The sequence below is a fragment of the Molossus molossus genome, unplaced genomic scaffold (genome assembly GCF_014108415.1).
Source record: "Molossus molossus isolate mMolMol1 unplaced genomic scaffold, mMolMol1.p scaffold_m16_p_5, whole genome shotgun sequence".
Lineage (NCBI taxonomy): Eukaryota > Metazoa > Chordata > Mammalia > Chiroptera > Molossidae > Molossus > Molossus molossus.
In genome coordinates, this window is record NW_023425388.1 from 69,210,414 (window position 1) to 70,363,846 (window position 1,153,433).

General features: G+C 38.3%; 2 protein-coding genes and 3 pseudogenes across 3 annotated transcripts; 3 read left to right on the forward strand and 2 right to left on the reverse strand.

The window, feature by feature from the left end:
• Positions 1-177,803: 177,803 nt before the first annotated feature.
• LOC118616964 lies at positions 177,804-178,328 on the reverse strand (annotated as a pseudogene).
• A 49,225-nt stretch (positions 178,329-227,553) lies between these two features.
• LOC118616867 (limbic system associated membrane protein) lies at positions 227,554-890,435 on the forward strand. Of its 2 annotated transcripts, XM_036242369.1 has the most exons (9): positions 227,563-228,157; positions 555,804-556,036; positions 631,868-631,993; positions 846,236-846,370; positions 856,930-857,050; positions 857,548-857,696; positions 865,170-865,205; positions 882,950-882,982; positions 888,310-890,435. In XM_036242369.1, the coding sequence occupies exons 1-9, from the start codon at positions 228,003-228,005 to the stop codon at positions 888,405-888,407; spliced, it is 1,086 nt and encodes a 361-aa protein (XP_036098262.1). In that variant the 5' UTR covers positions 227,563-228,002; the 3' UTR covers positions 888,408-890,435. The 2 variants fall into 2 exon arrangements, with proteins under 2 accessions (XP_036098263.1, XP_036098262.1); XM_036242370.1 differs by lacking the exons at positions 865,170-865,205; positions 882,950-882,982 and having other exon boundaries at positions 227,554-228,157; positions 888,310-888,421.
• LOC118617563 lies at positions 692,881-693,327 on the forward strand (annotated as a pseudogene).
• Positions 890,436-902,779: 12,344 nt separating the features above from the next.
• Positions 902,780-902,873, forward strand: LOC118617975 (annotated as a pseudogene).
• A 48,297-nt stretch (positions 902,874-951,170) lies between these two features.
• GAP43 (growth associated protein 43) lies at positions 951,171-1,049,960 on the reverse strand. Its single transcript, XM_036243327.1, has 3 exons — positions 1,049,755-1,049,960; positions 996,590-997,196; positions 951,171-951,865 (listed from the first exon to the last, which is right to left on the reverse strand). The coding sequence occupies exons 1-3, from the start codon at positions 1,049,782-1,049,784 to the stop codon at positions 951,777-951,779; spliced, it is 726 nt and encodes a 241-aa protein (XP_036099220.1). The 5' UTR covers positions 1,049,785-1,049,960; the 3' UTR covers positions 951,171-951,776.
• Positions 1,049,961-1,153,433: the final 103,473 nt, after the last annotated feature.

Below are 1,153,433 nucleotides of genomic sequence, written 5' to 3' on the forward strand. Positions count from 1 at the left end.
TACTATTCATTCTAAAACCCTCCCATACATGCCTGTCATTGGCACCTGCTGTCACCAAGGGGATGGAATAGAACACAGAAAACAGGTGCCACAGCACTGCATCGCTTCTTTCAGAATCCTGGGTCCTGAATTGTGAGAATGCTGTCTGTTCCCCAGTATCTCCTTTCTCTGTCCTCTCCTCTTCATTGCTAATCATACCTTCTCGAAGCCACCCGATGGCTAAACCAGGCTAAATTATTTCTCAAACATGTGGCATTATACTCTACATTCCCATAGTGTGATAGTAGAACTCGAGGACTAACTTTCCATTGCAATTTCAGGCTGCAGTGGAAACGAAGGATGTGTAGAGGATGGGGAGGTAATTTCAGGGACTCTCAGCTCCCTGAGGAGCCCATATCCTGCAGATGAGGGAAACAAACATTAATGGACTTCACAGGTGTCAGGTCCCAACACAATGCCTGGCATGTAGTAGGAGTTTAACAAATGGTAAATATTCTTTTTCTTCATCTGCAAGTCAATTTTGCATATTACATAATTTACTCATGTCCCTGAAAGGCTGGTCCTCTTTTAAAATCCCTTTGAAGTCTTAAAAACCTGGGACAATGATTAACTTAATGTATTGGAACCATCTTTCTCTTGCACTTTTTTGTTTGTTAATCCTCACCCAAGGATATTTTTCTATTGACTTTGAGAAACATTGATGTGAGAGAGACACATCAATTGGTTGCCTCCTGCATGGCCCTGTCAGGATCCAACCTGCAACCCAGGTACATGCCCCTGACTGGGAATCGAACCCGAGACCCTTTGATCCACAGGCAGATGCTCTTACTGCTGAGCCAAACCAGGCAGGGCTCTCTTGCACTTTCTTTTATCTTCCTCTGGCTCATGCTAATCCCTTATTTTAGTCTTCATTTTTGTATTTTCTCTTATTTTTTCTTTTGAATTTGTACTTTTACATCTACAGAATGGCCATTCCCTAATATTTATATTCTTGTGGCCATAGGATAAGATATATTCTCTGGCTCTGGAGAAAGTCTAGCAATGTACAGAAATGCCTTACCTGAGGCCAGGGGAGAATTTAACACATTTTCTAATCTCTCCTCCCCTGTCCCTCCTTGCATCCAAGTACTGAGAGGGAGACAATCTTTCTGTCCCTGGTTTCTTTTCTCTTACTTTGTGTTACGTTGTTTTGCATTCTGTCAGCTTGTGGGAGTCTGAGAGCCAGGGATATAAGATGAGAGAGTCTGACCCTATGAGAGCAGAGAATAGCGCGGGGCCTGCCGCCAAGTCCGTGTGGACCACGTGCGGACAACCAGCATTCTCTCCACTAAGTGAATGGATTTACTCCCTTTTCTTTAAAAGTGAACTCAGCTGCCTGTGGTTTTATTGTCTTTTTTTCCCGGGTGTTGGCCTTTCTTATGCCCAATTCTTATTTCCCCCTTTACTTTTTCTTACATTCTTTCTCTTTTCCTAGATAACTGTTCTCCCTCTCTCTGATATTTCTTTCTAGGACAGCATAAATCCTCTTCATTTCCTAAAAGATAGGCTAATTATCAATAACAAAAAAACCCAGAAAATGTGTATGTCTTCTCTAAGTGAGAAGTGAGGTTAATTTTTTTTTTCTATCCTCATCGGAGGATATTTTTCTATTTATATTCAGATAGAGTGGGAAGGAGGGAGAGAGAGAGAAACATCAGTGTGAGAGGGAAACATCAACTAGTTGCCTCCCGCACGACCCTGTCCAGGGCCAGGGATGAACCACAACTAAGGTACATGCCCTTGACTGGAATTGAACTCGCAACTCATTGGTCTGCGGGCTGACACTCCAACCACTGAGCAAAACCGGCCAGGGCCTGAGTGAGATTATTTTTATTTTCACATTTTATCTAACTTTTGAAATAACCCTGAAAAGTACATATTGCTGTTGTTCCCATTTTACAGGTGAAGTAACCAGGCCTAGGCCCCCTGTATTCTTATTCCTGTTAATATGACCTTGCACAAAATGTTACTGTCTTTTCATTTTACCCTATAGTGATCTTTGCCTTTTCTGCTTTATTTTGGTACTTATACATGACTGCGTAATTTAATATTTAATATATACTGTCTAGGACTATTATAGGATGACTTCATAAATCACTATATACATATTCGTTCATTCTGTCTAACAGGGTTTTAGGCCACACAAAAATGGGCATTTTCTCTTATGCTGTTTTGTTTCTAGAGTTCCTGACTTAGTACCAGAGTCATATATGCTTAATAGATATTTTGATTGAGTAAAAAAAAAAAGATTTGCCCTGTTTTAACAAGTTTTGTATCTCCTTAAAAGTCTAAAAGAATGGATAGGTGGTAGTGGGAATGATGGTGGAGATAATACTTTGCTTGTCCTTCATAAACTCCATCATCTTAATTCCTACCTTAGAGCTATGCATGCTTGTCCTGGTAGGATTCCCATTTCACAGATACTGCCCATGAAGCAGACAGTGGCAAGACCACTTCTGCCTGTGCTGTCCTCATCACAGTTAGTGAAGACTGTCACCCTTTAGAATGCTTGTCATACTCTATTTTGTAAGGGTGGATCTGTCCTGCAAGCCACAGCAACATTAACCCAAGAACAAATAAGATTTTGCTGACCAAAGTCAAATGTTCAGTACATCCCTTTACAAGTCTAGGTAAGCTGAATTCTATTGTGTTATAATACACTTGCCTTCTGTGAAATATGATATTTACTTAATCCCTTTACTTTTTTTTTTTTCCCCCTGGTATAAACGGCATAAGGGGAAAGTAAAGAGCTGGCTTGGGAGTTTCTCTTGTAGCTGGAGGAGTACCTCTTAAAGGAGCAAACAGTTGCAGACATGCCTCTTCTCTTTCTTACTCATACCCTATCCTTATTTTCCTCCTGTCTTCCCAGTTGGCAACAGAGTCTGGCTTTTATGCATAAGATCTGCAGGAAATGTTTCTTCCTCAGCTCAAGAAAGATTTGGACAGCAGCAGAGACAGACATGAATCCCCCCCCCCCCCCCCACGGCAGACCTGGTCTGTTTCAGCCTTTCACATGACAGAACTAAAGGATGAGGGGTTTTTTGAAAAGTTTTGAATTATTTTTAATAATCACAGCCCTCTCTTCCTTGGAGGCTGGCAGTCTTTGTTTCCTCTTCACTAGCTTGAGTGTTGTAGAATTCTGTCACCTTCTCTTCCTTTTCTCTTTTTCAAGGGCAGTAAGAAGCCCCACTCTGGGTTATCACACAGGTGTCTTTTAAAGGAGGAAGCGGTGAAAAAATGCAAAGCCTGCTTCCTAGTCTAACTGGGAATCAGTGGCAACGAGACTATGCTTTGGGGACAGTGAATTTATTCTTTTTCCAACAACCAGGTTAGCATGTAATGGAGCATACATTATAAGGGACTTTAAAAAAAAAAAACATAAATAAAATATATTAGAAAAAAACAAGACTATATACTATAAAGGAGAATAAACAATAAATGGGGGTGGGGGGGCACATATGTGATGAAGACGTTATTTTGGAGATTCAAGTTTTCTTGGATCCAGAAAATTGCAACTCCTTGTATTTGGAAGTGGGTTTCTGGGATCAGCAGCATCTCCCTGGAGTGTGTTAGAAATGTAGACCCTTCAGCCTTGCTTCGGATCTACAGAATCAGAACCTACATGTGACAACAATGCCAGGTGACCCTTGGGCACCACTAGAGGCTTTTATGGATGCTTTTCTTCCATTCTGGTTGTTTCTGCCTTTTTGTGACTGGCCCCTTTGCCTCTACTGCTCCTTCATTTCAGTATCTCCTTTCTGAGGATTCTCATCTGACTTCTTGGCTGCTGGATCAAGCAGCCTGTTGGTAATAAATTGTATAACGCTGTAGAGGGGATCCGTATTTAGCTACCAGAACAAAATTCTGATGTTAGCTTAAGTCTCTCTGGGGGTGCTGCTTGTGTATGCTGCTGGGTGCTCCGTGGTTAGTACATAATTTCACTCTTGAAAGGCAGAAACTAGATCAATGCTTCTTCATTTCCTTCGGTTGGGGAGTAACACACGCCAGGATTAATAGGTCTCAATTTTTTTTCCAGAATATTAAAATTTGTTCTATGTTGTTAGAACAATAAATCATTGACTCTGAGTCCTTCATGCTCAAGGAATACTGAAGTAATTACTGATTCTGGTCACAAGATTAAACCTTTGAAACGATATTTGCTGATACATTCTTCACCAGGAAATATCATCATTTTCTTTGCCAGTTACTGAGCGTTAATAATGAATTTCTACAACCTGAGCTATTGTTTGTTATTGCTTTATGCCCAGGAAACACAATGAAGTCATCTAGAATATTCTCACCAGCTGTTCTCCCCAAGTACAATGCCACCAAGTTTGTTCTATACAGCACCGTGCAGTGAAGACTCATACCTGTGTTGGTCCCTGAGTGTGTTGCTGTGACACTGAGGTCTTTCTAGCATATTATTCTCAGTATTCAGTTACAGGGGCTTGTTTGTGAAGGTCTCACTCCCATTTGGTACTGCAATAGAAAAAAAATTAGAATGTTTTTTTCTTCCACATTTGACTACAGAGTTAAAGTATATTAACTAGTGAATTGGGGTATTGTCTGATTCAAATTAAAATACAAATCCACTTGGGCTGAGTAGAATCACCTCTGGGGGAATGAAATTTTTCTCTACTCTGTCAACTCTACCTCTGTGACTGAATTGGCTATGGTGTCCCTAATTTAGTATTTTTAACTTTTAGTTATTCATTGTACGGCAGAGAATTTGATCAGCTTTGCAGAAATTTGAATTGTTTTTTAATAGCAAAAAATACCCCTCTTTTTGTGTAGGGGAACTTTATGAACACAGTAGGTGATCAAAAATACTTATTTTATTTCTTAGATTATCAATAAAGATATTGAAATTTTGCCCTGTACAGTAGTTATGCCTAAAATCAAAGAAACAGAATACAAGGGGAAATTGCTTCTTTTTCTTAATATTGAAGATAATGCATCATGCTAGAAGAAAAATTCTAACATCAATAGTTCTTTAATCCATTTCTAAGAGATATGCCTTTGCCTACAGCTATGTTGATTGACCTTCAGGGTAATTTCAAACCCCAGGTTTCACATATGAACTGAAATAAAAACACCCCTTTCTTGCGGAGTACAATATTCTTTCCAACTCAGCAAGAATTTATCATGCACCCAGCATTATGGTAGGTAAGGGAAATAGTAAAGGTAGAAAATGTGGTTCCTTCTCTTTCTGCAACATATATATTATTTCATGAAATAATTAGAATCTCAAAGAATATATAAAATGAACGCTCTGGATATAGAGACTAAATTGTTATCTTTTTGCACCAAGCTGGTTCTCTTCCTGCAGGCCCCTCTTGAAGTGCAGCACACCTGCTACCCAAGTCTCAATGGCGAATTTCATCTAAAACTGCTCCCTTTCTCTTCCCATTGTATCCCACCAATCACCAAGTTCAGTTGATTCTACTATCCTCATATTTCTTGATTCAGTAATACTCTCTTCATCTGATATGCTGCTGCTTTGGTGGGTCCGCTTTACCTTTGGCTCAGACAATTGCAATACCCTTACAACTTTTTATCTGCTTTCTGACTTTGGCTTTTAGCCTAAGCAGCTTCATAGAACATAGATCTCAAATGGATGCTTCTCTTATTAATGTTCTCCATCACTCACAAGCTCAAGTCCAGACCTCTATTCTAAACTTAGGCCTCCAGTTTTGTCTCCATCAGCATAGAGACTACATTCCTACCAGAACATATCCAGCTCTTTCAGCATCTGGAGTTTTGTTTTGTTTTATTCTACTCTCTGCCTAGAATGATCTTTCTTCTCATCTTTTCTTCACGTGACAACCGAAACAAACAAACAAAACTGTTCATTTAAGAACATACTTTTCCATCATTTTCCTAAGCATAACTGATCTTCCTGTGCTTTGGGTCCACCCTGTGGACTGGGCACACCTCTATCCTTATTTCTACTCTATCTACTCTCATCTGATTGTGTGCTCCTAACGACAGGGTTCAGATATTTGTCTCATCAGCTCCTAAAAGAGTGAGTAGAATCCGGTGAGAAAATGAATGACAAATGAGTGCTAAGGAAATGAATGGCCAAACTGTGGTACTCCTGTGGGAAAATATCTGTGAAGAGGTTCACCCAGTGTATTAGTGTCCTGTTGCTGCTGTAACAAATTACTACAGACTTGTAACTTAAAAACCACATGAATGAATTAACATACATTTCTGGAGGTCAAGTGTAAAATGACTGCACCCTTTCTGGAGGCTCTGGAGGAGATTTTGTTCCTTGCCTTCCCAGGTTCTGGAGACAGCCTGCTCTCACTGGCCTGTGGATCCACATCACGCTGACCACCACTTCTGTTGTCCCATCTCCTTTTCTGACACTTGTACCATCCTCTTCCATTTTCTACGGGTCTTGAGGTTATATTGGGACCACCAATGTAACTCATAATAATCTCCTCTTCTGAAGGTCCTTGGTTAATCACACTTACAAAAGTCTTATTGTCATGTAACATAGTTACAGATTCAAGGAAATAAGGCATCATGGGGTGGGGGCATTTTTCTGTCCACTTTACCCAGGATTAAGCCATTTCTTGAATATTACAAATACTGCTCAGACCCTTTGCATTGAAAGGAAGAGGAAATGTAACCTTGCAAAGAGAAGATGGCTGATACTAAAGAAATTATAAAGAATAAAACAAACAAACAAAAAACAAACAAAAAAAAACACAGACCACCTGAGATTCACAGGCAAGTTTAAAGGTTGATACACATGCTCACATCAGCATGTAAAATATTTCTAATCTATCTCCAGGTTAAGGCCTTCTGTTATGGTCCTTGGACTCCACACTGTCCTTGAGCTTTTTTCTTAAAGTATTTTTTTTCTAAAGATTAACCTTAGCTTGATTCCAGGTATGATGGTGCCCGATTCAAGGTGATTTGCCTCAGCTGCCTCCCACCTAAAAGGGCCCAAGTGGGTGACGATTCTTTTTCATTAAGCCCACTTCAGTCTTCTTGAGATGGCAAAGGACTTTCAGATCTGTTCTGTTCAAAAGCACCTTCAGAAATTGGTGGGACACTTAAGGTAAGAATGTGAATATCTTTGGTTGGAGATGATTGTGGTTTTCTAAAGAGTTGCTTGCTTTGTTATTTCCTTGACAAGCCTCAGGAAAGCCGTCGGATTGAGTCCAAGCATCCTCATGGCCTGAAATTTAATTTGCATAGTGATATATGTCCACCTTTAAGATTCTTCATTTCTCCTCTCAGGTCACAAATTGTTGGGCTTAGTTTTAAATGCAGTTTTTGTTTGTGCGTGATTGGAAACTCCTTCAAAGATATTGCATACCTTCATCTCCTTGGCTGAGAGACGAGTCAGTCAGATACTGGTTTAAGTTCTCGGTTTCTTTCCCCTTGAGACCTGATGGTCTTTCTTGTCCCTATTCATCAGCCCTTTCTATATCTTTATTGTAAATTCTCTACAGGTGTTTGTGCACACTTACGTGTGTATGTGTGTGTGTATTGGTATACCGAGAGTCAATGCCTGTTCTTTCTCCATGTAGTAACTAGATTCAGAATGTAATGAAATATCAGCACTCATCCTCTTGCCCCGAAGGGAATGGTGTTTGAAGCCTTGAAAGTCCTTTATCAGACTAAACTTTTCCTCTATAATTAGGAACCACCTTGTATCATGAATACTTGTCATGCATCTTCAACTGACAAGATAATGCTTATAAATCATGAAATTTCCAAGTTATGAAAACATCTCTTTCTATTCTGTTTGTATTGTCATTTTTGCACGGTGAGAGAGAGAGAGAGAGACATAGAAGAGATCATCTTACCAGGTCACTTCCCACGTATACTTGAAACATAAAAGATATGTTTCTCGCTTGTTTTAAGAAACAGATTGCTACTCATACAAATTCAGTTCATAGTAATTAGACACTCTGTTACGGGACATCGGGTGAAGGAGGCAAAAGGGACATGAGCTAACTTTCTGGCAAACTCAAGTTCTGAAGAGTTGACTGAATATGACTTTTGTAGAAGGGCTAACAGCCCGAGGCATTTTCCAGAGCTGCCAGTTACATATCAAGGAGTTCTCTGAATTTGGCCAAGCTTATTAGGGATAGCATTGCCATTTATAAGAAAATCCCAAGAGGTTTTTTAAGTGCATGAAGTCCTCGAGCAATAGGAAAAACACACACAGTCAGCTATGAGATAGGCAGTGCTCAGTCTCAGGAGAATGACAGGTTGTCTTGACCCAGGTTGGATTTGAAGCTTAGGCTGGAGATTTGTAGGGCTAAGTTTTAGATCACTAAGTAATCCCCTCTGGCTCATCTTCTCTGCTTAGTCTGTGTCAATTTTTTCTTTAAGTACCTGAATTACATTTTTATGTTACTCTATAAATAAAGTGATTGTGACATTTTTAATACATTTACAGTTTCTGTAAGTCACTGTTCCTTTCACTTAATTGAAAGGTGGGTTGGATTGTTCATATTTTGTAATGTGGTATCAAATGGAGTTCAAATCCAACGCAGACATAAACAAGCTCTTTCAAATTTAAGTAAAATGTCGCAATAGGGCTGTTCAAATCTTTACTCAACACCATCTTATTTAAGGAATCTGAATTATTATATAAACTATTAGAAAAATCCACAACCAAATATAAAATGAACTCTTTGAAGGTAGTCACCCATTTTATTTTTCTTTGTTATTTGGGAGCTCACCCGATAGTCTGGTATGCATTTAATTATTCATTCAGCAAACATTAATGTATGCCTGTTCTATACCAGAAGTATTTGAGAGCCTATAGATACGGGGGGGGGGGGGGATCATAGTTTCCTCCCTTAAAAAGAGAGTGTAGAAAGAGTGTGGGACAGTGTAGGACAGGCACTTTGCCTATTGTGGAGAATGACATAAGATTTCCTAGAAGAGATAACTCCTGACCTGAACTTTGAAAGGCAGGAGGAGGTAGGCAAATAGGTGGTGGGATAGAGGGTGCCATTCTGGGAGGTGGAAAAGCCAGACTGGAATGTAGTGTTCAGTGTGTGGAATGGGAATAGCCAGAGAGAGTTAGTGTTTAAGAGAGAGCAGCAAGGGGACCATCATGAAAATCCTGGTATAACATACTGGTAGTTTGGATTCTAACCTAAAATTCATGGATAGATGTTGGAGAATTTTTAGCGGTAGCAAACTATAATGTGATTTGGGTTTTAGAAAGTTGACTCTGACAACACTGTGGAAAATAGATGGGTGTTGAGGAATAAATAGTGCAAGCCAGGGAGGGTGGAGACCAATAAGGGATGTTTTGGAGTCCGGAAGGTGGCTGGCTGTCTAATCTAGAGAAGGACAGGTGGGAATGTGAGATGCAAAATAAAAGGAGAAACCAAGGATAACTCCTCTCTTTTGATTGAGCATCAGGGTGGATGGCAATAGTGTTTGCCAAGATAGGGCACAGTGGATAGGAAGTAGTCCTTGGAGGAGGAAAAGAAGTAAGAGAAGAATGACATTGAGGTTAGGTAGATGGCACACAATAATAACATGATAAATAAAATATTCTTGAATAACATTGCGTCACTTTTTTTTTTTTTAGCAGCCCATAACTTTTAATTCTTTCTAAATGAAATATGCTTTGACTATACCATATTAACATTACCAACCTCCAGGGCCTTTTCTTTCTGTTATATCTCATTCTGGTCAATTTCTTATCACATTTTCCCCCTTCTGTGTAATGTTTATACTTTTACTTTTCTTTCTGGTGTAACTTTAACATACCACTTACCTCTCATGTCTTAGTATCCCTGTCTATGTTACAAGGATAAATTTTAGCATTAGAAATTCATATACAGCCTCTTCCAAACTCAATCTAATTCCATAAGTCTTGGGTTTTTAAGGCAGCTTACCCATATCAGACCTTCTCTTTGTGAGTGATTTGATAAGCCTTGGTCAGTATCAATTTGACTATAGGAAGGATCCTACATGGGATTATGTAAACCTAAACAAATTGCCCAAAGCTAATAACTAACCTCCAATTCTGCCTATTTCCTTTAAAAAGATTTAAAAATGGAATTGAATGAACCTTGAGACAGAAAGAGCAGTCAGTGTTTAGACTCACCATCTGTTTCTGGATTGTGAGAAATCCGAGCATGTTGAATTATGCTACAAAACATGGTTTTCTAATAATTATGCAACAACCCCTTGATGACTATACTGTGGAACCAATCCTGTGACAGATCTATCCAAAAATTTACATTTCTTTGCTATAAATAAAAATAAGTAATAGAGTTAAAATAAGGAAGGGTAAATTATCCAGAAACAAAAGAGGAAAACTACAAATCTGAGAAGAGAGGGTAAACTTCCAAAGTACAACTTAGGCTCGTTTTAATGCTTATTTTGCCCCTCAGTCAAAGCGCCCTGTCATCAGTAACGTAGTATGCACAATGTACTTGTGGAGTGCACCTATGAAGTCAAAGATGGGGCATGGGACCTGGGGCTCTTCTCCAGATATCCCATTGATTTCTTCCTTTTACCTGCAGTGTTTACTTAGATAAAACCTTCCTAGTGAGGTCTTCTTGGCCACTTTATTTAAAATGGCTCTATTACCCCATTCAGCCCTGCCTTTTTCTCTCCTTGCTTCATTTTAATCCATAACCCTTACATCCCCATTTAACAAACTACGTTTTTAACTTTTTGAATTTTGTCTCATGTCCATCTTTACCTGCCCAAATGGAATATAGTCCCTCTGAGGCACGAGTATGTGTCTCTTGTGTTCAGTGCTGTATCTGCAGCCTCTAGGATAGCACTTGACATATCTCAGACACCCAATAAACATTTGCTGAGTGAGCAGTGAATTGTTTAAGAAATATTCGCATCTTGACCTTTTTTTCTACGACATTTATTTTCGCTATTTTTTTCTTACATTAAAAAAAAGTACTTAAATTATTTTATAACCATAAAATTGTGAACAGAAAGGCTATTGTAAGAAAGATGAGAAATATCTGAAGTAGTTGATCCTAAAGAATCTCCATTGATATCTTTCTTAAAGAAAGAAATCTGTTTCAAACAGGATATAGTTAAGGTAACTTATGATTCTTGGCTTTAGACAAATGGGTTTTCAACAGGATTCTTTAGTTTTTTTTATGAAGTGTGTTCTGGAAACATGCATATAATGGCCTCAAGGTGGGGATCTTGTGAATATTTTGCTTCTGTTTTTGGAAGCTTTTTATTCTTATTTGAATTGTTCAGGTAATAGTATCACAGTTGTCCCCCCACTGGCTCTTAGCTTTAGAGCTTTTGGTGGAGGCCTGGGTGGGGGCGGGGGCTAATGACTAGGTAGAGTGTTAACTGGTTGCATATATAAGCAGAACAATGTCAACTTATTAATTTCTTGTTCATGCCAGTGTTTTAAGGGGATGGAGAGTAAAAGCACGCTGTGACCAGGATGGGCTGGTTAAGTAGGTAGAGCAGCTCTGTGACCTCCCCAGTCCAGCCCTACTGTGTCTAATTCAACCTGAGAATTCATGCAGACTTTATTCAATCATGAACTGCAAAACCGTAAGACTGAATGAAGGGAGAAGAGAAAGGACGGAGAAGAATAAATTTACCCTTTAGTCAAAGACTACCTTTGACTTTCTCACCAATCTAAAAATGTTTAGACATACTTTTACCTTTAATATGTTCTTGTGTTCATTTATTCAATAAATATGTGTTTGATTGCTGACTCTGTAATCGGTATTGTGCTCTATCTAGGTAATATAGGGATTCATTTATTTTTTAAAATATATGTTTTGAGCCCCTACTAGTACCAGGCCTCATTTCAAGCACTAGTGATGGAGAATTAAATACATCAAAGTCTCTGCTTCTACTGAGCTCCCATAACATGAACTGAGAATGGCAACAAGCAAGTGAACTAAAACAAAAACACAAATAAAATCAGGAGCTGACAAGTAGCACAGTAGGAAATAAAGTCAGGTAAGTGGAAGGAAGCAAGGCATGAGGGTGCGAAGATGAGTCGGAGATGAAACAATAGCAGTATTATTTTTAGGGGTGATTTTGTGCTTGAGAAAGGTGGCTCCGGTGACCACTGTGAGTGCCAGTTTGGACGGCGACGAGATGGGGTTGCTGTTTAGGTATCATTGTAATTGCACAGGGCACACATGGCAATAGCTGTGCAAAGGGTGTGGCAGTGAGGTAGAGGAGGGTGTAAGTAGAAAGGAGATCTATATATGTGTATTTATTTATCTATCATGTATTTATATACATCAGTATATCTTCTATATTGAGAAAGACAGACAGAAAAAGAGAGGTATAGAGAAGGTATAAGCCATGTTAAAAATTAAACTAGACAGGATTCAGTCATTTCTTACATTTTTGAGCAGCTGCCTAATTCAGGCAATGTGGTAGACACTCAGACACACAGTGTATGTGTGTGTGTCGGTGCACAGTATTTTACACAGGAAGGTCTGTTATATAGGAAACAGCGTAGACTATGTCTGCCGCAGAAAATATTTAGCAAATTCATGAATTGTGCTGTCACATTTTATGTGTCTTATCAACAAAGATAATTACTTTCTAGAGTGTATTAGTAAAGAAAAATGCATTTTCATTTTAGAGTCATGTTTATATTATATAAGCTAGTCTTTTCCCTTCAGGACATAGAGCCTGGTCAGCTCTACTTTTCTAAGGTGGTAATAAATCCATCAGACTTTCAGTAAGGACATGATTACCTGGAGGATGAGGAATTGTTAGCTTACATGTAACACAGCAATTTACTGGTTGTTTCCCACTCGTTCTACTCCTTGAAGAATTTAGTATCAATTTCTTATACATATGCGCGCGTGCACACACACACGCACACACACCCCCCCATATGAAGTAATTTTCAAAAAGGGTTTTGTAGTAGAAAACACTTTCTCTTCCTATTAGATTAGATTACTGAGCCGGAGAGTGGAGAGTTTGTCCGTTACTGACCAGGACACTGATGAGCCTCATGAATTAAAATTTATATCTTCTGATGTCACTGATGTGTACCTGGCTCTTTTGAGTTATCACAGCCACTAAATGAATTTTATAGTCCATTGAGGGCTGTCCATGCTTGTTAGGGTGATATTTCCATCTCTGGCATAGCATGGAATCTCATCTCCTCCTTGGTAAATAATCATAGTACTGAATCCCCATCCTTTATCTTTTGCTACTTGAAATGGTCTCTGTGTCATCGAAAGTCAGTCAAAAGTTGACATTATGATCAAACCCTAATTGCCCTATTGATTATCTCTATCGTGTATCATTTTGCCACAACTAGTTTTTAAACATATATTCCTTAGTTGGGTTTGTTCTATTTCCATCCAATTTTCCCCATTTCTATTCTTCTTTTACTAGTTTCTATTATTTTCGACCTCTCTTTTTCCCTATTTTATTAAAATCACTCTGCTGGGAGATTTACTTATATTATGGCATTTAATTCCTTCGAAACGTTCTAAGTAGCTATTTTTATTTCTGCATAATAGATACAAAGAGGTTGCCCAAGGTCATGCAGGTAATGGGGGAAAAGGCCAGAATTCAACTTGTGCTTATAGGATTCCAAAGGCTGTGCGTTTTAATATCCAATACTGCTTCTTGAAAAAGCCATTTCCCCTCACTCCTGACTCTAGCATTCTCAGCGTCTTACAGCAGCCTCTCCTGGGGGAAGAGAACAGACTATAATATTCACTTCAGTGCTTTCCAGCAGCTTTCTTCGAAGTCATGAAAAGAATATGAGAAGATAAAGAACATAACATTTGGACGTAGGAAATAGGATTTCGAGTGTAGTCCTGGTACCAGCTAGTCAGGTGATCTGGGCAAATTCCTCTCAAGTATAAAATGACATAACGATATCCGTTAAGATCTTGGGGTTGTGGAAAGATAAAATCAGACTCCTAAGAGGTGTCCATGGCTATCTGATTAACCCAAAGGTACAAAAATTGCTGAAGATCAAAGACTTGGCTAAGAGACCCCAGTGAGATCTCCCGGAGATTCTGTAAATCGGATTCTGGAGAAGGCCAGGGTCCCGCCATGTTTGTGCAAACCACTCAACATATTGTTTTAAAGTTGTTTCATTTTCCAAAAGTGTACCCAAGTCAAGTTTTGCTGTTTACAACACAGGAAATCTGACGAGTACCATATCCAATTTATAACTCCCCAGGAACTTGATTCCCATGGAATCCAAGTGGGACAAGATTCAAGGTAGATGCTACTCTGAGGCCAAAATGGCTAAATTCAGTAGATTCGACTAGTTTGTTCATGAGACCATATGGTTGTCTCATTTATGTAGGAGTTGAGTCCTGGGGGTATTATCATATTCTGTCCCCTCGTTTGGCCTGACATTCCTATGTGGGCCCTACAGCTGCATCCTCACTGGAAGGTATCCCGGGGCCAAGGTAACTCAGACCTGAAGTGGATTCTGAGGAACGGCTTGAAATGATAAGGATCCCCTGAGCTCTCCTGGCTCCACAGATGCCTGCACTCGGGGACCCTGCAATGACACAAGTTCTGAGATGGATTGCTACCGAAAACAACTTTGATTTTCAGCAGGGCTGCCTCTGTTGATGAAGATAAATAGAGGCACATGTTCTCACTATTAGGTGTGAGGCTAGGCTGTGCTGGCAGAAGTCAAGTATGCCTCATTGCAATGTCAGAGTTAATGCAGACTTTTTACTAAAGCCTCTAAGTCTCTACCCTTGAAGATCATCAAGCTCTGGCCACTGGATAAAACAGGAAAGAAGTACTTTCTCCTAGGGAGTTAGTTCTTCTGTCACAGTTTGCCACATGAGAAATTCTTTAGAACACTTACAGTGAATATTATTTTCTTAAGGTAAACTTCACAATTTGGATTGGTTTGTTTTTTGGAAAAAAAGAAGATGGGGTGTGTATGTGTAAGGGTGTGTGTGTGTGTGTGTGTGTGTGTGTGTGTGTGTGTGATGCTTTGGTCCTGATTTGTACTTACAATAAATTGAAGTCTTTTGAATTTTGTTGGTAGATGACTAGAGATATCTTATTTTCCAGCAGTCAGTACCATTGCTAAACTGTTCTCTGAATGAACCTCTTCTTTTATTGTTTACCCAGCATAAGCAATACACTTGAGACTGTACCATTGTGAAGAAATGAATATTCCCTTCATTTACAGGGATATTTGGTTTACTAAGGGTGAAATGATTTTTGGGTAATATGTAAAGTCAAGATTCAGAAGGCTTACCAGTACTAAAGATCTATTTTAGGCACATAACTTTTAGGTCTTAACTCATAGCCCCTTAGCTAAATCCAAATGCAAGTTAATTATTGTGTTTCTCTAAATTCTCTCAATCAATTTTACTAGAATATAGTGCTCTTCCCTGATGCTGGGTGGTGGTTCGGTTGCTGCTATTAAACATCTCCTAGGGCCTATCTGAGGGGTGAGCTAATGGATCCTAACCCTTACTCACTTACATTATCAGTTGTATAAGACTTGGATAATTTGTACTTAGAAAAAAATAATAAGATGAAAGATATGTAAGTCCCTTAGTTTAAAGATGGTATAGCCCTGGCAGGTTTGGCTCAGCAGTTAGAGCATTGGTCTGTGGTCCAGAGATCCCAGGATCGGTTCCCACTAAGGGCACGTACTTCTGTTGCAGCTTGTCCCTGGCCCCGGTTGGGGTCGTGTGGGTGGCAACCACTCGATGTGTCTCTCTCACATCAATGTTTCTCTCTCTCTCTCTTCCTCCCTCTCTCCCTCTTGTTCTATCTGAAGATAAAAATGCCAAAAAAAAAAAAAAATGGTATAAAATTCTAGCATTTCTTAGTTTCCATGAAGAAAAGTGTTCAGCCTTGACATAAGAAAGAAGTTAAAGGGTGAACAGGTAGAGTGGGGATGTATTCATGTAGGTCCATTGACCATATGGCTCTCATCCCTGGCTACACATTAGAATCACCTATGGTACTTAAAAAAATACTAATATCCCGGTGAGAACCTAGACCATGTAAATGAGAATATCTGGAGGTGAGGCCTGAGAATTGATATTTTGAAATAGCTTTTTATGATACTAGTCCATAGTCAGGACTCAGTACACTCATAGAATTCCCATCTCAGGTGACATAAAGATGAGTATCACTATCTATTTACCTCCAATTTTACAGTATTAGCCTTAGACAAAACAAAATAATACCTTAGAAGATAACATATGCCTTAAATTGAGCCTGCAAAGTGTGCTATTAAACCAAACCACAAAATTCATAACCATGCAACCATGCTGTTTCCTCCAAGACATCCTTACCTTTTTTTTTCATATATACAGTAATCAATGCCCTTCCTTCCTTCCTTCCTTCCTTCCTTCCTTCCTTCCTTCCTTCCTTCCTTCCTTCCTTCCTTCCCTTCCTTCCTCCCTCCCTCCCTCCCTCCCTCTCTCTCTCTCTCTCTCTCTCTCTCTCTCTCTCTCTCTCTCTCTCTCTTTCTTTCTTTCTTTCTTTCTTTCTTTCTTTCTTTCTTTCTTTCTTTCTTTCTTTCTTTCTTTCTTTCTTTCTTTCTTTCTTTTGTACTTGCCTCTAGCGGGAACCAAACCTGCACTCTCTGGTCCGCAAGTCAACGCTCCAGTTGCTGAGCTAAACCAACCAGGGCTCAGTGCTGTTTCTTAGGGTGTTTTTATGCTGCATTTCCTTTCTCTTGTAAGAACTACTATAATTCCCAGCTATTTTGGAATATTTTTTTTTATTATTTTTTTTATGAATTTTTATTTATTTTTTTGTTACAGATATTTTACCTTTTTACCCCATTGGCACCCCCCACCCCACCCCCTCCACCCTGTCCCCGGCTTAGTTGTCCATGTCCATTGGTCATGCATACATGCATATAAGTTCTGTGGTTTATCTCTTCCCACCCCCCCACCCCCCATCCCCTCTTCTGAGGGATGTCAGTCTGTGCCCTACTTCCATGTGTCTGGGTCTACTGAATTCCTCAGACTGTTATGTTCATTATATTCCGTATATAAGTGAGATCATGTGGTATTTCTCTTTTTCTGCTTGGCTTCTTTCACTTAGGAAAATACTTTCAGGTCCCTCCATGTCGTCTCAAAGGATAAGAGATCTTTCTTTCTTACCGCTGCATAGTACTCCATTGTGTATATGTACCACAGCTTTTTTATCCATTCGTCTACTGGTGGACACTTGGGCTGTTTCCAGATCTTAGCTATTGTAAATAGTGCTGCTATGAACATGGGGGTACATATATTCTTCCTGATTGGTGTTTCAGGCTTCTTAGGGTATATTCCCAGCAGTGGGATCACTGGGTCAAATGGAAGTTCAATTTTTAATTTTTTGAGGTAACACCATATTGTTTTCCATAGCGGCTGCACCAGTCTGCATTCACACCAGCAGTGTATTAGAGTCCCCTTTTCTCCACACCCTCGCCAACACTTGTTGTTTGATGATTTGTTGATGGCGGCCATTCTGACAGGTGTGAGGTGATACCTCATTGTTGTTTTAATTTGCATCTCTCTGATGATTAGTGATGTTGAGCATTTCTTCATATGTCTCTTGACCATTTGTATGTCCTGTTTGGAGAGGTGTCTATTCATCTCCTCTGCCCATTTTTTAATTGGGTCCTTTGTCTTCCTTTTGTGGAGTTGTATGAGCACTCTATATATATTGGAAATTAACCCCTTATCTGATACATCATTGGCAATGATGTTCTCCCATACAGTGGCTTGCCTTTCCATTTTGATGATTGCTTCTTTTGCTGTGCAGAAGCTTTTGAGTTTGATGTAGTCCCATGTGTTCATTTTCTCCTTTATTTCTGTTGCCTTAGGTGATGTATCAGTGAAAATTCTGCTCCGTATGATGTCCAAAATTTTGTTGCCTACATTTTCTTCTAGAATTTTTATGGATTCACGGGTCACATTTAAGTCTTTTATCCATTTTGAGTTTATTTTTGTGTATGGTGTAAGTTGATGGTCTAGTTTCATTTTTTTGCATGTAGCTGTCCAATTTTCCCAACACCATTTATTAAAGAGGCTGTCTATACTCCACTGTATGCTCTTGCCACCTTTGTCAAATATTAATTGAGCGTATTGCCTTGGGTCCATTTCTGGGTTTTCAGTTCTGTTCCACTGGTCTATATGCCTGTTCTTGTGCCAGTACCAGGCTGTTTTGGTTACAGTGGCTTTGTAGTATAACCTGATATCTGGTATTGTGATCCCACCTACTTTGTTTTTCTTTTTCAAGATTGCTGTTGCTATTCGGGGTCTTTTTTGGTTCCATATGAACTTTTGAAGTATTTGTTCAAGTTCTATGAAATATGTTGTTGGTATTTTGATGGGGATTGCATTGAATCTATAGATTGCTTTGGGTAGTATGGACATTTTAATGATGTTAATTCTTCCAATCCATGAACAGGGTATGTGCTTCCACTTTTTTATATCTTCCTCTATTTCTTTTTTCAGTGACCTGTAGTTTTCTGCAAATAGGTCCTTTACTTCTTTGGTTAAGTTTATTCCTAGGTATCGTAATTTTTTTGGAGCAATGGTAAATGGGATTGTTTTTTCAGTTTCTCTTTCTGTGAGTTCATCATTGATGTACAAGAATGCCGTCGATTTCTTGACGTTAATTTTGTATCCTGCTACTTTGCCAAATTCATTTATTAAGTCTAATAGATTTTTGATGGAGTCTTTAGGGTTTTCTATGTACAATATCATGTCATCTGCAAATAATGACAGTTTCACTTCCTCCTTTCCAATTTGGATCCCTTTTATTTTTTCTTCATGTCTGATTGCTGTGGCTAAGACTTCCAGTACAATGTTGAATAAGAGTGGCGAAAGTGGACATCCCTGTCTTGTTCCTGTTCTTAATGGAAATGTTTTTAGTTTCTGTCCATTGAGTATGATGTTGGCTGGAGGTCTTTCATATATAGCCTTTATTATGTCGAGATATGATCCCTCTATTCCTACATTGCTGAGCGTTTTTATCAGAAATGGATGCTGGATTTTGTCGAATGCTTTTTCAGCATCTATTGATATGATCATGTGGTTTTTATTCTTCATTTTGTTTATGTGGTGTATCACGTTTATTGATTTGCGAATATTGTACCAGCCTTGCATCCCTGGAATGAATCCCACTTGGTCATGGTGAACAATTTTTTTGATGTATTTCTGGATCCAATTTGCTAATATTTTGTTCAGGATTTTGGCGTCTATGTTCATCAGGGATATTGGCCTGTAGTTTTCTTTCTTCGTAGTGTCTTTTTCTGGTTTTGGAATTAGAATTATGCTGGCCTCATAGAACGTGTTTGGAAGTCTTCCTTCTTCTTGAATTTTTTGAAATAGTTTGAGGAGAATGGGTGTTAGTTCTTTTTTGAATGTTCGGTAAAACTCCCCCGTGAAACCATCTGGGCCTGGGCTTTTGTTTGCTGGGAGAGTCTTGATTACCTCTTCAATTTCCTTAGTTGTTATTGGTCTGTTCAAGTTTTCTATCTCTTCCGGGAATAGTTTTGGGAGACTGTGTGTTTCTTGAAATTTGTCCATTTCGCTTAGGTTGTCGAATTTGTTGCCATATAGTTGTTCATAGTAGTTGTTAACGATCTTTTGTATTTCCGTGGTGTTGGTTGTTACTTCTCCTCTTTCATTTCTGATTTTGTGTATTTGGGTTCTCTCTCTTTGTTTCTTGGTGAGTCTAGCTAAGGGTCCATCAATCTTGTTTATCTTTTAGAAAAACCAGCTCTTTGTTTCACTGATCCTTTGAATTGTTTTTTTGGTCTCTATGTCATTTATTTCTGCTCTGATCTTTACTATTTCCTTCCTTCTACTTGATCTGGGGTTTTCTTTTTGTTTGCTTTCTAATTCTTTAAGTTGTGAGGTTAGACAGTCAATTAGAAATTTTTCTTGTTTTTTGAGGTAGGCCTGTAGTGCTATGAACTTCCCTCTCAGAACTGCTTTCGCTGCATCCCATAGATTTTGTGTTGTTATGTGTTCATTTTCATTGGTTTCCAGGAAGTTTTTATTTCTTCCTTGATCTCTTCGGTGACCCATTCATTGTTTAATAACATGCTATTTAGCCTCCAGGTGTTGAAATGTCTGCATGTTCTTGTTGCAATTGATTTCTAGTTTCATGCCATTGTGATCTGAGAAGATACTTGATATGATTTCAATCTTCTTGAACTTGTAGAGATTTAGTTTGTGTCCTATCATGTGGTCTATCTTTGAGAATGTCCCATGTGCACTTGAGAAGAATGTGTATTCTGTAGTTTTGGGGTGTAATTCTCTGTAGATATCTATTAAATCCATTTGGTCTAGTGTTTCATTTAGAGTCTCTGTTTCCTTGCTAATTTTTTGCCTAGAGGATCTATCCAGTGCTGTCAAGGGGGTGTTGAAGTCCCCTGCTATGATTGTATTGTTGTCGATTTCTCCTTGGAAGTCCTCCAGAAGATTTTTAATATATTTTGGTGCTCCTATATTGGGTGCATATATGTTTATCAAGGTTATATCTTCCTGTTGGATAGATCCTTTCAATATTATGTAGTGGCCGTCTTTGTCTCTAGTTATGGTCTTCATTTTGAAATCTATTTTATCAGATATGAGAATTGCTACCCCAGCTTTTTTTTTGCTTTCCATTTGCTTGGAAAATTTTTTTCCATCCCTTCACTTTCAACCTATGTGAGTCTTTTGTTGAGAGGTTCCCAGCTATTTTGTATCTTGTCATAGCAGTTAACCCTACTTTAGGTTCTTTCAGATGACTACACAGCCCCATGGAAAGAAAACAACAACATATTAATTGATGAGACAAATCAGAATTCCAAATGTCTCTTCATTTAGGAGCTTCTGAAGACTTTAAAAAAGAACAACTGTATTTGAAATTTTCCACTGAAATTAATATTAGGGAACTCATGCAGGCCAACTTTGGCAGCCACATCTATACCTTACTGAGCTAGCCCCTCCTTGTTTGATCCTCACTGTAACTCTGTGATGCAGGATGAAATGGGAATTATTATACCCATTTCACTGATGATGAGACTGAACCTTAAAACTAGTAAACGGCTTTCCAAGTATAATTTTACTGCATTGGTATCTGCAACACAATGTTTCTCCAAATGAGACTTTTTTCCTCCTTTATTATTATTATTATTTAAATATGCTTTTCTTTTTATTGATTTTAGAGAGAGAAGAATAGAGGGGAGAGAGAGATAGACACATTGATGAGACAGAACATCGATTGGCCGCCTCCTACATCCTCCCACTGGGGATCGGGCCCACAACCTAGGCATGTGCCCTGAATGGGAATCAAACCGGCGACTTCTTGGTGCATGGGTTGATGCTCAAACACTGAGCCACACCAGCCGGGTTCTCCTTTAAATTTATACTGCAATTTGCTTGCATGTAGAAAAGCTATTGGTTTTTATATGTTAACTTTGCATTCAGACTTCTGTTAAACTTCCTTTACTGGTTCAATGCTTTTTCAGTTTTTTTTCCCTCTGGTTTTGCTGGCACATGAACATAGTATCTCTAAATAATGACAACATTGCTTTTACTTTGCTATTAGCACACATCTTATTTCTTTTTCTTATTGTGGAAAAGAGGGAGGAGATGCACACACACACACACACACACACACACACATATATATATATGTTTGTTTATTATTGAAAGTATTAACAGATGTCTTCGTTTTTCTCCCATCGACACCCCTCATTCCTGCTTTCAGCCCCACCCCCCACCTTCCCCAGCCTAGTGTCTGTGTTGATTGGTCATGCATGTATGCATATAAGTTTTTTGCTTTATCTCTTCCCACCCTTCTCTCTGAGGTTTGTCAGTCTGTGACCTACTTCCATGATTCTTGATCTCTTTTTGTCAACAGCTTATTTTGTTCATTATGTTCCACAAATAAGTGAGATCATGTGATACTTGTCTTTCTGTGACTGGCTTATTTCACTTAGCATAATACTCTCCAGGTCCCTTCATGTGGTCTCAAAGGGTAAGAGATCTCTCTTACTTACAGCTACATAGTATTCCATTGTGTAAATGTACCACAGCTTTTTTATTCATTCATCTCACTTGGGCTGTTTCCAGACCTTAGCTATTGTAAATAGCACAGCTATGAACATAGGGGTGCATATATTCTTCCTGATTGGTGTTTCAGGTTTCTTAGGATATATTTCAAGAAGTGGAATCACTGGCTCAAATAGCAGTTTTATTTTTAATTTTTTGAGGAAACACTATATTGTTTTCCATAGCGGCTGCACCAGTCTGCATTCCCACCAGCATGTGCTAGAGTCCCCTTTTCTCCACAACCTTGCCAGCATTTGTTGTTTCAGGATTTGTTGATGGCAGCCATTCTAGCAGGTGTGAGGTGATATCTAATAGTCATTTTAATTTGCATCTCTCTGATAATTAGAGATGATGAGCATTTTTTTTTTCATATGTGTCCTGGCCTTTTGTATGTCCTGTTTGAGAAGTGTCTATTCAGGTCTTCTGACCATTTTTATTTTATTTTTTTTATTTATTTATATTTTTATTGATTAATTTTTGTTACAGAAGTTTCTCCTTTTTTCCCCCACTGACTCCCCCCTCCCCCTCACTCCCTGCCCCTTCCCCAGATTGTTGTCCATGTCCACTGTTCATGCATACATGCGTATAAGTTCTGTGATTCATCCCTCCCCCACCTCCCCACTTTTTAGGGGATTGTCAGTCTGTACCCCGCTTCCGCATCTCTGGGACTACCCCATTCCTCAAACTGTTATGTTCATTATATTCCACAAATAAGTGAGATCATATGAAATTTGGCTTTCTCTGTTTGGCTTGTTTCACTTAGGATGATACTTTCAAGGTCCCTCCATGCAGACTCAAAGGATAAGAGATCTTTCTTTCTTACCGCTGCGTAGTACTCCATTGTGTATATGTACCACTGCTTTTTTATCCATTCGTCTACTGATGGACATTTGGGCTGTTTCCAGATCTCAGCTATTTTAAACAGTGCTGCTACAAACATGGGGGTACATATATTTTTTCTGATTGGTGTTTCAGGCTTCTATTTTTTTTTTTTTTTATTGATTAATTTTTGTTACAAATGATTCTCCTTTTTTCCCCCAGTGGTTCCCCCCTCCCCCTTCCCTCCCTGCCCCTTCCCCCGATTGTTGTCCATGTCCACTGTTCATGCCTATATGCATATAAATTCTGTTGTTCATCCCTCTCTCAGCTCCCCACTCCTTAGGGGATTGTCCTCAAACTGTTATGTTCATTATATTCCAGAAATCAGTGAGATGATATGAAATTTGTCTTTCTCTGCTTGGCTTGTTTCACTTAGGATGATACTTTCCAGGTCCCTCCATGTAGTCTCAAAGGATAAGAGATCTTTCTTTCTTACCGCTGCGTAGTACTCCATTGTGTATATGTACCACAGCTTTTTAATCCATTCGTCTACTGATGGGCACTTGGGCTGTTTCCAGATCTTAGCGATTGTAAATAGTGCTGCTACAAAGATGGGGGTACATATATTCTTTCTGATTGGTGTTTCAGGCTTCTTAGGGTATATTCCTAGAAGTGGGATCACTGGGTCAAATGCTTCTGCCCATTTTTAATTGGATTGTTTGTCTTCCTTTTGTTGAGTTGTATGAGTGCTCTATATATTTTGAATATTAACCCTGTATCTGATGTATCATTGGCAATTACGTTCTTCCAGAGAGTGGGTTCCCTTTTCATTTTGATGCTGGGTTTTTTTTGCCATGCTGAAGCTTTTAAGGCTGATCTCACACCTTATCTCTTTGTCTATTCATAGTGATCTATGCTTACAGAATAATGTTAAGTATTTTTTATACTAGATATTCTTGTCTTGGTGTTAACTTTATAGGGAATACATCAAAATGTTTCACACCTAAATGTGATACTGGTTTTAGTTTGAAAGAAAGAAATCTGTGTGTGTGTGTGTGTGTATTATATGTGAGCTTATAAGATATGTGCATATATAAAATACAATATTAACAAAATCTAAAACTGACAACTAAACTTATAATCCAACTTACAACAAAAGCAACAATTAAAAGGCAAACCACCCAATTAAAAAAACTGACCAGAGAATTGACTAGGCATTTCTCCAAAGAAGATACACAATGGCCAACATGCACATGAAAAGATGCCCAACATTATTTGTCATTAGGGAAATGCATTCTGAACCACGATGAGATAATATTTTATAAACACTAGGATGGCTATACTTTTTTAATGGAAAATGAGAATGCCAGTGAGGATATAAAGAAAATAGAACCCTCATACATTGCTGGTGGGAATATAAAATGCTGCAGCCACTGTGGAAAACAGTTTGGTAGTTCCCAGAAATGTTAAATATAGAATTACCATATGCCCCAGCAATTTTACTTCTTGGTATATACCTCAGTGTAAAGATGTTATGGACCAAATTACGTATCTCTTCCCACCACCCCAATTCATATGTTCTAACCCCAGTGTGACTGTTTGGAGATAAAGACTTTAAAGAGTTAATTAAGCTTAAATAAGGTTATAAGGGTTTGGCCCTAATTCAATATGTCTGGTGTCTCCTTAAGAAGAGAGAGAGAGACAAGGGTCATATGCCCACATAGTAAGGCATGTGAGGATGCAATGGTAAGACAACCATCTGCAAAACAAAGAGAGAGACCTCAGGATAAACAAACACTACTGGCACTTTGATCTTGGTCTTCCAGCCCCCAGAACTGTGAGAAAACAAATTTCTTAGAAGGCTAATACGGATATTTAAACAAAAATCTGTACATGGTATTTATACCAACTGTACTTACAATAGCCAAAAGGTTGAAACAACACAAATGTTCACCAACTGATAAATAGATAAATAAAATGTTGTATCTCCATACAATGGAATAGTATTCAGCCATAAAGAGGAATGAAATACAAATACCTACTATAACATGGATGAATCTGAAAACATTATGCTAAATGAAAGAATTCAGACACAAAAGATCTGATATTGTATGATTCCACTTATATACAAAATCCAGAACAGGCAAACCCATAAATACAGACAGCAGATTAGTAGTTACCAGAGACCAGGGTAGTAAAATAAGAAGTGACTGGTTAATGGGTACAGTATTTCCTTTGCATTGATTAAAATATTTTAGAACTAGATAGAGGTGATCATTCATTGCAAAACATTGTTAACGTAGCAAATGCCACTGAACTATACATTTCAAATGCATAAAATTGTGAATTCTGTGAATTTTACCTTAATAAAAAGAAGAAAAGCACTGGAAGGAAGCACACATGATCTCAACTAATAAAAAGTTTTTAAAAATTATCCATGTATTTTTATGTATTTTATTCAGATTTTTTCCTAGTGAGAAAGACATGTCTATTTTTAATATATGCTTAACATTTTCCAATATATTTTTATACTTGACCTCTTAATATGGTGAGCTGTATTAGTAGATTTGCTCATTTGAAACGCCATTGCTATGAACCTCAGTTTATGTTCTGCTAGATGCTATTGGGTAACATTCTATTTGGTATTTTGCATCTATATCAATAAAATGTATCTACGGTTTCTGTTTTTCTTCCCACTTGTTTAACAGGTTTTAATATCAATGTTTAGTTAACTTTGTAAGAAGAACTTGAAAGTTCTATCTCATTTATGCTAAAAAGCATAGCATAAGATTTCCCCTAAGTAGCCAAGATGGAAGTGTTTTGGGGGTTTTGTTTGTTTGTTTGTGTTTAGCAGTGGTAATGGGGGGTGGTTCATGAGAAGGAGTTGGTATTTTTTGGACAACTTTTTCTATTTTTCTCTATACTAAACAGCTTGTTAGCTTCTCCAGCTCTTCTGGGATGATTTTTTTTTTTTTTACTTTAAGCTATCACTCAATGAGTTTTCAATGAACATAACTTTGTAAATGGCATACAGATAAATATACAGAATTTTCCAGCATTCTAGAAGTCCATTAGCACCCATTCCAGTTGCTACCATGTTCCCAAGGGAAATCTCTAGTGTTACTTTTATCACCATATATTTATTCTATTTTTGTACTTTATATAGATGGAATTACACACTAAGTACTCTTTGTATGTAAGTTTTTTCTCTCAACATTATAATTGTGAGATTCATTCATATTATTCTGTTGTTTATCTATTCCCATTGCTGCGTAGTTATCCACTATGTGAAGTTGTGAAAATATCACAATATATCTATTCTTTTGTTAAACATTTTGGGTAGTTTTCAGTTAGAGGCTATTGTGAATATCTCTATTCCTTACATTCTAGTATTTGTTTTTACTTTATATTAGAAAATCATTCAGTTGAATACACACCTAGAAGTACAATTGCTGAGTGCTAGAGTATGCTTATTCGGGTATAGAAGATACTGTGAAAGTTTTCCAAATAACTATACAGATTTATATTTCTGTCATAGTGTATGAGACTTCCAGTTGCTATAATTCTTTACTAACCTCCGATAATTTCTCTTTTTAATTTTAGACATTTTGTTATCTGAATATTGCTAGGTATTGTGGTTTAATTTGCATTTTTGGAATGACTAATGAAATTGAACACCTTTTATTTATTTATTTATTTAATTTATTTATTTTTGTTATAGATGTTTCTCTCCCCCCCCATTGACATCCACCTCCCAATGCTGCCCCTGCCAGCATTATCGTCTATGTCGTTCTTTACACATGCATGCCTAAATATTCTGCGGTTTATCTCTTTCTTCCCCCCACATCCGCCTCTTCTGAGGTTTGTCACTCTGCACCCCACTTCCATGTCTCTGGGTCTATTTTGTTCCTCAGCTTGTTTTGTTCACTATATTCCACAAATAAGTGAGATCATGTGATATTTGTCTTTCTCTGACTGGCTTGTTTTGCTTAGGATAATGCTCTCCAGGTCCTTCCATGTTGTCTCAAAGGATAAGAGATTTTCTTTCTTATGGCTGCATAAAATTCAGTTGTGTAAATGTACCACAGCTTTTTTATCCACTCATCTATTGATGGACACTTGGGTTGTTTCCAGAGCTTAGCAATTGTAAATAGTGTTGCTATGAACATAGGGATACATATATTCTTTATTGACTTTTTTTAGAGAGAAAGGAAGGGAGAGGGAAAGAGAGATAGAAACATTGATGAGAGAGAACATTGATTGGCTGCCTAAATATTGATGAGAGAGAACATCGATTGGCTGCCTCCTGCATGCTCCCCATTGGGGATCAGGCCCACAACTTGGGCATGTGCCCTGACCAGGAATTGAACTGGTGACCTCTTGGTGCATGGGTGGACGTGCAACCGCTGAGCCACACCAGCGGAGCTGAAATTGAACACCTTTTAATATATTTATTGGCCATGTAGTTTTTTCTACAAAGTTTTGTTGAATCATTTAACCAAATTCTCTATTGGATTGTGTTTTTCTTATTGATTTTATAAATTATTTATTTATTATGATTGTGATTTCTGAACCCTTCCTTATAAAGTTATTAAAATAGCTTCTCCTAGACTGTAGGTTGCCATTTTTTCCCCGTTTTGGTAACATCATATGTAATTTTTTCTTTATGTTACTGTTTTTATTCTGGGTCAGTTTTGCATTATATTCAAGTTTTGCCAGTATTAGTATATATTTAAGATGGTCTCTTATGTTTCTTATACATTTTTCAGTGTCTTATATATCTGCAAACAATTTCCCACACTTATCTCTAATTTGAGTTCTTATATATTTTTTTCTGTTATTTTACTGGCAAGCTAACTAGTATTGTATCAGTGATTTTTTTTTCTCTTCAAAAAAGTAGTCTTCAGATGTATTTACTATTTTTGTAGCTTTTAATGTATTAATTTGTATGGCTTTTAACTTTATTAATACATTTTTATTTCCATTTATTGTAATTTGTTGTTCTAACTTTTAGAATTGAATAATTAGTCTATGTATTTTTATTCTCTCTTTTAAAAAATGTAAAGATTTAATTATATAAACGTTCTTTCAATCACATTTTGCTTCATATCCCTTGGATAGGATACATAATGTTTTTGTAATTATTATTTTTGAAGTAACTATTTGTTTACTTCAAACAAAGGGGGGCAGATTAATTTCGAAAAACAAAACCTTCAATTTAGGTAAGTTTTCTCAGAAGTGTTTCCTCATCAAATTCAACATGTTCCTGTCACTGTGACATGTCCTTCTTCTTGGTCTGTCTTCTTGGCCAGCAGGAGCTGCACGTACTCCCAATTCTCTTGGCAAATGCACAGCATGCTGTGTGGTTCAGCATTTACCCACTTGTTTGTTTCCTGCCTCTCATCCAGCTCTTCTCTGCCCACATTCCACACTGAAACTCTCTTCCTGCCTCTGGAAGAGATGGAATACATCAACCACCTGAGTGGTGTCTGCCTGCTTTACAGTTTCCTTCTCTCCAAAGGAAGGGGCTCCAGTGTGCTCCTGAGCCCACAGGTGAGGACTTCCAGGGAGAGATTGCTTTTGATCTATTGATGTATGCGCCTATGAAACATTCTTCACAAGTTTTGGGTTGAAGCTGTTGCTATTTCCTAGTTTCACAGAAAATGGGATTTTCTTCTTCACTTTTCAATGGTCTTTCGGGTTTCAGTTGGTTCTGTGGAGAGTAGAAAATAATTCCTATGCTATCATCTTCACTCAGACTTCGGTAGTATATTGCTTTTGTTTTGTTTTGCTTTCTTTGTTAATCTTCACCTGAGGATATTTTTCCATTGATTTTTAGATAGGGAGGAAGGAAAAAAGAGGAAGAGAGAAACATTGATGTGACAGAGATACATTGATTGGTTGCCTCTCACATGACCCCAACCAGGGCGGGGATTCAACCCAAACCCAGGTACATACCCTTGACCAGGAATCGTATCTATAACACTTAGGTCTGTGGGCCAATGCTCTAACTGCCAAGCCAAACCAGCCAGGGCATGTAGTATATTGCTTTTAACAGAAAACACAACCTGATTATTTTAAATGAGTGTTTTTAAAAGGTGTTTGTGTTTCTTTATATTATTATTCAATGAGGTGATCTCTTTCTCTCACTCTCTCTCACTGCACCTCCTAGTAAAGCAAAAGAAAACAGTACAATATATGTGCTTTTGTGAATACTTTTAATGAGGTAATAAAAGAGCATTTAATTAGACAAATTATATATATTGAGAACATCCGACTCTAAGTTAACCCCATTAATTTAATTTTTTTCCAAATTACCTAATACAAGCCTGGGTCTTATACCAAGTTCAATACCCTCTCACTAAGACTCACTAAGATATATGTAAATATATAGCCCACAGTTCCTAATGGCTTTATTAATTTGTTGCAATGCATTTATAAACCTAGATTTTTTTTAGTGTAGATGTTTTTGGTGGTTTTTGGAACAAAATGTTGACAGGTAATATATTTCTCTTTAATTCATAAATTTATTCAGGCTTATTTATTGAAAACATTACTTTTTTGATATAAAATAAGTATATTAATAATAGCTAATATTGTATATTACATATATTTAATAGTAAGAGTTTGTTGTAATAATGTGAGGTTTATGGAATTCTTTTACATGTGTTTTAATCTTCATTTACTCTTTAAAATGACATTGTCTTTCAATTTACAAAAATTGAATCTCAGCAATGTTAATTGGAAACTATAATGTTAAATTATTAGTCTACAAATTTTATGCTGTGAAATAGATAACACTAAGATAGTTACTGATCATGGTAAGTAACCAATGAGAAAACTGATGTTCAGAAATGCCTGGTACATTTCTAAAGGTCACATACATAGCAAGGGGCAAAACCAGGGCTCATCTCTAAACCTCATTTCCCCCAGCTTTATAGAGATATAATTTACAGATAATACTCTTTCAAGTTTAAGGTGAATAACCTGTTGACTTGATACATTTATATGTTTCAAAATGATTACTACCATACCTTTAGCTGACACCTGTGTCATAAGAAATAATTATAATTTCTTTTTTTGTAGTGAGATCTTTTAGGATTTATTCTCTTAGTAAATTTCAAGTATGTAATACAGTACTATTAACTCTAATCACTATTTTATATTTTGGATCCCCAGAACCTATTCATCTTGTAAGGAGAAGACATCTCCCCTTTTACTCCTTGACAGACATCTCTCCTTTCCCTTCACCTGGTAACCACCATTATAGTCTCTGTTTCTATGAGCTTGGCTTTTTTTTTTTTTTCCAAAATAGGCAATACCATGCAATATTTATTTTTCTCTGCCTGACTTATTTCACTTAGCATAATGCCTTTGAGTTCCATCTATGTTGTCACAAATGGCAGGATATTCTTCTTTCTCATGGCTGAATAAATAATATTCCATTGTGTGTACATACCACAACTTCTCTATCCATTTATCAATTGACAAACACTTAAGGTGTTTCCATGCTTGGGTATTGGGATTAATACTGCAATGAACATGATAGTGCAGACACTTCTTTAGGATTCTATTTTCATTTTCTTTAAATATATAGCCCAAAGTGAGATCACTGGGTCAAATGATAGATCTATTTTGAATTTTTTGAGGAACCTCTATACTCTTTTCTATAATGGTTACAGCAATTTATATTCCTACCAACAGTCCAGTTTTTTCTTCATGTTCACCAACATTAGTTATCTGGTCTCTTTGATGATAGCCATTCTAGAAAGTGTGAGGTAATAGCATCGTACTGTGGTTTTGATTTGCATTTCCCTAAAGATTAGTGATGTTGAGCCCCTTTTCATGTACCTGTTGGCCATTTGTGTATCTTCTTTGGATAAACCTCATCATTTTGAATGCTACATTAATATTTAGATGCTGAGAGGGAAAAAAATGTTCCAAGGAAAAAGAGAGAGATTATTTGTTGTTTTTGAGGATATACAGTGCATGTATTATTGCTTGAGTGTGTGGTTAGTGAGAGAGAAATTACAGATGGGGCTGGAGAAGTGAGCAGGATAGTAGCACACACACGTGTGTGTGCGTGCATGTGTGTGCGCAAGGAGATTGGACTATGTTTGAAATAATATAAAGAGACATAAAGGTGAATGCCAGGTAAAAATATGGTTTTCAAATACTGCTCTGTCTACAAAGTAGAAAATAGATTTAAGGAGAGTAACATCAGTGATAAGGAGACCAATCAGGAGGGTTTTTTAGAGTTCTGGGAGAAACATGAAGTTGTCTTAAATGACAGTGGTGACAGTAACAACAGAGAAAAGTCAAAAGATGTGAGAGATTAATGGGCTAGATTCCATGGGACTCTCTTATTGATTGGATTGAAGGGATGACAGAGTGATTGGAGCCAAGGATAACAACTAAATATCAGACTTGAACAATTACTGGGATCGTGATAGGCAGAAGTAAACTTGTTGGGGTAGAGAATTTTAGCTTCTTCATGCTGATTTCCAGAAGAGCCTGTATGTAAGCACTTAATTAGGCAGTTGAATATTCATGCCTGGAGCTCAGGAGATACCTGGTATGTGTGTGTGCTAGTCATCTGCATATATTTGGCAACTGATGCTATGTGAGACTAGAAAGAACTGTCCTGTGAAGTTTCAAAGAGTGAGAAAAATAGAAGAACAAAAGCAGGCACCAATATTAAAAGGTAAATACAGGAAACAGAGCATGAACAGGGGATTAAGAAAGAGCAGCCAGAAAAGGTGATGCCCTGGGAGCCAGGACTTCAGAGTTCAAGCTAAGACATGGAGCCAGACAAGAATTCAAGTAACATTGGATTTGGATGTTGAAAATATTCTTTCTTTTCTTTTCTTTTTTTTTCCCCATTGAGACAAAGAGCATCTATACTGTCTTCTCAGATCACCCTTTTCACCAAAATACGTTTTCATATTTTCCTTGGTCATTTGTTTTTATCCCCAGTTCTGCCAATGGGGGGCTCACTTCATCCAAGAAAACACAAGAAAGTCTTTGGGGTCCTAAGGTTGTCCTGGAGGGAGTATCGAAGCTTTATTGTTCACTTTTGGTAGATCTTTCTGAAAGATCAAATCCTCAGATCAGTTCATCTGTGGAGAAAGACACTTTTCTCTTGATAATATTTGTCAACTCACATTGCATTATTTTGGCAAGTTATTATGTGAAGAAAAAAAAAAAGCCTGGTTCCTACTGTGTCTTACCAAAGACACCTTAAAGAGTGAAGAGGGATGGGCAGAAGGAAATGAAAAGAAAATTCAGTCTTATTATTCTGAACATATATGGAGAATCTATAGAGGATGGGCATTGTGGTTAGAAGTGCTCATGCTACTGGTTATTTTATAGATGATGGAGCTCACAGATGTTATCACACCCCCATCTGATTCACATTGCATTTCCAAGCACCTACTTGACATTATACTTTTAAAGAAATATTGTCTGTTATATTTTAAATGAAAGGAATATAGTATTATTATCATTGTTATTATTCACATCGGATGTTTTTTATCCCAAAAGGCAGATTGAAGCCAGTTCTATGTAATTTTCTAACCTCTAGTTTAACTTATAGGCATTCCAGTTTCACAAACATTTTGCACAATGAGGACTTCAACTTAAGAAATGGAACTGTTGATATTGTTCTCCCATGTCAAATCTATACACTGCTCCCCTTAAATCTTCCTTTTTTGCTTTATCTGACCTAATGTCCTTGGCCCTTCGGACAGTGTGTGTGTCTGCAGGAGGCGGAGGTGAGGCTACTGCTACTTCTTCCTTCTCTGGGTCCTGATCATTTTCCATTTAACTCTCTGCCTTTATTGCCATGTTTTCCCTCCTCCTACTCAGTTTCAAAAAAGAGGAAAGCTTTTTAATATGCTTTAAAAAAAAAAAACAACTTTTTGAAATGATATCGTTTCTGTCACTTCACTCTCACTTTTTAAATTATAAACTAAAATAAAAATTGGCATATTGATAACAGCTTCCAAGGCTGCTGCCTGCTGCTTTCTGGTGATTAGGTAGGAGAAGGTGGCCTTTCTCAAGTCAGATAAAAAATATGTAAATTATGATATTTAAACGAAAATGACAGTGTAGTAGAAGAGGGAAGGGCACCATTATGTCCTTTTCTTCCCCACCCTTTCCTTTCTGTATGGCTACGTAGGCAACCATTGAAAACTTTGTTGAGGAGTTAAAGGTTGAGGAAAAGTTCGCACACAACTGCATACCAGTTCTCCACATTGGAAAGAACATGTTCCTGACCTGGCTCAAATATTCTAAATTGTCCCTTCTTTATTCAGACAGTGCCTTAGGCTTGAGACTTCTCTACATGGACAGGAATTGGACATATTTTTAGCATTCGTTATGGGCCAACCTTTATGCTGAGCTTTTAAATGTAACTTCATTTACTCCCTACATAATCCTCTAAAGTAGGCTTCATCATCCTTATTTTCTCAGTGAAGAAACTACAACATGCTGATACCACACATTCAACATTAACATAGCCAAGATCACTCAGCAGAAAGTGAGAGATGAGGACTGGGTCTGTTTGACTTTAAATTAACTACTATTTTCACCACACAAGAAATGAGATAGATAAGCCCAGGGTGGAATCTAATGAATGGCCAATGTCTCTGTGCATGAGCTTGTGTCTGAGCACAGCTGAAGACTAAAATCAATTGTCTTGTCTATTTCAACGACTCCCAATAAATAATATGGATGTAATCCAGAAAACGATGCAAATATTGCCCCAAGACTGGAGGGAACATGGATATAACTTCTCACTGGTATACACAGAGACTGTGGCTGCTCTGTAGAATCTGAATCTGGGCTTTGAAGGTCTGTCATCTACTCTGGCATATTTATAGTCACAGTCAATTTAATATGTCACCCAACAAATGGATGCCATCATAAGTTACAACATGTATCCAGGCTAGGAATTGTGGTTTTCTAGTGTAAACATGAATCTAGGAATTGTGACTTCAGAAATGTTTAAAAACTTAATGGGTAAATGAATAGAGTGTGAATATAGTTTACCACAGACCTTGGCTAGCCATGATGTGTGAATATGTATGCATGTATTCAGATGTGTGTTTTTATGCACACAGATGGAAAAACCAAAAACAAAACAGGCTGAATGAAGGACTGGAAAAGTGGAATAGGTGAACATTTTCAAACAATAGCTAGATGTGTTGAGTGAAAGGCAACCAGGCTGCTCAGATTCTCAATTTCCATTTTTAGGATACATTAAGCCTTAAAGTGACGCTAACTGGGATTCTAAGAACAGTTCAGCCTTCAAGATACAATCCCTGTGAAGCACTGGAGTCCCTCGCGGTTCCTGCTGGATCTGGAAGCAGCCACGGGGACTCATTTGCTCACAATGAAAGTTAATACTAACTGACTTAGGGCTGAATTTTCTCAAGGTCCTGATATCACCTAAAGATTAAATATTTCACTGAAACTTTAGGGAAAGGGAGGAAGAAAGAGCATGGTGTCACCTAAAGATCTGGTATGTGTTCCTTTGGGCAAATGACTCACAGACTCTAGCATGGGTACTTCTGATGATGTTTAAAGGGCCACATGCCCCATTCATATTTCATGGCCTCATTATTCAGCAGCTTCTAGCAAAACTGTCTTTTTGTCATTTCTTTTCCACAAAGTCCAGTCCTTCAAATGGAGGGAGGTAGCCATTTATCTCTGTAGTTTAAAAGAAAATATTTGAATAGAATTGGACATCCTGCCTTTCATGTCAGCCCCGTGGAAGAGACCAAACAAGGAGGAGACGGAGACACAGATAGCTGTGCTTTGCCTATTGTGAGGACCATGGGAACCCCAGCAGCCTTCTCTAGAGACAACATGTCTCTTTATTCTTTTATCAAAGAGAATTCATCATGTTGAAAGTCTAAACTCCTTTAGTGAGAGAGAGACCTAATGCTGCTTTTTTGGTCTCTCATCACTCACTGCTGTTTATACAAGCCTTTTGAGAGGTAGGTAGCAGGAGACCAGGAACCTGATACCATCCCCACCTCTCCGCCCCTTCTTCTTCCTCTTCCTTTACCCGAGTGCTATGGGCAGAATGCGAGTGAACCCTTGTGAATTTGGCATATGATTCAGCAAGTTTTATATGAGAGAGAAAATGGAAGTAGTCATCAGGTATCAAGGATAGCTTCATGTTACAGGCCTTAACAGTATGGGAGATACAAAGAACGTGCTATATTGGACAAGATTGCCCCAGAATCTGCTTAACATATTTCTAATGCTTGTATTAACAACAAGTAGTCTTTCTGAGGACTCTAAGTGAGACAAGGATACAAGGCTGCCATGGTAATCTTTTTCCTTGAAATTCACTTAAGGTAGAAAAACCACCGAATTTATTAGTAGTTGTGCCTTTAACCCAAACTTCTCAGGATTTACCAGCCTTGTATCAGCCCTGCCTTCCTTGTGGCCCCTGTGCCACAAGTCAAAAGAAGAATGTGTTTCCCCTTCCTTTGTCATTAGTTATCTGATCTTGTACAAACAAATACTATTGATTCCGACAACAACGGGTATATTACAGTTCAATTCTGTCACGAAACACTCAGACTTAGGGTCAGACTCCACGAGTTTAAGGTTTTGGTCTCCAACAAAACTGTCCTGAATTCAGATGCCAGCTACAACTGGGGTGTTTCCAAACCATTTACTCTCTGACTGCCTGGCTACAAATGCAGAACCCCTATGGTTCAGTAATGTGCTATGATAACACACAGAATTCAGGAAAGTGCTATACTTATATTGGGAGTTTTATTATAAGGGATATAAATCGGGACCAGCCAAATAAAGAGACACCTGAGGCAAGGTTTGGGAGGGTCTAAAACAACATCTGGGCTGTCTCCTGAAGTCAGGGGGTGTCATCCCTCCTGGCACACGAATGTGCACACTGACCAGGAAGCTCCTTTGAGCCTGTGTCTAGAGGCTAAATTAGGGTTCCTTTACATGGGCACAATTGACTGAATTGTTGGCCACATGATTAAACTCAATCTCCAGCCTCCTGCCCCTCCCCCAGAGGAAAGGTTAGCTCTGTATAGTCATGAGATTGTCTTTCTGGTGACCAAACTCCATTCTACAGCAATCTGGGGGCCCACTGTGAGGCTCATTAATGTAGCCTCAGGTATGATGCTGAGGGCTCATAAATAACAAAGACACTTCTATCCCTGGGAGAATTCCCAGGGTTTTATTAGCACTGTACTAGGACCTGGGACAAAAACTGCACACATTTTTTTAAAAATATCAAACAATGGCCCTGGCCAGTTTGGCTCAGTGGTAGAGCGTCGACCTGCAGACCAAAGATTCGCGGGTTCAATTCTGGTCAAGGGCATGTACCTTGGTTGCGGTTCAGTTCCTGGTCCTTGTCGGGGTTGTGCGGGAGGCAGCCAGTCAATGTACGTCAATGTTTCTCTCTCTCTCTCTCTCTCTCTCTCTCTCTCTCTCTCTCTCTCTCTCCCTCTCTCCCACTCTATCTGGAGATACATGGGAAAATGTTCTCAGGTGAGGAGTAAAAAAAAACAATGTTAGCCCCACCAGTGTGGCTCAGTATATTGAGTATTGTCCATGGACTGAGAGGTCCTGGTTCGATTCCCAGTCAGGGCACATCCCTAGGTTGTGGGTTGAATCCCCAGTAGGGGGCATGCAGGAGGCAGCCGATCAATGTTTCTCTCTCACATCAATGTTGCTATTTCTCTTTCCCTTCCTCTCTTTCTAAAAAGTCAAAAAAAAAAAAAATATATATATATATATATATATATATATATATATATATATTTTTTTTTTTTTTTCAATCCTCACCAGAGGACATTTTTGCATTTATCTTCAGATACAGTGGGAAGGAAAGAGGAAGGAAGAGAGAGAGAAACATCAATGTGAGAGAAACAAATTGACTGGTTACCACCCACATGACCCCAACAGGGGCCGGGGACAAACTACAACCAAGGTATGTGCCCCTAGTGGGAAAACCAAACCCAGGACTCTCTGGTTCACAGGTGACGCTCCAACCACAGAGCCAAACCGGCCAGGGCAACAAAAATATATTTAAAAATAAATAAATAAATAAATAAAATGTTAGATCTAGATGAATCTTAAATATGATGCAGTTAAGAGAGTGTTAGCTCACCCTTGATCACAGAACCTGTGTGGAAGAAATAGAATGAGTACTACAACCTAGGCCCTGTGGCTGCCTATACGTCCTATGCTCCCATGCTCTCATTTCATTAGCTCACAGTGAAATGCTCTCCTAAACTTGTCTCATATGTAATTGAAATGTCTCACTTGAAATTAAACACAAATCCAACATGGGATGGACTTTCTCTTTTCCTCTCTCCCTTCCTATTTAACATCCAGAAGCCCCTTTACTTCATCAAAATGGAGAGATGGCTTCTTAAAGGTAAACATTTTGAGGGGAGTAGAGCTATTGAAGCATATTTAGAGCATGTTTTTTTTTGGAAAAGAGTAGCCCAACTTTCAATTGAGGAAAGTTACATTTTTGAATGAATGACCCTTGAGACTTCCTGCCATTTGCCTTGCCTTGCTGTTCTTATTCAAACCAGCAATTCCTGTATACAAGCCTATATAACAGTTTGGTTTTCAAGGGGATCCAGAGAAAATGGCTTGTTCTTGATGGTGCACTGTCAGAGGTATTTCATCGTTCCCTTCATTCTTCCAGGGAGAAAGACTAACACTTTCCTTTTTCTGAGAACCCGTCAATCTATTTCAAATGACTAGATGAAAATGGTACTTAACTTTCCCATTCTGGATTTATGTCTCTTGTCCTAAATGAGAAAAAATTATTGCTCTCTGTGCTGATTCAACTACAGGAGACACTGATGAGCCAGCTTGTTATTGGTTTCATGGACACATGTGGCCATAGTTACACATTAGCAGAATTATGAGGTTCCTGGTGATTTCTTGTGCTTGAAGATAATTGTGGCTTACTTTTAAGGCCAATTTTAGCTTGATTTTAATAGTTTCTACCTGCCCTCATTCAGATGCTAGGCCTTCTTATTTCTCTTCATCACCCATTGTTTTTTTGTCTTATTTGTTTTTACTTTCCATCATCGCAGATATTTAACATATAGTGAGATATTTTTAGCTTTTAATATTATTAAAACATTAAAGTTGTTGCCTGGCTGGTGTGGGTCAGTGGTTAAGCATTGACTCATGCACCAAGAGGTTGCCGATTTGATTCCCGGTCAGGGCACATGCCCAGGTTGTGGGCCCGATCTCCAATGGGGGGCATGCAGGAGGCAGCCAATCGATGTTCTCTCTCATCGATGTTTCTATCTCTCTCTCCCTTTCCCTCACTCTCTCTCTAAATCAATAAAGAAAATATATTTTTAAAAAAGCTTTGAAATTGTCACTCTTATCCTACATAATATTGCTACTTATTTTTTTTCATAAACATCACCAATCATGTCGTTTGTTCTAAAAAATATTTTATGATCTCCTATTACCCTTCATTAACTTTTAAATTAAGTACAAATTTAACCTAGTATTCAAAGTCTTTCATAACAAAATTTATCTGTAGACTTATTTTATATTATTCCATCCTTGTATACTTGACCTGCTTCCCAGCTGGTCTATAAAGTGTGTCCTGGATCCCTATTAATGTTTTCCATTGCTTTTGTGATTTCCACTATCTAAAATAATGCCTTCTCAACTGATAAAATTTTATCTTTCAAGATCCAGCTCTAAAGCTATGCCTGCCAGAGAAGCATTTATTCTGTCCATCTGGACTTCTTTTCTTCTTTCCATGGGCAATACATGTTTATTGATGAACCGCTGTTAGTCGGGCACAGCATGAGTTGCTGGAAATACAATGATGAATAATTTAGCAACAGGAATTTTGTGCCTTTAGGATTTTTAAGCTCAGGAAGAGGTGAATGAGTAGCACAAAAATGTGCAAAAGGTGCTGTAATGGAGAAACCACAAGGTTCTATGGGGGCACATAGAAAGAGAACTTAGCCCAGTCAAGCAATGGAAGGACTCTCAGAAAATGTGACATCGAAACACAGGCTGAAATAAGAATTCAGCACATGTCAGGATGATGAATAAGGAAGAGGGAAAAAGTTTCCATGCAGATGGAAAACATGTGTCAAAGCCCACAGGTGAGAAAAGGCACAGAATATTTGTGGAGTACACAGAATTTCCAAATAATCTTAGCATAGGACAAATCAAAGAAATGATGAAAGCTGACTCTGAGAGGCAAGTAGAGGTTTATAATAGTGTTATTTAATTATAATATAAAAGTGTATCCAGTAAGAAAATAGACTGACAGAAAAAGAAAGGAGTGAGATGTAGTTTGAAAATACAGATTTGAGAATCTTCAGTGTACTGATGGTCACTGACTAAAAACGGAGTGTGCTTTCACACAAGATGAATATGCAGAAATGAGAACCTAAAGTGTAAGCCAGAAGAATACCAATATTTTAAAAACGGTCAAGTAGTTTAAGCAGAATAGCCAGAGAAGTGGGAGAAAACCCAGAAGAGTGAGATAGCACATCAGCCAGCAGAAAATAAGGCAAATCCGATCAATAGAGTTGAATGAGCCTAAGAGGCTGTGTAAGGTGAGGAATGAGAAGTGTCCATTGAATGTAGCCCATAGGAACTCATTGGGAGCTCTGGCAAACACATCTTCAAAGGACTCATGGGGGTGGATCAAGAACTGCCTGAGGTTGCAATGTGAGTGGGAGGGGAAATTGTGGAACCACCACTGAGACCTGCTACAAGAAAGTAGGCTGTGAAGGAGTAAGAGGAAGGACATTGGTAGCTGAAGGTAAATATGGGCTGAAGAAAGGATGTTTTAAATTATGAAAGAGATAATATGTGTATATAACACAGAGAAAGGACCTGTAGAAAGGTCAAAATTAAAAATACAGAACAGAGAGAAAACTTGTTAAGTAAGTCCCTGAGAAGAAGACAAGGTACAGGAAAGCATTTGCCTTAGACAGGAAGCTAACTGAGTGTTTGTAGCAACATGAAACAGACGGTTAGATGCATAGTCCCAGTATGTGATGTACAGGTTTGGGGACAGAGAGTTGGGGAAGCTTCCTGCATGATGACTTATACTCTCCAAATTTTCATAATATTTCACTTCTGACCTCTTGCAGCACTTGTCACCTTGTCTCATAGGTTTACTTATTCTATGTCAACCAGATTATAGGTCAGTGTTGTCCGATGAAAATATAATGTGAGATACATATGTAATTTAAATTTTCTAGTGGTCACATTAAGAAATGTTTTAAAAGAGGAAGTTAAATAATATGTTTTATTAAGTCTAATGTATCTAAAATATTATAATTTAACTTATATAAAAAGTAATGCCATGTCTTAGCTACTTAAATAGTGCTGCTATGAACATAGGGTTGCATATATTCTTTCTGATTGGTGTTTCAGGATTCTTAGGATGTATTCCAAGAGGTGGAATCACTGGACCAAATGGCAAGTCCATCAGTAGATGAGTGGATATAAAAGCTGTGGTACATTTACACAATGGAATACTATGCAGCCGTAAGAAAGAAAGATCTCTTATCCTTTGAGACAACATGGAGGGACTTGGAGAGTATTATGCTGAGCAAAATAAGCCAGTCAGAGAAAGACACATACCACATGATCTCACTTATTTATGGAATATCATGAACAAAATAAGCTGTCAACCAAAATAGATTCAGAGTCATGGAAGTAGGGAACAGACTGACAAACCTCAGAGGAATGGGGCATGGGAGGGGTGGGAGGAGATAAACTAAAGAACTTATATGCATATATGCACAACCAGTGGACACAGACATTAGGTTTGGGAAAGGAGGGTGGTAGGAGCAGGGAAGAGGGTATCAAAGGGGGAGAAAGAGGGACATCTGTAATAGTTTCAACAATAAAAAATAAATACAATAAAAAATAAAATATATTAAAAGAAAAAAATAAGTAATGCCATGTTTTTTCACATTCTATTTTTTGTACTAAATCTTTGAAACCTGATGTATACTTAACATTATATTAAATCATAATACAGAGCAGCCACATTTCAAGTGCTCAGTAGCCACATTTGGCTAGTGACTATTGTATTAGACAGTGCAGACACAGATGGTAAGTGCCATGAAAGAAGATACTATTACTCCCCTCTACTTCAAATCGCTTGTTCACTCCATGGTTTTTTAATGAGAACTGTTTAAAATAAAAATGTCTATTAAAGTAGTCGTAGGACATTCAAGAATTTCCTAAAGAATATATATATATATATATATATATATATATATATATATATATCTTTATTGTTGAAAGTATAATAGACATCCCTCCTTTTTTTCCCCTCATTGACATCCTCCTCCTTATTCCCCCCAGCCCTGTCTTCACCACCTCCCAAAAAATCAGCAATGCCTCTGTAGTCTTTGTCAGATTTGCTGCTGGAAAAGTCATGTTTTTCTCTTCAAAGGCGTTTGGGACACTGAGCTAATCTTTATAAAGGGAAATGATTCTATTTTAATTGGAGCTATTTAGATGGGATTAGGCAGCCTTGTGCCCATTTCAGATAAGTTGCTGTCCTGCTTTCTCAGAAGAGACTCCAATTCAATGAGTATAGATTAATACAGAATTCTCCTGATTTGGTATTAGAGCAGTAAATTCTACCATCTCCCAGGTAGTTGGTGTTGGTCTGGATTAGTGAAGGGACTAAGAAATTGCAGGCCCCTCACTGTTACCTAACCACACTCAGAAAGCAAATACGCATCGAAGGGTCTCTCCTCTACCAAGTCCTTGTGCAGATGGAAGTCTGCTTTTTCTTAGAGATGTAGCTCCTGGTAGTGCCAAGTGTGCTACACAAATCAGTGAGTCATAGAATCACAGAATGCTGGAGTTGGAAGGGACCTTAAAAACCATCCTATTCTCACTTCTACATCCTCCTCTCTCAAGTTCGTATTTTACAAGTGAGGAACTAGTCATAAAAGTGCATGTCTTCTGTTCCTAAAAGCAAAATTGAGCCCTTGCATTAAGATTTTCACTAGAGGCACTAGAAGATGACTATCTGTGAACTAGGAGGCAGGCTATCACTGAACACCAGACCCTCTGGTGCCTTAATCATGAACTTCCCAGCATCCAGAACTGTGAGAAGTAAATTTTTACTGTTTACACCAAAAACCAAAAAAGAAATTTTTTTTCTCCCTAGAAACACATTTGCTTTAAAAATGTGGTCAGATGTTCAGACCAGACTTAATGCATGCTATACCCTACAAAATAATTCTTGAACATGTGGCTTTTGTATTGATCCCTGATAAAAAATAAAATAAAATAAAATAAAAAATCACTCCGTACAGATTCACTTACTCTAAATAGTTAGGTTTTATGTATTCTTGAAGCGTAGAATGTGTTCCTTTAAATGGATTCTCCCATTTATTTTAAATTTCCAAAAATAAGAAAGATTCCCACTCTGTATGGACTTCTTTGTCAGTTCCTGCCACTGTACTCCCAGCTGGGACTGCTGAAGAGCTCCCAACAGATTGCTCAGCTTTGCCTAATTCCTGAATCATTAAGATTCAGGCCTGGTGGTGTATTAGAAACTAATTCTCTACCAGCAGGAATAAGAAAATTAGTCTTTAGCCCTATGCCAGGTGTGCCTTTCTCCCAAGGATTGCATCAGTAGCAAGCTGAGCTTTCTTTCTCTTCCTCCTCCCTTTTCTCTGCATTTCCATTCCATTCTACTGAGTCACCTGCCCCTCGGGTCCCTTGCAACAAACCTAAGCCTAAACCCAGTTGTCTAGGGCCCTGAGCTTCCTGCTAGCTCCTGCAGATCTCATCATCCTCCAGGGTAATTCCTGTTCCCAGCATCCTGAGTCACTGACTGCTTCCCTGCTTAACTCCCAGGGGAACTCCATGACATCACGGCTCAGTTCTCTCACCTGCTTCCAGGTATCAAGCTAATCCCTCCTAGAGCCTCCCTTTTTTCTCTTCATTTAAATCAGACCTTTTGGAAACCTGGCCCAAACATAGACAATGCCCTGTGTTACTCTGGATCTAGCAATGCGGACTTCACAACTCTCCTAGGCTTATTCCTCTAAGCCTAGATTTCTTTGTTTCCCGATAGCTTCCTCCTCCTCACTCCTCTGGCGAAAGATACAGTGTGCTTCAGGCTAAAGTTATGTAGACTATCAGAATCCGGCCAATTTTCAGAAACAGAATAGTAAATATTGTTTGTGTTATACTATCTTGTTTCAGTGGGTACCAGGAGTGCTTCTGCAGGGTTATTATACTTTAGTGTCTTTGATGGCTGTCTTACTAAGAAAAATTAATCATCTATCAATTTTAAACATCTAATTTAAAAGTCACTGTCAAAACTTTGGCTATGTTATAGGGTCTCATAAAGATGAGAAAAGAGATTCTAATGCTGTGAGTTCTGTTTATGTGGAAAACTGCAGATACTCAGGTTGGTTGAGTAAGAATGCAAACATGTCATATAGTACTGTTGACTGTTTCTTTTGCTTTTACATTTTTTTCTGCTTTTGAGATATGAAGCAGTCTACTGTATAAAGTCAAGACAGAATTTGTAAGTATGGAAATCTCTATTATCAGGACTACACACTAGATATATTAGCCTGTGGAGACTTCATCATATATTAGTTTGCAGGAAAAAAAAAATGTTTATATAGCCATCTTGAAAATTATCAGACAATATATCACTTGAAGGCTGTCATATAAAATAAAACATTAAGAAGAATATCTATGGGGTTTTGTGCTGTCCTAGCATTACAACTTCAATAAATCATTCTGCAGCATGTACCCCTCCCTCTTTTCTTTCTGTCTTTGTAAAAGTTGTGCAGCTTAATAGTTGGTTAGAACTTGGAAAGTCACAGGCCTGATAAAATCCTGAGTTGGACAGTGGTGATTAAAGTGTCATCCTGCAGGATGCTGCTCCCTGGCCTGTGAGCACCAAAGTATACTTTGCACACTCCTTGCATAAAATCAAAACTTGTTTGTTATAGGAAAATGGCTGCATAATATTAAAAAAATTTTAATTCCCAAATAGCACTAGAAAACTGCAAATAAAAAGATATCAACCACCTGGCCGATGTGCCTCAGTGGTTGAGCATCGATCCATGGACCCAGAGGTTGCCGGTTGGATTCCCAGTCAGGACACACGCCCAGTTCCAGTCATTATGACAATGCACTGACACTGAGCAGTTAGAGACATCACACACGCAGTGGGTGTATGAAGCGCTGTTAGGTTAGTAAAGAGTTTATCCGATAGCAGCTGTGAAAGCTCTCTTGATCTTCCTGGGCTTTCCAGGTCTGTGTTGGTGGCTGAGACAAGCTTCACCCTGCCCTCAGTGAGCAGTAAGATGTCTGAGTAAAAGTCAGCAACTTTTATTCTGTAGGCACCACATTTAAGAGGAAAATGAAATAGTGAATAATCTTTCCAGATGCGGTTTCTAACATTGCACCCATGTGGGCAATGTTGTTGACTTAGCATTCAAAAGCACTTTTTTTTAGGTTGTAATTTTTGCTTTGGATATACTATGAGGTTGCTATTGGAACTCAGTCAGCCAGAGAGGCTAAAATATTCACAATTTAGAAGGAAATGGACTTGGATTTTGAGAGCCATTAATATTGAGACCAGAGCTTGCACAGTGGGACCTCTGGCCGACATAACAGGCAGATGCAGGGCAGCTAGGAATTCAGGAGGGAAGGGTACTGTCCAGCTCCCCATCATTGTTTGTGTTTTGTCTCTGTACACTAAGCTTTGAAAAAGAAAATAATTATAAGTGCCCCCAGGCTTTCATTTTCTTATTCTTCTTCCATATGCAGTTGTTCATCTGTGCAGAGATGAGAATGGATGTCCTTCTCTTGTTTGAGTCTCATCTCTTCTCATCAAAGTTGCTAAAATAGCAAGTAAAAGTACAAAAATGCCCCCACAAGACTAAAATAAGCAGATTAGCACCATATGTAAAAGGCAGCTCAATGTGACACAAATATTAATTTCTTATATCTTACTCTATCGTATAAGACACATAAATAGTATTTTTCTATAATGTTGTGAATGAACACTGTAAAAATCCAAGCTACAAATTTTCAATGAAGGCATATTATAACTAATCTATGTACTGAGCATGATCTGTATTGTCAGGACCCTGCATAAAAATTGTGTATGATTTCTAATTGCTAATTAATATGCTTACTTCCTCAGGTAAAACACATTTTTTGGATTTCATGTTTTCTCTAATTAAAGATTACTCTTTTAAAAAAATATGTCTTGTATTTCAAATCAACTTTCTTTGATCAAATTGCAAATTTAGGTACATGAATAGTAATATCAAATTTATCAATATTTATCTTAATAAATAAATGGTCAAACAAAATTTCATATCCAATGTAAAACTGTTAAAATAATATGAGTTTACCTGCATTTATGTAACTTAGTGGCTTCCAACCTAGGAGCCGGATTTGTGATGTCAGAGAAGTTCTTTTTATTTTTTTCAGTTTGCATGTATGTATAAAAAACTGATAAGACAATACTTTTACTCCCAAATAACTATAGAAAATTCTGCAAAGAACTTGACTAAATTACTGTGTCATAATAGTATTATCCTCATAAGTCTGTGAAGGCAAAGGCAGTGGCTTTATATTTCCTAAACCTAATGTAGTGATTGGCATGTAGTAGACACTTAAGGATTTTGGAATTAATGAATTAAAGCTCTTCAGCTTTGGAGTTATACAGACCTAAGATCAAAAAACAGGTTATGCCATGTATGATCTGTGCAAGTTACTCAAATTAATTGTTTTGGTTTTAGTATCTGGAAAAAAAAAAAAATACAGCTACTTCTTAGGGTACTTTTGAACTTTAAATTTTTTTATTTTATTTTTTTATCCTCACCTGAGGACATTTTCCCATCTTTTTGTTCAGGTAGAGTGGGAGGGAGAGAGAGGAACAGAGAGAGAGAGAGAAACATCGATGTGAAAGGGACACATCGAGTGGCTACCACCCGCACGACCAACCAGGGCCGGGGACAAACTACAACCGACGTACGCACCCTTAGTGGGAACCGAACCCGGGTCTCTCAGGACCGCAGGTCGACACTCTAACCGCTGAGCCAAACCGGCCAGGGCTTGAACTTTAAATTTAAAAAATGTTGTATTAAAAGAGCAGGCACATCATCAGGACTCAATCATGTAACTTCTTTCTCCCCTCCCACCATCTACATTGATATGGTAGTAATTGGAGTTCAAGTCTAAGTAAGAGAAACTTGCTAAAACATAGCTCTCCAATTTTTCCAGCAATGTCTTTCTTTCTTTGGATGTAAAGGTGTCAAGAGAATTCATGTGGGGTCAGGAAAAGTGAGTAGGCTCAGAAGGAAGAATGAAGAGGAAAGAAAAGGAAAAATATTGACTTGGCCTTTGGGGATGTGATGGATTGTGGGAGATGCGTGTTTTCATGCCAACACGATGCACTGAGGATATCAGGCAAAGCTGGGAAGCAGGTGGTATGTTTTCCTGCAATACTTTGCTTCTTCATGGTTGAATCATTTTTTAAATTCAGGTATAATTGACATACAGCATAATGATTTGATATGTGTAGCTAAAGCAAAATAATCACCACATATGGTTTCAAGTTTAAAATACATGTTTTTTTCTTCATGGTTGTAACTTAACAGTGGTTGTTGTAGCTGTTTTGGGCCTAGCTATCTGGGCCTTTGAGGTGCTAAAAACTATAAAGAGGTACTCTTTCTCACTGAAAATGGAAATAGATGTGTTCACATTTTCTGGTCATCAAAGCAATCTATACGCATGTTGTACCAGTATGGATTATATACAGAAAAAAAAATTATCTTACAAGATCTTTATCCAACTCTTGCATTTGGATTATATATAGTTTTAATATTTTTCTTTGCTAATATAGTGAAAACTGGATTATATGATATAACATAGTTTACTCTCTCCTTTTTCAGTAAGTATATTATGGAGAAATTTCTATATAAACAAAGACAGACCTACATAACAACCTTTTTAATGGCTGCATAGAATTCTACTCTATGTTAGTATCATTATTTTTTATCACTTCATTATTAATGAGAATTTTGATTATGTCAAATTTTACATTCTTGTAAACAACATGCATTGGCTTTTTGAAAATACAACCTTAATATTAATCTGATTAAACCCCAATTATACTTTTAGAGGAATCATCGAGTCTAAGAATGCATATTTAGAATTATGATTTATTTTTCCAGATCACTTTATGTTTGAACCAATTTTTGTTTCCACTAGAGGAATACTTAATGGATCCAGGAGCTGACATATATACAGGGTAATAATGAAACATACTTTGGTGTTTGTAAAATGCTTTCACACTCATTGAGTCATTTGGCTCTTACCCTGTAAAGGAGGCAGGGCAGTTATAATACAGTTGAGGCAAGGTGGTACACATACTTCCTTGATGGTCCAAGGAGTGCTACTTGCAGTTTGCCTTTTATTATCATCTTTTTGTGGAGTTAAGATGATGGTTTAGTATACATATAGTTCAGATCTACTCAAACCTCTGTGATCTCTGATAAAAGAAAATAGCAGGTGGCATCTGGCCTTTCATTTGCATATTGTTTGCATCTAGTTATTAGATAACATTGCGTACAGAAATCCTCTTAGTCCTTATTCAAGAAATGGCACCTTTTAGGGTTAAAGTAACACTCAGATCTATAGTTTGGTACTGTTGGGATACTTTATCATTGGGGAAGAAGAGCTTGACCACACAATGCCACTTTACCTCTAAGGGCCAGCGCCCCATGGATTCCCTTACTAATAATATGGTCATTCAAAAATGTCCATACACTTGACTTTTCTTTTAATACCCAGGTCATAGTCTGAATAAATAACTCTGCATTTAATACCAATACCTCTGCTGAGTCAAGTCTGAACTATTTAAGCAATACACTATTAAAGGAAAATCAGTAGAGGACACATGTCTTGTCATTCAGGTCCTGCTATAGACATTGGTGAATCTAATGTAAATCATGGTTTCTCTTACTGATTAAACTACATATAAACAATAAAACATTTGTATATTAAATAATGAAAGTCATGAATTCTCTAGAGTCTATACTTGGGCCAAAAATAATAACCTTAGAATTTCTACTGGAGATAATCTGATTTGAAAAACCATATTTTACTTTCTTGGGTTACTGCTGATTTCTTCAGAAATAATCTCTTGTTTCTGGAATCTTTCTTTATCTTAGTAGCCAGCAGCTGACAATACATTATACACCTAGACTCTCTAAAGTACAGAGAGTGGCCAATACATATTATTAATTAAATTTAGCCACCCCTCCAACAGTGGCTGTTTCTTCCCTGACCTCACCTATCGGGCAATGCCCTAGTTCTACACAGATGCCAGAAGCAGAGCCCTGTTTCTGTATAACACAGCCATCATCACACACATAGAGCAAAGAGGGACAAACCCACACCGAACTTGAGTGGGGAAGACCTCCCTCCCTACTCTTGTTTACTGTTTCCTTCGACCTCTTTTTAGTGTTTTATATAGTTTCCTTTGTGTTTGCTGAAAGAAATTTAAAAATTCTATATTATTTTGTGTTCTAAGGGACTCTGTGACTTAAAAAAAACAACCCTTTCTCTCTGTATCTTAAACAGTTGCTAGGAGACACTTTCCAAACAATGGTAAATCAATAAACCTGTGGTCTTATGTTCCCTGGAAGTAGAGGGATAACATGTCCGTGTGCAGCAGAGAATATACTAGAGAGAGCTGAGCAAACTATTCACAGATGAGATCTTCTAGTCCTTCACAGAGGTTGAGAGAGAACAGAATAACAAAGATGATTTTCTGAAGCAGGAAATTCTGAGATGAGATAAAAAACTGGGATTTGATGCAGAACTCAAGATGAGAGTTGGTATTAAAACAAAAAAAAAGAATGGCTTCATACAAAGCCATGTGAAAGTTATGTAAGTGAGGCTTTCTGTATAGGGCATCTTAACAAGATGTTTTACATCCAAAGCATGATGCTATGAAGGAAGGAATGCCTCTGGCCCATACGGTAATTTAGTAGAGTAGCTTTCCTTAATTTTCCTATTTTTAAGTCTAATGAAGGTATATTCATCTTCCACTCCACAAAAAATAAACCAGTTGTTCACTGGGGCTTAGAGTATGGGTTCGCTTTTTAGTGCTCCATAGTTTTAGTACTAAGTAGAGTTTTATCGTTATTGTGTGATTTGCGGAGCAGTAAAAGGACTATGCTGCTCCTCTTTTTGTGTGTGTTCACTCATTGTCTGGATAACTAAATTTCCGCAATTAGAGATTCATTCCTTTTTCTATAAAAAAGACTGTGACATGTTAAGCATACACTATTGGGAGGAAGGAAGGAAGGAAGGAAGGAAGGAAGGAAGGAAGGGAAGGAAGGAAGGAAGGAAAGGAGGGAGGGAGGGAGGGAGAGAGAAAGGACCTAGGTAAAAGGTAATGCTTCTGTTTTTTGTTGTTTTTTTTTCAGCAAATACCTTAGAGAAATCAGTTGCTACAGTCTGAGCAGGGACTTCAGCAACATGGATGTTTGGATGAGGGTTGAGAGTCTGAGTGGAGAAATAGGTTACTCACTTCAGCAATTTTGCCAGAGGTCAATCAGGCCAGACTCTAAGGGTCAAAGAAGCTCTGAGAGGCCAAATAAGAAATTAAAATATCCAGCTTAGGAGGCCAATTTTGGCTGATCACTTATTCTGGTTCAAAATTAGTGTTCTGTAGCTCTCGTCTCTATAGGCACATTCTACCTTAGTGGCTCCAAGTTACTAATGTTTTTTAAACTTTATGGTTTTTGAGTAGTTATAGGCTCTTGAATAGCATCTATTCCAAAACCACTCCACAGAGGACCCCCTTGCCATGCAAATAGTAATGACCAGGGCATTTTTCAGTCATGTGACACAAAGGATAACCACTTAGTCTTCCGTGCCCTTTCAATGTCAGTTCATAAAAGCTTGTCTGGGCTGTTGACTTCCATTGACCTCAGCACCAGGACTTACTTGACCTTCAGCTCCAGGAAATCTGCATGTTGTACTCCAGGGTTAGGTAGCAGAATATAGTGTGAAAGGATATAGCCTTGAGGGAGAGCTGGATTTTAGCTGTGATGTACTATCTAACCTTTTACTTTGGCAGGTCACTCCCTATTATCCCCATCCGAAACTAAGTTTCTGCATTTGTACAAGGAGGATTCACTGGTTTGTATCAGGAAGTAGCTCACTAAGAACCTACCTGTGTTAGACTCTGTGAGTCTATATAGTCCTCCACTCTCATTATGATCCAGAATCCTCAAACACTGATTTTAGGTCATGGCAGGGCTCATCACTGAGTCCATTTTGCCACTGATGATCATGATATCATCGCTGATTCCAGTCAAATGATTCCTTGTTTCTCAATGAGTATTAAAGGTTCTTCATCTAACTCTCTCAAAGACTGGATTTTTCTCCCCGTCCCGATCATAACTACCGTGCCCCTACCTGCAAACCCCTGCCTACAAGCTGCTATTGAAAAACTCTTCCCTTGCTGTCCTGTTTCTGCTTAAAAAGACACTTTGGCCTCTGTCCCAGTGTTCTTGAGATTTTCATCCTGCTTTCTCTGTAGGTTGGTCTGAGTCTTGATCTCTGAATGATCCACCCAGCCTTACTACTTCCATGCCACAGATAGGCTCCACTGGGTCCATTTGCTGCTGGTTTTCCCTCAACAGAATGATTCTGCAACATTGTAATCCCAGTTTTGACAGAACTCTGATTAAATACACCGACCACAAAATAGAAAATGCTTATGGCAAATCTTCTAGCATATACAGCCTACTTGGGTTGGTTTGTTTTTGCTGCTCATTGAAATAGAAATGCCAAACAGCAAGAACTTTGTATTCTAGCTGGTAACAAACCAAAAGGGAACTAAGTGCCACATTTCTGTTGTCTCATCATCTGCTTTTCTCTGTTTTTTTTTTTTTTTTTTTTTGATTGTGTCAAATATCTATCTGTGCATAGCCGCCTGCTTGCCTCCTAAGCATTGGCTCTCATTAGAGCTCTGGTTTTAGAAACATGCACACATATATATGCAATTAAATGCAGGCTTTGACTTTTCGCCTGGGAAACAGGAAGGATAAGGTGAGCTAAGCTTTTAATTACAAGTACCCATTCTGGGAGGCAGGGAGTTTGAGCTTCCAACAGCAACCACTGCTCAGCCTAATCCCTTCTTTCAAGAAATAAAAAGAAAAGCCCACATGTATCTATCTACAAAAATGTTGACTTAATACATTCGACATATTTTAAAATATACTTGCTAATGTAAACTCTGCTTGAAAACCAGAGAAAAAATATTATTGTTGTAGTTAAGGTGAAGGCTTAATGTATGAATGATTCTTTGAATCCTTTTAGATTTTTGCATTGTTGTGTTTTGTTTAAGATTGTCTCAAGATGTACAGAAATGCAAGTATTCTGCACTTTTATAACAAACAGCTTTCATCCAGAATCCAGAATCTCTTTACAAATACTAATTATTGTGATCTAATGTCACTGGAAATCGTTAAATATGCTCCAAAGAGGTTAAACACTTTAAATTCCGATATACAAACTAAAAACTAGAACTTGGAAAAGCTAAGCTGCGCTGAGGATTTTGAAAGGATTTTGGTTGAAACAACTGGAAATGACAGCTGTCAAACCAATGCCCAGTCCTTGGACTCATTTGACATCTTCCAGTTCTTGAATAATATTATACATGCAGGAAGATGGGTTGCCATTGTGAATTCAGGCACCAAAGCTCTCTTTTCCTCCAAATAGTATATAACACCTCAAACTACTACTGCAGAGTGGTGGCAGCTTTCCAGGTCAGACTTTAAAATAGTTCTTTCTCATGGAAGTCATTAGAAAAACAAAACGAAACAAACCAAAAACAGGCATTGTAATCAGTGAAATTATTTCTTCCTTCTTTAGCAATTTCTAGATATCTATCAACTGGATTGTTTTGTAAGTTGAAAAAAATAGAGATGCATGTACACATATATTAATATAGGTATGTATATATGTATAAGTATGTATATATATTTGCATATATCATATGTATACATATATAGCATATAAATATGTACACATATAAAATACGATACAAAAATTACTCCTATTTAAGAACTTGATGTGAGGAGCAAGCAAATGAGAGTCTCTCATATTTTTATAACCATGTGTCTATATTTCTAGAACTTTCTTTTTATTATTTTTTTCATAGAACAATTTTTCTTTATTGCTTTTAGAGAGAGAGGAAGGGAGAGGGTAAGAGAGAGAGAGACATTGATGAGAGAACATTGATTGGCTGCCTCCTGCATGCCCCCCCACTGGGGATCGGGCCCACAAGCTGGGCATGTGCCCTGACTGGGAATCGAACTGGTGACCACTTGTTGCATGGGGTCGATGTTCTACCACTGAGCCACACTGGCTGGGCCTGCCTTCTTATTTCTAAGAGCTTGTCTGGGTTAAGTTTTGGTGAAGCAGGAGAACATAACATCTGTACACGAGTTAATAGTCTAACTTCAGCTCAGTTTTACCTTCACATATTTTTATCTCAAAGACTATTGAGCAAGAGGTGCTTTGGAGGCCAAACTGTAAGTAGGTGTACACAGTCCAGAAAGTGTGTCTAATGTGTGTCTGATCATAGAATAGATTATAGATGGAAATCATTTTATTAGTACTGTCTTAGGCATAAAGTAAATAAATGTGGCATTAGGAGCTAGAGTAGATATTTGGAGAATGAGAGAAAGAATGAAAACACGTTCTATTGTGTATAGAGGGGGACATTAAAAGAATGCCATTGGCACATTGAAACCTGCTAATGCTACTAGCAACTGTTACTTCATTTCCTCCTGAGCTGTATTCTAGAGTATTAGATCATTTGTGTCTGAATCCAAGGAACACATTTTTCTACCTGGATGCAAATCAGCATATTTTTAGATGGCTCTATTGGAAGTGGATGACATAGGTAATGGAAGAAATATTTGTTGGTGACTGGGCGAGAGGCTAATAAAACATTTCATTTAGTTGTCAGAACACTTTTGTGCCAGTTAAATAATTGAAACAATTTATGTCCTTTTCACAAACACCCATTTATTAGAATACTTCTATTAAATATAAGTACTTCCAAGGACACATAAAGGGATGATTGTAACCTAATATTTCCCTACCAAAAATTTCTCTCAAAATGTACTTTTGGTTGAAAGACAGTCTTGGGTTTTGTGGTCTCAAATTCTACGTGAGATATACCACTCTCTACATCGAACTAATTGCTGCCTTGGTGCAATGTCAGGGAAATCCTTAAGGGTCTGCTACAATGCTAAGCTAGCTTTGGGTACATGATTACAGGCATGAATATCCCCAAACCCAAAATCTGTGGACTCTTGGATTCAGGTTTCCTAGATTTTATCTGATGACTGGATAATGATTATATAACACAGATAATATGTGAGAATTAATGTGACTTTGATCTATGTATGGTTTATATCTATAATTATATATCCACATCTGTATACATTTATCTTTATTATATGAGTTCACTGATGTAAATCATGTGAAAAAGTTTCTTGCCCTTGTTTCAAAAACTCTGAGCTGCCACAGCTGTTGTTACTATTGTTTCATTTGTCATTTTTTGGGAGTTGTTATATGACATAGTAGCCTTCCCGTGGAAGGGTGAACCATGATTTGAAGGGAACCACCATGATTAGCAACTCTTAGATTGGCACGTCACACAACAGACATCCTAACTAACTCTCCCTCAGACAGAGTACTTCACCTCACTTCAAGGGCTGGTATTTTCCACTCTAAAAGGTTCCACTGTGATTGACACTCTATATCTGATGCTATCTCCTGGGAAGGAGTTGCAGGACCTTCAGAATGTTGGTCAATATGTATGACCTTCTAGTGACCTTTAAATAAGCATTACTCTCCATGGAGGATGTTTTTAGTGTGGCCTGGTGTTAGCAAGATATAGAGAGCAGGCTACTAGGAGATGTCCTGGTGATGCTCACTTGGGGATTTTCCTTTGGCCTAATGAAGCCCAAAGGAATCTCACAAACTGGCCCTGGAGGTTCTGGAACTGGTCTCATAGCTGCAGATCCACATGAGACTGGGCTCGTGTCTCGAGTTAACCACGGTTCTGATTGGTGTATAGAGAAAGTGAAGTCACATCTGCTTTAGAACTGAGCTTTGTACTGGAATGAACTCTGAGTCATATTCCATAAGCCCAGGGTTATTATCTATTATCACACATGGGAAGAACCTCTCCATCTTGCCACTGCCTATGCAACATCTTCTATAATTTTCTCATCCCTGCCGTTCATCTCCCCAGTTTCCAGGCGAGGCAATGTATTCTGCCTGCCCCCATCATCATCTATCCTAAGAGTGTGTCTTGTTAACAGTCAGATTACATCTGCCAAGTTCCTCAAATCTCCACAAATTAATAGTATCACATAGCTGTTTAAATCACAGACTTTGGAATCCGTCCAACTTGACTTTATATTCCTTCTCTAACTGGCTGGTTGTTTGACCCTGGGCAGGCTATTTAACCTCTATGAGTCTTCCTTTTATTGCTCATAAAATGGTGATATCAATAACTACAATTGACAGAGTTTCTGTGAGGACTGAAAACAATGGTATATATAAAGTGCTTGGTACTAGCCAGCAATTGTTTAATTAAGTGAGATGAATATGCAAAATGCTTAATACAATATTTTGAGATAAATGAGCACTCAGTATGTCTTGGCTATTACTAGTATTAGCCTTCCTGCTTCTATCAGTTCCTTCTTCAACCTCTTCCTCCCTCTTCTAGGCTCTTCGGGATAGAACAATAGAGTAATGGATCATTTCCGTCCTCCAGCTACTGAGGGTGGGACAGTGACAAGGATAGATAGAAGAGATGTACAAGCAAATTATTATGGGGATTCTGAGTAGGGAGAAAGTGATCCCAACTAAAGAGGAAGGTGTTAAAGAAGGCTTCACATAGCAGGAAACATCTGAGCTTACAACGGAAGGAATGGCACTGATTATTCCTTAATGATAAAGAATGAAGGAAGGGGAGAAAGACAGGAAATGTGACCACAGTCAGATGTTTTTGTTCTGCCATAACTTGCCAGGTAGTAAGAGTGAGGTCAGCAAATGGCAGCTGTGTGCTGAGAGTCTGGGTAGAAGAGAAACACCTGTTCAGAACAGTTTGATTAAATATTCATTTACTGTTTCTTGGCTCTGGGAGAGACTTCAAAGTGAACAAGCAGAAGGCTAACAGTTAAATTCTTATTTTTGTCGTTATTTTAAGGCCTTTGTAAAATCTGTAATAAAATAGATTTTCCTCTCAAGAAGCACATTTTTCTGAGTCAGAGATAAGATGGTTTGCAGTCTTATTCTGAAGGCACCCGCCCCAATCCCCCAGCACACAAACAAATCTATCCACATCCAATTCAGTTGTTGAATCATAAATAAAAATAACAATGAAAGCATAAACAGTTCTCTTTCCAAATATTAATCATGACTAACCAAAACTTGTTTTGTTTTTCTAAAGAGATAAGAAAAAACGCCTCCCCGGCAATACAATGGCTTGTGCTCGCACACATATCATTTCAAAGAGCACTGCAGTTGGTGTGAGACTTAGAGGAGAGATTAGCTGGGCTCCGCTCTTGGAGAATCATCATAGCGATCACTTGTCACTTGTCATTACATTTAAATCCTATTGGTCTTCTTGCCTAGGTTTCAGCTTGGATTTAACTTGCACTTGAGAAATCGCTCTCTATCTTCTTCTCCTTTTCTGGAAATCACTTTATTCATCTGACTGGCTGCCTATTTACCCTGACTATCTCTTCACCCTCCTTTGGGCTCTCTTTCTCTAAAGCCAAAAGAAATAATATGTTTATATGTATAGAAAACATAGCCCATATGTTGTTGTGTTAAATGGGATGCCCATGTGATGCAAACCAAGAAGAGATACTCGAGACGGCCCAGAGTGAGTAAAGTGTCATTGAATCGCTCCTAACAATGTTTGTATTGAGAGATTATTTAGAAATTCTCTAATCAATCTTGGTGAAATACAGCCTCCCCAAAATTTGTGTTTGTATTTTGGAATAATAACTCTAATCCTGATATTCTCTTAGGAAACAGATGTTGTCCTTTTCCTTTTTCAAGATTTTCTTACTCCATTCCGTTATATGTTTAAAAATCTGAAAAAGGTTTTGATACTCTATGAATGATTCTGTTCTTTGCTATCATTTACTGATTCATCTCCCATGTGACTAAATATAACTACCCCAACCCCTGCATACATTCATTCCTTTTGGTATTTGGCCTTTAACATAGCTCTAGAAGAAAAATCTCAAATGTAGCACCAAGCTCAGTGTTGGACATAACATGAGCTCTCAATGTCAATTTGATGAATAAATGAATGAATGAATAAAAATTAATCACCAGGCCCTGGCTGGTTTTGCTTAGTGGTTAGAGCATTGGCCCATAGTCCAGAGAGACCTGGGTTCAGTTCCTGCTAAGGGCATGTACCTCAGTTGCAGTTTGGCCCTGGCCCTGGTTGGGTCATGCGGGAGGCAGCCACTCGTTGTGTCCCTTTCACGTCTATGTTTTTCTCTCTTTCTCTTCCTCTCTCTCCCTCCCACTCTATCTGAACAAAAGATGGAAAAATGTTCTCGGGTGAGGACAAAAATAAAAAATTAATAACCAGAGATGCTGGGACCTATTACAAAGTAGAATTACTGTATATTCTCTACTCTCGTTACCTATGTTATATATACTCCTATATAAACTACTATATATACTACCATAATATATACTACTATATATCAATGATTTTTTGGAAGGGGGTGTGTATGTCTGTAAAGAAACTGCAGAAAATTATTTTGACAAATGCATTAGTAAGTTTGCCAGTGCAGACGTAGGAAGAACCCCTAATTTCAGGCCAAAAATGATTCCACTGCAAGTGACCATTGAGTTTACTTTCAAAATGGTTATAAAATACAACTTTACATTGGAGACACAGTTACCACTGCCTTTATCACTCTTTATTTTATTTTTTACTCCTTTGAGATGCACCCCCAGCTTTCTAGGTATCCTCTTTGAGAAAGATCACATTCTTTCATAAAGTTCTGCATCACATTTCCTGTACTGGTTTGCCAGAGAGAGCTATAATTCCATCTTTCAGTTAATGAATTCTCCCCTGATCAAAATATTAAGAGGAGTGAACCAGTTTCCATTATCAGGTCTTAACAGCTTAGCCTGGATCTTTTCATCATCACCTGAGATTTCCTTTCTACCAAAAGCAGCGGGAGACAACATTAGTGGATTGACATGTGAAATGATAGAATTAGGAGTTATGTGTGTTAGTGCAAAGAGACCAGAATGTAAGACTTGCAGGCAGCCTGGATGTGGAAATGAAAACTCAGAGTTGGTTGGAACAGGGGATGAGTGGGTTTGGAGACCTGAAGAGTGAAGGAGGTATGAAAAGTAGTTCAAACCACTTTTGGTAAATTGAATTACATTTATACTGTACATATTAATAAGATAAATATGTTATCACCTACACATGATAGCTTGTTGAAAGTGAATAATATCTTCTTCTAGGCAGTAATTTTTACTGATTTACTATTAAGACAGCATTCCTGAGTAAGCATGATTTGTATCCTACATGATGGATAATCGTTTCTTTCTGTCTCTAAGAATATACATAGCCCTCTTTACAGAGGTAGAGTCAAATAGACCAGAACTGACTTTGAGATCTTTGAGGTCTCCGTTGATATTTAATATTTCTCTAATTGGAATAAACTTTGCACTCTTTTTTGATTCAGATGATTTTTTTTTTCCTTAACAGTTTCTACCCACTGGAAATAAAGAAGAATTTTAAACTATGTTAATAAGAATAATTTTACTCTATTATAAAACTTTTGCCATAATCTAGATGTCAAATCACTAGTATTTATTGTGCATCTAATGTATACCTTCAATCTCTCTCTCTCTCTCTCTCTATATATATATATATATATATAGATAGATAGATAGATAGATAGATATAGATAGATAGATAGATAGATAGATAGATAGATAGATAGATATAGATAGATAGCTTTGAATCTACCTAAATATTTTTTAAGGTATTATAATTATTTTTCTTTGAAATCTGAGGATATTTAATGACCTACATAAGGCATATGATACGACTTTAGACTTTATATATTTCAAACATCGAGAAGAGGATCAGCACATTGTGAGCTAAATTGCATAATGAAATATGTAATGGGGAGCAATAAGTTTCATGCATTTGGGTGCTATTGTGCACAATAATTTTCCAGTAACAAATCTGACTTAGAAACTAATAGACATAGACCTTTGCCCTACATGTTTTTTCTACTTCAAAATCAAGGACAGCCACAGATAGAACTTAACGTTAGTGTAACATTGGCAGGTCAACCAGCTCTGGTCTCTTTTTGGTAAGCTTCCTTCTAATTTTAAACTGTTCAGAACTGTGTGCTTCAATCACTACTTCTTGCCTCCTGCTGTAGGTACAGAGTTTTTATCCATTCCTTACAACTTCTGGGCTAGCTTTTATTCTTAGTTATTGAATAAATTAGAAAGATGTGAAAGACTTACTTTTGCTTAAATGTTTTCACACCATTTCTATAAAGTGTTGTTTTTTTTTCCATTGATTTTTTTTTTTTTTTTTTTTTTTTTTAGAGAGAGAGAAAGAAAGGGAGAGAGAGATAGAAACATTGATGTGAGAAAAACACATCAAGCAGCTGCCTCCTGCACGCCCCCTACTGGGGATCAAACCTGCAACCCAGGCATGTGCCCTGACCAGGAATCAAACCAGGACCTCTCAGTCCATGGGATGATGCTCAATCACTGAGACACTATAAAGTGTTTTTATATTATATCTTTTCTCTAAAATTACAATCCCATGTCTTTATCTTTAATACATATCATCTTCCTAAGAACCTTTTTGTTGTTTAATCTTAGTCTCTGTTTTGCTTTGCCCAATTATCTTGCCCATGATGAAATGGAACTGTGGTGAAGGGAGCACACTGCTTGCTACACTCTAACAGTTATAACTTAATTTAGACAATTAAAATAATACATAATTATTTATAAAGTAAAGCTCTAAATAGATTTAAATGTACTTTCTATTCAGATCCAACGTGTTTTATTTCAATAAAATTAGCATTAGTATATTACTATTTTATGAACGTGAATAAATCTTGAATGGATTCAAAAATAAAATACTTTCTCTCAGTAGCCCACATACTTTACTACTTCTTAACTCCTGAGGGCACAATTAACAGGTCTTTTAAGAACATTGAATACAATCACATGCAAGGCTATGATGAAGTAATGTATTTCTCTAACCAGAACTGTTGTAAATATGCATGAGTTTAGCTTATTCACACTCTTAGCCTGTGACCACTACCTGACTCACAAACTTCTATGAAACTGTAAAACTCTAGCTGTTCCATTATTAATCCCACATTTATGTAGTTACTTATATTTTCATTATCCATTCTGGTCCTATAAAACTCTAGCTGTTCTATTATTAATTCCACATTTATGTAGTTACTTATGTTTTCATTTATCCGCTCTGTTCTTTGGCCATGCACTCGTTTTTTTTTCAGATGACATAACTTATTTAAGGTTTAAAGGACTCATTTACATTGAAGTAATATTTACTCAACAGATATTTATCAAGAGCTTACAATATGCAGCACTGTTCTAGATACCAGGAATGAAGGAATATAAATGCAAAGTCCCTGCCCTAATAAGTACTCATTCTACTTAGGGGAGGTAATTGGTAAAAACTAAGTAGGTAAGTTTTGTAGTAAGTAGGCTGGTGTTAAGTGTTGCAGAGAATAAAGTGGTTATGAGGAATGAAGATTCCTATTCCTATGGTGGTAGTGTCATGTAGGTGTGTATGTATGTGTGTGTAAAATTATTTTTAATACAATTGGAAGGAAAGATTTAATAATGATCTGACATTCAGGCAGACACTAAAGGAGGGAGTAGAACAAATTATGAATCTCTGGTGAAGGGCTTTCAAAAGAAAACAGCAGGTACAAAGAACCTAAGTGTTGACTTTGCCTGTTATGTCCAAGGCACGTCAAGAAGACCAGAGTGGCTGGAACAGAAAGAAGGAAGGCAGTGTAATAGGAGATGAGGTCTGAAAGTAACAGCGAGGGGCTGAGGGAAGGAAGATCATATTCAGACCGCTAAGGCCTTTATAAAAGGGTTCACTTTTTACAGCACTACACAATCTGCCTTGTGTGTTTTTTTTCTCTTTTATTTATTAAAGTATAATTTACAAACAATAAAATGTACTATTCTTAAATTTTTAGTTCTAAGGGTCTTGACAATTATTTGTGTATACCCATGTAGCCACCACCTAGAATAAGATACAGAACATTTATATCACACCAGAAAATTCCTAGGCATTTTTTCATTCAATTCTCCCCTTATTCTGTTCTTGAATGTTATGTAAATAGAACCATTTAGTATGCACTCTTTTGTGTCTGTTATCTATTGTTCAACAGTAATGTCTCTGTGATTCATTCTTATTGCTACATAAATTTCTTTGTATTGCTGTGTAGTATTCTAATGTTTATATACTTTATTTATCCATTTTCCTGCTAATGGATATTTGGGCTATTTCTAGTTTATGTTGTTATGAGTAAGGCTGCTATGATGTCTTTTGGAGGATGTGTTCTTATTTATTTATTTGTTTTATTATGTGTTTGGAGGATGTATTTATTTGTTTTATTTGGTTTTATTTGAGTACATACCTAGCTATGGAGCTGGGTCATGGGTTAGGTGTAATGTTCAGCTTTATAGTGAACCACCAAAGGGTTCTTCAAAGTGGTTGTATGCTTTTATACTCTTACCAACATTTTATAAGGGTTGCTCTTCACTGGTGTTGCTAATATTTTTACATTTTACTCATACAAGTGAGTGTGAAATGGTCTGTCTTTGTTCTGAGTTGCATGTCTCTGTAGGCTGATGATGATGAGCACCTTTCCTGTGCGTATTTGGACATTCCTAGATCTTCCTTTGTGAACTGCTCTTTCACATGTGTGTCTACTTTGTAAATGAGCAGCTTGGCTTTGTATTGCTGATTTGTGGAAGTTCTTTATATATTTTCCAAAAAAGTACTGTTTTCACATATATGTATTGCTAATATGTTTTCCCAGTGTGTAGTTTGCTTATTTCATTTTCTTAGTGGAAACTTTTGATAAGTATAAATTTTTACTTTTGATGAAATCCAATTAATCATTTTCGTCTTTTCAGATCATTCCTTTGTGTCCTGCTTATAATGTTTTCAAAGCTATTCTCTGTTACGTTTCTTAATACATTTTGCAAAGCTATTCTCTATTTTCTTCTCAGAGTTTTGCAATATTCATTTTTATATTTAGGTTTATGATGTATCTCAAATTAATTTTTGTATAAAAAATGAACTAGGGATTAAGTAGTTTGTTTTTTTTGTGTGTAGAGATTCGAGTGTTAGAAAGACTTTTCTTTCTCAATTGTATTGGCTTAGTGAATATCGATTGACCATATATGCCTTACATTTAAAAAAATTTTTTTCTTTATTGATTTTAGAGAGAGAGAAAGGAGAGAGAAAGAGAGATAGAAACATTGATGAGAGAGAACATTGACCACTTCCTGCATGCCTCCCACCAGGAATTGCACCCACAACCTGGGCATGTGCCCTGACCAGGAATTGAACCAGTGACCTCTTGGTGCATGGGCTGATGCGCAACCACTGAGCAACACCAGCTGGGCTTATGCCTTACATTTTAAAAAGATTACTGGTCCCTATGTTGATAATATATTATAAAAGTTGCTAGAAGGGAAGAAGCAGAGTTAACTGTTCAAAGACTATTTAAGTGATAAGCTTGGACAACACTAGCAACAGGTCTAATTTTGGACATGTTTTGATGGTAAACCAGGAAGATATTACTACACTAGATGTGGTTTGTAAGCAAAGAGAAGACATCAAGCATGGCTCCAAGTTTTCTGACTTGAATGACTAATAGAAAGATGGAAAGGTATAATTACTATTTACTAAGGTGAGAATTACTGTGAAAATAGCTTTGCATGGCACCATGTACAGGAACACATACATGCCTATTGGTCTCCAATGGAGATGCTCACAGATGGAAACAATCGTCCTTAATTTTATTTTTTCAGAAGCCATTTGTGATTTCCTCAGGGATATCTATGGAAATTTAAATCCCTATATCCAACTGCCTATTAGACATTTTTACCTGGAATGCACTCAAGACTTCTATGTTAAAAACTACACTAAACAACTCATCCTACCCTTGCTCCTTACATTTTTTTAATGGCTGGATGATGTTCAAGTTAAACAAAAACTCTGGAGTCTTTCCAAATGCTTCCCCCTCACTCACATTATATCTCAGTCGTATCATTTTTTAAGCCCCAGCAACCTACATATTAAAAATATGCACAAAAAATGACCTTTCATTTATATCATCTTAATAGGTCTTGTGTAAGCATTTTGGAGACCATATTGATAAATATTCTCACTAATTTCTACACACTTGTTTTTGCTTACTAAGAAAATCTGGCTCCACTGAAGAGTGTAGCGCATATTGGTTAGAATTTTGTTCTACCTCTTTCTAGCTATATTGCTTCAGACAAATTAGGAACCATCTCTGTAAAGTGAAGGTAACATTGGCAATAACCTCATAAGATTGGTGGGTAGGTTAACTTAGTTAAAAAGTGTAAAGTGCTTAGTTCTTGGTATAGGGCACTCACTGCATGTTAGCTGTTTAGCTCTTATTTTTATTATTTCTAATCATGAAACATCGCCCCTCCCCCACCCCCTTAGACTCAGCTACATCATCTCCCACTTGGAATACTTATTGCATTATCCTCCTAACTGGCTTCCCTGCCACCAAGTGGCAACTCTGCCAGTGCTTCATTTTCTCTAGAATGGGAACCTATTCAATTTATTCTACAACATAAAAATTCTGCAATGACTCCCAAATCGCCATGATGAATTCCAATACACAGTGTGCAGCATTTATAATATTATCTTGCTGTCCTTCTCTCTCCCCAATTCCCCTTTTATCCCTTTCTAGTCTTGACTCAAGAAAAATTTTATTCATTTTTATATATTTGTTTATGCACATATCTGTTTCTCCACTGGACTGCTCTCTCACTAGGGACAGATGAAGTATCTTTCTATCAATGGATAACAGCATGAAGTACAGTTCCTGACACATGGTAGATTGGCCATCATATTTTTTAGTAAATAAAAACTTATACAAATTGTCTGTAATTTTCAAAAGGATGAAATGCAACGCTAACAGTTATTTTCTTTCCTCTTCCAAAATCTCTCCTTTCAATCCAACTTTTTTTCATATTTTTAGGCCAAACAAACTTAGCCCATAGAAATACTTTGTCTGTGGTGACTTGGCCCAAGACCGAAATATATTTTTTAAGGCAGAGCAGAAAAATAATTTTACTTCTCTATAAAATAATTATTTTTCAGCCTGATTATTTCATGTCTAAACAATAGGAAGAGGTGGTATTTTGTGTCAAAGATGAAAGCTGTCTTCCTCAGTGATCTTTTGTAAACTTGCTAAAAATTCAAAATCTAGCAGGAAAGGTAGACATATAAACATGATCATAATACAATAAGAAGGAGGAGAGATGATGTCATTGGGTTCTCATTGTCTGAAATAGTGCCTGGTTTAGAATAGTCACTTGCTAGGTGAAGGGGCCTGATATAAGCCTGACAATAATGAAATTTAATAAATGGCCACTTTCACTTTCTCCTAATGCATAAAAATTCAGTGTGCATGAACTTTGTGTGTTTGTATATCCTTAGCACTTCTGCGGCGTCTTTCATAAAGGACCTGGCTATGTTTACTGAGGGATTAATGGATCTCCATGTTATATGTTTTGCTGAGGCTCAATATGGACTTTGGGGATGAAAGACAATAAAGAGACAGAAACTTTCTTTCATTGGTTTTGTTTCAGTATTCTCATAGGTGAACAAGATCCTCTGTCCAAACTGCACCAGCTATAATTCCCAGGCCCTATCTAAGGGGCCTCAGCTCCTCTGTTCCTTCCTCATGAAATTACTTTCCCCAGTCTTCACCTATAAAAATCTTACTTGCCTCTTACTATCCAACTCAAAAGGTCCTTCTACCATGACACCCAGTAGAGTTCTCCCTTCTCGAACATCAATAGCACCATTATTTTGATTCTACTTGTAGTACTTGATACCAGCTGTTTTACGGTCCATGGTCTGGACATGTACTCTCTCTATTCAGGTGAGGGGAACTCTCAGTAGTGCAAGGGGCATGAGCATTGAGTCATGCTGATTTGGGGCTTCAGTCTTGGTTTTTGAAAAATTACATAATTTACTTGAGAGCGGTCTTTCTCATTTTTGTCATCTGTAAAATGGAGATAATAACATACAGGACTAAATCAGTTAGTATCTATAAAAATATATTTGATGCTTAATAACCTCACTATTCCACCACAGCCTTTCATTTGACTATAACCTTCTTGGCTCTTCTTTTTTCAGTCTAGAACAGTATATAACAAAGTATGTGCACAACATTTTTTAATAAACATATTTTGAGGACAATTTTAGATTTACAGAAAAACTTGGAAGATAGTACATAAAGTTCCCATTGACCCTGCACCAAATTTCCCATTTTAGTTCCCCTATACCTTTATTACTTCCAGACTTACATAGATCATCACCTTTTCCTCACTCTCTTCAGTAAGGTTGTTTTATGCATTTATAATACAATTAGATTTGTTTTTTCACATTCTTTATTCCATCTGGGAGAATCAACCTGATGAATGATTTTTAAAATATGCATACATTAAAGTTCAATTTTGTGCTTTAAAGTTCTGTGAGTTTTAACAAATTCACAATTACAGTATTACAGAGTAGGTTCACCACCCTAACAAGAAGTCATGCTTCACCTATTCACCGCCCCTTATCCTGAATCCACTGATAGTTTTACTGTCTCTATAGTTTTTCATTTTTCAGAAATGTTATATGATTGGTATAATACAATATGTAACCTTTCAGACAAGCTTTTTACTTAGCAATATGCATTTAAGATTCATTCATGTCTTTTTATTGTTTGATCACTTACTGCTTTTCATTGCTGAATACTATCCCCTTGTGTGGCTATACTACAGTTAATTAATTTATTTATTAAAGTAGCCTCTCAGTGCTTCTAGTTTGGGCACAGTCGTTTTTGAACAATGTAAGAATGGAGTATGGCATTGAGTGAACAAAATGAGTTCTTCAGCCTTGAAGATTTAGAAAAGGCAAAGAGCTTAACCTCTTTCATTTACTTCAACCTCAGATTCTCTGATACCTCTTCCTACCTTGCCAATCTCATGCCTACTTAACTGGGAATTTATTTCCAATTGCTGTCACTGAGGAGTGTAGCTTTTGAATCAAAAAGAAGAATTTACAGAATTATTGTACATAGCCTGAAACTAATCAGAAATCCAAGAACAAAGGAGGCTACATTATCATACTCTTTGCCTTGAAGAATATATGGATAAAGACATAAAAGGGAAAAACAAGCCACACATATAGCTATTATAAATAATTGCAAAATGATTTCAACTATTATATTTTTATTTAGATGCTATAAAGTTCCCCATTTCTGTACTCTTATGGACCAGGGCTTTAAGGTATGAAAGCTGATAGGTACACAGTAGATAAAATACCTAGAGATGACAATTATATGTAAGCATTTGTCTTTAACAGCAGGTTGATGGAAACTGCATATGCTATGCTATTATTTTTTTATAGAATCTGTGCTCAGGGAGCCTCAAAACCTATCCAGATTGAAATGCAACATCCCTTACATCTTAGAAGCAGAATTTGTACTGAGGCATCATTTCTGAATCAGGAAAGAAAACACACCATCCTCACTGAAGCATGCCAATTCTAAGGCTGATTCGCATTCCAAATTGAGTTGTTTTGCCTTTCTTAGCTTTCCTTTGAATCTGTTTCCAAGCTATAATCTGTAGACAACCGTTCACCCACGTACCTGTGGTTAGGGCATTGTGAGACAGCTTTGCCTTTATTCCATATTAAATGTAAAAATTACTTTAATGCAGCACTGAGCTATAAATGCTGTAGGCACTCCAGAAAATAAAAGCCAGAAATTTCTAACTTAATACTACTGCTAAAGAAAAATCTCAGCTTCATTGTGTATCCTATGCATATCACAATGCACATTTGATATAAAGCTAAAAGATACATAAGATAAACCCTTTTCATCTTACTACTTATTATGAAAGATTTGAAAAATATATCAAGGGCAAGCCAGTTCTTCCTTTTCCCCCTGTTTTGCTCTTGTGTATCTCTCTGGGTAGGGAGTTCTTAAGTAAGATTTCAAACATGAGCACAGAAGTAGGGCAGAGAAGAAATCATGCTCTAACACACAACCTAGTTGAATATGTGCCTTTTCAGTCATAGAAACTATCCATCCAATTTTGCACCAAAATAGTTTAATATTTTTGTTTGTTTGTTTTAATTGTAGGAGGATGTTCATTTAATCATTACTTATTTCTTAAAAGTCTACTTTGGCCATGAAATGCTGATAAATTCTGAACAGACACCAGCATTTCAAGGAGATAGGTCAGATTTATTGCCTACATGGAGAAAAAGACCTAGACTCATAAGATGTGAACAATGAAACAGGATATGATTAAGAGCCTGGTAAGTGATACTGACCAGTTGCTCCCATGGAAGGCACATGTGCGGCACTGCATGAGAAAATACCAGATCTCCTGGAACTCCTGGTATAGTCAGATGCTACCAAAACTCAGAAAAAGAGAAACGAGAGAGCACCATGGAACCAGAGTATTTTAAAAAGAAATTTTAAAATAGGCAACTGAGCTAAGGTATTGATTAGCTTTTTCTGAATAACAAAGTACACCAAGACTTCATGGTTTAAAACAGTTAATTTATTACTTCATGATTTTGTGGATGCCTGGATTGTTGTCTAGGCTGGTTCTGCTCATTTCCATGAGGTTCTGGGCAGCTGTTGGTTTGGCCGATGGCTGATCATTAAGGATGGCCTCATTCCAAGTCTGGTGATTTTCCAATGTCAGCTAGAGTACTCCTCCATCATGCTAGTTTAGGGTCATTAACACAGTATTCTCAAAGTTCCACATGCAATAAGAGTGGGCAGGTTCTACTGCAAAATCACTTTTTAAAAAATTTGCCCAAAAAGCTTTTATTTTTTGTAACTTTATTTTTATTGTTGACACTATTTCAGGCATCCCCATTTTCCATATCTTTGCCCACCTCCACCCAGCCCCTGTCCCCCTACCCTCTGGTCATTGCCACATCGTTGTCTGTGTCGATGGGTTATGCATATGTTCTTTGGTTAATTCCTTCACTTTCTTTCATCCAATACCCCCGCCCCCTAACAGTTGTCATTTCATTTCATGCATCCATGCCTCTGTTTGTTCATTGTTTTGTTGTTGTTGTTGTTCGTTAGATTTCACATATAATTTAGATAATGTGGTATTTTTTTTCCTCTTACTGGCTTATTTCACTTAGCATAATAATATCCAGGCCCATCCATACTGTCGAAAAATATAAGATTTCCTTTTTTATGACTGCATAGTATTCCATTGTGTAAATGTATTACAGCTTTTTTTTATCTACTCATCTACTGATGGACACTGTTTCCAGATCTTGGCTATTGTAAATAACACTGCAATGAACATAGGGTAACATATATTCTTTCAAATTAGTGTTTTGGGATTCTTAGGATATATTCCTAGAAGTGGAATTGCTGGGTCATAAGACAGTTCCATTTTTAATGTTTTCAGGAAACTCCATACTGTTTCCATAGTGGCTGCACCAGTTTGCATTCCCACCAGCAGTGCACTAGGGTTCCCTTTTCTTTACATCCTCACCAGCACTTGTTGTTTGTTGATTCATTGATGGTAGCCATTCTGGCATGTGTGAGGATAGGTCATTGTGGTTTTAATTTGCATCTCTGATGATTAGTGTCATTGAGTATTTTTTCATGTCTCTTGGCCATCTGTATGTTCTCTTTAGAGAAGTGTTTATTCAGATCCTTTGCCCATTTTTTATTTATTTAAAAAATATTTTTTCTTTATTGATTTTAGAGAGAGAGAGAGAGAGAAAGGGAGAAGGACAGAGAGATAGAAACATTGGTGAGAGAGAACATCAATTGGCCGCTTCCTGCATGCCCCCCACTGGTGTTTGGCCCACAACCTGGGCATGTGCCCTGACTGGGAATTGAACCGGTGACTTTTTGGTTCATGGGTCGATAATCAACCACTGAGCCACACCAGTCGGGCCCCTTTGCCCATTTTTTAAAATGTGTTGTTTGTCTTCCTGGTGTTGAGTTATATAAAATCTTTACATATTTTGAAAAATTAACCCCTTATCAGATTTATCATTAGCAAATATGTTCATTTTTATTTATTTTTATTAACTTTATTGGGGTGACATTGGTTAATAAGATTATACAGCTTTCGCGTGTAGATTTTTACAATATATGATCTGTATATTGCGTTGTGTGCCCACCACTCAAAGTCAAATCATTTTCTGTCTCCATATATTGGGCTCCCACTAACCTTTTCTTCCTTCTCACCCCTACCCCCTTCCCTCTGATAACCACCATACTGTTGTCTGTGTCTATGAGTTTTTGTTTTACATCCCACGTTGAGTAAAATCATATGGTTCCTAGCTTTTTCTGACTAACTTATTTTCCTTAGCATAATTATTCTCAAGGTCCATTCATGTCACACATAGCAGTATTTTTTCTTTTCTGATGGCTGAATAGTATTCCATAGTATATATGTACCACATCTTCTTTATTCAGTTATCTATCTAAGGACACTTTGGTTGTTTCCATGTCTTGGTCCATGAGCAATGTTGCAATAAACATAGGGGTGCATATATTTTTGAGAATAAATATTTTCAAGATTTTTCAGGTAGATACCCAAAAGGATTACTGAGTCATATGGTAATTTTATTTTTAATATTTTGAGGAACTGCCATTCTATTTTCCATTGTGGCTGTACCAGTTTATATTTCTACCAAGGTGAATGAGAGTTCTTTTTTCTCCACAACCTCTCCAACACTTGTCTTGTTGATAATAGCTCTTCTAACAGGTTTGAGGTAGTATCACATTGGAGTTTAGAGTTGCATTTTCCTAATAGCTAGTGAAGTTGAGCATCTTTTCATATATCTGTTTGCCATTTGCAAAACCACTTTTAAATTCTCTGCTTGAGTCATGTTTGATATTATCTCATTGACCAAAGCTAATCACAAGACAAAGTGAAGAAATAGATGCCATATTTTGATTGGAGTATGTACAAATTTACATCACAAAGAGGTATTTATGTGAGGATTTTAAAAAGTATGGCCATTTTATGAATATATTAAAGTATATGAAGCAATCAGCAAAAATATGAAATAGAATTAATGTTAAAAAGAAATGAAAAAATATAGTCTGATGACCTCAAATGAACCACCGGAGGAATTTGGCCAGAAGAAAGAGATGACTAAATTATCATTTTATGAATAGGAATAAAAAAGTTGGGTTGAGGATAGTTAGGAAGACAAGAAAATCTAGAGAAACATTCATGTTTGTAAAAGCAGCTAGCAGTACTTGGCACCTAGCAGGTGCTTACTAAATGATTTCTAAATCTTAATCTAAATCCAGATGTGAAGTAATAAGTACATGCACTGTGGTAATGGTATGAATGCAAAGAGAGTGCCAGATGTGAGATATAATTTTGAATGAATTATTAGTATGCCTTGATTACTTGTATTTGGATCTTAGAGAAGATAAGTAGAGGAAATGAAAAAAGATAGCTTCAAGGTTTCAGTCCTCGGTGAGTGGAAGACTGGTAATACGTTAACAGATACAGGGAAGACAGGAAGAATTAACTGAAGAGAGGTTTTGTTTGGACACATTACATTTTGTGGGATGGCAGCATATCCCATTGATTATGATCTGTGGGGAGTAGATATATGGGTGTGAAGCTTGAGAAAGGGTCAGGAATATATAATTAAATAGAGATCATTGTCTATTCTCCACATAGAGACGATCCGGAAATACAGATACTGACATTAAAGGATGCTCACTAGAGGAACTAAAATAGGCAAGAAACCAGAAAAGGATTTTTTTTTAAAAAGAGCAGAGGAATGGGTAATCAAAGATTGGGGAGTGGGTGTGGGGAACAGTGTCATATAATGTCAGAGAGGCTGAAATAAGAAAGAGCTCAAAACAATTCCCCGAGTTTTTATCAGAATGCTATAAAAGAGAAATTAAATGTTATTGTTTGTAGGAAAAATAACAAACAAAAGAAGTTTGCATAAGGTTGACAGCAATTTAGAAGAGCAGTCTATAAAGACAACTGAGGCCTAGCTCCCAGCTGCAAATGCCTCCCCTGGGTAAATGGGAAAATCTACCACAAAACTTTCTGTGTTTCAGTTCGTCAGCCAGACTCACCACTTGAAACAAAGCAATTGGATATGAAGATAAAAAAGTTTTCTGACCTGGGCAGATTCATGGGCAGAGTCAATATATTCTTCATTCATTTTGTTCTTTTCATTTCTGCTTTTGAAAATGATGTCAAAGTTTGTTATTTGCCAGTGTTGGATGTGTGTTCAATGTTTGCTCAGCCACTTGTTGATGATGAGATACAAAGCTGGTAGAAACAGATACCTCACCAGAGCTCAATGTTTACTTCGTGGTCATTATTAATAGGATCCCCTAGAGTTGTGTATTATAAAATGTCTGTGAACATTTGTGACAACTTAGAATGAAAGGGAATCACCTCTGAATGATTTACACTGTCATGTGGAGGAAGACAAAGAAAAACACAACAGTTGGAAAATCCAAAAATATTTCACAGAAAGATCAGGCAGAGGAATCAGTGACCAGAGAGAGTTGTGTAGGAGATTCTGAGGTGTTTTTGTCTGGATGACAGAAATTAGACCAGATCCTCTGAAATAGAGTTCATGTTGGAGATAAGTAGATGACAATAACAGAAAACCAAATACGTGGGTCTTCAAATGTCACAATATATTGGTTGGATAATATCCATATGTTATATAAAAACTTGAGGGATAGGAACATGTTCAGAAGAATTCAGAATGAAGGGAAGCAGTTAGGGGGTGCTTTCAGGCAGAATAATGCCCTTATTTTTTCATCTTAAGAGTTATGTATATGTAAAACAGCATAAAGTCATCTGATCTCCTAGGCCAAGGTAAATATTCTGGAACAAAGAATATCTGTGTGATATGCCATTCACACTTATTTTACAATTTATTTCTAAATTCTTAGGAACATTGCAAAGTGAGTACTTTTCCCATGAATCCTGATTTTTCAATCCTTGTAATGTGAGAAAACTTAAGTACATACATTGAATCAAACTCAACAGTTACTGAAAGCGAATTTACAGTAACACTAACAATAATAAACCTGTTGTCTTAGTATATTCTTTTTCTTATTCTTCTCTTTAAATTACATGCTGTAAATTAAGACTGTCATAATCTTGTTGACTTGTTTAATTTGATAAGCAGAATTGTCATTGAATTGATATGAACAAATCAATGGCTAATTAGTTTAAAAAACAATTATTACTGAACATATTCATGGGAACTTAATTACTCTATAGTAGTGTCATGTCAAGTGTGAAAAGCATTAGAATATACTAGGATGTGTCAACAAGCAGTGTCAGAAAGTGCAATGGACTGTAAACCTAATAAACTTTTATATTTTTAAGCACTTTACATGGACAAATCATGAAATCTCAGCAATAATTTGCAAAATATGCAAATTAGTAAAATTTAATTTCCAAGCAAGCCATGACACATTCTTGACCTGTTTGTACGTTCACCATATTCAATACAATTTACCACCAGGGTCACTGTTGTTGAGTACAGATTTTAGTTTTTCAACTAAAATTCTGGTGATAATCTTAGGCAGGTGGTGAAAATTACATTGTCTCTTTAAGCAAGTCTTTCTGTATTATGCTATTTCCTTACAATATTTTTGTACTTCATAATTCACCTTATATTATTGGATAAGCATGCCTTAGAAAACAGAAACATGATGTATGAGACAATGGAAAGGCAAATATTAATGCAAAGGTTCAGAACTCTGTGGAGTTTTTAGCACGAGCAGGAAAGATCAAGTCTGAGTTAGAAGTTGAAGTGAGGGGTCTGTGAGCACTGAGGGGAAGGAGAAAGTGCCTACAAAACTGTGAGAGGAATGTAAAGAGAATCATGCATATTTCAGTGTTCTAAAATCATTTTAGAATCAGAGATCACAAACATATTGATGGTAGGAAGTGAACACTTATTAACAGATGTTTCCACAGCTGTCAATGATATCCATCTCTCTCACTATGCCTAACATACAGATACATACACCTATCAGGGAAGGCAAAAAAGAATTGATTCTACCCTTCTCGGTTCTTCTGGCTGGTTTAAGAATTAAATTGACATGAAACAGATTAACGGGAAAATTACACTTAATTTTGTACATGCGGAGGTCTCATAAATATGGAACCTAAAGAAAAGACCAAAGCAGACAGTTTTTATATTTTTTAGACAAAGGCACAGTAACTTTAGGTAGTAATTAGTTACAAATCAAAGCAGAGTTTATTCATACAGCCTTCTGGGACCTGAGTTTCCTATCCTTGGCAATAAGGATGACTCTTTACCTCCTGGTGCAATAACGATTCCTTTCACATGGGAGATTCATATCCCACTTTCAGGAAGACAGAGAGAAAGGTCAGAGTATCCTTCTTGCACAGACTATTTCTCAAGTAACTCTAATTCAAAATAATCAGTATGCCAAAGTGGTATATTTGGGGATAGCAAATTTTGCTTCCCTACAGTCCCACTTTTGAAACTTTCCTAAGACGTTTCATAGTCTTGAAGTTGATTTGGTAGATTGTTACATTTAACTGAACCAGTCTCTTAGTCCAGACAATAGGTGAAGTTCAGGTAAAAGGTTGTTTCTCATTTCAGGAATTGGTAATGCAGTTGGGTTCACAAAGGTAGACCAATGGGCAAGCAACTGGGTATAATGCATTTCTAGGAACACAAAAGAAAAGCAATGGTTGATGATTTGAGCAAATTATAAACCAGTTTTTGAATTTTGAGGGATGCCATTGGGAGAGAGTTCTAGACGTCAGGATCAAAATATCTTTTGTAATTTGTCTCTGATGATGCATCAGGTGTTCAGAAATACTCCAAGAGGCCCATACAACAATTGTCACAAGAGCATATAAACATGGAATGTTGATGTGATTTCTCTCAAGTTTATAGTAAGTCCTCTAGCTTCAGTTTGCAGGGTTTCAGGACAAAGGGCTGTTTCAGTTCTCAATGATTTCAAATCAGAAGGGTGGGGAAAACATTGGAAACATTACTTTGGAGAGTTTAATGTGCATATGCACATTCTCAAGTATGGCATTCCATTCAAAGCCTTGGCAATAAAACCAATGTTTCCAATAGGGTCCTGTTATAAGAAGAACAGACTCTCATTGAACTTATGTAAATGACTCTATTGCCATGGAAATAAGAATACCTACTAAATTCCCAAATTATGGAACTATCGGGAAGGGAGAAAAAGAGAGATAAATGTTTCTATTCTGCTTACAAAGGTATAATTTACCAAATTGTTCTAAGTATAGTCAGCTTAAGAGGAAAGGTTTCTGTATATTTGGAAATAAAAAATTAAAGAACAGCAACATTTCAAATAAAAATTCATAAAGTTATAATCATCCTAGTCAGTTCATTCAGTCCCATGGTATTAATTCTTGTTGATCTTGATCTCTTTGATGGCGTTTTTATGAATCTAGTTTTCTCTTGAGTTCTGTAAATCCTTACGCAGTTCTGTGGTATGATTTAGAAGTTACAGGAACCTGTGTTTGTCAGAAGTTTTTTTTTCTTTTAATTTCCTTGAAGATAAAGCACTTTTACAGGAACATTTTTTGAAAATCACAATTAAAACAATAAATCTTTCAATGACAAAAGACTTTAAAATGTCCATTGTTAAAGATCTGATGAGAGTTCATGATCATGCAAATTACAAAGAAATGTGGTTCTTTGGGGAATATACAACATTTTAAGAAAATAACTGGAGCCCTGGCCGGTTTGGCTCAGCGGTTAGAGCAGCGGCCTGCGGTCCTGAGAGACCCGGGTTCGGTTCCCGCTAAGGGCACGTACCTCAGTTGCAGTTTGTCCCCGGCCCTGGTTGGTCGTGAGGGTGGCAGCCACTCGATGTGTTCCTTTCGCATCGATGTTTCTCTCTCTCTCTCTGTTCCTCTCTCTCCCTCCCACTCTACCTGAACAAAAAATGGAAAAATGTCCTCGGGTGAGGATAAAAAAAAGAAAAAAGAAAATAATTGGAATTATGACTGATAATATTACATATCACATTTTTAGAAATGTTATATAGTATCTGGATCATACTTTAATAACATATATGCACACAAAATAATGTAATTATTATTTTTTGTCTGACAATGCCTCTCATTAATTTTAACATATCATATAAGCCCAATTAGTTTGATATCTCTCCTCTTATAAGGAGAGAAAACAAATCTTCGAGATACTTACGGGACATGCTGAAAAATGTTAGTTAGTTTTAGCTTAAAAAGACTATTTAGGATTTGATTTTGAGAAGGCTGTCAAAATATCAAAAGGTTTTAAAACACTTGGTCAAATAGGATCATAGGTCAAACTGAAACAATATTTAGTTATCATTTAATCATGGTGACAATTAAAAACTCCACAGGAAAATATTGAAGGTTACATAGTTATAAGCAAAACCCATCAAAGACCTGATAAAAGACAGAAAATTATTTTGGTAAAAATGCAAAATCTTTGCTTTCTAGGCAAACTACCCAAATGGCAAAGTGGAGCCTTCCTAATCTTAAGAGTAGGTAAATAGTCCAAGATTACTTTGTCCTTTAACAGAGAAAGAAAACCCAATTCTAAATCTGCAACAGCTTACTTTTAATATTGATTCATTCACTCAATTAAATTAATTTCCATCTTAGCCAAACATTAAATTTGTTCAAAGTTTCCTTTTTTACAAAACTATTACAACTGTCCTTTTTATATTCAGATTTTATCATGTTTTTCTTCCTCTTTATTCTGCCTCTTTTAAAGGTAAAATTACTTTATTTGTCCTCAGTAAAATGTATTTCTATTTTTATGTACCTTCTTGTATTGAAAACTCACATACTACCTTGCATTCAAAGTTGTTTCCCTTATTATTTCTGATAGTTTTAATCACATATATTAGTTAGAATTCTTTTTTTTTATTTTTTTATCCTCACCCAAGGATATTTTTCCATTTTTTGTACAGATAGAGTGGGAGGGAGAGAGAGGAAGGGAGAGAGAGTGAGAAATATCGACGTGAAGGGACACATCGAGTGGCTGCCACCCCCATGACCAACCAGGGCCGGGGACAAACTGCAACCGAAGTGCGTGCCCTTAGCGGGAACCGAACCCGGGTCTCTCCGGACCGCAGGCCAACGCTCTAACCGCTGAGCCAAACTGGCCAGGGCTAGTTAGAATTCTTAACCCTTAAAAACTTTCGTTTCTAGTGGAAACTAAAAAGCATGCTTTTGTAAACTGTTACACCAATGTTTTTTTTTATATTTGAAAACTTAGGAATACATATCATAACTTCTAAAGCATATACTTCCTCATAGTAAACTTTTTAAGTGTAGCACAAGACATGTTTATTAACATACCCAAATATCTTTAGTTCCTCTCTAATAAGAAGTCAAAAGTAAAGTGAGAGTTGTTTAGCAATTAGAGTTTCAGTATGTCATCTTATTTGAAAATTGTCTAGACATTTCATGAATTCCCATCATGTGATTTGACTGAGCAAGATTTTAAAGATGGAAGTTACCCAAGAGGTTTGGGAAATAGATTTTTGTTTGTTTTTTAATTCTTATTGAGGATATTTTTCTATTGATTTTTGGATAGAATGGAAGGGAAGGGGAGAGAGAGAAACATCGATGTAAGAGAGACACATCGATTGGTTGCCTCCTGCACAACCCCAACCAGGGTGGGTGATTGAACCTGCAACTCAGATACTTGCCCTTGACCAGGAAACGAACATGAGACTCTTCGGTCCACAGGCCAACGCTCTAACTGCTGAGCCACACTGGCCAGGGCAGAAAATTATTTGTAAGTGGACATATTATTACAACAATCATTACTGAAAAGTTTATCTAAAACCTGTGTGTCCCACCTACATCTATTTAATTTACTTTTTCCCAATAGCCATGTCTAGATCACCAAGAAAAAATTTATCAGACATTAGACAACACCAGCCATCATTTTCAGATACTTTTTTGACTGACAGATTTTGCAACAGAGACATCAATTTATTTGACTTATAAGCCCAGGTAGAATAAAAGTTATTTATCTGCATTATATTTCATTCTGATTACTCTGAAGACATGCCTACTTAATTCACCCAACAAACTTAAGCTATAAGTACATGGTGGGGAGGGGCACTGACCACCTTCACAGTTGAAAATCCACATATACCTTCAATTGATGCTCCACAAATGTGGATTCCCAACCATAGTTCAATGCAGCAATGCAGGGTTGAACTGTGATGCACCATTCAAGCCCACATCATTCAAGGGACATCTGTAGTGTTTAGCGAAAACGATCCTAGATAATGTGAACTTGAAAATATGTGATACATCAATGCTTATTTTTAAACCAGTTAAGCAGAGCTCTTTTGCCAATTAATTTTTGTAATACCATCTGGAGATAGAAAAATGACATATCTATGATGTATCTACATAGACATGCATACAGACACACAAAGATCTTACCACTTCTATTTTTAAACAATATAAAGCTCGCTGCTTTGTAAATCACAGTAGAAATAAGTAAAGTTTATTCAGATGGCTAAAGCTTTTTACTATTTGTTGAGAAGACTTAAGCTTTGTATTTGTCCTTGGATTAATCTGAAGGAGGCTGCTGTTTGGGCAAGACAGCCCTTTTAGCAGTTTGTATATTAAAAGGGCCTCTTTCCATTTTTTTCTTTCAGGCAATTGTGAGCTGGGGTGTTTATATTTCAAAGACATGGAAATATTTATATTTTCCTCAGCATTTGGGACATATCAGAAGTCTAGGGTAATTATTATTTAAAATTTCTTTCTTTAAGTGCAGGGCCATTTACTTCCAATGTTCTGATTTTTACAATGTCTGCAAATGTCTGCAGGCACATCGGAAGTGGTCTGAGTAGATTTTTAGTTACTCTCAGAGTCATGCTTTTATTTTTCTAAAGATTTAAGTTGCTAATCAAGAACTGTTGATTCTAACCCTTATTTTTTTCTGCGTTGCCGCCAGCTATCTTCAAAACATGGGTAGCTGCAAAGTCCATTGCATAGGAAGGCCTGAAGCTGGCAGAACCTGATTATACAGCCTAGCAAATTGAGCCTTATTGTCCGTCCCCGGTGCTTTTGCTGAATTTATTTTCTGGCTTTTAGCATTTACATGAGTAACTTTGAGCCTAGAGATTAGGCTGGAGTGCTCTGTGTAAATCTTGTAGGGAAAGAGGAGTTACAACAGACAGCTGGGTGTTGAAGGGATTTTCTAGGAGAGGTAGAGGAATTCTGGGGTTTAAGAGAATTGGTTGAGGAGATGGAGCTGGGTTTTGACAGGGGCTGGTGATCCTAAAGATCTCCTGGAGTATGAGGGACAGGCATCTGGAGATAAGGGCAGATAAAGCCACTACCCAGAATGCCCAAGAGGGAGGAGAAGGGAGATTTACATTAAATGTAAACAATTGTTTTTTGAAGTTTAATTTCTGAAAATTTAGGAGAATCCCTAAGGGACTCCCTAAAAGCTAGCTGTTACATTTCTTTGTATCCATTTTTTTAAAAGTTGGTCTTACTGTAGGTACCAATAAAACAATTGCTTAAGATGAGAAAAGATGAGAACTGTCTAAAACTTTTTTTCAGTTTAGACGTTTTTCCAATTCAAAAAATCCGTCATCTGGCCATTGATGAATAAGATCTTCTTAATAGTGACTCACACCAATAAGTCTTTGTATGGCATAACCATGATGCAAGAGACATTTCCAAAGAGGGAAAAGAAGAAACAAAAAGAGGAAAGAAAGATAAATGAATGAATCAATAAATAATAAATAAATCTGCGCTCGGAACATCCAGAAAGTTCACCCCCAAAATAATCTAAGAAAGCAAAGGCCTTCCTTGCACAGGTGAAGAGGATGGTGGCGAAAATGTAAAAACAGTGCCTCCAGTTCCTCATGGGGAAGTGTGACCCCTCCAGCCACAAGCCTGCTAATCTGTGACACTGGACAGTCAACACAGAAATGGGACATTTTCAGCACCAACGAAACAATGAAGGTTGAGACGATAAAGGCCCCTTAGGGACTGGGATCCCTGATGACAAGGTCCCCCGAGAGCTGTCACAGCTGGACAAAGAGAGCTCTGCATTACCTCGTGTCTCAAAACCCCAGACTAAGTATCGGACTGGCTCCCACGTTCCACCCCTGGAAGTACCTCTTCCAGATGGCAGAGACCAGAGAGAATATTCTCACTGGTCACAAAACCAAGATCTCAGGACACAGAACAACAGAAAAGGGAAAACTTCATCTACTTGTTATATAGGGGATGCCCAGCAAAGCTTGTCTAAAGAGAGGTCAGTCCGGTGAGAATCATTAAATCATCATGTGTGAGTCCAGCTCGAACAGCAGGCTTTTAAGGCTATGCCTGCATTCCTACTCTGGCTTTTCTCCCATGAAAAATGACACAGAAGAGAGAGAGAAAGAAAAACAGTGACTATCTCTGGGAGAAAAAAAGATCTGTAAAAACTAAGAGTACTCATTTACCAAATTCACCAGTCGCTATCCCCAAGGAACATGTTCCACAAATATTTTGTCCAGTTAATCTAAATTAAAAAGAGAATAAAAAGGACTCTTACCACTTTCACATCCTCTGGACCCACAAACGGAAACCAGGGAGGCTGATGTCATCATAATTCTTACTTTCTGCCAGCTTTTCATTTTTTTGGTCAGAAGTCCCTGGATCTCTTCATCTGCAGCAGTCACAACAGCAAACATTTTCAACCCAGAAAAGATCCAGCTGACTATATTAATTGCCAGAAGGGAAAAACATTTTTTTTTCTTCTACTTTTTTTGGTTCTTCTGGCTGGTTTAAGAATTAAATTGACATGAGACAGACAAACAGGGAAAAAAATTAAGTTTAGTTTCATATGTATGGGGGTTGCTTAGATGTGGGACATAAAGAATGACCAACGCAGCAGCTTTTCTACTTTTTAGACCAAGAAACAATAACTTTAGGTAGTAATTAGTTAAAAATCCAAGTAGAGTTTGTTCACACAGCCTTCTGGGCCCTGAATTTCCTACCCCTGGCAATAAGGATGTCTGTTTACCTCCTGGTACAGCAAGGATTCCTTTCACACGTGAGACGCATGTCCCCCTTTCAGGAAGGCAGTGAAGGGGTCAGAGTCCTTCTTGCCTGTTTCTCAAGCATCTTCAATTTAAAATAACCAATATGCCAAAGTGGAAAATTTGGGATGGCAAATGTTGCTTCCATGCACATCCCTCACACTCTGAGCATGCTCACGCCCACAGACACTCACACTCACAGATACACACACCCTCTCTTATTTCATGGGTAGAGACAATAAAATAAACATTACTGCTACCCTGACCTCTTCACTACTTTCCTGGAATGCTTCTGCTGAACTTTCATTAAAAACTTCACTCCAAAAGTCAGGTCCTCTGTTGGGGAAAAATTATTCTTCTGCTGTTAAGTGAAACTCTTTGTCTCCTGCTTTGAATCAAAGGTGAAATAGGAAATAAAAGCAATCTGGGTTTTTTTTATCCTTTTTTTTCCCCCCAACAGTCTCTGAAACTTCTTGACGAGAATACTACATCTTGAGGAGTTTTATTTTGCATCTATTTGCTATCAGTGGGGTGTCCTCTGTGTTCCCACCTGCTGCTGTTGGAAGTGGGGATAAGAATTTCCTGAGGCCCCCATGGGAGGATGAAGTATCATGGAAAACTCTATTGGTGATGTAATATTAAGGGACTTCCCCTCAAAGGTCTCATCTCCCTCTGTTCCACCATGGAAAAGTCCCATTTTGTCTTCAGCAGAGCTAACATCAAAACCACTGCCCAGGGCTTCTGCTCCATATCAAAGTCCACTCCAGTCCAGCATCTGGCTAGTGGAGTTGTGTTCCCAGCTGCAGTCTGTGGTGTGTGGGGTCTACATGGCCCATGACCACGTGGCAGGCTAGTCAGGTCATGGAGCAAGTGAGTACAAGGAAGCAGGAGGAAAGCAAGAGGAGAAAGAGTGAATGTTTCTTCATCTGGGGATATTAACTAGGAGCTTATCCAGTGAATTATTCAGGATTCCGTGTTCTTGCTGTGGCTCCACCACCTTTAGCCAATTATCTTTTTCCCAGGTTAGACTGACAGGCAAGCACCATCCCTACATCACCCCAGCTTCACTGTGTATGTATCCATCTCCCTCTTTGTTGGATCCCTGTCCCCAGTGAGCTGCAGGGATGGACAGGTGGTTCCCTGGGGAGTGTGAAGCTGCCTGGATGACGATGCTTATAATGGTTGGCCTTCTCTTTGCTTTCTTCCTATTATTACTATTAATAACTAGTTAGCTACAATGGTAACATATTCTTTCCATGGTTTCTATAAGACTTATGATATTTCTGTATTTTTAAAACAGTGCTTAGAAACTAGGAGAAGGATTGAGGGGAAAGTAAAAATAGTTCATTTTTGTCAGACAATAAATTTAAAAAGAGAGATCAAAATTTTGCAGAGGGGCAAATATCAGAATGCCGGGGGCTCGGAAAACCAGAGGAGATATATTTATTACAAAGGTATATAAACCTTGGGTAAAGATATAGGACAACTCTGATTCAGGTTTTCTGGTTTCAAGTCTTGGCTGCTCAAGAACAACTTCTTGAAGGATTGATTGCTCTGATAGTTGCACCCGGAACACAAAGCCCTTCTTTCCCAAAACTGAGCATGCTAGGACCCTGGAGATGCAAATGGCTGGGGATTCTTGGCTCAGAGTCAAAGCTAAATTCCCCTAGGCTCCTGAATAATGAAAATTCACACTATCCTATCTGTATGCCCCTCCCGCCCCCCAGAAAGGTATACAATTCTGTATCTATGTGCTCACATGCTCTATAACCTAAGAGGTTAGCTTAGCATATATTCCCTCAACACTGAAACATTTCCAGATTTAGGCATATTGTAACACTGTAGGGATGAGGATATATTTGTCAATACTACTAAATGACTTGCAAAGAAACAAAAGGAAAAACAAAAGCCATAAATCAAAAAAAGCAAACCAAAAGAAGGAGTTTGAGAGAGCAATCTCACAAGTTCGCATTCGGTGGTGTCTTGACTTTTAGAGTTATTGGACAAACATGAAAGTGATCATTTTTTGCATCTGCATAATTTTCTTACATCGAATATACGCAGTAGTATCCTTATGGCTATTGCTGAAATATATGATCAGATAAATAAAGAGAAAAGGAAATCATTATGCTAAGTTAAAAGAAACTGTGTTTGGGAGACTGGAGGGTATTATCAGTAATATTTCTTCCAATATTTTGTACATACAAAGTGAAGAACTGAAGTAGCTGGCTATTGAAAGTTATTGATAAAAAAGCTCTGAATTATCCATGCTAACTCTCTAATAAATCAGGTTCCCTAGAAAATTATTCTTTTCTTCCTTCTACTTTAGCCTAAAGATAATCTGATTCTTGTGTTTTGTCCATTTAATAAGATAAGCATCCCATCCAAGGGAAACAAGCTGACCTTAACATTTCATGCTTTTTGGAATCAATCTCCACTGAGAGGAGCTACTGCTGTCTCTCAGACCAAATGTAGAACATGAAATCCATACGGCTCATTAAAATCCTAGACTTCTCCATGCCCCATCTGTAGTGATGACAAGTAGTAATCAATGTAATTGCAATGTATACTTAATGCCTTCATATATCAACACATGCACACATGTGGCATGGTTTGGAAAGGTCGGAAATATTTCAAGACTGTTCAGATGGCTTAAGGTTTCAGACTGCATCGTGGTTTCTGTTACATGATGTAATTGAAATGGGTGATGATCTAGATAAGAGAGGGAAAGATGCTCTTAGGACTCACCCCCCCACCCCATTGTGAGCTTTTCTGCTTGCTGCAGCCCAACACTCTCACTCCCCAATGCAATACCCAAAGATATTGAATATAAGCCAGGCTACTATCTAGTGTTAACACCAGAGATGATACAACCACAATGTTTTCTTCCAGGAAACCTCTGAGGGTCCCAATTACTCTTAATCAAGAGAGAAGTCAGTCAGGCTTGAAGTAAGGGGCCTGCATTTAAAATCAGCAGAGAGGGGAGACAATGTGATGAACAGATGAAGTTTCTTGGCTTGTCAGACCTGCTGAAAACGATTATGGTCAAATCTACCACCTCTCTTCCACCCTCTCCTTCTCCCTTATGGTATTGATAGGAAATACGATCAGATCCATTTTTCTTCATCTTCCTGCAAGAGCATGAGATTCCTTATTGACATTCTCTAGTTTTAATACAATCAGTTATTTTTCAAGACAGAATTGTGGAGAAACCCCTGGATCTCTCCTCATTCAGAATTAAAATCCCAAGGGTGTTCCTCAGGGAGAAGAAAAGAAAGAATGTCTGCAGCTCCGTCTGCTGCCAAAGGAGTTAATGCCAGCTTGCAGGCACCACCTTTAACGGAGCTTCAGCTTGTTTTACACATGGGAGTCCAGTTGCCACAAGGGAGTCAGATACGGACACATTGTCCTTCATGGCTACGGAGGCCAGCATAGTGGAGAAGAGCATTATTCACGGAGATTTCCCATGCCTCCTTAGAAGGGGTTGGATGGGAGGAGTCCTTGAGCATCAAAACTCTGGAGTTGTGCTGCCAGGATGCATTTGCTAGTCAAATGCTACTCATTCTTTAAACATAGCTCCCCTAGTGGTTGTAGTAAGAAAGTGTATAAACATTCTGAGGAAAGAATTGCTTCCTTGGCTTCCAAGATCATGTTAAAGCTGTCAAGATATTTTTGGCCAAGTAGCTTTAGTGTAGATTATGCTATGTTTTTGTTTAATGTTTTTTAAAAATTAATTATGGTGAAAACACATAACATAGCATTGACCATTTTAACCATTGTTAAGTATGCAGGTTAATAGTGTTAAATACATTCACGCTGGCGTGCAACAGCTCTCCAGATCTTCTGCATCTTGCAAAACTGAAACTTCACATCTGTTGAACAACAACTCCCCTCTCTCTGGTCCCTGGCATCCACCACTCTAATTTCTGTTTCTATAAATTGGACTACTTTAGGTACCTCAAGTGTAAGTGGAGTCACACAATATTTGTCTATGTTTTGTGTTTTTATTCAAGTAGTTGATAAGTTGTTAATATTGGCTGAGCATTAATTCCACAAAAATTACTTATTCTGTTCTAGCAACTATAAGTCCTGAGAAATGTTTCCATCCTCATGAAACATGCAGTCTAGCAGAGGAAACTGATATTTGAACAGTGACTGCAGTGCAATGGCATATACACTACAACAGAGATATGTGCCTATAGTATTATTGCTTCAGTTAATAATCATGTTTCACCTTTTCCACTGTGTTTCCAGATCAGAAATTTTCTTGCATTTCTGTATTCTCACCATAGGTCTTATTCCCTGAAAACTAAGATCACATTTAAATCCTTCTATCAAAAGTTCAAGATTGCTTTTTATTTTCTACATTTTGTGCATCGAATAATAGGATCTTAAGTCATAAGTATCGTTGGTCACTTTTTATTTTTGGAAAATCACAATGAGTAGTCCCCACCCACCCACCCCTGCCTTTTTTTCCTCCTTTCTCTATCAACTCTGTGGTTCTCTATTATTTCTGATATGGTATGGATAGTATTCTTCATCCTTTCAAGGTTTTATGTCTTCTGCCAAGCAGAAGAAATGTTTCCCAAGTTTGCAAGATGCACTGTATATTTTCTAGAAATCCACCTTGTTGGTATTAATAAGCTGCTAATTAATTTTTTTCCTTTGAAATACCCAGAGTAATCTTCATTTCGACTATCTACATTAAAAAAATCTCTTCCAAAACAATTTTAAAATGTAGATAAAAATTCTACTTTTACCGATAATTGCTACTCAGGTTTTTAAAACATAGAATTGAGTATCATGAGGGTACCCTAAATATCAAGGACATCATTGCTCTCATTTTGAAAATAAGGAAAATAAATCCTGGAAATAGGAAATGACTTGTCCAAGGTCAAAGTTGCTAAATATACATTCCAGGTGTCTCTGGCTCAACCATTTGTTCTAACGTGAATTAACAGAGTGGGTAGCAAATGGATTTGATGAGTCTTGGGAGGCACAGTATCACCCCTTAGATGAGTGCTCTGGGAAAATAATAAACCTCTCACTGAGCCTTGTCAATCCACATAAAGGCACTTCTATAAGTGACTGTGCTCATATCTTCCTCCTAATGTCTGTAATAAGATGTCTTGAATTTATTAGTGCCTATAAATACTCCTTAATGTAAAATGGCTCATGGGAAGTAGCTGCTTCTTCAACTGCTATGGGAAGAGACATATAATGACTTTATTTTAGGTAATACAGTTTTTTCTCCCTATTGTCTATATCATGTCCTTACTCTAAAACACCATAAATCTCCTTTACTCATTCATTAATTTGTTCATTCATTCATTCCACAAAAGATCATTTTGCTCCTAATGCATACCAGCCATTGTATGCCCCGGGCATAAAATAGTAAGATAAACTTGGTTTCTGCCTTCATGTGTCTGCTTTCAGAACCATCTAGCAAGGCTATTATTTGTTTTTTGCACTTGTATTGTTTTTTTCTAGAAGACCTTATAAATACTTTGTTTTTAAATAAATATGATGGTAGAGGAATATTCCTCAAGTTTTTTATACTATTCCCATACATAATTCAGACATCTCATGCAAGAAAACCAATGTGATAGAGGTCCTCTAAGACACTGAAATGAAGAGTTCCCTGCCTGTTCCCTGAGACTGAACATTAAACCAAGTTGTTTGCCCTTAAAATTACCAGTGTGATTTGGAGGGTCAACTGTTTACTGTGGTTGTTTTCTTCTAGACTTGTTCACTTGTGGGGTGCTTATGAATTCAATAACCCATATATTAGTTGCACAGTTTGTAGGTGGTAATGTGTCTATGTTGTAAATACTAGGTGTCCCTAGTGCCTAAAACAGTGCTTGGCACATAATAACTATTTTTAAAATACTGTAGAATAAGTGAAAGAAAAATGAGTGCATGGGCTTTAGGACAGTACTGATTGTACATTGGCTGATCACTTTTCTTCCTCATTCCTAGAACTGCCATTAACCCGAAAAGGATTAGTAGTTAGCACTAATTTATATAGATAGATAGATATAGATTATATAGATAGAGATAGATATATAGATTAGATAGAGATAGAGAGAGAGATAGATAGAGAGAGAGAGAGAGAGAGAGAGAGAGAGAGAGATACAGCCTTGATAAGGAAAAATGGTTTTATGGAATATTTCCTACAATGTTTAGTTATGTTTTTCCTACATCCTGATGCTTCCTTTACTCAGCCTCCTGTTTGGGAGGTGGTTGCCAGCTAGAAGCCCTGACATGTGGCCCACCTGATGGAGCCCACCTGGAGGCATCTCAGCAAGGCCTGCTTTGGGAAAGGGGCAAGAATTAGCAAAATGAACTTTTCTAGTATGGCTACTCCCCACAATCTAGCACATATTTCCACTTTGTGCTTCATTTCTCTGCCTGGGTGATGAACTATTTTAGAAAAGGTATGAGTCAGTGAATAAAAATATGCATTTGATTTTTTTTTTTTTTCATTTAGTAATTACTGCACTGCAGCAAACAGAGCTGGGTCTGAGTGAATGCTGACATCTAATTTTCAGGTTTTGAATTGCTTGGAGAAAAGCAGATCTCTGTTTTCATCTACTAACTTTTCACTGTGAAGTAATTATGCATAACAGAGCATGGTGCTGGGCAATGTTTAACAAAGCAGGTCATAACTAGACAGAGCATGGACCCTTGCTTCTAGGATCGGAATAATTAAAGGCACATAATTTTGGAGGAGCAGTAGTGAAGTCATTGAACAGACACATACTTGCTGGGCATTGCATGCTTGAAAGGCATGTTTTACCATCTCAGATCATTCATAAACTGTCAACATAATTTGGAAGCAAAGCCACTTTTCTCTGATTTTTTCATCCCATTATTGGGGGTGCATTTCTATCTCTATAAGCAAAACTTTGTTTTGTTTATTTGAAAATATATGTGTATATATGTATTACAACAAGTTTTTTCTCAGGTTTCAAATGAACCAAGAAATTTGGGGAAATGAGAATCTAAGTGGGAAGTAGCATAGAATCTTGAAATTTAAATTTTAGTTATGTAAATAACTTTAAAGATCATATTTATTTCTTTTTTTATACATAGAAAAGAGTTTGAGGGAAGAGTCCTCATGATACTGACATCAATAAAGACATCAGCCATCCATTCAAGTGTCCCCAGGGTCACTCTCATTTTATGTCAGCTGGCTATAAGTTTAGGGATTCCTATGACCAGCCTGAAGTTTGATAACTTACTGGAATGACTCTCAGAACTCAGGAAAGTGTCATACTAATGTCTGTAGTTTTATTATAGCAAAATAATACAAACTAGAACCCAAAGGAAGAGATGCATAGGAATGAATCTGGGATGTTTCAAAATGTGAGCTTTTCATTGTCTTCAGGGACATGCTGTCTTCCTTGCATTAGTGCACAACAATGCATGGAGTATTACCATGCAGAGACATTCAACCAAGCTCTAGCGTTCAGTTTTTATTGAGTTTTCAAAACATAGGCATGATTAATTGAATTATCACCTATGTGGTTGAGCAGTCTTCATTCTCCCACTTTGACCCTCTGAGCACCAACATTTTAGTCACTTAGTTGGTGTTTCTGGGATGCCTAACCCTCATCTTGAGTCATCTTGTTAGCATAAATTATAAGATGTGATTGAGGGGCCCACTGCTAATAACAAAGTCACACCCATCACTCAGGCAATTCTGTGGGTTGAGAGCTTACCTCCCAAGAGCTATGACAATAGTTAGGTCTCTCTTTAGATGAGGACAAATACCTCGGTACACATACAGGCACAGCCCATATTGCTGATTCGGTTTAAGTTCAAATGTGTTACAGGAAAGAACTGGATATCAGGATAACATTTCCTGGCTCCTTGTCCAGAATTTTTTTCTTCACCAACAAAAATATTTACTAGAATATGAAACCTACTTTATAGCAGTTGTCGCAGTAAACTATCTTGAAAAATACAAAATGTATAAGGCAATGGAGGGATGATTATTGATTTTACACCTGAGGGCTTACTTTGCATATATGACCTTTTCCAAGTAAGAGTGGGAGCCTGATAAACCAGGACAAAGCTGTTGCTGAAAAGAAAGAGGTTAAGGATGGAGAGAAAGTTCTATAGAAAATAGAGGGGCTTTCTGCTTAGGGACTCAAGAGGAACAACCCAGAATTATTGTTTGGGTGGAAGTTAAAAAAAGAGCGGTGGGGGAATTAGAGAGAACCATTGCTTTAATTTAACTAGGAAGATATTATGCACATGTGGTTGACCATGAAACAAAAAAGTAAAATATAGTCTGCTTATCTAATTATTAAGAAAAGAATCCACAAATATACAAGAGTTGAGTATCTGGATAGATTTAAGAATTAAAGAATAGGTTAATAAGAACTTTCTTCATCTTGCTTTTTTATCTGTGTAATGTAGACAATAGGTACTGGCAAAAATGCTTGAATAGCAGGATATCTTTTATCTTATTCCCAAGTAGGTTACTGTAAAAACTTATATATCACAGGCTAAATGTTTGTGTAAGAAATAAAAGGAAATAAGAACATACGCATATATCTCTTTACTTTTACAAGAGAAATTAGCAGTAAACCAAATAACTAAAGAAATTGTTTCTATCTACAAGGTAGGTGCAAAAATGTAAAAGGACTAGAGGAGAGTGTGATACCTCTCTGGAGTAAAATTTTTTTGTATATTTTTGACTTTTGGAAGTTTATTAATATTCTGCAAATTCAAAAATAAAAGTTAAATTAATAAAAATAGGAAGAAAAAAGAGATAACCAGCTACCGCCAGAAACAACCTTAACCATAGTCACACTTAAAAAAAAAAAGAAAGAAAGAAATAAACAGAATATGTTAATATAAGTACATAGTTCTCAAGTTATAATTCATATTCAATAATATTCACCAGTTTTAAGTATGTATAATTATGTTTTAAACTTTGTACCTTGTGTGGGTACCCTCAATATAAAGGCAAAACTACAAACAAATATCAACCTTTTGTTCACCTTTTGTTTGTTTTCAGTAGTGGTGTGTGCATTGCAGGACTGAACAAATGCAGTCATGTTGGTGGGAGCAAGGTTTTCACTGTGATAAAAGAGGATGTGGAAAGAAGAAATGTACAAGGTTAAATTGAGTTGGAGTTACCTTTAGGAATATGTATTTCCTGCATCCATTAAAAGTGCAAGAAGTAATGACACCTCAGAAATAATGAGCATGCTTTAAACCTAGATATTGGTTTCTAAATGTCATTTCCCATTAACAGAACCAGGACTAATTGAAGATATGACTGAGTCCAGGGCTGAGCAGGGAAGATAGAGATGAGCCCTGAACATCTTACTGTTTAGGAAGTGCTCAAGGGTCAACTGTAATTAAATGAGAGAGAAAGGATGGCAAAGTAGTACAAATTGGCAAAACTGGGAAGGGGTATGCAGAAGTTCTCTACATTAATTTTGCAAACAGTTTAACATTATTTTAAAATAAAAATTTTAAAAAGAATGAAAGGGCTAACTTTTCAAGGCATTAATTCCTCTTTCCTGACTATGGCATGGTAGGCAGAGAGTTTCTTATTTCGTTGCCTCCAAGATCCCTTTTTAAATAACCCCCTCTGACATCGTTCCTTCTTACATCAGTTCAGCTGCCTTTGGTGGATGCTGTCTCTTGATTCCTTCCTTCCCTCTAGTACAGTATCCCCACGGGTAGTGGGTGTGCTTTTCACTTGCTTCCCTTGCAGTGTTATAATCCAAAAGCGAGCTCGCGTGTCGATGTATACAGACGACTCACAGGCCTGGGCAGATTCCCAGCTCATTCTTCTTCCAGCACCCTTTCCTCTTGCAGTTCTTAATCCAAGCTTTCACTCAGGGTAAGCAACCAGATGGCTCCCCCAGCCTCCAAGGGGCCCCCAGGTAACAGTACTCACTTTACATCTTGTATAGCTGTTGACGATTAACAAACCTAAACCGCAAATTACATATTGCCTCACATTTGTGATGCCTCCAGCAGCTAAGAGAACTTTAGTGACATCATTTCACTGAGAGATAGATAAAAGTGTCACCTACCCCAGCAAAAAAAGAAAAGAACTGATGCCCAGATCTTTTATGTGCCCTATTTATAAGCCTAGAAAAGCTTTCTCTTCAGTAAAAAAACATTTCACCTATTTGACAACAACGTTTTGCTCTGAAAGAGCCTTTTGAAGTTATAAGATAAAATAATAATTTGAAAGAAATAATTAAAAGTATAATTATTAAGCATTTATCTCAGGTCACTATCAATTAAATGTCCTATGGCATCTTTCAGAGTCTTTCAGAGTCTTTGCATGTCCATATGACCTCCAGGGTATGATGCGTGTGTGTGTGTGTGTGTGTGTGTGTGTGTGTGTGTTAATTGCACTGCTAATGATTTCAATGTAATTACTCTTTGAGAAAGATGATGACATAATGAAATAGATCATTTTTGCTTTGGATATTATAGGTTAGATGTTTCTAAATGCTGCATAATAGTAGAGCTGAGAGGAACTTGAGACGTTGCCGCACTGAATACATTTTATTCTAGCAGGATTCTTTTCACATGAAGATTATACTCCTCCTTATTATTCTAGAGATCTAAGAGACAGTGGAAACATAATAAAGAAGGTAGTTATCACCAATATCACTTGGTCCATTTAGTGATAACAGACTTCATTTTTTCCCAATGTACTATCTCACTATAGGTCTCAAGCATTGTTGACTCAAATGTTTTGATTCTTTGCTTTGTTCATAACTTAATAATAATGCTGATTTTCTATCTGCCCTCCTGACTTTAGTTTCTTTTTACACCTTTTCTTTAGCCCTATTCAGTAGCCACACACTGCTTTCTTCTCAAACCCTTGGCATATTCTTTGAGCCTCTGTATTTTTCTTTACATTCCTCTGTATCTGTTTTCCCTCCTTCAGACTAAAGACTAAATCTTTTGATTGGATCCTAAAGGCTAGTCTTTCTTCCTTAACCAACAGTTACTAGGTACAAGAATGCTGTGACTGTGGTGTAACTTTACAATTTTTATTTCCAAAGTTGTTAAGAATAGTTATTTTAACAGGGCTTAAATATTGTGTTCCTTAAACATTTTTGTCTGTAGGTTATGTTGTAAATTCATTTCTTACTTTGTGGCCAGGGTTTTTGCATTGAGATTTATTAAAGATGTGATTATGGTTGTTATTTGATGGTACTCAAAAGCTAATCTCCGCCCTGGCCGGTTTGGCTCAGCGGTTGGAGCGTCGGCCTGCGGTCCCGAGAGACCCGGGTTCGGTTCCCGCTGAGGGCGCAGTTTGTCCCTGGCCCTGGTCGGTTGTGCGGGTGGCAGCCACTCGATGTGTCCCTTTCACATCGATGTTTCTCTCTCTCTCTGTTCCTCTCTCTCCCCCCCCACTATACCTGAGCAAAAAGTGGAAAAATGTCCTCTGGTGAGGATAAAAAAAACTAATAAAAAAAAAAACAAAAAACTAATCTCCCTTTAATGAAACGTACTCCCGCCAATGCTGAAGTTCGGGCTCTGGGCTTTTTGTAGGCAAAAATACTGAGAAAGGTTTTGCTACAGTTTTTCATAAGTTTTTCATACTATAACATTGCACATGATTAAGCTCATACTATAGTAATTCATGGAAATTATTTATCTTTCATTGTTAGAGGTTGAAATAGTTATATCAACCGATTTGTTACTTCATTTGATAAATATATTTTGAGCACTATAGTCAGGAAAAACTGTCTTAGCTAGAAACTAGATGTGGGGTAAACAGTGGCCAATCAAAAACTGCTTTCAAGAAGCTTATATCCCATAGGAAAAGACAATACAGTGGTGAACAGACAATGAATGGGGTAGCTTCGGGTAGTATTAAACTCTATCTTAAAAAAACAAAATGCAGGGTATGTGTGGCAAAGTGAAGGGCTGAGGGGGTGCTGGGGAATCATTAGATTGGGTGTTCAAGAAAGACCTCTCAGAGAAGGAATTATTGGTATCAAGACCTGGATAATAAGGTGGCTGCCATGGAAACTACAGATATGCAGGTCCTAAAGCCAGAAAGAGCTCGTTGCATTTGGAGGACAGAAAGAAGGCCTGATTCTCCCAATGGAGCAGTGAGTGATGATGTCAGAAAGATCGACAGAGCCAGGAGGTGTTGGACATGGTAGGCTGGGATGACAACTTTCACCCTTTCTAATTCCATGTTAAATTTGCATCTATGACAAGCAGGTACATTGGAAGAGGGGAAGTCATTGTATAGAGAAAATGAGGCAAATGAATTAATCTAAGAGACTAGCTGTACCATTTAGCCTTAGGGAAATCTGATTTTTTACTGGGATCTTTTAGTTAAAACCTGTAGAGCCACTGAATGAGGAATTGTGGGAACACTTTGGGGAGGGTTGGGTTGTGACTGAAGATGCTGTGTCACTATCTCTAGCTCTAGATGACCTTCCAATAGGCTGGGATTATATAGCCTACCATACCCTCATTCCCAGGGAGTATATCCTGGTGGCCCATAGATTTCAGTGTTACAAAAAGACCAGTAGATAGATCTACTCTTCATGTCTTTATCAGACACAGAATGGGTTTCTCTGAAGCTTCTTCATATTCAAATAAGTTTATTTAAGCAAAATTCCATTCACCATGCATTTGGATGGCAACAATGATTGTGATAATCCCAAATCGCAACTAATAAATTTTTTAAATCTATTTTTGATTCTTAACTGTGTTTGACTGGTTTAGCATTATTTCATATATAGTAGCTATATCATACTAGCCAAGTTACTTGATCTCCCTAAGTCTTATTTTCCTCTTCTGTATAACTAGAGTAATCATTATACTCACTGGACAGTATTGTTGTGAGAATTATGTTAAATGTGCTTGTATAAGTAGAGCTCTCAGCACAATGCCTGTTACCTGACAGCCACTCCACACAGTTGCAGAAGCTGGCAGTAATAACCACTCACATTTGCCAGATGCTTACATTTCACAAGACACCTTCATATACATGATGCCATTGAATGATTACAGTTATTCTATGGGGCAATAATACTTGCTCAAGTTCATGCAGCTTTAAGTGATCAAAGCTGATTTCAAAATAAATCCCACCTAAAAAGTAAGCATTTATTACGAGTAAGGAGACAAGGGCAATGAAGAATAATGACCTAGAGGCCAATTAAGTGGTAAGGGGATTCAAGCAAGGATTAACATATTTTTTAATAGATAATCTATAAAATACTGTCTTATGCATGGGTAATAAAAAGGGGCAATCCATTTTGTGTATTTTCTTTTTTTTTCCTTTATTGATTTTAGAGAGAGAGGAAAGGACAGGGAGAGAGATAGAAACATCAGTGAGAGAGATCATCAATTGGCTGCCTCCTGCATGTTCTCAATTGGGGATCGAGCCCACAACCTGGGCATGTGCCCTGACCAGGAATCAAATCGGTGACTCTTGGTCCATGGATCGATGTTCAACCACTGAGCCACACTGACTGTGCCATTTTGTGTATTAATTAAAATGTCATTCATACAATACCTTACATTCCATTGGAAAAACCATGATAAAGATTCATAGCCATATTGTGTTCCAAGTTAGATTCACACACCACTCATTAAGTGATAAAGATGATCTGCTATATTCTATTTTAGCTTACTTGTCTGACATGCAGCCAGTTCTAAGAAACAACATGTGTCCACTTTCACAGACACACAACTACATAAATGCTTCACACAGGAATGGAAGAAGGATCTACTGCCCACTTCAAATGGCATGGAGATCTATGGTGATGTCAGCAGCAGAACTGTATAATGAATGTGTTTCTGTGTCATGCATGGAGTACTCTTAATAAACCCTGTAATTTGTTGAGCATTCAGACTGGGATCTGACTATTACTCTGAAATACCCCTCCTCCAGCACAACTTCTTTCTTGCTTAGCATAGGAATAAGGCAGAGTAGACCTAAAGGGACACTAAATAGATTGATAGAGAAATGTCTGCAGCAGAGATAGTTTCCTGTGTGTTGCAGCTATGTGTTCTTCATTCTCATCACTCTACCTTCAGGAATTCTCTTATTTAAGGAATATGACTCTCTAGGAGAGACACAGTCCCTGACAGCCTCCTTATGCCTTCAGGTCAATGCCAGTTGCACAAAGGTCACTGACTCACAAAGGAAAAACTGTATCTTGCTCAGCCTCAGACAAAATACAGGACTGGAATGGCTCCTTGAGCTGCCTTTGCGTTTTTCTTAACTCAAGTGAACCTTAGGCAAACTGTAAAATCGTGGAAGTCTGAAGTTGACCTTTGGTTTCTGCCTCTATCTCCTATTCCTCTTGCTGAGTCTTTTCCCTATTACTTAGGACCTACACTGTGCAAAACATTGTGAGGGAGGTTATAGAAGATACCAAGAGTTATAGGACTGTCCTTCTCCAAAGAAACTTTCGTGACTGAAATAGCTAATGGCACTATCATTTCTGGCATAAAAGTACCTAAGAATGAGGGCCAGTTTACGACAGGAGTGAGTTCTCCAAATTACATGCAGCTGAGGGCCACCGAGCCTGCCTAGGAGTGAGATGAGCACACGCTAAATAAGGAAATGGCCATAAATGCATGGCCTCTGGTGATTTGTCTTTGGAAACCACTGGGTTGACACATCATACTGACTGTCCTTAGATCATCAGTCACTGTCTCTGGGGGGAAGCACAGGTACTATAAATCAGAAATCATGACTTCAAAACCCTCTGGGCATGACAGAACTACCTCGCTTACAGCACCTGCCTGCTGCTCGCAATAATTGCTCTCTAATATCTGTTGATGATTTGGATCACAAATGCTAAAGAAATCTAACAATAATGTGCTGTGCCTCAGTTTGATTTATTTATACATTTATGTATCCTGGCTTTCTAAACTGCTTCTCTGAATTCCATAATGTAGTTAACTTCTCCAATAACAAATAATGGCCAAAAAGAAAAGAAACTGAGAAAAAGGGAGCGTATGTTTCAGTGCAAGTTATAAACGAGATGGAGAGTCAATAGTGCTTTCTGTATTGCTCCAATGAGCAAGGGTTTACACACAGAATAGGTCACACTGCTGAAAAGTAAGAACATAAAACCACCAAGATTCATAGACAGTGAACGCCCAGAGCTCTAAATTAAGAAGCTTGTCCTCCACCACTCTCACACACACACACACACACACACACACACACACACACTTGTATTCCTATCTAGGGTCCCACTCTCTTATTGTAGGCTTTCTTATGCAAAACTTACATTACCTACAGGTTTCGAGTAGGCAAAATTTCTCTGGCTAGTATTGAAGTCTGGGCTACATTCTCATCGCCTTTCCTCTTTGACCTAGGTGCAGTGTATTATGCAAAAAACAAACACACAACAAAAACAGACTTGGAATCAGAAAACTTTGCTTTAGTCTTGACTGAGCCATTTGTTAGTTGTGTCATTTAAAACATTACTTATTCTCTGCGATCCTTAGTTTCCTTTACTTAGAAGGATAAGTTAACTATAGCTTGCAAATATTAAATAAACAATCTTTAAGTTTGTTTAAGTGTACAATGCATATCAGAAAACTCCCTGAACACTACAACTGAAATGTTCATGCAGTTAGAATGGGTTTAAGTTGAATGGGATTTAGAGGTACCTAATTTCTGACAACCTTGGCTAATGCAGAAGCTTTCACCTAGTGACTGGAGACGTGAGTGGCACTCCTAAAAGGTATGATGGAAAGTTAAGTCCATGTCTCATTTTGTTGTGTTCAGCTGCAAGTAACAAAAACAAATTTTTTGTGGTGATTTTTAAAATAAGGGTTTATTTTTCTCGTAAATCAAGAAGACTAGAGGTAGGAGGCAGCAGCTCTTAGTTCAATATCTATCTCATTGTTGTCAGGGCTAAAGTATCTGCAATGTTCTTGGGCTTTTCTTTATGATTGTAGAATGATGGCCTCAATTTCAGATTTAGGGCTCTATAGAAGGCAGAAAGAAGAATGGGAATGTAACAGCTAGAAATATTCTCTTTCATCAATAAAGCAAAAGCTTTCCCAGGAACCACCAGCAAATATTCACTTCCATCTCATTGACTCGAAAGAATGTGACTACCTCTTAGTGCAAAGGGATTGAAAAGAGCAAGGTTTACCTGACCACAATGATACGCTGAACCCAATTGAGGCCTTTTAGCAAGGATGGGAGAGAGAAAGAAAATCGAACATTTGATTCACAGTATCTGCCCAAAACTAAACCTCAATGAAATCATTTAAAATTGAATTGTTTCCCCCAATCAGGCACCAATATTTTCTTTACATTGAGATTTCAATCACCAACATCCGGCATGTGTGAAACATTTCTATTTCCCCAAATATGCCACTTCTCAAATAGAATGACTGCATTTGGTGTTAAACTGAATTTTCTAATTAGTTACTCTAATTGGGGAACATTCAGCTTCTTGGAACAGAAACCATCCAAACCATGTTTTTGTCTGATATGTCTGTAACCACAGAAATAAGCAAACAGGAAGAGCCAGATCAGCAAGGCATTGACTTGTGCACACATCTAAGTTTACCAACAGTAGTTAATTAGTAGTTGTAGCTGGATGAATTATAGATGGTGGAGACATGGCACACTAGCAACAGTGACTCCCATGCAGGCAGCTGATCTTAGTTGCATCTGTAAATATGGCAAGAACCAGTATTGTGCTTCTTAGAGGTTTGAAGAGAAAGATCCCTGCTAACTGTGTACATAAAAACGTTCTGCACATGTGATGGTGGTGATAGAGTTATGCCCTTCACATGTCAGTGCATTTACCCATGAGTTTGTCAGTTTTTATTTGTATCCACAGGGGTAAATGCAGTAGCATCCACGTGGTCAGTATACATACCATGCTTCAGTGATAAAAATTCTGGTTTAGTTATATTCTTTAAAAGAATATAGCAATTTGCTGGCTGGTGTGGCTCAGTGGTTGAGCACCTACCCATGCACCAAGAGGTCGCCAGTTCGATTCCCAGTCAGGGCACATGCCCAGGTTGTGGGCCCAATCCCCAGTGGGGGGTATACAGGAGGCAGCCAATCAATGGTCTTTCTCCCTTCCTCTCTCTCTAAAATCAATTTAAAAATTTTTTTTTTAAGAATATAGTGATTTGATTTCAGAGAAGAGCTAGTATTCAAAGGAGAGCACAGCTGGGGGGTGGGAGGGGTAAAGAGACATTTGGAACAGGAAAAACCATCTATTTTTACCCAAAGATCTAGAATGTATTTCCTCAACTCCATTCTTCATAAGTCTTCTACATGAATGTAAAATGATAGAGGTAACACTGAGTGCAGCTTGAGCTTTGGAATTACAAAGTTAGACTATGATGTGCACAGCTTTAGAGATCTTGAGAGGAGCATAGAAATTTATGGCCCTACTTGCCTCAAAATATTTAGATGTCTATCTCTAAAAAAATTGAGCTCTTAGCAATTTGATTCTTAAATAGAAAAAAAAAAAAGTCAAAATTTCATCAAAGCTGAAGGCACTTAATATTAGAACAACTACGTTTTCATCAGAGTCACCAACACCAAAGCACCATCTGACTGGCTTGGTCTAATACATTAATTTGATTGAAATCATGTCCTATATTGGATACTGTGGGAAATCCTTATAGACTTCTGTGGGACATCATTAATCAGAAACCTACGGAATAACAGAATGGTTTTAGCTAGTGTTTACTCTATGCTTTTTTCCTGAATCCCAATTGTAGAAAAGTAAAAGTACCAATCCACTCTGCAAATTCACTTTAAAAAATCCAGAGACCTTTGGAAGACCTAGAAAACTCAGTTGTCCCAAGAACCTGGCCAAGGATACCTGATGGGTTTCGTTCATTTCTGTTGATGCCCAGCCTGCCTTGTCCCCATAATTAACAACGTGGAGCACAGACACAATAGACTCATTAGCATACTAGTACTCACACTGCTGTACTGCAAGCTGCAAGACACTCAGAGGACTACACTAGACACATTCCTTGGGCAGTTGGAAAACTTTTTAGCTTAGTAAAATTGTGAACAGCATTATACACCCTTGAGACTTTTCACCAGTGGGGCCTGTAGACAAAAGACCTCTTTAATAGTGTCCATGTACCATAACATGAAAACAAGGAGACTGCTTCAATGCACAATTGAAGAAAATGGAGGTTTTACACTAATCTAAAAGAAAACAGATAAAAAAGGAAAGATTTTACTTTAGATATGAAACCAGGCTGAGTGCTAGACAGTGATAAACTGATTTTCCATGGCCAGTAAAGTAAAATGTAATTTTCTTTGCCTGTCAACCATCTCTCTTTTTTGGGGGGTGGGTAATTAATCCTCACCTGAAGATAATCTTCTATTGATTTTTAGATAAAGTTGAAGGGGGGAGAAAGAGAGAGAGAGAGAGAAACATTAATGAGAGAGACACATCAGTTGGTTGCCATCACAAGACCCCAACCAGGGCCAGAAATAGAACCTGTAACCCAGGTATATGCCCTTGACCAGGAATCAAACCTATGGCCCTCTGGTCTGCAATTCAAAGCTCTAACCACTGAGCAAAATTGTCCAGGGCTCAACCATCTCTTTCTTTGAGAAATCGTCATATCCAGTTTTCTTATTAACTCTGATTAGTCATATATGCCCAGGAGAACTGACCAATTAGAACACGTCACCCCTATGCTGACCACAGTGATTGGTCAGGAGTGGTCATGTGATCTAGCCTGCTGACTCAGAGTCTCTCACCTGGCCATTTATAGACTATGGCGGTGAAACTGCTTCCTAGAGCTTCATGTAACAAATGTTCCCTCTATGTAGAAAGAAAATATGCTTGAGTATGAAACCAATGGAGAGAAAACAAAGCTGAGAGGGGGCAGGGAGAGAGAGAGACTGATTAATCATTTGAGGAGATGGACTCACCTGTAGTTCATCCTAGATCTATGGACTTTTATTGCTAAGACTTATATTTTTCTTTCTCTTAAGTTAGTTTGGGTTTGGATTCTCTCACTTAAAATTTGGAGTACACAAATACACAGAATTTAAATTACAGTGAATTCCAGAAAGTTGTTTATCCTTTAAAATATATATATATTTTTTAATACAACCCAAGTGTCATTAGCAAACCAAAATAGAAGCTAGTTTAGCTGGGGCCTGACTGTACTGTCCTGGGATATGCAACCTGGACCTGCTGATCCGGTCCCACCTAGCTCTTTAAGTGATTTCATCACTATCATTCCAAGTCAGGCCTGCATCAGTCTTTGACATCAGTAGCACCATACTCTAAGAAACTGACAGGAGAACACTTTTCTTGGTGATTTGAACTCAGAGCCCATGGTATTGTTAAAACTTTCAGGGGAATACTCAGCAGGAGTGAGCAGTATGTCTGTAGCTAGAGGTTGGAATTATTTTTGCTAGAATTACTGAGAGTTGAAGTTACTATTATAGAAAAAAATTCAATAAGCACGAATTCACAATATATGTGCTGCACTAAAATTCTTCAGTGTCTCCAGGTCTAAGGCCGGAAATGGCCCTGTTTATCTTAGGAACTTCAGTTTGGAAGAAATAGAGTTTTGCTTAGGGAGCTAAAGTATAATCTTATACCTTTGCTTCTCTACCCACAACCATTTAATCATAAGCAATACTGGGTGTAATGACTTATGTATAAACAGCATGAGATAAATGGAAATCCTAAATCGCGAATATAAAACAAAGCCTAAGGACAAACAAACTATCTACTTAGTTGAAGATAAGTTGATTAGCAGTGATTATCTGTCAACGCTTTTAACTAAAAAGCCACAGTGCAAAAAGAAAAGGGACATTGCAGACGAGAGGGTAAAATCCACTCCGGATCAGGTTCATTTTGCACCTAGCCACTTGACATACATTAGTCCACTGCTGTTGGTATTTTCCCCTTAATAAGCATGTTGTGGAGCTCATCTGGAGACCAGAGTCTTGTACAATTGGCTTTTGAACAGCTCCATGAGGGAATTGATCACAGATACTCTCTGGTTTTAACCTCAGAACAGGGGGTGGGCTTAGTTAAGTGCACTCACTGTCAATATTTCTCCCCCATACATAATGCACAGCATATGCTCCAAGTGCTAACCGGGTAATTTGGAGTTCAATACTTAGGAGAGTGAGAGAAGAAAAATCTCACATTATGCTTTATAACCGTTGTTGTTTAACACTTAGATCAAAAGCTTTACAGCAATCACACCTTTGGTGCATTTTACTTTTGCAGGAGTGGCTAGAGGTGATTTATTTCTATTACAGCATATTCCCCATGGACAAGGTACTAGATGTCAATGGTCAGTGCATTAGGAAGTGTCACACTTTGCATGGTTGTGATGATGGGGACAGAAAGTGCCTGTAGGTCTGTGGCATTCTTAGTCAAAACTGCTATAATCATTTATTCCGGTTTGGCATAAACAGATAATATCATCAGTGTTTACTATTTTAATAAGAATATATATACATATATTCCTTATATGTATAGAAAAAAGGGCTTGATAGATTTTAGACTACTTTGACAGCTATAATATGTTCAACACTGCACAGAAATCGGGGACTCAGTTAGGAGACTATAAATTGAACGGCCCTTTACCTGGAGTGAATCTCATGAGTTAGAACATCTCCTTATTGGTACCCAGTCAGTAAAGCTTTGTCTCCTTAGTTTGGGGGGTAATCTCTAAAGGAAAGCTGCTGGTGCTGCTGGTGAAGCAGCGTCATGCTTAGGATGGCTCATTCATACTCCAGGGGCCCTTGTCTCTAGGACAGCTCTCAGGAACTAGGATTCACATGCCAGCAAGGCGGTATCTCAACACAGCTCCAAGCCCCAGAGGTGTGAAGAGGACTCATCCTTTGTTTAGAATGAATTCTAATTTGACCTCTGCAGGACATATTCAAAGACTTTGTTTTGTCTAGTAATGTCAACAATTAGTTTGAAATCTGGCATTTAAAACAGCAGTTGGATAGTCCCACAGATCTGGGTGTTTTGTAAACTTTGTGAGTCAGGATTATTCTGACATATTTCAGACAATCTACTATTTTAGTTTCTCAGAAGCTTTAGTCACAATAAGCCAGGCATAAAATTGGAAATTCACTATTTAAAGCAACTGTGAGGTAAGTGAAATTTTCATTTGCTGATCTCCAACTTGTCCTTTTTGATTAGAAAAATTAAAAAAAAATTTGATTGTTAGAGAAAGAGGAAGGGGAGGCAAAGAGAGAGAAACATCAGTGTGAGAGCAACACATCCATTGGCTGCCTCTTGCACACCCCCTACTGGGGATTGAGCCCAAAACCCAAGTATGTGCCCTGACTGGGAATCGAACCAGCAACCTTTCAGTGCCCAGGCCAATACTCGACTGAGCCACACTGGCCAGGATGAACTGTCCTTCTGAAGATAGATAGTATAGAGGAAAGAGTCAGGATGTGGGGTTAGGAGCCAGAAACACTGGATTCAGTCCCTGTGAGCTCAATCACTGGGTATAATGACCCTATCTCTTAATATTCTGAGTCGTAGTTTCTCTTTCAAATGAAAAATAAGAAAAGTTTGCATTTGATCTCATACTAAGTGTCAGACACTGATGGTGAAATCTTCTGGGTTCATCTTATTTTGTCACAGCTCATGAGATAGGCATTATCATGGTTCCTACTATACTGATGAGAGGCCTGAGACACAGAGGCTGCATTTTCTGTGTGAAATCACAAAGGTAGAAAGTGGTAAAACCGGGACTTAAACCCAGAAAAATTTGACTCTGGAGACATTTTTGCTCATCATTATAATCTAGTGCTGATTCTACTAATTTCTTTACGAGGGTGGTCAAAAGCATAAAATTAAATGTGTATGTGAAAACATTTTATAAACTGGAAGGTGATCCTCCTAGCCCTCGTTTTCCTGTTTCCCAGCCTGCCTGCTCTCCTATTGCACTGACTCACTCTGGATGTTTCTGCCTGCCCATTAATCCATCCCTGTTCTCATTCTGAACTGAGTCCTGCTTCTGAAGTCTAGCAAAGTGTTTTCTATGCTCAGTATACTAAAAGTCCATGTATATTAAATGTACTATTTTTCAGGTTAATATAGTCATAGTTTTATAGTGCCTGATAATATTACCCCCATATCTTTTTTTTTTTTATCCTCACCCGAGGACATTTTTTTTTTTTTCTTCAGAGAGAGTGGGAGGGGGAGAGAGAGAGAGAAACATCGACATGAAAGGAACACATCTAATGGTCGCCACCCACATGACCCAATCAGGGCCAGGGACAAACTGCAACCAAGGTACGTGCCCTTAGCGGGAACCGAACCCGGGTCTCTCCAGACCGCAGGCCGACGCTCTAACCGCTGAGCCAAACTGGCCAGGGCAATCTTTTTAAATTATATAACATGAAAAGTCTAAGAGGGGAACTTCCCATGGAGAAGTCAACTCTGCAAATCAGGACATTTCTGGGTCTGGCCAACAGGCACTGGAATTTGAGCCCTCCAGCATGTGTGATCAAAGTTCAGACTCCCAAGCCCCACTGAGAGATGCTGATTCAATTGCTCCAACAGATCCTTAGTTGAATTGTAAGCACACTATAGACTGAGGCCCATTGCTCTGGAGTTAATTATAGACCCCATTCTTTAAAATCTTACAAATAGTTTTATATACTAGTAGGTATTTCCCAGGAGAGTGTCAGGGCCAGTATGCTCAGAAGAGTGTTGACTATCAAGGATAAGTATAACATCAACTTGAAAAAGGTTGCTTGCGATTTCCTGAAGGAGTAAACTTGTGAAACATATAAAATGATCTGTTCATTAAAAAGCATCTTTCCTGCCCAACTGGTATAGCTCAGTGGACTGAGTGTCATCCCATGGACTGAGAGGTCCCTGTTTGATTCCCAGTCAGGGCACATGATTAGGTTGTGGGCTTGGTCCCCAGTAGGGGGCATGCAGGAGGCAGCTGATCAATGTATCTCTCTTACATGATGTTTCTATATCTCTCTCTCTCTTCCTTTCTCTCTGAAAAAAATCAATAAAAACAGATTTTTTTTTTTTTTTAAAGCATCTATCCTAATCAGGGGTCAAAATGACATTTTCATGTCTTGGTTTACATAAAACCTTTCCTGGAATCAATAAGCAATGCAAACAAACCCAGCTGCTCCACTTAGCTGCAGTTTTTTTGTTTGGTTTGGTGTTTGTCGTTGATGTCTAGTTGATTTACTTGCCTCTTTGTTTCAAGTTATTTTCATTTCCTCTGAAAACATTTAATAAATATGCAGACATATTTATTTTGGAAAGTCTGCTTTTCTCTAGTCTCTCTTATGTACCAAGAGATGAAAGAAGCCTTCTTCTCGGTCTGACCAGATTTCAAACAGCCAATGAGCAGGAGGAAAGGGGTCATTGGAGCAGTATGCCCCTGACATGGTGCTGACTTGTAACAGAGGAGCTTTCCTGTGACTGAAAGGACCGGAATAAATCAACCATCCCAGGAACATTGAGGTCTACCGAACCATGTGCTCTAAGCAGCCAGAAAAATCTCAAGCCTTTCACTTCAAAGGTGTTGAAAACATTCGAGAGCAAATGCCTGAAAGCGGGGGCCCCCAGCTGAAAGAGTGGAGTGTGTTGTTTTGTTTTTATTTTCAAAGGAGACTAGTGTCTTCTGGAATCACCATGTGTCCTTCTTTTGTCGTCGTTTGTTTTTGTTTTGCGTGGGGTTAGTTTCTATTTAAGGGTCTCTGTAGCCAAGACAAAATATATAAAGTTGACTGTGACACTCGAAAGCACACTCATTCCCAAGGGGCTGTCAGTCATCATAGGCCATGCCCATGCTCTCCTAGCTGTATCAAGTGGCCCGGGGGTATGGTATTTGACACAGAAAGCTTTAGTCTCAGAATATTTCTCTCAACCCAATTTTCCTTAAAATTGGTCCGGCTATTAAGTTAGAAGGCAGAAAATATAACCTTAGTGAGGGAAATACATTCACAGGGACATCTGCCACTCAAAGCAACTGTTATTTCCACAGGCAAGTCTTTTGTCCATGAAGTACTAAAATGCCCATGTCCATAGAAGAACATATAAAAATGCAACTTTGGGTGAGTGTTTGGAAATTAGTTCATGGAATTAGCCATAGATTCCTTTGTTTGAACAACTTGGGAGCTGCTCCCTGGCGACCCCATTCATAGAATTTTAACGTTTTCACTGAGTTACAAAAGCAAAGGAAATGATCTCGTGGTTCAGTGGCTACATTAGTGAATCATTTATTTACAGAGACTTAGCTACAAAAACCCTTAGAACACATAAAATATAAATAGTGTAAAATATTTCACACCTTTTGGATATCTGTGCACAGGCTTGATCCTCTGCTAATGGGTGCACTTGGGCAGCTTCAGGTTTTAGCAGCTATCCCTCCCTCTTGTGTGTGCACACACACACACATGCACACATACACATGCATATACACACATACACACACATGCACTGGAGGAGCTGTTCTCTAGTGTGGCTGGTGGTCTGAAGTCAGAAAATCTTCAGGAACACACTGCAAATATAAATCAGTAAAACAGAACTGTCCTCCGAATTTCTGAATGAATGACCTTAGGAATTGTTCTGGAAAATACACTGTCCATGATCTGACAGAGCCCCTCGTCTAATTCAAGTTCACCACTTAATTGTGTTATTGGGATGTTTGCTATTTACTCCCCCCCCCCCCTTTGAGCTATAGAGGTATTTTAAGATTTTATTACTTTAAAATATGGCTACAATTTTTTATTGCATGGTTAGTGGTTTGTTTCCAAATTTTGTGTATGTGGAACCTAGTGTCTCTCTATCAACTATCCCTTAGTATTGGGGATAGATAGGGTTGCAGAACTCATATCTGAATGAGGCATCAGAGAGAAACTTTCCTTCAACAAAGAGTTATGGGATGTCTAATATGTGTCAAGCACATTTCTGGACCCAAATCAACAAAGCTCTTCCTCTCATGGGGCTTACATGCTAGTTGAAGGAGAAAGAAAATAAACAATTAAACTAACAAACATATAGTGTACCACATGGTGATATGGACATAAAAAGTGATGATGTGGAAGAGAGTAGGTAGGGCTATGTTACTGTATTTTATCAAACAAAATACATAAACAATTGCAACTATGTAGCTATATTTATGTAACTAAAAGGATAACAAAAGCTTCCACTTATAATAGTAAGATGCCTTCCATTGTAAGATTCCTCCAATCCTTAGTGATGTTAAACTTTTTTAAAAAGGGAATTTTGAATCAAAGCAATTGTGTGCATTGTGGCTTATTAGGAAATGATTTACTGAGAAAGTGATATTTAAGCAGAAACTGAAGGGAATAGAAGGCTGGAGGTATATGACTAGTGGAGGAAGAGCATTGAAACCCAAAACCAGCAGGTGTGCCCTGGATGGTTTGGCTCAGCGGTTAGAGTGTCGGCCTGTGGACCAGAGAGTCCTGGGTTTGGTTCCCGCTAAGGGCACGTACCTTGGTTGCAGTTTGTCCCCAGCCCCTGTTGGGATCGTGTGGGTAGCAACCACTCGATGTGTCTCTCTCACATGGATGTTTCTCTCTCTCTCTTCCTTCCTCTCTCCCTCCCACTCTATCTGAAGATAGATGCAAAAATGTCCTCAGTGAGGATAAAAACAAACAAACAAACCAGCAGGTGCAAAGTTTCTGAGGTGGGGCCATGCTTTGAATGCACATGTTTGAGCACAGCAAGCAGGCTGGTGTGACTGAAAGGGAACAGGAAAGGAGTATATCCTGTATGGCCTTCTAGGCCATGGTAAGAAATTTTGCTTTTACTCTGAGTGAGAAGGAAAGCCAGAAGACGTTTTGAACAGAGGAGAGATTCAATTCTGATTTAGGATGTCAAAGCATCCCTCTGGCTGTTCTCTACTTGCTGGAGAATAGACAGTGGGGAAGAAATGGTGAGGAAGCCATCACAGTAGGAAGCTATAAAAATCATCCATAGAAGAGCCGGTAGAGGCTTTGACTAATGAATCTCGTGCTGCAGTGAAGATAAGAAGTGGTCAGCTTCTCGGTGTATTTCAGAGTGACCGCTCTTGAGAGCAAGAAGCTGTATATAACCCAATTTTTAAAAGGCTACACTGTTCTCTAGGGATGCTAATCACATTTGTTATAAAATTGAGCTGGTATCTAAGGACATTTCTTAGATAGGAAAGAAAAAATGATGGAAAGTGTTAGGAAGGAATAGAATTTACAAACTAGAAGATGTTGATGTTCAAGACCTCTGGTGAAGGAGCTCAGAGGGATTTCCCATCTGGTCATAGGCACTAGGTTAAAAGAATGGATTAAGAAGATTTCCTCTGCAGAGTGAGACAGCCTGTGTGTCTAAGTAGTGAATGTACTGAAAAAAAAAAAAAAAATGAGACCAGTTGAAATTGGATAAAAGTACTGAGATTCTTGCCCTGACTGGTTTGGTTCAGCAGTTGGAGTGTTGGCCTGTGGACCAGAGAGTCCCGGGTTTGGTTCCCGCTAGGGGCACATACCAAAAAAAAAAAAAAAAAAAAAAATAGAGAGAGAGAGAGAGAGAGAGAGAGAGAGAGAGAGAGAGAGAGAGAAAAGTCCTGAGATTCTTTGAACTAGTATTTTTATCCAGTCAAGTTGATAATCCCAAACTACACTACTTTATGAATTCTATACTTGGCAAATTAATCTTTTTATCTCTTTTTAAGAGTTCCTTAAAAAGAGTATTGCTTAATAAAATTTCAGGGTTTTACTACTGAAAAGTAAGGAGTAATGGATAAGTGAACAAATGTAATTTTGGGGTCTGCATACCTGGGCTTGAATGTCAGGCTGCAATATCTTGTTTACCTGGACTCGGGAAGTTACTTATCTTCTTTGAACTCAGTGCCAATGTCTGAAATATTAGTCTAACAATAGTACCTTCCTCATAAAATTGTTGTGAGGATTAAGGGAGATTGCATAGTTTGGGGCATCTGGCACAAATAGTGACACATAGTAAGTTTTCAATAAATAGCTAGCATCATTATTTGTACCATAAAGGTATATGGGTACAAAGAAGAACATAATGCCCTGGAGACCATCACAGCAGCAGTCATCCTCACTGTTGGAGAACCAAAGGCAATCCGTTGATCTCCTGTAAACAGACCAATCTGACTCCAAAGGGGCGGGATGATGATGCGCTCCATTGGTAGCTCTTTTCCTGTCAGGGTTTCTTTCTCTTACAATGCAATGATTTACCTGGCAACGCCAGCTCTCCACCTAGGGTCTCCCTTGAGTTCTGCAACTTTAGGATCTCAGTGTTAGCTGGTAAGAGTCGTTGAGTTGATTAGGTAAGCAGGTGGAAACCTAGAGAAGTAATAGAATACCTGCTATGGGGGGGCCCTTTGAGGACTTCTATAGTGTTCACCTGGGGATCAACTTTTGTTATAATTGTGCACAGTTTTAGACATCTCAGAGCAGTCCTGCTGAATTAAGCTGTGGTGAATTTGTTGAAATAAAGTCTTTGAATTCAGTGGTGTCTCTCTTGTTCTGCCTTTGATTTGCTTTCTCCTTCTGTTTCCTGCCTGAATCATCATCTAGTTCCTCTCTTGTCTCTCTCCCTTTCATTTTCCATCTGTTTGTCTCTCACTTCTTCCCATACTCGTTTGTCTCTATACATTCCTATGGCATCTTTCACCAGGAGTCCTCAAAGCTCAGCATAGTTTTCCTTAGTGGGCTTTGTAGAACATCCATCATTGTTTTCCTCAAAGGACCAATTAACTCCCTGCTGCCCTTCACCAACCTGTAGCAAGCACCATGCTGTTTCTGGTTAGTTCAAGGCAGCAGGGAGCTAATTGTTCCCTTAGTCAGTGCAGTGGTAAATTCTTTTTGTGATGTTTACAGGTTCACACCCTGCTCTTGAAAGAACCTATTTTTACTAACTTCTTGGCTGATTACCACCCCGCCTGTAATCCACTCCTGTGGCAGGAAAGGTGCTGTCAAGGCAGCTCCAGGCAAAGTGGGATAATACAGAGTTTTTGACACATTCAATGTGAGCTCCGGCTTCCTTAAGTAATGGAGACAGACTGCATATTATTTTTAAGGAGAAAGATGTCACCGTGTGGCTGAGTTTGTGTTCACTAATGTGTAGATTTGGGAGGCCATCATTTTCTATTTTCCTCGCATGCATTGTCAAGAGATGGATAGAACAGAGTGGGCCCTGCCTCACATTCGATGCTACAGGGCCATGAAAAATGTAGGCATTTTACAAAGGCTGCAATTTGCAAACAGGGTGCTGGTACCCACCTAAGCTGTAGTTAAACCTCATGCATTGTGAATGAGTATTCGAAATATTCATGAGAAATGCTAAGTGCAGGCACCACATATTTCAAAAAAATCCTCTGCACTACCTGTGGGAAAAAACTGCATAGTCTTGATATTCTGGAAGCAGATATGCACAGTAAAATGTTACCTTGTTCCACAAAGTCCAATTATTGATTAGCACCCGCAGGTTCTACCAGTGCAGCATATGACCTACAACACTGCTGACAAGGGAAAGGAAAGCTTTGCCTACCAGTACCCAATATACTGTGGATGTACAGTAAATGAGCCTCTACTACCTCAGTAATTGAAAGATAAAGAAAATATTGTAGAATTGATTTACTGACACTATTTATGAGTGTGATGATTCTTTGGATGAATCGCTACATACACACACACACACACACACACAATTATTTTCCTTTTATACCTGGCTCTCCTTCTCCCCCTCCTTATTCCCCTCACCTTCCCTCTAGCTCACCTTCACCTTCTTTTTTAAAGCTGTCTTCTCCCTTGGTCTTTTAATATTTCTTTCACATTAAGTTATTTAAATAGCAACTTTGGGAGTGTCTTATGACTTCTAATCAGTTGCTTCAATCCTTTCTCCATCTCTCTCACATTCACCTCCATCTCTAATCCACAGCCCCTACTTGAGTGTAGAGGCTCATTTACTTTCATTCCTTGACCTCAGTCTCTCCTGCATACATTCATTCTTTTTTTTTTTTTTTTTATCCTCACCCGAGGACATTTTTTCCATTTTTTTTTTTTGTTCAGGTAGAGTGGGAGGGAGAGAGAGGAACAGAGAGAGAGAGAGAAACATCGATGTGAAAGGAACACATCGAGTGGCTGCCACCCGCACAACCGACCAGGGCCGGGGACAAACTGCAACCGAGGTACGCGCCCTTAGCGGGAACCGAACCCAGGTCTCTCAGGACCGCAGGCCGACGCTCTAACCGCTGAGCCAAACTGGCCAGGGCCATACATTCATTCTTTATACAGCTTCCACACAGTCTTTTCTTTCCCTTCCTACTCCAACCCTCCCACATGCTTCCTGGATGCCCAATGAGTCATTTTTTATTTCTAAGCCCAGAATTGAAGACCCTATGTCATCTGCCCACACCATTCTTTCCCAGTGGCATTACTTGGTACCCTTGCTTTTGTCCTACCCCTTTTTCTAACCTGGTCCAGTTGCCTCACACCCCTTGCAGACTGTGGACTCAGTTCCAGCAGAGTGCACAGATTGTCTTGCTGCACCCTACCAAGGCATGGGCTTCATTTCATGATGAGGGCTCAAAGCTCTCACCTTCCTGGAGGTGTTTCTGGAGATTGTCATATATCTGTATATGTGTTCTTCTACTTTGCATAATTTTACTTGATGTATCAACATTGCTGGCAGCCAGCTTTCATTTGCTGCTCCCTCACCTAGCAGTATTTCTCAAGAAGTTCCACACATGTATTTTCTTTTTTTTACTGCTAGAGTATTAACTAGAGCTTATAACTGACCTCATTTATAAAATAGTTTGCATTTTGTTATGCATGATATAGAATTATATACATAATAGGCATCAGATGAATGTTTCTTAAGCAACTCTTCTCACTTTCTAATGATATATTCCTTATGTTGCTATTTCTTTTCAAGTATGATGTAAAATATCTTCCTAGCTAGATTATAAATCTCTGAAATTATAAATCTCTGAGATTTTGCCTCTTTTGTAAAACACTACATTTAATGGATAATCAAAATCGTCTTGACATATTAACATAAAATAATAAGATTATTTTTCATGATCATTATCACTTTTTGGCTACTGCTGCTGTAATTCATCTTGCGGGACTTTCCAATATTTTAGCTATTAATATTACCTTTAGAGGAAAGTTGCAAGCTTCTTGAGGGCAGGATTAATTTCTGTGACTGTGTCTTTACAGTGCACAGCACTGGAAAAGTACTAGGTACTATGTAATCATTTGCTAATTGACCTTAAGATAGACAAGATTTATGTAAAACACTTATTAGAATAAAAGCCTGGTGTGCAATAATTGCTAAAAGGTATATGCTATTATATCTTGCCCTTAAACACTATAGTCCAGTGTGGTAGTTTTCAACTTAACTCAAATCTTTGATGACTAGGATAATCAGACTCTGCTTTGGAGCTTTTTAATGAATACATATGTAAAAATAATAGTATTAACAGTGCCTCATGCTCCCTTTTTTGTAGACTGGCATTAGTGATAGGTCCTGTTAACATAAGCAGATCCAGGAATACTAGTTTATAAAATAACAAAAATGAATAATAAGGTCAAATAAGATATTCAGAGAATACATAGAACATACACCTGCAAAATGCAGGTGTAATAAGTGTTTAAATTGTCACTGCAATATTCTGAGTTCTTAACAAAAGGGTGTGTATAAATGGACATTGGCATTTTTGAGATGATGGCTTTGGAGAGAGGTACTTTTTAAAAGTTATCTCTGGAAAATTATAATTTGAACGTATGCACTAGGTGTCTGGATCACTCATTATATATCTACCTTCAGCCCAGAATCCCTTCTTCCTCCCATAACCATCTCAAGCCTCTACCCCAGGCAAACTCTCATACATACTTTAAAACTCAACTCAGGTGCAGTGACACATTTCTTAATTTTTTGTCCATCTACCTCTACCTTCACGTTCATAAAGTTAATCAGTTCTCAAATCTCTGCCACAGTCATGTTCCTACCACTGTATTTACCATCCTGTGTTCTAAGTTATTTGTTGACATGCCTGTCTTCTTTTGGCTTTGTTACTTTGTGCTTTGGGCTTTGAGAAGCCCTCTATCCTGAATTCCAAGCCTAGTTCTATTACACTTTAATTGCCCAAAGTTTTTGTTTTGTTTTAATTTGTTTATTGATTTTTATCCCATTTTAAATTCATTTTTAAAAATGTTGTAGAGTTGTTCAGTGGGAAATTAAATAAAGAGTATCAAGAGTATAAATTCAATATTGATCACAAAACTCTAATAGTAAATTAGAAAAGAAAATGAAAACGTAAAAAGCAAAGATTCTTAAATTAAGCATGTCTCCTGGAAGAGGCATGAACAACTCTCTAGTAATGAGTGTTATCTTTGCAAAGATTTGACACAAAGTAGAAAAATCTTCAGCTGTGTTTTCTCACAGAGAACTAGAGATTTAAAAGCAGAGGTTACAGAGGGCTGAACTAGAAAAGTGTCTGGCAGGGGGCAGTGAAGAATGCGCTGTAGGATCAGGTGGACTTGGTTTCTAATTCCAGTTCAGCAATGTGTCATGTGACTTTAAGCAATGCATGTATCCTTGCTTAGCCTTAGTTTGCTTATATGGAAAATGAAGCTTCCCTGTGAGGGCTGCTATGAGGCTTAAAGATCCCAAGTTTAAATGCTTGGCCTAAGTTACTGCTGCATGAATATTAACTATCATCATCATTAGAGTAGGTAAGATCCAGGTTCATTAGTGGAAGCAATATAATAACATGACCATTATCTTAGCCGTTTAATTTAGAAACATTCTTGAGGATTAAATCCATTGAACTCTGTTAAAAAAAACTAATCACAGAGAGGTGCTACAGATATTCACATACTTACAAATTTGATATTCACATACGTCTGCAGTTCATTTACTCACTGTATGCACATTATTATTATATACAATCTTTAATTTTAAAAAGATAGTATTTTTAGATCTTATCTATTGTAAATAGAGCTGCTATGAACATGGGTGTACATATATTCTTTCTGATTGGTGTTTCAGGCTTCTTAGGGTATATTCCTAGAAGTGGGATCACTGGGTCAAATGGCAATACAATTTTTAATTTTTTGAGGTAACACCATATTGTTTTCCATAGCGGCTGCATCAGTCTGCATCCCCACCAGCAGTGTACTAGAGTCCCCTTTTCTCCACACCCTCGCCAACACTTGTTGTTTGATGATTTGTTGATGGTGGCCATTCTGACAGGTGTGAGGTGATACCTCATTGTTGTTTTAATTTGCATCTCTCTGATGATTAGTGATGTTGAGCATTTCTTTATATGTCTCTTGGCCATTTGTATGTTCTGTTTGGAGAGGTGTCTATTCAGCTCCTCTGCCCATTTTTTAATTGGGTTCTTTGTCTTCCTTTTGTGGAGTTGTATGAGCACTCTATATATTTTGGAAATTAACCCATTATCTGATGCATCATTGGTGATCATAGTCTCCCTTTCCATTTTGATGGTTGTTTCTTTTGCTGTACAGAAGCTTTTAAGTTTGATGCAGTCCCATGTGTTCATTTTTTCCTTTGATTTTCTTGCCTTAGGTGTTGTATCAGTGAAAATTCTGCTGTATATGATATCTGTCAGTGATGAGTTTTAAATAAGTATGCGATAAGCTTCTAGATTCATAGCTTATCAAATATGTTAAAAGAAAACATTAAATTTAAGCAACACCAACTTTTCATTGTCAATGGATAAGTACAGTGAACTCATTATACATGGACAGACACTTAACAAGATCTAGTTCTGTATATGTGATTAAAGGTTTGAACCCTCTGACCACTTTGAAAGCCCCCTCTTTAAGTTGATAAGATCGTTTAATGGTGACCACAACTTTAGAAAACATTAAACTTAAGATTTGTTTTCATTCTTCCCTTTCCCTAACCTGGCTCCTAGAAAATAAATAAGAATGGTGCTTTTGTGTGTTTTTTGGTTAAATTCTAAATGATTTATTGATTTTTAGAAAGAGAGGAAAGGAGAGGGAGAGTTAGAAACATCAATGAGAGAGAAACACCCATTGCCTACCTCCTGAATGCCCCCTACCAGGGATCAAGCCCACAACCTGGGCATGTGTCCTGACTGGGAATCCAACCTGCAACCTCTTGGTGTGTGGGACAATGTCCAAGCAACTGAGCTGCACTGGCCGGGCAAGAATGCTGCTTTGGGAAAGTCCGAGAGTTTTAGCATATCAGTAACATAGAATTCTCATTTTGACTTTTCATAACAAGGTTATTTTTAAGGGAAGAAAATTGAGTATTGTAACGTGGATTCATTAGCAATCTTATCAGTAAGTTCAAGGGATTGACAATTTAGCAAAAACAAATGCAAAATCCTTGCATCCTTCATCATTTTAAATTTCTGCTAGAGCAAGAAGGTTGAACAACTCTGGAGATCTGTATCTGTTATGAAGATCCTCCTCCACACACATGAGAATGGAATCTTCTTACACTGTCCTCACATTAGCTTGACAACATTATTTTTACATCAGATTATCGCTTATGTCTTTCTTCATAGCGTCACTCTGTTAAAGGTTTTACTTCCATTTTCAGGAAAATCAGAATGCGGCATTTTAGAAACTTTCCCAGATCCAAAGGGGAGCTATGGCAGGGAAAGATTCCATGGGCAGTTTCAGAAAGTGATTGATACATTGTAAGTTAGCTAAGAGGTAATTTTTTTTTTTTTTGGTCCCCTAGCGGGAACCGAATCTGGGACTCTCTGGTCCACAGGCCAACGCTCCAACTGCTGATCCAAACCGGCCAGGGCTAAGAGGTAATTTTTAAAGGGTAAAGCAAATTTGTGCTCACATGTGTAAGGATTAGGAGATATTTGGAAGATTCCCGCTTGATAATGCACTTCTTTGTGGACACATGCATTTGTATAGCCATTTATCTCTTCTCCTTCGTCCTCCCCCACTCTTTCTTTATTACAAAAAGTCTCCAAACAAAGTTTCCCCATAAAAAAATGGCCTGTGTTCCTCACACTATTCTCCTGCTTATACACACACTGCCTTAGTTTGACAGCTAAATCAATTCATCATTACCAGGCTCCTCCTGGCACTGACACAGGGACCCTTTCAGTTGGCAAAAGACAAGGAAAAGTATATAAAAAGAGGAAAAAAAAAATAAACATTTTAGTAGATTGATACTTCCTTTGCATTTACTCCTGCCTCCCCCATTTATTAATAGAATAAACTCAGATTTCCAACTAACTAAATTTTCCACTGGCATAAAACCTATAAAACTTTCTTAAAATGTTACAATGCAGTAATACTTTTTATATCTGTTTAATATTCCAAACCAACTTAATGATATAAATAATCAACATTAACTATTGCTCATCAATCCTCTTCTATATAAATCTGGGTTCTCTATGACAGTCACTAGTGGGATTTTGAAATAGAACTAGCTCCTAGGTTTCCTATTCTAGTTTTCTTAAGATCGAGGCTGCCGCACTTTAAAGCTCACCAGAGACAATTTCCGTTTCTTGAGAGCAAAAAATAAACTCTCCATTGAGAAGTTGTAAAGAACATCTGGTAAGGTTCCAACTTTCTCCAATATCTAGGTGGATCTCGAAAGCCCCAAGTAGTTATAGGTACTGGATATCTTCATGCTGAATTTAATCTGCCAGAGATGTCCCGAATTAAAAGTCATAATGATTGGCTGCCTTCTTGATAGAAGAAGTTGTGAATGGAGAGTTCTTTCAGCATGGGATTTGGATGGACCATTGCATTCAACATGGACTGCTCTCAGATCCAGCAAGTAGTAAATATTAATCTTGATATTTCCCCCCTAAACTCACATTTCACATCTGTTTCTATATTCTTAATGGACGAAAATAGATATCAGAGTTCTTATAATAGCCTGGTTCACTTTGAGGTTGTTTTCATATAGTCTTTACTTCTGAGGTAGCAGAGATTTTAGAGATGAGGAAAAAACTGGAGCACTGCTTGCCTCGTTCAACACTATTCCTAAATGTCACCACCCCTGAAGCACTTCTGATATTCTTACAGTTCAGAAGTCCTGGGACTGACAGCTTTGTATTTCTCTCCTTTGTCCTGAAGCAGAAAAAGCCATACATCTTACAACATCCAATTTAGCGTTAAAATGCCCTTTAACAAACAAAGTTTGCAATTGCATCTTTTGTAAGTGTATAAATTTTTTTTCCAAATTAGTTTAGAGGTGTCTGTAACAGAACGGAAAAGAGAGGTAGATAAAATGCAGTAGAAGATAATTTAGAAGGTTACTTTGACCTGTATTTAGAGCAGATGCTCAGTTGGATGCACTATTCAGGGTTAGTTTCTAGTTCTAACAGAATTTTTTTTTTTTTTAATGAAGAAGATAGAACATATTGCAAATATTATCTAAATCCCTGAAAACACAAAGTACAAAAAATTAGACAATCAGGCAACTTTATTTATTGAAATGTTTAGATTTTATTTTATCAGTTTAAAGTCAGAACAAGAAAAACATTGATATTTTATTATTATACTCAGAAAGTTAAGTAACACAGATTATAAAATGTAATTAAAAGAATTTAAACCATCACAACTAGTATATCAGTGGTAGCGGTTCATTGATGCTGCCGCAGAAGTGTTTAAGGTATCAGTTCTGTCTTTTATGGGAAAAAAAAAAAAGTCTCCCAAGGTACTGCAAAAGGGAAAAGTGTATTCCTAACAGGAATACCCCTGTTAGGTATTCCAATGAAGCTGAGATTGCACCTGCTTCGTCCTTAATTGCACCAGGATACTGGCTAAAGCTGTGCTCCCCACTGTGAGGCTTTTCCAACACATCTGTCTAAATTCTGCTCCTTCTCTTTCCTGGAAACCCACCTCCTGCCCTTTTTTTTTTTTTTTTTGGCTTATCAAAGAATGACTGTGGGTGAATACAAAACAAACACCTATGTAAGAACTTATGGAAGGTGGTGCATGTCCCCAGAGACTAAGCTCTTATATTCAATTTTTAATTAAAAATTTTTTTTGGTACAAATTCTTCCTTCTTAACTGCATCTCTTTCATTAGCTACAGAGCTGAAATGGATTTGAGCACAAGGGTTCTATACCTCGCTGAAGCCCGCTGCCAAAGTGTGAAAGAAGAATGGTCTCAGACACTCTCTGACCCTTCTGGACAAACTACAATCTCCCAGGAATGTCATAGTATTTTCTGAAGAATCCCCAAAAGATTTGAAAAAATAAAATCTACCACTAATGAGAGATGTTGACATTATTCTACACAGATCTGTAGAGATATAGGTGACTTGACTGAGAATTTTAGTTCACTGAAGTCATTATTTGCCCTATGTACATGTTTTATGTATTTGAGACTTAAAGGGAAAACCATCTCTCTCTCTCTCTCTCTCTCTCTCTTTTTTTTTTGCCTAAAAATTTAATCTGAAATGGTTTGTACCCTACCATTCTTCCTTTGAGTTTTTGTGCATTTCAGATATAAATATACATTTCAGAAATAAGTAGCAGAGAGTTGCTTTTGAAAACTAATTTATTTCATGTCATTAGTTTATGAAATAGTCTTGCAGTGGTGTTATCTCTTTGATGACTTGTGATTAGTTTTGTTCTACTCTATAAGAACTTCAACATATCCACAATACACTTAATAATTATTATTTAATTTGAGTTGTTTTGACTTCTTCTTTCACCCACTATGTCTAACCCACCCACAAGTGCTACCACTTCGCTGCCTATTCCATCCTTTTCAGTTCTGTCTCCATCAAGTTTGTTCTCACTGTCAGAGTGCTGAATGCTCTCAATGGCCCCTAACCCATCTCTGACACTTTCCTATGTGGTCTTCAACCTATCCTGCTTCCCACAGTTGAATGATATTCAAAAAGATATTTTAATGACAACTTATTCTTTCTTTAAGCTTTTCTGGGGACCATTTCTTTCAGTAGAATGCTTGAACCTGCTATGTAAGGCCCAAATTTATCTGACACACCTGTTTTCCAAGTCTTTCATTCTGTTATTTTCCCACATGCATCCTTCTTTCTTGATAAAGTGCTCTATGGACTGTCAACTGAACTCCATCTTCATCGTCTGCCCTTTGGATTCTGTTCATGGTGTGTTCAAGGTCTGAATTCCCTGCCTCCTTCCCTGTGGTTGTAAACACTGAACACAAACCCCTCTTCCTCTTCCATAAAGCCTGCTCTACCAGACTTCTCTATGTAATTCCATAACTCATGCCTATATCATTTACTCTGTCAGTTAATTTTATTTTCTCTCTTGTGAACCATGTAAACTAAAAATTCCTCAGCATTGCCTTTGAATTCCCAGATCACCTAGTAAAATTATGGGCAGGAGTTGGGGGTGGGTATGAAGGGAATGCATAGACAAAAATAGATTATGAGAAAAGATTTGATAATGAGCTACTGTTATTCATAATAAAACTGCATTTTAGACTAAAAAACTACATTCATTGTTTACATGTAATATATTAAAAATAGTACATCAGCACTGAAGGTAAGCATTCTAGTCTTTAAGCTAAAAATGATATTGAAAAGATGAAAAAGAAGATGGTGGTGGGCAGGACTGGAACGAGGGTGAGTGTGTGAGACTGTGAGCGAGTGTGAGAGAGAGTGTGAGTGGATGTGAGTGTGGACAAGCTCCCTTGAGCAGTGTAAAAATATGGGGCACAGTATTCTTGTGCTGTGGATGGGAAGCAGCTGGTTGCTACAGTAAGAGGCTAGTCAGGGAGCTTCTCCCTGCATGGCCAGAAGGCCCCACCATTTTGGAAGATCCTTTGGTCTTTTCTAGGAGGAGGCATCAGGAAGTGGCTAGAGCCAAGTGACCTGAGTCCACTAGAGCACCTTGCACCATTGGACCAGTGGATTGTGGGCCAGCTCACAGTAACAATACTGTCAAGGTACTGGCTGTGGAAGTTGCAACCAGCTAGGAGCTGAGCACCATGCCCCACAGCAGCAGCAGTAGCTGATTGGTAGCCCAGCACATACCCTGAGAGCAGTAGTAGCTCAGAAGTGGAGCCCCATCCCCAACAGCATCTGAGGCTCAGGAGCGGACATCCATCCCCAGGCAGCAGCAGCACACATCAACAGCTGAGACCCATCCCCAGCAGCATCAGGAGTGGTGCCCCAGCTCAAATAGCAGCAAGGCTTGGGCAGCCAAGACCTTCCCCTGACAACTGCAGCAGCAGAATTGGAGTGGAGCCATTTTCCCGGCAGCAGCTAAGTCCTGGGAGCTGAGCATCTTTAGCCCCAACAGCAGCAGCGGATTGGGAACTGAGAGCACCACCTGACAATAGCAGCAGAAGTAGCAGTGCAAACTGGGAGCTAACACTCGCTCCCAGCAGCATCAGCAGCAACTGATCAGGAGCTGAGCCTCACCAGCCAACAGTGCACCCAGTAGCATAACAACTGGACCCATGCACCCCAGCAGCACCTACCACAACAGACCAATACCGGCTACCAGTTGTCAATCCTCCAGGACACATAGCAGGGAATAGGCACAGCAGCCTCATTTGACACACACTGACCTGCCTACAAATCCCAACGTCCCTCACCAGGCCTAGAACTGCCAGACTGCTAAAATGGTGTGAGACAAATAAACAACATCAAATGAAAGAAAAAGAAGAATCACCAGAAAAGGAACTACATAAAATGGAAGCAAGCAATTTATCAGATAAAGAATTCACAGCAATGATTTTAAGAGTGCTCAAACAATTTAGTGAGAACTAAAAGCAGCTTAATGAGAATTATAAAGAGCCCAGTGGGAACTACATCAGCATAAAAAAGAGGTAGAAGCTGTGAATAAAAATCGAGTGGAAATAAAGAATGACAGAGCTGATATGAAAAATACCTCAGAAGGATTCAATAGTAGATTAGAAGAAGCTGAACACTGAATCAGTGAGTTAGAAGACAAGGTAGGAAAAAACACCCAAATAGCCCTTGCCGGTTTGGCTTAGCAGTAGAGCATCGGCCCATGGACCAATGAGTTGTGGGTTTGATTCCAGCCAAGGGCACATACTTCGGTTGTGGTTTGATCCCAAGCCCTGGTTGTGGTTGTGTGGGAGGCAGCCAGTTGAAGTGTCCTTCTTATGTCAATGTTCGTCTTCCTCTCCCCTTTTCTCCCTCTTTCTCCCTCCTACTCTATCTGAAGATAAATAGAAAAATATCTTTGAGTGAAGATTAAAAAAGAAGAAAAAGAAAAATCACCCAAATAGAGCAGCAAATAAAGTAATAATAAAAAGGAAAAAATAAAAATAAAAAGCAGGAGGTGAGTTTAAGGGAGCTTTGGGAAAATCAAAATGTAACAACATTTGCATCATAGGGGTATCAGAGGGGAAAGCATCTGAGAAAGGTATAGAAAACCTGTTTGAAAAAATAATGACAGAAAACTTTCCTAATTTGGTGAAGGAAAAAGTCACACAAATCCAGGAAACACAGAGTCCCAAGCAAGGTCAACCCCAACAGACCCACAGCCAGACACATCATAATTAAAATGGTAAATATTAAAGACAAAGAGTGAATCTTAAAGGAAGCAAGAGAGAGACAGAAATTTACCTACAAAAAAGCTCCCATTAGACTTTCAGCTGATATCTCAATAGAAACACTGCAAGCCAGAAGGGAGTGCCATAAAGTATACAAAGTAATGAAAGACAAGGGTCTAAATCCAATACTACTCTATCCAGCAAAGCTATCATTAAAAACTGAAGGTGAGCTCTGGCCAGTTTTGCTCAGCAGTTAGAGTGTTGGCCCGTGGACCATAGAGTTGTGGGTTTGATTCTGGTCAAGGGCATGTACCTCAGTTGCAGTTCATCCCCGGCCCTGGTAGGGGTTGTGTAGGAGGCAACCAGTCAATGTGTCTCTCTCACATCAATGTTTTTGTCTCCCCCCCCTTCTCTTCCTCCCTCCCACTCTGTCTGAAGATAAATAGAAAAATGTCCTCGGGTGAGGATTTAAAAAAAATACAAAACTGAAGATGAAATAAAGAGTTTCACAGACAAAATAAGCTAAAGGAATTTACTATCACCAAACCAGTACCGCAAAAAATGCTAAAGCAACTGTTGTAAGAAGAAGAAGAAGAAAGAGAGAGAGACAGAGAGAGAGAGAGAAGAACACAGGCATAAAATGAAAATGACAACTAATAAGTATCTATCAATAATAACCTTAAATGTAAATGACTTAAATGCTCCAATCAAAAGACTTAGGGTAGCTTATTGGATAGGAAAACACAACCCATATATATGCTGTTTACAAGAGTTCCACCTCACAACAAGACTCACACAGGATGAAAGTGAAGGGATGAAAAAAAATTTTCCAAGCAAACAAAAATGAAAAAAAAGCTGGTGTGCAATACTCATATTTGACAAGATAGACTTCAAAACAAGAGCCATAATAAGAGACAAAGAAGGTCACTACATAATATTAAAGGGCTCTATCCAACAAGAGGATATAATCCTGGTAAACATATATGTGCCAAATATAGGAGCAACAAAATATATTATAAAAACTTCTAAAGGACTTCAAAGGAGAGATCAATAGCAATACAATCACAGTGGGTGACTTTAACACCCCACTGACACCACTGGATAGATCTTCTAGACAAAAATTTAACAAGAAAACAGAGTCCTTAAATGATGAACTAGATCACTTGGACTTAACTGATATTTATAGAACATTTCACCCCAAAGCTGCAGAATATACATTCTTCTCAAGTGCACATGTGACATTCTCAAAGATAGACCATAAGTTATGACAGAAAGTAAGTCTCTACAAATTCAAGAAGATTGCAGTCATATCAAGCATCTTCTCAGATCACAATGGCATGAAACTAGAAATCAATTACAATAAAAATACTCAAAAACATTCAAACACATGGAGGCTAAATAGCATGTTACTAAACAATGAATGGATTACCAATGAGATCAAGAAAGAAATAAAAAACTTCCTGGAAACTAATGAAAATGAACATATAACAATACAAATCTATAAGACACAGCAAAAGCAATTTTGACAGGGAAATTCATAGCAATACAGGCCTACCTCAAGAAAGAAGAAAACTTTCTAATAAACTATCTAACCCAACAACTTAAATATTTAGAAAGAGAACAAAACAAACAAACAAACAAAAATCCCAGAGTTAATAGAACGAAGGAAATAATAAAAATCAGAGCAGAATAAATAACATAAAGACTAAAAAAAAAATACAAAATACAAAAGTCAATGAAACCAAGAACTGGTTCTTTGAAAAGATAAACAAGATTGATCAACCTTTAGCCAGACTCACCAAGAGAAAACAAATTAATAAATTCTGAAATGAAAGAGGTGAAGTAACAATGAACAGCACAGAAATACAAAGGATTGCAAGAAAATACTATGAACAATTATATTCCAACAAATTCGACAACCTAGGCAAAATGGACAAATTCTTGGAATGATATAGTATTTCAAAACTCAACTGGGAAGAGTCAGAAAACCTGAACAGACCAATAACAATTAATGAAATACCAGAAGTAATCAATAAAATCCCAGCCAACAAAAGCCCTGGTCTGGATGGCTACACAGGGGAGTTTTACCAAACATTAAAAGAAGAACTATCACTTATTCTCCTCAAACTAGTCCAAAAAAATTCAAGACAAAGCTCTTTTTTTTTTTGAGGCTAGCATAAACTTAATCCTAAAACCAGATAAAGATACTACAAAGAAAGAAAATTACAGGCCAATATCCCTGATGCACATAGATGCCAAAATCCTCAACTAAATCTTAGCAAATTGAATCCAGCAATATATTTAAGAAATTATAAACCACAAACAAGTGGGATCTATCCCAAGAATGCAAGCTGGTATAATATTCGTAAATCAATAAATGTGATACACCAAATAAACAAAATGAAAGACAAAAATTATGTGATCATATCAATAGACACTGGAAAAACATTTGACAAAATCCAGCATTCATTTTAGATAAAAACTTTCAGCTAAGTGGAACAGAAGGATCATATCTCAACATGATAAACCTACAGCCAGCATCATACTCAATGGGCAAAAACTAAAAGCATTTCCATTAAGAACAAGAACAAGACAGGGATGTCCACTTTCACTATGCTTATTTAACACAGTACTGGAAGTCTTAGCCATACCAATCAGACAAGAAAAATAAAAATAAAAAAAGGGAGGGGATCCAAATTGGAAAGGAAGAAGGAAAACTGTCATTAATCACAGATGACATTATATTGTACATAGAAAACCCTAAAGACTCCATCTAAAAACTACTAGATTTAATAAATGTATTTTTCAAAATAGCAGAATACAAAAACAACATCCAGAAATTATTGGCATTTTTGTACTATAATAATGAACACACAGAAAGAGAAACTAAAAAAAAAAAAAAAAAAAAAAAATCCATTTACCATTGCAACAAAAAAATTAAGATACCTAGGGATAAATAACTCAACCAAAGAAGTAAGGGACCTGTTCACCAAAAAAACTACAGGATATTGAACAAAGAAATAGAGGAAGATATAAAAAAAATGGAAGCACATACCTTGTGGAAGGTATGTGGACATCATTAAAATGTCCATACTACCCAGAGCAATCTATAGATTCAATGCAATCTCCATCAAAATACCAATGACATATTTCATGAAAGTAGACCAAATACTCCAAAATTTTATATGACCACAGCAATTTTGAAAAAGAAGAGCAAAGTAGGAGGGATCACAATATCAGATATCAAGCTATACTACAAAGCCATTGTAATCAAAACAGCCTGGTACTGGCACAAGAACAGGCATATAGATCAATAGAACAGAACAGAGAACCCAGAAATTGACCCAAGACATTATGCTCAACTAATATTTGACAAAGGTGGTAAGAGCATACAATGGAGTAAAAACAGCCTCTTTAATAAATGATGTTGGGAAAATTGGACAGCTACATGCAAAGGAAAAAAAAGAAAAAGAAATTAGACCACCAACTTATACCATACATAAGAATAAACTCAAAATGAATAAAAGACTTAAATGTGACTCATGAATCCATAAAAATCCTAGAAGATAATGTAGGCAACCAAATTTCAGACATCACACACAACACGATTTTCACTTAGAGCCTAAGGCACAAGAAACAAAGGACAAAATTAATACATGGGACTACAACAAACTAAAAAGTTTCTTTACAGCAAACGAACTGAGCATCAAAATGGAAAAGGAACCCACTGTATGGGAGAGCATAATTGCCAGTGATACATCAGATAAGGGGCTAGTTTCCAACAAATACAGAGTACTCATACAATTCAACAAAAGGAAGACAAAGAACTCAATTAAAAAAATGGGCAGAAGACCTAAACAGACACTTCTCCAAACAGGACACACAAATGGCTAAGAGATGTATGAAGAAATGCTCAATGTCACTAATCATCAGAAAGATGTATATTAAACTAACTATGAGGTATCACCTCATACCTGTCAGAATGGCCGCCATCAACAAATCATCAAGCAGCAATTGCTGGCGAGGGTGTGGAGGAAGGGAGACTCCAGCACACTGCTGGTGGAAATGCGGACTGGTGCAGCCACCATGGAAAACAATATGGTATTTCCTCAAAATATTAAAAATTGAACTGCCATTTGGCTCTTTGATCCCAATTCTAGCAATATACCCTAAGAACCCTGAAAGATCAATCAGAAAGAATATATGCACCTCTATGTTTATAGCAATTGTTAAGATCTGAAAACAGTCCAAGTGCCCATCCGTAGATGGGTGGATTAAAAAAGCTGTGGTACATATACACAATGGAGCACCATGCAGCTGTAAGAAAGAAAGACCTCTTATCCTTTGAGACAACATGGAGGGACCAGGAGAGTATTATGCTAAGCGAAATAAGCCAATCAAAGAAAGACAAGTTTCACATGATCTCACTTATTTGTGGAATAGATGAACAAAATAAGCCGATGAACAAAATGGACCCAGAGACGTAGAAGTAGGGTTCAGACAGACAAACCTCAGAGGAGGAGGGTGGAGGAGAGGGAAGAGATAATTCAAAGAACTTATGCATATAAGCATAACCAATGGACATAGACAATAATGCTGTGAGGAGGTGGGAATGGGAGGAGGGTGTCAATGAGGGAAAAAGGAGAAACTTCTGTTACAAAAATAAATAAATTAAGAAAATAATAAAATAAAATAATGTCCGAGATTTTGGTGTAAAAAAAAATGAAAATAAAAAATAAATAAAAGTGATATTGGTTTATATCTGTACATTTTTGTTAAATATGATAATATTTAATGTTGTGACACTATGTTTAAACCCCAATGCCATACCCCAATCACTGCTTTCCACCATTTCTTCATTTTTTTTTTCTATTTCTGTATTATTTCAAGTATAGTGGTGGTCAATTACTTTGGTCTGATTACTTTATGCCCACTCTCCACCCCCATCTTTGACTACTTTAGTCTTAATTTCCATTCGATCCTTTTACACAGCCTGTAAAGCCCTAGATCCTCTCTTGGCCTCCAAACCTAATTGAACTTTTCTATGTGAAGGTAAATATTTTTCTTGCCAGAGAAAACACCAGAATCCATGAAAGCCACTTCTTTGCTAATGTCTAGATTGGAAAGGTGAAAGGCCAGTATTTGAATCCTACCTGCACTGATATGATTAAAGACTAATTTTCCAGTTTTAAAATGGAGAGTATGGTAGGAATGTATGAATAATGGTGCCCCACAGCAGGAAAAGGTTAAACATAGAATTACACATGGCCCAATAATTCCACTCCTGGGAATATAACCAAAAGAATTGAGAGCAAGTATCCAAACAAAAACTTGTACATGAATGTTTGTAGCAGCAATACTTTCAATATCCAAAAGTTGGAAACAACCCAAATATCCATCAATGGCTGAATACGTAAAGAAGATGTCTTTTATCCATACAATGAATATTTTATCAGTCCATAAAAAAAGAATGAAGTACTGATTGAGACATGCTTCAACATAAATGAGCCTTGCAAACATTATGCTAAGTGAAAAAAGCCAGTTACAAAATAGCATGTTGTGTACTTCAATTTATGTGGAATATCAAGAATAACCAATACTGTAGAGACAGCAATTTGATTAGTGATTGTTTAATACTGGGGGTAGTGATATCTAAAGGGCGCAAGGTTTTTCTCTGTGGTTATGAAAGTGTTCTAAAATTGTGTGTGGTGAAGGTTGCACACATTTATGCATATACTAAAACCATTTAATTGTATATTTTAGCTGGATGGATTGTTTGGTATGTATTTTATGCTGTATGTATGAAAATAGTTTACAATTGAACTTAGAACAAATTATTTTCTGTCTAGATAAATGGCTATTTACAGTGAGACATTTATGCACCAATAATGCCCTTGCCTTAACTGAAATTAGGGGTTAAGTTTCTATCTAGGCCAGTACGTGCTTATATTAAGGAAGCCAAGAATCCTTAGATAGCTATCTTTTGACCACAAGTCAGAAGAAAGACAAAGTCTGTAGGTTCTAGGCATGTAGAGTAGCGTTAACATGGTCCAGGTGTGCATCTATTTGCCTCAGATTTTACTGGAGAGAAACCATCAGATTTATCCTTTCTTATAAGGATTAGCAGGGTATAGTATGATTGTTGTTGCCAGAGGACAGCACTTGCCTCTTAAACAACCTAGTCACTTGGTGGTTGATCAGATGTTTAGAGGTGCTACATGCTTAGGACTGAAGATTATGGCACCCTAAGTAAAAAACTCACAAACCCTTTAAAAACACGTAGCGTTAGTGCCTATATTCAAATTATTGCATTATTCTTTTTACTCCATTTGAAATTTTGCTAGCCAGATATATATCTAGAATTTACATCTTTTATTTCATAGAACGATCCAGTGATCACTAAGAAAGCTTCATTACACCTGGTATTTACTTAAGATAAAGCCCCAAAGTGGGCCAGTTCCAGGGCCTATTGATCAAAGCATTGATAGAGTGCCCCCACCCTTCTGGTTTCTGCCCCTGAATGATCTCATTTACCCAAAGAGCAGGATGGTGCTCTACAAGTGCATTTCACATGGTCAGGAAAGACGCCATAAATTATATCCGGAGCTGCAACTGTTGCCTGATTCTTCTTTCCTTTGATTCCATTCCCAAATATGATAAATAAGGAAATTATAAATGTAAACACCACCTGCCATCAGTGGCAAATTATTCCCTGCCACCACAAGAGACTTTCTCTGAAAACACAAATTCTCTACCTTATATTATTTTATAATTAAAGGAATTAGTAAAGGATGATATTAAAGAGCTCTAGATTCTGATTAATTTTGTTGTTTTCCCACTATAGTTTAATAAATAGGATTGTTAATATAAAGGGAAAGAAAGTTTGACTTTGATGGAACATGGCCCAATGGCTATAGTCGAATACAGCTCACAAGTGACATGATGTCCCTTCTCCTTTCACCACCCAAATTAGAGTAAAAATATTAGCGAACTGGAATAGACTTTCCAGGTAAATATAAGAATGTCAAATACTCATTCCAGTGGTAATAACTAATTTTTTTTGTCTTTTTGGTACATGCCCCTAGCGGGAACCGAGCCCGGGACTCTCTGGTTCGCAGGTCGATACTCCAGCCGCTGAGACAAACCGGCCAGGGCCATAACTAAATATTTTTAATAGTGCAGCCAAAATATGTCATGTGATTCTATATGTATACTGTATTACTTGTGACATGGATAGCATCTATAGATGTCTACATCCTCCAGATGAAAAACAGGGGCAAATATATACACAGTACAGTTGGTACCAAATACAACCTTGCTCACAAATAGTTTGTAGTAAAAACTTTTAAAAAACACATACACATGCATAGTAAAATCTTTAAAATCTCTCTCACCTCTAAGATTCCTTTTACTCTTGATATATTTTATATAATGGTAATGTACAAGAATAATTGCAAATGCTGAGTTGGCAAATGCTTGTGATTAGTCACAGTTGCTCAATCATACACCTCCTGATATGTGTATATACTATACTATGAAATATTGTGCATGTGTGTGTGTGTGTGCCTGTTTCTTGGCAGATATAGCATATGACAGTGCAAAAAGTGCTGATCTGACAAACGACTTTATATTTCTCTTGGGCAACATTAAAAATAAAAACAGATACATGCCCACATTCATGCTCCTTCTGTCTGTCTCCTTCTCCACACACCGTGCACTACTGAGTGGTGTCTTTGATTGGAGTACATGAACCAGAAAAAAATAATGGGCTCTTGCTGAAGAGAAGAAAATTTCATTGATAACTCTTGGGTTGTTTGCTCACTTACTTGGAAATGGGTCAAAGTATCTCAATATTAAAGGGAATGTTGAAATTTTTCTCTTGTGCTTCCCGAGCTAAAAGTTAGAGAACCCCAGGTTTCTGTAATCATCATAAGTAAAACTGCTGAAGTTTGCCCACACTGAGATTAAATCAGGACCCAGCATAATTATCCCTAGTCAACTCACCGAGAAATAGGCCAACAGGCTGAGTTATATTAAATCTTTTATTTTATCCTTTTCTCATTGTTAGGTTTGAAAATTTATATACCTGCTCCTTCACTGCTGACTTTTTTTAGAAGTAAATAAACTAGTCCCTTATAATGAGAGAAATGTGCTATTCATTTTATCTTATCAAAGCCCCACACCCCCAAAAATCCCTAAGGGTGAATTAATTCTTTATTTCTATTCACTCTGAAAGGCAGTGTAACATTCAGCTCTATTTTTACAAGAGAACAAAATCATTCTCTATGATGGGGACTAGCAGGGCACTGTGCATCATTTCATTCTACAAAGAGGAGTGTTCTGGGGTCAGGAAAGGCCAGAAATAGGAATAAATGTCAACACTACCAGATCGGTCAAACAAATTAAGTCTTTATCATAAATGCACAGGGTATCTTCCTAGGGGGTTATATAAATACTTGGAGTATATTTTTTTTCAAATTTCAGACCTTGAATGAGAGAGCTAAACCTAGGAAATATTGATATAAATTATACTTGATATTCATAAAAGAAATATGCATGATTTTATATTGTGAGCATTTCACCCAGCACTTCTCTTCCCCTCTGCCACACCTGCTATAAAAGTAACAAACACAATAGAATGCTTAGATATGAGTGTGCCTTCTTGGATTGCAGATATTTATGCGATGTCACTGATTCTGGGATCTAAATCCCTTTGAGGTCAGGGACATAGATGCCCACTAGGTGGCCAACTCCTTGGAGAGCAGGGAGCCGTCTTGGCCTTCCTGTCATGCAGAACACAAACAAATTAGTTTAATTTAAGTTGATTTGATTAAATTGAAGGGAATTTAAGAGTTCTTTTATTTCCTTTCTCATCCCTCCTTTTTCTCTCACCTCAGGGTGGAATTCAATTGTCATTTTGTGATGAAAATGTAATTGAATTATTATGTAAACTTTAATGGGTCACTCATCTGGGAAGATGAAGTGAGTGTCAGCCATATACACATTAGCTTACAACAGTGGGTTCTATTTCTAATAAGAAAGCCCCTAAAGAGTAAGACAAAAAAGATAATAATCTTGGGCTATTGCTGCGGTAGCTGAGGCAGCTGTCAGGCAAAGGAACTGGGGGAAGAGAAGGAAAATATGAAGGCCTTGGATGCCCATTGATATAAAGTCTGGCTGCAAAGGGCACAGGGAAAACAGATGTGACCTACTTTTTAATTATACTTTAGGCGGGCATCCTTGGAGCTTAGTTTTAGGGGATATAGAAGCTGGAATCTTTTACTTTGATTTTTTTACAGTAAATATTGGGAAAAGAACATGAGTCAGAGAAAGACTGTTTTATAGATGTATATACACACATGCATATATACAGAATATATATATGTAATATGTAGAATATATATATATGTATATATATATATAGTTGTACACACATGTATAGGTAATGAATGGTTTAAAATATTTTTGAATAGGTAAGACTTTGAAAATGAATATTAATATGAAAAGAAAAATTCTTGATTAGAGAATGAATTCCTATATAAAAGCAAAATGATGCAATCTAAATCAGCCATTTCAGGCCAAACACTCCATAAGTATAGATAAATAAGCAATTCAATCAGTTAAATATCTTTTATTCTTGGAGTTGGGGGGTCTCGATAGACATTGAGACTTTCACAGGAAACAAAATGCTAGTTTTGAGTTCTGTTGCCAGTTTTTTGGCATTCTGACTTCAGAATTAGAGTCCAAGTTTATTTTCACATGTTTTTATTAGAATCATATATGGCGATATTTCTGTTACACAAACATTTGGTGAGTGCCTTCTATGGGCAGGGCACTAAATGCTACACATGAGTAGCATACGTTTTCTTACCTTCAAAACCTCATAGTATTGGAAAGCAGATAAGTAACATAAGTAAACACATATAGAAAATTAGTAAAACAGTAAGCATGTATGCCATGCTTGCTTTATCCAGAACCTGTTCTATGTTCGATCTATCTATCTATCTATCTATCTATCTATCTATCTATCTATCTATCATCTATCTATCATCTATCTATCTATCATCTATCTATCTATTTATCAATCAATCTATCTATCTATCTATCTATCTATCTATCTATCTATCTATCATCTATTATCTATCTATCATCTTCTATCTATTTGTCCATATGTATATACTAATTTAATCCTCAGAGAAGATTGATGAGAAAGAAAAGATTATTATCCCATTTCACAGATATGAAATTTAGGCACAGAAAGATTACATTAACCTGTCCAAAGTCACACAGCTATTAAATGGTAGATCAGGACTGCACTCAGGCAGTTTAGCTCCTGAATTTGTCCTTTTAATCGCGATTCTATAATAAAAATCCACACCAGATAAAATGGAAATATAAATGAGGAACATTGTTGGGGGCCAAGAAAATGTGTCATAGAGAGAGCTTAATCTGAACTTAATATTTAGAAGTATGTACGAATGAGGGTGGGCATAAAGGATGAGAGTCAGAGATTGACTTTCCTGGTAGAGTCATTATTATTAATGATTTCTTGTTTTAATAAATAAGGCTTCTGTACAACAAATTTGGCTACTTCTATTCAATCAACTACTTTAATTAAGAATAGGAAAAAAAACTGGCTTTCCTATTATACCATGCTTAAATATATTGAATAATATAATGGAGTGAGGAAATAGATAACCTGGTTGGTCAATTTCATGAGATTGGAAGAGGTGGGATGCCACTGATTTGATGTAATATAGAAGTGATAGGAAAGCATCTACTTGATCTACATTATTTTAACTACCAGGCCACTTACGACTTGGTGTTACAGTATTTAAGACAGCCAATGTTATCTGGAAGGGATAAGCCTTTTGATGGACATTAACATGTTAACTCATATTACATTTATTAGTTTCCTAGCAGAGAGCAAAAAGACTGACTGCTAGGCAAATGAGACAGAGGACAAATAGGTTATGCCTGGTAGAACTGGGAGAGAAGAAGAAAACTAGAATGAATGGTCCATCCCTTGGAGGCTGAATCAGTCTGAGATAGGCTGTGGTGTTCAAGGCAAAAGGGGCATGGTCAAGGGCAATACTGAAATTTTAGTGGTGCAGCAAAGGTTGCCGTCAAATGCCCAGGAATGTCTACTTTGAAAACACAGTTCCAGGAAGAAAGGGGTAATCCATTTTTTCTTTCCTATAAATGGGGAGCTGGGACATTCATCTACATCCTGAAGGGGTAGATAAGGTAAAAACAAACAAATCTTTGGGCACAAATTTCTTCCTTGCCTGATTAAATGTTTAGTAGAGAAGGTAAGAAACTGTTGGAGCTTAGTGATCATCCAGTTCCCTGAATGGAAGGTTTGAAATCTAGGACTATTCTTGTCAGTCTAGTCATTTCTCCCAATGCATGGTGTAACTGGCACACTTTTGCTGTCCTTGATGCTGACATTATCCTGCAAACTCTGATAGTCTTCCCAAGAGCACAATGTACCTTGTAGGTGTCAACCATAATAAAGGAGGTAAACTGAGGAACTTTCATATTACCAGAACCAGAAGTTGAGTTTATTCTCTAATAGCAGAGGAATAGCAATTTGGGAACTGTAGGCTGTAGCGAGCTGCTGTTGAGTCCGTTGTGTGTTTGGGTGGGCTGTTTTTTGGGCAAGGAGTACAAAGAGGAAAAATCCAGCCAGAGTCCAAGTAGTAAGTTCATTGGCTTGAGGATGGGAGAGATTCTTAGTGGATGTTCACTTTCCAGGAGATGTCTTGGTGTTCTATAAATCAGGCACTTAATGAAAATCAGTCTCTTGGTTCCTAAGTTCAATTCTTCTGAGTGTGCATGCATGAGAATCTCCACTTCCCAAACTCCAGTTCCATTTTAAAAGAAAATTCTTTTGCACAGGAACATGCCGACACTGGCTAAGGTGGGTGCCTCAATATTCCCTCCTCTTTTCCATGAAGAATGACTTCCCTTTTCATTGCTTTCTCCCTCTCAAAGATAGACAGCTGGATCCAGAGGAGATCTATGGCAAGGGTTGTCAGGGTTACCAAATAAAAATAGAGTATATCCAGTCAAACTTGAATTTTATGTAATGATACACTTTTTGTTAGAAGTATATCCCATACAATACTTGGGGTATACTTATGCAAAAAAAAAAGTATTTGTTAATGATCTGAAATTGAAATTGAACTGGATGACCTACATTTTACCTGCCAACACTATATATATATAGCGGAGTGAAAGAACATATGTCCTGGTGTTTAGTAGAAGAGAAATTCAAATCCTAACTTTGCTACCTAGCAGATGGGTGCCTTTAAGTAATTTACTTGGTCCCTGAGACAGTTTCCTTCTTTTAATAAGGATAATACTAAATCTGTCACAGGGTTGGTAAGAAGATGAAATAAGCTAATATATAAACTGAGTGGTAGAATGGCTGCAAATTGAAGGGTCTCAATAAATGCTGACTCTATCTGGGGCATAGCAACATTCAGGGGGCTCTTTAAAAACTGGTAACAGTTACTAATGATGGAATTTAACTCCTCACCTTCTCACAGGGCTTTCTTTTGTCTCACTGCGTGATCTAACTTTCATGGAAATTTCAATATATTTTTAATTTCTGAAGGATTTAGAGGGTGTGCTTTTTATGTAAAATATTTCAAAAGCTAACTGAAAGCAATCAGCGCCGATGTTCCTTTGCAAATTTATCCTCTAAAAATTTGCTGTTGCGAGCCTGTTTGATTCCCAGAGCTGTACAGCCGCTGTGTCCATTACCTCTTTCTTTTTCTCTCCAGCTAGTGCATGTGAACTCTGCAATACTGCAACTTCCAGCCAGTGAGTTCTCAGGCTGTCTCTCTGTCTCTGTGACTGCATCTCCTTGCTCTGTTTATTTCTTTTTCTCTCTTTCATACACACACACTCACCTGCCTTTTCCTGGGAAATAAGAGTCCATTTGTCTCTCTCAAAGAGAATAAGGTAGGTGTTCTGGGAATTTTTAAAAAATGTATTTTCTATTTAGAGAGGAGAGAGAGAAAGGCGAAGGAAGAGAGATAACCCCCAAGAAAGTCAAACTATCTATTTATTTAGTTATGTGTTTGGGGTTGCATTTTGCATTAATCGCCACCACACACAGGAGCTCTGCAATTTATTATTGGTGATAAGTGTGGACAGTAGCTATTATTTTCTCTCCCTGTTCTAAAATGTGGCATAGTGGGGCATTTAGATTTATGAAACATGCATTATTCAAAACTCTAGGTCTGGGATGGCTCAGCTGCAAGAATCCAGCTATTTCCATAAGATTTTTTTTCAAAATTCTTCCTCACTTGCTTTCTTTGTTTCCATACCAGGGTATTAGAAATTACTCAAAACACAGAAGTGGAAGAATTCATCATGGGAATCTGTCAGTACAGTATCCTTTACAACCGAGAAGGAGTAGGGACCCCCTACTCTATGAAATCTACTGAAAAGCCCTCAAAGAACAAAGTAGACGTTCATTGAAGTAGTGAGATGAGCACCTAATTCTCTAGTAAATTCCTTAGGTGTTAAAGACCCAAAGTTGAGTGTGCTAGTAGTTAGAAATTATTTGTCATGAATCTTTTCTTTTCACTCAGCATCCTAGGGTTTCATGCATGTACAACATTCTTGAAAGGAAGAAAAACAAATTAAGAATCTGAGAAGAGTATACTATTAAATAAATAGGAGGAAAAACTATTTCAAAAATAAAGTATATGTATAATATCCTGTATATATTAACACTAATATATGTAATGTGAATAAATTTGCAAATATAAACCATTTAGAATTGTCAGAGTGCAATACTTACAATTGTTACTAATAGTAATCATCATTGTGTGTGTGTGTGTATATATATTATATATGTCATTTTATGAGAGTCTCTATATAAATGTGAATTATGTATTATTAAAAGATATTCAGCATATTGGAAATAAAAAATCTATTTGAAAATGGCTCTGGACTAATAAGAGGTATAAGCTCTCACATGAAAGGTTGGGAATCCCACCAATGGGAGAAGTCTCAAAATGACATTTGATACCATGGTAACTTACAAAAAATCCATAGAATGATATAATTCTTGGCTATAAACAATACAAAAGAGGGAGGTAATATAGAGGTGTGGTTAGTAACCTGAGCTCAAGACAGCTGCTCTATAGCACTGAGCCTGTTCGACAAGTATTCCTCTAGCTTTGAAAAAGCTAATTCTCTGCTTGACGTTCTTAAGATTTGTGAGACTATGAATTTCTTAAAGTCAGAAACTCTATATCACATTCTATAGCTCCTAAAAGCTTAATTTGTGCTATCATCCATGCTCATTTGTGTTTATGTATGACAAATAACCATTCATGGTCACCTATTATATGTCAGCCACCATGCTCACTCTATCATCTATCTATCTATCTATCTATCTATCTATCTATCTATCTATCTATCTATCTATCATCTATCTATCTATCATCTATCTATCTGTCTATCCATCCATCATCTATCTATCTTCTATTTTTCTCTTTCTTCTTTCTTTTCTTCCTCTTTCCTTCTTTCTTTCTTTTTTTTCTTTCTTTCCCCAATCTTAGTGAATTCTTATAACACCTTGACATTTTTTTCTATTAATATTCCCATTTTTACAGGTATTGAAAAGGTGAGGAAAACTTTGGTTGCTGAATTTCTAAGTGATTTCTCAATATTGAGATAAGGGTGAGGCTTTCGTCCTCTGAAATCAGCAATTACCTGAGAGTTAATGCAAGTTTTATTATAATTCTTTCTGGGCACAACCCAGCAATGAAAGTACTATTTAATGGATTCAGGCTGCATCCAAGTTCTGCCGTGTGAACTGGACCCCTTCGGGCCCACTTCTGTATAGCATAGTGGTTAAAATCTGGGAACTAGACTGTTTGGGATTGAATTTCAGTTTTGCCATTTACTAGAATATGACCTTGAGCAAGTTACTAAGGTGAAAGTAGTGATGGTATGTGTCTGTGTCATGGGTTTGCCGTGGGGATGGTGAATAACTATGTAGCACATAAAGCAGTGCCTGGTACATAGTGAGTGCCATGTGTAGCCATTTTAATTACCTGCATTCTTCTTGTATCCTGGGTGAAAATATATATTTTCCATTGGCAATAAGCAGGGACCTTTGCACAAGTGCAGAGGAGCACCCTGGGCTCTGATAAGTTGGGATGGAGAGATAAGATGTAACCTTGCCTTTACACTCCAGGTCAATTTACAATTATCTAGGGAAAACAGGGATGACAATTCAAGCCATATGAATATCTTGTGATTCTAATTGGGGAGAATGAGAACATAGTATCAGTCAGATAGAAAAAAGAATCCAAGGTGACCTCTAAAGTAGCAATCCTCTGGAAAGAGCATCTTCTAAGACTGGCACTGTTGTCCTTCCCCAGCTTATCACATTGGGGAATAGTCTTCTCACCAAGGTGAGAAATATAGCTTTAAACCTGACCCCCTTTCATTATATTCTTGTTTAATCACTTGGTGTGTGTGGTTAGGTGGTTTGGGATCAATAAAGGTTGGTACAACAAAGATATCTGGGTAAATTCACTACAATAGTCTGCCCTTATACTTAGGGGCTACCTTCCAAGACTCCTAGTGGATGCCTGAAACTGAGGATAGTAACAAACCCTATGGTTTTCCCTATATGTACATACCTGTGACAAAATTTAATTATAAATTAGGTGCAGTAAGAGATCAACGATAACTAATAATAAAATAGAACAATATAACAATACACTCTAATAATAGTTATGTAAATGTTGTCTCTCTCCATATTATTGTACTATATTTATTCTTCTTTTTGGGATGATGTGAGATGACAATGCCTACATGATGAGATGAAGTGAGGTGAATGATGAAGGCATTGTGACCTAGTGTTATGCTCCTATAAGGGTTACTATAACCCAAGCACTGCAATCCTGCAAGCGTCAATCCTATAATCAAGACAGCTACGAAGTGACCAATGGACAGGTAGCATACATGATGTGAATAAGCTGGACAGAAGTATAATTCATGTACTGGGCAGGACAGAGCTGGATTACATGAGATTTCATCATGCTACACAGAATAGCACACAATTTAAAACTTGTATTATTTTTGGAATTTTCCATTTTATATTTTCCAATGGAGTAACTGGAACTGTGGAAAGTGAAACTATGGATAAGTGGGGACTACTGTATACTTTCTCACTCAAATGTATAGTGATTGGTTTGTTGTCTCTCTTTATTTTACTTACACCCACTTCATTTCATTATTATTTGATTTTTATTATTATTTGTTAACAACCTTCAGTTAACTCACAATTATGTTGAGGCTTTACAAAAATCTATAAGAATAATTGTTACTGATTTTTATTTAATCATGTAATTATTCACCTTCTTTTGAAAACCCTAGCTAATTAATGAACACATGCTTTTAATATTTTATGATCCTACACTCAATAGATACTACATTTGGGATATGTCTTTAGTTCTCTCTCTTTTCAATTAAAACTAGAAAGGGAATTTTTTAGTTACATATATTGGGGTGACATTGGTTACTAGTATAATATAGGTTTCAGGTATAGATTTCTATGTTACAACATCTGTATATTGCACTCTGTGCCCAACACCAAAAGTCAAATAATCTTTCATCATCATATATTAGACCCTCCTACCCCCCCCCCCCCAGAAGGGGCACTTTAGAATGAAGAGTTGTAATATAACCCCTAGCAAAGAATATAATTAAAATAAATAATAATAATAACAAGTTAGCATCTATTGTAGGTTTCAAATGTGTCTAATATTAACGTGTTTTCTAATCACTTAAAAATATATTAAATTATTTAATCCTCTCAACAACCTTCACTGAAGCCCAGAAAGATTGAATATCCTGCTCTGGATTTTTCAGCTAATTAATGATACAGTCAGGATTCAGACTCAGAGAGTCTGGATTTAGAGCCTGGGTGTTTAATCATTTGCTTACCCTGGCTCTCACCTCATTTTTGTGTGGTGGAGTTGAGAATATACTCTTTATATAGATATCTTGGAGTGATATAGGATGATTTAATATTTTTTCCACTGGGGAGAAAATGAGCCACTTAATACTATTTCTAAATTTGTTGCTGGATTGTTGAATCCCAAAGAAATGTTTCTATGAGAAATTGCCAAGGGCTTTATTTATAAAGTAGTTATTATCATGTAATAGTTATAATAATATTTGCCATAACAGATGTCTGTTTGTTTTTTAAATAAATAACACACAGCAAAACTAAAACACTTGAACATTAAGATTATTTTGACTATGGTTTCTCTTGGGTCCATGTCATTATTAATCTTGGCTATTTTTTTTTACCCTAATTCGGAAATGCCTATTGGGGTCTTTGGTAAAGAGCAGGTACTCAACAATATTTTCAGGAATGAGTGAATTGCACAAGTGACAGATAAATTCTCTGTTTAAGATACAGTTTTAGAGACTTATCCTCTTTGCCCCATTAGACAACACAATGTTGTTGCAATATTAACTTTATTATGTGTATACATTTAGTTTAGCAAAATGTAAAGAAATCCTTTATAATCAGATAGATGTAGATCCAAAGCCCATAGCTGCCAAATGGGTAATAATGGATTATCAATTTCCACCAGACTCTGATTCTTCATCTCCCCTTTATGAATGGGCACAGTAGTTACTCCAAAGGTTGCTGTGAGAATTAAATATGATAATCCACGTGAAGTGCTCAATACACTACCCAAACATAGTAGGCATGACATTAATACTATGTGAACCACTCTTGGACAGTAGTAACAATAACTGCTTTAAAATGCTGTTGCTAATCTTTTCCCTCATAGTCAATTTGCTCTTGAAATATATTTTTTTTCCATTAACTAAATTTGCCTAGTGTTAACCTTAAGTATTTTTGCTGATAACAGCCTTTTGTTGGTATATACATCAGTTCATTGATCATACACTTCTTGTAAAAAATGCACTTCTGGGTACCATTAGGTTTATGATCTGTGTGTTTATTTTTGCTGATTAAAAGTAGAAAAATGGTAGAACACATATTCTATGTGAGAATATGTTTTTCTTGTTCCTGTGTTTTCCTATGACGAGTCTGTTGCCATGAGGATCTATTCCCGTTCAGCCTCATGCTGTTTTTTTTTTTCAACCCCAGCAATTCTGCCTTGCTCCACTGAGACTGAAGGGCTGTCATCAGGATTCTAATACTTGCGTAATTACACATAATGCACGTCCAATCTGCCAGTCTCAATGTGGACAGCTGACATTCTGGCATGTTCATGTGTGTATTTCATCCAGTCCTCTAAATCCTTTGGGCACCTCTCAGCACAGCTACTGGGTAATCCATGAAGAACTGTGAGTCAGAATTAGGTGGGTGAAAGAAAAAGGCGTATGGGGCAAAGGAGCAATTATGCTGGGGTCTTAGGTCTGATATTTAGACTTCAGATTTGGGAAAACTATAAGGAATGCCTGGCTAAAGTTCATGCTTTTTCAATTCCCAAAGATAATCACTAATATTTGGGTCAAAATAATCCTAAAGGTATCGAGACAGTATTTACCACAAAGATATATAAGAATGACGTGGAAACAAGAATGGGACATTTGTTGGACTCCTGCAATGATCCAGATAATCAGCAAGGCACTTGTATAAGCATTATCACATTTAAATCTCACAACAGCACTGCAAGGCAGGTAGCATTTGATCCATTTTGGATATGAGGATTCTGGCCTAAAGATGTTATTAGTTGGCCAAAGTTCATATAGTTGAAATCTAAAAAAATATATATGTTTCCAATTCTAAAACCCCAAAATTTTAATGCATAGCATGGCTTTCACAGGAATTTTGTGGCTAAGGATGTGTACCAACATTTAAGGACATAATTAAACTCTTTAGGGAAGGCCCAGTGAGAAATGATACATTTCTATAATGAAGACGGTTCTAGGATCTCAGCAGAATGAGGTTACCATTACATCCTCTGTTGCAGTCCTCAAGAAAGAGGGGTTGATCTCTGAGTCATGATGAAAGAGAAAAAATGGTTGAGCAGTAGATAGGGAAGAAATTTGGTCCACTTGACCTTGTACTGAAAGTTCTCACCTTGAAGTTGTCCCAAGTCTGCCTGAATAACGAGGGCTGTCATGAAGGAGACTGATAAAGACTGAACGTCTGACACTGACAACAATAACATTTCATCATTGGTAAAAGTGTTCTACACGGGGCTGATAATATACCCAGGGATCATGCATGACTTATTCACATAATGGCAGTGACTCCCATTCGGAATAGCTTTTGAAGACAATGGAATATGGGCTGGCAAAGCGTTTCCGCTCCATGAGCAAAGGCATCTTTGTCCAGCACAGAAGCTAATGAAATAAAACTACTTGAATCCTTTCTTTTTTGTGTGTCAAAAAGGTGGAAGGATGAAAGGTTAAGGCAAGATTTAATGGCCCCATGTACTTTTATGTGAAAAATGGAATTTAGTGGTTCTTCTATATATTGGTACATGAAATAGACTTTTTTAAAAAGCAAGAAGATAAAGGTCATTTGGTGTTCTGGAACTGATGGTACGGTGGGGATCCACTTACATCTCAGGCCATGTGTAATATCCTTTGAACATTAGCATAACCACCTGTGGATTTTGTAGAGTTCAAGTGTGCAATGAGATCGACATTTTATTAGAAGAGTTTGATTTACTTTAAACATTGTGTCAAAGGCACAAAAGAAGACATTGGATTAGCTTTATTCGGTTTCAATGTGCACCTAAACAATTATACAGTCATATGGGGAAATGGGCATTCTCTTTTACTATAGGTGGAAATGAAAAATGGTACAATCATGTTGAAAACAAGTTAAAAAATATACTTACCAAAATTTAAAATGTGGTTTAGTTGGTTCAGTTATTCTTACTATATAACATTCACATAGGAATGGTCATACAAGTACTAAATACACACACACACACACACACACACACACGCACGCATATGCATAAAGATAGTCATTCCAGCATTCATCACAATAGCAAAAAAATTGTAAACCATCTCAATAAGAGATTTGATTAGATTAATTTGGAAGATGCATACATTAAACTATTAAACGGTTGATAAAGAATAAGGTAGATCTATGCTCAGATAAAGGCAGATCTCTAATATGTATTGCTAAGCAAACTAAAAATAGGAGGTAATATTTCATCCTGTAACATTAAATTAGATTAAGAGTGTGTACATGTGTGTATACAGTATTTTACAAAGACAGAAATTGCATTAAAAATCAAAAGGTATAAAACAAATGAATTTTAGGAAAATTATAGGGGATTTAAATTTTACCAATTCTATATGTCTATATCATCATATTTTTATAATAAATAAGTACATATTTAACACAATCATGTAAACTCTAGACATATAAAAATAAAGAGGTATTTATTTTATAATTACAATATATATGTATTTATGGAAAACTACAGAGAAAACAAAGGAAACAGAGCAGAAACCCAGGCCTGGGGAAGCTTTTAAAGTTACTGGTTGTGGCAGAAGTACATGGGCAATACTGTTAGAGTCTCCAGAGTGTACTAAGGGAAACACAGTAAAACTCAAAAGCAAAGGTCAAAAATACTTAGGATTTAGAGTTCTTTGATATTTCCCAGTTCTCTCTAAATAATTCTCTGAGTGTCTTCATAGTGCTCTATTGTCTTTCTATTTTTCTTGCTGACTGGTGGTCTTAACTGGCTCTTGAATGGACAGAGGATAAGCAGAAAACCCCCCTAAACGAGTGGTTCTCAACATTCCGAATGCTGCGACCCTTTAATACAGTTCCTCATATTGTGGTGACCCCCAACCATAAAATTATTTTTGTTGCTCCTTCATAACTGTAATTTTGCTACTGTTATGTCTTAGGCAACCCCTGTAAAAAGGTCATTCGACCCCCAAGGGGGTTGTGACCCAGATGTTGAGAACCTCTACAAACAATGTCAAACTCAGTTAACAGTGGTCTGTAGCCCAGACATATCTAGATAAAGTATGATGAATCGTATTGTCAGCAATGTCTATGAGCTGATAGGTGGTCAAGGTTGCTGAAAGAAATGTTAAAGAATTTGTTAGAAGAGCCCTGGCCAGGTGGTTCAGATGTTTGGAGCGTGGTTAAGTACACCAAAAGGTGGCAGGTTTAATGCCAGGTCAGGGTACACAAATGGGTTGTGGGTTCAGCCCCTGGTCAGGGCCCATATGGGGTGGGTGGGGCAACCAACGGATGTTTGTCGCATAGATGTTTCTCTCCCTTCCTCTCTCTCTAAAATTAATAAAAAACATATCCTTGGGTGAGAATTTAAAAAAAGAAAGTGAGAAGAAATAAATATTTTGATTATATTATTTTTAAGAGACTAGTTATAAAGAATTATCTGCTTAGAAACTTGTTATTTTTTAAAATTTTCATAAAATATATTTGGTTTCAAAAATGTAAGTAATAACCAAACATTTTGGGTGAGTTTCTGCATAGATTATTTCTTGAGAGCATCGAAATTATTTTAAAAATGGTAAGAGTGTATTTTAACTTCAGAAAAAAATTAATAAAGATAATATTGATTCTGAATTGATATGGACAACTTGAGCCATAACTGATTTTTAATAAGTTGTACATATTTAAAATTCACAACATCTTGTGTTTTGGCATATGTTTACACCCACAAAACCATCACTACAATTAAGATAACTAACACTTCTATCACCCACAAAATTTTCCTCCTGCCTTTTGAAATGTAATCTTCCCCACCCTCATCGTTAAACAACCACTGATCTGCCTTCTATCACTATAGATTAATTTGTACTTTTTAGAGTGTAATCTAAATAGACTTACCCAACATGTATTCTTTTTTTGTCTAGCTTTTTCCATTAGACATAATCATTCTGAGACTTATCCATGTGTTTGTGTATATCAATAACTTCTTTCTTCTTATTGCCAAGAGGTATTACATGTACAGATACAAACTGTTATTTGGTCACCAACTGGTGAAAATTTGGGTTGATTCCAATTTTAAGCTATTACAAATATAGCTACTATGAATATTTCTGCATAAGGCTTTATGTGGACATATGTTTTTATTTCTCTTGGATAAAATACCTATGTGTAGAATGAAAGGATCATGTGGGAAGCATATGTTTAACTTTTTAAGAACTATCAAAGCATTATTCAAAATGGCTGTAGCATTGTACATTCCCACCACTGGCGTATGAAAATCCAGTTGCTCCACATCTTGAGCAATTCAGTAGTTGTGTAGTGGTATCTCATTGTGGTTTTAATTTGCATTTCTATGATTACTAATGATGTTAAACGAAAGTTTAGGGTTTTGATGGCCATGTCCAAACCTTTTATCTACTATTTAGTGTATCTATCTCATTATTGGTGAACTGTAAGATTGCTTCATGTATTCTACATACAAATTCTTTGCCCGATATTGATGTTGCAAATATTTATTCCTAATCTAGGGTTTGCATTTTCTTTCTCTTAATGGAATTTTTTGAAAGCTATAAGTTTCTAATTTCAATGAAGCCCAATTTAACAAATTTTATTTTATGTCTTATACTTATTGTGTTCCACATAGGATACGTTTACTTACTCCAAAGCCACAAAGCTTATTGCTTTTGTTTCATATAAAGGTTTTATTGTTTTAGGTCTTACATTTAGGGTTATGATCCATTTCAAGTTATTTTTTGTAGATGGTATGAAGTAAGATTTAATTTTTTTTCCATGTGGATATCCAGTTGCTTCATAATCATTTGTTGAAAAGATGTTTTGTTTTGTTTTCCTATTGAGCTGCCTTAGCATCTTTGTGGAAAATCATTTCATCATATGTGTGTGGATTTATTTCTGAACTCTATTCTATTCCACTAATATATGTGTTTATCTTTTCATAAGTATTAAATTACATTGATTACCATTAACCTTAAAATTAGTTTTGAAATCAGGTAAGACCTTCAACATAGTTCTTTTTAATAATTGTTCTGTTATTTTTCCTAGATCCATTGCATTTCCACATAAATTTTAGAATTGACTTGTTACTTTGTAAAAAAAAGTCACTGAAAATTTTATTGAGGTAGTCTTGACTCTAAAAGTAAATTTGGAGAAAACTTTCACCTTAAAAACATGGTCTTTTAATCAATGACCACGGTCTATCTCTCTACTATTTGGATCTTTAATCTTTCTAAGAAATGATTTGTCATTTTCTGTGTTGAGGAAGGGTAGTCCTTTCTGAGTATGCTAATTTTTTTGTGGTATTGTAAGTGGGATTTTAAAAGCAAATAACTTTACCATTCTCTATCCCTAATTTATAAGAATACAATTGATTTTTATATTAACTTTGAACCCTGTGATATTATTGCTAAATTCATTTATTTGTTATAGAAATAATTTTTTAGATTTCTTGGGATTTTCTCCATAAACAGTCATATCGACTACAAATAGGGATAATTATTTTCTTTTCCAATCATTCTGCTTTATACTTTACACTTAATAAGTGGATTGTTTTGGTTGATTTTTAAAAAATGTTTCCACAATTTGCATTTCTGAATAAACCTCACTTGTTCATGATACATTTTATATCATGTTTTAAGCTACAAATATATTATATATCAGTTTTAAACTATGTATATTTATATATGTATGTATATAATGTATATATAATGAGAGAGAGAGATTTAATTTGCTAATACTCTACTCAGAATTTTTATATCTATATTTATGATTGATAATGGCCTGTAGGTTTTGTTGTTGTTGTTGTTTGTTATGTCTTTGTCAGGTTTTGGTATAAAATTTATACTGGCCTCATAAAACACAGTAATAGTGTTTATTCCATCTCTATTTTCTGAAAAACATATATATATATAAGATTTTTTTTCTTCCTTGAATGTTTGACAGAATTTAGTAGTGAAACTACTGGGGTCTGGAGTTTTCTTCTAGGAAAGGTTTTGATAACAAAATATAAGTCTTTAGTAGCTGTAGGGCTAATCACATTTTGTACTTTTTCTTGCATTTATTTTTTTAATTGTATTTTTCAATACAACTGTCCTTTTCATCTAAGTTATTGAATGTGTGGTTCATAGTTACTACTATGTTGTTGCTATGAGTTTTTGTTTATGGGATTTTTGGTGATAATATCTTTTGTAGTGATTATATTGTTGATTTGTGTTATCCCTCTATTTTCTTGTTTATTCCAACTAGGAATATGTTGATTTTGATGATCTTTTCAAAGAACCAACTTTGGGCTTTTAGGTACTTCCTTATTATTGCTTTTTCTTTCACTGATTTCTACTTTTTCATTATTTCCTTTATTACTTCTACTTACCTTGGTTTAATTTACCCTTCTTTTTTGACTTCTTAATGTGAATATGTAGATAATTTATTTTAGATCATTCATTTTTTTTCTCTAAAATATTTATTTAAGGTTATAACTGTCCCTCAGTCAGGGATGGGTAACCCTTTTTCTGCCAAGGGCCATTTGGATATTTATAAGATTATTCGTGGGCCATACAAAATTAACTTAAATATTAGCCTGCTATTTTTGGTCAGGCTAATTTGGTGAGGCATGTGATGTTAGCGGGTATTGATTTTGCAGGCCTTATACAGTCTGCAGGACAGACATACCCCATCCCTGCTTGGAGCTGCCTTGAATAATTCATTGTATGTTGCATTTTATTACCAATTAGTTCAAAATATTTCCATTTTTAAAATCCTAGAAGAAAATGTAGGCAACGAAATTTCAAACATCATACGAAGCAGAATTTTCACTGATACATTACCTGAGGCAACAGAAACAAAGGAGAAAATGAACACATGAGACTACATCAAACTCAAAAGCTTCTGCACAGCAAAAGATACAATCATCAAAACGGAAAGGCTACCCACTGTATGGGAGAGCATAATTGCCAATGATATATCAGATAAGGGGTTAATCTCCAATATATATAAAGTTCTCATACAACTCAACAAAAGGAAGACAAAGAACCCAATTAAAAAATGGGCAGAGAAACTACATAGACACCTCTCCAAACAGGACATACAAATGGCTAAGACACATATGAAGAAATGCTCAACATCACTAATCACCATAGAGATGCAAATTAAAACAACAATGAGGTATCACCTCACACCTGTCAGAATGGCCGCCATCAAAATAATCATCAAACAACAAGTGTTGGTGAGGGTGTGGAGAAAAGGGACTCTAGTACATTGCTGGTGGGAATGCAGACTGGTGCAGCCACCATGGAAAACACAATGGTATTACCTTAAAAAATTAAAAATTGAACTGCCATTTGACTCAGTGATCCCACTTCTAGGAATATACCCTAAGAAGCCTGAAATACCAATCAGAAAGAATATATGTAACCCCATGTTTGTAGAATATTGTAACTATTTACAATAGCTAAGATCTGGAAACAGCCCAAGTGTCCATCAGTAAATGAGTGGATAAAAAGCTGTGGTACACATACACAATGGAGTACTATGCAGCTATAAAAAAGGAAGATATCTTATCCTTTGAGACAACATGGAAGGACCTGGAAAGTATTATGCTAAGCGAAACAAGCCAAACAGAGAAAGACACATATTATATGATCTCACTTATTTGTGGAATATAATGAACATAACAGTCTGAGGAATGGGGTAGTCCCAGACATGTGGAAGTGGGGTACAGACTGACAATCCCCAGAAGAGGGGGTGGGGGGGAGAGATAAACCACAGAACTTATATGCACGTATGCATGAACAATGGACATGGACAACAAAGCTGGGGACAGGGCAGGGAGGGAGGGGGAGGGGCGAATTAGTGGGGGGGGAGAAATATCTATAACAAATTTAAATAAATTAATTTTTAAAAATTTCCCTTTTTATCTTGTGGTTTCTTCTTTAACCCAGAATATTATTAATTTGCAGGTAGTTGTGTTTTCCTAAATATCTTTTAACTTATTTATAATTTAATTTCAAATGTAATCAGAGAATATTTTGGGTATGTGTTTTATCCTTTTAAGGTATTAATATGTGTTTTATGGTCCAGCATATAGGCTATCTTACTGAATATACCAAGCAAACTGAATATACCAAAGTTCCTATAGGCACTGTTCTATAAAGCTCACTTGGATAAAAGTGTTTGATAGTACTATTCAGATCTTTTGTGCATTTACTCATCTTTATGCATTTACTTCTATTCAGTTATTAATTTTTACTACTTATTTTTTTCAATTGCTTAGAGAGTAGTGCTAAAAATATCTTGCTATAATTGTGATATCTATTCTATTCTTCAATTCTTTTAATATTTGCTTAATTGATTTGGAGACTATCATTGGGTGTGTACATATCTAAGATTATTGTGTCTCCTAGATAAATGGCCCTTTCACAATTATGTCCCTTTTTATCTGTCATAATATTCTTTGTATTAAAATCTATCTTATCTAATATTATTGTTGCCACATAAACCTTATTTGCTAATTATTTACATTACATATATTTTTTCATCAGAGATATTGGCCTATAATTTTATTTCTTTGTAGTGTCTTTATCTGGTTTTGAAATTAAGATAATGCTGGCCTTATAAAATGAACTTGGGAGTCTTCCCTCCTCTTGAAATTTTGGAAATAATTTGAGAGTAATAGATGTTAGTTTATCTTTGAATGTTGGGTAAAATTCTTCTGTGAAGTCGTCCAGTCCCAGACGTTTGTTTATTGGAAGTTTGTTTGTTTATTTGTTTTTTTTTATTACCGCTTCAATTTCACTAATTATAATCAGTCTGTTCAGATTTTCTGTTTCTTCTTGATTCAGTTTGGAAGATTGTATCTTTCTAGAAATTTATCCATTTCTTTTAGAATGTCCAATCTGTTGGGATACAGTTTTCCATAATATGTCAGTCAGAGAAAAATGAATACCATATGATTTCATTTATATGTGGAATCTAAAGAAAAATATAAAAGAACAAACAAAACAGAAATAGACTCAGAGATACTGAGAGTGGAATGATGGTTGCCAGGGGGAAGAATTTTAGGTGACTGACTGGGTGAATAAGGTAAAGAGATTGAGAAGTGCAGATTGATAGTTACAAATAGTTATGGGGATATAAAGTACAGCATAGAAAATATAATCAATAATATTATAATACCTATGTATGGTGTCAGGTGGGTATTTGAAATATCAAGGGGAATACTTTATAAAGTATATGACTGTCCAACCACTATGAGGTATACCTGAAACTAATACAAAATAATATTGAATGAAAACTGCAATTTAAAAAGTTTACAAAATTAATAAAATAAAATTTAAACAATTTATTATATCTGTGGTTATTGGAAAGATTGTGCCCATATATATAAGATATGAGTTGTCTCTAGTTACTTTTAAGATAGTATTAGCTTTGATTTTCATTAGTTTAATTGTGATATGCCTTGACATGATTTTCTTTGATTTATCTTATGTGGGGTTAATGAGCTACCTGAACTTACAAATTCATGGCTTTCACAAGTTGAGAAAGCTTGGGCTATTATTAACTTAAAAATATTATTTTACCCCAATCTCTATGTACAGACTCTAATTACATTTTTGACCTTTTGATAGTGTTCTACAAATTTTTTAATCTCTGTTCGTTGTTTAAAGTTATTTTTCTTTCTGCCTTTATATCAGATCATGAGCTATCTCTAAGTTCACTTTCACCTCTTCTGACTGACATGCCTCTTGAGAATGTCATACTTTTGTTTTTTAGTTATTTACATGTTGAGTAATTTTTAATGTGATGTTGGGTGAACTCTGAGCCTTGTTATAATCCTCTGGAGAATGTTGAAGATTTTATTTTTGCAACAATTTGGTTAGATGAAGACTAAATTTGGTATTATTTTCAGTGGGATGTTCTCTCTGCTTTTGTTATGTTGTATAATGTTAGTGTACACACGTGCGGTTCACGGCCTACGCTAAGATTTGTAAGCGTTTCTGTACAAAATTTGAGGGTCCCTTTTTGCTGTTCTGATTCTTCCGGTATTTCCTTCTTGCTCTCCAGCTGCTCAGGTTCCCTGCTGTGGTTTCTCTTGTGCTTCTGCTTCTTTATCAGAATATTAGTTAATCATGACTCTCCCCCATAAGACCCCTTCTTTAGGCAGAGCTATGAGAGAAAAACAAAAAAGAACAGAAAGCTCATCCCCATGCCGGTGCCTTTCCAAAGTTTGTTTCCTCTTCGCCTTCTGCCTGCTTTTGTCTAGATTCAACTCTTCAGATAGTTGGGTGATTTCCTTGTTCGTTTGTTTGTGTTATCAAAAGATTTTGTAATGAGTGGGATCATGAGTACCCATGTTAAGTCTCAGTTTTACAGTTCATTCGTTTGTGATATTGGGTAAATTGTCTAAACTTTTCAAGCCTTGATTTTATCACTTGTAAAATGGAGATGACAAATTCACCCTTTATGGTGATAAAAAGAGAGTGTTTATAACTCCCTCACAGAGTTTGGCACCTCATTGTCTTATCCTTCCCTTGGAATATTAGGCCTATGAAAGGCCATTTCCTTGAGTTCAACTGAAATTCTTAATTGGATCTCCGGAGAGAGCTGTACTCCTTAGATCCCTTCCCAATTAGCCTTCACCTAAGTCAGGTCTGGCATGGACTTTCTACTGTACTTGAGGAAAACCGTTGTCTTCTGCATGAACATTTTTAATCTTGATTTTTCTATCTTGCTACAGAAAATCAGCAAGAAACAAAAAACAATTAGAGTTGGAAAGCATGTAAGGAACCACTCAGTCCAGCTTTCACAGAGGAGCTTTTTGACTCGGCCAAAGTCACACACCGACAGATCTAGAGCTTGGCTTCTCCTTACTACTCCAACTCCTGTGTCTGCTTTGAAAATGAGTATTTATATACTCACTGTGAGATTTTAAAGAGAGGCTACCATTTTTACTTCAGGTCTCAAATATTAAGAACTCTTTCTTAAAATTTTTTTCAGGGATCCCAGAAGTTGAACAAACGTGTCAAACTCAGGTTAAGTGTTCTGCTCAATGGGCATATCCAGAAATTATCCCCCAAAATTCCTGAAAGCATGCATAAAACGTATATTCTGTATTCATTTCAGAATGCATATGTAACTTCTGGAAGCACAGTAAATCCTATTTTTATGGGGAGAGCAGCACGGGCCTTTCCTAGATACCTAGAAGTGACACCAGTTAAAATGCTCTGCTATGGTTTTAGTTCTTTAGTTACCAGCCTGGGGTCCTAGCAAAGACTCTCTAAATGAATATCATGAATGTAGTTTTAGCCAAATGTGTAACAGAGAGGTTTTTCTAAGCTTTCAATATCTAAGTGTCATGTCAGAGACTTGTTAAGGAGAATGATTTGTGGTAAAGCTGAAGGGTTTGTGGTAGCTGTAAATTCATTTTTGTGCAGACAGGGTGGAGATAAGTTGTTATATGTGCACCAACCACAAAGAAGTTGAAAGGGGGTTATCCATTAGTATCCTGACAGGACCACATCATTTTGAACAGTCACAACTAGCCCAGTTCAACCACAGGTAGTACATTTTTTTTTTGCTTTAAATACTGCGTTCCCAAATTTGGGGCTGACAAAAATAACGCCTGATGCTGTATAAATAAGTGTAGGTCACATATGATTTCACTACAAATCCTAGGTCTGGCACTACTCTTGTTATTCTGCATCTTTGTTTGTCATTCTCCCAGATAGTTTGTAAGCTTCTTGAGGTTAGAAACACTGTATTGTTCACCTTCGTATCCCCAGAATATAATTTAATGCCTGGCAAAAAGTAGGCTCTCATGTTTTTGAATGAATTTTTTAAAAATCAAAAAGCTACAATTTAAAGCAAAATTAGCCAGCACTCCCTAGTGTAAGCCTGGATAGACTGTGGTTATCTCATTAATTCTTCATGTTTAAAATATCTATATAATTTTATATACCAACTGCTTACAATTATCAATAAAGAAATAAAAGTAATGAAACTTTTAGTATTCTCCATTTTGGAAGGTATTGAAAATGTTAAATAGATATCTTATAGATTTTATTTAATTAAATTATATCACTTCCTCTAGTATCTTTGGGGAAACTCAAAATAGAGTTTAATCTCAGGTAGATACCATAGGTATTTTACTAATCACTTTATGTGAGTGCCAGTAATGGTGTCTGAAAGTAGGTATTTAATATACATTGTTTGATTAATCACTGAGATTTTTTTGTTGTTGGTTTTCACCCAGTTTCATTCTAAAAATTATATGAAGAATCTTATATAAATGGATACAGGTAGAAAATAAATGTATAAAACTGGGGGAAGGGGAAAATGAGTACACATAAGTAGGCAAGGGATAAACAAGTATATAAAAATACACAAAATATAATCTTATATAGTTGTTAGAGATGGGCATCTTTTTTGATATTCTGCACTTTATAGAGAAAAACAAACCAACCAGTAACACTATAGCAGATGCTGCCAGTGCTCTAGCCATATTGCCTAAACCCTTTCGTGTGCTCCAGCCAGGATTCAGGTGACCACATCTGCCTCTGTGCATAGGACACTTTCTCCCAGAACTTTAGAAAGCAGATAGAAGCATTAAGAACGGAACACCCAGAGCAGCCTCAACCAAAGACGTGCAATAGTTGGTATGCAAATATCTCTAGTCCCCACTACTTGGGAATCATCATTCTAAGATGTGTGTTTAAAAAAAAAAAAAGTTGTGCATTTTATTTATTTTTTAATCATTTCCCAGAATCTTTCTGTGGGCATAAGCTTCAGCAGCCCACTCGGGTAGCTTTTTCATTTCCTTCCATTTTCTCTCTTACTTCATCACTTTTTGCCAGTATCCCCTGCACTTCCCCCAAAAAACTACTGATACTCTAATCTTTGTCTTTGAGAGTGTGTCTTGAAAAAAGCAGAACTATAATAGACATATAAATCAAAATTATATTCTGTATATTACAAGGATAAAATAAGCCACAGTGGCAGAAAGAGCATTTTTCTGGGAAAAAAAAAAGTCTTCATGCATATTTCTAAAGTGGACAGAGGATGATGTATAAAACAAAATCTTTGGTGACTTTAATTAGGCAATGTTTTCATGTTCTATGATCATGATGGCCTTTCCAATTGAGAAGCATTTTAGGGTGGAAAGAACAACCCTTAGTCCAGGGTAGAAAGCTGAAAGCAAAGCTCCCTCCTCCTTAATCTAGATTCTCCACAAATTAGGATTAGGATTATTCTGTCTTTGGTTGTTTAACTACCACTTCCTTTTCATCTCAATCCACCTGTACTTTCATCACTTTGGTTTTACTGATTAGAAGGATGCTGTTCATCAGCTACATGGCCTGCTACTCACTTTCCAAGTCTCTCTACATATTTGGTGTCATACATTTTTCTTGTAAATTTTTATTTTATAATAAAATTTGTTATTTATAATTCCTGTGAAGATTAGTAGCCTTTCCTTTGTTTTATCCTGGGGTAAAAGAAGAGAAATAATAAAGAAAAGGATGACCTGCTGACACAGTGGATGCTTAAGTTAGGCATGCCATTACTAAACCTGGAAGTTTTGTATCAGGAGTCTGATGGATATTTGCTAGTGCACTGTGTATTCATTGCCCTTGGACACAACTAGTTGTCATTTCTCTTAAGCCTCTGCCATACTATTCTGGCAAATAACTGTGTTTAACACTTTTTATATTACTGTTTATTGTGCCACCTCATAATTATTCAATAAAAATAGAAAAACAGCCCTGGCCGGTTTGGCTCAGCGGTTAGAGCGTCGGCCTGCAGTCCTGAGAGACCCGGGGTCGGTTCCCGCTAAGGGCATGTACCTCGGTTGCAGTTTGTCCCCGGCCCTGGTTGGTCGTGCGGGTGGCAGCCACTAGATGTGTGTCTTTCACATCGATGTTTCTCTCTCTCTCTCTGTTCCTCTCCCCCCCCCCCCCCACTACCTGAACAAAAAATGGAAAAATGTCCTCGGGTGAGGATAAAAAAAAAAAAAAATAGAAAAACAAATTTTAGAAAAGAGCTAACAAAGTAAAAGATTCAGGCCATGCTTAGACAACTGAAAATAAGCAGATTGAGCCATAGTTGGTTTAGTTATTTTCTTTGACAGGTTGTTCAGAGTATCATAGTCTCACTGTGATTAGTTGTTGGGCTATCACTTGTTAATATGACATGATTAAAAAATTAAAATAATTAATTATGCTGCTACAGATTAGGCATGTCATGTCATATAGACATACCAAAAAGTTAGATTTGTAGATTCAAAATGAAATATTTTGCTGAATAAGAGTGACTAATCAGTGAAAACCACCAGTGTGGAGAACTCGGCATTTCTCCACACCTACCACCCTCTCAGCTCTCCCTTCCCTAGCTATCCTCCTTTTCACATGTGCTATTTTTAATTATTAAAAATGTCAGTATGTTTGTGAATGATAAACACTATAGATAAATGATAATGGAGAAGCAACTGTTGCCTCTAATTTAGGTAAGGCAGTATCATTCTGGATCTTACAAAAGGGTAGATTTAAAGAACATAGTTCCCTGTTGGAAAGTAAGAGGACTATTAGAGAGAATTTTATTAATCATAAACAGTCACTGAAAATTCATTTAGTGCTAAATGCATTACTAAGCCCTCTTTATGCCATTTCTTGTTTAATCCTCACAATAATTTTGACATGAGAACTATAATTATCTATTCTTTACAAATGAGGGAATTGAGGCAGAGTGATTAGTTGCCAGAGAATAAATGCTAAACTAGGATGTTTACTCAGACACTAATTCCAGAATCAACAGGCTCAAAGAGTCCTAGTACTCAGGTAGCCAGGTGAACGTGGCTGATGGACAGCTCATTACACATTGAGAGAAGAGCAAGGACAATCCAGAATGCTTCAGTAGCTGAGTGTGAGGATAGAAAGGTGCTGGGGTAAACATTTTCAGAACTTCTAATATTACTAAACAGGAGATTTCCAAGGAACCCAAAGACCATGAATATTGGATCAGGTATGTCTTGACTCTAGGCATCAAGGTCAGATATTCAAGAAAACCTAATATACCAGCAAAGTAAAAAAATAATATCTGTTCATCCTTGGTTAGTATCGTATGAATGGAATTCTTAACTGTCATTAGCAATTTGAACAATTTATTGAGACCAGGCCTATTACTGCCCTCAACGCTGGCTTGTTTCTGAGTTGCAGACTCACTTCTAGTTTCCATTAGTGAGAAAACTAAGGAGCAGGGCCAGCCATCCAGACCCTGCTTACTGAACACAGAGCAGCAAGCCTGTTGCTTTGCATGAAGTTTTGTATTAAGTTTGCTTCAAAGATTGTTTCCATCTCAACTTTAATTTGTCCATGTTCGTAATACCAGAACAACAACAACAGAAAGTTTTCTCTTGCTGCATAAGCCAGGAAGCTGTAGAGAAAGTAAGGAAGAACATGATTTGTATTTTTAATGGAGAAGTATTGATCAATGAGAAAGATTATTTTCATAAGTCAATAGATGGGGGAAATAGGTTAATTTATGTGCTGTGACTTTTACAGATGCTTTATAGGAAAAAGAAAGGTTTGAGAAATGCTAAATTAGCTTTTTTTCTTGGACATTTGTAATGCATCTTTACATATAAAAAATTTTAAAAGTTCTTCAGTAAAGAAATCCTTCTAATTTTGTTTAACCCTCTGTTTCTCAAACATATTTGACCCGTAGAATCCTTTTTTTTTTTTTTTTTCAGAGAATACGTTTTAATATCTAATTGGTGAAACTTAGATTCATTTTGGAAAACATTTCTATGTTTAATATCATTTTAGAGATGAAGAATTCAGTGTTCTAGGTCCTTTGTAGTGACAAAGATCACTGCCCTTATAGAGGCTGGTAGATTGAATTCTCTGGCCAGTATTGGCAGAACAGAACAACTACATTGATTATCAAGTTACTTAAGTCTGACTTCCAGAGCCTTCCCAATGATTAAACTGATAGTTCAAAGTGATTAAAAACTGAAGTGAACATATGATATTTTTCAAATCCAAGACTACAGATTTAATGAAGGGTATATCAGAATGACATATGATGCAGATATCAAATTACATTCGTTGAGTCTCACACAGCCTAATAAATCACAGTCATATTTAATAAATATTTATCTTGTTTTAATCGCCATTTAATGTGTTTTAGTGGTCTCATCTCTCTAAATGTTTTACTTCAATGTTTATTAGATATGATTTCCATTTTAAAAGTAATCTATACATGTTTATTTAATTTTATAATTCAAATTTACTTTGCCCATTCTGTAAGATTTAATTAAAGTTATGTTTTGATCTCTAATTTTGAAATATACATTCCTCTATTTTCACAATTATACCATTATACACAATTTTGATATTGATATCCATTAGTGCAATAACAAATTGCAGACATGGCATTTATTATTGCTGGATTCGGAAGTTCTTAAAGATGAAGTGATTTTGTGGTAATTATGCCTCCCAATTAAAAGAATTATATAATATGATTATTTAGAAAAATATAATGAAGAGTAATATTTTCTATATGTATTTGACATAATTCTCAGATTTTAATTAGTAAATGGCAAATGAAAATACTACGCAACTTCAAGAGATGTCATCATTCTCAGAATCGAAGTAAGGAGCATATTAAAGTCTGGGTTCTCAGTCACTTTTTAATCATAATCTGGTTGTGGAGTCTATTGTTATTATTTTGTGATAAAATGTGTTGGGTTTTCATTATTTCTAGAGCACTGATTTGTGTGAGGAATATCTAGAAAATAAGTTGCCATTATGAAATGAAACCAGATTACTTCAGATCATAGCCGAGAACAAATTCTGAATCAACTTCACATTCTTCCAGAGCAAGGCATTTTGTTCAAATAAGATTTAGTAAATATTTGCTAAATAAGTTAATGAATTATTTACCAAAGAATGCATTAAAGAATCTTGGCCATCTTTAATAACATTCTCCAATCTTCCAGAATTATGAGTTTACAAAGTTCAGAATTACAAGTTTAGGATATGAAATTCATTTGTTACTTGAATTGCTTGGTGCAGAGAAAAGCAGCTAATGATTTGAGAAACACTTTGTAATAATTACAGCCCAGAAAAGAGGAATTTCCATTCCAGAGGCAATGCCTGCTAAGATCTCACAAATACCATTTCATTCATTCAAGCATTGTTCTAGGTGCCATGGATATTCCTGCCTTAAAGAGTTTATGGTCTTTAAATAAAATGCCATGTAGTAAAAAAAGTGCTATGAATAAAAATAAAGTAGGATAGCCCTGGCCAGTTTGCTCAGTGGTTAGAGCATTGGCCAGCTGTCCAGAGAGACCTGGGTTCGGTTTCCGCTAAGGGCACGTACTTTGGTTGCAGTTTGTCTCCGACTCCATTTGGGGTCATGTGGGTGGCAGAGTTGATGTGTCTCTCTCACATCGAGGTTTCTCTCTCTCTCTTTCCCCATCTCTCCCTTTAGCTCTATCTGAAGATGAATGCAAAAGTGTCTTCAGGTGAGGATAAACAAATAAATAAAAAGAAGTGGGGTAAGGAGCATAAAGGGATAAGATAGTGAAGAGGGGGCATATTTAAAATAAGATGTTCAGGAAAGAACTTTTTTATAAGTTATATGAGTTGAAATCTGAAGAAAGTAAAAAAGCAAAACATTAAAGATACCAGGGAAGAGTTTTCCAGAAAGGGAAAATAGTGGGACAAACTGCCTTGTGACAGATGGCAAAGACTAGCAAACTGCCAGTGTGTCTGGGAGATAGTAAGTGAAAGAAAATTAATAGGGGATGAGGTCAGAGAGAGGTAGCAAGAGGTGGATAATGTGGAACTTTGTCTGAAATGGGAAACCACTGGATTGTTTTAGTAGAGAAGAAGGGAGAGAGTGAGATAGAAACATCGATGAGAGAGAACTATTAATGAGCTGCCTCCTGCACACCCTATACTGGGGATCAAGCCTGCAGCCTGGGGATGTGCCCTGACTGGGAATCGAACTGGTGACCACTTGGTGCATGGGACAATGCTTAATCCACTGAGCCACACTGACCAGGCCCATTGAGTTGTTTTAAACAATTGGGTGAAAAATGTGAAGGGACTGAGATGTACATATTGGTAGTTACAAAGCAGTCACAGGGATGTAAAGTAGAACATAGGGAATATAGTCAATATTATTGTAATAACTATGTGTGGTGCCAGGTGGGTACTGGAAATATCAGGGGGAACACTTCATAAAGCATGTGATTATCTAACCAGTATGCAATACACCAGAAACTAATACAAAATCATATTGAATGCAAACTGTAATTGAATAAATAAATAGAAGAGAGAAGTAGTATAATACCAGGTGCTAGGTCATGGGGTAATTAGCACATATATAATGATGAAACTTAATTATATAAAACAATCAGAACTATAACAAAAACAATGAATGCTAGAGAAACAAAATATAAAGTTTATATTTTGAGAACCAAGAAACAATCAATCCAGTGATATAATATTTTTTCCCAAAGGAAGGCACTGGAATTAAGTATCACTGTTTTAAACTCTGTGCCAATTAGTCTATTATTTCTATTTCCTTGGAAGTTCAACCTATACAGGATCTTCCTAATTTTTTTCCTTTGTATTCCAACAAGTGTTAGAACTAAAATATCAACTCTTCTTAAGATATGGAAGGTATAGAGAACACTGGATCCAAAATTAGTTATGAGGTAGCCCTTCACACAGCCCATCAGTCACGGTTAAGATTGAGGAATATGGCTCCTGATTCTTCAGTCTCCACTTAAAGAGGTAAAAGTCTTGACTGCTACAGAGTCAAGGCTCCGTGGCATTTTCTTCATAGCATAGTGAGTGCCTTTCTTTGTGTGTTTGAAAGGGAGAAACAAGTACTTACTCTTCTCTGCTCCTGCAGGATAGGAGACTGTGAAAATCACATAGATCCCAATGTATTAGTTCTAACCATACCTTGGCTTTCCTAAGAAAGAGCACCAAAAAAATAAGCTGTCAGAATTGACGTGGTCATAAGGAAGACTGACTTGACAACAAGGTTGTTACCAAGCTGAAATACATTATTGTTTTCTAAAAATGTTAACAACTTAAAGAAGTTGTAAGCCTCCATCTTTTTTTTCCTGCAAGGCTTTCGCAATCACAAGTGATTCTATTCTAGCAGTGGGTTAGGTATAATTTGGATTGAAGGGCAGTGGCCATTTTAAATTAATATCTTCCAAGGTCTCATCTACTACATGATTCTATTATTTTGTTTCCTTGAGCAGTTTAACCTCATTTACCTTCGATGTGGCAGAAGCTTTTCCCCCTTTCATCATATTTTCCAGTTGACTGTGCAACCATTAGACAGATGCATGGTGTATAAAGAATAATAATAAGAAGAGAAAAACACAGCCAAGAAAGTATACAAGAGAATAAACCAAGCTAAACAGATTCTGTTTTATGTTATAAAAATCAAACAGCTATCTCTTTATCAAACTAGGTGAGGAGGATAGGGATCTCAGTGGAAAATTACCTGTCCCCTCATCTTCTAAATCAAGACACAATTAGCTATACTCATTTTTTTTTTTACAGTATAAAAAATAAATAAATAAAGTTACAATTGCTAAAGTACTTAGGACCCAAACTTTGCAAATGTCACAGATTAAAACCCTTGGAAGTATATTCAGAATATAGTAGAATATCTCACAGGACATTAGTGATGAGATAACAATGGTGTTCTATTTGATTATGAATCATAAAAGTATATCATAGTAAAAATCATATGTACTGTTGAGAAAGTATTTTACTATGTGAGACAGATAGTAATGGCTAAACAAGAATTGTCTTCCAGGACCTTGGATAGTTTGAATGCACCTAAAATTTGTGAAATGTATTTGCAAAAACAAAAACACTCACTGAGGCAGATTTCCATCATTGCTCACCCTTTATGTTTATGGTTCTATTAGTTAAAGAATAAGAGCTATTTTAACCCTGGGTTTTTTTTGTTTTTTTGTTTTTTTTTTCTATTTTAAAGAAGATTCTTTTTCCAGACTCTCTAAGAAGGTTTCTCTGCCCATTGCTTATTGCATCCATTTTCCCCTAAGAACTTACAAAGAACATCTAAAAAATTACTATGTTTGTTACACGTCATTCCAATTTTAGTTTTCATTCAGTGTTCTTGGTGTATTAGTGTAATCTCCGATTGCCAATGCCAACATTTTAAAATTTGTAAAATGTACCAAGGGATTCTGTGCCAGTCCTACAATTAAACATTGACATTAACTGACACAACATACTAGCCTTTATCTTCTTCTCTATGTACCTATGACACAGCCAGAAAGTATTCTGAACATACAGTGGAGCTGTTTAAAGTCTCAGTAATAGATTAGCTCTCTAGTTACATCTACCTACTCTTGCATAAGTCCTGAATGATGAAATCTTAAACAGCAGTCTCTTGGAATCAGAAGAATCATCATGTAAAGGCTGATTTTTGTACAACATTATGAGTGGATGAAGTATAGTTTCAAAATAGTTTCCCCAGCCCTGGCCGGTTTGGCTCAGCAGTTAGAGCATCAGCCTACAGACCAGAGAGTCCCAGGTTCGGTTCCTGCTAAGGGCACAGCACGTACCTCAGTTGCATTTTGTCCCCGACCCAGGTCGTGTGGGTGGCAACCACTGGATGTTTCTCTCTCACGGCGATGTTTCTCTCTCTCTCTCTTCCTTCCTCTCTCCTTCCCGCTCTATCTGAAGATAAATGCAAAAATGTCCTCAGGTGAGGATAAAAAAAAGGTTCCCTGGTCTCTTCAACCTTCTCTGGTTACTATTGTCTGTCTGTCTGTCTATCTATCTATCTATCTATCTATCTATCTATCTATCTATCTATCTATCATCTCTGTCCATCATCTATTTATATATCTAGCTGTCATCTATCTTGTGTAGTGTGTAGTATGTATGTAAGTTTTGGAACCCCCAAAATTGGCTTTATCTTTTGTACACAGTCTAAAGATAACTGAATTCCTGCAGATTCTATCATAGGTGGAGAGAGAGAGATAGGAGAAGAGACAGAGACAGGGTGGAGGGGGGAGAATGGCAGAGAAAGAGATTATTTTAGTTTTCTTCAGCATCTTTACTTTCTAGCAGGCTTCTGGGATTCCAATATCAAAAATATTTCACATAACTTTCAAATGTAAAGCTCCTTAGAAGTCATCAAGAGGCTACATCTTGCAGGTAAAGAATCTAGGGCCTGAAAAGCTTAGGTGCTACCACCCACTAATAGCAGAGCCTGCATCTTACACTCACCCTCCCCGATCTTCCGTAAGTCACAACCCTTTCCCTCCACCCTAGCTCAAAGCTAGGAGTTCTTCCTCTAGTAAGAGAAAGGCAAATCAAACAATGACTAAAAAGTGCAGAAGTATTAAAAGGGAGGAAAACTTAAGGGCAAGTTAAGTACAGTTCAAAAGTTATCAAGTTCTGGTTATTTTTTTCTATATTTAATACTCTAACTCTTGTATGAAGAACAGCAAGTTGAAAAAAGCAAGTTTGGTATAATTAATAAATTGAACTTGTTTTTTTATAGTTATAAGATATATTGCCTATCACAGTAGAATATTTTGAAAACAAGTTGAAAATTCTTTGAAAAGTAGTTGAAAAAGTCACTTAAAAAGCTAAGATTAATGCAGTAATATCTGTGACTTCATGATTCCCATCAGCGCGTGAGGTCTCAGAATAATCACAAGAAGACATGGAAATTTTCCCTTAGTATTGAATACATGTGTTTTACATTAACTTGTACCAAACAGAAAGTTTCCTGATCCCATGTAAAGAAGCCATTGTTTCCAATTTTTCACCTGCTTATGTACCTGGTAGCCAAGGTTGAAATACCTGCAGGAGTACCCAACAGAGTACCTAACATGTAGCCAATCTTAGGGTCATTACTATGGAATGACTTGACTGTTTTTTTATAAAATAGTAAGAATCTTCCTCCCCAGCTCCCAAAATGTATTAGCATAGGATCCTCTAAAGAGTCACGCCCGAACCTGCCTGTGGTTCCTTGTGGATCAGCGGAGCAAGTTCTTACACAGTATTAAGCAGACATCCCGCTTCAATGTTCCAAGGCTACTGGGAGGTACTTGTGGCACAAGCGGGCCCATCCCCAGTGAATGTAAAAGAAAAGAAACTTTCATGATGCTAGATGTAGAAAGAGACCTCCAGACAAGGTGTCTTGGTGTCCTTGACTAAGGACACCTCCAGCTTTGGAGTTCTATGATATGTTCATTCTGTAAATCCACTGAAGGTAGGAGCCTTTCCTTCCACTAATCTTGAAGTTTTAAATTGAACAATTTTTGTGATTTATTTTTTTCACAAACTAGTTCACAAAACATTATGCCTATATATGGAATCTCTCAGTCTTTGGCCTTATACAATAGCTGATGGCTAGGAAAGTCTGTTACGTCAGAAATGCACACCTTTTAGTTTACAATTTTGTTGAATCTTATAAACTAATTTTATCACTAGTTCCTGAAGAGTTAATAAAGGTAGCAAAAAGTTTGAATATCTTTATTTTAAAAAGTGTTCACCATTGCTTTGCTTGCTAAGGTTTTTTAAAGTTAGCCAACAATTTTATAACCATGGCCCACTTAAAGTGCTTTTTTTCAGATAAGCTGTAAAACTAAACACCATAACACATTTCTTTATGCAAAAAAATGTGTCTGAACTAAATTAGTTTTTTTATACATTGTGCTAAAAGGTAGAGACTTCATTTTCTTGGTTCTCTCTCTTTTTTTTTTTAAGAGAAATTGAAAATATGTGACACTGTTTTAGACAGGGCAAAACAACCTACAGCCCATGAATCAGATCTGCCCCACCACCTATTTTTGTAAATAAAGTTTTATGGGAACACAGCTATGTTTATTTTTGTACATTTTGTCCATAGCTTATTCTGTAATCCCACAGCAGAACTGAATAGTTGGGACAGAGAATTAAAGCTTGCAAAGTAAAAACTATTTATTTTCCAAACTTTTACAAAAAGTTTTCCCACCATGCTCTTAAGCTGTGATTCGGTGGAATTTAGTTTCTATAAATCCTTCAGAATTTTCTGGTCTGATATCCTGGTCAAAAAGTGTTATTCATGAAATCTCATAAATAGAGGAATCTAAAATCCTAATCTGACTTTGTAAGGTCATGATACAGAGTGAGAAGTAGTCTCTCTCTTTTTTATTGATTTTTAGAGAGAGAGGAAGAGAAAGATAGTAACATCAATGAGAAAGAACATCAATTAGCCGCCTCCTGTATGCCTGCCACTGGGGATCGGGCCCACAACCTGGGCATGTGCCCTGACCACGAATCGAACTGGCGATCTCTTGGTGCACGGGTAAAAGCGCAGCCACTGAGTCACACTGGTCACACTTCTCTCTTGAATCCAATATTATTATGCAGAGTCAGCATGTACATCTTTTTTTAAAAAATGATTTAAGCCAGCTGGTGTGGCTCAGTGGTTGAGCGTTAACCCATGCACCAAGAGGTCACTGGTTCAATTCCCAGTCAGGGCACATCCCATGTTGGGGGCCTGCTCCCAGTGGGGGCCATGCAGGAAGCAGCCAATGTTCTCTCTCATCGGTGTTTCTGTCTCTCTCTCTCTCTCTCCCTTCCTCTCTCTAAAGTCAACAAAGAATTTTTTTTTTAATTTAACAATTTTTTAATGAAGATAAAAATTTTAAATTGTATCTTCATTTCAATGAGGATATGTTATTTACCTAGTTGTTTTGTCCATCACTTTTCCTTGCTGAAAAACATTTTTCTTGATTAATTTTTAATATATTGGTATGTTCACTTATTCTGAAAACTATTTACCCTTTTTTTAACCCTGAGCAGGAAACTTTAATAGGCCACTATTCAAGATTTCACTGTTATTATTATGTGCTATCTTCTATTTTACTCCTTTCTATTTTACAGCCACTTTCTTCTTTTTAATCCTCATCTGAGGATATGTTTGTTATCGATTTTTTTTAGAGAGACAGGAAGGGGAGAAGGAGTAAGAGATAATGAAATATCAATGTGAAAGAGAAGCATTGATGGGTTGCTCTTGTATGTGCCCCAACCGGGTATTGAACCCACAACCGTTATGTGCCCTGACCGGGAATCAAACCTGCAACCTTTGGTATATGGGATGATGCTCCAACCAACTGAGCCACCTAGCCAGAGAACACAGCTACTTTATTTTTCCATGCCCCACTTGGTCTTCCCTGATACAGTGCTGTTTATCATTTGCATACTTAATTCCTTCCTTCCTCCCTTCCTCCCTTCCTCCCTTCCTTTTTTCTTCTTTCTTTCTTTCTTTCTTTCTTTCTTTCTTTCTTTCTTTCTTTCTTTCTTTCTTTCTTCCTTCCTTCCTTCCTTCCTTCCTTCCTTCCTTCCTTCCTTCCTTCCTTCCTTCCTTCTTTCTTTTCTGTTGTTGTTTTCCTTTATAACTCAAGACACTTACCAACAGAAAAACAGTGTCCTAGTAAGAAGGGTCTATTGCAGTAAGAAATCTCTGAATCCTTTTGTAATAGACAGGGTATTAGATTAATACTTCTGTATACTCAGGTATCAGAATATTGATCTGGAGTTTAAGGGAGAGCAGATGAGAATTATTGGTTCTAATCTTCTCTTTGAATGTTGATTTTTTTTTTTTTTTATCCTCACCCGAGGACATGTTTCCATTTTTTGCACAGATAGAGTGGGAGGGAGAGAGAGGAAGAGAGAGAGAGAGAGAAACATCGACGTGAAAGGGACACATCGAGTGGCTGCCACCTGCATGACCAACCAGGGCCGGGGACAAACTGCAACCGAGGTACATGCCCCTAGCAGGAACCGAACCCGGGTCTCTCCGGACTGCAGGCCGATGCTCCAACCGCTGAGCCAAACCGGCCTGGGCTGAATGTTGATTTTTTAAACTTATAGAAGTTGGATATAACTTGAAGGAGATGACTTGTGACTTTTCAGTCATAAAGATTTCCTTTTACAGAAGTTTTCCAAAATGATTATTGCTTAAAAAAAGAAAGAAAGAAAGAAGGAAGCTAGAAAGAAATACAAGTCTTAATGGAACAAAAATGAAATCATTTAGATTTGTTCATTCCTTCAAGATTTTAATGAATTGGAAGAATATAGGCCTGTGTCTCACTGGCGTATGTCAGAAAAAAAGGTCTTTTTACCTTTTTCTTAAGTTTCTGTTCCTAAAAGATACTTTATAAAAGAGAGGTAGAAGATTCCCTCCTGTGTATCTGATTTTCACTTCTTAATTCCATTTGAGTAGAAAAGATAAAATATAGCAACTTAGGTCTGTAAAGATGCTGTCCCACAGTTCTCTTGGACTTCAGAACTTTTTTTTCCTTAATTGGTCTCTAGAGTTTTAACTTTTATTAACTATTTTAAACAAAGTTTTCTTCTATTGGAAAGAGACCTAGAAACAAAGTACAATATTGGCCACTTTAATAATATTAATCATGTTAACATTAAGCCAGTTTCAACTAGACCTATCACTGGATAATCAGACACTAATGAGAAGCTAAGGAACAATGCAGGTAAATAGGGAAAAATCTCCTACATTAAATGTCTTGCTGAATCTGATATATGGCAAATGAAGTAGCAAAACCTACAGCAATAATTAGGGAAATAGACATTCAAATGTCCCGAAGGATAATAAGTTTCTTGAGGGCATTAAGCTCTTGATATTCCTTCTGATTCTCATGGTAGTGAACTAAGTTCACTTACTCAGTAAGAATGCAATAAATGCTAAGAGCTGACCGGTGGAAATCCTGTATGATTAAGTCTTTCTCTGTAGATGAACAACAAAAATTGAAATAGCTATTTCAAGTTCTATGTAAGTGTTGTTGAACAATGAATTATTCTCTTTTTCACCACTTTGATTGTCTTACCTGTTTAATTGTAAGAGGAAGTAAATAATCACTAACTTTTCTAATCTTTAATGATTTAAACTTGGGAAAATTGAACAATTTAAAATATGTCTTCTTGGAGAGAGGAAAATGGCGGCGAAGTGAATGGAGCGACACAGACAATCTCCCAAGACCAAACTGGATTTACAACGAAAATAAAGGCAAATCGTCAGGAAAGGGCAGCCGAAAGACACCTTGGAGGACCACTTAACCAGAAACACCCACTCAATCCTGGTAGGCTTGCGAGGACGCGAGAGGGAGCCGGGAGCCCACGGTGGGCAGTGGCCTGGGCAGGGGCCAGGGAACTCGGCGGGAAGTTACTGCTACCGCCTCCCTGGTGACCCTGCATGGGCCCTGGGAACTCTGTAGCCTGCTAAGCTCTTGGCTGGAGCTGCACAGACTCGCGGGCACCAGGGGACTCGGCGGGACGCTGCTACCAAGGCTGAGTCCCGCGAAATCAGCGTGCTAAGCCCTCAGCGGGTGCCGCGCAGACTCCTGGGGACCAGGGGACTGTGCTGGATGCTACTGCCTCCTCTGCAGTGTCCCGCTACTGCGGCTCAGTCCTGGGGCTTCTGCTGAATGCAACCCCCTCAGCTGGTGCCACAGCCACAGCCGCCCTTGGCTGGAAGCAGCGCCCTCTGGTTAAAAGTCCCAGGCAGCTCCAGGATGCAGAGTCCGGACAGAGGCTAAATTGGCAGCAGCCACTCACCTTAGGCTCCGGCAGAGTGAAGGCAGACTGGACTGGAACTGTGTGGGGACACTCGGGTTTTGGAGGGTGCTAAGAGCTTTTGCTGAGTGCAGCCATGCAGGACTGTGGTCATTTTACTTATTCTCAGGGACCTGGGGAGAGGCGGTGGCCCCTCCCTCAGAGATTCAACCCCACCTGGTGGCCATTGAAATGTTAATTGAGGACCATTAACAACGAACACCTGCCTCACTCTCAGGAAATCCTCCTACACTGAGCACCTGAGGGAGTTTTTCAGGCAACTCAGAAACCAAGGGTCTGCAGGTGACCTCTACTAATAGCCTCCAGGCATAAAAAGCTAGAGGATAACTACCATTTCCTGGGCATGCAACACTAACCAGAAAAGCTAAGACTTGATGATGGTGTTTAAAGTGGGTCCTCCCTGGCGCATCCAAACCCAGGAGAGGGAGCCACAAACAGCAGAACACCAACACCCACAGGGAAAATTTGGCAGACTCCAAAGCCCACTGTGATAGCCAAAATGGTGAGAAACAGAAACAAAAGCCAAATGAAAGAACAAGAGACCTCTACGGAAGATGAGATAAATGAGGTGCACTTAAGCAAGTTAACAGAACTAGAATTTAGAGCCAAGATGTTGCAGAAGCTCAACAGCATGTGTAAGGACATGAGCACCATGAGTAAAGACATAGAAATGTTGAAAATAAACCAGTTGGAAATTAAAAACCAACAGGAAGAAATGAAGAATGACATATCAGAAATGAAAAACACATTGGAATGTCTAAAAAGCAGAGTAGGGGAAGCTGAGGACCAGATCAGTAAATTAGAAGACAGGTTAGAAGAAATCAACCAATCAGAAAACAAAAAGAAAAAAACGATTAAAAAACAGGAAGACAGCTTAAGAGAACTGTGGGACAACTGGAAACGGAATAATATTCGCATCATAGGAGTCCCTGAAGAAGAAGAAAGTAAGCGAGGGCTAGAGAATATATTCAAAGAAATAGTGACAGAAAACTTCCCTAATTTGGTGAAGGAAGAAGGCATTCAAGTTCAAGAAGCTCAGAGACCCACGTAAGAAGAATCCAAACAGGCCCACACCAAGACACATAGTAATCAAACTGCCAAAAATTAAAGACAAAGAGAGAATCCTAAAAGCAACAAGAGATAAGCAACAGGTTACCTACAAAGGAATCCCCATGAGGCTCTCAGTTGACTCCTCAACAGAAACACTACAGGCCAGAAGTGAATGGCATGAAGTAATCAAGGTCATGAAAAACAAGGATCTGAATCCGTGTCTACTCTGCTCAGCAAGGCTATCATTCAAAATAGAAGGTCAAGTAAAGAGCTTTTCAGACAAAAAAAAAAAAAAAAAAAAAAGGCTAAGGGAATACATTAGCACAAAACCAGCACTGCAAGAAATGTTAAAAGGACTGCTGTAATTACCAGGAGAAATGGGAAGGAAAATAGAACCACACTAAACAAAAATGGCAATAAATAAGTACATATCAATAACCACCTTAAATGTAAATGGACTGAATGCTCCCATAAAAAGACACAGAGTAGCTGATTGGATAAGAAAGAATGACTCATCTATATGTTGTTTACAAGAGACCCACCTCACAAAAAAAGACTCACATAGATTGAAAGTGAAGGGATGGAAAAAAATATTTCAAGCAAACGGAAAAGAAAAAAAAGCTGGGGTAGCAATATTTATATCTGATAAAATAGACTTGAGAATGAAGGCCATAACTAGAGACAAAGAAGGCCACTACGTAATATTGAAAGGATCTATCCAACAGGAAGATATAACCTTGATAAACATATATGCACCCAATATAGGAGCACCAAAATATATTAAAAAACTATTGGAGGACTTCAAAGGAGAAATCGATAGCAATACAATCATAGCAGGGGACTTCAACACACCGCTGACATCACTGGATAGATCCTCTAGACAAAAAATTAGCAAGGAAACAGACTCTAAATGAAGCACTAGACCAAATGGATTTAATAGATATCTACAGAGAACTACACCCCAAAACTACAGAATTCACATTCTTCTCAAGTGCACATGGAACATTCTCAAAGATAGACCACACGTTAGGGCACAAACTAAGTCTTTACAAGTTCAAGAAGATTGAAATTATATCAAGCATCTTCTCAGACCACAATGGCATGAAACTAGAAATCAATTGCAAGAAGAACATACAAAGACATTTGAACACATGGAAGCTAAATAGCATGTTATTAAACAATGAATGGGTCACCGAGGAGATCAAGGAAGAAATCAAAAACTTCCTGGAAAACAATGAAAATTAAGACACAACCACACAAAATCTATGGGATGCAGCGAAAGCAGTTCTGAGAGGGAAGTTCATAGCACTACAGGCCTACCTCAAAAAACAAGAAAAATCTCTAATAGACTATCTAACCTCACAATTTAAAGAACTAGAGAGCAAACAAAAAGAAAACCCCAGAGCAAGTAGAAGGAAGGAGATAGTAAGGATCAGAGCAGAAATAAATGACATAGAGACCAAAAAAACAATTCAGAGGATCAATAAAACAAAGAGCTGGTTTTTCAAAAAGATAAACAAGATTGAAGGACCCTTAGCTAGACTCACCAAGAAACAAAGAGAGAGAACCCAAATACAGAAAATCAGAAATGAAAGAGGAGAGATAACAACTGACATCACAGAAATACAAAAGATCGTTAACAACTACTATGAACAATTATATGGCAACAAATTTGAAAATCTAAGCGAAATGGACAAATTTCTAGAAACACATAGTCTCCCAAAACTGAATCAGGAAGAGACAGAAAACTTGAACAGACCAATAACAACAGAAGAAATTGAAGATGTAATCAAGACTCTCCCAGCAAACAAAAGCCCAGGCCTGGATGGCTTCACGGGGGAGTTTTACTGAACATTCAAAGAAGAACTAATACCCACTCTCCTCAAACTATTTCAAAAAATTCAAGAAGAAGGAAGACTTCCAAACTCATTTTATGAAGCCAGCATAATTCTAAATCCAAAACCAGAAAAAGACACAACAAAGAAAGAAAACTACAGGCCAATATCCCTGATGAACATAGATGCCAAAATTCTAAAGAAAATACTAGCAAATTGAATCCAGCGATACACCAAAAAAATTATCCACCATGACCAAGTGGGATTTATCCCAGGGATGCAAGGCTGGTACAATATTCGCAAATCCATAAATGTGATACACCACATAAATAAAATGAAGAATAAAAACCACATGATAATATCAATAGATGCTGAAAAAGCCTTCAACAAAATCCAGCATCCATTTCTGATAAAAACGCTCAGCAGTGTCGGAATAGAGGGATCATATCTAGACATAATAAAGGCCATATATGAAAGACCTACAGCCAACATCATACTCAATGGGCAAAAACTAAAAGCATTTCCCTTAAGAACAGGAACAAGGCAAGGATGCCCACTTTCGCCACTCCTATTTAACATAGTACTGGAAGACTTAGCCACAGCAATGAGACAGGAAGAAAAAATAAAAGGGATCCAAATTGGAAAGGAGGAAGTGAAATTTTCATTATTTGCAGATGACATGATACTGTACATAGAAAACCCCAAAGACTCCATCAAAAATTTACTAGACTTAATAAATGAATTTGGCAAAGTAGCAGGATACAAAATTAATGTCAAGAAATCGATGGCATTCTTATACACCAATGACGAACTCACAGAAAGAGAAACTAAGCAAACAATCCCATTTACCATTGCGGCAAAAAAATTAAGATACCTAGGAATAAACTTACCAAAGAAATAGAGGACCTATTCGCAGAAAACTACAGGTCATTGAAAAAAGAAATAGAGCAAGATATAAAAAAGTGGAAGCACATACCCTGTTATGGATTGGGAGAATTAACATCATGAAAATGTCCATATTACCCAAAGCAATATATAGATTCAATGCAATCCCCTTCAAAATACCAACGGCATACTTCACAGAATTAGAACAATTACTTCAAAAGTTCATATGGAACCAAAAAAGGCCTCGAATAGCCACAGCAATCTTGAAAAGGAAGAACAAAGTTGGAGGTATCACAATACCAGATTTCAGGTTATACTACAAAGCCACTATAATCAAAACAGCCTGGTACTGGCACAAGAACAGGTATATAGACCAGTGGAACAGAATAGAGAACCCATAAATGGACCCAAGGCAATATGCTCAATTAATATTTGACAAACGTGGCAAAAGCATACAGTGGAGTAAGGACAGCCTCTTTAATAAATGATGCTGGGAAAATTGGACAGCTACTTGCAGAAAAATGAAACTAGACCATCAACTTACACCCTACACCAGAATAAACTCAAAATGGATATAAGACTTAAATGTAACTCTTGAATCCATAAAAATCCTAGAAGAGACTGTGGGCAACAAAATTTCAGACATCATACGCAGCAGAATTTTTACTGACACATCACCTAAGGCAATAGAAACAAAGGAGAAAATGAACACATGGGACTACATCAAACTCAAAAGCTTCTGCACAGCGAAAGATACAATCATCAAAACGGAAAGGCTACCCACTGTATGAAGAGCATAATTGCCAATGATATATCAGATAATGGGTTAATTTCCAATATATATAGAGTACTCATACAGCTCAACAAAAGGAAGACAAAGAACCCAATTACAAAATGGGCAGAGAAGCTGTATAGACACCTCTCCAACAGGACATACAAATGGCCAAGAGACATATGAAGAAATACTCAACATCACTAAGTATCAGAGAGATGCAAATTATAACAACAATGAGGTATCACCTCACACCTGTCTGAATGGCCGCCAACAACAAATCATCAAACAACAAATGTTGGCGAGGGTGTGGAGAAAAGAAGAATCTAGTGCACTGCTGGTGGGAATGCAGACTGGTGCAGCCACTATGGAAAACAATATGGTGTCACCTCAAAAAATTAAAAATTGAACTTCCATTTGACCCAGTGATCCCACTTCTAGGAATATACCCTAAGAAGCCTGAAACACCAATCAGAAAGAATATATGTACCCCCATCGTTGTAGCAGCACTATTTACAATCGCTAAGATCTGGAAACAGCCCAAGTGTCCATCAGTAGACGAATGGATCAAAAAGCTGTGGTACATATACACAATGGAGTACTACGCAGCGGTAAGAAAGAAAGATCTCTTATCCTTTGAGACTACATGGAGGGACCTTGAAAGTATCATCCTAAGTGAAACAAGCCAAACAGAGAAAGAGAAATTTCATATGATCTCACTAATTTGTGGAATATAATGAACATAACAGTTTGAGGAATGGGGTAGTCCCAGAGACGCAGACATGGGGTACAGACTGACAATACCCTAAAGATGAGGGAGGTGGGGGAGGGATGAACCACAGGACTTATATACATGTATGCATGAACAGTGGACATGGACAACAATCTGGGGAAGGGGCAGGGAGGGAGGGGGAGGGGGGAATCAGTGGGGGAAAAAGGAGAAACATCTGTAACAAAAATTAATCAATAAAAAAATAAATTAAAAAAAATAAATAAAATAAAATAAAATATGTCTTCTTATAAAATATGTCCTCTTAGGTATCAATTACAGAACAAAAATACATATACAATATAAAGGATGAGATTGTGAAATCTATTTGGAATCGTAATAACATCTACTAAAAAGTAAAAAGATCAAGTTCTATTTTTTAACCAGTCTAATCTATTTCATTGTATTGTCAGATGAGTTATATTGCATACATTTCATTAGCATCCAAAGTTAACTCACTAGAGCAACATGAGAAATAGGTGGCATGTTTTTATATAAGAGTTTTAATCTCCCCATGGAAACATTCATTTTAAGGCATCTGCTCCCGTACTTCTTACTTTCACAATTGAGAAATGAACACAGATTTTTATTTTCTGGAGAGTCTCCCACTCAGTTTACTTCCAACTTTTACATGAATTCTTAATAATTACCAGGTATCAGGCACCATGTCTTAGGCACAATTGGGAATTACGAAAATCTATTTATTCATCAATAAATATTTATTAAGTATCTCTCATGTATAATTTTCCAGGGTCAGATATGAGAAATGAAAGTCACTACTGTCAAGTAACTTGTAAATCAAGCTGAAGAAAAATAAATGCACTAAGAATTGTGGTACAAGGCAACCTGAGATAAACATTATTCAAATGCTATAATCAACAAATTAAAAAGAAAAAAACAACAACCAAAAACTGAAAGAGAAAGCAATCACCTTAAGATGAAGGGAGTCCTAAAGGAAACGGCACTTCAACTGTGTTTTAAAGAAAGTGCACACAGTTAACAGATATCGATGTGGGAAATAGAAATTGTCATTTCAGGCAAAGGTATGAGCAAAGACATGAACTTGGGGAATGCAGTGTATATTAATAGACCCAAACGTATTAAGAAAATGAGGTGAAGATAAAAGTGTATGAATGATTTAGTTTGTATGTAGGAAAATGGTGCAGGTGAGTTAAAAGATAAAACTGAGAAAAGCATAAGGTAGGGCCAGAAGACCTGGAATGGCAGGCTTATGTGTGATCTTCCAGAGGCAATGAAAGCTAATGGAAGGTTTTTAAGCAAGGGGTTTAATTTCATAGATTAATTTGGCAGCATTTGTTAGGAGAGAAAGTAAAGGGGGAAGAGATGTCATGTTAAGGACTGGTTGACGTGCTAACAGAGTAGTGAAGAACAAAGCTAAAAACATCTGGCTGGCACAGTGGAGAGACTGTAAAATTAGAGAAAATATCAAAAGAGAAGTTGGTTCTGGTAAGTGATCCTAAGAACCCTCATTTTATATTCATTTATATATGCTAGCAAGTATGAGGAGAGGTAGAGAAGAAAATGTGGCAACAGACTCCATGAGATAAGAAAAAATTTATCCAAGGAAGGCAGGAAATTTTTCACTTTGTTAAAAAATGTTTTGCCAAAAAGAAATATTTATCCTTCTTATTTTAAAAATTCTTTTTGATATAATGTTTGCAGAAGTTAATGATACCATATATGTGCATATATATACATGTATATTTTACATACATTTATACATATATACACACATGAACGTTAATGAAATGGCCTGTGCTACTACATTTTTTCTAAGTTACTGTCTTTGTCAGTTTAGGCTGCTGTGACAACAGCACAGTCTAGGTGGCATATAAAATGAGAAATTTATTTCTCACAATTCTGGAGGCTGGAGGTTCCCGATCAGGGGGCCAACATGGCTGGGTTCTGGTGAAGGCTCCTTCTGAGTTGCAGGCTGCCAACATCTCTTTGTATCTTCACATGGCAGAAAGAGGGTGAGCAAATTTTCTTGGGCTCCTTTTATAAGGGCATTAATCCCATTCATGAGGACTCCACCCTCAAAACCAAATTGCCTTCCACTACCATCACATAGAGGGTTATGATGTCAACATATCAGTTTGATGGGGATGTGAGTCTATAACAGTGTTGAGAGGATAAAAGACTTTGTTTTTTTGTAAACAACTGTGCTTAGTTCTATTGCATATTATGATAGTGGGAATTTGGTTGTCGATTTAAATAGTCATGATTGAAAATGTATAGCTAGATCTGTTACAGGAGTGTTAGACGTTTTTAAGTAGCACCTAAATCAGCTTCAATTGTTTGGCATACATTAGTTCTTTAATAAAATGGTACAGTTCTAGCTGAAGATTGACTACAAATCACCAACTTTACAGTCTTACTAACTCTCTCCACCTTGGGACTCTATCCCTTTTTGCCCCAGCTCCATAAACACAATCAGTTAATTTGTGGCACATGTTAATGCATAACGTAGAGAGAAAGTGTCAGTTTATGGTGCTCAGGTTTTAAAACTGCAGAAAAATAGGGATTGCTTCTTTTTCCTGGGGCTTTGTGCTCAGCAATGTCTTCTTTCTGCTCTGGCGTACTTTATCCCATTGACTCTTCACCCTTCTCTCGTGAGACTTCTAGTTGTCTTCAGTAAGTTTTAGAAATGTTCAGCCACCTGCCTTCCTTGATTCCTTGGGTACTCTCTGCCAAGGTTGAATGGCCCTTCCTTCTCATGGATATAACTATATCTGACTTTTGATCCCCCTATATATCCTAAGTAGGGTGGGAAAAAAGAGTTTTCTTAGTGTTAAATTACATTAAGCTTTATTTGAATATAAAAATTAGTTTAAATGTATATATATATATATATATATATATATAGAGAGAGAGAGAGAGAGAGAGAGAGAGAGAGAATTTAAAGAACAAAGATTTCAGACCTGAATGATTAGCAAAAAATAGACTTAAAATAGACTTAGCTTGGTTTGGCTAAAAATGTTGTTGATTTCCCTCATCTCAAAGATAGCAGAATTTAATGTAGAGGGATACACAGTTGACTGGGATGCTCAAGCAGCTACCCCAAGATTAATTTGGCTTAATAATAGGGATTTGGGTCTTTAGACTGTCATATAACCTACAGGCAGAGATTTTATCTACAGACAGAGATTCCAGAGTTATCCCTTTCACTACAGATTTTGTGGAAGTGTCTGCTTTGCCTGGCCCTGACCTTATTGATCTTTATTTCACTAACAAATTATCTGCTCTCCTATGGTTCTCTATACTTGGAACCCTGACTTATTGTTCTTTTTTCTTATTTGATTTATGTAGCCTAATGGTGGTAATGGTCCTACTCTATGGGCTAGCTAGGGCATTTACTTCTATTTCTTCTCCAAGAGCCCTGTGGCCTTCCATCTACCCCATGGAAGATTGAAGCAGCTTTGGAATATGACCTCAAACATACCCAGAATGCCCTTTTCTACTACTTAGAATGAAGGTTCTTTTGTCATCTTCTCGTATTTTAAATTAATCTACTTTCTTTTTTGAGGCTAAGTTGGCCTCACATCATTTTACTTTATTCTCAACCCCACTCAAGTTACTAAGTTCCTATCCAATGTAAGAATTTGACTCCTAAGAACCTTGTTTTAACATAACTCTAGGCCCTACAAAGAACCACATTCTAAAATGTCGCAAGTGGGGTCATATCTAATCTCAATATTTAAGTTGATTGATTTGATATGCCTTTGTGATGAGGTAGCAGGGGGTGAGAAAGTAGCTATTAAATCCATGTCCTGACTGCTCTTTTTTTTTTTTTATCCTCACCCGAGGATATTTTTCCATTTTTTGTACAGATAGAGCGGGAGGGAGAGAGAGGAAGGGAGAGACAGACAGAAACATCGACGTGAAGGGAAACATCGAGTGGCTGCCACCCGCACGACCAACCAGGGCCGGGGTCAAACTGCAACCGAAGTACGCGCCCTTAGCGGGAACCGAACCCGGATCTCTCCAGACCGCAGGCCGATGCTCTAACCGCTGAGCCAAACTGGCCAGGGCCTGACTGCTCTTTTTATTATTTGATTCACCCAATCTGCTGGTGTCACTGGTCCTACCCTGTGGGGTAGCCAGGGGCATTATCTCTTATTCTTCTATAAGAGCCCTGTGACCTCCGTGATGGATCAACTTCCTTTCTTCAGGTTATGTCTGCCTCACATCATCTTCCTTTATTCCCATCTCCCACTCACATTATCAAGTTTCTATCCAGTGCTAGAATTTTACTTCTAAGACTCATATACTAAAGCCACACGAATAACTAATGTCTGGTGCCTGCTCTCAAGGTGCTTACAATCTAGTAGGAGGAATCACCGTGTATTTACAGTTATTGGCTTAGTATCTTCCTGATGACCATGTTATAATGTCCTATCTGAATTGCCCCTATATCTTTCTTCATTAGCAAAGAAGAAATAATTGACATTTTTGGTCTCATTATTAGGTCTTTCTTGGCTCAGGTTACCAGCTAGCTCCTGATACTTCTCCTCATTCTCTCTGCTGAATCTGCCCCTAATTATCTCTAGAGGTATTACTGTCCAGCATCCCATAACTATATATATATATATATATATACACACACACACACACACACACATACACACACACTATCAAAATTATTTTACACTTAAACTCTAGGTCCTTGAGGAATAATGACAGTAAAAATGTTTCATGTAAAGAAAAAAAAAGATCATAAAACAAAGAATCTTGGAATTTCCTACCAAACTTTAATATGCTTATATTTTAAAATAAATACTGGTCACTTTAGAAGAGAGATAGAAAAAAAATTTAGTAACATGAAGGTCAACCAATAATAAAAAGGCACTCATATTTCTGATAGTTTTAAAATATTGTTTCTTTTCTACTATAGTAAAAACTTTCACTTATTGCCTGTCAAAGCAGCCTTAAAAATATGAAAAGTTTTATTTTTGATTTGTCATTTATAATCCAGAGGTTAAAACTTTTGTCCTATTCTTATAGGACTGCTTTTATTTTGTTTTAATCTCAATTATTAAATTTCCATTCCATACATATTATGAGAGGTCATAAGGCACAAACATCTTTTATGCAAATCAAGTAAAAATGTACAAGGCATCTGTGTGTGGTTTGGTTTTATTTTCAAAACCTGGCTCATATGTGCTCCCAGCTGCAAACAGTCTACACATGCAGGTGCTTGAAAAGTTCCTTGGCCCTGGCATCCCAACTCCAGCGGGCATTTCTGTTCTTTTAGACACTGGCAGAGGCCAGTGTCTCTATTTCTGTTTAACAATAAGTTACCACAAAGTGGCATTCTCTCAGAACACAGTATTGCTCTTACATTTTGGCACCTGCATTTTGAAGATTTTGTTATGTCTTTTGCTATATAAGGAAATCATCACCAACATTTGTTATTTTTGTCGCTTTGGACATCTTATTGAATGTTTTCACAGAAGTTCTTAGTATACAGATACTATAGCATAAATATCTGATTACTATTTAGGGTTCATTCACTGGATTTAAGAATCTATAGGTAAGCCCCTACCTATAACTAATGCTTCTCTATGCTCAAAGTATTTTAAAGGTCTGTTTTTTGTTTTTTTATTCTCACCAGAGGACATTTTTTTTTTTTTTGCATTTATCTTCAGATAAAGCGGGAGGGAGAGAAGAAAGGAGAGAGAGAGAGAGAGAGAGAGAGAGAGAGAGAGAAACAGATGTGAGAGAGACACATCAATTGGTTGCCACCCACATGACCCCAACCAGGGTCGAGGATGAACTGCAACCCAGGTATGTGCCCCTAGCGGGAACCAAATCTGGGACTCTCTGGTCTGCAGTCCAATGCTCTAACCGCTGAGCCAAACTGGCCAGGGCTAAAGGTCTTTTTTTAATCCCAATACCTAGAAAATAACTCTTAGATAATTTACCCACAGAATATACAATAAACCATGGTGGTAAAGATCATGGTTTTGGTAGTCAGACAGACAGACTGGATTATACTCACCACTCTGCCCTCTATAACACATGTGAGGCAAAGCTACTTGCCTTCTCCATATCCTTTCTGAATAGCTACCTCAAATGTTCATTATTTACATTAAATGAGATAAAATTTGCAAAACACGTAGTACAGGGCCTGGTACATGTTAGGTACTCAAAACATAATAAGTATACTTATCATTAATTATAGACAGCATCATAGTCCTATAACATGCTCCCCACAACCCTCCTTACTACCTGAAACATTTCCTTTATAATAACTCTTAGCCTTAAGACATTGCCTCTAGAAAGGCATTGAATAGTAATACAACATAACTTAATTAGTATGGTTTAATTTGTTAGAAGAGCTGATTTTACCTCACTTTTGAACATGGCCACAAAGTAATGACAAAAAAAAAGAAAAAAAAAGCGGAGACACACTTTGAAAAGATGATGGGGCTGAAAGGATGCAGAAAGTTTACAATGTGGAGTGAAAATAAAGAGAATAGAGCTTGGAGGCAGTATAGCAATTGGTTTCTGGAAACACCAAGACCAGGGTGACCTGGAGTGCAGACTTACTTTTCTTCTTATTTTCTACTCCCTCTATTTCTCCTGAAATCCAAATAGTACCGCCTAATCCAAACTACTGTCATATGAAACATAAGAGACCAGATATTTCAAATTATAGTAACCTTTCCTCAATGTGTTGACAGTAATCACTTTGAATTTTAACAATACATGGAAATGTGTAAAAATTACTATGTTAATGCTAATAGATACTATTTTTATTTTATAGATAAGTAAAGTAAGAGGATTATCTATCAAGTTACCATAAGCAGTAAAATTTGGTTAATATAGGTCCTAAAATTAGAAATACTTTACTCAAATTCTGGCTTAGCCACATACCTGCAAAATATTCCAGGGATGGGGAAACTAAGTTTCACTAGTCTTTCAATGTAAAAAGTTGACTGCATGGTTTCTCCTTTGCAGTTTTTTTTTTTTTTTAATGAAACTGTGCATATGAAAGTACAGTATAGGATTGCATGTAGAAATATATAGTGCATAACACACTCTGCTTGTTCAACAAATGCCAGTTTCCATCTGTCTGATGCTAAATGCCATGTTCTTCTTGCTATCCCATGGGAAGATGCACCATTATTGTATCATTTGTACTTCTGAGTGGAGAAAACATCCTCTTGCATCCTCACCTAAATGCTAGCCTTTCTCTCTTCTTTTCTCTGCCTATCCATTCGTCTACCCTAACCATTTATTTATTGATTAATTTGCTAGTTGCCAAACTGGATCACATTCTTCTTTCTTCAGATTTTTTTTTCAGTCAAAATACTTAGCATTTTGAAAAGTGGTTATGACCATAAAAAGATTCTGACTTTCAAAGTCTTGGGCTTCCAACCACTACCAGAATGTTTGGCTGCTACTATGTACTCCCTATACAAAGCTGGCCCTCTTAAAAATGTCAGAAGAAATACACATCCCACCAATGTATTTGTTATGCTTTCTACATTTGTTAAGTAATATAACCCTACTAAAAGGGCATATGTAATAGGTAGGGAATGTTAGACTTTAATAGCAGACACATAAATTTCAATAGTTTAACACAATAGAAATGCCTGGAGAGATATTAAGCTGAGCAGAACAATTCTACTCCGTGCGGTTCTGAAGGGACCAGGTCCTTCCATATTGTTGTTCCACTGTCCCACAGAATCATGTCATAATAAATATCCAGCCACTGAAATAGTAAAAAGCAATCATGGTAGAGACACACCCCATTTTATAATAGCCTTGGTTTGACAGTGACCCACATAACATTTGCTCATATCTTTTGGCAAGACATAGTTACAGAAACACCTAGCTACAAGGGGAGTTTCCGAGTTAAAATCCTGTTACTGGAGGAGAAAACAACAGAATTCAGTGGACAGTAAAGATCACTGACACAGTGATCTTTTCAATTGTATTTTTCTTTACTCTAAAACAGTAACATTATACTCTACTGATATTTATTCCATTTTGTTAAAGAATCCCTCAAGAAATAGTAATTTAAACTCTGTTTTCTACATGGATAACCTGTTATTTGGGAGTGTGCGTGGCATTAGTTGTAGAAAGGGGGAGGTGATCTTTCTTAATGTAATTTTAAATAACAGACCCAATTTAGTGCAGTACCAGCAAAGTAGCCAATTAAAATCACATTATTAAAATAAAAATTAATGTTCTGTTGCTGAACTGCTTGGCTGGATGCACCAATTAAAAGTTTTCTTATTTCCCGACCCCCTTTCCAATCTCTTTGGAGAAGAAAAAGGCGTACATACAAACAATTTTCACACTAAATACATTGAGCTAAAGATGAACTTTGTTCCTGAGACTAAAAACACAGCACATGAAGTGGTATATACATCTCAGTGTTCCCTCGGAGACCTAGGGCGTCCGGGAAAAATCTTTCAAAACTGCCTGGCTCAAGGCGGGAGACAAGAAGGCTCTGGGGGCATGGTGGCCTCAGGCGCAGAGTGTGAACCGCTTGCCACCTCCTGTGGCCTGGTGGGTGGGGCCGCACCAGCTCCCCAGGCTTCAAGGACCAGCAGTGACCCCAGTCCAGGGCACCCTCAGAAGCCCTGGCCCCAGTCGATCTTTTAAAGAAAGATTTCCATCAGAATGGCATACACCTGCGAGTCTGTATGGATGAAGTGCGGTGCTCCCAGAAGGTGGAATAAAGGGTAGCGTCCACCTGGCTCCTGCCACACCCTATATTAGGAACCAATTTGGAGGTGGCCGTCAGGGCTCTGAAGGTACTGGAGAGTGGCTGGCCTAGTTTGACTGGGGTGTGAAAGGGCAGCACATCCACAGGCTATTCGAAAAGCTTGCGCCCAGGTGCTCAGAGTTCCAGAGTTCCAGGTGCTCAGAAGACACGAGAGAGGCTGATATCCCACCGCCGCGCATGCTCACGTGCCGCGGAGGGAAGTCCCACGCAGGAAGGCCGGCTGCCGGCCTGTGCTGTCTGTCTGGAGGGTCATGTTCGCCGCAGCCGGCGGGTTCACCTGCTGCTTTCGCCATACCTGCTTCCCAACATCCTTGTCCTTGCGTTTCTGGGTCTTGCCCACCAGCCAGCCAGACTGAGTGCCAGGCTCTGGAAGAGATAGATGGCTTGAAGTGGATCCGCAGGTTGGCCTTGTGAGGGTCCCAGTGCTTCATGTCCTTCCCAGGGTCTCAGACCGTCACCCACACAATGTGATCCAGGAGCCCGCCGATGGGCTTGTTCCGGTAGAACACGAGCATCAACTCCACAATCAGCCTCAGGTCTAGAGACTTGAACATCTTCCCAATGAAGCCCAGCTGGGAGAAGTCCAGGATCCTCCAGGCCTCTAAAGGCTGCTGGAAATGCAAGTTCTTCCTGGAACTCGGGTATTGGCCAAAGTGTTGGCCGCCAGCTGCAGGTAATAGATGCCTTTGGGCTGCACATACATCATGAGCGAGCAGTAATCAAGGCTCCTTTGTCATTTCCTATTTAAAATTTTCCTTTCCACTCTCTTTCTCAGGATATTTCATATCTAGAGTCCCTTGAGATCACGATATAAATGTGCTCTACCGGTCCCCTTTCACCTCTTAAGAACATTATTACCGTGGGTGTGTTTTAGCGTTCACCCACCTTGAGGCAGTTTGTTTCTCCTCCAGATTACTTTGTGGATATAAGAAATATAGGAGCTTGTGTATTATGCCAAGTAAAGTAAGTCATTCAGAGAAAGACAAATGCCATATGATTTTACTCATGTGGAACCTAAACAACAAAGTTGAAGCAGCCATAGAGAACAGACTGATGGTTGCCAAAGGGGATGGGGGTTGGGAGACTGGGTGAAAAAGGTGGAGGGATTAAGAAGCATAAATTACTAGTCACAAAATAGTCATGGGGATGAAAAGTCCAGCGTAGGGAATATAGTCAATAATATTGTAATAACGATGTACAGTACCAGGTGGCACTGGAAATATCCGGACTGGGGGACCACTTTGTGAAGTATGTGATTGTCTAACCACTATGCTGTACACCCAAAATTAATGCAAAATAACATTGATGTAAACTATAATAAACAAGAAAAAGGAATACAGGATCTTGTGAAGCAACAAGTTTTTTAATTTGATCCCGCTTTCATTTCTCATCTTCCTTGAACCATGTATCTTTCAGGAAGTTAGCGTTTCATTCTAATGGAAACTTCTTCCAAGTTGATCTGTAAAGCTTTGTTTTCAGGTGAACATGGATTGTACCCCCACTCTTGCATAGCAGTGGGCATAACTATAGAATGGTAAACTAGCCCTCACATCGGTGTGCATTTGCACATGCTAATTGATACATGTTTGTCAACTGCACTTAAACTACATCTCCCTTGCTTTAAGAGAATCTAGGCCCTCCGAAACCACAAATGGCCAGAATGGTAACTGTTTGAACTGTTTTTAAAATGTGGCACGTGAAGTCATAATTAATCTCAATTTATAAATTAATCCCATTTGATTTACCTTTGTGATGGGGTAGAGGAGGTTAAGGGGTACTTACTAGTTTTTTTTTGTTTTTGTTTTTTATCCTCACCCGAGGACATTTTTCCATTTTTTGTACAGATAGAGTGGGAGGGAGAGAGAGGAAGAGAGAGAGAGGGAAACATCGATGTGAAAGGGACACATCGAGTGGCTGCCACCCTCACGACCAACCAGGGCCGGGGACAAACTGCAACCGAGGTACATGCCCTTAGCGGGAACCGAACCCAGGTCTCTCCAGACCGCAGGCGGACGCTCAAACCGCTGAGCCAAACCGGTCAGGGCTAGTTTTTGTTTTTTTTAATGGCATATGCAGACACCTATCAGGAATGGTCTTTTGTCATATCAGAGTTTAGGAAAAAAGCAGTACCCTCATAGGAAATTCTGTCTGGGAAGAGCCAATGATACTACTCATTAACACAGGTGAAGCATATACATGCATACCATGTATGCAAACCCAACAAATACACACATGAATACAAAGACCTCTACATACAAAGGCACACCAATCATTCATACACCCCAATTAAAAAGAAATTGGGAAAGAAAATTAAGTATAGGAAGAGGGATTTATGGGTAGTCTCCAGCATTATCTGAGCTACTTTATTCTTCTAAACTTTTTAAATTGTGCAGCTGTCTCTTGGATAGTGGTTTTCAGTAAAGCTACAGACTGCAGAATCTAGTCCCTCATTCTAGGAAACTTGTGAATTTGCTGCTAAGTGTGGTAAGACTGAGAGCCATAAAGACTTGCATGCAAGATACCTAATTTAGGGGAAGAATTCCTTGTCTTCAGAAACCCTGCCTAGGGTTCTATGGTTAATCACTCATCTCACGTGAAGACACACTCTCTGTCATTTCCACAAAAGTAACATGCATCCGATCCTAATGAGTCTCAATTGAAATTTTTCTGTATCTGTTTCTTGATATGCTTACCAAGAGGAGGTTCCTTGACACTTGAAGGCACTTCATGTTTAAAGTCCCCATCTAACCATTTCAAGGAGTAACATTCTTTGTCACAGGTAGCTACTAGGCCATTAGAAACCAGGGATGCTTTCTGGTCAGTCTCCTCTATCACAACCAAACACCTCTAATTCTCTAAACAAACCCATCTAGCACAGAAGAATGTCATCAATAACATTAAGTTTCTCTATTTGGCCATTTGTGAGTAGAGTTAAATGATGCCTTTCTCAGGAGGTGGCTCAATTATTTAACTTAAAATTAATCAAATTACCTTAAGCTAATGCAACTTATCCTTACTAGTTGATGAAATTTAAAAAGAAAAACTCTGTGTGAGGCTTTATTTTTTAATATGGTTTCTATTACACTGTAGATGAACAATAATTGTTTCTAAAGAAGGCTGAAATGAACAGATTGCCCTCCCAGTGGGAATGAACTCCAAATATCAGGGAGATGGATGACCTAGAATCTTGAAAAGCTAAAACATTCCCAGAAGGAGGCAGCCTCTCCGGTGTTTTTCTTCCAGTCTTTGCATAGCTTCTCATCCCTGCAAAGTGCACAGTACTGAAATAGGTCAGCATTTGGAGAGATATTAAAGAGGTGCTATCTGCCCTCTGAGTCATGTCGTTCCATGCTTTATATTCCCCTAGAAAGTGAGGAAAAGCAAGACTTCATTATAGGAAATGAGACCCAAATTTACAAGCATGTTTTGAGTCTCTTGTGATGGATTCTGCCTGGAGCTCAGATTTAGCTTGAGAGAATGGCAGACGTTGGGGCTGGGGAATGGCAAAGGGGAATCAGCATGCACCCTCTCTTTCATATTGTTTGTTTTTCACCTGTGCCTCAGATGTCTGTTTCTTCATTACACATACTAATTGGGTAAGTGTTGCCTGGGATAAAATCAAGCCTGAATTATACAGGCTTTCAAAGAGCTGACAGGAAGGTACAAGAAAGTTAATGTCCACATTTAATCTGAAAAACAATATATCTGAATTCTAGTTGTGGATATATCTGAGCTTCTGAAATTTTTCCAAGGGTTTAGTATATTGGGCACTGTGCATGGACTATATCATCTAATTCTCACAATATTCCAATATGATAACTTTATGGTTGGTTCCATTTTGCAGATGAGGAAGCTGGGGTTGATGAGCTCAAGGTTGCATACTTTCTGCGTCCATTCTCTTCAAAGTTGTGTGTGTTTTGCACACAATTGCCAGAGAAATCTTCTTAATACTGCTTTGATCTATATTTAACTCCTTATTGAAATTTTCCAGTGATGCCACTGTGTACATAATAGAGCCCGGTAATGGATTTGACATCGTAAAGTCAGAACCCCACTTTGCTACCTTATTGGCCTCTATTCTTCCCCAGGAACCTGCTGTCTTTGCCTTCTTCCCTTACCACTTATCCACATAGCTTAGACTTTTTAGGCTTTGTTGCTATTTTGTGAACTCCTTGATTTCTGGATAACACCTCCTACCATAAGGAAGAAAGGTCATTCAACATGGCTAGGTCTCTGCCATGGCACCTGCCATTTGTTTGAATTTTATACCAGGCTGTCTTTCTCCTTTGACGTCTGTACCTATACCAGGTGTCTAGAAAGCATCTTCTCAATTTGGCTGCTTATGTTACTTTGCCAGAGTTGCTCTAACAAAAGTAACACAAACTGAGTAGTTTAACAATGGAAATATATTGTCTTACAGTTCTGGAGGAAAAGAAGTCTGACATCAAGGTGTCAGCAGGGTTGGTTCCTTCTAATGGCTGGGAGGAAGAATCTGTCCCATGCCTCTCCCCCAGCTCCTGGTAGTTTGCTGCTAAATTGGGGCATTCATTGGCTTGTAGAAGCTTCACTACCAAGCTTCACATGGTGTGTGCATGTCTATTATAAATCCCCACCTTTTATGAGGACATCAGTCATTGGATTAGGGCCTACCCTAATGACTTCATCTTAATGCATTCCTTCTATAGTGAGCCTATTTACAATAAGGTCACTTTAGAGGTACTAGGATTTAGAACTTCAACATATGAATTTTAGGGATCCCATTTTCACCCATAACACCGCCCTATTATTTAAGCAGTGCTCTGCTATGGTGCCCGCACTTAGATTTACAGCCACTGAGTTCTACATTCTTATGCCTGTGTTACTGTCTGCAACATCTGGTAACCTCTGAATCATGGTAGGAATTTGGGAGAGAAAATCAGTTAGAAAAGATCTTAGGGTTAGTCAAGTCTGATAGTCCTTGCGCAAGTAACTTCTTTATAGCCCAGGGCCAAAGAAGGAGCAGGGAGAGAATTTCTAGTCATAATTATTTAGAAAGGGGTACTTTAAAATTTCACTTAAAAAAAAAATTGATGAACTTGACACATGAGGCACTATGGCTCTGTCTGCAAAGGCACCGTCTAATCATATAGGATGAAATATAGCTGAATAGTAGAGCTGGAACCAAGGAAAATGTCATTAAGTCCTTCCAAATGTCATTAAGACAGTTTTTTTTAAAAAAATCAGATGGATTAAATGTTTCCTTCTGGCATCTGGAACAAAAGTGCAAAATAAAGCTTATTAGTGTCTCTTTGAGTTACCATGTAATTCTACAAACTCATTGCTTTACCCATGTAACCCATCACAGGGCATTCACAATAACATTAGGACTTCATAGTGACTACAAATTTGGCCTGCTAAACCAATGAGATATTTTCAGCTTTTGGCAGTTGTCACTGTAACTGTGTTTAAGAATCACTCTGTCCTTTTACATTTCAAACCATTTTTAAAGGTTAAGAGAAAAGCTTATTTTTGAAACAAGGTTCAAAAAAACATTTTAAAAGATTGTTTTGAGGTTTTGTAGCTAAGTCGTACAAATTTGCTGTAATCCCTATTCCAAAAGGACATTCATTCAGTATTTACTAGTAATTAAAAAGAAAGAGAGAGAATATTTTAAAATGCCAAAAGGAATAAAAAATAGAGGAAAGAATAGGAGCTTTGTCTTCAAGGAAATTATATCAAGATTAGAAAGTAAAAGTCAGGTTTGTAGGTAATTGGTAGAGAATGAGGACTTAGACTTTTAAATTCTTTTAAAATTCTAACCTTTTCTATTTTATATCCTAGCTCTATTATTTGCTATGGAACTATGGACAATACTTAAAATTTTAGGAGAGCGGACTAAAGCCAATCCTCCATACACCTGTAGACAGTTACTAAAATTGTTGGTCAAAGTACTAAGAAAAATTAATTTGTTCTGAACATGATATGCAAAGTCAAGTCTATATTTTGAGATAACCAGTCAATACCAATTATTTGGACCCCATCAATACCATACATTCCCACAAGTTCCAGTGGTTTTACTCAGAGTTGCCTAATGCTTTATTAAATTTAGCTGAAGTTGGTCTATAGTGCAGTTTGGGAGATTTTGACATTTGCTGTCAGAGATTTAAGGTATCACTAATGACAGGGACATGAAAAGTTGGCAACACACAGAAATAAGCAGTGGCTTTTAAGCTTTTCTGTCAAAAGAAACCAGGCTAATAATATTGAAAAAATAAATAAATAATGGGTATGAGAAGAGGATTAGAAGAAAGGAGCACATAACATAAGGACACCATGGGGAAATGACAAAGGGCAGAGGGAATCTCCACAGGATGACATAGGAAAAATGATAGATAGCAATGGGAATCTTCACGGGACCACACAAGAAAGAAGTCTCAGAATGATAGTGTGGGGCTCTATGGGAAAATTGCAGAGATTGTTATAATTTTTAAACTTTGTATACATTTAATTAATAATGAAAAGTTTAGAAGACTGTATATAGTAATATGAAAGTAACTTAGTGATTCTTTAAAAAATAAAATAAAATAAATGAGTATACCATGCTGTATTTCTCCCAGGAGGCAAGGGGGCTTTTTAAAGTTTAAAATACTGTATTCAAATCTTTCTTACAGAAGACAGCAGTCATTTAAAACTTTTCAATGCAGGAGAGGAAGAAAATGAGGAGAAATTGAGAATTGGTAAAATGCAAAGAAGAGGAAGACAGGGAGATAAGAATCACCCAAAGGCATGCTTTAGTCAGAAAAGAAAGTCATGTTCTTAAACAATTCTCCATAACTTTTTACTATAACTTATTATTTAAAATTAATGTCAATTATTAAAGGTCATTTGGGGCAGGTTTTATTTCTTTTCTAACAAATTGTATTATCTTGTGTGATATGTTGTACTAAGTATTAAATAAACCAAGTTCTTTAACCTCTATTTCCCTTAAGTTTTTCATGTATAAAATGTAGGTAATACTAGTAATAAGCTCTTAGAGTAGGTAGATGGAATGAATTATTACCTTAAAGGAGCTTCAAACATAATAAATACTCACTGAGGAATATGAATAGCTGTCACTATTTGTAACAATAAAATAATCATTTCTTATATGATTTAAATAAACCAAAATGCCACCTGCTTCTAAATGGAATTATTGTGTGTTGGATTACTCATATTCATATATTTTATTTTTGAAGGATGAAGTGAAGACATTTTAAATCTGTGCTTTAAAATTTTCATACAATATCTTGTCTAAAAATGATTTTCTAACTATCATCTTTTTTGTATTTTAAAGGCTATTTTAGAATGTAGTTTATATCAAAAGTAGTTTGAAAAGGCCTCTGTAGGAATATGATACTAAGAGAAATATAAGGTATATGCACATATGTATATACCTTATTTAAACACATATGTATATACACATACACATTCACACACACACACACACACACACACACCAAATACTCTTTAGTACAATATCTCACAACAAATAATGTTTAAATATTTTTTAATCTTTATTTTTTACTTTATATTTTTATCTTCACCCAAATATATGTTTTTTATTGATTTTAGAGAGAAAGAAAGAGAGAGAGAGAGCAAGAGAAAGAGAGAAACATTGATGTGAGAGAGAAACATTGGTTGCCTCCTGTACACACCACTACCAGAGATTGAACCCACAACCTAGGGTATGTGCCCTGACCAGAATCAAACCCTCACCTTTTTGGTGTACTGCACAGTTCCCCTACTAACCAATCCACCTTGCTATGGCTTAATCTAAAATACCTATCTGAACCCTGGCTGGTGGGGTTCAGTTGGTTGAGCATCATTCCATGCACCAAAAGTTCCCTGGTTGTATTCCTGGTCAGGGCACATGCCTAAGTTACAGGTTTGATCCCTGGTCAGGAGGCAGCTTATGGATGTTTGTTTCTCTCTTACATTGATCTCTCTCTCTCTCTCTCTCCCTCCCTTCTTCTCTTTAAAATGAATAAAACATTTTTTTTTTTTAAAAACGATTTGAACAGTGTGGGGAAAATTCACTTTTTTGATTGGCAAAGTCAGTTATGTTTGTTGTGGCAAAACAACTTTGATATTATTTTTGAGTCTGAGCTCCTCCAAGGCATACTCCCTGAATCATAGTAAAACACTATACTTATGTACAAAAAAATGAATGAATCAATCAATAAATCAATAAATGAATACATGAATGGGTGAACGAAAGGCAACAAGTTAGAAATAGAACAAAAGGAATAGAACAATGACCATACTTGTCCTTCTTTTCCCACTAGGCTTTTTTGTTGTTGTTGTTGTTGTTTGTTTTTGTTTTGCTACTTAGTGAGATCATGGGGAGATGTACTTTTAGAATACTGATAAACTTTCTTAAGAATGAAACATGTTAAACTGAATACTGTAGTGGTAGCTTACAGTTTAGAGAGAAACTAGGAGTACTTTGATACCTTGACTCCAAGGGTCACTGAAAAGCAAATCTGAGCACATACTCATAGACCAAATTTAAAAAGTTGAAGGGACCTTAATAAAGAACAAACACAACTGCAATTCTTTTTTAAAATATCTTTTAGGAAGATCACACTTCACCCCTGTATCCCTAGCACCTACACAGCATCTTGCAGATATTATTTAAACTTAAATATATTTTTATGTAATGAGTCAATAAATGAATTATTAATATTGGAAAGGTGTCAAGAATGATGCAAAAGATTAAAGGGTTATGGATATAGGCTGATGGAGAAAAGGACTGATAGAAATTGAAAACTGTGCACAGAAAGAAAGGAAAGACTTTGGATGGATATGAAGGAAGAGTGAAAAGAAGAGATGACAGATTCCAAGATAAAATGAGAAGCATGGGATCTTTGTGTATAGATTTGGTAATGTTGAATTTGGGTTTATTTTTTCTAACCAAAAAGTGTTTAAGTAATTTGGGAGAAAGGCTAAATTCAAAAATCACAACAAAAGCAAGTTATGTTTCTCTGCAGACCTCATAAAAGAGCAATTTACTCTTGTATGCTCTCTAAATATTTACAAGAGAGGATGTTTTATGGGCATACAGATTTTATATTCCTTCTCTGAGTCTTAACTAATTCACATAAAAAATAAGTTTCTATGCCTGACAAACTAAGAAGGCCTTTCTACTACTGGATCTTTGTTTGTTTGTTTGTTTTCTTTATTGATTTTTAGAGAGAGAGGAAGGGAGAGGGAGAGAGAGCCAGAAACATTGATAAGGACATCAGTTGGCACCTCCTGCACGCCCTCCACTGGGGATCAGGCCTACAACCTGGGCATGTGCCCTGACCGGGAATCAGACCAGAGACTTCTTGGTGCATAGGACGACACTCAGCCACTGAGCCACACAGGCTGGGCTATATAGCTGGGTCTTTTGATTTGAAGATTTGACTTCTGTGTTGTTCACTCTATTTCAAAATTAACACAATTGAAAAAAGCTATTAAAAACACAATTAGAGTTGAAATAAAGACAAGACTAGCCAGGTCTAAGTTTATCCAAAATCCAACATCTCTGTCCAACCCTTGGCTTAACTCACAAGAATTGGCTTAGTAGAAGTACCATAAAATGGCAAGTAATGGTAGTATATTATGGCCAAGAAATTGGAGCCATCTTCTTCCATGATGAACAATTTCTCTCTAGATTTACAGCTTCATAGTAAATAGATGATATTATTCTTAATAAATGTGATATGAATAAAGATGTAGAGCTTAAAAGCATATTGCGCAGATACCTTTGTTTTGCAAATCAGGATATTAAGGATAAAAGTGTTACTCAAGGTCACAAAGCTATTTAAGGACAGACGTGAATAAACTCAGACTCCTCATATCTTATCTTGCACATTTTAAATATATTATGTACTGAGAAAAAAAGAGTTGATTATGTTGACAGTAATGAAAAGGATGTAATGAGGTCTAAGTCCTTGAATAGCCTAAAAAAGGTCATTTATTTGATATCCTAATTTTATGAGTGCAAAGTTCATCACTGTATCTCTAGTGAGTTTCACAGAATCTGGCATTTTGTAGGTGGGAGACACACAGATCTGAAATGTTTATTTTGATTAATTTTGCAATTTTACATACATGTACAGAATACAAATATTCTGTATATGTGTTCTTTTTTGAATATATGTATCCAACTTTTTCTCAGTCCATGGTTTGCCTGTTCTTTTTCTTAATGATGTTATTTACACTATCCCAGAAAATTCCCTCATGCCACTTTATGGTCAATGTTCCCTTCAGTCTGCCCACCCATGGCGGTGATCACTCTTTGATATCTGTTACAGATAGGTTAGTTTGTCTATTCCTGGAAGTTACATAAATAAAATAATTGAGTTAATGTACTTTTGTGACTGGTTCCTTTTACTCATAATGTTTCTGATAAATTTATTTATGTTGTTGCCTATATGAGTACTTTTTCCTTTTATGTTATATAGTAGCATTTTATTCCTTCACTATAACATATTTTGCTTATTCATCCTCCCATTGATGGATATTTATGTAATTATGAATATGAAAGTTGCTATAAGCATTCTTTTACAACCCTTTTAGACATTTTGAACACATTTTAATGAACTTATTGGCCATTTGTATTTTTTCTTTGTGAAATATCTGTTCAAGTTATTACCCGTTTTATAATTGTGTTATTTGCTTTTTTGTTAATGTTTTATGGGATTTCTCTATATAGTCTGGATTTGAGTTCTTTGTCAAATATATGTATTATTTTTCTCATCTGTTTTTTGCCTATTAATTTTCTTACTAATATTTCTTTTAATAAAATATAAATTTAATTTTGATGAAGTTCTATTTTTTTCATTTGGGGTGATTGATTTTTGAAATCAGTTGAAAACATCTGTTTTCAAACCTGCTTGAAAACACCTTTGCCTTTTTCTAAAGTTACAAAGGTATATATGTTTGTGTGCTTTATTAATTAAATATTTAATTAATATTTTGTTTATGGAATATAAGTGTTGAGTGACTCTAGCACCATTTGTTAAAAAGACTTTCTTTCATCTATTAAATGAAGTTGGTATCTTAACGATCAATTGACTTTACATTTCTATTGATTGATTAAATGATTGAGTGATTTGAGAGAGGAGGGGGGAGAGAGAGAGAGAGATCAATTTGTTGTTCCACTTATTTATGCATTCGTTGGTTGAATCTTGTATATGCCCTGACTGGAGATCCAACCCACAACCTTGGTGTGTTGGTACAGCACTCTAACCAACTGAGCTACCTGAGTGGAGCCAGATCAATTCATTTTATATGTGTGGGTCTATTTCTAGACTCTGTTCTTTTCCATTAATCTGTGTATTATATCTTCAAGTCAGTTATACTTTGTTGCTTACTATAGCACAGCTGTGTAGTAAATCTTGAAGTAGATAGTGTTAAATACCCTTTCTATAGCATATTTTTTTGAGTATTCTAGACACTTTTCATTTCTACCCAAATTTTAGAATCAGCTAGCCATTATCTTGAAAATGGCCTGTTAAAAATTTAATAGGTACTGTATTAAATCAGTAGATTAATTTAGAGAGAAAAATAATCCTTAAAATATTTTTTTGTTGGTGAACACAGCTGTAGCTTTCCATTTATTTGAGTCTTTCAAATTACTAAAAATGTTTACAATGTCTTTGTGTAAATCTTACATATTCTTAAGTAGATTTTTCTATATGTTTAATATTTTATGGTATTTTAAATTATGAATTTTTATTGCTGTTTCATTGTGTGTGTGTATGTGTGTGTGTGTGTGTGTGTATATATATATATATATATATATACTCTTGATTTTTGTGAATTGACTTTGAATCTTGCAATTTCACTAAGTTTACTTAGTAGTTCTAGTCTCTTTTTGTAAGATTCCATGAGGCTTTTTACATATGCAATTATTTTACTTGCAAATAACAGGTTTATGTCTTTCTTTTAGATTTTTAAGCTTTTACAAGTAAATTTTTTTTTTGTTTTTTTCTGCCTTATTTCACAACAGGGAAACTCTAGGAAAATATTAAGTAGAAATGTTGAGAAGGGTCTTCTAACATTCTCTAGGAGAGTAGGAGAAAAGTATACAACATTTTACAATGAAGGGTGATATTAGCTGTGGAATTTTTGTAGATGTCTTTTTTACTAGGTTGAAATTTTCTTTCTATTCTTAATTTGCTGAGTTTTTATTCTGAATCTATACTCAATTTTATCAAATGTAGTTTTCTACATATCATTAGATGATATGTTTTTTCTCCTATACTCTGTTAGTATGGTGAATTAAATTAATGTGGATTTTTTTTTAATGTTGAACCACTTTTGCGCACCTAAGATAAAGTCCTCTGTTTACAATGCATCAGTCTGTGTGTATGTGTGTGTGTGTAATTTGTCTCTATATTTTTAAAAGATTTTACATATGTGTTCATAACAAATGTTGATCTGTAATTTTTTTCATATAATATCTTTGCCAAGTTATTACAGTAAATTTTATAGGTTGAATAGTTTTTCTTCTTCCTTCAGTTTTTGAAAGAATTTATGTAGAATTGGTATTATTCCTTACTTAAATACTTCATAAAATTTTAGTGAAGACATCTGAGCTGGGATTATCTTTGTAGAAAATTTTTTATTATAAACTCAATTTTTTTTTTTTTTTTTTTAGTCACAGGGCTATTTAGATGGCCTATTTCTTAGTTTAAATAAGTGTATTGCTCAAGGAAATTGTCCATTTCATTTAACTTGTAGAATGTACTGACATAAAGATGTTTGTTTATCCTTTTAAGATCCATACAATCTCTAGTGATGGCCTCCTTTTTGTTCAAGATGTTGATCATTTGCATTTTCTTTTTTTAAAATAAATTTCACTAGAAATTTGTCAAGCTTATTAATCTTTGTAATGATTTTACTTTCAACATTTTGATTATCTGTTTCTTTTATATTTTGTTGATTTATGCTTATCTTGATTTTTTTCTTCTCTTTACTTTGAGCTAAAGTTAGTACATTTTGTTTACCTTTTAAAATATAAATTTGACCATATTTTAAAAAATTCTTTCTATAAATATTTGAACTATAAATGTATAGCTTTAGCTGAATCATAAAGGTTTTGTTAGACTTTTTATTATAATTTATTTTGTAATGTTGTCTAATTTTTCTTGTGATTTTTTTTTTTTTTTGATCCAAAGGTTATTTAGAAAATGTTAAATCCCAAATATTTTTGGTTTTTTCTATATATATCTTTAAAAATTAATTTCCAATTTGATGCCATTATGTTCAGAGATTATACTTTATATGATTTAAATTCTTTAATATTTTAAAACATTTTTATGGCTTATTATGTAGTCTATTTTGGTAAATAATTTAGGTGCATATGCAAAGACTGTCCAATTTTGTTGGGGTGGAATTATATATGCATAGTAGTTTGGTAAAGTGAATATGAAATCTCTGACCACACGTGGATTTGTCTACTTCTCCCTTTCGTCTGTCAAATTTTGCTTTTGAAATTCTGTTATTGGGTGAATACATATTTAGAATTATGACTTCCTGAGTTCCAACCCCTTTATAATTATGAAATGCTCTTGTATTTATCTAGTAATATTAATTACGTTTAAGTCAACCTAGTCTGATATTAAGATAGCCTGCCAATTTTCTAGTCTTAGTATTTAAATGTTATGTTTAACATAGAAAATCTTAATATTAAGATATCTTAATCTTAGTGTTTAAATGGTACTTTTTTTACACATTTACTTTCAACTTTTCTGTCTATAGAGTTGTGCCTTTTTTATACAATCTTTTATCTCTGACTTTTACATGGAATATTTAGTTTATTAACATTTAATATAATTATTGATATAGTTCTGTTTAAATGTCCTGTCTTCATATTTGGTTTTTATTTGTTATTATTTATTTATCTTTTTTTTCTTCCTTCTTTGAGGTAAATTACATATTTTTATTCAATTTTTAGTTTTATTTTTAATTTTTAGATATATGTTTTTGTTTCATTACTTTAGTAGTTTATCTAGATCACTGATTTCTAAAATAACTTTCTTCAATGATGGAAATAGTCTATATCTGTTTAATCCATTGTGGTAGTCACTAGATGTATGTAGTTATTTAGCTTTTGAAATGTGGCTAGAAACTAAAGAATTGAATTTTTTATTTTATTTCTGATTAACTTCTACCTAAATTTAAATACCAACATCTAGCTGATGACTACCCTATTGGACATATAGATTTTTTTTTTTTTTTAATCCTCACTAGAGGATATTTTTCCATTTATCTTCAGATAGAAAGGGAGGGAGGGAGGAAGGGAGGGAGGGAGGGGGGGGGAGAGTGAGAGAGAGAGAGAGAGAGAGAGAGAGAGAGAGAGACAGAGAGAGAAACATCTTTGTGAAAGAGGCACATCAACTGGTTGCCTCCCACAGAATTCCTACCAGGGCCGGGATGAACTACAACCTTGACCAGAATCAAACTGGTGACTCATTGGTCTGTGGGCCAATGCTCTAACTGCTGAGCCAAACCAGCCAGGGCTAGACAGTATAGATTTAGAGATTATAATATGAATCTTAGATTCATTACAATCTACATTCAAATAATAGTATGCTACTTCACAAACGGTATATTTTTAGTCCTCTTCCTACCCTTTAGGCATTTTATTTCTTTTTTTTTATCCTCACCTGAGGACATTTTTCCATTTCTTGTTCAGGTAGAGTGGGAGGGAGAAAGAGGAACAGAGAGAGAGAGAGAAACATCGACGTGAAAGGAACACATCGAGTGGCTGCCACCCGCACAACCGACCAGGGCCGGGGACAAACTGCAACCGAGGTACGCGCCCTTAGCGGGAACTGAACCCGGGTCTCTCAGGACCACAGGCCGATGCTCTAACCACTGAGCCAAACCGGCCAGGGTGCATTTTATTTCTTATGTTTTAGGTTTACATATGCTATAAACCCCTCAATACATACAACATATTGTTATTTTTATTTTAAATGCTCTGTAGTTTTTGAAAGAAATGGAAGGATAAATATAAATGTAGATGTAAAATAAAAGATCTATTATATTTTTCCATATATTTACTCATTTATGCCTTTTATTTATTTCTGCAGATCTGGGGTTTTATTTGGTATCAGTTCTCTTCAACCTGAAGAACTTTTAACACGTACAGGGCTTCTGGAGGCAAATTTCTGTTTTTGTTACTGACAGCCCCTGAGTCAGAAGGGGAGGTCTGTCTCCTCCTCTGTTCTTATCAATATCATAAGAAAGATTTCAGATGAGTGAGAGATAACAGCATTGTAGCAAGGCAAGCAAATATATTAAGAAGACACTTGGCACACAGCACAAGCAGGCAACCCAGCTAATCTGAGTGCCCCACATGGTAGAGGTTTAGGGGTTTTATACTTTTCTGTTTACAAATTTTAAGGTTCCTCTGCTGTATATATTGGGCAACAGACTAGATTTCAAGATTCCCCTTTTACTTTGTTCTGGCTTTACCCAGAATTTATGAGAACATCTGGCAACTTTTTCTTGGCGAGTTCCAAGACTGCTGACTTCTTTGTTTAGTGGGTGAGGTAAAACTCCGCTACCCACACTTCCCCCTTTTCTATAACATCCCCCAAGTGATATTTTTCCTTCAGTGTAGGTGGAGTCTTTGTTCTCTGTTTTCCCATGTCAGGGTGATTTAAGTTATATATTTTCTGGTCAGGGAGGAAAGGTATTAACCATTTGCTCTCAAGTGTCCTTGGTTAGGGAAGTAAGATCTTGCAGTTCACAGGCTGGTTGCAAGCTGCCTAAACTATTTGGACTTATTTAATTTCTTTGTCTCTCTCCTTCCACTTGCCCAGAAATTTTCCTAGCTTCTTACTATCCTGAAATTTTTATTCTCTGAAATGATTGTATATGCCCTTCTTTTTAAAGGTGAGATAGATAGTTAGATAAGTAAATAGATAGATAGATATTTAACACTCTTAGGTGAACTTTTTTGCACTTTATTATTGTCCAATTATTTTTAGTGGGAAATCAGCCATAATGCATATTGTTGTTCCATTGCAGATAATATGGCTATTTTTACTTGCTGTTTTTTTTTTTTAAATATGTTTTTATTGATTTTTTAGAGAGAGAGAGATAGAAACATCAATGTGAGAGAGAAACATTGATCAGCTGCCTTCTGCACACCCTCCATTGGGGATCAAGCCCACAACCCCAGGCATGTGCCCTGACTGGGAATCAAACTGGGTCTCCTCAGTCCATGGGACAACACTCAGTCCACTGAGCAACACCAGCCAGGCTTTACTGGCTGTTTTTAAATTATTTTGTTTAAATTTTGTTTTCAGATATTAGACTAGGAAGAACATAGTTGTGTTTTGCTTTGTAGTAGTCTGTGAGGGTCTATATAATATCTGGAACATGTGTGTTAATGTCTTCTAATCATTTTGAATAATTGTTTAAATTTTTAAATCATATATATAATTTTTATTTACTCAACTTTATTTATTTTTAAATTGAGATATAATTGACAGAGAACATTACATTAGTTTCAGGTATACAACATAATGATTCAGTATTTGTATACATTGCAAAGTGATCATCAAAATAAGTCTAGTTAACATCCATTACCGTACATAGTTACAATAAAATTATTTTTTCTTTTGATGAGAACTTTTAAGATCTATTCTCTTAGCAACTTTGAATATGCAATACTGTATTGTAAACCATAATTACCGTGCTGTACATGACATCCCCATGACTTACCTATTTTATAAGTGGAAATTTGTACCTTTTTCACCCATTTATTCACACCAGTATTGTCTTTTCTGTTTTTATTTGATTTCTGCTTTTATTTTCATTATTTCCTTCCTTCTGCTTACTTTGGGCTTAATTTACTCATCTTTTTCTAGTTTTTATTATTTATTATTTATTTTTTTCCTGTTCTTTTTATTTTTTAAATTCTTTTTTTATTAATTAATTTTTGTTACAGATGTTTCTCCTTTTCCCCCCACTGATTCCCCCCTCCCCCACCCTCCCTGCCCTTTCCCCATTTTGAATAATTTTATACCACATTTCTTTTTGTTTTTAAATATTTCTTTAAATATTTTTTCTATCCTATTCTCTGTCTTGTCTTTCTATACTTACAGTGGGGTTGATATTGTCCCACATATCTCCAACACTTGAATATGTTTTCTCTATTTTTTGTTTCAGTTTGTATGCCTTCTATTGACCTATCATCAAAGAAGATACTTATCTTTTTATTTTCTGGTTCCAATTTGCTGTTAAGTCTATCTAATGAACTCTGCATTTATGATATTGAATTTTTTTTCTGGAATCTTTAATAGATTTTGTTTAATATAATATTCATGCTGAAAGGTTGAAGTCAGTTGTGTGGTACGCAGGCATGCTAAATAGCAATCACAGATGGTAAATAAAGAAAAATTGGATTTATTTAAAGAAAAGGGGACTCTAGAGGATGGGGATCCAAAGGGAAGGGCTACACAGCACCGAGCCATGGAATATTGGGTTGATGATGGCAGCACCTAGGACCTGGATTTTCATCCTTGTATGTGTCCACTGGTGGGAAGCTTTTGTCGTCAGTGGGTTTTGGAGTCTTGGTTGGTGGATTTGGGCAGGGGCGATGGTTCTACAGAAATGTGGATGTGCAATCAGGTGCTTCTTAGGCAGTTTTAGTTCTTATATGGTTTGATTCCTGGTGTCTGGCATTTCTATCCAGCCAGTTGTCTTCTGGAGGGAAGTTTGGTTTTTGATCTCCTGTGGCAGAGAGGCTTGCAAAATGGGCATTAGGAATTATATTGTTGTGTAAGTCCTAACACGTTCTTCTGCTAAAATTCCCCATCTCTCCATTCATGCTGCATACTTTTTCTACTAGAACCTTTCAATATTTTATTACATGTATTTCATTTAAAGTTTCTTACTGATAATTAATTCTAACATCTGGACTATTTCTGACTGCTCCTCTTCATATGTTCTCTCTAGCCATGATTTACATTTTCGTGCTGCTTTTTCATGCAAATTTTATGGCACTACAGATATTTTGCATAAGAAAACAGTAGAAATGGATGTAAATAATATTTATTTGCAGAAAAGATCTAGAGTGAAGAGTTAAATAAATCTGATGTCTAGTTGAGATGTGTTTGGACTTCGTTGCAACATTAGTTTGACCACAGGCTTTAAATGTTTTGAAAGTGAAATTCGAATTTTCCCCCTGTAGGCTTGGAGTGTGAGCATAGTGAGATCTATAGATTTCTGTACTTCTCTGCCCAACTTTGTACTACCTTTTTTATTTTCTTCTTCTTTTTTAAAATATGTTTTTATTGATTTTAGAGAGACTAAAGGAGAGGGAGAGAGAGAAAGAGAGAAACCTCAGTTGGCTCCCTCCAGCCAGGGATTGAACCTGCAACCTAGGTACATGCTCTGACCAGCAATCTCTTAGCACAAGATGATGCCCAACCAACTGCGCCACACTGTCCAGGGCCATACTAGCTTTTTAAAACATGAAGATCTCTCTGCTTATACAGCCTGTCATCCAACTCTTGGTGTTTCTGGGGAGTTTTCTTTGTTCTCCTTTAGTCTCACTGAGGCTTTCTATGTTGAGGAAGATCTCTTTCCTCCCAGAATGCTCAGAGCACTCTCTCTCAGAACTCCTGTCTGCCGTCTACATTTAGAGGTGAAATTATCCCTCTCAGCATTCTCTCTTGCCTTAAAGCGTTTAGAAAACTGCCCCTAAACTGCTGAAAGACCCAGGCAATAGAATTGGTAAGTCAATGCAGATATACTCTGTGACTATGGGCTCAGAATTCACATCTTTCATGACAGCCTACGCCCAAGGCCTTAAAATTTTGTTCAAGATTCTGATGACTTCCTGTCTGTAGGGATATTTTTTTCTTTTCTGCTAGTCAGCCAGGGAGGAGAATAGCTTCATGCATCTTTTCTCCTATGAAGTGTTCATCACTGAGGTTTAGTTTATTTAGAGATTCTTTGCTGGGTCATAAGGCAGTTTCATTTTTAATTTTCTGAGTTAACTCCATACTGCTTTTCACAGTGGCTACATTCCTACCAACAGTGCATGAGGATTCCCTTTCTTCACATCCTGGCCAGTACTTAACTGTTTTTTGATTTATTGATGATAGCCATTCTGACTGACGTGAGGTAATATTTCACTGTGGTTTTAATTTGCATTTCTCTGATGATTAGTGACCAATGATGATCTGTTCATATGTCTATTGGCCATCTGTATATCCTCTTTGGAGAAGTGTCTAATCAGATATTTTCCCATTTCTTAATTCGATTATTTGGGTTTTGGGGTACTGCTAATTCAAAAGAATTTAGGTACTCCTATGTTCATTGCAGTGTTAATTACAAAAACCAATATTGGGAAGCAGCACAAGTGTCTATTAGTAGATCAGTGGATAAAAAAGCTGTGGTACACCCTGGCCGGTTTGGCTCAGCAGTTATAGTGTCGACCTGTGGTCCAGAGAGACCCGGGTTTGGTTCCTGCTAAGGGCATGTACCTCGGTTGCAGTTTGTTCCCGGCCCTGGTTGGGTCGTGTGGGTGGCACCCACTCAATGTGTCTCTTTCACATTGATGTTTCTCTCTCTCTCTTCCTCTATCCCCTCCCACCCCCACCCACTCAATCCGAACAAAAAATGAAAAAAATGTCCTTGGGTGAGGATTAAACAAAAAAAGCTGTGGTACATTTATGCAATGGAATACTACTTGCCCATAAAAAAAGAGGAAATCTTACCTTTTGCAACAGAATGGATAAACCTAGACAGTATTATGCTAAGTGAAGTAAGCCAGTCAGAGAAATAAAAGTGCCATATGATTTCACTTATATGTGGAATCTAATGAACAAAATAAACTGACTAACAAAGTGGAGACAGAGTCATGGATACAGAGAACAGACTGACAGCTGACAGAGGGGAGGGGGTTAGGAGCTAGGTAAAAGAAGTGAAGGAATTAAGCAAAGAAAAAAAAAAGATGCATGGACTCAGACAACATTATGGCAATTGCCAGAGGGAAGGGGATACAGGAGACAGAAAAGATAAAGAGGGAATAAGTGGTGATGGAAGGAGACTTGACTTGGGGTGGTCAACACACAATCCATTATACAGATAATGTGTTGTGAAATATTATACCTGCATAATTTTATGAATGAATGTCACCCCAATATATTTCATAAATACATTTTTTAAATAAAAAGATTCTTTGAAATGTCATTTCTCTGATGGGTTCAGGAAGACTGATTTTGTATCTCGCTTGATTTTTGCTTGTAATGAGAGCGGTACACTCTTTTGTAACTTCCTACTTCATAACTAGAGGTGGGACGATCACTACATTTGTTGATGGAGTGGAGGGATGCAGGAGGACAGTTTTTCCTGTATTTAGTTTTCAAATTTTAGGTATGTTGTAAATTTGGCCTTTGCTATAATCCCGAAAGAGATTTTTAACATCTCTGTTTCCTCAAATTTAAAAAGGGGATAATAATAATGCTTAAGGTTTAATTTTTTGTGTGAGAATTAAATAAGTTATTATATGTAAAGCACTTAGAATTGTGCCTACAACAGTTAAAATTATGAGAGCTTAGTTTTATTTCTTATATGGAATAGAGTTTTTCTTCAGAAAGCATAGAGTGTATTCAAAAATTTCAAGAAGATAAAGGGAGGATCAAAATAATTACCCCCCACATTGTGGAGAATAGAATTAAAAACCACTTTCAATTATTAAAACAAAAGGTATTTCCATAAATAGAGCAGTGTTTAATCAACTTGAATAGCTACTTTCAAGTTGCTGGTGAGTTAGGTCCTTCATCAATGGAATTAAGTACTTAGTTGAGTGAGGGAGAAAATATGCTGTTACATAAATTAAAATAATTGGAGTAATCAGCCCCACTGGCTTTGAGATATGCACCATCATTGCTGGTCTGTACCTTCCCTGGATTTGATGGAATACCCTAATACAGGGCAATGAACACCTGATACTGTTAATTTTTTTTCCCATCATCCTTTATGTATTTACTGAATGCCTTTTATGTATACTACAGGGTGGCACATACAGATTTAGAGTAAGACAGTGCCCCAATCTTAGTGAGTTTGTACTTTTAACTTTTTTTAATTTTAACTTTTGTATTGAATTTAGTCACATGGGTTAATAAAATTATATATGTTTCAGGTGTGCAATTTTATAATACATCATGTGTATATTGTATTGTGTGTTCACCACCCAAAGGCAAGTCTTCTTCCATCATTATTTATATTTTCCTTGACCCTCTTCTACCTTCCCCCATCCCCTTTTCTCTCGTAATCACCATACTGTTCTGTGTCTATAAGGATTTTTTTTTCTTGCTTAATCCCTTTGCCTTTTTCACCCAGGCCCCCAACCCCTCCCCTCTAACAACATCAATCTGTCCTTTATCTATGAGTCTCTTTCTAGTTTGTTAGTTTATTTTGTTCATTAGATTCCACATATAAATGAAATCATATGGCACTTGTCTCTAACTGTCTTATCTGTGCCACCCCACACTGGCTGACTGTGCCTGGTTCTAGGCTCCTGAGATGTTCTATAAACAAAAGAAATACCTGCAGAAGACAGATGGAACATCATTTTAGCCTTCAGTTTTTCTTTTTTCTTAGTGTCTCTCTCTCTCTCTCTCTCTTTTCCTCTCAAAAGTCTTTTCATTTCCAAAGACACTCTTTCTGTTTCTTAATACCATTGTGGCATCTTCCAAATATCTTCTCATTTTTCCTCTCCTTCCTTATGTACTTGAAGCCAAAACAAATCACTATTATTGTCAATCATCGTCATTATTAAGATAGTATTTCTTATAGATTAGAGAGATGAATGTATGATATTCTTCAATTAGCATATTTTCTTAGTAATAATTATTCAGGACTCCAAAACTGTAGAAAAATTTTAGATATTGAAAAAGGTGTTAAGAAATTAAAGAAAGCCCTGGCCGGTTTTGCTCAGTGGTTAGAGCGTCGGCCTGCGGTCCGGAGAGACCCGGGTTCGGTTCCCGCTAAGGGCATGTACCTTGGTTGCAGTTTGTCCCCGGCCCTGGTCGGTCATGTGGGTAGCAGCCACTCGATGTGTTCCTTTCATATCGATGTTTCTCTCTCTCTCTTTGTTCCTCTCTCCCCCGCCCACTCTACCTGAACAAAAAATAGAAAAATGTCCTCAGGTGAGGATTAAAAAAAAACAAACAACAAAAAAAACAGAAATTAAAGAAAAAAAAATTAACCCCAAATTTCAGTATCATCTAAATTAGGTCTAGCCTGTCAAAATTGCAATTTGGAAAAACTGTGGTTCTGATCCACAAACTCTTGCAGTCTCTGACATTCTCAGCTCTGTTTTTTTAAGGTCTTCTCAGGCTGTCTTGCATCTCTCCAGTTTTTAACAATATGATCAACAGCAAGGTTAGTGTGTTACCTATTGTTGGGAATATTGAACCACTCCATTTTTCATTTAGCCTCATTCTTCTCTAACACCCCAAAACAGCGTATGGTTTATCCATTCACCACCAGCCGCCACCCACACACACAGAGCTGAAAATAATGTAGTTCATCTATTCTGATGCATTTCCAGGTTTTGTGATTGCTAAGTACAGGGGTATTTCTAGGTAAGGGGCTCTTCCAGTATAAACAACTTATATATGTCTGGCTTTGTTCCTAATGAATTTTTCAAAAAATAAGGGTTTCAGGTACAGTATGTACATTTTCTGAAAGACAATTCAAAGTGGGGCTACCTTTACTCCCTTCCATCTGCCCCTGTGTACTTTGCTAGGCCAGGGACAGCCACTGGTCACATGGTCTGCTCCACCCACCCACTGATGGATTCTTTCCTTTTTGTCTTGTTTTCTAGGTTGATGGTCTCTGAGCCAGACAGGCAGGCAGCTGCAGAGCACAGGAGCAGAGCTCTGAAATCCTTAGATAATTGCCGAAGGCAGCTGAGTTCAGGAGCCACACCTGTTAACGAGCTGCCAATTATTTATATGCTTATAAATCACCTTTTAAACACTAACAAGCACTAATAAACCTTGGCTGCTGGTTACCATGGTAACTAGCCATGTCCCAAAGGGGAAGGTTACTGCTGACATATGGACTCTGGGTCAGTGGTCCAGTATCTCCAGGGACTGACATCTTTATTCTTGCACATGAAACTGTTCTGTCCAAGTACAACCTAAAATCACATGATAAAGGAGGCATGGGGCATGATGAAATGCCCTGCTGTAGCCCAGAGTGTGTGAAGGGAATAGAATTGTTTCCAACTCCCCACAAGCTATGGGAACAGGTTACCCTAACTTGTTAAGTGGCACTTCCTATGTACGGCCATGCAGCTGGTCTACCCATGCCACCTGCTATCAGATATTTTATTCCTCAAAGTTTCCTGGGCTTCTTGGTTCCACGAGTCTGAAGAGGTTTGCCTTAAATATTTGGTTTGCTGTTACAAATAGATAAGAAGATAAACTACTTGTGGGATGCTCAGTAATATTTAGTGAGATGCAAGGAATGGTTTCAGATGAAAAAGAACATATTTTTGCTTCCAGCAAACTGAAGGCATTTTCTCTCTCCTCTTAAAAGCACAGTGAGAAAGCAACCACCCATGACCCAAAACTCTTTTTATAGTAGAGAAAGAAAACCACCTTCTTCCTTCAACTGGTTTTCCAGACTAGATATAAGGAAGCTCTCCCCAAGTGGTATCAGGTGTGAGATGATAGCTCAAAGAAGCCGATGGTTACAGGGCAATAGTGAACATCGACCTAATCAAACAATAGAGAAATGTGATTGTAATCATTTTGTCATGACTGACCCAGAAATGGCTTTTACAATGACTTCTAAAAGATACTCGTTTTCAATAGAAAATTGAATTGCTGATACCACAAAGAGGCGTCTTACCCTTTAGCAGGTGTTCAAATTGATACCTTTAACCCCCCAACTGCCAACTATAGGGAAGAGGTGAGCTTTAGATCATGATTCATTACTATCACTATCATTTATGTGCCTCCCCTCAGGTGGAGAACCAAGGAAGTGGGTGCAGCTCTTTGAAAATCTGCAGGGTTTGATGACAATTATGATGGTGGTGGGGATATATTACACCCGCTGCTTTGTGGTGGTTTCTGGTCTCTGCATCTATTATTTTAGAAAAGGGTAGGGATTGAGAGGCTGCATCAGATTGATTTTATATATCTTATATCTGTTTCTATATCTATATTCCTATCTTTTATTTTTTAAATTATTTTTTAATCCTTACTCAAGGATATGTTTTATTTTTTAATTGATTTTTTTTAGAGAGAGAGGAAGGGGGGAGAGAGAGAGATGTTGACATGAGAGAGAAACATGGATCAGATGTCCCCTATGTGCCCCAACCAAGGATCAAACCCACAACATTTTGGTGTTTGGGATGACACTACAACCAACTGAGTCACCCTACCAGGGCTCCTATGTTTTATATATCTAACCTTGGAGTTATGCATATGCCAATGCTAGGGAATTGGCTTTTTCTTGCTAATGTTATTTTCTATAGAGAGTGCCCACTTCATGTTTGGCTTCTACGAGTCCTTGCTATCTCCTGAGAATGTTAGACTGAATAATTCAGATAGGTGTTTAGAGTCTCTACAAAAGGACAAAGATATGGTCCAGGTCTTGGGTAGTGTATTACGCAGGGTTGTTCCCAAAATGAAATATTCTGGCATGAGTAGGGTGACTGTGTGAATAAAAATCCAGTGGGAGGGAAAATGTAGGACTGATGAGAGGTCAGAATAGGATCAGTTGTGTTGAAAACATTGTCAAAATTTAAAGCCTGTTAAGAATGCCTAGGTGAAAAGGCAATCAGCCATGTGGATTATGGAGAAAGGTGTATGAAGGGGCGCATGACCTTTTGGTCTTTCTCCATCCAGTTAGTAGTGAGGTTGGCAAGGTGAAAGACTAATTTGTAAGTGTATGCATGACTGATTTAGTATGGAACTAAGTCATTAGAAATGTCAAGGGAAAGTACACTAATTTCCCATGCAGGAGAAAATTTAATACTTTCTACCACCCAGCCCTTCTCTTCATTTGTAGTGATCAAGTGGAAAGAGCAAAGCCTGAGGAATAGAACACCAGCCTGTTTGTGCTTCTAAATAGTTGGAAACCATAGCCAAGTCATTTCTCATTTCTGGGTCTTCGTTTTTATACTCACATACTGTATTTCATAAAGATATATCACTTAATATCAATATAATGTAGATGTAAATCTGTGAAAGCTGAATGTTTCTAAATAAAATATTGTCAGTGGAAGATGATAATATAATGATAATGACCCCTCATGTCTTTCGGCAGTGGACTACTATTATCAGAATTGATGAGAAAATGATATTTAATAAAATACATATAGAAAACTAAAACAAGACTACTTTAGACACAGCTATAAACTGCTGAAAGAAGAAATGAGAATGGGTAAATGTTTAAAAGAGAGTAAGTAGATGTCAACAGAATGGAAAGAGGAATTAGACAATTCGAGTGTAAAGTGGCAGCAAAGATACTTAGCAGATGAAGACTCTGGAGACCTGATTCTAATCCTGGCTCTGTCACTAGCTGAGTGATCTGAAAGAAGTTACTGAGTCTCTCTCAGACTGGAATTTCTCATCCACTAACAGAAAGATCTTTTATCAAATGAAATTGAAAATGGAAGCTCAGTGTATAAAAGCAGCTTAGTCTTGTTTCTTTTGTTGAAATCTTTGTTGACATTCTGTTTGCTCCCACTCTGCACTGTGACTTTGGGCACCTGTTTAAAATTCCCAAATTGGAGGATCATAGTTTGAGAACCAGGGAACTGGATGACATCTAATGGTTTTGTTTTGTTTTTTAACAGTATCATGCTTGCTTTTGAGATTCAAACACTTCTAGAGTTTAATTCCCTTGAGAAGGGAATTAAAATGTATGGAAAAGGTAGTTCATTGTTGACTAAGTCTGTTGTTGATTGGGCTGAAAACAAATATCTAGAAACAATATTCACCATAAAAGAAAGATGAGTTCATGGGGAAGTAATGTCCCCCAAATCAATACTATTCTAAGAAACATTTATATGAGTAAGAAAGAGGAGCCATGAAAATAATTTGGACCAGAAAACTAAACTCTACAATTCATTTATATCCAATGTAGTCTGCAACTCACAGGAGCAAAATGCCTCAACGCAATCCAGTGAAAGGTTGTCAGGGACATAATCTAGGCTAGTTTTTGTTCATTCAGACTTCTTTGTTTCATTCTTTCCCTCTTTGCCCAATAATTCAGTGAAGTTTCTATAGGGAAATGTAAAATACAGTGGCCAACTCCTAACAAGAGGCAGCTGGCAGGCCAGGTTCATTCAATCTTTTGCAACCAAGAGTAAAGGAGAGTTTGGGAAATAAGTAGGAAAGAAGCCACCCACCTTTGTAATGAAGTCATCATTCTCTACCCAAGATTTTTCCAAAATGCTAATATTAGCAGTGCTTTATACAAAAAAATTCACACAACTCTTTCCTTGGATTCAGTATAGGATAGCTAATGTTTGGGGATTTGAAGCTTTGGTAAATCCTGGACATTTTTACCTTTTCTTTAAGGCTGAAATTTTAATTTAAAGTTTAAATTCTTACAGTGGTGTGTACATGCACTGCCAGATGGGCTAGGGAGTTGAGAGAGGAAATGCAGAAATGGAGCTGTGAGTGGGAAAACACATTTATATGATAGTCCTCTGACAAGTCTCGTCTATATATTTGTTGAATGTAGTAACAAGCCCTGGAGACCTTGTGTTAAAATAAATGTTTTATCTCAAAAGGAAATTTGAATATTCTGAATTTAATGTCTGTTAATACAAGTATTTCAAGTTTCCGTAACACCCATTTTTGTTGTTTTTCAGATCAGATGTTCTCACTAAGAATTATAAATCAGATATTTGGCTAAAATCTCACTTGATCTGCCTGATGATTTTAGAAATTCAGCTTATTTAATGGCTAATAGCTGAAGGGTCAAATGATGAGTAAGAGGAAATAGTGTTCTAAAAGTTTTGATGCCTTCTTATCTAAGCAGTTGAATATTTCATTTCCAATCTCTTCCCATTTTTTCTGTCCTTTTTTTTTGGTCTTCCTTTGACTTTCCTAACTCCCTGTAAGCAAAAGTATGGGTATGTGTGTGCATGTGTTGTAAGAAGAGGTGCATGCGAAGAAAATAATAGTTCCATCCGGCCAGTGTGGCTCAGTGGTTGAGTGTCGACCCATGCACCAAGAGGTCGCAAGTTCGAGTCCCGGTCAGGGCACATGTCCAGGTTGTGTGCCCAATCCCCAGTGGGGGACATGCAGGAGGCAGCCAGTCAATGTTCTCTCTCATCAATGTTTCCATGTCTCTCTCCCTCTCCCTTCCTTTCTCTCTAAAAAGCAATAAAGAGAAAATAATTTAAAAAGAAAATAATAGTTCCTAGGCTTAGAAGTTTGGGGAGAAAATATAAGGAAGCATTTACATTATATTTTTTATTATTTCAAGTTTTTTTTTATGCCCAGAACTGAGGCAGGCCCTAAAATAAGTATTTAATTTGGACAAATATCTGATGTTATACTTTAGGAATATAGAAAAAAAATGATGTTTGTAGTGTATGTGTGTGTGGCAAGTCTATGTATAGCTGCAGAGGAAGTATGGCCCTATGATTGTATATGTATTTCTGTAGATGGCCAGCTAATAGCCTTCTTCTAGACTAACTAAACAGCTTTCTGTATCAGTTAAATACAACAATGTATGACTTCCCATTTCTTCCTTTTTATTTATTTATTTATTTATTTATTTATTTATTTATTTATTTATTTATATTTTTAGTGTTGAGATCTGTTGATAGGTGATTTTTTTTAAATTTTATTTTTGTTACAGATGTTTCTCCTTTTTAACCCCATTGACACCTTCCTCCTCATCCCCCTGCCCCATCCCCGGCTTTGTTGTCCACGTCCATTGGTTATGCATACATGCATGTAAGTTCTGTGGTTTATCTCTTCACACCTCCCATCACCCCCTCTTCTGAGGGTTGTCAGTCTGTACCCTACTTCCGTGTTTCTGGGTCTACCAGAATATTCCTCAGACTGTTATATTCATTATATTCCATATATAAGTGAGATCATGTGGTATTTGTTTTTTTCTGCTTGGCTTGTTTCACTTAGGATAATACTTTCCAGGTCCCTCCATGTCATCTCAAAGGATAAGATATCTTTCTTTCTTACAGCCGCATAGTACTCCATTGTGTCTATGTACCACAACTTTTTTATCCATTCGTCTGCTGATGGACACTTAGGCTGTTTCCAGATCTTAGCTATTGTAAATAGTGCTGCTACAAACATGGGGGTACATATATTCTTTCTGATTGGTGTTTCAGGCTTCTTAGCGTATATTCCTAGAAGTGGGATCACTGGGTCAAATGGAAGTTCAATTTTTAATTTTTTGAGGTAACATTATACTGTTTTTCATAGTGGCTGCACCAGTCTGCATTCCCACCAGCAGTGCACTAGATTCTCCTTTTCTCCACACCCTTGCCAACATTTGTTGTTTGATGATTTGTTGTTGGTGGCCATTCTGACAGGTGTGAAGTGATACCTCATTGTTGTTTTAATTTGCATCTCTCTGATGATTAGTGATGTTGAGCATTTCTTCATATGTCGCTTGGCCATTTGTATGTCCTGTTTGGAGAGGTGCCTATTCAGCTCCTCTGGCATTTTTTAATTGGGTTCTTTGTCTTCCTTTTGTTGAGCTGTATGAGTACTCTATATATATTGGAAATTAACCCATTATCTGATATATCATTGACAATTATACTCTCCCATACAGTGGGTTGCCTTTCCATTTTGGTGGTTGTTTCTTTTGCTGTGCAGAAGCTTTTGTGTTTGATGTAGTTCCATGTGTTCATTTTTTCCTTTGTTTCTGTTGCCCTAGGTGATGTATCAGTGAAAATTCTGCTGTGTATGATGTCCGATATTTTGTCGCCTACATTTTCTTCTAGAATTTTTATGGATTCACAGATCACATTTAAGTCTTTTATCCATTTTGAGTTTATTCTAGTGTAGGGTGTAAGTTGATGGTCTAGTTTCATTTTTCTGTATGTAGCTGTCCAGTTTTTCCAAAACCATTTATTAAAGAGGCTGTCTTTACTCCATTGTATGCTCTTGCCACCTTTGTCAAATATTAATTGAGCATATTGCCTTGGGTCCATTTCTGGGTTCTCTGTCCTGTTCCACTGGTCTATATGCCAGTTCTTGTGCCAGTACCAGGCTTTTTGATTGCAGTTGCTTTGTAGTATAACCTGATATCTGGTATTATGATCCCACCTACTTTGTCCTTCTTTTTCAAAATTGCCGTGGCTATTCGGGGTCTTTTTTTGTTCCATATGAACTTTTGATGTATTTGTTCTAGCTCTGTGAAATATGTCATTGGTATTTTGATGGGGATTGCATTGAATCTATAGATTGCTTTGGGTAATATGGACATTTTAATGATGTTAATTCTTCCAACCCATGAACAAGGTATGTGCTTCCACTTTTTTATATCTTTCTTTATTTCTTTTTTCAATGTCCTGTAATTTTCTGCAAATAGGTCCTTTATTTCTTTGCTTAAATTTATTCCTAGGTATCTTAATTTTTTTGCCGTGATGGTAAATGGGATTTTTTTTAGTTTCTCTTTCTGTGAGTTCAGCACTGGTGTATAAGAATGCCGTCTATTTCTTTTTTTTTTCTTTTTTATCCTCACCCGAGGACATTTTTCGATATTTTGTTCAGATAGAGTGGGAGGGAGAGAGAGAGAGAGAGAAACATCGACGTGAATGGGACACATCGAGTGGTCGCCACCCACACAACCCAACCAGGGCCGGGGACAAACTGCAACCGAGATACGTGCCCTTAGCGGGAACCAAACCCGGGTCTCTCCAGACCGCAGGCCGACGCTCTTAACCGCTGAGCCAAACCGGCCTGGGCAGTACAATGTTAAATTAGAGTGGTGAAAGTGGACATCCCTGTCTTGTTTCTGTTCTTATGGGAAATGTTTTTAGTTTCTGCCCATTGAGTATGATGTTGGCTATAGGTCTTTCATATATGGCCTTTATTATGTCGAGATATGATCCCTCTATTCCCATATTGCTGAACATTTTTATCAGAAATGGGTGCTGGATTTTGTTGAATGCTTTTTTCAGCATCTCTTGATATGATCATGTGGTTTTTATTCTTCATTTTGTTTATGTGGTGCATCACATTTATTTATTTGCTAATATGGTACCAGCCTTGCATCCCTGGGATGAATCCCACTTGGTCACAGTGAGTAAGTTTTTTGATGTATTCCTGGATCCGATTTGCTAGTATTTTCTTTAGGATTTTGGCATCTATGTTCATCAGGGATATTGGCCTGTAGTTTTCTTTCTTTGTAGTGTCTTTTTCTGGTTTTGTAATTAGAATTATGCTGGCCTCATAAAAGAAATTTGGAAGTCTTCCTTCTTTTTGAATTTCTTGAAATAATTTGAGGAGAATGGGTGTTAGTTCTTTTTTGAATGTTTGGTAAAACTCCCTTGTAAAGCCATCTGGGCCTGGGCTTTTGTTTGCTGGGAGTGTCTTGATTACATCTTCAATTTCCTTAGTGTTATTGGTCTGTTGAAGTTTTTTATCTCTTCCTGGCCAGTTTTACCAGACTGTGTGTTCCTAGAAATTTGTCCATTTCACTTAGATTGTCAAATTTGTTGCCATATAATTGTTCATAGAAGCTGTTAAAGATCTTTTGTATTTCTTTGATATCAGTTGTTATTTCTCTTTCATTTCTGATTTTGTGCATTTGGGTTTCCTCTCTTTGTTTCTTGGTGAGTCTAGCTAAGGGTCCATCAATCTTGTTTATCTTTTTGAAAAACCAGCTCTTTGTTTCATTGATCCTTTGAATTGTTTTTCTGGTCTCTATGTCACTTATTTCTGCTCTGATCTTTACTATTTCCTTCATTCTACTTGCTCTGGGGTTTTCTTTTTGTTTGCTTTCTAGTTCTTTAAGTTGTGAGGTTAGACAGTCAATTAGAAATTTTTCTTGTTTCTTGAGGTGGGCCTGTAGTGCTATGAACTTCCCTCTCAGAACTGCTTTGCCACATCCCATAGATTTTATGTTGTTGTGTGTTCATTTTCATTGGTTTCCAGGAAGTTTTTGATTTCTTCCTTGGTCTCCTTGGTAACCCATTCTTTGTTTAATAACATGCTATTTAGCCTCCGTGTGTTCAAATGTCTTTGCATGTTTTTGTTGATTTCTAGTTATATGCCATTGTGATCTGAGAAGATGCTTGATATGATTATATGCCATTGTGATCTGAGAAGATGCTTGATATGATTTCAGTCTTCTTGAACTTGTAGAGATTTAGTTTGTGACCTATCATGTGGTCTATCTTTGAGAATGTCCCATGTGCACTTGAGAAGAATGTGAATTCTGAATTTTTGGGGTGTAATTCTCTGTAGATATCGATAAATCCATTTGGTCTAGTGCTTCATTTAGAGTCTCTGTTTCCTTGCTAATTTTTAGTGTAGAGGATCTATCCAGTGATGTCAGTGGGGTGTTGAAGTCCCCTGCTATGATTGTATTGCTGTCGATTTCTCCTTTGAAGTCCTCCAGAAGATTTTTAATATATTTTGGTGCTCCTATAATGGGTGCATACATCTTTATCAAGGTTATCTATTTCTGTTGAATAGATCCTTTCAATATTATGTAGTGGTCTTCTTTGTCTCTAGTTATGGTCTTCATTTTGAAATTTATTTTATCAGATATGAGTATTGCTACCCCAGGTTTATTTTTGCTTTTTGTTTGTTTGGAAATTTTTTTTCCATCCCTTCACTTTCAACCTATGCAAGTCTTCTGTTGTGAGGTCGGTCTCTTGTAAACAACATATAGATGAGTCATGCTTTCTTATCCAATCAGCTACTCTGTCTTTTTATCAGAGCATTCAGTCCATTTACATTTAAGGTGATTATTGATATGTATTAAATAAAGCCATTTTTGTTTAGTTTGGTTATATTTTTCTTCCTATTTTTTCTACTAATTACAGCCATTCTTTTAAAATTTCTTGTATTGCTGGTTTGGTGCTAATGTATTCCCTTAGCCTTTTTTTGTCTGGGAAGCTCTTTATTTGACCTTCTATTTTGAATGACAGTCTTGCTGGGTAGAATAGTCTTGGATTCAGATCCTTGTTTTTCATGACCTTGATTACTTCATGCCATTCCCTTCTGGCCTGTAGTGTTTCTTGTAAGAAGTTAGCTGAGAGCCTTAAGGGGTTTCCTTTGTAAATAACCTGTTGCTTATCTCTTGCTGCTTTTAGGATTCTCTCTTTGTCTTTAATTTTTGTCATTTTGATTACTATGTCTCTTGGTGTGGGCCTGTTTGGGTTCTTCTTACTTGGGGCTCTCTGTGCTTCTTGAACTTGAATGCCTTCTTTCTTCACCAAATTAGGAAAGTTTTCTGTCACTCTTTCTTCAAATATATTCTCTAACCCTTGCTCATTTTCTTCTTCTTTGGGGACGCCTATGATGCGAATATTATTACATTTCCAGTTGTCCCACAGTTCTCTTAAGCTGTCTTCCTGTTTTTTAATCATTTTTTCCTTTTGGTTTTCTGATTGGTTAATTTTTTCTACCCTGTCTTCTAATTCGCTGGTCCGGTCCTCAGCTTCCTCTACTCTGCTCTTTAGGCCTTCCAATGTGTTCTTTATTTCTGATATGTCACTCTTGCTCTCTTCTTGGTGGTTTTTAATTTCCAATTGGTTTATTTTCAGCATCTCTATGTCCTTACTCATGCTGTTGAGCTTCCTCAATATCATGGCTCTGAATTCTAGCTCTGTTAACTTGCCTAACTTATCCACATTGATATCTTCTTCCATGGAGGTCTCTTGTTTCATTTGGCTTTTGTTTCTGTGTTACACCATTTTTGCTATCACTGTGGGCTTTGGAGCCTGCCAAGTTTTCACTGTGGGTATTGGTGTTCTGCTGTTTGTCGCTCCCTCTCCTGGGTTTAGATGAGCGAGGGAGGACCCACGTTAAACACCACTGTCAAGTCTTACTTTCCTGGTTAGAGTGCTAGCCCAGGAATGGTACTGTTATCCCCTAGCTTTTTGCCTGGTGGCTAGCAGTCCAGGTTACTTGAAGAGTTTTGGGTTGTCAGTTCATTGTAAAACTCCCTCAGGTGCTCAGCATAAAGGGATTTCCAGAGGGTGGGGCAGATGTTGGTTGTTAGTAAGCCTCAATTTGCATTTCAGTGGCCCACAGGGCGGGGTTGTATCTCTGAGGGCAGGGCTGCTGCCTCTCCCCAAAGCCCTGGGAAGGAGCAAGATGGCCACTGTCCTGCGTGGCTGCATCTCAGCAAAAGCTCTGAGCTCCCTCCAAATCCTGAGTGTCTTCTCACAGTTCCAGTCCAGTCTGCCCTCCCTCTGCCAGAGCCCAAGGTGAGTGGCTGTGGCTATTTTAGCCTCTGTCCCGGCTCTGCGCTGTGGAGCCGCCTGGGAGTGTAACCCGAGGGTGCTGCTCACAGCTAAGGCTGCTGTGGAGCTGCCGACCGTGGGCTCCCAGCCCATCTCATGTCTTCGCAATCCTACCAGTATTGGGTCAGTGTCCCTGGTTATATGGTCCTCTCAAGTTGCTTTTCTGTTGCGTTTTCTTGATGATTTGTCTTTATTTTAGTTGTAATTCCAGTTTGGTCCTTGGAAACGGTCTGTGTAGCCGCCATTTTAGAATCTCTTTAAATTATTATTTTTTAAAAATTAGTTCCAGCCTTTCTTTCACCAGAAAGCTTTTCTAGAATTTGCTGGCCTTCTTCAGAAACATTGAGAAAATGTAATTCATTTTACCTTTGCTCCTTCATTCTTCCTTTTGCAAATGTCTCATCCAGCATCTCAAATTCTTAGTGTGCTATTGGGTTGGTTTGGGTGATATTTCCTATTCTACTGAACTATGAGATGGTATCAGGACTGTAGCAAGCCTGAACCTCTAGAAGGGGGCTGGCAGAGGATTGGGCTGCCTGGGGCTGATTAAGTCAGTGTGAACAATGTGAAGTTGTGGTGACATTCATGGCTTAAAAGCATTAACTTTACAGAACTATTTTCCTAAGGCCTTTGGGCAGATTCTAATTTGATACAGCAACAATATCTGCTTGGCTCCAAACTGATGGGCATCTGTTAATTTGTCTAACTTGCTTTAATCATTGTGGGGGCTCTACTTTAGAATCTCTCCAAATCTCCTTCTCTCACTAATGCCTCAAGTCTTCAAAGTCTTTGCTAGTTTTAAGAAAGGTTTTGAAAGATTACCTTATGTTCTCAATTTAGTATTCCTATGTAATAGTCCATCCTTTGTCTCACTTAATTTATCAAAATGCAGAGTAGAAATTCTGGAATTTCCAGGAGTTAGTGACTTATAGGAACAAAATTTGAAATTCGATCTAAGGTCACATATAAGCAAAAAAACTAGTGTGCACGTCTGCCTCATCCACGATAGTGTGACATACTTGAGAACAGGGACTTTGTCTATTTCAAATTATTTCCCCAGCACTTAGCATAATATCTGCCACCTTTTTTTCAAAAGTAAGTATTTAGGATTATTTAACTGTTTTCATCTCAAACACTCCTAATCAAATGTGCATGGTACCTGAAAACTAAGTGGGAAATCATGAGTCGAAAAACAAACAAACAAACAAACAAACAAACAAACAAAAATGTCTTCAGGACACATATTCGATAATTTTTAAACTTTCCACTCCCTTTTTATGGTCCAGTGTAGGACATGGAGTAAAAAGTGAGGATAAAGAGAAAAAATGATATAGTCATATAAAAAAAAAGATTAAGGGATGCAAAGAAGGGACATTTTAGGAATGAAAGTAACTGAATATGTATCAGAAGACTAGGGCAGGTGGAGAAAAAGTGGAAACAGAAACAGAGGGCAAAGACAGAGATGTTACATGTTTAAATAAGGCAAACACTATGTGAATGACCCCTTCTCCACCAATCAACTTGTGTCATAGTTTAGCCTGGAAGGTCTGGTCATACAGCTTAGGTTAAATGATCTTCCACAATCTTTCATGAAAGATACAGCTGAACCTAGATGGCTGGCCCTTCTTTGTCTTGTCCTCAAAGGTCTTATTCACATATTTCGAAATTGTAGCCATCTAAACAATCTATTTTTAGTATTATAGAAATAGATGTGACACTTCATATATTCCCCAATAGCAAAATCTTCATGCGAGTGAACAGATCATTAACTGAAACATCAGCCACTTAAGGCCTGAGATTTCAGATAATCTCTGATAACTTTAACAAAATATCTGTAAATGGATGAGAAATGTCATCTTTGCACTAGAAGAGAGCAGAAGGTTCCTATAGGTCCTGAAATGTTAGGGTACTGTTTTTTCAGAATACGACTTAATGGAAAATGTAGGTGCCAGCGCTGTGTCTGTCTCCCAAGGATGTGATTCATTTCATATAGGTTATTGAATTTGTGGCCATAGACCAGTGTTGCTTCTGAAAAATAATACCCTATTTATCCCCACTATCCCACAAAGTACTTATTACAGTTAGGTTCATATTGTAAGCATTGCAGATGAATTAAAACAAAGTGCAAGATGATGCCTAGAGTAAAGGTAAAATTCCTAGACTATATTCTTTGAAGGTTAAGGATTTTGCTCAACTGTTGTAAATAAAATTGAGCCATTTCTGCAAACCCCTGTGGAGCTCTCATCAGCATCAAGCACTGCACTAGGCACCATGCACTCAAAAGCAAATAGGCTGTAGCTCCTAGCCTTAACAACTTCATGATTAGTGATAATAGTTCATCATCTATTTACTCATTGAAGTAGACAGAACTATTGGCAAAGAACTTTGTGCTACCCAAATGACTTAAGTGCTTACAAGGAGGATAAAGTAATGGGCACCGCCTGAATGGGTCAAGGAGGCAGGAAGCATGGTGTTTGAACTGGATCTTAATTAAGGAATAAGAATTTGATGCATAAAGAAAAATTGGAGGCAGGGAGTAGGGGAAGGAGGCAGGGTTATTTTCCCCAAGGAAAGTGACTAAGCAAAAGTACACACACACCTACATCTGTTCACATAATATACATACATATATATATATATGTTCCCCCTAAGCCTGTCTGTCAACGTAGTTCAGAGTTCTGAACTGAGAATAAAAAGTACTTTTTTCATCCAGGCTTTGCTAGGCTTTATTGTGTGACCTTGCGCAAGACCTTTAAAAATCTCTGGATCTCAGTTATTCCATTGATAAAATGAAAGGTTAGATTGTATGATAGCTAGTACCTCATCCAATGGAAAAAAAAGAGAGAGAGAGAGAGATACATTTAAACCTGTTTGATCTAAAATTCATGATTTAGGGAATACAAGAACAGTTTATGAGAAGTGATATAAGTTAGCATATTTTTTTATTTCATAAAGGGAACACATTTTAGACTCATTAGTAGGAAAAATACTTGCAAATTATATATTCCTTTGCTATTTGCTAACAGAATTCTTAGGATATAAATTTGATATTTTTCTTTAAAAATAAAGAACACCTTTTTAAAAAAAAATTTCAGATAAGAAAAGGCACTGCTAACAGTCAGCACACTGACATATAGTACACTGAAATAATCTGTCTGTCTCTGCCTAGGAAAGTAGAGATGATAAAGAATCAGTGTCGTACACAGCCCCAAGTTCCAAATGACAGCGAGAATTTAATGACTGGAAATATGATGGAGATGTACCAAGTCTTCCGTTCATATCTGAATATCTGTAGGATTTGCATTTGTCAAGTATGAACACTTGAGCTCACAAACTACATATAATACCAATGATAGCACCCAGTACATTATCCTTCCTTCTGCAAACATCTCTCGGAGACTTGGGGCTGACGTTTTCAATCTTCAGTTCTCTGGTGCCTCATTTGCCCCATCTAGAAGCACCACAAACAACTGAGAAGCAAACTTGAAATGTAAACTTTGCCAATTACAAAGTTAGGTTATAGTTGAATTAATGAGTTGCTGGATAAATTACTAGCTGGTTAATAATAAGTCCTAATAAGTCACCAACTGTCCAGTTGTTGGTGCATTTGTGGTAAACTCTATTTTGCACATGTGTGTCTCTATGTATTTGTATGGGGGACATGATATTCTATATCTTTTTAAACTGCATTTAAATGTTTCTTGGTTTTTAGCACTGAATAATATTCCATTGTCTGGATATATGGCAGCTTATCAATTCACCTAATGAACATTGTGGTTTGTTCTAATTTTTGATAATTATTAATAAAACTGCTATAAACATAAAAATAAATAAATATTTCTTGGGAAATGATAATTTAGTGCTGGTTATCAAAGATAATTTTTCACTTGTAAAATTCTTGCATGATATAAGAATTTTAAATCATATTTGCAGATTGGACTAACTATTGTGAAGTGGCATCTTAAGAAACAGATTTCATTTCAGTTGTTTACTAGAAAAACAAACAAACATGTATTTAAACCAGTTCCTTCATAAAGATCTATCATTTGCTTTTGCTGAAGTTAGGGCCTGTGATGTTAGAATTTCTCTTGGGAACATGGAAGTCCCATTTATACATGTAGCAATCACCTCTCTATTTATCTGTTGATGAATCTCTAGAATCATCTGTTGAATTAGTGGCAGCCTAATGGAATTTTGGGTAAGATGAAGGGGTGCGTTTGGAGAGGAGAGGAGACCATCTCCCTTTCCTCAGGGTGTTTACCATCTCATTGCATACATTAGGATGTTCTAAGGTTTGGCTACCCTGGATCCTAATTATTGTTTGATATTGATCCAAACCACTTAGTAATGAATACAGGCAGCACTCTCCTTCTATCTAAAGGTCTTGAGTATCAGTTATTGTTTTCATGTTTATTATCTTAATACTTGACGTTTATAACATCTTTCTTCCAAAGAGCTCTCTGGAGTGCAATAGGGTGTCAAGTGAAGACAAATGAATGTGAAAGCACTTTGTGTTCTACAGATAAAAGGAGATTCACACTGGACCTGCTGCTTTCCAGAAACACATCCTTGCTTCGGCTTGTTTTCTTGTTCTAACACGGCAAACCCTACCCAAAGTGCAGTTCTTAAATTCTGCTCAGTCTCTCAAACACACACACACACACACACACACACACACACACACCCTACATTTCAACTCTCACCTTGATCCCAATGACTCCACACACATTATTTAACTACTGGATCCTTTCATAAAGCCCAGGTCCATATTTATGACTATCTTGTGTACATTTCTTCTTTAATATTTAAACAAATCTAACATTCCCAACATAAAGCTTATTATTTATTTATTATTAGAAAAACTATTTTATAACTTTATTTGATATTCAAAATGCATTTTGAAATGTACAGATTTTTTTTTTTTAAATGGCCTGGCCCCAGTTAGGAATAGATTAGCATAAAGAAAGATATAAGAAGCTCAAGGGCAGAGGATTATGATGAATAATCAAATCCAGTGAGCATAGCCTGGAATATTTTGAACTCTGAGAGTTTGAGGATAAGAGCTAGTGAGAGTCAGTTAAAAACAAATCTAGGGTTATATTAAACCTAGAAATTTAGGACAATCAAACTTTAGTAAGGAAGGTCCACTTCAGCTCAGGCATAATGTGTATTGTGTTCCAAAGTGTGGATCACATTTTTAGAGAGTGGACATTAGCAAATAATTAGTGCTAATTTATTAATGAGTAATTATAAATATAAACATAAATACTGAAAGAATCATATGGTTTCTTCTTGAAATTTTAACTTCCTTAATGATGCACATCTGGGAAATTCATACAGATTGTGCTAATGCGGCCAAATCCATTAACAAACACTTCCTCCAGAAGCAGTAGCTAACCAAATGGTGAGCCTGATGCTTAGGAAGGATTAGTTCCTTCCCCTCCCATTTCCCCAAACACTCCACTCTGCTTTTTGAACTGTCTGATCTCTATTGGTGATTATCCATTCTTCAGAAACCCAGGAGGGATCACAGGGCTTTTCTAGGATGTCTTCCTTTTATCCATTTCATATATCCAGTCAACAATTCCATTTGACTCTTCCTTTATATGTCTTACATCCTTTTTCACCCTCGCTGTAAGTTCATTCCCTGTAAAGCCTGAGATACTGAGACAATATCCTAGCTCCATTTAATAAACCAAATGTCACTTTCAAGAACTTGCTTAAGAAAATAAAGCACTTCTTGTTTACTAATGCATTAAGTTCAGATCTCCCCCTTTTGGTATTTTAAGAATCTTTTCAATCCATCTCCATTATCTTTATCTAAATTAGTTTCCTACTACTCCTCAGCAGGGACCCTTGCTGATTGGAGAGGCACTTTCTTCCATGCCCCCAAGAGTTGCATCTGAAGTCAGCTTGTATCCCTCTTGTTGACATTTATGAACTTGACTTCACACTCATTTTCAACTGTTGACATCTGAGATAGCCTTAAGGACTCTATCTCCAAGTCCTACAGTGTTAGATGAATTCTCTTTTAAGACACAGCTCAGATACCATGTCCTTCAGAAAACCTTCCCTCTAGTCTGGATTAGGTGGCTTCCTTTATGTGGGCACAGTACTATGTGGGTACTTGCACAGTTCATACTCATTGTCATTGCCCAGCTATTTGTGTCTCTTTCAAGGCTGTCCACTTTTTGAGAGCAAGCATCATCCCTTGTTGCTCCTTTATGACCTCAGTGCCTAGTATCCTGACTGGCACATAGAAGGTTGAAGTCATCTCCATGTGTTTGCATTTCTCTGCTTTTAGAGCTATTTTCTCAAAATTACAGACTAATTGTATACTGGCATTGAGTCATTCACTAATTTAATGATCTTTTTTTTTCCTAAGGTTAAAATTTCTAATTACAGAGGGCTCGTTTTATAAAGACCATACTGAATGGTTCCCACAGATCTTTCAAAGTACCCCTTTCCAAAGTAGGTGATCAGTAAATTTTTCTTATTGAATTAGATTACCAAATATCATTGCTAATAATATCACACACAGAAAATAATGTAAATCAAATCGAAAAGACATGGCAAATCATCACTTTTGTCTCAAGAAAAATCATTTTGCTCAGTCACTATGTGCATTGACACGTGCCAGCATTAGACAGTCTCATGTCAGCTGATGAATAAAAATGTCCTATTTTAAAAAATAATTGATCACATTACAAGTTGCCCTATTTTTTCTTACTTTTATTCTCTTATTGCCTCTGTTGACTCACATTCCCTCTCATTCACTTAGTGCTGTCACAATGCAAATCTTTATACCTCCTTATCATTTTCTCTATCCTTCTACCTCTCACAACTGTCTAGTCCTTATATCCAAGCTAGATATTTCCTAGGTCAAGGCTCCACCTATAACCTATTTTTCCTGAAACAGTGAATAGTCCTCATATCTGCTCATTCTCATTGCTTTCAAACATCACAAAAGGCTTCTAAAGCCACTTACCAACCTGATTCTATCCTAAGATCAATACTCTGTCATGCTTTTTGTAATGGAAAAAGAGAACACCATTGAAGAAAAAGACTCTAATTTTGATTTTGCGACTGAAAAAAAGAGCTGTGTGAAAATTTTAGCTGATGATCTGTTTTTGGGAATATTTACTAAGTATATTGGGGAAGTCTATATTTTGGAACTGTCAATATTGTCTGTCTTTATGTCTGTATATATGTATTATATAATATTTCACTATATTCTTATTTTTCTCTGCCTGACCGATATATATTACCTGTATAAAAACTTTCTAAAATAGGCACAATGTGTTGAGTTGATGGTCTAAGCTGTGTTTTCTTATGTATGTGTATCCAGGGGGGAGTTATGATGTAATAGTTTAAGATCATGCAGATACTTCTTCTTACTATTTTTTTAAATTTTGTATCTCTTAAAGTACTTTCACAGTTTTTGGCCCAAAGGCCTAAGAAACAAAAGTTACCAAAGGAATCTTTCATTTAAAAATATAATTTTTACATATTTTCCCTATTAGAGAATTACTGGGTTTAGGAAACCATTCTGGCATAATGTTCGTATCCCTTCAGAAGTTGGTATCTACAAGTCATTTCCACACAAGAATACATTATTTTAATTGGTTTTATTTATTTATTTTTTTCTGCTAAGGGAGAATGGGACTCTCCATGATGAATAGAGATAACTGGAGAGTAGTATGTCAGGTGAATAGCCAGAGAGTTGTAGTAGACTGTCTATGGAGGGCATACAAGGAAGAAGAAAAGAGAGCCCCAGTCAGTCATGAGGTGAGGAATTCCACTCCAGTTCTGCTGACACACTGTATAATACTCTGGCATCCCTGAAAATCATCTCAAACCTTGCCTCTGGTTCTAGAGCTTCAGGTGGTAATAAGACCACAGGTATATTTAAAGAAGCTATTGGGGTTGGTCTTTGCTGTATTATCTTTTTGTCCAACTGATGTACATTTGTTTTCATTTATTACTTGCTTAAAAATTTAAACATAGCTATGGTTTGATTGTTTTGAGGCAATGTAGATATAGCCTTAGAGAAATAGGCATTTATTATTGGATATTTCTATTTCTAGTATTACTCTGATTTAAAAAGACCTGTGATACCTCAATGTGCAACCAGCAGAGGGAGACAAGTTCAGATTATATTTCTTCTTGAAACACAGAATCAGTTAATTGCTATCTGTACATGTTTTTTAAAAAATCAAAACATGGTTCATATTATTGAAAAATATATCACTTACTCAATGCTATGTTTACATTTTGAAGTTACAAAGAGAAATGAGAGAAGAAAACAAAAACTACGAAAGAAAAAAAAAATTTTTTTTTTAATCCTCACCTGAGGACATTTTTCCATTTTCTGTTCAGATAGAGTGGGAGGGAGAGAGAGGAAGAGAAAGAGAGAGAGAAACATCCATGTGAAAGGGACACATCGAGTGGCTGCCGCCTGCACAACCCAAGCAGGGCCGGGGACAAACTGCAACTGAGGTACGTGCCCTTAGCGGGAACCAAACCTGGTCCCTCCGAACCACAGGCTGACACTCTAACCGCTGAACCAAACTGGCCAAGGCCGAAAGAAAAATCTTGCTTCGGGGGCTTAGTTTATTACAGAATGCAGAGACAGTGTCCTATGGAGAATGTCATATTCCTGTGACAACTTTCTGAGCATGTCCATCTGGAGGTACAGACTATTTCAGTACCAATTTAGGGACCAACTCAGCATTCTAAAAGTAGAATTTCCAAATTTTCTTTGAAAGCAGTGTCTTACCTCCACTTTCCCATTGAATCAGCCTCGTCTTTGAGGGGAAAGAAATACAGAGGACTGTTTTGCCATTCCTGTTTCCTCAACTTTTATATCCAATTAATTGACAGTCCCATCAGTCGCCCTGTGAAATCCCTTTAAAAGTTTTTGCCTCTTTTCTCTTCCCACTGACATTGCCCTGTGGCCTGCTTTTGTCATCTCTTGCCTGTTCTATTTCAGAAGCATTATAACTGGTCTTCCCTGACTTTGACTTACCCCAATTCATTTCCACTCCATTGCCAGTTAGTTATCTTTTTAAAACACAGGTCTGTCACTGGCTTACTGAAAACTTTTAAAGGCTCCCTTTCGCATTCAAAATAAAACCAAATTCATTAACATGCCTGTCAAAACCCTCACAGCCCCCAACTCACAGTTTTCCATTTAACTCTTTCCCGTCTCTGCCCCCACCTGCTTTCCCACAGCTACCCTCCACTGCTAACGTAAAGTCTCTCGAAAGGAGTTCATTTCTCACCAGCATTAGAATTCAGTCGTGTATATAATCACTGATGTTTATCCCTTTCTCATCATGTCATCAACAACTTTATTAATCTTCTCTCTAGTTTCTCTACTTCACTTTTCTTCTAATCTCTAATTTTCCACTGCCATAATAATCTCCCTAAGATGTCAGTGTCTCACTTCACTACCTAAAGTAGCCTTCTCTGAGCTGATGAGGAGTGTGGTTCTTCATGCAGGACTTCAGGATTCTCAGTTATGCAGTTTCTGTCTCCAACCTGCTCTCTCTCCTCCCCATTGCTAGTCAGGTAAGTCTTTCTCCAGTTTCATTATTTCAGGCTGGTCATCATGGTTATGACGCAATCCTTTGTGTTAGTTGTTGTCTTCCTCCATTGTCCTCTTACACATCTTCCAAGGGTTACCTAAAATACCGCTGGCTCCAAGAAACCTTTTTCTTGATTACCTTTCCTGAACTACCATTATGTTTTGGTTCTGCTCCTTTATAATTTAGTCCTGCATCACTTACTGGCCCAACTTATTATCTGTTACATGCGTGTTCACCTTACACCTCCATTTGTTTGTGAGTCCCTTTGTTCCTGAGAATGAGAACTCTGAATTTTATTATTTTGTAGTGTTGGTCAGCAACAGGGAAGTTTGGGCCTATGTGTTGATAACTTTTCATTCTGCCCTATAATAGAGAGCACATTTGAAAGGCCTGCCTGATAATTGTACACAGATGAGGTTTGGCCTCCCAGGAAGACAGGCTTTGAATAACAAACTCCTCATTAGATTGCGTGAGGTTAGCGTGTCAGTTCTATGCTTTATTGTTTCCACAGAGTGTGGTACAGTGCCTGCCATATGACAGGTCTCAAAGATACTGATTATTTTAATAAATTGTTTTATACTTGGTAATATGACTGATGAAACACATCTTTTGAGTCCTCATCCCCTATGTAGGCAGTGCTCCTACATTAATTACTAAAAGCAGAGGGGGCTAAAAATAGGAAAAGGAGATAATGTTAAGCATGAAAACTTCTGGGACCCTTTGAATAATATGATGACCTAACAATAGATTTGCCCTGCAGCTCAATATTGTCAGTAAACTCTTGAGAAATATATTGGTGTTATTTACATGATTTATAGCCTCAAGATATTTAAGTAAACATTCTATTTAGATTTATCAGGGTAGTTCTTGGCCACTAAACAAATATAGATATGTAAGAAAATCTTTAGTAAAGTTTAGCAATTAAATATCATCTGCTCATCTTGTGAGGTACTTCTTAATCTATAATAAAATACTTGATTATAATAACATCTAATGAACATATAATAAACATATTAAAGGGTAAGTAAAGTTATACTTGAAGAAAAGCACCAACTGGGACACACTGTATTTTCCTGACTCTGTATTATAAATGATGGTCTAATTGGCATTCTGTCAGCTTTTACTTGATGAGTGTTGCCTTTTTGCAAGGGAACACCAGAATTGAACTAGTACAATAAGAAAGAATGCTGCTCTGGCTGGTGTGGTTCAGTTGGTTGGGCATCCTCCCATGCACCTGGGGGTTAAAGTTTCTGTTTCCCATCAGGGCACACCCTGGGTTGCTGACTCGATCCCCAGTAGGGGGCATGCAGGAGGCAGTTGATGTTATGCTCTCACATTGATGTTTCTCTCTCTCTTCCTCTCCCTTCTTCTCTCTAAAAATCAATTTAAAAAAAAGAAAGAATGCTAGTATGTGGAAAACATTGATCACTTGTGATAGAACATGGATCTTTCCATCATGAGCAAGTCCAGTTAACCCAATCGTCTCTCTGTTTCCATTGTTAACCCCCAGTCCAAGCCTGTTGCTACTGGATGACTGTTTTCTTCCATCTCTCTTCATGTTTCTACTGTTGTCCCTCTACAATATGTTCTCCATGTGATATTCAGAGCAGTCTTTCTATAGTGTGAATCAGATTATGTCAATTCCTTGTTTAAAATATTTTACATACCATTTAATCACTAGAATGAAATCTAAATTCCTCACTTTGAAATCTCTTCATTATGACTACTCCTCAATTTCTAATTTCATCTGCTTTTTCCAACTACCTCCCACAACATACACACAGATTCCATTTCAGGTGTATTGTTTTTGTTTAGATTCTTGGAGTGTGATCTACCTATTCCTGCCTTAGGGCCTTTGCACATGCCATTTCTTTCATCTGGAAAGGTCTGTTTGCAGATATTTGCATGGCTGCCTTCTTAGATTTCAGGACATATGTTTTCCTCACTATACCTCCAGGCCATTTTCTCTGTATTATACACATTTTGTCTATAGTCTTTATTTTCCAAAATCTTAATATATATATATTTACTTGTATAGTGTCTATTTGTGTCTCAAGAATGTAAGTTCTATGAAGATAGACTCTTATCTTTCTTGATTCACTACCATAGCAATAAAAGTATATTGAGTGATTAAACCTACTGGGCATGTCAGTGTATGGAATTGCATACCTGCCTCCACTCTTCCTCATTTGTCCTTAGCCTATTTTTTTTTTAAATTGTAGGAATCTAAGTCACTATGGCAACTACAAATAGAAGATATAACTGCCTGATTACTTGCTTGTATTAACATCTTGCTATAATGAGGACGCTGCTACCTCCATCTTCCCAGCTGCTACAGTGTTCTTCCCATATGTGAGGATCAAAAAGTGCAGCAGCAAGGCAGATGCAGCATTACTTAGCAATGGCCACCTCCTTGTACATGGTGGCAGAGTGGGAAGTCTAGAAAAGAGGAAGGTAACAGGGCTAATGAGTACAGGTTTGAGAAATAATAAGGTGTTTATGTGAGAATAAATCTTCTGGTGTGCTGGCACCCAAGCAGCAGCTCAGGAATCACAAAGAACTTTTGAAAACTTTGACAGATCTAAGCATTGATACCTACCAAAACTGAATGAGGAAACAAAAAAAGCAGTAGACCATTATGATAACAATGAATCACAAAGGCATAAACTAAAAACAAACCGTGAAAGAGCAATTTTAATTGTGTACAGTATATATTGAGTGTTTTACATTGCTGAGGGTTCTCTAGTAAGGATCTGAATGATATTCAACTAACTTGAAGCTGATAGATTTTGTTAGGCAGTAGGCCACATATGAATGAAGCTACCATATTCAAAGGAGCCAAATTCCAAAGAAAATTCACACGAGATAGCACCATGCTTGTGCGCATAAACTGAGATACTTCAACATTGTGAAATTATGATGAAATCATTGAGAATGTCATATTAGTAATCCTAAGGAGAAGTATTAACAATTCTACATTTCTAGTTCATATGGAAATGCTAATACCACTTATGACAGTGTAGTACAGGCATGGCATTATTATGATTAAGACTTTACAACTGTAGAGATGTGGAGTGGTATATTAATAATTATAGGCATGTTTAGCATAAAATGCAAGCAATGTAGCCTAATTAGTTGCACATTCCAGGATACATGTGGATTTTCTGAGAGCATGGTACCTTGCAAAGCTAACAAGAAAATAAACCTTCATGCTTCTTAGGGTGCTCAGACATTTGCCAGTTTTTGTTTCTTCTGCAGCATTTGTCCCTGGAGATTGCCCAAATCTTCTAAAGCCTCTTTTAGAATGGCAGTATGTTATTTTAAAGTAGTAGTTAAGATCATCTTACTTGGACGATGATGGCTGTTTCACATGGCTAACAGCCATACTTGCCTCACAAATAACCTGAAAGTATGTTCACTTTTGCCAGCCCTCTTGGAAGAATGTATATTGTAGTTTACAGAAAAATAGCTTGTATAAATTTTAGTAACTCATCTAGTTGTTTCTTTCTCTATGTTTCTTAGGAAAGCAAGCAGAGGAGTTAATATGGGTGTGGACTTAGGGGAGTGACTATTAGGATAAGATGAGATAAGTTACTCAATATATAGTAACTATTGGATTTATTAGAATTTATTAGATCTTATTGAGAGGAGAGAAAATCAGAAGGAGTCCATAAAGGACTAAAAAGAGGAAGGATTCTGAAAGAGCAAAAAGTTGAAGTGGAAGTTGATAGTACACCCACAAATAGATAAATAGATTTATTATTTTGTAAATGATGAGAAAGCCATGTCAGTAGGCGTGGGCAGTCAATTGTTTTCTTTCTCTCCATTGATGTATGTGTGTGTGTATACACACACACACACACACACACACACACACACACGTATCAATTATAAAGTGCCAACTCTGTGCCAATGGTTGGGTTAGAAAGTTGTATTTGAAGTGCCACCTGGATGTGCATGATAAATGTTAGATAATTAACTTACATAGTACACTTCATGATGTTGAGATTGTTCAGAAATCCAGTCTAAATTCTGAAATAGCCTAAATTAGATAATTTTTTAAATTCAGTCTTTTTTTGTGTCTTCCAGTGCACACAATAAGTCAATTTAGTTTAATAAAAGTTGGCAAGAAATGGACTTTATTTAATGAAAGTATACCAAAAAAACCTTTAATTATATTATATGATTTTTTTCTATACAATATGTATTTATGGTTTTATCCTCTTAGGACGGTTGGGTATGTCTATTGCAATTATGATTACAATCCTGATTAACTTAATACATCCTTTTCTCAGAATGATTCTGAAGACAAACTCCAGATCTGATTGCTTTGCTAGAAATTCTGCATTCCTACTACTTTGGTATGAATTATTTTGTACCCCAGTATATTAAACTTCCTGCTTCATCCTAGGACCAGACAAGTCTTACTGGTGACTTGAGATGACTGGGTTAGTCATTATTCAACAATCATGTGCAAACATCTCCTACAAATAATATTCGACCACTCCACCATACTTGCTCCTTGCCTCAAAAATTTTTTCTCTCTTCATTCAAAATATAGTCCACTGACACACGAGAATACTCATACTCTTGATATATCTAATACTTTCCCTCAGAGTATCTAGTTACCACTGGGGGTGGAGGGTCACACCCTTCATCTAGCATCATCAATGGAAATAGATGTTCTAATAGCCCCAGTCCTTTGTGTCTTTCTTTTCTTCCTCCTGATATTGGAGAAACACCACCTACTCAAAGAAGATACTACAGCTAAGCCTTTGTCTAAGCCAATCCTTTATCTCTAAAAGCTCCGAAGAAGCCTTCTGGGATTTTCAAACCTGTTGGCTGTGGTGGGTGCTCTTTTCCCTGCCATCTTGCAGAGAGTTATGTAATTTGCATCTCCACATGGCACTTAAAGCTTATTTTCCCTCTGACATTAGGAACCACAGGATTGTGTGTGTGTGTTTTTTAGTGCAACTTACCATTTAACCATTTTTCTGTGGCAACATGGGTTTTAAGTTTTAACCATCTGAGTTAAAATTTGTGGTGAAACATCATTGCATATTATTTGGGAAATGTTTATCATCCCCAACATAGAACAGCTTGACTTATATAAATGTAATTGTAGTATAAGGAAAAATTCACTCCATCAATCTTGATTTTTTTTAGAAATTCTGTTTGCAATCCTTCAAATTCTTAAAAAAAGTAGTAGGTCTTCCTTTTTTCCTCTCATAATCTAAACAAGTGTATCTACCTTTTAAATTGACAAAATACAATAGGTAAATTATTTTAATATTCTAGGGAGACAAGGCAGGTGTCAGCATATTAAGTGCCTCTGTACACCTGGTATTCTGAAGGGCTTGAGAAAGACTCCTTTTTTTTTTTTTTCAAATATCCTTGGCCGATCATTTGTGTAAGTGAGAATAGTGGCCTAATACCCGTGTATAGGTATTTGTGTGTAATGTATTTACTTGTATGTATGTGTGTGTGTACTTGTATGTAATTGAATATTTAGGGAAGGATGTATAAGAAATTGAAAGTATTTGTTGCTTCCAAACAGGAGAAATGGCTTGCCTAAAAAAGGGATAGAAAAAATAACAATTCATGCTATCACATTCTGTACCACTTCATTTTTGCAACATGTGGATGTCTTCACTATTTGAATAAATAAGATCTAAAACAAAACCAGAGCTGTTGGCTGGTCCACTCCCATTTTGTATCCTCAGCATCAGCGCGCAGGGAGATGACTAATAGATAGTTTGAGGCTTTCACAAGAGTGACTAATAGTGTTAGCCCCTTATGACTCTTATCACTTGGCTTTGACTCTTGGAGTAGAAGGATGAACACATAATGGTAAACTGTCATGTACTGGAGTGCTGTATGCAGCCTTAATGTCACCCTGTAAATGACAAGCTTTCTGATACAAATCTCCTTTCTTGCATATGAACATTTCGAGAAGAAAGTGCCAGTAGAAACTTGGGTAGCAACAGCAGCATGATGCTTAAACAATAACCCTTAATAAGGTTCCTCATGTGTGGGACACGGAGTGAGGGTTTCCTGGAGAGTGAGGTTGATTTAGGGACCAGGGATCAGCTGCTGAGGCTGGCACTTGGAAAAGACAAACCAAGCATTCACACCCTAGACCACTCAATACCAGCATTGTCTCTGATCCATCTTTTATAAGGGGGCTTTAAGGGGAGGGGGAAGGGGATAAGGAAAGGAGAGAAAATAAACCTTTTTAATCCTGGGGAAAAAAGCACAGGAGACAGGGGAGAGCGAACAAGATGTGAGCACAAAAAGTCATTTGCCAAGAATGTTTAGCTTTGAAATCAACTTTGGCTTTTAATTTTAGCCTCCATTGTCAAATTCATTCTCTGTATTACGTTTCTCATGCCATCTTTCAGCATAGGGTGCTCCCCCCCCCCCCATGCTCTCCTGCCTTCTCTGTTTCACTCTCTTCATCTGTCCAGGTTTGCCTTCTCTTCTTCCCATCTCCTTTTCCTTCCTTCCTCACTTTCCCTCTCCTTGCCTGGACTCTTGCTCCTGTTCTTTTATAGCTTGAGTCTCTCTCCTTCTCCCTTTCTCTTGCACAGTATGTCCAAGCTCCATTCCGTCTTCTTAAGGAAATCAGCCAGGCCTCAGATGGAGCTGTTGTCCTGACAACCTAAAGGTGCATTAGGCTTTCATTGAGGCTGGCGGCTGCTGAACAGGGCAGTTGTGCAAAGCGAGGGGCCACGCCAAGGGGAGGGCTGAGGGGATGACGTGGAGGGGCTGTTGAAATCAGTGGGGGCAGGGGGAGGTGCTGAGCAGAGAGAGGGAGGGACTGGAGAGAGAAACAGGAAAGGGAGGAGGGGGAGAGACTCTGGGCTGCTGCCGCTGCTGTGTGGGTTTCTTTACACTTCCTCCCCGCCAGCCCGCCTGGGAAAGTGGGTTACAGAGGAAAGGAGCTCAACTCAGACACTGGCAAAGGAGCATCCAGCCCCAGACAGACCGGAGAACACCCTCCTTCTGCAGCCTTCTCTTCATCTTTTCTAGAGGGTTTTATATTTGTACTCTCTCATTGGAAATTGTGTTCCTTCGACTTTTACCTCCCTTGCTTGGGTTTTATGAGTGCTTTGTTAAGTCGTAGAGGGAAAAGAGACTGAGCCAGGGAGACGAACAGAGAGAGACAAAGTGGAAAGGACCACAAACTGGCCAAGCCCGGTCTACCTTTGCTGCTGATGAAAGCCCTCCGTTTGTAAAACCCCGTCGGCTGCACCGCACAGCACGCGCACGCACACCCTGAGCACACGACCCGCACCTCCGCGTGGCCACCATGGTCGGCAGAGTTCAGCCTGATCGGAAACAGTTGCCGCTGGTCCTACTGAGATTGCTCTGCCTTCTTCCCACAGGACTGCCTGTTCGCAGCGTGGATTTTAATCGAGGCACGGACAACATCACCGTGAGGCAGGGGGACACGGCCATCCTCAGGTAGGGCTTTCGGGCAACTTTTCAGCGTTTGTGTGTGTGTGTGTGTGTGTGTGTGTGTGTGATCTCCTTGAACTCCAGCTCTTCATGCTACAGGCGTGTGTGAGTGTGTGTGTATGTGTATATGTGTGTGTGTGTATTCTCCTTGAACTCCAGTTCTTCATGCTGCAGGCATGTGTGTGTATGTGTGTGTGTGTGTGCACGCGTGCCTGTGTGTATATGTCTTTTACTGACTGGTGGAGGTATCTGCCAACACATTTCAAGGGAATTCTGGTCCCTGGCAAGGACCAGCAGGATTGGTTCAATGTTGTTTGTTTCTGAGGACCTTGTTTCCCTTACCGAGGTCCCCTAACTTCCCTGTGGTATTAGTGACTTTTGGACAGGACTCTTGCTTTCACCAGTGGCAGATGTTTTGCACTTCAGAGTTTTGTTGGGGTTCCTTGATTGAGAAAGAAGAGTTGTTGAATTATGGCGGAGTGGTACACAGTACTGCATTCTCCATGGGGTGTGTGTGTGTGTGTGTGTGTGTGTGTGTGTGAATAAGCACATCAGGGCTCCTCTCTGCCCCAGCAGTAGTTCTATAGAAGACTTGCTATAAGGATCTTCTAATTGATATCCAGGCAATAAATCAATCTTAGAACTTTGGTTAATTACTGAGCCTTTTCTGGAATGTGGATAGAAATCAACTAAAGAATGAAGAGAAGAACAAGAAGAAAATTAAGAACTTGCCAAATTGCAGATATTTAAGGAGTGTTAAACACAGAGGTTAGGGAAGAATTAACCTGGCATGAAATGGATATTTCAAATTGATTACTGACCTCAAAGTCTTATCTCTTTGCAGCTCTGCCAAACTCTGAAATATAATTTGGGATTGAAATTTGGAAAGACAGATTCCCAAGTCCTTGGCAGTTTGACCCCTTTAAGGGACAGTGAGCTAGAGGAACTCGGATGGAACCCAATGATAATGCTATTTCTAAAAAAGCTCCAAGTTTCTCTTCTTTCTAATCCCCCTAACCTACTGCATATACTCCCTGTCCTTTTTTCTAGCTTCCCTTGAATTTCCATCAGATTCTAACAAAAAATGTTAAAGAAGAAGAAGGAAAAATAAGAAAATAAAATGTTCTCCTTGGAGAGCCTTTAAAATCTCATTTCCTCCAAATAAAATGACCCCATGTCAGTTTGTTGGTCTAGCTAATATTGTTTGTTGTAGCAATAAAAGCAACAACAACAACAACAACAAAAACCCAGAAAATAAACCTCTAATCTGTGTGCAAGGAGCTGATAGTGCATAAACCCTGAGGCATCAGGGAGCAGTTCTATAGCAGAGCTGCCTACAGCAGCAAAGTTTTCTTTCTGTTTCTCAGAAATAAATTTGGTTGGCTGTCACAGTGTCCTGCTTTGGGATCTCTATCCTTGTTAGAAAGGATTGTGTGCATGTGTATGTGTGTGTCTGTGTGTGTTTGTGTTGTGCATGCTGTGTTGTGTGTATATGTTGCTGCAGATAGTAAAAACTAAGAAAATCCTAATGTGTAAGTACTCTTTTCTTCATTTCCTGAGCATTGGATGATTATAAATCCCAAAGATCCTACTATCCAAAGCAGATTTTCTCTTCCAGCTCTCCAGCTCTGTAAACCTGCCTGTATGATTTATCCACATGGAGTAATAAGATTTATAGAGTAATTTATCTGTTTGTAGAGGGATTTGGACATGATGCAGATAATGTTTTTGCAAACACATAAGCATGCTGTCTCCACTGCTAGCATTCATTAACCCTTTACCAATAAAGCAGTCTATATAAATGTATGCTACCCCTAGAAATATTTTTTCAGTGATTATAAGATTGAGTATGAGAGAAGTGAATATGCTGGATGTCTAAGTTTTTATTTAAATGTCCATGAACTTTGTAAGGTCTTTCTATGTCAGCAACACCTATATCCTAAGCTCTAGCTAGCCAATCATTAGATAAGCATCTAAATGTTGATTCAGAAGGAAAAGGGTTTTCTTATATTTCCATATACTATATGCATAGAAGTCTGTCATTACATAAATAGCTATATATAATATAGAGGATGCTTCTGTGTGTCTACAGCTAAAAAGAAACTGTGATTTTAAGCAGAATACTTTAGTACACATTACAGTGTGAAATGGGGGTAGTGAGGAAAGGAAATAAATATAAAAGCAGTATTGTCTGGAGAAGAGACTATAGACTAACAGCATGCGAAGAAGGCACCTGTGAGAGTCCATTGCCCCCCAGACCTCTCACCTTATGCGACCTCCTTTTTCTTTCCTTTGCCTTGGACAAGGTTTTATTTCTGGGTTGGTGGAGCTCGATCAGAAGTAACTATAGAGAGAGTCCCCTTTGTTTTCTTAGCTGACCTTCTTCTCAGTCTCTTTAACGGAATCCAGTAAGCTTTGTGGGTCAATTTCCTGGTAAAGAATGGTGCTCTTGCTTTCTGTTCACAAGTCCAGCCTGGGAAAGGCTTGCTTCTACTTTATTTGTGACATTTCACTGAGAGCACAAGCTTCCAGGGGAGGAGAGGAAGGAGAACTTCATTCATTGGACACCACAGTAGATGTTTGGCACTGTGAAAGTGAAGCGGCAGAGGGAATAGAATCCTCCCTCAGTGAGTCTGTGGCCCTGAATAATCTGAAATGGCATCGGGAGACAAGGGTGGTTTGTAATTCTGGTGGTCCAGTGACAGAAGTTTGGCTGACTGTCCCCCAAACATTTAGCTTTACTGCCTTACTTCCGTCAAACAAGTGTTCCTTTTGTGAATTGATGCTCATTTTTATATAATTATGATCTTTGATGTAAATATGCATCTTGCTTGGAAAGTGTACAATAGTCCTTGGGTCTTGTTCTGTACTTCCTATCTTTTGTAGGGAAAAATGACTATAGAACGAAGATGACAAAACCGGATGGAAAGAGAGATACTCTCTTGTATATAAACCTAATCCGGTTGTTTCCCAGAGAAGATTATAGATCTTTATCAGGTCCTTTATAGGATTATTTAAGAGCTGAAGGAAACCGCAAAACCATCTTTTATCTCAAAGGCAAAGAATCAAAGTGTGACCACAGACAAGTGCTGGCAGCAGGGGCACCTGGGGATACTTCCAAGATCTTTTGAACCCGAGTTCTTGTTTATATTGTGTGAGCAGTGAAGTCTGTGACACACTGCTTCACAGGACTTCATTGTGGGGAGTCTCAGGTGTTTTTTTCTGAACAAGTTCCACCTGCCTCATTGCCACCACCAACAAGTGTAGAAGTTCATCAACTACTGGATGAGCTTCTAGCATTGATCTTTCCAACCCCCTTTCTTTGCATGCATGCGCCCCTACAGATTCACATCCTGGTTAATCTTGGCAGGTTGAAGCCATGTAGCTCTCTTGATAAGTCAAAGGAGAAGTGGATGTAGATAATGTTCCAATCCAACCTTTAAAATTTAATGTTTAAGAGTCCCACTGAGTATATTTCAGTATCAGCAGCATGTCTCTAAAGATAATGATAACATACTTGATGATCCCAATGTATCTGTTCATAAGGTAACTTTGTAAAAATTGCAAATACATGCATATCTGGAGATATAACATAAAAATATATGATAAAATGCAGGCACGTCACACTATTGTGACTACATATTTTAAATTCGAGGTATTAAAATTTTATTTATTTCACAATTCTAACTCTATTTAATGTTTGTGGGAAATTATAATACTTTTTATGGTAATAACATTTTCCTTGTTTAAATGTAAATGTACTTAATAAGTGTTAGCTGTAAGAGACTTAGTATTTAAGTTTAAGATAGTTACATTGTTTTAAGTTTTCAAAAATTTAGGACTATTTTCCCACCTGTTTGTTTATACATTAAGGGACAAAAGAAGAATCAACTCGAAAGATGTGATTAACTGACTGTAAAATGTAAAAGTTGCCTGTGGATTTCAAGGGAAAAAGTGGTTTTCCTTCCATTAGGCATCTGGAATGCCCATATTCACTAAGAAAGTGTCAACACTCAAACAAACTCCTGACACAATATGTGGTTTTCTATCACTTAGAATTCACTATGTGAAAACAAAGTTTGTGGGCATGGGTCTATAGGGAGAGCTTGTAACAATTATAAGGTGTTTTGTGGATTTTTTTGGTAACTGAATAATTAAAGGTAATTAACATTTATTGGTTTACTGATACTTTAAGAGCTATCCATTATCCATAAAATTATTTATTAAATATATTTGGTAAATAATGGAGTGTAGCCTACTGTGTATTATCTAGGAATATGGCCTATACATGTGTTTAAAGAAAGTTTATAATGTTTATACTCCTGTGAATTATATCATCTATTGTCATTTATGACCTGTGGAACACAGTAGGCAAGTCTCATGTGACAAATGAACATTGTGATCATTTGTCTTTCTATAAGTATGAAACACCTAAATGTGCGTGCGTGCACACGCACACCACATATTAAAGTGATTTTTCTGTTCTATGTAATTTGACTCTGAATGAATTATTTGTAGGATTGGAGTGCAAACAAGCAAAAGTGACTGACTCAGCTAGAAAACCATTTGGTGATGTTTAAACATTTGTGTTTCTTGAAGTTGGTTCCACATAATAACAAACTCAGGCAGAAATAAGGATTAGTGCATTTTTCTGTGGTCTCTGAGAGCTCCATTTAAAAATGTCTGATAGGAGTTTGCCCAAATACATGCTGTCCCCCCCCCCCCCAACATACACACTGTCATTAGCCTTATACACACACATAAGCCTTAGAGAGCCTTCCTTTTGGGCCATTACATAGGGCTTATAGTCATCTGCCCTGTTCTTTTCTGAATGTCCTGCCTGTTAATTTGTAAGACTCAGAAGATGTGGACTCTAGTTTGTGATCTATCCTTGCATGCAATATGACTTTGGGCAAATTCCTTACATGTTTTCAGCTCCAGTTTCATATATAAAATGCCGAAACGATCTCCAGGGTTAAGAAAGCACGTAAGAGGTAAAGTAAGAAGCTTTGTTGAATTGTAAACTGCTATATAAGCATAAAGTATTAGAGGTTTTCCAGTCATATGCAGCCAGTTGTTCAGACTTTAGGCAGATCTTTTTTTTAAATAAGTGTTTCTCAATCTTGAAGGTGGATCAAAATTCTCTAGTAGGGTCTGAGATTTGCATTTCTAAGAAGTTCTCAGATGCTGCTGATGCTGTAGGACTGGGCCTCACTTTGAGAACCTCTGACCCCTCTACTATAAGTATGTTTTGCAGATGGACATCTTAAATATCTCAGAGCTACATATTGAAATTCCAAAGCTTGAAGTCTCGTCAAGACCTAGTAAATCAGAGTCTACATTTAACAAGTTCCTCAAGTGAATCATAAGCACATTAAATTTGGAGAAGTACTGCTTTAGACAGTTCACAACCATGTACATTGCAATCAGCTGGGGACCTTAAAAAATACTGAAGCCACACATTCTCTACTCTCAGAAATTCTGATTTATTAGTTTACAGTAGAGCCGGGCATAGGTATTTTTAAAAAATGATTTTGATGTGTACACATTGAGAACTACTGCTTTACTAGTCAAGGAAGCTCTTTTAAAAATAAATTTTTGGCCCTGGCAGGTTTGGCTCAGCAGTTAGAGCGTCGGCCTGAGGTCGAGAGAGACCCGGGTTCGGTTCCCGCTAAGGGCACGTACCTCGGTTGTAGTTTGTCCCCGGCCTCAGTTGGGGTTGTGCAGGAGGCAGCCAGTCGATGCGTTCCTTTCACGTCGGTGTTTCTCTCTCCCTCTCTTCCTCTCTCTCCCTCCCACTCTATCTGAACAAAAATGGAAAAATGTCCTTGGGTGAGGATAAAAAAAAATCATTTTGGGGGGCAGCATTTAATAGCTATGTAGCAAAAAATTGGAATCATGTTGTATAACTTGGGAAATAGGTCAACAGCGAAGATGTAAAAATGCATTTAAAAGAGAAAAAAAGATTGTTATAGATCCATTTCATTACCACATGATCTCCTAACTACAATGACATGCAAAATAGGATGACATTATTTTAATATGGATCTAATTTACATAATAACTATTGAAATAACATTATACTTAATTTTTTAAAGTTGATTATTTTGTGTTCTATCTTTCATTTATATTAGGAAGACACAAAATAGTTCTATTTTTTTAATGCTGTTTCTAAGAGAGAAAAGACAATATTTAGGGAAGAAAAATATCTTCAGTGTTAACTCATACAAACAGGCTTAACTGTGTGTTATTCTGTTTTTATATATACAAATATATAATTTATAAGATAATAGTTATATGTTTGTAGAATTCATCTCAACTTTTACATGGTGATTAGTCTTTCATTGAAACTTATAGACAAGTCTTTATGTTGTAAGTAAAAACTTATATCAGCGATACAGTACGTTCAGAATACTCAACAGATACACTGAAGACCAAGATTTAAATTGCTTGAAATAGTCTGATCTATTAAATGAAGATAACTAACAATTACTTGGTCTACTACATAAGCTATTTTTATGATCAAATGAGGTACTATGTATTCAAGTATTTTGTAAACTGTGAAATGGTATAAAATATAAGCCCTCAATTAGATTATCATTATATTCACAGTAGGAAATAATTAATAGAAAATTTAATAAAATGAGCTTAAAATTTTTAATTCTATGGTCAAGAGTAGTATTAGATGTTTGTATCATTTTATTTCAAGTCCTTTAAAGTCACATGTATTTTTGAACATAGCTGAATTTTTTTATAAGGAATACAGGACAAGTGAACACTATTTTGGTAGTCTCCTGTAATCAAAACATAATTTCAAGTTAATGAGTGATTAACCATAACACACACAAAAGCTGTGCTTCAGATTTTGTTAATTATTTGAGGACAACCTTGTAGACATTTAGAGTAAGGAAAGACCTTGGGTATTAGGCAGTCCACCATTTCATTTTAAAGTGATGGAATTGAGAAGAGAAACACTTAGCTGGTTGTCCAAAGAGTTGAGTGACCGTTTGAGAACTAGAATTCTTATCTTCTGGTTATTACTCTGAACTCTGAAATGATCTTCCTGGTTGTCATGTTATCCCATGATGAGCTGTTTTTTACTCCAAGTGATGCTAAAAATATCCATTCCATTCTTCTCCTTTTTGCTCTTACTTCCCATCTTACTTCTCCCCAGCATTCCCCTCCCCTCCTCTTGTCTCCTCTCCTCTCTCTTTTCCTTTTTCTCCCCTTCTCTTCCTCCTCTACTTTCTTTCTCTCTTTTCTCTCCCCCTCTCCTCTCTTATCTCTCTCATCCCTGTAAATCAAAACTGCACTTACCTGTGAAGGACCATCTAGCTAGTGCAAGTCAAGAAGGAATTTTGCAGGAAATGCTTCACTTTTCACATTCTCACTATCTGTGTTAACCCATTAGGGTTTTCTCTTCTTTTCTTCATTTGCAGCCTCCATGTTATCATATTTTCAAAGCCATTATTGTGTTTGGCAGAACCTATGCAACATAATTTTAAAATTTATTGTTGCTTCTGGTATTCTGCCTATTACTCGGATTTTTTTTAATCCGAATTCTTAGCTTTCCGCCAACGCCACCAGTACTTTACTTGGATTCCTAAATCATACTTCTTACTGTTACTTATGGCCTTCTGCCTAGTTAAGTCCCCTATTACTTGTCCTTCTTGAAGACACTGACTAGGATGGATGCGGGGCAGTCGCAGTTCTGGTCTCTGCTTTCAGTTTGTAGGCTAGCCGCTGGACAACCTCAAGGGTTACTCTACACCTTGTAGTCATTGTAGATTGTAGTAAAAATTCTTTGAGGAAGGTAGATTTTTTTTTCCTAATTCATACAAAATTTACTCTGTGCTCACAATTGTCTGATGGTGTTAAACTGGGAGAAACTGGACAGTGTTTTAGACCAGTCTCTTGGGATGGTGGCAGCACTGCATGGTGAGCCCTCCTGCAGGTGCCAGGGGCTTCTCTGCATGGTGAGCCCTCTTACAGGTGCCTGAGGTTTCTGTATGGAATGCGGAACTAGGTCTCTGAAGCTTCTTTAGCCCTTGAGTGGTGGAGCCAAGGGAGGTTCAACATGTTACACCACGAAAAGGGAAATAGCAAGTCAGCAACTCTCAGCGAGCCCCACAGGGAGGCTAGTTGTGGTGCTGTCAGATTGTGGGAGAGATAGTCACAGGCTGAGGCTCAGAGAAGAAACATATTACATGGGACAAGGCTGGCCTAACCAGGGCAGAGCCCCTGGGGATAAGGGACTTATACTCTGGTCATATTATTAAAATAGGTCACTTGGTCAAGGATCAAGTGAAGCTCTGTATCAAAACTATTGTAACCAAGGGGTGACATGGATATGAATCTCAGAGAACTGAGATCCATCTTTTAAAATTCTTGCTATGTAAGTTCAGGGTCATAAAACCTGGTCCAGCTATGTGGGGGAAAGATGGAGGCAAATGTCCAAAATGGAGTAAGAATCGGCATTACTTGCCTCCCACCTTAGATAACTGCTGGATTAACATCTTTAGTATGGAACTTCCTAGATTCCATACAGTTAGCAGAACCATGGACCTGACTATCTCAGGCTATTGTTTTCAAACAGCAATCTATAAATGGTACCAGATTATTCAAAGTCTTCTCGTCATCCACAATGTAAAATCAGAGCTCCTTGTGTTGGCTGACTCTTCATGACCTGCTACCTCATTGCGTCGAGTAATTCAGCACCACTGACAGTCTCTGCTCATGAACATCTGAATGTGTGCACAGCAGTGCTGGTTCTCTCTTTGTTCATGATGCTACCTCTGGCTGGAGCCTTCTTTCTTCCCCTCAAAACACCCCGCCCCACCATATTTCTTTGCTAGGTTACTTCGCCTGCTGTTCCTTCCAGGTTCAAGGCTAGTTGTGGTTCTATCTCATCCAGGAAATCTTTTCTAATTCTCCCAGACTGAGCTAAGTACTCTGTTTATTATTGCTGACAGTCTCTGCATATTTTCCCCCTAGCTTTATTGAGCTATAACAGACTAATAAAATTTTATATACTTAAGGTATACAGTGTGAACACTGGTGTCAGGGGGCTTGGCTTTACCCACTTTCAACATTTTCATTTCAGCTACTCCTTTCAAGCACATATTTTTAGAGAGTCAGAAAGGCAAATGGAGGGATTTTAGGGGGATCCGAAACCTTTTGTCACAGGTGCCTAAACAAAGCATGTGCCATTCTCTGATAGATTAGCTTTGGACAAGACAAGGAGTCACCCAGTGCACCTGAAGTGAGGCACCGCCAATGTCTGTGAAGAGCTCAGCATCCCAGATGGCTTTCCTTCTAGGAGCTGCAGACAGAGGCTTTCTCCCTCTAGTGGTGGCTGTGAACTTTAACCGACGAAGTTAGGGATTCTGGAGTTCTGTCAAGTGTCCAGATTGTTGTTCTACAAGTATTTTCACTTAATCTGTTCTACTTTGTTGTGAAATAAGGCAAGGCACAGATTGTTCTCACTCATTTGACTCAAAACAAGTATTTGTACTGACCAATGGTACCTACCTGGGTTTTGCGGTGTAGAGCTCATGATTCACTCCTGGAGAAATTCAAACTTGATTGTGCAGGGGACTTTGTAAAAATTTCTAATTCTTTTTTGTATGTTTTACCATAATGCACAGAGCATTATTTATATGAGGTCAGAGGAAAATCCTGTAACTGAGGAAAAATGCAACCCAGCTTCTCATATAATCATGTGTTACTACTTATTCCATTATAATTTTTGATGATGCATTTCTATATTAAATTTCCACACTTTGAAGTTATCTACAGTTAACGATATTCTTTCAAAAGTAGTGCTCTAGTCATGCTACTATTTGCCACACTGTTAGGGACACAAGATAATCAGGAACATGATGCAGTTTCACACTAAGGCGTGTATAGCCAGGTGTCCACACTGAAAACACTGAGAAAACTGATGGAGTTCCTGATTAGTAATTTGTGAACTGCTTCAGTTCCACCTCATTCCAGCACATCTGCACCATGCTTGTTTATTTTATGGGGTATGAGTCACATGTGGTTGCCATTTTGTAGCTGATCTTCATCTTGAGATAACCAACATTGCCGTAATCTTATGCATGTTCATGATGTAATTGTATGAGCATATCTTATGATCAGCATTTTGTATTGCTGAATCATTAACTTATCAGATGAATAGATTTTTCTTTGACTCTCTGACCTCTATTCTTCTATCTTTTTAGACTCTAATACATAAACTAATATCGAATTTCATCACTGTGACAAGGAACTTCCTAACGTCTCTGTGATATCACTAGAGTAGATAAGCTTGTAGACTGAACAGCAAGGGATTTAGGCATTGGTTTCGCCAAAACTATTTATGGTATAAAGCTGGGAATTGTCTTTTACTGCCTCAACTTCAAAATGAGTATAATCCTTATTTACCTCTTAAACAAAGAGATGTTAGTCTGATGGAGTGGCATATTTTTGCATATGACGTTATAAGTGAGATATGCTCTAATTGAAAAACAAAACAAAACAATCCTACATTATCTTATAAGGGTTAAGGTATAAGAAACTTTAAAAATATGTTTGCATTGATGCCTTGAACCTTGTATAACAATAAAACAGAATTCAAAAATCCAGTTCTTTAAAAAATAAGGCTGTGTTTATATAGAATCTGCTACGATATGTAAACAATTTTGGTCATGAATATACTTAATCTATGTTTTATAGATGTTTGAACACAATATTTTAAGTTTAATTTTTTTCTGCATATATTTATAATTATATATCAAAATGAAAACATCTGTGACCTTTTTATATGTACATAAAAATTACATACACAAAATATGAATAATAATATAATCATGAACCTTGGTCACAGCACACTTTATGGGAACCTAATTAATTTGATGCACCAATGATGGGGAAGTTTATTGCAGAAAAATTAATTCTCCAGGTAATTAAGGATATAAACAGATACAATATATAAGAAGCATCATACAATAGGTTTTTTCAATTTATTTTGATTAATACGTATTACTTATAATTAATCATTATTCAAGTGCTAAAACAATTCTGTAAGACAAGTCAGACAGTATTTTTTATTTCTATTACATCTTGGCTAAAAAGCAAAATAAAATCTTATATCTTTTTTTTTTTTTCTGTTGTATTTTATAATAGACACTAAGATACTATCTTAGCTAAATCAGAAATAACTTTCTTTAAAAGGAGACTACATTTTTCGTATTTGTGATCTCAATTCTAGGCTAAATTTCAATTTTCTTTCATTCTAAGTCACCATGATATCTAGTGATTGTTGACAGGCATGTTTAATCACAATGAGAGCTTGGCCACTTAAAGAGACAAATATGAATATTAATTACATTTCAATGTTTTTATCAAGTAAAGTGACCATAATTATGCTTTTATACTTTTTTAATACTAAAAACCTAAGGCATGTGGAGAAATTATTAGAGTAATATAAACAGGTTCAGCTATAAGAATTCTAACCATTATCCTCAGGATGCTGAAGCAACTTGATAGCATGATTGTAGAAATACTGTTTTAACATTTGAAACCCTGTGGAAAATAAAGGCATTTCACCATATTGGTGACACACAATATTGTCCTAGTTATAAATAAAATGAGGACACTAATAGGAAATCAACAACACCACCACAAGCCTAAGTAGGAGAAAGTTTGGAAAGTAAGCAGTGATCGCTAGGAGCCAGCATGGGTTCTCTGGGAACAAACTATAACATGGTAAATAGATTTCTTCAAAACAACCAAAATTTCAGACTGGTAGATTGGAGAAACATCATTCTTTCTGAGTATCTGTAGTTTGATGAGTTCCTCCTGATATACTTACTAATAGATTTTGGGTCCATAATGAGCTAGATTTTGTTTTTAGTTGATTGGATAATATGTCAAAGAAATACTGATTGATAGTGGTGAAGTATTCTCTAAGTCTGTGTTTGGCTGTGTTCATATTTAGATAAAAACACAGGAAGCATGATTTCTACCATAGGTATGACAGAAAAGAGGACTCTGTTAGTTTACAGAATTATAAGGTAACAATAGATGAAATCTATGAGGAAGCAAATTGTAGCTCTATATAAAAAGTAATGTTATTCATGTGTCATAATGTTACCAGACAAATGGGGTTCTCCGACACCAGTGAGAGTGGGGGGCTCTTGCGATATCTTGAGAAAATGAATTTGGTAAGACTCGCACAGGAGAATGAGATGTGGTAAAAGACTTTATTTGCATAGAGTTGCATTTCTTATGTTCCAAAGTCCTACTTCCCTTAGTCCAGTTGTCGAAGAGTGGAAGCTGGGGATTCAGCGAAGCTAAAAGTAGGGCCAGTGTCCAGAGGTTCCATTCCATGGTGAAGCTGGGTCTAAAATAGCATCAGGCATCCAGCTGGTCACAGTCCATCAGTCCATTGTGTGGATCCCACATGGTGAATGCAGGGGAGTGCGCCCCCTGCAACAGGAGAGCCAGGAGCACAGGAGAGCCAAGAATCAAAAGAGCATCATCAGAGGAAGAAAGGGAACTTTCTTTGTCTAGGAGCTTATTTATCTCAGATTTTACACCCTTGCAGTGGCCACACCTATTCTGGCCACTGACTTGTTCCCAGGTGTGACTGACAGGTAGCCACCTTCCCACGTCCTCCAGGCCTTACTAGCATGTTTCTAGACTGACTTTGTTCAGTCTCTTCCCCCATCAGTCTGCCGGGAATAGACCTGGAGAGTGTCAACTTGCAGCTTCCTGGCAAAGCTATATAAATGGCATGCCTGTGTTATCGAGTCTTTCCTTTACTCCTTTCCTGTTAATAATTAGGTTATTAACAGTATCAATCAGTACGTGTGTTTATACCACATCTTATTAAAAAGAGAGAAGAAAAAAGAGAGAAAGAAAGCAAAAGCAAAGAATATAGGGTGATTTATAATTTAAATAAGGCATAATATAAATAAGCAAATAAGACTGAATTATTTTGAATGCGAGCATTCAAATAGCTTTGTGGCATAATGTAAATAGCACAGCTTCTGAGCAAGGAGTCACAGCTCAGGGTATCACCTCTGCCAATTATCAGCTTGGTGAAAATGGGCAAATCACTTATCCCTGCTGGTGCTCAGGTCTTTTATTTACAAAATGAATATGATGATAATAATATTTACCCTCTCACCTCAGGAGGTTAGAATAAAATAAGGATCTACAATTATATATCCACACACACATATATATGTGTGTGTGTAGATGTATTTATTTTATAAATGTCATTTGCTAATCTGCCAGGTAGAATTGTTTCCTTGCAAATAAGTAGATTTTTTAGTCATTTTAGTAACCACTATTCGGAAATGTTATTTTAAAAACAGCCTTTATGTAGTAGAATACTGAAATAATTTCTCATATCTCTGCTACTACTACTAATCTATCATCCTGTGATATTCTCAATTTCCATTGTAGTTTATTTTTTGTTTTATATGTGTGTGTGTGTGTATGTGTGTATATATATATATATATATATATATATATATATAATTTTTTCTGGCACTCCATTATAACTTTGCTTATGAAGAATGTCATTCAGAAATATGTTCTTTAATTATTTTTTCAGTGAGTGTTAATATACATACCTCTAATACTTTCTTCCCACTGAAGGATCTACAAACATGTCTAGAGAGAGGGACTATGTTTCTTAAAATGGTGTGTTTAGGCCATTCATCTTTCTGTATAGAACAATATCAAGACAAATCTGGTCTCAGAAGGATACTTTTATATTCTTCAAGAAATAAATAACATTGATCAGATCAAATGGTGATTTCATCTCTTATATCTTCTAACTACCTCTATTACTTCAGCACACATGTTAAAATTTTGTCTGAAGTCCACCTTATGGTTCTATATCCCACTAATGTTCATCTCTAACTGAACATCTTGTTGCCATCTGAATTTGAAATTTATGAAAACAAGATTTCTTGTGTTAACCCTTAACTATTTGTCCTATCTCAATCTTTTTGTCAACATGGCTCAAATTGTTACCTGCTTACTGTCTGAAAAGAGTATATCATGATCATATCTCCAAACTCATGCTTTGTATTGTCTCCTTTTTACTCTGAGGCCCTAGGTATCCTAGGCCTTACACCTCTCTGGTTCTGGCTCCCTCCGAGCCCTGACGGAACTCAGTCATCTCCCCAGCTATTTAATGGAAGAACCTTCCCTCTGCTTACTCCCACAGATTCATCAGAGATGCTCTCCAGTAGTCAGTGGCCATGGACTTAATTTGTCTGTAGGTAACTCTGTATTCCTAAATTGAGGAGTGCTTTGTTTATATCACTCACTTTTTACATCTAGTGCCTTCTCCAGAAATAATGAAGCAAAATAATTTAAATGTCTGATTTTCTATTCTTACAAGTCAGGGAACCTATCCTGCCACTAATTATGAGTTTAGCCAACATATGACATCCATCAGAGTATCTAGGTAAACCATATGCCCACCTCCTGCTGAAACCAAACTCTTTCACCAACTTCAACATTTTTGCTTTCTTATTTTCATATTACTTATTGTATCTGTTTTTGTGAAATGACTTTAATTTACCTAAAAGTTCAACTGTTACAATTTGTAAAGAGCACAATTATTAGAGTATGAAACCAGTCTCTTTCCTGATGAGCTGACAGGTACTTAGCCAATTACCTTGTCATCGCCTTAGCAGTATTTACGGTAAAAGAAGCATTGAAGCACAGCTTTGTCTGTGAAACCAGGTGACTTAAATACATAATGTAGCATTTGGGGTAATAGTTTGGAAAGAGCTCAAAAAGATCAAGCAAACAAAAGTGGGTATTTAAAGACAGAGACAGATTAGGAGCAAGCAGGTGAAGAAAGGATCAGATGTCAGGATTTGAGTAAAACACAGATAGTCTCATTTCAAAGTGGGTTATCTATGTGTAAAGCTGAAAATATTCCCAAGAATGTCACAATTTCCTAATGGAAATCTGTGGATGTTAAAATTAAAATGGAACTTGCTAAAAGATAATAACAAGGGATCCTAAAAAGTATCTAACAAAGTCCTAAATATGTCAGAGTAAATTCCTTGTGGATAAAGTCTCACTTTCCTTCTGTCTTAGTCCCAAGAGAAAAGGCTTAGGCAACCAGTTCACAGGGCAGCTACAAAATTATTGCAAAGGTCCCAAACTTCCATGTACACCTTAAGCGTTATGTGTAGACATTATATATCTAACACATAAATTAATTACTCTATTTCCAATATGTGTAGAGTATTTTAATGAAAAAGTACATCATTTTTTTTCTTGAATTTATGGTAGTTTTTTAAATGTTATTTTCCCTTTTTTACTGGAGACTTCTTCAATTACAAGGAGGTAAGAAAATTTGATGATAAAAAGATTCTCTCATTTAGAAAGTCTGCAGACCATTCTAGACCAAATAAGGAAAGGTCCAATGAAAGTAGAGGTAGAAAATGGAGATAAAAAGGCTAGCAGGGTGATAGAGAGAGAGAGAGAGCCCTAAGCAAATAAGGTAGATTGTGATTGGTAATACAGATGTGGGAAAGATAGGGAACAAATACAAAAGGATATAATGAGTGAAATACAGTTTCAAAGTAAGATTAATTCTGTTGGATAAGTTGAGTTTGAGGGGCCGTCAAGTATTCCGGTAGTTGCCTATAGATGAGTGAAGCTGAGGACCTGATGTTCAGAAAAAGACCTGAGTTACTTAGGATCATCAACTGTTTTCCTATCAGGGGATAGTTTACACTCTAGTTTACATGAAATTGCCAAGGAAAAGAATGCAACATGGATAGTTGGTATGCATAACCCTGTGCTGGTTATTCTACGGGGATTAATATCAAACACAAGTAGATTTACAATGAGACTTAACTTTTGGGGCTCTTTACTTACATGAGTTACCTACTCAAAATCTTTGTTTTTGATTTTTAATTTATCATTTTGTACTTCTTTTAAAGAATAACTCCATATTGTATACATTTCAGGTGATAAAAAGATATATATATATATATATACACACACACACTTTTTTTAGATCCTCAAGGAGCTTGTACAAATGAAAAAGTAAATAACAGTAAAACCTGTGTATTCCTAATGATGGTTAAGATGGCTTTTTAAAAATTGCTGAGGGTTGATGTGTTACTATGGATATTTTTAATGAAAGAACTGAGTCTGAAGGATTGAGGTGAGACTTTAATGGGAACAGAAAGAGAAAGAAATAGAAAGGCGGACATTTCAATAAAGAATGAAGAGGGTAAAATAAATAGAGTAAACTAATATCAGGTTGTGTGCTACCAGAAAAACCCCAAGAGATCTTTGTCTGCAGCCTTCTTGGCACACTTTTTTACCTCGAGACAGATTCGTAATTACAGTTACACCCCATGGTTCTGTAGACTACTTTGACTCATCGTTCTTTACTACGAGATACAGTCCTCCTATGCTGTTGACAGCTCTATGTTGCTTCAAAGTTAGGAAATATGGTGATGACGACTCCAGAGTTCACTATGATGAGCGCAGACACAGGGCGATCACAGAAGATATATTCACATTTCAGATTTGGTTTCTCAGTTGTCCTGCAGTACTGTTACAACCGCAACAAAAGCAATAATAATGATGATGACAATTATCCTGTCTTTGGTCAGGAATGTTTCCTGATACCCCATGCACATGATTCTCTTTTTTATATCAATGTTTTATTTTCTTTCAGGATGTATGGTGTGTTGTTTTATTTCCCTTCCATCTACATAAATTTTAGTCACCTTAAGCCCTTTCTCCTGTAAGAAATTATGAATTATTACATTTTCAATGTATTATTTTTTCTTATTTAATTGTTTACTTTGAGGCTTATAGAAAATATCAAACAATTTTAGTGCTTGTCTCCTAATGGTTTTGTGTGTTTTAGCTGTGTGTCCTCAAATAGTATGCAGGCTCCCTAAATCATAGAATCAAGGAAGGTTGGAGACCACATGAGTATCTTGGTCTGGGTAACCTCTCCATCAATAATTGTACCCATACACTTACTCAAGTATATCATATTCTCTGCATTTTAAAGAAGAGGACATAAAGCTCCAGGAAAAAGAAATGACTTTCCAGTGGTCAAACAACTCGTTATTAGCAAATCCTGGTCTAGTCACTACAACTTCCACAAAGCCTTGTCTTCTGTGCCCCACATGTTGCCTGGAACAGAGCTGGACAAGTAGCACATGCTCAATAATTCCTTTTATGGGTAGGTACAGAGTAAAATCTATGGACACCCTTCAGTGGATCGTATCTGGCCAAAGGTATAGAGTGACAATAGGACATCTGTTTTCCCCTTGTCATAAGTAAATATGGGGTGGTGAAACCTGGAGGGTCAATTAAAATACCAGATGTGACCAGTTCTTTTGAAATTGTTTCATGCTGATTTGGTGTGATCATTGCATTCCCAGAGTTGATGACTTGGCCAAAGCTTTAGGACTCAGACATGTAGTGTCACCACCATATCTAAATGCCCAGCCCCGACAGTGGGCAATTTATCTGGCTTGGAAAACTCCACTCTTTTTTCGTTAGTGAGGTTGGCCTCCTAGGGATGGCATTTTCAAGAGTAATGCAAATACTTCCTTTCCTACCGATAAAGTTGTGATTTACAGTATTTAATCTAATTGAAAGGCAAGAAAAATGGAAGTCTGTATACAAGAGAAATGAAATTAGGATAAAATGGCATACTCCCCCAAGTTTTCTTAATATGTAGAGTATTAACCTGGCACCCAGCCTTATTTGCTGCATACAGAGCTCCATCAATCAGAAGAATGGAAAGTTTGGCTTTCAAAGACTCTCATAGGGCATTTGACTCACTAGGTTGTGTAGGTTTTATTGGGTAAAAACATGATATTTAATCCACAATACCTCCTGTTTTATTCTGTGTAAGATTGGGTCTCTAAGACCTAGAGATATATCTTATAATTCTTGCTCCATAATTATCCAATTTCCATTTTTTGACCCCCACTTGATTATAAAACATTCAGCTTTCATGAGTAAGAGGTTTCTCTCCTCCACCCTCCCCAGATAACTGCCCCTTGGAGAAGGTAGGGCTGTGGAAAATTAGCAGTGTTTTGTCACTAGGTTAGAAATGCTGGAATGAAATTGAAATCTTTCCCCAATGAACTATAAAGTGCTCTCTCTCGCTCAGCCTCAGAACTTTAATGTGATTTAATGTTTATTCAGCACCAACAATGTACAGCCACTTCAAAGAGCATTCTGTTTATCTAGCACTCTAATAGTTCTGAAGACATGTCACATACTTTGCCTAATTAGTTCTCACCAGACCCTGGTGCAGAAGGAAAGGAGGACATGTACATTATCCTCACCACATTCACTGGAAACAAAGCTCAGACTTTTTAACAAGATATTTGAAGTCAGTGGCCACAGGATATAGATGGAACACAGCTCCCTAATTCATTCTGAACCAAACAATAAATGACAATACTTATTTTTCTCTACTTTCTCTTTGAAATCAGCTATTTCTACTGACTGTGTTAGACCCTACTTTATTCTCATCTTAAGTTTATGAGAACACTGTTTCTCTTTTATCTTGCCATATTCTCCCCTTTTTGCAGCATTGTTATCAGTCCATTTCCCTTTCGCTTTCTTCTTTCACTCACAGTTGCATTGGAACCTGTTATTGTGGGAGACATCACAAGAGGGAAGTATGCTAGACATTAAGATGTGTTCTTTCTCTCTGTTTCTCTCTCTCTGTTCCTCCCTTCCTCCCTCCCTCTCCTCCCTCTGTCATTTCTGTTGCTGTGTTGTTGAGTGCAGGCTCTCTGTTGTCATTGAGGCTACAGCTTCTTTGCTGAATCATTGCTTTGTATTCAGCCAGGGACCATGGAGTATTCCCAGTGTATTTATTTTTTGTTCCTGAGCAGAATGCTGGGTGCTTTTTTTGTCCTGATTCCTTCTGCAAAGAAGTTCAGGAGGTGGGGGATATGGGGGAAAAAGAGGGAGGAGGGGTAGCAATGCCAATAAAGCTTTCTCTATTCCCCCAGAGGAATGTACTCAAATGTCTTTAGCATTGCTTCACTCAGTGTTCTCCTCTCTGCTGCCCTTGCTCTTAATTGGATCTAGACCCTAGAGGAAATCACTTTGTTAATGGGATGGTTAAAGAAAAAGAGAGGTGGAAGTTGGCTGTGCTCAGTTCTGGCAACTAGTCCTCTCTGGGAATAAAAGTCTCAGATGCCTGATCTGGCACAGGGATTCTGCTTTCCTGATCATGGGGAAATACCACTTCCCTTCTGTTACATTCTGTTTTCCTCTCAAAATGGAAAATTATTCTCTGGGTCTCCTAAAAACACATAAAACTAATTTTCCTAAAAAAAATGTGTCCCATTTGTTTTCTCAGCTATTTATTGATTTATCCATTTATTTATTCATTCATATGTTTGACAAATGGCTTTAAAAAATGTCTTTGTGCCAGGTACTATGCTGAACTATGAGAATAAAATGGTTAATGAGAGAAATAAAGTACCTGCCTTCATGGGGCTTTTGTTCCAATTGAGAAGAAAGACAATAAACAAGTGTTTCAATACATAAATAAGAGTTATAACTTGTGGTAGTGCTATAATTGAAAATCAACAGGATATAATGACAGAAACTACGAAGGGGGTACTTCCCTATAAGGCCCCTCCAAAGGAGTGGTACTGAGGTTGGATCATAAAAAGCTGCTTTTGCAAGTTTGTCAGCACTATTTATTTATTTTTAGCACTTATAATGAGGTTATAACATATAAAATTTACCCCTGTAAAACATCCAGTTCAAAGATTATTAGTAAATGTACAGAGTTTTGCAACCATCAATACAATGCAGTTTTAGAACATTTGCATCGCCCTGGCCGGTTTGGCTCAGTGGTTAGAGCGTCAGCCTGTGGTCCAGAGAGAACATTTGCAGCATTTCCAAACGATCCTTCATGTTCAGTTTAGTCAATTCCAATTCCTACCCCAGACTCAGCAATCATCAGTCTACTTTCTGTCTCTATCTATTTGCTTTTCCTGGACATTTCATATAAACAGAATTATTCACTGTGTGGCCTTTTACATCTGGGTCCTTACACTTAGCATAATGTTATGAGGTTTATCTATATTGTAGCATGCATCAGTAGTTTGCTCTTTTTTATGACAGATTAGTATTTCATTATATGGATATGCCATATTATATTTAACAATTCAGCAGTTATTGGGCACTTTGGGGCTATTATGAACAATGTGGCTATAAACATTTGTGAAACATTTATTGTTTTAACATGCATTTTTATTTATCTTCTGCAGATACCTGGGATTGGAATTTCTGGTTTATATGAAAAATTTGTATTTAACTTCAAAGAAATCGCCACTTCACTGTGTTTCAGTGTAGCTACATCATTTCACATTCTCACCAGCAATATATGATAGTTTTAGTTTCCCAATACCCTTGCCGACATTTATTAATGTTTGCCTTTTTGGTATAACCAAACGTCTAATACCTAATGTCAAATTTCTTTCAAGTGCTTGTCTGCCATTTGTATATCTTTTAATAACATGTTATTAATGTATTTGCCCCTATTTTTAATTGGAATATTCATCATATTATTGAATTGTAATAACTTTTTATATATTGTGGACACAAGTCCTTTAGCAGATATACTTTACAAATATTTTCTTAAAATCATCAGCTCATCTTTTTATTTCAAAGTACAAAAGTTTTACATTTTAATGAAGTTCAATTTATGAAGTTTGACTCTTATGAACTGTGCTTTTAGTTCCAGATCTAATAACTTTTTGTCTTGCCCAAAGTTGCAAGGATTGATTCCAAGTTATTTTTCTAAATTTTTTATAGCTTTAGCTCTTATATTTAGGTCTATGACTCACTTTTCATTCATTTCTATGTATGGTGTGAGGTGGATTCTAAATTCATTTTTTAAATGTGGTTATACAGTTGCTTCAGAACCATTTGTTGAAAAGACTACTTTATCCCTATAAAAGTGATTTGTCACCTTTGCCAATGTATTTATTTTAAATTGCCTTTGAAGCTGGAATCTGTTAGTTTGTTCTTAGATCAGTCATTGCCATAGGATACCTGAAGTTTGTCGTACTCTATCCCTGTTACTGCCTGGTTTTCTAAAGGATATATAAGATATAGTCATTTGAGTATCATATTTGGCACAGAGAGACACAAGGGCTTTTTTTTTTTTCCTCTCAAAAAGTTTTAATTTTTTTTTATCCTCACCCGAGGACCTTTTCCCACTTCTTGTTCAAATAGAGCAGGAGGGAGAGAGAGGAAGAGTGAGAGAAAGAGAAACATCAACATGAAAGGAACACATTGAGTGGATGCCACCCGCACTACCCAACCAGGGCTGGGAACAAACCGCAACCAAGGTACATGACCTTAGTGGGAACTGAACCTGGATCTCTCTGGATCGCAGGCCAACACTCTAACTGCTGAGCCAAATAGGCCAGGGCTCAAAAAGTTTTTAATGTAAGGATGATATATATATGCCTTAGCATACATATCAGTAAGTGTAGATACAGTGTCACTTTTATATGTTATAAAGAGCAAAATGAAACGAAGTTACAATTTTAAGTCAAAATTTGAAGCTGATACATGAGAGTTATTTTTGTAAAAGTCATTATGTTTGTTGTTTAGTAAAAGGCACTATGGTTGTTTAATTTTATATTCAGATGCTTTGCTCTAATATTTTAAATGATCAATACAAGTAGATGAGTGCTAAGAGTTTTATTTATTTCCATTTTGGACAATTCACAACTTAACTTACCCTAGTTTTTCTAGTCTAAATTGGTTTTCCTTTGTGTTGTGTGCCTCCACCTTGTTCACTTATGTACCCTTGTTTCTACTAATCTTGCTCCTATTAATGCTTGTTTTGGATTGTTTAAAGATTACTGTTTTCTTTCCAAATAACTGTTTTGAGAGCTTACTTGTCTTCATGCTTTGACTCTTGACCCCTCTGCCCCATTTGACTCCTCTACCACTGTGGTCTAGACCTAAAACCCACAGCACCAGTTTTTTAGAAAAATTTAAATACTAAAACCAGTATGACTTAAAATCTCATTGAACGATTCCCCAAACCTTCCAGAAGCATAGGAAACTATCTAATTTGTATAACCTCCAAATGAAAGCAGTAAATGATTTATGAAATAAGCATTTAGAGAATTTAGAAGGAGGAATCACTTGTATCTGGTAGGGTCAGAGAAGGTGTCAAAGGTCTGTGTCAAGTGAAACTCCTTGAAGGATGGTGAGATTAACTCCACAGAGAGGTGGGAATAGAAAAGTAAGCAACTCCAAACAGTGTAGTTTCTTTCTTTCATTCATTCATTCATTCATCACTAGATATAGCGCTAGAAAAAAAAGTATGCATAGATTGCTTTTGGAGGATATTTATGAGTCATCTACAGAGATTGGGAGACAAAGGAAAACTGCTAGAAAAATTACATCAATATTGAATATTTTACACTTAAGTACAAGTTAACTAATAATTGTCAGAAGTAAGAAGACTGTGTTTCAGCATGAGGAAATAACACATGCAATGGCATAGACACTTAAAGGTTATTGAGATTTCAGGGAATTGAGAGTGGGTTGGTATGGATGAAGCACAGCATGAATGTGAGCATGAACAAATGGGGACAACTGCGAAGCTCCAGGTGATTTTTGGAAATGGTGAATCTTTGTTGGACAGGTATAAAGATTGCAAAGAGAATCAAGATAGATATATCTGGAAATGTAGAATGGGTCAGCTGTGAATCACCTTGAAAGCAAGGTGTAGGAATCTGAATATAATTGTAATTCTTTCATGCAAGGGAAATGATTTGGTAACTTACATTGCTATATGAGCTAGTTTGAAACTGAGGAAAGGCTGGCAAAAGAGGCATCATCTAGATCAGTGGTTCTCAACCTGTGGGTCGCAACCCCTTTGGGGGTCGAACGACCCTTTCACAGGGGTCACCTAAGACATAACAGTAGCAAAATTACAGTTATACAGTAGCAACATAAATGATTTTATGGTTGGGGGTCACTAGAACATGAGGAACTGTATTAAAGGGTGGCGGCATTAGGAAGGTTGAGAACCACTGTTCTAGATGCCTTTTGCAATAGTATGTGTTTGATAGCAAAGAGATACATAGTGAGTGTGGTAGTGAAATAAAAAAGTTGTGACAAATATCTTGAAGAAATTATCAACAAGTATCTTTGGTTGACTTAACAGGGTGTGGGTGAGTGAGGAGGCAATGATGTCATTGAAGTTTCAAACTTGAAAAAAACAGAAAACTAAGAAAAGGGAGCATTTTGGTGAGGAAAAGGTGCTGAATTGGGTTTTTAGATTTGCTGAGTTTGAGAGACATTAAAATATCTATGGAACTTTTCTGCTACCTCACCAAGACAAATGACTAAATTGCCTGAGTGAGATCAATGCTGAAAATGGGACTGGGAAGTTTCACACTGTAGTGGAAGAAAGAGTAGTACTGTAAAATAAACATTAATGGCATAAAAATGTATGGACTTTACTGTGGTGGTTCAGGAAAAGGACCATGTAGAAATTCAGGTACCAGGGGAAAAAATAAATACATATTTGTAAAACTAATTTTTTAAAGATGGCACAACTATTTAAGATTGCATCAGTGATATATCAAGGGAGTTTAGGGTATTAAATCCACTGTGATTAGTCTGGAACTTGCCACTTCTTTCTCTAGGATTTAGTATTTTCCTCATCAGAGTACAAGAGTGCTACAGGTTGTTGCTATGACCCCTCCAGCAGGAAATCCGTGAGACCTACGGGAGTTGGGTCCTGGTCCTCAGAGACAAAGAGCAAAACTTTTTGCTAATAGAGTCTGAAAGAAATACAAAAGAGTTGTGTTGCCCTCTTGTCATCATTTTATTTATCATAATCAGGAGTGACAAGTGCAACAAGGAGACGCATTCCTGTAAAGCAACAGGAAAACAAGCCAGCGGATTAAAAATAAAACCAAACCCCAAAAGGCCAGGATATAAGCCAAACTTTTTTTTCCTTTCCTTTCTCATCCCCTTGTCCTAGTTCTGATTTGTGTTTTCTTGTCAGCATTTTCTCCAGCAGATCGATTCCTCTTCAGCTAGTCCCAGTGATTTTCAAGCAGAGAGAAGCATACTCTTTTCAGGTGAGAGATAATCAAATTGAATATTACACAGCCCTTGAAGTGCAGGCAGCTGATAACAAGAGCCAAACTCAATATCCTGACAGATGTTGTCTTGGATTGATTAATCTCTGCTCTCACTCTGGTGTAGCCATCCTCCAGCGTGGCCAGCACAGCCCCTTGGCCGCATCCCAGGTGGGTTTCCACGTGGCTGGGACTGGTTCAGAGGAACAACCCTGTTAAGAGCTCAATAAAATCCCTTCCTTTTGAGGAGGAGGAAATTAAACCCCAGCTTGCCTACCTCTGTTTTGCTGCTTTGAAATTCACCGTTGTAGAAGGCCAGAGTCTGTCTGGGCTTTGTTTATCAGCTCAGAGTAAAGGAATAAAGATGTCTCTCCTCTGAGTTTTTCGCTTAGCTTATTATTATTATTATTATTATTATTATTAAGGGACCTTTGCCTCTTGAACTTCAAGAATTGAGGGATGTGCATTTATGTGGTAGAAAAAAATATAGAACATTAGAACAAATAGTATTTTATTTTTTTCACTTTTCTTTTTGCCTTTTTTCCCTTCCTTCCTTTTCCCTTCCCACTCTCTTCTGTCCTTCCTGCCTGCCTCTTCTCCCTTCCTTCTAAATCTCCTTTGATTCTGTTTCACAATATATATTATGTATTTTTAAGATAATTTCTAAATACTGAGGATACAAAAAGGACAAAATAAAATCTCTGTCATCGGGGACATGCTTTCAATTTATCAGGGGACCAAGGAGGTAGACAAATCACAAAACAGCAATGTGAGAAACCCATAACAGAGTACCATGTGCTATGGAGCAGGCCTGTCCTGAGCTTTGAAGGATGGCTGCTTATTCACCGAAAGGGCAAGGGCAAGGGCATTCCAAAGAGAAGAAGAAAGCATGTGTGGAAAGAACATGGTGTGACTGAGGTAGTGTGTCAGCTCTGTTCCAGCCCCACTGAGTATGAAAGTCAGCATGTACTCCACCTTAAAAACCACAGCAGATACACCACCACCTGCCTTGACACATTCAGTCTCTTCCGTCCACTGTTGTCTTATCCCCAGTTTGATTCCATACCTCATTCTCACTCCAAATGTAGTATCTCAGACTAGTGGTCTAGTGTTCAGTATCCTCTACCTCTTACCTGGGCATCTCCCATTTAGCACTTTCATGGCACTACGACTAAGTAAAAATGCCTCACTCCTTTTCCAGTCCTGGGACCAAGCACATGTAGGCACCCACTTAGGGTGGAGCTCGGCAGGGTTTAGAGAGCACACAGTTAGGTGGCTTGAGTCCTGGAAGAGAACAGGGGAGAAGTAGTGAGGGTTAGCCCAGAAGGAGAAGAGCTCAGAAACGTGCCGGTACTTGTAGAGAGTGCTAGGAGTAGAGGAGGCAAATAGGACAACCAGGATGAGGAGTCCTTCAGCCCTCCTCCTGTCCTGCTTCAGGGTTCAGCCTCAGCATGGTTCCTGGCACAAGGAAGTGCTCAATTAGTGCTTGTTGACTCATTTTACTTCAGAAATTCTAACTGCAGGCAAATAGCCCAGAACGCTTTTCCATGCTACCTTGGTTTACAGAGTAAAGTAACATTTTAATCTATGGAAATAAAACCCAAACGAGTTATAACTGTTTCTTGAATTTATGTATGATTTCTATGCTTAGAATAGCAAGAATATACAGTGAAACCTTTGTGAATGTCATTGATTTAAGGAAAATATTTGAATTGAAATAAACATTTATTTTAAAATTTATAAAATTTGCAGAATGCCTTTGCCCTACCCCTGTTCCTTTCACCTGCATCCCCTACTAAACCATTTGTCTTCCCCCTAACTGCTCACTCTGTCTTTTGCCCAAAGTCCTGTTGTTATATTCCAGAGTCTTTCATTTTGCATTCTCTGGAAGGGCCTATGTTATCTGCAGCATTACAGTACAGCAAGAAGGGTAAGGCACTCTTAGTATTTATTATGATGCTTTGAATTTACATTTTTCCTGTGGGAAGTTTTGGTTTTTTTTTTATCCTCACTGGAGGACATTTTTTTTTTTGTACATGCCGCTAGCAGGAACAGAACCTGGGACTCTCTGGTCCACAGGCCGATGCTCCAACCACTAAGCCAAACCAGCCAGGGCAGACATTTATTTATTTATTTATTTATTTATTTATTTATTTATTTATTTATTTATTTTTTGCATTTATCTTCAGATAGAGCAGAGAGAGGAGGAGGAAGAGAGAGAGTGAAATATAAATGAGAGATAGATCAAGTGGCTGCCACTCACACAACCCCAACAGGGACCGGCGACAAACTGCAACCGAGGTACATGCCCTTAGCAGGAACTGAACCCAGGACTGTCCAGTCCATGGGCCGATGCTCTAACCACTGAACAAAACCAGCCAGGGCTTACCAGTGGGAAGTTATGCTAGCCTGCGTTATCATCTGTACACATAATTTGAGGGCATGTCAGCTCTTTCTCCAAGATAGAATAAGATACTCAAGACAACCTGGGTAACTCTTCCTGCCACAGTTCCAAAGAGAGCAAACAATTACTTCCCTGACCCAATCATTTGGTTATGCATATTGAAAAGCATCAAGAAACCTGCATTTTGGTCTTAGGCTCACTGACCTACCTGTATTTATTATAGTGGATTTAACTGCCCTGTGGCCTCTGTCCAGTTGGGCTGGTGTGTCTATAGCTGTCCCACAGTAATACTACGAAGCAGGAAATACTTGTTTTTACCCTGTTTAGCAACCATTTTTTGGACACATCTTTCTGTAAACTTTTACCCTATCATTTATGACCTTGGATGACCATCATATGGCCTCAAGCCACCTCTGTGAATCTCAGTTTCTTCATTTGTAAAATGGTTATTATAATAACTACTGTCAAATAAAAATGCATTTGGAATTAGATAGAGACATTAATTAGAAAGCAAGGCAGTTGCAATGGAGAGAACATGCTAATCTCAGTGATCTTCTAGTGTCTCAAAATTAAACCGAGAAAGGTTTCTTTTATAGGGTAAAGGATGGGCAAGCAGAGAAAAGTAGAATCTTTGGAGAGGAAGCTGGACAAGCTAGGAGAAATGGCTGCTGGGGTCTGATAGGAAAGTATCTCTGTAGTCAGCCAATTCCCATGAGAAACTGATAAGGAGGTATGGCTTGTTTTATTGGTTATTTGCTCAGTCTTGGAATTAAACTGACTTCAGGGGCCTGTAGGAAGGAGAGAAGCTTGACTAAAGTTTAGTCAGAAGCAAAAACAGTCTGGCTGGTGTGGCTCAGTGGTTGAGTGTTGACCCATGCACCAAGAGGTCACCAGTTTGATTCCCGGTCAGGACACATGCCCAGATTGTGGGCCCAATCCCCAGTGGGGGACATGCAGGATGCAGCCAATCAATGTTCTCTCTCTCCCTCTCACTTCCTCTCTCTCTGAGATCAATAAAGGGGGGGAAAAAAAGAAAAGAAAAAAACACAGAAAAAATTCTTAAAAAAAACAAACAGAAGGTAAGAAATGGGCAGTTGAGAGCACTTGATAGCTACTATCAAGGATTATTGTGGGAATTAAATGGTAGTGCATATGTAAAGAATTGAGCATGATAATGGCAGCAGACCACAGAACAGAACTCACTGAAGTTCCATGAGCCAATAGAAAGAGTATTCATGTGATTCCGCACAGACTTCAATTCCTTCTAGCACTTAAGGCACACTAAAGAGTCTAGTCAGGCTTTCTTGGGAATTAGATGAGTTTTAGCTGAAATATAATTCCCATTGCGATAAGAAGGAACTAAGGTTGGATGATTGCTCTGTCTGCTTCAAATCCTTGTACAATCTTTGAGGTCAGGCCTATGTCTTTTAATACATGTCTGATGAACGAATGACTGCATTAATTAATTAATGAACTAGCTGAAAGGCGCAGGCCAGACAGCATTGTGATATGCTGAAGGAATTGTGCAGTAAACCACAGAGGATTGAAATCCACTGTTTTGCAGAGTAGGTCATTTTGATAAATCTGTTACTGAAGGAGTAGGGGGTATTTTAGGGAATGATAAAAATTCTATTGGCCTTTTTTCTTCTGCAATGAATACTTCTTCCACTTTTGCTTTCACCGTGCCCATATCTAACAGTGATAGCAGTCCCCAGATGCGCTATAAAATTCACCCTCCCAGAAATGTGTATTCCCCAAAATAAAGATTGACATGATGATCTGTATATGACAGTCAGTTTAGAATAAAGAAAGTTCTTTAAAAATAAATAATGTCCATTCCTTTATTGGACTTTTTTTTATTTTACCCTAGCCTCCTTTCCTACCTGCTTCTTTTTCCATCTCCTTAAAATTGATTAAATATTAGTGATATGCATGCACTATAAAAGGACTAATTTCCAATACCAGTTTGTTGTTTTGTTTTGTTTTTATTTCCCGTGAGATTACCAAGTGCTGTTTTCCATTTCCTGTCCTTTCCACAGGCTGACCAGAGCCTCTTCCTCTTTTGTTGGACATTATTTCTCTTGACTTTTTCTTTATGTTTACTTACCCAGGATGCTCTGAACCACAGGTGATGACTGAGACTTTCTCTGTGGATAATTTGTGCCAATGCTATTTGGTGCAGAGTGGCCTCTGCTTGCTACATGGATCTGGGAAGCCGGGGAGGGGAAAGTGCAGGATATCGGGTCTGATCCAATTTAAAGCATAGTGACCTTTCTCATGGAGACTGAACTATTTGCTTTGATGGATGTCTAATTTAAGGACAACCAGATTAACCCTCTGTATCTTTCATGGCAAGCAAGTAAGAGTGCACATCAACACATGGGGAGAGCATTTGAATATCTTGTATAAATGTTTTGAAGATTATATAGAATATCCATAAAGAATAGGACATGGCCTAACATAAAGTAAATGAAGAAGTGTTTCTTTGTTTTTCAATGTTATTTTATTAAACTTGAGTTTTCAGGATTTACAAGAAAGTCATTTATTCTTTGGAAGAACCTAATATATTATAAATGAAATAGGGAAATATAAATGTATGTATCTCTAACATTATATGATATGCGTGTGTGTGTGTGTTTATATAGCCCAAAGCATGTTTTTATCCCCACAAAAAGGAAGCATGATTAATTTAAGATCATTGTATTTTTTATTAGTAGTTAATGACTATAGTTGTATAGTCCTAGAGTGACGGAAATCACTACATACCAATGATTCCCAGACTGTAGCCTATGTCAGAATCACCTGGTTGTGTTGAAACTCAACTTGCTGGGCCACACTGCCAGTGTTTCTGATTCTGCAGCTCTGGGTGGAGCCCAGTAATTTCTGTTTCTCACAGGTTCCAGGTGAATCTGCAGAACCTAGTCAGGGAAACACAGATTACTGCGATAGTTAGTGCTAATAATGAACAACTCCTGAGAATCCGCTACTTTCATTTTTCCCGTGGTACATGGAAGATAATTTAGTATTAAGATCAAGTAGTAAATTTCTACTTCCTCAACAACAGTTGAAGTGCCTGCACCTGAGATACATCCCCCATTTTTTTTTCTTCTTTTTGAGAATAAAGGACTTTTACTTTTTTCTGATTATTAGGTTTAGCTTATTTTCTATAATATTCAGAAAGTTATCTGCTCATAACAATGTTAGATAATAATGTAAGTTCACATGTCAATTATATATCAATTAATAAGACCAAAATAAAAGGTTAAATATTAAAATTCTCTATGCTTTTTATTGTTTTTTCTTTATTGATTTTAGAGAGAGAAAAAGAGAGAGGGAGAGACAGAAACATCAATGAGAGAGAACATTGATTGGCAGCCTCCTGCATGCCCCCCACTGCGGATTGGGCCCACAATCTGGGCATGTGCCCTGACCGGGAATCAAACTGGTGACTTCTTGGTGCATGGGTTGATGCTCAACCACTGAGCCACATAGGCCAGGTCTCTATGCTTTTTAAAAATTGAAAAATAAAAATGTAATATGCTAAGGTCTAGTTTTTTTCTTAGATTCTTGATGGTGTGACTGTTTGGACCTAAAACCCAGGTTGTGATGTAACTAGTTGACTTTTTTCTTCAAAATTCATTCTTTATTGCATAAATGTTACATAGAAAGAATGGAAATTTGTATTTGATTGTTTATTCTTGTTAAACTATTGTGGTCTTCATAACAGGTGAAAGAATACTTAATACCACTGTCTTTCCTATTTAGTTTCTCTAAAAAGCTTAATGGATTTAATGTATAAGGTGAGGAGAAATGAGAGTAGAATTATGTTAAATTGTGTGGTTTCTGTATAGAGTATAAACATTTTGAGTAATTAGTGATTTCTATAGATACTATGAAGCTAAGGAACTTGCTGTTGGTGCTTGTTTAATTCTTGCTCAGTGGTAGATTATATTCTCATTAAAAACATGAGACAGGTTCTTGGTTTCTCAAAACCTTCTTATTAAGGAGAAAGAGATTTTAAGCAAATTTCCAGAGATGTAGAAACAGTCATCAGTAAAGCAAGTATCTGCAATGCCCTTGATGTGGGAGCCTGTAGTATTAGGACTGCATGTCCTAAGGGAGTTCCAGACAAGCAGAGCCGGGAGATTCCTCTGTGACTTCTGGACAGTGGATCTCTTTAATATAATATGATCTATTGCCTTGCCTCCCTGTTCATTTCATGTTTTCATCTCCATTCTGGCTGTTAGGTAGTATAATCATATGAAAAATTGGGACTTCTAGCTGTGTCCATTCAAGTCCTTCCACAGAAATAGCTCCAGGAGAGAAGATGTAGTGGTAATAACAGTCTGAGTAATATAACCTTACGACAGCCACCTATGACCTAGACAGATAGAGCTGCTGTAGGAGGAGGGGGGCCAAGAAGGAAGGCCGTGATAGATGGAGAGAGTCATAATAAAACATTTGCTTCTCTGGCACGGAAGCACAAGTTAGACCACAGAAGGAAAGGCTTGAGAAACCCCATCTCTCCTGGCAGGGTTGCCCAGCTTGGGGTGGGGAGGGAAGCGAGGAGAACTGACCTGAATAGGGAGTTGGCACAGCATTTCTCTGATGGACCAAATGACAACCATTGTGCACTTGTCTGGTCACGTGTCATTTTGCAGTGACCTGAATTTTGCTCTGAACAGTTTGGGTCTGAAAAGCAGTTAAGGAGGGTGTTTCAAAATAGAAGCTAGAAATAGAAGAAAGCAAAGGATGTTTGTGCCAAGATCATAAAAAAACTGACTAAATTGGTAATTCTACAAAGATTTTACCAACCAGCAGATACTTTTAGAGGTGAATTCCAGCAGGTGTTGGAGGAAGGTTGAAAGAGCTCCCTCTAACACTAATCCTTATGCTCTGCATGTCCTTCGGTGTCAACAGCGTCCACTGGGATAGCATGACCCCAGAGGTCTTTCTGTGACACTCCCTTGTATGAGCTCCTCTCTGCATTGCCATATTTAACTAAGCCTCCATTGGTGGGGGCCAGGAATCAGGGTCTTACAAAAACAATTCTGTTCTTCCTGTTCAATGTAACAGTCTATTAAGAGTGCTAGCAGTCCTGTTTCTTAGAGCTCTGATTTAGGTGCTATATGGAGATCTGGCAACAAAAGCCAATGAAATTGTCTTAATGTGATGAAAATCGTGTCCTAATAAGTAGAAAGTGAGATTTTTCTGAGGTCCTCCTAAAGAGACTGTTTTTGAAACAGACCATTTAAAGAATCCATGAGTCCTCTTTCCTCTGGCATCAGCCACAGTGAGAAACGCCCTGGCAGAGAAGTCAGAGTTAGTAATCTGAGCAGATACCTCCTGGGAGAGCTGGCGTTAAACGCACCAATAACTCTTACATTTAGTATAGTCTGTAAATAAAGTGTCTTTCTCCTTCTATTCAGCTTCTCCAAAGCTTTTATAGCTCCTTAATTAGACATATGTCTGTTGTTTATTACCTTTTAAAAGGTCAAGTGGTTAATGTCCCACTGTTAAAAATTCCTAGTAATTAATAATTAACATAATAAGCACAGCTCCTCTACCTTACAGCATCTTTGGCTGTCTCCCTGTGCTTATACATTCATGTGGAGTCATTAAAGGTGGCAGGAGATGTGCCTGTGAGCTCTCTACTGGCATCAGCATAGCAATGGATCTATGGCTCACTCTTCTCCTCTTTATTAGTGCTATTTCTAAAGGAGAGAATGGAAGGGGCTGATTCCACCTGTTGCCTTTACTTCTTAAGGTTACAAGGGCAGTTTCCCATAGGTATAACTTGGAGTAGATAACTTTAACTTTCATTTTTCAAAGGGAGATGTGATGAGTGAAAACTAGACTCCAGTATGCAAATCCTAGCATTGATCAAAAAAAAAAAAAGCCTGCATAAAGAGATGTTTCATCTCTCTAAGATGTTCCTCACCACTCAAGAGGCAGATCATTGAGGTCATTTTAAAGTGCCTTTGCACCAAATTTGGCCTGAAAAACTATGCTTTGTCCACACCTGTCTTACATTGTGCCTGAGGTGTCCAGAGGAAAAATGCTTAAACAAACAGCTGGTGGTTAAACTCTTACTGTGTCTCGTAACAATGCCAATGATAACCGAAAGCTTTGTACTTAAAAGCATCTGTCATCTAAGGAACTTGAAGAGCTTTACACATGATAACTCATTAGAGCTTCCAACATCCCTTCTAGATAACTGCGTAGCAAATATGAACTTGGCTGTACAGAAGGGAAAACTGATGTGGAAGAAGGGAAAAATGCTTTTTTCTACTTTGCACAATGACTCAGCAGTAGTCCTGGGAATAGAAAGTATGTCTCCTGACTAAAGTCCCTCTGGGCAGGCACTGGACCACATACTTAATGAGGAATTCTCTATGAGAAACACTCTATTTACAACTAAAGCAAAGAAGGATTTGCACTTTTATAGTCGTTGTGTCTGAGAATCAGTAGGCTAACTCACTTTTAAACTGCCAATTGTTATGCTTTTATCTAGTTATTATGTTCCTGGTGTGATGGAAAGACCACTGACTTCAGAGTCAGATAGATTCAGCCATTTCACTCGCTGTGAGACTGTGCAATCTCTCTAACCTCTCTGAGCCCATAAAATGGAGAAAATAATATCTATCACACACGGTGGCTATGAAGATCACACGCCTATTTTTACTTGCCCATAGTCAAGATAAATGTTTCTCAATGTGCTGAACATCAATGTAAAGTCTATACCAGTCATTTAGGTGTGATTAAATTCCTAGGCAGGAAATCTTGACTTGAAGCTCACTGCTTCTCCGCATTATAAAAACGCCACTTATGGAAGGATGCTGAATACCCTTTCTCATTCAGATTTCATTTTTGAAAGTTGCACACTGTCGGTTTGTCCATTTCAAATACATTCTCTGTTTAGAGAATTTCTCCCAAGGAAGGAAACGAACATTCTTTCTGCATTTGAAGAACAAATAGTATTGATAAATGTCTCATTCATCCATTTTTTTTATTTACACTAAACTTCTTTTTTACTACTTTACAACTGCAACACTTTTATAAACTACATTTTCCAATTATAAACAATGTGCACTTATATATAAAATTTAAAAGACACAGATATGTGTAAAAAAGGGAAAAATTAATAGTATGTGGTGTGTGTTTCTTTAAGATTTCTTCTAAGAAACATTTTTCTTAAAGAGCCCACATTTTTGTCCCTAGTTAGTTTATTAGAAGTGGTATGACAAGAGAGTGTGTGATGCTTCCCTCAAAGGCTACTCTCCAATAAATTTTCATCAGGCTCTGATGTTTACCCTCTTATCTGCCATAGTTTATATAATAGTATATTTGCATACTACACAAAATATAACAACACTTGTTTAGAGTCTAATTTTTTCCTAGATGCTTATGACTTGGCAGAGCATCACTAGAATGGGTCCCCTTGCCGAATGATAGTCGGACCTGGAGTTAAGAAAAAATGCCATCAAGGGCCACCAGGGAAGTTGGGTTTAGTAGGAACTAGCCTGTGAATTGCTTTTGTCATGCTCAATTTATAGATCCTAGCGTGAAAATGTATCATTCTACCTGACAGGTAAATCAGGCATACAGACCACGTACCGCAGTCATGAAGATGGCTACGTGAACAATAAACAACAATATCCTAAGGTCAAAGGAGCCCAGGCTTCCCTCCACGAGTCATCATTTGCTTTTGTGTGGATCCTCAGGCTAAACGTACATCCTTCTCCTAATGTAGGCATCCGCTGCAGAAGCCTGAAGATAGGGAATGTAATCTTGCTGTATCCTTCCTGAAAATCAAAACAAAACGAAACAGCCAAACTAAGTGGTATTGAGGTTCCTGAAAGGCTTACTACCTTTGAGAATTATAATACTTAAGATTTAAAATGATCAGAATTGAGATTTCACTAAGGGTCATCAGTTGCTGCACAGTTTTTTTACATTTGAATTTAATTTTATTTCTTGTATATTTATGCATCAAATAGCAAAGATATGTTTGCTTTTCTCCAGATAGTCTCCCCTCAGGATCTGCTTCACATAGGTGTTTGATGGATGCATGGCTGGAAAGACACATACATAAACAAAACACTGATGGAGACAAGTAGGTGGAAGACGAACAGAGAGAGGGATACAGGAATGGATGATGAACTGATCAGACTGTGCTGTGTGCTCTTTCACAGACAGATATACCTAACTATTTCTTATTGGTCTTCCTCAAGAACTTGAAATTTGATTTAACAAAAATTCATTTACTAAAGGCAGAAAGTTAAATGCTCTTTACACTCTCACAGATGCTTTGGGAATCAAAGATCGGTGGGTTAAGAAGGACTAAAAGGAGCTATCACTGTCTTTTCCTTTCTCTGTATTTTCCACCTAACCCCCTAATTTCTTCCACCTTTGTTTCCCCGCTTTTTACCTTTATTGAGCCTTCATCTTTTTTTTTTTTTTTTACATTGATATATTCAACTGCTCATTTTGCTAATATTTCCTCTCAATCTCCCTGTTTCTTTATTTTTCCTCTATTATTTGTCAGAATATGACCAAATACTTACATGAGTTTTGCTTTTTATTATGGGGTGTGGAGTGGAAAGAGAACAGGGGGAGTGTGCCTTTAGAGAAGAAATATGAGTGTTTTTCAAATTTCCTACGTTTCCTCTCTCTTGCATTAATGAACATTTTCTACCTAATTCCTAAAGAAAGAATGGGAAGAAGGTGTAGAGAAATGAGAAGTTAAAGTGGAATTGTTTGATTTAAATGACAATACAAATTAGGAAAAGCAGGAAGCAAATGTAAGTCAGCAGAGTGCTAGAGTAGGCCCAGTGAGACATAATTTAGAAGGGAATTGCCAAAAAAGGATTCAAAACAGTACTACTTCTCCTGAGAGGGAGCCATGCATCCAAGAAATTAAAGCTAATAACTCTCTGATGCCATTTTTTTTTATTCCAGATTATACTTTATATTATAAACTTAAACTTATATCTAGCGTGTCATTCCCAAGTCTTAGAAAGAGTTGGCTTTTTGGATACATTTCTGTGTATGTTAATTTATTCAGCATTGGTATTTGTGATCTGTATTGCTTTGCAATACATCCCTGGAGTCCCCAGAACCTCCGATAAATGATTATTCCAAGTAGGAAAGGATTTTGGATACTACATTGTTTGTTGACCTTTTATTTTTTTAGGCAGATGTACACATCTAGATTTTAGCCAGGACTAAAAAGAAATAGAAATTTAACTGTCATGAGAAAATGATACCTTTTGAATTTGCAGCAGAATGAACATGGTGAAAACTCAGAAATCTCATAAATTTTTTGTTGGAGAGTCCAGATAATTTTCTAGTCTCAGACACCAACAATAAACTCAGTTTTAGTTGTTTCTAGTTTATGCAGCTTCAGTAGTATTTTTTTGTTTGTTTCCTCCCCACTATGGTTCACATATACAACCTTACCAACAGATCACAAGGGTGGGTTCTACTCCTCAGTTAATCACTAATTGCATGATTTTGTGCATTTTTCAACATCTGTGGATTCAGTATCTACAATTAGAAGGGACAAAAGGATTAATCTATACCACCTCTAAGGAGCCTCAGATCGAAATATTTGAGACTCATTAAAAAAATCTTATTTTATACTTAGCATTCTTGTTGATTACAAAACATGCTCATTTGAATGGGGTTGTTGACTTGTTCATTTGAAGTCAAGGTGCCATACTACTTCTCGTTATTTATCACATTGGAAACATTTCATATTGCTGATGTGTTTATTAATATCAGTGTGTCAGTCACATAGAACATCTCACAGAGTGGCATTTTTTACAACCCAGACAGAGGAGTCCTCACAACTGTCTGTCTTCTAGACAGTCCCCACCTATCTTGTACCCATATCAGGAAGATAAGTAAATGGCTCATCTTCCCCATACAAATAATTTAGTAGCTTGTCTGTCTAGAAGGCAATGTCATAGCATCTGCAATTTCTGCAATTTTGATAGTGTAATATAATAGGGCATAAGACACCCCCCAAACTGCAACTCAGACAGCTCTGTTGTTAAGAGTGGTAAATTACTCTGACTTCCTACTCACAGAAATATTGTGGTCAGCACTGCTCATCTATACTTGTGCTTTGAGTCTTTTTGATCTGCCTACATCTAAGAAGTAAGTATCTTATTATTTTTATTATGTATCATGTAGATACTTCAATTTGAGTAAAAACTCATGGCCTCTGAACACACCAATGCGGGGCTCTTTATATTGCCATTTCCCATTGGTGGATTTCTTTTCAATAAATTCCTGTTTTGTACAATGTTAACATACCTAAAGTCTTGAGTTGCATTATTACACCAGCCTCAGATACTGGAAAACAAAATATTTAAAGGGAGAGAAACAGAATTGTTGTTTGTTTGGATATGGTATAGAAGACAAGAAGAAGAAAATTTCTTGTAAAAGATTATATTTCTCCTATGAATTCTGAGCATGGCTTGTGATATTTAATCCAATAAAGAAAATTTTGTCCCCTTCCTTGTAATTATGCGGCCTCTCTGAGGTTGGCTGATAAGAAGGGGGAAAAAGTATTTTATTCAAATAAATTAGAGCATTTCTTTTATAAGGTATAGAAATGCAAAATAGTTGTTTTTACTGTCATTATTACCAGCATCATTGTAATAATAAGACCATGCCTTTCTTGGGATGTACCACTTATTTGCATTCATACATTATTCATGTATCCGTCCATTAATTTCACATATGTTTTTATTAATTTTACATATGTGCATGCACCCTGTAAGATACAAAGTGAGAAACCAGAAATTGGTTTACAGTGAATATCTACTAAGCTAATTAGGTCTAGTAATAATTGGGCATATTTTTACTCTATTAGAAATTCCAACAGGGCAGGCTTACATTAGTGTTGTCTGACACATAGAAAATAGAGGGAATTCCCAATCAGAAAGAATATATGTACCCCTATGTTTAGCAGCACTATTTACAATAGCTAAGATCTGGAAACAACCCAAGTGTCCATCAGTATACGAGTGGATTAAAAAGCTGTGGTACCTGTACACAATGGAATACTATGCAGCTGTAAGAAGGAAAGATCTTTTATCCTTTGAGATGGCATGGAAAGACCTGGAGAGTATTATGCTAAGCGAAACAAGCCAAGCAGAGAAAGACAAATATCACATGATCTCATTTATTTGTGGAATATAATGAACTAAACAAAGTGCTGAACAAAATTAACCCAGATACATAGAGGTGGGGTACAGACTGACAAGCCTCAGAGGAGGGGTGTTTGTGGGAGAAGAGATAAACCACAGAACTTACATGCATGTATGCATAACCAATGAACATAGGCAACAAAGCTGGGGATGGGACGGGGGGAGGGGGGGGAGGGTGTCAATGGGGGAAAAATGAGAAACATTTGTAACAAAAACAAATTAATAAATAAAAAATAAAATGAAATAAAAATAGAGGAAATTCCAGCTTTCACCTTTAGATCATAAGAACTAGACACTTAAATTTGATTTTTGAAAGCCAGATCTAAAGCTTGCAATCAATACAATCATGGAACAGACAGAATATTCATGCCCATTTTTGCTTCTAGTAATGCACAGTAACATTTCATATGTTGAACTCTTTTACCATATATTTCTTCTTTTATTTATTTAACTGTGGACTAAAACTTTGGGAGAAAAATACTTTCTTCTTAATTTGCTTATTTTTAACTTGTAAATTATTCTAAGCCAAACTTAAATTATGAAACTTTTCATGTGGGTTATCAGTCATGTATGACAGACATTCACTGCATCAATCTGGAGGAAATATGTAAAATACCAAACCCAAATGTATTCAACCCATAAATTTTTGAGAGCATGCAGAATAATTTCAATTAGACTTTTGGCTGAATTTTATTAATGTGGACTTGGTTATTGCATGCTCTCCAAGTTGTAGATTGATGAGATTTGTACCAAGGGATCTTTTTTTTTTAATAGTCCTTGAAAATAAACAGAATATTTTCCAGATTAATCTAGCATTAGTGGTGGATATATGTGATCAATAAACATGAAATGTGAAAGCAAACTCAAAGATGCGTATCTGCGTGTCTACATGCATTTATCATGATTTTCATGGAAGTAGAAATCCATTGTTCATTATTTCTAGTTCTTTCATGTTTTCTTTACCAGTCCCCCACCCCTCACCTCCAGGAGCACTGTCCACTGGCTCTGAGTGGCTGCCCTGACTCTGGTTTTGGTTTGGACTTCCTTTTTAAATAAAAAAAAAAAAGATTTTACTCCCCTTGTTAACTCAGCTGGCAGCTCCTATTGTTATTATTTCATGCACTGATAGTTCTCTCGTTCTTATTTCTACCTTTCCTGGCCGCAGTTGAGATAGAAGCAGTTTCTATCCTCATGGAGATTTTTTATTCCATTCGATATTTTATGTCTCTAAAACCTTCTTAAGTTGGCATCCCTTAGATGAAATATCTTTCATCTCCCAAATAAGCATCTTCACCTCTTAGAGACTGGATGTTCCTCTTATAATTTCATAATCATTCACATATGCAGTAATTAATACTTTTACAAATATGGGTACCTGGAGGTAATAAAATTATATAATGAAAATTTATTCATTGGTGTACATGTAAACAAATTACTGGTTATTTGTCAATTTTTGTCTTACAAACAAATTCTAGAAGTATTCATTAAATTTAGGTAAGGAATAAAGGAATTATATTCAAAAGTTTTCTTTAAAGGAGACACAATTTTCTTTTAGAATGATGAGTATATTTATGACATAAAGAATAAAATCACAATTTATAGTAATATAGAAAAGATGTTACATTGATAGAGAGAAATGGAAGGAAAGACAGAGACCTGAGTTTTTTGCTGACTTGGAAATATATTTGGGTCCTTGGATAAGCAATTTAACCTGCATGGCCTCAATCTGCTTATCTACATATAAAATAAGGTACTTGAGATAGGTGGTCTACAATTCCTCTTTTATTCAACACTTTGCAGGTAACAGAAACCCAATTTTTAGTAGCTTTAGAAAAATAATTGTCTCTAGGGATGTGAGTGAAAATGGCCTCAGGATGCAATGGAATCTAAGGGTTTCTAACTTGTAAGTAAATACTCTCTCTTATTTTCTTTCCATGTTTTATTTCCTTTTTTCTCATTTCTGGCTTCTTTCTTCAGTGCTGCTCATTGGCTTTTTCCATGTACCAGAAGACTACAGGGTTGCTGGCAACACTGGGCACATATCCATAATTACAGTTACAACTACAAAGGAAATGAAACTCCTCATGCCAACACCATCCAGAAAATCTCTGGGAAGAAGGTTACCATTAATTTCTGTTTATTGTCCAGAACACTGTCTGCAAGCCTCTTGTCCCAGCATAACTATTAAGAGCACTCTCTTTCATTCTCAAAAGTCCAATTTGGGAAATAAATTATTCAGTCACTCTACCTTAAAGGAGACTGATTAACTTGGTTTAGGTTTCATTCCCTCTTTGCCATAATCACTTTGGAGTAATCAGAGGAATGTGATACAGTGATTGGCAATACCTAGATCATATGCTAACAGTTAAGGCCAGAGACCTGGGGCAATGTGATTGGCAATTACCACTTGAAACACAGGTGGATGATAAAGGAGCAGTCCCTGAAGACAAGTGTGGTTTTCATCAGACCAAAGTGTAAAGATTTACTTATTGTATAGATGAAATACACGTATGGCTACTGTGTCATGACAGAATTTGAGATATATGGAAAAAACACTGAATAGAGATATACCAGTATTAAATGGGTTTTTATAACATCTATTATTGTTTAGTAGCTTTATCTTTTAAAACTGAAGGTAATCATAGTGCATACTGTAAATAAATTAACTCAGTTATATATAGACAAATAACATACCTACACATGTTCCTATACAACCTTAATTTGGTTGAATGTCCATGAATAGTTATCTACTACAGAACTAATTGAGGATCATGATTATGTTTATATTTCTACAAGCTACTAAAATGACTACTTTGTTTAAACAAAGATAGTAGGCACTTTTTTGTTGGAATTTAAGAAGATTTTTATACTAGTCATTGGGATATCAAGATAAGCTATTTTTAAGTTGAAGTGGTGTACGTGGTATAGTAGTGTCAGTGCAAATATTTTACTTTTTCTAGCAGGCTTATCCTCAGCCAGCAGTTCCAGAGGATGACAGTTTTCAAGAAGAGTCAGAATCTTTTGTAAATGAAAAGTGATTATTCATCATAATAGAATTGCAAATAGTACATTAATGAGTGGATGTGCTCATGTCTGTTCACTTTTAGATATATTCTCCTAAATTTGGCTTTTAGCCCTAGGAGGTGAAATCACAAATAAAATACATAATTATCATTTAAAAATAGCATCATATAACATGTTTTAATACTATATTTAGGCTATGAGTCACCAAATTTTTTCTATGATGAAGGAGTGAAGTGTATTATTGAAAAATGCCAGTGGTTGAATTTTTTATTTTGGTTTTCTATTTTGGGCAATGGAAACATAAACTAAGATTCTTCGTGGAGTAGCAAGTGGTTTAACTCCTTTCATTAAAAAAGTGTTAACTACCTACTACATGCCAGGGGTAGTACTAGGCTGTGGTGACATAAAAATAACACTGAGCCTCTAATCTCAAGGTCACAATCTGCAGAGTGAGCAAACTTGAACAGCTTAATAAATGTGTATATATCTATCAGATATTATATGGCAGAACATATGTAGCCTTGATTTGGTCTATTGTCATGAATAGTGAATGAATTATTAGCATGAGCTGCTGTGGGAATAGAGGAAGAGAAAACTAATTCTGCACAAAGGAAGAGTCAGGAGCTGGTTAGGTATGATTTGCAAGAGAAGATTACACACGAGTCCTGAAGGATTAGAAGAGATGATCAAGTCAGCGGGGGGGGGGGGGGGGGGGGGGGGTTGTTATAAAGAAATCATTGCAGATGTAGAATACAGTACAGCAAGCTTTTACCTAACCAGTCTTTCCTAGATTTTATACGGAAGTTCTTATCATGTGGCAAAGTACAGAGACTATTAAGTGACCAATGATTTATTATAAGCCAGCCCTTACCTTGCTCACGTCCAAGATGTCCTGGAGGTTAGAGTTGGCCCAGGGAAACATTAAGGACATTGCCAAATGTTGACTCATCTCCAATGGGGAATGAAGACTTCAGCAGACCTACAAAGCAACCATTGGTGGCCTCTCAGAAATCTACACTTAAAGAATTCTAAAGGGGAGCAGGTACACGGGACACTAGTTGCTTGTAGGTCCATCCCATGGCATTTCATACCTTAGTACTTAGGTGACTACAGCAATAGGATCAAATCATTGCAGAAATGTAAAGAAAAGCAAGTCAGTTATTTTAAAGGGAGTCAGAAGTGGAATATGGAAAACATATGCACTCAGGAAAAAAAGTGGGGTCTAAAAGAGACAAGTTCAGAAGTGGCTAGAGGTGGTGCTGATGGTGGGCAGCCAGGCATGGGAGAATACCTGACTTTGGGGATGTTTTAGGACAATGCCGAATGTTGACACATCTCCAGAGGTAAACTAAAGCTGTTAGAGGAAAGGGAAATCTCATCAGAAATATGCCAATCAATGCAAAGGAAGAATAACATAAATTAACCAGCTAGTTTTGTTTTTTTTTTTTTTTGTTTTTTTTCCCTTAACATATGGGGGAAGCAAAGAAATTCAAAAGCTCTTTTGCAATTTGTAGAAAGTATTAGCCTTAACCTTAATCTTCAGTCGACAGATTTTTCTGAGTAGTTCAGAAGGAATGAAGCATAGAAAAAAAAAAAAAAAAAGATTTAAGTCAGAATTCAGTTCCTAATACTTTAATTTTGCACCTTTTCATTGCTATTCTTTCTCCTTTTCCTTTTAGCTATCAGAGAACACATACACCTACCACTCTAAATACACAGTCTCTACCCTACCTTGCCAATGCTTTCAACACACATGAGCCCACAGCAGTCTGGACATGAAGTGCAATGAGATGTCAGAGTTGGTGATTCACCTAGACTTTGGGCTGCTGGTCAGTAGCTTTTGCTTACAGAAGTATAAACGTGTGGATCAAAAGGAATTGTTTCTCTCCACAGAGCATATGACTTCAATCTGCAGGGTCAGAAGGGAAGACCTGGGCTCTATATATCTCATCACTAGTTAAAAAATTTCCCTTCTTATTCACCAAACCTCTGTTTTATCATCAGTCCTTAACTGGAGTCTTATCTTACTAGATTGCCCATTTCTAGTGCTGCTCCTCTCTGGCTGATTCCAATCATTTTGCCTCATGACCTTTTCTCTCTTCTCCAATGTTTTGTACAATGAGTTCCCGCCAATTTTACTTTTTTAACCTCTTTACACCCATCCCCCTTATTTTCTTTCTCTATTATCACTATCCATACTCAGGCCTATGTTATTTGTTTTTTTATTTTTTGTATTGTTGAGAGAGCCTTCTAGTGTCTTCAGTTTTCCTCATTGCCCCTCTAATCTGTTCTACATACTGTAGACACATCTTTCCAAATCTGGAGTCTTGCCCAGCTCTTGTGGCTCAGTGGTTGAGCATCAACCGATGCACCGAGAGGTCGCTGGTTCGATTCCAGGTCAGGGCACATGCCTAGGCCAAATCCCTAGTGAGGGGCATGCAAGAGGTAGCCAATTGACGTACTTTCTCATTGATGTTTCCATCTCTCTCTACCTCTCCCTTCCTCTCTCTCTAAAATCAATAAAGAAAAAAAATTAAAGTCTGGATTCTGCTTTAGTTACAGCTCATTGCTTTTCTTATACTATTTTGTTGCTTACCACTATTCTAAGAATAAAATTAAAATTTCTTCCAAAGGCAAACAAACCCTTCATAGTTCAAACCACTAGAAATTAAACTACAAGGACCTTCTTCCATGTCTTCCAGTGTGCTATTTTCCCTTTCATTGTTCTTTTCCCAACCTTTCTTCTGTCTAACTTTAACTCTTCCTTCAGTCTTTATCTCAGTTTTCATTTTCTCTGGGAAGCCTTCCCTGACCCACTGGTAGTCTTGGTTAATAACTCTTACATACTCAGCACTATCTGTTGGATTCATTTATTTTGTTAAGTTTCTCCCTCCAAAGATTGCCACCTCTTTGAGAACAGTGACATTTTATTCATCTCCAGCGTCTAGTGCTGAGGCTGGTACATAAAAGTACTGAAAACGTAAATAGTGCCCTGGCCGGTTTTGCTCACTGGTTAGAGCATTGGCCTGCGGTCTACAGAGACCAGGGTTCGGTTCCCACTACAGGCTCATACCTCGGTTGCAGTTTGTCCCCGGCCCTGGTTGGTCATGTGGGTGGCAGCCACTCAGTGTGTCCCTTTCACCTCTCTCTTTCTCTTCTTCTTCTTCTTCTTCTTCTTCTTCTTCTTTCTCCCTCCCACTCTATATGAATAAAAAATGTTCTCCGGTGAGGAAAGAAATATATATATATATCAATAATCCTTTCATACTCTGATAATATTAAAGATGCTTAACTTCTAAACTAAAGGCATATGATTCTAAAATTACCAATTATTCTTCACCTTCCTTAAATACACATTTTAAAATTTTCTCCAAGATGCACATAATGCAATGATTATATAGTCCAAGGACCATCTCTTTCTCTCTCTCTCTTTTTTTCTTTTCATTAAAATAAAAATTCTTCAAACACTGTGTTCTTCATGGAGTTTTTGGAGATAATGAGCCAATTCAGTAAAAGAAGACACTGTCCATAGTCATCTTTCAGCATCTTTCCTCTCCTCGTTTGTCCCCTCCTCAATGAACATGTACTCTCAACAGCAAGTCATTTTGTTTTTTTCTTATGTTTTTGCTCAGTGAACATCTCCTGAGCAGACACTATAAAGTAGGCAGTGTTCTGCCCTGGCCGGTTTGGCTCAGCGATTAGAGCGTTGGCCTGTGGTCCAGAGAAACCTGGGTTCAGTTCCCGCTAAGGGCATGTACCTCAGTTGCAGTTTGTCCCCGGCTCTGGTTGGGTCGTGCGGGTAGCAACCACTTGATGTGTCCCTTTCATGTCGATGATTCTCTTTCTCTCCCTCCCTCCCACTCTATCTGAACAAAATATGGAAAAGTGTCCTTGGGTGAGGATAAAAAAAAAAAAAAAAAAAAAAAAAAATAATAATAAAGTGGGCAGTGTTCTATTGATGATATAATTGTCAAGCTTAGGATTATAATGTAGTATAACAAAGGCTAATTATATCTTTATTTTTGTGTTTTCAATTTATAGTATGCAGGCTTTTACTTGTTTTTCTACATCAGAGTGTAAACTTTGCTATGATACAGAATATTTTATTTACCCATCCTGTATCTTCAGTCCACTACTAGACAGAGAACACCATGTCAAAGAGTTAGTCAACTCTGTTTTAGAAGTTAACTAGTCACAGAGAAGACAGCATGAGATAAACTTACCAAACAGTATATAAAGCCCTCAGGTGAAAGACAGATCATAACAAATTTACAAATGTGTGCCCAAGACAAGAAGAGTTTCAGGCTTTCCCTGGGGTTTGTAGGTAACCGGTGGTTAAAGCTGGCCTGGAGCCTACCATTCCTCATCATCATGGGACACACACAGCTATTCATGACAGAGGAAAATGCGCTTTTTTTGAGTAGTGCCTTACTCTGAGATATTTTGGAAGAAATTCTCATTTATTTTACACTGTACTCCTGTAATAAGAACATAGGCATTCAGCAAGAAATATATTGGCTGCCTCTTTATTCATTCATTCATGTACTTATAAAAATACTTACTCAGCATCCACTCATTGCCTGGCGATATTCTAGCACCTTGCAATAGAGCAGTGAACAAAACATATAGAAATGTCTACCTGTCAGAAGCTTATGTTCGAATAAGGGAAAACAAACAATAAAATAAATAAATAAATAAACATTTCAGTATGTTAGCTGGTGATAATAAGTACTAGAGAGAACTAAAATTAAGTGAAAGGGGTATCCAAAGGTGTTTTGTCAAAGGTATGTGTGAGTGCAGTTTACATAGAGAAAAGCACTACAGGCTAAAGGAAGAACAGGTGAAAAGGCCCTGGGGCAGGAACTTGACTGGAGTATTCTGGGAATAGTAAGGAGGCCAGTGTGCTAGAGTAGATTGAGTGGTGGAAAGATAAGGAGATGAAGTCAAAGACATAATGGAATGCCAGGTCTATAAGGCTTTATAGGTCACTGTTAAAACTTGAACCCTTACCATTAAGATTTTCACTTTAACTCTGAAATGCAAAGCCATTTGGGAAGATGAGTGACATGATCTGACTTATGTTTTCAAAGTACCTCCTGGCTTCCATGTTGAGAATAGACTGCAAGGTGCAGGGTGGAAACAAGGAGGCCAATTACTATTTTGTAACAGTATTGTAATAGGGGAGAGATGGTGATGGCCTAGCAAAAGAGATAGCAATCAAAGTAGAAGCAATAGTGTTTTGGATTTGTTTTGAAGACAGAAGTGAGATGATTTTATGATGCATGAGACACAGAGTGAGACAGAAAGATGAATCCAAGGTGTTTTGGCATGGACAGCTGGAAGCATGAAGCTTCCAAAAATTGAGATATAAAAGCCATACACGGAGTGGGTTTTAGGGGGTAAAGATTGAAAATTTTGTTTTGGATATCATAAGTTTGATACTCCTATTAGACTCCCAAAGGGAGATACTGAGTAGACAGATGGATAAATAAATCTAGGGTTGATCCAGGAGGGAGATTTGTTTTATATGATGGAGATATGTTGGATATCGTATGCTGGCTGGACGTGTTAGACACATGAAAGTAATTAATAAGCAATGCAAAGCAGTAGTTGTAGTATGTTTACAAAGTCTAAAAGCACCAAAATAAATGCTGGGTAAAAAATGTTCAGTAACACCCCAGAGAAGGAAGATGTACATTCCGGGAAGGATCCCGAGGGGAGACAGGGTTTGAAGTGGCCTAGAGGCATGTGTTGAATTTCAGTAGTTACAAAGGAGAGAAGTGTCCCAGCCCCAGAATGTAGGGAGTGAGAACAATACAAAACCCTTCAGAAACAGAGGAAATCTTCCCACCTGTCAAGGAATGTATGTATGGAAGTCTCAAATTAGGTAATGAAGGATGGAGTTGTGTAAAAACTGATGTAAACTTGATCTAGTGAAAAGTATTCTTACAGATATTTGAGTTAGTGAATAACATATAAAAGGCATTGTTTTTAGTAAATAAATCTAATGGCCACATTGAGCCCATTCAGTTTTTGCACTTTTGAAGTGCTTTGAAATAGACCTAACAACGATGTATAAACACTGTTAAATGAAATTATTATCACGTCCCCATGTTCATACTTATGACCATGATGAATGAGTCATATTAATGCTATGAATTTGGATAGTCTGAAACAGTAGATATCTTTTTGCTCTAGGCAGTCTGTCTTTCAACCCTGTATGAAAATAGGCAATTTCCCTCTGACCAGTAAAAATTACCCGACAGCAGGGGAAAATAACAATAGGAACGAAAGAGGTTGAAATACTTTAAAACTCAAAAAATGTTCGCCTTCCATGAAGTGGTTTGCTTGCCCTGTTCGAGTCACACCTTAGTTTTCTAAGCAGACTGTATAATCTGAGTCTCTCTGGAGATAATACAGGGTGCAAGCCCCTTCAAAGAAGGGATTTGTGCTTGCTGGCAGCTCCAGAGCGCTGTTCTGTCTGGTTGTTAAGATCTCCAGAGTGGCTTATGGGCTTTGTGTAATTTCTATCTGCACCCAGACAGCTGGACTTCATTTCGTTTTATTTGCATTTAATAATAAGCTGCCTTTCCTTAGCTGTTAAATTGTGAATTATCAAACACTATCACATCCTCCTTCCCATATTCCAACTACACTTACTTTGAAACAGACCCATTGGTTACATGCTGGTTGCAGAGAAAAGCTGGGCTCTATGCCCATGTATTTCAGGGTGGGAAATACTCTAATATATTTCTTTTAGGGGTAAACTATGCCATTTCTGATCTAATGTGAGCACTGGGAATAGCAGCGCAAGCTTTGTCATGGACTCATTTTTAATTATTAAAACAGGAGAGATCATTCATGCCTCTTTGAAGTTCTTATTGTATTTTCAGGAAAGGAAATGAATGTACAAGTCACTACATATGAAGCAGGGTAGATAGTGAAGGTAAAAAGAAGAAAAAGAAACAGAATGATGGAAGTAATAAAATATAAGGGGGAATAGTGATTACAAAGAGGAGAGGAGAACAAAGGACAAGCGGCCTGCCTGGCAGGAGGCTGGTGCACAGCTCTCAATAATATTTGGAAATAAGTGGATTTGAGGTATTTTTGCTAAGTCATTGTCAGTTAATATAAATGCAACTGTGTGTTGGCAGTTACTGGGCTTATGAAAGCTAATGATGAAGGAAGGGACGAGGAATGAGTGGGAAAGATTTTACATATTAAAACTTGCAGAAGGATTATGTCTTTTTGCAATGGATTTAGGAGGAAAAACACATACTAGTTCAAAAAATTGCGGGAGCTGGAATGGAGTGAGGAGTTGTGAGGAAGAAAGAATCACAACTAGAATAAAAAGTCACTCAGTATTAAGGATCAACGATCTCAGTGTGTGGTTTTTCTTTCTGTCTGAAATTGTCCAGTCCTGGTAATTAGAACATGAGCATAATGAGGGGGATGGTCTGAGTCATGCTTTAATGAGTCAAAATTACAGCAGGCTGGCATCCTTCACACAGAGCACTTGTGTGTGTGTGAGGGGGGGAGAGCAGATGTCATTTTCCAGGGGAAAACATTACTAAAACTCAAGGTGTATTCATCATGGGCCTTGGCCAGAAGTAGCAGACAGAGCACACGATTTAGGTGCATTCATGGGCCCTATGATTGCTATTCTCAATGCTGTTATTATAATCATAGATAATGTAACATATATTTAAAAAAACTAATTATCATTTAGTTTTGTTTTGTTTTTTTCATGCTTTGTGGCTCAGTTGGTTGGAGCATCGTCCAGTACACCAAAGGTGGTGGGTTTGATTCTTGGTCAGGTGCATTCCTAGGTTGTGGGTACAATCCTCATTTGGAATGCATGCAGGACACAACCAATTGATGTTTCCTCTTTCTCTCTCTCTCATTCCCCTCTCTAAAATCAATTTAAAAAAAAAAAAAGAGTGAGTAGGGAGATGAGGATGTAAACAGAAGTTGGATGTTTGCATTGTTCCCCATTGTTTGATTGTCTGCTAATCTGACATATGTGGGGTTAAAATGAACATTCCCCAATATAAAGAGATATATGGAAGAAATATGGAAAAGAAACAAAAATATTTTTATAACAGGTGCCTTAGATACATAGAGCCTTAAGCAGGAGTCAGGAGACCAGATTCATTGATCCTCCAGCCAAAATGCCTTCAGTTCCAACCCAGGACAGGCCCAGGAAACAGTGCCCCAATAACAATAAGACAACTAAAGTAAATGTATAAATCTATGATCTCACCTTTTCTGATGCCATTAACTTTGCATTATGCTGAAAGCTAATTAGAAACAGATTTCCCATTCCATCATGGCTTTGTATTTAGTTTATCGATGAAACGTTTTTCCTACTGATTCACTTAATAGCTCACAGCTCTAAGTTAAAAGTATGTCTTAGATTGAACTCCCTCAAAGTAGATCCTGAAATGAAGAATTGTTTCAAAGTGATTTATCAGGAGTCGTTCTTGGGGGGTGGAGGTGGGGTTGCAGGTGGGGAAACAGTGGAGGAGTAGGAAAGTGGATATTGGAGGGAAAAAATTGCAAGTGAGTGTGCAGTATCATGCAAAATCCCACAGTGGGTAAGGCATTCCTCAGTGTTCCTAACAGGAGTGAAAGGGCTAGAATCTTTGGTTAAGGGAACACAAATTCTTGGGCAAAACAAACTCTAAGAGAGCCCGCCGACCAAGAGACCCAGGTGCTGAGTGTTGTAGGTGAACCTCAGTGGGAGACAATGTACATGAAAATGGTAGGGGACCAGAGGGGATATGGTAGAACACATGGCACTTCAAAGGCTCCCAACTGCCTACAAAGTACAAATATTATTGTTACATCTTCATATGGTCCTTGCTTTTTCTTCCATTGCCCTCCTCCACTCCTTTCCAACTTTACAGAACAGCTGCCGTGACCTCAAATGCACCACGTTGTTATGTGTTTCCCTGCCTTTGTTCATGACTTTCCCTCCCTGGAATGCTCTGCTAAACCTCTTCCCTTTGATTGGCTGGTGAACTCGCCTCATTCTTGAAGACCTTACTCTGGCTTTACCTTCTATGTGAAGTCTTCTCTAACAACATGGAAAAATGGACACTTATTTCATCATAAAACTATAGCACCATTATTCTCCAACATAGTATAGATCCCACTAGATTTTAATTTTCAATTTGTGACTGCTTACTTTGGTTGTGGTGTCTGCATTTTTATTTATCCTTGAAAACCTGAACCCTTCTTCCATGTCTGACACATGGTCAGTATCAGTGAATGTTGCTGAATGTAAACTAAATGTATAAAAAAGAATTTGTAAGAGACACTGAATTTTTTGCTTGGAGGATCCCTTTTGAGGTAATCAAGTCCAAGTTCCCACCCAATACAGAAATCTTTTTTAATTCATCCATAAGCAGTGGATATTTGGTCTGTTTATTTTAAATAATGTCCCAGTTAAAACTGTCATATTTTCTTTAACTAGGCAGGATGAACAATAATAATCAGCTGTGGGAGTGTTTGCTCCTTAGGGCCAAAACCTCCCTACACTTAGTAACTAGAGTTTATATGGGCCTAAAAAACTCTTTTTTAGTCTTTTAAATAACATATTCACAGGATTAATAATAGTTGTATTGACAATCAATACCTGGTAGATTGATAAGTCAACAGACAGTATCAACACAGATGATGGAGTCATATCATATTCAAAGCTGACACTATCCACTGCTGGACATCTCATGGACATTCACTTTTGCTTGTGTGTTTTCCCCCTGATTATGTCACAAGAAGTATTTCCTCTTGCTGAGTCTTTTCCTGTGACCCTGCCAAGTATTTGTAAATCAAATGACCAAACTTTAGCAGCAGTACATTTGCTTGTTTTCAAGTAGTGCAATGTAAAGAGGAAATTAAAAATAAATAATAACTGAACTGTTTTGTGATCATCAGAGGGCCAAGAAATATAGAATCTGGGTAAGATACAGGCCTGTTTTAGGGGCACAAACCATGAGTGTTATGAGGTGTGACGGATATGGAAATGACTACAATGTGAGGTTTTCCAGCATCTCTGTAATCAAAGCAGGCCCTCTCTGCCTCTCATTCCTCACTGTTAGAAAGTATATTTTCTGCTCTTCACACAACTCTCCACCACCCATTAGGACCTTTATCATCCCTTGCTTGTCCTCCCACAGCTGGAAGTTGGCTAGCTTTTGGAATAGACACTAGAGAGCCTGTGTTTGCATTTTTTCCTGTATGCCATCTGTTCACAGAATGAATTACAGTTGCCTCCAGTTAAAAAGCAGATTGTCTTGGCCCAAGGTCAGGAGAAAAGTCTCAACATCCTGTGTGGCTGTTGAAAATCTCTTCCCCATCCCTTCAAGACAGGAATGTAGCATCTGCAATTAGAACTTGGGTCCATTGACTGGTTCACCTCTGGCTATTGCTTCACAAACCTCAGTTGGAACTTCACAAAAATACCTCCTCTTTTTCTGGCCTGGCCTCCTATTTCTTCATCTCAAAGTGTGTTCTATTAGGCTCATCTTTAAAAAAAAAAAAATGCCTGCTGTCGGGATTGATTTACCTTTAAATGTGCTTGTGCTCAGATCTTTCAGAGCTGTGGTCCCAATGAACATTAGGGCTGGTGAAAAGACCTCTACTTGCCACTTGCCAAGTCACTTTGGCATCACCTTCAAAAGAAAATTTTGTGTATTTCCATCTTTTTACTTTGTTTATTGAAGATCAGGAGCAGAGAAAGACAGAAGACAGTGAAGCTGAAAATTAAAATCTTTCCCAGATTGCAGGGCCACCACTTAGGAAGAGAGATAAAAAGAATGTATGTATTCTATCTGCCTCCTCTTCTCCAGAGCTTTCTGTTGGCATCTAGTAAAAGAATTTTTCATGTTTCAAGCCCCTCCCCCCAACTTTTTTAACTTTAAAAGATTTACGAAAGTAGAAAAGCCCTATTGTTAGATCCAGCCAATTACGGAGTGATGTGCTTTTTAGCAGTAGAGATAAATGGCTATTGGTGTAAATTGTCCAGAGATGTAAAATGTGAAGAGTGAGAATCAAAAGCTAAATAAATAAAAAATACACTATATCTGTTCCTTTGCCTTTACCTTCAAGTGAATTGGCCGAAAGGTTACTTGAAAAATTCAATAGCAGGACCAGTGAATGCATCATTCTAATTTCTTTCTTTTTTTAAATTGATGTTTAGAGAGAGAGAGAGAGAGAGAGAGAGAGAGAGAGAGAAGCATAGATTTGTTGTTCCACTTATTTATGTATTCATCGGTTGCTTGTTGTATGTGCCCTGACTGGGGATCAAGCCCACACCTTGGTGTATCAGGACAAGGCTCTGATACTCTAGCCAACTGAGCTACCGGGACAGGACCATGATATTCTAATTTCTTAGTGAAGTGTCCTGGTTTGTTTTCTTGATGCTTCTGCCATATTTGTTCTGCTTCAGCATCTGTGTTTTTAGTATCTATTCTTCTTTGGTGTTCAACTCCCTTCTTCCCAAGGTCCAACCTTCATTTCTCCATATCCTTCAAGATCCAGTTTAAATGTCACTTAGTCCATTAAGACTTCTCTGTTAGATGGAAGCTCCAGGATGGAAGATGGCATTGTAGATAAATAAAAAAGAATATATACATATCAATGCACTGAGAATACTGTAAGGGTTAGTGGGCCTTAAGACTGGCATCATAGACTGTAACCAGATGGATTACCTGGGATGTCTTTCTGAGATAGTTGAATTTAGGAGGTAAAGATTTATTCTCATGAAGATTTTTAAAAATGAGAACAAAACTTAGGAAAATTAACTCTATGGCTGAGTATAAGACCTATTGGAGAAAATCCTGTCAGATACTACTTTTACTCCAAGTCCTGTCTCAACCACTGTGCCATACTAACCATGCTGTCATTGGCACTTACTGCATACTAGGGGCTGTAGGATGTTCTAACAGATTTGAATTATAAACCTGCCTCTACTGCTTTACTAATCATGTTACCCTGGACCTCTCTGAGTTAGTCTCCTTATCTATCAAATGAGGAAAATAGTAAGAATTTCATAAAGTGTTTTACAGAATCAAATTAGAATAGATAGATAGAAATTGTAATCAGTAATTTCCACCCTATGCTAAGTACTCTATAATTGCCATGTATTTGTAGCAGTATTAGTATTAATATCAGTGATAATAACTATTTCTTGACTGATTTCTTTAATTAACATTCAAAAAAATCAGTGTACACATATTTACTAAAATTACCCATGGCTAAGACTCTTTTATTATACAAAATACTCCCTATCATGGGCAAAATTGTGCCCTCCCCTCCCCCCCCAAGAAAACACCATGTTGAAGTCCTAATCCCCAGTACTTTAGTGTGACCCTATTTGAAGCTAGGATTTTGTTGTTGTTGTTTGTTTTTTTCCAGAGATAATGAAGTTATAATGTGGTCATAAGGGTGGGCACTAATCTAATATGAGTGGTATCCTTATAAGCAGAGAGAATTTGAATACAGACTTATACAGAGAGGAGATGGTGTGAAACACGGGGAGCAGATGGCTGTCTGCAAGCCTAGGAGAGAGGTCCAGAGCAGGTCCTTTCCTCAGAGCCTTCAGAGGAACCAGCCCTGCAGGCATCTTGATCTCAGACTTGTAGCCTCCACTACTGTGAGGAAATAAATTTCTGTTGTTTAGGGCAATCAGTCTGTAGTACTTGGTTACAGCAGCCGTAATAAACTAATACACTCTCCCAGTTTCCAATGCATTTGTTACCTTTTAAATAAATTGCTCTATTTAGTACCCCAAATAATAACTAGACAAGATAGATATTTAAAAATAGACAGGCCACCCTATTAAGTAAAGACATTATTGTAACAGGCAAGAAGACTTATGAAAGACTCTTAATACTCATGAGAGGCATAGCCTGAGATCCTTGTGAATCCTTAAATTTGTAAAAGCAGTAGAAAATGTAATGTCCCACTGATGCAGAGGCAGAATAGGCTTATGGTTTCCCTACATCACAGCCTCTTGCACTTGGCCAGGGCAATGTTACATTTTACATTTTGTGTACCTTTAGGAGTTCTCTCAAGTAGTGGGGACTATAAACAAATCCTGGAATGCCAAAAATCTACCTTACATTACTGGAGCCAGTTTATGTTTATCCTATACTTTGGGACTCAAAGAAGTTATCTCATAGAATCATCGCACTTTACTTCTTGCTGAGAATTAGAAAGGAATAATCAACTTTCTCATGTAACAAATATGGAAACAGAATCAGAAGATGGGAAATAGTTTGACTGAGGTTGCACAGCTAATTTCAATTCTCCCTAATTTCAGTTTTCCTTTTCAGACTCAGAGAGAGTCACATTAACTCAGCATCGCACCTCCCTCCCCCCTTCTCTTTGGTGTTGTCTTTTATTATTACTTCTTCTTGAGCTTCTTGTGGAAATAAAAAAAGAGAGATTCTGACTCTGCAACGGAGTGGAGCTCGGTGACTTACACACACCCCTGCTGGTCCTAGAATCCAACCAGCCTCAGAGACTGCTTAGCTCCTGGCATCTCAATAATTCATTTCACATATTCTGGATGGTGTTGTTTTGACATACAGATTTCTAAAGGAAAGAAAAGGAAAAGGAGGGTTAAGGGAAATTTGACTATGTTGGACTTCTTTGAATTAGGAAAACATTATCATTCACAAAACAGTGCGATAATTGTACCTTCTGAAATATATAACTCAAAATTAAATGTGTTTTTTGTGTGGGTGAACAGGTGGTTATTTGCAATAAAATGGGACAAAAATCACAAAAACACCCCCTCAATGTTATTTTTTCTCTGCTCAGGATTTTTAGATTCTTCACATGTACAGAGAACAATGTACCACTTGTCATCAATCCTGGGAATAATACAACTGACTTGTTAACTTCATTACTCTAATAATTTCACATCACCTGGCACTCCAGGTTCATGGACCTAAACTTGCATTTGAAAATGCAGTAACGTCCAGCTCTCACTGTGAATCAAATTCATCTCTGAGCTTAACACAGATACACCAACACGGAGGCCCAGGTACCACTTCTGGAAATTCTGAGTCATTTGGACTGGAGTGTGGACAATACATCAATTTTTCTTTGAAATCTTTCCAGGTGGTTCAAATGTGCAGTTTGTTGAAAGAGCTATCTCAGTGATCACACAAGCCAAGGCAACGGATGACTGATATGGATGACATATAAGAATATTCCTCAGAATAAAGACAACAAAAAGGGTAGCAACCTCTTCCTCATTTGACACCACAAATAGCAGGAGCTTAGGAAGTAACCAGAGAAAGTCTAAAGGATGCTGCTCTGATTTTTGTTCCTCCCAAAAGATATGATCATCCATTTTAATCAGAGGAAATGGTTGATTACTGTGTGTTGTTGAGCAGAGATGGGCCAAGTAATGCTCTGGCTTAATTGATAAAGTTCTTCCCGAGCAAGTGAAATAGATTTGTACTTATTTAATTTAATAAAGTCCCTTTACATGGCTTGTTCTGAGGTTAGCAGGTTTAGATCTCAGATGAAGGGGAAAAGTGCTAGTTAGAATGCAGCTATTAGACACCAGTACACTAATGAGCCAACTGTGGCATGTAATCAATGTGTGAAAAATGGGTAATTCTCACTAATGTCCTGTTAATGTTCTCGTAATGATTTGTCAAAGTACTAGAGCTAATTATTATCATGCAATATGGCCCACATTCACTGGAATAATTCTGGCATTGGTGAATAAAAACACACATTGACAGTTTGTCACCCACTTTGAGTATCTTTTCCTGTTTTTCCTCACACAGAAACCCTTTATGACTCAGTGGTTCTCAACCTTCCTACTGCTGCAACCCTTTAATACAGTTCCTTGTGTTGTGGTGACCCCCAGCCATAACATTATTTTCGTTTCTACTTCATAATTGTAATTTTGCCACTGTTATGTTTTAGGCGACCCCTGTGAAGGAAAGGGGTCATGACCCACAGGTTGAGAACTGCTGCTTTATGTCATTTTCTATACACTTAGATACTTCATTTTTCTTTCATTTTCTTGTTTTTAAAGCTCCATGTTTCATCTTTTCTCTCTACTTTCTTTTTGTTTTCCTGTTTATTACAAAAAAATACTGGATGGGAATTCAAGAGCCCTAAGATCCAATCCTGGTTCTGCCTTAAAGGCAAGTCATTTCATCTCTGAGTCTATTTCCTTAAGTATTGGAATAAAGGAACGAAATAAAACATAATATCCTTTCTGCTTTAAAATAATGGAGTTCAGATATTCCTTACATGTCTGCTGTATGTTTGTGTCCATAGCATAATTTTTTTAAATTTATTTTTTTAGTCTTCACTTGAGGATATTTTCCTATTGTTTTTATTTTATTTTTTTACATAGAAAGGGAGGGAGGGAGGGAGAGAGAGAGGGAAAAATTGATGTGAGAGAGACATACCAATTGATTGCCTCCTGCACAACCCCAACAGGGGCTGGGGATTGAACCTGCAACCCAAGAACATTCCCTTGACCAAGTATCGAACCTGAGACTCTGGTCCACAGACTGACACTCTAACTGCTGAGCCAGACTAGCCAGGGCCATGGTACAATTTTATATAAAAGTCGTTTATCTCCATGATGACTTATTTTGAACCATGGGACATACAAGCCATTGAATATACATGGGTGCCTACTTGTTACCGATGGTACAGGAGATGAAGTACACCTGCTATAGAGATTTAGAGAAGGGAGGAGAAAATAGAGCCTTTAGATATGAAAACATACTTCTAAGTACAAAGCAAAGTGACACTGCCACCTTCAAACTTTCTCCTTGGGTAGTTATTCTTGTGGAAGAATTTGTCATTAATATTCTCTTAAATAATAAATTATCATAGCAATGCCTTGGATCAGTCTAGCATCTAGGAAGAGCTCTGATCTCTTCTCATGTCAGTTTACAATATCCCTGTGAGATATTGGGTAGATAATACTAATTTTTTCTTTGATGATGGAAAGCAAGCAAAGGGGAATTAATATCATTTATAGACAGAGTAAATTTGCACTATGCATTTTCATTTTTAAGCCATCTTTCCTTCAAGACTATTCTGTGTATGTATGTTTACTTTTTTTAGCAAATCAAATGCAACTCAGCATAGTAAGGCACTTTGCCCTTTTCAACCTTGGAGTCAAATTGAGAAAGATACACATTTTACTCCCAGAATAGAAAAAAGCTGGAACAGATAACTAATTTGGGAATTAAAAAAAAAATTAGCTGCATATTCTTCTTTTTGTTCTTTATTTCAACACTTTACAAATATTAAAAACACACACACACACACATTATTTTTCTTGAAGGCTATACAAAACCAGGCCATGGGTCAGATTTTGCCCTTGGGCCTTAGTTTGCTAACCTCTCCCTGCCTCAGTCATGCCCATGTTGTCCTAAAACACTTGAGTTAATGGGAACACTGATGTTCACATGCAAGTGCTCATAACAAGGGACATTAACATATCATGAGGAATCAAATTGACATGTAAGAGGTAGTCTCTATGCTAGTCAACTTGAAAACAAAACTCATTTCTTGGAAGGCAAAAACTCTTCAACAAGCAACATAAAATCTTGGATAGCAGATTTCCAAATTCTGTCAAAAGCTCATCAGGGTTCCAGATAAAGATTATTCTCCAGGCTGTCTCTAGCTTATACAACTGATGTGCTTTTGAAAAGCAATGTTGAAATTGAAAATTTGTGTACTGAATCATTTTTTTTTTCTCATGCAATTTCAGTGAAGGAAGGTTTTCTCCAGGAAAAATATTTTATTGTAATACCTAATGAAGAATGTGCCCTTTATAATACTAACATTCCCTTCATTTTTAGCAGTGAACAATTTTCATTCACTTCATTCTCCTATACAATACTCAATGAGAAAAGTCAGTCTAGAGAGAACCAATATGCATGATCTTTCATACACGTACTGTGCACACACATATGTATAGATACACAAACACACAGTGCTAGTAGATATGCAAGTAGTTAATACCTGTTTCATTGGGCATTCCCAATGATTTGCAGAACTGTATTGTATCTGCAACAGAGAATTCTCAATTGAGAAAGACAAATGGAAATACTTTCTGGAAAGAACCTATCATGTTTTGTTTGTTTGGGAGAGGGAGAAAGAGATAGAACCATCAATGAGAGAGAACATCAATTGTCCTCCTCCTGCATGCTGCCCACCAGGGATTTGGCCTACAGCCTGGGCACGTGCCCTGACCAGTAATCGAACTGGCGACCTCTTGGTACTTGGGTTGATACTTAACAACTGAGCCATGCTGGTCAGGCAGACCCCCCATGTTTTTAATATTTGTCCCTCATTTATATCTGATGAAACCAAAAGGAATTAACAAAAGAAAGCTGGAGGAGCAAGTTTCTCTTTTAAAATTAAGCAGACATCTCTTGCCATATGATATTGATGAGGGAGAATGTCCACAATGTATTGCAGAATCATAGAGTCATTTATGTAGTGTAACTCCCACTTTGTAAATATAACCCTCACAATATGAGTATAGGTTTGTTGCCAGATAAATGAATTTATCCATTGCTTGTAGGAGTGGGATTGTTGGGCACCACTGGAATAAGCATTTCCAGAGGTCCACATGAGAGAATAAGATGTGGTAAAAAGCTTTATTTCTGTGGAGTTATATCCCTCATTTTGCAAGGTCCCCATTTCCTTATGCCAGTCCTCAAGAGGTACAGCTGAGACTTTAGTAGAATTCAAAGCAGGGCCAGTGTTTGGAGTTTCCATTCCATGGTGGAGCTGAATTCATGTAGCATTAGGCTAGTCACAGTCCATTAGTCCACTGTGTGGATGCAGGGGACCGTCCCCCCTGCAACAGAGAGCCAGGAGCATGGGCAAGCAAGGGAGAGAGCCAAAATAACAAGAGAGAGAGCTAACTTCTTTTGTTCAGGATTAAGTATCTCAGATTTCCCACCCTTGCAGTGGCCACTCCTATTCTGGCCAATTACCTGTTTCCAGATGTGATTGACAGGCAAGCACCTTCCCACATCACCCAGACTTTACTGGGCACACATCTACATTGCCTCTGTCAAGTTCCTTCCCCATTGATTTGCAAGTAACAGACATAATGTTAATTGCAGCTTCCTGGCAAAGTTTTAGAAATGGCATGCCTATATTACCTAGTCTTCCCTTTATCCTTTTCTTGTTGTTTAATGACCAGGTTATTTTAATAGTATCAGGTTTATATGAGCATGCATGGAAAAATATGAAAACCAACACACATTCAGTTTATTAAAAACAGTTTCCTCAGGAGTGTACCAATGAGGTAGGCAGGCAAAAATGGGTGGAGATTATGAAACTTCTTTATTAATCAAGTTAACAAAGAAAATATAGGGAAAAGCACATACATAAAGCAAATATAGGGCACAATTACATAAATATACCATTAGTTTTAAATATATAATACGATTGCCCTGGCCAGTTTGGCTCAGCAGTTAGAGCATTGGCCCGCAGACCGGAGGGTCCCGGGTTCAGTTCCTGCTAAGGGCACGTACCTCGGTTACAGTTTGTCCCTGACCCTGGTTGGGGTCGTGTGGGTGACAGCCAGTTGATGTGATTCTCTCACACCGATGTTTCTCTCTCTCTTTCCTCCTTCTCTCCCTCCCGCTCTATCTGAAGATGAATGCAAAAATGTCCTCAGGTGAATATAAAAAAGTAAATAAATAAATAAATAATGCCATTTAATGTGAGATAAATCAATTGTATGCCAATCAACATAAAAAAATTAATTTTAATAAGTATTGATTTTTATAACTTCAGGCTGACATATCACTAATAATATCAATAAAATAATATCTAAAATTAACTTGATATGGTCCAAGCATAATGCTCAACTTTATATGAATTATCTTTTTTGCCACCCACAACAACCCTAAATATTTGTTGTTATTATTAACCATTTTACCAATAAGACCATGGATCATTGAGGTTGAAGTAGTAGCTCATACTAATACGGCCTGAAAGAGGTTGAATTGTTTTGGTTTTTTTTGGCAAACTGTTTTTACTTTATTTATTTATTCATTCATTCATGCATGCATCCATTCATTCATTCATTCATTTACTGTTGACAGTATTACAGATGTCTCCTATTTACTCCTTTTCTCTCCCTCCACCCAGCCCCACCCCACTACAGGCCTTCCCTATACTACTGTCTGTGTCCATGGACTATGCCTATATGCACATAAGTTCTTTGGTTAATCTTTTCCTGTCCCCCCACACCCTCCCTTCTGACATCTGTCAGTCTGTTCCATACATCCTTGCTTCTGGACCTATTTTGTTCATCAGTTTATTTTGTTCATAAGATTCCACATATAAGTGAGATCATATGATATTTGTCTTTCTCTGACTGGCTTATTTCACTTATCACAATGGTCTCCAGGTCCATCCATGCTGTCACAAAGGATAAGAGATCCTTCTTTTTCACAGCCACATAGTATTCCATTGTGTAAATGTACCACAGCGTTTTTATCCACTCATCTACTGATGAGCACTTGGGCTGTTTCCATATCTTAGTTATTGTAACTAATGCTGCTATGAACATAGGGGTGCATGTATTCTTTCTGATTGGTGTTTTAGGATTCTTAGGATATATTCCAACTTTGGTTGAAGTCTAAAGCCCTTGTTCTCTCCAAAGTGTTATTATCACACAAAGTCTATGGTAGTTCTCTATAAAGACTTCATGTGTATAGACTTTACACATAGGAAAGCCAGTGGTTGTAGAATGCTTAATCAGAAATTCTGAATGTAGAAGGAATCTGTGTGAGATTCCCAGTTTATGGCAATGCCTAAGTTTCCATCCTTCTGTCACACATTTCTCTACAGGTGGATGTCTTCTGTGGTGACATTACATCAAGTTATCCATGTATGACTATTTTCCTTGCTTGTCAAAATATTTATAATCTCTTGTTAACCTGTTGACAGATTTTTTTTTTCCTGTGTATCCTCTGACTTTTTATTAAGGATTATTCTTAAATATCATTTCCAGTTGGACCACTGTTATTTCCATTCCACATGTTCACTTTATTCAAAGAGATTTTGATGTGAATAATCTTCTAAAAATGTAAGTAAAATTGGGTCACTTTTCTGCTTAGGACTTTTCAGTCTTCTCATAGATTTTCAAATAAAACCCAGTTTTCTGCTTCAGCCAACAAAGGCCACACATGATCTGTCATTTTTCTAAGTTCCAATGACATATACTCTGCTCTCCATGACTGAGGTGAGCTATACTCTCTTGTTGCAATTCAGTCCTTAAATCTCTGAGTCTGGGTTCTTGTCTTTCTCACCTTCTCAGAGAGGTTGCTCGGCCACCAATCACTCTTGAAACCAGCAGACTGCTTTAATTCTCAGCATGGCTCTGAGAACATATAAAGATATATCCTTGGTTAAATCAATTAAAATGCTAGTCTTTATTTATAATTACTATTATATCAAAATTTATAATCAATAATACAATTAAATTGTTCACTAATGGTGTGTTAATGTCTTACTTAAAGTAATAGCATGAGAAATGTCTGCAAACACAGGTATTTTTTTGCAATAAGAATTAACTTGTTTTCATCATGATAGAGCTCGCTATTTTTTCGTCTAACAATTACTGATAGTAAAAACAACAGATCAAGCATAAATACTGTTACATGTTTTATTTCTACCACATACACACTATTTGTTCTTGACTAAAGTCAGTTTAATTTGTCAAGTTCAATTCATTCACCTATAAACTTAAATTGGTGCTATTTATCTTATAGCCATATCTATAATACAGACTGTGGACAGAAAACCACTGGCAGGACAGAATATGGAGATACAGAATGATTTCCTGTAGGCAATGGTGTCAGACGGGCACATTTTATCTCCTTTTATTCTGTATGCAGAGCATATACAAAAAACTTGGCTAGCCTACTCAGAGGAAGGTGGAGTGAAAATTGGTGGAAGGAAAATCAATAACTTAAGTTATGCAAATAACACCATCTTACTGGCAGAATGTAGCAGTGATTTGAAATGACTTCTGATGAAAGTGAAAGAAGAAAGTGCCAAAGCAGGACTGCCTTTAACTATGAAGAAGACAAAAATCATGGCTACATCGACAATGAAGACATCAACATTGCTAAAGTTTGTGCTTACCTTGCTTCAGTCATCAATTCAAATGGAGACTGCAAACAAGAAATCAAAAGAAGGTTGAAACTCAGTAGAAGTAGAAAAATTAGGAAAGGTGTTCAAGAGCAAAGTTGTGTCATTACAGACTAATGTTAAGATAATCTACACCCTTTTATTCCCAAGTACTATGTATTGTTATGAAAGTTGGACAGTGAAGAAAGCTGATAGGGGAAAAAAAAAAAATTAAAAGATGGTGTTAGAGGAAAGCTTCATAGATACCCTGGACCACCAGAGAGACAAGTGAGTCCTACAGCAAATTAAGCCTGAAACATTGTTGAAGGCAAAAATGACAAAACTGAAGCTGTCCTCTTTTGGGAATGTCATGAAAAGGGGGAGTTCTTTGGAAAATACAGTAATACTGGGGAAAATAGAAGGCAGCAGGAAAAAGCAAAGACATAATAATAAATGGATTGACTCCATAAAAGAAGCCATAAGCATGAGTCTACAGTATCTGTCCTCATAGCCCTGCTCAGCTCCTGTAGACATCTCTCATTCATAGGGTCACCAGGAGTCAGAGGCGACTCAACAGCATGTAATACACATACCATACAGAATAGGTGAGGAGGTTTTCTGCTGAGGGGATGTGGAGTTCTCATGTCAACCTTAGTGTAAGTTTTACAGTTATAACTGATAATTATTTATTTGTGAAATTAGTTTAATTTTTGTTTACACTACCTGACTGTAAGTCCTTGACATCAGGAATAGTATTTATCTTGTAAGACTATGAATCCTCAGCATCTAGTTCAGTGTCCTAAACAGGAGACCCTCAGTAAAACTTTATTGAATTAAAAACTTGCTTATGTTCTTATGAAAATCAAATAAGAGGATATGTGGAATAGCTCTTTATAAATTCTAAAATAAACTACCAATGTACACTATTAAATTATTCTCTCCACTGCTGTAAACTCTTCTCATTCTTTTCCATATCCACAGAAGAAAGGCTACCCCTAGCTCTTTATGAATTCTAAAATAAACTACCAATGTACACTTTTAAATTATTCTCTCTACTACTGTAAACTCTTCTCCTTCTTTTCCATATCCACAGAAGAAAGGCTACCCCTAGTGTCATTGGTAAATTTTTTTTTTTTGTGGAGGCCTCTATCTATGTGAATTTAAAAATATTCCCCTAAAATTATTGCGTCAACAACATTCTGATAGCCTAAGCTCATAGATCACTTACAGAAATACTTTATCAGCCATCAGGACCAATCCACTAACCAGGCCACCCACCTGGAACTAGGCCTGGCCATGTTCCCAGGTTGACTTCATAGTCATGAGCCTTGGAACTCTCTTGAAGACATTTGGTTGATCTCACACAGAGTAAAGGTTTGAAAGCTACTATAAATGTTTACTGTGGCTGGTTTTAGGCTTTAGAGATAGAAACATAGAAATTTTGAGAAAGGTAAGCCAAAGCTTAGGCCCCCTGGGGAACATGGACCAGGTCATGGCTCTGCTTTCTAAGGTTTTGGCTGGGAGAGCTGTACTAACACCAGCAGCATGGTACACTCAGAAAAATATACTAAAGTATGTTCGTGGTTTTAATTCTGCCTCCCAGTTAACTGGTTCTTTTCAAGCCAAATGTATTCTCTGTTTCTGTCTTGGGTAAAGGGGACCAATTATGATTTTCTAATCTATCTCAGTATTGTGTGTGTGTGTGTGTGTGTGTGTGTGTGTGTGTGTGTGTGTGTGGCAGACAGTTATTCTTTTTGTTGTTGTTGTTCAGATAGAGGGAAAGAGAGGAAGAGAGAGAAACATCGATGTGAAAGGGACACATCAAGTGGCTGCCACCTGCATGACCCAACCAGGGCCGAGGACAAACTGCAACCGAGGTACATGCCCTTAGCGGGAACCAAACCTGGGTATCATGGGACCACAGGCCAACACTCTAACCACTGAGCCAAACCAGCCAGGGCAATACATATTCTTTATGAAATCAAAAGGGTTCTGTAGAATTTAAATAGTATTAGCAGTCATGAATATCATTAAAATAAAAGAAGTGAATTGGCAATGACTTTGAAGAAAAAGTATTTGTCAATATATTCAATACTGAGGTTTTGTGTGGTAGGGGAAATAGTATTTGAACTGGTAGGGTGAAGAAAGGAGGAGATATAAAGTAAAGGTTTGAAATTTTCTTAGAAATAACACAAATACATAAGACAAATTCTGCTGATAGCCGTCTTAAAATGCAGCCTTGAAGAACAGGGTTTTATTTAACATCTGTGAGTAGATTATGGTCCATGGAAATAATTGATAAAAATATGTTTTAGACAGATTAATTTAGCATGAAGTAATGAATTATATAAATATTTATAGATGCTTATTGATCCCATAAGGGTGTCTTTGAAATGTGTTCTTCTTCAGCTTCCTTTGTTTTGGGATCTGTAACAATACCTAATCTGGAAATGTCCAGATATAGAAATAAAAATACTTGTATTAGCTAAATGTAAAAACTGCACTAAGAAAAACATGCTTAAATACAGGTAGACTGAAAATACAGAAATGTTCTTTCTTTGGATGAACCCAAAGGACCATTTCCAGCAAAAATTAAACTGTAGTTCTCATCATGTGTTTGTGTAGCTTCACAAATCAATCTCCAATCCAACTACAACGTCCTGACATGAGAAGTGCTGCTGTTATGCATGTGTCTTTTACTTTTGAAACACCAGGTCAAGCTCTGTGTGGCCTGTGAAATTAAAATATTTTGTTATTGTAATAAGAAGGAACTTCTTTTTCATCACACATTTTATTCAAAAAGAGAGACCCAAGTTTCTTGTATTTGAGAAATAGTAATTAGATGCAAGAATATCTCCTCATCAGTGTTTAAAATTAATCCGCACAGTGGGTGTTTTACCTTATTATGTATTTATCAGAATTCAAAAAGTATTCCTTATAAGGAAGTGATAAGCACACAACATTTAATTGCAGTATCTTTCCAATGTAGAGTATGCTCCAAAAGTTTGTTGGCAAGCATTATTCTAATTCTTTTAAAGTTCCGAAGAGTAAATCTTGCTATGTTAATAGCAAAAATCCCAGAATATTAATGAACTTCATATATTGTTGAGTCAAATAAAAATTATAAAAAATAAATTATGTTGATAGTAAAAGTATGCACACTAGTTATTATCCTACAAAGAAACTAGCCTGAAATAAGAAGTTCATAAATATGTCTGCAGTTTGAAGTATTTTTACTCAAAATGATACTTTAGTGTATAGAAAAGTGTATTGAAATTTTAATCTTGAAAACATTAGAGGATTCAATGACTAAAGTGATGTTCTAGAATACTCTAAGAGTGAATCCACTGATCATGTTCAGTTCCCTTTCCACACTTAATTTCAGGATGATCATGTGATCCTCAACTGTAAAAGCTAAGACAATGACTTATAGAGAAGATATTGCAAATGAAATCCACCATTAAGCACTGTTTTTTTCATAAATAACAAAATATGTTTATGTAAGAAACAATAAAGAGAATAAAAGGAAAGATGCAACATTTATGTTTATAATAATAGTCACTATATAAAACAAAACCCAAAGTCATGCATGGAAAAAAGTCCTCATTACTAATGATTATCATTAGGCAGTGGGACTAAGGGTTTTTATTTCTACTACTTATATTGTTTAGGTGTTTTATGAGTTTCCTAAATTTAATGAATGTATTTTCTTTAAAAACATCAAATTTTTTCATGATGATATTTATTTATTTATTTATTTATTTATTTATTTATTTATTTATTTATTTAAAAACCGTCCCAGCAACAAACAGCAGTCCAAAACTGTTCAGAATAGAATGAAGTTTAGAGTCCTTTTTCCCAACAATGACTAAAATAGCCATGCTTCTTTTCTTAGCAATAATATAATGATCATAATAGTGATGACAGACACAGAAGACAAAGTAGCATGTGTTGGAAAAGCATACTATCCATTTCAAAGCAATTTTCATATAGATGTCATTTGTTTTTATGATATCAACTGGGCTCGAGGTAGGAGGATTAAAGGAGCTATTCAGCTGGTAGGGGAGGCATCTTGTATCTTGGCTGAACCATTACTTATTGACCTAAGAAACATACTCATGACCATTTCCTCATTCTTAGAACCTCCATTGGTAGCAATTTATACTCTGGGGTCCTAAAAAAGCTCAACTTTTTAAAATTAATTTATTTTTGTTACAGATGTATCTTCTTTTTCTCCCACTGATTCACCCCTTCTCCTCCCTCCCCGCCCTGTCCCCAGCTTTGTTGCCCATGTCCATTGTTCATGCATACATGCATATAAGTTCTGTGGTTTATCTCTCCCCAACCACCCCCTCTTCTGGGGATTGTCAGTATGTACCCCACTTCCACTTCTCTGGGACTACCCCATTTCTCAGACTGTTATGTTCATTATATTCTACAAATAAGTGAGATCATATGATACTTGTCTTTCTCTGTTTGGCTTGTTTCGCTTAGGATAATACTCTCCAGGTCCCTCCATGTCGTCTCAAAGGATAAGAGATCTTTCTTTCTTATAGCTGCATAGTAATGATTGTGTATATGTACCACAGAGCTCAACTTTTGATGTTTCAGTTTTTGAGTCTAGAGTCAGTTGCATAGCCTATAGAGAAATTGATAAGCTGATTGTAGTTTGGGTGCCGCCAAAAACTCATCAGTAAATGTACTGTTAATAATTATATTGGTTTTGATGTGATTGCCAAAGGTTTTCTGATCATCCTCTGTTTTTTCCTCGTTTGTTTCTTGCCAAAATTCTGTACAATTTAGAGAAAAGAGTAAAATACAACTAGAAATCTAATAGCTAAGGTACAGATGACCAGAATTTGGTTATTATCTCTGTAGTTGACTTGTTTGATGACATGGGCTTAGACAGTTAACCTCTTTGTACTTCAATTCATCTCTAGTGAAATGCATTTAATGTTGTAATAATACTTTTCTGGCTTATTAAACCTCTTGGAAGGTACGTACTAAGTGTCAACTGGCATTATATCCACACAACGACAGATGTCTATGATATTCCTCAAAGCTTTTCATGAAAATCACATATCTTCATGCAAATAAATACCTATTCTCTTGATTTCAATAGAAGAACAGCTTTTTATTTTATTTTATTTTATTTTATACTACTTAATGTGGTTTTATTTAAAATGACTAGGGAACCATTGATATCCTTAGCAGGATAAATAATTTTTATCATAAGTGATCATAAATGAATTCCATACTTCAATTTCTATGTTGCTGACATGTCTCACCATATAATTTGAGTGCTATTTAGATGATACTTTCATATAACACATTAATGATGGAACATTGTACTAGACATTAAATGAAGAACCCTGAAGAGGTCACTGTAATAACACATAAAAGTTCTCACTTGTTTTGTGTCATGAGACTATGGGTTTCTTAAGAGGTTCACAGATACTGTCTTTGATCATGTTGGTCTATTCAACCTAGAATGTTCTTCTTATCACCTTTAATATATTAGAAACCAACACAAAGTCAACAGCTCCATGGGACCTCAATATCGATTATAGAATCTGACTTTAGAATGTGTGATAATTCAGATGTGTTTTATTTATCCAGATTATTGGAATCCTCTTTTATTCAATATGTAAAATTATTCAAAATTCTGTTTAATGGAAGAAGTTTATAAGTCTCAGATATCTTCCTCAACATTTCTGAAGACATCTAGGGTGTTATTGGGGGAGGTACGGGAGAAGGTGGGGTGATTATGTACTTGTTATAACTTTATTGTGTTAAAATACATTTAACCTAACATTTACCAACTTAACCATTCATTTCACAGTTGAGTGATATTGAGTATACTCATATTATTGTACTACTATTACTGTCCATCTCCAGAACTCTTTTTTATCTTTCAAAACTGAAAGTCTGTAATCATTAAACAATAAATCCCCATCCCTTCTACCCTGAGTTTTTGACAACCATTATTCTTCATTCTGTTTCCATGATTTTGAGTACTCTAACTACCTGATATAATTAGAATTATAGAATATTTGTCCTTTTGTGACTGGCTTATTTCATTTAGCATGAACATAATGTCCTCAAGGATCATCCATGATTTAGGATATGTCAAAATGTTCTTCCTTTTTAAGGCTGAATACTATTCTATTGTATGCGTGTATCACATTTTGCTTATTCATTTATCTGTCAATGGATACTTGGGTTGCTTCCACATTTTAGCTATTATAAATAATGCTGCTATGAATACAAATATACAGTATCTCTTTAAGATCCTGTTTTCAGTTCTTCTGGATATACACCCAGAAGTGGAATTGTTGAATCATATCGTAATTCTATTTAAAAATTTTTGATGAACTGCCATACTGTTTCCCACACATCTATATCGTTTCACATTTCCACCAACGCTATGCAAGGGTTCTAATTTCTCCACATACTTGCCAACACTTACTATTTCATGTTATTTTGTTAGTAGTCATTCCAATGAGCATGAGGTGGTATCTCATTGTAGTTTTAATTTGCATTTCCATAATGATTATTGATCTTGAGCATATTTTCATGCACTTATTGCTCCTTTGTATGTCTTCTTTGGAAGAATGCCTATTCAAGTCCTTTGCCAAGTTTTGAATTGGGTTGCTTATTTTTGTTGTTGTTATCAAGTGTTAAGAGTTCTCTATATATTCTGGATATTAATCCCTTAACAGAAATTTGATTTGTAAATATTTTATCCCATCCTGTGGATTATTTTATTACTCTGTTAGTATCTTTTGATGAACAGTTTTAAAAACATTTTCATAAAGTCAATGTGTCTGGTTTTTTTTTGTTTGTTTGTTTGAGTTTTACACATGCTTTCAGTGTCATAGCCAAGAAACCATTACCAAATTCAGTATGGTGTCATGGGTTCAGATATTTAACCTCTTTGTACCCTACTTCATCTCTAGTAAAATACATTTAGTATTATAATAATACTTGTTGAACTTTTGGCCTATATTTTTTTTGAAGAGTTTTAGGTCTTACATTTAGGTCACAGATCTATTTTGAGTTCATTTTTGTATGGTGTTAGGTAAGGATTCTACTTGATTCTTTTGCATGAATATCCAGTTTTCCCAGCATCATTTTTTGAAAAGATTATCAGTTTCCTATTAAATGTTTTCTTAATTTTTTGGGAGGGATTATTTATTGTTAGTGTATAAAAATGTAACTTATTTTTTGTGTGTGTGTGTTTATTTTTAGAGTGAGAGAAAGGGAGAGAGAGAGAGAGAGAGAGAGAGAGAGAGAGAGAGAGAGAGAGAGACATTGATGAGAGAAAACATCGATTGGCCGCCTCCTGAATATTTACCACTGAGGGTTTGGCCCACAACCTGAGCATGTGCCCTAATTGGGAATGAAGCCAGTGACCTCTTGATGCATGGGTCAACACTCAACCACTGAGCTACACTGGCCAGGCTGTGTGGTTTTGTTTTTATTCTGCTAATTTGCTGAATTCATTTATTATCTCTAACTTTTTTTTAATTGAATCTTTTGGATTTTCTACATATAAAATCATATATTCTGCAATCAGATCACTCTACTTCCTCATTTCTATTTTAAATGCCTTTTATATTTTTTATTGCCTTATACTTCTGACTACATATCTAGTATATTGAGTAGAAGTGCTGAAAGCAGTTGTCCTTTTCATTCTCCTAATTGTAGATTAAAAAAACTTTTATACTTTCAACAAGGAGGCTCATGTTTGCAGTGGGTTTTTCATATGTCTTTATTTTATTTAGGTAGTTTTTGTCTATTCCTAGTTGGTTGATCATTGTTATCATGAAAGGGTGTTATATTTTTTCAAATGTTTTTTCTGAATTAATTGTGATATCCTATAGTGTCTTTCCCTTTATTTGTTAATGTAGTTTATTATTTAATTAATTTTTGTGTGTTGAATTATTCAACGATAAATCCCACTTTTACCATTGTGTATAATCTTTCTAATGTGATACTAAATTTGATGGTATTTTGTTGAGGATTTTTGCATCAGTGTTCTTAAGCATTATTTTTCTGTAGTTTTCTTGTAATCTCATTGTCTAATTTTGATATCAAGATAACAATTCTTCACCGAATGAATTCAAGAGTGTTCCTTTTTCTTCATTTTGTTTTTGGAAAGATTTTGAAAAGAATTAGTATTAGTTCTTACTTAAATGTTTGCTAGAATTTATTAGTGAAGCCATCAGGCTCAGGACTTTTCTTTGCCAATAGATTTTTTATTACCGATTCTTTCTCTTTACTAGTTATAGATCTATTCACAGTTTCTATTTCTTCATTGCTTGGTCTTGGGTAAGGTTTTTCATTTCTGAGAATTTGTCTATATCATCTAGGCTATCCAAATTATTAGTGTAAAATTGCTCATAGTGTTTTCATAATTTATTTATTTTTTTTAGAATTGGTAGTTATATTCCCACTTTTATTTCTGATTTTAGTCATTTGAGTCATTCCTCTTTTTTTCTTAGTTCATCTAGCTAAAGGTTTATGAATTTTGCAGATCCTTTTGAACACTTGGTTTTTTATTTTCTCTATTATAATTTTAGTTTTTATTTCACTTATCTTTATCTTTATTTCTTCCTTGCTTTTAATAATTTGGTTTTAGTTTGTTCTTCTTTTTGTAGTTCCTAAAATAATGAAGTTAAGCTGTTGATTTGAGATTTTTGTTTTAATGTGATCTTTTTATTAGCTCTAAATTTAACCCTTAGTTCCATTTTCACTGTGTTCCATAATTTTTAGCATATTTTGTTTGCTTGTTTTTCATTAATTTTGTAAGTATTTTATAATGTTTCTTATGATTCTTCTTTGAACCATTGGCTGTTTAAGAGTGTGTTCTTCAATTTCCACAAATTTATGAATTTACCAGTTTTCCTTCTGTTAACTATTTCTAACTTCACCCTGTTGTGGTCGGAGAAGACACTTGTATGGTATCTACCTATTGAGACTTATTTTGTGGCCTAACAAGTAGTCTTTTCTGCAACACGTCCCCTGTATACTTGAAAAGAATGTGCATTCTCTTATTGGTCAGTAAAGTGTTCTGTTTATGTTTGTTATACCTAGTTGTAATGTTGTGTTGTTCAACTTCTCTACTTCCTTACTTGTCTTCTGTCTTGTTTTTATGTATATTACTGAGAGTAAAGTATTTCAATCTCCAACTAATATTCTAGAACGATCTACTTTCCCCTTCTAATTCTGTTAATTTTTGCTTTATATATTTTGGTACTTTGTTATTAGGATTTGTAAATGTTTATAGCTGTTACATTATCTTGCTGTACTGAACCTTTTAGCAATATATAATGTCCTTCCTTTGTCTTGTAACCTTTTATGATTGAAAATTGATTGTTTGATATTAGTATAGCCACCCTGTTCTCCTTTAGTTACAATTTGCATTGAATATCCCTTTCCATTCTTTTAATTTCAACCTATTTGTGTCTTTTGATCTAAAATGAGTCTCCTGGAGACAGCATATAGGTGGATTACTTTTTAACCCATTCTGCTAATATCTATTGTTTTATTGGAGAGATTTTATAATTGTTGTAGAGAGTCTCTGTGCCAATGATGAGCTTGAGGGTAAAACTTAAGTTGTTCTCAGATCTTTTCTGATCCTGCTTATTTCCATGGGCAGGTGCAGTAACTCTGTAAATTGTCCTATATATTTGGTTGCTTTTAAATATCTTAGTTTCAATGTCTTGCTTCCAAAAGAGAAAAATGAAGAAGTGGGGGAAGGTGCCAGTTCTTTAAATCATCTGGAGTTTACTTCAGACAAAAGGGAAGGAACTTGAAATAACACCCGTGGTTAGAAGCAGCTGCCAGAACACAGAACTTCAATATTTGGAGGACAGGAGCCTTTGGGTTTAGCCTGGATCCTACAAGCTGTGTGCCAGCTACTCCAGGAACATGTTATACAGCTGCTTGTCTTAGGGTGAGATGTTGGACATGGGTGGCTACTACTGTGTTAAGAGCTAATGTTGACCATATTTAACCATATAACCCTCCCCTGGAAGGTTCAAAGCTTCAGTAGATGCTAGAGTTCCAAAATACTTATATCAGATAGATTCTGCCAAGACAATTATTGTCTAGCTGGGGAAGACAGATGTCTGGTGCTTTCCACTCCGTCATCCTTCCAGAATTCTCCTGGTCTTCTAACAACTCTTACAATAAGTATCTGTTCTTATTGAAGTATTAGTTGTATAATTATAGACTCCCCCATTGCTGCTATCTTCTCTTTGCCTTGTGTTTCTTCAAAAACTTCTTTTCTGTTCCCCAAAACACCACAACCACAAAATTATGTGAAAAGAGTTTTTAAAGATTTGATGAAGGGACATTTAAAATGATCATTGCTTCTACTTTACTATATGGTTTTCATCTTGACCTCACTAGTTCTATGTCCCAGTTTGCTAGGCCTACTGCAACAAAATGCCATAGCTAAGTGGATTAAACCAAAAATTGTTTTCTCAGAGTCCTGGAGGCTGGAGGCCGAGAGATCCAGGTGCTGGCAGGGTTGGTTCTTCTGGGGCCTCTCTCCTTGGCTCGTGCATGGCCGCCGTCTTGCTGCCTCTGCCAGCGTCATTCCTCTGTGTGCTTGTGCCCCGGTGTTTCTTCCTTATCTTATGTAAGGACAGTAGTCATATTGTTTTAGGTACCCACTCTAAATGCTTTATCTTAATACAATCACCTCTTTAAAACCATATTCCAAAGACAATTACATCCTGAGGTACTGGTGGTGGTACTTCAACCTAAGATTTGGGGTGGAGACAGTTCAACCCATAACAATCTGTTACCCCAAGACCCCAGACAACCTTGATGTTCCTTATCTGGCCCTTCTCTTCCTTCTCTTTGCCAGTTTGCTGTGTCACTTTCTAAAAACACTTTTTCATTCTAGAGCTGCTAGAGGGCAAGTCTGTGTTCTTATATTTTGTTACTTCTGGTCTCCCTTTTCTTGGCTAGACCTACCATGGTGGGGAGAGGGAACACTACCACAGAGGTCCAGAAAGATGTTTCCCAGAATGTAAGAGCAATCTGCCCCCTGAAAAGAATGCTTCTATCACCTTTGCTCAAATTGCAGCCAGTGTTATAAATAACGTTTTTCCTCTGACTGCTCTGTGCGCATCACATTCAGCCTTTTATTAAAACTATTTGCTGTATCTGTCTGCCTTGACCTGCAGGTTGTGAGGTCTCTGTAGGCAGCAGCTATGACTTATTTATGGTTATATTTCTCACTGCCCCTGTCTAAAAACCTTCACATCACAGGATCTGTCTCTTAACTAGCTTTCTTCTTTACATTCATGGAAAAGCTGTTAATTTCCTTCAATGTTATGCACCCAATAAACTATGTCTTCTTTAAAACTTCAGGCTAAAATTTTATACATAGGGCTTACACTTTGTTATTGAATTTGTTTTAAAACTCTACTTATGTACTTCCAGTAGCACAAATTACCTTGTATTAGTTCAAGGTTGTTTGTTTGTTAATCTCATAGCTACCTAGGTTTGTTTTTTTTTTTTTAAAAAAAAAAGGCTTTATTTTCTGATGAGGTACATTTCTAGCTTATTAGCCAATCATTTATGTTTTATCTTGTAAATTGCTGCTTGTTTTTGAAAATTTTATAGGGAAGATTTACAGCTAACTTTGATAAATTTTTTAAATTTAAATTTTATATACACACACACATATATACATACTTGTGTATACATATATATATATATACACACATTTATACATGTATGTATATACATACATACAATTATACATACCTATTACACATTCTGCAAATGTTTTCTAGGAATGATTGCAAATCTTATATTTTGACTTCTATCTATGATGATGGAGGCATTCATCACTTCTCTGAAGAATAACCTCCTCATTAATAGAAGTACTGACTTCTCATATAGTCTTTTTCGGTGAAGCATTTAGCCACTAATTGTCCCTTCACCATGCCATACTCATAGCATATTCTATAAAAATTAGGCATTGTTTTTCCTTTTGTTTTGGGAGCTAAGAAGCCTATTTGGCTAGAACCAGCTTCTTCAAACTAGTTATCTTTTAGAGGAAGCTTAAAAGTAGATTTAGAACTAAGCTTTTCCAAATACTATTCAGCTAACCTGGGCATGTTTTCTGAGCAAATTTAAATGATTTTTCCTTCAGTTGATCTCTTTGTCTAGTATCTGAGTAGTCATCATCAGTTATGGAGATCTATAATAACTTCTCATTCAATCTTTCCTATATTTTATGTATGTATTCTGAGATAATAGTGGGCTACACAGGCATTAACAAAAGTGTTGAAAGTATTATTGGAGCTTACAGAAGAGTCAGCATGCCTCCTGCCCCACTTGAGACAATCACCTCTTTTGGAGTTCCAAATGCACGGTTGCCTTTGATCCCATTTCACGTGTACTGGCATGGTATTAGCCTGTCAGGGGACATTCGCCACTGCAGAAGAACACGGAACATGCCTCTGAGTTGTACCAGAGCTCTTCTCTAACTGTTAATTAAATGAGGAATATTATTACAGCATTTAGAAGAACCCATGAGGCAGTCAACATTTTCTGCCCACCTGCATTTACCAGAAGCTGTTTTGCTCCCACTCACTTACCTTCCACTCGTGTCTGTAGGTTAAGAGAATTGTCACTGGTGCTTGCAGACCAGCATGGTCTGAGGTGGCATTCAGCCGCAGTCATGAGGCCTGGAAGGAATGTGCGGAAAAGCAAAGATAAGAGAAACAGTGAATAATTACTCTTGCTTGTAAGCAGTGGGTTTCACATGGAATTAAAGGAAAGGCAAGAAATGAATAAATGTAAAAAAGAGAAAGAAATACCCTGTTCAGAGATGAAAAAATAGGTCAGAAAGAAGTACAGTTGATAGAAAAGAGGAAATAAAAGGTATACAAAAACATACACTGTATTCAAGTTCTAATGTCTTGTAATGGATGGCTGCCTGATTTCTTTTTTTCATTTTTTATTAAGTATTTAACACACTCATACTCCATGCCCTGCTTAAAAATTGGATCGATGACACTATTTTGAACATGCCAGTGGCCATGATTTTTGTAGTTTAAGGCCTATGATACACACATTCAAGAAATACAGGATCTTATTGTGCTGTGTCCATACCTTTTACTCTTCTAATGAAAGGATTCAATTATCTTAACATTAATCTCATCAATTGCTATTTAAGAGGTTGTTACTGTATAATGTGCCATTTGGAAGTATTTAGGTAAGGCATAGATTAATGGTTTCAGGTATAAGATGTTCCATCTGCCTTATTCTCAAAATCTGGCAAATCAAATCAATCATCCCCTCTTCCTCTTCATTTATATTTTGTGAAGGGCTAGGCAATGCTGATGGCTGGAAAGTGACTCAGGAGTACAAGATGGTATGTGTTTGAGCGTGTGTGTGTGTGTGTGTGTGTGTACATACATGCACACATTTGATAAAGAAGATTCAAAAAAAATTATGATATGGCAAAATAAATATGTTTTTGGTTTGATATCTGGAATCATTCCCTAATCCCAGCCATCATCGTTAAGAATAATCAGAGAGAATAACCCTTAAGACCACAGAACTGTTTTACCATTTCTGAATTCTCAGCTCTTCACACCAGTAGTTACTCAGTAAATGCTGTTCTAAATAAATACATGAAGGAATGCATTACTTCATAGGAACTTCCTCCATACCTCCTTGGGACTGTGTGCCTGGACTTCTTCAATCCTTGAAGCTTTCTTTCATTTTCCTTGTAAATTTTTATTCACTTATGTAAAAATATGTGTGGGGAGGATTCTCAATGACAGTTATATTTGTAGGCAAATATGAATGGCCATTTAAAGACATAAACAGTGATAAATAGTCTGGGTAGTCAGTGCCGAAAACTATCACTATGGGTAGAAAAACATACTGTTCCTCCCTGCCTATCAATTCCTGGTTCTCACCTTCATGAATAGTTGATGAGTCTTAGAAAGAGATGCTGTTGATAGAAGTAAGATATTGGCCTCAAGGAAATCTAGTCCCTCCTGACCCACTATACTAGAAAGCCAAAAGGAAAAAGTTCACTTCAAGTAAACTGTAGTTTGTTGTGCAGGATTTTGTCTTGAAACTCCATCCTGAAGAGTTGGGAGACTCTTCTTAGTTCCTGCCTTCAAGCGGTCTTCCCTGGTGTTTTACTTTCCTAAGTCCTGATGGTTCACATCCCCACATAATAAGCTGCTTAAGGGGCATGGGTTATGCAACGTTTACACAATGTAGGTACTTGGAGCAAGTTGACCTCTGACACCTGTTCTTTATTACCAAGATAATGTGCTTGATTTGATACAAAGTGATTCCACAGTACTATGTTGAAGAGAGGCCAAGTTTGTGCCTTTATCATTCTTGCCGTTTGATAAGCTTCAGCATCGTGATCCTATATGTTTGTATCACACCAAAATGTTTTCTTTTATCACCTGATTCAAGGAGAAGTATTATTTACACATTGATGGATTAATTAATTAGAATGTATTACGCATATAGTGTAATTGTGCCTCAGGTTAGAAGAGAGCTAAATTCAAAATTAAAGCATATGATAGCCTCTATTCCCCATAAGTTTAAAATATAATTTGAAACACAATATTTCAAAATTACCATGATGAAAAGGCTCAAATAAACCCAGATTTTTTTCAGGGAAGCTAGAGTTTTCTTTTGTTAGTTTAGTATGGCAAAAGAGGTTTTTATACATGGCAAAAATATCAAAGATAGATGGGCAGATATTTAAATGAAGCCCAAATTTTTAACTCGACTATTTATTTATATCTTACATAAACTCTAAAATGCTCTTCAGTAGAGAAGGATAATTACTAAATACACTATTCAAATCGATATTTGTTATTTTAACCGTTCTTAGCTTTTTCTTTATACCTATTACTATTTTTGTAAATGTTATTAAAACCAGTAGCACCTATAATTAAAATAAAACATCAAACATTTCTATTTCATAGTAGAAACTTTGACTCAGTAAAGTTTTATATAGAAACAGATGTGCATAAAGACTGAATGTCTTTCCTGTAATACATATTTTATATGAGTTTTTAAGAAAGCATTTCAACTGATGAATTTATTATTGTATTCTAACAATAAGCATATCTGATGGGCTTAATTTTTTTTTATTCTATTAACTGTAGTTTGACATAACAAAACTTTTCTTCCTTACAAATGTGACTACGGCCTTCGGCTTCTCCTCCATTCCTTCTTGGGAGCCCTTGTAATTGTGGTTAGTGCCTTGTTCCTGAGACATCTAGACTGTTTCTATCCAACAACATCTGCCATATTCATATACCTTCACACATTAGCTCACTACTGAAGTTCAGTGAATGCTTACATTGAATAAAGGCATACATTGAATGAAGGGATTTGACCTGTCAAAATTCCCTTTCCTATGTTCTTATAAAAACAAACCGCTTTTCCCTTGGGAAACTGCCACTCCCACCTTCTACCTGGTGCTATGTGGACTGTCAGCTAGGAAGCCTTCTCCACCCAATCACAGTCTGAATGTGGAGCATGCTCACATGAAGATGGAAAGGGCTTGGAAGTCCAGCATCTGAGGAGGAAAACCCAGGAGACTCTATGAATTCCTTCCTCAAGGCTTGCTGAAGTTTTCCAGGCATTTTATGTTTTTAAGTCCCGGGTTATTCAACTCTTGCTTTGATTCTTTGTCTTCTTTTATGAAGCCAGTCAGTTTCAGGTTTTCCCCTGATGTTAGCCCTAGTGGGGATTTTCTGTTGCTTCCAATGAAGACGATGAACTGATATAAATTTGTTTTAGACTCTGTTCTCAGAGTTTATTTATTATTTATTTATGTTAGCTTTGAAACAACATAATTGGGCCCAATGGTTGTAAACCTCACCTAAAATCCATACAGCATATACATAAAATTCCTCTTAAAACAATCCTTTCAGTTTGCATACTCCACCTTCTCTTTGAGGATTGAATGCTCTATGTAAACATTTATTTTTATTATTTTGTGATGTACTGGGTGAATTATGTTTTCAAATCTCCTTGCCCCAGGCTTCTGTGAATGATTTAGTTACCACTATACACGGTTTTGGATTATCTACTTTAACTACACCCATCGTCAATATTTGGGGTAACTCAGCAGGAGACTCATTGTCCTTTTTGAACTTGAAAAGACTTTGGTTACATACAGTCTCCAGTGATTTCACAAAAGATTCATATTTGTCAAAGACATTCTGTTAATTTACTTTTCAGGGAAAATGTTTAAAATTATTACTTTTTCAGAAAATAAAACCAAGTTTTCCATTTAATTACATAGAGATTAATTAAAGTGGATGAACTTTGCTTTATTTTATTCTAAAATTATGGTTATCAACATTGATTCTAAAGTTAATGTTGGGGTAGTTAGTCCTAGTGATCTTGCTTGGAAATTTGATGATCTTGCTGTAAAGTTAAATAAGGGTCTAACTCTTGATTAGGTCCATAATTATAAGAAACTGACTTCCTTCGAAAAGCAATTTTAAAAAGATCTTTTCATATAGTAATTTATAATCATCAGGAATTCTTATTTTTAAAAACAGAATTACCTTAAAATATGAAGCAGACTACACGAATTAGCTTCTTTCCCCCTTACTGCAGATATTATTCATATCTTAAAATTCAGAATATATATGCACATGTAAGTGTGGAAAACACATATATGTGTTGAACCCAAGTTATCTTTATGTAGTGGATTTTATTTTATGGAATCAGTACTAATAGAGTCAGCTACTAATTTGAAAATATAAAAGACAGCCATTGTTATACAAGAAGCGAACAACATCTGCAGAGCAAGGCTGGGAATTAGTCATGTCATTTCGATGTAAGTGTTGTGTGCATTTGCACATTTGGTTTTCTGAATCCTCTTTTTGTCAAAGAAATCACACACACACACACACACACACACACACACACACACACACACGGCAGTTTTTCTGGAGCCCTAGAAGTCTTTGATGGCATTCTCATCTTCCCTTGTGGAATTATTAAAGCACTGATAATGCCCCCACTTTACCTGGCCCTATTCCTTTGAGAATATGTGGGTATTAGACATATGTTTGGTCTCTCCTCTTTCAGACTGTAATTAGGCAACCTGTAAAATACTACACTTACATACAACATCCAATTCAGCTTTAAACTCGAAGAATCTCTTCAATCCCTCTGTGCTCTAAATTTTTTTATGATTCTGTGATTCTAGGTATAAGGAAGTATTTAAGCTTTCTCCTTGCCAAAGGAAAGCCACCAGAGCTATGATTCTACACATTCAACAAAGACAAATTCACAGCAAGATTTTTTGGTAATTGGCAGAGCCATGACTCAGATGATTGTGGAAGCAATCAAGCCTGAAACAGCTAAGCATGGTGGTAAAGGTGGTTCTGAGAAGGTGGTTATAAACACTGTTGGTATCAGGAAGGTCTGCAGCTTGCATGGAAATAGCCGTCTTGAGAATGAATGCTTTGAATTTTGATCCAGGAATAGTTTTAGAGAGAATCAGGGATTTATGGCTGGAAGGGATAGGAGAGTTACTACAATTCAGGATTTGGGTATGAAGACAGAGCAAGTCTATTCTGTGAGCTTAGATCCCTTTAAATGTTCTTTGATCAGCGTTAAATTTAAATATTGCTATTAAGTGGCTCCAACATTAAAGGTTGAAAGAAAATAGTGAGATGCTTCTAGCAGAGGCTGGTCATATTCTTTCCAATCAAACTCTATGAATGATACTGTAGCTGTTAAGTTGAAAAACATAAATCATTGAATGCTTGTGCAGTTGAGGCATCATAGAACCTCCTGTACAATAATTTTCATAAACTTTCTTTTAATGATTAGTGATTATTTCCTGAAGTGTTTCTAATAATGTGTAATCCAATGTTTGTGTGAATGTGCTCATATCTATGAACTTTCAGGGAAAAAATTACATAATTAAGGCTTTCTATTATGTTAAAATATGTCATGGAATATGACTTTTGTTACATAATATCCTAATACCTACAGTACATGCCTTTCTTCTTCTCCCATTTTTGTACCGTCACTGGGCTAGATAGTAGCAGAAGGAGATATATAATATCCTAATTTCAGTCTAATTTTAAAGACTCATATATAGCAATTCAACTCAGTAGAATTATGGAGTGTCTTACACATGCACTGAATTATTTGGGGAGCTGTGGGGGAACCCAAAATAGGTAGGAAGACTTGATCCCTGCCTTCAACAAGACTACAGTCCTGTCAAGGAAGTGAAACTTGTGAACATGAAGCAATTAAATAACAATACCGAGACAGTCTATAATAAAGTGCTAAATTAAATATCAAGTACCATAATTATATGACTCAAACTGTAACTCTAATGGGCAGAACTAGCCAGAGTTAATTTATCATTCTGAATAATTCAGCAAGAGCAGAGGAATATAATTTATTTTTGTCTGAATTTTCTTAGTTGGGTCACCCAACCCTTTTTATTACTGAGTCACAATCCCAGGAATGTGGCCTGATTAACCCTATTGCCTCATGGATGGTTCCTCTGTCTCGTGATCCTCATGTTTTTGCTTAAGTGTAATACCCAGATCAGCCAGAGGTCAGAGTAGAGCTAATCACTGCCATCCAGGTGTATTCTGAAGGTGGAGAAGAATGAAGGTACAGAGCTGTGCTGACTGGGTTTTAGAAGGTGAGCTACATTTTTATTTTAACCAGGTTGGTACAGAATTCCAAGTCCAGTCCAGCCAGTGTGGTTCAGTAGTTGAGTTTCGACCCATGCACCACAGGTCGCCAGTTCGATTCCTGGTCAGGGCACATGCCCATGTTATAGGCCAAATCCCCAATGGGGGGCATGCAGGAGGCAGCCAATCGATGTTCTCTCTCATTGATGTTTCTATCTCTCTCTCTCCTTCTCCTTCCTCTCTCTAAAATCAATAAAGAACAGCCCTGGCCGGTTTGGCTCAGCGGTTAGAGCGTCGGCCTGCGGTCTGGAGAGACCCGGGTTCGGTTCCCGCTAAGGGCACGTACTTCGGTTGCAGTTTGTCCCCGGCCCTGGTTGGTCGTGCGGGTGGCAGCCACTCGATGTGTCCCTTTCACATCGATGTTTCCCTCTCTCTCTCTTCCTCTCTCTCCCTCCCACTCTATCTGTACAAAAAAAAATGGAAAAATGTCCTCGGGTGAGGATAAAAAAAAATAAAAATAAAAAAAAAAATAAAATCAATAAAGAACAAAAAATTCCAAGTCCTGTGAAGAGAAGCAAGCATTTCTTTATACAAGGCAACTAATGACAAAGGGATGAATCTGAGCAGCTGTAAACTTGGGATGGGGTTTGAACCATTCCATATTGGGGCATGTAACATACGAATGTACTCTAAGAGATCTCAAGAAAGTTGTTTTACTGCATTATATAGTCTAGTAAAACAACTGATGCTTGTTGGAAATAGAATTTATACGAATTAAAGAAAATAAGTAATTGCTATGTTTTATAATCAGTTACAAGAAACATTGTAAAAATGAAAGCATGTTTTAAAGATTAAAGCAATAACTTTCTGTGATTTGAACGTTTTACTTTGAGGCACACCGCACTCTCTGGAGAGAGAGGTAAAGGAATTATTACTGTATCTTTTATCTAGCAGACTATTTTCATATTACAGATCAAAACTTCAAAGGCAGTTTATTTAATGAGCCGTCATTATTCTCAGAGTTGTCTCTGGCTGATTGTCCTGTCTCCACCGGTGACTTCTGTGTGTGCTCCTCAGTGTCTCTCCGCAACTCTCAACATGAGACCCTTTGTTTCATGCCAAAATGCTGCCATTCTAGATGGTCTCTACTGGAAAGACTCGTGCTCTGGGTCTATCTTACCTTCCTCTTTCCCATCCCCACTCCATCGTCACATACATCTCAGAACCCTGTTCTCTTCAAATGCCTTGATAACCACCCCACGCTGTTGTTAAGTGGATGTTTAGGAAGTGATGTATGTATTTTCTAAAGGGTCCCCTCTGTTGACAGCCTCAGTTGTGGAAATGTCACAGAAACCAGGGAGTAGTTTTAAGACAAGTGGAACTATCTCCTTCAATTTCTAGAGCAGGAATTTCTCTATCTGCACATGTGACCAAGCCTGATTAACCTTTTGACTGAATTATAGAGCTGATGAAAAATCAAGTCACGATGACTGAAGAGTTTAGCTAAAATGACCTTTGACATTGTCACTGATACTTTTATGCTCTGTTACCTGAAAGAAGATGATATTCAGATATTGCTGGTATTGATATATTTTAAAAAAGGAACTGCTTGATGTTTGTCCCTGAGAAGAAATGAGAGAATGCTTTCATTTGGCTTCTATTTAATGCTATCTTTGAACAAGAATTCCACATTACATGTGAGCCAGACTAGCCAGTTTGAAGGGAATAGTACAGGATAGCAAAACTATCCTTCACATTTTCAGCAGCAATCCAGATAAGCCTCTAACAGTATTTCAGGCTATGCTTTTATTTATTTAATTCATTTACCACTGCCATTTATTCACATGTAGTTTCCAGTGGAATGTTTTCTAATCATTAGAAAGAGTCTGTTTAGTGCAGGCTGCGGGCCTCTGACTAGTCAGCTGAGAAAGGACATGGGTACGTGCAATGTGAGAGCGAAGGATGGATGTGTTCCATATGCTGCGGACTCCAGGACATTCTTCAGGGTCCTTTCCCGACACAGCCACTGCCAACACTGCGCAGTCCTCCGTCAGGTGCGGAAGCCACTTCCCCATTGTTCAGCGATGCTGCTGAGGTGTCGTCGTGTTTCTTCTCCCTTCAGATGTTGAGCTTTTGATCATTTTCCTGTTTCACAGCACCTCCTCCAGAAGGGAGGTTCTGGGGACGAAACAAAGGCAGAATTCAAACAAATCAATTGCTGTGTGTAGCGCAAAACAGATGTGCTGCCTTCACTGGCAGCAACGCAGGTCTTTCTGACATTCTCCTCCCCAAACCCAGACTCCCAGAGCCGCCTTTCTTTATATGAACTGTTCAACAGACTCTTGGGCATTCTTCAGGGCTACAACAGGAAACTTCTTTACAACAAGTACTGAGAATATTCTATAGGTAAGTGCCCTGGAGATAAATAGCTATCGAGTACGTAGTGTCGGCAATGAAAATTTGTGTGTCCTTAACCATCATTTAACCTCTGTAGGCCTCAGTTACATAATCTGCCAAATCCTGGAGATATCTTGAGTGATATGACACATTTATATTTCTCTTCCACGGGTATTTATTGAGCACCTACTATGGGGCTGTTACGAGGAAACTTATTAATCTGATTTTTGGCTATTTAAAGAAATTTTTTTTCTTTATTGATTTTAGAGAGAGAGAAACATTGATAAGAGAGAACATAGATTTGCTGCCTCCCACATGCCCCATCCACTGAGGATTGGGCCCACAACCTGGGCATGTGCCTTGACCAGGATTCGAACTGGTGACCCTTTGGTGCATGGGTCAACACTCAACCACTGAGCCACACCTGCCAGGCTGATTTTTGGCTATTTTGCCTCTGCTCACTTACATTTCTACTTATTTTCTCTGATTTTTCTAGTTGTTTTTATGTCAAAAGTAACATTTATACCAATAAAAATATATGAGAAGACATAAATAACATCCCCCAAACTTGCCCTCTCCTCATCACTATCTTTTCTAAAGTAATTAAATTTAATACCTTGGTATATTCTCTTTTATATATTTTCTTTGTGTTCACACAAAATATATGTACATGCACAGAATCAGAAGACATAGATCTTTCCAAGGAAGCTAAAATATATGATCATTCTACATATCTTAGACTTTCATTTTCTATTTCTCCACATAAATGCTTCAAAGTCTACTTCCAAAAAATCTTAAGTAATGGACAGTAATATTTTCTGTCTCATTTACTTCTTTATATCTGTCATTCTCTGCCTCGCTTTCTCTCAATTGTTTTTATTTGTTGTTTTGTTTTGTTTTTCATTTGCCCACATTGCCACATTCCTCCGTCCTCAAAATACAGTATTTCTACTTCTAATTGTCAAATTATGAATAGGAGAAAAAAGTCACCGGAAGTCTCCTGTGAGTTGTTTGGGTTCTAGTGTGGATGGGTCATGGAGCCATGGTCCTGTCCTCTTGGTTTTGATATTACTTGCCCTTTTAGTACTGTTTCATTATCTGCAATTTTTGTTGCTAAAGATCATTGTATGGGTTATTTTTAAAATAGAAACTCTTCAATCCATGAATAAAAATAAATCTAAATATTTTAAAGGGAGACAGAGAGAGAGAGAGTGAGAGAGCTAGATAGTAAGGGCATTCAGGATGACAGGGCTCTCCTGATGTAAGTGATCAAATCTTTTAACCAGAGTTCGTGTCATTTCTGTATATACGCATCATTACTGTCTGACCATGTTAGCGTGCCTGTAAGTCTAAAGAGAGCCAAAATTTGCTTTCAGAAGCCATTATTAGATTGACCTACCAACTGTGAAAATGCTTCTTCAAGTTAAGGGTGAGGATAGGAAAGAAGAGGTAAGTTCTGTATACAATGGCAAAACATTGACCTTTATCGTCAAATCTCATTTCATGAAAAGTAAATAGAAGGAAGGATTGTTGTTCCTATGACTTTGTTCTGTCTTGTAAGTATAAAATTATCCTCACACTAGTGCTCAGTGTGTAGCTCTAAGAAAAATTAAAAAGTGCCCTGTATTCTTTCAGCAATACTCTAGATTTCTCTTGCCGTTGTGAAAAGTTGATTTTCTGTGTTAGTGTTTCATCATAAATAAGAGCATTATTTGGATATACAGTTTTAAAACTGTACATAAATATAGCATTTTTTTAGTTTACCTACCAGGTCCAGGAAATGATTTTAGGGGCAGAGGGATTTGTGGTAATAATTGAATCTTACTCCAGTGAGCAAATGAAAATACAGATTTAAAAGTATTGGAAGAGAAGAGACACTTGAGGATATGTCAGGAGATCACTGTTCTAGGGTACATGTAGAACCCAAACCAACACATAATAGATACTTAATGAATGTTTGTTGACTGACATAATTTCCAGGTTTCTTGAAATTCCTGTGTGACATATGGCAGCACATATAGCCTCTCTGGTTCTCAGTAACCTCTTCTGCACAACAAAGGTGTCAGACAGTAATCTGCATGGATTGCTTCATCTCTAAAATTCTGCAAGTCATAATGATAATTAATATCAATGAAAATAATAATATGAATTAGCTCCAGAGTCCCACAGATACTCAGGCAAACTATAGATAGTTATTATAGTTATTAGAACTCTAGCTAATAAGATTCAACTAACACTTTGAAAATAAAGAATATATTCTGGTTGTAGGGGAAAAAAAACTCTTGGGGCATATATTTGCACATAAATAAAAAACTCTCAATAATAGGATATCTAACAATGCAAAATAGCACCCATCTCCATAAAATGCTTATCTGTGGTGATATGGTTTTTTGCAATTAAAAGGTAATTTTCTTTTTCATAAGTTTTAACTGAGGTTCCAGAGTCTAACCCTTTTAGGATGTATATTACTTTAATAATTTACACATAGACTATTTAATTGTAGAATACTTTCTGGTTTCTTCCTTCATCCCATTTCAACATGCATTCTTCCTTTCGATTATGCATGTGTCATACTTTATTAGTTTATTCACCAAATATGACATTCATAGTAAAAGAACAAGTAGGAAGCAATCTGTAGTTATTACTATACCATCCCCATTCTGTTTCCTGCTTCTCTGTTTTTTAATCACATAGTTATACCAGATCCTCTAAGTTTAGTAGCTGGACCATCTGCTGACGGTACCACGCTGCATTTTAGGTATCAATCTCTGGTCTTCCTGGCCTAGGTTTCTAAGTACTAACAAAACATTATTTTATTCCTCAGACTAGTCAAAGGTAAAAAATAATATAAGAAACAGAAGTTATAAAAAGTAACATTATCTGGAAACTGAGGGAAAAATAAAAATCTAAAAACTGAAATTATGAAAATTAATGAGATTGTGAGCATAGGTTTATTACTGAATATAACTAAGTATTCATCCCAGTTTGTCTGTTCCCAGAAGTCACTGGAGACATTCCATTTTAATGACTGTCATTCAAATAAGGCAGTGATTTCTCTGTTCATTTACAGAAAAAAGTCTTTTACCCTGAGTCCTGAACCTTGGGGTGGGTATCTAATTCCTCTCATTTCTCCAGGGTTGACAGCCCTGCAGAATTCTAATTTCTCCAATTTCACAATAATAAAATTATTTTATAACTATAACAATGATGATGATAACAACAACAGTATGAGAAGGTGGATCTCACACGTGGTAGATCTCTTATATAACTCCATATTTCCCTTTATAAACCAGTGGGATCAACCTGCTCCATATTTTAATACCCTGACTCCTATTTGTTTTAAATAACTTTACCTCATCAAGCAGAGCAGACAGAAAGGTGGTAATCTTTATGAGAGTGGAGATCATGTCTATTACTTTATTCATAGTGCTTGGTACAGTGCCTAGCACAGAATTGTGTGTTTGATAGAGATTTGTTGAACAAAAAATTATGTAGACACATGCATGTGCACACATATACAAGGTTATTGCAGTCTATTTGCTTATAGGAAACTAAAGCAACGTTTAAGAAAGGTTTGCAATGAATGATATGGAAATTAGGTCTAAAGGAAGTTAAGGAAACCTATGTATCTCTTCTTTGTTGTTTCTCTGCTAGAAACATTAGAATTAGCCAGGCCTGGCTTTGAACCTTGAATGATAAACATTTAAGTATGTATACTCCTATTTTCTTCTTCTTTTTTTTTTTTTTATCCTCACCCAAGGACATTTTTGCATTTATCTTCAGATAGAGTGAGAGGGAGAGAGAAAGAAAGAGAAACATCGATGTGAGAGAGACACATCGAGAGGTTGCCACCCACACGACCCCAACCCAGGCCGGGGACAAATTGCAACCGAGGTACATGCCCTTAGTAGGAACCGAACCCGGGCCTCTCTAGTCCACAGGCTGACACCCTAACCACTGAACCAAACTGGCCAGGGCTAGTTTCTTCTTCTTTAACATCAGAATAATAGCTTATCTTTTATGGTTGTTGTATGGAATAAATATATTTCTGAGGCCTCTGACACAATTATTCAGTTGTTATAGAGCTAGCATAAGAATTGTAGTTGGGCCCTGGCCGGTTTGACTCAGTGGTTAGGGTGTTGGCCTGCAGTCCAGAGAGACCCGGGTTCAGTTTCCGCTAAGGGCACGTACCTCGGTTGGTTGGGTCGTGCGGGTGGCAGCCACTCGATGTGTCCCTTTCACGTCGATACTTCTTTCTCTTTCTCTCTCTCTCGTTCCCTCCCTTCCCCTCTCCCTCCCTCCCTCTCTCCCTCCCCCCTACTCTATCTGAACAAAATATGGGAAAATGTCTTTGGGTGAGAATAAAAGAAAAAAAAAATTGTAGTTGGGGTATTCTGGGGTGGATTTTCTAGATGTTGGCTTTAGGCATGTTTTAGATATGACCATTACAGGAGGTAGACTGGAAGAGGTTGAAGGTAGAGATTTCTTTAGTAAATATGGTATAGTTAGTATAGGTTTATAGGTATCAGGAAATATCTGTTGAAGATTTTTTTCAATTTTTTTTGCAAGTCTGTAAAGAGTTGCAGTATAAAGTCCTGTCCACCTCCCCCCTACTCTACTTTGGCTATAAATCAGTTTTTCTACTTTGTTTTTGGACTTCTTGTCCCATAAGCCATAAATAGCTAGGGAAATTTTGAGTCATTTGCTTTTTCTTTTATAATTTTTCCATCTTTCTTTCACTCAAATCTTTGTGCATATCTGCTCTCTGTATCTATGAAATCACAGCTGAGTTGAACAAAAAGCATGAGTACAGTGCACTGTAACCTAATTCTCGTAGCCAATCCATATGGTGTAACTACCTGGCATCAAGCGAGGTATGGGTGGTGACACCACTACTCAAATGTCATCACAGAAGCCTGATAATTTTTTGTTTGCTTGTTTTTGATACCTACATGATGAGCTTATCACTCTATAATTCAAATCTTTATATGTTTTGAAATCTTGCTCTGTGCAAAATGGTTACTTTAAAATTGTGACAAGGAGATTTCCATGTATTATATACCTTCTCTCTGACTCATAAATAATAAATTCACACTCTCACAGTATGCATATAGTGATGCTATAATTGAAACTATCCAGGTTTGTTTGAAGAAATCAGGTGGCTGCAGAATCCCTACCTATATGTGGTTGAAACCAAAACAGACTCTGCAAGCTGGCTCATCCTGCCTATCTGTGCAATTCAGTGACCCATGTTCTGTATCTGGCTTCTGTGGTGTTGTCTCTGGCCATGCCTCTTGAATGCTGGAGAAATGTAAGAGATGCGGCTAAAATGCTTCTTATGCTTGGCCACTAGTAATCAACACAGTGAATGCAAGTGACCTGAATCTATCATAGAGATTGCCTGTGGGCAGTCATAGAGGACACTGTATACCCAGCGTGCTGCACCTCACAGCCCACGTTCAGTTACACTGGCTGCCTCGGGTTTCCATTACAACATCGCTTGTATTAGGAAATTACCTGAAACTTAAGAAGCTATTTTTTTTTTTTTTACTATTAGAATATCAATAACAAATGGACCCTGGTGATTATTATATTGCTTTCATATTCCCGCCCATCCCTTCAGGCCAGTCTGTGGCAAATCTAGAGTGGGTGTTTACTCTGCCTGCATTGCCTGCTTTCAGGGTCACAAGCGGTTCTCTCTGTAAACTGAGGAGCTCTTTAGTGACCCATGTTTCACTGTGTTTGCTCTACAGCAGATATCTGACTCTTTAAAGTCTCCCCTGAGCAAGATATCCTGTCTTTCCAAATAGATCACAAGTAGGTGCAGGAAATTCATACTTTTTTTTCCTTCCACTCCAGGGATCAGTGATGGATGGTCATGGCAGTTTGGTTTGAAATTTTTTTTCTAGATTTCCCCCTTTGTTTGCTAACCTTACATACTTCATCACTCACTTTGTTCCCAAATTGTGTCTCCCTGGTATTGTAAATACTTAACACATAATGGAACAACTTTTCATCGCTCACTTTCTCACATTTTCCTTTTGGAAAGAATCCATCAATATTGACTCTTGAATCATGAAAATAATCCTACAGTCACTGAATTATAGAGTCTTAGAATGTTAGTGCTGGCAGGGAGTGGCATTGTATTTCTCCTGCACCTGTACTTTCAACAGAGCATGTCCTGGTTCTTTGTAGCTGTGTGAAAATTTTTCCACAGAGCTTCATGTTACAGAGCACATCACACGTTCCTGATGTTTGGGGTTTTAATGTAGAATCCCAAGTATCAATTAAATGGAGCCCATTCGGTCTCTAAGACGAAGCCGCACCTATTTTGGCAGCTCGGAATGGCACATGGGGCACTTCCAATATTGGCCTTTGATACTTGAAAGCTCAGAGAATGTGATTTGAAGGACACAGGGATGTTTCATCTGAACATATATTTTGCCGTGGCTGGTTTGGCTCAGCAGTTGGACCAAAGAATCACAAGTTCAATTCCAGTCAAACACACGTACCTCGGTTGCAGTTCGGTCCCCGGCCCTGGTTGGGGTTGTGTGAGAGGCAACCAGTCCATGCTTCTCTCTCATGTCGATGTTTCTCTCGGTCTCTTTCTCTCTTTCCCTTCCTCCCTCCCTCCCACTTATATGAAGATAAATGAAAAAATATCCTTGGTGAGAATTTAAAAAAAAAACAACACAAAAAACATATTGCTCATCTCCTGCACAGAGAGAATTTTTTGTGGGGAAAAATATATTGTCCCTTATGCATGAAAAAGCTATGAAACTGTTGTCTCACAGGCAAGAATCTTGGTATAAATTGGTTGAAATCCTCCATTTTTTCCTCTGTTGTTTTACTTAGAAAGAGAAAGTTCCTAGAGATGGATAATGAAAAACAAGAATTGATGTGGGTTCTGGAAACGAGGGTGAGGAGATTAAATTTTGACTGAAGAGCAGGGTAATAGAGACCAGTGTTAAGAAAGGCACTAAAACTAAAAAAAAATATAACTGTTCCCACTACCATGTCTCAACTGCTCAAGTTCCTCTACCATGAGATGAAGAAGAGGATCTGTCCAGTGCTCTCCCACAAACACATGACAACTGCAAGGACTACGGTTAGGATAGCTGATGTCAGGGAGTGATCCCAATCGCTAACTACTTGCTATGCCGTGGCCTCTCAGACTTATTTTCATGGTGTTTGGATATTGCAGCTATTATTTTACATTTATATAGCCCTTTGCCCTGAGGAAAATTAGACCTTCCTAATGTTGACTTAGTGCTACCCTAGCTCTGGGTGTCATTGCTTATCCAGCCAATAGGTATTTTGCTTCTTTCATCTTTTCCCATAAATACATCATTCTATTTCTTTAATCATCTCAGTGCTATCTTCTGTGCTCAGTCCAATTTCTCAACCCATTTTGAGTGTCGTGAGGCCTGATGCTGTAGGTGAGCCATCCCAGAGTCAGGGAAGGTGGGAGTCATTTCTCTGTATTTTTGCTCTGCCCTCACATAATGGACCATTGTGCTCAGTTCAAAATAGCATTAACCCCTTTGGCAGCCATATCTCATTGCAAACTGATATCTAATTTGTCCTCTATTATCAGCGTCAGATCTCCTTTAGTGTTACTACTCTCCAGGTTTCTCCTGTCCAGTGGATTATTTTGCTCAAGATGCATTGGTTTTCATTTTTCTCAGCTGAATATCATTTTGTTATTTTTTGCCTCAGATCACTACTGTCTTTGGGTTCATGTATATATCATCTTAGAGTTTCCGTGGTGTCTGCCACACATCTTATCATCTGCAAGTTCCATTAATGAGCTCCTTCCACTCTTTCCTTACCCAGGAGATGATTAACACAAGGAAAAAGATTTATTAAGACCTGAGCTAAGAATACTTCAACAAGAAAAATACTGTTTAGTACTATTTTTATACATAACAAAAATATCCCTTCTGCTCTTTTCCATGTTGAATTATGTGAGTTAATTGGGATTCTTTTCTTAATGGAGATTTTGAGAGTTTGATAATACATATTTTCACGAAGATGGCATTTTACCTACATATGATTTGGAATTACTAAAACAAAAATCACTGTAGAAATTGTTTGGATGTCATTATCTCAGTTACTTGAAAGCCATCTGGACCCCTAAAAAGATCATTTAGCTTCTCTTTCCTCCATATGCCACATGAGTAGCCACATCAGCTTCTTCTCTTACAGAACTGATAGTGATGCACAGAGCTTATCAGAAATATTTTCTTTCTATTAAGTTGAACTAGCCAAAGAAAATTACAAAGCATATTCCTAAATTGGGTGTGGATATGTAGTATCACTTTTGGAGAGTCTAGACATGGAGAATTGAAAAAATGATATAGACTGGTCCTGAGAATACCTAGGTTCTGAGGTTTACTGAGCAATAGGGACATTATTGTACTAGAGCTTTGGATCTGTATTTGCAGAGTCTTGTCTGTTAGCTGTGTGACAGATATACATTGCTATTTTTAATATGTATATACAAGCTATGGTTAATAACAAAATATTTTTTCTTACATGAATACTAGTATCATATAAATCCAGTGGTTGTTTGATGCATAAAAATGTCCTCGCATTAGAAAATGATGAATTCATTGACCTGGAAGAAATATTTCAACAGTGTCTCATCTGTATAAGGAGTTTATTGGGAAGGACAGATTCTGTAATCCTCTGCCCCACCATGAGATTTATTTGCCATGGCTTAGATGCATTCTGTTGATGTCTCTCAATCATAAGGGGTAATGTTTTTGATCTCCACTGAGATATCTATGGATCTTTGATAGTTAGCTGCAACAATGTCAATGACAACAATAACAAAGATGATAGCAACAATTATTGCATTCTCACTGTGTAACAGGCACTGTACCAGGCACATTCCTACACATCCCTCTTTTCATCTTTACCACAATCCTGATATATACTTTTCTATTCATTTCATATATTAGAACTCTGATCTTCTGAGAGCATTAGTAAATTATCCAGAGTCACACAGGTTTTAATTGAATGACAGGAATAATTGAATGACAAAGCCCAGACAATCAGGTTCCATAGTCCTTATTTCACCCACAATGTCTTGCATGATTACTGGCCATACTGCATGTTCTACCCCACAACTTGGTCCTGGAAAACAACCATGTTACTGTGCTCATACCTCTGTGGGTCAGGAAATTGGTCAGGGCCTAGTGTGAGCAACTCATTTCTGCTTCGTGGTATCTGGGACTTCACTTGGAAAGACCCAAACCTCAGTAGCTTGGAATGACTCAGCAATAATGATGGTCATACCTGGAGGCAACTTCACTTTATTATATGCTGTCTGTTGGCTGGTTTCTCAGCCATGGCAATCAGCCAAATCACCTACAGTGATGTCTCCATGGGAAACATGGCAGCCTGAGACTCCACTTGGTGGGTCAAGCCTCTGAAGGCAAAAATCAGGAAGGAGCTGTGTCTCTTTTCACTGTTCCCTTCTCTGTACTCTACTGGTCAGCTGTTCAAGAGGAGGAGATTAGACCCTACTTCTCCATGGGAAAGTCTCAGTTCTCAGACATGTTGAAAACCTTTGTAATTCAGGTTTTGATGCGGGTTCTTGAAGAACTCTGCCTTATGAACCTAACATGAGTTCTTGAAAAACTCATTATCTTGGCTTTGGTTTATTTGCTATGGTTCTAAACCATGGAAGCACATGCCCTCATCACTGGGGAGCATATGAAACCTATGAAGTCCTATTCTCCACTCCAAATATGCTGAAAAAAAATCTTGGGTGGGGGTGGGGTTTTGATAATCTGTAGTCTTCCCAAAATGCTGGTGATTCTCAGGCAACCAGCCTAATCTAAGCACACAACTTGATTTATCCTCCTTCTATAGGTAGAGATGGTCTCTATCACCTACAACCAGAGACACTTTTGGTAGGGCTGTCACACCTGTGAAATCCTTGGCATCTGCTATTAAAGCTGCTTGTCTGTCATCCCCACCTCTTCTCCCTGAAGCTTTTCAAAATACCACTTCTGCATTTGCTAGAGGAATCCTGGGAGTTCCGGCAGGGATGGGTGACAAGACTTTAAACAAAATCTCGGCTGAAGCGATCATAACAGGGGATATGCCAGTATAAAGCTGTCAGTTGATAATTACTGTGCTGTGAATGGTTGGACTAATAGCACCCAGTGATTTGATTTGCATGTTTATAATTTGATATGTGCACAGAAGTGTCACTTTGGGTGCCACCACATCACCTCCACACCAGAGTTAACATCTTCAAAAAGCCTCGGCAGCTTCTCTCAGCATTTTTCTGATGTTTAGAACCAGAGGAGGGTGGCAGTCCACATATCAACAGAGATGTCTGATAAAATCTCAACTCTTTCTCCCCTTAGACATCACGTCTCTCAGCTGCAACAGCAGCCAGTCCCCTCAGTGGGAATTGAATTATCTTCTCTTAAATGAAAGTGAAAGAATACCTCTATTGTATTGCCTGGTTTCTAGTCTTCAGATTATCAGGAGTTGCACATGTCTAATATCAATGCATGCATTGGGAGAGAAGAAACTATAAAGGACCTCTGGGGACGATGAAGAGAGTTGAGGAAAGAGTGCTTGTAGGAAGAACTGTAGCTTTGAGGCTAAAGTGCACTTGGAAGTTATCTTGAACAAGGGACAGATTACTAAGGATATTGTCCTGGAATTGAACTAGAGAGGCTATGATGAGAACAATACTACATTTATCCACTGGGTAGTAAAGTCAAACTCAGCTTGCTAAGCTTACTGGACGACACTCCTAAATCTCAGCCACTGCCTCACAACTTCATTTGAAGGAGACTAAAGAGATGAGGATCAGTAAGAATCATGTTCCCCAAACCCTCCATGGAGGTGAGAGTGTTTGGAAAATGTAAATAAAACTAGCAAAAAACAATATAAGCCATTTTATATTTTTTGTAGGACTGGGATAAGGTTGTAGAGGACAAGAAACAAATAAGTAACATGTTCTTTCCTCTTTTGTGATTTGAGACTGAGTCCAGCTATCTATACCTTCAAAAGTGTGTTTCTTGAACAGTCTGCCTCAGGATCCCTTAGAAGATTTATGAAAAATGATGATGTCTAGTCTCCCCCCCCCCCAGATCTACTAAATCAGCAACTCCAGGGGTGGGACCCTGAAATCAGAATTGGTAACCAGTTACCCAGTGACTTAGATGCACACACAAGTAGAAGCATTAACCTAGATCCTGCCAATGCCAATGTTGGGGAAGCCAGGACAGATGTTGCTAAAGTTCTATACTAACATGAGCCTACTCTTTGTCCTTGTTGCTCAAGGGGACCCTTGGGCCCTTGGAGGCTCTTTTGAAGTTTGATGGTGTTAAGTGGTTGCCCTTTATGAAGTCGTTAAAGTCTTCTTTGACATTAATTAGTCATTAGGTCAGCACACATTCTAAAGGAAAGGGCTACCTACAAAGCAGAATATAGTAAAAATACCTCTATGGGTTTGAATAAAACTTAGAGATTATTTTCAGTATGTAAACCCTGTGAAATTGCTTGTCCAAATGACTACTAAGTTTTCCCAGCACTGGAAGAGCCAGTAGAGGCTGTGTAATATTTTAATCAATGTAAAGATTAAAATGTGATGTGTTTAATAAATAAACAATGTACAAAGATCATGTGAATTAATTGCCCTTTGACTATATTTCTTGAAAGAGTGATGCAGAAAAAATAAATGGAAAACAGTAATTTTTAAGTACCTGATCTGTGCCAGGCACTGTGTTAGGTCATTGTCATTCAAAATTTAATTTGTTTTAATGCAAGTAGTAGGTTTATAAAAAGTATTATTTTAAATAACTTTTAAGCCCTGGCCAGTTTGGCTAAGTGGTTATAGAGCATTAGCCCGCAGACTGAAGGGTCACAGATTCAATTCTTGGTCGAGAGTATGTACCTGGGTTGCAGAATCAATATCTGGCCCCAGATGGGGTTGTGCATGAGGCAACCAATCAATGTGTGTCTCACATATCAATGTTTCTATCTCTCTCTCTCTCTCTCCACTTCCCTCCCTTCCACTCTATCTAAAAAAATTAAAAAAAAAATCAATGAAAAAATATCCTCAGGTGAGGATTAACAAAAATAAATAAATAGATAGATAAATAGATAAATAAATAAATTTTAACCAGATTCTTATTGCTTATTTATTATATGGGACACTAATCGTCACCCCCCCCCCCACCACACTAAAAATAAATCACAGAAAATAAAATGTGAGTGATTGCAAAACATGTTTTTGATGTAATGCCATTTAACATTTAAAGTAAAGTGGTGCATTTGTTCTGGCTCAGTCTTTACCATTGTCTCATAAAATCCACCTCCATGATATTTAGGAAATGTATGAACACCTGGTGTTGGCAGAATTACTGTTAAATCTTGAAAATTTGGACACTATTTTATTTGTGACTTTTTTTAATAAATAAGGATTTGCATATATATGGCATCACAGAATTTTGGATTTGGCTAAAACATTTACTATTTAGATGAAGTAGCCAAAGTCCAAAAGTCATATCTATTAAAAAAATATTTTTTCTTGCTAACAGTTTTCAGTCTTACTCTTAATAGGACAATCTACTTTAACAACAAAGAATTTCATAAAGCCAGAAACAAACAACTATAATTTGTTTGGTTTAACAGTTTTCATAGAAAAAAATAAATGTTAAAAGGCATTGTGTGGTGATTTTGCCACTTGTAGGTGATATATCTTGGGCAACTGTACTTTAGTTTCTTTAACCCTGGAATGGGGATCAAATGGGGATCACGTTCATTGGGCTGTTATAAGAACTAAACTAGAAAATGTACATTCAATTCTTAACACAGATCTTATTGAAGTTTGATACATTCTATTCTTACTGAAAAGTACTTTATAATTCATACTTTTTAGTAAGCCAAAAGTGTTACCCTTTACTACTCTGATTTGGATGACCATTTTGATGATAATGAAATTCTGCATTATAAAGATCTGGACATTTTAACTCATTTGTTTTTATTTCTGCATATGTTAAGCTGTAGTCCTATATTGTAGAGTGAAGAAAGTTTATTTCTATCTTAAATAGTAAGAATAATATACTCTTAATTTTCTGCAATAAGCATGTAAAAACATACATTAGTTTTTAAAAGATATCTTAATCAGATAAAAACCGACCACCTTTGAAGAGTGATAATGAGCTTATTTGTATTGGCCACGTAAAATATTATTGTCCCTTTCTGAGTTTGCTTTGGTGTTAAGTGTGCAGATGGGTCTTTGTGTGGACAAGGTAGTAATGATGAATACCCTGTCACTCTTTCATTCTCCTCATTAGCTTCTAACCACTTTCATTAATACTACTGCTCCCCTCATGTTAAGTTTATTAAATGTTAAAAAATGATTCTCATTTTACATGATAACCCTAATAATTAATGATGATAAAAGTGTACTGGACTCATAATGCCAAAATATGTTACCCATAATGTTAATCTCTAATTTGAGTACATTTTTAAAGTGGGAAAAAAAAATATGCTATTTTGAGGTCACAGTAGGAACACAAATTTACCTCTTCACCTCTTCTTCTCAATCGTATACCTCTTAATTTAAGTCAATGAAGAATTCTAAATCTGATTTTCCATTATCATTGTCAAACTTGAAAGATCTCTGAGGCTCAAAAAAGAGTATTTAAAATTCATAATGGAAAGAGAACGAATGTGATGAAGGGAAATATTCTTGGCCTGGCATCTCTTTCGTGCCCAGGAGATCATTTTCTTTGCATGATGGATTACCATTATTCCATCTATCCGGCTTTGGAAAAGAGGATGACCCTTAGGTTTTCAACTAGTGAGCATCAAGAGGATCATAGACAAAGCATTGGAAAGGAAAGCACAAGAGGAAGGTGGGTGAGGGAATTCGGTCCTCAGAAATAAGGAACAGAACTGAGTAGCTGATAGAACTTGGCTGTACATTTCTTCCTCAAGGGTCTAGACCTTTGTAATATTTCAGCACAAATAGGGTGATTGCAATGGAGACTCACTTATGTCTTCAAGGCACATCACACAGAGTTCAGCCTAATTCACTATGCCTGTTAAATTTTGTTTTTAATTTATTTTTAGGATTGTTTTTTTTTAACTTCTGTGACAATCACACTCATTGCCAAGTGGGTGTTAATGGTCAGAACATAATAAGCTATTATTAGAGACTGGCATTCTACCTGATCCTCAACTGTCTGATCAATCAGGTACGAGTCTAAAATCCAGGGTGCTCTTTATACACTACTTAGTTGAACTAATATTTGCAAAATTTTCTAGTATGTCAAAAAGAATTCTAAAAGCTGGGGATATAGAAAATCAAATAGAGTTCTTGTCCTCAATAACTTCAGCGTCTAGTGGGAAGGAATAGTCACATAAACTTAAACCTTGATATAAAGGTATTATAGAACAGAGAACAGAACAGCAACTAAGATCAGAGGTTTACAAGATTAAATCCTGGAGAAGATAGCCTTTTGGCAGAATCTAAAAGAGATGTAAAAAGAATATCTCTCATTTAGGATGAACTAAAGTACAGAGTAAGAAACTGCTAGAGTGTTCCTAGAAGTACTGATTTGTTCTTACCAGAAGGTAAAGTGCAGGAGCACAGGTAGGACAGTGGAAAAGGCAGGCAACAGATCACAGAAGGTCATGTAGGACCTTGTTACTCAAAGTATTATCTACAGTCTTTCATATTGGCCTTGGCTGGAGCTTGTTGGAAATGCAACTCCTCTGGCCAGAGCTACTACATCAAAATTTGGTTTTAACAAGATCCCCAGATGACTGATTTTGCACAATAAAGCTCAGAAAGCACTGGTGTGGAAGATGTGAGCAGATGGAAGCAAGATTAGAAGCTGAAAGACCAGAAGAGTTTCACAGCTAGTCTTTCTCTCTCTACTTTTTCCTTTTCCTTTCTTACCAACAATGGGTTTCTCAGATTAGCTTCACTTTGAACTCCTGATGTCTGCTGCTTGATTTCAGTGACACCTATCCCCCTGCCCACCCCCAGACCATTGAAAACCTGGATGTGGAAAGCCTAGATACATGAGGGTGAAAGGAAGGTGGTGAGGACACTGGAAAACTTTGAAGGCCCATGTTAACAACAATGCACTTCATGATGGTTGTCACTTTTTCACATACATTTTCTTCACTATGGCCTTGTGAGATCATAATTGATTTCTTCATTTTGCAGATGAAAAGAATTGAGACAGATGATGTCAACTGTTGAAAGTCACATGACTGAGGAAGAAGCAAAATAAAGACTAAATACTTCACTAGTGTGAAGTTCGATGCTGCTGCCTCTTCTCTATGTTGCCTTCTTAGCTCACGAGCTAATGAAGCCCTGGTCTGGCTAGTTTCTGCATTGTATTCTAGCATTTCTTTGGAATAAAGGCTCCAAGTACCCCAAGGACCCCAAGGACACAGAGTTAGGACACATTCAGAGCAGAGGTCCACTAGAAGATGGCTGTGTTCACTGTTCAAAGGAATTGGAATTCAGTGAAATATTAAAGCAATGTGATCCTTTCTACCTTATGTAGAACAGAGCCAGGAAAAATATTTAAATTAATTCTAGTTGAGAATAGGGATCAAATCTTGATTAAAGCTGCCTTTTTTTTTTTTTTTTTTTTTCACTGCTTAAGAGTACAAAGACCATGGCTTTAGGATAAACCCACTCCACTGAATCATGACCAGTGTAAGGTTTAGAAATTATTTTAATGATTTAATTGAAATGTATACATAGATTATTTGATTGATTAAATTGAGGTCAGTCATTACTTACATAGTGATGTTGGAAATAAAGACTCGACTGAGAAATGTCTGAATGTCCAAATGTGGGTAGAGTAAAATTTCCCATTCTTCAATTATTCAAGTCTTTGATCATCCATTGAAAATGGGGAAAAAGAGGCCTTTGGGGAAAAAAAATCATGAATGTCTTTGGATATGCTTATGTTCTTTCTATTCTATTTTCTTTGAATGTTTGGGTTCCTAAACCTCTCTTTGACTGGTGAGAAAGCAGAAAAATTTTATCATCAAAATAGAAGTACTCTGCTTTGGCAGTCCTCAGATAATACTTTGATCACTGAGGGCTCAAAATAGCTCTATACTCAGGCCTTTGGTACCTTCAACTCAAAGGCAAATAGTGTTGCTTAAACCTTAACACTCTGCATCTGATATGCATATGAAGAGACTATAACTGTTATAAATTCAGAGAGCAGAAACTACAGAGGGAAAGGATAATATTTGAGAGTTGAGGTTAAGAAAGTAGAAATATGATGGATAGGCCTTCTGTTTGTTCCTATGGTATATTTGATTTTGTTTTTCAGCTTTGGAAATTCTATCTTTTGTTTGAAATGAAATGTTGATTTATCTCAAGATTTGAGGAGACTCTATGCCTTCAATGAAATAAAGGACATTAGGTTTTAAGGGGAATGTGTGGCCTTCCTTGCTTTCTTTGTCATTTACTCCCTAAACACAGAAACACGAGTAACATGGGATGAGTGTGTGACTAAGATAAGATTGAGTTAGAGCAGAGAGCAGCTGGAAGAAAAAAGTAGCAATTCCTTGTTAGTGTATATATTTAAACTAGCTGGATTATATGTAAATAGAGTCATCTGGTTTCAGATCTAGGGATGGCCAAGAAACACTTTAAAAAGTTATTATCTTGGACTATGACAGCAGACAGATGTTTATCAATAACTTGCTAGCAGGAAAGGCTATGAAGGAGGGAAGTAGAAGGGATATAAGAGGCTTAGGAGCTCAATCTGACCCTGGAAAAACTAAAATAAAATTAGAATGAGTATGGCCTGTGAAGAAGAAGAGGCACTAAAGAGGGAATGTAATTAAAATCTTAAATTTTATAATGTAAAATCTTAAATACTATAGGTGATGTCAAGGCACATTGGTTATCATGGGCCAGCTTAGAGAAGACAAGCTGAAGAAGAGAGAGATAATTTCTCTCATCTCAAGCAAAAATGCTCTTCAGGGGCTATGAGCATCCAAAATGACTTGTAGCAAAAAATTAATTCAAGGAAATCAAGAAAAGAGCATCCAGGGGGAAACAAATTCTTTTTTTGTTGTGGTTCAGATGCCTATGAGCTCAGAATATCTAGACAATGACACTAGTGTTATTAATAAAAAGAAAAAAAAAGTTTTATCTATGATATACTATATAGATCTGGCTACGTAATCTAAAATTGTCAAATTTTGGTGGTTTGAATCTCAAGTAAAAATTAAGGTAAGTACTGGTCAGTTTAGCTCGGTGGTTAGAATATTGACCCTTGGACTGAAGGGTTGTGGGTTTGATTTGAAAGCAAAGGCACATACCTGGGTTGCAGGTTCGATCTCTGGCCCTGGTCGGGGTCATGCAGGAGGCAACCCATTGATGTGTCTCTCTCCAATCAATGTTTCTCTCTCTCTGTCCCTCCCTCCCTTCCACTCTATCTAAAAATCAATGGAAAAACATCCTTAGGTGAGGATTAACAACAATAAAAACTAAGATGAATAATTTGTGGACCACCTCTGTCTGCTTAATTTCTAAGGCAAAACACAAGGCTTAGAAAGACCATTTATAGCCCAAATATCACAGAGAGAAGTAAGTAGGACAGGCTACTTTAGCACAGAGTTGACAGTGTGGTGGTGAAGAAGCCCCTTGTCACAACTTTAGCAAATAAATTGGATAAATCAGTTGAATCCTATACTTTGACTTATGTACAACAATTATAAAAATAGGGAAAGCCCTGGAATATCAGTTGGAATATCAACATTTTAGTTACTCTTGTTTATTCATTTATTTGTTCTAGGTGCTGAGGCTACTATCGTTACTATACAGACCCGATTTTTGCACTCATGGAGCTTATAGACCACTAGAGAAAGACAGATAATTTGAAATGATAAAATTACTATGACAGAAGAGAATAAAATAGCGTTATGGAGATTCATTCCTTAGATAAGGAAGATAGACTGCACTGTAGGGTGGTCTGGGAAGACCTCTCTGTGGTGTCATTTATGTTGAGACCCATGATTACAAGAAGCCAGGCTATATCAGCAATATGCATACATAGAGCAGGGTACTTTCTAACATGGTAAAGTCCTTGAATTTTTAAGTTGGGAAGAATCTCAATCTCTCTCTCTCTCTCTCTCTCTCTCTCTCTCTCTCTCTCTCTCTCCTCCCATCCCCTCTCTCAGAAGTAGAAATTGGAAACACTTATGTGTCTGTGAAGGTCATAGGTCTCTGTCTTCTGGGGTTGAGGTTTTTCTTAAACACAACAAGAAGCATGTCTGCTAGACTCCTAGTCAATCCCATAGGAGTTCAAAATTTTGTCTTTAATTGTAATGCAGTGTTATGTGCATGGCTAGTTGCTCAATTTAAACTAGTCAATGTCAGAAATGAGATTTTATTTAATGATGGTAGTTGTTAAATGTATACTTGTTGGTTAAAGAATGAGATTGAGATATTTAATGAGATCATATTGTTTTAATGATTCTTTTTCAAAGACTCCAGGATGCTTTATTACTCATTCCACAAGTAACTGCCATTCTGTTGGCTAAGTCAGGTGTTAGAGCACTGGTCCTAAAGCATAACCCTAAGTAACGAGCGATTCATAGTGTTGGTTCAATGATGAGATTTGACTTAAAGTGACACTTACATTCCTAGATAAAGGATACTTAGGATAAATAAAAAAATAAGGGAGAACAAACTTTTTATATAGTTTATTATTTTTCAAGTAGATTATAAAATACACGAAGATGCAAGCCAAATATTTATGCCTCTGTAGAACCCTAATTTTTATCAGGTATATCAATGATCAATGCTAACTAATCTTGTGCAGTGAACTGAAAGAAAGGGTGATGTTTAAGCCAAACAGCCTGGTTTGTATTCTGGCTTTGCAACTTGCCAGCTCTATGGGCCTGAGCTAATTGGTATGTTAACTGAACTTCAGTGTTTTCATCTATTGAATGAAGATCCTACTACATTTCAAGGTGGACTTGGGGATTAGTGATACTTTATATAAAAAATAACTATGGAATAGCTATTAACATTTAAAAATGAGAAGAGAAACAGGTGGACTATGTTATTGAGTTCCGTGAGGACAGGAAAGGGAACTGGTGTATCCACAATTTCTGGCTCTCAGTAGTAGGCACTCAACAGGTACGTAGGTGAAGAAATCTGATGAAGCTGAGAAAATGTTTTAAATGAGACCGTTTAGTGGTCTCTGCACTCAGAAAGCACAACAGTATTTTTTAACAATTTCTGTGGGCCACGATCAGTCTCAGGTGATCTACATACCTGTTGGAAGAGTTACTATCAACCTAAAAAGATAGTGGATTTGGACCTTATGGGGGAAAAGATTCTGCTTCTCTAGGGATCTATGAATCTGAGACAAACAGCTCTGTCCTTTACTGATGCTGGAAATAACATAAGTTACCAAGGAAGAAGAGAATATCCAGATCAGATAATCCACAGAACAGCATGGTGGAAAAAATACTGCTTTCTCTTCAGAATTGGTCTATAATGTTTAAATTAGAAATTTCCATCATGATGCCTATACTGAGTACAGTCCCCTCTGAAGCAAGTTGTTTCACCCTTCACCTCTGCTGAGAAACTATCTAAGCACCAAATTTTGCCCTTCTGTCTCCATTTCCTGGTTTTCCTCTCAATTTGATTCTACCACCAGTCACAGAACTGAAGTGGGCACCTGCTAACTGGGAGACACATCTCTAAACTGGCCTAAGGTATAGCCAGTATAAAATAATAATGTGGGCTCAAGAGATTTTCTCTGGACTATGAATTGGGGAAGTTACTACAAAATGGCTTAGTTAACAAAGGAAATTGAAGTCGAATAATGCAGAAAACCCATTAGTTAAAGTCATAAGAAGATTGAGTTGTGAGAAAACAGAAGCTATAAAATTGAGAAACAGTGTAAAAGGGGAAAGAATTCACAATCCAGTTGGTCCTAGGAAGAGAAGTAAACATTTAGAGATAGAAATGTATAGAGAGTAGCTGAGTCGTGTTTATGGTAGAGGGTTATTTACCAATTCCTACTCTTTCTGCTACCTTGCTTTGTTGTAATTCCTGCTGTTGCTAAGTTTAAAGTTTTGTCTTTCCTTCTTCACAGAATATCTTTTAAGTAAGACCCTTCTTCTTGGTAAAACTATTCCATGATCAAAGTATCCAGATAAAAATCTGCATGAAGACTAAGCAGCAAATTTCCCTTGACACACTCTCTCCCATTGTTCACAGACAACTGGCAAAGTTGGTTCTGTTTGTGGTTTGAAACATATGAAGGCTTTAATCTTAGCTGGCCTAATACAGTTTTCAGAGGAAAGGGGAGAAGAGGAAGAAGGAAGCTAGGGAAGCAGAAGAGGAGGTAGGGAAAATGGAAGGGAAAAGGAGAGGAAAAAGAAGACTGGAAGATAAAAATATTGAAATATTTGTATAGAAATATATAATCCAATAAGTGGTTAGCAAATTTCCCTAAGTGAGTTTGGAATGTAGAAAAGTTTGTTCGCCTATAATAAGCCTTGAAAATTATCTGTCATCTGTCAAAAGAAATGACAATCAATTTCAAAAATGTTTGCATGCCCCAAAATTTAAGACCTAAATATTCTAGATAAGCAATATGCCTTCTAGTATAACATAAAATAAACATACTCAAATGTTAAGACTGGGTGATGTTTACATGTAACTTGTGTACCAAGAATACATCTAAGATATATATAAGGCATAAACCTTCTTACAAAGCCCAAAAAATATTAAAGAAAAATGAAATGTATGGATGTCCTGGTGGAGTTCACATAAAGGAGGTAAGCATATTCCAGTATAACAATTCAATGGAATGGTTATAGACACTTCAATAGTATAATACAATAAAATTTATATTTTGGGTCATAAAATTACAATACCAGAAGTGGCCAGTTTTTTAGTTCTCAAAATGGCTAGTGTAGAATGCTACTGAAAATGGTGTGAAATCCCTGAAATGTGTCTAATTATCTGAAATCATACTGCCCAAGGTAAATATTCTCCTGAACTTTTCTGTTGATCAGTTTACGTTGTAAAACATATGGGTTGATAACTCTTACAACATTTTTTTGCCTCAATGAATATTGTAATTGCAGATATCTTTTATTGTTCTATAAGTAGTATATCTTCCCTTAAAATAGTATTGCATTCACCATGTGTTTTCCTCAAATTATTTCCTAGTGTCATTATTTAACATTAATTGCACATGACTAAAGCCTACACAGAATGAATGGCTTTTGGAAAACAACTATAAAAATTACCTTGGCTTCAAGCAGGTAAGCTTGTTAAAAATAACCAGAACTAAATTCAAATTTCTAATCCTTTCTCACCACCAGCTCCAGTCTTGTCCCAATTGAATAGTTTTGAAGAAGAAAAGATTTAGAAGCCATATACTCTTTTCAGGAACTAAGAGTGTGTGTGTGTGTGTGTGTGTGTGTGTGTGTCAGAGAGAGAGAGAGTGAGAGAGAGAGAGAGAGAGAGAGCATAAACATTAAAACTGCTGTGAAATATCTCTTATTAGCTGTGTCATTGTAGCTAATAACCCTTCAAATCAGTTTCCTTGGCAGTAAAAACATGAATAATAGCACCTTCTTTGTGGAGTTGTATGAGTGGAAAGAGCTCTCCAAATCCCCCACATGGTACCTGGCACAAAGTTAGCACCTAGTAAAGATGAATTGCTAATAATGATCATGGCTATACTTTATGTAGTCACAAGTAGGAGGATTTCCTTTTTTTTACTGTCTTCTTTGTAAAGATAGCCTCACAAAAAAAATCATTGAGAGAAGGAAGGGACCCCAGGTTTGGGCCAGGAATCTCTGGCATGAAAGCAGATTGAAAGAAAAATGCACAACCTAGTTGCCCTCACAGTGATCCTGAAGGCAGGAAGAGAAAACAATGAAGGCAGATGGAGGAGAAAATATTGAGAGTAAGTTTATCCAAATGTGGGATTCAGTTCACTCTTGGTGTATGATATGTCTCCAGTACGCTGGTACTGCCATTGTGGTGAGGGCTGGGTGTGGGGTAGTAAATGGGGAGAGGGAGAGAAAACCATTTGTGTTAAATTGAGATATGATTAGCATATAACATTGTATAGTTTTCGATTTACAACATAACTTTTTTGTTGTTGTTAATCCTCACCCAAGGATATTTTTTCCATTGGTTTTTAGAGAGAGTGGAAGGGAAGGAAGAGAGAGAGAGAAACACTGATGTGAGAGAGACACATCAATTAGTTGCTTCTCATATGCATCCCAACGTGGTCTGGAGATCAAACCTGCAACCCAAGCAGGTGCCCTTGACTGGGAATTGAACCTGAGACCCTTCAATGCCTGGGCTGATGCACACTGAGCCACACCAGCTGAGGCCATAATATTTTGATATATGTATATATTACAAATTGATAACCACAGTAATTTTAGTTAACATTCAGTGTTAAGGGGACAGTGGGCAAATAAAGTAGAATACAGGGGAGAAAGAGGCAGGTGAGAGTGAACATAAATGACTTTTAAGCTTTGTCTTTTTTTTTCTTTATTGATTTTAGAGAGAGAAGAAGGGACAGGGAGAGAGAGATAGAAACATTGATGAAAGAGAACATTGATTGGCCGCCTCCTGCATGCCTCCACTGGGGATTGGGCCCATAACCTGGGCATGTACCCTGACCGAGAATCAAACTGGCAACCTCTTGGTACATGGGTCAATGCTCAACCACTGAGTCACACGGGGGTAGGCTAGGTTTTGTCTTAATATTTGATTCCTGACCCATTTCTGGCCATGATTTCTGAGGAACACAATCAGCTGGATGCCACAGCAGCTTCAGAAAACCTAGTACTTCTGGCTTGTGTCAACTGTCTTGTGTACCAACCTACCTGTACAAAGGGAGAGATAGAGAAACATTTAACTGAAGGTAGATTAATGCCTCGTCATGCTGTGAGTTATTGCCATTGTTTCCAGGGGCTGTGACATAGGAAACACAATGACAGTTTTCTTGTACGTTTATCTGAAATGGTGGTGTCTGACATCCTTTGGGAGGAATGGAGGTTGGGAGTTACAAATATAACGTGGTTTTGCTGATGTATGCAAATGCTTGGAAAGCCTCCCAAATTTAAAGCAGAACAATAACACAAACAAAGAAACAAACAAAAAACCGCACATAAATTGTAGTCAAAGAATAAAACAAACCCTTGTTTGGTTTTCCGTCTTCCCCAGGGAGCAGCTACTGATTTCACTCTAATTTTTAGCTTCTATTGCTTTGAGCTAAACTTTCCATTTTTATTAAAAAGAAAAAAAACTTTGAGTCTAGAGGATTACAAGCTCCTGTGCTTTTGATTTTTAATAAAAAGTGAGCGTTTACCTCTGAACAGTAGCAGCAAGAAAGGGAATTAAACCTGAGGCTAGTGAGCTGACCTTTCGAAGGGTGCCGATCCAGAGGGAGATGAGAAGTTTAACACACATGCCATTTCTTTCTCATGTACACACTCTCTAGCTAGTATTCTTTTAAAATACATATATGTATATATTTACTTAAATGGAAAACATATTTAATTTTTAAAAAATCTTTGTTCATTAATGTTTGTGTTTCATGAATTGAATGCATTTCCTTCTGAGTTCTATACTGGCTGGTATGCTTGGATTTCAGTACATAATATGAATGGTGATGGTGCTGACTTCAGGTATAGAATAGAAAGAGAAATTACATGTCCATCTCTGTACAATAATCTACTGAATGGGGAATCTGGGGTGATGTCTGACATAATGAAACTAATCACTCCAATCACTCCAACACGGCTAACAAAATACTACTTGCAGCTGGGAATGTGTATACTTAAATAGCAGGGAAATCTCATTCTTTAATCTGATAACTTTTTTTTTTATCGAGGGAAGAAAGCATAGTAAATTTAGTATGATTTTCATATGACTTTTCTGTAAAACAAGTGTATTCCTGTGATGTTCAGTGAATACTGTTGCTTAAAGTAAAATGGTCTATGATTTACCAGTTCAGTTTAAAAATTACCATTTGCATCATTCGCCAACCTTCCCTCACCGCCAATTTCACATAATACTATTTTGTGTCAATAAAGGAACTGGTCTATATGTAGCTCAGCCTTTCATTCCTCCTTTGCTCTTCTCACTCTTCACTTCTCCTGCCTCTTGGGGAAAGAATGTCATCCAGATAGAATAAGGTTTGGAGTTCACATTTCTGTGAAAAATTATTCATGGCTTTAATTCTTTCTGTCAAACGAATCACTACTCTTACAGCATTAAATTAGCATTATCATTCCAATATGTTCTGTTCTCAGAGAAAATATTTAAAGAAGTCTTTGTTAAGAGTATCCAAATATAATATGTATTGCATTAAATTTTGTTTTCATGAATTTTGCCTTCATATGGTTATTGGCATTAATTAGATGTGTACATTGAATGCTAACTACATTATGTTTAATTATTTTTGTTACTTAATTTTACGTTACTTAAAATTATAACTTGGGATAATGGAAACCTCTCTTGGAGCCAATTAGACAACTAAAGGTGATTTGTAAAGGTCAGGCTGGCAGTTGGTTTGGGACAAGCAGGAGGCTTACTGGGGAAAGAATGTCAGAGAGGAGACAGAGTCTATGTAGACTTCAAGAGTGTCAGACTAGCCTTGGCCAGTTTGGCTCAGCAGTTGGAGTGTTGGCCCATGGACCAAAGAGTCGCAGGTTCAATTCTGGTCAAGGGCATGTACCTTGATTGCAGTTGGGTCCCCAGCCCCTGTTGGGGTCATGTGGGAGGCAGACAATGGATGTGTCTCTCTCACATCAATGTTTCTCTCTCTCTCTCTCTCTCTCTCTCTCTCTCTCTCTCTCTCTCCCCCCCCCCCACTCTATCTGAAGATAAGTGGAAAAATAGTCTCTGGTGAGGATAAAAAAAAAGTGTCAGGCTAGAAGACCTTCAGAGACAGTCCTTCCCACTCCCTTCTTTCTATGGGTCGGAAGACTAAATGGAGATTAGGTTCTATGTCTTCCTGTGAGTTGCTAGGATATCTTTAGATGCATAATTTAATTTCTTAATATCAAGTTCATACAATCTATTATAAAAATGCCAACATTTGATTAGTGTCATATAAGTTGTCTGAAGGACTCAAAAGATTTGATCTAACCTGGCCGCCACCAGAAGAAAGAGTGAGTGTTTTAGTATCAAGCTCATAGAAGACACTTGCATTAACAAGTTAAAGGAAGAAACTTCAGTCTTCTTAAAACAAATAGATTCTTGATCCAATTGCTCATTTAGAAACCCCTTTTCTTTCTGCTACTTTAAAACAAAATTATGGACTCTGTCTGCTGCCTTTATGTTCCCCTGTAACACCATGCAAACTAAACTGGGTCCTTTCTATCATTAGAACTGTTCATTTGAAAATCACCCAAACACCCCTCTAGCCAAATTGAATGACCTCTTCTCAACTTGCGTCCATCCTCCTTTGCTTCATTTTGGTGTTAACTCTTTTACTTACTACCTCATTTTTGAAGCATTCTTATTTTCCTTGCCTTTCCACACTGCCCTGTCCAATTTTTTCTCAACTCTCTTTTTATATATTTATTCATTCAACAACCATTTGTTATCATTTTCCAAGGATTTTGCTAAGCATGGAGGGTACAACCTGAAAACCACCATAAAACAGAATCTTGTAGAAAATATAAATTATCTGATACAGTATAAAATCCTACTCACAAGTAATTCCAAATTATCAGTAGTTTTAATCCAACATCCTTTGGCTTCTCTCGGACTTATGATGGCTCTGCATTTATTGAGTTAGCACATCTCAACTCTTTAACTCATGTTCCAGGCCCTATCTCAGATCTCCTTTTTCACCTGTTGGCCCTTATTTGTCACTGGATGTCACCACACAAAATAGAGTTGCTCTGGTCTCTGTGACTTTGTTGAAGTGTTTCCCTCTATCCCAAATATTATACTTGATCTTCTCTGTACAGGCAGTACTTTCTGTTTCAGTTCCCCTCTCTCTGAACACTTGGATTCCTTTTTGAATACACCGACTTTCCCCACTCTGAATGCCGTTTTTAGTTTCTGAACATGTAGTTTGAATTCCAAAATTTAGCTATTTGTCATACACCAAAGACAGTACATCAGGAACATGAATTCTGGAGTTAGCATTTCATAATTTACCAATTGAGTGATGGCCCTATGTTTATAGTCTATCCCTGGAAAAACGGACATAATAATAGTACTCACCTCCTATGGTTATCGAGATGATCAAAAGAGGAGACATATAAATAGGTAGTAAGACGGTAGGTAGGTAGGTAGGTAGGTAGATAGATAGATAGATAGCTTCCTAACTTAAAACAGTTCCTGAAACACAGCAAACATTCAGCAAAATGTTAGATAATACTTTATATTTACATTTATAAATCATTGTTCTCTGAGTGTAGGTCTCATTTCTTTAAGCATACATTCTGAAAAGGCAGAGTTACTATACTTTATTTCTGCTTTAGCCAATGGAGAACTGTCTATGGTGCTTTCATATAATGGATACTAAACTCATTTGACTCTATCTGTAGCCCCAACCTAGGTTTTTCTCCTCTACTTATTAAAAATGTATGCCAGGCACAGTTTAAAGGGCTACCAATAAGTAGTATATCCAGAACTAGTACAGGGCCATGGGGCTTTGGACAAAGACAATGTAGATGAGACTGGGCCCTTATTTCATCTGGGGAAATATTTGATTCCCTGGAGAGGCTTCTGGAAGCAGTAGGCCTCTGAGTGAGTCTTGGATGCTAGGTAAATAGAATCTGAGGAATAGAGATTGGGATATGGGTAAGACCAATCCAGGCGGAGGGGCTGGAACGAGCAAACCCTGGGGGCCAGAAAGCCTGAAGGCACATTTAGGAAAATTTAAAATCAGTCAGTTTAGCTGGCGTGGCACAGTATTGGTGTAAAAGTTGGAAAATGGGGGTGAAATACTGACATTGAGGGTCATTTTTGTTTAAGGATCAATGCCATTTGCCTCTGTTTTACATTGCTTAAACATCGTTTAGTAGGTTAAACAAAAAAAGTAGAAATTGATATTACTCTCTGTTTTCTGGGAATTGTGAGACTTTTTAAAAATGGAAAACAATTCATTCTCAGGCTGTATATATGGCATGTTTGAATAAGATGAGTTCAGCTTTTTATCAATGTTGACATCTCTAAAAACAGCAATACTAATAATGGTCAAGCTAAGTTCTCCACACAGCCACCCTAGAGGGCTTCCAGACAGGCAGGAGGACCCTGAGGAAGAAATGCCCCCCGGAACTGCCTCATCTGTCTTTCCCAGTTAGACCCATAACTAATTTCTGGCACAGCCAGTTTCCATAGACACCATTATGAGTTTTGTTTTTCCTTTATAGGTCGCCTTGTTTCACATTTCAGAGGATGGGAGGTGCTCGGCAGGAATTCTCTGAGGTCCCACAGCATTTTCTTTTTAACTTTATTTTACTATTTGAATGACTGGGGTATAACTACCTGTTTATGCATCTGTCTTCCTGACCAGCCTGTGCGGTCTATCAGGAGTTTCTTGAAATTGGGCCGTGTTTCAAGTATTGTGCTGAGGGTTTTACATGGATAATTTATTCACTTTTATAACCATTTTCTGAGATGGACACTATTATGAATCCTATTTTACAAATAGGGATCTGATGTATAGAGCAGCAATTTTCAACTGGAGTGCCACGTCACACTGGTGAGCTGCAAGCATTTTTAAAACATGCAATCCTGCCTCTTTTGTTCAGGAGCACTGATCTCTTCTCCCTTAGGTTGTTAGATGAAGAAACGGCAGCAGCCAACACAACTATAGCTGTCTGGTGTGAATGAATCAACATTATACCCGTTTTTTTTTTGTTTGTTTGTTTGTTTTTTTGTCAGATCAGCAAAAAAAAATATAGTTTTTGGTGTTCCACAGAATTCTAGTAATTCGTTTATCTGTACCATGTAAGGAAAAGGTTGAACATCACTGATGTAGAGGGTAAGAAAATTACTCATGCTGCGTAATTCGTAGATGTTGGAGTCAGGATCTGAACTCAATCAAATTCCAGAGTCTGAGGTCTTAAATATCACATCATATAAAAATGAATATCTGTCAACTAAATGTATGAATACACGGAACAATGTATTATGCACATTTTGGTAGAAAGAACATTGGACAGGGAACTGGGAAACCTAATCTCTAGTCCCAGGTCTGCTTCAGTGTAGCTGGGTGACCTCGGGTGACTATCTTAACTTCTCTGAGCCTCAGTTCTTTGCTGGGTTATTGTGAGAACTGAGTTATACGACATGTGTGAACACACTTAGCACAAGGTCTGGTACGTTTTCAGTTTTTATAAAGGCTAGTTTTTCTTTCTTTCTCACCCTGATTTGCCCTACGAGGCCTGTGAACCAACCTTGACTTTCTGATACACATGACATTTTGTCTCAATCTGTGACCGGCCCCCATGGGCCGGAAGGTGCTTGCCCTCACTTGAACAAGGGGAAACGTGGTCAGTGCCAGATGATTATCGAGAGGGCAGAAGTGGGTGAGGTCATTGCAGCTGCCACTCACTGACCCAGGATGGCAACGGGCCGGCCCATAGTGCAGCCCCCCCCCCCCCCCCCCCCCCGTGGTGACGCAGGCGCAACCGCCTCCGGGTGCACTGCATCTCAAATGTGACTTACACATGTAATTATCTGGGCAGCAGGCTGAAACATCTCCACAGACAGCAAAGTTTAATCAGCAGAAGGGCACATTTGTTTCATGTGACCAGCAGAGCACTGCCAAGTGATATAAAGCTGTGGTGATTAATTGGAGAACAAGTTAGAAAGTCACGAAGTAATACGTTGTCCACACGGCCAGGCCTCCGTGGGTTGTCCACACAGCCAGGCTTCCACGGGTTAGCAAGACCCGAGGCTAAGGTGTGCCCCTGAGACTGCCAGAAAAATAAAAAAAAACAACCACAATGTCAGTTTTAGCTACAAGGTCCTCACTAGAACATGTTTTTTTCCCAAAAAGCTCAGATACTGTACTTTTGTTACTGAGCCCTTAATATTGACCAAGACTATCCCTGCAAACTAAGGTGGAAAATCACGTTTTAGATACAGTTTTGTTTGGGAACCATGGCATGAGTGAAATGCTTGCAAAGGCTCACATTAGATCCTTTTTTTAGACGGCTTGAGGAAAAACTTTATGATTCTTTTATTGTGGTATTGTTGTGTATCCTTCTTCTCTGACTTCTCTGACTTCAGGTTCTCAGACTGCACTGGTGTGTGTGAGGCCAGAGACCCATGCCTCTTTCTGTGAGGAGTGCAAGTAGCTACTAAGCCCCTTCTGCTCTGGTGTATGCAAGACATGTTTGTGAGAATTGTGGATAGGGTAAATGGTATAGAAAATGGAAGAAAACCATGAAAAAGAAAAAACAAAATGAATTATGAAAAAAAATGCGAGGAGGAGGGAGAGCACGCAAAGAACTCTGAGGGGGAAAAGAAGGAATGAGAAGGAGGTGAGCATGTCAGGAGGCTTGTAAGGGCCACCAGCAGTCGCTTTTGGTGCTACAGAGTAGCTGCCTGGATCTTAGAATATTAGTGCTTGGATTTTATGATTTTATGTCATATCCTCTGGAGAGGTCAAATGAGAGTCCAGAGATGACCTCTACCCAATCTCCATGTAAACACATTTTTCAAGATCTAGCTTTTTTTTTTTTACTTTTGTAAAGTTTTGCTTATTTTAGAGAAGCACTGGGGAGGAGAGAGAAATGGGAATGTACAGGGGGATTTAGTGTGATGGAGCAAACGGGTTGTAGCTGCACAGATCTAGATCACTTTTTACCTGCTTATTGGTGGGAATGCCAAATGGAACTGGATCAAAAACATTATTGATGGATAAATTGCATCTGTTGCTTCCCCTTCCCTGCATGGCTTGCCTCTCTATCTGAGATGAAAATTAAATGACTTGGCCCCATTTCCTCCTCACATAGGCATTAGTTGTTGCTCAGGGCCTTATTTCTTTCATATTATTGAAATAGCTTGTTTGATTTTTTTTTTTTTTTTTTTTTTAGTTAAATCAAAGGTATTTTTGAGCAACCACTACAAGACTGCCACTACCACTGCTGTTATTGTCAATGCTACGATGCCTACTGGTACAACTCCTAGGTACCATTTATTAAAAACCCATAAATTTTGTCTGCTTGGCACATCATCTTATTATGGTTTGTCTTCTTGGCACATCATCTTACTTGTATTTTACAACAAACCTTTGATGTATATACAGTTATACAAACAACTAGGGCTCATAGAAGTTTTGTAATTTGTTCAAGGTCATATAGTTAGTGTTGGCAGAGCTGAAATTCAAACTGAGGCGTCTCTGGTTCTGTGTCATTGTATAGATCGTTATGCAAGAAATAGGGTTCAGGCCAGACCAAAGAGAAAAAAAAAGAGAGAGAGAGAAATATAATTAAGCCTTGTTCCCTACTTTAAAACTTAGTGGATGAAAAAAACAGATAAATTACTATCAGTGTAACTGGCATTGAATGTTCTGAGCAGTGATTCTGAAATGATGAATCTGAATCACTTGGGGAATTTACTAAAAATACAAATTCCAGACTGCAATCAAGAAACTTTGGGTTATAACCAAGGAATCTATAATCTTAAAGGAAAAAAAAATTTAAAAATCTTAATTAATTGCAAAGCCCAGGCAACTTTGAGAACAACTACTGTATCAATCCTTAATAGACAAAGGTAATGCATGTACCGCTTCTTATAAGAAGGGATAAACTAGATCCTACCTGAGGCAGTGGAGATTGAGGAAGGATACTTGAGGTTGTCTAGTTGACTTTATAATTTCCAGGATTATTTAAGTCTTAGACATCACATCAAAATTCTAGAAAACAGTTGTCAGTAACTTTAGACTAGCTCCTACTAATTCCATAAATAATCATCTTTAATCCTTAATAGCCTGAATAGATCTTATGTTTTAAAGTGCACTTACACGAAATACTTCACTACAATGATTTGATCTTCTAACCTTTCAGTTTATATATTCTAGTAATCTAGTTATCACATGATTTTAAAAAATCATCATCATTTTAAGTTATAACTTTCAACATTTTTGCTTAGAACATATTTGTATGTTCTTGGTCAAGTTACTTTACCTCTCTGGGCTCAAATTTCCTATGTAATGATGGAGTTGGACTACGTAAACTGAGAGTTGTAAAAATCTATGACATTAAGATCTTGGGCCATCATCTATCAGTACTTAATTATCTTGAGACATTTTTCTTTCCAATGGGGAAACTTATTTATAATGCAGTAAATACAGAATCTCTGCTTCAAAAGCCAGCTCTGGGATAAATAGGAATCTTGCTGGGAAGGTTCGAGGCTTGTGTCTGAAAAGATATATATACGGAAAGCCTGGAGGATTGAAATAGTCCAGAGCATTTCTGGATGGACAGCTGATGAGTGGGTAAAGGTTGTCTATGCCTCACTCTGCCAGCTTGTCACTACAATGAATATCAGAATCATCCACACACCAAATTGGGAAGCCAAGGACCTCATCTTGGCTGAGAATGAGCCCCTCCCAGAACTTGGCTGAGTTCTGTGAGAGCAGTTTCAGTAGCTAAAAGTTTCACTCCAACCTGCCATTGTGAAGACTTGTATTGCTGGAATTGTGTGACCTCTCTTGTCCTTGATTATAATATTGGTGAAAAACTGCCTTGAGAAGATAAAGATATTTTACATGATTTATAGTCTGACCTTAAGATGCTCTTGACAGTATGTCTGAAGGAAAAGAAGGAATGGCTGTTCCCAGACAGGTTGAATTCTTTCCTTATCAGAAGGGTTAAAATACATATTTTTTCCCTCGCCTTCCCAGCATTTCTCTGGCTGATAAAAGGGAAGATTGGTGTGTTGGACTGAGAGTAATGGGGAAGCACATCCAGAGAGATGGGACAGGCTTTTCTCTTTGCCAGTGCATAACAAGTGTGAGTTTGGAGAAAAAGAGAAAGAAGGACGTGTCAATCAGAAAGGGGGTTGGCTGTAGAAAGGAGAGTCACCAAAGCAAGGCAACCATGCCAGTGCAAACCATACTCAGGAAACTCTTGGCTGCCAGACTAAGTATTCTAGCAAGAAGGTCAGTTTTTCCTGTTGTCCAAGTTATTATACCCAAATGCCAGTAAACATTGGAATCATCCAGTCATTCTCTTTGTTTTTGTTTTTGTTTTTTTAATTTTTTTTTTTTAATCCTCACCTGAGGACACTTTTTCATTTTTTGTTCAGGTAGAGCAGGAGGAAGAGAGAGGAAGACAGAGGGAGAGAGAGAAACATTGATGTGAAAGGGACACATCGAGTGGCTGCCACCTCCACGACCAACCAGGGCCGGAGACCAACTGCAACCGAGGTACGTGCCCTTAGCAGGAACCGAACCTGAGTCTCTCTGGACTGCAGGCTGACGCTCTAACCGCTGAGCCAAACCGGCCAGGGCCATTCTTTTTGTTTTGATTCTGTGCTTCCTAAACCAATCTTGGATCATAATGACCATCTAATGGAGAAAAGACAGTGTGTGGGAGTTTTCTTTTATGTTTTAAAATAAACTGTCATTCGTTTTAAGTGTTTATAGTTAATGAGCAAATCATCAGGCTAAATACAGTGGCTGGTTAACACTACATTATTTAACAAGTAGCCACTAGTCAAAAAGAGCTATTTAAAGTTAATTAAAATTAAGTTCCTTAGTTACACAAACCACATTTCAAATGCTAAAAAGCCATACATGACTACCATATTGAAATAGTGCAGATGATCAAGCATTGCCATTATCACAGAAAGTCCTAGTGGGGAGCTCTGGGTTAGAAAAGAATTTTCAATTCCTTTGCCAGATCATACTTGGTAAATCTGCAATAATACATTTTGACCTCGCTGTGCCTCAGTTTCTTTTTAAAATGGGAGGAAAGATGCTGTCAACCAAATAGAAATTATGTGGGCATTTTATTGTAATTGCTAATTGATGCTTTATCAATAGAAGATGAAGGTTTATATATTAATATTATATAATGTGAATATTGATGTGAATTACATTCTTCATTTTCAGTGTGTTCCATAGGAACTGTATTTAACAATTATAATCTTCTACATCTTTTCAGCAACTTCTCTGTAAAATGAGGCAAAGAAAAAGACTGAAAGGTGGTTCTTAATCTTGTCAAAAAAGTATAGGCTCTTGCAAATTTGTAAAGTGTCTGATATTAAATGTCAACTTCTGAATGAGCAAAGCTTTACCAGCAAAGTAACTAGTGATGATATCTTGTATTTGTATGCTGCTTTTCCAAAATGCTCTCGCATTCATTCTCTAATTGATACTAAAATAACCTATTGAAATAGTTGGAGACAGGGTGTATATTATCATCTGCATTTTAAGTGTTTAAAGTGGTTAACTTACTTGCTCAAGGTCATGTGGTTGAACGTTAACAACAGAACCTGGGCTTTTAACTCCTAAATTCATTTTTGTCTGTTTTACCACCCTGTTCAGTTCTCAGGACATGTGTTATATTAGGAAAGGCAACAATAGAAGGAGAATAGAAATGTTGAGGATTTGGAGTCGTGAAATACAGACTGAAAATATCCCTCATTCTTTCTCCGGGCCAAAGAAGTACACCTGAGTTTTTGCAAGTCACAGGGAAAAAAACTGCTATTTTATCTTTTTTTTCTTCCCCAATTCACTCATGGAAATTAGAATCCATCCATCCATCCATCCATCCGTCCGTCCGTCCGTCCGTCCGTCCATCCATCCACCCACCCACCCATTCATCTATCCATTCATTCGTTCATTTATTTGTCCATTCATTTCTTCATCTGTCATGGACTTAGCACTTCTGATATGCCAAGCACTTTCTAGGCTGAGAGGAGCGAGACCTGTTCCTTATCTCAAGGGACTCACATTCTCATGGGGAAAGACATACACACCGATTACCATCTTGGGGTATAGATGCTATGACAGAGTTCATTTTGAAGTGTTCTGACAGTGGAAGGAAGGGGTGTCTCATTCTCTCACTGAAAAAAGCTTCATACTCTGTGTAGGTTACATGTGAGCTGGATGTCAGAGGGAAAGCAGGAGTGAAGTAGAATTAACAGCATGAGCACAGTTATGTTGATTCAAAACAAATAAAAATTGTATTATTTATTGTACTTAGTATGTTCCAGACATTTTATAAATACATTAAACATCTCTTCATCCTATAACAATGCTTTGAGATAGGTAGTGTTATCTGCATTTCACAAATAAAGAAACTGAGACCTAGAAAGGTGAAGTAATTTAACTCTAGGTCATATATCAAATAACTGACACAATCAGGACTCCAGTGTATACAGCCTGATTCTGTGCTCTTAACCATGTAGTAGTGATAATACTGTATAGTTAATTGTATAACCTGATTTTTCTTTCCTTTTATGGTATATCATAGGCAGTTTCCCAAGTCATTACAATTTTCTATAAATGCTATTTTAATAAAACAAGAATCCATCTTATTGATGTAATTTGTTTTACCAGTCCTTTATTGTTGGACATTAAGTTGTCTTCAATTTTTTAATAGTTTGAATAACAATGCATGATGAGTTTTGTGAATCGGGATTTTCTTCTCAGGCCCAACCAAATGGAAAAAGGCCCGTGGGATTTTCTTGGTACTCTCAGCAAGAGGAAGAGCAGTCTTCGAAGGCTAGAGCGCATGCTAAATGCACTCTATGTTGGATTATTCTCTTTGGGAATTGCCCCTGGGGCACTGAACAAACCCAGTGGTCCCTCCTGAAGGTCTGGGTATTTTTAGGTCTCTGCCATCCCGTTAGTTAGTATATTCTAAAGGACTGCAAATTAATTTTAACATTCACCTAAGAAAAATATAATTAAGGAAGTAAATCAGCTTAAAATACAATTATAAATCCAAATAGAGTTCATCTTTGAATTATCGGCTCTTCTGTATTATTTATTAATTTGCTCTGTCCATTTAAGTGAAAGCTAGCAGATTTTGATTACTTTGCCCTAAGTCATACTTGGCAGAGAGAAATGTGAGATGTGAGAATTTTTTTTTTTTTAAATCTTTAGGTTAAGATGTGAAAACCGCCCCCTCTCCTCCCAGGGAATGCAATTTAAGTTATTAAGTTTCACTTGACTCATACTGATTGTACATCTCTTTTCCTGTTTGGTGATGGCATCCATCTTTAGGGAGAAACTCAGAAATGCTGAGCAAAGAACACACACCCTTCATTTCCAAAAAGGTTCATTTCCCACTTCTGCTTTAGATTGGCAATGAGTTGTAGTTCAAAGGCTGCCCTGCAGGGAAGCTCATATACCCTCTAATTTAAAGGGCCTCAGATGCCTTATGGGAAACTTGGTAAAACACTCTGTTTAGAGACAAGCCTGCTGATAAGACATATATTTTTATAGTTATATCTCTTTATTGCTGGGACATAAAACCTGTTTTTACTCAAAATGTGCCTGTTTTCAGAAAATAGAAAATAGGACATGCAGAAAACAATGATCTTATTATCGTGTATTATAACTTTTATTTTATAGTTCTCGTCTCCAAATCATTTCATTTCCCTGCCGCTATGAGGTCTGGACAGGAAAATCTTCTGGACATTTCCTTCACTAAGCCCAGGGATGGCTCCCAAGTTATAGACCTAGTAATATCCACTTAAAAAGACACTTCGTCCGCCCTCATTAACTCTTTACCAGTCAGGTCTTTTGAGTTCAAGTGCAACAGAATCATTCCTTCAGTCCTTCATTCCTTTATTCCCATTAAGAAACCATCTATACAATCTACATTTCAGGAGCTCTAGGTACATACAAGAACTGGGCTACATGTTGGCAAGAACACACACATGAATAGAAGATCTTGACCTTGCCCTCTTCAACTCTCTCAGAAGATGACATCCCTTATAGAATTTTTCATGTGGGAACATTCTCTACTTCCTGACTTGAAACATTCTAACCTGACTACACCTTAATTCATCCCTATACCTCCAGTTACAATGGAGGTGCCACCTTTTGTCTAAGGATACTGCCTTCACTTCTCCCCTCCTCCCCATGGGCCACACCAGACTTCAAAGGTTTGAGGGCAAGGATTGTACCTGGATTCACCTACCATTGTTCCTTTAGGATCTAGCGTAATTCTTGCTACATGATAGGCTTTCCATAAATGTTTGCTGAATGAATGAATGAATTTCACTCTAAAGGAGCTAGTAGCCTAATATGGAAGCTTACTCATGTGCTGGGCACAGGATACACACTCAAAATATTGATTGAAAGAAAAAGATGAATATATTATTTTAAAACACTGAAGAAGTAAGTTCAATAGGAGAGACAGAGGGATACTATTGTTAAGGTTTGGTTTCCCTCAAGCTGGGAAATGGGAGAAGTTTTTTATTTGTTTATATATCAAACTATACTCCAGTTTCCCCTGAAAAGCTATTTTCTTCTGTTGCATTTACTAGGTTAGGTAATTTTATATTTTTAGTAGCCTATTACAAAATGAGTCCTATGAGGGCACTTTTAGAATACATACAGAACTGTGATGTATCTAAGTAATTTTGTGTGTGTGTGTGAAATTAAGAGGCATTTGTTTCATTGGGTTTTGATGTTTGCACTTTCATATCAATGTTACTCTCCCCACCCTTCTCCTTTTCTTTCTTTTTTCTGTGAGCTGGCCCATACATTACTTCAACCTGAAGGAGATGGAATTAGAAGGAAATGGGAAATGAGACTAGAGGAGGTAGATTTTGTTTGAATCAGATGCTTTTTTATTTAAGGGCACCTTGGCTCAGGCTTTGGGGTTTTCTAGGACTTCTTTGTTCAAGATGATATGAGTTTGCATAGGGCAGACCATACAATGGTGTGGTCCTAGATTTTGCAACCATGGGAATGTGAGAACTGTCCTCTTTTTCTCACTCCTTTACTTAACCCAATAATTTGGTTTTCTTTTATCGACCCATTTGTGTGAAAGATCTACACCTGGAATAAAATCTGGCTGCTGTTGCAATAAATACTGTGAGTATAATAGGGATGTATTATGAGGGAACTATCATTTAGTTATGGATAAGGCTGTGTCAGCATTCGTAATTCATTGGCCCTACCACAGAAATAGGGAAAGACACTGGGGACATTGGAACCACCAATGTGTTTAAGCAAAAGAAGGCTGTTGTGTCCTGGATTTTTTTTTTTTTTAAGACAAATTTCTTATATCAAATTATCTCTAGATACCAGGCACCATTTTGGCCATAAAACCACCTTAAATCGAGTACTTTAACTTCTCTCCCTGATATTCATCCTGGATTCTACAACTCAGCATGAGACTTTCTGACTCTTCTTCAGGAAGGAAATATTAAAAGTAGAAAAATTACATTTTGTTCTTTGCTTTCTATTATCTAACTTTCCCACCAATAACATCCTAACATAAATTTCTGTTTATTCTACTTCAGCATCATATACATAGTATTCCTTTTAGGTATCATTAACACCACTGCCTTAGATTAGGGTCTTATCAGCAGTCACCAAGACTATTATACTAAGGTCCCTAATGTTCTTCATACCTCAGACACCAAAGTTCATTTCCTTTAAGTGCTGTTAGAGAAGTCTTCCTAAAATCTACATCTGACCTCCTCATTCACCTGCTTAAAAGCCTTTGTTTTGTCTTTATTGTGGATGATTACCAGCAGCTCCTACAGACCCATGCCTGCCTGTCCAGTTTCCTCTCCCACAGTGCCCCAACCTCGCTGCCATGCTCATCTCTCATACCTTGAACTTCAAAACTGGCTAACTTGCTTTTTCATGGACTCCAGATTGTCCCTATAGTTTTTTTTTGTCTTTAACATTGTTTTCTTCATATCTAAATGTCCAGCTGGCTCTCACCTTTTCAGAGAAGTCTCTGTGACTATGAACTTTCCTTTGAACCCTAGGTTCCACATCATTACTTACCCCTTCCTCTGTATGTTCTTCTACCTTATTTGTTTTTCTATGGTTATAAGTAACTATATTGGATTGCGCTGTTTACTTTTCCCCAATTAACTCTTTTTTAATTTTAATTTATTTATTTTTGTTACAGATGTTTCTCCTTTTTCCCCCATTGACACCCTCCTCCTGTTCCCCCACCTCCCAGCATCATTGTCTATGTCCATTGGTTTTGCTTATATGCATAAGTTCTTTGGTTTATCTCTTAACTGTTGACTCTTTGAGGCAATGACTGTCCCTTATTGGTCTGCAGGTCCTCAGGATATGGCACATTGCAATAGCTCAACATCTTTGTTGAACTCCATAGAGTATCCTACCAGATGGGCAGACCATGCTGAGCTTGCACAGTCAAAGAGGGAACGTAAACATTATTAACCTTGCCCCATTTAGTGAGGTAAAAATCATTTGTGACCTGTTCATGATTATTCTTGGGAGGGTTTATTTCTGCTTTGCTCTCTTATCTCACTCTTTCCTAGGTATTACCCCAGCCCTGTCATTTGCTGTCCCTTCATCCACCTTCCAGTATTGCCTTCCCTTAAATTCCTTTGGCTGTTTTAACACTTCCATCAGTTCACACTTTCTTTTCACAGTGATATAAGAGATAACAACCCAAATACCACACACCATGTAAAAGATTGCTCTGTGCATCCAGTTGTTAAATCTGTTGTGCTCTGGGTACACTCGTGCCAGTCTGCACATACAGATTATTCGCTCGCAGGGTTAGTGACTGTAACGTTTTTGATTAACCTCTCAGTACACTTCACAAGCGCTTACTCTGGGCCATTTTCAGATCATGAAGATACCATGAATCACTGAGATGTTGCTGGATATCTGTTGACATAATTTTTACCAGTGTGGAATCATTCTGTGCTCTTGAAATTCAAGGAGAGTCAAATAGTGTTTTGTTTTTTTTTCTTTTTTTCTTTTTCTAGTTTTGTTTCTATCTCAGACATAATTGGACATTGAGTTACAAATTTAAAAAATAAATAAATAAATACACAGAAAAAAGCCATTAGGGAGTACTTATGTTATGGCTCCATGTCAAAATTTGTGTATTCGTAGATGTACATTCAATTCTTTGGTGCCAAGTTAGTCGATCCTTTTAAAGTCTGCTTCTTAAATGCTTTTAATTTGAAATAAGCAAACTAGTGCATATCTTCATTTATTTTCCAAACTTTAGTGACATATGGCAATTTTTTCAAAATCTTTATTTCTCCTAACTGCCTTTTACAGGAGGCTTCTGTAGTTTGCTTAATTCAAGTCAGAGGCAACTTGACATTTCAGTCACTGTTTACCCTCTTTCAAGAAGCCAGGCATTTGCATGTGGTTGAGAAGGCGTATCTAGTTGTTTCTTTTCTCAGTGTTCATGGGCACATATTAATTCCAGAGTTCATGAAAGCATAAATGCAAACAAAAACCAATTCAGGACAGATGCAATTTAGAACCTTGGACCACAGACAGCAGCCAAATGTCAAAATGATTTAGAATTCTAGATTCTCTGATTGAGAAAAATTATGTATTTATTTGGTAGACTGACAAATACATGAATGACTAACTTGTAGACTAGCCTTTCCCATCTAGTTTATCTTTCCTAATGGAAACATTGAGAGACAACTACTGAAACATCGGCTTTCTCCCTACAGTGATATCAGCTGTGCAGCCAAAACATTTATTTATCAATTTTTTTAACACTAGTTATCGACCTACTAAGTTTTATGTACAAAAGGCATAGAATTGCTTTAAAAACTGACCAGACCTATATGTTTGAATGGCCAATATGCTTTTTCAAAGCAGATGCTTGGTAAAACATGAGATACTTTTAAGACTTATAAATCAAATATTATTTATACTTTTAGTGAATGTTATTTATTCAACAGTCCACAAAAAGCTACAGAGTACTACCTATGTGTTAGGAACTAGATTAAGCAATAATATTCTGTCCTTTATGTTTTAGAAAGTTAGCAGAACGGAGGTGGTCTTTACATGATTGGGTATGCGACGAGGATTTTATAGAGGTGATTGCTGTTATAAACAACTGTTGGAAAAAGTTATTTTATGGGTTTAGAAAGATAAAGGCTGGGAACTAATGGAAGGGGGAGCAGATAAAATGAATGTACTTACAGAGAGATAGTGAATTATAGGGGGAAAAGTTACTTACATACAATTTTGCCTAGGGCTACTCCAGGCATGCCTAATTGGAAATGTGCCACAATAAACAAACTGAACACATTATTTAGAATGCCACTAGAGATTACCATAAGAAGTGGACTCTGTTGCATTATTGGATCACAATGATCTGTGCCTTCATTTCAGAACACATTCTTCCTTCTTGACTGATTGCCCTGGTATTCGGAGCCCTTGAAAAGTCTGTTACAAAGAATAGACCTGAGTTGAAGAATCTACCTATCCTTGCCCAGCAGAGCTACTCTGAGTAGTGGAAATGTGGGTGAATTTTTACTCTGTTCCCACAGTGACAATCAACCATTTTTCTTTAGGAGCTGTTTTTACTGAAGAGGAGGAATGAAACACCAATTAAAATCAAATTGCTGGCTCTATCGTGATGCCTTTCTGTCTTGCTTGCTATCTGTATTTATAATTTCTAAAATCATAATTTTATACTTTTATTCAATTTTTTAAAAAATTTACTTTTAAAGCCTTAATTTTATGGTTTGGCAGGAAATACATTTTTTACTATGAATATATGTATGAGGAATGAGGCCCAGTCATATCTCCAGTAACTCATCCAATGAAATGCATAAATTTCAGGCCATTATAGGAAACACCTCCCAATCCCTTTAGGGTGGACAGCTTTCTTAAGAAACCATTTTCAGGAAGAAGTATAGTCTTGGAAACCAGCAGACAATTTACTTCTCTCTAGGATGAGAGAACATTAAAAACTCTTATTGACACAGTCTTCTATTATGTTCCCATGTCTGCCTCACTAGTTCATAAATGTTTGTTGACGTCTCCCTCGTTGGTTTTATTTTCTTTCTTTTTATTTGTTTTTTAACCTCAGAGACAGAAGATTGAGTTATTTTTTCTCCTGAGTTCAGTATTGTTTGTCATTAATGATCAGTTTGGTTGTCAGAGACTCATTTCAGTTGCAACCTACAAGTGATTTTAGGGTTTGTCCTTCAGCCTGGGTGAAATACTTTTAAGTATCAAGCATATAAATGTAGATTTTAATAACGTATTTTCATTCTTGGATTTTCATTTTAACAGACATATTTAAACTGAAATAATCCTTATGATGGGTAATATCAAATTTTCTTTTTTCCCTTTCATTTCCAAATATTAAAATATTGTTTTAATTTCTCAAATATTTCAAACATATACATAATATATTAACTTTTGTTATTTTTTTGAGTGAAATAATATTCTGAGAACTTCAGTTAGTAACCAGGTATTAAAATACCTATTTTTCTTTTTTTGTTAAGTCATTTCCCCAAAATGAATTTCATATTTCCAGGGATAGATTGGTCTTTCATGTGAATGAAAAGCACCTGTAACCTAATGTGATGAGATAAAGAGTATTATCACCATTATAGACATGGCAGAACATTGCTACAAGTTTAATTGACTCTGTGCGTGATACAAATCAAGTCAATGGGAGAGCAGAGAGTAAATTCCAAGACCTCTGAACACTTTCCCAGAGCTTCCTCCAGGGGATGATATGGTTTCCTATGTTCTGTGAGCTCAAACCCTTGGGGACTGTGGCAAACTTTTTCTCTACGATGGCTTCGCCTAGCAAGGGGATGGATGACTGAGAGCCGCTGCACAGCCAGCCTACCTTCTTCCTTCACCTCTCTGCTGAATGGATGTGGTCAAAATGTGCCTCACACGGGAGCCTAAATAATGGGGCTGATTTCCTTGTGGAGCTCAGTAATATTTACTGAGACCAACGGCTTCATTTTCCTCAGCCCCTGCTGCATTAATGGCTGGCTTTAGGGTGGGAGGTGAGAAGGGAGGGAATGAAGAATTGCTGAGAGGGACTCTGGTGGCGTGGTTAACAGATGGCCTTATTAGTACACTTTCCCTAGGCCTAAGTGAAAACCTTTTTGTCTGAGTCGGCAAGAAGTGGGTCATTTTCCTGAGCTGTCAGGCTCAGGGCTTACTTGACTTGTGGCTGTAGTTGCAGCAAGCTGTGGGTTTTCCCGCTGGCTCTTGGTTTTCTGAGATCTGCTAAGGGCTCGGTCTCTCTAGGCCTTCCCAGAGCAGGACTGAACTTTCCACAGACCATTTGTTTCTTCTCTGAGCTATGGGCTGCTTTGAAACTCTGCATGCCTTATGCACAACTAGCCACAGTTGGGGATCACTGAATCGCTACCCCTAAGGCTGCATTGAATTCTGGGTTGGTGTAATGGACCAAAGGTTCCAGATTCCTGGAGCACCAAGGAAACATTGCAGAGTCCAAAAATCATATGCACATCAAGAAACATCGATATATAGAATAGAGAGCAAGCCCAACTCATATTTGTATGGCCATCACTTCCAACGTAAGGACCTGTTATGGTGGACACATTTTAAATTTATTTATAATATTTGTGAATTTATAGAAATTTCCTGTCACTATGCACTTTCTCAATCAAATGGATATTAAGAAATGACCATGGTCCTGTGTTGCTTTGCACAGTTTTTTTTACAATGTTTTCATAATATTTTTTAAGAATTTGCTTTTCATCAGTATCATTCCCTGTATGGGACATGCTGTCTTATAGGCTCTACCTGTCACAGATTATACATCAGTGACTGTTTAGCATGTCGCTAGTAATCCTTCCCTACCAAGAGCTGCTGTTTTGAAATAATTCAGTCACTGTGTTTCTACTTCTCTTACTCCACCAGTTCAAGGCCTTGTGGGTGGCCATTCCCAGAGATGTTGAAGGGGTATAATACTTTGATGGTCAAAGTAAAAGGCAATCTACAGTCTGTTACTTGGCAAGACTCTGTGCCCTGAGTCACTTGCATAAGCTTGTGTTTCCCTGTTACACCTGCCGGTTAATTTTTATTTTTTTTTAATTTGGTTTTGTTCTTGCCCCACTTCCGACATTCCTTTTTTTCCGAAGTCCCTAAGTGATTGGCAGGTATGCACCATATATAATGATAGGCATTGCTCAATTTTGAAACCTCTGTGAAGGTAGGTTGTATCTGTGTCTGCTCCTTGCACCAAGAGTATGTGTGGCACAGGATAGGAACCTCACATTATACCAGGAAATAAACCAGTATCATTAGATAGACTCTTATAGATTCAAAAATTATAAATGTTTAATTAAGCCTGTCTTAAAAATCATTCCTATCTCCAGCGTGAAGAATAAAAAATAAAGTGAAACTGTACCTTGAAATTAGTCCTTATGAAATAGATAAGGTAGTTTAATAGATAGATAATGAAATTATTTTGTAGTGCTATTTTTTTTCCCCAAAGCCACAGACTAGTGACTGTGTCTTTGCAGATGGAGAGGGGAGCCCTGGCACAGCCCTCCTGTGGGGTGGTCCTGGCCAGATTTCCTTGTGCCTTTCTGCCTTTCTCCTCCCCCCTTCTCTAGAAACTCTACAAATCAGAGAAGAGCCTTCCAGCTCCCAGTTTTTCTCTTCTGAACACACACATCTCTCAAATGAATTCAGACATGTTGCAGCCAGCATCTATAAAGCTGCTGGTTTTAAGTCCATAGTTTATTTGCTAAAACTGGACATGATTTGGGGCAGAACATTAGAGAGGCTAACAGAAGGAGGGTTTCTCCCTTCTGTCCATGGATCTTCAGGGATTTCTGTTGGAACCAGAAGAGAAGAATCAGACAGAAGGTGTCTTTAGCTTCCAAGAGATACTAAGTCGGTTGTTGCATTATATTTTAGGTATCTGCATTTGCAATGAAAGCATAATGGATGGCTAGATGGATTTATAGATAGATACCTAGATGGATGATGAATAGAAATGGAACATAGGTTGAGGAATTGTATCACAGAATGCCTTTTGGAAGATTATTTGCCTGCCAGAGATGCCACACATAAAGAAGATAAAGGAGATAGAGCCAATAAGCAATAAATCTATTAAGACTACAGAGCTGGGTTCTGGGATAAGAGAAAGGGTGGCAGTGGGGCATCACTGAAGAAGAAGAATGAAGACAAAATTAGAAAACACGAGCAACACTGAACTGCTCTGTGTTTTCCCCCTCCTATGAGCTCAAGGCTGAACATTTTTTCTGAAAAGATAGTTGTCAGCCATTTTATTCTTATTATATATGAAGATACCATTCCACAAAGAAGTTAATTGGCTTGAACAATTTGGTTAATGTGTCTTACAATAATCCTGTGTTTTTTTATTCTTAACTATACAGAAAAACATTTCCCAGCATAAGACTAAAAAGATTAAGGCAAAGGTATTAAAAGTATGCTATATGATTAGAACCAAACTTAACATTCAAATTTAGGTAAATTAATAGACAATATCATATTGTATATCATCAGCTATACAAGCAAAAGGTTTCTTTTCTGGCCCTCAAGAAATAACATAAAGGCTTCATGGATCAAATAATGTTTATTTTTTAGAATTATTAAGCAGTATTTTCTTTAGCAGACAGAATATTATATCAGGGATGTCAACTAGGGGCCTTATTAGCCTTTTTACCTATGGCAAATTTCTTAGACTATACCAATGATTCTGAATCATGGGGAATTTCAATGGTCTCTACAAGATTTCAGTAATTCCAATTAGAAATGTATTAACTTCTTTTTTAAATTTAAATTTAAATTTAATTTTATTTTTATCCTCACCGAGGACATTTTTTCATTTTTGTTCAGATAGCGTGGGAGGGAGAGAGAAAGCTCGAGAGAGAGAGGGAGAGAGAAATCAACGTAAAAGGGACACATCGAGTGGCTGCCTCCCACACGACCCCAACCAGGGCCTGGGGCGAATCGCAACCAAGATACGTGTTCTTGACTGGAATCAAACCCGCAACTCATTGGTCTGTGGACTGATGCCCTAACCACTGAGCCAAACTGGCCAGGGCAGAAGAGTATTAACTTCTTAAGTGCTGTTTACATTAGTCTTCATAGAGATGCTTTTTTGGTTTATGATGGGTTTAGATCCCAAAAGACCCAACATAAGTTGAAAATATTCTTAAGTAAAACATGCATTAATATACCCAAACCTTCACACATCACAGCTTACCTAGCCTACCTTAAATGTACTCAAAACACTTACATCATTGAGTTGTAACTTTATCCTAAGTCACCAAGCATCTGGAATTGACTTCCTGTTCTTCTCACCAGAGGCAGGAGATACAGATAGGTGTTTTGTAGGCATTGTGGGATGCAAAAACACAAACACAATATCCAAAAAATGCTGGCACACCAGTACACTGTAGAGCAGCAATTTTCAACCTTTTTTTTTTTTTTTTTTTTTTTTTTTTGATCTCATGAAATACATAAACTAATTGCTAAAATTCTGCAGCACACCCAAAGGTATGACCAAAAAAAAAAGAAAGGGTATAATTTTGATTCATTCACACTGAATGGCTATTGTTGTGTTGGCTGTTATCATTTTTTAAATTTGATAATCTAAGGGAAAAGAGGTCAGTCCCCCTAACTAAATAGTCAGGTACTGCATGTTTTAAAAATTCTTGCAGCACACCGGTTGGAAATTGCTGCTGTTGAGTATCGGTTGTTTACCCTCGTGACTGCATGGCTGGCTGGGAGATGTGGGTCACTGCCGCTGCCCGGCATCATTGCTAGCCCTGGAAAGGATCAAAATGCAAACTTCGAAGTACAATTTCTATTGAAGACATATCATTTTCGCATCATCTTTATAAAGTTGCAAAATCATAAGTTGAACCATCATAGGTCGGGGACTGTCTGAAGTTTTCTTTGCCTCTGAGTCTTCTATCTATGTGTCTTATCTCTCTTTTACTCATTTCCACTTCAGATACAAGGATTCAGTCTCTTCACTAGGATCCACAAGAGACCCAGTCGCAGCATTTTGTTTTGCTTGTCATCTCTGTAGAAAACTGGGAAAGAGCATACTACATGCTGCTCAGAATCCTGACATCTTTCTTGCTATACTTTTACCTTCAAAAACAGAGGCAATAGATGGAGGGAAAAAGTCTAGGAGGGCATTCAGTTCGAGCCTGCCCATCTGGTTATGTAATCTGGGGCTTGTCATTTAAATTCTCTGGACTCTTGTCAGCTGAGTTTCTTACCTATAAAATGAGGACTTTGGACTATTTTTCCAGGTTCTTTCATGGTAACAGATTTCAGGGTTCACTGTAACATAAGCGCTATGTCTTTAACTTCTTTGAATCCCTCAGAATACTTGGTCTAATATATTATCTGTGGTAATAGATTCTTAGAAGAAGGTATTTAAAGATTTCTTGTAAGAAACAATCCTTATCTTAATGTACGCCTAACACATGGAGAACTCTCTGAACATGGACCTACCTCTCTTGAGCAAAGCAAACACTGCTATAGTCAAGCAATGTAGTTCTGGGCTATTCTCATCAAATCGTTTTTAGTGTGAAGTATTTGTAGGATATTTTTTACAGTAAAGTAAAGCCTTTATTATTTTGCTAATTCACAAAATGTAGCAGTTTTGTCTTATGTAATACTTAAGAAGAAAGTCTTCTTTACATTCAAAGTTCAATAGGGTTTTAACTATGGGAGTAGATGGCAGCTGTCATATCTGTTCATTTCAGGCTCTTTAGCAATTCATTTTGTTTGTCTATGTGTGATTTTGCTGAAGTGACCGTACTCATACTCATTCATACTCATTGCATGATTTGGCCAGAATGGTTCTGTGCGTCCAGCACACGCGCAGACATGAACCAGTAAACTCAGTAGGAATGAGTCTTCATTCTAAACTACATCTTAATGTCCCGTCCAGATTTATGTAACCAGGTGTGCAGGTTTCCCAGTGTGCTGCTCTAGGGCATACACACTCAAAAACACACTCTGGTTTGCTCGTTAACCGAATTTTGAAACTTAAGGAGTGTATTATGTTTCCTCACATAATGTTTCATTGATGCATCTATTTTCATAGCAAAATACTCCTAGGATTTTCCTTTTTTGGGCTGAGGGATGTCAATATATAATAGCCCTTTGTTGTCTCTCTGAGTTTTAATCTAATTAAGAAATAAGACACAGCCCTGGCCAGTTTGGCTCAGCAGTTAGAGCATCTGCTTAAGAAACAAAGAGTCACGGGTTTAATTCTGGGCAAGGGCATGTACCTCTGTTACAGTTCGGTCCCCAGCCCTGGTCAGGGTCGTGCAGCAGGCAACCAATCAGTGTGTCTCTCTCACATTGATTTTGCCTCCCCCTCCCCCCAACCCGCCTCCACTCCATCTGAAGATAAAAGGAAAAATATCCTTGGGTGAGGATTAAGAAAAAAATAAGACACAGAAGACAATTGTCTCTTCTGATGTAATGAGATGGCGACTTTTTATGACTGATAATGGCAAGTGGAGAATAAAGCCATAGAACTGGGACTAAAAGGACCTACTAGTGCTGTCTGCCCCTCGCTCTCCAACCTATTGCATCCCTGGTGTCTACACCATGGGACCAATCATATAATAGAAAGTCAAACTCTATACAGTACTCGCACTTATCTAGAATGATAGCTTTATGCTCTTCAAGTTGGCGAAAGAATAACTAAATTCCTGTAACTTGCAACTTTTACATGAAGATTATCTCCATCTGGTCAAGAAATGTGGCTCTATGGATGTCACCTTGTACTCAAATAACTCAATTTTGGAGAGGCAGTAGGCTGAGATATTACTGTTCTGGAAGTCCGTCTAGATGAAAAACAGAAACCAAGGAAATGAGACTCCTCTCAGCAGTACTTTTATTAAGAATTAAAAAATCCCCCAAGGTTGATGCAATATGTGCAAATCAATTAACATGATACACCACATAAACAAAATGGAGGATAAAATCATATGATCACATCAGTAGATGCAGAGAAAAGTATTTGACAGAATGAAAAACTTTCTTTCTTGTTGGCTAGATGTATGACTTCCTGATAGTAGGACAATTGTGTGATGTCAATTCTGGCCACTTTTTATTTTTCCCTCAACTATAAAAATATGATTTTTCATGTCCTCTTTTATCACCCTCTTCCTTCTAGTATTCCATTAATTTTTGTGTGTGTTCTGCACAGGGCCATTCTCACACTCCCCTATGGCCGGGAGATAAAATTTGTCCTATTAGTTTCTTATTTCCTGCACCCTTGCCAATACATTTTAATTGAGCTTTGGGAAAAGCCTGTTACAGCTCCTGTGATCTGGCTTGTCATCAGTATAAATGCTGTAAGTTCTATTGGTGACAAATCGAATTCCACACCCTCTGTTCCCTTCCCTCACAACCCTTCATGTTCAATCACTGCAGGCTTGAAAGTTAAGTACAGGTTACTTATGTTATTTGATGTTAATGATGAAATGGTTGCCCCTCTGATATCCCACATCAGGTATTATCCACAGAACATACAAATTAACCTTTGATTCATAACAGTTCTCAATATTTAAATTTAAATGGCAATGTAAGCTTGTAACACTGTCTGTTGCTTTTAATACCTGGAAGCACAATAGACAACACTGATTACTATAATGCTGGATCTGTATGAATAGTATTTAAAAATCACTACCACTGTGGTAACCAAAAAAATTAAAAAAAAATTATTCTTTATTTAAAGAGTCTGCTAACAATTTTCTTTTACTTCAGATTGATTCCCACGTGCTTTTATTCATTTCACATGAAGTGGCTTTTCTGAAATAGAAGTGATTATTTGTTTTGCCCCTTATTTCAGAATCTGAGACTATTCCAATGCTTTTGTAGATATAGTAAGACTCAGCAGTCAACATTTGAAATAATTATAGTAAAATAGGGATTTTAAATTGCATAGAAATATTGTTCCTATAATATTGTACTTCTGGCTTATTTTATGAAATTTAACCAGTAATAGTTGATAATCTTCATGTGAACAATCCACTGTATAGGCTGATTGTAGCCAGTGTTCACTGTCAAGTGTTTTGCCTCTGATGGATTCTTGCACCGTAGCTTTAGTAGGTATGTATGCAGGATGTGTAGATTCAAGACGATGATGAAGATGTGATGATGGTTCATTCTGTTATGTAGTCAATTATTTGTTCATTCAATCCCTGAGCTAGACAACTATACAACCATTGAAATAACCGACCAGTAATCTACTGAGGTCATGGTGCATAGCACTGGTTTTATGTTATGTTTTCTCCTAGAAGGAGAAAAAGTGAGTTTTTGTGCGTGTGTGTGTGTGTGTGTGTTCAAAATAACACATGCATGTAGCTAAAAACATGAAATTACTGAACAGTTTCCTGCTTTAGCCCCAAAATCCCATACACTGCTTTCCTGTTTTTGTTTTTTTTTATCCTCACCCGAGGACATTTTTGCATTTATCTTCAGATAGAGCAGGAAGGAGAGAGGGAGGAAGAAAGAGAGAGAAACATCGATGTGAGAGAGACACATCAAGTGGTTGCCACCCACACAACCCCAACCAGGGAGGGGACAAACTGCAACCGAGGTACGTGCCCTTAGTGGGAACCACACCCGGGACTCTCTGGTCAGCATGGTTAAAACTCTTAACAGCTGAGCCAAACCAGCCAGGGCCACTTTCCTCTTTTAATTATGATGTTGGTTAGTTCCATATAGCATTATAATGCTTATAATGATGTTAATGGATTTATCAATTTTAGATATTATCTATTGACTTCATGTTACAATAGATAATTTTTCTTATTCCAACTGTCCCCTAATTTTTCCAATCTAATATGATTATCAATCTATTCTCAATTCTCTTACAAGTCACTTCTGTATGAACTGTTGGTAACCAGTTGTAAACATTTACTTTAAACCCTTATAACTTAAGAACATTTGAATTTCTGCTTGTCCCTCTAGCTTGCTTCCCATCTTTAAAGTACTATCACGTATTTATATAGCCCTCCATAGTTTGCAAAATTTTCAAGTTTGGGGGAGTAATCTTTAAAATTAATGATAGTCTCTAATAGGATTTAAAATAAAGGACTTTCTATATGTAGATATTAGCCACATCCTTCATAAGGTTCCCAAATGTGATTACAATCTGGAGACAGAACTGAGTGTTGAGTCCTTTGAAAAGAAATCACCTTGGTAGAAGCACCAGTAATAAGGAACATCCAGAAGAGGAGTCTCAGCCTCATAGGAAAAAAGCAAAAGATATAAAATGAACGTTCTTTAAAGAAAATGATGGTGGGTATAAGAGAGTGAGGGTGTTACAAATGAGGACTTTGTGTTGATATTCATCCTTGACCAAAAAAAAAAAAAAAAAGAATAAATGGAGAAAGAAATGGTTTTTGTTTTCTTTTGTGAAGGTTGACACAGGATGTTTCAAGAGGTAACTCTCCCATAGGATGTAGACTTAAAAAGGTTAATGTGATAGCCTTTAGGTTATTGGACATTTATATTATTCTGAGCTTTACCTTTCCATACACTTAGGTTCACTATCCTGTAAATGAACATTTTCAGGACAACATAGAAACTATATGAAAAAAACATTTAATCTTGTGAGTTTAGTTATCTTCTCCAGGAAATGAAGATGGGGAACAAGATCGTTTGTGAAGTAATTTTTTGGTGTTAAATTTTATCACCGAAAATCAGAAGTCAAGAAGGACACCTAGATTCACTGGGGTTGAGTAAAAGATCTAGGAATAATGTCTTACATTTGTAAAGCATACTACAAGTTAGACTCAGATGTTCACCTTGCCTTATTGATTTCTCAGGAAACCCTGGGAGATGCACTGGGTGCATCTGCCCACGGTCGTTCCGTTAAATAATGACAGAGCTGAGATGAGAAACCTGATTTCTTCTTTCCTAGTAAAGTTTTTTTTTTTTTTTTCCTCATTTACTTTGAGGTAGACAACACATAGGCACACAAGGTCTTTTATCCATATTCACGACTCATTTCTATCATATACACACATTTTGTGTCCTAGAATCATCAATGGAAAAGTTATGGTTGATCTGATCTTCTTTTCATTCTTATATACTGCTTTCTCATAGTGAGGCCCAGGATTAAAGATGAGTTGACTTGATGAACTGGCTATTAATATCTTGAGGGAGATTAGGAGCTTTGTCAGTGTGATATTATTTCCTACTTACATTTAATTATACAATGTACATTCCATCTAAACTGCAGAAGTTAAATAAATAAAAGAAGTAGGGGAGATTATGAAAGATAAATTTTAAATTAACTCAGTGCTCTGTAGGTCAGGGGAGAAAATACCTTCTCCTTTTGTGAGGGCATCCTTTTCTATGGATGGTGTTTCCAGAGACGGTATGTTTCAAAAGATGACAAACTATAAGTCTTTCCAGGATTTATGTATCTTTCTTTCTTTCTTTTTTAACTAGAATCTCTGGTACACAATTTACTTGGAAAAAGATTGCTGAGTGGTGACCTTAGAGTGGGGAAAATTTGTAGAGATGTGGAAGAAAGTAAGAAGAGAGATAAAGTCCAAAAAGTTGTTTCCTGGCAGATTGCTTCGTGGGAGCTCTGCCAGGTACTTTCATGTGTGATGCAGGAACTATTTTTCTCAATAAAACTATAGATTAATGTGATTGGTGTCTGGTCCGCAAGTGGCTGGGTCTATATTACAACTAGGGAGCTCTGCCAGAGTTTCAGGTACCTCGTCTGTCTGAATCATGGTGGGGTCAGAAAGTTGCAGTGGGACATGAGAAATACCTGGGCTTTGGGAGAGGAAAGAAACAAGGAAAGCTTGATTATATATCTGAAATATGCCTTTGGATCAATCCCTATTCCCCCAGTTAGAACCTCAGCTTCCCAACCTACTATTAGTTGTGGCAAACCAATGAAGCCAACTGGTAATACAATGAAAGCATCCATCATGGCATCATAAATTATGAGGAATTGAAAACAATCCAGGTATCATCTAGGCCAAAGCACTTATTTTACAGATTTTTAAACCCAAGGAGGTTAAGTGTCTTGCCCAGGGTTAAATAACTTGTTAGTACCATACCTGGGATTAGAGCCCAGCTCTAATAACTCCTAGTCCAGGGCTTTTGGTCAGACTCGATATAGGCTGGCCATATGGCAGAGCTTCAAAGACCTACTTCTGCCCCCAGAAAAATCTAAGCTAATCATTTTTCCTTTTTATTTAGTTTTCAATTCTCCTACCCATATATGTTAACCCTGATTAGTATGGTACAATCTTATAATTTAGAGCATCTATTTGCAGAAGAGTAGGCAGGTTAGATTAGGGTAAAGTGGCAAAGGGGAACATGCCCAGTGGGGAGAATGACCTGAGAAAAGGCACAAACATGAGAATTTGGCTGGTGTCCTTAGCAACCAAATGCAAAGACTAATAGTTTTTTTTTTAGACTGAAGGGGCATATATGTTTAGGGACTTAGTTCAGGGTAAGGCTATGTAGAGTCTTTGGTAAAATGTCAGAGTTTGGAAGGTATCCTGGGTGCAAGGTGAGATACCTGAGATTTTTGAAGAGAACAGTTGTTTGTCCTAACTATTATCAATTAGAATAATGCAATAGCAGAAAGTAGGATTATGTTAGGAAGAATTAGAGGCATGAAGACCAAGTAGGAAAGTAATTTTTTATTTTGGTCTAAATTATTTTACATATATTTTGGGGGAAGATAGGAGGAAATTCTTCAATGTACAGATTCCAAATTTTTTATTGTTTTTGTTACAGATGTTTCTCCTTTTCCCCTATTGACACCCTCCTCCCCATCCCCCGTGCCCCATCCCCAGCTTTGTTGTCTATGTCCATTGGTCATGCATACATGCATATAAGTTCTGTGGTTTATCTCTTCCCCCACAATCTCCCCTCCTCTGAGGCTTGTCAGTCTGTATTCCACTTCTATGTCTCTGGGGCAATTTTGTTCATCAGTTTTTTAGCTTATTATATTCCACAAATAAGTGAGATTATGTGATATTTGTTTTTCTCTGCTTGGCTTGTTTTGCTTAGCATAATACTCTCCAGGTCCTTCCATGCAATTCAAAGTATAACAGATCTTTCTTTCTTACAGCTGCATAGTATTCCATTGTGTACATGTACCACAGTTTTTTTATTCATTCGTCTACTGATGGGCATTTGGGTTCTTTCTATATCTTAGCTATTGTAAATAGTGCTGCTATGAACATGGGGTACATATATGCTTTCTGATTGGTGTTTCAGGTTTCTTAGGGTATATTCCTAGAAGTGGGATCACTGGGTTGAATGACAGTTCAATTTTTAACTTTTTGAAGTAACACCATAGTGTTTTCCACAATGGCTGTACCAGTCTGCATTCCCACCAGCGGTGTATTAGAGTCCCCTTTTCTCCACACCCTTGCCAACACTTGTTTGATGATTTGTTGATGGTGACAGATTCCAATATTTATTTATTTATTTATTTATTTATTTATTTATTTATTTATTTTCCTCAACTGAAGACATTTTTCCATTTTTTGTTCAGGTAGAGTGGGGGGGGGAGAAACATCGATTTGACAGGGACACATCGAGTGGCTGCCTCCTGCACGGCCCAACCAGGGTGGGGGACAAACTGCAACCAAGGTACATGCCCTTAGGGGGAACCAAACCCGGGTCTCTCTGGACCGCAGGCTGATGCTCTAATCATTGAGCCAAACCGGGCAGGGCCAGATTCCAATTTTTAATGTCCATTTATTCTTGACTGTGGTAGAGCACAAATAGTAAACTTTAGTATTTCCCTCACACTGGTATAGTAAGAGGCAGTGCACAGAGTCATGCCATTTAAGAAACTGCCATATACAAAGTCTCTTATAAACTAAAATGTCCCTAATCCAATTCCTTACCATGAAAGTCACCATAGGCTGACTAAATAGAAGTATTTTTACTGAAAGAGGGAGTTGAATGGCACCCAAAGGTGTCACTCTAGAGTCCATGACATCACAATAGGAGTTCTGTCTATACTCCATACAATCAGAGTAGTTGCCTCTGGTATTTGTCCTAGGAAATATGAAAGATGAACCAGGAGGTAATAAGGAGAAGATAGAAGAAATTCAAAGAGAGAACGAAATGGGACAAGTAGTTCACACAGCTACCTAGTACTGTGATTGAATTTTAGTCTAGGTTTAGCATCAGGCCACATATCTTTTTTTTTAATCCTCACCCGAGGATATTTTTCCATTTATCTTCAGATAGAGTGGGAGAGAGGGAGAGAAGAAGAAGAAGAAGAAAAAGAGAGAGAGAGAGAGAGAGGAGGAGAGAGACACTGATGTTAGAGAGACACATCGACTGTTTGCCTCCTGCACAACCTGCAACCATGGCCGGGGACTGAACTACAACTGAGGTATGTGCCCTTGACTGGAATCAAACTCATGACTCTTTGGTATGTGGGCTAATGCTCTACCACTGAGCCAAACCAGCCAGGGTCAGGCTACATATCTTTATAATAAATCTTTCCTTAAGGTAGCCTGAGTGAATTTCTGTTCTTTGCAGAAAACTGATATAAGTATATTGATCTAGTTTCGAATATTGCCAAGTTGATAATTTAAAATTTAATAAGTGAGACTTGTGTTGGAGACAGTGGACTAAGATTTCTATTAGAATGTGCTACCAAGTGAGTACCAGATAGTGTATTTGACTTACAGAAAATTATCATTGAGCTACTTTGGATCCAACAAAGTCAAATACATTTTTTTTATCTGCAATTGGGAAATGGCATTTTTAATATGAACAGAATAAAAAATTTGGAGAAATTGATTACAAAGTCAGTGGGTCTTCAGCAGCCTTTGCTGCACCATGTGGCTATTGACTTAGCTGACCATTTCCCTAAGTGAGTGGTGGAAAACTAAGGTATCCTATGTGAGTGGCTATTCTAATTCCCCCCAAAATTTTAAAACTTTATTCTAAGTTAAATATGGGTAGGAATTCCTATTTAAGCAGGTTAGACAAGTTAAACATGTTTGGGAAAGTGGGACTTTTGTCTGTGAGGCTGCATTGTAAATATCTAAAAAGTGATACACTATATGGTGGTTCTCAAATGTTTGATAATGAAAGCACCTACCCTCAAGTTTTTAGAACTGTTCATTTATATCTCAGGGGAGTATTAGTCTTGATTTGTTCCTTTCTTTTATAAATTGGCATGTGCTCTTTTGTGTTAGACCTTCTCTGATTAATTTAGATGCTATTGATTATTTCCTTTATGCAATTTTATGAAACAGGTAAACAAGCAAAAACTCGGGGTTCCATGAGTTTAGTTTTCATCTCTAAGCGTACACTGTATTTCAGAGTAAATTGTTTCAAGCCAACCTAACAAACCCATGGGAGCTAAGGCTGGAAAAGCACAGATCTGTTTTTACTATGTGTGAAATGGCTTAAACATTTATAGAAATTGAACTTAACTCCACTTCATTTATTCTCAAATGAATTGGTCTTCCATTTGTTTCTTTTTGATCTTGACAGGTCTTAAATACTAGGGCAGTTAATGCAAGATCCCAGCTCTTGTTTGATGTCCCCTTATGAAGAGTATTGCACTGGGTGATTTGGGAGCAAAGGAAATTTCTTACTGCCTTATGCCAGGAAAATGGAAGTGCTGTGCCAAAGGCCCAAGAGACCAGAGTGGGTTGAAAAAAAATAATAATAATAATCAGCTAATGCATGTTTTGGGGAAGTTAGCAAATTGAAACTCAGTATTTTTAGGGCCTCAACATAAAAACCCTCCAGACTTTGTAAGAGAGAGAAAATAAAATGGAATGAAGTTTTCAATTGGCTATTTAAGGTTTAAAGAGTTAGGAATTACACAACCGTCACTCCACAGATGCCCAGCAAAGAATCAACAATGTGAGAGTAATCACAGGTGCACTGGTGAACGAACATTTTAATCCACTGCTTGTATTGGGTCTGGTGTAGGGAGGACACAGGCTAAATGGCAGTTTTGCCGTTTTTCCAACAACCACACTGTGTTGTCCACATTTAAATGTGCCTCCTTTTATCTGTCTCTTCTTTGAGGAATACATGCAGAGAAGAAAGCAGAAGCAGCCGAAGATGGGAAAGGGGAGAAAACTGCGAATGGTTCTCAACAGTTTTCATTCACTCCCAAGAGGGCTTTGTGTATCACCTCCCTACATGCCTTTGTTTGCATTATAGTTTTCATTCACTCCCAAGAAGGCTTTGTGTATCGCATATCTACATGCCTTTGTTTGCATTTCTTTTTTTTCCCTTTTTTCTGCTTCCCTCCACCTTAGATAGATAACACCAGAGACTCTCTCTTGCCCCTACTGTCCCCTTTCACAGGGTCATGGTATCTTACATAATTGTTCCCGCCTCTCTTCTGAGGAAGCAGCACTGTCTGTTCTCTTTCAAGGTCAGAGTTATTAGAAATGAAGAGGAAATATCACGCTTCCTGAGTCTAAGCCAGCTGGTTTGGAATTACATAAAGTTCGAGGCTTGTGCACTGTTCTTAGCCAGGGAGATTGCCCGTTCACGCTTGCAGTTGAGGGCAAACAAGGAGCTCTGTAAGAGCAGGCAGAGAAATATGCAGTGTGGGGGGTTAGTGATTGAAGCATGAAAAGATCAGACTGGAGGTGGGACTTTGGGACATGCTGGTGATAAGAATGATGAAGTTAGATAAATGGACATTGCTTTCGGTTTCCATCTTTTTCATCTGATAAGGAAGGACCATTTTAAAATGTCTTCCCTTTCTGACATTCATATTTCTGGGTTTATTTTTCTAGTGGATTTTGCTTTCAAGCTTCTTAATATTTTAAATCTTTACCTTTTTATCTTTGGAAAAATGTTAGATGAATCAAGTGGCAGTAAGTGACAGAGCCAGATACAGCGCAACACAAAAAGGAGCACACATTTCACAGGCAGTCTCTCTCCACCATTGTACACAGTGTACTGCACGAGAGCCTGCTGACTATGCCCACCGCCCACTTTGACAGAGGGATTTGTGTGGATTGTAAATTAAGGCTTCGTGCTTGGGAGTGCATCTTCTCCTATTACAGGGTCACGTTGTGAGAGCCAGAGGTGAGAAAACCAGAGAGGAGTACTCAGCAGTTCTGACCTCACCTCCGTAACACACACAGCACCATGCCAATATTTCATCCGCAAAGACGAATTTATGGCTCTCCATTGTGATACCGCCACCACGCTCATCACCAGGCTGCAAACAGTTAACGTCTTTAAAATAAATGACACATAAATATCTGAAACTTTACAAGCTTCAGCCAATTCTGATATCTCTGAGTGGCTCCTATGAGGCAAGCAGTGCCAGGCTAGAGGGGACTGTGCCATCTTATGTCTATGGGTGTAGACAGAAAGGAAGGACATAGTCACAGCTGGTGGGGACAGTCATTTTTTATAGACCCTTTAGGCCTTAGTTACCTTTTGTTTTTTAACTTTAGAGATAAATAGACATGGAAATGCAGAGCTGGGGAGAGTCTTTAGCATTAACACTCAATATTAACTTTTTGTACTCATCAAAACAAGCTAGATGCTAAACACATTTTTTTTTAAAAAAAAATCCAGATCCTTGTTTTTGCATGATACCCATGATTTATGTAACTTTTGGTCTAAATGGTTTAAAAATTACTAGTCCTTATTGAAAAATATAATGCCAGTCCCTCTGCAAATCAAGCCATAGTCAGATAAATGGAAAGATAGATGAAAAAATGATAGGAAAAACAAAAGTTGAAAGGGGTGGGGGTGGGGGTGAGTTCGAGGAGGAATCACAATTAAAACCACAGAAGCCTTGTTGGAGGACATGAGCCCAAAAGAACAGCATCGCTCTGAGCCTGAATCACTGTGAGGGCTGTGCCTTTCCGTCATTTCTAATGGAATGTATTTAAGACAAATCTGGAGTAGTGAACCCTTCAGTGCTTTCTTTTAATTTATTTATATCTGCAGAAGGAAACCCTGTTAACCCCAGCAGATAATATATTCAACAGCTTGTATCCATGGCAAGGTTGTTTTCTAAAAATTTTATGGGATAAATTTAGTTCAACATTTGCACATATTTACACATGAGGTCTCCATTTCAAGGTCTTTGGCTGAAGTGAGAAGGTCATTCCCAAAGCAGGAGGTCTGCCAGGGCTGCAGAGTATATTCCATATGCATTGTAAAGCTCCCCTGTTCCCTAGGACATGAAGAGGACATTGCCTCCAGTGTCCTCTTCTCTTGGAATTTCAAAGCGTAGTCTAGGACGGCTGCAAACCACAGGAAGCCTTCTACGGGTTAGCCCACTGGGTCATGTCTCAGACCCCGGCAGGCTCCTCAGAGTCTTTGCCCTCCTTCTGTGTAAATCCTAGACATGAAGCCTGCTTCCCTTTTCTCTTTAAAAGAGCTCTACACCTTCTAGTTCTTTTCCCCAGTGGAACTGCTCTGGGGTAGCTCATAACCTCCTTAGCTTCCAGGTTCCCAACAATAGACTCACACAACTGCCATTTTTTCTTTTAAGGTTTTTCTAGCTTATATTTGTGTGTGAGGAGGGGAACTATATAAAGAGAGGGAATGTTCATGTTTACCTTCCAGTGACATCTAATAAGCACCTGTTATGCACCTGGCCTTATTCTAAATGTAGGAGATGCCATTGTGTGGAAGCAACACTGCTACTTTCATGACTCTTACATTCTAGTCACGCAAGTCAATAAATACCATCATTTGATTTTTATATAAATTCTAGGAAGAAAACTGAAGTAGGGACAAGGGCTCAAGGAATGGAGGATATTTGGAAAGCATACTCTACTTTAAAATATACGCATACCTCAGGAGCAGTTAGTTACCTTAGAGCAGAGACCTAAAAGAAGAGGGAATGAGCCATGCAAAAATCTGGAGGCAAAGCATTCTGGGGAGAGGAAGTGGTGTCAGACCAAGGAGCTTGGGCTGCCCTTTAGGACTGACAAGATTGCCAGGGTATCTAGAGGAGGAAGAGTAAAGCAAGGGCTGGTGCTGATATCAAAGTGGGGGTTCCTTTTTCCCACTGGGTACTGGGGGTGGAGAAAATGAATTTTCTGAGACTTTTGTGGGAGAATAAGTGGTTTTTATATACATGGATTTATACCCCTGAGTTTCCAAAATCCCATTTTTCTTAGGCCAGTCATAGAGGAATTGTAGCTGGGGTTTCAGTAGAGCTAGACGCAAAGCCAGTATCCAGAGTTTTCTTTCCATGATAGGGCTGAGTCCAGTTCAGTATCAGACTAGTTGCAGTACATTAGTCCATTGTGTGTGGGATCCACGTGACCATGGGCCATCTGGGTGAATGCAAGGGAGTCACACAAGTCCCAGGAGTCCCAAGAGTGGCTAGAGGAACCAAGAGCACAAGAGAGTGAACCCCTTTGTTCAGGGGATTAAATGTTTGAAATTCTGTGCCCTTGCAGTGGCCATGCCCATTTTAGCCAATGACCTTTGTTCTCAGGTGTGACTAACAGCAAGCAGCTTCCCTATGTCACCCCAGCTTTCCTGGGCATGTGTCTAGCTCCCCTATGTTGGACCCCTGGTGAGTATAAACTTGTAACTTCCTGGTGAAGTTGCCCTAATTGACATGCCTATAATATCTGGCCTTTCCTTTGCTCCTTTCCGGTTATTAATAATGAGTTTAATTACAATTGTCAGTGGTAGGTGAGAATGACCTCCTGTAGAGCCATAGATCAATAAGGAGTGGGATGTCACTCCATGTGTGAAGGGAAGTCATTCAGGAGAGTAACATAAGATGATTTACATTTTAAAAAGTCACTTGGTGCAACTAAAGATCAGGAAATTGAAGGGATTTCCCCAAACCCCCAGACTACTGGGGCTAAGCCAACCCTAATGCTCAAACTTCAAACCAGCCCTACTCAGAAATCCAAGATTTTTGTCTCAGCTGAGATCAAGACCTTTTCTCTCATCGTACCTTCTGGTAGCAAGATTATTCAGGCATGTGCTAAGCAACGCTACTTGACCACAGAGTGAGGAATTCATAGAATATATACTTGTCCCCATGTATTATATTTTCATAACTGTATTATGTTTTTACATTTCCTCAAATAACCTTGATGAACAGATAATTTGGAATTCTGGATGGACTTAATTTTTTTTAGAAATCAAGTTTTTAAATTTTCGATGAAATTGAGCATTTTATGGGGATTCTGAAGGTTGGACACTGTCCTCTACATTCTTTGGCTTGGGAACCCTTGAGATGAAAGTGCTGCTGCTGCTGGGATCTTTTATGTAGCAGGGTAACAGCCACAAGGGGATTAGATTCAGGAGTGATCCTTCGTTCACTATTAAAGTAGCAATGTGCTGTGCTGAAGTTAAGAATAGAATAGAAAGATTTCACCTGATGGTAAGAAATAAGATAGACTGAATTTTTCAGAAATGGTCCACAGCTTCTGTGATGTATTAGCCTTGGAGAAGATAAAATTTAATTTTAAGTTATTGAACCAGAAATATGCAAATGCATTATTAGCAAATTGCATGCCTTCTAGGTCCTCTTGAGTACTAAGGAATGTATATGTTATCTTCTAGGAAAAAAAGTTACTTAAAAATAAAAGAATATTAAAAGTACTGCTAGCTTTGTAAGATTAATACATTTTTTAAATGACCCATTTTTGGGGGGTAGGGGGAACCAAACTCTTAATTAAAGGACCCAGGTAGTGAAATACTTCACAAGAGAAAACATGGTAATAGAGACGCAATCTCAGGAATGAAGCAAAATGACCTGCATAGTGATGGAGCTCTAAAACTTCCAATCACTTTTTCCACCTGTATTCTTGAAGGACACAAATAATGAAAGTGGTTTCTACATTCTTTTTCCATTCTTCTAATCTTCTCTCATGACCACATGTATAATCCCAAATGTGTGTGTCTTAAATTTGGGCCATTCTAATGAGAAACAAAATAGAAACCAGGCCAGGTTGAGGAGGGATGTATGATTTTCCGTAGGGTAGACTCCTCATACCATCACAACCTCTGCCTGAACCTTCAAAAAACTGGTCTCATGGGTTTCATTATAAACCATCTTTATTTTTTTATTCCCAGTATCTCTTTAAAATGTATTCAGTGAGATATTTTCCACCTGCCTTTGACCAGAACTTTGCCTGTCACTCAGATAATACAAAGCCTTAAGATTACTTTAAGTACGAAACAGAAATTTGATTAAAAAGTAAAGTGACAAACTCCATTAGTTATTCAACAATTTTATCTTCATTCAAAGGGAAAAGGGGGTACCAGCTTTTTTTTTTTTTTCCTTTTCTTCCCACTCAGTATCTGTTTGGTTCTTGTTGCTGTTGTTGTTTTGTCTGGGACTGGGTCTTTTATGGAGAGAGAAGGGGTAAGGAGAACAGGAAACATCTGACCTTATTGGTACTATTGAAAAACACTTTTAACTTCTCTAATCCTAGAAAATGTTTAAGCCAACTCTTTCTCTAATGGATAATCTTCAAGAATTTGTAGGAGACCCCATCCATCTCTGGAGAGTAGTCACCTGCAGTTCTTTAATCACACTAAATATATTCCCTCTCCCAGTGAGGACAGGCTCCTAAAGACCTAGTAACAAAATTATGTAACTTCAATTGTTTACTTAATCCTGCTTTCTCTAGCAGTGGTTCGCAACCTTCCTAATGCCGCGACCCTTTAATACAGTTCCTGATGTTGTATGTGGGCATACCTGCATGTGGGGGGACCCTCCTGGAAATGGATAGAGGAGTGGTGTCTCGTTTCCTAAGACCATCAGAAATATGTGTTTTCCGGTGGTCTTAGGTGACCCCTGTGAAAGGGTTGTTCGACCCCCAAAGAGGTCACAACCCGCAGGTTGAGAACCACTGCTCTACAGGTGGTTCTATTGAAAAGGACCAAAGAGGACCTCAGGCTGGCTCTCTGCCATGTGGGGCATATGTCTACTACACAGCGAAGATCTTTGGGATACTAAGATGATCTAATAAACAAGTTCATCTTAGCTCTACTTTCAGTCCATCTTTTGCCCTTCTAAGTGTTCAAGTATAAGTCAGAGATAAGTCCACTGTAGCTCTTAACTGCCCATAAAGCTCTCAGAGAGTCTTGTTGAAACTCTCTTGAGGTGATTGGGGAACCATCAACCAATTTGGAACAGGGTATTGCACAGCTTTTTTTTAAAAAGAGTTTTTCCTTTCAAATATCCTTCAACTTTCAAACCTTTTGTTTTTTTCTAAATGTTTGTGGGAGTTTTAAAAGTCTTCTAACCTATTATTATTATTTTTTACTATGAATTTCACAACTCCCTTTGGTAGTTGATGTCTTTCTCCACCAAACCTTACATTGTAACATTCTCGTCATTATGTATACCATGTGGCAGACTGTATATTCATTAAAACTAGTGGGTAATTTGTCCTTAATGCTTCATTTATTGAGGATCTTTCCATATGTTCTAATATAGGCTTAAGTTTTATTGAAATGTATAATTGAAAAATACAAATTTTATTTCACTCAATTTACCTAAATGTCCCTGGCTCTATCCATAGGCAATTTGTCTTTGTCATAATTTAATAGCTCAAAAGACCTTTATTCTTTTTAACAACTGTCTTCCTGTATCCCATCTCTACTGATAACTGAAGTCTATGAACATCCAGTATAAGCAATAATTTGTTGTGACTTAGAGTCAGGAAACCTGAGCTTGAATCATTTCTATTTCTCCACTCAACACCTATAGGGTTTTATTGCCAGTAGTGCAAGATACAGCTTCTCTGAGTTTTAATTTACTCATTTGTAAAATATAGCCAGAAATATCCCCCTTATGAGTTTATTATGTTGATTCAATAATAGGATGACCATTTAAGGACTGTACAAACAAAGTATTCATCAAATGTGAATTCTTATGACTACTACAACTGCTAATGTTCATTCCTACAGTGGTTACTACTACACTTCAGTTATGGGAGGGATAGCAGAGAGATGCATCCCGGAAGTGGCCAGCCATCAAGGAAGGGCAGATTGTTATAGAATATTAATAGGATCATGGATAATCAAAAGTAGGATAAGGACAATGAACAGCTTGTTGGGAGAGAGAAAACAGAAGACAGTGTGAAAAGCATTGATTGAAAAAGAAACAGGTAAGTAGGCCAAACCAAACATTTTCATGGGTTTGCTTCAGGTGTGTCTTATCTGGAAGAAATACTTTGGCTTCAGTTTAGGTCTCAAGGTCAAGTGTAAAGTGGGCCATACACGTATGCACCGCATATTTCCTTCATAGGAATGTCATTGTGATTCTTGAGCTAATGAGAAATCTTCTGGTATCATAACATCCTTGCTTAGTACATTCCAGAGCATTTTTGTTGTTCTGTATTATCTGCTTAGCATATGGTTAAAATCCATAAAAATGTCAATTTCAGGAAACTGGAGGAAAAAACTATGTGCAGATTAATGGACTCATAGCACAGCTATGTATTATACATATATATGATATACATAAAATATAATAACTATTCCTGCTATACTGAAGCCATTTAAATTAGTTATATCATAATTTCCTATTTCATAAGGAGGTGCTCATAAGGAAAGAACATATTAAGAGAAAAAAAAGAATTTTAGAATGACAGACTGATGCTGAATAAATTACTTTTATGAAGAACTTATTTACCTCTGGCTAAAAAAATAGACCCGCCCCCCCAGGTCCCTAAACTATGGGTTGTTTCCAGGGGCTTCTCTCTGGATGTAGCATTCTTGCCCTTGTAAATTGTGTATGAAGAAACCAGAGGCAACTGGCTTTGACCCTCACCTCCAGGCCCTTCCATCTGCTTCTTATCTTCTATCCTAGTCAAACCAAATTGTCACTATTTCAATTCAGTTTTGCCTTATGGTCTAGGCACAGAAATCTATCAACATTATCTTTCCTTTAGTAAGGAGTGAAGACATTTTTAGAGAGCATCTTGATTCTCTTATAGAAGATACAAGAAGCAATAGCACATGCATAGTCACTTACATAGCATCTCTTTCCATGACAACAGTTAACCTTCCTCCTGGCAGCATTGGAAGGATAATTAAGAAGCTGTTAATGTGAAAAAGGATGTTTTTATTTCAGATCACACCTCTTAAGGCATAAGTACAGCTAACATTTATTGATCAGTACTAAAAGACAACATACACAATGTGGAGAACACCCAGTAGCCATAGAAATGCTGGGGGGAAAATACACTCCACACTGTTGTGATGCTCCAAATGAAATCATCTTCCTCTCAAAAGACATAACTAGTGTCTGTAGATTTAACAGAGATTCTGTCCTACATGAAGAGTCAGGCCCTTGAATTGTATTTGTGCTAAAAATAATCATGGTGATAGCATTTTATTATTTGTGTAGCATCTTTTATTTTATAAAATGGTTTTGTATTTCTCACAGGTGTCCCCTAAGGTGGTGTTATTATGCCTGTTTTACAGTGTACAGTGGTACACTGTAACTGCCACGTGTCAATTTGGCCATTGTTGTGATAAAGTATGAGTTTTATTTCTTTCTTTTTTTTTTTTTTTTTTTTTTTAATTAAGAAAGAGTACTTTATTTATTTATTTTTTATCCTCACCCAAGGACATTTTTTGTTCAGATAGAGTGGGAGGGAGAGAAAGAGAGAAACATCAACGCAAAAGGTACGCATTGAGTGGCTGCCACCCACATGACCCAACCAGGGCCAGGGACAAACTGCAACCGAGATACATGCCCTTAGCGGGAACCAAACCCTGGTCTCTCTGGACCGCAGGTGAACGCTCAGACCGCTGAGCCAAACCGGCCAGGGCAAGTATGACTTTTCTATATCAGTTAGGAAAGCTGTCATTCTTTCTCATCTAATTACAAAATGGGCAGGTGTCATGAACATGAAGGGAATGGACTGCCTCACCCCCTTTTGTAGTACGCACTTCTCTTTGAGAACTGTAAGATGTCATCTATGTGAAGCTTGAAAAATAGATGGGAAGAGTTTCAAAGGAGGTATAAGCTGCCCTCCCTGCCCCTGTTTACTCCACTACTATGCATTTGCAGTGTCCTTCTTTTATCCCTCTTCAAACCTCCTCAAAATTTTTCTCCACAAAACCTGTTTGGTCTAACTTCTTGTCTTCCCTTGTTGCAGGAATCCTATCAGTCTCAGGCCTATATGGTTTCAGAGCTTGTGGCTGCTAGTTTTTCTTTCATATTTACTCTACTATCTGCATTTCCCTCCCCTCCCCTCCCCTGCCCCCTCCCTTCTTTCCCTTCTCTTTTCCTTTCCCTGCCATTTTTCATCTGTGTGCCTGATGTCTTTCAGTTTTTTAAGGATGGAATCACTAATTTTACTTATTAGATGAGTATTTTGTCAGGAAAATAAAAATCACACCTTCCCGGGCTTTTCACAAGAGTCAGCATGTTATTCTTATTCTATGTTTTAAATTTGTGCCAAGTGACCATGGCTGCTGGCTAGAGGGGATAAACAGAATCGTGAAGGAGAGAGGCAAGACAGTTGGAAAGAGAGAAGAGCTGCAGGACATGAGCCAGTCACCTAGAAAATGCTGCAGTTAACCCCCCCTGTAAGTGATCACTAGCAGTTCTCAAAAGATGTGTCTTTCCCTGTCTGTCTAAGTTTATTTAGAAGCCCCAGTCCCTAAGCATCATCCAACAGCACAGCATTTTGAAAACCTCCTGGCCAGCACCATGGCAATGGATGCCAATACTGGGTCTCATTTTCAGTCGGCTGCATCCTGACCCACAGCCAAGCTACTTTAGGAAAGGAGAACAATATGGCACATATAAATTGAAAATCCAGTCACCATGTCCTTGAAAATGCCTCCTTGATTCCAGTTCAGTACATGAAAAAAGTAGAGGACTGGGGCTTTGGAACATGGTCAAGGTCCCTCCAGGTCACTCACTGGTTACATGACCCGGAGATGCTTCACTTCTCAGAGCCTCTGTATCTTTGTCTCAAAAATGAATATATATATATATATATATATATATATATATATATATATATATATATCTCTTTCCTCACTTAGTTGTTAAGGTGGGGAACCATATGATTTATCTAAAATATGAGAAAGTTAAAAAGTTGCTGCATGTTGATTTAATACTATTCTGTCTTTTTTATTTTTTGTCTTCTATGGTGTGTTTCTGGCCGCATTCTCTTTTGTGATAAGTTACAACAAAACAAAAACTTTACAAGGATTACCAGTAATGGAAGCCACCTGTGTTTAGTTCTTTAAATATAAAAAGTCCTATGTAAATGCCTGTATTGCAGGCTCCATATTTGGCCCAAATTCAGATTTCTGAATTATTGTTTTTCTAACCAGGACTGGCCATAAATAATGGTAACTGTTTGGAATGTATTCTGACATTTACCAGAACAGATGATATTGGATAAAAAGAGTAAATGCAACTACTCTATCATAGATTATGCAAAATGCATTTACAGCAGAGTTCAATAATCATCAACTGGTAGAATTTGAGGAAACAAGTCTCTAGAAATGCTTACCATTTAGATGAAGTTTTCACGCACTATATATAACAGATTTCCAAAATTTAATACAGATAATATATACTCAGAAGTCAGCAATATACAAGTAATAGTATTATTGAACATCATTATATTTTTTCAATAATTACAAGCAATAAAATACAATAACCAAAAATATATTTTCTCTAGGCATGCACATCATTCTTTCAGTAATATGAAAAATATCTTATTTCTAAGTGTTGAAGCACAAGCAAAAATCAGCACAGAGAATCTTTCACATGACACAAGCACCATTACTAACGGGATTTCTGCTCTTCTATGCACAGTTTTCGTCAGAGAACAGGGCTGAACTAAAGGAGGGATATTTGTACAGAGAGAGAAGTATATTCTGGGCAGCCAAGAAAGCTAGTATCAGGGTGCCATCATTCTGGAAACAAAGGCTGACAATCAGGCTTTTTGTGAGAAAGAAACCATTCTGTTTTAGACAGTGGTCTTTGTGATTCTTTCTTGTCTGGAAGCAGACGAGACTGGTAATTCCTTTGACCGGTCATATACTAAGGGGCGACATGTATGTGCTTGAGGGCTACAGGAGGCTCTCCCACTTGCTCAGGGTTTTCTCTGTACCTCTATTTCCTGGGGACACATAAAATTCAATATAACTTTAAAATACAGAACAAAATCATGGTGAATGCATTCCTATGACAAATTTTGTTCAAGTGGCAAGCACCAGCAAACAGAATCTTAATGAAAACTCTCCTACAGCAAAAGCAAAAACCAGGCACAAAATCTTGTGGACAGTTTTATAGAATGAAGCCTCACACACAGTCTCTCAGGCGCAGCTGAGTAGGGGTTTCCTCAGCTGTCCCTGGAGGATGAACACAGGCGAGAAGACACATCCATCTTGTTTGAGGCAGATGAATTAATACAAGAGGATTAACAAAGCACTTAATTTGCAGATATACATTCTAATTCAATAAAGACTACCTATCAAAATCTATTCAACAAAAATTAGCTGAGCAACAGCCATGGGCTAGGCTTGTTGTTAGGTGTTGAGTTTTAACTTGATGCACATGGACATTGTCATTCGAGAACTAATTTTGGTAGGTATTTGTCCAAAAACAACAACAAAAACACTGGTACAGCCATTATGGAAAACAGTATGGAGGTTCCTCAAAAAATTAAGAATGGAGTTACCACATGACCCAGCAACCCCTCTTCTGGGTATCTACCCAGAAAATTTAAAACATTTTGTCACAAAGTTATAGGCATCCCCTAGTTCATTATAGCATTCCTCATAGTGGCCAAGACATGGAAACAACTGAAATGTCCCTTGATAAATGATTGGATAGAGAAGATGTGGTACGTATTATACAATGGACTACTACTCAGTCATAAGAAAAGATAAAATACTGACATTTATGACAACATGGATGGAGATTGAGAATAGTGGGCTAAGCAAAATAAGTGAGACAGAAACAGTCAAGGAGTACTATATGATTTAATCATATGCGGGATATACAACCGAAAGGAACAGATGAACAAACAAGACAAACAAACAAAAACTCATAGACACAGACAACAGTATGGTGGTTACCAGAAGGAAGGGAGATAGTGATGGGTAAGTGAGATCAAATATATGGTGACAGAAGATTTGACTTTGAGTGGTGGTCATATAATGCAATATACAGATGAGGTATCATGGAATTGTACGCTTAAAACCTTTATAATTTTATCAACCAATGTCACCTCAATAAATTTAATTTAAAAAAGGGAGTTTCCTTATTTTATCCATGGCCACAATTATGTCACAACAGAAGCAACTCTAGTTGCTTCCTACCCAGGTACAGTACAGTTAAATCAGTAACTTGGAAGTGACAAGAAACATACAGAGACACTTTCCTTTCTTACTTTTTCAGCTTTATACATTCCTTCACTCCTCTTGTTTATTTCCCCAAACGAATGAATTCATGTTCCTGTTTGGTTGCTTTGCAAATGAGTATGATATCATGAATTGAGGATAATAACTTCAGGTGGAGAATAAGCACTAAGAAAAACAGCTAATAGTTTCATTTAAATGTCCTCTGTAGTAAAGAGCAGGAAGAGGAAACCTAGACAATATATAATCTAGGAGCTGAATTATTTTCAAATGGAATAATTTTCAGAGTTCCACAGAGTGACAATAGCTCTTAAATCAGATGAAAAGAAAAGCTTATTTCAGCTTCTGGGTGTACATATGACTTTTTTTTTTGCTCCCCAAAGCTAGAATTGTTCTGATAATCAGTACACAGAAGGGTTTGTCCTGCTGGGACTAAATTATAAATAAGAGAAACGTTCAGTGCCCTCAGAGGATTATACCTGTGGTAATAGTGCTTTCCATCTTTAATACACTTCACTTTCATTATAGGATTATTGCTTTCAGCCTCTCTTCTAAATGTATGGTTTTGTCAGCACAATAGCTCATATAGATAAATAGCATGAAATAGGATTCCAGTGATTATTAAACATTTTAGTGACCCTAGCTGGTTTGGCTGAGTGGTTAGAGTATAGGCTCATGGACCAAAGGTCATGGGTTCGATTTCTGGTCAAGGGCATGTACCTGAGTTAAAGATTCAATTCCCGACCCTGGTTGGGTTTGTGTGAGAGGCAACCAATCACTGTGTGTCTCTCACATTGATGTTTCTCTCTCTCTCCCCCCCTCCCTTCCTTCCACTCTAAAAAAATAATAATCCATGGAAATATATCCTCAGGTGAGGATTAAATAAAACAAACAAAAAATGACAACAACAAAGTTGATTTCTTGTACATTGGAATACCAATATCAGATATGTGTTTAAAAGATAGCATGTGTTTAAGCAATAAACATGACTTTTTATTTGTTTGTTTGTTTATATGATGACAATTAGAATACCCCAAGTCCATTAATGACTATCTAAAAAATTGGTATATTTTTCTTGGACATTTGGGAATCTTATACCTGGTGACTCTTACAGCTCTGATATAAGTAGACATGGGCAAACAGATTATGGTACATTCATTATACAGATGTATAAAATCTGACACATCAAAGACAACTGAATTACAATATTCAAAGCAAATGTTGCCCAAGTATCAGGACGAAACAACCCTGGAATGTCTTGTATCTAGAGTGATGCTACATGCGTTCAAAGTTCAGTGTGTTATCTGAATCAATAAGTACTGACTGATAATAAGCTACATGAATATTAACCACTTGCTAACCACAGAAAACTTTCTACTGGAGTATTATGATTCATTTCTGTTCACAGATCTAATATTGTTTCACATCTCTTATCAGAGACCATGTTCTCTTGTATATTGTTTGATGATCATCCAAATGCTCTTTGATGTGCAGACTAAGTGTGCAAAACTGTAAGCTCTGTTGTCACACTCCAGCTTCTCCTCTCAATTCCTCTGTCTGTCTTCTGCTCCATGTGTACTAACTGTGGGTGGACAGCATCTGCCACAACCATGATTGTGAGCAAATGAAGAACATAAGTGCACCGGAGTCCTATTCATTTCAAAATCCTTCCTTGGTGACCATGGGTGGTTTGCCCATTCAGTTACAAACACTGTTCTTAGCTGTCTCTCTCAGCAGGTGGTCTAGGATGTTCTCAGTAGCAATTGTTTCACAGGGGCCAGCTCCATGTGTCTGGACTCACATTCTGTTCCTCATGGATTTCTTTACAGAATTCAATCTTTAAGGTTCATATATGCCACAAAAATCTTATTTTCTTAACAATACTTTGTATATGTGTTGCCCATGAAACTTCTTAACTCTTTTTTGAACAATATTTATTTTTATCCTAACTCTTAACTTAATCCTTAGGTTCCTTGTTGACTAACCATGCATAAAGTAACATAATTGTTTAATTCCAAATATCTTTTAGAGAACTTTAAAAGGTGTGTCTGACTGTAATATAAGAGAAATGGGTGAATGCATTTACTTTCTTTCTAATCCAAATATTTCCTAGTTATAGATAATGCTCTCTCTGCACCACCTTCTCTCAAAATAATATCCCAAACTATAGAGTAGTTAGTACATATATAAGGAAATATTGCCCTGGAGATATCTGTCATTTATGCTTCCAAGGAAAAGCTTCTTGAAGACATCAAAACAATTAGTTCTAATATTAAAACTCAGCACCTTCTAAGTCTGGTTGCCCTTAAAATCTATGGTCTTCAGGGTGTCTTTTATCTCCTTATGCATATGCTTATATATAGTTCAAGTACTTAACTGTTGCATAATTTCATCATTGTGCCTTTCCTCAATTTAGTTTTATTCAGTTGTGTAGAATGATCCTGCCATTTATTATTGCTGTCTTCTGTTTATTCATTATAGGAATAAAATTAATTGGCATATAGATTTCAGCTTGTAAGAATGAAGGTAGGAGTAAAAGATGTAAATATAAGGAGGTGAGGGGGAAGGGTTGATGAGCTCATTATTGCTAGTCTTCTTTCAATCCTAAAATGCAGATTTTGAAATTTTACCTCCAATCTTTCAAAAGTTTGAGAGACTGTTATTTTGCCTTGATGATATTTCTGCATTACTCTAAAAGCCTAAAAAATGAGCTTAAAAACAATAGAAAATGCAGTGACATCCTGTGTGATTTTTTTTTATATTGTTGTCCTACTTAATAGATAAATAACATTTCTTTAACTTATAGACTCCCCACCATTCACATACAGACACACATTGGATTTTTCCAACCACAGAAAAATATGGTGGTTAAACATAGATTTTTAAAAAATATATTATTGTCTTGGATGGTACTACTTGATGCTTCCTTATAAATTATGAAAGTATACCATATATGACTATGTTGGTACCTGGTCAAATAACCGCATTTTGCCCATCTAATTTATTGATACTGAGAGAGAAAAATACTGCAACATGCAAATCAATTTTATCTTTTCTTGCAAAAATCTTTTGATTGAAAAATGATAAAAATAAACAAAAATAAAACCAACAAGCAGACAAAAATGTATTTATCAACTCCAGTGACAAATGCCTAGTTTCACCACTTTGTCAGTTTTTGTCCTTAGAGCAGCTATGGTTTTAAGTAGCTTGAGAGATGAGGAATGCCTATTTGTTCACATCTAGTAAATGCTCGGTAAAGTGCTTAGAATAAATTACTAAAATTATAGCACATAGATTGAAGATGTTTATTTCATGTAGACCAGTATTTTAAGCTTTAACAGCATTAAAATGTTTTAATAAACATATGTTATTTAATAAATAAATAATATAATCATATTGATTTAAGTCAGACAGCCTTTAATACATAGAAAAACATTAGTTTTATAAACATTGTTCCCTTTATATTCCCAATTCTTAACAGCTCCTGACATTTATGTTGCATTCTCTTAGCTAAATTCTAGTAATAGAAGCCCCAAGATAATAATGTAAAAACAGAAGTACAAGTTATAGAATGCTAATCATATTCCAATACAAACTACATGTCTTCCAAATACTAACTCGTGGACTAAGCAAGGAAACTCTTGACAGGGAAGTTTAAAGGCAGTAAGAAGGAAAAATAAAAATAAAAATAATATACTAAATGTGAGGCCGAACAGGTTGGAAAGACTCTTCTGAGGTGAATCATAGTAAGAAGGGGAAGTTTAGTGAGAAAACTAAAGAGGAAGTAGAAAGGGGGAAAAAAAACACACAAAATAACAGGAACCAGAGGAGAATCTTAAACTTGGAAGAAATTTTAGTGGTTGTATAGGGTTATTCTTTTAGCCCATAGTCAAAAACCTTTTACAAACCCGTGATAGGTTATGCTCTTCTGGAAAGACAGAGAGGACGGGTTGAAGGGGGGCTGAGCCAAAACAGAGACAGAGACAGAAAGAGTATATCACACACATATATAATTCAACATAGGAAGGTCATAATTCCACATTCTGAAATTGATTTCTGCAAGAGAACAGTAATTTATTTCTATCTGAGACTGAAACTACAAACCAAAAGTACTTTTGGAGTTAATATTTTCTATTTTATAGACAAGAGTGCCCGTTGTCTATCCTCTACATTTTACATGAATTTTCTGCTTCTTTTAGTTTCCTTTTTATATTAAGATGAGGTGGGTTTCTGTCTGCGACTGGTCAGAGGTTACATAGCAAATCAATTTAGAAGTCAGGATGAGAACGGGAAATCATGAGAGCCTTTATCCCGTGCTGTGTTAGTCAATGAGAGAGAGAGATGGAGATCGGATTGATAGGGCAGCAGTTTGGCTGGTGCACTAGGTCACACATGAATTCACATTTGATATACAGATAAGGTCTTCTGTCCTCTTATCTTTTCCTGAAATTATTAAGTGCTTTGATGACCTTTTTGGGAACAGTGAACAATTCTAAGTAGTGTTCAAACAACGAAGGAAAACACTTATGACATCAGAAGGACTCAGGAAATCCAAGGGAACACATTAGCATGTCATAAAGCTCTAGAAATAATTTGATTCTGAGAGGTTATTTACACTCAAAGTGCTGTTTCTGTGAAAAAGTAAAGAAATTAAACAACAAAATAGTTAATTTGTTATAGCTAAGACTTTTAAGTCAAATAGCAAACCAAAATTTCTGGATTTTTTTTTTTGTGTGTGTGTCAATAGACTTTTCTACCGTCTATTTAGAGCAGAGATCTACACATGGAGGATGGCTTTATTTGTATGTGCCTTGCATCTGTGGAGCCACAGTCAGGCAGAAAATGATGGATGAACCAGGAGATGAATAGTTTTTTCTATTGTCTTTGAATCAAAACAAAACAAAATCAAGAAAACACCACGACCAACAGAAACATAAAACATCAATGCAGTTCAAGATTTTTGCTTCAAAATATAAAGCTAAGACAAATTAGGTCAATTCTTATCTAGAAAATGCACCTCCTCGTTAGCCCGTTGGCCATCCTGTGACATATTTGAGGAGGTACCTCTGTAGCCATTATTAAACTGTGAGCTTGGGAATAATCATTCAATGAGTGCAATTAGACTATTCCAGATGGTCTTTGTATCATATAGAGGGACTTATCTTTCCCAGTCAAAGAATGCCAATTCAAAGTCTTGGAAATGTAGGTTTTAGTTTTTGTTTTCTAGTGTTATTTTTGCCTTTCTCCAAATTATTAGTGGCCTCAGTTGAACTCCTGTGAAGTCTGTGCATGCACGAATGCAATGCTAGACAGAGGGTTAGTAACACATACATGGTATTTCTTTTTCTTACATGTATATTTGTAGTTCTATAATTCATAAAATACATTCAGGAATAAGTAGTCAATGCTGTCAAAGGCAGAGAAAGAAAGGGCTTCAATAACTCCTCTTATCTTTTTTTGTTGCTGTTACTCCTCACCCAAGGATATTTTCCATTGATTTCACTGATTTCTTAGATAGAGTGGAAGGGAGGGAGGGATGAAGAGAGAAAGAGAGAGAAACATCAATGTGAGAGAGACACATCAATTGGTTGCCTCCCACATGATCTCCACTAGGGCTGGGGTTCAAACCTGCAACTGAGGTACGAGCCCTTGACTGGAATCGAACCCACAACTCTTTTGACGGTGGTGGGCCCAACACTCTGACTGCTGAGCCACACTGGCCAGGATACTCCTCTCATTTTTACAGTCATTTCCTCTTTCATTCTACTTGGTTTTTGGAAATCCAAACTCTTTTTCATCACTGCTTTTCTTTTTATTTTACAACTGTTTCACGGCCGTGGTTTTATTTCCCTTTCCCATGCTCAGTACAGATAGAATATGTTGGAAAATACTCCACGGTACTTTCTTATGTCTCTCAGTTTCTTGCTGTCCTTCTCCACAGCAGAAAGAAGCCCAAGAATTAGTGTGTATTATTGAAGTACTCCTCCCACAAAATAGCAATAGAAGTCCAGCTCCTTTTTTTTAGACTAAGTGCAACTTGGCTCATTATCCCTCAGCAAATTGTACTTTATGTTCTGGCCACAAGGCTAATTTTACTTCTATGGTATGAAATGGGAGGTTTAAATAAAAACATTTTCATTTGTTTCCTATTATTAGTCAAGTAGAATGTCCCTTTGTAATAATCCTAGAACACCTAACTCCAACTGTTTTCTAACATAATCCAGTTTTTTGTTGTTGTTGTTATTTTCTACCTGAAAATATTTAAAATATGAAACAAACTAACTGGAAGTAAGCATATCTAGAGTATTTAAAGTTCTGGCACACTTGGGGAAGATTTAACTTCTCTAAGTCTGTTTTCTATAAGATAAGGAGTACAATTAAGTTAGGTATTACAGAGTGATTTTTAAAATATGTTATTATTGATTTTTTAGAGACAGAGGAAGGGAGAGAGAAATAGACATATCGATGTGAGAAACATCAATTGACTGCCTCCAGCATTCCCCCTACTGGGGGTCAAGCCCACAACCCAAGAGGCATGTGCCCTGACTTGGAATTGAATTAGGACCTCTCAGTCCATGGGGCAATGCTCAATACTCTGAACCACACTGGCCAGACGTTACAGAGTAATAAACACTATGGAAGTAATTACATGATATCTTGTTTGTATACTGGAAAAAAAAAAGAAGGAAAGAAAAGCTATATCCTATCTGAAAGGCTGAATTCTGTTTTTATTGGCTTAAGTCTTGAGTTAATTTCCTTCTTGGCCATTAACTCTTTGAGTGGAACCATTAAATCATCCTATAACATCTTAGGTTTCTATCTATTTAAGGCTTTGGGGAATCATTCCTAAAATGTTAGTTATGAAAGGAGTCTGTAGTATATATGATTTAATTCTCTAAATTTACATATGAAGTCATTGAAGTCTGGAGAAGTATATAGGTTTTGTCACATTCTCAGAGCTGGTGACTAAAACAGCCTAGACTACACTTGGAATTTTTCCTGACTTTAGTTATGGTGTTCTTACTGCTTATTATATATAACTCTTCGAGTGGGTTATTTGGATAGGTATGGAAGGGTTGGATTTAACATGTTAAGATGTTACTTAACATCTTCTGTGAAGTGACATTCTGTGTTCACAGGATAAACAGGGAGTCCTCATAAAAGTCACAACTGAAAGGTTTTCTGTAACCCTCCAACATATGTCAAACATGATATCTCCCTAGGTATGTCAGAGTTATACAAGGTCCAGCAATTACAGTGCCCATGTGCTTCTTGGGATACATTATCTTGGACCTAATTGAGAGCAATTTAACAAATGTTTTATTTCATGATTAGTCCTTATTGGCTGCTGAAGAGCCAAGGCTGCTGTCCACAGCACCAGACCCATCTCTGGTATTCCCAAAGTCATTCTGACAAGCTCAACTGCTAAGACAATTGCAATCTAGATCTTAAATGCAATAATGAAGCTTTGGGAGTTCATCTTACTCTGCTACCTCAATTGCAGATGACCTCACTTGAGTAGCATGGGGCAGAGGGATGTTAATTATGTGGTCAGGGAAAAGAGGTGCAAACGTGAAGGGAAATTGCCCTTTCACTCAATAACAACCCTCTACCATTCTATCACCCCCACTGAGGTGACAATTTTATCATCGCATTAAAGGTCTCATATGACTAAAAGGATCCTCAGTGACTAACTGACCAATTGCATGTGCTTAGGATGTTTCATGTAATACTGGCCTGGAGGTAGGTCTTGCTTTGAAAAATTCAGTATAAAACTATAAAACTTAAAAAAAATTAATTTACAAGCAAATAAATTGGATATCAGGATTTGTGGTAGGAGGGTTGATTATTCAAATTTTAGAATTCATTGCTTTAAAATGTTCAATACTGAGAGTCTTTAAATAGAGTGCCGCCACAGGAATGCACATGTCCTTTCACTTATTAAAAAAAATCCAGTAAACAGTTGTTCAGGAAGTAATCCATTGTGCACAGGAAGGTGTATGTGCACAATGTTTGCAGAGTTTTCTTGGCTTCAACATTGAGAGAATGAATCAACCCTGTGCATACTTTCACAGTTATAAATCCATTTATGATCCTGACCAAGGAATCAAGCAAAGAACCATGTGCTTAAAAACAAACAAAAAAAATATATATACCAGCTGTCCTGTAATAATTATTAATAATGCTCTCTTCATTCTCAAAAATGTCCTTGTTTGGATGATAAATTACATGGTCACTTTACTGATAGGGTTGCTGCACAATGCAATAAGCTCAGTGTTAGCTTGAATATGGAATGGCATTGCACAAATAAAATTTAGCTCAGAGCAGTGCCATTAGGACATTCATCCATTAGTTTGTTATGTATTATTCAAACTTGAGCCCATACCTATTGAGCACTCTGTCAGTAAATACTTTTGAGCAGTTGACTGAGCATTGTATGTAGGGTGCCAGAAATTCAAATGAGAGCTGTAGATGGGTAAAGTATATAATATGTGTGTTGCATGTGTCATTTAATATTTAATACAAGAGGGTGCAGTTCACATTGTATAAATGAGGAACCTGGTCTACAGAGGTTATTCTTGCTTATTCTTATGCAGTGGAAAGTTGAAATTTATAGCCACTCATTATTCAAATGTTTCACTTGTCCCTTCATCATTTTACCTTTTAGGCCGAACTGAGAGATGCATTAAAGAATCTTGTGCTTATTATATGAGAGAGAATAGACAGAGGTGATGATGAAAAAGGACAGAGCCCTCCTAAACATAGTAGCTTTCTGAGCTGTTGGGACCATCCATTGGGAGAACTTTTGTAGGCCCTACCTGGGAAAGTATGACCCATGTGGACCCACTGATAGGGGCAACATAGCCGTCAGCCCAATGGATGATCTGATGTTACATATATTCTTCCATTTGGTTGGACTGCCATTCATTCACTATCCAAATGCCAAGAAAAGTTACGTTCTTTTTTTTACTCCATAGAAATTCCCGTCCTTTTACCAACCCTGTCCTTTATCCTCAGCAAATACATATTATATAATGTGCAACAGTTTCTAAAATTATAAGATTAAAGTCCAAAAGAAACAAAACAAAAATGAAAGAAATAAAATAAAAAAAGGAGAGAAGACAGGAAAGAACTTTAGAAATCCTGAAACACATGCAAAACAATGAAGTCAAATAAAAATGGAGGATTCTATCATTAAGTTTCCTAAAAAGCAATGCTTTCAAATCATAGCACTCTAAGGATGTTAAAGAAGCACCAGGATCCTCCAGGCTCCCATGTGGCAACAGCAGTGTATAAAGAAACTGGTGGTTCCCTCTTCCAAGCCCCCATCCACCCCCGCGAGTTCCTCAGATATAGCTAAGAAATCAAGACAAATTAAGCCATGCTTAATGAAATCACAGCAAGGAAAGAAGTTTTGGTTAGCCACGAGAGGCATTCGTAGCTGACATGATGATCTGCTTACCAAAAGGAATTTTCTTTATAAACTAGCATAAGGAGTGGTTATGTCTTTTCTGCCACGCAGGAAAATCTGAAATGGCCATTATTATTGGTCTAGGTATAGTAAGAGAAAACTAGAACAAGAATGTATTAGGGTTAGAGTTAGCTACATACTACAGAAAACCCAAATAAAGTGGCTTCAACAAATCAGGGCTTTTCGATTCCTTTTAGGTAAAACAGACCAGAAGAGGTAGCCAGGGCTGAAATTATATCATTACTGCCCTGGAGCTATCATTTTACTTTATTATGTGTGGCTTCCACCCTCAAAGGTCAAGTTTTGGAGCTCCGGCATGACACTTCTTCAGAGAACATCCCTGGAGCCTCTATGTACTGACTTTTATTTTCATCTCATGGGCTATTGCATCTACCAGGGAGGCTGCAAAATGAAGGTTTTTAGCTGGGCTCACTGCCAATAGTACAGATATGCTCTTTTGTCGGGAGGGGAAGAATAGATACTGGGAGGGACTCAGACGGAGCTTGTGTTTTATAATTGAACTGCACAGGATGGCTGGGAAACAGAAGGTCCCTCACCTGATAAGCAGTTCACTGAGGAGCTGCTGCTCTAGTGACTGTACCTCTGACAGCCTGACTCTGGGGTTCCCAGATACCAGGATGGGCCTGGCATAGAGACTTCTCCCCTTTGCAAGTAAGGGGCTTCCCTATACATTCTGAGTGCTGCTGCTTTTCTTTCCGTTAGTAAGACTTTAGGAGAAAGGCAGTAATTCTTCCTGACTTAAGGGAAACAGAAGTACCTCAGGAAACACTGCGCACAAACATACTGTGGGGCCAGCAAAATGAAATGCCTTGCTTTGCTAATTCTACTGCTTCAAAACACATCCCTTACTAGAGGTTATGTAAAAGATCCAAATTACATGGTGGTTACAGCATTAGCGCAGGAAAGTCATTTCTCCTTCTCTAACCTCCATTCCTGCTGGTTAACAAAAAGGAATGAATCTCCTCAAAGTGCGCTTACATTGTTGGCCTTTCATTGTTTATGTCCATTTAACTGAGTACCTGTTCTAGTCTGGACACTCAAATATGCAGCACTTCATTGTACAGGGTGAGAATCCACTCTTGTTGACATGTTGCAGATGTTCTTGGTTTTGGAGCTCTGTTTGGAGGAACTTTGCATTGATCTTATTACAGTCTTCTCCGGGATGGCTACGTGTCAAGGGATGTGTGCAAAGTACTTGGCACATGCATGCGTCCCAGGAAAGGAACACCCAGTAAGTGTCAGTTATCATTATTGTTAGTTTCAGTGTTGTTGGCTCCTTGCTCCTTGTGAACCTCAATGATTATTCCATTTGTAATCTTTTCCTCACATTAAGACAAAGGTAATAATACATACTCATTCTCACCATTTCCCTCCTCTCCCAGTGTCCTCCTTCTTGTCTCTCTTTTTTTTTAATTCTCACCCGAGGACATATTTCCATTTTTTGTTCAGATAGAATGGGAGGGATGGGGAGAGAGAGAGAGAGAGAAACATCAATGTGAAAGGGACACATCGAGTGGCTGCCTCCTGCACAACCTCAACCAGGGCCGGGGACAAACTGCAACCGAGGTACGTGCCCTTAGCGGGAACCAAACCCGGGTCTCTCTGGACCGCAGACCGACGCTCTAACCGCTGATCCTAACTGGCCAGGGCCCTTCTTGTCTCTTTATACACTTCTGTGCTTGCCTCTGACCTCACCGCAGCACAAAATGCCAGTCTTTTCAGGTTGTCTTGGGGGACTTCTGAACTAATATAATCAAATCTGGACAGATGGCATGCATGCAAATAGCTGATCAATAGTTCACTTCCGATATACTCATCTTTAATGATCAGGCCCACCAGAAAGAATAATGAGAGTTTCCTATTTATTGAACACCGACTGCCACGTGCTCTGCAATGTGGAAACACATTCCATAGTTTCCTATAAATCAAATCATCAGATTCCTTTGACTCGTGGTTTCGGCTCAGGTGTTGCTTCCTCTGAGTGGTTTTGTTGCCTGACCTCTCTGCCCTCTCCCAAAGTTCTTGGCTCAGAAACAGCATAATAAATTCCAATCTCATCATCATTAACTGTCAACTGGAAATCCACAGCCAGGTGAAGGGTAGAATGGGAACCCATGTCTTATCACTAAAGCATGCTGGATCTCTAACAGCTCATTAGCATACCGTATACAAGCATTCTGCTCTTAATTAGTTACGTGGTGTGAAAATTAAGTAGTATTTCTTTGCAGTTTCCCCTTGTGTGGGAAAAAGGGGAGGAAAGAGGTTGACTAACAGTGGAAAGGGGTGTTGGAGCTAAGTACAAGATTTGAAGTAATTGTCACTCTGGAGACAAAACAGCTAGCAAACTGAAGGAGAGAAAATAAAATATTTCCCTTATGTTAAAAAAATACCCAGAGACAAAAACCTCCTGTCCCCCATTCTTGCTGATAGTTATTTGAAGGAAAAACTTTTTAAACATTTAAAGCAAAAATAAAACATGCTGTCTCTGATTTTGATGTGAGAACACAACTTATGTTATAGCAGTAGCCCAGGTGGCGGGAAATGGACGAGCGCCAGAGTCATAAGCTGACTGGAGAACTGTCGTGGGGCCTTGGTTGTTTATCCCAGAAACATTTTAGGAAGCCTGTTCGTGAGCCCCAAAGAATGACCAAGATAGTTACGTTGTTGAATACAAAATTTCTTCCCATCTGTGTGAAGGATGGCGTACCACTCGACTGTTTCTGGACAGTTGTTATGACACTAGTGTGAGGCCAGGTACCACAGGGAGAGATTTTCCCTCTTAAGAGCGTCCTCACCTTGGAACAGTTCTGTAGATTGCTGTGGCCAGAGCAGCAGGGTGTATAAACTAAAGCCATATTCTGGTAGACGATAAACTGTTTCTGTAAGAGTTTCTTCTTATGGGGAAGCAGATGGTAGGGCTATGAGCACTCTATATGTGGATTTGAAAATTACCATATCATCAAAAGGACAGTTGTAAACCTGTTAGGAGAGAAAGCACCACATGCGGTTCCACATTGAGCCTTAATAGAAATACATCCCTGTAATCTTTTGAAAATCATATCTACCTCAAACAAGTGCCAAGTTTCCCATTAATAAAATAATTTCCACGGGAACTTTAGCCTTTCTCTAGGTGACCCTTCACTGGGGAGGAGGGAAACTGACAACTCTGCTGTTCTTGGGCACATGCTTTTTCATGCCAAAGATAGTCTCCAGTCAAACATGTGCAGTGTTATAAATCTGTTTAAAACAAGAGACTGATCTCTCACCAACCTCCTTCAACTGAAAATCAACATTTAAGGAAGCATCAATATTCATGTAGTACATAGACACTAGAAAATGGTTGTCATATTACTAAGGAGATTATCAAAGAAATAGATGACTCTAAACTACAGATTTGGAAAATAAGTGGATTTAAAATGGAATTGGGCTGATAAGTTTAATACCATTTAGCCATCCCCACCACCATTTTCTCTTCTCTAAATCTTTATCCCTTCTCTCTCTTGTTCTCTTTTGATTTATAGCAAAGCAGAAATACTGAACTATCTCCCTTAGCTCCTTTGAGCCTCCCAGGGAATCTGACCTCAGAAACTGAACAGTGTCAGCATTCAGCGAGGCTGCACCCCCTTCCAGAATATGGGAAATGTCACAAGGCCATTTCATTGGCCAAACTTGACAGGCAGTCAATTCCAGATAACTCTTACTTTGGTCCAAAGTTAAGTCCAGATTAAAAATGTAATCTGAAAGAACACACAGAGAATTTGTTATCTCTTCATCCCAGAAGAGTGAATCTTTAAGGGTTTTACTAGACAGAGAGAAGAGACCAGGAAGGTAGTAGAATGTACTGAGCATCTTTCACTAATTTGCTGAGCAAATATACCTAACATTCTGCAGAACTAGCAGATGACTTAATAGCAAAAGGTGGTATTTCCCTTTAGTGAGACAGGCAGGTGGTAACAGCTAAGTGCAAACTAACATGCAGACATTTTCATTGCCCTCCTGCCTGGTAGCAACACACCATTTTCAGAGGGAGCCTCTCAGAAATGATCTGTGTTTTCCTCTACACTTGCTTCTGGTTCTCCCAAATGTGTCCCATTCCCATCTGACTAAAGAAGCAACAGGTGACTCCCTTTCACTTTCAGTAAAAATCCTGGCCACATAGCCATACTGCTACATTTCCTGGGAAGTCAAAGGATGCAACAAAGAGAAAAGATTTTATATGTAGATGAATATTAGTAGGTCAAGTCATTCATTGTTTGGATTGGGTCTTATAAATACAAGGTCATATTTCTAGAACTCTGTACTTTAAAACATAAAATTGTTGATATCATGAAAAGCAATATAAAATTGTAATAGTGATATGTGCTTCACAGAAGGATATTTTACTCCGTAGAAGTGAAGCTGAAGATATTTTTTTTAACTTTTTTTCTTTATTGATTTTTAGTGAGGGGGAGAGAGATAGAAACATCAGTGAGAGAGAACATCGATTGGCCACCTCCTGCATGTCCCCCACTGGGGATCAGGCCCACAACCTGGCCATGTGCCCTGACCAGGAATCGAACCGGCTGGGCGAAGCTAAAGATATTTAAACATGGCACTCAAAATAGTTTCTTACCAATTATATGTGACTATAAAAAATGCATCCTTTTACGTGGTAGATGAATCAATTTCTACAATTGAGAGCTTACATAGTTCATCATGATCATCTTCCCATCTCTGTCTTGATCACATGCTTCCCTATCTTAGTCACTCATAAACCAGCGGCCTTATACCAAATTTTTTTTCTTCCTCTTCTACCAAGTGTTACCTTCTCTTTGACCATTAGAGAGCAACAGGTTTCCCCAGTGAGAGTGGGTAGAGCCACAGAGCCTAGCCCATAGAACATTTTCCTAACCAAACCATTACTTTAGTAGCCGCAGGCTTTCTACTCACTGAGCACCCACAAACCAGCTTCTGTGAGTGCATCTGAACCCCTCAATCCCCACACCTGTCTAAGGAGGGACCCAGGGGAAGATTCTAAGAACACAAAATTGAAAGTTATGATTTTGATAATTCCAGGCTTCCCCAGTACATTTTCTTTTCCTTCTGCTTGCCTCCCTCTTAAGCACACAATGTCCTTTGGAATTCTTTCCCTGTTCCCTTAGCAAAATGTGCTAAATGATTTATGACCAGAAATGTACTGGCTTCTTTTCTGTGCAATGGTAACGTTTTTGATACATATCTAAACAAGTTTTAGTAGCTCTGTGTATGTGCACCAAAAAGTACCTGCCATCTATCCGGTGCCCAAAGCGCACACCAGAGTGAAGAGAGAGTTACATGCCTTCGGCTCAAAAGTTTAGACTCCCACGCAAGACCTTGAACATTTTGTTGAGTCAGAGTTGTCAATCCATCAATACAAAAAGATGCATCTAGCCCTGGCTTGTCAGTTTGGCTCAGCAGTAAGAGCATTGGCCTGTGGATCGAAGGGTCTAGGGTTCAATTCCCTGTCAAGTGCAGGTATCTGGGTTGCAGGTTCAATTTCAGCACTGGTTGGGGTCATGCAGGAGGCAACTAATAGATGTGTCTCCCTAACGTCAATGTCTGTCTGTCTGTCTGTCTCTCTCTCTCTGTCTCCCTCCTTTCCACTCTATCTAAAAAGCAATGGAAAAATATCCTTGCATGAGGGAAAAAAAATGTATCTGTGGGAGGATGCAAGACTACCTTGATATGGAGTGAGGAAGGGAATTTATCAGTATTTATATCAATTTATTGCCTAAAATCTAGAAGCCCAAGAAGACAGAAATCTTCTCTTCACACCACAATGTGGAGTGTATAGTTTATGATTTCTACTTTCCTGATAGTTAAAATCAAATTTGAGAATCAATCTCACTAAGTCAAAGGCACAACAACAGTTGGTAACTATTGATTCTGTTTGTGTAGCCAAAGGAAGTGATGCTGGACTGTCTACTCTTTAAGTACAACAGTCCTTGCCTAAGGTGAGACACACCTAAAACTTAAAATGGCAGATAGAGTATGAATATTTCTGTCTCCATTTGGATCAGAAAAAATAGTAAGGAAATGGCAAGGAAGAGGATCCATTGGACTCATTAGAGAAGTGAGTTAGTATTTATTACATTTTCAAATTAGTCTTCTGTTGTATACATCAGCGACATAGGGTATTAAAATGTTTGCTCAATCCTCTTAGTTTTATTTAGGAAAAAGATGTGAGTGCAGATTCACATACCCAGATGGAGAATAGCAACACATTCTAGTGGCAAAGAGACTGAGCAAAATTAGAGCATTTTGGAAAGGAGGTTTCCAAGATCAGTACATTCTGGGAATGTGCTCACAGTTGGCTAAGAATTTTCTGAAGAACCCAGTCGTCAGAAAGATTGGGTGCAGGACACCGTGATAATTTTCTAGATAAGCAATTGTTTCCTAAACAGGAAATGGTACAAACCACAGATCACTTCAAGCAAAGAAAAACTTGGGGGGGGGGGGGAAGAAATTCAAAGCTCCGAGAAAGATTGAGCTCAAGTACGAGTATGCCATGAAGAAGAGGGAATAAGCTTTCTAAATAGCAAGGGAATATGCTGATAATTCAATGTGATGTGAAGATAATAAAAATGCAGAGGAGCACTGACTTCATAAACAGACACAGTCTATCACAGGAGAGGGAAGCTGTAGCCTGTAGCTCCAATTTATAAGGTAAGGTGAGACTGTCTCAGGCAATCCCCTTCTACATCTGAGAGCCCCAGGATCAGAAAGATACCGATAACCGGAAATGAAAGGAGAAACCAACAACAAAAATGATTAAAGAACTTGAGGACACATGAAGAAAGATTAGAAGAACAAAATAGCTCTAGTTTCCCTGTGATAACCAGAAGGGAATATTCATGATCACTATCTACAAGTGCTATATCAAAAAACTGTAAACACTGGGAGGAAAAGGAATGATTTACAGTACTGTGATACCAAGGTAGATGTGGCTAAGGGTAATAGGATAGAATTACACTATGCAAAACATAATTGGAAGCTCTAGAATATGGTTCAGAAACAGTAACTGTGCACAGACTTTTTCACATGCCCTGAATGCACACTCCCCCAGGTGATGCTCTGTCTCTGCCTAAACCTCTACCCACATCAACAAACACTCACAAAGAAGCACTTCACCGAAGGCTGAATCTCCTGCAGGAAATGCTGCCTTGGACTTGGGGCCCAGGTTCTCCCTCCCCAAGGCACAGATGCATACTACTCGGCTCCCAGTTCTCTAAGCCTCACAAATGTTGATCTGGTTCAGGCCAGAGAAATGAGAACCTAAGAGTTGTGTTCCCCCTCCACCCCACCCCACCCCACCTCACCCTGGAGCCTCCCCCAGGTAACCTGTGCTCCTTCTAGGTGTCCCATGCAGTGCTAATGACCTGGCAGATCATGCATTGGTCTCAAAACTGGTCCCAAGACTACACACTGAGAAATAATTAGAAATTCTATTGTAATTTTTATCTATGTTTTTATTATTTTTTATTTATAATATACTCATATTATTTATTTGGGATCATGTGCTTTAAATATATTTTTTTAAATCTGCATATTACTGGATAGGAAGGAGACTTCTAGAAGTCAAAGAGTCTTATGTATAGCTAGAGGTCTCAGTAAATATCAAATGAGATAAAGCTTGTTTTTTAAGCCCTTCAGGAAGTTAAATATGCTATACAAATGTAAAAAAGGGGGGGGGTCTTAATTGGAAGGATTGGAAGGAAGGAGTGTTTAACATCCCTTTCCGTGGAGAAAGACAATCAATCACCTGAGCACTTCTTTCTAAATGCAAAGTAAAGATTTGACCCTACTTGTGAGGCAAATACATAAACTTGGAACTGTATCCTCTCTCGAGCAACAGCCCATATCTGATAAACTGCAGGTGGAAGACTAAGGAGAAAAACTACAGGAAAATGAAAGTATTTTGAGCTGAAGCAAAGAGGAGAGAACAAGAAGCAATGCTATTGCAGGGGATGCAGCTAGCTGTCGGGGTGGCAGGGAGGGACGCAGGACGTATAAGAGTCAAACACTCTTTTATACCTGAGGGTGTTTGTTACCAAAAGAACTCTTCAGTTATTTGCACACTCAGACAACAGAATAACATATTATTGCAAGCAACTTGACCACAGCATTACATACCAGTGCCACCAGTACCACAATTACACATATTTATGTAGGGTTTTCTGAATTAAAAACTAGTTTCATGCACATCAGTATCATATTGGCCTGTAGCTGTGAAATATACAGAAGTCATCTATCAAGGTGGTATAAACCTTACATAGGAAAGAACACACATATAATTATGAGAAACAATGACCATAAGAAAAAGCTTTGGTGACATTTTTCAATTTTAGTTTATATTGTAGACTGTCAGGACTGAAAATGAACCGGTCTAAATTCTTCATCATTTGTAAGAAAAATATAGCCATTGGATGTTGTCATATACCCAGAGAGCAATATTAGAACATACAAACCATATTGTTATGGGTGTTTTTAACTGCTACCTGTGGCCCAGTGTGTCATGAATAAGCTAAAATAAATGCTATTAAGTAAATACAGTTGATTGAGGTATATGCTTTGTTGGTAAGATAGCATTGGCATTTTAAGATTGACATGTTCTTGTATAGCTAAATGTATGTTGTGAAATTTTATCTGCTAAATGCATAGCAACTGAACAATTTTACAGAATTTTGAATTTCTGTTGTAATTACTAAAAATATTGACAGCATTAGCACACCAATCAACTGATATCATTTGGTTAAAAAAGAAAGAGAATATTTGTGTAGGGTCAAGCGAGATTCAAACATCTATAGAATAGGTGAAATAAGGACAGAATGACTTATTAAAAAACAAGGGTTTTATTCATGCAAGATAATACTCCAATAGTTTTCAGGAGTGTTACATATAAACCATTTGCTAAGAAAGCATAAATTATGCATAAATGTCACTCTCTCTTTTTTATTGAGTAGCCCTTTGCATTATTATATACACAAAAATAGATCATTCTAGAAGCTTATGCTCACCTGAAAATAGTAGGCAGTTGTGTTCACCTTCAGGAAACAGAGCTAAGATGTAATATTTTCTTATTACTTTCCTATTGGCCATATTTGCTTCCTAATTTAAATTATGGGCCTAGTTGTTACTTAGAATATGATACATTTTTTTTTTTTTTTTTTATCCTCACCCAAGGACATTTTTTTGTTTTTTGTTCAGCTAGAGTGGGAAAGGGAGAGAGGAAAAGAGAGAGAGAGAGAGAGAGAAACATCGACGTGAAAGGGACACATTGAGTGGTTGCACCTGCACGACCCAACCAGGGCCAGGGACAAACTGCAACTGAGGTATGTGCCCTTATCGGGAACCGAATCCGGGTCTCTTTGGACTGCAGGCCGACGTTCTAACTGCTGAGCCAAATTGGCCAGGGCAGAATATGATACATTTTTATAAAAAAGTTTCTATCACCTAACTATAGTAAAATGTTTTTAAATATTTCTTTTTCTAGAATTCTGTTAAATTTTAATAAAAAATAAAAAACTTTGAAAAAATTGTTTCTGACCCTCTAAATACTAAGGTTCTCAAATATACTAATTATTTTTTAATGGAGAGGACCCTTACTCAATTTTTTTAAAAAAAGAATTTAGTAAAGTTTCTATATTTAGCTGTTATTATTAATGCTCACCTAAAAATAATATTTTGAAAGCTATTGAAATTCAAAGGAGACTGATACAAATGGTAAGGATAATAATGAGGGTTGGAAAACAATTTGGAAGAAGATAGATTTCAACCTTAGATTTACTCATTAATTTTGCAGAAAGGCAATCGTGTTAAATTTAGATCAGTAGGCCATAGGAATCCACATTTTTCATTCTTTTATGAGAATAAGATAAAGGACAAGAAAACAAGCTGGAATCAAAGAATTAGTCCAAAGTAAGTAGGTGACAAGCTAGGGTCAATGAGCGTCAGTTTTAATTCCTCTCATTTTACCTGATAATTGTCAGGTTATTAATTTTATAGGGCTAATTAATAATACTCATCCTTAATGAGGCACTGCAAAATTCTGAGCTATTAAGGAAAGTCAAAGTATGTTTCTGTGTTTATTGAGGAAATAAGTAGTTTAAAAAGTTTTCAATAGAGCCTTGGCCAGTTTGGCTCAGCCATTGGAGCGTCGAACCGCAGACCAAAAAGTCACACATTCAATTACAGGCAACCGCACGTACTTCAGTTGCGTTTCGGTCCCCAGCCCTGGTTGGCCCTGGTCAGGTCCTGCGGGAGGCAATCAGTCGATGTGCCTCTCTCTCGAGTCTATGTTTCTTTCTCTCTCTTTCTCTCTCCTTACCCCTCCCACTCTATCTGAAGATCAATAGAAAAGTGTCCTCAGGTGAGGATTAAAAAAAAAAAAAAAAGTTTTCAATAGAAGAGTTGAAACAAGAAAAAGACACAAAGAATAATATTTACTTAACTATTCAGTGATTTAACTACTATTTATGGGGTACCTACTATGTATCAGAAACCCTCAGTAATGAGGTTAACAAGTAATAAGCAAGACTAAAAATATCCCTGGAGCTTAAATTCAAACAACCACATAGTTCTTTTTGTTCTTGCTAATTCTCAAGCAGGTATATAAGCTGATTCTGTGCTCTCTTTTGTTGTTATTGTTGTTTATTTCATAATTGGCAGAAAAAGCTTAAAACAAATCTACTTAACTTTATATAGGAAAGTACAATAATAATACCACCACTGTATCACATAATCCAAATTTGTTACCGAAAATAATCATACTGTACTACTCTTTGCTTGCAATTAATTCCTATATGATTAGTCAAGAAATAATCCAAAGACTGTTGAAAAGCAGAAAGGACAGAAGATAATGAAAGGAAAGGAAGAGTACTAAGACCAAGAAAATAGTAAGCATTTGTTATGGACGGAATGTTATGTATTCCCCAAACTCATACGTTGTGACCCAATCAATGCCCAGTGTGACGGTAGTAGGAGGTGGGGCCTTTGGGAGGTGATTGGAGCTGAGGATGGAGCCCTCATGGATGGGATTGGTACCCTCATACCAGAAACTTCAAAGATCTCTGTCACCCCTTCTATCATGGAAGGACACAGCAAGAAGGTGGCAGTCTGTGAACCAGGAAGCAGGCTCTCCTAGACACTGAATCTTCTGGTGCCTTATCTTGCACTTTCCAGCTCCAAAATTGTGTAAAATAAACATTTTTTGTTTAAATCACCACGATGGCCCTGGCCTATTTGGCTCAGCAATTAGAGCATCAGCTCGCGGGCCAGAGAGTCCCAGGTTCAGTTCCCACTAGGGCCATGTACCTTGGTTAGTTTGTCCCCAGCCCCGGTGGTGGGTGGCAACCACTTGATATGTCTCTCTTGCATTGATGTTTCTCTCTCTCTTCCTCCCTCTCTCCCTCTTACTCTATCTGAAGATGGAGGCAAAAATGTCCTTGGATGAGAATAAAAAAAAAAAAAGAAAAATATATAAACCATAGGATGTAGTATTTTTGTGATAGCAGCCCAGTCTAAGACAGCATCCATGATAGAGGAAGAATACTTTACATATTGTGTGATTGTGGCTTACCATTTACTCTTTCTTCTCGCTGGTTTCTAAGGGACATGAATATATGCATAGCTTGTGCATACTCCCTTTGTGAATGTGCACCAGATTTATGAGTCTGTCAGCGTCCAATGCTTGGCTGTTTGCTTTCAGTGGGGTCAGAGCATGGGATGGGACTCTGAGGCTGAAGGGCAAACCTTTGACCTCCCATCCTAAATTCAAAATCTACACACCAATGTGCCTTGCTTAAGGAGCACACACTTTGCTATGGAAACCACACCCTGGGCCCTGCCCAAAAGAGCTCCTGACATGGGACTTGGAAGCAGATGGCCCAAAGCATGGCATTCCCAGATGCAGAGGACCAGGCAGGAAGTGCTTGCTGCCCCAGGGTACAGCATTGGAAAAAAGATAAACAGGCATGTTTCCCGCTGCCGAGGGCCAGTAACTTGTGCGACTCCTAAAACGTGACCCAATCCACATCAGGATCTGATCCATCCTTTCTCTCCTTTCTTACTTCAAGTGAAGAAAAGAGGAGATGAGATGGATTGAATTATTCCACTTCAGGGAAGATGAGGTGCCAAGGACACCGAATAAAGAAGAGAAGGATACCGATCACAGGAGACGTAGATAAATTATATCAGAGATTTAGAGGGGATCAGCTATTTTGAGTGGCCTTTCAACTCTTTACTTTCGACCTTTTGGGTATGTGGTTTATAACGATAGGTGAAGGCATATTATATATTAATCATGCCATCAATGCGCTGTTCTGTTACTTCCTCCAACCAATTCTTCAACTTCACTCAAGCTGCAAATCACACTATCAAGATGGAAAACACCTGTGAGGTCATAGCGTGTCCCTTCTCTTGAGCAGTGTCAGGAAAGCCAGGCTTTCTCTCAGTGTTTTGCAAAAGTGATGTTCTCTCTTCCCCCGCGGGTGTGCACGAAGGTTTGCCCGAATGTGCCTGCCTTGCTGGTTGGTTTTGCACAGAGACAGATTTTAAACGCATCAGGGGAAAGCAGCTTTTGCTAAATGTTTTATAACGTGTCAGGAAGCCTTTATCGAACATTTAATCCAAACCCTGGCTTTGAACCAGGGAGGCATACCATTCCGTAATTAATTTTTTTACCTTCTTTTGCTAATCGCTGATAAAAAGCTTAATTCTATTAACAACTTGACTTGACAAATTGCACCGCTCAATGGAAGCGTTTAGAAATTAATTATGCATTTTATTGCATTAGATCGGATAAACAGGGAAGCACCAGCAAGAAAAAGGGAAGAAGGAAAATGGTTACAAAATAAATACCCCATTGGTGTCTTACTATTTTCATTACAACTCAATGTGTCACCTAAAAAATAAATAAATAAACATATAAACCTCTCAAAGAACACCTCCCACATTAGAAATACAACATTTTTTTTTTTTTCCTGGAAGCATACATTTTTTTGTCCCCCTAAAGCCCAAGCTGATTTAGATTCCTAGAGGGACTTCTTGTCTTCTTGTCTAATTGTCATGTAAGCTCAGTCCTTTTCCTTCTTATATTCTCTTGCTTCTAGTTTTAGGAACCTCAGATCATGGCTTTTAGGGATTTAACTAAGAGTAGCAAATTCTAACAGTAGGTGTAACATTGTGCTACCAGAGTATTAAAAAAGCAGGAGAAAAAAGATTAAATTCTCTTCCACTTCACTTCTCTAGTTAAGGTTAAATGCTCCAGTAGTCAGAAGACCATATGCAATTTTTATGGTTCTCTGTCTATAAATATACATGTTTCAAAGTGACTGGTGAAAAGAGACTTTTGGCACATAATCAGACTGTCCTAGCACATGGTCTAACTGAAGACCTTACCTTATAGCAAACTCATCAATAAACTCATATTTAAAGCATCATGTTCACCCAGCTGTTGTGGCTTAGTGGTTAAGTGTCAACCCATGCACCAAGAGATCACCAGTTCGATTCCTGGTCAGGGCACATGCCCAGGTTGTGTGCCAAAATCTGGTCGAGCTTCCTTTTCTTAACTGCTGTGCTAAAATATAATTATAATTTTAGATCTTCTTTGAACACTAGTGCTCTCAATTGTTCAGTGTTTTCATTGCCATTTCATCCTTGTCATATCAATACAGAAGAATGTTACTGAAACAAGCATCACCACCCGTGATGACAGGTGGATCCAGAAGAAAAGGGCCTTGACTCAAAGCATCTAGACTAGACCTATTCTGTCAAATGAAATGGAAATGCAGAGAACGTATGTGTTCACACGGCAGTACTGTGTGAAGCAAGACGCATTAAGACTAACAAAGACAGGAGAAAGGTGCTTTATCAATGTTCAAACTTAGTGATTGGTGAAGAGCCCCCTCCAATCCGATGAAACACGGAAGTATATATCCTCTTGGAAATCCTCTCCAGGGAAACAGAAAGGGGAAGTCTGGGAGACTGGAAAAAGCCCAGAGCAAAAAGTGCACATTCTTGGCAAAATTATCAGTTTTACAGAGGGAGGCTTGTGGGAAAATATGTTATAGGGCAATTTGTGATTTCTGGGAAATTTATTGGGAAATTGTACCAACTATTAGTTTGGAAACTAACAAGTCAAACCATTAGAGGAATTGAAGTCAAAGGTTGAAATAAAGCCACAGTTGGCTTTTTTCCTAGTCCTGGTAAGGTCGGTGGCACTTGCTTATAGTTTCAGTCCCAGCAAAGCCAGAAAAAGGGGATTAATAGAGTAACTGGTTTTGTTTACCCGAGAGAGGCAGAAATGGAGGAAAACAAATGGAGGAAAACACCTCAACAGCTGTTTTTACCATGACGTAGGGCCTCCTCCTTTTAACCTCTGTCTTACTAAAGAATAAGTCTATTTTCTTCTCATTTTTGCTCTGCTACATTATGCTGTTGTCCTTTTCTGAAAAGCAAGTAGGCAGTGGTGAGAGAAATTCTATGTTAATCTATTTTTGCATGAATGAATATAAGAACTGTCAACTCCAGATCTAATTTAGGGACAGACTGTTGATTATAGAATGGATACAGAAACTTTTCTTTTCAATAAAATTTGGATAATACAGGGTTTGGGGATACTAAGAGATATATTATCATCCCCGCCCTTAGGGAATATTTCATGTATATTCAGGGTATATTAAAAGAGAAACTATTCTACAGGTTATCATAATGAATGTCCCCCATGAAAGATGTGCAGTCAGCATCGCTGAACTTTAGAGAATGGAGGACCGTCGTGAATCTGTAGGGAAAGGAAGTGATGGGAAAGGAGCGCATCGTATTTAAATTGGGAAGAACTAGATGGCCTGCAAAGGAATATGCACTTCATACAATATTCTGATGACCGGGGAGTGAGAAAGCTTTTGCTAGGCTCCCTTGAAAAAGAAGAGCTGTCACTGTGACCCTCACGGCAGCTTGCCTCACACCACACCACTCGGTTTCCCTACCATTGTCCTTCACTCTTAAATCTCAACCTGTGTTGGTTTATTATTTTTCTTGCTACTGTAAAACTCCGGAGTTTGGTAAAGCACAGCACCTGCCCCAGTGCAGTGTAACACAAGAAATGAGAGATGCGCACACTTGCAGAAAGAACCTACATAGCCCCCCCCCTTTAGACTAGCTTGGGCTTTGGGAATAAGCAAGGGAGCATGATTAAGGTTTACTACACTTCAGGTTATGTGGGCTCCCTCTTTCCCTGGCCTCTGCAGCTTTATTTTGGATTGCTATGGATTTTCATCTGAAAAGATATGTAAAAGATAAAAGACAGATAATAGTGATAAAAACACGTTGCGTGTATCACATAGATGCATTGTTCCAGAAAAATGTCTTTCTCTGGGGAGTTTAGCTGATGTTTTCAACCACAACAGAAACTCTTTGTTTGGGGTTTGCATGTCACTAATAGAAAATGCCACCTCCCATTCCCAGTAGTTCCATGGAATGGCATCTGATTACTGCAAATCACATGAGATGGATGGTTCATATTTGCAGATGGAGAAGAGTGTTTTATTTCTATATATATTCAATTTGCAAAATATATCAATTTCTTAGACTTCTTTGCAACAGTAATCCTATATCAAAAACTTTCCTATCTTTCCCTTGAGGAAGAAGAAGGAGGGAAACGGTGAGGCCATGAGCTGTGCACCATAGCCCTGATAATTCTTCAAGTCTGGAAAGGGAATGACTTATTCAACATTTAGGGTGTCTTTTTTATATCCCCAGGGCATTATAGACCAAATAGGCCTCTCTCTTTGTTGACCAGAGCTTATGTCTCCAGTTCCCTGAAGTCATTCCTTAATTCTTAATGCTGGGTATCATAGCCTTGGTCTTCCTAGAGGCTGTTATAAAGCAGAAAAAAAATCTCTTAAAGTTAACTTTATGGACATTTGTGGGGACAGCTGAAACCACTCTCATTACAGAAATGGTAGTGTTGAATGCCTATTAAGTAGACATTTAGTGCAGTAAAATTTTCTTTGAATTATTCACATTCATTGCACTCTACTATTTTCTTCTTAGAGAAAGTTCCAGTTATTTATAAAAATGTTTAGCTGCTTAGAAACACAGGGACTCGTGATTACAAGTACTCTAGAGATTTGCCAAATGAACCACCTACCACCTGTACAGTGTGCCTTCAGATTTCCCCCCACAAACTATGGAGGGAAGCGGCATGGGGAAGGAGGAAACAATGGTGAAAGGCTTTCAGGACCGCAAAGGCTGGCTAACATCTCCCAGGTCGCAGGCTACCTAAAGCCGATCCCCCTGTGGCTAACTTTAAATGGGTGACTTGAAAAGTCTCATTTTATCTGTATTGATTTCAGGAGGCTTTCTTCTTGGTGTGAGATTACTGCTGCTTTCTCTAGCACCTCTGAATTGTCCCCAGTGGTGGCAGAACATGCTGCCAACTGCCCTGTCCTTCTAAGTGTGCACCACCCTGGGGCCCTCCCGTCTGCCCCTTTGTGCTTGTAGACTGGGTGTGTCTTTGTAGACACTTGGCGCAGGGTTGGCTGTGTTCTGCAGAGGCTCCCAAAGCCCCCGTGTGTTTAAGGACAATGAATGTTCATGTTCTTAGCCAGCAGCGAGAGGAGCAGAGATGCTCCTAACGAGAGCTGACACAAGGAAAAAGACTGGCTTGTTGTCTTTCTTGTATGTTAAACAATTCATGAGGTTTGGGGTTGAGTGGGTGAGACATTTAATAAACATTGGCCTCTTGGGCTGCCTACAGCTGGTGATTTGTCACTATTGGTCAAATGTGTGAGAAGCAGGATGAATTTTTCAGCTTTGAAAACTTACAGACTAACAAATAATGTAATGCTGTTTACCAACCATTTACATTTAAAGGTACAACATGATTTAAGTGATAAGAACTGAATTTTGATATATCTTAAAAAAAGGTAAGAATTCCATAAGATGAAATTAAGGTGTTTGCAAATTGAAATCTCTTGTGAATCCTAGCACTAGAATTGTTCTCAGATGTCATTCAGCCTAAGGTCCTACCCCTTGTAGGGATCCCTCCTGAGGAAGGGATCAGCTATCTACTGTTGCTTGAACCTGTTGCCTTGTCTAGGAGTTCCTTTAAGGGAGCTGCCCTCTACAGTCTTGAGATAAAAGGAATGACCCCCAGACTTGAACTGTCATATCTCAACTGCCTATATCTGTAATTGTGACCTCTCTTATGCTAATAAATGTACCTGCTTTCACAGTGATAAATTCTTTGAGTAAAGTATCTACTGTGTGACTTTGACCTCCAAGACCGACTCCTGTTAGAAAAATTTTCTTAGTTTTTTTGTTGTTTGGTTCCTCTGTCCCATCTCTGCCTTGGTGAACTACCAATGCCCTCAGAGAATTAACACAAAACTTTATGGCTGAATTAGTAGTTTTAGATTCTAGCGTTTATGGAATTTGAATGATTTCATGAGGGAAATCATAAGTCAAATTGCTGCTCAAGTCAGATGTTTCAATCATGAGTTAATAATGTGTTCCAGTGTTTTATTGTTTCAGCTGATCCATGTAAATGGCAGGGGTGTTTTATAAAAAGGGAAACTGTGTGCCCATTCAGTTTGGCTCAGCAGTTAGAGCATCAGCCTATGGTCCGAAGGGTCGTGGGTTCAATTCCAGGTTGAGGTCACATACTTGGGCTGCATGTTTGATTCCTAGCCCCGGTTGGCCTCATCCAAGAGGCAACCAATCACTGTGTCTTTATCACATCAATGTTTCTCTTTTTCTCTCCCACCTCCCTTCTTCCTTTTCACTCTCTAAAAATCAGTGGAAAAATATCCTTGGGTGAGGATTAATAAAAATTTTTTTTTTAAAAAAAAGGAAAACTTTTTTCGGGGGTGGGTGGGATGCATGTCTTCCCAAGGGGGGCGTGGGTCTTGGTAAGGAGGGGTCTGAACTTATGTCAATAAGATGAAGGCAGGCACATGGACAGCTAATCTCCTGTCCCTTGAGGGAATCCCACCTAAAGAATAAGCTGGTCATTCTTTCTCCGCTTGAATGTTTTGTTCCACCTCTAATATAGGCACATGAACAGCAATGAGTTTCCTTTTCTTGTATGGGTTTATTTATTTTGCTTTTTTTTTTTTTCATACAACTTTGAGCATCTGAAGAAGGAGGTTTTAAAAAGAAAAAAGCTATTACACTGCTGGTTATAATTTATGTTTAACTTCTGCACAGATTTAAATTTATTTTTGGATATTATCTTGGGAGGGATGACTTGAAAACCAGTGGAAGTCAGGACAAAGGAGGAAGAAGGCATCTCTTTAACAGGGGAGTGTTACTGGATATCCCGTCTGTAGTAGAGGCATCTTTGAGAGCAGATGGAATGTTCCAGAATGCCTGACACTCTGCATCCAACATCGCATGTCAGGCAGCAAGGATTTCACCTCACTTGGAACAAGAATTCATAGGGAAAATAATACCATGATATGTCTCTTTAAACTAAGATAGGGGAGGAAATACAGCATGGCTTTTATTGTCAAGCTTCCTGTTATTCATTTTATTGAATTTGATTTTGTATGGCACAATTCATCTTTTGAGGGCAATAAAAGGCATAGGGTTTGAAAGAAGATCTGTTTTTTGTTGTTGTTTTTTTTTTTGGTTTTTTCTTTTCCCTGTGGCACTGCTATCAAACAGCTGAGTGATCCCGGGAAAGTCAGTTATTTCTCTGGATCTCCGGCTCTCTGATTATACCATGGGATTCATAATAATGTCCATCTTAGATTTCGTGGGAAACTTGAATGAGATAATGCACTTGGAAGCACTTTGTAAATTATGAATGATCATTTTAATGGCAGGGGTTGTTGACAATATGATATTGTCATGGGTAAAACTATAATAATAATAATAATAATAATAATAATAATAATAATAAATTCTTGCTAAAGAGTAGTATTGGCCCATAACCTTGGCTAAGTGTGATCTACAGGGACTTCTTAGAACAATATTTTCTAAGACTCTCCTGGACATGTAGTGGCTAGAAGAGTAGATATTAAAAGATTTTCTACTAATTTCATCTAGAACTAGATGAAACATCTCTAGAAACATCTGAGACCTCCCAGGATTAGGCCGAAAACTGCCTTGTCATCCAGGCACCAACAGAAGGGACTAGATGACTTAATCCTGAAATCAAGGGTATTATTTAGACACACCTTAAATCAACACATCCCCTGACACTGTCAGTATCAAAAGTGTTATTAAACTTGAGTTCATTGTTAAATACTCTTCTGATGGGAGTTGTAACAGCCTGAAGAACAAATGCTAGCCTTTCAAACATCAGTCTATATAGACATGTGGGTGTACTCATGTCTACATATATGCACAGGGATCTTTGGCTTAACTTCTTGCTCAGGAAACCCTGATGAGGCATGAGCAGGACAGGGCAGAGGAGAGCTAGTGGCAAAATGGGTCCAAAGTGGTTGGACTGAAAACAGAGAAGGTTGGCCATGACATGGAAGACAGTGCTATCTCCTTTGCCCGAGTTTTTGCCAAGGCAAGCTAATGTGTACAGAATAGAGGATATGGGCTAAATAACTTATTCTGCCCCAGAGTCCTCATCTAGTTATCACAGCTGATTAGAATGCCCCTTTCTCTATTTCTAGCTGTTAAAATTCCACTTATTCTTTACGGCCCTGAAGACTAAGATCCTATTTTCTTTCTGAAGCCATTTCTAACTTTGCCCAGAAGGTTGGTCCTCCTCCCTGCTCTAAGTGAATTAGTTGGGTGTGTATCAATCTCTCCTTCTAATCTTTGAGCTTCTCAAGGCAGGGCATCTGTCTGTTTTATCTTTGTATCTCTGGAACCTGGTCCATTACTTGACACAGAGTTTGGTAACTGTCACTACTCAGGTGATTAATAGTGTTACTTTCAAAGAGTTTGTCCTCGAGGGCCACTGTCCTCTTTGTTATTCTCCTGTAATGTCTCTACTATACTGTGTGGACTGAAACACCATGTTCTGTAGGTCTCTAGGTGCACAAATGCCATTTCACTATAATTTAGGAAAGATAAGTAAATCACATTAAACTATCCCAGATGAGTCAACTTGGCCTGAGAAGATTCCCATTTGTTGGTTTTTATTGTCATTTTATGTTTCTTTATGTTTACATAATTCACCCGTAGTCAAAGATTAGAAGCAGACCTTACTTACTAGAGTCTCTTTTTTTTCTGGAGTCCATACTTGCTTCCAGTCTATGATTCAGCTTGGTATTCTTTCCTTTTCTACCCACAGAGACACTTCTCAACTGAGTGTGCTCCTAAGCTTACACTAGTCTCAAAACTTCTTCCTTCCCAAAATGTTACGAGTTTGTTCCTACAGTTTCTTCAAAGGTATTTCTAATCATCTCTATAATTCTATTTTTCTGTCATATTTGTAGGGTTTCTATGTCAAATCAGCAAAATGTCTCTTGACCTGTTAACTTTCTTAAATACATATTTCTTCAACCTATTCATTAGTGTCTTAGAAGATAATAACATGGATGCCATATGACAATTTGCTTTATCCACAAACCAAAAAACTGTGACATACATATGAAAAAAATAAAATAAAATAAAAGATCTGAAAGTATGGAATACATAGAGAAAGGTCATGATCTGTTAGAAAAAGGTATGAGTTTCCTTCCACTGATTCTGAACAAATGGAAGTCAGCTCAGTAGAGAGGCAAGGAAATTATGGAAGCATTTAAATATTAGGTAATGCTCACACCCAGATTTATAAGTCTCTCAACTTTCACATCACTTAATTAAGATCAGAGTTCCATGACCTCACTTCTATGTCTTAACTGAAAGTGATGTGTAAATCCTGCACGAATTGTTAGTACCACACTGTTCTATGTGGTTTTATCACCTTCTTTTTTTATACATATCCAGTTCCCGAGCATTTCTTTATTAGTGAGATGATGACCACAGTCACCAAAAAAATCAAAATAAATTAATTTTATGAAATTGAGGATGAAAAATTTGATATGAGACTTGCTGCTTTTAAAATGTTCTGAAATGCACATACCCCCATCTCTACCCTGCCTCCTGCTGCCCTATCATCACCACTACCAGGACAGTTGAAAAGAAGAGAGACCCTCTGTCCTATGGCTGTTTTAGTATTTCTAGGTCTGCCTTCACATTCATAGCTCAAGTATTCACTACTGCCTCTCCCTCCTTCCACCCTACCATCATGCACCCTTTGGGTGTGACATGGGGGGACTGCATACCCTCCCCTTTCCTGCCCCGAGGTACTTGTGGGTCTGAGAGGATGACATACAGTTGGGCTGTTTATCACCATACTGAAAAATGGAAGGATGGCATCGCTATAGGAGCAGATGGCACCGCGCACTTGGCGTGATTTTCAGACAAACTAGGACCAGGACTGTGAATACTGGCATTTGCCTGCTATAGTCATTCACATCAAAGCATAACAATGAAAATAAGGTACTTTTGCAGAAAAGGCATGGAGGTTTTAAATTACGTGTATGTAAGTGTCACACGCTTTCACGGCGTGCATACGACATGGTGGCACTGACATTTTTTATCAGGAAAAATTATTTATATAATGGGCTTTTTTTGTATTTATCTTCCTATGTAGTTCCACAAATGAACTAGGGCAGTGGTGTACCAGAAAAATAAGTTTAAGCATGTAGAGTGTGTTAGAAAAAAAATAGAAATAAAAATGACAGTAAAAAGAATAAAAATGTGTTTTAAATTCTGGGTTCTAGCCCTGGCTGGTTTGGCTCAGCGGTTAGAGCGTCGGCCTGTGGTCCAGAGAGGAGACCCTGGTTCAGTTCCCGCGAAGGGCATGTACCTCAGTTGCAGTTTGTCCCCGGCCCTGGTTGGGTCGTGTGGGTGGCAGCCATTCGATGTGTCCCTTTCACATCGATGTCTCTCTCTTTCTCTTCCTCCCACTCTATCTGAAACAAAAAATGGAAAAATGTCCTCGGGTGAGGATAAAAAAATAAATTCTGGAAAGTAACAATGTTCTGAAAGGAAAATATGATGAAATGAAGGGGTCACTTATCTTTATTTTAGAAAACTTGAAATGAGACACCGCTACTTTTTAACTGGGTGATTTTAAGCAAGTCAAACCTTTTTTTTTTTTTTTATCTTTGGGAAAAGGAAGAGTTTGAACTGGGTGATTGTGAAGAAACAATGATGTGGGACGCCTACCTTTTGGCCTACATGTGTGGGGTTTTGTGTGTTTGCTTTTATTTTGTTTTGTTTAGAGAACCATGGAGAGAAAGGAGAGAGAACAGAATGAAATGGCTGCAGGATTTAGTATGCATTTTATTTCTGAAGCACCTTCCACTTTTCTTCCCTTTCTTCCCTTAGAATCAATATTCCTGTGCCTCAATTTTTATTTTCCTTGAAAAAATAGACAACTCCCAAGAAAATGGCTGTGGTCTCTGATATGTTAGAATTGACATATTTTATATTCTTCACTCAGTGAACTCTGTTGCAGGCAAGTGCTAGGTTATAGGCATACAGTGATGGTCAGGAAATATGCCCTACAGGGATCGGTAGTCCAGAGGAGGCATATATATGCAGTGAGATGTAATAAGTTAATAAGTGCTAAAATAAAACACAAGGGGTGGAATCAATTTTACTAAGAGGATATGGAGAAAATGTCACAAAAGAGGTTACATTGGGATTGAGTTTTAGAAGAATTGTTATCATTTTCCAATGAAGAAAGAAAAAACACTTTATGTAGAGATAACACTATATACTAGAACAAAGGGTCATGCAATGGTCTGACATGTTTGGAGAAAAAGATAAATTTCTTATGAGTTGAATATAGGGTATAAATAAAAATGGTAGGAATTAAAAGCTAAGAGGAAAATATGGACCAGATTTTGAAGATTTTGTATTCCTATCTAAGACAGTGGATTTTACCTTTTAAGCAATAAGAAAACAGTAGAGATTTTTATGTGCAAAACTTAAGTATTATGATCACATTATTTGTTTTGTAATAGTTAGGATTTTGACAGTAATTTAGAGGATGTTTTATCTAGAGAGATACTGGAGGCTTAGACCATTGCAAATAGTCTAGGATAAATAGAGACTACAAATCTTAACTAAAAGAGACAGGAGAAAAACATTTTTAAAGTGGGATCAACAAGATTTGGTTACAGATTAAATATCTAATGGAATCAGGAAATCATTGTTTATTCATTTAATAAATATTTATTGAATGCCTATGTATTATGTGTCAACAATAAATAAGACTGTTTTCTTGGAACTTGGTCTGTAAAGAGGAGGGGATAGGTCATACATGAATAAACAAAGGAATGACATTAGCCAAGGATGGTAATGCTCTGCAGACCACTAACACAGGAGCGTCAGGACAGCTGTTTCAGGTTGGTGTGATCAGGTAAGTCTCACTGAGGCAAAGAGGAGAATGACAGGAAAGATCAAGACACACGAAGATTAGGAGGAAGAATATTTCAGGCATAGGGATGGATTCCTATTTTGGAATTTAAATAGATGAGACTAAAGGAAGCAGAACATGTTTGGAAAGGCACATGACTTAATCGAGAATGTGTTAGTGTGAGAACATGGATTTGTCTGGTAGGCAGCTGGAAATCTATCTAGCTACCTGATAAGAGCTTAGATCTACCTGCATAAATTTGGGAATAACTAAATCATAGAGGAAAATTGAAGTTAAGCTTGTGGCAGAGGAAGAGATAAAGTAGAAAATTTCAAAGAAAGAACCTAACTGATGTAAGCACATGCCAGAGTTGTTGAGAGGGTAGGACCGAAGTAAGGCGCAAGGTAATAGGACTCCAGGGAGAAGGGACAGAGTGCTTCTTTCGTGACAGAGATTTAACCTATATGATAGGGAATAACCCTGTGTGAAAGCCGTAGGAAGGGACATTGAGGAAGATCTCACCTAGAGAAGTTTATTCTGACTGTGTTTAGGATATGGACTTTAAAGCAGAGTGGAAACATTTAGGAAATTAACATAGGGCTGTACCAAACATCCTGGGGACAAGTAAAAGATTTGCCAAGCAACAAATTGTTCCACTGAAATTAGTTAGACAACCCTATTCTGCTTTTTCTGCCATTCACCAGATTTATAATTTAGAAATATGCATTTCATAATTGTGAGTCTGAAGATAATTTATAATAGGTTAAGTCTGGCCTTTAAATAAAAAATGCATGTCATAAATTTTATTTTTATCAACTTCTCCATATATCTTCACCATATCCCTGTACACATTTATTTTTGCAGCAGCATATGATTTGTGAAATAAATGAAGTTTGCAGCTGTACAGATACCCCGTCTTTTCCTAGCTCTGATATTCCCCAATTTGCATGGATGGAGAGAGTGGGAAAGTGCTATCTATAAGCATATGAGTTTCCAAACCCTTAGTGTCTCAAGATGGCTAGCTAGTTCAAAGCTAAAGCATGCATTGAGTAATATGACTTGGAGAACTTAGAAATTTTCAAATGTATCAGGTTTTGGGTCTCTTATAAATATTTAAATTCTCTTTTGACTATTTGCTAACACAGGAGACAAAAAATCAGAAAATAAATTAATCCATTTTCTTAGTATTCTAGAGAGCTGAAGTATACTGGCCCCAGGATGGTGGCTCTTCAGATCCAGGCCTTGCACTGCTCTGTTCCCTCTTTGAGGCAGGAGTCTGACCTCCACAGGCTTTGTTTCCAAGGCTCCCCTGCTAAGCTGAGCTCTTGCTGGGCTCAGCCAGTGGAAGGCCTGTTAGGAAACTGGAGGACAGAAGAAAGGGACCAGCTAGAGTATTTTTCTCTCTCTCTCTTCTTCAGTTCGTATCTTGGAAAGACCCTGAAGTTCTTCTGTGACTCCAGATCCCCAGAACTGGCCTGCATAGTGCCAGTTATTGCTCCTAGATTTAAGTGATACCGTCTCCCGTCTGTACAAGAGGGAGGGAGTACCTTTCTGGTTGCTAATCACTGTATGGCCTTAGTGTTCCCTAGTTGACTTCTCATCCTCTTCCAGCATCTGCTGGTCAAGCCCCTACATTAATTTCCTGGTTTTGTTGAATACTCACAGAGGATTGTATTTTTTGCTTATACCTTGACTAGCACAACACACTTGGGAGCGTACTTCAAGGTAAGAGATCTGATATTTTAATTCATATCAGAATAGGATTCAATAACTATTTGGAGGTTTTTCTCTAACTAGGATACAAAAGAGAGTGAAAGTGCTGGAAATATTCCTTAGAAGCCGAATCTTAATACATTTTTTTTTTTCATATTCAAATTTGAGCTAACTAGGTTGAGCATGTTTGGGTACAAAGATCCCTGCACAAGGAAAGCGTATTTAGAATGGAAAGTGGAAACAAAGCCTGGCAGCAACAAAAGCAGGAAGAGAACAAGTATTTGGAAAACATCTTAGAAATGATAATGGGGCAGCAGAACGAAACAGAATATCTAAAAGAAAGAGAAAAAGTGGGAAACCAGGAGACCTAGGAAAGAACGTAGTCTTTCACAGAAGAAAAGAGGTGAAGCTGACGCTGTCCCCATTCTTCAGGATCACTGGGCCTGCCTGGAGTATCCCACAGCTTTTTCATTTTATTTCCTGCCCAGCCCCTTCCTTCCCCCACCATCAGCCTGCTAATGCTTTTGTAATAATTACCATTTTTGAAACTCTTTTGGCTGTTAAAAATGTTTCTTTTAATAAGCTGATGAAAAGAGGCTGCTTATTAGCATAAGCTCTTTGCCGTTCAGCCCTCTTTCTAATTAAAAGCACTCATCTGTGGAGACCTCGATTTTTTCCTTCTCTCTGTGATGAGTTTTTGGATATTTTTCCTTGGCAATTTGTTTTATTTTACTCTTCTTTCTTTGGTAGTTTTCTGCTCCTGTATTCTACAGAGATAGAGGCTATTGAGCAAAATAACACATGGAAAGGAATGTTTAGTCTAGATGTTTGAGAGAGGAATGGAAGACGAACTCCCATATGGTTAAGTTGGATCTAAAGAGAAAATCCTACTTCTATTGATAGTTGTGTAGTTGTGTCAGATTTCTAGGGTTATCAGTTATCAAAAGTGAAGTGTAAGGTGAAAGGTAATGAATCCAAATCTGCTGTTCTTTGCAAAGGATTATACCTCCAAAATCAATAGATATGCCCTTGGACATGTCCCTTCTTTAATAGTGATAGTTTTGAAAGCATATTACTTGAGAACTTCCCCATGATGCTTCTAGAACATGGGGCTCTTCAGCGGACGACACTCACTGATCATAGATGCTCCCAACCCTCAGAAAAGGATCATCAGTATGTGACTAAGGAACTGGGGAGACTATTAGACTGCAAATTGTATGATTTGTGTCATGTTTTTTTATGTATTATTAGGGGCAGACGTTTTTAACATAAAGAAAATTATGCAGTAATAAATTTTTTGCATAAAGAATATATGGACAGAAAGGGTGGTCTGTGTGAAACCTAGAACAAGGGCGTGACCGTGAAAAACGTGTGTGTGTGACATTTGTTTAAGGAAAATAACTTTCTGTACAGATGACATAAAATTTCCTGTTCACTTGGCATGGCATATTATTTAATACTTAACCTTGTTTGTATTGTAATCTCTCTTGAGGATCTGATGAAGCTATTGGCTTCTCATTCTCGAAAAATAAACATTTGCATATAAACACACTTTTTTCCCTCTCAATATCTTGGATATCACAGATGCCTTAAAGCCCAAGAGTCCATGGACATCTGTTCAGAACACTTGATACAACTTCTGTAACTGGTGTTCCTAGCTATATAGATCATGTTTCATTTTGGCTTTACTCTAATATCTTGCTCATGAAGTGAATTTCCAAGTTTGAGTATACTTCTATGGTGTTTTCTGTAGGGGAAAGATTGTGTCAACCAGATCTAGTATAAATGTTTTGCTTTACTTGGCAGACATATTTCTCAATGAAAGTTAATAATATAGTATTTATATATATATATATAAATTTTGCTACTGTGGATTATCTCCTGAGCCTTTTAACTCTGGGATAAATAGAAAGGTTTTGTTTTGATACGCAAATATAGCAGATCCAGGTCCAGTGATGTAGTTTTCTCATTAAGGTCTTATGGAAGACCTTATGGGTCTTATGGGAGCTCAAAGAGACCCAGCCTCCACGTATCTTATAAATGGCAGTCATGAGACATATCATTTTTGTCCAATCAAGCATTCATATCCTGAATATCTTTTTCATGAAGGGAAAATTAAAGAACATTTATTTTTGTAAACTTCTAGACTTCTCAGAACCATATTTTCTTATAACAGCTATTAATTATATCATTTGAAAATATTTTCTACATGATGAAGATTTTTTAAAAGAGATAAAAAATAATTTCAGCAAATTATTATGGATGTCAATAAAGTGATTCTAAAATTTATATGGAGAGGCAAAACAACAACAACAGAATAGCCAACGCGTTATTAAAGGGGAAGAACAGGTTTGGATAACTGACACGGCCCAACTCCAATACTTACTATACAGCTATAGTAATCAAGACATTGTGATAGTGGAAAATAATAGGCAAATTGCTCAGTGGGACAGAATAGAGAGCACAGAAATAGATCCACATGAGTCAACTGATCTTTGACTAAGGAACAAAAACAATACAATGGAACAAAAATTATCCCTTCAACAAATGGTGCTGGAACAACTAGAAATTCATATGCAAAATAATGAATCTATACCTAGACCTTACATTCCATACAAAAATTAACTCAAATGGATCATAGGTCTAGACATCCCATGCACTGTCCATTGTGCTGCAGAGCCTAGAATGGGTCATGGATATAGATGTAAAGTGCAAATGATAAAACTCCTAGATGGTAACACAGTAACATAGGGAAAAAAAAACTTGGGTATGGTGATATCTTTTACACCAAAGAAACAATCTATAAAAGGAATCATTGATAAGTGTGTCTTTATTAAAATTAAACTCTTCTGCACTACAAAAGATGATATTAAGAGAATTAGATGAGAAGCCACAGACTGGGAGAAAATATTTGTAAAAACCACATGTGATGAAGATTCTTATTCTTATATACAATAACTTTTAAAACTCTACACTAAGAAAACAAACAACCAAATTTTTAAACTGGACCAAAAACCTTAAAAGACACTTCACCAAAGTAAAAGAAGCCGATCAAAAAGGTACATAGAAATGGCAAACAAGTGTATGAAAAGAAGCTCCTCTTCATGTGTCATGAAGTGCATGCACAGTAAAGCCACAATGAGAGACCAAGGTACACCTATTAGAATGGTCAAAATCCAGAACCCTGACAACAAGTACTGCCAAGGAGGTGGAGCAATAGGAACTATTTTTATAAGTTGCTGGTCGGAATGCAAAATAATACAGCCATTTTGGAAGAGGGGTTGACAGTTTCTTACAAAGCTGAACATATGATTCAGCTGTCGTGCTCTTTGGTATTTAACCAAAGGAGTTGAAAATTCATGTCTATACAAAAACCTGCACACAGATGTTTCCATAGCAGCTTTCTTCATAATTGTAAAACTTGGAAACAACCAAGATATTTTTTAATAGGTGAATGGATAAATACATTGTGGTACATCCAAATAATGAAACAGTATTTCACTGAGCTAATAAGCCATGAAAACACATGAAGAAACTTTAATGCATATTACTAAGTGAAAGAAGCCAATATAAAAAGGTATATACTATATGATTTCAAGTATATGACATTCTAGAAAAGGCAAAAATATGGAGACAGTAAAAAGTTTAGTAGTTGTTAAAAAAGGATAAGGAGATAAATAGAGTACAGAGAATGTTTAGGGCAGTGAAAACACTCTGTATGATATTATAATGATGAATATATGTCATTATACATTTGTCCAAATCCACAGAAAAAGTAATAAGCATGAATCATAAGGTAAATTATGGACTCTGGGTAATTATGAAGTTTCAGTGTAAGCTCATTCTTGGGGAAAAAACAAAGTACCCTGCTGGTGAGTGATGCTGGTAATGGAGGAGGCTGTGCATGTGTGGGACAGGGGTACATGGGAAATCTCTGCACCTTCCTCTCCATTTTGTTGTAAACCTAAAACTGCTCTAACATATAAAGCCTTAAAATATAAAGAAATATTTATAATATAATGCTCAGTGGCTTATACAGTATGACTTAACTGTATATACACTGTGATCACTAAATGAAGAAATAAAAAAGTAGAAGAAGAGCAATAACAGCTAGGGTACTCCACATGGTAGTTTGTAGATCACAAGCTTGTTAATACAAGGGAGCATGGACGCAACTTAACTGATTAAATCTAACCTACAGAAGGGACTACAGACATGGCTTTCTCCAAATTTATGAATGACTGGCAAACATATGCTAATCCTGCATTGATCCAAAGGTCAGAACTAGGGCTAGTGAGTATGAGATATGTGGATGGGATGGGGTGGAGAGATATCAAATTAATATCAGGATTGCTTAAAGCAAGTAGATCATCCAGCTGAAGAATACTGAATCTTTTAAATAGTAAGCTCTCTGTCCCTGAAAGAGTTTAAGCAGATATTAGATGATCATTAGTCAAGAAGCCTGTTAAATGTATTCTAAGAATTATGCTTTTAAAGTAAGTTTAAATCTGCCCTGGCTGGGTGGCTCATTTGATTGGAGCATCGTCACATACACCACAGAGGTTGTGGTTTCAATTCTTGACCTGGGCACATACCTGGGTTGCAGGTTCAATTCCCAGTCAGGACATGTATGGGAGGGAATTGATGTCTCTTCTCTATCTCCCTTTCTCTTTTTCTTTCTCTTTCTCTTTCTCTCTCTTCCTCCCTCTCTAAAATCAATAAACATATCCTCTGGTGATGATTAAAAAAATGTTTAAATCTAAAGTGTGTGATGCTTTTATGTAACTGCTATATACCCTGTATTCCACCACTAATTGGAAGGTCTATTTTTTTATACTTCAGTTCCTCTTGATTGTTTTGCAAATTAATTTATTTTCTCTGCTTCACTGATTTAAAAATTTAAAGCATTTGTTTAATTTAAGGTGCCTGTTAATTTATTCAATGAGTCAAACAACACATTCCTTAATATAGTACCTTGTCTTAAATGTAATTAGATATTTAAGAATAGGATTCCTAGCTTTCAATAGATCTTCTGCATTTCATCAATTTTTATTCTTTTGTTTTTTTTAAACATACATTTTGGATTATGTATTCTAGGATTTGTGGATCTCAGTTGTAATTCCAAAGCTGAGCAAACCAGGAAGTCACTTCCATCTTCTGTAGTTTAGTAAGTGCCCTTTATCAAGACAGACATATGGCTGTGTGTGTGCCTGTGTGCTCCCACCTGGACATTCATTCAGCAGCAGATCATGATTCGAATCCCAACTCATCCACTTTACTCTCCCGACTGAGGACTATACATATATATTTCACAGCCCTGTGGTGAGGTCAGCAACCCTCACAGAAGAATATCTGGAATAGATTCCCTTTATTCTACACTTAGACTATCACAGGTGACATGACACAAATGCAAGTCTACTGCTCATAGTTTCTAAAGCATAGCTATATCTGGCCACATGGGGAGAACTAAGCTGAATTCACTGTCACCTTGTGAATCATCAAAACCTTGTCGGTTGAGTTATGGCTGTAGGATAGTGTCGATGATGCATGGGGTGAGGGGAAAAAAATAAAAGCACAAAACTCCATCTGTTTTTAAGACTGCAGGGAGAGTGGTTTAGCATTGCTACTTAAAAAAAAAGAGAGAGAGAGAGATAACCATGTCATCATTTCATTTTTATATTGAGCACATTTTCTGCTGAAGTCAGCAAATACCAGACTATATGGGATGCCTTGCTATCAGGTTTATATTTTCTTAGCTAATTTTAGAGCAGAGGCAGGTAGACTGGAATCTCTTGGGCTGATTTTATTGGGCACAAAGAAGAGAGAGAAGAAAACTGACATGACAACTTGGGGAAGAGGCTCTAGTCTTATCCAGCAAATGAACTTTGTGTAAAGGTATTAGACACAGATATCTTCTTCCTCTTCTTCATTCTTTCCTTCCTGGATATCTTTCACCTGAGTTGGGGGCCATGGAGCAAGTATTCCAGATAAGTAGACACAGACAATGCTGTCTTGTTAGCCATGGTTTTATGTATGAGTAACCCCGCAGCAGTCAGGACACATATTTAAGCAGATAACCATTAACCAGGGATAGTAAAAACATCAGAAAAACTTTTTTTTTCCCCAAAATTACAGCTAGTTTTGCTTCTGTTCTAGGATCTTAACCATTTTTTCAGAAATGTCAGGTAGGATCAAAATAATGCTCAATGAGTAAAACGGCTTGATTGGCTTAGTGAAGGCCAAAAATATCATGTTATTTGGTGAACGTTTGAGGGTGCCAGTCCCTTGGTAGGAGACAACCAGGAAGATCCAAATCCCAGAAGCTTGTGTTAAATATTGAGACCCTTTCAGGGTCGATTATTCAGGTGGTCATGGTAAAGGGATCGTTCCTCTAGAACAGAGCTTCTCAACCTGGGGTGATTTTGTACCCTGGAAACAGTTGGCCATGTCTAGAGACATTTTTGTTTATTGCATCTTGATGGGGGAGGGAATGTATGTTGACGGCATAGTTAATAGAAGCCAGAGAGATGTTGTTGAGCATCCTACACTGCCCAGGGCTGTCCAACACAATCAAGTATTGTTCATCCCAAATGTCAATAGTGCCAAGGCTGAGAATCCCTGATTGAGGAATTTACTTGGACTGGCCTTTAAATGCTGGTCCCCTGATCCTCTATACCCCCACCAACTTGAAAGCTGACATGAGGATTTAGTTTAATGGATTGTTGAATTATGCAGTGATGAAAACATGGGCTTCGGAGTTATGTGGTTTGAGTTTGAGTCCCAGTCAGTGTGTTATGTGACCTCTGGCCACTTACAATCTCTCTGAACCTCAGCTGGTTTATGTATAAAATGGGGCCAGCAGTGTCTCTAAGATTTCTTGTGAGAACTAAGTGCTCTTGTGAGTGTTTAGTGAATGATGACAAAGATAATCAATGGGGATGGAAGTAGATATTTTGTAATTACAATACCTCCATATTAATTTGGTCAGGAGACATGTGTGAAGTCCATGAACCTGGCACTGTGGTAGATGTTTCATTCCATACTTCATTACCTTGTCTATAATGGGAAAGCTTCTCGCTCTCCTTTTTGTTCCCCTGCTTTGCTCAACAATCATTAATTAGCATTGTCACCGTGGAGTCTAAACAAAACAAGAATGAAAACAAAAGGTAAAATTTATTAAATGTGACAGATTTGAATTTTGCATTTACTTTTGAACACTGAATAAAGAGTTGCACAATTAAGAGAAAAGGACACTGTTTATAGGATCTATATGTTGTTGCTGATACTGATGTTCGATTCACCTTTGCTTGAGTGTTTGTGCGGAAGAACGTAAACAGTGAATAGTGGATTTTAATAACATGTCACGATAGGACTAGGTCTGTATTCTAACTAAATTATCCTCATACAATAAGGCATGTTTTTAACGTCACCGTCAGAAAGTAATCTTAGTGTACTGTTTTATATTCCACATTTTGAAGTGGCTTATTTCAAATGGCAACTGTTATTTCTGAGAAAATATATATTATTTAAATTGTAGCAACATAGCAATTTGACAATAGAAAGTAACCTTAGAATGAGGTGTTTTGTAGTAATTATTCTGGTAACTTAATAAAATAATATATAGGATATACCTTTAAAAAGTGAATGACACATAATAGACATTCAAATGTAATTTCCTTTTTCCTCCCTAACATATAACACTACTTTTACTATTACTTATAAAAAACAAACCTTTGGGGATTAAATTTTTTAAGGCTTAGGTAAAAGTCTCTCTCTCTCTGCCTCTGTCTCTGTTTTTCTCTTTTTCCTTCCCTGATTCCTTCCCCATCTCCCTTCCTTTCTCCTTCCAACCTTTCTTGTGTGATTTTACACATGTACATGTGTGTTTTTTAAAGTTAATAAGGACACACTTTACCAGGAAAACAAAAAATTGAATATTGGCCTTCTTGAATGTCAGTCCATTTATTTTCCACTATAATGGCATGTCCCAAATATCTTTTAGAATATTTGTTCTGCAGAAATATAATTGTATCACATTTATTTTTTTCAATTACAGTTGACATTCAATATTATTTTACATTAGTTTCAGGTGTACAGCATAATGTTTAGGCATTTATATAATTTATGAAGTGTTCCCCTGACAATTCAAGTACCCACCTGGCACTGCACATAGTTATTATAATATTATTGACTATATTCCCTATGCTGTTCTTTATATCCCCATAACTGTTTTGTAACTGTCAATTTGTACTTATTAATCCCTAAATTGTGGTACATTTAAAAATATATATTCATAGTCAAACAGTTTGGTGGATATGGATTTAAAGTCTTTTTTTACAGGACTTCTCAGTCTTTAGTAAGTTTATATGGGCTATGAAATTCCAAAAAGCATATTATTATGTAAAATATCTGAAACATGCCCCAAAGATCCAAAACATGCCCCACATACTCCATGAAAAATAACTCTACGGTGTGCATTACACTTCAGAACTGAAAGTGATTGGAAAAAAGATCTTGTAATAGATAGGAGTTTCCATATTCAATATCAAGAAAGTCAAGTACTTGTGTCCTCAAGTCAAGGGCAGAGAATTAAAAATTGGAATGTGGAAGAAAAGATAAATTTCATTTTTCAGAAGAGGCCTTGTTTTTGTTATATTTCAGTTAACACATTTAGAATAAAATGTCTTCCTTTTCTAATAATCTATGCTGTCAGGACTAATGCAGTCAGCTCTGATGCTAATTTTATGGTTGAGTTATAAATAAGAAATCGTTTTTCTTTTGTAAAATAGGTTTCTTATATGAATGAATGAATGAATGAATGAATGAACGAACGAATGAAGTTTCGAAGCCTCGAAGCTGACTATGTCTTTCACCATGTATGTCTCTTGCCGCATTTCACCTTTTTATCCATCAGGCAGCGTTTGGTCATTTCATGAATTATTCTCTGTATATGCCCTCTCATTCTCTCCTCTTTCTCCTAACATTCCTATCCCAAGAGATGTTAAAATGAAAAATGAATGAGCCTGTATTCTCCAATCCGTGGTATCCGTGATCAGACCTGTAAAGACCTAAGAAAAGCTCCTATTCAGCATACACAACAGAAGAAAATGGAACTATCACAGGAAGAGTGTGCATAGAGATAGGCTGTGTCTTGTGCAGCCAACTCCAAGATCCCTGATCTCACTGAATTTGTCTCTAAGAGCCAAGCCTTAAAGCATCCGAGCCAATAGTTGTGCACATGCCAGCTGCCAGTCAGCAGTTCTTTGCTCGAAAACAGATTGTAAGTTCAGCACTTCAAGTGGAGAGTCTACGAACCAGTCAGCAGGAGAATTTTCTGCTGCTCACAGAGCATGTTGCTATGCCTTCTGGAACGAGGAAGGGAGAATCAAGGAACCATGTGACCATTACAAATTGAGCTGCACAGCGGAATTCATAGAGGTCACAGAATATCAATAATTCACCTTAAACTGGTAGTAATTTACTATCATTTCTATGCTGGCCCATTTTCTTCATGCTGCTTCATTACTTCAAGGTCCATCTTTTCTTGTGTCATCATATAATCCAGTCTATCGTTTCTTAATTAAAATACGCCTGCACATTTTTTCTTGCAAGCGCCCATACATTTTGAATGGCAGTTTCCTTTTCTGCAAGGTCCTAAGAACTGATTGAAGAAAACTAGAAAAACAATCAACTGTGTACTTTAGCTTTGTCAGTGCCACACTACTTAACAGTACATGGCCACACATCATAAAAGCAGGCAGGGGGTATGGAGGATAAACAAATTGCCCTTGCTTGCTAATGTCTTACTCCTGTAGCAAAAGGATACTTCTAATTGGTATAGTTCCCTAGTTTTAGTTCAGCAACTGCGCAGATGCCCTCTGACATCTGTCAAAGCCCTAATAGCTCTACTTTCTCAGTATTTAAGGCCTGTGCTCATTCGACACTCAGGACCTTCCTTTCCTCAGGCAGCAAACATATCCTGTTGCTTTAGTAAAGGGGGGGGTCCTCAAACCAAACCCCTTCTCAGACTGAACTAGCTGGGGCTAGGTTTGATTTTCCTCACTTGGAAATTGCAGGTGTTCGGCTGTGGCCAAGCCAAGGCCTTTATAAAGGATCTGGGAGCTTCTTAGGGCTCCACAGACTGTCAGCAGGCTTTCCATCTAGATTGTGTGGACCAAGTGAACCTCTTCCTCTAAACATCTTTGGTCGAAGGGACTTTTGCAAGTCGCCTTTGCACAAGTACAGGTGGCTTCACTAAGAGAATGTCCACTTTGTTCTTTAGTCTAAGGAATCTAATTCTGCAATCAGATTTGGTCTGTAATGTCTGAGAACAGACTTTGAAGAAGGCATGTGTGGTCACACTTACACCGTTTTCTCGGAAAGCTGTTACCTGGCAGTGCTAGTGGAATGGCCGGACACGTGGGATGGCTGTGGAATTTGGAAGACTAAATTTAGTACTTTTAAGAGATTATCTCAAGGCTCCCCAGCATCTCTTCTTGTACTAATTTCAAAACCCATGCAGAGAGCTGTTGATTCAATATGTGTTTCTCTAAATGTACTTAGTTCATACACCACAACCAGAATCCTAACTTTGAGAGATGAACCATATCACGATTCTCATCTATAAACTGTGGGGATGTGTTTCTGAAAATGTAACAAGGGCATATCATAGATTCATGGCCTTAAATGATAAAATGTCTAAGTTATGACAGTCTATAGGACACCGAACAGCACCAATGGAGTCTTCCAGATATTGTGAGAGTTCAAAAGATCCCTCCTAGCGTGCTAGAGTATTTCCACAATTATTTACCTGCTGAATTTTTTTCCCTCTTGAATGACGACTGAGATGTATAGAAATTATGTGGTCTGCACTATGGTGAAAATCCTTTCCTCAACTGTGTCCTTTTTTCTGCTCGTTTCCCTTAGTTCATTCTCTCTGTGAAGTCCTTACTCACTTCCAGACCACAGTGCCCTTTCCTTTACAGATTCTCATTTCACTCAGATATCAGAACCTTTAGCCTTCAATTGCCCACTTGTAGGTGGTTTATGCAACTTAGCCTTCTTTTTTCTACTGAGTGTATCCATTCTTTGACATCAAGTGTTATGTTCCGCACTGTTTCTGTAGCCCCTGAAGCATGTGACGTAATCCGAAGGTACACAATAGGATTTTATTAAGCACATGTTTATTGATTAATTGATTGCTGTTCCTTCATGAAATTTAGGACTCTGTTGCATTACACTAATTTAAAAGAAGCTGTGCCCCTAGAGTTATGGGGGAATCACTTTTTAATTTATATAAATGTCTAACCACTATGCTGTACACCTGAAACTAATTTAATATTGAATGTTAAGTGTAATTGAAAAAAAAAGAAGAAGAAGAAGAAACTGTGACCCTCAGATAGAAATGGGAGGCTAAATTTAGAAAAATGAGGAGAGTGGATGATGAAGAACTTGGCTCTCACTGGGTCTGTGCTTTAGGACAGGGAGAAGTCACATTTTCTCACTCAAAGTCTGTTATGATTAGTAATTGAATTTGTCAGGACTTTGTCCCACAAAAGGAACCAGACGTTTTTACTGCATCAAGTGTTTAAAAAAAAATTAGTCTTCAGGTCTAATTAATAATCATATAAAAGCCAATTTCACAGCTCATTACTTCAAACAGACCAATAGGAGAAATGCGAAAGGGGGGCTCACACAAACATGGGCGTGCATGTTTGTGGTCTTCCTGGTGACCCGTAGCCAGACAGAAGGAAAGTGGAACTTTTGTGTGTTCCCTCACCAACTGATAGTTTGGGGCTCCCTTAACCCAGACTGTAACACAAAAGAAAAAGAATCAGGAAAATTCAAAGCCCAACCTCCTCGGTCTGCTCCACTAATAAGGCTACACACACCCTGAGTCAGTTTCCTCCTCCCTTCACCCCTCCCTTTCTCTTCTAGTTTTCTTGAACTGAAGGCAATTCATCTCATTTTAATTAATTTTTACTTGCAGCATTATCATTCTGAGTACTAAGTAAAAAGGTTTTTTTTGTTGTTGTTGTTGTTGTTTTTAATTACAAAGCTAACAGCATTAATTGCTAGTACAGTCAATGCATTGGCGCCTGTGAGCCAAGTGGGTTCCAAGGAGCTGAGGCAGCAATTGGTGAACATCTCCGTGGCTGCAAAAGGCTCGGTCGTGAAGGAGAAATCTTTCTATGGCACAAATATGGAGGCTGCCTTCACGCTGATTGAGCCACTGTTTAATTGAAGGTGACAGAGCTTACGGACTAGGGAAAGCACTATTGCACTACAGGAAAAAAGTTATTCATAGAGAGTCTCTCTGGACTTCTTGCTGAGTCTACTGGCAGGTGGAAACCTAGAAATCAAACAGATTTTGAAATATATGAAAATAGCTGCAGTGGCATAGCACTACAGTATGGATGAATATAACATCAAATGTCATTTTTATACCACCCATTTTGTTTTTGCAACTAATTAAGGAGTAGTCTCATGATGTGCTAAAAAAGCCAAAACCCAATACCTAGTACGTGGTTAGACAGGACTGGCCAACATTTGCATATTCGCCTACTAAAGACAAGCAAAAGTGTTCTATCCATAAGCTTGAAAGGCTCAATAAGTACATCACAACAGAGTATTCTAAGAGATTGCCTTCTTGCAGCTTAAGGGCATTCTCTGTTTGGCAAAGAAAATGTTAGAAAGAAACATCGCTACCACTCTATAGATGGCTCGTTGAACAGGTAAGCCCCTATTTCTGCCCCAACATTTTCTTAACCTGTTGCCAAAGGATTATACACAACCCTGCTCCTCTGTCATTCTCTGCACACAGCCTAATCATTTCCTCCCAGGCAATCTCTTTTTTTTTTGGTTTTTTTTTTACTTTATTTATTTCTTTATTTATTTTTATTTTTATTTTTTATTAATTAATTTTTGTTACAGATTTTTCTCCTTTTCCCCCCACTGATTCCCCCCTCCCCCTCCCTCTCTGCCCTTTCCCCAGTTTGTTGTTCATGTCCACTGTTCATGCATACGTGCATATAAGTTCTGTGGTTTATCTCTCCCCCACCACCCCCCTATTTAGGGGATTGTCAGTCTGTATCCCACTTCCGCATCTCTGGGACTCCCACTTCTAGGAATATACCCTAAGAAGCCTAAAACACCAGTCAGAAAGAATATATGTACCCCCATGTTTGTAGCAGCACTATTTACAATAGCTAAGATCTGGAAACAGCCCAAGTGTCCATCAGTAGATGAATGGATAAAAAATTGGTGGTAAATATACACAATGGAGTACTATGCAGCTGTAAGAAAGAAAGATCTCTTATCCTTTGAGACTACATAGAGGGACCTGGAAAGTATCTTAATTTATTTTTATTAGGGAACATTTCCATTGTCAAGGAGAGAAGAGTTTGAGGAACCCAGTGTTCTCATCAGCAACCTCGAAAGTTCTCAGCTCTCGGGGTTCTGTCTCTGCCCTTCTCGCCTTCCCCATTCCGCCCAGGTTATTTCAGGGTGAACCTGAGACACCCTGTCCCTTTAGCTCCAGAACATACAGGCTTCAAACTTCTCTGCACCACCATCCTCACCTGAAACACTGAAATTTCTGAGTATCAAATATACGGTGTACGTTTTGCAGTACTTTCCTCATCAGAAACAGGCAAGCCAAGCACATGTACTTCTCTCTGGAAGCTGACTCCTGAATGCAGTGTCCCTGGTGAGCGGGGCCAGCGGGCTGTACTGGTGCCCCGTTCTGGAGCTGGCCTCACTGCATGGCTGCAGCTGGAGAGCCAAGGCGGCCAGAGCTGGAGCCTCCGTCTCCTGGGACACTGCGTGGCTGGAGAGACAGACGCCTGGGCTGACCGCTGTCCAGTGTGGACCAGTCCCCACAGTCTGGGAGTCTTCCTGGTCCAGACACTGTGGTAGACATTAGGAACAAACTAGAAAAAACATTCTGAGAAGTCATGCCCTTCTTTTCTGTCTGTTGTGACATGTTTGTATCTTAGCCAGAGCAACTGCAGCCTCTGTAGTCTGTCTTTAGGTAGTTCTTCCCGTCCAGACAGATATTTCTACATGTTTATTTAAAACCGTCCTTCCTTATCCGGCTGGTGTGGCTCAGTGGTTGAGTGTTGACCCATGCACCAAAAGGTCGCCGGTTGGATTTCCAGTCAGGGCACATGCCCACATTGTGGGCCCGATCCCCGGTGCGGGGTGTGCAGGAGGCGGCCAACTGATGTTCTCTCTCATTGATTTTTCTATCTCTCTCTCCCTCTCCTTTCCTCTCTCTCTAAAATTAATTAAAAAAAAAAAAACCCTTCCTTCCATCCCCTCCCACCTTCTCATTTTATCTCTCCATTACATTTTCTTAATCAATAACTGATCATTGAAATATGGTTCTGAAAACCTACCTGTACCATCTGTAAGACCTGAAATGATTTAGGGGAAAGGGGGATCTGGCCAAATACCCACCAAAGGCCTTGAGGATGCCCTCCTGCCTTCTTCAGAAACTGCCAGAGACAGCACACGACTCTTCCCTTTTCCATTTTGCTGTCCTTTCATCCAGTGCACAAAATTTCACTAAAGATAAGATAATACCTTTTATTGCTGTTTAGAATATTATTTTTATTTGATTATTTTGTCATTGAAAGAGTATATATTAATTAGTTTCCTTCTGTACATGTAAAATACTTCATAATGATTTTGTGTAGAAGTAGCATTTGTGGCCTTACGTATGAATTCAACTACAAATTATACAAGTGTTTCTATGGAAGAAGTGTGTTGTCAGTTCCAAATGACTGAATTATAAATGAAATTTTGGAATGTATCCTTTGTATATTGGCAATTGCCTGTAATTATTGGTATTTAGGCATGCCACTTGGTGCTATCCAAATAGCAATGTTATCTCTAGCCTATCAAAATTCAAAATAAGCAGGGATTTCCAGCTAATTTTAGCTGTGTGGTATTAACATCGATCTGAATTTAGATTTCATTTGTAACTACTCTGAGAATATATTATAACTTTTAGATTTCTTTTTATATTTCTTAAATAAGTAAATGAAGCTTGTGTTCTCATTTGAGAATGTGAACGGCAAATGTTTCTGTTCATTTTCCTCTGAATATCTTAATTTGGTAGAAAAAGACTGTAATTCCCCCCAAGAAGATATTTTCAGGAGAAATTTTGGTGTTTTTTGATTGTGAAATTTCCATGAGAAAGCTTAGAAACCATAATGGAAAAAAAATTTAGAGAAAATTAATTGTCGGATTTATTCAGATTTTTATAAAACGTGACATTTGTTTGGATTTGAATTTGTCGGACATTTTTATTACTTGTTAAATCCCAATGGAGTCACTGATCCCTAGAGCCATGTGATAGAGCAGATCTTTCCCAGGCACTTCCTCAGGTTAATCAGCTGAAAGAGGCTACAGGAAATACTAGATGGTCTATCGAATAGCCTACCTGCTTGCCCTAAAGACCCCAGCTTCCTTCATGGGTAAAGAGGGTATTAATATTAATCGCCTTTTGAAAATCCATGTTAGTTTTCTTATGGTACCCACACTTGCTTGACTTGACATGTTCTCCATATTGACAGCAATTAGAATTGACATCCCTTATTTTGGCAAATTCTTCTCACAGTTAACGGGAACAAAGTGACCACCACCAATACCACAATAACACAGCCACACCAATGAAAATCACAGTGATAGTAATAGCTATCATTTACTTGAGTACTTATCGTACACATGATTAATGTATTACTTTTATTTTACAAATGAAGATGGTGAGGCTCAGAAAGTTCAATGTTTTGCCCAAAGTGACCTGATTAGTAAGGGGTGACATCTGAACACAAACCTAGGTCTGACTGAATCCAGCGTCTGAGTTGTAAATAGTTTAGTGATACTAGTGATGAAATTGTACATTTGGGTGTGTCTCTTCCTCACTTGGTGTCCTTTAAGAATGATTCTTGCATCACAGGCTTGGCAACACTGAGTTCTCATGAAATACTGTCACAGGAGGCTTCATGAAGGACTGTCTTCTTTAATACGGTGCAGCCTCTTCAAGGACTGGGATGTGTGTAGGAAAACCTGGGGCCTACATGCAATGATAGGACTGAAAAAACTTTGTGGAAACTGACAGGAATGATGTTCTCTTCCTTTTGAAAGCAGACTCTGCTAATCTCACACCACCCAGATTCTGTCTTTTGGACCTTGCTTACATGACTTTTTCCCAAGAAAACCAGTTTGTGCTCTTTATGTACAAATGTATGTCAGTGTGTTTAGGTAACTGCATTCGTGTATATAATTTGTATGAACTAGTAGAATGTAGAATGCTTTATCATTATTCTCCTTTGAACCAATACCAGTGTGACTGAATTTTGATGAGACTTTTAAAATCAGAGCTGTTGTGCCCTGGCCAGTTTGGCTCAGCGGTTAGAGTGTCGGCCTGTGGTCCAGAGAGACCCGGGTTCGGTTCCCACTAAGGGCACGCGTGTCAGTTGCAGTTTGTCCCTGGCCCTGGTTGGGTCATGCGGGTGGCAACCCCTGGTTGGGTCATGCGGGTGGCAGCCACTCGATGTGTCCCTTTCACGTCAATGTCTCTCTCTCTCTCTTTCTCTACCCCACTCTATCTGAACAAAAAATGGTAAAAATGTCCTCAGGTGAGGATAAAAAAAAAAAAAAAAAATCACAGCTTTTGTAATGCTAAGCAAAAGTATATGGTTGAAAGTTATGACCCTTTAAAATGTGAATCAACTCTCATTTCTGTTTATATGTGAGGTGTCATTCATAAAATTCATAAAGAGGGTAGCAGAGAAGAAAGCAGAAAAGAAGAAAGGAGGAGTGAGATGATAATAGGAGACATACTAAAGATAGAAAAGGAGAACCAAAAATAGAGAAGGGGGGGGTGGATTCTATTTTGAGAGAAAAATAGCTTGGACCCAAATAAGTAAATAAATAAACAGATAAATAAATAAAGCAGGGTAAAGCTGGACTTTGAATGAATGTTATACTCAGTCATTTAACAAATATTTATTAACCACTGGATATGTACCTGGTGCATGGAGCCAAATGAGTTTTTAACCCATAACTATTATATAAGTGCATATTCTGATTAGAGCTATGATAAAAATATGCCAGGAAGATATTTCTTAGATTGGGTAGCCAGGTAAGATGACTGCAAGGAGTGGGTAAGTCTACCTATGTGAAGAGCAGTTCAAGAGAAAATATGTAGGTATAACTGACAAGCATTTGCACAGGTAATACTGGAAAATATTCACGATATAGTAGTCCTAAACTAGTGACTCTGTGATGATTTAGATGCCTCATGATGAAGGGAGCAGGGGTTAAAGAAATTTGGAGCAGAATGTCAAACACAAGTTTCACTCTTTAGGAGGACCCCTTTAATTCCTTGGTGATAGTGATAGCAGTTATCAGGATAAAACACTGGTTGCATATTTCTGGGGGAAATCATGCCTTAAATTTGTTACAGAGTGAAGGGAGAAGGAAGTTCCGTGCTGGTGTGTGGGGTGGGGTGGAAGGGGAATCCGTGGGGCCTGATCCTCAGATTCCACTGCAGGAGAGGTAGAAAGAAGTATTCTTCCTAGTGTAACAATGCCAGACATGTACCTTATGAAGCCCATCTGTGACATGTCCACATTACACACACAAAAAAGAGAACAACACCCCCAAAAGAGATTAAACCATCTGATATATATTCTGGAAGGATGTAGACCATAAAAGGATGAAGAATAGCCAATGCTAGATGTCACTGACTTGACGAGGGAGTGCCTGTGGTGTTACTGGGGCCTTGAGTGATTCTTTAGTCATCAAAAGTAAGTTCTATATGCCAGAGGATGGTGTCACTGCGAGACAGTTATGAGAATAGCTTCTGGTGATAAAATAGGGTAAATGGACTGCTCTTATCCCTCCAGCAACGATCAGCAATGGGATGAGAGAATCAAGGAGTACCAAAAAGAAAATGTAATTTGCTGGGATCACCTTCTAGTAGAAATGAACTAAATGGCACTTTGTCAGACCTTGATGTCTTCCCTCTGGGGTAGACAATCAGCTATTTTCAGATGCTGAGGAGACAGGCTATCATCTGAGGAGGGGACTTGACTGTAAAGAATGAGAGCGATTATGAGCCTAGTGCCTAACATTCAGGAGAATGGGGTTGGGGTATGTGGAGATTCATGGTTGACATTCTGTAGAACAGCTTATAAAGTTTTGGGGGAGGATTAGGAAAATCTATTAGTTGCTCACTGGTCAATTCAATAATTTTAACCAGAAAAAAAGAAAGATTTGAAGAGGCATTATAAAGAGTATTCCATTTGATTTTGAAAGCTAGAGAGCTAAATGCATAGACCATAGTTGTGAGAAGATTAAATAAATAAGTCACAGATGAAAAATATATGAAGATGAGTGCTTATTTTGTTAGACATTGGAAAATTATTGGTAAAATCAAGTGTTTGGAGAACTAATTGTTATTTTAAAGAATAAAATATCATAATTTAAGACCATTTAGGGCAATGCTATTTTTAGCATTTTATTAAATTTTTTAAAAAATATAAAAAATAATACAATATACAGCAAATATTCAAATATTATTTAATTCCTAGATTTAATAGTTATCATGTGGTCATATCACCTATATTTTGATGATGTATTTTAAAGTCAATTAAAGATATCTGATATTTCAACCCTAATAATAAAGTTTTTAATTTCAAAAATATATGTTTTCCTACAAGCCTCAATACCATTATTACACCTAACACAAATAACAACAATTCCCTTATTCCTTAACACCATCTACAATAAGATCTATATTAATTTCCTAGGGCTGCCACAACAAACTACCACAAACTGCTTGGCTTAAAACAATAGAAATTTAGTCGCTCACACTTCTGGAGACCAGACGTTCAAAATCAAGGTGTGGCAGGGATGCGCTTCCTCTCAAGCCTCTAGAGGAGAACCCTTTCTTGTCTCTTCCAGCTTCTGGTAGCTCCAGATGTCCCTTGCTTGTGGCAGCATAGTTCCAGTTTCTGTTTCTGCCCATGGCCTTCTCAAATGTGTCTCTGTGTGGTTTCTTTTTCTGTCTGTGTCTTCTCTTATTAGGACACTAATCATTGGATTTAGGGGCCACCTGAAATCCAAGATGATCTTATTTTGAGGGGTTGTTGTTTTTTTTTAGTTTAATTACATCTGCAAAGAACCTATTAATGTAGAAGGTCACATTCACAGGTACTGGGAATTAGGACTTGGGCATATCTTTTTGAGGGTCATTATTTTCATTTTTCAATTATAGTTGACATTTGGTATTATTTTGTATTAGTTTCAGGTGTACTGCATAGTGGTTAGACTTTTATATAATTTATGACCCTTTGATAATTCTAGTATCCACCTGGTACCATACATAATTATTATAATACTATTGACAAAATTCCTTGTGCTGTACTTTATAACCCTGTGACTATTTTGTAACTACCAATTTGTACTTCTTAATTTCTTCATCTTTTTCAACCAACCCTCCAACCCCCCTTAATCTGGCAACCATCAGTCTTTTCTCTGTATCTATGAGTCTATTTTTGTTTTGCTTGCTTGTTTATTTTGTTCTTTAGATTTCACATATGAGTAAAATCATATGGTATTTTTTCTTTCTCTGTCTGGCTTATTTCACATAACATAGTACCCTCTAGTTACATCCCTGTTGCTAATGGTATGATTTTGTTCTTTTTTATGGCTGAGTAATATTCTCTTGTATATATGTACCACATATTCTTTATCCACTGGTCTATTGATGGGCACCTAGTTTGCTTCCAGACCTTGGCTATTATAAATATGCTGCAATGAAAATAGGGGAACATATATTATTTTAAATTAATGTTTTGGATTTCTGTAGATAAATACTCAGAAGTGAAATTACTGAGCCATAGGTAGTTTTATTTTTAATTTTTGAGAAAACTTCATACTGTTTTTCAATGTCTATACTATTTTGCATTTGGGGGTCAATTATATCCACTATGTGATCCATATTCAAATTTTCCCCAAATGATTTCTAACATACCCTTTACAGCTGATTTTTTCAAATTATGATTGAAGCCCATTCATTGGGCAAAGTAATTTATAAGCTGAGAAAATCTGCTTCTCATCAATAAATCAAAAGTACTGTAGATTTATTCATTTAACAAACATGAATTAATACTAAGCACTTCCTGGAGGCCAGACCTATTGATACCATTGTAATAACCTGGTTATTAATTAACAGGAAAGGAGCAAAGAGGAGACTAGATAATATAGGCATGCTATTTATATAGCTTTGCCAGAAAGCTGCAGTTTAACACTCTCCAAGTCTGTTCCCCCCAGATCAGTGGGGGAAGGGAGTGGACAGAGGCAGTTTAGATGCATGCCCAGTATGGTCTGGGTGATGTGGAAAAATGCTTGCCTGTCAATAACTTCTAGGAACAGGTAATTGGCCAGAATAGGCATGGCCACTGTAAGGGCAGGAAATCTGAGATACTAAACAAGGGAGTTCTCTCTCTCTCCCTCCCCCTCTCCCTCCCCCTCCCCCTCCCCTCCCCCTCCCCTCCCCTCCCTCTCCCCCTCTCCCTCCCCATCCCCCTCTCCCTCCCCCTCTCCAGCACACTGTTCCCATCTGACACCAGGCTTATGGGCCTCTGTAGCCCATACAATGAACTAATGGACTGTGACTAGCCTGATGCTACCTCAGACTCAGCTTCACTGTGGAACAGAAACTCAGGACACTGATTTGCTTTTAGCTCTGCTGAATTCCCAGCTGCACGGTTCCTAGTACTTGTTTAAGGGAAAGGAGACTTTGCAAACCGAGGGACGTAACTTTACACAAATAAAAACCATCATATCTCCCATTTGGGTCCCAGAAAATTATTTTTCTTGGGATATTGAAAGAACCCCACTCCTACTAGCAATGGAGACAGGCAATCCACGCACCTGGTGGTGAACAAAATAACCAGGTACTCACTCCGAAGATCCTTCTAGGGCTAGCAGCATGATGACAGAGCAAATGGCCTCACGGTGTTGCTTTAAAGCTGAAGGGGCTGAAGGAGTGTGGCTAGTGCACAGGTCTGAGGCTGCCTTTTCTTTTGTGCCTTGGACTTCTGTAAGAGGGACTGGCTTCTGCTCGGGTCTCAGAATGTCTGTCATGTGTTGCTTCCTTAGTTACATGTTTACAGGCATTTTGTAGGACAGAATGATAAATGAGGAACTAGAAATTGAACAGACTGTGAAGGTTTTCAGAAGATAAGGAATATTTGGGACCCAGAAAAATATATTCTCTTTATCGGTCTGCCTTTTGTTTTTTTAATCCAAATGTTTATTGTGTTATCTAGTTCTGGATTCTCCAGCCTCTGTCATATTCCACTGGAATCTGTGAGTGAGTTGAAAAGTTATTAAAAGAAGAAAAGAAAGAAACCGAGAATGAGTGTACACCTAGGAAGCCCTAAGAAATAGGATTTTTAATATTGCTCACCTGTTTCTTGGATGTATTATGCAAATGACTGAGTGAAGAAATCTTTACTAAAATGCTTAGAAATCCTCCGGTGAAGGGTCTAATTAAGTGAGCATTACTATTTTTATTATTTTCTGGGCATGGTTTAAAATAATTATGATTGGATAATGTGAATAGTTGTTCCTTGAAAGAGAGAACCCGGCAGCCTGGTAGGGAGGTTGCGATCTTGGAGCTGTAAGCCTGGTTGAGTCATTAAGTAACAGAGAGCACAGTCTAATTAAATTTGACATCCTCACATGGGGAATCATACCCACAGGTAGTACTACAGCATGGCACTTCAGGAAGGATTTTTATTTTTTAAAGAAAGTTCATTAAAAAGCAACTGAGGGGAAAAGTTGGAAAATGAAAATTTATGAAATCGGCAAAGAAGCCGCTTTCAAATATCCCCCTGGAGAAAGAATTAGACCTTTGAGAGCATCCGCAGTTTCCAAAGGGTTGTACAGTCTTCTATGCAGCTGATATGCGCGCAGGGTCATACCGCAGGCAGCCACAGGGGGGGACTGGAGTCACCAGGCTCCCAAAGCAGTCTCTCCTGTAGCTAAACATTATCGCATGCACACAATGTGTCATTAGGGAATGCGGCCCTTTGTTAAATGTTAAACCAAAGTACTGTAATATCAACATTAAATACCAAATCTTCAAAAGGCTAACGCACAATATCGCCACTTTAATAAAACTTTGCTTTTTACTTTTTTATGTTTCTTTCAAATCTCGGTTCATATGAACGCATATTTTACATGGTCAAGATACTCGTGTGCAAGCCCATTTTGTGGTTTGCTTTTTCATTTAACATGATAGTCTAACCATTTTTCAGTAGCTTTCAATTCTTACATATTTTAATGTTAAGTGGCTTTATAATATTGGATTCAATGTATATGCCACACTAGATAAATCTATTTTTGAACATTTAGATTGGTTCTAATTTTTATTACTATAGATAAATGTCAATTAATTTTTGACCCATTTAGATAGTTCTGGTATTGTCTGGCCAGTGTGGCTCAATGGTTGAGCGTCAACCAGGAGGTCACTGGTTCAATTCCCAGTTAGGGCACATGCCCAGGTGTGAACCAAATCCCCAGTGGGGGACATGCATGAGGCAGCCAGTCAATGTTCTCTCTCATCAATGTTTCTCTCTCTCTCTTCCTTTCCCTTCCTTTCTCTCTAAAATCAATAAGGAAAACAAATTTTAATAAATAGATAGTTCTGGTATAAGTGCTTAATGCTTAATAAATATTTGGCAAAGGGGTGAATACAATTATGTTTGTCCTTTCTTGGCTAGTACTACCAGGGATGTCATTCTGATTTTGAAATTTCTATTACTTATCCAAATGGTGATATATTTTACAATGTCACCAAGTTGTATGACTACCTTTTACTCTCATTCTCTCCAGTGTTTGTTATTTGTTAAACATTAAAAACAAATCAGAACTAATAGTTTCTTTAGTTTGCATGCATTGTGTTGTGTCTATTACATAAGGGAGTGTTTTACCCTTTTTGTGGTTTATATATTTTGAAAAGAGTGTTTTTATGGAAAAACCACAAAAACCCTTTCAAAAATGGGTGAGAAGATAAAAGATGAGAAAAAAAGATCAGCGGAGTAAGGGAGATGTTACATTCCTTCGCAGGGCCCACCCTGGCTTCCACGAAATCATCTTTCTTTCTTTCCCCAGGCCCCAGTGTACACTGGGTTTGCAGAAGACACTCTCAAACATGCTTCTGGTCCCAGCACTTCATACCACCAAAAGTCCAGCCCACACAATCAGAATGGAAAATAATGAGGTTAATCTTTTTCCTACCTCACATTTAAATAGCTTCATGCAGAAATGTGTCCCTAAAGTGGATACTTAAAATTTTTTAAATGAACACCAAATAAGTACTTATGAAAAAGTAATTTCATTCATGGCAGGTGACTGTCAGCCCATAGGATGCAGCACTATGGATAAAAAACTCTCTAATTGTGTTTTTGAAGTCACAAAAGTAGGCACAACATCGTATACTGTCGGAGCTGAAGAGGTTTAAGGGATCACTCTCATCTTGTGAATGAGGAACCATGTCCAGAGAGAGACAAGGTTCCCCAAATCACACAGTGCAGTGGTGGAGCCAGAACTAGTACCCATGTCAGGGGGTTGTACAACGTCATGGTTACGGATCTCTCTTCCAGAAAGAGAAGCAGCCACCAGTTCCAGTGGAGGGGAACCCACTGAGGTGAGACTGTTTCTCAGAACCAGCTCATAACAGATGCTGAATTGTTTTCTTTTGAATGGATTTTCACACTGAAACTGTGACCAGTCTTTTGAGGAAGAGCCATTGAAAAAGGCCATGTGCTTACTGCACCCCCTGCACACACGTACAGGGTGGGGCAGAAGTGGGTTTACAGTGGTCAGTGTTCAAAACACAGAGTTTATTCTTCTTCTATTATTGTTTATTAATTATTATTTCCCATATGAACGACTGTAAACCTACTTTTGTGCCAGCCTGTATGGTTGTTCACAGAATGCTCCCCAGAGGTTTTCAGATCTCTGTCTGCAAAGCTGTGTTTCTCGGCATTGCTTCAGGGTCGCAGGGAGGCTGGAGGGGTGAGCCAGCAGGGCCTCTCCCAGTGCCTCGGCCAGCAGTCAGCACCGCTCTGCTAGTGTCCGCCGGGCAGCAACGATCTGTGTGGGATTTCGCGATCCTGAGGCTTCTGCCTCTCTGTCTCTGTCTCTCAGACACACCCCCACCCCACATGCACACACTTGCAAACCTCCGATCTGTGAGCTCTCTCATTTTGCAGGCAATCCTGTGGAGGTTCAGGCCGGTGGGCTGGCTGAGTGGCTTCCCTAGCTGCCTAGGAGGTGGGGTGGGAGAGTAGAGAGGGCTGTAATTTGGAATCCTGAGTGAGATTCTTGATTCGCAAACCTGCATCCATCAGTTTATCAGATTCGTTAACTCGGGCAAGTTACTTAACTTGCGGAATCTCAATATCCTTGTTCGTAAGATGGGGTAATTAAATCTTTTATAGATGCTGTTTTAAGAGAAAATGAAGCTGTATATGGCAATCAGTAGTTTCAGTGTTTTAAAAAAATGCTTGGATTATTTTTGTTGTTTCCCTGTCCTTCAGTCTCAGGGTCGGAACTGAAAGCGCACTTCCTGAATCCCATTTTATGCGCCTTCGACTGCAGGGCGGCTGCTCATCAGGCCCAGGTCCGCGCTGTTTTCCACTGCGCTTGCTTACAGCAGGGGCACGTGGCCCCCAAAGCCCTGATCTCATTCCTCCGTTCCAGATTAATAAATACAAGTCTTGAAACTCCAAATGGTATGATGCCTGAGAATTCATAATGGCTGCTTCGTAACCCAACAAATCCCGATGTCTGGTAGAAAAAAGACAGTGGTATCTCGAACGGTCTACCTTCTTTAATGTGTGGCAGTAGCAAATGTCTCTAAGCCCCAATATTCTGTCCAGCGACTAATAAATTATCCTCTATTATACATTTTTCCACATTGAGCTTCTGTTCTAACTGAGCTCCTTCTGTTGTCATTGTCCCTCTTCCTTTGGTACTTCGTTGATTTCAGAACTTTGTATGTGTATTTCTATATGTATATGTATGTGTGTGTACATATACATTACACAATAAACATATAGTATATACCTGGTCAGATGGTTCATTTGGTTGGATCATTGCCCCATGCACCAAAAGGTTGTGGGTTTAATTCCCAGTCAGGGCACGCGCCCAGGTTTTGGGTTCTATCCTTGGTTGGGGCACATACAGGAGGCAACTGATCGATGTCTCATATCAATGTTCCTCTCTCTCCGTCTTCCTCTCTCTCTTTCTCTAGAATCAATGAAAATATACTCAGGTGAGGAATAAAAAGAACTTACAGTAAATACATATATGTGTATACACATCTACACACACGTATGCAAACGACATGGCAAAGTAGCAAGTCTTTATTAAAATGTAGTTCCTTTGCTACTAAGACTCAAGGGCAGAATCATCAACTCTTACCAGGAAGAAATCTGAACCCACTCAAAGTTAAAAAGCTGAAGACTGATCATATGGTGTTAAAAATGAAAGCCGAAGGGAGAGCGATGCAGCCACTTAGGAGAGAAGTGCCCAGTAGTGGGAGGTCACCAGTGAGTTCCACATGGTGCTGCTGGGCACAGAGAAGGCCTCAGCCCTGTAACACTGGGAAGCAGATTTGGCAAATCTGTATCAAAACTGTCAGCAAGTGGGGCATGGATAAGGGAGATGCAGTGGTGGCAAGGCGAGTTTTCATTTCAACCGTAAACTGAGTGTATTTTGGTAACAGATAACCCACAAAACCCACTGTTCTTGGACCTGCTAAAACAGCTCTGCAGAGAAAGCCTGTTATCATCTTTTGCACTCCAGAAGGGATATATTCACATTTGATTCTAATTGTTTCCTTCTGGGATTAGTTACATAGTCAGTCTTCATCTTTCTCTTGAATCCATGAGATGTTGGAGAAGTCTGACTTTTTAACATCTTATGGGCTCTACTGCTCTTGGAAGGTGACTACATGGAAGAAAGGATTCCAATCCTCTTTCCTTCCCTCCTCAAACTTGCCTCCCACTCCTGAGTACGTGGACCCGGCGGTCCACATGCCCTATTCTTTCTTGCATGACCAGATTGCTCAGTAGCATCTTCAAATGCTGAAAGGGTTTAAGACTAGACATGCTTTGCACCCAATTTTCAAGTGTGCTGTCCTTTCACCTGAACCTCTATGGGAATAAAAGTTCCTCCTAAACCCTGTGAACTAATTATTACTCCTCCCTGGGTTTTGGCCTTGGGTGGGAGCCCCTCAGGGTTCTCACAGCCCCTTTAATTCCCACCCCGGCACTTAAGCAGATGCCAGCAGTGCGGTGCAGAGGCTGGAACAGAAGCACAGGATGAGAAATGCCTGATTTCAAACATTCACCTGGACAGGTTACTTAAACCTTCTAATCCTCAGTTTTCTCATTTGTAATTGAAGACACTATCATCACAGAGTTCTCGTCCGGAGTAAATAAGCAAGCACTGTGTAAAACGTTTAGCACAGTACCTGGCACACGGCAGCTCTCTGATACAAGAGACTAGAAAACTATAATCTATGTGCTTCCTCCCACTAGACTGTAAACTCCTTGGAGCAGATGCTGTGTCTTTATATCTACACAGAACATAGCAGACAATTAATTTGGAAGTAATGAATGCAAGAACGTTTGCATTCATGAACAAATCATAAAACAAGAGCTCAGAAGATTTAAATACCTTGCCCAAAGATATCCACTGTTAGAAGGCCAGATATATTTTATTGTATGCTGCCAGTCAGACTTCTGTAACAAATGCTTTTTTTAGTTTCTTTACTTGGTGAGGGTTAGCTCTTGCTTTTTCAAGCACAATTCCTGAGCTCTCCAGGCTTGGTGATGAAAACAGCCATAAATCCTTGGGACTTGATATTAAAGTGTTTTGGCTCAATTACCTGCATGAATTTATCTATTTGGTGAAGGTGTGAGCTCATACCACAACAGCCACCAGCAGCGAGGATTAATCTCCTGAGTCTTAATTAAAGCAGTCTTGGGAGAATACCACTGCCTCAGGAAGTGCCAGAAATCTCATTTGAAAGCTTCCTGATTGTGATATTTCCAATGTCATATTGCAGATTCAAGAAAATTGGGTGTTTGAAATGAGCTTAGGATAAGAACAGCCTCACTTTAAGTGCTTATCTTAACCACCCAACCATCTGTCCTGCTCCCATCATGGTTCTGAACAGTACATAAGAACAGGCATTCCCCTCTCTCTGTCCCATTTTGCATCAGATCATCATCTATTTCCAAAGTGGTTCATTTCTCTCCTTCCCCATCAAGTAAAGCAGAAACTAGCTGTGAAAATGTCAACAGAATAGAAGCTTCACCTCTTCCTAGTACCTCCTTCCTAAACATCTCCTGTTTTAAACTCAGTTATTTCAGTGTTTTTTTCCTTTTCACTATTCACCTCCAATTCATTACTATGCCAACTAATTTTTCCCCTAGTTTCTTGTATCTCTTCCTTCCTCTTTATTTCATGTATTAGATTATTACAGAAATTTTATTTTCTGTTTCCCTGCTTTTACATTTTCCCATGCCATGCCATCCCAGACAAGATGTAAAAGGAATGGGTTTTAGGTAATAACGCAAGGCTACCAGGAAAAGGACAAAACAAAACAAAAATAAAAACAAACTAACACAAATCCCAAGAAGCTAATTTGATTCTATGCTTTATTACAAGATGTACATTGCCCAGAACAAGGACAGTAAATGTCACTTTTCTTCTCTGTCCTCATCAGACCGTACCTAGGGTAGTACATTCAATTCTGGGCACTTTTAAAGAACATCAGCAAACTGAAGGAGATCCAGTACATAGTGATCCAGATGGCAATGGGCCTGGAAGTCATGGGAGGCAAGGGACAAGTTAAAAGCCTTGAGGAAATTTATTTGAAAATAAAGAAGCTACAGGGGACATGACAAACTAAGATTTAAAGCTATGTTACATAGTAGGAGGATTAAATTTACTTGCAAGGATTAAACTTGAACCACTGTTTGGAAACTAAGAATAAGTGGATTTCAGATCCATCTAAGAAAGAATTTTCTAATGTCTGATCTGTATAAGAAGAGTCGAGCAACTTTGTGAGGTAGTGCTGTTTTGTGGCTCCTTATTCCATATTTTATAGGACCTATTCATGTTAGAGCAGGAAAATAGATCACATAACCTCTCAGACAGTTTGAGATACTTAATGACTGATTCTTCAGTCATTTGAACCTTGTTATCACTTTTTCTTTTTTGTTTGTTTCTTTGTAAAGACGGTTTATTGAGATGTAATTTACGCATAAAAGTCACCCCATGTAAAGGAATATTGGAACTTTTTAGGAGTTTGGTTTTTTATAGAAGTTTTAGGTTCACAGGAATATTGACAGAAAAGTAAGGTGATTCCCCATATACCTCCTGTCCCTATTCATGGTGGCTTCTCCTCAGTATCAACATCCCCCAGCAGAATGGTACCTTTATTACAATTAATGAACTTATATCGATACATCATAAATGCCTGAAGCCTATAGTTTACCTTAAGATTTTTTTGTTGTTGTACTTTATATGAGTTGAATAAATGTATGAGGACATGTATCCATCATTATAGTATCATACAGAGTAGTTTCTCTGCCTGAGACATTCTCTGTAATTTGCCGGTTGGTTCTCCCCTCCAACACTGGCAACTATTGATCTTTTCACTGTCTCCATAGTTTTGTCTTTTCCAGAATGTTATGTAGTTGGATTCATACAATATGTAGCCTTTTCAGATTGGCTTCTTTCACTTAGTAATGTTCATTTATGGTCCCTCCATGTCTTTTCATGGGATAATTTCTTTTTAGCACTGAATAATATTCCATTGTCCAGATACACCCTCGTTTATGTATCCACCTACTGAAGGACATTTATCAGTTTCTTAGTGAATACCTTTTGCTTTCAACAACACAGTTATCCTCACCTACCGTGGTTTATCCTGATCACGGTACCACTGCATATACATGCCCACTCCTGGACCATCTATACCTACCACCTTCCTCAAGGTCAACTCAAGGAGTCTTCTCTAATTAATCTCGCCTTCTGATTGCATGACAGCTGAATTAGTAAGGGTTCCAGTTTAGAGTGTATAAAAAATACACCAGCAGGGGGAGAGCCAGAGGCAGGAATGCAACACAAGGTCATTTCTCGCTCAGAAAACAACAGCTCAGAAGTAGATGGTCTTGATCAGGGTGCTGTTGCATCTTCAGTAAGAGCCCTCCATCTCTCTGACCCAGGCAGTTTTCCCCCTTCTCACCTTCTTGCAGCAGCAGGCTCCTGGAAATGTGCCAAGGCATTTCATGCTCAATAATTTAAAGAGCAAACTTGGAAGTGGCACATATCACCTTCACTCACACTGCCTTCACCAGAATTTTGTCTCATGGTTGCATCCAACTGTAAAGGAGATTGGGTAATAAATAGAGCCTTCCTTGAGTGATCAGGGACAAGCTAAGACTCAAGTATAGATGAAAGGCAGAATGAATGTTGGAGAACATCTCATAGATGACCAGAGCAACCCCTCAGCAATTACTTACCTGTTTTTTTGTTGCTGCATTTATTTTTGTTTTATGACAGTAAAGTTTCCTTTTCAGAGAGCAAAACAACTTTATTTTGAAGCATCAGTTGCCATTCTAGTCTACATAAGTTTAGGGATGGATTCATATATTTAAAATTTGTAGCCCTTGATCTAGCAATAATTTCAACATTTTCTTTTTTAGTATGCAATCTCTATATTTTAAAACAAATGCCCCACAATTCTTCTGAAAGGGGACAGACAACCAAGCTTCAGAATCGTTGAACGTAGTTTGAAAATACACAAATCACAAAGCGATCCACTGAAAATTCTCATATTGCTGGAACTTGTCACTGATGAGATTTTAAATATTTACATTTTCACACAGGTTACACCATTAGTGCCGAAAAGAGCATAGGCCGGTGCTTAAAGAGACAAGTCAGGTTTCCTGCAACGTGCTGCTTCCCAGGATCTGAACAGAGTCAAGCTCACCCACCCAGCTCCGGAAGGGGGGAGGATGCTACCAGGAACTAGCACTTACATGAACCTGCAGCTACAAAACCTGTTTTTATAATTTTTTATAAGCTTTAAACATTTGTTAGCTGGTCATTAAGTGCTTAAATAAGCATTTTGTAGTATCAAATCGACTTGGAAGGGTGTCTTTGAAGTTCATTTTGCTTCTGTAGCTTCTTTGAAGTTTTATTCTGTCTCTAAACAAAATTCTCTAAATTAAATCTCCGCCTTAATAGAGCAAATGGCAAAAGTGAAATTGCATGGTGAATGTGCTCAAAAGAATGGCAGTCTGTATGGAATTGTTTCTCAATTACCTGCCTCTCTGCACTGTTTAAAATTGGGTTTTCCTTTTATTCTGATCTTTATCAGGAAATATTATAGCATTGCTGTAAATGAAAAGAAACTTTCACCCTTCGCATCTTTAAAATTTAACTTTCTCATCACTCCTGAATTATTTTGCACCTAGAACTGAATGCGGTGCATCTTTCCAATTGGCTGATCATAAGCATTCTCTCAATTCCAACTTCCATTTATTTGATATCACAGTATACACGGTTCATTATTTTCTAGAAGTACTAGACTGTGAATTGCCTCATGGCTGCTCAAGAAAATGTGTCAAGCAATAAAATCCCGTGTCACTAGATTGGGTAAGAGCCTCCTTTCTTAGCATTCTTTCCTGTCTTTATCACAATCAGAATCCAATTGTAACCTGACTCTCTCCTGTTCTGTGTGAGGAAGCATAATCAGAGTACTGACACAAGCTTTAACCCATACAACCATGGTCTCCTGCTAAGAGCTCTCCCCTGCCCATTTCTCACATTTTGCTCACATCTGAAAATAAGGGCTGGTAGGAAGCAAAATCCTCATAAAATGACAAGTGATATGGGCCTCCTTTTTGAAAATAAATTCTAACCCCAAATTAATTGTCATTGCTTTGCCAGATTGACTAGTTAACTCTTAAGTCTGGAGCCCACATCTGGGACACCTAATAAGAACTTAGTCATATAAGAATAATATCAGCATATTGTTGCCCATTATCATAGTTAAGCTGTGAATAATAGATCAGCCACCTTGTCCTCTTTTAGATTCCCCGTATTTATTTTAAATACCCTAAAAGCCTTTGGCTCTCTCATATTTTTGGTTTGGCAGACGATAAAGTCAATCTAGCTTAATGCAACCTTGCCTTTTGATCATCTGTCTCTGACATTTAATCCAGTCATTCATTATTAGATGTTTTCTCTACTACTGGTCTGTACTATATATTTATGTTTTCAAAGCATCATCATGCTCACAAATAAAACATGGGACACTAAAGCCAGATACATATTATTTATTTCTAAACAGTTTTCTATTCATTAAAGAGTAAAAAATAAAATAAAATCCCAAAATCTATTTGTTCACTTTGAGACTCTAGACTAAGGACTAAATACTAGCTCACCGAACACTGCATTCTTTACATTTCACTTTAACTTTTTTAGTTCCCCCAAATCAGAATGACCTCAAACACACACACACACACACACACACACACATATATATGTGTGTGTGTGTGTGTGTGTGTGTGTGTGTATATATATATATATATATATATATATATATATAAACACTGAAACCACAGTGTATGCAAAAGACACTCCCGTTGAAAATTACAGGCTTAAATAATCACATATGTATGAAAAAAAAAAAAATTACTGGCTTAAATAATCACATATGTGTGAAAAAAATGTAGAAAACACATCTAACAATAGAGTAAAATCTGGGGAGGACATTTACATAAAAAGAATTGAGAAAAAATTTATAAACTCTTACATACACTTATAATAAAAACATTTTGCAAATAGGATTAAAGAAATTTTTTTACCTTACAAAAAAATCTACTAAAAATATAGCCAAACATTTAATGGTGGGATTAAGTATTGCCTTGAAAATCAATAATGAGACAGAGATGCTCTATATCACAATACACATGGAAAGCGCCAGTTCTGCAAGACAAGGAAGAGAATAAAAGGAATGATAATTGGAAAGTGAGAATTAAAGCTATTATTATTGTAGAAAAGATGAATGCCCACATAAAACAAGCAGGTTTATATATAATTAGAACTATGAAATTGTTTAGGAAAGTGGTTAGATATAAAATTGATATACAAAAATCAAGTGTTGTTTGCATACTTCAGCAACAAAGAACACATTTCTGTATTTCTCCTCCTCAGGTAACTTGAGTGGTGCCTGTATACAACAATTGGGCATGGATGCTTCCCTTGCAAAGAGATGGGACTTTCAGGGCACACGGCAAAATTGCAGCATCCTAGGGAGTTTATTTGGAAGTAGGGAAGGTTTTATAAAACAGGAGTTACTGACGCAAGTATTCCTATGAGAGGAACGAGGCAAGGAAAGGATGTAGATGGGTGGGAGCAGGGTGGTCTTGGCTGATGTGATATTTAACAAATAGATGGAGGTTGCGGCCAAAACCAAATAAACAAACAAAACAGAATTGTAAGTGTCAGAGATTAAATCAAAGTCCTTGGGGGAGGAGGTGAGTATATTGGCAGGCAGTACCAGTGAGGTCATTCGCTGTGGGCGAAATGTTAGGGGTTTCTAAGTAATGGAAGGTAGGAGTTCATGGTGTTTATGCTAATTAACAATGAAAACCTACCACCCTGGACAAGGTAGACCAAATCCATTGGTCTCTGCACAGTTGGTTGAGGAAAGTTTTCAAATTTGGTCCAGTAAAGGTCTGGAGTTGCGGGGAAGGAGTCCCTCAGAGTTCAAGTGCCTCAGCAGCGTCAGCTGTTAGAAGAAGCACAATGAAATAACATACATGCACCTTCTGTATGTCCTGGGCAAGTGCCTTAGTAAACAGAACATTTTCCTTTTACATAAGTAAGGCAGGGTGACTGGATCTCGATGAGAAGCCATTTCAAGGGGTTCGTTAACACGTAGGCAACAGGAGCCACTGAAGTGCCCCAAGAACAGAATGGCACAGACTTCTGCTCTGAGCCTGGGGTCCCTCTGGCAGTCCTGCCGAGGGTCTTGATGGGAATCACAGAGAGGAGTTGACTGTCCCTGACTCTCCCCAAAATAAATCAATTTAGTTTTAGGGAAAACAAAACAAAACACTAAAGCACAAAGATGGGGAGGCACAATCCCTGCCTTCCCCAAAAGTGTTAACGTTTTGAATGTGTGGATGAGCTTAGTGTAAAGAGGCAAGGAAGGTTGTTTTTAAATCTGTGCAGACTGGAGCCTCCTGAGCTTTCCTGGGGCCTGAAGGAGGCTCTGCTGGGAATGCCAATTAACAGTCTAGGCACATACTAGGAGCCAATGCATGCAAATGAAAAACAAACAAACCCGAAGGTGGGATGGAGGGGCACAGGAGGGACAGAGAGCAGATGAAACAACAAACCCACCCATCCAGTGAATTCTTCTCTGCTCACGTTTTTAAACTGCACAGGCTTGGCTGAGCGTGCACCTCACTTGTTAATCTCCTTTTTGCATCCCTGTTTTTGTGGCTGTCAGAACTACATAATATGCAAATTCGGTTTAAGCAATTAAGGCAATAATGTTTCCCTTGAAGAATTTGACAAGGTGGTGGGAGCTCGGACTGAATTTTGCACAGAGGAGCTTGGGTGTTTATTTACCTATAAAGGGAAGAAGAACAAGAAAAGGGAAAACACTGTAGCACCAGGCTTACCTGAGCTATGCTGCTGATTTTCATGCTCTTCCTTGGTTGCTTCACAGGAAAACAAAGGGTCACTCCATGGCATTAGTGAGTGGTAAATCTGGAACAAATGCACACTTTTCACAAGATGTCGATTCAACTTGTGGAATTCACCGCCTCAGAAAGCCACGGATTCAAATCTTCTGCAGAATTTTAAGGGGGACTGTGTGATTTCATGACTAATAACATTTGAAGCCACTGGGTCTGTGTCTCCTTTTGGGGGTAATGAACTGATTATCTTGCAACTTGAGAGAAACAAGCCCAGAAAGCTGGGCTTTGTCTTCAGTAAGCCAAATTGCACAGTAGATGAGACTGTCATAGTTACCTTCCTCTGAAAAATCTGCTGTCATTAGGAAACCAGATATGATGCATCAAACTTAATTGGGAATGGCACATTCCACCTTTCTATATTTAGGGGAACAATACCCTAGATGATGCTGTCCTCAACTCGAACATGTGGCCAAAACACCCCTCCCATAGCCCACCAGAAATAGTTTTAAAAGTATTCTTTATTAAAGTCTCATTATATGATTGTGAATATACTACTTCTCCCAATAATATGTTTGAAGCCTCCTGAAATGTCAGAGTATCAGTAGACAATGGAGCCCTCTCTTTGCCTGGCATTTATTAACTGTTGAACCTCTCAGTTGATTAACAAGTGGTTAGAAAATACATACTATGCATTTGGTATTGTGTGTGTTTGTGTGTGTGTGAGAGAGAGATGAAAAGTGAGACTGGAAAACAGTAAAAATATAAGGTATCTTTCTTCCTATTCTTGATTATTCTATTAGCACATCCCTCTTGGTTCCTTATACTTATCTTTTTGATTTCCCTCACATGAAAATCTTTATCATTTTGTTAAGATTCCTCCTTCCAAAGAACTTGTATATATGTATGCATAACCAATGGACATAGACAACAATGCTGGATGGCGGGAGGGCAGGATGGGGAGAAGGGTGTCTAGGGGGGAAAAAGGAGAAACATCTGTAACAAAAATAAATTAATAAAAATTGAAAAAATAGATTCCTCCTTCCAAAAACACATAATCTTTGTTACCCAACATCAACATCTATACTCTCACCCAGCTAGTATGGCTTAGTGGTTGAGTGTCAAACCCATGCACCAAGAGGTCGCCAGTTTGATTCCCAGTCAGGGCACATGCCCAGGTTGTGGGCCTGATCCTCAGTGGGGGGCATGCAGGAAGCATGCAGGAGAGATGTTCTCTCTCATCGATGTTTCTATTTCTCTCCCTCTTCCTTCCCCTCTCTTAAAAATCAATAAAGAAAAATAAATAAATAAATAAATAAGCAAAAAATATTTATACTCTCACTTTTTCTTAATTCTCTAAATTTCTCTGAGTATAGTCATTGGTGGCTGGAACATTTCTTCCCTTTTGTATATTCACCAAAGAATTCTGATCTCTGCTCCCTGAAAAAAAATTCTGAAAAAAAAAAAAAAAACCCAAACATTCAATTAAATATTGTTTGCCTAAGCTAAGCAAATCCTTCTTCTGATCTCACGCTACTTAATTGCTGGATAGCATTTCACCATTAGCCTTCATGAAATTTTGACTTGCCTTCAACCTACCTTTCTGATCATTTACTGTTTCACTGTTCTTCATTCTCTGCATTCACTCTTTTGTTTTTGGTTTGTTTTGTTTTTCTCATTTATTCTAGTAGACACAAATTGGACTTCTGTGCTGTACTAAGAACTATATGTTCTAGGACTACAAAATTGTGAAGACACAGTCCCAGCTTGAAGGAAACTTTATATCAATGGGGATAAAATAATGCAAATGGGTGAATATAATATAGCAAGTTAAGTGTAATGCTAGTATGAATGTGGTGTGATTGGAGCAGGGAGAATACAGCTCAGGTGTCTGCTCAGGTTGAGCTTCAGGAAAGGCATCCGCAAGGAAGTGACCGCTGAGCCGAGTTTTACATTTTTAAGAACAAATGAACTATGTGTTTTGTAAAAGGAGACGTTGCCCAAGCTTTCCTGCTCGGCTTACTTCTCCCTTAGCTCCAGGCTTTCTATAACTTTAACCCTGGAGAAATATTGAAGATTCACTAGTACATATCTGAACACTAATTTTTTTACCAAGGTTTGAGTTTCTCCAGAATTTCCACCAGAATTTCAAATTTCCTTGTGGAAACATCTCTAAATTGTATCTGTGTAGCATGAATCATATTATAATAAAGCTGCCATCCATGTGTCTGCCCAGTGGACCACTTCTCCTTGGGGAAAGGACGGGGTCATGTACTGGTGCCTAGTGGATGTCCAGCTGCCCACATGTAGAACAAAACTATGGTTTTCCTTACTCTCAGTTTCCTCATGTTCTTCTGAAGAACCAGTAGTTCTCATTATTTAGAATAATCTGCAATAGATGTCTTGGTATTAGAATAGAGGAATTAAGACTGCACTATGAGGAAAAGAGAGCAATCCACATGATTGGGTTACTAAATCTGCTGCCCTGCCTTGAAATGAAATGTGGAAAGCTTTGCAGAGTTGGCATGGTGCTTTAAGCGATCTTTAACTTAATATGCATAGTCCGGAGAGTTGTAACTTAACTCGATCTCGCTGAATAAAGTGAGTTTATATACTTCATACTAGTTTGTAAACCATGATTGCCTGGCTCTGTAGTTTAAAAAAAAAAAAAAAAAATCTGCATCTTGAAGCAGCTGGTTCTATGTGAATATTTGGAGCCGAAATGTTTAGGAGGAGTGTCAAGAACAAAGTTATACATTCCATGCTTAGAGTCTGCGTTCACACAGCCCTTTTGCATCTCTCCCAAATTGACACTGATCTTTCCCTGGATGGAAAAGGCAAGGGGTTGTTGGTAAAATAAACCCAGAGACATAGAAGTGGGGTTCAGACTGATAAGCCTCAGAGGAGGAGCATGAGGGGAGGAAAGAATAAACCAAAGAACTTGTGCATATAAGCATAACCGATGCACATAGACAACAATGCTGCGGGAATGGGAGGAGGTGTCAATGGGGGGAGAAGAGGAAACATCTGCAACAAAAATAAATTAATTAAAAACCAAAACCAAAAACAAAACAGGTTGTTGATGGAACCCAGAGAGGGGAGTGGGTAACTTTTTGTGTGAGGGCTGGCCAGAGGACCCTATTGTCAGAGACTGGTGCTTAAAAGTCCTTGTTATTTGGAAGAGAGAGATTTTTGAATGGTCTCTAATCTTCCTGTAATTTAATGGACCTTTTAGGAGGTATAGGCAGTTTGGTCCCCAAGTAAAGAAGAGTAACAGAATTAGAGACAATGGCAAAGAAAAACCCAGACAGTGGAATGTTTTCAGGAGTTAATCAGTGCATCAGCAGGGATATGGCCAGAAAGAGTGTGGGAGCCCAAGAAGGAGGTGAGATCTGGAATGAGAGATGCCCGGAGAGAGGATGGTCCAAAGCAGAAGATTGATGGGAAGAAAGAGTGAGAGGAAGAACAGGAAGGTGAGACTGTAAAAGAAAAAAGTGAAGGTATTAAAAAAAACAAATTAATTGTTACAAAACAGTCATGGACATAGAGTACAGCATAGGGAATATAGTCTATAATATTTTAGTAACTATGTATAATGCCAGGTGGGTACTGGAATTATCAAGAGGATCACTTAATAAATTATATAATTATTTAACCACTATGCTTTACACCTGAAACTAGTATAAAATAATATTGAAGCTCAGCTGGTGTGGCTCAGTGGTTGAACCTCCACCCATGCACCAAGAGATCACTGGTTTGATTCCCAGTCAAGGCACATGCCCAGGTTGTGGGCCAAATCCTCAGTGTGGGGCATGCAGGAGGCAGCCAATCAATGTTCCCTCTCATCGATGCTTCTATCTCTCTCTCCTTCTTTCTTCTTCTCTCTCTCTAAAATCAGTAAAAAAAAAAAAAAAAAAAAAATTAAACAATATTGAATATCAACTGTAAATGACCAGTTTTTTTTAAATCTAAAAAAAAATAAGAAAAGGTAGAAAGTGTAATTCTTTAGAATTTCAGCCCAGACAGGCACTGGCTTTGTGTTCTGACTGAACATGATAGGCAGGTTTCTAAACACAAAAAATTCTTTCTATTTTAAAAAAATTCCACCCCAATCCCAATATAATTTTCATGGAAAATTGAAATTTTCTCCTGACAACAATAGCTATAATAAAAATCCCTGATAATGAACGTGATGGCATAGGTAGTATTTTAGGAAAAATAAAACTAATACTCTTATTAATTATGACCTAGTTGAGACATGACTGAAATGTTTCCATCTGCCACATGAGCTCAATGGACTCAGTGGAATTATTGTCAATTCAATTCATGTAAATACTTATTAATGGTTGGACACTATATTAGGTTCTGTGGATGAGGAGATGAATACGGCAGTATCATAATCAAATGTTTACAGGGAAGTCCTTGTTGGTTTGGCTCGGATTTTAGAGTGTCAACCTGTGAACCGAAGGGTCATGGGTTCAATTCCTTGTCAAGGGCACGTACCTGGGTTGCAGGTTTCATTCCTGGTCCTAGTAGGAGTCATGTGGGAGACAACCAATCAATGTGTCTCTCTCACATTGACGTTTTTCTCTCTCTCTCTCCCTCTATCCTTTCCACTCTATCTAAAAATTAATGGAAAATATCCTTGAGTGAGGATTAACAAACAACAACAAATATATATATATATATATATATATATATATATATATATATATATATGGGGTTTAATAGAGCCCAAAATTATTTTAGTTGCTATAATAATATGGAGCCTAGCACCACCATAACTATGGGTTAAACTTTGTCTCCTTGAGTACATACTAGCAGTCTTAGTCAAAGCATATCAACATTTAGCTAAAAAACTCTGGATATTAAGATTCAGTTGAAGATCACTGTTAGTCCTGGGAAGGTTGGTGAGAAGATGGGGTAAAGAGAACTGACTATAATGTTTATGTCTATTATGGAAAAAAAGGCCTTTACATTTCTGAAATGTGGGTTTTGCTCCATCTATCAAATTATTACTGGATCAATCATTTCTAGTCACCAATAGTATTCTAGTTTCTTTTGGAGAGCAGGGCTGTCAAAATTTAATGCACATAACAATTGCTAAGTATATATTTTTTCTTTTAAATATTTTTTTTAATTTTAATCCTCACCTGAGAATTTATTTTTCCACTGATTTTTTTTTTTTTTTTTTAAGATACAGTGGGAGGGAGGGAAGGAGGGAGAGAGAGAAACATTGATGTGACAGAGACTCATCAGTTGGTTGCTTTTGCACGACCCAGACCAGGGATCAAATCTGCAACTCATGGACGTGCCCTCGACCAGAAATCAAACCTGAGATCCTTTGGTCCATAGGCCCGCACTCTAATCACTGAGCAAAGGGTGGGTTTTGTCTTTTAAAATAGATTTCTGGATCCCTACTACCAAAGACGTTCAGTATATATAACAAGAACCAGGAATAATCTAACATTAGCAAGCAGCCTGAATGATTCTAATATAATAGGTCTATCAACAATAATTTGAGAAACACGACTTATATGGAACAGATTTATAAAAATTTATTTATTTATTTTTAGGGCTTCCATTTTTATCAAAAATGAGTAAGTACCATTAGATGGTATACTGTTGCAACTTCTTCTTGCTATTTTGCTCCTTGTTTATGCTCCAGACAGTAGTGATTGCAGTAGATTACAGTCTGATTTTGATCCATTGTCATCCCAATTTAGGAGAAAATTTAGCAAAACTCCTTAGGGATATAGTAGGATTGCATTTGGCTATTTAATTTAATTATATTTGTGTTATAGTAATTGATACTAATATGAAAAATAATTTAACCAAAAATATTAAAATGGATTTTAATACTAGAAAGTCTGAAAAAGGATGGTTGAATCAGTGAAGGCACAACCCAGGAAACATAAATCACTCCAAATATTTAAGTAAAGGAAATTAAATTTTACAAACGTGTTACACAAGTAATGAAATTGTGAGAAGCCAATCAGAAGGTATCAAAGCAACCCAGAAATTAGCATCAACTACAGAGCCAATGGGAGAGATTAGGATTACTAGAGTCAATGGATTGATCTCTAGAGGAGATGTAGCCATAGCAAAAGATACTGACTGAGGTAGAGAAAAAGGGGAGAATTACCTTGGCCTCTGCCATGCCCCTATCCTGTAATTGTCTGCCATTCATTCTTATGGAATGAGTGCACACTCTTGAAGGGGAGCCTGGAAAATGCATGTAACAGTCCTGTCCACAGTGACCCAGAAAGAAGGAGAAGAATTGTTAAAAGATAAAGTGAAACATATTAAAATTTAAAGAATGTATTTGAGCAAAAATCGATTCAAATAGAGCAGCGGCAACTCAAAGTACCTAGGTGTGCTCTAACAGAGCTGGGGGCATCTTTTATGAGAAAAGGTGGAAGCAAAGTAAGGAAACTATTGATTGGCTATAGCTTAAAACCTAGTTGGCTGTTTGCGATGGCTTGTCTTTAGGTTTTGGTTTCATAACCTGAAATACTTATAGGCTTAGATTTGGGTTGGCCCCCAAACCAAACTCTAACACCATGGCTGCAGAGCCCCTCAGTGTAGCAACCTCCTTGTTTAACTAATTTAGCAGAGTAGTAGACCAGCAGAGAGGTGTATATGTTCCCAAATTTACTCTAATGATTCCCGCAAAACCTACTTTAATGCCAAGAACTTTGTCTCTGATAGTCTTTATAAGCCCCCTTTTATATTGTACTAAACCTGAACTTTAAACAGTGATTCAGTTGAGCATAATGCAAGATGGGGGGAGTGAGGGAGGGGTCATTTAAGAATGCCCCACATGGCGCTGCAGTTTGGTTCTTGAGACCCACTGAAGCTGAGAAAGAAAGAAAGCTCTTCTCTGCAGGTCTCTTCCACTGCAGACATTGTTCCTAGACTGCGGTGCATTTCTCACAAGGGTCTCGCATGGTGGCCATGTGCTTTGGCCATCTTCAGCTTGATGTATCCTGATTTAGGCAAACATATCTTGCACCCATTTCTTATCAGCTATCATCACTTCCCACCTCTTACCCTCTCATCCCCCCACTTCTTCCTAGTGTAAAGTGTTTTTCACATGGACTTCTTTCTTTCCTGTGATGGGGGCTTACATTAACTGGTAAGCTTTAGGAGTGGCCAGTTCTAACTGCAACTTGAATGCAGCTACAGGAGGTTTTCAGCTTGCCATCTGAAACTCAGCATGACCTAAGTGTAAAAAGATGCTCTGTGCACCACTGAAAGAGTAGACGGGGGTCAGCAAAGAGAAGACGGTGCAGCTGGCAAAAGTGTGGCATTTAATTCAATTCCTGGAGTATTATTATTTTGTTGTTTCAGCTGGAGTTTTAATGTTTTGCTTTCATGGTTTTATATTCTCTGTCTCACCTTAGTGTTTTATGTAGTTGGATGGTGTACGCCAAAGGGTAGGAAGGTGTAGGTGTATTTTTCTACATTCTGGTGGCCAGGCCTTCAGGTCTTCTCTAGCTCTGTTTTTTATATGAATTTGAGCAAGTTCCAATCCCAAAATGAAGTATGTTTTTGCAAAATGGGATCAGCCTTTGTGTAGCACAGTATTTGGCCTGTAGTAAACATTTCTTTCTTTTCTTTTTTATAAATATACCTCTTTTTATCAGGTTCATTAAGCCTTTCAGATGAGGGACATTCATTTCCATCTGAGAAATTATCACATTATAATACAGATGATACCCTGCCTTCTCCAAAATAAATGCCTTAATGAACTTCTTCTCTGCCAGATATGGGTGATTAACAAGCCTTGTGAGTCATCTCTGTTGTGATAACTAACTCCATAGAAGGATACTTGGACAAAGAGATTGGCTGAGTTCAAATCCTCCAGTTACCTGTATAACAGAGGAAAACGCGAGATTATCAGGAATCAATTCATCTTCTTTTATGGAAGAGAGAAGACTGCCTCATAGTTTCTGGACAAGCTCTAACAAATCAAATAATTACCAGTTAAGCCCTCCCATCTGTAAAATGTGGAAATGGTGCCTATAGTTCATGATTTGAGTGAGGACTTAGTGAGTTTGTATGGGTGGAAATGCTTTAGAAACACTAAAGTGTTATAAAAATAAAGGATATTAACATCCTTCTCATCCTCGCTTCTAATCGCACAAGAAGCTAGTTGTCTGCCATGGAGTTGCCCTGTCACAGTGCAGTGGTTGGCATATCACCACAAAAGTTATCTAATTAAATGGTGGTGAAAGCACCTCTGTCTGGTACCAGTGTAATCCAGTTACATTTACCAAGTAAGAGATACTAGACTGGACATTTAGTTTCTGGCTGGAACAGCTCCCTGTTCATGAGCCAGCCTTTCAGAGCTGAAAAGGTTCTTAGCGATCATCTATTTCAACATCTTAACTGCTTCGTAAGAAAAAATGCTGAAAACCAGTGGACAGAAGCTTAGCATTAACCATGACCAAGGCTGTAGCAGAAATGATAGGTAGTTTGCAGAAATTCTGTTTGCCTATATTTGCTGACTTGCCCTCTCAATGCTCTTCTCTCATTTTCTGCCTTGCCAGGTGTCCCTTATTGATAATATTTTTATATTCTCCACATTTTCTCTAATTCCATTTCCTGAGCATATTGGGAAATAAAAGGAAAGAGTTATATAACTTAGGCCATCTGAAATTTGGAAAGAAAAAGAATCAGGCAGAGAAGGAAAAGGAAGGACAGATGAACTGGAGAAGTCGGAGACATTTAGGGAGTGCTGGCATGCAAACAGCGGATGAGGATGACCAGGCAAAGAGGCAAGTGATTAAAAAGAAGTAGGTGGGGTGTTAGGATGTATAACTGATTCCTGATATGTCCTCAGATACATGTTCTAGTTTCATTTTCTTCCAACTCAAGTTTACTCCTTTGTCACCACCATAGTAAAAGGTGCTTCTCAAGCTGCCTCTCACTGCTAGGAACAATCCAAAAGTCTCTATTAAAGTCCTTGTGTGGCTCGTGACTTATTATATATATACTCAGTACAAAGGCATCTGTTCTCATGGAATACGTCACTGGCTAATTATAAGGATAGCATGCAGGAATGTTGGAACAATGACACAGATTCATACCAGAGTAGCCAAACCAAGAAACCAGTTTGAGTTCAAATGGAAATGAATTTTATTTCTTGAGCCATACTGCTGGGTTGACCCTGGGACTTAGTGAAATTGGTTGAGACCCAAAAGTTGAGTGGAATCCCCAGGCTGCTCGAAATCATGTCTCCCCACGGTTCTTAAGCTTCGTTAGACTGCAGACCCATGTAGGAATCCTAAGAAAAATATGTAGTCATAAGAACTCACATGGCTATTTCATTCAATATAATTAGGCATTCATAGACTTCCTAATCCCGTCTGTTGACTGTGTTTCTCAGAGTATTCCCCTTGGACCACTTTATCAGTATCTGTTAGGGTGTTTGCTTATTAAAATTCAGATTCTTGATTCTCATCTCAAATGCATGAAAACGTTCTCTGTGCATGGTGGCCAAGAATTTGCATTTTTAACAAGCTCTACAGTGGATTCTTATGCTATCTGAAATTTGAGAGCCTGCTTTAGGTATCCGTTGAACCCAGATTTAAAGCATCCATCTTACAAAAATAAGTTGAGACTGCCCCACAAACTCAGCCATTCTGTTCCAACCTTAAATAGTGTGACTATGTTGCCCATATGGAACCTAGAATGAACCCTTCCCCTAGAACGGGCAGAGGTCTATGGTTCTTAGTTCGTCTGCACTTAAGGTACCCAAAATAAGAGGGCATCTAACCTAGCATGACCCTCAGAAGACATCTAAATATGCTTCCCCATTTTCTAGCAGCATCTGACAGAGTAGTCTAAGCTGTTAAATTCTGTTTGCAAAAGGTTATGATCCCATTTATACTAAAAATTCACCCATAATAACAGAAATTGTTACCCTCCTTCTAGCTTACCACTGTCCGTGACCCGTGCACTTTTCACTGTATCCCTCTGGTTTAGAAATATGAAGCCAGTGTAGTAAAAAAAAGTGAATGAACCTGTCCTATTTATTCCCATTAAAATGCAGGTACATGCTGTTTGTTTATCTCCCTCTGGGAACAAGCTGAGAAACTGTTAGTGTTGGGGAAAATAATAATAAAAAAAAAGGTCTTAAGTGTTGACTCCACATTTTCAGGGCTTGATAAGTCCTTCCGAGTATAGCACTCTATCACTTTTCTCAGTGGGGTATAATTACTCATAACTTGAAGGCTTTATCTCAGGGCTGCCTATAGTAAAAAGGGGGAAAGAAGGTAAATTTTTCACCCACTGGAAGTATAGATATTTAATTAAGTATCACATATAATTATTTCAGTCTCTCGTGTGACGGTTGCACAGTCTTGGACTTTTGGGTGGGGGTAAGGTGATCATCTCGCAGATTTATGAGGATTTATAAAGTAGGGATTTCTCAATACAGAGTGTCTGTGTGTGTGTCTGTGTGTGTCTGTGTGTGTGTGTGTGTGTGTGTGTGTGTGTGTGTGTGTCATGTGTGCTTCTACTACTACTGCACATGAGGCTCACCCTGTTGTCTGGTTTTTGAATTTCATAGTACTTGATACTCATTTAAATTCTCTTCAGGAGCCCTTCTTAGTATTTTTATTTTTTATTTCTCCATTGCAGTTGGCATACAATATTACATTAGTTTCAGGAATACAATGTGATGATTAGACATTTATATAACTTACAGAGTGATCACCCTGATACATCTAGTACCCACCTGACACCATGCACAGTTATAACATTGACTATATTCCCTGTGCTGTATGTTATATCCCTGTGACTGTTTCTATAATTGGCAATTTGTACTTCTTAATCCCTTCACTTCGTTCACCTAGTCCCCCAACCCCCTCCCATCTGACAACCATCTATTCTTTCTCAGTATTTTTAAACTGTGAAATAATTGTTTTATCCTCTGTTCAGCTTTTTTATATCTTCTCTCGTGTATAGGCCCATGTCTCTTATATTTAGCATTTATATGTGGTATATCTGATATAACCTCATAGGATTAAAAGAAAAGGCAAACTGGGTTTCTGCATTGATTAAAAAAAAAAAAAAAAAAAGATTGTGGGAGTCACAGCTCTTTCTAAGATAATATAGGCCTTTTAAAAACCTGTATCAGTCCAGTCACTGTGACTCAGTGGTTGAGCACCAATCCATGCACCAAGAGGTCACTGGTTCAATGTCTGGTCAGGGCACACGCCCCAGTGGGCCCATTCCCCAGTGAGGGGCATGCAGGAGGCGGCCAATTGATGTTCTCCCTCACTGATGTTTCTCTCTCTCTAAAAAAAAAAAAAAAAAAAAAGAAAGAAAAAAAAATTTTAAACCTGTATCAAACTGTCTCTGAGAACTTTCTTTTTTCCTCGTAACCTGGACTCAAGCAGCTTTAGAACTTTCCAGGCACGTGGTTACAGGGGTGAGGCGCTGTGACTGCCCAAATCTCCATTGGAGATCTCTGGAACAAAGATGTTTTGGAGGTCTAGGAAGTAGGGTTCTCTCTGGACCTGTGGCACTGCTCAGACAGAACATTTCCAGAGATCCACACCAAGGAAAACCTGATTCGTAGTGTTTATCAATTTCCATGCTTTAAATGCTTCCATTTTGGTAAATTGAGAGGCTCTGCTGTGTCTGTTCAAAAATTTTTCATGTTCCTCAAATGGTCAACGTCATTGTCTCCTCAGAAATGTTGCTGTTGTTTCTTATACTAGGAAAATCCTGCCCTTGGGCCATCACCTAGCTCTCTACTCCACTTCTCTCCACTCCACTGTCCTGCTGCCTCCTGGAGAGGCAACCCTGGCCACACATTCAATTTTATCCATTTTTTCTTCATAGCACATACCATGACCTGAAACTATATGTTTGCTTCTTTATATATGATTTTCTCTATTAGACTATAACCTAGAAAGCTGGTTGATTTTCTTCATCATTGCAATTCCAGGAGCTAGAATAAAGCTGACATGTAGTAGATACTCAGAAATAAGTGTTGGGTTAATAAATAAAATATATATGACTAATCAATAGCCATGAGATAGACTGCAGCAACCATTTTCAAGTCAAGAACTTTTTTTTTACTTTAAATAGTACATGAAATGTTCATTTCATGCTATCTGCATTTATCTTTCAATACGAGTACCTGTTGGGTATATGGAGTTTTGCCTGTTAGACTGGGGGCCTCTTGGAAGAAGGCACATTTTGCATATACTCCTGATTTCCCCATGCCTGGAACAGAGTAGAAGCGCAATTCATACACATAGATGGAGAGCATGAACTCACCACGTTTTCTGTTTTGCTTATTTCCTATCTCTCGGCAATGGTTAGCAATAAATCTGTTAGAATAAAAAGGGCCTGTGAGCATCTGTCAGTGCCAGTGAGAACTTGAGAGCCAATAGACTATAGTTTGCTCCACACACCTGCTGGAGAGAGACTACAAAGTCAGGAGCTGGAGTGAATTTTGGCAGCTGCCCATGAGAAGCAGCTAAAGTCCCTGGGGTCTCAGGGCAAAGGAGAAACAGCCCTGTGGCTGAACAGATTAATGGCACCCATGGGAGCCCCAGGAAACATGCCAATGCCAGGCATTTTTCAATATATTTTAAGATGTCATATTAGATCTGTAATTAATTTAGCTTCCTATGATAATCTCAACGCTAACTGTTCCTGGAGAGTCTGCCAGAAAAAGGCATGGTCCGGCAGGAAGCCCCACTGAGGCGTGGATTTCCCAAGTCTGCCTTTCCTTGTGCTTAGCTGGATCACTATATGAGACAAAGAACTCCACTAACAAGTGTTCAAATGGGGGGTGGGCATTGAAGGACATAGAGCTATGATGTTTGACATCAGCAAGGAACTACATCAAACTTGTAAAGAGCCTATTATTTTTATGTGTTAGGATGATTTGCATAGAAAGATGTGCACAAATGTAAGAGTGTGCCTTCTTTAACTATGTAAAAAAAATATTCCAGGTGTGATATATCTTTGGTGTGGGTGAGGGGGATCTAGCAGAAGCTGTGTGATTGGAAAAGAAGGATGCTGAATGAGTCAGAGGGAAGTTTCATAGCTCAATAATTTACTGTGTAATTACTATGGAGAAAGAGATTTCCTCTCAAGAGGGAAAGAAATGGGAAGAATACAAAGCTTTCATATTCTGCTGAGTCCTTGATGCCTTGAAAAATGCACTGCTGACATTTTGAGGCAATAGAAAGATCACAGTAATTGGGAAAGATGGGGGGGGGGGGTCGAGACCAGGCAAAGATGGAAGGAAAGGCTACTTCTTTTCCTTCTAGTTCTTAGAGAAAGTTAGTATTGAAAAGCACTTAAAAAATTCTGAAATCTAACCTCTTCATTTTACTTCAACTTTCTCAGCCAGGTTTCCCATCTGTAATTTGCTCACAGCTACAGGGATAGATATTGGTAGTTAGGGCTTAGATCCAGGAGCTCTTCAGTTTCCCCTTAAGCCAGTCCACTTCTGCACTAGACTTCCCTAGGGTATTCAGCTAAACTAATGTGGCACGACCTACATACCAAGTACAACATGGAAAAGGTGTGAAATAGGTCAAGGAGTTGACATAGATTTAGAGGACAGGATGGTTGAAAACATTTAGAAGAACCATAGAAATCAGAAAGGGCAGGATAAGGGCATGGTGTACCTTCTGTGGTGCCTTTTATTATCCCAGGGAACTTAATCATTACCAAAATGTGCCCTTCTTTCCTGCCCCCACCAGAAATATTCTCATGAATAGCATGACCTTCTTCCTATGCTAACCCAGCTTTGTTCAAAGCTATGGGCTTTAATACACTCAGAGGTATATTCAACTGATGCAAACCCTGCTGGCCAAATAGATTTTCCAGACAAAGGGATGGAGTCAAATACCAAGAAAGAGCAAGTAGGAGCAGAGATGCTAAGTGAGGTCTTCTGAGAGTAAAGTGAGAGATTATATGGTATAAGAAGCAGAAGTGTGGAGAAATGGATTGCAGTCCTATAATTTCATTGGACTAATTGTGAGTCCTTGAAGCTCAATTTCCTCTTTATAAAATGAGGGGATTTGTCATGATGTCCTAGTGATGCCAGTGTGATGTAATTAAGTCTATTCAAGAAATAATTCTTATCTTGATTAGGTAAATAGGACTTGATTAATTCCACTCTGATTAACCACTGCTTCTCAAAATGTCCTAAAGGCTTCTACCCATTCACCCAGCAATTCACCATTTTCTCCTAGCACAAATAAAAAATGCTCTAGTATCCCTCAAGATAGAGATCAAGCCTAGATCCAACTGCTTTGAAACATAAAACACTTCTATAGATGGTTATGGTTTGCCTTGCAAGTGGGATGGCATTGGTGGGACAAGATGATGAGGGGGAAGAGGGAGAGGGGAGTATAAAGGAGAGGTTCCTTTAAAACATCAAAAAGACTTTGTACATCTTTTCTGCCCTTTCATAAAGACTTCATCTGGCAGCCAGATTGCCTTAATGGTCTGCCTAAAAAGGCCCACCCTGGCCTGACATAGCTACACACACACTCTCCATCTTTGCTTTGCTCCTTTGATGCTGCCACATGTCATTCATTTTCTACATTTTATTCATTCTCTGCCTTTAAGCTACAAGGATAAAAGTGCCTGGTATTAAAAAAAAAAAAAGCAGCTTACATTTTTTAAAGGGGCAGACATTTCATGCAGCCTTTGATTTCCTTCTAGGAGAAGAAAATCGTTACTTCTCTTTAAAAGAGAAACTAGAAAGATTTTTCTGCTTCCTTTTACTCCTTCTCATCCTTTACCCCAACTCTCCCATTTTTAGCAGTAAGAAATAACATTGGGTGTCGTACCGGAAAAGCATTGTCTCCTAGAAGCACTCATGCCACTAGAGTGAATAAAAGAGCCCGAACCTTCAATGACTGCTAAACAATGACAAAAGATAATTAGAATGTTTCAAAGCACTGCACTATATTCAACATCTGTTAAACAATGGTCGAGATAGCTGTTTTTGAAACTCGGTGGTGTTGAGGAGGAAAGGTAACCAATTGAATATAATACTGTTGCCTTTGAAATCTATAATAAGGGTATGTAAGGAGGTCTGAAGCAGAAATAGAGTAAAAACCCCATAGTACAAAGGAAACACTGTATGATAGAGTTCCTGTGTGTGAAAATACTCACTTAAATAATAAAATGTGGCCATAAGGATACACCTTTGACTTTCTCTCCAAAGTAATGAGCCTGGCTTTAAAATATGGAGGGACAAGTAGTAATACTAAGGGATTAAGAGTTAGCCAGATATGGAGTGTTGAATACACCTGAGGGGAAACAGGAAATGATAAGTTTCCCAGATAGGATAAATGACTACTTCAACAACAGGTGGTTAGAGCTTAAATGAAAAGGAAATGTCTGGATAATCCTTAGACTTGAACAAGAACTGATGCAGGAGATATGTGTCAATATATCATACACACACACACACACACACATACACACACACACACACCTGGAAGGAGAGAAAAACATTGAAGAAATTTATCATCCAGCTATTAAATTCCAGGAGATGAAATGGTGCCAAAATGTGAGCATTGAAAAAATATTAAAGGGAAACTGCAAAGTTAAATAAACCACAAGAAACCTGGAAACATTTAAAATATCTCATGGGAAATTCAGAATAAATGTATTCTGAGGATCAAACAGACCAAGAGCTGGTAAAAGTAAAACAAAACTGCCTGAGTAACCAGCAAAGTCAAAGAATCTCTTTTTGGAAGAAACAAAAAAAACATCTTTCGGAGAAAGAAAAGCAATTAAGAAGAACTGGAAAATCAACCAACAAGAGTAGGCCCCAAGCATGCAAGAAATTAACATAAGAGGATCCCATGAGGATCCCAATATAATACTATAAGTGTCTTTCAATCAGGTAGCTGACTCTTTGTTAGGAGCCTGCTTAAAGCTCAACTAGGCCTGTGTTTCAGGGAACTGAATCCTTTAGGGAATTTAAATCATCATTTGAGGGTCAGTGTATAAATAGTGGGCTTGTGAGAAAAAAAAGAAAATCGAAGAATCTGATTGAAATAGTCTCTCCCTCCATTTAGAAAATAGGTCAGAAAATCTTAAAGCAATGCTAATGTTCCATTCAGAGTAATTACATAAAATAATAACCAAATCATTGGCTGTTTTATTTCCATACTGGTCTTACTGGTGGCATGTATAATGAAAAGAAGACTCAGTCAATGCTTATAAACCCTCCTCTGTTAAGAGAAAAGTGCCACAGCTTCTCAAAGTGGTAATAATTTATAACAAAACTGTAAGGACACCTCTAAATTTATCTCATTGAAAAATAATTTTTTAAAACTTTAAAAAAATTATATTGGGAAAATATTTTGTTCTTTTAATATTGAGCAGGATCTTTCTTAAAATTAAAAAATCAGCCCTGGCCAGTTTGGCTTAGTGATTAGAGCATCCTGTGGACTAAAGAATGACATATTTGATTTTGGTCAAGGACATGTACCTCGGTTGTGGTTCGTCCCTGGCCCTGGTGAGAGTGGTGTGGGAGGCAACCAGTCGGTGTGTCTCTCTCACATCAATATTTCTCTCTCTCTCTCCCTCCCTCCCACTCTATCTGAAAATAAATTTTTAAAATCCTAAGATTAAAAGGATTTTTTAAAAAATAGAAAATCAAACATAAAGATAACATACAAAAAATTGGCTTAAGACTTCCAGACAAGATGGTGCCACAGGTAAATGCCATACTCACATCCTCCCACAACCATGTCAAAATTGCAGCTAAACCACAGAAAAACCATCATTCAGTACTGCCTCAAATCTAGCTGAATGGAAGTCCTACAACTAGGGAATTAAAGAAGAAGCCACATTGAGACTAGATGGGAGGGGCAGAGTTGCAGAACATATGGTCCCACACCAATATGTGGCAGATAAAAATTGGGAGGGCTATCTTAGTTGCAGAGGTCCTCAGTGAGTAGTAAGTAGTCCCAGCCCTATACCAGACCCACCATTCTAGGGTTCTAATGACAGGAAGAAAAGTCCCCATAACATCTGGCTGTAAAAACCAGTGAGAATTGAGACTGAGGGACACAGAGGACTCTAGAGTCCCAGGCAGTTCTTCTAAAAGGGCCAGCACGTGGACTTACTTGGACTCACTCTCTCTCAGTTCCAGTGCTGGGACTGCAGCTTGAAAGCACCAGAGACATTCAGGGAGGAACTGAATTGTTCGACATCAGCATGAAAGATGGAGGGGCAGCTTTCTCCCAGACAGAATTGCTGGCAGAGACCATTGTTCCTTTTCTGAGCATACTCCCCCTGTCCAGAACTAGCAGACTGGCACCATATCAACCTAGCTGAGAATGTTTGCCCTACCCTGGATTCCCTGAGGCCCTGCCCACCCAACTTTCAGGCCCACCCAAGCAGTTTTTTGTGGCTTTTCCATGGCCTCCCTTGGTGCATTGCTGAGATTTTTCTAAATTGTCTCAAACAAGCAGCATCTGTCTTCAGCATGCCCCATATCTCTCACTAAGTAGCCCCAGTCCCAGCACTAGCAGCAGCTGACCTTTACAGCTTAGCCTTGCCTGGGCGCCTCCAAACCCAGTACAAGTAGTAGCCATCTGCAGATCACTTGGTAGCTCATGTCGGATGGCCCTGGGCAGAACACAGGAGGCAAGTGACCTTGGGTAACACCTCCCAAGAAAGCCCCAGAGCCATCACACACGGTGGACAGCTTCAGACCACATTGAAATACTACCACTCAATCACCTCCACAAGCAACACACTCAGGAGTGTACTCAGTGGGCACCAGAGCCCTGCTGAAGTAAGTCCTATTCTGTGGAGTAGGCCCCTGCATTGCTGATCCTTCAGAGTAGCTGAAGGTTAGTGGTCAGTGGTCATAGCCAGTCCTTAGAGCTAATCAACCTGGGGGGAAATCTCTCCCATTGAAGTGTCAACAGAAATCAAGGCTCAACTACAAGAGGAAGATGTATACAATCCACAAGGGAGGCACACCTTGAGTGCCCAGATTGGGTTATCAGGGAGGCTGTGCCCCTGTACCCTGCAGAACACCTACTACATTAGGCCACTCACAAGCCTGGGGGATGTAGCAGTGCTACCTAATACATAGAAACAAACACAAGGAGGCTGCCAAAATGAGGAGACAAAACATGTTTTAAATGAAAAAATAGAACAAAACTCCAGAAAAACAACTAAAAAAATGGAGACCAGAAATCTACTACATGCAGAGTTCAAAACACTGGTTATAAGGATGCTCAATGAACATTGTGAGAACCTAAACACCATAAAGAAAGACCAGTCAGAAATTAAAGATACAGTAACTGAAATGAAGAATAATTTACAGGAAGTCAATTAATAGTAGAAGAGATGACACTGAGAATCATATCAGTGCTTTGGAATATAATTAAGCAAAAAATACCCAATCAGAACAGCAAAAAGAAAAAGACTCCAAAAATATGAAGATAGTGTAAGGAGCCTCTGGGACAACTTTAAGCATACTAACATTCACATCAAGGGGGTGCTAGAAGGAGAAGAAAGAAAGCAATATATTGAAAGCCTATTTGAAGAAAATAATGACAAAAACTTCCCTTACCTGGTTAAGGAAATAGACATACAAGTCCAGGAAGCACAGAGAGTACCAAACAATATAAACCCAAAGAGGTCCACACCAAGACACATCATAACTAAAATCCCACAAGTTAAAGACAAAGAATCTTAAAAGCAGCAAGAGAAAAATAGTTCCCTACAACAAAGTTCCCATAAGACTGTCAGCTGTTTTCTCAACAGATTGCAAGCCAGAAGGGAGTGGCAAGAATATTCAAAGTGATGAAAAGCAAGGACCTACAACCAAGATTACTCTAACCAGCAAAGCTATCATTTAGAATCCAAGGACAGATAAAGAGCTTCCCATACAAGAAAATACTAAAGGAGTTTATCAGCACCAAATTAGAATTATATGAAATGTTAAAGGGTCTTCTAGAAAAAGAAGAAGAAGAAGAAGGAAGATGAGGAGGAGAGATTAAAAATATGTACTATAACATGGGAATAAATACATATCTATCAATAATAGAATCTAAAAAAATGAAAAAGCAGAACAGAGACTTAGGATTTCATTATGTGTGTGTGTGTGTGTGGGGGGGGGGGGGTTGAGTTTCCAAAGGAGCAGAGGAAAATATCAAGAGGTCCTATGACCAACACTAAGCTTCAAATATACTATTTGTGAAGGTGACGAGGACTCCATTAATAAGTGAGAATATTTTATGTACTTCCTTCTGTCCTATAGCTGCCCCTTCTCCAATCCCAACCTTTAGATTGTGCTATAAATTAATAAATTAGGCAATAACTTTGGACATCTCCCTAGTTTTCCAGTGAAAGTAAAGCCAAGTAAAACAAAAAAAAATATGGTGTGGATTTTACATAACTTCATAAATGTAACACTGCAGTCTATTTTTATACAGGACACAGCTAGATGGATAGATAGACAGATAGATAGATAGATATATCATAAGGTTGCATGGTTAAAAGGTGGTGTGTCAGGTCATATGAAAGGCTAACCAAAAATAGAATTTTGGAATTAAAGTCAGTTAACATCTATTGATTCAGTTCTACAAGATTATTTTTGGATTGCTATGTTTATAGTCCATATTTCCAATCAGTCAATCTCTCTCTCTCTCTCTCTCTCTCTCTCTCTCTCTCTCTCTCTCCTGCCCCCTACCCATAACCTTCACATATAGATTCATATTTCCAGATGCTGAACATTTACAGCTACCTTACAGGTAGTTGTAACATATTCCTCAACAACCTCACCCTTCAAAAAACAATAAAAACTCTGTTGCTCCAAATTTTATATTATTAAGAGTATCACAAAATTCTAGTTACCCTCTTCAAAATGTCAGGGTTATTTTTTACTTCCCCCTTTTCCTAGTTTTCATAATTCATTTTAGTAACCTAATCATACTGAGTCTATCATCTTGAAACTACCCTTTACTTCTCTTCTCCACTTTCCTCTGAGATTCACTGTAATGTGATCAAGAGTGCAAACTCTAGGGTTGACTTCCTGCCTACCCTTGTCTTCCATATCCTTGTTTTTCTACTTACTATATATGTGATCTTAGGCAAGTCATTTAACCTCATTGTGTTTCACCTTTATCATATGTAAACTAGAAATGCAGTAGTAAACCATATTATAAGATTGTGTTCAAGTTTAAATTAGTTGATACATACAGTGCTCCATAAATTTAGTTGTGAATATGGCAGTGATGAAGAAGACAATGATTTCAGATCCTTCTAATCTTTTACAAGACCCTGTCTTCTAATGAGTTTCTCAGATTTCACTGTCTATTCTCTCAGCTTTCATGCTTTCATGCTTCTACTAGAGTTGGCATTCTACAGCTGCATCATTGGCTACTTGTACCTATCAAGATATTTTCATGATAAAATAAACTTCTAGCTTCTCTAATTTAAAAGAACTTTAAACATAACACATTTGATGCTTACCCATACAGAGAAGGCTGACAATTCTCATTGACACCAAAACAGTTTCTACTCATTTTTTAAAATATTTTTTTCTTTACTGATTCTAGAGAAAAAGAAAGGGAGAGAGAGAGGGAGAGGGAGAGGGAGAGGGAGAGGGAGAGGGAGAGGGAGAGGGAGAGGGAGAGGGAGAGGGAGAGGGAGAGGGAGAGGGAGAGGGAGGAAGAAAGAAACATCGATGAGGGAGAACATCGACTGGCTGCCTCCTGATTGTCCCCCACTGGGGATCAGGCCCACAACCTGGGCATGTGTCCTGACTGGGAATCAAACCAACGACCTCTTGGTGCATGGGTTGATGCTCAACCACTAAGCCACACAGGCTCATTTTTAATAAAATTTGTACCTTATCATCTTTAAATTGTTCTACAGTAATGATTCCTAAGTGCAATTGTTGGATAGGCTGAAACACAGTCATCTGGGGAACCTTTGCACAGATACAGATTCCTGGGTCTTAAACAAGGAGATTTTTATTTGGAAAATTTAAATCTAAATTTTTAAAATCTATTCCTGGGGAAAGCAGATACTTAGATAGAACCTCAAAGTTGGATTACAGTGACTATAAGGTTGGAAGTCTGGTATTTGAACAATGTCTATCTTCCTCAGGATATTGTGATGACAAGTAAAAATAATTTGTTGCCAAGTGCTTTGTGAAAGTAAGAGAGCATAGAAGTGCCAAGTATTTAGATGTCTGTTAATTTTACTTCACATCAGTCATATAGATGTTATCATACTATATTTACAAGGGTTTTCGATACTGTGACTGATGGGTATGTGTAGGGAACTGAGGTGAATGTGGGATGTCCTAAGTCATTACAGACATAAACTTTCTCTGTAGATATGAAATAAAATATTTTTACAACAATTACACCAGTTGAAAACTCATTATCAGTGTCCTTTTCAATGGTGTCCCATTATATCTGAGGCTGACAACTGGTGAACTATATATTGAATAGCACCTCTCACTTTGGGTTGGAAATCTGTCTTCCACAACTCTAGTGAAGGGAAGAATCAAAGAAGTTTAAAAATAGTGACTCAAATAAGGCTGCTTGACTTATTGGACAGTGCTCTAATTTTTACAGATAAGGTATAATTGGATGAAGTATGCTAACCAGGGAATTTCTATATAAATGGTAGACTAAAGCTTTAAATAATTATTTGAAGAACAAAACACTCTGAAAAATTATCTTGGACTGTTCTTAGCTGATTTTCAGCAGCACCTATGTTCTGTCTTTCATTTGAGCAAATATCTCAATATTCTAGAAATTGTAACAATGGCATCACTTCACTCATCTTCACTGTGCAGCCACCTTTGGGGTAATAGCTATTTAAAGTAGCTGCTTATCATACCACAAAACATCACATTGACATGTTATTCTCTCTTTAAATCTTTAGGGGGAGTTATAGTAACAGCAATCATCATAGCTATTCATTTCACTATGCCCTTGCTTTGACCTATTTATAGACCAGAGGCATGATTTAGTAATTCAATCATAACATTCTAAGTAACAAAATTTTGCCCAAAAAACTATTGGTCATCAAACCCAGTCACATCTTGTATGTGCTTCTTCTCCTCTACTTCTTCAACCATAAGGATAAGTAAGTTCTTACATCCTCAGGAAATTTTGTGACCATTTCCCTTCTATGTTAGTTAAAATCAGTCTCATGTTACACCTCCAATGTTCTTCACCCTCTTAGAAATCTTGCCTATGGAACAATTTTTTTTTCTTAACCATGACAGATATCTAACTAGTTTAGCATCATCTCTAATGCTTTAACTTTTAAGAGAAAATATGATAATATAGAATGTCTAGGACAGGACATCTATATCTTCAAATCTTTATATAACCAGATTCTGGTAACACACTCTCAGAGCGTCTTGTATTTTGCCCATCTTCCCCTTATCACACTTGTAATCATGTGTTCATTTGAGCACGTATTTGTGTACTGTCTACTGCCCACCCCAAGTGAGCTCTAAGTTCTGTGAAAGCAGTGACTATGTCCATCTAATCCAAGGATATATTTCTAACACAAAGCATGGTACCTGACATATTTCCATTGTATATATTCCCTCTGATGTCCTGGGGACTAAGCATATGGATATAATCTTAAAAATATTTGTCATATGAATAAAATGAATGACTGAAAATGAATAAACACCTTGAGATCTGAGCCCAAACTGTCTGTCATAATGCTATTATAATTTTCTTACTTATACTTAAAATAAGTACTACTTCTTTGGCCAAAGGCAAGCATGATATTAAAATTTTTCAGTCAAGACACTGGGAGATCAAAAGTATTTCATGCTAGCAGCCATTGGTTAAGTACTATTTTGTTACATTTTTCTGACATTAATATCTTTGGGGACTATCCAGCATGTTCATCTGATCAATCGTTCCCTCTATAACCACCTTTATCTACTGAAATTTATCTTCCAATGCTCAGGTATCAAGATAGATAGGGTTTTCCCCTGGGAGGTGTTTGAGGACAGAAGTTATACACCTCAGTGATTTGTTTGCTGAGCTGAGGAATTATGTGAGGAAGAGCCTGTATATGAAACTGCTTCCAAGAGATGTCTGCAAAGGTTTCTGTGGTTTGTGGGAACTGAGGTTAAACCTGGAGCAGCGGGAGCAGCAGAAACAGCAGGAAGAAGCCTTGTTCTGTAAGTGCTTGTTTCCAATGTGTTTGCCCATATTCTTGGAGAAATTTAAACTATGATGAAACCATGGGGTCATTCAGGAAATGGGAGGAGGTCACTGCTTTCAAGAGGCACTTTTTTTCTTTTTAAGTATTAAAAGTTGGGTAGCTGAGACCCTTAGAGAGGCCCTTGATGCAACAGCTTTTCATGAACTACAAAATGATTAAAATTCAATTTGGTGGAATCCCAAGGATTCAAACCACTTCAGGACAGGGAGGGTGGAAAGAAATGACGATAAGGCCAGATAGCACTTAAGGGAGCTTCAGGCAGGAGATTTTTTATTAAGAAACAATTTTGTCCAAAAATGCCTTTTTAATAACTTTTTTGTTTTATGTTTACATTTTTTTGTTATTTATTTCCAATACTAAAATAGACAGTCAGGTGAGAAATGGACTTGGGTTATCTTGGGTTCCAAAGTGACAAGAATGTGTTCCTTTTTCACTGATAGCTCTCTTGAGGGGAGCAGAATTTCTGTTACTTGTAGGTGTTTATTTACCCTGCTCCTTCTTAGCATTCATAGTATGCACCCCCTAATTCACCCTGTCATTCCTGCTCTGCCACTTCCCTGCTTAAGTAATAATGCCTAAATTTATAACCACCTTCCAACTGATATGTCTGCTTTAAGTTGTTTTTTTTGCCTGCATGGGCAAGCATGAGCAAGTATGTATACCCGCTCACACACATACACTTATACACAACACTATCAGAATGATTGCCCTACAGGTAGATCTTATTATGTGTTTCCCTTGCTTTCAATGTTTCCTTATTTAAAACCTAAACTCCTCTCTCCTACTTTCAAGACTTCTGCTGATTTAACACAGTATCGTTCATAAAACATAAGCCGTGGTATGGAAGCATTGTCCTCTCCATCTAATTTGTGAACTCCCGTAAATCAGAGACATTTCACTGATTTCCACATCCCTATAACAGCTAGGACACGAGTTTCACATAGTAGGTGCTCAGCAGATACTTGCTGAATGAATGGGTGACTGCTTTCAGTAATTTTGAGGGTTATCTCATCTAGGCCATAAAAAAAATCAGATGAAATTACCCCCCCCCCCTTTTTTTCTCCCTGTGAGATGAATTTTTATAAAAACCTTCAACAAGATCTGTTATACTTCTCATCCCTATATAATTCTGATGGAACTGTTTTTATTTTTTAATTTGTTTTTTGTATATTCTCTCCTAATCTTATTTACAGGGTGGCATTTTACATTGTAAACCACACACAAAACCCCTTTGGCTACACTGTGAAAACATCCAGGCCTGTTTTACATTTATTGAATCTCAAGAGGGCTATCATCTCATGCCTTCCTGGTGAGAGATTTCTGACACAAAGTATTCAGACCCTCTATAGTACATGGATTCCTATTAACTTGGATTAGAGTGAAGTGTCTCCCCTTTGATTCTGCACTAGCTTTTCGTGCAGATTCAAGCATTCCTTATCCTAAATCTCTGAGACCTACTGCAATTCTGAAATGTCAGCCTAGGGAACTACTGCTCCTTCCTATAATCAGTGTTACATACAAAGCTGCAACACAACTGCACAAACCCTGCACTTCTTGAATCTTTCAGGGCAGTGGTTTTCAAACAGTGTCCCGGTGATTTCTAGCCTTCATAAAAGAGTTCTCAAGATGTTTCCTATGAGAAAAGCTGCAATGTTTGCCAATGTTGCTTTTATCTGTTTTGTATAACTTGGGTTCCAAGTAAGACTTAACTTTGGAAAACAACATTCACCACAACAAAATTTCCAGAGCTTGAAAAAGGGTGAAATTAACTATCTTAGGGGATAAATACAAAGGTATTGAATCTGGCACTAACTCCAAATAATTCTTCAAATATTAGAAGTTTTTTTAACAGCCTTTCTCATCTTTCTTAATGCCTATCCCATCTAACAATCATTTATGGAGGCAGAATTTTATTGCTTTCTTTCATACCCACTTACCCCTGATAATATATATGGTTCAAGATTCTTTGAGTATATACTGAGTGCCTGTATGTGCCAGATATTAGATATGTCACTACTTGTAACTAGTTCGAACAAACAAAACATTAGATATGATTCCTATTGTAGTCTGAATATGTGTGTCCCTCCAAAATTTATATGTTGAAATCCTAATTCACAAAGGTGATGATATTAGTAGATGGGACAGTTAGGAGTAATTAGGTTATGAGAGCAGAACTCTCATGATTGGGACGAATGCCTTATAAAAGAGCCTCAAGAGAGATCTCCTGTTCATTAAGCAACATGAGGCTATGGGGCAAAATCTGAAACCTAGAAGAGGATCTTCACCCAACCATGGGAGCACTCTGATCTCAGACCTTCAGCCTCCAAGATTGAGAGAAAAAAAATGTATGTTGTTTATGAGCTACCTAGTCTCTGGTATTTTGTTAGAGCAGCCTGAACCTGTACAAACTTAAAGAGTTTCCAACCACATGTATCTTAGTCTCTAGAGGGCATTACATTTGATATCTGTCATTTCTGATACTAAGAAAGAGGCTTGGGTTGATTGATTAGTTGTTTTCTTGTTCGTTGGTTGATTCCTCCTTTTGTTCATTTGGCAAGTAAGATCATGGCAGTGGTTTTGTTGAGACTGGGTGAGATCATGAAATGAGCTAATTGTTTTTAGATATTAAAGTATTTGCCAATGAGGCATTGCCTCCCAGTTGTAAACATAGACTGGTTACTTCTATATTCATCCCATATTTAGTATTTTTCTTTAGCATATTTTTTCTACAAACTTATTATTATAACTTACTACCTCTTTTGAGGGCAAACATTATTTCTCATCCATCTGAGACTTGCTCCATTCCTTACTGTTTTCAGTGCAATTATTTTCACATATAGGGTACTCAATAATATGTCTGAAAATACCAGTTATTATATTTCTGCATTTCTGACTGTACTGGTTAAAAAAAATGATTGAAATGTTGCAGGGTTCTTTTGAGCCACATGTCAGGCTCTATCAGGTGGAAAACTATTTTTAGGAGGGATATTATATCAAGAATTTATGCATCAAATAAAGGATTAAACTAGGTGTAACCTCCAAAACTCCTTCAACCTCTTAATTTTTATGATTCTGTGTTATTGCACAAAGGTACAGTTTTATAAACAGAAAAAATAAGTTTGCCTTTGGGTGTTAGGTTTTCACATCCTTCTATTTGAATTTTCATTGGATTTCCTATAACCATTAATACAATGGTCTTTGCATTGTACTGAAAGTACCAAGAAGCTTGGCTTTGCTTTTTAGCACAAAAATTATGAGGCATTTTGCAAAGATGTCTGCTTATACCTCTATGACACCCACTTTGACCCAGTCTTTTATTTTATTTTTTTCAGAAAAAAGGAAATATTCTAAAATGTATCTATCTATCTGTGATTCTGTTTGACTATGCTCAAGATGCCACAGATCTGTTTTATCTTCATATGCTTTTAGCATATACCTCTCCTACAGTCATTTAATCATTATGTCTTGAGTACTACCTGGCTCCTAAGCACTGCTCTAGATGCTTCGGTAGACTGAAAGAAATACGACAACATGCTCTTGGCCTTGCAAAGCATAGTCTAATTGAAGAAACCTAAAAAGAAATAAAATAAACCTGAAGAATGACAATCTCAGATATTTTAGGACAACTTCAATATACTATAAGAAAGGATTACTGCCTAGGCTCAAGAATAGTTCCAGTGGTGAATTTATTTAATAAGGAACAATTTTTGAAGTCTAGACTTGTTCTCATATTGATGAAGAGGACATTATTTTGGAAGGTGGGCAGTGGAGGGGTAGCATAAGCCAATGCAGAAAGGTGAGATACACAGGACAGCACACATGGTCAAGTTCAAAGACAAGAATGGAGAAGAAAGTGGTGGATGCACAAGATGATGGGTGATTTTGAAAAAAAAATTGGTAGAGCTTGTATATGATGTGATAGATAGCAGGGAGCCAATCTACATAATTTGGATTAAGTGAATATGATATTTGAAATAGATTCAGCTTTATATAGTGGAAGAACAGAAAGATAAGAAATCCTCTTGAAGGTGGGACACAAAAAATCCCCCCTATGATATCACAGTTGTGGAAGTGAAGGGGATGGGACACATATGAAATATGACTGTATTTGATGGTCTATAATTTTATAGGCTAACTATTTGGGACTTTTTAGTGAAGTTACCATGTTTTCTATACTGGATAATGTCTCCGATCCATGAATAGAGCAAAAGAATGCATAGTAAATGACATAGCTTTTATGATTGCTATTATTATAAAATCTTTTGAAGATTTGAAGAGAGAATAATAATCTTAATGTGGTATTTTGTGGGCCAGTACTAAGTTAAACAGCAATTACTTTTTACCCTAAGGTATCTGTAGACTGAAATTGGGTGAAATGATACCCAAGAATATGGCTTATAGAATATTTAGAGATTAGCTCAAATAAAAAGCACTATATAAATGCAAGCTGTCATTACCAAAGTCATAACAGTGTTGGTTGTTATTGTTGTCTTGGGAAGTTTAGAAGAACTAATTGCAATGGTAGCTCATACCACAGCCATAAACGGTAAGAAATAATCTCTTGAGTCATAATATTAAATGTGTCCAAAGGCAACTAAACAGCCCTTGGTAATAAATGAGACTGCTTTGATTTTTACCTGTGACAATGCACAAATCTAGCATTTTCTGATTTGGAAAAGTTCTGAGTCTGGAAATTAAACTGTCAGAGTTGAAAAGTATGGGAATGTGAGGACCAAAAACTGTTTAATCAAAGTGCTAGATACTTTTCAAAAGGGGTAGGAAATAGATTGTCCAATAACAATGTAACTGTGTGAAATGCGTCTTTGGAACAAGGAAAGATAGAAGAGAAAGAAGGCAGGGAAAACTGGAGATTGCTTTTCCAGTGGTTAAGAAAAAGAACATGTTTCTCCCTCTTTGTCTTTTTCATCTACTTTATCAGACAGACATCAGCTGTTAAATAAACTCTATCTTTGCCTTCACATTTTTTTATGATCCAAATTTCTGGGTTTTCAAAATATTCAATGAAAGATCAAAAACGCTTTATATGTATCATAGATATCAACAGAAAGGGAGAGGGAAGAAGGGAGGGAGATACAGAGACAGAAATAGAAAGAGATTTTTCCATCTTTAAGTTTAAATGATTTTATTTCTGCTATAAAGTGCAACCAAGGCGGTGGAAAATAGCTTACATACCTTTTAACTCCTGAAGTATTAGTGGACATTTGGCACTGGACTATAAATTCCAGAGTTACTATTAATGTTTTTCTAATGGATCTTTGTCATCCATATGTTGATCAGTGTTCAGCGATTTAATTGACAAACCGAAAAGGCCACAGTGTATATCATGCCCTGTTAATCCAAGGTTTAGGAGAAGCAATTCAAACAAGTGCAGTGGAACTTACCCATATATGGGCTTCCTCTGCTTAACCAGTGTTCAGGACAGCTAGCCTGGCCACTTTTAAATAGCATAAAAGTCATGCATGATGTGATAAATAGATGTTATAATTTTTAAGAATTTAATAGATAGCACTATTGACTACTTACTTGACTTTTTGTGTTTTACTTCAAAGGCATTACTCTTTTCTCTCCTTTCAGTCATTTTTTTCCCTACTTCCCAGTGGTCACTGTAGGTGTAGATACTTTCTGTTCCATATCCTGAAGGGTATGGGGGAAGAAACACTCCACTCAGCAATGCCAATATAAGTAAACTAACCCTCATTTTTAGGTTATTGAATAAAGCTTCAATCATGACACACATCATTGATAACACTAATGACTCTGGAAGCAGGCATCCTTGGGAAAACTTGAGAGCAATTAAGTGCTTACATTTCTATCCCATATCTGTTCTACAATATTACTAACATCTTCCACAGGAGTTTACAAATGCTCTTAAACCTAGGTTTGAAGATGTTTTTTGCCCCCACCGCATTTTCTCCTCTCTGTCACAAGATTGAGCCAAAAGTACCAGTTGTTTGGAAAGCCCCCGTAATAAATTTCAGATGTGTATTCTAACCTCTAGCAGAAGTTTCAGTGATACTGACAATTAGGTTAAAAGAACAAGAGCTTTCAATACAACTTGAAAGTAAAACCTTAAAAGAATGAAATTGCTAAACATCCAGTTTTATTTCTCACCTCTTCTGTCTGGTGAAAATTTAACCCTTTTTGTATCAAATTATTGAGGACTACAATCTGCCAACTAATGTTCAGATGAAAATCTGCATATAACTTTTGACTTCCCCCAAATTTAACTATAGTTGTCCATTGGCATCTGCCAGGAATTGGTTCCAGCATACACCCACCCTCAAAATACCAAAATTCACTTCTGCTCAAGTGTCTTGTATAAAATGGTGTAGAACAATGCACATATACAGCTGGTACTCCACATCCACAGGTTCCCTACTGTGGATGGACAATACTGTTTTCCATCCACAGTTGGTTGAATTTATAGATGCAAAACCTGGGAATACAGAGGGCTTACTGTATTTCTATTTTTTTAAATCTGTGTACAAGTAGACCCATGCAGCTCAAAGCCTTGCTGCTCAAGGGTCAACTGTGCTTGCCTAGTACCTGACTGGATGTAGAATATTAACTGATACTAATTGAATAAATTTTGGGGAGGAGAGTGTGATAAAACTGTTCTGTCTTTATTGTGTTGGTGGTTACATGACTATATGTATGTGTCAAAACTAATGGAACTGAACACAAAATGAATTTATTTTATTATATATAAATATACTTTTGTTTTTAAATGAAAATATGTTCACCTTATAAAGGATCCATGCGTGTCTATTCATCCTCTCCTTTGTTCACCAGCTGTTTTTTGAGAAACCACAGTATACTGGGCACTGTGTTGAACTCCAAAGAGATACATTTGAAAGAGCTCTCCTCCTCCCTTCTAAAGGTTGGCCCTTTCTTCTCCAACTGCTCCATGTACTCCTACCTCTCACAGTTTCCTTCTGTTGTCACCTGACCTTACTGGGGCCCATGGCTTGTGGTTACTTAGAGGACAGGAATGTTCAGAAGTTCTCGGAGGTTCTAGATCTTTTGGACTGAGTGACGCTACAGCAATCTTAAAACAACTCAAGGCTAGTTTGAAGTCCTATATCAGTGACATCATATACATCATAGGTGACAAGTAGTTGTACAAATATATTTTAAAAAAATACTTGCTGAAAAAAATATGTTCCATGTTCAAAATAGCAAGTAAAAATAAAATCATCAAGGAGGGCCTATCTGTAGTTCAGTCATTTGGGCAGAAAGGTAATGTGATAATGTTATTCAAGGAATAGGAGGAGGAAGAAGAATATTAGTGCACTGAGTATGGTGATCAGACTTGGTTGCCTACCTAATATAACTCAATTTTGTTTAAGTGTCTGTTCTCCTATATAATTCAATAAAACGTGACCCTTTCTTGGGCTAATAAAATCTGATTAATCTAAACCAATACAAGTAATTTTCATTCCTATTCTCATTGATTGATTTAGAATTAAAGATAGCAAGCACTTATTAAACATTCATCATGTACCAGGTACTATTCTAACTGTTTGCTTTGTATTAGCCCATGTGATTATCACAACAATTTACTGAGGAAGATAGTATTGGCATCTTCATTTTATAGATAAAAAATCTGAGGCACAGAAAAACAAAGCAACTTCCCAGCATCAGGGCTAACTCATAGCTGTTTGCCTCTTAAACAGCTATGAGTTGCAATGTTGGAATTCAAACTCAAACCAGCTTACTCCAGTTCTCATGCTTCTAACCATGTTTTATTCTGCACAGGACCCAATTCTGGTCAATGATATGTGATATAAAAAATATTTGTTGGGAATTTCTTAGAGAGCTTCCTTGCACCTGAGAATTGAACCAACACAGAGAGGATGGAATTACAGGGAACCCCAGAGAAACAAAGCCAGCATCTGACATACCACCTAGGAACATGCCCCACTTCTGTACTGCTGGTTATATGAGAAAATAAGCTTCTTCATTGTCTAAATCCTATCAAACATCCAAGCAGTTATTAATATATTTAATGCTAATCCCACTCTTTGTCATATAACAAGTGTGTTACATATATTATCTATCTTATATAGCCCTCACCAACCTAAAATAGGGTTTATTATACCCCTATCCAGGCTGGGGGTTAAAGAGACTAGCTATTTCTCCACAGCGAGACAATGGCACAGGCCAGTATACCATGTTCTGAACACCCTGCACCACTCTTTCCCAATCATAAATATTATTTCACACAAAACCTTCTTATCCAATGCCTGTTATACAAACAGATTTTACCTTTTACAAGAGAAAGTCATCTATATCTATATCCATATTAATATATCTATAACTATATCTATATATAAATTCTTTTAAATTAGTCTAAGAGCTGTCACATAGCAAATGCATTATACTATCTCATGCCACTAAAAAATTAGATTGAATTTTAAATAATGGTCACCTCTGATTGTCTTATTCATAAAGGTAGGGCAGTTGATAGCTAAAATTTTGACATTTTTCTTGCTTTTAAAGCAGGTTGAAAAACATTTCAAATTGAATTTTACTTAGTTATATTTATTCACATGATTAGTTTTAAATAAATACATGCTTTTATTGTGTTGGCTTATTGAAGAAGAACTTGAACACATTTGGGCATCTTAGCAATCTAAACATTATGGTAAAGCACAGAGTCAAACTCAAGAAGCACAGAAATGGATTAAAGACGATCAGGAGAACTAGCCATATGTATGATCGTGATTTCTCATAGATGAGGTTTAAGCCCATCAATTATCAGTAGCTGTGGGCTTTGGCTAAGAAATTGCCAGTGCCTACAGTTGGTGTTTACAGCCTGTACCAAGAGACACAAGCTTTACTCAAACACACAGCTATTTATTTTAAAAAATGTACTGAATGGCAGGCATTAAAAATAGATGAGTCTAGTTTCACGAGACCCACTGACAGCAATCAACAGCATGAGTGGGGAGGAAAATAAACTAGATTTTTTAAAACCTTGTCAGCTGAAATCATCAGTGGGTCTTCTGATCCACAAAAAAATGATGTAAACTTAAAGAAATACAGTTATCATTGGGAGGATGTGTTTTAAAATGAAGATCAAGTTTATAATAATAAGTGTAATATCTCGAGGGCCTTCCTCCTAAGCAGTGTTCTGTTGGTGTTGCTAGACCCTAGGCTTCCTGCAAACACTCTAAAGGATAGCCTGGTTCACTGTGACATCTTTTATAATGGGGGGCAGAGAAGGAGAAGGGTGTCCACTGGAGGAGAAGCAGGGTTTGCAAGCTTAACCTGTGGAAAACACCCAGCCCCTGTGGTCAGCGCTGCCTCAGCCTGAGTCTCTCATTTTGTTTTTTGATTGTTATGTAAACTGGAAAATAGCAAAGGGTCTTAAAGAATGATGATCTTACTACTGGATTCACTAGAGGCAGTTTAAGGGGGAAAGCAATTTACATTTGGAGGTTTCTTGCCTGTTTTTTTTTTTTTTTTTTTTTTATGCCTTATCCCAACTTGTTAACTGTAGGGAGTAAAACCACTTGATCCACAAATCGGTTTTAAAGGCTTCTTTTCCTATCTTCCCTTTTAAAGAAAATTTTCATTTTAGGAACATACCAGTTAAAACAGCAGAATTAGACTTAGTGTTTAGAAATATATAATGAATTGCACTGTGCTGTTTGGTAATTGAGAAACTGAACTTACAAATTCGTATCTAATCCATAATGACACCTTGATTTCCCTAAGCATTAATCACTATGGGTGGAATCTGAGGCCTCCGTGGGGGAGATGTGCAGGTCATGGAGGCCGTGCTGCACCCCAACATCTCCCGCCGCGGGGCGAGCGCATCCTGCTTAGCCGGGTGTTCCAATCAATCTTGTCGGCCCTTGCTAAGTGAAATGCTCAGAGATCAGATAAATGCAGAGGAGACACAGAAGAGAACGCCTCCCTCCACATTACTTGTGGGGGCATTCTTAGAGATTGTAAACATCAATATACTCTCATTAACATTTTATATCCTATTTCTAGGATGAATTTTTATCAAAGGTCTACTTGGCAGTCACAGCGAGGGGTGGATTGATTGGAACAGAACTGACAATAAAATGAGGGGTTTTTTTATCTCTTATTTTAAATGTGGATTAATGGCCTTTGATTTTTTGGAAGATGGTTCTGCCACCCACCATGGCACAGAGAGAGCTGCCCTCCAGGGATGTCATCTCCTGTAACCTACCAAATCCCTTCAGTCAATAAAGCAATAGAAGCTCTGGGGTATGATCCCCAAATAAGCATAGTGGTGATGGGCTGGCGGAGTCTGTTGTATTCCTTAGAGAAAGTAACAATCTGAACAACTTGTTTACATCCACTAATATATCTTAAAACACTTTTTTTTTTTTTGCAATTTTTATTCATTTATTTTTGTTACAGATATTTCTCCTTTTTACCCCCAGACACCCACCTTCCAATCCACCCCCCCACACACACACACATTGTTGTCTATATCCTTTGGTTATGCATATGTGCATATAAGTTATTTGGTTTATCTCACTTTTAAAAATACTTTAAGATGAGCAGTCACTGCATTTGTCTTAGGTATGTAGGATCAACCTTCTGAGTTTCATAGGACAAAATTGTCATTCCTCCTTTAATCTGCCACTTCCCTGGGTCCCCTTACTTTTATCTCCTAGTTTTGTGCTTACTCCTTTCCTCCCACCGCTCCTTCTCTCATTACCCAGAGCTTCTCCTCCTGATGGCTAGGCCTCTGTTTCTGCTCTGCCTTTGATCTTCACACAATAGCTCTGGTTGGGGATGAGGGAAGGAGAGTGGTGAGAACAATGTATCTCTGAGGGGCAGGAGCAGGGACAGTATTTGCCTTGGCTGTTGCTTATATCTCCTTCTTAAATCACTTACACAGTGAGGAATTCACAGTAGGCATTGGATGGATGAATAGACAGCTGAATGGATGGGTAGATGGACAGATGCATGGGCAGTCAGGTGGGTGGATGGACAGATGGACCAGGTATAAAGGCTATATATGCTTCATAACATCCTGAGTTCTTTCTCATTTTAATTCACCTTTATAGTTTTGCATGCACACACACAGCATATATTTCTCTCCATCCTTTCTGAAGAGTGGATTTATGTAACAACTTCTCAGCCCAGATGATGCTGTAAAGAAATACGTTTTCGCTCACATGCATTACAACTGTATAAACTGCTTGAGATCTAAGCTGAATAGGTTGGATGATGTGACTTCTGGTCACAGGGCCTTGCAAATGGACTCTTAATATCTACACTAGATTTTTTTTCTTTTTCCTGGAAGCCTGTGGTCCAATGCAATTACATAAAGTATGTGCACACATTGACACACACTCTCTCACACTCACAAACACATATTTGGCCTTTTGGTGTTATTGTTGTTTAATTGTGCTCCGTGCCTATGTTGAGAGATTGTATAGTCTAGTCTCTAAGAACATAGAGTCTAGAGCCAAACTGTCTGAGTCCAAATACTAGTTCTGCCCTTTAGCAACTTTGTGAACATGGGAAAGTCACTAAAGCTCTCTGTGCTCTTCATCTCTCAGTTTCCTTGTCCAAAAAAGTAGGTATAATAATAGCATTTGCCTCCTAAGGTTTTTGTAAGGATTAAATACAGTATGTAAAAGGCAGAAGAGTGCCTGGTATGTGGCAAGTGCTCTATAAAGGGTCACTATGATGATATCAATTGGGGTGTGGTTACAATAGCAAAAGGTGTTGAAAGTATTTTTTTTTCCTTTGTAATCATTGCCTCAATATATCATTCATTCATTGATGCAGCACATGCGATAGGTATTATGATAGACACTGTTACTGCATAGAGAATAAAATAGACAATTTCCCTGCCTCCACTGAACTTACCTTCTAGTGGAGGAAACAAGTGAAAAAACAAGGACATGAATCTATAGATACAGAGATAGAGAGAGAGAACTAAGATGATACATAGATGATAGATAAACGATAGATGATAGATGATTAGATAGATAGATAGATAGATAGATAGATAGATAGATAGATAGATAGATAGATGATAGATAGATCTCAAGGCAACAGGGCTAAAGGGGTCAGGAGAGCTTGCGTGAGGTGGAAAGGCAGCTGAGAATTCAGTGGGAGGAAATCAATTTTACATAGAGGGGGAAGGCATTCAAGGCATCACCTGTGTGGGCCCCTGGTGATGAGCAACTTGGCATTTTTGTGGCAGAGAAGCAAGGGTAGGGGTGACAGCAATAGAGGCCTGTGGAGTTGGGTAGAGCCAGCCTGTTCTGCTTGTGTTTCCCTCCTAGTTAGAAATAGCCTCTCTGGACTACCCTTAATTTTCCAAGGCACAGATAGAACCTGTTTTTCTTAATGATCAATTATCATGTCCTGTTTAGTGGATTTCTGGAAAAATAAATATATATATGAATATATACATTTGTGCGTGCACACACACACGCACACACACACACACACAAAGGCACATGCTTATCTCTAGTTGAGTTTTTGATTAATTCAGTTTTAATCCATCTATCTAATTGTGCCTTGCTTTTTCTCTTTCTTTATCCTCCCTTTGCATCACTGGGTGGGGGGGTCTGGAGGACAAACATATTCATTATGTTGCCAGCCAACAAGATAGGAATTGCACTGCAGGGGATAAAATTAAATTTACAGCTTTACCTTGTACATGTCATAAACTATTGATTTAACACCAGAGGAAAAGCTACAATGATGGGGCACAGCAGCAGTGTTGGAGCCAGGCTCTGGCTGAGGAGGGGTCACCAGTGACTGCAGAGAAGCCAGGTCTGGGCTTCTGAGACCAGCTCCTGTCCCCAGCCAAAGGGCAAAGGTAGGTAGATTTGGTCTACAAAATTTCAACTAAGGTCCACTCCCTTCTCAGACATACTAACTTTATAACTAGACAAAGTGTTAAATGACCAATGGGAGAGTTGGGGAATGTTCACTCCTACTGTTCTTAGTACATTAGGGCTACATGCAATCTTTTTTAAAATTACAAGTGAGGAATCAGGTTCAGAGAGGCAATAGTTGATGAAAGTCACCCATTTGTAGGTATTAGTCAGAATAATATCCTTTTGCTGATACCCTAGTACTAGTTAGGGACAGCTGCTTCATGTTCCCCTAAGCCATATTATACTGTTCCCTGATGTTATCCTCCTTAAGAGAGAGGCTCCTTGAGGGCAGACAGTGCATCATGTGCTCACTTACATCTGAAGTGATGAGAAGAGGATCTGAAAACATAAAGACACTACTACATTTAGTGTTGGTTGAAATAGCAACCCTGCGTTGATTTAAAAATGAGACAAAATTAACTACAACAAAACATCTTCACACCCAAATCTTCAGCTATAAGAAAGAAAGATCTATTATCCTTTGAGACGACATGGAGGGACCTGGAAAGTATTATCCTAAGTGAAACAAGCCAAGCAGAATAAGACAAATACCACATGATCTCACTTATATATGAAATACAATGAACATAACAGTCTGAGGAATAGGGTAGACCCAGAAACATGGAAATGGGGTACAGACTGACAACCTTCAGAAGAGGGGGTGGTGGAGGGTGGGAAGAGATAAATCACAGAACTTATATGCATGTATGCATAACCAATGGACATGGACAACAAAGCTGGGGACAGGGCAGGGGGGATGGGGAGGAGGGTGTCAATGGGGTAAAAAAAGGAGAAACATCTGTAACAAAAATAAAATTAAAATACTTCTCAAAAAAAAAAATAAATACACACACACACACACACACACACACAAAACAACTTCTCCTTTGTCCTCACTTTTTTTTTTTTTTTTTTTTAATTATTAGGCACAACTCTTGAGAAATGGAGTCAGGAATGAAAGGGAAGGAGAATGGGCTAGAATTTCAAAGGATTTAAGTAGGCTGTCTGTTGCTCTGTCTATTCCATGGGACACCGCTGTGTGTTAAATAATCTGACTGGTTACTAGATGCTTGGTAACTGCATTTTGTGGAAGCACATAGGACTTGAGTTTAAGAAGCACACTGTATGGTTGATTAAAAAAACAAACACAAAAAAAGAACACTATTATCCAACATTTGTACAAATATTTGCCACGTTTATGATTCAGAGGACCCAACTCGAGCTGACTTTATTGAATGCACTTCCATTTCTGCATCTATGAAATTGTGACAAGTAAGTGCAACCCACCAAAAGTTACCTCTAAAGGGCAACAGAAATGCCATGTAGGGGACAGCTTTTAAAACATTGTAATTGGGAGTATTTTCCCTGCTCTGATTACAAAGTGAGTCTTATAGAACACATTTGTGAACCGAGCCCTCACTATATCCCAACATCACTGGGGAAAAATTCAGAGGTGTTGGCTCCAGAATCCATCCTTCCTCCTGTTTTCTGGGCAGAACCAGTTCCTAGGGGAGGTTCTCCCAAGAACCAGACAAGTTCATCAAACTTCACAGGACATGAAATATTGCCAATGCCAATCCCCATACACAAGACACGTGTACTGCCGATCACAGAATTTCCAAAAACAGTTGTCTCAGACCACTTATTGCCAGCCACATGGAAATGTCTAAGATTTCAGTGGGGAGAGCAGTAATTAGTCATAGACTAACATTAGAATTCATTTTCATATGCCAAAATGCTAATGTGAATGTGCAGAAAGAACCTTTGTCTCTAGGGGCAAAGGAGGCGGGTCCGTCCATTTTTTTTTCTCCTGCCCTATTTTCTTTTTATTTTATTTTCTGCTTGGGGGTAAGTAATTTTGACATGATTATGCACTCTCATTACAGCACCCCAATTCACTATTGTCCACTCTCGCTTGCCAAATCCCATCTATTTAGTCTCTGTGTGTATTTGTGTGTGTGCTTGTGTAGTTCTTAGCTTTTCTAACTAAATGCTTCTCAGCACCGGTCAATAAAGATAAGGTTTCACATCCCTGCGAAGCCTGGCATGGGAATCCAACTCATTGTTGAAGGAGAATCCACTGCGTCATCTCTGTTTGGTGCATGAATACACCTTGATGCTCATTGATTTAGAATATTTATTAGCACTAAACCCATTCATAAGATAGCTTGGAATCTCAATGTCGTCTATTATGACTTTCTTGGAAGTCAGCATTTCTACTGTTTGCTTAAGAAGGAGAGGTCTATAGATTTGGTGAGCTCACTAAGCTCATAGTGTAGCCATTTTTAACACCTAATCAAGGCTTGTGTGCCTGGCCTAAGCAGCCGCAAGAAGAATAGTCATGAAGGTAACTGGTGGGATTAACCACATGGTCCAACAAAATACTCACCGAATGCTCTTCGGTCATTTTAAGTACAAATAAATGGAGATAACCACAGGTGGTTCATTTAGCTCACCCTGTGAATGTGGCGTTACTTGCTATTTACAGACTTGGATGGGAATAAAAATTGTTGACTCTGATAATACTGATAATGTAAAATCATACTGCTATATGCACCGTGGGTTAAATGGAAACATCCTGCAGAAAATGTTATTTCATGCTGTTCTCCTTGAGATATGGAATCGCTTGCTTCCTCACTGTTGGGTATAGTGCAAAAGAAAACTACATACTCCTTGTCCCCAAAATATATTCTAAAGCTGAAATCTCCGATAAGGCAGTCACTAGCCATGTGTGGCTATTTAATTTAGAAATAACTAAAATGAAATAAATTGAAAATTCAGTTCCTCACCTGCATTACCAACTTTTTAAGGACTCAACAACCATGTGTGTCTAGGGACTGCCTCCTGGAGACGCTCATGTAGAGCAGTTCTATCATTGCAGAAAGTTCTATTGGAGAACTCTGTAAAATATTCTTTCCCTAAATGTGGTCTTTTCTTCTTATTAAAAACACAAATTTGGGGCCCTATTTAAGGCCTTCTCAATCAGAATCTCTGGGGCTCAGCCTTCCAATCTGCATTTTAACACACTTTTCAAATGTTCTCTATCTGCAGGAAAGTTTCAGAATGCTTTCTAGTATGTCTTCACATCCATGACACATTCATATACACATCACCCAAATGCTGCCAAATATATTTTATTTACAGTAGTTTTCCTTTCTTGTTTCTGTTTTATCTTTTCTCTTTGCCAATGGCTGCATTAACAAACATAACCAGAGAATAAAGTACAGAACATAAGAGCTCCCAAAGAAACTAAATGTTCTCACTGAAAATCTCCTAAGTAAAAATTCTTCGACTCTTCAATGATAGCCTCCTCCCTTTATCAGTTCTTTGATTGTTATTATCACTAGAAATTATAAGGAAAGGTAGAATCTGGGTCTCAAGGTTGAAGGGACTCAGAAATCACTCTCCTCACCGTGCTTGAATTATGTCTACATCACATAATTGATCTTCTAGCCCTGGGATCCTCCACTTGTCTCATCATAAGAATCACTTATCTTAGGTCAGGGGTATGGTTAGGAAGCTCTCCAGGTGATTTTGATCATCTGGAAGGTTTGGAAACCAGTAAGCTGGGCTATGCTTGATCCCCTCCAGGGTTCACGTTCACCTTCCTTCTTGAGGCTGCCTCGCCAATCAACACAGAGTCCTAAGAATACCCTTTCTTTGTCAGAGTTGAATTTGTTTTTGAAGCATTTATCCACAGGTCCTGGTGCTGCTTTATAAATCTATACAGGACCTGCCTCATTCTCCACTGATACTCCTTTCACAAAACACCGTTTTCCACTTGATATGATCAATCACATACCTACAGAGCTTCCTTTATTACTGGTTATGTCCAGATCACGTACTTTTTATAATCATTCTATTTAGCTGTAGTACTGTGTCACCTCATCGCAGCACTCTCTCTCTTCCAAAAGGTTCCCAGTTTGCTATCCTTTAAAAATGTAACACTCTGAACTAACTTTTTTCTATCAGTAAAGCCTGAGTTAATTTATAATATTTAATAGCTATATCCCCCTTATATCCTACTTCCTGCCCGCCAAAACCCTGGCACCCTTTCTGTGCACTGCTGCTCGTCTTATTACTGCTCCCAAACCCCAAGCATGTGTTTAGCTGATCTTACCAATGGTTTACACACACAAACTAAGAAAAATAGATAGATAGATAGATAGATAGATAGATAGATAGATAGATAGATGATAGATAGATAGATAGATAGATAGATACATATAAATATCAGTAACCAATATCAAAATATATTAAAATGTTTTCAGATAAGGATAACCAACATTCCTTTCTCCAACCCCAGCCCAAATTACAAGGGCCTTTTGTGACATCATGCATTCTTTTACTCAACTTTTAAGATTTCAGCAGCAATATTTGTTCTGTCCTGAGACAGGCAGTACAAACCAATCTGATCAGTTCTAATACAAATCCATCCTAGAGGTCTCTTTTCCCTTCTTTCATTTTCTTTCCTGCAGTGTTGGATTATAGGTTTGCCACCCCTGCCTAGGAACTCTGAATGAGACCTAAAGAGAACTGGAATTTTCACCCGTGTCCTAAATCACCATTATTAAGTCCAAAGAGCACATCCTGTACAGGAAAATTGCAGCAGCATATGGGCAGCCCTCTGCACTTCATGTGTTATCCATCACATTACAGAGCCCTGCCACATGTTCCTGAAGCAGCCAGGGAAGAACTTGGCTCAGTGCTCACAGAGGAGGGCCTCTTAATCTGTTTTACAGTGAACAGTTTTGCAATTACTGTGGGCATCTTGGACCCAGCTGATATTTGAGCTTTGTCCTGACAAGTCTGTAGCAAATAAATATATGACACAAATATAGTGCACTGAAATTAATGGAAAAAGAAACTAGAAAAATGGAGAAAGGGTTTATTGGTTGTTGGTTATGATCAGAGAAGAAAAACATTTCAGCTCTCCTTTGAAGAGCTTTGATTTTGGCTGATGTATATGTGTATACATATGTGTTTGTATGTTTCAAATGTATATTATATGTTTCAAATATATATGCATTTATGTTTCACACACAGACACTCCTATGTTCATCAAATATTTATCAAGTACTTCCTATAAGTTAGGCAATATGCTGGGCATTATGAAGGAAAAGGGTGATTAAAAATAGACCTTAGACCATCGGCCCACAGACCGAAGGGTCATGGGTTTCATTACAGTCAAAGGCATGAACCTGGGTTTTGGGTTTGATCCCCAGCCTCAGTCTCTCTCACATTGATGTCTTTCTCTCTCTCTCCCTTACCTTCTTTCTCCCTCCCTTTCACTCTCTCTAAAAATCAATGGAGCCCAGCTGGTGTGACTCAATGGATGAGTGTCGAACCATGCACCAAGAGGTCGCCAGTTTGATTCCTAGTCAGGGCACATGCCTAGGCTGTGGGCCAAATCCCCAGTAGGGGGCATGCAGGAGGCGGCCATTCCATGTTCTCTCTCATTGATGTTTCTACCTCTCTCTCCTTCTCTCTCTAAAATCAATAAAGAAAAAATAATTTTAATCAATGGAAAAATATCCTCGGGTGAAGATTAACAACAACAATAGACCTCAGTGCCTGCCCTCATGAGAGAATCCAGTGAATGAGAACAGACATTAATCAAATAGTCTCAGAACTAAATGTAAAATTATAACTACCATCATGCTTCACAGAAATGTATTCTGTGATAGGTCTACAGGGGGAGTTTTTGTCTTAGTCTCATTGATAAAGGAAGGCATTCATGATAAGATAACAGTTGAGCTGGGATCTGATGCAGTGGCTGCAAACATTTTTGTATAATATACTTCAAATATGCATTTATTATGTGTAAATAACCTATATATATTCCTGTCTATGGATATTTTAATATTTTCTAAACATACTTTAAATTTAGGATAAAAGTAAATAGAAATAAAAATTATGATTATTATTATTATTTCCCAACCACCAAAAGACAGCCTTGCATTCTTTGTGGGGTATATACATCTTATTGTGGATACCTCTTTGAGGATGTTAATAAGCTGATGAAGCAAAATGAGTAGGGATGGGGAAAGAGTGTATGTCATGGTCCTGAAAAAGAAGGGAGTGAGGTATGTTTGAAGAGTTGAAAGGAACCCAGTGGGACCGGGAGAAAGAGGGTACAGTTACGTGACAGAAAGATCTTAGATTCTGGACCAGGCAGTGCATTGTGAAGCCAAGACAAGTTTAGATCATTAACCCAAGATCAATGGTAAGCTGTGAAAAGTTTAATCATTGGGTGAGAAGACTCCACTTGAATTTTTAAAAGACCATTTTAACTAATTGTGGAGAATGGATTTTACCAGAGCATATTAAACCTTGAGCAACTGATTTTGTCAGTGAGTGTATTGCTTAAGATAATTCAAAGTTTATTAGAATACTTTTTGTGATCCAAGCTTTGTTATTAAAAATGTCTTTCTAAATTAGTCAAGGTACATAATGTACCAAGTAGCATAACAAATATAATTGAATCTTTGGTCTTGCAGTTCCTCAAGATGGACCAATTATATATTTGTGACTGATAATTATCATGACAGTGTCCATAATTATCATCACTGTGAATCAGATTTCTTTTGCATATTGCTTTACTATCTGAAAATATATAATAGAACAGCAGATTAGTGCTACACTTGCCTTAACTGTTAATTCTCACAACCACACTATGAGGTACATAGGTTCAGGGAAACCATTAACAGCTTATGTTATAGGTTATCATTACAAGTGATGCTATCATAAATGAGCTAAATTGGGAGATTTGTTAATTCTTTTGAATAAGTGAACACAGATATAGAAGGCTTCATTTGCTAGAGCTCTAGTTGGTTGTTTGGTTTTGATGCGCTAAAAACAAAGACTTGCCAACAATTTTGTATAAAATTTACCTTGGTTTTTCTTTTCTTACTTACAGATCAAATCTACCAGATGTTGTTAGCCAACGTAATAAATGATTAGTTGCTAACTACTGTAAATGTTATCATTTAGACTAGGTTTTAGTTTAAGGCAAAGTATTAAAACATCTCATAAAGAAATCTCACAGGATTGAAATAAGAGGTTTCTAGGTCAAGTGCCCCTTTGCCTCTGGAACTGGTTCTCAGCCCTAAGCCAAAGCTGAGTGATAGAAAATCTAACTGATGCAATGCCAATTTCCTTCTTAATAATATGAGAGCCTATTCATAGTTTTCTATGAATTTATAAGCACATTATGGTTACCAACCTATAAAACTCCTTATTATTCTGAATTAAATTCACTATTGGTTTTATGTACCATCATCATTCTATAGAAAAATGAAAAATTATTTTATACACACTGCTACACTGAAGTTGGAAACAATGAACTATAGTCCATTTAGAAAAATGGGACAATTTGAGTGTTTCAGATTGATCTTATTCTTTCTTTTTAATCAATGGAATCATTGTGGGAAAATGTGTGTGGCCTTTCCAGTACCAAAGCTATTTTCAACCTTGTTGAGTTCTCCTGCCTAGTCAACTACTGAAAAGATAGAACAGTTTGATTAGCCATCTTTTCTTAGAAAAACACTAGCCCTCCAGAGCTAAGCCCCTAAATATGGAATTACTCTCATTTTCCTGTAGCCCAGATGAGTCATTAGCTAGGTCATATAGGTATAGCCTGGGAAATCACTTTTAATTCTCAGATGGTCTGAAGTGGCCAAAAGATACCAGGGGCTTCAGTGTTGGAGGAGCTTGAGTAGAGCATGAAATCAAGCTCAAAGGAATTTTGCAAAAGTGCATATAATGGTTCTAAACATTCAAAATTTTTTTGAGAGGGAGATATTTTTTGTAACTTAAAAATTTTTACGAATATATATCTTTAATATAGGACCTTTTAAAGTATAAAGGATAGTTTAAAAATAATCCATAATATCATGGAAAAGTAAACACTGGTAATATTTTGGCAAATTTACTTTAAATCCATTTTTTTAAGCACCAATTTATTTATTTGTAGAGCTAAGACCATGCTCAGAGGCTTGTGCCTCTTAGGATATAAGTGACAAAAACAAGTGGGATGGAATACAGAGACTGGATTTTAATCTATACTCTTCTAATGATATGTGTATAACTTCAAATAAATTGTGTGTGTGTGTGTGCATATTTATAATGAATTTAATTTTGGGTCATCTATTCCTGTTTTGCTAAGTAAGTTCATCTTGATGATCTCTGGATCTCCCACAGGTTCCATCTCACATACTCTTCTGTCATTTCAATTACCACCATTAGAATATAATCTACATGAGGATATCGAGCACATAATTTCTTCCCCTGTGTATTTGGATGCCTAAAACAGTGAGCATGGCACATAGACGTTGCTTATTCAATATTTATGGATTGATTAATTGTTACAATAAAAAGGGATGTCATCAATAGCCTTTCTAACTATACAAGCTCAGTTTAGTACAAGTGAGGCACAACAGAGCAAAGTGGCTAAGGCAGTGCAGAGTCATGGTTAAAAGGGCAGACTCTGAAGGCAGATTGCCTGGACGTGCATACCAGCCTCTCCATCAACTAGCTGTGACCTTCTTCACATTGGGTTAAAGCTACTATTTACATCTTAGAATATGGATAACGATCACAAATACATTTTAGAGCAATTACTAGGAATAAATTAATTTATACACAGACAGCACTGAGAAGGTTGCTCACAATAAGTGTTGGTTGCTAGTTGTAGAGCGCATCACGATGAGATAAGCCCAAAGAATGTCCTGGCATTTAAAAATGTACCACATAATAAAATTAACATAACTTTTACACCAAGAGCTTGTGTCAAAACTGATCTAAGGCAGGAACTAAACAAGCTTGGTAAGAAAGAACCATGTCCAAGAATTTTCTTAGAAAAGAGGTAAAAGACAGTGAACTAGACCTGAGGTCAGGTCCAGGGAGGTCAAAAAAAGGAAAGAGAAAAACACTCAACAAAAATATAAGTAAATTCTTACTTCTTTGTTTCCCAATGAGTTGCTGGTCTTATGGCTAGAGACTTGTATCACGTCTGGATGCCTTCCTTAAAAGGGAACATGTACCTATTGGACCTTCTCGACGGGTCTAGTGGCAAGAGATTAGCAGAATTTGTGAAGTGGAGAGATAGGTAAAGGGAGTTCTGTAGACTGCATTATAATAAAGAAATGAAGTCAGTTCAGGAACTTGCTCCTTCTCAATCAAGTTGACCAAGTTCCTGATGTTTGATCTCCATGGGTAAGTCCTGAGATATGCCAGGTAGTGTGTCCACTGTGAAGTTCAATAGCAAAGGCAGATTTTCCTGTTGCTTCCCTAGTACACCCTCAACTTTAAATATCTTAAGGAAAGAGACTGAACTGATACACAGAACAGGCATAATAGATATTTTTTGAGGGAAAAAAATAAAAAAGGTATTTAGAGAGAAAGAATTACCGGCTTCCTCATTGAGTTATAGTGAATTTTATGTGCTTCTTAATCAAGTCTCTAGGCATCTGAATAAATTGTTACCTTTGCCTGGAATACCCATTCCTGTTACTAATACTGGGTTAAATCCTACACATCCTTAAAAATTCAGCTGATCTATTATAGTTAAGGGTGGTTCTAGGGAAGCAACAGGAAATCCCTTCTTACTATGTCCCCTCAAACCTCAGCTCAGGCTCAGATAAACAAGTGCCCTCCTTTATAATCCAATAGCACCCTATGCATAATTTCATCTATTGCAATGTTAGTAAATTCCATTATTACTTTTCTGTCTTTCTCATTAAATTGTAAGCTTTTTGATGCCAATGACCTTGAATTTTTGGCTTGGCATCCTCAGGGCTGACCTTTACTCAATGTAGGAAAGGGTTTTGAAATCATAGGGTTTAACATGGGCTGTGCAAAGTTGGAGCTCTGTAAACCCTAGTTAAGGATGAAAAATAGGTTGTACTTATTTCCCTCCTTTATCTGAGACTTTGTGAAATGATTTCACCAAACTCTGAAGTAGATTCAATAGGACACTACCTGGAAATAGAATATTAACAAAAAAAAAAAAATAGTTTACTTTACATATGCTATAAGTAGTAGAATTGCATTTCTTTAATATATTTTACAATTTAGATTTTTGCCTATTCAGCAGGTTTCTCTTCTTTCCAAATTAGTAGTTTTTATTATTCTCTAGATCCTCATATTTTTTTCTTTGTATTTTAAAACTTGCTTCTAACACTTTTGGGTCAAATTAAAACTGCATTTTCCAGCCATTTGGGTCGATAGCTAGGTTTCTCTATTCATCAGACCCTTAATCATTCTGGCTTCTATGAACTATGCATCACTTATCATCAAACTCCTTTCTTGGACCTCAGCTCTATTCAGTCTTTGGCCCTTTTTCTTCATCTCTAGTTTTTCTTTCAATGCTCTGTTGTTGTTTTTTTCTTTATTCATATTAGAGAGAGAGAGGAAGGGAAAGGGAGAAGGAGAGGGAGATAGAAATATTGATGATAGAGAACATTAACTGGCCGCCCCCTGCATGCCCCCACAGAGATCCAGTCCACAACCTGGGAATGTGCCCTGTCCAGGAATTGAACTGGCAACCTCCTGATGCATGGGTTGATGCTCAACCACTGAGCCACACTGGCCGGGAACAGTCTTTTTTATCAATAATAGAAACACCATTTTCCCTTTTCTTTTCGCTACCATGCAGTTGGTATTTGAATTTTTTCACCTAAACCATCCATTTGCAGTAAAAAAGATATCACAACATTCCTGCTAAAAAGTAGTTCCTTATTCTTGAGAATTTTAAAAGGTTCTTTAAACCAGATGTCTAAGTATATTTAAATCAACACATACAGACATTAGACTGGGTTATCTAACAATAGCTAGAATCCAGTATAGGGGAGAAGAATTAGCTGTTTCATGAATTAGAGACTTGTTTTTATGTTGGGGAATTTAAAAAAACAATTCGTTGACTTAAATAAACTCTAGGCCTTGATTTCTTGTGTTACTTTAATGGAAAGTGATGACTAAACTTAGGCCCCTGCTGTGAAAAGCAAGTGTGTGAAATTCTAACACACTCTTGAGGTCAGAAGAATGTAATTTGCTAATTAAAACTCACCAAGTGGCTTTAATGAAGTCCATATACTTTTGAATCAGCTTTGCACATTCAGTTCAACATTCAGTCATCCAATTATTGAATATGTGAATGGCAATCAAATGAATGAATGTAGTTATTGCTTTTTCACACATACCCTAAGTAATATTAGAAAGATACTCATTGTTACAACAATATATATATTTTGGTTAGAGTTGTGGAGAAACAATGGGTTTTCATATATATATATCTCAGCTGCTGAAGTCAGTATGTGTATAAGAAATGCTTCCAGTCACTCAGAGACCTCTCCTTTTTAAAAAATTATATTTATTTAGGACTCCATCAAAAAAGCAGTGCATCACATCACTACAAAGTCTCATTCCCTGAGATCTTGCAGAGTAACAGTACACATTCATATAAATGAACCACTGAATGCTGTGTGTAATAGCAACAGCTGGTACTACTCAGATAACGCTGAGCTGCCCAGCCCCCAATGCCGAGAACATGGGCAACGACTAAGTCGAATTTTTATAGACGTGAAGTCTGCTGAATACCCATTGAAAGAGAGCAAAATGTGCATTAGACTTTGCTGACAAATGCTCAGGGTTCAATCTCTCAAACAGTTTTGCAGACCAACAAAAACAGGAGTGAAAGGGATTATCTCCATCCTCAAATTTTCAACATGGTCAAAGGGACTGTAAAATCCTTCTGGTGAGCAAGCCAGGTTTAATGGTCGGGAACAAATGCTTCTTTAGTCACAGGCCAAGCCTTTAGGATTTGTTGTAATTTCCTGTTAGGGACAGCAAAGGCAGTACACAACCTCCTCTCCTACCCTACCCTGCTTTTAGCCCCTTTGCCATACTGTTTTCTCTTCCTCTTTTCTTTCCCTTTCTTTCAGCACAAATCTAACTACACTGCAGGGTTTCCTGGAGTCTGTACTTTGAGGACACGAGGGCCATATTGTGATCCATTCACCACAATTCTGTACATGAACCCACTCTCCAGAGAAGTAACTGTGTCCTGGAACTGCTAATTGTAAACATAATTGGAGACTAGTGGAAGGTTGAACAGAGCACCAACGACAGCTCGTTAGGGGCTGAATAGATGATCTTATGCAATTACTTGCTCTGTGGCTGAGCCTCAGCATAGCAGTGGGCCTCCTATTATTACTAGGCTTTTCAAAGCCTGAGCCATTTTCTCTATTGACTTCTGTGGTTGCAAATAACGGGGAGTAGGTGCTGTTGTCCAAAATCGGTTGTTTGCTAGATGCACACTACTACAAGCAAACTACTGACATTCTTTTGAAGCATACTGGGGACTATTATCCAATATCAGTTACTCATTTATTCTGAGTCTGGAATAGACCTCTTTCTGTTTACCCATCACATGTTAATTACTCTGACAGATGCATTTTAAAAGGCAAATAAATTTAGTCTCTGAGATTACATGGAACAAAGATGTTGGATGGCTTATCATTATCTCCTGGTGTCACTAATAGGACTTAGATATCCATGAATTTCTCACACAGCTAGAAACTGCCTTGAATTTATTAGGGGTTCACTACCTACTTCTTGAACACTGGTTTGTGCCTCCAAACAGCTCCTTTTATTTGCAATTAGATATGACTATAAAGCTAATATAATCAATGTTTTTAAGTTGCAGTAACATATAGAACTTTTGCTTCAAAATACAGAGGAATGAGGTAAATTTTGTGCATTGCTCCTCACTGTACTGACTTGAGCTCTTCGTAATAATCATAATACAGAAGAGGTGAGCAGGGACCACCTGTGTGGCATTATCTAAGCATTAGTCCAGCTCTGCAAAGTGATTCCCTGTTCTACTGAAAGGAACAATTGCTCAATGCTTGATTTGTGTAAATAAGTACAGAATCAAACACAATTCCTTGTTCTTTGTGTTTTTTTGTGTGTGGTTGTCATTGTTTTTTTAACCAGCTCTGAGAGTATAAATGCAAATTAGAACCATTTTTCATGAGTAGAAATAGCATGCATTTTTTTTTTTTTTGAATAAAAAAAGTATCAAGGATTAGTACAGGATGAAAGAACAAATACCAAAAACAAATATCACAAACTTCCAAAAATGGTGTTTGGAAGTCTTAAAATAACTAAGAAAACTGTGGGGAAAATGTCTAAAGATAAAAAATTATGTATTCGTTTCATTCAAATTAAGAGAAAGAATAAGTAACAGCTAAGCTCAGACAAAAAGGAAAGAATAGAACTACTTTTTTTCCAGTTTTTAAATTGTCATGTGTATAATAAAGATTTTCAAACTGAAAAAGATGAAGCTTAAAGCACATAAATAATGAGAGCATCCAACTAATTTAAGTGAGTTCAGTTGTCCTTGGCCAGATGATATATACTCCAGTGCCTGCTGATAATAATGAATGAAACTAATTTGGGATTTTTGTAAAATCAAAGATAATTTACCAGAAGACTAAAGATGAGAAAACTGGGTCCCAGTATTTAAAAACAGAATAGGAGATAGATATCCCAAGCCTTGTAATACAGGGTGTGGTACCAATTCTTGAAAAATATTCCAGACCAATTACTAACATAATTGTGAGGAAAGAAGATGGTGATCACTATGAACCAGGATAGGGTCACTAAGATCCAGATTGTGTCAAACTGAACTCGTGTGCTTTTCTGACCATCTTACAAAACTATTGGTTAGAAGAATGAGTATATGTAGCATAGATAAATGTTCCCAAAACACTAGAGAATCTATGCCCTGATACCATTGGTGACAGAATGGAGAGACATGAATAGAATGTTGATAAAACTGAGTTTACCTATAGGGAATTTCTTAAGGCAGGTTGCAAGGATCAACGTTTCTGTCCAAGGATTATATGAGGATATAAATCACAGAGATTTGGGTATGTCACAAGAATGTGGATCAACATAGATAATGTGCTAAATAGTAGACCAGAATTTTTTTAAGTTTTCAGGAATTTAGAATAATGATAACAAATCTCAAAAAAAAAAATAATAAGGCTCTAAGAATATGTGTCAAATTTAACGTTTGGGAGTATATGTAAAAAACTTCAGCTGTCAAGTTCACTGCAATTTTGATTCAAATCAGTAGTCTGACAAAGTTATATAAAAAATAAAGGGGAATACAAGTTATATTAAAATTAGAGGGATATAAGTTTGACCATGAAACATCAGCATCCTCAGTTTGGTAGGACCCTAAAAACTCATCTTGCTTAAAAATTTTGTGTGGTTCATATAAATTCCTTCAACAACACTTCTAATAAACTGTGTTTCAGCCTTTTCAATACCACTATAATAGGACATTCCTTTTTTATGTAGTTAAAACTGTCTTAACTGTGTTCTTTTGGGCCCAAATTGATTTGATTTGCCTGTAACTTTTACCAAATAGATATAATTCTCTTCACTTGAATTGCACAGAAAAGTCCTCATCCATCTTGTATCTGACAACTCTTTAGGTATCTGAAAATTCCTTTCTTTTTGTGTGTGTATTTTCCTGTGTAATATATATCATGTAAACATCTCCTCTTTTGTTAATATTGCTATGCATTTATACAACACATAGTTACTACTCCCAATTGATGTGATATTATTGGTAATAGAAAAATAAGACTTTTCTCTGCAGAGAGGCATGTTACTTAAAAGGGAACAATATATTATTAACTCATATTGGGATTTTTGTCAACTAAGACCTCAAAGGCCCCGTTTGTTTCTGTAAATAGTAACAGCTTCTAAGCCATGTCTCAATCGTTTTACTCATGCAAATACTAGTTAAGTTTCAAGCCCACTGAAAAAGAGATGCTTCACGATCTAGTAGTATTCAGTGTCTTAAAATTGGTAAATTCAAAGCAACCAGCTTGTATTAAGGACCAGGTACAAGTCCTACTTGTAAGCTTGCCAGTCTAGTGGTAGATGAAGGTGCATAAATCAAAAATTACATTACAATGTTATGTGCTTTGGAATAGAGATATGTAGTGAGTGGTATGGGAACACACACAAAAAAGCAGAAACTATTTTGCTGTTTATTATGTTAGTGAAAAAGATTTATTCACAATTGCCCATGTGGCATTTGAGACTTATATTTAGAAGACAGTTGGCATATGAGATGTTATTTTTGAAGAATTGGAGCTATGTCCTGGAGGAGAGTTGAAGCAGATATGAAATCTGTCTTTTAGATAATTGAAGAGCTAGTGTATAAACACACACATGCACATATTTTGGTTCTGGTTCTCTGAAGAACCCTGAATAATATAAAATGACAATTCCAAAATAGGTCTAATAGGAGTTTCAGAAACCAAGAGTATATAAATTGGGGAAAAAGAAATATTCAAAGGGATAATGGACAGGTCTTATGGATTTAAAAGCAAAAGTCCCAAGCAAAACAAACAAAAATGAATTTGCACAAGGCTAACTTGATGTGGCACTAAAGAACACCAAAAGAAAAATATCTTAAAAACAACCAAACAGAATAAGACAAAATACTTTAAAAAAAAAAAAAAAAAGTCAGCTCAGTTAAGCAGATTTCTTTCTCACCAGTAACAGAATGCCTATAAAGGCAATGGAATAAAAACAAAACAAAATGTCAATGGAGTATTTTCTTCAATATGACAAAAGAAAATAATCATTTTTTTACAATTCTATAACCAACTGTCATATATATATATATATATATTTCATTCAATTGGGTATGTATATTTGTGTGGGTATATATGAGTGCATACATATACTTTTTTAAAACCATGAACACATCTAAAACATAGAAAAGTTGAAAACAAACAATGAATGAAAAAGAGAAATTCTATTTCTAAAAAAGAAATATGATGTGGCCTGGCTGGTGTGGCTCAGTAGTTGAGCATCGATCCATGCACCAAGAGTTTGCCAGTTCAAATCCTGGTCAGGACACATGTCCAGGTTGTAGGCCTGATACCCAGTGCGGGGCATACAGGAGGTGGCCCATCGATGTTCTCTCTCATCGATGTCTCTATCTCTCTCACTCTCTTACTTTCCCTCTCTCTAAAATCAATAAAGACAATTTATTAAAAAAGGAAATATGATGTAGTAATAGTGATATGTGACAAAATCTGTTTTTACCAATGGAATATAATAAACCTGAGCTGTTATGTAGACCAATACAAGTTTTAAACTATATTCAGGTAAATTTGACCAAATTACTCAAAAACATTGACAAACATAAACATAGTGAGAAAGTTAATATACCCTCACTAAAACCCATAGTTGAAAAAGACCCAGAAAGAAAAGACATGCTACAGAGAATTTGAACCACACAATTAAGGAGCTTAAATATGAGCATTTATAGAGCTCTGCACAGAGCAATTGGAGAATATATATTCTTTTCAAGCATAAAGGAGTCATTTTAAACACTGCCCACATAATAAATCACAAAAAGAACTCTGATAACAATACAGTAATTTCCCACTTCTCAACCTGATATGCAGGAAAACTAAAAAACCCTTCTTTCAAAAAAATTTAACAAAATTTTATTCAAAGCATTGGAAAAATCATATTCAAAGCACAGAATTAATCAGAGTATAACAGTACTGCATGGATAGTGGTCTCCAATTTCCCTGATCCTTAATGACTTCTTCCCAAATACAACTTCTGTTTGCAAGTCTCCAGACAGAAAATGGTAGAGCAGTTGTTTCTCTCTCTGAGGCTGCAAAAATGGCTTTGATGATGAGAAGTGACACCATTTAAACAACAAAGATTAGATTATCCCCCAGTTTAATTATATTCCCTTCTTGTTATTTCCCAGAGCTTTAAATTTAAAATGTAAGGATAATTAGAAGAAAACCGGAAGTAAATTGCCTCTTAGAACATATTCTGATCAGTGTTTGTTTAATCAGACAGAACACTGAATTCACATTAAAAATTACAACCGCGTCATTATGCTTAACTAAAAGCGTCAACATGAATAAATTTTTACATACTAAATTACATGTATATGAGGAAAAAAAATGACCTGTTTCTAATCCTTTCACCTTCTGTTAAAAATAAAAAATGTTAGTCTGTACCCTACTTCCACGTCTCTGGGACTACCCCATTCCTCAGACTGTTATGTGTTCATTATATTCCACAAATAAGTGAGATCATATGATATTTGTCTTTCTCTGTTTGGCTTGTTTCGCTTAGGATAATACTTTCCAGGCCCCTCCATATTGTCTCAAAGGATAAGAGATTTTTCTTTCTTACAGGTGCATAGTACTCCATTGTGTATATGTACCACAGCTTTTTAATCCATTCATCTACTAGAAACATCTGTAACAAAAATAAATAAATTAAAAAATAATAATAATAAATAAATAATGATATTGCTAATGGAGATTTGAAAAATAAATAATTTTCATAGTGAAACTAAAAATTTAGATAGGGATCAAAATAATTTCTGAATATGAAAATAGCCTAAATTAATAAAAAATTGCTAAATTTATGAGATTACTTTTTGAAAAGGAAGATAGTTTATTTGCAAGGAATTTGTAGCTGGAAACATTGTTCATTAGAAGAACATGTTTACCCTCACAAAAACTCTTAAAATCACCAGTACTTTCAGGGGCCCTCAACAATTTATGACAGAGCAACCTATAGTTACCTACATAAAAAAGTTCTGTCTGGCCGGTATGGCTCAGTGGTTGAGTGTCAACCCATGCAACCAGAGGTAACTGGTTCAATTCCCGGTCAGGGAACATGCCCAGGTTGTGGGCTCAATCCCCAGTGGGGGGCATGCAGGAAGCAGCCCATCAGTGTTCTCTCTCATTAATGTTTCTTTTTCTCCTTCTCCCTTTCTCTCTCTCTAAAATCAATAAAGAAAAAAAATTTAAAATTTAAAAACGTTTTGATCTAAACAGTGATATATTTGGGTTTCTCTGCCATACTGGTAACAAGTCACAACCAAGAAATCAGAATGTGGTGGACTATAAGCAAAAATTGCATGCATAAAAAACACACTTCTAAATTTTAAAAAATATATCAACAGATTTTATGATTGAAATTCCAGACTATTTAGAACTTCATGACAATGAAAACATATACCAAATGTGTTAAGATGCAGCTAAAATAATATTAGTTGGAAAATTTGGCTTAATATATATAATTTAAAGGAATAAGATTGAAAATTAATGAGCTAAGTATTTGGTTATATAGGTAGGAAAGGAGGAACTAATTTACCCAAAGCTAATGGAAGAAACTATGTAAAGGACATGGCAACACACGTATAAATTAAGCAATAGGGAAATAGAGGTGAGCAAAATAAAAAGCTTATTCTTTTGAAAAGGCTAATAAAATTTATGCAGTGTTTGATTAAATAAAAAAGACAAGGCTGAAAAATCAGTGATGAGTATAAAATGGGACAATTAAAATATAGTTGAAAGTATAAAATAATAAAAACAAACAACTTTGTGCCAACACATTTGAAAACTTAAATTGACATTTTTAGAAAAAAATATATGACAAAGCTGATTTAAGAGCAAATGAAAAATTAGTCTCTCACTATTTTTTTCACCACTGTATTCAATTTGGTGATAAAGACTATATAATTTCTAAAGAGAATGACTAAGTTGATGAGAGGACTTTAAATCATATCGTAAGGGTCATGAGCTGTCATCAAATATCTAAAGGAATAACATGCAAAAGAAGAATTAAATATGTGTATTGTGATCCCTAAAGAGGGACTAAGACTAATGTATGAAAATCATAGATAAGCAGATAGTCTATCTTTATGTTAAACTATAAGTTCATCAGTTGGTTTGTCAGAACATGGAATGGGTTATTGCTGGTGATTATGCTTCTTTGATAAGGATGTTATTATATAGATTAACAGGGGTCTGATCTTCTCCAACATAAAGCCCAGTGGTCTTCTCTCTAGAATATAGAATACTTTGTAAGTATTCAAGATGTTTCTGTCTCGTTTCAAACTCTCCTGAGGATCAGTCAGTAATTCCAAAACATTTCTTGAAACTGCTATAAAAAGTCAGTTTAGAGACCGAAAAATGGCGGCGGAGTGAACGGAGCTACACAGACCGTCTCCCAGAACCAAACTGGAATTACAACTATAACACAGACAAATCGACGGGAAAAACCAACAGAAAAGCAGCTTGCGAGGACCATACAACGAGGGATACTGACTCCATCCCGGTAGGCTTGCGAAGGCGCGAGACGGGGCTGGGAGCGCACCGTCGGCAGCTCGGCAGCGGCCTTAGATATAAGCGGCGCCCGCGGGTTACACTCCCAGGCGGCCCCACAGCGCAGCCGGGACTGAGGCTAAAACAGCCACAGCCACTCACCTTGGGCTCCGGCAGAGGGAGGGCAGACTGGACTGGAACTGTGTCGGGACACTCGGGGTTTGGAGGGCTCTCGGAGCTTTGGCTGAGTGCAGCCACTCAGGACGGTGGCCACATTGCTTCTTCCCAGGGCTCTGAGAGAGGCAGCAGCCCCTCCCTCGGAGATCCAACCCCACCCTGTGGGCCATTGAAGTGTTAATTGAGGCTCACTAAGGACCAGCATCTGCCCCACCCTCTTGAAAGCCCCTTGGCTGAGCACCAGAGGGAGTTTTTCAATCAACTGACAACCCAAAACTCATCAATTAACCTAGACTGCTAGCTTCCAGGCAAAAAGCTAGAGGATAACAGTACGTTTCCTGGGCTGGCAACTTTAACCAGGAAAGTAAGACTTGACAGTGGTGTTCAACGCGGGTCCTCCCTCGCTCATCTAAACACAGGAGAGGGAGCCACAAACAGCAGAACACCAACACCCACAGGGAGAACTTGACAGGCTCCAAAGCCCAGAGTGATAGCTAAAATGGTGAAACACAGAAACAGAAGCCAAATGAAAGAGCAAACCACCTCCACCGAAGATGAGATCAATGTGGAGCAATTAGGCATGTTAACAGAGCTAGAATTCAGAGCCATGATCTTGAGGAAGCTGAACAGCATGAGTAAGGACATAGAGACACTGAAAATAAGCCAAATGGAAATTAAAAACCAACAAGAAGAGATAAAAATGACATATCCGAAATGAAAAACACATTGGAAGGTTTAAAAAGCAGAGTAGGGGAAGCTGAGGACCGGATCAGCGAATTAGAAGACAGGGTAGAAAAAATCAACCAATCAGAAAAACAAAAGGAAAAAACTATTAAAAAACAGGAAGACAGCTTAAGAGAACTATGGGACAACTGGAAACGTAATAATATTCGCATCATAGGAGTCCCCGAAGAAGAAGAAAAGGAGCAAGGGATAGAGAATATATTCAAAAAAATAGTGAGAGAAAACTTCCCTAATTTGGTGAAGGAAGAAGGCATTCAAGTTCAAGAAGCACAGAGAGTCCCAAGTAAGAAGAACCCAAACAGGCCCACACCAAGACACATAGTAATTAAAATGCCACAAATTAAAGACAAAGAGAGAATCCTAAAAGCAGCAAGAGATAAGCAACAGGTTACCTACAAAGGGAACCCCATAAGGCTCTCAGCTGACTTCTCACAAGAAACACTACAGGCCAGAAGGGAATGGCATGAAGTAATCAAAGTCATGAAAAACAAGAATCTGAATCCAAGACTACTCTACCCAGCAAGGCTATCATTCAAAATAGAAGATCAAATAAAGAGCTTCCCAGACAAAAAAAAGCTAAGGGAATACATTAGCACCAAACCAGCACTGCAAGAAATGTTAAAAGGACTGCTGTAATTAGCAGTAGAAATGGGAACAAAAATAGAACCACACTAAACAAAAATGGCAATAAATAAGTACATATCAATAATCACCTTAAACGTAAATGGACTGAATGCTCCCATAAAGAGACACAGAGTAGCTGATTGGATAAGAAAGCATGACTCATCTATATGTTGTTTACAAGAGACCCATCTCTCAACAAAAGACTCACATAGGTTGAAAGTGAAGGGATGGAAAAAAATTTTCCAAGCAAATGGAAAGCAAAAAAAAGCTGGGGTAGCAATTCTCATATCTGATAAAATAGATTTCAAAATGAAGACCATAACTAGAGACAAAGACGGCCACTACATAATATTGAAAGGATCTATCCAACAGGAAGATATAACCTTGATAAACATATATGCACCCAATATAGGAGCACCAAAATATATTAAAAATCTTCTGGAGGACTTCCAAGGAGAAATCGACAACAATACAATCATAGCTGGGGACTTCAACACCCCGTTGACAGCACTGGATAGATCCTCTAGGCAAAAAATTAGCAAGGAAACAGAGACTCTAAATGAAGCACTAGACCAAATGGATTTAATAGATATCTACAGAGAATTACACCCCAAAACTACAGAATACACATTCTTCTCAAGTGCACATGGGACATTCTCAAAGATAGACCACATGATAGGACACAAACTAAATCTCTACAAGTTCAAGAAGATTGAAATCATATCAAGCATCTTCTCAGATCACAATGGCATGAAACTAGAAATCAACTCCAACAAGAACATGCAAAGACATTTCAACACATGGAGGCTAAATAGCATGTTATTAAACAATGAATGGGTCACCGAGGAGATCAAGGAAGAAATCAAAAACTTCCTGGAAACCAATGAAAATGAACACACAACAACACAAAATCTATGGGATGCAGCGAAAGCAGTTCTGAGAGGGACGTTTATAGCACTACAGGCCTACCTCAAAAAACAAGAAAAATTTCTAATTGACTGTCTAACCTCACAACTTAAAGAATTAGAAAGCAAACAAAAAGAAAACCCCAGAGCAAGTAGAAGGAAGGAAATAGTAAAGATCAGAGCAGAAATAAATGACATAGAGACCAAAAAAACAATTCAAAGGATCAATGAAACAAAGAGCTGGTTTTTCGAAAAGATAAACAAGATTGATGGACCCTTAGCTAGACTCACCAAGAAACAAAGAGAGAGAACCCAAATACACAAAATCAGAAATGAAAGAGGAGAAGTAACAACCAACACCACGGAAATACAAAAGATCGTTAACAACTACTATGAACAACTATATGGCAACAAATTCGACAATCTCAGCGAAATGGACAAATTTCTAGAAACACACAGTCTCCCAAAACTATTCCCGGAAGAGATAGAAAACTTGAACAGACCAATAACAACTAAGGAAATTGAAGAGGTAATCAAGACTCTCCCAGCAAACAAAAGCCCAGGCCCAGATGGTTTCACGGGGGAGTTTTACCGAACATTCAAAAAAGAACTAACACCCATTCTCCTCAAACTATTTCAAAAAATTCAAGAAGAAGGAAGACTTCCAAACACGTTCTATGAGGCCAGCATAATTCTAATTCCAAAACCAGAAAAAGACACTACGAAGAAAGAAAACTACAGGCCAATATCCCTGATGAACATAGATGCCAAAATCCTGAACAAAATACTAGCAAATCGGATCCAGAAATACATCAAAAAAATTATTCACCATGACCAAGTGGGATTCATTCCAGGGATGCAAGGCTGGTACAATATTCGCAAATCAATAAACGTGATACACCACATAAACAAAATGAAGAATAAAAACCACATGATCATATCAATAGATGCTGAAAAAGCATTCGACAAAATCCAGCATCCATTTCTGATAAAAACGCTCAGCAATGTAGGAATAGAGGGATCATATCTCGACATAATAAAGGCCATATATGAAAGACCTACAGCCAACATCATACTCAATGGACAGAAACTAAAAACATTTCCATTAAGAACAGGAACAAGACAGGGATGTCCACTTTCGCCACTCTTGTTTAACATTGTACTGGAAGTCTTAGCCACAGCAATCAGACATGAAGAAAAAATAAAAGGGATCCAAATTGGAAAGGAGGAAGTGAAACTGTCATTATTTGCAGATGACATGATATTGTACATAGAAAACCCTAAAGACTCCATCAAAAATCTATTAGACTTAATAAATGAATTTGGCAAAGTAGCAGGATACAAAATTAACGTCAAGAAATCGACGGCATTCTTGTACATCAATGATGAACTCACAGAAAGAGAAACTGAAAAAACAATCCCATTTACCATCGCTCCAAAAAATTACGATACCTAGGAATAAACTTAACCAAAGAAGTAAAGGACCTATTTGCAGAAAACTACAGGTCATTGAAAAAAGAAATAGAGGAAGATATAAAAAAGTGGAAGAACATACCCTGTTCATGGATTGGAAGAATTAACATAATTAAAATGTCCATACTACCCAAAGCAATCTATAGATTCAATGCAATCCCCATCAAAATACCAACGACATATTTCATAGAACTAGAACAAATACTTCAAAAGTTCATATGGAACCAAAAAAGACCCCGAATAGCCACAGCAATCTTGAAAAAGAAGAACAAAGTTGGAGGGATCACATTACCAGATATCAGGTTATACTACAAAGGGACTGTAACCAAAACAGCCTGGTACTGGCACAAGAACAGGCATATAGACCAGTGGAACAGAACTGAAAACCCAGAAATGGACCCAAGGCAATACGCTCAATTAATATTTGACAAAGGTGGCAAGAGCATACAGTGGAGTAAAGACAGCCTCTTTAATAAATGGTGTTGGGAAAATTGGACAGCTACATGCAAAAAAATGAAACTCGACCATCAACTTACACCATACACAAAAATAAACTCAAAATGGATAAAAGACTTAAATGTGACCCGTGAATCCATAAAAATTCTAGAAGAAAATGTAGGCAACAAAATTTCGGACATCATACGGAGCAGAATTTTCACTGATACATCACCTAAGGCAACAGAAATAAAGGAGAAAATGAACACATGGGACTACATCAAACTAAAAAGCTTCTGCACAGCAAAAGAAACGATCATCAAAATGGAAAGGCAACCCACTGTATGGGAGAACATCATTGCCAATGATGTATCAGATAAGGGGTTAATTTCCAATATATACAGAGAGCTCACACAACTCCACAAAAGGAAGACAAAGAACCCAATTAAAAAATGGGCAGAGGAGCTGAATAGACACCTCTCCAAACAGGACATACAAATGGCCAAGAGACATATGAAGAAATGCTCAACATCACTAATCATCCGAGAGATGCAAATTAAAACAACAATGAGGTATCACCTCACACCTGTCAGAATGGCCGACATCAACAAATCATCAAACAACAAGTGTTGGCGAGGGTGTGGAGAAAAGGGAACTCTAATACACTGCTGGTGGGAATGCAGACTGGTGCAGCCGCTATGGAAAACAATATGGTGCTACCTCAAAAAATTAAAAATTGAACTTCCATTTGACCCAGTGATCCCACTGCTGGGAATATACCCTAAGAAGCCTGAAACACCAATCAGGAAGAATATATGTACCCCCATGTTCATAGCAGCACTATTTACAATAGCTAAGATCTGGAAACAGCCCAAGTGTCCACCAGTAGACGAATGGATCAAAAAGCTGTGGTACATATACACAATGGAGTACTATGCAGCGGTAAGAAAGAAAGATCTCTTATCCTTTGAGACGACATGGAGGGACCTGGAAAGTATTATCCTAAGTGAAAGAAGCCAAGCAGAAAAAGACAAATACCACATGATCTCACTTATATACGGAATATAATGAACATAACAGTCTGAGGAATACAGTAGACCCAGACACATGGAAGTAGGGCACAGACTGACATCCCTCAGAAGAGGGGATGGGGGGTGGGGGGGTGGGAAGAGATAAACCACAGAACTTATATGCATGTATGCATGACCAATGGACATGGACAACTAAGCCGGGGACAGGGTGGAGGGGGTGGGGTGGGGGGTGCCAATGGGGTAAAAAGGTAAAATATCTGTAACAAAAAAATAAATAAAAATTCATAAAATAAAAAAATAAATAAAAAAAAAAAAAAAAGTCAGTTTAAAACTTGGTGTATATGTATATATAATACAAGACTAACCATTTCTTGAAGGATACACACACACACACTCACATACACACACACACACATCTACATATACATATACGTGTGTGTGTGTGTGTGTATACATACATACACATATGTTTTATGTAACCTCATTGGAAAGATAAAGGAACACATAACTAGTGCACATAGTTTCTTGATTTCTTTGTCATGAGTCAAATTTTTGATTTGTGGTTAGCTTTAGAAACATATCATTGCCAAATAAAATGTATATTACTTGTTAAGAAAAGGAGCTACCCTCAGAATAGTTTAACTCATTGAATTGAATGTTTTGTAAATGGTTATAGTGAGTTAACTTGTGACCCCAATAAAAGGTATATCTGCCCAAATCCTCAAAATGTAACCTTATTTGGAATAAAGACCTTCGCTGATGAATTTAAGATAAGGATCTCCAAATGAGATGCTTTGGATTAGGCTGGGCTCTAATGAGGAGTAGCCCTGCAAATTAAGGAGGAAGAGAAGACAGAAGACAAGGGTGAGAAGGCCATGTGGGTAAGGAAGCAGAGATTAGAGTGATGTGTCAGTAAAACTAAAGAATAAATAAATACCAAGGATTGCCAGAGTCACCAGACGTTGGAAGAGGCAAGACAGGATTCTCCTAAAGCCTCCAGAGCCTTGCTGACACCTTGATTTTGGACTCCTGGTCCCCAGAACTGTGAGAATATAAATCCCTGTTATTTTATGCCACCAAGTTCGTGGTACAGACACACCTCATTTTATTGTGCCTCACTTTACTGTGCTTCACAGAGGTTGCATTTCTTACAAATTGAAGGCAAGACCCTCCACCAGCAAAAAGATTAATACTTGCTTTATTGTAATACTCACCTTATTGAGGTTGTCTGGAACTGAACCCACAATATCCCTGAGGTTATGCCTGTACTTTGTTGCAGCAACCCTAGAAAAATGATATAGTAGACTAAATAAGTCTGTTTTTTTGGTGATGTGTACACTGAGTAGCTTTCACATTATAACACTCTTACCTTAATATAGATGCATATATATGTGTATATATCATCCTCTTGTCTTATTTCAGTGAGTGTAGAAGCACACATATGCACAGAACAGAAGATGTGCGCACATGAGTAAACATTGAGAGAACAATAAAAAGTGGACAAGTAGAGATAATACTGCAAAGAATGGGGGAAATGGCAGGAAAAGAGAAAAGCAAAGTAAGATTTTTAAAGCAACTTTTGAAAATGTAAGGGCAAAGGTTTAAAGGAAACAAAGATCAAGATTAGCTGTGTTTATAAAGAGCCATAACTGTTACTGAACAGGAACCAGGCCCAGAGAGGATCTGCCTCAGGCTGCCCTGTAGTGTTTTGGTTCTTGACTTCACACAGGAAAGATTTCACAACTAGAGTCCAGGTGATTTTGAGTGCACATTTATTAAAACTAGGGACAGAGAAACAAGGAAGGCTTGAGATAGAAGAAGCAATAGGAAAGAGCCTAGACAGGGCTGCTTTGGCTCACTGGAAAGTCAGAGAAAAGGGAGCCTTGAAGACAGGTCCAGGAGGTTAGCCCAGGACAGGTTGCTGCTGCCCATTCTCTCCTGGTTTCAAGTCTCGTGAGGACTCTTGGAGTTCCGGAGATGTACTACTGAGAGAGAAGAAAGCCATGAGCCTGCACCCAGGAGGGAGCCTGAGCCCTGGGTCCTTCATCTTAAGGGTTTTAAAGGCTCAGATGTTGGGGGCAGTCTTTTGAGAGAATCTTAATAGAATATTCATCAGCTTTATGCTGATGTGCCAGACAGATTTATTCCTTTAACTTCATCTATCCTTGGATATGGTTGGCAAATGGCACTAATTAGATTTCTGCTATCTATCTCCCTGAGTAGGATGATTTACCCTCTGTTTGGGGAGGAGAAGCGTAAACCATTTACTCTTAAGTGTCTTGGGTAGGAAGAAAAGGATTTTGTGACTTACTAGATGGCTTGGCCATTTAACTCTCTGTCTCAGTTTTCCTGTTCCACTTGTCCTGGCTTACTAGCCTGTCTCAATAACCTTTGGCTTATGATATTTCTAATGCACAAAGAAATGAATGAATAGCTTTTACTCTCTAATTCACCAATCACAGTTCAACCCCAGGGGCTTTGGAGTCATTTAGGGTTATAATATTTTGTTCTGTTATACCTGGATTGACCTCTGTGAATAGGTGACTGTGTGTGCGCGCGCGCGCGCGTGTGTGTGTGTGTGTGTGTGTGACTAAAGTGGGTTTTAAAAACATACCCTTCCCTTCTAGGAAGTGTCTGCTACACTTTTGCACAACCCAAGTGTGTATAGGGCAATAGTCATCAGTCTGGTTGAATGAATAATTACGGGACTTGTTCTGTCTCTGCTCCAATCCTTGCCAAAACTGAATGACCCAGCAAGGTGTTAAAATGATTGATATATTAGGTGTGTGGAATAAATGAGTGTTTGTTTGTTTTTAATAGTTTGCTCTGTGTCACTAATGTGGGTCTTGCCACCTTGTAGCCTCACAAATCAATATCCAAATTCAATGACAAACTTTTTTGAAAACATAACTCATTAAGCTTTAGTGCTGCTTAAGACAAGGACCTTGCCTGTGTGAGGCAATCAAGCACTGATATTGACTCTGTAGGACATTTTTAAGGCTATTTATATCACAATAAAGGCGCTTTATTAGCTTCATCAATCAGGAGAGTGCAAATTCCACCCTGGAATCAGCTCTGCCTGATCCTGTGGAACAGGGAAGGGTGAGAAATTATGGGATGCATTATCTTCAATCTTATTTGAAACTTTCTAATTAAAACAATGGATGAGCACTGTTTATTGCTTATAAAATAAATGAAGGAGGCACCGTTAACGTAATAATGAAAGTTTAAGCTTCTGGTGTTTTTCCCTACTTGACAGAGAGTTGGTGGTCAGCCAGCAGAGCGGGTCCTGGTTTCCGTAGTTAGAGACACAATGCATCTGTCATTTGAACAAGATGAATGTACTGGCCATGCAGTAGGGCTGCACCCAGCTTGTAGCACAGGCCTGGCCTAGCAGTTCCTATCATCTGTGACTTGGCAAGTCATACTGCCTTTCACTGGGTCAAGGAAATGCTATCCCATAATAGTTAACAGTTCAGACTCAGGAGCCTGACAAGAGTGGGTTTAAATTCTATCTGACTTATTTGAGCTGATTTTTTTTTTTTAACTGAGAAACAAGGGACCTGCATCTTAGAGATGTTGTGAGATTTCACATAGATAATGCCCTGTGCATAGTAATACACACCTTAAATGTTCTCTATTAGCAGTATTAATTTTGATAGGTTCTTACTTCTAGTTGGCTATCTAGCACTGATATGAAAAGATATTGGTTGATGGTGATATTTGTAAGATTAAGACCACCAATCATAATGTCTGACAGAGTTAAATTTGAACCCGATCTCTGCCACCTATGAGCTATGAGTTCTTGGGAAATAAACTTACTGTCTCTGAGTTTTAATTTCCTAAGATACAAATGGTTATGAACACAGTAATGCCAAACCCTCAAAGTTGTTGTGAAGGCCAATGGAAAATACATGTTAGTAATAGATGTTGAATGTTTCCTACATGTCTATAGTGCCTCACACACCGTAAATATTCCATCAGTAACATTTTTATATGATTACTGAGAGCCTAGAAAATTTTTGGAAAGAACTATCTATGTGCATACCCAGAGAATGGTTAATTTTATAGATTTATACATTTATTTAACAAGTATTTATTGATTGCTTCCTATAGCTTGACAGCGGGGATACAGAGGAGAACCAGCTAGGAAAATCTCTATTCATGGATCTCAATCTAGATGTGAAAGATGGACTCATACCTTATAAAGTAACTAAAACACAAGGTGATGTGAAAGAGAGTGATTGAGGTTGGAAGAGGTTATTGGTCAGCACGGACCCCTCTGAAATGATACAATTTTAACTAGGACAGAATGCAAATGTGGGAGGGGAGGGTGAACACATTTTTAGCAAAGAGAACTGCGAATACAAAGGCTCTGAGGCAGGGAAAAAGCTGTTCAGGAAGGCCAGGGTGTCTGGAGTATAGTGAGCAAGGGTGGATGAACAGAATACAAGGTAGAGAGTTAGAGGCAAGATCATGTAAAGGCTTTGCGGATGATAGCCAGAATTTGGATCTCATGGTAAGTGCTCTAAAAGGGAGCAAACGATATTTAGAGCTGGGGAGAATGGTCTGCTTTCCCTTTTTAAAGGTAATTCTGTCTGCTGGGATGACAGATGGTGGTAACTTATCCTAGCATTAGAGAAATGCATACTAGGGCAGAGGCAGTGCAGATGAAAGGAAGGAAGATATCTGTGGAGTTTATTTGAGGAGTAGGACTGCTGATGAATTTCATGAAGGTTTTTTAAGAAAAGCATGGCTTAAAAAGAATTTATTCTAGAACAATGCTTGTCTTTTCTTAAAGCAACATTGGCCTATTTTTTGATCAACTTGTAGCAAATCAAGCTCAAATCAGCCCCAGTATTTTAGTCTATGGAGAGATCTAGATCATTCAAGTCATATTTTGGCTCATTCCAAAGCGTGATGCTTCCTACCTAACTTTTCCAAAATCCTTAAAGAGACTAAAGGAATTTTTAACAGAAATAAGAAGGGGGAATGCCCTATTTGGAAAAGAGAGCTCACTTTGATTACCATGTGTTGAATTTTACTGTGTGCTAGGCTCTGTACCCTGGATTTATTTAAATTATATGATTTAGTTCATTCAATACTACTATTAAGTGACATGCACACTTCATTACAATAGAATTTTGACTATTTTAACCAAAGTATATTATGAACCCCTAGAATAATGCCTAGCCCGATGCTGAATAAGTATGTGTTGAATTAATTAATTAAGTAGGTGTGACTATTCTCAATTTAAGTGTGGAAACTGAGACCCACTGAGTTTAAGCCAGATGCTCAGATTCTCATAGGGTGTGCAACTGAGCTAGAATTTTCATTCATTAAGCATTTTTCTGCACCTTCTGCACTTGACTGGACAGGAAGGCATATGCTACTCTGTAAAACCTCCATTCCGAGGGTTCCTGTTATGAAATGTCTGGGCCTCATTCAAATTCAGAGAAGAGACTTGGCTATGTGAGGAAGAGTTGGTTTAGTGATATGAGGAATGATTATGATCAAGAGCTCATTCTCTTTTGTCAGCCCCTTCCCTGTACTATATATATAACACATGGAGGTGGTGGAGGAGGCACCGTGAAGGAACAGAGATGGATTAATAGGATGAATTGCAGGTTCTCTTAGGTAAACATTATAGGATAATTCAAGACAGTATATTTGGGGAGATATATATTCTAAGGCTAAAATAAATTATGAAATAATTCACTGAATTATAACAAGGCATTAATTATTAATGGTTGAAATATTTCATTGTTGTTATTTAAGTTAAAGAGAAATAAAAGTACTAAGCTATTATAAGTGACATAAGGGAAAGAATTAAGGGGGAAAAGGAGAGATTAAGAAAGGGGGCCATGTGTAGAAAAACAAAATGAGAGAGAATAATGCCTGATGATTTTTTTCTTTTAAAATTTTGGGGACTTTCAATGATGAGAGAAGTTCATGAGAAACACGTCATTTACTAGATTATGCTCTTCATTTCTGTTTGAGTCCTTACAGTCCCTGTTTTACAAAACAAATGTGAACAATCATGTGTCATTACAAACAGCCCATCAGGTGTAGAGCAGCAAGGTGAAGGCACCCAATGTTTTGCACTCTCTTCATCCCCATCCTTGTTGACAAGTGGTTCTGGCTGAGTTTATCTCAGCTGCCTGAGTGTCCTGTGGGGAATGATATGTGCTGCCAGGTTAAAGAGGCTTGTCTTTCAAGGACATAAGGGACATTAATTCTAAGGCATTTCAACTATTTTCTTCACTGGATTGCTCTGTCGGTGACTTGCTGTTTAGCTGCAAAGGTTTGGAGCAGTAGTTCTCGATGAATGAGCAGCAGTTGTTCAAGAGGGTCCTTGGACTTAAAAATTTGAGAGCTACTGTTTTAGGTCTGCCTGTTCTGAATTGTTATAAGCTAGATTTATCAGTCAAGATTTTGTTGTTGTTGTTGTTGTTACAAAATAGAACACCTGACTTAAACTTGCTTAAGCATTGAGGGGATTTATGGATTCACATAAGTGAGAAACCTGGTGGAGAGCGGAGCTAGCTGCAAGTGTCTTTGACCACTCTCTCTGTGCCTTGCTTTATTTACTTCTCTGTTGACCTTATTCCCAGATAGGCTCTTTTCTCGGGGTCGGAAGATGGTCATGGAAGTTCCAGATCTTGTATCCCCTGGGCTTTAAATCCCCTGGAAAGAGCAAGCCTCTCTCTCCAAAAATAAATAACAATCTCAAACCACCTTATTCCATTTTACTGGCTCTGATTGGGTCACAACTCTGTCTCTGAACCAATAACAATACACTGTTTGTCTCAGCCCTGGGCACCATCTCTGCACTCAGCAAGTGGATCTCAGCCAACTTACAAAGGCAGAGAGATGAAAGTATGGATCCCTCAGTGGATCCTTAGTAAAGTGAAGAAAGCCTGCATGGCTAAACACATTGGCTTTGTGTTTATTCGAGCAAGGCTGAGTGAAAAAAGTGGAAGTATTTGGTGAGGAAAGAGAAGCATGATGGAGGAGAATAAAAAAGGGAGGAGGAAGGTATCCACACAGACAAGATCTGTACTTAAATAAATATACATAATTTCTAAGTAAGTAATTTTTTATTTATATGGAAGAACCTGTGACTATATATAAAAACTATACTTTCTATATTTTATTTAAAAATGTATAAGTACCAAAATGCTTGGGGGGGGGGGCAGTGAGAATAAGAAGAATACATTATTTTTCAGTTTCATCATCATCATCAAAAAGATGTTCCCATCCAAATTCTATTTCCAACGTGGTCAATGATGTATAGAAAAAATTATAAAGAATATCTTGTCCCCACTCCAAAGTCTTATCTTTAAAATGGCACCATTCATAGTCCATGTGTTAGTACTGAATAATTTTTTCCAGTCAGGCATCAGATGACTGAGCTATGTTTGAAACAAAAACAAGTACATGTAAGAATTTTTTCTACCTGTATTTGTACCTGTACAGTAGAGACTTAGTCAACTCTAGCTTTCGAACCATATGCTGAGAACCTTGGCTTTTGTATACAAAATCACCTACCAGATTGTAGGAGTCTTGATCAGCCAAATTGCCTTCCAGGGAATTCCCCAGAACACAGACCAACAGTTTCGTAAATAAGGCAGACAACTAACAAGGGGGGACGAGGCAGTGGCAGATCTATGAAGTGAAGAAAAAGAGGATGTCAGCTAGATAGAGCCCTCATGAGATGAGCTGGAAAGCTTGGTTTTTGGCACAGTTACCCAAACATTTTTCTCTTTATAATATTGTCCTTGAAACTACTGAGAATATTCCCTGGTATGCTTGGGAAAGCTTGTCATCTTTATGTTTGGACTCTGAAATAAAAGAATACTGGGCTGCCATTTTTGGAGCTGGTGTCTAGAATACAGTGAATATTGAAAGTGAGATTGGTAATCCAATTGCTTTAGTCGCCCTCCAGATGAACACATAGACTCCCGAGTCTGGTGGATCTCTGAGGCTTTACTTTCCTCTGGGCTGACCTCCAAAAAGATACAGCACATCCCAGCAGGGCTGGATGCATTCCCCCAAGGCTTTGCAGGCAGAACAAGTAGAATTTCCATGGAAACCTCACATATGCTCATGTGTGCACATCTCCACCTGGCATCCATCCTTCCAGTGACCAAGCCAAATGAGGCAATTTGTGCTACGGCCACTGGAAGCGGGGCTTGCTTCATTAACCCCATATCGTGCTAGCAGAATTATAGGGAAAGGGTGTGGGTTTCCTTTAGGGAAAGTGATTTTTCTGCTGGGTCCCTGCCAAAGGTCACACTGACAATGTTTAGAGACAAGCTGGGCCATACTCTCCACATAACTGCTATCTGTTTTGTGGTCGAAGGTCCTTTTTGTAAATAAAATCTAATATAGCAGAGACCTACTTACTTTGGGAGAAGAGGATATTATTTACTCAAGATAGGAAATTGGCAGTATATTATCAGAAGGTATTTTCTGAACAAATATTTAATCAGAACCTCTCCAACTTGTCTCCTTTGGCCAGAGCATGCTCTATGACGCACAATGCAATTCCACCCTTTGTTCATGATTTACCTAGAGCTTTGCCCCAAGGTCACTATATGCAAAAGGAAACTCAGCATTTCTAATTATATCATATTCCTAGTCTATTATTTGACACTCCTCTGTATTGGCAAATAAATTTTATCAACATTTTCTATTGCCAAATATCAAGGTCCTGTGCATTCTCATTTTGTTAAATTTTTGAGGGGATATCATGGATGCAATCTAAATGTCATCACATAGTCGTACACATTCTTGCTTTACTATGTCCTTCTATGAACCTACCAAATCCAATCTACTTGTGATTTTATATTTTTCAGTAGCCTGAACATTTGTTTTTGACAAACATCCAAGAATGTTGTCACATTGCTGAAAGGATTTTAGTTAGTTCAGGTGACACATGAATGGCATTGAGCAAAAATTTTAGTGACATGTTGTTTTAATGTTCTTTTTCTCTGCAGGGATCACATGAAAGTGAGAATTAAAAATTTTCCTTTCTTTCTGCACTGTATTTGTATTCTAATTCTTAGTTGAAGAAGTGCATTGTCCGGATGTCTTTCTCTAAGATATCTAACTAAACAGTGTAGGAATACTTCTTGCAATTATTGTGATGGGACATATATAGTGACAGTAGTAACTTACTTGATATTGCTCTTTGGGATATTGAAGTAGTTCTCCAATGTGCCATCCAAATAGGGGGTAGCACAGCTGTGCCCACAGTATCACATGAGGTAGACCACAATGCAATCATGAAAGCAATGGCCGTAGAATTCAAGAGTGAATAACATGAACAGATCCAGTTAATCTCTCACCCATGGACATGGTGGGAGAAACAGCTCTGCCAGTTTCCAAGAACATCATTTTGAGGGGAAATGTGTGACTTTTGGAGTCAGACTTAGGTGTTTGAATGCCATTGTTTCCTTTTCCCAGTTGTGTGAACTTGGCCAAGTTCTCTGAGTATCTGTTGTTTTCTTGGGGAAATAAATAAAGAGATATCCATAAAAAGAGGTCTGATTGACCTCATGGTTGTTCAATATATGACTCTTCTTCCATTATTCTATGATCTGATTAGGACACAGCTATATCATCACCTATGGGATCCCCCAAACTTAGGACATTTCCTGAAACAGAAAATATTTTATGAATGTTTATTGAGTAAATGAATGAATGCATGAATGTTAAAATTGTGAATTACAGACAATCACACCAGAGATTAAAATTAAAAATGGAAGCAAGCCAGTAAGTATTCCAAGGACCTGGATCATCTTGTTTGACCCAGTTGTGATAATGAAGATAAAACTAATCTTGAGAAACCTGTTGAACTATTGACAGCAATGTTCTGAAAACTTCTATTAGAGATGCTAAGCAGTGTGATATATGAAGTTGATCTTTAAAAATAGTTGTGCTAGAGAAAATGTGTGTTGCTTAAAATTAAATTAGTTCTCCTAATGAATAGAAAGCAGAAATATAGAATCATTTCATTTTTAGTATGCTTCCATTATAAAGTCAAAGGGTTTCCCTGCCATTTGCCTCATGAGTCAATGTCTGTACAAGAAACATTTATAGCCCTGGCCGGTTTGGCTCAGCGGTTGGAGTGTCGGCCTGCGGTACAGAGAGACCCGGGTTCGGTTCCCGCTAAGGGCATGTACCTCGGTTGCAGTTTGTCCCCGGCCCTGGTTGGTCGTGCGGGTGGCAGCTACTCGATGTGTCCCTTCACATCGATGTTTCTCTCTCTCTCTCTCTCTTCCTCTCTCTCCCTCCCACTCTATCTGAACAAAAAATGGAAAAATGTCCTCGGGTGAGGATTAAAAAAAAAAAAAAGAAACATTTATAAATACTGAAAAAAATAACAAAAAAAACAAAAAACACTTGCCTACTCAGCTTTCAACCTTTCTTGAGACACCAATTTCCACTTTGAGAGAAGGTATATTAAAAAGAACTTTCTCAAGTTTTATTTTTAAGTGTGAGTATTTTTGGACTTGTGGATTTGCACATCTTCTGAGAATGATTTAAGACTTGCAAATGTACTCTGATGGTATTAATTTGAACATGTGTTTCTCTTCTTTTTCTGTCTTTTCTTCTACCTGTTACCCCCTTTTCTTTCATTTCACTCACCATGCCTTTGCTGCATTAAAAAAATAAATAAAGAAGGAACATTAATTGTGTCATTATTATTTCTAGGTGACTAAGGGGGTGGGTCTAGAGATGCAAAAGCAATGGGAAGGATATATCTATATCTTGTGTCCAAAACACATATGTATCAGTTGGATGTGATTATCAGTATCAACAGAAAATTGTTCAATCAGATTAGTCACTATATAAGTTAACATATAAAACAAACTCATTCGGTATCCTAATTAATTGAACTTTTGCATGGCAAATTAAGTAATAAAAGCCTATGCATTTTCCATTTTATTAGTAGACAATTCCTAGCAAATCCTGGAGATGCCCACTATATCATTTGGGTTCTTCTCTGTAAATAAATTACAATAACTGAATCCAGAAATCTGAACATTTTATAGAAATAATTAAGATCTAAACCAGCAGTTCTCATTCTAGCTAGATTTCTGTTTTACAGAATGCCTTAAATTTCCCCAGAACAAGAAAGAGTTAGAATCCAGACAAATCTCATGTGTAAGTAGTAGAATTTATTGACAGATTTTCCTTATCTCTCCAGCTAAATACTTAACCCCTTAAGAAATGGATCAAAATCCTATTCATATCTTCAAGCAACCAACCTCGTGCTCTAACTCTGGACTTTAATGCTCAACAAACATAAATGAAGGACATAATCCATGGTACAATATTCTATCGTTTATTACATCTTAATGTACCCTGCCTTACTTCCATGAGAAATTTGGCAGAGGGGTTGATATCCTTTGGGCATGTTCCATTGACAGTGCTCTTGAGAAGGACTGGTCCTCTGGATTTCTACCTTCGGATACCCTCAAACTTTACCAGTTACATTGAGGCAGCTAGAGTGAGTCAGAACTCATATTGACTTGACTGAGATTCAAGTTGAGTTTACACATTGCTAAACAACATACAGTCAGACATCCAGATGTGTTAGCTGCGTTTGTGAGCTTTCCTGTTTTTGTCATGATTTTTTGTCTTTTCACATAGACAGAAGTTTAGAAGCTTTGGATTTATATAGTCAAAGTCCAAAGCCATGTTTATCTCAATTTTTCAATCTTCTCCCCCCATCAAAAAAAAAAACAAGAACAAAAACACTTCTTCTTTTTATCCTTGGGGTTTGCAGAAGAATCTGCCTGCAATTGGATAAGAAATGCCGCAGCATGGAGGAAAGACTCAGAGTCCAGATTCTATTATCCACATTTTCCTCACAGCTATATATTTTGTAGTGTGTGAAGGAATATTATTTACCATGAAAGAGCAATGAGCCCAGGCACAGCCACAGATCCTCATTCTCGAACCCTTACTGTCTTTTCTCTTCTGGTTACTAATTTTAAATCATTTCCAGTTGTCGTTCTTGCCAGAAGAAATACCATCAAGTACATTCTGCCAAGATTTTTCTTTGTTTTCATTTTTCTCTATTATTTATTGAACGGCCCCAGTTTATAAAACCCATTATGAGTAGTGGTTTGAAGGTGAGATGAGAAAAAAACTCCTAGGAGCTAGTGTACAAAACGCTGTTCCATTTCATTGTTTTTCCAACTGAAATAGAGCAGCAAATAAATGCAATCAATCTGTGCGAAACCAATTCCTTTTGAGCGTAGGGCAGTCACGTTGAGAGAAGTTAAAGAAGAGGGCTGTGGAGGCTGTTGGAAAAGCAGAGAACAGGGTCAAGGCCGTGAAGGTGGATAAATGAAGGAGAGAATGCCACTTGATGCCACCAGGAAAGAAATATATTAAGAAAGGAACATAGACACCAAGGAAAGCTAAAGAAACATGCTAAAGAAAAGAAGGAAAAGTAGGAGGGAACAAAGAAAAAAACAAGAAACTGTGATGAATAATTAATAACTTTCAAAGGGAGAGAAGTAGAGAAAGGGAAAGCAAACAGAATATTTCGAAAGATGGTCTCTCTTGATTATTGTTGGGAAAAATTAGGCACAGAAACAGATGAAGTCTTATTTTGTTCTCTTAAGAACTTCATCATCGAATGACATTTCAGAGCTGGCTTTAGATATGGAAATGAGTTTGTCACGGTCTTGCTCCCAATAGCAGAGACCATTCTCTGCTTTCAAATAGGAAAGACATAGCAGGGTTGATAGGACACCATACACAGAGGGCACACGTCAGGCTAAGCAAGAGGTCCCCAGAAAATAAAAGAGCTTGAAGTGCTACAGGGACACTTTTTTTTTTTTTTTCTAACTTCTCCCTTCAAAACCCACAATCTCAGTGTCCTTCCATACCCTGCTATCTGATTTGTCCCCCCATGCCCCCCCCCCCACCAAATTTGCAAAAGCTGGGCAGTTTTTTGCTGTGCAAGATTAGAAGTGGACTTTTCAAATGAAAACAATAACCCCTTTCATATGTAAAAATGAATATTTTTGTAAAACTTTCAAGTATTTATGACTCAAATGGAATTATCTTTGAGTATGCGTGTGACCATATCCATGCAGGCAGCAGTCTGGAACTGCTATAATCAACTTCATTTCTTTAAATGGCTCCTAACTCCACACATTCTGTAGTTTTAAAGTTGAATGGAGAATATTTACTCTCTTCTTTTTTTTCTCACAGTTTAACATTTTCATTTTATGTTTTTAAATCTCTCTTGGCCAGAAACTTGTTCACAACTGTAATTATAAATATGGTTGGTGGTGAATCAGTCCCTAAAATGTTTGCAAAGTTATTTACATTTTAATTGACTTCAAATGTTTAAATGCTAAGGATGTATATTTAGATTTAGTTTTTCCTAAATGATTTAATTCAAATAAACGTTTCAAGGTTGGAGACAAAAGTTCTCACCCTGGAAGACTTTGCAAAGACTGGATTGGTTTAAGATAAGAACGTCATACTTTGGTATAACTTTAGAGAAACTCAGAAGACCTCACAGCCCACAGATAATTTATATGAGTGAGAAGCAATGAAGTCTTTGGTTTTCTAGGGTATGGGAGTGGTAGGTCTTCCATTCAAACTGCAAAGGTTTCAGTGGATAAAGATTTACAGCTATTGTAGGCCTTCCTCCATTCAGGTGGCTCAGTTACTTCTCATTTTTGCCCATTAGTGGACAATGTTGAGTGATTCCATTCTTTTTTTTCTGAGAAGTCCATCTTCCACCAGACATGTGAAAAGAATTTCATATTTTTTGCTTTTATGCCTACCATTCCAAACATGTAAGGTGATAAGGAGGTGTTTGCCCCCCAATTTTTTTTCTTACAGTTCCTGGGTACATAGGTCTTTTTCTCCAAATCACATTTGGCGGTAAGGAAGACTTAGGTCCCTTGTTTCAGAGTTGAGGTTCTATAGTTCCTTAGTGAACAGAGCTTTTGCCTAAATATCCCTTACACAGCGGGAACTCAATGACTTAAGTAAGTCATTCAAACTTCACAGGACTATCATTCAGCATCAGTGCCAAGGCAGGCAGGGCACACTCCAAAGATGGGTTGGGTAAACCTAACTGATAGCTCTTGTGCCAACAATCTTGGGGCAGATACTGATTTTTTTTTCTTCAATTTGGTATTAAGGATACAAATTCATTTAAGGTAAAAACGTAATTAAAGAGAACACATTTGATTCATGATAGTTACAGTGAAAGAGATAAAGGAAAGAGTATAGCAATGAAAGCAAAATGGGTTTTGTTCTTCAAGTTTCATGGTAAATCAATGATTTTTATTACTCTTCAACATTCTTCCACATCATAATATTCCCCATGCAATATAGCTTTGCCTCTTGTTGGTGTGTCATCAAAGTTGAAAAACCTAGACTTTCCCTGTTATGTCTTTCCATATGAATTGCCAGAAATAAAAGTTATGATTAAGATATATGCAGAGAATAAACTCTGTCTCTGAGGAAACTGCTTTGGTCGTGGCCCATGACTGGAGGTGTTAGGGACCACTTTCCGAGAGCTCCTCTTAAACACAGTCACGTGCATCCAAATGAGAAGACAGCTCACAGTACCGTTGGTTATATCTATTTATAAATGGGCAGAGGAGACCTCATTTACTACTAATTTACTGCCACTTTCCTGTTGTTAATTTTACCACGAGAATTACTTTTGTAATTTTTCAATAATTAAAAATAAATAAATAAATGTTTAGAAGGTATTTTGGCTTCTCCAGTTTGGAAAGTAACTCAGGAAAAGTTTGTCTACAGTTTATATTGCTACATATGTATCTTGTTTATCACATAGTTATTTGCTCAGAGGTCTCTCAAACCTACTGGTGTAACCTAAGGGACAGGAACATCTCCTCCATACCTCCCATGCTTAACATAATTCAGTCCATACCCAGTTACCTGTTATACTAGGAGCGAGAGTGGGATGGGGAAGGGAAAGAATCTACGAACTTCATCTGGTTAAATTTGAGGTTGAGGTTTGCTGTAGTTAAGTAATAGGCTTTAAGAGGGGGTTAAATTGTAGATGTGTAATTTATTCATTTGTTCACTCATTTTTTCAATACATAGTTACAGGACACCCACACGACCGTTTAAATCATGGGAATACATAGAAATGACCAAGAGGGACATGGTCACATAGGCTGCTTATAGTGGACATGACAGAAAAGTAAAAACCTATATAAAAATTAACAACAAAAGGTAATAAACACTGACCTGTGACAAGTACTTATCATATAAACATATAAAGAAAGCACCTGGGTGTCTACTTCAGACAGTGTGTCAGGGAAGACCTCTTTGAAAGGGGACATTTAGACTAGACTCTAAAAACAAATAATAAGCCAACTATGAAAGATCAGAAGAGAATTCTTGAGAAAATAAATGAAAATAACCTATTTGCCCACCATTAAGGTATTTATCATAATTATCATGGTGATATATCTCCTGCATTTGTGTATGTGAGTTTGTTTTTCTGCATATTTATAAATGGATTTTACAATGGAATATGTTTGCTTTATTCATTCAGCAGTATATTGTAAATATTTTATTAGCCCACTACATTTATTTCTACAATCTACATTTTAATGACAGCATAGAATTCAATTTAATTTAACTAATATTATTTAATCAGCTTCACCTATTATTTCCACACTTATCTCTAATGTTTTGATACCTTGATTTTTATTTTTGTACAGTGAGGCCTCTGAGAAGGGAGAAGGAAATATGCTGTACCAACCAAACATTGTCAGTGGTTTTTCTAATTGTGGGAGAAGTTTGTGACTTATTTTTAAAAATTTATAAGAAAGTTTAGATAAAGTCAAAATTGTGTGGATTACCATCCACCATACCCCTGAGAACTGACTCCAGAATAAACAAGTTTTCATGACCTGTGAAGTCTGTGGTTGTGTTTACTGGGAAGGTCAGAAAAGTTGCAAACTCGTTGCCAGGCTCAATATTTGTAGACAGATAAAGTACTTATCTTTTACTCACTGAGGTCTCAATGCTAAGCAAGAATACAGTATTTCAGTTTTTAGCTTAAGGTCTTACCGTAGGCAACTATTATTGGGTGAAAAGGTCTGCTGAAAGGCCAGTGAATTCAAGTAATGAGAAAAATACACACAAATGAAATGTGATTGGGATAAAATAATTAAAGATGTTGTGACCTTCATGACTTTAGGCTATCACATTGCCCCTGGCCTGAGAGTTCTTAACCCAAGTTTCCTGTAATGGGCTTCATGGTGTCTGTCATCCATCTGAAATTGTTGGTGTTCTGTAATCTGAAGGTCACTTGATGACATAGAATTAACATAAAAGGAGTTAGCAAGAATATCTGAATGGCTCTCTGTCTCAAGTTGTAAAGATAGCCTGATGAATCCATCAAATTTTGTGTGTGTGTTTGTTTGTTTGTTTGTTTGTTTTACTCAGGATCTAAGGAAAAGGTCTGTGATATTCTTAAAATCCCTGAGCCTAAACCAAAACTTTACATGTATGTATATTTGGAGTCTCTAAGTAGAAGTTCAATAGACTTAATCATGTGTGTGTGTGCGCGTGTGTGTGTGTATGCATATATGTGTGCATGTGTATATATATACTTTTTTTTCCAACAGATACACATAAGATTGTTATCTGTGAAGAAATGGCTGGGGCTAATAATTATAACATGACTACATACATGTATTTGTGTATATATGTATTTTATACAGTACCTTATATCTTATATCAAACTGACTTAAGATTGCTTAACTATGCAAGCAAGTAATATGTATTAAAAGAGACAAAGAAATGAAGATAAAGAAAAAAATGACAAGATAATTAAATAAAACAAATGTTGAGGTTAGTACACAAAATATATGCTGTGTTACAAGATATATGCACACTAATAACAGGGTTCAAAATATAGCTCTGGGCAGTCATCTCAAAATGGAGATGATAGATAGATTAGATAGATAGATAGATAGATAGATAGATAGATAGATAGATAGATGATAGATAGATGTGTGTATATAAATATATATATATAGGCTGATTACACTCTGATGTTACATCCTACATTTTTGCTCAGGTTGACCTGAGCTCCTAGTTCTTCCTTTCTCTAGCACAACACAACTTGTTGCTGTCCAAGGCCTGATTTTGACAAAATTGCTATGCAAATAGCACCTCTACCATAGAAATTGAATGTGAAATGGCATTTTTTAATGCCATCGTATATAGTGCTATAAATCTCTTAATAAACAGTCTGGATATACAGGTTTGTGGTCCAGCAGAGACTCAGCCCCACCCACACTTACTGCATCAGAGTCTGCATTTTATAAGATCTTCAGAGTATTTGTATACACATAAAACTTTGAGAAGCTCTGACCTGCAAGATCTTATGATCAAAAATTCTATTTTAAATATTGAAGATAACAAACTTCATAATTGATGAGGAGTGGAATTTTAGTGTAATTTAGAAAATTAACTTGAATTTAGATTTGTATTTATGTCCTGACTATGCTTTCTATTTTCATTTATATTGAGACTCATTTAGAATTTACCTCATACTCTTTGACAGGCACATGTGTAGGTAATGGGGATACAAAGATAAGTAAGACAGTGCCTCTGTGAATCTGTGTGAATCCTGAGTGAATCTGTAAAAAGATGGTAGATGGAACACACATCCGATTTTGCTCTGCCCCAGACTCTACTAAACCTACTATAAAGGAATTTTTTTTTCCTCAAAAGACAAACACACAGGAGGAGATGGGGAAATGGGGAGAACAAGACAGAAGAGCACAGCAAAAGCAATGTTGAAAGCTATAAAGCAGTTGGATGAGTGAAACTGTTTAAGCAAATATGAAAACACTGACATCTGAGCCAATAATAAGTAGGACTGAGCATGAAACTAATTCTTCTCACAAAATCTCCAAAGCGTTCAGAAAGTGGCAGCGCCATATACCACTGAAAACAGAAGGAAGATCAAGGTGGAGGTAGGGGGCAACTAAAATAATCAAAATTACTTGAATAATATTTAAAAGTGAGTTTAATTCTTAGATCTCTTTCTCTGTTCATGTCTCTCGCTGACTCTCCTTTACTAAACTAATCAAAATAATTTAGATTCATTCTCTGGAGAAAGTAAAACAGAGTCTCTGTACTGCGGGAAACCAGATACAATTGAGGGTTTGATACATGATATTTTTCTGTTAAATATGAAACCCAGCCCTGATTTTCCACTGAGACTCCAGAATACTGGCATCCAGGTTTTACCTTCTACACAGAATACTGTATGACTCTCTTGGAGAATATAATAACTCAAAAGGAAGATCTAAAAATAAGTTATATAAAATTAATTCATAAATATGAATCCATACTGATATAAATAAGTGGTTGATTTAGTGAATAAATGTGGGAAGAAACAAATCTCCCATGCAGAAGAGTTCCAAGTAATCCATGTAGATATTGAATTTCCAAGAGATGGAGCTTAATTCCTCACGCCTTAGTGTGGGCTGCTCAGTGTCTTCTTTCCAAAGAGGACAACATGGAAAGAAAGGGGAGAAAAAAAGAGTACAGTAGAAAAACCTACCAAACTCCATCTCAGGCAGGTGGTCAAGGTTAGTGTGGTCAAGTCAAGGTCAAAATGTCAAGTCATGTTGATAGCATGTATTCTTTTTAATATGAGATAATAAAAATGGCATTGTACCCCTGTGGCTTCCTCCTCAAAACTCATAACCCCGATCTACTGATGAGAATATCAGACAAGTTCCAAAAGAGGTACCTTCTACAAAGTGCCTCAATAGCATCAAAGTAATCAAAAACAAGGCAAGTTTGAGAATATGTCACAGCCAAGAGGAGCCTAAAGAGACATATCAACTGATGTGGTATCCTGAATACGATCCTGGAAGAGAACAAAGACATTAGGGCCCTGGCTGGTTTGGCTCAGCGGTTAGAGCGTCGGCCTACGGTCCAGAGAGACCTGGGGTTCAATTCCCGCTAAGGGCGCGTACCTTGGTTGCAATTTGTCCCCGGCCCCGGTTGGTCCTGCAGGTGGCAGCCACTCGATGTGTCCCTTTCACGTTGATGTTTCTCTCTCTCTCTCTCTCTCTCTCTCTCTCTCTCTCTTCTTCCCACTCTGAACAAAAAATGGAGGAATGTCCTCGGGTGAGGATAAATTAAAAAAAAAAAAAAGACATTAGGCAAAAACTAAGGAAATGTGATCTTGGAAGAGAAAATGACATTAGGCAAAAACCAAAGCAGTGTATTTTAGTTACTAATAATAATGTATCAATATTAGCTCATTAATTATGACAAAGGTACCATACTAATGTAATATGTTGATAATAAGGGGAAATTGGTGTGGATTTTATGGAAAGTTTATACTAATTTTGCAGTTGTTCTGTAAATCTAAAATTGTTCTAAAAAATAAACTTTATATTAAAAATAACAGTGTCTCTGTGACTATTTTGTAACGACTGATTTGTACTTTTTAATCCCGTCACCTTTTTCACCCAGTCCCCCAACCCCCTCCCCTCTGGCAACCATGAAAATAATACAAAATACAAAATAATACTGAAGGTAAACTGTAATGAAAAAGTAAAATAATAATAATAAATAATGGTGGCTGGGGGAAGCTGTGCTGTTCCTCTAAGTGAAGCTCCCAATTAGGGAGTTCCACCCAAACCATCAGAATTTCCAATTACCACTTTTTAAGTCATTATACAAGTTGAATTTATTTTAACTTACCAGTATTTTAGACATCAACTTTCCATGTTAGTCCATGTGTATTGTTTTATTTCCAAATGTATTGTTTTATTATCCATTGCTACATTTTTAAAAATTACCCAATTTTTTAGTGACTTAAAATAACAACCATTTTATTATATCTCAACATGCAGGAATTTGAACAGAGATTGACAAGGTGATTCTTTTTTTCTATGTGGTGTTGGCTGAGGTTGCTTTATGAGATTCAGCCCACAATTGGATTGCAGGGTCCAGGAGGGTTTAACTAACTTTTCTTGCACTTTTACAGGGTATCTGGAAGATTGGACTCAGCTAGACATCTTGGCTAGTGTACCTATGCATGAACTCTCCAACATAGAAGCCTCATGGTAGACAAATATTTCACATGGCTGGAGAGTCTTCCAAGACTTGCTTATATTTATTCTCTATTTTAAATATTAATAGCAAATGAAGATTACCAGATACCTCAGGAATATCTCTAACACCAGAGAGAAAGACAAAAAGAAACAAACATATAAAAGCAACTTGAAGAAAAGAGAGAGGCTCTAAACAGGAAAAAAACTTTTAAATATTATTAATATTCTTAGAGAATATATTACACTCACATACAAGAGGTCTTGAAATTTAAAACATGGTGGTAGAGATGAAAGACTCAATAGATGTATTGACATTAAACACTGAGAAAATCTCTCAGGAAGTGGAGGCACAAGACAAAAAAGATGGGAAAAAAAAGAAAAAAGATTACACTACAGGTCCAGTCCAGAAGCCCTGCCTTCCAAATAATAGTTGTTATAGAAAAAGAAAGTAGAGCACAAGGAAGGGCAAAATTACCAGTGAGGGAGTTCAATAAAAATGTCCTGAGGAATATGAGTTTACAGGTCAAAATTGTTGAAAGTGCAATGGAAGAAAGTAGACCCACTCTAAGGTCTTTGGCCTTGAACTTCCAGAACACTGGCACAAAGAGAAGAACCAGTGAGCCATGGCCCAGCGGTTCAGTTGGTTGAAGTGTCACCCAGTACACCAAATAGTTTGGGGTTCAATTTCTGGTCAGAGTGCATACCTAGTTTGCTGGTTCCATCCTTGGTTGTGGCATGTACCAGAGGCAACTGATCAGTGTTTCTCTCTCCACCCCACCCCCCACACCGCTCTACTCCACAAACATCACTCTGAAAATCATTGAAAAAAATATCCTCTGGTGAGGATTAACAACAACAACAGCAAAAAATAAGGTAAATGTACATCTTGACTGCGTGACTTAGTTTGTTGGAGCATTGTTCCATACACCAAAAGGTTGCAGTTGGATCCCCAGCTGGGATTCATATGGAAAGCAACCGATCAATGTTTCTCTATCATATAGATCTCTCTCTCTTCTTTCTTTCTTTCTTTCTTTCTTTCTTTCTTTCTTTCTTTCTTTCTTTCTTTCTTTCTTTCTTTCTTTCTTTCTTTCTTTCTTTCTTCTCTCTCTAAAATCAATGAAAACACATCCTTAGGTGAGGATTAAAAAAAAAGGTGACATAGATGTATTGGCTTATTTTAAGAAAAAAACAAGTCCCCAAAATGCAAGCCACATTGTTTCCATTTTGTCAGTTCAGAAAATCCAAGCTAAAGATTTTATTTAAAGTGTTTCCAAAAACCTTCCTAACCTGCAAACAATTATAAAGAGATGAATAATAAGCAAAACAATTTCTTCCACATCATAAAATACTATTGAAAAGCATCTACCTTTGCAAGTTATCCTAGAGACTAAAAGCAGTGATACTCAGTTGTTAACCTGATGCCACAAAATAAAGGAAAACAATAAAAGAGAGGGATTCTGCACCCTGCTGACATAACTAAACTAAATAGATAAAGAATGCTGCGTTCCTAACTTTATGACTCTCACAGAGGAATAGTCTAAAGTATAGGCAGACTATTGGAATCTAAAATCTACCTGAGGGGTTCCCTTTCAGTATTTTCATTGGGTGACTAATTTGGTGGGTATCGCAAGATTATAAATGTTGAGAGTGTTAATGTTAGTGTTTTTTTGAAAAGCAGAATTACGATTTCTTTTAAATATGTGAGTATAAAAGTGGTACTACTGCTTCCTTAAGTATCTGTTTTTATTACAGCTCAGGGTTTTATTATATTCAGGGATCTCTGGTTTTCTAATAACAGTGACTAAGGCACTAAAAAAAAAAGCAAATATTTTAAATAAGGGATAATATAATGAATAGGCTCACACCCAAACAGAAATAAAGTCTTTCTTTCTAACTCTTTGCTGCCATTCCTTGCACTGTCCAGGATTGCTCTGGGCACTGCTCCTAGCCACGTTTGCAAAGGGTCACCCGCATAGAGAACTTGGTGACATGTGAGAGACAAAGACACAATACTGTTACAGAATGATATTATTCACATTATTGCAATAAGGAGAAGGAAGAGCCAGGTTTCCATGGGGGCAGAGAGTCATCAGAATCTAATGGAATTCATGCAGAATAGGGATGAGTCTGACCTCATGTTCAATGAGAGCACCGGGTCCTTTGCAGTCAGCCATTTCCTGGAACACAAAGGGAGGTGGGGGTGAGGGGGGTTGTTAATCATGTTAATCATTCTTGCTTTCTGGGAATGCAGGGCTTATAGTTCAACATTTTCAACCTGGTCTTCTGGTATTTTCTTTCTTTTCATGTAGAAGATCAACTCAGTAAATTACACCTCAGTCAGTGGTTCCTCCCAGTGGTTCCTGAGACCCTTCTCCCTTCTCCTTATATCTTGTAATCATTGACCTATTTGATTCAGAAAAAAATAGCTCTCACATCCCATCACTCTTTATTTTGTGACTAGTAAAAATAATAGTGATGATAATAATAACACAATGACAGTATCAACAATAATTTGTAACCATTATTTATCATTTTTCATAGGCCAGATACTGTTCTAAGGGCTTTGCATGTAATGATTTATTGAGTTCAAAAAAAAAAATTCAATGGAGGAGGGATGAAGTGTATAAATGTATAAATTGTAAGCTCAATGTGATTCTAATTAACCATACATATGACTATATCACTTTAAATATAAATCACCAGCCCTGGCTGGTTTTGCTCAGTGGTTAAAGCATCATTCTGCGGTCCAGAGACCCAGGTTCGGTTCCCGCTAAGGGCACGTGCCTCAGTTGCAGTTTGACCCCGGCCCCCATTGGAGTTGTGCGGGAGGCAGCCACTCAATGTGTTCCTTTCACATCGATGTTTCTCTCTCTCTCTCTCTCTCTCTCTCTCTCTCTCTCTCTCTCCCTCCCTCCCACTCTATCTGAACAAAAATGGAAAAATGTCCTCAGGTGAGGATTAAAATAAATTAATTAATGAATATAAATCAGCAGAGACAAGCATTGTTAACATTCTGATTGGTTTTATTTCATCAATAATTTTCTATCTCATCTGAATTTTTGGTGCAGAACAAGTGTTATTTGATAACCACAAAACACCAGTGAAAATATTTCTGTATTTCTAGACTTCTCTACCTCACATGACTTACTAATCTTTCAAGTTTGCCGTTTTACAGGGGGGTAGAAGATGGTGAGAATTGAGATGAAAAGAGAGAGAGAGCATGACAACATGTCTGAACACAAATACTCTTATTTCTCTTCTTTTCTATATCTCCTACTTAAAAACAAGTCATTCTGAATATCTACTCTGGCATTTCCTTTGACTTTTCATATAAGCTCTTTTGTCTGATTCTGTAACAGTTGCTCTGTTCTCTCCACTCTTTCTCACTGTTTTTCACACTCTCTGACACTGATTCCTGTGCCTTCTTTCTCTCTACCTCACACACTCTTTCTCATGTTTATTTGTTGTAGATACATTTCTGGTTTTCTTCATCTGCCTGAATACATTTTTTTTTATTTTAATCTGGACACTGGAATTTCAGAAACTTAAACTCACTAATGCTTACAAAAATACTTCAGAATATCCCCCATAGAGCTACAAAATTATTAGGGATATGGATATACACTGAAACTCAAATTTAAAGTGTCAAATGCTAAAGTTATGGCAACTATTTAGGTTATAAGTGATTAAAAAGTAAAAAAAAAAAAATAAGTGAATGAAATTGATTAGTCTAGTAGATTGTAAATTTTTCTTATTAAAATGGCCTTGTGCGGAGTAAAAGAGAAATGTAGACATAGATATTGACAAAGATATTGTGGTGTGGGATGGCCCAGATGTTTGAGAGAAGATTCCCTGAAGAGAGCATAGTTAAAGTCCCTGATAATTCTCTAGTCAAACTCTCTCCTGCCTGCCTTCTCTGATTACTAACAATTCCCAGGACTTCCCAGACCTGCCCTGCAGATTCCACCAGATCCAGACTAATTGCAAACTTCCTAGACTGGTTACAATATTTCTAAAAACCTTAAGAGATCATCAGCCCCAGGGATCAAAAGATCCATCTATTTAAACACTAAAGGGTTGATCAGGGATTATAACACTTCATTGTCAAATGAGTGACTGTTTTTCAGATTGTGAGACATTCTAGTTCCTAGATCTTTTATTTCTTTCCTTATTATAGTCATTTGGAAGCTTACTGTCCATCCCAATCCCCTCCTTTGGGTTCTAAAGAAAGAGGTGCTAGCTGTTTTAGACTTCTGAGTCAAGCTGAATTCTGTTCTCTCCCATCCTGCCCTTCATCATACATTTGAGCCCTTTTGTTAAGGTACATATATTTGCATACTCTCTATCATTAAAAAAGTGATTAGCTTTGATCAATTGTGGTCCCAGAATCCACATTTCTAAGGGGTATCCCTGCCCTGCTCTTGAACTCCCTTCTTAAGGCATCTGTGGAGGGCCAGTTTCTCTCAAACAGCATTCCAGGTTGGAATGCAACTTTCTGTTTTGTTGTCCAGCTAGGAAGACTTATTCCTACAAGAAAGCAGGCCTCACCACAGCACATGGCTTCTGTCCAGGTAAATCCCACTGAGTAATGATCTTTCCCATAGTGGAGGAAAAGCTGTCTTATATTCTCTAAACCCTTCTATTCCTCTCCCTCACTTTGCCTCTGAAAATTTAGAGCCAGTTAGCAGAAGCAGAGTGGGTTTCACATGCTGCCAACATGTTGCCAAAGTCCTCTGATTTCACACCAATGCCCATTACAGCCACCTCGGCCTCACTGAAAGCACATTTTAGAACAGCCAGCCAACATACCTCTTTCATTAGAATACTCTTATCAGGAGAGTAGTGAAAAGAGAGTGAATGTCATTACCCAAATCAAGTGATAAATTAGCAGGATTAATGAAACAAAAGAAACAAATAGTCCTGCAAATTTGTACAAATAATATACTACACAAATTTTTCATAATCTATGGCTAAGAGTGCATGTTAAAGGAGAGAAAAGGAAGGAAAACAAAAAATAATGGACTACCAAGGTCATAAACTGTATGGCTGTGAAAATCTACTTTTACATAGGGTGTTATAGGTCCAAGTTTCAAAGTGGGGATATTTTGAAATAATTTATTAAGTGATTCTAAATACACTCTACACTCTAATTGCATTGATGAAAATAAAGAATTAACTCTATCACAGTGCAAATTCATAAATCCACAAGTGTTAGGAGTTGCTTTCTGTTAGGCACCAATCAGACAGAGGAAATAAAACTTCTTATTGATCAAAGGAAGACATTTACTACCTGTGCTACAATTTCTCAATGGCTGTGCTTGCTTGGCTATGCAGCAGCCCACAGCCAATTGTCCTGCCATCTGTCCAGAACTGTTTTGATGCAGAGGGATTTGCCAGGCAGTATGGACTGCACCGGAAGCTGGGAGGTCTTCGTGGCAGTTAGTTCTGTCCCAGTATTCTTCTATTGTCGTTGGAAGTCTCAAAGGCTGAATGGGCAATACTTGTTCCTTTATCCCATATTGTGTATCACTAGCTGTGGCAAAAAGGTTTTCCTAAACAAATTGAAAAATACCTCTTCCATAACCAAAAGTCTTGTAAATGTCTTCAATACGCTGACTATTGCACACCCTGAACAAACTTCCAAAGGCTTTTAGAAAACAGTTGGTTCTTCTGTTTGTGCCTGCTGATACTCAAGCACATTGTCTGCCCTATTTCTAACAATGGAGTCTACTATGAAAACACGTGGGGCACCAGGTAACAAACAGCTCTTCTGACAGCCTGCCTCTGCTATGGCTGTTTCCCAAGGATGGAAAGTACAAGTGCATTTGTTAAGTCAAGAATCATTCTGGCCTGTAATATATCCTTCTTAGCTTTTCATCTGACATCGAGAAGGAATGGGATAGCAATAAGGTCTTTTGGACAGATTTTGGTCTAATCTCGATACTATTGTAATTAACTTGGGTAAAATAGGGAAGGTACTTGCCTGCCAGTCACACCTGGGAGCAGGTCATTGGCCAGAGTAAGCATGGCCACTGTAAGGGTGGGAAAATTTCAGATACTTAAACTCCTTAACAAAGAGGTTTGCCATCTTGCTACTGGGGACTCGTGGGGCAGAGGGTGCACTCTCACACTCCTGCATTCACCCACGTGGCTCACGGTCATGTGGACCCCCCACACTGTGGACTAATGGACTGCAACTAGCCTAATGCTCCAGTGGACCCGGGAACAGAAATTCTGGACTCTGGCTTTGCTTCTAGCTCTGCTGACTCCCCAGCTGCACCTCTTCCAGGACTGGATTAAGGGAAATGGGACTTTGCAATCCCAGGGATATAATTCCATGCAAATAAAGCTTTCTACCACATCTCTTCCTCCTGTGGGGGCCTCCAGAAATGCTTATTTTAGTGATACTCCAAGAACCCCACTCCCACTAGCAATGGAGAAAGATCATTCATGCATTTCTCCAATAAGCTAGAGAGGTAGGGTGAGCAAGTTTATTATTGTAGAGTGACAAAGAGGTAATTGCATTTTCCTAGTTTAGAGAAATTTGCAGTAATTCATTTGTGGGTAGTCTGCCAGGGATCACATTGTAACAAATATATTATTTTCTATATCTTTGTCCTGTGGAACCTCATATCTAACCTTCTACAGTGTTTAAAAATGAAGGATTTTAGCACAAACAATATCATGGAAGGGGTTAATAGCTGATGTGAGATTGTGAATCTCTTCTACTTTTCCTTGTAAAATAATAATATTGTATTTCCAACACGATGGACAAAGACCGAGTGAGTTATGTGGGAGAACAAAAGATACAGGCCTGGTCTGCTTTTGCTGTTGGGTTGTTGACATTTTTTAAAAAACATTGCCTGGGGCAGATTTGCATCTAACATCAGCCTCCCAGAAACATGCTTTGGAGAATGTTCTCTACTTATTTGTTGCTTGGGGCTAACAGGCTGAGCTGTTTTGCATTGAATATGTATCTTTTGATCTTGCTTTATTTTCCTCCTGCCTTTTTGTTGCTGCTAAGAACTAATGATTAGGATAAACCTGTAAGTGAAAACTGCCAAAGGGTTTTGAAATGTTGAGATTGGAGTCTCTGGCTAGTGCTCAGAATGAGTTCTCTCCCGGTCACAGAGGCCCTGTGTCAAACTAAGTGACTGGGAAAAAGCCAGCATAGGTTCACCTACAAGAAGCATCTACTTAATGAACAATACATTATTTGCCCTGTTGTGAGCTGAGTCTGGTCTCTATGGGCAGATTTTCTAAAGTTTCTACTTGGTTTGCTGCAATCACAGTATTCTGTGATTCAAGTGTTATACAAAGGTAGAGTGATTTATAGACATTGTATATTTGAAATTACTTTTATTGTTAGAGAAAGTTTTTATTGAATGCCACAGGATTTTCATGCACTTGAATCATTTCTGCACTGATAGACCTAGAACAGAATAATTAGGGATTCTGACTTATTTTGTAGTCTAGCAGAGGTGTAATTGTAATGAGAAGCATCATGTTATGTGGCACTGGGCCTTATCCAGACAAGAATGTTTGTAGAGATTAAGGAGTCTATATTACAGAATAGCAAAGGGAAAAGACATATAAATAAGTGGTTTTCTTAGATTTATTCATGTTCTCACTGCAAAGAATGTGGGGGGAAAAAAAGAGATGGAATGAGAATAATTGACATAGAAAGATGAATAAAAATATATGATTATATGACACCTATTGGATCACAGTATTCTAGTCTCCAAACAGAGTAAATACAGGTATTAATGCCGTAAAGAAATGAAATAGTCTACTTCTGAATAAGGCCATCCACATCACTATTCCTGAAATTCGAATATAAGAACATAACATTAAGAAACAAAACTCGGAACCGAAAAATGGCGGCGGAGTGAACGGAGCTACACAGACCATCTCCCAGAACCAAACTGGAATTACAACTATAACACAGACAAATCGACGGGAAAAACCAACAGAAAAGCAGCTTGCGAGGACCATACAACAAGGGACACTGACTCCATCCCGGTAGGCTTGCGAAGGCGCGAGACGGGGCTGGGAGCCCACAGTCCGCAGCTCAGCAGCGGCCTCAGCTATAAGCGGCGCCCGCGGGTTACACTCCCAGGCGGCCCCACAGCGCAGCCGGGACAGAGGCTAAAACAGCCACAGCCACTCACCTTGGGCTCCGGCGGAAGGAGGGCAAACTGGACTGGAACTGTGTCGGGACACTCGGGGTTTGGAGGGCTCTCGGAGCTTTGGCTGAGTGCAGCCACTCAGGACAGTGGCCACATTGCTCCTTCCCAGGGCTCTGGGGAGAGGCAGCAGCCCCTCCCTCGGAGATCCAACCCCACCCTGTGGGCCATTGAAGTGTTAATTGAGGCTCACTAACAACCAGCATCTGCCCCACCCTCTTGAAAGCCCCTTGGCTGAGCACCAGAGGGAGTTTTTCAATCAACTGACAACCCAAAACTCATCAATTAACCTAGACTGCTAGCCTCCACACAAAAAGCTAGAGGATAACAGTACGTTTCCTGGGCTGGCAACTTTGACCAGGAAAGTAAGACTTGACAGTGGTGTTCAACGCGGGTCCTCCCTCGCTCATCTAAACACAGGAGAGGGAGCCACAAACAGCAGAACACCAACACCCACAGGGAGAACTTGACAGGCTCCAAAGCCCACAGTGATAGCTAAAATGGTGAAACACAGAAACAGAAGCCAAATGAAAGAGCAAGCCACCTCCACCGAAGATGAGATCAATGTGGAGCAATTAGGCATGTTAACAGAGCTAGAATTCAGAGCCATGATCTTGAGGAAGCTGAACAGCATGAGTAAGGACATAGAGACACTGAAAATAAGCCAAATGGAAATTAAAAACCAACAAGAAGAGATAAAAAATGACATATCTGAAATGAAAAACACATTGGAAGGTTTAAAAAGCAGAGTAGGGGAAGCTGAGGACCGGATCAGTGAATTAGAAGACAGGGTAGAAAAAATCAACCAATCAGAAAAACAAAAGGAAAAAAACTATTAAAAACAGGAAGACAGCTTAAGAGAACTATGGGACAACTGGAAACGTAATAATATTCGCATCATAGGAGTCCCTGAAGAAGAAGAAAAGGAGCAAGGGATAGAGAATATATTCAAAAAAAATAGTGAGAGAAAACTTCCCTAATTTGGTGAAGGAAGAAGGCATTCAAGTTCAAGAAGCACAGAGAGTCCCAAGTAAGAAGAACCCAAACAGACCCACACCAAGACACATAGTAATTAAAATGCCACAAATTAAAGACAAAGACAGAATCCTAAAAGCAGCAAGAGATAAGCAACAGGTTACCTACAAAGGGAACCCCATAAGGCTCTCAGCTGACTTCTCACAAGAAACACTACAGGCCAGAAGGGAATGGCATGAAGTAATCAAAGTCATGAAAAACAAGAATCTGAATCCAAGACTACTCTACCCAGCAAGGCTATCATTCAAAATAGAAGATCAAATAAAGAGCTTCCCAGACAAAAAAAAGCTAAGGGAATACATTAGCACCAAACCAGCACTGCAAGAAATGTTAAAAGGACTGCTGTAATTAGCAGTAGAAATGGGAAGAAAAATAGAACCACACTAAACAAAAATGGCAATAAATAAGTACATATCAATAATCACCTTAAACGTAAATGGATTGAATGCTCCCATAAAGAGACACAGAGTAGCTGATTGGATAAGAAAGCATGACTCATCTATATGTTGTTTACAAGAGACCCACCTCTCAACAAAAGACTCACATAGGTTGAAAGTGAAGGGATGGAAAAAAATTTTCCAAGCAAATGGAAAGCAAAAAAAAGCTGGGGTAGCAATTCTCATATCTGATAAAATAGATTTCAAAATGAAGACCATAACTAGAGACAAAGACGGCCACTACATAATATTGAAAGGATCTATCCAACAGGAAGATATAACCTTGATAAACATATATGCACCCAATATAGGAGCACCAAAATATATTAAAAATCTTCTGGAGGACTTCCAAGGAGAAATCAACAACAATACAATCATAGCAGGGGACTTCAACACCCCATTGACAGCACTGGATAGATCCTCTAGGCAAAAAATTAGCAAGGAAACAGAGACTCTAAATGAAGCACTAGACCAAATGGACTTAATAGATATCTACAGAGAATTACACCCCAAAACTACAGAATACACATTCTTCTCAAGTGCACATGGGACATTCTCAAAGATAGACCACATGATAGGACACAAACTAAATCTCTACAAGTTCAAGAAGATTGAAATCATATCAAGCATCTTCTCAGATCACAATGGCATGAAACTAGAAGTCAATTGCAACAAGAACATGCAAAGACATTTCAACACATGGAGGCTAAATAGCATGTTATTAAACAATGAATGGGTCACCGAGGAGCTCAAGGAAGAAATCAAAAACTTCCTGGAAACCAATGAAAATGAACACACAACAACACAAAATCTATGGGATGCAGCGAAAGCAGTTCTGAGAGGGACGTTCATAGCACTACAGGCCTACCTCAAAAAACAAGAAAAATTTCTAATTGACTATCTAACCTCACAACTTAAAGAATTAGAAAGCAAACAAAAAGAAAACCCCAGAGCAAGTAGAAGGAAGGAAATAGTAAAGATCAGAGCAGAAATAAATGACATAGAGACAAAAAAACAATTCAAAGGATCAATGAAACAAAGAGCTGGTTTTTCGAAAAGATAAACAAGATTGATGGACCCTTAGCTAGACTCACCAAGAAACAAAGAGAGAGAACCCAAATACACAAAATCAGAAATGAAAGAGGAGAAGTAACAACCAACACCACGGAAATACAAAAGATCGTTAACAACTACTATGAACAACTATATAGCAACAAATTCGACAATCTCAGCGAAATGGACAAATTTCTAGAAACACACAGTCTCCCAAAACTATTCCCGGAAGAGATAGAAAACTTGAACAGACCAATAACAACTAAGGAAATTGAAGAGGTAATCAAGACTCTCCCAGCAAACAAAAGCCCAGGCCCAGATGGTTTCACGGGGGAGTTTTACCGAACATTCAAAAAAGAACTAACACCCATTCTCCTCAAACTATTTCAAAAAATTCAAGAAGAAGGAAGACTTCCAAACATGTTCTATGAGGCCAGCATAATTCTAATTTCAAAACCAGAAAAAGACACTACGAAGAAAGAAAACTACAGGCCAATATCCCTGATGAACATAGACGCCAAAATCCTGAACAAAATACTAGCAAATCGGATCCAGAAATACATCAAAAAAATTATTCACCATGACCAAGTGGGATTCATTCCAGGGATGCAAGGCTGGAACAATATTCGCAAATCAATAAACGTGATACACCATATAAACAAAATGAAGAATAAAAACCACATGATCATATCAATAGATGCTGAAAAAGCATTCGACAAAATCCAGCATCCATTTCTGATAAAAACGCTCAGCAATGTAGGAATAGAGGGATCATATCTCGACATAATAAAGGCCATATATGAAAGACCTACAGCTAACATCATACTCAATGGACAGAAACTAAAAACATTTCCATTAAGAACAGGAACAAGACAGGGATGTCCACTTTCGCCACTCTTATTTAACATTGTACTGGAAGTCTTAGCCACAGCAATCAGACATGAAGAAAAAATAAAAGGGATCCAAATTGGAAAGGAGGAAGTGAAACTGTCATTATTTGCAGATGACATGATATTGTACATAGAAAACCCTAAAGACTCCATCAAAACTCTATTAGACTTAATAAATGAATTTGGCAAAGTAGCAGGATACAAAATTAACGTCAAGAAATCGACGGCATTCTTGTACATCAATGATGAACTCACAGAAAGAGAAACTGAAAAAACAATCCCATTTACCATTGCTCCAAAAAAATTACAATACCTAGGAATAAACTTAACCAAAGAAGTAAAGGACCTATTTGCAGAAAACTACAAGTCATTGAAAAAAGAAATAGAGGAAGATATAAAAAAGTGGAAGCACATACCCTGTTTATGGATTGGAAGAATTAACATCATTAAAATGTCCATACTACCCAAAGCAATCTATAGATTCAATGCAATCCCCATCAAAATACCAACGACATATTTCATAGAACTAGAACAAATACTTCAAAAGTTCATATGGAACCAAAAAAGACCCCGAATAGCCACAGCAATCTTGAAAAAGAAGAACAAAGTTGGAGGGATCACAATACCAGATATCAGGTTATACTACAAAGCGACTGTAACCAAAACAGCCTGGTACTGGCACAAGAACAGGCATATAGACCAGTGGAAGAGAACTGAAAACCCAGAAATGGACCCAAGGCAATATGCTCAATTAATATTTGACAAAGGTGGCAAGAGCATACAGTGGAGTAAAGACAGCCTCTTTAATAAATGGTGTTGGGAAAATTGGACAGCTACATGCAAAAAAATGAAACTAGACCATCAACTTACACCATATACAAAAATAAACTCAAAATGGATAAAAGACTTAAATGTGACCCGTGAATCCATAAAAATTCTAGAAGAAAATGTAGGCAACAAAATTTCGGACATCATACGGAGCAGAATTTTCACTGATACATCACCTAAGGCAACAGAAATAAAGGAGAAAATGAACACATGGGACTACATCAAACTAAAAAGCTTCTGCACAGCAAAAGAAACAATCATCAAAATGGAAAGGCAACCCACTGTATGGGAGAACATCATTGCCAATGATGTATCAGATAAGGGGTTAATTTCCAATATATACAGAGTGCTCATGCAACTCCACAAAAGGAAGACAAAGAACCCAATTAAAAAATGGGCAGAGGAGCTGAATAGACACCTCTCCAAACAGGACATACAAATGGCCAAGAGTCATATGAAGAAATGCTCATCATCACTAATCATCAGAGAGATGCAAATTAAAACAACAATGAGGTATCACCTCACACCTGTCAGAATGGCCGCCATCAACAAATCATCAAACAACAAGTGTTGGCGAGGGTGTGGAGAAAAGGGGACTCTAATACACTGCTGGTGGGAATGCAGACTGGTGCAGCCGCTATGGAAAACAATATGGTGCTACCTCAAAAAATTAAAAATTGAACTTCCATTTGACCCAGTGATCCCACTGCTGGGAATATACCCTAAGAAGCCTGAAACACCAATCAGGAAGAATATATGTACCCCCATGTTCATAGCAGCACAATTTACAATAGCTAAGATCTGGAAACAGCCCAAGTGTCCACCAGTAGACGAATGGATCAAAAAGCTGTGGTACATATACACAATGGAATACTATGCAGCTGTAAGAAAGAAAGATCTCTTATCCTTTGAGACGACATGGAGGGACCTGGAAAGTATTATCCTAAGTGAAAGAAGCCAAGCAGAAAAAGACAAATACCACATGATCTCACTTATATACGGAATATAATGAACATAACAGTCTGAGGAATACAGTAGACCCAGACACATGGAAGTAGGGCACAGACTGACATCCCTCAGAAGAGGGGATGGGGGTGGGGGGGTGGGAAGAGATAAACCACAGAACTTATATGCATGTATGCATGACCAATGGACATGGACAACTAAGCCGGGGACAGGGTGGAGGGGGGGTGGGGTGGGGGGTGCCAATGGGGTAAAAAGGTAAAATATCTGTAACAAAAAAATAAATAAATAAATAAATTCATTAAAAAAAAAAAAAAAAGAAACAAAACTCAACTGAGTAAACTGAAAGATCAAATCAGTTGTATTCAATGATTCATGAGTCGGGCAGCATCCCATTTAGTAAGAAGTTGAAAACTACAAATTGGAAGGTTTCTATAGGCCAAGACGGCAGGGACAAAGAAAGAGTGATCACGTCATCTATTGGGGGATGTTGGAAGGGGTCTATCAAGTAGATTACCTCACTACTGCTGATTAGGAAATTCTAGATTGACCAGTTTAAGACTACATTCCTGGGAGAGATGGTAACTGCAATTAGGTTAGGTATTAAGGTTTGGTGACATGGGTTTAGCACAAGTGACTCCATTTTAGGCCTTTTGTATCCTTTGTTAATAGTACCTTGATGAGCTGTAGTAGTTATTTCCTCTAGCAGAGTTCTTTTGGTGAATACTGTAACTGAGAGTAACAGTAAGAGCTTTAAGAAACCTACCCTAAAAGGAAAAGAAAGAGCAAGACATAAGAAGCAGTGATATATTATTATTCATTTGGCTGGCATAAGTTAAGCTGTAAATCCTTTAAAAATTTTGGTCATGCTTATTCTTCTCTCATTCTATATTTTGGGGCAGTTTTGCTTGGTCCTGAGTGCTGATTTGGACACTATCATTCAGAATGAGGACACTGTGTCTTGTAATATCAGAGAAAAGAACTATGGGACAAACTTACTAGTAGTAAAGGCTGAACAAGTCTTATCTAAACCAGAGTGCCCTCTATTGACTGGAATACTCCAGGATTTCTAATTCAGTGTATTCTCAGGCAATAAAGAATTAATAGAGTACATCTCACTCTATATACCTCTTTATCACCTTTCCTGGTTGTCTTCTTGGTCTCATTAGTATCTTGAAGGAAAAAAAATAATAATTTTTAATTTCAGAGTGAAGTATAGTGGGCAAAGAAAAATTTTTAAGTTTTATGAATTCAAATTAATCTATTTCACTGGAGACAAAGAGTGAGAAAATTAGTTATGACTTAGTTATAGACCCTCTATAAACTCATAGAGATTAGCTAATGCTTCCTCAGCATGAAACCACTAGGAATAGTAGGATTCTTTCACCTTCACTCTTGTATTAGAAAAGAGACATCTCTAAAAATGTTAATGAGAGGAGAAAGATCTTAGTATGTTCATTCATCTGTCAAACAATTATTGAGTGTTTTTATGTGACAGGCTCTTTGTGAGGCAATAGACATGCAAATATTGAGAAGACATTGCTGTTCTTCACTCTTAAATAATGGTGAGAGGAAGAAAAACAAAGAATTAAAATGCTCGTACAAGCAAGGAAACAACTAGGGAAATTGGAGAATGCTTCAGAAGGGAGGGCACATCTGAGGTGGATTTTATGTAGGAGCTTGCCAAAGAAAAGGGGATTCTAGGTAAAAGAAAAACAAGAATGAGGAAGATTGAAGTAGGAATCTGAATAAAGAATAAGATCCATGGCAGGAAATCTTATTGAGGTCTTAATTTTAAGGTCTTGACCTCTTACAGTGAAGGCAAACTGGACCCAGAGCCCTTTTCCAAAAGTAGCTCTGATGGACAGTCTTACTACTCATTATTTACTCACTAAGCAATTCAGAATAAATAAGGGAATAAGTTCAAAACAATGCCGTATTAATCTCTACTTAGATTTAACTCTTTCCCTGTTTCTGCCTATTTTATTAAACAGCCATAATTCGTGTCATTGTGAGAGAAGATGCCTCTCCTGTAATAGGATCTCAAAGCCAGAGTGCTGCAGGGGACAGAGAGGGTACGGAAGTGGGATACAAACACAGTCAGAGTAGATAGATGGCACATTTGAATCACAGGTGTCTTCTTAAAACTGAGTATGACCTTCTTCACCTTGAAGCAAATAGAGCTCTCCTTTTAACTCAAACTGGCTGTGCAATTTCAGAGTTAAATTGTGTGGTGGATCAAGAGGTGATGATGGCTGTCTCCCAAGTGCAGACACCGGTTACTTCCTCCTACCTCCACTGCTTTCCAAGGGTCTGTGCTTTATGTGAATTGTGGATTATAGTCTAAGGTGTCACCGTCCAGTTTGAGTTCCTCACAAGAGTTCTCCCAGATGGGCTTTCTTCTCAAACTCAAGCTCTTGAAGCCTTCATGTCCACTCTCTCAGTAATGCTGAAGCTCCCTTTAATCCACATCCTATTCCACACCCTGTTCATGACCTGATTGTTGACCTGTTCAAGCATGGCAGCCTTCAAAGAAATGTTTATATGAGGGAAAAAAGTGATGAGGAGAAAAAGAAGAACAAAACTAGGTTGTCACACATGGATGAAATCCTTCTTTCACGAGTGTCCTTTGGAAGACAGTGCTGGGGGAAAAGATAATTTTGGATATAAGAAGCACAGGAGGTGAGGTGAAGTGGAAAGTGGGTGATGAAAAAGCAAATATGGATGTCAGAAAATTACTATGATTATAATTCTCCATGTGAAAGGTGTCCCTGTGATTCATAAGCATTCATCAGCGACCTATTGGTTTCTTGTCAGCTGGAGGAAGGGACTACTAATTTCCTTTGCCTAAGATAAATCTGTTTGATAGTATGTGCTCTTTCAGTTTGCAGTTACTAGAGTTCCCTATTTCACCTGTGTATCCACGAAGTTCATTCAACATTGAAGACTTCTTTTACTCCTTATATTTATCTGCCTTGATTTCTTTTACCTCTGCTCTTATAGTGAAGGCAAACTAGACTGCAGAGCCCTTTTCAAAGGTAGCCCTGACAGACAGTCTCATTACCTGTTATTTACTTACTTAATTACAATATGTTAATTTTGTTATATCATCTATGGTATACCTATTAATTGTCATATCTTAGAGGGCATAATTTGATCTGCATTGTATCTAAATTCATGTAATGATGAGTCATAACATTTTGCTCCAATGATAACAATTTGCCAATGCTGCATATGATAAGACTATCAAGCAAGGGGTTGAGTTTTCAAGTGAGACTTAGAGGAAAGAGTATCCTGACTCTATAGCCATGCCTCACACAGCAGGATGCTTATCCTAAGTGGGTTATAATTTACTATCAGCACTTTTATTTCTCCTTACTTCTGAAATGAAATAAAGAATAAATCCTACATGGTAGAGAGCATATTTTTTTCCTTCTATAAGTTAACATAATTTTGATATTTACTTAGTAATGACTCAGAAGGTAACAAACTTTTCTTTAAATAGCTGTGGAATTGTTTTTAATTGCATAGGGAGTGAATTTTTAAATATAAATTCGAGCCAGGATTCCAAGACTAATTTTACTTTTTCAAAGGTAGAACGCAAGGCAATTTTCCCCCCATTCTAAATGAAAGAGATATTTCACAGAGAACAGAGACCAATAACAAGGCTTAAAACAAAAGCAAGATTAAAAATTGTTTCTCATCCTCCTCAGCCAAGTGGGGAGAAAGGAGGAAACCCATAGTTCAAAGGAGAAGAAAGGGTTATAGTTTCTTGCTTGCTACTTCAGAGAACATTTAATTGCCACTCCCATACTGAGAAGGAGAAGGAATAAGCCTCGTTCTTGCAACCTGGAGGTCCACAAAGCATAGATTATGCCTCATTTAATCAAGGAGGAACCCCAATTCTGCCAGGCATATCTCATCAGATCCCAAAGCACATCATGGACCAGCTATTGTCTTCTGTTCAGGCTGTGCTGAGGAGAACCTTATGCGTGTTCTAACTGGATCTGATTAAAGGTGGTGAGGCATAGCCTGGCCAGTGTGGCTCAGTGGTTGAGCATAGTCTCATGCACCAAGAGATTGCAGGTTCAATTCCCAGTCAGGGCACATGCCCAGAGTATGGGTCAAATCCCTAGTGGGGGGCATGTAGGAGGCAGCCGATCGATGTTCTCTCTCATCGATGTTTCTATCTCTCTCTCCCTCTCTCTTCCTCTCTCTCTAAATCAATAAAGAAAAAAAATTATTAAATAAAATACAAGTGGTGAGGCATTTAAGGCCTGAGCTGCCTATGCACAGGTATATCAAAATCCTTAAAAAATGTTCCAGAGATGGCATTAGAGCCTCCATTTACACTGCTGCACCATCATCCTGCTTCGATTATGGGCTTTCGGGGACAGGTGCTCACCAGATGCAAGAGAATATAGGGCCCTAAATGAAGGTTTCCCTGCAGGTGCCTATTAATAAGAGAGGAATTTGAATAAACAACAAAATCTAGATGTTGCTGGATTTAACCCTCAGAATGGGAGTTCTACAGAATGATTGTCTATGACTCAGATTATTAAAAGTGACCAGCAGAGTCCAACCGGTGTGGCTCGGTGGCTGAGCATTGACCCATGCACCAAGAGGTCACCGGTTAGATTCCCAGTCAGGACACATGTCCAGGTTGTGGGCCCGATCCTCGGTGGGGAGCATGCAGGAGGTGGCCAGTTGTTGTTCTCTCTCATCAATGTTTCTATCTCTCTCTCCTTCTTCCTTCCTCTCTCTATAAAAAAAAAAGTGATCAGCACAAAAACTTACTAGACTCTTCCAAAGCTCACTGGGTACTCTCAACTTTAACCCATTTAAAAATCACAGTGATAAGGGAAGATAGTTATTATTCCTGTTTTGCTGAGAAAAAACAGTGAAGCACTTCAGTGACAGTAGATATTTATGGCCTGACCTGCTCTATATGCTTAAAATTTACCCACTTAGACATTATAACTACCCACTGAAGTAGATACTGTTATAGTCTTTATTGTACAGATGCAGAATCCCAGGCACAGAGAGGTTAAGCAAATGTCCCCAAACCACAGAATGATCATGTGATGGAACCAGAATACAGAGAAGAAAACTGACTCCTTGGCCTCAACCCTTTAACACCCACCACGCTGCCTTCCTTGCTAAGTAACTTGCCTAAAACCACAAAACTATGGGACCTGTGACTTTTCCACTTCACCACTGACAAGAAAATGGGGATCTTGAGTTATAGTGTGATTTAGAAGATTTATTTTTCAAAACTGATTGAGATTCTTGGAAAGATCTTAGGAACGTCATTTCCAAGCATTATAAATAGTCCTGAGATTGATCCGAACTCCAGCTATGACTGAGATAGAAATCAAGTTCCCCCCTGGTCTCAGCTTCAACTTTAGTCTCTTTTTGGAATTTGTCTCCCCTTTTTTCCATTTATTTCTTCTATGTAAATGTAGAGATGACACAGTCAATGTGACAAAAGCAGCACAGATTGTCCTAGAAGTGACTGTTTGTCGAGGTGTGTTCAACACTCAATTTAGGTGTAGAAAGAAGGTGCTGCTCCTTCTACACTTTCCCTTCTCCTCACCTGTGCCATCTGCACGGAATACATGTTTATGATTCTTCAAGGAGGTGATCCTGAAAATACAGTGATGCATGTATCATATATATATATCTGTAAAAATGCATGTGGCTGGGCAAGGGGGTCCCTAGTGATAGTAAGAGACAAAAAGCATCCCCAGGGAGGCCTTTTCATTGCTCCAGGGGTGAAATGGCCTGCCTGGCTTTACTATTTGCCCCATGGATTCTCTTTTGCTCTTCTAGGTGATAAATTATTCTAATAAGTGATACCCAATCACAGAAAGGGTGGTTTGTTCAATATGGCATGTGCAAATAACTACTGCCAATTGAGAATTTGGGGAAATATATAATTGATCAGAAAGTCTGGGTAATAATACATAATCAGTGGATGTCATCACACTCTATAAAAAGGTAAACTGACTTAGAGAAATCAGTATTTTCCTTTACAGCCATTTCTGTATATGATGTTTTCTTCCTCTGTATCAACTCTACCATGAGAGAATTTGAGTATAAGAGTAGATAATTGTTTCAGATCCTATGAAATGTTTCCATGTAGATCACCTCATTTTATTCATAGAACTACCCCAAGAGTGGTTCTAAGAGGTTGGGGAAAGTATCATTAGCCTCATTTTACTTACAGAAAAGGTAAATGACTTACCTGTGTTCCAATAGGAAACATGCTGAAGGACAGAACTAAAATAATCTTCAGGAATTAACAGTAAATTTTCTACCCTAACGCTCCATCAGCAATGTGCAGATTTCTGAATCATTGTGACTAGTAACAGATTCACACAGATCCGGTTCCTGTGGTTTATTACCTCTGTGTTCTCCCCTCTCTTGAATGTCCACCACTACTTTGTGTGTGTGTACACACGTGCATACAGGCACTTGTATATGAATGTGTGCAAAGGAGGTAGAGTGAGAGGATATGATCCTACCATATAGATACTGTCATGGTGTTCTCTGGACTAAAATTCAGTATAAATCTAGAGTATAAATCATCAAATCAAGATTGGTTTCTGGTTCAAGAGGATTATGATCAAGAGAGTAGTCATGCATAGGAACAAAAGAATGAGGCCAAGAGAGTAGGCAGGAGTCAATGCCAGAAGTCAAGTGTGGAAAGAAGTAAAGATGTGAGCAAGTCAGCTAGAAAGTAGAAACTTCTTGTTATCATCAAGACTTTGCAAGACACCTAAGGTTAAGTAATGAACCTCCACAATTCTCTGATTTCCTACTGAGTTTATTTTTTTGTTGTTGTTGTTATAGATGTTTCTCCTTTTTTCCCCCCATTGACACCCTCCTCTCTATTCCCTGCCACCTTGTCCCCAGCTTTGTTGTCTATGTCTATTGATTATGCATAAATGCATATAAGTTCTGTGATTTATTCCCCCCCCCCCCCGAGGAATGTCAGTCTGTACCCTGTTTCTATGTTTCTGGGTCTATTTTGTTCATCAGTTTGTTTAGTTCATTATATTCCATAAATAAGTGAGATCATATAATATTTGTCTTTCTCTGCTTGGCTTGTTTTGCTTAGGATAATACTTTCCAGGTCCCTTCATGTCGTCTCAAAGGATAAGAGATCTTTCTTTCTTACAGCTGCATAGTACTCCATTGTGTATATTTACCACAGCTTTTTTATCCACTTGTCTACTGATGGACACTTGGGCTGTTTCCAGATCTTAGCTATTGTAAATAGTGCTGCTATGAACATAGGGGTGCATATATTCTTCCTGATTGGTGTTTCAGGCTTCTTAGGGTATATTCCTAGAAGTGGGATCACTGGGTCAAATGGAAGATCAATTTTTCATTTTTTGAGGTAACACCATATTGTTTTCCATAGCGGCTGCACCAGTCTGCATTCCCACCAGCAGTGTACTAGAGTCCCCTTTTCTCCACACCCTCACCAGCACTTGTTTGATGATTTGTTGATGGCGGCCATTCTGACAGGTGTGAGGTGATACCTCATTGTTGTTTTAATTTGCATCTCTCTGTTGATTAGTGACATTGAACATTTTTTTATATGTCTCGTGGCCATTTGTTTGTCTTGTTTGGAGAGGTGTCTTTTTAGGTTCTCTGCCCATTTTTTAATTGCATTCTTTTTCTTTTGTTGAGTTGTGTGAGTACTCTATATATTTTGGAAATTAACCCCTTATCTGATGTGTCATTGGCAATTATGCTCTTCCATATAGTAGATTTCCTTTCCATTTTGATGGTTGTTTCTTTTGCTGTGCAGAAGCTTTTTTAGTTTGATGTAGTCCCATGTGTTCATTTTTTCTATTGTTTCTGTTGCCTTAGGTGATGTATTAGTGAAAATTCTGCAGTGACTGAGTTTATTCTTAGAACATGGTAACAAAACAGAGATTATCTAAAATGATTAGTAAATCAAAATTATTTAAATGTGTTTTTTAACAAAGTTTTTTATTTTTAAAAAATGTTTGCATATGTGTTGTTGAAATTCACTGTGCTTAAAATAATATGACAAAGTCAGACTACAGACTTCTGACTCAGGAGAATCTGGGATAGTTCCATGATACTTGATTTCATCCTCAGTTTAGAACTTTTCCTGGTTCCAAACTTTAATGTTGGGAATTACTTCCCAGATCAAGTCTATTTGCTTCTAGAGGATAATAAGTCTATGAGTTTTATTAATTTACTAAAGGTTTATTTGTAGGGTTAAAATGGCAAAGCAAACAAAATCAAAATAAATGGCCAACGCATTCTTGAAAACTTTTTTCCCATTCCACATCTCATAAAAGAAGGAAAATCACAAATATAAAAAAAATAAATAAAATAAACAAACATATAACCAGAACACCACTAGTCATTATTGTATTTTCTCTGTCACGAAGAAGCATGTGCCTATGAAAAAACACTACTGCACTGTAGATGTTTATTTCATGTTTCCAGAAATTTAAACCAAGAACCACAGTCACAGTCAGGGTTTTTCAACTTTGATCCTGTCAGCATTTTAGATGGAATACGCCTTTGTTGAGGGAGGGTGTCCTTTACATTGTAGCTGTTTAGCAGCTTTCTTGGCCTTTACCCACTAGATGCCAGTGGCAACCTCCCCCATCCAGTTGTTTTAACCCAATAATGTCTCCAAATGTTGTCCAGTCTCATCTGGAAACACAAATTGCCCTCACTTGATAGCCATTCATCTAATTGTTTTTTTTCTTAATTTCAGAAACAAATCTCCGTACCCATCCAGTTCTACTTCTCTCAGTCCTTATAATTAAAAAGTTATGAGGGTAGATAACTAGTGGGAGCATAAATAAAATGTGATTTATTTGTTATCAATGTTGTTATGTAGTCTTGAGAAATAGTGGGAAATTTAACTTTGGATGAATTCTAATGCTAAATTGGTACATCCTTAGTAACCAATAATGTTTGTTAAAAAATAAAGTGGAGCTAGCTGGTGTGGCTCAGTGGTTGAGCATCAACCCATGCACCAACAGGTCATAGGTTCGATTCCTATTCAGGGCACATGCCCCAGTGGGGGGCATGCAGGAGGCAGCCAATCAATGTTCTCTCTCATCTATGTTTCTATCTCTCTCCCTCTGCCTTCCTCTCTCTGTAAAACCAATTAAGAAAAAAAAAATTTTTAATTAAGTGATATTTTCTAGTAACAATGAATAGGCTTAATATCTGGTAGATGTGTATCACTTACATCATGGCAAACTGTCAGTAAATATGCCATTGAGCAATCAAATGGTATAAACTGAACTTATTCTGCCTCCAAATAGATTCATAGTTTTGGAAACATAATCCCAAAACTTACGCCATAAGAGTAGAATTGTCAATGTACCAGTTTGTATAAGTGTGCATAATATACTTTGTGTAAAATGTTCACAGAGATTCAATGCTTGAGATTTTTATGGGTGCATTGATTTTTGTGTGACAGTTTTATGAAATTAGATATACTGAAAAGGGAAGATGTAAGTGTGTTTGCTTGCCTTTCCTGTTATTTTTTTTTTAATGCTCATTTTTACAATGTCATTGATTCATAGTTAAGATAAGTAACCCATCTGATATTTTTGGGTTGTGGTTAAAATGGGCAATCCACTAAATGTTTATCTAGTGCTTTATGCTTCGTTTTGCTGTTTTTCACATACAATATAGATTATTTTATTCCCAAGGGTGATCTTTTTTCTATAGTGGAAACACTGAGCACATTTTTTCTCTTTTGCTTTCACGTTAATACCACACTCAATAATTCTCTTTAAATGTTGCCTTCATATGTGATAATTTTATTTATTTATTAAGAAAAGTTAAAATAGTTATCCCTCTATTCTGTACCTTTTAGATAATTAACACATATTTGATAATTGACCTAATAGCAATGTTACATTAAATTCATTTAATTAGTCCACATTTTAGTGCACGCCTACTCTGGACATGGTGGGTTTATGTTGCTAGGCCTGTTAGGGCTCCATAGGTGCATTCCAAGAGGCTCACTGTCAATAATAATTTTACAAGGAAAGATTAGTACAAATAACTCTAATGCAATGTGGATTTTAATGAAGCTATAAGAAGGAACCAAGTAAAGGAATGGGATACTAATGAGAGAAGGTATCCTGGAGAGGTGGCGCCCTGTGCTTCATCCCGTGTCTTCAGCTGCCTGCTGGAAATCCCACCTAGAGGGGAGGGACGAACTCTGTCCCTTTCCTCTTGGCAGCAACACCCACTCTCTTTAGAGTGCTATCCTGTCCACATCCTGGAATGATTTGCAACATCTTGAGCTCCTGGAGAAACATTCTATTAAATCCAAACAACCCATACCATGGACAGATTTTTAAAATACATCTCTTTACACTTTCCCTGATTTAGTGAAGGATGATTTTGGAGATAAAGTCATGAGGCATCCAGTTTTGAAGTAGATTGTCCCGTACTGAAGCAGCTCTGAGTGGGGGGTAATCCATTATTACCATAGCATGATGGCTTAGCAGGAGAATTCTCATTTCCTCTATAGGCCAGCCGGACACACAGTTAAACCAATGCACCTCTTAGATGCAAGCTCATTATGCTTACTGGCTAGTCAGTGAGTGCATGCTGGGAACCTGGGTCTGTATTTAATCAGCATTTCCTCATTTCCAAATAGTCAGGCATTCTGTGACTGCCATGTGTGACTGGTTATTTTCATTTAACAAATAAATTCTACAAATTGAGACTATTTGACTCTTACCACATTTTTTTCTTATGTATACTTTTTATGGTTTAAAATATTTACTACCTTATATAAAAACTCCAAAATTAATTAGTTCTGAAATTGTGTTATTCTTTTGCTTATTTCTCAGTATAAAAGTTTTAGTCACATTGTAGAAAGATGATTTTCTACTTAATAGTGTCAATACATTTACTTTGGAACTGTTGATTATATAAAAAACAACAACAAGTATTTGGAGGAGTGGTTTTCTTTTAAGAAATACTACATTGTGTTCTGGTGCTTGGAGTTGGCTAACTGTACTGAGTTAGTAAAAAAAGTGAACGTAAGTGTATGTTTTGAATTCTAATACACCTTTAACTTATTTGGACATAAAAGACAAATTTAAAAGTTAAATATGAATGAACACAATGTAAAAATAAGGAGTTATGTAGATTGTCATAGCAAAATTTCCACATAATACATTGATTCAAGTAGGTGCATTTTCATGGATCTGGCAATTTTGCTGAAATAGTCAATAACTTCTTTAGATAAGATAGCTCTGTATCCTTTCAGAGAGTAATTTGGAGTAATGATATGTGTGGTAATTTTAAGTTTTCCTTGGACAAAAATTGCTAAAATATCAAAAGGACCCTAAAGACGTGACTTAGAAACTACCTTGTGATGATAAGAAAATTCTCCCAATTCCTTTGTGGAGTTTGGGATTAGGGTGGGGGTGGGGTAGAATATAACGTAGGTAATCATATGTCTTGTGTCCACACTGTGACACCCTTAGTTCACATGACACGCAATTACCAGACATTTACTGTTTTATACCAGATTAGTTTTGGGAGGTACCTTAATGAATTAGGTAAAATCTTGGTCTTTATTTGATTGATGAGCCATTTTTGTGTATAATGTATTACATGGTATCTTTTTCCAAAATGAACATATTAGGTCCATATACTGGGCTAAACAGCATTCAAAGTACATCTCTGTGATATCTGTTTGCTGCTGTGTTGAGCTGTGTAAATGAAAAAAGTGCAAGTAGAAATGAGATAGAAGATTTAAAATGCATTTATAGAGGTACAGTTCCAATTTTCTCAGTAGAAAGTAAAAATGTAGTAAATCTACATGAACAACTTCATTTATGATCTAGAAGACAGCAAACAGCCTATTCATTAATTCATAAGCGATTCTAAGTTGATAAGTACCACAAGCATCACCAAGGACAGAAATATGATGCCATAAAAGAACAGAACAGGAAGAGTAAAATTGAGTCTGGAAAGAAGCAGCAAGTATCCATGAAGTTAGCTTTGCACTCCCTCATGGAGAAGTTTGAATTAGCAAATGCATCTGATCAATCCCAGTAATATCTGTATGGTAGAGAAACATGTCTTGAGTAATAGAGATACTAAATGATACCTTAATTTGCCTGTGTTTAAGAAAATAAATAGGTTGAGAAGAAACAAAACACCTGCATAACAAGGCACCCAACTAATTAAACAAAATAATCATCCTAAATAAAATACATAATTCAACAAAAATTTATGAGGTAAGAAGGTCTTTTGTACCACCGGAATTTTTAAAAGACTCAGCCTTTCTCCTTCTTATGAAAGATACGAATTGACCTCTATGTCCCTACATTGGACAGCCTGTGGATAGGACATCAGCTTCCTGTCTATGCATGGGTATGGAATCTCTATCTCTGGTTGTTCTGACCTGAGAGGAAAGCTTAGTTTGACTTGGTTTGGAAAATACAGGAGAATGTGGTGTTTTAATTGTTTTGCTGTCATGTTCCTGGCTCTTTCCGTCCATCCTTCATGCCCCAGAGTGCTGAACAGCTGGCTCTGCAGCAGTGAACAGGGTCTAGGACAATCTTCCTGTGGGGCTGACATAAATCTTGCCAAACTGATACAGAGAGAATTTTTTCTTTGCTTGTTTTTTTTTTTTTATTTCCAGATTCTTGATAGAATTGAAGAGAACTACATCACATGAAGTATTTACCCCTTCTCCACTAATCTGTGTTCTTTGCCCCTTTCTTTCAAGTTTCAGGGAGAGATTCTTTTGGGTTTCTAAAATAAGTAGTCAGTCATTCAAATAAACTATTTTCCTTCATCTTTCTTGAAATAGAAACAACAAAAGTGGTTTCTTCGTCGCCCATAAAAGATTGAATTCGTTCTAATGTGGTCAGAAATGCTGGTAGCAAGCTGTCTCTCCAGCAGACAACCTGCTGCCCTCAGCAGCTGCAATGAGGCTTAGGCAAGATGATGCTAGCTTTGATTACCTCAATGCAACACCTATCCACTTATTGGGACCTGCTCACGCACATCTCCCTGGAATGGGCGTTCCAAACTCATACAGATCAGATGCAAACTCTGAAATCTAGTCTACATTCTATGGTGGTAGGGCATAACTTGAATATCCCATCACATAAGACTTTAGGAAATAGTTGTGGAAGAATAAGTACAATTCAGAATTGAGTAAATGTGCCACATTATCAATCATCTAATTCTCAAAGTTACTTAAACAGATGGAGTTCTGTGTGAATGACCTTTTCCTAGACAAGAAGATAAGCCAGTGGGAAATCAATACCCATTTAACTTTATTTGCCTGTATTACTCATACTCAGATTGTTTATTGCTGAATTGAGTTTAATATAATAACATCTATCTGTTGAGTGGTAATTAGGTCTTTCAGGAGAACAAGTGATACTTAAGACTCTAAGAGAGTACATAGCAATGGTTCATCCTGTATGTAATTATTTTTCTCGACTGGTCTTGTTGAGTCTAATCCTGTGGAGCATGAATGCGGATGCAGGCATGGCTGAGGCTCTAATGTTTTTATTCTTCTCTGACAGGTGTGTTGTAGAGGACAAGAACTCGAAGGTGGCCTGGTTGAACCGTTCTGGCATCATTTTTGCTGGGCATGACAAGTGGTCTCTGGACCCCCGAGTTGAGCTGGAGAAACGCCATTCTCTGGAATACAGCCTTCGAATCCAGAAGGTGGATGTCTATGATGAGGGTTCCTACACGTGCTCTGTTCAGACACAGCATGAGCCCAAGACCTCCCAAGTTTACTTGATCGTGCAAGGTAAGAGAAGGATGGGTTAGGTTGGTGATAAAGGAAAGGTGGGAGACACTGAATTATCATGATGACAAAATACTTGTATAATCCTTTCTGGGAGAGAAAAAAGGAAAAATTTTAAATACGTTATGGCACTTAAGTATCTGTTTTCTCTCTAAAAGGATACTTAAAATGAGAGGACTAAGGAGAATGTAGAGATTTGAGTCTTGCCACAGTGAGCCAGTACCCTTGGTGAGAATGTTTTCTCCTATCCCTGAGTGTGAAAACACACAGCAAAGGCCACAGCTGTTGGAAGGAAGTTGAAACAGGAGCATAAGCACACACAAAGCTTAGAACCATGTCAAGTCCTCTCATGCAGTGAAGTATGGCCTACTTTGCTGAAGGTTTGATTTTTACCTGTCCTCAGCCTTAAAATATGTCACTAATTACCTGTTTTTATTATAGTAAATGTTGTTTGGAAAAGTAAACATTTCCACAGTCCTTGACATCCTCTCAGCTGGCCAGCTTTCTATGTAGTTTGTGTCTCCATCTAATGGCAACTTATTTGTGAGCAAACCCAGTGACAAGGATCTGCATAGTCATTGGGGGCAATCTGCTTCTAGATTAGGTTCCAAAGACACATCTGAGTCACCGTTTTACAGGATGAAAACCCTTAATGGCATATACATGCCCCCAAACTATAGCTCTCTTGGGCCCCTTACCCCATAATTGCAGAATGAGAACAAAACTGATCAGCTGCATGATTTTATTACAAGCAAAGTCAAACCACCGGCAGTTTCAATCCATTTAACGAGATCTAAGCATCAACAAATATTAGGGCTGTGTTCATGTATTCTTGATTTACAATTTTATGTAAATTTAATGCAAATTAGGCATGGCCCTAGGGCTTCTGTCAAGATTCCAATGCAGTCAGTAGTGTGGCAAAGTTTGACTGTAGCTTCTATTAATGTGTATGGAATTGATTATTGCAGCATTTAAATTATTGCTCTTCTAACTCCTCTGATTAATAGGTTGAAACTGGAGTAAAATATATCAGAGGCTGCCTGGTGCAGGGGTGGTATAGTCATGTGACCTCCATCTTGGTCCATTTGCAATGGCTGACAGCTTCATTTTATTGCTTTTAAAAGGCATGTCTACTGACTTGCAGAATTCCTATCACAACCAAAGCATAGAATGCTTTCCTTTTACTTTAGTAGAGAGTACTCGAGATCCCATAACAACAGACACCAGGGCTTGGATCTCAGGAAGCCCATTTAAAATGTTTAAACATAACTAGAAAATTATAAATATGTAAATGGGTTAATTTATCATTTTCTTCAAAACATAAACACACATTCTGCCTCTCTTTCTCTTCCTCCTCGCCCATTATATGTGTGCATACACACACATACATACACACACACACCTCAAAAATCAAAGAAGTTCTACTTCATTGAATAGCAGAAAAAGGGAAGATAAGGTCTTTAGAACAGATTTTATCTAATGACCAGTTTTACATTATATTATGAGGTTGCTACACAATCAGTATTTGTACCTTTAATGTCATTGGAAAGCCACTAGAAGCCATGCTAGAAATTATGTATTGCCTTATACTGAATAAAATAGGACAATCTAAGTAGTACATTCCTTGGTCTCTAGATGAGGAAACAAAAGTTCATTAAAATTAGGGTCCTTGATCAAGATCACACAGAGAATTCAGGGATCAGTTTAGAGTAAAACCAACCTAGAGTCAAATCTGAAGCACTTTCTACTAGAATGAAAAAATTTTATTATCATTTTAAGAATAATATGCTTTCTCTTTTTCTTAGACATTTGTACACTTTTTAGCTATGATCACCCTGTGAAGGTTAGAGCTAGAACTGGGTTAGATGGTGCTGTGCACACCTCCATGCCATGTCATCAAAAGTATAATTAACTTAAATTTAACTTAATAGTAAGAGATAGGTGAATCTACTATGTGCCAGGTACTATTTATTCCTTGTCTCATTTAATTCTAATAATATTATTAAGTAGGTGTTAATAACTTTATTATAAATATGGAAAAACTTAAAGTTCAGGGTTAATTAAGAACTTGCTGAAGACTCCCTGTTGGCTGAGAACAGGGTTTCTACTCCATATCTGTTCGATTCAAGATGTTATTAAATTTTTGTCTTAATCATGTTTGTTTGAAAGAGAAAATGAGCAGCAAAGCCTGTTCTTATAAGGGAGATGAAGAAAGGATTGTCTCTTCCTTGAGCCTGAGTCATGGAGGGGCATTTTCGGACAAGTATATTGATGTTGGCATTTGATCTTTAACACTGATGGCCGAACCACTTCCCCGTAGGCCATTCGATTTTGTGATTATGTCAGGGTTCCAGCCCTGTATGCTGTTTGTTCCCACTGCTTCCTGCTCCATGCCTCAACTCTGAGGGTTTCTACCACTTCAGGGGTTCTGCTTCTGGGTATGGCTGCCATCCTTCTGTTCTCCAACCCCACAGCACCTTCCTTCCGAATAGCAGGGTCTTTTGAGTATTTCAAGTTCTGCCTTGCTCACTCTCCATGGTTTCTGCAAGTTCAACTTAACTAGTTGTTAAGTAAATACTGTATTCTGTTTCCTTGCCTACCCTTTGAGGCCACCCTTTGCTCAAAGAGGGTCTGAGATACACTAAAGAAAGCAGTTCAAAAGTCAGCTGTGCATACACACTGGTTTGACACTCAGCTTTTCTTCTAGCTACTTAAATAAATTTGGGGGTAAACCACTTAATTTCTCTAGGCTTCTTCTTTTTTTTTTTTTTTCATATGTGAAATACAGGTAGAGTTAACATTTTAAATCCCATAAATTTATTGTGAGGATTAAATTAGATGATCTATGTAAGTTTCTAGTCTGGTGCCTGGAGAGCATGAGTTCTCAGACAATAGACATTGCTGCTGCTGCTGCTGCTGCTACAGTATCTTTCAGAAGGCTCACTCTGTCCCTGGGGGTGCTACCCAGTGTCCAACAGCTGATGCCCTTGCCTGTTACTTTATGGAGGCTCTGGGCTTTTATATTGGGTCATTCCAGGCTTTTTCCTTTAGCACCCAGTCTTTAACTTTACTTCTTTAGGATTCTAAAGACTTCTTAGAGCAGTATCACTTTTAAGTTCTTAGCTACATTTATTATAGATGTTTGAGGATAATATGTTACCTTTACTTTTTTCCTGTTTTTCTTTATTGAATTTATTGGAGTGACATTGGTTAATAAAATTTTATAGGTTTCAGGTGTACAATTCTATGATACATCATCTGTGTATTGTATTGTGTGTTCATCACCCCAAGTGAAGTCTCCTTCCATCACTATTTATCCCCCCTTTACCTTCTACTACCTCCCTCCACCCCCCTTGCCCTATGGTAAGCATCATACCATTGTCTTTTAAATTAGTGGTACCTCTCCAAGAATTTCTAATTAAGAAGTTTTGGGGTGATGCTTGAGAATTTAGATTTCTAACAAGTTCTCAGATGAGGCTTATGCTATTGGTGTGGGGAATCACACTTTGAGAACCAGTGCTTTAAAAGAGTCATGTCCCTTAAAAACATCTGGGGAAGTAATCCTGCATAATTTCATTTGATTTCAGACAGTGCTACACCCGCAAATATGTCAAAAACAAATTGTGTTGGGCATGAGACAGAGAACAGGTAAATTGACAAATAGTTTAACTTTCTCTTAGGCTGATTACCTAGCCTAGTCCTGTGGAAAGAAAATCTCCTCTTTTTCTAAACTGTCCATTTTCAAGTATCAAAGCTGGGGGAAGAGAAAGGAAAAAGAAAGGTTGAGACACAATAACTGCTCTAGAATTCAAAAATCTTTATAAATGTTTAAGTGTCTGAACTCCCTCACATTTCCCCTGGCGCGTCCTTCCTTCCTTTTGTCTATATTCCCACCATGCTAGTGACTTTGCAACATCTCTAACATTTTCTTTCTTATTTTGTTGACTATTTTTCACAAGTGAGTTTTATCAGTTCGTGAGGGTCATTACATGCAAAATATCCTATGTTTAAATAAATATCCTTCATGCTTTTCTAAACTCAATCTTTACCTACATGACATCTCCACACACCTTCCTCATGAGGTACACAGGTAAAAGTTTTTGCATCAGCAAATATACAAATCAGTAATGACCTCTGGAATCACTTGTGTTCAGTGGTATTAAATATTGTATCACTGGAAGCCAAGGCTTTTCACATTTATACATGCATTTTAGATAATATATTGTGGGACCCATTCCTAAAGCAATGTAAATCTGGATCCTATATGATCTTCTTGGCAGATTCTAAGATCAAAGATTAAGAACATATCACCTTGCCCTAGCTAGTTTTTCTCAGTGGTTAGAGCATCAGCCCATGGACCAAATGACCATGGCTTCAATTCCAATCCAGGACATGTACCTGGGTTGCCAATCTCTGGCCCTGGTCAGAGTCTTGCGGGAGGCAACCAATTGATGTGTCTCTCTCATATCAATATTGCGCTCTCTCTCTCTCTCTCTCTCTCTTTCTTCCCCCTCATCCCTCCCTTCTTTTCACTCTCTCTAAAAAATCAGAGGAAAAGTATCCTCAGGTAAGAATTAACCAAAACAAAAGAAAGAAAATATCACCTTTAACTTCAATAAAATAAACATAGTACTCTGACATCATTCTCTTTAATAATGCCAATTTCTTCTCCAAAAATTACTCTGCTACGATTTCCTGTTTTTTTTTTCTGATCATGCCACAGATGGAAACACTTGTATTAAGGCAATATATAGCTCTCTATCCTTTTAAAAAAAAATGTTTATTACAGTTATTGGAGTGACATTGGTTAATAAAATTATAAAGGTTTCAAATGTACAATTCTATAATACATCATCTGTGTATTGTATTGCGTATTCATCACCCCAAGTCCAGCCTCATTCTATCATTGTTTATCCCCCTATACCTTCTTCTACCTGCCCCCCTGCCCACCTCTTTTCTCTGGTAATCACTATACTGTTGTCTGTGTCTTTTTGTGGAGTTTTTTTACTTAATTTTTTCACTTTCACCCAGCTCCCCAAGACCCCTCCCTTCTGACAGCTGTCAGTCTGTTCTCTGTATCTATTAGTCTGGTTTTATTTTGTTTGTTAGTTTATTTTCTTCACTAGATTTGACATGTAAGTGAAATTATATGGTATCTGTCTTTCTCAGACTGGCTGATTTCACTTAGCATAATACTTTCCAGGTCCATCCATGCTGTCGCAACTCACCAGAGGATATGTTTTATTGATTTTAGAGAGGGAGAGAGAAATGAGAGAAACATCAATAGGTTGCCTCCTGTACCCACCCTGACTGAGGATCTAACCCACAATCTAGGTATGTACCCTGATCATGAATTGAACCCTACTCCAACCAATTGAACCACCTAGCCAGGGCTAAGATTTTCTTCTTTTTTTATGGCCAAGTAACATTTCATTGTGTAAATGTACCATAGCTTTTTCTATCCACACATCTATTAATGGGTATTTGGGCTGCTTTCAAACTTGGCTTTTGTAAATAATGCTTCAATGGACAGAGGGGTGTATATATTCTTTCGAATTAGTGTTTTGGGTTTCTTCATCTGTATTCCCAGAAATAGAATCTCTAGGTCATAAGACAATCTGTTTTTAATTTTATGAGGTAAGTCCATACTATTTTCCACAGTGCTGTACCAATCTACATTCCCATCAGCAGTACATAAGGGTTCCCTTTTCTCCACGTTCTCACCAACACTTGCTGGTTGTTGATTTATAGATGGGAGTCATCCTGACATGTGTGAGGTGATATCTCATTGTGATTTTAATTTGCATTTGTCTGATGATTAGTGATCCTAAGCTTATTTTCCTATCTCTAATGACCATCTGTATGTCCTCTTCGGAGAATTGTCTGTTCAGGTCTTTTGCCCATTTTTTAATTGGATTGTTTATGGTTTTTGTGTTGAAATTTATAAGATTTGTATAAATTTTGGATATTAACCCCTTATCAGATGTATCTTTGGTAAATATGTTCTCACATTCAGTGGGTTGTGTTTTCATTTTGTTGATTTTTTTTTTTTTTTTTTTTTGCCAATATTCTACTAATCTTGCATCCCCAGAATAAATCCCACTTGATCACGGTGTTTGATCTTTTTAATATATTGCTGGATCTGGTTTGCTAATGATATGTTGAAGATGTTAGCATCTGTGTTCAACAGGGATATTGGCCCATAATTTTATTTCTTTGTGGTGTCTTTATCTGGTTTTGGAATTAGGATAATGCTGGCATAAAATGAGTTTGAGAGTCTTCCCACCTCTTGAATTTTTTTAAACAGTTTGAGAAGGACAGGTGTTAGTTTTTAGTTCTTCTTTGAATGTTTGGTAAAAGTCACCTGTGAAGCTATATGGTCTAGGACTTTGAACCTGAGAGTGTTTTGAAGACAGTGTTTTTCTTTATATGATCCTTGCATAACCTGCAAAAAGTCAGCATTTGGATTTATTATACTTGTCAAAATTCAGATTCCTGAGAATGACTCCAAGAGCAATTAAATCATATTCTCTGAGGATGCAACCAATATTTGCAAATACATTTTGATAAGCAGTTAATTCAGATACACTTGAATAGCCAGGAACTACTGTTGTAGGGATCTATGCAATCAATAAGAGGGATTTGCTGCTGCTGCTTGCCTGCCCATTTTCCTGTATGACATAGTATCACATTATATCTAAAACTCTGAGGAGTAGGTACTACATAGAGCCTTGTAATAAAAAATTAAAGATAAAATAAACCTGTATGATCATTGAAAGCAGAGATTAATCTCATGTTCTTGAGGCCAAAGAAATAATGGAAATAGTGGCTCAAAAAATGAGATTTATTAAAAAAACTGTAACATTAAGAGTTTCCATATGTGTGTGAATATAAAAAATATTCTGACATGACAATATTTTAAAGGTGTGAGCCTTTATTTAAATATCTCATTCACCATACCGATTACTTCTGGTCAAGATGGCGGCATAGATAAACACAGTACTTGCCTCCTCCCACAACCACATCAAAATTACAACTAAACTACAGAACAATCATCATTCAGAAACACTTGAAATCAAGTTTATAGGAAGCCCTACAACTACAAAATAAAAGAAGCCATATTTAGCCCAGTGTAGCTCAATGGTTTAGCGTCAACCCATGCACCAAGAGGTTGCTGGTTCAATTCCTGGTCAGGACACATGCCCAGGTTGTGGGTCAAACCCCCAGTGTAGGGTATGTAGGAGGTGACCAAGCAATGTTCTCTCTCATCGATGTTTCTATCTCTTACCCTTTCCCTTCCTCTCTCTCTAAAATCAATAAAGAAAAAAAAAGAAGCCACTGGTAGGAGGGGTGGAGGTGAGGACAGGATGGTCCCACATCCACGTGTGGTGGATAAAAATCAGGAGGGCTTCCTCAGTTCTGAAGGTCCTCCCTGAGGAGTGAGGGGTCCCTGTCCCACACCAGCACTCCCAACTCAGGGTTCCAGTGCCAGGAAGAGAAGTCCTCATAAGTTCTGGCTGTAAAAACAAGCAGAAATTGAAGCTGAACATTGATCATATTTTTAATTACTTACATGACATTATTCTTGACTTTGGTACCCATACCAGAGTGGTCATTTCCATGTTGAGTTCTTTGCTCTCTCTTTTTATGCTACTCTGATTTGGTTAACATTGTTTTAGAAATGCCTTACTCCTCATACACTAACATTGGAAATCATTTTTTTAAAAAAACAGAAATGTATTTCTAAGTTTATATTTAAATGTCACTATAATATTAAGTAGAATTTCAGAAAATTTTCTCAGCACTATAACTCAAATTACATACATGGATTGTGAATATCTCTCCAATTTGTAAGAAAATTCATTGCATAATTACCTTAATTGAATCAACTTAATTGTGTGAAAAAAAATGAAAGCGGGACTCCTTGTGAGATAAAACATGTTTGGTGTTTCTTTTCCAATCCACACATTTAAAAAGCCATAATTTCTTTATCTCTTATTGACTTACAGAATATCTATATTGACCTACAGTTGTAATGTTTGTAGATTCCCTTTTAAGTTGATAATAAAAAACTCAAATGTTAAAAAACACAAATTTAATTTTTTTTTTTCAAATCTTTATTGTTGGATGTAAAATGTATTACAGATGTTCCACATTTTTCCCCCGTTGACCCCCTCCTCCTCACTCCCGCCCCCCTCCCACTTTTTCCCACACTATTGTCTATGTCCATTGGTTATGCATATGAGGTCTTTGGTTTATTTCTTCCCATCCCAACCCCTTTCCCTTTGAGGTTTGTCAATCTAGCAATGAATTTGTGCTTCTTAATCCCTTCACCTTTTTCACCCATTCCCCCAATCCTCCTCCCAACTGGCAACCAACAAAATGTTCTCCGTATCTATGAGAATGTTTCTGTTCTACCTGTTCATTTTGTTTGTAGATTCCATTGTTGATAGATATGTATTCATTGCCATTTTGTTTGTTCATACATTTTATCTTTTTCTTCAAAAAGACCCTTCATCATTTCATATAATAACGGTTTGGTAGTGATGAACTCCTTTAACTTTTTCTTGTCTGGAAAAGTTTTTATATGTCCATCAATTCTAAATGACAGCTTTGCAGGATAGAGTAATTTTGGTTGTAGGTTCTTGGTTTTCATCACTCTGAATATTTCTTGCCACTCCCTTCTGGCCTGCAAAGTTTCTTTTGAGAAATCAGCTGACAGCCTAATGGGAACTCCCTTGTAGGTAACTAGCTGCCTTTCTCTTGCTGCTTTTAAGATTCTCTCTTTGTCTTGAACCTTTTGCATTTTGATGATGATGTGTCTTGGTGTGGGCCTGTTGGGGTTCATCTTGTTTGGGACTCTCTGTGCTTCCTGGACTTGTATGTCTGTTTCCTTCACCAAGTTAGGAAAGTTTTCTGTTATTATTGTTTCAAACAGGTTTTCAATTTCTTGTTCTCTCTCTTCTCCTTCCGGCACCCCCAAGATGCGAATGTTGGCACGCTTGAAGTTGTCCCAGAGGCTCCTTACACTATCCTCATTTTTTTGGATTCTTTTTTCTTTTTGCTGTTCTGATTGGGCATTTTTTGCTTCCTTATATTCCAAATCGATGGTTTGCTCCTTGGATTTACATACTCTATTATTGAAGCTGTGTAAATTATTCCTTATTTCAGTTAATGCCTCCTTCAATTCTAACTGTGTATCCATGATTTCTAACTGGTCCTTTTTTTTATGCTCTTGAGGCCCTCCCTAAGTTCACTGAGGTTCTCACTAAGTTCATTGAGCATCCTTATAAGCAGTATTTTGAACTCAGTATCTGTTAGGTTGCTTATCTCCATTTCGCTTAGTTCTTTTATTGGGGTTTTGTTCTGTTCTTTCATTTGGGACCTGTTTCCTTGTATCCTCATTTTGGCTGCCTCCCTGTGTTTGTTTCAGTGTATTACTTAATGAGAGGTATGGGGCTCGCTGAGACCCGATGCTGCTCGTTTGAAAGAATTTAGGAAAAACCTGAAGCAGGATCCAAGACCGGCCAATCCTATGGTTAAGCAAGTGGCAACAGCTTGGGTGGGCTTGAAAGTTGTGTGGGGCGGGGCCTCAGGGAGTCAGCAAGGTGGGGCTACCAGTGTGAGCCAGGTTGCTGGAGTCCCAGATATGGAGACTGTCTGCCGCCCCCGGAAAGGGGTCACCAAAGGAACAAAGGCCTCTTACGGCACGTTTGTCCCCGAGAAAGCCCCCTCTCCAGCCCTCGCTCCAGTGCCAAACAGCTCAGTTCTTCCCTGTATGTCTCTGGCGCCCCTCAAGCTGCCTCCCCTCCAAGCTTAGAGGGAGAGAGTCCGACAAGTCCATGCGCGGGCCTTTTAGGGAACTGCCTGGGGCTCCAGCCGCTTCAGCCTCCCTGAGCCTCAGTTCCCACTGGTTTTTCCAGCCAGAAGTTATGGGGACTTCTCTTCCTGGCACTGGAACCCTGACCGGGGCACCTGGTGGGGACGGGGACCCCTCAGTCCTCAGGAAGGACCTTCCCAGCCGCGGGAGCCTCCTGATTTTTATCCGCCACACTTGGGTGTGGGACCAGCCTGTGGTGCCACTGCCACCACCCCTCCTACCAGTCTGGATGTGGCTGCTGCTTTAATTCCGTAGTTGTAGGACATCCATTCAGCTTGATTTCAGGCGGTTTTGAATGATGGTTGTTCTGTAGTTTATTTGTAACTTTGATGTGGTTGTGGGAGGACGCGATACAGCGTTTACCTATGCAGCCATCTTGACCGGAAGTCCAAATTTAACTTTTTTTAATGAAAATACACCTAGGACTTATTGTTTCTACAATTCAGATTCTAAGAAGCATTTTACAATCCTATTAAACATTTTAGGTATGTATCCTCTTTCTCTCAATCATTGTCCTCTTTCCTTCTTTCATTACTTCCTTGGTTTTCCTTTCCCTTGCATCCTTCTTCTTCCCTTCCTTAATTACCATCATGTTGCATTGATTATTTTTACAATAACTTAACATTGCGTACAAAATTTCATACAAAAGGTGTGCCACAGCATTCTAATTAAACTTAGCCTGGAACTCTACACTTTTTTTTTTTGGTGGTGGTTCTTTTCTTTTCTTTTCTCTTTTCTTTTCTTTTCTCTTCTCTTCTCTTCTCTTCTCTTCTCTTCTCTTCTCTTCTCTTCTCTTCTCTTCTCTTCTCTTTTCTCTTTTCTTTTCTTATCCTCATCTGAGGACATTTTTTTGCATTTATCTTTAGATAGAGCGGGAGGGAGAGAGGGAGAAAGAGAGAAACATTGATGTGAGAGAAAGACCCATCAAGTGGTTGCCACCCACAGGACCCCAACGAGGGCTGGGGTGAAACTGCAACCGAGGTATACATGCCCTTAGAGGGAACCAAACCGGGTCTCTCTAGACTGGGGGCCGACATGGAGCTTTACACTTTTAAAGCATTCGAATAGTTATTTGAAATCTTTAGTTAGATTTTATCTGATGGTTAATTCTGTTGATTATTGAGAATCCTAATGATTAACTGAAATTCTCATTTGGATTTTACATGCTGAAGTCTACTAATTTTTCTACACTTCAGCTTAATTTTTCAGACAATAGCCCTTTGATTAACTGTTGATAGGTCAGGTTCAGACTTTAAAGATATCCCTATCCACATCAGCAATCAGACAACTAATATAGTGGAAAGAAATGAAACTTTTGTGTTAAATATTTGGGAACATTACCTCATAAAGTTTTAATTTGATGTTCCTTCTGTAGGAAGAATTTTACGTTTCATCTAGACCAGGTTCATCCACCTATAATTAATTCGTATCTCTAAGCTCTCTACATTTATATGCAATCCATCTTTTAGTTAAAATAAATCAACTTTTTATATCTATATACATTCTACTAACATGCATTTGTCCTTTTTGAAGATAAGGGGGGAAAAAAGGGATGAGAGACAAAATTATTTTAGTACCCAGAGTTAGGTCAGTGTAAAAACCCAAACTCCAGGGAAGGAAGAAAGCTACTTGAATGTTCAGTAATATTCAATAAGGATTTTAATACCTTACAGTCAGAACTTTGAAAGTGATTAGGAAGAATTTAGGGGTAGAGATTTATTCCATATTGAATCTGCATCTGCTAGGTAGTTTAGCTACACCTAGTCTGCATCATAAATTTTTTTTTTATTTATATTTACATACTAAAGTATGTGGCTACTCATAAATGTGCTAGTTTTTACACAGAAATTTCACCTATAAAGATAAGGATAGCTACACTTCCAAATATTGTAAAATATCACCAGAAGTCACCATACATCATCATCATCTATAGCATGGATATTTGCTATACATTACTAAAAACAAAGTAAATATAAAACAAAACAGTATACTCTTAAAAATATTAAACGTAACATTTAAATTTACATATGTAAAAGTCCAAAAAAAATGGCATGTATATTGATTTTTTTAAGATGTAGTACTTTTATTGTTTTCATTTTGTTATAAATAGATAACATTTATTTGGGAGCAATGACATGATTTGGGTTGTCTTTAAAATGTATTCAGTCCTAGGTCTGCCTCAATGGCAAAGTATACAAAGCACAGTAAGGTCCCTTCTATTTTTTCAGTCAGAGAGCTGTTAGCCAAGCTGGAGTATAGTGAGAGAGCAGCCCAACTTATGCCAGAACCTACCCAGGGAGGGTTTCTGAGTGGGGAGTGAGCACTACAGGGCACAGGGCTCATAAAAAAAAGGCATCTGAGTGGGGAGGCAGTCATGGAAGGTTAGCACATTGGCTGCATTGAAAGTAATTGAGAAAGTTAGTAGTATACAGAGAATAATCATAACCAGTTTCTCACTGTTAGAGAAATATAAATATGGAAAAACGGCAAGCTAAATGAACCCTGTGTTGCTCACTAGTGGATTGAAATTGGAGTTACTAGTGTTTATTCAAGAGTTTTAATAGAAGATAGATAGAAAGAAAAACATACAGATGTAAATATGTGTCTATATTTCCTAGTCTTGCCCATTGAGAGGGACTTGGAGTATATACACCCTAGTAGCAATGAGCATAACTAGCATCCAGATTTAATTTTTTTAATTTATTGATTGATGAGAGAGTGAGAGAGAGAAACATTGTTTTTCCACTTATTTATGGATTCATTGGTTGAGTCTTATATGTGCCCTGACCAGGGATCAAACCCACAACCTTGACATATTGGGAGAATGCTCTAACCAACTGAACTACCCGGCCAGGGCCAGATGTGATTTTAAAACATTACTCTTCACTAAAAGAGACAAGCCTTATCTGGAAAGATGGATGATTACAGGGCTGGGGCAAGGAAGAAACAATCAAAAGTATACAGAAACCAGCTTGAAGGGGACTTCCACTGGCCAATTCTGGGACAAGTTGGGTATCAAAATCCATAAAAGCAATATAGTAAAACACTGGTATAACTTAAGCAATAGTTACTAAAAATGAGAATATAACTCTTTCTTACAATAGAATGCCAGCTAATCAAGGTATAAGGAATGATAGAATTTGAAAATTATCATTTGGAAACCACTGCAAAAACAATTAATTCAGGCAAGAGACTTACATGGATTATAAAAGTAGTTGGTGAATGTAAGATAAGGACCGAGATTTTTATATAATCTCAAAGTAGCTCCCTACAAACTATTTATTAAGTATCAAGGGAAAAAAATTTTAAAGTTCAAAAGTAAAGAAATTTACCTCACACTATTCAAAAGTAACACTGCAAGTAACGGGACATTTTGGCATCTGTGCCAAATAATAGGATGCAGTGAGCAGAATACAGCATCACTTCTGTGATACTTCTCTTAAAACTTGAGTCTAATCATAAGACATTGGATAGACCCAAATGAGAGGACATCTAAAGAAAGACTGGCCTGTTAATTTAAATATATATCAAGGTCATGAAAGTCAGGAGAGACAGAGGAACTGCCCTAGACTGAAGGAGACTAGGAAGCTTGGCAACTGGATGTAATATATGATCTTACATAAAACCATCTCCTAGAAAAAATATTATTGGGACAATTGACAAAACCTGAAATGAGTCTCTGGGTAAAGAGTACATGGGAGTTCTTTGTATTATTCTTGCAATTTTTCTGTAAATCTGAAATTATTTCAAAACAAAAGTAAAATAGATGTCTTAAACACTAGTGAATCAAATCCAAAATTATATTAAATATAGCATAATCAAACAGGATTTTCCCAAACATAATCCATTATAAAGAAATATCTGAACAAAATATATTTCATCAAAATGTTAAAGAAGCCCTGGCTGGTATGCTCAGTGGTTAGAGCGTTGGCCTGCAGACCAAAGAGTTGCAGGTTCGATTCCAGTCAAGGGCATGTACCTCAGTTGCAGTTTGTTCTCAGTCCTGGTTGGGGTCATACAGGAGGCAAGCAGTCGATGTGTCTCTCTCACATCAATGTTTCTCTCTCTTTGTCCCTCCCTCCTTTTCACTCTATCTAAAAATCAATGGAAAAATATCCTTAGGTGAAGATTTTTTTAAAAAGTTAAAGGAGAAAAATTATGAGATAATTCCAATAACCAACAAAAATACATATGATATAATTCAACCAACCTCTATTTTTTTAATTATGCATAAATTTAGTGAACAAAATATAGAGGATATCTTTCTTAACATAAAAAAACTGGATAATTTAAACAGAAATATAGCAAACAGGAATACGGCAAGGATACCAACAATCATTTTTTGTTATTTAACATTATTCTGGAGGTTCTAGTCAATGTAATGGGACAAAATCAATAAAGAAAGAAAAAAAAAATCAATACAGAAAATATGACTAAATTTGTCAAAGTTCTTATTACCAATTTTCAAAATGACCCATGGAAATAGAAAACATATGAAATGATTAAAACCTAACTAATAATCAAGGAAATGCAAAATAAAACAGCAATAAATTATTATTTTTTTAAACCAATGATAGTGGGAAAGGATTATCAAAATGTGGCTAGCCTGAATTGGCAAGTCAGTAGGAAAACTAACACTTTTCTATCTCCCTGTTGAGAGTGTAAATTAGTGGAAATTTTGTTAGGGTAATCTAGGGATGTCTCTCGAAGTTTTCAAATATATTTGTATGATTTGACCCAGTAATTCCATTTCCACAAATGTGTAGAAAGAATATCCTCTGACATGTGAATATAGCTTCTTATATAAAGTGGTCGTCACAAAATTATTTTTAAAGAAAATTATGAAAAAAACACACTCAGTGTTTAGAATAAGGAATGAAGAAGTTAAACTAATTCTTAAGAAATACTATTATAATGGACATTCGATTGGCTGCTTAGCATTCAGACTTCGTCCCTGTGTTTAGGAACTTCCTCCTTGTAGGATTGTTGGATAGTAGACATTACCAACCAATGTCATAGCTGAAATAAATCAGACAACCTCAAAACTAGGGCTTGAGATCCAGGCCTTGAAACTTACACCTGCTTCAAACTCGGGGTTTTTGGTAGACACTGATAGAAGAAACTTGAGCCCAAGAAGAATCTGTTCAGATGTGGGTGGCACCAGTAACAGTGAGTTGATATGGGAGTGCTTGTATCACTATGCTTTACTGAGATCTGCTGACCTGTCAAAATCTGTTCATATGCCAGTGACATGAAAACCTTGTTACACATTTTGTTTTTAAATCACTTTATAAACTTGTCTTGATTTTATACAATGATATATGTATAGTCAAATTTATTCATTTTTCTTCATGCTATTTTTTACTCATTTTTATATTAAGAAAGCCTTCCTAACTTTGTTGAGATTCATATTTATTGATGGTTCTTATAGCCTTTTCCTTTATTTTTTACTTTTAAATCTCTTAAAGATCCAGTATTAATTTTCATGAGTGGCTGTTTAGTAAAAATAGAGTTTTATTTTTTAAACTAATTATTAATAACCATCTGTTGAATAATTATACTTTTTCATAAAATAAAGCAAAAAGATATAGTTGTGGGAAAGGAAGAAATAAACTTAATATTTCCAGCTAAAATGATTACCAACTTTAAAAAACTGTTATAAATTAATGAGAAAAATATGAGCACTAATAACAGTTTGATAAGTTGTCTGGTTATCTGAAAAAATATATCACAGCAATAGTTTTTATATTGGGTTATAATAAACACATGAAATATACTATAATATGGCCATTCACAAAACTTCAAAAATAAAAAATCAATTAAGTATGAATTAAATAAAGTGAAATAAGCCAGTCAGAGAAAGACAAGTATTACATGATCTCACTTATTTGTGGAATCTGGTGAACAAAATAGACCCAGAGACATGGACGTAGAGTTCAAACTTACCAACTTCAGAGGAAAGGGTGGCGGGAAGGGAAGAAATAAACCAAAGAACTTACGCGTATAAGCATAACCAGTGGACACAGGCAACAACGCTGGGGGGCGGGCAGGAACAAGAGGAGGGTGTCAGTGGGGGAAAGGAGAAATATCTGTAACAAAAATAAATTAATTAAATAAAAAATTAATACAAATAAAAATAATTTTATGCTTCTGACTTAAAAAAAAAGAATGAATTAAATAAGCCAGATGGAGAGCCTGAGTGCAGAAATTGATCTCACCTTACTTGGGAGAATAATAGAAACGATTTGTTATTGTTATGATTGCTGTTGTTTTAATGGAATGGAAATATTTAATTCTTGAATGACAACACAAATAATGTAAGATAAATTTTTTCCCAAGGAAGATAGAAATTTTTGTATGTCACTAAAGATGATTAACACCTAGATCCAGGGCCATGTTGACAGTGGTGAAAGTTGCCAGCTAATGTTTTGATTCACCAGCACTCATACCCCCTCGTATGATTTTTGGGCATGATTCTGGTTTTGCAGGGTTCCCAGAGATGTGCAGTAAGTTCCTTTTCTACACAAGACAGAGAGTTAGTTTTTGTTTCTTCTAACTAAAACTATGAGTTAGCGCAGCCGGTGTGGCTTAGTGGTTGAGGATCAACCCATGCACCAAGAGGCGGCTGGTTCAATTTCAGGTCAGGGCATATGCCCAGGTTGTGGGCCTGATCCCCAGTGGGAGGGGGCGGGGGCATGCAGGAGGTGGCCAGTTGATGTTCTGTCTCATTGATGTTTCTATCTCTCTCTCCTTTTTCCTTTCTCTCTTTCTAAAATTAATAAAAGAAAAAAATGTTCAAAAGAGAGAAGGAAAAAAAATGTTTTAATAAAATAAAAACTGTGAGTTATACAACAAATTAGTTATTGATTATCATACTTTATAAAAAATTCTATTACATGGTAAAAATGTTTACACTATATGGTTAAGTGAAGTGGCAGCTTACAAAATAGTGTAATTTATAACCTCAATTTGTACTTGAATTGTAGAACAAAATAGTTTTTAAAATAGTTTTGTATATGTTGTTTTGTAGGTAAAAAGTTATTTTATAGGTAAAAAAAGTTGAGTTTTGTGTGGTGTGTGTGTGTGTGTGTGTGTGTGTGAAATGACTGGAGAATAGCTTAAAAATATTTAAAAAGCCTTGGCCAGTTTGGCTCAGTGGTTGAGCATTGGCCTATGGACCAGAGAGTCCCGGGCTCGGTTCCTACTAGGGGCATGTACCACAAAAATAAAAATGTTAAAATAATAAACTCATGATTAGAGAGAAGACAGACCCAAAAATATTTTTAGAGAGCAAATATGGCACCTTTACCTCCATTTTCTCTCCTCTTTCAACCTGGGATCATTCCCTCACCTATGTGTTTTCTATTTTTTTCCATGGTGGAAGCAAATTCATAAAATGATCTATTTATAAAAATGACAAGGCCTTAATTTCTTATGCTTTGCAAAGATATATTCTTTCTAAAAGAAATACCATAAGCCCATGCTACACACACACACAAACACGCTACAAAGTCTTGGGGAGGAAGAACAAAGATAGATATTTCATGTAAGTAAACCTTGTCAATCCTCTTAAATCATATAAAATTGTGGAATAAACAATTTCCTTCATAAGATTTCTAAGTCCCATACAGATTTCAAAACAAAAAATAAAACAAAGCAAAATACATTTGTTATTTCTTAGTTGCTGCTATAAGCACGCATTGGATTCATTTGCCTGTCTCCCCAAGAGGTAGCCCATAGTCTGACATTTCAATGGCCTCCTTACTGGCACCCGAAAATCAAGTTTATCTGATTTTCTCTTGTATGACCTCTCTAGGCCCTAGTAATGAATGACTTTGATAATTCTTTTTTCCCTCTCATCAAAAGGTTGCTAGGAAATGGCATATCACAACATTTTATTGAGTAACCTACAAAGTCACGCTAAGCTCAGCTGAGTCCTCATGCTTTCTGGAAATCTCTCCATTTGTCGCTGGCTGATTTTCAGCTCCGCTGCCTAAACTAGCTTTTCCTAGTCTTTTTCTTATTCTGTGTTTACAGCCTTCCACTGCCCCTGCCCCCCACAAAGAACCAGTCTTTTCCTGTCAGTCTCTTATTTCTATTTAGTCATACTACTAATACTTCTCCTTTTTTTCCTTGCAATCCCTTTCTTTCTTATTTCCTGAAATTATACCCTATCTTAGTGTTCTTCCTGCCTCTCCGACTGTCAACTCAAAATCCTTCGGTTGTATGATCTTACTTCTATGTGTTTCACCAGAGCTGCCCTTGCTTCTTCCTTTTCATGTTTTGTCCATGGATGACCTCATTTTAAATGTAGTATCCATATGGTTTGATTCCTAGTCTCCATTGACAGTCTTGCCCTTTTTTGGGGGGTAGGGGGAGCCCTAGTCCAGAAATACCTTGTAAGCTACCAGGCACTTCGTGTTTAATGTGTTCAAGTCAAAATTAATCTTTTCCTCCAAAGCATCTCCTCCTCTTCCTTCTGATTTCTTTATTTCTGTTAATGGCATAGTTGATCTCCCTGAAAGCAGGGTTATTGCTAACGTCTCCATCCCCCCTCTCTCTACCATCAATCAGTCACACATTTTTATAAATAATGCTTTCTTACATTCTCTAATTTAGACCCTTGCTACCTCTTGCTCATATTTTGTCAAGAAAAGTGGTTTCCCTTGCTTCCATATTTCTGTATTCTAAACTCTCCTGAATATCACTTGCAGCTATTTGTGTAATATAGCTCTGATATTAGCATTTTCTGTCTCCAAAACTTTCAAGTTCTCACAACAACACACAGAATAGTCTAGATCTGGGTGATTTTTTCCCCAACATATTGATCCAAACTAACTTCTCCATATGGGCATGCCCTATATCCTGGATAATAAAATTCTTTCACCAAAATTATGAAAGTAGGGTTAGCTAGGCATGGAGTATGAGGATTTTAGGCAGAATTAGGAGATATGGCCAATAAGCTGGAACATGGTGAGCAAGGAGAGATGGACTAGGATGCCCGCAAAGGGGCACAGAGGGTTTTATGTTGCCTTGCTTTTGAGGAGATGGATTTGGGTATTTAATGTGAGTTCCTGTTGAGGTTTTTAAAAAATCACCTGGCACACTCTATGTAGAGTGGTTTCTCTCTGATGGTTTATTTGATCTTAGCCTCTACAAGCAAGCTCTCTCTTCTCTAACCAGAAGCATTTCTCTCTTTCTGAACACATATTCCATTCCACTTTATAAACCTGTCCATTTGAATAAGTCTCTTCTCTAACAGTAAAAGCTCTCAGCATGCAGAGTGTGCCTTGTTTCTCTTTGAAACCAGAAAATAAAAAGTTCAGAAAACATTTGATAATGGATTAATCACCTTAACTTTCTAAGAGCATTCAGGTTTACAGTGAAGGGTGGAGTCATACAAAGAATACTGACTGTTGATGAAAATCTTAGTCTTTTTCATTGTGACTCTTCATCGCCCCACCTTTTCATGGAAGGAGCAAATCATTGTAATTATTTGTACCCTCTTCTCTCTGTCTTTGAAGCAGCAATAAAGCTCATCAACTTCTTTATAAAAGTGTAGTGGACATCACCCACATAGTAATTGCTGAGTATTTTTAAATGATCTAAGAAAACTGTCAGTTTTATCATTTAGAATTTGCTATAATGAGAAAATATTAAAGCTGAAAGAAAACTCATTATTTTCTACCAAATATCCAGTCAGAAGAACCGTACAATTCCTACGACAAAAATAACAGAACTTTAGATGGTTGCTAGGCAGAAAAAAAGGGGTAGCTATAACTTCCCTGGATACTGATTGGTTGCTGTGCAGATAATGATTTATGGTACATTTAAAATTATTCTTTGGGATGAAATGGTTTATGGAGGGGGAAATGGTATTGTTCTTTAATACCCTGAAGCATCTGAAAACCTATGTAACTTTCATTGATTCACTCTTTACTGGATGATACTACTATTTAAAATCGATGACATATTTAGTTCTTTCAGAATGCCTCTATGGTTGTAAACCAGTCTTTGTTTTTTGTTGAGAAATAAATTTCTTAGTCACTCTCCCATTAAACTGGAGTTTCCATAGACTTTGGGAGTATCATAGGTTTGTCAGTATTCACTCTATTTTTCATCCTCCTTCTCATTCCACTTCCATTTTATAATCACTTGGGATAACTCGAGGGTCTAGAATTTTCTGGCCCAATATTCTTCAATTGTCTTTAGAGAAATAAAAAACAATGAACCAACTACCAAACTCTGCACATTGTCCATCATTCATATCCCAGTAGAATCTTTCCTAATAGTTCTTTAATAAAGAGAAACAAAATATCAGTGTGATGTTTTCATTTTGTTTTGTTTGGTGGGGGATGGAGAGGTATACAGAATGTTTTAAATGGCAAGATACAGAAAAGTCTATGTCCAGAAGATAGTAGACAACTTATATTCAACTGAGATGAATAATTATACCAGATTATTTTATTACCCTAAAAAAGGGTTATTTAACTGAGTTAAAAGAGGGAGAAAACCTGTTCAAGAATGCAGCCTGGCCAAATGGCCTGTGATTGATGGGGCAGCAACAACCAGGGGGTATTTACTGATTCACCATTGCCAAAACTCCTTGGAGTGATTTTGCTGCCTGTGACAGCTGGTGTTCTCTATTGGAAGGCTGTATCTGTATACATCTGTGATTTGCATATTTATGTATCTCGGCTGCTGAGTTCTGAATTTCACAGTAGTGTGTATAAGCTGTGCAGTCTTGATGCCTGAGTGCCTCTGGGCATGGGATGGTAGAAATGCTTTGGGTAAAATGAGAATTTTAGGGTTATGTTTTGCAGGTTAGCTGGTAATAGCACATTTTTGCTCATCTTCCTCTTCATCAGCTTCAGTAAATTTTTGCAGTGACTCACTGCGTGGGCTACCATTAGAGGCAGACACATTATATGCTCTCTAGGAGGCTACACACTCAGATACTAAAGCATCATACATAGATAGAAAACGGAGACATTAAAGGAATTTATTTGGTCATATTGAAGCCTAAAGAGGAAATTGTGAGATTTGGACATTGAGGGGAGTTGCTGATGCTTTTCCCTAAGTTGAAGAGGACTTAAGCAGGTAAGAATTGCTCTCCTAAGGCAGATACATGAACTCATCTAAGGCTTCTCTTTCTAAGTAGTAACCTCAAAGCATTCCTGGGACAGGTGGGATTTCCACAGGTGTTTGAAAGATCAGATACAGAATGCTTGCTGAGCAGGAAAACAATGGAGGGAGGGCTTTGCAGGAAAAAATACAAATGCTTGAAGGAAACAGGAGTTGGGTAAAACAGGCGATAATATGTAGAAATGAAGGATCTCGGGAACAGAGAGTAGTAGGTGATTAGGAGGAGATATATTAGGGTAGGAATGTCATATAAACATTTTTAAAGGTAGTTGATAAGAATTATAGTCTTTACTCCAGGTAAGATTAAAAGTTTCTTGAGGTCATGAAAACAATATTAATAGAATTATATGTTTTGCTTTACAATTTAAAAAAATAAGAAAGTTTCTGAAGGTCAAAAGGTGTTAATTTGATTAAAATGATGGGCCAGATCGTCATTGTTAGAAAGATCAGCTGAAGTAGGATGTTTTGAAGATTGTTTCTAAAACAACAAACAAACAAAAAGTAGTAGATCAGAAAGAGGATATCCAGAATTCTACTGGATAAAGAAGATGGGGCAATTTTTTAGTGAATGAAGACTGTAAATATCTGGCAGAAATATTCAAATTTATCAAAGAAACGATTAAGAGTTTCAACGTGAACCTGTTTTCTTCTAGGCTTATTTCCACCAGAGTGTTATGAAATGTTTAATGCAATAACTCCCATTTTGAAGCATCCACTCTATGTACCAGACACTCAAATTCACTATCTATAATCTTCTCTCAAACTCTCTAGAGTGAATATTTTCAGCCCTCTTACAGATGAGATAATGGAAGCAGAAAAAAATTTAATAACTCACCCAATTTCACACAACTAATATGAGGTTGTGAGATAATTAAAAGCCAAGTCTGTCTGATTCCAAAAGACATTTCTGTTTGTTTGCTTGCTTATTTTTCTAACATACTGCTTCCTTGAGCACAGAGAAGTGATATAAAGAAATTTAGCAAACAGTTAGTTCTCTTGGGAGTATTTAATTTGAGTTGGCAGGGAGAAAGCATCTGGAGATGTTGCTTAGATAAAGTACTTGCTGGGATGGTTGTTTGCACACCTATGAAATGTGAGGTGTGAGGTACTACAGTCTCATTTGAGGAATGGAATGAATGGATAACTTGCTTATGACAAAAAATAATAAAAGCTCATGTTAACAGTGCTGAAAGTGAGGGTGATCCACATGGCTAATCTGTATTTATTCCCAGTATCACCTACCAGTATAGTGCAGATTATTGGAACTGATTTTTTAAAAAATATGTTTGTATTGATTTTAGAGACAGAGCAAGAAAGAGGGTGAGAAACATTGACGAGAGAGAGAATGTCAATTGGCTCCCCCCTGTATGTCCCCTACTGGGCATCAAACCTGCAACCCGGGCATGTGCCCTGACCTGGAATAGAACCTGTGATTTCTTGGTACATGGATGACACTCAACCAACAGAGCCATGCTGGCCAGGGCTGGAACTGAATTTTGATTGACTAGATAGCTAGAACAAGTAACGATAATCACAAATATTGACCAAATATAGGGGGGTGGACAACACTGAATATGTAATTCTGAAAAAAAAAAAAAAAAAAAAAAAAAGATGTAACTGTCATTGAGGTGTTACTAACTCATGAAGTAATATCATAAATGCTATATAAATTTCATTGTTTTGCATCATTATTAATTCTCTTCTTATTTGGCTTGGAATGGGCATAATTTGAACCCACTTTCAGCATAATAGTCATATAGTCCGAGTGTTCACGGACTCCTCTGCAGGCTCAGTGACAATCTCCACGTGAGTGCTCTCTACCTGTCTATAGGAGACATTTCTTTTTGGAGGAAATTTTATCTTTTAAGTAATATCTGAGAAAAAGACTGCTACTGAATCCTGTTCTTATACATCAGCTAAATGTTTATCTCTTACATGGAAAAAACATTTTAATATTTTATTTTATTGAAGCTGAAATTCAGACTATTAGACTAAGGACCTTCCAAAATCCCCAACTTAGCCATAAAGATTTAATATATGGTGGGTTAACAGCATACATTTTAAGGTAATATTGATTACTTCAATTATATTATATTGTCTTGTGTGCTTTAGTTTCCTTTCTTTAAAAAAAGAGAATGTAATAGTAACACTCTTACACAGGTTTGTGTGTGTGTGCACTTGTAGGTAGACATTAGGAAGAAATGTAATCTAAATTTTTTACCACACTATCTGACAAATAGTAGATGCTCAATTAATATTAGACATTATTATTACTATTTTTAAGTTTTTTTGTCTCCTTTAAAAACATGTAAGCCACAACTGTGCTATTCTTTACTATTTTCTTCACATTAAGAAAAATATTTAAATAACTCATCATCTTGAATTTTCATAGGAGGGAAAAAAGTACAAATTTATTTTCAGTGATTCTGAAAGTTTTATATTTATTTTGTACAGAAAATGCCAAATACTTATGACATTGAAGACAAGAAGGTTATTCTTCTAGAAATTATTAATGATGTTTGCTTCACCACATTATTGATTTTTCATTAGAATCCTGTTTTTCTGAGACCAAACCCTTAAAAAAAGACATATGACTATAATTTATTGATTTACTATTCTACATCAGCATTTATTTATTATGTTTACCTAGAATTTGGCCAAAGATACAGCAAAAAGCAAAGCAAATAATAATAGATTAAAGGATGCTTCAAAGTATGAGGGCAGAAATATCAGATGCTTTGAGGGAAGGGGGCTCAGAAAAAACCTAATAGTTTTGATAAGATGTCATGCCTTCTGAAGAAAAATGTTGGTTTTTATTTTTGTTTTTCATTAGGCACTTAGGGAAGGTCTATATAAAATTTTTTTCTCTTTTTTTCATAAGCTGACACTATTTAAAGTGTCTCATTTCCTAATTGATCTTTGATTTTGCATTTGTGTTTTTAATGTAATGTTGGACTTTCATAGAGCAGGAATACACAATCAATCTGTTTACTTTTCCCACAGGACTGATGAATCAATTCTTTGGAAACACGATCTAAACTGAGTTGCCTTTGACAATGAGGAAAATAATCTTATATTCTCATTTAAAAAAAAGTGGCTTAAGCTGGGTTTTGTGTGTTTTGTTTCTTCAGTGCATTCCAACAGCATAACTGGTAAAGGTTCACAAGAACTGTACTGTGTGCAATTCAGAAATAGTATTAGAAACTGTGCAGCAATTTCATTCTAAAATGCTTAGTGAGGTTTGTCAGGATGCCATAAACAGATATCCAGATTTGGTATTTATATTAAATTAAACAAACTTACTCTGAGTCCATGGTAGTTACATGTACACACACGCACACAAATACATAGATGTACACAAACATGTATAGACACAAGGAGTAGTAATAAATAACTGAATTAATTTATAAGTAATAGGAGTTGCTTATAAATTCAAATAAATGTTATCCCTCAAAATAGTCCACTCTATTTAAATGGGATATTTTTCTTTGAGTATTATAGTGTTTTTGCCCTTTTATAGAACTTTTCATTTACTGATATGTTTATGAACAATAGGAAAAGAAATATTACTACCTTGTATATTTTTTATATATATATATAGAACACAATACTTCATTACCCAATTCAACTACACTTTAATCATTAATATTGGGATTCAGTCTTGGTGAATAAATATTTGTGTTAGTACCAAGACACCAACATCTTAGGAGTAAATTTCAAAATTTTTTTCTCAAAATAATTAGAATAATAATTATATTATTGAACTAAGAATATATATTTTTCTAAAATAAACTTTCTGAAATGTATATAGATAACTATGTTATATTTGTATTTACTTTAAAATAAAAGTAGTTTGGTTGCCCAGCCAGTGTGGCTCAGTGGTTGTGCATCGACCCATGCACCGAGAGGTCACTAGTTTGATTCCTGGTCACGGCATATGCCCAGGTTGTGGGCCAAATCCCCAGTGGAGTGTATGCAGGAGGCAGCTGATCAATGTTCTCTCTCATCAATGCTTCTATCTCTCTCCCTCTTCCTTTCTCTCTAAAACTAAAAAGGAAAAATAATTAAAATAGAATAAAATAAAGTAGTTTGGTTAACAAACATATTAGATATGTCTATATAAACTCAAACACACATATGCATAAATTATATCCACATATTATGATAAAATAAATCCCATTTTGTGATCTCTGTATTTTGAAAAAAAAAATGTAATATTAGTTATGACCTTCTAGTATTCGTATTCTATTAGACAAAAGAAATGAGAATAGTGGCTATTAATTGAACTATAAAACTAATCCTGATTATTTGCCCCCCTCACCCTTCATCTTTTTTCTTAGACTAAATAGAAAAAAGGTAAGGATGTTTTTGTTCCTTGACAATTCTTCTTTACCAATGGCACAAAGTTAACAAATATTTCTAAAATAGAGTTTTTCAATTTAATGCAGATGCCAAAAATTAAGAGATGAATAAAAGTTAATAGCAGATGCCTTCAATAGCAGCAGAACTGATTATGTTACGTGCCAAGACTTTGATGTAAAAGTGGGGATTGTAACTAACATGAAAGACTCTATGCAGAGTAGAGCTGCTGGAATTGGTCTCTACACTTAAAAGTAGGAGCCAAGGAAGAGCTGTCACTATGAGATCTGAGTCTGGAGTAATCCTACCTCCCTATCCAAGGACCCAGACTGGAACCAGTGTAACACCCAGTTCTGAGATGAGAAATCTACTAACACCTACACAATTCTTTCTTACAGTCTAGAAATAATTAAAAATGAATAAGTATTGGGCTTAGGATTACCGCATTTTAGACATTGTTCATCCAAGTGTACATACAAAAATGCATCTAAGACAAATGATTTTTATATATACCTAGCAAAATCAGGAGACTACCCCATAGGGGTACATCTTCAACTTAGGGCTTCTTGATTCAGGTGATGATTTTCATTCATTATTAATTCACAGATTTAAAATGTACAAAGATCAAGAGAAACTTTGATGCTATTAAATATAATAAAGAAGTTCAATGTACTATATCAGTGATCATATATAAGGGAAGGACAGGAATGCTGAGGTCTATCCCCTGTCTTCAAGTAAAAGGAATACAAGTTCTACCTAAGCATGAGCAGAGAAGAACTGAGAAAAACATTCTTTACTCCAGGTTTTATATTAAGACCAAGGCATGCCAGTCTAGCATTGGGAGAATTTATCCTCAGGGATGTACTTTAGATAACTAAAATAACAAAGCCCAGATTCAGATCAACTATAGATTTTATTGATTCAGTTCTTGACATTAACAGTCTAGAAGTAAGAGAGATGGGTTTTTGTCTAAGTGCTAATACATTATTTATCTCAGTCTTTATTCTATTATGAACAGTCTTTGTAATTGGATAAAATATTATGGGGCAATATAAGCAAGAAAGTAGAATTTATCATTAAGAAATAATATAGCACTGGCTGGTTTGTCTCAGCTGTTAGAGCATCAGCCCATGGACCAATGAGTCACAGGTTCGATTCTGGTCAAGGGCACATACCTTGACTGCAGTTTGCCCCCTGACCTGGTCGGCGCTGTACAAGAGGCAACCAGTTGATGTGTACTTCTTACATCAATGTTTTTCTCTCACTCCCTCCTTCCCACTCCATCTGTAGTAAATAGAAAAATATCCTTGGGTGAAGATTTTTTTTTTTTTAAATAGATAATATAGTTAATAGAAATAAACCCAGAAATGACCCAAATAATGGAAATATCAAAAAGGACTTCATTACTGTTATAAAAATGTTAAAGGACTCAGTGGGAAAGATCAGCAGACACTTGAGGAGATGAAGAATTTCAACAGAGAAATAAAACATATTTATAAAAAAGATCCAAAGAGAAATATTAGAGATGGAAAACACATCAGGATAAAACATTGTTTTGACGACCTTATCAGCAGACTGGATACAAAAGAGAAAAAATCAGTTAACAATAAAAAGATCATGGAATTATCTAAAATGAGCATGCACAGCAAATAAAGAATTAAAAACATAAACAAAGCACCCTAGTTCTGTGTGAGACTATGAAATGGTAAAATCCCAGAATGAAAAGAGAATATAGAAGAAATATTACAAGTGATAATGGTGAAGAATTTTCCAAAAGTAGTGAAATACATAAGCCTCAGATCCAAGAAATCTAAAATGATTTATAAATCAAACAGATAGATAGATAGATATAGATATACACACATACAAATATATCTACATATATATGTACATATATATATGATTTGCCTCATAGAGTATATGCACTTAATAAGAGTAGCTATTAGTATTATCACTATTACTTATTATTTTATTGCTCTCTGGAAGAGAAAAGTAGTAACATGAGAATTTCCCTATATCTTGGCCATGGAAGAATAAATGAGACTTGTATCTTATTTGAATTTTGGGGAAGGACTCTAAACATATTAATCATATGTTACATCTCAACAAATTTCTTATCTCAACACTTCTTGCTCTTATATTTTTAATGATAACATAGTTTTATGGTTCACACACTACTATTGTTATTGACTGAATAATCTTTTATTCATTAGTTCATTAAGGGGCAATCATATGCAAAGTATGTTGTGAGCTTTTATGAAAATTTTAATAGGAAAACTAGTGTAACAGTAATGAAGATGATTTTATTTTATTGCCTTATTTTTACTTATTCTTTTTGTAGTTTTATAAGTAGTTCATGAACGTATTTTTCCAACAAGTAGTTCATGAATGTAAAAACTTCCAACAAGACAGGTAAACTAGAAGCTCCTTTCACCACAATTTCCAGTCCATTTTCTCCTCAGAATGAACTAGTGTCATCAGTTGAGTCAGTGTCCTTATTTCACATAGTCACATCATTTATAGAGAAGAACAAGTAAAATAGGTCATGGAAAGAGTTACATCCTTGAACTCTTTCTGCTGCCCCTATTACCTAAAAATTAGTAAGGATTAGTATATTCAGTAAATATTTGTCTAACATTGTCTATGTGCCTTCTATATGCTGGATATAGTACATGAATATAAATGATTAAAAAACAAAATTCTCCCTTCATGGAACTTAGATTCCAGAAAAGGAGACAGCCAATTGTATGCAAAGCAAGAAAAAGGACAGTGTGTCTGGCGGTGAGAATGCTGCAGAAAAAGAAGGCAAGACGATAAGGAGTAGTATCGGAGCTGTGTGTTGGGAGGGCAATTGCGATATTCAGCAGTGTGACCTCTTCGTGAGATCTGAGCTGCTAAGGTGTGTTTGAGCAAAGCCCTGAAGGAGGTGAGAAAATAATGATGTACTTACTGCCACCCTGCGACTCTACCTGTCACCACACAGATTGGCTGCGTCACACAAGCACCGTGGAGGAAAATGAAGCACTGGCCACAGCAGGCTATTCCCTCAACCACCTGAGGAAAAGGGACCTGTGTCGTTTATCATAGTTAATTGTATCATTTTCATTTTGAGTAATATTCTATTAAGTAAATTATGCATGGTTCCCTTTCCTATGAAAGAGCATGGGCTTTGGAGCAAAGAGACCTGTCTTCAAACCCTGACTCTGCTAATTGCTAGCTAGGTACTTAATGCAGAAGAGCTTCTGTGTACTCATTTACAATGTAGACATATTAATATTAAAAACCATTTGGCAGAGTATAATAAGTGTTAATAAATGAAATATGATAAAATATGTTAAGTGTCTAGGGCCTTTTCTAGTTCCTGATTCTATTCTCCATAGTTCATTTCCCTTATAACTTGAGACTGAGTGGTCTCATGTCTTCTCTATATAGTAGTTCCCCATTTTTGGTGGGGAATGAGTTTCACAATCCCCAGTGGATGCTTTAAACCGCAGATTGGAACCAACCCTAAATATACTATGTTGTTAGTTTTTTTAATACTATACATACATATACTTTCTGGCTTCTCTTTGATATATCCAAATTATCAGCATCACTAGTCTTGCACTTTGAGGTCATTATTAAGTAAAATAACACAAGCACTGTGATTTTGCAACAGTGGAGCTAAGAACCTGGATGACTGCTAAGTGACTAACAGGCAGGTAGTATATGCTGGACAGAGGCATGATTCACATCTGGGTGGGATGGAATAGGATGTCTCATGATTTTATCATGCTACCCAGAATGTCACACAATTTAAGATTAATGAACTTCTGAAATTGTTCATTTAATATTTTCAAATTGCTGTTGGCCACAGGTAACTGAAACTGCAGAAAGCAGAACCATGGATAAGGGTGGGCAACTGTATTCCGGTCTACTAGAAAGTAAACTATTATATGGTTGAGATTTATTCTTTTTTATTTTTTGACTATGGTATTTTATTTTTTATTTGGGTATCTCGTATAGTCTAGTGCCTTGGATAGTAAATGCATTACAATTTTGTGAAATGAATGAATGTGTTTAAAAGAAATCTCTGCTTTTTAGAGATCCCATCTCTCAGATTTTGAAACAACCTATTCATTAGTCCTTGAGTCTTCTTAGCGATTAAAACTTCACTGAGTATTTGCCTTACTCTCGTTAAAGAAGAGTTGATGTATTTCTGTGTTTTCCCAACTTTGTACTTTAAGGGAAAGAGAATGAGAAGAATTCACAATCAATGTTTATTTTGCTACCTTCAAATTCTGCTAGTAAAGAAGTATATTGCTAGAAAGCTTTGGCAAGAGGGAAGTGCAGATGGGAAAGGAGGGGGAGGTAAGGAAAGCAACAGTGGAGCTAAGGGAAGGGAAGGGAAGGGAAGGGAAGGGAAGGGAAGGGAAGGGAAGGGAAGGGAAGGGAAGGGAAGGGAAGGGAAGGGAAGGGAAGGGAAGGGAAGGGAAGGGAAGGGAAGGGAAGGGATAAAAGAGAAGGGAAGAGAAGAGAGGCAGAGAACAACCTAAAGAAAGCCTTTGTATTTTCCAAATCCCCCATAATTGGCAGCGTTTTCTGCCAGGAGGCATTGCTATGTAACATAAATCACAGAATTTCTGTGCTCAGCCAGGAATGGGGGTGCTGAGGGAGAACTCCAAGTGGTTGTGGCAACCCAGCCATTTCTCCAGCAGGAGGGCTGCAGTTGGATTAGTGAGGGCTCCTTACTACCCTTCCTGGTGAGTCACACAGGTCCCCACATGCCAGAGCCAGGGCACTCATCAGAGAGGGTTCAGGTGACTTTTCATGCTCTAAAATTGAGATGCAGCCAAGTCAGCCAGTGGAAATCCAGTCACCTAATTAAGAAACCTCATTTATGTCTATTTGGCCACTTGTGTGTACATGACCTTTAGGTTATCACATCTGAGATTTGAATGAAAAATTCTGTGTTAGAAGACATCAGCTTGGCCTATTGAGTCCCCTGGTGGAACCATGCTGTGCCTTTCCCTAGGTGAAATATGATGTTTGATGTGGGAAATACAGGAGGAAGTAAGTAGAACAAAGGTGATAATTATTTCATCATCAGAATTCTTAGGAGCTAAATGTCTTCTCTGACAACACTTTTACTTAGACAAAATAACAAGGAGGATCTAAAGTAACCAGAGTTGAAGGAACTCATCTTTTCCTAGTTGTTTTTTGTTATTTTGTTATTTTTTGTTGGTTTTTGTTTTGTTTTGCTTTGCTTTTAGTGCCTTCAAAAATGAGCTGCTGGAGAGGGTTTGATAAGGCAAAAGACTAGTACTTATTCTGATGCCTTATCTCTACAGGACATTAAGCATCCTTTAATAAAAATAATCTACCACTTTATTTCACCAAAGAAGTAAAATAAGTTTATAGGGTGAAACCTAAATCATTTGAAACTTCAGCTAGCCAGGTGCTAAATGAGATACATTCTTGTTCAGACAGAATGTTTAATTTCTGCACACACCATTTGAGGCTTTGCAACTGTAGTACATTTAAGCTCATGTCTGTTTTTAACTAGATGAGGAACATGTCATAGCCTTTCATATATTACAAGCATCTGTCCTTCTGGCCAGGACAGAGTAGACATAGAGCCAATATTTGTTAATGATAGAAATAAAACAAATAAACAAAAGCTCTGTTACTAGTTCATGAACACTATTCATCTGTGTTTAGCTCCTTTCCTAGTGGCTAAGAGGCTGAAGACTTGTATGTGACTTAGAAATATGTAAGTCATTAATCTTTAGTGTCACAGTGCTATAAATTGAGTTTGTCTTTTTTCTATTTCTTAAATGTTCTGAATCTGAATATCTAAAACACTAATTTGAATTCTCAGACCAAGTTATCTTTTTTAACTTTTAAATACCATACTTCACAAAAGTAAAGGTTATGAGTATTCAAATATGACCCACAGGCTTAGATTAAGTAAAAGCAATTATAGAGGATAGTTATTTTCTATGAGTAGGGTACTGTATTTCTGATAGAAAAATTAATTTGGAGATTAACTTCAAAGGGCGTTTAAAAGCAAAAGGGACTTATGGATCATCAAGCCCAATGGTTTTAACTTTCTTTCTCTGAATTTTAAACCACAGAAACCCTTCCGTTGAAAGCAAATAATCAAGCTTAGTAGATGAAAGAGAATGTTCGGAGCTCCTCTAGTTACAGATTAGGGTGGAAGAGTATGAAAACCCCACATCGTTGCCCTTTCCCACATTCTACCCTTCAGTGTGCTCCATAAACATCTAGGGATCATCAGAGTCTAGTGTGGAGGCCACTACTCCAGTATCCTTATTTTACAAAGAAGGAAACTAATCAAAGAGCTAGCTCATGGCGGAATTGAAACTAGAACCCAGACCTTCCTAATTCATTTCCAAAATGGAGCTGCCTTTATTCCTTTTCTGATTTTAAAAGTTACATATATTTACTATAGATAATTTAGCAGACTTTATCGCTTCTAATTCCCAATAGAATGTTCTTCCCACTGTACCAAGCCGCCCCATTACAGCTTCGCTAGAATAAAGGCCATTCATTTTCAAATACCTATGTTAACACATGATATAGAAGGCATCAGTTTATTTCATACATTCAGTATGCCCTTTTCCCCAAGACAAATTTATTTTGCCAAGTCAGGTCTATTTTACTTAATTCAGCTCATATGTGTATATGTATTTGTATATGTATATGAGTATGTGTACGTGTATGTACGTGTACATGTTCAAACCACAGCCATAGTCTTTTAATTTTTGAGGATAATTAAATCAATGGCAAAAATTCATATCAAGATAAGTAGAAAGGAGAAAGTATTGATGATGTAACTAAAAAACATAGAGGTGGTTTAATTTCAGATATGGTTGGATTCAGAAGTTAAAATGTCATAAGTATTCCATTTATCTCTGTAACTCTTGGTTATGATTTCTTCTACCTTAACCTATTCTCAGTTAGGGTTTTTACATACAATGGGAAAGGTGACCCTGAAAAAAAATAAATCTCTCTCTCTGACTCTATCTCTATCTCTATCTCTATCTCTATCTCTATCTCTATCTCTATCTCTATCTCTATCTCTATCTCTATCTCTAGTTCTTTATCTCACTCTCTATCTTTATCTCCACATCCTTCTCTCTCTTTCTCCAGCCATTTCAGCTTATGTAAAGAAAGACTCTGATTGGCACTGTTTCCGTCACATGTGCAATCATTAGCCAACCACTCTTTCTATAGGAGAATAGTCCTCTGATGGGCAAGCTTGAGGTAGATGACCAGTGCTTGTATCAGTGGAATTTGAATGAGAGGACCAGTGCTGTATCTGTTGTATGATAGCCCCACCAGGTGGCTACAATTCTGTAAAGATGCTAGGCAGATAAAAGGTAAAAGACAACTCTATTTGAAAATAAATCACATTTGCATTTGTAGCTAAAAATGCGAAAATATGCTTTTACATACTGACGTTGTCTTCCCTATAATCTAGTAACTGGTTGACAATTTGAACTTCTTATCTGTTTCATTTTTGCTTTATTGGTAAAAATGCCAATAAGCAAAGCAATGGCCAAAGTGAGGATTTTTAGTGGGTCTGCAGCATTCACAACTAAAATAGCCTGTCAATGGGTCTTGACTTTCAGTGGGAAATCTGTTCAGAAGGTCTCAGCAGGGGTTGCAGCCAGAGTCTGGCTTTGGTATGAATGATGTGTGCTAACTTTATAGAGGCTGCATCTAGAATTCTTTGTGAGTGAATTTAATTATGTGTTTCCTTATTTGCACGTCAGGCTCTCTAGCGTTCACTTTATAAATGCCATATTTGGCATACTGCTTGGTACATAGTAGGTACACACTAAAGATTTGTTTAGTGAATCCACAAATCAATGGCTAAAGGCTTTCCAGTGATGGTGTGTCAAGATCCGAATGCCTTGATGGGCATTTGTTTCTTGGTTTCCTTTCCTCCCGTAAGAGTAAAGAAAGGTCTGTTATAAGCATCTGTGCTCTCTGGCAGATAAAGGAGACATTAACAGAGCAAAGAAGATATTAAAAGTGGAGGCAAGGGGAACTGAAACCACTTTTGTAGAGTTACCTCTTTGAACTTGAAGATAACTTTGTTATTTAAAAAATAATATTTATGCCCAGAGACTAATTAAACTAGTCTTCCTCTAAGAATGTTTGTTTCTGACTAATATCATTGTAAAATATGTTCTGCTCTCTACCTTCTATTAATAAGTACAACTATGATATATCTGAGTTAGGTCAGTTTATCTGTTGGAATCATATTTTTAGGTATGGGTTATATTTCTACAGGAACTGGTTAGCTCTGCACCATACTATTGTTACATAACACTCCCATTCACTAGCTTATATTCTTTCTTATGAAAGCATGCATGCCAGAGATGCAAATCAGAAATGAAATCAGTATCAGAGTGATAATTGAGAGGTTAGTATCTTTCTTTTTAACTATGCAATTAGAAATATTATTTTATATAAGGCAAGTCTGCAGGCTTAATGTAGCTGCTGCCTCAGTGGCCCTGTTACATCAAAAGAGCTGTGAGAAAAAAAAAAAAAAAAAGGCTCTTTTCCATCTTTTGCTTAGTTATAACCTTAGACTCCTACTGCAGACTCTTTGAAAATAGTGATGATGTAAGAACAGGCATAATTTCAGAACCTACATGGAATTTGCAACCTTAGCTCAAAAAAATCCTCTCTTGACATGTAGACTAAGCAGATTTGCTATAGAAGTGATTTAAAAAGGAAGCATATGGGATTCACTGTCACTTTTCTCCAATAACTCTTTACTCCTTTCACACACATGACAAGAATGACAAGTATGACTGATCCTGTGATAGGTCCCAGGGTGAGCCAGTACTGAGAAGCGTGGTTTGCAGTGAGCTCCAGAGAGCCCTATCTCTTTGCAGTAGGTTAGCTGTGAGTTGAAGGCACTTCCAAGTGCAGTCATTCTCATATTTCTGTGTGTGTGAGGTGATCACTATTTATGAAAAGTTGGGGAGGGAGCTCTCACCCCTCAACTTTGACTTCTAGAGAATGCTTGCCGTCAGCATTCTAAATACACTTCTCAAATCATCGTGTTTGTCTCTGACCATTCACCTACCAAATAAGGTAAGCGAACACAATTTCTGATCCTCTTTACGGCAATGATCACAAATCACTGTACTAACTTCCAGGTTACGCTTGTCCCTCTTGTCTTTAGACTATGTGTTATCATCACTGTATCCCCAGTATAGTGCGGTGCGTGTCGATGAGCAGATGGTCAGTATTCACAGTAACCTCCAATAGTTTTGAACTTTATTTAAAAATACTTTCAGGTATATTATCTCTTTTCATCCCACATCTCCATAACATGCCTAGAGCCAATATTGTTTTAATACTTGAATAACACAGGAAAATTTAAGCATGATCACGTTCATTAGTCTGGTCCCGATCTTATGGCAAATCAGGGACAGTTATGGTGTTTCCCTGAATCCCAGGCAAATAATCTTTGTGCTACATTCTTATATCATCTACACTCATATTTCAGAATATATTTTCTTATACCTGGAACATGGGAGATATAATAGAGAATTGGAAAAATAAAATCCTAAACTTTTCAAAGCCTCAAGCCCTAGAAAGGAGTACCCTGAACACAGGTCACTTGTTCTGCGATCTTACAACAGGACAGGATTACAAGGTAGTCATTGTGAATATAAATGTCAGACTCTTTGCTGCTAAATTTTTAGGCAGAGGCAGAAGAATGATCTCAGTTTTCCAAATGTTTAATTCACTATTTTTGTGAAAATTAATTTTCTACTTTTTATTGACATTAAGTGAATATAACCTTTTGTATTTTTGTTAAATCTTTATTCAGTGTTGCTCAGAAGTATTAATGCAAAATAGTTTAAATATGTAGGTGGGGTAGCAAAGCTCTAATCAAAGCCCTTTCCTCCTGGGCTATTTGGATTTACCTATGAGAAACTGGCTGAAATCTGGGACTGTCTTTAGCAGTCCATGCCTGGAGTGCAGTGTGCCTCCTTCTTCTTTTATGCTTCATACTTGGCACTAAGTGAGCCTGTGCAGGCACCAAAGTGCCTCCACTCTGAAGATGCTCACATCCTAATCCCAGAACCTGCAATATGTTATCTTACTCTGCTTCCTGTAACGACACCAGGTTTTGCCTCAGAACTGGTTGGTTCTCTCTACCATCGCAAAGAGGACTTTGCGATGAGATTAAGTTAAGGATTTGACATTAGATTATTCTGGATTATCCAGTTTGGTCCAGAGTAATCACAAGAGTCCTATATGAGTCAGAGAGTAAGAGTCAGAGAGAGATTTGACTATGCTGAGCTGCTGGCACTGAAGATTGGGGGTGGGGGGCAGAATTAGAAGCTACAAAAGGCAAGAAACAGATTCTCCCCCTTAAGCCTCCAGAAGGGCCTCGACCTTGCCAATGCTTTGATTCTAGCCTAGGAAGACCCATTTGGACTTCTAACCTTTAAAACTATAAGACAGCATACTTATGTTGCTTTAAGCCTCCAACTCTGTGGTAATTGGTTATGGCAGCAGTAGAAAACTAATATGGTTTTCAAAAATGAAGCATGAGCCCTGGCCGGTTTGGCTCAGCGGTTAGAGCATCGGCCTGCCGTCTGGAGAGACCCAGGTTCGGTTCCCGCTAAAGGCATGTACCTCGGTTGCAGTTTGTCCCCGGCCCTGGTTGGTCGTGCGGGTGGCAGCCACTCGATGTGTCCCTTTCACATCGATGTTTCTCTCTCTCTCTCCCTCCTGCTCTATCTGAACAAAGAATGAAAAAGTGTCCTCGGGTGAGGATTAAAAAAAAAAAAATACAAAAATGAAGCATGAGGTGTATGGGACTGAAAGAAAAGCAAATTTACCAATTGCCTCTAATCTAACCCTCCCATCTGACTCCTTGTTCAAGCTGCTTTTCAAAAACACACCAGTGCCTGTTACTCTTCTAAGCAAAACACTTGAATAACCTACTGAATCAAGTCCCGCACTTCAGCCTGACCTTCATCTTTCCCATGAATTTCCAATAGCCTTACATTCCAACCTTGTCTCTTTTTATATTCACTTACATTCCTCACTTTCGGTCATCAAACAATTTGTGAATTCCTGAAAAGCATAATCTTCACCACCTTGGGACCTTCGCCCATCAAGTGTTCCCCAACCTAGAATTTCCCCTTCAGTATAACATTTCTGTTCTTCTTAAATGCTATGTCCTCAAAGAGACTTTTCCAGCATCTATAAATGACCTCTTCTTCCTTCAAATGCTTTTAGTTTGGTTTTATTTCACAGTGGCCCCCATTCCATTGTGCTATGTTTGTCTATATGCCTGTTTCCTCTGAATTGTAAGAACACTGAGGATAGGAAAAAACCATGAGTAAATTTCCTGTTGTTGTTGTTGTTTTCCCAAAGTGCCTTGAGCTAGGAGCTCAATAACCATGATCTAATTGAAATGAACATCTGGTCTTTGTACTTGCAGCGACAGAGCTAGGACTAGGATGTGTAGTTCTCAAATATAATATGGAGATCGATACTTGGCATGGTGACAGTGAGCAACAGGTAATGAACAGTGCCACAGGCTTCTGAATGAACGACCCCCTCTTCTCTCTGCTAACTCAGAACCAGGCCGACTTATGAATAGAGATACTTCACCCTGCTCTTATTTCTACTCTTTTCACTCTGCGTCCCACTCTGCTTCCTGTAACGACACCAGGTTTTGCATCAGAACTGGTTGGTTCTCTCTACCAGGTTAGAAAGACCAAAGAGCATGTACAATCGCCTCCCAGCCAGCTAAGCAATGAGATGTGAAATAGATCTGGGAGCACACGAGCACCTTGAATGACATCGCAGTAACTTGTTTGCTACCAGAATGCACGAGTGTGGAATCTCTGAAAACAGTGTCCTGGGTAATGGAGCCCAAATGCCTGGGAACTACTAGGTAGCAGGTGCATAATTTCTTCTCAGTGGGAGGTTAAACACTACAGCACTTCTGCAGAATGTCTTGTCTTGTTGCCCTATCATCCTTTAACATTGACCTTTTTGGTCTCCCGGGCCACAGTGTCCACCAACCAGGATCCTGGAGGTGTAAAGCCAGCCAAGAGTTTTCTGTAAAAGATCTTAGAAAAAAACAACCCTTATAATAAATATATACAAAAATTGTAAATGTCTAATGATTGTTCACATAATTTAAAATAAGTACTCATTTATGAAAGATACAATTCAAATTGTTCTGTGAAACAAGAGGGAAATGACACTTAAGCCGCCCATAATGTTATAGTATGTCTCTATTTTTCTCTAAGTTTTTAATTAGGATGTTTATGTATGTTTTCTCTCTCTCTCTCTCTCTCTCTCTCTCTCTCTCTCTCTCTGTCTCTTTTCCCCTCTCTCCCCTCTTCCCTCCCTCTCCTTCCCTCCTCTTCTTTGTCTTCTTGTTTTCTCATCCTTCTTCTCCCTCTCCTCCCTCTTCATTGCTGGCTCTGTGCACAGAGGATTTGGTCCACTAGCATAAGCCATCAATGAAGGAATCCTGTGAAGCATTCATCGCTGACCCCAGTCCACTGTCCTGAAGTACTTGGATCGCTGACCAGCCTGGAGTGGCAGTTCTGCAGCTCATGGCCTCTCTCCCTACCACTCCCCATTCTTAATTCCCCCTTCCTCTATGTTCTTTATCTCACTTGACATCTTAGCACTTCTCTTGGTTTTTCTGTGCTTTGCATAATGGGTGCAAGGAAGTTCTGAAGCAGTTGGTGGTAGGATGACAGCTGTTCCACTTGTATTCCCCCGGGGAGCAATTTTACTCCATCAGGAGAGGAAAACTGAATCCCCCTCTTCTCCAGCCCCCTGCACCATTTCAGAGGTCTCCACGTGCCAGCGCTTCCGCTGGGAGCTCTGACATGGACGGGGCCTTCATCACCTTCTGCACCCAAACCAGAAGCCACCATCCTGGTGACTCTGCTGGACGTCAGAACAAAGATTCTTTGCTGAAGGCCAGTGGGAAAGAAGGAGAAGGTAGTGGCTTTGGGGAGAGACTGTCCTTTGAATTTTCATTTATTCCTCCAAGTCAAGACTGTTGGAGCTGGAAGGTGATCCTCATTTAGGGAAGAAAAAAAAAGATTCTCAAGCAAAATTCAATCATTTTAAGGGGAGAATGCTGCTGCCTTTCCCAGCAAGTTCTGCATTTTCAAAGGGAGATTTGTGCTGCAAGAAGCAGCTTTTGGAAGTCATCTCAGGAGAAGATCCTCTTTTTTGCCTCACTAATCATCCCTTTTGTGCTGTCTGGGTCCAGTGACGAGTCACATGGAACCTGCAGGAAAGCTATTTTAAACTCCTGTTTTTCGTGCCAAATGTATAGGAGGCTAAAACCTGACAAGGAAGGTCACCGTCATTCACCTTGCAGCCCCTGGGCTGGCCTTCATGATTCACTGCCTTTAGCTGTGCCAGGTTTGCGGCATAGCTCTTTCTTGTGTTGCTGCTGTTGCAGATCCATACCTCTGGAGGGGGAAAGTAGGCTACCAAATATGTCCCTCATGGCCAGTGCCACCATGTTTCTGCTGGAGGCAGTCATGGAAGAAAATTCCGTTATGTCACCATTGCAAATAGTCAGTGCTACTTCATTACTTAACGTGTTCCTGGAACTTCTGGAATTCTTACTTGGAGACATGTTGCAATTCTGGACTCGACTGTGCCCTGCACTGTGACCTTCTATGGCACAATGCATCTTTCATAAGATGTCACTGATCACGTTGCTGACACAAATGAATTTTATGGTTGGTGGAAAAGAGTAAGCATTTCCTAGCAACTCATATTTTGGATCTTTTAAACAAGAAGTCATTTAAGAGTAACTGGGACACAGTCCCTTGGCCTGGGGAGAGCAAAGCTGACTCCAAACCTTTTATTTTGCTATTAAAACCTTGGCAGTGAAGCATGCTTTAGTGGGTGAATGTGAGTCACATTATAATGGCCAGTATCTGGCATGGGAAATTCATCTATTTTTCTGGTACTTTTCTAGACTAAAACACCCATTTTCGACCCTGTTACTTAGTAGAAGTTTTTGTTTGTTTGTTTATTTGTTTGTTTCTGATTTCCTCCAGGACCTTATTCATGCTTCAGAATAAAGGTAAATCTGAGTTATAAGGCTTTATCAGTCAGGGTCCCTGCAGGAAACAGATGGCATACTCAAATTGGATCATTCCAAAAGAGTTTAATAGAGAATATTTTTTAATATTTGGGCAAGAGGCAGGGGTAAGAAAATCACAAGGGATAGTGCAGTGCCCCGGGGCTAGAAACCTCAGGATGCTATCACCTTTGGGTCTGAAGAGCGTGGGTAACGGGAGGAAGCAGTTCCTAGAAGCCAGAAAATGAGAGCTGTGTGCAGAGAGCCTCTGTTAAGAGCTGGAAGGCAGAGGGAGAGACTGCAGTGCCCGAGCCCAGGCGATAAATGCCCAGACCACATTCTACCTGTCCTTCAAATCTCTCAGCGATGTTCCTCACTGGCCCATCCCAACTGGAAGCCAGAGGCAAGGATGCCATTGACATAATTCATGTGGTCAGCCTTCCAGGGCACAGAGCGGGGGAAGAGGGGTTGGGAGGCAATGTATAAATGCGATATTTCTAGCAAAAGAATAATTCCCGAGCTATGAGGACCCTTTTCTTTTCTTTAAAGGAACACAGTCTCTTTTAAGTAGGGTAAGTTAGTAGGAACTTTGAGTTTTTCTTCAGCTAAAAACCCCATGCATTAGCTAACTCTTCCTTGCTGTCTGTTTTGGTTCAGCGTTTGATGGTGGTTAAAATATACATGCAATAGAATGTAAAATGCAAACACTGGAGTTTTTATCTAATTTATGAAAGGCTGATTATTGATATTAAAAATGCATTTTTTTGCATCCAGAATTATCCTTCTTCAGGAAAAAATAGGTTAATTGATCTAAGAAGATACGATTTGGTTAATGCACAAGGCAGCTAGAGGCCCCTTATATCCAGTCAACAAAAGGAGGAAAAAATGGTAGCTTTGTAAGTAGTCAGCAAAGGTGGTGATGTAAATAATCACCCTATTATAACCTCTTCAGCAACTACTCCACAGTCACAGAACTAAAGACAGCATTTAAAGGCAAATACCTTTCCGTTGGGAGAGGGTAGAGGAGAGAGGTGGCAGAAGCCACCAACATCTTGCTATAAATTACAGGAATGTTTCAGATACTTTCCTTCCTGGCTAATGGTCACGGGGAAGAATGGACCACTTAGAGACGCAGAGAAGATGAACTGCCTACTCCCTGGTTTTGCTATAGGCTGGCCCTGAATCGAGCTTTACTGTCCATAAATTCTACTAACAGCCATTTATGTAGCCAAAAACTGCTCCCAAATTACTAACACTGATGCCTTCTGATTCTGTTTGGCAGAAAGCAGAGATAGCAAAGCCTGATCAAGCTCATTAAAGTTAGGACAGATGGACACCCCTGGCTTTAAGCTCCAGCAGGGCACTGCAGTCCTCAATAATTCGGACACTGTATTTATCGTCTCTTAATCACCTTTTGAGAGTGAACCAAGAGAAGGTTCTGTGCTCCATGGAATTTTTGTAGTATCAGCGCCCATGAGACTTACAGCACTGAGCCTCGCCTCATCCATTCCTGTATTGCTTTTTACCTCTATCTTATTATTTTCCGCTCTGTCTCGTCCCTCTTCATTTTTAATCCCTGTGTCTTATCTGCATCACATTTTCTTTTGCCTCACATCAAAATGGAGAAAAGAAACACAAAGTTGTTGCAGAGTAAAAGGAGTCATGGCCTTGAAACCAGAACACTTGTTTGATTTTGGGACGGAAGCTGGAGCTCTGTGACTGGGATGAGCGATAGAATTTCATTAAACCTGAGTTCCTGACCTTTTAAATGGGGAAGATAATACCTTCTCTAAAGTAACATGAAAGGACTTGACATAGTGCCCAATATATACTAAGTGCTAAATAAATACTTCGATTTTATTCTCCCCTCTCCTATCATTAAAATACTATGGAAGCAAAAGCAGCTCACAGGAAAGATGGTTGTCGGATTTGTATTTGTTTAATCTGCTTACAATGTAAGTCATGGGATTCTGTTTATTTAATTCTTCTGGTGGACAGTCCCTAGCTAAGTCATACTATTCAGAGGTATGTTTTTATGGGTACTTTATGCATTACCTTTTGTTACTCCACTTTAATTTATTACTTTTCAAGGTGTCAGGTATAATTCACCATAACTCAGCCCTCAGAACTCTTACTACAGGAAATAGTCTTTCCTTGGTAGACTGGTGACAATCCAGGACATTATGTTTGGTGCTTTCTCCTTTCCCATTTTATGTAAGGAGTGTGCATGCATAACCAAGTTTTTGAAGATAAAAATACTTGTCAGTTTTACCAAGTAAAAGATACCTGGTCATTCAGCAGTCCTATCATCGGAACTGTTCTCTAACCGTGAGTCACTGTACCATCTGCTACCAAGACAGTTACGTTCAATGGCAAAATGTATTCATAAATTCATCCTTTGACAGATATTTATTAAGGGCTTACCATATGCCAAGTACTGTGCCATATTTTGGAAATACAGAATCTGGACTAAATATGTGTTGATTCCAAGCAGGGAAGTTGAGAAGGAAGACTAGACATGCAAACAGAAATTATAATGTGTGATAAAATTTATGGAAATACAAGCAAAGTCCAGTTGGCACACAGAGAGGGAAAGACTCTTTCCCTGGAAGATGAGAGGGGTTTCACTGCAGAGGAGATAGGGGTAGAGCTTTGAAGGATACGCCAGAGTTGTCAAGTAGTCAAGAGTAACGACAGAGACACAGGTGTGGAATTGGCTGGGATATTTAGAAAGTAGCAAAGACTCTGTTTTAAATAGGGTAGGAGGAACACAGAGAGGAATCTGGGGAGGTAAAGCCAAAATAATCAGTTGACACCGAAATATGATGGGTTTTGAACACCCCGCGAAGGACATTTGACTCTACCTTTCAGACTAGGGTGAGTAAGGATTTTCAGAGGGAAGCGAAGTGATTAGAAGACACGGCGTCAAGGAAACCAGGAGCAGTGAGGGAAAGATTGAGTCTGTATCGCCAATGGACATATTTGCCTGTATGTAGAATTTTTCTGTTTTGGACTGCGATGCAGCCTTTTCTTTCTCCAGCTTATTTGCAATGCATAGTGTGCTGCTTCTAAAAGAGGATCACAATCTTTTAAATGAATTCGTTGGGAGAGTAGTCGTCAGTATAGAGGATTTCCCTGAGGACATCAGATTTTTTTTGCTCAACTGCAAAACATGTCCCAGAGGATGGGAACCGCATTCTGGCATCAGTTAAGTATCTGAAAACAGCTGCATAAAAGAGAATAAATAAAACAGGACTTATCTCCCAGCCCTTTGCAATGGGAGGTGATCTGGACAACTCTGACTTCAACAGCATTTATCACCTGCCCGGCTGCTGTCTGAGTGAGCCTTGGAATCGTCACTGCACGCGAACGTCTGAAATACAAGAACAAATGAGACTTGGGGCTAGGACAGAAGAGGCATTGACAGTGCTTGTCTATTTTTCTCGTGTGTTTTGGTTCTGTTGCTATCTGGAGCACCTTTTTTGCCCTTGGAAGTTCCGAAAACACATTATTTGGGGAAACAAAAGAAAGGCTCAGACTATTCTGCATGACTGCCATGGCTCTCCAGCCATTACCGTTTCCGTTCAGGGTTGCCGCAGCAGAAGTATGTGACGTTGCTGGGGTGCTGGCAAACTATCTGTTGTCATTCCTCCGTCTGCTCCAGTCTCCTAAACCAGGGCCTTTGAGTTCTGCTCCCCATCTAATCTGTGCCTCCCTACCTAACGACATCCACTAATGTGTGCTAACAGATGTCTGAGGGAAAATTAGCTGTGGTGTCCAAATCAATTAGACCAGAGCTGCTGTGCGGGAACAATTGCTCTGTAGGCTGTGTGGGCTGGGTGTTTTTTGTTGTTGTTTTTTTTTCTTTTTCTTTTTTCCCCCAAAGATGAAGTCACGTAGCCCAAGCTGAGCTTCCCTGCTCCATATTTTCCACTTCCAGGCAGTCTACCTCAGTGCTTAATGGGTTCTGATTGGACCACCAGATGGAGATGCCTCTACCAGGTGCAGGCTCTCAGCAACCAAATTAAGAACAGGAGGACTGCATCCACCCCAAAGGCAGTGCAGCCCAAAATAAGAGTCATGTCAGCTTCAGAATTACAGCTTTGTTGTGTCTTTTAATTCTAAGAAATGTTATGTTAACAGAGTCACCTTATATGAGTCTTTAGAGAAAGACTACAAACTACATGGACAGAAAATGGCTTAAGTAGCAAAATGCATCTACTTCAGCCTACCAAAAGGGATTTCCGTTTTCTATCTCCTAATACAAGAGTCAAATGATCAAGAGTTTGAGAGCTTCCAATCTGAAGTTAGGCCAGCCTGGACCTGGTAGGCTGTGGGATTTGGGGGAGTCCTAAATTGGAGCCTGGGATTTTGCCTTTTGAGAGTGAAGTCATTTAGTTTCCAGCATGGTTCATCTCTCTGAGACCCAGTTTAATTACGTGTAAGGTAGGGATAATATCTACATCTCAAGGAGAATCTGCTGATTAAATGAAACCTTTTTAGAACAAGTCTTGTTATTATAGTACATGCTCAATAAATGATAACCATGTAATCAACCTTTCCACTCTGCTTTTCAGAAACACTTGAGCACTCCATTTATAAAACATCCCAACTTTTTATACTTTTTTTAAAAAATCATGCTTCCCCAAAATAAAAACAAGCTCTTTGAGCTGTTTCTGGTTTTATGCTTGTTTTTACTCTATTATCATCTTCTCTGTGATGTGCCATCTCTGTCCAAAATATGATTTCCAAACCACTACCACTACTATCTTCACTCCCTACTCCTTTTCTAACAGTGTCCTCTTCAAAGACAGTCACTGTGGTTGTCTGGTTGTCTGGGAACTTTTGTGGTAAGAAAGTGGACACTTGTCCCCAAACTATGATCAAAGCTTATAACAAACATTAATGCAGATTGGTGTCAGATGAGTACTGGGCTTATTGGGGTGATCACTTAGTGAGTTAGATAAATGTCTAATCACTATGTTGTACACCTGATGCTAATGTAATATTATATGTCAACTATAATTGAAAAATAAAAGTATGCATAAAATTTTTAAAAATTTAAAAAATATTAATACTGAACTACTAAAGAAAATAAAGGGTCGTATTTGGAAGCAGTTATAGAAAGAATTTCAATTTTCTCTCTTTTATTTATGGGCCAGTATTTGGAGTTTAATCTTGGTTAGGCTAGAAGATTCTTTAGCATAATTAATAACTATCTTTCAACTGCTTATACAGCTTTAATACCACTCCAGTTATTTACGTATCCTAACTTAAATCTAACAACCTTTGTGAGGCCCTTCTTGGGCAAACCATGTATATAGAAGGAGCCCATTTCCAAGAACTGCTGGCATTTGCTATAAAGCTTCTGCACAAATGGCAGCCTGGTTTTTTGTTTGTTTTCCCTCCCCTCCTAGAAATGTAATCACCAGCTACCACCATGAACACCCAGCCTTTCAGGGGCAACTTCCACCACTAGGGGGAGGCAAAGAGAAAGACAGCCTGAGTCCATGCTCAACTCTTTTCCTACAGGCACAGGTTTTGTTCTCATTACCCTCCGGTGCAGCTTTCTGGGTCTGGCCAACTAGGGCTGTGAGGGTTGAGGATTCTCATACGTGAATAACCTCCTGATCAGAAAGTAGAGGTTTGTTTTAGCTTCACAAGAATTGCTTACTTTGTTTTGGATTGGGTTTTTAAATTATGTTTTCAAGTACAATTACATTTCTACTTTCGGGTGCTAGCTGTGGCTCAGAAATAGAGACCTGTCAGACTCCCCCTGTCAGTCCGTCCCGCTCTTATGCAAGAAGCAGTTCCCCATGAACACACAAACATCACACTTAAGTCTGTCAGATCGGCTTCATGGCCACATTTATCAAAATTATCCCAGAGTCCCTTGCAGAGGCGAATATTAATAGGGTTCATTTAAAACCAAGAGTGTTACTAATGCTTTTTTCTATGTGCTAAATGGGAGGAAACAAGAATTACACAAACAACAAAAAAAAGGCAGGGTTGTTAGAATAGTTAATAAGGCGAGGTGAAATCTTTGGGCAAGGGGAAATAATGCTGAGCTTTCAGAAATCTTGATACATCAATTTACATATTATTATTCCCATTGCTTTGCATCCGGAAAGCAGAGCAGCATTTCTCCCAGTGTACAATACACTGCCAGGTAATCAACCCTGAGCATTTCCCCTGAGTACATTCTGTCTGTCCGTGCATCTATAGCATTCTTACTTGGTAATGCCTGAGTTAAAAGGGGAATAACGTTACCTCTGTGAAGCTGGAAAGGGAGGTAAAGTAGAGGAACCTATGGAAGCATAGGTGCAAAGACATTAAAAATGGATGTTTTCCATTTCCCTCCGAGTACACAGAGCCATCTGCACACAGTCCAGGTGTTACTGGCAGGTCTGCTTTGCAGAGCAGCAAGCTAACATAGTGGTGTTCTTGGTAAGTTTTGTTGGATAGAATTTCACACTGTGATGCTGCTTCAGTGCCCAGAAATACCATTTTGTTGCCTTGTGCTGAGGTGACATCTGCTTTGAGTTAGGTACGAAGAGGCATCACTCCTCCCTCAAGCAGAGTAGGAATCAGAAGCAACCTTTTCATGTCTACCGACATTAAAATGACGTTAATAATTATGTGTTAGCCTGCCAAAATCCTCATGGCTCACATGCTACATGGAGGAAGGTAAACAGAACCTTGCCTCAAATCTTCTGCAAGCACCTAATGGTTTTTAATTAATAGGGTTAGGATTAGGGTTTTGTTTTTTTTTAAAGGATGAGGTAACCACAGATCAGTGTTTAAAAAGGAGGACATAATAGCAATAGATAAAACCATCCTTTATTATTTTTTAATTAATGGGAGCAGCATCTTAAATCATTAAACTAATATGCTCTTTTGGAGCTGTGTAGAAACCTGATTCCATTCTTAATTTTACTCCTGGACCCAAGACACAAGAGTAATTTCATTTTCAGGTCGAGCGCTCTGTTGTGAGAACTGCTGTTGTCTTTGAGAAAGATGGGTCATGCCATCTTAATGTACTAGTAGCCTAGTAGGTCATCACCTCCCTGCTTTGTCCAGCACAACCCTCTAGAGCAGTGATTCTCAACCAGTGGTGCTTGTGCCCCCAGCGACATCTGGCGATATTTGAAGACATTTTTGGTTGTCACAACGGGCAGGGAAGCGGGGAGGCGGAGGATGGGGAGTTACCAGTATCTAGTAGAGAGTGGCCAGGGGTGTTGCTTAACATTCTATAAATACAAGGACAATCCTCCGGCCCCCCCAAATAGTTATCTAGACCCTAATGTCAGTAGTGCCAAAGCTGAGGAGCCCTGCATTAGTAGAAAAGTGTGCACAAAAGCGTAGAATTTATAAACAGATCAAGGATTGATTGAGCAAAAGCAACATTGGATCTTTACCCTCCTGGGGCTTCCAGCAGGGGCACATAAGCTATTTGTTCAACTTGTGTGACCCAGTTTCTTCGTCCCTAAGATTGCTACATGGAAGGATTATTCTGTTTGGCAGCCAAGGTTAACTTTTGTATCTTTTTGTTTACTCTTGTGGCACTCAAAACGTATGTATGACTTTTCTTCTTCTGGCAGAATTAAAATGACGTCTCAGAAACGATATCTATTAAGAGGAACGAGAGGTTTTTTTCATTGGTTTCAAGCATTAACCTCTACTGCCGTTTCTCCTGTTTCCATCTTTTTTTTTTTTTTTTTTAATCCTCATTCGAGGACATTTTTACATTTTTTGGACAGAAAGAGTGGGAGGGAGAGAGAGGAAGAGAGAGAGAGGGAAACATCGATGTGAAAGGGACACATCGAGTGGCTGCCACCCGCACGACCAACCAGGGCCGGGGACAAACTGCAACCGAGGTACATGCCCTTAGCGGGAACCGAACCCGGGTCTCTCCGGACCGCAGGCAGATGCTCTAACCGCTGAGCCAAACCAGCCAGGGCTCTCCTGTTTCCATCTTTATGGTACCCATCTCTGTGGCATGACCAAGGTCATTTGAAAATTGAAACATCTAAGTGTGTCCCTCTCCCTCCACTGTAGGAATAGGCAGAAGAGGGCCCATCCTGGGAGACACTAAATTTTGAATAGGAATACTGTTCACCTACCTAAACTCAGAGGCCTTTGATTTCATAGAGAGGAGAGACAGTTTTGAGATAGAAGTGTTTCATTAATTGTCTGTTAAAGCTGGGACAAGCATATTTCATAAACTTATGTTTGTTACCAGACAACTGTGTGATTCAAAAGTCACTTATTCGTTATACACTCCTCTTTTAATTGTTGCCCAGAGTCTACATGCCATCTTGTTGACCAGAATAGACCTTAAAATCATGTGACCTAGTTGACTCCATATACTTTAGAGTCCCTAGAATGAAGTTCTCATGGAAGATCATACCTTGATCTTGTCCATTTCCATCAAAGGTGTTCGAAAGGGGAATTACTAAGATATTTAATAATGATGGTAACAACCAATATAATAGGAATGGTGGGTATAAAATAAACAAGGGCTTCCCAGTCAGTGTGGCTCAGTGAACTGAGCATCATCCCCTGGGCTGAGAGGTCCCAGTTCAATTCCTGGTCAGGGCACATGCCTGGGTTGCAGGCTCGATCTCCAATAGGGGGTGTGCAGGGAGCAGGCAATCAATGCTTCTCACATCAATGTTTCTCTCTCTCTAAAAACTCAACAAAAACATATTTAAAAATGAATAAATAAACAAGGGTTAACATGTGTGCCATGTACATTTCAGCATTATGTGTGTTCTTATGCAAAGAAGAAATGGTTTTGTCCAGACAAGCTATACCCAAAAAGCAGTCATTTCTCCTTATGTGAGGTAGGGAGTTGGAAACTGTCATCTCCTTCAATCTTCTTTCAGTGAAGACAGATTGCTTTCATCACCTTCTGTATTCTAAAGTCTTCTCCTCTGACATGTGTCTTTTAAGTCCCATTCTGGAAGTAGAAAGAAAGGCTTTGAATTCTCTGCTTTCGGTGGAAACTCTGGAGTGTTTTTGCCAGTTTGTGTTTATACAGATAAACAACGCACATTTGCTTTCTCTTTGGATGTATTGTTCCACTGTGCAAGGTTTCCATTTTCTTCTTTTTAATTCCACTACCAATAAGCAGAGAATGGACCAGGACTCCCCCTATGGTGAAGAGTGTCTGTTACCTGGAGCCTAGGGACTGGAGATGAGGCAGAGCTTTGGCAATATAAGTTGAGGGCAAAAGGGAGGACTTTGAAAGGTGAACCTTAGAGAGGCAAGCTGGTCATTGAAAACTAAATTGCCAACTTGCCTCCAGTGAACAAATGCACCTGCCATTCGTACTGCAGCCAATTTGCTGTTTCTACTTTTATCTCTCTCACGCAGAAGGCTCCAAACTCTCAAAGGTTTCCGCGTGCCTCTTTTTGTGATGCCCAAAACAGCCGGACTGTTAGATAGAGGCTTCCATGTATGCATTTAATTCCCCTCTTCTCTCCCACTCATTGCATTAAAATAAATTGAGACAATAACATTCATAAGAGAAGTAAAGTTCTAAGGAGAGCAACAACTCTTCCTGTAAACCCTAATGCTACTGGAAAGTGCCCAGCTTTTCAGGATGGTGCATGGCGTATACATAAAATGCAGGCACAGGAGCCTGGCCACCAAGGGGAAGACGCTCTGTGCTGTGAAGACATGATGTAGGCGTGAAGTAATGCTTTTCATCCCACTCGCCAAAAGGGAATAATAGCTTCTGGAGAAAGACTTCCTTTGAACGATGAAATTTTGCAAGCAAGGTCTCAGCCCCAAAACATTTTTTACTGTGTGTGGGAATGTTTGATAATGAATGATCTTCAGGTGACTATTTTTAATTACCTGAACGGGAGGGAGAAACACCATCGTTCCATAAAAAGAATTCAGAATAACAAATGTAGATTTGCTTACTTGAAAACATCCAGTTCAATCATTTCCAAAAGATTTAATTATTTCAACATGTATTGTTGGGCTTTCACAATAGCTTACATTTCTCAACCCCAAAAGATGCTTCCAGTAACAGACTTTTAATTCTGTATGCCTGTGGTTCTCTAAAGACACCTCTATACGTTTAAATATAGGCTATTTTAAATCCTGGCAGGAAATAAAGAAAGACCTTGGAACTACATCAAATGTGTGTGTGTGTGTTTTTCCATCTTTCTTATAAAAACCTGAAGTAAATGTTATGCAAACTATTCTGCTGCCTTAAAATTGGTATTTTAATTGCATAAAAGAGAAATTAATTGTGGTTTCCCAATCAACTGGAACTATTAACTGATATAAAGGAAGATTTCCATTTGTGTTAGGATATGGAGAACATGACAGCATTTAGGCAAACCATTTTTTTCTGATGCCCTCCCTTGCATTTCTGACTTGCACCCTTTCTTACTTTAGACCTACCAAATGAATTGCCTTCAAGTAAAAGTGGCAGTGCTAAGCAACTGTAGTGTACATCTCTGAAAAGGAGCTGAGCTTTGACTCCTCTGAGAGTAAATACATTAGAAATAGAAAGAAAACATTCAGTATATCATACTCTTGAAAAAATGAACATTATGTAGATGTAGGTGCTTTAGTCTGTTCTTCAGAGACATCCCAGAATAAAGTAAATGTAAGGTTCTGGTCACTGTTAGCTCCCAAAAGTATATTTCCAGAGAACTTTCTTTGCTCATTCATTCATTCACTCATTCATTCATGTCCTCTGTATTTAAAAAATGTGTGTGTGTGTGTATGTATATGTATGTATATATATATGTGTGTGTGTGTGTGTGTGTGTGTGTGTGTATATATATATATATATATATATATATATATATATTTTTTTTTTTTTTAAACTACCATCCCTGATATTTCAATCAGGTGTCTCTAACATGTTCTGAAATCAGAATTTATTATATACCAGGCATCATGTTCAGTATTTCACATTCATTAGTGATCTCATTGAATATTTGAAAACCCTGTGTGATTGGGTATGCTTCTCATTCTGAGGACAAGAAAACTGAGTCAAAGGAAGACTAAACTAAACAATTTCCTGAGATTTAATAGCTAGTAAGTTGAGGAACCAGTACTAAGGAGCTTTGCCTGGCCTCAGGGTCCAGTGTTTAGCTACTAAATTATACTCTAGAAATATATATTAAAAGAGATGGCTCCTACCCCTGTGAGTCTTCAGACATTTCTGAGTTATTCCTTTGGTCAGCACATTCTTCACATTCATACCTTTGACATTAGCCATTTGGCCTCTTATATTCATGGGTACAGGGAAGCATTAGCCATAGTGCTGTGTGGCCCACTCAAGAACTCAAGAAGCGGTCCCCTTGATTGACTTCTAAAGCCATCTTAACAGAATAAGCTTATAACATTGAGGTTGGGTAGAACCTTTTTATATAGGCTCTTGTTGACATATATACAAACTATAAAAGTTCATCTCTAAGTTTCTAATTAGTATTATAACCTGTGGGAGGCCAAGTATAATTCCAAAGTCATGGGGTATATTCTGCAACCCACATAAAAATCAGTCATGTTACCATACACTCTTGACCCAAGTTTATCTTTCTTTTCTGCTTTCTGAAAAAAGATTACTTAAAAAAAAAAAAAACTATTTTAAGCATATATACACAATATATTTTTTCCTAAATAATTTAGTGAATCCTTGTATCCATCCCGGAATTTAAAAAGTTGGCATTTGTAGAAAGTTGTTATATTTAGAGATGAATACACTGAGGTCTAGAGAGATTTCTGTGGCCTGAAGGAGTCCTATTGGGAGTGAGAGGAAGTATGGGGCTCACAATCTAGGTCTCCTGGAAGCCTTGTCTTTAGTGAGTGGGACTGCACTTAGGTGTCTGTTCATTTATGTGGGTCAGATCTTATTTTCTGTTCAGTGTCACATATATCCTGTATGTCTGTCTCCCCCTCCCCCAACTATTATCCTGAAATTCTCCCTGGCTGGACTAAAAGACCATTTCTGTACTAGAAATACATTCAGTGAAATTCTTTTATGGTTTTCTTATGAAGAACTGATTGCATAAAAATAAGGTCTGCAGAATGCCAACTATAGAATCATTTCACTACAGGAAAGCTGAGGACATGCCCAACCCATGTTAGAAACCTCCCTTGTTCTGATAACGTATGGTTTTGTATGTAGTAAGGAAAATTAATACAGAGGTCTCTGAGTCCTTGCATCGATTATGTAACACAGTTTCCTTGAATAATTCCTGAGGCATCGTCCTCCTTCTGTAGCTGGGGGAAGAAAAAAAACAGAAACAAAAACCTGCAGGTACAAAAGATACCGAGATAGAGGGAGAACCAAAAATATAACCCAGGACTCTTACATTTCTAGGCAGTGTGCTATTTACTAGCAAGCATATGCAAACAAAGAGAAATTTAATTCTAGTTCCTGAAGTACAAAATAAGTATTTTAGTACAATATTTCCTCAGGTAATTTCTAGAAATTTCTGGTACTGTTTCATGATGTCTCTAGTTGTGAATAGACGTTATGACTCCTGTGATGGAAAATGCCATTTTGCTCATTCAAATGATATTCCTTTGCACTGTCTTTGCTTGGATTTTACACAGCAATTGTTCTCACACCATGTATTTTTTTAGAAAATTATGAAATTGAGAATGCCAAAGTTTTAGGTTATATAACTTATGGATAAGAGGTTAGGGCTCCAGAAGCAGGCATTTCCAGATTCTTAACACAGAGGTTTATAATCAGAGGAAGGTGTGTGAGTAGGAAACTTCTGATAGGTGGCAAAGAAAAAGGGAAGGCAGAGACATCCACTTCTGCCTCTGCACTGTGGCTTTGATACTATATAGCACAGGACAGGTTCCTACACCTCTTGTAAATGATGGGCAAAGTCAGGCAGGAGGCTACAATTGGTCAAAAAAGAAAAGAAACGAATGAGTAGACTAGATTAATTGTGTAGATGTGAGCCATGGCCAGTCTTCATTGAATGGAGAAGAGAGTTTTCATTCAAAACTCATAATTTTGAAATATAAGGGACCTTGAAAAAATGAACATCTTACATAATTTCCAACTTTAGGCCAGTACACTTCTTCTTCTTCTTTTTTTTAATTAATTTATTATTTAATTTTATTTTTCTTACAGATGTTTCTCCTTTTTTACCCCATTGACACCCTCCTCCCCATCACCCCCGCCCCATCCACGGCTTTGTTGTCCATGTCCATTGGTTATGCATATATGCATGTAAGTTCTGTGGTTTATCTCTTCCCTCCCCCCACCATCCCCTCTTCTGAGGGTTGTCAGTCTGTACCCTACTTCCATGTTTCTGGGTCTACCCTATTCCTCAGACTGTTATGTTCATTATATTCCATAAGTAAGTGAGATCATGTGGTATTTGTCTTTTTCTGCTTGGCTTGTTTCACTTAGGATACTACTTTCCAGGTCCCTTCATGTCATCTCAAAGGATAAGAGATCTTTCTTTCTTACTGCTGCATAGTACTCCATTATGCATAGTGTATATGTACCACAGCTTTTTTATCCATTCGTCTACTGATGGGTTCTTGGGCTGTTTCCAGATCTTAGCTATTGTAAATAGTGCTGCTATGAAAATAGGGGTACATATATTCTTTCTGATTGGTGTTTCAGGCTTCTTAGGGTATATTCCTAGAAGAGGGTTCACTGGGTCAAATGGAAGTTCAATTTTTCATTTTTTGAGGTAACACCATATTGTTTTCCATAGTGGCTGCACCAGTCTGCATTCCCACCAGCAGTGTACTATAGTCCCCTTTTCTCCACACCCTCGCCAACACTTGTTGATGATTTGTTGATGGCGACCGTTCTGACAGATGTGAGGTGATACTTCATTGTTGTTTTAATTTGCATCTCTCTGATGACTAGTGATGTTGAGCATTTCTTCATATGTCTCCTGGCCATTTGTATGTCCTGTTTGGAGAGGTGTCTATTCAGCTCCTCTGCCCATTTTTTAATGGGGTTCTTTGTCTTCCTTTCGTTGAGTTGTATGAGTACTCTATATATTTTGGAAATTAACCCCTTATCTGATGTATCATTGGCAATGATGTTCTCCCATACAGTGGATTGCCTTTCCATTTTGATGGTTGTTTCTTTTGCTGTGCAGAAGCTTTTCATTTTGATGTAGTCCCATGTGTTCATTTTCTCCTTTGTTTCTGTTGCCTTTGGTGATGTATCAGTATACTTCTAAATAAAAATTGCATAGTTTTCTCTTAACAATGTTTTTTTTATCAGAATAATTAAGGTTAGCTGTCACAGAAGAGCTTGCTGAACTCTCAGGGCTTATTTTTTGCTTATGAAGTTCAATCCAGGTCAGGCAGCCCCCTGCTACATAGCAGCTGTGCAGTCTGGATGGCCTTCCCCACAGATGCCATGACAAGGTAGGAAAGAGCTAGAGCGACATGCTGGCTGATTTTTAAGGGTCAGGTCTGGATATGGCTTCTCTCACTTTCCTCCTCGTGTTATTGGCCAGACCTCAGTTATATAGTCACGGACTAATCACAGGGCATTGGGAAATGTAGAGAAAGCTCATAGGTACTTGGTGAGCACCATCAGCCTCCCCTCAACCCTGAAGGACACAGAGACAGTGAACTGGGAACATAGTTCTGAAGAGCTCTGACTGTCACAAGCACACATGTTCATCCCTTGAGGAAGCAGGTGGACTAAAGGTGAGGTCCATGGTGCCCTGACACCATACAGGTACAACAGATGTAAGAAATGTCCTGGTGGATGGCTAGTTTATAAGCCAATGATCAAATGCTAAAGTGTTTGTCTTTGGTTTTTCATTGTGATGTGGGGAATGTGAGGATGTTAAAAAGAAGAGGATAGATCTGCATGAGAAAATACATTCATGTCAAGTGTCTCTCTTTCACTTTCCTTTCACCTTTTCTTTTTCTTGACTAATTGACTAATTGTTCCTGTTTTAATGGAGAGATTTGAAGTTCCCTTCATTCTAGTGTAAGTGAAATGTTCCCATTACTCCCATTAGGACCTATAAACTAAGGTGTACTTTGAGTCGAACAGTTTAGCATCTGATTGAATGAGAGGAAAATGTGATAAAGTTTTTAATGTGCAGATGCTAGATTTAGATATCAGCAAGAGCCGGAGCATATAACATTTGCCCACATGAATGTCCTAATCCCAAATGATGCTATCAACTACCAGCATAGCAGATTTCTGTTTGGTTGATAATTTTTCTTTTTTACAGTGTTTTAAGACACCTCTAAAAACATTTATAATAATTTACTCTACTTTGTAATTAGATTTAGTGATTATAATCTTGCTCACTTGTGTAGCTGTTTTCCTTTAAATGAATGGCACCAGCTGGCTTATAGCTGAAACCTGATCTGACTCCTAAAGCTGTCAGAGGGGCCAGCATAAGGCAAAATCTAATGTGTTGTGGTGCTTTCTGATGTTTTACGTTCTTTTATATTTCTTTGGTAAATATAATATGTTGGAGAAAATTTTCTTTTAACCGTAAACCTTAGCTAGCCGGGCATACATTTAATTTACAAGACATGGAAGGAGGCTGATGTTATCTTCTCTCACACAGTCTCTGATCATTAGAGGGAGGACAAATAGCTAAAAATTTGCAGTTTGGACTTGAGCCACTTGGGCTATTTTACCGTCAAGAGATATGTAATGGCTGTATAATTAATGAAAGAAAGCATTTAGCAAAAGCTAAGAGAACAAAGTAATCACAAGTGGCCCTGAGTATTAATTGTTTCCATGTAATTTTACACATGGTATTGAAGATTCAGTTAAGTTATTCGTTCACTCCCTTAACATTCAGTTAATGAGAAGCCACAGCAGGCTAGGCACTGTGTGTTTTCCTGTTGGTGTGACAGGCAGGAGTAAGTCAGACTCATGGAAATCAAAGACCCTCGATGGCCAGTCACTCAGGGCCAAGTCATTTTCCAGAGAAGGTAAGTGATTTGCCCAAGGCCAGAGGGAGAATGGGTGGAGTAATAGACGGAGCAGCTCTCGCCTTTTCCCAGGGGATTGAAATGGAGAGATGTGGGCTGAGAATCAAGAATACTTCTGATGGCCCACAGGCCTGGTTCCCAGTCCATCCGGAGCTCTTTGGAACCAATAAAAACACAAGAATCCTCTCACTGTCACAGTGAGCGTCTCTGCCTTGTGCGGTCTGCGGCTCATTTGAAACAAAGTAGCCATCATGTCAGCTGCTTTCAGCCGGTTGAACGCTAGTAGACAAGAGACTAATGGGCATTGCAATGTACAACCAATTGCATGACCACCTCTTCCTAATTTCTGCAACCTGCCTGGTGTACCAGTGGCGGACATAGGATAAACAGAGATGGGGAGAGCTTCTTGCTCTCCTCCTCCAATGCTCCAGCTTTCCATAGTCTCTACAGAAACTCAAATGCATTTCCATAGTCTTCTGATCGAGGCCCTGTGGACAAGCTACGACCCTGCTGGCCAACAGAGCAATAATTACCAAACATAGCTGATGCCGAGCGCGGCACAAATCCCCCTGGCTCCCCTGTGGAAGTGCTGCCGAGTCCCACGTTCTCAGTCGCGTCTGCATCACCTCTCCCCACACCCTGCCCTATTTTCCCGGCAGTTCGACTTTGTCGGTGTGATCCCAGAGTTCCCCTGGTACGTAAAGCCATCCCTTGTCGGAAGGCTGGGTCAGGGGATACATCGTGTTGTATAAGCACAAGCACTGTGAGATGCAGACAAGCACAGTCACAGAGGGTCACGCTGCCTCGGGAATCATCCGCCCGAGTGCTCCGGCCTCCCAGCATGTTACCAGGAGACTGCTTTGTGCGAGAGTAGATCAGCTCCCCTAAACGCAGGTGTTGTGCATGTTTATGTGTGAGACAGGGAGCCAGGTGGGGGAGTTTATGATAGGCAGTGTTTGTTTCCTGAGGACATGGAGGTTTGAATAAAACATCACGGCAGGGTGCAGAAGCAAAAGAAGAGAAATCTTTGACATTTTCTCCATAACATGCCTAGGGCTCTGAACAAACAGGCGGGACCCGAGGTGCCTTCATGTCTAACTTCACATTTAGCTCAAGATTAATGAGAGACTCGCCCCACTCGGGTTTCATTTGTAGAAGCAGGGACAGACATTCCTTCTCAACACCACCGCCATGCCCTCATCTTAAGTTTTGAAAGGGGGGAGGAGGGAGAGAGGGAGGGAGGGAGAGAGAGAGAGAGAGAGAGAGAGAGAGAGAGAGAGAGAGAGAGAGAGAGAGAGAAATCCCTTTCTGAGTTGAACAAATTGAGGAAGAAGAAACGTGACCCAGGCAGTAAATAGGCCCGTGAGGATGGTGAGGATGGCTCGTTTACACTGTAAAATTGTTCAAGATTTTCAAGTTACAGACATGAATATTATCAGTATTATTTTTAAATATCCCTCAAAACACGAAAGTCAGATTCTTAGTCATACAAGATTAATTGAACTGAATAATGCAGAGAAAACTAACTTCAGTAAAATAAACTTCTAGAGCTCCTACACAATCAATGGTATTTCTATCACTGTACTCAGTATAACTACCCACCCACCCAGACTTGCCTATCTCCAGTTGTGCCCTGATTATCTCAGTAGCTGTTCAGTTCAACCAACAGGACAGCTTCTCACATCTCAGCAGTAGATAATCTAGTCTGTGAAATAGCAAAGCCTCCCTGGATCTTCTTGACACAGTCAGAAAAGCTGGTTGTATATTTAGCACTTTCACTTTCCAGATTTGTGACCTTAGCCGGGAGAATGAATGTTATTGTGCTTTAGCTATCTGATACGTAGGTGGGAAATGGTGGTAGCAATACTTGTCCAAGCTATCATACCAGAATAGGGTATGGCTTGAATTAGGCAAGGCCTATACCTGTGTTGTGTAAATTGTAAAATGTTATACTCTCTAAAATATTAATCATTTATTATTATTTTTCTTCTCCTTTTCTACTTGCTGTGTCTTCTTTCATTATATAATATTCGTTTGCCCCTCCAACAGAGGTCAAGCAAAGATAAATGGAGATCTAACCCATACGTACCAACACTAGGTTTTGTTTTTAGATGCTTCACACACTCACACACACACACACACACACACACACACACACGTGCGTGCTGCCTACCTATTTACCTCTCTGGAAATTTCAAACCTACTTAAAGTTACAAAAAGAATTCTATTTCTCCCAGTGACATTTAACACTTGCAACAATTACTACCAATGCATATAATTTTCAAAAAATTATAATTGGTGTGTTCTACCATTGCTTATAATTTTTGAAAAATTATAATTGGCATGAATGTATCAATTAATTCATAATGGTAACTCTATTTGTTTAGAAAGAACTAATGTAAAGGTTCCACATTCTGTTCATAATAGTCATGGGTAAGCTTTGAACAGGAGCAATGCAAAGAAAGAAATTCTAAAAACCTCCTGTCAATCCCATTCTTTGTCTGAATATTCTATCTTTTGGGCCCTTGAGCGATGGCAGGAAACAACTTTTATTATTTTCATTGTATTCTAGACATGCTTTAGTTCACCCTGGTTGGTTTCTATTAGAATCTACCTCCTTCCCTACACACAAAGAACACTATATGCCTTAAGCAACTAAAAAAATAAAATTTAGGCTAGTAATGTGGGCATGAAATCATTAAGTTTAAGGAATTCTTACAAGCACCTTAGTTATCTGTTCGCATTTCTCAAAATGCAAAGAAGAAACGAGATGAGCACTAAGCCATTATGAAAATGTTAGAATAAGTATTCTTATGATTTTTATGATAACCTCTCCTGGCACTTGTGTTGAAAGAATAAAAACTGGCTGATCTAGGTATGACTGTCATTGTGTTATCCCCTCCTCACCTGTGGCCATGTCTAGCATTGTGCCTTTTCGTGCTGTAGGTGCTCAGTAAATGTGGCCAGTTTGCATTATTCTTAAGCATAATATTGGTCTCTGAAAACATTATACTTCATTTTCTACTTACAGCTCCTTTCTCTCTGATTTAAAATCTCTGCTTTCGATATCAGGACTTGTTTATAAGATTCTCTTAATAGCCAAAGATTCATTAAGGGGGTACAAGCAATGTTTATCCCACATTTAATTTTTTTTAAAGAAGGATAATGGAACACACACACACAACACACAACACACACACACACACTCACACAAATACTTTGGTTGCCCATAAAGCATATTGTAGCTTTTAAGGATATGTCCTGATTTAGGGTTCAATCTATAGGCTTTTCGTGGACTAGAAGTGGGGTTTTAGTAAATGCCAGAAATATAGCCTGAGTTTTCATCTATTCTGAGATTATACCAAACAATTCTCTTTAATATGGAAAAATGTATTTTGTTGTTGTTGTGTTTTTTTTCAGTGTAAAGGGGTAAAGATGCAATCCTCTATTCTCCGATAAAGTCTCAGGGTGCCAGTTCTCAGACCTTGGAATTCACCCAGTTGCTCTTTTCTACCTACCCCAGGTAGCCTGATCATTTGAGCTTCCCTCTGCTTGACACCCCCATTTCTGCCAAGGAAAAAAATCAGCTAGTCTATTTAGACTGTATCTAAAGATGATTCTGTAAGTACCAGAAATGAGTAAGCTATTTTGCCTAGGAAAAAGGAAGAGAGCAGATTCCTTCCTTCCATCTATTGATTAGGTCACCTTCTGGGTGTTCCCCCACATTAGCAGAAACAAATATCCAAGCAGCTGGAATAAGGGTCTGGGAATATGAGCTTCTGGAAAAGCTGCTTACTTTCTGAGTAACTGCAGCCTCAGTGAGCAGAGTCAGGATAGTTCCATTTGCTCTTATTTAGCAAGGCAATGACCCGGACATGGGAACAGATATTTGATAACCCGCAGAGTAGACTTATTGCTGAAGCAGCAATAATGGACACTTTTAGCTGGTCATGAAAGCAAATGTCTGAATAACTTTTCCCTTTTCTAGACAAGCATTCCAGGGTAATTTTGAACATTTAACAAATGTATAAAAAACTTAAAATACTTTCTTTTTAGGTAGACCAGGGGACCCAACCAAATGCAAATATCTGTGCCGCCCATGTATCACCACAAATACGCATCCACCACTGGGTGGTGTGTCGATGAGCTCACAGCCCTTTCTGTCCCATGGCTACTGTGTTTGAGTTCTTTAGAGCAGTCTGACCCAAATAAACCCTCCCTTTTGATGGTGGCTACTGTCTGAATAAGTCTCTAGGGATAGTTTTGGTGTAAATCTGATGTCCTAGGTTAGTGCCAGCAACATATGACCACTTGGGAATATGATAATGTAGGGCTCAAAGGCCCAGAAGAAGTAGGGTACAGACTGACAAACCTCAGAAGAGGGGGTGGGGATGCGGGGGAGGGACGAGATAAACTACAGAATTTATATGCATGTATGCCTAACCATGGACATAGACAACAAGGCTGGGGCGGGGCAGGGGATGGGATCCGGAGGAGGGTGTCAATGGGGGAAAAAAGAGAAACATCTGTAACAAAAATAAATTTAAAAAAAAAAAAGGCGCAGAAGAGTGTGTCTTACCCAGCTAATCCCTTTGGCTGGCACAGTAAAATGGTAGCTACCTCTCAGAAGACTTGGTGAAGGAGGCTTCAGGTACTACCTTAGTTACATGTACAATTGACAAACTGCTCTGAATAAAAAAGGATAGCTTTTTCTTAACTGCACATTGTTTTAACATGTCGTTTTCATGAGCTTCCTCTCTCCAATTTCCCTCTTTGCTCATTACCACTCACGTGGCTCTTGGTATTGCTTTGTTATATACACACATTTTATCTTTTCCTCTAAATTGTTGACATATTATTCCTTACATTACTTTCTTCATCATTTAATGCATGCATGAGTGTGGCATTGCTAATCACTCGTGCCAGAGAAATGTAACTGATACTTGTAATGAGTTTCTCCCCCGCTCAGTTTCATTGGACATTCAAAGAACCTATAGTTTCCATATTTTCCCTACTCACCCATGAAATTTGTGTCTGAAAGGAATCATGTTTCTGCAGAGTGCTCCTTTTCAAACACCTGCTTCCGAGGCTGATGTTTCTGGCTTTGCAAATGGATCCTAATAGGAGTGGGAACTAGTACTAGTGGAAAAGAAATCATCACTGCTGGTTGTGTTTTCCTACTGCAAGATCTAAGGCTTCAGAGACTCCAATTATGGGCACAAAACACCTGGCAACATCTGTTATCTACAAGAACAACAAATAAAAAGAGACATCCTTTTTACTGAGATTTACATTTTATATTATGTAACGGTGACCAGATTTTTTTTTTAAAGAGCTTTTTCTTGGGATCCCAAGAGTTAAGCTTCTGAAATTTTTTGGTGAAACTCATTTTACTTATTGTGGTACACTCACACATCTTTGTGTCACTTTTATTATAGGTATAAAATGTCTAGACATTGACCAAAGGGCTGAACATATTGGCATAGCTCTGCCCATTAGCAGATAAGAACTCAGTATATACCTTTGGGGTGATTTATTGTTAATGCCACTACTAATGACTAATTATGAATTGTAATAATGACCTACACCTTTTAGCAATAAGGGAATCCTTAAAAATATGACCAGAATGCCACTCGCCATAGAAATGCATGAACTATTTTATCTTGTGATCCTAGGAGGGGTTAAGCTAACACTGTTTTATTGCCTAGTTTTAGCATGTAATAAATAGTAGCTACACTTGCAGAACCTTTTATAGTTTACAGAATAAGTTCACATTAATTACCTTAGTTGACCCAAATAGCAGTCCTATAATATTGCCTAATAATAACCTTTGCACATTATTTCCAATTATCAGATGAGGACATTAAGACTCAGAGATATTTAAATAATTTGTCATTAATTTGTTCATTTACTCATTTAAAATTTGTTAAGCACCTACAATGTGTCTGATGATGTAGATTCAAGAGCAAATAGCAGCGAATATGTGATTGCCTTGTGAGCTAGTGGTAGGGTTGGCATCATTGTCCTCTGACTCTCAATCTAGCATACTCTGCTACATTTTCTAATCCTGTCATTCATTCCAGAAAGTGCCACACTGTGCAGCAGAACATGTTTCCATGGCATTTTCAGAAGCAAAATGCCAGGCCGGATGGATGTTTGATGTTTCACAAGATGGCATTTATGTGTTATAGTGTATATTTTTATTCTTATTGTTGAATTCTTAGATCATGCTTATTAAAGCCAAGTGCTGCTCAGGAAACATCTGGTAGATTTCTGAACCCAGCTCTTACATAGGCACACCATACTGTTCCATATAGTCTGCTACATACTCAACAAGATAGGGCCTAAGCTTCTCTAGCCATACCCGAACAAGGTTAGGGACTAGGAAGCTGATAGTGTTATGTTTTGAACATCCCCACCACCAACACATACACAGTAATACATTCACCTTGTCCCAACCTCAGATAAGAACAAATAAGACCCATTTATTGCTAATTTATACCACTGGGAATGGCATTTTGAATTAAATGCAAGTAATAACAGTTAATTATTTGAGGTTAGGGAAATAAGCCAACTGACCACTTTTCTCCCCTACTCTGGATCTAATAATTTCCTTCTGTGTTCTGGTTAGTTAGAGACCAAGGATAAAGGCACTAAAACAATCACAGCTAGAATTAGACAGTCTTGCAAGCCTAGGAATCATTGTAAGGCAATGTGTACTGACAGATAAGAACCAATGCTAAACATGCAACTAAGTTGGATTTGTGAAAACCCAAAGGAAACAGGTAAGCAGAGCTGACAACAGTTTACCGCTGAGAAAAGGCCTCTCTTCCAATTTTCCCTTATGACTGTTTTACAATTTGCAACAATTAGGGTTCTTTGGTTGAAACAACAGAAATGGGATGCTTTGATGTATAAAGGGAATAACATAGAATAGCTGATTGGAAGAATATGGACTAGCTCACAGAATCCAAGGAAAAGCAGAAAAATCTTGCCTTGGGAACCATGGAAGTCATGCATCTCTAGGAATATAGGCTGAAGACATCAGTGAAAAATAATGGTCCTTTTATTGCTGCTCTTTTATGATCTGTATCAGTTAACCATTGCTGCTGAACAAACACTCCAAAATTTAGAGGCATAAACAATAGTTATTCTTTATTTCTCACAAACATGTAAGTCAGCAGAGCTAGGCTGGACTTCACCACAGGTGGCTATTGCTGAGGTTGTCAGCTATATCAAATATAAAAATAGGATGTCATCTGGCCATTGTGACTCACTGGATTGAGCATCTCCCATGGACTGAGAAATCCCTGTTTGATTCCTGGTCAGGGCACATGCCCGGGCTGGGGGCTCAATCCCCAGTAGGGGGCATGTAGGAGGCAGCGATTGATGTATCTCTTTCACATCGACGGATGTTTCTATCTCTCTTTCCCTTTCTAAAAAGTCAATAAAAACATTAAAAAAAAAAATAGGATGCCAGTTACATTTGAATTTTAGATAACAAATATTGTAGTGTAAGTGTATCCCATGCAATATTTGGAACCTATACTAAGAAAAGTATTTGCTGTTTATCTGAATTTCGTATTTCATATTTAACTGGGCACTCTGTATTATATCTGGAAATATAATCTTTCAACCTCATTCTCCTGGAACCAACAGGCTCAGTTGAGCATGTTCTTCTCATGCTGATGGCAGAGGCACAAGACAAAGTGAGTCCAATTGAGCCAGCACTTTTCAAGACCATGCTTATATTCCCCATGCTTATATCCTTGGACAAAACAAGCAGCATGGCACAGGAATGGAATCTACCTTCCACCCACTGTGGGAAGGCATGAGTGTGGCAAAGGACGGGGATACAGGGAAAAGTGAGAAATTGGAGTCATTAACATAGTTTACTGCAGGTTGAATCACTGAGCCATTCCTTATAAAAAGCAAGTTCAAGGGAGAGAGAGTCTGAATGGCCCAGTTTATGTCATCCCCCCAATCCTTGGCTAAGGGAAAATGATCACTTGATTGAAAATCCCAACAAACCAAAGGCAGTAAGAGGTAGTTTCCCCAAAAGAAAAACAGGGTGTCTTACCAAAGAAGATGTGGATTTTGGGAGGTAAAACACTCCACTTATGTCCCTGGCTTTGCCTGTAAGTCCACTTTTGGTCATACATAAGAGATGTTAGTCTTATACAACAGAAGAAGGAATGATTGGAACGTAGAGAACTATATAAACATGTATAGGTACCTCTGGGTCTGCAAGTGCCAGGATGGACCCTGAAGATTGGGTAGAGATAGAGGGTATGAAAATTACACACAAGAAAAAGTGAAGATAGACAATATAATCATGGGAGGTAGAGCCAGACTGGGTCATAATCCTACTTAATCTGGTTCATTCATGTGTTCAAGTACACCTAGAAGTTAGCATTATTTTTCAAACTGCCATTCAATTTGTACTGAATAGAAAAGACATATATTTCTTTAACAGAGAACTTGTGGATTTTTCAATAGGTGTGTATTGTATACAATAGTTGTGTATTTCAGTAGGTGAAAGAATATCTCCTACATAAAAATTCAGATTTTAGAGTCTGAACTATGAGGTGTGGCATCTTCATTTTACAATTTTTTTTAACAATGGAAAAACTTGAGAATTTCTTTGAATAATGAATTTTACTAGTGTCCTGAAGGATGGATATCTAAATTATGTCTTTTACTCAAAACTTTAGGAGGTGTTCATCTAATAAACAATTAACTTAGGAACTAGCAATACATAATAATAGTGTGGTGTCCAAAAGATTAGTGACTTATAGTTTTAAATGTTTTGATCAAATTAATTTGCATGGGAGATCCCAAAATGGCTGTGGAGTGAATGGAAGCTACACACACCATCTCCAAGGACCAAACTGGAATTACAATGAAAATAAAGACAAATCATCAGGAAAAAAGCAAAGAAAAGCAGCTTGGAGGACCATATAACCAGGGACACTAACTCAATCCTGGTAGGATTGTGGAGGCGCGAGAGGGGGTGCTGGGCGCCCATGATCAGCAGTAATTTTAGCTGTGAGCAGCGCCCTCGTATTAAACTCCCAAGCGGCTCCACAGTGCAGAGCCGGGACAGACACTAGAATAGCCACAGCCACTCACCTTGGGCTCCAGCAGAGGGAGGACGAACTGGACTGGAACTGTGTGGGGACACTCGGGATTTGGAGGGCGCTGAGAGCTTTGGTTGAGTTGCGACCACGAAGGAGAGTGGTCATATTACTCCTTCCCAGGGCTCTGGGGAGAGGCAGTGGCCCTGCCCTTGGAGATTCAACCCCACCCGGTGGCCATTGAAATGCAAATTGAGGCTAATTAACGACCAGCACCTGCCCCAACCTCCGGAAATGCCCTTATGCTTAACACCTGAGGGAGTTTTTCATTCAACTGAGAAGCCAAGGCTCTTCAAGTAACTGCAACTCATAGCCTCCAGGCAAAAAGATAGAGAATAAGTGAAACATTCCTGGGCTTGCTACTCTGCCCAGGAAGGTAAGACGTGACAGTGGTGTTTGTGGCACCCAGTAGAGGGTGCCACAAACAGCAGAACACCAATACCCACAGGGAAAATTTGACAGGCTCCAAAGCCCACTGTGATAGCCAAAATGGTGAAACAGAGAAACAAATGCCAAATGAAAGAACAAAAGACCTCTGCCAAAGATGAGATAAATGAGGTACAGTTAAGCAAGTTAACAGAACAAGAATTCAGAGCCATGATCTTGAGGAAGCTCAACAGCATGTATAAGGACATGAGCACCATAAGTAAAGACATAGAAATGTTGAGGAAAAAAAACAGTTGGAAATTAAAAACCACCAAGAAGAAATGAAGAATGACATATCAGAAATAAACAACACATTGGAGGGTCTAAACAGCAGAGTAGAGGAAGCAGAGGACTAGATCAGTGAATTAGAAGACAGGGAAGAAAAAAATCAACCAATCAGAAAACCAAAAGAAAAAATAAATAAAAAATAGGAAGATAGCTTACAAGAATTGTGAGACAACTGGAAACGTAATAATATTTGCATCATAGGAGTCCCCAAAGAAGAAAAAAATGAGCAAGGGTTAGAGAATATATTTGAAGAAATAGTGACAGAAAACTTCCCAAATTTGGTTAAGGCAGAAGGCGTTCAACTTCAAGAAGCACAGAGAACCTAGTAAGAAGAACCCAAACAGGCCTACACCAAGACACGTAGTAATCAAAATGCCAAAAATTAAAGACAAAGAGAGAATCCTAAGGGCAGCAAGAGATAAGCAACAGGTTACCTACAAAAGAAACCCCATAAGGCTCTCAACTGACTTCTCAACAGAAACACTACAGGCTAGAAGGGAGTGGCATGAAGTAATCAAAGTCATGAAAAACAAGGATCTGATTTCAAGACTACTCTACCCAGCACAGCTATCATTCAAAATAGAAGGTCAAATAAGGAGCTTCCCAGACAAAAACAGGCTAAGGGAATACATTAGCACCAAACCAGCACTGCAAGAAATGTAAAAAAAAAAAAAAAAAAAAAACTGCTGTAATTAGCAGGAGAGATAGGAAGAAAAATGTAACCACACTAAACAAAAATGGCAATAAATAAGTACATATCAATAATCACCTTAAATGTAAATGGATTGAATGCTCCCATAAAAAGACATAGAGTAGCTGATTTAATAAGAGAGCATGACTCACATATATGTTGTTTACAAGAGAGACCCACCTCACAACAAAAGACTCACATAGGTTGAAAGTGAAGGGATGAAAAAAAAATCTTCAAAGCAAACAGAAAGCAAACAAAGCTGGGGTAGCAATACTCATATCTGATAAAATAGATTTCAAAATGAAGGCCATAACTAGAGACAAAAACAAAACAAACAAACAAAAAAAAACCACTACATAATATTGAAAGGATCTATCCAACAGAAAGATATACCTTGATAAACATATGATGCATAGGAGCATCATAATATATTTAAAATCTTCCGGAAGACTTCAAAGGGGAAATTGAAAGCTATACAATCATAGCAGGGGACTTCAACACCCCACTGATATCACTGGATAGATCCTCTAGACAAAAAATTAGCAAGAAAACAGAGACTCTAAATGAAGCACTAGACCAAATGGATTTAATAGATATCTACAGAGAATTACACCCCAAAACTACAGAACACACATTCTTCTCAAGTGCACATGGACATTCTCAAAGACACGACATGTTAGGACACAAACTAAGTCTCTACAAGTTCAAGAAGATTGAAATCATATCAAGCATCTTCTCAGATCACAATGGCATAAAACTAGAAATCAATTGCAACAAGAACATGCAACGACATTTGAACATATAGAGGCTAAATAGCATGTTATTAAACAATGAATGGGTTACCGAGTAGATCAAAGAAGAAATTAAAAAAACTTCCTGGAAACCAATGAAAATGAACACACAACAATACAAAATCTATGGGATGCAGTGAGAGCATTTCTGAGAAGGAAGTTCATAGCAATACAGGCCTACCTCAAGAAACAAGAAAAATCTCTAACAGACTATCTAACCTCACAACTTAAAGAACTAGAGAGCAAACAAAAAGAAAACCCCAGAACAAGTAGAAGGAAAGAAATAGAAAAGATCAGAGCAGAAATAAATGACATAGAGTAAAGAAAAAAACAATTCAAAGGATCAATGAAACAAAGAGCTGGTTTTTCGAAAAGATAAACAAGATTGATGGACCCTTAGCTAGGCTAACCAAGAAACAAAGAGAGAGAACCCAAATACACAAAATCAGAAATGAAAGAAGAGAAGTAACAATTGACACCACAGAAATGCAAAAGATTGTTAACAACTACCATGAACAATTATATGGCAACAAATTCAACAATCTAAGCAAAATGGACAAATTTCTTGAAACACATAGTCTCCAAAAACTGGACCGGAAAGAGAGAGAAAACTTGATCAGACCAATAACAACTAAGGAAATTGAAGAGGTAATCAAGACTCTCCAGGCAAACAAACGCCCAGGCCCAGATTGCTTCACAGGGGAGTTTTACCAAACATTCAAAAAATAACTAACACCCATTCTCCTCAAAAGATTTTAAAAAATTCAAGAAGAAGGAAGACTTCCAAACATGTTCTATGAGGCCAGCATAATTCTAATTCCAAAACCAGAAAAAGACACTACGAAGAAAGAAAACTACAGGCCAATATCCCTGATGAACATAGACGCCAAAATCCTGAAAAAAAAATACTAGCTAATCAGATCCAGCAATACATCAAAAAAATTATTCAACATGACCAAGTGGGATTCATCCCAGGAATGCAAGGCTGGTACAATATTCGCAAATCAATAAATATGATACATCACATAAATAAAATGAAGAATAAAAACCACATGATCATATCAACAGATGCCGAAAAAGCCTTTGACAAAATCCAGCATCCATTTCTGATAACAATGCTCAGCAATGTGGGAATAGAGAAATCATATCTTAACATAACGAAAGCCATATATGAAAGACCTATAGCCAACATCGTACTCAAAGGGCAAAAATTAAATGTATTTTCCTTAAGAACAGGAACAAGAAAAGGATGCACACTTTTGCCACACTTATTTAACATAGTACTGGAAGTATTAGCCACAGCAATCAGACATGAAGAAAAAATAAAAGGGATCCAAATTGGAAAGGGGGAAATAAAACTGTCATTATTCATAGATGACAAGATGCTATACACAGAAAACCCCAAAGACTCCATCAGAAATCTACTAGACTTAAAAAATGAATTTGGCAAAATAGCAGAATACAAAATTAATGTCAAGTAATCGATGGCATTCTTATATACCAATGATGAACTCACAGAAAGAGAAACTAAGAAAACAATCCAATTTACCATTGAAGCAAAAAAAATTAAGATACCTAGAAATAAACATAACCAAAGAAATAAAGGACCTATTCGCAGAAAACTGAAGGTCATTGATAAAAGAAATAGAGGAAGATATAATAAAGTGGAAGTGCATACCTTGTTCATGGATTGGAAGACTTAACATCATTAAATGTCCATACTACCCAAAGCAATCTATAGATTCAATGCAATCCCCATCAAAATACCAACAATATACTTCACAGAACTAGAACAAATACTTCAAAAGTTCATATGGAACCAAAAAAGACCTTGAATAGCCACAGCAATTTTGAAAAAGAAGAACAAAGTAGGAGGGATCACATGACCCGATTTCAGGTTATACTATAAAGCCACTGTAATCAAAACACCCTGGTACTGGCACAAGAACAGGCACATAGACCAGGTGAACAGAACAGAGAACCCAGAAATAGACCCAAGGCAATATGATCAATTAATATTTGAGAAAGGTGGCAAGAGAATTCAGTGGAGTAAAGACAGCCTGTTTAATAAATGGTATTGGGAAAAATTGGACAGCTACATGCAAAAAAAAAAAAAAGAAAGAAAGAAAGAAACTAGACCATCAACTTACACCATACACAAAAAATAAACTCAAAATGGATAAAAGACTTAAATGTGACTCATAAATTCATAAGAATCCTAGAACAAAATGTAGGTAACAAAATTTCAGACATCATTCGCAACAGAATTTTCACTGATACATCACCTAAGGCAACAGAAACAAAGGAGAAAATGAACAAATGGGACTACATGAAACTCAAAAGCTTCTGCCAGCAAAAGATACAATCATCAAAATGGAAAGCAACCCACTGTATGAGCGAGCATAATTGCCTATGATATATCAGATAAGGGGTTAATTTTTAGTATATAAAGTGTGCTCATACAGCTCAACAAAAGGAAGACAAAGAACCCCATTAAAAAGTGGGCAGAGGAACTAAATAAACACCTCTCCAAACAGGACATACAAATGGCTAAGAGACATATGAAGAAATGCTCAACATCACTAATCATCACAGAGAACCAAATTAAAACAACAATGAGAAATCACCTCACACCTGTCAGAATAGCCGCCATCAACAGGTCATCAAACAACAAGTGTTGGCCCGGGTGTAGAGAAAAGGGAACTCTAGTACACTGCTGGTGGGAATGCAGATTGGTGCAGCAACTATGGAAAACAATATGGTGTTACCTCAAAAAATTAAAAATTGAACTGCCATTTGACCCAGTGATCCCACTTTTAGGAATTTACCTAAGAAGCCTGAAACACCAATCAGAAGAATATATGCGTACCCCCATGTCATAGTAGCACTATTTGCAGTAGCTAAGATCTGAAAACAGCCCAAATGTCCATCAGTAGACAAATGGATAAAAAAGCAGTGGTACATATACACAATGGAGTACTATGCAACTGTAAGAAAGAAAGATCTCTTATCCTTTGAGACGACATTGAGGGACCTGCAAAGTATTATCCTAAGTGAAACAAACCAAACAGAGATAGACAAGTATCATATGATCTCACTCTTTTTTGGAATATAATGAACATAACAGTCTGAGGAATGGGGTAGTCCAGGAGACATGGAAGTTGGGTACAGACTGACAATCCCCAGAAGAGGGGGTGGTGGGGGAGAGAGAAACCACAGATCTTATATACATGTGTGCATGAACAATGGACATGGACAACAAAGCTGAGAACAGGGTGGGGAGGGGGCGAGGGGGAATCAATGGGGGGAAAAGGAGAAACATTTGTAACAAAAATAAATAAATTAATTTTAAAAAAATAAAATAAATGAATGCTACAAAAAAATTTAATTTGCATGTTTTCCAGAAATATTGCTCTGGCCAAGTTGGTAGCACTACATAGGGTATTTCTGAAAACCAAAATGATGTATGCATTTTATATTATTTCACATTTGGTATTAGGGAAATTGACCAAAAATAGAGGAAATAGAAAAATACCTGGTCGTTCTCACACCATAAGTAAATCCCAGATTGTTTAAAGAGTTCAATATAAAAAATGAAACAAATCATTAAAAGAAAAAATAGAGGTAAGTATTCAACTAATCCTATGTTAGGAAAGAACCTAATATGCACAGAAGCAATGGAAGAAATCACAAAATAAAGATCAACAAAAAAATATAAAACTTCTGCCAGACATAAATTATCATAAAGTTAAGAAGTTAGGAATAAGATGGGGAGATTGCAAATAACATGACAACAAAAGGTCAGTTTCTTATGATATAAGGAGCTCTTATTGACCAGTAAGAAAAACAAAACAATCCAAACAAATTGGAGAGATAACTAAAACTGATTAGGTTGAAAAACATCAAATAAATCATACTAATATCCTGTGAATAAACAGTGTTAGGCAATACTCCAGAAATAAAACAATTAAACAAATCAAAACAACAACCAAAAAACAAAAAGCCAAACCCAGAGTACTGTGATAACCCAAGAATTCAAGAATTGGGAACACATATATCATTGTGACTTTGATTCATGACTTATATTTGCTGGTACAAATAAAATTATCATATTAAACACTATTTCCAAGTGGTCATTCTGATTGAGAATTAAAATATAGCAAAAAATACTCTTTGAAACCACTTCTGCAATAGTGAATTCAATCTAGAGGAAGAGTTAAGTTTGGGAAATCTGTAAACGTAAACTGATTTCAGTCATGGCTTTGTCATTTCTTAGCTATGTGATTTTTACTAATTTTGCCTCCTGTATTTACATCTTCAAAGTGGCAGTAATAATAACAATACCTTTTACTTCCCAGAATCTGTATAAAGATTTTACGAGACAATAGAATCAATCCTTTAAATTGCTATTGAATGTTATATTATCAGTGATGTAAATGTGAACTTCATGAATTACTATAGGAAACTAGAAAGAAATTATTAAACCATTAAAATAACATATTTATATATGATGCCTCATAGAAAATAAAAAGTTAAAACCCTAAAAAAAAATCTATAATTGAGAAAATTGGACACCAAGTTTATCTTGCTTCCTATGTTTCTAAAATACAAACATTTCTCTGCCCCATGGTTAATTTTTTTTATTAAAAGTCAAAGAAATTGATAGTGAAATACATGACTAGAGGGGCAGCTAAAGAAATATTGATAAAAGTTGTCTGTGTTTTATTGGTGCAGAATAAAAGCTTTCTCTTTTCTGACAAAAATTCAATGAGATGATTTCCTTTAGCTCAGAAAAGAGTTGGGGGGAAATTTCATTGTTTTGTATGTTTTTTTCTAACACTGTGAGTTCCCTGTTCCAAGTACCATGTTCTGTAAGATTTAGTGGCCAAGAACACCAAGGCCCTCCTGTCTAGTTGTTTCAGTTTAGTGACAGGCACAGGTAAATAATCCAGCAATTAAGATTCAGTTTTGTGATAGAGACTGAATCTCTATCACAGGGCAGTGTTGAGAACACTGGAAGGGTACTTCACCCACTGTGGAGTCAGAAGAGCATGGAGGTGTGTGGGAAATGATAGGACAGTCTTCTTGGAAAAAGTGAGCAAATAAGCTGACAAACTGAAACCTGAAGGAGGGAAGGGGCTAACCACATGAAGAGTTGAAAGAAGAATGAATATTCCATGTAGGGGAAAAAAGAATGTTAAATGCCTGGAAGAAAATGAGGATAGTATAGGAATCAAAAGTTCTTTGATCTGATTGGATGATGCAATGCAAAGAGATTAAGAAGTAAGGCTGAAGAGAGAGGCAGTGGCCAATAATAAATGGCCTATTAAGCCATATTAAGAAAATTAGATTTTATTTTCAAGGCAATGAGGTTAGTCAGGGTATACTATACTCACATTTGCAATTTAGGACAAAAAAAAATCTGATTGTTGCATTGTAAAGGAATGAGATTGAGGAGAAGTCTAGAGGCAAAGAAACTAGTTGTAATGCTCATGCAGAAATTGTGTTTTGGGGGATGATGGCTGGAAAAGGCTAGTGGGAATAGGGATAGAGAGTAATGAGTGAATTTGAAGATTCATTAGCCATGGAACTTGGAGATCTATTTAATATGGGACAGTAAAGGAGAGAGAGCAGTCAAAGGAGGTAAGTGTCCTTTTTTGCTTGGGCAATTCTTTGCATGATGATACTGTTTAATGAAATAGTAAGCACAAGATGGTGAGTGTTCTATGGGAAGGAAGATTATGACTATGTTGAATCTTGGGTATCTGTGAGGCATATGATAGAAATGTAGAATAGTCAAATAGAAAACTAGGTATAAAGGTCATGAGAAAAATTTGGACTGCAAATACTGATTTGGGAATCATCAAAAATATGACTTATACTTTTGAAACTAGAGAGTAGATGAGATCACTCACTGTGAATGACAGGAAGAAAGAAGACAGTGATCAAACTGTCAGTAATACAAATATTAAAGAACAGGACAAGATAAGCCCAAGAGTCAAACTTGGAAGGCTGGCCAGATGGCTATGTAGAAAAACAGCTGAATCTGGTGACCTAGAAACTAAGAAAAGAATGGAAGAAAGAGGTTGTGGTCAACAAAGTCATATACTTTAGACTCTAAAGTTTAGAGAAAAATAAGATAATGACAAATATTGTTCATTGGATGTAGAAACAACATGGTTTGAACAAATGGGTGAGCTTCCAGAGAGCAGTTTCTTTGGAGGCTGATGAGGGAATCCAGACTGCACTGAAGGCTGGAGTGTGAATGCGAGATGAAGATGTGGTATAGAATAATTTCTTCAAGAAATTTGGATAGAGAGAGGTTGGAAATTTATTAGTAGGAGAGCAACATGGGATTTACAGAGGGATTTTTTTTTTCTAGAGCAAAAGAACCATATCATTTATAAATATTTATGGGAAGAAGGTAGTACAAAGTGTGATAAAGTAGGAAGATAAATAATGGAATGAAACCTGTTGATAGTGACCCAGAAGAAGATGTGATACAATGTCAATATGATTACATTTCTAACTATTCAACAAAAAATACTTTTTGTACCTTCAGTATCTGAGATCCTAGACCTGAGTATATGGTACTTAATTAGAAGAAATAATATAGTTCAGTGGCCAAAATACAGCCCTGTGGTCAATTATTATAGATTTTATTCCCAATTTTAACACTACTTGTCTATGTACCATTAAGCAAGTGATCAACTTGCATGCCATGTAAAATTAAAGTCCTTGGTATGTATTCCAATAATAAAAGAGAGGTAACATGAGAAAATTGAATCATAGGCAATAACTCTGTGAGAGCTTGATCATTGGAGATCTTTTTCTGTTTTGTAAATTGAATGTTTTTATATTAGAGATACAGAGTTTCCATCTCCCCAACTTCACTTTTATTTTTTTAATATCAGAACACATAACTACCACTTGATTAACATGAGCTCTTACACTTGCTATATATAGAGTCTTGTTACAGGCTTTAAATTGTTGATAAAGGCACCAAGGATGACTAAATTCTATTTCATCATAAATTTATATTTTATTGTAATTTTTTAGAGATGCTCAGAAACTTGGCTTACTCAGTTGGGAATTATAAACTGCAAATATTAAACAACAGAACAGTTATTCAGGAGCTCTGAGGTCTAAGCCCAGCCATAGTTCTTGATGGGGTCATCCTTGACAAGCCATTATTCCTCTGTGTGTCTCTTGTTCTTTTCTATAAAATGAGTATAACCTTTTAGGTCCTCATTATAAAACTCTGAAAGAATATACAGTCGGCCCTCGTTTATCGCAGTTAATCATTTCCAGACTCTACCACAATAAATGAATTTCCGTGAAATAGGATTCTTTATACACAGTTGTCCCTCGTCACTTAGCGCTTCGACTTTCTCAGCTTCACTCAATTGCGATTTAAGTGGCAAGGGACAACTGTATTGCAAGTCAGTATATGAATATAAGAAAACAACACTTAACTCCAAAAGATAAAAGGGAAAATAGAAAATCTATAAATAAAAATTACTAAATAATAGGAATCAACTGCATTCTATTTCTGTCATTGGGTTTGGTTTGGAAACACTGGTTTCTACCCAGAGGCTGTATAAGATGTCATTATGAGAAGAGTGTTAAGATAATGAGTTCTCTTCCCACTTTCTCATTGTGACACTGATCTGGTCAGTTGCGCAAGTACTATCAATGTCTCCTAACAGGGATCTGTGGGGATTATATGTTTGTCAGGCAGCCGCCTCTGCAAGCAGAAAGTGTCCCTGTTTCATTTGTCACTACACAGAGTTCCTAATGGGCAGGAAAAGTGAGAAGATTTTTGAACTTCTTCATGCTCTCTTGCCCTTCTCCCTCTCTTCAAGATACCTTTTCAGGGACAGCAAAAGCCACTAAGAGTTAAAAAGGAAAAACACAGTCAAACCATAAACTCTGCTATTTGTAATCAGTGCATAACCTCTGTGATGAAATTTGTGAGTAATTCACTTTCCACTTGAGCCTACCAGTGTGAGATCTAATGCGGCCGCCCTGAACACTAATGAAGGAAGTCAGACGGCAGTACAGCTAGCCCTTGGGGACTCATTTCTCACATCACCAAAAAGTAATTTTCGTCATTTTCAGCCATCTGGTAGCCTGGATTGTGAAGATGAAGTTTTGTTCAAGTAGTGTAAGAGCATGGGCCCTAGGGTCTGCCTAGAGTCAAATCAATGTTCTGCTTCTCACCCAGACCCCTCTCTACCTCAGTTTCCTACCTATAAATAAAATTCTCATGGGATATTATTTCCTTATTACAAGGAGTTATTTAGATAATATTTGCAAAGCACACTACATAGAGTCTTATGTATAATAAGTCATTAAAGTTAGCTATTATTAAATTGATAGTAGGAATGGTGATAATAGTGATTAGGAGTAATAGTAATTTTTTTTTTGTAATGTCTTCCTATCTGTGACATAGGCCTTATTAATTCAATTTTTAAGCTCTAGGGTACATTATCTGGCCCACCACACACCAAAATATTTTTTAGGGACTTTCTATTTTAGTGATTAACTAATGGTTTCCTCATGTGGCTAGATTATAAGTAGCCAGGTTTTACTACATCGTAATAACATGACTATGCAAGCTTATACTAAATAATGCTTCTTCCTGACAATTAAAGGAGAGATTGGATCATATTCATTTTATATACATCAGAAAGTAAATGTAGGTAACAGTAATAAGAAAAGTTTATTCTTAATATGTATAAATATCCATGATCTCTAATATCCAAAAAAGGTCACTGTAGTCAGAAAAGAACTAGACATTTTCATTGTGCTATTCTGTGTACCTCCTATAGCACTTGGCGATAGTGGAAAGAGTCTCACTTGATAGTAAGACTCGTGCTTTTTTATTTGCTATCTAAGTCTCTAAAGAGATCCTAAAACACCCTGGCTTCTTAACCCCAAAATTTAGAGGTTTAAAGTTATAAGACCACTTAGCTCAATTTTGCCACTTCCAGTTGCTACAAACCTGTTTTCACTGACATAGTTACACATTCCATTTGCTTTTGTCTTTACAGTTCCACCAAAGATCTCCAACATCTCCTCGGATGTCACTGTGAATGAGGGCAGCAATGTGACCCTGGTGTGCATGGCCAATGGCCGTCCTGAACCCGTTATCACCTGGAGACACCTTACACCAACTGGTAAGCAACCTTCCAGTCTCCAAAATGCCACGCACTATTTAAGAGATCCTCATTCTTCTGAAATTCCATTCGATCTCAAAAGCAAGCATGTATCTTGTTATTACAACACTAACAGAATTGTGACATAGAAGTTATTTAGGGTCCTCCCTGGTCTTTGTTAATGTGTTCATCTCTAAAAAGTTTACAACCATGGTACAAATATATATATTTTTAATTTCATTTTCAATAGAACACTCTCCCAAGGAAACAAATATAAAAGCATTAAATGCCTTAAATGACTTCATAGTATGTCTAAAATGTATGCCAGTTTGGTGCTTGAGCATTTTGGGTCAATGTTTTGTATGGATTAAATTTACATACTTCTTGGTGTATTTTTTATTTTTCTTTGCTTTTAACTATAGTTTCCTAGTATGCAGCACCTTGTAAAGAAATTTTTCAGGAATAATACAAAATTGTGACTTCTAATGCCCTGTCTTTGTCATCTGGCATGGACTAAGCTGCGTGAGCTCCTATTGATGCTAATTCAGTAAAAGTTGGACATGTTTTTTTTTGTTTTTTTTTAACCAGGAATGTCTTCTGCATTCTCCCCTCCTCTTTCCCACCTCTTCACCATAACTGGGCTCTGAGGTCCTGCTGCTTTTTGAATTTTATTTAAATGTTTTACCAAATTATTGAGGATTCACTGTATGCATACTCTACAAATTATATTTTCTTGTATGCAAAACCATGCCTTTGCAAATGACAGTCTTTGTAGCATAAAGCCTGCTGTTTACTTTTTCTAGAAAGAGGAAGTATGGATCAATTAGTCTTATAAAATGGCATTTCTTTTAGTAGATAGCCCCCAACTTTTAACTTACATTCTTTTAAAGTTTCTTTATATAAGTATCTAGAGACTTAATTTACAACAATTTTTATGTTGGAATGAACACCATGAAAAGTTGTTGTGCAAAGATAGACATAAAAGGAAAGCTATAGCGTCTTTAAAAAAAACCTTTGTATTTTGTGGTGAGACTATTGGTCTTTGTTTTTTGTTGGCTCTCAAATAAAATTACCAAGTAAAGTCTGGACCAATCTATGAAATGTTTTTTTTGTTTTTTGTTTTTTTTTTATTTAGGCAGACATTCTTATTAGAGGCTTCCACTTTCTTGAGAAAAATGTTACTCAGTACCCATCCTTGCTGTTAATGCATGCAATCTGTCATTTATTTATAATAGATAAAAACAATAAATGAAGCACTTATTTGAGAGATCAAGCTCATTTCCTCTCAGACCCATTTTATACCCTCACATGCGGAAAAATACGTGTGGAGGGTAATATAAAGTGTGAACCTTTGGGTATCATCCACCTTTCCCCTGGATTAAATTAAACCACCAGAGCCCTGGCCGGTTTGGCTCAGTGGTGAGAGCGTTGGCCTGTGGCCTGGAGAGACCCGGGTTCGGTTCCCGCTAAGGGCACATGCCTCAGTTGCAGTTTGTCCCCGGCCCTGGTTGGGTCGTGTAGGTGGCGACCACTCAATGTGTCCCTTTTACATCGATGTTTCTCTCTCTCTCTCTCCCTCCCACTCTATCTGAACAAAATATCAAAAAATGTCCTCGAGTGAGGATAAAAAATAAATGAATTAATTAATTAATTAAACCACCCAAGCATGTTCTTCTTGGATATACCATTCCCCAAACTCACACCACCTACCCCTGTCCCAAGTTGAATTGTTTTTACCCAGTGACAATTTGGTATGAAAGCTATTGGCCCACATTTAAAGACGCCATAAAAGATCTCTAAAATGATTACATTTGTTGTAAAGTTTTTGAGAGATTGTTAATTTATTACATAGTTTCCTTTTCAAGGACCCTTTGAGGAAATTCCTCTTTGTTTTTATTATTTCCACAGGCCTTTTTCTAAGCAATGTTGTTCTTTTTATTTTTTTTAACAAATGAACCCAGGAAACTTTTATAAATGATGAGTCCTTCATTGTATTGACTGTTACTCAACGTTGAGCCAAATTTATGGCCCATGTGTAAAAGAATATAGGAAATCATATATAAATCACATATTAACAATATGGATTTTAAACAAAATAGATGAGATTTTATGGCATTCCATCTTTGCTTTCTTCTTGTATTTTTATCATTATTTTCATATTGACTTTCTATAATTAATTTACAAGTGTATGTAAAATATACTATTTATAATATCTTAATTTCTGTGAAAAAAAGTTGTAAGGAAGATAAATTTATAATCAAGGAGTGAATTGCATTAATAAAAATAGTTTATTTTATTTGGTACATTATTGCCTAGTAAATGTTTTTTCTAAGGCAAAGATGCTATTGGCAACCTGAACCTAAGGATTTATTCTTTTTTACCCTTTGAATTCAGAAAAATAATTAGTTAGAACCAGAGTTTCAAGGCCTTCCCAGGCTTGGTCTTAGGAGTTTAGATCTTCATGGCTAACTCTAGTAAACTTTTAAATAATAACGAACATGTGATTTGAACCCTGAATAACCTGGTTATTCATGATGTTCAAGTCAACAGAGGTCATAGATCAGACCAGATCTTCCACAGGAAAGGCAGCAGTTACATATACTCAGAGAACCCTCAAAATCAGCTAGAAAAACAGGTGTCTTCACAGAGGTTTCCAAAAGGCAGGCCAGGCGTCAGCAAACTGTAGTCCCTGGGCCAGATTCAGCCTGTTCCACTTTGGTACAGCCTGCAGTCTAAGAATGGTTTTTAAATGGAGAAAAATTCAAAAGAAGAATTCCATTTTTGTCATGCAAAAACAAACAAACAAAAAATGACATTCAAATTTCAGTGAGCATAAGTAAAGTTTTATTGAAATACAGCCATGCTTACTCTTTTATATATTGTCTATGGCTATTTTTGCTCTAAAGCAGCAGAGTTGAATAGTTCAACAAAGGTGGCTTAGCCCCAAAGCCTAGAATATTCTGTATCTGGTCTTTTGCAATATAGTTTACAGACAGACCCCTGTTCAAGATTGGCTTGGAGCACAGGACAAGGATTTTCTGCACTCATCTTTGATCCCATAGGGCTTCGGCTATATCATTCATTTAGTTCCTGAGGACACCTCAAGGGAAAGAACTTTATTCTTCTATAATTCTCTATGTAGGCCCTCTCTGTGGGTCAAATTCTATTCTGGCACATGCAAAACTAGCTCTCTGCTGCATTCACAGACTCAAGGGCAAACTCCAATTCTCTCTTACAACAGGTATTAATTCCCCAGCCCGCTCTTTCATCTCTTTCACATCTGACCTAAATAACCATCTGTCTGATCATAATCATATTCCTGGTGATAGGAGAAAGAATTTGCCTTTACTATCCTATAAAGGGAACTAAGATTTTTATGGGTTTTTTGTTTGTTTGTTTGTTTCAATGGGTTATTTTCCTTTTTTTCTTTCTTTAAATTGAAAATAAGATGATACTTTTCAGCCTATAATGCAAAAGCCTTTCTTGGAGACACCCAAAGAAGAGGCTGTGCTCCCTGTGTGACAGCAAGGCTACCTGCAACCCATGGTCACGTGAGCAAAAAAACCCAGCTAGCTTTGTTCAATTATTAATTGTGCCTTCCACAGTACAGAGTGTGACTGCCTTGCAGAGGAAATGTACCTGTAATTAGCTCAACCCCACGGGGACATTGAGCCCTGAGAAGGGAAAGATTCCATGCAGGGTTCACAAGTACCTGATTACCTGTCATTTGATGACACAGAGGGACAAAGGAAAGAGGGGCAAGATATATTTTTATGTGTAGAATATTGATTACCTCTTAATTCAGTTCTTTTCTAAAATTTTAGGTTGGGCTATTTTGTTTCTCTTTCTGTTGACAGCTAAAATTTCTTTTTCAAGAATACTACTCATGTTTTTAAAGCAGAAAATCAGACGAATGGTGAATCTTTCATATATATATAAAATCACAATCAAAACATATACCTGTCTTAGATGGAGGAGAGAGGTTGATGCATTCTGTGGTTGTCTTTCCTATACTTCTGATTTCTTCATTTTCCTCTCCTCTTCAGATAGATTTCTATATAGTCAAAACGATGTGTCACGTATGTGGTTGTTAAATGTGACCTATTTTTTTCCTTAATTAAGTTAGACTTTTATAATCCTGTAACTCCCGGAGGGCAATTGCACTGTAGCATGTATTTTCTATGGAGTGTTTGATCTCTCTTCTGTGAGCCATGCTACTCCCATCTTCATTTAACTTTGTTTCTAAATCTTTCTTCTCACAATCCAGAGGAAGTCCCTGTCTCAAGTGAGCCTCATGTGGTGTCAAGATTGCTCAGGGTTACAGAACGTTTTCATGCATTTCATTTTTACCTCAATAGCTTTTTATACCTGGGTTAAAAAAAAAAAAAAAAGAAGCACATTGCTGCCCTGGCCAGTGTGACTTAGTTGGTTGGAGCATCACCCCATATACCCAAGGGTTGCAGGTTCCATTCTTGGAGTAGAAAAAAAAAAGCACACTGCTGATGTTAGCCCTAAACTGAGAGCAACTTAGTCAGTGCTATACAATTCTCTGTCCAAGCCTGAAGCCATATCTGACATCAACACAAAGTACAGAAATCTCACTTAAGAAATGTTTCATATTTGATGAGGTGGGTGGGAAAACATTGTGCTGGAAGGAGCCAAGAAGGACTCTGGAGAGTCTGAAATCCCATTTCTCATTGGATGTTGGGTTTTAATCACTTGGCTGGACATTTCTTTTTAATTCATTTCCAAGTTTGAATCCTTGCCTGACTGTACTCTTAAACTCCATTAATGCTTTAACCCCATCTGTCTTCTAGTCTTATAACTCATCCAGTTATTATTATTTTGAGCCTAGACTCTGCCCTCATAGGCTTAAGAGAAATATATAATGATAAAATAAACTCATCTATTTTAGTTGAATTCCAGAAGTACATATTAAAAGTAACTATCATCAGCTCTTTTTAGTTAGCATGTTAGAATTACTATGACTTCACACTTCCCATAGAAAGTATATGATCTACAGTTTTAACTTTCAGGAAATTCTTTTTTCTGACATTTTTCTTGTATGGACCTTCCAGAAGGTTCTGTGAATCAATCTTGGTAGTATACGGATGTGGAAGAATCAAACTTGAGCACTTTGCAAGTAAAGGCTCTTGACTATATGGTGACAATCTAAATGAGAATAATTGTTCAACCTGTTCTACTCATTGCTTTCATTTATTTTGTTTTTAATATTTTATTTCCCTTTACAAACAGCAGAAAAAAAATTGCTGATTTTTTCTCATGGTCTTACTTGTATATTGTTTCTAAAATATGTTATCTCCAATACAGAATTATATTCAAATAAACCTTGGTCTCCATTTCATAATTTGTTCTTTGGGCAAGAAATATTTATAGAATGCTCATGCTATAAAAGGACAAAATGAAGAGCAAGACAGACATGGTCCCTGCACAAATGGAGCGTATAGTTCAACAAGAAAGCAGAACATTAAACTAATAATTGCATGAATAACCACTTAATTAGATTTATACAGTATAAAGAAAAATTATAGCATTCAATAAAACCATAAAACTGGGCCATATAGTAAAATCTGCAAGGCCAGCAAAGCTCCCCTGAGGGGAACTTATGCTGAGAACTCAAGGATGAACAGACCTGGCCAAGAAAATAGGGAGAGAAGAGTATCCCAGGCAGAGAAAGAGCATATATAAGAATGCATATAAGAATCTAGGGAGCATCTTTATGTGAAACCATGAAGTTAGTGTTTAGTGATGCTACCTTTGTTAATGTTTATATATCTTTTTGTTAGCACATATTATTTTTTACTTTTATATTTCTGTTTTTCTTTTCAAAGAGCAGAAAACTAAGTAAATAAAAATCTTGTCATATATTTTTTCAGTACCTTACTTATACACTCATTTTAAATATACAGTGCTGTATATATCCGTATATATAATTTACCAGTATAGCAGGCATATATATAGTTGTTTGTGTGTATGAATATATTAAATTTAGGTCAAAAATGTATTCTTTCCCCACACAGATGACTTTTAAATAGCCTAATCAAATTAACACATTCTTTTTCAGTAGTGACCTTATCATTGAAACAAATAGGTAACTTAGAAAACAAAGACTACAAAATTTAACCATATAATACTGACATCCAAACCTTAGAAATCCTGGACAAGACTCACGATAACTAGCACTTTCCACCATAACTCCCATAACCTGTAAGCCATGGGAGAGTTTCCACAACCCTTCTGACGAGTGTTGGACAAATGCCCTAGCGCCACCTCAGCATCATACTCTTACCCTGCCCACATCTCCATTAAATCCCCAGAATTCTCTTTCTGGAGAGAAATGAATCATCCTAGATATGTCCTTGAAGGACTAGCTTGGACTTGAGTGCTCCAGGACATTTTGGAAGCTTGGGTGGGAGAGGAGAAATAGCTTAATCACAAACTTTGTACATGACCTAGTAGAACATGAAAGTCTAGAAACTCAACACTTCAAATATTTTTGCTGTTATTCCAAAGAGTATGTATTTTCTTGTATTTAAAGTAGTTGTAAACATAGAATCGTTATCAAATGTTATCATGAGAATTAAAAGAGAATATATAACCCAGCTGGTGTGGCTCAGTGGATTGAGCATCATTCCATGGACTGAGAAGTCCATGTTTGATTCCCAGTCAGGGCACATGCTCAGGTTTCAGGCTGGGTAGGGGACATGCAGGAGGCAACTTATTGATGTTCCTCTGTCACATTAATGTGTCTATCTCTCTCTCTCTAAAAAAATCAATAAAAATATATTTTTTTTAAAAAAAGAGAATATGTAAGCAAAGTTCTTAGTACAGTATTGGATGTTATTTATATTCTTTTTAAAATTTTTTTTTTCCTTTATTGATTTTAGAGAGAGAAGAAGTGAGAGGAAGAGAAAGATAGAAATATTGATGAAAGAGAACATTGATTGGCCACTTCCTGCATGCTCCCCATTGGGTGTCTGGCCCACAATCTGGGCATGTATTCTGACCGGGAATCGAACTGGTGACTTCTTGGTGCATGGGTTGATGCTCAACCTCTGAGCCCACTGGCCAGACTGTATTCTTATTTTATTATTATTTATTTGAATTAAATTTATCCATACATCATCTTTCTATAATAATAATTTGGGGGGAGACTAATAATGTGATTGAAAACAACTTCAATGCCATCTTTACCCAGGTCTATCCTTCATTTCAACACAGCAACCAGGGAGATTTTTTAAATTTTCTTATCAAGATAGCTTTTACTATTTTGTGTATTATACTGCATAGAATCTCAACATCCTTTGTCAAAAGGACAGGACAACAATGTGTTGTTAGGAAGAGATTCTCTAGTATAGCTCATTTATGTATCCATGCTTCTGCTAGGGGACAGTTTACACTGAGTCTGGCTATGTAACAGCATATATTTATTAATTGAAGGTATGTAAAACCTATAGGTTGTAAATTACAACACTTTTTTTTTTTTTTTTTACAAAATTGGTGTATCAGGCAATATTTGTGTCATGGCACCAGAAAATAGCTTGCAATGTTTGTGATTGAGCCATTGAACAGTAACAGCGGGGCTACACAATAAAAACAAAATGAAAAGAAAATAGTAAATATTGTTTTGGGGAGAAGCATATTAAAACAATCAAAATAATTGTGAAATTGTTGACATGGGCAGATATTAACACAATGCAGTTCATTAAGGACTCACTTGATATGGTTCACTTATATAACAAAAAGGACAGGATAGGTTATTGAATTCTTATGGAACACCTACAGTTAACTGTGGGAGCTTGACTGTGGATTTCAGCTTGGTCTGTCCTAAGAACCCTCAGAAGATCTGACTTAGGGTCTTGGTAAGAAGGGCAGTCCTAGCTCCCATGGCAAGGCATTAACTGAGGGTGGTTGGAAGCAAAGTGACCAGAGGAGAAGTTCCAAGAGATGCTCAGAGAAAAAGACAAAAATTGGCTAAACTAGAAAATTGAGAGTAAGACTGAGCTCTTTTCTTTCATTTCTCCAAGAATGATTCAATTGACACTTTGTCTTGGTTCTACCTCCTTAGTAGCCACTAATTAATTCTCTCTTCCCAACATTGTCATTGTCACAATGTAGGTAAACCAATGTTTACTCTCACCTTTATTTCAGTAGTTATTCAATGGGACCCTTTGCTACTAGATATTTCTCTCTACTATAAAAATACTATTTCTAAATATTAAAATAGGTTGAATTTTCTGTTTAATTTACCAATCCCCCAGTGCCTTTGGGATCAAGTTCCAACTACTGACCATTAGAGTCCTTTGATCAATTTATTATCCTGTTCCTAAACCTCTAACCAGTCAGCTTTATGCAGTGGAAAGTAATTAAATTTCAAAAATATACCTTGTTGCCCTGGGCATTTTTGCTCAGTGGTTAGAATGTTGGCCTGAGGACCAATGAGTTGCAAGTTTGATTCCAGTCAAAAGCATGTACCTCAGTTGCAGTTCATCTCTGGCCCTGCTCGGGTCATGAGGGAGACAACCAGTTGATGTGTTTCTCTCACATGGATGTTTCTCTCTCTCTCTCTCTCTCTCTCTCTCTCTCTCTCTCTCTCCCCCCCCTTTCCCTCCCTCCCACTCTATCTGATGATAAATAGAAAAAATATCCTCAGATAAGAATTAAAAAATATATATACATATACATATATATGTATGTATATGTGTATATATATAATATATGCATTGTCCACTTGCTTTTGAGCCTTTAAACATCCTGGTTTTCTGTCTGAAATATGATTTCTTATCCTTTCTGTATCATAATTTTGACAGTATAACTTTCTCTTGCAAGACCTTTAAGTTGACACTTCCTCCAGGAAGCCATATCATAGAACTTATAAAATTACATTTTAATTATGGACAACCTGTAAACTGTGAGTTCTATAAAAATACAGAAACTATACCCTGATCATATGTATAAGTGCCCGATCAATCAACTGAGTTATTCGAGTAAAAGTTTTATTAAAAATAACATTGTTGGGAAATAAATTACATCATGATGTATACACTAAATACATATTGATAAGTAATTAGAGCATGAATGAAGAGCAAACTGCAAATGATACAATAGAACTATATAGAACTAAGGCTATTCAACTAATAGTGTCATTAATTTCTTGTTGTGAGTGTTTAGGAAAGTTCAGTCAAGCTCTGTGTCTAGGTGCTGGTCAAATCCTTTACTTGTGTTGTACTGATGTGCTGATTCACTTCTGTCTGACGTCCATCATCTGCCAGACTGCAGAGGATGCTCTGAAGTCCTCACATCTTTGTCTCAGGTCCTCTGATATTCTTTGAACATTCATTCATATTCAACAATTGTTCTTCTCCTTCTCAGCTGTTATCACACTCAATAATTGTCTTAAACATTTGTTTACTTTTGTACATTTGTACTATCTTCCTCATGAAAGCAGGGACCTACACATTCTTAATTCTATTATAGTGCCCAGCACAGAGTAAATACTCAGTAAATATTGATTGAATGAATAAATGAATTACATATTCTTTTTCTAAACATCTTTATTGGTGAAAGTATTACAGAAACTAACCCTTTCCCCCCATTGACCCCCTCCACCCCACTCCTGTCGGTCCTCCCCCCTGCCCCTTCCCGCCCTGCAGGCCTTCATGGCAAGCTTGTCGGTGTCCATGGGTTCTTTGGTTAATCTCTTCCTGCCTCCCCACCCCCACTCCACCTCCCCCTCCCTTTGAGATTCATCACTCTGTTCCCTGCTTCCATGTCTCTGGATCTATTTTGTTCATCAGTCTGTCAGGATCTGCTTACAGTTTAGACTTTAAGAACAGAATCTTCATAAACTATAGTTTTGTTTTACTGTATAATATATATCTCAAATAGATAGGGTATTTTCTCTCAGGAAGACACTCTGTGAAATGTTTGCTATAGATTTCTGTATCTGGGATTTTTGTTTTCTCAATGTGTGGCAACAAAGCTCTCAGCACTGTCACTAGAATGAACTCATGCTGTAGTGGAGGTCAGGGGTTGGGTGCCAGCCATTCAGGCTCAACTGGTTTTGGAAGTAGAGAACAGTTCCCAAGTGTAGTCAAGGAACCTCCAGTGCAAAGCAATAAGTTTTATAATACTTCCTTGATTCACTATAAACCATCCTCCCGGGTACAGCTACCTGTGGCATAGTTGTCATCTCCACTATTAGATAAGTCAATTGGATTTCCATATCTGGCTGATCATCAGAATTACCGAGAGGCCAATTAAACAACAACAACAAAAACTCCTCTGCCCATTTTTAAATTGGGTTCTTTGTCTTCCTTTTGTTGAGTTGTATGAGCACTCTATATATTTTGGAAATTAACCCCTTATCTGATGTATCATTGGCAATTATGCTCTCCTATACAGTGGGTTGCCTTTCCATTTTGGTGGTTGTTTCTTTTGCTGTGCAGAAGCTTTTTAGTTTGATGTAGTCTCATTTATTTGTGGAATACAATGAACATAGCAGTTTGAGGAATAGGGTAGATCCAGAGACGTGGAAGTGGGGTACAGATTGACAACTCTCAGAAGAGGGGGTTGGGAGGGAGGGAAGAGATAAACCACAGAACTTACATGCATGTACACATAACCGATGGACATTGACAACAAAACCAGGGATGGGGTGGGAGGGATGAGGAGGAGGGTGTCAATGGGGAAAAAAGGAGAAACGCCCTGGCTGATTTGGCTCAGCGGTTAGAGCGTTGGCCTGCGGTCCGGAGAGACCGGGGTTCGGTTCCCGCTAAGGGCACATACTTCGGTTGCAGTTTGTCCCCGGCCCTGGTTGGTCGTGCGGGTGGCAGCCACTCGATGCGTCCCTTCATGTCGATGTTTCTCTCTCTCTCCCTCCCACTCTATCTGTACAAAAAATGGAAAAAAATATCCTCGGGTGAGGATAAAAAAAAAAAAAAAAAAAAAAGGAGAAACATCTGTAACAAAAATAAAATAAATAAATAAATTTTAAAAAAATAAAAATAAAATATCGAATGTCATTTTCTCTAAAAAACAAACAAACAAAACAAAACAAAAACAAACAACAAATTCCCTGGCTCAATCTACACTTTAATCATCTCTTTTGGTGAATTCTGGGATTCTTTAGGAGTTATGCCTCCCGGTGAGTCAGATGACCATCCAGGTGAGCAGAATGGTGATTTTGTAAGCACAGGAGGAGAAAAAGCTTTAAAGGAGTGGTTTTCATCTTTATTGTGCTGGAAAGTCATCTGGAGAATCTTGTTAAAATGCAAATTTTGATTCTCTAGGTCTGGGATGGGTCCTGAAATTCTGCTTTCTAATAAGCAGCTGCGTAATATTAATGCTATAAGTCCCCGGACCACATTTTAAGCATCATTCTGAATCTTGAGATCAAAGTAGGTTGGCAGATACTGGTATGTATAAATAGTCTACTACAGAGAAACACATAAGTAATTCCCACAAGGTAGACAGTATTCACCAAATATTGTTACTTTTTAAAATATTTTAATTTCTCTGTTCCATCCCAGAGATTCAGAGATAGTTGAGGGAATAAAAAAAAAAATAGCTATGGTTTTGAGAAGTAAGATTGATCCTTGTCTATCAAGGTTGGACCCTGATCAACAGAACTGGCATCACCTTGGATCTTCAGAGAGCTGCAGGATGTGGAGCCCCACTCTAGACCCACTGACTCAGAATCTGCATTTTATCAAAATTCCCAGGATTATTTGTATGCACTTTAAACATTGAAAAGCCCTAGACCAGAATTGAAGAGACTTTGCATGCAGAAAAAGCTGTTGTTCTAATTATTTGAAGTGTAGAAATTAAAGACCTTCCCCACTTTTCTACCAGCTACTAACCCTAAGCTTCATCCCCATGTCTCTTCCCTCTAAATGCATTCCTCCCAAGAAAACAAACAAACAAAAATGTGGAGTGGGGTTAAAATACTGTGCCATTGAATATTTATTGCTTGAAAAGGAGAGCATCTAATGCTTTATCTACTACATCAGAGGCTGCTGCTAAATATTTTAGGGAAATCAGGCCTAGTGTGTGAAGAAACACTGTCTAAATGACAGTAACCACTTTTCTCATCATCTGTCATAATGGCTTCATCTGCAAAATGTGGGCAATAACATGTGCCCTGCCTGCCTCACACTGCTGCTTTGAGGGATAAATAAGATAATGAATATGAAAGTAGTTTGAAGAGTGTAAAGCTCTCTGTAAATGTAAGGGATTAACAGAAATAGTGACTTGGTAGAAAGAATACAAAATGTAGAGTCAGAGAACCTGGGTTCAAGTCTGTTCTCCACCATTTTCTTTCTATGTGGTTTCAGTTAAATCATTTAAGCTCTCAACTTTCCATATGCAAAATACGAATATAATATTTGCCTACTTAAGGATTCCTATATATTCTCTTAAGAGAGGTGATGTGTATAAAAACGATTAGTTAATGATAAGGCATTATCCGGGTGCTGTTTGTCATTACTATTATCTTAGATTCTGTAATGCAAAATATAGACCTATAAATTACAATAATTATTTGGGTTTGATAGTAGAAAGAACTGATTGCAAGTCTGTAAAATGCTCCATTTGACCAAAGTAAGTAATAAAACAGTGGTTCTCAGACTAGTCTCCAAACCCGCAACATCTGCATACTTAGAAACTTGTTAGAAATATAAAGTATTGGACTCCACATTAGACCTACATGAATCAAAAACTCTAGGCTGAATGATTTATTTGTAATTTAATAAGCCCTTTGGTAAATGTAGCACAGCTTTTTATCCACTCATCTATTGATGGACACCTGGGCTGTTTCCAAATTCATAACTATTGTAAATAGTGCTGCTATGAACATGGGGGTACATATATTCTTCCTGATTGGTGTTTCAGGCTTCTTAGAGTATATTCCTAGAAGTGAGATCATTGGGTCAAATGGCAGTTTAATTTTTAATTTTTTGAGGTAACACCATATTGTTTTCCATAGTGGCTGCACCAGTCTGCATTCCCACCAGCAGTGTACTAGAGTCCCCTTTTCTCCACACCCTCGCCAACACTTGTTGTTTGATGATTTGTTGATGGCAGCCATTCTGGTAGGTGTGAGGTGATACCTAACAGTTGTTTTAATTTGCATCTCTCTGATGATTAGTGATGTTGAGCATTTCTTCATATGTCTCTTGGCCATTTGTATGTCCTGCTTGGAGAGGTGTCTATGTGGACAATAATGTTGGGGGGGGATTGGGAGGAGGGTGTCAATGGGAGGAAAAATATAAACGTCTGTAACAAAAATTAATTAATTAATTAAACAAACAAACAAGCCCTTTGGGCAATTCTGATCACATTAAATTTAGAGAACCCCTGCAGTAAAGAAAACACATCTTTTTTGCGAGAGAATTGTGCACTATTTTTACCAACCACGAGTATAGGAACACTTGAGATTCTTTCTGTGCAATAATAAATCAATAGGGAATTTCTTGGATGACCTGGAGTGCATGTGTGTGGGTGCAGTGTGTGTTTAAAACAATTTCATATATAAATGCAGTACCATGTTTCTATGGTTAGATTTCCTGTCACTTTAAATGAAGAGGTTTAAAAGTAAAAACTGCACAGAAATTTCCATTTTGTCTTTTTTCATCTACAGTTTAATAATGTTTGAAGCTAACATATCACTTAAAATGTGCAAACATTTCTGAAATCCTTATCCTTCTCTAGGCATATTCAATTTCAAGTCTCCCAGTGGACTGAGGCTACAATTAATTCTAATAAAACAGAGAAACCTCAATAGGTAACTCAAATGGGGTCACACTGCCCACAAAAGACATGCCAATTAAATTACCCCATGTCACTTAAACATCTGTGAGAAGCAGACTTTTTGCAAAAACTACTTTGCTGTTTCTTTTATGTGTCATCACTTACCTTTACTTGATGAATCAGATCAGGTGTTTCTCTCAAACTGGTCAACAATTAAGAAGCCCAGACGACTCTGTGAAGTCACATGATTGTGAAATGTGTCTGCTGTTGACTAACATATTAAAATCTGATGAAGGGAAGAAAAAAGAAAACTTTAATAATTTGGTTGGCAAATATCAATGCAAATCAAATCTAATTCTTCAAGGTATTCTAGCAATAAAAACTGAAATGTCAGTCTCTGAATGACATCAGTCTTTTTTTGGCCTGGTCACTGAGGCTTTATGCTTTCTGGCTCTGGAAGGACAGAACCAACTCAGGGAATGGGGGATTTGAAAGGTGGACAGGAGCCCTGGCTGTTTTGGCTCAGCGGTTAGAGCATCAGCCTGCAGTCCAGAGAGACCAGGGTTCGGTTCCCACTAAGGGCATGTATCTCGGTTGCAGTTTGTCCCCTGCCCTGGATGGGTCATGCAGGTGGCGGCCACTCAATGTGTCTCTCTCACGTCGATGTTTCTCTCTCTCTCTCTCTTCCACTCTCTCCCTCCCACTCTGTCTGAACAACAACATCATCAACAACAACAACAACAACAAATGAAAAAATGTCCTCAGGTGAGGATTAAAAAAAAAAAGGTAGACAGGAAAATAGTTACTAAAAATTCAATCCAGGAGACATTTTGTGTTTTGGAAAATTCTACCACCCAAAATAAATAAGTAAAGCATTGGCAAAATTGCTTCAAATTTCAACAACATATAAATTCCATAATTGCACCTTCAGATGGAAGTCATTCCAAGTACAACACATGACACTGAGGACTTGGCTGCCTGTAGGTTATCGTCACGTGCCATGGAGACAGAATGGGCAATTCTGTGGATAACTCTGGAATTTGGACAGCTCAGGTTAGGAGCCATCTGGGGGAAGACAAGTGGATTCCCTTTGTTTCTTGAAGAAAGGAGAGGTAGGCACTTGTACATGTTAGCAAAGTAATTCATTGTGATAACTATGCTGGCTGCACCTGTAATGACTCTACAAGTCCTCATATTTAATAATAATTAAACAAGCCCACTTTTTTTTTTTAACTGTCGCTGTAGTGTATTAGCTTAGGCTGCCATATGAAAATACTATAGACTGGGGACTTAAACAACAGACCTTTATTTTCTCACAATTCTGGATGCTATAAGTCTATTACGAGGGTGTAGCATGGTCAGGTTCTGGTGAGAGCTTTCTTGTGGCATGTAGATGGCCGGTATCTCACTGTGTGCTCAGCAGACCTCTTCTTTGCACACAGAGGAAGAGCAAGCACACTCTCTGCGGTTTCTTCTCGCAAGGCACTAGTCTCACCATGAGGGCTGCCTCAAGACCTCAACTAAACCTAATTACCTCCCAAAGGCCTGTCTCCACATACCAACACATTGGGGCTTAGGGCTTGAACATATGAAGGGGGAGGCACAGTTTAGTCCATAGCAATAATATCTCGTCTCAAGACTCTCAGCTCATCTGTCCTCTCCGGAGTTTCTGGGTCACAGACCTGGAATGGCTCTGTTCTCACATTTCTTGTATATATCCTGCAGTTAAATTTTCTATTAAAGTCAGGATACGCAGCCATAATCCAGAGATCAATGGGACCAGAATTACCACCCTACTGCTTGCTCCCCTCCCTGAGTCTGAATGTCCTATTACTAGAGGAAAGCTCGGGTATCTTCTCCATAATGCCAAAGAACCGGGAGGAGACCCAAAGCATGTCCCATTCCCTTATACCTATAACGCACCCAGGCTAGGTTGAAAGAATCATTTGTTTTATAAATGTGTGAGTAGCTGGAACTTTCTACCCTTGAAAGTTCTGCTACTGATTTTTGCTGGAGGAGATCATTCCCCAGGAACATTCAAGCACTCTACGGTCTCCACAGCAGGCTGACTCAGCGTTGGATGTCACAGTGCGTCAGAGCCTCTGCAGAGGCTGGGATGCAATGTTGCTAAGTCGTTGAGAATGTAAAGGTCTGTTTCTTGTGGTTCTGCCAAGGAAGTGTCTGGCAGCAGCAGCAACCCATAGTTTTACTCTGTCATTGTGTGCAGGGTAGATGAGTGGTGACTGGGGAAGGTATGAAGGGCTACTACCGTGGCCAGCCTGTAAGCACCACACCTTGCCTCTGATCCTAAGTACAGTTTCCTCATGGAGATAGGCTGAGTTGTTTTTAACAGATCCAGAACATCCATGTTTGATCTCAGATTCTTAAGGTGCTACCTTTCTGGGTTCAAATAGATTCTTAGTATCCACTGAAATATCAAGACAGGGATCTGGTTCCCTTTCTTTGGGGCTTCAATCTTATATGAGAAAGTTCCATAACATCCGGACAACAAAAATTATTACTTGGGTCTTTTCTCACCACATGGACCATCACTACTATTATTATTACTACTACTACTACCATCACTAGTAACAACCTCACTAACATCAATTACTATTGTTAATGACAGAGTGCCTACTCCATGCTAGTCAAATCCAAGATATTTGGCATCTCTAATTTCCAATTTTTATAAGAGATATTGACCAGTCCTGGCCGGTTTGGCTCAGTGGTTAGAGAGTCGGCCCGTGGAGGAGAAAGGCCCGAGTTCGGTTCCCGCTAAGGGCACTTACCTCAGTTGCGGTTCATCCCCTGTCCTGGTTGGGGTTGTGTGGGTGGCAACTCGTCGATGTGTCTCTCTCACGTCAATGTTTCTCTCTCTCTCTTCCTCCCTTTCTCCCTCCTGCTCTATCTGAAGATAAATGCAAAAATGTCCTTGGGTGAGGATAAAAAAAAGGAAGAAGAAGAAGAGATATTGACCAATTATCAATTAATGATTTCATTAATTTTATAAATTCATTCCTAACCCAAGCGCAGAGCTCTATAGGTAATCACTTATGAATTAAGAACTGGGCCTGAGACCACTGCCCAAGGACATTCCTATCTTTAATCAGAGACAGCAAAATTTACCAGGTATTAATAGGGTTTCTGTATGAATTTGTCTCCTTGTTGGTCTTTCATAACAAACTGATTAAACATATAACAAGTAATATAAAGATTATATATGTATATATACAAATGTAAATGTATAAATCTATATATACATTTGTATATATACATTTATAGTATTATTTGTTTTTCTTCCCTTTTTTTGGTTAACTCTCATCCAAGGATATTTTTCCATTGATTTGTAGACAGAGTGGGAGTGGGAGAGAGAGAGAGAGAGAGAGAAACATCAATGTGAGAGAGATACATCTGTTGGTTGCCTCCTTCATGACCCCACCAGGGCTGGAGATTGAACCTGCAACCTAGGTACGTGCCCTTGACCAGGAATCAAACCCATGACCCTTTGTTCCATGGGCTGATGCTCTGACTGCTGAGCCAAACTGACCAGGGATGTTTGTATTATTTGTATGAATTTGATATTATTGGACATTTTAGGTTTTTAAAAAGAAATATTTCAATACCTTGTGATTTTCTAGTTAGTATCAGTAAGAAACTAAGGTACAAAACTGCTTTCCTAAGACCCAGTTATAGTCACAAATCCCCCAGTTTTTTGTTTTGTTTTGTTTTTTAGTAAAGTTTGTCAAACTTTTTTGAAATATGTACCATCAAAATACATCTATGTATTAACTTTCTAGGGCCACAGCAAATTTTCACAAGCACAGTGAGTTAAAACAACAGAAATTTGCCCAGCCAGTGTGGCTCAGTGGTTGAGCATTGACACATGCACCAAGAGGTCGCCAGTTCAATTCCTGGTCAGGATACATGCCCAGGCTATGGGCCCAATATCCAGTGGAGGGCATGTAGGAGGCGGCCAATTGATGTTCTCTCTCATTGATGTTTTTATCTCTCTCTCCCTCTCCCTTCCTCTCTCTCTGAAATCAATACAGAAAAATTATTAAAACAACCGAAATTTATTTTCTCACTGTTCTGGAGGTGAGAAATTCAAAATTAAGGTGCCAGCAGGGCCACACCCCCTCCAAAGACTTTAGAGTAAGATCCTTCCTTGACTCTTCCAGGTAGTTCTTGGCTGTGGCTGCATAACTCCAGTCTCTGTTTGGATCCTCACATAGCCTTTTCTCCTGTGTCTCTGTATTTGGGTAACTCAGATCTCTCTTTTCTTTATCTTATAAGGGCACCAATCATTGGAAATAGGTTCCACCCTAAATCCAGGATGATCTCATCTCAAGATCCTTAAATTAAATACCTCTGCAAAGATCCTTTTTTCAAATAAGGTCACATGCAGTGTGGTTCTAGGAGTTAGGACTTGGACATATCTTTTTGGGATGGCCACTGTTCAACAGAGTCCAATCTACTTTGCAGAGAAAAAAAAAAAATAGAGAGTAATGAAATTTGAATGGAACAAACCCAAATGACTTTTGAAAGGCAAACTTGGGAAGCTCCAAGTATTGCCATATTCAAATCAAATGTAATCAGGTCTTGCTTTCAGTATCCATTAGGTAATCTGAGAAGAGATTTTATATACTTCACAATTCTCTGAATTTACCTATAAAGACAAATATCTTTATAGAAAAAAAACACAAAGCAAATAAGCATTCTTGCGGAAAGGATAAAATTAGGAAGAAGGCTAACCTGGGTTTGCGTTTTGGATATGATTTGCTAACTATGACTGGGGCAAAATGACTTTGTTCAGCCATATAATGACCTACAAAATGGGGCATGCTATGACTTTCTCATTATTGTTGTGGGAATTAATGAGATAATGTTCATGAGGCTCTTCCCACAGTACCTGACCTGTTATGCTCAATAAAAGGTAACAGGAACTGTTGTGCCATTAAAATTTTTAATGTAACAAGGTGTTGTCTCTGTGCAAAGTGCCAATCCACAGTGACCATGTTCATACAAAAAGAAAAACGCAAGACAAAATAAATAATTGCTAACAATCGTACATGTTCATCCCCACCGCCCCCACCCTGGAGCTTTGCTGTAAGGGAGTTTTACTATATCTTACCTGGGCTTAAACACAGTGAAATGATGGATCTTGTTCCTTTAAACATTACTTATAATAAATGTGTCAGATGTCCTATTTAAAACCTAATGGTTTTGCAAATGACAAGGCTTATGAAACACTCGAGTTTGAGATTAAAAAGAAATATCCAACATAATTCAGAGGCAAGCAGCCAAAGTGAGTTTCAAGCAAAAGGTCAGCAGAGAGGACGTTTGTCCATAGCTGAAAAACAGGTGACAAGTCTGGCTCAACCTAGGAGGACTTTCTTCCTGTCTGGACATTTTGTCCACATAGCTGTAACCTCTACCGCCCTTTGGCTGGTGTCTCCCATAACCTTATTCTCTGGGTGCATGAGATGTTTTTTTCTCCAAGGGATGCTTTCCTGTTCCTCTTTCAGTACCCAGAGGGATGTAGGCTACATGGTGCAGCTGGGCAGGCAGCCAAACCTGCACATTCGAAAGGCCTGTCACATGACATCCAAAGTTTCTTTTAGTCTGGCTTTCTGCCTCCTCATTTCTCCTTGCTAATCTCCTCTTGTGTTCCTCACTGTCTGGCACCAGGAAAATATGCTCCATCATTTGCTTTCTTCCTTGTAAACTCTAATGCTAAATTGTTCTAATCTTTAAGTCAAAGCTTCAAGAAACAGACGTCTAAGCAACTCTCATCTATGGGGCATAAGTGTAAGTGGGGCACACAGGGTGCAGCGGGCAGTTACCAGCTTTGCACCTTTGTTGCTACATTTGACCCCTTGGTCAAATATTAGTAGAAGTTCTGTATGAACTTGCTTCCTTCAGTACTATGAACTTTGGTAATTTTCATTTCAGGATCACCCTACTCACAATATAGGGAAAGTGGTTATTGCTTCCAAAGCTTTGAAGCCAAAGAGAAAAGAAGAAGATTGTGATGAATACATTATTGTTAAGGGGGGTATGTCATGAAGATAGAGGAGGGGGCCGCAAGCCAAGGACTACAGGCAGCTTCTAGAAGCTGGACTAGGCATGGAAACACAGTTTCCTCTTAAACCTCCGTGAAATAGCCCGACATTCAGTTATATAAAATTGGCTTGAGTTTTTTTGGAGGAAAAAAAAAGATACTGAATATATGTCTGTACATAACTTGCTTGGGCATTATGGGAAATTGAGGTGGTTTGATCAATGCTATCATCACATATTTTATGACTGATGATTAATATTCAGAGAACTGTATTATGATGAAATATAATATAAAAACATATTGAAGGCAACTTTCTCTCTCTCTCTCCCTCTCTCTCTCTCTCTCTCTCTCTCTCTCTCTCTCTCTCTCTCTCTCTCTTTAATGACCCAAAAGTACTCCAGGAACTTTCATTGCCTTGGGGTAATTGTTGTGAGTATCAGTTTTCATTATTCCACTGGAGCACAGAAGCCCCCACTAGTAGTAGCATTTCCATCATTCGCTAGAGTTTGTCTGTTAAACTACAATTTGGGGGCTACTGCATAACTGTTTCAGAATTAAAATGTACTCATCTCCAGGATTGCCTTGAAATTTCCGAGAGAGTGATAGAAGGAGAGCTAAAATGAGATTGCATGGCTACTATTAAGTGCAATGTTTAAAATACTGATACTAGACCTCACTGTCAGTGACCTCACCTTGAACGGTGGTTAGGTGAGCAGTGGTTTGGTTTTAGCCCCATTTGGTGAGCGTGTGGGATGTCCTTGATTTCTCCTGTTATGAACCTACTATACAGATACATTACTTTTCTTCCCAACACTTGATAAAATGTAAGTTACTTGAGGAAAGAGTAAATAGCTACTTTTCTCATTCCTCTTCTCCATGTTATAACTAACTATACTTTGTAGAGTAGGACCATTTTGCAGCATGAGTAAGTAAGTTGATGTTGAATTCCTTAAATAGCAGTAGCTAACATTGTTACAACACCCAAAGTACACAATGTGTTTCCCATCCTCCCTCAGCTGACCATCCAGTCACAGGGGAGGTGCATCCTATTTAAGGAGGCGCAGTGCTCACCCATGTGACTCCAGATCGCACAGCGTGGGGTGGAATCCAGGCTCCAGCACCCCCTGTCTGGGGGTTGTGGAAAAAATCTACTTAACCTCCTCAAACCTCAGTTCCCTGGACTGTCTCATCAGGTTACTGTAAAGATTACGTGAGGTGGTACCTACAGTGTGCTCTAACATGAGGCCTGGCACTTACTAAGGAGTCTATAAATTATAGGTTGCTGATATTCTTCATTGGTAGAGAAAATAAAATGAAGACATAGAGGCACAAAATGACTTACCCAAAGTCTCTAATCACAAAATGGAAAATCGGACTTAAATTCTGCTCTGTACTGTGGATATCCCTCTTCTTCTTCTTTGCTGTTTCTTCCCAGTGCACACACACCCTCTAAACATACACACACACACACACACACACACACACACACACACTCATATCTGCATCACTGCCCAGCTTCAGTTGCTGAGGAGAAGCACTGGGGAAGTGCTTGGGGGCCAGTCCCCTGCAGAGAGAAGCAGTATCACATTCAGCCCTAAAAAAGTGCTCAGCTTTGTCCTCCCTCCCTTGTGACCCTGTGGCCACCTCCCTGCCCACCACCTACTGTGCTCATACACCGGGTGGTTTTATCTGCCCTTTATAAATCCACTTTCTCCAGGAATTCGGAAACCCCCCTTGGCAGAAGTGGTTCACCAATCACTCCTCGGCCTGAAAAAGGCAGGGCTGCCCTCACACCCCCAAGGCTTAGAGACAGAGATCAGTTTCTTGACAAATGAAAGGCAGCCTTGGGGATTTGAGTCACTTTTCTTATCCTGCTTTCCCCGCCAACTCATCCTCCAAAGCAGGCTCTCTAATTTATGATATGCTGGGGCCCACATATGGGGATAAGCACAGCATATTAGCTCTGCAGGAGCTGCCAAAAAGGACAGCAGCTATTTTGTGCTTTAGGTTTGAGCAGAAGAGAATTTGACAAATGGTCCATTTCCCTGGGGGATGAGAAAGTGGCAAGTCTGGGCTAGTCAGAGAGAGGGATGATGAAGACGAGGGAACGCAGACGGATACTCGGTTTTCCACAATTCCTTTACATGAAGGGAAAGGAAACCTGGTTCAAGTTGCAAATCCTGCTGCTTGCGATCCGGAATATTCTTGTCACCGAATATGCAGCCGAATGGCTCTCTGAGCTGAGGCTGATCGCAAAGCCTCATCTTCACTGCCCACACCCGGTCCTGGCATCACTTTTCCAGGGATTTGTTTTGTATTTGCAGTGTTAACACTCTGAGCAGGGAAACGATGCCAGACCTGTGAACAGCAGCAACACAGCTTGGTAATTGGTTTTTAAACACTTTTTTTGCTTTAAATTGATACCATAGGTCTTTTGTTCTCCCCTGGACAAGTTTCAATCTTTTCTTTTTTGAAGGGTAACTTTTCCTTGTCCTATGAGAATTAAGAGACAAACCTGCAATTTCTGGCTAAGGAAGAACTCTAACAGGAGACACATATTATTCTACCAAGCAGCCTGCTAGAGGAGACCTGGAACCCGGAAGGGAGGCAGGAGACCTGGCTTCCAGTTCTGATTGCCTTTGCCTCTCTCTCTCTGCGACCTTGAACAGACCCCTCTTTTTCTTAAAGCATATCTTTTATATATAGATATAGATACAGATATAGATATAGATATAGATATAGATATAGATATAGATATAGATATATAGATATGAGAGAGAGAGAGAGAGAGAGAGAGAGAGAAGCTGGCCTCGAACTGGTTTCTCAAACTTTTACATACATAGAAATGACCTAAGGGATCTTATTAAAATGCAGATTCTGTTTGGCATATCAAAGGCAGGCCATATGGCTGTTCCATAGTTCCCATTTTGAGTAGCAAGGGTCAAGAATATTCTTTCTCCATGTCTGATGTATTGACCACCCAAAGTCCTGCCAGAGTTTCTTCTAATATACTTTCTGAATCCAAGGTCTCACCGTCTTTGCTGCTAACCACTATTTCAATCCCTCATCTCTTGCTGAATTGCTTCAGTGGTCCCAGCTTCTCCTTTCTACTCATCTATTCCCCACCCAGTCATCAGAGTGCCTGTTTAAAAACATAACTCAGATATTATTAGTCCCCTAACCCCTATTATAATCCTCTATTGACTTCCGGAGTCTCTTGGAATAAGATCCAGAGACTATTACGGCTCTATGTGATTTAGCCACTGTACTCGATCACCCACATCTTCTACCTTTCTCCATCTCCCACTAGCTTTACCTTCATGGTTCTCAATAGGGGTGATCTTATCCGGCAGGGGACATTTGACAATAGCTAGAGACATTTTTGGTTGTCACAACTGGGTGGGTGTAACCAGCATCTACTGGGTAGAGGCCAGGCATGCTATTAAAATCTTACAGTGCACAAGAAAATCGTAAAGAATAAAGAATTATTTAGCTCAAAATATAAATAGTTCTACTAGTGAGAAACCCTGCTCTAGCCACACGGACCTGCTTTCTATTATCCAAGATCACCAAGTTCTTTCTACCTCAGGGCCTTTGCATTTGCTTTACATCCCATGACTCAGATATGTACACACACAATACACTTCTTTTTATTATTAAAGCCTTAGTTCAAATACAACATCTAAGGAAAGCTGTCCCCAATCACCTTAGCTCAAATAAAACACACTCTGCTACATTTTTATATTGTTATTTTATTTTCTTGTACCACTGTTGCTGTTTGAAAGTTTATTATGGGCTTGTTTATGAGAGTTTTATCTGTAGCCCCACAGTAGAATATAAGTTCCATGATGGTATTTACCTTGTCTATCTTATTTACTGCCATATCATTGATGATACTCCTGTACCCTAGAAGAATGCCCAGGGCATATTTTTTTGCTCAAAAGTATATGTTGAAGTAATTAACAAATGAGTGAACACACCACTGAATCTACTTGGGTATTTATTTATTTTTAATGTAGACTTCTAAGCCCCACTCCAGACTTATCAAAACACAATCTCTTGGGTGTGGGGTCCAGGAATCAACATTTGAACAAGTTTTCCTTGTGATTTCTATTCACAGTGGAGAATGAGTTCTCCCTGTGCTAGATAATAACAACTCACTAACTCCTGTGACTCACAGGGAGGCCTTCGCTACCCAGCCCTGGAAGAAGCAACTATAACAAAGCTCTGGAAGAGAGAAGCTCTTGATCACGTGTACCTGTAATTACCTGGCTATTGACAGAAATAATGGGGGCATCACACAGGTTTCTTTCCTTAGTTGTAAAAAAAATTATGGAAAAGTCCTTGAATGAATTCTGTATGGGAAAGTTGACAAGTTCAAACCAGCAAGACTAGTGATGGTAGTATATAAGGGAAGTTTCTAGGAATGTTTTTCATAAAACTTTATGAGCATTACGTCATGCCTAGACATCTGCATTTTGTCAGCAGACCCACTTCTCTTCTGTCCTGCTGGGAAAAGACCAGGAATCCTGTCTTTAGTTTTATCTCTGTGGCTGGGAAATGGGGAGAAAGATCCAGAGCATGACTTTGACCTGGAACCCAATGAATCCTACCTGGTTTATTTTACTTAAAAGTTGAAGGAAGCTAAGGGGGAGGGGACGAAATGACCTTTCCTGAAAAAAAATTATAATGAAGGATAAGCAAAAACAATATGAATTTCACCTTGAGATAATGAGTTTCATGAGGATTTTTAAAAATTGGTGGGACACTTTTGCTCACAGCCATACCAGGGACTATGAGATCATGAAGTCAACCAAAGAGCTTCTGAGTGATTTCACACACAAGCCTAATGAGCCATTCATTTCTTAGCTTCAATTCACATTGTTTTTTAATGAGAGAGAAAGATTTTACATTTATCCTGTTATATGCAACCTTAGTAGATTTGTTTTATTGTTGATGTATTATAATAAGGCAATGGTCTTTAAATTCTTGTTATGAAAATCTAAACAAAACATCCAATTCCTGAATACTTGCCTTGAAATAAAAGATGATGGGGGGTTGTCTGCATATGTCAGTTCAGAAGTACACTCACTCTTTGGATACTATTCTATCATCAAATTTTTTCTAGAATAGTAAAATCAATATTTGATCATTATTATTACTGTGATTCTGTGTTTTAACTATTTTAATCTTTTTAGATGGTCATAATCAGTAAATTTGATTATCATGTTCTTTTGTCGGTCTCTGAAATGGACATCAGTCTTTTAACTAATTATTTGGGAAAAGTTTTTAATCAGCAATGCATCCGTTTCACCATAACCCAGTACACATATTCCATGTTGCTTACAAAAGTAGGTTCTGATAGATGATTTGCTTAAATTCTATTGTATTCTACTGTGTTCCTGTAATCAGTTGTTTGGTAATCTTAATCAGTAGAACCCAGATATTTATTCAGTCGAGGTCTGATTGTTAATATATTGTATCTCAAAGTAAGCTTTCTCTGATGATAATTCATATGTCCCCAAAGACAAATCACCGATGCCTCCTGGAAAAATGTATAATATATAGGTTTCCCCACCAGATCCTAATAAATGCCCATTACTTTTATGGGAAAATCTGAGGATAAGTCATTGTGATCAACTATAACATTTATTGCTTTTCTCAATTTTGCCTTGAATGACTCTTCTGCCCTATTAGTAACATGTAAAGTCAAGGGAACTGCAATATATAGCTTCCTATTTTATTACTCTTAATAAAAGTAGTACAACATTGGTCATTAAATAGGTGATTGAAAAAAAGTCTGAATCTCTTCCTAAAACTAACTACCTTCTGAACATTTTCTGTAATGTTGTAGTTTCTTTAATTCACTAACAACAAAAACATAAAACCAATAATTAAGGAATGTGGTGTTTCTTAATCAGAAACGGCCCTAATGGTCTGCAGTATAGAATAATTATTACCATCATCATCAGTAAATTTATTCTCTTAGTAGCCTGTATCATGTGCCATGTAGTCAGCTAGGTCCTGAATAATGTGGAAAGGAAGGGCAATAAATTGAACAAAAGGAACAAGCACCCCTTGTCTGGGATCATCAATATGAATGGGTACTTTTAGGTGAAGATATAACAAAGCTCTGGAAGAGTCAAACTATTGATCATGTGTACCCATGATTACCTGGCTATCAACAGAAATAATGGTGGCATCACACAGGTTTCTTTCCTTAGTTTTTTTTGTTTTTGTTTTTTAATTATTATTATCTTTATTGTTGAGAGTATTACAGATGTTCCCCTTTTTTCCCCCTATTGACCCCCCTTATCCCCACTCCCACACCCTCCTGCCTTCCCCATATTATTGTCTGTGTCCATTGGTTATGTATATATGCAAATAAGTTCTTTGGTTTATTTCTTTCCACCTCCCCACCCCCCTTTCCTCTGAAGTTTGTCAATCAAATTCCTACTTCCATGTCTCTGGATCTATTTTGATCGTCAACTTATTTTGTTCATTATATTCCATAAATAACTAAGATCATGTGGTATTTGTCTTTCTCTGACCAGCTTATTTTTCTCAGCATAATACTCTCCAGGTTGGTCCATGTTGTCCCAAGGGGTAAGAGATTGCTCTTTCTTACAACTGCATAGTATTCCATTGAATAGATGTGCCACAGCTTTTTCACCCAGTCATCTAATGATGGACTTGGGCTGTTTCCCAATCATAGCTATTGTAAATAGCACTTCTATGCACATAGGGGTGCATGTATTCTTCCTGATTGGTGTTTTAGGCTTCTTAGGATATATTCCAAGAAGTGGGTTCACTGGGTCAAATGATAATTTTATTTTTAATTTTTTGAGGAAACATCATATTATTTTTCATAATGGCTGCACCAGTCTGCATTCCCACCAGCAATGTACTAGAGTCCCCTTTTCTTCACATCCTCACCTACACTTCTTGTTTGAGGATTTGTTGACAGCAGCCATTCTGACAGGTGTGAGGTGATATCTCATGTTTTATATATAAAAGTCATTTCATGAATTCTATTTGGGAAAGTTGACAAGTTTAAACCAGCAAGACCGATGATGTAGGTATACAAGGAAAGTTGCTAGGAATGCTTTACATAAAACTTTATGAGCATTATGTCATGCCTAGACATATGCATTCTCAATTATACCTGCATCACACTTGGTACATGTATTTAAGAGACCGATGGGGGAAAGACGTTCTCTAGTAGAATATCATTCAAATGCCTATTATTTTAAAAAAAACAAAAGCAGTAAATGTAGAATGCAAAGATTTAATAGCTAAAGTTGACTGTAGTTCCCTTCAGGACCACAGATTTGAACTAAAGGAAGTGTAGGGTCACCCCGGCCAAATTTTATTTTAAATTCTAGTATAAAATTTCAGTGAGAAGATTCAGCCTTAATGACTACATTGATGTGGTTTTCTTATCCACAGAAATCCCAAGACAGTCCACTACCAGTGTATAGGAATAACTACTCTGAGCTGAAATAAAGCTGCCTTTCAGCAGCTAAACGTGCCCATGCCAATGATTATTCAACAGCAAGACACATCAGTTACAGACAAGGACTAAAAAAGTATTTTAAAAAAGTAAGCCTTGTGAAAGACTTACAGGATTTGAACATTTTTTAACTGATAATGACCCACTTGCCAAATAAAGTTGCATTTTGGGTGGTGGTACTCTGTAGTGAGTGAGACTATCTTTTCTCCCCTTTAGAGTCACTCCTCCCAAATCCCCACACAGTCAACTCAGGACATTCCCTCCCGGTTCCTCCCTCTTGCCTTGACGCTGACTGCTGTTTTTCTGCACACAGCACCATTAAGAGCAGGAGTTCTGGGAAGCTGGTGTCACTTTGACCCAGGAATTCACTCTCCTGAATGCTATCGCCACTGCTGCAATGCTGAGTTGTCACTGATCATGTCCAAAGTCCAGGCTCAAACACAGAGGTGGGAGTGGTGCGAGTGGCAGGAGGGACAACAAAAGTCATTTGTCCCCATTCCCACCACATGGAAGCTCCAGGACTTGAATGCCTAGTCTTAGACTCCTGAAACAGAGCTTAAAACTGGAAGGCAATCTCTGCATCGCTCCTAAGAGTACACACTCCTAGAACCCATGAACACCATTTTTTCATGTATAAATTGCCTTTGCTGAGACAAATCAATATTCACATCTTGATTAACTCATTTTTTAGGAATAAAAAGATTGCGTACCAATAAGAAAAGTTTAAGGGAAGGAGAAATATGATCAGTTTACATTTTACCTCATTTCTTACATTAAAATTTTTTACATACCACCATTGCAGAAATGTCAGGGCAAAAGGTAGGAAAATGTACATTCATCTCTAAAATTAGAGTTTGTTCCTTTAAGAACACAGGAAAAACAATCATGAAAACAAACCAAAATCAAAGTAGCATGAAGTGTCATGACTTAGAAAACTTTCAAGAGAGAATTTATTAACAAATTTCAAAAGAGGAATAGTTTACATAATCATTAAATGTTAATATTATCTGAACCTATGTAATATAGTCAGAAATTTTGAGGAATTAATTCCTTTATGGAGTACTAAAGTCCTTATGTCTCCTAGATGCACCACACATCAGAGGGAAACATGCCCATAGGTAACACAGCAGTTGGAATGAAAAACAAACAGTGACTTTTCCCTAACATTTTCAAGCCTGTCAAAAGGGTGTGTTAGATTTTATAGTGGAGCTGAGCTCAGGCTTATGTCATATATTCAAACTGCCACTGGAAAAATTTAGGTGGATTGTGGTTTGTTTCTTTTCTTCAAGCTTTTGTTTGTCACCTTGTCTCATGAATCTCTGTGCTTTACAAACACCGACTTGTAAATAATAAGAATGTCACAGGAAGGGGGACCTGGCCCTGAGTGGGTCTGCCTAGGGCCAGCCGCTAGTGTGTGGGCTTGTGACTTCATGCAGGAAAAGTTTCACAGCACGAGTCCAGGTGCAATTTAGAGCACGTTTATTAAAGCCAGGGACGGTGAAAACAGAAAGGGCTGAGGGGAAACCTCAGGCTGGTCTGCTTTGGCTCACTAAGAAGTCAGAGAAGAGGGAATCTTGGAAACAGGTTCAAGGGATTTGCCGGGGATGAACTGCCACTGGTCTTTGCTGCCCTGGTTGCAAGTCTTGCAGGGTCCCTTAGAGTCTTGGAGAAGCACGCCTGTGGGGGAAGAAGGGAGAGTAGGGAGACACAGGCGTGCTCCTGGGAGGAAGTGCACACACTGGGACCTTCATTTTGAGGGGATCTGGGCATTAGGGTAAGTCTTAGGGGAGTATCTCAATAGAATAGTCATCAGCTTTATGCTGATATACTAAAATGAGATTTATTCTCTCAACTTCATCTGTTCTTGGGTGTGGTTGGCAAATGACACCAGTTGAATTTTTGCTATCTGCCTCCCTGAGTAGGGTGATTTAAGCTATTTACCCTCGAGTTGGAGAGGAAAATGCAAAGCATTTACTCTTTTTTTTTTTTTTTTAACTTTATGGTTGGTATAGAGAAGATAGGATTTACTAAATGGCTGCAAACTGCTGTTTAACTGTCTGTTTCTCTGTTCTGCTTGCCCTGGTTTACTAGCCTGTCTCAAGGACAGAACCCCACATGGTATGTAGAAGAAATGTAAAATTGTATCCTGCCCACAGGGCAAAATGGTGAGGTAAGCATGGCTTTGAGGTCAGACATCTGCATGCTATATCATGCTTAGAAACCTGAAAACAGGTACTGGAGAAAGTCTCACCATTTGTACAACCAGTATCAGCCAGGTAGAGAAGAATAAGAGAAGCAGAAAGGAGGGCTCGACCAAGTTCTCAATTCCTGTGGCTGAAGAGGCAGAGAGCCCTGAGGGAGGTCACTGTTATCCTGACACAGAGCATTAATGGGGCAGCAGATAAATTTATGACTAGTTATGTCGAAGCAACTTCTTCATTATTCATCTCAAGACAGCTTTGATTTGTTGTAAATTTACATCAGTCTAGACCCTTGTTGCCCTTTAGTCACCTCTGTAACTATGTCAACATCACATTATAGGCCTCTACACAGGAAGAAAGGCCATCAGGACACAAAACAGATACATTTTTGAAAAGTTTTCTATTAAGAAACATTTTCCACAAACTAAATGTTTCATATTTATTTGCATTATATGAGAAGACTCTTCTCTGAAGTTTCAAATGACCAGATCTACTCAGTGGCATCATCTGATTTGCATGTTAACTTTAATCCTGATATTAGAGGAAGGAGAGAGACTTTGGTAGGAGGCCAAACACATCTTGAAAACTAGAAAGCAAGACCAGCAGCTTCTGCAGAAAAACAAAACAAAAAAAAAACAAACAATATATATATACACATATATATATATTGACTTTGAGAGAGTTACAATTCTGTGAATCATCACTACGTCACCCTTACCCACCTTCTGGCCCTCATTATCTACATCTGTCCTTGCAAATGAGGGCTTAGGCAACATTTTGATTGGGTCGCCATCTGAGTCACACTAGGCTGATGCTGGTGCAAAGTTGGAGCTGGCGGCTAAGGATATCTAATCTGGGAAAAACAATCTGAAGTATTCTTCTTCAGCTAACATACTCCATAAAGAACGTCATAACAAAATTGTATGTGTTACACATTTTGTCCTCAAATTATACTGATAGCAAAGAAAATCACTTAGTTCCTGTAGCCATGCTATCCACTGGTCCCCTTTCAGAACAAGAACCTGGGCTATTGGTGTGTTGTTTATTTTTTTAAACCTAGTAGCATATGCAAAAGCAAACATTGGAGGGGAAAAGGAGACAGTTCCGGATGATCTGCTTTACCCTAGAGCATGGTACTGCCGTATTCCCGCCATCTGAAGCTGCAGCCTAGTGCTGGGCATGCACCAACTTCAGCACATTTAGCTACCTGTGGTTCAACCCCATGGCATTTCTTCCATAGTTGCAGCCTGTCTTTAAATGGCACTTTTTCATTCTGTTTCACTGTACTTTTACTTTACCTGTAAGGAAGACTGGATTAAAGAGATTGGCTAGAAGCCTAGAAGCTACATTTTTCCTTTTCTCAAATTGATAAAGATATTTGAGGATGTTAATGTTTCCCTCTAGTCCCTTGATGATTACAATGAAAATAGACCATTACTCTGGGTCAAGTAGCTTATTTATATTATATATATTTACTGAGGAGTAGAGGGTTAAATAACTAAGATGTAGCCCGGCTGATGTGGCTCAGTGATTGAGCATCGACCCATGCACCAGGAGGTTACTGGTTCGATTCCTAGTCAGGGCACATGCCCAGGTTATGGGCCAGATCCCCAGTGAGGGACATGCAGGAGGCGGCCAGTCGATGTTCTCTCTCACATATATGTTTCTCTCTCTCTCTCTATCTTTCTTCCTTCCTCTTTCTCTAAAATCAATAAAGAAAAAAAAAAGATCTAGTAAATGACATAGACAGACAGTACTTGAACTGACATCTTGTGCTCAACCACTATTTGATGAATTATGACCTTGGCAAAGCTTAATAAAGTCTAATCTCTCTTGATTTTTACAATCATGCTATGCAAACACAAAAACTTCGTATTTTTTACCTTCTTTTTTTTCAAGGAAGTAAATGTATTCAAATCTTCATTTAAAAAATACTGTAGAAAGGTGATCATTTTGTTTAGAGAAAATGGAGGCATAGGCAAAAAAAACAAAAAAACAAAAAAAAAAACCTTTTTATCAATGCATTCAGAGAAAATGCTGAAATCTTTATCTATAATATCTAATCTACCAGTAATTGGCCTTATACAACTTTTCTCAAAACGTGATGCAGGGCTACTTATGTAAAAATCACAGGTAATGTATTAAATGGAGTTTCCTAGGGCCACCCAAGACATAATAAATAAGAGCCTCTGAGGATAAGCTCTAGGAATCTATATTTAAAGCATACTCTCCTAGTGATCCTTATGTCCACTGCAGATGGAGCACAAATGATCTAAGATCTTGTGTTGTTTCCCATCATGTTAGCATGACAAGTTCTGAAGAATGCCATTGATGATAGGAAATTTTTGAGTTTTAGGTGGACATAGTCTGTGAATTTTCCAGCGTCACTCAATGACAGTGACAGAGCTTGTTTTGGAAGTTCTGGTCCATTACCAGCAGCCATTTAGAACTAAGACACATTTGGAATTTCTGAGGAACTAGAAACTCATTGGTGTATTGGGACTGTTATAATGGATGTAGAAGCTGATTGGTGTATTTGGACTGTTGCAATGGATGACTAGGAAGAAAATAAACATTTTGGAGAAAAATTTTCTCACGTGGTGACCTTGTTTGCAAGCCAACATGCCTATAACTAGGTCACAAAGTTTATTTAAAAGAAATGAGCATTTTACCAAAGGTTTTGCAACGTGTACTAATCAGAAGCTGCCTGTCAAGTTGAAGTAGCATCAAGAGGCTCAGAGTAAGGGCTCTTCGGTGTTAAATGGTTTCTACCAAATACCAAACCTATTATCATGATTGGCTGTTATAGTCCTCTAAACAGCCAAGTGATTAAATTGGTCATTATGAAACCCTAAAGATGCATAATTATGACAAATAAGACTCAAGTGCAAGGAGATTTCTATTTCACTGACTGGATTAAATTTCAAGGAGGAATCAATGAAGGAATGTTTTTAAAACCACTGTCAGCTGTGGGGAAGCTGTTTAGAAACTGGATTCTCTTGATCTTCATGCAAACCTCTTTTGTGCATCATCTCAACACGCAGTTCAAAAACCTCTCCAGATCTTAACACTGATACTAAATGTCCATCCTTTGTAACAACTTCTCTCCAGTTACATTATAGCCCTGAATTATATATGGAATACTTTTCTTGATCATTTTTCTAAGTATCAGATACCTCTGACAGAATCTTGGATTTATTCTGAGTCACTCATACTTGCCCTAAATCAAGTCCTCAGCCTAGACTTGATCCTTTTATCATTACTAATAATAGTGCCTAAAAACAAGGAAAACAAAATAAGCTGGCCCTATCTAATCAATTTTACATTTAAAAATTGAAGGAAATAACTTGTGACAAAATGTGTTGCCAAAAAAGCAGTTTCCCTCCTAGAAATAGACATACTATAAACCCTTGTAAAATATGCCTGGGTCAATGACAATGCACCCAGAAATTCCAGCATGTCGTCAAAGATTTTTTTCTTTAGCACTGTGTAGGTGACAGATCATATATGAAGTTAGTTTCATGATAGAATACTTTTCAATAATACCATTATAGTGTTCAGTATCAAGCTTTGTGATTATTACAAACTAAAAATACTACTTACTGAATAGTGATATTTGTCACATTACCAATATCTTTTTGGAAAGAAGTCACTTCTAGAATGTCATATGAAGTATGGTGCAAACTATAATTGTGATGGTTGATGTTTCTTTGAAACAGAAAATCACCAAGAGTATAGCCAGAATTTATTTTCTCTATTTATATTGTACACAGAACATAAGCTATTTACTTTTTTTCTTTTCTTCTCTGCCTATGAATTTCTTTCACTAGCTTCAGTTCTATCTACCACATAACTTGAACTGTACTCTCATCCTCAGAACAACTCATTTAGTGTGAAAATTGAATGCCCTCTGAGAAGTGAATTGTCAGTGTTTGATATCACTGTGCTCCTCTCATTGAAAGAAATAGTATGGTTTCATTGGAGAAAAGGGAAAACATTAAGAGAAAGGGAATCAAAACACCCTGAAGGGTGAATGAGTTTAAATTGTTTTTAAATACATTTTTAGATTATCATTACAACACAGGGAAAAGAACAAAATCGATAATGTTGATGAAAATAACCAAGGGCATCTGGATCATGTTTTTGGTAACTCAACTACAAGAACCTTTATCAACGCAGAGCTATCTTGATAGTCAAAAGTATTGCTTTCTTAGTAACAATGAAGGAAATTAGGAAAGTGTATAAAGAAGTCAACTTGTTTAAATGTGTAATTCTCTAATTTTTAAGATTATGCCCTTTCTAAAAGTTCATGCTAAATCCACCCACAATTAACCATTATCAAGAATGCCTTGCCTGGGGGCTATTCCATTCTCTGCTTTGATGGCCAATGTTTAATTTGTCCAGAAGCAAGCTTGGAAAAGCACTCATTGTTTGTTTCCTTGCTATTACTGTTTCAGGTATGTTTCTTGTTTCTATGGGCACATGGAATCAAATTAGGTGCTCTGAAAAGAGAATTAACTAAGCATGCTGTCCCTTCCTGGAGTATGCCCAGGCCATTCCCTTTCCCCTTTTCTTCCCCCACAGTTGTGAATCTCCTAAAATCTAAGGTACCCCATGAGACTTGCAACCAGGGGAGCAATGGGCAGTGGCAGCTCATCCCTTGCTAACCTCTGAACCTGTCCCCAAGGCTCCCTTTTCTTTGACTCTCCATTGAGCTGACAGCAGCCCTGCCCACCTTGGCTCACTTCTTTCCCATAACATTTCTAGAAAACAAAAGCAACCCTGCCTAATTCTCCTGTTGCTTCTCCTATCCTAAGCCCTTCCTTGTTCCACTGTCCCCAGCTTTAATAAGCATATTCTCAGAATAAAAAAATAAATAAGAGAGAGAAAAAGAATTAACTATATCATTTTAAGTGAAATATAAAAACTACAAATGAAGATAAGTTATTCATATAATATATGGGGCATTTGAAGTAAAAATTTTTATGTGGTTTTATTTAAAAAAAGGTATAAATAAGTTACCCATTGAAGTGGTTTGCATTTGTCACTTTCCTTCTAGTTATAATGTTTTGGATGAGATGAATATTTTTATAATTGTCAAGGAGAAGGGATGATATAGGTATTATCAGAATAGAAAGTCATCCAGATGGAGAGTGATTAGAGAAGAAATACTTATTCGGCTTTAGAAAAATTACAGATATACAATATCTTATTGCCTTTATATACAGAACAAAGCTCAGGCCTGCTGAAAAAAATGTTTGAAGATTTTCATGTATACTGTGATGAGGAGCCATTCCATACAATAATATAAATAGAAAGAAGCTCTGTATTCAAGCATTTCTCCTGATTGCAAAATATACTTGTATTAGAACTCTCATATCCAAAGAATGATTTGTAGGTGTGGAGCAGAACTCAGTATATAGATAAAACTGGTCCTGATATAAAATCTTATGATAGCATAATCATAAATTTAACATCCTTCCAGAAACATTTCTATAAATGATAAATGTTTCCCAAACATTGAGGATATTGATGATAGTAATAATAATATTTACCATAATATTACTTATTTAGTAGATCTTTTCTACTATTCTTTTTGTTTTGTTTTGTTGTTGTTGTTGTTTTAATTAATTATTTTTGTTACAGATATTTCTCCTTTTCCCCCCACTGATTTCCCCCTCACCCCCCTGCCCAAAACTTTGTTGTCCATGTCCATTGTTCATGCACACATGCATATAAGTTCTGTGGTTTGTCTCTCCCCCACTACCAAGTTTTCTGGGGTTTGTCAGTCTGTACCCAACTTCCACGACTCAGGGACTACCCCATTCCTCAGACTGTTATGTTCATTATATTCCACAAATAAGTGAGATCATATGATACTTGTCTTTCTCTGATTGGCTTGTTTTGCTTAAGATGATACTTGCCAGGTCCCTCCATGTCATCTCGAAGGATAAGAGATCTTTCTTTCTTACACCTGCATAGTACTCCATTGTGTATATGTACCACTGCTTTTTTATCCATTTGTCTACTGATGGACATTTGGGCTGTTTCCAGATCTTAGCTATTGTAAATAGTGCTGCTACAAACATGGGGGTACATATATTCTTTCTGATTGGTGTTTCAGGCTTCTTAGGGTATATTCCTAGAAGTGGGATCACTGGGTCAAATGACAGTTCAATTTTTAATCCTTTGAGGTAACACCATATTGTTTTCCATAGTGGCTGCACCAGTCTGCATTCCCACCAGCAGTGTACTAGAGTCCCTTTTCTCCACACCCTCACCAACACTTGTTGTTTGATGACTTGTTGATGGCAGCCATTCTGACAGGTGTGAGGTGATATCTAACAGTTGTTTTAATTTGCATCTCTCTGATGATTAGTGATGTTGAGCATTTCTTCATATGTCTCTTAGCCATTTGTATGTCCTGTCTGGAGAGGTGTCTACTTAGTTCCTCTGCCCATTTTTTAATGGGGTTCTTTGTCTTCCTTTTGTTGAGCTGTATGAGCAGTCTATATATTTTGAAAATTAACCCCTTATCTGATATATCATAGGCAATTATGCTCTCCCATAGAGTGGGTTGCCTTTGCATTTTGGTGGTTGTTTATTTTGCTGTGCAGAAGCTTTTGAGTTTGATGTAGTCCCATGTGTTCATTTTCTCCTTTGTTTCTGTTGCCTCAGGTGATGTATTAGTGAAAATTCTGCTGCGTATGATGTCTGAAATTCTGTTGCCTACATTTTCTTCTAGGATTTTTATGGATTCATAAGTCACATTTAAGTCTTTTATCCATTTTGAGTTTATTCTTCTGTATGGTGTAAGTTGATGGTCTCGTTTTATTTTGTTGCATGTAGCTGTCCAATTTTCCCAGCACCATTTATTAAAGAGGCTGTCTTTACTCCACTGTATGCTCTTGCCACCTTTCTCAAATATTAATTGAACATATTGCCTTGGGTTTATTTCTGGTTTCTCTGTTCTGTTCCACTGGTCTATATGCCTGTTCTTGTGCCAGTACCAGGCTGTTTTGATTACAATGGCTTTGTAGCATAACCTGAAATCTGGTCATGTGGTGATCCCTCCTACTTTGTTCTTTTTTTTTTTTTTTTTTTTTTCAAGATTGCTGTGGCTATTTGAGGTGTTTTTCGGTTCCATATGAACTTTTGAAGTATTTGTTCTACTTCTGTAAAGTATGTTGTTGGTATTTTCCTGGGGATTGCATTGAATCTATAGATTGCTTTAGGTAGTATGGACATTTTATTGAGGTTAATTCTTCCAATCCATGAACAAGGTATGTGCTTCCACTTTTTTATATCTTCCCCTATTTCTGTTTTCAATGGCCTGCAGTTTTCTGCGAATAGGTCCTTTATTTCTTTGGTTAAGATTATTTCTAGGTATCTTAATTTTTTTGCTGCAATGGTAATTGGATTGTTCTCTTACTGTGAGTTCATCATCGGTGGATAAGAATGCTGTCGATTTCTTAACACTAATTTTGTATCCTGCTACTTTGCCAAATTCATTTATTAAGTCTAGTAAATTTTTGATGGAGTCTTTGGGGTTCTACGTATAGTATCATGTCATCTGCAAATAATAACAATTTCACTTCCTCCTTTCCAATTTGGATTCCTTTTATTTTTTCTTCCTGTCTGATTGCTGTGGCTAAGATTTCCAGTACTATGTTAAATAAGAGTGAAAAAAGTGGCCATCCTTGTCTTGTTCCTGTTCTTAAAGGAAATGCTTTTAGTTTTTATCATTGAGTTGATGTTGGCTGTAGGTCTTTCATATATGACCTTTATTATGTCGAGATATGATTCCTCTATTCCCACATTGCTGAGCGTTTTTATCAGAAATGGATGCTGGATTTTGTCAGTCTTTTTTGGCATCTATTGATATGATCATGTGGTTTTTATTCTTCATGTTATTTATGTGGTGTATCACATTTATTCATTTTGTACCAGCCTTGATTAATTCTTATTAAATAACCAGCAAATATTGTACCAGCCTTGCATCCCTGAGATGAATCCCACTTGGTCATGTTGAATAATTTTTTTGATGTGTTGCTGTATCCGATTTGCTAGTATTTTGTTCCGGATTTATGCATCTATATTCATCAGGGATATTGGCCTGTAGTTTTTTTTCTTTGTAATGTCTTTTTCTGGTTTTGGAATTAGAATTATGCTGGCCTCATAAAACGAGTTTGGAAGTGTTCCTTCTTCTTGAATTTTTTGAAATAGTTTGAGGAGAATGGGTGTTAGTTCTTTTTTGAATGTTCGGTAAAACTCCCCTGTAAAGCCATCCAGGCATGGGCTTTGGTTTGCTGGGAGAGAATTGATTACATGTTCAATTTCTTCTGTTGTTATTGGTCTGTTCAAGTTTTCTATCTCTTTCTGGTTCAGTTTTGGGAGACTGTGTGTTTCTAGAAATTGGTCCATTTGGCTTTAATTGTCTAATTTGTTGCCATATAATTGTTCATAGTAGTTGTTAATGATCTTTTGTATTTCTCTGGTGTCAGTTATTACTTCTCTTTCATTTTTGATTTTGTGTATTTGGGTTCTCTCTCTTTGTTTCTTGGTGAGTCTAGCTAAGGGTCCATCAATCTTGTTACTTTTTGAAAAACCAGCTCTTTGTTTCATTGATCCTTTGAATTGTTTTTTTGGACTCTATGTCATTTATTTCTGTTCTGATCTTTACTATTTCTTTCCTTCTACTTGTTCTGGGGTTTTCTTTTTGTTTGATCTCTATTTCTTTAAGTTGTGAGGTTAGATAGTCTATTAGAAATTTTTCTTATTTCTTGAGGTAGGCCTGTAGTGCTATGAACTTCCCTCTCAGAACTGCTTTCACTGCATCCCATAGATTTTGTGTTGTTGTGTGTTCATTTTCACTGGTTTCCAGGAAGTTCTTAATTTCTTCCTTGATCTCCTTGGTAACCCATTCATTGTTTAATAACATGCTATTTAGCTTCCATGTGTTCAAATGTCTTTGCATGTTCTTGTTGCAGTTGATTTCTAGTTGTATGCCATTGTGATCTGAGAAGATGTTTAATAGAATTTCAATCTTCTTGAACTTTAGAGACTTAGTTTGTGACCTACCATGTGGTCTATGTTTGAGAATGTCCCATGTGCATTTGAGAAGAATGTGAATTCTATAGTTTTGGGGTGTAATTCTCTGTAGATATCTATTTAATCCATTTGGTCTAATGCTTCATTTAGAGTCTCTGTTTCCTTGCTAATTTTTTGTCTAGAGGATCTATCCAGTGTTGTCAGTGGAGTGTTGAAGTCCTCTGCTATGATTGTATTGCTATTGATTTCTCCTTTGAAGTCCTCCAGAAGATTTTGAATATATTTTGGTGCTCCTATATTGGGTGCATATATGTTTATCAAGTTTATATCTTCCTGTTGAATAGATCCTTTCAATATTATGTAGTGGCCTTCTTTGTCTCTAGTTATGGCCTTCATTTTGAAATCTATTTGATCAGATATGAGTATTGCTACCCCAGCTTTATTTGCTTCCTGTTTGCTTGGAAGATTTTTTTCTATCCCTTCACTTTCAACCTATGTGAGTCTTTTGTTGTGAGGTGGGTCTCTCTTGTAAACAACATATAGATGAGTCATGCTTTCTTATCCAATCAGCTACTCTGTGTCTTTTTATCAGAGCATTCAATCCATTTATATTTAAGGTGATTATTGATATGTATTTATTTATTGCCATTTTTTTTTAGTGTGGTTATATTTTTCTTCCTATTTCTCTTGCTAATTATAGCAGTCCTTTAAACAATTCTTACAGTGCTGGTTTGGTGCTAATGTATTCCCTTAACCTGTTTTTGTCTGGGAAGCTCCTTATTTGACCTTCTATTTTCAATGATAGCCTTGCTGGGTAGAGTAGTCTTGGATTCAGATCCTTCTTTTTCATGACCTTGATTACCTCATGCCACTCCCTTCTGACCTGTAGTGTTTCTGTTAAGAAGTCAGCTGAGAGCCTTATGGGGTTTCCTTTGTAGGTAAACTGTTGCTTATCTCTTGCAGCCTTCAGGGTTCTCTCTTTGTCTTTAATGTTTGGCATTTCACCAAATTAGGGAAGTTTTCTGTCACTATTTCTTAAATATATTCTCTAACCCTTGCTCATTTTCTTCTTCTTTGGGGAGTCCTATGATGCGAATATTATTACGTTTCCAGTTGTCCCACAGTTCTCTTAAGCTGTGTTCCTGTTTTTGAATTGTTTTTTCCTTTTGGTTTTCTGATTGGTTGATCTTTTCTACCTTATCTTCTAATTCACTGATCCAGTCCTCAGCTTCCTCTACTCTGCTATTTAGACCTTCCAATGTGTTCTTTATTTCTGATATGTCATTCTTCATTTCTTCTTGGTGGTTTATAATTTCTACCTGTTTGATTTTCAACACTTTTATGTCTTTACTCATGGTGCTCATGTCCTTACACATGCTGTTGAGCTTCCTCAAGATCATGGCTCTGAATTCTAGTTCTGTTAACTTGCTTAACTGTACCTCATTTATCTCATTTTCGGTAGAGGTCTCTTGTTCTTTCATTTGGATTTTGTTTCTGTGTTTCACCATTTTGGCTATCACAGTGGGCTTTTGAGCCTGCCAAATTTCCCCAGTGAGTGTTGGCGTTCTGCTGTTTGTGGCTCCCTCTCTTGGGTGTGGATGAGCCAGGGAGGACCCATGTTAAACACCACTGTCAACTCTTACTTTCCTGGTTAGAGTTGCTTGCCCAGGAATGGTAAAGTTATCCTCCAGCTTTTTGCCTGGAGTCTATCAGTAGTGGTTATTTGAAGTGTTTTGGGTTGTCAGTTGAATGAAAAACTCAGTCAGGTGCTCAGGGTAAGTGGATTTCCCAAGGGTGGGGCAGATGCTGGTTGTTAATGGGCCTCAATTTGCATTTCAATGGCCCACCTGGGTGTGGTTGAGTCTTTGAAGGAGGGGCAGCTGCCTCTCCCCAGAGCCCTGGGAAGGAGTAAGATGACCACAGTTCTGCATGGTTGTGACTCAGCAGAAGCTCTGACCACCCTCTAAATCCCATGTGTCCCCACACAGTTCCAGTCCAGTCTGCCATCCCTCTGCCGGAGCTCAAGGTAAGTGGCTGTGGGTATTTTAGCCTCTGTCCCAGCTCTGAGTTGTGGAGCCCCTTGGGAGTTTAACCCGAGGGCGCTGCTCCCAGCTAAGGCCACTGCCGTCTGTGGACTCCTAGCCCCCCTCTCGTGCCTTTACAATCTTACCAGGATCGATTCAGTGTCTCTGGTTATATTGCCCTCCAAGCTGCTTTTCTGTTGCCTTTTCCTGATTATTTGTCTTTATTTTTGTTGTAATTCCAGTTTGGTCCTGAGAGATGGTCTGTGTAGCTTCCATTCACTCCACCGCCATTTTGTCTTATTAATTTTAGGAGTCTGTCTAAGTAAGTCCTCAGGCCAGCAATGCCTGCATCTCCTGGGGCTCTGCTTGAAATTCACAATCTTCAGCAGAGGCTCCAGAAGTTGCCCTTATAGGTTTTTCCTTTGTTTTGGCTTCAGCTTCTATTACACATTTATGCACATGTTCCCATGTCTTCTGTGCGCAAGGAGAAGATAAAAAATAATATCAGGAGCAACTGCGTTAGCTGTTTAACTCAAGAAAAAGAAGGAAACGCCGTCTGCATGGGTTCCTCCGACGCCAGAGTTTGGGGACCACAGAGAGGGTGCAGTCCGCTAGCACTGAGGCACCTCTGCCCTTTGCTCCTTAACTCCCTCCGTCCTGCCCATGTCCATTCCCAGGCATGGCTTCCCGCATGGTTCCACTGGGCTCCTCCCAGCAGGCCGCTGACCCAGCGCGAAAGCCCAGAGTCACGGACTTGCTGGGTCTCCAGGTTCCCCTACAGACCCTTTTTTACTATTCTTATGTGGGGTAAAGAGAAAAGGGAATAGAATCTAAATGTCAGGATAATTAATCCTAACTGATACTCTAGTACCAGAAATCTTAGTGGCTTAACACAATAAAACTATATTCCTTTCTCAAATTACAGTCTTATGTGTATCATTCTTCTCCACTATTTAACTCTGCCATCTAAAACCATAACCTCTAAGGTCATTTTGAAGGGAGCAAAGGGAGAGGACAGGGAAAGCCACTAGCTCATAACTACATCAGCCCAAAAGAAACTCACTTTACTTCCATTAAATTTATTGACTAGAACTCATTCTTGTGGCCCTCCCTAACTGCACTGAAGGCTCAGAAATGTGGTGTTGACCTTTAACAAATAGCCAGATATTTCTTCAGCAAAATGTGTTTATTTGGGAACTACAAAAAATTGCACTTTGTGACATGTGGTCTCCCAGCAAGTAAGACTCAAGTCTAAAGAAACAAAGGAGAGGAAATCTCTTTAATGGATTTGGGCAGGGATGTTGTAAACAAAGAGTCTATTGGAAGAAACTGAAAGTTCAAAGTATAGTGACTTTTCATTGGCTGATTTATTGCAGTCTTCATTGGCTGAACTGGGACTGGGGAAGGAGGAATCTTTTCTTGACTAGTAAAGCAGTGTCACTTCTTATCAGGATAGAAGGAATGTCTCTTCCTGTTGGGGTCAGTGGTGTGCTTTGAGTGAAACATGTGAGAGAGTTTTTCTTCTAGCCTCTCAACTCCATTTTAAATGAAGTTTCTGTTTATTCATTTTTACAGTGCTTTTATTTGTGCCCAGGAAGTAGAAATGAAACAAGATATGGTGAACACAAAACATTTTCTCTGCCATAGTCAGCCCTTCCAGCTTCCACATAGTCATATACTTCTGTTTTCACCCAGAATACCATCACCCCCACCCCAGACTCTGTGTGCACCTCAAATTTCACAGCCTTTCCCATGAAGTCCAGGTGTTGTTCCTCCCAGTCCAACAAATGAGGAAATAAAAAGATGAGTTGTCTGTCTCCTCATCGATCCCATCACAAATATACCTAATACACAATGATGGAACACAATGGTAACATTTCAATAAACTCTTTCACTGGGGAAAGAGATGAATGAGAGAGAGATATTGGTTACTGGTCCAAAGCAATTCCTAAATTCTACTGGATTTTCTAACAAAATTTTCTCCCTCAACCTGGTGGTGTTTGAGCTCCAGATTTTGTTTTCTTGTCCACTTTTTTCTCTCAGCAGTTCCTAGATCTGTCTCTATAGGAGAATAGGAGGCAATCACTCACCCTTCCCCCCACCCCCAGAATGACCAGAATTTTCTCTGTAAAATAATGTTTGAGCATATCAGTCTGTTAATGAAAGCTCTTTGGCTCCTTCAGAACAATGTTAATTGTATTACCGTTGCCCACAAGGCCCTTTATATTCCAGTCTTAATCTATATATCCACCTTCACCTCCAACTACTCTTTATACACCCTTGGTACTCTAATCATATGGCTGCTTACTATCTATAAAATATAATAAGCACATTTACATTTCTGTGCTTTATACATGCAAATCGCTTTACCTAAGATTACCTGCCTTTCCCCAAACCCTGTATAGATCCAAGTTATTCCTTCATTTTTCTGCTACCACTACAATATATGTGAACCTATACTACATCATGCTTTACAGTGTTTTATCTCTTTGTCTCCTAAACTACAGTAGTTGGTCCTCAAAGGAACTGTACTGGAAATTACTTTCCATTACCACAGAGGCTTTATCAATCTTACTTCCTAACATACTGGATTCCTAGTAGTAATCAAATAATAGATATTTATTGATTGCATAGGTGAATATATGAATGAATTGACAAGGATCATTCCTTTTTTTTTTTTTTTTATCCTTACCATAAAGCTAAGCTCCCTAATCTCCTTGTACCAATAGTAAACTTCAATAAATGTTTAACAATTCTAAAATGGATGAAAATGGCTGATTTTTTAAATTGTACCTGTTCTCACTGGATGATCCAATTTATTTACATCTCTATTTTTATGCCTTCCAAAATTTTAACTGCAGTCCAGACCCATACCCTGAGTTTTATACCCATATAGCTAACTCTTTGATAAAAATCTCCATTTATAATTTCCAAAATAAAAATGAATTTAATGTGTACAAATTTAGATTCATAGTTCTCCATTCATACTAATTTTTACTCTGGAGTTCTTTTCTTTGTGAGTGGCACCACCAATTACCCAATCTAGAAGCTTGAGTATCATCCCAGACTCTTCTTATTTACTTGTTCCACATACCCAATTTGTCACTAAGTTTGTGACTTATATATCTCTAGAGTTATTTATTTTTTATTTATTTTTTTATCCTCACCCGAGGACATTTTTCCATTTTTTGTACAGATAGAGTGGGAGGGAGAGAGAGGAAAGGAGAGAGAGAGAGAAACATCGACGTGAAGGGACACATCGAGTGGCTGCCACCCGCACGACCAACCAGGGCCGGGGACAAACTGCAACCGAAGTACGTGCCCTTAGCGGGAACCGAACCCGGGTCTCTCAGGACCGCAGGCCGACGCTCTAACTGCTGAGCCAAACTGGCCAGGGCTCAAGAGTTATTTTTATTTCTCTACTTAGTTTCCGGCTTCTTATCATGTCTGTGTAGGATACTGCATCTCCTGTCTGCCATTCCTCCAGTTTATTTTCTACACTGCTGTAAAATGATTATTCTGTACCATAAATTATCCATGAGCCATTTCTGTTTAAACCTTTTCAGTAGTTCCCCATTGCTATCATGTTAATATTATTACTACTGTGCCAACACAGAGAATGCTCTAAGTACCCCTATCTATCTGGAGACGCATCTTTTGCCTGTCTTCCTTCTCTCTGTAGGCCCAAACGTAGGGAGCCATATCTAACTAACCCAATAATTTACAGTTCCTTGAAGATGCCATCTTCTCATGTGCTCTGCTCTTCCCTCTGCATAGCTCTTTCTCTGACTAAATGTTAACTACTTACCCTGGAAAACCCTCCTTATACACAGCCTTCTCTGTAAATATGTGTGGACTCAATGCGTGTTCATCAGAAATCTTAACACTTGAAGAGCACAAAATCTAAGAATGGAATACATTTGGTAATTGAGCCATTTATACTGCTAAATGTCACCTTAGATGTTGGGATACTCTAGTCATGTCCAAGATGATCCATCCATTTTCCTTTTGGTGTCTCAGAAGGTCAGGTTTTCAGTTTGGGCTTTGGGTTGTTTGTTATTTGCTTGTATTTTTGTTTTGGCTATGGCAGTGGCAAGAAAGGGGACGTTGAAAAGTTTGCTTTTTCATAGCTTCATTTTTAAATAGAATCTTCAGTGACCTCTCTGACACACTATTCATACTTTGCCTTACATTAGATTTTTTTTAAATGCCTTCATGGGCAATGATTGGTTAAGACAGAGAAAAGAGATAACAATTCACCCACGGGAGGAAGCTGAAGCAAGCAGACAGTGACAGGCAGATAAACAGAAAAAGGGGAAGTAGTTAAAAATAAAAAATCTCAGGTACCTGAAAAGCCCTGGCTGAGACAGTGAAGGAGATAAAAAGAGAAAGAGGAGAAATGCAGTCTGTAGTTCTGGTAATTGGAGAGGCTGGAGGACTGGGGGCTGGAGGTTCAGAGAGGCAAAGAAGAGCACAGAGAGAAAATGTGCAATACGGGGAAAGAGGGAAACAGGAAGAGGAGAAAACTGAGAAACCAGTCAAAAAGTATAGAGAATGGGAATTTGAGACACTGAGGACCTCTTGGGTCTCATGTCTCAGTTGTTTTATTAACTTCTATACCAGAAAACTCATGGGCAATTTAAAGAATTATTCCTCCTTTCATTTAAAATAAATAAATAAACATTTAAATAAGGAACCTCTATCTTATGAGATAAAATTCAAAATCAGAGTGAATGGCCCACAGGCATCCACATGATTTGGAAACCCAGTTTCTAAGATAAAGAACTAGAGAACTTGGAAAATGTCTTGCCTAAACAGGTCATACTGTCTGCATTTCCTGCCATTGTGTCCCATCCCTGCCTTCTTGTCTATAAATGTTTTTGTTTTATTTTTTTAATTTTTATTTATTGATTTTAGAGAGAGAAAGAAAGAGGGGGAGAAGCATAGCTTTGTTTTTCTACCCAGCAATGTGTTCATTGGTTGACTCCTCTCTGTACCCTGACTACAGAGTGAACCTGTAAATTTGGCATATGAGGAAGGCACTCTAACCAACCAAACAATCTGGCCAAGGCTGGATGTTTTTGTTTTTTATTTTTCTTTATGCACAGTTCACCCTAATATATTCACCAGATGAATAAAAGTGTTATTACCTGTCATTCACCAACAACAGTTGATGAAAACCTTAGAATGTTTCAGTTCTATCCCTTCCCTATCTGCAGACTGGATTCACAGTGATGGTCATTTTATTCTATAACTCTTCCCTCCTTCAAAGATGAATAAAATGTGAAGGCATTGATGTTTCCAAACTGACTTTCTTTTCCAAAGGAAAAAAAATTACCAAGAGCTTACAAGTGGTTGAGATGGTACACTTTGGACACCTTTCTGTCGTTAGTGACATTTTTCTGTTAGTCATCAGTCACATGTAGATGGACTTCTTTAGATATCTCTGTGAAGGTATCTTTGGGTGACTGATTATTCTAAGAAAAGTGCCATAAAAAGAACAATGTAATTTCCATAGTGGGAGTTTTACTTTGGAGATTGGGAGGAAACAAGGGCTCTTGGTTAGAATTCTGACGTGAAGATCTGTTTTTTGTTGTTGTTGTTAAATAATGCTCTCAGAAATCAAGTCTGCACAAGAACATGGGACAATATATATTAAAAAGCAAAACAATTTAGCAAGTGACCTCCGTGCTTCTGAGCAACTAGCCAATCAGAATGCATGGCAAGCAGATACTGTCCAATCAATATTCACTTCATGTGATTAGTAGTCAGCTGATATCAGAAAAATGATTGAAAATCAGCAATCAGGTATGCAATGATTATAAAATAATGGATCAGAGTTGATGTCTACAAAGCTGGAAGGTTAACAGGTTTAGAAACAGTTTTTTGCTGCTTTAGAAAAGATGATTTTAAAAAGTAAGATCTTAATATCAACAGTCGAATAGAAGCCCAAACAAATAAATAAAAAAGAAATTTATAACATAATAGATTATGCTATAAATTATGCTGTTTCTTCCTATTTATTGCAAAAGACTCAGCTTTAGATAAATATCTAATGACTTATCTGAAAAAGAATATTTCCAGAAAGTTGTAGTGTATGTTAATTTTCCAATAGCTTTCTAAGAACTCAGCTTTGGGAGCAGGATCTTTTAGTCCTATCCTAATTTTCCTTCTGGTTGATCAGAAGTTCATTTTTTTTTTTTTTTCTTTTCTATGATGAAGTAATTTCTTACAGAAGAAGTACATTTAACACCTGGAATACCGTGCCATTTTGGGGTTATACTTTATAGAGTTTAAATGGGAAGGGAACTCAGTTTGGGACACTGTCATTGTGACTCAGTGTTGATAAAAACGCTAGGAGTTATTCCCCAAAGCTCTGGTTATCACCAATCACCAGTGAAATAACAATTCACTTCTCTGTTTCCTTCTACTGACACTGACACTGTAAGTAACAAAATGTAGTGAGGTTTCAAAGAAAGGAAAATGACCTTTAAATTTTCTGAAGCGTAAAGGCCGCTTCATGCAACAGAGAACAGCAAGAGATGCGTGGCCTTAGGAGGGGAGTGAGATGACTCAGATTAGGGGATAAAAGGAGAACGCAGCTGGGACCTTGGGGCTTGTCCTTTCTGAAGTCATAAGGACCAAGGTCTCCTTTAGATGGAAACAGAGGTGGATGAACCTCAAAAGACTCAGCATAGATAGTAACCAAAGGTCTCAAAAATTATTCAGGGTATTCTAAGAGTTTTAAAATGGATCAGCTAACATGCTGTATTCCCATATTTTTCATTATGCTTTTATAAAACCAGGATCGAAGGAACTATATGTGAAAATTAATATGGAAATATTTCCTATGGTCTAATAGTTTCAAAGTAAAATTAAGACTTTTTATACACTAAAAAAAAGACAAACTCCAATCTGAGGGATTACTATAAAGCTTATTTTTCTTTGATATAGAAAAAAAAATGTTGAGAAATCACAAAGCATTATCTATTCAGAAGTTCAGGGAACTGTGGAAATTTTTCAAATAATAAAGTGATTTCAGCAGCTAAGTATAGTAGGAGAAAAATAGTTACATTCTACTATTATACAATTCCAAATGATAATGAATTTACAGTTTAAATGAAATGATCATTTCTTAGGAGGGAAATTAATTAATAAAGGATTAATAGTCTGAAAACTAAAGAATATTTTTCTACATATCAAACTCTCTCAATTCTAGGTATGTAAACTCTTGTATAATAGGGTGTCATGAATTTTGTATGACAAATTATCTTAAAATAAGACACAATGTATTGCAGGTACTAAATCTTACTGAAGTTCAAATACAAGTTGGTTTTAGAGCCAATGAATACATGAATTTAACTTAATAAAATATGTAAGCTGTGGGGAGGAAGGTGTCAGTGGGAAAAAAGGAGGGACATCTGTAACACTTTCAACAATAAAGATAAATTTAAATAAATAAATAAAATATGTAAGAAAAATAGTAAAACAAATATGCTAATGATGAAAATATCTTTAAACAGAAAAATCATAAACCTTACAAAAGGTACTTGAATCCCTTCAAAGCCTATTTGCACTTAAAATTATTTACCAAAGAGATAGTAAGCACCTATTTATTATTGTTTCAGAGATTAATTTTGAACTAATTGAAAATACACCATTATTAGAAAGAATAATCTCTGTCCTTTCTTTATCTATTTAGAGGTGAAAAATCTATTATACAATGATCAAAATTATTATTCATGGAATTACAGTACTCAAAGGAACTTTATTGTTTATTCTCTTGGATATTTTATGAATGGAGATTTGTTAATCTCCCTTGGCAGCTCATTTCAAGGTTATATTAAGAAACAATATTCTAAACCTTCAGTCAGTATAATCGCCACTAATTTCTGTTATATTCCCAAGTTCAAAGACATTTCTAAAGAAAATCATAAAACCATCAAATCTATGCTTTCTAAAATCAACTGACTCCTTGCTGCTACTACAAATACTTGTACCTCTTTCTGCGTATCTCATATATATTCCATAATAGATGTAACAAGATATTTTCATTCTTTTTAAGCTTGTAAATTATGCAGTCTTCATCTCTTCTCACTTCCTTCTGCTAGATAAGTTAGAACCCTTGAGTAACAGTATTTTTATCTTCATTTTTTTCCTCTTCTAACTATCTCTGCTAAAACAAATACTAGTACAAGTTACTAGGTCTACAAATTTAAATGTTAATCTCATCCAGAAACACCCTTATGGAGGTCCTAGAATAATGTTTGACCAAAAGTCTGGCACTGGTTTTGTATATAAAAATGAAGAAGCCAGAACAAAAGTTGCTTTGGAAAGAAAAGACTAGTGGTACATGCTGAGTTTGAGTTTCAGGCAGATGAACATGTGAAGATGACTATTATAGATGGTTAGAAATGATGGGCTAGGACTCAGAAAAGAGATAAGGATTGGAAATATAGATTTGTGCTTTACTTACATGAAAGATATTAGTCAATTACTTTTAAGCGGTCAATAACATAGTCTGGATGATGACCAAGGAAAAAGTCAACAGTTTGGTGGTTTAAACATCTCTATAATCAGAAAAGTTGGAGAATAATGTGGTAGACACAGAAGTGCAGATACCATGAGAACAGTGTTTTTTCTTGAGTAAAGCATCTCTATTCACTGTCTCTATTCCATCATCTCCTCTCTCTTGCTGTCTTGAACTTTTATTAATCAGGCTCCTCATTTTATAGATTTGCTGAAGTTGGTTTCTCAGAAAACACCATATTCTTTGTCTCATTGGCTCTCTCCTTTTGTCTTCTAAGTGCAGTAATCCCCAAAAGCCCTGTCTTCAGTCGTCTACTTTAGTCATTTTTGTAAATCAGAAAACTGCAAAACTATTTCACAATTTCTTTCATTAGTTCAAGATTCGTATTTACAATAAACTGAACAAAAAGCCCACTTGGATGTTTCTCATATTTGTATCTCAAACACAAAGTATCCTAAACAAATCCAAAATCTTCCAATAAGATATATCTAATGGTTTAGGAATAATCCAAGATGCCCAGGTTGTAAACCTCCTCGTAAACAGCTTTGATTTGTTTCTTTATCTTGCCCCTTACTGTCCTCCATTTCCAACACCAAATCCTGTCAATCCTACCTACAAAACATCCTCCAAATTGTCAATATAAGAATGTCCATACCTGTAGAGAAATTTTATAAGAGTTTATTTGAGCCAAACTGATGACATACACTGGGGAGCAAGATCTTAGATGCTCCAGAGAATAACAGTGGTGCAGCTTCTTACGGGGAAAAAAAAAAGATTACAAAGCAGGGATTCGATTACAGAATATTTAACAAGATTATATGCTCTCCTAGATGCACAGAAATAATGGACAGGGCTTACTTAAAGAAAAGGTAAACCTTTTACTAAAGAAATTATACACCTGGGGCTGGCTATCCACCATGACCTGCCCAGTTATGAATTTATGATCAGATTACCCTGGGAGATAACTTTCCATAGAACCTGTTTTCATTCACAAAATTCATACCTTTTGCATTATTACTGTCACCACCATCACCACCATTCTAATCCAAGGACTCATTGTTACTTAAGAATGATATTAACTTCCTACAGGGACTTCCCATTTCTAGCCATTTTCACTTCTAATCGTCCTTATAGATTGCTGCCAAATTAATCTTCCTAAAGTACAATTTAAATCATGTCATTTCACTACTCCGGAATGTTTAATTGATTTTTATTACCCATAGAATAAAATCAAAACTCCTTAAAATAATATTTGATACCATCCACCATCTGGTGATAGTTTACATGCCTAGACTTATCTTCAGTTTCTCCCCCTCAGAGATTCATGACTGCATTTGAAAAATATATGTCTTTTGCCTGTCTGTCTCAGGTCCTTTGTTCATTTTATTCTCTCTGCCAGTTATGTCCTTTATACTTACCCTTCTCTGCAAAGTCTTCATTGGTTGATCCAGTAGAAGGTAATATATAATACAAAATTTGGGGGCTGAATGTTAGGTATATTATATACATTGTCATGCTAAATTCTCAAAAGAACCCTATTGTATATTTACTGTTTTCTAAATTTACCAGTGAATAAGCTGCTGTTTATGTGGGTTTTTAAAATTAGCCCAAAGTAACATAACATAATTCAGCTTTCCATATTTACCTGAACTTAAAGTCACCACTCTTAACCTTAATGCAAATATTTTTAATTTTAACATCGCCCCTTCAGGTGAAGTAATGAGTCCCATGGCTTCACTACAGCCACAGAAATAGGTGAAAATGTTTAATGATCACATACTAAATGCTTATATATTCTTACTCTGGTTTATCAAAGTATAATTTACATATAATATAAATTCACCCTTTTTAGTGTATAGTTCTATTAATTTGGCATTTCTACCTTTATTTTTCAAAAGTTCTCCTTTACAATCAGGTGATTTATTTTTACAGTTCCCCTTAGTAGTTTGATTTACTTTCAACATCTTTTGGCTTTTCTTTTACCCTATATTTCATTGAAAATGCTGGATATTGTCAACATTGTTTCTAGTAACTCTCTAAACCCTTTTCATGAACTGGTAGAATTTGTTCCTAGAATGAGAAGCTAAGTATATAATTATAACCAGAATTCACAGATTTTTTTCCCACTAGAGTTTTATTATTCAGGTCCTAAACCAAAAGAAATGTGCTTTTTTTTTTTTCTTTTTTGTTACAGATGTTTCTCCTTTTTCCCCCATGGATTACCCCTCCATAACCCTCCCTGCCTGTCCCCACCTTTGTTGTCCATGTCCATTTTTCATGCACACATGCATATAAGTTCTGTGGTTTATCTCTCCTCCCTACCTCCTCTTATGGGGATTGTCAGTCTGTACCTTCCACGTCTCTGGGACTAGCCCATTCCTCAGACTGTTATGTTCATCATATTCCACAGATAAGTGAGATCATTTGATATTTGTCTTTCTCTGCTTGACTTGCTTCGCTTAGGATAATACTTTCCAAGTCCCTCCATGTCTTCTTAATGAATAAGAGATCTTTCTTTCTTACAGCTGCATAGTACTCCATTGTGTATATGTACCACTGCTTTTTAATCCATTCATTTACTGATGGACATTTGGGCAGTTTTCACATCTTAGCTATTGTAAATAGTGCTGCTACAAACATAGGGGTACATATATTTTTTTTGATTGGTGTTTCAGGCTTCTTAGGGTATATTCCTAGAAGTGAGATCACTGGGTCAAATGACAGTTCAATTATTAATTTTTGGAGGTAACACCATATTGTTTCCCATAGTGGCTGCACCAGTCTGCATTCCCACCAGCAGTGTACTAAAGACCCCTTTTCTCCTCACCCTCGCCAACACTTGTTGTTTGATGACTTGTTGATGGCAGCCATTCTGACAGGTGGGAGGTGATACCTCATTGTTGTTTTAATTTGCATCTCTCTGATGATTAGTGATGTTGAGCATTTCTTCATAAGTCTCTTAGCCATTTGTATGTCCTATCTGGAGAGCTGTCTACTTAGTTCCTCTGCCCATTTTTTAATGGGGTTCTTTGTCTTCCTTTTGTTGAGCTGTATGAGCAGTCTATATATTTTGAAAATTAACCCCTTATCTGATATATCATAGGCAATTATGCTCTCCCATAGAGTGGGTTGCCTTTGCATTTTGGTGGTTGTTTCTTTTGCTGTGCAGAAGCTTTTGAGTGTGATGTAGTCCCATGTGTTCATTTTCTCTTTTGTTTCTGTTGCCTTAGGTGATATTATCAGTGAAAATTCTGCTATGTATGATGTCTGAAATTCTGTTGCCTACATTTTCTTCTAGGATTTTTATGGATTCATGAGTCACATTTAAATCTTTTATCCATTTTGAGTTTATTCTTGTGTAGGGTGTATGTTGATGGTGTAATTTCATTTTGTTGCATGTAGCTGTCCAATTTTCCCAACACCATTTATTAAAGAGGTTGTCTTTACTCCACTGTATGCTCTTGCCACCTTTGTCAACTATTAATTGAGCATATTGCATTGGGTTTATTTCTGGTTTCTCTGTTCTGTTCCACTGGTCTATATGCCTGTTCTTGTGCCAGTACCAGGCTATTTTGATTACAGTGGCTTTGTAGTATAATCTGAAATCTGGCCATGTGATCCCTCCAACTTTATTCTTCTTTTTCAAGATTGTTGTGGCTATTCAAGGCCTTTTTTGGTTCCATATGAACTTTTGAAGAATTCTAGTTCTGTGAAGTATTAGTCATTGGTATTTTGATGGGGATTGCATTGGATCTATAGATTGCTTTGGGTAGTATAGACATTTTAAGGATGTTGATTCTTCCAATCCATGAACAAGGTATGTGCTTCCACTTTTTATATCTTCCTCTATTTCTTTTTTCAATGACCTGCAGTTTTCTGCAAATAGGTCCTTTATTTCTTTGGTTAAGTTTATTCCTAGGTATCTTAATTTCTTTGCTGTGATGGTAAATTGAATTGTTTTTTTTTTAGTTTTTTTTTCTGTGAGTTCATCATTGGTGTATAAGAATACCATCGATTTCTTGACGTTAATTTTGTATCCTGCTACTTTGCCAAATTCATTTATTAAGTTTAGTAATTTTTGATGGAGTCTTTGGGGTTGTCTGTGTATAGTATCATGTCATCTGTGAATAATGACAGTTTCACTTCCTCCTTTTCTATTTGGATCCCTTTTGTTTTTTCTTCCTGTCTAACTGCTGTGGCTAAGACTTCCAGTAGTATGTTAAATAGGAGTGGTGAAATTGGGCATCCTTGCCTTGTTCCTGTTCTTAAGGGAAATGTTTTAATTTTTTCCTATTGAGTATGATGTCAGCTGTAGGTCTTTCATATATGGCCTTTATTATGTTGACATATGATCCCTCTATTCCCTAATTGCTGAGCATTTTTATCAGAAATGGGTGCTGGATTTTGTCAAATGCTTTTTCAGCGTCTATTGATATGATCATATGATTTTTATCTTTCATTTTGTTTATGTGGTGTATCACATTTATGGATTTGTGAATATTGTACCAGCCTTGCATGCCTGGGATGAATCCCACTTGGTCATGGTGAATAATTTTTTTGATATGTTGCTGTATCCGATTTGCTAGTATTTTGTTCAGGATTTTGGCATCTATGTTCATCGGGGATATTGGTCTGTAGTTTTCTTTCTTTGTAGTGTCTTTTTCTGGTTTGTGAATTAAATTATGCTAGTCTCATAAAACGAGTTTGGAAGTGTTCCTTCTTCTTGAATTTTTTGAAATAGTTTGAGGAGAATGGGTATTAGTTCTTCTTTGAATGTTTGGTTAAATTCCCCTGTGAAGCCGTCCAGGCCTGGGCTTTTGTTTGCTGGGAGAGTCTTTATTATATCTTCAAAAAAATGTGCATTCTTGAAAATTATTTTATTCATCTTTGTCTCATAAATGTACAGTATTGGTAGGATTTATATTATTATATAGCCCTAAAAAGTTGAGAAAATTTCCCTTCTCAACTGATAGTTCAGTGCAATTTAGAATGAAGTCATAAGGGAAAATGTAGGCAATGATTTTATTTTTTTCAAAAGCAACATTTCTGCTAAACTTGTACAAATAATTGATCCATTCCTTTCTTAATTCAGTAAGCATTGATTGATCACCTGCTATGTGAAACATTATGAAACTTTCTCTTATACAGCCCACCATCTAATAGTTATTCTAATTGACTAACTTATGTGTAGTATGGAAAGGAAATCTCCAGGGTAAGAATGATTTTGATGAGAGTTAATGGCTATGTTAAATTGTTGGAGTCAACAAAAGAGGACTTTTGAGAATTTTTATTTATTAACTTTTAGGAAAAGCTAAGAAGATAATATCTTGTATATTATTCATGATCAGTAGCAAGAAAATAATAATAATTAGGAAAGCTAGATTTGATGCTGAGAATGGTTTTAAAGCTTAAGTAGCACTAGGTCAATCAGTACCTTAGATATAAGAGAACCAGTTTTTATATAAAAGGAAGAGTCCTTTTACTAATGTGAAGGAAAATAAGTAAGTATTCCCCTTAAGTGCTTTTAAAGACAAGATAAAGCCCTTTTAAAGAGCTTTACTATGGCCTGGCTCTTGTGACTCAGTGGATTGAGCATTGTCCCAGGGACTGAAAGGTCCATGTTCAATTCTTGGTCAGGGCACATGCCTGGGTTGCGGGCTCAATCCCCAGTAGGGGGTGTGCAGGAGGCAGTCTATCAATGCTTCTCTTTCATATCAATATTTCTATCTCTCTCTCTCTCTCCTTTTTCCTCTCTCTAAAAATCAATAAAATTAAAATAAATAAATAAAGAGCATTATTGTGGAGTGGCCTCAGGGAATGGTGGCATGAAAGATCCCCTTGGTCTCTCCCATTGAAGTCTCAACAATTTGAATAGCTATCATTCAACAAAGAATTTCTTGCTTAATACACAAATATGTCTGAGAGATTCACTCATTGAAACATTTAAAGGTGGGCAAGTGGTTGCCAACAGAGGAGGCAAGAAGGAAGAAGAGCTCAAAAGAGCTGTAGACTCAGTGCTGCAGCTCAGAGCTCACTGTGGGGCTTAGCCTGGAGAGGGGAGAAATCAGGTAATAGCTAACACTCCCTTCAACCAGAATGAGCAAAGAGATTTAGTAAGCATTCCTCAGGAGTGAGCAGTATAAGCAGTAGCTGAGCTCCGTGACCTGGGTAGGGATGATGCACAAAAGTACAGCCATGGTTGTCTGGCAACCAGCATTCCCAACAGAGAAACAAAGCCACGGAGCCTGACTACCTTCCCTTAACTTTCCAGAGCTTGCCTCTCCTCACCCTCTGTGTTGAGTTGTAGAGCACGTTATCTGCAAACCAAGAACTGGTACTACAGCAATGTTTTTATCTCTGAGTGAATGGCACACTCTGCAACTAATCCCAGTGTCAGATGGAGGAACAGGGGCAACACCATAGAGGTCTTCTGGTCACCATTGCTGGGAGGGCAAAGCAACAAAGGAGGTGATCAGGTTCTCCCACCTCATTCACCCCCATATATCAAGGTTACACTGCTGTTGTTATCTGGCTATGGAGACAGCCCTGGGATTTCATAAACTTGGAATCCCATCACTCACTGTGTTCTCCTATGGGTTAGTCCCTTGAGACTAGAACAATCAGATCACACGGGAGATGCCCACCTTCCCAGGGAACACAGGCCATCTTCTACCTGGCAGAGATCTGAAAAGTCAGAGAAGTGCAAGAGAGCTAAAAATACTTGTGATTCAGTGTCACCTACCAGGAAATAATAGAAAGATTTCTTCTCACTCATACATAGATGCCTGGACAGAGAAGAAATCTGTCAAACACTGTAAATAACCAAGGTAACAAGGCAGCTCAGAAAGAAAATGGAAAATCTCTAAAAATACACTTGACATGAAAATATGTGATTTCAATGACAGAGAATTCAAGATTGTAGTTCTGAAAAAAACTCAATGAGATGTAAGAAAACACATATAGGTAGTTTAATAGGCTAAGACAAATGAACAAAATGAGTACCTTATCAAAGAGATTGAAATTTTATAGAAAGAACTAAGTAGAAATTCTGGAGATGAACTCGAGAAAAGAGATCAGAAATGATGAACTAGTGAGCATAAGAAATAGAGTGACCAGATGGAGAAAATAATTAGTGATATTGAAGATAGAAATCTGGAAATAATGCAGAGGAAAGCAGAGAATGACTTGAGCATATATAAGAAAAGAAAGAACTCAGTGAGAACTGTCTAACTCCATCAGAAAGAGCAGTAAAAGAATAATAGGCATACCCAAAGAGGAAGAGGGGCGGGAGGAGGAACAAAGAGCTATTAAAACAAACAGTTGACAAGAATTTTCCAAATCTACAGACAGAGCTAGATCCTCAAATCCAAGAAGCAAACTGAACACCTAATTACCTCAACTCAAAAAGCCTTTCTCCAAGGCACATTGTATTAAAACTGTCAAAAATTAATGACAAAGAAAGAATTCTCAAGGCAGCCAGAGAAAAGAAGAAAGTAGCCTATAAAGGAATGCCCATTAAGTTATCATTGAACTTCTCAGCAGAAACTCTACAAGCCAGAAGAGAGTGGAACCAAATATTCAAACTACTGAAAGAGAGAAATTAACAGCCAAGAATAATATATATCCAGGAAAATTATCCTTTAGATATGAAGGAGAAATAAAGACTTTTTCAGACATACAGAAGCTAAGGTATTTATCACCAGAAGACCTCCACTGAAGGAAATACTCAAGGGGGTTATTGTACCTGAAACAGAACAAAAGATCAAAAAAGTACAAGATCACGAACATATTTACAGCATAAAAAGGGATAACTTGTGACAAAAAAAAAGCATAAAAGGAGCTGAATTTGCAAAGGGTGGTGGAGATTAGATACTTTCAAAGGAAAAAAGACTACTGTATATGTGAAACTTTCTTTTTTATAAACCTATTGGTACCACACACAAGTCTGAGACACATAATTTATAAAAAGAGGAAACAGAGGGAAAAAGTATGGAATACTGCCAAACAAAAACAACAAATAAGAAAAGAACTAATGGAGGCACGGAACTACCAGAAAACAAGAGATAAAATGACTATAGGAAATCCTTATACATCAACAATGTAAATGGACTGAATTCACCAATAAAATGACATAGAATAGTAGATTGGATCAAAAATAAAACTCAACCATGTGCTGTCTTTGGGAGAGATATCTAAGCTGCAAAGACAAAGATAAACACAAAGTGGAAGGGTGGAAAATGATTATTCAAGCAAATAGAATCCACAGAAAAGCAGGGGTAGCCATACTTATATCTGACAAAATAGATTTCAAGTTACCAAAGATATCAAGAGACAAAGCTGGACATCTTAAAGTGATAAAGGGAACATTACATCAAGAGGACATAACACTTTTGTGGTAATTGTGGGAGTAAGAGTGGTGGGTGGAGGTAGAAGAGGACATAGAGGAGATAAATGGTAATGGAAAAATAACTAAGTAATAAAATTAATTTAAAAAGCAGACATAACACTTCTCAATGTATAGGCACCCAATCAGGGAGCACTGAAATATATAAAGCAACTACTAACAGAACTAAGGAGAGAAACTGATAAAAACACAGTCAAAGTAGAATACCTAAATACTCCATTGACAGATCAAGGTGGATCATCCAAAGAGAAAATCAATAAAGAAATATCCATTAGACTAAATGGACATAATTTATATTTACAGAACCTTTCATCCCAGAACATCAGATTATACATTATTCTCAAGTACACATGGAACATTCTCAAGGATAGATCATATACTGGGTCACAAAACTAGCCTCAACAAATTTAAGAAGATTGAAATCATACCAAGCATGTTCTCTGATCACAATGCTTTGAAATTAGAAATCAACTGCAAAAGGAAGTTTAAAAAAAAAACCACAAATATGTGGACATTAAGCAACATACTACTGACAATGAATGGGTCAAAGACGAAATAAAAGGTGAGATGAAAAGACATATAGAGACAGATAAGAATGACAATATGACATATCAAAACTTTTGCGATGTAGCAAAAGCAGTAATAAGAGGAAGTTTATATCATTATAGTCCTACCTCAAGAAACAAGAAAAATCTCAAGTAAACAATCTAACATTGCATCTTAAAGAACTAGAAAATGAACAAAAGCAACCCAAAGTCAGCAGAAGAGAGGAAATAATAAAAACTAGGACAGAATTGAATAAAATAAAAAACAAAAAGACTATAAAAAATTAATACAGCAAAGAACTGGTTCTTTGAGAAGAATAATAAAATTGATAAGCCCCTGGCTAGACACCCTAGGAAAAAAAGGAAAAAGACTCATATAAACAAAATAAAAAATGAAATAGAAGTTACCAGAAATAAAGGATCATACTTAGAATACTACGAAAGACTAAAGGCCACCAAATTCAATAACTTAGAAAAAATGGATAAGTTCATAAAAATATATAACCTTCCTAGACTGAATCATGAGGAATTGGAAAATCTAAATAGACTGATAAACAATGAGGAAATTGAAACAACCATCAAAAACCTCTCAAAAAATAAAAGTCCAGGACTAAATGGCTTTACTAGTAAATTCTACCAAACACCCAAAATGATGTGATACCCATTCTTCTCAAACTGTCCCCAAAAAATCTGAAGAAGAGGCAATACTTTCTAACACATTTTATGAGGTGAACATAACCCTGATACCAAAACCAGGCAAGGAAAACATACACATACACACACACAAAAACCCACAGACCAGTATCTATGATGAATACAGATGTAAAAATCCTAAACAAAATACTAGCCAATAAATACAACAGTACATTAAGGAAATAACACATCATGATTAAGTGGGGTTCATTCTAGGGTCACAATATTGTTCAACATATGCAAATCAATTATGTAAATTTTACAAAAATAAATTACTTTATTACTGCCTATAGGATTAACACTTCTACAAATGAGTTGTTGAAAATTTGATACTTCTTACCTGCCATTTTAAGAGAATGTGATATGTAAACAAATACACAAATGTATAATTTCAAAACATTACCACACACAAATCGATCATTGTAATACATCATATGAATAAAACAAAAGATAAAAATCATATGATCTTATCAATAGATGCAGAAAAAGCATTTAATAAAACACATCCATTTATGATTAAAACATTCCATGAAATAGCTATTGAAGGAAAGTACCCCAATTTGATAAAGGCCATATATAACAAATCCTTGGCTAATATCATACACAATGGTGAAAAACTGAAAGATTTTCCTCTAAAATTGAGAACAAGACAAGGATATCCACTGTACCACTCTTATTCAACAAAGTACTGGAAATCCTAGCCAGAGCAACCAGGCAAGAGAAAGAAATAAATGTATCCAAATGAAGAAATAAAAGTGTCACTTTTTTGCAGATGACTTGATTTATTATATAGAAAACCCTACAGATTCCACCAAAAAACTATTAGAAATAATAAACAAATACACTAAAGTTGCAGGATACAAAATTAATGTGCAAAATCTACTGCATTCCTGTATACCAACAATGACATTTCAGAAAAAGAAATGGGGAAAAAAATTATTTTTGCAATTGCAACACAAAGACTAAAATACCTAGGAATAAACAAAGGATATGAAGGACCTATATACTGAAAACTACAAAGCATCATTAAAAGAGATTGAAAAAACACAATGAAATGGTAAGATATTCTATGTTAATGGATTGGAAGAATCAATATAGTTAAAATGGCCATGTTACCCAAAGCAATATACAGATTTAATGCAATTCCCATCAAAATATCTGACATTTTTTTAAAGAAGTAGAACAAAAATCATCAGATTTGTATGGAACCACAAAAGACCCCAAATAACCAAAGCAATCCTCATAAAAAAAGAATGAAACCAGAGGCATCACACTACCTGATGACAAATTATACTACAGAGCAACAGTAATCAAAACAACATGGTATTGGCAGAAAAACAGACACACAGACCATTGGAACAAAATTGAAACCCCAGAAATAAAACCACATGTATATGGGTAAATATTTTTAAGTGATTTTTGGAGAGAGATGAAGAGAGAGAGAGAGAGAGAGAGACATTGATGTGAGAGAGATACATTGATCGGTTGCCCCCTATACATACCCCAATCAGAGATTGAAACCTCAACCTTAGTATGTGCCCTGACTGGGATTCAAGCCTGCAACCTTCTGGTACACAGACAATGCTCCAGCCAACTAAGGCAAACAAGCAAGGGCTATGGGCAAATAGTTTTTGACAAAGGAGATGAAAACATGCTAAGGAGGAAAGAAAACCTCTTCAATAAATGGTGCTAGGAAAATTGGAAAGCCACATGCAAAAGAACAAAATTAGACTGTAGTTTTTCCCCATGTAAAAAAAATTAATTCAAAATGGATCAAACCTAAATATAATATCTGAAACAATAAACTACATAGAAGAAAACACAAGTACTAAACTTGTGGGCCTTGGTCTTAGAGAAGATTTTATTAATTCTACCCCAAAGGCAAGGGAAGTAAAGACAAAAAATAAATGAATGAGACTATATCAAACTAAAAGCTTTTGCACAGCAAAAGAAACGGCCAACAAAACAAGTAGGCAAAAAACCAAATGGGAGAAGATAATTGTAAACAATAACTCTGACAAGGGGTTAATATTCAAAATATATAAAGAACTGATACAGCTCAACACCAAACAAATGATCCAATTGGAAAACGAGTTCTTGCATCTCAGCTACTGACATGCCATCCAGACTGAGGAAGACCTGGAAACTTGGGGACCACGTGAGCCAAGGCCACAGCCACACTGGCAAGCATGGGAAGCACCTGGGAGGCTGAGGTAATGCTGGTGCCTCCCATCACCGCAGGATCAACTTCTACAAATATCACCCAGGTTACTTTGGGAAAGTTGGTATAGGCATCATTACTTAAAGAGAAACCAAAGCTTCTGCCTACCTGTCAACCTTGATAAACTGTGGGCCTTGGTCAGTGAGCAGACATGGGTAAATGCTGCCTATCTAGAGCTGCTCTATCACTGATGTGGTGCGATCAGGCTACTACAAAGTTCTGGGGAAGGAAAAGATCCCAAAGCACCTTGTCATTGTGGATGCCAACTTATTCAGCAGAAGAGCTGAGGGGAAGATTATAGGTGTTGATGGGGCATGTGTCCTGGAACTTGAAGCCACATAGAAGTGCTTTTGTCTTCTGGTCTGAGTGTAAGTTTTTTGGCACCTCTTCCTCCCTACCTTTGTGTCAAAAACTTGTCTAACACATTCTAGGAGTTAGGGGTGTAGGGCCCGGGCTCCTCTGCCAACTCCCCTGAGAAAGAAAGTGTGTAAGAGATAACACCAATACTTAGAGGCCTTGGTCTATTACCTGACTTGAACTTTTCATTTATAAAGTGAGAATGATACTTCTTGGTAACACATCTGTGTGTGTAGATAAATATAACATAGTTGAAAGGCCAAAAGAAAGGGAAAGGGGGCAGAGGATCTGAACAGGCATTTCTCCCAATAAGACATACAAATGGCAAACAGATATATAAAAAGATGCTCAACTTCACTAGCTATTAGGAAAGTGCAAATCAACCACAATAAAATTACTACTTCATACTTGTTAGAATGGCCGTTATCAACAATACAAGTAATAACAAGTGTTGAAGATTTTGTGAAGAAAAAGAAACTCTTATTCACTGCTGGTGATAACATAGACTGGTACAGCCACTACAGAAAACAGCATGGAGGTTTCTCAAAAAATTGAGAATAGAGTTACCATATGACCCAGCAATCCCTCTCCTGAGTATCTACCTGAAAATTTTAAAAACATTTATTCGCAAAGACATATGCACCCCTATGTTCATTGCAGCATTATTCATGGTGGTCAGGACATGAAGACAATCAAAGTGTCCTGTGACAGAGGACTGGATAAAGAAGATGTGGTGCATATACACAATGAATATTACTCAGCAATAAGAAAAGATGAAACACGGCCATCTGTGACAACATGGATGGACCTCAAGAATATTATGCTTAGCCAAATAAGTCAGTCAGAAAAAGTTAAGAACCATCGAGTTCACTCATATGTGGGAATATAAAACTGAAACTCATAGACACAGACAATATGGTGGTTACCAGGGGGAAGGGGGTGGGCAGTAGTAAAGGATAGAAGAAACCAAATATTTGGTGACAGAAGATGATTTGACTTTGGGTGGTGGTTATACAATACAATATACAGATCATGTATCATAGAAATGTACACTTGAAATCTATATAATCTTATTAACCAATATTACCCCAATACATTTAATTAATAAATTAATTTAGGCTAAGTAGAAAAATATAAATAAAAGAATGAACTTGATTATGAAGTTCTAACAATAGTTTTTCCTGTCATTATAGTCTAAATATGTCACTGTCCTAGTTTAGAAAACCATATAGGTTTTGAACTCTTGATTTATTGTAAAATTTTGTACAAAACAAAGGAAAACATGTAGAGGCATATTTCATCATGATATATTTCTCACCAACATTGTGTAGGCATAACTTTGAATTTTTAAAATGAAGAGTAAGAACTATTTTGCAGTTCTTCCCTGACTGTATGCCCACTGCTCCAGAGCTTCCCCTCCGGGCATACCCCACAGGATTAATTCTCATGCCTCAGAATTAACTGAATACACTCTGGGATTTTCTGGCCCCGGCATGCCATGGGAGGGTTGAATGAACTTTCCCATTATTCTATCTTCCTCCTTCCTCTCCCATTTTCAACTCCCATAACATCATTACAATAAAAAGAGGGATTAAAGGAATTATAATATTATGGTGATTGCTATAGAAACTCCATAATACATATAGATAACAGATCTCATGACAACACATATATCACAGAATTCAGAAGAGGAAAGTTTCTGTCATATACTCCACCTGCTGAAACCAGCAGTACCAAAATTATCTCTTTTAATAAGTAGTTAAATATCCTATTTTTAAAGAACTTTTGTGAGAATGAAGTGTCATATTCCCACCCTATCGGAGTTTTCACACCCCATAGAAATTTCTACACATATCTGTGATATGTACATTCAAATGCACAGCTAAAATATTCCAAATACACATGATAAGTCAAGGCAAGAACTTCTTTGTTCTGATCTAAGAGTACCTCATTAACACAGATGTCCTGTATAGATAGCCCCAAATACACTGAGGTCCAAGGGCATGAAAGAGCCTTTACTTCTGTAGGCTAACAAATGGATGCAAATGAGTGTGAACTTGAAGATATGATTATGACAAACTGATTGGTACACACATGATGTCAAAGGGAAAATACCAGCTAGGCAGTAGTATCATTATTATTACTACTGTAATTATTACCCAAACCATGAAACCTTAAAGCTTTCCGGACGAAAGGCTTGCAGGGGAAAAACAATCTATCTTAGTATTTGCTCTGTGGACATGAAATTACTTTTCAACCTTTTCTTCTTATTTATCCAACTCATTTCAAAAGATGAAACACCTATTCCAAGGTGAGAAAGAGGCTTCTTGGGAAAAGGCAAAATAAATTCTTTAGGATGGTCTTATTATTTTCTGTTCATTCTCCTGATCCTTTTTTTTTTTTTCTGCTGCTCTTTTCCCTGGTTTTAATTTGTCTTACTCATTTCTATCCTTTAGCCCTCCATTTTTCAGAATGTTTTGCTTCTTTTCTCTCGGTATCTCATCTTCTAACCTCTCAGAAGAATTGTCAATAATCAATCATATATTTACTGTTTTCTTCCTTTTCTGTTAATCCTTTACAATGTTTCTGTTAAATTGCTTCAGAGAAGGCATGGTACCCATTACTGTAGCTGAAGGGATGACAGTAAAAACAGACATATTTGAAGTAAAGGCTTAAGAGAAGCAGTGTGACGGTTGAGTGGACACATTTGGAAACAGATGGGCTTGTATTTGAATGCAGGCACTGCCATTGTCTAGCTATGACAAGGCTAGTTCATTTATTCCCCACTCTGAGCTTAAGTTCAAGCAGATTTTATAAAAGGTTAATAATATCTAGCTCACTGGATTATTGAAGATTATTCAGATAATGAGATAGAGCATCTAGTAAAATGCTAGGACATAGAAGACTTGATAAAAAGAAATGATGTTAAGGTAGTGGTGAAGGTGGTAGCAATGTGGAAACAGTGGTGATGGTGGTGATAAGACACAAAGGGGGCAGTCACCTTTGTCCGTTTGGAGTGCATGTTCTTGATAATTACTTGTGCATTTAAAAGCAGAGAAAGTAGCCCAGCTGGCGTGGCTCAGTGGTTGAGTGTTGACCCATGCACCAAGAGGTTGCCAGTTAGATTCCCAGTCAGGGCACATGCCCAGGTTGTGGGTCTGATCCCCAGTGTGGGGCATGCAGGCGGTGGCTAATCGATATTCTCTCTTATCGATGTTATTATATATTTTTCCGCTGATATATATATGTATTTTTTTTTAAGAGAGAGAGTGGAAGAGAGGGAGATAGAGAAAGAGGGAGAAACATAGATGTTGAGAGAAACACATCAATTGGTTGCCTCCCACACAGCCCTCGTCAGGGCCGGAGAAACCAGGCACATGCCCTTGACTAGAATGGAACCTGAGATCCTTCTGCAGGCCAATGCTCTAACTGCTGAGCCAAACCAGCCAGGGCTGTTATTATAAGTTTTTATGCATTCAAAAGAATTAATATTCTTGTACATAGCACCTAGCGTAAAAAATTAAAGAAAAAAAGAAGCAGCTTGTTAATATTTGAAGCTCCCACTATGCCCCTCTCTGGTTGCAGCTCCTCTCCCTCCCACACAAGAGGTAATAAATATCTGAAATTTGGATTTAACATTCCATTAGCTGTTACTTATAAATTGTATATAGATGTATGTAACCCCAAAGACTATATTATTTGTCTCACTGTTGTTGAATTTTTATAATTATATTGTGCTGATAGATTCCTTAGAGATTGAGTTTATTCCTAGCTGCATGTTAGTAGTTCATTGAATGAGAACACTACAATAAATTATCTATTCTCCCATCTATTGGGCTTTTGGTTATTTCTAATATGTAGTCTTAGAACCATATCATTACTCTGAAAATTTTTGTACATGCTCCTCAGTGCACACAAGAATGGGATCCTTCAAAGCATATACTTAGGAGAGTAAATTACTGAGCTGTAGGACATGCATATCTTCAACTTTATAAAATAATGCCAAAGCTTTTCCTAATGAGGTTGTATTGGTTAGAAATTGGTTAAGTGTTGTGAGTGAAAACAAAAACAAAAACAAAATCACAGTGGTTTAAACACATTAATTTTTTTTAAATTGATTTCTTTAGAAAGAGAAAGAGAGAAATATTAATTTGTTGTTCCACTTATTTATGCATTCTTTGGTTGCTTCTTGTATGTGCTGTGATGGGAGATTGAACCTGCAACTTTGGCATATCAGAATGATACTCTAAGTGAGCAACCCGGCCAGGGCTAAACCCATGCATTTTTATCTTAGGTTCAACAACTCTGGAGTTGGCCAGGTCAGACATGGTAAGGCACTCCACCGTGTCAAAAAACCAGGCTCCTCCTCTTTTATAGGTCACCTCATATGACCTTATCTACAAAGTTAACCCAGGACCCAAAACAATTTCTGAAACCCAGCCAGGATATTCACGCTTTGGATGGCAAGGAAAAGAGAGAAACAAGAAGGACATTGTCCCTTTCCCAAGGATGCACTCAGCACTTTTACTTGTATCCCTTTGGTAAGAACTTAAATGGCCATATCTGGCTTCAAGGAAAAATGAGAAATTAAGTCTTTATCTCAGTTGGCCATGGAGACAGCTAAAAATAGAGTTCCTACTACTGAGAAAGAAGAGAAGGATAAATATTGGGCGATAACCTGCAGTCTTTACCACAGTGGTTGTACTAATTTATAAACCACCTGAAAACTAAGAGAATTTTTGTTTCTCTATATACTTGTCACAGTTAAAATTATTAGACTTTTCATATTTTGTCAAAATAGATATTAACTATTGTAGCATTGAAACATTGTATCTGAAAATATTCAAGTTTTACCTTTTTTCTTTTTTAACCTCAATCGAGGACATTTTTTTTCTTTACATTCATCTTCAGATAGAGCGGGAGAGAGAGAAGGAGGAAGAGAGAGAAAGAGAAACATCAATGTGAGAGACACATCAACTGGCTGCCACCCACAGGACCCCAACTAGGGCCGGGGACAAACTGCAACTGAGGTACGTGCCCTTAGTAGGAGCCGAACCTGCGATTCTCTGGTCAGTGGACCGACACTGCAATCACTGAGCCAAACCAGCCAGGGCAAGTTTTATCTTTTCATATGTTTATTAGTCATTTGGATTTTTTTTTATTTATGAATTGCCTGTTCATACCTTTCCCATTTTCTGTTTATCTTCTTATTGATTTTATGAGTTTTGTATTTATTCTGAATAACTTCTCATCAGATATAAATTGCAAATTGCAAAAAAAAAGAAAAGAAGAAAATCTTGTCAGTGTCTTAGTTTTTTTCTTTCTTCAAAACGTTGTTTGATGGAAAGAAGTTTTTTTTTTTAGTTTAGATCCAAACATTTTTAGTTGCATCCAAATTCAAATTTAGCCTCCTATTATAATTTGCTATGCCTGAGGAGTTTCACATGAAAAATGAGTATTTTAGGGCAATTCTCAAAGGAACCTCTATTTTTTAGCAATGGTGGTATCATTAGAACAAGTATATGAATTCATAGAGAGACTGTGTTCAAGCAAGCAACCATTGGATGAATTATACATTTGTGAAAATTCCAATCACATTATTCAATAGCTGCACTTATATATTATTTCTGGACTCCTTATTACATGAACCATGGGGATCTATGGCCCCAGACAACCTAGTTGCTCAGAAGTTTTTAAGATGGAAAATAATAAGAAATTGAAGGAAATATCTTTAAATACATAGATAACCTGTGCCCCCTTCTCCTCATATTGCTCAGTGGCAATTTAGTCTCTGGTTAATGTATTACTTGTAATTTATTGCAAATTTATTAAACCTCAGTAACTCCGAAACCTCATAGTTTATGGATGATCCTTTAATTAATGGAATTAAAGGATGATACTGTTTCCTTTGATTAATTGGCACATGTGGAGACCGGCTGCCCTCTGAGGCCTTGTATTTGCATATTAAGTTACCACAGATCAATGTGCTGAAATGCAAAGGGCTGGCGGCCCCATCTACCCACGCAAAGGCAATGTCCTGTGGATCTAATTAAATCACTGTGTGTGTCCCCTTCCCCTTTCTACCCACTTTGGCACAATTTTCCAAGGAGTAACCTAAAAGTTATAAAAAATAAAAAAGGAATAAACAATCCATATACATGTAGCAATTTCCTGGTTTTAAATTGTTTTCACATATACTATCCCATTTAACTCTCTCAAAAGCCCTCTTGAGGACATACAGCTTTATTCCCATTTTATACATGAATAGTGAGATTGATAGGCCTCCCAATTTACAAGATAGTAATTGATCAAGCTGGGACTCACATCTGGATCTTCTCAGTCCAAAGTTAGAGCTCCCTTCACTATGCCATGTTGCATCATTAGAGAATTATCTCAAATTGTATAATAAAAGACATGAAGAAAATGTTACTCTTCCAGTACTGGTCATGTTCTGTACACAGTGCCATTATACTCATGGCTTTTGGGGAAATGGAAAGTTAAATGGGATTACTGAAAAGTGAGTTTAAGCATACTAAGGGGAAAATGATGTTCAACAAGAGATAGTACGCAGGAGATAATCACTTCTATGTTCTTCATCTTGTTCCTTCATTGCAGTGCTAATTCAAATGTGTGGTTGGGCAAGTAGATCATTGAGGTCTCTGCTGATTTTCTGTGGTTTTAAAAAACACAGCACATTATGTTACTGGGTCGAAGAAATTTGCTGGCCAGTACCTTTGCTGGGCATGTGCCAGGGCCTAGACACAAACAAAAGAGTTATTTTAGACGGCAGATTATTCCAATACCCAAAAGCTACTGCAGCCATCTTCTGGGCACCTGTCACAAAGCATATTATCTTTGTTGGGTAGAAGCAAGTGAGTATATTTGGAAGGATTTTATAAAGGTTCTGAAGGACCCTCTTGGTATAAATGCCTATTGTTGTTGTCAGTGTTCTTTAAGAACAGCAGGAGGGAGGCATTTCAAAATAGAAGTGGGCTTCTATTCCCTAAAGCCCTTCCAGATCCAGCACTGCAGTGGTCTTTCGGCAATCTGTGAAACTGGCCTCCAGGATGGGAGTGAGGGAAGAGGCTGAGCAGCCCCACATGGTATTGTTTGCTGGCACAGAGAATGGGTTGGGGGACTGAGCCTCTGTTTAGTTACCAAGTTGCTTCTCATCTGCTCCTGTTGCTAGAGGCCAGGCCCCTTCGTTGGACAAAGCTAGATCAGCTCCCGCAATGTTGTTGATATACACAGTGGATACGCTTCCAGCCAAACTTGTCTGCGAGGGTAAAAAGAAAACCTGTGCTTTTTTTTTCTTTTTAATGTTTCTCACTGTGGATTCTAAAGGAAGCCCCTAACCTGAAGCTATAGCCCATCCTGGGAAGAGGTGGGTCTGTAATCACCAAGAGAGCTAGATGGTCTCCAGTTTCTCCATAAGACAAAATTGTGTGAGGGTGGCCAGGCTGGTGTGACTTGGTGCTTCCTCACTCATCGTCCACTGCCTGTTCAGATGTTAGAAGTTCGAAAGCAACACATCTGCATAGAAATGACAATATGAGATCTTAGGAGAAAAACCCTGTTGCTTAATGGCCTATATCTAGCTTTTCTCCACCACCGCTCCTCTCTCAGCTTCCCTCTAAAACAGCATTTGCCTCTTGGTGATGCCAGCTCTCTCACCTCGTTAAGCTGCTGCTGCAAAGGAGACCCGGGGATGGATGGCAGACAGGTTTAATGTGGCTCGCACGGAGCAGTCAAGTTTGGCATGCGGGAGGCTGCTGGGAAAATATTCCTGCAGGCTCAGGCGCAGCACCAGCTGATTGAAGTTGCTGTGAACTGACAGCTAGTGGGGGCGCTTTCTTTGATAGAGATTTCATTGTGGGTGCAGCTGGATTAAAATAATATATTTTTCTCCACTGGAAAAATATTTAATGATTTGTTTTTGTTTGTTTGGCTTTTATTCACAGTTGATTCCAAGGTATTCCAGAGGCATTATCTTGGCAGGCATCACATTATCTGATTAAAACCTTGACTGATAACTCTTTGGGTCCTTCCTGTAGATAGTGAATGTGCCAGGCACCAGTGTGCATCTGGAAAGCAATGCCACCCACGTGCTCGAGATTCCATTACAACAACTGGAAGCACAGGGGTGGTGGAGAGCACCAGAGGAAAGGCTGGCTGGAACGGGCCTGCTGAAAACAGTGAATACTGATATGGGGACGCCTCAGTGATTCCAATCTGTAGCATTTTACTTTGGGGAAAGGAAGAGTAGAGGTGGAATTCCAGGTGAGTACCAGGCCCCAACCTGTTTTCCCTGCACTTGGACTGGTAAAGAAAATTCACCTTTAGGAATTCAACTAAAATATGAAATCTCCAACGTTTGCTAGGGTGGCCATAGCAAAGTACCACAGACTGGGTTTATTGTTTAAATTTCTTCAACGATAGGAATTATTTGTGTCAGAGTTCTGGAGGGTGAGGTCTGAGGTCAAGGTGTCAGCAGGTTGATTCCTTGAGGGCTGTGAGGGCAGGACCTGTTCCAGGCTCTCTCCTTGGCTTGTAGACAGCCATCTGTTCCCTGCGTCTTCACATTGTCTTCCCTCTGCATGCTCTGTGTCTAGATTTCTCATTTTAGGACACCAGTCATAATGGATTAAAACCAATCCTAATGACATCATTTTAACTTAATTATTTCTTTAAAGCCTGCATTTCCAAATACAGTCACATTCTGAGGTGCTGGGTGTTAGGACGTCAACATATGAATTTTTGAGGTATAGGAGTGTTGTGGGTAGGGAGGAGCATGAAGCAAGTCAATCTGTAACAATAAGGGACACACATCTTCAGTTTGGCAATGGGTATGTTCAGCCAATCAGCATGAAACACGATCCTCATGTAGAATCTCTTTCTGTTCCCCTTGCCACCATAATGTTTCATGTGCTCTCTCCCCATGAGTGGAGGACCTGTCATTCATGGTCAGATCATTGGAGTCTCATTGCGTTCTACACAATTCTGAACTAGATTAAGACAATGAATCCAATTTGTTGGAATAGCTCAATTAATAATGGAAAAATGCCCTGGCCGGTTTTGCTCAGCGGTTAGAGCATTGGCCTGCAGTCCAGAGAGACCCAGGTTTGGTTCCCGCTAAGGGCATGTACCTCAGTTGGAGTTTGTCCCCTGCCCTGGTTGGGTCATGCGAGAGGCAACCACTCGATGTGTCTCTCTCACATCAATGTTTCTCTCTCTCTCTCCTCCTCTCTCTCCCTCCCATTCTATCTGAACAAAAGATGGAAAAATGTCCTTAGGTGAGGATAAAAAATAAATAAATAAATAAATGTAAAAATATTAGTAAGAACACTAATAAAATTATAATTGCAGCTACCGCTTAGTGAGTGTTTACCGTGTGCTGACCTCAATGCCATGCACTTCTGTGTATTCTCTTTTAGGTCTTGTTACAAACTTTGCAAGGTAGACACAGTTATTACCTCCATTATTATAGACGAGGCAACTAAGGCACAGGGAGGCTCAGCAGCTAATCTAAGTTCAAAGGGTTAGTTAGATGCAAAGCTATATTCTGCCTAAAACCATGCCCATGCTCTACTACACTACATTATATAGAACCAACCATTGTCTAAATTGGGCTTTAAAAACTGTCATTTAATGAAAAAAAACAAAACAAAACTATTTTTTCCAACCAAACTCTGACATTGCATTCTAATGTATGGCACAAATATAAAAGCTCTATGTCAAAGAGAGGGGCACAGAACACTGCCCATGCTGTCTCCCCGGTTGCTCTTCTTGAAGTGCCCACCGATTTGAAAACCACAGCCCTGAATCATGCCTAAACTCCCTGCACTTTTGGACTCTGTCTTGGAAGCCTTGAACCCTGTCTCATCTGTTCTGATTTCCTTCTCTTCCCTACAAACCTTATATTGCTATCTCCTGCTCAGGAATCGGGGGCTAAAATCCATAATGACTTGCCCAATGAATTGTATGAACCCCTTGGACTAGTTTATTAGTGGCATCAAGTTATAGTGCTAAAGAAATAGCTAGGCCTGTAACATCATAGAATATTGTAGATTATTGCTTGGGAGAATAGAAGCATCTAGATGAGGAGACATCTCTGGCACCTGAGTCAAATACAGGATGTGGTTTGCTGACGAAGGAGAAGAAACAATTATTAGGCACCCCTCCAGGTATAACAGTGAGTGCTCAGCATGGGCCTTATCATTTATTCCCTATCAGGGCCTATGGGGAGGCTTGCACACCTCCTGGATTCACTTCCATTAGCTTCCCCTGACAATAGGAATGCTCAGAAATTGATCTCATTCAAGGGGAAAAGTTGTATCATTTGGAGACAAAAATAAGAAAAGTGCTTAACGCTTCACTTGCTGAATCCTCTGCAGAAAAACAGCCTTTGCAGCCACCCGTCTGCAGGAACACATCCTGCTACGGAATATTATCTTCTCATCCTCTCTGCCATATGTTCAGGCAATCTGTGTTTCACAGTCTATATTAGTGCACTGAGTCAGAGGCAGTGGGGTTCACTGGGCTAAGCACAGCCTGGAAAATTAAGGGGTGTGAGTTCTTATTCCGTTCTAATGTCCCCCAGCTTGTTGGCTGACCTTCAGGGAAGTTATATCAACCTCACATTGCCCTCTATTTCCTCCTCACTCATCACCCATGACTTACAATATCTGAGCAAATTGAAGAGAAATACTAACAATGCCAGTGCAGAATTTCACAAATAACTTTGAAGCTTTTAAATGCCCACCATTTGAAAATACTGTTTTGAGCCCATTAAAGGTCCTGTAAAAAATGGTCCTTACCTTTAAATCATTTGTAATCAAGTTGGAAAATAAAATATATTTATAAGTCTTGTTAAAATCAATATCTCAATACTTACAGATAATCATATCCCCACTAAAATTTAAAATTATATTGAGAAGACATTAAGAAAGGCATGGCACAAATCCTATAACAATGTATTTATGTAACACCAGAAATCCATCATAAAATGAGCCAAAGTATGTGCATGTATACATATATATATATATGAATAAATAAACAAGGAAGTGATTATTTTAATCTCAAAAAATATAACAGGCTCAGAAATGGTTATTACTACATTTCTATAAATAGCAGAATTTTTCTTCATCTCTCCCATTCAGGGACCAGAGGAGTTTCTTTCCTGTCTCACTCAACTTTTGGGAACGTGAGGAGCACACACCTTAAAAAGTGGGTGAAAGATGGAGGTAACATAGAGGTTGCAGACAAGGAATGACCTCCCAGAATGAGGTGATCATTCAGTCACAACCAGGAATCTTGTGGTTTAGGGGAGCATGTTTTTGAAAACTCTCCTGCATAAGAGAGGCAACATGTCTCCCAGAAATAGGTACACAATGGTCTTACTCTAAACACTAAAACTACCAGGACGGTACCAGGGCTTTGAGACAGAAGCAAATAAATGATTGAGTTCATTGAAATTATAACACAAAGGCATTTGAGACAGACATGGAAAATACAAATTCCTCAGCTGCTTTGTCCTGGCACAGAACTCACAGTAATGACATAGTTGTCATATAATGCAAAGAAAACTGATAAATTATTGTCCCCTTTGTCCCTTTCAGGATCAGGTGGTTCCATATAGTTGCCACGGGTGTATTGGGGTATAGGTGTTCCCAAAGAGATTAAATGTAAAAAAGTAAATATATTGGTGATGAGGACTCAGAATAATCAGGATACAGCTTGGGGCCAGGATAGCATTGACAAGATGTTGCTGAATGTTAGACTGGTCTACGGCCACAAAGTGCTCAAGGTCAAAGTTTTCTAAACAAATAGGCTCTATTTTCCAACATAAGCCATTTGTACAGTAGTTGTCAAATGAATGTGGTGAGGCGCCAAATCCTGTGTTTGTCATCAATGGCGCTTCCTGCTTGTCGGATAGGAGTTTTGACCTCTTATGAGTACTAGAATTCTTCAAATAAAAATCATACTTTTCATGTCTATCATGAGTACCTTTACCTTACATAAATTATTGACTTAATTTGAGTTAAACTTCTATAAGACATTCACAAAGGGCAACAAAGATAACATCAGGGTATGCTTAAAACAAAATTGGACAAATATAAATGTTTACAGTATTATTTTTGTTTGTTTGCCTGTTTGTTAATCCTAACCCAAGGATATTTCTTCCATTGATTTTTAGAGAGAGTTGGAGGGAGGGAGTGAGAGAGGGAGGAAAGGAGAGGGTGGGGGAGAGAAACATAGATGTAAATGAGACACATTTATTGGTTGCTTCCCACATGCACCCCAACTTGGGGATAACTGGTGGGAGCAGGATGGAACCTGCAACCTAAATATGTGCCCTTGACCTGGAATCAAACCCGGACCCTTCAGAGCACGGGCCAATGCTCTAACCAAAGAGCAACACCACCCGGGCCTATAGTATTCATTTCTACCATAAATGGTTGTTGAGGGGACATTTGGACCGGGATTCTCAAAACAAACAAACAAACCAATAAAATTATGCTTTCAAGTTTAAGAAGACTTATGGCATCTGAAAAATTTTGGACTGATTTCTTCAAGAAGTCTACAAGGGGGGATATTGGGACTGAAAGGAAGAATATCTTAAACCCAAGAAACCTGTGAACATTCCTAATGTGCCAGAGTTAAAGGTCTACTGATAGGTCTACTTATTTCCACTTGTCTCCACTTTCATATCTTTAGGATGTAAGTATCTTCTACCAAAAAGCAGATCTCATCTAAGAACAGATGTGGGCAACCAGCTTGATGTCATGAGTATATCGAAGATTTTGGTGCAAATAATAGTAAATTTAAGAGGGGGTAGATACTCAATAATATCAATCTAGCAAGCCAAAGTTTTTCTCACCTGCATGTTAAGGTTATTTGGAAATGACTAGCTGCACTATAATAGAAACTTCTGTTTTGGGGGGGTTGTTTTTCCAGAATGACACAACCACTCATTCTTGGATAGGAGGCCTACTAGATGAGATCTGTCTTGCAGAAGAACTCTGTGTGCAGGTTCAGATCCCAACCCCCCAATCACAGATACTCCAATACTTTGCCAAGTCTCCTCCTCCAGTCAGACTTTAAGTTGTCCAATATAGCTTTATGGAGCTAATAATCATGGAAGAGGTCATAAGCTCTTCCAAAAAGTTGTTATAGAGGGTAGTATGTCTCCAGGCGAGGTTCTAGACATGAAGGTGTATTGTGATAGCCTACATTTGAATTGGGTTACACCCCTGGTGACCATGACTCAGTTTAAATTTTTCTCCTTGATAGTAGCTTGAATTTTCTAATAAAACTCTCCTGGTAAAAAAGATCTGATGCTGACATAATGAGAGATTTGGGGTTATTTATGCACAGGGCCTCACTCTTTTCACCTGCCCACATAGTTTAGTGAGGGGTACCACTGACCTTCCCAGGGTCAAAGGCATCCATTGTGGAGATTTGCTATGGAGGCAGCTCCAGAGTCACATGAGCTCCCTGCCCAGGCAAACAGGTGAGATGTAAGTGCCATTAGTGCAGAAATCAGAGAGACTTTCATTTGCTGTTGTTCATATATTATATCTGGCCAATTCTGACTTATGCCACTTAGCGTTTTCTCCAAAAAGTTTGTATCTAATAATACAAACAGAGCTACCTGCTGGGTTAGCACCACTTTTTTCCCCATCAGCAGTTAGTACAATGACTTTTTATATATCTGTCTTCCATACCTAAATGTAAGTTTCCAGAGGGCAAATATCATACTAATTTTGTTTACTGTTGTATCCTTAGCACTTAGGACAGTGTCTGGCATATACTAGAAGCTTAAATATTTGTGAATGAATGAAGTTTCATACCACCTCTATTTTCCTGGAATGTGAACATGGTCTGCTGAGATGTTTAGTAAAGAAGTTATCAGGACTAAACCAAAAGCATGGGTAAAACAGTTATAATTCTGGAGAAGCAGCAAAAAAAGCAAAGAACAGAGAAATCCTATTCAGGATGCAAGCACTGAGCATGAGGTCAATATACCAAATTATAAGAGAAAATTCCAGAAACATCGGGAAGCAAATTGGTGGAAAGGTGATGCCAAAGTCACGTAGACAAGGTCTGGCATAAGTTACCAAGGACTAGATGAACCCACAGGATTGGGAGCCAGTAGGCACCAATCTGGTAACAAACATGGTGCATTTAGGAGGAACTACTTTAAGAAGTTGACCCAGTGTCTTCCACTTTGATCAGAGACTGACATAAAGGTACTGTCTAATAAATGCTAAGCTCTGGAAAGAGAATGCCTTTTCTTTGCCAGCCATCTTAAAATTATATGTTTGGTTAAAAATGTATTGCCCTTTCATTCTGGTCTATATTTGGTGCCAACATCGAAAGAACTTGGTTTTAGTGCAGCTGAGTGTTCTGTCTCAGGTCTGAGGCTGATGCATCCAAGAGGAATGTATGAGATCCTTGCATTTGTTCCAGTCTTTTTTCTTCCTGCATTTGTCATGAGCATTTCAACTTCCCTGGCCCCTTTTTTTAAAAATAACTGGTTACTTTTGCACAGTGATACTACCATGGGGAGCAAGAACTTGTTTTTTCATGCTCCCCACAGTAGTTTTCCTGTGTTTGTATATCTGGAGGAGCAGACAGATCAGTTTCATCCCATCAGTATGAGCTCACAGAACTAAGTACGTGAACGCCCAAGGGTGGGGAAGTGGAAGGCAGGGCACTTCAGGGCACTGTCATATGATGAAATCTTGTCTTTGTAGTAAGATTTATTCCTTATGAAGTTAAGGATAAATGTTTTTAGAAATTCACATCATTTCAACTAGGGTATCTTTCCTGTTAAGACCTGATTCAGAAGAAACAGAAATGCTTTAGGACTCAACTCTCTGACCCCAAGATATTCTCTATTTCATTCTCAAATGCTTCAGTAAAATGACTATTACCCCTCTGCATAGCTCAATCAAAGGCTCCCCCTATATGTAGATGTACTTCCTCTCTGAACTTGCTCCTGAACACTTTCCTAAATATGCAGTCCTAGGATAGAACCCAGACACTGGCCCTCCCCATTAGCCAGCTCCCTACGTAGAAATGCTTGAGTAAGCTATAACATAACAAGAATGCAAAGCAACACAATAGGTAGCATATTCACTGTTGAGGCTGGCTCAATCCAAATTCATCCCGCTCTAGGTTTATTCTACTTTCTCACCAGTTAATTCACAAATGTGTATCGCATTAACTGTCAACTTGTCGATCTGAATCTAAGCCTGTTATAGGCATGAGTTATTAGGCAATTATTTTTTAATTATTTTTATACTTTTCATTAAATTATAATGAACATGCAGTAGATATTAAAAATCATATATATTTTGATGACTTTGAACAAAGTGAACATTCTGTTATCATATCCCATGTCAAGAAATAAAACACTAGCAGACCCAGATGATTCCCTCATTGTCATATCATGACTACTACTTTCACCAGAGATATGTTCTCCCTCTCTCTCTCAAATAAAATGGGATTTCATAAAATATACTCTTTTATGTCTATCATCTTTCACTCAGTATTGTGTATATGCCATTTATAGCATCATGTCACCTGCAAATAATGACAGTGTTGTTCCTCTGTTATAATTCTCATAACATTTATTTTTCTTGCCTTATTTCATTACCTGTGAATTTCAGTATAGAATAAATGGGATAGTAGAAATTCTTGTCTCATTTGTTTTGAAGGGTAAACTTTCACTATTTCATCATCAATTATAATGTTTACTGTAGATATTTGGTTGGCCCCTTCCCATATCAGAGAAAACTTCTTTCTATTTCTAATTGCTTATTGTTATTTTCATGAATGATTACTAAATTTTAATCCTTTTATGCATATATAGAGATCATATTGCTTTTCCTCTGTATTCTGTTAATATGGTAAATTACATAGATTATTTTAAAATGTTAAACTAACTTTTTGTTTCTGGGGAAAAGTATCTAGATTGGTTTGAAATGTTATATATGAAAATATATGTAATTTTGATGTGCTAATATTTTATTTTTGCATCTACATTTACAAGAAAAACAGCTTATTACTTTTCTTTCTTGCGTGTTTTTTTTTTTTTTTTTTTGGCCAGGCTTTTTTTTTATCAAAGTTATAATGACTTCAAAACAATGAGTTTTGAAAATGTTCCCTCCTTCTTTTTTTGTTCTCTGAAAGAGTTTTTTTCTTTAAATATTTTACCCCCCTCCTTAAATGTTTGCAAGGGCTCATCAATGAAGGGCCTGTAGTTCATTCTCTGGGAGGATTTTAATTATACATTAAATTTTTTTCAATAGCTATTGGGCTATTTAAATTTTTTTATTCATCTTGTGCCAATTTGGGAAAATTGTTTTTCAAGAGATACATTATTGTCATCCAAGTTTTTTAATATATTGTTTACATCTAACTTTTATATTTTTAATATCTATAAATTAGACAGTATCATATACCTTTTTATTCCTTATATTCAGAAGTTTTGGTGGGATTTTTGTTTGTTTTTTACTAATAATTTTACATGGGGTTTATCAATTTTTTTTAGTCTTTTTGAAGAATTTATATTTCACTTTGTTTATTTTCTTCATATTATATCTGCTTTCTGTTTTATTACTTTTTACCTTTTACTATTTTTTCCCTTTATTTGAGTTTTACTTGCCATTCATTTTATAGTTTCTTGAAATACATTCTTATACAATTTTAAAATTTTCAAATATATATGAAGATATAAATTTATTTCAAATACTAATTTAACTGTACCCCTCAAGTTTTGATATGTCTTATTTTCATTGTTATACTGTTTAGAATATTTTAAATTTCTATTGTAATTTTTTTTTGTCCTATAGCTTATTTAGAAAGATGTTACTTAATTTAACATATTTGGGTTTTTTGTGGTTACTTTTTTATTATTGATTCTTAGCTGAATTTCACTGTGGTCTCAGCTAAAAGCACGTGCTATTTAATAGGGCTCCTTAGCAAGTTTTAATTCAATTTTTCATTGTTTAGTATTATGAGAATACTAAAATCTCTGCTTAAATTGTTTTTAGCTTCTTAGCAGCTGTTTTCTTCCTGGTTTCTTGGCATCTTGCCTTGTGCATATACATCTTGGAAGTTGACATGTGCCTTTAGGGAAAATTTCTTACAGATTCCAGGATTGTGCCCTTTCATGTTCTAGCTGCTTTGGTAGCACTATGTATGCATGCATGTGTATGTGTATGTATGCATGTCTCCCAGTTCAGGGACTAATGCTTTCTCTTGGGCTCTTTGCCCCATATTTTGAATCAAGAAATATTTCAAATTCAAAAATAAATAAATAAATAACCAGCTGCAAATATGTGACTTATTTCAATGGCTGCCCTCCCATCGGGGATCTTGCCCTTCCATCCCCAAATCCAGCTGTCTTGGTTGCTTTCTGATCATTTGAAAAGTTTTGTAGGGTTTTTAAACCCAGATTTTATAATTTTTTCCAACAGAATACTTAATGTAATACTGACTACTTCATCATATCTAGAAATGGGAAGTCTCATGGCATTAATTTTAATATTGACTGTGATGCTTTGTTCAATCAATATGTATTAAATATGTAAGAAGAGCCTTCAGAGAATGTTCTATTTAAGAATTTGAGTTTAAAACAGATTCTCCTTCAGACTCTTATTGTATTTAAAACTTCAGAAGAATACATTGATGTTGCTTAACAAAAGACTTAACTGTATTGAGTAGGTGATCTCAGTAAGAACTCAAAAGCAAAATTGGTTCTTGATGATCCATCTGTGAAGAGTTGAGAGGTGTCTACTTGAACAGAGTCTCTATGACAGTTAAAACTCTATTAAATTGAAACTTTTTAAAAAGCAGTTAAGTAACTTTAATTCTTAAAGCTGAGGTCTGATTTCTTCTGAAGTTTCCAGTTACATTGTAAGGAAAAAGGTGTTGGACTCTAGGACCAGAACAATTGATGGCAAGATATTTGAAATGCCACTGGTTGCTCTGTTCATGTCAGCATAATGTAGTCAAAAGAAGACTGCACTGGTATGAATCCCAGTTCAGTGGTCCTGAAGCTTCTAAGTTGTGTGATGCTTGGTAAGTATTTTCTCCTGTCTCTCATCCCTCACCCCTTCACAATATCTGAAGCCTTATAGAGCCTAGAAAGTTATATTACACCCCTCAGTCCTCTACATGGGAGACAGAGACTCATGATCCCAGGCCCCTGTATGTGAATACCCAATAGAATAGGTCCTTAGTCTGAGCCCTGATCCAGATTAATCCTATATTAATCCTAGAAATGCTTGTAGCAAATTGCATTTTATAGAAATGTATCGAGCAACCACTATATGGAAAACACTTGATTAACTCTTTTAGGGATATACATGAGCCATAATTTGGGAGTTTACAGTTTAATGGCCAAATAGACAAAGCAAAATAAGGTAAGAACAATAACAGTTATAAGGAAGATGCTCAGAATATACAGCCCATACTGGTTAAAGGAGTGTAGAGAAAAGGAAGAGAAAATAAGAATAGGCTTCATGAAGGAGATTATATTTAAGATCAGCATTGAGGAAATACACAGAATTTTGATAGGCAGATATGGGAAAAGAAGGCAATGCAGATAGGAGAACTATTCAGGTTGCATAGTAATCTGGGCAGATGCATAGAGGGAGGAAACATGGATGGGCCCAGTAGACTAAAGAGAAGTACTATATTATGGAGGTTAAAAAGCTCTGACTATGGCCCGGCTGAAGTGGCTCAGTTGGTTGAGCGTTGTCCTGTGCACGAAAGGGTTGAGTGCCTGTTCCATTCCCTACCAGGACACATGCCTGGGTTGCATCCCTGATCAGGGCACATGCAGAAGGCAATCGATCTCTCTCTCTCTCTCTCTCTCTCTCTCTCTCTCTCTCTCTCTCTCCATGTCCTTGGGTGAGGATTAAAATAAAACAAGAACTTTTAAAAAAGTTCTGGCTATGGAGTCAGGTAGTCTTGAGTTCAAATTCTGGGTCTGCCTCATATAAGATATGTCACTTGAATAATACCTGAACTCTGGGTTTCACTTTCCTTATTTTTAAAATGTGGATAATGATAGTAACAGAAAGAACTATTGCAATTATTAACTAAGATAATTTATAAAGTGTCTGTCACATAAGCACTCTGTAAGTGATAGCTAGGATTACTTCAGGATTGGCAGAACAAGGTACACTGGGGTCTCAGAGCTTTGGGAACCCATCATATTTCATTTCCAACAGGAGTAATTAAACTATAAGCGGGTGGAGTTGCAAGAGCTGAAACTTAGTTGATAAAGTCCTCTTTAAAGTTTCAAATTGACAGTCACCCAGGGGTTCAGTGTGAAACATGAGGCTGAATTTCAAATAGGCAAAACTGCCACGTTATTGATAACAATGCATGTATCCAAAGAGATGGTCTTTAATAGCTGAGGCCTAGGGTCACTATGTCCTTACTTTCAATGAGAGCTAATACTTCACCTTGAGTCCTTCATCCATCCCCTCAGCAGCACCAGCAAGGACATTCCTACTGAGAAGAGAGTAGCACAAACTCTGAATGCCTCAGCCAGCCTCAGCTTCCTTTCCCAGAGGACCCCTGGCAAGTGTACAGTACTGTCAGAAATTTATCATTACCACCAGCCATCATCCTCATTAAGTACTGTGGGAAAACTTTATTAATGGTTGTTTTCCATGCTGCACTGGAAATCTATGGATTTGGTTATATATCATTATCTTCTTAAGATTTTGAGCCACCAACTTCTGGGAACTTGTTCCTAAATAAGCCTGCTAGAAGGAGACGCATCCTCCCTCAGGAAGCAAGAGAAGTAGTTAGAAGCAGTTTGGGGATTTCCCCAAAGGCTTATCTGAGGACTGCTTCAGACATTCTTAGCAAAGCGGGGTCCTCTAAGATTTGCCCACAACCCCAGCTCCTGTCAAAGCCTCCCAGGAGACAGCAGGGAGGGCAGATAAAGAGCAGGAAACTCTAAATCTCCTTACGTGCAGTTTAGATCCGGTTTCAGATTAGACCTGAGAAGGTCAAGTAGCATTGCTCAGGCTGCTTCACCATTTAAGTGAGAACAGCTTAATCAGGACATGGCAGCTGTCTACTAAGAAAAAAATCTCAGGGGGGCTGACGGAAGAAAATTCTAAGGAGCTAAGAGCAGACAGTTGCCTGTCCTGTGCTCAAGCTCTAACTGATTTTAGGGGGTAATAGTCAATCTAGCAATCGGAGCGGGGCAATAAAAAACCAGCATCCAATTTACTCTTTCCTTGTGGTTGGACACCTCAAGTAGGGAAAATGTAGCTCACCTTGACTTGCAAGTGAAAGAGGGAAGAACTGCCAGCTCCCAATCTCCCTGGGCCTGGAGGGGTGCGTGCAGCTGGTCTAGAGGCAGAGTCAATCCAGATGACAAGAAGTCAGAGCCAAATCAAGGAAGAATAAGAATAAACCCGTAATCTAAGTCTTAGCCCAGCAAACCTCCCAAACTCTTCTCAGTACTCTCTGGCATGCACCCAGTACTACTGCCTCACTGGCTCACTGGCCCACCTGCTGCACCACAGGTGGAATCTTCTTCCAGGTGGGTTGTTTTGTTTTTGTTTTTTTTGTTTTTTTCATAACTGGCTCCATTACTGAAATGCTTTTCTCCTTCATTTAAATGTTCACCTTTCAAATCTCATTTCAAATGAATTCATCTCTTGACCTTATAACTGAAAATGATCTTTTCTTCCTCTGAGCTCTTTTTTTTCTGTTTTTTAATCCTCACCCGAGGATATTTTTTTCATATTTTGTTCAGATAGAGTGGGAGGGAGAGAGAGAGAGAAACATCGACATGAAAGGGACACATCAAGTGGCTGCCACCCGCACGACCCAACCTGGGCCGGGGTCAAACTGCAACCAAAGTAAGTGCCCTTAGCAGGAACTGAACCCAGGTCTCTCTGGACCACAGGCTGACACTCTAACCGCTGAGCCAAACCGGCCAGGGCCCTCTGAGCTCTTTTTAACTTATGTTGTTCATCCGTGAGCTTCACTGAGTGCTGTGTGTGTGTGTGTGTGTGTGTGTGTGTGTGTGTGTGTGTATTGTATTATGCTTATTTGAGTCTATACTCATCTCCTTCCTCTAGACTATAAATTCAATCTGTGGAAGCACTAATGTTGACAACTCTATGCAAGGAGACCGTCAAAGCCATGGATGCTAGTATGGTTTTCATTTTCACCTTTACTATACACTCAAGAGTTCAAAATAAGTCTTTATCCAAAGTTTCCAAAAAGTGGTCTACAGGTCACTTACATGAAAATGTACTAGGAAACTCTAAAAACATTCATTCTTAGTCTTCACCACAGACCTGCTGAGTCAGAATCTCTGGAGAAGGGAGAACATGGGAATATGTATTTAACAAGCAGATCAAGAGCTTCCAGTGTGTACTAAAGCTTGAGATGATGGAATCATGTTTTGGGTTGTAAGATGAATCAGAAACAAAAGATGCAAGGAAAACTAGAAACATTACTGTTCGAATTTTGATGAAAGGAGAGTAAAACACTTTTCTGAATATTGCATTCTCTTAAAGTATACATTCTCCATGTGTGGTGTTTTTTGTGTTTTTTTTTTTAATTGTTGAAAGTATTACAGATGTCCCCTCCTTTTTCCCCCATTGACCCCCTTCTCCCCACTTCCACTCCCCTCCTTGGTTGTTTCTGTAGCAGTGTGGGATAATTACCAGTTTATAGAGAAGAAACTGACTCAATCATCATGGTCTAGCTGTGGCTGAGTTTTCATAAACAGACCCAATTGCTCCTCAGATACCAATAGAATGAAGACCCTTTGTGATGGGAAATACTTGCACTTTCATAAAGAAGCCAGGTTTTCATATAAAGAAAATAATAAAGACACACACTTGAAGCCAGACAATATTTATGATGGAACTCAAAAGAGACACTGAATTTGTTTGCAGAGCTATTTCTTGATTTCTTCTCTTAACCTATTCGTCCATTTCTGCCTCTGTTTAGCACAAATCTACTATTTTTTCCTTTATCGACCAGCCAGATTACTGGTTCTCTTTTGCAATATATTCATTTTAGCAGAAGTTATTAAATAAATATCAAGCTATTGTACAACTAATAGGGAAAATGTAATAGAAAAAATCTAAAATAATTGTTACAAAGAAATAAAACCACATCCTTCAGGAAGCAGTCTGATGTACTGAAAGGAGCATGATGTTAAATCCTGAGATGAGGTCAGTACCCACTTAATTTGTTCTATTTTGGTTTATATTTTTCTCCCCTCACTTTTTATGTCTTTTTAATATGGGGAAACTAAGACAGGAGCTTCATTGAAACGTGATCTCAATACTAAACTTATTTCACTACCTGTGAGAACCCCATTTTTCATTAGTGGAACATCTCTATTCACATACAACAAGCTAATCTTGTAACATAGCAAGTCATTTTGTGACCTCCATGACCTGCTATTAAAGTCAAAGTGCATTCCCTGTGTTATTTTGTTCCTGTATACAAGACCAAAAGTCATAGATCCAGAATCTGAAAGTCAATGAAGCAGTTGAATAATAATTGTCGAGTTCTGTGTTGTTATAATAAATTATTATTTACTTAATACCTGCTGTCCTGGTGCTTGGAACTCAAAGAAAAATTAGGCAAAGTTCTGAAATGTATTAATTCAATGTCTCATAAGGAAGATATTCACAGAAACCAGAAAAATACTTTTCCATTTGAATGGAGGTTTGTACAAATGTTTGTTTTGGTAGTCTTATATGACTGCAATTATTCATATACTAAAATTCACTATTAATCTTCCTATATTGATATGTCTACATTTAACAAGATGTATCTAGACAATGAAATGTTTGTGTGTTATACGTCTTCTTTTATCCCTGCATTTTATGTGTTTCTTAAAACCTTCTATAATTCAAAATTCACATTATTCAGGACTAATTCTACTAAAGATAGTGTGAATTGATATTTTGCTTAGCTAAAGTGATGGCCCCATGGTATAAGAGCATAAACATAGTTTACATTTTATTCAACATGACATCTCTGAAAAATGTTATTACTTTCTGTTAAGTGTTTTGGGAGATACTCATTACAGAAGGAAGTTGATATAATAGGAATATAAATGGCTAGCTATTGGAAAAGTCAGTTCAAATATGGAAATTCTAAAAATATATTCCATAAATATTTCAATGTACATAAATGACTGTATATTTATACCCTTATCTCTTGATTTAGTATTATGGTAATCTTTGTGAATGAATATAGGTCTGCTCAATAGATTTCAATGTCTCCTTTCTCTCATAAACCACACCCGTAGTAAATTGCCTTCAAATTCTTATTTTCTATTCTTTAAGTGCAATGAAAACCTAGACTTTTGTGAAATAATCTGAGTGCGATATTTCTCCAGTTGCTTTCATTCTTTTACAGCTGTCTTGCCCACATCCAATTTAATAGTTCTTAAGCAACTTTCCTTTTATAACTATTTCCAATGTACTGAATATAGTTTAAATAAAAACCTCTTCTTTAATGTATTTCAGCAGTCCATACAATATTACATTAAATGACTTAATAACAGTCACTAGTACAACTGTGAGAAACAGGTTTGGTAATAAACACAACTAATGTCTGAGTAAGTATGCAGTTCAATGTGGAGGAAGTAGGTAAACATATAGTATTAGTCAATACCACTCAGAATTCCTTGGTCATCTCTTTTAACAGAGGAATAGAGGATTAAATAAGGCAGATGTGGCAAAGTGAAGGCTGATTCAGAAATCAAGCACTGCATTTTAAAATCTGTATATAATGCAAGACATTATGTTTTTATGCCACCATAGTTTATTTTTTAAATTATAATCCACAAACAATTTTATTGCATTGAGCTATATTCCTTATTTGTTATGCCTAAAATTCTAGAAGCCTACTCCAGATACTGCTGTTACTGGCTTGGTAGATACACTGGTAGATTCTCCTCAAAGTACAATTTTATATATAAAAAAAAAAAAAAACTTTAAAAGTAGGTAGATAGATAAGACCCATAGTTTTCTGGTTAAATTTTACTTTGTGATCTAAGACTATCTTAAAGATGAATATTATTTTAATGGCATCTTTAGTATAAGTCATGAGTATATGGAAGGGATACAATGTGGAAAAAGTTAAAGTTAATTAAAATATATAAATAAAGTTTATGTACTTAATTAAATGACAATCACTGTTAACTGCAGCTTTATCTAAGACTGAATTTACTCAGATCTACATCTAGTTTGCATATTTTCTTAAACTTTCTTCCTGGTGTCAGAATTCTGCTAATTTGGCTAACTTGAGTGTGGCAACTCTGCTATATGCTGTGTTCTATCTATTTCCTGCATCTCCAACTGTGGCCAGGATATTGTAAGACCCTAATCTAATAATTGTAAATGAATGAGTTGAAGAATGACTTTGGACATGACTTCTTCCCTGGGAGAGATCTCCTCCCAAGGCCTAGTTTTTTTAGAGTACAGCTTTCCCTTATTACCTGGAAGTCTCAGTTTTCCTTCCTAACTCTGGAGATAGTGAAAAGTCTTTGTCAAATCCCTGAAAGGTCAGAGTCAAATGATCTTCAGTCATGACTTTCAATTCCACATCAAGACTAACTCTAAAGGAAGCTGTCAAACATATCATCTATTGTTTTTCCAACCACTGGCTTCGATCAGGAAAATATTATTTTGGCAGTACTATTATGGTAATAATATTTTCACTCTCTCAAATGAGCTAAACATTTAAAACATATTTGAATAGAGAGAACAAAACTAGTTTTTACACTTAATGGGGTTTTTTTTAGTCTTTTATTTTTTCTTTTTATTTTATTTATTTATGTATTTTTAATTGATTAATTTATTTTTGTTACAGGTGCTTCTCCTGTTCCCCCACTGAGTTGCCACTCCCCCCTCCCTGTCCTGTCCCCAGCTTTGTTGTTTATGTCCATTATTCATGCATACATGCATATAAGTTCTGTGGTTTATCTCTACTCCCTACCCCCTCTTCTGGGGATTGTAAGTCTGTACCCTACTTCCACATCTCTGGGACTACCCCATTCCTCAGACTGTTATGTTCATTATATTCCACAAATCAGTGAAATCATGTAATATTTGTCTTTCCCTGCTTGGCTTGTATTGCTAAGTATAATACTCACTAGGTCCCTCAATGTCGTCTTTCTTACAGCTGCATAGTACTCCATTGTGTGTATGTAGCACCACTTTTTTATCTATTCCTCTACTGATGGACATTTGGGCTGTTTCCAGATCTTAGCTATTGTAAATAGTGCTGCTACAAATATGGGGGTACATATATTCTTTCTCATTGGTGGTGTTTCAGGCTTCTTAGGCTATATTCCTAGAAGTGGGATCACTGGGTCAAATGGCAGTTCAATTTTTAATTTTCTGAGATAGCACCACATTGTTTTCCATACTGGCTGCACCAGTCTGCATTCACACCAGCAGTGTACTAGAGTCCCCTTTTCTCCACATCCTCGCCAACACTTGTTGCTTCATGATTTGTTGATGGCAGCCATTCTGACAGGTGTGAGGTGATACCTCATTGTTGTTTTAATTTGCATCTCTCTGATGATTAGTGATGTTGAGCATTTCTTCATATGTCTCTTAGCCATTTGTATGTCCTGTTTGGAGAGGTGTCTATTTAATTCTTCTGGCCATTTTTTAATGGAGTTCTTGTCTTCCTTTTGTTGAGGTGTATGAGCAGTCTATATATTTTGAAAATTAAACCCTTATCTGATATATCATAGGCAATTATGCTCTCCCATAGAGTGGGTTTCCTTTCCATTTTGGTGGTTCTTTTGCTGTGCAGAAGCTTTTGAGTTCGATGTAGTCCCATGTGTTCATTTTCTCTTTTGTTTCTGTTGCCTTAGGTGATGTTATCAGTGAAAATTCTGTTACGTGTGATGTCTGAAATTTTGTTGCCCACATTTTCTTCTAGGATTTTTATGGATTCATGAGTCAAATTTTTGTCTTTTATCCATTTTGAGTTTATTCTTGTGTATGGTGTAACTTGATGGTCTAGTTTCATTTTTTTGCATGTAGCTGTCCAATTTTCCCAACACCATTTATTAAAGAGACTGGTCTTTACCCCACTGTATGCTCTTGCCAACCTTGTCAAATATTAATTGAGCATAATGTCTTGGGTCTATTTCTGGGTTCTCTGTTCTGTTCTACTGGTCTATCTGCCTGTTCTTGTGCCAGTACCAGGCTGTTTTGATTACAGTGGCTTTGTAGTATAATGTGAAATCTGGTAATATGATCCCTCCAACTTTGTTCTTCTGTTTCAAGATTGTTGTGGCTATTCAAGGTCTTTTTTGGTTCCATATAAACTTTTTAAGTATTTCTTCTAGTTTTGTGAAGTATGTCATTGGTATTTTGATGGAGATTGCATTGAATCTATAGATTGTTTTGGGTAGTATGGACTTTTTATTGATATTCTTTCAATCCGTGAACAAGATATGTGGTTCTACTTTTTCATATCTTCCTCTATTTCTTTTTTCAATGACCTGTAGTTTTCTGCAAATAGGTCCTTTATTTCTTTGGTTAAGTTTATTCCTAGGTATCTTAATTTTTTTTTTTGCTGCGATGGTAAATGGAATTTTTTTTTTAGTTTCTTTTTCTGAGTCTATCATTGGTGTATAAGAATGCCATCAATTTCGTGACAATAATTTTGTATCCTGCCACTTTTCCAAATTCATTTATTAAGTCTAATATATTTCTGATGGAGTCTTTGGGGTTTTCTACGTATAGTATCATGTCATCTGTGAATAATGACAGTTTCACTTCCTCCTTTCCAGTTTAGATCCCTTTTATTTATTTTTTTCCTGCCTGATTCCTGTGGCTAAGACTTCTAGTACTATGTTAAATAAGAGTGGCAAAAGTGGGCATCCTTGTCTTGTTCCTGTTCTTAAGGGAAATGCTTTTAATTTTTGCCCATTGAGTATGATGTTGGCTGTAGGTCTTTCACATATGGCCTTTATTATGCAAAGATATGATCCCTCTATTCCCAGATTGCTGAGTGTTTTTATCAGAAATGGGTGCAGGATTTTGTCGAATGTTTTTTCAGTATCTATTGATATAATTTTTATCTTTCTTTTTGTTTATGTGGTGTATCATATTTATTGATTTGCAAATATTGTACCATGCTGGCATCCCTAGGATGAATCCCCCTTGGTCATGGTGAATAATTTTTTTGATGTATTGCTGGATTCAATTTGCAAGTATTTTGTTCAGGATTTGGCATCAATGTTCATCAGGGATATTGGTCTGTAGTTTTCTTTTATTGTAGTGTCTTTTTCTGGTTTTGGAATTAGAATTATGCTGGCCTCATAAAGCAGGTTAGAAGTGTTCCTTCTTCTTGAATTTTTTGAAATAGTTTGGGAGAATGGGTATTAGTTCTTCTTTGAATGTTCAGTAAAATTACTCCGTGAAGCCGTCTGGGCCTGGGCTTTTGTTTGCTGAGTGCGTCTTGATTACATCTTCAATTTTGTTAGTTGTTATTAGTCTGTTCAAGTTTTCTATCTCTTCCCAGTTCAGTTTTGGGAGACTGTGTTTTTCTAGAAATTTGTCCATTTCGCTTATATTGTCGAATTTGTTGCCGTATAGTTGTTCATAAGATTTGTTAATAATCCTTTGTATTTTTGTAGTGTCAGTTATTTTTTCTCCTCTTTCATTTCTGATTTTGTGTATTTGGGTTCTCTCTCTTTGGTTCTTGGTGAGTCTAGCTAAGGGTCCATCAGTCTTGTTTATATTTTCAAAGAACCAGCTCTTTGTTTCATTGATCCTTTGAATTGTTGTTTTGGTCTCCATGTCATTTATTTCTGCTCTGATCTTTACTATTTCCTTCCTTCTACTTGCTCTGGAGTTTTCTTTTTCTTAGCTTTCTAGTTCTTTAAGTTGTGGGGTTAGATAGTCTATTGGAGATTTTTCTTGTTTTTTGAGGTAGGCCTGTAGTGCTAGTAACTTCCCCCTCAGAACTGCTTTCACTGCATCCCATAGATTTTGTGTTGTTGTGTGTTCATTTTCATTGGTTTCCAGGAAGTTTTTAATTTCTTCCTTGATCTCCATGGTAACACATTCATTGTTCAATAACATGCTATTTAGCTTCCTTGTTTTCAAATGTCTTTGCATGTTCTTGTTGCAATTGATTTCTAGTTTCATGCCATTGTGACCTGAGAAGATGTTTGATATGATTTCAATCTTCTTGAACTTGAGGAGACTTAGTTTGTGCCCTAACATGTGGTCTATCTTTGAGAATGTCCCATGTGCATGTGAGAAGAATATGTATTCTGCAGTTTAAGGGTGTAGTTCTCTGTATATATCTATTAAATCCATTTGGTCTAGCACTTCAATAGAGTCTGTATTTTCTTGTTAATTTTTTGTCTAGAGGATCTATCCAGTGATGTCAGCGGGGTATTGTCATCCCCTGCTATGATTGTATTGCTGTTGATTTCTCCTTTGAAGTCCTCCAGAAGGTTTTTAATATATGTTGGTGCTCCTGTATTGGATGCATATATGTTTGCTAAGGTTATATCTTTCTGTTGGATAGACCCTTTCAATATTATCTAGTGGCCTTTTTTGTCTCTAGATATAACCTTTATTTTGAAATCTACTTTATCAGATATGAATATTGCTACCCCAGCTTTTTTTCCTTTTCGTTTGCTTGAAAGATTTTTTTTCATCCCTTCACTTTCAACCTATGTGAGTCATTTGTTTTAAGGTGGGTCTCTTGTAAACAACATATATGTGTGTCATTCTTTCTTATCCAATCAGCTACTCTGTGTCTTTTTATCGGAGCATTCATACCATTCACATTTAAGGTGATAATTAATATGTACTTATTTATTGCCATTTTTGTTTAGTGTGGTTCTATTTTTTCTTCCGATTTCTTCTACTAATTACAGCAGTCCTTTTAGCATATCTTGCAGTGCTGGTTTGGTGCTAATGCATTCCCTTAGCCTTTTTTGTCTGGGACATGCTTTATTTGACCTTCTATTTTGAATAATAGCCTTGCTGGATAGAGTAGTCTTGGATTCAGATCCTTGTTTTTCATGACCTTGATTACTTCATGCCACTCCCTTTTGGCCTGTAGTGATTCTTGTGAGAAGTCAACTGAGAGCTTTATGAGGATTCCTTTTTAGGTAACCTGTTGCTTATCTCTTGCAGCCTTTAGGATTCTCTCCTTGTCTTTAATTTTTGGCATTTTAATTACTATGTGTCTTGGTGTGGGGCTGTTTGGGTTTTTCTTACTGGGGGCTCTCTGTGCTTCTTGAACTTGAATGCCTTCTTTACCAAATTAGGAAAGTTTTCTGTCACTATTTCTTCAAATATATTCTCTAACCCTTCCTTATTGTCTTCCTCTTCGGGGACTCCTATGATGCAAATGTTATTATGTTTCCAGTTGTCCCACAGTTCTTGTAAGCTATCTTGTTGGTTTTTAATTGTTTTTCCTTTAGGTTTTCTGATTGGTTGATTTTTTTCTACTCTTCTTGTAACTCGCTGATCCTGTCCTCAGCTTCCTCTACTCTGCTGGTTAGTCCTTTCAATATGTTCTTAATTTCTGCTATGTCATTCTTCATTTCCACTTTGTTGGTTTTCAATGTTTCTATATCTTTACTCATGGTGCTGATGTCTGTACTCATGCTGTTGAGCTTTCTCAAGATCATGGCTCTGAACTCTACCTCTGAAAATTTGCTTAACTGCATTTCACTGATCTCATCTTCTATGGAGTTCTCTTGTTCTTTCATTTGGGACTTATTTCTTTGTTTTACCATTTTGGCTATCTCAGTGGGTTTTGGAGCCTGCCAAATTTTCCCTGTGAGTATAGGTGTTCTGCTGTTTCTGGATCCCTCTAATGAGTTTGGATGAGCCTGGGTGGGCCTATGTTTAACACCACTGTCAAGTCTTACTTTCCTGGGTGTATTTTCAAGCCCAGGAAAGGTTCAGTTATCCTCCAGCTTTTTCCTGGAGGCTAGTAGTCTTAGTTACTCAGTGCCTTGGAATGTAGTCCTGGTGTTCTGCATAAGAGGAATTCCAGAGGGTGCTATAGATGTTGGTTGTTAATGAGCCTCATTTTACATTTCTTTGCCTCACCTGGGAAAGGCTGGTACCAAGGGGGGAGAGCTGCTGCTTTTCCCCACAGCTCTGGGAAGGAGCGCACTGGCCACCATCTTTTGTGGCCACAACTCAGCAAAAACTCTGAGTGCCCTCCAAATCCTGGGTGTCTCCACAGATTTTTAGCCCAGTCTGCCCTCTCTCTGCCATAGCCCCCAGGTGAGTGGCTGTGGCTATTTTAGTGCACTGTCCTGGCTTTCTACATTGTGGCGTGGGCTTGGTCTTTATTCTCCAAGGGCACTGCTCACAGCTAAGACTGCTGCTGTCCTTGGGCTCCCAGCCCACCACTCTTTCACGCCTCCACAGATCCTACCAGTGTCCATGGTTATATGGTCCTGTAATGCTGCTTTTCTGTTGCTTTTTTTTTTTGAGGATTTGTCTTTATTTTAGTAGTAGTTCCCATTTGGTCCTGGGAGATTATCTGTGTAGCTCCCATTCACTCCACCTTCATTTTCACATCCTCTATCTTGTGCACAGCTGGGTCTCACAGGCCTTCCTGGTGCCCCTGCACCCTGCAGGTCCTGCAGGTCCTGCAGGTAACTGGATCACACAGTCCTTTGGGGACCTGGTTCTATGCCTATATTATGGGCTACTGGGTCACACAGGCCTCTCTGGTGCCCCACACCCTGCAGATCCCACGAGCGGGCAGCTGGATGGCACCAGTGCCTCGCGGGCTCTGGCTTCCCACTACTCTTGTGAGCTGCTAGACTGCACAGGCCTCTGTGGAGCCCCAGGTCCCACTGCTGGTGGCTGGGGAGTGCTGCTGCCCCATGGAGCTCAACTCCTGCTCAGCTTTTGCTATAGTTTTTGGGGATGGGTCTCAGCTGCTGGTCTGTGCTTCTGTTGCCTGGGGATGGATGTCTGCTTCCCAACTTTGTTGCTGGGGGTATATCTCTACTCTCATCAGCTGCTACTTTGGGGGATGGTGCTGGGCTTCTGGCTGTTTGTAGCTTCCAAGGCAGGCACATTTGGAGCTCCACTATTGTGCACTGGTCTGTGTTGACACAGAGTGTCCACTGGTCCAATGGTGCCAGGTGCGCTGGTGGGCTCAGGTGGCTGGGCCCTAGCCGCTCCCACTGCCTCCTCTCACGGAAGACCTAGGATCTTCCAAAATGATGGGATCTCCCCTCGGCACAGGGAGAAGCACCCTGAACGGCCGCCTACTGCGGTAGCTGGCTGCTCTAGCCCACAGCACAGGAACCTTCTGTTCCAAGTCTCTGCACTGCAGGAGTTTGGTCATCCACCTTCCCGTCCACTCACACTCTCTCACACACTAGCTCACTCTCTCACACACTCACCCTCCCTCCGGTCCTGCCCACCACCATCCCACTTAATGGTTTTTTAAAAAGATATATAAGAGACATTATTTAATGATGAATACACACACACACACATGCACACACACACACATATGTGTGTGTGTGTGTGTGTGTATATATATATGTATATATATATATATATGATGTATATATAAGTTGATCATCTAATGTGTCAGGTATTATATGACACATGATAGAGATGTTGCTGAAACAAGGAACCCAGGCTGGATCAAGCAATTTTTCCAGAGATCCACATGCATTATATGGATTCTTTTTTCATGACCCCTCACTCTTCTTTTATTTTCAAAATGTACTAATGGATAGTAAGGGGGGAATAAACACCCAACTAATACAAGCAGTAAGTAACCAAACTGAAGGATTCATTTTGTTCTGATTTCTGAAGTTCCAGTAGCAGCAACTGAAATCTGTGTCTATGCTAGTCTTAATTACAATTTAAATCTGACCTACAAAGTTGCTGGCAGGGCCCACTCTTCTGACTCAAGTAAAGATGTACATGAAATCTAGTCTCTTAGCTATCCCAGCTACCAAGTAATACCGATCTCTAAAGCAACCCTGAGATATTTTAAATGGCAAAGCACTGAAGGACGCTAGAAGCATTGTAAGAAAGTGTGGTTCTTTCAGACTTCCAGCTCAATTTGCTTGTTTAGAGAGGTTTGGATGTGACTTATAGATAAGGTTAAAGACCTTGCCTGGTGAGTGTTCAATAAATGTTAACTGAACTGAATTGAGTTGAGACCCAAGTTCAAATCCATTTTAATGCTAAAATAGTGAAGCTTTGGTCAGATCACAAAGTCACAGCTGATGGGATTGCGTAGGACAGGTATTATAGCATGTGTGGTGGGAAGAAAAGGAGGCGACCAGGATAACACCTGGAATTGCGTTCCGGGTTCTGAAAGAGTGCTATTTACAGACAGAAGTGTCACAACACCTTGCTATCTTTTACAGATATTAAAACATTTTGCTGTTTCTTAAAATTGTCATGATGCGAAAAATCTCTGTCTCTTCCTTTCCTCCTCTCCCAGAGGCATCTCCCCACCCTGCTACTCTGAGGTGGGAGTCTCTTCTCATATAAAATACAGCAAGTGCAGAGCTATGTCTTAAAATCTGAGAGAAACAAAGTTGCAGCTGCCCAACCAACTCCCAGTCAGGCCTTCTGAAAGCATGTCCAAGGAGGTAGAGCAGATGAAGAAATAACTTGGTACAAAACAGCGAAGCCACCTGTCTTACTCTGTCTAACAAATAACTACAGTCCGGGTAGCTTGTAAACAACAAATAATTATTTCTCACAGTCTTAGAGGCTGAGAAGTCCAAGATCAAGGTTCTGGTAGATTCGGTGTCTGATGAGAACCTGCTTCCTAGATAGCTGTCTTTTTATTGTAATCTCATATGGCAGAAGGGACATTGGAATTCTCTAGGGCCTCTTTCTAAAAGGTACTCATCACACTAATAGGGCAGATTCATAACCTAAGCCTAAAGATCCCCTCTTCTAATACCATCACCTTGGGGGTTAGTATATGAATATGGGTCAGGTGAAAGGAGGGTGGGGACACAGACCTCAGCGTGGCTATGCTGGTGAACTTCATTCTGCCTAGACCCGCGGCATGTGAAGTGTAGCACATGCGCTCTGTCCACTGCCACCCATGGACCATAAAGGCAAGGCTACAGTTTACCACTGTCTGTGGTTTTTTCCACTTGACTTTCTCAAGAGGCTCTATATCCCACATCATGTTCTCAAAAAGTAGAGAAATCATCTCTCAGGGCCTCTCATGCTTCCAGTTCATTCATCATCCTCGAAGTGAGACTTTTCTTTCATCTGAAATTGAGCATGTTACAAAGTTGCCTGTGTTGAATGAACGTTACTTTCTCTGTTCCTTTCCCCTCTCTCTCTCTCTCTTTTTCCCATTTCCCAAATAAGATACAACCAAAGCGACTATCAAGTGTCTGGCAAAATGGTTATGGATTAGAAGACTACTACAGGGGTTCTTATTAATAAAACCAAAGAAAACCCATGTCTGAGAGTATAATATGACCACATTAAAAATATGCTTCCATATTTTATTTATCAAATTACCCTTCTATTTTCTTTTTCAAAATTATATTTAACATTCCAAAAACTGTAACTCTCTTTAATTATTCCACTGGTGAATTTTCTGTATTTGGTCTCATCCATGCCTTACCTTTTTTTCCAAATGAATAATTCAGTGCTCAGTTCTTGAAACTTTTTTCTTGAAGCTTGTCCAATTTTCTAGTGCTACCCATCACATGTATATAATGTATTCAAAACCCTCCCCCAAATACAGCTAGGTAGAGGAAGGAGGGACATATCACACCTTCTATTTGGAATCTAAGAGATCTTCAAGTCTGTAATCTTACTTTTAGAAAATGGTGTAGAGACACATACAAGCCAATTTGCCCCAGGCTGCAGAGCAGGTCAGGACACACCCAGGACTGTGACCTAAACAAGTACTCCATACATGGAGGCATAGCCAGGTGTAAACACTCTGTGAGAAAGGAAAATGAGTTGTCTGTCTTAATGGCAAACCATACTCTGTCTGCTCAAACCATTAGTTCATCAGGTACCACTATCTAACGTAATACTATGTCCAATTTCTCATGGCCCAAGGTTCAAATAAAATATAGTATACTTGGCCCTGGCCGGTTTGGCTCAGCGGTTGGAGTGTCGGCCTGCGGTACAGAGAGACCCGGGTTCGGTTCCCGCTAAGGGCATATACCTCGGTTGCAGTTTGTCCCCGGCTCTGGTTGGTCGTGCGGGTGGCAGCCACTCGATGTGTCCCTTCACGTCGATGTTTCTCTCTCTCTCTTCCTCTCTCTCCCTCCCGCTGTGTCTGAACAAAAAAGGGAAAAATGTCCTCGAGTGAGGATAAAAAAAAATATATATATATAGTATACTTGTATTTTACATAAGACTTTTATTTAGTTCAAGAATACTTTAAAAGCACAGTAGAAACTATACATTTAAGGAAATTGTTTGGGGGTACTATTTTAGAGTGAGTAAATGGAAGCTTGTAAATTCCAAGATCATATCCAAAAGACATTGACAGAATTATGTTTTCCATGAAAAAAACAAAAAAACCTCTTTAACATAGCTAGTTTCTCAAGCCACTGCTTCATCTTTCTCCTTTCTGCTCAGTGCCAGCATTGTGGAAATAACGGTCTCCATTTATTGCCTTTGCCTCCTTGGCCATATTAATTCTACTTGCGGACTTTCATTCCAAACACTCTACAATTTTCTTCCCAGAAAGTTACCAACACCCTCATTAATGACAATGTAACTTTTGGTACAGTTGATTCTCTTGTCCTTGTCCCATGATTCTTTACCAGGGTTCTGCTACCTCTTTAGATGGCTGCTCATTTTTTTGTCACCTGTATATAGAGATACCCCTCACTTTTTTACAATTAATTTTTTTTTCTACACACTCTTCCCGAGCTGCTGTTATGCCTACATAAACCAGAGGTTTAAAGCAGGCTATTCTGAGCTCTAGATCTAAATGTCCTTGTCTGCTGATCATTTTATTTGGATGTCTTATAGATACCTCATTTTCAACATGGCCAATACATGTAACTTTTCATGACAACTAGTTTATCTTAATGTTAACAGTTCTTTCTCTACTCACCTGGCATTATCTTGATTCTTTGTTCCCTACATTTATTCTTTCACAAAACTCAGTGATCTCTTTGTAACATCTTTCAAATGAATCTGTCCTTTTTATTTGGTAACTATCATTACCACTTACCAGAGCAAAAACTATAGTGTTTCAATTGGTCTTTTCCACCTCCAGTCTCTGGAACTCCAAATCATTCAGAATGACTACCTGCAGAGTCAGATTTTCTAATGCTCTGCTGCTACCACTACACTGGGAACAAAGCTCAGTGGTTTCCCACTGCCATCCTAATAGAGTCCAGACTCAACTCGGTATGCAGGGACGTGACCAATCCTCCCACATTGGTTAAGACTTAGAACACTGCCTTTTGCGGTCCTGTGCTGCAGCCCTCCTTGACGGCTAGCTCTCATTTGCTCACTACAGTCTACCCCCCATTTTTGTTGTTGTTGTTGTCTTTCTTTTCCTGAATCATTATCAGTTGAAGGATTAGTTCACTCTCCCCTCCTTCTTCTAACAGCCATGCCACTTCTATCTCATCACACGCCTGCTGTTCAGTGTAGAAAGGTATCTCTTCATTTGAATAGACTTGTATCTCTTAAATTTAATATGTGCTCCTTGGCATTTACTCTCTTTTTTATCCAGTGACTTGCATATCATAGAAATCAGAAAACATTTTTAATTGGATGAATATTTCTCTAATAAATAAAGTCATGAGATAGATATGATTTTTTTTTTAAATGACTACCAGGTTAGCAAAGACTAAAAACAGAGTACCTAGAGATGATTTACAGTACCATTTTATGTGTTACAATTTTCTCTCCAAATTGACCACTCCAAATATTCTAATATTTAAGTTGTGCTTTATGCTGTACTACAGATGTGAAACAAGATCTAGGTAATCATTTCTTAGGCTTTAGCTCTAGCAATAAAAAGTCTCCTCTCAAAATTCATAATTGGCTATTTAGTGATTTTGAAATCTACCCTTACCACACATCAGAGCTTTTGCACACATTTTTCTGATTGCCTACAGTCCCTCACCCCCCAAAAACTTTTATTATAAAAAATGTATCCATTCGGGCCCAGCTCAAATTACAATTTTTCTATGAAAATACCCCTTGTCAATCAATTAGAATTACACTGAATTTTTAAAATGCAGGAACTGTAGTCAGAAGATCCTGGCTCAAGTTCTGTTTCTTCCATTTCCTTGGTGATTTAAGGTAATACACAGTTTCATTATCTATGATATAGAAATAGTATCTTTCTCATAAGTTGTTGTCAGGTTTAAAATAACATCACAAATGTTATTTTGTTAAGGTGTTATTTGGTAACACCTTAATGTTACCAAAGCATTTTCTTTGTACCCCTATTATACTACAATAATTTTACATTCTTCCATATATTGTCTTTCTGTCATTTAAATTCACATGTGTCTCAACCACTATATTGTAAACCCTTCGAAGCCACAACCTGATCTGTTTTGCACCCACCACATTGCCCATCTCAGTGCTAAGTATATACTACTTGCTATATCTTAAGATTTGAGCTCATAAATCTTGGAGACATATAAAACTGGTTTAAAATCTCCACTGTGCTACCTGCTAGAACTCTGTTTTGAGGAAAGTTACTCAACATTTTTGAGAGTTAGTTTCTCCTTTAATAAACTTGGAGTAGTAATGGCTCAAACCTAATTGGATTAAGTAAAGTGATGGCTGACACAGGAATGTGTAGGATGAGCTAAGTGCTCAAAAGAATAACTATATGTTAGTTATTCCATAAATCTTTCTTGAAATCGATTCAAGTATTTGCATGGGAGGATTTTAAAGGTGGATTGTGACAAGGAGAAAGGAGAAACATGGGGCAGGGAGTATGCTCTCAACAGGACCTTCTCTGGTCCAAAAGCTCATTTGTACCTGCAGTCTTACCTCAGAGCATAAGAATCACTTTGATCTAACCCCCTGACACTTGATTTTATTCCTCTCTTTTGGAAACAATCTCATTAGAGAAATCGTGCTGCTGAGAAAGCAGGTCACTCAGCTGGGGGCAGGCAAAAAAAAAAGTCTTGCTCGGCTTAGTCATGACCTCCATGAAAAGGGAAGTGTTATTGAGGGGCCATGGGATTTGCAGCGTGCCATGGCCAAGGTTTTCACCAGCGGCTGCTGGGGGTTGGGGCAGGAGGAAGGGTAGTGAAAGGCTTGAGTGAACTGCTGCTGTGGGCGTTAGCATCAGTGCTTCCCTCCTGGTTAGTAATGAGGTCTCTCCCCATCTGGTGGGAAACCCCGGATGGAAAGAGGAAGCGGGGTGCTGCCAAGGGTGATACCAGCAGTGATATATTTAGAATAAACACCCAACTGGGTTGCTCATCATCTGCAATCAACATTGACCTTATCACATTTTCCTCAAGAACAGAAGTGTTCATTAAAGCACCTGAGACTCACTTTGATTTAAGACTATTTCTTTTCAGCCAATGTATATATTTTTGTCTTGTTGTCTTTATAAAATGAAATAGCAACAAATAAATAAACTGCAACAGAATATTTTGTTAAGATTTTCAGGCTCACATCCTCATTCCATGTATTCAGACGTGGAAGACCAGATGACTTCCGCAAATAAACCAGGAAAAGTTTTGTGGTATCAGAATGTTTAGGGGGAGAAAATTTCAAAGACAGAGGTCACTGTTAATCTCCTTTAATCTCTCAAAGTAGAAAATGCGAAGATTAGCACCTAGGCCGCCAGTGAAATATTTTGCTGTACTTTAAAACCATTCAAATAAAAAGATTCACAAAGGTTCATTGGATTGAGGGCTGTTCACTGAAACAAAGCTAAAAAGTAAAGATAAGTGCTAGTATCATTTGAATGGGTTAGAGTAGGTTTTTTTTTTTTATATATCTCTCCTTTTACTTACTGTAGACTGGCTTTCCCAACCCAACCTCCCTAGGAATGTTACAAGTAGGAGACTATCCTACCTAAACAAACTTCTCTCCTACTGTTACTCTGCAATCTCCCAGAATCCCTCCTAGAGGAGGTGCTCAAATAATAAAAGTGAGAACAAACATCTAACACTCTGCCTGACCCATAAAAGATGCTTATTGGGTGTTAATTACTTTCTTTTAGCTGTAGAGCCACAAGGTTAAAAGGCTGCATTTGGACTCTCAAAAATAAATCTGTAATTTTGACTGAAGGAAGTTGCTTCTTAATTCAATATGCCTCAGACCCAACTGAAAAATGAACAAAGCTGGTGTTAGAGTCACACCCCAGGCCACTGCTTGTGTAGTTAACTACATAAATAACCTTTTCTTCCTTCTAAATTCTGTACTCATAGACCCCGATACTTCACAAGACCTATCTTACATCTTAACAAAGGATCTGGTAAATATATAGCTCTGGTATCTAAATATTTATTGTGTGTTCCTATTATGTGTCAGGCAGTGTCTCTTCCAGGAATGCTGGTGTTTCAAAGATGACCACTGAAATAGAACTAACAATGAAAAAAGACTGAAATCAAGATTGATATGTCTAGGAGCACAGGATGCAGGAGTGTAAGGGAACCTTGACCCTTTCAATTTATCTTGAAGTTTGCTACTTTTACTGCTGTGTGGTATTTATATTATCAAGTCATAGAAACGAGCCCTATATATCACAGGAGGAACTTTATTCTGCTCTCTTGACATTAAAAATAAATAAATAAAACATATTTAGAATTTTATAGCATTTTTTAATAGGAAAGAGATTTATAATTTACCTAGTCAACAGGTGAAATGTAAGATTACACAAGTGGCTAATGGCTAAGCTTCTGCAGAAAACCAAATTACTTGACTCCCTGCCAAGATATTGTATAAACTGTCCCATGTTTCCAGTTCTACGTGTTTTCACCTGCCTGCTCAGTAGATCTAGATTTTTTTCTTTTCAGGGCCACCAGCAAGAAATGAATAAATAGTGGGGATTCTTCATATTCTCACCCATCTCCTTCTGTGCAGAATATATATACAATTTGATCAAATACCACCTATTTGAGGATTGAGGCCTGAGGTTTGAGATAATATCATAAGTACAGTCCCATGTGAGCCCAGATTTCTCATTCTCATAAATCTTTACAGACCCTTCTTGCCTCTCGTCCTGACTTTTTCTCTTTTTCTTTCCAGGATTAAAGGTTTTTTGTTTGTTTGTCTGTTTACTACTCTGACATACTTTCTATTCTCCATTCCTGAGTTAATCAATTACCTTTATATCTCCAATTGGTACACTAGAAGATTAAGATGCTTTCCTGGTGGGGTTTAGGGAAACCTCTTAATCTAGTTATATTCAGGGTCCACATTAATCAGCCACAGACTCCCATTATTATTACAGCTAAGAGGTACCTAACTAGCTCTGTTCAACTTCCTATAGTGTACAAACACAGATGTCAAAAAACCTGCACAATACATCATAAGTCAAACAGGGAACAGAAGGCACATTAGCATCCCAACATTTGTGACACTGGTCTTCTCCCTTATAAATCTTTATTTCCACATTCTTCTCTCTGCCCTTAACATCTCAAATGAAAATATTTTAGCATTCCCACAGGATTCTTATTTTTTTCTTCATTTTCTTTTACTGGACTATGACCTGAGACTCGTGGAGTTATAGTGTGTAATTTCTTCATGCTAGGGCCCTGAATCTTCTGGACCATGTTCTCTTTTTCTCGCACCCTTCTCCTGTTTATACCTACTCAAGAGCAGTCCCTCCAACCCTCCCCTCCATACCCCTCCCCCAGTCACTCAGCAGCACTGTTTTTCCAGCGGGGGTTCATCTCACTTGGATATAATTCAGCAAATTCTACCAAACAAATCTAGCCATTTACAATATTCACTCAATATTTTGATGGCATCTCCTTATCTTCCCCCCCAAATCCTTGACTTCCATTAAGCAATAAAAGCTATTACATTTCTCACATTTACCTGCTAACAAAGGAAATGTGGTGTAAGCCTTTCTCATAACCCACAATCTGTGGACAGAGGACAATTGTATCAACCTATTCTTGCCATACTTGCATTGTGAGCTACTTGGGACTGTCATCTTTTGCTTTTGCCTCCTTCAGGAGCTCAGTGAGGTGTTCTGTACATGGTGGTGTTAAGTAAGTGCTTTTTGATTAAATTAATCATTGAACAAAAGAAACAAATATGAATGCAAGATGGAATCTAAAGTCAAAAGGACCAGGGATGCCCAAGTCCTTTCATTGGAAGAATTGTTTAGTAGTCTTTCCTGGATTTTATTTAATATTTCATTCATACATTTATTGTTTGAATCAGTAAATATTTATTGCGTAGTTAGTACATGCTAGGCACTTTTCTGCTCATGAAGAATACAATTTCAAACAAAACAAAAATTCTTTGCTGCCCTCGTGAACACACTAGTGTGAAGAGGTGTTGTGGGAAGGCAGATAATCAATTTGACAGAATAAATACAATTTAAAAGCATATCATCAAGCAGGGAGTCCATGGAATAATAACAAACATGAAGGAGGATACTGATCCTGGGAGTATGTGAAGAGGACAAGGTTGCTGTTTTTAATGGGGTTGTCAAAATCAGACTCACTGAGAATGTGAGATTTGAGCGAAGAGTTGAAATAGGGGAGGGAAGGAGGCACGTGGCCTTCTGGAGGAGAACTTTTCTGGCAGAGTTCAGCCAGTGCAAAGCCCTGAGGTCAGAGCATGCTTGGTGTGTTTAAAGAATAGCAGGGAGACTGGTGTGGCTGGAGTACAGTAAGCAAGGGCAGGTGTAGCAGGGGAGAGAAGAGAGGAGAACGGATAGTTAAGGGAAGGAGGAACGCAGATCCCTTTCTTCAGGAGTGAAATAATATATGACCACGGTTAGGTGAGGTGGGGCTAGCCCTTTCTTTTGGGAAAAAAGAAGACAGGCTTTCTGGGAGTGGATGGCCAGGCAGCAAGCTGCTGCTGCGTATGGGAGGCAGGTAGGAGGAAAAAGGCATAGAAAGCAGATTACAAATGTTCACACAGATCCCTTGGTGCACATCTGTTATTTCTGAGTGTGGTGAATATTTCAACAAGTCAGCTGCCGTAGCCAGCTTCTCAGCAAGCTGTTTCACTCCAGTGCTCTCTAGTTCTTAGTTCTGCTGCCTTTTATGCCTGCTCTCTCCTCCTCTTCTTCTTCAGCACCTCCTGTTAATGTTTGTGGCTGGAAAGAAACTTTTGAGATCAAACTTCCATACAATGCAATGATTTCTCCCAAAGCTCCCTCAAAAACTGGTTGTCCAACCTCTGCTTGAACATCTTCTCCATAAAGGGGAATACTATTCAATCTCTCAATAAAACTGTTAGCCAGTTGATATGTACATATTCACACATTTATCAATTCATTAATTTATCAAATATTTGTTGAGCATTTATTGTTACCTAGGCTTTCCTTTAAGAAATGTATATATAGCAGAGACTAAGACAAAGTCCCTGACCTCATGCCAGTGGCAAAGAGACCAATAAACAGATAAACAGAATTTTAGATAAGCAGTAAGTACAAAGAAGAGAAAGAAGACAAGGCAAAAACAAGTGATAGGAGATGGACCTATTTTAGATCTGAGTGAAGCAAAAACTTTCCGAAGCCTCAAGAATAATGTCCTAGGCAGAGATAACAGCAAATGCAAAGGTCCAGAGTCAAGACATTTATATGGTCTCAGCATGTGCCAGGCCTTGTATTTCACAGTAGGACAACGGTTCTTGATTTCTAATACCAGCACCCCTATGGTACAACAGCTCAAGACTCTGGAGGAGCATACCTTTATAAGACCTCCTGAATCCAAATCTCTGGTGATGGGAGCTTGGTATGTGTATTTTTCCATAAGGCTCCACCAGATGTTCAGCCAGGTTTGAGAACCACTGCACTAGTGATCCAGCTATGAACTCAGCAAACGTTCTCCCTGTCTTCATGAAACTATATGGGTGGGCTCTCAATGCTAGAAGCTGTTTATGTATATGTTCATTCAAAACCTATTTCCCTGTGACTTCCTTTTCTTTGCCCTTAAGTCCTCTGGGACTAAAATGAAGTTCAATTGCACTTGCGTGTGACAGTCCTTCAGGTATTTGAAGACAGTACTTTTCATAATGATTTACACTGATCTCTGTGTGAGAGATGTCAGATCCTTTACCATCCCAGTCACCCTCATCTAGACATACTCCAAATGTCTATTCCTTTTTAAGTGCAGTGCCCAGAAGTAACGTAGCATTGCTCGTGACCTCGGAGTCAGCACCTGCTCATCTCCAGGCACTTGTTTTCCACATTTCCTCATGCATCTCACCCAGTAGTTCAGCATACTCCCTGGCAAGGTTTTCGTTTTAATGCACTTCTAGAATGTATTGTGATTCTTCTCTTCTATTTTCTTTGTATCTTACGTATTTAATATTTATGTTGTTTAGTTTTCTTTCACCTTTTTGCCTTTTATACCTAAAGTTCTCAAATAGCATGGTTAAATAATTTTTTTTGGCTTATAAAATTCCTGCCATTGATTTAGCCTCTTCTCTACCTATTTTTCTCTGCTATGCATGTCAGCATCTCCTATCCATTCATAAGTAATATTATTCAGAAAAATGTTGATTGACCCAATTAACTGGAATACTGGATTGCTCAATCAGTGGCATTTCACTTTGAGAATAAAAAAGGAAGTTTTAAATAAATAAGCCAATAATTGAGAGTTTAATCAAGAACTTTCAAGGTATATTTCAGGGTCAGTTTATATTAGCTATAATTCAAAAATATTTACAATGTCTTTGATCCCCATTGTTGTCCAGGTTGCAACTATCAAAACAAATCTAGTCTTTTTCAAGATACTTAATGCTTACCAAGGCAGTCAGGCCCTCCCCTAATGTTTGTGAATCCTAGAGCAAAAGTACAAATGCAGGCCCATATCCTAATAGATATATATTTTAATTTTTTTTATCTTCACCCAAGGACATTTTTTCATTTATCTTCAGATAGAGCAGGAGGGAGAGGGGGAGGAAGAGAGAGAAACATCGACGTGAGAGAGACACATCAAGCGGTCGCTACCCACACGACCCCAACCAGAGCCAGAGACAAACTGCAACCGAAGTACGTCTCCCTTTCTGGAACCAAACCCGGGTCTCTCCAGTCCGCAGGCCGATGCTCTAACTGCTGAGCAAAACCAGCCAGGGTAATAGATATATATTTTAAAGCTACAAATCAAGTTTAAAGAACTCCTCTCACCTATAAAATCATTTTGAAATGGCATGGAAACCAAGTTTGAATCAACATTCCTGAATACCTCGACATTCTGTGCCAGAATGTGGTGCTGGTGTTGAGAGGTGAACCCTAGCCCTGTCTCATGGCCCATTCCTCTTCTCTTTCCACACTTGGCTTTGTCTCAGAGCATGTGCAGTTTTCTGAATGCATGTGTGGACACCCTTGCCCATGCATCCAAGCTTCAACTTTTTCCAGAAAGAGTTATTCTTTGTTCACCCCCTATCCCTAGGAATACACACACCTAGGGCATGGCCCACTCTCCAAAGAATAGACTGGAATGCAGAGCCTGGGAACCAAATTGGAGCTATTTGCTATGTGGGCAGAGATTTGGGTGTCTCATATACCTAGGGCATGGTCTAGAAGGTTGTGGAGAAGATACTGGCTAATACAGGGATGCCCCATTGGTACTATAAATTCTTTGTTTCACAGGGTAGATGATGGCAAGAGAAATGCCAGAACAGAGCTGCTGAAGTGTAGGGCCTATATCAAGGGATTTCCTAGCTGGGGTCTAAATGAAGTACAGTACTAGGAGAGAGGAAGTAAAACTCTGTGTTTTAGAAAGATTTTAGTTGCAAAGACTAAAGTAAAATAGGTTTCTAGCTAACAGCAATTTGACCCAACATTTATTTGTACATAATTTCTAATGTTTTTAAAAGTGTGTTGCCCGGCCAGTGTGGCTCAGTGGGTAGAGCATCGATCCATGGATTGAGATGTCCCAACTCTTGGTCAGGGCACACTACCAGGTTTCAGGCTTGATCCCCAGCAGGGGGCGTGCGGGAGGCAGCCGATCCATGGCTCTCTCTCATATAGATGTTTCTATCTCTATCTCTCTCTTCCTCTCTCTCTAAAAAAATCAGTAAAAACATGTTTTTTAACAAGTGTGTTATATTCCCCTATAGTATCTTACTAAGAGGTCCAATAAAGAATTCTTCAGGCCCTGGCCAGTTTGGCTCAGCGGTTAGAGCGTTGGCCTGCAGTCCGGAGAGACCCGGGTTCGGTTCCCGCTAAGGGCACGTACTTCGGTTGCAGTTTGTCCCCGGCTCTGGTTGGTCGTGCGGGTGGCGGCCACTCGATGTGTCCCTTCATGTCAATGTTTCTCTCTCTCTTTCCCTCCCACTCTATCTGTACAAAAAATGGAAAAATATCCTCGGGTGAGGATAAAAAAAAAAAAAAAAAAAAAGAATTCTTCAGGACAACAAAATAATTTTTTCCCACTTCATCAACCTGGGTAATGATCAGAGAAATAATCTTTCAGAATTGCCTCTGTCTATACCTGATATGAGCAATATATTCTCTCTTCCTACAAGACTAAGTCACTTTAGATAATTTGCTTCTCCCCTCTAGTAAATGAGGTCAATGTTTGGGAAATCTGTAAAGTCCCATTTAGCTCCAACAGGGTCTCTGTCATGCTTATGCATTCTCTGGTCTGGAACCATACAGAGCAAGTCCATTGACATTTCATTTTTGCCTAAGAATTTTAATCAAGGCCAAAAAATTCAAATTAGGAAGAAACAAAACTTTATTATCTCCTGCTAATGTGAAACTGAATTAGTTTTCTAAGTATTCAGAAAAAACAGCATGGCTACCCTAGACAATTCAGTTGCTAAACATTTAATCAGCACTCATGTGGGTCACCTTGCTTGTTACTAGACAGAAAACAGAAGATAGGTGTGAGCAGTAGACACAAAGGTCATTTTAGGTAGCACACCTCTCCTGAAGAATTTTGGAGACAGATAATGCTGAAACCTATTATAATGCAATGTGATATGGGTTCTAATGAAAAGTGGAAAGATGTACTCTGGTTATTTTAGAAGGGGAAGGTTTTCTCTGGTGACTTATAATGAGCAAGGCATTCAGATTTCTTCTAGAAAGCTGAGTAGGAGTTTACTGAGTGGAAAAGGAAAGAAAGGCCTTTCAGGTGGAAGAGACAGTATAAGACATGGAAGCATGCTGTGTTTAGGAACTAGTAAAGATTTGTAGTAAAGCAGAAGAAGATGATTAGGATAATACTAACAGCCAATGAGATACATTGACCACATACTATATAACAACAACAACAAAAAAAAATGTGTCTAGCACTTTACATAGATTATCTCAATTAATAACTATAGAGGAGTGATATCAGAAAGATGTTGGAGTAAAAAGCTTAAGGCCTCATTGTCTCTCGTATGTACCAATTTAACAATGATATATGAACCAAAATACCTTTATCAGAAGACTATAAGCCAGTTAAGAAGTTTCAGTACACCAGGTATACACACAGCCAAGAACACGTGCATTGAGACAAGTAAGAAGAGCAATTTCACTTTATCTACATCAGTCTTTCCTCCAAGCTGACCCAGCTTAGTACAAGGAGAGAATGCATCACCTCACAATTTCTCCCTCGGAGAAATAAGAAGAATGGCGTGTGCATCCCATGTTCCAGCTTTTTGGTGAAGTGACTGGTTTCTGTTTTGTTTCACCTGGAGTGCTGACAGAACAGTCATAGTTTTGAGATGAACAAGGAAGAAGGGAAATGTACTAAAGAAAAGAACATAATAAATCTCCAGAAATTGCCCCTAAAGAAATGGAGATATATTAATTACTTGGCATATAATTCAAAATAACAACCATAAGTTGCTTTACTAATTCAAGAAAATAATGTGTGAACAAGATAAGAATATCAGCAAAAACATAGAAAATGTAAAAAAGAAACAAAGAGCCCGGCTGATGACACTCAGTGTAGTGAGCATTATCCTATGGACTGAGAGGTTCTGGATTGATGCCCTGTCAAGGCACATGCCCAGGCTGCAGACTTGATCCTCAGAGTGGGTGGGGGTGGGGGAGGTGGGGGAATTTAGGAGGTGGCTGATCTATGTTTATCTCTCACATCAATGTTTCTATTTCTCTCCTTTGTCTCTCTCTAAAAAATATCAATGAAAACATATTTAGAAAAAAATTGGAGCTGAAGAATATGAACTGAAATATTTAATAGAGGGGTTCAAATAGAAGACTTGATCTAGCAGAAGAAAGAATCAGCAAACTCAAAGATAGGTCATTTAAAATTATCCAATCAGAAAAACAAAAAGGAAAAAAAGAAAGAAAAATAATAAAGAGAACCTAGGAGGAGTGAAAAATGGCGGCGAAGTGAATGGAAGCTACACAGACCATCTCCCAGGACCAAACTGGATTTACAACTAAAATAAAGGCAAATCATCAGGAAGGGGCAACCAAAAGGCAGCTTGTAGGACCACATAACCACAAATACTGACTCAATCCTGGTAGGCTTGCGAGGACGCGAGAGGGGGCCGGGAGCCCACGGTCCGCAGCGGCCTGGGCTGGGACGTGCGGATTCAGCTGGGTCCAGCTGCCTCGGCTGAAAGCTGCTGCCGCCTCAGCTGCATCCAGTGACCATGGCTGGGTCCTGTGGCCTCAGCTGGGTGCTACGCCCTCGGCTGGTGCCGCAGCCTTGGCCACCCTTGGCTGGGAGCAGTGCCCTCGGGTTAAAAGTCCCAGGCGGCTCCACGACACAGAGTCCAGACAGAGGCTAAATTGGCAGCAGCCACTCACCTTGGGCTCCGGCAGAGGGAGGACAGACTGGACTGGAACTGTGTGGGGACACTCGGGATTTGGAGGGTACTCAGAGCTGTTGCTGAGTGCAGCCACGCAGGACTGTGGTCATCTTACGCCTTCCCAGGGCCCTGGGGAGAGGTGGCGGCCCCTCCCTCGGAGATTCAACCCCACCTGGTGGCCATTGAAATGCTAATTGAGGCCCATTAACAACAGCATTTGCCCCACCCTCGGGAAATCCTCTTATACTGAGCACCTGAAGGAGTTTTTCAGGCAACTCAGAAACCAAGATTCTTCAGGTGACCTCTACTAATAGCCTCAAGGAAAAAAAGCTAGAGAATAACTACCATTCCCTGGGCTAGCAACACTAACCAGGAAAGTTAAGACTTGACAGTGGTGTTTAAAGTGGATCCTACCTCCCTCATCCAAACCTAGGAGAGGGAGCCACAAACAGCATCACACCAACACCCACAGGGAAAATTTGGCAGACTCCAAAGCCCACTGTGATAGCCAAAATGGTGAAAAAAGAAACAAAAAACAAATGAAAGAACAAGAGATCTCTACCAAAGATGAGATAAATGAGGTGCAGTTAAGCAAGTTAACAGAACTAGAATTCAGAGCCATCATCGTGAGGAAGTTCAACAGCATGTGTAAGGACATAGAGATGCTGAAAATAAGCCAAATGGAAATTAAAAACCACCAAGAAGAGATAAAAAATGACATATCAGAAATGAAAAACACATTGGAAGGTCTAAAAAGCAGAGTAGAGGAAGCTGAGTATCGGATCAGTGAATGAGAAGACAGGGTAGAAAAATCAACCAATCTGAAAACCAAAGGAAAAAACGATTAAAAAACAGGAAGACAGCTTAACAGAACTGTGGGACAACTGGAAACGTAATAATATTCGCAGCATAGGACTCCCTGAAGAAGAAGAAAATGAGCAAGGGTTAGAGAATATATTCAAAGAAATAGTGACAGAAAACTTTCCTAATTTGGTGAAGGAAGAAGGCATTCAAGTTCAAGAAGCACAGAGAGCCCCAAGTAAGAAGAACCCAAACAGGCCCACACCAAGACACATAGTAATTAAAATGCCAAAAATTAAAGACAGAGAGAATCCTAAAAGCAGCAAGAGATAAGCAACAGGTTACCTACAAAGGAAATCCCATAAGGCTCTCAGCTGACTTCTCACAAGAAACACTACAGACCAGAAGGGAATGGCATGAAGAAATCAAGGTCATGAAAAACAAGGATCTGAATCCAAGACTACTCTACCCAGCAAGGCTGTCATTCAAAATAGAAGGTCAAATAATGAGCTTCCCAGACAGAAAATATATTTTAAAAAAGGCTAAAGGAATATATTAGCACCAAACCAGCACTGCAAGAAATGTTAAAAGGACTGCTGTAATTAGCAGGAGAAATGGGAAGAAAAATAGAACCACACTAAACAAAAATGGCAATAAATAAGTATATATCAATTATCACCTTAAATGTAAATGGATTGAATGCTCCCACAAAAAGACACAGAGTAGCTGATTGGATAAGAAACCATGACTCATTTATATGTTGTTTGCAAGAGACCCACCTCACAACAAAAGACTCACATAGATTGAAAGTGAAGGGATGAAAAAGAATCTTCAAGCAAATAAAAAGGAAAAAAAAGCTGGGATAGCAATACTCATATCTGATCAAATAGATTTCAAAATGAAGGCAATAACTAGAGACAAAGAAGGCCACTACATAATATTGAAAGTATCTATCCACCAGGAAGATATAACCTTGATAAACATATATGCACCCAATATAGGACCACCAAAATATATTAAAAATCTTCTGGAGGACTTCAAAGGAGAAATCGATAGAAATACAATCATAGCAGGGGACTTCAACACCCCACTGACATAAATCCTCTAAAAAAAATTAGCAAGGAAACAGAGACTCTAAATGAAGCACTAGAACAAATAGATTTAGTAGATATCTAGAGAGAATTAAACACCAGTACTACAGAATTCACATTCTTCTTAAGTGCACATGGGACATTCAGAAAGATAGACCACATGATAGGGCACAAACTAAGTCTCTATGAGTTCAAGAAGGCTGAAATCATATCAAGCATCTTCTCAGATAACAATGGCATGAAACTAGAAATCAATTGCAAGAAGAACATACAAACACATTTGAACACATGGAAGCTAAATAGCATGTTATTAAACAATGAGTGGGTCACTGAGGAGATCAAGGAAGAAATCAAAAACTTCCTGGAAACCGATGAAAATGAACACTCAACAACACAAAATCTATGGGATGCAACGAAAGCAGTTCTGAGAGGGAAGTTCATAGCACCACAGGCCTACCTCAAAAAACAAGAAAAATCTCTAATATATTATCTAACCTCACAACTTAAAGAACTAGAGAGCAAACAAAAACAAAACCCCAGAGCAAGTAGAAGGAAGGAAATAGTCAAGATCAGAGCAGAAATAAACGGCATAGAGACCAAAAAAAAACAATTCAAAGGATCTATGAAACAAAGAGCTGGCTTTTCACAAAGATAAACAAGATTGATGGACCCTTAGCTAGACTCACCAAGAGACAAAGAGAGAGAACCCAAAAACACAAAATCAAAAATGAAAGAGGAGAAGGAACAACTGACACCACAGAAATACAAAAGATTGTTAACAACTACTATGAACAATTATATGGCAACAAATTCAACAATCTAAGCGAAATGGACAAATTTCTAGAAAAACATAGTCTTCCAAAACAGGACCAGGAACAGATAGAAAACTTGAACAGACCAATAACAATGAAAGAAATTGAAGATGTAATCAAGACTCGCCCAGCACACAAAAGCCCAGGCCCGGATGACTTCATGGGGGAGTTTCACCGAACATTCAAAGAAGAACTAACACCCATTCTCCTCAAACTATTTCAAAAAATTCAAGAAGAAGGAAGACTTCCAAACTCGTTTTATGACGCCAGTATAATTCTAATTCCAAAACCAGAAAAAGACACTACAAAGAAAGAAAACTACAGGCCAATATTCCTGATAAACATAGATGCCAAAATCCTGAACAAAATACTAGCAATACACCAAAAAAATTATCCACCTTGACCAGGTGGCATTCATCCCAGGGATGCAAGGCTGGTACAATATTCGCAAATCAATAAATGTGATACACCACATAAATAAAATGAAGAATAAAAACCACATGATCATATCACTAGATGCCGAAAAAGCTTTCGACAAAATCCAGCATTCATTTCTGATAAAAATCCTCAGCAGTGTGGGAATAGAGGGATCATATCTTGACATTATAAAGGCCATATATGAAAGACCTACAGCCAACATCATACTCAATGGGCAAAAACTAAAAGCATTTCCCTTAAGAACAGGAACAAGGCAAGGATGCTCAATTTTGCCACTCTTATTTAACATAGTACTGGAAGTCTTAGCCACAGCAATCAGACAGGAAGAAAAAATAAAATGGATCCAAATGGGAAAGGAGGAAGTGAAACTCTCATTATTTGCAGATGACATGATACTATACGTAGATAACCCCAAAGACTCCATCAAAAATTTACTAGACTTAATAAATAAATTTGCCAAAGTAGCAGGATACAAAATTAACATCAAGAAATCGATGGCATTCTTATACCCCAATGATGAACTCACAGAGAGAGAAACTACGAAACAATCTCATTTACCATTGCATCAAAAAAATTAAGATACCTAGGAATAAACTTAACCAAAGAAATAAAGGACCTATTCGCAGAAAACTACAGGTCATTGAAAAAAGAAATAGAGGAAGATATAAAAAAGTGTAAGCACATACCCTGTTCATGGATTGGAAGAATTAGCATCATTAAAATGTCCATATTACATAAAGCAATCTATAGATTCAATGCAATCCCCATCAAAATACCAACGGCATACTTCACAGAATTAGGACAAGTACTTCAAAAGTTCATGTGGAACCAAAAAAGACCTCGAATAGCCACAGCAATCTTTAAAAGGAAGAACAAAGTTGGAGGGATCACATTACCAGATTTCAGGTTATACTACAAAGCCACTGTAATCAAAACAGCCTGGTAGTGGCACAAGAACAGGCAGATAGATTAATGGAACAGAATAGAGAATCCAGAAATGAACCCAAGACAATATGCTTAATTAATATTTGACAAATAGGGCAAGAGATTACAGTGGAGTAAAGGCAGCCTCTTTAATAAATGGTGTTGGAAAAATTGGACAATTACATGCAAAAAAAAAAAAAAAAATGCAACTAGGCCATCAACTTACACCATACACAAGAATAAACACTGAATGAATAAAAGACTTAAATGTGACTCGTGAATCCATAAAAATCCTAGAACAAAATGTAGGCAACAAAATTTTAGGCATCATACCATCATACGCAGCAGAATTTTCACTGATACATTACCTAAGGCAACAGAAACAAAGGAGAAAATGAAAACATGGGACTACATCAAACTCAAAAGCTTCTGCACTGCGAAAGATACAATCATCAAAACGGAAAGGCTACCCACTGTATGGGAGAGCATAATTGCCAATGATATATCAGATAAGGGTTAATTTCCAATATATATAGAGTGTTCATACAACTCCACAAAAAGAAGACAAAGAACCTAATTAAAAAATGGGCAGAGGAACTAAATAGACCCCTCTCCAAACAGGACTTACAAATGACTAAGAGACATATGAAGAAATGCTCAACATCACTAATCATCAGAGAGATGCAAATTAAAACAACAATGAGGTATCACCTCACACCTGTCAGAATGGCTGCCATCAACAAGTCATCAAACAAGTGTTGGCGAGGGTGTGGAGAAAAGGGAACTCTAGTACACTGCTGGTGGGAATGCAGACTGGTGCAGGCACTATGGAAAACAACATGGGGTTACGTCAAAAAATTAAAAATTGAACTTCCATTTGACCCAGTGATCCCAATTCTAGGAATATACCCTAAGAAGCCTGAAACACCAATCAGAAAGAATATATGTACCCCCATGTTTGTAGCAGCACTATTTACAATAGCTAAGATCTGAAAACAGCCCAAGTGTCCATCAGTAGATGAATGGATAAAAACGCAGTGGTACATATTCACAATGGAGTACTACACAGCTGTAAGAAAGAAAGATTTCTTATCCTTTGTGACTACATGGAGGGGCCTAGAAAGTATCATCCTAAGTGAAACCAGCCAAACAGAGAAAGACAAATATCATATGATCTCACTTATTTGTGGAATATAATGAAGATAACAATCTGAGGAATGGGGTAGTCCCAGAGACGTGGAAGTGGGGTACATACTGACAATCCCCAGAAGAGCGGGTTATGGGGGAGAGATAAACCACAGAACCTATATGCATGTATGCATGAACAGTGGGCATAGACAACAAAGCTGGGGACAGGGCAGGGAGGGAGGGGGAGGGGGAATCAGTGGGGGAAAAAGGAGTAATATCTGTAACAAAAATTAATTAATAAAAAATAAATAAATTAAAAAAATAAAATTTAAAAAAAGTGAACCTAGGGACTTATGGGACACCAAAACCAAATCATTATATGCATTAAGGGAATTTTAGAAGAGGAAAAGGAGCAGAAACCTTATTTAAGAGATAATGACTGACAGGAAATACTTTAAAAAATAAAGATAAACTTAAAAAAAAAAAAAAGAATTACTAAAAATGCCCCTAATGTGGAGAAGGAAATGGACATCCAAATTCGAGAAACGTAGCACACTTTACCTAGGAGGAATTAAAAAATAATAATCTACACCAAGACATATTACAATCAAAGTGCCAGAAGTTAGAGACAAAGAGTTAATTGTGAAAGAAGCAAAAGAAAAGCAACTGATCATATACATGAGAACTAACATGAGACTATAAGCAATTTCTCAACATAAACCTTGCAGGCCAAAGCAGAATGGAATTAGGTATTTAAAGTATTGAAAGAAAAAAAAATACCGTTAACCAAAAATGCTATATGTGGAAAAACTACCCTTCAAAACATTAAGGTGAAATAAAGACTTTCCCAGAAAAACAAAACCTAACAGACTTTATCTCTACTAAACTTATAATAAATGCTAAAGGGAGTTCTTCAAGTTGAAATGTAAACAGGAACACAAAAGTGTATGAAACTGTAAAGTTGGCTGGTAAAGGTAAATATATAAATAAATATAGAATATTGTAATACTGTCACAGTGATGCATAATTACTTTTACTTCTGGTATAGATGTTAAAAGGTAAAAGTATAAAAGACAACTATAACTATAAAAAAATTAATGAATATGTAATATAAAACATGCAATTTGTGCCCTGGCCATTTTAGCTCAGTGGTTAGAGTGTTGGCCCATGGACTGAAGGGTCATGAGTTTGATTCCTGGTCAAGGGCATGTACCTGGCTTGCAGGTTCGATCCCTGGTCCTGGTCAGGGTCATGTAGGAGGCAACCAATCGATCTCTCTCTCTCTCTCTCTCTCTCTCTCCCCCCGCCCCCTTCCACTCTATCTAAAAATCAATGAAAAAATATTCTTGGGTGAGGATTAACAACAACAACAGAAATACAAAGATGCAATTTGTGATACAATAGTATAAGGTGTATATGGAGTGGGAGAAGCAAAAATGTAGAGGATTTATTTGCAATTTAAGTTAAGTTGTTATCATCTAAAACAAATTGTTATAACTGTAAGATGTTTTATGTAAGCCCTGTAGTAATCACAAAGAAAATACCTATAGAAGACATATAGTAAAAAATGAGAAAGGAATCAAAGCATATCACAAAAAAAAAAAAAATCAATGATTATCAGAGAAGAAGACATCAAGAGAGTAAAAGGGGAAAAGTAAAGCGCAAAATGGATTTAAAAAACAATTTAAAAAATTGCAAAAGTAAGTTCTTCCCTATCAATAATTATTTTAAATGTAAATGGATTAAACACTGATCAAAACTCACAGAGTGGCTGAATGGATAAAAAAAACAACATCCAACTACATACTGTCTATGAGAAACTCACTTTAGATTTAAGGACACATAACACTGAAAGTGATAGGATGGAAAGACATATTTTTTGTAAATGATAACCAAAAGAGAGCAGGGGTAGCTTGCTTATATTTGACAAAATAGACTTTAGGTAAGAACCTGTCAAAAGAGACAAAGAACATCATATCACGAGAAAAGGATGAATTCACCAGGAAAACATACTTATAAACACATAAGCACCCAACATCAGAGCACCCAAATATAGGAAGCAAATAGTGATAGACCTGACTGGAGAAATAGACAGCAACACAATAAGAGAAGAGGATTTCAATAGCCCACTTTTGGATAAAACACCCAGACAAGACATCGATAGGGTAACAGAAGAGTGAAGAACATTATAAACCAGATGACGTAATAGACAGATACAGAACATTTCACCCAACAGAAGCAGAATACACATTCTCATGTGTACAAGGAACATTCACCAGGGTAGATCACATGTTAAATCACAAAACAAGTCTTAAGAAAACTTTAAATTGAATTTATTAGGGTGGCATTAGTTAATAAAATTATATAGGTTTCAGGTGTACAGTTCTTAATACATCATCTGTATCTTGTACTGTGTATTCACTACCCCAAATCAAGTCTTCTTTTTATCACCATTTATCCCCCCTATACTCTCTTCTACCTCTCCCAACCCCCTTTTCCTCTGGTAATTACTATACTATTGTCTGTATCTATAAGTTTTTCTTTTTCCTAATCCCTTCACCTTTTTATCCAGCTCTGCAACCTTCCCTTCTCTCTGACAGCTGTCAGTGTGTTCGCTATTTATGAGTTTGTTTCTATTTTGTTTGTTAGTTTACTTTCTTCATTAGATTCCACATGTGTAAAATCATATGGTACGTTTCTTCTCTGACTGGCTTATTTCACTTAGTATAATACTCTCTAGGTACATCCATGCTGTTGCAAAAAAAGTTAAGCATGCCTTCATTTTTATAGTTGAGTAGCATTCCATTGTGTAAATGTACCACAGCTTCTTTATCTACTCATCTATTGATGGGCACCTGTGCTGTTTCCAGATCTTGGCTGTTGCAAATAATGCTACAATGAATGTAGGGGTGCTATATTCTTCCAAATTAGTGTTTTGAGTTTCTTCTTATATATTCACAGAAGTGGAATTGCTGGACCATAAGGGAATCCCATTTTTAATTTTTTGAGGTAACTCCATACTGCTTTCCACAGTGGCTGCACCAATCTGCATTTTCACCAACAGTGTATAAGGGTTCTCTTTTCTCCACATTCTTGCCAACACTTGTTGTTTGTTGGTTTATTGATGATAGACATTTTGACAGGTGTGAGGTGATTTTTATTATGGTTTTAATTTGCATTTATTTCTCTGATAATAAGTAATATTGAGCATCTTTTCAAATGTCTGTGTGTCATTTGTATGTCTTCTTTGAAGAAGTGTCTATTCAGGTTCTTTGCCCATTTTTTAATTGTTTGTGTGTGTTTGTGTGTGTGTGTGTGTGTGTGTGTGTGTGTGTTGAGTTATATCAGTTCTTTATAAATTTTGGATATTAACCTCTTATTAAATGTATCATTGATGAATATGTTCTCCCATTCAGTGGGTCGTCTTTTCATTTGAGGGTTTCCTTTGCTGTGCACAAACTGCTATGAGAAAGGTCCAAGAATTCAATGTCTATGTTTTCCACACAAATTTTTGAAGTATTTGCTCTGGTTCCTTGGTATCTTGATAGGAATTGTGTTGCATCTGTAGCTTTGGGTAGCTATGGACATTTTAGTGATGTTAATTCTTTTATTTTTTAAATTTGCATGAGGACTTTTATTGTTACAGGGAGGAAGCTTGGAACACTTCTCTGGTGGAAAAAAAAGAGACATTAGGTGTCTGTCCCCTCCAGCCCCAAGGGATGGGTTATTTAAGCCACATGAAGAGGACTTCAGGAAAAGACAGATGAAGCTATTTTCTTGAAACACTCTATGACTTATAGAGGCCCAAGCAAAGTTGCTTATAGCCAATGATGTTAATCCTATCCATGAACATGGCATATACTTCCACTTATTTGTATCATCTATAATTTCTTTCTTCAGTGTCTTATAATTTTCTAGGTATAAGTTTTTTACATTCTTGGTTAAATTTATTCATGGGTATTTTTTTTTATGCAATTGTTAAGTGGGATTTTTTTTTTAGTTTCTCTTTCTGATAGTTTATTATTGGTATATAAAAATGCAACTGATTTCTGGATATTTATTTTGTATCCTGCTACTTTACTGAATTCATTTATTAGTTTCTGTATTTTCTTTTTTGTGGAATCTTCAGTGTTCTCTATATACAACACCATGTCATCTGAAAGTCTTAACAGATTTAAGAAACCTGAACTAAATAGCAAAAAAAAACCAACAAAACAAAATAATCCAATTAAAGTGGCAGATATCCAAAGGACACATACAAATGGACAAGAGATATATGAAAGATACTCAACATCATTAATTGCCTGTGAAATGCAAATCAAATCACAATGAGGTATCACCTCATATCCGTTAGGCTGGCTGCTATAAACAAAACAAAACAGAAAATAACAAGTGTTAGAGCAAATGTGGAGAAATTAGACTTGTGCACTGTGGTTGTAACGTAAAATGGTATAGTCGGTATGGAAAACAGTAAGGATGTTTCTCGAACAGTTAAACAGAACTATCATATGATCCAGTAATTCCACTTCTGGGTATTTACCCAAAAGTATTGAAAGCAAGGTTTCTAAGAGATATTTGCACTCCCAACGTTCTTTGCAGCGATATCCATAATAGAAAAGAGGTATAAACAACCTAAATGTTTGTCGATGGATGAATGAATAAAGAAAATATGATATATACATATTATTCAGCCATAAAAAATAAAGAAATCCTGTCATATGCTGCAACATAGTTGAACCTTGAGGACATTATGTTAAGTTAAATAAGCCACCCACAGAGTGATAAATATTACATGACTCCACTTAGATAAGGTATCTAAACTAGTCCAATCCATAGAAACAGAAAGTAAATAAATTGTTGCCAGGGGCTGGGGAAAGGGAGAAATGGGATTTACTGTTCAGTAAATGTAGAGTGTCAGTCATTCAAGATGAAAATGTTCTAGAGATCCACTATACACGTGTCCTCATAGGAAACAACACTCTACACTTAAAATTTTGAGAGGATAGATCTCATATTATGTGTTTCTTTTACCACAGTAGTTAAAAAAAAAAAAAAAGACTTACAGTGACTCTACAAGTAAATATTATTATCTCTAATTTACAGATGAGAATTCTTAGGCCAAATTTTTGATGGTCTCACAGCTAGCAAGTGATAAAGTTGTGATATGAACACTGTTAGTCTTCAATACGCTTTAGATCACTACAGTATTCTTTTCGCTTTCTCTAAAATGAGTTTAAATAAGTATGTTATAAAACATCTCATATATATTGCTAAGGAATTTACATTTTTCAGAAATCACTGAATCTTTAATCTTCAGTTTAAAGCAAACTTAACCAAGATTAGATGACGATGATAGATAGATAGATGATAGATAGATAGATAGATAGATAGATAGATAGATAGATGATAGATAGATGATAGATAGATAGATAGATAGATAGATAGATAGATAGATAGATAGATAGATAGATGATAGATAGATAGATAAATTATTGTTGGAAATGAAGTTCCTGGGGAAAGAGTTTTCTGAGGCTTCCACAGGAGGATGAGGTTTCATGGAAAGCTTTATTGATAATATAAAATTAACTGGGTTCCTTTCCAAGGTCCTATCTTTGTTCATCTTGCCATGGAAGAAGTTTAGTCTTGTCTTTAGCAGGCCCAAAATCAAGGCCACTGTCCAGAGTTTCTGTTCCATTTTAAAGTCTAGTCCAGTCTAGCATCTGGCTAGCCAAGTTTGTGTTTCCAGCTACAGTCCATTGCGTGTGGGGCTCCCACAGCCATGGCCACCCCGTTGTTTAAGGACACATGGCTATGGAGGTAAGTGCATGGGCCAGTGTGGGTCACAGAGCAAGGCAGAACAAGAACAGAAGGGAATTCTTTATCTGGGGATGTTAACTTTCCATGATTTCGCACACTCTCAGTGGATCCACCCTCCTGGACAATCCATTGTTCCCATGCTAGACTGAGAGACACCTTCCCTGTGTCACCCCAACTTCACTGCACATGTGCCTTTCGCCCCCTTTGTTTGATCCCTTCCCCCAGTGATCTTCAGGGAATGGAATGATGGTTCCCTGAGGAGCATGAAGCTCTAGCTTCCTGAAGAAACTGTCCAGATGACCATGCTTTTTATGTCTGGCCTCCCCTTTGTTCTCTTTCTATTATTAATATTAATTATGACAAAAGCAGATAGATGATTAGATAGATAGATAGATAGATAATAGATAGATAGATAGATAGATAAATAGATAGATAGATAGATAGATAGATAGATAGATAGATAGATAGATAGATAGAAAGATAAATAAGATAAATAGACAGATAGATGTAGGTCCCAATATACATTGAAGTATGGTACATTACACACACACACACACACACACACACGCACACACACACGCATGACTTTTTTTCAGGGATAAATTATTATAGTACACTTAATTATTTTAATTCCAGATTTGCCCACTCCAGAAAATCCAACAATGTCAATGTATATCAGAGCCTACCTCATGTAATCTGGGGTTTCTGTATAAGTTGATCAATTAGGAAAAAAAAGAAGACAAACCAGTTTTATAGCATTTTCAGATGCAAGGAAGAAAAAAATAAACAAAGAAAATGTTAATTCTTCACATCTCAGACACCCCATTCACACTCATTCAAAGCTGTACACCACATATATCCACACTCACAAACCCACACACTCCACATGCATAACTGAACCTTTAGAACTGGAGTGGAAAAGCAAGTGCTGGCCAGCAGAACTCTGGTCTGTTATAAGACAGTCACATCCTTTCTCAGCTGATCTGGTCTAGCTACTTTAACTTCCTGTGGTTTTGCATCCAGTAAAAACAAGAAAGGTCACCTGCAATTTTTCCCTCAGGGCTAAACAAACCCAGGTGTATAAAAACAGGACTCTGAATGGGTCATGTTGGCATTTAATTTCCAGATTCAGGAAGCTAAATATAGAATGTCCTATTGACAACCTAACATCCAGCAGGACAGTGGTGTCTCCAGTGGGCGGGGGGTAGGGGAGCAGAATTTCCTAAGTGCTGTGTGTTCTGTCCTATAGGAAGTAAGGAATCAACTCTTCCAGAGAAGATAATTCACCTCTCTTTACCTATCTGCCTGGCAAACAGTGTAGATCGTGTTAAGATTATAAGATTAAATAAGATAGTGCATGTAAGGAGTTTAGCACAATGGTTGGCATGTAGAAAGCACCACATGATTGGTAGCTATTATCTAATCTGGTCAAATTTAACTCACTCTGAACTCCTTTCAAAGCAGTTAAGAGTAGCCCCCATGGCTTTGAGCTATAACAACCATGAAAATAGGGACAAAACACTGTCTTTTCAGATCTTGTCCCTAATCTAAAATGAAGCCATCTGGGGATTTATTCAGCAAAGCAGCCACTGAGAGTGGCAGTTCATCATCACCCAACCAAAGCCCCAGTCAGGCCCAGAATAATTGAGCTGACTGTGGTGCCGTTGCTGTGTCTTTCATCATAACTGTGCCAAGAGGAGACTGATGTGGATAGGAGTTTTGACCAGAGACAAAATAAGAAGCCTCTCCCGCCGCACCTCAAACCTGAGCAGGCTATCATAAGAGGTTATCGTGATCTTGGAAAGTGTGGTTTAAATGATTAAATCTGGATTTGTTTTACTGAAGGAACACTTAATGCTATCCCAGATAACATCATTCATTTCTCAGCTTCCAGAAATATCTTTGATCATTTGATTTCACATGGTGACTTTTTACCATGGCCAGGAAGAATAATCCCTAACCTTTGCATCTTTTGGAATTATGTGATCTTATCCTAGACCTGTGCTAGTAATCTTTCTACATAAGATTCTGCCAATAAACCTGGGGTCTTAATGGCACTTGAAGAGTAAAACCTCATCTTTGTCTCTTGCTAAGAGTCGGTGACCACTGCCCCGAACGATCAGAGAATGGACGAGGTCAGCAGATAGAAATGTGTGGTTGAACCTGAACGCTGCCCACAGCCACACCATTGGCCCTGGCTACAGCTTTTACTGGACAGTGCTTGCATGTTGAACACTGCCGCAGATTGGAGCAAGAGGTGCTCTTAGGAAATAATAACATATTAAAATCTCTCTGATGAATAGAGATAATTTTTACATTCAGAGAAGTTGCTGAGGCAGCAGATTTTCCGTCATTAGTATATTTGCAAGGTTAATGTACTCTACTTAATAAAGTAAATAAAGTGTTTTATAACTTTTTATGCAAATGGTAAAAATGAGAAAAGTGAAGAAAATGTCATTCCATTTGGAATATTGGATAGATATCAAATGAATCCTTCTTCCTACCAGGAATACTGTTCTTATCCAAAGCAAACTTTCAGATATCTAGTAGTAATAAACTTGAAAAGGTATTCAATAACTTCAAATTTGATAGAATGAGGAAGAATGGAATAAATGGATGACAGAATATGAAAAAATATATAATGACCTTTATGGATAGTGCGAAACAAAGGGAAAGTAGATCATGCAGTTTTTGAAGATGGAAAACATAAATGGAAATATGTCTTAAAAGTATCAGGAAGGAAGAGGAGGTGCTAATGACAGTACTTTGGGAGCTACCTCTGGAAAAGTGATCAAGAAGAAATCAATGAGACTAGTTCTATTGCTAAAGAGGTTCTACGACCCCTGGATTGAAGCATTTTATTTCAGAAGGCAGCAACGGTGTATGAGCAAAGGCAAGTAAAAATCAATCAGCTAAAGTGGTCAAACCAAAGGGTTGGTTGCAAGTTAGAAGTATGGAGGCAAGTGTCCAGGGATTGCCCAAGGCTACTGAGCACTTTTAATGTCCTGGTTCAACACTCACCTTAATATTTCATTTTTTTCTTTATGTTTTTCAACCTAGAAAATGTTTGAAACTATCCACAGTAAGTTACTGTACGCCTTGGGATGAAATCATTTCCTTCTTCCCAGCTGCAAGCCTGAGGCAAGTTTCAGAAAATCATCAGCAGAGACCCTTGTTTCTCTACTTGGTTTTTTGCAGAACTATGGGTCTCTAACTTACACTTTTTAATAATATACATGTTGGGGATCTCATCATACAAAAGTGAAACTACCCTTTATAAGAAAAATATTACCACTTTTTTTCTATCCCATTTTTTTCTATCCTTATTCTCCCCAGGTTACCAAAAATATAAAGGCATACATGTAACGTAAATCATGCTTTGATGACAGACAGACAGACTAAGATGTAGTTTCTAACCTTGGGCAAGTGACTTATATTCTCAGAGCTTTACTTTTCCATCTGTAATATGATAATTATATTTATGTCATTATATTGTTGTTATGAGAAATAAATAAAAATACATTCATTCATTCCCCATCCTAAAAATATTTTTAAGCTCTTACTATCAACTAAAATGCCTGGAACATTAGATTTTGAATGAAAGAAAGAAAGAAAGAAAGAAAGAAAGAAAGAAAGAAAGAAAGAAAGAAAGAAAGAAAGAAAGAAAGAAAGAAAGAAAGAAAGAAAGAAATTAGTGTAAGAGAATGAAAGTTCTTAAGAGAATTGATCTTAAATGTTCTCACCATAACAATAACGACGGAATGACAATTATGTGAGGTGAAAGATGCATTAACTAACCTTATTGTGGTAATCATTTCACAATATATATGTGTATCAAATCATCACAATGTACACCTTAAAGTTATACAGTGTTATTTATATGTCAATTATCTTTCCACAAAGCTGGGGGGATGGATGCGGGAAAAACACATGCAAAAATAATTAGTGTAAGAGAAGGTAAAGGAGACTATCACTAAACACTATTGAGATTTTTCTTACATCTCATACAGTGTTTTGATTGAATGCCCTTTATGCTTTTGATCTGTGCTATACAAAACGATTAAGATCTGTTAGATAATGGAGATTTACACTTGAGGGGAAGAGGTGATATTTGACAGACATGTTATAGAAAGTTAAATTTTTGCTTGTATATTATATATTTCAGATGTTTTGGCTTTTATAGTCCATTGTGTAAACATCTGTTTACTTCATCCCTTGGCTGCTGAGCTCCATTCTAAATCCCTCACAGTTCACACCCCAGCTGATTAAGCAGTGGGCTTTGCAAAAGAGAGGCGAGTGGCAGGCACCTAAGTATTCTCTGTGGCCTCTTGTGTCTGCTTGCATCTATTTCTTTGTTGGATGATTGGTGTTGGACCTTAAGCTTTAATATTCAACATTTCAGATGTGTTTCATTCAACTATAAAGTAAAAAAAAAAAAAAATCTCTTTCCTGCCCTACCAAATGAGAGTGACTAAAAACAGGGTCCTCATTCAAATGGCATTTCTGGTGACTATGTGTTGACTACCCTCCCCTTCTGGGCTAGAGTTAGCAAAATATTCTAGGAGTTGTATCTAGTAAAAGGTATTATCATCCCCAGATTACCAAGACCAGCATTTAAAGGCTGCACCAAGGTGAACTCAGGAGTGTCATATAGAATGATGGAGAAGCAAATGCTGGAAGAAACCTAGATCCACCACAGCCATTAATTAGCTAGGTGATCCAAGTCGTATTGTTTCACCTCTCTAAAATTCCTATTCTGCATCTATAAAACAAGGGAATGGTTGACCTAGTTGATCTCAAAGGTCTTTTACAGCAGCTAAATTCCGTAGTCAGCGAAACCTCTTACAAGGAGGCAAGCAGACACTGGAGCAACACTGTCTCATTTTTCCACTTCTAAATTTATCACTTCAGTCATCAACAAGACATTGCCCTGTACAAGGGAGCTGAGTTAGCCATATTTAATCCCTGGAAGTTGTCTCAGCCAGGTTAGGAATGTCAAACTTGCAGGTGTTTGGTTACAGTTGAAGAAAACCAAAGAGAATGGAATGGTGCCACAAACCCTGGGTGTCCCAATTCCAGCTTAATTTACATAACAGCAAGGAGGGGTAAGAGGACATCCCTTTTCAGTTTCTATATCACAGGAAGGCACCAGCCTCTCACTGCCCCCTGGCTTTCTGGTAAATAAAAAAAGTAAACTGCCCCCATTTTCTGCATCCCTCTCCACCCCACCCCTTTCAAGGTGATGGATTTCTCCCCCACTTTGAAGCTCAACCCAGGATACAGCTCTTTCAGGTATAATAATGTGCTTCCCAGTCCCAATTTCCCAGCAGTGCAGAAGATCCTAAGGGGCTAGGAAGAATGAAGAAACTTCTAAAATCTATATGTCAGAAAGTACTTAGTGACCCAATCTTCCTGACACAATAGGTCAGTTTGTTGTTGTTGTTGTTGTTGTTGTTGTTTGTTTTCTGTGATATGCAGCTAAGAGGGACAAATCCTGGGGCAGAGATGAGCAGGTCTGCCTATAAGAAAGGTGCTTATCTCTTTGGTTTTTCTAACTCTTAGAAATATAATAAGAGAGAGGAGAAGAAAAGAAGCTGCCTCTGTAGTTCTCCCTAGATTTAGACTGTATTAAAAAACAAATTATTCTGGCACTTGTGAAAATATTAAGGAGTTACTTTCTTCATAATTATTATGACAGATGTAGAGACTATTGTATATATATATATTTTTCATTATAACAGAAGGCAACAACCTACAAACACTTTGTGAGCAAAAGGAATAAATAAAACAAGTGCAGGTCAGGAGAAAGAAGGGATCTTTTCCCCTCAAGGGCGCTGTAAGACCTTTAAAGGAATGGGGAGGGGAGTTTAAGCATGGTATGTAGAGTAGACCCCAGTGTCTCAAGGAAGAGAGATCAAGCTCAACTCCTGATATAACAAGAACAAGTTGGGACTGAGAGCCAAGAACCAAGTTGAGGAAGGGGAAGGGAGGGGGTGGTTAGCAGATTGAAATTACTAAAAGGAGACCTCAAGGGCTTAGAGGGATTTTTTGCTAATCTTACCTAACAGGATTTTTGCTAAAGACAGCACAAGATAATCAGGTACTAAGGGTGAGCGAGTGGGGGATGAGGAATTTGATCAGATATTGAGAGTGATTAGGGTAGGAGGATTCTCTCTGAATTGACTTAGCAAGATTCTTGCTAAAACTGGTATATGCAGTCCCAGCAAGCACAGAAGCCAAGGTTGAGGCCTAATTGAGAAGATAACTCAGAAGAGTCTGACTCAAGTTTGGTCAAAGAGTAACAAAGATTCTCTCCTTGATCAAACTTTGCTCAAGCTCTTCTGAGCTCTCTTTATGATGAGGCCCTGATCTTGGGCTTCCATTTCATCTCTGCATTGTCCAGTGTTAGCAGGATTCCTACTAAGTCAGTTTAGCCAGAATCCCCGACCATTGAGACCTGATTACCTTTGATAGATCAGGTTCCTCATTCTCCTCCATCCCCCAGGTGACATCTGATCACCCTGGCCTGCCTTCAACAAGAATCCTGTTAGGTGGTTTAGCTAGAATCTCCCCATACTTCTTAGTAATTTTTCATCCACTGACCCCACCTTACTTCTTGCTTATAATTTCTACTTTTTCTTGTTGTATTCAAAGTTGTGGCCAATGTCTCTCCCTCACTGAAAATCCCATTGTAATGACTTCTACCCCTGTCTTGATTATCTTGAATGAAGTTGGCCTTACTGTCTTTTATAAGTGTAATGACTAATTTTTTCCTTAATAAGAGTCTTTCTTAATTCTCTGAATCTTCTAATTCTTTGGGGACCTTTTAACAAAAACCATTGTTTTATATACAGAGCTGCTGTAGTCTTCTGTTTCTTTATCTTTATCTCTTGCTTTCCTTTGAAATGTTTAATTATGCTTTTGGATTAGTGGAGTTCAGTTCTCCAGACATTCTTTGCTCAAGGCCCACACAGGGTTTACATGTGAGTGTGGCTCAGTGAGACATAGAAGGATTTTAGCCTTTACTCTGTGCCAGACACCATGCTAGGAGACATAAGAAAGAAGACACAGCTCTTGTCTTTATAGAAAAACTCATGGAAAAACTGATGTTTCCTGACAGAGTCCACATCAATGATGCATCATTCTCCTTTCTCTTCCATTTCCATGTCAAAGAGAGATTCCTCATCAATGGAAAGAGGAGTTTCCTTTTTATTCCTTTTTCTTTTAAGATGATACTCAGACCCAACTTCAAAAGATTTTATTGAAGAAAGGCATTTCCAGGGCAATTTTTAAAACACCTGTGTACCCTTCAGCTGTCTGACAGTCCTTGCCCTGGGGAGTCTGAAGGCCAGAGGACATTGGTTGCTGCTAGCCTGCTAAGCACCCAACTCAAGTTCCTGCCCCTGGGGGCATTCAATAAATGTAGACTGACAGAAGCCGCAAGTCAGTAAGGATGTGGATTTGTCATGCAGCTAGGTGAGCTGGAAGTGTTAGTACAACCAATTGAGTGGGATAGAAAACAAGTTGCTATAAGTCTAGAGAAATATAAAGTCAGAGAGATAAAAATTATATCAATTACATTATCTCCCCTAGAGGTCAATAAGTGAGCAGATTACATAACCAATAAAGATGGGGGAGGGGTACTCTTTTCTTTTTTCTTATCATCAACATGAAAATCTAGTAATTTATTGAAGCTTCTGCCTTCCCTATAGTCTTGTGCTATGAACTTTGAAGAGTATATTAATACAATACAGTTTGCCTGCTGGAATAAACATGACATATGTTTATTCCACTTCCAGAAAGACAGAGTAGACATTTTTATTTCTATTCTTGTAGAAAAATATAATTACAAGACCCTGCATATTGTATATAAAACAAACACAGAAGACACAAAAAGTTGCAGAGAAGAGGTGAACAAGGTCAGGATCGCAGGATGTGAGGAAAACATGGTCTTAAGTTCCCTGGGCTTTTTTTGCTTGTGTGTTTGTTTTATATATCCCAGACTTGGAGTTGCAGAAGCTGGCAACCAGGAAATGTAATGGACAGAGACAAAAGAAGCCCCAACAAAAGTCTGCTCTTCTAACCAAAGGACCAAGAAAGAAGCAGAATAGCAAGACAGAAAACCTTTAGGCGATAACTGCTCCATTCTAGCCCAATGCCACAGAAAACACTGGCTCCAATCCCACTTATGCAAATAGAGGTCGATAAGGAGCCTCGACTTCTACACTTTTGTGGCTGTAATGAGGTGTCACAATGCCTCTGCCAGGCTGGTGTCAGAAAGTCAGAAAGGGTGCTGAGATTTTCATCCCCATTTCCTAGTAATGAGCCCTCAGCCGACTCCCTGTGTGTCAGTGGAGTCCACATGAAGAGTCTGGACTTCCATACCCACCCAGCAGTGATGAGCCACCCAGCTCCACAGCTGGGTTAGTGTCAGACAGATGAGGCAAATGGTGCAGTTGGACATCCACAGGCAAAAAGAAAAACTGAACATCAATCTGAGTCTAACTAACACATACAAAAGTTAACCCAAAATGGATCACAGACTTAAATATAAACCTAAAACTTTAAGAAAAAAATCTTCATGGTCTAGGGGTTCTTTGACTTGACACCAAAAGCATTATCCATAAGAAAAAAAATCAGTAAATTCGACTTCACTGGACTTAAACTGCTCTGCAGAAGACCCTGTGAAAGGATGAATAGACAAGTCAGAGAGTAGGATGAACTGCTTGTTTGACAAAGGACTGGTATCTAGAGTATATAAAGGACTCTCAATACTCAATAGCAGAAATCACACAAAAACAAAAAACTCAGAAAATGGACAAAGAATGAACAAACATTTCACCAAAGAGGATATAGAGATGGCAAATTAACATGAAAAGAAGCCATTAGGAAAATGCAAATTAAAGCCACAATGAGTTATCATGACATAGCTAAAATAAATACTGTATCACCAAATGATAGAGAGGATGTGGAGACACTGAATTGCTCATACATGTGGGTGCAAATGTAAAATGGTATAGCCACTCTGGGAAAAATGTTTGGCATTTTCTTAAAAAGTTGAACATCCAAGTAGCATATGCTCTAGTGATTGTACTACTGGGCATTTATCTCAGAAAAATAAAAAGTTATGTTCACACAAAAAGCTATGTTCAAATGGTTATAGTAACTTTATTTGTAGTAGCCAAAACCAGAAAGAATCCAGATGTTCTTCAATTGGTAAATGATCTGTGGTATATCCATTCCATGGAATACTACTCAGCAACAAAAAGGAATTAATGACTTTTCTTGACAGTTTGGCTCAGTAGTTAGAGCATCGACCCTCAGACTGAAGGATCTTGGTTTCAATTCCGGGTCAAGGACGTGTACCTGGGTTGCAGGTTCTTTCTCCATCCAAAGTCAGGGTTGTGCAGGGGGCAACCAATCTATATGTCTCTCTCCCTTCCTTCCACTCTATCTGAAAATCAATAAAAGTGTGTCCTGGGGTGAGGAATAAAAAAATAAATAAATAAAATAATTAATTAAATTTGTAAAAGGGATTAATTACTGATACATGCAGCAACCTGGATAATTCTTCAGTGACTTACACTGGGTAAAAAAGTCAATACCAAGTTATGTATTCTTGCCTGGCTGGTGTGGCTCATTGGTTGAGTGTCCACCTATGCACCAAGAAGTCACTGGCTCGATTCCCAGTTGTGGCCCTGATCTGCAGTGTGGGGGGCTTGAAGGAAGCAGCCAGTTGATGTTCTCTCTCACTGATGTTTCTATCTCTCCTTCTCCCTTCCTCTCTCTCCCAAATCAATAAAGAAAAAAATATTTTTATCCTCACTCGAGGACTTTTTTTTTTTTTTTTTTGCATTTATCTTCAGATAGAGCAGGAGGGAGAGACAGAGGAAAAGAGAAAGAGAAACATTGATGTGAGAGAGACACATCGACTGGTTGCCACCCTCACAACCCCAACCAGGGCCAGGGACAAACTGAAACAGAAGTACGTGTCTTAGTGGGAACCGAACCCGGGTCTCTCTGGTCTGAGGGCCAATGCTCTAACTGCTGAGCCAAACCAACCAGGGCAAGAAAAAAATATATTTTTAAAAAGTTATATACTCTATAATTCCACTTAATATAACATTCTTAAAAGAACAAACTTATAGAAACAAAGAATATGCTAGTGGTTTCTAAGGCTAAGAAAGGGGTAGACAGGAGGGCAGTATTGTGGTCACAAAAGAGCAATGTGAGGGGTCCCTGTCGTGATGGAAATGTCCCCTATCTTAACTATATGAGTGTCAACATCCTCCTTGTGATATTATGCTCTGGGTTTACAGCTAGAGGAAATGGGATACAATATTCACAGAGATTTCTGCATTATCTCTTATAATTACATATGAATTTATATTCAATTCAAAAATGTAATTAAAAAAATCAAGTGGGAGGGTAGAAAAGTTAGAGGAGGCATTGTTTATATTAAAACACACTGACATACTGTATATATTATGGGTAGAAAGCACATTTTGCCTGAATTTTTCATAAAACATGGGATATCAAAGACATTTTACATCTGTAATAGACTTTGGAAACTATACTGCAGATCCCCTGGGAACAAGAATTTGAACTGCTGTGTTTCCCGGTGCACTTGGGTAGAAAGCCTTGAGCAGCACTGAGTGGGAAGAAGGGAAGATTTAGAGAAATGCTCGGATTCTACTTTTTTACTCTTCCCCCAGGGTTATTATAAGGATCAAATAAAAGAAAAATGTATCTGTAACCTAAAAGGATTTTTATTATTAAGACAAACATTTATATGAGTACACTGTATCAACAATTTAGGTATGTCTTACAAGGGAAAAACTAACTTAAACATATTAGTACAAACAGGAGGGAAAATATATTTAGCTTTTTAGAAGAGTTAAACCGATACTATAAATGTATGTAGAACAAGTTAGATGAGAGCAGAATTATCTCCTCTTTAATAAAGCAAACTGCTCATTAAAGTATTTATATCTCAAGTAGTGTCTTTCTATTTTCCACCCAAAATTGATGGAATGCAGATGATATCACTTTAGCTATTTAGAACATTTTTAAGTTTTATCTGTGTGGCCCCATCTACCAAAAATCAAATAGAGGGACTTTCAACCTATTGGACTGATACTGCCCATTCTAAGAAGTGGTGCATTTCTTGATTTTTGTTTAACTTAGAAAATAAAAGTGTAAGATTGAAACAATACCTAGGAATAGGAGTTTCCAAGCCAAGTTGTATTTAAGGGGGTGGGGAGATGGGGAGAAACCTTGTATTGCTGCTGAAGAGAAGACAAGCACTAATGTAAGTTATGTGAAGGACTATACCAAGGGAACAAAAATAAACACCTGCTGAGCATTTGAATCATTCATTCGGAGATCTTAAACTAAAGCACTTTACTTGTTCTTGACTGAGAGCAGGAGAGAGTCAGTGCCTGGGGCAAGGTTGATCCTCTAGGTGGTTGACCTGAAGACAGAGGAGTGTACCGTGGAGAAGACTTCAGAGAAAAAGCAGGAAAAGATCTGATGTAGATGTAGATTTATTTCCTGTGAATGTCATGTCTAACATGACTCATATAATGTTCTTTGCACTATGAGAGATATAATACTAATAATGATCAGTAATAATGCTACTTCTTGTCCTTTTACATTCTTCTTTTGTGCTCTGTAGTAATAAGTTCTATATAAATAGCAGGGGTTGCATATTTGCAAAATCACAGTTCCTATGAGTAACTTCAAAAGCAGGCTTATGGAGTCTCCGAACAGGAGTCCACCCTATCGTTGGCTTTGTTGAAGAGCAAGGTAGGTTCCTGTGTATGAGATTTTTCAAATCTGCTACGTTTTATTCTGAGCCTTAGAGACACGAAAACAGATTATACAAGAGATTTCATGTTCGCAAGATAATAGTAAGATAAGAGATAATGAAGTCAACAATTGAAGAAGCTTGGTACAGCATAATGTGTAAGGTGTGAAGTGAACTAAAAGCATTCAATTGGATGTGTGGTGATGTTTGTCCTAAGAAAATATAAAGCAATTTTTTAAATCTTCCCCTTTGGTTAAACACCAAGATATTATATGCTTGCTGCAAATCTGCCCGTGAATTAAGTGTAGGTTGCTAGCACTCTTTGAACATTAAAAAGTTATCTATAGGTCATTGAAGTCAGCAGTGACATGAGACAAGGCTGTGTCGTCTGGTTGGGACCTGCTCAGCAAGTGTAGCAGTGATTGTCAGGATAAGAAGGCTTTGTTTGCATAGACCCCAAAAGTATCAGGTCTAACTCATGTCCTACTTACTGGGCACATATGCCTTTTTATTTTTTCCCAGAAAAATGCTTTAGATACACATTTATGATTTTTTTTTTTCTTTTTTGGTTACAAACCTAAATCATTTTATTGAAATACATTTTACCATTGAGTTTACATGATACAGTACAGTTCTCAATTATGTGGAAAGTACCTTTTGCTATTTTACTGTTCTTCCGTAAATTGTCCTTCAGGGGGAGGCAGATCTAACTGAGGACGTATGTGTAGGCTGCAGTGAGCTTGAAGGAGAGAAGAAAGTCAGGTGATGGATAAGAGGATCAGGAATGAGAACTGGAACTGATGTCAGAAACTACACAGGAACTGGATCCAGGTTCCTGTTTGGAAGCAAGCAACAAGACTTGAGGGCCTGCCGCCAATATCTCTGGGTGTGTCAGAGTTGTTTAACAGGACAAGACCAAGATGGGAAGCCAGCCCACTGGAGCAGTTTTTGAAGAAAAGGGGAGTTTGCTTTTAATATTCAAAATATTCTGAATTGGTGCTTACATCAAATTATCAGAATGATTGTCTACCTCTTCACTTGGGTTTTTCTATGTGGAACCTGACTGAAAATTCCAGTAAACCCGAAGAGTTATTTTGCTCCTTCTTTGAACTCAAACTAGCAAAGAGATCATTAACCTCCTCTAATTTGGTTTAATATGTGATACCATCTTTTCTCCAAGCTCCCTTGGAAAACCATGTCTAAAATAACGAACAGGACTTAGCATGCAATGGGCGCCCACTGTGTGCCCCAAACTGTGTCTATCTCGTATACATAGTGATTTATTGAAAGCCTTCAGCAAACAAAGCTATTAGCTTTACTTTACAGGTGAATAAATTCAGGCTTTGATGATTGAAGTAACTTGCCCCTGGATATGCAGGTAGAGGAGAGAAATGGGATTTCAAAGTTAATGCTTCTTCTGCTCTGCCATGTGGCCTCCCTCTGGATGACGACGGAGCTGTGCATGGCCTGCTCTTTGAAGTGTACTCTGCAGATAACTGCATGTTGCAGTAGCTATGATAACAACTAATAATAAAGTTGGTCTCTAGCAGACCTACACCCAGACAATATCTGATTCATTTAAGTCATTTGCTCGCAGAGCAATATGATTTTCCCCAAGACTTACATGCAAAACAATAAAAGAAAACTGAGGGGAAATCAAGTGTAATCTCAGTAGCATGCCTAATAAATGCTGGTCTCGGAAAGAGAAAATAGAATAAATAAAAATAGCATCACTTAGGTATGTGTGCTCTCCCAAAGACAAAGTGACACATGTTATAAATGGCAGACCTCCATCGCTGAATGCTCTTTGGGTATAACACTGAAGGAAGGAGGCACAGAGCGAAATTCTCTGAGCTGGTGAACTCATCAGCTCTTTCTCCCTTTGACAATGGCAAAGGCCTACGATCTGAGTGGGAGCTTTCACTGTTTGCGATAAGGTTCCCCTACTGTTTCCAGGGTTTAGTGGTCCAATGATCAGAATAAATGTCCAAAGTCATGTTTGCTGTTTCCAGCTTTGCCATAGCCTTACCACCTGGGAATTCTGGCTCTCACAGACCAAAGCCCACCTCCCCAGCATTGTCCAAAACAAGAATACCCAGTTTTGACTTCCTGATACCCTTGAATTAGGGAGGCTGTTAAAGGGCAGCCAGGATGATACCTCCTCCTGCGTTGCCGATGCAGCTGGGGGGAATCAACATCTTGGCATAGGTTCTGCTGGGCTTTCAAGCTGGACCTCTAACATATTGTAAGTACGTGACTTCTCTATGTAGGGCTGTATTTCTGTAGTGCATGTTCCCAAGTATGCCCTGTACAGCGGCACAGCCTGTGACTTTAATAACTCTCAAAGCTTTTTCCTGGTTTAATATGTTACTGACTCAATAGCAAAGGATCAATTTATATTAAAGGCCAAATATTAAAAATTCTAGGGAGGACTCTGGGGTGTCTGTTTGGGAATTTAATTGAAATCAGTGTAATGTTGTTCACAGATGAAATACCGAACAGGTATATTTTGGAGGCTTATAATGATAGCTCTGTGTTGTGAAATGAAACCCAGCAGGGAGGAAAGTAAAACACTGACTTTTTTCAGGACGCCATGTGTCTGCACCAAAGAATGCTTCCCAGTATCATCAGTATCTCATATTAGAGCAATTGTGAGCTTCCCATTTTTTTTGAAGTATCCAGGAGAGAACAATGATGCTTTTATTGTTTCCCTTACCCCAAACTTTTGAGAAACTTTTCATAGCTAATAGAGACAGATCTCAACCTATAAATGGGTTGTTCCAAATGTACATTTTTTATTCTCTTTCTCTGGAATGCATTCCCCACAGAAATTAGATTCCACTTGATGATGAAGTTACCACATAAGCTATACAAAAAATCATTTCATCCATGATATGCTAAACCTACCATGTACCAATCTTCGCAGACCCACAAATAAATTCCCTCTAAGAATTTACATCATTGTGAGAAAGAAAAACTAGTATAGTAAGCAGAGTTCAATATGATGGGATAGGTGCTGAAAAGAAGAAATGCAGAAGTACTCTGTGAATCCAAAGGAGGGACCAGCTAAATCTAGTTTGGAAAGACAAGAATGTGAAGTCAGAGGGATGTGAGTGTGGTAGCAAATGCAGGAGGGTGGAGCAGGAACACAGGAGAAGTGGTGAGTGATGAGGTTGGGAAGACAAGTAGGAGATGAGATGAATGAAGAGACAGGATACCAGAGGAAGGAGCTCTGGCATTTTATCCCCATGGTAATGAGGAGCCACTGAAAAGCGTGTCCCAGAAGGACTGGTATGATCAGGTCTGCATTTTAGAAAGATCACGCTAAGAGTGAAGGGTAGATCTGTGAGAAGTCAGAGAGACAAAAGTGCAACTTAAGAAATAATTTCAAAGTTTTACTAGTCCAATAAAGTCCATTGTAAAGTACTTCCTGTGTTTATATATGCAGGAGTAGCATGGTAAATTTGGATTGATTTTCTTATTATTTTTCTTAAATATCGAGTAGAACTTTCCTACACTTTTATTCAAGCCTGGTGTTTTCCTTGTGGAAAGTTTAAATTTACCAGTTGAATTTCTAAAATGTTTATGAAACTATAAATATTTTCAATTTCTTCTTGAGTAAATTTTGCTTATAATATTATTTTAGGAATTTGAAAGTTTTATCTAAATTTTTTAAAAGCACTTGACATGAATTTTTCTAACTTCCCAATAAATTGTTGTGAAAACTTGTATACTAGTTCCTTATCTTTTTAATCTATAGTGACATCCAGTTTTTTATTAGCATCTGTATTCATGTCCACTATTTAAAAATTGATTTGAGAGAGAGACATGGATTTGTTTTTCCAGTTATTTATACACTCATTGGTTGATTCTTGTATGTGCCCTGACCAAGGATCAAACTTAAAATCTTGACGTATGAATTGGGTCTACTAACTGAGGAGCTACTAACTGAGCTACTTGGCCAGGGCTTATATCCACTTTTATATTCCAAATATTTATTTGTTTTGTCTCTTGACAGAGACATGATAATTTTTCAACTTTTAAAAGAATAAGCTTTTAGTTTTGTTGATCTTTTCTGTTGTTTGAGCCCTGTTGTACCCTGTTCCAATAATTTAGACTCTTCTCTGTATTATTATTTTCTTCTTACTTTCTGTGAGTTTATTATGCTGTTCTTTTTGTAACTTCTAGAACTACATGCTGAGCTCATTTATCTTCAGTGTTTATTTCTTTAGAACATAAACACTTAATGTTATTGGTTTCCCTCCTCTAAGGACTACTTTAACTGAAATCCACAGGGGTTGGCTTGTGATAATTTTATTATTGTATATTCTTATTTTATGATGACTTATACTATTTCCCTTAAGTTATTTAAGGATTTCTAAATAAACAGGTGTTTTTAAGTTAAATTTTGTTACCAATTTTTTATTTAACTGCATTTGACCAGAAATTGTGATCTGTAGACAGCAGCCTTGTTTACTGAGATTTGTTTTTTTTTTATTCCTGAGTGTGGTTGCTTTTTGTATTCCCTGTGCATTTAGGAGAATTCTTATTCTCTACTTGTTATGTATGATATTCTATCTATGCCCAGGAACTAATTTTATTTGCCTCTATGAGATAATATTTTGAACTAAGGCCATGATAATGGAGGAAGGAAGAGGATGTATTACAGATATATTTATAAGAATTTGACTGGTAATTAATTGGATATTAATATTATGTACATTGAAAATCTAGGATGATTCAGCAATATTCTGACTTAGGTTACTGAATGGATTTAGGTGCTTTACCTTGAGATTGGAAATATAGGGAATACGTATCAGCAGTTTGTGAGAATGCAATGAAAAATTGAGTTTTGAATATTGCTTTTGAAATGCTGGTGTGACCTCCAGGTTAACATGTATAGAAGATAGTTGGAAATAGGTATCTGTAGTTCAACAGAGAAACCTGGCTTTGAAACACTATTTTGGGAGGCATGCACATCAAGAGGGTAATTATAGCCCAGGTAGCTAAATAGAATGAGAAGAAAAGGCAGCCAATGACACGCTTTGAAACCTAGAAACATGTATTATGATACATATGCCTCCCTCACATGCCTTTCTATGTAGTATTTTGCTGCTAAATTGGCCAAAGTTGCTCTTGGCTACCATTACTGACAGTTTAAATCCAGACTCTCAAACCCAGAATGTTTCCAGTGGCAGAGCCTCCAAAGGTTTGTCCAAGCAGCTGAGAGCCGCAAACATGTCTGTAAACATGCTCCTGCTGCTTTAGCTTCTCTTACTAAGCTTGCACAGAGGAGCCTGCCACTCAAGGCTCAAGCCAAGGTGAACAAAGGGGGTGGGAAGAATGTGTGTAGGTGGGAGAGATAGAACTTTTTTTGCTAAATTGGGAGGGGAGAAGGTAAAAATCTCAGCAAATAAATAAGAAATAGCTTATACTACACTGAACATTTTTTACTCCAGGATCTGTAACCCTAGGCCCAAATCAGCTGATATCATCTTGATGCAGAATCCCCTGCCTTAGTGCCATGAGCACAGAAAGACACCACACAAGTGAATCAAAATTTTTTCCAGTTCACCATTGTTATTTCACTTTCAGCTCTTCTCTTGTTGCTGAGGATGAACAACAGGAATCAAATCAATGGGGGCAGCCAGCTTCTCTCCATTGGGTTCTATACACACTCATTTACTCTTCCATCCTATCACCATGCAGAAGATTAGCAAATGTAGATGATCCTTAAGTCCCTGGTCTTTGAGCTTTAGAGTCAGAATTTGTAGCAAAGGCTGGCTCTGACATCAAACAGCAACTTGAGCTTAGATAAAGTTCTTCTTCAGTCTCCTCATCTGTAGAATTTGGACTTATAAAGTAGCATCCCCAAGGTCACAACCCACACTGAAATTCTCTAGTTCGTTGAGTTTAGGGATGACTGGTAATGACACAAATATCCTAAGAGTAAATAATGTCAGTGCAGTTCTACATCTAAATTATTTATCATGCTTAGAGCACCATTCTGAGGAAGTAAAAGATTATAAATATATAGAAGTCCTTCATCTGCTTTCTGCCTTTTACATTTTAAGAAAGTAGGACATTCCTAATGGTCATCAGGAAACTGGGTCTGTGCCTCCAAAATAAATTAGATGTAAATAAATATAGACTCCAGTTTTAGAAAATTCTGTTTTGGATAGTAAGCACAACTTAAAGTGAAGCCAGGTGCCATGTCCCCATCTCCGGATGGCTAAGATTGTTGCTGAGTATACAAAGTTGAAGTTTGGACTATGTATAGAGGTAGATACCAAATCATTCTAATCAACAGAATAAAAGAGCACCACATTTAGATTTTATGGCAATTTGATAAATAAGATTTAGCGAATGTGCAGGGCTGAGTTATGAAGTAGTTCAGTCGACACCTTTCACTGAATGCTCATTGTGTTCCAAGGACATACTTTAAAAAGAGGCGGCAGCAGTTATGCACGCGAGGGTAATCACAGCTCTCCTAATAATAATTTTTTAAAAGTACCTTCCTCTTATTCGCCACGGAAAGTAGACTCGGTGATTTATAGGAACTCGGAGTGCTCTGCTCTGCCTCTTCCTTCTGAAGTAAGGCACCCTTCCTTTATGTAAGTCTTTTTCTGGAGTGTTTCCTAGGAAGGCAGAGCTCTTTGAAACAAACAGGTGTTAACGTAAATCTGATGCAAATAAGCACTCCTGCTGTCACAGTGACTCACGCTTTGTACCTATATAAATGCATTTCTCAGAAAGCTCTCTGTTGAGAAAAATGGTTTGAAAGAAAGCCCAACTAGCTAAAAATGTTATTCTTTGTAACTTGAATACATCTGCCTCTACCTCAGATTGGCTGCTTTAGTTACATATGTGTGTGTGTGTTTAACATAATAAAATGAGGATTCTTTTCTGCTTTCCCACAATTTCAGCATAATTCTCTCCCTTGGAGTCTAGATACTGAACTAATTTGTTGATATATATATATATATATATATATATATATATATATATATATATATATTATGATTTATTTTTGATAGTATTACAGGTGTCCCCCATTTCCTTTCCCCCTTTGACACTTTCCACCCAGCCTTTGCCCCACCCCAGGCCCTTACCATGTTATTGTCTGTGTCCCTGGCTATGCATTATACTGTGGTGGCATCTGAGACACTCATGGCTGTATGCATTAATTGTGAGTTCAAATGACCATTATCCAACAGTACCTTGGCCTTTGCAGCCCACACTCAAAGTGTATTATGTGACCAGAGAGGGTGTCACATATACTAGTTCCTCTATGGCCTTGCTCAAGCTTCCTTTATATCTATGTAGTGAGGTGGTCACCACCGCACATTTTCCATCACCTTCAAACAAGGAAGCATTGTACCCCCATATCTTGAGCTTTCTAGTAAGTGAGGTCTGCGCTACTCAGGCCCAGCAAGGGAGGATGAACCACTGGCTGCTCTTTAGGTGAGTCTCAATCTAACTGTACCTTGTTAAACTCAAGGAAGTCTCTTTTGAGTGCCTGAATGTATATATCCACCTGCAGACTGTAAGACATGTAGAGATTTCTATACTGGTAGCAAAGAGGTCTGAGATGCAACATAAGTAGCTTGTTCAGACATCAATGAAATCCACTTTCTTGACTTTTCTGGGAAATCAACTATCTCTAGAAAATCTTTAAAAAGCTCAAGGTAAAAAAGTATCCATAGGTGGCCTCAGAGCAGTATTTCCCAAAGTGTGCCTGGTGCAAGACCTGCTAAATGCTTTGGAAAACAGCTCCATGGTCAAGTAAATTTGGGGAACACACAGTATGCCTTTTTCTTTTAGAAATTTATAACATATATTAGCATAGTAAATGGTTTAGAAAGTCCTATAGTTAAAAATAATATTAATGCCAGGCCAGTGTGGTTCAGTGGTTGAGCATCAACCCATGCACCAAGAGGTCACCGGTTCAATTCCTGATCAGGGTACATGCCCAGATTGTGGGCCAAATCCCCCCTGGGGGGCATGCAGAAGGCAGCCAATCAGTGTTCTCTCTCATCGATGTTTCTATCTCTCTTGCTCTCCCTTCTTCTCTCTCTCTCTCTCTCTCTCTCTTTCTAAAATCAATAAAGAAAAAAAATAAAATAAAATAAAAATAGTGTTAATTTTTTTCTTAACCTATTGTTTGCCAATGTATTTTGCCACAAATAGTACCTGTTTTTGTTTGTTTGTTTGTTTGTTTGTTTTTTAATCCTCATCCGAGGACATTTTTCCATTTTTTATACAGACAGTAGGAGGGAGAGAGAGGAAGAGAGAGAGAGGGAAACATTGATGTGAAAGGGACATATCGAGTGGCTGCCACCCGCACGACCAACCAGGGCCGGGGACAAACTGCAACCGAGGTACATGCCCTTAGCGGGAACCGAACCCGGGTCTCTCCGGACCGCAGGCGGACGCTCTAACCGCTGAGCCAAACCGGCCAGGGCATAGTACCTGTTTTTTAATTAATTAATTTATTTTTGTTACAGATGTTTCTCCTTTTACCCAACTGATTCCCCTCTACCCCTCCCTCCCTGCCCAGTCCCCAGTTTTGTTGTTCATGTCCATTGTTAATGCATACATGCATATAAGTTCTGTGGTTTATCTCTACCCCACCACCCCCTGTTCTGGGGATTGTCAGTTTGTATCCCACTTCCACATCTCTGGGACTACCCCATTCCTCAGACTGTTATGTTCATGATATTCCACAAATAAGTAAGATCATTTGATACTTGTCTTTCTCTGTTTGGCTTGCATCGCTTAGAATAATACTTTCCAGGACCCTCCATGTCGTCTCAAAGAATAAGAGATCTTTCTTTCTTACAGCTGTATACTACTCCATTGTGTATATGTACCACTGCTTTTTTATCCATACATCTACTGATGGACATTTGGGCTGTTTCCAGATCTTAGCTATTGTAAATAGTGCTGCTACAAACATGGGGTACATATATTCTTTCTGATAGGTGTTTCAGGCTTCTTAGGAAAATATTTCTAGAAGTAGGATCACTGGGTCAAATGGAAGTTCAATTTTTAATTTTTTGAGGTAACCCCATGCTATTTTCCACAGTGGCTGCACCAGTCTGCATTCCCACCAGCAGTGTACTAAAGTCCCCTTTTCTCCACACCCTCGCCAACACTTATTGTTTGATGACATGTTGATGGCAGCCATTCTGACAGGTGTGAGGTGATACCTCATAGTTGTTTCAATTTGCATCTCTCTGATGATTAGTGATGTTGAGCATTTCTTCATATGTCTCTTAGCCATTTGTATGTTCTGTCTGGAGAGGTGTCTATTTAGTTCCACTGTCCATTTTTTAATTGGGTTCTTTGTCTTCCTTTTGTTGAGTTGTATGAACAGTCTATATATATTTTGGAAATTAACCCCTTATCTGATGTATCATTGGCAGTGATGTTCTCCCATACAGTGGGTTGCCTTTCCATTTTGATGATTGTATCTTTTGCTGTGCAGAAGCTTCTTAGTTTGAAGTAGTCCCATGTGTTCATTTTCTCCTTTGTTTCTGTTGCCTTAGGTGAGGTGTCAGTGAAAATTCTGCTGCGTATGATGTCTAAAATTCTGTTGCCTCCATTTTCTTCTAGAATTTTATGGATTCATGAGTCACATTTAAGTCTATTATCCATTTTTAGATTATTCTTCTGTATGGTGTAATTGATGGTCTAGTTTAATTTTTTTACTTGTAGCTGTCAAATTTTCTCAACGCCATTTATTAAAGAGGCTGGTCTTTACTCCACTATATGCTCTTTGCACCTTTGTTGAATATTAATTGAGCATATTGCCTTGGATCCATTTCTGGGTTGTCTGTTCTGTTCCACTGGTGTATATGCCTGTTCTTGTGCCAGAATCAGGCTGTTTTGATTACAGTGGCTTTGTAGTATAACCTGAAATTTGGTAATGTGATCCTTCCAACTTTGTTCTTCTCTTTCAAGATTGCTGTGGCTATTTGAGGTCTTTTTTGATTCAATATGAACTTTTGAAGTACTTGTTCTAGTTCTGTGAAGTATGTCATTGGTATTTTGATGGGGATTGCATTGAATCTATAGATTGCTTTCGGTAGTATGAACATGTGAATGATGTTAATTCTTCCAATCCATGAACAAGGTATGTGCTTCCACTTTTTTATATCTTCCTCTTTTTCTTTTTTCAATGTACTGTAGTTTTCTGCATATAGCTCCTTTATTTCTTCTATTAATTTTATTCCTAGGTATCTTAATTTATTTGCCATGATGGTAAATGAGATTGTTTTTAAGTTTTTCTTTCTGTGAGTTCATCATTGGTGTATAAGAATGCCATCAATTTCTTGACGCTAATTCTGTATCCTGCTACTTTACCAAATTCATTTATTAAGTCTAGTAAATTTTTCATGGAGTCTTTGGGGTTTTCTACGTATAGTATCATGTCATCTGCAAATAATGACAGTTTCACTTCCTCCTTTCCAGTTTGGATCCCTTTTATTTTTTTCTTCATATCTCATTGCTGTGGCTAAGACTTTCAGTACTATGTTAAATAAGTGTGGCGAAAGTAGGCATCCTTGTCTTATTCCTGTTCTTAAGGAAAATGCTTTTAGTTTTTGCCCATTGAGTATGATGTTGACTGTAGGCCTTTCATATATGGCCTTTATTATGTTGAGATATGATTCCTCTATTCCCAGATTGCTGAGTATTTTTATCAGAAATGGGTGCTGGATTGTGTCGAATGCTGTTTCGGCATCTATTAATATGATCGTATGATTTTTAGCTTTCATTTTGTTTATGTGGTGTATAACATTTATTGATTTGCGAATATTGTTCCAGCATTGCATCTCTGAAATGAATCCCACTTGGTCGTGGAGAAAAAATTTTTTGATGTATTGCTGAATTCGATTAGCTAGTATTTTGTTCAGGATTTTGGCATCTATGTTCATCAGAGATATTGGTCTGTAGTTTTCTTTCTTTGTAATGTCTTTTCCTGGTTTTGGAATTAGAATTATGCTGGCCTCAAAAAACAAGAGTGGAGGTCTTTCTTCTTTTTGAATTTTTTGAAATAGTTTGGGAGAATGGGTATTAGTTCTTCTTTGAATATTTGGTAAAATTTCCTTGTGAAGCTGCCCGGGCCTGGGCTTTTGTTGCTGGGAGAATCTTGATTACATCTTCAATTTCTTTTCTTGTTATTAGTCCTTTCAAGTTTTCTATCTCTCCCTGGCCCAGTTTTGAGAGACTATGTGTTTCTAGAAATTTGTCCATTTTGCTTAGATTGTGAAATTTGTTGCCATATAATTGTTCATAGTAGTTGTTCATGATCCTTTGTATTTCTGTGGTGTCAGTTATTATTTCTCCTCTTTCATTTCTGATTTTGTGTATTTGGGTTCTCTCTCTTTGTTTCTTGGTGAGTCTAGTAAGGGTCCATCAATCTTGTTTATCTTTTCAAAGAACCAGCTCTTTCTTTCATTGATCTTTTGAATTGTTGTTTCGGTCTCCATGTCATTTATTTCTACTCTGATCTTTACTATTTCCTTCTTTCTACTTGCTCTGGGGTTTTCTTTTTCTTTGCTTTCTAGTTCTTTAAGTTGTGTGGTTAGATAGCCTATTAGAAATTTTTCTTGCTTCTTGAGGTAGGCCTGTAGTGCTATGAACTTCCCTCTCATAACTGCTTTTACTGCATCCCATTGATTTTGTGTTGCTGTGTGTTCATTTTCATTGGTTTCCAAGAAATTTTTAATTTCTTCCTTGATCTCCATGGTAACCCATTCATTGTTCAATAACACATAATTTAGCTTCCTTGTTTTCAAATGTCTTTGCATGTTCTTGTTGCAATTGATTTCTAGTTTCATGCCATTGTGATCTGAGAAGATGCTTGATATTATTTAAATCTTCCTGAACTTGTAGAGATTTAGTTTGTGCCCTTACATGTGGTCTATCTTTGAGATTGTCCCATGTGCAATTGAGAAGAATGCGAATTCTGCAGTTTTGTGGTGTAATTCTCCATAGATATCTATTAAATCTATTTGGTCTAGTGCTTCATTTAGAGTCTCTGTTTCCTTGCTAATTTTTTGTCTAGAGAATCTATCCAGTGATGTCAGCGGGGTATTGAAGTCCCCTGCTATGATTGTATTACTGTTCATTTCTCCTTTGAAATCCTCCAAAAGTTTTTAAATATATGTTGGTGCTCCTATATTGGGTGCACATATGTTTACCATGATTATATCTTCCTGTTGGAGAGATCCTTTCAATATTATGTAGTGGCCGTCTTTGTCTGTAGACATGACCTTTATTTGGAAATCTACTTTATCAGATATGAGTATTGCTACCCCAGCCTTTTTTTTCCTTTCCGTTTGCTTGGAAGATTTTTTTCCATCCCTTCACTTTCAACCTATGTGAGTCATTTGTTGTGAGGTGGGTCTCTTGCAAACAACATATATGTGAGTCATGCTTTCTTATCTAGTCAGCTACTTTATGTCTTTTTATCGGAGCATTCAAACCATTCACATTTAAGGTGATTATTGATATGTACTTATTTATGGCCATTTTTATTTAGTGTGGTTCTGTTTTTCTTCCTGTTTCTTCTACTAATTACAGCAGTCCTTTTATCATATCTTGCAGTGCTGGTTTAGTGCTAATGTATTTCCTTAGCCTTTTTTTGTCTGGGAAGTTCTTTATTTAACCTTCTATTTTGAATGATAGCTGTGCTGGGTAGAGTAGTCTTGAAATCAGATCCTTGTTTTTCATGACTTTGATTACTTCATGCCACTCCCTTTTGGCCTGTAGTGTTTCTGTTGAGAAGTCAGTTGAGAGCCTTATGGGGTTTCCTTTGTAGGTAACCTGTTGCTTATCTCTTGCTGCCCTTAGGCTTCTCTCTTTGTCTTTAATTTTTGGCATTTTGAATACTACGTGTTTTGTTGTAGGCCTGTTTGGGTTCTTCTTACTAGGTTCTCTGTGCTTCTTGAACTTGAATGCCTTCTTCCTTCACCAAGTTAAGAAAGTTTTCTGTCACTATTTCTTCAAATATATTCTCTAACCCTTCCCCATTTTCTTCCTCTTTGGGGACTCCTATGATGTGAATGTTATTATGTTTCCAGTTGTCCCACAATTCTCTTAAGCTGTCTTCCTGTTTTTTAATTGTGTTTTTTCTTCTGGTTTTCTGATTGGTTGATTTTTTTATACCCTGTCTGCAAATTCACTGATCCGGTCCTCAGTTTCCTCTACTCTGCTGGTTAGTCCTTCCAATGTGTTCTTTATTTCTGCTATGTCATTCTTCATTTCCTCTTGGTTGATTTTGCTCATGATGCTGATGTCCTTACTCAAGTTGTTGAGCTTTCTCAACATCATTGTTCTGGAACTCTACCTCTGATAATTTGCTTAAGTGCATTTCACTGATCTCATCTTTGATAGAGTTCTCTTATTCTTTCATTTGAGATTTGTTTCTTTGTTTCACCATTTGGCCTATCTCAGTGGGTTTTGGAGTCTGCCAAGTTTTCCCTGTGGGTGTCAGTTTTTCTGCTGCTGCTTGTGGCTCCCTCTACTGGGTTTGGATGAGCCTGAGTGGGCTCACATTAAACACCACTGTCAAGTCTTACTTTCCTGGGTAGATCTGCAAGCCCAGAAAAGGTTCAGTTATCCTCTAGCTTTTTCCTGGAGGTTAGTAGTCTCAGTTACTCAGTACCTTGGAATGTAGCCCTGGTGTTCTGCATAAGAGGATTTCCAAAGGGTGGGATGAATGCTGGTTGTTAATGAGCCACAATTTGCATTTATTTGCCTCATCTGGGAAAGGCTGAATCTTCGAGGTGGTGGGGGGGGTGGGGTGCTGCTTTTCCCCACAGCTCTGGGAAGGAGCACACTGGCCACCGTCCTTTGTGGCTGCAACTCAGCAGAAACTCTGAGTCCCCTCCAAATCCCGGGTATCCCCACAGAGTTCCAGCCCAGTCTGCCCTTTCTCCACAGTAGCCCCCAGGTGAATGGCTATGGCTATTTTAGTGCTCTGCCCTGGCTGTCTGTGCTGTGGAGTGGGCTTTGTCTTTATTCCCCAAGGGCACTGCTCACAGCTAAGACTGCTGCCAGCCCACCACCCTCTCGCACCTCCACAGATCCTACCAGTGTCCCTGGTTATATGGTCCTGTCATGCTGCTTTTCTGTTACTTTTTTCCAAGGATTTGTATTTATTTTAGTTATAATTCCCATTTAGTCCTGGGAGATTGTCTGCTTAGCTTCTATTCTCTCCGCCTCCATTTTCACATCTTCTATGCCAATCTTGTGTGCAGCTGGGTCGAATAGGCCTTTCTGGTATCCCCACACCCTGCAGGTCCTGCGGGTAACAATCTCACAATCCCTTTGGGGACCAGGCTCTATGCCTATGTTATGGGCTACTGGGTCCCACAGGTCTCTCTGGTGCTTCAGCACCCCACAGGCCCCATGGGTAACTAGATCGTGCAGTCCCTGCTGGGTCACACCGGCCTCTCTGGGGCCCCAGCACCCTGCAGTTCCCACAGGTGGGCAGCTGGATTGCACCAGTCTCTCTTGGGCTCTGGCTTCCCACTGCTCATGTGGGCTACTGGACTGCACAGGCCTTTGTGGAGAACCAGGTCCCACCGCTGGTGGCTGGGCAGTGCTGCTGCCCCATGGGGCTCAACTTCTGCTCAGTTTTTGCTGTGGTTTTTGGGGATGGGTCTCAGCTGCTGGTTCTGTTGACTGGAGATGGTTGTCTGCTCCCCAGCCTCTGTTGCTTGGGGTATATCTTGACTCTGTTCGGGCTGCTACTATGAGGGATGTTGCTGGGCTGCAGGCTGTCTGTGGCTTCCGTGACCAGCACCTTGGGAGCTCCACTACTGTGCACTGGTCTGTGTTGACACAGATTGTCCACTGGTTCAATGGTGCCAGGTGTGCTGGTGGCTGGGTCCTAGCCGCTCTCACTGCCTCCACCCAGGGAAAACCCGGGATCTTCCAAAATGGTGGGACCTCCATGCAGCGCAGGGAGAAGCACCCCAAAGGGCAGCTTACCGCAGTAGCCAGCTGCTCCTGTCCACAGCACAGGAACTTTCTTCTCCATGGCTCTGCACTGCTTGGGTTTGATCATCCACCTTCATGTCCACTCACACTCTCTCACACACTTGCTCACTCTCTCACACACTCACCCTCCTGCCCACCGCCATCTTCTCCTTCCAAATAGTACTTTTTGCATAGGAGTTAGCAACATTCAAAATTTGGGGCATTGCTGCCCCAGTACAATCCAAAACACTCACAAAAAGAGCCAAGAGCTCCCACTCGTCCTGGGTTTCTGAATGTCAGTCCTTAAGCTGGTGGTCTTTCTTGAGCTTATCTAACCCCCTGGGACATCCTCAGGAGGAAAACGAGGGACCAGAGATTTGGATCTGAAGTGAGATTTGGATCTACCCTGAAAGGCTAAGCTGCTCATAGTTGGACAGTCACAAACTGCTCCCACAGGAAGTGGCACATTGCCTACCAGCATGGCTTCCTGACATTGTTCTTCTCACAAGCCAAATGTGCTCTTCCAATTTAATTAACATAAGAAATGGGACTTGGGAAAGCAGTGATTTTTGCCAGAGGCACTTCTGAAACTATTCTAGCAGGCAGTGAGTCGGTGCTCATTTTTTCATTTTAAAGAAATTTCAGGCACTCTTAAAACCTGTTCTATTTTTAACAAAACACTATTAAACTGTCACACATCCTTCTTTCTGCTTTTTTCTCCACTGCTGCTGATGGTGACCAAGATATTTGTATGGGAATAAAAGCTGTCTCTTTTATATTCAACTGACATCTTTACTTCCCTGATATTATTATTTTGCATTTCTATAGACTTTATCTTTCCAAAAGGCTTTATAATCATTCATTAGTTATTCCTCACAGCCTCTGTATTAACTGGAACACTATGATTTACCACTTCACCATTTCATTCTTCTCTACTTGGTCCCTCCCCTCTTCTCTTCATGGAGGGAAGAGATAGGTAAATAACTCAAGGCCTACTGTGTGTTCAGTTTTTTTATCTTATAATTACCACAATTGTCTAAGGGTAATGTGATTTCTGGATGGGATTTTAGTAAGATTCATGCTGCTCTGCCCTCCTCCCTTCAAGTTTGCTGTGGAGAAAATTATATGCAACAGTAACACTGTCCAAATGAGGGGACAAATTATTGGCTCTATTAATAGCTGGACAAGCATCTGAGGAATACTGTACACACACACACACACACACACACACACCTCCCCCTCATAGTCTAACTCCACCGACTTCAAGATTTCTCTGGTGAGAGGCACCAGGGGGAAGCTTCGGCTTTGTATCCCCTGCCCATTTCACCCTCATCACCTAAATGTCTAAGTCTGCATTTACCCACCAGTGGCAAAAGCAAGCAGTAGGAATAGAAGCAGTGTGGAGGTCCAACCCCAGCCATTGCTCAGGATGAGATTTCAGAGAATACAAGAGGTCCCTCATGTATGGACACAGTGCTATGTGGAACTTAGAAACTCATCTTCAAGTCAAAAAACTCTGCACTTGTAAATCATGACCATAAAGGACAGAGGTTCTGTTCCATCAAATTAGAAAGTCCTTCCATTGAGGCTAATGAAGTGTGGATCATGGAAAAATAGTGGACGCTGCATCTTATATGACCAGTTTAGAAAAATGAGGAGAGCAGCAGAAATATCTCACTTCCCAAAGGTGGTATTAATTATCAAAACCAAGGCACAAGGTGGTTAGATGAATAGTACAAGGTCATATACGCTAATGAGTGGCAGAACAGATGATCTATCCGTACTCTGTATCTGACAGCACAGGATGGCCCCATTGCCCACTGTCTCTTGGACTCCAAACCACCTGCATTACAGGCACTGCTCCCATCTTCTTCTACCCTCATGATAAATTTTCTCAGGTACCACTGTGTATATCAGAGGGAGTATATGACATCTCATTTATCAACCTGGGATAGATAAGTGCCTATGTTATAACCACACCTACCGGGACTAGCTAGCAGTCCATTTGAGTAGAATATCTAAGTAGCAATTATTTTGACAGCTTATGGTTCTTTTTTTCTTTAACTATTAATGTACTTTCTTCATAGAATACCCCATTAGGATCTTAATATGGAGCTCCTTTAAATTCCATATAGTCCTGAAAACTTAATGTGATGTGTTACTGTCTTATTTTTAAACTTTAGAAGATATGGAGAAACAAATTCAAGGGAGAAAGAATTTAGAAAAAATTAGAAAAGAACAAGAATAACAGTTAATATCCTGACCAGTAGAAGACAGAAAAACAACAAAAGCATATGTGAAAATTTTAAACTTGGAGCAGAATTGGGACAGTTAGTTAAAAGGCAAAAAAAGCCCAACAGACCATTCAGTGAATTTTAATGATATAAAAACCCATTACAATAATAGATGTTCATAATTATAAGCCTGGCTCTTCGGGGGAAAGAAGTTGAATTAATAGCGGTGTTTTCTGTTTAAAATAGTGGGAATATATGTGTGACACATTTAAGAAAGTTACCATCCAAAGAATTTAAAATGTAAAATGTCTTACTGCTTAAAGATGGAACCCCTCAGCTACTAAGAAACAAACAAACAAAAAACTTGGCTTTCCAGAATGAATTATTTCCAAAGAGTCTTAGATAAACATGCTCTTACAGATATATTTTTACTCTGCCAGAAATAGATACACTGAAAGGAAATTACACATTTGTCATGTGTTCTTATTATGTATTAAACACACGTATCCCTCCTCATACTACTTCCATCCACCTGCTCCTCCCACATTCCACAGATCCATTCAAAGAAACATCCCCCTTCCTGATACACTCCCATAAAAGGGATTTTATATGAAAAAATAATTTTTTGCTTATTTGAAATTCAAATGTAGCCCTGTGCCCTGTATATTTTTTTTTTTTTTTTTTTTTTTTTTTGCTAAATTGAAAAACTGCACTCGGAAAGTTCTGGTGATCAGCCAATTTGTGTTACCAATGGAGTTTCTGTTGTTTCTGTAGAGACATCTTATTTCCAGTCCCTGGAACTTGGTAGGAGCCATCTGACTTCATATTCTTGGTCCCTTGATGGATATCTAGTCTCTCAAATGTCAGTAGAAGAGTTCTGACCAACAACTTTAAAATGACGCACCTCTTAAGTTCTTATGGATAGTCCTATCCAGTCTCTAGGACCTTGTAATTCACAGTAAGAAATTGGACAGTTCTATATCAAGAGCTATGACTTGTAAAATAGAGAAAAAGGAGCTACAGAAGAACAATCATCAGATAGTTAAAGAACAAACACCTGTATGTATGCCTGATGATTCTGGTAATTGTCTTTGGAAAGGAAGAATTGCACAAAAAATTTTAAAGGCCACAAATAAACACATTTCACTCTCTCTTTTTTTTTTACATTTGTCTGAATTTAGCAAGGTGTATTAACCCTTAATTTTCCCTTCTTTTCATTCTTTTTGTTGTTGCTATTCATCTGCATTTGGTTCTCTTGAGAATAATGAAAGGAAATCAACATGCTTTTGTGAGTTTTGACAGCCCAGTACAAATAGATTGATTAAAAACATGGTGTATCTTTTAAAATTATAGATAGAGGAAAGATTTGTGGCCAGTATGGATAATATGTGTTCACTGGTAACAAGCCAGAAGTGAGAAGAGGAAGAAGATATGGAAGCACCATCAGTGTGGTTCTGCTTTTAAGCACGAGATTGATTTAAATTTTTCCTGTGTCAGTTTCATTATAGGCAAACTTATCCTTCTTTCAGTGGTTTGAGACTTCTTCCTGAATTCCTTGTAGAAAAAAATATGTATCGGCAGTTTTCATGTTTTTATGAATAGTGAATTAAATCTGAATGTTGAGTTAGTGTTCCTAATGCAGATGGTAGTTCCAAATAAGATGGTCTGCCAATAAACAAAACTTATTTTTATCTTACTGGGTTCTGTCTTCCTGAAATTACAGCATAAAGGTAAACAGCTCAGAATGAGCTCATTCTCTCACCTTACTCACACAGAATTTCAGTGTGAGGATATTCCTTCACCCAGAGAACGCTGAGGATCTTGAACAGCTCATCTATGGTTAGCACATACTTCATTTCTCAGCTTCTCACCTTTGCCCTTGGGTGTGCATACAGTTAGGGACTAACTGGGAATACAGAAGGGTGTATTAGTGTGTAGTTAATGGCTAGATGCAAGGAATTGTAGGGGGTAAGGAAAATGTTAGGGCTCTGCTAGTTGAATCAGAGATCAGGGCGAGATTGCTCTAGATGAAGTAGGTGCATAACAGACTTTTGTCCAATTACACAAGAAGAGATATCTTCTTGGGCTAGGGCTGGTATAATAAAAAGGCATCCATACATACTTCTTTAGTTCCAATTATGTTACAGAATGGAGCTGTCTAAATTAAGAGTAAGAAAGAAAAGCCGGGCAAAGTGGAAGTAGAAATGGAGAAAAGAAGTCCTGGTCTGCAGCACAGTCAGTGGTAGAAAGAGGTTTGAAGGGGTGGCAACCTGCCTGGCAGGAAACAGCTGCTCAACTAGAGCACACAGCTGTAGAATATGCATGGACATCTGGGTATGTGAGGCCTGAAACTTCCATAATTCGTAAGTCTTCTTGAAAAAATTCAGTTTGGGTATAAAATCAGTTTTTATTTAAAGTAAAGTAGAAGTTGTAATAAATGATAAACTTTAAAAACTGGTATATACAATAAACAAAACAAAATCAAGATAACATAATTTCATGAATTAACTGTCCGATATACATCTAATAGTTTTATCCCTGCTTTTTTTTTTATTGTATATATTTTTATTGCTTTTTTAAAAATTAAGACTACAGTTTTGTAATACTTTCTATAGATTATATAGAAAGATAATTTAACTTTTTCTCTACTATGGATGACCAAAGTTGTATTCTGGCATGGATAATTTAAAAAGTTATTTTGAGTTTCACAATTGTTATTAGAATATAATCCAAATTTTTAGGAATGTTATCAATTTGGGGAAAAGGAAACCTCTATTGGGATTCTTTTATCTATGAGTTTTAAGAATAAGGACACTTTAAGTTTTCTCATTCCGTGACTACTATTAAATATTCTTTGAGTTGACAACGATCTTTAACCAGTGTATTGCCAGTATTTTCATTCCAGTGGCAAACTAAGAGTTTATGATATCCTTGTTGACTTGACTTTTTGTGTGAATTTGGCAAGGAATGTATATATTTCTTGATTTAGTGATTTTACATAAATTTCCTGTATCCCCATGCCCAATATTTGTAGAGATGTGACAGACAACTCTACTTCCTTAAAAAAAGGAATGCTGATAAATGTCATTTCACAGTTTACATAAAAACAATATATAAATTATATACATAATATTTATAATTATGTATACTGCATCACCAAATATAGTCCTGAAACGAAAGGTGTTCATTTGATAGCATAATTCAGTTTATAATTTTTCTAATATTTTATTCAAGTATATACATACTGAAAAATGCCCATATCATATTGTATAGCTCTTTGAACTTTCATGAATATACTTTCATTAAATAGGTATTAAGATTAAAAAAAAAAAAACATTATTAGCATCCCAGGAGCTCCTCTTTATTTCCTCTGGTCACAACCCCCTATAGGAGTTGTCACTATTTGCCTGCCATTGTAATTTCCATAAATACAATACTTATATTATTCCTTGTGTGAGTGTGTTCGGTTTCTTTCCCTCAATGAATTTTTTGCATACTAGTAGCTTGGGTAATTTATCCTTATACTGTAGAATTGTTCATTTACACATAGACCACAATTTTTCAAATTTGTTCTAGTATTGATGGACATCGGGACTAGGAATATATAAAAATAGTACTGCCGAGAACATTCTCATATAATGTCATTTAATAAACCTATGAATCTATTTCTGTTGGTTATGTTTTTAGGAGTGGAGTTACCAGATCCTAGGGTAAGCATGTATTCTTCTTTAGTAGATTCTGCCATATAGTTTTCACAAGTGGCTGAACAACTCTGTTTAAAGTTTATAGGTCTAATGTTTGGAAGAATTTTCCATGGATTAGCTTCTGGCTTTGAACCTTTCAAATCTTGTCCACCACTAATAATGTAGTTCTGGTACTGAGTGATATAAGTTTATATTATGCTACAACCTTTGTCTCTGCAATACTGAGTGAGAAAAAACAGTGGCACATAGGTGCATTCCTACACTAGGGTGCTAACAATAACTTACCTGTTTAAGGAACAACTGTAAACCTCATAAACATACCCCACTCAACTTAACTCTATGCAGCACCAACACAATTTCTACTTAGCAGGATTCCCAAGGTAACTGCAATACCACCTACAACTAGAAGTACGATGGTGTAGACGAGGGTTGGAAAGAGGCAACATTCATAACCTATTGTGATTAAAATAAAATGTTTTTACAAATTTTATAAAACATCTGGTCAAATTGAACAAACAGCAAAAGCTTCTACCAGGGGATTGGAAAGGGGTCACGGCAAGTTAGGGGTCCTGAAGCTTAAACTGCATTAAACTATTCATTATCTCGATAACAAACAACCACAAAACTCAGTGGCATTCAGCAATCAGCACATGTTGCTCACGTGTTAGGGGTAGTGGCTACATGGCTCTGCTGATTTTGGCTGAGATCACTCATCTGTTGCGAGGATCAACAGATCTAAGAAGGCTTTGACTGGATGAATTGGGATGATGATTAAGCTCCTCTCATGTCTCTCATTTTCTAAGAGGTCAGCCCAGACATTTTTTCTCATGGCAATAGCAGAGAGCATGAGTAGAACAAGTCCCAGTGTGCAAGCTCATTTTAAGCCTCAATTTGTATCATGTTTGTTAATATCTCAGTGCTCAAAGCAAGCCAAGAGTCCAGAGTCAGAAGTGGGAGAGGCCTACAAAATCCCATTACAACACATGTGGATAAATGAAAGGAGGAAGATTGGGGCCGTTCCTACTACCATTTTGTGAAAATTAGGTATCAGTAAATCTATCTCTGGTTCCTGGCCTTCCCTCCACAGGTAACTGGATTATCTTCTGGAGTGAAGTAGCTTTAGGAGTAATCTAAGGTTGAGTGAGAAACATATGCAGAGGGCACACCTGTGGTATAATTTGTGTCACAATAGAAACACCTCCTCTTATCCAAAAAGTCTACCTTCAGTGTAACTGAGCTTCCCACAAACTCTTTTCACATCAAGGTATGCAGAGGAAATGATGACCTCTTTAGAGTATACCAGACAGGACTGCTCATGATAAGGGACCAACTGAGTGGATTCTCTGAAGGTTAAGGGGTTCAATATCTCTGCACACCCAGAACCAATGGCTGGCACATCTGTGACCCAGCCCACTCATTGGGAAGGTCTTCACTGGAGGGCAGAGGCTGCTCAGGTGTTCACCACTCCACACTCATTTTTTTCGTGTGAGACTCTTTCCACAGGGAAACACCTCTGGGGAAACAACACCATAAACCTCATCAGTCATTTACACAGGAGTTACGTGGTGGCTTAATCGCCACATGTTTTACTGAGATTTTATTTTTATTTATTTTATTTTGTTTTCAGGGAGTAAGAAACCATAGATATGTGAAAGGCTTTACACAGAAAAGAGCACAAGATGTGCTTTGGAAAGAAACAGTGAAGAGGAAGAGAGAGGGCTTAGAAAGCAAACTGCCCTCATAATTTGGTTTTGATTTCCTCTCCCTCCTCTACCTGTGACCACATCTTATCACTGACTGGAAGGTGAAGAGTTTCCTCATGCCAAACGACTAATGCACTCTGGAAGAACTACCTCACCTGAACTATGAGTGCACATTGTTTCATAGAGAGTTTGGATATAGTGGCGGAATTAATAGTTCTTTATGGATTATCATGTAGAGTTATATGACTATTAATCTGTAATGTCATTGATCATTTTAGCTGATTGATGCGCTAGTACCCTCTCTACAAGATCAGGGAATTGTTTGCAAAATGTCCCAGAGAGAGCACATACCAACATTCTCTGTACTGAGCCTGTCTGTACAGTTACGGATGCTTTTGATATTTAGGAATTCAGGTAGAATCTTATTTTAAGCAACTTGAAGAAAATCAAAATTGCTGTATTGAATGCAAGTCTCATTAAAATGGAAATTTACTGCTACAGAGTATGGAGATGTACTGTTTATTGAGTTTTTTATTTGTTTACATAAAACAAGTGTTAGGTATGCACTGTGTCTGCAAATAATAACAAATGGGAGAGGTGCAAAAGGGGAGGTTCTTCTCAGATCTGAGGGAGCACCTAAAATTATCTCCTCCACTGTAACTCTGTTTAAATGCAATTCAAGATGCTCTTAATATGATTTGTATGTTTCTCACATTGTTTTAGGAGTGCTGGAGGCATGGACAAGTTTTCTTTCATATTGTTCAATTTTTAGGATTGTGTCTTGGGCAATAACCAGGAAGAGATACCTAAACAGAATTATTAGTATTATATTCTTTATAGAGAGTTCAGCTATAATAAGGAAGTAAATTATTGTTATAGGACTGTCATATAGAGTTACAGAATATTACTCTCTAAGGTCAATGCCTTGTTTCACTATCTACAGCCATTTCACTGATACCCTAATGCTACCTCCTTCACTTATGAGTTACACCTAATTGGGAGACAAACCAGAGCTGGAAACCAGGCCTTCTGAGATTTAATTTAATGATATGCTTATATTAGAAATATCAGATTTTTTTTGTGCTTGGATCTATGCCCAGACTATATGGTTTGACTCCCTCCAAAGTTCCTAGACCTCACCAAAACATAACCCCAGTCTGAACATCAGAATCCAAGTTTCATTCCTTAGTAATCCTTATGCACGCACACACACACACACACACCCCTAGCAGTGTGTAGAACTCTGAAATTCTACTAATGCAACATCTGGCATTAAAGGTATTTATACTATACAGATATTCAACCTCAGATTTTACACTTAATTTTAAATGAGTATTATTTTCATTAAGTAGAAGGACAACAAACTGCATTTCAGTTTTTCAACACAAGGAAAGTCTTGCTCATCCTCAGGCTCCTGCTTTGAATTCCAGTTTGCTGTACTGGGAGGACCCTGAGAAAACCCAACTGGCACGTGTGTAGTGTTAAGAGCACTTTAGGGGGAGTGAGAACATTCAGTCTCAACAGAGGATGTAAACAAGACATGGTCCGATTTCGTTGCCCTTCTTTGCCCTCTGTGTATTCTCTCTGTGTGGTGGAGGCAGAGCTGAGCCCGGAGACAGATTGAAATCTTGGTGCTCAGAAGGCAGGGACTCTCAACCTATGCATTTTTTCCTGAAATTTTCAAAACATTGAAAAGAAAAGTGAGCTTCAAGAGAGCAGGCAGTATACATGCAAGTCTGGCTCTCAACGAGAGTAGGATTTCAGTGGCATGGTGGACCATGGAATGGAATGGACTAGGGTCAGTTGGAGTGCAGTCTCTGCTTCTCTTTAAATGTATTAGCAAGATACTGGACTTGAGAGAGAAAATGGGGAGCCTTGGAACTCTGAAAAACAGAGGCATGATTTATACCAAAAGCACTGATTGTGATCCTAGGGTCTGATGTTGTCTTGAGTAGCAGAGAGGTGTTAAAAAGGTCATTAACAACTATAATCTAAATAACAAAGGTTTTGAAACAGACGGGACTAGAAGCTACAGGTGGTAATAGGAGGATAAACATGAATGTATTAAAGACTTGGAGAAGTAGCTCTTCCTGTGCAGCCTAGTCAATGACAGGGTCATTGGCACTTATGAGCTTTTCCTTCTTTTCAATCTTGCAATGGCATGTCATGGTTTGTGAGAAATAATGATTGCTATGTGGCTTTTTTTTTTACTTTTTTTCTTTACTGATTTTAGAAAGAGAGGGAGAGAGAGATAGAAACATTGATGAAAGAGAACATCGACTGGCCACCTCCTGCATGCCCCCCACTGGGGATTGGGCCCACAACCTGGGCATGTGCTCTGACCGGAATCGAACCAGCGATCTCTTGGTGCATGGGTCGATGCTCAACCACTGAGCCACATTGTTATGCGACTTTCTAAATCTCCGGAACTGAGTATAAGTAGCCATATTCACGTGTCCACAAATACATATATTTTTAGTGAGAATATGAAAGGACACATTTTTCCTTCCTATTCATCATCAATGCCTGACCTAAATCCAATCAAATGACAAGATGAATGTCACCATACTATCCTAAAAAAAAATGTTTATTATTTAGCCAATGATTACTTTGCCAATTCAGACTTAATACTTTCATCAGTCAGTTCTTGCCACCCTAATGCTGTGTGTCAAACCACCTTCAGACTATACTTGCACAAAGAAACAGTCATAGATGTTCTTTTAGTCATAGATTTCCAAGTTTAGTGTCTCGACTGAGCTAGGCTAGGCTCAGTTGCGTGGCTATGCATCAGGCTGCAAGTCAGGCAGGTGGGTTCAGCTTTAGGTTGCAATTTGGATTCGGGTTGGTTTTAATGTGTTTATGCTGGTGCCCAAGCTTCAGGAGCAAGATATGTGATTCCCATGGCAAGTGGAGGAGCCCAGGGAAGTGAGTTGTAAGACATGAAGACACATGAATAAAGATTCTTAGAGTACTGCACAGAGCAAGGACTCTTTATAGGTATAATCTTTATAAGTATAACTAATAACTATTTGGTGTTTACTGTTAAATTCTTAACAGGATTGACTGTATATTTTTCATATTGACACTTCTCAATCTAAATACAGGAGTATAGAATTCTTTTGATCTGGCAAACTGCTGGGAATCATTGTTTGATTTTTCTCTGGGTTTGGTATAGTCAGCTTACAAACCATGAGAATGGATGGCCCTTCCGCTCAGATAAAATTTTTAGCAGTAGTGAAGAGCAGTGACTATTTTTTTTTTCTCATCACAGCCCCTTTTGCATCAGATAGCTGCAGCTGTAAGCAAAAAGATACCTGAAAAATTCTGACCCATGGGGTTTTGAGACCTCAGGTATTTCCCCCTACTGCCCATGAAGTAAGTCAAGATGTAAGATTCAGTGGAAAGAGCATATCTTAAGGTACTTGTTACCCGAGAAATATCAATCAGTACTTCACACTGCAGTTTCTGAGTATGATTAAGCTCACTGAAGCCAGGTGAGGCTGACCCTCCATAGTTCCCCTGTGATCCACAAAGCAGAGTATGATTTACTGATCTCCCTGAAGTCACCAACTCTAAATTCCTACCTGTTTTCTACCCACTCTCTCCTTTGTCATTTAAAATACTGTGGTTATATATAGATACCAAGTGCTGGCTGAACTGATAACTCATTAAATAACAGACAGGATGATCTCATTGGATCCCATCCTTGCCCCCAAAATCAACTGCAATCGGAGAAAAGGATTAAATATATAGAAATATTTATCTTCATACATTAATTAATTTAATATAATTGTCCTACCTAGTGAAAAAAAAACAAAATAGCAATATCTGAGTTCAATGAAATTATTAAGTGGTAGATGCTTGTTAAAACATTTCATTCATTTTATCAAGAGCCGCAAAGTAGTCATCATATATGCAGAACTTTGTTTTTTTCTATTTATTAAAATAGAATCTATCTTTACTTTGACTTATAGCCTAAGATTAAAATCAGCAAACTGTTCTTGTAGTTTCTGACACTTGCATAAGTGTATGGACACAATAAAATTATATAAATAATATATATAATGGAAAAGAAAAAGGCAGCTCTCATATAGTCACCTCTCTAATCATAATCGGCTCTATCATAGGGTAGTTAATATTAGAAAGTATTAATAGCTGATTAAAAACTAATAAAATTTGCTGAAAGTTTAATAAAACAATTATGTGGGTTCTTATAAAAGCCATTTCTATTTATATAAGGTATTACTTTGTCCATTTTAAGTTCAGGATGGTTCAAAGAAAACCTGTTGTTCTAATATCAAGAACATATAAAATTCTTGTATGTTAATTATTGCTGATGTGGCCATGGCATTTGTGTTAGGCCTCTGTCATGGGAGAATGGTTTTTAAAAAATAATTATAGTTGAGCATGTTTATCCGAGGGAACATTCTTGCTGAACTCTGTTTACTCGGGCAGCAATGAAACGTTCAACAGTTTGAACAAAAAAGTTGACTTACTATCTAAAGGTGGTTTCTAATTTCCAAAATACACAAGAAAAGATAACACATTGTTCACCTGCAAATAGCATCCCATCCTCGGAGACAACTGCTCCATTTCATCATGGGTGACAAGTGAAGTGTGTTTGTGGAGATGAAGCTGTAGCCTGTCCAGCCAGCCCCATTTACCTACTTAGTTTCTGACAATCACTCAAAATGGGATTAGGACTAGATCAGCTAGAAACACTAAAGGTCAGAACTGAAAGTATCACAGTTTGGTTAGGGAAAATCTAGGAACAGAATACCACTAGTATTCCAAGTCAGAAGGAAGAAAATGCAGAATATAAAGCTGGATTTTGGACCTTCATTTATTGGCTATCTCATCTTTCCACACCATAACCATCTTTGGCTGTTCTAATTTCAAATGGTGGCATTTTGCCATTTATATCGCTGCTTCACGTGCACATGAGACAAATATAGAAATTGAGAGTAAATGTTTAGATAGGCACACTTACCTGGTGAACCAGCAAAAATGTTTACAGACTACATGTTAAATAGTAGTAATGATTAGCATGCAATTTAAGAAACACTCTACATAGCAATGGGGGTCAGAAGATTTAAATTTTAATTAGAGCCACCACCAACTACTCGTGTCACCTTTCTGGTCTCAGTTACCTCAAATGTAAAATGGGGACTTACATGAAATCTCTAAGGTCTCTTCCATAATTAACATTCTGTGATTCTATTGAATATACCTTTGACTTTTGAATATACTTTTGTAATATGTCACCTTAACTTTCCTTCACTTGTTTATCCTTATTAACCTCTAAAATAGAAGCCTGTAGTACATCACCAAACATCGTATCATAAACAGCAAAGATCTGAAGTATCAACATTTTGCTTAATGTTTGTTCAAATAACTCTTAACTTTTATTTAGTGTTATAGGGTCGATGTTAACAAGCTACCTTATAGGTTTCTTTGTAATACTTGAATACATGGACATAGTAAAATGATAAAATATTCAATGAAAATAAGGAAGAGGCATTCACCCTGCTATTCATGTTGAACGGTAACTTCTTTGTACTCTTTTCAATAGTTCTTCTGCTGAAGGACTGTGTCAAAGGGCAAGACTTACAATCTGTGCTCTCCAAGGATAAATATCTACCAAAGACAGAAAGAAACTAATCCTTCATGAAAAGCCATATTTGGGCAAGCGAAGCTCTGGAACACCAAAGTCAGCCTTGATTGGGTGCTTTAAGACCTCAAGTGCTCTCTTTCTAATGGCTGGGAAACTCTCTGGGATCACGGGGCTACGTTGTCTTCAGGCCCTCTGCCATCCTGGTACGGAGACAAATCCTGGCAGCTTCCACTTGCGCAGTTGAGTTTGGTTCTAACGTCAGCCTTGCTTTTCCAAGTCGTTTCCAATATTTTGTTTGATAAAAAGTATCTAAATGAGATAAGGAAGTATCATGCATTATGCAGCAAATAGTTGCCCCCTCCCACCCAGTGTTTACTTCTAAACTTGACCTTTGCTGATAACAGCATGATTCTTTTGTAGTCCAGCCTCGATGTTGACAAGCTGCTCATGGCTATAGCTGATACCAAATCTCTCTTCTTCAATCCACCCTTATTCTTTCCTTTGTTGATACAGCCTTGCTTCCCTCTAGTCTTCTAGAACTGAAAACCATGGGGTTGTAATGTACAGAAAGGAACTGGGATCACCTTGCCCAGTGACGTTGTCTCGTATTCATAATGGATCTTGGATCTCTGCCTTCCACTGTCCTTTCCACTAAACCACATTTACAACTCTTAAAATTTGAGAATAAAAGGCAGGTTCTGTTGCATAGACATCTCTCTTCCAAAGAAGAATAAAACACTTGAGGACAGGAAGAGACACATGAAAATTCTGCTTTATTATTTTTTTCAGAGCACTGAGCACAGTGCCCGGCATAGCACAGGTGTTAAATCAGAGGGCGTGCTGAACTGAGTTTTCATCGTTCTCGCAACTTCTCCATCTCATTGGTGTTTGCTCTTCTCTTCTGTAAATACCCTCAACTTTTGTAGTTGGGTGATAAAGATATTCAATTCAATTTTGCATGTTTAATGTACTTTTGTTTGTGCGAGTGTTGCTTAGTGTTTTGCACATACTAGTGTCAAATGACATTTTAAAAAAAATTCAATTTGCCTGTTATGTCTATAAGCACTTCTCTAACCTTTGAAGAGTGCTTTCGCACACTCGGCATCTAAAGAAACAACTCTTTTGTTTGTATTTGCTGTACTCAGAATACACTTGTGTTTCTTATAATCATTCATGCTTGTTCTTTTTTCAATGTTGCTGATTTCCAGGTTTATCCCTTATTGAACACATGTGTCTGTTAGGTTGCTTTCTCTCTGCTACAGCATTTATTCTAAGCTCAATCTTATTTTAGATTTTTTTTGTTCATATTTGTAAATATGTTGGCATCCCTAGCATTGTTTTCTGTTCTCTGACATTTGTAATATATTTAAACCTAGTGCCATCTGTGACTTCTCCATAATCATTCTTGTGTACAATAATGAACCTCATAGTGCCCCCACTGAGGAAATCACCGGAACTAGATCTTTAGTCAGTCATAATAAATCTTTACTCGTCGAAAAACCAATAGCATTATTTCAGATTGAATTTGAATCGAAATAGAATCTTTAATATCTATTTCATATTTATTGAAGCTCAACTATATGACTTGTCCTATGCTGACTTTTTTACTTGCTTATAATTCTGTCTACCATAAAGCTATCAACATTGATGTCCACCGGTTGTTCTTCTCCAGATGATATTGCTTACCTGTCATCTTGATATTTAAGATTGCTCTCTATGAACATCTGTTCCTTTGGAAAACTGCTTATGTCAGCCTCCAAAAGCATTCTTTATGTGTTATGAAGATTAGTTCCATTCACCCATTATTACTACATCTTTTGGATATACATAGAGCTCTCTTTTCCACCTCATACCTTTGCAAAAATAAAAACCAATCCCTGTGGCACCCCACTATCGAGGCAGTTGTAGGCATCATATACCCAGAGTCACTGATTTGTTAATGTCTGAATTGTCCAATCACTCCATTTTCTGTTTTTGCAAAAACTTAATTATATTCTAATCATACACAGTAATTATTTTCTTATTAAAATGAAATTTAAGAAATTAGCAGAGTCTCTCAGCCATTTGTAATTATCATTAATGTCATGTCCTTCATGTCCACTCAGTTATTTCCTCCCTCCTTGTAGGTTCTCACAAGGTTTTAAAAATACTTCTTTTAACTTTAATCATTTGTGTCAACCCTGCCTCATTTGTTTTGTAGAATTCTTTTTCTTTTTTTTACCTCTAAGTTATAATACCCTACCATTGCTTTAGGGAGAATAAGGCAGATCAACTGAATGAAAACTAAAATGGTGGCTTAATAATGAATAAATAGAGAATAGCCAGGATGACTACCCCACACTGGATTCAGATCCAGGAACCCTACAGAGACGCAGATGTGGCCTCGGTGCTTGCTCGGGAATCTAGTCAGCTACATGTGGACCTGATTTCTATGCCTACACAGTCTGCACACACTGCCCCTACCAGCTACACTGCAGGCCCTGTCATGCACCCATTCGCCAGCCCGGGGAGTGCCCACACAGTCCTGTTATATCAGAAACAGAGCCTGGTTCCATCCAAGTATAGTCACACCAGGGATCTTCTCCCAACCACTTCTTCTTCCTTTTACCCTTCTACTCATCCCCTCCCCTCCTCACTTTTACACTTTAGTCTCTTCAAAATCGCTTTTCTGTTCTCTTACCCAAACATGTTCTAATAGACTACCGTGTAAAATAAAAATGCTCTGTTTAGTCAAGATAGTCCCCAACCCTAGCCAGTGGTCTCCTTGTTTTCAGTAGCAAATGAAAAAAGAGGGTTTTAGGAACTGAAAAAAAAAAAAAGTAAATAATCCTTTATAGTGTTAGCATAATAGGAGTTGACCTCTAGTTTTAGTTCTCATTCAGTCAATCTGCCTTATTCTCCCTACATCATGCACAAATTCTTGCTTATACCCATGCACTCACATGCCCCGCATAGGGAAGAAGGTAAAAAGAGCCGAATTTGATCAGCATAAGGTAAACTCAGCAGGAGAGGAGCACTGGGGCATAATAACAGCATAAAAACAGGAGCGGCAATCCAAAATAAGAACGGGGTGGGGGAGGGCTGGAAGGAAGAAGCCATCGGTAGATGCCTTGGTATTAATACATTACCCAGTAAAGCGGGGCCTTCTTTCTATTACTGCGATATGTGGGAATTCAAATTCCAAAGTGGAGTAATTTTATGATTAGTCATTTTATGAAAGGATTACCAATAATGGTTTTAATAGCAGAAACGCCTGTGTCATTTCAAAGATGACTCTATTTACAGAAACTCTATTACACAGATTTTTAGGAGCACGACTCCTGAATGCAGTAAGGTATATAAGAATATATAGATTCAGAGAAACAGGGAATTGTGAATCAAAAACATCATTTACTGGATCAGCAGTTATTGGACCAGAATGTGTCTAGAGAAATCCAGAAAAGTAATAAACCTCAAGCGGAGGAGGGACAATGTCTTATTCAGATTTTTAGCCCTAGTACTTGGCACATATAGGTTGATTATTTTAGGTCAACTTCCTTAGACATAGAGCCTGAGAGAGCAATTTAGGGGCATGTGACTTATTGAGGAGTGTTCCTCAGGAAAAGCCTGTAAGCAGGAAAGAAGTGGGGTGAGGAAAGGGGCAGAAAGAATAATGCCTCAAGAAAACCCTTGCTTTGTCTTGGTCTGTGGTGAGGCTCTAGATTATAAATAGCACTGTAGCATTGTCCCACCTTGAGGAAGAAGGGCTAGGCTTTCTAAATCCTGAATCAGTCTATCATTAATTACTTGGGAGCAGCTGAGTTGTAAGCCAGGAATTTAGCTCCCATCCACTAAAAATTTTCCAGAGTAAGCCACAGGTATCAGCTGCTAATCATAGTTCTCACAGCAGCTGGGAGAGAGGTACCCCCTCTGGAAAGGAAGTCTAAACTGGATACCTACAGCATCGCCTGCCGTACTCAATAAATATGCATTGGGTGAGTGAAAAGATGAGTATGGCCCAATCTGACGCTAAACCAACTTCACATTTCATAGGAATTGGATATTCTCCAATTGTTCTTTATGGCCATGAATCTTATTCGGCATACTACACATGGCCCGTCTGCATAAGCCCAGTCATTTTGGAACTCACATTTAAGTAGCAAGTGAATGTAAACAACTACCAAGTCCACAAGCAGTCGAGAAGCAGTAAAAAAAAAAAAAAAAAAAAATGTTTGCTTTTAATATTGGCAGGGTAAAGGCAACCAGATGTGTGAGCAGTTGGATGGGTGAGACCACAGACATGGTGAGCAGAAGACACACTAGCAGGACACATTAAAGCAAGGCCACAGACAATGCAGAATGCTTCTATAAACCTGGCAAAAACTCATTGGAAATGCAGGGCAGATAATAACACCCAAATATGGATTGTGCATTCGCAATAGGCCCATCGTAGGGCTTCACATGGTAGAAGGCATAGGGGTGACAACTGAACTTACTGATGCTGGAGAAGTTTTCAAGGCTGACAAAGAACAATGGTTATGTGTTGTTTCTTTACCTGAACACAGGTTTACAGCCACTTTTAGCAGCAACATCTGTGAATGCAAATGGTAAACCTGTTAAAATGTTATGTGTTCAATTACAACATGAATAACTCTGGGTATAAGGACGATGCAGTGTCCTTGGGAATGGCACATAAAGCATTGTGTACATTATTTTAACACAGTGGATTTCAAATATTTAGGCTTCACTCTCACGATGATTTTTTTAATCTGTTTTTCTAACTCGTTAAAAGGATTCTCCATTTGCTACTAAGTGATTACACAATTTTTACTCATAATCCTTAGACTTTTTCCAATGATTTAGAAGTTTTGCTAAGTAAGAAGAATTTCAGTGTGGCCCTTGACTTTGCAGAGACTCTGAGTGTCTCAATAGGAAAAGTTGGTTGTCAAGTATTTATCTCTGTTAATGTCCATTGATGGTAAGCAACAGAAACTGACCTAACATAGGTTAAAACAGAGAATTTACTAGAAATCCATAGGAATAAATCATATACTTGAACAATATGCCCTTGATAAGGTAAAAATAAGGTAACTCTTTTTTTTTTTTAAATCCTCACTGGTGGATATTTTTCCATTCATCTTCAGATAGAGTGGGAGGGGGAGAGGGAGAGAGAGAGAGAAACATTGATGTGAGAGAGACATGTCGATTTGTTGCCTCCCACACACCCCTGACCAGGGCTGGGGACTAGACTGCAACCGAGGTATGTGCCCTTAACTGTAATTGGACCCAAGACTCTTTGGTCCATGGGCCCATGCTCTAACCACTGAGCAAACCAGCCAGGGTAAAAATAAGGTAACTCTTAAGCAGGAGATACTTGGGGACTTTCTCTGTAGCATGATACTTAAAAACTCACCTCATTCTGAGACTAACCATTCAAGTTTTGTATTTCCAGGAGAGTGTTTTATTAGTCTAGCTTTAAGTCATATTTCTCCTTGGATCAATCAGCCTGTTCAGAGACTAATGTCATAGAAATGGTCACCAAAGAAATCACTGATACCCAGGAAGTCATCCCCATTTATGTTGGTTTAAGTCTTAGAATTTGTCTCTGGAATGTCTGTGGTCATCAGTGTATTCAAATCCATACAAGCTTTTACATTTATTTTTTTATGTATGTGTTTCTTTAATGGGCCTTAATGTTTATACTTAATTAAAACAGGTTTTTAAAATGTGAAATTAAATAAGTTTAAATTCACACAAATAGCAAGCGTATGTTTTGTGCTCACATTTTAAAGTCAAATTAAGCATTTTGATTTGTGCTACAGGGGTTGCCATAAAAACTTTTTAAATGAAAGATCAGGAAAGAAAAACTGTAGTTGTGCCTCATGTACCATAGCTCTTAGTTTTACCTGGGCTTCCTTTTTGAAAAGCTGGCCTTGTTTTTAATGAGATGTCATTATTTCTCATCAACACATCAGCTAATTAGCCAATTCTCAGTTGTTTGGGCCTTGCTGTCTTGTCTTAAAATTTTCACTTAAATGTCAATTTCTTAAAGGCAGGAACCCGGCCCTCCATTTGTAGAGCCCCATGCTGACGGGGACATAGTATCGACACCATGACATACTTGTTGAATGGGTGAGTGAAGGAATGACTGCATCTTCTCTTCCTACTTCTAATGCCAGCTTTTAAATTTATTATTAACAATATAAACTAGTGTGTACAAGCTCTTAAGAGACATATAAAACCCAGGTTGGTTAGTTTTTTCTACCTAATAAATACTTTAGTGATAGAGGTGGATTTTGACATTTCTTAAGCAGTATGAAGTTTGAGCTTTATCTTTGGATTTCATTTACTCATTTTTGATACTCTAAGCATCCAAGGGCTTGGTTAATTTGAAATTGATGATTTCCATTAATTTTGTTAAACATACACATTTCCAAGTCTGTGTCGCAGGCAGCAGAAAAGGGTAGAATAGTGCATCTTCACAATAAATCTGAACCCATTTACCTGCTTGGCTGGACTTGTACTCCTTGGATCATAAAATTTGCCCTCTGTAGGTTCAAGGAATAGGAATAATGATGCAAACTTGATTGAACTTGCAGCTCCAAAGGCATGAGAGTGATTATTTAGGGCCTGTTATAAATTCACTGTCATATAATTTTCATCAAAAATTTGAGATATGGGTACTGCAGATTTGGAGTAATGTATTCAACTTGCAGATGGCGCAAATACCAAGGCTTCAGGAGCATCAGTCACTACTACTCAATTTGACCCCATAACTCACCAGAATTAATGAGATTTACCAAATCCTTTTTAACTGCCTTACATTTCCATTTACATCCATTCCCAAGTAATTCTCAATTACTTCTATAGTTGATGATGTGTACCATCTTGTTGCTATTAATACTCTTTAATTATAGAATAACATGTCCTCAAAGCACCAAGCAAATTTTTTTCCTGTTCTGTAGTTTTTTTTTAATTAATGAATTTATTTTTGTTATAGATATTTCTCCTTTTTCTCCCACTGATTCCCCACACCCCCTCCTTCCCCACCCTGTCCCCAGCTTTGTTGTCCATGACCTTTGTTCATGCATACATGCATATAAGTTCTGTGGTTTATCTCTCCCCCACCATCCCCTGTTCTGGGGATTGTCAGTCTGTACACCACTTCCATGTCTCTGGGACTGCCCCATTCCTCAGACTGTTATGTTCATTATATTCCACAAATACGTGAGATCATATGATACTTGTCTTTCTCTGTTTGGCTTGCATCGCTTAGAATAATACTTTCCAGGTCCCTCCATGTTGTCTCAAAGGATAAGAGATCTTTCTTTCTTACAGCTGCATTCTACTCCATTGTGTATACATACCACAGCTTTTGTATCCATTCGTCAACTGATGGACATTTGGGCTGTTTCCAGATCTTAGCTATTGTAAATTTGACCCAGTGATCCCACTTTTAGCAATATACCCTAAGAAGCCTGAAACACCAATCAGAAAGAATATATGTACCCCCATGTTCGTAGCAACACTATTTACAATAGCCAAGCAAATTTTTTATTGGTTAATAATGTCTGATGCTTGAGCATTCTTTTGCCTCTCCCTTGTTTGCCACTCTTTATAATCAGAATGAAAATGTTTCATCATTGTGTGTTTTCAACACAAAATTGTATCTCTGTGCAAAGTGTCCTCCATCACCTTCCCCTTGCTCCCCCTACCATGTAGACTGTCTCATGCTCAGATGCATCACATTTCTGAGTGAACATTAATGAAGGGTCTTACTTCCTTGTGAGCTTCTTCCTTCTATGTCATGATTATTTCTCCATGACCTCAAAGTTGTTGAGTCATCATTTTAGTACATCAGCATTGGCAGTCACACACCTCACATGTGTGGTGTAACAACTGTGCCTCTAGGTATGATTCAGGGAAATGGAGCTCAATGGCCTCATGGCACAGGTCCTATCCCACTGAGTTTGAAAACCTGATCTGTAGTCAATCAAAACACCTGTTTCAGTACTTATTTCCCCATGCCATCATCATTTGTTTGCTTAGCTGTCTCTCCAGCAGCCTGGAAGCTGCCTAAGAATGGGAGCCACATTTTATTTACTTCTGCAATCTCACCCCAAATAGCACAATGCCTGGTAATAGTTACTGATGATTCAACTGACCAAAGGATTCTCTTGCTGAAGTACACACACAGCATGACCATATGATTATAAGCCCTAGCCACGAAGTCACACGTTTGCGGCAGCAAAGTAAAGATAAAACCAAACTTCAAAATGGGAGAAAGGAGAAGGATGTGTTAAAAATCGTCTTCCCTCTGCTGCCAGTTGGAAATTGATGCCTTTTATGGAACAAAACACTACACTCTGCGCTTGTGTTCCTGATGAGATCTGCACATAATACTGATAGGATCTCAGCTACATTGTCATTCCTTTCTTATTTTTTGTAGACATTGCCTTCATGTATAAATGTTTGAAAAAGAAAAAAAAAAAAACACCTCCTCATTTTGAAATGTTATGTCTGTGAATAAAATATGTACATGTATTTGAGACTCGGTTTGACACTACAACAGTATATTTAAGATAAACTATTTATCTTCCACAAACACATTTCACTGTTTTAACACATCCATTTGTTTCTGGAATGAAGGCAGAAGCATGAGGGCGGGAGGAAGGGCGGGAAGGGGGATGGCAGGAAGGAGAGGGAAACAGGAAGCTTTGTGCTGTGAAATTTCAGCTTTTCTCTTGATGGCAAAATCCTAACTGGAATATGGTTTTCTTATCCCGGATGTCAGTTCACAAATCATGAATTAAGCAGCTCAAGCCAAGTGGCACCTGGCAATAAAACTGGCATTTCTCAAAATATTGGCAGATTGAGCAAGCAACTGTTGATTTTAAATGTTTAATGAGCAATATGTTACTGATTCCGGTAATATTGTTGTGTTTGCCTAACCTTTCTGAGACTGCCTCCTTCTGCTTTGTGGCTGGAATGCTTCCAAAAAGGAAAGGGCGAGCTAGGGAGGGACGCGAGTGTGGGCAGAATGAGGAAGGACTGTGAGAGGAAAAAGCTAATTAAAATCGCTCTCCTGATAATGGGGAACCATCTCTGTCTTCCCAGAATCATAACTCAGGGACGTATATGATGTAACAGAATCCCAGCACGTTGTTCTTTACATGTTTATGATCACAGCGAAGGAAAGAAGAAGAAAGGAAGAAAAGCAGATTGGAAGACAGACAGGTAAAACTGCTAGGGGGTGGATGGAATGAGAAACACAGGGTAACTAGCAGAGGTCCTGGGTGCGATCTTAAGCCTAAGATCATGATGGTAGAAGTGTGGGTGAAGTCAGTCTGCACACCGTTGTTATACAAGATTCTTGGTCCAGAGAGTGAACCCGTGGCAGGATTGCAGCAGAAATCAAATCAATGGAGCAGTGGGGTAAGAGAGAAATCAATGGCCACTTCAGATTCTGTAGCAGAAAACACTTGGCTTCTTAGTCCCCCTTGCAGTTAAACACATGCTGGTGTGTTAGCAGTTACTCGCAAGTGCTTGTGGATGCATCATTGGCCAATATGCTTATAATATCTGTTGGAAATTAAACATTCATCAAGGTAAAGTTAATAAGCACCGTCCAAACTATGAGTATCATTTGTTGCCTCAGAAAACAATTCTCTTTCTTTATCAGAACCATTTTTTTTTTTTTTTTAGCAATTGTGAATGAGGAACAAATGGCATTACTTAGTAAACTTGAAATCCTCTGCAGGGCTAATGCAGATAATTCATGCAAAAGACCTGGATCAGTGAGGGTGTGAAAATGGAGATAACCATATGACTGATTAGCATTAAAAATTAGCCACAGGGACAAATCTGAACCAGACCCCTCGTTGTAGTTTGGAACAGAAAGGAATTCCTGGGTGCTTGAAGAGCTAAAATGAAGCGGGGTGGGGATCAATCCCCTGTTTGTGAAAGTTAGGGTAGGATTTTGCCTCATGTAAGTATACCATCAGCCTGCTGTTATGCTACTTACAAAATTGGGGATATTGTTTCTAACCGCAGAAGAAAAACACTGTTATATACAGTTCATCAAGGGTTATATTTTGTAAAGTTACTTGAAAATATATGCATATTCGCCTAGCTGGTGTGGCTCAGTGGATTGAGCATTGCCCCATGGACTGAGAACTCCCAATTTAATTCCAGGGCACATGCCTGGGTTGCAGGCTTGATCCCGAGTATGGGATGTGTAGAAGGCAGCCGATCGATGTTTCTCTTTCCCATCAATGTTTCTATCTCTCTCTCCCCCTTCCCTACTCTCTAAAAATATCAATGAAAACATATTATATATATATAATATATGCAATATATAATATATGTATATATATATATATATATATATTTGCACTCTTTCAATGTCTGTGCTCCTGTGAGGAGGAACTGTGATTTTCCTTAATACAGTCATAAGGCCTATTTTTGGTATTGAGTTCAAGAATGCTGGGAGTGATGTTCATGAGGTCAGAACAACAAGGACAGTCTCCATCATCTAGGGAGCTTCACTTCGTCCTTTGACCATGGTCTTCAACCCTAGCAGTGACCCTTCAAATGAATATTCAATCACATCAGCAATGGCTTGTCAAAGAAAAATGATTTCAGATTCATCATTAAGAAGTCATCATTTACTGAGAATCTACTATGTGGCAGGAATAGTGCATAGTGATATTTGGAATAATAGTATAATTATTCTGTACCCTCTATTAATGGGTTTCTATTTATAGAGACATAGCCAGAATGAGGTGATTTTGATAACCTAGCACATTTGTTAAAATGAAATATAGCAACTACTTATAAAACCCCTACTCTAATCTCTCACTCAATTATTTCGGTACAGAAATGAGTGAGGGTATGAAGGACATATTACTGTGTTTTGTTTTTTTAAGCATTTACTATGTTCTGTGAGCTCCTGACTTGGTAATAAAATATTTATCCTTGTGATCTCAATTGAAATGGCATTTTCTTAAGTGAAATTTTCCAACCTCCCTAATCAGGTGACCTCTCTCTTGCATAGTTTTCTTTCATACCAGATTTGCCTTCTTCACACTGAACAGGGTTGTAAGTTAATCAAATACACACACACATCCTTGAGATGGAAAGCTTTATGAAAGTGAAAACGGGCTGGTTTTATTTACTGCTATGTCCTCAGCACCGAGCACAGTGTCTTGTATGTAGTAGGCACTCAATAATTAATTTAGTTGAATGTATAAATAAATGTACACATCAGTGAAGGAATGGGGGTATGTAAAGATACACAGGTCTGGAGCACTGACTCTGTGGGTGTCATAGTCTACTTGAGAAGGCAGAATTGTACATGTGATGTCAGGGCCACCTGATCCAGGGTACCATGCTATATGAACAACATTCTTTGAAAGTATAAGGAAACCAAAAAGCAATGGGGCCTGGAATAGGGGTATTTCAAGCCAGGGTTAAGAGAAGAAGGAGACAGGAGAAGGGAAGAGTCTGAGAAAGACTTTATAAAGGAGACATCACTTGGACTGGTTCTTGAAAGTTGGTCAGGAAAAGCCCAGGCAGAGGGGAGAGGGGCAGATGTGTTGTTTGCATTAACCTGTATACTGAAATCAAAAAGCTCTAACTCCACTATGTCAAACAAAACAAATTGATGTTTTGCAATATTCAGAGGCAATATTCAAGGCTTGATTAGATTTAAATACACAATAAAAATTTGGGAAAGGCTCCAAGAGGCCAGAGCAAACCTATAAGATGGCAGAAGCGCAGAGTGCACAGTATTTCTAAGTGGATGGGGGATCTGGCACCCTGCAGATAGGCAGATTCCTCTGTGGAAGGGTGAATCCCGGGGTAGTCTGCACAAGCGACAAAGGAGGAATACACTGGAGGCTCCTGAGCAGCCTGAGACAAGAGTGCTGTGAAATGTACTTGTGTGCATTTACTTACAAATATATCGTACTTGGACATATTATCTCTTTTGAGCTTCTTCTTCTTTTTTTTTTTTTTTTTTGTGGCATGTGCCCCTAGCAGGAACTGAACCCAGGACTCTCTGGTCCGCAGGCCGACTCTCAACTGCTGAACCAAACTGGCCAGGGCCTTCTTAGTCATCTTGTAAGGTCATCAGGAAAGGTACTGCAACCTCTACTTTATAGATGAAGAAAGTGAATTTTGGAGATTTTTATTTAGTTACTTGCACAAAGTCACTGACAAAATTATCATAAACTCAGGTCTCCCAAATTCAGTTTCAAGGTTCTGTAATACTACCCAATCTTGTTTATTTTATAAAACAAAACAATAAAATAATGTGGAATGACCAGAGAAAAACAAGTATAAATATTAAATTTTCTGACTCCCTTGTGAGGACAAAAAGTTTTAAACACTAATCTAATTAACTTTTAACCTTCTATCTTGAGACATAGATCTCCCTTCAGTCTGCTCATTTTCTGCTTCAGCCCACCCTGTGTGGCTCAGTGAATTGAACATTGTCCCATGGACTGAGAGGTCCCAGTTCGATTCCCGGTCAGGGCATATGTCCAGGTTGCAGACTCGATCCCCAGTAGTGGGCATGCAGGAGGCAGCTAATTGATGTTTCTATCATCAACGTTGCTTTCTCTCTCTCCCTTCTTGTCTCTCTAGAAAAATCAATAAAAACATATTAAAAACAAAAAGCATGGGCTGCAGAGCTAGACAGATCTGAATTCAAATTCTGATTCTGTCACTTATTAGCTTTATAATGTTTTTTAAATTTTTTTTATTAATTTGTTTTTGTTACAGATGTTTCTCCTTTTTCCCCCATTGACACCCTCTTCCCCATCCCCCCTCGCCCCATCCCCAGCTTTGTTGTCTATGTCCATTGGTTATGCATACATGCATATAAGTTCTGTGGTTTATCTCTTCCCTGCAACACTCCCTCTTTGAGGTTTATCAGTCTGTACCCTACCTCTATGCCTCTGAGTCAATTTTGTTCATTGGTTTGTTTAGTTCATTATATTCCACAAATAAGTGAAATCATGTGATATTTGTCTTTCTCTGCTTGGCTTGTTTCGCTTAGCATAATACTCTCCAGGTCCCTCTATGTCATCTCAAAGGATAAGAGATCTTTCTTTCTTACAGCTCCATAGTATTCCATTGTATACATGTACCACAGCTTTTTTATCCACTCATCTACTGATGGACACTTGGGTTGTTTCCAGATCTTAGCTATTGTAAATAGTGCTGCTATGAACATGGGGGTACATATATTTTTTTCTGATTGGTGTTTCAGGCTTCTTAGGGTATATTCCTAGAAGTGGGATCACTGGGTCAAATGGCAGTTCAATTTTTAATTTTTTGAGGTAACACCATAGTGTTTTCCATGGTGGCTGCACCAGTCTGCATTCCCACCAGCAGTGTACTAGAGTCCCCTTTTCTCCACACCCTCACCAACACTTGTTTGATGATTTATTGATGGCGGGCATCCTGACAGGTGTGAAGTGATACCTCATAGTTGTTTTAATTTGCATCTCTCTGATGATTAGTGACGTTGAGCATTTTTTCATGTCTCCTGGCCATTTGTATGTCCTGTTTGGTGAGGTGTCTATTTAGTTCCTCTGCCCATTTTTTAATTGGGTTCTTTGTCTTCTTTTTGTTGAGTTGTATGAGTATACTATATATTTTGGAAATTAATCCCTTATCTGATCCATCATTGGCAGTTATGGTATCTCATATAGTGGGTTCCCTTTCTATTTTGATAGTTGTTTCTTTTTTTGTGGAGAAGCTTTTTAGTTTGATGTAGTCCCATGTGTTCATTTTCTCCTGTTTCTCTTGCCTCAGATGTTGTACCAGTGAAAATTTTGCTGTGTATGATGTCTGAAATTTTGTTGCTTATATTTTCTTCTAGAACTTTTATGGAATCATGAGTTACATTTAAGTCTTTTATCCGTTTTGAGTTTATTCTTGTGTGTGGTGTAAGTTGGTGGTTTAGTATGATTTTTTTTTACAAGTAGCTGTCCAATTTTCCCAACACCATTTATTAAAGAGGCTGGTTTTTACTCCACTGTATGCTTTTGCTACCTTTGTCAAATATTAATTGAGCGTATTGTCTTGGGTCAATTTCTGGGTTCTCTATTCTGTTCCATTGGTCTATCTGCCTGTTCTTGTGCCAGTACCAGGCTGTTTTGATTACAGTGGCTTTGTAGTATAACCTGATATCTGGTAATGTGAGCCTTCCTACTTTGTTTTTTGGTTTTGTTTTGTTTTTCCCCAAGATTTCGGTGGCTATTCAGGGTCTTTTTTTGGTTCCATATAACTTTTGGAGTGTTTAGTCTAGTTCTGTGAAATATGTCATTGGTATTTTGATGGGGATTACATTGAATCTATAGATTGCTTTGGGTGGTATTGTCATTTTAATTATGTTAATTCTTGCAATCCATGAACAGGGTATGGGCTTTCACTTTTTTATACCTTCCTCTATTTCTTTTTTCAATGACCTGTAGTTTTCTGTGAAAAAGTCCTTTACTTCTTTGGTTAAGTTTATGCCTAGCTATCTTCATTTTTTTGTTGCAATGGTAAATGAGATTGTTTTCTTTGGTTTCTCTTTCTGTGAGTTCATCATTGGTGTATAAGAATGACTTCAATTTCTTGAAGTTAAATTTGTATCCTGCTACTTTGCCAAATTCATTTATTTACTCTAGTAGATTTTTGATGAAGTCTTTAGGGTTTTCTATATATAATATTATGTCATCTGCAAATAATGACAGTTTTACTTTCTCCTTTCCAATTTGGATCCCTTTTATTTTTTCTTCATGTCTAATTGCTGTAGCTAAGACTTCCAGTACTATGATGAATAAGAGTGGCAAAAGTGTGCATCCCTGTCTTGTTCCCATTCTTAAGGGAAATGCTTTTAGATTTGCCCATTGAGTATGATTTGGCTGTAGGTTTTTCATATATGGCTTTTATTATGTTGAGATATGATCCCTCTATTTCCACATTACTGAGCATTTTTATCAGAAATGGGTGCAGGGTTTTGTCACATGCTTGTTCAGCATCTATTGATATGATCATATGGTTTTTATCTTTCATTTTGTTTATGGGAGTATCACATTTATTGATTTGCAAATATTGTACCATCCTTGCATCCCTGGGATGAATCCAACTTGGTCATGATGAAAAATTTTTGTGATGTATTGCTGGATTCGATTTGCTAATATTTTGTTAAGGATTTTGACATTTGTGTTCATCAGGGATATTGGCCTACAGTTTTCTTCCTTTGTAGTGTCTTTATCCGGTTTTGGAATTAGGGTTATGCTGGCCCCATAAAATGAGTTTGGAAATGTTTCGTCTTCTTGCATTTCTTGGAATAGTTTGAGAAGAGTGGGTATTAGATCTTCTTTAAATGTTTAAATTAATGAGTATTTAAATTAATACTCTTCAAATTAATACTTCTTTAAATTAATGAGTATTGCTACACCAGGTTTTCTTTCTGTGAAACTTCCCCATGAAGCCATCCGGGCCCGGGCTTTTGTTTGCTGGGAGTTTCTTAATTACATCTTCTATTTCCTTTGTTGTTATTGCTCTGTTCAAGTTTTCTATGTCTTCCTGGTTCAGTTTTATGAGGCTGTGTGTTTCTAGAAATTTGTCCATTTCTCTTAGATTGTCTAATTTGTTGGCATATAATTGTTCATAGTATGTTTCGATGATGCTTTGTATTTCTGTGGTCTCAATTGTTACTTCTCCTCTTTCATTTCTGATTCTGTTTATTTGGTTTCTCTCTTTTTGTTACTTGGTGAGTCTGGCTAAATGTCCATCAATCTTGTTTATCTTTTCAAAGAACCAGCTTTTTGTTTCATTGATCTTTTGAATTGTTTTTTAGTCTCTATGTCATTTATTTCTGCTCTGACCTTTACTATTTCTTTCCTCCTACTAGTTCTGGGTTTTTTCTTTCTGTTTACTTTCTAGTTCTTTAAGTTGTAGGGCTAGAAAGTCAATTAGGCATTCTCTTGTTTCTTGAGGTAGGCCTGTAGTGCTATGAAATTCCCTCTCAGGACTACATTTGCTGTGTCCCATAGATTTTGTGTTGTTGTGTGTTCATTTTCATTGGTTTCCAGGAAGTTTTTAATTTCTTCCTTGATCTCATTAGTAACCCATTTGTTGTTTAATAACATGCCATTTAGCCTCCAAGTGTTTGATGTTTTTGTGTGTTTTTATTGTAATTAAGTTCTAGTTTCATGCCACTGTGATCTGAGAAGATGCTTGATATAATTTCAATCTTCTTGAATTTGTAGAAACTTGCTTTGTGTCCTAACATGTGGTCTATCTTTGAGAATTTCCCATGTGCACTTGAGAAGAATGTATATTCTTCAGCTTTGAAGTGAAATGTTCTATAAATATCAATTAAGTCTAACTGATCTAGTTTGTCTTGTAAGGACTCTATGTCCTTGTTAATTTTTTGTCTAGAAGATCTATCCATTGGTGTCAGTGGCATGTTAAAGTCACCCACTATGATCGTATTGCTATTGATCTCTCCCTTGAAATCCTCCAGAAGCTTTTTAATATATTTTGGTGCTCCTGTATTTGGTGTGTATATGTTTACCAGGGTAATATCCTTTTGTTGGATTGATCTTTTTAATATTATGTAGTGACCTTCTCTGTCTCTTATTATGGCCCTCACTTTGAAGTCTATCTTGTCAGATATGAGTATTTCTACACAAGCTTTTCTTTTATTTCCATTTGCTTGGAAAAATTTTTTCCATCCCCTCACTTTCACCCTGTGTGAGTTTTTTGTTGTGAGGTGGGTCTCTTGTAGACAGCATATATATGGGTCACGTATTCTTATCCAATTAACTACCCCGTGTCTTTTGATTGGAGTATTTAAGCCATTTACATTTAAGGTAATTATTGATAGATAGTTATTAGTTGCCATTTTAATTTTATGCCTGTGTTTCTCTTTCTCTCTTTCTCTCTCTCTGTTTCTTCTTCTTACACAGTCCCTTCAGCATTTCTTGAAGTGCTGGTTTGGCGTAATAAATTCCTTTAGCTTTTTTTTTTATTTGTGAAGCTCTTTATTTCTCCTTCAATTTTGAATAATAGCTTTGCTGGATAGAGTAGTCTTGGATTCAGATCCTTGCCTTGTATTACTTTGTACACTTTATGCCACTCCCTTCTGGCCTGCATTATTTCTATTGAGAAATCAGCTGACAGTCTAATGGCAGCTCCCTTGTAGGTAACTTTCTGTCTCTCTCTTGCTTCCTTTAAGATTCTTTCTTTGTCTTTAATGTTTGCCATTTTTATTATGATGTGTCTGGCTGTGAGTCTTCTCGGTTTCATCTTGCTTGGGACTCTCTATGTTTTCTGGACTTGTGTGACTTTTTCCTTCATCAGTTTAAGAAAGTTTCCTGTCATTATTTTTTGAAACAGTTTCTCTATTTCTTCCTCTGATTCTTCTCCTTCCGGTAACCCTATAATGTGAATGTTGTTACGTTTTTTATTGCCCCACAACTCCCTTAAACTTTCCTCCTGCTTTTTAATTTTTTTTTTTTTTTTCCATTTGCTGCTCTGTTTGGGGTGTTTTTCTCTACCTTGTCTTCTAAGTCACTGATTCAGTCTTCAGCTTCTTCTAATCTACTATTGAACCCTTCTAAGGTATTTTTCATAACAGCTATGTGATTCTTTATTTCCTCTTGATTTTTATGCATAGCTTCTACCTCTTAATGCATAGCTTCTACCTCTTTTTTTTAAGCTGAAGTAGTTCTCAGTGAGCTCTTCATAATTCTTATTAAGTTGCTTATAGTTCTCACCAAATTGTTTGAGCCCCCTTAAAATCATTGCTTTGAATTCTTTATCTGACGGTTGCTTTCTTCCATTTCCTGTAGTTTCTTTTCTAGTGATTCCTCTTTTTCTTTCCTTTGGGTGTTGTTTCTTTGTCTCCCCACTTTAGCAATCTGGTAGCTGTAGACCCAGTGAGGGATGTTTGGATGTGTAGGCAGCTCAATGTATATTAAATAAGACCACTGTGCCTCCTAGACTGTTCCACTGTGTGTCGCCTCTTGCCTGCTGTGGATCCTGAAGGATTGACTACTGGGGGCTGATATTGGTGTGTCCTGGGAGTTGCTGCTGCTGGATTGCATGGGCCCCTCTGAAGCTGTGTTCCCCGCTGGTCGCTGGTGCCACCTGCAGCTGTATTACTCAGGCCCTGCTGGAGTCACACTCCCTGCCTGCACTGTGGGTGGCTGGGTCACACCGGCACTCTTGAGCCCCAGCTCCCTGCCGGGCCCATGGGCAGCTGTCTTGCACAGGCCCTCCTGGAGCCCTGGTTCCCTGCTGATCTTGTGGGCAGCTGGGTTGTATAGGCCCATTTGGAGCCCTCGCTTCCCACTGATCCCTTAAGGAGTTGAATCACATTGGCCCCTTTCACACCCTGGCTCCCCACTGTTCTTGTGGGCTGCTGGGTTGCACAGGTCCGTCTGGAGCCCAGGCTCTGTACTGCTCTTGTGAGCTGCTGTGTCACACGGGCCGCAACCATTGGTGGCTGGGGAGTGCTGCTGCCCAGTGGGGCTCAGCTCCTGCTCAGCCTTTGCTGAAGTTTTGGGAGATGGTTCTCTGCTGCTGGTCTGTGCTTCTGTTGCCTGGGGATGGATGTCTGCTCCCCAGCCTCTGTTTCTGAGGGTATATCTGGACTCTGATCAGGCTGCTACTGCAGGGGATGGTGCTGGACTCCCAGGCGTTTACAGTTTCCGCAACAGGCACCCAGACAGTTCTGCTACTGTGCACTGGTCTGTGTTGATACAGGGTGTCCACTGGTCCAATGGTGCCAGGTGTACTGGTAGGCTCAGGTGGCTGGGCCCTAGCCATTCCCACTGCCTCCTCCCAGGGAAGACCCAGGATCTTCCAAAATGGTGGGACCTCACTGTGTTGCCCTGAAGAGCTGCTTAGTGAATTAGCTGGCTACTCCCGTCCACAGCACAGGGACCTTCTGCTCCATATCTCTGGCACTGCTTGAGTTTGGTCGTCCACCTTCACATCCACTCACTCTCACACACTAGTTCACTCTCTCACACACTCACCCTCCCTCTGGTCTTGCCTACTGCCATCTTCAGATGCAAAAAAAAAATAGCTTTATAATCTTGAAAAACTAATTTAGATTTCTATGCCTTGCCTACATCTATTCATTGTAATGACATATATATGAAATATGTATGCATGAGATATATATATGTATCTCGTAATGTCATATTTTTAAAATTGAACAAGGAATTGTGTGTATAATTGCCTAGCACATGTGCCTGGTTCACAACACACTCAATAAATGTTTATTCAGTGAACCAGCATTAGTTCTCAACTCCTTCCCCACTCCGTGTGGTTTAAGCCAGATACTTAACAACATTGAGCTTCAGTTTCCTTATCTGTAAGGATAATAAAACTTATATTACAAATTTTTCAATAAAGTTAAATGATATAATTCATGTGATTTTTTGGCATATAGTTATCATTCAATAAATGATGTGATCCTTCCTCTTTCTTTTCTTTTTTCTCTTTTAAATCCTTACCCAAGAATATTTTTCTATTTATCTTCAGATAGAATGGGAGACAGAGAAAGAGATAAACATCGATGTGAGAGAGACACATCAAGTGGTTGCCTTCCTCATGACCCTGACCAGACCGGGGACTGAACCACGACCAAGGTTCGTGCCCTTGAAAGAATCTAACCTGAAACTCTTTGGTTCTCGGGCTGATGCTCCAACCATTGAGCCAAACCATCCACCGCCCTCTTTCTTTTCTTACTTTCGCTTTGCATACCATTCAAGCTTTTCTCCCCATTCTCCCATCCTCAAGAATTTCAATGCAGTTTTCTTTCCCACCTCCTGTCTTTCCCTGGCACTTACCTCTCCTCTTTTACAGACTCGACTTCCTATTTTCTCCCATATTTCCTCTGTAGTTTCTCCTTCTTAATCTCCAGTGCCTTTCCTCTTGCTTTTGCCAACTTCTTGAAAGCTAGAATAGAACAGGTGATACCTAGAGATGGCACATGGAGAAAGCCCACCTGTCCTGAGGATTCTGCAGGCACTGAAGGATAATGATACAAATACCTTTGATTTGGGACAATGGAGACTGCAAAATGTATTGAACAGGAGAGATCCTTTTGGTTCCTCACCTTCTCCATTTGTGTACACACACACACGAGCGCGCGCACACACATGCATGCACATGCATGCATGTACACACATACATGCACACATGAACCTACCCAAGAGTGAAGCATGTCATTATTTCTTCATTCATTCTTGTGTGAAGTTTTATCTTTGTATTTATTTTTAATTCCTCTTCACTCATTTTCAGGATTTTAGAGATAACAGTATGTAAATCAATATAAATCTAAGAAGAAAGCAACAAAGGACATAAAAAGGGAGATTCTGAGGTATAAATGACAACTGGACATGAACATTTCACTACCATTAGAACCAGCATGCTCTTCATGATAGCAGCCAGGCTGCACAATTGTTCTGAGTAGTCTGTAACTCTATCCTTTCCCACAAGGCCCTCTGCTACATGGTGCAGGGATGTTTCTGAGCCCAGCTGGTGATCACATTATGTCCTGAGGCAAAGATTGATGGTGGGTGCCATACTTTTCCTAGCTTATATAATGCAGATGCAGATGCTATTCCGGCTCTGTTCATTCACATAAATGTTTCATTTTTCTGAGAATCTTACAAATCTCCAATAGTACTCCAGGAAAGTCAGGCAACAGGGCACCCTCAGGTGAGATATAGAGAGAAAAATTTAAGGAGGTAAGAAGTTAGAGACACATTCTCTCTCTCTCTCTCTCTCTCTCTCTCTCTCTCTCTCCCTCACACACACACACACACACACACACACACACACACACTTTCACATTGGTTTTCTTTGGTGGAGTTGTTCTTTGTTCACTGGAAAGATTTCAACAGGGGTGCCTGTCTTTTTCCCCTTTTTTATTTCATTGCTTCACTGCTCATCTTTTCTCCTGCCTTTCTGGACACCTGCTGGGCTTTTGGAACTTTCGGTGGCACAGCTGATTTCCCAGGGCTGCATCTTTCTAAGGATGGTTGTCTTCTGATTCCCTGTCACCTTTTTTCCTCTGTCCCCGCTAAATAGACTTAATCTCAGTCTTGAGCTTTCACTGGGGGCAAAGAGGACAATTTGAAAGGGGGAATGGAGGAATGTCTGTGTGTTTCAGGTTCTAAGCCATGTGGTCATTTCAGGCTGTCTGTGCCTATGAGAATGCCATGCCATTTCTCCTCTGGTCCATAAATTTAAAGAACCCCCAGGCAGCATAAAATGAAAAAGAGGTTTATTGTGAATGTGGAATAATACAACTCTCAGAGGAGAAAACTTTTCAACTCTCAGAAATATGATTTCTAGTCTCATCACCTGAAAGCTCCGTGACTGCTTGGTGCGCATTTCTCTCCCATCCTGTTCTCAGGCGTTTGTGTGTGATTCCACGTCAGGGCTTCGCTCTGCTATGGAAACCAGAACACCATGCACCTCATACGTTTGTGATCACCATCTCTCCAGCAGGAAAAAGAAATACCTGGGGCCTTTTCAGCTTTCTCAGAAAGAAGCAAGTGTAAGGCTGTTAGTTTGATTTGAACTTTTACTGCACTCCTCCTGGGAGCAACTGCACAGCAATCTCCTCCCTACAAAGTCCCAGGATGCAAGCTCAAATACTTCAGTTTATACCTACAGCCGGAGCTTCTAAAGACTTCTTTACACCGCCATTTGGTTGAGGCCAGGGCAGAGGAAGCAGTGAATCAGGGCTTTGTGAAGCTTTTGAAGTAAAACTGTGCATCTGGAGCACCACTAGAGTGTTACAATGCAGATTCCTGGGGCTCGCCGCAGACCGACTGGATGGGAACTTCTGGAGTTGAGCCTAAGGATTGTCCTTTTTAATGAATTTTCAATGTAACTTTTCCTAGTTTGGGAACTGCTGCTTTAGAACAATGTTGAGGATGACCTAAAAATGCAAGTGCACTCAGAGGTATTGCTATCATCATTAACTGAAAATAATTGCTTAGATCCTGGATCATAGAATGCTATTTCTGAAATGTCATTTTTCTGCCATTTAATATATTACCCAAATTTAAAGTATCAGAAATAGAACGCCCAGTGGAAAATGCAGTTCTTGCTTGTTCATTGTTTCTTTTACTAGGGATTGCTGAACTTTTCCCATAAAGGACCAAAGAGTAAATAGTTTAAGTTGTAATTAAACTCTATCATTGTAGCTTATAGCAGTCCAGACATTAAGTAAATACATGGAACATGGTTGTGTCCCAATTAGACTCTACAGATAGATACTGAAATTTGAATTTCTTATAGTTCCCATGTGTACAAAATATTGGTCTGCTTTGAATTTTTTTCATATTAAAAAAGACAAAACTTTGACAGTAGGTCAAATTTGGCCTATGGTCCATAGTTCACTAACTTTCTCTTTGTACCTTTATTGCTTCTAACTTAAAACTAATTTGGCAAAGAATCAATCACAGCCTCCGAATTTTTTTTAAGCAACAATTTTGTTTATCAATAAAAAGATAAGAGGTTGTATATGTAATATACCCAGCAATAAAAGATTTTAGCTCAAGAAAGGCATCTGTGTTAAATCTTCAGTCTTACATTTTACAAGTGGTTCACCAGAAATAGAGCCGGTTATTCCAAGTCTAAGACAAAAACTCTTAGTGACAGTTGTGGAAGAAACAGAAGGAGGCCAAAGTGAAATTCAGATTTAATGAGTGCCTACTGTGTCTGGGCACTTTTTATCATATTCAAAAGTAGAAAACTAGAACATCCACAAGTAATGCATATCAACAGTAAAAGCAAATGTAAGGTATTATTGATGAATCATTATCAATAGAATAGTTTCCTAAATAGCTGCATCCCCTTTACTTTTCAGTGTTGTTTTATTATGCTTTGTTGTATCTTCCCAGCACAGTGCTGGAAATGCAAGAGTTGTCAAATTAAATTCTTTACTATGCTTTCTATTCCAAGCATTTGGTACTCATCAAGTAGGGATTAATAAAGGGAGAGCTACCCTGTTTACATTTGTAGACAGTCTCTCTCTCTCTCTCTCTCACTCTCTCTCTCTCTCTCTCTCTCTCTCTGTCTGTCTCTGACTCTCTCTGTGTGTGTGTGTGTGTGTGTTTGTGTGTGTGTGTCTCTTTCTCTACAAGATAGAAGGATCCAACTTCATGAACAACCCAAGGATATCAAAAAATTTTCTGATTGATATATTTGGCTTTTCATATATGGTTATCAAAGTTTGGAAAATTGGCAGTTGATTTATATACCTGCAGTCTTTACCATCCCTAGAAATTCTTTGATTTTAGTTTTTCCCTTGAACATAATTGCATTGATTTTTCCTTTGGAAACTATTTCAATGGTTTTCAAACTATCTGCCAAGGAACATTGGTGTTCCAGAAACTGACCTTAGTGGTTCTGCTGCTGAAGTGAAATATTGGCATTCTTTACATGATCTGTTAGAAGAAAAATATCACTAAGTAGAATTTTATTACCTGAAGGTTACCCATAAAAAGTTCTGAAGTTTTTTAGTGTCTGAACAATTTTTCCTGAATTAAAATCTGACAGTCCAATACAGGATAATAACAAGATTATGTAATAAAATATTTTGCCTCTTGCATTTGGATTTCTTTTATTTATTTTTATTTTTATTTATTTTTTAAATTAATTTAATTTTATTAATTAATTTTTGATACAGATGTTTCTCCTTTTCCCCCCACTGATTCCCTCCTCCCCTTCCCACCCTGCCCTGTCCCCAGTTTGTTGTCCATGTCCACTATTCATGCATACATGCGTATAAGTTCTGTGGTTTATCTCTCCCCCACGACCTCCTCTTCTGGGGATTGTCAGTCTGTACCCCACTTCCACGTCTCTGGGACTACCCCATTCCTCAGACTGTTATGTTCATTATATTCCACAAATAAGTGAGATCACATGATACTTGTCTTTCTCTGTTTGGCTTGTTTCACTTAGGATGATACTTTCCAGGTCCCTCCATGTAGTCTCAAAGGATACGAAATCCTTCTTTCGTACAGCTGCATAGTACTCCATTGTGAATATGTATCACTGCGTTTTTATCCACTCATCTACTGATGGACACTTGGGCTGTTTCCAGATCTTAGCGATTGTAAATAGTACTGCTACAAACATGGGGGTACATATATTCTTTCTGATTGGTGTTTCAGGCTTCTTAGGGTATATTCCTAGAAGTGGGATCACTGGGTCAAATGGGAGTTCAATTTTTAATTTTTTCAGGTAACACCATACTGTTTTTCATAGTGGCTGCACCAGTCTGCATTCCCAACTGCAGTACAGCAGAGTCCCCTTTTCTCCACACCCTCGCCAACACTTGTTCTTTGATGATTTATTGATGGCGGCCATTCTGACAGGTGTGAGGTGATACCTCGTTGTTTTAATTTGCATCTCTCTGATGATTAGTTAAGATGAGCATTTCTTCATATGTCTCTTAGCCATTTGTATGTCCTTGGAGAGGTGTCTATTTAGTCCTCTACCCATTTTTTAATTAGGTTCTTTGTCTTCCTTTTGTGGAGTTGTATGAGCACTCTATATATATTAGAAATTAACGCCTTATCTGATATATCATTGGCAATTATGCTCTCTCATACAGTGGGTAGCATTTTCGTTTTGATGATTGTATCTTTCACTGTGCAGAAGCTTTTGAGTTTGATGTAGTCCCATGTGTTCATTTTCTCCTTTGTTTCTATCACCTTAGGTGATGTATCATTGAAAATTCTGCTACATATGATGTCTGAAATTTTGTTGCCTACAGTTTCTTCTAGGATTTTTATGGATTCATGAGTCACATTTAAGTATTTTATCCATTTTGAGTTTATTCTTGTGTAGGGTGTAAGTTCATGGTCTAGTTTCATTTTTCTGCAAGTAGCTGTCCAATTTTCCCAGCACCATTTATTAAAGAGGCTGTCCTTACTCCACTGTGTGCTCTTGCCACCTTTGTCAAATATTAATTCAGCATATTGCCTTGGGTCCATTTCTGGGTTCTCTGTTCTGTTCCACAGGTCTATATGCCTGTTCTTGTGACAGTACCAGGCTGCTTTGATTACAGTGGCTTTGTAGTATAACCTGAAATCTGGTTATACTACAACTTTGTTCTTCCTTTTCAACATTGCTGTGACTATTCGAGGTCCTTTTTGGTTCCATATGAACTTTTGAAGTACTTGTTCTAATTCTGTGAAGTATGCCGTTGGTATTTTGATTGGGATTGCGTTGAATCTATAGATTGCTTTGGGTAATATGGACATTTTAATGATGTTAATTCTTCCAATCCATGAACAGGGTATGTGCTTACACTTTTTTATATCTTCCTCTATTTCTTTTTTCAATGACCTGTAGTTTTCAGCATATAGCTCCTTTATTTCTTTGGTTAAGTTTACTCCTAGGTATCTTAATTTTTTTGACGCAATGGTAAATGAGATTGTTTTCTTAGTTTCTCTCTCTGTGAGTTCATCATTGGGGTATAAGAATGCCATCGATTTCTTGATGTTAATTTTGTATCCTGCTACTTTGCAAAATTGATTTATTAAGTCTAGTAAATTTTTGATGGAGTCTTTGGGGTTTTCTACGTATAGTATCATGTCGTCTGCAAATAATGACAGTTTCACTTCCTCCTTTCAAATTTGCATTCCTTTTATTTTTTCTTCCTGTCTGATTGCTGTGGCTAAGACTTCCAGTACTATGTTAAATAAGAGTGGCGAAAGCGGGCATCCTTGCCTTGTTCCTGTTCTTAAGGGAAATGCTTTTAGTTTTAGCCCATTGAGTATGATGTTGGCTATAGGTCTTTCATATATGGCCTTTATTATGTCGAGATATGATCCCTCTATTCCCACATCGCTGAGCGTTTCTATTAGAAATGGATGCTGGATTTTTTTTAAGGCTTTTTTGGCATCTATTGATATTATCATGTGGTTTTTATTCTTCATTTTATTTATGTGGTGTATCACATTTATGGATTTGTGAATATTGTATCAGTCTTGCATTACTGGGATGAATGCCACTTGGTCATGGTGGATAATTTTTTTGGTGTATTGCTGGATCCGATTTGCTAGTATTTTGTTCAGGATTTTGGCATCTATGTTCATCAGGGATATTGGCCTGTAGTTTTCTTTCTCTGTAGTGTCTTTTTCTGGTTTTGGAATTAGAATTATGCTGGCACATAAAACGAGTTTTGAAGTCTTTCTTCTTCTTGAATTTTTTGAAATAGTTTGAGGAGAATGGGTATTAGTTCTTCTTTGAATGTTCAGTAAAACTCCCCCGTGAAGCCATCCGGGCCTGGGCTTTTGTTTGCTGGGAGTGTCTTGATTACATCTTCAATTTCTTCCATTGTTATTGGTCTATTCAAGTTTTCTATCTCTTCCTGATCTAGTTTTAGGAGACGATGTGTTTCTAGAAATTTGTCCATTTCGCTTAGATTGTTGAATTTGTTGCCATATAATTATTCATAGTAGTTGTTAACGATCTTTTGTATTTCTGTGGTGTCAGTTGTTATCTCTCTTCTTTCATTTCTTTTTTTTTTTTTTTTTATCCTCACCCGAGGATATTTTTCCATTTTTTGTACAGATAGAGTGGGAGGGAGAGAGAGAGAGAAACATCGACGTGAAGGGACACATCGAGTGGCTGCCACCCGCACAACCAACCAGGGCCGGGGACAAACTGCAACCAAAGTACGTGCCCCTAGCGGGAACCGAACCCGGGTCTCTCCGGACCACAGGCCGACGCTCTAACCGCTGAGCCAAACTGGCCAGGGCTTGCTTTTTTTTTTTTTTTTTTTGTGGTATGTGCCTCTCTCTAGTGGGAACCGAACCCAGGACTCTCTGGTCTGCAGGCTGACGCTCAGCCTCTGAGTCAAACTGGCCAGGGCTCTTCTTTCATTTCTGATTTGGTGTATTCGGGCTCTCTCTCTTTGTTTCTTGGTGAGTCTAGCTAAGGGTCCATCAATCTTGTTTATCTTTTCGGAAAACCAGCTCTTTGTTTCATTGATCCTTTGAATTGTTTTTTTGGTCTCTATGTCATTTATTTCTGCTCTGATCTTTACTATTTCCTTCCTTCTACTCGCTCTGAGGTTTTCTTGTTTGATCTCTAGTTCTTTAAGTTGTGAGGTTAGATAGTCTATTAGAGACTTTTCTTCTTTTTTGAGGTAGGCCTTTAGTGCTATGAACTTCCCTCTCAGAACTGCTTTCGCTGCATCCCATAGATTTTGTGTTGTTGTGTCTTCATTTTCATTGGATTCCAGGACGTTTTTTATTTCTTCGTTGATCTCCACGGTGACCCATTCATTGTTTAATAACATGCTATTTAGCTTCCATGTGTTAAAATTTCTTTCTATGTTCTTCTTGCAGTTAATTTCTAGTTTCATGCCATTGTGATCTGAGAATATGCTTGATATAATTTCAATCTTCTTGAACTTCTAGAGACTTAGTTTGTGCCCTAACATGTGGTCTATCTTTGAGAATGTCCCATGTGCTCTTGAGAAGAATGTGAATTCTGTAGTTTAGGGGTGTAGTTCTCTGTAGATATCTATTAAATCCATTTGGTCTAGTGCTTCATTTAGAGTCTCTGTTTCCTTGCTAATTTTTTGTCAAAAGGATCTATCCAGTGATGTCAGCGGGCTGTTGAAGTCCCCTGTTATGATTGTATTTCTATCGATTTCTCCTTTGAAGTCCTCCAGAAGTTTTTTAATATATTTTGGTGCTCCTATATTGGGCGTATATATGTTTATCACGGTTATATCTTCCTGTTGGATAGATCCTTTCAATATTATGCAGTGGCCTTCTCTGTCTCTAGTTATGGCCTTCATTTTGAAATCTATTTGATCAGATATGAGTATTACTACCCCAGCTTTTTTTTCTTTTCCATTTGCTTGGAAGATTTTTTTTCCATCCTTTCATTTTCAATCTATGTGAGTCTTTTCTTGTGAGGTGGGTCTTTTGGAAACAACATATAGATGAGTCATGGTTTCTTATCCAATCAGCTACTCTGTGTCTTTTTATGGGAGCATTCAGTCCATTTACATTTAAGGTGATTATTGATATGTACTTATTTATTGCCATTTTTGTTTAGTGTGGTTCTATTTTTGTACCTATTTCTCCTGGTAATTACAGTAGTCCTTTTAACATTTCTTGCAGTGCTGGTTTGGTGCTATTGTATTCCCTTAGCCTTTTTTTGTCTGGGAAGCTCTTTATTTGACCTTCTATTTTGAATGATAGCCTTGCTGGGTAGAGTGTCTTGGATTCTGATCCTTGTTTTTCATGACCTTGATTACTTCATGCCATTCCCGTCTGGCCTGTAGTGTTTCTTGGAGAAATCAGCTGAGAACCTTACGGGGTTTCCTTTGTAGGTAACCTGTTTCTTATCTCTTGCTGCTTTTAGGATTCTCTCTTTGTCTTTAATTTTTGGCATTTTGATTACTATGTGTCTTGGTGTGGGCCTGTTTGGGTGCTTCTGGTACTTGAATGCCTCCTTCCTTCACCAAATTAGGGAAGTTTTCTGTCACTATTTCTTTGAATATATTCTCTAACCCTTGCTCATTTTCTTCTTCTTCAGGGACTCCTATGATGTGAATATTATTCTGTTTCTAGTTGTCCCACAGTTCTCTTATGCTGTCTTCCTCTTTTTTAATCTTTTTTTCCAATTGGTTTTCTGATTGGTTAATTTTTTCTAGCCTGTCTTCTAATTCACTGATCCTGTCCTCAGCTTCCTCTCCTCTGCTTTTTAGACCTTCCAATGTGTTTTTCATTTCTGATATGTCATTCTTCATTTCTTCCTGTTGGTTTATAATTTCCAACTGGTTTATTTTCAACATTTCTATGTCTTTACTCATGGTGCTAATATCCTTACACATGCTGTTGCGCTTTCTCAACATCATGGCTCTAAATTCTAGTTCTGTTAACTTGCTTAACTGCACCTCATTTATCTCATCTTCGGTAGAGGTCTCTTGTTCTTTCATTTGGGTTTTGTTTCTGTTTTTCACCATTTTGGCTATCACAGTGGGCTTTGGAGTCTCCCAAATTTTCCCTGTGGGTGTTGGTGTCCTGCTGTTTGTGGTTCCCTCTCCTGGGTTTGGTTGAGCCAGGGAGGACCCACTTTAAACACCACCTTCAAGTCTTAGCTTTTCTGGTTAGTGTTGCTAACCCAGGGAATGGTAGTTATCCTGTAGTTTGTTTGTTTTTTGTTTTTGTTTTTTTGCCTGTAGGCTATTAGTAGAGGTCACCTGAAAACCCTTGGTTTCTGAGTTGCCTGAAAAACTCCCTCAGGTGCTCAGTGTAAGAGGATTTCCTGAGGGTGTGGCAGCTGCTGGTTGTCAATGGGCCTCAATTAGCATTTCAATGGCCACCGGTGGGATTGAATCTCTGAGGGAGGGGCCACCGCCTCTCCCCAGGGCCCTGGGAAGGAGTAAAATGACCACAGTCCAGTGTGGCTGCACTCAATGAAAGCTCTTAGCACCCTCCAAATCCCGAGTGTCCCCACACAATTCCAGTTCTGTCTGCCTTCCCTCTGCTGGAGCCCAAGGTGAGTGGCTGCTGCCTATTTAGCCTATGTCTAGACTCTGCGTCATTGAGCCACCTGGGACTTTTAACCCGAGAGCGCTGCTTCCAGCCAAGGGCAGCCGCGGCTGTGGCAACAGCAGAGGGTTTTGCACTCAGCAGAAGGCCCAGGACTGAGCCGCGGTAGCGGGACACTGCCAGGGTAGCAGCACCTTCCAGCAGAGTCCCCTGGTCCCCGCTAGTCTGTGCGGCACCAGCCGAGGGCTTAGCATGCAGCAGAGTTCGCAGGACTCACGTGGGGTCGCAGTGGAGGCGGCAGCAGCAACTTCCCGCCACTGAGTCCCCTGGTCCCCGCCCAGGCCACTGCGGATCGTGGGCTCCCGGCCCCCTCTCACGTCTTCGCAAGCCTACTGGGATTGAGTCGGTGTTTCTGGTTATGTGTTCCTCCAAGGTGTCTTTAGGTTGCCCCTTCCTGAAGATTTGCCTTTATTTTCGTTGTAAATCCAGTTTGGTCCTGGGAGATGGTCTGTGTAGCTCCATTCACTCCGCCGCCATTTTTCTTTTTTTTCTGTTTTTCTTCCTATTTCTCCTACTAATTACAGTAGTCCTTTTAACATTTCTTGCAGTGCTGGTTTGGTGCTAATGTATTTCCTTAGCCTTTTTTTGTCTGGAAAGCTTTTTATTTGACCTTCTATATTGAATGATAGCCTTGCTGGGTAGAGTAGTCTTGGATTCTGATCCTTGTTTTTCATGACCTTGATTACTTCATGCCATTCCCTTCTGGCCTGCAGTGTTTCTTGTGAGAAGTCAGCTGAGAGCCTTATAGGATTTTCTTTGTAGGTAACCTGTTGCTTATTTCTTGCTGCTTTTAGGATTCTCTCTTTGTCTTTAATTTTTGGGAATTTGTTTACTATGTGTCTTGGTGTGGGCCTGTTTGGGTTCTTCTTACTTGGGGCTCTCTGTGCTTCTTGAACTTGAATGCCTTCTTCCATCACCAAATTAGGGAAGTTTTCTGTCACTATTTCTTTGAATATATTCTCTAACCCTTGCTCATTTTCTTCTTCTTCGGGGACTTCTATGATGTGAATATTATTACATTTCCAGTTGTCCCACAGTTCTCTTAAGCTGTCTTCCTGTCTTCCTGTTTATTTAATCATTTTTGTTTGTTTGTTTGTTTGTTTTTGGGTTTTCTGATTGGTTGATTTTTTTCTACCCTGTCTTCTAATTCACTGATCCGGTCCTCAGCTTCCTCTACTCTGCATTTTAGACCTTCCAATGTGTTTTTCATTTCTGATATGTCCTTTTTTATCTCTTCTTGGTGGTTTTTAATTTCCAATTGGCTTATTTTCAGCATCTCTATGTCCTTACACATGCTGTTGAGCTTCCTCAAGATCATGGCTCTGAATTCTAGTTCTTTTAACTTGCTTAACTGCACTTCATTTATCTCATCTTCGGTAGAGGTCTCTTGTTCTTTCATTTGGCTTTTGTTTCTTTTTTTCACCATTTGGCTATCACTGTGGGCTTTGGAGTCTGCCAAAATTTTCCTGTGGGTGTTGGTATTCTGCTGTTTGTGGCTCCCACTCCTGGGTTTGGATGAGGCAGGGAGGACCCACTTTAAACATCACTGTCAAGTCTTAACTTTCCTGGTTAGAGTTGCTAGCCCAGGGAATGGTAGTTACCCTCTAGCTTTTCTTGCCTCGAGGCTATTAGTATCAGTCACCTGAAGAACCTTGGTTTCTGAGTTGCCTGAAAAACTCCCTCAGGTGCTCAGTGTAAGCGGATTTCCCGAGGGTGGGGCAGATGCTGGTTGTTAATGGGCCTCAATTAGCATTTCAATGGCCACCAGGTGGGGTTGAATCTCCAAGGGAGGGGCTGCCGCCTCTCCCCAGGGCCCTGGGAAGGAGTACTAATGACCACAGTCCTGCGTGGCTGCACTCAGCAAAAGCTCTGAGTACCCTCCAAATCCTGAGTGTCCCCACACAGTTGCAGTCCAGTCTGCCTTCCCTCTGCTGGAGCCCAAGGTGAGTGGCTGCTGCCAATTTAGCCTCTGTCCAGACTCTGGGTCGTGGAGCTGCCTGGGACTTTTAACCCGAGGCCACTTCTCCCAGCCAAGGGCGGCCGAGGCTGTGGCACCAGCCGACGGCGTAGCACCCAGCCAAGTTCGCAGAACTCAGTCGCAGTGTCCGGACGCAGCTGAAGTGGTAGCAGCTTCCAGCCGAGTCCCCTGGTCCCAGCCCAGGCCTCTGCGGACCATGGGCTCCCGGCCCCTTCTCGTGTCCTTGCAAGCCTACCAGGATTGAGTCAGTGTCCCTGGTTATGTGGTCCTCCAAGCTGCCTTTCAGTTGCCCCTTCCTGACAATTTGTCTTTATTTTCATTGTAAATCCAGTTTGGTCCTGGGAGATGGTCTGTGTAGCTTCCAGTCACTCCCCCACCATTTTTTCTCCCCTGGATTTCTTGTTAGAAAAAGAGAATTATCAATTTCAGGCGCTCTGCTACCTGATGATTTTGAGAACTGTGTCCTGAGTTGTAATTTGAAAAAGTAACTGGTGTCTTTTCTAGAAAATAGAGTTTAAGTCTATATGATTTTGATTAAATTTAATAAAACTACTTTAAAATTATTCTTTACCCAAACTTTATTTTAAATATGTGTCTCAAGTTTTATAATTTGACTATAGTGAAAAATATGATTTTGCTACTTTATGAAATAATTCCACATTTCTGCTAACCCAAATTCAGCCACTTACCTTCCTACACACACAGAAACACACATAGTTTCTTCCAAATATATATCATTCAGTTGCTTTAAGAATTTTTACTTGATGGAGAGAGGCATAGATTTTCCAGTGGCCAGTGTTTGGATTGGCAAAGAGGGTGGTCAAGCATCTGACTTCTTTGGAACTGCATTGTGTTTTGATTCCTGTCATCCAACCAAGTCATGTTCTAACTTAGATTTAATTACCCTCACAGCAGCCCATGCCATTGGTCATGTAGCCCGCATCCTCATTTCCCATGCCAATGTCCAATAGCTCTCATCCATGATAGTACGTGGCAGCTCCTAGGTAGACACTGCATTAGAGAAGATGTAAACATAGAGGCACAACTTTTTAATTATTCCTGAGCAGATAGTGCCTTGATAACCTTCCCGAGCCTAACCTTAAAGCCCTTAGACCACCTAAAACTGTATCAGGGCTGCATATTGATGTAAAAAACTTTTTTGGGCCCAGCTGGTATGGCTCAGTGGTTGAGTGTAGATTCATGCACCAAGAGGTCACCAGTTTGATTCCCAGTCAGGGCACATGCCCAGGTTGTGGGCTCAATCTCCAGTGAGGGGCATGCAGGAGGTGGCCAGTCGATGTTCTCTCTCTCTCTCTCTCTCTCTCTCTCCCCACTCCTCTTCTCTCTCTCTAAAAATCAATAAAAAAATACAAATGTAAAAAAAAAAACCACATTTTTTTAGATCTGCGGGTCCTTAAAGAGGACTAAAGGTTATCATTACAATATCAGGATTGACCACTCCAAACTTTTGTAACTGAAGCTTTCCTACACCCAGCCACCTTTGCGGATTCATATGCTCATCTATTCACTTACTCTCAGATAGTAGAATGACAGGTGACCGCTTCTTAGCATGGTATTTTATGTCCTATCCAAACGAAGTCTTTTTATTAATGGACTTAGGCTCAACCAACCAAAACAAGCCCCTGTCTGCCCTGACTGCCAGCAAGGCTGATTTTTTTCTGGAGGCATCTATGAGTCCACTCTAGGCTGTTACAGTTCCGGTAGCTTTTTCTTCCTGCTCTTATTCCTTCCCATGGTATGATTTACTTGATTTCTTCTCATGATCTCCCTGTGCCCCACTCTATTACCTTCTTGTTTGCTGCAGGGCTTTCCCTTCACACATCTTCCCTGTGGACTCCTCTGCCCCTGAACACAGCAGGTCAGTCGGTGTTGCATGAGAACCACTGCTAAGTTTGCCTTCGGGTAAAACCGTCTGTCCAAAGGGAATGATCTGAGGTGCTTAATTTTTCACCTTGAAATTGCAAGGTTTTCTTAGACCAGGAACCTGAAATTACATCAGTCTATATCATGTCAAGATATTGATATAATCAGGTTTACCTTTCTGGAAACCAATAATATTTTAGAATAGAACACAAGGAAGAAAAGGCTGAGGAGATTTGAAAGCATAATAATTGATTGAAGATATTCTAAGACCTCCTGCTCAGAACTTGCCCTATTATCTTCTGAAAAAATGGATATTGTTGTTCTCATCAAAATATGGATCAGCAAATATAAAAAACCACCTAGCATGACCTCAGATGGACCCAAAGATGTTTAGTGTGTTTCATACTTATTCCAAGGCAGACTAATTTACATACCAGAAATCATGACCTTTTTTAAATCTATATCTGCAATTAATTTTATATTAAGACTTACACATTAATGAGAATGATTTCCTGTTTCAGTGTTTACTACCTACTTCTTAGTGACCTCAAACATTTAGACACACTAAGCCAGAGTTTTATAAAATGTGCTTTCTGAACCTGCAATCCCCTCTTCTTTCGTTAGTCCCTTAAGTTCCCCAGAACCTATTCCCACAGGTAGCTATCCTGATTGCCTGCAGGTTGTTAATTCCTTAGGTGTTAATTGAGAAATAAGACATTAGTTGATAAAAGGTATAAGCACTTGCATTAATATTTGCATTGCAAAAGAAGTCTTAATGGGAAAATAATTAAGCTTTAAAGTTTTATATTTTTGAGGCAATTTATCCTGCCTGGAAACCTGTCAAATCTCACCACACAGGCAGTCCCTGCTTTGCATCACCTTATCTGCCTACACCTTATGCTGGCCACGTGTAATTTCAATGTAACTCTGCAACCAGTCTACTGAAGTGTGGGGTGGGATACATGGAATCCTATGTAACATCATCACCCAAAATCAAATCTCTCATTTGTTTACAAATTAATTTACTTTTAAAGAATATTCTAATGCTTGAGAAGGTCAGCAGCCATCCATCTGCCATTCTCCAAGTTTACAGATAGCTTATCCACTGATGTGCTTCTGTAACAGAATTCATGCATAATGGAGGTAGGAAAGGCAATTTGTGTTTTCTTGTCCAACTTTGCATGTAAATTACCAATTAGTGATTTTTACAATATGAAAATGTAACGACCATGCCAGGTAAGACACAGCAAATTGCAGGAAAGAGAGGAAGGTCCAGGACAGCAGATATTTGGGAATTGGGACCCTAACTTCGTGCAGCGGTCCCAGCAGATGAGCAGGCAGTTAGGTTTGGCTTTTGTCAGAAACTGAGCATCCAGAATGGGTAGGCAAGATGGAGATCAGTCCCAGGAATAGAGCTAGGATTCTTAAAATATGGTATAATGTTTAAAAACGCTAGTCACACATACATCTTGGCTCTGCCGTTTATCTGTGTGATTGTTGGAAACGTTCCTTAACTTTGCTAAACTGAAATAGTTTCATTTGTCAAGAAAGAGAAAAGAATACATCTATATAGGTTAATAAACTGGTTATGTAAGCAGTCTGTGACACAAAGTGATACCAACAAATGGAGGCTGAATTGTTCGCTCAGGAATGGGAACTGAGTATCGGGTTCCATGCAGAATGTTGATCCTTATCATGATAATTTAACTTTTCTCTTCAATTCTCCCCTGACCTAAAAACTGGATTGATCCTTTATCCCAAGCCGATGTTAAATCTATCCACTGGGGTTAATTGGAGAAGAAAAGGGATGTGGCTCTGGATGTCAGACTACTAAGATCAGATGAATGGTTCCCCAAAATAGGTATGGCCAAGCATCACTTAGGGAGCTTTGTAAACACATGGACTTCCTGGGCCTCACCCTCAGAGGTTCTGATTCAGTGAGTTTATGAAAGGGCTCAGTGATCTACATGTATAATAAGCTCCCAAAGTCATTCTTATATAGGTGGTCCATAGATCGCACTTTGCAAAACACTGGAATAGAGGCTGACAGGAACTAGAGATAAGCTGATCCCTCTGTCTGGGCACAATATTTGCATAATTTTTCCAAAGTTAAAGCAAAGGGAAAATGACATTGATTCACATAATTAGGTTTCTATTTTGAAAACAGTAGTGAGGATTTAAATATCCATCTAAGAAGACATTATTTTCTGCAAATATCTGAGGCATAGAATTTATTGATGAAGGACATTGAGTAACGTATTAGAAAATTTTTGACTGAAGTTTATGAAATACATAGAAAATGTGTTCAAAAGGGTAATTTTTTAATAGTCTTTATAGAAAAGCCTGTGGTCTCACTTCAGTGAAGCCATTTCTAGGACATACATAAATAATTATGGTCCAGGTGGCTTGCTCTAAATACATGCTCCTTGGATGGGCTCAAGAGACTCCTGAATAAATGGACAGTAGCGTACTGAGTAGATATGCTCTCTTAGTCAGTTTGGGCTGCTATAACAAAGTCCCATAGACTGGTGACCCAAACAACACACATTTTTCACAGCTCTGGAGGCTGAGACGTGCAAGATGAAGGCACCAGCAGATTCAGTGTATGATGAGAGCCCACTTCCTGGTTCATAGATGGCCACCTTTCTCCTATGGCCTCACCTGGCAAAAGAGGTGAGAGAGCTCTCTGGGTTCTCTTTTATAAGGGCATTACCCTCATTCATGAGGGCTCTACTCTCATGACCTAATCATTTCTCCAAGGCCCCATCTTCTAATATCATCACATTGGGGTAGAATTTTGATGAAACACAAACATTCAGTTCATAATTACAATATGCCTTGTAATGATCAAATGTCTTAAACTTTTGGAAATCCAAGGTCGAAATCTATTAGCAATTGAACCTTTAGACAGTTATTCTGTGTGATTGCAGTGAGATCCTCATATGGTAGGTATGGGAAGTGATGAGGGCAGACAAAACAGTTTCAACACAGAACTAGGAAGTTGTCTGATATAAACAAATGATTGGGTACATTTAAGTGTTTGGTTGAGATACAAAGTTCTGTACTATATAATGTGGAAAAAATATTGAGCCTGATATTTTTGTATGACAGGTATTAGCTATCACCTGATCTCTCCATCCATAAAAGTTCTCCATAAAGACCCTCTTCATTGTATAATTTTAAGGAAATGATTTTGTGGTTCTTACCTGTTAGGGGAGTGACCTAAACCACTAGCAAACCTAGAAGATCCTTGAAAGAAAGGAGGATAAGCTGAGTTTCAATTGGGCTGAAGGAGTATGAAAGGAAAACAAACTAGAACAAAGGATGGATTCTTTCTACCCACACCTCAAGCCTTCTCCCCTTCCCTGGAGAACTCATAATTCATATCATTAAGGAAACTCCAGTTGGGATCATTCTCAGACTATGCAGATCCAAAGGTGATGGCAATAGTAGGGCCCAGAGATTTCTGGATAATGGTGCTGCATCAAGGCTAGTAGCAGGTAATAGAAATACAGCACAAAGACTTCAGCCTTGAAGGAAAAGAGATACAACTAAATGATAGGTCAAGTTCATGATTTAGCCCAACTCAGCTGCATCTGGGGCCAGAGTGCAATCCGAGTGTCAGTGACAAGAACTGAAGAGCATTCAAGCACACTGATACCACAGGGTGGAGAGTCAGCAGGGAAAAGGCATCTGAGTATGCATATGGGCACCCTCCACCTTTAGGATCAGCACTCTATGTCCAGACCCCTCTCCGCAGGCTCAAATCTCACTGCTCCAGGGCTGAGTGGGCTGAGCCTGAAGGTCACAATTCTTTAATGGTCACAGTTGGACAACACAGAAGGTAGGGTGAAAGAGACAATGCTCACATACAGTCATTAAAACTCCAGCCAATTAGAGAATTTTTCTTATTTTATAGAATATCAACTTCCTTGCTGCTATTTCTCCTGTCATTAGACATTGGTGTCTTATTTCCCTGTTAATTTTTCTTTCCTTATGCCAGAAATAGCAAAATCTCAGAGATTTTCTTTTTCATTATGAGAATTCTGCCCCAAGGATGCAGCCACAAGGGTGGGTTTGCCTTTCTCCTGTATTGAAATTATTAAATCCAATTTCATTTTTAAAGAACTTCTTATATAAAATATATGATCTATGTCAAAAATTTAAGCAGTATAGGAAAGCATAAAATGAAGGAAAATTCCCTGACCACACACTTTTGACACTCTGATTCCATACTTCAAAAGTATGATTGTTGCTAACATTGTTTACACATTGTATGTGTGTGTGTGTGTGTGCGCGCGTGCGCATCTCAAGTGTGTTAAAAAGCATACATATGAATATGCACATTGATGTGTGTATACAACTTTCAAACACAAAGGAGAATATACTATTCCTAGTATTCCATAACTAATATATCTTTTTATGACTAGTTATCATTACATTATATAAATTAAGTTTTTAAAAAAAATTTATTATTTTGAAAGAATTACAGATGTCCTCCCAATACACTTATAAACATATGACACATAGTAAGCACTTGATAAATACTAGGTATAACAATGCTAAATATTTTGATATACTTCTCTTCTTGTTTGACTTTATAATTTTTCAACTATATAGCCTTCCTGGAAAATAAAGATTAGTTTTGCTTGTCTGTAATTTTCAGATGAGGAGATTTATTCTTTATTTGTTCTATCTTATTTACTTCACAAAACTTTATGTTTGGAGAGTAACCATGTTGTCACTTCTAGCTGTCACCTATTCATTTTCTTTCTGTATGGTGTCCTATCATATCAATATGCAGCAATTGACTTGTCCTGTACACAATGTGGCTTGACGTGCTGCTTCTGTGAGCATCAGAGCATATAGCAGTGGGACGGCTGGGTCATATGTGCACAGCCTCAGCTTCAGTAGATATTGTCAAATTCTCTCCCGAAATGGTTGAACCAGCCCATTGACTGAAATTTCAACTTTTTGAGGATTTTGACCCTTTTATGTCACATATATTATAAATACATTTTTCACCTTCTTGTTTATGTATTGACTTTGTTGATGAAGCTTTTGTACGATGGACAATTTTTACTTTTTATATAGTCAAACCTATCTCTTTTTTTTTTCATTAATTTTTTTTTTCTTTATTGACTTTGGAGACAGAGGAAAAGAGAGAGAGAGACAGAAACATTGATAAGAGAGAACATCAATAGGTTGCCTCCTGCATGCCCCCAACTAAAGATTTGGCCCACAACCGGGGCATGTGCCCTGACCAGGAATTGAGCCAGAGACCTCTTGGTGCATGAGTCAATGCTCAACCACTGAGCCACACTGGCTGGGAAAATCAATCTCTTTTTTAAATGGTTTCTATGTTTCACAACTTGCTTAAAAAGGTATTCCCTTTTTCAATATTATCAAACTATTGCTTTTCTTTTAGTACTCTTATAATTTAAATTTTAATTTGAAATAATTTGATTCATCTCAATTTATTTTGGTGAATAAAATGGGGGTAATTTTTTTTTTCAAAATAGGATAACCTATTATTTCAACACCATTTTAGCAACAATAAGAGAAAAAGATAATTCAATGGGTAGAGTACTGCTATACAAAACTATGGTTCTTCTAAATATGACTAATACCAATTAGATAATGACAAAAAGGGCCCTATTCACTAGAAATAAGAAAATATATTAAATAAGCTTAATGCATAATTCTCAGGGTTTAGAAAGTAAAATAAACAATTGATGGATAAATAACACTTAAATGTGATATCTTATTCTTGGGATATCTTGGAAAGAAAGAATCAAGATTATAAAGCTATATCTCTCTAAATTAACCTCTAAATCAATATAAACCTGATCAAAAGACTGAATATTTGTTTTTGTTTAATTTAGAAGATAATTCTAAAGTTCATCTGAAAAAAATATATATATATGAAACCAATCAAGAAAACACTGAAAAATAACTATTTATATCCTTAATTAGAAAGTATTAAAGCTAATGTAATTAAAATTGTAAAAGACTGGCCCAGGAATAGACCAACAGAATCAAGAAACAGAACAGAATCCAGAAACAACCAAAGTTGTAAATAGGATTAGCATTTAAAATAATTGAGGAAATTTGGGGGCAGAAGTACCTAAACCATGGGCACCATAGATAGTCTTGTAAGTAAGTAGAGAAGAAAGCTGCAAGTTGCTTCGGTGATAGACTCCTCCATGGGCCTTATAAGGAGAATTTCATCTAAGTACCCAGAGCTTACTTGATTGGAGGGAAAGAAAAATGGTGGTGGAGTAAATGGAACCTACACAGACTGTCTCCCAGGACCAAACCAGAATTACAACTAAAATATAGACAAGTCATCTGGAAAAAACAACTGAAGAGCAGCTGAAGAGAACCCTTATAACTGGGGACATAAAGAGACCCCAAATCAAGAGTGGTAGAAGCTGTGGAGGCATGAGAGGACTGTCTGGATGCCCACAGGCAGCAGCTGAGGGCTGTCTTAGCTGTGAGCAGTTCCCTCTGACAAGTCAAGGGTTAAAACTCCAAGCCAGCTCTACAGCCCAGAGTGGCAAAACAGGGAGAGGTGCCCACATAACACTTGACTGAAAAAAATCACCAGGCAGAGGTTTTGTCTGGCAAAGAAAGGCACAGGGAACATTGGCACTTCCCTGAGGGGCCAGTGCACTAAGTTACAGCTACAGCCACTCACCTTGGGTTCTAGCAAAAGGAGGGTGGACTAGACTGGAACTTTGTGGGGAGAGTCAGGGGTTCTTGGCACTGAGGAGAAAACTGGGAAGGAGGCCATCAGGAGCTCTATGCTGAGTCACTCCCCAACAAGACAGTAGACATATTCCTCAAGAAGCCCCTTCCCAGATTGGCTTTAGCCTTGGGGAGAAGAAGCTGCCTCTCCCTCAGGATGTAATACCACTTGCCCTGAAAAGTGCAGCCTGAGGCTTATTATCAGCTAGAGACTACCAGCAAGCCAGCAAGCAGAGATAAGATTCTGAAGGCTTTGAGCCTTGGACCTTACTCTCAGTGTTGGGTGTTGTGGCTCTGTGGACTGAGCTTTGAAAGCTGAGGCCTGGGTCCCTGTACTGAGCCATTAACCCACTCTGCAGAAAGCCTTTTCTTCTCAAAGCAATTTTAATCCAGGGGGAAGTAATTGCCCCACATGCTGAAAATCCTCTTTTCCTGCCCAGCCATGGGATTTTTCATTCAGCTGAGGGCTACAATGTGGGACTAATCATGTAACTGAGACTAATAGTCAACCTGCAGGCAAAAGCTCAGGCATAATTGAATCTTTGCTTGGCCTGCGACTCTACCCAGGAAAGTAAGACTAGACATTGGTATTTAGCTTAGTCCCTCCATACTCATCCAAACCTAGCAGAGGAAGCCACAATCAGCAGAACACTGACACTCACAGGGAAAATTTGGCAGGCTCCAAACCCTGCTGAGATAGCCAAAATCATGAAACAAAGAAATCCCAAATAAAAGGACAAGAGAATTCTACAGAAGAAGGTCTAAATGAAGTGGAATTAAGCAAGGTATTAGAGGTAGAGTTCAGAATAATAATTATGAGGAGGCTTAACAGCTTGAGTAAAGATATAGAAACAGTAAAAATCAACCAATTGGAAATAAAAAACCACCAGGCAAAAAGGAAGAATGACATAGCAGAAATAAAGAGCACATTGGAAGGAATAACCAGTAGATTAGAGGAAGCCGAGCCTCAGATCACTGAATTAAAAGACAGGGTAGAAAAAAAAGAATCACTCAATCAGAGTACCAAAAAGAAAAACCAACTGAAAAACATGAAGACAGTTTAAGAGAACTGTGGGACAAGATGAAATGTAACAACACCCGAATCATAGGAGTTCCAGAAGAAGAAGAAAATGAGCAAGTGTTAGAGAATATATTTGAAGAAATAGTGGTAGAAAACTTCCCTAAATTGATGAAGGAAAAAGGGATACAAATTCAGGAAGCACAGAGAGCCCCAAGTAAGAAGAACCCAAGGAGGCCCACACCAAGACACATCAAAATTAGAATGCTAAAAATTAAAGACAAAGAGAGAGAAAATCTTAAAGGCAGCAAGAGAAAAGCAACAGGTTACCTACAAAGGAGCCCCCATAAGGCTATATCAGTTGATTTCTTACTAGAAACACTACAGGGCAGAAGAGAAAGGCATGAAGTATTCAAGGTAATAAAAACCAAGAATCTGAATCCAAGACTACCCTATCCAGCAAGGTTATCATTCAAAAAAGAAGGTGAAATAAAGAGCTTCACAGACCTAAAGAAAAAAGGAGGACTAAAGAAATATATTAGCACCAAACTACCACTGCAAGAAATGTTCAAAGGACTGCTGTAATAAGCAGAAGAAATAAAAAGAGAAACATAGCCATAATAAATTAAAATGGCAATAAATAAATACATATCAATAATAACCTTAAATGTAAATGGATTTAATGCTCCAATCAAAAGACACAGAGTAGCTAAATGGATAAGAAAGTGTGACTCATATAGATGTTGTTTACAAGAAACCCAACTCACAACAAAAGACTCACACAGGTTGAAAGTGAAGGGATGAAAAAAAAGTGTTCTAAGCAAATAGAAATGAAAAAAGGCTGGGGTAACAATACTCATATGTGATAAAATATAGTTCAAAATGAAGGCCATAACAAGAGAAAAAGAAGGCCACTATATAATATTGAAAGTATCTATCCAACAGGAGAATATAACCTTGTTAATCATATATACACCCAATATAGGAGCACCAAAATATATTTTAAAACTTCTGGAGGACTTCAAAGGAATACTTAACCAACAAGGTAAAAGACCTGTTCTCAGAAAACTACAGGACATTGAAAAAATAAATAGAGGAAGATATAAAAAAGTAGAAATATATACCATGTTCCTGGATCAGAAAAATTAACATCATTTAAATGTCCTTACTATCCAAAGCAATATAAAGAAGTCCTATTAAAGTACCAAAGGTATGTTTCACAGATCTAAGACAAATACTCCAAAAATTTATGTGGAACCATAAAAGACCCCAAATAGCCACAGCAATCTTGGAAAAGAACAAAGTGGAAGGAATCACAATACCAGATATCAAATTATACTACAAAGCCATTGTAATCAAAACAGCCTGGTATTGGCACAAGAACAGGCTATAGATCAATGGAACAGAACAGAGAACCCAGATATCAACCTAAGACAATATGCACAATTAATATTCAGCAAAGGAGACAAGAGCATACAATGGAGAAAAGACAGTCTCTTTAATAAGTTGTGTTGGGAAAATTGGACAGCTACATGCAAAAAATGAAACTGCCACCAACTTACACCATACACAAGAATAAACTAAGAATGGATAAAAGACTTAAATGTGACTCATAAAACCATAAAAATCCTAGAAGAAAATGTATTCAGAAAAATCTCAGACATCATATGTAGTAGAATACATCACCTAGGGCAAGAGAAACAAAGAAAAAAAATAATGAATGGGACTACATCGAACTAAAAAGCTTCCACAAGGCAAAAGAAACCAGCATCGAAATGAAAAGGGAACCCACTCTCTGGAAGAACATATTTGCCAATGATATATTGGATAAGGGGTTAATATTCAAAATATACAGAGTACTCATACAATTCAACAAAAGGAAAACAAACAATTCAATTAAAAAATGGGCATAGGACCCAGAGAGACACTTCTCTAAACAGGATATAAAAATGACCAGGAAACATATGAAAAAATGCTCAACATCATTAACCATCAGAGAGATGCAAATTAAAATAACTATGAGATTTCACTTCACACTTGCCAGAATGGCTGCCATCAACAAATCATCAAACGACAAGTGCTGGCATGGAAGTGAAGGAAAGGGGACTTTAGTACACTGCTGGTGGGAATGCAGACTGGTGCAGCCACTATGGAAAACAATATGGTGTTTCCTCAAAAAATTAAAAATGGAACTGCCATTTGACCCAGTGATCCTACTTCTAGGAATATATCCTTAGAAGCCTGAAACACCAGTCAGGAAGAATATATGCATTTCTATGTTCATAGTACTGGCATTTACAATAGCTAAGATCTGGAAACAGCCCAAGTGCCCATCACTAGATGAGTGGATAAAAATGTAGTGGTACATTTACTCAATGGAATACTATGCAGCTGTAAGAAAGAGAGATCTCTTACCCCTGGGACAACATGGACCGGCCTAGAAAGTATTATGCTGAGCAAAATAAGCCAGTCAGAGAAAGACAAGTACCATATGATCTCACTTATTTATGGCATATAATGAACAAAATAAGCTGTCAACTAAAATAGATCCAGGGTCATGGAAGTAGAGAACAGACTGACAACTGTCAGAGAGATGGAGCAGGGTGGGGGGCGGAGATAAACCGAAGAACTTAAATGCATATATGTACAACCAATGGGCAGAGCCATTAGGTTGGGGAAAGCGGCAGGGGAGTGGGAGTGGGAAGGAGGGTGTCAATGGGGAAAAGGGGGGACATCTATAATACTTTCAACAATAAAAAAATAAAATCATTGAGAAAATATAATTAATAGTTGTTAATAGAAACTATTAGACAAAGTTTAAGTATAATTCTTGAATCCTTTAATCTACTTCCCACTCACATGAAATAAGGTTAAGACCTTCCAGAGCTATTTAACTATAGTTATCCCTGATGAGAATGTAAGTTGTATAAAAATTAGAAATAATATATTTTTCTACTTCCTCTATTTCTTGTACTTCCTGTTTAAATTTTGGCTGCCACATGGTAGCAATTGATATATGTCGAGTGACTGTTTATAATAGTACTCAGAAGCCATGCTCGACTGTTCAGATCACAGTCAGTAGGCATGTATATTTTAGGAATTTAGGTCTTTTTATACTAAAAGATTATATTTTGAAGTATTAATCTTATTTGGCACTCAGAGGTACCACATCTCTTTGCCCTTTAACCCCCAAATGGTCAATTTCTTCTTCTTGTCTATAATTTCTTCATTCTATGAAGACCTCAGAAAATAAATGACTAGTTAAGAACATAAAGAGTAAAAAAATTAGAGGTTTTATTATTCATTTATATCCAGTTGTTTAGAAGGAATCTTCACTTAAATGTCCTTTAACCATTCAAATTCAACAGATAAAAAACCTCATTTTATTCCACCCCCCCCCCCCATAAAAATACTATGCAGCCCACAAATCAGTCAAACCAAGAACTTTGGACCAGCCCTTTCCCTCACTCCCACTTTAATTAGAGGGGATTTGTGAAAGCAGGGTCCTCCCATCAGACTAAGTCAGTGTTGTGGGCTTTCTTCATTTCAACCATTTAAACGAAAACTCTGTCGCCCCTTTTCCTCTCCCTTTGTTTTTATTTATAAAGAAGTAGAGGAAACATCCTCATGCAGTGCTTTTTAAATGAAGTGACTTGTCAAGTCAGAGACTGTGGCAGTAATCTGAAAGGCAGTAAATTTAGCGACCCTCACTTGCACTGACAGCCTGTCACGCGCTTGAAACACAAATAGCTGTGGAGACAAATCGCTGCTGTTTTCCTATTAAGCTTTGGCCCACTGGCCTCGCAGCCTCCCAGGAGTGCGTAGGCCCAGCCTGGCAGAGCATGGTTTCAAGAGCAGACATGAGCTTGCTCCTGGTGTCTCCCACTCTGCCTGGATGTGTGCTCCCAGCACTGCTGCTGGGGCCCCACTCTCACTGACATTGGTCTGCTTTATAGAAAGCCCATAAACCCCCGGGCCAGGGTTCAGGGATGAAGGTAGGGAGAGGACTGCCATCCCAACTGAATGTCGATGGTGGTGATTGATTCCTAGTTTATACATTTTGGTCTAAGAGCAAGAAACAAATTGCTGGACTCCTTGCTATCATTTGTGTTGACCCTTGATCAACCAACAGCTGCCCACCTTATGTTAAATGGGAACATTCTGAGAATATCACTTTAGTTCATGCTTAAACCATTTTCTTTTCTGCCACCCACCCCCCATTACTCCCACTTTACTCTTTATTACTTATTTATTGGCTTTAAGCAAGAAAAGTTCTCTAAATCAGATGGAGCATCTCCTTTGGCAAGGAGGCTAGCTGAAGAAGTGAAGCTGGGATCTGGGGTTGAGCCCAAATGAGGTCCCTGCAGCATCAGGCCTGTAAGGAAAGGGCGGAGGGCCAGATGGGGTTATCACCTCCTTTGTTTTAATTACTTTTCAAAGGCTTCTGTGGCAGCCACAAAACCACGCCTAGCAATCCTTCCACGGTGCAGCTGTCCTGCTGAGTTTAACACATTCGCTTACAAAATGCCAATTGATTTATGTGACTTTTGAAAACAGCAACCACTGGTCTTGTCTCTCTTGATATTTAATCCTCAGCCACGGCAGAATCGTTAATGACAGGTCTCAGAGTATCCCTGCGGTCTGACTACAATGGTGAAAGAGCCTGGTTGTTGCTCCTTCGGACCAGAAATTCTTTGTTCTGCCTCACCCCCTTCTTAGGAAACGGTCTAGAAAATAATCAACAGCTGCAGGAGTTTTCCCTTTTATTTTATTGCAAAGGACTCCTCTAGGTAGTTCGTTTTACAGTTTTACCTCTTGACCTCTTCTTCCCCACACCCCTCAGATATTAAAAAGGAAGTGAGACAGTGAGTCCTTGCCTTGCTCTGTGACATCATGCTACATCACACAAATGTTCTGCAGTTCCTCCTACCATAGTTTGAATGGCCACCAATGCATATATTGCACGTGTAATCCACATTTAGCCCCAATCCCTTAGCAACTTCATATTTCTGATTGCCTATGGAATGCACTCTCCAGGATGTTCTAGGAAAAACTGTCACCCGCCCTGTCAAGAGACAAACTCATTATCTCCACTCCAAAATAAACACTCCTTCCTAATCACTTTAGTGACACCTACTGCATTCGAACCCAGAAAGGCACTAGCTTTCAGCCTACACACTACAATTAGAATATACAGTCGGCCCTCATTTATTGCAATTGATCAGCTCCAGACTCTACTGGGATAAATGAACTTCCACGAAGTAGGATTCTTTATTTATACACAGTCGTCCCTCACCACTTCGCACTTCGACTTTCTCGGCTTCACTCTATCGTGGTTTTCTCAAATACTATACCATACTATATTCGAAAAAAATTGTGATAGAGTGAAGCCACAAAATCGAAGCACGAAGTGGCGAGGGATGACTGTATTTCTTCATACCCAAGAAAACTCAAGTGGACTACAGGAGACCTCAGGGCAGGTGAAGGTCCCACTGCGTGGTGCACATTCCCTCTGCCCTCACCGACATTGCCCCTCTTTCCCATTGCGCCCAGGCTGTGCCTCAGATTCCTTCTCAATACCAGGCCCCTGCAGCGACCACCAGTAGTCAGGACTGGTGGTGACTATTTGACATCCTTGAAGAACTATGTTGGTGTTCACGGCAATTCACAGGGAGGCACATCACAATACATGCTAGGTCTCAGTGCCAAGAACTTTTCACTGGGCATAGGTGGTGCTGATATGGAAAGGACTATAAACAAATAGAATTTCTGTGGGATTCCATGCTTACACACCATGTTGTCCCCAAAAAGGAAAGCAAGAAGGAAGGAAGGGAGGACAGGAAGAGAGGGAGGAAAGAAACTTGTATAAAATGTCCATTTTACTTGATACTTTGTGGGTGCCAAAAGGTTCTACTGTTTCTTTCTCCAGATGCAGAGGTCCTGAACACAACAAAACCAGGGTCCCCACACCACCTGTCACACCCTAGAATATGTCACCTCACACTACTCTTTTCTCCTGTGTGGGGAACTCTATTTCAGGCAGGCAACCCAGACTGCCACACCCTTTGACCATTAGCCAGCTCTGATTCTCTCTTCTTGTGATTTTTAACTTCCTGAAAACTCACATCTCCCAGTAAGTCTTTCCTGATGTTAAGTCCATTCCACATTGTTCCTGTAGCTCCTTTGCTGGCTGTTGGCATTTATGTGCACCACCACTTTATGTTGTTGTTGTTGTTTGGGGTGGGGGAGGCTCAATAAATTAGTGGGTGGAGCAAAACTTTTAAATACCAACTTTTTCCTCATTTACCGCTTTATTTGATTCTCTCCATAAAGAAGTTAAGTGAAGAGTACAAACCTTATAAAAGCTGATGGCTTTTTACGTTCTTTATCTATAACTGAGCTACTTTGCTTTGGAAATTCCCCAAGTGTCCTGTTCTCAACTTCCCAGTGTACTCGCAAACAGAAACAGAGCAGATGCTGAGAGCTAAGAATTCCACCAACTGTAGTATCTCCTGGGATTCCAATGATGAAAGTCGTCATGCCTAGTTGGGAACATGGGCGGCAAAAGTTCATAGACCTGTTTCAATTCTCGGCTCTCCCTTAATAAAGTTATAAACTTAAGGACATTCCTGAAAGGTCTTCTTTAAACTTGGGTTCCTGCGTTTCCTCATCTTTAAGCAATCTTAACAGTTTTGTGAATTAAATAAGAAAATATTCAAGTCGCCCAGCACAGTGCCTAGAACGTGTTTATTTAAGTGGTAACTCATTCAACAATCACTCTGCAATATTCGTTGAATGTGCCGGCATCCAGCCTTGTGCTGCACAATGGGGTACAATGATGAGCACAGCCAGATGTGGTCCCCACAGTGGAACAATAGCTATTATCAATATAATTTCCCTTCAGAAAACCGAACAGAGGGGATCCTGATTTCAAGCCCAGCATTTGGAAAGGCAGAACAGTTTCTGAGAACTGAGACCAAGTAGGTGGTAATAGTTAAGTATTAGTACAATAACAGAATGTCATGGCCCATGACTAAAAAGGATGTGTGGATGGCAGCCTCCGGTGGGTTGCTGAACTCAAACTATGTCAGCCTGCTGATTTTTGTATGTGAAAGGAAAAACACAAACCATAATGAATTGGATCTCTCTGGATGCCAATAAAATAATGCCAGGGTGTTCTTTATTTGGCCCATGCTCATTCATAGAGCCAAAGCCATTTGTGAATCTTTCCCGGCACTATGCTTGCCGCTAGTTTCTGGGTACTATCTACACCCTTTGGGGCTGCAGAAGGCACGGGGCCAGTTTCCATACCCTGTTGTGTCTCACTATTCAAACAGGGAACAGTTCTATAGCAGAGTAACCAACACCTTCTCTTCCACGTACCTCACATATCTTAATAGTCAAATGCCTTTTGCTCTAGAGAACTCTTTCTTCTTTGATTTGTATTCTCCTTCTTAAATTCATCTTCATTATGTCACTTCTTTGCTGCACCCCCCGCCCCCATTCTCTTCAATACTTTGCTCTCCCCTGTGTCTCCTTATCTCCTGTGATCGCTGCCTGTGGCAGTTTCATCTGCCCCCAACACGTGCCTTCTTTCAGTCATGGATCATTTACCAACCTTTACTCCTGCCTTGATGGGTGGTGAGCAGCAGTGATGATGAGTGGATTCCACCTTTGGACAGAAATATTGTCAAACTCTAAAGGATCTCTCGGGTGGGGTGTGAAGCTGAGAAACAGAATCTTCAAAGGATCTGGAAAGAGGCAGGAAATATAAACAACCCCAACTGCAGAGATGTTTTTCCCCTGGATTTGTTGTGTTTCTCTCTAGCTTCCTTTTTTAAGAACGTGTGTATAGAACGTTATGTGCAAAAAAAGTAAGAAAATAATAAAAAACAGGAACAGGTGGGTATGTCCTTAGGGGCAAAGAAACGTGAAATGTACTGTAAGAACAGAAACTTGGTACCGCATTTGAAGTTAGCACAGAAAACTTCAAATGGCATCATTGATTCACAATCTTTTTTTCATGTTATTTAGAGGCAGAAGTTTATAGCTTACTTTAGCTCACGACTTTCACTCCCCATTCAACTACAGAACCACACACACACATGCATGTGCGTACACACATCCCCTGTGAGACAAGTTCCACCTGTTTGTTTTCCATTGATCTGTATGTGTTTGTGTGTATAATGGTTGTGTTTACAACCATGACTTGTAAATATTGAAATTTAGGAGAGTAAAGATAATGTCAACCTCATTTCAAACACACACATTGTCCCTTCTGTGAAAAAACAGTCCACAGAGATGTTACCTTATAAAACTCGTCTCAGAATAGTGAAAAAAAAAACAAAACAATGATTCATCCATTTTCTAACATATAACAATCCTTTGGATTTTACCTTTTCAAAGTCATAAAACACTCAAATTTAAAGGTTTCCTGAATTTTATTCGTTATTCTCAAATAAGAGAAAGAATGCCAAATACCATAATGATCACCGGGGTAGTAAGCTTTTTTTTTTAAAAAATCTTCATCCAAGGATATTTTTCCATCAATTTTCAGATAGAGTGGAAGACAAGGAGAGAAGAAGGGAGGGAGACAGAGAGACATCGATGCGGGAGAGACACATCAATCAGCTGCCTCCCAGGGCTGGGATAGAACCACAACTAAGGGATGTGCCCTTGATCAAAATTGAACCCACGACTCTTTGGTCTAAGGGCCTACGCTCTAACCACTGAGCAAAACTGGCCAGGGTTGGGGTAGTAAGCTTTTATTTTTTTATTTTATTTATTTTTTTCATGCAGATAGAGCGAGAGGGAGAGAGGGAGGATAAAAGAGAGAGATACATCAATGTGAGAGAGACACATCGACTGGTTGCCACCCACACGACCCAACAAAGGCCAGGGACAAACTGTAACCGAGGTATGTGCCCTTAGTGGGAACCAAACCTAAGTCTCTCTGGTCTGCAGGCCAATGTTCTAACTGCTGAGCCAAACCAGCCAGGGCATGGAGTAATAAGTTTTTTAAAAAAATTTAAATAGAGAACTGGTTTTCACACCCTGAGGAATTTTCAAGAATAGGTCTGCTCTATTTAGTGAGCAGATGTGTGGATGTTAGTGAATTTGTATGCTGTTTTTTAAAAGTTAGAGTGGAAGGTTATATATAAATAAAAATAGCCCTGTGTGTGTGTGTGTGTGTGTGTGTATGTGTGTGTGTGTGTGTGTGTGTGTGTGTGTGTGTGTGTAGAGAGAGAAGATGGGGTTAGGGTGAGAGGAAGAGGAAGGAGAGAAAGGGAGAAAGTGATAAAGAGAAGAGCCATGGAAATGTATTTTATTTTTCCAAAGTTTCTTATTGATTTTTAGAGAGAAAGTGGGGGGACAGGGGGAAACATCCATGTGAGAGTGAACATCGATCTGCTGCCTCCTGCATGGCCCTGACCAAGCCCACAACCCAGGCATGTGCCCTGACCAGGAATCAAAATGACCACCTTTCAGTGCGCTGACCAACTCCCAGCCAACTGAGCCACACTGGCCAGGGCAAAACATAGGCATTTTAAAGGGCTGCTTGTTTACAAATGCCTGGTTGACCTTGGAAATCTAAGTAAGTCAGCGTTTTGGATGTGATCTCTACAAGTTTCACCAAAGCCAAGTCAGGACTCTGAAGGCAGTGTACTCAGAAGGCAGCACCTGGCGTGTCCTGATTGGAGTACTCCTGACTGATTTCCCTGATGTTAGGAAAACCAGAAGAGAACTTCCCTCTTGCCTATAGCTCTAGGCCTTTCTTTCTGACTTATGAAGAAATATTAAAAGAACTAATACATATAACCTGAGTCAACAGTGACTAAGAGGAGCTGTGCCCATTGTGTGCAGGAATTTGAAAGGTTGTGCGGGGGAGGGGAGCCGAGGGGTTATCTGGCCTGGTAATGGGCATATTGCCAGGAGACACGAAAACCCATTAAGCAAAGGAAGATTTAAACTAAACACAAGATCCCAGAATAAATATAACACTCCAGTGTGAGCTAGCTTGTGGAAATAGGTTAAGATGTTTAAAATAGCAAAATATTCAAATTTGCATTTCAAGTAAACATTTATACAAGGGCAGAACATAATAGATAAGAACAAGAGAAGGGCTCGAGTTGTAGCCATAGGGCTTTATTCCACAGAGAACTGAAAAACAGGTTAAATGTTACATTCTGGCTTGAGAGACTTCTTAAATTTGAGTGAGTGAAAGGAAATGATGACAGGACCCTTGGTGAAGGGCAGCTAGCCAGAGCGAACTGAAAGAATGCGAGAAAGGTGCCCCGATGGGGACCTACACACTGGGGCAACGGGTGAGGGACAAGAGGATCTGAGTGCATTTTGTGACTGAAGACTAGTGCAGTGTATTCTATGCCTTGAAACAAGAAACGGCTGCTGCTCAGATGGAAGAAGTGGCATTGATCCTGTTTCCACAGGGGCTCTGCTGTTGTCTCTGCACCTTCTCTTAAACAGTAACCACACAGCAGATACATCCTCAGGACATTACCAGAGGTGCCCCGTCCATCCTCCTACAGCAGAGTACAGAGCATGCCTGTCCTTCCTCAGTCAAAGGGTGCTCTTATTAGGAAAATGCAAGGTATACACCAGCTTCTCTTACAGAAATACTTAGCCACCTTCAAATATCTAACTCCATTCTCTTACACTATGTGATGTCTTGAACCTGACCCTAGTTTTTGCTTGTGTTTCAATTCTGCTAACTCAACAGACATGTATGGAGTAACTACTCTTGCCAAACCCTGGGCTGGTTATTAGGGATATTGCAAGTAAAGTATAGTTCTTGAGGAATTTACAATGTGGTCCTTTGGCTTTTCAGCAACAGAAAAGCTCCCATGTCCTCTCAAATCACTGTAGATTAATGAATTCTCAGGTGAAATAGGAGAGGTACTGTGTTGTGGGCAAAGTGTCCCATGGATGCAAGTGAAAGCGTCTAGCAAGAGGTACTGGCAAGAACAAGAGCTTCCACTAGAGGATCCAAGGGGTGAAGGAAGAATGACAAGAAGGGGGACTCAGAGAAGTTGTTTAATATTTTTAATTCCAATTAGGCTAGTATCTTTTACCTGTATTTAGTTGCACCTTGAGACTCCTCCCAATCTACACAAACAGCCATGTACGTTGTATGCTTGTGACTGAGGCAGCCATAAGCGTGGAAAAGGGTTACCATGGGAGAAGCAAAAACAATCTTTCTCCCTTATGGGCGGGGCATTTAAGGAAAACTCCCCCTTTATCCTCTGACGTGAATGGGGGAAATTCTTCCTAAGGATGTGGGATTGAAAATCCATCCCATGAGCGTCTGTTTTATTATCTGCTTATCAAGAAGAAGAAATGAGATGATTAATACTTACATTGGCATAGAAAAATCCCCGGTCCAAACCCCAATAAATGTTATTTTATTTTCTGTAGTTTATCTTAATGTTCACTCTTATGGTGCTGTCTTCCCAAACTGATAAGGCCTTAGGCGGTGCAGCTGCTAAAATTCTTTTTCTCTCTCGGAACCAGTTTATATCTTTCAGAAATTCAAAATGCAGGACTGGGTCTGTTACTCACCATTTCTAGGTATGTTACGGGAGTTGAAAAGAATTCCGTGTGTTGGCTGTCTCTAAGAAGATCATACTTGTTCTCTCTCTCTCTTTCTTTTTCACTCATGTCTATACCCACGTGGGAACACGGTTGACAAGGTGTGGGACAGAAACCCTACAACATTCTGAAATCATCTTTGACTCTCTTCTCATTCAACCCATCGTAATTCTCAACATCAGTAATTATGTCTTACTGTCCATTGCCCTTCTGCACTACTGCTGTTTAATGAGCTTAACCTCTGCTGGCCTGCAGCAGTCAGAGCTGCTCTTCATCTTCAGGGTATTTATGTTTAGCTAGAAGATTCTTAGCATCAGTTGGCTGGCGTGACTCTCAGTCCATAGATGCAAGTATCCTGCCCATCTCATCCAATAAAGTGGACTATTCCCCTTTCTGAGATTTCTGTTTCCTTTTCTACCACATTCTGCTTCTGTGGCCTGTGAAGTCAGGTCTCACTACTTGTTTGAATGTGGAGAAGAAAAAGGGGGAAACACAGATAAGGAAAAAATTAGCCTTTTATAAGCAATGTGCAGCTATATACTTATAAACGTACTCTGTAACGTTTTTAATAGGAGCGTGTGCTCAATAATGTTTAGGACTTAAGGACCAAATAATTGTACATAACCATTGCCTTTTGAAGACTGAGGTTGCAAAGTGTCCTTGAAGATGCTGACCGAAGGCTTGACGTTTGGGGTGCTGCTGCAGTTGTATTGTAGACGGTTGTCAAAGAGGCTGTGTGTTCTGTGGGGAGTCTAGTTAACAGGCTTAGCTGACATATTTAGACAGTGGATTTGTCTCTGTGCTGGCTGGCTGGCATGTTGATGGGGTCATCAGGGAATTTCCAGAAAAGGAAAACAGCTTGTGGCATTTGAGCAGAGCTATTAATTGGTGCCATTTAGTGCAGGGTGACCAGCAGCAAGATTCCTTCAAGATGGCAGCACTGTGCTCTTTCCTAGTCTCCCCGCTGCTCTGTTCTCACCCAAGCAGCAGTGGGGTGTTGCAACTTGGGAGTGAGTGGGTTTAACTTAGCTTCAGTTGAAGTCCATAGGTCTTTCTGACCAACCTCTGTCTGCTCAACCTGTTTTCTTCTTTACCTTCTCTGTCCCCCCCCCCAAACTTCCTCTTCATTATCTCCTACCTCCCTTCATGAAGAAAGTCATTTAATCATTTTTACTCCACGTGAGGGGAATAATACAAGTCTGCCAATCTTGAGATTTATTTACCACAATGGAAACATCCAACTTTATACAACTTTCCAGAAAGGGCCTCCAAACCCCTCATCCCAAGTATTTAAGCCAATGGTACTTAGCTCCCTACCATCACCCCAGGTGACACAGTCTGTCACAAAATACACTGGCAGTAGACGGTCTCCTGGATCTGGTCCATGGCCTGGAAGTCTCAGCGATGATGGAGTTTCATACTGAACCAGGAAGCCACAACTGCAAGGCAAGGTTTTGAACATGACCCTTGTGAACACAATTCCACATATACTGGGGGAGAAGAGTAACAGTTTCTCAAAAGAAAGCCACTTTTCCTTCTAACAGCGACCTTGGTTGAAAGAGTGCTTTGCAGCATGGCATGACTGATGACGTCAGTGCTTCACCCGCATCCTGCTGAGCCCTTTACAAGCTGTGTGCACCTGCCCTGGGTCCCACTTTGTTCTAAGCCCTTAAACAATGACTGAGGGATGTGGACATAGAAACACTCCAGCTTCTTGCCTCTTGGTCAGGACAACTTGGAAATGGGACATGCGCTGTCCCATGCACTCCCTGAGGGGTCAAGCCAGCTGGCCTTCTGTGAAACTTGGCATTGCACCCTACCTTCTTTCTTGCCAGGTCCCACTTTCCCACTCACCTACCAGTTTTCCTGAGAACATTTCCTCTTTAATCACTTCCACATGACTTTTTGTCTTGGGGTCTGCTTCTGTGGAATTGACCTCAGACAAAGCACATTGTCAAATTATTGAAAAGTCATGTGGATTGATTGCTTCTTAAAAATAAAAAAGAGGCAATCTGCTGCATACGTTAAACTTTAAACAATAATCATGCAAACCTCTGTTTTTCAGGAAGAGAATTCGAAGGAGAAGAAGAGTATCTGGAGATCCTCGGCATCACCAGGGAGCAGTCAGGCAAATACGAGTGCAAAGCTGCCAATGAGGTCTCCTCGGCGGATGTCAAACAAGTCAAGGTCACTGTGAACTGTGAGTATGGCAGCAGCCAGAAGGTGCTGTGTGCCCAGGGCCCACCTCCACTTGATGTGAGCTCTAAAGATCCCATTAGCAAAGGAACATTGCATTTCAAGCAGATGTTCCTCTGGTCAGAGTTGCACATTTATACATTCGACACATCCAAGGGCAGGACTTGGCCTTTGCATTTGATAAATCAACTCTACCAACTCTAAATATAACCCATAACACATTTAACAATACACTCTGTCTTTCACTCAGACTATAGAATTAAGAAAACATGATCAGAAAGCACTAGCATTTCTAGCAATCACTATTTGGGTCTTTGTGGAGACCAAGGTCATACCACTTCAGAAAAAAACAATTTATATCTGCTTTAAATAGATTTTTATCTTAATGCATTGTTTGTCAGAGGGAATACCCCAAGATCATATTTTATCATCTACTATTTAACTAATTGGCCTTGGGAACAAATTCAAGCCACAGTGGTCAGATACCATGTATACCTACCTGATAAGTTAATTTTGGTTATCTATTTGTCCCAAACTATGGGCATTAAAAAGTAGAATTTCTCTAAGATGCATAGATAAGTGGGTGTATTTTGAACTTCTCAGATGAAAGAATCTTTAGATGTAGTTCAAAAGATGGAGGGGTGGGGTGGATTCATATGATATGTGTCACCTAAGAAAAGAATAAAGAGAATTTGTTTACCCTTTCCAGTTAGAAGTGACTTTCCACATTATTTAAATTCTAGTTTTCATATAACACAATTGTGATTAGTAACAGCAATGAAGAAATGTCCTGATATTTCTTCCCTCCTGTGTATTTAACATACACACACACATACACACACACACACACACACAAACCCTACATACACATATAACATACATATACACACATCCTACATAAACATACATATATACATATGGTGAACATACACATGCACCCTACATACAAAGAAATATGCACATATAACACACACACACATGCATAAACAAACAACCCCTATTTGAAAATACGCTGTAGACTGTGGTGAGTTAGTGAAAACTAACTGTCTTCCATGCATTTACCTATGTGCCAGTGATTCTACATAAATTTTCTGGGAAAGTAGATATAATTTACTCCACATTAGAATTCAAGACACTGGAGCCCAAGGAGATAAAATAGCCTTTCTAAAGAGGCATGGGAAGCAGGTGGATGAAAGGGACTTAGATGAAGTTTGATTCTAAAGCTCATGCTCTCAGGAGAAAGAGGAAGAGAAGGAGGAGTTTTCAATTCTTGTTACCTACAATATGCAGCACTGGATTAAAGGATTTCCATTTGTCATTTAATATTCACAGTAAACTCATGAGATAAATATTATTGGTTTGACCTTACAAACTTAGAAACTGAGGCATAGATTGCTGAGAGAACTTGCTTAAGGAGACCTGGCCATGCTGGGCTGCACTATATCCAGGGGCGGTCCTCCAGTCCTGCAGCCTTCTGAACCACTGGCAAATTCTTCTGCACAGCATACCCCGAAGAATCCAGTAGCTACTGCTATGCTGCAGACATTTACGGCGCTCATTTCCAAGAAGTAAGGGGTTGCGTTTGATGAGCTCTAAAGTGCTTTTATCCTCTAGCTGTCTGTAATTTTTTAGTAATAGAGCTTTGAATGCCAGTATTACTATTCTTTTCCATTATTGGGTGTGTTTCAAAGACACATTAATGATCTCAATGTTATAAAATGCTTTAGGACCCTTTTTTCACATGAAAGACACTTTCTCTGGGTGTTTATACAAGTTGTAATTAGGTTGGTTAGCTTCTTTTATGTACACACAGCCATTCCATCATCTTCCACCTCTTCTCTGGCTTTTGGAGTTCAGATTTTATTTTCTCTTAATTGACCTTCATCTTAATTAGATTTCTGAAAGTCCAATCATGGGGTACATAGAAAATATTTATGCTTCCATTGTGTGGAACATCAAAGTGGTCTGCATTGAAGATGGTTCCCAAGATCAAAGCCAGCTGCCTGGGCTCTTTTATGATGGGTGCAATTAGCCTGACATTGCTCCTTTTTGACGGTCCCCAAAGTGTAACTTAGAACAGAAGAAAATACTGATAATTTTCAAGAAAAGTCTTTTATGAAAATGTGAGCTTTTGCTAGTGACAAGTGAGCCACAGAAGATTGTAGACAGAACCTTGAGATTTTAAAAAATACCTTATAACTAATTACATGGAAATCTAGTATAATGAACTTAGTCAGACATCCAGTAAATGCTTACTGAGTGAGTAGGTGGAAAACTCACGGGTAAACTCTTCCCACTTAACTTTTCTCCAAACTTTGCAAATGATGTTAGTTACAAATCAGGAAGTTTATTTGAATATCAGTTTCCTTTGCAATCACCTTTTCACCAATACTTCATAAGCTGTTTTAAAAAGAAGGAAATCTTGCTTTTTGCGACAGCATGGTTGGATCTAGAGAGTGCAATCCTAAGTGAAATAAGTCAGTAAAAGAGAGACAAGTCCTATATGATTTCACTCATATGTGGAATCTAATGAAAAAACTAACTAACCAACAAAATAGAAACAGATTCATAGAGAACAGACTGACAACTGTCAGAGGGGAGGGTTTCCAGGCTGGGTGAAAAAGGTGAAGAGATTAAGAAAAAACAAACAAACTCCTAAACACAGACAACAGTATGGTAGTTACCAGAAGGAAAGGAGGTGGAGGGAGAGACAGAAGGGTAGAGGGGGATAAATAGTGATGGAAAGAGAGTTGACTTGGAATGGTGAACACACAATACAATATACAGATAATGTATTATAGAATTTTACACCTGGAACCTATATAATTGTATTAACCAATGTCACCCCAATACATTCAAGAAAAAATTTTAAATATTTTAAAAATAAAATTAAGGGGAAGAGGAGAGGTAGCAATTTTTAGTCTTTATAATGCATTAAAACAACTAACTACTGCTCCTCTTGCCCTGTTCACACAATCCTTCAACTTAACTGGAATCGTATTAAAAACATGAAGTCTCCAAGATTAAATTACAGAACCAGGACTAGCTATCAAAACTTGGGAAGCTGAGAAATATCTAGTATAACCTTTGTCACTTCATCCAACTGTGCCTACTGTGAAAATATCCCATTATTTAAACCAACTCCTCTTCCTTTTCAAAACACAGGGTTTGGAATTAGGTCAGGGGATCAGGGTGGCTAAGATAATTAATGGTTGAGGAGATTATTGAATGAAACAGACCCTGAGTACCACTGGGAAAACACAAAAACAAAAAAAACACACAAAAAGCCCCAGTGCTGGTAATTATCTCCTACCAGCATTTCATTGATTCCTTTACTCACTGGCTAACAGGTATTTGTTGCAGGGCACTGAGAAGCTAGCGCAGTAAACAAGAGAGACGTAACAGTTACTCCTGTTTAGTTCACAAGCTGGATTCTACAGTCTCTCCTTTTTAATTCTCTTGATAATTCTTCTCCACAGTTGGTTGGTGGCATTGCACATAGCCATTTGATACACAAAATCTATTTTCTAAATGGTAGGAGGTCTAGAAGCTAAATTATTGACCTGAAATCTCTTCAACTAAATAAGCTCAGTAAAATGTTGTAAAATAGGCAGAACTTCTGATTTCTTGTATCTTACTAACAGTATAGCTGCTAATTTCTTCATGATACCAGCCCCAGGGACAGCCATCCTTTTGTTACATGTTCTATGTGTAATTCTTCAATTTTACTTCTCACAGTGCTTTAAAAGTGCATCTATAGCCCTGGCCGGTTTGGTTCAGCGGTTAGAGCGTTGGCCTGCGGTCTGGAGAGACCTGGGTTCGGTTCCCGCTAAGGGCACGTAACTCGGTTGCAGTTTGTCCTCGGCCCTGGTTGGGTATTAGGGGTGGCAACCACTCGATGTGTCCCGTGTCCCTTTTACGTTGATGTCTCTCTCTCTCTCTCTCTCTCTCTCTCTCTCTCTCCTCCCTCTCCCCATCCCCCTCCCCCTCTCCCTCTCCGTCCTCGGGTGAGGATAAAAATAAATATATAAAAGTGGATCTACTTATGGGTATGTCTCATTCTAGTGCCCAGTATACTGAGGATAATACCTAGTGCATAGTAAATGTCTAATAAATACAGCTTATTAATTTCATTTGACTCTTTCTACACTGGACTCTTCTATTCCTAGAGAAATTCTTCTCAAAAGCTACTTCAGCTCTCAAGCCTTCCCTTCACTCAGTGACCAGCTAATATTCCCACCTCATGCCTTCCCACAGCTCTCTCTCCACCTAGGTGCACATTGTCACTCTTTATGGTTTCTTTCCTTCTGCTTGTCTCCCTTTGAACTCAGCTCTGCTACCACTCTGGTATCCAGAGATAACCAACCCCACACAGTTGCTGGGAAGCATGAGATGCTGGCATTCCTGAAGCACCCATTACGTTTGAGAGCCATTAATCAAAGGAAGCAGAGGTTACTGGTATGGAATACACAGCTGGGACTGGAGACACCTGTTGTCTCCAGTGATATATATGCATTTTAACTGGACTCTTCAGTGCTTTGATTCAAAAATCACCTGGTGAGGAAATTTTAGGAAAATAACTGTTCAGTATAGAACCAACTGGCTACCTTCTCTAGCTATTCATAGCTCCTCCTATCCATTCCCCATGGCAACCTTTAGTTTATTCTTTTTAAAAAAATTTTTTTTTCTTTATTGATTTTCGTGAGAGAGAGGAAGGGAGAGGGAGAGAGAAATAAAAACATTGATGAGAGAAAACATCGATTGGTCGCCTCCTACTTGCCCCGCACTGGGGATTTGGCCCACAACCTGGGCATGTGCCCTGACCAGGAATCGAACTGGTGACCTCTTGGTGCCTGGGTCAATGCTCAACCACTGAGCCACACTGGCTGGACAAGTTTATTCTAATATTTGGGACAGTGTCAGTAAAGACATGTTCTAATGCTTATGATATATTATGGGCTCTTCAGAGGACATATTTAATAAGAATCCAGAGTAATTTCTGCCATAACTTTGCAATGTGAATAAGAACTATAATTTCATGAGTACCTTCAAAGTTCCAAGAGTATGCGAAAGATTTTGTGTGAATCACTGTAATCATCGCAGTGATAGTGGTCAGCTACAAGAGGAGGCATATTGGGCTGGAACCTGCCCCAGCAAGGAAGAATATTTACTCTATCACTAACATTGTTTAATATTGCTGATAGATGATTCTTTAAAAGAATAACTTTAGGTCACTTCCATTATTGTTTCTAAAGTCTCTATAGACAACCTCTTTCTTATTGCCTGCATTATTTGCCCCCACTTCATTGGTCCACCACTGCACACTAACCCTAGGAGATAATTAAATCATCCTCATGCGGAGAGGATAAGACCAAAGCTCAGAACATGTAAGCATTTTACAGAGTATGTAAGCATTTTCTGCCACAAAATCAAAGAATTGTGAGTGGTAGAGGCAGGGCTTTGTATCCCAAGTCTAACTCCAAAGTCACTTCAGGTGTTAAACATGCTCTCATATACGTGATTTTATTTGACTTTCGCATCAAACCTGAAAGATAGGTAGACAGGTATCATCATCTACACTCGTAGATCAGGGGCTCTGGGAGGTGACACCCTAAGTGGCACTGACAGAAATCGAGCCCACCTCTCCTGATTGCTAGTGTGAGTTTATAACCGTGTCACTGGTGGTGTGCCATTTTTTATCTGTTATAGCAGAATTATGTAACATTTACCTTTTAAGCTACCAGCATGCTTCTCTGAATGGTATTTTCCCTGAGCAGGAATTCATTTTTTTCCTGAGGGATTCATTCAAATGGAAGCACAGGGAGATTCTGAGCGTGGGCTTCAGAGAGAGGCGTTCACATCTGGACTCCCTCAAATGCTGGCTATGTGAACTTGGACAAGTTACTAACCCTCCGTAGGTCTGTCTTCTCATTTATAAAATGGATTCACAATCCTTACCTCCTAATGGCTGAAAAGAATAATCTAAAGCCTTGTAGAGTGCTGACATATTGTAAATGCTTATAAGTTGAATTTGTCATTAACAGTTATATTACTTAAATTCTTATTCCTAATGTTAGGAAGAGTAAATGAATGTTATTCTGTTTGATAGGCCACTGTCACTGTTATCCTGTTCATTCTCATCGAAAACGTCTTGTTACTGGTGATATAAGAAGAAAACCCTTATTAATATTTTCAGAACACAGAATTTTGAAGTAATAAAACTGGAAGAGTCCTTTGACAATTGTAAGCTATTCCAAAGTCATATAACAAATAACAATGGACCTCCATGCAGCATTTTTATTAAGTCGCATTTTTATTATAACCATATTTTGAGCAAGGACATCTATTATTTTAACTACAGTAGGCATGCCATATTATGAGTTGTAATAACTTTTCTTAGCCTCACCTACATAGAATTCATCACAAATTAATTTTGAAATATTCATTCCAATAAACCGTGAACAAACAGGCCTACACCACTGTATCACTTGAGAAATAGTGGGAACCACGGACTCTTCATACATTTGTCGTTACCTGTGGATTTACCCTAATAGGAGAAACTTCCTAGGTTTTCAAGCAGCAAGTGTTTGGCCTTTGTCATTGGCTGGTGTCATCTTGTCCCAAGATTAGCACAGTTCATAGTAGTCAACCCTAGTTTACTGCCCCTTTCCCATGCTGGCATCTCTGAGGAGTTATTAAACAGCTTACTACTTAGCTGTTGGGGTTCAGAGCACATTGAGAAATAAGAAGCATTGTGGAGGTCCCATTTGGTCCCATTGTTAGAGATCAAGGTGGTTAGACGTAGGAGCTTGTATGACTGATTTACCCCCCACCTTCCACCACCACCACCACCACCACCACCAGTTATGGCAGCCTGTGGTGGGGCAGGCACTCCTACATCAGTGGGAAGGAGAAAGCCCAAGTAAAACCTCAGTGTGGAGAAGCAGAGGAGAACCTCTGATCCCCACCAGGAGCTTGCTCCCAGAAGAAAGAAGGGGAAGAGCTGAGCCAAACAAACCAGCTTTGTTCTTCCCCAAATGTTCAATCAGAAAACCATTTATTTCCCCCAGGTCCCAGAGCAAGGAGGTACACTCATTAAGCCCTGCCATATGCAAGGAAACGCCCAGAGCAAGGCAGAATTCTCCCATGAAACTGGAGAGCTGAGACCTGTTTTCTGGGTCTCCTGGTGGAGGAATTGGAGGGCGTCCACCTTGGCATCATCACGTGGAGGTGTCACAGCTATGAGTGCCAGAGACAGAGGTGGTGAATGTGTAATCTGGCCCAGGTTTTGGGCTGAGTGAGCATAGCCGTAGTCATCATTGAGGATTTGTCCGTTATAACGATGTGGCTTCAGAAACCCACAAACTGGTTAAAACTCATTTCACAATTTGAGCAATTGAACAAAGCAGTTGACCCATGAGCAAGATCATTTCTCCAGCCAACATGCTACAAATGGTGACATTTTTGGCAGCTTAAGAACCTAATACAGTTGACTCTTGAGCAATGCAGGGGTTAGGGGTGCCTGCCACTGCACAGTCAAAAATCCACGTATAACTTTTGACTCCCCCAAAATTTAACTATTAATAGCCTTCTGTTGATCAGAAATCTTATGGATATTATAAATAGTCAACACATATTTTGTATGTTGCATGTATTATATAATGGATTCTTATAATAAAGTAAGCTAGAGAAAAGAAAATGTCAAAACATTTATAGTATTTATTTTTTTAAAACCCACACATACAAGTGGAACCATACAGTTGAAACATGTGTTGCTCAAGGGTCAACTAACTGTACAGTGAAGAGCTAAGGACAGGAAACTAATATTCATTCAGGGTATTATTGCTTGATCATCATTTCTCTTCTTATGTATCTTATCTCAGTGGATGGCATCTCTAGATGTTTAAGCCAGAAACTTGCCTATCTTTGACAGTGGTTGGAGCATCTGTCCATTTCTTTCCAGTCTCTTTGTCACAGACCAAGTGCAGGCTTGCTCTGGAATCCTTCAGCAATCTCCAAATGGACTTCCTTGTCTCTAGTTCCAACATTTCATAGATGAGAAAATTTAAACAATGTGACTCTAGACAATGTATTAAGCAATCAAATGAGGAAGGAAAATTAGGGACAGAGCTAGATTTGAGCTCAGGTTTATCGATCTTTAAATCCAACCTTTTTACCTCTATTGGGTGTCCCATCCCTGTAAATATCTCCTCTCCCAACACTACTATCCCCTGTTATTATTGCATTATTCTTTGAACTAATGTATTCTGATGATCTATATAACAAATCAAAGAGTGAAAGATTTTACATAGAATCCCTTGGTGCTCATTTTAAACTAACTCGTCATTTTAAATGATAAAGAAAGAAAAGGCTTAAACTGTTGCAGAATATTGCCTGGACCACAGCTCTGGTTAAGAGAAGATTCAAAATGAGAGTTCATGTTTTCTATTTCTGACTGCTAATCCTGACTCCTAACCCATGGAATAGATAAATGAGCTATAATTTTGAAAGTTAGCAATTGAAGATTTAAATGAGTTATGAGTATGAGAATACTTTGGGTCATAATGAGACAAGCTGCCCATTTGTAAAGAATGGGCAGTTTTGAGTAGAACTGAGATTTTGTTTCCTAGCTGGATGGGACACTATAGGATCATTGAAATGTGGTTCCCTCATTACATAGGTAATAAAACCAAGACTCAGAAGAAAATTGAAATGAAATTCCAGGACTTCTAGTTTTCAACCCAGGGTTTTTCCCACTCATTATGTTGCTTTTTTTGCCTATACCAAAATGAACCGATAATTCTGAATCAACAACCACCATCGTCCACTCTGGCATGCCTGTTCACACACAGGCTGGTGGTGCTCATCTAAGTGTGCTCCACCTCCTCTTCTCTGACAACGATTTAAAGATAGCCAAACTTATGTGAAAATGAAATGAGAGGGAAAATTGCAGACTAACTTGGATGCTTTTATACATCTTTTAAAACTAAGATCAGACTCTTCTCTAGGCAGAAAACTGGGGAAATAGTTTTTGAATGGAAAGAAAAAACTCAGAAATAAGCAAGCTGAATCAAGCACTGAAGAGATTTAAACAAATTTTATGTACTAAAATCACTTTACTATTTTCCTTAAATAAGCTTTTTCCTCTGCAAAGTCTACATAGATTGTTTGGGTCTTTTTCTTCCATGCACATGCGGCCAGGTTTTCTGGCAAATAGGTTTTGGACAAATAATTCATTTTTTTCGTAAAGGTCCAGAACCTCCACAAACACAGCATCATCAAGCCAGGAGCCATCCCAACTCCATCACATGGACTTGTAGACACCTGTTCCACCCTCTGCAGGATTGCTTGAAAGAATCACCCATGGATACTGCAGAGAAGGGACTGCAGTTGCCAGAGGGGAGGGGGGTTGGAGGACTGGGAGAAAAAAGGTGAGGAGATTGGAAAGTAAAGACTGGTAGTTACAGTATAGTCATGGGGATGTTAAAGTACATTGAAAATACAGTGAATAATATTGTAATAACTATGCATGGTGCCAGGTAGGTACTAGAAATATCAGGGAGAACAGTTTGTAAAGTATCTGATTATCTAACCACTATGTTGTACCCTTGAAACTAATACAAAATAATATTGAATGTAAAAAAAAAAAAAGTGGTACAGGTAGCTCAGGTGGTTAGAGCATCGTACCAATATGCCAAGGTTGCAAGTTTAATCCCCGGTGAGGACACACACAAGAATCAACCAATGAATTCATAAGTAAGTGGAAAAACAAATTGACTTTCTCCTCTATCTGCCCCCCCCACCCCATTCCTGTCACTCTTTAAAAGTTGATAAATTTTTTAAAAATTGGGAGTGTATTGGATAAAAGAAATATATATATGAGTGTGTGCAGCTGCCAGGAAGAGTAGAAGGTTGGCGCCCAGAAAGGCTTCTGTGAATCAGGACAGACTTCAAACTGCATCTTTCCACATAAAAGCAGTGTGCCTGGGTCCTAGCAATAAGGGAATGCAGAAGAGGAAGGGTTAAGTAATCATCTAATACTAGTTGTTTGTTTTTCTGAATTCCTGAAAAAATATTAGGCTAAGCTTGGGTCGGGAGAACTTTAGCCTTGTATTATTTTCATCCGACTTCATACTGTCATCTCAAACTGGAACAATCACAACGGTGATAATGATGATGACAAAAAAGAAAAATGCTCAAATTATGCATTAAAGTCTCAAGTCCTCTAGTACCACTGCTATGCAATATTACAATCTGTGGTTGAAGTAATTAATGGTGTATTGGAGGAAGGAAAAGAATCCTAGATTCCATTACCATAAAACCCAGTTAAGTGTCCCATTTACGTAAACCAAGTCTGTGGTTTCATTAATCATCTCTTATTTTCATCTAGTTTTTAGTGATCATTTCCATTCAGCTGATCTCAAAATTCATGTACATGGAGCTCTACAACGATTTCTTTCCTGTGCCTCTCCAATCACATTCTCCTTTATAATTCCTTCTTGCATGGACATCCTGGAGTGCCCTGTGACTGTCATGTAAATGGTGTGCGTGTCCTCCCCACAGATCCTCCCACTATCACGGAGTCCAAGAGCAACGAAGCCACCACAGGGCGACAAGCTTCCCTCAAATGCGAGGCCTCGGCAGTACCTGCGCCGGACTTCGAGTGGTACCGGGATGACACCAGGTATGTGTGTGCCAACCTGCTGTGCCCAGACGCTCTGATAGGTGGTCTAAGGACACCAGAAACCCTAGTGACAGAAGAAGAAAAAAAAGAATCCCAACTGTAATTACCTAGGCCTGTACTCTTAGACTCTTTCTTTTCCAAATCTCTGTATCAAGTGCTTTCAGGACTCTAATGACTGTAATTCTTAAGCTGAAGCCTCAAGGCACTCGGGTTACATGCAGAGTGAGGTAGGTGGTCCTGTTGGTAGTTTCCACCCGCATGTCTTCCTTGCTTACGGCAGAAACCAAAGCCCAGTGGAACACATCCATTCCTACTCTCCTCTGTGCATGACATTGATTCTGATAATTAGGCATTGCACAGTTCAAATGAGGAACTAAGCAGGGAACATCTAACGTCTTCTTTTCTCTTCCTTTCCTCCGATATGATGATAAAAAAGGAATCACTATGCCGAATCTTCATCAGTGTTTCTTTTTACTCTTCTGTTTTTGAACTCTTAGGATAAACAGTGCCAATGGCCTTGAGATCAAGAGCACGGAGGGCCAGTCCTCCCTGACAGTGACCAACGTCACTGAGGACCACTATGGCAACTATACCTGCGTGGCCGCCAACAAGCTGGGGGTCACCAATGCCAGCCTAGTCCTTTTCAGTAAGTATGCCGAAGCAGGCCCATCTGGGAGCATCTAGTTGGTTAGATTCGCCCACGGAAAGCTTAAAAATCATTTCCTTATTTATTCGAGGTGAATTTACACAAACATCAGACTATTGTCACTGAAACAAAAATACAGGTTCTCAATCACTATACATAAAACAGGTTTACAGATGGAATAACCTCTCTCTCTGTTCCCTGGCTTACTTTTGATAGCTGCCTTGTTTTTGTTGGTTTATTTGTTTGATTGTTTGTTCAAAGAACACATATCTCTTTGGTGATGGTCTTTCTATGGAGCGGAGGTGATACAACATTCTAGAAAATAGATGACAGAAAATGGCAGTGATGAGAGTGATTATGTGATTAATAAGCAGTGAGGATGGATTAGGTGCTGGGAGAAGAGAGAGGGGCTGGAAAAAGAAAGTGTATTATTAACAACAAGAGGAAAAATGGAACGAATGATTAAAATGACATAAAATCTAAAGGAGGAAAAACGGTTGCAGACAGGTTTTCATAGGACAGCAGGAAACATTGCTTGTCTGATGTATTTTTAGAAGACAAATGGAATGGTAGGAGAGAGGGGCATTTCTGAAGACCGAAGAAGAGCCTAAAGGCTGGCTAAGGAGGGACTGATCCATCGCGATAAGTTATCAATGTTAGTAGGAGAGCCTACCTTGGGGCCTTGCTCTGTAGCAACACATGACAGTCAGGTAGCTGACCCCCTGCCTTGTTGGCTGGTGGCTCTGAGCATAGAAGCACATACCCCCTGAGAAACAGACGCGTCATGGGTGAGATCATGAACGCTGATAACATTTGGAATAAGAAAATGTTTATCAAAATAAGTAGAGAAAAAAAAAGTTAGCACATGCTGGGTCAGAAAGTTTATTTGAACTAAAGGAGAAAGTCCAAAGAATTTACTATTATTATTTTGGAATAATAAGCCACTAGGAGGGTTTTTTTCTATACAGGTTCAATGGGAAAATCTAGAGATACTGTGGCCAGGAAAGATGTCTCCATCTTACTTTATACAGTGTAGAGAAGCCTTCAAGAAAGAAAAGATTTTTAGGAGAAAAATCAATTTAAGTGAGAGTTCTCTTGAAATGTAGTATTAAAGTTATTTTTAAATGACTCAAAATCCAACTCGACTCATCGGGAACAACCACCACAAAATATTCTATTCATAACTTCTATTAACTTCCGTCTGTAAGAGTTTGATGGGATACAGCTGTACACAGACTGGGTCAATATGAAGAATTCATATCCCTGTTTACTTCTCTCCAAAGACCAAACATCAGTGTTCTTTACTTCAGATATAGATGTCAATATCTCAAGACACTTGAGAAGACAGTTGTTAAGAAATGTAGTTACCTGTTTTATTTCTGACTTTAGGAGCTCCATAAATAAGGAGGGAAACAGGCTCAAGGATGAATTTGGGATTCTGACAAGTCAAGGGTGACCTGGTTAAATAGAACAACATGTACCTAACAAGAGGTTTTACAGGGATTGGAAAAGAGAAAATTGGACAATTGGATCAGAGACAGTGAGCAACTATAAATTTGCATTAAAGTATCTTTTCTTCCTATCCCACCCAGAAATGTAGTGGTGATACATTTCAAGTAGTAAGTAAAATGATAGCTATAGACAGAGCGAGGAAGAGGAAGGCAGAAGAATGGCATACTTGAGGAGGACAGAGAGAGCATGGCTGGGTCAGAGATACTGGATATGCTGCTAGTCTGCGGGTAGTGATAAAAGGTGACCCCAAACTCCATACTAACATTACTCTATTCACAAAAGTCCATTTGAAAGTCTTTTAAAATTAAGGAATGGATAGTAAATGTCACGAATCTTACAGAATTTCTATTTGTAAACTGAGAATCAAGGAGTTGGCAAGTGTGTCATAATCCCATTGCCCTTAATGATGTCATAGCAGTCACCCTCAATTACCTGTGTGAGAAGCACGGTGATGCGATGAATGCCATGTTGCTTTCCAGGTGCCCAAACTGCCCGCTGGGAACAGCCCACAACGGCGCCAGCTCTGACCCGAGCAGCACACAGAGGCAGCATGGGCACAAGCATCTGGTTTTGCACTGATTTCCCACCTTATGGGAAAGTTAGGAGGTGAAATACAGAAGAATAGAATGAGAAAAGTCATTGTGTTTGCAGGTGAAAAGCAACTATTTAAAATTGCCAAAAATAATTGGTTCTACTGCCCTATTTCTTAGACCAAAAGCCCAAGTATGGACATTTTAGAGGGGAAGCTGTACTTCTGTAACAGGAACGACACGTCCACCATGCCCACCCCACCAGCACCACTTAGGTTTCCAAAGTGCATTATTACAGCCTTCAGAGCTGAATCGTTGGGAATGAAGCTCTATAGTAGCCAATTTCACATAGAAAAGAAAGAAAAAGAAACAGAAAGAAAAGGAGGGGAGGGAAGGGGAGAGGCAGTGAGGGAAGAAAAGAGAAAAAGTGCATCTGTGAATAGACTGCCCATCACTTAGATTCAATGTAGGTAGAGGGGTTTAATGGGAAGAAGGAAGACTCTGTTAGTGGTTCTTTCCCACAGAACACGTCAGGCGGGGAGAAATGCTTGGGAGGGCTGGCTGCAGTGGCCACCCTGAAGAGAGCACGGTGTGGGCAGCGGATGCTCTGCTGACCCAGCCAGTCCAGAGCAGATGAGGCAGCTGGTGAGCTGCTGCCAGCCAGAGGCTGCAGCAGGTAGAAACCAGAGCCAGAGTCCCTGCAGAGTCCACGAGCATCCAACTTCACCGATACATCAGCACATTTTCAGTGTCCACCACAGTGACCTGTGCTGAGTTTATGCAGAGTGTCAATTTATGGTCACCGATACACATTACCCTCTACCATATACATATGTATACTTCTCCACCCTATATTCAAATATTGCTCTCCAAGGTGGTCAAAACAATAGAAAGAGATGGCAAGAATGATTGTATTCATAGGAACTTTTCCCTAAGCCAAGGGAAGCATTTCTTTTTCATGTGTCTTGTTCTCCACACATTATTAGGATTTTATTTGTCCAGGATTCATACTACCTCAGTCTTGAGAGCCAAGTAATGCCTTTTATATCTTCTTCTCCATCCTGGGCAAAGCGTTCCATTATATAATTTTTCTGAACACACGAATCCATTGGTACAGTGTGTACGGGCTAGGATCCAGCCCCTCAGTCGTCAGATGGAGGAATATGCCTCCCCTGGTGAAGGCTTGGACTTCTGACAATGCCACGTGTGGTTCCATTGTCAGCATATGTGACGTAAGAGGTCTCATGGTTCCACAATGACTTCGAGGCACCCCCAAAGGAACCCTATCTTGTTTCAGTGCTTATGCTGAGTTACTTTTAAAGACACAGGGAGGAAGAATAATGATTTTAATGTCATCACTTCTTATCAAGTGAGTGCTTCCAAGGTGCTCTGCAGAGGTGCTCAACACTTAACTGCGTGATTTCATTCAATCATCAGCACAACCCTAGTAGGTACTCATATTCTCCTTTGTACAAAGTGGTTAAGTAACTAAGTAGCCACGTAAGGCTGCTGGGATTTAAATTCACGAACTCTGTTTCCAGAGTCCAAGTTCTAGACAAGACCAACATATTGTGTAGATTTGTGTCATTAGGGAAATGTTAGGAGATGTGCCTTTGGTTGTTGGGAGATGAGAAGACTTCTCCTTTCTTTCCCCATGTTTCACTTCCTGAGGTCTTTCCACTACTGTTCTGTTCCTTCCCACCCAGGAGCACTGCTTCCGCCACATCCTCTTCATTTCCATTCACTCCCACCAGCCTGGGTCCACGGTGTAGACCGCTGGCTTTTCTTCGGGACATTGAGATGCTGAACTGATATTTCAGCCTCATGGTCAGCGTTTGACCCTTAAGGGGAATAGTGCCACATATTGAAGAGAGAAATCCCACTGATCAGTGTGTGGGTTGGCAAGTACTTTGCAACAATGTTTGAGGCTATTGAGTACAAAAGAATGAAAATACAAAGAAATCTACATTGGACCGTACCCCCATCAGTATGTAGGTGTTGTTTAAATTTTCTTTTTAATTTTAAAAGAATATTAACTTGGAAAACTATGCTTGATTAATCTCTAGTACTACCTGAGCAACCCAGCCCTGGAGAGAGCCCTCAAAATGAGGGCCTCTCCCACTTCTTCAGAAACCATTTTAAGTTATTATTTTAGGGACTCAATGTTTAAATATACAGTGTTTGATGATGCTACTTATGATGAGGCAGCTACTTCTGGATGCCATATAATACCACAGCTCGAGCAGGTATTTGAACACTACCCACATGTAGTTTGAAAGACTGGCTGTAAACTACTTATAAAGGCTCTCTGTGGATATATCAGAAAATAGACAGAGGACTAGTTTTAGTTTCAACAGTAGGCATCTAATATGCTTACTTCCAGAAAGACCACTGAACATCTGCGATACCCATTGGAAATGAGAAGAAAATCACATCAGGGTTAATAAATGACCACTATGTATATACCCAACTTCAGCTCCAGCTGTTGTCATACAGGTGCTTTTCATTCAGAGGGTTTTTTTGTGAAATGAGAATGCCCATGTAACTGTGTTCCATGGTGTCCCAGCAGAATCAGCTGGTAGTACCCCACACCTTCATTTAGAAACTGAAACTCACAGTTAAGGGGGTTACTAAGAGCCATGCTATATGGTACCGGGGTCAACCGGAGAGTTCTGTTCCTAAAACCTCCCAATCAGTTGCTCTGCTAGGTTGACCTCCTCAGGTACAGGCATACCTTGGCAATACCATGCGTTCACTTCCAGAGCATGGCGATAAAGCAAGTCTTGCTATACAGCGAGATGCAATCCTTTTGCTGGTGGAGGATCTTCCTTCGATTTGTAAAAACCACAACTCCTGTGGAGCACAGTGAAGGAGGTGTGATGAAATGAGGTGTGCCTGTATTAGCAGCCAAGAGACAAAACACAAAGCACTGAGGTTCCTGCCTTCCCCTACTTTTGAAGATCAAAAATTGGAGTATTTCTTTTTCATTTTGTAAATGGCATTTACTTCACTTTATAGGAGCCCACAAACATGATATAAACTATAAAATACAGCAGAATGATGGTGGAAGAATAAAGATAAAATGCTGAGATGGGCTCTGACCGGTTTGGCTCAGCGATTAGAACGTCAGCCCACCGACCAAGGAGTTGCGGGTTTGATTCCAAGTCAAGAGCACATACCTTGGTTGCGGTTCATCCCTGTCCCCAGTCGGATCATGCAGGAGGCAACCAGTCGATGTGTGTCTCTCACACCGATGTTTCTCTCTCTCTCTCTCTCCCTTCCTACCACTCTATCTGATGATAAATAGAAAAATATCCTCAGGTGAGGATTTTTTTAAAAAGCTAAGATGGACCCTGGCCAGTGTGGCTCAGTAGTCGGAGCATCAGCCTAGGCACTGAAGGATCTCAGGTTTAATTCCTAGTTAAGGGCACACACCTTGGTTACAGGTTTGATTCCCAGCCCTGGCTGGGGCATGTGCAGGAGGCAGCCAATCAATGTGGCTCTCTCACATTGATGCCTCTCTCTCTCTCTCTCTCTCTCTCTTCCCTCTCTCTCTCTCTCTCTCTCTCTCTCTCCCCTCTCCCTCTCCCTCTCCCACTCCCTCTCCTTCTCCTTCTCCCTCTCCCTCCCCCTCCCTCCCTTTCACTCCCTCTAAGAATCAATAGAAAAATATGCTTGGGTGAGGATTAACAAAAAAATACAAACAAAAAAGCTGAGATGGGATGCATCTAAGGAATGATACATCCACAGGATGGAATTAAGAGAATGAGAAGAACTAATGGGGCATCATAGGGCTAAAATAATGATAAGGAGGTAGAGCTGAGAATAATGACAAGCTGGGAAATAGTTGAAAGGGCTATGAAAGGAGGGTGGGTGAGATGATTTAGCAATACAAAGGGCCTTGTGGAAGTGAGGGCAGAGTGCATCTACCCAGCTGTGAACAGTGTGATGAGAAAATAGTAAGCTGAGTTATTTAAACAGTCTGAATAATAATAGTAATAATAAAAATAAAATACAGTAGAGAGAATATAATATGGGACAGTGGTCTCCAGCTGCTATATAACTGCTGAAAGCAGTTTAGTCATTTATTTTCAACGCTGGAAACTTAACACCAAATAACCAGTGGATGTTTAAACTATTCTTCAACTTGACATTTGTGTAACTAAGACACAATTGTTCGCTGTGCTGTTACTGACCTGTCCCAACTTAATGCACTTAGGAAACTTTGGCATTTAAGCTCCAACTTTCAGCCACGCTGGAGAAAAAGCCCACTCTGCAAAGAGATGGGGTTTTCTGCATCCAGATGTATTGAGTGCCTGAATTCCAGGCAAAACCTACTCTTTCTAAGCTTATAGTACAAAATGACAAGAAGATCACATTGGAATACGTGTACACATATATACTTTTCTCTTCATAGTTTCGAATTTTTTTATTTTCATTTATCATTGGTCTTTAGTTAACCAAGCTGCTAGGAGGAAAGCATATTACACTACAAGGTTTGGGGTAGCAAGGAATACATCCGATTTCTAATGCACTGTTCTGCCCTCCCGAAGGAGTCTCAGAGGAGGATTTCGAGTTAAACCTGGGGTTTGGATGAGATAAGTAGAGCATACCTTCAAGCCTGAACTCTGTTAGCATGTGCCATCTGTGCTCAGCAGCTCAGGGATGGGATTGTGAGGCACTACACAAGCTAAGACCCAAGTGTTCAAAAGAAAAACACTTCTTATGACTCAACAGGATGTATCATCAAGCACATTTGATTGGTTGATCAAATTTCAGGTGAGATGGTATTACCACAAGAAGGTAGGATTAAGAAAAAGACTAAAAATAAAATGATATCATGGCAAGAAACATATTACCTTGACATTACTCTTGCACTGATATCATTAATCTGGAAGTGAAAACCTGAGGGAGAAGGTGAATTAGTATTTCCCAAAATAGATTTTCCAGATGCTTGTCTAAAGCTGGTATGAGCTATATAGTGCTTAGGGAGAGGAAAGGCATCCTTAGCCACCATAGGTCCATCTGCTATGAGTTAAAAGATCAGAACCAAGATCAAAATGCATGACCTGAGCTTGATCACTACTAATTTAAACACCCTCAACCCTAATCTTCTAAAACATCTATAATTTTGGTGGTGGGTTTTCCTGTGGAGGGTAAGGTCCTGTTTTTAGGGACATCACAATGGGATGTTGTCCCCTGCTCTTTCTACATTTTATCAAAAGACTTGGGATTTTAAGTGTCACTAATAGCTCTCTGATACTTTAGTGTTGGCAGGAAGAACAGACAGACACTCTATGGGAGATGGGATCTTACAGCATGGAAATTCATCTGTTTTTATAATTGTCTGGGTAGCTAAACATGAGTCAGGTATATATCTATATATATCTATGTAAACTTTCCGTGATGTTTACTGTTTTTTCCCCTTCAGAGCGTGTATTACCCACAATCCCCCACCCCATTCAAGGTCAGTATGATTTTTATCACTGTAGCTCTGTTGCTGGGTCATTCTCCATGATCTGTAATGTGCAAGCACTCGGAGGGGGAACCACATTTACGAACGTAACATACAATTGAAATTGTTTGTTTAAACCCACAAAGGAAAGACAATCTCTGGCCCCCACACCAGTTGATAGGCATGTCAAGTCACCACCTGACTAAACTTCAGGTTCACCAGTAGTTGGAAAGACGATACTAAACTAGGAAAGCAATTTTTAATGCTATAGCTCATAGAAATATGGATTCTCTAACTGACCACCCTCCTATTTGCAGGATTATAGAATCTGAATCTGAACTAGTACCTGTAAAAATGAATTATCTACTGAGGTTGAACTCAAGCAGATTATAAGGACATCGATTTTTCTTTAAATTTTGGCCAATTCAGGGGCTTTTCCTTTTAAATGTAACTATTTTAGAAAACACAGATGAAAAAACCAAGGTAGTCATTCTGTATTCCTTTTCACACACTGAAATTTTCCACACACTGAAATTAAAATTTGCCTCCTACATCGCATTTAGATGCAAGTTGCAGCCCCAACCTTCTAGCTTAAGGCTGTTTAAAGGCAAATTGGCAAATGAAATTAAAACAATACAAAAAAAATCTGAAATGAAACCAACCTACCATTGAAATTAAATTCCAGAAAAGTGATTTGCAAATAACACTCAAAGACCTGACAAAAAATGGAAAGTAGGCCATGCAGGGGCCAATGTGGAAAAAATAAATCCAATTAAACAAGATTATTGTATATACTCTAAAGGAAATGTGCTCAGAATTAAAGGTAGAACGCTGCTGTTTTATTAGTTTGAAGACAGATCATGTTTCATTAATACTTGTCCAAACTAAAAGTTAGGCCAGAATCGGGTGTTGAAATTCAGTGTCAATAATGCAATATTTTGCCTATCTATGTATTCATAGATACACAAACTTAATTATATTTGCAGTGAGGATTGCAAGTTTTCAATGATCAATTAAACAGCTTAATAAAAGCCATTCTTACATTCTAAAAAGGTCCAAACTATTTTTAGAAGAACTCTGTTGAATAAAATCTTTCCCTAAAACATTAATGAAATGTGATTCTTATGCCAGCCACTAAAAATAAGACTGTTAAAATGTGCCTGTTCTTCAGACTTGACATCAAACTTAAGTGTTCGTGGAAAGTATCACATTTTGAATTCCTGACATGCCACCATTATTTTAAGACATTCATCACCTAGTGTTGCAGACATTGACACCATTTTATCATGTTGCCATCTTGCAAGTATCTTGATGTGACAAATATACACATGCACATTTGCCCCAAAGGACAACTTCAAAGAGGTCGTGCTCCATCCAAGACACACTTTGCACAGTGTCATTATGACTCTCCGTGTCCTTTGTGAGAGCATTTGTGCAGCTATGCACTCAAATATTTATCTGATCATGCTTTATGATACTCGTAACATTGAACAAAATGAAGCCAGACACTATTCTCAAAGGACAGCTGTTAGATATTGAAAACCTGTCTGGATCAGGGATGGAGTATGTGGGATTTTGTTGAACTGGATATTTCCCCACAAACGGAATTGTTGATTGGAGAATGACCCTAGTTTGATTTTACCCTTGTAGATAGACTGTAGTTAGCTTCTGTAGATCCAATAGTTTTAGAGAATATAGTTTATCTTACTAATACTTTGGGCTTTTGCTGATAGAAATTGAAAAGCTGTTTGTGGAAACCTGGGATAGCTGGGTGAGAGGTTGGTAAGGAAATGTCATGCCTCTTAAGTTCCCTATTCCTTACAAGGACTTTATTCTTCCAGAGATCAAATCCCTTTTCTCCCTGTCGTTCCAATCAAGATGACAACCCATGTGTGATGCAGTTTCCCGTGGAGAAGAAATAACTAACTTGTAGGATCCTTAACTGTTTTTTTGTAGTACCACTTAAGTACTGAAATATCTATGGAAAGCATGCCAGCCTCACTGCGATCATAACTATAGCACTAGACACCTTCATTTAATTAAATATTGTATACTGTCATCATCTATGTGGAATCAATCCTACATTTCAGCCCTAAGTGTTAAGAAGTCTATAAGCTGTTGGTTGCTGTGAATGGTCTGAAGGATTTTGAGCCAATTAATTTCCTTAAGGTGTTTTGAAAGCCCCAAGGGTCCTTTTCTGTCCTCCCATCATAAAATAGAGGACTTTTCCTTCCACTTTCCAGTAATAGAAATACATGGGTATTTTCAGTGGCCTCATTGTTCATATCTCCCATTGGAGGGTATCCCTCCCACCCCATCTCTGCATGGCTCATCAGGCTGAGGGGATAACAGCAGAGGCACAGCAGGGATGCAGTCCTAAACCCTGTCAAGCTGTGATTAAACAAAAACAAGGCTCAATAAATCAAATGTATCTCCCCTGGGTTTCCTTCATCATATTGCTTGATTTTCTGCAATGATAATGATAATACTGGAATTACACCAAAGGATAATTTGTATTGTCTGTGGCCAATCAGAAATTTTTCAAATGTCCTTTTCTCATCTGCCAAAAACAAAACAAAACAAAAAGAAATCAGTGTGCTTTCCTGTTCTTAATTTAAAAGATGGATAGATGGATGGATGGATAGATGATAAGTAGATAGATAGACAGATAGATAGATAGATAGATAGATAGATAGATAGATAGATAGATAGATAGATAGATAGATAGATAGATAGATAGATAGATAGATAGAGATATTCCATCCTTGATCTGTTCCTGATAGGTGTTTTTCTCATTAATTTTAATTTAGGTTTATTTATTCTGAAATGAGTCCTGAATGGCATATATTTGCATAAGTACCCCAGAATCTATCGCTGCAGAAACTCCACTGAATCATAAAGTGAGGAAGGTCCCCTCTAACTTTCTCAGGCACTTCTCTCCAAATCATTTCCTGAGGCCTCCTGCCTCTGGGCCTCCTTGTGCCTTGCCCACCTGTGATGAAAGTGGACCTAGAAAAGCCCTCACACTTAGAAGGGCTGCAAGTTCAAAATGAGGTGACCAAACCAGCCTCAGAAAGTTAAAGAGACATGGAGGAAGAGAAAAGGATGAGGGCAAATACCATTGTCTTATTCTCTTCACCTTCCAGTGCAGGATTCCCTTGAGCTGAGGGCCCTCTGGGCTGAATCAGCCCATCCTTCCCTATCACTGGAGCTTAAAACAATGTAAGGACCCTGGAATGTCTCACTTGTTTGCCTCCCATCTGATTATGTATCTCAAGGGAACAGCCTTTCCATTCACTAATCCCACATGGCGAGTGGATTTGGGAAATGTTGAGATGATCTTCCAGGTTCGAGCATTGCCCTGGGTGTGTTCACAGCTACTTGCCATTCAGTTCTTGTTTTTCCATTGATAAAACACATTGCACATGGCTGGGTTTGCACAGTTAATACAGCTGTCTAAAGCTTTCTCAAAAAACAAAACAATCCCCCAAAATTAAAGTTTAAAAAAAAGTTCAAATCCGATCCACAGACAAACCAGGCTTGCAGAAATCTGAAGTCTGCCTAGTATGCTTCCTCCTAAGGGACACTGGTGTTGGTATGGGCAGGCCTGGCATCAGAACAGCCAGGGATATACCTGCCCTCACCTGGCATTCCTGGGAATGGGTTCTCAAAATCTATCTCCATGGGATGGAAAGAAAGCTGGAAGAAAATCCTAAAAATGTTCCATGCTGTGAGGGTGACTGGATAATCCCTACAGCTTTGTTTATTTCCTGTAGGACATTATCCTGGGTATCAATGAGAAAACGCCTCTTTTCAGCTCCTTATTTTAACAGCACTTTCACCTTGTCTAATAATAATAATAATAATAGTTAACATCAATAATGGACTTCTCATGTGGCAATAGAGTTCTAAGTCTTCTTGCATGTATTAACTCAACTAATTCCCACAATCCTAAGAAATTAACATGCACCTTCTTCCATATTTCTTAATCATTAGAGTACACCCAAATTCCAGTCTACCCAACACAGCACCCAGACACATATGTAAATCTATGGTACATTTTAAATAAATATTATGTATGCATTTATGTTCATTAGATAGATATATGTCTGATGAATTGAAATAAGTTATCGAATACTTTATAGATTATAATGCTTATAATACACAATACTGTTACCTTAATATCCATATACTTTGCCAAACTCCATTTCCAAATATACTCAACACACAGAATGTATGCCCAGCTCACACAGATTTATATGAAAGCATTCATCTTTAAAAAACATGAGCATAGTTCTCTGGCACCCGCACATCTAATTTCACACACTTACTCAGGCTGATTTACATACACACCTCTATTAATCATGGATAATTACTAGCATTGTTCTCTTTAATTCAGTTTTTCCAACTGTGAAATGGGGAAAAAATTATATTTTTTATGCCTACAAGCTCAAAGTGATGTTTTATTTTTTTTTTTTTTTTTTTTTTTATCCTCACCCGAGGATATTTTTTCCATTTTTGGTACAGATAGAATGGGAGGGAGAGAGAGGAAGGGAGAGAGAGTGAGAAACATCGACGTGAAGGGACACATCGAGTGGCTGCCACCCGCACGACCAACCAGGGCCGGGGACAAACTGCAACCAAGGTACATGCCCTTAGCGGGAACCGAACCCGGGTCTCTCCAGACCGCAGGCCGACGCTCTAACCGCTGAGCCAAACCGGCCAGGGCTCAAAGTGATGTTTTAAATAATATATTAAAGAGAGCTTTCAAGTTCCTTGAAAGACAACATATTGGATTTAAAATAATCATATTCAGATACACATATGTCTCATGATTTCTAAAAGTAGTGATATTTAGAGAGGTATCTGTATCATGTTGTCTGAATTGTAACCAGATGTAAGTTCAGCAGGGCTTCATCCTAGTTTGATATTATGTATTCTAGGGGTATCTGAAGTACCCACAGTGGGAACAACTTTAAATAGAGAAGTATCCCCTGGCCAAATAAAAAAACATATTATTCTTCATCGATATCACAGTACCACACTTAAGAGGAGCTGCATGCTGCCCAGTGTCCTGCTGTGTGGCACCCACACATACACTCATGCACATTACCACCTGTCAGGCTAATTCAAAGTCATCAGTTTACAGAATCTGCCCTTTTTCTGATCATAGGTATAAAGCATATTCTAGGGAAGATTTCAACTTTTATATTTATCACTCCTTTCCCACTAGCTGGAGCCTGTTTTCACGGATAAAACTTCAACAGCTGTGTCAACACAAATTTACAGAAAAATCACGGCCCTGATAAATTCACACAAAGATCATCAAGAGTTAATATTATTACCCTAACTCCTCTACTGGGAGCAACAGTTCGACTTCCTCCTCATTTTTGTTATTGGTTAGGAACCAAGAGGGAACGTTGAGCCGATATATTTTCTGGAATCAATACCTCTCCTGCCAATCAGTGATTTAGACCCAACCCTAATAAGCATTTGTCTTTGTCGAATCCATTTCTGGGTCTTCCCCTTCTCGCCTCTCCATTCTTTCTTCTGCTCTATTTCCTAAACAGTTCTTGTTCTCTCCCTGTTAAAATTCGATAGTAAGAATAAATCTGAAATTTATTTACGCTGTTGTTTCAATGTCCAACAATAGCATGGAAGTGTTACCTCTCTCAGAATTTACATTAGCTTCCAACTAAATAGCTAAAAACCCTACAGCATCAATTTAAAAGTAGGAGAATTTTTAGAGCTTGGGATTCTTTCCTAATGTCTTTTGCTGTCTTCCTAGCCTGGGTCTGCCGACACCAGCCAGCCTTTCCTGGTGATCTCCCTGTGCGGTGGAGGGCTCTGCTATTTAGGTTTCTGGAGCCAGCAGGGATTCGAAGATGAATATATTTTTGAAAATGCAAGCTCACACTAAATTTTAATTTGATAGAAATATTCCTTTTCTATGAGCTTTATGGGGGAAAAAAATCTCTCAAAGTAACAATTACATGTGGGGATTAAGTTTAAGTAATTGACAGTCTTGCCTTTTTAATTAAAAGGAATAACGCTGCCTGAGAAGAGCTCAGTGAGATTTGCAGCAGAAAACGTCGGCATGGCGCTCTGCAGGCTGAGAAGACCAGGGTCCTGTAGGGATGGAAAAGGCAGATGCAGGTCCCTCCAGTCCTTGGAGTGTACCCCAGCAGAGCTGGCTCCAGTCCTTGGAGTGTACCCCAGCAGAGCTGGCCGTGGTATCTGCATCAGTGAGCCACTTAGCAGGAGGACGGGCCTATTGTGAGGAGCAGGGGTGAACACAGCCAGGATGGAGGTCCTGCTGTGGGAGCCTGGCGGTAGGGTCAGGGGCACAGGGTGGAGCCAGAGTCCCTAAAGGAAGTGGGAATAAACTTAGAGTCAAAAAGAAAAAAGTAACACATAGTCTTCCAAGAGTTCCATCATCAATACAGGCTCAGCCCCTGACCAGGGTCATATCCTTGCCCCCCAAATGTATAAACTTAAAATATAGTTTTCCCTTGGTTTTCTGGTTCTTTTTTTGGTTTGAAATTCTTATTCCTGGTTTGTATTTATTGGTTTCCTTTTTCTCCCCGTCTTCTGCCCTATTCACCTCATTCCATACACACTTGTTCTCTGACATCCTTCAAGTAAAACCAAAAGAAAGGTATTGGTAGGGTTAGCATTCACGTCTAATGTCAGGCATGCATGCACCACACAGCCATTACCCCCCCTCCCACACACACACACACACACACACACACACACACACAGACACTCATCTGGAGGAAGCATCCACTTCTGAAGAGTCAAGTTGCGCAATGACCTTAGTCACAACTCACCCTACGCAGTCACTGTTCTCACAACGGTCCTCCATCATCACCAGTCATTGGTCGGTGTGAAATTAAAGGGGCCCTTCGGTGGGGGGAGTCCACGTCAGTGGTCCCACCTTACCTCTCCCCTGTATACTGCTGTGAAGAGACAGCCCTGCCAAGTAAGAACACAGCCTGACATGTATGTCTGGAACCCCACTTTAAGATGCGTGATGGGAGGAAGCAGACCGCTCACTAGGACTCCACTAAGAACTGTCGGCTTCTATCCACCCTCAACAAGTGGGTGCGGGGGGACTTCACAAGTCATTTACCTCGCTTCCTGATTGGACCCTGTGGCTAAGCACCGCCACAGCTCACTGCGCTGTTTTGCGTGTCACTGCTGGTTGCACAACATTGCCACATCACTGTAACGTGTGTGCATTTTCACACCTGGACATGGCCACTAGCAAAGTATCTTAAGTACAAATCATAGCTGTCGGTCCTTTCTACTTTATCTGCTCTAACCTCATAACAAAAATTCTGACTTAACCACTCACCTTCTAAACCTTGTAGTTTCAATAGAACTGTTTACCTGCCTAAGAGAACATTGTTTGGGGGCAATAACAGCATCTTGTGGTTTACAAAAAAGAAAAAAAAAAGGCAGTAGGAGATAAGTGGGCCTTGGCTCAGTGTCCATTCTGGGGGCCATCCCCTCCTCTTTGGCTCACACAGCACCAAGCATCCCCAGCCATGGTCTACGCTAGAGAGCGGCTTGGCCGTTCTAAACTATTTCTCAGTGATACGTGTGGATTTTGTACGGCTTGGGAGCAGGGGATGTTTGGAGAGCAGAAGCAGCTTAAACAAAAGAAACCAAGCTGTGGCTTGCACTAGCAACTTAGAGAATAGCTTGGGATATGTGCCCCCCCCCCTCCCCGAGTTCCAGAACACAGGTAAGTTCATCACCGAAAGCTGCTTGGTGCTGTGGTACCAAAAAGACGGAATGATCTTGGAGGCTGGTCTTCCCTTAGCCGAAGGGATTGACCCTCCCGCTCTAAGTCACTTGTTAGTAGCGTGACTTCTTATTCTGTATTTATATGTACTCTCCACTTGCTTTTGCTTTGTAGAATTTCTTTTAGAGTTCATGTTTCCCTTTCCTTATGATTTCTTACCACCAGGAACACAAGAAAGAGCTGTCATGCTTGATGGGCAGTGAACATCTAATTTCTGGCCCAGGTTAAGTGTATTTGATAGTGTACAATGTTTTGATTACACCATCCCTTTACTCAAAAAACAAAGCCAAAAACTATCCTAGTACTTTCTGTGTGTCAAGCAGAGAGCTGGGTCTTGGGAAGGACTAGAGCAAATGAGCCGGACACGCCCTCTGCACTAACAGAGCTTACAGACCAGAGGGGAGATGCTGAACTAAGCGATCACAGGATGCTCGGCTAAGTTTACAACACCTGTATGGTGGTGTTTGGGGTGCACAGAACAGGGGCACCTTAGCTAGCCCGGACTGGTCAAAGAAGGCTTCCAGATTAAAGTGAGATTTAAAAGGTGGAAAGGCCCAGCCAGTGTGGCTCAGCAGCTGAGTGCTGACCCAGGCGCCAAGGGGTCTCCAGTTTGATTCCTGGTCAGGGCCCAGGTGGTGGACCTGATCCCCAGTGGGGGGCATGTGGGAGGTGGCCAATCGATGTTCTCTCTCATCAACGTTTCTGTCTCTCTCTCTCCCTCTCCCTTCCTCTCTCTCTAAAATCAACAAAGAATAAAAAGGTAGAAAGGAGAGAAGGGAAAGAGAGGCAGGACATTCTAGCCCATACAAAGGTCTAAAATCTAACGAGAGCCAAACAATGTTAAGTCTAATTAATTTTAGAAATCTGAAAAAAAAAATCCACAATGTTTGCCCTAAGAGTTTCTTACTTCTCCTTATTTATATCTAGCCTATTTAGAAAAAGAAAAAGAAGGATAAGCCAATGGAATGAAAGGAAAAGGGACTGGCATTTTCACGTCTGTTGGACTCTTAGGACCAGAAAGGCTACCTGTTGGCCTAATTGTGCAGACATGGACCAAAGCTGCACACTGTGTGGCAAGGGGCGCTCTTCAGGGTGAGTTTTCTGGATACTGAGAGCCTACGCTCTGGCAGAACTTCTAGAGAAAACTTTCAGCCCCTCAGCAGGAAGGCTGAATGGTAGGATTTTATTTTATTTATGGGGATGATCCAGCTGAGGAATAAAGTCACTGAGGGGGTCCAGAGCAGACCTGCCCCTACCAAGTTCTGCACTGTGGTGGTTGGTGCCATGCCTGCAGGCCCGAGGGTAGCTGGGAGTGTAAACCATTTTAATCCCTTATCTTCTTCTGTCCAAGGGCCTGAAAACCCCAGGAAATCTCATGAATTCACTTGTTATCTCTGCATTCCAGTTCCATAGGCCAGTCCTTGTTCATGGTATTTGAATGTTGTTGTTTTTTTTATTTTGAAACATACAAAATAAAAATACACATTAAATGGAATAAAGACAGTTATGAATCCTTTAGAAAGGAAATCTAAAATGTATTCCAAAAACACCCTGGGGCTGGGAAACAGAAAAAGAAGAAGAAAACCAGAAAGGATGTAACTCTCTAGAGACCTATCGAAACCTATGCTTTAAATCCATGTTAGCAAGTCAAATAAGTGAAGGCACAAAAGGCTCTGAAATGTATGTTTTTAAACATGGAAAATATAATCTACGTTGTACCAACAACTAAGTAGATTTGGGGCAGGGGGGCAGATTTTAATCTCATTTCATTATGAGGTGACTGGTCTTTCGTTCCAACAAGAGGTAAAAGCACAGGCTGGTACTGATGGGTATAATGGGTGCATTCTAGGCACAGGGGCAACACGCCTTGTTTCTTTAAGACAGAAACTGCGTGTCTGGCCCTGATACCTTCCCTGGTCCTTGATTCAAATGAGCTTGCTTCTGGAGTCTTGCTAACCTTACATAGATTTTTAGGTGGAATGGCCCAGGGAAACCCCTTTATTAAAGTTAGCCTCTTGTGCATTCTCTAACATTTTAATGCATTGATTATTAAAAATGAAACCTCTCAGGCTAAGTATGAAGCCCGCAGGATTTGAGAAAGCTGACTGGCTGTAAGAGACTTGCTGAAGCCCTCTCTGTACGTTGGGAGTGCTTGGCGAGACTGCTCTTTCTGGGGTGATGCCTATTGCCGCTGAGCAGAGCCCAGAGCTGCTCAAGTCAAATCATGCACCTCTACTTACTCTACAGGCACTGCTTTAAGCCTACTGTCAGAAGGACCTCATAAACCCACATAATACATTCTTTACTGCATCGTATTTCATGCTGTTAGAACTATGTTTCTTTCAAAAATTAGACCTCACCTACCTTAGCTTCTCTTTGGTTTTACTATAAGACATCAGCCAACTAAGAAATCAGGAGGCGGGGTGGGGGAGAAATTACGTCTTCTTGTAATGATGTCAACCCAAAGCCAAATAATCAGCATCTGATTAGTAACTTCCCCCGAGACTTAGAGGGTATTTTTAATACACTGATTTGTTTTTGTAAGTAGTTTTCTGTTCTGATAATAAATGTTACAAATTTCCATTATGGAAGAACTTGAGGATTTATGAAACTATAAAGAAGAAAATAAAGATCATATGTAAGCTCTTTCCTCAGAGATAACACCACGGATTGATGTAAACAGATGTTTGGTCTGACTGTCTGAGCTGTCAGCATCCTATAAAACATCCGAGTTAGAACGGCGACACTGTTCTCCATGTCCTGCCCTCTCTGAGGCTGGGCATGTTCCTGCGACTTGCTCAAGGTCACAGCTCAGGAGCAGCTCTCGGGCCCTGGGCCAGGGCTCCCTCCGCAGTGACGGGCACACAGCTCCCGGGTCCTGAACCAACCCTGACTCGTCTCACAGGGGATCTTAGACTTACACGGGACCTGCCTGTGTCACCCCAGGATGTCAGTAAGAAGCCCCCTTTCAGATGTGGGAGCTCCTGCATTCTCTCTGCAAATTGATATATTAACATGTTTGCTCTTATCAATGTGTCTTTTTTTTTTTTAATGAAATGACTTTTCACTTAATTTTTTTTCTCTGATTCTCTTCAGTATAGGACATTTGGTTTGTAGACAGTTAGTTCATTAATGAGACTAAGGAGTGAGTCTCAGATATCTTATTCGCAAGGGGAAATTATGTCAGCATTGGTTTCAGTTTGGATTTATTCATTCATTCAACAAGGAGTTATCACCATATGTCCAAGGTGACCAATATGCTGGTTAATCATTTGTGTCCCTGACGCACCCCAAAATAGCATCAAATATCCGAAGTTCACTGTAGGAGGAAAAACCCTTAAAATGATTTAAAAGCAAAGTGTAGGATTCCTTTTTGACCCAAGCCTAGCTAAGGGAGACCAACTTCCTTTCTCAAATATTGATGACATGCTAAGACGTCTTCATTTTCCAAACCAATTTGATATATTCTCTCAGTAGTTAGGATAGTAAATGGTCCATCTATGAATTCACTTGAAAAACAGGAATAGCCTTACTGTGGAAGTTTAGACCCACTTCTCTGCTTTGGTTTTTTCTCCCAAAACTAGTCCCAGAATTATGACTGTGATGCTCAGAGCACATCACTCTAGAAATATTAGGCATTTGAGTTTATACGACAGGAATACAGTGTGTGTGAGGAAATCAAAAACTCTGACAACCCAAACAGAAATCACAGGCGTATCTTCTTCTATGTCAAAAGAGAAAATAGTAATAATACTTGTAAGTAGACATCACTAATCCCTAAAGCCTCTGAGTACAGTGGAGAAACCTGCAAGAAAGAAATTAATAACTTTCAAAGTGTGTCTTTGAAAATTGAATTAATAAAAATGTCCCCATTTTAAGCTACTATAATAATAAAAGTTTTATTTTTTTTCAAAATCTTGACCAAAAAAAAAAAGGAAAAGTCAGAGCACAAAAAAACATAAATTCCACGGAGGAACCTTACAAACGTTATGCTTCAGGTCCTCAGCATCAGTGAGGGAGGAAGAAGCAGGTGGAATCTTCTCCTTTGTTTCTTTGATTAAATTTCTTCATGATTTTAAAAGCATCCCTCTCTCACTTTTTCCAGGCAGCTGAAGTATAAAATCCCTCTTGAATTTGGACCCTTCCTTTCCCCTGAACACATACTCGTACTAATTCTGGTCCCGGAGGGGGGAGGGGGGAAGGGGGAGGGTAAAGTGCTGTTAATTATTTTAGTTCTCTAATACGTCATTTTCAAAACCTGTGGCACATTAGAAGACCAGCCTTCTGGAAAGAGCTGTGTCTTACGCAACAGGGGAGGGAATGTTTTCTTGTTCAAATGGCTGTGGGAGATAAAAAATAAATAAGCTGCTCTGGCCGGTTTGGCTCAGTGGTTAGAGCGTCGGCCTGCGGTCCGGAGAGACCCGGGTTCGGTTCCCGCTAAGGGCACGTACTTCGGTTGCAGTTTGTCCCCGGCCCTAGTTGGTCGTGCGGGTGGCAGCCACTCAATGTGTCCCTTCACGTCGATGTTTCTCTCTCTCCCTCTCCCTTCCTCTCTCTCCCTCCCACTCTATCTGTACAAAAAATGGAAAAATATCCTCGGGTGAGGATAAAAATAAATAAATAAATAAATAAATAAATAAATAAATAAATAAATAAGCTGTTTATGTTCAAGTAAACACCCTGGCATTAGAAAAACTTTGCAAACAATATAAACCTCCAAATTCTGCATCCCCCAGGTGTGGGTGGGAACGAGTCTTGTAAGCAGAGGCTTGGAAGGAAGTTGTCAAAAGTCGAAGCACTGAAAATCAATTCCTGTTTTTTATGGCTTTGCTGTACCCTCATCTGCTTCCCAGATAGAACTCGAAGCAGGTAAAATGTCAAAATTGTTCATAAACATAGATACGAAAATTTTCTCAGGTAATACGGGAGTTTCCAAATGGTGAACTCTAGAGTTTCTAATGAAGTCTCTCTCGTCTTCACAATTCTGTTTTTAATGAGAGGGAGAGAATTACTCGTGCAACTTAATAGAAGATGGGAGATCAGGAAAAGAAAAACTTTTCTAGCCTCTGAACAAAAAAGAAGCTTGAATTTTTATTTTCTAAGGTTTAAATTTTCTTTAGCCATCAGGATATTCTTATTTTTTAAATATGTCTTTATTGATTTTAGAGTGAGAGGGAGGGAGAGAGAGAGAGAGAAACATTGATAGGTTGCCTCCTGTACCACCCTGACCAAGGATCAAACCTGACGGGAATCGAACCGGAGACCTTTAAGTGCATGGGATGATGCTCGACTAACTGAGCTATACCAGCCAGGGCCATGAGGATATTCTTAAATAAAGCTCAGCCCTCCAGAAAAGTTTCTACCTGCCAGGATTTGGGGACTGATGAAAAGGCCTCCTGGCCCCACATGGCTCTTCGAATGGTGAATCCCAACAGCAGTTTCTTTGCCTTGGGATACAAGGCATGGTGGTTCCAAAGGAGAATTGACTCTTCCCCTGCCTAGAAGCTTAGCTAAGGCAGCTCTTTTATTTATTTATTTAATTTTAATCCTCACCCGAGGACATTTTTGCATTTATCTTCAAATAGAACGGGAGGGAGAGAGGGGGGAAGAGAGAGAGAGAGAAACATCAATGTGAGAGAGACACATGGACTGGTTACCACCCACATAACCCCAACCGGAGCCAGGGACAAACTGCAACAGAGGTACCTGCCCTTAGTGGGAACTGAACCAGGGACCCTCCAGTCCGCAGGACGACGCTCTAACCACTGAGCAAACTGCCAGGGCACTAAGGCAGCTCTTAAAGCTGGGATTGATTCATTCACTTAGTCATTCATGCATGCACTTATTCATTCATTCATTCATGCACTTGGACATTTATTTAGCAACTCTACTGAACACTTACTCTGTGCTAGAGAAATACTGAGCTGAGGCTACAGTAGTGAACAGGAAGGCGTTGTCTGTGCTAGTGAGAGAGGCTGAATCAGCTTTTTTCATGCCAAAGGTTTGTCTAACATGGCTGGATGCAGAGTATCTGGAAGTCCAAAGTCAAAGACAGATTAGCCTAAATGAATTTGTCAAGATGCTTCCCTTTTCTAGCACTGATTTTCCCATGACTGCCTTGCACCTCCTCATTAGGAAGTAATATCTACGCATATGCTAATAATACTTCCAGAGAATTCTAGAACTTTCTCTGTACTGGACTCCCCCAAAGTTTTATCCATTGTAGTGCTGTAGTAGATTTATTTTTATTTTATTCTATGGACCTGCACTGCTACACTTACTTGTTAAGGGTGTTTGCTAAAGCAAGATAGATATGTGGAGAGAAGTCTTCCTGAAAGGCATAAATATCATGTTTTAGACATATTCTAACGAATGTGTCCAGGGGAGGCCTATAGAAATAATATCCCTGGCAAAGCTGTTTTTCTCAAGAACTTGAGATCACCTTTGCACTAGAAAAAGAATAATTTTAAGCTGTTAAAGAGATTTTTTTTTTTGTTTTTTTTGTCTATAAAAATAGGAAGACTCCTTTTTGGAGAGTAACATTTCAGTCCTGCTCTGACTGAAAAAAGAAATACTGCGTTTATTTTTCTAACTACTGCCACCTGGTGGACACAGTCTTTTCCTTTTAGACAGTACATAGGACCATGTCTTGGTATGACCACAAGATGGCAGGACACAACCAGGTTTTCAAAGAGCCAGGCACAGAAAATAGCAGGATTTTGCTCCTCAAAAGAATAATGTTCTCTTCCAACAGAATATGATAAGTAGAAAATAACAGTACGAAATAAGCATGCCACTCTTTTCCTAAAGACAAATGGAATTCCAAGTGTTAAGATCATTAGAATTACACAAACCAGTTCCTTTACTGCAATAGGAAAGACTTTCTACAATGTAAATGGTAAGCTAGTTTGCTTATTAAAGGTACTTCAAACAAATGTATATTTTGTATGATTTTTATATTTTCTTCATATAGCATGATATTTTGCCAATTCTTTTATGGCCTTTTTTTAAAATGAGCTATTTTTAACCACTTAAAGATAAATTAAGAGATCCGTTTAGAACATAAGGACTCTTATTCAAGCCTGTTCCAGTGACTAGTTAACGTGGGCACATCAATAGTTTACTTCTGACCAAAATGCTGCCTAATCAGTGCGCTTCCCTATCACTTCAGTGTGCTAGCTTCTCTCGATGTTTTGTTCATCTGTATTGTTGCAGTAGACTATTTATTTAATTTATTTATTTATTTATTCATTTATTTATTCATTCATTCATTCTTTGGACCAGTACGGCCATGGCTTACTTGTTAAGATACATTTTCCTCTTTCCACCAAACTTTTTACCACAAATCTGACAACTCTTATTTATTGAGCACTTACTTTGTGTCTGGCCGCATTCTAAGTATAGTATGATAATTAATTTATCTAATTGATAAAACAAGTTTATAAGAAGCATGTTGATCAAATTCATTTTAGAGATGATGAAACCAAAGGGAAGAGAAGTTAAGTGATTTTTTTTTCTATCTTGAACAAGGCCACTGGTCTCCCTACCTGCCCAGGTTCCTGAACAATTGCTTACAATTATTCCATGAGGCCAGGGGACCAGAAATGGAACAGGGGAAGTCAAGTGTTCCTTACATAAGGATGTTCCCATCAGGGATAGGCTCCTTTGGGTGAAGAGCACCATTCTGTGACCTTGAGAGGTCCTTACACATTCTAAAGGATGACACACCAAAGGCTTGACCAAGGAAAGAAGGAACGATGCACTTTGTACATCAGCAGAGCCAAACACTCCCCAGCCAATACCGAACCATTTCAATGTCCCATTGAAAACCCTAGAGTTATATAGACTATAGTTATAGAGTTTGATTTCAGAAAAATACTAGAGAGATATTGGGGAATAACGAGCTGGGTCCTGGCTGGAGAATTGGGAGCCTTGAATTATAGTCTCAGCTCTCCTCAGGCTGTGTGACCTTGGGTAACTGATTAGCCTCTCTGGGCCTCAGTTTCCTCGTATTGTGATGAGCATCTTTTCTATAATGCCATTTCAACAATTTTAAAGGCAATGTGTATTTTTTTTAAAAAGTTGTCAGAGCAGGATTGTGAAAGAAAAAAAGTGGTTGTGTGTTTAATGTACAAGCGAAACACCAGTGGGCCGATGATCAGGGAGGCCAACAGGTAGAGATTGGTGTTTCATATCTTGCTGGAATCTGGCTTCATGTGAGAGGGACATCAGATGCCGACTTCTGCTAAGAGAGGAACAGAATTCTCCTTCCATCCTTCGTATGGAATTCCATGCGGAAGACGTCCAGTGCTTCTGCAACTAATGGACTAGCTTTTTGAGGACAGGAGGCAGGTACAGATGACTGAGAAGTGCCTATGGAGGTCCACCAGGAATCACAATACACATGAGTATTCACACTGGACCTCCACATCCACCCCGCATCTGAGTAGTGTAGGGAGACTGTCCCCATGTGTACTCACAGCCTGGCTGACACTAGTTTTCTAATGCTGAATAATAGCCAAGCGTGTTCAAGATTTCAGACACTGGGACAATTGCACTCACTCTTCTAGCCATCCTAAGTCTTCCAGCAAACAGCATGCTCTCTGAGGGCTTTTCCTTGTGACCGCCTTTGGATGGGCAAATGAAGAATCTGCGAGGGAAGGGATTCATAGATTGCACTGAACCTCGGAAACTTGGCAGACCTGCTTTGGATCTGACCCTTTGTACTAAGTCAGAGAACAGAGAATTCAGCTACGCAGATTCTGTTTTAACAGAGTCTCAGACCCTCTGTGAGGAAGCTGCTCGGCATATTTATTTCTCGCCTTTCAGTGGTTCCCGGCCTTCTGCTGTGGCCCGGGGAGCCACAAGCAAGCGTGAGAAATGTCGGGACAGGGAGACAACTAGGGTGCAGTTCAGGAGGCTCCTCTGCTTCAGCGTCCAGCCACTGGGCTTCGCAGGGAAAGCGTCTTCTTCAGAGACGCCAGGCTGTGTCCTCCTCTTCATGCTTTGGGCTCCTGCGTTTGACCCACCTTCAGCTGGTTCTCAGATTCCGAGTGGTCGCCTGCGGGAAATGTTCACACTTATGTCTGCAGAGCTCGAAGGGGTGTGATGTAGTCGATAAGGGCCACTTAGAAGGGAATTCCAGTGTCTGACCTGTTGGAGCTTTTCCAGTCCTGAGATGTATTTCTGTGCCCAGCGAGCAGTTCCGAATGCCTAGTGCACGCCCGGCTCCCATCCAGGCACCGGACCGCATTCCTGATCGCGGCCCCTGCGGCCTCTCGGGGAGGAGACAGACTCCCTAAGGATGTGTGACGTGACGCCAAGTAGCGAGAAGTGCTGTTAATACTGGTGAATCAAAGTAAAGGAAGTAACATAGGGTACCGTTGTTTGATAAGGTGGTGGGAGAAGTCCCTCCTGAGTTGGTAACTAAAACATTTTTAGCAAAAACCTGAATGAGCCATGCGGAGATTGGGGGGGGGGGGGGGCGCATCCCAAGCAGATGAAACAGCAAGTACCCAAGTTTTAAAGTTGGAATGCATCGAGCGCGTTAGAAGAAAGAAGAGTGGGACCAGCCAGGGGCAAAATCGTAGGACGGTGCTGGGAGCCAGGCACATTCCAGTGTTTCACTGACTACAGGAACACGTTCGTGTCCGCGCCCCACCCAGAGTCTTGTACTTGTCTGCATGTACGACATGCAGCAGCGAGTATTTGTAGCTGCAGAGTGATTTTGCCACCCCCAAATGCATGTGTTTTCCAACCAGCCCATCTCTTTCCCTGTGCCTTTCTTTCTGTCTCTATCGATCTGTGACGCTACTGGAATGTGTGTCCACTCTCTCTCTCTCAGCCCCCTTTCGGTGGAGGGTACCAGACAACTTTTGTGCTTATCCCCAGTTGCTACAGAATTTTTTATCTGTTTTTGTTTTGCCAAATGTTTCTTTTTTAGAAATTGGCACCACCGTGCACTTCAAGCAAAAAGGTATGGTTCTTATTTCTAATTACCTTCTCCGATGTTAAAATTAAAATGTCACAGCCATGTGTCAGGGTCTTCCACAGTGGAGTTTATTTCATGTTGTGATAATAATTTCCATAACACATGTGTCACTATTTTTCCCAAATGGCAAACTTTCTCCTTCACGAGAAGGCCTGGGTCCAACCCATGTCTACTCTAGTGCTTTAGATCGTTATTCATTTTTCAATCTCTGGAACTGAGAGACGTTTCCCCCTCCCACCTCCCTCATCCTAAGTGTCCGCGGACACTTCTTGCAAAGCCACTCTTTCAGAAATGTTCCCTGCACACTGACAGGGCTCTCCAGAGAGACACTTAGCCTGCTTGACCATTCCTTGGTGGCTATTCTAGCAGATATGTTCCTAAGGGACATAGAGCAGGGTCTCCTAAAATGAAGCCATTGAGAACGTAGTGCTCCCTCTTGCCTCTGCATTCCCCCAGGTCTCCATCGACCTCGCCCCGCGGCCATGCGCCGGGGCTGCTGCATCTCCCAGGAGTTGCCCTTTGGTGCCTCCCACAGCCCCACACACTTCCATCGGCCATGTGGCACATAGTTCTAGAAATATATACATAGGAGCAACATTATTTGGGGCAAGAAGGTCTCAGCTACTACCCTCTTCAGCTCTTCTCTCCCCAGTGCCATGATAATCAGTTGCAGTTAAATCTTAAATAGTGGGACATATACTTCAGGGCTTTGGTGTGGGTAGAAAAATAAAGCACAGAATGGGGGTTTTTTGTTTTGCTTTGCTTTGTTTTCATTTCAGAGACCATTAAGATAAATTCCTAGCATCACCCAAAAGAATGCTAAGTATTGGCCTAGAATTCCAGAATTGTTCCTGGCAAAATATTGAATGCTGTTTTGATGGAAAAGATGTGATCATTCCAACTTCACTGTGAAAATATTTCAGCCCTACCCAAGACTCACTTTATAGAGAGGGGAAGTAATGCATAAAGAATGATGTAGGAGGAGCCCAAATTTAATTCTGAGACATGGTGCTCCAAGAAAACATAAATGTATCTCCTCTTCTGATCTGCTCCAGTTCATCCCCCATTCACTCGCCGAGAGGAAGCTGTGCTGGCCGAATGTGGACAGCAGGTGGCGCCAGAGTCCGTCTTTTTAGGCTTCCCTTAAACATGGCTCCCAGGACCCGAGGTGCCTTAGTCTGCACATCTGGATAATGTCTGAGAGAGATTTAGGAGGTTATTTTTCTCTTTCACTTAACAATTGTTAACTATATTGTTTAGGTTTTTGCCTTATTTTCAGTCACTCCGCCAGCCCTTAGTAATTCTAAGAATTCAAACTTAAAGTTGCCTGGCCTGTCTTCTTGTCTTGTATGGCTGAACTAGGTACAGGAATAAAACTATGATCAACCTCAGTTGCTTCGTGGATGAAACGATAGCCCAACAATCACTGAGGGTGTAATTAGTGATTGTTTTTGAATAAATATAGTCCCCAGCCCATGAAATGAGCCCTAGGTACCCAGGAGAAGCAACAGAAATGTCCGATTTGAATCACAAAGTGTCTCTAAGAGAGTGCTGTCTAAAGCAGGTGCTGAAAGTCACCTGTCCTTGCTTTGAGATTTTACCGGAAGACAAATCAAGTGACCCAGCAACCTGAATCAGGTTTGTAGTGTATAGACTTTGCCAAAAAAAAAAAAATTACTCATATTCCTCATTTTCAGGAGGTTATATAAATCTTGCCCTTAGTCACAAATTCCCTTTTTAAGCGTTGCCATGGCAAAGTGCAGTCCAGCGTGCACCTTGATACAGTCTCACTTATCATCCTGTCCTGGGGCTGAGAACCTTGACCTGGTGAGTTGACTCAAGATTTTCAATCTTGCTGCAAGTGAATTTTGCCCCTTCGGGTCAAACATTAAAAGCTTTGACTCAGTTCACAAACCAATCCTTTGATACAGGGGTATTTTGTGCCTTTCTGTTATCTGGACATCTATAGTCAAGAACAGTAATGATTCTGCTACCATTTATTGAATGTTCACCGGATACAACCCATGTGCGTACACACACACACACACACACATACACACACACACACACACACACACACACACAGAATGTGGCTAAGGACCAAGGTACAATATTTGCCTGTCCTGTGAAACCGTGTAGCAATTTTTGAATTGTGGTTCTATTTGCCCATCTATTCTTAAGGCTAGTTTATGTTTGCAGACTCTTGGTTTCATTCTATCTGTCGGTATAGAAAAGTATTTGCTAAGCAATCTGGTGTGGGAATAAGATTTACCACTTGCATTTCCACAAATAAGCAGGAATTTCATAACTGAACTGAAACATAATTAATGATTTTGCTGATTATTTTTTCCTGAAATGGCCATTAACTGAAGTATTCTCTGAGGCAATCATATATATGTACCCATAATTGCACACACCCTTGTGATAACTCCCCACCCTGCATTGTTTAGCCTATTTATTTACTCTCAAAACCAACTATGACGAGAGCAAGTCGTATAAGTACCTCAAATAGCTATAAGAGAGCACTTAGTAATAATCGATAGAGATGACAATCTCTTTAACAGAGCCTAAAAATCCACTTCAAATATGTTGTAACTTTATAAAGGATAAAATTAAAAATATTAATACAGTCGTATACTGGGAGCCCGTATATACAAGTAGAACATTATGAAAACATAATAGTTCATTCTCAATTATGTGTGTGAAAAGACCAATAATACCTGTGCATATCATATGTGTGTATATGAATATGCATATAACATATTCTTCTCTTTGTGTCTATGTATATATGTGTATAGACATTAACAAAATGTCATATTGAACATGTTTATCTTGGTTTATATGTGTTGTGTCTATATGTCGATGGAAATTTTGCTTTCTCAAATATTTATTACCTTCCCAGTAAAACAAGACTAGGCTTTTTAGACTTCCCTAGGTACCCCTCAACTGCAAGATGTCTGAATGATAATCTAGCCTGTCCCAGCACTAAAAATGAGGTTAAGAAAATAGGCAGAATTAGACTATTTCTGAAAACTTTCTGTTTCACACTATCTCTAGAGCAAAACAAAAATCATTTTTGATTAACCAGGCCTCAGTTTGTATGTAGTCCTTCTCTGCTTTGAAACGTCACTGACACACTCACTAATTTAAACAAATGTGCCCCAGAGCTCACCCACCTAAAGTGTACAGTGGAACTAAAATGGCCCCGAGGCCAGAGCCCTGGGGAGCCACCACTACAGGAGATTCAAAATGCCAAAGGGCCAAAGGGTGGAGTGGGGGACAGGGAGGGGCTGGGCTAGGAAGGGTGTGGAGCTAAGACTCAGAACATCTGGATTCTAGTGCCTCGAACACAATGACTAACCAGGTGCTTTAAACAGGAAATATGACCTTCTTGAACTTTAATTCCTCATGAAAGGCATAAACCTGAAGGTGTTAATATAATCCTATAGCCATTTAGAAAATTAGAGGCGTGATTGATAGAATATTTAACATTTTAATCTGTAATTCCATATCTCTACATATAATAAAGCTCATTTTGTACTATAACTATGCTGTTTGAAGTCTCTATATATTTATATATTTTTAGTAAGTAATATTTTTAATATTTCCAAAAAGGCATTCTAGTCCAAATATTCTATTGAAATCACTTTCTTTCTTTCTTTCTTTCTTTAAGATAATGGATGCCTTCATGTTGTTTTGTTAGTGTTGGCTGTTATTTTAAACAAACACAGACTTCACTTGCCAAACATTTGCCAAGAGACTCATCAGCACCCTTCAGTGGGTACCTGCACTGTGCAGAGGTGGCCCTGGAGCCTGATGCCAGGGACAGCCCGCACCCCAGCTGTGTGAACTTGTGAATGGAAGTGTCCTCTCCCTGCCACTGTCATCTCGCTGTGGAACAGGGCTCATTAGCACACCTGTCTCAGAGCACCTGTAAACCATTTAGACAGTACCTTGTAGTAAGAGCTGCATAATTGTTTCCTGGGTTTGTTTGGTGGTTGTTGCTATTATGATTTACAGAAAATGAAGAATAGGAGGACGTTTTTTTAATTGAATGCTTTCCCTGTTATTTTACTTCTGCTCTGGTATGACTGTTGACAATATTGGCAACATTCACACACCAGAGAATGCTCCCATTGCACTTAAACCATCATAAGTTTAAACGTACATGCACACACACACACACACACACTCACTCACACACATTTGTCTGCATCTGTGCCCTCAAAACTTCAAAGTGACCCATAATTGCAGTCACACCAGTCTTTCTCTTAAATGTCATCATCTAAGCATGTAGTCTTCAATCCCAAAGTCTTGGTTGTGAAAAATACTCATTTTTTTTTTCCCTTGTAAGGATCTGTATGAACAAAAAGATACAAAAGGAGAGAGTGGGCAAGCAAAGCATAAGAAACAAGCTCTCCCCACCTACGTTTTCTTTGCCAATCCTCTTCCTTCTGTCAACACACAGATCACTCCTGCACCTTCCTCTCCAGTCCAATCTCCCTCAGGATCTATAGCCACCCCCTCCCCCGCCAAATCACGTCCACATGGGGAAATCGAGGCTGGCAGCGGGCACAGACCGCTTAGGGTTGAGGTTGGGCAAGTTCAAGTCTCAGTTCTGTTTCTGCCTTGGGCCTGCCTCTTAACCTCTCTGGGTCTGTTTGTTTGTCATCTTCTGTTGTTATTGTTGTCTTTGCTTTCTATTTTTAAAGTGTCAAATAGAGAGTTTGGACCAGAGGACCCCCTGCTGCCTCTTCAAACTCCACAATGAGTTGACTTACTTTCCACCTTGCCGCTAACGTGTCACCAGTCACAAATATTACTTTGAAATGGTTCCCCTCCCTGTAACCAATAAATAATTACTGCTTCCCCCTGAGAAACAAGAGAGTCACAGATTGGTTCCATGTTTTATTGATGGAGATGCTGTGATAAATCGGCTGGAGGAGCCCGTGTCTGGCTGCTGAAGGACCCTGGCCAATGCTTGGAATCTTAATGAGCGCCCGCATCGGCTACCATGCCAAGCAGGGCATGCAGGAGGAGGCTGGGTGACCAGCAGCCCGCGGCACTGCCAGACACGTCAGTGATAACCAGTTTCAGGTCTGTTCTGATGACAGCATTTTGTATTTAGAGGTGTTTCGACCACTGATACTCCTTAAGATACTTATAGCTCAAGAAGGATTAAGAAAAGATTGTGAGCCTGAGCGTGCTGACTTGAGGTGCTGGTCCCTGGCAGGGCCTCCCCTCTGACAGGAACAGAAGTCAGCTGGAACGTAGATGGGCAGGTGTAACCATTCTCTTCTCTCTCACTGCAGGACCTGGGTCGGTGAGAGGAATCAACGGATCCATCAGCCTGGCCGTACCACTGTGGCTGCTGGCAGCTTCTCTGCTCTGCCTTCTCAGCAAATGTTAATAGAATAAAAATTTTAAAATAATTTAAAAAAAAAAAAAACACACAAAAATGCGTCACACAGGATACAGAGAGAGAGAGAGAGAGCGAGATGGGGGGAGACTGTTTATTTCACAACTTTGTGTGTTTATAAGTAAAGGGGGAACTACGGAAGAAGAAAACACGACATTTAAAACAATTTTCAAGTCCATCAGTAAACATTGGAGTGGGAGTCAGGGTGGGAAAGTCCTACCAGGATGCGTCGATCTGAACAGATGAATGGTGTCCGAAGACCACGCCGTGCTAAGGACACCCGGGTGTAAAAATGAGACCCAGGAAGAAGAACCAGATGGATGTTAACCCCCTCACACACTATCCTTCCTTCATCTTGTTTCATCCGTGAGGAAAAACAAAACAAAACAAGGTCTTGCCTTTGGTGTGTATATTGCCATCAACTTTTTCTTCTGTTTTTCTCTTGAGCTGACTGGTAACCATTTTCAGTGGAACCCAAGCTGGAGTCCTGTGTTGAGCCTTTATGGGGCTTTTCTGCCTCCACCCTCCCCAACTTTTACGACCCTCTCCTCCCCCCTCCAGTGTGTTCTATCTCCCCACATTCATCCCAGGAATCCCCCATCACTTCCCTTCACGCCCACCACCCCCGCGCTAGTCATGCCGCAGATGCTAGGCAGTGCCATTTTCATTGTCTCCACTGTGCGTGCTCGCGTCTCTCGCTCTCACGTGGGTGTACATGTGTGTGAGCGTGTGTGTCTCTCTCAAGCATGCCAAGGGAATGGTCCATGTGTACATAGACTTCGTGCTGTAGATACTGTCCCGCCTTGTGATTGTGAGACGCGGCTGTGGCACGTGGCGGGGGGACGAGGGGGGAAGGAGGCCAGGAGCGAGGCCTTCCCCACCGCGGCTGTCGCACGACATCAGTGTGTACTCAAACCCAGCTGTGCCCTTTCCGAGCGCAGACCCTCATCTTTCTCCTAGTCCAATCATCAGAACCCAGTCGAGAGTCACTCAGAATATCACTGTCAATGAAAGTGCCTACTATGGATGGGGTGAGCAAACAGTAGAGAGGATCGGTGACGTGGATGAGGCGACCTAGGAGAGAAGGTTTCTGATTTCACTCTAGTTCCAGGCCTGAGGGGTTCGCAGCCCCGCTGGGTGTGGCAGGCTGGGTCCTGCTCCGCCGCAGGGGCGCGCAGCGCGTGCTGAGCAAATCCCCAGACGCAGGAAGGTCTCCGAGTGTAACTCCCAATGAAAGGGTGAGGAGCCCTGTGTTGCCCCCTCCCTCGTTGTCAAATAACACTGCATTCGCTCCATGATTCCCCTGAGCAGAGATTGTTTCGTATTTCTGGTAAGATAACAGTGAGAGCCAGCGAAGCAGGAAAAGCGGACCACTGCGCAGGTCCTTCCCCGGGCTGTAGGGGTGCTGACGGTCCAGTGCAAAGCGGTGACCACCGACAGGCACCGGCTGCTGTGCTCCTTTGCAGACTGTGCTGGATTCTAGGCTAATACTTGGTTTGGCTGCCCACGCCGGCCCCCTCCTGCCCCGCCGGCCGCTGATCATAGTAGTCCCCCTTTATCCTCGGCCAGGCCTCCAGGAACGGAATGATCTTCCGATTTCCCGCTCACTTTTGGCTTCTAGTCTCCTGGAAAAGATACAGTGGGGAATTCGCTGTTTAAGTCTACATCCACAAGCATCATCTCGCCATTAACACTGAACTGTGAGTTAGTATCTTAACCAAGAGAGCTGGGGAACGTGTAATAATTTACGCAGACATTGTATTCTCACCACATAGCTTGGCATTGTCACCACACCAGGAAGGATTGTCTTAGGAAAGGCTCTACGTGGGTAGATAGCTTTGCCAGGAAACCAACCCTAGGAGGGACATTGGAAGTGACTCAGTTTATGAAAAGGACAGAAGATTATTATTGAGGTCGTAATTGAAAATATTTTAGCAAAGCCAAATATGGTACCTCACCAAGATTTGAAACCTGGAAAATAGCTGTTCTGTGATATAAAACAGGAAACGTCTTAACTGCAAATTTAAAAAAAAAAAAGAGAGAAAGAAAGGGAAGAAGGGAGGGATGGTGGGAGGGAGGGAGGGAGGGAGGGAGGGAGGAAGGAAGGAAGGAAGGAAGGAAGGAAGGAAGGAAGGAAGGAAGGGGAGAGAAGAGGAGAGGGAGGAAGGGAGACAGAAAGAGAAAGTTTTATCTTGGTAGATTTTATTAATTGAAGGCTCTTTGGGATGAGTCTATGAAATTAACAATCTCCTTGACAAGCAGTGTTTTTCATCTCTCCTAAGAGATTCTACTGTTTGTTTTAGACGTTTCTCATCAGCCTTCTTTTATGATTTTGCAGTTTAGACATGAAACAGAAGGACAACTCGGGCTTGGGGATCAAAAAGAGTGTCTGTGGCCAATCCTGCTACAGGACAGGTAACTACTAAATACAGGGAAGTTGGCCTCCTTCCTGCGCAGCATCTACTTTCTGACAATCAGGGATTTCTCTAACAGTTTGGTCTTCTTAGTACAGGATTAAACGTTTATCATCCTCGATGATAAATGTTCCCCATATGCATGAAGAGCCAGCCACATCCTCAAGTGGAGGTTTGAGAGGTATATGTGCTAATGTAAAGATGTATAATAAGAGAAGAGGAACAGGAGTTAATTCAGGTTAGTATCAGTTTCACATGTCACAGACTTGAATCATGCACGTAGATTTCTTACTGTCCCCACCCTATCGTAAGGTCAAGGTCTTGGCATTGTGGAAGGAGATTCTCCATGGAAAGGAATGTCTTTGCCATGTCAGCATCATGTGTTCCCTGAGTTTTAATAAAATGGACCCTGTATTAAAGATAATTAAGCATATATTAAATATTGTGGTGTTTGCATATCTCTCTGGCAGGATCTAGCCATTTTAAAAGTTCATCCTGGTTCCTGTTACAGAGGAAACATTGACCCCAGAAATCTCTTAGGTTTGAGAATGTCTCTCAGCAATGTGGCACAGACTGGAGAAAGATCAGAAACAAAGGTAGAAACCAGAGGGTTTTCACCAAAAAAAAAAAATGAGTCTGAACATGGGACTTCTTGGAATTTAGTTCATCAGGGCATCCTATTGCTATAAATCCCCTCAAGGGGCTTGTTCATTGGTAATCAAAGCTTAAACCCTGAACTAAAAAGAACTCACTGGTTAGAAACAATACACAGAGCAGAGTGATCAATTAATCTGAATGGCTAATATGTTGAATGTTCTTTGTATGCCAAATGAAACGTCTCCATTCATAAGACAAAATCCTTAGACTCGATTTCCACTTAAAATAGCAGAAATAACCTTGAGCCAGGGCACTTCCTGAAGAATCCAAGGTTTTACAACTGCAGAGTTATATCCTCTGGACTACTGTTCATCAGAAGGTTTTTGTCTTACCTTTTTGAGACCTAATATCTCTCTGCCCTAAAAGAACTGAGGTTTATGGGAAAGTTATTGAGTTTTCTGTTGGAAAGGATCTTCCCATTGATCTTTGCCTTCTCTTCCAAGTCAGACAGACTTCTCCCTTGTCATGGGCATTTTTTAAAACTACATATTCAGACAACTGGGGCTATTCATAGAGACCTTGTAAAAGTACTCGTGATTTTCATGTTCTTGGAGGACAGAAACAAAAGTCTGTTTCTCCTCCAAAAATGGACTTACCTCCTTTGCACACGAAAACTAAACTCCTCAGCATGAAATTGTATCTGAGTTATCACTTACCAAGTCGTTAGCTTCTAAACTACTCCATAGTCACAGTTTCCATCCCCAGGTTGGTTGTGGTTTGACTGTTTCTATTGGCTTGTCTCTCAGAATTTCTCTTTTCTTTTCTTTTCTTTTTTTTTTTTTTTTTTTTGCAGGCCTTGGATTATTTGTGGAAAAATAATATATGTGTATATGTATTATTTTTAATCTTATCTTTGCAGATGCTATATTTACAATATTATGTGTATTAGAACACTCTAGAATAATGGTTTAAACTTAAAAGGAAGAAAAGTACTGAGTCTGGTTTAAACAAAGAGCTATGCTTCCTTTAGAAAGACATGGAGCCCCATTGTTTCCATTTTTTTAAGCAATTTGCTTACAAACTGTCTTCCATGGGCTTAACCATGGTCTTACTTTTCACCTTCTTAATCTTTTTGCTTAGAGTTAGTCTTGATTCTCAAGAACTATCATTTTTATATCAGTATAAGTGTAATGCAATATCTGACCCATCAAAACTACTATTCCTTGGGGACAAATGTTAAATATACCATAAAATAGTGAGATAAGACCCTGAGTTAAGAAATGCAGATGGATTTAGGAAGCCCCCTTCTTTCTTAAGTGTTTAAAATATTTCTCCTCCAAAGACTACATTTGCCCCAGTGATGTCAATTTGCCACCATGGTTTGCGTAGTATCTGCAAACATCTCCCTCGATGCAAAGTGGAGTTCACATGACATGCACACTAGTCATTCTCCTGTACAAATAGCTGTGCTGTCCAATGCGGCCACGTGAAATTCAAGAAAGAGTCGCTCACCCTGCCCTGCACTTCACTTTCCTCCTGGCCAGGAAGCTGGTGTTCACAGTAGGTTTCGGCTTCCTATGACACCACTGCAAATGTTTATGGATATTATGGAAAACTTATTTTAAAATCTTGATTTCCTTTCAGCATATTTACATACTGTGTGCTGATTAATAAATTAGGCACCAATCATGTGTAAATCGATGTAAATCACTAGTTTATGTACATAATATAAACTGTGTAAACTTCAGTTTTCAGGCAGGGCCCAAGTTCAGCTAAACCTATGAATCTTAAAGAAAAATAAAAAAGATAAAAATAAATAAAAACCAAAGCATTTCACAAGTCAGAATGGGAAGAGGTATGACGAATGGCCCAAACTCGAGGTTGCCCCAGCAAAGGAAGCAGACACACAGGACCTGGTAGGGTCCATACACTGCTTAAGTCACAGGAACCTCCTCTTTGCTCCTTCAGGACAAAAGTGGAGTTTCTCCCAACTGTTTCTACTGTTTCCTCACTTGATCCCAAAGCAAGGGAAATGACAAGATACAGAGGAAGGCGTTTTAAGGGCTCATGTGTCCGATGTATCAACTCCCAAATGTCTCTTGTTACTTCTTACTGACCATCCAAGACATCTTACTGAAATAGGACCAAGGAGGTCACCCATACCTTGATGGACAAAATAGGACTCAGTTTTTATTTTCCATCCATCAAATACATTCGGAAAGCTACTTTGTCATCTTAATCCTAAGAAATTGTAGGACATAAGAAATGAGTTATATTTTTGAGAACTATCTTGCTAAGTTACCCTAGGAAATAACTACTTTTACTGACTCCAGTGGATTCAGGTTTCTACATATCTGTCCTGAATATTGCCAAAGAGGACGAATCATTTTAATCAGGATCATTTCTCTCAGACATGTTCTCTTTGGGTCTTTTTGAAATGTCTGATGTGTTTAACAGACATACATGCATTTTCTAAAATCTAAACAACCGATAACATGAGGCATCATCAAAGAGATGACTTCAAGGACCACACGAGTTTTCCAAAAGGGTGAAAAGACTACTATAGAAAGAAATGTAAGTCAAATTCACAGTATGCTTAAAACACACTCCTCTACCCAAGATAAATGCCACCTTTAACGTGAGGTGGAAAGTGTACTGGACTGGGAGTCAGGAGAATTGGGTTCCAGCCCTGGGTCAGGCCACATCCAAGCCCTGTGACCTTAAGCAAGTCATTTAACCTTCCTGACTCTTGGTTTTCTCATCCTGAAGGTGAGGAATTTGAGTGACATCTCCGAAACCCCTGGCAACTCTAAGCTCTCTGATTCTGAAGAACGTAATGCTCTTCATTCCTAGCTTCCGTTGGTCATTTCTGGTTTGGTCTCTGGACTATCTTCACTTCTCAGAACCATCATTCCAACATCTTCATTTCAAAAGCTAAATCTTCCTAGAACTTAGGGTCCCAGGACTGGTTCTGTAGTTCTCCTCTGATCAAAACTTCTTCACAATGTTGAAAAGGGACACGTTCAGAGTAAACTGAAGGCACTGAACTAGAGTCGTTTCCTTACTTATAATAAAATCTAAGTGCTAGACTATAGTGTAAGAACTTTTCATAGGAATGAAGACAACCAGGTTGGTTGTTTTCAAACAGGTAACAAGTAAAAGAAAGGCCAGTTTTCTCTCCTCCTGGGCCAAGCGCCTCCCTGTGGTAAATGTCCGTCCTTGAACACGCTTTCCTTGTGCTGACGGCAGTACGCATGCAGTCCCGGGCAGGTTCAAAGGCAGTTCCATGAGAAACGGGCTAGCTCATACATTTTGTTTTGGAAGGATTTTCTTATGGCATACATATCCCTAACCTTAACTTATAGGCAAAGTCAAGCAAGTGGATAGAGAGAAAAACAAACCTCATTTTCAAAAAGTGCAAGCCAATACCATGGAAAGAAGACAAGGCAAAACTAGGACAGAAATAAACCCATTTGGGGAGGTGACAGAGCGGAATAGAGTAACAGTGGTGAAGGCCAAAAACCAAATGTGAAACTTAAGTTCTCTGAGAAGAGAGTAGGCAGACAGGATGGTTTCTCGGGTGGTTAACCAGGAATTCCTTGTGCTATGTTCTGGATGGGTTGAGCACAGACCCACTTGTCTTGACCTATCAAAGTATAGTCCCTCACTATCCTAGAGAGTCATCTTAGCATCTGTGCAATGGTAGCTTTCCATACACTGCCTACCAGAAAGAATTGGAGTCTCCTTACACTGAAGAGCAGGGATTACACATAACTTCCTAGCATTACTATCACTTTATGTAGCTAAGAAAACACCATGTACTTGGGTACTTACAAAGCTCTCCTTGAGTGAGGGAATGACCTGCCCACAGGACAGCTCTCCATTTCCATGGGTATTTCAGAGGTGCCTCTGTTTGCGGGGTACTCCTGGACCGACTCCTGCAGCTGTATCTTCCTCTGCACAAACCCTCTCTGTGGAAAGCCGGGCACAGAGTTCAAATCTGCTTCTTGCAAATAAAAGCACCTGGAACTGCTTCATGGCACGCGGCAGCAGTTCTGAGCTATCTGGAGCCTTCTTGAATCCACTTTCCTAAGTCTTTGCTCTTCACCAGAGAATGTACATGGTTCATCCTGGTGAATTATGGCCAAGCTCCGCAACCTCAGTATTTACTGGGAGTGGGGGAAGGTTAAAGGGAGGAAATGACAGGGGGAGAGAAGCATGGGAGAAAACCTCCAACTCCCTCCCGCCGCCCCCATGCTTCACCCCTTCCTTCTCCCTGCTGTACTGAATGGTGTATACATCCTGCTCTTGGTTAGAATTCTCCTTATTAACAGTGTTATATACATATAAATATATATATAAATATATAAATATATTCCTTTTTTCAGCCCTGTAGACATAAACAGAACTTTCCTTGATATAAACACATGGCCATTTTTTTTTTGTTTGGTTGGTTTTTTTTTTTTTTGGTTGTTCGAGGTTTTTAATTTTTGTTTATTGGGTGGATTTTTCTTTCTCCTGGATACTAGCTCTGTGAAGGAACATAAAAAGCGCAGTGTGTGTAAAAAAAAAAAAATACTATTAAAGAAAAGCTTTTTTCCTTTTCTTTCTCAATGTATTTAAATTCTGTTTCTTCTGTTACTTTACACGTATGAATGCTCTGCTCTTCTGTGATCTTAAAACAAAATGAAATAAACGTGAAAAGGAGATGTGTCTTCATTGACCTGGGTCAGTGAGCTTGTGGTTGACTGCGCGGCTTCTTGGAGTAAGCACAAATTACCACAGGGAAGCTAAAGATAAAGCATTAAGAAGTTCTTGATTGTTAGACAGGACTGAGACCTTAACACACACCCCCCAAAAAAACATTAGGGGACATATTCATTCTTCAGTCTCCATTAAGGGTCATGTCTAAGGGTTAGTTTTCATAGGATCCTACCTGATAGAATTAGGAAGAACTAAGGTACCTTCCAAAGACACCTATTTATTCTACTTGTCAAAAAAGCCGTTTGTGTTCTATTCTTGCTGAGACCTCTTACCTTCACCGGATGTTTTCAGAATCTGCAGAAAATCCCTGGAGCATTGCACAGGACAGACAGGAGGTGGCAGGAGATGTTGAGAAATAAGCAACCCACAAACCAAATAGGTGAGGCTGATCCACAGTATATCAGAAGTGATTGCGAGGGTCTAAAGTTTGACTCTTAGGAGTCAAACTGGGTCAGAAAAAAAAAGCAAGAGAACTGATCCTAACTTGGGGTAGGGTGGTTGGGAGAGAGGGTAGGGCAATGAGGATTCATGGTCAGTCCCAGTCATCAGCAAAGGGGCTCAGAAGCAAAACCCTTGATTCAAAGAGACAGTATTAAGAATTCAATGTCCCCAGATTTGAATTTTATATAAAACTCTGAAAATGAACTTCTTTGCCAAACTCAAGCTTAAAGAGCCAGTGCTCAAACAAGACAGCCCTCATATCAGACACCATGAATTCGGGGTCCTCCAGCCACCCTCATTTCTGATCAGCTGGCAAAAGTATCTGCTCTGATTTAATAATTTCTAGAATGACTTGACTCAGGAAAGTGTTATACTTCTGATTACAGCTTTATTATAGCAAAAGGGTGCAAATCAGAACCAGCCAAAGGAACAGACACGCAGTGCAGAGTCTGAGAGAGTCCCCAGGGTGAAGTGTCCACCATCTTCTCCCTGTGGAGCCGGACACATGGCCCTCCCAGTACACCGATGTGTGACAGCACACAGGCTGGTGCCCAGGCTTTGGTGCCCAGAGTGTATATAGGCGTCTCATACTGAGGCATGACTGACTGAATCACTGGTGACCCTATTGAACTCAATCTCCAGGCTCCCTCCCCTGCCAGAAGTTCAAGCTGGTATCCCCGTCACATGACTCAAGCTTCACTGCTTTAACCACATGGCTGGTCTTTCTGACGTGGCCAATACCATTCTAAGTCATCTTGGCGTACAGTCATCTAGGGGCCCACCATGAGTCAACTCATTGGCATCAATATCAGGTGTGGCCCAAAGGGGACCAACATGAATAACAAAGAAACTCCTACTACAGATGCTCCTCAACTTACAATGGGGTTACCTCTGGAGAAACCCATTCCATAAGAAATGGAAAATATCATAAGTCAAAAATGCATTTAATACAACTAACCTGCTGAGCACCATGGCTTAGCCTAGCCCACAGTAAACATGCTCAGAGCACTTACACTGGCCGACAGTAGCGCGACTCTCTTGAGTTTCATCTCAAGAATAATTGCCTTTCTCTTCTCACCAGAAGCAGGAGACACTGATGGGTGTTTTATAGACATGATGGAATGCAAAAACACAAAACACAATATCTAAAAATTACTGGCACACAGTGCACTGTAATCAGTTATTTACCCTCATGGTCGGTGCGGACTGTGTGCTGTGTCTCGCTGCTACTGCTCAGCACCATGAAAGCATTATCCTACGTATGGTCCTAGCCCAAGAAAAGATCCAGATTCCAAGTATGGTTTCTACTGAATGCAGAATTGTAAGTTGATCTACCTTAGTGGGGGAATGGCTGTTCTTGGAAGTTTTCAAGGACCTAGAGGTTACCTCCAGGAACCAGGGACAAAGGCTAGCCAAAGTCTTTTTTATTTTTTGTTAATCTTCCCCCAAGGATAGTTTTCCACTGATGCTATAGATAGAGTGGAAGGGCAGGAGGGAGAGAAAGAGAGAGAAACATCTATGTGAAAGAGACACATCGATTGGTTGCCTTCTGCATGACCCCGACTGGGATCAGGGAAGAACCTGAAACTCTTGACCGGGAATCGAACCCTCGACCCTTCGGTACACAAGCCAATGCTCCAACCACTGAGCCAAATGGCCAGGGCCAAAGTCTTTATTATACATCTCTCATAGCCAGTCTTGTAGAAACCACTTGGAGTCTCTGATAGCCCAGATGGCTTGAGATTGAATTTCCTTTAAGCCACAGAAGCTTCAAGTTCCAAAGTTAACACCACCTTAAGGCTTTGCCATTATTAGTGCCTCAGAAGAAATTCCTCCTAGTATACCCCATTTTTAAAAATGTCCATCTATTGCCCTGGCCAGTTTGGCTCAGCGGTTAGAGTGTCGGCCTGCGACCCAGAGAGACCAGGGTTCGGTTCCCGCTAATGGCAGGTGACTCGGTTGCAGTTTGTCCACGGCACTGCTTGGGTCGTGTGGGTGGCAACCACTCAATGTGTCCCTTTCACGTCAATGTTTCTCTCTCTCTCTCTCTCTCTCCCCCCCCACTCTATCTGAACAAAAATATCAAAAAATGTCCTCAGGTGAGGATAAAAAATAAAAAAATAAAATGTCCATCTATTTAAAAGTATGTTCAAAACAGCCTGTGAGAGCTGGAAAGAAGGTGCATCTGTGGTTCTCACCTCTGAAGGAAAGAGCCATGTTTTTCCATCCTTGTGATCCTGATAAACATGCTTCCCAGGTCTGGCTGACCCCTCCCAACTCAACTGTTCCCCAGCCCAGACCAGCTACCTGCCCTGAATAGATTAGCCAGGCTTGAAGAGTAATGCAGCCCTTTCCAGGAAGAAATGAGGCAAGAGGAGACCCGCGTCACGCCCGTCAAATACGTATGGGCTCTCCCAGGACACAGACATTCCCGTACCCTCCCCCTCTACCTTCCCTCACTCACCACGTTCTAAGAGCTGGAGACTCTGTCTCAGGAGGTGACGAGTAATACAAAGTGGAAAGGTGCAGAGATGAATTCTTTTTTTACAAACTCCATCTTTTGGTGAGAAATCCTAAACCAGTATTCCTCTTTTTATTTTTTTAATATGAAACATGTTGTATTATGGAAATAAGACCTTACACAACTGTGCAAGAAGCTGGGCAAGGAAGGGTCTGCAAAGGGAACGCGGAGATCCGCCCGTCTGAAGCACTATTGTTCCAGATGGACACGCAGGAGCGTGCAAGAGAATATGGAGTGGGGTGGTGTGGGAGAGCTGGCCTTGCTTTGTGGGTCCACCTGAGGTTCCCGCATGTAGGTCAGCAGCGCAGCATCAGCAAGAAGATCAGGACACAGATGAAGGTGAGAGAAAAGCAAGGCAGAATTCTCTGTCTGTCTCTCGTGGCACCTGACTGTGATATCTTCGGACAGTGTGACTGCTGTTTAACTTCCATGTGTAAATTCCATTTTGGAGCCAGCTTTAACCAGGAGCCATATCAGGAAAGGGATTCTGGGAAACAGGGTGCCTGCTAAGCCAGCTGGTCACAGTAGGAAACCACCACAGACTTTAACCTCTGCTTTCATACTATATACTTCCATTTTGTATTTCTTTTTTACCTATATGTACACACATGTGCACACACACACACAAATGACCCCAAACTCTACGAGTAGAAAGATTTTTATCTGTCTCATACACTTCAGTGTCTAGATCAATGCTGGACATATAATAAATACAGGGTGGGGCAAAAACAGGTGTACAGTGGTTTGTATGGAAAATAATACAATAATGAATAAATAATACAAAAATAAACTCAGTGTTCTACATACTTGAAATTTTATTCAATGAATAATCATTGGTTGAATTTTTTTTTAATCCTCACCAGAGGATATTTTTCCATTTATCTTCCAATAGAGTGGGAGGGAGAGAGAGAAAAAAGAGAAACATCAATGTGAGAGACACACATGAATTGGTTGCTTCCTGCAGGATCCTGACTGGGACCAGGGACCAAACCGCAACCAAACTGCAATCAAGGTATGTGCCCTTGACCAGAATCAAACCCAAAACTCTTTGGTCTGCGGGCCCACACTTTAACTGCTGAGCCAAACCGTCCAGGGATGGTTGAATTTTTTATTGCTACCTGGGTATGTGCCACAATTAGTGGTTCTTTCAGGACTTTCATTTATTTTTTTCCTTAATTGATTTGAGAGAGAGAGGAAATGAGAAGGAGAGAGAGATAAAAACATTGATGAGGGAGGACATCAATTAACTGCCTCCTGCATGCTCCCCACTGGGAACTGGGCCCATGACCTGGGCATGTGTTCTGACCAGGAATTGAACTGGCAACCTCTTGCTGCATGGGTCGATGCTCAACCACTGAGCCACACTGGCCAGACTCTTTTAGGACTTTCAATGTCTTAGTCCTCTGTCAGTGATGGGCTTCAGCATCTGGTGCTTTCCACAGGTGCGGAGATGCTTGGCAATAGATGCGCCTGCAGGATCTTAGGAGACTTCTAATGCTAGAATATAAGGCCACCGGACAGTCTTATGACAGACATATTAGGGGTAGAATTTATGTCTGTTAAGAGTCAGCCAGCCATGAAGAAAATGTGACTCTAGAAACATGTAAGATGAGGAAGTGCAACTCACTATAGGAACCGAGGTCTTTACAAGACATTTAACCAAATGAACTCCCAAGACCTGAACACCTGATGCTGAAAACATGCATCTCCATGGCTTAATTCCTGCTTTCCCGTGGCCAAAGCTGGCAATCCAGTCCATCTGCATTAGCTCTTCTTTCTCTTGTACTTATTTCTGAGCTTCCAGACAGAAAGAAGGCCATTGCTGGCCTCAGACTGAGTGGACTTCTCAAAGGAGAGGGTCACACCAGCCGGACATCTATGTACAGGCAGACGCTCAAGTCTCCAGCGAAGATTCAGTGACTTGCTTCTCGCGTATCCACTTCCTGAACCTAGGTTTTGTCAGCCATAGATTAATGATCCTGACCCAAACCAGGCTTCTTGTTGTTCTGGAAGGATCCCAGTTACCCACTTCTGCTCACATCCTGAATGAATACTGAAATGAAAACACAGGAGAGTGAGTTTCCAAGGAGAGTTAGTGTTAATACAGGCCGCAGCCTGCTGTGAACAGAAGTCCTATTGGCTTTCCCCATGAGTCTCTTTTTCTTACTCTTGCCGATACACACCAGATCATAACTGGAACACACCGAACTTTTTTTTTCCTCTTTAAAGCATGCTACATAGGCAATAGGCTCCTCACCGTCCCAAAGTCCTTTTGAAAATAAGAAGTAATAAAGCAGAGGTTAAAACAAAAAAAATTTTTGGTGGATACAGTCACTGTTTTCATTAACATTTTAAATGGTTATTTTTAATGGTACATTTAACTAAAGCAAACTTATTCATGGGAAAAGAATGTGGCCATTAAAATCGGCATCTGCTGAACAAACTGAGGCTCCGTGTTTGGTGAAGCATGAGTATAACACCAAGAATATCACGTGCTAACAGCAGACTCATTAGCATTAATTGCTGTATTTAGTCCCACTTAACACTGCCTGTAGCCCAGCTGGTGTGGCTCAGTGGCTGAGCAATGACCCGTGGACCAAGAAGTCGCTGGTTCGATTCCCGGTCAGGGCACATGCCCAGGTTGCAGGCTCAGTCCCCAGTGGGGGATGTGCAGGAGGCAGCCAATCATCCTCTCTCATTGATGTTTCTATCTCTCCCTCTCCCTTCCTCTCTCTCTAAAAATCAATAAAAACATATTTTTTTTAAAAACCTGCCTATATATATATATATATATCACACCCGCAAAATACATTAGTCTTTTAAAAATAAATACACCCTAAAGTATTATCACATAAATAACAACGGAACTAATTCAAGATCGGCATGTGTGATGTTGTGTTGAGAAAAAAAGGAGAGCTAATGATATCGGTGGACTGGCAGCTTGACCATAGAAAACCACCCTTCGTCAATAGGGTACAAAATTCAACCTAAAGAGAGACTCACACCCTGGTTGTTTTTGTTCAGTGGTTAGAGCCTGAGTCCTTAGATCAAAGGCACATACCTCAGTTGCGGGTTAGATCCCTGGCCCTGGTTGGGGCAACCAATCGATGTGTATCTCTCACATTGATGTTTTTCTCTCTTCCTCCCTCTCTCTCTATCTAAAAAATAAAAAAAAATTTTAAATCCATGGAAAAATATCGTCAGTTGAGGATTAAAAAATAAAAAAGAGGCTCGCACAGAAGGGTGTGGCAGCTGCGATGTACAGTTCCTCTCCAAAACGTAACCATTTGTTCAGTGGGAGTGGTGGAAGAAAACGAAGAGGTGTGAATACACAGATACCAATTTGGGTTCATTCATTTGTTTTGTTCATTCACAAATCTTCCTGCGTGTGGACCAGGCACCAGGCTTAATGAGTCTCTTGCTCCCTGAGGGCAAGCTCCTGCCTTCTGGAGTCTGTTTGGCTGCAAAGACAGACTTTTAACAAAAATGTATCAATAAATCAATCTTTTAATGATGCAAATCAGATATTTTAAGGATGCTTTCAAGGTCCGGACATTTTACCAAACCACTGTGTAAGCCTAGAGCTGGGCCCAGATGGAACTAAGGTCATTAGAAGATGGGGCTGGGGGCTCGCTTCAGCAGCACATGTACTACAATTGGAAGCAAACATGGAAGATTAGCATGGATGACACGCACATTCTTGAAGCATTCCATATTTTCTAGGGATTAGAAAAGCAGGCCCAGGAGGAAGACCCATTTAAAACGCCTGCTCAGTCCAGCCAGTGTGGCTCAGTGGTTGAGTGTCAATCCATGCAACAAGAGGTCGCCGGTTTGATTCCCGATCAGGGCACATGCCCAGGTTGTGGGTCTGATCCCCAGAGCGGGGCATGCAGGAGGCGGCCAATCGATGTGCTTTCTAATTGATGTTTCTCTCTCTCTCCCTCTCCCTTCCTCTCTTTGTAAAATTAATAAAGGAAAAAATAAGTAAATAAATAAAAGTCCTGCTCAAGTGTCAGGTAAAGAGACATAACATCTGAAGGCAACAAAGCAAGTCTTCCCATTGTAGTAGGTCCCAAAATCAGCTCCTTAAGCATCTTCATCTTCTCCATTTGACAGAAGACGGCTTTCCTTCATTAGAGTGTGTACAAATAAACTTACTTTTGCATTATAAAAAAAAAATGAGGCTGGGAATAGGCTTGTGAATGGAGAGGCCCTTTTCAGAATGTTTGCTTTGAGATACGTCCCAATTCCTTCTTTTCCTCTTAAGTTATTTGATTGAACAATACTTGCCTCCATATCATTGTTTCCTCAACTTGGAGGTTCACACTACTCTCTATCCCCTCTGGAATTTTTGTCACTTATCATGTGTCACTGTAAAACAGGTTTAGTGTTTTGGCTACTCTCTTGTCAACACACCATTGATTCATTCATTATCCAAACACTCGGTGGGTCGCTCCGTTTGCCAGGCACTGTGCCAGGTGCTGCGATGCCCTTGTGAGTGACGATGAACACTGTCTTATGAGCCTCATCTCTGCCTCACTTACTCAAGCTTCAGGCTGAGAGGGATGCTTTGAAAAAGTACGAAGTGAGATGAAATTGTGGCAGCAAGTCAGTGAAAGAAATGGCTACCCTCCTGTATGTGGTATGTCACAGGATTGCTCTAACGGAAAGGAGATGATGGGTTTGAAAAGAAAATGCATGAATACCTTTTCCAACCTCCCAAAGGTGCAGAGCTCTACACCTTAAAATCTGGTCTGGGGTAAGGAGGAAGAGGAGGGAGAACCTACTAAAGAACACATTGCTATCACTGGTGCAAAAGAATATCACAACCATCATTCAGGGGAACCCAAATCAGGTGTAGGGTTGAACTCCACTTGGAGGTTAAAAAGTGTGGAAGAGACCAAGGAAACAATTTTACAGAAATAAATTATTGGTGGTGATAATGAACTATTTTCAAGCCCTCACATTGCATAAATATTATTTTATCCAACCTTCATATGACTTCTGTGAGGTTGTTTATGTTAGTCCCAATTTCCATAGGAAGAAACTGAATTGTTCAAAGTTAAAGGAGGTGAATAGACTGGAATCCAACTTCAGATCTGCGTGCCTCCACATGGCCCTTAACTACTACGCTGTCTGCTAGCACGAAGTTACCAGTCGGAAGATTCACTCTGACAATACTACAGATGGGAGCAGCACACATAATTTCACAGAGCCTCTTTACATAGTTGCCCTAGGGCACCAAGTAGAAATAATAAGTGCAGTAATAGTTAGTGGCAGAACACTATCAGTTAGTCTGTGTTTCATAGATATGGGAACTGAGCGTCAGAATATTAACTGTTTGTCTCAAGATTTCACATCCAGCTGGATAGTGGGATTCCAGCACCTGACCTCTAGGCCTTCTGGGTCCAATATGAGTGGTTTCCACTACAGACCTCTCTCCCTGTGGAAGCGAGGACTCCAAGCTGCCAGCTTTAGCAGCCCACCTGAATATGCTTGAGGAGGGTTATGAGCCAAATTATGTCCCCTCAAAATTCATAGTTGAAGCTTGAACTCCCCAGTACCCATTAAAATGTGACTGTGTTTGGAGATAGGCAGTTTAGAGGTAATTAAGGTTAAATGAGGTCATAAGGTTGGGGCCTAATCCAATAAAACTGGTGTTCTTATAAGGAGACTCCAGGGATGCATATAAACAGAAAAGAGGCCTTGTGAGGACATAGTTAGAAGGTGGCCATCTGCAAGCCGAGGAGAGAGGCCTCAAGAGAAACTAACTCTACTGGCATCTTGATCTTGACTTTCCAGGTTCCAGAGCTTTGAAAACATAAATTTCTGTTGATCAAGCTACCCAGTCTGTGGTCTTTTGTCATGGAAGTTTCAGCAGTCTAATACAGAGAGCAAGTTCATTGGTCCATGAAAGGTTTTGCTAAATGTTCTTGCTTTTCAACCCTGGGTGACAGTTACTATAGGGACATGTATTTTTGTTCTCACTCCAAATCTGAAGGCAAACCACTGAGTCCTATAAAGTGGTAAATCATGTGGGTGGGGTAAGAAACATTAGTAGAAGGAGGTGTGTGTGTCTGGGGGGGGTGTTGAATGTATGTACTGTGAGATTTCACATACATACACATATGCAAATATATATACATAATACTACATTTTAATACATTTCTATCAATAGATAACTCACTTAGAGTGGTTCCTACCCCCAGTCCATTATGAGCAGGTCCATAGATTCATCTGAATTTTTTGTGATGAGCTCTCTGTAAGGCACAGCAGCTGAGCATGGAGCTGAGTGGCACTTCTTGACCCGTGCCGCTGCTTCAGTGAATCTCAATTAAAGCCTTGGGCCCTGGCTGGTTTGGCTCTGCGGTTGGAGCGTTGGTCTGCTGTCCGGAGAGACCCGGTTTCGGTTTCCGCTGGGGTCACGTGCCTCGGTTGCAGTTGGTCTCCGGCCCTGGTTGGGTTGTGTGGGTGGCAGCCACTCGATGTGTCCCTTTCACGTCGATGTTTCTCTCTCTCTCTCCCTCTCTTTCCCTCCCACTCTATCTGAGCAAAAAATGGAAAAATGTCCTCGGGTGAGGATAAAAAAAAAAAAAAGCCTTGGTTTCCCCAGGTCATTGTGCTCACTGGTGTGATTCCTGGTCAGGGCACATGCTCAGGTTGTGGGCCTGATCCCCAGTGGGGGGCATGCAGGAGGTGGCCAGTCGGTGTTCTCTCTCATCAATGTTTCTCACTCTCTCCCCCTTCCTCTCTCTCTCTAAAATCAATAAAGAAAAAATACTTAAAAAAAGAAAAGCCTTGATTTCTTGCCTGGAGGATCATAACAAAATGTATTACACAGCTTCAACAGAAAGATATATAAAAGGAGTAAAAAGGAAGCTAAGGAAATAAAGTGTCAATGTTTGAATGTTAGAGGAATATATAAATAATTAATCAATGATTTAAAGATGCCATGTTGACTGGTTCTGAAAAACCTTCAGCAAACATGCTTTTCCCCACAGCATTGTCCTACCTTAGGTCAGAGGAGCATCTTCTGACTTTGCAAAGCATGCCTATATGTGTGTGTGTGTGTGTGTGTGTGTGTGTGTGTATAAAATCACTTCTGAACTTCATAACAACTTTTTGAGACAAGAATAACTACTCTCTGCATTTGATGATAACCATGTTACAAAAAACTTTTGTCATTTGAGGGCCCAACACATTTTTTTTTCCTTCCTTTTGCTTGTCTGTGTTGCAATCCATTTGCCATAATGAGAAATGGTTTATCACCAAACTGCATCCCTGGAATATCCCTGGCATGTCCCAGAATAAGAGTCAAACACCAAGGATGGCCACTCCCCAGAGAGCTCCCTTTGAAGGAATGACCCATGGTATGCCCACCCCCTCCACTCAATTATTCAGATAGGCAACCACTCTTCATATGGCAAAATAAGCTGTATTGACCAAAACAGTTTCATGAAACCATTTGTTGTGGTAAATGAGCTTGGGCATTACTGCCCACGCCCATATGCATTGATTTATCTCCTGCCAAAACAGTTTGTACCATCCTGTCCAGGCTTGCTACATGTGATCCCCCTCCCCCAAATCTGGAACAAGGTTGGGTAATGTTGGCAAAATAATAACTGAAACTGAGAAATGAAAAATCTCTTTCAACCTTTTCACCATTTGTACCCAGTCATATCTAGCACAGATCTTGCAAAATCTCTCCTTCTTTTGTTATTCTGGAACATGAAAGGGATTAGATCAGGAGTCACAGATGTGATTCCAAAGATCCCATTTTTGAAGCTGTTTGTTGCTGTTGAGCTTTGTTTTGTTTGTTGATGAGTGGGTGGCAGAAGACTTTGTGAGATTGTTTGTCACAGACATTTGAATTCTGAGCAGCTATTGGTTTATTTCCCAAAGGACAAGCCCGTAGAGGTCAGTGGAGAGAGAGCACCAGCAGAAAATCTGGATCAGATAACAAAAGCAGACGTGGCTGATGGCGGCTGGGCAAGGCGGGAGTTAATAAGCCCATGTGCACTCTGGCTCTGTCAGACTCAGGGAATGCATGGCATAATTGTTTCCGCCTCTAATGATCTAGTGATGTGGGAGACATGAGAATATTAAAACAAGACAGAAAAATGGAAACTCATTTCTAGCAGCTGCCAAACAAAATAGGATGTAAAACAGGAGAGAGGTATATTGAAATGTTGTTCACAAGGTTCACTTCACCAAAATGAAACTGTACCTCTCAGGGATGTCAAATCCTCCCCTTCTCTTTCATGCATGAGTCCCCTCCCATTCCCCATCAAACTGTTGCTCCCTGCCTTCTTTCTGCATCCTTTGCTGTCACTCTATTCCCTCATCACTGTCTGTCTTCCGCTTTGCTTCTTAATTTCCTTCATTTTTCCTATTCCTTTCTCTCCTCTCCATTATCCTGTCACAAACATGCTCTTTATTCTCTCTCTCTCTCTCTCTCTCTCTCTCTCTCTCTCTCGTCTCTCTCTCATACACACACACACACGCACACACATCTTCTCATTTATTAGTAATTAACCTGGGAAGCGCATTTTCTATTCCCAGCAGTTGAATGGAGCTGTAAAAAAAGCTCCCTTAAAAAACACCCAGAAGTGACGCTGGGAGGGCTGCGGGTGGGCGGTGGTGTGGGTCCTGCTGCGATGCTGCAGCCGCCACGAGGGGGCAGGAGTGCGCACCGGCGGGCGAGCAACACCGTGATGCACACCCCGGGGAAGGCGGGCGGGAAGGCTGCTCATTCCGTGTCACCCATCAACCCGCTGACAGCCCGTGTAAGGATTCTGCCCGTGTCCCCGGCTGCACGTCTGGGCGCAGCGAATAAGCAAGCGATTTCTGAAGAGTGCGGGAGGGGTGGATTCCGCCTCGGGCTAGTACAGATATATCTTCCAGAAACAAAGGAGTGAGTCATGCTGCCTCTGATTAGGGAAGGAAAAGGGGCAAAGTGGAGCGAGCCCGCTGGGCCCCCCGCAGCCGTGCGTCTCCCAGAGGTTCGGGTTGGCTGCCCTCAGCCTTGGCCCGGGTGGTCGGCGCGTCCAGGCCCCGGGACCGTCCCGTACGCCCGCGGGCCCTTCTCCTAGTCTCCCTCCCCCAGCAGCTGGCATGCTAACCCCTGTCGCCAGGTCAGGAGGAATCTAAAAGGTAGCACTGTTTGGCCCCTCGGGGGACTGGCAGTGAAGAGCCAGGCCGCAGTGTGTGTTAGGAGGAGAAAATTGATTTGCAGTCCAGAAGGGCCCGCCAGGCGAGCCGCCTTCCCTGCAGGTGCGGCTGGGAGTAGTGACAGTTCGGTAAACTGGGCGGCAGGTGGCAGTAAGGCAGCCAACGTGCATCCTCCTGGAGGCTGGAATTGGAGCTCTGCCAACGTGCTTGTCTGGGTCAGCTCCTCGCACCCCTTGCACACACACACACACACACACACACACACACGACCCTAGGGTCCCGCTGGGATTTCCTTCCTTTTAACATATTCCAAAATAGGTTGGAGGAGATAGTAACAACAACAACAATAATAATAAGGATGTACATTTATTGAGTGCTGTGTGCCAGGTATACAGTTTTTACCTGATGGATAGTAAAATAATAATAACTAATAGCAGTATACCAAAATAATGTTGTTCGAGAAATTAACTGTACCTTATTGCCTTGAGAGCAGAAGCTTATTTTTCCTTCCAAGAGGCAGTGTTTCCTTCCAAGAAGGTAGCTAAGTTTGTGTCTCACGGCCTCCAGAGGAGCAAGGAGCCTTCTTCATTTATTGAATTTTAGGAAAGCTAGGGTTAGTTGGCTATCTTCGGCCAGGACTCAGCCTCCAGACTGTTTTCCTTAACAACGTATTATTGTTTTTATTGATTTGAGAGAGAGAGGAAGGGAGAGGGAATAGAAATATGTTTGTGAGAAACATCATCTTTATCAGCTGCCTCCTGCACCGGAGCCTGAAACCCAGGCATGTGTTCGGACCAGGAATTGAACCAGGCTGCCACTCAACCACTGAGCTGCACCAGCAGGGATTACTTTTCATGGGAATTTTCATATAACTGTCCAGATTTACAGCTTCCCTGGAACAAATATAACATTTGGAGACACTGGACCTAAATGGCAACTGTCTTGGTAGCGTTTAGGGGCTGTTACTACCATTAAAAGGTGGCAAGTTAGTGACAGTACCCATCTCACCTACTGTCTTACACTCAGACTATTCACCTGCATGGCCTTCCGAGGCATCTGAGCATGGGATTCCTGGTGTACTAGGGACTCATGGAGATGGAGAACTGAACTATCAGAGAAGAAGGAGCCCTAAGGGTCGAAGAGGATGGGACTGACTGACCGGAGCAAGGAGTTGGATAGAGGAGCCTGGAAAGAATAGCCTGATAAAGGGTGTCACCTGTTCTCTGTTTCCACACAGTGTCCCAGGGGTGGCCAAAACTTGGGAGAGAATAGTGCTGTGATACCTGGGGCCCCAGGTATAGGAGCTGTGGTGAAGGTCCCATGGCCCTTTGTGATGGCAATAGAGGAGGAATCAGGAGCAAAGCTCCCTGCTGTGAATAGGCCAGGAGGGCTTGATCAAGGAGACACAGGGACCACCTATAAGAAACCTCTTTAGGGATGCTCCTGGAATTCTTGTAGGATCCTAAGGGAGGTGGAAGAGAGCCCCCCCCAAATGATTGAGGTAAGTTTCCCTGCCAATCCTGATATATGGGAGCTGAGTCATCATATAGTTTGTCTTAGATTAATAAAGAAATGTAATTTTTTTTCAGCATCCAAATATTTGTAACACTAACATTTGCAATGGGCTTCTTATGCTAAATTTTTCTAACAACACATTGAAGTGGATATCCCTGTTATCCTCACTTAATAGCTGAGGGAAATAAGACTTAGAGACTTAGATAAAAAGCTCACAATTATACAACTGGTAAATGGGGGAGCCGAGGCTCAAATGCAATTGGTGTGACTCTAGCTCAGGGGTTACAAACTTTTTCTGGAAAGGGCCAGATAGTAATTACATTTTAGGTTTTGTGAGCACTATGGTCTATTGCAACTACTCAACTTTCTATTATTGCATGAAACAGTATATAAATGCATGAGCATATCTATGTACCAATAAAACTTTATTTATGGACATTGAAATATGAATTTCTTATAATTTTTTCTTGTCACAAAATGTTATTCTTTTAATTTTTTTCAACAATTAAAAAATGTAAAAAGCCATTCTTAGCTTAACTTGCAGGCTGTGCAAAAACAGGCAGAGGTTAAAAAACAAACAAACAAACAACAGGTGGTGGACCAGATTTGGTTTGTGGGCTGCAGTTTGTCAAGTCCTACTCTAATGTCTACAATAATCTGCATACTCGGTAAGCACTTCCTGCCCCTGGACCTCAACTAGCCAGCCACAGTAGAGAAAAAAATCAAAGACATTGTGCCACTCACATTTCAACAAAGGTTTAAAAACTGTCCATTTCCTAAAGAAGTAGCTCTTCAACCTCTAGCCATTCATTACATCAAGGTTATATTCCATGAGGGAGTGTGATATATTAGAAAGAGCACTAGGCTTGACATCAGAAAAACTGGTTTCAAATTCCAAGCTGTGTGATTTTGAGCAAATGACCTAGGTTGTCAGAGGTTTGGTGTCTTCATTTATCAATCACAACACTTGCCTCAGAGGTTAACTATGGGCCTTAGATCAGACTATCCACATAAAATATATAGTAAGACAGGCAAATTCATAATTTGGAGTGCCTAAACTTTATTCTATTTAGAGGATCCTACTTAAGAATAAGAATATAAAATTTGTATTAAAGAACAATCTGCTGAAAATAAATTTTTTTAGAATAAGGAAAAAAAATCCCAACAAATAATAGGAGACTTGGAGGTTTTCTTCTGAGATTTCTTCAATTTACCAAAAATGCTTATCTGCAAAATTGTCCTGATTATGACTTGGTTTCTCTCCCCATCAAAAACATGCTAGAATCCCCAGAAACTCCCGGCACTCACGGGGGTCCATGAAAGGGAGAGGCCCCGAAGCTTAGTATCACAGTGTGGCAGCAGCAATGGGAAGGTAATAACACACAGGAATTGATAAAAAAATAAATACATTAAAAATAATACAGCTAAGTTTCTCACTGATGGAGAAGGGGTGGAAAGATTGAAAACAGGATGAACTCTATAGTGTTAGGATGGAATCCGAGGTATTGGTATAAACTCATAATTTTCACTGTAAACAAATACAAATAGAGCTGAAAGATGACAGATAAATGCAGATGTAAATGGATGTACATGTCCATGTGTGTACACATACATAATCCTAGCACTATCCACTAAGAGCAACAACACCCAAAAATAATGAGCTCACTCAGTTCCCAGAACTTACTTTCTAAACACCACTCTCCAATAGAAGGAGCTAGGGACCATGGAAGAAATGGTTGCTTCTAGGGCTGAGGATAGAACATATAAAATAAATCTAGAATCTTTTATTGTGTCCAAAGCTATTTTTTTAAAGGCTCAAAGAAATGAGAGAGACATATAAAAAGAATACAAAAGCCAGCTTGAAAGAGCTATCATTGGCCAAATCTGGGATAATTTGAACATTAAAATAAATCATGATGGCAAGAGATTACAAATGATTAAATAAAATAGCTTAGTCCACACTGATATAAAATAATGAATGAATAAATTGAAAGTTTAATGAGAAAGGAGATATTTACACAGTTTCAGAGTAACCCTCACCTCACCCCAACCATACACACACACACACACACACACACACAGTGAATACTCATTAATTACAAAGGGAAAAGAGGAACTATGCAGTGGAGACGTCTGGAAGACACTATGCTCAAGGGATCAAAGAGAACATCATCAGTAATGGAGTAAATCAAAATCACTGGCCACCTGACAGGATGCAGTAAAAGGAGCACAGCATCACTTCTGTAATGTGTGTCAACAAGGAAATGTAGATAAGCCCAAACTGAGGGGCGTTCTACAAAGCAGTTGGCCTATAGTCTTCAGAACTGTCAAGGTCAAGAACCAGGAAAGACTGAGAAACTATTCCAGATTGAAAGAAACTTGAAGACACATGACCGCTGAATGCAACTCATATTCTGAATTAAATCCTTTTGCTGTAAAAACCATTATTGGGATAATTAGTGAAACTTCAATGGGATCTGGAAATAGAATGGGAGTAAAGTATCAATGCTACTTCCTGAGTTTGATGATTGTAGTGTGATTATGTAGAAGACATTTTTAAAAATACATAATGAAGATCTCCTGGATGATGAAGGATTGTATTGGTAACTTATTTTCAAATGGCTCAGGAAAAAATATCTTTGTCCTAAACTCACATTTTCTGGAAACTTAAAATTGTTTAAAAATGCATATTAAACATAAAAAGAAAAGTAATAAATTATAAATTTCATGAGAGCACAGTGGTGTTTTGTATTTCTTTTGAATTTCTGTTAGAAATTCATAGATCTGGACTAGTGTAGGTATTTAATAAACAATGTTGAATGTAAATTTATTCAATGAAATGGGCAATGAGACATTATTTAAAGACTACAACAAAGATTGCCTTTATTAATTTTTAAGGACTAAGAAAACATTCATACAAAGCATACTATTTCTACTATGCATGCACACATGCACAAAAATTTGATATTGAAAGCAAATAAAACATACAAAAAAGTAAAGTATGTGTACTTAACTATAAAGATAAATATTTTCCCCTTAGTAATCAGTCTTAGAAATACTGAACAGTAAAAGAAATACTGAAAAGTACAACTATTTCAATTTATAAAAAATATATAGGCCTGCCAATCTGGTGTGGCTCAGTGGATTGATCATTGTCCCATGGACTGAGAGGTCCCGGTTTGATTTCTGGTGAGGGCACACACCAGGGTTGCGGACTCGATCCCCAGTAGGGAGCATGCAGGAGACAGCCGGTCAATGTTTCCATCTCTCTCACCCTTCCTCTCTAAAAAAATTCATAAATGAATCCATAAATGTAGGCCTAACCATAAAGATAAAAGAATGTGATCCAATATATAAATCAGAACAGTGGTTAAAAAAAAATACTCTTTCATACTGCATAGAAAACCTAGTTTTGCAATACTGTATTGCTTTTTGTAAGTTCTGGTTCCATACTAGAAGCAGAACCACTGTGGAAAGTACTTATCTAAATACCAGCGCCCTTCCAATCTTCCCATTCCCTCTGAGCCTCTGCTCTCCATTCCCCACTGACCGCTGAAAGAGTCATTCTTGTATCCTCTTTGATCTTCAGCCTCACTCAGTTCAACAGCCATTGACCCTCCACATACACAGAGGGGCAAACGTAGGTTTATAGTTGTTCATGTGGAAAATAACACAATAATAAATAATAAGAATAAACTGTTTTGTGTACTCAGCACTGTAGACCTACTTTTGCCCCACCCCCTAAATTGGGAATTGTAATGTCCGTGGAGGACCCATATGATACATTCCAGGGCATGAGGCATGTATCAGCTAATGGAGTCTTTACAAGAACAGACTCCTGCTTTTCTGGTTCCCTGGTCAAAACTTCACTGATTTAACAGGGATCCCAAAGAACTCTATGGGCTATAATAAGCTGATACTCAGAGGCTGGTGCTCACCTTGTGGTGATAGTGGACTTGTTTCAAACTTTCTGATTCAAAGCTAAACATATAAATAAATCACCATAATCTAGTCTGTCTCCTAGTGTTTCATACTAAATAAATATTTAAATAACGGGGTGAGTGGTTCGAAAGCATAATGTGCTGAATAATGTAATGGGCTATGGGACCAGTTCCTTAGGAGGAAGTTAGAGTCAGAATTGGCCACCATCCCAAAATGGGAACTGTTAATCTTTTGTTGATATAACAATTATGATGTCCATTCATTGAGACCTCAATATCAGTGGGTTCCAAACTGTACCTCACATACCCAATCTAGAAAAAATAATTTGAGCATGTGTCCTCAAACATGTATATTTATTTGTCAAGTTTGCCAGTGCATTTCTGTTCTGATGTGGTATACAGATAATTAAAAATACACAAACAATAAATCTTGAAAAAAATGAAATACAAATATAAAATAGAAATTCTAGTGTTGCCATTTTGTACTCTATCACATCAGCTTACCCATGCCCCACTTTAGAGACCACGGATTACAGGCCAGACCAATTGATTTTTAAATATTTTATCAGGCAGAAAGGTTAGTTGTATGTTACAAAATGAGCAATGACACATGTAAATGTCCCTGGGTTCTGGTAGGACCAAGGAAAAGGGGATGAGAAAAACATCTTCCCCCAGCACCACCCGTCACCCGCCCAGTTAACACAGGGAGAAAGTACCGCAAAAGAAAAGGTGAGCGAAGATTGCAACACATTCCCTTCAGCTACAAGTCACTTTCTCTACGTTACTAGACAAGAAAGGGGGATCCATTTGAACACATGGGCTAAGGACTGAGTTAAGATAAAAATTTCTATCAGTTAGGACTGAGACTACTTCCTTTACTTTGGGGCTTAAATGATGTTGCTGGGGTCTGGCTTCCAGTGGCTGCACGAAGCACCCAGGTAACATGAAGGGTGGGGTAACTGATACTCCATGAGGCTCACTCTAAGCTGAGACAGAAGATGGAAAGGAGCCAGCAGGTAAGTGTCTCTCTTTTTCCTCCCAAGAGACTATTCTGAATTAGTTTGGACCAGTGTGCCCTGTCTAGAAGACATCCTGCATGACCATGCAATTGGCTGTTTTTTAAGACATGTTGCTGGCTCAGTAATATACCACATTTGGAGTGATGCTCTGGTCACATCTGGAACCTCTCCTCACACTTACCTGTTATGCTGAAGCGTCACACTTAAGATCTGCACCTTGGCCCCACACCTGTAGCCACACTTTTTGGGCCAAAGGAAATAGATTCAAAGGTCATTTCCCCAACATTGGACAGCTGCCGATGGCTGCTCAAAAAGAAGACCTGGCCCTGGTCGGTTTGGCTCAGCGATTGGAGTGTTGGCCTGCGGTACAGAGAGACCCAGGTTCGGTTCCCGCTAAGGGCGTGTACCTCGGTTGCAGTTTGTTCCCGGCCCTGGTTGGTCATGTGGGTGGCAGCCACTCGATGTGTCCCTTTCACATCAATGTCTCTCTCTCTCTCTCTCTCTCTCTCTCTCTCTCTCTCTCTCTCTCTCTCTCTCCCTCTCTCTCCCTCCCACTCTATCTGAACAAAAAATGTAAAAATGTCCTTGGGTGAGGATAAGAAAGAAAGAAAGAAAGAAAGAAAGAAAGAAAGAAAGAAAGAAAGAAAGAAAGAAAGAAAGAAAGAAAGAAAGAAAGAAAGAAAGAAAGAAAGAAAGAAAGAAAGAAAGAAAGAAAGAAAGAAAGAAAAGACCTGGGTCAGGTTTTTTTCCTGGGAATTTGGGTTTGGTCAACTCAAGTAAATGACATGTACTATTTGTTGGTGCTGAGTTGTAGATTCTGAGGGCTGGAGTTGCTGCTTTGTGTATCCCTACATCCTTTTCTGGTACCAACATATGTGGGTATCTGTTCCCCCTAGTGAACAATCCCCTGACTAAAGCATGATTGCTACCCAGTATCCATCACAAGCCTAGCTGAGAGAGCAGGTGAAGCCTGAACGTTTGCAGTACATCCATTTCTCCTGGAACTATAGAAATCTGCCTCTGGATTAATTCAAGACAGCAGAGAGCTGCTAACTGGATGGAGTTGTATTGCCAAGCCCTTTCCAAGTCCCATAGAATAGAGTTTTCTGTATTGTGTCTATTGTGATACCGCCAGCCTGCATTTGAGGAACTCTTTCAGAAGCAGCTCTGTAAAATGCATTGCCTTAAACATAAGAATGTTGTTGAGGAATTTGTTCATGACAATGTAGTATCCTTTAATCACCTTCAGGAGAAATGTCTTTATAGTCTAAAAATAAACCTATTTCTTACAGAGAAAAACTGGTTTGCCAAGATCTTATAGTCTTGGAATTTATATAAATGAATGCTAGGAAGCTTAAAATAGGAATCTATTTATGCATTAGTTTTCTTTCTGAGTCTAATTTGGGCCCTGCCCTGCTATTTAACCTTTTTCTTTCTCATTTGCTTCTAATTTATGTTATCTTGATGTATGACATGTGTCTTTGAAACTATCTTAAATCTTTTTAGAAGAATGCAGATGTAAAACAAAATATCCCCAATATGGATAACTCAGGAAGCAAAAACTGTGTCATTATTTATAATAATGAACTTGAAAAATTAGAATGTCTAAACTTACACAAACTATTAACTAGTTTTTAATATAAGACAAGTGTTCTAAGGTAACGAGTCTAGTGAATTTTCTAGGTTTCAAAATTGTATATTTCTGCACGCAGGAGCTATCAAAGGCACCACCTAGTACACACAGAGCTATTACAGGATAAGCTCATGAAGAACATCAGAAATCTATTGACAATCCATTATAGTTCATCTTTCATTGATCTGAAATTTTTACATCAATCTGGGACTCTCTTATAAAGCATCATGGCATTTAGTAATAAACAGAAGACAATGTAAAATAATTTTTTATCAATAAGGTATATCTTTAAAGCTATGCTTGCTAATAGAATTGAGTGAATTTAGGAAGCCCTGATGCCTTTGTTTTTCTTTCCAGTGCCTCAGGGAAGGACCAAGATGACCCTTCTGTAAATTCTCTAAATTCTCGGCAGACCCAATGCTTTTTATATTTCCTATCAATGTACTCACATTCCTCCCTGCTTTTCCAATTATTTTCTGTAAATTTTCCTCCTCTTTTCTGTCTACTACTATCTTTGAATTATTTAAATTCATGGTACAAAGAGATGCTGTTCTTGGTCTCTAGCATGACTGCCACCTACCCGCGGTGACAGATCAGTAAAGTGATGGAATCCTGGCAGATAATCCTGTATGTGCATCTGGTAAAAGAACAAACCCTGTTGTCCTCTTCATGCAGCCATGTCAAAACTTGAGTCTGTCATTCTTCCTGATAAACCAACTCCATTCTCTCTCTTCTGTTATTGATCAGAGACAGTGTGAGAGGGGGGAGTCTGGTTAATAAGTCCTTGTGTCTTCTTCAGCAAAAGCAGTTCAGATTATGAGTATGACTTCATAAAAGGAAAAGAGAAAGTGATTTCATAGGATAGATTGCTGAAAACCGCTAAGCTATGAACCTTGGAATCTTCTATATACAACCACATGGAAAGAATCCATATGTTACCAATTCAAAGAATCATAAAGTTTCATGAGTGATGGAACTTTAAAGACTATTTAATGTCCTTTTATAAATAAGGGTATAGGCTCTAAGAAGGTTGACTCCCTACCCACCCACTCCAAATTGCAGTCTTTTGGAAACAAGAATATGAGGCACATGGAAAAAGATCCAAACTCTTCAGTGGAGAATTTAAGGCATAGCCGATCTATGCCCTATTTCTTTAAAAGCCCCATTTCCCACTCTCTCCCCACACCCCACACACAGTCAATACACCTGCCTCACTGAAGGTAGCATGCATATTCAGACTTAAGAGGCTTTGCTGATTCTATTTCTTCAGCCAGGATCACTCTTCGCCCTCATTCTTGCCTTTTAAAATCTAGCCTCTGATTCTGACCAAATGCGTGTTTTTTTTTTGTTTTTTTTTTTACAAACATGTCCTCAATTCCCCAATAAGCTTATTCTAATTAGGGGAAATACAGAATGTAGTTAAGACCAGGTCCTTTGTCGAGAGGAAATAGGATATTTGCATAGTCTCAAAATATATCTCCCAAGGTATTTATCAATTGCAAAGAAAAAATAGTAATCTTAGGGTAAAAAAATCTAGCAGACACCATCATAACCAAGTGCAGACACCATCATAACCAAGTGTGTAAGATCAATGTCACTAGTGATAGAATATTGACATTAGCTTCCTCTTGAAATGATACACCATCTTTTCTGTGGTATCCATGCCCAAAATGCATACCCTCCATCTAATTCTGAGACAGGCCAAAATTGAAAATGTTTTACAAAATAACTGAGCAGTACTCTTCAAAAGCATCAAGTTCATGAAAGAAAAGGAAAGAATGACGATCTGTTACAGATTGGAGGAAACCAAGGACACACAGCTAAGAGCAATATGTGATCCTGGATTCAATACTGGACCAGAAAAAGGATGTTGAGGTAAAAATGGGGGAACTTCTAATAAAAATATGTAGTTCAGTTCATATTGTACCAACATTTATGCCCTGATTTTTCATAAGTGCACTATGGTTATGCAAGATGTTAACATTAGAGTAAACCAAATGAAAGGGATATGGAAACTTTGTACTATTTTTGCATTTTCTCTAAGTCTAAAATTATTTATAAATGAAAAGGTTTTTTAAAAATTAAGAAAAACGCACATTCCCTGGAGCCAGTCTGCCTGGATCGAAATCCTACTTTACCATTTGTTTGTTTTATGACCTTGAGCAAGTTAAATTTTTGTGTCTCGATTTTCTCATCCTTAAAACAGGGGTAAAATAGTATTTACCTCATTGAATGGTCATGAAGGTTAAATGAGTTACAACATACAGTATTAGTGCCTTAAAACAGTGCCTGACACTTAATTAGCTCTGTAAGCATTGGTTACCTTGATTGTTTTTCCTATATTATTTCTGCCTTCCTTTTTGCTTCCATAATACCTCTGTCTTTAACAGATCATTGAACACATAGTTGGTCTTATATTGCAGACTATTCCTAGGTTTGGGAGACAAGCTGACTTGAGTTCATATTTGTGCTTTAACATGAGCTTAGGCAAGTGACATAGACAAATGGGTATTAATATAATGTCCATATGGCTTTGTGAGATTAAATGATATAATGTATATGAAGTGTTTAGCAAAAACCAATGGCTCATAGAAAGTATTCAATACATGTTAGCTATGTTTCTTTATTCTCTTTTCCCAGTAAGCTACAGATACATCTTATTCATCTTGGTAAACCCCACTTACCCTAGAAACTTAGCTTCCAGTACACACACAGAAGCATACCATGCACACATCATATGAATAACAGACACACAAACACACATACACACTGACTAGCACAACACTATGCATATAATAAATGCTAAATTAGTGCTTTAAAAAATGAATAGGTATACCAAAAGCTGTATTTCCTCCCTAATCCTACACTCGACTGTTTAGAAGTGTGGCCCACATGCACCACTGAAATGAGCTGAGCTAGGCTAATCAGACAAGCTCTTCTAATAACTTACAGTATAGAAACAGAGATACGGATTAAGTAACTCTAGAAGCTGAATCTGGAGTATACTGTTACTTAGAGACTGAGAACCTTTTTAGAACAGTGACTATGAGTCATACATGGAACAGAAGAAAGCCAGTCAGCAGGGAATGGAAGACTGGAATAGAGTGAGAGACTGAGTTCCCAAAAAGAAACAAAGAAAAAGGAGAGAGAGACAGAGGCAGAGACAGAGAGTGAATGTAGCTTTTGGCCTCTGATGAGTTAGTTTGTAGTTCTCACTACACATCCAATGTGATGCCCAGTTGCACTTTCTGCCCTTGGAAAGAAAAATACAATGAAATCCAATACAGTTTCCCCTTTTGCTTAAACGAATTTGAGTGAGCTTCAATCCTTTTTAACATAATATCCCAGACTAAGATCAAAAGCAAGACTAATAGCTTTCGCTAGATCTCCAACTTCCAGTTTAGTATAAAAATGCATTTATTTGTCTCTAGACCTGTTTTACCTTTTATTTCATTGCTGGAAGACCCTAAACTATCTCTATAAAAATCAAATAAAAATGGACAAATTCTAATTTTAAAATGTCACAAGAAGTGCTTTTATAATCCACACAGTAGTCGGGGCTCAAGTAATCAGTCTTACTTAAGAGTGGTATTTAATCTATTAGACTTAATAAATGAATTTGGCAAAGTAGCAGGATACAAAATTAACGTCAAGAAATCGACGGCATTCTTGTACATCAATGATGAACTCACAGAAAGAGAAACTGAAAAAATAATCCCATTTACCATCGCGCCAAAAAAATTACGATACCTAGGAATAAACTTAACCAAAGAAGTAAAGGACCTATTTGCAGAAAACTACAGGTCATTGAAAAAGAAATAGAGGAAGATATAAAAAAGTGGAAGCACATACCCTGTTCATGGATTGGAAGAATTAACATCATTAAAATGTCCATACTACCCAAAGCAATCTATAGATTCAATGCAATCCCCATCAAAATACCAACGACATATTTCATAGAACTAGAACAAATACTTCAAAAGTTCATATGGAACCAAAAAAGACCCCGAATAGCCACAGCAATCTTGAAAAAGAAGAACAAAGTAGGTGGGATCACAATACCAGATATCAGGTTATCCTACAAAGCGACCATAACCAAAACAGCCTGGTACTGGCACAAGAACAGGCATATAGACCAGTGGAACAGAACTGAAAACCCAGAAATAGACCCAAGGCAATACGCTCAATTAATATTTGACAAAGGCAGCAAGAGCATACAGTGGAGTAAAGACAGCCTCTTTAATAAATGGTGTTGGGAAAATTGGACAGCTACATGCAAAAAAATGAAACTAGACCATCAACTTACACCATACACAAAAATAAACTCAAAATGGATAAAAGACTTAAATGTGACCCGTGAATCCATAAAAATTCTAGAAGAAAATGTAGGCAACAAAATTTCGGACATCATACGGAGCAGAATTTTCACTGATACATCACCTAAGGCAACAGAAATAAAGGAGAAAATGAACACATGGGACTACATCAAACTAAAAAGCTTCTGCACAGCAAAAGAAACAATCATCAAAATGGAAAGGCCACCCACTGCATGGGAGAACATCATTGCCAATGATTTATCAGATAAGGGGTTAATTTCCAATATATATAGAGTGCTCATACAACTCCACAAAAGGAAGACAAAGAACCCAATTAAAAAATGGGCAGAGGAGCTGAATAGACACCTCTCCAAACAGGACATACAAATGGCCAAGAGACATATGAAGAAATGCTCAACATCACTAATCATCAGAGAGATGCAAATTAAAACAACTATGAGGTATCACCTCACACCTGTCAGAATGGCCGCCATCAACAAATCATCAAACAACAAGTGTTGGCGAGGGTGTGGAGAAAAGGGGACTCTAATACACTGCTGGTGGGAATGCAGACTGGTGCAGCCGCTATGGAAAACAATATGGTGCTACCTCAAAAAATTAAAAATTGAACTTCCATTTGACCCAGTGATCCCACTGCTGGGAATATACCCTAAGAAGCCTGAAACACCAATCAGGAAGAATATATGTACCCCCATGTTCATAGCAGCACTATTTACAATAGCTAAGATCTGGAAACAGCCCAAGTGTCCACCAGTAGACGAATGGATAAAAAAGCTGTGGTACATATACACAATGGAGTACTATGCAGCGGTAAGAAAGAAAGATCTCTTATCCTTTGAGACGACATGGAGGGACCTGGAAAGTATTATCCTAAGTGAAAGAAGCCAAGCAGAAAAAGACAAATACCACATGATCTCACTTATATACGGAATATAATGAACATAACAGTCTGAGGAATACAGTAGACCCAGACACATGGAAGTAGGGCACAGACTGACATCCCTCAGAAGAGGGGGTGGGGGGTTGGGGAGTGGGAAGAGATAAACCACAGAACTTATATGCAGGTATGCATGACCAATGGACATGAACAACTAAGCCGGGGACAGGGTGGAGGGGGGGTAGGGTGGGGGGTGCCAATGGGGTAAAAAGGTAAAATATCTGTAACAAAAAAATAAATAAAAATTCATATGAAAAAAAAAAAAAAAGAGTGGTATTTAAGCGAACCATAAATCTAACACTACCTTGAAAAATGTAGATTTGTATTGTGGATTTTCATAAAGGGCCAAGCAGAGGGGTTATTTATAATAGGGTGACCACATAAACTACTGTCCAAACTGCGAGGCTTTTGACAGAGTCAAATTTCTCTTAAAAAATATGCCAAATCAACAGGCAGAAACCAAGACCCATTGAAGCATATCTAGCTATGTGTCTCGCCATCAACCTCTTCTATGGATGCCCACTTCCCCTTCCTTTGATGTAAGCTTCACAGTCTCGAGGATTCTGCATTCTCTGCTGTGCTCTCAGGTGGGGAATGTTTTTTCTCCCTTCAAGCTGGTACCACTGAGCCTAGAGTGTGATGGCTGTTGCCCATTGCCACTGTTAGACCATTCTTGCTCCTTTCTCCCTAGAACTCCCCCAACTGTGATCACATGACATTAAGCCATATCCCCCATTACTCTTTACATCTACCAACACCTAGGCCATTCTCTCTCATTTCTTGATGATTTGTTCTTTTGGTTCATTGTCATTCTCTCTTGTACTATGATTGCCTTTGTTCTTCATGATTTCTATATTCATAGATGATCCTTCCAATACCCTCACCTCTGTTTGTTTGTTTTTTAATTCTTTCCCTTCAGATATCTTGTTCTTCCCCAGCCTCAGTCACTCATTCCACGTTATCTTTCATTACCAATAACTAAAGAGCATCTATAATCTTTTCTGCTTGCTTCCCAATCTCTGGCCATTATTTTCTAAATTTCTGGCTCATTTCATCTAGACACCAACCTATACAATACATTGACCTAAGGGACATCTCCAAACGTTTGCTCCTACTACCCTGTTACTGTTTTTTGCCCCCTTGAGATCCTCTCTCCTTACTTAGCTAAGTTCTTTAGTCAGTCATCAAAACCACTGTCTTAACTACTTTTTTGCTCTCATACATGCTTAGTAGCTCAATTCTATGTTGGATTCTAATTATTTGATTACTCCAAACTATGCCTGTGCCATTAACCATAATGGAAGAAAATACACACTAACATCAAATGTGTGATCTTGAATCCCAGGTGGGATTGCCTGCCTTACTCTGGCAGGCAATCAAATGATGACTCACTCCACTCTTCCGATCTCCTGTACAACTATTAGATTTTTCTTCTCTAACTTTCAACATCTCCTCACCCATCCTTACCCTCAACTAAAGACTTATTTCCCACTTTCCTGAGAAAGTAGAAACAACCAGCAGAGAATATCCAACACCCCCACCACACTATCACACATATTTACACCCACCTACCAGCCTCTGCACCCATATACACTACTCCCCTTCCCGTTACAATAGATGGCACATCCACACTCATATTCAAAACTAATTTCTCCATTTTTGGATTAGATTCTACTCATAAATATTTGTTGTCTGCTAAATTGTTCCCATAAGCATATAAACATGATGTTCTTACTCCTGTATCTCTCCATTCAAATTTCCAAAAGGAAAAGGATAAATAGTTGAACTTGGGTTGATTGGCCAGCTATGACGAAGGCGGTAGCATCACATAATAGAAATCTGGCATCTAGAAGTCTGGATAAAACAGTTGTTTAGATGCCATAGATTTCATGACTATTTTTCAGAAAGAATTTGGAAATCACAGACATGAGAATTTCAGAAACAGGATGATCGGGAGGAGGAAGCAGAAAGGGGAGCTCTGATAAAGAAGAGGGTCTGACAGGTGCCTCAGACAAGACAGGCAGGTTCCCAAATGCATGAAGTCAATAAGAAGTACTCAGGAATAATATTTCAACTCTAGACCAATCGGCACGGTGGGAACAGCCCCCAACAGAACAAGTGGAAAAATCATATCACAAACCTTTAATATGATTTTTATAAAATTAGAGACTTATTTGAAAGATAAAAATAAAACTTGGATTAATGACTGTGTAAGTAATTTTTAAAAGCAAGTTACAGCTGGCCCAGTGTGGCTCAGTGGTTGAGTGTTGATCCATGCACCAAGAAAGAGATCATTGGTTCAATTCCTGGTCAGGACATACGCCCAGGTTGTGGGCCCAATCCCCAGTGAAGGGCATGCAGGAGGTGGCCAACTGATGTTCTTTTTCATCGATGTTTCTATCTCTCTCTCCCTTTCCCTTTCTCTTTCTCTAAAACCAATAAGAAAAAAAATGTTGAAAAAAAGTAAGTTGCAAATATAATGAATCTTAGAATCAGAATAATATTTGCAATCAAATGAGACTTCTTCAACTGAGGCCTCTGATGAAGAAGAAATTACTGCCACAGCCAGTTTTAAACCTGTCCAGAGTATACTGAAAAGCTGTCAGGGCAAAACCACGGCCAGATACTTGAAGTACAAGGTCAGCAGGCTTTTCTAACACGCAAGCTAAGAGAAAAATAGAAACAAAGAAAGAAATTGTTCTGCAGCACAAACCAAGATTCATAAAAATAGAAGGAAAATGAGTTTCAGCTTGAAGCAATGCTGACTAAATCATTTGGGGGAAATATTCAAAGCACCATATATTCAGTGAGCAGGAGCCCATGGAACAATAATGGTAATGAAAGAGACCGTGAGGTGATAGTAGGCAGCACATTTAGTGGGAGATGGCAGTCAAAGTGGCCAGTTGGGCTACATAACACAAGAGGAGAGGGAACCATGTGCCCTTCCCATTCACCCAGGGACAGTGTACCTGGGAGAGTGTGCACTGCAGAACTGTAACACCACTAAGATGAGTTCCTGGGATCACATCACTAAAATACCTTAAAAATCAGGTTTCAGGAAAGAGGCAGGGTTAAAGGCAGGCACTGGCCAAATGAGGACAGGAAGTTTATAGTTCAATGTCCCCAAATATCTCCTACTTTTTAAAATGAGTTAGTCCCTAAATATGAGTGAGAGACGGTTTCCTTCTCCTTCTCCTTTACCTCCTCCTCCTCTTCTTCCTTCACTTTCTCCTCCTCCTCCTCCTCCTAAAACAAAGCAGAAGATTGTCCTGGTTTTTCTCTCCTGTACAATTTATATGAGAGCCAGTAGATCAGAAGTCAATTCTGGAGATTCTCCTGACCCTTTCAGATGGCAGAATTGATGAAAGCTGTTTGGTTTCAGAGGAAGGAAATGATCAGAGTGTGGATAAAAGAAGTGGCATTGGAGTGAAGACCGAAGAATTCAAGAAAATGAAAGTTGAGAGTCTTTCTGACAGATGGTGTGAGAAATGGCAAGATGCATTTCAGGCCTGGCAGAAAGCTGATCTGGCTGTCCCTAAGGAATATTTATTAGTCAGAGACTGTTTAGCTGCAAGAAACAGAAATTCACTCAAATTTAAGCTAATGGGGATTTATTATAAGAACTAGAGTACTTCATGGAACCCAAGGGCAGGCCAACCAGCTATGCCCCATAGCTGTAGAGAACTAAAAGCAGGTGTGCCTTCTATAATCAAGGCATCTACTTCCCATCATTCTCTTTCTTTCTGGGGCTCTAGATTTTGGTTCTATTTTCTAGCTTCTCTTCAGAGTGCTTCCTTTGTCCAGCTCTCAGCATCTATAGGCTTCAAGCAGCTGTGGTGAAATGACAGCCTTAAACTCGTGCATCAACATTACTAGTAAAATGAAACAACCAACTGAGCTGTTTTGTCCCAAGTCTAAATGCCTTGGACAGAGGATGTGATTGGTCTAACTGGGTCAGTTGTCTACGCCTTGTCCAGTTATCTGTTGGCAGATGAGTGGGGCCACTGGGCTACTCAGAAAGATCTGACAAAGTGAATTCTTCAAAGACCTTTTACAGAAGGAAGTATAGAGGCAGGTGGGAAATAATGGACAAAATAAAGGTTTAAAAAAGAGTTCATTGGGTCTTTTCCATTGAAGGCCTAAATGCTAAGTGAAAGGGCTTTTATTTTTATGTGGTAAATAATGTAATCCGTTTATTTAAGCCAATAATTCAAGCAATTTAAGCAAAAGAGAGCTAAACAAAGGATAGCTATTATAAGATTACTCTAGCAGCAGGAGAAATTGAAGAGTGGAATAACAGAAGACACAAAGCCCAGAATAAAGATGGCAATACCCTTCACTTGGCATAATGAGATTTTAAGCTGGGTGACTGCAGTGGGAATTAAAAAAAAAACACAGAAGGATTTGAGAGAATCCTGATAGAATTTGTTACTCCCCAGTCATAGGAATCAAGATAAGGTATATGAATCTATGTTAAGGACAGAAAAACACTGTGTAAATGTACCCATAAATGTGTCCAAAGTAAAGGATAAGGAGCCTGATGATGATATTTTCATACCAGATATGCATTTGAAGGATATTCATGTGATAAAATCTGACAAACAATTGGAAAAGCAGGTCTAGAGCTGAGGAGAGAGTGTAGGTGGAAGATAGGGATGAAGGACAATCCCAGACTTGGTCATTATGAAAGGGAAAGGGGGAGGGTTTCCTTTAAAAAGGCCGGTAAGGAACACAGGAGTGTAACATTGTTTTCACCTATTTATGAAATAGTTATAAAAACATAATTCTTCTCACTTTCTACTCCAAAAGAGTATAGGATATCTCTCCTGGCCTGATCATAAGAATTCAGTAAAAATCTGTCCTGCTGGCCTTGATGTGAGTCCTCTCCTCCTCCGCACAACAGAGGGAATGGGCATGACCTCACACAGCTGCCTTTCATAGTCCTTCGCTACATTTTTGATTGTGTAATTTCCCTATTGCCAGATGATTATGCATGGCAGGCTGATTCCGAAGCCATGGTCTGTTTTGAAATGAACCCCTAGAGTGCAGTAATGGGATTTTATGCCATTAATGCTGAATAGAGTGGGATGAGAAATCACTTTTCTGATCCGTCTGTTCCTTGGTCTCAGGGCTCAATGAGAGAACAAGTGGCTACCGTGAGAAAAATAATTCACTGGGATCCCGGCCCCTCCCGTCGTCCTCCTAAGCCCCTGCGGTGACATAAGATGGCCTTACCTTCTCCATCTTTTTATCTTTTCTGGTTTACTTTAAGACATGGAGTCATCAGCTCCAAACTGTCAAGGTGGGTGAGTCATCTACCTTCTCTATAACCCACTTCATCCAGAATAAAAAGCCTTGTGCTATGGGGACATTTAAAACCAGGGACAACCTTTGTAGATCGAACCCTATACTGAATTAGTTTTCAAAGTCTTTCTTTGCTGATTTTCCTTCTCCGTTTCTTTAACGCATTGAAAGATCTACTGGTTTTGTACCCACCCAGTGGGCAAGGAGGAAAGATGGGTTAAACCACAGCTGAGCTGTTCATACTTCTTTTATCTTAACCATCAGGTAAATCCCCACCCCCATCCCTTCTAGTCAACAAGAACAAAACCAGAGAGATTGAAGCTAAGAATGGGTCTGGATGCCTTCTTCCCTGCAGGACAGCTTTTCAGGTATTAATTTGTTCCCTCTTTCCTTTTTAAGAACTAGTTTGTTTTCAAAGTGTCCACATTAACAAAATCCCTTTGCAACAAAACAATCCCACTGCTTTGAGAAGTTTCTTACAAATTGGTTTTATCTCTACCATCATCCCCTCCTGCTGTGGGAGAGGGAGGAGGGTAGAGGAGTGAAGAGGTGAGTCTATTGGGATCAGAGAGGAGTGGGGAACTGCAATGCCAGAGGGGTCAGACATGTGAGCTTCCGAGATTAGCAGGAGAGATTTGGGGCAATCCTAGGACCTGAAGAATCATGGGTAAATAAAACAAATGACTATTACTATTATTAGCATACCTCCTACCCCATTCTCAGGAGAGCCAACTCTCTCCCCCAGTTCCTGCCTCCAGCCTCAGTTCAGCTATGCTAAACAGGCTGAGGGTTCACTTCACCCTTTCTCCTGCCTCGTAGAGGAGGTGAGGGTGTAGGGAACTCACTTTAGATGTCATATGGCTCCAGCAGCAAAGGTGTCTGGGAAATGTTGGACTCTGTTTAATTGTCTGTAGCCCCAGGTTTGGCTGACTACCCAGGATTCCGGAATACCACCCAAAGATAAATGCCAGCCCCCAGGAAGGAGGTTAATGAAGGTATAGAATGTCATAACTGCCTGATGTTACCTGTCAATTTAGAACTGCATTGTTCAATTTAGTGGGCAGTCTACGAGACTACCCACTATATGGTTGCTGTTTTTAATTTTTTTTTCTTTATCTATTTTTAGAGAGAGAAGGAGATAGAGATAGAGACATTGATGAGAGAGAATATTGATTGGCCACCTTCTGCATGCCCGGAACTGGGGGATCAGGCCCACAACCTGGGCATGTGCCCTGACCGGGAATCAAACCGACGACCTCTTGGTGCATGGGTTGACACTCAACCACTGAACCACACTGGCCAGGCACCACTATATGGTTTTATTATTAACCCTCTATAAAAAAAAGAGACTTCGTCCTGGGATGGTGTGGATTTTCCAGGCTGGCCACCAATAGGAGCAAGCAGCTGTTTTGCCTGTGGATGTAAGATTCTCCTATTAAAGCTCTTATGAATTTGAATAAGTCTACCTGTCAGTTCTTCAGAATCTATCCTGAATTCAGACTTTTGGGAGTTTTTCCCAACAGAGGGGCTCTGAATTAACCTCTACAACGTGTTTAATTTAATGCTAGGAACAACCTGAGATGTAAACACTGTTATTACCAATTCGCAGATAAGAAAACTAAAGCTAGAAGAAATTTGGCCAAGGTCACCCAGCTGCTAAATGTGAAAGAAGTTTAAAATCCAAGCATCCTGTGACTCACCCTTTCTACTATGCAATACTGATTTCCAGCTCTTAAAATTAACATAGAACTTTATATGTAAAAATTGAAAACCTGATGAAGTGATAAGTTTTAAGTATACACATGGTACAAATGCTAATTCATGGAGATCTTTAATTATAGAATTTATACATATCACTTTCTGAATCTTATAAAATAAGATCATTAATTAAGCACTCAATTGTATACGCAATGATCCATGGTCAGGGGCAGTTTCAAATAACACTGATATGAAAACAATTCTATTTTAGATGAAAAGTTGGTGGATAAATTGAGGTGAGAATTTGAAATAAACATTCTCTCCCTCCTTTATGACTTTTCCATGTCCAGAGTATGGTAAAACAAAGGTGATATATTTTGTGCCTATAGGAAATTGAACTCAGGAATATGCACTGTCACAGAGTGGAAATGAAACCCTGACTCGCAAATAATAGCCTCATAAAACATCACGCTAAGTCTGTGAGCCAAGCGCCACCTGGAAGCGGGCATTTCCGCCTCCATGGACTAAGGCCCTGCAGCCGCGGCAGCTCTCTCCTGACCTCACCAGGAAAGTGCCTCTTTCTACCTGCTTTCTCTTCCTCTGGAAAACTGCTCCGGCGACCTGGCTGTCAGATGGCTGTGTCTGTGGTAGACAGGCGGATACAAACAGGACTCCTCACTCAGTGCCATGTCCCTGTAGAAAAATCTGCGGGAGGCATATGAATACCTGGTAATTGAGATGATTCTGGGCACATTAGGATGGCTTTGTGGCAGCATGGCACAATCTGTGAGCACTTTGATAAACATTTCACTCGTGGAGAGTGTGTAGGCGGTCAGATGAGTATTTTCATGCTATGAATAAATATGAGAGTGTGGTGGCTCCCTCCCTGTCCCTCTCTCCTACCTCCCAATCGTGCTATGAGAAAGAGCGGGGGACATTTGTATAGATATATTTGTATACATGTTTACATAGATGTATGTATGTGTATGTAAATGTATAAATACACATGTCTCTATATTAATATATAGTTGCACCTAGAGAAAAAGGGGAAAAAATAAAAATTTTTATATTCTTAAATAGAAGCTTTAAAATAAATCTTTCAAATATTGAGCTCTGGATTCGACCTGCAAGCAGAGCAGGCTAACCCACCGGACATCTCTGTAGATTTGAAATTCTCTACTTTTCTGATATGTCGGAGGGCAGGTGATTCCTTTCAGAAAACTGGGTTGAAATTTTAGTCATACCCCAAAACACCTGTCAGCAGCACCATCCCTCAAATGTACACTGAAGCATATTGATCCTAAACCTCAGAAAGGATGACATCTAGGTATATAGTAGGCAATTTAAGCAATAAGACTCTAGGAGAAAGATATAACCTGGAGATACAGTTTTCGAACTCATTGGCATACAGGAAGTATGTGAAGCCATAGAGGAGGAGGAGATTACCCGGGGAGGATTGCAAACTGGGAAGAAATGGGAATTGAAGACAAACAGCTAGAAATATTAGCATTAAGAAACAGCTGAAGGAAAAGAAGCCTTGAAAAAGACTGAAAGTGATCTTTTTGGAGATGGAAAGTAATCAGGAAAAACCAAGAAGAGGGGGTTTTAAGAGGATGCACTAGATAGAGTTCAAGGATATTTTTTATTCTTCTGAATAATTAATAAAGAGAGAAAGCCTCTTAGCAAAAATGCCAAGGAAGGTACTCATATTTTTTGAGTACCCACTGTGTCGCAGGCACTGAGCTAACCATTTTGCATGTGTGTTGGAATATGAAAACGTTCCCTGAACTCAGGTTTTTGTGCATAAATATTCAAGATTTAAGACATTTTTAAATATGTGAAGTTATAAGTACATTTTCTGAAGAATTACAAATTTTAGTTTTATCACTGCTAGAAGCTTGCCTAATGGCCTGGGACGAATCACTCATCTTTCAGGAATTTTGTTTTTTCATCCATAAAATACAAGAGAGGGTTTGGAAATATCTCTAAGTTTCTACCCAACTCTACATATACTGATTCTGGTAAGTACCATCGCAGTACATTGGATGCTACATATAGCAGTTTGGTCTACTGGTTAATGAGTCCGTCACGAAAGATCCAATCCTGACTCCACTGCATTCATTTACTTATTTGTTGAGGAACCATATGGAGATTATTGAACTTTTCTGTGCTGTAGTTTCTTCATGTAAAAACTGTAGATAATAATAATAGCTCCTACCTTCCAAGGCATTGTGAGAATTAAATAAGTTAATGCTAGTCCCTAGAACATAGTAAGTACTCAGTTGTTTTGTATTTGTTGGTGGTTATATTACCATAATGATCACTTACAGATAAGATAATTATGAGCATTGATATCTTTAAATTCCTATTTCACAATCAGGACTCAGCAGGAAAGAACCAGTACAGTAGAAGTGCTGTTTCAGACTGTGCTTGATTGAGTAATTAAAATCATAGCTTTAAAAGTGCTTAGGCAGCAGCCAATGAGCTGGCAAAAATTTTAAACTTTCGTGCCGTGTTCTCTTTCCTCTTGTCCTTGTTTATGGTGAGAAAGTAATCTCAAGTAATAAGGAGAGCGAGGGAGTACATCACATCAGCACACTGCGCTAGTGGTAGTGCTGATAATTTAATCAAGGCATCTACTCATGATGATGTTTGTAAAGTTGGACCACTGTCAACCTGGTTTAAAATTACTCAAGGCCATGGCTGGATCACTCTTTGTTCAGACTAAGATTTGTCATCCAGTGTGTATGCTCCGGTCAGAGTCATTGACAGTAAGCTTCATATTGATCACCCTTACTGTGAAAAATAGTCCTAGAATAATATTTCTAAAAATATATATACGTGTAGAATATCCAACTGCCAAATCATCCACCTTTGTGGATAAATTTACTGTGTTAGCAATGTAAGAAGGATGGGGCCGGATTTCTATGTCCCATGATTCCTTCCATTCTTTTTTTTTTTTTTCTTCTAAATCTATAGTAGGATAAAGACAGGCTGCTGATAAATCATGTCAACTGGGCTACAAGGCTTTCTGAAGAGTTAGGTGATTTGGACCATCAAAGGGAATCTTAATGACCATACCACAAACACCTGTTGTTTGATTTATTTTTTTCCCCTTCATTTTCTTGGAAATGAATTCTGCTATACAGCAGAATTTAGAGCTGTGGTTCTCAAACTTGGCTGCACATTAGAACCAGCTGGGGGTGTCTTAAAAATCCCCGGGCCCAGGCCATACCATATACCAATTAGACTAGATTTTCTAGGGCTTGGATTCAAGCTCAGTAGTTTTAAGGCTCTCCAGTCATTCCAATGTGCAGCCAACCTTTAGAACCAGGGCCCTGGAACCTCGCCACTCAATCTTGCCAAAATCTGATTCATGAATTTTTATGTTAAAGGCGTGTGTTTGTCAGCTATTGCATAGTTTTATCCGTAAATTTTTTTTTCCTAATTTAATTGAAAGGAACAGTATTTTTAAGTTTGAAGGTATATATTCTATGACCCTACTTAGCTACAGAGGAGTTTACGTAATGTGGTGTATGCTTTGTCTTAGATCATTGGTTCTTTTTTTTTTTTAAAGAGAGTTTATTTGTTTTTGTTTTTGTTTGTTTTTTGTTTTTGTGATATGTCCCCCTAGCAGGAACCAAACCCAAAACTCTGGTCCGCAGGCCGATGCTCAACCGCTGAGCCAAATAGGCCAGGCAGATCATTGGTTCTTAATGATAACAGAGAGTCACCTGAGGAGCTTATGAAATGTGCATACTTCAGGTCTCTTTACCCTTAATTTCTGATTTAAGCCTGATATAGGTCCTAGATATGTGCATTGTTTAACTGACAGCCCAGTTGTGAGGTTGGGACGTTATAAAGTAGCAGAAGTCTGGGCTCTACCCCTGGCTTCTGTGATCCAGAGGATAAAGATAAGGCTTAATATATCAGTAAGCTCTTGCTTCCTAACAAATCCTCCCAAAATTTAATGGCTTTAAATCATTTATTGTTGCTCAGAAGGCTTTGGGTACTTAGTCTGGTCTCAACTACCTTCAGTCAACCATCTATGGTCACCTGGGTATTGGCTTTGCTGAAGTTGGCTGGATCGCCCCACATGTTGTGTGGCTGGCTGGCTGTTGGCAGTCAGTTGCTTGGTTTAGGAGAGCCTTGGTTCTTCCCCATGTTTCTCCTATATCCCTCTAGCAGACTAGCCCAGACCTATTCACAGTGAAGAAAGCAGAGCAAGAGGGAAAGTAGAAGCCTACAATATATGCCATTGCTCTGTCACATTCTACTGGCCGAAGCAAGTACAAGGTGAGTCCAAATGGGAAAATAGACCCCACCTCTTAAGAGGAAGAGCTCCAAAGTCATATTACAAAGAACATGGACACAAGAAACTGCACCCATTTTTGCAATAGACCAACCACATCCATGCATCTATTTCTTTAACATTTTAACATATAGTATCTCATGTAATTGTCAGCGTAATTTGATGCAGTATGTATTATTAGCTCCACTTCACTGAAAACCGAGGACTGGAGGGATCCCAGAAGATGGTAAAACAGTTGCAAATAATGTGTAGGGACAGAATTCAGGTACAATTTGCAGATAAATATTTTAATTTACATGAGCAGCAGAAGATAAGGCCATTACCCGTTTGGCAGTGACAGTGTATTAAAGTGATTTTGTGAGAGGGAGGTATTTTATGAAAGAAGTCGTGGCGTTCAAGATTTTCTTTCATTTAGATCTCACGGCCCTCTTTGGGACCCCAATCCAGATTTATGTGACCAGGTTCTGACACAGCAGGGCGTATGCAGCCTCCAGGACGGGAAACTGAAGGATTGTCCTCATTTGACCTTTGGGGAGAAATTGCCTGGCGATCTAGTTAATCGAGGTTGCAAGGAAGACTATCCAACCTTTATCCCAGGTGGAATGATTATGTAATATCATTTTGTGATTCAAAGCCTCGGCAAGAAAAGTTAACTTTTATAAAGGGAAAAAAATACATAGCAATGAGGAACAGGAACCCTGCTTCAGGCCCTGCACCAGCCCCGCTTAACCTGCTGTGTCGTTTCTCATCTCTGCTTTTCTTATCTCTGTAGTTAAAGCTGGAGTCCGACCCCCTCCTTGCAGAACTCAGTGGGAAGCTCTATTTTTACATGGCCAGGCAGAAGTGTCCTTTCAGCATATCAAGGCATTTGAGTGAAATAGTTCCTCAGGTAAAATCAGAGCTCATTTGAGACCTAATGCCTGTTTTTGCTTTTCTCCCTTAGGAGGTGTGTTATAGGAGAATGGTGTAAAATACTTTAATGCTTTTTGGTACTTATCTGACCTCTCTTACACAATTCTGTAGCAATTCAACATTGGTTTCTTATTGGGGTGTGAGTTCACTTTGCTTCTGACTTCACTGAGATATCAACGGGGTACTGTATATTTGGGGGCTTAGGTCGGAGGTCACAGGTGGTCGGCCTACGAGACTGCGAGAGCCTCAGGAGAGGACAGCATGTAGCTTCGTCATCCTGTGGCTTAGTTCGTGCCTGACAGAAGTAGCACAGAACTGTGGATCAGAGATTAGGATCTGAAAACAGACTTCCTACATAAGATACTTCTGAGTACGTGGGGAAATGTTAGGAGAGGTCTTGTGTAGTATGGAAATGGACTTCCTGAGTTTGGTTTCTGTCTGTGCCACGTGCTGAGTGGCCTTGGGCAGGTTGCACACCTTCAGTGTGACTTTGTGCTCACCTATAAATGGGAATAACAACAATGTCTACTTCATATCATTGTGAGGATTAAGTGTGGAGAATATATAAAATACTTAGATCAGTGCCTAGAACATAATTTGTCCTTAATAAATTGGTCATCATTGCTTAATGAATATATATTCAGTGACTAGAAAGAGATGTTGTATTACTATCATATAATCTGACTATAGGTTATATTAAATGGAAGAATTCTTAAGGGAAGGGAGGACAATTTTTCGGATGTGTAGAAACAGAATGAATAAATAATCGATTATTTTTTCTAGACACGGTTTTCCTATCTTGCCTGTTTGTTGTATCTGTTTCGTCTAGCTTTTACTTGTGCACATAAATGCAGTTTCACAGTTACTTCCCATCGGAATTCCTCCATTTAACATGATTTATAGTCTGATTACATAATATTTATGTTAGCTTACAATAAGCAGTTATTACGGTTTTTATTTAATTGATGCTCTTAATTTATTTTGAACTATTCTTTTAATTTGGGATTATTCATGAATTTCCCCAAGCTTAAAATTAGAGTATCTAAATTCTGCTTGAAAATCATTTCTTTTGTTTATTTTAAAAAATGATAGTAAGTGTAGAAACTCTCAAACTACCTTTATCGAGAAGCAGAACAAGGAGGAGGGCTTGGACTTTGGAATGAGAGTAGAGTTCAAATCTCAGCTCCTTGAAGAGAGGCTTAAAGTGATCTGATTTCCCTGGGCCTCTCCTTCACCCTGAAAAAAGATGGTAATTACTTGACAAGAGTATTCCGGTGCCTGGCACACAATAGTTATGCTGTGAAGGATAGCTATTAAAAGAGCTAGGTTTTGCTCTAGGAAGGGATTTACGTTGCGTACGTAGATAGCAGTTGTTAAATGAAGGCACACAATACACACACACACACATATATACATATGTGTGTGTGTGTGTGTGTGTGTGTGTCCCCTCCCCGTTTTACTCTAGTAAAGCAGTATTAAAATCACAGAGGGACCCTGCTATACTACTATGGTCCTCTTCTGATTGAGAGGGGGCAAATGGATGTCAGCAGAGAAAGAAGCTGGGTGAGTGGGTCTGAAGGTGGGACAGGAGCCCGACAGCAGCAATGTAAAGATGCCAGTTTGTGAGATCATCTCATGCTCTATTCTTGTTTGCTGACCCTCTACCTAGCCTTCTACGCAGGCAGTTTCTTCTTATTCTTTTGAGCTGTGGTAGACCCTTATGTAGGAGAGAGGGCAGACCCAGAGAGAGAAATGGTATGGCCAAATCCCTTTCCCCAGAATGTGACATTTTTCTACACTCCCTCTCTTTCAGATCTGGGGGAAGCTGGCTCGCTCCCTGGGGGGATGAACACTGCCTTGCCCCTCCCGAGCTGGGAGCGAGCACCCGCCACACGGGCACACTGCTCGTCCTGCACAGCTTCCTCCTGCAGCCCCTCACGGTCTCTCCCCTAATGGAAGAAGGCGAGCATAAAAAGGAACTGCTCAAGGCCCATGAATATTTCAAAGGGAAAAGCCAAGGGACTCCATTAAACCCTGTATAGTCTTCTGTAAATGGAGAAAGAGGCTGAATAATGAAATGCTCAGAGGTACTTAAGTGATTTCAGAGCAAAACAAGCAAATACAAAATAAAATGCTTCTCACCACGACAAAATCTCCATTTCCTTTCTAGCCTGCAATCCTGGCCAATTATTTTTAGACCTCCAACATCCTGGTGCCTATCATTACGAAATGGCACAGGAGGCCACATAACCCAATGGTGAAAAACACCTCTTTCTAGTCTGAGAATCCTGGTTGGGAATCTGGTTTCTCAGACTGACTGACTGCATTACCTTGGAGGGATTTTATCTCCGTATCAAGATGAAGAGATTCAGAATCAGGCAGGGAGTGGGATGCCACTCAGTTCATTTATTTATTTATTTAATCCTCACCTGAGGACATTTGGACATTTTTGCAATTATCTTGAGATAGAGTGGGAGGGAGAGAGGGAGGAAGAGAGAAAGAGAAATATCAATGAGAGAGAGACACGTCTACTGGTTGCCACCCACACAACCCCAACTGGGGCGGGGACAATTTGCAACCGAGGTATGTGCCCTTAGCAGGAACTGAACCCGGGTCTCTCTGGTCCTCAGGCCAATGCTCTATCCACTGAGCAATACTGGCCAGTATAGCACTCACTTTAGATTAGTGTGGTAAAAATTAGATATGGCAAAGCATGTAAACCTCAGAGCGCAGACTAATTGCTTATTGTGTCTTCTTTTTATTATGTATTCCTCTTCCATATATTTTTTTATATTCACAGAAACTATTTTATTCTCCCAACTTTTTTCCATGCCACAGCTGTGCCAGTTGTCTGCCCCGCTTCTTGGTCAGGTTGGCAGCCGCTATGGCATTTCCAGTGGCAAACTGCCAGCGTCCGCCCCACAGACACATGTTGGAGCAGACCTAGCTCTTTTTCTAATGGTCCTGGGGGAACAGGGCTTTTAAGCTCACACATGCATGTGACAGGCTAGAAAGCCTTTATTAATGGGCCTTGCACTGTCAGGACCAGTTAAGTCAGTAGGTATGTAACAGGTGATACCTTTTGCTTTCTGGTCTGTGGGGAAAACGTGCCTCTTTTCTTTCCCTTTCTTAAGCTACCTTCACACAATATAAAAATCACTTTTGAGTTGTCAGATCATCCATGTTTGCAATGAACCACTTGGAGCCCAAGTGGATATCTCTCTTTTGAAATATGGCATAGCTGGAATAAGAGAAATAACTATTTTGCCACTAATAGTCTTCATGGGAGCTCCTCGAAGGCAGACATGGCATAGGCCCTGATGTTTTGGAATCAGTGAATCTGTACAGCATCTTCCTATTACAGAATTTTCTCTGAGCCATTGAAAAATACTACAATTTTTACTCACACACTGTCTTAATTGGTTCAGTCTTTTATAACAGAATATCATAGACTGGATGGCTTATGGACAATGAAAATTTATTTCTCATAGGTCTGGAGGTTAGAAGTTCAAGATCAAGGTGCCAGCACCGTCAGGTTCTGCTGAATACGTCCTTCTGGGTTGCGAGTGCTGACTTCTCACCTTTTCTTCACCTGGTGGAACAGGCTAGCCAGCTCTGTGGGGCCTCTTTTATAACAGCACTGATCCCATTCATGAGCTACGCACCTCCCAAAGGCCCTACCTCCTAATACCATCACAATTGGGGTGGTAGAATTTAAACACATGAATTCTGGGGGGACAAAAATTTTCAGTCCGCAACACAAACATTTATTGCAGGATTACCTGTCAGCGTCAGTACCAGATGCAGGCTGTGCAAAGAACACCAGACCTCTGCCTTTAGTGTTCTAGAGGCTAATAGACAACCTAACTTAGTACTAATAGACAACTGACTGGGTAGACAACTAAATGGGTGATGGTAATGCAGTGGAGTGCTGGCAGAGAGATTCAGTGCCATGGCAAGCGAGACACGTGGGAGGGGTCCTAGAGCAGATGGAAGCAGTCAGGAAGGACCTCTCAGAGGTGGCACATTCTGAACCGAGTCCTGGGGTATGAGTGAGAATGAACCAATTATTTGGTACAATACACAATTTCTAGTCTCATCACAGCAAATTCTTTTCTTTTTAATCCTCACCTAAGGATATGTTTTTATTGATTTTGAAGAGAAAGAGAGAAAGAAACATCATATGGGCGAGAAACATAAGTTGCCTCTCATATACACCCCAGTTGGGGATAGAACCTGCAACCTGGGTATGTGCCCTGATCAGAAATTGAACCCGCAACCTTTTGATGTATGGGACGAGGCTCCAACCAATGGAGCCACACCAACCAGGGCAGAGAGCAAATTCTTTCAAATAAAATATCATGTACTTGTTCTCTAATCTCATCTTTTTAGGAAGACTCCTGCCCAACTCTTCTGTAGCAAATTAATCTCTCCTGTTTTTGATCTTCTACAGCTCATTGGCTTATACTTATAATTTAGAATTTACATAGAACCAAACCTTTCATTGCTGTTTCACAATGATTTCAAGTTGTTTTAATTCCAGTAAAATTGTAGGCTTCTCAAAAGCAGAGGTTTTATCAATGTAAGTTTTATATTTCTAATGTTTCCTGTGTGGTTTTGTCAAAAGTCACCTATCTGGGAGGCAAAAACCACTGGCTCTACTCCTGACTCTGAAAGGGTTTGCACGATTTGCTGAAGTTCTCATGGATAGCGATTGCCAATTTTAATTGCCCCATTTATAAAATGGGACAATATCACTCTTCCAACCACCACATGGGAATGTGCAATGTTAACAATAGAATACTTCTAAAATGCTTCTTAAACAGTAAAATGCTGTAAAATTGGTATCTTTACCATGCCTCCCAATAATTGCCTTTTATTGAATATAATGCTAGACATTCTATTCATTGCTCCTGAGCCCATCAGGGTAGATGAGATTAGGCTGTGATAATGAACATGGCCCAAGTCCCCATGACTTAAATCAACTAAGGCATATTCTTCATTATTTCACTTGCCCCTCCTAGATTGAGTGTGGGGAAAGGGAGCTCTGCTTTTGTAGTCAGTCAGGAACACAGCAATTGGCCATCTACCATCTTGAGTACTATCGGTTTCAGAGGCAGAAGGAAAGAATTTGAGAGTCCTGCGTGGTCATGCAATACTTGCTTCTGCCAGCTGGTCACTGTTACCTGCACCCAATGGCTAGAACCAGTCGTGTGGCTTCCACACAGCCAAGGGAGAGCTAGAAGTACATTTTAACATGTGGCCAGAAGGCAGCTCATCATGAAGAGTTGATGAGTAGCAGGAGAGTTGTGGTACAAGCTATTAATGCTCCACTGCCTTCGAGTAGCTCACAGTGTAATGAAGAAGATAGACAAAGAATGCACAGTGACTGTGAGAAGAGGTAACTTCATGTAACTAAGGACATAGGTATTGGGCCAATTCATTTATTCAAGAAATATTTATTGAGCACCTACACTATGTCAGGAACCAAGGATCCCAAGAACCCAATCCCTGCCTTCAAGGAGCACATGCTTTTATAAATGAAGAAAGAGGCTAGAAGAACATGAATTAAATGCCATGCTCTGCAGTATATTTCTAATTTAATTCTCACCACAATCCTACAGAATTGCTAGTGTTCTCATGTTGCATGTAACCTGGTCATATTTTAGGTCCCTATGGTGACAGAGCTGACATTGGAACCAGGTCTGTCTATTCCAAAAAAAGTGGTCTTTTCACCGAACTCTCACTGGTCAGAGAGAGAAATGAATAAGCAACAAGTTACAGTATGGGAAATGCTGTAGCAGCACTAACAGTATATGAATCGTGTACTCTGTGGGCCCTGGAGAGGCAACTAAATGCCTGGGGAGTGACTGAAAAGCTGCTCCACAGAGGTGACAATTTTTTCTGGGGCTTTTGAAAGATGAGTCAATATTTGCCATGCAGAAATCAATTCAATCTAAGTAGTAATAAATGGGGTTTAAAGAGGCAAACAGCCAAGTTGTTTATCTAATGTCAATGTCCTTACAATCACACATTTTCATTTGTCTTCAGTGTCACCAGCATCCTTTGAAATTCTCAGACTCATAACCCTACAACCATCCCCAATTTCTCCCCTTTTTTCCCCTTTATATCTCACTGGCAATCTATCACCAACTCCTGATCGATTCTTTCTGTGTTATTTCTCAGGAGTTCACTGCATGACCAACTCCCAAAGAGGGCAGCTGTCTGGAGGAGAGGCCTGGTGCCTGGTGCAATCCCGGACTTCCTCTCTGCTCCTGCGTTCCCTGAAATAGACACAACAGGAGAGCTCAAGTCAATGACATGGCAGTAGGGCAAAGCTATTTTCCTCACCCAACTTCAGCAGCTGCCAGTTTATCTCTGCCCATTGCTGGCAAAGGCAGGAAGAATGAAATGCGATTGTTTCCAAAGGTGTAAGCTGAAGCTGGGACAACAGTGATGGGAAGCCTACTCACAGTAATGATGCTTCGGCATTTTTCTGCAGATGTTTCCATATTTTGGCTCCTTACAGAAATGTAAGGAAAAGTTTTGTACTTTTTTAAATTTCCACTTTAATACACTAGATGAGCCAACTAAACATGGGATAAATGAAAAAAAGAATTAGTATAGAATATTAATATATATTTGGAGGATTCTGGATTTATGCTCTGCTCATTCTCTTAACTATTCAACCTGGACAGACCAATCAGAACACATTCTTTTCTTTCCCCAGTGGTCAGCATTATACATGTTATCACCAGCAGAAAATCCAGCTATCCTTTCTTCTACTTATGATGAAGTATGAAATTACAACCAAGCAATTAGAAATTATCTGGGAATTTTGTCATTGATGCATGATTCAGCTGGCTATTACTTTGTATAACTTGAGAATGCTCTCAGGTAAGGTTTTACCCATGTTAAGGCAGATTTAGCTGGCATGATGCCAAAGGCATGGAGGGAGATGCCATTTTGTAGGGGGCATTGTATTTACTCAAGTTTTCTAGGCAATCTTAAGCAAATATAAAGTAACTATAATAAGCCTGGAAGATAGCCTCTAAGTTAGGTTACAGATGTTTGAAAGATTTCCCAATGTAATAGTGGGACAAGTCTTGAGTAATGGGAAGAACAGTATCAATTCTGAAACTACACAGAGAATGAGAAAAAAAATAAAAAGGTCCTTTCCAATATATTTGAAGAAGACTTATGGAGTAACTGAAGACCAGGGTTTCCCTGAGTGATAGGATAGTGACAATTTGGAAGGTGGACATTTTAGAGATGGCAGAGATACATTATATGTTTCCTGGATTTCTAAAATGTGGATTTTTCATATGTTAATGTTTCTAAAATGGGAAATATCATCAAGCAATGTCATAATGCTACATTTATAAATTTTTTCCCAAAAAGAGAGACTTATTTAGAATGATTTTATTGGCAATTTGTGTGAAATGTCTGTTAAAATCTTTTGGCCAGTGTTTACTTGGGTCATTTTTTCTTCTTACTATTGAGTTGTAAGAATTCTTTGACATATTCTGGGTGTAATTATTTATTAGATTATGTATGTGTATTCAAAATATATTAAAGAATTCTTACAACTCAATAGTAAGAATATAGATGCATATGTAATATATAAAATATTTTTTCTCAATCTGTGGCTTACCTGTTTATTTATACTGGCCTTAAAAGATAAAAAAAAATTTAGATTTTTATCATGTTTTTGTGTATATATATAAGAAATCTTTGCCTATCTCAAGAATATTGTCTGAAAAATCATAAAATAATATGCATATAATAACAACACAAATTATTGTGAAATACACTTACCAATTTTTTTTCAAAATTTGTGATCAATATGTTTATTCGTCAATAACAAGATGTAGCAATAGGTCTCATTACCAAAATTTTGAAGAAGTGATGAGCATAAAAATCATTTCAAGGTATCTGCAACAACTATAATATGAAATAAAAATAATCTGATAATCTGATTTCTTTTGATGACCAAGTCATAGGTAATGCTAATGCCACTGTGGTTTGTTAGCTACAAACCACAATTGAAGATATTATGACTGAATGATTTCCCCCCCTAAAATTCTTATACTGAAGCTCTAACCCTCAACATTCTTATATTAAGAGGTGGAGCTTTTGGGAGTCAAATCATTTTGGATGAAGTTATAGCAAGAAGGTGGCCACCTGTAAGACAGGAAGAGGGCCCTCATCAAGAACCCAATTTGTTGTTGCCTTGATTTTGGACTTCCAACCTTCAGATCTGTGAGAAGTAAATGTGTGTTGTTTAAGTCACCCAGTCTATATAGTGTTTTGCCATGCAAGCAATCCAAGCAGAGTAAGACAGAAAGAAACACTGTGTTTCACATAATAATCAGTAAACATAAGACATATTTTATTTTCCATCCAAGTTTACAATCTCCTTTGAATTCCCAGATGAGGTGTAGTAGTTGCATTCTTACAACCTACTGCTTATATAACAAAGTCCAAACTCAGTTTCCTAAATTCTTTACACATATCTTCAACACATGTACTAGCCTCTTCTGTGTACAAAATTATGCATCCCTTGTGCTCTCGTCTCCTGATGCAAGACCTCCTCCATTTCCAATATATCAAGCTCTTTTGTATCTTCAGGCCTGAGTAAGGGTGATTGTCTCTGGCTAGAGTATCTTCTCCTACTTCTTTGCCCACCAAACCTCCACATCACTTAAGACTAAACTTTTCTGACTTCTCCTCCTCCTTCTCCCCCAGGAAGCCCTCTCTATTCTCTGCACAGTTTAGGTGCTCCTCCCCCGGGTTCTCACAGCATTATTTATTCCTCCGTAGCAGTCATCACAATCTCACACTGCCCTTGCTTAATGTCAGTGCCCTTAATTATATAGACTTTGTCTTATTTCTTGTGGTATCTCCTGTGTCTAGGACAGTACACGTGTTTAATAAATTTCTATGAAATCAACTAACAATATCTTGAACCTGTAGTAGCTTCTAGACTCCTGTGGAGTAGCCAGAAAACAAAGGTTAAGCCTGTACAAATAGGAGAAATAAGCCCATCTAAGTTGCCCTGGGAATGGCTTAAAGAAGCAAATGACGACTTGACCTTAATAATATGCAAGAAAAAAACCAACATGACTTTGGCTTTTTAGGAATACTAAAAAGCACCTTTCCAGGGAAGACCTTGGGTGCTGGTTAATCATCTTTATTTTACGTGACACCCTGGCAAAATTTCTACCTCCTAAATTCCTTTGGAAAATACCAGGATAGACACAAGTAACACTTGATTCTGTGGGTGTTATAGCTGGTTAGGTGAGGTGCCACTGTTTCTGTTTTTATTTTGTTTTCAATTTTTTATTTCTTATCTTATTTTCTACTTATTATCAAAATATCATATACATGTATGTATAAGTACATAGTAAATATATATATGTATGTGTATATATATACACACACACGTATATATCATGTTTTCTTCTTCTACGCAACAAAGCTATACTAATTTTTATTTCAATAAACATTCACTCTTATGGCATAACAGTAATATACCCAGAGTAAATATTTTTAAATATTTGTTCAACATAGTTTGCTAACAGGAAAGGATTCTCATTCATTGAGACATATACTTTCATACATATTCTGTTCTGATGTAAAATAGGGTTCAATTTTTGAAGGAGACACCTAAGATTTTGAGATTAAATTACATCCACTATCTCATTCATCTAAGCATAAGATGAGTTTTATGGCTCCTACTCTGAGTTTGGGGATGGGGAAGTATCACAGGCTTCACTGAACCTCACTTCCAACCTCAGCTATATATTATCATGTTTTCTTCCTCTGTAGACAGAATGCTATTGTCTCTCAGCATTTTCACTTAGTGCATTAAATCTTGAAAATATTTGATCAATCTGTGGAGAAAATATGATACGTTACATGCATTGGACAATAAATCACCAGGTTTATGCCACGGATATTGTGAAAATGTCCAGGGTCCAGAACACTAGTACTAACTCGATGAGACCATCACGCAGGGGCTACTTACATGTAGGTGTCACTAGGGCTAGGGCAGCATGGAGGGGCTAAAATGTCAGGGGTCTTTGGTTATACATGGCAAAAGTGCAATTTAAACAAGCTTATGCAAAAAAAAGAGAGAGAGAGAGAGAGAGAGAGAGAGAGAGAGAAAGGGTATTAACACACATAACTGAAAAGTCCAAGAACAGTACTTGCTTCAGGAATTGTTAGAACTAGAAGACCAGACAATGTTACAGGACTCTGTCTCTTTCCATTTCTTGGGCAGGTTCTCCACATGGTAAGAAAACAGCCATTATCTGTGGAAGACTAGCAGTCACTTCTCTAGAAATCCTACCAGGAAGAAAATTTTTCTGGCTAGTTCTGGCAGAAAATATCAGTGAGGACTTGGCTTAAGTCACATGCTTATGCTTGAGCCAATCACTGCAGCCAGGAGAGGTGATGGTCTGATTGGCCAGACCAGGTTCTTGTATCTATCCTATGTTGAGTTCAAGAGGAAATGATTCAGTCAGCTCCATTCAAACTTAATAGAATAGGTTCAACATAGAAAAGAGGTTGTCTATTACTAGAGAAATGTAAAAAGATGCTGGGTGGGTGGCCAAAAACAATGGATGTCTATTGCTAAGTAATGTTACAGAAGACTGACTCATGGATAAATACTATAGTTAGGAGGAACCTGTTTTAAAAATGAGACAGCCAAAAAGTATCTGCCAGATTTAAGGAGCAGTTAAAAGACTTAAAGTACAATTTGAGGTTGCAATTTTGAGAGATTTATTTGCCATTTTTAGATCCTGTTCAATGCTAGGCAGTGTCTTAAGAGCTAGAGACGGAAGCAAAACAGGAAACATTCTTGTAAAGCTTATATTCTAGTGATAGAAGACAAATAAAATAAATGAATAAAGGATACAGTATTTTATTTTATTTTTTCTCTATTAGTTTTAGAAAGAGAGGAAGGGAGGGAGAAAAACATCGATGGGAGAGAACATCAGTTGGCCGCCTCTTGCATGCCCCTCAGTGAGGACTTGGTTTACAACCTGGGAATGTGCCCTGACCAGGAATCAAACCGGTGACCTCTTGGTGCATGGGCTGATGCTCAACCACTGGGCCACACCGACCAGGCAAGATATAGTATTTTAAATAGAGACAAGACTTATCTCTACTTGAAGTACTGTCACAGTAAATGGCGACAGAAAATATTTAGTGAGCTGGTCATGGGACGATTTGATGAGAAGGTAATAGTGATGAAAGACCTGAAAGAGCTGTATGCATATCCAGAGGAAGAACATTTCAAGCAGAAGGAACCACAAGACTAAAAGTAGCAATAAAGTCATGGAAATCCAGTCCAGCGAGGTCTTGACTGGGGCAAGCAGGGACTGTGAGGAGACCCTGTGGCTGGAATCTCTCAGCTGCCATCTAGTGACTCAATCAAAACTTGTCAGATTTATGTGGCCATTGGTGCCCCAAGTCCATCATCAGGTGTACCTGGGTTCTCAGAAAAATACTTCTCCTGTTTGAATGAGGGGCTCGGGTTGCAAACAATGCTCCTGTGGTAAGTGTGCAAACCAAAGACAGGAAAAAGGAGGTAGATACTCACAGGCCAGAATTAAAGTTCATTTATTCATTCATTCATTCATCTATTCATGAATTCATGAAGCATTTATTTAATATCTGCCTGTTAGTTTCAGACACTAAGGAAACAGAGTACAAAACGAAGCAGGACAAAAATCCCACGCCTCAGCACTTGACTGTCCAGCAGGAGTGGTCTGTGCGGACTGAGTGGGCTACACCCAGGAGAGGGAGATGGGATTCGCGGGCTTAGGTTGGCAGGTCAGAAAGTCGGTAAGGGGGGCACTGAAGACCTCCCATGCCTTTCCCTCCGCCGGTGGAGGGGGTGGTGGAGCCATCACTGACTCGCAGCTTTAGAACCCGGACATGAGTGTTGGCCCTCCGTGTTCCCCCTTGGCTTAATGAGCACTCCAGGGTCTCTAGGCTCTGCCCTTTCTCTACTTACTAAAAGAAGAAGGGGGAAGGACTATGGAGGGTAGAGAAACAAAGAAAGACAGACACACATGCTCTGCCTTTTGTTTCTACAGTGCATCTCTTTTCCTAATATGGTGGAAAAGAAAATTTAAAGTATAATTAATTCTTTCATGCTTTAAAAAACATTCCAAGAGAGAGCCATAACTTCTCTTTACTCGGTATATAAAATGAAATATCCATCTTCTTATATACAGTTTAAACATAAATTTGCACTTAGGATGCGTTAATAAATGAGCACTCAGTTCTCGCGGCAACTTAGTAATATTCCAGTTTATAAGAGGCCCTAGTTGATCAGCTTCTTCATGAGCATGAGTTTTAGACCAAGTCTGGTTTTATAACCATACTCTTTCCAAATGCTGCGGCGGGGAGTGGCAAAAACCCACCAGACATCGCAAACTGATGATTTGGTTTGGCAGGCCTGGCGATGTTCTGTTTACTTTTTAATGTATTTTCAGAGTGTTTAGGTAGGTCATGAATTCTTCAGTTCACCACAAACCCAGCTTGGAACCACTCCACATTTTCTATATCCAGCTGTTTCATAGTCTATACCTTGTCTAGAAAGCAAGGAAACTTCTTAAAGTAATTCTATTAGCTTTCTAGGAATATAAGACATTTAATTCTCTGGTCTTCATGGGCCAACTCACTCTCAAGCTTTACAGTTCCTGGATAATCACCAAGACCTCATGGAATTGTCAGAAAACTGTCTGGAAAACAAGGATTCTACATTCCCTTTGGGAGCGTCAGGGCAAAAAGTAGGGTGAGGCAAGTGAAGTGCTTATCTCAAGGGCAAAATTTAAGATCACATCAAAACAATAGTAATCAAGATACTATTTCAATGCAATATTTTTGCAAAATTAGTGCAAAATATCAATGACAAAATGTGAAAAAGTCAAATTAAGACAGCTTGCTGTTTGTTTTACATTGTTGCACAGTGGTATCTGTCCTGTCCAGCCAGCCCTCAGTTTCCTGGCCTTGCCAGGCAACCAGCCATGTCCACCAGCAGGTGGGTTTATGGGGGTGGACAACAGTGTGCCAACAGATTGGGCAATGAAGGGCTTTTTATGTAGCCATGGTTTTGATTTTAGAGCTTTTATTAATCTTTCTACTTGATTCAAAAAGTGGGGTAATATTTTAATAAGTGTATATTGAATTGCACATTTTTCTCTTGTCTCAGTCTTTTAAAAAGGCACTGGGAAGCAATGAGAATCATGAATTTTAAAGTCCTTTGTCTCTGTTTTGTCAATTTGTATAAAAATGTCTGCAATGTGTTAAGCAATTTGCAAAATAATTAGTAAAGCATCCATTATGTCTTAAATATACATATCTATACATGCATATGATTATAGATAAATAGATAAGTGGATAATATATAGGAAGGGAGAGAGGCAGACCATATAAAGCTCAAATCTGGGTGGTAAACTGTGCCATGATTTTATCTTATTTCTTACTTATATTTTCTACCTTTCAAACAGTATTATTTGGGTGGTTAAACAATAAAATTATTTTAAGATTCTTATAACAATCCCATGTGTTCTCGTAGCCTGATTATGTGTGATATAGTGTTAACCAGGAACATTTATTTCTGTATGGAGGCACCTCACTTCATCAAAAATGTACTTAGTAAGATACCATCTGTGACACTAAATTACCAACAATGACACATACCTGTAAAAAAAAAAAAAATCAGGTAACCAATCTGCTGGAAAATGTACATTCAAAATGTTCTTGCCACCTCAGTAGAATTCTCCAAGAGCATTTAATGAGTCATCATTCCCATAGCTATAATCTTGTCTTTATTCACAATGACTGTGAATTTCTTTCCAGGAAGAAAGAACAAAATTGCAATCATATAGAAGTAAATGTGACTAAAAGAGGCGGTAAGTGTGGGCGCAGGCCTTGCCTATATGATAGACAGGCGTACATTTTAATCTCCTAGGGAAAAAGTTAAGTGAGATTGTGTGTGTGTGTGTGTGTGTTAAAATGAAGAAAGCCCACAATTCAATGCTCATTAGCTAACATTTAGCTAGAAGGGTCACCAATCATTAAATTAATTTTATGGCCAGCTTAGCAGAAGCTGTTTCCATGACAACAGACAATGTATGAGAAGGTTGACAAAAGTTAATGGAATCTGTGGTGGTCTTAATAATGCTTTATGGAAATCATTCATTAATTTGATTTGTCTATTGCTTAGGCTTCCATGCCAACTGCAGAACTGGCTGATGCTAGGATAAGGCATTTTTGAGAGCTTCAAAGAGTCTTTTCCCAAACTGAGACTGAGATTTGGTAATCCCTCCCCAGTCTCCCTAATGAGCTGTGTATGGGAAGGGACAACTGCAAAAGACCATCAGATCACCTCAAACTGACCACGGAAAGCAAAGGTTTGGTCAGAGCAGCAGGCACAGTGTATCCACGTCAACAGATTTGCTCATGAAGTAAATGTTATGTGAAAAAACTAAGAGGAATCAGGCTGCTTCCAAGATTTTTGAACTTAGCCTCTGGGTACCTGGTGTGGGGAAGATCGAAGGATGAGCAATGTGTAAATCGACTGATGGAAATAAAGGGTTCTAATTTAAAAACATCTTCATCGTCAAAGACACTCATTGTATTACATTATGACTGAATATTTTAGACCCAAATAATACAACTCAGGCAAGAGACTACTTCATGCAGACATGGCCATGGTTTTCTGTCAAGGAGATATTGGGTCTGGTGCCCAGAGTGTGATCTTATCATCATTTAAAAGAATCACCTGCCAATGCTGATGTCTTTGTTGTTGTTCTCAACCTAGTTTTTATTTTTTTAAAAGTAAACCACATGTGTCTCGGCCAGTCAGCCCATGGACCAAAGAGTCACAGGTTTGATTCTGGTCAAGGCACATACTTTGGCTGTGGTTCGGTCCCCGACCCTGGTCCGGGTTGTGCAGAAGGCAACCAGTCGATGTCTCTCTCTCTCCCTCCCTCCCACTCTATCTGAAGATGAATGGAAAAATATCCCCCCATGAGGACTGAAAACAAAAACAAAAACAAAGTAAACTAGATGTAACTGTTTTAGAATTAACAAATCAGGTTGCTTTCTGAACAAATTTGGAATCTATTTGTTTTTGTATCTTGAATGCTCTGTGTTTCCAGGTATCACCTGACTTTGTGTGGGTTGTGAACAAATTTGAATCACATTGCTTTGTATCAGTGTGAGGGCTACAGTTATTCTTGGCACATCTTTTAGAATTATTATGAACCTTCCTGACATGTCTTCGCCACATTTAAAATTCTATTACAGGCCAAGACTTTATAAGACAAATAAAAATAGATATTCATGAGTAAAAAACAAAATCTGATGAAACTAGTAAAATCACTAAACAATGTACATTAATATAAACAAAAAAATCATATGCTATTGTTTTCAGTGTGACTATGGATTCAGTGGAAGACATTTAGAGTTATATTTTGAAGAAGTTGAACTGTTCCAAGTCCTAAGAATGTTGCTTTTAAGTATAAATTTGGGGAAAAAATTAAAGCATGTATTCTACCAAAAAAAAAAGTATAGGTAAAGTAGAATTTCTAGAACAATAGACTGCCAATATGACTGCATCCTATGAATGACCCTATCTCTTAAGTCTAAAACCTTATGTCACATCTGATGAGGCCTTAATCAGATGAGGACTGAGTCCCAGATACTTGCTCCAACGTCTTCATTGCAAATCATACCACATCAGAATGAATTAAAAACTTAAATTATTTTAATATATTATTGAAGATTTTTTTTACCTTTTTTTCTTTATGATTGCTTCTCTCAATGAAAATTCTACTTCATGTCAGTGACAAAGCATGATCCCTGGATCGAGTGAGGACTGATCCTTCTGCAACATTAGCTTTCTTCAAAGTGCTAACCAGGCACCAGCTCAGGCACAGAGCTGAGGAGAGTTACCAAGGTGTATGTTGTACCTCCTAAAATCACTTATTTCCATGATCTTCATTATTTGAAGGTTTGAAACAATTTTCTCTTCCTTGCTAGAAAATCCTTTGTGCAGATGAGTGTAGAAGCTGAAGGGGTCCAATGTCCATGCTCGTCTATGGGAGGGAACTCAGGGTCAGGCAGTGTGTGACTTATTAGGACTTTGCACCAGACTTGATGTAGAAAATGTAGAGGAAAAAGAGAACAGCATCAGAGACTTATAGACTTAGGGACATTGCTGTTTCTCATGGGAACTGTTTACCTTCTAATAGAGGGCATTTAAACAGGCACTGGAAGGACATTTGAAAAGTATGGATATGTAAATGAGCACCATTTCTTTATATACTATCACCATCCACAGGAACAATGATGATAACTAATCGAGAATCTGACAGTTGCCTTGAATGGGGAGAAGTCCAACAGAAAATAATAAGCATAAAAAGATAGAATGGGCTGTATGTAGAATGGGTTTAAATAAATAATTGAAACAAAAGTGGTGGTTTCTAAGAGTCATGCATGGCTCTATAATATTTAATTTAGCAAAACCTAGAATAACCTTCCACTGGATACTTCTCCTGAGGGACAAAAATACTCTGAGGTGACTCCAGTAAATGTAAGCCTTAGTGCTTATTATGGGCTGAATTGTGCCCTTTCTCCTCAAATTCATGTGTTGAAACCCTAATCCCTAATCCCTATGAGTATGACCTTATTTGGAGAGAGGGTCTTGACAGAGGTAATAAAGTTAAGACAAGGTCAACGCAGTGGGCCCTAATCAAATAAGACGGGTGTCCTCACAAAAAAAGTACATTTAGACAGAGTGCCCATAGACTATGAAGAGAGGTAGAGAAAAGATGGCCACTTATACGCTGAAGAGAGAGGCCTGGAACAGTTCCTACCCTCACGGCCCTCAGAAGGAGCTAACACGGCCAGCATCTTGACTTCAGACTTCAGGCCTCCCCAACTGTGAGAAAATTCATTTCTGTTGTCTAAGTCGCTCAGCCGTGGTACTTTGCGGCAGCAGACTAGCAAACAAACACAGCCCCCGACCATCCCATCAAGGACCAGACTATTGGCCCGAGCAGAGCCTTTGGCTTCCTTGATCTCTTCTTCGTCAGGGTTGTTGGTGTCCAACTGAGAGGCCAGAAAGGAGATGAAAGGTAACACCCCAGTCAGAGGAGGTGTCGATCCAGCTGCTGACAAAGTGGAACAGAAATGCAGAGCCAGTGGAGTTTGATTACTCTCATGATTTATTAATATTCAGATTGAAAAAGGAGCCTCAGAGCCGCAAGTTACGCTAATTGGCACATTTGCTTTATTTATTTATTTTTAAAACAAACTGGGGTTTTTTAATTTTTTTTTTTTCCTTTTTGTTCATTCCATCACATTGAAAAGGAGGAAACAAAAAATGGTTTTGAATTCACTCAATATTTCGGACTCCTCAGGTGAACGGAACATTGCACACACACTTGGAACAGAGAGAGAGAGAGGAAAGTGGACTCCCACAGGGCCACACGCACCAATTCAAAAAACTTGGATACAGTGCAAGAATTTCCCAAAATGATTGGATCATCATTACCAAAAACTCGCCATAACAACACCAAGAAACAAAAAATGTTTAAGCCACACTGTTTGACTTGGGATCTTTCCTGCTCTTTTTTTTTTTTTTTTAAATGTTTGCCACATAGAGAGAAAGAGGGCTAGTGGGTGGGAGAGGACGGACTCACAGACGTGAGCAGGACAGGAAGGGAAACTTCCGAGTGGAGCTGAGAAGAGGGTGGGGAGAGACAGGGTGCAGGAGAGGGGAGGGTGGGGACGTGGAAAGCCATTTCTTAGAGTTCAGGCATGTTCTTGGTCCGCCTCACGTTCTTCTCCTTTACCCTCATCCTGCCGGGCACTTTCCTTAGGTTTGGTTTCATCTACAGCTTCTGAGGAAGAAAGGAAGATGTGGGTGGGGAGAGGGAGAAGAGTTAGTATTTGTCTCGTCTATTCATATGATAGTGCAGTGCATTTCTTCTTTTCATAACATTTCACGAAAGCTTTAAGATAAAAAGAGATTACTAACTTAGTAATATAATTTCCAAGTTCAGAAGAGGTTACCTCAGAAGGTTGTTCAGTGACATATATGAAGAACTCAGGAACAAGGCTCTGGTATTGGGAGCAAGGAGTCCACACAGAAATTACCATGGTTTTTAATTTCTCAGCCTTACAATCAAAGTATCCACGCATAGGCTCTTAGGGAATCGACAATAATCTCATCTCTATTTCCACTGGTGTCAGACTAATTGCGACAGATACCTTATGTGTATTATTGAACAGCCATCCCAACGCTCTCATCCCTTATTTTTAGTATTATACAGGCTGGAAAGTGAAATACTTGAACTTCCAGCTCCTCTTAAAGCTAAGGATGCCCATGTAACACAGCGATGGCCAATTAGATAGACACAGAATTCCCTGGGAAGGGCTCCAGCGGAGGTGTTTGCCCTTTGCTTTCTCCCATTCTTGATGACTGAGGCATCAAACAATACCTGGCAGTGTAGCAGCTATTTTGTGATCATGAAGACAGAAACTATGCACTAAGGATGGTGGAACAAAAAGGTAGGAAAAAACTTTTACCGAGTGACCATATCACACCTGGATACCTTCTCCTCAGACTTTAACCAACCTCTTTAAACCATTGTAGTAGTTTACAGTTTCTTGCAGTCAAAAACATTCCCAATGAATACATTTGTTCATGAGGCAAAGTGTCACTTCTTTCTCCCACAGGAAGCAAGTGACTTTACTAAGAGCTCTTCTGTCTGCTTTCCCTATAGAACTCAATGTGAAATCAGTTGACTGAGTTCTATAGGGAAACCAGACAGAAGAGCTCTTAGTAAAGTCACCTGCTTCCTGTGGGGGAAAGAAATGACACTTTGCCTTATGAATATTTCATGCTACAAGATAGTTTACTAATATGCCAGCTAGTGGAAAGAGAATCCATTTGCCCTGAAATTACCTGTGTTACCTAAACTTCCCTATTTGGGGGGGATCCCCAGGTTCAATAATTTGTTAGGAGGACTCACAAAGCTTAACATACCATCCTATTCATAGATCTGATTTATTACAGTGAAAAGATATAAAGCAAAATCAGCAAAGAAAAAAGTTGAATGGGGTGAAGTTTGGAGGAAATCAGGCACCAGCATCCAGTAGTCACAGAGGATAGGATGTGCCTAATTCTTCCAGTAGTGAACTGTGACAAGTGTGAGATGTCATCTACTAGGAAAGCTTACCTGAGCTTGCAAATCAGAATTTTTATGGGGCTGGTCATGTAGGACCTACTACCTAGAAGTTACCAAATCCAGACTCCCAGAAGGAAAATAGATGTCAGGTATAAACCACATTGTTGCACAGTTTACGCACAGTGAACACTCTTAGTTAGGGAATGATGAGGACCCTCTCAAAATCTGTTTTCTCAGATGCCAGCCAAGGGTCAACTTTATCAACAAGACTTCCTAAGAACTGAGAGATGTTGAGATTAGAGGAATGGGGGGTTTTATTTATTCATTTTAGTTTATTAGTATTTTTTACTTTCTTTTTCAATCATAGTTTACATTCAATATTACTTTGTATTCATTTCAGGTATATAGTATAGTGGTTAGACAATAATATACTTTACAAAGTGACCCCCACCAAATATTTCCAGTACCCACCTGTATATAGTTATTACAATAGTATTGACTATATTCCTTATGCTGTACTTCATATCCCTGTGACTACTTTGTAACTGCCAATTTGTACTTCTTAATCCCTTCACCTTTTCCACCCAGTTCCCCAACCCCCAATCCCTCTGGCAACCATCAATCTATTCTCTGATTCTATGAGTCTTTTTCAATTTTGTTTGTTCATTTATTTTGTTCTTTAGATTCCACATATAAATGAAATCATATGGTATTTGTCTTTCACTGTCTGACTTATTTCACCTAGCATAATAAATACCCTCTAGGTTCATCCATCTTATCACAAATGGTAAGACTTTGTTCTTTTTATATGGCCACATAATATTCCAGTGTATATTTATTACAACTTTTTATCCACTTATCTATTGATGAGCACTTAGGCTGCTTCCATACCTTGGCTATTATAAATAACATTGCCATGAGCATAGGGGTGCTTGCATTCTTTCAAATTAGTGTTTTGAGTTTCTTTGGATACATACCCAGAAGTGGAATTGCTGCGTAATAAGGCAGTTTCCATTTTTAATTTTTTGAAGAACCTTCATACTGTACCAATCTGCATTTCCACCAACAGTATACAAGGGTTCCCTTTTCTCCACAACTTCAACAATACTTGTTGCTTATTGATTTATTGATGATAGCCATTCTGACAGGTGTGAGGTGATATCTCATTGTGGTTTTAGTTTGCATTTCTCTTATGGTTAGTTGAGCATTTTTTCATATGTTGATTGGTCATCTGTATGTCCTCTTTGAGTAGTATCTATTGAGTTACTCTACCCACTTTTTTATTGATTTTTTTTTTTTTTTTTTTGCTGTTGAGTTGTAAAAGTTTTTTATAAATTTTGGATATTAACCTGTTATCAGATGTAGCACTGGTGAATATATTCTCCCGTTCAGTGGATTGTCTTTTCATTTTGTTGATGATTTCCTTTGTGTGCAGCAGCTTTTTAGTTTGATGTAGTCCCAGACATGAGGTCTTTTTACAAGACCATTAGAAGGGCTGATAAAAATGTATGTCTCCTTTAGGTTAGTCAGCTACATGTTTATATTCACATAACGCTGAACATTTACAGCCATATAAGACCAATGCTGCTAAACATTTTTTGAAATTTTTTCTTTGAAATACTATCTAATAATATTTTTTAACTCCCTTCAGTAGCAGAGAATGTGTATCTCCTAAAAAATAGATGAGATTTTTAGAATCAAATAAGGCTGATATTGTAAATAAGGTAGCAGCTACAATGAAAAATTTTATTTTATAACTCATTTTTGACCAAAGTTTGCTTTTCTTTTAAATTTTTTTTTCTTTATTGAAATTAGAGAGAGAGAGAGGAAAGGAGAGGGAGAGAGAGATAGAAACATTGATGAGAGAGAACATCGATTGGCCACCTCCTGCATGTCCCCCACTGGGGATCTGGCCCACAACCTGAGCCTGTGCCCTGACCAGGAATCGAATCAGTGACCTCTTGATGCATGGGTCAACACTCAACCACTGAGCCTCACTGGCCGAGCCCAAAGTTTTTTTTTGTTTTTTTTATCCTCACCCGAGGACATTTTTCCATTTTTTGTTCAGGTAGAGTGGGAGGGAGAAAGATGAACAGAGAGAGAGAGAGAAACATGGATGTGAAAGGAACACATCGAGTGGCTGCCACCCGCACAACCGACCAGGGCCGGGGACAAACTGCAACCGAGGTACATGCCCTTAGTGGGAACCGAACCCGGGTCTCTCAGGACCGCAGGCCGACGCTCTAACCGCTGAGCCAAACTGGCCAGGGCCGAGCCCAAAGTTTTTAAGTATTATTTATTTGGGGGTGAGTTGTAATAGACTTGTAATCATTTTGGTAAGGCTACCTACTACTATTTATAAAGATCTTTTTAAAGCCATAGCCTTCCAAAAGGACCATTACTAATGCTTAAATAATCATCAAACCAAACATATTTTTCAGCAAAAATTTTTGGATGAAACTAACTCAGTTCTGATCATCATATTATTTTATGTACCAGCAGTGTTCCTCATGGATTACAGAAATTAGTATGCTAATGAATCATTTAATTTTCTACCAGAAGAAAGCTTCCAGATCTATTTTAGTGAGGGCCTTCTATAGCAATGTGAAATATTTTGGGAGAATTTACTTAACTCCCCAGCCCTGCCCAAAGCCTTGGATACTACAGGTATGCCCAGGGTTGAACTATCCTTACCAATTCTAAGAAACAATGTAGTTAGTGCCCTCTTGGAATTACAAAAGAATAGAACATTGATTTCAACTGTTCAGAAGCATACAGAAAGATTAGGTGTTGGAGCAAGATAATACTTCAAAACTCTCTTCCTGAAATAAAAGCTTGGGAACTATTATATATGATTTGAGGGAGATTAAAACATTGAAAAGAAAAGGTGGAAGTAGACTGGGTAAGATGAGAAGAATTATATATTTGTAGAATAAAGGGAACAAAATTCAAAAGGGAAAAACAGAAGAGTAAAGATTTAGGTGACTCTGAGAAGCAGCCACACATTCTGTCCTACTGGTGTGGAGTCAGGTTAAGCCCTCCCAAATCCCCCCATCTTCTACTGTTATCTTTGCCAGGGTCTAGGACCGAGGGTGAAACTTTACACACATCTGTTCATCGTAACAGGAAGTTGCTGCTATATTCTATTAAAAGAGCTTCAATATCTACATAGTCTCTCCTCAAATGCTTCGAGATATTTGAAATGTAATTATTTATTTATTTATTTATTTATTTATTTATTCAGCAAATCATTATCAAGCACTTGCAATGTGCTAGGCATTTTTTGTGAGTACTGAGAAGCAGTGAACAAACACAACAAATAACTTTGCTCCTGTTTAAGCCTTTCACAATATACTTTTAACAAACAATGAACTCTATAGTCACAGCACGTCAGCAGTGACAGGAACCTTTAAGATCATCCCGTCATTAAACCATAACTCTTCAAGGGCAACAACAATATCTATTTTTGCTCAGTTTTGAGCAACTAGACCCCCACCCCCACCATGCCCAGCACAGAACCTAGTGTAGGGGAGGCCCTCAATTAATATTTGTTGAATGCAAGAATGAATGGACTTCCTCATTTCACAGATGAGAAAGCTGAAGTCCAGGCCCAGGAAGAGATTTTCCCTAAATCATAAGATTTGCTCACGACCAAGCCAGGAATAATGCCTAGGTCTTCTATGTGCCCAGGGTCTCCCATTATGTTAGGTAACCGAACTCAACCAGAGGAGGTTCTGATCAAATCTGTTTTATCAATTCAGCACTTGAAACTAAGTATCTAGGGTTCAGAAGATTCTAGTGACCTACAAAATTTATCTAGTTAAAAACAAACTGTTGTTCCAAAATATAAAATAAAAGTCATAAAATTAAAACCGATAAAGATCAGTGAGATGACTATGAAAGGGAACATGTCAACTAGTTAGCTGGGACTCAAGCTTGCTGAAAACACACAATTATATATACATAATATTTTATATGAGATGGGAGTAATTTTATACTTGTTTGATATTATTGAATACTAAACAAAGGGGTTATCTTTGTGTTAGATGAAGGGATAACTAATTAGTACAAATAAAATGTGTCAAGTCAGTGGATTCAATGAAATTCTTATAGGTCACCAGGAAATTATGGGAAGGAAAAAAATCTAAAATAATAATCATTTATAACACAAAAATGAGGTAAGCAAAGAACTCATAACGCTATTTTTTTTAATTCTCACCCGAGGACATTTTTCCATTTTTTATTCAGATTGAGCGGGAGGGAGAGAGAGGAAGAGAGAGAGAGAAACATGGACGTGAAAGGGACACATCGAGTAGCTGCCACCCACACGACCCAACCAAAGTCGGGGACAAACTGCAACTGAAGTACATGCCCTTAGCGGGAACCAAACCCGGGTCTGTCTGGACTGCAGGCCGATGCTCTAACCACTGAGCCAAACCAGCCAGGGCGAATTCATAACACTATTTAAAAAAATAAATAAACCTGCATACAAGTGAAGGAAATAGCAATCAGATGCAGACCACACACCTGCTCTAATGACAGCCACTTTGATGGGAGGCTGCACATGAGTTTGAAGAAGATTTGAACCTCAGACAAAAGGAAACTTACTGTGAACAAAGTCTGAGTTATATATAAATGGATCTATTTGAGCCTGAATGTCAGCAAGAACTTCTGGAGATTGCTAACTTGCTCTTTCTCTCACGGATCCTAACTCTAGACACGTCAATGTTGTTAATAAATCATGTTGACCATACAGTTGTATATCTACATTTTTTTATTTGTTCTATTCAGCAGCCTCTCTGCCTGGAAAGAACCATGAATTATGATTTCCGGGCCCCTTGTATAAAGCATTTAGCTACAGCTAACATATTTGACCTCTTACAGTAGGCTCCAAACAGTTCTAAGTATTTCATTCTATGTCATTTTATTTCATTTTCATGGGTACCTTAATCATCCCATTTTATAGCTGGGAAACTGAGGCACAGTAAGATGAAGTACCTTACCTAAGACCACGCTGTTTGTGAATGGCAGCAGTGAATTCTAACCTAGGACAGAGCCATCAAGGCAGCCTCTACTTGAGATTGCTCTCCCTGCTAACTTTGCCCAAGAAGGGCGGATGTTCCCAGAGTGGGAGCTAGAGCAGGGAGTCCTCAGGTATGTAAGCCTGGGGCGTACAAAGTCTAAAAACTGGTCTTGGTAAAAGGAGCTCAGAATGGAGGGAAGAATCCTGATTAGTCTTGGATAATATAAAATATTGTCCTGGTACTTTCTGGCTCTAACTGCATCATTTTTAAATGCTAGAGATGAGTTAATATGCACAGAATCTTTAGTATTTTGTGCAAAAACTTTCATCATCATGGTGAGTGGCAAAGAAAGATGAATGGCTGAGGCCAGTTGGTCACTCCAATTATCATGATCCAATTAGGGTAATTAATCACATTCCCCATCTAGAGGATCAACCTCCCACTGAGATAGTTACTGCTTAAGAAGAGGCTGGAGAAGCTAAAGATTAAATGATGTTTTCAATACCAAGTGACAGAACGAGTGAGTGGAAGTACACAGGCCTGAAGCTGGCAAACAAGGAAAGCCTGGAGTTGCTGGTATGACAGCTGAAATCCAGCAAGTTAAAGAGTAGAAAATGCTTTGTCTTTTACAGTTTAGTTCTGAATATACTTTTGTTTATATTAAACATGAAAACCTAATGTTAATGATGTTTAATTAGATGTTTATCTAATAATACTATAATTTTGGTTAAGACATTACAGGAAAAAAGCAAGATCAAATTAATCACAGGATATATCTCGCTATATGTATCTACTATCTATCTACTATCTATCTATCTATCTATCTATCTATCTATCTATCTATCTATCTATCATCTTAGGTGACCAGTAAACTTATCCTCTCTAAGAGTCATTAATATTTGAGCCAGTGATGGCTTCTCTTCACAATTCAGTCTTCACCAAGGGAATTCAACCCTCAAATCCAATTTCTTTATGAGATGGAATATGTCCAAGAAAAAAAAATGATATTTTAGTGATTTGGTCTAAAAGCGGTTAAAAAGTTAAAAAAATAACATTGGGCAGTTTTTACAATTACTTATATTAAATAATATTTAAATTGTTAAAAATTACTGTCTGCCAATATTTACAGATAATGTTAGAATCTGGTAAAGAGGTATATATAACCTTCTCCAGCCTTGACATTTTAACTTTAACAAAAACATTATTTTTTCCAGGCCCAAAGTCCTCTTAGAAATCACCATGTTCTCTAGCAGTATCCATGTATTTGATCATCTTCTGTGTTAACTTAAAAAGAGAGAGTGAACATTATAGTCAAGTCATATATTCTTAATGTTCTAGAGTTGAAGGATGCTTCAAAAGAGAAGAAAGTGGTGTGACTTCGTTCATTTATTCATTCAGTGGAAGGTCCTGGGCCATACTTACCGAGCACCATGTACTGCTCTACGTATTGCCTGTACCGGCGGTGATGAGACAGCAATGAAAACACCAAGCGATGATCTCTACCTTCTTGGAATTTATAGGCTAGTAATATTGTCATGCGCATTGCTTGTTGGAGAAGGAGTGGTAAAGGAAAACATAGTAGCTAGGTAAGAACTCAGCCCAAAGAGGTATAATTTCTCCAGGGACACTTCTGGGTTTGCAAAGCTGAGTATCTTGAATGAATCTTGTAAGTTTTGAAACAAGGAAAACCCTAGTAGTTTTCACATTCTGGATTCACAACCACTATTCCTAAGAAAAGATCAATACCACATTAAGACAGCAATAAAAATGGAAGTCATTTCTATACTCCTTTGAAACAGTGTGGTCGCAGCCTTAAAAGAGTAAGGGGAGCCATGGATGCTGTCACAGTGGCCCTTAAAAAATGTACAGAAACTGGCTCTCTGATCTTTGCTGAAATAGATTCTGGAAGCAGTTCTTGCCTTTATGCATTCCATTCATTTCCTCGAAAGGGTGAGAATAGCACGTCTGCACATTCTGTTGGTGAACAAATACCAGGAGCATATGCAGCAGCGGCTGCTTGTACGTCAGCCAGGCAGCCGGCTGCAATGCTGCTGGAGGGATGGCGGTGTTCCCAGCTGCCATCGCCTACACTGAGCTCTAATGGCCCTGTTTACTGGCTGTGGTCCAGGCCCCTCCACAGCCCTACATTACTGAAATTAGGTTGAGTGGATTTCCGAGTAAAACATTACCTCTTGGGACCTGCCCAGCTCTCCCCAGCCTTGTCAACATTGATTAAATAGAAGCTGCTATCATCCTGGGGCCATGCCCACAATTACTCTACCAGTCACCACTGGGATGGGTGTTTGCTCCCTTTCCTTTTTTATTTTCATCTTTCTTGAATATTAAGTATCATCATCTCAAAGGCCAAAAGGAAAGTAACAGAAAAGAATTCTGCAGCTAACTCACATAGGTCCCTCTGGTCACTTACATAGTCTTCCTCCCTCTTGAATTGTGCACCAGATGTTGATTTAGAGCCTGATCATGGCTTTTGGTGGTCACTGGGATCCACATCTTATGCTTTTCATGATCACATTTTACATTTCAACTTCTTTTTTTTTATCCTCACCTGAGGACATTTTTTCCATTTTCGGTTCAGATAGAGTGGGAGGGAGAGAAAGGGAGAGAGAGAGAGAGAAAGAGAAAGAGAGAGAGAGAGAGAGAGAGAGAGAGAGAGAGAGAGAAACATCGACGTGAAAGGTTGTGCGGGTGGGCTTCTACCCACCCGCACAACCAACCAGGGCCGGAGACAAACTGCAACCGAGGTACGCACCCTTAGCGGGAACCGAACCCAGGTCTCTCTGGACCGCAGACCGACGCTCTAACCACTGAGCCAAATGGGCCAGGGCTCAAGTTCTCTTCATTGAACCAGTGTACACCATTTTGATGTCAACAGAATGGTGCAAATATCACCTATGTCCCTTCCTTGCTTTCTGAGCCTTTGAAAGAGAGCATAATCCTATTATAACACGATAACACTATTCACTTTAAGATTTCGAAAAGTAGCAAGCAAAAAATTAACCAAGAAGAAAACCCAGAGGCAGAATGGCAGGGTCCCAGTGCTATCTGAAACACACTACTTCTCTCGGCAGCTGAGGCCTAGGGTTGGGCTGATTTGTGATCGAGTCTTGACTGTGCAGCCAAATTGTCATTTTCCTTTCTTTGCCTTGTTTCCTAATCTATGAAAACAATATGAATAATAATGCCTCCTGTTTAGAGATGGAAGAAAGGTACTTGAGAGGACTTTAGAAAATTTAAAGTACAGAATATAATATGTTAAGATTTTAATCTAACCTGCGGGATTAAAAAATACCCATAGAGTTTAACATTTCCATCCTAGAAAGAAAGAAAGCAATAACCCCCACCCCTTCCCCCAAATCTTCTTTCCCAGATAAATTATTAAGACATTTTTCCCCTCGAAAGTTCCTGTGAAATCTCTAACTCTGATCAGAAAATAAGAATACAAGTAATATTAAATAGAGCTGCTCAGTTATAGAAGTTGGAAAGGAATTTAAGATTTCTAACCTATAGAACAACAGTTAGTGTTTTTTCTGAAAGGAGAAAAGACCCACAGTTTTTTTTTTTTAAGTTAAAACAAAACTCCAAGGACAAACAGTTTGGCCTTGAAAACTTCTTAAACATTCTCTATACAAAATGTCTACCAAGCCATCAAATATTAGGCGTTCAACCTTGTTTCCCCATTAGAAGCATAAGGAAAGATAAAAAAAATTATAATTTATGTGGCTTGTATAGTTGTCTTAAATAATTTGGGGGACAAAAAGGAACAAATATGTAAAATTATGTAAAATTAAATGGTGTTCTTGTTATTTCTTACCATTATCACAATGAATAAGTCAACTTATAAAGGTAAAATATTAAAACAAAAATTGGAGGGTAGTTTTGCTCTAGCATAATAGTCAAGCAGACTCATTTGTTCCTCCCCTTAGCTAAACTGCATGCTGAGCTGGTGGGTGAACGGGAGGTGGGAGGAACAGCAAAGGGAGAGTCCACTGAAACCATGGCCCCTCTGACCCTGAGACATTTGGGAAGGGCCGTGTCAGGGATAGAGAAGGAATGTGATATTGAGTGTTGTAATAACAATGATCAGAGACAATTCAGCCTAGAAATCAAGTTTGTTTTGCTCTTTTCTCTAAAAGTATATGTATATTTTGAAAAGTTCAAAATTCTAGCTTCAGGAGTTCGACTCCGCATTCCCCTTTTCATGTCATAGTAGCCCAGGTGAGGAGCCTCTCACTCAGGAGGAAAGCCTAGTTGCATCTCTCTAGCTCTCACAAACTCAATAGTCAAAGCAGCCAGCAGGATAATAACAGGAATGTGAAAACCTGGCCATAGGTAAAACCAGTGGTGGGGTCCCTGGGGAACCGAACAGTGTAGGTGTTGCCTAATGACATTAAAAAACTGTAAAGCACTCACTGGACAAATAAAAGGGGGCAGGGTGAAAAAAAAAAAAAAAAATGAACTGCTCCCCTCCTACCAGTTTTATTAAGATATAATTGGCAAACATCACTGTATAAATTTAAGGTGTAGAACATAATGGTTTGGCTTACACATATTGTGAAGTGATTATAGCAGTGAGTTTGGTTAACATCCATCATCTCATATAAATATAAAGGAAAAAAAATGAATTTTTTTCTCCTTGTGGTAAGAACTGTTAGGATTTACTCTCAACAACTTTCCTATATATCATACAGCAGTGTTAATTATAGCGATCATGTTGTATGTATATTATATCCTAGTACTTATTTATCTTAGAACCGGGAAGTTTTCACCTTTTGACCACCTTCTTCTGATTCTCCCTTCTCCTAATGCCCCAATTATGCCTCTGGTAATCACAAATCTAATCTCCTTTTATGTGAGTTTTGGTTTGTGGGGTTTTGTTTTTTAGATTCTACATATAGTAAGATCACACAGTATTTGTCTTTCTCTGTCTGACTTATTTCACTTAGGATAATACCCTCAAGGTCCATCATGTTGTAGCAAATGACAGCATTTCCTCATTTTTTCTGTTGAATAATATTCCACTATATACATATACCACAATTTTTTTATCAGTTCACCTCCTGATGGACACTTAAGTTGTTTCCATGTTTTGGCTATTGTAAATAATGCTGCTATGAATATGGGGGTGCAGATATCTTTTAAAATTAGTTTTCATTTCCATTAAATATATTCCTAGGAAAGGAACTGATGGATCATATGGCAGTTCTATTTAAAAAAAAAAAAAAAAAAAAGGGGGCAGGGTGTCTGGAGTAAGACTCTAAAATTGTACCAGGCAGATACAGTGTGGACTCTAATTCAAAACAGAAGAGGTTCCCTTTAACCAGAATAAAAGATAGTCATGGCTGTGTTAAAGAACTACCTTCACTCAGGAGTCCTGAGTAACAATGCTGCCTTTTCCATTCTGCTCAATTTAAATGACTCACACTACAAGATTCTTTTAGTGAATGAATTATAAAGTAAATAATGACTATTTCAGATTTTCTAAGTGGGCTACCAAAGCAAAAAGAGATAGTAAGAAATCATTATCTCTCCCCCCACTCACCTTCAACTACTCTGCACATGTTTATATTCCTACCCATGGATTCCAGATGTCCTACCTTCCTTGTTACAGATGCTGTTGGTGACCCCCTCAGATTCTTTTCACTAGCACCTGCATCCATCTTCCAGCTGTTGAAGGCATTGGCTGCTAATGCCCACACCTGCCCCCTGGATAGGGTATGTGTGAGCCACCTCAGCCTGAGGTGCCTGAGAGGTCATGTCCCCTTTTCACCCCATCACTCCAGAGCCCTTGCTTTTGGACAAAATGATCTCTGTGGTCCAATTTGTGCTTCAGAGCATCCTGTGGGGTCAGGATGAAACTACACCTTCCCTGAACCTACTTCTTACCTATCTACTTTCCTGGCCTCTCCTTTTCCCTCAATCACTTATACATTTCCACCAATAAAGTATTTGCACAAGATTCTCTCATCAAGTTCTGATTCTAGAGAACAGGTCCAAAGTTATTCTTTTAACCAAAAAGTAAGGACTGGAAGGAGTTGGAAGGCAAGCTAGTCTTGACCCTAGTCGATGTATCTAGCAAGTGCTGCTTAATCATCCCTCACGACCCAGCTCAAATGTTCCAGACCTATCCTAGGCAGGAGCTGTCTCTCCCTTCTCTTTATTCATATGTAAATTACATCCTTACATTATAAATTAGCTTGTGGTATCCTTTCCAGTCTTCTTGACGGAGAACTAACTTCTCAAAGGAAAAGGATATATTTGCCAGCTTTTAAATTTCACAAAGACAGAGACTTTTTATTTTGTTTACTGATAAATCCCAAATGCCCAGAAAAGTGCCTGACAAATATATATATATATATATATATATATATTTTTTTTTAATGAATCAATATTACTCCCAAATCCTAGTGTCATGCTTATCACAAGATAGGCATTCAATATTTATAGAAAGAAAGAAAGTAATGAAAAAAGGGGAAATCCCAAGAATGCTTTGTGACATGCAGATAAAACCTAAATTACCCCAGTCAGAAAAAGTGTGTACCTTTAATGTTACCATTATTAAATAGCAGAGGTTTGTCTGAATTTCAAAATCAAAATTATAAAAAGGAACCCTACAACAATGAGGTATCATCTCACACCTGTCAGAATGGCTGCCATCAACACATCATCAAACAACAAGTGCTGGCGAGGGTGTGGAGAAAAGGGGACTCTAGTACACTGCTGGTGGGAATGCAGACTGGTGCAGCCACTATATAAGACAATATGGTGTTACTTCAAAAAATTAAAAATTGAACTGCCTTTTGACCCAGTGATCCTACTTCTAGGAATATACCCTAAAAAGCCTGAAACACCAATCAGAAAGAATATATGTACCCCATGTTTGTAGCAGCACTATTTACAATAGCTAAGATCTGAAAACAGCCCAAGTGTCCATCAGTAGACAAATGGATAAAAAAGCAGTGGTACATATACACAATGGAGTACTAAGCAGTTGTAAGAAAGAGAGATTTATTATCCTTTGAGGCGACATGGAGGGACCTGGAAAATATCATCCTAAGTGAAACAAGCCAGACAGAGAAAGACAAGTATCATATGATCTCTCTTATTTGTGGAATATAATGAACATAACAGTCTGAGGAATAGGGTAGTCCCAGAGATGTGGAAATGGGGTACAGACTGAGAATCCCCAGAAGAGGAAGTGGTGGGGGAGAGATAAACCACAGAACTTATATGCATGTATGCATGAACAATGGACATGGTCAACAAAGCTGGGGACAGGGCAGGGAGGGAGGGGGAGGGGGAATCAGTGGGGGGAAAAGGAGAAACATCTGTAACAAAAATAGTTTAAAAAAAAGGAACCCTAATATTATTCCAATTTATCACCATGGAAAACATTATTTCATCATCTTCCTTTTTTTTTTTTTGCTAATTTTAATTTTATGTCTTCTAATTTTATAAAAAATTATTCAGACATATAAAGACCAAATATAAAAATAGATAGCTACATTAAGCATAACAACTTTTAGATGGCACAGAGTTAAGAGACCTGGTTCTAAACCCAGACTATTTGCATTTAAATTCTGTCTCTGCAGACTGGAAAACTGTATGGAATTTCCTCAAAAATTTAAAAATAAAACTGCCTTTTGACCCTGTGGTCCCACTTCTGAGACTATATCCAAAGAAACTCAAAACACTAATTCTAAATAATATATGCACCCTCATGTTCATTGCAGCATTATATGCAATAACCAAGATCTGGAAACAGCCCAAGTGCTCGTCAGTAGATGAGTGGATAAAAAAGCTGTGGTACATTTACTCATGGAATACTATTCAACCATAAAAAAGAAGGAAATCTTACCTTTTACGATAGCATGGATGGATCTGAAAATTGTTATGCTAAGTGAAATAAACTAGTCAGAGAAAGACATATACCATGTGATCTTACTGATATGTAGAATCTAAGGAAGAAAATAATTTAACAAAAAAAAATAGAAACAGATACATAGAACAGACTGAGCTGTCAGAGGGAAGAAGGGTTGAGGGATTGTGTAAAAAAAGGTGAAGGGATTAAGCAAAAAAAGCATATATATATATATATATATATATATATATATATAGCCCAGCCGGTGTTGTTCAGTGGTTGAGTGTCGACCCAGGCACCAAGAGGTCACCAGTTCAATTCCCAGTTAGGGCACATGCTCAGGTTATGGGCCTGATCCCCAGTAAGGGGCATGCAAGAGGTGGTCAATCTCATAGATGTTTCTCCCTCTCCCTCTCCCTTCCTTTCTCTCTAAAATCAATAAAGAAAAAAAAAATTTTTTTAATGTGTATATATATAATCATAGACACAGACAACAATGTGGTGATAGTCTGAGGGCAAAGGGGGCTGTGGGGTAGGTGGAGGTGGGCAAGGGGGAGGGAAAAGGGACCAAAAGAGACTTTGCTTGGGACAATGGGTGCACGACGCAGTGTGCAGATGATGTTTTATTGAGTTGTACACTTCAGACCTGTATGGTTTGGGGAACCAGTGTCACTCCAATAAATTCAATAAAAATAGGAAAATAAAAATAAATAAATTCTATCTTTGACATTTACCATGCTTTTGAGTAAGTTATTTAACCTCTTATTACTTCATTTTCCTTCTCTGTAATTGGTGATAATATTGCTACCTGCCTCATGGACTTGTTATGACATTTAAATGTGTTAATTATTTAAAGTACTTAATAATGAATGGTGTATTTCAGAGTGCTCATTAAGTGTTGGCTATTATTATTAAGTGACTGAAAGAGAATTACCATTGGTTTAATGTTTACTATGTGCCACTCACTGTTCTAAGGGTTCTCACATAATAAGTATTTAATATACATCTTCCTTGCTTCCCAATTTCTTCATCAGTAAAGTGGGAATAATAATGTCTACCTCATAGATTTATGATGAGCATTACATGAGAGAATAAAGAACCTAATACATTGCCACTACCTTGCTCACCTATGTGCCTAATAAATGAGAGTTATCTTCTTCATCTCTCCATAGTCATGCTTACCCAATCTTAGCCCAGAGCCAAAGAGAAACTTTCTTCAAATATCCAAAGAAAGGGAAAGAAAAGTCTGTGACTTAGGAAGTTTTTGCCTATAAAGTAAAAAAAAAAAAAAAAATCTTTGAAAAAAAGGCTTTGATGTCAGGGGCCAAGGTTCAGAAATGATAGCAAGGGCAAAAGTGAGCATTGATCAAAGTTGAGGGGCATGATTCTGTGGTGCAAGAATCAAGGCTGCTGAACAGTAATGTCTCAAAAGGCAATTGCCTCTGCTATTGCTTCTGCTTAAGAACAGAACAATCTTCTCTATTTCATACCTGAAGAATAGAAGCCAGTTGATTTCAAACAGAAACAATTTATCCTCTACATTCTGTAGCAAAAATTTATCATACTGAATGAGCAAGAACCAAATCACCCCCTGCCCCTGGATGTGTAGTAAATCTTGTATCCATATGGAAAGTTAAAGAGGATGACAAATCTCCAGGCTTAAGATATCATATCCGGTTTTAAGTAAAATTTCCTTATTCAATAATCATTATCGAATTCGAAACTTGAAAAAGACCTAAAACTCCTTGTCATTTAACCTTAAGGAAAATAATCAGATACTGTCAAAAATTTCAGTTTCATGATGAGAAAGACCTTTGCAATTCCAAGAAGACTTGCAGTCATCTGGGTACAGGGCATGTGTTAGGGGAGAAATTGGTGGGGCTGTGCAGCAGACTATTCTGCTGGGACAATCCTGTCTACCTATGCACAACTCCTTCACTTTGCTGGGCCTTCTGAACCTAGGAATTCCTTTGAAGAACAAAGAGAGAAAGATAGAATAAGAAGGGACCATTCTCTTCAAAGAATTCCAGGCACAGAAATACCATACCTTTTTGGGAATCTTATAACAACATGATCTTCCTGCCCCATCCAGCCCCTGCCCCAAGGATTATCTCTGATTCCTCTTGCTGCATTTTGGAAGAAACTAATAATTTTTTTAAACATCAGACCTCAGGTATTTAATGTTAATTATTTAGACCCATACTTAGGAGATGAAGAAAAATCAAATTGTTATTGTCATAATTAACTAGTTATTAACATTAATAATAGGAAGAGAGCAAAGAGGAGGCCAAACATAATAAGCATGGCCATCTGAGCCACTTTACTAGGAAGTTACAACTTCACACTCTCCAGGGAACCACCGGTCCATTCCCTGTAGATCACTGGGGGAAGGGATTGAACAAAGGGGGAGATGGACACATGCACAGTAAAGTCAGAGTGACGTATGGAAGGGGCTTGCCTGACTGTCTAACCTGGGGAAAAGGATCATTGGCTAGGAGGCTGAAGCCACTGTAAGTGCACAAAATTGTTAAGGGTTAATTGGTTATTATCCCTTGTTATAATCCCCAGACAAAGAGTTCCCTCTCTCTTGTGCTCCCCTCCTTTTGTTCCTGTTTCTCTCTTGCTCCGTGACCTGCACTCGCCCGTGCCACGTGGCCTTAAGCAGCCCCATGCCCCATGGCCATGTGGACCCCACATGCAGTGGACTGCAGCTGGGAACACAAGCTAAGCTAGCCAGATGCTAGACTGGACTGTGCTTTAATATGGAGCAGACTCTGGACAATGGCCGTAATTCTAGCCCTGCTGAAGACACGATTGGACTTTTTCCATGGCAGAACAGAGGGAAATGGGACATTGAGAACCCAGGGGTTTAATTCCAAGGAAATTAAGATCACTCATCCTCCCATTGAGTCTCAGGAAATTCCTTTCCTCGCAACATCACAAGAACTCCAGTTCCATTGGTAACAGATGGGGACACAGAGGGCACCCTACCGATAATAAAACAAGATTTATTCTCCGCTTTTCTTCCTAGCAGTTTTTCACATTTATTGAAACAGGCTGCTTAGGCATGGCACTAGCCATTTCATTTGTTTTTCCTTCGGTATTTCTATTATTCTCATTGTTTTCAACAATGAGTCACCCCAGATCTTAGCTACTGATCGGTTACAGAAGCATATTTGTGCCTGTCAGATCTTGAGAAAGCTAAGTTAGGTTACACTGGTTTTCATTTAAAAAGTCAACTAATTATTTATAATGTTTTAACATATATTGAGTTAATATGCCTTATTACAAAGTTTGTATTTTTAATATTTGTCTTTAAAAGCAAAAGCAGATCACCCTGGCTGGTTTTGCTCAGTGGTTGGAGTGTCAGTCTGCGGACCAAAGAGTCCCAGGTTCGGTTCCCGCTAGGGGCATGTACAAAGAAAGGAAGAAAGGAAGAAAGGAAGAAAGGAAGAAAGGAAGAAAGAAAGAAAGAAACCAAAACTAGACGCAATTCTCTCTGTAAAAGTCACTCCAATAGCAACACAGCTCCCTAAAAACTTTTCCTATGTATGACTATCTGTTGCTTGGGTAACGTTTAAATTTTAAAATAAAAGCACCACATTTATGAGTCATATTCAGTTCATGACTCAACATGATGTGTTTGGGTAATATTTGCAATAAGCCAAACAATTATTTATCTTTGTTGTTTAATTTTCCTTTTGGCTGTATCTACACAGTACAAAGAAAACTAAAGATTTGGCAGTTTTCTTGCTGATTTTATCAGTGCAAGTAGATAAACCATATAATTCAGAACAAAAATAAAATAGTTGTACATATTGTCATAGAGTCGGCTTGTAATTGTAAAATTACAGAATAGTGGAAGCTGAAGGGGACCTTAGAGATTATCTGATCTCAGCCCCTCATTCCCTCTGAGAAAACTTCCGATGGAGAGTTTCTGTGATTTGCCTGAAATCACACAGGTAATTGCAATACAACGGATCCTCCCATATTACTGTAATACTTCTCACAACTTTGGGGAATGAGTGGATTCTAATGCTTGATTTTAATTCACTTTTCTCTCCAGTAGTCCTAAATATACTATAAAATCTATTCCTCCCTCCCTGCTCCCGTTCCTCTTTACTGTTCTCCCTCCCTCCGCTTTTTCCTCTCTCCCTCACTTCTCTTCCTCCTCCCTCCCTCCCTCCTTCCACTTATTTTCTCTGCTGTGAAAAAGAAGGTAAGCTCAATATAATTTTGCTTCAAGGGCTATCTGAAGTAGTGTTATTATTTTTTTAAGTTAATTTGTAGAAAGAGGAAGAGAGAGAGAGAGAGAGAGAGAAACATTGATGGCTTGCCTCCCATACACACCCTGACTGGGAATTGAACCAGCTACCTTCTGGTGTACAGGATGATGTTCCAAGCCACTGAGCCACAGTGGACAGGGCCAGAAGTAGTTTTCGATACTCTGGAAGCTTGCAGAACCAGAGCTGAGGATTATGTTGCATCAAACTTCAACATATTCAGTACAGATTGTGGGAGGTGAAGTGGGCAGTCTATGGGGAGAGGTGAAGAAATGGGGACCTCTAAAGCTGTGGTTTAGACTGAATAGTCATCATCGATTATGGTAGGTTTTACAAACTAAATGACTAAAGAGTGACTAGGTAATAAAAGTCCAGAAGTAGCGAAGACTTACTACAAATGCTGTCATATCCAGGAATCCGTAAGAGAGCACGGTTATGAAGAAGAGGAAATCAAAGTGCATGTCATTCCTCACCTGCCACTCCCGCTACTTCCCTATGAATGCAGAGTGTTAAAAAACCAACTGAGAAGGTTTAACTCAATTTTAAAATTAATTTTAAAAAACATTATTATAACAAGAAAGCCCTATAAAAGGTGATTGTGCTCTATGCTTCCACGTAGGTCAATAAACGCAATCCCCATTTCTTACTGCGACAATTCATTTTGAACTCATTGTGAGCTGTGGCTTCCTGGGGCCTGTCAAATTATGGCATTGCCTGTGAGTGAAAAATTGCTTGAAGAATCAATAGCACTCACTGGAATACAACCAGAACTACATCAGAGAAGTAATATTTTTATTTGTACTGATTTTTCTCTTTTTAGTCAAAATGCCAAAGCTTTTTACTTATATTTAGTGGCAAAGAATATAATAGCTTTGGATATTTGGGGACATTGGGACAATAAGCAGTTAAAGAACAAAGACTCATGGTGAGTCTGTAGCTTATCTGAGATTGAACTTGAGAATCCAATATGTGTGCCACCGTGTAACACTGCCACTTGGAAAACATTCCTCTGAAGCCTTTCTCTCTTTTCTCCATCCAGTGTTTTTTCTCTGATAAAGCCATTTTCCAAGACACACCTGATGCCTAGAATCTACCTCCTACTATCTTTCTTCTTTCAAAATCTAGTTATTTGAAAGTAATTAGACTACTTACAGAAACTTTAGAGTGGGAAGGGCCGTAGGAAGCCCTCCAGCAGTGTGTCACTTTCTACAGGAGCCCCCCAGGGCACCCCCAGTCGATGGACTGCCTCCGCATCAGCAGGTCATTCCAGCTCTAACTGTAAGATGCTCCTGACACTCAGCTAAAATCTACCTCCCATGAACTTATATGAAATCCTTTCTTCGGGGATAACACAAAACAGATCTATCCTCAACATATTTTCTTTGGTAAAGACAATCTAAAAATACAAAGACTGCCTCTTTCTTTAAGAAGTTTACAAACCTGCTATTTTCCTCTTCAGTCAACAAACTTCATGAAAGAACAAACTGTAATTAGGCCACCTTTTTTTCTTTCATCTCCTTCCTTCATTGCTCTATGAGCTGACTTTAAATTTCATCTTTTTTCTAACATTGTTCTCAAATTGACAAAAAAAAAATTATATTCCACATTGTAAGGCCTTTTCCCCTTTACCACTGTTGTTGATATTTTTTTATTACTCCTTCTTTTGACAGTGTTGACCTTTACTGGAGTACTATGCTCCAGAAAATAATGACCGAAATTCTCCCAACCATTTTTTTTCTTCTGAAGTGTCCCCACCCTCTGGTGCTCTAGGAAATGGCTTACTGCAAAACACCCTTCTTCGTATGATTTGCTGTCCTCTTTTTCACATGACTCCCAGAGGACTCAGGCGACTCCCTTGTTTGCCTGTAATAAGGCCAAGCACGGACCTTTCCCCCTTTGCCTGAACCTGCTGACAACGCCAAACACAGACCCTCCAACTTCCCATTTTGTCTCATGAGTGAGTTACTGAGATTAGACTTGTTTGTTCCTTTGAAACAATCTAGACACAGAGATAAACAAATCCTGTTCAGCTGACTAGACTTCTCCTGAATGCAAAACAACCCCAGTTGTAAATCACCCCACCTGTCACTTGTCTACTCCTCCCCATGAAAGTCTAAGGGAAAATGACCCCACCAAGACACTTGGAACCTGGGACCCTATTGCAACAACCTGAACAAAATCATCTCCTTAACTGTGGGTGCATTTTTTTGTTTTTGATATCTTCTTAAATTATTCCCTATTTCTTAACTTCCGGGAAGATGGTGTTCTGGCTTTCTTTCTTCTGTGTTCTAGCTTTCCTTTTGCCATTCCCGGTCTAGTTTTAAGTTCCTGTCCCTACCATAGCCACAAAATGAAATTCAATTCTACATCCTCTTTGTAGACTCTGCATCAGAAAACTCATTGTCTCTAATGACTTCACCTCTGATCCCATAACCAGGTAACCAGCAAATTTATATGATCAGCCATATTGTTACTCCCTATATATCTCTGTAAGCTTGTAACTTCCTTTATCAGAAACCTTTAATGATTCCTGGCCTCATACACATCACATTCCAGTAGTTCTCTACATCCTTGACTCTATTCCTGACCCTAATCTTATATCTCAGTCTGTACCGGACAGCACGCGATCACTACCACTACAAATATAACTAGATTGGCCTGATCATTCTCTCGGTGATCCAAGTTTAAAATTCTTTCTCTCCATATGCACTTATCTATACCTTTTGGTTCTTCTTTCTCAACTACCCGTCTCTTTACTTAAGGCCATGAAACGGAAAGAAACAATAAAAATAAAACTGTACTGATACACTTGATAAAAATTGTGCCAGGCTCAAAGGAAATAGAGACCAACCATACTACTACTACTACTACTACTACTACTTGGGCATGAAAACAGCAGTAAGCAATGGAAGGAAGTGTAAGTGGGTAAAGATAACGCAATATCTGAAGTACCTGTTTAAGGAAAATAGTCAAATAGGAGGTCAACAGCATAAGTCAACAAGTGTTAGAGGCTAGTGGAACATGGTAACTAGAAAGAGGACAGTATAGACAGACCATGGGCATGTGGGGACATCTGTCAGCTAGCAATAGGGCCCCCTAACCATGGGTCTAAGAACAAGATTCCTATCTCTAAGAAGATGGTGAGAATAAGGCAGGGCTTTAGTTTCAGAGAGACCAGAGTACAAATGAGATGAACGAGACAGGGACTTAGATAAATCAAACCAAGCAGAACTAGTTAGCGGAATTGTTTCAAGTAAGAGACCCATTACTGGTGTTCCAGCACAAGTTGACTTGATGCTGAGTGAGTTGCGTATAGGGCCCTTAAAAATTTCTCAGCCTAGGAATGAGAATAACATCACTTCTAGAGTCAACCACAAAACTCCACTTGAAGGAGGGACAGTGAGTGACCCCATCGGCGGGGCCTACAGGGATAGATGGCACTATACTAGACTGTCATTTCAAGGGGCGGTGTAGACACTGAATCTGAACCAACACAGTCATATCTTAATACATCTTTCTGCTACTACTTGGGCATGAAACCAGCAATAAGCAACAGAAGGAAGTGTAAGTGCTTCCAATGTAGCCCTCTTGAAAACCTCTGTCATGGATAGAGGTCGCTAAAATGGTTATTTAAAGCTAACAAATGATAATGTGAAAAGGGAGAAGAGATGGTTGCTGCCCCAACAAATTTTCTGATACCAATGAGTCAGAAACAAGGGGCATGACTTTTCTTGTCATGTAAAGGAAAGTGCACTCAATAATTTCTTTTGTCATGGTCTCACTATAATTTTGCTTGGACATGCTTGACGTCAGCTGTCTGTTTGACCTGCATGTCTTTGCCATCACTGCTGACTCAGGTCATGGAAATCCCAAAGATAAGTACAGAGGCTTTTAAAATCTTCCAGGAGCCTAGGTCATCTTGTCTAATTGTTGAGACCAAAAACAAGGAAATACCACATATAGGAAAAATAAATTGAGTTGATTTTGTCTTCTACTGAAGTTACCTTGAGTATAAACTATAATTCAGGACAGAAATCTATAAAGTGTCCACACCTTCTAGCCAAAGATGACCAGGAACACACCCCTCACTGAACAAAGTAGGGTTTGTTGACAAGGTACAGCTAGGGAGGGACCATCAGGCACCACAGTGTGAGGGGGTAGGAAAGGACCTACGTGGGCATGTGCTAGGGACTTGGATTCAAGGAAGCAGAGCTTTGCTTCGGATTAGATATTGTCCTGAAGCAGGGGTCATTATGATTGGACATCTCAACAAATAATATCTAGAAGGAGGGGAGAATGAGGCAAGTATCATCATCACTCACATTAGACAGGTTTGGGAAATATTTGGACATTTTATGGCTTACACAATGTCCATGCTTAGTCTGTGTTCAGACGTGATTATGGTGGTTTGTTTTGTCTTGAACCATTGTACAAAGTCTGATGTTGGTGGACTATGAAATTGTCTATCTGTGAGCGCCAGGCCAGCTCCTTCCTTTCTCAGGAGAAATAAGGGAGATTAAACTTGACTTTCCATACCTGACATGTCATTACTGAGGCCCGCTGCTGTATTTGCCTGTGTCCCACTCTGAAGAAGTTTCTCATCTAGTAATACTTACAGACGTGTGATTCCCCTGAGCATCGTAAAAGAGAAATGACATTGATTGCACAGAGACAGTGAAAAGAGTCTACCTCCACCCAGCCCCATCAGCCGAAGCCCCATCTTGAAATGCTTTTACTGGTTCTTAAAGATGCTTATGGCTCCCAGTGGACCAGTGGCACTGTTTTCTAATTTAAAATATTTTAATTAAATAAAATCCTTCGTGAGGAAGAAAGAGCAAGCCAGATTAGGGTCTGTCACTTCCGTTGTTTTCCAATTTCACTGATATGACAAGACAGCAAGTTTGGGTTTTTCTCCCTCTCTCTTCCCCTCCTCCCTTTAATAGCCTGTCAAAAGGAAACTCCATCCTGCATTGGCATTAATGCCTGCTGTAAATAAAGAGGAAATGAAGGAAAGAGGAGGAGGGAAGGGGGGGGGTGTGATAGAAGCTAGATTTGCAGCTCAATTGCAAGGCATCTCTCAGTGTCTAGACACCAGCTGCCTGGTAACCATGGGAACCCACTAACTTTGGCTGATGGGCCGAGGAGTAATGACTCTCAGGAGAGCTGGGTGGGGGCATGGTGGTGGGGGCAGAGGACGAAAGGTCGGGAGAGATGGCACAGGGAGTATTAGAGCAATATGGAAAAGAGCAAGAGAGAACAAAAGTCTTTCTGTGAAAGGGTGGCATTAACCTTGTTACTGTTTTTCTCATGCATGTTGCACAATTGGTAACAAGGTACAAGGCTGCCGTACTCTGCAGGTGTCAGGACACAGGTTGCTAAAGATGAATAGCTGAGCTGGAATGATTATATTCTCATCAACCTCCTGCCAGTGCCCAACAACGTCCTCCGTAAACCAAAGCTCTCCATGGTAAACAGACAGGATCAACAATTGTCTGAAGTCTCTGGTGTAGGACATTTCAGTCCCTAAGAATGGCTGCCATTTTTCCAAGCACTCAGCAATGAAGGTTAATCACAGCTCTTCATACCTCCGGTGTCCTCCCTTCCTGCTGCTCCCATTTGCCCTCATCAGGCAAGGGTTGGGCTGATGTTAAGAGAGGACGATGGTGGGAATGGTGAGGGAATGAGGAAGAAATGAAGTTACCAGTTCAGGGCCAGTTCAGCAATCACACAAACACATTTTGTTCTCTTACTCAAATATAGCCTTCTATCATCAGAGGGTTCCAACCATGCATTTTGAAGCTTTACAGTTGGTTGCTGTCCCATCACATATTCCTTTTCATTGCCATTTTTTTCTTTATTGATTTTAGAGAGAGAGGAAGGGAGAGGGAGAGAAAGATAAAAACATAATGAGAGAGAACATCAATTGGCTGCCTCCTGCATGTCCCCCACTGGGGATCAGGCCCACAACCTGGGCATGTGCCCTGACTGGGAATCGAACTGGCGATCTCTTGGTGCACAGGTCAATGCTCAACCACTGAGCCAAACCAACTGGGCTGATTGCGATTTTTAGATAGCACTGGTGCCCCTACCCCACCTCTCTCATCACTAATTTTGTGCCCAATTCCACCCCCTTCTACATCCCTCCACCCCATTTCCTTGACTAAGTACCATCACACACAAGCATACCCCCTAGACCTCCAGGCTCCCTGGTAAGACGGAGCAGCCCTTTCTCACCCAAGTTGATCTACAGCTATACTGTCTAGATATACTGTCTGTCTCACAGTACTTACGTTTACTCAGGCAACCTTCCCCACCACAGTCAGAATCCAACAGAAGACCTGCTGGTTTCACTGGAGTCATCTGGGTCACAAAGCTGCTTTCCAAAAGTAAAACGCCAACAAATGACATGAGCGTGAATCATCCTTGGACTCTGACTGATAAAAGCCAACAGAGATGCCTGAATATACACATGTATACTGTTAAATTTAGGCAATGGTTCCCCTGGGGGGGGGGGGGTGCTCCTGTGTGAAAAAAATGTCCCAAGCGTGTTGAACTATAATCAACATGTAAGCAAATTCAACATACTAAAAAAGGGCCACTACTAGGTAAATGCTCATTTAACTATAATTAATGATAAGTGGAACATTTTAATGCCCCAGAGACTTTTTATTAGACATTAAAGCTTCATGACTTTAATTTGATGATTTAACATGAAAGAAAGGCAGCCTGTTCCTAAGCAAAGATGTGTTTTTGCTAACTATTTCCAGTCAGTGCAGAATTCCCAGTGGTTTTGAATTGCTGAAATGGTTCTCTGCTTATAGAGATGATCTTTTGCATGGGGAGACTTCCTTCCTAGAACTGTGCTCCCTGTGGGGAGCGACAGAGAAGCAAGAAGACTAGAACTAGAACCTGGCCCTCAGGTGCCATCAACACAGGCCATTTACAGTCGCTATCAGGCTGCCGCCATCTCCTGGTCACTAGGAGGGACCATGTAACATGTGAGAACTACGTGAGTCACCAAGGAACTTACAGGGGCAAAGGAAGATGGGGGAACATCTGCCCAGGTAGTAAAGGGGATAAGGAGCAAGCCAATTAAATGTAAGGGTGATTTGGAGTCACCTTTGCCACCTATGTACTGCCCATGAGGATTGACTCAGCTACTCTGACTAAACTGCTATTTTTATAGTTGAAACAACTACATCTGTTGAGTATCCATGGTCTGCTCTAATGCAGGGAATACAGCAATGTGCAAAACAATTAAACTTTAAAATCCTGCCCTCATGGAGCTTATATTATATTGTAATAAAAAATTAAAACGTGTAGCATGTTAGGTGGTGATTAGAGCTACGAGAACAAGGTTGGAGAATAGGAGTGTGCTGGGGTGAGGGAGGAGAGACAGCATCCAACAGAAAGTCTCCTTGATGGGGGACATGTGAACAGAGCTGAAGGTCAGAGCATGACCTCTATGAGCACCTAGAGCAGGGAGGTCTCTGGGTAGAGGAAACGTCACTGCAAAGGCAGTAGATGTGAGCACACGTGGTTGTTGGGGCTGTAGCAAGGAAATCAATCTTGCTATCGTGGAACTAGAAAGGGGGAGTAAAGGAAGATGACATCAGGTGGTAATCTAGTGAGGAGAATATTAATCACGGAGAAAGCTGAGGCCATTTTAAGGACTTGGCTTTTATCCAAGTGAGGTGGATGCTAGAGAGAAAGTGAGGTGTGCTCACATTCTAGATACATCTTGATCTGCTGACAGATTTAATGTGGTTAAAGAAAAAAAGAGTCAGGGATAATTCCAAGATAGATAGCCTGAGCCTCAGGGAAAGACAGACTTGTTGTTTTCTGAGATGGGCAAGACTTGAGAACTAGCAGGTTCAGGGAACAGAGACAGGAGTTTGGTTTTCAAAGTGTTTCGTTGGAGGTGTCTGTCGGATATACAAGCTGAGGTGTAGAGGAAGCAGCTGTTTAAATGGAAAAAGAGGTCTGGGCTACAGATGGAAGACTGGGGTTCATCAGATTGTAGACAGTATTTCAAGCCGTGAACTGGAAGTAATCACCAAGGGAGCACATGTGAACGGAGGGGAGAGGGGAGGCGGTACAAGATGAGGTTGTGGAGTACTTCAACATTTAGAAACCAGGAGATGAAGAAGAAGAGCAAAAGAAACTGAAAGGAAATAGCCATGGTGTTAAGGAGAAAAATCAGGGATTGTTGATATGCTGGATGAGCAGTAACAGACGTATTTCAAAGAGCAGAGACTGATCAACAATCCAGTGCTGTTGGGAGGTCAATGAAATGAGGCTTTAGACTTGACCATTGGATTTTAGTAACATGAAGGGCACTTACAACTTAGGCAAAAGTTATTTCAGTGTAGGGTGGAATGGTAGGTGTGAATGTTGTAGATTCAAGAGAGAATAGGAATAAATAAATTGGAGATGGTGACTATAGACAACTCTGGTTAAGAATACAGGCTCAGCAGCTAGGAGCTTGAGCTTGAATCTGGAACCCACCGCTTCCCAGTGCGATACCCTGGGCAAGTTATGTAATCTCCCTGTGCCTTGATTTCTCTACCTATAAAATGGGGACATAGTTCTGGCCAGTTTGGCTCAGCGGTTAGAGCGTCAGCCTGCGGTCCAGAGGGACTCGGGTTCGGTTCCTGCTAAGGGCACGTACCTTGATGTGTCCCTTTCACGTCGATGTTTCTCACTTTCTCTCACTTTGTCTCTCTCCCTCCCACTCTATCTGAACAACAACAACAAAAAATGGGGACATAGTATGTACTGCACAGGGTTGTTGTACGGTATGAGATACATAAAATGTTTAAATAATCTGCTCAGTAAGTATTAACTAAAACAGTCCTTATTATCACTTCGCTTAATCCTTAAAAAGATAGAGCCCTTGGGAACAAGTTCTTTTATCAGTTCTGGAGACTAAAATAATAAAAATTGTTGCTTGAGCAACTGTGATGGAAATGTTGCCAACCTTGAACTCTCATCGTGCTTTAGGACAGACTCGGACTGCACCACCTCAAGGGAGTGTCATGTTTCATTTTCCACACAGTGTGAGGGTCTGGTTTAATAAAAACACTGTCTAGTGATTCAGAGTACTTAATGAATTTCAGGTTTTCCGAGCCTTAATATTCTTTAATTCTGAAATACCAACCCCAGAAGATATTTTTTCTGATCCCATTGAGCTTCAGTGGTAGTTAACATAAAGTGCTTTAAAAAGTGTTAAGGCAGTGATACTCCTGTGCTACAAAACAGTTCATCTGGCATTCTGTCAGACAGACATCTTGATCAACTAACACTTCTGCAATACAATAAAAATTGACATTTGTGTAATGCTCTTGAAGCATTTTATGATTATGATGCTATACTTCTAATGTTGTATATATTTTATTACATCCCAACTGGAAATTCAATAACAACATAGATGGCAATAATTAATCAAAACATTTCATTAAAACATTAACCAGAGTATTCCATTTCCCAATCACTCTGGAGAAAACAGACTTTACTGTAAATGTGCTGTTTCTTTTTAGCTTGAGGACATCCAAGTTAAATAATAAGAGAACAATAAAAGTAATTACATGGAGAAGGCAGAAATGAGATACTGGTGTAGTCCCATTCATCAGCCATGTGGCCTCAGATAAGTTGTTTAAGTTCTCTGGCTTCTGTTTCCTCATCTGTGAAAAAGGGACAATGATACCCCTTGTCATAGGGTCATTGTGAGGTTTAAACAAGAAACTCCATGCAGAGAATTTAGCAGAGAGCCTGGCGGAAGACAAGTAAATGTTACAAACATTGTATCATCAGTACTATTGTTGCTATTGCACTTCTTCCATGATGGGGGCCTCATAAGAGAACACCAGACCAAAGACTGAGTAATTCAAAGCTATCAAATATGCATTAGGTTGGCTTCACATGTTAATTAAGGCTTGAGTTAATATTAGAAATTTAGAGTCACCATTGTCTTTGTGAGGAAGTCTCAATTAATTAGAGGAGCTCAATAAACATACATGGCATGTGATACATTGATATGGATTTATTCCAGATGGATGGCTTTTTGGGTGGGGCTGGAAAAAACAATCTCCACTTCGATTTCTAGGCTGCCTGCAACAGCAGCTACAGCCCAGTTAGGCTTCTCCAGACGCTCACAGCTTCCTGAATGACTGTACCCTCCCAAAGTGACAGGGGGACAAATGGCTGCAGTCTCACCACGCATCTCCTCTTCCCTCTCCTCCACCCTCCCCCGACCAGCAGGCACGTGCCAGCAACGAGCTGCCTGCCTCCCTGGGATCCTAGGCCCATTAATAAGCCCTGCAAGGCTGATAATTGGGGATTTGTGGAGCCCGCAGTCTTTCAATAAGCCAGGTTGTTATGGAAACCAGAGGCAGACCTCCATGTCTATAGTATTGATCCGAAATAAAATAAAAGTGCGGTGTTGGAAAGGTTCATTTCAATCCATCCTCTCCACTTGCCCCATCACTTTATTTTAGAAGCTCACCTCCAATTTGCACACGTGAGAATTCACAACTTTTCTCTCTTGGTTTTCCCTCTGTGCACTCTCCTCCTCCTTTCTTATTTATAATAATGTTTTTTCACCTCTAGCAAAAATATCAGTTGAGCAGGGTACTATAGGAACACCAGAGTAGATGCTCTAAATCTAACACCATGGCATTAATTCTGATTATTCGAGCCAAGAAATTAGCTATGAGTATCCATGTGTTTTCCCCACCATTAAAATAACGATAACTGAACAGGATTGAAAAATGGCCTCAGAGTCTCTTCCAGGCCTCTCTAGAGGTACTGCTCTATAGCAAGACGGCCACCACCCACAGTGAGTCACAGTATTGTATTCAATGACAGGAGTGACCAGCTCTCAAACTGGTGGAGTAAAATGGGACAGTTTTCTTGGACTATTTAAAAAATTAAGTGACAATCTCCTTACAAGAAAAATCCGATTACTCTATCTAGTTAATAAATCCAGGCATGATGCCAGAACATAACTGGCTGGAAGGCCTGTAAATAGCACTAAATGAACCCAGCCTGGGGGCTGCCATGGGCCCAGAAACACCAACTTAGCCCCTACACTGCAAAAACCAGGACACCATTGTTTCCTGCAAAACTTCCCACCTTCTCCCAGCAGAGGGCACCAGCGTAATTCTGTTCCCAGCTGTGGAGCCAGGGTGAAAGGCAACCAGGAAGCAATGACTCCAGGCAAGCGATAGACTGGTGATAGGGAAGAAACAACCTATTGTGACTGGGTCCTACTTTTAAGCTGTCCTAAAATTAATGTTTATTTTTCAGTTCTTACAAAATGACTAAAAACTGAGCCTCAATACTGTTCATCAAAGCCGCTCTATTGAATAAAATAAAATTATCAGTCTTTGAACTGAGTAAGTGTGGATTGTGCCGTGTGTACTCCTTGTAGAGATATCAGAGTTATTCTTGGAGCAACAATAATATAATAAAGTAAGAACTTCAACCACCTTCTATTTACTACTGCACTAAGAGTGAAGTCCTTGGACCACTTCAAGGCTTTTAATAAGTGGATCCAGGATATCCCACCTTCCCCATACTAATACCCGCTACTTGGGCCAGTATCCTCATCAATACTCCATAGCAATGTTCATTGCTTTCCTTGGGACCCTACTCTCCACCCTGACATCTGAATTCCTTTTCTGCCATTACCACAGACTAAGGCTTGCAAACAGGCATGTACTTACATTGTTCCTTACTGGTCCTGAGATTTTTTAAGACCCTTATTTTTTCCCCCTCAACCAGATTGCAGCTTCCATGACCACAGATATTCACTTTTATACATCTATATCCTTCACAATGCCTGATGCAGCATGAAAATGATATATACTAATAAATAAGATTAATTAAATGGCAGGGAAATACAGTTGTTGGGATATATGGTTTTTTTCTCCTCTACTCTGATACTAACTCATTGTGTGACCATGCACAGACCATGCAACCCGAATCCCTGTCTTGTGTTTCATTAAAACACACACCTACATAACCTCTCCTAGAGATTGTTCCAGTACCGTGGAGCTTATTATATTTGTGTCATGGTCCCAGTTGAGTATCTGATGAAACATAAGGACATGAAAATGTCATCCATATTCACACACAGTATAATACACTGCAAGTGAGTTCGGTACTAAAGGACCCTCTCCAGAAGCCCACCCAGTTGGCAGATCTAGGCCATTTTTAAGTTTTCTTTTAGGTTTGAGACTGTAAGATGAAACCAAGATATAACAGTTGATAGCTGGTATCTACCTAGAGAGCGTATTAGCTATTTCCCTTAGGGGACCCCAACATTTTCTATTGAATCCCTAGATTGCAGTTTCTGAGGGACCAATTACATGGAGCCTAAATTAATCCTAACATCACTACCTGGTGGCCTTGGCTGACTTCCAGACTCAATCATCACTGGTAATGTAAGAACTTGGTAATCTTGCTGAGCTACAAGGTAAGCCAAATAGAACAGTCTCTGACTCACAGAAGAGACTGCAAATCATTGTCTTTCTTGCTGGCCATAAAGCACATCCTATTTGCACATTAATTTCCTTTATAAAATCAGAAATGTACTGCCAAGGAAAAATGTTTCCCAAGAGCTTCAGTTGAAAGGAACAAGAAGCAAGGGTGACTTTCTATTAGTCACGTACTATGTGTTCAATGAAACACAATAGTAGGCACTTTACATATAATCTATTTCACCCTGAACACCACCAAGTTCAGCATTAAGGATATAATGTTATAGTATGAGAAAACTGGTGGCCTAGAGCTGGTTAGGGAGCTGACCTTGGATCCAAACAAAGACAAGTTCAATTCCAACACCTGTGAGGCTTCCTCGCACTGCAGGCCTCCAAGGAAGAGAACTGGCTAAATCAATGGCTGTTGCAATTTTTTGTCTACATTGCAGTATCCATTAAGTAATGCACGTTTCTTCTGTAGTACTTTATAATCTTTGAAATACTTTAATTTGGACCACCAAAAATTTAAAAAACAAGAAAAGGTTCTATTGACTGGATGAAAGGTCCTCTTCCACTATTTTACCTATGGAAAAGTGACACTGTCCTTGCTTTAACTATTTCCAATTTGAAGGTCTGCCCAGAGGATCTCCATGTGGGGAGAGGAGAGTATGAGAACTACTTAGTTCAGATTACAAGAAGGAAAGTAAAGAATCTGATGTTACTTGAGGACCCACTCTGAGCAGGTTCTTTAACTATCTTACATCGTTAAATTTTCACAACAGTTTAAGGGTAGCATTATTATTTCTATATTATGAATGGAGAGAGATTGAAATCATGAAAGCCACATGGAGAGAAGCTGAGGACTATCCAATTCCAATACTGCTTTCGTACAAGGCGTTCTAAGTGAAAAAGTTTCTAAACTGTGCCTTGAATTCATACATCTTTGCAGGAAAAGAGACCTACATTTAAACCTGTGGGATAATGAAGCTCAACTTTTCTTTTCCTACCTGGAAGCTAGCAAGCAGAGTCTCCTCTCTTGCTTCATCCAGGCAGCTTAGGCTGGGACTGGGGACTGTTGCTGCAGAAAGACTCTAACAACAGTGAGTCTGGTGTGTGTGTGAGGGGTCTCTCCCTGGGGAGCCTGGACCCATCTGCCACTTAGACCTGCTCCGAGACAGAAAACTCATTTGCCAAGGAGCCCTTTAGAGCCTGTAATTTTTTAAGTTAAGAGCAGAGAGTGCTAGAGATAGAAGACACTTAAAAAACCATATCCTTTTACCAAAAAGGGAAGTAAATTCGTCCTGCCCATGCCCAACAGGCTGTCAGCAGCAGAGTTTTAGGGATCCCATTTTGTACCCAGCTCAGTGCTCTGGCCCTTGCAGTCCTGCTTCTCCCCTGCTGTCTCCTTGAACTCTCCTCTATCTCTTCTACCTTCTCTCCTTTCTCTACTTTCTTCCTTATTCTTTCTGCCTCCTCTAAAACTTCCATTCTGATCCTCTTCTGTCATTCTATCCTCTCCCATTTTCTACTCCATTCTGCTTTCTTTCAACTTTCCCCTTCCTCTTCCTTCATTGAAGAGGCCCCACTCACACCCTACCTGATTCTTGCCAGGGCCCAAACTTCTTTTCATACTGTGTCCAATTTTCCTTTTGAACTAAGCATCCTGACCCAGACTCAGTGTCTGGGTACCTGGGTGATGTTCAGAAGCAGGTTCTGGAAAAGAGGTTGCTAATGTATAAAGTCTAAAAAACTTGGGCTGTAAGCAATAAAAAATAGACAGTTTCCTGAAAAATTTCTAGCTCCTTTTGTGGGCTTTAAATTGGAAAAATAAAATGATTCTTTCCCTTTCTCAAACTGCTTATGAAGAGAAATTTCTCCCTCGTTGAAATTTGTATTATTAGTCAATTAGCGGACATTCATTGAGGTCTATCTGTGTGATGGGCTCCATTCTGGGCACTGAGGATGCTGTTTTAAAAGATAACAAGCCCCTGCCTTTAAAGAATGGAAAGTCTAGTGAGAAACCAAAAAGACATTTTAGATAGATAAATACAGTCATTTTAGGCACTAAGAATTATATGGAAAAAACAAAACAAAACAAAACATGTAGAGCTGATAGGGTTGGCAGGGTGGTACTGTTCTGGCAAATGATCAGGGAAATCCTCTCTGAGCATGTGACGTCCAAATGGAGATCTCAGTGCTAAGAGGCATCTATGGGAAAATCAAAGGAGAAACAAATGCAAAGGCCCTAAGGTAGGAACAAGTGACGTGTGTCCAAGAGACTTTAAGAAAGAAAATGGAAAGAGAAGAGTAAAGAAGGTCAGAGCAGAAGGACATAAGATCAGAGAGATAGGTAGAAGTCAGATCATCTGCAGCCTTTTGTCCATAGTAATAATTCAGATTTCATTTAGGTTGTAAAAAGTAAACATTGGAAGGTTTTACATAGAGTATTTATACTGGCAGATATGACTTTGTAGCTTTGCATGAGTGGTCTTCAGAGTAGTCTATTAGAAATTAAAAGAATTAGTGGCAGCCTCTCAAAACCTAAGCCCAAGATTATCATGACATTATTAGATCTACTTCTTTTATCCCAGTGGGTTGTTTCACATGATGTTCATCATTCAAGTGACATTTAGGATGCTAATGTCTGGAGTTAGGTAAGAACTAGCCCCATTGCCCATGGGTGTTTCCTTTCAGGCTTTCATTTAGACAGGCACAAACAGCTTCATCCATTGGGGCTGAGGATTGGAAGAAAGGGAACAGACTTTTAGAATTCTTAAGACTGATTTTGGTCTTTAATGTTCTAGAAATTTTGTATTTGTGGATATTTTAAAATTACATAGATGGAATTCCTTAAGTAGTATCTCATCAGAAAGGATGTTTTGTTTATACAATTATGTTGCAAATTGAAATGGAACTAAACGATATTATTGCATTACTAGTGTTCCTTTTTCCTAAAGACCCAGAAGTCATGGATATAGTAATTTTACTTAGCTTTGATTAGTGGCCCTGAATGAGTCACCTAATTTCCATTTGTTTATAATTTGTACTATAAGAAAATTCTTCGAATTGGGATAATTCCTATAATATATCTGGAAAGATTATCTGCTTTTAAAAAAGAAACAATTCGAGCTAAATAAAGAGTGGACATCTGAATTAAAATATGAGTTCTGAATTATCTTCAAGTTTTTTTGGCAAGTTTTAATCATGCCAAAATTGAAGGACTTTTGAAAATGGCCATAAGTTACTTAAGAAAATTACTTAAGAACACTAATTTTTAGTAATTATTTATTAAAATGTCAGAGTTTTTACCAAGATCCAGAAATAGGCACTTCGGAGGACAGGATTGTGTGGTTGTGAAGGATTAGATCTCAGCCAACCTGGCCTCTGCAAACAACCCAGGACCCATAAGCCATTGCTGAGGTGCTTGGGATTTCAGGGCTCCAAGGAACATAATCCAAAATCCACTGATTCAGGGGTTTAACACAAGGCTTTAGAAAGTAATACTTCCTTGGGCTTATAGTTATAAAATATTTTTATAAAATAAATTTTTCATGGTTTTAATATTGTATAAAACTAAAATAAAATAGAACATTGTTTAATGACCTAACACCACGGTCAGTGGTTACTCAGACTAATCTTATCTGTGACTAAACAGCTAGACTGTAATATAGGGAAAGGGGGTCTGTTCACCTTCGAATTGATACACATCATCTACTTCAATCCATACAGTTGCAGTTATGCAGTTATCCACACTCACTTTGAAGACCAGCGGCAGCGAGTGAGAGAGACAGGTTTGGACCTAATGTTGACTATTTGCTGTCCACAGGTGGAAAGTCCTCACAGCCCACAGAAGGTCCATTTGGAGGGGAGGGACAGAGCAGAGCGAGAGGAGCTCTGGCCTCTCCAGCCATCTCGATCTTCCCCTCCCATCCTCAACCAGATCAGCTCTCTTCTGGGGGTTAGTATATATACAGGGGTGGGCAGAAGTAGGTTAAGTTACCAGTCATTGTTACCTAAAATATAAATCATAAGTAAGGCTATGAAATAACAACAACAACGATAACACAAATAATACACATAACTAATACAATACTTAATAAATAAGAATACAAGAATAAATTCTGTGTTCCATGTATTCACAACTATAAACCTACTTTTGCCCACCCCTGTATTGGAAAGTCATTTTTTTAAAAAATGGTACTCAGGCTGGGAATTATAAAACTTTTTTATCCTACCCTCTCCGAATTCATTGTTTCACAATGCTCCTCCTGGAAGTAAAAGCATCATTCTTGCTAAATATGATCAGGACAAGAGTCACCCTTACTCTGTAGTAGAGGTTCAAATATTCAGCAATGCTTGCAATTCAATCTAAATCTGAATTCATCTCTAAAAAGGTTAAAAAAAAAAAAAAAGCCTTATTGAAAAGATTCAGCTCAAATCACACTTTTGAGTATAGTATATTCATCTCCTCAGGAACAATAATTTTCCTAATGGAATAGCAGGTACAATTCCAAATTTTACCATTTTTCTTAACTTTTAATAAATGTCCAATGTATAACAGAAATCACGGCAAATGTTAAAACTAGTTCTGAAGGCTTTACATGCATATGCATATAAGTAGGTGAGTGTTATAAATAGATATTTATGTGCTTCTGTACTGATACATTGTTTGGGAGCTGACAATTACTGTTCCAGTATTTTAGAGTTACCAGAGGTAAAGTTGATTAAATTATTAAAATATATTGATTTTGGGTATGATGGAGCTAGCTCACATTGGCTGCTGAGAGCAAGTTATTTGCATTACTTCCCAACTGTGTGTTCAGTGACAACTCATTGGTAGCATGAAATCATCCATGGGAATATTTATACCAGAGAGATTGTCAAACACTATAAACCAGGGCTTTGTGAGTTTGGGGTATTTTCTACTTTTTTTGGGGGGGGAGTGCCAATTTACCAACACACCACTGCAGATATATGATGAAAGCAATGATTATAATGATTTATGGTTTTTAAAAAATATTGTAACATGTATCCATGTGCAATCGCCATGCACCTCAGGGCAAATGGCCAGACAATGACTAAAATAAATACAGGGAGAGACTAGAAAAAAGAAATATTATCCTACACTACCTAAAAATGTGATCAATGCTTCTTCTAACTCATATTGCCAGTTAATCCTGTGATGGAGATTCCTGATGTGATCAACGTGTAACCAGAGTCACAAACTAAACTTGAAGATGACAAATAATTTCTTCATTGGTTGGTTGGTGCTGCTGCAAATACTTGCTTTATCCGCATATTAGAAAAATAGAGAAGGGTTCCTCCTCGTGAAAGTTCAAAGGCAACATGTAATTTGACAACCGTACCATTTGACAACCTTGTGTCCAGACCATTGTCAGTGTCCTACCAATAGCATGGTACATCTTATATGTTTGCTTTCCGCTCCGGAGAAAAGCATAAATGCTCATTAGAAAGTGAAAGGGTTTTGCTTTATTTATTTATTTATTTTTTACCTTCTGTTTTTTCTTTGTTAAAAACCGGGAAGAAAAAGATACTGACTTACTTTCCAAAGAAAGCCAGGTTCCCCTATCAACCTACTATAGTTAAGCCACCCTTATTAAAGGAGAAGAAAAAAAGGAAACAAAAATCTTCCAATGCTGCTCTTCTTTTTAAAAGGATATGATTACACCAATGGGGAGAATGCTGCAACCACACTGCTAAACTCCGCATTCTTAGTCCTTAACTTGGACTGGAGAAGGTTTCACAAAGTGGGACCCTGTCTGTCTTTTTATCAAATACATGATAAGTTGCTTCAAGTTATAATTTATACATGGGGAAAAAAACCTGTTCAACTTCCCACTCCAATGTCCCCTATGGTCTGTAGTCTGACTGGCTCACAAGCTGTACACAAATTATGTCTGTACCACTGTGGGGAAAAAGAATAGGCAACAGAAATGGGAAAGCCTATTTTCTGGGTTCTGTCCCAACACTGTTGGTTTGGAAACAGTAACAATTCACCCTATAGTGGGGCACAGCAGGTTCAGGAGACTCTTAACACTTTGAGAAGATTACTTAAACATGTCAGATGAGGAAAAGGAGCCAAGGAACCTGGCAGATCATTCCTTCCCTGGGTATACCTGTCACACACTGGCAAGAGCCGCACACACAGGTCATTCATGGAGTTGGAATGAAATTAATCACCTGCTTTCAGAAGGGAGCAGCCTTGGTTTCCTCTAGTTCTCAATATGTTTCTAAACATAATGCAAAATGCTCACATTGGTCTATGAAGCGCTAAATGGTTTGAAATCTGGCTACCTCAAGCATGACGACTACTCCCGAGTCACAGCTAAACTCTCCAGTGAGCTTCTGTATTCAACTTCTGAAATAGCAGGAAGTTTGACAGCAGCACAGCTTTCTGCTTGGGAAAGTGTCTTGCCTCCCCTTGTCACTTAGAATCCACAGTTAAAGTTACAACGTGTCGTAACATGGGCATTGTTGAAATGGTGGTGATTTTGAGATTCTCTGTCCAACATTTAACCCAAAGAACTCGAGGAATTTGCCTGCCCAATGTTTAAAGGCTAGAATCTAGTCTCTTGGACTTTCTCTACTGTAATAACACTGTCTACTATAATAACATTGTTCATTCATTCTTAACTCATCAAATATTTCCTATTTCCTATTGTCCAATCATTGCTATAGGTGCAAGGATTCAACGATAAAATATAGTAATGGAGCTACTTTTTGACTAAGTGGTAATCTTTAGTAGATGCTGCTGAATTGTGAAGAATTAAGTTATTTGTATTTTTGTGTTGATTTGAATTTTTTTTTACATCTTGTCCTTCAAGACTCAGTTAAGGTAACCTCTACACTAAGAACTCTTCTTTGACTATTTTCCACGAATTAGCCTAAACAGGATTTTAATTTTTAGACACTATAAATTTCATCATAGATAGCCTTAGTCTCAACTTCTAACTCTCCCCATTGCACTGTAGATTTACAAACAGAGCTGGCCTGAAATCATCATCAGAATCTGAATAAGAACCCGGGTCTCTTGATTGTAGGTGGCATTTAGATTTTACGCTGAAAATACAGAGCGTTTGCATTATATACATCCAATAAGATATTGAATCTATTAAAAAAATGATACTATTCATTGCCCTTATGAAAACAATTTATGAGCAATTTCTTTTAAGAAGCCCAAAAATAAATTATTTGCTCACAGAGCCAAGTTTCATTGCTGTGACATCAATGACTGGCTAAAGCTTTTTAAAAGAAAGAAGTGATTTAAATATTCTTGATTATATAAATTAGTTGGCGGTTCAGCATCTAATTCAGTCATTTTCTCATGGCACAAAATTTAAACATGACTAAGAGAACTGGCAAACTTACACATCCTTTCAAACCTTCCCTTCCTCCTTGTTCTATAAACCATATAATCTTGTGAGATCTTCAAGGACTCAGGTCTTATAGTTTTAAACAGCACCATTGGCTTCCTTCTTCCCCTCCTTTTATGTATGGTTATACAAAGCTTTTCATTCTTTATTTAATGAAGCTATCACTAGGAGAAGAAAATAAAAGTGATGACCACTCAGTGCTTTTAGTCCATTAGATTGAGTGCTCTGCTCTCTCTCCATGTTTAGCCAAATGGACCAACTGTGTAACATTTGCTGCTCTCGGTTCTTTCTCCACCTCCCTTCAATTCTTATGGGATCGCGTGTGTGCAAGAGAGAACTATATTTGATGGATGTGCATTGGCATATTCTATTTTAGAACCATTCTATATTTTAAGAAATACTGTTTGATTTTCAATTCTAAATACAGTTTTCCCACTTTAAAATTGGGGGAGTTAACCTACATGTCTTTCTGTTTATTTTCTTCTTTATAAGGTGATAGTAGTTATTTAATACAAGCTTTGAAAGAAAAGGCCTCACAATGAGATTTCTTGCCTCTAAAACACATCTCTTCTTATGTTTTGTCTGCTCACAATTTTTTAATTGAAGGGACAGTGATTGCTCTCTAATATTTTTTATTAAGTTATTTATATCATTTTAGTTATAAATATAAAGGTATCAGGGTCCTTTGTAAATGCACTTGCCAAAAGGGGAGGAGGGATATGAACAAGAATTTTAAAAGATACTAATTCTTATAAGCCAAATTTAGGGTAGGTATTACCTAGAACATATGAAAGTACTTTCAAGTAACTGAGACCTAAAATTTTCAATTTCTAATTTTCAGTTTTCCCGGCATATTTAATGAAGTCAATAGTACTCCTGTGAAGAACCATGAATTTCAGCTGATCTTTACAGCTTCCTTAGGCCTCATAAAACAGCACTTGAAGGATTTTCAAACTAAGAACCCATGACTCAGAGCTTGTTAAATATTCCCGATCATTTTGGGGTGACAGGGCTTTGAGAGCATCGTGACCAGGTACTATGATCAGCTATTAGATACCCATCTGTAAATATGAGTCTTCAGTATCTAATTATACAAATGAGGGGATGCTCTTAGATTAGGACACAACGTGGGGATTCTTAGATATCTCTCTTATCTTTGTTCTTTCCAGAATAGTATTTGGGGTGTCAGGGTTCAATGTGTGGCATCTGTACCCAGGCTGTCAGGGTTCAGCTCCTGGTTCAGCTATTTGCTAGCCATTGACAATAATTAGGACCTACCATCTCTAAACCTCACTCTCATCTATAAAAGGGGAAGGGGCAATTATAGTACTTACACCAAAGAGTGGTTATGATGGTCTACATGGGATAATTCCCACATAGCACTTAGCACAGGGCCTGACACTTAATAAATTGCTCATTAAGTGCCACCAATTATAGAAACTTTGTATTTTAAACCTTGGAAACAAACTTAGACCAACTGTCCTAGCCCATCTTCTTGAAGATGAGGCAACTGACCAGAGAGAAGCAGTGACTTTCAAGATCCCACAGCTGGATGGTAGAAATATTAAGGACTAGAAGCCTGGTCTCTTTATTCTACCCCAAGGTTCTTTCCTCTGCATTATTTTACTAGGCTTGCAGGACAGAGAATGCCTGAGGAAAGTCCTGACTGCTATTTACCGACAATCAAGTGTCACAACTGATGAGATAAGAGAAAATGCAGGAATCCCAATGAAAGCATAGAACCTTAAGAGAGACTTTAAAAACTACAGGGCTGAAGTTAAAGAGAGGATTTAAAGGTCTACCAATTCCACCCCTGTTTTGTTTGACTGGGCTTGTGGGCACAATACCCATTTCATTTGCCCCTTTTCTCAGAATGTAAAAGTAGAAATAAAAATATTATCAAATGCCACTGGATTATTGTCAAGAAAAGCCAATAAAAATGATTACTCTAGCAATATAAAAGTGTGCCATAAAAGCTTAATAATTGCTCTGGCTGGTTTGGCTCAGCAGTTAGTGTGTCGGCCTACAGACCAAAGAATCTTGGGTTTGATTCCAGACAAGGGTACGTATCTCTGTTGCAGTTCAATCCCCAGCCCTGGTTGGGGTCATGCGAGAGGCAATTGGTCGATGTGTCTCTCTCACATCAATGTTTCTTTCTCTCTCTCCCTCCTTCCCACTAGATCTGCAGATCAATGGAAAAATGTCGAGTGAGGATTAAAAAAAAAAAAGCTTAATAAGCAACAGTATTTAAGCAGCATGCCACTGAGTATCTGACAGAGGGCCCATGTTTTATAGACAGCATTTATGGATTTTCCACAATCCAAAATTTTGCTCTTTATGAGTGGTGTATAACTTTGGGAAGTGGTTGAAACCACATTTCAAATCAAAACCGCCTCTGAGGCACCCTGCCAAATAAGTGCAAATATCTTTGGGAATTCCCACATCTAAAACAAAGCTTGATGGAAGGGGATCTGGCTTTTGGAGAGATAAAAAACATTATAGATGGTTCCCTTGGGCCTTCGCAAAACATTGTTCTGGGGAACATAAAGAATTTCCCCAAATACAAAAATAGGGCTCACTATTTCACCTTCTTACAAATAATTATCATTCCAGAAACTACAAACATGGCATCTATTATTTTGGCTAGTGATTTAGCTACAGAGTCACACATTATGTAGAAACTTTTTATAGCACTTATCAGACTGTGAGATGCACCATCTCATTCATATTATGTCCCATGGTGCCTTGCATAGAGAAGCGCTCCACACCTATTCACAGAATATCACTGACTTGAGAGTATTACTGTCAATGTTATCAACACCATTCCCTGAATTTCATCCCACCCCCACTACTAAATGAGAACGCTTTGAGGTCAGCAACCATATCTTACTCATCTTTCTTACCCTAAGGCCTACCACAGTAGAAAGCTAACATAAATGGAAGAGAACAGGAAGGAATAAAGGGAAAGAGGATGAGAAGGAGAGAGGGAAGGACGAAGAAAATAAACAAGGGAGAAGAGAGGTAGGAAGACACTAAGTTAATTTTTCTATTCAAGAATGGCAAATAAAACTCTCCTCTTCCCCAGATCATTATTAATGACTCCAATTAAAAGAGGTAATGAGACTATGAAAATAAAATACAGCCAAGATCAACACAGAAAATCTAGGATAACTCAGGTTACACGTTCGACCAGTATCAGTCAAGTACCCTGGGGCAGCCACCCAGTCAACATCTCTGATTTCTAGCCACTGGGATGTGTTACCTTGATGATACTTGGCCACTGAATATGCCACAGCAGAAACTTTGGAATTTTCTACTGAACAAAGTCAATACAAGATCACTGTTAAGAAGAAACATAACAGAGAATTCCCTCACTGAGAGCTCAATGGGCACCCTGTTCAGGAGACACCAATGACATCAACACCAAAAGAGGCTTGCCAGTTCTCTCCTCCTGGCTGCCGGAGGGCAGTGTCCTAGAGATGCCTTGTACACTCCTCCTGTAATGGAATCATTATCAGAAATACACTGAAACCTTTTGGACATAAACATGTCAAGAAATGGGAGGCAGAGTGTCAAAGCAAGGAGAGGGAGATATAGTTGAAGGACTTGAAAAAGAAAAAAAAAAAAAAACCAACCATTCCAAAGGTCCTAATGTAAATGGCATCCACCTGTAACAAACCCAGAAACAGTAAAAAAAAAAAAAAAAAAAAAAGGTAAAATGAACAATGTATTTAAATTTTGCAAAGCATTTCCACATATTAAGCAGCAATCAGATTTGGTATAAAACTTTGACCAAATTATTGTCTTGAAGTCTCTCTTTTGACTTGTTTTGGCCCAGCCCACTCTACTGTCTCTGATTCTCTCTCTACACCCCTCCAGGCAACCCAAAGTAGGCATCCATTTCCAAACAGTAGAGCCCATTTGGAAATATTGTTATTTCAACCTGGATTGGAGAAAAATCCAATGGAAGATAGAAGACAATACTGTGCAGGACCCCTGGGGACTGGAGCTAGAGAAGCTGTGATAGATGTCCTTGTCACCTCTAGTTTCTGTTATTCCACGAAACTCACCATATCTGGGTAATTTGTGCTTGTCACACACAGCAGGCAAGACTAATAGATACATCACTCCAGAGAGAAACTACAGGAAGCATTTCAGGATCTAACCATATGATACTACTTAGCCCAAACTCAGAAACAATAATAAATCAGCCTTAGTGATTACCTTCCAGGTGAACTTTACCTACACCTTCAATTACCTGTCAATGCACATAATAAAGTCAGACTAATTAAGGTATTTTTCAGCCAGAACTTGTAAAATTTAGGACAGAGCACGATCTCTATTTATTTTTACTGACCAGACACACTTTTAATCAAGTAAACAAGTAGAATAAGCAAGGTTGCAGGAGAATTACATGAACGAATGAACAAGTTATCTATAAATTAAATCTAGTCAATTTTCATTCATTCAATATTTCACATTCATGGAATATGTACTATATAAAATACTTCATAAATTTATTTGGATTATCATAACTTGAAAAATAATAAACCTAACTGTTCTTAAGACATATATTTTAGACTTTTCATTGATTCAAGCAGTCGTTCTTTCTATTAACCCTCACCATGATTATATACCTAAAATCACATCATGTCTTTTTGTCTATGCTCACAATTTTAGAAATCCCCATTCAAAAATATGGTCTGAGCAATGTCAAATATTTTCTATATTTTAAAAGTGTAATTGATTTATAAGATTTTGAAAATACACAATAGGTAGTCTGTCATATGCAAAATGATTTCCAGCCATCATGCACGAGGCTAAAATTTTCATCCTAAAGAAGTTAACAAGATTTGTTTTGCTGAGTAAACTAAAACCAACAGCACATTCTTTACCACATGCCTTACCTTGTCCAGGAAAAAAATTCTCATCTTCTTTATCCCAAAGTCTGGCCCCTGGGGCAGGTATGTAGTTTGAATAAAGATTTAAAATGAGTCACAGATAGAAAGAGGCATGTGATTTACCTGGAGCTAGAGAATACTAACAACAATAATAATATAATCTGGCTTCTTACAGATATTTGGTGCAAGATGAAAGAGGTATAACTGAAAATATTTAGAATACTCATCTGCCACCCTCCAGTATCTAATTTGGAGAAATGGAAATTTCAAATAATTACTTTCTCAGTCTAATGGGCAGATGCCAAAACATTTCCCAGAGCATTGTCATGGAGTAGGTCCTTTCCCAGGGGCACAGTGTGGTCCAGTCCAAATTTGGGTCCTTGGACACATCATGAAGTTCTAAAGGAGTAAATCTAATTTTTTTAACTGGTACAAAAGCAACTTTGCCTTTAAGGTTGTTAGAGCTTAAAGATGTTCAGGAGTCACACTAGGCTAGAGAAAGACCATGGAGACTGTTGGCCTCCTTCTGCATGTGGGTGGGTGGGGTGAAGCACGGGCCTAGAATCCAGGGGTGAAGGTCTGTTAAATTTATCTTGCTTCAGAAATGCTCTATTTCAATTCTCCACAGTCTCTTTGGCAATAATAATGAAAACACTCCAATTTTCAAGTAAGAGCTTTAAACCAAAGAAAATACAGAACGTTTTTGTAATCATAGTCAACTCTCAATTATTTATGCATATGGTAGAAAGTAGCATCTTCTATAATAAAATGATAATTTATGTTTAACTTCACAACATGTTCTATATTTGGGTTTTTCCCTTTTGTTTCTGGCAACATCAACAGACTTATTTTCCTAATTAGTTTGACCCCGATTAGTGTTACAATTAGCATTCTCTGGGCATACACACACAAACGCACACTACTCACCAATGGATGGTGGCGAGAAGGCCCAGTAACATATTGTGGGATAAGGGAAAGGTGGTCTGAGATTATGTTTTTGCTGCCGGCAATTCACAAACTAGATCATCTGAATCAATAAGGAGTTGGCTGTACTCACAGCAGACACTTCCTAAAGCCAAATAGTCACATTAGCTAATTCCCATCCATAAAATAGACGTGGCCTCAGCAATTACTTATTAAACTAAATCTATCTCGCACGAAGAATATTTTTGTAAAACTCACCTTCCCTGTGCTTACTCTCTAGGCCAGTCCAATTAATAAGGTAATTGCCAGGCCTTTCTAGTCCTGCTGCTACCTGCCAGAGTTCTCTCTCAGGCTCGGAGACATTTGGGGATATACGTGGCCAGAGTTCGTTTTAATCCTGCGACTTTGGGGAATTAAGCACAGCTTTCTTTAATTTCTTGAAAACGCCTTCTAGACTTTCTCTTCCCTTGATGGCCCTGGTGGCCTGGCCTTCGGAAAAGCCCCCCATGGTCTACCACCCACGCCTCCGACCTTCACAGTTGCTCACCTATCTTCTCGGCTTGGCTGCTCTCCGAAGCCTCCGTTGGAGGCTGGGTTGTTGCCTTGGTGGCAGCATCCTCTGCAGCAGGGGTGGCAGCAGCAGCAGCAGGGACAGCAGCAGGCACGTCGGCTTGTTTAGGCTCCTCCTTGGCTGGGGCGTCTTCCGCCTTGGAGGACGGCGAGTTGTCAGTGGCAGCTTTAGTGGCACTTTCTGTCTCCGCAGAGCCGGCCTTCTCCTCCGAGGGGGCAGGGGCCTGGGGGGCCGCCTGCTCCGCGCCGGCATCGGCGGCGCCCTCCCCCTTCTTCTCCTCGGAGGGGGTTCCTCCTGCTTTGCCGGTCTCCTCGGGCTTGGGGCCCGTGGCTGGGGCCGCCTCGGTGCTGGTGGGAGCTTCTCCCTCCTTCTTCTCCGCGCCTTCAGCAGCGGGGGCGGCATCCTTCTTCTCACTCACTTCGGCCTCGGCAGCCTGGGCATCGCCCTTCTTCTCTCCTTTGAGCTTTTTCCTTGTTATGTGTCCACGGAAGCTAGCCTGAATTTTGGTCGCGGCCTTATGAGCTTTATCTTCTGGTTTGATGCCATCTTGTTCGATCTTTTGGTCCTCATCATTTTTTTCAACCTGTGTGGATTAAAAGGGAGAAAAAGGAGAGATGGTGTAATGCCTTTCCCCTTCAGATCACAGCATTGAACACATATTCACCGAATGATTTATGCTGTGCCAAGCACAAACATCAATGGGAATGTGGAAATTCCAATTAAGCCTCCTCTCTCTCCATGATGGAGAATTGAGTAGAGAACACATTGTTTTAGGGGAAAACTCACATCCCCTTGGCGTTGCAGAATCACTGACATTAATTTATATGTATCCTCTTCCCTAGCTCAATGACTCTGCATTGCCAAACTTCAACCAGCCTTCCTGTAGATGCACCTTGGCAATTCAAATCACATTCGCTCTAGGTTTCAATCAAAGAGCTCTGAAAGATGCTGCTTTTTCAGGATTTCTGAGAGGGAGTCTGTGCAGAACTACACATTTAAAACATATCGTGGAAAAGTCTGGGCATGTTAACCCAAGATTTCAAGTCTGGTCAGGAAATCAATAGGTGTAGGGCAAAGAGTATGGTAAAGGTTTAGATGACAAATTCTATCAGGGTTTTGTACAAACTGCAAAGGAGTTTCAGGGCTTTTGGGGTTTTGTTCAGAATGTGACAATGCAGAATGCTGGTCACAAAATGATGTCTACTTTCCCCTGTGTGTGGTCCAGCATTAGCAATCAGCACACTAGATCCTCACAATTTGAAGACAGAAAATGGTCATTATTTGTTCGTTTTAAAAAATGAATGAAAAACACTGGTTCCACTTTTGAAAAAGCGACATATATTCGCCAAATCACAATTTCTTATTCCCAAAGCAATTTAAACCTAAAATTAGTTTTATATTATCACTGATAGAGTCATTCTAGTATTGAAAGCAAGAGACTGGAATACAAAATTTTGATCATTTGATGCAACATTTACAGCATAACATGCTGCAAATAACTTTTTTCCCAAAAGGAAATTAAATCAGAACATAGAAATAGAAGGTATAGACATGGAAAGAAACATATAGGCAAGTACCCAAATTCTATAGAGTTGCATTGCTCACCATGGTGCCCTAAGGTGGTTTACTTATAATCTCCATGCATTTCTTCCTTCAACTTGTGAACACTGTTCTAAGTACTGGGAAATACCCCAGTGAACAATGCAGCAACTTTCCTTCAAAAGGATGAAAGTCACAGAGTGCTTATCATGTACAAAGTCCTGTGGTTGGCCCCAGTCTTGACCTTAGCCTGACTGGCCTTTGCTGCAGTTTAGGCGGTAAGCCACAGCAGGCCAACACAATGGTACCTTTTCCACCTGTCATACCAGCTCTGCCCCAGTGACCTAGATCCAGCTAATCATGATACAGACCTATTTGACATCATTTGGATAACTACGTGAGCTTGTTGTTAGGTAGGTTCATCAACATGCAGTGGATATACAAGGGTATTTTTTAAAATAAACTACATGTGAGAGTAAAAGCAAAAATGACAAATTTCCAGTAAAATCCAAGACAAGTTTTTCTTTTTCCTCAGTAACTGTGTGTGTATCCATACAAAGAAAGGAGTGGATGAAAAGCTTTGCAGTGGCCTGGCCTGCTCCCTCCTCCCAGCACCACGATGCCCAACTGCTCAGTTCTCTGATTCACTGCTTCCTTCCCACTATCCTGCTGCTCTTGGTGACTCCTACTGGGACACACAGCGCAATCTGGGGCACGGGAGCAGCTGTCCCTGCCAGGAGCTCTCTGCTCAGCGATGGAAGCATAACCCTGTTAAATTAACAGTTGTGAATGGAGCATGGAGCCGAGATGTTGTTAATTTATATTACTCTATCTTGAGTTTTCTGAATGAGGCACCATCTTATATGACAGGACATCTGCACTTGGGCACTGACGCCAAGTGGCTCTTTCATACAAATACTGCTCCTTGGGAAGTAGACAACCAGTTATCCCTGAGTGGGCAGGAGTGCAAAAAAGACCCTCTGATGACTCAAGAAAGCTACAATTTTAGAGCACCAACCACACACTTTAAGAACATAAAGTAAAGGAGATGAAATTTGTAAAAAGCTGGAAAACATCTAGAAACCAAAATATTTTAAATAAAAACTGGGCCTCGGCTACTTTGGCTCAGTGGTTGGAGCGTCGGCCCACGGACCAGAGTCCCCGGATTCAGTTCCCACTAAGGGCACGTACCTTGGTTGTGGTTTGTCCCCGCCCGGGTTGGGGTCATATGGGTGGCAACCACTCGATGTGTCTCTCTCATGTTGATGTTTCTCTCTCTCTTTCCCCCTCTCTCCCTCCTGCTCTATCTGAAGATAAATACAAAAATGTCCTCAGTTGAGGATTTAAAACATTTTTAAATTTTAAATAAAAACTGGGTTGTAAGATAGACAGTGCCATTGTGTATGTGTATGTGTGCCCCATCCCCCTTTTTTGTACCTATAATTGATTCTGTTAATAAAGCTTAAACTAGGAAGTTATTTTCTGGTATAATTCACTGCACAGTACTAAAAGTAACTGGACTGAGACTATATTTTGTAGAGAGATGAAGGAGGAAGAGAACTTTTTCTAAGACGAGATGTCGAGGGAACCCTAATATGCCAAGCCAAATTGACCTTTCTCAATAAGAAACAGAAGAGCTTCCCTAAAGCAAAGGACTTGAGCCCAGAAAAACCAGAGGTCAGTCAGTACATTTAGCACAACCCTTTCAGTTTCTAAAAGAAAAAGCCATGGTGGCCCTGAAAAGTTTTCTGCCTAAATTCATAGAGTGGGTGCGTCAGTCAGTGACTCAACTTGTATTTGAACTCAGGTCCTCTCCTCCCCCATTCAACACCAAGTCCAATTTCATTGCTTCAGTGACCTGGAATGACTTACTCTTTCTTGTAGAAGATAACCCATAAAGGATCGTTTTAATATTCTCACTTATCTATTTGTTTAACAATGTCGAGTGCTTATGCTAGGTACTGTAGACACTCTAGTGAGCAGATGGGTACTGTATCTATCCACACAGGACACACAGGATTCTTTGTAAAAGATGCTTTTATTAAAATAACTTTATAGTACTTTAACAATCAATACTTTAGCAAGAATTCACAGCAGACACCTGATCTTATACCCATCTTGTAGAGTAAGGCATATAGACTAAATATGTGAGTTATAAATGGAGGAGGTCCATGAAAAGAGGATCCTGGTATTTAGTGGCTAAAGAGTCACATCTTAAGTCTCATTAAAATAGATTAATTTTTTTTTACACTCAGCCTTGCCACAGATAAGGTTTGTGCTGAGCTCTGAGGTCTTATGAAGGAATTTAAAAATTCTTTTGTTTTTACATGAAGTTGCTGTTATCTGTGAATTTACTGAGGAGAACATCCAGTGCAGTGTATTGTGTACAGGAAGAGTGCCGTTCTGAACTATAATAACTTTTTCAGGAATTTTCATTGTTGAAGCTTAGTATTTTTACTGACCAATATATTTGGAGCTCAGTAATTTATGAAGTCTTAAAGGAAACCAAGGTATGTGAAATCTTTTCTTTTTTTTAATTATTTTTTTTCCTTTATTGATTTTAGAGATAGAGGAAGTGAGAGGGAGAAAGAGATAGAAACATTGATGAGAGAGAACATTGATTGGCTGTCTCCTGCATGCCCCCGCTGGGGATAGGTCCCACAACCTGGGCATGTGTCCTGACTGGGAATCAAACGGCAACCTCTTGGTGCATGGGTCAAGGTATGTGAAATCTTCACTTTTCAACCATGGCTACAATCTTGGATGAATGTTGGTCTAAAAAAGATGTAGGGTACTATTACATTAACTTTTTGGGACCTAGCCAAATTTCTAAATTCATTAGATAGAAGCGCATTAATTCTCATTACTTGTTAAGAATTACAAATAAGAAAGCCAAAAAAGTAGTTATTTAATACCCAACATTGTTACTCTGGATAATAGTTTTCTTTCTCTCTGGGGGAAGGAGAAGTGGACAACTTAGGATTCATTCTAAGATGTTCAAACATTTGTATTCTTTATGTTACAATAGAACTTTGGGCAAAAGTCCACAAATGCCTGACTTTTAGAACTAAAATAACCTCATCCATTTAACTGGGACACCTCAATTCATTTAATGTTTTCCAATTATCATAGGAATGCCTAAACCTTCAGAGCACAGAAAAACTTGGCCCTGTATCTCCTCTGCCAGCTATAAATACTACTATTATAATACCTTAAATTTTCTCTTAAGCAGGATTGAATTTTAAATGCTTTAAAAAATCATTGATGTATACCAATTCTTCTAATAATATCTTTAGTAAACCAAAATATTTTCAATTTGACTGAGCAAAAAATATTTCTGGGAAGCAAAATTGAAGGGCCAGGGATATTCTAAGCAAAGTTTTCTTTAACACATTGTAGTTTACATGCCTATCAGAATCTTGTTCAGCCCTTAAAGAAAACAGAATAAAGTGTTGATGGGTATATATAAAATCTGGTAAATATTTACTTATGACTCATTCTATTTTTTTAATTAATAATTTATTGAGGTGAAATGCACATAATAAAATTTCACCCTATTTTTAAGCTTAGTTGCTTTTTTTTTTCCCTAATCCTCACCCAAGGACATTTTTGCATTTATCTTCAGATAAATAGAGCAGGAGGGAGAGAGGGCGAAGAGAGAGAGAGAAACATCACTGGTTGCCACCCACGTGACCCCAACTGGGGCCGGGACAAACTGCAACTGAGGTACATGCCCTTAGTGGGAACTGAACCCAGTACTCTCTGGTTCATAGGCCGACACTCTAACCCAGCAATTCTCAACCTGTGGATCACGACCCCTTTGAGAGTCAAACGACCCTTTCACAGGAGTCACCCAAGACCATCGGAAAACACTATTTCTGATGGCGATTCATAACAGTAGCAAAATTACAGTATCAAGTAGCAACGAAAATAAGTTTATGGTTGGGGGTCACGACAACATGAGGAACTGTATTAAAGGGTCATGGCATTAGGAAAGTTGAGAATCACTGCTCTAATCGTTGAGCCAAACCAGCCAGGGAAAGCTTAGTTGCTTTTAAGCATAGTTGGTAGCACATACTTTAGGGAAAACGTCCCAGTATTAAAGGAGTTCATAGTGAAGGTTCTGTCCTTTCTTTGAACCTCATCAAAGATCAGAAATCCATTGAAATGCCTGTTGTTGGAGGAGAGAAAGGAGGATGGGCCAACCTCCTCCAGTTATATGGATGAATTGCCTTCAAGTTTCCGGGCAGGTGTAGGGAAGAAAGTGTTATTTAAAAGATGAATAAGCACAGCTGGAGTATACAGGATTCCCTTAACACTCAATCTGGTTTAAAGATCTAACTATTGTGTGAGGGGTGGGGAGCAGGACGCAGGTAGAAGCCATGCAGTTGTGATATTGCCACACTATGTCATCACTTTTTTAAAATTCTGGTTTTCAGACCAATGAAAAGTCCTTTTTTTTAGTTCCTGGGCAGGTGAGGGCACACATATATGATGACTAAGCAATTCTCCAGGGAATTGTGAGACAGTAAAAGTGATCTTGAAAATCCTGTCACAGTGGTAGTAAGGGAACTTCATTTTCCCCTTGAACTGAAGGGTGTAGCATGTTGTTGCAGCTCCAGAGTTATAATAAGTGGGCAATACATGCTCACTGGTTGACTCACTATATAAGAAAACCAAGTATCCCACATTGGACATTGAAATAGTAATGTCAGCTTTTCAAATAGTAGCTGGCAGTCAAGATATAGGTCTTCAACTCAATTTCATATATTATTTATTTAACATGTACAGCCTACTTGCTTCCTATGAGGTGGCATGTTCAACACAGTACAAAGTCCTATTGGAGAACTCAAGTGTCCATTCAAAAGAGTGACCTTTTATTTTATTTTGTATATTTGTAATTCTATTTGTCCCGCATAGACAGATATAGAAGTGGCAAAGGGCATATTATAATTGATACCTTCTAACAGACAAGAGTCAACATACTAAAGACTTGTTCTGTTTTGTTCAAAGCTGAAACTCCAGTTTCTAGAGTGGCATCTGATACTCTAGATGCTTATTAATATTTGTTGAATAAATCCAAATTTAAACATGTCAGTGTCATTTCAGAAAGATGATAGGCAAAGAAGAGTATCTGACTGAGACAAATATGTTTTCCCAACACCTAACTGAATAACTGACCTCATATGGTGAGGTGGAACACAACAACCAATTATGGAAATGAATGAGCAGGGGTCAGGCAAGGAGAGAAGTCACAAAACTATAGAAATGACATTACAATAATAGTAATATAAAGAGATAGAAATGTCAATAAATCTAAGATAAAAGAAAATTGATATATTACTATTGATTGGCTACAGTCATATTAATCAAATTAATTTTAAATATATATTTCTGCTGCTCCATTAATAAAACAGGTGAAAATATTCATGGGAGATTATTGGAGACTCTCCCCTTCCCTCTATTTTTACTTATCTGTATAATAAGCCCCGGGGCCTAAAGTTGTAGGATGGGATGACTAGTTCCTTAGTCATTTAAGGAAAGAAGTCCCCCCTTTCTTAAACTGGGGTTCAGAGGAGCCCAGGTTTGAGATAAGACACATACTTATGTTGGTCGACTTTCAGGGCACATGCTGAACAGAATAATGTGCCTAAACTCTCTCAGAAAACCGTTGGGTATGACAGACAGAGGTATAAGTCATCTGACTAAATCAAGGTCAAAATCACTGATGAGAGTCAGCTCTGGGAGGAAGGGGCTCCACTCTTGAGCAGCAGGAGCAGATCCTTTGATAAACATTGCCTGTTCAGTCCTTCTACCAGTGTTCGCTACTTCTACCAGTGTTCACTACCTCTACCAATGTATTCGTTACCTCTACAAGTGTGCACTGCCTCTACGAGAGTTCACTACCTCTACAACTGGCATGCTCAAAGAAGGGAAGGGCGGGCAAGGTGAGGGAGACACTAAACCCTGCTCTTGGAGAGGTCTCTGTGCCTATGGAGACCACTGAGCCAGGAACAAAAAGGGAAGGACTCCCCCATCAAGTCACTGAAAAAGCTGAAATTACACACCAGGACAGGAGATGGGCTGTGAGACTTCTTCTGCTAACAATGGAGAGAAAGGGAGAACAGCAGGCAGCCAATACATCTGGGAAAAGACAGAAAAGCAGCCTAGCAACAGACAGCTCCTTGTATCACTATCACAGGTGAATTCCCCTCAGTTGAGAGTTCCCAAGAGCAAACCATAGCCTGAGCTGCTGGAGAAGGTACCTAGAGCCAACCAGCAGGAGGAGAAGCCCAGGGAACCTGGCAGAAATCCGTCTTCCTTCCAGGTAAGGCATCGCAAAATGACTCTTGTTGGACACTCAAGAAACACAATAAGTATTTATTTAAAAATTACTATATTCTTCCTACTATCCCAAGTAGTGGTTATTAATTCACTTTTTAAGTAAACCTCTTTCATAAATTGTATTTTAAGTCAGTAGTACTTGATAAGTTTTGTTCAGTGAATAACTGAATGAGAAAGGCCCTCCTCATCCATTTTAATATGTGCCCTTCCCCTAATATTGTCACTCTTGGTCTGCCTACTTTAGTTTTCCTTCTTCATGCTTAGAATCACCTGGTATCTATTTTTATTTCATTATTAACTGAATCTTCCCTTGGACTATACATTTTCTGAGAGCAGTGCCTTGTTTTGTACAATTCTCAAAGTGCTGGTAGCTGGAGTAGTGTTGGCACATGGTTGATGCTCCAAAATATTTATTCATAGATAACTAACTATGATTCACACACTCTGTTAGTGATCAGAGACCATATAAATGGGTAGCATTCAGCCAAGTGGCTTCATATCTTTGCCTTGCTCTGGAAACTAATACTTTGGGTCTTCATCAAGCCACTTTTCAGTGTTCATATTCCTCCATCCTGCACATTTATGAGTGTACTACCTATTCAGTTAATATGTCAATATCATCCTCATCAGAACCATGTGAAGAACACAACACAATTGAGACAACTGAGAAAACATAAGGGTGTCAAGCTTCTACATGACAGCCCACCCTCAATCCTACCCCTCATCCAGGGCATTTTAAAATAGAATGTGAGAAGCCAGTGTTTCCTGGTGTATGAGAGCATGTGCTGCAGAGTTACAGGAGTGTAGGTTTTATCTGGACTCTGCCACTTAATTTTCAGCTCTCGACTTAGGCAAATCAGCTTTTTTCTTATATGTAAGATGGAGACCCATCTCATTTGGTTGTTGTAAGGGTGAAATGAGTTAATGTATATAAAGTTCTTAGCAGAGTAACCTGACATATTGTACATTCTCAAAAAAGAGTAGTTGCTACTATTTTTCTCATCATAGTCATTGCCATCGCTATCATATCAGAGTAATTTCTACATTATCATTAGATTAAGTCAAGAAATGTTAATAAGATAAATACCAAAGGGGGTTTGGTCGTGAGACTGTATTCATCTCCATGATTGCTGGTATCCCCACCCAGGGGAAATGGAGTCCAGTTCCTTAATTCTACAGTACCACTAAACTATCTATCCTCAAAGAAATAAGCAGAAAGCAGCCCAAAATGTCCCGCAATACTCAATCCAGTTCTTTCCTATCCTTGGGAAGGGGCAGATCTGTTTACACCGTCAGTGGTAAATCACAATCCTTCCTTGGTACCACCTAACACACACTAATTCTATCTTTTACTCATCCCTAAAGCTCCTTAGGATCCAGCATCTCAATGATGGAAATCCACTTAAACTAAAAGTCTATTCATTCTTAAAATATACGCCCTTCACCTGACAACCCCATCCCACAGAAAGACCTCTCACTTAGTTCCTATTTCCGAGATCTGTCTCACTGACCTAGCTGTGTCCCTTACACGTGCAGAAAAACAGTTGCCTGTGCAGGTTCTGAGATTTTCTCTATTTACTCATGTCTGGTAAAAGCTGTGGATGCAGCTGCCAGACATTTCATGGGGGATTAGCTTAGAAGCATCTGGTCCTGAGGAGAGATGAGCATCATGATTCGGGATTTCCAGCTCTATCCAAGGCAGCCCCATTGGACGTTAGCAAAGCTCTTCTGAGTGTCGCTGTACCTAATGTCTAGTGAGGGTCCATAACATGTGTCATCAGCAAGTATGTCATTACCATTTGCAAAAAACACAAACAAACAGTAACTTGCATTTTTATATCACAGGTTATAAAGTACTTTCAACTTGATAAAACTGTTCCTCAAGGAATTATAATAAAATAGGCTAAACAGCCCTGGCCGGTTTGGCTCAGCGGTTAGAGTGTTGGTCTGAGGTCTGGAGAGACCCAGGTTCGGTTCCCGCTAAGGGCATGTACCTCGGTTACAGTTTGTCCCCGGCCCTGATTGGATTGTGCGGGTGGCAGCCACTCGATGTGTCCCTTTCACGTCGATGTTTCTCTCTCTCTCCCTCTCTTTCCCTCCCACTCTATCTGAACAAAAAATGGAAAAATGTCCTCGGGTGAGGATTAAAAAAAATAGGCTAAGCAAATGTGCTATCCCCTTTAAAATAAAATAAAATAAAATAAAAAAACAGATTGGTGGAAAACCCCCAAGTTGTTAGAATGGATCTTAAACCTAGGCCTCCAACCTCCTACATTTTAAGAAACCAAACAGAGAAGTCCATCTAAGAATTCCAGACTTCACACTCAGAAAGTGGAATTGTATAAGTAACAATCCTAATATCAGCAGTAAGACTATTTGAAGTGCTGTTTAATTAACAGAATTGGTCTGCATTTCAGAGCTTATGAGAGAGGAAGCTCCAGAATCTCTATGTAGGAAGGCCTGGGGGCAGGAACATGGAACCAGGTGGTTTTTCTTGAAGCTGCACTTGTACCACAAACACACTGATTTTACAGTGTGCTTGTTTAAAACTTTTTTCTTTATTGATTTCAGAGAGAGAGGAAGGAAGAAGAGAGAGATAGAAACATTAATGAGAGAACACATCAATTGGCCGCCTCCTGCATGCCCCCCACTGGGGATGGGGCCCACAACCTGGGCATGAGCCCTGACCAGGAATCGAACTGGTGCCCTATGGATGCATGGGTCGATGTTCAACCACTGAGCCACATTGGCTGGGTGCAGTGTGCTTGTTTATATGAGGAAGCTGGTGGGATGATTTGCAGGGATAGTGCTATCTATCAATAGTAAGTTGCACATGCCTTAATGTCCTATATCAAGCACCAGGTAAGTAACTGCCCATTGACAACAGTAGTTGAAAAATCTTTAAAAAGTGCAAGTATGTTTTCTCTCCAGTTCTAGAAGATATGTTGTATTCTTCCAGATGTGGAAAAGAAAACTGAATTTCTTTTTTTTTTCTTTATTGATTCAAGAGAGAGAGAGGAAGTGAGAGGGAGAGAGCGATAGAAACATTGATGAGGGAGAACATTTATTGGCTGCCTCCTGCATGACCCCCACTGGGGATCAGGCCCACAACCTGGGCGTGTGTCTCAACTGAGAACCAAATCAGTCACCTCTTAGTGCATGGGTCAACGCTCAACCACTGAGCCACACCGGCCGGACTGAATATTTTTTGTTGGGGGAGGGTTGGGTAAAAGGCATATAGTTTGAGGATAAATAGACTTCCATTTTAACTGGATTCTTATCCCCGAGCTACTAGACACTTCAACAGCAAATACACAAGACATTGGAAAACTCTGTAAATCATAACCCAGTCTAAATTTTCTCAAGATGTCACTGTTCTTGCAATTCTTCCTTTCTTGCCTCTCCCTGTGCTTTTGGCCCCCAGTTTTCTCTTGGTTATCAGTCACTGACACTGAAACATGATTACATGTTCCCTGACATGTCATGTCTTTGGTGCCAAATGGTTTGAGTTCAAGTTCTGGCTCAGGTATTGTTTAAATGTATGACCTGGGTTAAACTATTTAATTTCTTTAGAATTCAGGTTCTTCATCCCTCATATTGGGAAACTGATACTTACTGTGCAAGCTTTTCTTGATGATGAAAAATAGTATTGGTAAAGTGCTTCATATGTAAGAACTCAATAACTAATTGCTCGGAAGAAGACAATAAAAATGAAATGAAAATTGCTACTATCTGGAGACTAGAAATTAGGTGTGTTACTTGATAAATATTTTATGGTTTATCTCTCTTTGATAGCTCATGGAAGAATTTTTTTCAGGGCTATACACACTTCATATAAATAATAAATGCACTCTTCCATATAAAAAAATTATTTAAAGGTAAAGACTATAAAGTACACTCAGATCCTTGGAGAACAATACTAATAATAAATTTTAAAATGATTATTATATAGTACTATGTACAAGTACTCTTCTAAGCATATTATTATGTTTTATATATACATATACATACAAATATATACTTATTAAATATATTACATATATTAGCTAATTTAGTTCTAACAAGGCTGTGCAATGGGTACTATTATTTATTTATTTTTTTTACTATATTTTGACCTTTATTAGTGAGCTTTATACTTTCATATGTTTTCTTTTTTTTCCTGCTTTTATTTATTTTTATTAATTTATTTATTTTTGTTACAGATGTTTCTCCTTTTTCCCCCACTGATTCCCCACTCCCAGCCCTCCCCGCCCTGTCCCCAGCTTTGTTGTCCATGTCCATTGTTCATGCACACATGCATATAATTTCTGTGGTTTATCTCTCCCCCACCACCCCTTCTTCTGGGGATTGTCAGTCTGTACCCCGCTTCCATGCCTCTGGGACTACCTCAGTCCTCAGACTGTTATGTTCATTATATTCCACAAAAAAGTGAGATCATATGATACTTGTCTTTATCTGTTTGGTTCTCATACACTGCTGGTGGGAATGCAGACTGGTGCAGCCACTATGGAAAACAATATGGTGTTACCTCAAAAAATTAAAAATTGAACTGCCATTTGACCCAGTGATCCCACTTCTAGGAATATACCCTAAGAAGCCTGAAACACCAATCAGAAAGAATATATGTACCCCCATGTTCATAGCAGCACTATTTACAATAGCTAAGATCTGGAAACAGCCCAAATGTCCATCAGTAGATGAATGGATAAAAAAGCAGTGGTACATATACACAATGGAGTACTATGCAGCTGTCAGAAAGAAAGATCTCTTATCCTCTGAGACGGCATGGAAGGACCTGGAAAGTATCATCCTAAGTGAAACAAGCCAAACAGGGTACTATTATTTTACAGATGAAGGGACTGAAGCACAGGGACATTAATAACTTGCTCAAAATCACACAGCTAGTAAGTGGTAGAGCCAGATCTGAACACAAAATACTTGTACAAGTTCCTCGTGAGGTAAAACACCCCTAGGAGGACAGGGTTGATCTACCAGTGAAATGTGATACTACCATCTCCTACCATTAAGTTGAATAGTAGACACTTAGCTGGAGTTTGGAGAATTGTTGTTAGTGTGGGAACCCCCCCACACACACACACATTGTAATTGAGTTCAAGACCCTTTTAGGGGATAACATTTATGAATCACTTGTGCCAAGCACTGAGCTAAGTGTTTTGCATGGTGTGTGAGTTGAGAACAAGCCACCCCAAGATGTACTTCTGTGGTATATGGATTCTCAGGAGATAGAGGCAATTGCAGCTTGAGGCTTAAGACAAACTTCTGCTTCTCTCTCTAACTACCTAGAAATGAATTAGGGGCCTTGACCATAATATGAGATTATCAATGATAACCTTTTTGACACACCTATATGGCAGTGCAAACTGTCATTTACTAAATTTACTAAACATCTGTTCTTCTTATCATCCTGCAATGACCCCTGGATGCCCCCAAAGCACCTTACCTCATCTCTCTCTCTCAGAATATCTTTCATACCCATGTTCCCTTTCTATCTCTGAATCTCTCTTGTATGCAGGGTTCCCATACATATGAATATATTAAATGTGGTTCTTTTCTCTTGCTAATCTGTGTCATCTCTATTTGCTTATTAGAAAAGCCAGAAGGGCTTTGAGGGTAGGGGAAAGTTTGTTCCTCCCCCACAATAGAAAATCTTATAACAAATGTATGAGGTAGGTATTTTTATTATTTTTACAGATTAAATGAATAAAAGACTCAAATGTGACTTGTGAATCCATAAAAATTCTAGAAAAAAAATGTAGGCAACAAAATTTTGGACATAATACGCAGCAGAATTTTCACTAATACATCATCCAGAAACATGGAAGTAGGGTACAGACTGACAACCTTCAGAAGAGGGGATGGTGGGGGGAGGGAAGGGATTAACCACAGAACTTATATGCATGTACACATAACCAATGGACACAGACAACAAAGCTGGGGATAGGGCGGGGGGGGATGGGGAGGAGGGTGTCAATGGGGTAAAAAAGGAGAAACATCTGTAACAAAAATAAAATTAAAAATAAAATATTATTTTTACAGATGAGGAAACTAATACTTGGGAATATTCCATATTTAATAAGTGTAGAGCTAAAACTTGACAATTTAGGCAGTCTGCCTATAGCATTCACCCTCCCTCCCCCCATACTATACGACCTCTCTATCACTGTTTTATATAGTAAGGCCTTCATCAATGCCCGGTGAATGTGTATTATGGTTTGGATTGAATTCTGTTTCTTTCCTGAGAACAGGTTGTAACAAGAAAGAGACACCTCTCAGGCAGGCAAGCTTCAGAGAACTCAGAAATGGTTGCCACTGGAGCTTTCCTGCTGTAGAAGGGCCTCCACTATTATCACAGCTAATTGCTGAGCTCAGAGGGTGCACAAAGGCACTTAGACCCGCATTGAGGTACTACGTGCAGCTTGAGGAGCGCAGGACAGAAATGAGTGGTGGGAACTGCTCAGAGACTCGCTGAGCCCCAGCTGAAAGGCCAGGCCTACGAGCCAGCAGCCTGCTAGCTGCACTCCCCCAAGGACAGAAGCTGCAGCTGCGAGGACCCTTGTGTGAGAGAGAAAAAAGACTTTTTTTACTATCAGATTTGAGCATGTTGCTTATGTGCGAAAGGTTCTGTGGAATCAAGTTAGATGGTGCTAACTCACTAGATGAAAGATCATACCCTCCAGCTCAAGACACCTGTCTCTAGGGACTATTTCTAACAGTCTCAGGTCTGGGTGAGGACAACCAGTGAAAGGCATCCAGATGAGCTGAGGGAGCATAATGACCTGGTAACAGGAGAAAAAAGGGTGGAGGTGGGGCCTTTAAATCCCCAGAGCTGTTCTCTCAGAGGAAACACGTTCACAATGTTGCTGCTGGACAAGTGGAGCAGCAGCAGCATCTGCCCGGCCAGCCGAGAGCTGGGTGGTGATGCACTGCAACCTCGCCCACATCTACGCATCAGGATCTGCATCATAACAAACTGCTTCACATCACAGTGTAAAATGAGCTGGCCTGGACCCCTCAGCCCAAACACACGTTTCCTGATAAATCCATAGTTCCTCTTGAACATCTCTCTAAACAAATGTGTTTTTATGAAATTCAGAGAAATAAGCAGCAGCAGGTAAAGCCCTGGATTAGAAACCAGACCAGAGCTGTAAATCTGACCTGTTTCAACCTCATGGGAGTCTTCGTCTCTTCTTTGGGCCTCAGTTATTGTGTCTGTGCATTGAGGGAGTTCCCGAGGAGATTTAAGATGCAAACATCCAAAGTAGCAAAGTCCTAACTGTGTGCAAATTTTAGTTATATATGGTTTGTTTTCCAGTTTCCCTTAAAAATAAGAGAAGTTGACTGTGATCTAATCCTACTCTTGCATGGACAGCCCCCCACCCACCAACCCCCACATATACTTTGGCCTCTACTTTCACTTACCTTCTAAAATTAATTATATACATTGAACATCATCGTGAGATTGAGATCTTTCTAAAATATGCCACTCCCCAGAGAAGATCACCAAATTAATCTAGCATAGAATTTGTCCGTCAGCCAGCCTCAGCCTCCCGTGAGCATGGACTCTTGACTCTATACAGTTCAGGATGGCTTCATTCATATGCTTCCCTGAACTAGCAAATGACCCATCTCCTCAGGAAAGAAGATACCATCTTCCTTTAGGTGCCGATTTCAACCCTCTCAGCATGCAGGAACACACCATTCATCAGTCAGCACCTTCCCCACCTTTCCCAAAGTCTACACACGAGAGTGAAGCATTCTAAAGAAATGCTTTGCTTGACGATTTTTAAAGCCAAATTGTCCATCTGTGTGAAAAACCTGAATGAAATCTACTGTCCTAGTTGGAGGAATAAACCAAGACTGCTAAAAATAAATAAATAAGATATGCAAATCACCCATCCTCTGACACAGTTGGTTTCAACCTATTTAAGAAAAAGAGGTCAGAATACAAGGAGAGGAAGCTCCAACTCCCACCAGCTTCCTACCCTCAGCACTTGCAAGTGTGGCTGGTCCCCCTCTGCAGCTCCTTCTTTCCCCCAGGTCTCTTCCCAGTCATCGCACTCTGGGTTTGGGGACCGACCCAGGCCCTCAGTAGCTCAGTGCCTGACACCTGGGCTCTCTCCTTCTCTTTTTTTCAGCTTTCTTCTCTTGTGGACCTGAGGTCATTTTACAGCCGGAAACAAAGTTCATCACAGGGTAAGTGTTCAATACATACTGTTAAAATACATTTCTAGGTCACTCCTCCCCAGGGATGCTGTGTCAGCAAACCAAAACTTAAATAAGTGTTATGTCCCTGTAAATGCTTCGCTTGACCAGAAATGCAGTATGTCCACTTACAGTCCCTAAATGCCAAGCTGACTCTGGGCTCTATACTTACTTCCTTGTTTCTGTGTATAAAAAAGAGGACACACACTAAATCTGACAAGCTCAGGGGAGGCCTGCATGATGGCCTTACAAACTCAAGAGACTGAAAGCAACCACATAGGATGGTCTGAACATAAAAATTCCCAACTAAAAGCAGGTCATGGCAGTAGTCATGTCCTATGCCTGTAGCTTCCTTGACAAAGGTCAATCTTTACCTTAAGTGAGCCTGTCTGTTGTCTTTTTGCATCTATGGTAACATACCCTTGGAATGTCAGAGTAATCTTTTCCAGACCCCTCAAGGCACAACCCCTGGCACCAGGAGACCACAGAACCCCTTGTTGTTATCTTGCCTCCTGAATACCATCTCTGTATGCTGTAAATTTAACTATCCTGCACCCACCAATGTAAAAACTAGTATGTGTCTCTCCATTTTGTTTTGTATTCAATCCCAGAGAGTTCCCTGCTTTGCTTTCTCCTGCCCCCTTAATCAACCACCAGTGGATTTCACGCAACCCTCCTTACTTCTCCTCCTTTTATTATAATGTATAAAATAAGCTGCAAGTCTGTTGTCCGCTGGAGCATTTTCTCAATATATTAAGATTTTGCTTCCTGGCACTTGTCGCCAGTTTGGTTAGAATAAACACATAAACACATCTTTACAGCTTTGGCTAATTCTTACCTTGGCATTTCCTATTCTTTATCTTGTATTAGCTTCCTGCCTTCCACCCAATTTGCCGTTCCCTGGGCCCTTGGGAATGGAGACTGCCACTTCAGGAAGTGTTAAATAAACTTTGTCTCACCGAAATTGTCTTCTGTAATTTTTTAAAACAATATTACTGAATGAATGAACAAACATGTACTAGTACTTCCAGGCTAAGAAAAATCTCAGTTTGGCCACAGCTACAGAATCATCTCACTTTTTCCCATCTGCTTCATTTACCACACCCACCACCACCACCAACAACAACAAAAGAAACTCATTTGCAATTGTCTCTGGAGTCTGCATTTTATCCTGCATTTTATCACATGAAGAACACTAGAACACTTTTTAAAAAATAAATAAATGAAGGATCCTTGTCTCTGGGCTTCAACCTTAGCTAGTTGTCTTGCCTCTGCTATATTCTAATGACAAGGCATCCCTGTAGTTTCCAAAGTCCTTTTCCTGCAGACAAGGAGAACCCTTCCTACCCGCAGCTTTGCATCTTCCCTGCCTGCTAGAGAAACAGGCGCCAGTAGCCCGAGGAAGGCTAACGTGCTCCTTGCAGCCCCAATCAAGGAAAAACTGGAAGGACCAAGGAGGGGACGTCCAACTGACTCAACTTTCTCTCCTCTTCCCTCCCCAGCCGCTGTGTAACCTTGGCGAGAGAGAAGCCCTGTCCCAGGAAGCAAGCTGCAGCTGCTTCTGCAGGCGGGAGGCGAAGGCCCACAGACTAAGGGGCGAAGGAGGGAGCCCGCAGCGCCCCCCGCTGCTCCTACCCCAAGGCCAGGCCTGGGGCACCAGCTGAGGCTTTTGTGGTCCCCACAACTGAAAGAAGCAATTATTTCCCAAACAACAGTGCGGAGGTTCCTTAAAATAAAACAAAACTCCACGCAATTCCGGGGAAGCTAGAAGCGTCCCCCGAGGTTTGGGGCGTTGGAGGAGGGGCTCCGCAAGTGGCTCTCCGTGCGGTGGCAGAGGCCACGCCCCGCGCAGGATTCCAACCACGCCCCGCTGTCCCTGAGGTCCCTGCGGTCCCTGCGGTCCCAGAGGCCAGGCCCCGCCTGACAAGCCTTTGGACCAGCCCGAGCAGGGATGGGGCTGCAGGGAGCCATGGACTGGTGGCAGCGCTGGAGAGACAAAGGGATGAGGTCACCCTGAAGAGAGGCCCGGGAAACGCCTAAAGGAGGCAGAGAAAGCCGCGTGGAGGGGCTGTGGGACAGAAACCGGACTCCAAATGCTGGGGCAGGGGATGGGAGACCAAGGCTGGGGAAAGACCAGACTTGGGGAAGGGAGACCAGGCAGACAGTGATCTGTGCTGGAGAGAAACAGTGGGCAGAGGTACTAGTCAGGACCAGCCCTGCTTAGGAAACATTACAAAGTTTGCTTAAACCCTCACCCCTGCTTTCCAACGTGTTCCACAGACTCCCACCATTTGGGCCAGTCCTTTGAACTGCACAATTTTTTAAAAATGTGCTGGCCTAAGAATGGGATTCAGGGTGTCCCTGAATCTGAAGTAGTATGCATTGTAGTTTATGTGATTATGTTAATATAATTATTTTTCTACTGAATGTCCATAGCTTTTCTAAGAAAATCAGAGATGGCCATTATCCCAAAAAGGCTAAATGTCACTAGGCTCTGATATAGCGGAGGGGGATGGGAGAGAACACCTAAAATGCATATGATACCAGAAGTGAGGATATAATACCTCCTCTCTTTGGTTAATCAGATTCATACCTCTCACCTAGACAAGTGAACATTTTGAAGGTAAGACTGAAGGCATGATCCTGAAAGATCAAGAGATAGGGTGCAGAGGTGTAGGAGGCAGCCAAGGAGGTGTGGGCAGGTCAGTGGAGAAAAAGAATTGTCTTTTGGCTTGGGTTTTGTCCGGGCTAACACTGTATATCACTACTAAGCAAACCTGTATATCACTACTAAGAAGAATGTTTACTAGTGTTCTAGGGCCCCTCTTGTGACTGGTTAGCCCTCCACCCAATTGTAACGTAAGTTCATTGAGGGCAGGGACTTTGTCCTGCTGGCCATTTCAAAATCAATTCATAGCATAATTCATGGGACATAGTGAGGATTCGGTTAATATCTGTGGAGTAAAAGGAATCACCAAGGGACACATATATGTTCCCCTCTTGAACTGACCAGTTCCCAAGAGGCCTTGAGTTAATTTTGCCATCTGGTGGTAAGTATGGGTAAATGACAAAATCTCTTACCCAGTGTTCCTTTCTTCTGCCTGGAGGTGAACATATGGAACACCCAATAAGTTTTTCTCCTTAGACCTAAGCAACTCATCTCTTCCACACTTCTACTTCAGCTCACCATCTGCCCACGTAAGCCACCAATTTCCTCTTTTTTTTTTTAATTAATTAATTTTTGTTACAGATGTTTCTCCTTTTTCTTCCACTGACATCCTCCTCCCCACACTCATTTCCTCTTTAATCCTCTTTTTCTTTCTCCCTGCCCTGATCTTGAACCTCCCTCCCCACCCCTTCATTCTAACTTTGCCCACTCAACATTGGCAATTTTTCTTGTTTTTTGTTTTTTTTTCGTTTGTTTGTTTTTTAATTTTTAAAAAATTTATTGAATTTATTGGGGTGACATTGGCTAATACAATTACATAAGTAAGGGGTTATATCAACTTCTGTAGGTTACTTCTTGGCAATTTCCTTTTTATCCATCCCTTTTTTCACTCATTCTACCATAGCCCAAAGTAAATAATAAATAAACGTGTTTCGATAATTTTCATTCTCACTACTATTGAATGGGGCTAGCAGAAAAGGAAATTGCTGTGTGTGTGTGTGTGTGTGTGTGTGTGTGTGCATGCTTGTGCATATAATTTTTTTTTTTTTTCCAAATGAAGTTAGGTATAAAGAACTGGCTATATTACTCTCCAAAACCCAGTAACAGTATTGCTTTCTTCTATGTTTTCATTGCAAATGTACAGAAAATCAGCTATATTTTAAATCAACCTAAATTTTATAGATAGGTCTAGAAATCTTAAGACCATTTTACATTATTTCTTTGGGGAAAGCATTTTAAGTTTCAAGTTTAACAATTTATTTTTGAAATACAATCCATTTGTAACTAGGAAATTGCTTGCTTTTCTAAGAAGCTGTTTTCTAAAAGGCTGTTCCACTAACACTTTTACTTTCTGGGAAATGAGAAAGGACACATAATGTTTTCATTATTACAAAAATTAGGTTTAGAGTATATTAAATGATTTTTATCCCCAACAAAATTTTGAACTAGCAGAAAAAGTATTCTTTTATCTAGATTATGGGTTTCCGTACCTCAGCATATGTAGTTATCATCAAGGGTGCTTGTGGATGTAAATCAGATTCATGGCCTCACCTGAGACTGACTGAGGAAGTTTGGTTTAGAGCTTAGAGTACCCAAAATGCATTTTAAGACCACAGTGAGGCCTGAGCCACACTCCTTTGTGGAAATATCTTTCTTGATTTTATTGAAAATGTTTATATCAAGCAACAAAAGCTTCTATTTCTATCCCATTACTTCCTGATTTTAGAGACACTTGGCACTATCCCATATGTGTGACCTAAATTTTAAATTTCAGCATGCATAGACACACTGAACAAAGCCACAAGCCTTAGAAGAGATCATCAAACCATGTCATTTCATAGCCATGGAAACTGAGGCCTATAGAGTAAGGCAATCAGTGATAGAGCTGGGGCTAGCCTTCATCTCCTCCTGGGCTTTGCTCAAGTCCTCTGACCACAAAGAATGAGAGGCTGAATTTGGGACAAAATAGATAGCTGAATTGGATCATTAGCGTCCAAAGGCATGCTTTGGCCTAAGGCAGTTGGCAGGTTTCTTTATTATCCTTCCATTCTGGGCCTGAAAGATCCAGATTAGCAGACTAGATTGTTCCTCTGATAGACTTCAATCACAGAGACCTGGTTTGGTGCTGCTGCATAGTTTGTGCGTAATCATGAAAGCGGAGAAGCATAGCCTGAAAAAAGATTATTTTCTGCCCTAGAAGCAAAACTCCCAAATTAGGCATAATGTCATTGCATATTGTAGTATGCAATGTACATGCAAATTAACTTCTGATGTCTTATCTCATTTACTAAATTATAGGATACATATTGGTCTTCTGCAAAGTTTGGTGCATGTGAAGGTATAGATAGCCCTGGTCCAGAAGAAATCTCACCCTTAAGGCACAATGGATCACTGTATACAATTTGCACACAATAGTTGACATAATTTAAGAGGAAAAGAGAATTCATACAGAGAAAGTAGTGAAGCTTATAATGATATACATATTTGTAATAACAGACCTGTCAATAAGCTATTTGAATACAATAAGCTTACCTTCTTTGGTTAGTGTTGTTTTTGTTTTAATTTTCAGGGATAATACCGATTTCCATATATTCATGTAAATATACATCCTGAGGGAAAGCAAGTATTTTTAATACAATAAATGCATTAATCGAAATGATTTTACCTACTATTTCTCATTATATCCAAGGTAACATAGGCTTTTAAAGTAAGGAACTACTGAATTCTAATTTTCACGAAAGGACCTGGAGACATCTGTTTCCTGGGAAACTAAGCAGTGGTCGGTTTAGGAATATTCTGGTGTTCACATGTCAAAAGTATGATCCCCTTGACGCCATCTGGCCTCACTGAAGTTTCATTTATATCTAAGATGCACAGACCTCAGAGGTGTGTGGAGCACCAGAGGTTTCCTAATTCAATTCTCTACTCAATACATATTTCTTGCCTGAAAAACTTTAAAATCAAAGATTTGTTATTACCTTCTTTAGATATGAAGATTTGTCCAGTATCACTAAGAATTTTTAAACACACCAAACAGAATCATTTTCCAGGAGCCCCTGGACTTCCCTGCTAGGTGCCCTACCGAACTTCCATATTCTTTAAATGTGAGCACATTCAGCTATAGACACAGAAGAGACCTTGGTACACGATGTTACAGCTGCACTGTGTACATTTCTGGAAAGTGGACTTGGTATTATTTTCCCCCAAGAAACCACCAATTTACACATCTGTTCTTTGCAGCAACGGATATAATTACCACGATGCTGTTCGTAGGCACATGACCCTCTGAAGGGGCACTGGTTAAACATCTGTAAACAGGGATAAACATCATATTGTATCTCTTTCTCAAGCAATTTGAACAGTTCTTTACTGGAAGGACAAACAATAAAACATCTTTTGTCCAGTCGATGTTTAGCCGTATCTGCCTTTGTAAGGCTGTGACTGCGTGAGACTGCTTTTGCCCCTAGGAAGGCTGATTTTACTGAAGCACTCTTTTGACTCAGGAAAGTAGTGTTTAGATAAAATAGGGCTTTACAAAAAAAAAAGACTGTGAGAGAAGTGTGCTGAAGTAGTATTGGGTTTGCTCACTATTTCCTCAGATCTCCCTGGGAAGAGCTGGGTCCTTCAGTAAAAAGAATTTGTATTTCCTACATCTCTTTCTCCAGAGAAGAACTTTTCAGATAAACTCTTTGAATTTACTCTTCCATCCACTGTAGGTTGATAAGGGGACAAGTATGTGAATAGCGTAAGGTCATACTAAAAATGAATATAATAGTCAATATTTGAATCACTGGGTATGTTGCTCTGAGCACCAATTCTGTTTCACACATATAGTGAATGACTGGTAAATTAAACTGAAAACAATGGAATACTTGTGATGTAGACTATTTTACACCACAGCAGAAAACTTCAAATCAATGAGAGTCCATTGAGCTGACTTCTCCAGCCTTAAGAATAGTAGAATTATCTTACAGTATTGCAGAAACAATGCCTCAATGCTTATTATATATGTGTTGATTTGGGATGGAGTAATATTTTATTTCTATTATTATTTCATATATTTTGGAAAATATTCTTTAGGACTAGTTTTTACATTTCAAAGATTAAGTGTCTGAAAAAATAAGAAGGAAATAAATTTTTTAATGGGAAAATCTATTAAACAGGAATAGGGCAAATGTGTTATTTTAAATAAAACAGCAATATTTTCATTTGGATACAATTTCCCAAACTCTAGGGCCAGCACAAAGTTGGGACTGCAGAGATAAGGCCCAGAGGAAGCAGTTCACATATCTCAAAACAAGGGGTTTGAACTAGATGGTCAAGTCCCTCCCAGTTCATTAATTATAAGAATCTGTAAACCCAGTCCTGGAAGAAATAGGAGTTTAAGAAGCATTAGACTACTTAAGAAGTTTAAGATAGCCCTGGCCGGTTTGGCTCAGCGGTTAGAGCGTCGGCCTGCGGTCCGAGAGACCCGGTTTCGGTTCCCGCTAAGGGCATGTACCTCGGTTGCAGTTTGTCCCCGGCTCTGGTCAGTCATGCGGGTGGCAGCCACTCGATGTGTCCCTTCACGTCGATGTTTCTCTCTCTCTCTCTGTTCCTCTCTCCCCCTCCTACTCTACCTGAACAAAAAATGGAAAAATGTCCTCGGGCGAGGATAAAAAATAAAAAAAAATAAAAAAAAAAGAAGTTTAAGATGTGGTAAACCAATGGCATAAAACACAAAGTAAGCAGAAATCATTCTTCAAACCCTTTCCTACCCTTCTTTGACAATGGATAATATGTGCCATGTTTTGGTCAAGAAAAAGATACAAAAAATGCATATTACTAATATTATCCCAATCAGGTGTAGAAGACCAGTTTCTAATTTTTAGCTCAGACTCACCTCTATTAGGGTGTCTGTTTATAGGGGAAGCTAGCTCAAAGATAAAATATGTCTCCAGCAATAAAGATCTCTGAGAGATGTTGGACTTTTTCTCTGCTTAACCCTCTGCAACTGTTTAACTTTGTAGCCTCAGGCTTGGCTGACTACCCAGAAAACCAAATGCCACCCAAAGGTAAACATAACCCTAGGAAGGAGGTTAATGAATGTGTGGAGTGTGGATAACTACCTGACATTATCTGTTAACCTAGAAATGCATTTTTCTTTCTGATGGTTTACTTAACTAGCTACCATATGCTTTTACTATCAACCCCCTATAAAAAAAGAGACCTTGTCTTGGGAGGGGTGTGGATATCTTCCTGGCCAGCCACACTGGGAGCAAGCAGCTGGTTTGTGTGTAAGTTTCTCCTATATAAGCTCTTATGAATTTGAATAAGGCTATGTATCAGTTCTTTGGAATTGACCCTGAATTTAGACTTTTGGGGTTTCCCCCCAACAATTTAACCTAGTCTACCTCCAGATCCTTCAACTTTCCTCCTATGCTTATTGACTAGTAGCTTGCTCCATCAGAGGTTCAGGACACATTCAGTAAAAACATGTATAAAATTGCACAGAATATACTGTTAATAATGTTATAAAAATTCTATCATTAAATTTATTAGCTGCCATTTTGCCTCAAGATGATGGCCTGACCTCAATTAAATCTTCATATCTGTTCATTTTCATCACAACTGTTACCTCTTTCAGAAATGACCGCAGTGAGAGCAATATATGCAAAATATTTGCAACTTAATGGAAACATCTTAACAATAAAAATTACTTATTGAACCTGAATAGGAATCAGGAATGTAGAGTTGTAGAAAATGTAATTCTTGTCCTCTCAAAATATGTATTATTTAGATATGGTAACAGGAAATAAAATGAAAGAATTAAATAAATAACATAGCAGCATACATTTGGAATTAAATGGTTGGTATAATATGTGCTTCAGATGAGAAAATCATCTCTGAGACTGGAAGAATCAACGGAAAGGAGGGAATTCAAAGGGGAAGACGGATTTTTGGAGAAAACTGAAGGACTCAGTTTCAATTATAAATGTTTGGAACAGGGACTCTGGTGAGAGATATCTAGTAAGAAGCATGTTAGTACAGGAAACATAAACTGGAGAACCATTTGTGGAAAGGTGACAGTTGAAGCTACAAAGGAAGATGAGATTTCTGATGAAAGTAAAGATAAAAGGTCTTGTTCTAGGGCAGATCTGTATTTAGAAGACAAAAGCAAGAGAGTAGATCCAGTGAAATTCAGCCTGGACAAGGAGAGAAAGAATTACAAAGGGGCAAAATAGGAGCCAAGAGAAAAGAGAATCAATAACAAGAAGGGGCATCTAGCAGAGTCCAATACAGTGAAAATGTTAAGTGAAGACTGAGAAAAGGTTTTTGAAATGAAAATGAAGAGGCCACCAGGGACCTCAGAAGGAACAATTTTAGAACAGTGGGGAGGGAAGAAAGGACAGATTACATGTGTTTAAGTAAAGTATGGGCCGGATCAAAATGGAGGAAATTACTATACTATTTTGAGTACATTGGCAGATTGGTAGAAGAAAATTGAGAAACTGAAACCTCCCAGTTCTGCATTGGCAAATAAAATGGAACAGGGAGAAGAAAGTAAAGTATAGAATTTACATATGAAATGAGTTTAGGATATGTTTATTCTTGATGACAGGGTCCAATTCAATGTAATGGCATTCAATGTTGACTCCTTCTTACCCTGGATAAGTGATTTTTAACCTTTTTCATCTCATGGCACACATAAACAAATTACTAAAATCCTGTGGCACACCAAAAAATACATTTTTTGCTGCTCTGACCAAAAAAAAGAATAAAGGTATAATTTTGATTCATTCACACTGGATGGTTATTGTGTTGGCTGTTGTCAGTTTTTTTTTATTTGACAATCTACAGGAAAAGAGGTCAGTGCCTCTGACTAATGGTCAAGTATTGCATGTTTTCAAAATTCTTGTGGCACACCACTTGAAAATAGTTCCCCTAGATAGCTGGTAGTGAATTGTTTTTTTCCAAACAAAATATCCCAATTAACCAATCAAACAAACTAAAAATTAATGAGATAATTTTCAATACCAAGCCAAACTTTCCAAACAAAATAAAACAGCTTTTGTGTCATCTGAGTGTGTGTGGTATGTGGTGTGTGTGTGGTATGTGGTGTGTGCACGTGCGCGTGCGCGTGTGTGTGTGTGTGTGTGTGTGTGAGTGAGAGAGAGAGAGAGAGAGAGATTGAGAGAAACTTCCCTTAGCAGGACACTCATAATGCTACAATGCACAAAACTATGCCACTAGTACCTTTGCCTCCCTATTGTGGGCTCCTGGCAAATGGGTTCCAAATCGCAAAAGGTCTGCCCATGGGGAAAAATTGAACTGTACATTTTTTCACACACTTTTTCTTTCCCTTTTATTTGTTATGATGAAGAAGATTCAATTAAGAAACAGGACTTTTAATGTACAATAACATATCAAAGTTATGCTACAAAAGGGATCAAGGTAAGCAAGTAAATATATTTTCATGTTCTACATGTGCAGCTTTGAAAGCTCTAGGGACCAAATATCCGAAGCTGCTAATGGAGACCCTCTGGGCTAGAACATGGGGCAATGCACGGAACCAGAACCATAAAGATCTAATATCCCACCTCAAGTTTTGTATGGAGGGATAGAAAATGGAAGATGGGGAAAGAGAAAAATAAAGGGAGCCTGGGAAAAAAGAGGACTCCCAGATGTTTCTGCCTGAAGTAAACTCTTAATGAAGTGAAAAGAAATTCAGTGGAAAAAATAAGTGGTTTATATCATCCTCTAAACTTCACATGTATACATGATCAATATTGAGGTTTTCATAACTTAATACTTTCCTGGATATCATGGGTCTAACCAAGAGCTCATGCCATTGTAGGCTGGATGAGTTTCATTCTTTCCCATGGAAATATACCTGGGGAAGGGAACATTGTGAGGGATGTGAATATTTATTTAAATGAACACAGGATGAGAGACATTGTAGCTTCTTGTTAGGTTTCTGAATTAGTGTTTCCAACATGGCTTCACTTTCCAATAAGGCACAGGCTTCTGAATTTGAATGCATAAGAATTATCTGAGGAGCTTGTAAATGAAGGCTGTCCTCCAGAAACCTTCATTTTTAAAAGCTTCTCCAGGTGATATAAAGTCAGGTTACCCATAAACCACTTGGGAACATGTTCCTTAGCTCACTCTTGTTGCTTAGGGAACTCCCCTGCCGATTTTTAACTCTTTCTAACTCTCACTCCACTAAAGCCCTTGAAGATACAAGTTTTCAATCACACCTTTGAGTCACATGCACCTGTCTTCTCTCCCTCCACTTCTGAATCTTCAGTTAGGCATTTGTCCACTCATAGCGACGACACTGTAAATCAAAACCATCGTCTTCCTTAACATAACCAGCCCTTCACTTCAAGTTTATCAATTCTGCCAATAATATTGCCACTCTACTACCTAAGCTGGAAATCTTACAATTATATTTTATTTCTCTACTCAACACAGGGAAACTTAGGGGAATTGGTATGTCTTGTAGGGTTCAGTGGGTTTGAAATGAGGTGATGAAGTTCAATGCCATAAATGGTGCCCGAGGGTAAAGAAGAGGGCAGAGCTGGTAGCCCAGTGGGCAGGGGATCCAAACCTCGGAGCCCAAGAAGAAATGCTTAATAGGGCCCATCTAAATGGGTCAGAAGAAATAAGGGTGGGATATAGAGCTAGTAATCCAAGAACTAGAGAAATGAAAATGAAGAGCAAATAGGTCTGCAGAAGGTTGGGAGTTACCACCTAAAACAAGGATTGCTTCTGCAACTTACTTTGTCATACTGCCTATACCTCATGTCACTTGAGCAGACAAATTGGAAGGGTCACAGACCATACATATTGACAGAGACTTTTTTTCATGCCCATGGGCACTGAAAATGCTTAATTTTTCCCAAAAGGTCTGCAATGAGCTTTACATTTTAATTCCAATTGTGAACACCCTAGTTCAAGGTTTCATTTCCTCATTCATTTTTTTTTAATCATAACCTCTTAATTTGTCCTCCTGTCCCCAGTCTCCCCATGCAATCTTGCATATATATGTACCCTAAATATATATCTTATAATACTTTCAGCCAAAGGCTGCTAATAGCACACATTTCTTATCAAAGCAGGCCAAATTATTTGGGTGGGATTCATCTACACACCTATTTCCTCCCTTAATTTTTATCATCAAACATTCCTCTTTTTTCAGGATGGTCCCCCTCAAGACTCCACAAGCATCCCACTTAGCTGAAATACCATCTCTTCTCCCTCGTTCTAAATACTCTCCTACTTTCCTACTTTTCCACCCTTAAATTCTTCACATTCACCCACCTCCTTTAACAAGCCCTTTCTGATCTCTCGTAGCACTATATCTTTTAATTACAGACTACCTTGTTTTGCTATTTTTATGAAGGTCATTCTGCAGTTTGTACTTATTTCTTAAACATCGGTCTTGTTTTACTTCCTGGATGGTGGGGTTTACATTCCCCGCCCCATCACACTGTGTCCCATAGCACCTAACACAGCTCCATATAGGGGTTCAGAAAATACATATTGGCTGGTTAGTTACCTGGAGAGAGATACTTAATATACATATATAAAACAGGGTGAGATGGGAGTTTCTGACACATAACATGAAACCAAATTACAAATGAGTCTCTTTGGAGAGGTGTCTTGTGGTTGGGATCTTCCTGATTATATCTTCTCTGTAAGAAATGACAATCTTCTAACTTAGGGCACTGCAAGTATTTCCAAAGGCTTATGTTTAATTCACAATACCTGTTGAACTTTTCTTCTCTTATCTTGGATTATTTCTACTATTTTTTCTTTCTTCAGAATTATTTGAACTCTCTCTCTCTCTCTCTCTCTCTCTCTCTCTCTCTCTCTCTCATTCTTTCTCTCTCTCCCTTTCGTTAGACCCTTCTGAATCTTCACCTATGGCAACCTGTGCAAAGCCTGAACACTATGATCTTGAAACCTCCTTTGACTTCTATCCTATCCTTGACCAAAAGGCATGGAGTAATTAAACCTTTATTGGCTCCAAAAGGTAGAAAAGAAAGAGAGAAAAGGAAGGAAAGAAGGAAGGAAGGAAGGAAGGAAGGAAGGAAGGAAGGAAGGAAGGAAGGAAGGAAGGAAGGAAGGAAGGAGGGGAGGGAGGGGGGAGGGAGGGAGGGAGGGAGACTGAGCACAGTAGTAATTGATTGTATAAGCAAAAGGAACCTGGGAAATGACAGCTTTGGAAGTTTCCACTGTGCATATATAAACAGTTGGCATAAGCAGAGATGCTTGCAGGAAAAATCTTTATAGGTCACAAATGTTGGACAGATTGGTGGCCTAGGCCAGACAATCTGTTTATCTAAGGCTGACTTACCCTTGGCCCTGAGTTTCTGGACCCTGACAGGGAATCTGAGATCATGATTTAAGAATAATCTTATGAAGAGGCATAATTTAATATGCTTTGGTTTTAGTTTTAAGTTTTAGAAGTTAGTCCATCCATGGCCGGTTTGGCTCAGAGGTTAAACCATCAGCCTGTGGTCCAGAGAGACCTGGGTTCAGTTCCCACTAAGGGCATGTACCTAGGTTGCAGTTTGTCCCTGGCCCTGGTTGGTCGTGCGGGTGGCAGCCACTCGATGTTTCTCTCTCTTTCTCTCTTCCTCTCTTCCTCTCTCTCCCTCCCACTCTGTCTGAACAAAAAATGTCCTCGGGTGAGGATAAAAAAAAAATAATAATAAATAATAATAATAATAAAAGTTAGTCCAATGTTTAATTTTTAAAAAGTATTATTAAATCAAAGTTCTGATAAATGACAATTGACCACTACATTAGACCCAAATTAGAAATCTCAAAAATCCCTACAATTTCATAGTTTAGGTTTTGTGTGTTTATATATATGTGTTTGTATGCCAAATTGTTTTTTGTTTGTTGGGAGCTCTTGATGCCTTAATTCTGGCCAAGGCCAATGCTGAAAAGCCTCAAGAAATGTCTTTCTTGGGATATTTCTTAGCATTTTACAAATGTAGAAATTTCATTTTAATACTTTAGATTTATTCCAAAGTTGATCTTTCTATGCAAATAAAACTAAGCTAAATTGATCAAGCTTCATTCAGTGAGGAAAAGTGTTCTGAAATATGTTAAAAGGTTTTAGGATTTTTTTGTGTGGCAACAAGAGACTAATAATACTCATTGGGTTACAAATATCCAAATTAATATTTAGCTCCCACTTCTGGATGAACACGGAGAATTGTCAGGTACAGTAAAGTTTGACAAGACTGAGGCAAGAAGACAAAGGTGAGAGAGTTCAGTAAATTAACTGTTCAAAGTTTCAAGGATTCTACTTTGATCTCAGCATCTGACACTTTTTGAATGACGAGGAATCAGCAAAGTTTTGGTTGGGCCTCTCTTCCTTTTTAAGTGAGGCTCACCTGCCTTTTCTCCTTTGAAAAGTGTGTAAATAAATAGCAACAACACACAAATGTTGGAGATACTCCAGCAAAGTCTGAACTCTACCTTAACAAAGATATCATGAAGAGGACTTAATGAATCCTATAGAGGGGATTAATATAAATTGGTCTATATCCTTCAATTTATAGTAGGCACTCAGTAAATATTTCTTGATGAACTAGTGAATGACTCATAGACAAGGTGGCTTCTAAAATCTCTTCTAACTCTGAGATACTATGAAAGCCATAGGCGATCTATTAATAAACCAAAATACAATCATACGCCGCATCGCGATGTTTCAGCCAAAGACTAACCACATATATGATGGTGGTCCCATAAGATTATAAGAGTTGAAATATTCCTATTGGCTGGTAACATCATAGTTGTCACAACATCACAATACAACACATTACTCACATGTTTGTGGTGATGCTGGTGTAAGCAAACATACTGTACTTCCCCCACATAAAAGTTCAACATATACAATTATGTGCAGTTCATAATATTTGATAATGATAACAAATAACTATGTTACTGGTTTATTTAGTTACTATACTATACTTTTAATTATTATTTTAGAGTGCATTTTTTCTACATATGAAAAATAAAGTTTGCTATAAAACTGTGCCAAGTTTTGCCGGCAGCAACCTCATACACGCTGCATCTATCTTTTGATTGCATCATTTTCCCTAGTGCTTGATTTAATCTTGTGCTTTTTGTGCAGTAACATGCTGTACAGGCTTGTAGCCTAGTTATGTAGTAGACTATACCATCTAGGTTTGTGTAAGTACATTCTATGATGTTCCTACAAGGTCAAAATCACCTAGCAGCACATTTCTTTAGAAGTATCCCAATCATTAAGTGGCACATGACTGTAATATAGGGGCCAGCCATTTGTGTACCTTAAAGATGTCTTTCTCTGGGTAAAGATTAAATAATAGCTTCCTTCTTTAGGCTCCCTGACTGTCATATGGATGCAGACATACTGAAATTGCCCTATGTTAGCAGAGCTATCCCCTCACTTCTGCCTGGAATAAAGCCTCTAATGAAGCCTGGGCTCCAAGAATACCAGGGGGATTCGGTTTTCCCTTGAGATCAGGTTATAACTACAGAACCCTGTGTCTGATATTGTGCCATTACACATTTTAATCTTCAATTCCTACAAATCGAATTTTCTCTTGGAATGCCTCAGAATGTCTTTAAGATATATATATTTTGATCTCCATTTATAAGACACTGATGCTGAGAAAAGGTTGACACAAAATTCCAGCTGCAACCACAATCGTGTGGAATCATGGCATGTTCAGTAACCATAAAGAATTTTTCTTTTTTCTTGCAAGTTAAATCTTTTATAAAAGATCTTGTTATTTTTATCTTGGAATGTTTTTGCCATGTTGACTCTTTGAAGATTAACCTGAAATGCAAATAGGATGTACGATGGATGTTCTATCTTATTCAGTGTTTAGAATACCTCATGGTGTGTGACTTATTGCTACAGGTTTGTTATCCTTTCTCAACCAGTGTTCGAACTCCTCCCACTCTCATCCATCCATCACCCTGATAGTCCTGTCCAAAGACTATCAGGTAAAATACAATAATCAGTCAAAGCCAGATGGTGCCAGGGGCAAAAGCAAGCCTTTCCCCTCACGGTGCCTGCAATAAATAAATAAATAATACAGTCACATTTGACAATTTAATGAGTATAAATTTACCACAGCAGGAAATTCCTCCCCAAATATTTAAACAATTAAAACATAAAAGGAGAAATAAATAAGCATTTTGTAGTGGTAGGCAGGACCAAAAATTTTTTTTTTCTTAATCTTAGGAAATCCACTGCATCACATATCTTAGACTGATAGAGGTGAAAAGAAATACACGGGATGCTACTAGTCAAGATTAAGGGACAGAAAGCAAGAATGACATGGGGGAGGGTGGAATGGATGTATTAGCTATAGCACATTTTTAGCTTATTGCTATTATTGCATCTGAGCAGAATTAATTTAAATTCATTCATTATAGAAATACTTATTGAGTCCGGCCAGTGTGGCTCAGTGGTTGAGTGTCGACCCATGCACCAAGAGGTCGTTGGTTTGATTCCTGGTCAGGGCACATGCCCAAGTTGTGGGCCAAATCCTCAGTGGGGGGGGGGGGGAGGATGCAGGAGGCAGCCAATCAATGTCTCTCTCATCCATGTTTCTGTCTTTCTCTTCCTGTCCCTTCCTCTCTCTCTAAAATCAATAAAGGAAAAAAAAAATACTTAATGAGCATTCAACATGTGCAGGCACTTTACTAGGTGCCAGAAAATATCAGTAACTCAAAGAGTTAGAAAGCCCTCAAGAAGTTTGCATGCCACTAGTGTGAGCAGATACTAATAAGAAATGACTATCTTGGGTGGATATAAATAAGGACTAGAGAAAAAAACGAAAAAGAATATAAGGGGACAGAAAGGGAGTGTAGAAGTGGGATGCTGCTTCATTCAGGGTGATGAGAGAAAGCCTCCTTCATGAGATCTACAAAAGTGAAATTTGAGCAGAGCCCTGAGGAAGTAAGGAAGCAAGTCATGAGAACAGGTGCAAACAAAGTATTTCAGACAGAAGAAACAGTAAGTGCAAAAAGCTCCAAAACTGTTGCAATAATCCAAGTGAAAATGTTTAGTAGCTTGGGCCTGATTTCTTGGGTATAGGGTTATATCATTTGGATTTTTAGGTGCAAGCAATAGAAACTGGACTGGATTAGGATAATATCAGAGCTCACATTATTGATGGAAAGGCCAAAGAATGAGGCTCAAAAGATAGGCCAGAACAAGAAAAGCAAGCTGGACTCAGGAAAACAGCCATGATGACACCACTGACTTACCAGGACATCAGTCTGTGGACACCACAGCCACCAGACCCTGGAGGCTATCACCACTGCAGATAATTTAAAACATCTTTGCATCATTCCTTGAAGATTCAAAGTGGCTCAATCTAGATCTTTAGAGGCTCACATTCCATTTGCCTGAAAGTGAAGGGCCTCTTTATCTTCTAAGTAAAGGTAGGCTCAGATTTCTGTTCCTGTTTTACTGGCCACATCTATACATAGGCTATTTATGTCTCAGTTCCAGACTTCAAGAACTGATATATATTAGCCCTAAGGAGCATTTAATGCTATTAAACCTCAGACATGCACACACACACACATACACACTATCCAAAGTCTAAGAACTAGTCCTTGAAGAATTCTTACCAAAAGATAATTAGAAATATAAATCACTTAATGTACATACATCACCATCATCAACAACATCAGCAATAATAAGCAATATCCAACATTAAGTGCTTCACTATATGCCAGGTGCGATTCTGCGTACTTGGCATGTACTAACTCATTTAACCCTTAAAAATCCCATGGAGTTGCAGTATTTAAGTCTTAATACCTACGGTTATTCTTTTATTCACAAAACTTTTTTTTTTTTTTTCAAATTTTCTTGTATTTATTTTCCACAATGCATAATTTTCACTTATATCTGATGGCCTAAGCTCCCTGTGTAGTATTTCAACAGAGACACCAAATTAACAATTTGAATTTATATGAACTGGTATAATACTTGCAGGATTGAAGATATTTCATTTAAAACTTTTTACACCAAAGTTATATTTCTATTTTCCTTCTGATATACATGGTCTTAAAAATAAGTTCTCTGTAAAAATTATACATAGACACATGAAGCTAATGAAGCAACATTAAGTGAATATGCTGGTTCCCTAAGGGAAGAAAGCACAAGATGAAATTTCAATACCAGAAAAAGTACTCACTGTTTTGTGAAAAAAATCTTAAGTTCTATATTATAAGGGATTATTATATATATTCTACTAAAGCTGAAAGCAACTTACCCTCCAGGCTTCCAAGGCAGGTTGGAGAGTCACATCTACATAAATAAAAAGAACACTAGCGTATTCCTATAATGGGGAATATTCCTGAAGAATTAGGAAGATACACCTGCGACTGATAAAATTATCTAAGAGCACATTCTAGAATAGATTTATAAATACATACACATAGGTCTACCATACTATACTGTGATCTACATGAGGGTAGAAAATGTTCCTTATTTTTTTTAAAAAGAAAATTATTTTTATATTTTCAGTACTTGGCATAGTGTCTGGCTCAACAGATGATGAATAAATGTTGAATGAATAAATGACTTTTATATCACATCTAGGGAAAATATTGTCTTCAGATGAAAATAACTAATTTAAAAATGAGTCAAAAGGTGAAAAACAGAAAAATAACTTCTAGTCTTCACTTATAAAAGAACTTTGTCCAATGATGAGCCACATAAATGTTGACTTCACAGATGTAGACTGTTTAGAGATATTTACCTGCAAAAATTGAGTACATGGCCTTCTTTCACCCCCTGAAGAGTACAGCATTGATACAGGAGGATCCAGTTCACCACTTTCTGAAGGGAATGATCTTGAGCACAAGACTTCCAACATCTGTACCATGAAGGCTGGATGTAGATCAGTGTTTTCAAAACCCTGCTCTCTAGGCTTCATCAGAGGGGCTTCAAGGAAGAGAGGACGGGGCTGGCCAAACAGAGCTCTGGGCCACCAAACTCGGCTATAATCACAACAGCAAATTTTATCTATTTGTGCATTTGGATTTTGACAAATATCAGGGACAAACGTTTCTGTGGTTTAAAAAAAAGTTTGGAAAAACTAAGTGATCTCTAAGATGGCCTTAGCTCTACTAATCAATGATAATGAACATCATCAGGCATACAGTAAAAGAAGATGACAACTTTTCCCTGGGAGACAAAATAAAAAGGTAGTAGCTTAAACTGTGGGCTCAGTAGGCACAAGCACGATATAGTGGCTTGCGAAATTTAGAAAGAGGGTAACTTAGGAAAGAAAATCAAGCAGGAAATAGGAAATAGGAAAGGTCAATTCATATAAGTGTAAAACATATATATGCAATATACACACACAACGTGAAGGAGAAGGAATTATAGGGAGGTTACTATAGTGATCACAGTATGAATCCAGATGGGGAATAAGAAAAAATGTCTGGAATTATTTTATAAAGAAGGTGATTTTTCAACAGAAATAAAATAAATATTTATTGAGCCCTAGCTGGTTTGGCTCAGTGGTGAAAGTGATGGCCCATGGACCTAAGAGTTGCAGGTTTGATTCCCAGTCAAGGGCATGTACCTTGGTTGCAGGTTCAAGCTACAGCCTCAGTTGGGGTCGTATGGGAGGCAACCAATTGATGTGTCTCTCTCACATCAATGTTTCTCTGTCTTTCTTACTTCCTCCTATTCTATCTGGAAAAAAAAATCAACAGAAGAATATCCTCAGGTGAGTATTTTTAAAAAATTATTGAATTTATTAGAGTGATGTTAATAACATTATATATGTTTCAAGTGCACAATTCTATAATACATCAGCTATATATTGTTTTGTGTGCTCACCACCCCAATTCATCACTCCTTTTATCACCATCTATTCCCTTTTCTCCTCTGGTAATCACCATACTGTTGTCTGTGTCCATGAGTTTAGGGGTTTTTGTTTAATCCCTTCACCTTTTTCACCCAGTCCCTGTACCCTACCCCCTTCTGACAGCTGTCAGTCTGTTCTCTGTATCTATGAGTCTGTTTCTATTTTTTTTTTTTTTTTAGTTTATTTTGTTCATTAGATTCCAAATAAAGTGAAATCACATGGTATTTGTCTTTCTCTGACTGGCTTATTCTACTTAGCATAATACTCTCCAGGTCCATCCATTCTGTTGCAAAAAGTAAGATATCCTTTTTTACAGCTCAGGAGTATTCCATTATGTAAATGTACCACAGCTTTTTTTTTTATCTACTCATCTACTGATGAACATTTGGGCTGCTTCCAAATCTTGGCCATTGTAAACAATGCTGCATCAATAGAATTTTTGAAGGCAGAACATGATTTGGCAGAAAGAAAGAAAAAGAAATTCAGGTGGAGATAATAGCATTTAATGTTAGGAGATATAAAAGCTTGTGTGTATAGAGACTGCCTAGAAGATTTTGTTACCCCTTAGTCTAGTCTATTCTCTAATCTTCCTGTACTAACATAAGCCTGACCTGTTGACCCTCTACTAGAATGAAAAACAACAACAAACAAACAAAAACAAAAAACTCCCTTCTTCGTTCCAGAGAATTTGGCTGAAATTTGGTTTAATCAGAACAACCAGGTTTGTTGGTTATTCCTGCAGTATGGTAAGATTAATGGCAACTTAAAATGTACAGTAGTCTGATAGTCACTGGGTACACATCAATTGAAAAGCCCAGAGCCTTGATGTGAAAATGGTTTTCCACTCTTTAAAGAGTTCTCTTGAGAAAACAGCTTACAGAAAAGTCTGTGGAAAGTGGAAGCAAAGAATGTATGGCTAGATCAGTGGAAAGAAAAGTGAATTATTTTCTAGAAATGATTCCCATGTCTAGTGGGCCTTTCAAAGTTCTACATTTCACCAAACTGACCTCTCAAATGTTTTTTTTTTTAATATTTTTTTCTTTTATTGATTTTAGAGAGAGAGGAAGGGAGAGGGAGAGAGAGATAGAAATATCGATGAGAGAGAACATCAACTGGCTGCCTCCTGCATGCCCCTCACTGGGGACTGGGCCCACAACGTGGGCATGTGCCCTGACTGGGGTTTGAACCAGTGACCTCCTGGTCCATGGGTCGATGTCCAACCACTGAGCCACAACAGCTGGGCTGACCTCTCCAATGTTAAATACTTACATCTCTCAGGTATTTTCTCAGCAACCCAAACTATTCATGTATCTTCTCTACCTCCCACATAATTACTGAAATAAAAAATGCACAACTGAGAAAAGTAAATCTTTTTTTTCTTTTTCCAGCTGAAGTTTGCTTTATTTTGCCTTCCTTATGGTCATCTATTCCCTAAACAGGAAAATTATATTCTTTAGGTTCTTCCCAAATTTTGTTTTGGAATGAACATTATCCCCACCTATAAATGAGATGTGTTTTCAAAGTTTGTTTTGAAGGTTAGAAGTTTGGGACTTAGAATATCATTTCCTAAAAAAATAAATCTAAAGAAGTATTTAATTTTCCCATCCAAACAAACAAACAAACAAAATTTAATCTCTATAATATTTCACTTAAGTGTAAAGGGACCTAACTACCTAATGACCATGAACCATTCTCCCCCCTTCTTGTTTCTCATATATATTCTTTAAAAAATGAAATAGACTACATTGAAGATATTTCTCCCTCTTCAGAATTCTGCAGGGGAGCCTCAGTCCTTCTCAGCTGCCCTCCTCGGAAGGAATCGTATTTTTATATGTAAGAGACATAAGTTAGATGTTAAGTTAATGGTCATTTGTTTTTTCATTCCCCTGCAGGGAAATCTACTAGCATCTTTTCTTTTGTTTATCATTTGGAAATCAGTACAACAACATTACACAGATGGATGCTTTCACAGCACATATACAGGGACAAGGAAAAACAACATCATTTAAACATCATAGTGGACAAATTTTCTAATCAGACATTAAAGACAGTGAAAGGGAGTGTGTGTCCATGCAGCTACGACTCATATCACTAACAAAGAGGCAGGATCTGAAGCCTCCTCATTATTCCTGTGGGATCAGTACCAGAAGACATAGTTTTAGATGTTAGGAAAGGGCTTCAAATTTAGCACCAGGCTTTGGAGGCAACATGATGGTTTCAGAAGACTATAGCTGTATATTTTAAACTGGTATTCATCCTTAGCCCAGATCATAAAAGTTAATTGTGTTAAGTATGGCTATGTTTTTCTTCATGTTAAAGTATCTTTCTACAAAACGGTGACTGTTATTTGCTGAAGCAACCAGCTGGCGCCACTTGGGTGAAATCCAAGTCTGTGTGGCCTTCGCTCTGTGTGAGATATCTATTAGGTGCCCAGTTATAAACCATGCCAGAGTAAGCAGGTTCCATGATTGATCAGTGGGAACTGAGACACCTTTGCCTTAGACCTACACAAATTTTGTCATCACGTACTACTCACTGGACACTGATATTTGTTCATTTGTTTAGGCTTCATTTACTCGGCTCCTATTTAATGTGAACCTGTTATATTCAAAATGGTGAATTAGAGCTATACATAGGTAATAAATGAAACATGATTTCTTTCCTAAAGTAGCTCCTAGTAAAGCGACACAGACATGTAGATGAATACTTATAGCACAGTCTGTTGAATGTTGTAGTAGAGATAGGTACTAGACACAAGGATGGCACAAAGGAGAGGATGATCAGATCTGCCTGGAGGGTCAGAGAGTCTCCATGAAGAGAAAACACTGTGGAAATAAATTGGAAAATATGTTAGGTAGGAAAGGAGAGAGAGGAAGACATTCCAGGCTAAAGGAACCATGTTTAGAAAGGGAGAAAAGATGAAAAAATATGGGTTATTCCATAAAATTATACAATTTCAATGAAGTGTGTGGTGTGAAGAGGGTGGATTCTGAAGTTTTAAGAAATAGGCAGGGGCCAGATAATTAGCTAGTAAATTATTCTTTTTAAAAAAGTCAGATTGAGAGCAATCCTAAAAGAAGGGAAGAGAAGAGAAGAGAAGAGAAGAGAAGAGAAGAGAAGAGAAGAGAAGAGAAGAGAAGAGAAGAGAAGAGAAAAGAAAAGAAAAGAAAAGAAAAGAAAAGAAAAGAAAAGAAAAGAAGAGGGGTGATGTGCAAGATCTTGATTTGGACACCACACAGATGGACTTGTCATGGAGGGCCTCTCCAAGAGTCAGAGAAAAAGCATTCTGGGTAGAGGGAAAAAACATATGCAAAATATTTGAAGAAGGAATGTGTGTGGTATGTTTTAAAAACTGAAAGGAGGTCAGCAGACTTGGTGATCAAGAAGGGTATAGTTGTAAGAAGTCGGACAAAGAGGCCAGGCTTGGATCATGTATGGTTTTACAGGCCATGTTACCAAGAATTTGGTTTTGGTTCTAAGTGATGTGGAAAGCTATTTAAGGTTTTTTAAGTGGGGAAGATGCAGAAGTTGAAAGGCGCACACACACACACACACACACACACACACACACACACACAATTCTGACTACTGAGGGGAATATAACTTAAGGGGTGAGGGTAAAAGAAGGGAGATTGGAAGGGAAGGCTATTGCATTGGTCTCCATGAGAGATAACTGAGTTGGAAATGATGGTGGAAATGGAGAAAAGTGAACATAGTGAAGGCATCATTGAAGTAGAGAGTGAGGGAAAAGAAAGAATAAAAGGATTTTATGTGTTTTTTTTTTTTTTTTTTACTTATAGAAACTAGAAAAAGTAGTAGAATCTAATGATAAAAGGAAGATAGTGGGGGAATGAATTAGGGTTCCATTTCCATTTAGATAATTGGATGAGGAAAGGGGACAGATTTGGGAATGAGAAATGGTGGCTTATTTTTAGGATATGTTGAGGTTGGGGATCCTGAGGGTCATCAGAAAAAGATTTCCAGTAGACAGTTAGATATAAAGCCCTAGAACCCAGTAATTAAAAAGCCTGGAGAATCTGAGACCCACTAGTTCATGTGAGTTATGAACATGGATTAATTCATCCATGGAGCTTCTATTGAGTTCAAGAAAGAACATGAAATCATAAGGACAAAAGCCTGGGTAACACCAACTTTTCAGATATTAGTTTAGAAAAGGGGGGGGCAAGAAGGAGGAGGAGGAGGAAGAGAAAGAGGAAGAGGTGAAGAAGGAGAACAAAAGAAGAAAACATATTCAACTAAAGATGTAAAAGAACAAACCCAGCAAAAATAGATGTGTATAAATGTCAAGAAAGTAAAGAAATTAAAAAAAAAAAGGTATGTTTCATGGTTTCAAATGTTCCAGAAATTTCATAGCTTTACTTGTCTTTCTTAGAGTGTAAAATAACCTTCTATTTGTCTTGTATACAGAGTCTAATACAGAACTAGCACAGAGTAGATACCAGTCAACATGTGCTTCTTGAGCCAGGCGCTGAACTCATTACCTTACCTTCAGAGGGTTTTCAAACTAGTTGAGGGAAATTGGGTACAGCAAATACAAAGGGACAATCAAATGAAGCTTTACTTAATAAATGCCAAAGAAAACAGAACAGGTAGTATGTGCTACTGAAAAACTAAGAGGGGAAAAAGTCACAGAGAAATGTGGTAGTCAAGAAAGCCTTCACAAAGATTAACTCTTGATTCAGGCCTCAGGGATGGGATGAGATTGAGTGATGCAGAAAGGGGACTTTCCAAGCAGTGGAAATGACAATGAAGAAAAATACAAGGAAACTAATAATTAAATTCATACTAAGTCTGTCTGGGACAGAATGCCAAAGTAGAGGAGCTGTGTTATAGAACATGCTGTTTTATAATTTGAAAAGCCTCAGAGAAAACTTAGTTCAATACTTTTGTTTACATTTAAAAAGTCAAGCCAGGGAGATTAAGTTCACAAGCCTAGTCAATGGCAGAGCCAGTAGGAGGAAAGGCAAGAATAGGAAATTGGTATCAGATTCAAAGGAGCCTTGCAAAACAACCATAAATAAATACAGTTAATCCTGTAAACAAAGAAAAGCTATTGCAATTTTGAGGAAAAGGGAAGTGAAATGTAAGGTGAATCAACAGGACGTATGCAAAGGTTATGCCTAAAGCAGAGAACTTTGGTGACTAATCCAACTTTTTTCACCTGTGGTTTCTCATCTGAACCAGAGACAACAACAACAAAAAAAATTTGAGTGATTCTTTTCTTCATTTTTACAAGAATGATATATAATGAGTACCAGTCTGGTCTAGATGCACAGGAAAGAGATTCATTCATGGGCTTTAGGGCCTTAGGGTGTTAGGGTTTGGTTCTCTTTTAGAATGTTGGTTGAGAAAGGCTGGTAGAAGAAGAAAAAGATGAAGGTGAATGAAATTGCAAATAGAATTTGGCAACTGATAAGGTAGCATGCATGGCTTTTATATAGAAATGAAGAGCAATTGGTTATTCTAAGTAATAAGCTAGGTAACTGGGAATGTGCTAGTATCCTGAGAAAAACAAATATTGTCAAAAGGAAGGGAGTCAAGATGTCTAATCTAGGGAAAAAACAATTAGTTTAACATGACCCTAAGGTGACAACAAAGAAAAGAAGAAAAAATATATATTTTTAATATCTGTAAGTCTTGAATGACGAAGATGTTAATTTTTCTATTGGTTTTCTTATGGTTCTTATAGTTTGGTTCTTTATGGATGGATTTTTACAGTATACCCAAGTTCAGTAAAAGTAACAATTTTGATAAGATATACTTAATAAATTAAACTTTAGTTTGTACATGAGCCAATCAGTTTTCATGATACTAGAATGATAATACAGGAGAATTGCAGAGGTCTGGAAGAAAACCCTTAATCACTGAAATATAGTCTGGCATAAAATAAGACAATGTCTGTAATGACAAAATTGGCATTTTTTAAAAGCTGAAGATCACTAGTTTTTTTCCATTTAAGTGAGGATAAAAACTGGTTCTAAGTATTCATAAGTATATTTTAGTAGACTAGTTTTCCAAACTTCTTGGGTTCTTCCCTGAATACTCTTGTTCTTAGGCTTATCACATCTTCCAGATGATGTTTAGACGTGAAGTCTGAGCCATCTGTGGTCATTAATATTCCCATGACAGTTTTCACTAGAGGGTTATGGCTCAATTCCAAATTGAGTAATTCCATTTTATAACCCTTCCTCCCTTTTCAATTATAATCTTCATTTTCTCTTCTATACTAATTTTACCCCAAATAAATAAAGTATGAAGTTGAAGATGAAAGAGAAAGTATGCAAGAAACTAAGTCTTGTTGATGTTTTCTATACAGCTCTTAAATGAACTGTCCATCAGTATAGAGTACAAACATGGCTGAGTTATCCAAAGTTATTACTCTGTGTTTTTTAATGAAAGGTAATCAAAGCCACGGGGAACATTGAATTTAGATTAGCATAGAATATGTTCAGATAAATACTAAATATGAACCTTGTTTCTCCAGACTTCCAAGTGATAGAGAAAACAGAATGACCTTCTCTTTCATTGGAGTAAACAATTGCTTGAGGGTTAAGGGTAAGATTCTAAAGATCTTACTCTTCAGGAAAAAAAAAAAGTATATATATATATATATATATATGGAGAGAGAGAGAGAGAGAGAGAGAGAGAGAGAGAGAGAGAGAGGCTTTTATATAGGAATGAAGAGCAATTGGTTATTCTAAGTAAATAAACCAAACCCTCAAATGAGATCTGACTAAAGAAAGAGCCAATATATTTTTAATGAGAAAATACCATTCTTTTCTTACTTCTGAAAGTCTCCGAAATTTTAAGAAATATTCATCCAATAAAAACTTCGGGAGAAAAATTCTCTAAATGCCTAGGTGAAGTTGAAGTGAGAGAAGTTTATGATGGATCACTTGTGAATTCTCACTACTCCCTTACATCTTTCAAATAAAATACTATTTTTTCATTGGTTTAAAGAGAAAAGATTTTAAAATGCAGTGTCCATCCCAAATATACTCAATGCCTATTTTCCCTCTCCCATTGGAACCCTGAAAGAGAGTGGATAACCAAAGTGGTCTGCCCTCAATACAACATGTACCTAGAAATCTAACTGCAAGTTAATTATTTAGAAACAGAATTTTCTCTTTAAAGAAATTCTGCTTTGATTTTTTTTTTTTTTTTAATGATGGAAACAATGGCCTCTACTGGAGTTTGAGTACAACTGTGGAATGCATCCTTTGAAATAACTGCTAAGGGTTAATTTTGCTTCTGTTTATACTATAAACAAGTAAATTGGTTGTTGAATTAAAGCAAAGTAAGAATGAGATTTGCATTCTAACAGCTCCTAGTCTAGGCTAGTTCCTAGGCTAGTTGTGCTGACTAAGTGGTTCTGAAGCCATTTAGGAAAGCAGCCAGTTCTTGAGTTTGCTTAACCTTTGGAGATAATTTTGTTTATTTTGTTCTTTGCTTCATCGAGCTCCTTTATATAGTCTATAAGGAAGATATTAGGGTCTTTTAAATTTCCATTGAAAAATAACATTTTTTAATAGTTATTGGAACTGGGAAACTGGGATTACAAATAATGGATGAAAGGCTAATTACCAAAATTCTACTTATAGAGCAAACTGGTGCATATGAAGACAACAGCTCAATATTTTAGAAAGTGCCAATTTGCTAAGAATAGATAAATATGATGCTTATTGATGGAATTAATTCAATGACATTCAAAATGAGATGACTAATACCAAAGAGTAGCATTTTTCTGATGTAAATTCCAGGGAGACGTTTTACACCTATTGTAGCCCAATCCTTTCTCAGAAAGAGATCCTGTACACTAAAAAAGAAAAGGCAGCAAAGCTTCATTATGAGATTAGCAAGAATACATGGTAACTAATATTCCTCTTAGACAGGTGATACCTGGCTACCTACCAGAGTTCAGCTTCTGACGGAAAATGAAAAACCAGTACCTGTCACACTAGATATGTAGATTTGCCCTTATCTTTCTTTTTTAGGTATAAAACCCATGAGATCAGAAATCTGTGTGGTTACTACTTCTTTTCAGATAAACCTACCAAAATTAATATGTAATACAGGCCAAAATGAAATGAAATTAAAACAACCAAAGGGAAAAATTAGTGGTCCATCAATTTGAGGTAAGTCCCTCCTAATTTGGGTAGCTACCTTATTATGGACATATCGGTCAAATTACTCTCTCACTAGATTCATAATTGTAGCCTTTCAGAAATGTATAAACCATGTGATCTGGACTCTCTCTCTCTCTCTCTCTCTCTCTCTCTCTCTCTCTCTCATCATTTAGAATTTTGAAGAATTTGAATGGAGAAATAGAGAAGCTGGGGTTATCACTAACTGAGTCCTTTAAATACAGGGTTTCAGAAAGTCTATGTATTTTTGTTGTTGAGGTTCCCAGGTCTATTCTGGCTCCCCTAAGTTGGGGTGTTCTATTTCCTAATTTCTGAGATATCTAGTTTTCTTTCAGTAGATCCCTTTTATAGACCCATAAAGTTAGTTTCTGTTATTTGTATTCCATCAAAGAACACATAAATAATAGAAGTATGCATTTGTGTGTGTGTGTGTGTGTGTGTGTGTGTGTAGTCAGAGAGAGAGGTAGCGAGAGTGAAGGGTTTGAAGGGATACTGATCATTAACCAACCATGAATATAATCAAAGAAATAATTATTTCCCTCTAGACACCAATTTATTTCCAAATTTCTAGTCAACACACCTTTCTATTAAAGTCCATATAAGCTTCCTATATAAAAGTATTTTTCAAAATATGCATAATATTGTTCTATTTTAAACTGTTGGTTTCTAGAAAAAAAAACACAAATTTCTTAGACAGATTTTATCCAATTATTATACTTAAAATATTTTCAAATATTATCCATATATTAAGAAATAAAATTCTTCAGTTTGCAAAACTCCATTTTTATATGACAATTTGATACATTTTGTTTTACTATATTGGTAACTTATCCCAATCAACCAGGGATGCAGGAGAACTGAAATGTTCTTTGTAGAGATTATGAGAGCTTAGAAAATTATTTATGGCATTTAAAGTTAAAAAGGTTCAGGATTATATATCACGTCTGATCAAGATTAATTTCTGATGCATTGAGACACCCTAAAGCTGAATGAAAATGGTGTTCAGGTGATAATCTTTGAACTTCCCTCAACCAGGCTTCATCCCATTTTTAATTTCCTCAGCAGTCCCACACTCCTTCTCTACTCTTCTGCCTGACTGGGCCCTCATGTGATGGATGTGAGCACAGCATGCCTGGCAATATTAGTGCTGAGAACCCAATTTAGAAGTGAGGTGGGGGTGGGGATGGAGATGAAGGAGAAGCAGCCAACTTAGCAAATGGATAAGAAAAATATAGATGTGAAGAAAAGATTAAAACAGAAAAAAAAAGAAATACTGTAAATTTTTCTAATGTATTTGATCCTTGGGGCCTCACAAAAAAGATATATTATGCTCCCATCCATTACCATTATTCATATTTAGTCTGTAGAGGACAGGAGAGAAGGGATGAGAATGGAAGATCTACCTCTACCTCTACCTCTACCTCTACCTCTACCTCTACCTCTACCTCTACCTCTACCTCTACCTCTACCTCTACCTCTGTATCTATATCTATATCTATATCTATATCTATATCTATATCTATATCTATATCTATATCTCTATCTCTTCAATACAGAGAGCAAGGGTACTTTTGCAAAGTACCATGAATACTTTATGTTTCAATATGTGGAATTCCTCAATCAATAATACCCTACACTAGGAAAACACATTGTTTGTAAAACACTTTTATTTTTATAACTTTATTTGAACCTCAATCCAACCTAGTAGAAAAGACAAGTCAGGATTGGAATGTTCTTTTTCTGTGTCCACTAGATGGATGAATAAACTGAGGCTCAGAAAGATTAAGTTACTTACCCAAGGTCACACGACAAGCAATTGGCAGAGCCAGGTCTAGAACCCAGGGAAAGGGTTCATTCCACTACAAAAACATGAAACAGGGCATTAAACAAATAATATCTAAGAAAATAAGATTTGTAAGTAATTAAGGATAGGAAATCTGGAGGGTCAGACTCTCATACTACAATGTAAACTCACAGCAAGTATGCAGACAGGACAGAGAAATGTAACTTTGACCACAATCACCTAGTGAGGAGGACCAATAGAGTTGAATGTGCATTTACACAAAGTCAGTTTTGAACAGGTACATGAGAATGGTCTACTGACCCAAACACCTCCCCTAATGACCCATCATGATGACCTTTTCCTTCCCACTTTCATCCCCTCAGTAAATATTTTTTGTTGAGAAGTTAATATGTGCCAGACATAGCCTAAAATGCCTATTTTGTCTAAAATATCCCTTTAAAATGTTGGAAGAGACACATTTTTCCTGAAAGTTCTTCTTTTATAGCCTCACCCACTAAACACTAGCCTGAGGTAGTAGGAATCAACCAGGGAAATTCCACTTGGATCTGAGAGGAGGAGAAAAAAAAAGAAACGAAAAACTCTAAGAAAGAGATTGAGAGCAATGAGCCAGATATAGAATAAGAGTGTGGAGATACTACTCAACTCTAGCAGGTGAAGACAAATTTCACCTATACATCATTTTGTCATACAGCTCCTCTCAAGGCCATGCCAATTCAGTCAGAGAAAAATATACTTCCCAGAGTCTGGCAGGAAGTATTTTCATGGAAAGCTGTGGTTGCAATTTACTTCATATTTGCCACAATATGCCTACTTCAGAATCCAAATCCCTTCATTCTACTCAAACCTAAGAAAGATAATTGTGATCTGATTTTCCTTCATTTTACATGGCATTTGAAGAACTACTTACCACTCAACTTCCCTTTACCTCCATGTAAGATTTCTCTTCGAGGAATATTATTATGTGGATATTTCAGTGACAAGGAAAGAAACCCAAATGAAAATAAAATTAATTCTTGAACAGATTCCTGAGCACAGACTAGCATATTTTAAACTTTGTGTGATCAATGAAATAAAATTAAGAGTAACAAGAGATTGAATCAAGGTTTATTTGGAAAAGTTGTGGCACAAAGAGATAAGAGTAAGCACTTGGGACCAAAAACAAGGCATGAAAAGACCCAGGACTAGAGTAATCATGTGTCTTTCCTGGGACTCTGCTAATCTCAGAGGGTGGGTCTATAAGCTGGTTGGTGGGGAGGAGGATATTAATGGGAGGTTTCCAGATAGTACTAGTTACGGTAGTTTGGAGAAACACAGTATTAATGAGCTCATTTTATGCATGCTTTTATTTAAAAAGTGATGGTTATCATTCTATAGGTCAATAATAGGAATCAATGATGATTAGCTCAATTTCAAACTTTGATGCCAATGGATTAAAGAAGAAAAATGCTAGTGGTTCCATCCACTTAGATTTGCTACAACTTATGGAAAGTTTATAAACCTGGTTCCATATCCATTTAGCAAACAGATCATCCACAGTTCAAACCAGTTACTATATTTGCAAGCATTGTAGTAGGCATGGGAGATAGAAAAAAAAGTAAGATTCTACCTTTCCCTTAAACAGCTCACGGTATGGACACCAGTATATAAACAAATGCTATATAGTGCAACAAGTGATATAATAATGATATTATATAATAGAGAATATATAGGTAGGTAGGTAGGTAGGTAGGTAGGTAGGTAGAAGAAATTTAACTTAGGGAGGTCAAGAATTGCTTCAAAGAGCTAACCCTTAGAGGGAAAATGGGGATTTTTCAAGTTGAGAGGGAGTGTAATGTGGGCAAAGAGTACAGTAAAAGCAAAGGCACCAAGGTCTGAAAAATGTATATTGTGTTATAAAGTAAGAGAAAAGGGTGTTTAAAGATGGCACTGGCTAGATAGGCAAGACTAGGTCATGTCATCCACGCTGAGCAGTTTGTTTTGTTGCTTCCAGTTAAGAGGAAATATTAGAGGATTTTAAAGGGAAAAATCCTATGACCTGATTTGTGTTAGGTAATGATAAGTGCAGGGTTATTTGCAAGGAGAATTGAAGGAGAGCAAGATGGAGGTAGGGAGTCTGTGTAAGAAGCTTTTGCCTTTGTTCAGATAAGTGGTCATGAAAGTCTGAACTAGGTTATTTGTGGTGGAGTTGAAAAGCAGAGGATGGATTCAAAATCTTATTAACTGAAATATAAGGATTTAGTAGCTGAATATGGGGATTAGAAAAAGGACTATGTTCAGGACTATTCCCAGGTTCCTAGAGGTTGGAACCTGGCTAGATGGTGAGAATTTGGAGGAAGACTTAGTGGAAGACTGAGTATGGTTTTATACACAATAAATGTGATTATCTCGTAAATACTTAGAGATATCTAATGGATCAGGAGCTCAGGAGAGATATTCAGTATTTAGATTTGGAAATTACACAGGTGGTTAAAACTCCTGACATAAATGAGATCATCTAAAAATGGTGTGTAAAGTGAGAAGAGAAATGGATCAAAATTATGACCTAAGAGATCATTGGTATTTTGGGGAGAAGAGAATGAACAAAACCAACTAAGCAATGCACCTGTCTGAGAAGGAGGAGAATGAGGAGAGGTTTCATGAGGGTCAAATGAGGAGAGAGTTTCAGGAAGAAGGCTAGACAACAATACAAAATATCAAAGAGATATCAAATAAGACATAATAAACTGAAGAATCAGTAGATGTGGTGTCTTTTTCAGAACATGGAATTATGGAAAGAGAAGCCTTATGAAAGTAGATGGAATAGTGAACAGGGAGTAATGAAGAAGAAAAAGTGAGTGTGGGAGAATTTGGAAGGACTTTGTTCTAACAGGAGGGTGAGACAGAGCACCTTAGAGGTGGGGACAGGAGAGTCAGGAGACGGTCTTTTAAGATAGAAGAGATGAGCACAATCATAGACTATGGGGAAAGAAGTTAATACAGTAGAAGATAAGATCTCAAGAGAGAGTGAGATGTGATGGAATGAGATTCTGGAGAAGAAATAGGAGGAGCAATAACACAAGCAGAGAAATCAACCGTGACCAGAAGCAACTGCTCCCTAACAGAAAAAGACAGTCTAGTAGGCATGGGACAATCTTGAAAAACTGGCAGTTTGAAGCCAAGCCTCACATTGCAAAATTTGGACAGAAATATTTTTTGTTTTTTTTACATTTTTATTTTCACATTAATTTTGTGTAATCCCTCCAAAAACCTGTTAAAGCAAGCAGAGTGAGATTTTTGCTTGTTTGTTTTGAATTTGGTTCATCTTATGGAGGAAACAAAAACCCATGATTATGTGATTCATGCAAGATCATAGAATCAGTATGTGACATAAACTAAGGACTCTCAGCACAGTGCTCCTCCCAACACCTCAGAGAATGCTATGAAGACTTCGGTGCAATGGTGCAGAGGCAACTGACCACACTTCTGAAGTTGGAAGGGAGAATCCCTGCCCACAACCACTTCTTTGACAACAGAAATGCTGGTTGCCTGAATGGCTCTATGACAGCTAATGGGGAGGTGAATGCTCTCTCTTCTCTTGAGATGATATGGACATGTGCAGCCTTTGAAATATTCCTTTAATATTGGAGGATGACTGTAGAGTCATCTTACTTTATCAGTATGAACAAGGAGAATATTTGGTTAATACACATGCTCTCCTATTGCCTAAAAGGACCCCTCTCCCTTTCTTATAGGGCCAGGTAAAACTGAAGTATGTGGAATTATCTGCCCCAGGCATATCACTGACAATTTCACTAGGAAAGAAGCAAAAGAGACCCACCCCTTGCCACTCTCCCTCTCAGTGAACAGGAGCACTGCCCTTTAGCATAAAACATGAAAGGAGGTTTCTATAGTTCTGCCAGCTCAGCAAGAGAAAAAATTAACCCTACATATTCTTATCCCAGTTTCCTCAGCATGGGTGGGGAGGGAGGGGCCAGAATTACAGACTGTCAGCACGAGAGAGCAGGGCTCATTGTTTATGGGTTAGAAGGAATTAGTCACCAGATATGAACACATTTCTAGGTTCACCATGAATTTTCTAAGATTCTCTGAAAGTTCAGATAATTTGGCAGAGAAAGTAATCCCTTTAAATGATTTCTTCTTCTGTTTCTATTTGGAAATGTGTGGTAGAAATCAGCATTTAAAAAAATGAACAGCTTCAATTATATTAAGTAGAATGTCTCCCATTTAATTAATTCACTTAGTCCCTGAATGACACTGGGTGTGGCTCTGCGAGATTTAGGAGGAATCTAATTTAAAACTGGGAGGGACGTCTGCACCAAGCAGCAAAGCAGCATCCTTCCACACCTACCCAACACTGCAAGGGAAAGGCGAGGTTGGAATTCTAAACCACAGACCACACTCTCTAAGATAAGGTTTATTTGTTGTATGGGGAAAAAGGCAGGTGTTGGTGGGGTTGAAGGGTGGGGGTACGGGGGCTACTTGCTTGCATTGGTATTCTTTACACTTCAATTAAAGTCTTTAGTTTTAAACAAAGGAAACACCTCACAGTTTTCTTGCTTTGTGGACTCAGATCCTATCTTGCAAGTTTTTCATCATCTGCAATATGCATGGTAATTAAGCTATTTAAAGTTAACCCCAAGATACTTGAAAATCGTAAGCCAATAAAATCTCAGGGATTCTTTTATTTTATCCTCCCTTTGCCCACTCCTTTATCATCTTTTCATCTCCATTCCACCGCCATTCTCTTCTTCCTGATATAATAATCTATAGTGGTAGGTAATTAATGGCCAATAAAGATCATTTATGCTTTCTTCTCACCCACTGGCAATGTATTACAACTCAGAAATCCAAGATTGCGTTTTATGCTGCTCAAGTGGAAGAGGAAGGAAGTGCAATCTCTCCAGCCCCCTCCCACATTTCTGCTGGATTTTATGGGTGTGGCAGAGTTTAGACCTTTGCAGATTTTTGCCCTTGTTTTATTCCCTGTTAAGGACTTGGATGATGACTAGATGCCAGAAGGAAGATAAACACAATCAGATTCTGCCACGAGTGATATAGGATTATTTCACCCCAAGCAGGAAACCCGTCTGAGACTTAAGTACTCACGATATAAATGCCAGTCAGTGTAGTATGGAGCCCACGCCCTGAATACATCATTTCCTTCAGTCTGATTTAATACTATCCTACATACTGACTTATGTGAATGATATACAACAGTGGTAAATAGGGAACAGGACCATTGCATAGAGAAGCACACATTTATAAAATAGGACAATTTCTATACCTTTCATTTTCTCTCTTGAATATAAATTATGCTAAAACACAGGAAGGCATGTGGAAGCCATACACAGCACATGCATGACATACATGAGTGTGCAGATGCTATACACATTTAGCACCAATTGGTATAACTCCCAAACACAAAATTTTAGCTTCATCACTTTGCACATTCAGTGAACATTTCGGGCTGTCACTGAGACAGAACCCTAGTGAAGGCAGCTGCCTCCTTTTGGGGAAGGGAATTCCTTTAACCTCAATTCCCTTTCTAAAAATCATGCCTGGTTTCCTTTGTTAAAGGGGGGTGTGCAAATACTTGTATGTGTATACATAGAGTGGAAAAAGTTGTAAAGCAGCATATTTTTTCTTTCCAAAATTAAAGCTTTTTAAAGTAAATAGCACTGACTTCCTTAGGGCTCTGCCTTCCTAAATTTGATTTCCCCAGCTCACCAGTGGGGCAACCTCAGGATGTTTCCTTGACAGTGTGCTTAACCCAGCCACCTGTGTCTATTGCATTTATGTATTAGAATGAAAACAACGAGAAGTGTCCTGGTTTGAAAAATGAGCTAATGGAAGTATCAATCTCTGGAACCATAAAGCAGTTTAGGGAAGTCTGGCATGTAAGACTCTCACGCTCTTCTTCAAACACCCCTACACAAATCACCAAACCACACACAAAACCCCAGGTGCCAGCCACTTTATTTATTTATTATTTTTGCTATGCCACTCCACCCACTGCTCTGATATTCTGCTTCTGTTTCCCTTCGCCTTCCTCTTCCTTCTTCTTCATCCTCACTCCCCACCCCTCCTTTCTGGGAGCTGGCTAAACGTTCAAATCTGGCAGGCTGTTTCTTCTCCACTTCCCCCTCCACCTCCTTCTGATTCAGCGAGTGTATTACAAATTGCCCAGTATCCAATACCTGCACAGGGATAATGCCCAATTCCTATCTCTTGCACCCCACCCCTAAGGCAATCAATCTGCAAAGGGCTTCTTTGACCAGGACTGCCGTCCCCTCCCACGGGCACGCGCGCACACACGCACAAGCACACCCTCGCCCATATCCCACACCCATTTTTCTCCTTAACCTTCGCCAAAATCACTCAAACGTGTTCCAATAAATGTTTGAAAGCTTCATTTGGCGACTGCCAGGGCACTGTCGGTTGCTGTGGAATACCATACCCTTCATTCCTCCCTGTCCTCACTCCAATCAAGTTTCTAAAATGTCTTTCAAGAAATAAGTGAGCAATTTGAAATGGAAGAAAAACCTGGGCAGTGGGGGAGGGAGGGCGGGGTTTCGAAATCTTGCTAATCTTATATGTGTCCCTCTTCCTGATGAAAATGAGTCACCATGCTTATTACCCAGAATGTTAGCCTGACTCTGGTCACTGACAACCCCAGGAAAGATGCAAGGGAAGGGGAGGAAAGACCTGATTTCCAACAGGTAACACTCGGCTCGGCTTTCCCATCCCATCGGAGCTCAAAGCTCCTAGGGGCGTGGTCCACTCTCTCCTCCGACCAGCTGGTGCACAATCGCTAAGGGGATTTTCCCCTTCCACACGGCCAGTTTCTCCCCCAGCCCCAGTTGCCTTCAGATTCTCTTAAAAAAAAAAAAAAAAATCTCGCAAATCACAGTTTCATTCATTGATAAATAAATAAATAAATAAATAAATAAATAAATAAATAAATAAATAAATAAAACCTTCACATGTTCTTCCATTAATACCTGCGCCCATTTGAGGCTCAGGCATGTTGGAAATAAGGCTTCTCCCGCAGCACATGTGAGAAAATTGTACGACAGAACAAGTAAGACTTATTACTGAATATTATCCTTTCACCCTGTTTTTTTGCAAATATAAAGGGTTGCTTCCCCATCTTGTAGGTAGAACCCACATCTTTCCCCCCATACCCGTTTCCACATCCACGCCTGCAAAAGCAGATCTGAAAAACGGAACATTTCCTAATAGCCCCCCCAAATTTCTTATTTCTAGCCAAACAGACGTATTTTTTCCTAACCTCATCTTAATTAGTAGCAGCAATCCAAAACCAGAGCACGAGAGACAGAATAGAATAAAAGCTGGGATGCAACCATCAGTTACCATATGCTAAGGAAACGCGAGCACCATGGCCAGAGCAGAAGCAGTTAAAATATTTTTTCTGCCTTTACAGGGAAATACTGTACTCTGGTAATTTCACAACAGCAAGAAGTAAAAATCTTTAGCTCTACCTGTTTGGTTCTTCTCATACAGCACAGCATGGTTGTATCGTCCCTTGCCTTCTTCCTGCCTTCTCTCCTTTCCTCCTCTCTTTCTTACTCCCCCCCTCTCCACCTCTTTTCTGCTCGCTTGCTCACTCGCTCTCTCGCGCTAGCGCGCTCTCTCCCTCCCTCCCTCTCTCTCCCTCGCACACACCAGGGCAGTTAGCAGCAACTGTAAGGTCCACAGCTATTGCTCATCGCACATGCTCTCTCCTCGCTTTCCTCCTCTCTCTCTCTCTCTCTCTCTCTCTCTCTCTCTCTCTCTCTCTCTCTCTCTCTCTCCCTTCCCTCTTCTTTTTTCTCTTCCCCTCTTTCTTTTTCTTCCCCGTCTCTTCTCTTTCTCAGAATTGTTACTAGCTTTCAATGACTAATCACTTCCCCAGCCCCCACCCCCATTCTAGACAGTCGCCCCCTCCCAGTCCCCTGCCAGTCTCATGAATATTTAAACATCTCCAATCTGGACCCAATTACCCACCGACTTTCCCGCTGCATTGAGAGGGTGGTGGGTTGGGGGCAAAGAAGGATATTCCAGCCGGTTCAGGAGACTGGATGGAATGTGTTTTTATGGAAGAGGGGCTTGAGGAATGCTTGTATTTCTTTACTAACTCTGTTCTTTTCCCAATATCATAAAAGCAAGGAACAGCTACTCTGAATGAGTAGTCAGACCTATACAACATGTTATATCTGCTATTTAGGTTTTATGCACAGTTAATAACTGTGATGTTAAATTATCTCAAAAAATAAAATAACATGTAAATAATACACATTGTGTGTATACTATTCTCAGTAGTCACATAACCTAAAATAAATACATGCATAGAAGCTGAGATATGCACAAACATCTCTTATATATGCCCCTTTATCCTAAAAAAAAATCCATGAATATATTGCACTTTAAACATTCTAAGCATTTGAATTTAGAAATAACTAATGTTTAAAAATTAGCATTCACATCTAAAATCTTATGGTAGTTTTGTTGTTGTTGTTGTACATTTGAAAATTGAGGTTTCTTCTAATTTTACTAAAGAAAAAAACTAAGCACTTTTGAACAATAAGTCTGTATAATATTAATGATGCCCCAAATCATATTGTACAGTTTCGCAAGAAGAACAAAAGTAAATTCATCTGTTATAGGGTGGGGAGTATCATGAAAACTACTTCTTCAGTTCCTTCTATGATCTTGAAAATCAGATAAAGAAAAATCCAACTTTTTAAAAAGCGTAAATAATATAATTTTTAGTTACATAGTACTGTGTGATTTGGGGAATGTTATTAAATCTCTCTGCACCCAATTGTCTAATCTCTAAAATAGGGATAATAATGCCAACCTATTATTGGTGAAGACCTAATAACAAAATGTATGCACAGCACAATGAAGCCATTCTCAATACTTTTACCTCAGAGACTACTTTACTGAAATTTTGGTGACATTTTCAAGTGACTATCTTAAAGAACTTTTCAAACTATTTCTTGTTGTTCATTAGTAATGCAAAGCATCCCCAGTTAAACAGCTCATATTCTTTCTAGTCCTTCTTATATATGAACCTAGTTAATAGGTGTCAACCAGACAGCTTATTATCATATGTATTATCAGGATCACTGAGCTTAATGCGTTTTAACAAAATTCAAGGTACAACCCTCCCAGAACGGACTATCTCAAAGAAATAGATACCCAGGGAGGGATGGTTGTAATTATCCCCAGAGGTCTTCCCCAGCCTGACTTGCTTCAGATCAAGCCTTACTTGGTCTTTCGTTCCTCTCAATTTGCTTCTTAGTTTTCTTTACACACACACACACACACACACACACACACACACAAAGAAAAAATATATACATATGTATATATATATATTTTTTCCTTCATTGGTTTGAGAGAGGAAGGTAGAGGGAGAGAGAGATAGAAACATTGATGAGAGAGAACATTGGCCACCTCCTACATGCCTCCCACTGGGGATTTGGCCCACAAACTGGGTATGTGCCCTGACTGGCAATTGAACTGGCGATCTCCTGGTGCATGGGTTGTCATTCAAACACTGAGCCACACTGGCAGAGCTGCTTCTTAGTTTTCATATGTTATGATTAAAATAGAGTTAGACCCTGGCTGGGTGGCTCAGTTGATTGGAGCATCGTCCCATACACCAAAAGGTTGCAGGTTCAATCCCTGATCAGGGCACATACCTAGGTTATGGATTTGATGCCATACAGGAAGCAACTGATAGTTTCTTCCTCATATTGTAGTCTCTCTCTCTCTCTCTCTCTCTCTCTCTCTATCTATCTATCTCTCTCTGTCTCTCTCTTCCTTCCTCTTTTCCACACTCTCAAAAAAAGAAAAAAGAAAAATCAATTGAAAAAATATCCTGGGGTGAGGATTAACAACAACAACAAAAAACAAACAATGAAAAACATATCCTCTGGTGAGGATTAAAAATAAAGAAAGGAAATACAGTTAGGTTCTGAGTTTAATATTTTGTAATGTTGTAATGAGCCCTGTCAGAGCCAAGCTTTCAAAAACAGTCTTCTGTGGGTTTAAGTCACAGAAGAGGGTAAAAAATGTAAGAAACAGCTTCATGGGAGACATTCTGGTCGTAGATTAGGATCACCCTACCTAGCCTAGTGATAAAGGAAGGAAGCAGAGGGGTAAGAACTGAGGGGAGAGGGAGAAGAATTGCTTTTTCTGGTGTTTAAACAGACTCACAAATACAGTCATTTTGTCAACTATGTGACCCAGCATAAGGCAGCTGACATAAGCCCACATAGAAGGTCATAGAAAGAAGCCAACTCCTTTCCCTTTCAATTCACTCCCCTCGGCCCTCCCATTTATTGCTTCTTTTAATTTTTATTTATTGGAAGAAAATTTGGAATCTAAGTGGCATAATGAAGTCAAACAGAATCTAGAGCTCAAAACTAGGCCTTGGCCTGGGTGAACTTTGCGACCATGTATGTTAAGCCACCCTCTTAGCATCAGTTTCCTCAGTGGCTCACATGCAATGTTTCATCTAATACTGTAAATGAGGTCATTGCCACCATTAATCCCACTTTGATGGAGATACTAAAGCAAAGTAAATTAAGTACCTAGACTAGGTCACACAGATAATAAGAGGTAAAACTATAACTCCCAAAATCCTGTTAGCTACTAAAATACATTGTCACTCAACAGGTCTCTACACCTCACTACTTCTGGTCCTTAGGAAATTAGACCATGTAGTAAAAGTTTTGTGTTGAAATGAAATTAGCATTCTGAAAGGTCCATCTATTAGACTCAGCCCGTACTTCAAGGGCCATGAAGAATAAACTGATATTGTCATCCACTAGTGAGCCCTCCATAATATACTTCTGACCAAACACCAGCTACTTCAACCACACTCAGGTGCCTCAGTATTTAGAGCCCTGCCCACTTAGGATGCCTCTCTCTGGACATGCTACATTCTGTCAATGAGCCTCTGAAATTTACTTCCCAGAAAGGAACTCAAGATTCCAAATTTAGCACTGGCCAGTAAGACTCAGTTGGTTAGAGCATTGTCCCTTGCACCAAAGAATTGTGGGTTTAATTCCCAGTCAGGGCACATACCCAAGTTGCAGGGTCAATCCCTGCCTGGGGTGTGACGGGAGGCAACTGATTGATGTTCTTCTCTTCTCTCTCTCTCTCTCTCTCTCTCTCTCTCTCTCTCTCTCTCATCAATGAAGGAAAAAATACCAAAGTTAATTTTAATAATGTGGAATCAAATCCAATACTTTTTTCCTTTATGGAAGTTATGGGATAGTAAAGGAACCAAGAAGAGAGAAACGCATATTAATGTCATCTTGGCAAATATCTATATATATTAAAAATAAACTAACCAGTGTTGTTTTGATCCCTAGCAATAAACCCAATAATCTGTATACCATTATAGCCAATCCCAGAAATGACTAGGCTTAAACTCTATGATTGGACCTTATATAATTTTAGATTAGTGGATTCACTCATAAGACTATCTGGTAATTTCCTGACTATAGGTTAGGCAATAACATCATTCTAAAAGAAGGTGAAAAGTGGTAGAGGCCAGATCCCAGTTCTATTCTCACATCTCTTTGAATTTCATACTAAAATGATATTGTTTTTATAATAAATCCCCAAATCACTGGGCTTTACTAAGGGCTCTGTCAGATAGTCTGCCATTTTATGGCTGGCACTTGAGAGAAGAGTGTCATCAATTCAGGTAGAAAACACAGTTGCTTTTTACTCCCCCTTTCAGGAGTTTGTTTTTTAAACTTTTAGTCTTAACCTCCTACTTGCTGTATTAGTCTGCTAGGGCTTCCATAACAAAATACCACAGATTGTGGGGTGTAAATAGCAGAAATTCATTTCCTCAGAGTCTGGAGGCTGGAAGACCAAGGTTAAGGTGCTAGCAGGGTTGGTTTCTTCGGAGGGCCATAATAGAAACATCTATCCCAGACCCCTCTCCTTGGCTCACCGTGGCTGCCCTCTCACTGCCCTCCATGTGGTGGTCCTTCTTTGTTTATGCACCACTGCTGTCTCTCTGTGTCTGAATTTCTTTATTGAAGGATGTCAGTCTAATTGGACTAGGGCCCACCCATATGACCTTATTTAACCTTGTTTATCTTTTTAAAGGCCCTATCTCCACGTATAATCACATTCTGAGGTACTGGGATTAGAGCTTTAGCATATGATTTTCAGGAGAAGACACATTTCAGCCCATAAAAACCTGAATTCTCTATCAGTACTTTCTGACTTTATTTATTTATTCAATGTTGTCTAAGTTGCAAAAACATCCTGCCTTCAAGGATATACACACCTAGATGAAAAGCAAAACGAATGCCATTTTAATAAAACAGGATTTGATGCCAAATATGTGTTACAAGAATTCAGAATATGAAAGACATCACTGCGGACAAGGGTAGGTCTTTCATTTCATGGTTAGGATTTGAATAAGTGGAGAATGCATGATGAGTTTTAGAAAAGGGAAAAGTGTCACATAAGAAATGGCAAAGTGCACAAATAATTGCTGACGGCCAAGGGACTGTTGATGTACAGAAGAGGGGAGGTTGTAAAGGAGAGAAGTAAGAGAGAAAATACACACCTAGATTAAGGGGATGTATTAATGTCCTAGAGCTGCCATAAGAAATTTCCACAAACTTGAGGGCTTAAAACAGCAGACATGTATTCTTTCATATTGTTCTGTCTGAATTCAAAGTGTTGGTGGCAGTAGTTCCTTCTGGAGGCCCTGAGGGAGAATCCTTTCTATACTTTTCTCCTAGCTTCTAGTGACTGAGAGCAGTCCTTGCCATTCATTGGTTTAAAGACGTGTCACTCCTTTCTGCTTCCATCCCAGATGGCCTCCCCTCTTTTTATAAGAACACCTGTCATTGAATCTAGGGCCCACTCTAAATCCAGGATGATTTTATCTCCAGATCCTGAATTTAATTGTATCTGCAAAGACTCTTTTCTCCAAGTAACGTCACATATAGAGGTCCAGGAGGTTAGAATTTGGATACAGCGTTATGAGGAGCACAAGTCAACCACCACACGGGATCAGATACAGGTTTGTAAGGATGGAACATTTTAGAGAATGCCTATGTGATGTCATATGATATGGACTAGAGAGAAATATATAATGGGGCCCAGTGAGAGAAATAGAAAATCATTCTAATGCCTATATCAGGAAGAGAAGGTAAACGGTCACTTTTTGAGTGCCTAGCACGTTCCAGGTATGACATGGTTTATGCTTTACATATTCTGTCTCATATACCTCACAGAGAATGTTCAAGGGGGGAGAGAAAAAGGGAAGAACCAAAAATGGATTGAAGATTGAACCTGGGAAGTTTGGAGAACGAGATTACAAAACGCAGATGTGAGGAGATCCAAAAGTGGACCTGGTATTGTGAGGAAAGTTTGATAGTGTTTGTTTTTGTGGAAGCAGAAAAATGTCCAAGAGCAACACAAGATCAGATTGTAAGAAAGAAGACTGTGAAGTTGTCTGAGCCTGCCAAAGTCTTCCAGGCAGACATGGCTGCATCTGGTTCCAGAGAGAGGAGAGCCTTTGTGCATGATGTAACCACATTAATTAGGCTGATAGCATTTCAGTATGGTCTTACTGCCAGAATCCATCCTGCTTCCCACAGGCAGACAAGAGTCTGAAGCCAGCACCTGGATGATTTTGAGGACCCTCTAAATCTCCATCTATCTTTCCAGTCTTGCTGCAAATCCTTTCAGAATTTCTCCTTTCAGCACACCCCAGAGGCCCTCTGAGACTCTAAGTAGCCAATACCCCAGAACAAAAGAATTTCAGAGGGAGCCAGTTGCTGGTACAGGAAGAGAAGATGAAAACATGCAGCCCACAAACTCAGACTCAACTTGCCACCAACTCTCAAGAAAGTTTGTGATTGTCTGAGTGAACAGGTCTCATTGACTCACATCATGATTAAGCAGTCAATGTGAAAAATTCTATCAGATTATACAAACAGGCTCACCATTAACACATCATCAGAGCCTGAAATTAGAGCACTTCATTGAATTTGGTCACTGAAGGAACCACAAAACTTTCCATACACCTCGTTTCTATTCCTCTTGAATGACTGTAACAATTTGTTTACCAGTCTGTCTCCTCCCTGGAATGCATATATCTGAATGGCAAGCACCAGATCTTATATCTTTCTATTTCTGATGTTTCTATGATGGGCATGTATGGGTTGGTTTCATGGGACCTAAAGTGTATGTGATTTGAGGGAGCTTTCTTTACCAAAAAGAATACATGAATGTGAATATTTATTTGGAATAAGAAGTCAGATTATATATATTTAAAATTACATATACTATAAAATGGACATACATCATAAAATTCAAAAAAATAAATGCAATATTTTAAAATAACTCACTGACATTACTATTTTTGGCTACATGTTCTTTAATCATCTCTTTATATGGCAATGACTTTATAATATAAAATTCTAAAGGAGAATGGAGAGATAATCTAGCTTTTCCTCTAACATAAGTGACTGGATTTGTTTTCATTATTGATAGTTGGGAGACTTAAAAGATGAGACTTCACGTACTGATGTATTTTTGGTGTAGGGCATTCACTAATACAAAATACAGGAATTCTGAGAAATTCTATTTCAAACAATTGCTATGGAAAAAGAAATGATGTATTACATATTTATAATGGAATTATGTGGCATTTTGGAATTGATTCCCGACAGTAAAGAACTTTGGTTTTGGTCAGGCATTGGTGAGAAGTGAATCTCCCACTTAAAATTTTACATAGCCGATGATTGGAAGAATTTCAAACTAGCTTCTGGCTTCATACATTTCAAGGCTTGTTTCTCATCTTCACCACATGACTCAGCTGCCACATTATGTAGGGGATGTTTGTATTGTTCGTATGTAAACTCTGGTCCTCCACTTCAGGTTGCCAAGCCTAGTGAGTTTGCAGGTTGTATTCCTTGAAGCCAGGGGAGCTAGCAGTAACTTAACTCTGCGTAAAAGCCCCTCGGAGCAACATAGATATAGCTCATAAACCCAGTCTTAATGTAACACCAACACAACCACATCTTACCTGATTCCCTAAACTGCCTACAGCCATTCAACACAACCTGATATGGAAGGAAGTACTGCTGAGGGGAAGTTTGTTTGGAAAGTTATAGGAGTCTTAAGAGATTGCTATTAAAAGATCTTACTATTTCAAATTTTATACAAATATACAAACATATGGCATATGGCCCATGCAAATGAGGAGCCTTGAAGCTTAAGCTGAATTAGCTTCTCAGTAAATTTGCTTCCGGTTTCTAGTATTGAGTTAAAGCCATTAAGTCTCAAACAAATAATTATTAATGAAGAATAGGAGGGTGGGAGAAAGAGAGAGAAGAAGGGAAAGGGGGTGGAAGAAAGACTGTTTGAACTAAATTTCAAACGTTGACTTTCAGGATCCCCAATTGTTTCAATCTGTAATTGTTATTTTGTTCTACATAGAGATGGCTATGTTTCTCATCATTCCCACTCATATACTCAATTTGTCACATTCTAAACTTCTTTCTGGAATGCACATGGCTTGGAGAAGTGACAAAACATAGCCTTCCTGGTAGGCTCCACACATGAAGCTCCCATTTGGGTTCCATTAAATGCTAATTGTTATCACGTGGAGAATTAAGGAGGTATCCTTCTTCAAAGATGATGTCCTTAAACTTATATTTTTTCTTCTCATAAGTCTTATGACACCTCTTTACTGCTGTCTACAGACTGAGCAGTGTTGGGAGGTTTTCTGTACTACACAGTTTATACTTGGACAATAAAAGAAAATTCAGATCTATAGCTTCATGTTATTTTTCATGTTGGCTTGAAGCTTAAACATTGTTAATTTCAACCCTGATTTTAAAAGGGCAGCTCATGCCGTCATTCAATTCTTTGGGTTATTTTCTCTCTATTCCCTTTAACCTCCAGCATGATTTTGTTAAGTCTAGAACTGAGCTTTTATACTTAACAGCATTGGTCCTTTAATGTCTGAAATCCAAGTCTATTCTTCTTTACATTAAAATTTTTCACAGTGAAGCCATCAAAACACACCTAGGGTGTCTAATGTACTGTGTCCACAGAATTTTCTTGAACAGACTTTCCCATTCTCTGTCCTTAAGGCTCTGGAAGATACACATATTCCCAATAAACCTCATCAAACTTTCATTTAAATCCCTTCTAGTGCATGTAAGGTCCTCTAGAATTTCTCTGCTATTTATTTAATTTTCTACTTTCAAGTTCTCTATACCTTTCTTCATTTTAAAATGTTAAACTTCTCTACAATTCAACAAAAAATTTCATCACTCAGACTTCTAAAAATTAATTGTTGATTAAAATACCCCTCTCTGAATTTCCCAGATAAAATCAACATGTAATAATTCTACTATAAATCAGTTCACACCATAGCCTCTCTGATCCACATATAAATGTTGAATACTAGAAGGTGATATTATATTAGTTTATATATTTTAATTCATCACTTTAGACTGTACAGAATTATTAAAACTGGAGCTCAAAAATGCCATCTTGTCTGTCTCCCCACCACTAACTAATAATGTCAAAGTTTTGTTTACTTTTTTAAGTTGCAGAAATCTCTCATTTCTAATATCGAATATAGTAGGAGCCTCTTTCCCTCACATTAGCAAATTGTTGTCTTCTGGGCCTTCATCAGTGTGGATGTGCTAATGATCTAAAGAAAAATGAGAATATGAACTCCCTCTTAATAAGTCTTTAAATAATCAGCCTCGCAGAAACTAGGCCTGCATGCCTTCAATCATTTGCATTGCATTCCCCTGCACTTCAGATTCTGGAAGGTTGGATGACACCTATAAGGTCATCTGGCCCAGCTCCCCATTTGAGGTTACCAAATGTCAAAATATCTTGTGCTTGAAGGAAAGCATGTTACTTCCAAAGCTTTTCATTTTTAACTTTTGACAACTGTAAAGATACTCCTTCCAAGAGGATAGATAATAATAAAAAATTAAAAAGTAGTCTGGCTGGTGTGGCTTAGTGGTTGAGCGTCGACCCATGCACCAAGAGGTCATTGGTTTGATTCCCTATCAGGACCGATCCCTAGTGGGGGGCATGCAGGAGGTGGCCAATCGATGTTCTCTCTCATCGATGTTTCTATCTCTCTCTCCCTCTCCCTTCCTCTCTCTCTAAAATCAATATAGGGAAAATAAATAAATAAATAAATAAATAAATAAATAAATAAATAAAAATAAAAAAGTACATGTTGAGTATTTATTATCTTTGTTTTTAATATAATTTATTGAATTTTAAGTTTATATTGTTTAATTTTTAATAATGGCTGTGTTTAACAACCGGTTTGCAAAATTCCTTAAAATTTAACAATTAGTTTATGAAAGCTCATACAGCCATGTCTAAGCTACCACTTATGTACTCCAACTAAAATTTTTAAACATTTGTTCATGTGTGAGCCTTCTAAACTAAGTACCCTCCACACCTTCCTGAAGTCATCTAGTTTTATTAAATTAAAATTTTTTTTTCATCTGGGTAAAATATTATGTATTTATTCTTATTTATTTTTACCTTGTTAAATTCAACCATTCATTTCACCCTGTGAATAACTCTTTAGATTCTAATTTTGTCATCCCACATTTCTGTTATCTTTATCCCTTCTGGCTTCATGAAATCCACACATTTGATGAGAAAACTTTATATATCTCTATTCAGGGCATCAAGTTTTTAAAAAGTGTTTGACGGGACAGGGCCAAAGACAGACTCCTTGGCCATGCAAATAGAATCTTTACTGCACACAAGCGTCAAACCACTGATCAGCATCTATTCAATGAGATATTTGTCTACTGAATTGCCTTTGCATCCAGTGCAAATTTCTCCACCTTGTCCGTAAGACTCTTGAGCAGTTATTTATGAAGTGCATGACTGAAGTCCAGAAATCTTTGCTTTCTTTCTTCTCATGTCAGAAATAAAGGTTACACCCCTCTTATACAAAGCTGATCACTTTCTTCAGGATTCATCAAATATGCCTTCTCTCTTTTGTCTTTGCAATCTACCCCCATCCTCCTAGAACATAAACTGCATATAAGCAATGTCCAAACATCTTTGATTCTCACGCTTCTTTTTTTCACACTTAATATATTGCATATCTGAATTTTTTCCACTTTCCTTGGGCTTACTATTCTATTTTTCACCTACTATTTCTTCTCTTATATCATCACAGTCTTCCTCTCAATTGAATCTTAAGCTTCATCTTTTTAAAGACTGTAGCTTCTTTCATTTCTTCATAAATAAAATATTCTCCTTCAACCCTAGCTTTGCATCGTAGTGTGTCCCTCTGCCTACCATCTTCACTTCTTCACCTCCTCTTCAATTCTCAGTTCCTGGCAATTTCCCTTTTGTGTTCATCAATCCATTGACTTTAGGTCACCAGAAACCTCGTAGTTGTCAGTGTGAGCTATCTTTCTCTATCTCTTTATCTGAAGCACACACACACACACACACCTTTATTTCTTACCTTATAAGGCTTCTCTGCAGCTTCATGACTAACCACTTCTGTTCTGTTTTGTTTTAATTTCCTCTTATCTTTGTTTCAATGGTATTTCATTCTCTTAATTTTTCTTCTTCATCTCTGTATGCTTTCTCTTTCTTACAGTCGGATTTCTCTTCCTCAGTCACCACTTGCCTGGGCATTCTCAGCACTGCCCACAGCTTCTATCACCACCACATCATTCTGTGCGACTCTCAATTTTGTATTTTCAGCTCAGACCTTGTTGGAATCCTGTTTCAAATACAGATCTCCATATGCATGATTCACTCTTCCAAAACGAACATCTTATTTTGCCCGTGCATCTTCTCACTGAAAAAAGTGCACCTCCTTCAGTAATCCCTATTCTGGTTTAGAGGACTGCCACTCATTCACTTGTCCAGGCCAAAAATGTGCTGGAAACCTTTCTCCCTCTTTACCCACACTCAGCAAATCATAAAACCCTTTAGATTTTAATACTTTAGGTTGTCATTTCTTATCTGGTTGTTTGTATGGTAGGTTTCTAATTACTCCCCTGCCTATATTCTCACTTCCTTAATCTATCCTCTAGCCACTGCCAGAGTCATTTTTTTAAGACAACCCCACCAGAACACAGACCTCCACTTAACACCCATAGTAACTCCCAGCTAACTGCAGGAAGAAGTCCAAGTGCCTTGCCATCACACAGCCTGCCTGCCCACTTCTCAGTGATATCACTAAACACTGAATTCACTGCGTTCTTGAACAGGTCTATGCCTTAATTACCTCTACGCCTGTGCACGTGCTGACTTCAATTCACAGAATAATATTTCCTCAGTATTTAGTGATGAAACTCTCATTCTTCTGATTAACAGCTAAAATAAACTCTCTTCTGTAATCATGGCCACACTCTTTATGCACCATTTCTTACATGACTGTTTTTTTCTGTACAGGCTTGTCAAGCACTTAGCACACACCCATTTCCATCATTTTATGGAAACTAAGAAATTAACAAATATCTTAAAGGAAGGAATTGAGTTTTATTTATCTTTGCATGTTCACTTTTTAGCACATGACCTAGTACATCCTATATGTTCACTGAATGAGTAACTTTCCCTTATTTAATATTTTATACTTCAATCGAAGAAAGAAATGTAGAAACTAGCATGATTTATTCTCAGTGAATTGATGCTGGCTTTTTGGGATCAGTACTTTCTCATCTAAATTCTCAAACCAGAATTTCAATATTCAGCTCTAGATAAATGTACCAATATTAAACTCATTAGTTCGTTGGGTAAACTTTTTTTCTCCTCACTTTAATTTTTGAAAACAGAAATAATTTTTTTCAAAGCCAGCTCTCCTGCACCAAAAATGGAACTATAGACATAATTCTGTCATTTACAGAAGAGTCATCACTGTTGGGTAAACGCTTTTGGAGTGCATGTATATGTGTGCTAATACAAAATCAGAGACTAAAGGGATGTATCAGGAAGGTTTTAGAGCTGTAAGTAACTAACTAAACTCAATTAATGATGACTGAAAGAACAAGTCATTTTGTATTTTATAACAAGAAAAATGGTGGCAGGTGATTTCATCCATTCATCTCATGGAGAGAATTGTTAGGGATCTAGGTTCTTCCCTCTTCTCTGATATCTTTAACTGTTTTGTTGCCCTATGTCATGGTGGACAGAACTGAGTTGAATGATCATACCTGGACATCAGGGAGATTGAAAACGTAGTTTGCTTAAAAAAAAAAATCTCTATAGTGAGAGAAAAGTAAGAGAGGGGGGCAACTCCTATCTGCTTTAGGGACTAAAACTAGGTGTCTGATCACTGCTCTATGATTCCCAATCTGTATTGGTTTTTATCTTATATTACTCCATTGCTTTCTTAGTTCCAAAATTTTATTGAACATGTCTCTGGATAGTTTGAACAATGTTTCAGCAGCCTTTCCTACCTGCACAGCATCTGTTTTGAATAATTCTTCTCCCTTGATATATTAATTGGAATTTTTGTAGGTAAAAATCTTATATTTTCTATTCATCTTTCTAACCTCTTTAGGCTCATTTATATTATAATGTCTTTACCAGTGCTGATAAATATTTAATATAATTTAATATAACTTGCAAATTATGCTTGTGTTCTGCTAACTCCCTTTTCTAGATCATGAATATAATACTAAATAGAACCAAATCAGAATGTATAATATTGAACTTTGAGTCATCACCAACTGTATATATGCTCATTTTATAATTTCTTCACATTTCTAAACCAAATCCAAAGCCTTTTCATAGAGTTAAAGAAGGTCAGAACATAAATGAGCATCAAGTGTTTCAACACCCTTCCCTGGTACATTTCACTGAGACTGAGAAAGTCAAAATGACTAGTTAATGTTTGCAACAGTGCTAGAAACCCTGGTTTTCTGGTCCCTAGTTTGATGTTTCCTCCACCAGGTTGAGGGTTGAGTAGATTTTACATGAGAAACATGTTAGATAGCAGAAACACTAGGCTAGTGGGGCAGGAGCCAAGGAGACGGACTATGGAGTTAGTCCCAGAAAGGGCGAGGGCAAAGCCCAGCTGAGAACCATGGAGCAAGCTCAGGCGTGGTTTAAGCAATCTTGGCACAAGGTCCAATCTGGTAGGACAGGGCACAGCAGTGGGTGAGCCCTTGGGAGCTAGGCAGGTGGCAGTCATGATTCTGGGAGTTGTACCCATATGTTGCAGAATCCCTGCCAGAAGGCTGTGCTTGGGCAAGACTCCAGTTCCTGGAGTAGAGAGCTGAGAGGTGCCAGGGGGGGTTCCAGGCCCTGGCCGGATGTATTACAGTTTAGAGTGGGACTCTGGTCACAGGGAGGGGATGACTGTCTCTGGATGACTGCAAACTGAGGAGTGAGATAAGCAGAAATGAGACAGCATGGCCATGACCAATATTAGGGGTAGTTCCATGACACGAGCTACCCAAAATGCCGGGACTCACTCGAATTCTAGTGCTTGGATCTGAGGGGCAGTGAAGGATACTTGTAAGGTGTGAACAAAACAGAATAGCCACAGTTGAATTTTCAGGCCGCAGGTCTGGGAGTGAGGATTTAATGCAAGGTCTCACCAGCCTCAGTGAGCACTGGCTCAGGATGGGAGAGAGCAAAGCCTCTAGTGTCTGCAGCACCAGCAAGTGCAAGGCAGATCAGGGCAGGGCCCTGCCGTGCTAGAATCCAATTTACACTTAATGTTTGACCTAAAATTATCCTGGAGTGGGGGTAGAAGGCATGTTAGGATCCACAAACCTTAATTTGATAAATTCCATAGGAAAAGTTTATCTTGCAGCTTTTTAAAAAGTATCTTAGTAGTAGGTGGTGTTCATGAATTCATTATCTACAATATGTTTACAGATTTGTGTGTCTTAATATAGCTATTTTGTTGGTTTGTGTTAATTTTAGATCTTCTTTAGAAGCACTTTAGTTCTCTGAGACTTAAAAGAAATAGAGAGCATGGAAACAGCTTTAAGGACAGTATATGGATTATGAGAAAATATCAATTGGAGTTGGAGAGAATGTATGGCGGTCAGGTTTCTGCACAGTCGATACTACTAGGTCATTAAGGTGACCAAGATCACCAGACCATGAAACTCTTGGCCCAATCATTTCATCCATCTTAATGACCAAATCCAACCAACTGCACAATGATACAATCAATTGCTCAGTAACTATCCATTATGATGGCAGAAAACAAAACAAAACAAATTGGCAGTGTTTTGGTCAGTTCAGTAAAGCTGCACAGACAATGTTGCCAGGCATATGCTGGCTCCTAGTTTTTATGCTTTTTTTGGCCCAGATACATTTCCTCCAATCTGATTACTTAGGAATACTCCTCTCCCCAAGTGTTCATCTTTGCCTTGCCCCTTGCCATTGCTTTGTCTACTTTACTTTCTTCGATGTATCTTCTTAGCGACAGATTTTTAAAGCAATTAGTACTTCATTGTTTTAGTTATCATTCATTTTATATACCTACTTATTTATTATGCCTTATTATTAAATCTATTTTTCTCTATTTTCTTTTTTCTGCTTCATTTATATGCCTTCCAATTTGCCTTACTTCTCTTCAAAAGTATTATCCCAAACCTAACACTAGTATAAATTATATTTTACATAAACAAAAATATAATAGATGCATGTGCATTTTTAAAGATTTACCTAGATATATATATTTAGCTTACATAGATCTCAGCCTATGTATTTTTGGATTACCTATAATCCACATCTAAATACTTGGACTATCTATTCTAGATACATCATGTTCATATTTTGTAAATGGATTGGTCTCTTTTTTCCATCTGTGGTTATACTTCACTGTATACCCAGCTTTAATTTTCCTATCTTTCTATAGCAGTCAGATTTTACTAAGTTTTACCATTGTTTTTTATTCCTTTGCTTTTCTAGGCTGGATCTATACAACACTTCATCAAACAGAATTTAAATATTTCATAATCTAATAGTCATCTATTTGTGTGTAGACGAAAACTTTTTTCTTTATTGATTTCTTTAATAAAATGATCAGAATTGACTAAATGACTTGGTACATTAGGTATTGAAAATAATTTTATAGAACCTTTATTTCCTGGGGGGAAAAACTTTTTACTAAAAAAAAAGTTTTACATTAAAAATACAGCTAAAAAGGGGGGAGAAGAATCAGACTGATCTTTATTTTCCAGGAATTTTCTTTTCAACAATAGATAAGCTTGAGTGTTGAGCTATTAGTATACATATGTATGCATGTGTGTATGTTTTGTGTGCATATGCACATCAGAGCATGTGTGTGGATGCATGTTGTTTTTTCCTGGCAGTTCTCACAGTTAAGTGGTAGTGATGGGGGGCTCCTTGTAATAACGGGATTACAGATACAGTGTGCTTGTGCCTCAGGCTCCACTCCAGGAACAGATGGTAGTTGAGGTCAGATGAGGTCAGGTCCAACCAACTGAAGCCAGGGAACTGATTATAAGGATTAATGATGGGCAGGTGAGGGCGTGATAGGGGTCAGGGTAGGCAGCTGCTATTAGGGGTAGTTGAAGTTAGAGACACAGAGTTCCAAGCAAGGCAATCAGGTGGCTGGGAGGGCTCTGGACATGTAAGGAAGAGAGCACTTCAGACAGAAACCATCCATGGTCTGGGCAGCTCCCCAAAACAGCTCAAACAAACTCAACAGTCCAGAAAGGCCTTTTATTTTCAAAGTCATAGAATCCTGAGGTTATCACTTTTAGACAGTAGAACTTTAGTGAACATAGCTGACTCAAACCTTTGTCCCATGTATAGATTTCTTCTTCTTTTTTTTTTTGAAAATGGTATTCTATTTTTATTTTTATCCTCACCCGAGGACATTTTTTCATTTTTGTTTAGATAGAGTAGGAGGGAGAGAGAAAGAGAGAGAGAAACTGAAAGGGACACATCAAGTGGTTGCCACCCGCACAACCCAACCAGGGCCGGAGACAAACTGCAACCGAGGTACATGCCCTTAGTGGGAACTGAATCCAGCTCTCTCTAAACCACAGGCTGACACTCTAACCACTGAGCCAAACCGGCCAGGGCTAGATTTCTTCTTATCCTTAGTCTCTATGAACCCAAACAATCACCTCTACAACCTAAAGAGCTGCTGATCTCCAGGTCAGACAGAAACACCAGACGGCAGGAGTGTCATGAGCAGGGGGATGCTAAGCGGCTCGGTATCTGACGTTTATAGGCCATTTTTATTTTTTGCTAGATTGACATTAAAAACTCATGTGAAGGAACTCAAGGACCGTTTAGAAGACCAAAAGTCTCCAATGACAAGAACAAAAAATAACTACTTTTTAACTTTTCTTCTCTTCTCATTCCTGTTTTCATTGATTTCCTGCTCATAGCCCTTTTGCTCAGGAAGTCTTTGGGGGGAATTAAGGATCTCTGAAGCTCTGAAATGGGTGATCATGTTCATGGTGTCTGTCAACTGTCAGAGAACTACCCAACATAGTCATAAAAATGCTGAAACAAAGCTTGATTTTCTCATATTTAAATTTTATTCTCTTTGGCTGGGAGGGGTTTTTGCATAACTAAACCTAAGAGCATAAAGATTTTTAAAAAGCACATAGTTTCATAGGCGGGCTGTGAAACGAGGTGGGTCTTGGGGTTAATTGGTCACTGTCTGGATTTTACTCTAGGCATTGCAAACAAGCCTTTGGGAAGTCACTTCTCACACTTTGCCTGTCTTCAGGAAGAGAGGGTTGGTACAGTTAGGGAACACAGCTCTCCTCGACTCTGATTTGCTGTGGAGTCTTATCACTCTGGTCCCAGGTGCGTGAAGAGTTACAAAAACCTGGTGAAATGTCATTGATAGAATTCTAGTTTTAGGAAAAATTGGTTTGATTTCTAGCTTTATTACTATTAAGTATGTAAGCTTGGGCAAAACACTTAACGTTTGGGTCTAGTTTTCTTGCAAAATGAGGATATTAGGCTACACGATTTCCAAGTTTCCAGGGAGTACTAGAGGTCTATATTTCTACATAGTTGAATTGTTATCATGCTGTTGCCAGGGAATATGACTAACACTTTTGAGGCTACTAATTTTATGTCAAGTTTAAAGTCCATAATTGTTATCTTTGGAAAATATTATTTGCCCTACAGTATGTTCAAATCAATTTAATAAACTCACTTTATAATGGAGGGGAGGGGGTAAGAAATATCATTTTTTTCTGCCCTGAACTGGGCTATTCAGAGATGTCAAAGACTCTGAAAGATTTGACAAGCAGAGAAAGGGAACATTTTTACGCCTTATAAATAGGTGATCCATCTTTTGGGGAATCCATCTCTCTGAGTAGATTGACCCAGGTTAAGGGCCTTTACACTATCCACCATACAAAATGTTTTCCATCTGCCTGGAAAAACCTCTACTTTATGGATCTTGTGGTGGAAATGTCAGATAGGACAGATGTGACTTTGATCAAATAGTACTCAAGGATTATCTGCAGAGTTTAAAAAGTGGCTACTATTGCTTTCTCTAACAGATATAGAGTTGAAAAATTTTATACTTTATACTCATTCACTGCTTGGAAACTTACTCTATAGATTTTGAGTATCCATCATTGGTATGGTAAGTTAGAAGAAGAAAAAGTCATGGGGGTGGTTATAATAAGAAATATACTGTATTTAGTCTTTGTCCCCAGTTTCTGGCACAGAACTCCTAGAAGCCTTGGAATTCTCTAAATGAGAGGAATGTATTTTACTATTCATAAGAAGCCCATTTTGATCACACCTGAGCTTTTGCTAATGAGGTGTCTTAGGTGGGGCTATTAGACAGCCTGAGAATGGAGCCTGGTCACCAGAGAGACTAAAAATGTAATGAGAGGGTGGGAACTCTCAGCTCACCCCTAAACTTGTGGGGAGGAGGTAGGGCTGAAGATTGGGTTATAAAAATTCTTGAACAAAATTCTTGATGGGTGGAGCACATCCACTTTCTGGGAGGGTGGTATACCCAGAAAGGGCATGGGAGCCCAGTGCCCTTGCTCCCCACACCCTTGCTCCCCACACCTTGCTCTACACTTCTCTTCCATTGACTCTTCTGAGTTTTGTCCTTTATAATAAATTGTTAAACATAAAGTGTTTTCCTGAATTCTATCAGCCATTCTAACAAATTATTGAACCCAAGAAAGAAGACATGGGAACCCAGTCTGTTGCTGGTTAGTTAGTAGCACTGTGGTCCAGGACAGGTGTCTGAGTGTGGGCAGTGTTGTCAGACTGAGCCCTTAACCTGTGAAGTCTGAGCTAACTCCTGATAGCTATTGTCATAATTGAACTAAATTGTTGAGCACCAACAAAATGGAGAATTGGTTTGGGTCAGAAAGAACACCTCAGAGGGGAAGGTTAGTTTGAAGGTCATTGCAGAATTCAATCAGTCAAGTCACAAGTTAAAAAAAGAAAAAAGGAAAACAGGCACAGGGTTTTTGTTTTATGTAAAAATCATAGATTTCCCAGACTAAAACTTAAAAAATCCTCTAACTTATTAGTGGATTAAAAGAAATGTGCGATTTAAGAGAAATATATGATACTATACATTAGTTTAAGCAATCTAATATAATTTTCCCAGTAATTTAGTTTAATTTATATTTATCTCTCCCAACAAGCCAAAATATCAGAAGAATGCATTTATTCTTTATAATTCACAAAATGATAAAAGTAGGGGCTGCTTGATCAATACTAAATTATATCACATAAGAAAAAGAAAAAAGCTCTCACATTATAGCCCAACTCTTCTTCCTTTGATCTATTAACTTTTTGAAGATAGGGCTGGATTCCTAAGAATAGACAAGGACACAATCTGTATTAGTTATGCTTTATTGATGCTGTATGAACAGAAACCCAAAAAATAATGGCACAAACAGAGAAGGGATTCATTTTTCTCACATAATAAAGAGTATGCTGGTAGGCAGTCCAAGGCTGATTTGGCCATTCAGAGATGCTCTTTAGAACCTAGGCTCATTCTCTCTTCCTTCCTCACCATCCCTAGCTCAGGACTTCCATTGTGTGGTTATAAATAATAGTTACAATTACAGAAATCACCCCCATGTTCCAGGCAGGAGAATTAGTGAAATGATGAAAGAAGAGAACAAAAGGATGTCAAAAGCCAGTTGTCTTTTCATGCAGAACCTACCAGAGATTTTTATTTACATTTCATTGGCCAGGACCGAATCACATGATGGTATAGATTGAATATGTCCCCTCAAAATTCACATTGAAAATTGAATGCCAATGTGATAGTATTGGATGTGGAGCCTTTGAGAAGTGAGTAGGTCATGAGGACAGAGCCCTCATTATTAGAATTAGTGTCCTTATAAAAGATGCCAGAGAAAGCTCCTTTGCTCTTGTACCATGTGAGGTTATAGCTAGAAGGTGCTTTCTATGAACCAGAAAACAGGCTCTCACCAGACACTGAATCTGCCAGAGCCTTGATTTGGGGACTTCCAAGCCTCCAGAACTGTGAGAAATAAATTATTGTTGTTTATAAGTCACCCTTGTGGTATTCTGAGATAGCAGCCTGAGGGACTGGCCATGATATAACCACTTCTTGCTGAAGGTAACCTGGAGTTTAGCTGAGCATATTGTACATTTAAATAATAAAGTCATAGTTTTAAGGCACAGACTAAGGGGAAATAAATGTTGTGTTGACAACTAGCACTGATGCTTTTACTAATTAATTGTAATATAAATAGTGACCACCTACAAAACAAAAACATGATTTATTAGCTATTAACCAAAAACTTCCAAGGTTCAAACATTACTTTTGTTTGTAATATCCATACCTCAGGAAACCTATTCTCTTTTCTCTATTCATTTTTTAAATCTAATCTCCTCCCTACATCTCCTCTCCCTTTCTAGGCATTTTGTCCTCTCTTCTCTCTTTACTTTTCCTCCTCCATTTTTCTTTCTTGTTATAACAACACTTACACATAGTACAAATTTACACTTTCTCTAGTTTCACAGGCAAAACACTCATTTTACTAATCCACTGCTGCACAACAGATCACTGATGGAGACAGCGGCTTAAAGCAGGGGTCAGTAAACTTCTTCTGTAAAGATTGTAGGGTAAACATTTTAGTTTTATGTGTCATATGGGCTCATAAAGTAATGAAAAAGGAGCCACACGTGGTATGTGAGAAACTGGGCATGACAGTGTCTCAGTAAAACTTTATTTACAAAGAGGTGGTGTACCAAATTTGACCTGCTGGCTGTATTTGTCATTCTTTGGCTTAAAACAACAGTGAGTTGCTTGACTCAGCAGGGCAGTTTTGCTGTTCTTCACGGTGTAACTGAGGTCACTCATGTGGCTGTATTTTGCTGATAGTTCAACTGAAAATGAAACACCCAAAATGCTTCTTATCCTCTAGGGCCTTTTGTTATTCAGTAGTCTAATCTGAATTTTTTTTCACAGCTTAGAATATGGCTTTCAAGAGAAAGTGTGCCAAGAGGTCAAGCTCCAGAGTGCAAGTGCGTATCCAGCCTTTGCTTGCACCATTTTGCTAAATCTCGCTGGTCAACACAAGTCACATGGCCAATCCCAGAGGCAATATGGGAGGAGGCTACAGAGGGATATGAATACCCAGCAGCATGTATTATTGGGGACCACCAATATAAAAGAAAAGCAGTCTGCCTTCTGGCCCTCAGAGATTCACATCTGTCCTACATACAAAATATACTTTCCTCCTTCTCAGGACACACAATTACATCCCATTACAGCATCAGGTTCAGGCTTGGTGTCCAGGATCTTGTCATATAAATCAATTTTAGGAATACATGAGGTTTCTTGGATGTAATTTGTCAGGTTAAGAGGGCTACGACCTAAAACAAGTTATCTGCCCCACACATCCAACGTTCAATGGTGAAAATAAGCAGAGATAACCTCAGTAGACATTCCCTTTCCAAAAATGTGAGCAGGGGAAGGAGGTAGAGGGTACATAGTTATTTTGGTATAGCAATTCTGTAATCCAGGCACTTGTCACTCAGAGAAAGAGAATGTTTGTTGTGCTCTTTGGAAATGCTTTCTTAACCCATTTCTCTCCTCCTCTTCGATTTTTCTGGGTTCTTGGCTCCACTTTCTGAGATAGCCTTCCTTTGTATAAATAATGATTTATGTTTACAGATGAGTGTACTTTCAGACTATTTCCTGCCAATGGTGAGTTGGTGGCTCAGAGACCTCTTTTCATTTTGACTTATTCCTTTCAGTCCAAGCTGATACAACTTCTTTAAAAATGCTGTAGACTTTCTACATATACAATTTAAAATCTATTCCACTTGACCTAAGCTCACACCCACAAATATTGTGATATAGGTCTCTTCCTAGTTTTAGCCGAGAATAAATGTTTGGTGGTCAAAGGCCCTTAAGATTCTCAGACATGCCCTGGCCGGTTTGGCTCAGCGGTTGGAGCGTCAGCCTGCGGTACAGAGAGACCCGGGTTCGGTTCCCGCTAAGGGCATGTACCTCGGTTGCAGTTTGTCCCCAGCCCTAGTTGGTCGTGTGGGTGGCAGCCACTCGATGTGTCCCTTCACATCGATGTTTCTCTCTCTCTCTCTTCCTCTCTCTCTCTCCCTCCCGCTCTATCTGAACAAAAAATGGAAAAATGTCCTCGAGTGAGGATAAAAAAAAAAAAAAAAAAAAAAAAAAAAAAAAAGATTCTCAGACATGATTTTGTCTAGGTGCGAGGATCAATGAGAATTGACAAGACTTTCAGAGGAATAAACAAGGGATCAAACAGCTGTAACTTTAATTTGACATTTACCCTGAGGTCCCATTTTACTCACTGCATATTGGAGCTGATCTTTATCCCCAACAAAACTTCTCACTTTAAAATAGTTTACCTGGCCCTGCTGGTGTGGCTCAATGGTTGAGCATCGACCCATGCACCAAGAGGTTGCCGTTTCGATTCCTGGTCAGGGCACATGCCCGGGTTGTGGGCCAAATCCCCAGTGGAGGGCATGCAGGAGGCAGCCAATCGATGTTCTCTCTCATCGATGTTTCTATCTCTTTCTCCCTCTTCCTTCCTCTCTCTCTAAAATCAATAAAGAAAAAAATTTTTTTTAAATAAAATATTTTACCTGCTAGAAGAAATTGGAAATGAGAAACAGTTATATTGTCTAACTCAAAAAACCCTGAGCTGGAAATGTTCCCCCTAAATTCTGTTTGAAAGCTGAGCAACACTTTCCTTAGCTGCTCTCTATTTCTTTTGCAGTATCTTACATAGTTGCTTAAAACACCGATGGGCACATTCAGTATTTTGCCTGGAAATCTCTTTTGCTAAATTCTCAACTTGATTAGGTATCTACTCATTCTACCTTCTAAGCTACCACAAGGAACAATTTTCTTCATTCTCCTACTAATATATAACACAGGTCCCTTTTTCTCTAGGCTTTAATAAAAATTTTAGTGTTCTTCCAGGCTGCACTCACTTTTCCATTTTCCACTCAGTCCCAAATCCTGTATTAATTATGTTTTGTCTTTTGTTTTCTTTTTCTGAATTGTATGCTGATTTGACACCTTAGGGCCTCACTGACCCAAGCAAGACTGCCCCTCCCAGAGCTAGCTAACTCCTAGGAAGAGTGAATGACTCCCCTGCAAGTGAGCCTTTCATATACAAAGGGACCAATCCAGAACCCATAACTTTAATTTCCTTTTACAAGCTCTTATGTATCACTCACTGTCCTAATCACCCTAGGGCTAGGTATCACACAACTCAAGACAGTCTCTATCCCCTAGAGCCTGCTGAAATTACTAACCATCCCTAAACCTCCTTGGTCTGATTACCAGCCTTGCCCATTCCTTCCCATGGGAACCACAGTAAAGGCCCTTGTCCATACTTTTCCTCACTCCTGTTTCTTTACAGCCCCTCGTGCTTCCCCATGTGGTCCGCATAATGTAGCAATGCCTCTTCTTCTAGAGATTGTGAGGGAACAAAGTACCTTGTCAATGGAAATCATTTTCTGATCTCTTGGCCTCACCATACCTGAATGAAAACAAAACACTAGGCATATTTCAAAGCAATCCAATGTCACATGCTCTAGGTTTTCTTCACAGCAGCACCCTACTTCAAAGTCCCAATTTCTGTTCATTATGCGTTGCTGCATAACAATCATCCCCAAACCCTGTGGCTTAAAACATCAATGATCTTTATTTCCCACATTTCTGTGGGTTGACTGGCTCAACAGAACATTCTTCTGCTCCATGTGGTGGAGCTGAGGACATTCAAGTAGCTGCTGTCAGCTGGGGGTGGAATGTCTAACAATTTCCTCTAGGCCTCTCTCTATTTGGCTTCTCATTATCCAGTAGTTAAGACTGAGCTTCTTTATAACATGGCAGCTGGCTTCTAACAGTGAACATTCCAAAAGACAATCTCTAATGTGCAAATATTTATTAAGCCTCTGTTTGAGTCATATTTGGTGATATCAGTGGCCAAACCATCGGCTAACTTGTACTCTTTGTGGGAGGTACTACTCAAGAGCTGAATACCAAGAGGAATGAGTCCTCTGGGGCCACCAGTGAACAGTCTACCACACCATTATGATAATGCCGCTCCAAGTTTCCTTTTACTCTGGGGAAGAGCTCATGGACTATAGCCGAAAATGTATGCATATTATGATGTGGTGGAGACAAAAATCTACAAAACACAGATAAAGACCTGATGGATTTGATTTTTCACTACTTAACTAGCGATGTTGGCATTCTAGAGACATAAACTTTCCTTTTCTTAGAACACATCTTAATTTAGGATTAAATGGCATTGGACTGCCAGGAACCCCACCACTACTAAAGAGGCCTACTGTGGCTAACTCTCTTTGGGACTATGAGACTTTCTTTCTACTTAAATATATTTCTTTTATTGCTGTCATTGCTCCTGTTCCTTTTTCTACATAGATTTATTTGGTTACATTGACATTCTGAGAAGAGAAAGTCCTCAGCAATTATCGGCATGGAAAGTCGGCTCTCGCTTGTTTTGCAATTTTGTAAAATTGGTTATTCGTGAATAGTTACTTGATTACAGAAATAACTCACTTAAGACTAGAATTGTTGCCCTGGCCGGTTTGGCTCAGCGGTTAGAGCCTCGGCTTGCAGTCCAAAGAGACCCGGGTTTGGTTCCGGCTAAGGGCCCATACCTTGGTTGCAGTTTGTCCCTGGCTCTGGTTGGATCATGCGGGTGGGAGCCACTCGATGTGTCCCTTTCACATCGATGTTTCTCTCTCCCTCCCTCCCTCTCCTTCCCACTCTATCTGAACAAAAAGTGGAAAAATGTCCTCGGGTGAGGATAAAAAAAAAATGTACAAGTCTAGAATTGTTGTAAAGACTTAGACAATTAAGGTCATCTACATGAGTCTGAATCATTGCAATAAAAGGGGGCTCAACAAAATAAGCCAGTCAGAGAAAGACAAGTATCACATGATCTCACTTATACGTGGAATCTAGTGAATAAAATAAACTGATGAACAAAATGGGACCATAGACATGGAAGCATGGAACGGACTAACGGATCTCAGAGGGAAGGCGGGAAAAGATTAATCAAAGAATTTATATGCATATATGCATAACCCATGGACACAGACAATAGACAGATAAAGGCCTGGGGTGAAGAGGGAAATGGATGGAAGGTGGCAAAAGAGAGGGAAATGGGGAACATCTGTAATACTCTCAACAATCAAATATAATTTTTAAAGGGGAGTGGGATATTCAAGCTATTATCTGACTACCAAATATCTCTACATTTGAGAATATCTTTGGGCTTTTAAATACATAGAGAAATCCAAACTGATAGCTGTTTTGTTAGGAAGTTGAAAAATAGCAGAGCCTCTGTCCATCAGACCAGCCATTCCACCTGTCACCCTGAATTGGGCATCTCCCGAATATAATCACTACTGCACTCTGTACATGAACATGAACCTCCGCGTACACATTCTATTTGTGAAGCACAGCTGCATTTGTGTCCCACATCCATTTATATAACCTCTGCCTTGCAGTCGTGGGCAGGTTTTTCAAAGCAGAATCTACCTATACTATTCATGAAAAGTACACGACATGCTATTTTAAAATATTGATCCCTAGGCTTGCCTGAGATCGACTATATCCGATTTTCTCAGCTTTGAATACAGGAATCTGTATTTTTGACAAACATTCCCATTTGTTTCATGTACTCTAAAGTTCAAGAATCACTGTTGTAAAAGGGTAGACAAACTAGAATGTGAGACTCAAACTGAGTTAAGTAATATTCATGTTTGATCTCCGAGAAAAGAGGTAAGATCTGGATTGGGAAAAATTCAGAACTGAGGTTTGTCGTTGGAGACATTCTCATCTCTCTTCCATCTCTACTTCCTAGGGTTCTTCAATAATTCAACAGTCATTGTTATTTGTTCAGCTAACGCTATGAGCTAGGCATTGTGCCTTACAAAATCCTACAAGTAATAGCATCACCCTCTCGTTTTGCAAATGAAGATATTAAGGTTTATTGAGGTTATAGAATTTGTCCAGACCAGGAACTAAGAAAAGGTAGAGCTAGGATTCAAGCTCACATCTCTAGTCACTTTGCAGAAAAACTAATTCACGTCACTAATATTAGGGATGTTAGGTTTCAGATCCTTGAGTCCGTGCACCTGCCTCTATCCTCTCCTTTCAGAACCTGCAATGCCAGCACCTTCCAAAAGCACCTTTCTCTTTCCTTTTTAATCAGCTTTCCAGTTTCCTTTTTGTGGCTACTTCTCCCAATGCTTTGCACCAAATAAAGAAAGGCACACGGCCAGTGACCTTCTCACCTCAGTCATCTCTGAAATGTTTGTTGTTAGGCAAAGTGCAGTCTTTTTTATTATACAACTAGCCAATATCTCCCAGAAAAAAAAAAATGAGTAGCAGAGTTCTTACTTCAGAAAATCTATTTTCTCCATAAATAATTCCACTAGAGTATATGCTTCATGTCTAGGTTTTGGTCGCTGTGTCTGCTCCAGCACCTCAAAGAGTCACTAAATGTTCATGGAATAAATGAATGAACCAACTGCACTTAATATTATGCCTCTCATTAGAAACTCAGAGGTGGCAGGGCTGAGATCTGGGTTAAAATTTCCAGAATGGAAAATTGATCTCCTAGGTCCTGTGCCTTGACCTGATTAAGCAGCACAGCTGTAGCTGTGTCCCAGTGTGTGGCCCAGAAATGGGAATTTCAAGTGTTTCACTAGGAAAATTTGGCAAAATGTTGAAGGATGTCTGTTGATACTAAAGCTATACTACATACTTTCTGATAAGCCTATATATTAATTCTGTCTCTCATTAAACAAATATTTATTGAGCACCTAGTATGCACAGGTGTAGTTCTAGGCAATGGCGATACAGCCATTGACAAAATTATTAAAGTTTCTAGTTCTTATAGAGTTTATTATATTCCGTTTAAGGGGAGGGGTAATTGGTGAAATTGAAACAAAGACCATGACTAGGTCAATATAACAGAAGAGAATAGGCAAAAACAAACACTCAGACCAATATCAAAGGCATATGCACTGGAGGAGGGAAGAGAGACTAACTGAGCATGATACACGAGAAAGTTGCACTGTGTGTGGCCTTCTCTGCACAGGGCTGCAGCTCTAAGAGCTGCATTAGGATGGACTTAGATGTGGGGAAAAATGATGTCGGGAAAGATGTCACCATAGTGATATTCTGGTTCCCCCTCCCAACCTCCTTTTCTCTGCCCACCGCCTACTCCTCTGGATCCTGCATTTCCACGCTAAAAATGAGAGAACAGAAAGAATGTTTCCTGTTCACTATGAAGTTTGTAGTGCAGGTTCTGCTGCTTCAGATGCCACAGGGACCCTGAGTTTGTCATCAGGGCTGAAATGGAAAGAGTGACACAGGCAGAGAGAGAGGCTGCACCTGCCTACCAGGGTGTGGGCAGCATGTGGTGGCATTGTCAGAGAGGACCCTGTACTTCCCCTCTACTCACTCCCTTGGCCCAGCCCTACCTGGCCTGGGCCACAATGACACAGGGAGATTATTGTTCCTTAGGGCCTAGAAGGATTCCCTTTTTTGAGACCCCCAAAATGCTTTTTTTGGGCAACCTCAAACAGAATTAGGCTAGTTTCTCCTCCCTCCTCCAATGCATGTGTCTCTGATGCTAGTCCAAGTGTCCATGAGTTTCTGTGTTTACCCACTCTGTACTAAAATATTGGTATTACTTTATTACTTATAGGCTATGTATTACTATGAGAACGGATACCTTTCTGAGAGGTAACAGTCGTTACAAATTTACTCTCAGCTATTTCTTTCATCAGGGCTGACCTCATAGAATGGGTCTGAGGGGGCTTCTCAGTCGACAAAGCACTCTTACCAGTTTCTTTGCCTTCCATTTTCTCCTTCTGTTTATTATCACAGCCATAGAAATAGTACACTTCTTATTTCTCCACGAGACAGGATCCAATAACCCAAAAGGAATTCCATCAGAATAGACATAATCCCCTTCCACCCATACTATACACTGCAGATATCCTGGGCTTCTTAGTTATACTACTAGCACTACTAACTCTAGCCAGGGATGGGATTCATGGCCCCCAAAATACCATTTTCCTTCTGTCTAGAAAACATCTGTTTCCCCTCCAGCTTGAACGACTGGTACATTTTTATCAGTGTCTAGCTCACTCTTTATTCCCTCTTAAATGCAAATATTCAAGGGAGAGTTAAATTACTAAGTTCACATGTGTGTGAATTAATTTCTTGGGCAAGTGGCAAGAGAACTAAGAATAAGAAAACTGCCAAGGTAGGTAAAAGGCGGATATGGGGTGCCGAGGTGGGGACTGGGAGAAAGAGAAAGAACAGGGGAATAAAAGAGCATGCATGCTGACATCTGCCACACACAGGGGCACACACCTGCATGTGCACACAAAACCTGAGGCCACCAAAGCCAAACCCTCCTCCACTCTCCTTGCTGGGGACATCCTAGGGTGTGGCGATTCAGCAGTAAGTTGCATGGGTAAGTGTTTAAGCCCTGGAGTTGGACAACTTGGGTACTCATTCCAATTTCATTTCTGTGTATCTGAATGGCAGCCTGCAAGTTACTACATCTCTGAGCCTTTATTTCCTTATCTGTTAAAAAAAAAAAAAAAAGTATGTGTGTGGGGGCGGGAATAATACCGATTTCTTTGGAGTGTGGTGACGATTACATAAGATGATGTATATTGAGTGACTGACACAGTACCTGACATACAACAAATCAAAGGACAGTGAGCTTCAGGACAGGTTTGGGGGGACTCCCAGCTTGTACAAGGAAGTCGGGGCCTCAAATCACTGTGGTGTCTTATTCCTCTGGAAGGGATTAGAGAATTGGGGCACAGGCAGGTGAAGTGCTTTTGCTGGACATGCTACCCTGGCCAGAAACTGCAGGGGTCTCTCTTTCCAACCGGACAGCATTGCGGCATTTATCTCATCGCACTGTGACTTTCATCTCGACCTACTGCTTCTCCAGGCAGCACACAATTCCACATGGTTGTCAGCTGCTGTTGGGAACAGGAGGAGATGTTCCAGGTGCGGTTGGAGGAGCAATGTGTGGGAGAAGCTTTCTTGGTGCCAGCCAGGCTCCATCCGAGGTAGAAACAGAAAGCCCGGTTGTACAGCCGGCCTCCGGTCTATTCTCGCCCTCGTCCCGCCTCCGCACAATACCCAGGCACACGCACACTTCCTCCGGTGCTGTTTGCAGATCTCATCTCACCTTGTGCTCTCAGCCACAGGCTTTTGCCAAGAAGTGACGGAAGAGCAAAAGCAACCTTTGAATTCATCTTCATAAACAGAAGGAAACGCCTGCCTTCAGAATCAGCTGCCATCTTCGCAACTTCCCGCGTGTGGGCCTCAGTGTGTCCCTGAGTGGTGCTCCCTGACTTGAGGGCTTCCATGAAAGCCAGGGCTGTGAAGAGACTGTGCGGGCAGCCTCGTTGGGTTTCTGTGCAGAAAGAGAGCAGCTGAAGCAATAATTCCTCAGCTTGTTACCAAGAGCAGCTAATAGATTAATTGGTGGCTTCGTTGCAAGCCTTGAATATTAGTTGGAAATTAGCTTGGTTAAATACCCAGGGCTGCAGTGTGCATGCCTATGCATATCCGAGGCAAAGGGATTTAGTGAGTCTCCTGAGAAATGCTTTTTTTCCCCAACACTTCTACCTTCTCCATGCACTCCTGGCTCCCCCAGCAAGGTGCACCATTTTATCCCCTACAGACCCCAAACCTAACCCTGTGCTTTATTAGAAGACTGAGCAAGATTTGCTCCTGCCCAGCTGTAGACAATGGTCACACATCTATTTTGGCTTCTTCCAAAAGATCTGGTAAAAAGAGCAATATGCAGAGTTTCTTGGATCAGGTCGCCTGAGCCTGAAATCTCTTATGCAATTAATGACTGTATAAACCTCAGTTTCTTCCTCAGTGAAATGTTGACAGTAGCGTCTGCCTCAAAGGGTTGGGGACGGGTTAACTGAGGTAATGACTATTCAGTGCCAGCACAATGTCTGGCACACAATAAACACTTAATAAACGTCAGATTCTATCAATAATCCTCTACATTTTTATAACGCTTTGTTGTTTTTGAAGTATTTTTACACAGTTTCACAGGATTCTCCTAACTAACTCATCATGTGTAAGATGCAAAGCATGTACTATTATCTTCATTTTCACAATTAGAAAATTAAGTTTGTAAATGATTAAGTGCCATAGTTGTAATGAATGAGAACCCATTCTGGCCGCTTGTCCCCTTTCCAATACCTCCCAACTGCTTTAAGAAACCAGACGAAGGAACATTTTGTGTTTGCATCAGAAAAAAACAGAAGACCTGAATTACAACATGTGCTTCTTATCAAATAACCTTTCTGAGTCTGTTTATTGCATCTGTGGTATGAAAGGGCTCCTTCTAGGGCTGATCATCTGTGATCTCTGGCTTTCCCTTAGCAATAAGCTGGGTCCAGAGATGTGCAGCACGGAGAGATGGCCCCACTGCTCCTAGTCCTCACCCTCTACCACTCCCATGACCCTACAGTATATTGCTGATGTCAAAGCTGCTTTTGTGAATATATTATCTTCCCAGTCGAGGTGAGCTCCAAGAGTGCAGAGGAACTATCTAAATTGTGTTTTCCTCAGAACAGCTAGCACAATACTTTCCATGTAGTCAGTACTCACTACTTGTGGAATGATGATTTCTGAATTTTGGGTTCCCTAATTCAGGCCTAATTAATGTCTGTGTCAAGGTCACTCTTAATATCTTATCAAGTATTTTAATATTCTTATGAGTTTAGATTTTCAATAAGAAAACTGCAGCTTTAAATTATAGACCATTTCTATAATCTTATTAATTTTTCTTTTAAAGCAAGTTGCTTCAAAGTTTCCAGAGAGAATCATCATTAGTTATCAAGAAGAATGAAAGGAAAGTCTTCTTTATATATCAGAATTAGTCTTTCAGAATCTTAGTTAAAAATGGGTATGACCCTGAGATATGTACTCTAAAGGGAAAGACAAGTACTAGACATCAATGGCATCTCCCTCCTGTTTTGTGGATTTGGATTCTAAAGAATGCCATTTTTCAACTTCTTACAAATCAGGTAACTTTCTCTTGTTCATGATGGTATCTTTCTGTGGCTCCATGGACTATGATCATGAACAACTGAGGGCCTAGTAGTACTAGTACATGTTACAGCCAACTTTGCCTTTCCTCCCAAATTAAACATCATTGTGAGAGCAGAACTGAACAGTGAACTACCCAGAAGAAACTATACAACAAAATAACACTGCATAAAGATTAAACAGAAGATAGAAATATTAAAAAGTGATCAACTACTTGCAGGAATATAATAGCATATATGTTAAAGAAATATAAATTCATGCCCTGGCCAGTTTGGATCAGTAGTTAGAGTGTCAACCCATGGACCAGAAAGGCTCTCGGGTTCGATTCCCTCTAAGGGCACATACCTCGGTTGCGGTCTGTCCCTGGCCCTGGTTGGGGTCGTGTGGATGGCAGTTGATGTGTGTCTCTCTCACATAGATATTTCTCTCTCTTCCTCTCTCTCTCCCTCTCACTCTATCTGAAGATAAATGCAAAAATGTCCTCAGGTGAGGGTTAAAAAAAAAAAAAGAAATATAAATTCATGATATAATGAGATGCCTGTGTATAACTCTTAATTGTTCACAGTACATGCTTAATTTAATTCTGGTTCTTGCTTGAAAAGATTGTAAAACAGTGTATCCAGAACTTTCTATTAGAAACACATAGATTACAGGATTCACATCCTTCCTTTCAGTGCATTGGCTTATCATCAAATGCCCTCACAAGGAACTTTACCCCATTATACTTACCAATTATACTATCAAATATTTTAATTTATTATTTTTATTAATTAATTTTAGTTTATTATGTTTTTATTAATTATTTTTTTTACTGATGTTTCTCCTTTTCCCCCCACTGATTCCCCCTCCCCCTCCCTTCCTGCTCTGTCCCCAGTTTGTTGTCCATGTCCACTGTTCATGCATACATGCATATAAGTTCTGTGGTTTATCTCTCCCCCATCACCCCCTCTTCTGGGACTGTCAGTCTGTACCCCACTTCCACGTCTCTGGGACTACCCCATTCCTCAGACTGTTATGTTCATTATGTTCCACAAATAAGTGAGATCATATGATACTTGTCTTTCTCTGGTTGGCTTGTTTCACTTAGGATGATACTTTCCAGGTCCCTCCAAGTAGTATCAAAGGATAAGAGATCTTTCTTTCTTACAGCTGCGTAATACTCCATTGTGAATATGTACCACAGCTTTTTTATCCATTCATCTACTGATGGACATTTGGGCTGTTTCCAGATCTTAGCTATTGTAGATAGTGCTACTATAAACATGAGAGTACATATATTCTTTCTGATTGCTGTTTCAGGCTTCTTAGGATATATTCCTAGAAGTGGGATCACTGGGTCAAATGTCAGTTCAATTTTTAATATTTGAGGTAACAACATATTGTTTCCATAGTGGCTGCACCAGTCTGCATTCCCACCAGCAGTGTAGTAGAGTCGCCTTTTCTCCACACCCTCGCCAACACTTGGTGTTTGATGATTTGTTGATGGCGGCCATTCTGACAGGTGTGAGGTGATACCTCATTGTTGTTTTAATTTTCATCTCTCTGATGACTAGTGATGTTGAGCATTTCTTCATATGTCTCTTAGCCATTTGTATGTCCTGTTGGGAGAGGTGTCTATTTAGTTCCCCTGCCCATTTTTTGATTGGGTTCTTTGTCTTGCTTTTGTTCAGTTGTATGAGCACTCTGCATATATTGGAAATTAACCCCTTGTCTGATATATCATTGGCAATTATGCTCTCCCATACAGTGGGTAGCCTTTCCGTTTTGATGATTGTATCTTTCACTGTGCAGAAGCTTGTGAGTTTGATGTAGTCCCATGTGTTCATTTTCTCCTTTATTTCTATTGCCTTAGGTGATGTATCAGTGAAAATTCTGCTGCGTATGATATTTGAAATTTTGTTGCCCACAGTTTCTTCTAGGATTTTTATGGATTCATGAATCACATTTAAGTCTTTTATCCATTTTGAGTTTATTCTTGTGTAGGGTGTAAGTTGATGGTCTAGTTTCATTTTTCGGCATGTAGCTGTCCAATTTTCCCAGCACCATTTATTAAACAGGCTGTCCTTACTCCACTGTATGCTCCAGTCACCTTTGTCAAATATTAATTGAGCATATTGCCTTAGGTCCATTTCTGGGTTCTCTGTTCTGTTCCACGGGTCTATATGCCTGTTCTTGTGCCAGTACCAGGCTGTTTTGATTACAGTAGCTTTGTAGTATAACCTGAAATTTGGTACTGTGATCCCTCCAACTTTGTTCTTCCTTTTCAAGATTGCTGTGGCTATTCGAGGTCTTTTTTGGTTCCATATGAACTTTTGAAGTACTTGTTCTAATTCTGTGAAGTATGCCGTTGGTATTTTGATGGGGAGTGCATTGAATCTATAGATTGTTTTGGGTAATATGGACATTTTAATTATGATAATTCTTCCAATCCATGAACAGGGTATGTGCTTCCACTTTTTTATATCTTCCTCTATTTCTTTTTTCAATGACCTGTAGTTTTCGGCGAATAGGTCCTTTATTTCTTGGGTTAAGTTTATTCCTAGGTATCTTTTTTTTTTTTTTTTCCACAATGGTAAATGAGATTCTTTTCTTAGTTTCTCTTTCTGTGAGTTCATCATTGGTGTATAAAAATTCCATCGATTTCTTGACGTTAATTTTGTATCCTGCTACTTTGCCAAATTTATTTATTAAGTATAGTAAATTTTTGATGGAGTCTTTGGGGTTTTCTACGTATAGTATCATGTCATCTGCAAATAATGACAGTTTCACTTCCTCCTTTCCAATTTGAATCCCTTTTATTTTTTCTTTCTGTCTGATTGCTCTGGCTAAGACTTCCAGTATCATGTTAAATAAGAGTGGCGAAAGTGGGCATCCTTGCCTTATTCCTGTTCTTAAGAGAAAAGCTTTTAGTTTTTTCCCATTGAGTATGATGTTGGCTGTAGGTCTTTCATATATGGCCTTTATTATGTCTAGATATGATCCCTCTATTCCCACATTGCTGAGCGTTTTTATCAGAAATGGATGCTGGATTTTGTCGAAGGCTTTTTCAGCATCTATTATTATGATCATGTGGTTTTTATTCTTCATTTTATTTATGTGGTGTATCATGTTTATTGATTTGCAAATATTGTACCAGCCTTGCATCCCTGGGATGAATCCCACGTGGTCATGGTGGATAATTTTTTTGGTGTATTGCTGGATTCTATTTGCTAGTATTTTGTCCAGGATTTTGGCATCTATGTTCATCAGGGATATTGGCCTGTAGTTTTCTTTCTTTGTTGTGTCTTTTTCTGGTTTTGGAATTAGAATTATGCTGACTTCATAAAACAAGTTTGGAAGTCTTCCTTCTTCTTGAATTTTTTGAAATAGTTTGAAGAGAATGGATATCAGTTCTTCTTTGAATGTTTGGTAAAACTCCCCCGTGAAGCCATCCGGGGCCTGGGCTTTTGTTTGCTGGGAGAATCTTGATTACATCTTCAATTTCTTATGTTGATATTGGTCTGTTCAAGTTTTCTATCTCTTCCCGGTCCAGTTTTGGGAGAGTATGTGTTTCTAGAAATTGTCCATTTCGCTTAGATTGTCGAATTTATTGACATATAATTTTTCATAGTAGTTGTTAACGATCTTTTGTATTTCCGTGGTGTTGGTTGTTACTTCTCCTCTTTCATTTCTGATTTTGTGTATTTGGGTTCTCTCTCTTTGTTGCTTGGTGAGTCTAGCTAAGGGTGCATCAACCTTGTTTATCTTCTCGAAAAACCAGCTCTTTGTTTCATTGATCCTTTGAATTGTTTTTTGGACTCTATGTCGTTTATTTCTGCTCTGATCTTTACTATTTCCTTCCTTCTACTTGCTCTGGGGTTTTCTTTTTGTTTGCTCTCTAGTTCTCTAAATTGTGAGGTTAGATAGTCTATTAGAGATTTTTCTTGTTTTTTGAGGTAGGCCTGTAGTGCTATGAACTTTCCTCTTAGAACTGCTTTCGCTGCATCCCACAGATTTTGTGTTGTTATGTCTTCATTTTGTTTGGTTTTCAGGAAATTTTTTATTTCTTCCTTGATCTCCTTGGTGACCCATTTATTGTTTAATAACATGCTATTTAGCTTCCATGTGTTCAAATGTCTTTGTATGTTCTTCTTGCAATTGATTTCTAGTTTCATGCCACTGTGATCTGAAAAGATGCTTGATATAATTTCAGTCTTCTTGAACTTGTACAGACTTAGTTTGTGTCCTAGCATGTGCTCTATCTTTGAGAATGTTCCATGTGCACTTGAGAAGAATGTGAATTCTGTAGTTTGGGGGGTGTAATGCTCTGTAGATATCTATTAAATCCATTTGGCCTAGTGTTTCATTTAGAGTCTCTGTTTCCTTGCTAATTTTTTGTGTAGAGGATCTATCCAGTGATGTCAGTGGGGTGTTGAAGTCCCCTGCTATGATTGTATTGCTGGCGATTTCTCCTTTGAAGTCCTCCAGAAGATTTTTAATATATTTTGGTGCTCTTATATTGGGTGCATATATGTTTATCAAGGTTATATCTTCCTGTTGGATAGATCCTTTCAATATTATGTAGTGGCCTTCTTTGTTTCTAGTTATGGCCTTCATTTTGAAATCTATTTGATCAGATATAAGTATTGCTACCCCAGCTTTTTTTTCCTTTCCATTTGCTTGGAAGATTTTTTTCCATCCCTTCCGTTTCAATCTATGTGAGTCTTTTGTTGTGAGGTGGGTCTCTTGTAAACAACATATAGATGAGTCATGCTTTCTTATCCAATCAGCTACTCTGTGTCTTTTTTTGGGAGGATTCAATTCATTTACATTTAAGGTGATAATTGATATGTACTGATTTATTGCCATTTTTGTTTAGTGTGGTTCTATTTTTCTTCCCATTTCTCCTGCTAATTACATCAGTCCTTTTAACATTTCTTGCAGTGCTGGTTTGGTGCTAATGTATTCCCTTAGCCTTTTTTTTTTTGTCTGGGAAGCTCTTTATTTGACCTTCTATTTTGAATGATAGCCTTGCTGGGTAATGTAGTCTTGGATTCAGATCCTTGTTTTTCATGACCTAGATTACTTCATGCCGTTCCTTTCTGGCCTGTAGTGTTTCTGTTGAGAAGTCAGCTGAGAGCCTTATGGGCTTTCCTTTGTACATAACCTCTTGCTTATCTCTTGCTGCTTTTAGGATTCTCTCTTTGTCTTTAATTTTTGGCAGTTTGATTACTATGTGTCTTGGTGTGGGCCTGTTTGGGTTCTTCTTACTTGGGGCTTTCTGTGCTTCTTGAACTTGAATGCCTTCTTCCTTCACCAAATTAGGAAAGTTTTCTGTCACTATTTCTTTGAATATATTCTCTAACCCTTGCTCATTTTATTCTTCTTCGGGGACTCCTATGATGCAAATATTATTACGTTTCCAGTTGTCCCATAGTTCTCTTAAGCTGTCTTCTTGTTTTTTAATCATTTTTTTCCTTTTGGTTTTCTGATTGGTTGATTTTTTCTACCCTGTCTTCTAATTCATGGATCCGGTCCTCAGCTTTCTCTACTCTGCTTTTTAGACCTTCCAATGTGTTTTTCATTTGCAACATGTCATTTTTTATCTCTTCTTGGTGGTTTTTAATTTCCAATTGGCTTATTTTCAGCATCTCTATGTCCTTACACATGCTGTTGAGCTTCCTCAAGATCATGACTCTGAATTCTAGTTCTGTTAACTTGCTTAACTGCACTTCATTTATCTCATCTTCGGTAGCGGTCTCTTGTTCTTTCAGTTGACTTTTGTTTCTGTTTTTCACCATTTTGGCTATCACAGTGGGCTTTGGAGTCTGCCAAATTTTCCCTGTTGGTGTTGGTGTTCTGCTGTCTGTGGCTCCCTCTCCTGGGTTTGGATGAGGCAGGGAGGACCCACTTTAAACACCACTGTTAAGTCTTAACTTTCCTGGTTAGAGTTGCTAGCCCAGGGAATGGTAGTTATCCTATAGCTTTTTTTTGCCTGGAGGCTATTAGTAGAGGTCACTTGAAGAACCTTGATATCTGAGTTGCCTGAAAAACTCCCTCAGGTGCTCAATGTAAGAGGATTTCCCGAGGATGGGGCAGATGCTGGTTGTTAATGGACCTCAATTAGCATTTCAGTGGCCACCAGGTGGGGTTGAATCTCTGAGGGAGGGGCTGCCGCCTCTCCCCAGGGACCTGGGAAGGAGTTAGATGACCACAGTCCTGCGTGGCTGCACTCAGCAAAAGCTCTGAGCACCCTCCAAATCCCGAGTGTCCCCACACAGTTCCAGTCCAGTCTGCCTTCCCTCTGCCGGAGCCCAAGGTGAGTGCCTGGTGCCAATTTAGCCTCTGTCCGGACTCTGTGTTGTGGAGCCGCCTGGGACTTTTAAACCAAGGGCGCTGCTCCCAGCCAAGGGCAACCGTGGCTGCAGCACCAGCCGAGGGCGTAGCACCCAGCCAAGTTGGCAGGACCCAGCCACGGTCTCCAGATGCAGCCGAGGTGCTAGCAGCTTCCTGCGGAGGCAGCTGGACCCAGCCGAGTCCGCTGGTCCCGGCCCAGACCACTGCGGACCGTGGGTTCCCGGCCCCCTCTCGCTTCCTCGCAAGCCTACCAGGATTGAGTCAGTGTCCCTGGTTATGTGGTCCTCCAAGCTGCCTTTCGGTTGCCCCTTCCTGACGATTTGTCTTTATTTTTGTTGTAAATCCAGTTTGGTCCTGGGAGATGGTCTGTGTAGCTCCATTCACTCCGCCGCCATTTTTCTCCTCTTGACTCTTACTGTGCCCTGGAGCTGGCAGCTGGTCAAGAACTCATCCTCCCTTGGTTATAGTGCTGTGGAACCAGGAGCGGACCCAGGAACAGAAGCCCCACGGGCCACCAGGGCCAGGAGATACAGAGGCGTCCACTGGCTGTGGCTGCAAACACCTGAACACCAGACGTAAGACAAGCAGCACACATAAGACGGGCACCAGAGATAAAACCGGCACCAGACGTCTGTTCTGCTTACATTTCAAAATGCAGCCCTGGTCGGTTTGGCTCAGCGGTTAGAGCATCGGCCTGCAGTCCAGAGAGATCTGGGTTCAGTTTCCACTAAGGGCATGTACCTCAGTTGCAGTTTGTTTTCGGCCCTAGTTGGTCGTGCCAGTGGCAGTCACTCGATATGTCCCTTTCACGTCAATGTTTCTCTCTCTCTCTCTCTCTCTCTCTCCCTCCCATTCTATCTGAACAAAAAATGGGGGAAAAAAAATGTCCTCGAGTGAGGATAAAAAAAAAATTCAAAATGCTTATTATTTATTTTTAATTTCATAAACAGGTACTACAAATAGTCATACATACAAGTAGACTTCAAGGTCCTATATTAAATCCTCTTTCCTAACCAATTTTTCTCCATCTAACAACTTTCCTTTACATAAAAATCTCTTTGAAATCTAAATCTGACGAACTTACACATTAAGTTTATCTATTTATTACTGTTTTTTACTACAAATTTTAGCTTGGCTTCTGTCAAAGACCAATTTACACAAATGTTTCAAATTTTACTTTAAAAAATGCATTCAAACATAATACAAACAGATTTAAAAATTTTAAAACATTGTTTTGAAAGAATTTTAAATTTACAGAAGGGTTTCAAGAATAATAAAAATAACTCCTGTATTCTCATAATCCAAATTTATTAGTTGTTAACACTTTGAGACATTTGCTCTGTCTCTCTTTCTCTATATAATATATATTATAATCCCCAAACATTTCAAACTACATTGTAAAAATTATGGCTCTTTACCCCTAAATATTTCAATTTTTCTTAAGAACAAAGGCATGCTCTTACATAAACATAGTACAGTTATTTACTTGAGGACATTTAATATCCATACAGTACTATTATCTAATGGAATTCTCATTATCAAATTTTACCAGTTATCCCAATAATGTCCATTATGGCTATCTTCCCCACGTTATGCCCAATTTTTAGAATCCAATCCAAGATAACACATTTTATTTAATTGTCATGTTTTTTTAGTTTTCTTTAATCTGGAACAGTTTCTCAAGCTTTCATTTTTTTTTATGATACTGACATTTTAAAAATAGTACAGACCTTATATGTACTTCTTTCTTCACAGCAGCATTATTCATAATTGCTAAGATATGACAGCAACCTAGGTGTCCATCAATAGATGAATGAGTGGAGAAGAAGAGGTATATATACGCACAATGGAATATTACTCGGCAATAAAAAATTAATGAAACCTTGCCATTTGTTACAACATGAGTGGACCTAGAGGGTATTGTGCTGAGTGAAATAAGCCAGACAGAGAAAAACAACTACTTCATTTCACTTATATGTAAAAAAATTTTAAATCAAAACAAACAAATAAAACAAAACAAAAACAGACTCATACAAGCAAAGAACCGGATTCCCAAATGGCGGCGGAGTGAATGGAAGCTACCCAGACAATCTCCCAGGAATTACAACTAAAATAAAGACAAATCATCAGGAAAAAGCAACGGAAAAGCAGCTTTCGAGGACCACATAACCAGGGACACTGAACCAATCACGGTAAAATTGCAGAAGCCTGAGAGGGAGGCTGGAAGCCATGAACAGCAGTGATCTTAGCTGTGAGCAGTGCCCTTGGGGTTAAACTCCCAAGCCCGCTCCACAGCGCAGAGCAGAGACAGAGCACTAAAATAGCCACAGCCACTCCAACTTGGGCTCCGGCAGAGAGAGGGTAGATTGGACTGGAATTGTGTGGGGACACTCAGAATTTGGAGGGCGCTCAGAGCTTTTCCTGAGTTGCGGCCACAAGGACGGTGGCCATCTTACTCCATCCCAGGGCTCTGGGAAGAGGCAGCGGCCACTCCCTTGGAGATTCAACCCCACCAAGGTGGGCTATTGAAATTCAAATTGAGACCCATTAACAAGCAGCATCTGCCCCACCCTCAGGAAATCCCCTTACTCTGAACACCTGAGTGGGTTTCTCATTCAACTGAGAACCCAAGGCTCTTCAACTAACCATGACTAATAGCCTCTAGCCAAAAAGCTACTGGATAACTGAATCATTCCTGGGCTTGCAACTCTACCCAGGAAAGTAAGACTTGACAATGATGTCTAGCTTGGGTCCTCTCTCACTCATCCAAACCCAGTAGAAGGAGCCACAAACAGCAGAATACCAACACCCACAGGAAAAATTTGGGAGGCTCCAAAAGCAATACGGATAGCCAAAATCGTAAAACAAAGAAACAAATCCTGAACAAAATTCTAGCAAATCAAACCCAGGAATACATAAAAAATTATTCATCATGACCAAGTGGATTTCATTCCAGGGATACAAGGCTGGTACAATATTCACAAATCAATAAATGTGATACACCACACAAACAAAATGAAAGATAAAAATTATATGATCATATCAATAGACACTGAAAAAGCATTTGATAAAATCCAGCACCCATTTCTGATAAAAATGCTAAGCAACCTGGGAATAGAATGACCACATCTTGACATAATAAAGGCCATATATGAAAGACCTATAGCCAACATCATACTCAATGAGGAAAAATTAAAAGCATTTCCCTTAAGAACAGGAACAAGACAAGGATGCCCACTTTCGCCACTCTTATTTAACATAGTACTGGAAGTCTTCGCCACAGCAATCAGACAGGAAGAAAAAATAAAAGAAATTCAAATTGGAAAGGAGGAAGTGAAATTGTCATTACTCACAGATGACATAATATTACACGTAGAAAACCCCAAAGACTCCATCAAAAATTTACTAGACTTAATAAATGAATTTGGCAAAGTAGCAGGATACAAAATTAACGTCAAGAAATTAACAGCATTCTTATACACCAATGATGAACTCACAAAAAGAGAAACTAAAAAAACATCCCATTTACCATCACAGCAAAAAGAGTAAGATACCTACGAATAACTTAACCAAAGAAATAAAGGACCTATTCACAGAAAATTACAGGTCATTGAAAAAAGAAATAGAGCCCTGGCCGGTTTGGCTCAGCGGTTTGAGCATCGGCCTGCAGTCCGAAGAGACCCGGGTTCGGTTCCCGCTAAGGGCATGTACCTCGGTTGCAGTTTGTCCCCGGCCCTGGTTGGTCGTGTGGGTGGCAGCCACTCGATATGTCTCTTTCACATCGATGTTTCTCTCTCTCTCTCTCTCTTCCTCTCTCTCCCTCCCACTCTATCTGTGCAAAAAATGGAAAAATGTACTCGGGTGAGGATAAAAAAAAAAAAAGAAAGAAAGAAAAAAAAAATAGAGGAAGATATAAAGAAGTGGAAACACATACCTTGTTCATGGATTGGAAGAATTAATATCATTTGAATGTCCATATTACCCAAAGCAATCTATAAATTCAATGCAATCCCCATCAAAATACCAATGACATATTTCACAGAACTAGAACAAACACTCCAAAAGTTCAGAGGAAACCAAAAAAGATCCCAAATAGCCACAGCAGTGTTGAAAAAGAAGGACAAAGTAGGTGGATCACAGTCCTGGATATCAGTTTATACTACAAGCTACTATAATCAAAACAGCCTGGTAGTGTCACAAGAACAGTCATATAGTCCAGTGGAACAGAACAGAGAACCCAGAAATTGACCAAAGACATGATGCTCAATTAATATTTGACATAGGTGACTAGAGCATACAATGTAGTAAAGACAGCCTCTTTAATAAATGGTGTTGGGAAAATTGGACAGCTACATGCAAAAATTTTAAACTAGACCATCCGCTTACACCATACACAAGAATAAACTCAAAATGTGACTCGTGAATCCATAAAAATCCTAGAAGAAAATGTAGGCAACAAAATTTCGGACATTATATGCATCAAAATTTTCACTGATACATCACCCAAGGCAACAGAAAAAATGAACACATAGAACTACATCAAACTAAAAAGTTTCTGCACAGCAAAATAAACAACCATCAAAATGGAAAGGGAACCCACTGTATGGGAGAGCATAATTGCCAATGATACATCAGATAAGGGGTTAATTTCTAAAATATATAGAGTGCTCATACAACTCAACAAAAGGAAGACAAAAAACCCAATTAAAAATGGACAGAGGACCTAAATAGACACCTCACCAAATAGGACATACAAATGGTTAAGAGTCATATGAAGAAATGCTTAACATCACTAATCATCAGAGAAATGCAAATTAAAACAACTATGAGGTGTCACCTCACACTTGTCAGAATGGCCACCATCAACAAATCATCAAACAACAAGTGTTGGTGAGGGTGTGGAGAAAATGGGACTCTAGTACACTGCTGGTGGGAATGCAGACTGGTGCAGCCACTGTGGAAAACACTATGGTGTTACCTCACAAAGTTAAAAATTAAATTGCCATTTGACTCAGTGATCCCACTTCTAGGAATATACCCTAAGAAGCCTGAAACACCAATCAGAAAGAATATATGTACCCCCGTGTTTGTAGCAGCACTATTTACAATAGCTAAGATCTGGAAACGGCCCAAGTGTCCATCAGTAGATGAATGGATAAAAAAGCTGTGAGTACCTATACACAACGGAGCACTATGCAGCTGTAAGAAAGATCTCTTATCCTTTGAGAAAATATGGAGGGACCTGGAAAGTATTATCCTAAGCGAAAGAAGCCAAGCAGAGAAAGACAAATATCACATGATCTCACTTATTTGTGGAATATAATGAACATAACAATCTGAGGAACAGGGTAGACACAGAGACATGGAAGTAGGGTACAGACTGACAACCCTCGGAAGGGGGAAGAGATAAACCACAGAATTTGTATGCATGTACGAATAACCGATGGATATGGACAACAAAGCTGGGGATGGGGTGGGGGGATGGAGTGGAGGGTGGCAATGGGGAGAAAAGGAGAAACATCTGTAACAAAAACAAATGAATAAACAAACAAACAAAACATTAATCATCTGTGTGGTATTGTTCCAGGACACTAGTGACCAGCATTGTGACCAGGAGTGAGTCACTCAGGAACTGACACAACCTGAGTGAGAGGGCTGTCCAAATACTCTGTGTGGGGGACAGTGCTCTTTTCTTTGCTTATTTCGGGCTCAAAAATTTTTGCTTAATCTTTGGAACCAATAGTTCACATGAACCATTCTTATTCTATAGATGAAAGGGTAGTGGATGAGAAAAAGGAGAATGGGTTAAGCAAACTATTGCCTCTGGAAATGAGTCAAATAAAGAGCTAGAAAACTAAACAAATATAGGTTAGTGGATGTGTTGACATGTGGTGCAGCTTCTTAACAAAATTTCCTGAATTAGAATGTAAGAAGATCCTTTTTATTGAGTACATTAAGGTTCTTAAGTAGGAAAAAAATACTGACTTGTCTTATGAGGTATATACAATGACAATGTATTCATTGGTGTAGCTCAGTTAGTTGGGTATTGTCCTGTGTCCTGAAAGGTTTCTAGTTCAATTCCAGGTCAGTGCTCATGTCCTGGTTGTGGGTTTCAGGCTTGATCTCTGGTAGGGGGAGTGCAGCAGGCTGTCAATTGCCAATTGACGTTGCAAATTCATATGGATGTGTTTTTTTTCTCCCTTCCTCTCTCTCTAAAAAACAATAAAACTATTCTTTAAAAAAAAAAAAAAGGAAAATGTATTTGTTTGAGATACTAGAATAATGCTGACTTCTATCTTTGATCTAACAAACTTTTTTATTAGCTAACATTTATCGAGTAGTGACTGGTTACCAAGCATTGATCTATGCACATTCCCTAAATCCTCTCATATCATCCTCACAATGACTTTTTGAGGTAGGTACTACTCTTATCTTCCTTTGACAAATTAGAAAACTGAGGCCTAGAGAGGTAATTTACCTAAGGGTACAAATTTAGTACATAGCAGAGACAGGACTTGTACCCTGGCAGTCAGATCCCCAGCAGATTCTCCTAATTAGTTAATACTCTATGCTATCCTTTATAAGATTGCCTTTGCAAAGTGTTTATTAACTATAAAGGCATCTACACATAAACTATTCTTGTTCTTATTACTAAAATACATTCAGTACTTTGATTCATTGAGATGATAGAATAGACCTATTAAAATTTAAACATCTGAGAAAATGTGGAACAAATCAACATATTTATAGAGATAATATATCTTCTTTAAGCTTAATCATTGAGGAATAGAAGGCCTGGCTGTGATTTCTTGTCATTTTTCATGAGTCTGTAAAAAATAGACTCATTTGCCCTACGCCCTATACTTTTATGCAACCTAGTAAAAAGGAAAGAATATATAGTTAAGGATAGCAAGAAAGAGAAACAATACAAGCAAAGCAATTTGTAACATTTTTTAATGTTTTTTCCTAAGTCATTTGAATGATTCTACATGAAGCCATAATGATAGGCTCTTCCTTGAGACAAATTGCTTGTTTCCTTGATTCTAAGATGCCAATTTTTTTCATATCTTGATATTTTTGAAATCATAGATGCCTTATAATCAATGTGAACATTTAATGTAGAATTCTTTACCTACCTTCCACCATTCAAGGATCCATTATTAAAACTATGGTGCATCTTAGAATCTTAAAATAGAAGAAATAAATAGTATTTTGCATTCTTGTTAAGGTTTACACCACTAGGTCAGCCAGTATAGATTGACCACTATTTATCTTTGTGAATAAAGTTAGCTTTGCTCAAACAGCCACTTAAGACATAACAGAAAAACAAACAAACAAACAAACAAAAACACCACACTGAATATCTTTTAAAACCCATGTTTCAAAATCTAATTGTATTTCTACATTTGGGATTCTAAGTACCATTTCTCCATTAAAAGAGATTACTGTTGATTCCAGTACTGGGGCAGAAACATTCAAGATGAGTTTAGAACATCTTTCTATGCTACAAAATAAATGATAAAAAAAATTAATGAGGACATGTCAAATGAATACAAGGGTCTTATCCAATCAAATCTGTGTCAACCTGTACTTTGAAATGGATAATCACAGTAATTTACTATAACTTATTGACTGAAATAAGAACCCATAAATCCATATTAATAATAAATAAATAAATGGAAGAAGAGGAAGCTCTTCTTTCAATAGAATGTTATATAATAAATGTAAAAAGAATGATATAATTTAAAAATCACCATTTTGCGGTCATCCATGGCAATCAGGTAAGAACCATTATGGGATGCTACAAAGATAAGTGCAAGTTTAATAAAAAACAGTGTATTTATAAAGTTTCAAAGTATCTCTCCACGGATCTCTTTTTGTAGCCTGCTACTTGGCCAAATTCATTTATTAAGTCTATTAGATTTTTGATGGACTCTTTAGGGTTTTCTATATATAATAAATATGTCAACTGCAAATAATGACAGTTTCACTTTCTCTTTTCCAATTTGGATCCTTTTTATTTTTTCTTCATGTCTGATTGCTGTGACTAGGACTTCCAGTACTATGTTAAATAAGAGTGACAAAAGTGGGCATCTCTGTCTTGTTCTTGTTCTTAAGGAAAATGCTTTTAGCTTTTTCCCATTGAGTATGATGTTGGCTGTAGGTCTTTCATATATGGCCTTTATTATGTCAAGATATGGTCTCTCTATTCCCACTTTGCTGAACGTTTTTATCAGAAATGGGTGCTGGATTTTGTCGAATGCCTTTTCAGCGTCTATTGATATGATTATGTGGTTTTTATTCTTCATTTTGTTTATGTGGTATATCACATTTATTGATTTGTGAATATTGTACCACCCTTGCATCTCTGGAATGAATCCCACTTGGTCATGGTGAATAATTTTTTTGATGTATTGCTGGATATGATTTGCTAATATTTTGTTCAGGATTTTGTCATCTATGTTCATCAGGAATATTGGCCTGTAGTTTTCTTTCTTTGTAGTGTCTTTATCTGGTTTTAGAATTAGAATTATGCTGGCCTCATACAACCAGTTTGAAAGTCTTCCTTCTTTTTGAATTTTTTGAAATAGCTTGAGGAAAATGGGTCTTAGTTTTTCTTTGAATGTTTGGTAAAACGCCCCCATGAAGCCATCAGGCCTGGGCTTTTGTTTGCTGGGAGAGTTTGATTACATCTTCAATTTCTTCTGTTGTTATTGGTCTGTTCAAGTTTTCTCTCCCTTCCCAGTCCAGTTTTGGGAGACTATGTGTTCCTAGAAATTTGTCCATTTTGCTTAGATTGTCGAATTTGTTGCCATATACTTGTTCATAGTATTTGTTAACGATCCTTTGTATTTCTGTGGTGTCAGTTGTTACTTCTCCTCTTTCATATCTAATTTTGTGTATTTAGGTACTCTCTCTTTGTTTCTTGGTGAGTCTAGCTAAGGGTCCATCTATCTTGTTTATCTTTTCAAAAAACCAGCTCTTTGTTTCATTGATCCTTCGAATTGTTTTTCTGGTCTCTATGTCGTTTATTTCTGCTCTGATCTTTACTATTTCCTTCCTTCTACTTGCTCTGGGGTTTTCTTTCTAATTTTTTAAGTTGTGATGTTAGACAATTTCTTAAATTTTTTTCTTGTTTCTTGAGGTAAGCCTGTAGTGCTATAAACTTCCCTCTCAGGATTGCTTTCACTGCATTCCATAGATTTTGTGTTGTTATGTGTTTGTTTTTATTGGTTTCCAGGAAGTTATTAATTTCTTCCTTGATCTCCTCAGTAACCCATTCATTGTTTAATAACATGCTATTTAGCCTTTATGTGTTCCAATGTCCTTGCATGTTCTTGTTGCGATTGATTTCTAGTTTCATGTCATTGTGATCTGAGAAGATGCTTGATATGATTTCAATCTTCTTGAACTTGTAGAGACTTAGTTTGTGCCCTAACATATGGTCTATCTTTGAGAATGTTCCATGTGCACTTAAGGAGAATGTGAATTCTGTCATTTTGGGGTGTAATGCTCTATAGATATCTACTAAATCCATTTGGCTTAGTGCTTCATTTAGTCTCTGTTTCCTAGTCAATTTTTGTCTAGGGGATCTATCCAGTGATGTCAGCGGGGTGTTGATGTCCCCTGCTATGATTGCATTGCTGTCGATTTCTCCTTTGAAGTCCTTGAGAAGATTTTTGATATATTTTGGTGCTACTCTATTGGGTCCATATATGTTTACCAAGGTTATATCTTCCTGTTGGATAGATTCTTTCAATATTATGTAGTGACCTTCTTTGTTTCTAGTTATGCCTTCATTTTGAAATCTAGTTTATCAGATATGAGTATTGGTAACCTAGCTTTTTTTCCTTTTTGTTTGCTTGAAATTTTTTTCCCTTCTCTTCACTTTGAACCTATGTGTCTTTTGTTGTGCGGTGGGTCTCTTGTAAACAACATATATATGAGTCATGCTTTCTTATCCAGTCAGCTACTCTGTGTCTTTTTATCAGAACATTCAATACATTTACATTTAAGGTGATTACTGATATGTACTTATTTATTGTCATTTTTGTTTAGTGTGGTTCTGTTTTTCTTCCCATTTCTTCTACTAATTACAGCAGTCCTTTTAACAGTTCTTGCAGTGCTGGTTTGGTGCTAATATATTCCCTTAGCCTGTTTTTGTCTTGGAAGCTTTATCTGACCTTCTATTTTGAATGATAGCCTTGCTGGGTAGAGTAGTCTTAGATTGAGATCCTTGTTTCCTATGACCTTCATTACCTCATGCCATTCCTTTCTGGCCTGTAGTGTTTCTGTTGAGAAGTCAGCTGAGAGCCTTAAGGGGGTTCCTTTGTAGGTAACCTGTTGCTTATCTCTTGCTGCTTTTAGGATTCTCTCTGTCTTTAATTTTTGGCATTTTAATTACTATGTGTCTTGGTGTGGGCCTGTTTGGGTTCTTCTTACTTGGGGCTCTCTGTGCTTCTTGTACTTGAATGTCTTCTTCCTTCACCAAGTAAGGAAAGTTTTTAGTCACTATTTCTTCAAATATATTCTCGAACCCTTGCTCATTTTCTTCTTCTTCGGGAATTGCTATGATGCAAATATTATTAAGTTTCCAGTTCTCTTAAGCTGTCTTCCTGTTTTTTAATTGTTTTTTTTCTTTGGTTTTCTGATTGGTTGATTTTTTTCTACCCTGTCTTCTAATTCACTGATCTGGTTTTCAGCTTCCTCTACTCTGCTTTTTAGTTCTTCCAATGTGTTCTTTATTTCTGCTGTCATTCTTCATTTCTTCTTGGTTGTTTTTAATTTCCAGTTGGTTGATTTTCAGTGTTTCTATGTCTTTACTTTTGGTGTTGATGTCCTTAAACATGCTATTGAGCTTCCTCAAGATCATGGCTTTGAATTCTAGCTCTGTTAACTTGCTTAACTGAATTTTTTTAATCTCATCTTTGGTGGAGGTGTCTTGTTCTTTCATTTGGGATTGTTTCTTTGTTTCACCATTTTGGCTATCTCATTGGGTTTTGGAGCCTGCCAAATTTTCCCTATGGCTGTTGGTGGTCTGCTGTTTGTGGCTCCCTCTACTGGGTTTGGATGAGCGAGGGAGGACCCACGTTAAACACCACTATCAAGTCTTACTTTCCTTGGTAGAGTTGCAAGCCCAGGAATGATTCAGTTATCTAGTAGCTTTTTGGCTGGAGGCTATTAATCATGGTCACTTGAGGAGCCTTGGGTTCTCAGTTGAATTCAGAACTCCCTCAGCTGTTCAGCGTAAGAGGATTTCCTGAGGGTGAGGCAGATGCTAGTTGTCAATGGGCCTCAATTTTTATTTCAATGGCCCACCTTGGTGGGGTTGAATCTCCAAGGAAGGGGCCACTGCCTCTCCCCAGAGCCTTGGGAAGGAGTAAGATGGCCACCATCCTGTGTGGCCACTACTCAGCAAAAACTCTGAGCACCCTTCAAATCTTGAGTGTTCCCTCACAGTTCCAGTCCAGTCCACCCTCCCTCTGCTGGAGCCCAAGGTGAGTGGCTGTGGCTATTTTAGTGCTCTATCCCAGCCTTGTTTGCTGTGGAGAAGGCTTGGTATTTCAACCCCGTGGATGCTGCTCACAGGTAAGACCACTACTTCATGAGCTCCCAGCCCCCTTCTCACACCTCCGAAATCCTACCAGGATTGATTCAGTGTCCCTGGTTATATGGTCCTTGAAAGCTGCTTTTCTGTTGCTTTTTCCCGATGATTTGTCTGTATTTTAGTTGTAATTCCAGTTTGGTCCTGGGAGATTGTCTGGGTAGCTTCCATTTACTCCACCACCATTTTGGAATCTCCTGATTAATGTTTTAAAGAAAGAAGACACCGTTTACCTTTTATTAAGCAGTGGTTTTCAACCTTCCTAATGCCACAACACTTTAATACAGTTCCTGAAGCTTTGGTGACCCCCAACCATAAAATTATTTTTCTTGCTACTTCATGACTATAATTTTGTTACTGTTATGTCTTAGGCAACCCCTGTGAAAGGGTTGATCGACCTTCAAAGGGGTCATGACCCACAGGTTGAGAAGTGCTGCATTAAGGTATTCACCATTTCCCATTACATTCTTTAATTGGCTTTTCTAATTAGAGGGATTAGCTGCTTTATTTGAGAGTAGCTGGCTGTGATCTGTGTGGTTTCCACAGATCTGGGCCAGACCATTTGCATCTTAAAGGGATACCCTACACTTTTCTAGGGTTTCTTTCATGCTATTGGAGGATTTTAGAGAACTGAGGTTAAGGATGGTCCATGAGTGCACAGAGGAAGGAAGCTGGACTCTGCTGCCTATTTAAGAGTAATTACATCACTCACCTCTGGCTGGGCTAAACATTAATGTATGAAGCTGTGGATGAAGCAATATGCCCAATGAGAATGTCACAGGTCCCCTGCCATTTGCATGGTTCTTGTCCTGTGAAATTTTAGCATCTACACTATTAACTCTTGGGAAAATCTAAGTTCTTGCTACCTTGTTTTGTCTGAAGTTTTCACCTAACTAAAAGCTGGAAAAGAAAGGGATACTTTATTTGAAAAATATTAAAACATGTGGGGACATGTGGTATAACAGCATGGAACATAGTTGAGTAGGGGTTACACTACAATGTGGTTTAAACAAATAGCATTTGAACAGAAAATGTAATTATAATGATCATCATAAAAAGTCATTTGCAACAATTAACTCTTCAGGAAGGTCTGTTTTGAAGCTTTAGGTGTTTGTTTAAAGGGAAGAAACCCACAAATTGTGAAAAACTCTTTATTTAAAAACTAGGATGCCAACAGTGTTGAATTTTACTGTTCAGACAGCTCTTCCACTCCATTAACATTGTGGGGAGAAACAAACTTTCCCTGTCCTCAAGGTCCTTCTGGTTGGTCTAATTATCAAATAGACATGAGACTGATTAACAAAAGCAAATAACCAAATTTAATACATACATACATATATATGGGAGCCCCACGTACTAGGGAGAGTTAGAGACCACACCTGCATAAGAATGAGTTCAGAGATAGGAAGAGAAATGGGTATATAAGACATTCTGAGCTAGGGATGAAGTATGGCACCTTGGGATCTTCAAATGGTCATTGCAGGATGGTAAGAAGAGCAGATGCTTAGTAAATACAAGTTTGTCCTGCCCAGTAAATATGTCAAAAGAGGTTATCTCTGATAATCTCATATACAGGGAAAGGCCCCTAGTTCAAGTTCTTCTAGACAGTTAAGGGAGAGGCAGAAGTTTCTCTTGAGCCAGGCCTAAAGTTGCCTTTAGCTCAAAACAGTCTGCATACCACAGATGCACATCTTAGGGTGGCTCATTCTGAAACCCCATAACATCCTCCACTCTTCCACTACCCCCACCACACAAGGTTCACTAAAGGTAGAATTGGAAGTGTCTCAAGTTTCAATTTTCTGTCTTGCTTTGGATAGAACCTCAATGCTTTCTAGAAGCTGGATGTATAACTGCTTTGTCCCTTCTTGCTAACCAATTTATTGACCATAATCTGTTGTCTGACCTGCTATCAACGTATATCTCCCCAGCCCTAGGGTTTTTCATGGCTATTTATGGTCTACAGTTTTCATCCTGTAGTTCAGTGGTTTTACCAAAGATTCAGCAGCATTTCTGCCTCTGGCTCTTTAATTAGCTCCCCAGAGGCTTTTCTTAAAAGTCTTTATGGATCATTTTAAAAGAGGCATGTTCTGTATATAAAGCTCCCTCCTCATCAGGAGGTACAGCTTAAAGCTTGCCTCACCCACCCTATACACAGGCTATTAAGGCCTCTGATTATGAAAACATGCTACTAGAAGGATCAAGGACAAAATAATTTCTTTCTTCATGCCTTCATTTATTCAACAGATATTATCTGACCACCTATTACTTTCAATACACTAAAAAGACTACAATGATGACTGTCTCAGAGGACTTATAGTTCAGAGCAATGGTTCTTTAACTTCATTGTGTGTAAGAATCTCCTGGGGAGCTTGTTAACAACCAGATACCCAAGCCCCATAACTCAGAAATTATGATTTACTTAGTGTAGAATAAGGCCTAAAAATCTGTGTTTTTAATAAGCATGCCCACCCCCTTCAGAGAACTGATGCAGAGACCCTGTGGATATTTTCATAAACACTATTCTATGAGGGAGGTGTCCCAAATTTATATTAGCTCCTCTCAGGTACACAGTCTGGAAACTAGTGAGCATAGGCAAAACATGGCCTATGTTTGATTTACCTAAATGAAATGTTAAACTCAGGTTGTATCTGTAATTTTTATTCCTACCAAGATGGTCTAATTGCTTTTACCACCCTTTCCTTGGTCATAGGAGTGAGCAATATGAGTCTTGATTTTAGAGATGGAGAAGAAATTAAAAACTATAACTCAAATGTGCCACACATTACATAGCAAGTTGATAGTAAGCTCAGGTCTCTGGCAAGTAGACTCACCACCTGCACAATATAATGAGAGCATTTTTTTTTCATAGTCAGAAAATGTAATGGCTTTCTCAAACTTCTATATGCTCTAATTATTCAGTGATGCACTAATAGAAAACAACTTGACTCCCTCAGGTTTACCAAGCCACAGGTGTGGCCCAAGAATCTGAAATTGTCAAAAGGTCTCCAGATAACGATGCTGCTGGGAGCCACCGTTATGAGGACAGAATGTGTAAAAGGTACAGAAAAGGGTGGAGTGTATCTCCTTGCCTGCCCATCCCACCACCTTGTTCCCTTAAATCCACTGCACCTTGTGCTCCTTATTCACCTCTGGCTCCTACCCCAAAATCTTTTCTTTTCTCTTTCTTTCTTTCTTTCTTTCTTTCTTTCTTTCTTTCTTTCTTTCTTTCTTTCTTTCTTTCTTTCTTTCTTTCTTTCTTTCTTTCTTTCTTTCTTTCTTTGTTACAGAAGTTTCTCTTTTTCTCCCATTGACACCATCCTCCCAATCCCATCCCCCCCCCCCCGCCCCAGCATTATTGTCTATGTCCTTGTTTATGTATACATGCATATAAATTCTGTGGTTTATCTCTTCCCTCCCCCAACATCTACCTCTTCTGAGGTTTGTCAGTCTGCACCCTATTTCCATGTCTCTAGGTCTATTTGGTTCCTCAGCTTGTTTTGTTCATTATATTCCACAAATAAGTGAGATCATGTGATATTTGTCTTTCTCTGATTGGCTTGCTTCACTTAGGAGAATACTCTCCAGATCCTTCCATGGCGTCTCAAAGGATGAGAGATCTTTCCTTCTTATGGCTACATAGAAACCCATTATGTATGTACCACAGCTTTTCTATCCACTCATCTATTGATGGACACTTGAGCTGCTTTCAGATCTTAGCGATTGTAGATAGTGCTGCTATGAACACGGGGGTACCTATATTCTTTCTGATTGGTGTCTCAGGCTTCTTAGGATATATTCCTAGAAGTGGGAACACTGGATCAAATGGCAGTTCAATTTTTAATTTTTTGAGGATGGCAGTTCAATTTTTAATTTTTTGAGGAAACACCGTAGTGTTTTCCATAGTGGCTGTACCAGTGTGCATTCCCACCAGCAGTGTACTAGAGTCCCCTTTTCTCCACACCCTTGCTAGCACATGTTGTTTGATGATTTGTTGATGGTGGTCATTCTGACAGGTGTGAGGTGATACCTCATCGTTGTTTTAATTTGCATCTCTCTGATGATTAGTGACACTGAGCATTTTTTCATATGTCTCTTGGTCATTTGTATGTCCTTTTTGGAGAGGTGTCAATTTAGTTCCTCTGCCCATTTTTTAATTGGATTCTTTGTCTTTCTTTTGTTGAGTTGTATGGGCACTTCATATATTTTGGAAATTAGCTCCTTACTTGATATATTGTTGGCAATTATGCACTCCCATATAGTGGGTTCCCTTTCCATTTTGATGGTTGTTTATTTTGCTGTGCAGAAGCTTTTGAGTTTGATGTAGTCCCATGTGTTCATTATTTTCTTTGTTTCTAGTGCCTTAGGCATTGTATCAGTGAAAATTCTGCTGCACGTGATGTCTAAAATTTTGTTCCCTGCATTTTCTTCTAGGATTTTTATGGATTCATTGGTCACATTTAAGTCTTTTATCCATTTTGAATTTATTCTTGTGTACGGTGTGAGTTGGTGGTCTAGTTTCAGTTTTTGCATGTAGCTGTCCAATTTTTCCAGTGCCATTTATTGAAGAGGCTGTCTTTACTCCACTGTATGTTCTTGCCACCATTGTCAAATATTAATTGAGCATAATGATTTGGGTCAATTTCTGATTTTCCTGTTCTGTTCTATTGATCTATATGCTTGTTCTTGTGCCAGTACCACGCTGTTTTGATTACTATGGCTTTGTAGTATAACCTGATATCCAGTATTGTGATCCTTCCTAGTTTGTTCTTCTGTTTCAAGATTGCTGTGGCTATTTGAGGTCTTTTTTGGTTCCATATAAACTTTTGGAGTATTTGTTCTAGTTCTGTGAAATATGTCGTTGATATTTTGATGGGTATTGCATTGAATCTATAGATTGCTTTGGGTAGTATGGATATTTTAATGATGTTAATTCTCCCAATCCATGAACAAGGCATATGCTTCCACTTTTTTATATCTTCCTCTATATCTCTTTTAGTGACCTGTAGTTTTCTGTGAATAGGTCCTTTACTTTTTTGGTTAAGTTTATTCCTAAGTATCTTAATTGTTTTTGTGTGTTTTTTTTTTTTGGTTTTTTTTTTGTTTTTGTTTTTTTTTGCTGCAATGGTAAATGGGATTGCTTTTTTAGTGTCTCTTTCATTGAGTTTGTTGTTAGTGTACAAAAATGCCATCGATTTCTTAATGTTAATTTTGTATCCTGCTACTTTGCCAAATTCATTTATGAAACCTAGTAGATTTTTGATGGAGTGTTTAGGGTTTTCTATGAACAGTATCATGTCATCTGCAAATAATGACAGTTTCATTTCCTCCTTTCCAATTTAGATTCCTTTTATGTTTTCTTCATGTCTAATAGCTGTGGCTAAGACTTCCAGTACTATGTTAAATAAGAGTGGCAAAAGTGGGCATCCCTGTCTGGTTTCTGTTCTTAAGGGAAATGCTTGTAGTTTTTTTTCTATTGAATATGAGGTTGGTTGTAGATTTTTCATATATTGCCTTTATTATGTCAACATATGATTCTTCTATTCCCACATTGCTGAGCATTTTTATCAAAAGTGGGTGCTGGATTTTGTTGAATGCTTTTTCAGCATCTATTGATATGATCATATGGTTTTTATCTTTCATTTTGTTTATGTGGTGTATCACATTTATTGATTTGTGAATATTGTACTAGTCTTTATCCCTGGGATGAATCCCACTTGGTCATAATGAATAATTTTTTTGATGTATTGTTGGATTCGATTTGCTAATATTTTGTTCAGGATTTTGTCATCTATGTTCATCAGGGATATTGGCCTGTAGTTTTCTGTCTTTGTAGTGTCTTTATCTGGTTTTGGAGTTAGAATTATGTTTGCCTCATAAAATGAGTTTGGAAGTCTTCCTTCTTCTTGAATTTTTTGGATTAGTTTGAGGAGAATGGGTGTTAGATCTTCTTTGAATGTTCAGTAAAACCCCCTCTTGAAGTTGTCAGGCCTGTGCTTTTGTTTGCTGGGAGTTTCTTGATTACATCTTCAATTTCCTTAGTTGTTAGTGGTCTGTCCAAGTTTTCTGTCTTTTTCTGGTTCTGTTTTGGGAGACTGTGGTTCTAGAAATTTGTCCATTTTGCCTAGATTGTCCAATTTGTTGGTGTATAATTGTTCGTCGTATGTTTTAATCATCCTCTGTATTTCTGTGGTGTCAATTGTTACTTCTCTTTTGTTTCTGATTTGTTTATTTAGGTCTTCTCTTTTTGTTTCTAGGTGAGTCTGGCTAAGGGTCTATCAATCTTGTTTATCTTTATAAAAACCAGCTCTTTGTTTCATTGATCTTTTGAATTGTGTTTAAGTTTCTATGTCATTTATTTCTACTCTGACCTTCACCATTTCTTTCCTTCAATTTGCCCTAGGTTTTTCTTTTTGTTTACCTTTTAGTTCTTTGAGTTGTAGAGTTAGAAAGTCAATTAGGAATTTTTCTTGTTATTTGAGGTAGGCCTGTAGTGCTATGAACTTTCCTCTCAGGACTGCTTTTGCTGCGTCTCATAGATTTTGCGTTGTTGTGTATTCATTTTAATTGATTTTCAGGAAGTTTTTAATTTCTTCCTTGATCTCCTTGGTAACCCATTCGTTGTTTAATCACATGCTATTTAGCCTCCATGTATTTGAATGTTTTTGTTGTGATTGGTTTATAGTTTCATGCCATTGAAAATATGCCTAATATGATTTGAATGTTCTTGAATTTTTGAAGATTTATTTTGTGTCCTAACATGTGGTCTATCTTCAAGAATGTCCCATGTGCACTTGAGAAGAATGTATATTCTGCAGCTTTGGGGTGAAATATTCTGTAAATATCAATTAATTCCAGCTGATCTACTTGGTCATTTAAGGACTGTGTGTCCCTGTCAATTTTTTTTTCTAGAAAGTCTATCCAACAGTATCAGTGGGGTGTTAAAATCACCCACTATGATTGTATTCCTATTGATCTCTCTTTGGCAGTTTTTCAACATATTTTGGTGCTCCTGTGTTTGGTGCATATATGTTTACCAAGGTTATATTTGTTGGATTGTTCCTTTTAATATTATATAGTGACCTTCTTTGTCTCTTATTATGGTCCTTGTTTTGAAGTCTATCTTATCAGATATGAGTATTGCTACACCAGCTTTTGTTTTTCATTTCCATTTGCATAAAAATTTTTTTCATTCCTTCACTTTTATCCTATGTGAGTCTTTTGTTGTGAGGTAGGTCTCTTGTAGACAGCATATATATGAGTCATGTTTTCTTATCCAGTCAGCTACCCTATGTCTTTTGATTGGGGCATTTAAGCCATTTACATTTAAGGTTAATATTGCCATTTTTATTTTATGCCTGTGTTTCCCTCCCCACACACACACATTTCTTCTTCTTATAGCAGTCCCTTTAGCATTTCTTGCAGTGCTGGTTTGGTGGTGGTAAATTCCTTTAGCTTTTTTTTTTTTTTTTTTTTTGTCTGTGAAGCTCTTTATTTCACCTTCAATTTTGAATGATAGCCTTTCTGGATAGAGTAGTCTTAGATTCAGACCCTTGCCTTTCATTAATTCATACCACTCCCTTCTGGCCTGCAGTGTTTCTATTGAGAAATCAGCTGACAGTCTAATGGGAACTCCCTTGTAGGTAACTTTCTGTCTCTCTCTTGCTTCCTTTAAAATTTTTCTTTGTCTTTAATATTTGCCATTATAATTATGATGTGTCTAGCTGAGGGTCTTTTTGGGTTCAGCTTTCTTGGGACTCTCTGTGTTTTTTGGACTTGTGTAACTTTTTTCTTCACCAAAATTTGGGAAGTTTTCTGTCCTTATTTCTTCAAACAGGTTCTCTATTCCTTTCTTTAATTCTTCTCCTTCTGGTACCCCTGTGATGTGAATGTTGTTATGTTTTGTCTCATTCCAAAGCTCCCTTAAACTCTCGTCCTGTTTTTTAATTCTCCCTCCCCCCCCCCCCCATTTGCTGCTCTATTTGGGCATTTTTTTCTACCTTGTCTTCTAACTCACTGATTTTGTCTTCAGCTTCTTCTAATCTACTCTTGGATCTTTAGAAGGTATTTTTCATATCAGCTATGTTGTTTTTTATTTCCTCTTCTTTTTCTTCATAGCTTCTACCTCCTTTTTTAAGCTGATGTAGTTTCTGCTGAGCTCTCTATAATTTGCATTAAGTTGCTTTTAGTTCTTACCAAATCTTTTGAGCACCCTTAAAATCATTGCTTGGATTTTTTATCTGACAGATTGCTGTTTTCCATTTCATGTAGTTCTTTTTCTGGTGATTTCTTCTTTTCTTTCATTTGGGTGTTATTTCTTTGTTTCCCCATTTTAGCCATCTGGTAGTTCTAGACCTGGTAAAGGATGATGAGATATGTAGGAGGCCAGTGTTTATCAAATAAGGCTGCGGTGCCTCCCAGACTGTTCTGATGCATGGCGCCTCTTGCCTGCTGTGGGTCCTGGAGGATTGACTAGTGGCAGCTAGCATTGGTCCGTCCTGGTAGGCACTGCTGCTGGATCACATGGACCCCACTGAAGCTGTGCTGCCCACCAGTGCCACAGGCTGCTGTATCACCCAGGCCCCACTGAAGCCATACTCCCTGCCAGTGTCACTGGCAGCTGTATCGCGTGGGTCCCACTAGAGCCCTGGGTCCACCACTTGTGGCTGGAAATCACTGCTGCCTGGTAGGGCTCAGCTCCTGCTCAGCCTCTATTGATGCTTTTGGGGATGGATCTCTGCCAATCTGTGCTGCTGCCTGAGGATGGATCTCTGCTCCTGAGCCTCTGCTGCTGGGGGTGTATCTGGGCTCTGATCAGGCTGCTGCTGTGGGGCATGGTGCTCAGCTCCCAGCCGCTTGCAGTTTTTGCAGCAGACACCTTGACAGCACAGCTACTGTGTACTGGTCTGTGTTGACACTGTGGGGTCTACTGGTCTGATGGTGCGAGGTGTACTGGTAAGCTCAGGTTTCTGGGCCCTAGCAGCTCCTGCTGCCTCCTCCTAGAAATGACCAAGGATCTTCTGAAATGGCAGGGACTCCTGGCCATACAGGGAGAAGCGCCCTGAAGAGCCACTTACTGCGGTAGCTGGTTGCTCCCTGTCCACAGCACAGGAACCCTCTGCTTTGCGTTTCTGCACTGCTTGAGGTTGCTCGTCCTTACTCACATCCACTCACACTCTGTCTCACACTCACTCACTCTCTCACACACTCACCCTCCCTCTGGTCCTGCCCACTGCCATCTTCTAGCCAAGAGCTATTTATATTTCTTTTAGCAAAAACACTCAGGGCACAATTTCATGTGCCTACTTGGAGCAACAATTGCTTTCTTTCCATATGTGGTTTTGTAAGTTCATTCAACATCATCCCCTTAAATCTACTTCATGGGTGATTTTAACCCCTCAGTGCTTAGAAGTACTGAAGTGTAGATAGACATTCTCAATCTATTGCTTTACTCTTTTTGTTTGAAAAGAAAAAAATTGTTAATTTCTAGGGAAAGACCAAAGGAAAATAGTTTGGATAAAACAGCTGAACCAGCAAAGATTACTTTTAGGCCAGATATCACTCTCACTCTGATAAACTAAAACTGGAAAAAAAGAAAAAATCTAGACCCTCAAAGATAATTCTTTGGCTAAGTGAATATATTTTTCAACAGCAATGGAAAGACCCTGTGATATGGTTGAAGTTCTGAGCCAGGAGGTAAGAAACATGTATTCGCATCCTGGGTCCCATTGGTCTCTGTGACCTCAGACGAGTTTTATAACCTTTCTGGCCTCCAACTCATCATTTGAAGAATAAAAATGTATGATGCTTAAAGTCTCTTCTATCAGACACACCACTGGTTTATGAAGTGTGAGAATGTAACATCACAGATCATGACCTCTTCTGGATTACTGAGTGAGTTTTCTTCCCAAGTTTCATCAAGGTTCTAGTCATACAGTTATTACAGAATATTGAACCTATCTTTCTAACTCTCGATCTTGCCTTTTCAAATCCTGAGCCAAAATGATTACTAAGACTGGCGTTACATTTCTTCAGGCCAGCCATTGTGTCTGGTGGTTCACAAGTCAATTTCCCATATGTTTTTATTTAATCATTATCACCACCCTCTGAGGTAAGTATTATTTTTTCATATTACCTATTAGGAAAAAAAGGGGCTTAATGAAGTGAAATACTCAATATTCCAGAGCTGATAAGTGGCATAACTTAGACTTATACTAAAATATTTTGATTTATGTTAGTACGATTATGCTGTGTCTTCGGAGTAATCCTGATTAATATGGAAAGAACTACAAAGCCTTGGTGAAAATGTTGTCAGTGGGTATATTTCTATCATCTGCCACCTGAGGTCCTGCTTATATCTGTACCAATTAAACTGATTAGCTCACACTGATGTGAGATACTGACCACAGAAGACCTAGAGATATTACTTTCTTCAATAATGTCACCTAGTCCAATGGCTAATTATTCTGCTCTTTTCTGTTCCCTATTAGTTTATACATAATCACCATTGGTGCATTACCCAAGCCAGAAACTCCAGTCATCTTTTACTTTTTTTCTCTTATCTCCTATATTGAATAGGTCACTAATCTTACACATTGTCCCTTGGAAATATCTTAACTGCATCACTGCCACCCTATACACAACTGCCATTTCCCATAGTCAGCTTGTGTCATCCAATCTCCCTGACAAATTGTTAGCACTAGCTCATTTAAAATATACCGCAAATTATTTTTCAGAATTAGAGCTTTTATTGTGTGGCTTCCTTGCTTAAAAACCATTAACCCATCTCCCTCTCTTTGAAAAATAAATAAATAAACTCAGACTTTGTGGTATGGCATTCATATCCCTACCCAAGCTTCCCAATGTGACCACTTTGGCTCCCCACCAATCGCTCTACTCCAGGTCAAGGAGCGCAGATACAGCATGAAAAGAGAAAATGAAATGACCCAATTCTAGAACCATCAACATTTTAATGGCAGCTGGAAAAGAGAAGCCAGCCAATGGGATGAGGATAGACCAACCTTAGAGGTAAAAGGTCCAGCGTTAGTTAAGCAAAGATGTGGAGGGAGTTTTGTAGGTAAGTTCTGAGCTTGTCTGAAGAGTTCTTAGTAGCATAATAGGAGCTTCAGGAGGCATAACAGAGCAGAGAGTGGGAAGAGAATGGGCGAGGAAAGGGAGGGGCTGACTTGCATGAGAGCATCAAAGTGTACAGCTGAGCGGATCTCATAGGAAGAGAAGGAACAAAAGAAATGTGACTGGCCCGGCCAGTGTGGCTCAGTGGTTGAGTGACAACTCATGCACCAAGAGGTTGCCAGTTCTATTTCCGGTCAGGACACATGCCTGGGTTGTAGGCCAAATCCCTCGTGGGAGACATGCAGGAGGTGGCCAGTTGATGTTCTCTCTCATCAATATTTTTATCTCTTTCTCTCTTTCTTCCTTCCTCTCTCTCTAAAAGTCAATAAAAAAAATTTTTTTTTTTTTAAAGGAAAAGAAATGTGACTGGATCTCATCTTACCACAAAAGGCTGGTTGCAATATGAGGAATAAGATTCTCATACATAAATTATCCTCAACTGGTGATTTATTCATTCACTAAATACTTCCTGGGTACTCCATATAAGTAAGGAGCAATGGTGACCCAGAGATTAATAAGCAAAATGAAAAAAAATAATCAATCCCAGTCTTGATCTTCACAAAGCCCATAACCTCGTGCTTGAGAATGACAAGTAAACAGTCATAAAATAGTGTAAATAAAACAGCGGTGCCCTGGCCAGTATGGCTCCATAGTTAGTACAGTGGCCTTCACACTGAAGGATCATGGGTTTGATTCCCAGTCAAGGACACGTACCTGGGTTGCAAGTTCGATCCCAGCCCCAATTGGGGCATCCGCGGAAGGCAATCAATTGATGTGTCTCTCTCACATCACTGTTTCTTTTTCCTTCTCTCTCCCCTTCCTCCTTCTCTAAAAAGTCAAAGGAAAAAATATCCTCTAGTGAGGATTAACAAACAAACAAACATCAGTGAAGGTAAATACAGAAATGTGGGGAGTAGACTCATCTGGGAGATCCAAGAAGTTTTCTTCTTATGGAAGATGATGTGGGGCTAATTCTAGAAGCCTTTGCCTTAACTCAACTTCTGGGTTTTAACATTTTTACTATCTCACGTCATAAACTTAGACTTCATAACGTGAATATGTGAATTACAGTAACTTAAGTACTCAATTATAATGGCTCAAAAGCACACCTGCCATTGTGGTAGGACACCAGTCCTCTACCTACCTCACCCAGTCCTCTCCAGGTAGTTTCAGGGATCCTCTGTCAGTCTGGGCTTTTGCCTTTTCCGCAGTCATTTGTGCTCTGCACTTACTGATCTTCACTCCACCTGATGAGCAGCGATTGCACTGCTTATCTCCGCCTCTGATTCTGGGACTTCTGACTTCCCCAGTGAATTTTGTAACCATTCCACTAGCCTTGGAGTGGGATGGGGAAAGAGCCAGAGGTCGTCCTCCTTTACTGAAAATACTGAGGGCAGCCCTTTCCTCAATCCCCACAGCCTACTTGGGTCCAGGCTGTGCCTTTCAATAGGACTTTGCTGAAATTCCTGGTTGGCAGAAGAGAATCATGATCCATAGAGTTACCTATGATGGCTTCCAGATGCGGCTGCTCTCAGAGCTCAAGGGTCAGGTGCACAGTCACAAGTTTCTGATATTGTTCCCTTAGTAGCTATATGGCTTCCTGCCTCCTTCCAGGCCATTCTCTATCACCAGTAGTCTGCTCGGGTCTACAGTCCTAAACTTCTGATGCCAACAGCCATGGCTTCAGAGAGAAGAAGAAGCTGGACATTGGTGAAATGTTAAATCCTACTTTCCAAAATCTCATCACCTATCCAAAGGTCAGTGACTTACCTAAGATGAATGCCAATGGGAATAACCACTTCCCGTAAATAAAATATCACTTCCTACTCACCAGGGTTTGGCCAGTTTTCAGATCTTAACACAGCAACACTTCAGTAAGGATGACAATAACAAATGATTCTATTGTGCAAAGTGTCAGGTACTGTTCTAAGTACTTACATTATAAACTCATCTAATATTTAAGACAGTCTCAAAGATGTATACAATTATTGTCCCCATTTTATAGATGAGGAAATTGAGGTAGTTAAGTAGTTTATCGAAGATCACGCAGCTGTTACATGGCAGAGCTGGTATTCAAGTCCAAGTCATCTGGTTCCAGAGGCCATACAGCTTCCCAGAACCTCATATTGGTTTATGTCAAAGAGAAATACACTGCTTAAACTCAGTCATTCAGAATTTTTTAAATTGAGATTTAATTCACATAGCCTATATAATTTATTCATTTGAAGTGTGTGATTCAATGGTTTTTAATATATTCTCTGTGTTGCACAACCATCACCACAATCTAATTCTAGAACATTTTCATCACCCCTCCCAAAATCTCATATTCATTAGCAGTAATTCCCCATTTCTTCTTCCCTCCTCCTGTATCCCTGGCAACCACTATCTCTACTCTGTCTCTATAGATTTGCTCATTCTGAACATCTCATAAATAAAAACGTAAACCTTATTTCATTTAACATAATGTTTTCAAGGTTCATCCACATTGTAGTGTATATCAGAAATTCATTTTTTAAATTAATTAATTTATTTTTGTTACAGATGTTTCTCCTTTATCCCCCCCAGACACCCTCCTCCCTTTCCTACCCCCATCCTGCCCCCCAGCCAAGCATTGTTGTCTATATTCATTGGTTATGCATACATGCATTATATCTTCCTTGGTTTCTCTCATCCTTTGTCCCCAACCCCCACCTCTGAAATTCAACAGGCTGAACCATACTCTTTTCTATGTCTCTGTATCTATTTTGTCCAACAGCTTTTTTTGTTGTTGTTCATTATATTCTACAAATAAGTGAGATCATGTGGTATTTGTCATTCTCTGATTGTCTTATTTCGCTTAGCATAATACTCTCCAGGTCCCTCTATGTCGTCTCAAAAGATAAGAGATCTTTCTTTCTTACAGCTGAATAGTGTTCCATTGTGTATATGTAGCACAACTTTTTTATCCACTCATCTACTGATGAACACTTGGGCTGTTTCCAGATCTTAGCAATTGTAAATAATGCTGCTATGAACATAGGGGGACATATATTCCTTCCAATGGATGTTTCAGGCTTCTTAAGATATATTCCTAGAAGTGGGATCACTGGGTCAAATGGTAATTCAATTTTTAATTTTTTGAGGAAACATCATATTGTTTTCCATAGTGGCTGCATCAGTCTGCATTCCCACCAGCAGTGTACTAGAGTCCCCTTTTCTCCACACCCTTGCCAGCACTTGTTTGATGATTTGTTGATGGCGGCCATTCTGACAGGTGTGAGGTGATACCTCATTGTTGTTTTAATTTGCATCTTTCTGATGATTAGTGACGCTGAGCATTTTTTCATATGTCTCTTGGCCATTTGTATGTCCTGTTTGGAGAGGTGTCTATTTAATTCCTCTGCCCATTTTTTAATTGGGCTCTTTGTCTTCCTTTTGTTGAGTTGTATGAGTACTCTATATATTTTGGGAATTAACCCCTTATCTGATGTATCATTGCAATTATGCTCTCCCACATAGCGGGTTTCTTTTCCATTTTCATGGTTGTTTTTTATGCTGTGCAGAAGCTCTTTAGTTTGATGTAGTCCCGTGTGTTCATTTTTCTTCTTTGTTTCTCTTGCCTTAGGCATTATATCAGTGAAAATTCTGCTGCCTGTGATGTCTGAAATTTTGTTGGCTACATTTTTTAAAAGAGTTTAATGGATTCATGAGTCACATTTAAGTCTTTTACCCATTTTGAGTTTATTCTTGTATATAGTATAAGGTGGTGGTCTAGTTTTGTTTTGTTTTGTTTTTTTCTTTTTGCATGTAGCTGTCTAATTTTCTCAACACCATTTATTAGAGAGGCTGTCTTCACTCTATTGTATGCACTTGCCAACTTTGTCAAATAATAATTGAGCATGATGTCTTGGGTCAATTTCTGGGTTCTCTGTTCTGTTCCATTGATCTATCTTCATGTTCTTGTGCCAGTACCAGGCTGTTTTGATTACCATGGCTTTGTAGTTTAACCTAATGTCCAGTAATGTGATTCCTTCTATTTTGTTCTTTTTCAAGATTGTTGTGGCTCTTCACAGTCTTTTTTGGTTCCATATAAACTTTTGAAGTATTTGTTCTAGTTCTGTGAAATAAGTCATTGGTGTTTTAATGAGGATTGCATTGAATCTATAGATTGCTTTGGGTAGTATGGATATTTTAATGATGTTAATTCTTCCAATCCATGAACAAGGTATGTGCTTCCACTTTTTTTAATATCTTCTTCTATTTCTTTTTTCAATATCCTGTAGTTTTCTACAAATAGGTCCTTTACTTCTTTGGTTAAGTTTATTCCTAGGTATCTTAATTTTTTGCTGCATTGGTAAATGGAATTGTTTTTTTAGTTTCTCTTTCTGTGAGTTCCTCATTGGTGTATAAGAATGCTGTTGATTTCTCAATGTTAGTTTTGTATCCTGCTACTTTGCCAAATTTAATTATTAAATCTAGTAGATTTTTGATGGAGTCTTTAGTGTTTTCTATGTACAATATCATGTCATCTGCAAATAATGACAGTTTCATTTTCTCTTTTCCAATTTGTATTCCTTTTATGTTTTCTTCTTGTCTAATTGCTGTGTCTAATACTTCCAGTACTATGCTAAATAAGAGTGACAAAAGTGGACATTCCTGTCTTGTTCCTGTTCTTAAGGGAAATGCTTTTAGTTTTTGACCATTGAATATGATGTTGGCTGTAGCTTTTTTATATGTGGCCTTTATTATGTTGAGATATGATTCCTCTATTTCCACATTGCTGAGCGTTTTTATCAGGAATGGATGCTGGATTTTGTTGCATGCTTTTTCAGCATCTATTGATATGATCATATGATTTTTATCTTTCATTCTGTTAATGTGGTAAATCATGCTTATTGATTAGTGAATTGTACCAGTCTTGCATTCTTGGGATGAATCTCACTTGGGCATGGTGAATAAGATTTTTAATGTATTACTGAATTCAATTTGCTAGTATTTGTTAAAGATTTTGACATCTATGTTCATCAGGGATATTGGCCTGTAATTTTCTGTCTTTGTAGTGTCTTTATCTGGTTTTGGAATTAGTATAATGCTGGCCTCATAAAAGGAGTTTGGAAGTCTTCCTTCTTCTTGAATTTTTTGGAATAGTTTGAGGAGAGAAATTTGTTTTTTAATATGAGATATGTGCAGTTCTATTAAGATTACCATTAACAGATGAAAATCTGCAATTGATTTTGATTAAAGAGAACACTGTCTCTGAACCTCAATTAAGCCCAATATTACCCCTAAACAGAATTCCATTCTTCTAATAAGTAGATCTAACTTTAAAAGTGTACTCTACTAAGAAATAGAGAAATTCATTATTTTTTATTATCAAATTATATCCCTTTGCTTGCTATACCACATTTTGTTTATTCATTTATCACCTGATAAATATTTAAATTGTTTCCATTTTTGGACTATTATGAATAGTGCAACTATGCAACTTCATGTACAGATTTCATGTGGACATGTTTGTTTATTTGTTACCACATGTTTAAATTTGTCTTTGGTATATATCTAATAGTGGAATTACTAGTAACTCTTTTAATCAGTTTTAAATTATTCAAAATACAGGTCATCAAGAATACAGACTAGATAAAATTTTCACTGGTTTGCTATAATTGATCTCCTTGAAATGGTTTGTACTTTGAGAAGGGAAAATCCAACCTGAAGTTCTTCTAGGGTTTCTAGGACTCAGCTCAATGATGGAAAGATGCAAAAACACATACATACACACTTACATGTACATACACTCACCAGAAATATAAGCAAGACTTTATAGGCATAATGTAGTCTAAATCCCTATATAAAAAAAAAAAAAAATTCTCTTTACCCTCATCTCAGCCTAACCGGGGCCAGACCCACATCATAATTCACATAATCAAATCGAACCCTTGGTTTCTTTCTCATTGACAAGATCTGTTCCCTTCGCAGAATATTTTTTTACAACACAGAGTTTTGCTTTGCATTTCTGTAGCTGCAGGGTTATTCAGGTACCTTTTGCAGATGAAGGGACCAATTCTCTTCCTCTTATAAGACAGAAAACTACTTCAACCCTTTTAATTCTATCAAAATTAAGTGGGGGGGGTGTCATAGCTTGATTTTTTCAGCTTCAACATAATGTAAAAATGCTAAAACACACCAATTTTGCTGAATGAGCTGAAAGTTCAATGTAATGCCCCAGAGGACTAAAATGCACTGGAAGGATTAAATAAAAGATTGGAATACATAAAAACATAACCAAAAATTTCACACATGATTTAAACTATTCCAGGCACCCCCAACCCACTTTCCAGCTTTTTTGTTCCACTATTTTGCATCAGGGAGTTTGCCTTTGGAACCATGTCCTATCCTTTACTTTCCTTCAGATTCCTCCACAGAGTCCTTTCCACACAAGACATGTTTTTCTAGCCATTTGAAGTGCAAAGTCAATGGAAAAAATATAGTCTCTCAGTTCCTGTGAGCTGTGGCCCAGTGCCCCCTTGTAGGATTAAGTCAGGTGTGTCTCCCCCAGCAACCTGCACATGGCCCACACGGCTCCCTGCAATTCTGGTTAACAAGCATCTCTTCCCCTAGAGACTATCCTTTGAATTGAAAAATACCAGTTTGAAAATGCAGTGGACCTTTAAGGTAGTATTTTGCCCAGAAGTAGAGAGAATCCTGGAGAAAAAAACTACTAAAAATTCCCCTGAGAGCAATAATTTCTAAATATAGGCTGTCCATTTTTGACATGCCATCCAAAGTTGCAGCCTCAAATTTCCTCTGATCTTGGTGATTTATCTGAATTTAGCTCATTCAACAAGTTTGGGGCCTGCACCTGTCTTGAGCTGTTACCTCTTCTTTCCATCTTTTCAGTCAGGTGACTGACATCACCCATTGTTGGTTGTGTCCATTTCTATCCTCTTGTAGAATCATCACTGCTTTTTTGGTTTGTTAATTATCCCTTTGGTTCTGCCTTCCTCTCCTGGTTCAAATATCCTGGTTTTGTTTGTTTGTTTTTGTTCATCTTCACCTGAGGATATTTTCTGCATTGATTCCTAGAGAGAGTGAAAGGGAGGGAGAGAGGGTGGGGAGAGAAAGAAAGACATGGATATGAGAGAGACACATCAACAGGTTTCCTCCTGCACGTGCCCCAAAAGAGGCCAGGGATTGAACACAAAACCCAGGCACATGCCCTTGTCTGGGAATCAAATCCACAACCCTTCAGTGCATGGGCGGATGCTCTAACCACTGAGTTACACTGGCCAGGGCTCAAATGTCCTGCTTTTCATCTCATGCTCCACTGCTGCTGATGGTGCCAACACAACCTAGAAAATTTATCTGTATTTTATCAAGTATCTGACCTCTGCTCTGCATTAAAAGACACTTGGCCAAGATGAATTTCATTTCAAAAAAATCCATATAGATTAGATAGGAAAAAAGAGAGAGAGAGAATGAGTTGGAGGCAGTATTTTAAAATGATTATTTGAAAATTGTCAGTGAATCTGCGTAATGAATTATCATTTGATTAAAAAGATGAGCTTCTATAAATCTAGCATAACTTAAATTCACTGAATTAAGTAAATTCTAATATTATTTTTAAAGGAGAAATATCCAAAGAAGGCTAAAAGAAGAAGAATTTATCTATCATTACCTAATATTTTAATATTAATAAGTTGACTGATTTTGAAGGCATTAGTAAGCTCACTTGTACATATAAGGTAGAATCAGAGCTTCTACAAGACTAAGAATCAGAAATGAGACATTTATTCCATTTTGTTCATCATAGGTACCCAATCCAGATGTTAAACTTAACAGTGAATTTGGGTTTTACAATTAGTTTGATTAGTCAACTATGTTTACCATCATAAAATATAATGCTAAGGTTTTTTTATGTGCCAAGAACTGTGTTAAAAGTTTTACATGCATTGTCCTGGCCAGTTTGGTTCAGCGGTTAGAGCGTCGGCCCACAGACCAGAGAGTCCTGGGTTCAGTTTCCACTAAGGGCACGTACCTCGGTTGCAGTTTGTCCCTGGCCCCGGTTAGGGTTGTGTGGGTGGCAACCATGCAATGTGTCTCTCTCACGTTGATGTTTCTCTCTCTCTCTTCCTCTCTCTCCCTCCCACTCTATCTGAAGATAAATGCAAAAATGTCCTTGGGTGAGGATTTAAAAAAAAAGAAATTTTACATGCATTTCCTGATTTAATCAAATAATAGCTTTATTACATAGGTATTATTATTATTGTGACCATTTTAGAGATAGAAATGATGATGCCTGGATAAATTAATTACCTCTTTCCACATTACCCAGCTGTTAAAAGCTATATTAGTGATTCCAATTCAGGCCACTCCAAAGCCAGTATAGTTAACCACTAAGTGCATTAGCAGAGAATTCTTGATCATTCTTTCCATTTATTCTTCATATTCCTACACTATGTGTTCTGCTTTAATATGAAGAAAAACTAGGGTGTTGATTCATTTGGGCTATGCTGCTAATATTGATAAAGGGAGCAAAAGTTTAGGTCAGTGAACATCTTCTTTAAAAATAAAACCCTCAACAAAATATTAGCAAGTAGCAGGATACAACATCCAGAAATCAACAACATTTTTATTTATTTTAACTTTTTTCTTTATTGATTTTAGAGAGAGAGAGAGACAACATTGATAAAAGAAAACATCAATTGGCTGCCTCTGGCATGACCCCCACTGGGGATCGAGCCCAGAACCTGGTCATGTGCTCTGACTGGGAATTGAACCAGCAACCTCTTGGTGCATGGGTTGATGCTCAACCACTGATCCACACCGGCTGGGCTCAACAGCATTTTTATATACTAATAATGATCTCTCTGAAAGAGAAACAAACAAATAAACAAACAAAAAAACCAATTCATTTTACCATTACAACAACAAAAACAAATACCTACATATAAACTTAACCAAGGATGTTAAAGACCTGTACTTCGAAAACTACAAGATATTGGAAAAAAAGAAATATAGGAGGAAAAAACAAGTAGAAGAATATACCTTGTTCATGAATGGAAAGAATTAACATCATTAAAATGTCCATACTACCCAAATCAATCTATATATTCAGTGCAACCCTTATTAAAGTAACAATGGCATAATTTCTGGATCTAGAACAAATACTTCAAAAATTTATATGGAGCCCAAAAAGATCTCAAATAGCCACAGTAATCTTGAGAAAGAAGAACAAAGTAAGAGGAATCACAAGATCAGATATCAGGTTATACTAAAAAGCCACTGTAATCAAAACAGCCTGTTACTGGCACAAGAATAGGCACATAGATCAGTGGAACAGAACAGAGAACCTAGAAATCAACCCAAGACATTATGCTCAATTAATATTTGACAAAGGTGGCAAGAGCATATAATGGAGTAAAGACAGTCTCTTCAATAAATGATGTTGGGAAAATTGGACAGGCACATCCAAAAAAATTAAACTAGACCACCAACTTACACCATAAACAAGAATAAACTCAAAATGGATAAAAGACTTAAATGAAACTTGTGAAACAATAAAAATTCTAGAAGGAAAGATAGGCAGGAAAATTTCAGACATCTCATGTAGCAGAATTTTTTAAAGATATAGCACCTGGGGCAAGAGAAATAAAGGAAAAAAAATTAATAAATGGGACTCCATCAAACTAAAAACCTCCTGCCCAGCAAAAGAAAACCACATCAAAATGAAAAAGGAAGCCTCTGAATGGGAGAACATATTTGCCAGTGATACATCTGATAAGGTATCACCTCACACCTGCCAGAATGGCTACTACCATCAACAAATCAACAAACAACAAGTGCTGGCAAGGATGTGGAGAAAAAGAAACCCTAGTGCACTGCTGGTGGGGATTCAGACTGGTTCATCCACTATGAAAAATAGTGTGGAGCTTCCTCAAAAAATTAAAAATGAAAATGTCATTTGACTCCATGATCCCATTTCTAAGAATATATCCTATGAATTAAAACACCAACCAGAAAGAATATATGCCCCCCCTATGTTCGTAGCAGTGTTATTTACAATAGCTAAAATATGGAAACGGCCCAAGTGCCCATCAGCAGATGAGTCTATTAAGAATCTGTGGTACATTTACACAATGGAATACTATGCAGCTATAAAAAAGAAGGATCTATTACCCTTTGAGACAGCCTGGAGGGACCTGGAAATGACTATGTTAAGCAAAATAAGCCAGTCAGAGAAAGACAAGTATCACATAATCTCACTTATATGAAGAATCTAATGTAGAAAATAGATCCAGAGACATGGAAGCATGGAACACTGACAAATCTCAGAGGAAAGGGGGCTGGGGGGGGGGGGGCAGGGAGAGAGATTAACCAAAGAACTTATATGTATATATAAACTACCCATGGACACAGACAGTAGGGTGGTGAAGGGCTGGAGCAGGGTAGGAGCCAGGTAGAGGGGGAAATGAGGGTAAAAAGTTGGGGAAAACATCTATAATACTCTCAACAATAATGATAATGATAATAATAATAATAAAAAGAATAGGCTTTCACGCACTTACTACTGTAAACCTACTCCTGTATATTTGTACATTCATAGAGTTATCACTGCAAGGATACACAAGAACCCAGTGATAGTGAGTGCCTCTGAAAAGAGGTTAGACAAGTGCTGAGCAGGCTGAAGTCTGCTGTTGTATATTCTTTGAATTTTTTTGCCCCCTATTTATAATAAATAAATAGATTTTTAAAAATAATACTGTACAAAAATGTCTTTTCCCAAGATATTTATTCCTTAGAACCTGGACTGACTACCAGCATTGAAAAGACAAAAAACAAGTTACCTGCACATTTTTCTACACTTCATAAGAAACTCATCCCCTGCAATATTCACATGCAACAATGTGAGCAATTAAAAATATATAAATTTAAAAAATATATATAAATTTTTAATAATACTTCTTAGCATGCTTCATAATAACTAAAAACTGTTTGTTGTACACATTTACTAAATATGTTTCTTATGTGTTTAGTGTATTTTTCTTAAACTGACTAGCCCATAGTAGGTATTCTCTTTCCTTTGACAGCTTATGACCACTGTTCTTGTCCATCTGACTTCATTTTTTCTTTTCCTATTTCTCCTTTACAAAATCTCACTCATCTGTCTCTTAGACACCAACCACCCAGCCTCCACACTGACTATATTTTCTCAGCATTCTTTTCCTCTGCATTCTCTTAAGGTTAAACACATTCTCTTTTTCATTTTCTTTTTCTTTGTGTCTATTCTCAACATAAATTCAGCAGTTGATTGGATTCAATTATTTAAAGAAAAAAATCAATTCCGTTCTAAACTCTACTTTTTAATTGAACTAAACAAATTTCCCCCTTCATTTTCTTTGCTCACCTATTACACTAACCTTATGGTTTTGTTACCTGGGTCTCCCTCTGTTTATCATGTTTACATAAAGCCTTTGTTCACCCATCTCTTGGCATCTAGGCCACCCTTTCTTGGTAGTTAATCCATCTATATCCCAGTGGCCTTGTCCATCCGTGACTCCAGTAGCCATGTCTGTCTGTTCCTCTAGCCATCTTTTCTTTAAAAACTGACTATTGGGATGACATTGGTTAATAAAGTTACATAGGTTTCCAGTGTATAATTCTATAGTACATCTTCTAGCCATCTTATATATGCTTTCCCTAAGTGGTGCTCCCATCCCAGATGACCTTTTTTCTCTAGATGTTCCCTTCCCCTGGTTTTCCAGAGAACATTGACAGATTATATCAATTTACAGTCCTTCCATGCTTTCTCTGCAGATCACATGCATGATTTGTTTCAGAACATTCAAGGTCTGGAGAGGGGCTGTTGGATGTGGCTGCCCATGGAGGACCATCTGCCTGACATAAATCCAAAGGAAAAGGTCCTGACCCTGGATTTCTTGCCCCCATCTCTCAGAATTTGTATTAACACAGGACAATTTTTTTTCAAACTATTACTCTGACACGGAATTGATGTATACAATTATATGAAACTTCTACATTTTAAGACTCAGGATTAAGTTTTATGTGCCAAAATGTAAGCTATTTTATTTTTATTTTTTAATATGTTTGTATTGATTTTAGAGAGAGAGGAAAGGAGAGGTAGAGAGAAAGAGAAACATCAATGAGAGAGAAACATAGATTGGCTGCCTCCTGCACACCACCTTCTGGGGATCAAGCCTGCAACCTGGGCATGTGCCCTGACAGGAATCAAACCAGTGACCTCTCAGTGCATGAGATGATGCTTAACCAACTGAGTGACACAGGCCAGGGCAAAGGTAAGCTATTTCTTGGCACAGTCATGCCTAAAATTATATTGTAAAGCTATTATTTTTATTAAGTTGATCTCTCTGCATAATACATATAGTAGGACAGGAATGAAAATAAATGGTCAAGTTCACTATCCATCATAGACACTACCAGTGGTTTGCAACCTGCCCACACCAGTGTCTCCAGGGAGACAGTGGATTTAGCTGCTGCATCACCAACCTGTTGCCAAGGAAACAACGAGAGGGCAAAAAAAACCAAAATCCCTCAATGACATTCAATTTCAAAGCAGTCAAGACACCCCTGGAAGGAATTTCAACAGTCCTGTGAAGAAAGCTAAAATAGGCTTCGAATTATAAATTCTAAGCCATCTCCTCTTATACTAGGTTATGCTGTCTGCTTAGATCTCTGTCTTTTAGTCATTATCTGTTTATCAAGGCATATATTCCAGATGTCAGAATAGCAGGACTGTTTTCCTGCCAGGAGAAAGAAGCAAGGAGAGAAAAGAGAGCAAAAGAGAGAGAGGGGCTAGGGGTAAAATGGATAATAGTGAAGTGGTTAAAACACAATTCTAAGGCAAGTGAAGTCATTAGTCTTAACCCAGTAGAGCTGGCATAAATTTCAGTCTAAATTTGTCAGATTTTAAATGCATTTATAAATGTATTTGTGTTAGAGCAAGTTAAGAAATTATATGCACATGCATAAATTAGAAACTATAAAATTTAGTTCAGTATTTGTATTTTTATTTATTTCTTTCTTTATTGGTTTTAGAGACAGAAGAAGGGAGAAGGAGAGAGAGTTAGAAACATTGGTGAGAGAGAACATTGATTGGCCACCTCCTGCATGCCCCTCGCTGGGAATTGGGCTCACAACCTGGGCATGTGTCCTGACCGGGAATTGAACAGATGACCTCTTAGTGCATGGATTGATGCTCAACCAGTGAGCCACACCAGCCAGGCCAGTATTAGTATTTTTCATTTTACATTTAGGTACAAAATATGCAAGGCGGGACTTCTGAGTAACTGCTTTGCATGAGAGAGTTTTTCTCCCCAATACACACACACACACACACACACACACACACACACAGAAAGTATATTTAATTCATCAGTTTCATTAGTGCTTATTTATTTTAAGTATGTAAAGATTTAGCTATAATATTGTTTGGGACACATAAGTAATCACATGTAAGAGTGAAGACATGTGTAACATATATCTTTATGAGGACATTGATGAGTCTTTCATCAGATTACAAATTCTCAGAAGGTAGCCGCTCATTCTGCACTATTTAATTTCATAACTGGAAGAATGTAAGTGCTTAATATATATATATACTGTCATATATATATATATATATATATTAATGAAATTAACATTATGACACTTCCCACCCCATCCCACCTCTAGTCTTACTCCCGGAAAGAATTTTGAAAGCATTACACAATTTCAGAAAGTTGTGGTCCAATATTTCAGAAAGTCATGGTCCAATAGCACTTTAGACTTACCAGTTGTGACAGAGTCTGATTAATTAATTATCACATGATTCTTCTGTTCTTGAACGTAGAACATGACTACATTTTCCAGCTTCCCTTGCAGTAAATATGGCCATTTGACTGAGGATGGCCAGTGGAATATGAGCAAAAGTGGTGTGTGTGCTTCTTCCAACTGTCTGATTCCTCTTCTGCTGGTAGCCATTAGACCTAGGAGATAGTATAGCCTAGGAGAAGGAAGAGGTTGGCCCCTGAACCATCTCTTGCAGAAGAATTCACACACCGATCAGTAACTCATTTCAGACTTTATAAAAATGTGAAATGTTTACTATATTTGAACCATTATGCACTTTTAAAAATTACATCAGCTATAATTAGCTTAATTATGTATTTTTCTCATAGGTCTTATCATATTATATTGTAATTGTTCAGTCTCTCACTTGGAATTTTTTTTTTTTTTTATTTTTTTTATCCTCACCCGAGGACACTTTCCATCTTTTGTACAGATAGAGTGGGAGGGAGAGAGAGGAAGGGAGAGAGAGAGAGAAACATCGACGTGAAGGGACACATCGAGTGGCTGCCACCCGCACGACCAACCAGGGCCGGGGACAAACTGCAACCGAAGTACGTGCCCTTAGCGAGAACCGAACCCGGGTCTCTCCAGACCGCAGGCCGACGCTCTAACCGCTGAGCCAAACTGGCCAGGGCTCACTTGGAATTTTTTTAATAAAATTCAAATTTTATTCTCTTGGAATGCAAGTTTTTCAAAGGTTATATATATAAATATATATAATCTCTCTCTCTCTCTCTCTCTCTCTCTCTCTCTATATATATATATATATATATATATATATAATCTCCACCATGGGCATATTACAGTGACTGACACACAGTAGGAGACCAAATTTGCTCTATGAATTAGTAAATGAAGATGCCGTTATTATTTAGTCATTCATCTGTTCAATTTATAGAGCACCTGTCATAAATACAATTTCATTCTCATGCCCCACAAAAAAGAGAAGTAGAGAAAAAATGAAGCTAATTTAATTATGCTTAGATTTTAGTTTCTTTCTTTGGTGCAGAAATGGTAATGGGCAAGGGGAGGAGGAGAGATACTTACTGCTCCACAGGCTTCTTTACCTTCATTCATGGCAAGTGTGACCTTTACGTGACAGATTTGATTTTTATGAGAGATTTCATTGTACAGAATGAAAAGGGGGCAAAGAAAAGGGTGTTGAAAGTGAATAGAGGCTTCAGTGAAAATGAATGGGCACCAAGCACAACTCAATGGAAAATTATAACCTAGATAAAGCAATTAAGGGGGGAAATACATATGTATACCTACATTATATGTAGCTCTATATGGCTATATAATCTACCTTTTATTTGGACTTACTTCTTATGTAGTGCTCTGCTAGGTTTTTCCCACATTGTCCATACTCTTTACAACAGTTCCTAAAAAGTTGGTACTATTATTTAACTGACCCAGAAGTTAAAGCTCAAAGAGAATAGGTGAATTATCTGATGATTTGAACTCCTCCACCTGATTTCAATGCTCAATTTTCCCCTCATTTCATTACATTGAGCAAAGAAAGTGTATTAGGAAGATGTTGTGATAGAATATTTCAAAACAAAATTATCTCAGAAAGTAAAGGACTTAGGGTTGCTGTAGGTACTTTGTGAGACTTTATAAACAACCATACAAAGAAACACATGGTCTTGATTTTTAACCTCTATGAAAGGCTGGATATGTGGAATTTCTTTAGGGATGGCATGGAGGTATAAGGGACACTGCCTGGGGATCATCCTATGCTTACTGAAACAGAGGCAGAAATAAAATGATTTGCTCTCTTTCCAGTGAAGGAAGTGAGGACTGTGATGGCATTACTACATTCTAACTTAGGCAAGGTATTGGGAAGCAAAACCTCAGGTCTCTCACCTTGAAACCTCTGCCTTTCCACTAGACTGGCCTTTTCTACTCCTAGAGATGTGTGTCAGACATCTTCAGGGTCCTGAGTAAAAAGGAGCTATTGGTCTTTTTAAATTCCTTTGGGTTGATCTTTTAAACTATAATCTGGGTTTAAGTATCTCAGTTTACTAATAGATCTCAGTGCATATATTTTAATTAAAAAACTTAGTGACTCCCACCTTTCCAAATCTAGCTTTATTTTTTTTTCTTTTATTTTCTAAACCATTCATTAAAAAATGCTTTCTTCTTGAAGTCTGCCATGAATATCTCTGGTAATTTTCCAATAGCCATCCAGGTGTCATCCTGAAACCTAATCCAAACAGTTCTTCAAACACTATACTTTTCCCAAACTGTTTTGTATATATAAGTCTTGTTGGCTTAGTTGGGCTATACGAGCTAGGAATGTGTCTTACCACTATATGTAAACTCCTTGAGGGTGGGGCCTACACCTTTATAAACCCCGGTAGCTCCAAAAGCACTTGCACATGTTCTAATTGCTTATAAATATTGGGCAAAATGAATTACAGTTATTTTTCAGTCCTGTACTACCTATATCATTCTGGGCCCATAGCGAAGTATCTGTGCAGCTGAAAATCTCTATACACACAGTGATATAATCCAAATTATTTATAGATGTGTCTCTAGCTCTTAGCACAGGGAATGGCCCATACAAGGTACTTTGAAGAATATGTGTTGAGTAAATTAATGACTGTTATTAATGTTTATTCCATGATTTCCCTGTATTCCTCTTTCATTCTTCCCTACCTACAAAGGAAGTCACATAGATAAAGCTTCTCAAATTCGAGTGTGTATATGAATCACTTGGATATCCTGTTCAAATGCAGTTTTCTGTTTTAGTAGATCTGGGGTGGAACATTTAAGATTAAATGTGGGTAGGGTATCTCTAACTGGAACCCAGGGGTGATGCTCAGGTAGTCTACAGATTACATTTTTAGATTATATTTTCTGTAGTCTACACATTACATTTTCAGCAGCAAGGATACAAACATGCTCATAAAAGATGCAGAGCTTTCATATTTGAATTGAACCATGTCTTTTATAAAATATGTTTAAAGATCCTTAAACTCTAGCCTCTTGGTAAAGAGGTCATGGTGCACTAAATCTGTATGCACAAAGATGAGCACTATACAGTTATTAACACAACACCACCAATATCCAATCATCCAGATCTGCTAAATAAGTATTGATCATTTCTAATTCTCTTTCAGTATTAAGTCTGATGAGAGTCTGCTATTTAAAGATAACTAATGGTGTTGCCAGAAAGTTTTTGTGTATGACAAAGAAGCAATAACATCAATGTCAGGAGGAATTTTCAGAAGCAATAACATTAATGGGAATAAAGATTTCTGGCAATTGGAAAAAAATTTAAAAAACACAAAAAAACCTGTCAGTGCTGTGTGAGAGTTTAGATCTTTATTTATTATTGAATTTGCCTTCAGGCTACTACTAAAGACTGTAAAATTAACCAAATTGAGTTAAAGCCTTTGGACCAAAGAGAATTTTAATGAAATACCTATCTATAATTACGCTATAGAATAAATAACATTTTAAAATATACCTTCTTTGCCCCACTGGTGTGGTTCGGTGGTTGAGCACTGACCTATGCACCAAGAGGCCACTGGTTCGATTCCCATTCAGGGCACATGCTGGGTTGTTGGCTCAATCCTCAGTAGGTGGCAGCCAATCAATGTTGATATTTCTCTCACTCATTGATGTTTCTATCTCTCTCTCTCTAAAAAAAACCCAATAAAAACATTAAATACATATATGTATGTATACCTTGTTTTTGTCATATTTTATTTCATGTTCAAAGATCTCTAATGCACCATACCCAGTATTTAGAAAAGTATATTAGCTGTCACTTGACCACCTCTTATGTTTTTTCATAAAATAATCTTTTGCAATTAGGGTCACTGTGTATACCCTAAATATTTTAAAATGCTAATTGGAAAGCTCTGTGCTAAGCAATTCATGGGTAAGGTAGATAATAATAGGTCTTGCTGATAATTAAGCAATGTTGTGCTATAGTCAAAAGTCTAAGGGCTTAATTCAGTCATGAAAGGAACTGATTTTTCATTTGTTGTTATTGCAGTAGACGCCATAGTAATCATCGTTATTGCTGCTATTCTGTAGAAAGGCATCCATTTTAGAAGCTCTGAGTACATTTGCAGAATGCATAATCAAATTTACTCTACCCATTTGCACACATCATAGAGCATTTTGTATCTATTCAGGTAATGCTTTGATATTGAACCTCATGCATGCAACTTTACACCATGTCTAAGATGTAAATGCACCATGACCATGCCTGAACAGAACTTCGTGGATAGTTGAGTAGAATAGATTTTAGATTATACAAATTAAATAGACCAGCCCCAGTTTTCTCTTATACTCCTTATCTCTGTCCCTAATCTTCTTTCAGGTCTTGATCTTTCCAAAATTTACTTTCCCATTAATGAGTCTTGAGATATGAGCAGAGGATTTATAGAGGAGAGGCAAAGAGAGTGTTGGTTCTTAGGGGAGGTGTTCCAAGAAATAAAAATTTTAAAGCAAGAGGAAGAGAAACTAAGGGTCAAGGACAGGGACAGCTTGCCCCTTGGGGGGGGTGAGGGGGGAGCTGGATAAGGAGAAGAAATAAAGCCTGTCTTACTAACCCTCAAAAGTTTCGAGGCAGATTTAGACCTACAAGGGGGCGGGGGACCAGATTGGCAGCTTCATTCTCTTCCTCTAATTTAACCTCCAAAACAAGTTCTTTGGACAGTTTAGTACATGGATTATCCTCCATGCTATTCTTATGTGGATACTAAACTTGTAATTCTTGAGAAATTTAATATTCACATAGACAGTCCTTCCAATTCCCTCATATCAGTTTCTTGCCTGACCCCTTTTATCTCACTCTCAGACCCCTGTCATTATCACTTGTATCTTTACATCTCAATGCCTCTAGAACCTTGACTAAACAATCCTTGGCTGTCACTAGATCATACTACTGCTTCACCTTTTCTCACCACTCTTGAGTCTGTACTGCCCTCCTTACACAGCTTAAATCCCATACATAGTCCATCATTAAGAGACATACACTCGATGTATCCACAGCCCTTTTCCCCTTTTCTTTTATTGTCATGACAGCAGCTTAACAAAATTGCCTTGTTGGTTAATTCTCTCTCTCTCCATCTACTCTCTATCTGTGTTCCTAAAGCTAAATGTGACTGGAGAAAAACATACAAAATGCTTGATCAATACCCTTAAAAAAGTATGTAAAGGTGCCCCTATTTCCCTGCTCTTTTCTCACTCTCCAAGATAGTTATTTCTTTTCTTCCCCTAAATTTCTATCACCATCTCTCCCATCCTCAATCTCATCTCGTGGCCTTGCTTCTCAGTTTATTGGAAAAAGTAGAAGTAATCAGAAGAGGGGTTCTGAAGCATCTACCACCCTGCCTAACCAACCTACTAAAATCTGTGCCCATACACTCAGCCTTTCTTTTTGTCTCTATGGTCATGTTCCTAAGGTTAACCTTCTCTTTTACATTAGCTTCAGCATTTTTTCCCTTTTGATATTGGATTATTGTCAACAACTTATAAAAATGATCCTGTTCCTCTCATCTTAAAAACAAACAAACAAACAAACCCCCCCAAAACATGTTTCTTGGCCCAACTTGGTTAGAACACCATAATTTTCTGGTTCATTTATAATCTTACTGGCCACATATTCTCTACTTCCTTTGCTTTCATCTCATATCACCAAACAAATGTTGAGAACCTCCAGGTTCAGGTCTGGAACCTCTTCACTTTTCCATCTACCTTCCTTCCCATTGGTAACTTCATCTAGTCTCCTGATTTTAAATACCATCTATATACTGATGATTCCCAAAGTTCACTCTCCAGCTTTAACCTCTCCTCTGAACCCCAGACTTTTATATCTATTTGCTGACTCAATATCTCTAGTTGGGTGTCTAGTAGGCATTTTAAATGTAACATGTCCAAAACCCAAATCCCAGTCATTTTCCCCAAACTTAAGTACTCACAGTATTCTTTATCTGAATAAATAACAATACTACCCTTCCACCTGCTCAGACTCAAATCCTTGGAGTCATTCACGATTCCTCTTCTTTTCACCCTATAAATAATTTATCAGCAAATCCTTTTGGCTCGGATGGATGAGATAAACCAAAGAACTTACATGCATCTATGGGTAACCAATGGACATAGACAACAATGCTGGGGGGGTGGGGGTGGAGGAGGGTGTATGGGGGGGGGAGGAGGAACATCTGTAACAAAAATAAATTAATTAAAATCGCAAAAAAGAAAGAGAGAAAAAGTGAAAAAAATAAAAAGATGAGCTAGCCCTGAAAAAAATCCTTTTGGCTCTACCTTTGGGATATATTGTGAATCTGATCATTTCTCACCACTTCCCACTCTGGTCTATACTCCATTGATTTCATTTTGATTATGGCAATAGAGTCTTAACTCTAACTTCCCTGCTTCAGCTTTTTACCAATTGTGGTCTATGCTTTACACAATATCCAAATAAAGCATTATAAAATATAACTCAGATAATATTGATTGCTAATAACTTTCTGAATTCTTCTTATTTTACTCTAAATTTTTTTAAAAAGACTTTAATTGGTTACAAGGCCCTTTGGTACCTCTGACCTTCCTTCTTACTATTCTCCCCATTGTTTTTCTCAATAATCCTTGACTATTACAGTCAATCCCACCTTTCTGCATCTGTACTGGTTTGTTTCCTCTGCCTGGAATAGTCTTTCTCCAGATATAAGCATGGTTTATTTCTTCACCTCCTTTTGCTTTATCTTTTATGTTATCTTCTTAGGTTTTTCCTGACCTCATTCAGGTTTCAGCCTCTGACCTTCCTATTTCCCTCTACTGCTTAATTTTTTTCATAGTATTTATCATTATCTGATACTATACACAGTTGTCCCTCACCACCTCAAAAGTCAAAGTGCGAGATGTTGAGGGATGACTGTATATAAATGAAGAATCCTACTTCCCAGAAATTTATTTATCGCAGGTAGAGTCCGGAACTGATTAACCACGATAAATGAGGGCCGACTGTATTATTATTTGTTTTGTCTATAATCTCATCACTTGACTATATTCCAAAAGAGCTGGAAATATTTGCTGTTTGTTCACTATTGCATGCCTAACATTCCAGGTCCCTATAAGTATTTACTGAATGATAAATGAATAAAATACAATACAATTCTGGTGTTTTCTCTTTACTTTTTTTTTACTCTTAAAGCATAGGGTTTTGTTTTTTTTAATTAATTTATTTTTGTTACAGAAGTTTCTTCTTTTTCCCCCACTGATACCCCCTCACGTCCAATTCCCGCCCTGTCCCCAGCTTTGTTATCCATGTTCATGCACACATGCATATAAGTTCTGTGGTTTATTTCCCACACCCCTTTCTTGGGATTGTCAGTCTGTACCCCACTTCCACGTCTCTGGGACTACCCCATTCATCAGACTGTTATGTTCATTATATTCCACAAATAAGTAAGATCATGTGATATTTGGCTTTCTCTGCTTGGCTTGTTTTGCTTAGTATAATACTCTCCAGGTTCCTCCATGTCATCTCAAAGGATAAGAGATCTTTCTTTCTTACAACTGCATTGTACTCCATTGTGTATATGTACCAGAGCTTTTTTATCCATTGTCTACTGATGGACATTTGGCCTGTTTCCAGATCTTAGCTATTGTAAATAGTGCTGCTATGAGCATGGGGGTACATATATTCTTTCTGATTGGTGTTTCAGGCTTCTTAGGGTATATTCCTAAAAGTTGGATCACTGGGTCAAATGGAAGTTCAATTTTTAATTTTTTGAGGTAACACCATATTGTTTTCCATAGTGGCCGCACCAGTCTGCATTCCCACCAGCAGTGTACTAGAGTCCCCTCTTCTCCACAACCTCGCCAACACTTGTTTGATGATTTGTTGATGGCGGCCATTCTGACAGGTGTGAGGTGATACCTCATTGTTGTTTAATTTACATCTCTCTGATGATTAGTAATGTTGAGCATTTCTTCATATGTCTCTTACTATTCGTATGTCCTGTTTGGAGAGGTGTCTATTTAATTCCTCTGCCCATTTTTTAAATTGGGTTCTTTGTCTTCCTTTTGTTGAGCTGTATGAGCACTCTATATATATTGAAAATTAACCCATTATCTGATATATCATTGGCAATTATGCTCTTCCATACAGTGGGTTGCCTTTCTATTTTGGTGGTTGTTTCTTTTGCTGTGCAGAAGCTTTTGTGTTTGATGTAGTCCCATGTTTTCATTTATTCCTTGGTTTCTGTTGCCTTAGGTGATGTATCAGTGAAAATTCTGCTGTGTGTGATGTCTGAAACTTTGTTGCCTACAGTTTCTTCTACGATTTTTACGGATTCATGAGTCACATTTAAGTCTTTTAACCATTTTGAGTTTATTCTTGTGTATGGTGTAAGTTAATGGTCTAGTTCAGTTTTTTGCATGTAGCTGTCCAATTTTCCCAACACCCTTTATTAAAGAGGCTGTCTTTACTCCACTGTACGCTCTTGGCACTTTTGTCAAATATCAATTGAGTATATTGCCTTGGGTTCATTTCTGGGTTCTCTATTCTGTTCCATTGATCTATCTGCATATTCCTGTGCTAGTACCAGGCTGTTCTGACTACAGTGGCTTTGTAGTATAACCTGAAATCCGGTCATGTGATCCCTCCAACTTTGTTCTTCTTTTTCAAGATTGGTGTGGCTATTCGGGGTCTTTTTTTTTTTTTTTGGTTCCATATGAACTTTTGAAGTATTTATTCTAGTTCTGTGAAGTATGTTGTTGGTATTTTGATGGGGATTGCATTGAATCTATAGATTGCTTTGGGTAGTATGGACATTTTAATGATGTTAATTCTTCCAATACATGAACAAGGTATGTGCTTCCACTTTTTTATATCATCGTCTATTTCTTTTTTCAATGACCTGTAGTTTTCTGCAAATAGGTCCTTTATTTCTTTGGTTAAGTTTATTCCTAGGTATCTTATTTTTTTTGCTGTGATGGTCAATGGGATTGCTTTTTTAGTTTCTCTTTCTATGAGTTCATCATTGGTATATAAGAATGCTGTCTATTTCTTGATGTGAATTTTGTATCCTGCTACTTTGCCAAATTCATTTATTAAGACTAGTAAATTTTTTATGGAGTCTTTGGGGTTTTCTACGTATAGTATCATGTCATCTGCGAATAATGACAGTTTCACTTCCTCCTTTCCAATTTGGATCCCTGTTATTTTTTTCTTTCTGTCTGATTGCTGTGGCTAAGACTTCCAGTACCATGTTAAATAAGAGTGGTGAAAGTGGGCATCCTTGTCTTGTTTCTATTCTTAAGGGAAATGCTTTTAGTTTTTTCCCATTGAGTATGATGTTGGCTGTAGGTCTTTTATATATGGCCCTTACTATGTCAAGATATGATTCCTCTAGTCCCAGATTGCTGAGCGTTTTTATCAGAAATGGGTGCTGGATTTTGTCGAATGCTTTTTCAGTGTTTATTAATATGATCATATGATTTTTATCTTTCATTTTGTTTATGTGATGTATCACATTTATTGATTTGCAAATATTGTAACATCCTTGCATTCCTGAGATGAATCCCACTTGGTCATGGTGAATAACGTTTTTGATGTATTGCTGGATTCGATTTGCTAGTATTTTGTTCAGGATTTGGCATTTGTGTTCATCAGGGATATTGGACTGTAGTTTTCTTTGTAGAGTCTTTATCTGGTTTCAAAATTAGAATTATGCTGGTCTCATAAAATGAGTTTGGAAGTCTTCCTTCTGCTTGAATTTTAAAAAATAGTTTGAGGACAATGAGTATTAGTTCTTTGAATGTTCAGTAAAATTCCCCCATGAAGCCATCCGGGCCTGGGCTTTTGTTTGGTGGGAAAGTGTTAATTACGTCTTCAAATTCTTTTGTTGTTATTGGTCTGTTCAAGTTTTTTATCTCTTCCTGGTCCAGTTTTGGGAGACTAAGTGCTTCTAGAAATTTGTCCATTTTACTTAGATTGTCAAATTTGTTGATGTAAAATTGTTCATAATATTTGTTAACAATCCTTTGTTTTTCTGTGTTGTCAGTTATTATTTCTCCTCTTTCATTTCTGATTTTGTGTATTTGGGTTCTCTCTCTTTGTTTCTTGGTGAGTCTATCTAAGGGTCCATCAATCTTGTTTATCTTTTCAAAGAACCAGCTCTTCGTTTCATTGATCCTTTGAATTGTTTTTTTGGTCTCCATGTCATTTATTTCTGCTCTGATCTGTACAGTTTCATTTCTTCTACTTGCTCTGGGGATTTCTTTCTCTTTGCTTTTTAGTTCTTTAAGTTGTGAGGTTAGGTAGTCTATTAGAGATATTTCTTATTTCTTGAGGTAGGCCTGTAGTGCTATGAACTTCCCTCTCAGAACTGCTTTTGCTGCATCTCATAGATTTTGTGTTGTTGTGTGTTCATTTTCATTGGTTTCCAGGAAGTATTTAATTTTTTCCTTGAACTTCATAACACATTCATTGTTTAATAACATGCTATTTAGCCTCCATGTGTTCCAATGTCCTTGCATGTTCTTATTGCAATTGATTTCTAGTTTCATGTCATTGTGATCTGAGAAGATGCTTGACACAATTTCAATCTTCTTTAACTTGTAGAGGCTTAAGCTGTGCCCCAACATGTGGTCTATCTTTGAGAATGTCACATGTGCTCCTAAGACGAATGTTAATTCTGCAGTGTTGGGGTATAATTCTCTGTAGATATTAAATTCATTTTATCTAGTGCTTCATTTAGTGTTTGTGTTTCCTTGTTAATTTTTTGTCTAGAGGATCTATCCAGTGATGTCAGCAGGGTATTGAAGTCCCCTGCTATGATTGTATTGCTATTGATTTCTCCTTTGAAATCCTCCAGAAGATTTTTAATATATATTGGTGTTCCTGTATTGGGTGCATATATGCTTACCAAGGTTATATCTTCCTGTGGGAAAGATTCTTTAAATATTATGTAGTGGCCTTCTTTGCCTCTAGTTATAGTCTTCATTTTGAAATCTACTTTATCAGATATGAGTATTTCTACCCCAGCTTTTTTTTCTTTTCGTTTGCTTGAAAGACTTTTTCCATCCCTTCACTTTCAACCTATTTAAGTCTTTTGTTGTGAGGTGGGTCTCTTGTAAACAACATATATGTGAGTCATTTCTTATCCAGTCAGCTACTCTGTGTCTTTTTATTGGGGCATTATAGCAATTCACATTTAAAGTGATGATTGATATGTACTTATTTATTGCCATTTTTGTTTAGTGTGGTTATATTTTTCTTCCTATTTCTTTTACTAATCACAGCAGTCCTTTTAGCATATCTTGCAGTGCTGGTTTGGTGCTAATATATTCCTTTAGCCTTCTTTTTGTCTGGGAAGCTCTTTATTTGACCTTCCATTTTGAATGATAGCCTTGCTGGATAGAGTAGCCTTGGATTTAGATCCTTGTTTTTCATGACCTAGATTACTTCATGCCACTCCCTTCTGGCCTGTAATGTTTCTGTTGAGAAATCAGCTGAGAGCCTTATGGGGTTTCCTTTGTAGGTAACCTGTTGCTTATCTCTTGCTGCCTTCAGGATTCTCTCTTTGTCTTTAATTTTTGGCATTTTGATTACTATGTGTCTTGGTGTGGGCCTGTTTGGGTTCTTCTTACTTGGGGCTCTCTGTGCTTCTTTAACTTGAATGCCTTCTTCCTTCAATAAGTTAGGAAAGTTTTCTGTCACTATTTCTTCAAATATATTCTCTAATCTTTGCCCATTTTCTTCCTCTCTTGGGACTCCTATGATGCAACTGTTATTACCTTTCCAGTTGTCCCTTAGTTCTCTTCAGCTATCTTCCTGTTTTTTAATTGTTTTTCCTTTTGGTTTTCTGATTGGTTGAATTTTTTCTACCCTGTCTTCTAATTCATGGATCCGGTCCTCAGCTTTCTCAACTCTAATGGTTAGTCCATCCAATGTGTCCCTTATTTCTTCTATGTCATTCTTCATTTCACTTGGTTGGTTTTCAGTGTTTCTATATCTTTACTCATGGTGCTGATGTCCTTACTCATGCTGTTGAGCTTCCTCAAGATCATGGCTCTGAACTCTACCTCTGATAATTTGCTGAACTGCATTTTGTTGATCTCATCTTTGATAGAGTTCTCTTGTTCTTTCAATTGGGATTTGTTTCTTTGTTTCATCATTTGGGCTATCTCAGTTGGTTTTGGAGCCTGCCACATTTGTCCTGTGGGTTTTGGTGTTCTGCTGTTTGTGGCTCCCTCTACTGGGTTTGAATGAGCCTGGGTGGGCCCACATTAAACACCCCTGTAGAGTCTTACTGTCCTGGGTAGATTTGCAAGCCCAAGAAGTTATCTTCTAGCTTTTTCCTGGAGGCTAGTAGTCTCAGTTACTCAGTGCCTTGGAATGTGGCCCTGGTGTTCTGCATAAGAGGATTTCCAGAGGATGGGAATATAGATGCTAGTTGTTAATAAGCCACAATTTGCATTTTTTTGCCTCACCTGGGAAAGGCTGAAACTCTGATGAGGGGGAGCTGCTGCTTTTCCCCACAGTTCTGTGAAGGAGCATATTGGCCACCATCCTTTGTGGCTGCAACTCAGTGAACACTCTGAGTGCCCTCCAAATCCCGGGTGTCCCCACAGAGTTCTAGCCCAGTCTGCCCTCCCTCTGCCATAGCCCCCAGGTGAGTGGCTGTGCTGTTTTAGCACTCTGTCTTGGCTCTCTGCACTGTGGAAATGGCTTGGTCTTTATTCCCCAAGGGCGCTGCTCACACCTAGGACTGCGGCTGTCTGAGGGCTTTCAGCCCACCACCCTCTCGCATCTCCATAGATCCTACCAGTGTCCCTGTTTATATGGTCCTGTCCTGCTGCTTTTCTGTTGCTTTTTTCTGAGGATTTATTTTAGTTGTAATTCCCTTTTGGCTCTGGAAGATCGTCTTTGTAACTTCCATTCACTCCACCTCCATTTTCATATCCTCTCTGCCTATCTTGTGTGCAGCTGGTACCCCCGCATGCTTCAGGTCCCGTGGGTAACTGGATCGCACAGTCCCTGCTGGGTCCCACAGACCTCTCTGGTGGTTCAGTTCCCCACAGGTCCTGCAGGTAACTAGATCGCACAGTTCCTGCTGGGTCACACAGGCCTCTCTGGTGCCACTGGACCCTGCAGGTCCCATGGACGAGCAGCTGGATTGTACCAGTCTCTCTCAGGCTCTGGCTTCCCACAGCTCTTGTGGGCTGCCAGATAGCACAGGCTTCTCTGGTGCCCCAGCACCCTGCAGGACCCATGGGCAGCTGGATTGCACCAGTCCCTCTAGGGCTCAGGCTTCCCACTGCACTTGTGAACTGCTGGACCACATAGGCCTCTGCAGAGCCCCAGGTCCTGCCACTGGTGGCTGGGGCATGCTGCTTCCCTGTGGGGCTCAACTCCTGCTCAGGTTTTGCTGTAGTTTGTTGGGGGGATGGGTCTCAGCTGTTGGTCTGTGTTTCTGTTGTTTGGTGATGGATGTCTGCTCCCCAGCCTCTGTTGCTGGGGGTATATCTCAACTGTGATCGCGCTGCTACTGTGGGGGATGGTGCTGGGCTCTGGGCTGTTTCCAGCTTCCACAACCGACCAGCACCTTGGGAGCTCCACTACTGTGCACTGGTCTGTGTTGACACAGAGTGTCCACTGGTCCGATGGTGCCAGGTACACGGGTGGGCTCAGGTTACTGGGCCCCAGCTGCTCCCACTGTCTTCTCACAGGGAAGACCCCAGATCTTCCAAAATTGTGGTACCTCCCTGCGCCGCAGGGAGATGGGCCCTGAAGAGCCGCTTACCGTGGTAGCCAGCTTCTCCCGTCCACAGCACAGGAAACTTATGCTTCTCTTTTCTGCACTGCTTGAGGCTGCTTGTCCTCACTCACATCCATTCACACTGTGTTTTACACTCACTCACTCTGTCACACACTCCCTCCGGTCCTGCCCATCGCCATCTTTTTCCCTTAAAGCATAGGTTTTAATGAGAAAGAAGCCAAGGCACCAAAACATATAGGTCTTTGCTTTCATTTTCCAGCTTTTAAGTTTTTGAAAATTTTTAACACAAACCTAAAGAGGTAAAAGTGTCAACCAACCAAAATTCTGATCTCTAATCTGTTCAATGTGGAGAGATGCCAAGGCGAGGCCAGAGCTGGACACTACCATCCAAAGGGGTAGATATGCCATGTTGGTGCACAGAATAGGCCTTCAAATTTTATCTCCATGCATCTGAGTTCCTTTTAGATCTGCCTTTACATGGAAACTAAAATCCCATGCTTTGTATGCTAGCATTCTATTTAAGCTCATAGCCTGGAGTCCCTGGAATTTACAATGAGGATTTGGAGAACACTCAAGAGACAGGTAATGCCAATGGACATAACTCTGGCCAAGTGGTACAGTTTTGTGGAATAAATCCTCTATGCCTGTCTTTGGCAACACGGCTGGATGTCTTCAGAAGACACAGTTAGCAAGAGCAGGTTCCTGTAGTTCTCCAACATCATGTACTTGTACAAGACCCTCTGAGCTGGGTTCAAGTATTCCCACTTTTCCTGAGAGAATTCAATGTCCACATCCTTGGATATCAGCCATCCCTGAGAAAGAACGATTGCTGAACCATCTTTATTTTCTCTTCTTCCCCTCTGGGCTTCAGGCAATGAGTCTTTAGACATCAATGTTCCACAGTGTGACCTTCACTTTGGTCTCTCACTTTTTGAGTCCATTTGGTGTTTCTCTTTGTGAGTAGTGTATAATATAAGAAAAATGTTAATCTCAGATGCTATTTCAAGAAGATTTTGAGGTTATTAATCTAACACAACACTGACCATTCCAAATTAAGTGAAGGGATATCCATGATTATCTGGATGCTTTAATTGCCCACAATGTATTCAAGTAATCCAGCATTTCTAATCTCTTCCTTCAGTAATTAGAATGGTTGTAGGATAACTGGATTCCAAGTGACAAGTCTGGGTCATTATTGCACTATTCAGGCCAATAATCCATTAGAAAAAATATTTTATTTAAAAACAGAAACCGTTTTTATTTTAAAAAAATATTTTGAGGAAACACTATACTGTTTTCTGAAAAGAAAAGAAAAGAAAAGAAAAGAAAAGAAAAGAAAAGAAAAGAGAAAGAAAGAAAGAGAAAGAAAGAAAGAAAGAAAGAAAGAAAGAAAGAAAGAAAGAAAGAAAGAAAGAAGAAAAACAGAAGCCAGAGGAAAATTGAATTTAATATGAAAATTCACTTTTCAGTCAATTGTACAGGAATTAATCAATTCTGTGTTAAGAAATACATACAGCAATAACTAAAAACACAAATATGTTTAGTTTTACAGAACAAGAAATACCTATGTGCTCAACAACTTTTTGAATCTCATTATATTTTACATAAATTTTAGAATGAAATATTCACATTGCATTTTATGTAAAAAGAATACATGGGTAATTCAGGAGTGTACCTAACATACTACCAGAAATTTATTAGTCTATTTTTCAGTCTTGGGTAATTTTATGGTTTTGCAATGATTTTAATGTTATTTGTGGAGAAATGTGTTTCTTATTGAAGGAGTTTTGGGCAGTGACTATCAGGTGGGAGAGATTTTGGTTGCTGGTGTTTTCAGTGAGATCTATAGGTAGGTTTAAATGTCAGCAAGCATTATTTATTGTTAAATCTGCTCAACGGAAGTCAGTCTTTTAAATCTCTTATGCAACAACAATAGCGAAGACCAGAGGGCCAAATTTTGTCTTTATCATCATGGCACATACCGCTTCCTGCTCACTGAAGCTATTGTAAGCATAGCTCACTGGAGCTATGTCACTCCAAGAGAGATTGATTTAAGGTCCAGAAAACCTGAACATTTCTGTTCATCAAGGGTTCACTACCTGAGAAAAATCTGCAAACACCTTTTGTAATCAATAGGAGTAGTGTCATAACTGGCAGATTATTGCAAACTATAATTTATTTATTTTTATAAATTATATTCTGACCCCCAAAGACTCTATTTTCTTCCTTCATTTTTCTCAAGCTTTCCTGAGAAACAGATCTATTTTATTTCCTGAAATTAGCTTTTTCATGTTTTTGGTGGTCTGCCCTTTTGTAATTATTCTAAACATATTTTTCGCTTCATCTTCTTATTAAGTCTGAAAATGAACAGTTCTAAATCATCTCATGGTTATGTGCTTCTTGATATTGTGGAAATTGCTCTATACCAACTAGACTAAGGTTGTTTGGGTAGTAAAGAAGGAAGATAGGTGGATGGTGTGGGGAAATGTTGAGGAAAGTAATTGGGAGAAGAATATATGGGTAATTTAGGTAATATTTTGGAGGGAGACATAAATACCTGTGTGGTTTTTTTAATAACGGGTGTGTGTCATGTATTTAGATGTCAAAAACAATCACTACAAATGACATGAGAGCCAAAAGGATTGCAATACCAGAACATTAATCCATCAAGACTGTGGATCAGAGGGGACAGAGGTTCTGAGTACTTGTCATTGATTGGTCAGCTGCTGTTTCCATGGCAATCCATACAGCTCCAACATGTTTTTTCTCTCCTATCCTACACTACCTTCATTACATTGCAAAGAACACAAAGATTAATGAACAGACATACTTGGTAAATGTAATGAGGTACTGTAGCCACTGAAGTTGTGGCTGATTATTCCAACTGTAGAATAGTTACAGTCTGTATCATACCCCCAAACACTGGCAGAGCAGCAAAGAAACCTTATATTTTTATCTTAAAGTTAGAGGAAATGCCTTTTATCTAGTTAGTTTCTTGAACATACCACATAGGTTTAGGAAAATAATGATGTGTGCCTTAAGATGAAAAGAGTGAGTTTGCTAGAGTTCTTTAGTTTTGTTTTTTTAATTTTTTTACATATATATTTGAATTTTGTATGTAAAATGAGCACATTTATCTTAGGTGTGTTTGGCATCTGCACAGTTTTTTGTTGTTGTTGTTGTTTTTCTTACTAGACTAGTCTTCTGTATTGTAAATGTAAAAAATAATACTTCTCAGAAACTGAAACCAGGAAGATATTTTTATTCCAGATAGTTTGTCGTTACTGTTCCCTTCCTTGAAGGCATACAAAATTTCTGAGTCTTCATTGTAGTGGAATTTGCTGTTGTAGTGGAATGGACCATCTGCTTTCTATTCACTCTGTTGTGAATAACAGTACCTGGTTTGTCCTTGGAGGAATTTTCCCATCCCCATTCTGAGCTCAGGTACTTCGATGTAGTTAACTCCATTCTCAGCTCCAGAGCTGGGTGGGAGGTTAGCTTAGGTCTGGTCGATCAGGGTCTCGCAATCCTCCAGTTAATAAATCAAAGATGAGAATTGGGCCAAGGCCAAGCCAGGAGTCAGATCTAAACAGGGTTAATTCTGAAACTTTTGCCTGTGCAACCAAAAAAAGGGCAAGATTTATCCTGTGAACTTCATCCAGGAGGATGTGAATCTGGAGCAGCTAGAAGGTGAGATAGAGCACCTGCCTTGAAATGAAACTGCAGAGGAGGGAAGAAACAAGAGATGGAGCAAGAGCTATAAGACAGGAATCTTAATATGACTTTTCTTTTTGAATACTGTGAAAGATCAATGAACTTGTAATATAAAGCACTTAAACAGTGCCTGACCTATAGAAAGTGTTCAATAAATGTTAGCTATTAATACTGTCTGAACCCTCTTTTAAAGTCAGTTTTAGTTTTCTGTCACTTATAACTAAAAAAATCTCTCTATGCCTATATCTATATCTAGTCTATATACATATATGTATAAATCTCAAAAGTAATATACATTAATCTCAAATTTATATTCTTTATCAAGCTGTTCTACTTATAAGCATATATATAAAATGTGAATGAAGTTATGCACAAATACAATCATTGTAGTGTTATTTATAATTCCAAAAAAATCAAACATCTGATTTGTCCAAATAAACAAGAAAGGTTAAATAACTCAAGGCCAATTTATGTAGTCAGATATTATGCTGTCATTAACATGATGTTCATTAAGTATTTTTAATGTATTTGTTTATGATGTTATGTTAAATAAAAGAAAAGCCCATCATATGTAGCATGTATTTATAAGCATATGTACATATAACCTGATCTCAGGTGCATTAAATAATTATTTAAAAAGAAGAGTGAAGGAAAGACAAAGATATTAATAGCTGTTTTCATTGAATCTTGGTACTATGAGTGACTATTTTTTTTTTCACTTTTCTATATTTTATAAATTATATAAAATAAGCAATTAATATTTTAAGTATTAGTTTTTATCACCTGTACATTTATAAAATTTTACATACACTAAAAATAGATCTGACTTTTTTTATACATATAGAAAAGGAAATTCAGAAAAATAAAGAATCTTAAAGATAGTTTCTAATTCTATCATTTTCATAGACTTTATAGGAAGCTAAGGCTGAGAAGTTGTAAGTTACTCAACATTTGACAGTATTTGGCAGATATTTTAAGACTCATAAAACATGGATGTGAATCATATTTCAGTTTTTCCATTTCTATCATAACACATTTTTTTTCCATATGCAGAAAAGAGTGGACACATAGATCTAAATTTGCATCTGGTTTCCATAGTAACTGCTTTTCAGCTTTTAACATTAGGGACCACCTGTTGTTCTATGGACAAACCATTGAATAGCATCACAGATTACAGAGGGGAAAACAGGTGTAGACACCTGTCTACAAATAGCACTTCCCTAATGTACTATTTCTCACTGATGTTTAGCCAAACACAATCATATACCTAAAATAACCTCCTTATCAGGTCTGTACTTACAGCAGCTGTACTTCCTGATTTAAAAATATGAAATCCATACTTTCATAGACTCTTACGGCTATATGAAGCTCACAGCCAGGCACCCTAAAACATTATATGTCAAACTATAAAACTATGTCATGTATTTCACATGATAATAGAAGATTCTGAAAATTACAACATAGTTAAGACTCACACAAGCTCTCTGGCTTTCTACATTTGCACAAGAATATACACACACAGTCACACTTCTAAATATATCAAGTTATTTTAGAAATTGTGAAAACCCTCTTTCTCTGATTCATTTTTAGGCTTTCCTACTTGCAAGCAAACCAGCTGTTGGGGAAGACATAGGGATTTTCCTTGATTAAAATGATTTCTCATCGGTCTGATTTCAAGACCCTAAATAATGATAGCAAGAGTCTCCCCCCCAGGCAAGACTTCCTTTGCAAAAAAACAGAAGAATTTTCAGAAACTAGCTTACTTAGGTTTCATCATCTCTTGGATATATGTGACTAAACTCTTAAGCTAAGTAAAAAAAGATTCCAATTCATTTAAAAAATATATAATCAGCTACTCAAAATTGTTTATAGCATATATTGTGAGAGGCTAAAACAAGTCATTGAAACAGGAGCATTTTGGTTAGTCAAGAGTAGGTATACTATTGTTTATCTGTCTGTTCACTGCTCAATATCTAGCATCTCCTGTCAGGAATTAACCCAGCCTCCTATTAACCCAGCACCTAAGTCAGGATTCTGAACAGCGAATCAAGTTCTGCCTATCAATCTTATCAACTGGGGTCCAAGTTGCTTTTGTAAAAGCATGAGTTCCTCTCTGCTAGGCTTTTCTCTCCTCTTTCCTCTCTTCTTCATCGGGAGACAGTGGAAAGAGGGTTAGCTTTGAAGGCTAACAGGCCTAGTAAGAACCCCAGCTCTGCCTGCATTAGCCATGTGACCTTCTAAACCTCAGGCCTCTCTGCAGGGAGATAATAACACCCATCTCACATTGCAAAGTGAGGATGAAATATAGTAAAGCAGATATGACTAAGCATGATACTTAGTAGGCACTCACAAATTTTATTTCTCTACTTCTAAGGTTTGCCAGGATCCTCAGTTGGAGGTTAGAGTGGTCGCCTGCCAGCAGCACTAAGAAACCCAGTGCTCCTCCCTCCAACACAGCCGCCCCTGACAGCACCACTTTCTTACTAACCACAGGAGTAGCTGCAATGGCAGAAGGAGTGACCCCAAGGTTTCAAAAACATGAAAAGCATTTCTCCTCACAAATAATTATGACCTGCTAGTCCAAAATTATGGGAAAGCAGGATGTAACTTTCAGATCCCTGAAAAGAAGCAATCAAAATGAGATTAAAGAAGATGGTATCTGCAAAGTGCTCTGCAGAGTGCCCAACACAGAGTGAATTCTCAGTAGATGTTATTTATTCCCATAAATTATTTTTTAAATGCATGGCTAAACAGGTCAGTAAGGGCTCCACTGGATGTTTAGCTGAACAATATTAAATGAACTGATCATGATGGTGACCATGAACATGAAACCGATTTCTGGTTAAATAGGAGTTTGCAGAGATGAAATGTCAGATGAAACATAAAGGGTAGCATATGTCACTTCTCTGAAGATACAGTTCTAGGTTATATTAAGTTGGGATGTAAACCACAATGCAGACATTAATTTCACTCTTGGCTGAAGTCAGCACAGAATGGCTCTAGAATCTTTCACTTTGGAATTTAGAAGTATTATTCTGGGACATTGTCATCTCTAATGTGAACAAGAGTGGGTGATAAGTTGTTCTGAACTTTTCTTGATAGTGGCAAACTCTGTCGATGTTACCATTATAACAGGAAAAGAAATAGATCAAAAAGAAAATGTAATATTGTTATTCTGAAAGCTAAAAAAATGGAAGTTGCTCATTCCACCCCCAGATCCTCCCACTGTCGTCTGAAGGAATATCAGTGATGAGTAAAACATCTTGCTTGAAATGATAAAATTTTAGAGGTCAAAAACATCATAAAGATCATCCAGATCAGAGACTCTTAACTTAAGACATGGAATAAGTTTGGGGTGGGGCTGAGGGATCTATGAACCCTGTGAGTGTGTGTGTGTGTGTGTGTGTGTGTGTGTGTGTGTGTGTGTGTGTGTTTAGGAATACTGGATGCCTGGAAATGGAAATCAGGGCATTGGTTTTAATTTTTCTGTAGATTGAGATGTGGCTCAGCTGATGGATGTGACTCAAGAATAAAGGACCAACTCTTTGTAAAAATGTATCTGACTGGAAGCTCACAGGCTGTTAGTGTAAGTTCCTTCATGGTGAAGCAAGCCCTGTGCAAGAAAGGGAATTGACACAGCAAACATTCTCATCTTGGATGGGTTAAGATTCTAATTTGCACAAGGAGTATCATCAGCCTCCTATTAGGTACCAAGGCCCAAGAGAAAAAACACTGGGGTCAACTGTAGCTGCTCCTGCTCTGTTGACACATCACTTCCCTCAAATTCTGAGTTTTTGTATAAATAAATTAGAAAGCCAATCTAGCATTGTAGAGGATGTCTGAACGTGTGTGACCACTTCTTGCTAACCTGCAATACCACAATATGCATGATTCTGAGGAGATGATCTATGGATTTTGTCAGATTCTCAAAGTCCTTGACCCATAAGGCTTAAGAACCACCAAGCCAGACGAATAAAATAACTTTATAGATGTGAGATGCAAAGTCTTTGACAAGTTAGATTTGCCCATGGCCAGTAGGAAACAGTTCTATCTATGCCCAGTTCACCTATTTTGCCACTAAACCCTAGTAGGAACTATGTACTTTAGGGGCTGTTTCAGTCATTTCAGACTGTTATAACAGAATACCATGCACTTAATCAACAACATCTACTTCTCACAGTTCTGGAGGGTGGGATTATGAAATCAGGGTGTCAGCATATCCAGGCTCTCGGTGAAGTTGCTCTTTCTAGGTAGTCATCACTAGTATCCTCACATGGCAAAGAGAAAGATATTCTTGTATCTCTTTTTATTAGGGTTAGGGTTAGTGTTCAACCTCTGATCTAATTACCTCCCAAAAGCCCAACCTTCTAGTATCATTGCTATAAGGATTATGATTTTAATATATAAATTTGGGGGGGGTACAAACTTTCAGTCAATAATAGGGGTGTCAGGGATGCCAGGTGAGCTAATGTCAGCAACACATCACTCTTCATCAGGTGCCAGAAGTTATTCTATGATTGTATCTCTCCTTTCACACAATCCTGATTTTATTTTTTTGTTTTGTTTTGTTTTCTTTTCTTAATCAATTAATTTATTTATTTTTGTTACAGATGATTCTCCTTTTCCTCCCAATAATACACCCCTCCCCCACACTCCCCACCCTGTCCTCAGCTTTGTTGTCCATGCTCATTGTTCATGCATACATGCATATAAGTTCTGTGGTTTATCTCCCCCCCCATAACCTCCTCTTCTGCGGATTGTCAGTCTGTACCCCACTTCCACATCTCTGGGGCTACCCCGTTCCTCAGACTGTTATGTTCATTATATTCCACAAATAAGTGAGATAACGTGATATTTGTCTTTGCTTGGCTTGTTTCGCTTAGGATAGTACTCTCCAGGTCCCTCCATGTCGTCTCAAAGGACAAGAGATATTTATTTCTTACAGCTGCATAGTACTCCATTGTGTACCACTGCTTTTTTATCCATTTATCAACTGATGGACATTTGAGCTGTTTCCAGATCTTAGCTATTGTAAATAGTGCTGATATGAGCATGGGGGTACATATATTCTTTCTGCTTGGTGTTTCAGGCTTCTTAGGGTATATTCCTAGAAGTGGGATCACTGGGTCAAATGGAAGTTTAATTTTTTGAGGTAACACCATATTGTTTTCCAGAGTGGCTGCACCAGTCTGCATTTCCACCAGCAGTGTACTAGAGTCCCCTCTTCTCCACAACCTCACCAACACTTGTTTGATGATTTGTTGATGGCAGCCATTCTGACAGGTGTGAGGTGATACCTCATTGTTGTTTTAATTTGCATCTCTCTGATGATTAGTGATGTTGAGCATTTCTTCATATGTCTCTTAGCCATTTCTATGTCTTGTTTGAAGAGGTGTCTATTTAGTTCCTCTGCCCATTTTTTAATTGGGTTCTTTGTCTTCCTTTTGTTGAGCTGTATGAGCAATCTATATATATTGAAAATTAACCCATTATCTGATGTATCATAGGCAATTATGCTGTCCCTTAGAGTGGGTTGCCTTTCCATTTTGGTGGCTGTTTCTTTTCCTGTGCAAAAGCTTTTGAGTTTGATGTGGTCCCATGTGTTCATTTTCTACTTTGTTTCTGTTGTTTTAGGTGATATATCAGTGAAAATACTGCTGTGTATGATGTCTGGAATTTTGTTGCCTACATTTTCTTCTAGGATTTTTATGGATTCATGGGTCACATTTAAGCCTTTTATCCACTTTGAGTTTATTCTTGTGTATGGTTTAAATTGATGGTCTAGTTCCATTTTTTTTCTTTTTTTGCATGTAGCTGTCCAATTTTCCTAACACTATTAAAGAGGCTGTCTTTACTCCTCTGTATGCTATTTTATTTTATTTGTTTTGTTTTGTTCTTTGTTTTTATTTTTATTTTCAGATTGCATTAAGGTATTTTTCTAATCTTTATGGTTGAATGTATTACAAATGTTTCTCATTTTTCCCCCATTAACCCCCTCCTCCCCACTCCCATCCCCTTACCGCCTCCCTCCCACCTTTTCTCACACTGTTGTCTGTGTCCATTGGTTATTCATATAAGTTATTTGGTTTATTTCTTCCCAACCGCCACTCCCCTTTCTCTTTGAGGTTTGTAAGTCTAGCAACCAATTTGTTCTTCTTAATCCCTTCACCTTTTTTATCCATTTCCCCAAACCCCCTCCCATCTGGCAACCAACAAAATAGTCTCTGTATCTATGAGAATGTTTCTGTTCTGTCTGTTCATTTTGTTTGTAGATTCCATTGTCGATAGATATGTATTCATTGCCATTTTGTTTGTTCATATATTTTATCTTTTTCTTCAAGAAGACCCTTCAACATTTCATATAATAACGGTTTGGTGCTGATAAACACCTTTAACTTTCTCTTGTCTGGGAAACGCTTTATACGGCCATCAATTCTAAATGAAAGCTTTGCAGGATAGAGTAATCTTGGTTGTAGGTTCTTGCTTTTCATCACTCAGAATATTTCTTGCCACTCCCTTCTGGCCTGCAAAGTTTCTTTTGAGAAATCAGCTGACAGTCTTATGGGAACTCCATTGTAGGTAACTAACTGCTTTTTTCTTGCTGCTTTTAAGATTCTCTCTTTGTGTTGAACCTTTTGCATTTTGATGATGATGTGTCTTGGTGTGGGCCTCTTGGGGTTCATCTTGTTTGGGACTCTCTGTGCTTCCTGGACTTGTATGTCTGTTTCCTTCACCAAGTTAAGGAATTTTTCTGCCATTATAGTTTCAAATAGGTTTTCCATTTCTTGTTCTACCTCTTCTCCTTCTGGTACCCCAAAGATGCAAATGTTGGCATGCTTGAAGTTGTTCCAGAGGCTCCTTGAAGTTGTCCCAGAGGCTCCTTATACTTCTTTATTTTTTTGGACTCTTTTTTTTTTTTTTTTTTTTTGCTGTTCTGATTGGGCGTGTTTTGCTTCCTTATATTCCAAATAGATGGTTTGCTTCTTGACTTTACCTACTCTACTATTAAATCTGTGTAAATTATTCTTTATTTCAGTTAGTGCTTTCTTCGTTTCTGACTGGTCCTTTTTTATGCTCTTGAGGCCCTCACTAAGTTCACTGAGGTTCGCACTAAGTTCATTGAGCATCCTTATAAATAGTATTTTGACTTCAGCATCTGTTAGGTTGCTTATCTCCATTTTGCTTAGTTCTTTTCCTGGAGATTTTTTCTGTTCTTTCATTTGGGACCTGTTTCTTTGTCTCCTCATTTTGGCCGCCTCCCTGTGTTTGTTTCTATGTATTACTTAATGAGAGGTATGAGGCTAGCTGAGGCCAGATGCTGCTTGTTTGAAAGAATTTAGGAAAACCTGAAGCAGGATCCAAGACAGGCCAATCCTATGGTTAAACAACTGGCAACAGCTTGGATGGGCCTGAAAGTTGGGAGGGGCGGGGCCTCAGGGAATCACCAGGGTGGGACAAACAGTGTGAGCCAGGTTTCTGGAGTCCCAGATATGGTGGCTGTCTACTGCCCAAGGGAAGTGCTCACCAAAGGAACAATGGCCTCTAACAGCACGTTTGTCCCAGATAAAACCCCTTCTCCAGCCCTCGCTCCAATGCCAAACAGCTCAGTTTTTCCCTGAATTTCTCTGGTGCCCCTCGAGCTGCCTCCCCCCCCACCCAAGCTTAGAGGGAGTGAGTCCAATAAATCAGTGCACAGGCTCTTTAAGAGCAGCTGCCTGAGGCTCCAGCCGCCGCAGCCTCCCTGAGCCTCAGTTCCCGCTGGTTTTTCCATCCAGAAGTTATGGGGATTTCTCTTCCTAGCAGTGGAACCCTGAGGGGGGGGTGCCTGGTGAGGGACAAGGACCCCTCAGTCCTCAGGGAGGACCTTCCTAGCCGAGGTGTCCTCCTGATCCTGATTTTTATCCACCATACGTGGGTGTGGGACCAGCCCGTCGCCCCTCCTACCAATCTCAATGTGGCTGCTGCTTTAATTTCATAGTTGTAGGACATCCATTCAGCATGATTTTGAATGATGATTGTTCTGTAGTTTAGTTGTAACTTTGATGTGGTTGTGGGAGGATGTAATACCACATTTAACTACACCACCATCTTGACTGGAAGTCCTGCTGAGTGTGTTCTTGGATGAGGACCTGTGTGGCTCCTCATGGAACTAGATGGGAAACGAGTCCCATATGTGTTGAAGCTGAAAGGACCAGGTGCTGCCGGGAGTTGACCGAACCTAGGAAGCCACAGCTCTTCTTCCACAGCCTTTGTTATGGGCACCCAGCCCATCCTCCACTGTATGCTCTTGCAATCTTTGTCAAATATTAATTGAGCATATTGCCTTGCGTCTATTTCTGGGTTCTCTATTTGGTTCCACTGGTTTATATGCCTGTTTTTGTGCCAGTACCAGGCTGTTTTGATTACAGTGGCTTTGTAGTATAACCTGAAATCTGGTCATGTGATCCCTCCAACTTTGTTCTTCTTTTTCAAGATTGCTGTGTCTATTCGGGGTCTTTTTTGGTTCCATATGAACTTTTGAAGTATTTGTTCTGGTTCTGTAAAGTATGTCATTGGTATTTTGATGGGGATTGCATTGAATCTATAGATTGCTTTGGGTAGTATGGACATTTAAATGATGTTAATTCTTCCAGTCCATGAACAAGGTATGTGTTTCCACTTTTTTATATTTTCCTCTATTTCTTTTTTCAATGACCTGTAGTTTTCTGCGAATAGGTCCTTTATTTCTTTGGTTAAGGTTATTTCTAGGTATCTTACTCTTTTTGTTTCAATGGTAAATGGGATTTTTTTGTTAGTTTCTCTTTCTGTGAGTTCATCATTGGTATATAAGAATGCCATAGATTTCTTGACATTAAATTTGTATCCTGCTACTTTGCCAAATTCATTTATTAAGTCTAGTAAATTTTAATGGACTCTTTGGGGTTTTCTATGTATAGTGTCAAGTCATTTGTGAATAGTGACAGTTCCACTTCCTCCTTTCCAATTTAGATCCCTTTTATTTTTTCTCCCTGTCTGATTGCTGTGGCAAAGACTTCCAGTACTATGTGAAATAAGAGAGGCAAAAGTGGGCATCCTTGTCTTGTTCCTATACTTAAGGGAAATGCTTTTAGTTTTTGCCCATTAAGTATGATGTTGGCTGTAGGTCTTTCATACACGAACTTTACTATGTCAAAAGATAATCCCTCTATTCCCAGATTGCTGAGTGTTTTTATCAGAAATGGGTGCTTGATTCTGTTGAATGCTTTTTCAGCAGCTATTGATATTATCATATGATTTTTATCTTTCATTTTGTTTATGTGGTGTATCATATTTATTGATTTGCGAATATTGTACCAGCCTTGCTTCTGGGATTAATCCCACTTGGTCATGGAAATAATTTTTTTGATGTATTGCTGGATTCGATTTGCTAGTATTTTGTTCAGGATTTGGCATCTATGTTCATCAGGGATACTGGACTGTAGTTTTCTTTCTTTATAGTGTCTTTATTTGGTTTCGAAATTAGAATTATGCTGGCCTCATAAAACGAGTTTGGAAGTCTTCCTTCTTCTTGAATTTTTTGAAATAGTTTGAGGAGAACGGGTATCAGTCCTTCTATGAATGTTTGGTGAAATTCCCCCATGAAGCCATCCGGGCCTAGGCTTTTGTTTGCTGGGAGAGTCTTAATTACATCTTCAATTTCTTCTGTTGTTATTGGTCTGTTCAAGTTTTTTATCTCTTCCCAGTCCAGTTTTGGGAGACTATGTGTTTCTAGAAATTTGTCCATTTCATTTAGATTATTGAATTTGTTCACATGTAATTGTTCATAGTAGTTGTTAACAATCTGTATTTCTGTGGTGTTAGTTATTACTTCTCTTCTTTCATTTCTGATTTTGTGTATTTGGGTTCTCTCTCTTTGTTTTTTGGTGAGTCAAGCTAAGGGTCCATCAATCTTGTTTATCTTTTCAAAAAACCAGCTCTTTGTTTCATTGATCCTTCGAATTGTTTCTTTGGTCTCTATGTCATTTATTTCTGCTCTGATCTTTACTATTTCCTTCCTTCTACTGGCTCTGGGGTTTTCTTTTTGTTTGCTTTCTAGTTCTTTAAGTTCTGATGTTAGGTAGTCTATTAGAGATTTTTCTTGTTTCTTGAGGTAGGCTGTAGTGCTATGAACTTCCCTCTCAGAACTGCCCATAGGTTTTGTGTGGTTGTGTGTTCATTTCCATTGGATTCCAGGAACTTTTTAATTTCTTCCTTGATCTCCTCATTGACCCATTCGTTGTTTAATAACATGCTATTTAGCTTCCATGTGTTCAAATGTCTTTGCATGTTCTTGTTGCAATTGATTTCTACTTTCATGCCATTGTAACCTGAGAAGATGCTTGATATGATTTCAATCTTCTTAAACTTGTAGAGACTTAGTTTGTGCCTTAACATGTGGTCTATATTTGAGAATGTCACATGTGCACCTGAGAAGAATGTGAATTCTGTGGTGTTGGGGTGTAATTCTTTATAGATATCTATTAAATCCATCTTATCTAGTGCTTCATTTAGAGTCTGTGTTTTCTTGTTAATTTTTTTCTAGAGGATCTATCCTGCGATGTCATCAGGTTATTGGAGTCCCCTGCTATGATTGTATTGCTGTTGATTTCTCCTTTGAAGTCCTCCATATTTTTAATATATGTTGATGCTCCTATATTGGGTGCATATATGTTTACCAAGATTATATCTTCCTGTTGGATAGATCCTTTCAATATTATGTAGTTGCCTTCTTTGTCTCTAGTTATGGCCTTCATTTTGAAATCTACTTTATCAGATATGAGTATTGCTACCCCAGCTGTTTTGTGCTTTTTGTTTGCTTGAAGATGTTTTTCTAATCCTTCTCTTTCAATCTATGTGAGTCTTTTGTTGTAAGGTGAGTCTCTTGTAAACAACATATATGTGAGTCATGCTTTCTTATCCAGTCAGCTACTCTGTGTCTTTTTATTGGAGCATTCAAACCATTCACATTTAAGGTGATGATTGATATGTACTTATTTACTGTCATTTTTGTTTAGTGTGGTTCTATGTTTTTTTTTCTATTTCTTCTACTAATTATAGCAGTCCTTTTAGCATATCTTGCAGTGCTGGTTTGGTGTTAATATATTCTCTTAGCCTTTTTTTTATCTGGGAAGCTATTTATTTGACCTTCCATTTTGAATGATAGCCTTGCTGGATAGAGTAGTCTTAGATTCAGATCTTTGTTTTTCATGACCTGGATTACTTTATGCCACTCCCTTCTGGCCTGTAGTGTTTCTGTTGAGAAGTCTGCTAAGAGCCTTATGGGGTTTCCTTTGTAGGTAACCTGTTGCTTATCTCTTGCTGCCTTCAGGATTCTCTCTTTGTCTTTAATTTTTGGCATTTTGATTACTATGTGTCTTGGTGTGGGCCTGTTTGGGTTCTTCTTACTTGGGGCTCTCTGTGCTTCTTGAACTTGAATGCCTTCTTCCTTCACCAAGTTAGCAAAGTTTTCTGTCACTATTTCTTCAAATATATTCTCTAACCCTTGCCCATTTTCTTCCTCTTCTGGGATTCCTATAATGCAAGTGTTATTACATTTCCAGTTGTGCCGCAGTTCTCTTAAGCTATATTCCTGTTTTTTTAATGGTTTTGTCCTTTGGTCTTCTGATTGGTTGATTTTTTCTACCTTGTCTTCTAATTCACTGATCTGGTCCTCAACTTCCTCTACTCTGCTGGCTGGTTCTTCCAATATGTTCTTTATTTCCGCTATGTCATTCTTCAGTTCCACTTGGTTGATTATCAATGTTTCTATATCTTTACTCATGATGCTTGTCCTTACTCATGCTGTTGAGCTTCCTCAAGATCATGGCTCTGAACTCTACCTCTGATAACTTGCTGAACTGCATTTTGTTGATCTCATCTTTGATAGAGTTCTCTTGTTCTTTCAATTGGGATTTGTTTATTTGTTTGGCTATCTCAGTGGGTTTTGGAGCCTGCCAGATTTTCCCTGTGGGTGTTGGTGTTCTGCTGTTTGTGGCTCCCTTTACAGGGTTTGGATGAGCCTGGGTGTGCCCATGTTAAATACCACTGTCAAGTCTTACTTTCCTGGGTTGATTTGCAAGCCCAGTTAAGGTTCAGTTATCCTCTAGCTTTTTCCTGGAGGCTAGTAGTCTC

What these genes read in the sequence shown, in the direction of transcription:
- GAP43 (XM_036243327.1), bottom strand. Translation starts at nt 1,049,784, where the DNA reads ATGCTGTGCTGTATGAGAAGAACCAAACAG. An exon ending in GTATGAGAAGAACCAAACAG is followed by an intron (nt 997,197 to 1,049,754) that starts GTAGAGCTAAAG and finishes TAATCCACACAG; the next exon opens with GTTGAAAAAAATGATGAGGA. An exon ending in CAGCCAAGCCGAGAAGATAG is followed by an intron (nt 951,866 to 996,589) that starts GTGAGCAACTGT and finishes TTTCTTCCTCAG; the next exon opens with AAGCTGTAGATGAAACCAAA.
- LOC118616867 (XM_036242369.1), top strand. Translation starts at nt 228,003, where the DNA reads ATGGTCGGCAGAGTTCAGCCTGATCGGAAACAGTTGCCGCTGGTCCTA. An exon ending in GGGGACACGGCCATCCTCAG is followed by an intron (nt 228,158 to 555,803) that starts GTAGGGCTTTCG and finishes CTTCTCTGACAG; the next exon opens with GTGTGTTGTAGAGGACAAGA. An exon ending in AGTCAAGGTCACTGTGAACT is followed by an intron (nt 846,371 to 856,929) that starts GTGAGTATGGCA and finishes TCCTCCCCACAG; the next exon opens with ATCCTCCCACTATCACGGAG.